The 964205-nt window shown below is 39.7% G+C and overlaps 5 protein-coding genes, 1 long non-coding RNA gene and 1 other non-coding gene across 12 annotated transcripts; 3 read left to right on the top strand and 4 right to left on the bottom strand.

Annotated features, from left to right (window-relative positions):
- Positions 1 to 187204: 187204 nt before the first annotated feature.
- LMNTD1 (lamin tail domain containing 1) lies at positions 187205 to 629604 on the bottom strand. 4 transcript variants are annotated; one of them, XM_060305881.2, is made up of 20 exons: positions 629203 to 629604; positions 619840 to 620010; positions 606492 to 606551; positions 494589 to 494675; positions 470251 to 470405; positions 407780 to 408075; positions 329572 to 329673; positions 328216 to 328267; positions 316217 to 316301; positions 262117 to 262196; positions 257322 to 257393; positions 241919 to 242037; positions 232478 to 232713; positions 229568 to 229766; positions 211031 to 211217; positions 210372 to 210491; positions 208410 to 208624; positions 207629 to 207799; positions 192818 to 192881; positions 187205 to 188261 (listed from the first exon to the last, which is right to left on the bottom strand). In XM_060305881.2, exons 10-20 carry the CDS (start codon positions 262135 to 262137, stop codon positions 188241 to 188243), a joined length of 1425 nt encoding a protein of 474 aa, XP_060161864.1. In that variant the 5' UTR covers positions 262138 to 262196; positions 316217 to 316301; positions 328216 to 328267; positions 329572 to 329673; positions 407780 to 408075; positions 470251 to 470405; positions 494589 to 494675; positions 606492 to 606551; positions 619840 to 620010; positions 629203 to 629604; the 3' UTR covers positions 187205 to 188240. The 4 variants fall into 4 exon arrangements, with proteins under 4 accessions (XP_060161864.1, XP_060161862.1, XP_060161863.1 ...); XM_060305878.1 differs by lacking the exons at positions 187205 to 188261; positions 192818 to 192881 and adding an exon at positions 197679 to 199561; XM_060305879.1 differs by lacking the exons at positions 187205 to 188261; positions 192818 to 192881; positions 262117 to 262196; positions 316217 to 316301 and adding an exon at positions 196145 to 196404.
- Positions 383384 to 383456, top strand: TRNAK-UUU (transfer RNA lysine (anticodon UUU)). Its single transcript has one exon. It is a non-coding gene; the product is annotated as a tRNA-Lys (tRNA).
- On the bottom strand, positions 558406 to 559669 carry LOC132597905 (heterogeneous nuclear ribonucleoprotein A1). The gene has a single exon (XM_060305731.2). The coding sequence runs from the start codon at positions 559586 to 559588 to the stop codon at positions 558626 to 558628; it is 963 nt and encodes a 320-aa protein (XP_060161714.1). The 5' UTR covers positions 559589 to 559669; the 3' UTR covers positions 558406 to 558625.
- RASSF8 (Ras association domain family member 8) lies at positions 629384 to 759319 on the top strand. 3 transcript variants are annotated; one of them, XM_030830543.2, is made up of 5 exons: positions 629384 to 629489; positions 740469 to 740674; positions 750905 to 751794; positions 754099 to 754243; positions 754890 to 759319. In XM_030830543.2, the coding sequence occupies exons 2-5, from the start codon at positions 740572 to 740574 to the stop codon at positions 755009 to 755011; spliced, it is 1260 nt and encodes a 419-aa protein (XP_030686403.1). In that variant the 5' UTR covers positions 629384 to 629489; positions 740469 to 740571; the 3' UTR covers positions 755012 to 759319. The 3 variants fall into 3 exon arrangements, with proteins under 3 accessions (XP_030686403.1, XP_060161866.1, XP_060161865.1); XM_060305883.1 differs by lacking the exon at positions 629384 to 629489 and adding an exon at positions 630202 to 630277; XM_060305882.2 differs by lacking the exon at positions 629384 to 629489 and adding an exon at positions 671865 to 671949.
- Positions 759320 to 793428: 34109 nt separating this feature from the next.
- Positions 793429 to 798329, bottom strand: BHLHE41 (basic helix-loop-helix family member e41). Its single transcript, XM_030830539.3, has 5 exons — positions 797783 to 798329; positions 797584 to 797647; positions 797155 to 797262; positions 796718 to 796829; positions 793429 to 796255 (listed from the first exon to the last, which is right to left on the bottom strand). Exons 1-5 carry the CDS (start codon positions 797842 to 797844, stop codon positions 795159 to 795161), a joined length of 1443 nt encoding a protein of 480 aa, XP_030686399.1. The 5' UTR covers positions 797845 to 798329; the 3' UTR covers positions 793429 to 795158.
- Positions 798330 to 882098: 83769 nt separating this feature from the next.
- SSPN (sarcospan) lies at positions 882099 to 926954 on the top strand. The gene is made up of 3 exons (XM_030830540.2): positions 882099 to 882610; positions 920151 to 920237; positions 926393 to 926954. Exons 1-3 carry the CDS (start codon positions 882332 to 882334, stop codon positions 926756 to 926758), a joined length of 732 nt encoding a protein of 243 aa, XP_030686400.2. The 5' UTR covers positions 882099 to 882331; the 3' UTR covers positions 926759 to 926954.
- Positions 883956 to 922673, bottom strand: LOC132597911 (uncharacterized). Its single transcript, XR_009565403.1, has 4 exons — positions 922536 to 922673; positions 921966 to 922044; positions 885733 to 887722; positions 883956 to 884894 (listed from the first exon to the last, which is right to left on the bottom strand). It is a non-coding gene; the product is annotated as an uncharacterized lncRNA (long non-coding RNA).
- Positions 926955 to 964205: the final 37251 nt, after the last annotated feature.

Here is a 964205-nt window from a genome sequence, read left to right as displayed (position 1 = left end):
CCTCATGAAGTCCGATGCTTTTCTCTAGTTTACACAAGAGGAAACAAATTTAGAGAGGTTAGAAATGGGGCCCAAGTTCACACAGCTGAAAGGAAGTATCCTTCATGTCAGATCGCGTTTGCTCCTCTGCTTCCCACTCAGAGGGGCTCCCATCCTGCTGAATATAAAAGAATGCATCTTCTCCAGGTTCTCCATGGGCTTAAATTGTTTGACACCCCTGCCTCCTTTCCTCTCTGAGCTCTTACCCAATAGTCCACCTTCCTCACTTCCAGACTTACATGCTGGTTCCTGGCTGTTCCTTGAAAATGCAGGCAGGCTTCTGCAGGGAATTTGCACGTGCTGCTTCTGTATGTGGAACACACTGTATATCCACAAAGCTTCCTTTGACACTTACTTATAAATTGTCGTTCAAATGTCTTCTTCTAATGAGTTTCCCAAAAGATCATCTGATATTGCATCTCTCCCTCCTCCGAAATCCTCTCTCTCTTCCTGGTTTTTTTTTTTTTTTTGGGGGGGGTACGCGGGCCTCTCACTGTTGTGGCCTCTCCCATTGCAGAGCACAGGCTCCGGACACACAGGCTTAGCGGCCATGGCTCACGGGCCCAGCCGCTCCGCAGTATGTGGGATCTTCCCGGACCGGGGCACGAACACGTGTCCCCTGCAACGGCAGGTGGACTCTCAACCACTGCGCCACCAGGGAAGCCCCCTCTCTTCCTATTTTTCTCCAGAGCACTTATCACCTTCTAGTATACCATATAACTTACTTATTTTGTTTTCTTGTCTCTTTCCCGTCAGAATATAAGCTCCATAAGGGCAGGGATTTTTGTCTGTTTTACTTACTGCTACAAACACAATAGGCACTCAGTAAATGTATGGAATGTTGAATGAGTGAAGTAATGTACCCTGCTTCGGAACTGTGTGAATCTAAATCCTTCCTTAGACGCAATGCCTTAAAGTCTCTGTAATCTCTCTGTTCACCTTCTTACAAAATCTGCCTTTAAACTCACCCACATCACTTTCTGATAAACCACACCCTAGGGAGTCTAGAAAAGTCTGCACATAATGGACACAGTTTTTGTTAAGTGAATGAATTTGCACTTATTTGTACGTTGCTTTGTAGTCACTCTTCAATGTAAATCACAGATTTATTTTGTCCAACTTCAAGTACATGATAAGCTCTTGTTTTCTCTGACAGCTGCTAATACAATGTTCTCCCTGTACTTGGTGCTCCATAAATCTTAAAAGGACTGTAATATAGAAGAGGGAAAAGCTTTATATAGCACTTTTATACTGAGTGTGAAAATTCTGGCATTAGCAGAGACCTAATCCGTCCACGTGTCTCAGTTATCATCTGGGTTCAGGATTGCCAAAACAGACCTGTATCCCACTCTCTGTTCTGTGCACTCTACACCCCTGCCTCACCTCACACGCTTTCTCTCTTCTTCCTTTTCTCACCTACAGTAATGGATACACATGCATGACAAGCCTTTCCACCATTTGGTCCTGAGCGCTCTCTCAGAGCAAGCATCCTTCTCCCCCACACTCTTTCCTTGACCCAGGGCTTAGAGCAGTGGGTCTCAAGAGAAAGCACTTCATGAATCACCAGGCATACTTACAAAAATGCAAATTCCTAGGCCCCTGATCCAGATATTCCATTCAGTTGGTCTAAGGTGAACCGGAAATCTTCATTTTTAACCAACCAGGTGATCCTAAGGTGGGGGTTGGCAGTCTGGACATTGAGAAACTCTGATCTAGTTACTCAGATTCCTCTCTCCTTGGCAGCTGCACTTTCTGCTAGCTTTGGGGATTTCTATTCCTCAAGCCCAGTGGCTGCATTGAATAGCCTTTGTGGCTCTCCCTTTCTTTGCCCTCCTCAAGGACAGGTGCACAGGCCGGCACGGTGATCGCAATGGGAAAAGGGAGAGGGAATAACAAAAAATATAAACTTGGGGCTTCCAGACTTGCTCTAAGATGTAACTGAAGTTTCTACCCTCTACTGTTATACTCTTCTGGGAAGGCAGCCACGTATACACATGCACACACACACATCCTTTTGATCTTGCTTAATGAAGATCATACTACCCTCTTCTTCACGGGATACCCTGTGATATAATCAAAGCCAAAACAACAGGAATACCCTTGTGTTAATTGGGCTTTTATGAGATATAAAATGCCAGGACATGTTCAGAACACTGCAAATGCTGAGGGTTTATTTAAAGGAAATTAGGAAACTTTAGAAAACTGTATCCTATCATCAGCCAGAACTCCTGTCCATTCCGGGAATCCACTGCAGTTCCTGTGATCCAACAACAGGCTCCGGTGCCTTGGTCAGCCCCTCATTAACAAGCATCCGTTGCCTATACTCTAGTAACTTTGCCATTCTCCCGAGAATCAGCGCCCCCCTGCTTCTTTCTCGTACAGTCTCCGCTTCTACTGCTGCCTCTGCTTCTAGTGACCACTCGCTGTGAGTTGCCTTTAAAACATCCCAAGAGAGAGGATCTGAATGCATGTCATTCATTATTCAATAGGGAGGGCCTTTATGGGACACAGTTTTCCCGATGGGCCCACCTGATTGGTGGCTGGCCTTCTTTATGTCTGCTTAGAGACTGTTGCCTTTGTTTGGGTGCCAATCCTGGATCCAGACAATGGTGGCCAAGCAGCAGGACACAGAGCAGGGAAAGTTAAACAGGAGGAACCACCTAGGGATGCTCTCACGGACCCTCCATCAGTTTTCTCAGGTGGGAAATTTGTACCGCTGAAGAGGTGCTATTGAATTCACTTACCCAGCACATAGTCTTCTCTGGACACTTATTTCATTAGACTTTTGTGTTCCTCTTGGACATATCTTTTTTCTCCACTAGGTTGTTAATTTCTCAAAGTCCCTGTCCCATTTAACTCTACATCCTCTAGCACATAGTAGGGCCTCTATTTCTTGTAGTGAATGAAATTATAACAAAACTTCAGCCCTGTCTCTACACAGTTACTTCATCTTCTCTAGCTAATTTCCCATATCATTTCTAAATGAATATCCAGTCATCATCTCAAATACCTGTCCAAACCAAAATTCCCCATCTTATTCCCCAAATGAATTCCCTCTCCCAATTTTTTCCATCTCACTTATCACTCTCATGATCCTTCAGAACATTTAGATTTGAAAACTTAATGTTTAACCCATTCTGCATGCAAGTTCCTTGTAGTGATACTTCCTAGTGTTTTCTCATATCTGCCTCTTCTACATTCCTTCCTTCACACCTGTGTTTCTAGAACGGCTTCCTTAGGACTCCCCTACCTCCTGTCTTTCTTCTTTTCAGTTCAGGTGCTGTTGCCAAGTGAATCGTCCTTACACATGTCTTTCATCATCATCAAACATTTACTCTGCACCTACTGCATAGAGGCTGCACTCATACAGATTACATATTTTAGAAGTGCAAGGAGTTACTAGCTAAGTTCCTAATGAATACCTAAAGACTGATAATTACCTTAGAAAATTAGAGAGGGAAATGTTCACTGGCCCCAGCTAAGCCTTCACTAAGACTAAATCTTGCTGATACATCTTTAATAACTGCATCAAGTCCAAATCTTTGGCTCCCAGCTTTATATAGCACATGTGGTCCAGCACCATCCTGTCCTGCGATTTCGTCCCCCACCTTTTCCCAAAGCAGATGCCTTCCACTCCTCAGGCAAATCTCCACTCTGTGCCACAAAGCTAGGATATTATGTCTTTGCTCCTTTTTTTCACCAGGTACCTTTTTGCCCTTCTCTTTGCTAAAATTCTCTCTCTTTCAAGATCTAGAACGAGTCCTTCCTCCTTTTTGAAAGCTTTCTTAATGATGCCATCTCTTTTTCATCTCTCTCTCTGTCTCTATTATTTCATATGGGTTAATCATCACCCCACGGAAATTCTAAAATCGCAGAGGCTGGGGACGTGTGTATGCATATGGCTGATTCGCTTTGGTGTACAACAGAAACTAACACAGTATTGTGAAGTAATTATACTCCAATAAAGATCTATAAAAGAAAATAAATAAAAAAATAAAATAAAATCCCAGAGGCAAGAACCATAACTTAGGTGTGTGACCCCACCCACTCATATAAGCCTAGTTCGCTGCAATTACTCAATAACTACATGAATACGTATAACGCTGTTATCAGCAAGGTAAACATGAAGAAAGCAATGTTTGAGGAAGATTACAATGGCAGCTAAAGACAGAAAAGATTAGAAGGAAAAAAGACCTCAGGTACGGTGTTTTGTGGATGGTATAACAGTACCCAGTACCCAGTGAGATGGTATAACAGTACCCAGTGAGAGTGGGAATGGTGCACTGGCTGGATTTGGTGAATCAAATTGGTGAATCTCTTCAAACTTTGTGTTTAAGAATGGGGCGGTGACATAAGAACTACCATTTGTTAAACTCCTCCTACAAGCCAGACAAGTTTTATATACTCGTTAAAACAAAGAGCACATCTGTCCCATATCTGTCCACTTCTGTTCCTCACTGCGACCCCTGTAGTCCAAGTCCCCCATCCAGGGGGACAAGTCATCTGCTAATGGGTCTCCCAGCTGCTACTCTTTCTCCTCTGGAATCATGTCCCATAGTTGAGCAGCCAGACTGATGCTTTTCAAAATGCAAATTGAATCATGTGACCAGCTCAAGTTCTCCAAAGATTTTTTATTGTACTCAGAATAAAATTCAAAATCCTTCAAATGTTTCATGAGGTAGTTTCTACCTATTTTGGGTCACACCACGCACGGCCCTTCTCCTCAGCAGGCTCCAACTACACTAGCCATCTCTTCCTTTCCCACAGGTATCAAGCTCATTTCCTCCTCAGGGCCTGGTTCCTGCCTTCTCCTGCCAGAGAGCCTCGGCCTGTCTTTCAGGTGTCAGCTTAACACCACCACTTCAGCGAGAGATTCTCCCACACCGGGTCCAGATCAGCACTCCCCACCCTGTTCCCTTACTTCTGCCCTCCAACTAATCCCTCTTTAGCACAGTGGCCTGTTTTATTCCTTTACTTAGCACTTACATCTGAAATTATCTTGGTCATTTGTTTGCTTGTCTGTTCCTCCCCTGAAATATAAATTTCATGAGCCCGAGACCACTGAATCCTCAACGCCCAGAGAGAGCTTAGTGCATAGTTGGCACTTAATAAAGATTTGCTGCTAAGTTGCTCTAAAGAAAATATAAGAACTAATCATCCACTCTAAGTGAGGTCTTTGCAAGTTAAAGTCTCTTGCTTTTATTTCTGTCTACCTAATGCAATAAGACTTTATTGAATGCTTGTTTTGTTTTTAAGAAAATTAGAAATCAGAGGTATATTTTAAAATTGCTTCCTTTTAATTCCCCAAGGAGGTGCTCATTGGATGACCTATTGATTATAAGCTTGATTTTCCTACTTCCCGTCTCTCCTCCTTAATCAGTTATTAGATAAGTTGTAAGTTTCTTCTGTTCCATTTGTGGTAATATGCATTCAACAGTGCTTTACTTGTACACATCAATTTAACATTCTGGAGTCTAGGGGTATTAACCCTTTGGGACCAGGTGTTTAATTCAGTATCCATATGTCCTCAGTTGAAAGAAGCAAGTCACTTTTTTTTTTTGCTAAATTCTTCTAGTCTCTGTGGAAGATTATTTGCCTTGTCAAATATCCAGTGAAAATAACTATGTTTCTAAAAGTAGTGAGAAGAGTAACATTGTTTTAACGTGTTTGCAAATCTCTTAAATGTCTGGCTTAACAGAAGAAGCTAGATTCTCATATCTGCTCATGCATTCTCTGTTTAGACATGACAGGTAGCATCTAGCAAACTCCACTATACACTCATAAGAGAAATGAAAGTGAGAAAAGAAAGCAACATCTAGGTATTGTTACGAATATAGGTTTGACCTTGCAGAACACCCAAAAAGGTCCTGGAACCTCCAGGGGTACCTGGGCCACACTTTGAGAACTACTGTTCAAAAGAACTCTTTCTTAAATTTTTGCTAGTAAAACAGGGTCAAATTTAATAAAGACCAATGCAATGGTTAGCTTTTATAAAGTTATTGTTTTACTTCTCAGAACAGGCTCTCTAATACAGTCCATATTAGATGGCATCTACTGATAATGGTACGTGGGAGAAATTATCGCTAAGATAATATACAAAGGTAAAACAGAGGCCTCAAATAATGTACTTCTTGCAATAATTGAAAACTTGCTTTTAGGCCAGTTTTGTGTTCTTCAGGATCTTGAAGCCCTTTACAGATGTTAATTAATTTAACTTCCCAGGTCACCAAGGAAATGTTTCCAAATATAATTTTTGTGCATTTTGCAGACAGTTTAACTGACAAACAGGGTAGCAGGGCTTGTCCTGGCTTGAAGGAAAGCTGTAAACAAAAACAAAGAATTTATCATCTACCTATTGTGACTATAAATGCACTATATGTTCCCCAGGTTGTTTTAATTTACCAGGTTTGTCAGGAGTATGGATAATGTCGTTATAATGGAAGTGTCTATGTCTCAACAATACTTGACTTTTTTTATTTCCTTCTTTCCTTCCTTTCTTATTTTTTTGAAAAAATACCAAAACTATGAAACTTCTCAGACACTAAATCTTAGCCCAGCTCCATAAAGTACCTTGGCCTTCTAGAAGTCATCAATTAAGTGACTTCAGACTCTTACTGTATCCCATCCACTGATGTTTGTCAGTCACAACAAAATCTTGTCACTGCTCCGTTGAACACCTCCAATAGCTTACCGTCTCATTCAAAAGCAGAACCCTCAAAATGACCCATGAGAGACCGCCTTCCCTTCCTAATGGTGTGTCTTCCTCCTCTTTTGTTGCTACACTGGCCTCCTCTTGTTCCCTGGACAGATCAGCAGATGCTCACCTCAGAGCTTTTGCACTTGCTGTTCCTGCTACCTGGGAGGCTCCTTCCCTCAAATCACCCCATGATTCACTCCCTCATTTCCTTCAGGTCTTTGCTGAAATACCACTTTCTCAGTGAGGTCCCTGACCACCCAATTTAAAAATGCAACTTCCACTTCAGAACTGTCTCTTTTCTTTATTTGCATTTCTTTTCTCCATAGAACTTATCACCATCTGTCATACAGTATGTCTCACTTACGTATTTGTTCATGATCTGTCTTCCCCCAACTAGAGACTAAGCTATACATGAGCTAGGATTTGTGTCTGTTCTATTCACTGTTGAATTCCCACCACTAGAACACAGAGTAGACACTCAAAAAATATCTGTTGAGTAAAAAAACAAATGAACTTTGACGTGTGTCAGAATGGTAAGAATGGGACCAACCACAAAAATACACTAAAATATAATAAATATGTATTTCCAGAAAACCATCCTGAAACAAGCTATTACATCAACAAATGAGGACTAATGGACACTCCACTCAATTGTTTCTCCTGGCTTCAGAACGTTGTACAGCTTGTATCATTTTTTAAAAGTTAATGGTAGGACTACCCAAATGAATTCCTTAATAGATAAAATTGTAAGTGGTGTGTAAATTCTCCTCATGATTTTGATGAGAGAAGGTACTCTACCTTTGAACATATGTTGAATATTTCTTGTTCTTCTCTTTGTGGTTTAGATTACTTATTAGCCTGATATAAGTTTCATGAAAACAAATCAAAATGAACTGATAACCAATCTAATTTTCTAAGTGAAAATTCGTTGTGATTAAATATACTTACGTATATAATCAAAGCGCAAGTTCCATACAAGTGTATGTAATTGTTGACAGAGTTTGAAAAAATTGAAGTTCAGAAAACAGAGGTAAAAATGAAAAAAATATAAGAGTCTATGTCTAGTTAAGACTGGGAAGGTGCACACGTCCGGATGGTGTGGGAGTATGCTTTGTGTGTGCTTTAATCACACTGAGTAATGCTTACTGGTGACGGCGTCATCAAGGCCTGCAGCTGTCAACTAAGCAAGGTGTTGAGATGATTTAGTTGTGAGAATATCGCAAGTCATTTGTAACTAATATTAAGATATTTCATTCTTGAGTTGGCTTTAAAAAATTTAATTCACGTTCAGCGTTATCCCTAGCACATGCTTCTCAAGCTGACTTGAATTCTCATGTGCTTCCTTGTGTAGGAGTTGCAGCTAGTGCCCGTGGGAGTATATGATGAATGTGATGATCTTCAATCGTTTCTGTCTCAGAGACAAAACATAGAGAATCAACGGTCTGGTTCTTTTTCTAAGGAAAGGCAGAAATCCTGCAAAATAAAGAAAAAGGAGAAAGAAAAGAAAAGCTTTGATGCCATTATCAATATACTGTTGGGCCGTCTTTTTCAAATATTTCTTGAATAGAACACTTGAAAACCATTCATCATGAGCTTGCTTTCAGATGGTTAAGGGCAGGCTGCTGTGATTCATGTAAGTTCACAGGGTGAAATGTAAGTCTGTAAAATCCTAAACGGTGTCATGTTATGCACTGAGACATTAACATATGAAACTCAACGTCCAAAGGTTGAGATTGCTTTTGGTTTTCTTTCAAACCTAAGAATTCTCAGAGCATCTGAGAAAAAAAACATTACTTTGTAAAAGGATTTGGGACTGGTTAGGTTCAGAAACATCTCTACCCGGAATAGTAAACAGTGTGTGGAGTGGTTTTTATTTTTCCTTATGTGCTGTGGAAGAAACAAGCTGTTATGGAATTTTGCATCTTATCTTATTTCTATAAATTAAAGAAAGATGTGTAGTATTGCTGTGGTACTGACTTACCATAAAGAGCTGGAATAAATAAATAATGAGGATGCCTATAAATGCAAGACATTTACACAAATAGTAAATTGTAACACTGGAAAGTATATAGTTTTGCATTGATGATAATCCCCATTACCTTTCACCAGGGCTTTTGTGCTGGGTTCTTAACTTGCCCCACCCCTGCCCCCGTACGCTATGATTTTTTTTCCCTCTTTAAATCCACTTCCTATGCTATTTTCAGATTAATCCACTTGAAGCACGATGCTGACATCCCTCCCTCGTTTAGAAATCATGATTGCCTACAGCACAGATACCTACAGAATAAAGTTCAAATCTGAATCTACTTTTCCAACCTCATTTCCCACTAGTATCCTCCTTCAGGTGCTTTATTAGAAGCTAAACTTCCTTACTTCCCTACTTTTCGTGCCACTAAGAATTTGTCTGCTGACTGGAATTCTTATTTTCATGTCTGAATTCTCTCTAATCCTCAAACAGGAGCGAAAACCGGTTCTAATGGGGGAGGAGTAGAGACCCAGGTGTAAGAACACTTCCTTGGGTTTATGGGGCAGTGAATAAAGCAGGCCTTCCATATCCATGGGTTCTGCACCTGCAGCTTCAACTAAGCTCGGATTGAAAATATTTGAGAAAAAAATTTTGGAAAGTTCTCAGAAGCAAAACTTGAATTTGCCTCATATGCAGCAAGTATTTGCACAGCATTTACATTGTATTAGGTATTATAAGTAATCGAGGGGTGATTTAAAGTATATGGGAGGATATGTGTAGGTTATATGCAAATCCTATGCCCTTTTACACAAGGGACTTGAGCATCCTCGCATTTTGGTATCTGCAGGGGTCCTGGAACCAATCCCCATAGATGCGGAGGGACCACTGTACCTTCAAATGGTGCAACCCTTTAACTGCTGTTTTCCTAATGTCCTCTCCAATGTATTTTCATCTTGCCCTTAAAAACTTTCATGACAACATAATAAGTTTAAAACCATTTAAAAGTCCCATTTTTAGAGAATACGTTTGGAGCAGCAGTCCCTCCCTCATTCCCAATGAGGCACCCTCTGACTTCAAAGCTCTGTTCAGATGACACTGTCTCCATAAAAGCTTGTCTCTGATTCTCTTAGCAAGGAGTAATTTCCACTCTTCTCAACTCTCATTATACTGTATCCACTTCTTTTATTCAATATCTGTGGGGACTTCTAGGTGGCTGGTGCCCAAACTACAAGGTAAGAATGATCCTACTGCTAAGTATTTCATTTAACCCTTTGACCCTCCCGTGTTTTTGTGGTGTTAGGAGGGTCTTTTCAGTGTGCAAGGAATAGCCACACCCAGGTTATCCCCTAATTGATAGAAATACATTGTGAGGGACTTCCCTGGTGGCCCAGTGGTTAAGAATCTGCCTGCCAATGCAGGGGACACGGGTTAGATCCCTGGTCGGGGAAGATCCCACATGCCACGGAGCAACTAAGCCCATGAGCCACAACTACTGAGGCTGCATTCTAGAGCTTGTGAGCCACAATTACTGAGCCTGCAAGCCACAACTACTGAGCCCGTGCTCCGCAACGAGAAGCCACTGCAATGAGAAGCCTGTGCACTGCAACGAAGAGTAGCCCCTGCTCACCGCAACTAGAGAAAGCCCACGCAGAACAACGAAGACCCAAGGCAGCCAAAAATAAATTAATTAATTAAATTAATTTATTTTTTAAAAAAGAATACATTGTAAAACTCTGTAGGGAAGTAAGAAAAAGAACCACAGTCTCTACACTCAAATCAATGGAGAGGCTGAACCCAGGGCATAGCAATGCTCTGGACCCTCTAGGCTCAGAAGAAGCTCTAGCGATCAGCTCAGCTAGCTGTCCCCATTCTAACTCAAGTAGCACATCATTGCTTGCTCCTTATTCTAGCTTTCTGCTGTCACAATGACAGTGACCATTTATCTCTACTTCTTCAACTTCAGCCGCATTAACTTCTGGAAGGTGAACTTAATCAAGCTGGCTGGTGAGGGACTCACCAATTTTGGACTCCTGTCTTGGGCAGAGCTTGTGCCCCAGACCGCTTCTGGAATTTGGTGTTGGTCTCAAATCCAATTTTCAAAGCATTGGGATGCATCATGTATATCTAAAGTAACAATTTTCAGCTCTTTTTCTTTGAAGTTGGCTATGACTATATCAGACAACAGAAGCTTCATACCAGACATACCTTTATTATAGCTGGTTGTAATGTTTCATATCTCCTAGTTGGATTGCAACCCTCTTGAAGACATAGTTGTGTTCCATTCATTTGTGCATCCTCCATAGAGACGGGTTTTAGTACCTGACACAGAGTAGACGCGCAATAAATATACGTTGCTATGTGCCAAGATTATACCCCGAATATAAATCCTACACCTCTCAACAAAATGCTGTAAAGTCCAATCTGGCATTGGTTATTCTCTAAGGTGGTTGTGCATCACCTCTGTTCTCAGCAGCCGTCACACTAAAATAGAGTTTCACTGCTTTTATATATAGTTCTAGCCAGAAGGGTGCAAAGCCAAATGTGGCGGGGGGAGGTGCAGGTTGTTTGTCAGTTTGCTTTTTTCTCTACTGTGATATGTTATAAACAGTTTTATAAGATTTCACTAGAGCCTAGGGCCTCTACATACATACGAAATGCTGAACTAACGACCAGTTGATTATTTAAATGTAGTAGAAAAGAACTTCAGTGGTGGAGCAAGAATGGGAAACAAAGTTTAGATCCCATAACCACATTTCTAGTCCAGCTCTGGTTTGGCAGCCCTCCAGAGGGGCCACATTAAGATATAGGTGACGGGCTTCCCTGGTGGCGCAGTGGTTGAGAGTCCGCCTGCCGATGCAGGGGACACGGGTTCGTGCCCCGGTCCGGGAAGATCTCACGTGCCGCGGAGCAGCTGGGCCCGTGAGCCATGGCCGCTGAGCCTGCGCATCCGGAGCCTGTGCTCCTCAATGGGAGAGGCCACAACAGTGAGAGGCCCGCGTACCGCAAAAACAAAAAGATATAGGTGACATTCTGAAAACAGAGACTTACTAGTACATTTTGTTATATATATTTTTCTCTCTGAGTAATTTGTTGTTTCCCCTTCTTCTTTATATCTTCTGGATTGTATTTCTAGGTAGTGGTCCAATGCTCACGTAAAGCAAAACATTTTTATTTTTTTGTCTTTAACACTACTCTCCTAGAAATTTTATCACTAGGTTCTGTCTCACGTTCACTTTGCAAGATTGTTTTCTCTAACACAAATTATCTATAACTGTACTTTGTCATACATATTTCTGATAAGTGCATATTTCTTTTAGTAATGATCTTTCCTAGAAAGAATACCAATAAAAATAAGTCCATAAAAAATGTAAGATGTTTATGTAAAATCTCATTTGACTTTCAAATCACTTATCAAATATGAATGCTTTCACCCCAAAAGAGAATGATTTATTTGCTCTTCCTGTGTGATTCACTTAGATTGTGAAAAGAGAAACACAAAATCATTTTGTTAGACATTTAGTTGGAAATTTTTCCGTTAGAAACATTGCTACTTGAACTGAAAGAATGAGAGGAATGAATGTTACATGCATAGTAAGAAAAATTTTATGAATTTATGAAACAGCACCACCCCTGTTTAGAGAATAATTCTAGTCTAAAGCATTAACGAATTAAACAAATGAATATTTAGCCTTTCCACTGGAAAAAAGAACAGGATGAATTCTTTAGACAGTTCTATTTCAGCATATGATCCATCAGTTTTAACCTCTTGAGTTGCCTTGGGAAATTATGTAAGTAGTTTCCATATTAAATGTTTTGTTACCCAGGAAATGCAGGCTTTTGTGGCACAGTTCTTCAATATTATACATAATGTATGACCACCGTCAGCCTCAATTTACATTCAGCAAGTCTTCCTTGCAAAGCATCCATACCATTAACAGAGATAAACGTATTTACCCAAAACTTTACAAACCACTCTGCATTCGCCATAATGAAAACTTTAATAGCCCAAATGGCATTCTATTATTTGCAAATTAAGCGATGTCACTCACGTACATAAACTGGTATCCTCAACACACGGAGTGCCCTTCAAGAATCTCAATATAATACGCCATCTGTGCATTGCTTCTGCAGGAATCTGTGAGCACTCACAATATGTTCAGAGTCAGAGGTACTCTCGTAGTTGAAAATTTCTGCTAGAGAATCCTTTCTGTGCTGACTCGGGAACAAGGAGCTGTAAGGTAATGTTCAACAGCATAATTTGCTTTCCTTTAGAAGATAATTTCCTTTCCTAAAAGAATATATATATATTTTCTTTTTTAGGCCTAAGCCAAGGGATTTTCAAGATAGAATACAAATTATTTTATAACAGAATAAAGTGGAAGCACAGCTAGCAACTGGGCTTGAGCGTCAACTTTCTCCCTCACTTATTTAGAGTAGAATGATATGGTGAAAGCCTTTGACGGCGTTACTTTAAACTTCTAGTTTGTTCTCTGATGAAAAAAGTTCCCTTTAATATTTAGAGCACTTTTTAGAAGTTAGGGCCCCCTAGTAACTCAGTAACCCACAGGATCCCCTGCCCCCATCTGGTTTTATTGTTCTAAGGGCCTATACTGCTATTTTTCCTCTTCTCCTTCTCTGCTTCACTTTCATACTTGATCAGAAACCACAATGCTTATAGCAGTGATAAAAAAAATTTAATTTTATATTAAAAATTATTTACAGAAATTTATATTTGGACTCTAGCGATAGACAATAAAACGGAAATAGGTATGTTCAAGGTATACCCAACCATGAAGAAAAACTAAAGTTATAGCTACACCTAGTAGGAAACTGACTGAGAATAAAAACTTTGCTTCAGTTCAACACGTTTTGTCTCTTGAGCAGAACCCTTTGGCTAGGAGATAGAAATATTTGTTTTCGCACCATCCCAGCCTTACTGCAGCCTGTGGCAAACTGGGAAGGCCAAATTCTTTAGTCCCCAGCCTTCTTAAACCACCTCCAGACTGCGTTTGGTACCTTTGCTCCCACTGTGTTCATCCCTGTAGGAGCTATGGTCTTTGTTTCTTGTTCACTAGAATGTAAGCTTCTTGAGGTCAAGAGTCATGTCTTGTTCACTCGTACATCCAACAAATATTCACCAAATGTCTACTATGTACCAGTCACTATTTCGGGCACTGGAGATACAGTAGTATAAAAACAAAACAAAGCAGAACAAAAAAACTCCCTGCCCTGGTGTAGCTTGGAGTCTTAAGAGGTTCAGTGGTGTGTTGTATTGCCTTTCTCAGACCTGCTTACCTGTGTGTTTTCCATGCTTTGATGTCTCTTATCCCCTCAATGTCTTCATTCAGTGCCTCTGTTCCAACTTAGTCTTGCTCAGCCTCTGGTATTCAATAAAGATGTGTTGAATTGAATAATTGTTTCTCTGTGTTCAATGGCGACACGGCCCCGTGGCATCTCTAAAGTTAGAAACAACATGAATACCTTGCTGTGGGGCCCACCCAAAGGTAAGGTGGGACCTGAAAAGAGAGAAAGATTTGTGGAGACGACTCAGGTTTGCAGAACAGAAGAAGTGGTCCAGGGTCACTGTGGCAGGGCCTGTGCCGTCCAAGATCGGCTCAGGATCTTGGCTGAGCAGAGATGAAAGTGGCTAGAAACATAAAAAGGTAATTTGAGAGGTACCAGGAAACTCCCTTTCACCACCTAAGAGCGTAAGCCTTAAAGAGCTGGGCAGAAGCCAAAGAGCTGGTTGAAACAGGGAGGTCACCCTAAGAGATACACATTTTCTTCTTGAATCTTACCCTTTTAGGATTACATTTTCTGGCTGGGAATGGAGGTAAAGGGAGAATGGACGTGAAGATGGACCATGGGTAATGAAGCTTTCCTAAAAAATAAGGGGCAGAGCCTATTCTCAAGATAAATCAAAAGATGGATGGGGATGAGGAAACTACAGTGGGGCAGCTGACTATGATTAAGGTTAAAGACGGCCTATAGGCCCTTGGGGGGCCCTGTGGACTCTGAGAGTTACCAACTCTACTATCCAGGTTTAGGCCTTCAGTATTTTTCTCTCCGGTTAACCTCAGCCTTCAGTAAAAACTTGTTCAGTGTTTGAAAAGAAATAAGATTCATATTTAGCATAGTTGTAGTAGCAAAAAATGGACTAAGAGATCGTTAATATAGAATATAATATAGTCACTTAAGAATGTCATGTTGCCACTAAGAATGGCAATACAGAAGTACATTTATTTATTTATTTATTTATTTTATTTATTTTATTTTTGGCTGCGTTGGGTCTTCATTGCTGCGCACAGGCTTTCTCTAGTTGCGGTGAGCGGGGGCTACTCTTTGTTGTGGTGCGCAGGCTTCTCGTTGCAATGGCTTCTCTTTGTTGCGGAGCATGGGCTCTAGGTGTGCGGACTTCAGTAGTTGTAGAGCGTGGGCTTTGCAGTTCTGGTGCGTGGGTTCTAGGGCATGTGGGCTTCAGTAGTTGTGGTGCACAGGCTCAGTAGTTGTGGCTCACGGGCTCTAGAGCACAGGATCAGTAGTTGTGGCACATGGGCTTAGTTGCTCCACGGCATGTGGGATCTTCCCTGACCAGGGATTGAACCCGTGTCCCCTGCATTGGCAGGCGGGTTCTTAACCGCTGCGCCACCAGGGAAGTGTCAGAAGTATATTTATTATAATTTATTCCCAATATATTGCTAAATGAAAATAATAGATTATAAAATTGTATCATCCTGTTTCTGTAATAAGAAATAAAGATTTACATAGGTGTTCAGAAGGCTATCCAGTAAATTATTCACGGTGAAAAATAGTGGGCGGTGAAATTTAAAGTTTTTAATTCTTTAACAATTTTAGCAATAAGTTTGCTACTTGTAAAATAAAACAATACATAACTTTAAAAAATAGAAATAAAGAAGTAAAGGGAATCAAGGATAAGAATCACTCTTGTAAAAGCTGTACAATCATTACAGCTGCCAATTTGTATCCACAGGCACTGCTCAGGGCACTCCAGTGAGCAGGTCAGATGTGACTCCCATTCTCTCAGAGTGGAGAACCTAAGAGCAGAGCCATGCTAACAGTTTGCCACTGTCCAATCACAATGGAGTAGAACGAGGCCTGGCTTTGCCATCAGGCAGAGGTGGGTTCCACCATTTTACCTGTGAAGTCCCTGAGTGAAGAACTCAGTTACTGTTGCCCAGGTCTCAGGGCATCCATGGTACACAATCTTCACCTTACTGTCTAGAATCATACTCCTTAATCTTCCTTGCCTGGACTCCAGAAGACTCTTTCGAGCTGTCACATGCCCTTTAATAGAGTTCTTCTTCCCTTCCTAAGGCTGACTATGCAGTAAGACTTTCCCTTTGTTACTTTGTTTAAATGAGCATTTATTCACTTAAGGAGCAATGTTTTAAGTGGTGCAAGTTAGACAGCATGGCTAGTGAATGGAGAGAACGTTAAAGCGTGTGAGTGTGTGTGTGTACGAGAGACTGGGGGTGCATCCTCAGAGCCCCTTAGAGTCTCTCCCATCCTAAGGGACTTAATAAAGCAGTAAGTCCCTGCACTGTTTGTTGGTTGAAGACCTTAATGAAAACAATGCCTGACAATAAGTTTGATAAATTAGTGGTATCTACTCATTGCATTTCTTACAGGCCACCAAGGAGAAGGGAGCATGTATTCATTCAATACATATTTAATGTGTATTATTTAGAAAGGCAAAGATAGAACAGCAAATAAGACAGACAACACTCCTATTCTCAAGAAGAATACAGGGACTTCCCTGGTGGCGCAGTGGTTAAGAATCTGTCTGAGAATGCAGGGGACACAGGTTTGAGCCCTGGTCCGGGAAGATCCCACATGTCGTGGAGCAACTAAGCCCGTGAGCCACAACTACTGAGCCTGTGCTCTAGGGCCCGCGAGCCACAACTACTGAAACCTGAGTGCCTAGAGCCCATGCTCTACCACAAGAGAAGCCACTGCAATGAGAAGTCCACACACCGTAAGGAAGAGTAACCCCCGCTCGCCGCAACTAGAGAAAGCCCCCGTGCAGCAACGAACACCCAACGCAGCCAAAAACAAATAAATAAATAAACTTATATAAAAAAAAGAAGAGTACAACCCAGCAGCAAAACAAAGACCCCACCCACATAATGGTTTCATCTTATTATAAATCCCATATGCAAGCACTAGGAAGGCAGCAAACCATAGGCTCTCTGCACTGAAATCAAGACAGATCTCGGTTTATTCTCAGGTCTAGTGATTTTTCTATTTCAGATTCTATGTTTTAGAAATTTATTTTTTTATTCAACTTTTTTTATGAGGTTTTCCGTTTACAAAGGAAATGTTTTAATTTTATTTTAAAAATAAACGTTATATTTCAGGACAGTTTTAGATTTATATAAAAATTGCAAAGATGGCCTAGTACAGTGATTTTAAATCTATGAGCCTTTGAGCAAGTGACAGTCTATTTGAGTTTCGGTTTCCTTATCTGTAAAGTGGGAAGTATAGGGTGGTTTTCATAGGGTTGTTGTAAAAATTAGAAATAATATTTATAAAATATCTCACAGTTAGTAGGTGTTCGATAAATTCTAGCCCTTATTATGGCCCTCCAGCCTTGTGACTGGGTTCAGTTAAAGGCTAATGTCATTCCTGGACTTACAGGCAAGTCATTTATGGCCTTTCAATTTCTGTGTCATCTATCCAAGGGACACCTGGGCGGTGGCCACATCTCCAGGGTGACCTGAATACATTCTGTTCAAGGTCAGAGTCGTGCCAGTGTTGGAAAAAGAAAAATCTTACTCTAGGAATTCTTGACTATGTAACCATTAAATCATGGCCACTCTTTTAGACAACTGACATACTTATTAGGCTGGAAGAATCTAGAGTTACAACGCTTCATACTTTTCGGCATGCCTGCTCCACAGCCAACTGAATTCATCCAGAAATGAGTAAGACTGACTCACTAATGGTGAGAATGGCCAGCCAGCCAATTGGAAGAAAAAAAGAGATTTACAAGAGAGCGTCACCAGTGATGCTTCAGGCTGTGCTCATAAAATGTGCATGACTACATCACAATGCGTGTTTAAAAAAAAAAAAAAATCTATCTTCCTTTGGCATTTGTAAAAACTGTCTTTTCTTTTTATTAAAGAAAAATGCTGAGATTCATTGCTATGGGCAAATACTAATGATTACTTTTACAGAGAACATTTTTTTGAACACTACCAATATGCCAAGCACCTTGCTCAGGACTCTGTGTGTATTTTTCATCTAATCCTCCCTACCACTCAGTGAGGCAGGCACCGTTGCTCTATCCACTCTGCAGAGGTGGAAAATGACACTGAATTTGATTCCAGTGCTTTTAACCCCTAGACAGTACTGTGTCTCTGTGTTATAAGGTTTTATTGAACAAACAATTTGAACACCTACTCTGCTAGGTATTATGCTGGTTCTAGGGATAATGGAGAACAAAGCAGACATGGACCCTACCCTCACACAGTTCACGCTGCAGAGGAAATATGGTCCATTATGAAGGGATTTCAATAAAGTTTGATGATTATTATAATGGGAGCAAAGTAGGGTATCAAGGGAGTAGAGTCAAAATATAATTTCACACTGGCTGAGCTCTCCAGTTAGTTCTGAGACTGCATGCATTCCACAGAGAAATTTGGATTGTTGATTACATGTCATTTAGTTTACAAACCTATAATCCTTTATCATCTCACTAGTTCTTTTTTCTTCTTTCTCTCTGTTTGTTCTTCTTCCCTTTTATGCTTTATTTTCTTTCTTTCTTTTTTTTAACACCCAGATTAAGAGTATATTTGGTTTCTTCCCTGTTGCCATTAATTTTCGGGAATTCAAATTACTGTATTTTTGTTCATAACTGGAAGAAGGGAGATTTTTCAGAGATTACTTTTTTCTATTATACAAAGGAAGGAAAAATATTTGGTAAGGTTTGAAGGTCAAGCTCTAAGACCCTTTTGAAAAAACATCTAATCCAACTCTTTTCTGAAAAGGCACTATCAACTGTCCAGAAACACCTCTTAGTTAAAAAACTCATTGAATTTTTAAACATCAATCAATTCCTATTAAACAATACTGAGTTATGTAAAATGAGTTAGAAATATGTACATTACATTTCCCGTGAGGACATTTGAATGCTGAAAAGAGAAATTCCTTTAAAGAATCATTTTGTTTTTGCCAAGCCAATAATATTTGAAAAATAATTTGAAATATTTTGTGAAACCTCATATCCCAAGAGATTCATCCATCTCTCCCAAATTGTTCGAACATGTGTTTTATTTCCACACCTAAACTTATCCAATTTAGTCACTCTCCTCGAATTAATAAAACCTTTAAAGGAGGAGGGGAAATAAAAGCTACCAAGCTACCAATCCCAACTAACTGTGACTCAGATTTGAGGATTAGTCTTCAGTTTTTGCTTTTGCTTGAAGAATCTCTTTGCAAATAAGAATAGCCACGATACACGGCGCTCCCCTTATATTCCAGGCACTGTGCGCTTGCCTTCAGTATTGTGTTAATTATATTCTTCGGGGGTGCAAAAACAGAGAAATGGTCGCTTGGCTCAATTACTGTCGGTTTCTTTAAAAGGATATGATATGGGGAAGTAGAAGAGATAGATAAAAGTCTCATGGAAGCCTCATGGAAAACTAGATTTTTGTTCTAGCCACTCAGCAACAACTGAGTAAAAGCTCTGGTCTAGTCGTATAAGCTACCCTCTGGTGACCTCACAGGAACGCTTGGCTTGTTGCCAGGCACATGACTCAGCTCCTCTGTCTGTTTCTCTCTACCTGCTTATTTTTCCAACTGTTGCTACTGACTCCACGCCACTCACGTTCTCTCTGCCTCATGGCTTTGCTTACTCATGGCTTCTGTTTCCTGTCACCCTTCTCCTCACTTCTGCATTTACCCAATGCTGACCCTCCCTGGATGTTTCATACTCAAACTCTGCAAGAGAGAAGAAAGTGTGCGCCTCTCGTGCCAGGCTTCACCACAGGCCACCAGACTCCATCACAGGCCGCCAGACTCCAGGCCTTGTCAATCCCTGTCGAATTGGCAGGGTTACATGGCAAAAACACAAAGTTAATATGCCTATACGGAACCTCTCACAAAGAACTACTCTGACGCTTTTCAGGAGAGAAGAGTGAAACTGGCTGGGTGCCTGAAAAGGCCTGCACATGTGTTATTATTTCAGTTTGAAACTAAACAAATGCCATTTATATAGAGAGTAAATTCTATCATCATCATCATCATCATCACCATCATCATCATCATATCTACCTTGTATAATAATATCTAAAGCTTGACAAATATTACCTTGAATTAGTGTGTTGCTCTGGTTTGTCAAATATTCTTGTTAGTAGAAGACGGTTTGGTACTCTGAATGAGGATTGTTGACTTTAGAGAAACTAGAGTGAGAAGGCATAATGGCATAACCCAGTAGTTTTCAAACTGGGGATGTTCCAGGGCAGTGGAGGGACAAGGTAGGAAGAGAAGTAAAGCAGCAAAAACAGCTGTTCAACCGAAGCATCCAGGAATTTGCCTGTTTTCTATTTTTCACATGCACGGAAGCTTTTGCCTTAAGAAAAGATTCCATAGCTTAACACAAAGTTTGAAAGCTATCCTAAGAGATATATGTCAAATCCCAGTTCCTCCTCTTTTTTGTTATATCAAAATGCATAAATTAATTACTTTCTTTTGCCTTTCTTTCTTCTTTTTGAAAACAGGGAGAATGGTACCTCTTTCACAGGTTTGACGTGTGGATCTAATAAGACACAGCGTACAATGCACCAGAGTCATTGTAACTAAATGAATGTTAGCTCCTGTCCACATCGAATACTGAACAGTGTAATTCTACTAGTCATGACAATCTTTCATTATTGGTTTAGAGAAGGATTTTTCAGGAGTGTCATAAATAAAATGCTGACTAACCGAGTTACATTCAGTCTTGCTATAGAAACGTTTATATTGTATAATAGATATTGAACCATACAATTATTGTGAAAATTCAGCCTTCCAGAAACTTTTCATTGTACAATCAAGTAATTAGGAAGAACATAGGAAGGGGCATTACCCCATTGCATTATTCACACAGATTATCTAATAAGCAATTCAGTTGTCATTTAAATCATAATTTCTTGAAAATATTAAGTGGTTTTCAAATATAAGGTATTATCATTTTTATAATTACGACTCATCCCTGGCTTCTAGGTACTTTTTCTTAACAACATTTTAAAACATTCATTTTACCTTGTTGATAATGTTTCTTTTTCAAAAATCTTTCCCACAGTGAGATCATTGTATGAAATGCAGTTCCAGGTATCAAGAACATGAGTGCGACTAAAATCTATTGCCTTACGCATAAAAATGATGATTTTTCTGAAGTGGCAGTTTACAAGGTGGATAAATAAAGATTCAATATTCAGTGACTTTCCCAATTTTATAGAATTTTAGGATTTTACATGTTCAGGGCACTTAATTGATAAATGAGAGAAATAAGTACAGAGAAGGTATGTGAAGTCACACCATGGTTAATGCTGGGACCACAAACAAACATGGGTCTTTTGGCTTTCAAGCCTCTGCCTCACACTGAGATCAATGGAACAACCACCTACAACCATTGGCTGAGTTATCATTTGAGGCTGAAGCTGAACTGAATTCCATGAAAAAAAAAAAAAACCACATGTAATAACTATCAAAACTAGAGAACATGGAAAATAAAAGCAGGGGGAAAAAGAGTAAATATTTAATGCTATTTAACAAGCTTACAAACACCACATGAAAAAATAAAACTTTGTATTGTATTTGTGTATTATACTGTAATACATCAAGGTAAAAATCCAATATTCTAATAGAGAAGCCAATTAGAAAATCCAGTGATTAGAGTCCTCCTTAGATGATAATAAGAGAAGTCTTCAATTACTCATTTGTCTGACAGAGAGTCTTACCTTTATTATATTGACTAGTGGGAAAAATGTGTTTAAACGTCTACAAGAAGTTAATATTTATTTTTCTATGAGTAACAGCAACTGAGATTTAATATGTTTGAGTCAATATAGAATCTTATTTAAACCAACAGATTATTCTTTGTCATGAAATGGAATTCAAATGAGTTGATTTGCTATTTTTCTTCTATATTGAGATAATAGTTTCTGTGAGGGTTGGTGCTAATGTGTATACCAAGTTAAGTGTGCAAAGTAGATAGGATAGGAACACTGGGTATCAGCGGCTGCCAACTTAGTCTCTGACTATCTCTCTGGGAAAGAACTATATTATTGCAGTAAGCTTCTCACTTTCCTTTCCAATATTCCTTCAAAGCTGTGTGAGTTATCTTTTGTGATATTGATGATACATTTGTTTGGGCTAACAAATTATCCCCAAACCAGTGACTTAAAATAACAATAAACATTCATTATCTCTTACATTTTCTAAGAGTTTAGGATTTGGGTGTGGCGTGGCAGGGGGTTTTAAATCAGGTGTCTCATGAAGTTGCAGTCATCAGAAGGCTTTTCTGGGGCTAGAGGATCTGCTTCCAAAGTGGCTCACTCACATGGTAACAAGTTGGTGTTGGCTGCTGGCAAGTGGCCTTACTTCTTCTCAATGTGGGTCTCTTCTTGAGACTAGTTGAGCATCCTTACAACATGGCAGCTGGCTCCCTTCTCTGCAATCAACGGGAGAGACCAAGATAGAAGCCTTAATACTTTCTATGATCTAGCTACAGAGTCATGGACCATCACATCTATTGTACTTTATAGATCACATTCCTATTCAATCTATGAGGATATTACACAAGGGAGTGACCACCAGAGTTGAGGATCTTTGGCAGCCATCTGTAGGCTGACTACAAAAAGGATAATGTATTAGTCAGGACACTTTTTGTTCTCAAGTGACAGAAACACAACTCAAATTCACTTAGGCAAAGGGAAATTTATTGGCTCACATGACTGAATTATCGTTAAGTATAAGCTGTATCTGTGCCTGAAACATTAATAAAACCCTAGGATACACAAACACCCTGAGAACTCTCTGTCTTTCCCACGAATCTGTTTCTCTTTGCATGTCAGTGATATGCTCTCAGACCTATCACATGGTCAGGCACACCCCTGCTCCTTTGCTTTCTTTGGCGAAGAACAACTCTCTTTCCTAAATCCTGGGGAAAAACTCTCATTGGTCCAACTTGCATCATATCATCATTTTTATGGCCATTGGTTTGGGTACTACAGTCGGCCATTACCACCAGAACCACCATGTTGGAGTTCAAGGCAGACAAACTTCCCAAAATAAGTGGTGCTGGTCCTAGAAGAAGAGAAGAACCAAATAATAGTGGTCTACGAAAATTAAATATCTTAAGTTACCTAAAAAACAGCCAAGTTGGGCTTCCCTGGTGGCGCAGTGGTTGAGAATCTGCCTGCCGATGCAGGGGACATGGGTTCGTGCCCCGGTCCGGGAAGATCCCACATGCCGCGGAGCGGCTGGGCCTGTGAGCCGTGGCCTCTGAGCCTGCGTCCGGAGCCTGTGCTCCACAACGGGAGAGGCCACAACAGTGAGAGTCCCGTGTACAGCAAAAACAAAACAAAACAAAACAAATCAAAAAAAACAAAAAAAACCCAGCCAAGTTGGCAGTTTTTTTTTTTTTAAATTAATGCACCTTGAATAGGCAACAGCTGCCTCTCCCCACTGCCACCATTTCCTTTCACTCACCTTTCATCATTAATACACTTTAAAATTTTTTGCCATCAAGGGCAGTATTTGTTAAACAAGAAAGCCTTTTAAGCCCTTTATCAAAGGTTTATTTTGAAACCTATAGGTGCATTATTTTACTTTGGTATAAATGTCATTTGCAAATAGTTCAAATGAACAGTGCAGGTGCTGAATCATGTGAAGCTAATAAGAGATAGTTACAATGGTAGAATGGACAAATAGAATATTTGAAATCTGGAATGAGACGAAATTTGATGAAAATGCTAAGGACATAAAAACTGATTCTCTATTTGTCTACCTACATGTATGTAATATTCAGAAAAAGAAGATATTATATTTATATATATATGTATATATTAACATAAATGCCTGTACATATATATAAGCATATTCAGAATAGAAGAATAAGGAAGAGATATACTCACTGCTGACAGTATATGATAAAATACTAATGGACCAAAAAATGCAGAATTCCTCAAATCCTCCTTCCTTTTTCTATGTAGAGAACACTGAACTTTCAACTGGCAAGTGTAGATCGATCACCACTAAAGGGCATCCGAAGCTAGAGATAGATAAGAGGATAACAAGAGAGCACCTAATTGCTTTAATGAATTTAATACTTCTGAGCCAGCCAAAGACTTATGAAGTTACTACACAACTCGTAAATGTGCTTGAGGACTTGATTTCAGTCATCTTCGAGAAATCATGAGGTTCTTCAAGTAGAATGTGCTGACCAGCTGTTATTACTGAACTGAACCCAGAAGTATTTCCCCTTGTGGATGTGAATAAACCACATAGAGGTACTTTCAAAAAGTAACCTCCACAAATCACCTTATCTGTCTAGTAATAACAAGGGCCATATGCTTCAGAAGTGTCATTTGGAGAGGCTCAGTTCAATCCCAGTGTTAGAGTCAATCCACACAAGTTACCCGGAGATCAGCCAGTGTCATTGACATTTCATAGAAGCTGAGCAAGCGATCCCAGAAAGAACCTGAGGTCATTTATTTGAGCCAGTTGGCCACATCCTTCCTTTTGGAACCCTCAGAGATGACTTTCTCACAGATCCTATGAGCATTTAAAAAAAACTGTTTCAATGATAGGACAGGTGTAGGATACATTGAAATTGAAATATAACACGTCAACAAATGTGAGTCCCGTATGTAAATTTAAATACAGTAGCTACATTAAAAAAGTAAAAAGAAACATGTGACATTAATTTAACGATGTACTTTATTTAACCCAGTATATAAAAAATGTTATACTCTCAACATGTAATCAATACCAAAAATTACTGTGATGCATTTCATGTTTTTGGTACTAAGTCTGAAATACAATGTATGTTTTAAACTTACAGTTCATCTCAATCTGAACCAGTCACCAAATGCTCAATGGCCACATATCCGTATCGCAGGAGGCTGCTGTGTTAACTGACAGCACAGGTCTAGTTTAGGATTATGGACAGTGGTCCTCAAAGTATTGTTCTTCCTTTCCAGGAGGACCTGAAGACTTACCAAGATTACTCTTTGCCAATGTAAAGGGAGCTTCTAAACCCATTTTACACTTCTTCAGCTTCTTGGCATCCCCTGTCGCATACGTGCTCCTTTTTTCAGTTAACTTGATAATGCTAAAAATGGGGCCAATTCAATGCACTTCCTATACTTTTCTCCATGGACCAAGCTGTTTTAGAAAGACTTTGAGGGCAGGACCTATGTGAGTTCAAATCCCGTCTGTGCCGTTTTGACTACCGCAGAGGCTTCTGGTTGTCCCTAATATCTGTCTTCCCCTCTGGAGATGTAGAAAACTTGGCTGGGTACAGAGACACTTAGAAAAGGAACAACTACATTTCCAGCATAATTTGCAGCAAGATATGGCTACCTGTCTAAGTTCTGACCAACAGGGTGTAAATGCAAGGGTCACGGGGAAGCTTCTGGGAATCTTCCTAAAAAGCAGCATGGTGCCCTTTTTGACCTCTCCTTCCTTCCTCTTGCTTAGAGTACATATGCAGCCATCTTGGACCATAAGGTCAAGGCCATGCATAGTTTGAAACATCATATCAGCTCACGGTCTTTCATACAAGAGAGAAATAAACTTCTATACCTGCCACTGTGGTTTTGGATTTTCTGTCACTTGCAGCAAAATCCTAACACAATGATCTTAGGTAAAGATTTAACCTCTAAACTTATAAGAAAGGTGACGAACATGTCTGTTCTAATGCCTAGTACAAAGTAGTTACTTTACACTGTTAGATTTTTCTTAAGTATATTAAAATGACAAATCTACTCAACTCTGTAGGTTTCTAAATAAACTCATTTGTTCCTCTCCCAGCTCCGTTCCCTGGCTTCTTTCTGAACTTGCAGATGATGCAAAGATCTTCATTGCATTTGCATTTCTTTCCAGAAAATTGCCTGACTTCCAGTTTACTCATGTTCATGAATGCCGGATGGCTCAGAAAAGCCTCTGCAAGAACCTCTCAAATAAATATTTAGAAAGGCATTGTGAGAGCACTTAGCAGTGCTATTCTAGAATTTCTAAAGCAGCAAGATACCAAGATCATGAGGCCCTTCCTTACTTTAAGTCACATCTCTCAACCAAGCAGATCTACTTACTGTGCTATTATTTTTAATAGGAAAACAAAATCATTAAAGCATTCTTTTAACAGATTGCTCACTTTCCAGGAGAGTGAGAAGCATAGGGAATACTCAATGTTCTATCAGTTGTTTTTCAAGTTCCTTTTTTGATAGTGGAACAACATGTGAAAAATTTCAAGGAACCCCACTTTTTTAAAACAAAACTTCAAATGAAAACAGTGATATCAAGAAGTATTTATTGAGAATGCCATAATTAAAGGTACCTGCCAACATAGATTAAGTTTCCAGAGGATGCCAATGTGTTTAAATCATATATGACACACTCTTGTGTGCGCTGTCACTTATTATGCTTTCGAAGAATGGTTAAAAACCAAAAAGGATGGGAGTATGTCAAAAAGACACAGGAGTTATCCCCAAAGAACTCCCAAGGACCAAACCTAGAAAATTTGAGCAACAAAATAGAGTATTGGTTTATAATTCAAGAAATAAAATAAATATCCATAAGTCCACACTGCTTTAAATAAATGATGGAATAAATAAAGAAATTGGGGATACGGGACAAATCTTTCTTATAAGAAATTGCAAATAATATACTTAGACACTCTTGCTCCAGGAGGTGGAGCTTCATTCCCTGCCCCCTGGGTATGGGCTGCACATAATAACTTGCTTTCAAAGTGTGGAAAGGAAAAAAAAAAACCAGTAGCCTTCCAGCAGAGAAACCTGGCACACAGTACCTTAACAACGAGATTAAGGTTAATATCATCAGTGATAAGTCATGTGGGTGTCGTGATGCAAGGACAACGACAATTCACCTCTGTAGAATTCTTCCCCAAATCCATAGTCCTAGTCTAATCATGAAAAAAAAGTCAGGCAAACCTACAAAATGCCCAACCAGAGCTCTTCAAGATTTTCAAGATCATGAAAAATGAGGAAAGACCAGGGCACTGTTGAGATAGGAGGAGACTAAGAAGACATGACACCTAAATGTCATGTGTATCCTGGACTAGATCATGGAATGGGGAAAGGACATTAGTGGGAAAAAACTGGCAAAATCAGATAAAGTCTGTAGTTTAGTTAATAGTTTTGATGAATGTACCATAGTTACATAAGATGTTATCACTAGGAGAATGTTAAATGAACATTTGTAGAAAGTCTATTGGGTGCCCAACACTGTACAAAATTATAAATATAAAATAATGGATATATTTATATAATATTCATATTACGCATAGTTCCCTCAAGAGTTATTAAATAAAAGACATATGGTTGCCCTCAGGGAGTTAAGCTATAAAAATGAATCAGAGAAAAAATAATGAAAATCACCTTTAAACGATGGCTAACATTTAAATAATGCTTAAAATATACCAGGCACTATTCTAAGGACTCTGCATACACACATCAAATTATTTAATCTTTCTGAAACCCCATGAAGTAGGTACTATTACTATTCACATTTTTTCTAACTTTTTTTTATTTTGAAATAATTATAAATTCATAGAAAATTTCGAAGAAATGTATAGAGAAGTCCCATGCACACTTCCCCCAACTTCCCCCATATTAACATCCTACACAACTATATAGTACACTATCAAAACCAAGAAATTGATATAATCCACAGAGCTTATCCAGATTTCACTACATATATGTGCACCTGTTTGTGTGTATCTCGCTCTATGTATTATTCCCATTCTACAGATGAGGAAACTGAGGCCTAGAAAAACTAAGTAATGCTCCCAAGGTCACTCAATTTGTATGTGATGAAGCTGTTATTCAAATCTGGGTTATTTGGCTGCAGAATCCATACTCTTAACCATTAAGTTCTACTGTATCGCAATTTAGTCAAATATTGCAGTAACTTGAATGATTACATCAGCATATCTAAAGAAAGAATGTAATCACAAGTTTCCTGTAAGGTTCAGGGGAGGGGTCAGATAAAGCTTAGAGCAACTGGCTCTACTCAAAAGAACAGAGTAACTGTGCCCACCCTGTATCTATATGAGGATGAAGATTTGGGACCAACTGACCTCAAGCTTTATGACACAGTCATCATAAAAAGCAATTCTTACAATTAAAGGAGTATCTCAAGCTATCTTTTTGTGTGTGTTTTTTTTTTTTGTGGTACGCGGGCCTCTCACTGTTGTGGCCTCTCCTGTTGAGGAGCACAGGCTCCGGACGCGCAGGCTCAGCGGCCATAGCTCACGGGCCCAGCTGCTCTGCGGCATGTGGGATCTTCCCGGACCAGGGCACGAACCCGTGTCCCCTGCATCGGCAGGCGGACTCTCAACCACTGCGCCACCAGGGAAGGGAAGCCCCTCAAGCTAGCCTCTCAAGCTATCTTAACTGAAGAATACATCTGAGGAACAACAAATAGCCCTTGTCCTTATTCATGACCACAGAACATTATAGCCGTACATTTACTTGTAACGTCTCATAAAAAACGGAGTCCTCATAACTACTATGTAAACTCAAACAGAAGCTCCTTGAGGACAGGAATGGTGTCTGTCCTGTTCATAGTACCTCTTGTTGAATGAGTGAGAGAATGAACGAATGAATGACTGCACTGATCACTGGTATTGTCAGCAGGACTTCCCGCCAAACAAACACACACATTCATCCATAGTGCTGGAAACATTTGAGTGCTTGTCAGTCCTCTTCCATTCCTGACATCCAATCAGTCCTCAAGTCCTAGGGAGTCTCTTACCACTTATTCACGCCTTCATTTATTTTATTTTGTTTTTCCATAACCCAAACTACCATCCTACCTACACTAGTTCCCACATACTCTGCTCCCCTTCCTCTTATGATGGAATAAATATTTCTTCTCCTGTCCAAGGCCAAGTTCTCCTTTTGTGCTCTTGATTTCATTTCTTCATTTTAACGAGGTTTATTGTCTATTTATATGTTCATAAATCAAGTAGCAAAGTTATTTTTTCATATTGGTCTACTTAATAAACAGTTTAAATAATAAAATAAAAGTGAGTTATAATCAATTTTTTAGAACACTCTGCCTCTCAGTTTTCCAGGGTCATGTATGAAGATGGACTTTCTCAATTAATGCATTTCAGCGAATGCCAACATTTCATGGCATTTCAATCATTGCCAACAGGGAAATACTGATAGAAAATGGAGATGGATGATAGATTTACTAATTAGAGATTGTATATTTTAAAATGTCACTAATACTACATTGATCTTTATAATTATGCTTCAGACTGAGGAGTTGGAAAATAGCAGGAAAAATCAGCAAATTTTGTTCAGGGGATACTATTTGATGTGCTTCCTCCCTTCCTTTTTTTCCTTATGTAAGTCAAGTATCTTTCAGTTTCTGCTTTGTTTTAATAAAACACTTTTTTTGAAAAAATAAGGAACAGTTATTAGATTTTGTAAATTCTTTCAGCTCTATTGAGGTGTAGTTGACAAATAAAATTGTAAGATATTTAAAGCATATATTGTAGTGATTTGATATATGTATATATTGCAAAAGGATGCCTGCCGGGGCTTCCCTGGTGGCGCAGTTGTTGAGAGTCCGCCTGCCGATGCAGGGGACACGGGTTCATGCCCCGGTCCGGGAAGATCCCACGTGCCACGGAGCGGCTAGGCCCGTGAGCCATGGCCGCTGAGTCTGCGCGTCCGGAGCCTGTGCTCCACAATGGGAGAGGCCACAACAGTGAGAGGCCCGTGTACCAAGAAAAAAACAAAACAAAACTTTAAGCTTGTAGATATTAAAAATGAAATGTTGGGGGAAAGGCAGGGAGATGTGAAGGATGTGGGGAATCCTAGACAGTGTTCAATGGCTGGAACTTGGGGTAGTTTGGCAAAAGATGAAGCAGGAAAGGCAATCAGAAGCATGACTGTGATGCCCTTTCATGCCACACTAAGGAGTTTGTATTTTATCCTGTGTAGCAATATTGCTCAATTGTCTTTGTATTCTAACTGCTAGTGTTTTTAGTTATGCCCTCATTAAGCTTCATCTAGGATTTTGCAGTGTATTTATTTAGTTGAATTGGATATAATTGAATTAGATATGAAGGATGCACTTATATTCCCTGTGAGTTTACATAACTTTTCCTGCTTTAATGTCAGTCAACTTGAGATGTTTGTGTATAAACAGACATTGCTGTTTGAATGCGTTGCCGGTTGACAGTAGTTTCAAAACTGTATTTGTGTTTCTAACCCTTAGCACTGTACTTTGAATTTTTCCTCAAATGAGCAAGTTTTACAAATGGACAATGAGAAATGAATTTTTTTCCTCAGTATAAAATACTCAAGCCAATGTTGAATATAAAATATCCTAGTAAACACTAGGGGGTTGCATAAATTATCTAATTATAAAAAATAGCCTCTGCTTCCAAGGTGTTGACAGTCAAAATTCCTACATTTTATGAAACACAAATATAATTCTTTAAAATGTACGCTTCTTTAGCCGGACAGGCATATATTTGTCAGATTCTGTGAGTCTTTCCCCCTTTCATTATTCTATTCACATTTGATAATGAGGTAACTATTTGCAAAGGTGTAATGGTCGATGATATCATCAGTTTGAACACATTAAGTGTTTACCATCTATGGAGATAAGGCAACAGGGACTGAGATCCTTATATTTCCCAATAGCTTCTTCCAAAATGCAAATTCACCTCCACAAGAAGCTTTTAAGAAAATAATACTTTTTTTTTTTGGCTGTTTCTCGGAATCCTAACTCCCCGACCAGGGATTGAACCCAGGACCATGGCAGTGAAAGTGCAGAGTCCTAACAATTGGACTGCCAGGAAAGTCCCGACAATAATTCTTAAAACACCATATTATTTATGTACCAGACCATTTCTCCCTTTGAATAAAATTTGGCTATTTAAAATTTTCTTTCTTACTTCTTGCAGTCTGTTTACATTTGGATGATTTTAAAAATATGGGTATCCCTCAAGAGATTAAATCTTCTCAACCTACATCCTTGCTGGTTATCCATTTTAAATATAGTAGTGTGTACAACAAGGACCTACTCTATAGCACAGGGAGCTCTGCTCAATATTATATAACAACACAAATGGGAAAAGAATTTGAAAAAGAATAGATACGCATATATGTATAACTGAATCACTTTTCTGTACACCTGAAATTAACACAACATTGTTAATCAACTATACTCCAATATAAAATAAAAAACCCTTCTAAACCTACTATGTGAAACATCTATTTGTTCACGAGAATTCTTTCAGTTTTTGCCAAACTTTGTATTCTTAGTTTTGCTTAGTGCCTGGTATAAAATATATAGATAATAAATACTATTTGCATGAATAAATGAATGAATAAATAACAGCCATGATACCAGAATACTAGAAAACACAACTAATGACGATGCATCTAAATATTAAATTAAACAACATATATTCTCCTCTTAGCACTAAATCACAAAATATTAGGTACCCATGCATGTATCAAGTTATCTTTTCATTAAATTATAGGGCACATGTAGTATTTTGTCTGTGAAACCATTATCGCAAAAATTAGTTGTTTTATACTAGCTTTGGTTGGGAAAAGGAAGTATCATGTCCTAGTTAGTATATTCAATAATTCTATTACTAGACTGTTTCTATTAACAGATACTTGGCAAATAGAAAATCTCTATTGACAAGTGTTTCTGTGACTGATGCACAATTATAATGGATATTACTTAAAAATAAATTTAAAACCAGAGTTGAACTCTAGGCAAAAGTTTGAAGCTTATGAATTTTGTATTCGGAGCCCTCCCCCTCTTGTGTCTTCCCCTCTCTTTCACTTCGTAGGATTGTGTATCCTTTACCAAGCAAACACTGGTTGCATAATCAATAACCAATTTCCTTGACTGTTCTGCCTAACAGACCCCCACTTTCTTAGGTATCCATCCTCCTCCATGGGGCTAGGTGCTTCAAGGGATATTGGCTCTACTTCCAGCTTCAGGGGCTAAATTCTGATTGATCTAAGGCATTCATGGCGTTCTCACTCCCCTGGCCAGAGATTGATTTAGGCACCCAGTTGTGACATAATTCCAACCAAAACGGCATAATGGGGAAGTTTGGGGGCTTCGGGAGAAGGTTTGGCCCTCCTGCAGTGCCATCTTCCTTTGGATATTGTTGTGTTGTGTCTGGAATTGGCATCTGGAGTTGTTACAGCCTTCTTTACTAGGCTGCAGGTGAAGCCGACACGCAGAGAAAGGCAGAGGCAAGAGATTACAGAGAAGTAGAGCTGAACTCTGTGTTTGTAGTCTACTGGAATTCAAAGCCAATCTTGCTGCTAAAAGTAGCCTAACTAATAACCTTTCCTCTGAGTACTGGATATTCTCATATTTTCCTTTGGTATCCCAAAGCCTTTCACTAGAAACGATCCAATCTACCCTCTACAGTGTTCCTCCCTCTACTTCGCCACTACTTCTAGCTCATTATTCATTAAAACTTTCATTATCTGACTGCCTCTATTTTCAACTGGATTCTAGGGGGAAATCCATCTGATGCTAATTTTCACTAGAATGTTTCCAGGAGACAACCAATAGGATACTGAATGGTACTAAGCTGAGAATGACTGGGTCCCTTGAAGTGTCCATGTTCTCAATGTAGAAGTTGTTAATTGAAATAAAATTCGGATTTGTTCAAGTTTAGAAATGTGACAAAATGAAGAGAATTTCAGGCAATGTGGGGTGATATCTAAAGTTAGCTGTTAACTCGTTCTTCCTGAGGCTAGGTTAAACTATATCGATGTATTTACAATGTTATATAGATTGTATCAACTCAAGCTTGGAACCCTGACCATCTATGAATGACATACACAGGGAGATAATTAACCCGAATGTTTGCCTTTCATTCTCAACCTGGTCTGGAAGATGAGAATTTAATATGTGTGTGTTTAATAATTAACATAAAGCCTTTCCTTAAAGTCTTTTTGTTAGGGCAAAAAAAAAAAAAAGTGAAATCGATTACATTAGAAGGGAAGAAAATTATTTTCTTGAACAAAAGGAATGCCTTAGCATCGTGTCTTGAATAGCTCACCCTAAGAGCTGATTGCGAAGAGTAAAGCTTACTTGATGGTCTGTGATTTTTCACTTTCTAGACGGCCTGCAGATCTAAAGGATTTCATTCAAATGGGGCTAGATAGCCCCATGGTCACATGATGGACTCTCAAACATGATTGGCGCCACTTAATAGGATCGTGGTTAGTATTGCTGTCTGAGAAAGGAGAACATGTGACTGAGGATCAATTTCACATCATCACAACTGAAGATTCTTTTGTCAAATCAGATTCTTCTGGGGATACTTTGAAAACCTCAGGTCAAGTGACAGAGAAGCTGAGAAAGGCTTGTATGAGCCTTTATGATGAAAGGAACTATTTTAAAGGCTAAGATAGAAAAAGAAAAGCCGATCCTTTCTGCATAGGATATTCCAGCCCTCTCCTATGAGTGAAGGCAAATAGGAAATATTTTTCTCAGACCCAATGGTGGTAGGTCCATTATTCCACCAGGTATAAAGAGCTATGAAAATGGGATTATGATTCATTGTGTCCCAGCACCTGGCACAGTAACTGGTACAGAGGAAATGTCTAATTGTCATTTACTGAATGTCCATGGAGTTGAAAGTCTTAAATGAAAGGGTCAATTCTCTAGCAGTGGCCATTGCCAGGTCCCTCAAAGGAGTTTCCTTATTCGTCTGCTACCATTGTTTTTATCGTTCATAAAAATTAGACAAATAAGGAGAGTTACATTTTATTGGGCACTGATAAATAAATATATATAGTACTATTCAGGTACTAGGTATTATTCAGATACAAAGATCAATAAAATGGGGCTGCTATTCTTTTTTTTTTTTTTTTTTTGTGCAGTATGCGGACCTCTCACTGTTGTGGTCTCTCCCGTTGCGGAGCACAGGCTCTGGACGCACAGGCTCAGCGGCCATGGCTCAATGGGCCCAGCCGCTCCGCGGCATGTGGGATCTTCCCGGACCAGGGCACGAACCCGCGTCCCCTGCATCGGCAGGCAGACTCTCAACCACTGCGCCACCAGGGAAGCCTGGGGCTGCTATTCTTGAAGAAAGATTGCAGACTTACAAAACAATAATCAGGAGGGGAACCAAGTCACTTTGGGAGCCCAAAGCAGGAAGCAATTAAATGCCTGGGGGAGCCAGAAGCCTCTCCCTAAGGGTCTAACAGCCTTACAGCCAATGTGCACTTATTGAATGCCTACTGTGTGCCAGTGGAAAGAAATGGGAAGCTTACACAGACACAGGAAGGCTGGGTTGGGACAATGCCCAAAGGTTCAGTGTAATTGTAGCATAAGTTATCTCTGGAGTCCAGGGGACGTGGGGGGAGGGATTGGTGGCAGGAGATAAAACTACAGGCTGAAATGAGCCACCAGGATTTCAGGGAGAGGGACTGACACAATCGAACCTTGTTTTGGAAAGTGTTTCACATGAAGAATGAATTAGAGGAGAGAGAGATTAAAAGCAGAAGAGCCAGTTAGGATGTCTTTTTAATAACTCCTAGGAGGAAACTAAAATCATTGCCAGTGAGAAAGAAGAAAATACAGAATCCAGAGCTTTTAAATAAAAAGACAAAAGTACAATCAGGAGGACCAGGTGACTGATTATATTATTTTTTTAATTAATTAATTTATTTTGGACTGCACTGGATCTTCGTTGCTGCGCACAGGTTTTCTCTCGTTGTGGCGAGCAGGGGCTACTCTTCGTTGCAGTGCACGGGCTTCTCATTGCGGTGGCTTCTCTCGTTGCAGAGCATGGGCTTTAGGCGTGTGGGCTTCAGGAGTTGTGGCGCCGGGCTTAGTTGCTCCACAGCATGTGAGATCTTCCAGGATCAGGGATTGAACCCATGTCCCCTGCACTGGCAGGCGGATTCTTAACCACCCCAGGTGACTGATTATTTGTGGAGTGAGAAAGGGGGAAGTTGAGGATTATTCCTAGGAGATATACAAAATCCCAAGGAGATATATAAATGATTTCTCCCATAAAAACTCCTGTCTTTATAGATGACACTAAATCACTGAAGAGAGAATAGTATAACGAAAGTAGTAATTTATTAATAATAATAGGTAACAGATTGCAGACATGGTAGGGTACTGATAATTGAAGAAAAGATCCTCATTAAGTTCACAAAGAGAATGATATGAAATAAAACATCCCCTGAAATTCAGCACTATTTATTATTATTAATTTTATCATAGATGTTATCAATAGTAATAAATTGTAATTGTTTAAAATAAACCTCAACTATATACAAGAAATTGGAAGAAACATCATTTAAATTATGCTTCTAGATCTTCAATTAGAATTTTTCTCCTTGATTTTCAATTCTTACCTTGAGTTTTCTAACTTAATTTTCACATATTTAGCCCCAAAGTCATATCAATAAGCATTACTAGTCATATTTAAAAAGAAAAGGAAATAGCTAAGTCATCTGTTTTCAGTTTTGTTGCTGAGTTGGTCTAGACAGGATGAATTTATTTTAACAGAGTTTTCAGCTGGTAGCCATTCTGCCCTTAGAAATGTGATTTTTCAATTGAGGATATGTTATTCTAGTATTGGCATTGTTAAGAATGGCTCTTTGGTTCTTTATAGTTATTCGCCTATTGTTACTGATAGAAACAACAATAGTATAAATATATGGTAGATTATAGTTTTAAAATGCCTTTAATTTGGTATTTAACTGAGACATTTGATATAGATAGGGCTGATAGAATTAGGTCCTTTAAAATAAAGTTTAACTCCTTTATTATGAAATATAACACACATACAATAAAGCATGCAAAACATGTAGCTCAAGGAATTAACATAATCACGTGTGTAACCATCTCCAGATCAAGAACCATTGTCAGATCCCCAAATCCCCTCATACCTTCCTCAACTCTCACCCTAACCTCTACTGCCCAGGTGACCACTTTTATGGCCTGACTTTATGGCCGTCATTTTCTTTCTTCTCTTTATAGTTTTACTACCCATCTATGCATCCCCAAATACTATGATTTTTGTTTGTTTGTTTAACTTGATTTATACAGAACATATAAATAACAGAGTAAAGAAAACTGTTTTCCTTTGTGCATGGCTTCTTTCACTCAAGATGTTTTTGAATTTTACCAATGTTGTTTCCAGCTGTAGCTCATTCATTTTCATCGCAATGAAGTATTTTCATTGAATGAGTACCTCACAACTTATTTATCCATTTACTGTTGATGGAAATTTGGATTGCTTTCAGGTTAGCTAATGCAAATAATGTTTTTATGAACTTTCTTGTACATGTGTCCTGGAGTGCACATGTGCGTAAGTTAGGGTAAATATACCTGGTACTGAAATTGTTTAGTCACAAAATATGTACTTACTAGATAATGCCAAATTGTTTTCATTTGGTTATACCAATTTATACCCTTGTCAACGGCATACAAATGTTCTTGTTTTTCTTGCTATTCACTATCATATTGCGATTGTTGGTCTTTAATTTTATCCTTTCTGGTGGGTGTGTAGGACTATCTCCCTTTAATTTGCATTTTTTTGATTACTAGCAATGGGATTGAGCACTTTTTCATGTGTTTATTGCTATTTGGATATCTTTTCTTGTGAAGTATCTGTTGAAATCCCTTGTCCATTTTTTTCTGTTGGATTAGGTGTCTTTCTTATTGACTGGTAGATGTTCTTCATGTATTTTGTATATGAGTTCTTTGTCATTTATTTATATTACAGCTTGCTTTTTTCTGGTTTATGGCTTGCTTTTTCACTTTCTTCTTGATGTGTTCTGATAAAAAATTCTTAATTTTAATGTAGTCCAATTTATCAGTCTTTCCCTTTATGGTTATTGATTTTGTTTGTTTTGTTTGTTTATAAGAACTCTTTCCCTACCTCCAAAAACTTGAAGCTTTGTAGATTAAGAAATGGAGATGTATGAGTAGAAATATGGGGTGGTTTGGCAAACTTGAATTCAGGTATTTTGATACCAAATTCTGCTTAATCTCCATTACAACATGCTAATATCAATTTTTAATGCAAAATTATTTGTATTTAGTTTAGTCACAAATCTTTCCTCATTGCTTGAAGTAGTACAGAGGTTTACAATTATGGAGGAGGAGGTGATGATACTTAGGGCTAAAAATCCATAAAGCTCCCACTTGTCCCTTTATGCCCTCAGCCAGGAGTGGAAGGATATTTTGCAAGTATTTCCAACTTTGATGCTTGTATAGCATTTCCTCAGCTGATTAATATTCCCATACCTCCTCTGGCCCCATATCTGTTCCGCACACACAAGACCAGGCAAAATACAGTGCAATAGGGGATTTAAGTTTGTAGAGTATATATATACTAAGCCAATAAATCACCTCAAAATTTTTTTGGAATAGCAAAGGATATGGAAAGTTATAGAGAAGGATATGTAAATAAATCAATAACCCAGCATGTTCCCTGTTGAACACGGGCCTCACTAAGTTTCCATAGGCATGTACAGCTACATATGATATCACCTGTGCTGAATAAAGATTGCACCAGATTTGAGGAGCATCCAGAGTTCCTTGTAAACACTCTGGCGACTTCCCCTAAACTTCTAACATGTCTAGCTGCATTCTTGCTTGCTCACTGGGAGCAAATGACTGTTAACAAATCAACTCCAGCACATCCCTAACATACAGCAGTGTTAATTATATTTGTCATGTTGTACATGTCAAGTACTTATCTATCTTAATTGGAAGTTTGTACCTTCTGATGGCCTTCATCTAATTCCACCTTCCCTCACCCCCCACTTTTGGTAGATACAAATTTGATCTCTTTTTCTGTGACTTTGTTTACTTGTTTGTTTTTGAAGTATAATTGACCTATAACGCTGTTAGTTCCTGGTACACACACAGTGATTCAATATTTCTATACATTTCAAAATGATCACCATAAGTCTAATTGTCATCTGCTACCATACAAAGGTATTACATAATTATTGACTATATTCCCACACTATACATTTTCTACCTGTGACCCATTTATTTTGTAACTGAAAGTTTGTACCTCTTAACTTCCCTCACCTATTTCTCTCCTCCCTTCACCTTCTTCCCCTCTGGCAACAACCTATTTGTTCTCTGTATCTATGACTTTTTTTCTGTATAGTTATGTTTGTGCAATTATTTTGTTTTTTAGATTTCACACATAAGTGAAATCATACAGTATTTATCTTTCTCTTTCTGACTTATTTCACTTAGCATAATACCCTCTAGGTCCATCTATATTGTCACAAATGGCAAGATTCCATTCTTTTTTATGGCTGAGTAATATTTCATGATATATATATATATATATATATATCATATCTTCATCATGCATTTATCTATTGATGGGTGCTTATGTTGCTTTCATATCTTGGCTCTTGTAAATAATGTTGCAATGAACATAGGGGTGCATGTATCTTTTCGAATTAGTGTTTTTGTTTTCCACCCAGAAGTGGAATTGTTGGGTAGTTCCATCTTAATTTTTTTGAGGAATCTCTGTACTATTTTCCATAGTGTTTGCACCAATTCACATGTCCACCAACAGTGCACAGCGTTCCCTTTTCTCCACATCCTCACCAATACTTGTTATTTGTTGTCTTTTTGATAATAGCCGTTCTGACAGGCATGAGGTAATATCTCATTGTGATTCTGACTTGAATTTCCCTGATAAGTAGTGATGTTGAGCATCTTTTCATGTACCTGTTGGCCATCTTTATGCCTTCTCTGGAAAACTGTCTATTCAGGTCCTCTGCCCATTTAAAAAAATTTTTTTTGATTAAGTTGTTTGTGTTCTTTATATATTTTTGATATCGACCCCTTGTTGCATATAGCATTTGAAAATATCTTCTCTCATTCGATAGGCAGCCTTTCCTTTTTGTTGATAGTTTTCCTCACTGTACAAAAGCTTTTTAGTTTGATCTAGTCCCATTTGTTCATTTTTGCTTTTGTTTCCCTTGCCTAATGAGACGTATTCAAAAAAATATTGTTAAGACTGCTGCCAAAGAACATACTACCTATGTTTTCTTCTAGAAGTTTTATGGTTTCAGGTCTTACATTTAAGTCTTAATCCATTTTGAATTTATTTTTGTATATTGTGTTTCTTAAGATTATTTTTGCTATTCAGGGTCTTTTGTGTTTCCATACAAATTTTAGAATTACTTGTTCTAGTTCTGTGAATAATGCCATTGGTATTTTGATAGGGATTGCATTGAATCTGTAGATTGCCTTGGGTGGTGTAGCTATTTTAACAGTATTAATTCTTCCAATCCATGATCACAGTATATCTGTCCATCTGTTTGTGTCATCTTCAGTTTCTTTCACCAGTGTCTTATCAGAGTATAGTTTTTACCTCTTAGTTAGATTTATTCCTGGGTATTTTATTCTTTTTGATGCAATTGTAAATGGGATTGTTTTTCTTAATTTTTCTTTCTGATAGTTCATTCTTAGTGTATAGAAACACAATGGATTTCTGTATATTAATTTTGTACCCTGCAACTTTACCTATGAGTAAATTCATTGATGAGTTCTAGAAATGTTTTGGTGGTGTCTTTAGGATTTTTCTATGTAAGATTTTCTATTGTGTCATCTGCAAACAGTGACAATTTTACTTCTTCCTTTCCAATTTGATTTCCTTTTATTTCTTGTTATCATCTGATTGCTGTGGCCAGGGCTTCAAGTACTATGTTGAATTAATCATGAAAGTGGGCATCCTTGTCTTGTTCCTGATCTTAGAGGAAATGCTCTCAGGTTTTCACCACTGAGTATGAGGTTAGCAGTGGGCTCATCATATGTAGCCTTTATTATGTTGAGGTGTGTTCCCTCCATACCCAGTTTGTGCAGAGTGTTTATCATAAAAGGAAGTTGAATTTTCTCAAACTTTTTCTGCATCTATTGAGATGATCATATGATTTTTATTTTTCAATTTATTAATGTGGTGTATCACATTTATTGATTTGTGTATATTGAACTATCCTTGCACCCATGGGATAAATCCTACTTGATCATGGTGTACAATTCTTTTAATGTGTTGTCAAATTCAGTTTGATAATATTTTGTTGAGGATGTTTGCATCTATGTTCATGAGTGATATTGGCCTATAATTTTCTTTTTTTGTGATATCTTTTACCAATTTTGATATGAGGGTGATTACTGGCATTGTAGAATGAGTTTGGAAGCATTCCTTCCTCTGCCATATTTTGGAATAGTTTGAGACGGATAGGTGTTAACTCTTCTCTAAATGTTTGGTAGAATTCACCTGTGAAGACTTCTAGTCCTGGACTTTTGTTCAGTTTGGGACTGGGAGTTGGGAGTTTTTTTTAATTACTGATTCAAATTCATTACTGTATTTGGGCTGTTCATATTTTCTATTTCTTCCCGAATCAGTCTTGGGAGATTATACATTTCTAGGAAATTTTCCATTTCTTCTAAGTTGTCCATTTTATTGGTATATAATTGTTCATAGTAATCTCTTCTGATCCTTGGTATTTCTGTGGTGTCAGTTTTAACTTCTCTTTTTTCATTTACAATTTTATTGATTTGGACCATCTCTCTTTTTTTCTTGATGACTCTGGCTAAAGGTTTACAATTTTGTCTATTTTTTAAAGAACATGCTCTTAGTTTCATTGATCTTTTCTATTTTATTTTTTGTCTCTATTTCATTTATTTCTGCTCTGATCTTTATGATTTCTTTCCTTCTACTAACTTTGCATTTTGTTTTGTCTTCTTTCTTATAGTCCCTTTAGGTGTAAGGTTAGGTTGTTTACTTGAGACTTTACTTGTTTCCTGAGGTAGGCTTGCCTCACTATAAACTTCCCTCTTAGAACTGCTCTTGCTGCATCCCATAGATTTTTGGTCATTGCATTTTTGTTTCAAAACAAAAAATACATGTGTTTGTCTCCAGGTATTTTTTAAATTTCTTCTTTGATTTCTTCAGTGACCCATTGATGGTTTAGTAGAATATTGCTTAGCCTCCATATCTGTGTGTTTTTGCAGTTTCTTTTTCTTGTATTTGATTTCTAGTCTCATAGCATTGTATTTGCAAAAGATGCTTGATATAATTTCAATCTTCTTAAATTTAATTTACTGGGACTTTTGTGTGTGTGTGTGTGTGTGTGGCCTAGAATGTGATCTATACTGGAGAATGCTCCATGTGCACTTGAAAAGAATGTGCATTCTGCAGGTTTGTATGCAATATTCTGTATATATCTATTAAGTTCATTTGGTTTTATGTGTCATTTAAGGCCAGTGTTTCCCTATTGATTTTATGTCTGGATGATCTGTCCACTGATGTATGTGGAGTGTTAAAATTCCCCACTATTATTGTGTAACTGTCAATTTCTTCCGTTATGTCTCTTAATATTTGCTTTATGTATTTAGGTGCTCCTATGTTTCATACATATATATTTACAATTGTTATATCTTCTTGGGTTGATCCCTTTATCATTATGTAATGTCCTTCTTTGTGTCTTGTTACAGTCCTTGTTTTAAAGTCTATTTTGTCTGATGTAAGTATTTCTTTCCTGGCTTTCTTTTCAGTTTTATTTGCATGGAATACCTTTTTCTATCCCCTCACTTTGTGTGTGTATGTCTTTAGATCTGAAAAGAGCCTCTTGTAGGTAGCATATATATGGGTTCTCTTTTTGTATCCATTCAGCCCTTTACATATTTTAATTGGAGAATTTAGTTCATTTACATTTAAAATAATTATTGAGAAGTATGTACTTGTTTCTATTTTGTTAATTGTTTTGGGGTTGTTTTTGTGGTTCTTTTTCTCGTTTCTTCTTTTAATCTCTTCTCTTGTGATTTGATGTCTATATTTAGTGTAATGTTTGGATTTCTTTCTCTTTTTTGGGTGTGTCTATTATAAATTTTTGCTTTGTGGTTACCATGAGTTACATATATAATATATATATTTTAATTTTCTAATCTCTTAAGTTCAAATGCATTTTAACAACCCTGCATTTTCACTCCTCTCTCCACCTTTACTGTTTTTGACATTATATTTTACACCCTTTTGTTTTGTGTATCCCTTAACTATTTATTGTGGATATAGATGATTTTACTACTTTTATCTTTTAAATTTCCTACTTGACCATTACTGTATATTTGACTTTACCAATGAGCTTCTTCCTTTCATACTTCTACTTGTGGCCTTTTCTTTTCTGTTTAGAGAAGTCCCTTTAATATTTCTTGTAGAGCTGGTTTGGTGGTGCTGAACTGTTTTAGCTTTTGCTTGTCTGTAAAAGTTTTGATCTCTCTATAATATCTGAATGATAGCCTTGCCAGGTAGAATATTATTGGTTTGAGGCTTTTCCCTTTTATTGCTTTAAATATATCATCCACTTCTATCTGGCCTGCAAAGTTTCTGCTGAAAAGTCCACTAACAGCCTTATGAGAGTTCTTTTGTATGTAACTTTTTGTTTTTCCTTTGCTGCTTTTAACATTCTTTCTTTATTTTTAATTTTTGCCATTTTAATTACCATGTGTCCTGCTCTTGTCCTCTTTGAGTTGTTTCTTTTTGGGACTCTGTGCTTCCTAGACCTGGATGTTTGTTTCCTTTCCCAGGTTAGGGAAGTTTTCAGCTATTATGCCTTCAAATATGTCCTCTGCCCTTTTCTATCCCTCTCGCTCTCTCGCTCCTCCGTCTGGGGCTCCTATAATATGAATGTTAGTACTTTGATGTTGTCTCAGAGATCTCTCAAACTCTCCATTTAAAAAAATTTTGTTTTCTGTGAGCTTGAGTGATTTCAACCACTGTGTCTTCTAGTTTGCTGATATATTGTTCTGTATTATCTAATCTACTGTTGGGCTATATCATTTAAGGGTACCCTTCTGTGTGGGCTGACTACCGTGGGTGTGCTGGTAGCCGTGGCTGACCCCCAGTGTAGTTGGTTTCCAGGCCCTGCTTTGTACATAGGCTGCCAGCTACTGGTGGCTGGGGTCAGATTCTGGCTCTGCTGGCTGTACAGCCAGAGGAGTCCTGGTTCTAGTTCTGGTTCACAGCTGGGCATGAGGTGACTGGCTACAGAGTCTCAGGAGGTTCCAGGGCTAGTGCTAGCCTAGTCGTAGCCAGAGTCGGATCCCACAGTAGCTGGCTATGGGACTAGGGGTCCTGGAGCTAGTGTTAGCCTGATGATGGGCAGGTCCATGACCCAGGGAGAGCATGAGGCTGGTGTTTGCCTGCTGGTTGGCAGCATCAATTCCTGACATGACTGGCTAGAGGGTCTGGGGTGACTTGGAGCTGGTGATTGCCCCTTGGTGGATAGAGCTGGATCTTGACAAGGCTGGCTGAGGTGCCCAAGGTGTCCTGGAGCTAGTCTAAGCCTGCCAGGGCACAGGGTGTCCCCGTGCTTGTGCCCACACACTAGTGGGTGAGGCTAGATCTTGAAGCTAGTATTGGCCCACTGATGGGTAGATCCAGGTCCCAGTGTTTCTGATTGCAGGACCCTAAGGGTTCAGGAGTTGGTGTTGGCCTGCAGGTGGGCAGGGTCATGGCCCATGGGGTCCTGGAGCTTGTGTTGGTCTGCTGGTGAGTGTACCATGTCCTGACCCAGCTGGATGCGAGGCCTCAGTGGTTCCAAGGCTGGTGTCTTCTTGCTGGTGGGTGGAGTCACATCCTGGGGTCTTTGGCTGCAGGGCCTGTAGGTTCTGGAGCTAGTGTCACCATGTTAATGGGTGGGGCTAGGCCCCAGGGGATCCTGGGGCTGGTGCCCACCCCTGGTGGGTGGCACCAGGTCCTGGATTGGCTGGGGGATCAGGGGGTCCTAGGGCAGCCGGACTGCTGGTGGGTTGGGCTGCGTTCCAGCTAACTGCCTGGCCTGGGACATCCCAGGACTGGTGCCGATGGATTGTAAGCAAAGCCAGGTGCCGGGACTAATAACCTAGAGGGATGATTCCCAAATGGCATTTATGAGCACAAGTGTCCTTGTTGTGGGATATACTCCCCAAAATGCCTGCTGCCAGTGTCTATGTCTCCAGGGTAAGTTTCAATTGCATTCTGGCTCTGCAGGAGTTTCTCCAAGATCAGCAAGTGTGTTTGACCCAGACTCCTTTCAAACTACTGCTTCTGCCCTGAGTTTTCAAGCATCTCTTTTGTGTGTGCCCTTTAAGAGTGGAATCTCTGTTTCCCACAGCCCTCTGGGTCTCCCAAAAGCAAACTCTTTCGGCCTTCAGAGCCAAACATTCTTGGGGCTCATCTTTTCGACGAGCAGTGCTCCCAGGCAGGGGAGCCCGATGAGGATCCTGGACCTCATGCTTCTTGGGGAGAACTTCTGTAATTGTAATTATCCTCCCATTTGTGGGTTGCATACCCAGAGGTAGGGGTCCTACATACACTGCGTCTCCGCCCCTCTACCCATCGTGTTGTGGTTCCTTCTTTATATCTTTAGCTGTAGAGGATCTTTTTTGCTAGTCTCCAGGTTGTTTTCATAGATAGTTACTCTGTAAATAGTCGCAATTTTGCTGTGCCCGTGGGAGGAGGTGAGCTCTGGGTCTTCCTACTCTGCCATCTTGGCCCTGTGTCTAACATACATGCTTTTAAAAAACAAAATTAGGGCTTCCCTGGTGGCGCAGTGGTTGAGAATCTGCCTGCCAATGCAGGGGACATGGGTTCGAGCCCTGGTCTGGGAGGATCCCACATGCCACGGGGCAACTAGGCCTGTGAGCCACAACTACTGAGCCTGTGTGTCTGGAGCCTGTGCTTCACAACAAGAGAGGCCGCGATAGTGAGAGACCCACGCACCGCGATGAAGAGTGGCCCCCGCTTGCCACAACTAGAGAAAGCCTTCACACAGAAATGAAGACCCAACACAGCCATAAATAAATAAATAAATAAATAAATAAAAAAGCCAAGCATTTGAAATCCTTTAAAAAAAAACAAAAAAATACAAAATTAGAATTATATTGCATGTACTGTTTGTAGCCTAATTTTTATTTCCCTCTCAACACTGTGTAACTCCTATTGTTCTATAATATAATCAATGAATTACTTTGTCTATAGTCTAAGTAAATTATTGGCTAGCAAATGTGAAAAGTAGATGAGGAATCCTGTAACATGATGCTACTTTCCCTAATAATAAATCTAATTTTTTTTTTTTTTTTGGGCCACGCTGTGTGGTTTGTGGGATCTTAATTCCCTGACCAAGGATTGAACCCAGGACCCAGTAGTGAAAGTGCCAAGTCCTAACCTCTGGACCACCAGGGAATTCCCAAGAGTAAATCTAGAATTTACATTTTGATGCTAGAAGGACACCTGTCACTAACTTTTTCTCATCATTTGCTTTTCCTCTTAGGATATCCGACAGATTATTACTTAGTGTCTCATTTCTCAATTTCTCTTATCTCCTGCTGGGATAACCTTTGGTTGGGGATAGCACTGGCAGAATAATTTGGTCTATAGTTCAATCTTCAACGTCTTTTTCCCCTTGCCTCCAGTGTACCTCTCACTGTTAGTCACCATCCCCAAGAGAAAAGGGCTCAGAAAGATTCTGCTCTTCTGGGAAACTTTCCTAAACTAGTGTCTTTTATTGAGATCTCAGAGTCAGCCTTACTACCATGACCATCAGTCCTATTTCCTGGGATCCACTGGACTTCTCAGGATGCAATCATTATCTATCCTATGCTCTATTTATCAGAGCATGCTACATGCTTCTGCTGGGGTAAATTTTGTCAGGCAATTTCTTCTACAGAGTATTCTATTTAGCTGGTTAGGTTTCCCAGAACAAGACATGTCACCCAATGTGCTGTTTGGTTTACCTCACTTGCATGGAAATATGACATTTAGAAATTTTAATTAATCGAGTAAGAGAATGACTTCTTAGTGTTAAGATTTTTAAAGTCCCCTTTCCCTGGGTCCCCATTTCTCTGCTTCCCTCTGACTTGAAGCTATTTGTGGACTTCTGTGCTCTTCTTTTCCCCAGAAACCAAAAAGATTATTTGGAGAAGATCACCATTTATACCTAGCTCTCAGGCCCCCCTCCCCTATACGATCTCAGACTCTGCTTGTGAAAAACAAGTTGAGCCCCTTCTTGTCTTGAATGGTCATTTTCCTCTCCCTTTTGAAGAGGAAGATTTGTGAGAAGCAAGTTTCTCTATTAACCTATTACTCCTGCATGTTGGTAGGTAATTCCTTCCACTCTTTTTTTTAAAAAAATTATTTATTTTATTTATTTATTTTTGGCTGTGTTGGGTCTTTGTTGCTGCACGTGGGCTTTCTCTAGTTGTGGCGAGCAGGGGCTACTCTTTGTTGAGGTGCTCAGGCTTCTCATTGCAGTAGCTTCTCTTGTTGCAGAGCACGGGCTCTAGGTGCATGTGGGCTTCAGTAGTTGTGGCACACGGGCTCAGTAGTTATGGTTCACGGGCTCTAGAGCACAGGCTCAGTAGCTGTGGCGCACGGGCCTAGTTGCTCCGCGGCACGTGGGATCCTCCCAGACCAGGGCTCAAACCCGTGTCCCCTGCATTATCAGGTGGACCCCCAACCACTGCACCACCAGGGAAGGCCCCCTTCCACTGTTGAATAGATTCCCAAAAGCTTCTCTCAGCTTCGACCCTGACTCCACTTGGTCCTCTCCAGTTGAGTTTCTATTATCCACACTAGGCATTTTCTTCCCTCCTTTGTTGGAAGATTCGATGAGGACAAGCTAATCCACCATCTTATCTCTCAACTAGGGTCCAACCAAAAGCCCCTGATGTCAAAAGATGTGCTGAGAATGAGCTGGGATTTTGGTAAGATATAAGTCTCTCTCCTCTGTTTAACATTCCTCTTAGATTTCTTTTTTTTCCTATAAATTTATTTATTTATTTTATTTCTGGCTGCGTTGGGTCTTCGTTGCTGCACACAGACTTTCTCTAGTTATAGCGAGCAGGGACTACTCTTCTTTGCAGTGCGCGGGCTTCTCATTGTGGTGGCTTCTCTTGTTGCGAAGCACAGGCTCTAGGCGCACGCGGGCTTCAGCAGTTGTGGCTCGCAGGCTCTAGAGAGCAGGCTCAGTAGTTGCGGCGCTTGCACTTAGTTGCTCCTTGGCATGTGGGATCTTCCCCGACCAGGGCTTGAACCTATTTCCCCTGCATTGGCAGGTGGATTCTTAACCACTGCACCACCAGGGAAGTCCCCTCTTAGATTTCTTAGAGCCATACCACTGTGCCTTGATAATCTATCACTGTGTAACAATTCATCCCTAAATCTAGCAGCTTAAAACAGCAAACAGCATTATCTCTGAGGGTCAGGAATCTGGATTGATTTAGTTGGGCGGTTCTGGCTCAAGGTTTTGTATGAGGTTGCAGTTAGATAACAGTCAGGGCTGCAGTCTCTGAAGTCTTGACTGGGGCTAAAGGATTTGCTTTCAAGCTCATCCAGATGACTATTGGCAAGTAGCTTTAGTTCCTTACCATGTGGTCCTTTCCGTTGGGTTGCTTATGGTATGACTTCTCCCAGAGAAAGTGATCCACGAATAAAGATAGATAGAAAGGTAGATATATGAATAGATAGAGAGATAATCTCCCAAGATGGAGGATGGAGCTGAAATCTTTTTTTTAAACAGGCTCTAATCACAGAGTCCCCCTTGCTGTGAAGAGTAATCCTCACAATGTAACATTTCTCCGCACAACACCTGTCATTCAAAGCGCATATTTTAACTGTGTGAAAATTCTCTGTACCTGGGATGGTAAGAGGATTTCCTATCAGGTGCCTGGAGGAATGGTAAAGTTACATTCATGACGAGTAGCAAAGAGTCTATGACTGATCACAGATTTCTGCATTTGGGTATGAATGGTCTTATTGTAGCCCATCTGCCGTGAATAGGCTGTGCCCATCCTAAAAACTCTGTCTGTTTAGTGGTTCTGGGATTCCCCCTAGGTTCTTTGACCATCGGCCCATTTGGACAAATGTGTAAGATGCCCAGTCCCAAGGATCTTGAGGAAGAAATGTCTCCATGCATTCTCTGCCCCAGACCTTGGAAGGTGAACTCAAATAGTTCTTTTTGGTTGACAAGGTCAACCAAAAAGAACACGTAAAATAAAATTTCTCTTGTGCACCCTTTTTTTAAAAAATTGCATTTTAAATGGAAAAGGTTTAAATCAGAAGAATTTGAAAGAATTTATGAAGTTGCTACAAATATCCAATAACACACACTAGCATGAAGCAAATTGTATTTGAAAAGAAGCTCAAGAGGACAATAGTTTCTCTTAAAGCGAAGGGGGGAGAAACCTCCTGACACGATTTTATAAAACAAATATTTTAGGCATTCATGAGAACTAGTTCTGGAAGCTTGTGTAAAGAAAAGACATATTCTTTTCCAGCACCCACATAGCTGTGACTACCCTGTCAACAGTCTCCAGACTTCAGATAATTGGCCCCAAGATTTTCAAATACTTTAGCCAGATCCCTGGGGTAAAATATTTGCCATTTAAATGTCCTTTGCTTCTTTCAGTCATTTCTCTTTTTTTAGTATCTTACTTGCTTCTTTGTCTAATAATTAATCTTACGGATCTATGTAACCACGCATTTTTTTTTTCTTTTTTAGGATGAACATACAGTTTTAGGACAAAGACGAGTTTCTGTGATTTAGGATATGCTATATTACTCAACATTAAGTATCTTTATGATGGTATATGTAGGGGAGAGGAAGAAAAACATTTTTCTATACACTTGAAAATGAGAAGGAGTTAAGGAGTTACTAGTAATTAATGGTTCATCAAATCTCCCTTTAGGTTACTAGCTAACATTTAAAGTAGTATAAATAATTCAGTCAAGCAATTTTTGAACCCCATAAATATTTTCTAAATACTTATTCTGAACATTGTGTCAACAGTGGTGGCTATAAAGATTAATAAGGCAGAATCCTTGCCCTGAAAAACATACAATCTTATGAAGAAGGTAGGTACACAAGAATAATTTCCAATTTTTCTGTGATAATTGAGTAATATTGGATTATGGGTAAATGGGCATGCTCCCATTCCAAAAGAAATATGGTTTTAGATCTTTTAAAAAAATAAGATAAAGAATAATCTCTTCTATAAAGCTAAAGTAGAAATGGAAAGGATTGGGGTGTTTATACTTGGGACACCAACAGTCATGTTTTACATAGTTCACAGTGTATGAAACATCACTCTGGTGGGATATAATGATCCCACATAAAGAAATTGAATCTCATAAAGATTATTATATTCCTTGAAAGCCACATAGCTAGTAAGAGTTAGAACCAGGACTCAACCTCAAATATTTGTACTCCAAATTCAAATATGCAGTATATGCAAGTAATTTTTCTCTATATCTATGTAAGCATCTTTGATGTCCAGGACAGCCCCACATGCAGGAGTACACAATGCAGTAACTCTATTTCCTAAGTTTTTTCATGTTTCTTCTTAAGAAAGAGAAATGACTCTAAAGTAATTACACAAACTTACTTAGTGGTTGTCAAGCTTCACTGAAGAGAGGAAGAGAAAGAAATGTCAGAGAGAAGATTAGATTAGCAGCATGACTCCAGCTTCTAAACACTACAGGAGGTTACTGGTTGTAGTTGTATAATCTGCTCTAAAGGTATCTCAGAACAAGACCAATTCTCAGCTGCTCAGGGAGGTTTTTAAACATAGTTCTACCTGAAGGTCAGAGAGTAGAGCCAGTAACTTCAAAATCCCTACAATTACATGATTTCGGGGAAAGGGCAATAAAAACTTCTTTTTTATCCCAAGTAGAAGCAAAACATTGAGTGTCTAGGTTGCTGGTCAATAATGAATAGAATGAACTTTACTTTGTGTAACCTTGTAAAACGGAGGCAATAATCTCAAACTTCTTTTCTGCCATTATTAAATTCTAGAGTTGGAGACTTGTGACAAATAACCCAGTCTTTTCTATGTTGTAACAGCCAACTTTCCCTGAGGAAAACAAGTTTACATTTCAAAGACAAAAAGAGAAAGTGTTCCAAACGTATGGACACAAGAGGGGAAAGTGGCTGGGGGGGGTGGTGGTGTGATGAATTGGGAGATCGGGATTGACATGTATACACTAATATGTATAAAATGGATAACTAATAAGAACCTGCTGTATAAAAAATTAAATAAAATTCAGGGCTTCCCTGGTGGCGCAGTGGTTGAGAATCCGCCTGCTGATGCAGGGGACACAGGTTCATGCCCCGGTCCTGGAAGATCCCACATGCCGTGGAGTGGCTAGGCCCGTGGGCCATGGCCGCTGAGCCTGCGTGTCCGGAGCCTGTGCTCCACAACAGGAGAGGCCACAACAGTGAGAGGCCCGCATACCGCAAAAAAAAAAAAAAGAAAAAAAAAACTATGGCAGGAAATGGTGAAAGAGGAGGGTTTGGATTACTCTCTCTTCTCATGCCGTTTAGGTGCCCCTCAAGCCATTCAACTTCAGCAGATCATTATTTGCATCTACTTTTTTGAAGACGCAGAGATCAGGTAACACGGGCTTCCTTCACATGCTGCCCATCACCATGAGTTTCTCTGGATCTCTGAAGAGAAAGGGGCTTACTTCCTGTCCAAGGAAGACTCCCCATCTACATGTGATCTCATCCTCTCCATTCTTCTCTAGAACCTTGTTCTCCATCGGTGAAGTTCCAATCACCCTTGCTGACTTAACTTCTCCTCAACCTATAAACATGTTCTATTTTCCCCACCCCTGTCCTAATGTCCCACCTGCTTTTCTTCATTACCAACCCTTCACTTGAAAATCTAGGTCTACTCCTTCCACTCTCCTAAAATGGTTCTCCCAAAGGTCCCAGTGGCTTCCAAATCCACTGGCCTTTTTCTGTGTTCTTACCCTCTCTGATCTCAACGGCATCTGACACTTGACCACCTACTTCCTGCTGAAATTCTCTTCCTTGAAGTCTTGGACTCCCCTCCCTGGCCTTTGACCTCACTATGATTCACAAACTTTTCTCTCTCTTCTACCTATTAAATGAAGTGCTACTGAGGACCTTTCTTGACCCTCTTTTATCTTACTCTTTTCGTGCTCTCTTTTGCAGAGCTTATCTCAACTCTTTTTCCTTTTTGCAAATGATTTCTAAAGTTATGTTTCCAATCCTGACTTCTCTCCTCTTTCAACGCCTGAACTTCCAATTGCCTACCACATGCCTCCACACTCCAAAACAATTTAAAATTTAAAATCAAAGCAAAAGGAGTCATACCATCTCTGAAACTTGCTCACCTGGATTAATGCATTTCTAGCCTCCAAGAGCATTTAGGAGCACATTCAGCTCCTTGCTTTCTCTTGTTTCCTCCATGAACATAATCAGTGGGAAAAAAAAAACAACAGACCTTGGAACCAGATTGACTCGGGTTGAATCCGTCTTCTGCTGCTTTGAACTGTGACCTCAGACTAATTGCTTAATCTCCCTGAGTTTGTTCATCTGAATTAATCAAGCATCCATATTTACCAAACCTACATGTTGCACCAGTTAAATGAGATGTTTTACAAACCGCATGGTACATGCCTGACCTATAAAAATACGCAAATAATTTTTCTTTTTTTAGTTTTGCTTACAAATATTCTTTCCTGTCTTAGCATTTTCTCTATGTCACTGACATTGTCACCACCTTAGTTTCGTGTCTCATCATCACTTGCCTAGATCATTGCAAATTTTTGAAAAATATTTTCTTGCCTGCACAATCTCCCATCCTCCTGTCCATCCTCCTTACTACTACTAGGGTTCTTTCTAGAGCACTGACATAATCTTGTGATGCCACATGGCTTACAGAATAGATCACAAGCTCCCCATGTTGGTATTTGAGTTACTCCAAAACCTGGTCTTTTTCAACCTTCTGTAGTCAATACTCCATGTACAGCCCCCTGAGCCCACTGCCTTAGCCATACTGGGCTCTTAATTAGACATTCTTCACTTTCCCACCTCCTTACCTTTGCTCACTCAATGCTCTTTGTCAGCTAGGGTGTCCTAGGACCCAGTTAGGCCATAGAGCCATGAGACCTATTGTCTGCAGTTTAGTGAAGCTGTCCTGAGAGGAAACCATAGGAGGTAAACTTTATTTAACACAGATATTATGTGCCAGAAACATTTCTAAGTGCTTTGGAAGTATTAACTCATTTTGTTCTTATAAGGGCCATGTGAGTTAGGTACTATTATACTCCTAATTCAAAAGATTAAGAAACCAAGGCATCAAAAAAAAAAAAAAAAAAAAGGGTATGTCATGTGGCCAAGGTCATAGTAAAGAACTAATAAATAGCAGAGCCAAGCTTCCAATACAGATGGTCCAGATAGTTAAGAGTCTGTGCTCTTAACTAGTCGCCATGCTGTCTATCCTAAACGTTTGCTGGGGCAGTGCCAAGGTCAGCAATTCCAGTTAAGATTTCCAGTCCAAGTGAAGCTATACACCAACAGGCAGGACCAAGATAGAATGCCAGACAGGTCAGGAATGAGATGCATTGATGTGTGAAGAGGTTCAAGGCTGACAGCTGCAAGATGAGCAGACAGGAATGATGTCGAGCAAAGTTCAGGGGCTCATGACCTCTTTTAATGCAGTGTCCGCCATGACCTCTGTTGTGGTCAAGTTGAGATCGGTTCAGGGATCCAACACAGGCAAGTCTATCTTGTTAACTGTTATTTATGTGTCCCTGTCCCCCATGAGAGATGAGCCTCCAGAGAGGAGGAATCATGTGTTCCTCATCTTTGTAGCCTCCACAGTATCTGATATAGCACATTTATTTAATCAACAAATATTTATCAAGTGCCTATATGTGTTATGAACACTGTAGAGTTTAGGACCATTCCATGGTTCCTTCCCTCAGAGTTGCTTTGGTGTTTTTCTCTAATTTAATCTCTAAATTGTACAAGACATCTGACTGCTACGAGCTTTCTCCACAGTCTTAGCAGAAGCTGTACAAATCACCTCAAAACTGCAAGGCTGTCTGGAAATGAATTAAGGCTGAGACTTAAAGAAACGACTCTGGGACTTTTAATTAGAAGTGCAAATGCTTCACACAAATTCCTTGCCATTTGGCAAAGCAAACCTGATCCCAATAAAATTGCTACACTTGGCTCAATTACAAGTGTTGTGCCTTGTCCCTCTCTGTATTCCCCCTGGTGTCTTGCACAGATTCTAAGTATAGTAGGTTTGCTATATATTCCAGTTGATAAGAAATGTAAGTGAAAATTTCATACCTGAACACTTTCTCTTTTTTTTTTGAATTTATTTAATTCTATGAGAAAAGTGAAAATTCCAAAAGAGGATACAATTATAGCAAACCAGTAAATAAATAAACAAAATAAGATATAATGGCAACTGTTGCTATAAAAATACTGAAATAACCACCAAAGAGATTTTTTGGTGAATTCCTAAAAGTGATAGTTAAACCACTTAACTAAACTTTGTCTTAGATGACCAGCTACATTTTCTAAAGCCTCATGCTAGAAAAATGAGAGGCATGTTTTTACTTTTAATGATTGCTCCTCACACTGCATTTGCCCTATTTCAAGACAATAAGAAACATCTTTGCACGGTGTAAGTAACAACATGGCTGTTGATGATAACAATAATAGAAACATTTCCAGTTCTCCCAAACTGTAGGTCAGCCAACCTCCTGCGAAGTGTTCTCCACTTCTCCATTTTTCTAGCGATATGACTGGTGTAACAAGTGGTCTCAGGATTTTCCCGGTTGTAGAGAAAGAGTTCGTATGTGGCTGCTCTGGTTCAGTTCTCACAGCTCTCCGAGGAACACAGAAAAGAGCTGGATCCAGCAGCCTTCTCAGCCAAAACCTCAGGAGAAAACGTGAGAGGAGGGTGGTGCAATTAAAGCCTTCCTGTATGGTGCAGTTGCAATGTGGTTGAAAGAACTGGTCAGAACATCACTTTTCTCTGTTACAACATTTTTCATTTAAGGAGCTCAGACATCTTTGGCCTCCAGAAATTCCCATTACGTGGATGGACACAGTAACAAGTACAGGGCAGAAAAATCACCCAGGTATTCATTTAGTTTGCTTAGTAAATGCAGAGTTTGGATCACATCTTACGTTTGACCTCTTCAAAATGTTTTCCCCTAAGAAATAATTTCCCCATGCATTATGGACTGTTTACTAAGTGATAGGCTCTATGTTTCATATTTCCATAAGTTAACTTGTTTAATATTATCAACAACCCTGAAAGGTAGCTTTTATTGTCTCAGTTTTTTTTTTTTTGGCTGTGTTGGGTCTTCGTTTCTGTGCGAGGGCTTTCTCTAGTTGTGGCAAGCGGGGGCCACTCTTCATCGCGGTGTGCGGGCCTTTCACTGTCGCGGCCTCTCTTGTTGCGGGGCACAGGCTCCAGACACGTAGGCTCAGTAGTTGCGGCTCACGGGCCTAGTTGCTCCACGGCATGTGGGATCTTCCCAGACCAGAGTCCAAACCCGTGTGCCCTGCATTGGCAGGCAGATTCTCAACCACTGCGCCACCAGGGAAGCCTTATTGTCTCAGTTTTATAAGTGAAGACACCAACTGTCTGAAAATAAGTAACTTCCCCAAGATCATTCAGCTAGAAAAATGTGGAAGTGAATTTTGAATGTAGACTGTATGGATGCAAAGCCCATGGTCTTTACACTCTAGGAAGCTACTTATCCATGAACACCCTACTCCCACCCACACATATACTATCACCTTCCCCCTCAGGCATAGTCTTATTCTTTGCTTTGGTTTTTAAAAATCTTGCTTTTCAGTAAATTTATTCTTAAGAACTGAAGGGGACTTCTCTGGTGGCTCAGTGATTAAGAATCCACCTGCCAATGCAGGGGACACGGGTTCGAGTCCTAGCCTAGGAAGATCCCACATGTCGTGGAGCAACTAAGCCTGTGCGCCACAACTACTGAGCCTGCACTCTAGAGCCCACGAACCACAACTACTGAAGCCTGCGTGCCTAGAGCCCATGCTCCGCAACAAGAGAAGCCACCGCAATGAGAAACCCATGCACCGCAATGAAGAGTAGTCCCCGCTCGCCGCAACTAGAGAAAGCCTGAGTGCAACAACAAAGACCCAATGCAGCCAAAAAATAAACAAATAAATAAATTAATTAAAAAAAGAAAAGTACTGAAGAAGAGAGCTCCATAATTTGATTTCTGAAAAGTAATCACCAGTGTTACAAATGCTCTTTCTGTATTAAATTTTATGGGTCCAAACTACTTCAAGATATATATGTAATAATGTACTTTGAGAAAAATTAGAAAATACACAAACATTTATAATTTAGGATCCACTGAAGTCTGGTTTCAAACTCAGTATTCAGCCAAAATTTACTGTGGCTTCAGTTTCAGACTTAACTTTCATTTTGAGAAAAATTAGAAAATACACAAACATTTATAATTTAGGATCCACTGAAGTCTGGTTTCAAACTCAGTATTCAGCCAAAATTTACTGTGGCTTCAGTTTCAGACTTAACTTTCATTTCTGAAAGTCAGAGTAGCTGATTCTATAACGTGGCATCAGTAACATAAACAAGGTATGTTATTCAGTTTAATATTAGTATCTGAATATTCAGTTTCAAATATAAGTGATTATAATATTTATGCATTATATATCTATAATATAAGCAGTCTAGAAATAAAATATTATAATGAAATTTATAATATATGTATTTATAGAAATATTATAATGCTTTTAATATGAACATTCTAGAAAGTACTTAGAGTAAAAGTTCACTTGTGTGCCTTTTTCAGATTTTGTCAGCTGAAGCATAAATGCATTCTGACTTCTGAGAATAAAACGCTGCAATAATTAATAATGTTTGTAAGCTTATGAATTTTATGTACCAAAAATGTCCTTTAATTATTAAGAAACTTCAAATATTTAAAGATTGACAGTTATTGTGAATATAGATCCATAATTCCTTGTCCCAAATTTCTCATGGAATGCAGAAATATTCAGATTTTAGGAAGGTAATACTGTACATTACATGTACTGTATCTATCAATTCTTCCAGAGGGTAAAAATGGGGGACTGGGAAACAAAATAATGAAACACATTACTGCCTAGTAAATGCATGAATGCTTCTACAAAGCTTCACATCAGATCAGACAAATTTTGCAGCCAAATGAGTTATGAAAATATTTTCATTTCTCAGAGCTTTGGGATATTTAAATTCCAGATAAAGGATTGTGGACTTTTTAAAAGGAGACATTAGCAAGATAGCTTTAGGAAAAATAACAAACGTTTTACAAACAAATGTTCAGACACATAAAAGTAGTAACTTAAGACAGAAAAAGAGAGATAGATATTGTTAACATCATACCATAATGCTAATCTAATAAAGTCGTTTTGTGAATGAGGATTCATAACATTAAACAAAAACCGTCTTTTAAAATAGTATTTAAGTCTTTGTTAGTATTTAATTCCATTTTAGGCTATTTTTTTCAAAAAGAAGCCTCTATTTGTGATTTCTTTGTACCTTGTGAGGATGAATTAAAATAATTCAATGTTACCATATATAAATTCCGCAAGGATAAAAAGCTCTATAAGTATGTACAATAACATTCATGATGAAGATAACATGCATGAAGGAAAGAAGATAACCTTAGAGAAAGATGAGATACTCAAAATATACCTTGTACTCACTATTCAAACTTCAAAACAATAGACTTTGTAAGAGTGCTTTATAACAGTGGTCCCCAGCCTTTGTGGCATCAGGGGCAGGTTTCATGGGTAGCAGGCGGCGGGGGACTGAGGGGGGAAGGTTTAGGTGGTAATGTGAGCGATGGGGAGAGGCAGATGAAGCTTCTCTCACTTGCTTCTCACCTCCTGCTGTGCCGCCCGGTTCCTAACAGGCCAAGGACAAGTAGCGGTCCGTGGCCCAGGGGTTGGGGACCCCTGCTTTATAAGATACTTTCTTATGGTTTTGAGTCCATGGACTCAAAAAATGTATGCAAAAGGCTAGCTAAAATGATTGGTATACCTTGCCAACTATGAAAAGATGAAGGATTTTTCAGACTTAACCACACCATGAATCCTATGTACAAATTTTCTTCCAGAAAATGTTACTGAAAAACATTTTCTGCTTTTTTTTTTTTTTTTGCGGTACGCGGGTCTCTCACTGTTGTGGCCTCTCCCGTTGCGGAGCACAGGCTTCAGACGCGCAGGTACAAATTTTCTTCCAGAAAATGTTACTGAAAAACATTTTCTGCTTTGCACAAGAAAAGTGAGTGATGTTGCTTGAAAGGGGGCATCTCTCCAATAACACAAATGTAGGCTCTAGAACAATCTAACAGCTGACTGTGCTAAGAAATTATTGTTCCTGAACTGTAACATCAAACTTATAAAATTTGTCTAATTTTTAATAATAAAATTATAATCATAAAAAAGTTTTTAAAAATAACACTTCAGATTTATTTTTGTATCCCAGAAGTTGACTCTATAATGGTGATATTAAGCTTCAGCCCCACCAAAAATAGATTTTAATACATGGCCACTTGTGTATATTTGGTCACTTATATATATTTGAAATATATATATACATATCACCAAATATTTGGTATATATATAATTATTATTTTATAAACAGAATCGTAATGTGCATTCTGACTAAATCATTCTTTTATTATTGGATAGATTACCTTTGCTGCCCAATTGAAGTGTCAAATGTAATTTTCAAGTTTGGACTATAAAAAACTGTATAGTGACAAATTTTGACAGATTGTGACTGATGAAAAATCAATTACTGTTTATCTAAATCCTATTATGTGTCACATATTGAACTAAGTACCTTCAACCAATAGCTCTGTGAGAGAGGAGGTTTTAGTATTATTCCACTTTCACAGAAGAGAAAATTGAGGCTCAGAGAGATTTAAATGTTGAGTTTGAACCCGATTCTTTTTTACTTCAACTTTACTGTTCTTTTCACTGTATCAATGTTGTTTTTCAAAACTGAGTAAAGAGGGAGGAAGAATCTTGAAGACCCCAAGTGTTGACAAATTATCTTTATTATAATACGATTTAAATATATATATATATATATATATATAAGACTAGGTAAAACTCCTAATTATTGTGGCTCTCATATGACAATAAACCAAACCAAATTTATAAATCAAAGTCAAATAAAACCAACACAATATAAATCCACAATATTAACATAATGGTTGATGTAGTTTTGCTGAAACTAAATCGTCACTTTTGCATTAAATAGTGGAAAGATGGATTTTGTGGGTTTTACTTTACTTATCTACATGATTTCTTTGCTTTCCCACATGATGAATCCTTTGATGCACTGCCATTAGCACTGCAGTTATTTTTTCTTTTTGATATTTGACTATCACTTATTATTTTGTTTTACTAGTAATTTTAATAATGTCCTGCAAAATACAATAATTAGAACAATTTTGTAAATTTTTACAATTTTAAATATGCTAATGTTAATAAACTGTCATAAGTTGGAATGTACATACAGAGACACAATATATACACTAGAATCCTGCTCTAAGATAATAAGTTATCAACCAGAGCAGTTTCTCTTGAGTTCAACCAGTCTATACACCATGCTCAATGTAATGTTTCCATTTTCCTACCACTTTCCTCTATTCAAACTACTGGGAAATCTTTACTTGTGCAACATATCATGATTTTACTTGGCTTGCTATTAACCCCATCATAAACAGAAATGCAAATGAGGACACTGAAATCATATGACGCTACTCAGGTATAACGTAGTCATTCTGATTTTTCAAAAGATACTTGTTTTAATTGTTTTAGGTAACAAAAAGAAGCACAAAATTTAAAAAAATTCTCTTTGAACTTCCAGACTCCTGAGAAGACAAACGTGGACATAAACATAGGTACCATTAGATGTTAGTAAGTGTGCTGTAAAACAAAACAAAACAAAACTTCTATCGTTGAATATGTTTGGGGAACTCATTACCACGTTAAAGGCTCTGAGAAATTCTCGTTAACTTTGTTTGGTTTATGTAGTGCAGAGCAGCCAAGAAACGCCTCAGTTCAAACTGGAATGCATTTTGGTGAATGCCACTCTAAACAACAACATACAGGGCACTAGAATCAATACAGCTAGAGAGAATCTCATAATTTCAAGGACTGATCATCTTGAAATATTGACTGATGAATTGTTTTTAACTCAGACTTTACAAAAAATTCTTTTCATGGCTCAGTCTTCAAAGGTTTATAGAAATCAGTTATCTGTTTATACCATATTAAGCAGCTAGTAATAATATCTGGGTTTCACTCTTATTTTAGAGAGAAAAATTGTATCTTTCATTGTGAATATGGCCACAGTGCCTAGTACAGTGTCTCGCCTGTGGTAAACACGCACTAACTGTTTGATATTTGACTGTTGATGCAATTTCTCTATGCCCCAATTGTAATTCACAGGCGTGATTTCTTCGATAATAACCAAGACCATAGGGACTGAAGCACATGATTATAAGTGACAAAGCCATGGTACTGGCAGGAAACTCTAGCCCTGTTTCCTATTGAATAAATATGAATAAAATTTATGGTATATGCATGAATAAAATATACAGGACATTTTTATTTATGAATACAATAAACAGGGTTGGAAAGAACACAGGATGTATTTTTAGCCTGTATTTTCCCTTCTTATGAGACTGGATGGTTTGATGCTTCATGTTTTAAAAAGGTGTTTTCATTTCCTTTGAGATTTTTATGAGTTCTTTTCATTTGAGAAAAACTGCTACCTCCTGTGGCACATAGGTCTGCAGAAGCTGCTGTGGATTTTGGCCCTGGGGATGTAGGCGTTATTGTGTATTTCTACGATAAATTTTCAGGGATATTAACTTGCCTGTAAAAATATGCCTGTGGGCTGAATCTTGGCAGTTAGCATTTTAGTAAGAGAATATATTACTAATATCTGAATGTCTAAACAAGTAACACATAGGTAAGCTATTTTAAAAATTGAGTGACAAAAAAATTGGCTGTCATTGCAACCTTTTGAATGTGTTTGGCTATAACTAAGTATCAACTTTAAATTTATTTTTTAAAAAACATTTGAGAAGTAAGGATTTGAGTTAGCCCTGCATTGGCTCACCTCATCATGAAAAACAAATAACTCAAGTCCTTCATTTGGAAAATTGGTGACACTGAGCTACACTCTGAGTCAATATTAATACCTATTGACTTAGGTTCTCGGGTTTAAACTTTGAAGGATAGCAGTGATTTGGGGTTCTCATTATGACTGCCCTTTTTCTTCATTAATTTAGTTAGTTTAATAAGTATGTATAGAGAGTATTTAGCATCCCTAGCTTTGTCCTGAAAGTCTACAATGGCAGCACCTAAGAACCGGAGGGCATTAGCTTTGTTTAACAGGTGACTGTAACTTGAAGTGAAGATGAAACAAATACAAGTAAACCACATTGTAATGTAAGTCCATTGTTCAGAGGTATTGCCATTAATAGTTTATGGAAAGGGAGACAAATGAACTAATTAACCCACAAATTGAAAAAACCAAATGAATAAATAATAAGCATATTGGGAAGATAGTTTAGTGTTGTGAAAGCTTCATGCTTTGAATCCAGACTGTACCACTGCCACCTAATCTCTTTCAGCCTTAATGCCTTCTTTTGTAAAATTGGGATAATTATAGCTACTTTGCAGGGTTGTTGTAAGGATTAGACAAATACAAATGCTCAACAAATAGGGACTATATGATGAATATTATTTTCATGGCCAAGTCTCTGTTGGAGTTTCACGGCAAGTACTATGGGTAGTACTCAGTAAGGGAAGGTTTATGTAGTGCAGAGCAGCCAAGAAATGCCTTATCTTTGCAAAGGTAAGAGCTGCACGAGCAATAGACAGTAGAAATGGCAAGGGAAGAAGCTTGACTTTAGGAAGAAGCCTTTCTTTGATCTCAAGACCTACGCGCTAAAGTCACATGGTGTTACCGATCCAAACTTGGGTCCCCTTGCATGCTGCACAGCAAAGCCAATCTTCTGACACTGTGCTGTGGTAAAGGAAAGTACAGCATTTATTTGCAGGGCACCAAGCAAGGAGAATGAGCAGCTTGTGCTCAAAAGACCTGAACTTCCTGATGGCTTTCAAGGAAGGGTTTTTAAAGGCAACATTTGGGGTGAGGGCTGCAGCTCATGGACTTTCTTCAAACTGGTTGGTGGTGAGGTAACAGGGTGATGTTTCTGGAATCTTAATCATTAAGCTTCTGGTTCCAACCAATCTGGGGTCTATGTGCTTGTAGTCAGCATGTAGTCACCATCCTCTACCTGGGTGAGAGTCTTAGTTTCTGCAGAACAACTCAAAGATATACATCAGATTCGTATGCACATCCTTTGGGGAGGAAGGAGGACCCTGTTTTAATACTGAACTATTGTTCAAGCTATCTTGCTTGACTACTTTTCCTTTGTTTCTGCATTCCCTCACTTCTCTAATTAGTAACTGCTTGAGTCTACTCTTTGGGACTCAGGGAAGGCCTAGAAAATTAAAGCCTTTTTCTGCAAACAAGAAACGAGAGACCCAGAGGTGCTTTTGTACCCAGGAAGGCCCCATAGGGTCCTGCTTTGTTTCAACCCCCCGTTTTCTTTGCTACTCCTCAAGCTTGAGGGGAACTGGGGTATGACAAGAAAGGGAATAAAGTTTTGGAAAGAGAGGTTAATCATAAACTTGGCAAGGGAGCTCCATTTTAGGGAGACTTGGTTTCAACGGGAGGATCGTAAATCCAAAACCTCTGCATTTTCACAGTCAGTAGTAGAGTACCTTGTTTTTAACACCATGTTTCAGTGGGAAGTGGTTATTAAGACTAAAATTTCTTTTGTCCAGAACTGAGAAAGAGCTGACGGGAGACCTGTTGCAAAACTAATGAAGGAAAATAATCAGACTATGGAAAAACTCATCTGTTATTGGCCATATTTTCATGTTTTGAAAAATATACTGGTTTATCATCCAATCACACATGAAGTTGAGCACTAGGCTTGGTGTTTTCAAAGACATGGTCTCATTTCATCCTGACAACAGTGTTGATTATCCTCATTTTAACTGTGATAAAATAGGCTCAGAGAGACTAGCAGAGCCAGGATTAGAACATAGGTGTTTGCCTTTAACCACGATAGTGCACATCACATACATGTCCATATTCCTATCACGTATCACAATGAATTTATACTCCGTTCTTAAATATCCAATGGATAAGTGGGGGAAGGGCGCAGAGGGTGGGGGAGTCAAAGCGTGGAGGGAGATCAGGAGCTATTGGGGTGGAGATGGGAGTAGAGTAGATAAACAGAGGGACTGAAATGGGGATGGGTAGGGGGGAGACCATCAGACATATTCTAAGATCATGGTCCAAGGTGCTATTAATTCACCAATCCTGAGGTTCTCATTGAGACCCCAGAAACATATTTCCTATTTTCTCATTTACTACATCTCACAATTGGGGGGGGGGTGCATAATTTGATATTGTGCTGATTTCTATGATAATCTTTGATACCTGTTTTTGAAATAAGCAGCTGCTGAAACTCCATCTCCTCCAGGAAGCTCCTCCAGGAAGCTCCGCCAAGGAGCAAGGACTCCCAGCAATTCCACCCAGTGCAGACATTGGTGAACCCCTTGGACTCCTTCACATTTGTCACTCTTCCTCTTCAGGCCAGCTGACCTTTCTGTTTATTCACAGTAAATCTTACCCCTTTATTCAACACTGACAGTAACATCTCTTTTATCATCCACATAGTGCTATCTGGTTATCTGTCTGCCTCATCTTGGAAAACAGAACTTCCTATCTACTGAAAGACTTGGGAAAGATCTTGAATTTGCAAACCTGTGAGCATTTCCATTTCAAGGATGGAGGCAGAGCTCCCAGGAGCCAAACTGGCCTGTCACTGAAGCTTTGGGATATTTTCTGGACTCCTTTCTCTCTCTGAGTTTCCAGGTTCACTCTTGTATGATATAGGCGAAGTTTTCAAAGACAATGAATTTCAACCAAGCAGAGCCCTGGCCTCGAAAGCCTGTGGTGTGACACTGCAGTCTAAGCCCCTGCCGCTGACAAACAAGAGCGTCTAGACGACCAGTGAAAAAAGTTGAAAGCAGATTATAGAATTAAGCATAATTTTAAAGCCTATTTTACTTTATTACATAAGGAACCCATGTTTATTGAACAAACTTTGGAAAATGGAAACATTTTGATATGATTAATTGATAACAAAGGCAGAGGCATCTCTTAGCTGGTTTGGGGGCACTCTCCACTTTCTCTGCTCCCATTAAAAGACAGATGTGATAAGAGGAAGTTCTTTTTCCTCTTTCTTTTTTCAAAACCTCATCTTACAGGGAGTGGCAGATCTAGAATTTTACATAGAGGGGCCTAAAGGCCATGTCCTATTATTATAAGGAGAGGGTTAAAGCTGTGAGTTTGCATAGCACTTGACATGAGACGTAGAACACATATTATTCATTTTAAAGAATGGCTCATGGAGATGTTTTGGAATATAACGTCCTCCTAAGCCATACTCCTAGTGTCAAAATTGCTGCAGAGGAATATTCAAGAGAGTATTCAGTTATCTATTCAGTAAACAAGCATTTATTGAACACCTTCTATGTGCAATGCCATTAGGCAGATTCTAAATGAAAAGGGAGACAAAGACATGAACAAACTTTGGTCCCAGCCTTTATAGGATTTTTAAATAACAAAAAAGATTTGTTTGACACTTAGGTCATTTTCTACTAAAAATAATACTGTGATGAAATTCCTGCGGTTAAATTCTTTTGCACATATATAAATACTTCCTTGGAATACATTTTTAGAAAGGGATTTGTAAGGTGTCATTTTGATGATTTTAGAACTTATGATAAAACAACCAGACAAATCCATGAGACATAGATAGAATTTAATGGATTGTTATTTTAATACCTACAAGAGTTGGGTGGCTCCAAAACTTTAAAAATATATAAAAAGAATACAAGCGTTTGACTCAAAAGAACTTTACATATCTTGAAAGCCAAAGAAATACAAAATCAAATGAGGCAGTTTCAAGAGTGGGTGTCACAAACCTAATATGGCTTGAAAATTAGGGGATAAAATGATTCAAATCTAAGGTCCTTGGCTAAGTGACCACCTTTTGTTTTAAACGATGAACTCTCTGTTAGATGCTATAAATAGGACTCAGTATGCCAGGTGCCCCTCCCGTGTTACAAACAAGGATTCAATGTTGTCTCAGCCTGGACCATCTGGTCCTTATGAAGCTTTGGCAAGCTGAAAAGACAATGTAAAAATTTCATGGGGAGGTAACCATCCAAACTGTGAAGGATGACATAATTACTTCCTTGGTGGTTAAGCATCTTTCAATTCCAAGAAGATTTAGAAAGTTTTTCATGGTATTAACATATTTTGCATTAGGAAATCTGTGTATACTTAGTATTTTTGAGATGTTTGGAATTTGTTAACAGATCAGTTTTTTGGTTACCACTTTCAAACCGCTAATACACGACAGATTTAGACTTGTGATTTAAGTTGAAATCTTATCGAGGTGATGTATGATACATAATAGAGTAGCTAAGAGATCTTAAAGTTCATTGTACTTACAAGTTTATTTTATTTTATTTATGGTTTATTTGGTACCAGGAAGATTTTGTTTGTTAAATCAGAAAATTATAGTGTAAAAAAACCCTATATTTTAAATTTGTAAATAGAATTTAAGATGTTCAAAGGAGTTCCTTTAACTGTAAATGAGATCAAACATTAAGTGATGGCCCTCAGATATGACTGAAAATATTTACTGAACTTAGAATATTATTTGTAAACTGAATTTAACACCTTAATTTAAAAAACTACTGTTTAGAAATTTGTAACTTTAGTTTAGAAATTCTGAATAATTCTTTCTACACAAAAAACCCTCCCTGTAAGATTTTTTTTTTTAATGTGACTTTTAACACAGGATTAATACAAATGAACAAGTCTAGGCCTCTGATAACTACTGGGTTGTCTATGTCTGAAGTTTCAAACTCTTTATTCCTGATTGAGTTATTCCTATGATACACTTATAAGCTGATTGGCATAATAGAGTTTTAAGTAAAGAAAATAAATTATTTAAAGATACATAATTTTCTTCAGTGAGGATTTAAATACATGTTTTGAATTCAGAGATTCAAAAGAAACTTACTGATTGAAAAGTTTTCATGCTATTCGGGAGAAAAGAAAGAATTGAGATGACTTTATGAAAAAACTAATTAAAGAGTTGTGAAATAGGCCCCATAGGAAAAGGTTTAAAGGTCTGGAATATTTAAACTAGAGAAAACCAAGGTGAAGTGTCTCAACAAAGTGGGTTGACTAAATTTGGCTTATAAATACTAGTTGAAGTACCTACAGCAAATTCCCCCCTCTCTCTGCCCACATTAAAGCAAATAAAGCTAGTTTTTTATTCTTGAGCTTGCCTATTAAGTACAGAATTTGAGGATCTCTGGATATAGGAAGAGATATTCTATGAATTATTTGTTAAACAGATATTTTCTTTCCATTAGAGAGAGTGCAAAGAAAGAATAAGCTTAAACTACAGCAAGAAGATTATAGGTGGACATTGAAAAAAATTTCAGATCTCAGATGGCATTATACAAATAATGTATTATTTCTTTTTGCTGGGAAAAGGAACTAAAATACATAGAGACTATTCTTTCTTGATTAGTAGAGACAACCATAAAAAGATGCTGAGAAAACTCACAGGGTAAAGGTGAAAGGGAAGGAAGGGAGGATTCGTAGCCCTTGGGCATAGTCAAGTCCTAGGCAAAATTTTAGAGGGCAAATTCGGCCATTTAGTTCTTCCTACTTCCCCACTTCCCATTCAGGTCCCAGGAAACTAGCTCCTCAGGACCCTCACGTTCATAGTCCCTGTTCTGAACCACATGGTCTTACTCTAACCAACTTGTCCTCATCCCTCAGGGCTTTGTTTTTGATTAGATAAAAACCTGCCCAGGACCTCCCTGGTGGTCCAGTGGTTAAGACTCCATGCTCCCAATGCAGGGGGCTGGGGTTCGATCCCTGGTCAGAGAACTAGATCCCGCGTGCCGTAACTAAGAGCCCACATGCTGCAACTGAAAAAAAAAAGATCCTGCATGTCGCAGTGAAGATCCCACATGCTTCAACTAAGACCCAGCGCAGCCAAATAAATAAATGTTTTTTTAAAAAAAAACCTGAACAAAACAAAAACCTGCTCATCTGACAAACAGTGCTTATTAAGGTGTTAATGAGTACCCCTTGGCTAATGTTATCTTTGCTCAAATAGCACATTTACTTTATAATCAGATTCTTCTGAGTATTTATAACTTCACTCAAAGCAATGACTTTAACAATAGAATTCTCTGGAACTTTATTAGATCTGGGTGGGTAAAGCAGACTTGAGGAGATTAAATACTCCATGTATACAAATAATTATTAAGCACTTCTTTTATTCTACATAGATTAGATAGTGATAAGTGCAAAATAGACAAGTAAAGCAAGAAGGTGGGGTAGAAAGTATTGGTAACATTGGGGAGTCAGGTGGGGAAAATTTTCAATTTTAAATGGGAAGGTCTTATTGAGAGGACATTCACATACAGACTTGAGGGTGGTAAGGGAGCAAAAGCCATGCGGATATCTAGGGAAAAAGTATCCCCAAAAGAGAACAGCAAGTACAAGGGTCTTGAGACAGGAGCTAGCCAGGTGTGCTTAAAGAACAGCAAGGAAGGACATATGACTGGAACAGAGTGAGCAAAGGTGAGAGCAGTAGGAGATGAGCTCAGAGACATAACAGAGTGCCAGTTATGAATGACCTTATAAGCTGACTTGACATTGATGGAGAAGGAGACTGTGGGAGGAGCTGATCTGAGGAGGAAATATCAAGAACCCAACATGCGACATGTTGTGGAAATGTCAAGGAATTATTTTACCTATGAGTCTAGAACTCAAGAGAGGTCCAAGTTGGAGCTATAATTTTGGGATATATGTTTAGCCAAATTATTTATAAATTTGGGGTTTATATCTATATATCTATATCTATCTATAGATATAAAGATATATCTATATCTGTAGACATAAAGAATTGTGAAGATTGAGCCCTGGGGAATACACCAGCATTTCTCTGTGACCCAAACAGGGCAGCTTGACCTTATCTATTCTCCACTAGCAATCTCATCCACAAGGCTTAAACTGTCCTAGTTCCATCTCAATAAATTTAAAAGACCCTGTGGGAATGCACTCAACAATACTGTATGAGTTTATTACAGTAGCTGCTGTGACATGTGGTTATTCCTTGGGGAGCAGTGTTTTGATCCATTTCATTTGCTCCAGACACCTTCCAGTACTGATATATTTCAGGACTGAGCACAGTCATGCTCTAGACATCTTCCAGTCCAGATATTTTCCATTCCTTGAAAGGTTACAAATAATGATAGCAATTTCCTTACCATGAAATAAGAATTTAACAGCTACTTCACAAGATCATCTTGATAAAATAGAGAATGCATCTAGTATCTGGGGGCATAGTGTAAAATCCACAAATGTTTATTATTTCTTTTCCCAGATACAGTCTGGAAGACATTTTGGTTGTGTTTTTGTTTTTTTTGGTTTTTTAAAGCTAAACTATAGTTGAGTTACAATATTGTATTAGTTTCAGGTGTACAGCAAAGTGATTCTGTTAAACATATATATATATATATTCTTTTTCAGATTCTTTTCTACTATAGGTTATTTTAAGATATTGAATATAGTTTCCTATGCTTATATGGCAAATCCTTGTTGTTTATCTATTTTATATATAGTGGTGTGTATCTGTTAATCTCATACTCCTAATTTATTCCCCTCCCCCTTTCCCTTGAAGACATTTTTAAAAAATCCATTGGACCAGAGTGTAAAGATATGTTTCAGAAAATCGCCTAATGGTACCTGCAATTATTAAAAAAAAAAAAAAGAAGAAGAATGTGCAAGGAACTTCCAAGATTATCTTGGAATTGTACAAAAATATTAAATGCATAATCTTCTCTCCCTTTGTATTGTAATGCTTTAATGCTTTGTATCACTGAAACAGTTCTTTATACTGCTCAAATTGTGTCAACAATCCTGTTAGCAATAATATTTGTGTTAATATTACAGACTGGTAATAAAAATCTAGGCTTTTAGAAGAAAGAGAACTTTCCTAACATGGTGCTCCTTCATACTTGTAACATAGCACTGCTTACCTAGCGGTCATTAGATTATATATTAATGGATGTCTATGTGTTCCTTTAACAACTATTATTTGAAGGATTTAACATGTACTGGGCAGTGTACTAGCCATTGGAAATTCGTTGTGAATAAAACACCATCTGTGCCCTGGGAAAGATTTTTTTTTTATTGGAGTATCGTTGCTTTACAATGTTGTGTTGGTTTCTGCTGTACAGCAAAGTGAATCCTGAAAAAGATTAATGTATGGTGAGAGTGAAGAATAAAATAGAGTATGGCAAAATTTACAGTAGGAATAAGTTCAATGCACTATAGAGGACAAGAACACCATGATTTCCCCCCAAATCTGCCATAACTCATTGAAGATTTAATTTATTGGAGGTCTACCTTCTGGTGTCACAACTCTATGAGTAGCAGATAATTTCAAATATAGCTTTGAAATGGAATAGCTCATTAGTATCCTTAAAGCTTCCTTTTTCCTTTCTACAACCGGAAGTATGAATATGAATGCCTGATTCTAACCCAAGCTTGGCCAGCAACAAAAAGGATAGGTATTACAGTCATTTTGTAAGTCAAGCCTGAATCAGTTTTAATGAGTAAATTAAAAATCACTGTTTTAATGAGTAAATCTTTCTGCAGATCTTTTTGAAAAGGTGCAAGAGTATAAATGTCTTGGCTAAAGAACACCAGCCTTGCTTTCCTCCAGGAAAATCAGATCTCTTGAAAGTATTTTGATTTTCACCCTGGAGTATTTACATTCAGTGGTTCCTGGAAGCAAAATCTCTAACTGGACATAGTTCCTGTGTGTGATAAGCTCTTAAGCCATTTCACGGTTAGTATTTTTCACCTGAATTTCAAGGTAAATTGCTAGCCTCCCTCAACACTTACTGAGCACTTACAGGTCTGGGTTCTGTGGGGTGAGGAACCTGATAATATTCACCTCATAGCCTCACACCTTTCTTTCTGGACTTTGTGAATTCTCTTTGATCAATTTTCAACCACAGAGGTCTTTGTGATCTCTGTTCATGGAGGTTTACCATGTGACGCTCATTAAGGCAAGAGAAAGGCAATAATGAAAACTCAGCAATACTCTGAAGCACCTAGAAATGATCCATACTTAGTGGGGAGCAACCTTATTCAAAATTCCTTGCTGATTCACTGACAAGTAACTTCAGAAAACATCCCTGAAAAGGCTGACATTTCCTACTTTTGAAAACATTAAGTAATTCAATAAGGTTGAATTAGGGGCAAAATTCTGAGGAAAATAGTCATGGTTTTAAATTATTTCCTGCTTTTTTTTTTTTTTAAATTTAGGAGTATACTTTCCATTTCATTGGGAAGAATTATTACAGCATTTGCCTAAAATAAAAAAGTCTCCTTTAAAGCTAGGTTTGTACTGTAATAATTTATCTTGCATATTTTGCAATGAAAAATACTACTCTAACACTCAAATTCCTATCCTTCTTGCTTCTTCCTAGACGTCAGTGAGCGTATATATAGATTTGCATTTTGAAGTGGATTTGAGATTTTTAATCATGCTTATAATTTTGTTAATAAAGATAAAGCACGTACTAATGAGGTCAATTAGTGAAGGCCTTAGAAAGCTGGACTTAATAAATGAGCTATATTGTATGTGTTTATTTACATTCTCTCTGTTAGACTGTCAGTTACTAGAGATCAGGGACTGAAATCATTAAGTATGCACATACCCGGCACATAATGGAAGCTCAATAAATAATTCTTGAACTGGACTCTCAAACAGGCCCTAAATCAATTAGACTATGGATAAGTAAGAATAGAAATGAAAATTAAAAATAAACTTATAACTCTGGTCATATATTTCTTTAAGATATGGATATGCCCCAGCACTATATATAGGATGACTAAGGTACTATAGGTAGGAGGTAATGCAGACCTCCAGGGCAGTAATACATTTTATGAGCAAACCAGTCTGAAAGTAGATTTTTGTTGTTGTTTTCTTGGTTGTTGTCATTTCTCGTATCTGCAATTAAATGAACCGAACTGCTGCATCCAACAATTTTCGGTGCTTATTCTCTATTTAAAACCATATATAGCGAGATTCTCAGAGCAGTGGAGTCTTATAATGGTTTCACTTCTTTCCTCTCTCAACAGCTGTGTGTCCGTGTGTGTGTGTGTTTGTGCGTGTGCGTGCGTGTGCGTGTGTCTGCTTTTTCACATCATTACTTATCTATTTAATGGGGAAAACTTCTGAGAAAAATCATTGTAAGACTGGATTTTGCCTGCTGTGACAAACTAAAAAATCTGAAAACAAAATTGAATCAGTTTCAGCAGCTCATCTCTTGCTTCACTTTCCAACACTGGATCTATCTGCAAAATTTAAAAGTTTTAACTTAAATGTTGTCTTTCCCTAAAAATATATAGTATGAGAAGAAAGTATAATAAGGCCATACGATGAATGCAAAGGCTTTTGTTTGTACCAGGTTTCCAGGTTCCACATTAATGCATATGAGCTAACATCATTCAGAATGTCTCCCTCTAAAACGTTGGGCTCGGGCTTCCCTGGTGGCGCAGTGGTTGAGAGTCCGCCTGCCGATGCAGGGGACGCGGGTTCGTGCCCCGGTCCGGGAGGATCCCACATGCCGCAGAGCGGCTGGGCCCGTGAGCCATGGCCGCTGAGCCTGTGCGTCCTCCGCAGCGGGAGAGGCCCGCGTACCGCAAAAAAAAAAAAACACAAAAAAACGTTGGGCTCATTCTATCCTCTTTGGCCAGAGGACAATCCTGGGTGTGAGGAAGAGGTCTTTTGAAAACACCTCCTTTCTAGTTGTTTTCCTTTCATTAATTGATTAAGTCCATAACTATTTGTTGAGTGCTTACTAAGTATCCCCTCCACTACAAGGACACAAAGGTGAAAAAAGCTAAGTCCTTCTCCTTGGAGCAATGGAAGAGTTACCCTGAGATGTATCCAGAGTGTCTTTTCAGCTGCATCTGGGAGGTGGAGGTACAGTTGGTGTGTGGGGAAAGCTGGGAAGAGGAGAGTGAATAGCACTTAAATTCCTTAAGAAGGAATGTGGGCTTGTTCTTTCGGATTTCAGATGGCTGCTTCTCAAACTGCTGTGTATGTACTCACCCAGGGGCATCTGAGGCTTTAGGATAAACATAGTGCAGCTCCCTAGAGTAGCAATTTACCATGAAGATTTGGGGAGAGAAAAACCACCATTTTTATATAAAAATAAACCTGTATATATTGTAAAGTAGAAAGCAAAATTTTCTGTTTGACACAATTGCTTAGGGCTTTGCCCAGATTCTCAGATTTCCTCTCCCTCTGTCTCTGCAGCCATTACGTGTCCTTTGTAATATCTGGGAAGTACTGGGCAGTCATTGATGAGCTGGCATACAGCCTGGCCCTGCACATGGTCACCCAATCCTCATCAAGAGGCTGGTAGTACCTTCAGACTGGCTGCCCTCCCCCTCCAAAAGGAAAACCACCTGTCAGTGCTAGGTCCATTTCATCTTCCTCCCTTCTCAGGTTTGTATTTGAGTAGGTGTTCAAAGTTTAAGTGAAAGGATAGTAATTATAGCACCACTTACCAAGACTACTATGTGCCTTGCACTTTACATACATGATGACATTTAAACCTTACCCTCCTGCTAGGAATTGTGTTTGTTTTGCAAATGAGAAAACTGAGACCTAAGGTCACATAATTTGGAATGGCGGGATCAGAATTTGAGGTCAGGGCTATCTGACCCCGCAGCCCATTTTCTAAGTCTTTCCCTTTATGCAACTTGGCTTGGGGAAAAAAAAAAAAAGCAGACTTAGTCAACCATTTCTGCGGTCAATGAGTCCTGATGCTCAAAACATCATACTTGTACACGGTGTCCTAAACCCACAGAGACAAAGCCATGCCTACAGGTATAAGCCTGTCCACTGTGCACTCGTGGAATCTCCACCCTGGTTGCCACACCTTTTTCAAAGCCACAGGACTCAAAACAAACACCGGACAGGGGTGGTGAAATGTAGGTGCCTTAAGCTGGGGTGGAGCCCGACTTGGGCCCAGCTTCCCACACAAGGAGTGCGTTTTGTGTATTATTAGCTTTACACCTGGTATATGAGAATTAAAACCAAACTAAAAAAGCTAACACAAGCAGCCTCAGTGAGTGCCCCTCTAGGCTTTTGAGACCACTGCCTCTCCATATAAGTGGCCGGTGGGATTTGTTTGCAAATGTATGTAAATTGGCACCTAATTTCCTAGTCAATCAATGTTTTTCTTACACCGTTATTGTAGAAAACCCTACTTTATCTGGCAAAGCATTAATTCACTAGAAACTTGTATATTATTTTACAGACACTTGCAAATCATTTTACAAAAGACATTTTCAGAATCTTGACCTGCCTTCATATATTTGCATGAAAAAAAATGAGCAGTTGAAGGGCAAGAAGCATATTAAATACCTGGTAAGAGCCTAGTTATGGGACTTTAGCCTGCCTGAAGAGTCACATGTGAAGTTCATTAAATGTCACTTCTGATTTAGTACGACTGGAGGGCCCATGAAGTGGCACCATTAACAAGCAAATGGGAGATTCTGAAGCAGATCACATTTCTGAGGAATATTTTTCTGGACTACTGTTCTGGAATGCTATATACATGATCGCTTTTCTTGCTTTCTAATTTTTCTAGTTTTGAGAATGTGTTATTTTGTAATCAGAACCAAACATCTAGTGTTAACAAAAAGAAAATTATTCCAGCTGCTGCCTTAGGCTACCATAAATACTTTCCAAGATTCCCAACGTATCCTATGATTTCTTACTGAATTTTAGTCACTAAAAGATATGCAAGTGGTAGGTGCATCGGTACTGTGAACTAGGGAGTGTGATGAAACCATTAGCTTCTAATTTATTAGGATTTAAAAGACACTGCTGTATAAATACTTTGTCAAGAACTAGGAGCAGGGCTTCCCTGGTGGTGCAGTGGTTGAGAGTCCGCCTGCCGATGCAGGGGACACGGGTTCGTGCCCCGGTCCAGGAAGATCCCACATGCCGCGAAGCGGCTGGGCCCCTGAGCCATGGCCGCTGAGCCTGTGCGCCCGGAGCCTGTGCTCTACAACGGGAGAGGCCAAAAAAAAAAAAAAAAAAAAGAACTAGGAGCAGAGCTCCTGTGGAGCAGAACTAGAAAGTCAGCCCGTGCAGCAATGTACCAATCAGAATGGGCAAAGCTTGCTCTTCATGGCTTTCTCTTCATGGCTTTCCCTTCATGGAGAAACCCCAGCTTTCTCCAGGCAGTCTTCAGGGTTCCTGGGCTTTAGGGTCTATGGTTCTCAGGATAAGAAAACCTGGACTAGCCTGTTGAGGTGGTTTTGGAAAATACCTCATCATCCAGATATTTGCTCTCTTCCCAGGATAAGAAAATCTATCCTGAAGGGAGTTGGACCAGTTTCAGGGACTCCTTGGAGAGAGACTCATCAGCTCTACACAGGTTCCCAGAGGTATGAGCTGAGCAAGAGGACGTCATATTTGACGAGTACCTTGAACTCCAGACAAGATACTCTATTAGGCTTTCACATATATAGAACCGCTTAATTTCATCCAAGCCTTGCAATTACCGTACATTGTAGATAAGGCTCAGAGAGGTTAAGCAATTCTCCCAAGTTCACTCAGCTGGTAAGTGGTAAATCCCAGTATCGAATGAAAGTCTGTCTGACTTTCAAGCCCAGAATACCTTACGTCCAAGAGGGTCACAGGAGAAACCCTGAATAAGATCTCAAAAGGCATAAAAAATAATCTGGGGATGTTCTAATGCCTAAGGCCAGTGTAGCACTGGAGGTGGCAAATGGGGGACTGCAGAAATTAAGGAATGATGATGTGTGCTATGAGGTCAGTTTCAGCTTTTGGGTTGCTTTTGGACACTATGAAGCATATTTTAAAGGAAGACTTGCATCCATAACAGCTAAGACAGAAAATAGACCGAGGGAAGGAAGAGGTGCTTCTGCAACTAGTTTCTAAATAGAACTATGTAATCAACAACATCAGCAGCTTAATTAAGAAGAGATGATGATCAAGGGGCACGTTTTCAATTAAGAACAGCACCATTCAAGCTCAACTTAACTGATACCTGTTCCTCAGTACTGAAAACCATTATATAGCCATGATATTATCTTATTCATAGAGAGCTTAATGTATTAGGAAAGATTTGTTCGATCTTGTTTCAGTTCAAATCAAAAGTCTATAACATTTTTTGTCAGATAAGCAGTGAAGAGATGTTAAATGTGGGTCATAAAAAGGCTTCCCCTGGCCAAGTCCTCTATTATTGCCACTCCAGGTTTTCTCTATTGCATTGCCCTGTTTTGTTTTCTTCAGAGCACTCTGAACTACCTGAAATTATCTTAACTTGTACATTGCTGTGTTTGTTTGGTTGTTTTTTTTTTTGCGGTACGCTGGCCTCTCATTGCTGTGGCCTCGCCCGTTGCGGAGCACAGGCTCCGGACGCGCAGGCTCAGCGGCCATGGCTCACGGGCCCAGCCGCTCCGCGGCATGTGGGATCCTCCCTGACCGAGGCACGAACCCGTGTCCCCTGCATCGGCAGGCGGACTCTCAACCACTGCGCCACCAGGGAAGCCCCATTGCTGTGTTTTATATATATTCTCTACTAGAATATAATCTCCACGGGAGACGTCTGGTTCATCACCGTATACCCGGTGCCTACATCTGCGCCTGGCACCTTGTAGGAGCTTGTTGCAAATTTTATTCAAGAAATGAATAACTAAGAAAGTCAAAACATTTGCTTTAGAGATTTAAAAATATATGTACCTGGCTAAGTTTTGTTTTGGATCTGGTAGTGGAAGAATGATGGCTACATCTAAAAATGTTGCCTCATTATTTGGATTTTTAGTTACTATTTTGTATTTTTTAAAAGAATACCCTAAAATATGTATTATGGGTAAAATATAAATTACATATAAAGGCCAATATTTCTTGTGTGCTTACTATGTGCCAGGCATATATTATCAACTCAGTTAATTCCACTACAACACCATGAAGTAGGGCAGTATTCTTACCTCCTAAATTTTATAGATGATAAAATTGAAGCACAGGGTGGTAAGGTAACTTATGAAAGCTTTCCAGCAGAAAAGTGGTGGAATAGGGATTCAAACCCAAGCCATCCAAGTCCAGAGGCTATAGTCTCAGGACTATATTCTATATTCTACTGGATTTCTACTAGATATGAATGTTATATATGGATACGTTCTATTAGATATTCTGCTGGATTTCTATTAGATATGAATGCTATATATGGATATGTTAACTTTTTTTACACAAACATAGCAGGAATCATTACATACTTAGAGAAAAGAAACTTTGAACATTCTATAATGGTCCTGACATATGGTGCAAACCCTGGTCTAAAAGATAGATGTGACCCCATAGGTTGTGTACTAGTCACACGGGGGGAAACCAGTGACTACACAGGGAGAAATAAGACTACACGTTGACTAATTTACCAAAGTTAAATTGCTAGTGAAGAAAGATGGATATCACGTGTCCATCATGGATGGAATACCTTGAGAAGAGCATAACATCTCATGTAAGGATGCATAACCTGAATCTAATCATAAGGAAACATCAAACAAGCCCAAGTAGAGGAATATTCCATAAAGCAAACATCTGTAAAGCAAAGATGTCAACGTCATGAAAGACAAAAGAAAGCTGAGGAACTATTTCAGGTTAAAGGAGAATGAAGAGAAATAACAATCAAAGGCAATGCATGGCCCTACACTGAGTCCTGTATTGAAGAGAGAAAATGCTACAAGGTTCATTATTAAACACATTGACAAAGTTCCAACACCGACTATAGATTCAAGTATTCTAGCAATACTGAATTTCCTCCATTTGATAACTATACTGCGGTTCTAAACACAAAGAATATCCTTGTTCTTAGGCAATACATGCTGAAGTGTAAAGGGATAAAGGGGCACGATGTACGCCACCTACATTCAAATGGTCCAAAAAATAATAGAGTGATAAAATATGTAGTAAATTTAAAAAATTTGGTGAATCTGTATAAAGTGTATTTTAAAGTTCTCTGTTTTATTCTTGAAACATTTTGGTAAATTTGAAATTATTTCAACTGAAAGTTTAAATTGAAAAAGAGAAAAAATGCTTCAGAGAGGCACTGAGTTTATTACTTGATATACTGTAACTGATTTACATAGACGATATTTCAAGAAAGAGGATTTGTTCAGTATCTTATGCAAACTAGGGCACAGATATAGTTACTTTACAGGTTTGAGCTGTTGGATTGTCATCGTGATTCAGTCACAGGAAACACAATGTTGTCATTAATTGTGATCACTGGTTATTAGCATTGTTTCTCATTTGTTATACAGTGAGATGTTTGTACCTGTATACTTTAAAGATTCTCTGATACTAAAAGTGCTCAGAATCAGCTCAAACAACTGGGTATCCTGCTATGAAGTAGAGAGAGTTACTGAGTGATCTGCAGTACTGAGTGATGTGGGGAAAAGACTAACAGACTACAGCGTGTTAGACCTAGGATGTTACTAGCTCTCGAATTTACAAATTAAGCTGTAGAGGAGAGAATGTAATAATTGGCCAAAATTATGTATTAGTATGAAAAAGAGAGAAATAAAGAAAAAGTGGATTTGGGAGGTGGGCAAAAATAACAAGAAGTAGTAGAATGCGTACTTTTTGCACTGTTATGTAATAATTGTTATGTCTAGACTTTGGCTAAATCCTATACGGCACACATTGGTTCCTAACCTTTATCACAGTTTGTGGAAGCAAGAGTTTGCTCCGTTTTTACTTCTTACTCTAATGTTTAAAAATTCCCAGTTTCGATAGAGTTCTTTTTAAAAAATAGCTCTTTCAATCATGGGGTAATTTGAACAGAGTACCCAGGAGCTTCCCTGGAATCCTTTTTATCTTGAGGTCACGTAGATTCCTTACAGTTTGAGACAGCCACTTAATTTTGTGTGATGGTAATCATTAGGGATAATAGAATGTAAAAATTGCCCTCCATACACAGTAAGAAATGGGGAAAAAAATCTAGTACCAAGTCATTAAGATACATTTTTAAAATTGTCTGCAAATCTGCGTATAACAATGATTCTAGCCACCTAAATTCAGCTGTTGAAGGGCGAATCTATCCAAGTGCTGTGCGATTCAACTTGACTGCATCATATTACCTTTCAGAAGTGAGGCTATCTCAAGACAGGATAATATAAATACAATCCAGCTAATATCTATTGAATGCCTACTACATTCCAGGCACCAGACTTCACAGAATCGTCTCATGTAGCCCACACAAGTCTGCAAATTAGTTGTTGTTGCTATAAAATATGTGTATGTATGAGATATATATATATATATATTTATTTATTTATTTTTTGCGGTACGCGGGCCTCTCACTGCTGTGGCCTTTCCAGCTGCGGAGCACAGGCTCCAGATGTGCAGACCCAGCAGCCATGGCTCACAGGCCCGGTCGCTACGCAGCATGTGGGATCTTCCCGGACTGGGGCACAAACCCGTGTCCCCTGCAGGGCAGGCGGACTCCCAACCACTGCACCACCAGGGAAGCCCTATATATATATTTAAATTCATTTTTATATACCTAAATATATATGTGTGCATATATTTAAATTTAGATGTGGAAACTGAGGTCTATGAAGGTTAAGTCCCATAGGTCAAAATTCACACTGCCGGTAAGTAGACCAGGATTGAAATGTACATTTATTCATGTTTGTCCCCACTCTCCCATACTTGAAGTGCACGCTTGGCAAATCCCTAGCCAACTAGTGTCCACTTTACCTCGGACCCAGGACATTTTCTAAAAAGCTTGTCTTAGGTGTACAAAAGTCCCTCTGGAATTTCAGGGACGAAACAGCGTTTCTTACCTACCTATAGAGGCTGACTGTTGTTGTTGTTACTATTCTCATTATTATTATTATTTTGCCTGAATACTCAAGTAGGACAAACATAATGTTGCAAAAATTGCTCTCTTTAATTTTTACTTTCATATTGAATTTTACCTTCTTAGTGCTTTGATACTTAATGTCATATTCTTCTCAACACTTATGACAGCTATAGTCGATCTTCATTCTTTCAAATGTTCACAACTGTGAATGCCACTTACACCTTTAAGATTTCAGTTTACTTCATGGCAAAGCACTTCACTGGCAGAAGACAGTGTCCCTGAACAGCAAACAAAACTCTTGCTGAAAAATTGTGCAGGAGAATACAGACTACGTTTTGTACCCTATAAGGGATCTGGAACAAGTTAGTGTTCAATAAATACTAAAGAATACACCAATTGAACTTAAATTACCATGAAACATTTCAGGCTAATTTTATACCTTAATGGAATGATATCATTTTCATAACAGTAGAAAGAAATGATTAAAACCGCTCCTTGTATTTTGCATTTATTTGATATTGGAGCCCTCGCTCCCCGCCCCGCACTGGTATATTAAACCTTTAATAGTATTGGTATTGTTATGTTCATTTTTGAAAAAGAAAAGGAAATCAGATAAATTGTGATTTTCCCCAAGGTAATACAAAGATTGCAGGTCAATTAATAGCTCCTGGTTTTGTCAACTTATGCTTTAGTTCTTATGTCCTAATTTTTTTGTTTCACAGAGAAATGTATTTTCATTCCTTCTTCACATCATCACTGAAGATATGAAGATATTCAAGCCCCTGGTCCAGGACAACATAAGAAAGTACTTTGTATTAGTTGTAGTCAAACCAGATGATTTCTGAGGTTTCTTACAAATTTGATATTACTTCAGGAGAAAAGCATTTAATACTGAAACCAAACAAGCATATAATATAGATTAATGTCTTTTCAGAGTGTTACCTATCTGTTATAAAGTATATGAACAATACAGAGTTGTGGTTAACACAAAAATTTGACATCTGTTGCCATACTTTTAATGATTTCCCCAGTGACTATGTCAGAGCCAGTATTTCTCCCTATTTCTCTTTCTATTTAAAGGGCAATTCCTTCTCCCTCACCCTAGACATTGCTTCTGAATAGTAACTGCCAAGTTCTTGAGTGATCCCACAGCCCTGGCCACAGGCTCAAGGAGAGGACATGCGAACCAATTTGGGTAATAATAGTATCTACATCCTTGGCCACAGGAATGGTGCAGGAATGGGCGTGTGACCCAAACCAGGCCAATCAGAACCCTTTCTTGAGATTTTTGCTGACCTAAGATGGGACAGGAAGAACTTCCTTCTCTGATACCATGAACATGTGGGTCTAGAATCTGCCAGCAATGACCATGTCCCCACTGGGTGAAAAAAGCAAGTCCATAGTTAAGGAGGAATACAGCTGAGATCCAGAAAGAAAAATAGCAGAGAGTTCTGATGGCATTTAGATCCTTGATTCCAGATATTCCTCAGGCCTGCTTCACCCATGTCCTTGATCCATTTGGAAACGTGATCCAGTAAACTCTCTCTTTGTTTATGATAGCTCAAATAGGGTTTCTATCATTTGCAGCCAAAAATATTCTGAGTAGTACAATTAATACGTAAAATTGAAGATGGAATCCTCCTAAACCCCTTCTCAAGAGGTATTCGTCAAGGCTTATGGATATAAGTGACAGAAACCCAATCTGGTCCATCTTAAACAAATACAGAGATTTATTTGCTCCTATAACCAAGCTTTCGGAGGGGCAAGTGTGTGAGCTGGCCTTGAGGACTCTGGAAGCCGGGACTCATGACTAGCTCTGTCCCATCTTCACTTTTCTCTGCTTGTTAACTCCATTCTCTCAGACTGATTCTTTTCCACCAGGAATGACACTGGCAGCCCAAGAATCATTTTGTGACTGGGGAGAGAAGAGGTCTTTCTCCTCTTACAAGAAGCCAGTTACAAAAGCCCTCTGCAAGGACTCTGATTAGTTTGACTTGAGTCACAGTCTAATCTCTGAACTAATCACTGTGGCCAGGGGCCCTGGGGTAGTACAACTGAGCAATTCCTGCAGCCGGAGAGACAGAATTGAGAGGAAAATGGCGGCTTCCATCTGGAACAATTGACAAGAGCAAGAAGAGGTGGGGTTTATCAGATAGAGTGGGTTGCTGTTTCTAGAAGAAAAGAAAGGTGGGAAGCAGATAACCAGTTACTGTTCACATGCTCTCTGGTAGCATTTTGATGCATACCTTCCTTTTCTCTTGTGAGCAAATGTAGAAAAATAGGAAAATTCCAATGTATCTACTCATGCTGGATGCATCCCGATATTCAAAATAAAGCGTGTCTAGAATCGACATTTCTCTGTGAAAAGGGGACATGTCATGCTATATCTGGTGTTAATAGGTAGGGAAAAAAATGTCCTCGTTTCTAATAGGTGGCATTCTGCTTTCTTTCAGGACCAGGAGAAAAACAGAATTTTCCCCAAAGAATTTGGAGCTATAGGCATAAACCTGAGGACTGGGGTTGAATTCTCTAACTTTTGGCAGAGGACATCCTTCTTAAAAGATGTTACAAAGATATCCTTCAGATAAAATTCTGAGATGACTCTGTCACTTCTGCCACATCCCTTGACATATGTTTCTAGCCTAGTTCTAGGCGAATGAGTAGATGATAACTGCCTTGGAATCTAAAAGAGGTATGTATTTTCACCAGGCCATTGTTGTGCACTGGGGAGATCACATTATATATATAAAATGTTACATATATATTTTACATATGTGTACTATAATACACATTATATTACATATATAAAATATATAATGGCTACATATATTTAATATGTAATATATAAATATAGTTAATGTATAATATAAATACATATTTTTTATATATGAAAAGAAAATAATGCCTTTGCATTCTGGTAACATTCAAAAATTATCTGCAAGGTGTTATAGTATGAGCTCTGTAGCCGGGCCCCAAGAGGGCCCCAGGGATTCTCACCTCCTTGGTGTTCATGCCCCTGTATAGCCTTTTCTGACAATGAACCAAGGCTGCTCTGTGTGACCAATAAAGTAAGACAGAGGTAATGGTGTCTGAGACTAGGAAACGCTGAAGCTGTGCCTTGTCCTCTTATTATTCACTCTGGGAGAAGTCAGATGCCACGTCGTGGGTGCTCCACAGCTCTACGGAGAGCCCTACGTGGGGGGAAAACTAAGGTCTCCTGCCAACAGCTGCCACCAACTTGACAACCACAGGAGTGGGTCACCATCAGCCCCAGTCAGGCCTTTACATGAGGTCAACCTCGCGGGACAGATGAGAGAATCTCTTGAGAAGACTGAGTCCGAGCTGCCAGGGGAGGCCTTTCCCTAATTCCTGGTCTATGGAGAGCTACTGTGAGAAAAAATGCACGTTTATTGTTGTTTTAAGCCTCTAAATTTGGGGGGGGGGTATTTGTTACACAACAATAATAACTAATATACAAACTAACCAAAATAAATTCAACAAATGTATCTCAGTTAAGTTTAATAGCAACCTTTTTTTCTGAAATCCACTTTTCCTCTCAAGTCCCCTTTAAGACGTCAAATTGGACGATGTTACCACAAAAGGAGTATGATTTCTGATTCTTTCCTCCTGCTGAGTCTACTATTCTGAGCAAGGCATATCCCTAAGGCACTCTATTTCTAATAATTAAGCATTTGTCTTCAGCCAATGAGATCTCTGTTACAGAGAGAACTACAAACACTGTTTTCTTTGCCAGTAGTAAAAATTCAGGCGCCAGCTGAGGTCACTAGTAAAAGAATACAAAGTAGCAGTTAGGCAACATCTCTCCACCCCACCCAACAGGTTTTCCTTTAAACGCTAAACAGAAATAAACCTTTAAAAGCACATATAACAAAAATGCTGCTGTTCATATATTTTAAAATTTTTGTTGTTTACTTTCACTAAGTAACTTGTTGAGAAAATGTGTGTTACTGAAATATTTTTAGTTATGTAAACTTCTTGTTAATTGCTAAAGGAAGGGGTTTTGGGAAATATTCATGCTAATATTTGCTTTCTGAGCACCAACCGTCCCTTAGCTACATGTTCAAAGGATTCAAAGAAAGAGCATTAAAAATTGCAAAGAAGGAAGAAAGGGAAAGGTCTATTTTTTTTAAAAAAGAACTAGTTTCAGGAAAATTCAAATTGAGCTAGGCATTCTAACAAAGGTAACAACAAATTATGCCAAGTTAATATTTAAAATTACAGAATTTAACATGAGTAAATATTAAAATGTGGCCTCTTTTTAGCTACAGGGTTAAAAAAAAAAAGCCTTACGTTAAAAATCATTGCTATTCAGAAAGTAGATTAGCCTAGGGCTGGGGGTGTGAGGAATGGGGAATGAATGCTAATGGGTTCAAGGTTTCTTTTTGGGGGTGATGAAAATGTGCTAAAATTAGATTATGGTGACGGCTGCACAGCTACGTAAATATACTAAAAAACATTGAATTACATACTAGAAATGGGTGAATTTTCTGAAATATAAACACATCTCAATGAAGCTGTTTTTAAAAATTGTCATGGATGACCCTGAAAACATTCAGTTAAAGGATTAGCAGCGTGCAAAAAGTCACCAAAAGAATGGTTCTAGTTCAAATGTTGTTTTCCTCCTGCTTCTAAGCAGTTGCCTGTTCACAGCCAAAGCTAAACTCAAATTTTAAGATGCCCCAGTGGTACATGTAAGCAATTCTCTAACAAGAAATACAACTAGGAAGCTCTTTTAAGCTGAAAGTTATGCTTCACCCTGTGCTCAGACAATGAATCTGACAGACTTTGAACTTGCCGTCAAAACTGAAGAGAGAATAGCTACAGTTGTTTGCAGTTACTATCAAGGCAAATCTACGGTGCAAAACTGAAACCCTTACAAGTGCAAAAGGCCTGCTTTTCATAGACTTACTGTCACCAGAACAAAGTGTACCAGATATTTTGCATTTCAGTTCTTTCAAAGGATCATGAGGAAATTGTTTTTCCATAGGTTGCCTTATATGTGTAACAGTGGCTCCCAAATATGCGAAAGCCCAGTTTTTTGTTTAGTTCAGTTTTTCACTCCTGGAACAGCAGCAACAACAAAAAACCCCGTTAATTAGACTTTGTTGATTACCTGTCATGTAAAAGTTCTTGAGGGTTAGTTCTTAAATAAAAGGCCAAAGCTAACTAAAGGCACCCTAACTATAACTCCAGGTATACATTTACAAGTTAGTTAAAAGCTTCCTAAATATCCAAGGCCCAACTGTATATTTCATTTAAAAATATAAAATGTATCATGAAAATATAATATTTAAAATATAATATGTATAATGAAAGAAGCCAGAGACAAAAGACTGCTACTGTTGGTTCCATTGATATCAGGTTCTGGAAAAGCAAAAGTAGAGGAACAGAAAATAGATCGGTGCTTCCCAGGAGCTGTGGGAGAACGGCGCTGACTACAGAGGCACATTAGGGACCTTCTGGGCTGAAGAAAATGTTCTGTATCTTGATTGTGGTTGTCATCCCTTGACTTTGGGCGTTGTCAAAACTCACAAAGTGGAACTGTACATTAAAAGAGATAAATTTTAATGTAAGTAAATTACAGCTTGTACTCTAATATAAGTAAATATATTATAAATATTAAGCTCTTTTGAACAAGGAGTATGCTGTTAGAGTTAACTGAATGATGCTGAAAATACATTATGACATGAAAAAAAATTGAGTCTACAGGTATTGGAGGTTTTATGATGTCCCAAAACTTTTTATCTTCATTGTAGAAAGCTTGATGAGGAAAAGTTTTTAAAAACCAGTCTGGATGGTTTAACTCTACAGGCTAAAATTAGCTCCTACAATGCAGATGATCAAATGTTTTACAGGGTAATTAACCTTCATCACTCACTTGATTATTTATCATTTACTGCATCCTCTTATTATTTCTCTTTGCTTTTATTATTACAACTACTTAATAGCTATAGTTTATTAAGGGCCTACTAAGCCATTCTCTATTTTCCTTTTCATTCTCTCCCTCTCTCTCTCTGTGTGTGTATATATATATATATATATATATATATATATATATATATATATATATAGCAATTTTTAACAAGAGTTCATTTGGCTTAGTTCCCTTGATGTGAACACTTTCTTACTGTTTATTGGGGTAGTAGACTACGTACATTATAATTATTCTTGGTATGTGTATATATCTATGGCAATGTTACACATCTGTTAAGTAAACTAGGAGAGATGAACCTAGATTTTTCAATTGGAAAAACCTATCTTTTCATGTTTATTTCTATTTCCCACTATAATGTGAGTTGTAGGAAGGGGCGATGTGGGTTTACTCATTTTCAATCTCTACTATACCTACCTCAGTGTAACGCAAAGAGCAGATGTGCATATACTGTTGCACAAGGACAGAACTGACCATTAACAGTCATCACAGAGAGTTGTAGGCTAATGTAATATTAATCTTATATCAAAATCTTTTTGGAGGTATATTTAAGAGTTAGAAAGAAGGGCTTCTCCCATCTTGCATAACAAAACTGATTTATAATTTATCCTTGAAAGTGACGGTCGTTTTATTTTTTGAAAGGTAGTTCCACTTATCCTGTAAGGCTTGGAGGTATAACTTGTTTCCATTCCAATGAATTTATGATGCCATTTGATTGTGGTTGTGATGGCTTTTGTAGATTGGTGCTCAACATCCTTGTCATCATCTTTCTAACGTGCCTGCCGATTCTACAGAGGCTGGAAAGTCTCCCAGATTCCTTGCAGTCGGGTCCTAGAATTTTAGGGTCAGCCAGAGAGGCTGCGCGGCATGTGGGATCTTAGTTCCCCAACCAGGGATCAAACTCTTGCCCCTGGCAGTGGAAGCGCAGAGTCTTAACCACTGGACCGCCAGGAAAGTCCCTCCCTGGTGTAGTTCTGTAAGAGCAAATCATCCTTCTCTTGCCCCTGCTTGCAAGCACGGCTCTGGAGGGGCTGAGTTTTTCTGTGGCAGCATCAGTACAGCACCCCTGCTGTCCAGTCACCAGCTTCAAAGGCAGGGGCTGGAGCATCTATTTTACTGGTGTGGGCTGTAATGAGTATGAAGGGGTTCTGAAGCCAGCAGCTGTGGCAGTAGCTCCCTGATTTTGGCAGTGGTAGTGTAGCTGGTCCAGTGGAGTGGCTTTGCGAATTGTCCTTAAAGCTCAACCTTGAGTCTGTTTCTTCAGCCATTTCAATGATTCTTAAGCCATTGAATACCCCATAATAAATCCTTTCCTCCTTAAACTAGCTTGCGTAGATTTTATTCTCGGCTAATGAACCCTGACCAATACAGAAATGAAATGGGTTATAGTGATCTATAGACAAAAATTAAATGGAGTATGGCACAATACTGTCCATCAATATAATGACCAAGATGACTCCTGAGCCTAGCTAAAAGGAATAGATTTACATTGTTTAGATGGATATTGTCTATTTGTAATCTAATGAACTCCAAAGAGAAGGCTAGATATTGCATGCAAACTGAACATTGCCTGAAATAAGAAAGCATCGATCAGGACCCTTAATGGACTCTATTTTCCTTTTGATAAGCACTATTTAAAAGTGATTTTAGGCATGATTATTAGAAGTAGGAGGGAGGACAATAAATGATTGAACCATGTGGAAAATATTTTTGAAGAGAAAATTTTCTGAGATATGCTAATTTTATGAAAGTCTACTGATTTTAGTTAGTCATGAGAAGTCTTAAGCAAGGCCTGTGAGAAGTCAAAGCCTCCCAAAAAGGAGGACCCCCAAGAACTAATGGACAAAGCATTTGAGAGTACTAGAGGAAAAGAGGAGCGCTTCGTGAAAAGTTTTGCTTGGGGGTCTAAAATCACATACGGAATATAAGTGTAAAATTTTATTTTGAAACCATATAATTAATTGATGTTACACAACTTATTGCAAAGGATTTTGAACTATTAGAAGTAAAAATAGCCTTACAATGTAGACTATGATGATGATGATCTATTCTGAAGCACATTTTTCTTGAAGGGTAGTTATAGCCACCATAACAACTTTCATGATGCTTTAACTTAAAACAGTTAAAAGGAAGTCTTACAGTACCACCTAGGTGTGCAGGTTACGTCATGGTGAATGTGTCAGCAGTGTGGACCTGCTATTTAAAAAGAGTTGACAGGATCGTACTGTATACAAACCAAAATAGGACATGCAAAAACCATGCAGTAATTTTTCCCAATATATGTAGGGATGGTTAAACCCATAGTAGAAACTCACATCCAGTCTGAGGCTTCATATTTTTAAAAGAATGTGGAGAAACCAGAAAGGGAACAGCATAGCACAAAGACTGATTAAAGAACTAGAAAATAGGGCATAAAAATGGTAAGGAATGGGAACCGGTTTTTTTTAGCCATAAGAAGGTTAAATGGTCTTAATATGTAACTTAGCTGGCTATAAAAATAAAATAGACAAATAACTCTAGACATCCTAACCACCTAGACAGTAAGAGCATAGAATTAAATAAATAGGAACATAAAATTTGCCACAAAAATCGCTTAAGTGAGAACAGGTTCTACCTTTTGATTCCAAAATAGCCAGATCAGTTGAGAGAATCTCTACAATGCAAACACCAGGCAAGTGGAACTCTGGCTGAATGCTGGAACTCCTGTGGTGTCTATGGACTGCTAGATAAATATTCAAATATTTCATTAGAAGAAGAAATACTCCAACTATTATTTATTATGGGGAAAACCATGAATGGAGAGACTAGCATACTGTACCCGTTGCAGATATTTCCAGAAGTAGAATGGCTAATTCACATAGACATCTAGCTAGCTGTATTAGCAAGTTACAGCACGTTTTGTGAATAATTGCGTAGGGCATACTTAACAGGTACTGACAGATTTGAACATCCAGTAGTAGCACTTAGGCTTTAAAGCTAGGCTCCATGCCAACAGGAGAAAAACAAATGATTGGCTCGTGGGTCCCTGTCTACTTTCTGTGGGGTATCTGCCTCGCCACAGTCTCAGCGTTTTAAAGAATAAACTTGGTCATTTTAGGCTGGTTTCTAAAATAAACGAGGCTAGGATTAAAGATGGCAAAACAGCACATGGCTGTATCAAATGTTACTTATTACTTCTTGTGAAATCTTCTGAAATATTTTGATAATAAAATGAGAGTCTTTGGTTGTTTCCTCCTGACTCCCCTCAAAAAAAGCACGACTGATTGCCAGAACAATGTGTTAGACCCTAGACCCCACTAATGACCACACATATCAAGAAACCCAGTGTTTCTATAGAATCACGATTTAGATTCCTCGAAGGAAGATGGGAGGGGAGTTTGGAGGGGAGGGAGTGGGGAGTAGAAAAGCGGTGTTGCTAGAGAGGTTCTGGATGTTTTCTGGAGTTAGATATAACCCTGATGCTTTAACTCTGCCCTTACAGAACCCTAGAATTCCAAGTAAAAGTGTTACTAAAAAAAAGAAGTGTGAGGAAATGTCCTCAGCCCAAATGAAGGAAAAAAATGCACAATTATCCAATGGTCTTGAAACAGTTCCAGGATTCAGTTTGGACAAGCAGGTAAAATGAGAGTTCCACATGTTCCCTGTTGTGGAAATCTGTGACTTTTTTTGTTGCCCTATAGGCCCTGCTCTGAGCAATTGCTTCTGTTCTCCACTCCATGGGCTTCTGATAGGACTGTCAATCAGACAGCTCTGCCTGCCCCATCACAGGCCTGAGCATCAGAGGACTCCCTTCCCCAGATACAGTGGTTAGTCCAGCATGGCTACAGGTTCAGGCTGGACCTTGGAGATTAGCATGGTTTCAGGGGAATAGAGGTCATTTCTCCTTCTGGGACAACTAGCTAGCAAAGCTATGTACACCTGGGATGATGGAAGATGACCTTTCTTGCCACTGGGAGAGAGTCTGCAAGAGAATGAATCCAAGGAAGAGATGAAGCTAAGAGATGGAGAGTAAAAGAGAAGTCTGAAAGCAATGTTTGAGACATGTATAGCCATGGCAGAGACAAACCAACCCTGGGAGTTTTTATTTCAAGTGAGCTTCTTTTTTTTGTTTAATCTGTGTGCACTTAGATTTCTGTCACTTGCCACCAACAGTCCTGACTAATACACTTCCATTTTACAGACTGGGAAACAAAAGCACCATAACTGTTAAAATCTATAGTGAACAAGATGTGAGAAAACCCACTGAAATATTCACTAATCCATAAGCAACTGGATGTGTGGACACCATTATATTATCACAGTTTTATTTATTTGGACTTAAGCTCTTTTGGAGTTTGTGCGAGGTTTTGTAGTACACAAGTGAAGGGCATAGGCTTTGAGTCAGACAGCCCCAAAGTCCCAGTCCCAGCTGACACTTACTGGCTCAGAGGCTTAGGTGGGAAGGGGAACCTCCCCAGACATCAGTTTTCTCAACTGTAAAAAAGGAAGAATAATCATCGCAACCTCATAAAATTATTGTAAGGCTTAAATGAGACAGTATATGTCATCTTTTGTTTGTAAACTCTCTGTAAACCATCCCGTGGATGGCACATGGTAAGGATTCAATAAATTCCTCCTACTTTTTTAAGTAGATAGCAAACACTAATGTTACAAATGAGACCTAGGGGAAGGTTAAAGTACTGGGGAAAAAACTTTGTGCATTTTAAAGCATTGAGGACTTTCCCCCGTCTTACTGTAAAAGACACTTGTTCTGAACACAAAGCTGTTCTGAACACTTGTTAAAACTATTCTTTTAAAATAAATTCTACCTACGAATCCTGTGTATAGATAGCAACACTACTGTGAAGGAGTGTTGAAAAGTCAGGTTATTTCTGTCCTTATCTGTCTCTCCTCCCTCACCCCTTTCATCCCCACCAGCTTCCTAATCTCAGGTTCCGACACTACCATCCAACCTCAATCAAAGGAAGATGGCAGGAAGGAATTAATCTACTTCTCCTTTACCGTCGTGCCTTATTAAATTGACTGTTTATGCTTGGATCTATTTTTTCATCACCTTCTGCTTTGCTCTTCCTGCAAAAGGCCAAACACAGCAAGCCACATTTCCCAGGCCCCGTTGTCAACTAGCTCCTAGTTAGGCTTGGACAACAGAGATAACAGGGCCAGGGGAGGGCATGTCTTCCCTCTCTTTGCTTCAGGTGACTGCATCTCTTTCATGGCCCAGGTTCCCCCCAGCAGCCACAGTTCCTGGACGCTGGTGACACCACCTGTCCCTTTGGTCCCTCTAGTCTTGGGGGTAGTATCCCTGCTCTTCCTAATCTTGGAGTTTCCAACTGTTTCCTATTTGCCCTTCCATTTTTCTAACACTCTTTACAATAATTCCCACGTTAAATTTCTTCTGTGAAACTTGCTGGCCTGGGTTCTGCTTTCCTGATCAGACACTGACTGACAGAATTTTCTCTATCCAACTAGTGACCACGCCTTGTCAATTTTTGACTCTCTTTTTCTTCATCCCTTTCTCACTGTCCTAATGCAGGCATCATCTCTCACCTGGACTGATCTAATATCTTCAGTCTAGCTCCCCTTAAAGAACTTTTCTACATTGCAGCCGGAGTAAGCTTTCTAAAACACAGTCATCAGGCTTCCGGGGTGGCACAGTGGTTGAGAGTCCGCCTGCCCGATGCAGGGGACACGGGTTCGTGCCCCGGTCTGGGAAGATCCCACATGCCGTGGAGCGGCTGGGCCCATGAGCCATGGCCGCTGAGCCTGCGCGTCCGGAGCCTGTGCTCTGCAACGGGAGAGGCCACAACAGTGAGAGGCCCGCGTACCGCAAAAAAACAAAACCAAACAAACACAGTCATCTTATTGTGATCTTGTTACTAACCTTCTTAAAACCTCCTTCAGTGGCTCTTCCTCTCATACAAGAGCTAAGCTCCTTAGTGCGACAAAGCTTTTCACAACCTGTCTCCTTACCCTTGCCAACTTCATCTCTAGCTCCTCAGTGTTCTGGTAACACCAACTTGCTTACAACATTGGCTCACACACCCACTCACACAAAAACATCCTGCTGTTCCACCTCTCTGACCTTTGTTATAGTGTTCCCGTCCTAGCTACCTACTTGTGGCTAACTCTCCTTCAAAACTCCGCTCAAAGATGTCTCCTCTGGAAAGCTTCCGTGAGGACCCAGGCCATGCTTCCTCTGCCTACATTTACCCTATTTTATTAACGTACCCTGTGATGAGTCTCTTTCATCTAGAGTCTCTTTCATCTCATCAAGAGTCCCAACTGTGTCTTCCTCATTCGTCTGGGTTTCTGTACTTCCTATCAAGAGATACTGGTTGAAGTGAACTGAAATATACCCCCTTGCACCCTGGCAGGCCAAATTAGGAACCCATGAGTTATTCCAATTTCCTTCTTCTTTATTCCCACATCCAATTAGTTAACTAATCTTAATTTTACCTCAGAAATTGCTCTGATACCTCGATCGTTCTTTCTCACCCCACAGCCGCTGCCCCAGTCTTCTAAGTCATTGTTTGTAAGCTTCTTTGACCATCACCCACGCTGATAAATACATTTTGCATCATGACACAGGATATGCATTCTGCAGTTCAAGTTTTTAATAAAGTCACTTCTAAGACACAGATAATTTGCAAAATGCAACCAAGAGAAAACTTACTCAAGACTGAAATCTAGTAATTAATCACCCATTTTTTTTCACTTTTGTCTTTTATTTTCCAGGTAATAAACCCTACATCATACTAAATGGCTTCAACCCTGTCATGCTTTGTATCTAAAACAATGCTGGCTATGTTAAAACACAGAAACTTAAACATGCTAAATTTTAAGTAAATCCACTTTGTTCATTTTGAAGATTTAAATCTATTGTAGAAGTGAATTTATTAAAAATTCAAATTGCCTGGAAAGTTTATGCATAACAAACGAGTAAATCAAATGGAAGCTTTATGAAACACTGATCCTTATTTCATAAGACTCTTTAATATTTTCTTTTCCATTTAACCTTACTTTTTCTAAATGCAAGTGTGACCCATGAAAATTACTTTAAGATCCACTTATGGGCTGTGACCCACAATCTGAAAACCACTGTTCTAGGCTTTCGTGATCACGTGCTTGAACTACTGCAATTACTTCCCAACTTGCCTCCTTGTCTCCTGTCTGGCTTCTAGGCCACTACCTTTCTAAAAGAGACAAAACTATGTCACTTTCCTCCCCCACGCAAAAAAAATAAAACAAACATCCTGGGAGTCTGACACCACTACCTATAGAATAAAATCCATATTTTTTGGCATGACATATAAAGAGGACCAGGATTAGTGCCAGGTCCACTTTTCACCCTTATCTCCACCCACTGCCATCACCCTCCACACTATACCCTGCAACTTTTACCTCTCCCCTCACTGACTGACACCTTCCTAGCTCCATCCTTTTATCACTGCCGTTTCCTCCACTTGACATGCCCTTCCCCTCCTTATGGGTCTGTTTATCCTACTTTATTCTTCAAGGCCCAAGTACCAACGTCGTTATTTCTTTTTGTCTCCCTCACCTTTCCCCCTCACCTCTGAGAGACTAGCAGATTAACAGCTCTATCATCTGTATTCCCATCTGACAATTTGACATTATCATAGCTGCTTTATATGAATATATATATTTTTAATTTATTTATTTGGCTGCATTGGGTCTTCGTTGCGGTGTGCAGGCTTTTCATTGCAGTGGCTTCTCTTGTTGCAGAGCACAGGCTCTAGGTGCGCAGGCTCAGTAGTTGTGGCACATGGGCTTAGTTGCTCCACGGCATGTGGGATCTTCCTGGACCAGGGCTCAAACACGTGTCCCTTGCTTTGGCAGGCAGATTCTTAACCACTGCGCCACCAGGGAAGTCCCTATATGAATTTTTATATGTACCTGTGTCATCTTTCTGAATATGAGCCTCTTGAGTGCAGAATCTTGGTGCTGTTAGAAGAGATAATGACTATAAGACAATTGGAACAGAAGTTGGCAGGATCAATAAATAGAAATTCCTTTTCTCTTTCACTCATATTTGTGCCCTATCACTTAACCACATGATACACAATAAATGTGTATTAACTTCCAATCTATAACTTAATACCTTATATGTACAATTATTTAGTGTATGAACCATACCCTGCATTTATGTAGTACTTTACATTTACATCTTACACGGTATTTCTGCAAATATACCCCATTGGTCAACCAATGGGGGATGCTGTAGGACAAATGGAATCCTACTTTATCAAGGAGGAAACCAAGGATGGATCCAGTGAAGCTGGACTATCATTGACCAAGGCCACATAGCCAAACTCAAACGCAGACCTGACTCCAAAGCCAGCTGCCTCTTGTTCTCTTTTGGGTAGAACTACCGCAGGCCTTTAATGCCTCGCAGCCACCCATCTGCTGGCAGACCCCCGCCCAGACTCAGGGAAGAGCCATGGCTCTCATCTGCCTCCAACTTACACCCTTCTACCTCCGGTCTTGACTCTCCTTCTTCTTCAAAGACAATCTGAGCAAAGTTCCTTTTCTGAAGATGGCTTCCCCTCAAAAAAGGATTTGGGGAGACATATTTCTCCTTCAAAAAACAGCAAAACAAAACAGAAACAAACCAAGAAACCCCACAGCAACAGAGAAACAATAAATATGAGGCAGTTTGCTTACTAATAACAGGGTCAGTCAAAAATCAGGCCCAGGTTCCACAGGATGTTTTTTAGTTTGTCTTGTTTTTGCTTTTTGTTTGTTTGTTTGTTTTTAACAGCTGCAGTGAAGTGGCAGGGCTCTAGGAACCTACTGTAAATATCTTTCACTTTCACTCACCAGGGGATAAAGGGTGACAAGGATGGCAGACAGGAAGCATTAAATAATAACTCCTAAGCTCTATTTTAGCAAGTGGAGGGCAAGACAATCCAGATTTACCCAATGCCTGTTATATCCTGGGGACTCAATATACATATTTGATCTAATTCCCACATCCCCAATCAATCAATCAAGTACTTTTTTTTCTTTTTTTTAAACATCTTTATTAGAGTATAATTGCTTTACAATGGTGTGTCAGTTTCTGCTTTATAACAAAGTGAATCAGTTATACATATACATATGTCCCCATATCTCTTCCCTCTTGCGTCTCCCTTCCTCCCACCCTCCCTATCCCACCCCTCTAGGTGGTCACAAAGCCCCGAGCTGATCTCCCTGTGCTATGCAGCTGCTTCCCACTAGCTATCTATTTTACGTTTGGTAGTGTATATATGTCCATGACTCTCTCTCACTTTGTCCCAGCTTACCCTTCCCCCTCCCCATATCCTCAAGTCCATTCTCTAGTAGGTCTGCATCTTTATTCCTGTCTTGTCCCTAGGTTCTTCTGACCATTCTCTCTCATTTTTTTTTCAGATTCCATATATATGTGTTAGCATATGGTATTTGTTTTTCTCTTTCTGACTCACTTCACTCTGTATGACAGTCTCTAAGTCCATCCACCTCACTACAAATAACTCAGTTTCATTCCTTTTCATGGCTGAGTAATATTCCATTGTATATATGTGCCACATCTTCTTTATCCATTCATCTGTTGATGGACACTTAGGTTGCTTCCATGTCCTGGCTACTGTAAATACTGCTGGAATGAATATTGTGGTACATGACTTTTTTTGAATTAGGGTTTTCTCAGGGTATATGTCCAGTAGTGGGATTGCTGGGTCGTATGGTAGTTCTTATTTTAGTTTTTTAAGGAACCTCCATACTGTTCTCCATAGTGGCTGTATCAATTTACATTCCCACCAACAGTGCAAGAGGGTTCCCTTTTCTCCACACCCTCTCCAGCATTTATTGTTTGTAGATTTGTTTTTTTTGTTTTGTTTTGTTTTGTTTTGCGGTACACGGGCCTCTCACTGCTGTGGCCTCTCCCGTTGCGGAGCACAGGCTCCAGAAGCGCAGGCTCAGGGGCCATGGCTCACTGGCCCAGCCGCTTCACGGCCTGTGGGATCTTCCCGGACCAGGGCATGAATCCGTGTTCCCTGCATCGGCAGGCCGACTCTCAACCACTGCGCCACCAGGGAAGCCCTGTTTGTAGATTTTTTGATGATGGCCATTCCGACCGGTGTGAGATCATACAAGTATTTCCTGAGTATTTTCTACTCTGTGCCTCACACTGAACCAGGTACACGGGAAATAATGATCCTTTCCTTATGGAATTGCCAGTCTAGTGCAGTGGTTTTCAACCTTTCTTCCACCCCAATACACCTGAGGGATACAGAACATCATTAGTACCAAGGGCTCATCGTGTTCCAATTTTTAGGATACACTTATGGCAGACTGGGAGTGGTGAGGGGTGGATGGGGTTTTGTGGTGCAGGCTGATGAAGTACCCTGAATGATTCTGATGCAGTTGCCTTCTACACGAATGAGGACACAGATTCAGCTAAGTTAAAAGACACTCAGTCTACAGGGTAACGGTGCTGTGATGGGAAAGCACAGTTCTTTGAACAAGCTGGAGGTGCACCCACAGTGGAGCTGGGTGGAGCTCGAAGAGCTTTCTGGAGGAAGTGACACACAATAAGAACTGAAAGCGTTAGTAGGAGCTTTTAGTCAGAAGAAGGGGCTTGTGGATGAGATGACATGGTACGGCAGGCAGCATTCTCAGAATAGCCTCTGCTAAAGCTCAGAGAAACAACAAAAGAATTTGGCGCCATTAGGAAAACTGCAAGGGACTTCCCTGGTGGCGCAGTGGTTAAGAACCCACCTACAATGCAAGGGACATGGGTTCAATCCCTGGTCCGGGAAGAGCCCACATGCCGTGGAGCAACTGAGCCTGCGTTCTAGAACCTGTGTGCCACAACTTCTGAAACCCACGCGCCTAGAGCCCGTGCTCCACAACAAGAGAAGCCACCGCAGTGAGAAGCCCGTGCACTGCAACGAAGAGTAGCCCTTGCTCGCTGCAACTAGAGAAAGCCTGCGCGCAGCAATGAAGACCCAACGCAGCCAAAAATAAATAAATTAAATAAATTTAAAAAAAAAAAAGAAAAACTGCAAGAATTTAAGAATGGCTGAAGGGTGGAGTGTGAGCAAGGGGAGCAGCTAGAGACCTCGGTCTGGACCCACTCTTGAGTGGCTTTGTAAGCCGTGCCAGGCTGCATTCCAAGGGCAATGGCATCCACTGAAGGGGACTGACGGAGGGGATACGGCTGCATGGTGGAGGAGGTTTTTGGGGTTGGTAGACAGAAGGCACTTAAGATCCTGACCCATGGTAGGAGTTGGCCATTAGTTGGATATATGGGTTAAGAGAAAGTGGAATTAGCCAGGCTTTGGCTTGAATAACTGAGTAGGGATGTGCAGAGATAGGGCTGACCTTTCATCCTAGGTGGCTGGGAGACAGATAACGAGCAGTTCAGTTTGGAACACTTAAGTTTGAAGTGCTCAAGTGGGGATGTCCTGCATATAGATCTGGAGCTCAGCAAAGAGACCTGGGCAAGACAGAAAGACTTCAAATGGTAACAGGGGACATGACCTGGGTAGAACCATCCAGGAGAGTGTGTTGAGTAAGAAGAGACTGAGGCTAGGAGGGAACTTTGAGAAACACAAGCATGCAGAAAACTAGAGGGAGAAGAAGAGGCAGCGGAGGAAGATGTCAGGAGCAAGGCTAGGGGTAGATGGGTAGCAGGTTACTTCCATTTTACAGATGGGGAAATTGGGTCTCATATTCCACAGATGGTCTACCGCTTTCCAGCTGGCTTGAGGCAGAAACGTTCTTCAACCTCCATCAGGTTCCTGGCTTTCAAATCACTTGTTTCTAGTACACAAAATTGTAACTGTATAAACAGGTATAACCTTCTCCTCCTTAACTCTTCCTCCTTTGAATTTGCCTTCCCAGTCACTAATCACAGACAATCTGCCAAAACCAGGTTCCCTTCAGTGGCTCTCTCTCCTGCCTAGACGATAATGATGGCGGAATGATGCAACCAAAGGGAAAAGCAAAGAGAGGACTCACCGGGCCTTGAATTAGGCCCCTTTCCCAATTTACATGGTAACTCACTCAGTTCTTTAGATCTGACGTTATCCAATGGCCTGAGCTAGGAATGAAGTGCTGTGTAAAGTTTAATCATTAAACGACTTTATAAGGCTGTTGCAAACATGGAGCAATGAGAAAATCGGTTTAAATAATTTGGGTGTCCAGGAGCAGTCTCTCTTACTTGAGGGGATTAAACATGCCACCTGACACCCACCATGTTTACCCAGGACTAGGTTTACTGTAGTTGACAGGTAGCAGGGACGAACGAAGGCTCTTGCCTTCTCGGTGTGATGCGAGGTGAGCCTGGAAGGTCCCCTGATCAAAGCCAGCTCCCGGCCCCCAGACAGTGCAGGCTTCGGAGTCAGATTGCCTGGTTCCCATTCACAGTCGGGAACACACTGATTCTCAGAATCTGTTTCCTTATCTGCAAAATGGGGATAATAGCACTCACCTCACCCAGCTATTGCGAGAATTAAATGGGACAGTCTGCCAAAGCACTCAGCACACAGCACAGATAACCACGAGCTGCTGTCACCACCTTTTTTTGTGCTAAGCTTTGCTCAACGGTGGAGTGGGCCCGGACCCTAGGAGAACTGGTAGTAACCCTACCAGGGTTATTAAGGGTAGTAACTGCCCTTACCTTATAATGACCCTGAGCCAGGAATGAGGGAGCAGGTGAGACTGCTCAACGTTTTCCAAGACAATGTACTAATTCACGATATTCTCCTCAAGAGATTTCTAAGAAGCAGTGGCAAGGCCTCAGGAGGTGGGTCCCTGGCAGAGAACAAGTTTCTTGTGACCATGCCCCTCAATACTGAGAAAAGATCCCTGATAAGGTGTGGAGAAGCCGTCCTGCTCTACACACGGCTGGGATTCCTCCCCTCTGGCCACCCGCTTTCCTAAGGGCAGCAGCTGACATTTGGCGCGCTTCGCCACCCCCCTCCCTCCTGGAATTTAGGACATCCAGCTAAGCGCGGGGCTAGCTTTAAAAGGAATTAGTCGTGGTTCCTAAAGAGCCCGCCGGGGACGGCATGTGGTGGCCCAGGGCTGGGGCTCCGGGCACCCGGGCCCGGGGTCCCCTGGGCGCCGCCAGCGCCCGCCCTACGCGTGAAAGCCCGCAGTGCCGCGCCGGGACAGCACCGAGGGCCCGAGCCCGCGGAACCTCTCCGATGAAAAAGGAAGAGCCAGCCCTGCAGATGCAATCGTTGCAATTTGGGTCTCTTTCTCTCCTCTGACGTAATGCCAGTTTCCTGCTTTCGCACTGCAGTGTGCAGCTCGCTGGCCTGGAAGTCTGAAGATCAATGGACTGAACGCCAAGATAATCACGGCCACTATCTTGCAGTTTATTTTCCACGAATACACCCCGCCCCCAAATTCCACGACTCTTGGCTTTTCAGGCGGTATTGTTCTCCCTTCCCCCCAGGAAGGCCGCCTCTACACATAGCCCAGCACCAGGAAACGGCGTCGGTTTGTGGCTCAAATGTGGGGCCGGGGCGGGGTCGTTCAAACCTTCTGTCTCCCTCCCCATCCCCACCCGCCCTACAGCTTTGAGATTTCATATCCCTGGCTTTGTTTTAAGCAAAACTATTGTCGGAGCTGCAGCATCTCCCCCCCCCTCTCCAGAAGCCGAGCTGGGAAGTGGGTAAAAACTACTGAGGAACGTGCTCGGACGCTCCTCCACGCCTAACACCCCCACAGGGAAGAGACCAGCAGCGACAGCCCCGCCACCGCACTCGCGCAGGGCCAACTGCAGCGCCACCGCCGCATCCGAAGCCGCAGCGGCCGCCGCCGCCCAGCTGAGCCCGGGTAGACTCCCAAGGGCTCTTTAAATACGATCTATAAATACTACGGGCTCTCGGCGCGCGCGTCACGGCAAAGCCGGCCTCCGATTGGCTGTCGTAACCCCGCTATTTGCATAGCCGGATTGCTCAACCGGGCGGCGACAGCGGCCGAGCGCGCCCCTCCCCCTCAGCGGGCGCGCGGGGCGCGCGGGCCGGCGGGCGGGGACAGCGGGGTGGCGGCTGCGCCGGCCGGGAGACGAGTGCGAAGCTGCGGCGGCGGCGGCGGCGGCGGTGGCGGCGGCGGCGTCCAGAGTGGCTTGAACACGGGAACCTTTCGAGCCTTGAGTCATGCAGCCGGTCTTCCGGGACGCTGGCTGCCTCCCAGAGGATCAATTTTGGCAAGCCGAGGGCCGGCGCTTTTTAGACTGGGTCTTTTTGCTTTCCACAGAAAGAAAAAGAAAGTTTGCAGGGTTTCACCGGAGCAAACGCTCTGGGTGGCTTGCGAAGGCACCACGTGACACCTGGACACGCAGCTAGAGGCCTGTCCAATGACTTGCGACTTGGGGTGTTCAAAAAAGGCTTTTGCACGATCACAAGTAAGACCTCGTTAGCTTGAAAACGAAACAAGGCGTGTTCGGAAAATGCAAGATGTTTAAAGCTAAGTCTTTTTAAAAAAGCACCAATTAGCCAATATGAAGCGGCGATGCGGAAAGTTTCCCCCCTGTGGTTCTATAGGGGAAGAGAATCTTGTAGCGACTGGAAATGTTCAGCAACTTGGCCCTGACCTGAGCTGGTTGGCTCTGGGAAGGCGGGTGGTGGCAGAGAGTGTCAGAGAGGGAGAAAAAGACCACGCTTTGAAATTCGGGAAGCAACCCGATGTTGCGGAGTATATTGGCACCCAGGATTCTCTCGAGAGGATGGCATTGATCGCGGGTGATAAATGTGCAGATATTGTTTTACATTAGTATTCAGATGTTACAAAATCATTTATCTGTACAGAAGGTAAAGTGAGAATAGGAACTGTATCTGCCGTTTGTTGCAAACATTTTAGGTAAAATCTGTGACATAGTGAATTCCTTACTTTTGAATGCGAGAAATACGATGACTTCCAGTTTCTTCGTTTTGTTTTAAAATGTCCTCCCCTTAAAGCGCACACAACACATGCTAAGGTTACAAGCATTCCCGTAACAATATCCGGGGATGACGCTGAAAGTATATGTTGGTGTCTTACACCTAGTCGGTCCTCAGAAAATAGTGGCATGAATCACACAAATACATCATTTAGAAGAGATTTTTTTTTTTTTTGCTAAAAAATCTAAGGTCTCATTCAGTTATGTTTCATAAATGTTCTACTTCTATATCTTTCTCCCTTAAATAAAACTCAAAGCTCATACGGACTCATTTTTTGACACTTAACTACTGTTATTTGGACGCTAGCGAGTATGCGGCTCTGAAAGGTTTTAAAAAAGAACTTCGGATTTTGACAGAAGAGCGCCCTCTGCTGCCGAATAGTTTATGGGCAACGCTCCTGAAAAGTGAAACACTTGGGGGTATGCCCATCGCAAAGCTGGCAAGGTGAACTTTAAGGTATTTTTCACTAATATCTTTTTTGTAAGTCACTTTGTAATTCTAGCCATTTTAATCATTACTTCTAAGCTAGCAGAATAATTCAGTTGTGAATACTACCTTAAATACCATTCTCATTTCCATAGTAATTCATACCAGTTTATGCTTTAAAACCAATACTAAAGCAGAAGATAGACCTGTTTTACAGTCGTTATTCTCTGCGTTAACAGATACCAAAGTAAAAAAAAACGCTTTAATCATTGAAATACTTTTTCCAATAATTTTAGCGCTGTGTCATATGAATCATTAAAATGGACTGATTTGAACACAGACTACTTGCGATCATCTTACATCAGCGTTTTGCTTCTCTGCTTGCTTCCCTCTGTCTTAATTAGTGTTTCTGATGTCCCAGGCCAAGTATAAATGCACCTATAATCGCTGACTTTTTGGTTATCGCCTCTTCACCATAAAGACTGTCATTTTATTATAGTATTAATTTATTATACTTTCACAGTATTTTCTTTTTCCTTAAGTTTTTTTCTAATGTTACATTTCTTTTACTAATTCATTTCTTTGTGGTCTGTATTAATATGCTCAGATGAAAACAGATTTTAAAAAGTCCAAGTAACTGTGTAAATTGAAAACTGCACATCTTGACTGCTACTTCCATTGGTTCTCATTTTTTTAGAGCTGCTCATCTTGAGGAGGAAGGAGCTACATTCAGAGGTTAGCTGCTGGTACAGCTTTGAGTCACTAGGAGGTAAGAGGATAACTGGTAAACCACAAATGAAGAGATAAGGGAGGTGTATATCTCCTGCTGTAAATGCTAATATGGGCATTTCAGCTGCGTTCCTCACAATAAGCATTTTACCACTCTATAGAAACATACAGATAATGATCATGAATTAGTCTGTGGTTCTCAATTCTCTCTCAGTAGCAGAGGCAGAAATGGAAATAGAGACCATTATTATGCTGAGAAATGTACTTAGAAAAAGTAGTCTCCAGGGCTAGAGAGAGACTCTGTCCTTGTATAAGCCGGGGGTGAGCAGCCCAGTACTCTCACAGAAGTCAAGTGTTCCAGATGCTCTGTGAATTGGGCTCCCTTCTCCCAGGTAAGGGTGCAGGAACAGCATCTTTTTCACTTGGATGCTCATACGATCACCACATCTCAAGCCATTTCTAAAGGTGGAAAATAAATGTTGGAAGTTGCTGCCATGGGAATACGCCTGGCAATTGTTTGTCTATTTCCCCCCATTTATTTAGTGGTAATTACAAATTGTTCTATCCACATTCTACTGTGCACACATAGTTGATAAACATGTCAAGCTAGGGGGCAGACTGGATACATGACAGAAGGCTTATGAATTGGCCCAACTTCATTGCAGTTAGGTCAACACATCCCTGAGATCCTGGGGTGATTAATAAATTAATTAATTTGCAGTGGACTGCAATGCTGGCTTCTCAGTCCATTGACCAAGGGGTAGTCTCTAAACTGTGTTACCAATGTCCTTGCTTGACAGGGAGATGATATGACCCATAGCATGTGAATATGGGAGTATGTATATTCACTATTGGCAAAAGTGGTTTTCTTTCTGTATTAAAATAGGACTCGAGTTTTGTATACACTGTCTATTGAGGAGCTCATAAATTCTGCTTGTAATCCCAAAATACTTTTGTTTTGGTAAAAATGATTTTATAACAAAAATCCAGTTGACTTTCATCTTTTTAAATTACTCCTTCACAGTTACACTTCCTCATTTAAATACACCCCCCGCTTTATGTAATTTTGCCCTGTACATCAGATGGCCTAAAGAATATTATTAGTAGAATTACGATTTAATGAGAATTTAGTATATATCAGGGACCAACCAAGGTCTCTTGTAACCCTTATTTTATAAGGGCAGTCCTATTGCTATTTGCATTTTACGGAGAAGGTAACTGACCCTTAGGGTACATAACTGGCTCAAAATTAGTGTCAAAGCTGGGGTTCAAATCCAAGTCCATCTGACTCCAGGTCAAACCCTCAGAGAATATTGCAAACATATAAAATTGAAAATGAAAGCCATAGGCTTAATACTAATCACTTTCTATGGTATCCTAGAGCAATACTTCCCAAATTATATACCAGAAAATGTTAGTTCCACATGATCTGTGTGAATGGCATGAAGAAACAGAAAAGTTCCATGATCAAATGTTTTGGAAATAATGGGTTAAACCAATATTTTTAAACTGTAGAACTGTGCAACGTTAGTGGGAGCCATTCATGCTTGTAGTCATTGTGGATTTGTATAGTTATTACAGCATTTTTCCAGGCGATGGCAAAAACATGTCTTTCTGTTTTGCACAATGGTGCCATTTGAACTCTCATTGGTGCTAGAGGTGGGAATAATATGAAACGCCTAACAACTGCACACTGTTCCCTTTTGTGCATTGCTAACATGATCACTTTCTGGTGTTTGTTGAACTGACAGATTATTTGTATCAGATGGATTTAAAAAAACAGCTAATTATTTTTAGGGTTCTAAATGCCTTACACTATTACTTGTTACACCTAAAAGATATGTTTGGAAAGTTCAAAGATTTTCTTGCTAGTTAGAGACTTCCTAAACGTAGTATAAGGACATTGGAATAACAAAATGTAAAACTATTTTTATTATTTATTTTGGCAGCGCTGGGTCTTAGTTGCATCATGCGGACTCTCTTAGTTGTAGCATGCAGGCTTCTTAGTTGCAGCATGCACGCGGTGTCTAGTTCCCCGACCAGGGATCAAACTCAGGGCCCCTGCATTGGGAGCACGGAGTCTTACCCACTGGACCACCAGGGAAGTCCCTAAAATTATTTTTTAAGTAGGCTAAGAATAAGTAGTTGGTTCAAGTAAAAATACTTGAAATATGTGTGCATGCACTAATACGTATGCATAATACACATTCGTTTAAACTTGTTGCGAGGAGAGGCTATTTTTGTTTCTTTATCCTTGCCAAACACCTGGCCCACAGAAGGCATTTATGCATTTAGTTAGTGTTTATTGAGTGCTTTCTTTTACCCAGGCATGGTTCTGTTCCAGACGCTAGAGATAAGGGTGAAAAAGTCCTCATGGAGCTTACATTTTATTGGGGAGAAATAGACAATAAATGGAAAGAGGGATGTGAAGCCAAAAAAGTGAATAATGGATATTGAAACACTTGTAGGGTTAGTAGATCAGAATTCTCAGTGAGACAAAAGCACTTCTGAAATGGGTACCAGAGGAAATGCACTGGGAGGAGAGGAAAGGTTTGAGATCACTTTTTAGGAGGTGATGTAATGATTGGTAATAATAAGGAGAAGTTATGACTTTAGAGTTGAGGGGATTAAATGGAAGAAAATAAAAGGACTGTTGGAGAGAAAAAGATTAAGATGCTGAGGGACCTGATGTTGAATGGGGCAGCGCGTGAGTGATGCAGTCATTGGAGATGGAGACAGAGACAGAGCGAAGAGGAAGACAGCGAGCTCTGTGCTGCTTCTCATTGAAGCAACTGAAGGGATCATAGGTGACGGCGTGAGGAGGGGCAAGTGCTGGTTGAGCGGGCTGGAAACTTCATAAAGGATGGAGTTTCTGAGACAGAGGAGGAGAAATGGTTTGGAAATGGCAGTTTATATAAATATAAAAAGGTAAAAGGAGGTGAGAGGACCGTGGGGAGGTGTGTTCCCAGGAGCAGCCAGAGTTCAATTAGGCCAAGACTGTGATGGAAACATCATTTTGATGAATGAATAAATATTGAATTTTCTTTTCTTAAAAATTTTATTTATTTTATTTTTGGTTGCATTGGCTCTTCGTTGCTGCACGCGGGCTTTCTCTAGTTGCAGCGAGCGGGGGCTATTCTTTGCTGCAGTGCGTGGGCTTCTCATTGCGGTGGCTTCTCTTGTTGCAGAGCGCGGGTTTTAGGCACGCGAGCTTCAGTAGTTGTGGCACGCGGGCTCAGTAGTTCGCGGGCTCTAGAGTGCAGGCTCAGTAGTTGTGGCGCACTGGCTTAGTTGCTCCACGGCATGTGGGATCTTCCCGGACCAGGGCTCAAACCTGTGTCCCCTGCATTGGCAGGCAGATTCTTAACCACTGCGCCACCAGGGAAGTCCCTTGAATTTTCATATAGATATAAGTATTTTGAATAATTTTTAACTTAACCTTTTAATTTAATATTAAAGTAATGCATTCCAATTCCCTTTGTTCATGCTGTGATTTGTGTTTCAATACACTCATAAGGATCAAAGTTGGAAGCAGAAGAGAGACTTCTTAGTTTAAAAGTATGTGTTGAGAGGGCAACTATCTATTTTTTACTGTATACATGTCAGTATTTTTGAATTTATTACAAGTAAGTACTTTTATAATAAAGGGGAAAACGAATTATTTTTCTTTACCATAAATATCTGAAAATAAGGCCATCAAAAATTAAAATGGATATCCTGAACAATTTTCCTTTTATTCTGGAGTAGGAGAGTTTCAGAAAAGGAAAATAGTCAATACGTTTTTTAAGATTGTTCTGCCGTCTCCATCTCCCTACCAAAACATGAGTTGGGGTTGGATTTTCTCCAAATACTTGAGCAGCTTCCCCTATCTCTTTGCAGAACAAGATGCTCTAACAACTTCCCATATTATATCCAGGTTCTCTTTGATATTTACTCATATTAAGGAAGGGTATATAGGAGTTCTGAGGAGAAAAAAGACTTCCCTCTGTTTCCCATTTTCTAAATAATTGACTCACTTGTGTATTGTGCTAGTGAGCTCTACCAAGTCTTTTTTGTTTTGTTTTGTTTTGTTTTTCCCAGCTTTATTGAGATACAGGTTTCCTCCACTATCCGAAAGTAGAGCTTTCCTATGAAACCTTCGTAAGCCAAAATGGTGTAAAGCGAGGAAGCAATTACCTTAGGACACATCTTGCTAATGGATGCACAGAATAAATTGAGGCAAAGCACAGATGCTCACAGACACAGTGCAAAGCTATGGTGGCTTGATGCTGAGATGCTGAGTGTAGTTCCAGGGAAGGAGATTGGCAGGGCCCCTCTCACTGCCCTGGGTGCCCTGGGCCTCTACAATGGCTCACTGAAAAACACTGATCACTATTTTTGCTTTTCTCCTTTTTTCATAAAAGTGAAAATCCTCTTTGGATTTCTTTCAGTTGGCAAAAACAGGTACTAATGTAGGTCTTTTGTAAAAACTAAGCGGCTTGAAGCAAACTTTCAGAAAACAGGGATTCCTGCATAATTGACAAATAACATTGTATAAGCTTAAGGTGTACAATGTGATGATTTGATATATGTATATGTTGTGAAATTATTACATTAAGGTTAATTAACAGATCCATCACCTTGCATAGTTATCATTGTGTGTGTGTTGAGAACATTTAAGGTCTATTTACTCTCTTATCAACTTAAAAAAATTATTATTATTATTTTTAAAATACATTTTTAAATTAATTAATTTTATTTATTTATTTTTGGCTGCATTGGGTCTTCGTTGCTGCACATGGGCTTTCTCTAGTTGCAGCGAGCAGGGGCCACTCTTCATTGTGGCACACGGGCTTCTCATTGTGGTGGCTTCTCTTGTTGAGCAGCATGGGCTCTAGGTGCGCAGGCTTCCATTGTTGTAGCATGCGAGCTCAGTAGTTGTGGCTCATGGGCTCTAGAACTCAGGCTCAGTAGTTGTGGCTTCTGGGCTTACTTGCTCCGCGGCATGTGGGATCTTCCTGGACCAGGGCTTGAACCCATGTCCCCTGCATTGGCAGGTGGACTCCCAACCACTGTGCCACCAGGGAAGCCCTCTCTTATCAACTTTTAAGTATACAATGCAGTATTGTTAACTACAGTCACCGGGCTTTACATTAGATCCCCAGAAGTTACTCATCTTATAAATGAAAATCTGTACCCTTTGACCAACATCTCCCCATTCCTCCTGTAAAAATAAAGCTACCATATGATCCAGCAATCCCACTTCTGGCAGATGAAGTGAAGTCACTATGTTGAAGAGTTATCTGCATCCTCATGTTCATTGCAGCATTATTCACATTAGCCAAGACAAGGAGATACCCTAAGTGTCCAACAATAGATGAATGGATAAAGAAAATGTGGTATATATACACTGGAATATTATCCAGCTGTAAAAAGAAGGAAATCCTGCCGTTTGTGACAAAAGGGATGGACCTTGAAGGTTTTATGTTAAGAGAAATAAGTCTGACAGAGAAAGACAAATACTGCATGATCTACTAAATCTTTGAGTAAATAATTCAACAATCCTTTAGGCTGAATATTGCTTCCTCTTGGGTCATACTTTATCAACTATAGATAAAACAGGCCTATTTAATAAATTAAAAGGAAAATGAGCACTTACTATGTGTAAGGCATTATGCTAAGAGCAAACCTTAGATTACCTCATTTAATCCTTGTAACATCTCTTTGAGGTAGGTTGTTGTCTAATTTACAGATGAAGAAACGGAGACACAGAGAGAATAAGTAGCCCTAGATCATACAATTATTAATTCCTGGAACTAGGATAGGAACCCAAGTCCGCCACACCCCTGAACACACAGCCCTCTGTTTAGGTAGATATTTTCATTTTTTTCAGTAGGGATTTTCATTTTTGCTGTGTTTTGGAGCTGAGATTGTCACTAAAACTGGATATTTCTCCAGAGAGCTTTAGGGAAATGTCTTTAGGGTAGGAGAAGCTTCAAATTTCCATAAAAGATTATCTCAAAATCACTATATAATGATAAGAATAAATGATGTTATCTATAGAGCAATGAGTGCTATTCATGATGTTGTTCTATGTGACTTGAACCAAAAGTTTGGAGTACTTGTGACTCTTTAGGAAAAAAAAAAAGAAAAGAAAGCCTATCAAAACCCCTCAATGATTTTAAGTGGCATATCTGTGCCAGAATCCTGACAGCACACTCAGCTGGGATTTTTTACCCCCCAGCTTTATTGAGGTATATAAATGACTAACAAAAATTGGGCATATATTGAAGGTGTGCAATCTGATGTTTTGATATACATATACATTGTGAAATGATTGCCACAATCAAGTCAATTAACATATCCATCTCCTCACACGGTCATGATTTTTTTGTGTGGTGAGAACACTTAAGATCAAGTCTCTTAGCAAATTTCAAGTATTTAATACAGTATTATTAAGTATTGTCACCTTGCTGTGCATTAGATCTCCAGACTTATTCATCTTGCGTAACAGTGGAATTTTTTAAACAGATGTGTTTATTAAAAGAATTATTTACAGAGGAGTGGGTGTATTAAGGGACTAAGGGACTCAACAAGGGATGTTAAGATACCCAGGGGTAACAGCAGGAAGCCATTACTTTCATAGATCTGGAGGGCAGGAGAGGAAAGGGTGTTATCAGAGCAGGTGAGAGTGGTGATCTTGGAAGTGGCCTCCAACAAGAGCTATAGTTGTTGCAGGACCAGCCATGGCCAGAAGGGGGTGAGCAGACACATAAACAGGAGGAATCAACACTCCAACCAGAAGCCAGGGGGCAAGGGCCTGGGGTAGGGGTGAGGAGTTTCCTACCACAGAGGTCACCCTTCTAGGGCACAGAGCAGGATGGAGAATGGATTTGGGGACAAATTGAGAAAAACAGCCAGTTATCTATCAAGGACAGACCTAAGAGTGGTAATTTAGAGCTAAATAAGTCTCCATTATTTAGTAGGAACACAGCTATATTCAATAAAAGGCAATACTTTAGGAAATAGCTGAGATCTATAGAACGTTATTTTAGATTTGAACTACAGTGAAAGGCACTTTGGTATATGTCAGCACTTAGTAGCTTAATTGGTGTGTGAGTCAGCTCCAGCTGCCATAACAAAATACCATAGACTGGGTGGCTTAAACAACAGACATCTGTTTCCTCACAGTTCTGGAGGCTGGAAGGCCACAATCAGGGTGCCAGTAAGGTTGGGCTCTAGTGAGAGCTTTCTTCGTGGCTTGTAAATGGCTGTCATCTTGCTGTGACCTCTTTTCTGCATGCTTAGGGGTGGGGGTGGTGGAGATTGGGAAGGGGGATGAGGGGAGATAGAGAGACAGACAGAGAGAAAGAGAGAGACACCTCTTTCTCTTCTTTTAACGACACTAATCCTATCAGATTAGGGCCCCACCCTCATGACTTCATTTAATTGTAATTATCCTTCAAAGGCCTCATCTCTAGATGCCATTTACATTGGGGATTAGAGCTTCAACCTAGAAATTCTGGAAGAAAATTTAGTCCATAACAATTGAGATCTCGTTCCAAAAAAAAAAGAAAAAATAGAAAAAAGAATGTTAAGAATTTGTTCGCTGATACTTCTTTTTAAACTTTTTATTTGGAAATAATTTTTTTTTTAAGTTGCAAATATAAGATAGGGAGTTCCTGTATATGCTTCACTTGGCTTCCCCTAAGGTCAATACTTATATAACTATTGTGTAAGTATAAAAACTAGGAAACTACTATTGTAACAATACTATTAACTAAACTTATTCAAATTTCACAAGTCTTCCCCCTAAAGTCCTGTTTTTATTCCAGGATCCCACACTAAATTTAGTTGTCTCTAGTCTTCTCCAATCAGTGACGTTTTCTCATTCTGTCTTTTTCTTTAATGACCTCAACATTGCTGATGAGTACTGGCCAATTACTTTGGAGAATGCCTCTCATTTGGGTTTTTCTTAAGATTAAATTGAGATTCTGCATTTTTGGCAAGAATACCCCAGAAATGATCCTATATCTTTCTCTGTTTATCATTTCAGGGGACACATAATGTTGATAATGTCATCTTACTGGGTTTTTCCAGTATAATATTACTATTTTTCCCTTCATAGATAAATATCCTTAGGGAGATTGTTCTCTGCTTCGTGATCATTTTGTGATACCTTAAAACAGAAGTGGGGAAGGGAAGGAAACTTCCTGCCCTTAATATTTTATGTACTATCACTCTGTGAGACGCACAGAGTATGAGAGAGAGCAATGTGAGGTTATTATTCCTATTTTAAAAAAGAGAAAACTACATCATTTTTAGATTAAGTGATTTGGCCAAGGTTACAGAGGGAAGCCTATTTTTAAAATTTTGAATAACTGTTGGATTTTCAGAAGAACTTACAAATATAATCACATTATGTGACAATAGACTCTAAATATCAAATTGTTTGATACCAGAACATAAATTGACTTTTTCATTCATTTTCAGGTGCCTGCAATGCGCTAGGATTTATACAGTCTTTAAAAGTAGATCACAGCTCAGACTGAAGCACTAGTTTAAAACCATGGCACATCTCCAAAACTCATTTAAGGAACCAGGTGGTTAGTTAAACCTTCAATCAGATTATTATTTAAGTGCTTCTTAATAATCATTCTGTGGTTTAGGCAAAAATGATAGAGGAACACTCTGAAAATGTTGCGTCATGATTTGGGGGCCAATACAAGGACCATTTACCACAGATAAATAATTATAAAATGAATAACTATAATGATGACAGCAATTTTTGAGATATTTAGGATAAGAATTTGTCAAGTAAATTGTTGTGAATACCTTCTGAAAAGAAGTTAAATTTGAGTGAAGGTGGAAAATGGCACCTAAATTTAAATTATATTTATATTGACATAGATAATTGTGTAACATTGCCTAGAATATCTAAGGATCAGAAAGCTAAACGGACGTAAGCACTAGATATGTGAATATATAATAATTACTCCCACTGAAGAGATTTTAAAATAAGTTAACCCAATTCTCTGAATTGAGATTTCATATAATAAAAGCAAGAATTAAAACTTTAAAAAAGATTTAATAGTGATAGTCTTTTAAAAATGATTTTAATCTCTCTCTCTCCCTACGTCTGATTCCAGTTCCCCAGAGGCAAGCATTTTCTTAGAGCTTCTAGTATTTACTTCTACAATTGGAATAACCTGCTTATACTGTTATTTCTTGATTTTTAATAAATGTTTAATATTACCAATTGACTTCCTACTGTGGAAGGTGAGGATTTAGCTCACTTACAGCCAATACTTTACTCCCATTTCAGCTTTCTTATCATATTAATATGATTTTACCATAATTTTTGGTTAGATGATATTCAGTGTTGATAATATTAGGACTGTGTAAAGATTACTTGCAATTGAGCCATGTAGGGGATTATGTTCCTTCTTTGAGCAACTTTTTGTTTTCCCTGGCATTCATGATTGTCTTTTTTGTTGCTTGCTTAGTTTTCTTTTATTAATTAATTGTAAAACTCTCAGCTATTAAGTATCACACATTATAATAAGGTGATACAATTGCTTCTTTCCCTTCCCTTCTTTTCCTTTCCTGTTTTCTCCTCCCTCTCACTCTCTCCCTGATGATTCATAATGCTGAGCGCCTGTTCACAGACCTGTTGTCCATTTGTGTGACTTCTTTGAGAAATATCTATTCAAGTCATTTGCCCATTTTAAAACATGATTATTTGTTTTCTTGCTATTGAGCTGAGTTCCTTCTGTATTTTGAGTATTACCCCCTTATCAGATATATGGTTTGCAAATATTTTTTCCCATTCCGTAGGTTGTCTCTTCACTGTTGATTGTTTTCTCTGCTGTGCCGAGCCCTTTTAGTTTGATGAAATCCTATCTGTCTAATTTTGCTTTTGTTGCCTGTGCTTATGGGTAATTATTATTTTTGCTTCTTTTTTTTTATTGTGGTAAAAAACACATAACCTTAATTTTACCACCTTAACCATTTTAAAGTGTGCAGTTCAAGAGAGGGACTTCCCTGGCAGTCCAGTGGTTAAGTTTCCATACTTCCACTGCAGGGGGAGCCAGTTCGATCCCTAGTTGGGGAACTGAGATCCTGTATGCTGCTTGGCAAAAAAAAAAAAAAAAAAAGATTTTAAAGTGTGCAGTTCAGTAGTGTTAAGTATATTCACTTTGTTGTTTGACAGATCTCTAGAACTCTTTCATCTGTACCCATTAAACACGAATGCCCACTTCCTATCCCTCCTAGCCCCTGGCACCATCATTCTACTTTCTGTTTCTATGAATTTGACTACTTTAGACACTTCACATGAATTGAATCATACCGATTTTGGCCTTTTGTGTCTAGCTCACTTTGCTTTGCATAATGTCCTCCAGGTTCATCCATGTTGTAGAATGTGACAGAATTTCCTTCTTTTTAGAGAATACATAATACCCATTGTATGTATGTACCACATTTTCTCTATCCATTCATCTGTTAATGGACATTCTTGGCTACTGTGATTAATACTGCAATGAACATTTTTATGCAAATATCTGTTCGACATTTTTCTTTGAATTCTTTTGGATATATACCCAGAAGTTCGATTGCTAGATCATATGATAATTATATTTTTAATTTTTTTATGAACATCCATACTGTTTTCCATAATGGCTGCAATGTTTTACATTCCCATCGGTACTGCACAAGGGTTCCAATTTTTCTGCATCCTTCCAATGAAAACGTTATTTTCTGTTCTTTGAATAGTGGGCACCCTAATGAATGTGAGATGATATCTTACTGTGGTTGTAATTTGCATTTCTCTTAGAATTAGTAATGTTTTCATATGTTTGTTGGCCATTTGTATATCTTAATTGAAGAATCGTCTATTCAAGTCCTTTGTCCACTTTTTAAATAGAGATATTTGTTGTTGTTAATTTGTAAAAGTTCCTTATATATTTTGGATATTAATCCTGCATCAGGTATATGATTTATAAATTTTTTTCCCATTCCATAGATTGCCTTTTTCCTCTGCTGATTGTTTTTTTTTAGTATGCAGAAGTTTAAGGTTTGCTATAGTCCCATTCGTCTATTTTTGCTTTTGTTGCCATGCTTTTGATTGTCAAGTCCAAGGTGCTAAAGCTTTTTCTAAGAGTTGTATAATTTTAGATCTTACATTGAAGTCTCTAATCCATTTTGAGTTAATTTTTGTATATGGTATAAGGCAAGGGTCCAAGTTCACTGTTTTGCATGTGGATATCCATTTTTCACAGAAGCGTTTTTTTTTTTTTTTTGGCGATACGCGGGCCTCTCACTGTTGTGGCCTCTCCCGTTGCGGAGCACAGGCTTCGGACGCACAGGCTCAGTAGCCATGGCTCACTGGCCCAGCCGCTCCACGGCATGTGGGATCTTCCTGGACCGGGGCATGAACCCGTGTCTCCTGCATTGGCAGGCGGACTCTCAACCACTGCGCCACCAGGGAAGCCCCACAGAACCATTTTTTGAAGAGACTGACCTTTCCCCATTGTGTAGTCTTGTCACCCTCGTCAAAAATCATTTGGCCATATACAAAAAAATTATTATATAAAGTAAAAAAATGAAAATACAACTTACATTTCTAGGAAGATGGTATAGATGTACATTTCCCTATTCCTCCCACTATGTACAACTAAAACCCCTGGATATTATATGTAAAACAAATATAAGAATCTGAAAGGTAGAGATAAGAAGGCAGGCTTACTAGGGACCTTGGAACCCAAGGACCAGTATGGTGGTAAGTATTCTGAATTTTCTCTTTGCTTCATATATCCTAGACTTGGAGCTGAAAAGCCAGCAACTCAGAAACACTGAAGAGCATTGATAAAAACCCCCAACACAAAAATCCCAAATTGATATACAGATTTAACATAATTCATATAACAATTCCTACAAGAATTCTTGTAGATTTGTATAAGATTTTTCTAAAATGTATATGGAAGGATAAAGAAATAAGCATAGTTAAAACAATTCTGAAAAAGAAGAATAAAGGTGGGGGGGAATCCATCTACCTAATTTCAAGACTTATGATGTACCTGCAGTAATCAAGACTCTCTGGAGGGATAGACACATGGATCAGTGGGACAGAATAGGGGACCTAGAAACTGCCTCAATCACACAAATATGCCCAATTGATTTTTGATAAAAGTGCAAAAGCAATTTGATTAAGGAAAAACAACCTTCTCAACAAGTGGTGGTAGGACAGTGGGACATCCATAGGCAAAAAAAAAAAAAAGCCTTGATCACACCTTATACAAAAATTAGGTCATAAAGGGCCACAGAATTAAATGCCAAATGTAAAACAGTAAATTTTTTTAGAAAAAAATAGGACAAAATCTTTGGGAGCAAAGAGTTCTTAGCTCTTAACTGTTTGTTAGGCAAAGAGTTCTTAGACTTGAAATCATAAGTAAAATTCATAAAAGGAAAAAATTGATAAATTATACCTCACCAAAATTTAAAAATTTGCCCTGCAGAAGACCCTGTTAAGAGAATGAAAAGATAAGTTGTAAATATGAGAAATATTTGCAGAACACATATCCAAAAAAAGGACTAGTAACTAGAATATACAGAGAAACCTAAAAAGCCAACAGTAAAAAAACAAAACACTCCAAAAATATATGAAGAGACAGCTCACTGAATAGTATATACAGATGGTCAATAAGCTCATGAAGAAATGTTCAACATCATTTGCCATTATGGAAATGCAAATTTAAGCCACAATGGTATATTGTTACATACCTATCTGAACGGATAAAATAAAAACTAGAAAATGGCAACCACTGGAGGAAATGCTGAGTAACTGAGTCCCTCATACATTGTTGGTTGAAATGTAAAGGTGGTATAGTTACTCTGGAAAACAGTATGGCAGTTTCTAAAAAAATGAAACATGCAATAACTGGATGACCCAGACATTATACTCCTGGGCATTTATCCCAGAGAAGTAAATACTTTTGTTCACACAAAAACCTGTAGACAAATGTTTATAGTAGCTTTATTTGTAACAAAATCTGGAGATAATTTAGATGTCTTTCCACAAGTGAATAGTTAAATAAACTGTGGTACAATGGAATACTGCTCAGAAATAAAAAGGAATGAACTACTGATATATGCAACAACCTAGATGAATACCCAGAGAATTATGTGAGTGAAAAAAAGCTTAATCCCAAAAGGTTACTTACTGTGGGATTCTATTTATGTAACATTCTTGAAATGACAAAAGTATAGATATGGAAAAAAGATTAGTGGTTGCCAAAGGTTAAGGAGGATATAGGGGTGGGAGAAAAGTGGGTGTGGCTATAAAAGGGCAATTTGAGGGATGCTTATGGTGATGCAAATAATCTGTGTTTTGACTATGTCAATATTAACATCCTGGTTGTGATATTGTACTATGTTTTTGTGAGACATTACCAGTGGGGAAACCTGGGTAAAGAGTACGCGTGATCTCTGTATTATTTATTGCAACGGCATGTGAACCTACAATTATCTTAAAAAGTATAATTGTAAAAAGTGTAAGTACTTCCCTTACTTTTCTTCAATTTAACTACCATTAAACATTTTGGTGCACTTTTTCCAAATGGTATGTCAAGACAAAATCCAGATTTCAGATAAGGACTCCATGGTCTTTTAGACCATGTTATACATACTGGTCTGAAATGCTTACCTTTTCCATTTGATAATATAGCTCAGACAGCTTTCCAGGTCAGTACATCTCTCTCTCTCTCTCTCTCTCTCTCTCTCTCTCTCTCTCCCCCCCTCCCCCCCTCCTTAAAGACTGTACGGTTATCCGTTGTAGGGATGTAGAATTCCATTCCCCTGTTAATAGACATTTATGTTTGTTATGGATTGAATGGCACCGTCCTTTCCCCTCTCTCCCCAAAAAGATATGTTGAAGTCCTAAAGCCCAGTACCTGAGAATGTGACCTTATTTCTAAACAGAGTCTTTACAGAGGTAATCAAATTAAAATGAGGTCATTAGGATGGGCCCTAATCCAATGTGACTGGTGTCCTTATAAAAAGAGGAAATTTGGACCCAGAGACAGACATGTGCAGAAGGAAGATGATATGAAGACATATATTCTCCATGTAAAAACAGAGGATGGGAGTGCTGCATCTACAAGCCAAGGAATGCCAGAGATTACTAGCAAATCACCAGAAGCTAGGAAGAGTAAAGGAAGGATTCCCACAAATTTCAGGGGGAGCATGGTCCTGCTGACATCTTGATATCAGACTTCTAACTTCTAGAACTGTGAGATAACACATTTGTTCTTTTAAGCCATTCAGTTTGTGATACATTGTTACAGCAACCCTAGGAAACTAATACAATGCTGTTTCTTTATTTTGCTATTACAGATTGCTACAATGAACATTCTTATACACATAGCTTTATGCCTTCTTGTTATTTCTGTAGGGTGAATGCAATTATGAATCATTGTGTATGTGTATGGTGCATGTTAATACGTGTATTAGTCTTCGTGGGCTGACATAACAAAATACCATAGATTGGGAGGCTTAAACAACAGAAATGTAATTCTCACAGCTCTGGAGACTAGAAAGTTCAAAATCAAGGTGCTGGCCAATTCAGTTCCTGATGAGAGCCTTCTTCCTTGCTTGCAGAGAGCTGCCTTCTCGCTGTGTCCTCACATGGTGGGGAGGGAGGTAGCAAGCTCTGGTGTGTCTTCTTATAAGGACACTAGTCCTAGCAGATTTGGGTCCCACCCTCATGACCTTATTTAACCCTAGGGTCCCAAAGGTCCCATCTTCAAATACCATCACACTTGGGGGTTAGGGCTTCAACATAGGAATGTTATAGGGACACAGTTCAGTCCATAGCATTCTGCCTCTGGCCCTCCAAAATGCATGTCCTTATTGCATGCCGAATACATTCATATCATTCAAACAGCCCCCAAAATTCTAACTCTAGCATCCACTCTAAAGTCTAAGTCTCATTTAAATATCTAAATTGGTGAGATTTGAGATATAATTCATCCTGAGGCAAAAATCCCTCTCCAGCTATAAACCTGTGAAATCAGACAAGTTACGTGCTTCCAAAATAAAATGGTGGGATGGGCATAGGCTAGACATTCCCATACCAAAATAGAGAAATAGAAAAGAAAGAAGGGATGGTGCATCCCAAGCGAGTCCAAAACCTAGAAAGACAAATTCCAGTAAATCTTAAGGCTCCTCTTTGACTGAATGTCCTCCTTCCAGATCCACAGGGGCAGGGTCCTGCCTTATGGACCCACTGGCATGGTGGTCCCACCCATCAGGCTCTCCTGGGCAAGGTCTGCTCCCAAGGCTCCAGGTACCCCTAATCCCATGGCTCTGCAGGGTGGCCCCACCTCTGAGGCTTCAGGCAGAGTCCATCTGGCTGGTTGAAACCAAGGTGGTAGCCCCAGCCTTTGAAACTGAGGAGGCAACCCCAATGATCTGAATCACCTTTGGCATTATTTTTTCCTTTTCTTTAAGAAGAGTATATATTCTCAGCCAAATAGCTCATGATCCGTTCCTGTTGGATCTAAGCAGTCCAATAGTCTTCCTTCATTCTGTCCCACGTTTTCCTGTTTCCTTTAGTCCCACCTGTCAGTGATCCCATCTCTATTCCTGGCTTCTGCTGAGATGGCTGATTAAATCCATGAGTCTCACCCCTGATCTTTTTTTTTTTTTTTTTGCGGTACGCGGGCCTCTCACTGTTGTGGCCTCTCCCACTGCGGAGCACAGGCTCCGGACGCGCAGGTCCAGCAGCCATGGCTCACTGGCCCAGCCGCTCCACGGCACGTGGGATCCTCCCGGACCGGGGCACGAACCCGTGTCCCCTGCATCGGCAGGCGGACTCTCAACCACTGCGCCACCAGGGAAGCCCACCCCTGATCTTTTTATCTAATGGTTATTGAGCCACACCCTTAGTGTTCCGTTCAGAACGAGCTTTCTCTCTTTTTTTTTTTTTTGCTATATGAATAGACTGAGAAATTTCTAAATCTCTTAAGTTCCTTTTTGTTTAACAATTCCTTCTTCAATTCATTGCCTTCCTTTTGCATTTTACTGTAAGCAGCCGGGGGAACCACGCTGCTCTTTCAACACTTTGCTTAGAAACCTCCTTGGCTAAATATCCAATTTCATTGCTTATAAATTCTTCCTGCCACAAAACATAACACGCAGTTCAGTCAAGTTCTTTGCCACATTAAAACAAGTGTCCCTTTTCCTCCAGTTTCCAATAACCTATTCCTCATTCCTTCTGAGACCTCACTAGAATGGCCTTTAATATCCATATTTCCACCAACATTTTGTTCATGATTATTTATGTCTTCTCTAAGAAGATGAAAACTTTCTCTCCATCTCTCCTCTCTTCTATCTGAGCTCTCATCGGAATCACGTTTAACGTCCATACTTCTAGCATGCACCTCAAAACTCTTCCAGCCTCTACCCACTCTCCAGTTCCAGAGCTGCTTCTACATTTTTAGGTATTTGTTACAGCAGTATCCCACTTCTTGGTGCCAAAATTTGTATTTGTCAGCTTGGGCTGTCATAAAAAATACCATAGACTTGGAGGCGTAAACCACAGAAGGCTAATTCTCACAGTTCTGGAGGCTGGGAAATCCAAAGTCAAAGTACCAGCCAATTCTGTTCCTGGTGAGGGCCCTTTTCCTGGCTTGCAGATGGCTACCTTCTTGCTGTGTCCACACATGGTGGAAAAAGAGGCAGCAAGCTCTCTGGTGTCACTTTCTTAAAGAACACTAATCCTATCAGATTAGGGCCCCACCCCATGACCTCATCTAAATGCAGTTACCTCTCAAAGGTCCCATCACCAAATACCATCACACTGGTAATTTGGACTTCAGCATATGAATTTTAGTGGTACATAATTTGGTCCATAGCAGTATGTATATGATACATGATTCACTTCCAAATTACCCTGGTTGGCATTATTTTAATGTGTGTAACCAGGAGAAATATTGTCTCTTTTGGGGATTGGCGCTGAGTTGCAGGATCCATAGTAATGAACTTCCTTATATAGCGATTATTATACTGCCTAGACATTTTAATCACAATTATGTGTAAATGTGTATTATTGTTTATCTGTTAACATTGACATCTCAGAGAATAGCCACAACTTGCTACTACAGATACCATGGATTCAATAGCAGAGACCAAAAACAGAGTTGGTCTTCTCTACTTCCAGCCTGGCCTTTCTATACCCTTTCTCTTGGCCCATCACAAGTCCCCCCTCATTCCTTTCTTCTCTCTCTTCACAAAACCTGTCAAAATTTCCTTTCTGAAAAAGACTGTAGTAACAATAATTTACACAATTTTAAGGATTTAACCAAATTACCTTTTCATTCACAAAATTTGCTTTTTAAGCCTGAAATTTTAGGCATTAATGAGCAGACAAAAGGAGGGTTTGGAAAAACGACGGACCAGTCCAAGTACACTTAAAAATCAGATACAGATGACCTCTAGTCCTGTATGGACCTGGTTAGCATGGTATTTCCTACCTTCCTTCCATCTCTGAACCCTTAGGCTGTGCACATATATGATGTGCTGCTGCTGATGGTTGATCTTCAGGCACCTGTGACCTATTCCCCCTCTCTCTGTCCAACTTAAGAGCCAGGAAGGGGGAAGGAAGAAGACATTTCAACATGGAGGAGGGGAGAGGACAAGTGGCCGAGCACCTCACCAATTCCTAAGCTCAAGTTAAATCTTCATTCTCCTGTTGCCCTTTGGAAATACAGTGGGTAACACACGTGGCTTGTGTACGGAGAAAATTCTCGGAGGACAAGCTATGAAAAGATGTTGAAGTCCAAACCCAGCTTCAAAGTAGGGCTCACATCTTTTCTTTTTTTTCCTCCCAGCACCATCCCTCTCTTCTAAGGGTTTCTCATCTGCTTTTTTCTCCTGGTCATGAGGTTTTTGCATTTGCTGCTGACAACATAAACTATGAATTTAGTAAGGGTTTGGTTTAACTTTGGAGTAAAGCTAAAGCACAGCTGCTTCCTTTCTCTTGTGCCTTTTCCTCCTCCCCATCATTTTTTCCTATAAGTTTGGACGTTTACTATTTTAAAAATTTAGCCAAATATCTGTATTTTACAATCAAAACTGTTTTTTGAAAACATCAGTCTCATTTTTCTTTGTTAAAGAACTGACATGCCTGAAAGTTCTAGGACTCTAGCCACTCACTGCTACATATTATTAAGAAAAATGATTGTTGGACTGTTTTGAATGGGAGTGTGGCTGTGGAATTTTTTTTTCTTTCCCCTGCACACACCTCAGGAAGGAAAATACAGAAACACCCTTTTGACTACTCCCTTGAGAAGTACTCCTTAAGCCCAGAATAACTCCAAACAAGTAAAACCTTTGTGTTCAGCATAGAGTGGATCTGGAGGAGAAGAGGATGTAGAGAAAGACACAGAGCATTGGGCTCTTCTCACAAAGAAATTCTGTGCTTTTAGTCTCTGTGCTTTTAGTGTCTCTAAAAGCTGTTTACTGAGGGGAGGGGTGGTAGAAAATGTACCCATTACAGGGGTTGTTTGAATCTCTAAATCTGACTTCAGTTTCTGAGGTAAATGACCTGTGTAAATCAAATTGAAATTACCTCAGGTTTCTTTTTGCAATATTCTTCCCTCCTTTTTTTGCCCATGGTTGGCATTCCAGTTTGGGTTGTGCTTATAAGTAAAGCACCAGGTGTGTAGACAGTAAATAGTTCCAGAGTGGACTGGGGCTTTTTATACTCTCAGATTCATCAACTCACAACACCTCAGTGGAAACCAATCTTCATTTGGGGAAGCAAAATACATTTTTGATATTAGTCCCATGGAACAATGGATTCTATTCACCATGGAATTCCCACATTTTCAACTATTACAAATTTTCTAACGTCTTGCCTTGTCGTTATTTCTGATTCAATCTGTCTAAAACCGAATTTATCAGCCCCCTCTGGTCCCTCACTGAATTTGTTGAAGAAAAAATTGGGTGTTTTCTTCTAGGCACTGGGCTAGGTGCTTGGACTACAGTGGTGAAGAGGCAGTAATTCTCAGCCCTTATGGAACTTCCATTTGAGCAGGAGAGGTCAGATAGTTAACAATAATGATCTTAATGACTATAATTTCAATGGAGACAAATGCTATGAAGGAGATGCACAGGTACTATGAGTGAGTTTAACTGGAGGAATCTGTCCTAATCTGGGGGATCAGGAAAAGTTCATTAAGGAAGAAGTGTCCAGGCTGAGCTCTAAAGATGCTTAGATATCCACTATGCGGTACTGTGTCTCCAGGGGAATCAATAGCTGTGGAAAGTGATTGTGAGGAAGCATGTCTTAAAGAAATTGAGCAAAAGCTATGGTTTCTGGAATAGAGAATGAAGGGAGAGTGATGTAAAATTCAGCCTTGTGAGGTAGGCTTGGAGCATGAAGGCCTTTGAGTCACCTGGGAGATTTAGAATTTTGTTCTAAGAGTAGTGAAAAGCCATAGAAAGATTTGAACCAGGAGAATCACTTAAATAGAATAAACTAGAATAACTGACTGCTGTCAGGAGAATGGAAGCAAACTCTGGTAGTTAAGATTTTTGTTCATCTAGCACACTTCTTGCCCTCCACTTCTGGTAACAGTACACCGCTCCTTGTTTTTGTTTTTTCTTTTTTTTGGCTGCATGTGGCTTGTGGGATTTTAGTTCCCCGACCAGAGATCGAACCCAGGCCCCCTGTAGTGGAAGAAAGGAGTCTTAACCACTGGACTGCCAGGGAAGTCCCAGCACCCCTCTGCTTGTGGAAAACCCCTTCCATGTGATTTGGGTAAGGTTTGACTCCCTCATCCCCCATCACAGGGATGGGCACATAATTTATCTAAATGTAACTAATCAGAGTTTCCTGTTCTCTTGGCCTCAGGGTTTGGTTCAGCAGTGGGCAATGACCCAAGTCAGACTAATTAACATCCTCTCCAGGACGTCTGCTCAAATTCTCAGGAAAGGGATAAACCCTGTCTCTCTGGGATTGTCAGCTGTAAGGATCAGGTCAGATCAATAGGGAAAAGATCAGTAATCTTTTCTATCATTTGGAGAGAGCCATCTGAGACCAAAACCAACCTAGAGGGAAGCATATCTAAGAGATGGAGAGAAAGATGGATTCCTGAATAAATTAGGCAAATCTATAGATCTAATCATGACTAGTTCATTTCCTCTTGGTTATGTGATGCAATGAATATACTTCCTTTTAAAAAAAGTAATCTAGGGCTTCCCTGGTGGCGCAGTGGTTGAGAGTCCGCCTGCCGATGCGTAGATGGAACTGTGGAGTATGTACTCTTTTATGTCTGGATCCTCTTACGTAGCATAATGTTTTTCGAGATTCACCAATTTTATTGTTGAATTATTCCACTGTATGGATATACCATGATTTGTTTCTTTGTTTGTTTGTTTGTTTGCGGTATGCGGGCCTCTCACTGTTGTGGCCTCTCCCCTTGCAGAGCACAGGCTCCGGACGCGCAGGCTCAGTGGCCATGGCTCACGGGCCCAGCCGCTCCGCGGCATGTGGGATCCTCCCGGACCGGGGCATGAACCCGTGTGTCCTGCATCGGCAGGCGGACTCCCAACCACTGCGCCACCAGGGAAGCCCCCCATGATTTGTTAATTCACTCTCCTGTTAATGAATGAATATCTGAATTGTTTCTAGTTTTGGGCTTTTAGAAATAAAGGTGCTATATACTTGCCACGCACAGGTCTTTGTGTGAACACAGTTTTTATTTTTCTTGAGTAAATCCCTAAGATTTGCATTGCTGGGTCATATGGTAAGAGTATGTTTGTCTAACGTTATAAGAAATTGCTAGTGTTTTCCAAATGGCTACTCCTCCGGCGATTTATGAGAGGCCCAGTTGCTTCCACATTCTGGTCCATACTTGATATTGTTATTCTTTCTAATTTTAGCTATCTTAGTGCATGTGTAGTGGTATTTCATTGTGGTTTAATTTGCATTTTCCTGATGATTAATGATGAGCATTTTGCTATTTTTTTATTTGCCGTTATTAAATGAGGTGCTTATTTGCTATTTGTAGGTATACTTTGGAGAAGTGTCTATTCAAATTCTTTATTTTTAAAAAATACTTTTTTATTTTGAAATAATTATAGGCTCATAGGAAGTTGCAAAAATAGTACAATGAGTCTGATGTACACTTCTCCCAGCTTTCCAATAGTGACATGTTATGTAGCTTGTAGTACAGTATCAACACCAGGAAATTTACATTGGTATTACTGTTAACAGACTTTATTCAGCTTTATCTTTAATAAACCTGCATTTTGTTGGTATGTGGATGTGTGTGTGTGTTCCATGCATTTTTATCCTACGCAAAGATTTGTGCAGTTACTACAACAGTCAAGATACAGAATTGTTCTATTACCACAAAATGACTCTCTCATGCATACCCCATCACACAATCCATCCCATCCTTTGTCCCTATCCTTTAGTACCAGTGTTTGTTTTCTATCGCTATGATTTTATCACTTTGAGAATAAATAGAATCATATAGTATGCCTCCTTTTGAGACTGGCGTTTTCACTCAGCACAATTCCCTTGAGATTTACTCACATTGTTGTGTCTATCAGTAGTTTGTTCCTTTTTATTGCTGTGTAGTATTCCATCGTATGATAGACGTATCAGAGTTTTAACACTTACTCGTTGAAAGACATTTGAGTTGTTCTAGTTTTCGGCTATTTATAAAGTTGCTGTGAACATTCATGTACAGATTTTTATGTAAACACAGGTTTTTATTTTTTTTTGGATAAATGCTCAACAGTGCAATTTCTGGGTTGTATGGTAAATGCATGTTTAATTTCACAAAAAGATGCCAAACTATTTCCCAGAATGGCAGTACCATTTTGCATTCCTGCTAGCAAGGTATAGGAAATCCAGTTTCTCTGCATTTTTGCCAGTATTTGGTATTGCCACTTTTCTTTCCTTCCTTCCTTCCTTCTTTCTTTTTTCTTTGTTTTAGCTGGTTTAATAGGTGTATAGTGATATTGCCTATGTTTTTAATTGGGTTGTCTTCTTATTATTGACTTAAAAGTATTCTTTATACATTCTGAATGTATGTCTTTTATGAAATATATGTTTTTCCAACACTTCTCCCAGTTTGTGGTTTGCCTATTTACTTTCTTAACATCTTTTAAAGAGCAAAGCCTTTTAATTTTGATAAAGTCCAATTAATCAATTTTAAAATTCTCTTTTTCATGATTTTTTCTGTCATACCTAAGAAATCTTTGCTTAACCCAGGGTCAAATAATATTCTCCTATGTTTTTCTTATACTCATATAGTCTTTGCTTTTATCCATAGGTCTGTGATCCATTTTGAGTTTATTTTGATATATGCTATGAAGTAAGGGTTGAGGTTTGCTTTCTTTTCATGTCGATATCCAGTTGTTTCAATGCCATTTGTTAAAGAGCTTATCCTTTCCATACATAATTACTTTGGAAACTTTGTCAAAAATTGACCATATATGTATAGGTCAGTTTCTGGACTTTCTATTCTGTTTCATTGATCTGTATGTTTATTCTTATGCCAATACCACACTGTCTTGATTACTCTAGCTTTAGAGTATGTCTTAAAATCATGTAGAAAAAGCAACTTTGTTGTTTTCTTCAAAATTGTCTTGGCCTATCTAGTTCCTTTGCATTTCTATATAAATCAGCTAGGATTTTAACTGAGACTGCATTAAATTTATTAATTAATTTGGGGAGACTTGACACCTCAGCGATATTGTGTCTTCCACCCCATGAACATGATATGTCCCTCCATTTATTTAGGTCTTCTTTAATTTTTCTAAACAATATTATGTAGCAGTCTTTCACAATCTTTGTTAAGTTGATTCCTAAGTAGTTTATATTTCTTAATGCTGTTTTAAATATTATTTAAAAATATTAAGTTCCAAATCGTTCATTGCTAATATATAGCAGTTGATATTTTACATGTATTCTGTGACATTACTAAACTCCCATATGAATTCTAGTAGTTTTTTTTTTTTTTAGATTTCTTAAGATTTTCTACATGAGTAATCATACTGTCATAAAAACACTTCTCTTTACCTTTTCCTATCTGTAGACTTTTTGTTTCTTTTGCTTTCCTGATTGTATGGGCTAGGACATTCATACAATATTAGATAGGAGTGGTGAGAGCAGATGTCATTGCCTTTTTCCAGATCTATCTGCTGAATTTGGATTGCTATTACTTTATTAAAGAATTTTACACTAATGTTCATACGGCGTATTAGTTAGTAATTTCTTTTAATACTTTCGGTTTTGGTTTCGGGGTAATGCTGACCTTGTAAAATGAGTTGGGAAGTGCTCTCTCCTCCTCTGTTTTCTGAAAGACCTTAGGTAGGATTGATATTATTACTTCACCAGTAAAGCCATCTGGATCTGGCATTTTCTTTCTGGGAAGGCTTTCAATTATAAATTCAATTCCTAGATTAGAGTTATACCTACTCAGATTTTCTGTTTCATTTTGAGCCAGTTTTGGTAATATGAGTCTTTCAAGGAATTTGTCCATTTCATGTAAGTTGTTTATTGTCAAAAGTTTTGTGTCATTTTCCTATTACCTTTTTAATGCCTGTACGCTCTGTAGTGAGTCCTGTCTTGTTTCTGATACAGTTAATTTCCGTATTCTCTGTTACTTTCCTGATCGACTGAGCAAGAGGTTCATAAAATTTATTTTTCTTTTCAAATACCATATTTTCCCAATTTGTAGTCTCTATTTCATTGACTTTCCCTATTGTTTATTTTCTATTTTATTGATTTGATTTTTCCTCTCGTTTCCTTTTACTATAGTTTTAATTGATATTCTTTTTCTTGCTTCATAAGGTTGGAGCTTACAACATTGTCTTGGACCTTTCTTCTGTTCTATAAATTTAAAGTTATGTATTTCCCTCCAAGCACTGCACTGTTGGCATCACACGATTAAAAAAAATCGAAATATAATTCATGTACCCTAGAATTTACTCTTTTGAGGCATGTACAGTAAATCGGTAGTTTTTCGTATATTTACAAGGTTGTACAACCCTCACCACAGTCTAATTCCAGAATATTTCATCACACCAAGAAGAATCCCTATACCAATTAGCAGTCACTTTCGATCCCACCTTTCCTCCAGCCACTGGCAACCATTAATCAATTGGACAACATTTTGTTTACTGTTCATCAGTTGATGTACATTTTGATTGTATCCTCTTTTTGGCTTTTATGAATATTGCTTCTCTGAACATTCGTGTACAAGTTTTTGTTTGAACATGTTTTCAGTGCTCCTGGGTATATACCCAGGAGTGGAATTGCTGAGTCCTATGATAACTCTATGTTTAGCTTCTTGAGGAGCCACCAACCTGCTTTCCACAGTGCCTGCACCATTTTGCATTTCCACCAGCTCAATTTATCCACATTCTCTCTAAATTTGTTATTTACATTTTTTATTATAGCCATCCTAGTGTGTATGAAGTGATATCACATTGTGGTTTTTTGTTTGTTTGTTTTTGTTTTTCAGGTCATCTTTATTTTTACTGATTTTCTGTGTTCTTTCAATTGTGTGTTCACATTGTGGTTTTGATTTTCATTTCCCTAATGACTGATGTTGACTGTCTTCTCTCTTACTCAAGGGGTAGTCAGCCTTTTTCTTCAATGCAGGCCTTCAATTGATTGGGTGAGGCCCAACCACACTGGGGAGGATAGTTTGCTTTACTCAGTCTACTGATTTAAATGGTAATCTCATCAAAAACACCCTCATGCAAACACCCAGAGTAATGTTTGGCCAAATATATGGGCACCCTGTGACTCAGTCAAGGTGACATTTAAAATTAGCCAGCATAAAAAAAAAAAAAAAAAATCTTAAAAATGCAAAAAATCCATGACTAACAAATACCAAAAATTTAAATAAAAGAAGGATCAGTAAAAATAAATAAATAAATAAAATTAGCCATCATGCCCACCTTCAAGATTTGGCAGGGGGGGTGGGGTGTTAACCTCCACCTCCTGGCTTGGGGAGTGTCTATAGATTTTTGAAATTCTTCTGTAAGGAAGATTTGCCACTTTTTCCCCATTGAGTAGGTCTTTGTTCCTCACAACCAACCAAATGTGCCCTAAAACAGAAGGCCTAAAAGCCATGAAGGAGATAAATGTTCCTTTGGTATGATGTTTTAGATTAAATAATAGAATATTATTTAAATCTAGAATATTTTAGATTTAAACAATAGAAATTAAAAAAAAAATCCAGATCCTTCCCTCATATCCTACAGAATTTAGTGTCTTTCTGGTGACATTTGGTGAACCAGACCTCCCACAATGGTATGGTTCCTCTCAGTTTATCAGATATTTACTGAGTAGCTATTACGTGCCAGGGATGATGCTTAGACTGAGAATATGATGACAAGAAGTCCTGTATTCAAAGAATTATAATCCAGTGAGTCAAGCACAGGTGTAGAGATAGAAAATTTGGGTTGAGTCCTGCTTTATCACCTACTCTGACCTTAGGCAGGCAGGTTAAAAATTCTTTGAATGTCAGCTTCCTCATTTTTCAAAAGAACATAATGGTAGTGATGATAATGATAATAATAATAATAATAATAATAATACCTGGTTCACAGGGTTGTTGTAGTAACTAAATAAAACAGTATTTGTGAGGAAAAAGTTTTTAGATTGCTTCTCAAATGCTGTTGTTCTCAATAACAACAATAGGCAAGACAGGCAAAATAGATGTCATTATCTCCAACTTTTGTAGCTTTGGCATAATGATTAAGTATCTTGTGCAGAATCACACAGCCAGTTATGTGCGCTGCTCACTTCAGAACACAGGTCTTTGCATTCTGTTGTTTCCACCCCACTGCACTGCAAGAATCTGATGCATTCCTATGTATAAGGGCAGCCTGTCTATTTTTTAAATTATTCTGGAACACATTTAAAAATCCATAATGTGAGATTAAAAAAAAAGAAAAAACTTCTGGTTTGCATTTATCTTGGCAGCTTGGAGAAAACATATTTTTCTGGGCATGTTTGGAAATGGATGATCGTTTTTGATTCTTAGCCATAGCCTCCAGGCTTTCCTTGGGACACTTTCAGAGATTATCTTTGGGATTCAGGAAAGCATAATGTCATTTTATTTTTCAAATCCTCAGGGTGTTAGGAGTTTTGCGTCTTATTTTTCCAGACTGCCCTTTCGTTGTAGCTATTATTTTTTAAATCTAATATTCATAATTCATTTTGTTGAAGAAGAGATTTCATTTTATGCCAATAAATATGTATGAATATTGGAAGATGAAAAAAAAATGCCTGAGCTCTGAGTGCTGGCAAGAATTATAGGGCATGGTATAGTGAAATAGAATGTGGGGATTAAGTCACTGTGCTCCTCTGTATAAACCACATGATTGAGAAGAGAATGGGAATCATCTTCTGCTGAAATTCCTCTTGGAAATACCTTCAAAAGCATATTGGAAAAAGATAATTAAATTAAAAGGACACAGTTTATTTTATTTGTAGAATCATAATCCTTCATGGGAGATCTGGGTAAATAGACTTCAAAATTTTGGCTTTGTTCAAGATTCCTTGGCACATTTGGTGGTTTGAAAAAATAATTTAAATTCACTATCTGAAAATTAGAACAACTATAGTTCATAACACTGTACTTGGAACTTGGGAGTTAATTATATTAATGGCTGGCATTTAATATATGATGACTATGTGTCAGACCATATGCTAAGCATTTAACTAGCTATTAACTCATTTAATCCTCTCCACACTTCGGGAAGTAAGTATAATTATTGTTTCTATTTTACAGATAAGAAAACTGTAGTAGGAAATTTTCAGTGTATTATAATCATCTGTTTACATATTGGTCCGTTCCTCTGGACCTGAGGGTAGGCATTGAACCCTCATACTATTCATCTCCCATGCTTAGCACAGACTGTGCTTCATAGGCAGTCAATAAATATGATCTAATCTATGCTTCAGGAAGCCACTGAGCGTACGATGGATTGAAGTTCATTGTTTAGGCAAAATCCAATAAGAATTTATATTTGGATGAAGAAAGTAGAAAAAGAAATGTAGAGATGTGAAAAGGTAAATAGTAAGTGATATAAGATTTTAAGTAAAGGCAGCATTATAAGCTATCTCTAAAAGAGCTGTTTGGGACTATGTTAATGGGTTAAAGACCATGTACAGGCTTACCTTGTTTTATTGTGCTTTCCCTTATTGTACTTTGCAGTTATACATTTTTTTAAAAATTGAAGGTTTGTGGCAACCCTGCATTGACCAAGTTCATCAGTGCCATTTTTTCCACCAGCATTTGCTCACTTTGTGTCTCTGTGACACATTTTGGTAATTCTTGCAATATTTTAAGCTTTTCATTATTATTATGTTTGTTATGGTGATCTGTGATCGTGATCTTTGATGTTACCGTTGTAATTGTTTTTGGGAGCCGCAAGCGGCGCCGATATAAGATGGTGAACTTGAGAAATGTGTGTGTTCTGACTGCTCCATGGACAGGCCACTCCCCCATCTCTTTCCCTCTCCTTGGACCCCCCATTCCCAGAGATACAACGGTATCGAAATCAGGCCAATTAACAATCGTACAATGGCTTCTAAGTGTTCAAGTAAAAGGAAGTGTCACACATCTTTCACTTTAAATCAAAAGCTGGAAATGATTATGCTTAGTGAGGAAGGCTTGTTGAAAGCCAAGATAGGCTGAAAGCTAGGCCTCTTGTACTAAACAGTTAGCCAAGTTGTGAATACAAAGGAAAAGTTCTTCAAGGAAATTAAAAGTGAACACACAGATAATAAGAAAGCAAAACAGCCTTATTGCTGATATGGAGAAAGTTTTAGCGGTCTGGATAGATCAAGCCAGCCACACATTCCCTTAAGCCAAAGCCTCATCCATAGCAAGGCCCTAACTCTCTTCAATTCTGTGAAGGCTGAGAGAGGTGAGGAAGCTTCAAAAGAAAAGTTTAAAGCTGCCAGAGTTTGGTTCATGAGGCTTAAGGAAAGAAGTCATCTCCATAACATACAAGTGTAAGGTGAAGCAGCGAGTATTGGCATAGAAACAGCAGCAGGTTATCCCGAAGATATGCCTAAGATAATTAATGAAGGTGGCTACACTAAACAATAGATGTAGATGAAATAACCTTATATTGGAAGAAGATGCCATCTAGGACTTTCGTAGCTGGAGAGGAGAAGTCAATGCCTGGATTCAAAGCTTCAAAGGACAGGGTGACCCTCTTGTTAGGGGCTAAAGCAGCGGGTGACTTTAAGCTGAAGCCAGTGCTCATTTACCATTTTGAAAAGACCCTTCACAATTATGCTAAATCTACTCTGCCTGTGCTCTATCAATGGAAGAACAAATCCTGGATGACAGCACATCTGTCGACAACATGGTTTACCGAATATTTTTAGCCCACTGTTGAGACCTACTGCCCAGATAAAAAAAGATTCCTTTCAGTATATTACTGCTCATTTACAAGCAACTGGTCATCCAAGAAGAGCTCTGATTTTCATGCCTGCTAACACAACCTTCATTTTAGGGCCTATGGAACAAGGATTAATTTTGCCTTTCAAGTCTTATAATTTAAGAAATATATTCTGTAAGGTTACTGTTGCCATAGATAGTGATTCCTTTGGTGGATCTGGGCAAAGTAAACTGAAAACCATCTGGAAAGTATTCACCATTCCAAATGCCACCAAGAACATTTGTGATCCATGGGAACAGGTCAAAATATCAACATTTATAGGAGTTTGGAAGAAGTTGATTCCAACCTTCGTGGATGACTTTGAGAGGTTCAAGACTTCAGTGGAGGAAATAACTGCAGATGTGATGGAAATAACAAGAGAACTAAAATTAGAAGTGGAGCCTGACTGTTAGCATTTGCCTTATGTATTGAGGTTCTCCTATGTTGGGTACATAAATACTTACAATTGTTATATATTCTTCTTGGATCGATCCCTTGATCATTACATAGTGTCCTTCTTTGCCTCTTGTAATAGTCTTTATTTTAAAGTCTATTTTGTCTGATATGAGAATTGCTACTCCAGCTTTCTTTTGATTTCCATTTGCATGGAATATCTTTTTCCATCCCATCACTTTCAGTCTGTATGTGTCCCTAGGTCTGAAGTGGGTCTCTTGTAGACAGCACATACACGAGTCTTGGTTTTGTATCCATTCAGCCAGTCTATGTCTTTCGGTTGGAGCATTTAATTAATTTACATTTAAGGTAATTATCGATCTGTATGTTCCTATTACCATTTTCTTAATTGCTTTGGGTTTGTTATTGTAAGTCTTTTCCTTCTCTTGTGTTTCCTGCCTAGAGAAGTTCCTTTAGCATTTGTTGTAAAGCTGGTTTGTTGGTGGTGAATTTTTGTAGCTTTTACTTGTCTGTAAAGGTTTCAATTTCTCTGTCAAATCTGAATGAGATCCCTGCTGGGTAGAGTTATCTTGGTTGTATGTTTTTCCCTTTCATCACTTTAAATATGTCCTGCCACTCCCTTCTGGCTTGCAGAGTTTCTGCTGAAAGATCAGCTGTTAACCTTATGGGGATTCCCTTGTATGTTATTTGTTGCTTTTCCCTTGCTGCTTTTAATATTTTTTCTTTGTATTTAATTTTTCATAGTTTGATTAATATGTGTCTTGGCATGTTTCTCCTTGGATTTATCCTGCATGGGACTCTCTGCGCTTCCTGGACTTGATTGACTATTTCCTTTCCTATATTTGGGAAGTTTTCAACTATAAGCTCTTCAAATATTTTCTCAGTCCCTTTCTTTTTCCCTTCTTCTTCTGGGACCCCTATAATTTGAATGTTGGTGCATTTAATGTTGTCCCAGAGGTCTCTGAGATTGTCCTCAATTCTTTTCACTTTTTTTTCTTTATTCTGCTCTGCGGTAGTTATTTCCACTATTTTATCTTCCAGGTCACTTATCCGTTCTTCTGCCTCAGTTATTCTGCTATTGATTCCTTTTAAAGAATTTTAAATTTCATTTATTGTATTGTTCATCATTGTTTGCTTGCTCTTTAGTTCTTCTAGGTTCATGTTAAACATTTCTTGTATTTTCTCCATTCTATTTCCAAGATTTTGGATCATCTTTACTATCGTTACTCTGAATTCTTTTTCAGGTAGACTGCCTATTTCCTCTTCATTTGTTTGGTCTGGTGGGTTTTTGCTTTGCTCCTTCATCTGCTCTGTATTTCTCTGTCTTCTCATTTTGCTTAACTTACTGTGTTTGGGGTTTCCTTTTTGCAGGCTGCAGGTTCGTAGTTCCCCTTGTTTTTGGTGTCTGCCCCCAGTGGGTAAGGTTGGTTCAGTGGGTTGTGTAGGCTTCCTGGTGGAGGGGACTGGTGCCTGTGTTCTGGTGGATGAGGCTGGATCTTGTCTTTCTGGTGGGCAGGACCATGTCCGGTAGTGTGTTTTGGGGTGTCTGTGAACTTAGTATGATTTTAGGCAGCCTCTCTGCTAATGGGCGGGGTTGTGTTCCTGTCTTGCTAGTTGTTTGGCATGGGATGTCCAGCACTGGAGCTTGCTGGCTGTTGAGTGGAGCTGGGTTTTAGCGTTGAGATAGAGATCTCTGGGAGAGCTCTTGCCGATTGATATTACATGTGGCTGGGAGGTCTCTGGTGGACCAATATCCTGAACTCGGCTCCCCCACCTCAGAGGCTCAGGCCTGACACCTGGCCGGAGCACCAAGACCCTGTCAGTCATGGCTCAGAAGAGAAGGGAGAAAAAAAGGAAGAAAAAAAATAAAATAAAGTTATTAAAATAAAAAAGAAGAGAGCAACCAAACCAATAAAGAAATCCACCAATGATAACAAGCGCTAAAAACTATACTAAGATAAACATAAAAATCAGTAACTAGTCAGTCGCATACAGCAAACCCCAAGACTTCAGTTGCTCCCAAAGTCCACCGCCTCAATTTTGGGATGATTCTATTCAGGTATTCCAGAGATGCAGGGTACATCACGTTGATTGTGGAGATTTAATCTGCTGCTCCTGAGGCTGCTGGGAGAAATTTCCCTTTCTCTTCTTTGTTCACACAGCTCCCGGGTTCAGCTTTGGATTTGGCCCCGCCTCTGTGTGTAGGTCGCCCTCTGGCGTCTGTTCTTCGCCCAGATAGGAGGGGTTAAAGGAGCCGCTGATTCGGGGGCTCTGGCTCACTCAGGCCAGGGGGAGGGAGGGGTACGGATGAGGGGCGAGCCTGCGGCGGCAGAGGCCGGCGTGACGTTGCACCAGCCTGAGGCGCGCCGTGTGTTCTCCCGGGGAAGTTGTCCCTGGATCACGGGACCCTGGCAGTGGCGGGCTGCACAGGCTCCTGGGAGGGGAGGTGTGGATAGTGACCTGTGCTCGCACACAGGCTTCTTGGTGGCGGCAGCAGCAGCCTTAGCGTCTCATGCCCGTCTCTGGGGTCCGCGCTGATAGCCGTGGCTTGCGCCCGTCTCTGGAGCTCATTTAGGCGGTGCTCCGAATCCCCTCTCCTTGTGCACCCTGAAACAATGGTCTCTTGCCTCTTTGGCAGCTCCAGACTTTTTCCCGGACTCCCTCCTGGCTAGCTGTGCTGCACTCGTCCCCTTCATGCTGTGTTCACGCCGCCAACCCCAGTCCTCTCCCTGGGATCCGACCTCCGAAGCCCGAGCCTCAGCTCCCAGCCCCGCCCGCCCCGGCGGGTGAGCAGACAAGCCTCTCGGGCTGGTGAGTGCCGGTCGGCACCGATCCTCTGTGCGGGCATCTCTCCGCTTTGCCTTCTGCACCCCTGTTGCTGTGTTCTCCTCCGCGGCTCTGAAGCTTCCTCCGCAGCTCTGAAGCTTCCCCCGCCGCCACCCGCAGTCTGCGCCCGCAAAGGGGCTTCCTAGTGTGTGGAAACCTTTGCTCCTTCACGGCTCCCTCCCAGAGGTGCAGGTCCTGTCCCTATTCTTTTGTCTCTGTTTATTCTTTTTTCTTTTGCCCTACCCAGCTACGTGGGGAGTTTCTTGCCTTTTGGGAGGTCTGAGGTCTTCTGCCAGCGTTCAGTAGGTGTTCTGTAGGAGTTGTTCCACATGTAGATGTATTTCTGATGTATTTGTGGGGAGGAAGGTGATCACCACATCTTACTCCTCCACCATCTTGAAGGTCCTTCCTCTCATGGTTTTTAATGAGAAATATGAAGTGAGTTGGATCATCATTCCCCTATATTTCAGGTACCATTTTTCTCTGGCTGCTTTCAGGATATTTTCTTTGTCTTTTGTTTTTAGCAGTTTGTCTATGGTATTATCTGGGTATGGATTTTTTTGAGTTTATTCTGTTTGAGGTTCAGTGAGCTTCTTGAATCTGCAAGTTTATCTTTTGCCAAATTTGGGCATTTTAAAACCATTTATTTCTTTAATTATTTTTCTGCATGATTCCTTTTGTTCTCCTTTGGAGACTCCAATGACATAAAGATTAGACCTTTTGGTATTGTCCCATAGGTCCTTTAGGTTCTGCTTATACAAAAACTTCTAAAATCCCTATTGTTCAGATTGGATACTTTTTACTGATATCTTGAAGTTTGTTAGTGAGCCCATCCAGTAAGTTTTTTATTTCAGTTATTGTACTTTTCCAGTTCTAACCTTTTCTTTTGGCTCTTTTTTTATACCTTCTACTTCTCTCCTGAGACTTTCTATTTTTTCATCTGTTTCAAGCGTTTTCGCATTTACTGATTAGAGAATGATTTTAATAACCATCTTAAAATCTTGGTCCAATTTCAACATTTTTGTTCTTGGATGTTGATTGTCTTTTCCCTTGAGAAATGTCAAGATTTTACTGATTCTTTATATGTTGAATAATTCTGGATTTGATCCTGGGCATTTTGAATATTATGTTATGGGATTTTAGATTTTGTTTAAACCAGTTTAGTAGGCAACTGAACAGTTTAGGTTTAGCTTACAAGTTCTTAGCCTGCCTCCTTTTGTCTGTGACTCCAACATCAATGCAGTTTTCAAAGCCTTTGCTGTGCTACTTGTGTCTGTCTCATGTGTGTAACACCCAGTGAGCAGTCTGGGTCTTAGGCAGTGGTCCATCTTGTAGATCAGTTCTTAATGCTGTTTATTTAGGGTCAGGTCCATATATGCAGAACTCAGAGATGAGCCCAGGAGTTCATACATAGTTTTGTTTGTTTGTTTGTTTGTGGTATGCGGGCCTCTCACTGTTGTGACCTCTCCCGTTGCAGAGCACAGGCTCCGGACGCGCAGGCTCAGCGGCCATGGCTCATGGGCCCAGCCACTCTGCGGCCTGTGGGATCTTCCCGGACTGGGGCACGAACCTGTGTCCCCTGCATCGGCAGGCGGACTCTCAACCACTGCGCCACCAGGGAAGCCCCATACATAGTTTTAAGGCATTGCTTTCTGGAACTTCCTTCTGTCTATTATTCCCCCCAGGGAAATCTTTCCTGCTCTTAGGCATCCCCTTCCTGGTCTTCTAACTAGAAAGCCATGGCTCTCATTTCCCTGGTGTCTTATGCACTTCCCACAACTGTGTCTGCTACTGGGACCAAGTAGTGAGAGATCAGAGAGAAAAGAACAAAATTGGGGGCTTCCCTGGTGGTGCAGTGGTTGAGAGTCCGCCTGCAGATGCAGGGGACGCGGGTTCGTGCCCCAGTCTGGGAGGATCCCACATGCCGCGGAGCGGCCGGGCCCGTGGGCCATGGCCGCTGAGCCTGCGCGTCCAGAACCTGTGCTCCGCAGCGGGAGAGGCCACAACAGTGAGAGGCCCGCGTACCGCAAAAAAAAAAAAAAAAAAAAAAAAGAACAACATTGGATTCCCCTTACACTCTTGGATCAGTGGTTCCTCTGGTCAGAGACAAGGGTTTCCTCTCTCTAAGTTTTAGGCATTTGTTCTGCTATTGTTGCCTCTGTGTCACTGTAGGATTACCCAGGGGCTGGGGCAAGAGAGGGAAAGAAAAACCCAGAGGATTTCCCTCGATCTTTCTGATCCATAAGAGGCCATTTTCCTGCTGCTTGGACAAGAAAGAGAGGACTTTTTTGGGAGCACTTTCCATCTGCTCTGGTATATAATTCTGGATTTTAGGTTGCCTTTGAGTCCAGGCTGGGAGAAACTAGATTTCAGGAAGACAGAAACTCACCCCCAGTTTAGTGGCTCTCAGATATCTGTTTGTCTTTACCAATCTACCGCTACCATTTCCTTTTCAAAGTCCTCCATATATCCTTTCCAAGGGGCTTAGTTGCATTCAGTGGGAGAGAGAGGGTGGGGTATGTTATCTCCATTTCATTTGGAACTCAGAGAGCTCTTCTTTGCTCTGAATTACTTCAACATAATATTTCTTAAGATTAAGGACTTTCTCTTATGTGACTACCTTATAATAATCAGAATCAATAAACTTAACATGTCCATAATACTGCTATCTAACCAAAGTCCATATTCAAATTTTATCAGTTGCCCTAATAATTTCCTTTATAGTTATTCTTTTCCCTGGCTAAAGATCTATCCAAAGAGCATGCATTGTATTTAGTTGTCATGTCTCTTTATTTTCCTTTAATCTGACTCAGTTCTTTAGTCTTTCTTTGCCTTTTATGGCCTTGATATTTTAAAGATACAGACCAATTATTTTATAGGATATCTTTAAGTTTGTGTTTGATGTTTCCTCATGATTAGACTCGGTTATGTATTGTTGGCAGAAGTACCACATGAGATGTTTTGTTCTTCTTAATGTATATTACAGGGGGTACATGATGTCTATTTGGACCATTATTGGGTTGTTATCTTTGATCACTCAGGTAAGGAGTTGCTTAACAGTTTTCTCTACTGTAAAGTTAGTATTTTGTGAATATTTTTAGGGGTTGGAGTTTGAATATGATTACAAGGTTAGAAGGAAAACTCTAGACTAGTGCTGTCCTATAGAACACTCTGTAATGATGGAACGTTCAATTCTGCACTGTCCAATAGGTAGCCATTTGAAATGTGGCTAGTGCAACTGAGAAAATTTAAGGGGTAACACTTGAAGTTGAAAGTTTCCAGAGAAACTACCAGTTCCTAAAGAGTTTTTTCATACCCTGGTTTCCTGAAATGCTCTGAGAAGAAAAGAGTTGCAAGGTCAAATAAATTAGGGGTCAGTCTTCAGAGCATATTTGGTGAAACACAGTACAATATGCAGCCATCTTGTAATGGCAGCGTATAGTATTTTTTCATTTGTCCTAGTGCTAGGTGTAGGCGAAATTGTCAGCTAATTATTTTGTGAGTCCTCCCAAAACTTCTTAAGTGGTTTTTATAAATTAATTACTGAAAAGTACAGCCAAGTCGATGGTAATGATGGGGTTTACACCTGGGCCAGTCATCTGACTCCAAAAGCTGAGGTATTTCTAGTACATCAGCAATGGTCATGGAGAAAATGTTATTGAAGTTCAGGTTGCCTCATGAGACTTTGTCTGAAGTCTCATGATATAGGCAAGAGTGCTTCGAACATTTATTTCTAGTACTTGGATTCCATTTTATCAATGCAGACCCAGGAAATGTTTAGCATTCATGGAATGTGGTCATCTCAGTCTTTCTAAGGGAATTAATATTAATATTAATGGCCCTTATCAATGCACAGCGTAGCTATCTGAGGATGTGTTTCTTTCTATTTAAGTAAATGAAATCTCAGAACAGATTGCCTTAGTGAAAGTCATTCAGAGCATCAGAGCAAATATTCTCATGCAAATATATAGTTATCACAAAAGGGTCTAAGTGTCTGTCAAAATCACACACATAATTAGTTACTGAAGGGAGCATAGGGTAGTTGGAAGGTGTGAGGAAAGGAGGCTTGGAGCAGAGAGAAAGGAGAACAATTTGCAGAGACAAAGAACTGTTGAGCCAGAGACTAGAGCCAGCAATTGGGTGGTTTGAATTAGAGGAGAGTAAGCTATGTACAGTGTCTTCTTTCTCTTCCTTCAGCTGTAGTTCCTTTGGGAAGCTCTTTGCTGAGCCTGGGTTGGAGAAATTTCATTCTCATAACGGTAACTGTTGTTTTGACTGGCTCACGCCAGCAGTTGAGAGCTGTAGTTTGAAGAATTCTCAAGCAAAGGGATTTTGTCTAGTTGATGAGCTCAGAATTCAGATAAGATCTTGAAAGTGGTAACAAGAGTCATTTGTTGTGTGAAGCTGTAATTCTTGAAGGTAATTGGGTTTAAAAGCATAAGTATTTCAGAGATTGATTTCATCCTCAATAAAAGTAGATTTTACTTTCTTTTAAGGTACACATTGGAAGTTGTGACCCAGAAATGCCCCTCTAAGACATTACAGATGGCTATTTTCATGTGCTGTTTGGCATATGTTCAGGGAAACCACAAGGGAAAATTGGCTTTGAAATGCTTGTGCTGTAAGGTATATGCTGCGATACTTTGTAAAGACTCATTTTCTTGCCAAATATAACATTCAGTTACCAACTGGAAGTGTAAAAGTTCATATTTTCATGAAAATCTTAGCAGTGAGTTTGAACATAAACAATTAAGCAATGCTTAATTATGTTTCATTTTTTCCATTCTTCAGTGCCTACTTTACCACTAGAGGGCATTGTTGGCAGGGATATCAAGAGAAAGTAAAACAAAGAATTTTGTCTTTTTTTTTTTTGAGATTTTTTTCAGTTTTCATTTCAGCCAGTTAATAATAATGTACATTCAAAGCATACTTTATTTGTTATCTTTTTCTTCTGTTTTGCATCCCAAATACTTAACTTTTAGCCTTTTTTTGGTGCATTAATTTAATAAAAAACAAATTGTGAAATTTTTTTCAGGTTTCTAACAAATTCTAAATCTAGATCTGTTATTTTTTTCTCCTCAAATGTTATATATTCTTGCAGATCTTCTTTTGGTATATCATTGTACAGTTAGGGACTCATTCTTATTTTTTACTTGCTAAACGGTTGAAAGAATTCCATTTTCCATATCATACCTTTCCTGATATTTGTCAGAGGATCAGGGGCCTATTTATAACAGGCAAAGTCTCTTTTACACACAGATGTTGAAACCTAAAAATGATAAGAGAAGTTCTTTCCATTTGGGGACAATTGTATAATTTATTGGAAGTTCTTCATGTGCAAAGTTTGCCTCTAGAATTCATTGTATTAGACACGGTCCTTTAGTTGCCAGTAATAGAAACCAAATCAGTCATGCTTATGCAAAAAATAGGGGGTGATGGTAATTTATTGTCAGGAAACAGAGATGTCTTATGGACTGTGGCCAATACAAGAACTGGAAGCTAGAGATCTATCAGGATACTCTCAGTGTCTTGTGTCTGCTGCTGTCTATGTCATTACTTTATTCTGTTCTCTCTGTATATCACTATTCTCTACCTCTTGCATCTCCATGGCAAAGTATGTCAATAGAGTGAGTGAAAATGACAAAAGGTCTCTTGCTTCTCAAGAAGAGGCGGTTCTAGCATTCTGTGAAGCTGACTCCCTCGGGGTGGTGCAATACTGAAGTGATGAGTGGATTCCATGGTCATGGGCTCACTCCCACATCTTCTTCATGGTGAAGTAGATCTCCTGGTTGGATGCCTTGTGTGGGTTTCCAGGCCTGTGGTTGAGATGCTGCATAGGCCCCTGAGTGTGGTGCTGGCTGAGGCTCTGGAATGTGTGTGTATCCCTGTGAGGACGAATGGCTGGCCTTTCCAGGATGTAGGGGTTCCACGTAGTCAACTTACTACTAAGTGGCTGGTTGACTTCCTTGAGGAATAATGCCGTATTGGGGGTTCAGTATTGGTCTCTGTTGCTGACAAGTTGGATATTCAAAGGCAGCAGTAGCTAGATTGGTCTCGGTAAGTGGGGTCCATGCTCTTGGGCTCACACATAACTTCTGTTTCTACCACCATGTTTGCTCTGTTTGTGTGTCTATCCTGCTCGCTCTGGGTGACTGATGACAAAGACTGGCTAATGTCAAGTGACTATTCATTTTGTCTCCTTGGTTGTTCAGGGCTTTTTCTGTGGTAGATGCTTTCTGGTCAGTATTCACATATAATACACAAGTTTTCACACTTCATGCTGTCACCTATATGTCTATCCACAAGACTCCTTGTTTCTCATCTTCCAGTTCTTTTCCTTCCAGTTCCCTAGCCAGACAGTCAGGCCATTGGATGCTGCCCAGGGATTTATATATATCCTCACCTTGGATCACTTCTCCTTTCACCCAAAGCCAACGAGCAATTGTACTGTTCACAGGTCTACCATTGAGAAGAATCTCCTCTCTGTTGTCTTTCCAGGTGTAGCACAGAGGTACTGAAGTTTTAGTTTGCATTAGAATTATCTGGACAGCTATTCAAACCATAGATTGCTGGGCTCAACCCCCAGAGTTTCTGATGAAGTAGGTCTGCAATAGGAACCAATACTTTACATTTCTAACAAGTTTCTAGGTGATACTTCTGGTCTGGGGACTGTATTTTGAAAGCCACTGCTCTAGAGATTATAAAATGCATAATCTACACTTATTACAGTCTATAAGTAGCATTTTACCACTTCATGAACAATATAAAAAGCTTTTATCTCTAAAACTGCCCTTACTTATGACTACTCTTTTTGCTTTTATTGTCATGTATTTTACTTCAACCTATGTTATAAACTCTACCACATGTTATTTTTTAAATTATTTGTGTTGTTTTAAATAGTCACTAGTCTTCTAAAAAGTTTTAAACGAATTAATCTTTTACATTTATCCATATGTTTATCCTCTCTGGAGCTTTTCATTCTTTTTAAAAATTTCATGCTTCCATTTGTAATCATTTCCTTTCATTCTGAAGGACTCCTTTTAGAATGTTTTGTAGATCTGCTGGCAAAAATGTTCCTCAGCTTTGCTTTGCTTGAAAATGTCTTTATTTAACCTTTACTTCTGAAAGATATTTTCACTGGGTAAAGAGCTCTAGGTTGGCAGTTTTCCTTCTTTTTTTTTCCTAGCACTTTGAAGATGTCATTTAATTGTCTCTTGGCTTCCACCATTCGTATAATTGTTCCCTTGATGACATCTTTTTTTTTCCTCTGGCTACTTTTAAAATTTCCTTTTATATTCAGTCTTGAGCAGTTAATCATGATGTTTTTAGGAGTTTTTTCTTTGTATTTATCTTATTTGGGGTTCACTGAGCTTCTTGTATCTGTGGTGATATCTTTCATCAGCTTTGGAAAATCCAGAGACATTATCTCTTTAAATATTCCTTCTCTCCATTCTTTTTTTCCTCTTCCAGAACTCCAGAACACAGGTTAGACCATTTAACAGTCTTTTTCTTTTTTAAAATTATTTTTCTTATCTGTGCTCCAGTCTGAATAATTTATTTTGAGTTGTCTTTGAATTCACTGACTCATTCCATGAAATCCTAATTTTGTACACTGTATAGTCCTAGAAAGTTCATTTAGTTCTTTTTAGAGATTCCATTTCTCTGAGTAAATTCTTCATATTTTCAGCCACTTTGTCCATCTTTTCCTTTATTTAACATGTTTATAATAGCTTTTTTAGCTTGCTTCTTTTTTTTTAAAATTAATTTATTTATGGCTGTGTTGGGTCTTCGTTTCTGTGCGAGGGCTTTCTCTAGTTGTGGCAAGCGGGGGCCACTCTTCATCGAGGTGTGCGGGCCTCTCACTATCGCTGCCTCTCTTGTTCTCTGCAGAGCACAGGCTCCAGATGCGCAGGCTCAGTAATTGTGACTCACGGGCCCGGTTGCTCCGCGGCATGTGGGATCTTCCCAGACCAGGGCTCAAACCCGTGTCCCCTGCATTGGCAGGCAGATTCTCAACCACTGCGTCACCAGGGAAGCCCCTAGCCCCTAATTTTTTTTATTGGAGTATAGTTGATTTACAGTGTTGTGTTAGTTTCTGCTGTACAGCAAAGTGAATCAACCATACATACACTTACATCTACTCTCAGTTCCAACATCTGGGTCATCTCTAGTTTTACTTCTATTATTTTCTTGATTAAAAGTTACTTTTTCCTACTTCTTTGCATGTCCTTTTTTATTGTTAATTTTTAAAGTTTTATTCTGGACGTTGTATTAAAAACCTGTAGATATTGACGTAACTGTGTTTCTTTTCAGGTAGGGCACATTTTCCTTTACCAGGCAGCAAGGTTGAGGGACTAATCACTTCAATTCCATCAGGAATTGAGTTGGGATGGGAATGGGTTACAGCTTTAGGTTGCTTTGGTTCTCATCTGGCTTGAAATGTGTTGAGAATGAGATCTGTCCTGTTTTTAGTACAGCTGCTCTCCCCGATCTGACTTGGAGATTTAATCACTCACGCAATGGGGAGCTCTCTCTACCTTTCCAGCCTAGTGCCCCAGCTTCCCAAGCTGCCCAGCATTCATCAAAAGTCTCAAGGGCAAAGACTGACTGGTGGGGAGAGCTGCTTATTCTTTTGTGGATTCCTCTAGGCTCAAATATATCACTCATGCTACTGTGGCTGTTATAGACGCTGTTAGATTTTCCTTTCCCTTGGAAGAAGAATCCCTTTTCTCATGGCAAGCTCAATTGTCTACCTATCTCAAGCTTAGCAGATGCTACTAGGGAGGAAAAGGTTCTTCCCTGTCTGGAAGTTAATTCCTTTAGACTTTTTGGCATCCATCTTTTCTTCTTTTCAGTTTATCCATTTTCCCCCTACAGTGAGAGCTATAATTTTCTATAGACTTTTACATCATAACCTAAAATAGAACTCATCTAAATTGTTTGTAAGCCCTATGAAAACCATGCAAATTAGATATTATCACCTTTATTGGAAGGTGAATATCACCTTAAAGATTAAGATGAAGCTTAGAATGGACCACTTGCCTGACATTATCCTATTTGAAAGGACAGAATCCGAATTCCACTGCAGGTTGAACTTGCCATGCCTCCAGAGCTAGTGCCACCTCCCTTCCCCACCCTGCACTTTACTCCTTTCACTATAAAGGCACTGCTGTAAGGAGGCTCAGGAAAAAAAAAGTGTTCTGTGGTCGAATTAATCTAAGAAATGCTGCAGGCTATCTTCCCCTCTTTAAGATTCATGATATCCACCAGCATGTTAAAGTCCTACAGTAAATAACTTGTTTAATACAATGTTTTCTAAACTTGTTTGACTTCAGGACTTTCCCCCACCTCAGCAAATAATAGCGATATCACTCCACAGAACTAGAGTTGTGTGGAGTACCTTTTGCACAGGACAGCACTAGATTATTGTCTCCTGATTCTGCTGGTTATGTCTTCCAAAAAGGTCATTTAGGCATTATTTTGTAATAATTCACCAAAGCATTTGATGAAGACCGCAGCACTAAATTTTATTAATTTAATTATTTCCTATAGAAGAAATACACGTTTAACTGAATGTTTAGAATAAATCTGTTTTAAGCCGTGCCTTTACAAAAAAAAAGGTAAATATGAGAGAACAAAGTTAGCATAATAAATTATATTGTTTTATTTAAAATATATTATCTTACATGAAGCAAGTTGCTCTACCCTTATCAATAATGAATCATTCTGCAACATATAGAAATGGTACTTTAGAAATATTTTATGTCAGAAGAACAAGGAACTTCAACGCCTGAGAAACTTACAGCTGTCCAGACAGAGGTCATAAAAACAGAAGTATTTTCTCCATTAGGTAGATTCACTGGATATCACTATCTTGCATTAATATCTTTACCTGGATTTCACTGTAAAGGTTAAAATAAAACGTATACAATATGTATGTTGCAGGAAATATGTTAGAGTGTATTAATTCGGTTAAGACTCATGATATAAAATTTCTCGTGAACTAAAAATCAAATTGATTTCCACTGGATCTTCTGGAATTTCTACCAGATTCCAGGGTCAATGAATGTCCACGTTGTTCTTTGAGACAGGAGTCCTTTACGTGGTTTAAAAGCATCATTGGCCATGATCTGCTGGGTGAGAAAGCTCAGTGTATTAGACTCAGATGCACCAGGCAGTTACTATGTCCAGGACATGATGATATGTTCCCTGACCCTGAATACCAAATGTTTACTGAGAAACAGGTGGCTACCCTTGACCAAAAAATCCACACTTCATTCATCTTCCCACTGTTACGTGAATAAATGCTGATCAGTGGTTCCTGTTACAGGGACTATAGAGACATGACTTTTACAGAAGAATAGTGACCCCTGACATACTGAATTTCAGCTTAATCAATTATAATCTCTTGGCCAATCTTGTTTTATGTATGTTTCCTCCCATTTTGCACTATCTCCAATCCCTCCACCACTAAGTGGATTATTTTAAGGCAAATACTAGACATTGCACTTCAGAATGATTCTCTAGGACTTTCTGTTTCCTGTACATTACTCTTTTTTTTTTTTGCGGTACGCGGGCCTCTCACTGTTGTGGCCTCTCCCGTTGCGGAGCACAGGCTCCGGACGCGCAGGCTCAGCGGCCATGGCTCACGGGCCCTGCCACTCCGCGGCATGTGGGATCTTCCCGGACCGGGGCACGAACCCGTGTCCCCTGCATCGGCAGGCGGACTCTCAACCACTGTGCCACCAGGGAAGCCCTGTACATTACATTTTTTTAGAAAAATTAAACCTTTTATTTTGGAAGCATTTTAGATTTATCTTCTATTCTAGGATCTTATCCAAGGCACTGCATTACGCTTAGTTATCATGTGTCCTTAGACTCCTCTTGACTGCAGCAGTTTCTCAAATTTTCCCTGTTTTTTTTTAAAATACTGGTCAAAGTATTTTTTTTTTTTTAATTTATTTATTTTTGGCTGTGTTGGGTCTTCGTTTCTGTGCGAGGACTTTCTCTAGGCATGGCAAGTGGGGGCCACTCTTCATCGCGGTGCGCGGGCCTCTCACTGTTGCGGCCTCTCTTGCTGTGGAGCACCGGCTCCAGACGCGCAGGCTCAGTAGTTGTGGCTCACGGGCTTAGTTGCTCCGCGGCATGTGGTATCTTCCCAGACCAGGACTCGAACCCGTGTCCCCTGCATTGGCAGGCAGATCCTCAACCACTGCCCCACCAGGGATGCCCTGGTCAAAGTATTTTTGTAGAATATTCCTTAATTGGGAATTGTCTGATGTTTTTCTCAAAAGTAGACTGGGACCATGGAATTTGGGGAAGAAAACTACAGAGGTGAAGCGCCCTTCTCATCACATCATATCACTGGTGTATACTTTTAAAACCACGTATCACGATAGAGGTTAACCTTGATCACCTGGCTAATATACTGCTGTCAATTTCCTTCACTGTAAAGCTACACTTCCCCCGCTATTTCCATACTGTACTCTTCGAAAGGACGACATTCTGTGCAGTCTACATAATGAGGGGAATTATGTTCCACCTTCTTGAAGAGAAATATCTACGTAGATTGTTTGGAATTTGGCTGGGAGGTTTGTCCATTCTCTCCTATTTACTTAGTTATTCAATCATTTATTTATAGCAGTATGTACTCATAGGTATGTCTTATATCTTGAGTTATAATCCCATACTAACTTATTTATTTGTTGCTCCAATTGTTCCAATTTTAGCCACTGGGAGCTCTTTCAGTAGGTTCCTGTGTCCCTTTGACATATAGCTATCACTGTGGGTTTTTTTAATGTGATTGACTGTTTTTTGAGCACTTCCTTACTATGCTTTAGGCCCATATTGTGTCTTTCCAGCCCCAGTCCTAGAATCAGTCATTTCTGGCTCCTTTATTGGGGGATGGCACTAGAACTGGGTGCTAGATGTGCTCATCACTACTGGGGTGTCACTGCTTCCAGGTTCTCTCAGTTGACAGAGCAAAGAAATACGCCTGTGTATGCACATATCAATAAGTATTTCTATATGTAACCATCTGTATATATAATAAGCTAAAAATGAATTCATAGTGATGTCTCCAACTCTAATTCAATACCACATAAACCCATTCAAGCTTTTTCCCCTTTGTAATCTCCCTCCATCAGTGAGAAGCCTGGCTCTTGCCATCTGCCATCCATTTATATGGTAATTTAATTCCTGTATACATGTATAATGGTTTCCAAAATGTTAACCCAACCTCCATGGAAACAACTTTATCAACTAAAATATAGTTCTTATGTATAATTTCTTTCATCTTCAGTCTTAACAGTCTTCATTCATTTCCAAAGTTATTTAGGTCAGCACCTTATTTCCCCACCCCTCTAAGGATTTATAAAATCCAAAAGAGCACAAAACTATAATAACAGAGTAAAAGCAACCCATAGGCCATTTCACCCCCCTAAAATTAACAATAATTCCTTAATATTATTAAATACTTAGTCAATGTTCATTTTTTCTATTATCTCATAAATGTTTTATTTTAATATTGGCTTGAGTCCCAAATATAAACAAGTTTCACCCATTGAATTTGGCTGATACAACTGTTAATTTTCTCTTAATCTGTAGGTTTTCTGCTCTCCTTTCTACCTTGCCATTTATTTATTTATTTGTTTGTGGTACGCGGGCTTCTCACTGTTGTACCCTCTCCCGTTGCGGAGCACAGGCTCCGGACGCGCAGGCTCAGCGGCCATGGCTCACGGACCCAGCCGCTCCGTGGCATGTGGGATCTTCCCGGACCGGGGCACGAACCCGTGTCCCCTGCATCGGCAGGCGGACTCTCAACCACTGCGCCACCAGGGAAGCCCGCCATTTATTTTTTGCAGATATGCTTCGTTTGCATTTCTTCCTATAGAATTTTCTTCCTACGGAAATTCTGTCCTATAGAATTTTCCATTTGCTGGATTTTGCTGATATTTAATATCTTACTTCTTTCTCTGTATTTCCTATAATCCAGTATTTCTGTAGTCTGTATTTCTTGTAATCTTGTATTTAGATCTAGAAGCCTAAGCAGATTTGATGGGAGGAGGAAGAGGACACTAATATTTCATAGGCAGAGTTGTGTACTTAGGACATTCCATCTAGAAGCACATAGTGTCTACACATCTCTCTTTTTGTGGTGTTAAGAATGATCAATGCGTTAAGATATTGTTAATCTGTTATAAAGTTCATCATCAGCCTTTTACCTAATCATTTTAGCAACCACTGATGATGGTTACTTAGATCTAGTATTTCATCAGGGTTTAGAAGTCAAATCTGATGTATTCAGTTTATAAGTGCCAAGAGGAACTAATATTTAACTACCCATTCTCTGCAAGAAAAATATGGTATTAGAGTCTGGATTAATTGTGATAAGGTGAGAATGATGGCATATAAGAGTGACATTTGGTTTTACTGCATTGTTCTAACAGTATAACTTGAGAGCTGAGTTGGAGAGCTGGGAAACACGGAGTAATGATATACTTCTTCTTTCTAGGAATGCTAACTGATTTTCCCAATGTCTCTTAGCTAGTGAGTGGTAAGGCTGGAAACAGAATATAGGTCTCTGGACTATGGATTCAGTGTCCTTTCCACCTAACCCTGATGCCATCCTGCTTTTGTGTGCTCTTCAGCACTGGGTCAGCAGACACAATAACATCATTTATTTGGCAATATGGAAAGATATAGGATTTCCCTATTTTAAGACAGAGGAAAGCTTGCTTTATTAGTAATCAGTTTTGCTTCACAGAGAGAAGAGGTGGTCTATAACTCTTGGTAAGAAGAAAGACTCTGTTCTGGCTGGGGGCGGGGGTTGTCACTGGATGGCTCCTTGCTGATTTGATCACCCAGGGTGAATGGTTAGTGAAGCACTTATTTATTTATTCTTAACCCCGGCTAAGAAAAAATGGTGACTGAAGAACAGAACTGAATGTCTGACCTTTACAGAATAAAGGCATTCCACATATTGTCTTGGCATTTTGCATTGTTTCTATCCTTTTCTGTGCTAGCCCCTGTACCTCTGGAGCTGAGAAGACTGTGATTTACATCTCCACACTCCCTTTCCAGCACAGGTTTGGATTCAATTTAAATAATGAAAACGAGATGCATTCATATGAGATTTAGAAGGTAAAGGAAAGTTCCTCAGGCATCAGGGGCAGGTGTGTGAACTTCCGCAAATGTGGGTTTTTGCAGTTGCCTACTATAATTCCCTGCCAGTTACCCTCCCCAGGGCTGCAGGCAGCTGTGACTTTTAGCAGTGGTTTCCTGCAGTTTTTAGACCAATGGGCAGCAGCAGGAACCTGCTGATTCTCTGGACAAAAACTACACCTAAATACTGAAGGCTAAATGATCCCCCATCCCCTGCAATTTTTGCTCCCAGCTCCTCCAGTGGTTTTGAAAGCATCTACTTCAACGTACGAATTCTTTTCTGTTTGAAATGCACAGAGTACTTTCTGTTTTTCTAATTGAACTCTGATATAGAAAGTAATTAGTGTCCGTGTCTGAAGTTCAAATGGTAGGATCGATTTATATCTCTGATAGTAAAGAAAATAGGAAGATGCAAAGTTAGCTGTAAAGCAGAAGAAAGAATCACATAGTTTTAGTTAAAAATGAAAAAGTACAGAAAAGTCATAACTGTCCACATTTCACTTTGTCTTTTTTTAACCTTAAAGACAAAGCTAAGTCTACTTTAATCTTCTTCATCCCCCCAACATCATTTTCCATTCCCTTCCCCATTTCCCAGAGAAACGACCCTATTGAGTTTGTTTATATACTTGCAACCCGTATTTTACATATAAGTACGTAGTAACATTTTATGTGTTTTAAAAACAGCATCATATGTACATATTCTCCATCTTGCATGTGTGTCTTCAGCCTCACATTTTTGAAGTTGATCCAGGTTCAATTGCTTCAGCTGCTGCGTAGTGTTTCCTGGTTGATTTTGTATTAATTTTGTATTAATATGTTCACCTACTGATGGGCATTTAGATTGTTTCCAATTGTTCGGTATCATGACTTTTATGCTGTCAATACTATAATAAGCTCCTCTTGTTCTGAACGCTTTCTGAGTCGTGAATTTTAACAAAGCTAAGACAACATATATATTTCAAAAATATCTTTCACCTCTTTGTATTTTCTTGGAAGACAGTTACTTAACAGTGATGGGGTCCACATACCCTAAAAACAGAAAAGTCTGATTCTAAATGATCAAAAAATCATACAGTTTAGATGAACAGGATTTTCTCAAATTCTTCATCCCTTCTGACTAGATGAAGCCATGGAGACAGAAGGGAATCATCCGCGTTAATAATTACTCGTGAGTCTTTGGCTTTTGAATTGTGCCATTGCAGTGTTTGCTTCATAGTGCCTTGTGCCCACACCAAAAAGTAGCCGTAGGAAACTCCGTGCCTCATCTATACCTTTTGCTTAGGCTCAATGTCAGTTTCTTGCTCCCTAACAAATCCCCTGGCAGTACAGAAACCAATGTTGGAGCACAGACTCTAGCAAGTGTGACAGTTATGCTTAGTGACTCTCTGGTGTAGTCCTTCACAAGCGTATTTAGTCACTCACTTGGCATGTTTCATGTAGAGATATGCTTTGCAGAGAAACAATTCCAAGAGGGTTGAAATGAGTCATAGTAGTTGATTAGTCTGTGGTGGTGGTGAGTCACTGGAACCAAAACATTTTGCAAAGTGCCTATTGACAGAGGACCAGATGCTCTGGTTTGAGCTAGTGAGATGTGACATTTTGGAAAATAGGAAGAAAATTGTGATATCTTACTATCTCCCCATGGAACATGCGGCCAGCTGCCTAGAGGAATACTTTCATTTTTGTGTAGACTGCTTCCTTGACTTAGAACACCCACTCCAGTGCTACCACTCTGACTTGCAAATTCCTATTACTCATCTTTCAAGCTCCGTCTCAGGCCTGAAGTGTTTCTTGAGACACGGTTACTCACTCCCATCGCGGAGCCTCACAGCTGTTGGTTTCTACTGTGATTAGACCATCTATCATGTGATACTGTGATTTACCTGCCTTTGTATTTATCTTCTTCATCATTCTTCAGGGGCAGAGACCTTGTGTTAGTTGTCCTTATATACTGAGCACGTGACACATAGTAGGGCTTGATTCACTTTTTAAAAATATTTATTTATTTATTTTATTTTTGGCTGTGTCCGGTCTTAGTTGCGGCGTACGGGCTCTTTCATTGCAGTGTGTGGGCTCTTTGTTGCGGCACATGGGCTTCTCTCTAGTTGTGGTGAACAGGCTCCAGAGCATGCAGACTCGGTAGTTGCAGCACCTGGGCTCTCTAGTTGTGGCGCACAGTCTTAGTTGCCCCGTGGCATGTGGGATTTTAGTTCCCCGCCCAGGGATCGAACCCACATCCCCTGCTTGGAAGGCAGATTCTTAACCACTGGACCACCAGGGAAGTCCCTCGATTCACCTTTTTTTAAAAAATAAATTTCTTTATTTATTTTTGGCTGTGTTGGGTCTTCATTGCTGTGCGCAGGCTTTCTCTAGTTGCAGTGAGCGGGGGCTGCTCTTCATTGCAGTGCGTGGGCTTCTCATTGCGGTGGCTTTTCTTGTTGCGGAGCATGCGCTCTAGGCGCGTGGGCTTCAGTAGTTGTGGCATGCGGGCTCAGTAGTTGTGGCTCATGGGCTCTAGAGTGCAGGCTCAGTAGTTGTGGTGCACGGGCTTAGTTGCTCCATGGCATGTAGGATCTTCCTGGGCCAGGGCTCGAACCCATGTCCCCTGCAGCGGCAGGTGGATTCTTAACCACTGTGCCACCAGAGAAGTCCCTCGATTCACCTTTGTTTCTTTGTTAAATGGGTGTGTTACTCTTTATGTAGGCACCAGGAGATGCTAATACTTATAACAGTAATAGTTAACATTTACCAAATGCTTCTTATTCTAGGAGTTTCATGGTTCAGGTCTTACGTTCAGGTTTTCAATCCATTTTGAGTTAATTTTTTTGTATGGTGTAAGATAGTGGTCCAGTTTCATTTGTTTGCATGTGGCTGTCCAGTTTTCCCAAGAGCATTCATTGAAGATACTGTCCTTTTCCCATTGTATATTCTTGGCCCCTTTGCTGTAAATGAATTGACCACATATGCATGGGTTTATTTCTGGGCTCTCTATTCTGTTCCATTGATCTATGTGCCTGTTTTTATGCCAATACTATACTATTTTGATTCCTACAGTTTTGTAATATAGTTTGAAATCAGGTAGCATGATGCTTCCAGTTTTGTTCTTCCAAGTGCTTCTTATGTGCTAGGCACTGTCTTAAGTGCTTTGGTTGTATTAACTCATTTTATTCTCCAATACCATTCAGGAGGTAAGAACTGTAATCTCTTTTACAGGTAAGGATGCTGAAGCGCAGAGACATTAAGAAACGTATCCTGCCATACAGCTTCTAAGTGGCGGAGTTAGGAATAACACTCAAGCATTCTAGCATCAGAGGCTGCATGCTTAGACACTATGCTGTATTGCCTCTATTTTATGTTAGGAAGATAATCTAGAGATAATTTTAATGAAACAGAATAAATAATTTTACATTGGAAAATAAAATTGCAGTCACTAAAAGAGAATGTTTCAGGATTCATTTGAAGACCGTACTCAAATGAGTTAGAGCTGTACGTGTTTGCCTAGAGGGAAATCTCTGATGTATAATTAAGTAAGAAAAACAAATTTTAGAGTAACTTGGTGTTATAATTTCTCGTGAATAAGAAGAAAATAATAGAAGGGTCATTCAGGCTGGACCTCTTCCTTCCACATCTTTCTCTATGCTGACAAAACATGTGCACGAAGGCTGGGCTGTAAATATGGGTTATGACGCAGAAGGGGACTAAGTAGGGGAGTGAGCTTATTAATTTTCCTTTTGAATTATTTCATGATTTCAGTGGCAACATGTCATTCTTTTAATATTTGAAGAAGAATTTACTGAGGAAAACATTATTGAAGGTGAATACAGTAAAATTCTAGAGAGAAATTCCAGAGAAGGTGACTTGCCAAGTCACACCTGGTAGGTGAAGTTGACTTAGTTCAAAGCGGTTTCCATGAAACGCTCATTTTAGCAGTGGTTGTTTCATTCTTAAGGACTGTGGAAAATGAAGAAACTGTGGTCTGAGGCTGGTGGGCCAGGCCTAGTGGGGGCACCATACTCATTTATGCATCTCCCCGACTCACGTCGCCCCACTTGCCCCTCAGGCCTGGGCGACTTGCTCAGGGAGGAGCCCTGGCCACTTGCTGTCCTCTGCTAGCTCAGCCTGTTGTGGGTGAGGACTCCTCAGGCATCCTTGTCTGACTGAGTGTCTCACAAGGGCTCTGGCTCCTCCTGCCACTTCCGGGTTCCGAGGAAGTACTTGCTATGGGACAGGAGATCTGGCTTCCCCGGCAGCTTCCCCAACGTGATGGAAACACATCCCGGGAGTACAGGGGGAGGTGCTGCTCCGTGCAGCTCACTTGGACAGGAAACAGAAGAGGGCCAGAACACAAATCCTTCTCTCATCCTCCCCTTGATCAATTCTTCTGAGGCTCAGTGGTTCCAATGGCCTTTTCAGAGACGTCTGTGCAGCAAAGCAACGGACTAGGTCTTCTTGTGGGGCTGCGGCCATCACTGTAATGTACCGCCTTGTGTTTGCTTTCTCTCCTTCACTGTCTTCCTTCCACCTTTGCCCTCAGGCTCTTGCTGTCCTGGGAGTAGGAGTGGTAGCACATAAACTGTACATCAGGCTCTGTTTTCTAGGGGACCGGAGCCAAGATGTGGCGGGATATAGCCTGGTTTAGAAGCATGGGTGCCTGATATTATAAATAGTCCTTTGTGCTGAAAATTGGGAAGCACTATTTGAAGTCTGAGTGCTTGACTTGTGGGCTTTGGAAAGGATTTTTTTTTAAAATTGGTTTTGGTCTGATACAAGGAAATGTAAGTTAGACACAATTATTTAGGAAAAATAAGTTTTCTCTAAATTATACAGAAAGGAATTAACTTGGGATTTTTTGTGAAGCAAATTGTGTGAATGAATTTGTTGAAATACCTTGATTCTTTTATTTTATTGATTTATTGATTTTATTGATTTCTGCCTTTACTAATAGGATATTTCTTTTGAATTAACACCCTGTTGTGGCCAAGTAAAAAATGTCAGCTTTATCTGACAAATATTGGCATTTTGACCAAGGCTAAATATATAGTTAAAATAAATTTAAATAAAAGTAATACATACTTATCTGGAAACCTGATAAATACAATAATGTATAAAAACTAAGAATCAGCTATAGTCCTACCATCCAAATACAGCCATGTTCACATTTTGGTATATGTCTACCCATGTTTCCTATGGATAGGATATGTATATATTTTACATTGGTATGCGTAATATGGCAATATATACACCAAGTAAACATGTAGAATAGTTTTCACATATTAATATCTGTATATATTTTATAAAACACAAACATTTTATATATGATTTGGAGTATTATTATTTAACTTAATATATTATGAGATATTTCCTAAGTTATCAAATATTCTAAAACATGAATTCTAATGGAGACATTCAGTATTTCATTGTATGTACAGGTCAGAGCTTATATTTAACCAAATACTTTGTTGTTGGACATTTGAAATGTTTTAGATAAGGGGGCTTGTATAAGTTTCCTTTTTCTTTACAAAAATGGTATAGAATTTAGAGAGATAGGGCCTTAAGAGATGGTCTGGTCCACGCCTCTATGTACGACCCTTTAATCATCCCTATAAGCTGGACTGAGACAGTAAAATTGTAAAAAGGATTTATTCTACTCTATTTTCTTTTATCTCTCTTCTTGCTCAGTTGCCCAAAACCTTCTCTCTCTGTTTATTGCCAAAACTAATTATCAAAACCTCATCTATCTGGTTTTAATAAAAACGACAACAGCAGACACAGCTGAGGCATGTAGTGTTTACTGTGTACCAGGTTCTAGTCTAAGCACTACATTTATTTTAACTCCTTTAATTCTCGCAAAACGTTCTGAAGTAGACACCCTTACTATCCCCAAGTCAGAGACAAAATGGAATCACAGAGGTGTTAAGTTAATTATTCAAATTCACTTAGAGTTAGCAAGTGGTGGGGCTAGCCTTTAAGCCCAGGCAGCTAAGGTTTAGAACCTGAACTTTAACCACTATGTGATAACAGATGCCCCCGAGCATAAACATGCCAAAGAAGTTTCATTCTGAGTTCTAATTTCCATCATTGGAAAGGGCTGCCTGGAACGATGTGTTGAGAAGGATTCTGGGGCTATATCTGGTTTTAGAGGGGAAAAGGGCCATGATATATGAACAATGTCTCCCTTCTGTGAAACAAAAGAGTGATTGCATATTTGCCATCTTTGCCTTACGGTTTTTGTTACGCTAGAATTAGTTCATTTCAAAGGGATAAAACTCCAGAGATAAAAAAAAAACATTCTGTAGGTGGAATAGAGTTTACTTATACTATTGTTTTTGTTTTTGCAGGAGGCAGATGAGAGAGCAGAGGTTAGGGCGATTTCAGGCTTTTGAATTCACCCTCTTGGTCTACCACCTTCCTACCAACTGACATGCTTCCCCTATCAGTTCAAATGACTCATTTGAAGATCTTTATCTTTATATTCGTTTTAAAAAATTGCCTCTTTCATTCTGTCTGTCCTTAGTTCGAATGAAAGCAGAGGACAATGAAAAGCACAAAGAATCTGGGGACAGAGTTATGGGCTTATAGTTTTTGCTCTATCAAATTAACTGTGTTTTCTTGTGTAGTATTTACTAAACCTCCTTTTAGCCTCCATTTTCTCATCTGTAAAATAATTCTTACGTAAACTGTTGTGAAGATGAAGAAAGGTAATTGTACAGGAAGTGCATTACTGGCAGGTGATGAATGTTCTCTCCATCACTCTCATATTCATCAATACATTGTATCCTTTTTTTTTTGCGGTACACGGGCCTCTCACTGTTGTGGCCTCTCCTGTTGAGGAGCACAGGCTCTGGACGCGCAGGCTCAGCGGCCATGGGCCACGGGCCTGGCCGCTCCGCGGCACGTGGGATCTTCCCAGACCGGGGCACGAACCCGTGTCCCCTGCATTGGCAGGCGGACTCTCAACCACTGTGCCACCAGGGAAGCCCCATTGTATCCTTTTATATTCTTGTTTTCTTTGATTATTTCTGACAGAGGCCATTTACTAAAATGTTCACTAAATTTTTTGTTGTTCTTGCTTTTTGGCTATATGGAGATATCCTTATCAAGCTTCAGCTATGGATATTTCAGAAATGAACACTCAGTTGAAGACCTGGCTAGTGCTTGGTAACTACACAAAACTGTATTATGGGTTATCTTGGTGCTTGAATTATACTTTAAGAAGAATTATGGAAAGCCTGCTCTCTCTTAAGTTGCTAGTGCCATCATTTTCTAGATTGCTCAAGGCAGAAATTTAGGGGTCATCATATTCATTTGCTTTTGTTTTAGATGACTTCTGTTGCTCACTGATCTGATGTTCATCTCATCTGTGCAGGAAAGAGTTTGCGCACCTTTTAGAAGGACTACTTGGGGGGCTGGCCCTTGGACGTTATCTTGGAACTTGGCTTTGGAACTGATACATTGATAAGCCTGTTTGGCCCACCTGGGCCCTGACCCTGCTCTACCAGCTTGCCTAGATTAATGGTACAGATGGTGCATTCATGGTGAACGCCTGCTTTCCTACCGGGAGTCTGGAATTTTGGTAGTTGTGGGTCGTCACACAGGCAGAGAGGGCCAACGTGACCGGCCTCCAATGAAAACCTTGCACTTTGAGTCTTAAAACTGGTTTCCCTGGGAAGAAACACTGATTTCTGTTTAAGAAGGAGCGTGTTCTGTGTGACTATCCGCCTGGCTCTCCCCATTCCAGCCCCAGAGGAGAACTTGGGAAGCCTGTGTCTGAATTCCTCCAGACTCCACCTTATGTGTCTTTTCCCTTTGCTGGGAATGCTGTGTATTGTTGCACTGTAATAAACCGTAGCTGTGACTATACTGCCTCTGTGGTGATGAGCCTGTGAGCCCTTCTAGTGAGTCACCCAACGTGTGGGTGGTCCTGGGACACCCGAAATACCATCTGTTGTATTTTTCGTGTCTTAAAGTTTAATTTGAGTCTTTTTTGTATCATTCATGTCTCCTTTTAACAAGCTAAATCTTTTCTCTACCTTCTTGAACATATGGAATATATTTATTATAATTGTTTTAATGTTCAAGTCTGCTAATTCTATCATCTGTGTTATTTCTGGGACTCTTTCCCTTGAGTGATTGGTTTTTTTCTCCTCATCAGGGGTTGTATTTTCCTGCCTTTTAGCATACGTAGTAAGTTTTTTTTTTTTTGCGGTACGCGGGCCTCTCACTGTTGCGGCCTCTCCCATTGCGGAGCACAGGCTCCGGACGCGCAGGCTCAGTGGCCATGGCTCACGGGCCCAGCCGCTCCGCAGCATGTGGGATCCTCCCGGACTGGGGCACGAACCTGCGTCCCCTGCATCGGCAGGCGGACTCTCAACCACTGCGCCACCAGGGAAGCCCTAGTTTTCAGTGTTTAAGGCGGGAGGGTAAATCCAGCCTGTTACTCTGTCATGGTCACAAGTGGATGTCCAGACCTCCACACACTTCTTTGAATCAGGTAGTTGAGGGTCTTGACTTCTCATCACTGAGATACTGCCTGGCACATAGCAGTTGTTCAAATATTATCTGTTGAAAGACGAAATGAATGAATACTATATAGTTAAAGGTACAGTAGTATTTTTCATTTCCCCAGACTAGACACTTAATAGTAAAACTTCAAAAAATTATGTTTAGATGTATGCAGGCTTGAGGTAAAATCCCTGCTCTCACTTAGTAACCGTCTGACCCTGTGGCCTTTTCCCTTCTGAGGACAACATGTACCTTGCAGGACAGGGGTGAGAGTTAACTGAGAGGTGCTGTACAAGGAGCACACAGTCAGTTCTGAGTGAGATGGGAACACTTGCTATTGTTCTTGGCCTGCTTAAGTAGTAACCCTATATTGATATAAGGCTTTATAATTCATGTGCTTTCCATAGATGTGTCATATATAATCCTAACAATATATTTTCTCCCAAATAATTACCTAAGGTTAAAGTCCCAAGAATCTTATGAAAGAAGAAAAAAATAAGACAAGCATTTGAAGACTTGAGAGCAGAGCCTTGCTTTTTTTTTTTTTTTTTGTGCTTTACACGGGCCTCTCACTGTTGTGGCCTCTCCCGTTGCGGGGCACGGGCTCCGGACGCGCAGGCTCAGCGGCCATGGCTCACGGGCCCAGCTGATCCGCGGCATGTGGGATCCTGCCAGACCGGGGCACGAACCTGCGTCCCCGGCATCAGCAGGCGGACTCTCAACCACTGCGCCACGAGGGAAGCCCCAGAGCCTTGCTTTTGAACATCACACTCTATCTCTGCCTTTGAAGATGAACATCCAGGCTTGCATGATAGACTTTGTCTCTCAAGCTTTTAACCTGCTCTTCACCTGGTTGTTTATGCCAAAAGCTGTCTTCACAGACTCCCCTTTGTGCCCACCTTCTGTGATGTAAAGCCTATGATTAATATTATGTGTTACCTTGACGGCTGATAAATTTGGGAGGGCCTTGAGTGGCCTAATGCATGTCCCCCTTCCCACTGTGCTCTCATGGATAAGGCCCTCTAGCCAAACAACCGTCCTTATGAAGGGGACCAGGCGCAGTTTCAGCTTATCCTCAAGGGATGGGTTTTAGTTTCCTGCCAGACTGTGGGATTATTCAAACAAACCAATCTCATTCTCCTGTGGGAACCAGGGGGCACCCCGACCCCTTGATACTACAAAGCCTGCTTCCCACCCCCCTGGTTGTTCACTCGCCCCTGACTGCAAACTCCGTGTGGCCCTGTGTGGGTGCTGTGTCTTCTTCCCCTGAGCTGTGAGCTTATGTGACTAGTACTGTTCAGCCCATCTGTCCAGAATTGGGTGTCATGTGTTTGGTCGTCTCCTCAGAACCCTAGGACAGGAATCTTTCCCTGGATAGTAGGGTGAATGTTGTGCTAATTTCTGCTATATAGCAAAGTAACTCAATTATACACATATATACATTCTTTTTTTAACACTCTTTTCCATTACGGTTTATCCCGAGAGATTGGATATAGTTCCCTGTGCTATACAGTAGGACCTTGTTGTTTATCCATTCTATATGTAATAGTTTGCATCTACTAACCCCAAACTCCCAATCCATCCCTCTCCCTCCCCTCTCCCCCTTGGCAACCACAAGTCTGTTCTCTATGTCTGTGAGTCTGTTTCTGGAAAACTCTAGGAGCTTATAGACACAGTTTCCCAGAAGAGGTCAGGAGGGGGACTAAGGAGCCAACCCCGGCTTCTCCGTCTCTGGGTCTGAGTGCTGGCCCTCCCACACACTGGGAGAAGGTAACGGAGTGTGGCAGGACAGGGTGTTCTTTCTCTGCACGCTTCTTCCTTTCATCCTCACCCCTGATGGGAAGGAGGCTTTTAATCTGATTACGTATCTAAGTTATGCTGTGAGAGGTGGTCCATATTAGGAGGAGGAAGGTTTGCCTGCCTAATAACCTCTTTGGTCAAGGATCCCACTGGAGAGGTTGGGAGCCAGTTATATCCCAGTTGGAACCAGGAGCAGTAGTTGAGTTGGCTCTGGAGAGGTGGTGGGTGGGAAGGATGAGCCAGAGCCTTTGAGTGGGAAAAGGGATAGAAAATGAAGAAGTACCAGTAAAGTGCCTGTTCTGTTGGAACTCACATATTTCAGGATATAAAACATCCTGAATTTTTAAATAACAAGAATACAATTAAATGAGAAAAGAGAAATATATGAAATGTGACTATACTTTATTCTCCCTGAAAATGCCTACTGTTAGATTTATTAAATTGAATAAGTTGGGGATCCAAAAGTTAGTTTGAGCTGAAAGGAGAATTTGTTGAATCAGGATATTCTTCATAGGCCGCTGATTGAAAAACCTTTCTGCTAGCTGGTGACTAGTGCGGTTGTTTTAGTTGGTAAAGATCTCTTTCCACATTGAATGAATCAGAATGGTCTCGCCTAAGAGAGTGAGACAAAGAATCCTACTAATACTCCTCAAACAGCTTGGGAACAACACAGATGATACACCAGGCTCTATTCTAAGCACTTGTTTACATGCATTATCTCCTTTAATCCCCAGAACAGCCCTACGAGGTGGGTGCTATCACTGGCTGTGTGACTTCTGACAAGTTACTTACCCTTTCTGAATCCCGTCTGTAAAATGAGTGGAGCCACAGTACCTACTTCAGAGCGTTTTTGTGAAAATTAAGGGATAGGATCAATGTGAAGCGCTCAGCCCATTCCTAGAATACATTAACTGTGAAGGGGAACAGAATAGGCCACCCCAAAATATGCCTCTTTGGTATAAGGATTATTTTGAAGAACTGCAGACACAGGAGAAAACTCTGAAAACAGAGTAGAAGGGAAATTTACATTAGAAAGGGGGCCTGTACCAGGAAGAGAGCTACCAGCAGAGATAAGGGTTTTTGCCTGAGCGTAACAGGGAAGCCTTTGTTTACTTCTCTTTGAAGTCCCAGTTCCCGATGCTTTTCCTAGCTCGGGATGGTATATAAGCCTCAATTTCTGGCCGCTTTTGGTATCTCATATTTTTTGTGGGACTCCTGTACGTACATACTTAAAATTTTTTTTTTTTTCCTGTTAACCTTTTATTACGGGGGGTCTCGACCAAAGAACGCAGGCGGGTAGAGGCAAAATTATGTTCCCTCCCCTATAACTGCTAAAAGGATTTCTTGTTTAAAAGCTACGCTATTTTGGGGCTTCCCTGGTGGCGCAGTGGTTGAGAATCCGCCTGCCGATGCAGGAGACACGGGTTCGTGCTCCGGTCCGGGAAGATCCCACATGCCGCGGAGCGGCTGGGCCCGTGAGCCATGGCCGCTGAGCCTGCGCGTCCAGAGCCTGTGCTCCGCAACGGGAGAGGCCACAACAGTGAGAGGCCCGCGTACCGCAAAAAAAAAAAAAAAAGCTATGCCATTTTTATTCCCGACTGTCCAAGGGAAGAGTTTACAGACTATGGGTGTTAAACATATTTGAAATTTTCAAAGCGCTCAGAACACTAAACATTCCATCACTGGGCCATCATGTGAGTTCAAGCCCTGGCTAGTGCAGGAGGCAGGTGTGTTAAAGCTAGGTGTGTATTTGCATCTTCTGGCCCAGATGCACACAGTAGGCAGTGCAGGGCGTGGAACAGTTCAGTGGCCAAGACGTGTGGCGCCAGATTGCCTGGATTCGAATCCCAGTCCTGGCATTTAGTAGCTGTGCAACCGTGGGCATTTAGTTAACCTCCCTGCACCTCAGTTTGTCATCTGTAAAATGGGGAGAACAGCAGCACTGGCCTCAGAGGATTGTCATGAGGATTAAGGGAGACAGTGCAGGTGAAGCCTGCCGGGCATGTAGGGAGCACTAGTGAATGGAGTTAGGACATGCTGGTGAACGGCATTCGAGTAGAGGACTGTGGGACGTAGATCCTAATACAAAATGCTAATAAGGTGTCAACCAGGAGTTCTCACCCCTGTCGTGTGAAGCACTTTCTGGAAGGAATGATTTTTGGATGCTTAAACAGCTAGCGTGTTGAGTACAATTTGCAAGATGCCGTGCTGAGTACTTTACCTGTTTTAACTTATTTGATCTCAAATAATGCCGTAAGATAGGCGCTGTCGTTCTTCCCATTTTACAGATGAGAAAATAGAGGCCCAGAGAAGTGAAATACCCATTGCTCTGAGCAGTAAGCAGGACTGATGCTGAAGGGCCGTATGGCTGTGGGCTGGAGTGCAGAGCTCCCTCGACCATCGCGTTCATGTGCTGCAGGCTGGACTGTGATTCAGGAGGCAGCTGCCTGGTCTGGGAGGGGCGGGATGCACCCTAAACCTCTGCAAATTCACCTACCTGTTCGCAGAGCAGGGAAGGTATGTGGTGGTGGAGAGGGAGCGGGACACGTTCCTTACCCTTCCCCGGAAGCCACTGCCACAAGAGGCCACCTCGATGCTGAGCCTGTTAGCGGAGGAGGTGGGTGCCTGGCGTTCCTGTGAACTGATTAAAAGCAAGAGAGAGGGATGGATCTGGCTTCATGGGGCGACAGGCCTCTTCGTTCAACACTGAGGTGAGGCGGAGACGGCTCCTTTATGCCCAGAAATATCCATCCTACCACCTGTCTGAAAACGCCTCTGTTTCTAGAATTCCCTGTTTACAAAGGGAAGGGCACAGGGACCACGTTAACTGTCTTCAGGTAACACTGATCAGTTCATCCTTGGAGTCCCTGCTTCACGTGTGTTTGTCGAAAAGATTACATATAATGTCCTCCAGCAGAGGGCAAAAAAAGGGAAACAGAATAGGAAACTACGTGATGTGCGGTTGGGTGGGAGAAGGGATGCAGCGGGGAGGAGAGGGGCTCTGAGGGGGAAATTGCTAGGGCAGCAGAGCCGGTGCTGCCTGCTTCCAATTTCTGTTACGCTGACCTTAAACGTCATTCAGGAGGACTTCATGTGAGTCTTTGGCATGGATATTTCGCTCTGACCCTTGGGAGAGAGCAGACAGGAGTACTGTCTCTTTCATCTTTAAGAACACTTTCCTTTCTATTCAGCAGCTGCCTTATTGCAACTGAAGTTCCCATCAGTCAAGTAGACATTAAGTGGCTTCTTATACAAATACTTGCTGACTTTGCAAGGGCCTCTGAAAAGCATTCTATTTCTTATAAATTCTTTGAAGTTTTATTTTGGCTCCAGCAAGTGTGTACAGATATATCCAGAGATGGAAAGTGTTCCTGTGCAAATGAACTCCACAACCACGAAGTGATGGGAAAGACAATATGCTCACAATTCCCTGTTGGGGCAGCCCCCAAAGGTCACCTCCAGGTTACGTGATGGGGAAGTTGCTTTTGCTGTTAATTATTGTCCACGTTTAGACTAGAAACTTGGCGAGCTAAAAAAAATTTAAAGTGTTCATGATAGTCAGTTTGAAGGATATGGATAAATGAATTGAAGAAAATAAAAATCACTTGTAATTACAATACTGAGACGACTTCCATTAACGATCTTTGCTCAGAATATATCTGTATCTCTATCTTTGTCTCTACTGATCTACCGATCTATCTATGGCCATAATAGTGTTTTGAGATATTAACCAATTTTTATTGTAAATTTTATCAAAGTATAATATACAGACAGAAAAATGCACAGATCATAAGTGTACTTTTGGACAAATTGGTGTTTTGGTTTTTTTTTAACATCTTTATTGGGGTATAATTACTTTACATTGGTGTGTTAGTTTCTGCTTTATAACAAAGTGAATCAGTTATACATATACATATGTTCCCATATCTCTTCCCTCTTGCGTCTCCCTCCCTCCCATCCTCCCTATCCCACCCCTCCAGGCAGTCATAAAGCACCCAGCCGATATCCCTGTGCCATGCGGCTGCTTCCCACTACCTATCTACCTTACGTTTGTTAGTGTATATATGTCCATGACTCTCTCTCGCCCTGTCACAGCTCATCCTTCCCCCTCCCCATATCCTCAAGTCCGTTCTCCAGTAGGTCTGTGTCTTTATTCCTGTCTTACCCCTAGGTTCTTCATGACATTTTTTTTTTCTTAAATTCCATATATATGTGTTAGCATACGGTATTTGTCTTTTTCTTTCTGACTTACTTCACTCTGTATGACAGACTCTAGGGCTATCCACCTCATTACAAATAGCTCAATTTCATTTCTTTTTATGGCTGAGTAATATTCCATTGTATATATGTGCCACATCTTCTTTATCCATTCATCCGATGATGGGCACTTAGGTTGTTTCCATCTCCGGGCTATTGTAAATAGAGCTGCAATGAACATTTTGGTACATGACTCTTTTTGAATTTTGGTTTTCTCAGGGTATATGCCCAATAGTGGGATTGCTGGGTCATATGGTAGTTCTATTTTTAGTTTTTTAAGGAACCTCCATACTGTTCTCCATAGTGGCTGAACCAATTCACATTCCCACCAGCAGTGCAAGAGTGTTCCCTTTTCTCCACACCCTCTCCAGCATTTATTGTTTGAAGATTTTTTGATGATGGCCATTCTGACCAGTGTGAGATGATACCTCATTGTACTTTTGATTTGCATTTCTCTAATGATTAGTGATGTTGAGCATTCATTCATGTGTTGTTGGCAACCTGTATATCTTCTTTGGAGAAATGTCTATTTAGGTCTTCTGCCCATTTTTGGATTGGGCTGTTTGTTTTTTTGTTATTGAGCTGCATGAGCTGCTTGTAAATTTTGGAGATTAATCCTTTGGCAGTTGCTTCATTTGCAAATATTTTCTCCTATTCTGAGGGTTGTCTTTTGGTCTTGTTATGGTTTCCTTTGCTGTGCAAAAGCTTTGAAGTTTCATTAGGTCCCATTTGTTTATTTTTGTTTTTATTTCCATTTCTCTAGGAGGTGGGTCAAAAAGGATCTTGCTGTGATTTATGTCATAGAGTGTTCTGCCTATGTTTTCCTCTAAGAGTTTGATAGTTTCTGGCCTTACATTTAGGTCTTTAATCCATTTTGAGCTTATTTTTGTGTGTGGTGTTAGGGAGTGATCTAATCTCATACTTTTACATGTATCTGTCCAGTTTTCCCAGCACCACTTATTGAAGAGGCTGTCCTTTCTCCACTGTACATTCCTGCCACCTTTATCAAAGATAAGGTGTCCATATGTGCATTGGTGTGTTTTTTATAAGCTGAACATACCTGGGTGCCTAACAGGTAACTGAAGAAATGGATGTTTCCATGAACCGGTGTGCATTCCCTCTGCGTTTACCTGTACGCTGAGGTCCTTTCTCTACCTCAAGTAGGTAGAGTTTTCCAACTTCATGTCTTGGGTAAAGGAGGCATCTTCAGATCACAGAGAAAAGGGACCTGACTTTTTGACAGAGATCCAAGAAGATGAGAGATTTAGAAGAACATGAATCAATTTGAGCCAATTTTTTTTTAACCCTAAGCCTAGATAAAGGATTCTTGGATGGGGGAAGAGGAGAGAAGAAAGTAAGCAAATCAAGCAAAGACGTCACTGGGTCTCCTAGAAGGGGCGTTGGCCCAACCCTAAGTTCACAAACTCTATCAGAGAAACTGTGGACTGGAACTTGGATCCACATGTAAAGGTTTCCAGATCCAAGAGCATCCTGCTTTCAGTACAGTGAAGGCCTGAACCCTCATTCAATGCAACCAAAGTAGCTCCCCATGCTCCATGTGTCAGCATAGCCTCCCAAGTCCTAAAGTGCACATCTTAGACGTGAGGGTGATTCTGGTGCAGAGAGTCCTTGGTCCTCGCTTTCAAAAACATGGGTGTAGGTTTTTGTCCAGGCCATGACCATGCTTCCCAAGCTTGTCTGTGCATCAGAACTACCTAGAGGCCTTGTTAAATACACAGATTTCCAGGACCCACTACTGAATTTGATCAGGTCTGGCCATCTGAATGTTGACCAACTCTCCCAGGGATTATTATGCAATCAGTCAGGCATCCACTGGAGGATTAGATTTGACATCGGAGGATTAGAAGTGCTTTGCCAGTGGCCTGTGAAGTATATCACTTTATAAGAACAACGATTCAGTGCAATGGTGTCCAAGTGACCCAGTGGAGCCCACTTAGAAGCTGTTGATGGAAGAGGAGCAGCTTAGGTGGTAAGGCACCTCTCCTGTCCTTCATTCAGGCAGACAGACCCCCTTCTACCTAAATGGACTTGCATAAAGTATTCCAAGGTCAAGAGAGTTTAGCAAACCACTCTCAATTCCATAGTATCAACCATTATCAGCCACATCCTTTGCTCTGTCATTTATTTTATCCACAGAGGAATTTATGTGAGGATGAGGGTACCCCTGGCAAGAGCTTTGCCGGCCAAAGTCCTCTCTTCATTCCCTGAAGAAGAGACGTGCAGCTATGACACTGTTGCTCTGTGCTTTCTAGCATCATGCCTGCATCCGCAGGCCTCCTGAGGCTCCCAAGAGATTCTGCCATGGATTAGCTTATGCCCTTCTGACTAGAGAGTACTCTGGGCCTGGCTTGGAGGCGTTTAGAGCTCTGTTCCCAATTATTAAAAGCATAGCAAGAGTGCAGAGAACATTTACAATAGTAATAATAATAAAAAAAGAACTTTAAAAGCCAAGGCTATAACAGACAAATAGTCTATTAACCTCTTCAGATGAGCTAATTTAAAGTGAGTGTTCCAAGTGTAATACCTGCTAGGATAATGTATGAGCCATTGACTGGTAACATCTAGAATATGTACTGCTGAAGCCAGCACCAGTGACCAGGCAGACCTTTTCATTTAGGGCTGCCGCTTAGTGGGATGAAAGTACAGTTGAGGCTCCCTGTCTGCCAATGGGAGTAAATGGAAAAAAATGGAAAAAGAAGAGCCAGGATGGAAAGAAAGCTAGAATTTGAGTGCCCCCAAAATAATCCTTTGAATGTGATACTGGAGGAGAAGTTAGACAAGATACAAAAGGAACTTGTAGGAACCAGATGATTTATGTTCAAAAATAGAACTATCCAGAAAAAGAAGGATGGAGAAGAGGTAATTACTGTGTCACTCAAAATCCTGGTGCTGGCTGCAGGGTAAGATGGTGAATGTTCTAACTTCTCAGCTAGATTCGAGAAACAAGGATGGGAAAATCAAATCAGGTGCTGTTTGTTTATTTCAATTTGCTTTTATCAAAGTAAACTTCTTATTGATGTATGTCTTACATACATAAAAGTACAAAATCATAAATTGATAGGTGAATTTTTACAAAGCGAACTTAACCCTTATATAAAGTGAGTGCAGGATGAAGAGGTAGAACATTAACGGTTCCCTGGATGCAACATCCTGCTTCCTCCTAATCATTGGCTCCCACGAAGGAAACCACTATCCTAACTACAAAGATGGGGGATTTGCCTACTTTTGAACTTACATAAATGGACTCATACAGCCTGTACTCTTTTGTATCTGCCTTCTTTTGCACTGCACTGTGTTTGTGAGTTCACCTATGTGTGTGTGTGTGTGTGTGTGTGTGTATGTATGTGTGTAGCTGCTCATTTTTTTGACTGTATCATGTTTCTTCCTATGGATGTACCACAGATTCTCTGTTCTGTTGTCAGGCCATTTAGGTTATCTTCAGCTCTTTGCTGTTACAAGCACTGCTGCTATGAACTTGTTTGAGTGGATTATTTTTAAATAATCTTGGGTGACGGGGTTCAAGATGGTGGAATAGAAGAATGTATGCTCACTCCCTCTTGCGAGAGCACTGGAATCATAACTAACTGCTGAACAATCATCGACAGGAAGACACTGGAACTCACCAAAAAAGATACCCCACATCCAAAGACAAAGGAGAAGCCACAGTGAGATAGGAGGAGGGCCACAATCACAATAAAATCAAATCCCATAACTGCTGGGTGGATAGCTCACAAACTGGAGAACACTTATACCACAGAAGTCCACCCAGTGTAGTGAAGGTTTGGAGCCCCATGTCAGGCTTCCCAACCTGGGGGTACGGCGATGGGAGGAGGAATTCCTAGAGAATCAGACTTTGAAGACTATCGGGATTTGATTGCAGAAATTCGACAGGACTGGGGGAAACAGAGACTCCACTCTTGGAGGGCACACACAAAGTAGTGTGCTCATCGGGACCCAGGGGAAGGAGCAGTGACCCCAGAGGATACTGAAGCAGACCTATCTGCTAGTGTTGGAGGGTCTCCTGCACAGTCAGGGGGTGGCTGTGGCTCACCATGGGGACAAGTACACTGGCAGCAGAAGTTCTGGGAAGTACTCCTTGGCATGAGCCCTCCCAGAGTCCACCATTAGCCACACCAAAAAGCCTGGGTAGGCTCCAGTGCTGGGTGGCTTCAGGCCAAACAACCAACAGGGAGGGAACCTGGCCCCACCCATCAGCAGACAAGTGGATTAAAGTTTTACTAAGCTCTGCCCACCAGAGCAACAGCCAACTCTACCCACCACCAGTCCCTCCCATCAAGAAACTTGCACAAGTCTCTTAGATAGCCTCATCCACCAGAGGGCAGACAGCAGAAGCAATAAGAACTACAGTCTTGCAGCTTGTGGAACAAAAACTACATTCACAGAAAGATAGACAAGATGAAAAGGCAGAGGGCTATGTACCAGATGAAGGAACAAGAAAAAACCCAAGAAAAAAGACTAAGTGAAGTGGAAGACAACCTTCCAAAAAAGAATTCGGAATAATTATAGTGAAGATGATCCAGGACCTCGGAAAAATAGTGGAGGCAAAGATCGAAAAGATGCAAGAAATGGTTAACAAAGACCTAGAAGAATTAAAGAACAAACACCTAGAAGAATTAAAGACCAAACAAACAGAGATGAACAATACAATAACTGAAATGAAAAATACACTAGAAGTAATCAATAGCAGAATAACTGAGCAGAAGAATGGATAAGTGACCTGGAAGACAGAATGGTGGAATTCACTGCCACTGAACAGAATAAAGAAAAAAGAATGAAAAGAAATGAAAACAGCCTAAGAGACCTCTGAGACAACATTAAACACAACATCATTTGCATTATAGGGGTCCCAGAAGGAGAAGAGACAGAGAAAGAACCCTAGAAAATATTTGAAGAGATTATAGTTGAAAACTTCCCTAACATGGGAAAGGAAATAGCCATGCAAGTCCAGGAAGCACAGAGAGTCCCAGGCAGGATAAACCCAAGGAGAAACACGCCGAGACACATAGTAATCAAATTGACAAAATTTAAAGACAAATTATTGAAAGCAACAAGGCAAAAATGACAAATAACATACAAGGGAACTCCCATAAGGTCAACAGCTGATTTCTCAGCAGAAACTCTGCAAGCCAGAAGGGAGTGGCATGATATACTTTAAGTGATGAAAGGGAAGAACCTACAACCAAGATTACTCTACCCAGAAAGGATCTCATTCAGATTCGATAGAGAAATCAAAAGCTTTACAAACAAGCAAAAGCTAAGAGAATTCAGCACCACCAAACCAGCTCTACAACAAATGCTAAAGGAACTTCTCTAAGTGGGAAACACAAGAGAAGGAAAGGACCTACAAAAACAAACCCATAACAATTAAGAAAATGATAATAGGAACATAGATATAGATAATTACCTTAAACATGAATGGATTAAATGCTCCAACCAAAAGACACAGGCTCGCTGAATGGATACAAAAACAGGACCCATGTATATGCTGCCTACAAGAGACCCACTTCAGACCTAGGGACAACTACAGATGAAAGTGAGGGGATGGAAAAAGATATTCCATGCAAATAGAAATCAAAAGAAAGCTGGAGTAGCAATACTCATATCAAATAAAATAGACTTTAAAATAAAGAATGTTACAAGAGACAAGGAAACACACTACATAATGATCAAGGGATCAATCCAAGAAGATATAAGAATTATATATGCACCCAACATAGGAGCACCTCAATACATAAGGCAACTGCTAATGGCTATAAAAGAGGAAATCGACAGTAACACAATAATAGTGGGGGACTTTAACACCTCACTTACACCAATGGAAAGATCATCCAAACAGAAACTTAATAAGGAAACACAAGCTTTAAATGACACAATAGACCAGATAGATTTAATTGATATTTATAGGACATTCCATCCAAAAACAGCAGATTACACTTTCTTCTCAAGTGTGCACGAAACATTCTACAGGATAGATCACATCTTGGGTCACAAATCAAGCCTCAGTAAACTTAAGAAAATTGAAATCATATCAAGCATGTTTTCTGACCACAACGCTATGAGATTAGAAATGAATTACTGGGAAAAAACCGTAAAAAACACAAACACATGGAGGCTAAACAATACGTTACTAAATAACCAAGAGATCACTGAAGAAATCAAAGAGGAAACCAAAAAATACCTAGAGACAAATTACAATGAAAACACAACGATCCAAAACCTATGGGATACAGCAAAAGCAGTCCTAAGAGGGAAGTTTATAGCAATAAAATCCTACCTCAAGAAACAAGAAAAATCTCAAATAAACAATCTAACCTTACACCTAAAGGAACTGGCAAGAGAAGAACAAACAAAAACCAAAGTTAGTAGAAGGAAAGAAATCATAAGGATCAGAGCAGAAATAAATGAAATAGAAACAAAGAAAACAATAGCAAAGATCAATAAAACTAAAAGCTGGTTCTTGGAGAAGATAAACAAAATTGATAAAGCATTAGCCAGACTCATCAAGAAAAAGAGGGAGAGGACTCAAATCAATAAAATTAGAAATGAAAAAGAAGTTACAACAGACACGGCAGAAATACAAAGCATCCTAAGACATGACTACAAGCAACTCTATGCCAATAAAATGGACAACCTGGCCGAAATGGACAAATTCTTAGAAATGTATAACCTTCTAGGACTGAACCAGGAAGAAACAGAAAATATGAACAGACCAATCACAAGCAATGAAATTGAAGCTGTGATTAAAAATCTTGCAACAAACAAAAGTCCAGGACCAGATGGCTTCACAGGTGAATTCTATCAAACATTTAGAGAAGAGCTAACACCCATCCTTCTCAAACTCTTCCAGAAAATTGCAGGGGAAGGAACACTCCCAAACTCATTCTATGAGGCCACCATCACCCTGATACCAAAACCATACAAAGATACAACAAAAACAAAAAATTACAGACGAATGTCACTGATGAATATAGATGCAAAAATCCTCAACAAAATACTAACAAACAGAATCCAACAACAGATTAAAAGGATCATACACCACGATCAAGTGGGATTTATCCCAGGGATGCAAGGATCCTTCAGTATACTCAAATCAATCAATGCGACACACCATATTAACAAACTGAAGAATAAAAAACATATGATCATCTCGATAGATGCAGAATAAGCTTTTGACAAAATTCAACACCAATTTATGATAAAAACTCTCCAGAAAGTGGGCATAGAGGGAACCTACTTCAACATAATAAAGGCCATATATGACAAACCCACAGCAAACATCATTCTCAATGGTGAAAAACTGAAAGCATTTTCTCTAAGATCAGGAACAACACAAGGACATCCACTCTTGCCACTATTATTCAACAGTGTTTTGGAAGTCCTAGCCACGGAAATCAGAGAGAAAAAGGAAATAAAAAGAATACAAACTGGAAAAGAAGAAGTAAAACTGTCACTGTTTGCAGATGACATGGTACTATATACAGAGAATCCTAAAGATGCCACCAGAAAACTACTAGAGCTAATCAATGAATTTGGTAAAGTTGCAGGATACAAAATTAATGCACAGAAATCTCTTGCTTTCCTGTACACTAATGATGAAAAATCTGAAAGAGAAATTAAGGAAACACTCCCATATACCATTGCAATGAAAAGAATGAAATACCTAGGAATAAACCTATCTAGGGAGACAAAAGACCTGTATGCAGAAAATTATAAGACACTGGTGAAAGAAATTAAAGATGACACAAACAGATGGAGAGATATACCATGTTCTTGGATTGGAAGAATCAATATTGTGAAAATGACTCTACTACCCAAAGCAATCTACAGATCCAATGCAATCCCTATCAAATTACTAATGGCATTTTTTACAGAACTGGAACAAAAAAATCTGAAAATTTGTATGGAGACACAAAAGACCCTGAATAGCAAAAGCAGTCTTGAGGGAAAAAAACGGAGCTGGAGGAATCAGACTCCCTGACTTCAGACTATACTGGAAAGCTACAGTAATCAAGACAATATGGTACTGGCTCAAAAACAGAACTATAGATCAATGGAACAGTATAGAAAGCCCAGAGATAAACCCACAGACCTATGGTCAACTAATCTATGACAGAGGAGGCAAGGATATACAGTGGAGAAAAGACAGTCTCTTCAATAAGTGGTGCTGGGAAAACTGGACAGCTACATGTAAAAGAGTGAAATTAGAACACTCCCTAACACCATACACAAAAATAAACTCAAAATCGATTAGAGACCTAAATGTAAAACAGGACACTATAAAACTCTTAGAGGAAAACATAGGAAGAACACACTTTGACATAAATCACAGCAAGATCTTTTTTGATCCACCTCCTAGAGTAATGAAAACAAAAACAAAAAGAAACAAATGGGACCTAACGAAACTTAAAAGCTTTTGCAAAGCAAAGGAAACTACAAACAAGAGAAAAAGACAACCCTCAGAATGGGAGAAAATATTTGCAAAGAAATCAATGGACAAAGGATTAACCTCCAAAATATATAAACAGCACATGCAGCTCAATATTAGTAAAACAAAGAACCCAATCAAAGAATGGGCAGAAGACCTAAATAGACATTTCTCCAAAGAAGACATACTTATGGCCAAGAAGCATATGAAAAGCTGCTCAACATCACTAATTATTAGAGAAATGCAAATCAAAACTACAATGAGGTATCACCTCACACCAATTAGAATGGGCATCATCAGAAAATCTACAAACAACAAATGCTGGAGAGGGTGTGGCGAAAAGGGAACCCTCTTGCACTGTTGGTGGGAATGTAAATTGATACAGCCACTATGGAGAACAGTATGGAGGTTCCTTAAAAAGTAAAAATAGAATTACCATCTGACCCAGCAATCCCACTACTGGGCATATACCCAGAGAAAACCACAATTCAAAAAGACACATGCACCCCAACGTTCATTGCAGCACTATTTACAATAGCCAGGTCATGGAAGCAACCTAAATGCTCATCGACAGACAAATGGATAGAGAAAATGTGGTACATATATACAATGGAATATTACTCAGCCATAAAAAGGAACGAAATTGGGTCATTTGTTGAGACGTGGATGGATCTAGAGACTGTCATACAGAGTGAAGTAAGTCAGAAAGAGAAAAACAAATATCGCATGTTAACGCATATATGTGGAACCTAGAAAAATGGTACAGATGAACCAGTTTGCAGGGCAGAAATAGAGACACAGATGTAGAGAACAAACGTATGGACTCCAAGAGGGGAAAGTGGTGGGGTGGTGGTGGTGGCGTGATGAATTGGGAGATTGGGATTGATATATATACACTAATATGTATAAAATGGATAACTAATAAGAACCTGCTGTTTAAAAAAATGAAATAAAATTCAAAAAAAATCTTTATTATTATCTTTATATTATTTCAAAAAATTCAACTATTTTTCTTTTAGAAGAACATAATGAATGCATGGCAAAATATTTTCTGAGATCTAAGTTACACTTCAGCACTACCATTTTCTTTTCATATAACAGTAAAATATTAGTATGCATATTATCAATGGTACTCATCACAATCTTCTGCTTGACTTTTTGAATAGTGGGAGAAAACTGTAAACACATGATTAGAGGATTGAGAAAGTATTAAGTATCAAGAAAATTACATTTATGGGCGAGGCTCCTTTGGTTGAGGAGAGAAATTTATTTATTTAAAAAATTTTTATTGAAGTAGAGTTGATTTACAATGTTGTGTTAGTTTCAGGTGTACAGTAAAGTGATTCAGTTATATGTGTATAATATATATATTCTCTTTTACATTCTCTTCCATTATAGGTTATTACAAGATATTGAGTATAGTTCCCTGTGCTGTATAATAGCTCATTATTAGTTATCTATTTTATATATAGTAGTATGTATATTTTAGTCTCAAACTCCTAATTTATCTGTCTCTCTACCTCCTCTTTGGTAACCATAAATTTGTTTTCTATGTCTATGAGTCTATTTCTGTTTTGTAAATAAGTTCATTTGTATCCTATCTTAGATTCCACATATAAGTGATATCATATGATATTTGTCTTTGTCTGATTTACTTCACTTAGTATGATAATCTCTAGGTCCATCCATGTTGCTGCAAATGGCATTATTTCATTCTTTTTTTATGGCTGATTGATAGTCCATTGTATATATGTACCACATCTTCTTTATCCATTCGTCTGTCAATGGACACTTAGGCTGAGAAGAGAAATTTATAATGTAGTTTTCTGTATTTCATTATAGTCCATAATCTGGATGATCTTTTCATGGTAGGAAATCCTTAAACCAATTCATGATATCTTATAACCCTCAATTAAAGTTTCATTTAAAAGTGTTGTTTCCCCATGAGTGTGTTCTAATTCTGGTGTTGTCCTGAGGAGGGCATGGTGGATGGGGTGCATGGGCGCTGTCTCACTGCTGTTCTCTCTGCATGTTCTGCAACGTCCATGTTGCCTCTACGTAGCTGTTAGGATCAGGTTTAGCTCCACATGACAAAACAACAATATGAGACAAGACGAAATAACAGGGACTTAAACTTGATATGGTTTATTTCTCCCGTAAGCAGTCTGGGGATATAAGATGATATCTTTAAGATAGCATCAGTGATCCTAGCTTTTGTTTCCCTTGTCTGTTGTCCTAAGCACATGACTTCCATTCTTATACTTACCCCATGGTTCAGTATGGTTGCTAGTGATCCAGCTGATAGCATGTCTATGTTATAGGCTGGAAACAGGAGAGAAGGAGGAGAAAAGGAGGTAGGGAGGGGGGAGGAGGAGACAGAGGGGGAGGGGAGGGAGAGGGAGAAAAAAGGCATGCCCTCTGTCTAGAAATAGTTCCTGAAAGTCACAAGCACTTCCATTACATTCTCAAAGCCAGAATGTCATTGGGAAATATGGTCCTTATCTAGTCATATTGCTGCTGCATATATATTGGGGCTTTGTTAAGGAAGAGGAGAAAAAAGGGTGTTGGGTAGAGGTAGGCATTTAAAGTGTTTGCGACACTTTCAAGATCTTAGGCACATGCTGGGTTTGCTCAGAGGTGGTGCAGCAATGTGGTAGACAGCAGAGAAGGGCACGGAGGACCCTAAACATAAAACTGTAGCCTAGAAAAGCCGGCATCAGACCTGCCTGACTTGACAAATTCCTTATTTTCTCGGGAGCACTTTATTTAGCAGTATGTTTTTGCAAAATGTAAAAGATAAAGATAGGAAAAATAAGTCCTTAACTTTCATTAAGAGCATGAAGAGACAGTGTGTTTGGTTTGTTGGCTGGTTTTATTTTTGTTGGTGAGGCAAAGAAAGGAAGATGACAGAGCTTCCTCTGGTGATTTTCACTGATAAAGGAAAAAGTCTGGCCAAGTTTTTCTAAGTGTGGTCCTGCCCGAAAGTAGGAGGATGAACCAATTACATTTTAATAGATTTTTAAAATTACTAATGGAAAATAAACAAAAGTTTAAATGGCTCTTATTGGATTTACTTTATATTTACCAAATGACTATTATTTAAATATTACATAGTCAATAACTATAACTATTACAGCATATAGCATACTCACATTTTTAAAACTTTAAAACATTCAAATTTTTTTGAAATACAGTTCTCACTGTTTCTTAGTCTTTGACAAGTGACTCGGATTCTGTACTACTCATTCTCTGAACCTGTCTGGTGTGTTTGTAATAATAATAATGATGATAGCAGCAACAACAATAATAAATCTGATGAAACCATGAGAGTTTAATATTATCATTTAAATAAAATGGGCATGTAGGCTAAGAATAATCTTGAAAATCAGGGAAGAGCATTACTCACTCAGCTGTGTGGTTAGGCAGGGATCCCACGGAGGAATCAAAGCCCCCACTGAATATTTAATGAAATGTGGCACAGTTATGAGGGAAGATACATACTTCAGTGTAAAATGGCTAAGCAATTGCACATGCTCTCCTTTTGTGAGCTTTGTACCCAAAATAACTTGACTAAAAAGAGAAATCTAGGGCAAATAATTTTATTCATTTAACAATGCTATATAAGCTTGTTTTTCTCAGGAGTTTGGAAGGCAAATGTGGCAGAACTCTCCATTTCACCAAGTATCTATCACACACCAATTTTATACAGTACGACAAAGTTTTGGATCCCTCTTATATATAAACATGTGATATTTCTCCCTTCTCGTGGTACAGTGGGGAGGGTACTGGAATAGGCCTTGTGGACCTGAGTTTTCTTACTTTGCTAGTAATGGGCGGGGGTGGACCAGATTAGTAAGAATCAAACAAAAAGGAGAGGGACCTCTTACTGAGCTCCATGTGTCACTGCGCTAAATTCTTCACATTCCGTCTCGAGTAATTTAATGCATTAGCTCTACAGCTCTACGAGGTAGGTATGTTTACTCTCTCCACTTTACAGGTAAGAAAACCAAGGAATAAAGAGGTTAAAAACTGGCCCAAGGTCACATGGATGCTGTGGGGTTGACCTGGTAGAACTAAGAGATCTAGACTAGATATTTCTAGGGTTTCTCCTTGTTCTGACCTCCTTGGACTCTATATTTCATTTACATGGATATTAAAACCACATTGGAAAGTCGTCTGTGAGCGTGGTGGGAAGCATTCCTGACTGAAAGCAGGAGACACACCCCTGGATGGCTGAGTAATGGAATATGGTCCTCAGTGTCATTTACTGGACTGATTCACATAAATGATATTTTGGGGCTCTCTCAGGATTTCCAGTGCTAATCTGAAAAGTAGCTGAGGTGCAGCTGCTACTGGTGGCCAAAGTCATCCAGTGCCATCGCCACTGTACTAAGGTGAGTGACCTAAGTCAGCGCAACTTCTATGCCCTCTGCCCCCATCTCCAGAGCCCTGGAGTCCATGGAGGGGCTGCAGGGGATTCATTAACCTCCTGAAGTCAGGTGAAAATTTTGTATGTAGGTGATATGAACATTTTTTTCTGAGGGGAAAATCCATAGCTTTCCTATGGGGAAACATTACCTTTGTTTTTTGCCAAGAAGTTTGGCATCAAAGAGAAAGTTAGACGGTAAAGATATCTTGAAGGGAGAGAGGAGGCATAAGTCTATTTTAATATATGAAGGAGCCTGGCACGTCTTTCATCTCAGTGGAAGAAGGCAATAGAGGGGGAAAGATGGAGGACACAGCGAAGAATGACCAGTAGAGCATTGTTCTAATGGGGATGGGTAGAGACAAAATCAAGATCACAGATCGTGGAAGAAAGCAGCAGGGGCAACTTCTTCTCTGGAGAGGAGAGAGGCGGATGGGGAAGACAGGGAATAATGAGTTGGAAGGAAGAAAAGTTGAAAGATAAGTTACCGGTTAAAAGTCAGAGGTCAGGGTTAAGACTAGGATTGGGAGAAAAGTACATGAGTTTGGAAAAGCTGCCTTGGGGGATGCAACCAGCACGGAGGCCCAGCTGGAATGGAAAAACATGGATTTGTTTTGGAACCAATGAACATAGTCATGAGATTTTCCCCACTCTGGGCAGCCCCAGATTAAAGTGCTGCTGCCCCGCCTTATTCACGACTCCTTCTACCTGCACAGCTGCCACAAGCGGCCGTACAGCTTGTGCACTGTGCAACTTGGGAGGATACGCTCCCACTGTACACGCAGTGCGTGTGTTTTATCCTGGCGTTCTGGCAGATGGCGGTAAAGCATCTTTTTCTCACAAAATCAGTATGCTCCAACTTTCTAACCAATGGAAGCAAAGTGTCTTGAAGAGGGGGAGCCTTTCTCAAATTGGCAGAAAGGTGCTGTATGGTCTAGCAGCGGCTCTGAGTGTAGAGGGCTAGGAGAAGTAATGTGGTGGGTGCTAAGATGCAAGTCAAAAAAATCAGGCCTCTGCAGAACAGACCTGTGCTCTTCTGCCTCAGCTAATGCACAATTGTCCTAGTTCGTGCCGCTCTTTAGCAAATACCACGGATTGCTGAAAACCTAGCCCCATTCTCCCTTTCTCCTAAATCCTCTTCTGAGTTCAATACCTGATTTTCTTTTCTGCTGAAGTCTATTTGCCAGCGCCTTGTCTGCTACTCACAAGGCACTATGTTTTATTACTATATATATTTTATTACTATATTATTAGATATATTTGTCTTCATAATCCTGAAATGATTTGAAATCTGAATATGACAGAGTTATAGCGGAGCCACTAAGGCGCCATATTGGTCCGTGATGGTCAGTCATGGGCTAGAGAGCCCCTTCCTCTTCAGGCAATCTGTCTCCCTTGTTGCCTGAAGATATGAGGCTTGTGGCATTCTTTAAAATCAGGAATCCGGGAATTCCCTGGCGGTCAGTGGTTAGGACTCCGTGCTTCCACTGTAGGGGGCCCGAGTTCGATCCCTGTTTGGGGAACTAAGATCGGCATGGAAAATCAATGGGCTTCCCTGGTGGCGCAGTGGTTGAGAGTCCGCCTGCCGATGCAGGGGACATGGGTTCGTGCCCCAGTCCGGGAGGATCCCACATGCCGCGGAGCAACTAAGCCCGTGAACCATGGCTGCTGAGCCTGCGCGTACGGAGCCTGTGCTCTGCAACGGGAGAGGCCACAACAGTGAGAGGCCCATGTACCACAAAAAAAAAAAAAAAATCAGCATGGAAAGTCAAATCAAATCATCAAATCAGATCAAATCAAATCAGGAATCCTTAGGCCTCAAGGTACCTTGTTCCATAAGGCTCTACAAGACCCACTCACCCCTTGCCTCTCTGATCTGACCTTCCTCTACTCTCCTCCATGCTCCCCAGTTCCAGTCATGCCTCCCTCCTGTTCCTCACGCACACCAGGCCCACTCCCACCCCAGAGTCCCTGTGCTTGCCATCCCTCCTGCTGCAACTCCTCCATGTCTCCACTTGGCTTGTTCCCCCATCTTCACAGTATCAGCTGGCATGTTACCTTCTTAGGGACACCTTCCCTGTCCAACCTATTTAAAATTGCAATAAACCCCCTCCACTCTTTCCTTATCACCCTTCCCTGTTTTGTTTTCCAGCCTAAAAGTACCTTCTAACTTGCTGCGTTGATGTACTTACATATTCTGTTCATTGTTAGTCTCCCACCACTAAAATATAAGCTCCGTGAAGGCAGAGATTTTGTCTGTTTCCTGCCTCCGCTCTGGTCCAGGATACCTCCCAGCATGGTGAACAGCCCATGAGAACAGAGCCGGCACTCAGTCATTCTATGTTGAATACATTGCTTGAAAATAGTTTCATATATTACTTTTCTAAATCATATATGCAATGACCAAAGTATTTTCTAAATCAAAAATTGGTCTGACATTTGTAAATCACAAATTGTAGGGTTTGGGCACAAATGCTGCATTCTGGGGTTTTTTTCTGGGGTTGATGATTCAAAGACAATGGAACAGTGATTTGAAATCAGGATGGCCTGTAAAATCCAGAACTTATCATGGCTAAACTGTGCCTGGATAGACAATAGCTGAGTCCTAGTAGAAACCCTTTAAACCCTGAAAGGGGATCTGGTGTAAATGTTGTTGACAGTAGAGAGATTCTTCAGCAGCCACAGCTCCCAAGACTTCTTTCAATTCAAAACTTAAGTAACCACTTAGTTTACATAATAAGTTAGGTCAGTGGCTATGTACTTAAGTCACCAACCTATATTCATACATTATTTCTTCTTCTGATTATATACATTCTTATATATATGTTCTGATATATGTGTTATACTGTATGTATATGACTGAAATTAAATTCCTCTGGGGTTCCATTTAAACACCCCAAGTCAAGCAATACTTTTTTTTTTGAAACCCAAATCTCTTCAGCGGTATTTTCCTTTGTGGTAATGGAAGATAGCTGATAGTAGATGATTAGATGGAAGTGAAGTAATTTGGAAAACAGTTCAGAGTAAGTTTGAGAGTAAAATGGAGGAAAAAACAAACAACAACAGTGAAGAATCCACATTCTCTAAACTTCAGGCTGTATAACGGCTGTTGTCAGCAGTACACATTTGAGTTATGAGGTAAAGTGATGAATTGGCTGGGTCTCAACAGGAGATAACATTGGGACCCGATAACTTAACATTGCATATTGAGCTCAGAACCACACTAGCCTCAATAAGTCCCCAGCATCCTTAACTGTACATTTCCCACTAATTATATTTCTTACGGTTGTCAGAGATCATTAATCTTGAAGTTCTAAGACAGTCTACTTTCATGAGAAAACAATAATCAAAGCCCAGGACATAACACAAGTCTAACTGCCATGATAATGAATTGTTAATACTTATCTGTTGACTCGTTGTACTTTTTGAGAATGATCTGGGTTTATCTCTTTTCCTTATGGACAAAATCAGTTACATTTTGGATAGATCCTTTGCTAATGTTCCCAAGTGACAATCAGTATTGAAACTCAAGAGGTACAGGCAAATGGCTCCTCCTAAAATGAAGAGACAGGAAGTAAAGTGGAATCTCTCTCATTTCCATGGTTTTCAGAAGACGTACCTCTCCTGTCTCCAGAGCAAGCTCAGCGTGTTCTCTGAAGTCCCATCCTCCCAGCGCCTGCCTGGTGACTTTTATGTTTAGGCCCTTCACTTGAAAAGGCACAGGCTTACGAAACAGCTGTTCACAATTAAATTAATTATCATTTGTCAACAGCATTCTGAGCTCGGAAATTCTGTGTTCACAGAAGAGAAAGCTGCCAAGCCACGGTGCTCTTCAGAATGCGCCTGCACTTACATCACCCATCTAGTTTGGGAAGGCAGCTTTAAGGTTTTCAGAGCAGTGACAGTATCTTTGTAAAACTATTGTCACACACTCCACTAATCTTTTTCTCTTAACTTTAGAGCATTTGCTCATCATTTGTCTGAGATTTTATTTCCCTTGGATTTTGACACACCACTTCAAAATGGAAGACCAACAGCAGAGAATAAAGTGGGTATAAGAAAATCAGTGTGGTCCTCTAAGAATGAATACTTAACGGATGAAGCTGAAGTTCCTTGGCAGTAACTCTGTGAAATTTATGAATCAGAATTCTAACCATTTAACTCTTGGTTAAAACTTTTCTTTGCTGACATAAGTAATCTGAAGAGCTAACTAAGACTTGGAGGACCCAGAGCTTTAACTGTACTGACTAACCCTAAAGACTGTGTATGTTCACGTAATGCAAAGTTCAGTCAGGAAGGGAATTAACCTCAAACTCGCCAGGTAATTATTGAGAAAAAAGCAAGTGTGTTTAAGTTACCTGGGTAGGTACTTTTGAGTTCTTCTTCTTCTTTTTTTAAAAATTTTTAATTTGAAAATGGGGGAGTCATTTAGAAAGGGGGAGTCATTTCTAAAATATTTAGAAAATATTTTATCCAATTAGAGTTTTCTATTAAAGTTAAATTCTTCTCCCTATTTTCGTTTAATTTATTTTATTTTAGCATTTTTGAACACCCCTCAAAAAATCCAACATGTAGAAAAGCAACATGCATGAATATGTTTCTTGAAAATAGGAAACATTTGGGAAGTGATTTAAATGTCCTATAGGTGAATAGATAAATAAATTATGAGATTTGACCCAATGGCCATTTTAGTTTATTATGAAGACTACAGAGCAACATGTACTGTGCTTATGATAAAATTACATAAGAAAATCCAATGATATTATTGAAAAACAAAAAGAAGGAAAAAACAGGATATAAAGATTGTTATGTACTGATTTCAAGTGTACCTGTTTCTGTAGCTTTCAAAATCTTTATGATATGGCTATAAATTTATTATTTAATTCAAAGTAATATATTAGACTTATTTTTATACCAAAGAGAGTCTGTGAAAACCTCGCTGATAAAATCTAAAGGAAACTAGAAAGTTTAGCTTTTGAAAAAACTATTGGAGTTTAAATTAAAAAGCAGTTCAGCAAATCTCCTCTTTTTTTTTTTTTTTTTTTTGCGGTACGCGGGCCTCTCACTGTTGTGGCCTCTCCGGTTGCGGAGCGCAGGCTCCGGACGCGCAGGCTCAGCAGCCATGGCTCATGGGCCCGGCCGCTCCGCGGCATGTGGGATCTTCCCGGACCGGGGCACGAACACGTGTCCCCTGAATCGGCAGGCAGACTCTCAACCACTGCGCCACCAGGGAAGCCCAGCAAATCTTCTCTTGAGCTTCCTGCTCCACCTCCCCCCGACATTTGTTCAACATTTAAAGGTTTTGAATAAGCCTGTAATGTGTAATTTATTCTTCTGTAATGCTATCCCATATTTTTTCTAATCTCTCCTTTTTAAAAAGATAGCAAAATAAGCAAATAAACCCACAGTTAGCAAAGAAACACTGGATAATGATGGACATCTACAGTGGTTTTTGTTAGCTGCAAAAGAACTAGCAAAAGCTCCATTTGGCAATTTCAAAGAGCATTTACTTATGTTCATAAAGTGTTCCTAACATAAGTGAATTTTAAACTGTAATACTTCCTTCAAGGACGTCATTTCTAAAACGTGGCAATTACAGATCTTAACGAGGTGTATATTCTTTAGTTGCCAACAAACAAGAGTAACAAATTTATTATCTAGAAGGAGAAGATAAATTCACAAAATTTAAAAATGAAGCATTTACAAAGGTATGGGAAAAAGGAAACCTTATTTTATGGGGCTATGAAAGGGAACTAGAAATACGAAAATCACTTTTTAAGTTTTTGCGAATAGCTTCAGTTTAGAACTAAAGCCTTTCCTTTCTCTTTACTTTTGCGCTATTAAACTGTTTTGCTTTTTAGTGGTGGGGAGCAGATACAGGGCCATCGACATCCTCTTAACGTTGAGCCAGCAGTCCTAGTTGAATACAGAACTTAATGAACAAGGATTTGTGAAGTTTCTGTGATCCTAGAAATATACTGAGTACTCTAATTAGTGCTTCTCTAACTTCAGTGTGCATACGGACAACCTAGGGATAGAATTAAAATGTGGATTCTAATCCGGTGGGTCTAGGGTGGATTCTGAGGTGATGGATTTCTAATAAGCTCCCAGGTAATTCAACGCAACTGCTCTAGAGACTAACATTTGACTAGCACCACAGAACACCAAAACGCAAATTTGCATGCCTTTGAGAAAGTGAAATACAGTAGACAATTGGCAGAAGTAAACTCTCGCGCACTTGGCCAGATGTAAGTAAAGCAGCTGCAACAAAACTCCAGCCGACTGCTGGTGTCGGGGGCTGACGTTGTCTGAGGATGAAATGAGAGCTTAAAGTATCTAGTTCAGTGGCTGGTACCAGGTAGGTAACTGTATTTTCCTCTTCTTTCCATAAAAATAATTACCAAATGAAACTGTTAGGGAACACAACCTAATAACATTTCAGCATTTTATACTGATAAAATCAAATGCTGATTGGAGAATGGGCCAGTGGGTGTCATGTAGTGTGCAGAAGACATTACTTAATATACTTAAAATCAGTGTTGCTTTTGCTAGATGATTGGCTTTATTTAGCAAAAAAAGCTGGAAAAAGTGACTTTCCATAAGAGAAGTAAGAGGGAAGTCATCTGTGGACGTGGTGGGTGGGTGGAGAGTTAGAAATGGACTAGGAAGCTAAGGAAATGGGGCTAAGAAGGAAGGTTGATGGAGCAATATGCCTTTATAGGTGGAATGTCCTTGAGAAGTTCCGGGAGATGGTGTGATACTGTGATTTACAATAAGAAATATATATTTGGTCTTTTGTTCCCCAGAAGAGTTCCCCAAACCCTTGGAATTTCCTGTGATGAGAGCAAAGGTGTCTTTTGTCATGTTAATAAGTGACTTTTGGAAACTGTCTGAGGATGCAGGCTGGTTGCCAGGGTAACCAACCATGTGATTATAAGGTCGGACCTTTCAGTTTCACCCCCCTGACTTCCAAGGAGGGAAGGCAGGCTGAATTAATCACCATCAGCCAATGATTTAATCAATCATGCCTCTGTAGTGAAGCCTCCATAAAACGCCAGAAAGATGGGGTTTGGAGAATTTCTGGTTGGTGAACGCATGGAGATTCGAGGGGAGTGGTGTGCTCTGGGGGAGGTCATGGAAGCTTCTAGCCCCTCCCCCATACCTTGCCCTATGCATCTCTTTCATCTGGCCGGTCCTGTGTTACGTCCTTTTATAATAAACCAATAATCTAGTAAGTAAAATGTTTCTCCGAGTTCTGTGAGCCACTCTGGCAGATTAATCTACCCAAGGAGGGGGTCATTGGAACCTCTAATCTATAGCCGGTTTGTCAGGAGCACAGGTGACAACCTGGACTTAGGATGGGTGTCTGAAGTGGTGGTGAGAGATGGCATCGTATAGGACCGAGCCCTCAACCTGTGCGATCTGATAATATCTCCAGGAAGACAGTGTCAGAATTGAGTTAAATTGTTGGACACCCAGTTGGTGTCTGAGAATTGCTTGGTGTGGGGAAAAAACCCACACTTTGCAATTGGGTGCAGAGTCTTATATGGGAATGCTCAAAAGACTTCAGAACAGAGATGTTAGACATTCAGTTCTAAGTTACTTGCTATGCTGTAGGCTAAATGACACAGATCCTTTCTATTGCCCCAAGGCAATGTGTCCTGGACACATACAGCCTTGTAGGAAGCACTTTGGGGTATGGAGGATTCTGGTCATGTCCAGCCTGATGGTTGTGTTCAACCTGTGGGAAAGGACAGCAGAAGGCAAGACAAGAATAGCCCATGTTGAATTCAGCAGGAGGTCATCAGTGACTTAAACTCCCTAAACAATCAACAATCCCCAGAGATATTGGAGAGATGGGGGTTTCACATGTTGGGAGCAGGATAATGAGTCTTTGAGAACATTTAGGGAGTTGACAATTTACATAAAAATAAGATGTTAATTGAAGCAGTAATGTGCACAAAAATATGGAATGGAGAGATATCATGTGACCAGAAATCAACTAGAAGACTTAACATACCTTAGATTCCACTTGAGATTTCAAACTATAGGGGAGTACGAGCCATTGTGGGATCTTGAACTGTAATGTGTTTAATTTTCACTTTGTAGATTTTCACTTTGGCAAAACTAATAGGACAGCTTTAGAAAAGCATATTGGTCAATCTGATTAGGACATTTTTCAAAAGTCTTTAAAATTAGAATATCTCCCTATCCCCCATGAAGCTTTTACCTGAAAATTTTATAAAACATAGGTTTAGAATAGCTCAAGCCAACTTCTCAATTTAGGTTCATACCTCCCATCCTTTCCCTTAATAAGATACCTTCCTCACTTCCTGAGACAGCTCCTTGAACAATTTCCCAATAGCATATTTTCATAATGAAGATTGACAATATGCCATCTATTAGCTAGGGAACATGAGTTACATTGTACAGGTTGATATTGCCTTAACACTGAGGGGCAGGGGCGGGGGGAACTGTTACACAGACCATGGCTGCCTTCTCTGAGTATTTCTATGCTTTGCTCTAACAGTAGGTGATGCAGGTGAGAAGCATTTTAAGAGGCCCATGCTGACCACGGAGACAGACCTTCACTCAAGCCAAAGCTCAGTGTAATCAACCACCATATTTGCTTAATGATTTTTAGTTTTTTTTGTTTGTTTTTGTTTTTTGCGGTACGCGGGCCTCTCACTGCTGTGGCCTCTCCCGTTGTGGAGCACAGGCTCCGGACGCGCAGGCTTAGTGGCCATGGCTCACGGGCCCAGCCGCTCCGCGGCATGTGGGATCTTCCCGGACCGGGGCATGAACCCGTGTCCCCTGCATCGGCAGGCGGACTCTCAACCACTGCGCCACCAGGGAAGCCCGATTTTTAGGTTTTATAATGTACATGTATAGCTAGAAATGCTCTACTCCATATTTGTTTTTTTCTCATTGAAAAGTTTTTTTTTTTTTAAAGCCAGTCTTACCAAAAGCAAATTTGGAAAAGTTGAGGTTTCTTAGAAAAATAACTGCCTTATTATAGTGGGATAAATTCTATCTCTATATGTCACCGTCCAATGTACTGCCAGATTCCAACGGAGAATCTGGAATTGCTATTTCCCTTCTATAACATATGGGAGCAAGTTCAAACACTTGGCCCCAGAACACAAAGCTCATGAGTTGGTTCACTCTCCTTTTCTTACCTCATTTCCTGGTTCCTTCTTTTATTCCATCTTCTAAATGCACACCAATATGGATGACCATTTTTCAGAGCCACCCAGAGGCTTCCATTTATTTTCTGTATGTGATCAGCTTCCTTTTCTCCATTTGCTTGAACCATCTTCACTTGTTTCTTAAAGTCAGCTCCATGGCACCTGTCTGGTATTCATTCTCCAAAGAACACACACGATTTTATATTTAGCTTTATTGTAGTACTTCTTTGATACTTTATTTTATTACAAGTATCTTTTCCACTGGTCTATGACTCCCATAAAAGCACAAATTATATTTTGAAAAATTCCGGTGCTTAGCATATAATAGACGCTCAAAAAAAATTAGTGATTAAGAATGCATGATAGGGAAAAATAAGTTTGCAAAATACAAACTCAACAGACAACTACAAGCCCTTCAAGACATGTCTCCAGCTAATCCACATAGATTTTAGTGATTTAAGGAAGAGGAGAAAAGGTTAAGGGGTTCCTGAAAGGTGGTTCTAGAAATTAAGAGGAAAATTATAATCTCTAGAGCTACTTATTGCTTCAGGGCAATATTTCAGATTTCCCTTGTTTCAGGTAAGCTGACAATATACCCCCAATAAAGGTAAGGTCACAGTTTCTTGCCTGTTGTGATGGGATTCTTTGAACATCAGGATTCACCAGCTGAATGATGGTGAATTGGGGATGTCTTAATTTTCCAAGATTGGGGCAGACATGCTCAGTTAAGATTAAAAGGGAAAGATCAAGTTAAAAAGAAGTATGTTTTTTTTTTCTTGGTGATTTATACATAGTGTTGTTGTTTTTTTAACATCTTTATTGGAGTATAATTGCTTTACAATGGTGTGTTAGTTTCTGCTGTATAACAAAGTGAATCAGCTATATGTATACATACATTCCCATATCTCCTCCCTCTTGCATCTCCCTCCCACCCTCCCTACCCCACCCTCCTAGGTGGTCACAAAGCACTGAGTTGATCACCCTGTGTGTTGATTCTTCCAGTCCAAGAACATGGTATATCTCTCCGTCTGTTTGTATCATCTTTAATTTCTTTCATCAGTGTCTTATAGTTTTCTGCATACAGGCGTTGTGGTCAGAAAAGATACTTGATACGATTTCAATTTTCTTAAATTTACCAAGGCTTGATTTGCGACCCAAGATATGATGTATCCTGAGAATGTTCATAGTGGTTGTTTTAAAATAAGGCCTCCTATAGAGAAGTGGTGTCTATGCCTTCTCCTCTTGAGTATGGGCCCTATAACTGCTTGACTAAGAGAACATGGCAGAAGGATGCTGTGTCATTTTCTGCATCCAGATCTTGAGAAATTGGTAGCTCCCACTTCCTGTTTCTTAGGACACTCACTCTTGGAACCTAAGTAACTTGTGTGAGGGAGCCCAAGCTGCCTTGTGGAGAGCAGTCAGCACCAATTTTCCTGCCATGTGAACGAACCATCTTGGGAACAGATGTCTTCCCCATGCCACCCCAGTCCCCGAGCCCCTTGTGGTTCCCCTGTTTTCAGCAGAGCAGGAAGTATGAGACACAAGCTTGGAAAGCAGTTCCTATGGTACTTCTGCTCATGGTTACAATGTTCCTCCTTCTAGACCTAAAATTATTATTGGTTGACTAATATAAATATAATGTGTAATTCAGGCAGAAGGTAGTATTATTAGTCACCTGTGGATATTAAGGCAAAATTTGACTGCCCGGCGATCCTTTTGGCCTCTTACTTAGAGAACCTTTTCCCCTCTTTCTCAGGACCACAGTACAGACACAAACAACCTATTTAGAACAGACAATACTGTTTTCAAACGATTCCTAAAGTTTTACATTTCTCATGCTGTGGTAACATATAAGCAACAGGTTTATATGAAATTTCACAGTATTCAACATGCTGAGACTGTCTTCAGCCTAAGAAAAAGAAAATATTAGGAAAAAGAAAACTCCTCTAAAAGTAAAATTTCTATTGCATCTGTTTTGTCTTGTAATGTATTCCAAAGAATATGGCTATGTTATGGATATGTCTATAGAGATATATTTCAAGTCAGTATTTTTGTAAACATAGATAATTGAGTGGTAACCATTTATATTATCTGAGCACAAAGTTGTATTGCTACCACGCATTTTAAAACTTACTCAGATGGCTAGATTCTAAAGCCTCCTCTACTTGGACTTGGCATTAAGTGCCAAGGGCAGGAGTTTATCCCCGAAAAGAACTCTAGCCCTGACACTGATCTGAAAATTTGGATTCCTCTGCAAAGCTCTTTGGCAATTAACCAAAAATACTTCATCATCTGAACAGTGTTTATCCTTTCACAATTTCTTTCACTATTTCATGCCAAAATAATGAAGTGTGTGTGTGTGTGTGTGTGTGTGTGTGTGTGAGAGAGAGAGAGAGAGAGAGAGAGAAGAAAAGTGCTGGGGTACAGCTCAAAATGTTCACCTATTTTGGGGCGTATTCAGCGGTAGGTAAAGTTTTGGGTTTATTTTCATTGTAATTCATGTAGTTCATCCATCTGTAGATGATTTTGTTTCCCTAAACAGTGAATATTATTATTATTTTAAACATCTTAATTGGAGTACAACCGCCCCACAATGGTGTGTTAGTTTCTGCCCTACAACAAAGTGAATCAGCCATACGTATACATATGTCCCCATATCTCCTCCCTCTTGCCTCTCCCTCCCACCCTCCCCATTCCACCCCTCTAGGTGGTCACAAAGCACTGAGCTGATCTCCCTGTGCTATGCGGCTGCTTCCCACTAGCTAGCTATCTTACATTTGGTAGTGTATATATGTCCATGTCACTCTCTCACATTGTCCCAGCTTCCCCTTCCCCTTCCCCGTGTGCTCAAGTCCATTCTCTACATCTGCGTCTTTATTCCTGTGCTGCCCCTAGGTTCTTCAGAACCAAGTGAATATTATTTAACAATGATCATTACTCGGATGTTTTATGAAATAACCCTCACTGCTCCTGTAAGATGATTATAAGCAGAGTGCTGCCACCAAGTTGCAGAGGCAACAATGAAGTAGCGAATTTCTGGGACCATGAGATAAAGCTCACTGCTGTCTAAGGCTGCTGAAGCCTAAATGATCAATCTTATACCTTTCATTCAGAAACTTAGGAAAACAAAATGCTCCAAACCCACATTCTTTCTTTGTAATCCCTGAATAGTCTTGCCTGAGTATTACCACTTAGGTAGTTAATGATTTGTACCAGTAGAGGTAGGTCATTCTTCCCCTTCCTGTACTGTTCTAGAGAGACTGATAGCCCTTGAGCAGGAAGATAGTTGAGGCTTGTGCTAGAACACTCCATGGTGATGTCACTGACAAGAAATCTACCACACTGAGCATTTATTTCTCTTTTTCTTGCAAGAGCAAAAGGTTATACACTTTCTGAGAGCTCGCTTCACAAAAACAAGCAATACTTAAATGCACCATATTTTTGACCACCCAGAGAGGAAGTGTTCTTACAGAAGAGCTCAGAGGGGATATTGTTGTTGATGAAGTGTCAATGAATCAGATATGTAGGTGAAATTCTTCTGAAGCTACACAATCTTCAAATATAAGGAAGACTATTTGAGCTGAAATATGTTTTGGATTAGGAAACCTCTCCTCAGTCGAGGGAAATAATTGGAAACACCTGAGGCTCACATGCCATTTCTTTTATGTGTTTCTATCGCAAATCTTTGAGGGAAGGAGGTTGGGAGGGATGCCTGCACGGGTGAGGTCGCTTATTGGCTTTAGTTCCCAGAGCCCTTTGGGTTATACATTTATACTCCCAACTTGAACACGATAATCACAAATGGAGGCAGCTGGAAGAGATTATGAACCATGAAATGTTAACTTCGATTGTACACTCTCGGATGCTCTTATTGTCTCCTCAAATACCGTGACTACACAGTTTCTATGGTAACTATGAAAAAGAAAAGCCTACACAATTTAGCCAACGTGTGATTCAAAGATCATACATAATGGTTCAGAGTGGCATAAGGTGTTATTCAGAGTTGTCTGAAAAGGTAGAAGTCTACTCGTAAGTGTCCAAAGACTAAAGAAATAATGTGATCAGTGTGGCTTGGTGACTAGAAAATATTTGTGCTTCATCATTATGTAGGGGTTAAACATGAATCCTTTTTATCTCCAACCAAAAAGCATATGACAAATTATTTTCTCAAGAAATATAACTCTTCTCAGATGCTTTAGACTGGCATATGGCTTTTCTTCCATCTTGGAAATACTAATCTGATTTTACTAGAGTTTTGTTTATTTACCATTTTAACTATTTTTAAGTGCATTCACAATACTGTGCACTATTTCCAGAACTTCTTCATCATCCTGAACAGAGATCCTGCACCCCTTAAACAACAACTGCCCACTCTCCTCTTGCTGACGCCTGGTAAAAGCTATTGTACTTTCCACTTCTATGAATTTGCCTATTCTAAGTACCTCAGAAAAATGGAATCCGAATATTTGTCCTTTTGTGTCTGGCTTATTTCACTTAGCATAATATTTTCAAGGTTTACCCATGTTGTAGCACATATTAGCATTTTATTTTTTTACTGGATGAATAACATTCTATTGTGCGTATATACCCTATTTTAAAAATCCATTCATCTGCTGATGGACACTGGGTTGTTTCCACCTTTTGTCTCTTATGAATAATGCTGCTATTGATATTGGTATACGTATATGTTTGAGTTCCTTGGCGCATGACTTTTTAAAAATAAAGTATTTTTAGCCCTTGATATTTGGATATAGTAAAACAAAACTCAATGATCACCACTAATGATCATTTTTTGGGTTATTTTACGTTTATTTTTTTAAACAGAGTATATCGGGGGAAGGTCCTCACTTTGCTTGCTCTATCTCACCTTCCAAGACTGTATATGCCCCATCTTCCTGCATATGTTATATAAATAAGCAGAAATTAAATTAAATGAAGCTGGGCTACCAGGTATAGACAGGATTTGTTCTCAGAAGCTGAAGCAATCACACCTTCTGCGTATAAAGAGGGTCAACATTAAAAATGAGCAAGTTCATTAGTTTTTCAGCTTCTATACTCTTGATGGGTATAGAATAAGATCTCCAAAGACTAAGAAGTGAGAATTGTAAAAAAAAAAAAAAAAAAAGTAGCTCTATCAGATTATTTAATTAAAACACTCTTGGCATTTCCTATCTGTGGGATTTTGTACCTAGTATCACGAGGTGGAAGAGATTATTTTGGCATTTGAGTTGCATGTAGGCAGGTTTAAAAACCCCCAACTAGTTACTCCATAGAAACTTCATCTATTACTTCCAGCCATTAAGAAGCCGGATTAACGCATGCTTTTGGGAGACAGATTCCAAGTGTAGAGAATCAGACCACAAGACTCAGAATTCCTGAAACACGTGCTTTTGGAAAATGCATCTGCAGAAATGGCAGAAGTTGTCGACCTAACAGCTGGGCAGGGTATAAAAGACTGAAATTAGTGACTGGGAAACTTCATGTGCGTAAAATGAAAACAGTGATGGTTTTGCTTTTGACCAATGTTTTTCTTCATAACAGCCTAGAAAGCAAATGTTTTAACTTGTCCACGAACTCTCTCTCCTGCTTTAAGAAATGGTTACAGGAAAGTCCTGAGGAATTATCTTTTCTAAGAGAAACCGTGTTCTCGCTTGCTGCTGGTTTCCTCTCCTGGGTGGAAGGCAGGCTGCGTCACGTCAGGCATCCTTGTGTTGTTCTCTAGACTTGGATATTATTGTCCTGAACAAAAGATAAAATAGCAATGCATGATGAAATATAATACAAACTGGAAGTATGTTGAAATTGTCATAGCAATATAAAGTAGAGATGATGAGTCTTTCCTTCTCATTAATCTTAAATTAAGACCAGGAAATAGCAGATCTAGATCATACTCATGGATGGGGGATAACAGGAGGGAGGAAATTATTCGGTGATGCCTCACCTTTTGCCAGGGTGAAAGGATTATTCATTTTGGTCTCCTTCTAACTCAACTCTGTAACTTGTGTGCTTGTTCAGGTTACAGTTCTTAGGCTGATGTGTGATGTGCAGGGTTTTTTGACTCCTAAGCAGCGTAGCTATTTCAGACTAACTGGTCATGGATACTATTCACTTCTGGTCTTAAATACGAAGATCAAAATGATTCTGAGACAACCAGCTTAATGGCTTGTTTCTAAATGTTCACACCCTTCATTTCCTTCTTGGTGGTACTTAAGTAGTACCTAATTATCTTTGCCATTAAATATCTAAGAGGTGCCCCAGATTTAAAATATACCAGGTAACATGCACACAAATGTAATAAAGAAGAGAAGGTTTTGTTTCTCTGTTTGCAGTTGCTTGAGTCTTCTCTAGAGACTTAGCAGGAGACTCCTCAGCCTGAGATGTTTATGTTCTACCCTCCTCTGTGGAAATGGAGCTGGACACATCTGCATGGGCACGTAGTTTCCTTTAAACTGTGGAATACCTCTGACCCAGCATGGTGAAAAGTCTAGATTGCAGGTCTTTTTATTCCTCCTGTACGGCCTAGCCATGGCACAGTAAGGTGAGGCTGGGAAGACAGAGAACAGGGTAGCTGACAGACTTTGAAGGAAAGAAGTTATAGGAAACAAATATTCATGAAATTTCGACTGACTGAAGAATTTTGGAAATAGACCACTTTGAGGGCAGAGAGGAGAGAGATATTAGTACATATATGGAAGGAAAATATAACAAAATACAGATAGAAAACACTGACATCAGAAAATTTAATCATTAGACTTTCAAAACTCCTTTAGCAAGGTTTCATATTAAAAGTATTAAATATTAGTCCTCCTTTCTATGCTGCTAAATACTGACTCTTAAAACTCACTATTTATGAGTTAAATACTCACTCATAAAAACTGTCCCCAGGAGGAGAAATTGTTATGGAAGGTTCTTGTCAGGGTCCTAAGGAAGTTTCCGTGAAGGGCTAGAAGGACTCCCCGTGTTTGAGTTGTCCGGTTTGGTCCATTCAGAACAATAAGTATTGTGTGAACACCTGTCAGTTCATGGAAGGACGCTATCACTGGTACTTTATTAGGAGTCCTAATACAACACATGAGATACGAGAGTATCTCATAAATGTAAGAACTTTTGCCAATTGTGAACGCAATATCCCATGCTTGCAATTTTGGTGCTGTCTTCCCAGGTCCTAATCAACTGCATACTCTTGAGGACAGTGCTGGTGATATGTAACAAGTCCCACTTCTGCCCCTGATCCTTCTTCCCTCTTTATTCTCTATCCTAGATTGTCATGTCTCCTAGCAATCTGAGAGTTCATGTGGCAGGTGGGACATGATGTGGCCTTGCTAGAGTTCTCTTCTCTAACCTGTGGAAAGTTCTGTTTCTGCAGCATTCTGTGGCATTACCCATCTGCACTGCCCATTATTCAGACAGCAGAACTCTTACACATTCATCGCAAAGAACTAAGCAAAGAGAGCTTTTGAGAGCTGTGACTCCAAGTGCAATGGCATGGAGTTATTCAATTGTAGCCTAGACGTGTGATTAGCAGTTAAAGAATCTAGAGATTGAACTTTAATTTTCTGTGTTTGTACCAATAATTGACACTCTTAACTTAGCAATTTTGGAAATAGGACTTGAATCTTTTTTAGTGTGTGGAGAAGTCTTAAGATTCTCACGGTAGCCAACTCCTTTTTTGTAGCTCAAGACAATCTTTATTTATTTATTTATTTATTTATTTTTGGTTGCACTGGGTCTTCATTGCTGCAAGCGGGCTTTCTCCAATTGCAGCGAGCGGGGGCTACTCTTCATTGTGCGAGCTTCTTATTGCGGTGCCTTGTCTTGTTGTGGAGCACGGGCTCTAGGCGCGTGGGCTTCAGTAGTTGTAGCATGTGGGCTCAGTAGTTGCGGCACGTGGGCTCTAGAGTGCAGGCTCAGTAGTTGTGGTGCACAGGCTTAGCTGCTCTGCGGCATGTGGGATCTTCCCGGACCAGGGCTCGAACCCATGCCCCCTGCATTGGCAGGAGGATTTTTAACCACTGCACCACCAGGGAAGTCCCAATCAAGACAATCTTAATGCTTGATTAGCAGAGTGATGTGGAAGAGCGTTGGCATTAGGCTAAGATTCTAGTCTTCACTTTGCCAGTTCCTATCTAAGTGACTTTAGGAAAGTCACTGAATCTCACTGAGCTGAAGTTTCTTCAGCCATAAAAGGGAGATAATATCAGCCCTACCTACCTCATAGGTTCAAACAAGATAATGTGAAAACCGTGAAATCCTGTACAAATGTGTAACAATACGAGTCACCAAGGAATGGTCCTGAATATCATTGAGAACTGAATAATGACTTTGTCTCTGAACAGTTTTCCATGAATAGATATACCAGACTCAGGAGCTGACTGTAATTCAGAAATTATTCACTGACAAATGAAGTAAAACTTTGCTCCTAGTAAAGACCTCAGAAATATTCTGAGAGCACACTGATGGTCCATCCTAAAGATGTCACCAGATGGGGAGGGAGGCTCTGAGAAGACAAAAGTAAGGCATCCAAGGAACCTAGAACTTTTCAAAACAGAGTGGGTAAAAAAAAAAAAAAAATCAGAACTACCAAAGAATCTCCCACAGAGAGGTTCAGTGAACAAATCTGTGACCATGGTAGTTAAGCAGAATAATGACTGAGGAAGACCAACAGAGGCTAAAACCTTTTGCCAAAATTATGTTATTCAATATCCCATGAGAGGATTTTTTTCCAACCAAAACCAACAACAACAAAAAATCCTTGTTTTTGTATATAATAAAACTCAACTGCACATTCAGTATTCAGTATAATTCCCTTCTGGCTACAGAAGTGAAGGGTAATTGAATTGTAGAAGGGCTGGTTGCTAATGTCTATGGCAGATTTCAGATCCCATCCTTTGCATTTCAACGACATGCCGCTTAGGGCTATGCCAACTGGAAGAAATGGATCTCGGTATAGAGAAAACTCTAAGACTTCTGGGAGCAGAGATTATATCAGTGGAGGCCAAGGCTGGATTCTTCAGCTTTTTGCAATTAAAAAATCTTTAGTTTAATTTTGACCCTGTGGTTGATTACTAGGTGAATTTTGGTAACTTGTCTCTACAGACTTCTGTTTCTTTCGCTCTAAAATGAAGTGGCTGTAATAAACCCCTTTACAGTCCCAACGTTCTACGAGAAGTGTCCGAGAAGAAAGGTTCTCGGAAGAATAGGAAGAGGTAGCCATCACATGTTTAAGAGTTTGGAAGCTCAAGGATAATGAGGCTATAGAAATGGAGAGAGTGGGCTGGTAAAAAAGTAGGTAACCTTCAGAAAAATAGATGTTGATTAGGAAAAACCTAGGAAGAGACAAGCTGAAAGAAACTGAACAGCTGAGCAATCAGAGAAAACTGGAAAGGTTGGTACACAGATGTGGGTAGCTAGTGGGACCATGCAAGGCCAGCAGGCTGTGTAGAGAAGTAAAGTCACTTCTGCCAGAAGAGTTTAGAATACTAAGAAGTTGGTGATCGGGTGGCTGTAACTTTATTCTTAAATCAAGGAGTGAATCTAAAGCTTAGTCAGAAAAAAAAAGAGCAAGAAGACGTATAAGTAGATTAGTCATGGACTAGGGCAACAAAGGATGTCAACTAGAGAAGAACACTGACCAAAGGGATTCCTTGACCAAAAAACACCTTATCATCAGCACTTTGGGGAAGGGTTAAACACAACCACTTACAAAACAGAAAGCCATTGAAATCTTCCTCAGTTACTTAGATGTTGATATCAGCACGAAAAAGATGAGGCAATGCAAGAAGTGACTGATTAAATGATGCAAAGTCATTTATCAACTGAGTAGCTGAGGCCAGAGTTCTTAATCTTCCCTTTCATCACCATTTAAAAGCCACACAACTAGAGAGCTTCTGCAGTCTCTTTAACCAGAATAACTTCTGTTATGCTATTAATAATCTGTTGCTCATAGGAATTAAAATGTACTGGTATAGTTGTAAAACTGATTTTTTAGTATTTGAAGTGACTCTGGATTTCAGTCACTCTTACTTGTCCATCAGCAAGGATAGGATGAGGACAGAGGGCAAAAAGTAAAGATGTGATATTTCTTTGTTTCCCATTCTTAAAAAGTTTATCATACAACAGAGACGACAAAAACTGATGGTTCCAAAAGCAACATAAATATTTAACAGAAAACTAATCACTACAGGATATATGAGAACAATCCATGTTCTGAGGGCTCTTAAAGATGTATCTACAAATTATTTTAGTCATTAGTTTTCTGCAAAGAAGGCAAATTTGCAATATCTTTATATACTTACCTTTAAAAGTTGAATTGTCTGCTTATTGCTTTTGTAACTCAGACGTCCTGTTTTTCCTTGATCTCTGCAAACCCAAAAAGGAGGGTGGGGGGCGGTTAGGGGGATGGGCAGGATCCAGTCCTATATGCCAAGCATTGATTTTTCGCATTGAAACAAACCATGAGATAAACTAACAACAAAAGGATTATCTTTCATTTGAAGAAGAAATCTAAGGTTTAAGGACAATATATAATGGTAACTTGAACTAAAGGGTTTAAATACCACTTGAAAAGTATCATTTGATTATTAAGTCCAAGTTTTCAATGAGTCATTTTAAAAGGACACATAAATTTCAAGATATAATTAATTAAAACTTTGAGAGAAGAAATATCTGGAAGATATATTTTTTAAAACTGAAGTTGCAGAATAATTTTACCAGCCTGTAAAATTCCTCAAATGCTTTCTACAATTCCAGCAGCCGCAATGATGAAGTAGCTAGTGAAGGGAGGTACAGGAATAAGGCTTCATCCGGAGGGATATACAAGGAGATGTGTGGACAGAAGCAGACACCGCCTAGCCGGCCAATTTAGGCGGCTCTACTCTGGTGATGAATGAGGTGACTGATTCATCACCAGGGTAGAGTGGTGGCTTCCCTCACTTCCATATATTTAGGCAGGGATTGAAAGTCACTTTGTTGAAATATAATTCCTACCTTAAAAAAAAAAAGTGTATCACACTGAAATAGTGCTGGATGGATGACCCCAAGTACAAATTACTTCCAACCCAGCGATGAGATGTTATTTTATTCTTGTAAAATATGAAAGGAAAGAAAAATAATATTCTAGGTACAGACAACAATGAGCTCCTCTGGAAAAAACCACTACAGGAAAGCTCTTCAACTATACCCAACGCTTTCTTCTTCTCTGTGAGCTCAAAAGAAGAACTATCAAGTGAAATTGCTAGTATTTGATTACAAAGAAACAATATCCAGAAGCTGGATGTGAAAATGTGATTGGCAAGGAAGAGTAACAAAAATGCAGGGTGTTTCTAGTTAACACAGTGTTTCCCTCAGCCACTAACAGGGTTCTAAATCCAATGAATCAGGATGCTGTTTGGCACATCACAGGGTAAACTTTCTGAATAGTGAGTTATGGACCTGGAATATGGTTAAACAGGCTTCTAAGATATTTTCCTTACAAAGGCAGTGGTTTAGACAGAACAATCTGGTCATCACTTCTCATCTTCTGGAGCAATTTGTTGGCCTGAAACAGATTAAATATTTTATGTGTGTCCTTCCAGACTGACTAGCCTGAGGATGAAGGTTTTGAATTGCACCCTGAAAGTGAGTTCTTCAGCAAAGTACTGTATTTTAGAGCTAAAAACACTTATAGAAAATTCCCATCTATAATTTCTTTAAGTTTAATGATGGGATTATCACTGGTAGTGGTGCTTGTTTTCATTTCAGAGTGTGATGGTAATTTCTTGGGGTTATTTGAGCCCCAAATATTTAACACTTAGTAACTTTAATCTGAATACTTTGACTTTCTAAAATAGTATTTTGTTTACTTGTGTGAAGAAATGGATCATTAATGACATATTTCCATAAATGAGATTATAATCTTTCATAACTTTAAAATACTTTTGTTTTGTAATGTTGAAATGTTTTGAAATAAAAGACCTAGTCATGAAGTTACACAATCATTCTGTCATTAAGACTAATATCTTGTCAATGCAACAGGATAGAAAGCCCAGAGATAAACCCACACACATATGGTCACCTTATCTTTGATAAAGGAGGCAAGAATATACAGTGGAGAAAACACAGCCTCTTCAATAAGTGGTGCTGGGAAAACTGGACAGGTACATATAAAAGTATGAAATTAGAACACTCCCTAACACCATACACAAAAATGAACTCATAATGGATTAAAGACCTAAATGTAAGGCCAGACACTATCAAACTCAGAGGAAAATATAGGCAGGACACTCTGTGACATAAATCACAGCAAGATCCTTTTTGACCCACCTCCTAGAGAAATGGAAATAAAAACAAAAATAAACAAATGGGACCTAATGAAACTTCAAAGCTTTTGCACAGCAAAGGAAACCATAAACAATACCAAAAGCCAACCATCAGAATGGGAGAAAATATTTGCAAATGAAGCAACTGACAAAGGATTAATCTCCAAGATTTACCAGCAGCTCATGCAGCTCAATAACAAAAAAAACCCCAATCCAAAAATGGGCAGAAGACCTAAATAGACATTTCTCCAAAGAAGATATACAGATTGCCAACAAACACATGAAAGAATGCTCAACATCACTAATCATTAGAGAAATGCAAATCAAAACTACAATGAGATATCATCTCACACCAGTCAGAATGGCCATCATCAAAAAATCTAGAAACAATAAATGCTGGAGAGGGTGTGGAGAAAAGGGAACCCTCCTGCACTGTTGGTGGGAATGTAAATTGATACAGCCACTATGGAGAACAGTATGGAGGTTCCTTAAAAAACTAAAAATAGAACTACCATATGACCCAGCAATCCCACTATTGGGCATATACCCTGAGAAAACCATAATTCAAAATAAGTCATGTACCAAAATGTTCATTGCAGCTCTATTTACAATAGCCAGGACATGGAAGCAACCTAAGTGTCCATCATCGGATGAATGGATAAAGAAGATGTGGCACATATATACAATGGAATATTACTCAGCCATGAAAAGAAATGAAATTGAGATATTTGTAGTGAGGTGGATGGACCTAGAGTCTGTCATATAGAGTGAAGTAAGTCAGAAAGAGAAAAACAAATACCATATGCTAACAGATATATATAGAATCTAAGAAAAAAAAATGGTCATGAAGAACCTAGGGGTAAGACAGGAATAAAGACACAGACCTACTAGAGAATGGACTTGAGGATATGGGGAGGGGGAAGGGTAAGCTGTGACAAAGTGAGAGAGTGGCATGGACACATATACACTACCAAACGTAAAACCGATAGCTAGTGGGAAGCAGCCTCATAGCACAGGGAGATCAGCTTGGTGGTTTGTGACCACCTAGAGGGTTGGGATAGGGAGGGTGGGAGGGAGGGAGATGCAAGAGGTAAGAGATATGGGAACATATGTATATGTATAACTGATTCACTTTGTTATAAAGCAGAAACTAACACACCATTGTAAAGCAATTATACTCCAATAAAGATGTTAAAAAAAACAAAAAAGTTAAGGTTATAACAAAATATATTAAAAAAAAGACTAATATCTTGGAATTCTTTATAGGTTCATTAAAGAAACCTTTATTTCAGCTCTGAGAAGAGACATATAAATGGTGCTCACTTGTCTATTTTTTTAAAAAAGAAACTCCTACAGAAGTATTGTGATATTGCAATCAGAATTTTCTGAAATCAAGCAACAGAAGAGAAAAATCATTACTTTTAAATACATGATTTAGGGGCTTCCCTGGTGGCGCAGTGGTTGAGAGTCCGCCTGCCGATGCAGGGGACATGGGTTCGTACCCCGGTCCGGGAAGATCCCACATGCGGCGGAGCGGCTGTGCCCATGAGCCATGGCCGCTGAGCCTGCGCGTCCGGAAACTGTTGCTTCGCAACGGGAGAGGCCACAACAGTGAGAGGCCCACGTACCGCAAAAAAAAAAAAAAAAAAAAAAATACATGATTTAATATGATTTTCCTTTATAAAAGAGTTCCTACTTTTTTGATGTTATTATTTGATAATAAAAAATGAACTGAAACCCTTGGCATTTTGTAGTGTTCTTACAAGTAATTATATTCTATTCAGTGTGATTGTAAGAGGTCCAAGTAATTGGCCTTCTATATTCCAGAGGATAGGTATTTTGTTTTAAAATTTCTATATATCAATTCATACAATTTCTAGTTATGCTGTTGACTAATACTGCCATATGTATATATATATACAATTTATATATATATATATATATATATATACACACACACACACACATATACACACATATATTAACTGAAAATCTGGCCAGTCATAGAAGTGACATTCGACGTTCCAAATTCTTAATCTGGTAAATGTAAACAATGCAATACAGGTCTAAACACGAGTAAACAGAACAGATACTAATATGAAGGATACGTAAAGAACATTTATTTCAAACTTGTATTTGTTTTGCTTTGTTACCATCATGGATTGGAAGTATATTCTTTTTTTATTTTTATTTTATTTATTTATTTATTTTTTGCTGTTTTGGGTCTTCATTGCTGCGTGAGGGCTTTTCCCTAGTTGCGGTGAGCGGGGTTACTCTTCGTTGTGGTGCGCGGGCTTCTCATTGCGGTGGCTTCTCTTGTTATAGAGCACAGGCTCTAGGTGCGCGGGCTTCAGCAGTTGTGGTGTGTGGGCTCAGAAGCCGTGGCTCACTGTCTCCAGAGCGCAGGCTCAGTAGTTGTGTCGCACGGGCTTAGTTGCTCCGCGGCATGTGGGATCTTCCTGGACCAGGGCTCGAACCCGTGTCCCCTGCATTGGCAGGAGTATTCTCAACCACCCTGCCACCAGCGAAGCTCTGGAAGTATATTCTTATGGGAAAATAAATACTTTGATCCCAGAACAGATAGACTGGATCTATTGAAATGCAATGAGTCAGGCCCACAGTTTAACTAAAGTAAAATTCCATAAATGTGATCTTACTATAGAGCTTACACTGATGAGATTTTTTTTTTTTTTTTTTCCTGCGGTACGCGGGCCTCTCACTGTTGTGGCCTCTCCCGTGCGGAGCACAGGCTCTGGACGTGCAGGCTCAGCGGCCATGGCTCACGGGCCCAACCGCTCTGCGGCCTGTGGCATCGGCAGGCCGACTCTCAACCACTGCGCCACCAGGGAAGCCCCCTGAAGAGATTTTAACTGTTCCATTCCTGTCTGCTGTTATCTATGATCAAGTTTCCTTTGTTTTCTAACAGATTGACTTTTAAAGTGTGGCTTTGCAACCCTCAGAAACTAAGGAACATTATTGTTATTATTACTATAATAACATTTTTATGGAAGACAGTAGCAGCTGTCGAGTCCACAATTAAAATGAATGCCACTGCAGTGTGTAACATGGATGACAGATGATAGGCAAGCGTATTAGACAGTGTGCAAATACAGTGCCTTAAACAGGGCACACCCCCACACTGTTAGCTTAAAGCAATGTCTGTAGGATAATCTCTGCTGGCTAGTTTCTGCCATTTGATTCGAGTTACAGAAGGAATCTGACAAAGTTGTCCACAGTCTGTCAGCTATTTTCAGCAAGAAGAAAGCGCATGCTTGGACTGGGAACAATGGCGGCAGAACAATGCAAACACATCTGCTTTGTTAAACGGTCCATAGCCTTTCCAAGAGCGACTCTGTTATGCTGTGGTCAGTGCCTTGCCTCTGTGCTCTAATACAGCGGTCCCCAACCTTTTTGGCACCAGGGAACAGTTTCGTGGAAGACAATTTTTCCACGGATGGCGAGGGGTGGGGTGAGGGGATGGTGTCAGGATGATTCAAGCACATTACATTTATTGTGCACTTTACTTCTAGTCTTATTACACTGTAATATATAGTGAAATAATTATACAACTCATATCATGCAGAATCAGTGGGAGCCCTGAGCTTGTTTTCCTGCAACTAGATGGTCCCATCTGGGGGGGGATGAGAGACAGTGACACCCAAGTGTGTTACTTATGTTCAGTCTACTCCGTGATGTCGCTTTGGTCACCGTCACTGCAGAAAACCCTGCTTCACAAAGATAGGATGTTGGAAATGGAAGCAGGTTCCTCATGCTTTTGTGGCAATCTCAGGATATTCCGGCTTGACTTTAATCCAGAATGTATGGGGATTTGAAGTTGTCTCACACATACCTTTAAGGCCACCGTCATCTGCGATCTCAAGCAGTTGATCCTCTTCTAGCACGGACAAAGTCGATTATTCACAAATGGGTCGCGGATCCATTCCTTCCCAATTCAGGGGTCTTCTGTGGTTAAGAAGTAACGCTCAAACTCTTCTGAAAGCTGAGACAGGTGATCATGCCCCAGCTGGGAGAAAGAAGCCCCCGGCTCAGTCTCCTTCAAAATCTCTGCTAATGTTTGAAACATGTCAAAAATCCCAATGTTCACTCGTCGCCCCCATAATTCCAGTTTGGCTTTGAATGCAGCCACTTTATCTGCCGACTTGAACACAGTTGTCGTTCTCCCCTGAAGTGACATTGCGTTCGTTGAGCAGGTTGAATATGTCACACAAGTAAGCAAGTTTTGCGACCCATTCTGTGTCACTGAAATGTGCTGCCAGTGGTGATGGTTTTTCTAAAAGTAATCTCTGGAGCGGCTCTCGTAACTCAGAAACTGTGGCCAGTGATCTATCTTTAGAAACCATCTCACTTCTGTGTATCAGACAAGACGTGTGTGCTCTGCACCCATCTCCTCACAGAGCTGCGTGAACAGACGTGGGTTAAGGGCATGTACTTTAATGTGGTTGATAATTTTAATTACATCCTGCAGAACACTGTTAAGTTCAGGTGACATTTTTCAGGTAGCCAGCATTTCTCTATGGATGACACAGTGCATAGACTCACATTCAGAAGCGACCTCTTTGACCTGAGTAGTGAAACCAGAAAGCCATCCAGTCACGGCAGCACCTCCGTCTGCATATACTGACACAAAGTGACCAATTCAGTTTTCCTGTTATGTAATCATTCAACGACTGTGGTGTTGGTTGGCAACAAAAGTGCACATAACATATCCTCATGCACATCCTCCTGAAAAATATATCACACAAAAACAAGCATTGTTGCCTTGTCAACATCAGTAGACTCGTCAACCTGGATTGAGTACCACAGTGACTCATTAATCCTCTCTAACAATTGTGCCTCAATATCCTCTATTCCATCAATTTGTCTACTTATAGTGCTAGCCGAGAGAGGAACACGTGCCACCTTTTGAACTGCAGCCTCTCCTAAAATTTCACGACAAATGTCCTTAGCAACAGGCAGGATCAACTCTTCACCAATACTAAGGGCTTCCCAGCTTTAGCAATGCGGTTAGCCACTAAGAATGATCCTCTCAGTGCAGACACATTTGAGGAAGTTGTGGCCTTCAATAATTGCTTCTGTTCGTGTTCATGTTTTTTTCTCTTGAGAAACTCCAAAGGCTTGTCTTTTAATGCAGGGTGCTTGGTCTCTATGTGGCGAAGCGTTTCATGGCTTCGTTGGATAGTGGGTCACCACATATTTTACAAAATGGGCTTGGAGAATGTGAAACACCTGTTGCAATGAACCCGTATTTAAATAGGACTCTTGGTACTTTCTTTTAAATACAGCTTTCATTTTGTTGGCAGTCTTAGAGTCTTCTGCTGTCTCATGATTGGGTCTTTCCCCCTTTTCAAAGAAGCTCTCCAGCGACATTTGTGTTTTACTCATTTTGGCTAGGGTTAGCTTGTGGGCTTACCAAAACTGTGACTGAGAGAAGTGCACCGTGCGGGAAAGAGGTGCGGACAGAAGTGGTAAATAAAATAATGGGTGGGCCAGGCAAGGACTAAAATAAGTGGATTCTACTTAAAACCTGCCACCAGATGCAGCTGTACAATTGAAGTACATCAATTCCCTTACCACTATAAATCCTGCCACCAGATGCGGCTTAATTGTCACTTGCCACTCACGGACAGGGTTCTGATATGAGTCTGCAAGCAGTTGATTTATTGTGGTCTCTGTGCAGTCAGACCTCTCTGCTAATGATAATCTGTATTTGCAGCCGCTCCCCAGCGCTAGCATCACTGCCTCAGCTCCACCTCAAGTCATCAGGCATTAGATTCTCTTAAGGAGCGTGCAACCTAGATCCCTCGCATGTGCAGTTCACAGTAGGGTTCTTCCCCCTTGAGAACCTAATGCCGCAGCTGATCTGACAGGAGGCGGAGCTCAGGCAGTAGTGCGAGCGATGGGGAGCGGCTGTAAATACAGATGAAGCTTCGCTTGCTCGCCTGCCGCTCAACCTCCTGCTGTGCGGCCCAGTTCCTAACAGGCCACAGACCAGTACCAGTCCGTGGCCCAGGGGTTGAGGACTCCTGCTCTAATATCTCCAAGTGCATACTACATTCTATCAAAAGTGTCTTTCTTGTTTTTTATTTTTCTAAATTTTTATTGTGGAAGATTCCATACATACAGAAAATATGAAGGGATAATACAACCACATCTGTATACCTGTCACCCAGATTCACTAATTAATATTTTGGCACATTTGCATTATCTATCTATGCTTATACCACACCAGACCGTTAGGAATCAAGTAAAGATTTCTGTATGGATCTATGAACAACGAATATAGCCTCAATGAAATTAACACACCTAAGGAAAAAACAGTGATTTGTCCATATCTAACATTCATTATATATTTATATTTACCTGATTGTCTTAAAAATGTCCTTTCTAGCTGAGATTTTTGTTTTCTTTTTGATCAGTAGTCTGTTAAGTGAAACTAAATGGTAATGATCCCATGTGGGCCATCTCGTTTAGACTTGACAGTGGCTGACACAAGATGGTTTCTCTCTATCTTAGTCTGGAGATGTGCCAATACAGGGCATTTAGGATGGCTTTTCTATCCTCAACACATGGCTTCATCCCTGACTTGAAAGATGGCAGCTCCACCCTGTAATCATGGCACAGAGGTGACACAGAGGAGCACACTGTCCAAGGGCATGATCCAGATGCTGTGTACACAATTTCTGTTCACATTCTATCATACAGAATGTAGACGCATGGTTCCGCCTAGATACAGAGACTGAGAAAAACAGGCTTTATTCTTGGTGGCCATGAGTTTAGGTTTCCCTGGACCTATGGGTCTTGTGTCTAAAGGAACAATGGTTTAGGGGCAGTAATTAGCCATCTCTGCCATGAGATGTTCCTGGAAATGACTGCGCTCTGATGAACTATAATAAGACGAATACATTGCAATATATTGATATGCTTAGACGTATTTCAGGTGAGACTATTTTTCTCCTACACTAAATAAGCCTCATATTATTCACATTTATTTTGAGCTCATCAGTCTATTTTTTAAGGTTTTCTTTCTCCCTCCTTGTCAGGGTATAAGTTGTCAGTGCTCATTACTGTAACTATGCTTTCTTCCCTTTCTAATTTTCCTTTTCTTTGTCATCAAGTTTCTAAAAATAAACTTTTATAAGTATAACATACATGCAGGAAAGTTCACAAGTCATAACTGCACAGCACGGTGAAAACAGTGATTCATGTAAACACCACTCAGATCAAGAAATGGAATATTGTTAGTATTCTAGAAGCAGTTTTGTGTAATCTTCAAGTACTATTCCTTTCTTTCTTCCAGAGATAACACTATTCTGACCTTTAACACCATGGCATAGTTTTGTATGTTTTTGAATTTTATATAAACGGAATTGTATAATATATGTTCCTTTCGGTATGGCATCTTTTGTTCAATATTATGATTCAATGGTGTTATTGCATGTAACAGTAGTTAGTTTTCATTGCTTATGGGATTGTATTAATATATCATAATTTATCCATGTTATTGTTGATGAACAATTGGATTGCTTCTACATTTTGGCTAATACAAATAGAGTTGCTATAATTATTGTATTTGTCATTTGGTCCACATGTGTATGTATTTGTTAGGCATATATAATTCCTGGGAATAAAACTGATGAATTATGGGATATTTGTAAATTCATTTTTCTTGCCTTATTGCACTCGGACTTCTGGTACAATGCTGAACAGAAGAAATCATAAAGAGAATTCTTGCCTTGAGCTGAATCTCAAGGGGAAAACTTCAATTACTTCACCATTTAGTATGATAGTTTGCATTAGGATTTTTGTAGATATAAAGGAAATTCTTTATAATCCTAATTTTCTAAGGTTCTCTCCTCACGGGTGGGTATTGAATTTTATCAAATGATTTTTCTATATCTATTGAGATGGTTGTAATTTTCTTCTTTATTCTGTTAACTAATTAATTTTCAAAGCTTGAACCAACTTTGCATTCTTGAAATAAATCCACTTTGTTTGTGATATATTATCCCCAAATAACCCATGTATCAAAGAAGGTCACATTGAAAATTAGAATATATTTTGAACTGAATGATGATGAAAGTATGAAATATATGTCAGAAACACAACATTCGTATACTATTCTTTCAGTGTTTATCCCAGATTCCAGCATGCATACTTGATTTACTAAAGTCTAATATAAATTGTTACTTTTATAACTTATTGGACAAATCATGAGATTTAGAGTACTTTAACTCCATTTACTCCCCTCCCAATTTTTGTGCTATTGCTGTTGTTATTATAGGTTAATTGTGTCCCTCCTAAATATATGTTGAAGTCCTAACCCCTTGAGGTTGTGAATTGGAAACTGGGTCTTTGTAGACGTAATGAAGTTAAGATGATGTCATACTAGATTAGAGTGTGCCTTAATCCAATGACTCGTGACGTCCTTAAAAGAAGAAGGAAGTATGGACACAGATACACAGATCATGTGAAGATGGAGGCAGAGGTTAGAGTGATGTATCTACAAGACAAGAAATACCAAGGAATGCCAGCAACCAACAGAAGGTAAGAAGAGGCAAGGAAGGATAATCCCCTAAAACCTTCAGAGACAGAGTGTTTGGCCCTGGTGACAACTTGATTTGACTTCTAGTCTCCAGAACTGTGAGAGAATAGATTTGTTGTTTTAAGCCACCGAGTTTATGGTACTTTGTTACTGTAGCCCTGTGAAACTAATACAGTTGTCATGTATTTAAATTCTCTCTATATTTTAAACCCTATGAGGCAATATTAGTATTGTTTTGTGTAGTGAATATTCATTTATGTTGATCCATGTTTTGACTCTGCATTTTTTTTCACTTCTTCCAACATCTCTGTGCATCCTTCTAAGATCATTTTCTTTCTAGTTGAAGTATTTCCTTAATGTGGGTTTGCTGTTGATGAATTCTCTCAGCTTTTGTTTGCCTGAGAATGTCTTTATTTCACCTCATTTTTTGAACTTGATTTTTGCTTGGTATAGAACTCCAGGATAGTTCTTTTTAGTACATTAGCACACTGAAGATTTCATTCCATTGTCTTCTGACTTCCATTATTTGGTTTTCTGAAGTTTTATTATAATATATAGGTGTAGTTTCCTTTGGATTTGTGCTGCTTAGAATTTATTTTTCTTGTTTCTGTGGCTTGATGCCTTTCATCAATTTTTGAGATTTTTGTCATTATTTCTTTAAATATTACTTCTGCCCCAGTCTTGCTCTCCTGTCCTTTTGGGACTCAAATTATAACTCTACAAGACCAACTTGTCCCCAGTCTCTTTTTCTAACCTGCTTTGTTCTTCTTTTTCTTCTTCTTACTTTTCTATTCTTTCCTTCCTTCCTTCTTTCCTCCTTGATTTTGGAATATTTTCCACTCCACTTCATTTTCAACACTGCTTCCAAAATTCTCTTTAAAATGCAGATATAACTCTATAAGATGCCTGTTTAAAAACCTTCAGTGTCTCCTATTCTGTCTGTCCTTCATCAAACATGTATTAAACTATTGTGTCATGCGCTGTATTTAGTGCCATTTATGTAAATTAAAAATACATCAATTATACTATACATGTTTTATGAATTAATATATATGTAATTAAAGTGTGATAATGAGGACCAGAATGACTTATTCCTATTTCATATCAGAACTCAAAAGAAGATCAAAGGGGATTTCAAATTTATGGGATTTTTGGTAATGTGAAGCAATATGACAAAATGTTAGCATGCATTAATCTTGAAGGATAAGTACATGGGTGCTTTTAACGTTATCCTCTATACTTTCTGTATTTTAACATGTTTAAAAAACAAAATGTGCTTGGTATAAAGTAAGCATGAGATGTGTAGATGTTTCTTTAAAATTATCTTAATTGTTAGTCTCTAAGCTCTTCTATAATACATTTGAGAGGCACAGTTAAAAACAAGGCAGCTATTCCCAGTAGAAGAGTCACGTGCAACTGAGATTCTTTCTTCTGTAACTCAGCAAACTAGCTTATTTATCACTGTAGAGGGGAAAAAGCAGGATTGAAGAAATTTTGAGTAAAATTGGTGAATTTTTGTTTTATCTCTTTTTTTCTCTGTCAATTATTGAGGAGTGTGCTACTGATAGCAAATAGCCCAATGGTAGGCAAATTAAAAAGAGACTGGCTAATTAGCAAACAAGGTAACTTTCGCTTGAAGAATCATGTTACATATTTTTTCAAGGAAATGAACTATTGATTCAGGGACTGCTGTTACCCAATCAATGATCAACAAGTCATTCATAACATCTGTCTCTTTGTGGCCATCTTTCTCAATTGAAATAAAAGAAAAACTCTTAAAATTCTGATGTATATCTGTTAATATTGAAAATTTAATGAACAGAAAATTTAAAAAGTATGTAATGATGAACAGAGACCCTGAAGGTATCAAAGCAACTCTCTTTTAAAATTATCATTACAGGGCTTCCCTGGTGGCGCAGTGGTTGAGAGTCCACCTGCCGATGCAGGGGACACGGGTTCATGCCCCAGTCCGGGAGGATCCCACATGCCGCGGAGCGGCTGGGCCCGTGAGCCATGGCCGCTGAGCCTGCGCGTCCGGAGCCTGTGCTCCGCAACGGGAGAGGCCACAACAGTGCGAAGCCCATGTACCGCAAAAATAAATAAATAAAATTATAATTACATAATATACAAATACACGACTTCCCTGGTGGTGCAGTAGTTAAGAATCCGCCTGCCAATGCAGGGGACATGGGTTCAAGCCCTGGTCCAGGAAGATCCCACTTGCTGTGGAGCAACTAACCCCATGTGCCACAGCTACTGAGCCTGTGCTCTAGAGCCTGTGAGCCACAACTACTGAAGCCCCTGTGCCTAGAGCCCGTTCTCCACAACAGGAGAAGCCACCACAATGAGAAAACTCGCACACCACAACGAAGAGTAGCCCCTGCTCGCCGCAACTAGAGAAAGCCCACATGCAGCAATGAAGACCCAACGCAGCCAAAAATAAATAAATAAATTTATAAAAAAATATACAAATACAGTGAAATTTATGTTGAATAGAAAAAATTACTGAATAATCAAGGTGAGTTGCCACCACTATAAAAAGGTGCAACAAGAAAATTTGAAGTCAAATTTCTTTGGAAAACAAGTTGTTCAAAATAAGTAAAACAGTGAAGGCTATCATTAATTGGCAAAAAACATGAACGTACTTCTTGGAAATCTCAAATCTAACTCATAAAGTACTAAATATGTGTGTCTATAAAATATATATATGTATATTAAATGTATATGTGTATATAAAACATTGCTGAAAGAGCTCTTTAAATATCAGACACAAGTCTCTTACTTTACAGATGAAGAAACTCAGGCACAAAGATATAGGATACTTAATTTTATGCAATGGAATACATTCAGGAATTTACAGAATTTCCATCATTCCACTTCTAAAAGGTATTATTTTGGAGGGTGCTATTTCCCAACATGTGCTCGCATACTAACATGGTGGTTCTTATACTGTGTGTACAGAATCCTGTGATTCCAGAGAGGTGTCTCAAAGGTCACAGGGAAGGAGGAAAGAAGAAGATGGATGTAGTGGGTAGTGGGAATCACTCTTCATCTTGGACGGGTCTCCTTTTATCCGTTTCATATACTGGGATTCTGCAAAGATTTCATTTAAAAAAGCATCCCTGGCCTCCCTGGTGGCGTAGTGGTTGAGAGTCCGCCTGCCGATGCAGGGGACACGGGTTCGTGCCCCGGTCCGGGAGGATCCCACATGCCGCGGAGCGGCTGGGCCCATGAGCCATGGCTGCTGAGCCTGCGCGTCCGGAGCCTGTTCTCTGCAACGGGAGAGGCCACAACAGCGAGAGGCCCGCGTACCACACACACACAAAAAAACAAAATAAATAAAATAAAAAAGCATCCCTCTGCTAAGTATAGGTTTGTAAATCATTATAACCTCACCAGGATACAGCTGCTCCATGAAAGTCTTTCTCCACAGCTTAGAATCTGCACTGTGTCTAATCAGTTCTTCTTAATCATTTGGCGGCATCTGGTAAACCTCATGGACTTTCTTGCCAGAAAACATCATATAGGCATACATTTTTTCCTCCAAGTTTAGCCATATTCATGGACTTCCTGAAGTCCATTAACAGATCCTGGGCTAATAACACCAACTCTAAATGCTTTATTTAGAGGATTTAAATAAGAAATTTCTGGGTGAAAAAGAATAAGAATTTGGTAATAATATTAGAGTGTGTTTGGAAAAGATGGATATTTTTAGCACAGCTTAACTTATAGGACCAATTTATCCTGCCGAATGAAAAACAAAATATACTTTTGACCAAACTTCAAGAAGCCTATGTACTCTTTTTTTTTTTTGCGGTATGCAGGCCTCTCACTGTTGTGGCCTCTCCCGTTGCAGAGCACAGGCTCCGGACGCACAGGTCCAGCGGCCATGGCTCATGGGCCCAGCCGCTCCGTGGCATGTGGGATCTTCCCGGACCGGGGCACGAACCCGTGTCCCCTGCATCGGCAGGCGGACTCTTAACCACTGCGCCACCAGGGAAGCCCAAGCCTATGTACTCTTGCTGGCCACGCTGTTCTTTGGATTCGTTGATGCACTCAGATAACTGTGCTAGAGCAAATACGTGAATGGCTCACGGTACTTGCTTCCGAGGCCATCTGTTCTTGAGGATATGAATACTTTTTAATACTTAGAGACTTTTACAACTTAACCACCTTTTCACCAGTTCTACACACACACACACACTCACCACTTACTCTCCACTGGAATAAGTATCCCTTTGACTTACCTGGCTAGATCAGGCTTGGCTGACTGAGACCTGGGCTGTCTGTCTAAGCTGCGTTCAGTCATGTAGGTGTTGTGAGGATCAATCAGTGAACAGTAAGGATGTGCAGAGACATGAGGACTGTGGCACCAGGGGCTGCGATTGGGGAAAAGGGTTGGTGGGATTTCTTTTTCTCTGTAAAAGAAAAATTAAGCCCAAATTGAACCCCAAAGGCACTTCATACAGTGGCATTAATAATGAAAGCTCAATTAGAGTGAAAGCATGTTCCAAGACCAGAGAATATGGCTTTTCCAGACTTTGTGGGCAGCCCCATTATCACATCAGAAGCATTTGCCTACAAATGAATAACATAAATTCTGTTCTTTCAGCCACAGCCAGCTCTTGATCCAAGATGAAAATTCTAGATGATGCAAATCTTCCTCCACCTAAGCACTGCCAAAGGTGTGGTGATAACTTCATCTCTGCACTGCTCCACAGCCTTACCTCTAACAGCAGTGCTGTTATGGAATGAAATGACCAGAGGGGTCTTGATATCACCCAGTGGAAATTGACAGCCTTTATCATCCCATGAGTTTACCCTACTAGCTCTGTGTTTTTATGTTTTAAAACATAAAAGCTATTACGGTTTTTATGGTCTTATTCAAAATAGGAGTGTTTTGGTCTTTATTGATTTACCTATTCATCATATATCTACTTGTCAGCCAGTCACTCCCACCGGTTCAGCCCTTATTAATTGAGGGAAGGACTTAATTTAAAAAAAAAAAAGAAAACAAGCAACTTTTACCTTGTAAGAGAAGCTTGAACTCGTTCCACCTGATATTTTGAGATATCTTGCTTAGATTGGTCTTGTTTTTCTTTAGTTGTAGTTGTAGCTGCTGGCCAATGAAACATGTGCCTTCGAGATGTTGGACTTACTACTGAGCATCTGTCACATTCAATGTCAGTCTCTAATTTCTCCCATGCTTGCTTCCAGTGGATAGGAGTGTACCAGGCAACAGCCTAACAAAAATGATTTATTAACATGAAATACTATTGAAGTTATAGGTTTTCTTTTTTAAATGACATAGGCTTATTGCAATAAAATTTCAAAGTCAAACTGTAATGTCATTTACGTCCTGTGTAAGGATTAGTGAAACACACGATGAGGCTGTAGTAAGACATCCTGGCCTTAGTTTCCAGTTGTGAAAATTACAAGCTGTATAACCTCAGGCAGATTAGTCACCTACTGTCTTGGACTGTGTAAAATGGGGAGGGTGGTGGTGAGGGTGTTATATGAGGGTGTGGTGAGATTCAGTTAAGCTACTGAATTTTGTAACTGTAAAGAACTATGCAAACAGTAGTTGTAATATTAATAAGTTAAATTTTTAATAGTTAAGACTCTATCTATCTATCTAGTCTTATTTGAGATGGGGAAATGGGCATTAGAACTAAAGACATGGAGAGGAAACCACATTCTCCAGGCTAGAATCCTAGGTGGGCAGGTTTTTTTCTTTTGGTTTCCTGAATATGTGGCATATATGTGCACATATATGTGCAAAAATTATTCAGAAAAATCATGTGTAGGGACTAATAATTATGTTTTTGTTCAACATGAGAAAAGTTAGGCACCGAAGTGTGCCCTATCATTCTACTTGTTCTCATGATCTGTTTTTAGTTTATAAAATTAGAGGTTTGGGTTGATGCTGTAACCATTGCCAAACCCTTTGTTTGCCAGCTAAACAGACATAAAAGCAACACAAGGCAAGTGCAGCTAGGCTAGGCCCACAGCAGAGAAAGAGAAAGATGAAATCTTTCTTAAAAGGTTTAATTTCATGGCTCGCAGCAGGAAAATCCCACGTTTGGTTCAGTTCATCAGTTAGGGATTCTCCTTTTTTGCAGCTCAAACATAGATATTTGCGTGGCAAATATGTTTATGATCTTTTGAGTGCAATCTCTCTCAGTTAGATTGTAAGCCTTTCCTAGCCAAGGGCAATATTTTATTTCTTCCTGTACTATAGGGGGCTTAAAAACGTCTGATGATAATGACAGTGATAATGTGATAAAATGATGTTTTAATTTCACCTCTGGAATGTGGACCATAGGAACCCTGTAGGCTCTTTTGTCTGGTTTTATTTTACTGTTGCCATTTTGCCTATCATGTGACCTTGAGCCAGCCATTTAACTTTCCAAGCCTCATTTTCTTCCTTTGTAAAATGCTTAACTAATCTGAGAATCAAAGGAGATAACGTACATATAAATAGCCCTTTGAGTTCCTGTGGCACAGGAGCGGTCTGTTCCATGTCTGAATCTCTAATAGAAAACAGTGTATTGGGAAAGTCCCAGGCGTTGAATCATATAAGATGCCTATTAAATTTCTGACATGTAATATAGAGGCTACAAATCATATAGGACAACAATGTGGTGGGTGAAAAATATCTAGCCCTGTTTAAAAATCAGTAGACTCGGGGCTGCCCTGGTGGCTCAGTGGTTAAGAATCTGCCTGCCAGTGCAGGGGACCTGGGTTCGTAGCCCTGGTCCGGGAAGATCCCACAAGCCGCGGAGCGACTAAGCCCGCAAGCCACAACTACTGAAGCCCGCATGCCTAGAGCCTAGAGCCAGTGCTCTGCAACAAGAGAAGCCACCGCAATGAGAAGCCTGCACACCACAATGAAGAGTAGCCCCCGCTTGCCGCAACTAGAGAAAACCCGCGTGCAGCAACGAAGACCCGACGCAGCCAAAAAAAAAAAAAAAAGAACAGGACACTGACTTCACCATTAGGTTTGCACAGGATTGTTGTACAATTTGGGCTTGTCCTAAATCTGTTTTGTTCCTTCCAAAGAAAATCTGATGGTGGTTGGTGCTTTGCTTCAGATGCTGCTGCCCAGACCTGAAAGAAAATAGTTTGTTAATAACAATTGCCCATTGGAGTTCAACATAGTTTTATAAATGTCAGAGGGTTATTGCAACACATCTTTCTAAGCAGGTGAGGTTTTTAAACTATAATGACTGTATAATATGTAATGTCAAGCTGTGTAACTGAACAGCTACTGTATGTGGTTTAAAGTAAAGCCCAAGAAAGAGAGGGGAACTCTCCAGTGTCACCTAAACAAACCCTCTCTTTGTATTTTCTTCAAAGATTATGTCTGCTTAGTTTTAGGAACGTAGGTATTTTATTTTGATAGTTAAATCATAAAAGCACAGAGTATTGTATGCCAAATTGAAGAAAGCTATGGAAATTTAATTATGGGTATTCATTTATATCCAGAGATGGACAAAGTGGCACAATTAACCAACAACAACCAAAAAATCACATTTAACAGAGAGATCGAGGGATGAAGAAAGCACTGGTGCTAAGCCATGGTCTGACTGGGTAAATGAGTTTTCCCTGAACAAATCTAGTTCAGAGTATTTATATCTTATACTCACTGTTACCGTGGAATTGGCCTGCATTTTGATATTGGGAAGGAATTGGTACAGAGAGACTGTTTGTCCATCCACATTTTGTTGGAGAATATGATTTCCGATTTCCAGTTCTTTGTCAAGGGAAGAGTTAATGAGCTTCACGCATAAACCTTTGACATTCACTTCAGCTATTTTAATGTCTCCAAGAGCACTAGAAAATAAAACTCAAAGATTATAAGGTGTCTTCAGATGAGCGTGTCTTTAGCTCACTTTAAGGACTGAATAATAAATATGCTTTGGAAGTTGTTCCTAAGCTGTATATTCTGTTGGACAAATTCCGTGTAGAAATAGTGTATTTTGTGCCTTAAGCAAATGGCTTGATTTCTTAGTTCTGTTTGGTTATCTGTGCAACAAAATGATCTTTCACATAAAATAAACTTTAAAAATGCTTTAGGTATCAACATAAAAATGCCATTGGGAGGTACTATTATTATTATTTAAATTTCCTACTGTTCTTCACAAGAAATACTGAGACATGAAACTCTCAAGTAGATCAAGAGGAAAGTTAAACTATTTAGTTTATTTCTGATAAGGTTACTGTGAACATGAATTGCAACTATATGCTTAAAAGAATTCTGCAAACTTAAAACATACACATATAAGATGGTATTTTTTCCCCTTCTAACATTTCGAGAGCTTAGTATGTATCAAGGACCAGGTTAAACATTTATATATCAGCATTTTTCAGAGTGTGGGTCACAACCTATAAGTATTGGGTTGGCCAAAAAGTGCCTTCTGTGTTTAAGTAAAAATAAAAGACACATTTTTCATTTGCACCAAGAACTTTATTGAACAACGTATTCATCCTTTTATTCCACTATCTTCTGCCATTTTTCAGGCAACTTCATAATTCCATCTTCCCAAAACTTTTTATCTTTTTGAGCAAAGAACTTGTCCAGGTGCCTTTTACAGTCTTCCGGGGAATTGTAAATTTTTAGTAAGAGAATTTTGTAAAGACCCAAATAAATGGAAATCCGAAGGTGCAATGTTTGGTGAACATGGCAGATGACTCAGAACTTCCCAGCCGAGCTGGAACAGTTTTTGCCTGGTCGTCAAAGAAATATGTGGTCTTGCCTTATCCTGATGGAAGATTATGTGTTTTCTGTTGACTAATTCCGGATGCTTTTCATCGAGTGCTGCTTTCAGTTGGTCTAACTGGGAGCAGTACTTGTGGGAATTAATCGTTTGGTTTTCTGGAAGGAGCTCATAATAAAGGGCTCCCCTCCAGTCCCACCATATACACAACATCACCTTCTTTGGATGAAGACCCGCCTTTGGTGTGGTTGGTGGTGGTTCATTTCGCTTGCCCCACGATTTCTTCCATTCCACATTATTGTACAATATCCACTTTTCATGGCCCATCACAATTTGTTTAAAAAGCGGAACGTTTTCATTACATTTCAGTAGAGAATCGTATGTGGAAATACAGTCAAGAAGGTTTTTTTTGCTTAACTTATGTGGAACCCAAACATCAAAGCGATTGACGTAACTAAGCTGGTGCAAATGATTTTCAATGTTTGATTTGGATATTTTGAGTATGTCGGCTATCTCCCGCATGGTATAACGTTGATTGCTGTCAGTTAATGTCTCGAGTTGATCGGTATCAACTTCAACTGGTCTACCTGACCATGGAGCGTTGTCCAGCGAGAAATCTCCACCACAAAGTTTTGCAAACCACTTTTGACACATTCGATCAGTCACAGCAACTTCTCCATACACTGCACAAATCTTTTTTTGCATGTGGGTTGCATTTTTACTTTTCTTGAAATAATAAAGCATAATATGCCGAAAATGTTGCTTTTTTTCTTCCATCTTCAATATTAAAATGGCCACACAAAAATTCACCAATTTTGACGTCTTTTTTTAAATGCATGCTTATATGACAGCTGTCACATACAATCTAACAAAATTGTTTTGAATGAAGTTAAAGACAACTAAGTGCTACTAGAGTCATCTTACGGAAAAAAAACGAATGAAACTTTTGGCCAACCCAATAAGCCATGAAATCCCTTTGGTGGGTTAGGGACATAACTTTAAAAATGAAATATACCCCTACCAATAATAGGAACCAATACTTATGATGTACCAGGCACTTTTAAGATATTATCAATAAATCTATGATTTCATATCTATAATTCCGAAATGCAAACATATCTGAAAAACCAAAAGATTCTTAAAAAAACACACTTAAAGCAAAATCTGACCTGAATTCCTTTGGTGGCAAAACCTGACCTGAAACTGAGGACAGGCTAGTTACTGTCTTCATTCATGATTTGTGTAACTATTCATAAATTTGGCTGTGGAAAGATTACTGTTTGATTTTGGATACTTCTCCAAGCCCTATTGGGGTGTTACGTAATATGTGTTCTAGTCACCATATTACTTTCTTAAAATCCTCCAAATTCTGAATTTGGAAACATGTAAGTCTCCAAATGTTTTGGTAAAGGCATTGTGGACTGGTAGTTACTTATTTAATTCTCACAAAAGGCTACATATTTCTTATTGAAGTTCACCATAAAAAATTTGAAAAAAACTGTATTACCTCATTTAATTCTCACAACAACCCAGTGAGACAGGTACTATTTTTAGTCCAACTTTATAGAAAAGGAAACTGAGGTTTAGAGAGATTAACTGCCATGTCCAAGTTCTCTCAATAAATGTCAGTTCTTGTTCTTCTTTTGCAACTAGTAAAATCTCAAAGAAGTTTGATCCAACCATTCAAATTGTTTAAATTTTGTATACACCCTGGTGGTTGAGCACTGCTAGAAGATACACACACATACACACACACACACACACACACACACACACACACACACACACACACACACACACAGTATAGACTGCTGCCAGCAAATGAATTAGTGGCCTCCAGCCACATGTGGGCCCTTAGCGATTGGCAGCAAACTGTGTTCTTCATGAGCTGAGCCAGCACCTTCTGTCATTCCCTCAACAACATTCAAATCCCTGCCTCACATCTCCAGTTTTATTGTCAGAAAATGATCTCACTAAGAAAATAGAGCCATCAGAAAGAAGTGTGTTTTCCTGCTTTCCACTTAGATGCAGGTTCACCCATGCCCACACTGACCTCTTCGTTCTAGCCACCTCGTTTCAGTGCAAGAGGAACCCTTCTCCCATCTAAAGTGAAACTCTGCTTACCACCTCCTGCTGCTGCTTTGGTGTTTCAGTCTCATTCATTTTTCTCCTTTCACACCAACCTCTCCCTCTAGACTGCCTCTTTCCCCCAAATATGTACATATCTTCCAAGTGCTATAACCTTAAAAAAGAAAAACACAATCCTCCTCTGGCTTCCACTTCCTACTGCCATCACAACCGAGCTTTTGGAAAGACTACGGCATGAGTTCTTCATCTCTTATTCACTCCCTCAACCCATGACCATATATTTCTGCCTTAGACCAAGATGATTAGGCCCTCTTAAATTGGTCATCAATCAGTAAATTGAGTGGTAACTTTTCAGTCTCTGTCTTTTTTTAAATAGAGGTATAATTGACATATAACATTATATTAGTTTGGGGTGTACAACATAATGATTCAGTATTTGTATATAAGGCAAAATGATCACCACAATAAATCTAGTTAACAACATTGATCACCATATATAGTTACAATTATTTTTTCTTGTGAGGACAACTGTTAAGATCTACTCTCCTAGCAACTTTCAATACAATACAGTATTAGTAACTGTGGTCTCCATTCTGTACATTACATCCCAATGACTTATTTATTTTAGAAGTGGAAATCTGTACTTTTTGACCCCCTTCTCCCATTTTGCCCACTCCCCACCTCTTGCTTCTGGCAACCAATCTGTTCTCTGTATCGATGAGTTCTTTTTTTTTTTTTTAGCTTTCATTGATAAGTGAGATCATATGGTATTTGTCTTTCTCTGACTTATTTTACTTAGCACAATGCCTTTGAGGTCCATCCATGTTGTTGCAAATGGCAAGATTTAATTCTTTTTTTATGGCTGAATAATATTGCATTTTATATTTATACCACATTTTATTTACCAATCGTCCATTGATGGACACTTAGGTCGTTTCCATATCTTGGCTATTGTAAATAATGCTGCAGTGAATATGGTGGTGCATATATCTTTTTGAATTAGAGGTTTTGCTTTCTTCAGATAAATACACAAAAGTGGAATTGCTGGATTATATGATAGTTCTGTTTTTAATTTTTTGAGGGACTTCCATACTGTTTTCCATAGTGGTTCAATTTACATTCCCACCACTCAGTCTTTGTCTTAATGTCTCTGTGATACCTGCCTCTGCCAGACAGGTCCTTCTCTCCTTGTTTCCCCAAGTCCACTGTTTTTCTTCTACCAGTCTGGTTGCTCCTTTATAGTCTCTTTTTCAGATTTCTCTTCCTTCATCCATTTCTCAGACGTGAATCCCTGGGATTCTGCCCTTAACCCTCTTTTATTCCCATCACACTCTATACACGTGATATCACCCACAAACAGGGTTTTCAGCAACCATTAATACACTGATGACTGCTAAATCTAAATCCTTTTCCTGCTGAGCTTCAGACCCATAGACCCCGTAGAAAGAAAGACCCCAAAGATACCTCTAAATCAACATGCCCCAAAATGAATTCATCATTTTAGAAAAGTAGAAAACCTATTCCAGGAAATTTCATCATCATTTATCCTGTTGGCCACGCCTGAAACTTCTATTACTTTCCTGCTGTCTTATCCTTCTTGCCTTATCTGTGATGATGTTCTATTAATATTACTCTTTAGTATCTTCTGTATATAGTGCCTTCTCTCCATCCCTATTGCTGCTGTCTTCATTAGATCCCAATGACTTATTTGTGATGATGTTCTATTAATATTACTCTTTAGTATCTTCTGTATATAGTGCCTTCTCTCCATCCCTATTGCTGCTGTCTTCATTAGGCTCTCATCACCTCTGTGTCACAGTGTAACAGTGTCTTAACTGGTTTCTCCAGTCTTGCTCCCTCCTAACCATTCAACATTTTGCTTCCAGAGCAATCTTTGTACAAGGATAAATCCTTCAAAGTCTGACCATTTCTTTCTAGAGAAAACACCAATGTCACAGCATGGAAACAAGGCCCTACGTAATCTATCAGCCTCTTTAATTTCTTTTTTTCCCTACTTCCTATCTTTGCTTAAATTGCAAAACCACAAGAATTTCTCACAAGACTTGTGATAATTCATGTCATTGCATGCTTCACCCATTGCCTGTGCATGCGCTATTCCTTCTTCTTGTTCCACAACACTTGAAATTTTCAGACTTCTTAATACTTAATATCTTGGGTACAAAATATCTCATTGTTATTTTAACTTGATTTTCCCTGTTTATAGTGCAGCTGAGTAAGCTACTTATTGGCTACTCAGTTTTCTTTTGAAAATTGTCTTTCATATAATTTAGTCCATTTCTATAGGGTTGTTTTACATTTTTATGATGGATTTATAGGATAGTATTTAAATATATACAGAAATTTTTGAAAGAACTGTGTGGTAATAAGTGGGTATTATCCATGTTAAGTTGCTATGTTGGTAATAACTTCCTATGACAGCAAGAGAAAACTAACATATGCTTCTTATGAATTGTAGAATCACAGTGCTAAAAATATTGCCTGCAGTTTTGGTCTCAATGCCCTCACCAGAGATTTATTCCAGAGTTTTCTGTTTTCTATTTTTCTGTTGATAAACCAGCTACCAATCTTTTTGTTGTTCCTTTGAAGGTAAGTGTCCTTTTTCTCTGGCTAAGATTTTCCTTACTTCTGTTTTAGAAGTTTTTCTACATCATACCTAAGGTTTTGGTTTTTTTTTTTTTTTGTCCCCTATGTTTTCTCTTGCTGGGAGTTGGTAGTGTTGTTTGTACCTGTGGCTTGATGTATTTCATTTTTGGGAAAATTCTCTGCCAGTATTTCCACCAATACTGTTCTACCTCAGTCCTTCTCTACTCTCCTTAGTGACTTCAATTACAAGCATTTAGATTTTTAAAAATCTTGCCCTAAGTTTTCCTTATGCTTGTTTTTTTCTAATCTCTTTGCTCTCTATAATTCAGCCTGGATGTTTTCTTCTGAGAATGTTCCAGTTCAATAATTCTCTCTTCTGTTGCATCAAATATATTGTTAAACTCATCTACTTTTGAAATAGTAATTTCTGTTATTGGATTTTTTTTCTAGAATTTCCTACTGATTCTTTTATTTTTAGTTTCCAGTTCTATGCTAAAAATTTTTCTTGTCATTTAATTCCTTGACTATTTTAGTCAAGGTTATTTAAAAATCCCTGTCAGATAACCATAATATCTGGATCACCTAGGCCTGTTTTTATTGTCCATTTTTAATCTTAGTTTTGGGTCAACTTTTATTGTTTGTATGCCTTGTTATTTTTGATTTAGTGCCTAGTATGATAGATTAAACATTGCAGAGGTAATTTAAAACTATGTATAATTTTTTCTTGATCCAGAGAGGATTTACTTTAACTTCTGGCAGCCATCTACATTGGGGGGAAACCACTTTAATCCAATCAGGGTGTGAAATAATTTGACACTAGGCTTTGGCCCCAATTAGGCTGGTTTATTTTGAAGATAGCCTTAATACTGTGTGTACCTTTGAAGTTACAACTGAAAGCCTGGGGTGTTTATCAATGACCCTCCTTCTTGACAGGCCCTGAATCAAGCCAATTTTTATTCACCCAGTCCCGTGAGACTGCCAAAATCTTTGAATAACTTCTCAGCCTCTTAGCTGCTGCTTTCAAATTGACAACTGTTTTGAGGAGAAAAGTGGCTCCAAATGTCAGGTTATCACTCTGAGTTTCCTCTCCTAGAAGAGGACTTGTGAGAATATAAGATGTAAAATCTATGAAATCTTTATGTATTTATTTATTTATTTGGTTGTGCCGGATCTTAGTTGTGGCAAGCGGGCTCCTTAGTTGTGGTTCATGGGCTCCTTAGTTGCAGCTCACTGGCTCCTTAGTTATGGCACATGGCTCCTTAGTTGTGGCATGAGAACTCTTAGTTGCAGCATGCGTGTGGGATCTAGTTCTCTGGCCAGGGATCGAACTGGGGCCCCCTGCATTGGGAGTGTGGAGTCTTAACCACTGTGCCACCAGGTAAGTCACAATCTATGAAACCTTGATCTACACTACCAAACTGCCTTCAGTGGTCTCACTTTATACCCATACTACATTGTATGAGGTTGCCTGTTTTGTAGAGAGGTTCACTTTTGAGCAATGTATATACCTGTTCCTTTCTTTTACGTTACTGTTATGGTTTTTACTAAATTGTAGATATAACATTTTTACTCTTATAGAATAGCTCTAGAATTTCTCTATGTCATCCTCATTCTAGTGTTAACTGAAATCTCTGTGGGATGTTTTTATTTTTTGACAGAATTCCTTTTTGTTTTTGAGACTTGCTTTTTCTGCCTGGGAAGATGAGCAGTAGTTTGAGTTTTTCTTTTAACCAGATGACTCTAGAATAGCTCAGTTATCTCTTTGTTATCATATATGTAATTGGATATGTACAGTTGCTTTTCAAAAACATTTCATTATTCAAGTGAAACGTTTATTCATTCATGTTAAATTTTTTATTTTATGCATATAAGTAGAATAAATTAGCTTGTCTGAAAGAAAAAATACCATTGTTCATATCAGGGCTAGCCACTTCATTTGCCTTCCTTTTGATATAAGGCCAAAAGTTACAGGAAAATACTTCACATAATACATGGAAATTCACTGAGCCAGGGCTGTTAATCTGCTATCACACAACCTTCTGTAGTTATCTTTTTTTCCTTCCCTGTAAGCCTTCCCATTTTTCCTTAGTAGGAAAATGACTTGAAACCTCTAAGTTGTGACTGGCTGAGAGTGTAGAGTGATGTACCAATCATTCTGTCAGTAGCCTTTGCATGGTCTTGATTTATAGAGATTGAAAAGACAAATGGCTATATCACTTCTTTAAAAATGACAATTTTTCATTATTTAAGCTCTGATTTTTCTAGTTGTTGTAGTCTACTTGATAGCTCCATGCTACTTTACTTATCTTACTTTAGATTTTTGCTACTCTAAAGTTTATTAAACTTATCTTTAGCATTTCATTTCTTCCAATATGCATCTACCTAACATTATCTATGAAAATTGGCACCTGTGTTTATAGTTGCCATTAACACATGGAAAGACAAAGACCACATGATCACACTTTTTAATCAGATTCAGAAAAAGTATTTGACAAAATTCAACATCTTTTCACTATAAAAACTCTCAAAAAATAGGTAAAGAAGGACCATACCTCAGCACAATAAAGGACATATATGAAAAGCCCACAGCTAACACAATCAATGAGGAAAAACTTCCTCTAAGATCCACAACAAGGCAGGGATGCCTATTCTCACCACTGCTATTCATCTTAGTACTGGAAGTCCTACCCAGAGCAATCAGGAAAGAAAAAGAAACAGAAGGTGCCAAATTAGAAGGGAATAAGTGAATTATCTCTGTTTGCAGATGACATGATCATATAGGTAAAAAACCCTAAGAACACCACAAAACAAATTCAGTAAATTGTAGGATGCGAAAATCAACATACAAAAATCAGTGGCATTTCTGTACACTAACAATGAACTAACCAAAAGGGAAGTTAAGAAAACGATCCCATTTACATTAGCAACAAAAGAACAAAATACTTAGGCAATAACTTAACCAAAAAAATGAAAGATTTATACACTGAAAACTACAAAACACTGGTGAAGGAAATTTAAAAAGACACAAATAAATGGAAAGATATTTCATGTTCATGGATTGGAAGAAGTAATGTTGTCAAAATGTTCATACCAGTCAAAGTGTTTAGAGATTCAATGCAATCGCCATCAAAATCCCAATGGCATTTTTAAACAGAAGCTGTAAAAAAAAAAAAAAATCCTAAAATTTATGTGAAACTACAAAAGACCCCAAATAGCCAAAGCATTCTTGAGCAAGAATAAAGCTGGAAGTATGACACTTCCTGACTTCAAATTATATTATAAAGCTAAAGTAACTAAAACAGTGTGGTACCAGCATTAAAAAAGACATATAGACCAATGGAACAGAATAGAGAACCCAGAAACAAACCCACACATTTATGGTCTGCTGCTCTTCAACAGGAGTGCCAAGATGGGGAAAGAATAGTCTCTTTAATAAATGCTGGAAAAGTGGATATCCACATGCAAAAAATGAAATTGGACCTCTATCACACACCATACACAAAAATCAACTCAAAGTGGGTTAAAGACTTAAAGGTAAGGCTCAAAACCATAAAACTCCTATAAGAAAATATGGGGGAAAACCTTCTTGACATTCGTCTTGACAATAATTTCTTAGCTAACACACCAAAAGCACAGGTGAGAAAAGCAAATATAGAAAAATGGGATTACCTCAATTTAAAAAGCTCCTGCACAGCAAAGGAAACAATCAACAAAATGAAAAGGCAACCTACAAAATGGGAAAAAATATTTGCAAATCATATATTTGATAAGGGGTTAATATCTAAAATATATGAGAACTCCACACAACTCAATAGCAAAATACTCAAATAATGCAAACACAAATCCCCCCCCCCCCCCCCCCCCCCCCCCCCCCCCCTCTCACCCCCCCCCCCCCCCCCCCCCATAACAGTCCAACACACAATAGCTCTCACCTCACACACCATAACAAGAACTTATCAAAACCAACATGAAGATTCACCCCCCCCCTATAACACAAACGACCATCAAAGAGACAACACAGTCACTGTAGTGTGAGAGAATGTACTGAAAGCCATGTGCACTGTTGGAAACTAAAATTGATGCAGTGCTATGGAAACTCATATGAGCCTTCAAGATTAAATAGAACTACCATATGATCCGGCAATCCCACTTCCAGGTATTTGAAGGAAATAAATTACCATTTGTTGAGTTATCTGCACCACCTATGGTTATTTCACAATAGCCAGATACAGACACACAAAGTGTCCATTGACAGATGAATGGATAAAGTGAATGTGGTATTTATTTATAAATACAGTTGATTATTAAACAGTGCAGGGGTTAGGGGTGCCGACCACACACACAGTGGAAAATCAGCATATAACTTTATAGTCCGCCCTCCACATCCATGATTCCACATCCACAGATTCAGCCAAACACAGATCATGTAGTACTTGAGTATTAATTGAAAAATTCCACCTATAAGTGAACCCAAGCAGTTCATACCTGTGTTGTTCAAGAGTCAGCTGTGTATATATATATATATATATATATATATACACACACATACACACACACACACACACACACACACACATATGTAATGGAGTATTATTCAGCCATAAAATGAAGGACGACCTGCCATTTGTGACAACATGGATGGATGTTGAGCACATTATGCTAAGTGAAATAAATCAGACAGAGAAAGACAAATACTCTATGATCTCACTTATATGTGGAATTTTAAAAAGCTGAATTCATATAAACAGAAATTAGAACAGTGTTTGCCAGAGGATAGAAGGTAGGGGAAATGGGGGAAATATTGGTCAAAGGATAAAAACTTCCAGTTATAAGATGAATAATTTCTGGGAATCTTATGAACAGCATGGTGACTATAGTTAAAAATACGGTATTATATACTTGAAAATTGCTAAGACAGTAGACAGTGGATCTTAAATGTTCTCACCAGAAAAAAAAAAAAGGTAATTATGTGAAGGATGTGCTAACTAATTTTATTACGGTAATCATTTCACAATACATATGAGTATCAAATCATCATTATGTAAGTTACACAATGTTATTTGTCAATTATATCTCAATAAAAACCCCCAAAAGACAAAAAAATGAAGTTGTACGTCTTAAATATATGCAATTATGTCAATGATATCTCAATAAAACTGTCTAAAAAAAGTGAAAGAAGAAATGGTTATAAGCAGATCCATACTACAAAAAATGTTAAAGGAAGTTCTTTTCAGGTACTAGCATAATTAAAATGGATGGAAATATAATTTATAGATCAAAAAAATAAACAAAACAAAACAAACAAAAAGAACTAAAAAGCAAAGAAAAGCAGTGAAAATACATAAGGGTAAATATATAATATTTTTCTTATCATTTAAATTTCTTTTAAAAATTGATTATTTAAGCCAAAATAACTATGGAGTATGGGATTTACACCATATGTAGAAGTAAAATACGTGACAGCAGAAGCACAATGGCTGGGAAAAGAGAAATGAAATTATAGTATTCTAAGGCTCTTATACTATTTGTGAAGTGGTAAAATATAAGATGAGGGTAGTCTGTAATAGGCTCAAGATGTATCCTATAAACCTGGAAGGAACCCCTAAAATAAAAGAGTTATAGCTAATCAGCCAACAATGGAGATAAAATGGAATATAAATAATGATTAATTTCAAAGAAGACAGAAAAAGAAGAAAGAGAGAACAGAACAGTTGGGACAAATAGAAAATGAACAACAAGATAACAGAATTAATCAACCATATTAAAAATTACTTTAAATCTAAATTGTTTAAATGCCCAAATTAAAAGAGATTGTCAGAAGATGAAAGAGCAAGCCTACTGCATTCTACCTGTCGATACAAAACGTAATATTAAATATAAAGACACAAATAGGCTAAAAGTAAAAGGATAAAAAAAGATATACCATGCTAACACTAGTAAAAGAAAGCTGGAATGCCTATATTGATATTAGACATAGTAGATTTCTGAGCAAAGAATAATGCCATGGATAAAGAAGTTTATTTCATAATGATATAGACATCAATTCTATGTTGGAAGAAGATATAACAATCCTAAATGTTTATACACCTAAAAACAGGGCTTCAAAATACATGAAACTAAAACTGATAGAACTGCAAGAAGAAATCAATGAATCCACAATTATAGTTGGAAATTTTAACACCCCTTTTTCAATAATTGATGGACATAAAATCAACAAAAAAGACAATAGACTTAACACCATCAATCAATTTGACCTGATCAATATTTATAAAACACTCCACTCAACAATAAATATATTTACCAAAACATTTACCAGGATAGACAATATCTGCTATAAAGCAAGTCTCAATACATTTAAAAGGACTCAAGTCATATAAATTATGTTCTTTGACCACTATGAAACTGAATTAGAAATCAGTAACAAAAGATATCTGGAAAATCATCAGAACTGGAAAAGTCTGTAAAATATTTGGGAGCTAAATAATAGACTTCTTATTACTCAAGGATCAAAGAAGAAATAAAAATGGAAACTAGAAACTATTTTGATGCCACAGCTAAGTGCTGAATCTTGGGAAGACTATCCCTGGGAGAGGACTCAATCTAGCTATGCAGAGATAGCAAGGAGAGCCTGGAGTGTGTTCTGGGTGGAGCAGCGGTGGCCACTGTCAGCACACTCAGGAGTACACAGCAGCTCTCCCGGTGAGATTGCCCTGGGCTCTGCCCACTCCATACTGCAGCTTAGCACTAGATCTGGGTCCTGGAAGAAGACTGCCACAGAGGCAGCCCAGATCTCAGGCAGCAGCTGAGCCACCTCAATTCCTGCAGCCACAATACCTCAACCCCCAACCCCAGCCTACTTCACATCACAGCTTTGCACTAGATTTAGGACAAACACAACAAAGAAAGGTAAGTGACCTTGGTGCTGCTTCTGATCAGAACCGTGGACACCTACACAAGCAGTGCATAGGTCCTCTGTGACTGCACAGACCTCATTGCTTCAGCAATCACCTCCTTTGGGGCAGGGCGTGCACTCAAGGGCAACAGAGTCTGATTGAACCTGATCCTCAGGGCTTCTGCTCCAACAACTGGGAAGTAGACCCTGCTCCTGACAGGGCAGCAACAGCCATGGAGCAGAGAGTAAGTCCAGCCTCACAACCTGCACAGGCTCTACACACTACAACACCAACCACACCCCTATCAAGGGGATAATGGCCAGCACACCTTTAGGAAAGACATGGCAAATGTCCATATCAAAAGCAGTCATCACACCAAAAACGCTGGACACACAATGTCTACACAGGGATGTTCCCACATAAAAACACCTCTTCAAGTGATGTTCAACACCACAGCAATCAGACAAGAAAAATTGAAAGGGAAGAAGGTAAAACTGTCAGTATTGCAGATGACATTTTACTCTATATGGAGTCTCCACACAAAAACTATTAGAACTAATGAATGAATTCAGCAAGGTAGCAGGATACAAGATTAATATACAGAAATTTCTTGCATTTTTATACACTAATAATAAAGTAACAGAAAGAGAAATTTAAAAATCTTATTTCAAATCTCGTCAAAAAGAATAAAATACTTAGGAATAAACTTAACCAAGGAGGTAAAAGACCTATATGCTGAAAAATATAACACAGTGACAAAGGAAAGTGCAGAAGATTCAAAGAAATGGAAAGATATATGATGTTTTTGGATAGGAAGAATTAATATTATTAAAATGGCCATAGTACCCAAAGCAATTTACAGATTTAATGCAATCGCTATCAAAATACCGTGACATTTTTTTCAGAACCAGAGCAAATATCCTAAAACTTATATGGAATCACAAAACCCCAGAATTGCCAAAGCGATACTGAGGAAAAAGAACAAAAGCTGGAAGTGTAACTCTTCCACACTTCGGACTGTACTACAAACCTGCAGTAATCAAAACTGTGGTATTGGCACAAAAACAGACTTATGGATCAATGCAACAAGATAGAGAGCCCAGAAATAAACCCACACACCTATTATCAATTAATGTACGACAAAGGAAAGAAGAATATACAATGGAGAAATGAACATCTCTTCAACAAGTGTTGTTGGGAAAGCTGGACAGCTAAAGCTGGATGTAAATCAATGAAATTAGAACATTTCCTCACACCATATGCAAAAGTAAAGTCAAAATTGTTTAAAGACCTAAATGTAAGACATGACACCATATAACTCCTAGAAGAGAACATAGGCAGAACATAATTTAACATAGGTTGTAGCAATATTTTCTTAGATCAGTCGCCCAAGGCAAAAGAAATAAAAGCAAAAGTAAACAAATGGGACATAACCAAACTTAAAAGCTTTTACACAGCAAAGGAAACCATCAACAAAACGAAAAGACAACCTATGGAATGGGGGAAAACAATTGCAAGTGATGCAACCAACAGGGGGTTAATATCCAAAATGTATAAGCAGCTCATACAACTCAATAGTGAAGAAACAAAAAACTACATCCAAAAATGGGTGAAGACCTAAACAGACATTTTTCCAAAGAAGACACATGAAAAGATGCTCAACATCGCTAATTATTAGAGAAATGCAAATCAAAACCACAATGGGGAATCACCTCACACCTGTCAGAATGGCTATCATTAAAAAGTCTACAAATAATAAATGATGGAGAGGGTGTGGAGAAAATAAAACCCTCCTGCTGTTGGTGGGAATGTAAATTGGTGCAGCCACTATGGAAGACAGTACAGAGGTTCCTTCAAAACTAAAAATAGAGCTACCATATGATCCAGCAATCCCACTCCTGGGCATGTATCTGGAAAATGTGGAAACTCAAATTTGAAAAGATACATGCACCCCAATGTTCATAGTAGTACTATTTACAATAGCCAAGGGATGGAAACAACCCAAGTGTCCATCAACAGAGGAGTGGATAATGAAGATGTGGTATATATATATATATATATATATATATATATATATATATATATACACACAATGGAATATTACTCAGGCATAAAAATGAATGAAATATTGCCATTGGCAGCAACATGGATGGACCAAGAGAATTTTATACTTAGTGAAGTAAGTCAGAGAAAGACAAATAATATATCACATGTGGGATCTAAAAAATAATACAAATGAATCTATATACAAAACAGAAAGAGACTCACAGATATAGAAAACAAACTTATGGTTATCAAGGGGAGAGGGAGGGCAGGGGAGGGACAAATTAGGAGTATGGGATTAACAGATACAGACTACTACACCTAAAATACATAAGCAACAAAAATTTACTGTATAACACAAGGAATTCACTATCTTGTAATAATCTATAATGGAATATAATAAAAAATGAATCACTATGCTACACACCTGAACCTAACAAAATATTGTAAATCAACTCTACTTAAATTTTAAAAAAAAGGTACTTTGAAGTGAATGAAAATGAAAATAAAACACATCAAAATTTGTGGGATTCCACTAAAAGCTGTAGTTAGGGGAAATTTTACAGTGCTAAATGCTTGTATTAGAAGAGAAAATGTTTTCAAATCAATGATCTCAACTTCCACCTTGAGAAACTAGAAAAAAAAAATGAAACCTGAAGTAGGCAGAAGAAAGGGAATACAGATCAGAATGGAAATCTATGAATAGAAAACAAAGCAAAAAAAATTAGAGAAAATCAATTAAATGAAACACTGATTCTTTGAAGCTCAAGAAAATTGATAACTCTTGAGCAAGATTTATCAGGAAAAAGAGAGAAGACACATACGGCCATTATCAGCAATAAAAAATGTGACATCACTACAGATTCTATAGATACTAAAAGGATAATAAGGGAATATTATGTATAATTTTACAACAATAAATCTGACAACTTAGATGAAATGGACAAATTCCTTGAAAGACACAAACTACTCAAGTTCACTCAAGAAGAAATAGGTAACTGGACTATCTTGACATCTATTTTAAAGAAGTAAAATCTGTAGGTGAAAACCTTCTCACAAAATAACTCCAGGCCCAGATGGCTTCACTGATGAATTCTATAAAATATTTAAGGAAAAAATAATATTACTTCTACACAAACTCTTCTAGAAAGTAAAGGAGGAGGGAATATATCCCAACTCATTTAATGAGTTGAGTATTACCCTGATACCAGGGCAGACAAAGACATTAACAGGTAAAGAAAACTACAGGCCAGTATTCTTCACAAACATAGATGCAGAAATTTGAAACAAAATTTTAGCCAATTGAATTCAACAATATATGAAAAAGATAAACATTCTGACCAAGGGAGGTTTATTCTAAGGGTGCGGGACTACTTTAACGTTTAAGAAATAAAAAATCATATGATCATCTCAACAGATGTATAAAAAGCATTTGACAAAATCCAGCATTCATTCATATATTCATTGCCACAGATCAAATATTCTGAATCAGAATCCTGTCACTCCTTTGTTTGAAACTTTCCCATTGCTTCCCATTGCCCATAGTGAAGTCTACATTGTCTGGTATTCAACGCTCACTGTGATCTGTCTCCAACCCTGACGCCTACAACCCTGTTATACCTCTTCATGCACTGCTCAGTACATCCATGCTTATACTCATATCTGATCTTAGCTTTTCTGCCTCCCTCATTTTGTTTATGTTGCTCCTTTGTTCAGCCCTGGCTGTGCATTAGAATTACCATGGCATTTAAAACAAAAACCAAAAAAACAAAAAACGATGCCCAATTCCACTAGAAATTTTGATTCAAAGAGTCTGGTGTAGAGTCAGGACATTAAAAGCTCCCCTGGTGATTCAATTTTGTGGGTAGAGTTGAAAACCAATGGTCTAGAATATTCTCAGAGACTCCAAATTTGCATATCCAAAATGTACCTATCTTTCCAAGATGTTTTCCATGATAACTCCTTCACAAAATCTTCCCAGACCATCTCTCCTGGGAAGAAAGCTATCCTCTGAATGCCTTATTACTTTACTTGCTTCTCTCTTGATCCTTACCTGAAGGTCTTCATGATCTGTTTGAGTAAAGTTTCTTAAAACCATATTCATAAGTTTTTTTTGAAGTTTTGCTGAAAATAAGTCATCATTTTTAACATGGTAAGTACTGTATGAATAATTTGATGAAGTGCTTTTAGATGGTTGAGAGAACACTTGGGTATTCACTACAATTAAGTGGCAAAGGTGGTTGATTTTAGGAAATCTGACATAAGGGGGAAAAGTTTTCCTTTATGTTTGACCCTTGACTTTGGCTAACAACTTCTTTTAGTCCTCAAACACCCTCTATCAACATATACTTATCACTAATGGGCAGAAGACGTAAGTATACATTTCTCCAAAGAAGACATATAGATGCCAAAAGGCACACGAAAAGATGCTCATCATCACTAATTATTAGAGAAATGCAAATCAAAACTGCAGTGAGGTACCACTTCACACCGGTCAGAATGGCCATAACTAAAAAGTCTACAAATAATCAATGTTGGAGAGGGTGTGAAGACAAGGGAACCCTCACACACTGTTGGTGGGAATGTAAATTGGTGCAGCCATTATGGAAAACAGTATGGAGATACCTCAAAAAAACAAAAACAGAGTTGCCATATGATCCAGCAATCCCACTCCTGGGCATATATCCAGACAAAACTATAATTCAAAGAGAAACATGCACCCCAATGTTCATAGCAGCACTATTTACAATAGCCAAGCCATGGAAACAACCTAAATGTCCATTGACAGATGAATGGATATAGAAGATGTGGGGTATCTATCTATCTATCTATCTATACATCAGCCATAAAAAAAGAATGAAATAATGCCATACGCAGCAACATGGATGGACTGAGAGATGATCATACTAAGTGAAGTAAGTCAGAAAGAGAAAGACAAATACCATATGGTATCACTTATATGTGGAATCTAAAGTATGACACAAATGAACATATCTATGAAACATAAACAAACTCACAGACATAGAGAACAGACTTTTGGTTGCCAAGGGGGAGGAGGGGTGGGGGAGGGAAGGATTCGGAGTTTGGGATTTGCAGATGCAAACTAGTATACATAAGATGGATAAACAACAAGGTTGTACTGTATAGCACAGGGAACTATATTCAGAATCCTGTGATAAATCATAATGGAAAGAATATGGAAAAGAATGTATATATATGTATAACTGAGTCACTTTGCCGTATACCTGAAATTAACACGACATTGCAAATCAACTATACTTCAATAAAATTTTTTTAAAATGTGTGTTTATTACTAAAAATTCACAATTTAATCTGTTGTTTGTGCAACAAGAAAAACAGGGTTAAGTAAATGCATAGATGCGTCAGCTTTTATTTTAGTTCTAATATCAACTTTCTTCCTGATCAATTCTTGTTTTCTACAGATACTAATAACCATAAAAATGGATCAGTAAGTTATAAATCCATCTTTTTCCTTCTGTCTTGAACTCAAGACAGATAGGAAAGAATTCTAAATCCATCTGATTGATTTGCCAATAATGAAAATTTTCTTGAATAATTGAGTTAACTTTATTGGTAAGCCTTATGTAGTGCTGTTTTCTCTGGCATCTTTGAAGAATTAACTTTCCTTGTTTGGTTCCCTAGAAAGTTATATTGATTCCTTTTAACTGCGCAGAATATGAAACAGTTATATTTTAATGGATTGCTTAGGGTCTTAGATGAGATCATGGATCTAACAACAGTTTAGAACTTTATTTCCTACTAATTTATTACTCCTACCCCAATAGAAGATATTAAATAATTCAAATAGAGTATTTACCTGGATCTAGATTGGCCCACTTCTTCAAGAATCATAGAAAAGTGCTTCCAAGTTTTCTTGGTGGGGAATGAGTGCATGACAAGTTTCTTTGAATCACCAAACAAAGATAGGAAATAATCTTCCCCTTCCCCAACCACAGCTAGCTGAGAAGCAAGCACCGGCATAGTGTGTTTCTTTGGAATTTTGAAGTTGTTGAGTCCTTTCAAAGAAACCAAAGAAGGAAACAATAGAGAGAGAAGTAAATAAAAGATTAGAAGAAACCAAAGCTACTATCTTTATTCTTTGCTTCTACAAAATGATATTCTTTATACTTTTTACTGTCACAGTCAAACTAAGTGAGGATAGTTCGAAGCTTTAAACCAGTCTATAAAATAACCAGTGATTATTTTTAGTGACACTCAATTCCTAGAGATTACTGCAGTTATCTTAAACTATCAATTGTATCATCAGCATAATTACAATTTAACTGATTAAGTTGTACTACAAGCATCATAAGTTTTTGAGTAGGTAAAACATTTGAGTTTCTCAAATTTGGTACACTATATGTAAGTACAACTTTATTCTAGTTTGTATTAGCTTTTCTCCCCAAATTGCTACTCATAAATTAAAGTCTCAAATGAGTCCTTTCCTACCAATGGTTTGTATTTTGCCAGGTAAAGACTTAAATTTCCTCTCATTAACTAAAATACTTTATTAAAAACATAAAGTAATGCTTAATCAGATTCTTGTAACCTCTTACTCTTTTAAAATTCTCAGTAGTAAGATTCAAATACAAAATAAGTTTCAAGATTTTGCATAGAAAGAATCATGCTGGATAAATCTAATTATGTATCTGCAAAGAGAGAGTAACAGTACAGACAGGCATCATGATGAAATAGATAGAGCAATGTGTCTTGGATTTAGACACATCTGTACCCCAGCTCTGTCACTTACTAAGCCAAATGATTTAAACCTTCCAATTCTCAGTTTTCCTGAAAATAAAATAAGGATAATACTACTTTGTGTGAGGCGATGTGAGGACTGAAGATAATATAGGTAAGTGTCTAGCACAGTACCTGGCATTTAGCAGGTACTCAATAAATGATAGCTATTATTGTAGCACAGGGACTTTGGTCAATGTGACCCTGAATCCAAAATCATCAAAGGATTAAGACAATCTAGAGTGTGCTTTATCTTCTTGTGTCTTTAACAAAGCCAAAGCAATGTGAAAGGTGGAAAAAAAAAAACACATAGTTCCTAAAGAGGATTCCTCAGAGTATTTTGTTTAGAAGAAATATTTGGAATTAAGTTAGTTCATTCCCATTCAAGTGAGTATTTCCTTAATCTTTAAATTCCTTTGGGGGAAGAGAATATATAGCATCCTTAATAGCTCATCCTGAGGGATGAAAATCTTTGTATTCTAAAAGGAAAGAAGACACATTGATTTTAGTTCCAGTTATTATCTCATCTAGAAATGAAATGAACCAAATGCAACAAGTCTTGGTAGACTCAGCCATGTATCTACAGAGTCAGAACCTACAGTAACTGAAGAAGACTTCATCCCAGCACAACTCTCATCTTGCCAGGCGAAACCAGTATATTTGTTACCCTCCCCCTCAATACTAGGAGCTTTCACAGTTCAACTCAAATATAGAACATATACCATGATGATACAGTGCCAAAGGATGAGAAATATTACCTCCTTAGATATAAAATGTGTATTTTCACTTTTAAGCATATAGATTTTGGTCATTGCTAAAGGTCATTGTGAATTTAGGAGGCTTCTTCAAAAAATGTATCTTAGGCATACAAACAATGAAGCACAGGGAATATGACAATAATGGCAGTAGATCAAAATCCTATATAACACTGTGTCAAAGGCTTAGGAAAATACCAGGAACAAAATGAAATGTAGATAGGAAGGAGCAAGGCTGTAAATGTCCACAGAAGGGTAGAGGAAAATGAAGACATCAGGTAGTCATGGGTGTATTCGTGTTAACAATTTTGAAACTTGTTAGTTGACTGGTAATACAGACCCCAAATCTAGCCTATTCTATGAGAAGGTACTTACAGATACATTCAGATTCACAACTAATTTTATTGAGCACACTTGCTGTGTGCTAGGTGATTTTCATAAATATCTCATTTAATTCTTAGGATAGCCCTGTGAAGCTGATATTTTAATCCCCATTTTGTAGGTGTGGAAAATGGGACTCAGAGATGCTAAATACCTTACTTAATGTCCCATGTTATTGGGACTAGAAAGGGGATTTGAACCTAGGTCCTCTGTTTCCAAGGGCAGTGGTCTTTTCAGTAAACCTTGATAACATACCCTCAGAGTTCCCTAAACATGGTGAGGAACATACACCTCATGGTGTGAGCACTGCTGAGTGCATTGTTGGCAACTGTCAAAACTTTACTGCTGTTTTCATTTTCCTCTTCTCCAAATTCTTTATTGTTTTTCCCTTTTCTCTCCACCATTTTATTACCTACTTTATGTTTCTTCTTTCTCTTATCTACCCATCTTTCGTTACTTAAGCCATAGTCTCCTAAAGCATAACATACATAAGACATTGTTAATCTTTCTGGTAACATTCAGAGGAAGAGCAGTTAATGCTATACATCAGAATTTTTAATCATTTAGCAATTCTAGAGCATCTAAGTGGTCAACCCATGAATTATTATGATAACTCAAGATATTTTAATCACAGAGATGATGTACTTGGCCACATATGTTTACGTGACTTGAATATGACTCCAGGGCTAGAATCAAGGATGGGCAGAGTCAAGTTATTCTGCATATGACATTAAGAAGTTAGTATTATTGGAGACAAATAATAAAACATCATTCTGGCTTCTAGGCACATAAAGACTCTATTGAACTATATGCTTTAAAAGTAGTCTAAAACACTTGGTACATGTTTTGCTTACCCAAGCTGTCTTCTGATTGGGAATGGCTCACTAGAGCAGGTTTAAGAGGCTTTGGTCCAATTGTTGAAAAAGTTACTCCACTAACTTGAGGGCTGGACAGATAGTAACTGAGAGGTATTTCATTGGATAATGACCATGAACATGGCAGTGTAGTGGTATCTGAATCCGTTGATGTTGGAAAAAAATGTACTACAGATCGCTGTGTCTTTGGGAGATTGTCACATGTGTCTTCAATTCTGTGTACAAAAATTAGTATAATAAACAAAGTGAGAAAGACAAAATGATAGACTGTGAGCACAAGAAGCATTAATTATCATTATTACTCAGGATTTTGCTTTTCAAAGATATTATGCATCTAACACAAGCGCAAGAACATCTTATATTTCTAGTTTTAACAATCTACATAAAACACTTTAGTGTCAAGTCATGCTTTTCTCTTTTCTATTTAAAAATCAATAAACTCCTACTTCAGATAGTTCTGCAAAAGTGTAAATGCTGAAAGAAGAAAATAAAAATTACTATATTCCACCAACTAAAAATTTTACCATTTCCTGCCATGCTTTTTATATTTTATTAAATTTTTTAAATAAATTTTTATTGAAATATAGTGATTTACAATATTATATTAATTTCAGGTGTACAACATAGTGATTCAATATTTTTTCCGTCCAGGCCTTTTAATGCATTGTTTTTTTTTTTGTGGTACGCGGGCCTCTCACTGTTGTGGCCTCTCCCGTTGCGGAGCACAGGCTCCAGATGCGCAGGCTCAGCGGCCATGGCTCACGGGCCCAGCCGCTCTGCGGCATGTGGGATCATCCCAGACCGGGGCACGAACCCGTGTCCCCTGCATCGGCAGGCGGACTCTCAACCACTGCGCCACCAGGGAAGCCCTAATGGATTTTTTTCACTCAAAATTGAGACTCTATAAACCATTTATATCCCACTTTTATCACTTATTATATTTCCCCTTTCCATTAACATGAAAAACATGATTATCATTTCTGTTTAATATGTAATAGTTTACTATACTTTTTCCTTTAATTTCTCCTGCTGCTTAACTAATTTTCCTGTATTTATAAAGATTCTAGAGTTAATGTGTGCTTTCAAATGCACTTTACAAATTAATAACTATAAATACAGCTCACATGTGTATGTTTGTGTGTATCTGTGTATGTGTATGTGTGAATGCTGAAGGGACTAGCACAAAAGAGGGTGAAGAAAGACTTACTTTCCAAGTATTATTTTTGTAAGTAAATCCTACTATATGAATAAAGATTTTCCTTTCTTTCTTTTTTATATATGTAAAAGTATAGTGTGCAAGCATTTAAACAAAATCCCTAAACTACAGTACACTTATTTTACAAGTAAAACAATATTCTCACGGAGTACCTCATGAAAAAGCTTAGACAACTGCATTTTATGAGTCACGTTGAGGCTCTTCTTAGTAACTTCAAAGCAATCCATGTGTGTGTGAATGTGTGTGTGTTTAATGCTTGAATTGTGAACAAAGTCCTGGGGTCCAACCCTTTAGCTCTCTGAAAACCAGACACTTGGCCAGCCCAAGCCCTGCCTTCCTGGGGGCCAAACGTCTATCCACTATAAGTCAGGAACTAAGTGTTTTGCCTCCAAGCACTGTCTCTATTTTGATCTCTTTGTTTTCCAGAGTTCCTATAATGTTATTTTAGCCAGTCTTCTGTTCTTTGTTTTTGTTTTTCCAAATCTTTCCATAACGGAACAAGGGCCTGAAGCTTCCCAATCTGCCATCTTGCTGATGTTACTCTCAATCTCTTTGTTTACCAGGAGGTATTCACAATCGTTTTGTTCTATAATTTGTAAGTTCCTTCATCAGAAATATTGTATCTGGAGAGCTCTGTATTCAAAATCAGAATTCTCTAAGTGTGCCTCTCACAAGGCACAGATATCTCAGGCAATTTTTAAAAATAATTAAATGGCATTGGCTTTGGAAACGGCATTATTATTAGCCCAGAGCTTATCAAGCTTGAGCACGTGCCATTCTACCGACTACCCAACCACTCATCTTTGTCAAAAACCTCTAACCCATGAAGATATGCTCTTGAGTATGACTGTGGTGGTAACGAAAAGGAGACTACAGAGGTCTATTGTCAAATGACAAATATTTCATCTCTGTCTAAACTGAGACAGATCATATGACATAATTTTTCCCTGACACTGTCTAGAATAAGCAGGAAAAGGACCTTTCTCTTTCAAAGTTCCTTACATCTGGGTTTCATTACAGACAACTGGCTACATCTTTTCAGCATGTTCATTTTATAAGCTCTGAATTTTTTTCTTCCACTGGTAAAACAATAGCATTTCCAAATAAATTTAATTCCACAAAAGATTCCCAATAAGCCTTTGCAAATGTTGTGATCAAAGAACTTCAGTTTAGGGCCACAGGGGATTCTTGTTTTTGTAGTTGAATAAGAAATTTCTAATGGCAGCACACACCGTTGGAAGAGCTGAAACATTTCAGGAAGAGATGAGCGTGATGTAGCCCATTGTCTGAGCCCTGCACTCACCCACCTATTAGACTCCTTTTGGAAGATGAGAGATTTTCTTCCTAGTGCTTAGTGAGGTTTCCCTTTCCCATGTGGAATTTTCCAAGCCCTTACTTGGTATTTTGCTCCCTCTGTAATTGATTAGCACTAAACCAGAGGCAGTTATAAAAGTTCAATTCCAGCATTTCAATGTTATTTCAACACTGCATTGGTAATACTGACAACAGTTATTTCTCAGATGACCTCTAAGAACAAATATTTAAAAAATAGACTTGAGGGAGATTGGTTCAAGATGGCAGAGTAGAAGGACGTGAGCTCACTCCCTCTTGCGAGAGCACTGGAATCATAACTAACTGCTGAAAAATCATCGACAGGAAGACACTGGAACTCAACAAAAGAGATACCCCACATCCAAAGACAAAGGAGAAGCCTCGATGAGACAGTAGGAGGGGTGCAATCACAATAAAATCAAAATCCATAACCACTGGGTGGGTGACTCACAAACTGCAGAACAATTACACCACAGGAGTCCACCCTCTGGAGTGAAGGTTCTGAGCACCAAGTCAGGCTTCCCAACCTGGGGGTCTGGCAATGGGAGGAGGAATTCCCAGAGAATCAGACATTGAAGGCTAGTGGGATTTGATTGCAGGACTTGGACAGGACTGTGGGAAACAGAGACTCCACTCTTGGAGGGCACACACAAAGTAGTGTGCACATCAGGACCCAGGGAGAAGGAGAAGTGACCCCATAGGAGACTGAAGCAGACCAACCTGCTAGTGTTGGAGGGTGTCCTGCAGAGGCAGGGGTTGGCTGTGGCTCACCATGGGGACAAGGACACTGGCAGCAGAAGTTCTGGGAAGTACTCCTTGGCATGAGCCCTCCCAGAGTCCACCATTAGCCACACCAAAGAGCCTGGGTAGGCTCCAGTGCTGGGTCGCCTCAGGCCAAACAACCAACAGGAAGGGAACCAACAGCCCTACCCATCAGCAGACAAGGGGATTAAAATTTTACTGAGCTCTGCCCACCAGAACAACACCCAGCTCTACCCACCACCAGTCCTTCCCATGAGGAAACTTGCACAAGCCTCTTAGATAGCCTCATCCACCAGAGGGAAGACAGCAAAAGCAAGAAGAACTACAGTTCTGCAGCCTGTGGAACAAAAACCACATTCACAGAAAGACAGACAAGATGAAAAGGCAGAGGGCTATGTACCAGATGAAGGAACAAGATAAAACCCCAGAAAAACAGGTAAATGAAGTGGAGATAGGCAACCTGCCAGAAAAACAATTCAGAATAATGATAGTGAAGAAGATCCAGGACCACAGAGAAGAATGGAGGCAAAGATCGAGAAGATGCAAGAAATGTTTAACAAAAACCAAGAAGAATTAAAGAACAAACACCTAGAAGAATTAAAGAACAAAGAGAGATGAGCAATACAATAACTGAAATGAAAAATACACTAGAAGTAAACAATAGCAGAATAACTGAGGCAGAAAAATGGATAAGTGACCTGGAGGACAGAATGGTGGAATTCACTGCTGAGGAACAGAATAAAGAAAAAAGAATGAAAAGAAATGAAGACAGCGTAAGAGACCTCTGGGACAACATTAAATGCACCAACATTCACATTATAGGGGTCCCAGAAAGAGAAGAGTGAGAGAAAGGAACCAAGAAAATACTTGAAGAGATTATAGTCGAAAACTTCCCTAACATGGGAAAAGAAATAACCACCCAAGTCCAGGAAGCACAGAGAGTCTGAGGCAGGATAAAGCCAAGGAGAAACATGCTGAGACACATAGTAATCAAATTGACAAAAATTAAAGACAAAGAAAAATTATTAAAAGCAACAAGGGAAAAATGACAAATAACATACAAGGGAACTCCCATAAGGTTAATAGGTGATTTATCAGCAGAAACTCTGCAAGCCAGAAGGGAGTGGTATGATATATTTAAGGTGATGAAAGGGAAGAACTTACAACCAAGATTACTATACCCAGAGAGGATCTCAATTCAGACTCGATAGAGAAATCAAAAGCTTTACAAACAAGCAAGAGCTAAGAGAATTCAGCACCACCAAGCCAGCTCTACAACAAATGCTAAAGGAACTTCTCTAAGTGGGAAACACAAGAGAAGAAAAGGACCTACAAAAACAAAACCAAAACAATTAAGAAAATGGTAATAGGAACATACATAGCGATAATTACCTTAAATATGAATGGATTAAATGTTCCAACCAAAAGACCCAGGCTTGCTGAATGGATACAAAACCAAGACCCATCTATATGCTGTCTACAAGAGACCCACTTCAGACCTAGGGACACATACAGACTGAAATTGAGGGGATGGAAAAAGATATTCCATGCAAATGGAAATCAAAAGAAAGCTGGAGTAGCAATACTCATATCAGATAAAATAGACTTTAAAATAAAGAATGTTACAAGAGACAAGGAAGGACACACATAATGATCAAGGGATCAATCCAAGAAGTAGATATAAAAATTATAAATATATATGCACCCAACATAGGAGCACCCTAATACATAAGGCAAACTCTACCAGCTATAAAAGAAGAAACTAACAGTAACACAATACTAGTGGGGGACTTTAACACCTCATTACACCAGTGGACAGATCATCCAAAGAGAAAATTAATAAGGAAACAGAAGCTGTAAATGACACAATAAACCAGATAGCTTTAATTGATATTTATAGGACATTCCATCCAAAAACAGCAGATGACACTTTCTTCTCAAGTGCACATGGAACATTCTCCAGGATAAATCACATCTTGGGTCACAAATCAAGCCTCGGTAAATTTAAGAAAATTGAAATCATATCAAGCATCTTTTCCAACCAAAACGCTATGAGATTAGAAATCAATTACAGGAAAAAAAATGTAAAAAACACAAACACATGGAGGCTAAACAATACATTACTAAATAACCAAGAGATCACTGAAGAAATCAAAGAGGAAATCAAAAAATACCTAGAGACAAATGACAATGAAAACACGATGATCCAAAACCTATGGGATGCAGCAAAAGCAGTTCTAACAGGGAAGTTTATAGCAATAAAATCCTACCTCAAGAAACAAGAAACATCTCAAATAAACAATCTGAACTTACACCTAAAGGAACTAGAGAAAGGAGAACAAACAAAACTAAAGTTAGTAGAAGGAAAGAAATCATAAAGATCAGAGCAGAAATAAGTGAAATAGAAACAAAGAAAACAATAGCAAATATCAATAAAACTAAAAGCTGGTTCTCTGAGAAGATAAACAAGATTGATAAAACTTTAGCCAGACTCATGAAGAAACAGAGGGAGAGGACTGAAACCAATAAAATTAGAAATTAAGAAGAAGTTACAACAGACACCACAGAAATACAAAATATCACAAGAGACTACTACAAGCAACTCTATGCCAATAAAATGGACAACCTGGAAGAAATGGACAAATTCTTAGAAAGGTATAATTTTCCAAGACTAAACCAGGAAGAAAAAAAAAATATGAACAGACAAATCACAAGCACTGAAACTGAAACTGTGATTAAAAATCTTCCAACAAACCAAAGTCCAGTACCAGATGGCTTCACAGGTGAATTTTGTCAAACATTTAGAGAAGAGCTAACACCAATGCTTCTCAAACTCTTCCAAAATTTGCAGAAGAAGGAACACTCCCAAACTCATTCTACAAGGCCACCATCACTCTGATACCGAAACCAGACAAATATACTACAAAAAAGAAAATTACAGACCAATATCACTGATGAATATAGATGCAAAAATCCTCAGCAAAATAGTAGCAAACAGAGTCCAATGACACATTAACAGGATCATACACCATGGTCTAGTGGGATTTATCCAAGGGAGGCAAGGATCCTTCAATATACTCAAATGAATCAATGTGATACACCATATTAACAAATCAAAGAATAAAAACCATATGATCATCTCCATAGATGCAGAAAAAGCTTTTCACAAAATTCAACACCGATTTATGATAAAAACTCTCCAGAAAGTTTGCATAGAGGGAACCTACCTCAATATAATAAAGGCCATTTATGACAAACCCACAGCAAACATCATTCTCAATGGTGAAAAACTGAAAGCATTTTCTCTAAGATCAGGAACAACACAAGGACATCCACTCTTGCCACTATTATTCAACATAGTTTTGGAAGTCCTAGCCATGGAAATCAGAGAGGAAAAGGAAATAAAAAGAATACAAACTGGAAAGAAGAAGTAAAACTGTCACTGTTTGCAGATGACATGATACTATATAAATAGAATCCTAAAGATGCCACCAGAAAACTACTAGAGCTAATCAATGAATTTGGTAAAGTTGCAGGATACAAAATTAATGCAAAGAAATATCTTGCATTCCTATACACTAACAACGAAAGATCAGAAAGAGAAATTGAGGAAACAATCCCATTCACCATTGCTACAAAAAAGAATAAAATACCTAGGAATAAACCTACCTAAGGTGGTAAAAGACCTGTTCTCAGAAAACTATAAGACACTGATGAAAAAACCAAAGATTACACAAACATATGGAGATATACCATGTTTGTGGATTGGAAGGATCAATATAGTGAAAATGACTATACTACCCAAAGCAATCTTCAGAGTCAATGCAATCCCTATCAAATTACCACTGGCATTTTTTACAGAACTAGAACAAAACATCTTCTAGACACAAAAGACCCCGTATAGCTAAAGCAATCTTGAGAAAAAAAAAATGGAGCTGGAAGTATCAGTCTCCCTGACTTCAGACTATACTACAAAGCTACAGTAATCAAGACAATATGGTACTGGCACAAAAACACAAATAGAGATCAATAGAACAGGGTAGAAATCCCAGAGATAAACCCACACACCTATGGTCAACTAATCTATGACAAAGAGGCAAGGATATACAATGGAGAAAAGATGGTCTCTTCAATAAGTGGTGCTGGGAAAACTGGACAGCTACATGTAAAAGAATGCAGTTATAACACTCCCTAACACCATACACAAAACAAACTCCAAATGGATTAAAGACCTAAATGTAAGATCAGACACTATAAAACTCTTAGAGGACAACATAGGAAGAACACTCTTTGACATAAATCACACCAAGATCTTTTTTGACCCACCTCCTAGAGTAATGGAAATGAAAGCAAAAATAAACAAATGGGACCTAATGAAACTTAAAAGCTTTCGGACAGCAAAGGAAACTATAAACAAGATGAAAAGCCAAGCCTCAGAGTGGGAGAAAATATTTGCAAACATATCAACAGACAGAGGATTAATCTCCAAAATATATAAACAACTCATGAAGCCCAATATTAAAAACAACAAACAACCCAGTCAAAAAATGGACAGGAGGCCTAAATAGACATTTCTCCAAAGAAGACATACAGATGGCCAATAGGCACATGAAAAGCTGCTCAACATCACTAATTATTAGAGAAATGCAAATCAGAACTACAATGAGGTATCACCTCACACTGGTTAGAATGGGTATCACCAGAAAATTTACAAACCACAAATGCTGGAGAGGGTGTGGAGAAAAGGGAACACTCTTGCACTGTTGGTGGGAATGTAAACTGATACAGCCACTATGGAGAACAGTATGGAGGGTCCTTAAAAAACTAAAATTATAATTACCATACAACCCAGCAATCCCACTACTGGGCATATACCCAGAGAAAACCATAATTCAAAAAGACATATGCACCCCAATGTTCAATGCACAACTATTTACAATAGTTAGGTCATGGAAACAACCTAAATGCCCATCGACAGATGAATGGATAAAGAAGATGTGGCACACATATACAATAGAATATTACTCAGCCATAAAAAGGAACGAAATTCAGTCATTTGTAGAGACGTGGTTGGACCTAGAGACTGTCACATAGAGTGAAGTAAGTCAGAAAGAGAAAAACAAATATTGTATATTAACGCATATATGTGGAATCTAGAAAAATGGTACAGATGAACTGGTTTGCAAGGCAGAAATAGAAACACAGATGTAGAGAACAAATGCATGGACACCCAGGGGGGAAAGCGGGGGGTGGGGATTGTGGTGGTGGTGGGATGAATTGGGAGATTGGGATTGACATATATACACTAATATGTGTAAAACAGATAACTAATAAAAACACTTTAAAGAAATAGACTTGAGGGCTTCCCTGGTGGCGCAGTGGTTGAGAGTCCGCCTGCCGATGCAGGGCACCCGGGTTCGTGCCCCGGTCTGGGAAGATCCCACATGCCGCGGAGCGGCTGGGCCTGTGAGCCATGGCTGCTGAACCTGCGCGTCTGGAGCCTGTGCTCCACAGTGGGAGAGGCCACAACAGTGAGAGGCCCACATACCGCAAAAAAAAAAAAAAAAAAAAAAATAGACTTGAACTGATCAGTAAGCACAGGGCATCTAGATCTAAAGTAACATTAGCCTTAAACTGTGTATGTTCAATATTAGAGGTCATTTTCTAGAAAACATTGGAAAACCAATGCTAATGCTTTATTTGATAGAATGATTTACATTAGTAGTAAAAAGAGAGCTGTAGCTTTTATTTAACATCCTCACAGACATTTCCCAAACCAAAATTCTCTAGCAGTTCTCTGTCCCCAGGTTAAGAAAGTAGTTTTAAAGAAACTGTCTGCCAATTACCTTAAAGAAACAATTAACATGCTAGATATGAGCTTTGGAATCTCAACCAGGTCTGATATGGTGGAGATCTGTCTAGGTGAATTTTTACATTACTCAAAGACTATACCTTATAAAACAGTGGTTGGGGAAATTGTATGTTATCATTAATTAATTTTAGGAAATTTGTAGACTCGATTCTAGTTCTAACTTTTTATAAGCTGTTTTGAAACAAAGAGGTCAAATACTCCAACCTCAACTTCTAAAACTCATTTGTGCCTTTCTTACTGCGCTTGATTTTCCATTTTATTTTCCTGCTCATGGACTTCACTCTGCGGGACCGCCGAAATTTCCTGAGTGGTTTGTGTGTCTTTCATCTTGGCTGGAAGAGAAGTCTCTTTTCTTTTCTGGGAAAACAAATCATGACATTAGTCAGTGAATAGAGCTGAGTTTCAAGGCAGATTTTCTTTTTTGAGTGACCTCACTTGTTAATCTAACTACCTTAAAGCACCTGCCAGACTTCATGATTTCTTAACCAAGCTGGGGCCAGAACCAGGATTCTAATATGAATATGTAAGCACTGATATAGCCAATACTGATATAGCCAATACTGATATTGGCTAAAAATATTGAACACATCAAGATGAAGGTGTGTAGCACTCACTGGAAGCAACTCAAGAGGCAGTGCAGTAAGCCAGCAAAGCTACCTTTATGATTACAACTTTCACATCTGGCCAACACCACCTGTTAGAACACTGTGAAGTAATGTCTCCATAGTTACAAAGTTCCAGTCTCTGAACAATTACTATGTTAATGCTGCACCTGCTTTGCAGTTTGCAGACATCAAATAAGAGTAACTTGCCTTTAAGAGAGCTGTTTATCCTACCAGACAAACTTTGCCATCAAAATGTTTGATATCCTATTTTGGATTTCTTAGGATTAAGGCTAGTATGCAAATATTGGGGGAGTTAATCACTGTTTTTTGTCTTTTTGTTTGTTCTGTTTTGACAAATGCTCTTTGAGCACATGGCAACAGCTAGGCAGCAGGAACAGAAACCTTGTATATTTTAAGGCGAAAAGAAACCTATTGGTAGAAACAGTGAAATCAAAGCCAGGAGTTCTAAATTCTTCTAGTTACACCAGCAATATGATTTAGAAGAAATCACTTAATTCAGATTCTATCTTGTGTCATGATAATAATGGCATGGGAATAAAATTAATCCGTATGAAAGTAAATGATCGTACACAGTAATAAGATATAGAATGATGATGATTACTGGATGAGTAAGTTCATTCAATAAATATTTAAATAAGCATCTACTGTGTACCAGGAACCAGCAAGTTACTATGAACAAATAATTCCCACTTCAAGGAATAATGATAAAATATCTTCCAATTTAGATTAGAAAATGGCTTCCAAAAAACTAAAAATAGATCTACCATATGACACAGCAATCCCTCTACTGGGCATATACCCTGAGAAAACCATAACTCAAAAAGAGTCATGTACCACAATGTTCATTGCAGCTATATTTACAATAGCCAGGACATGGAAGCAACCTAAGTGTCCATCGACAGATGAATGGATAAAGAAGGTGTGGCATACATATACAATGGAACATTACTCAGCCATAAAAAGAAATGAAATCGAGTTATTTGCAGTGAGGTGGATGGACCTAGAGTCTGTAATACAGAGTGAAGTAAGTCATATAGAGAAAAACAAATACCATATGCTAACACATATATATGGAATCTTAAAAAAAAAAATGGTCATGAAGAACCTAAGGGCAGGACAGGAGTAAAGACGCAGACCTACTAGAGAATGGACTTGAGGACACGGGGAGGGGGAAGGGTAAGCCGGGACGAAGTGAGAGAGTGGCATGGACATATATACACTACCAAATGTAAAATTGATAGCTAGTGGGAAACAGCCACGTAGCATAGGGAGATCAGCTCGGTGCTTTGTGATCACCTATAGGGGTGGGATAGGCAGGGTGGGAGGGAGAGGCAAGAGGGAGGGGATATGGGGATATATGTATATGTATGGCTGATTCACTTTGTTATAAAGCAGAAACTAACACACCATTGTAAAGCAATTATACTCCAATAAAGATGTTAAAAAAAACCATAAAATATATAGATGTATATCTTAAAAAAAAAGGAAAATGGCTTCCATCTTGGAATGATGAACAGTATTTAAATACAAAGGACAATGAAGAAAGTAACTCTTTTAATAAAAGAAAAAGGCAAGAAGTATATCACATAATGAGGCAAGTAAACGAGAGGAGAGTAAACATTTGACTATTTTCTGCATCTCAGAGATAAAGAGAAATTCCTTATCAGCATTATAGGCCAATTGCATAAATACAGCATAAAGAGATTTATAAATTTACACTTATGTTTAGAAAAGAATTAAAAATGGATTTATTATTTCGTGCCACTGTCCCAGTTTCCCTAAATCTACCTGTCTGGATGGTTTCCTAGCTGTAAAAATTTCTGTACTTGAACCACATATGTTAGCATGATGTCATTATGACCTCATTTGTTTTATCAGAGCACCTATCCACATTTTCCAGCATAGTTTGGAGAAACAAAATTCTGTCAACTGAGAAAAACTTTGAAAAGCTTTGAAATTGTGAACGTTTCAATAGTTATTTCCCACACAGGACATTTTCCTTATTTCCCTTCTCCAAATTAGAGCATATATGCAATTAAAATCAATTTCCTCTTTTACTGCTTCTCAAACTAAGCCAGTGGTTTTCAAAAGGAGTTGAAGTGAATCATAGCGGGAATTTTGTAAATATGAAGGGACATTAATAGTAGTCATAAAGATTTGGTGGGGTGCTAACTGGCATTTAGCAGACAGGATCCAGAAATGCTAGATTTTCTGAAATGTGGCAGATAATCCTACTTGGCAAAGAATTTTCCCACATACCACATGACTCGCCAGACATTCATGTAGATGAAAAATAGTTTATAATTATTTGAGCCTAAAGCCTAGCTCCATATTACATATAAATGCAAAATATTTTTGTACACTTTTAATTATTTTGTACACAATTACTTACATTGAGGGAAGATTATAGATTGGTTTGTTCAGACCTTTTCCAATAATTTTTCATCAGTTTGGAAAAATTACATCACCAATGGCAATACCACTTGGTGTATTCATGTGGCTGTTATAACTTATCTGATATAGGTAATAACGGTAGCAACAATAACAAAATCAAACTGAATCTGATGAATCCTCTAACTTACATAAAATACAGAGAACAGAAAAGCACGTTAGCTAATAGATCAAGAGATTTAAAAGACACCCTTTGTAATTTGTGGATATAATTTATAACCTAATTCAAGCAAACTGTATAAAGTGCGTGACATTGGAAATTTAAGTACTCTGGGTATTTAATGATATTAGGAATAAATGTTAAATATTTAAGGTGTATTACGGTATTATGATTGTATTTTTTAAACAAGATTTCTTGTTGTTTAGAAATACATACTGAAACATTTAGAGATAAAATGATATGATGTCTAGATTTGCTTCAAAATAATACAGAGGGTAGGGAGTGGATGGAGTTGTGTATGACAATGATGGAAGTGACTTGTAATAGTTGAAGCTAGGTAATGGGTACTGGGGATTTGTTTATTTTTTCTATAAATGTTTGAAATTCTCTGTTGTAAAAAGGGAAGATCAGGGCTTCCCTGGTGGCGCAGTGGTTGAGAATCTGCCTGCTGATGCAGGGGACACGGGTTCGAGCCCTGGTCTGGGAGGATCCCACATGCCGCGGAGCAAGTACGCCCGAGAGCCACAACTACTGAGCCTGCGCGTCTGGAGCCTGTGCTCTGCAACAAGAGAGGCCACGACAGTGAGAGGCCCGCGCACCGCGATGAGGGGTGGCCCCCGCTTGCCACAACCAGAGAAAGCCCTCGCACAGAAACGAAGACCCAACACAGCAAAAATAAATAAATTAGTTAATAAACTCCTACCCCCAACATCTTCTTTAAAAAAAACAACGGAGGATCATTTGGGAATGTGTAGACTCCACACATTGATAGCATCATCTTCATGGCTGTCTCTAATTCAGGAAGGACAGAGTCAAGATACAGCTGAAAGCAGAAAAGCAGAAAGCAGAGAGCAGAAAAGCAGAAGCACTTACTGTTTATGAGGTTCAGTAGCCTTCACACAGGTTCTTTCACCTCAGCTCTGGAAGATGGGAGTCTCCCCATTTTCCCAAATGAGGAAGTGGAAGTTCAGAGAGATGAATACCTCTTCCAAGGTTATATGGTCAATAGATGGCAGAGCCGGGATTTGGTCTCACATCCATTTGTTACAAAATCCCCTTCACGGGCTTCCCTGGTGGCGCAGTGGCTGAGAGCCCGCCTGCCGATGCAGGGGACATGGGTTCATGCCCCGGTCAGGGAGCATCCCACATGCTGCGGAGCGGCTGGGCCCGTGAGCCATGGCCGCTGAGCCTGCGCGTCCGGAGCCTGTGCTCCGCAACGGGAGAGGCCACAACAGTGAGAGGTCCGCGTACTGCAAAAAAAAGGGGGCTTCCCTGCTGGCGCAGTGGTTGAGAGCCCGCCTGCTGATGCAGGGGTCACAGGCTCATGCCCGGGTCAGGGAGGATCCCACATGCCGCGGAGCATCCCACATGCCGCGGAGCGGCTGGTCCCGTGAGCCATGGCCGCTGAGCCTGCGCGTCCGGAGCCTGTGCTCCGCAACGGGAGACGCCACAACAGTGAGAGGCCCGCGTACCGCAAAAAAAAGAGGCTTCCCTGGTGCCGCAGTGGTTGAGAGTCCGCCTGCCGATGCAGGGCACACGGGTTCGTGCTCCGGTCCGGGAAGATCCCACATGCCGCGGAACGGCTGGGCCCGTGAGCCATGGCCAATGAGCCTGCGCGTCCGGAGCCTGTGCTCCGCAACGGGAGAGGCTACAACAGTGAGAGGCCCGCGTACCGAAAGAAAAAAAAAAAAAATCCCCTTCACTATATTCCCTGTTTCTCTGCTGTAATTCCTGTCCAATGTCTTCCTAGCTCCTTCCACGGTAACTGCCTAACCATTTACCTACTCCCGAACCAGCTTTGTCCCTTTCTTTCTCTTCGCACTGGTCTCAGATCACTCTCTCCCAACTTCCGGACTCTGTGTCATTTCTCTTTGGCCTTATCCTCTATTGGGAACACACCAGAATTTTGCATGAGAAATTGAAGCCCCATAAGAGTAGATATAGGGCAAAATAAGATGATGAAAACTGAGTTTTATATTATGAGCTTTTACCTTGATTAAGAAAAAATTAAAAGTGGCAAAATACCAACATATTCAGTAATCAAAAAAACCCCAAAATATTTTATGTCCATAATTTTTTAAAAGTTGAAAAACACAAAGAACTGGCTTTATGCATCCTGGACCTCTGTCTCCACATATGGAGAACATTTGCACAGTAGGGGATTTTTTTTATTAAATCAGTAATATAAATAAAATGTCTTGTGTGAATGAAGGTTGTATATATAAAGAGAATTTTCTTCCTCTCTCAGGCCATGGGTGGAAATTTCCAAACTGAGTAATATGCAGTTGAAGATTACAATTGAAAACATGACATGTTCCACTAAGATTCAAAGAGTTTGTATATATAGGAATACAGTTTCACATTTGCACCCATATTATAGTATAAATTCCTATTGTGAAGCATCTTACTAGTCTAAAAATATACTGTATTTCTTCATTTCCTTCATACAGAACCACGTGTAAATAACACAGCCTTGAACAGAGATGCTATTATTTCACCTTGACGTCAGGGTCATGTGAAGGTCCTACAGGACGTGTTCACAGAGAGGATAAAGGACCACTTATTGGGAGGTTCGAGTTTCAGATAGCTTGCTCAAATACCTTCATGGCTCTTCCCAATCACAAAATTCTATTGCCAAACAGCACTAAGAATGTCTGCATACGTGATACTAAACATCAAACAGTGGTTTGAATCCTCGGACATATGTACCAGTTTTAGCAATGGTTCATAAATAACTGCATGGTTACTTCACACACAGGGTACATGTACTGAGGCTCAGCCTTTATCCACGAATCATTTCTACACATGTTCTTTAGAGGAATAAAATACTTATTCTAATACAGGGCATCTCAGACTTTTTCAGAAAGGCAGAGATCCAGAACATACGCTCTTACTTGCAGAACACCATTTTCCTGTAAAATACTTTAAAAAATACAATATATTCAATATATTTTTTACTTCATCTACACACCGTTTTTATATATTTTTACTAGCAACAAGGAATGCACTTCATATTATTTGGATACCATGTAAACGCATAACCACCGGCTCACACGTTTTAAAACAAAATAAAACACCCAACAAACTGCTGAGCCAAGAATAAACGATTGGTTTTGAGTTTTCCTGTGGATATGAATTTGCAGTTTCAGTTTCTTCTCTCATCGACTGGCAACCTTAAGCAGGAAAGTGGTGTCTGGAGCCAAAGACTTGTAGAAAAGGATTGGAGAACAATTTCAATTGAGAACATGCGATCCATTAACTTTTTTTCTTTTGCACACAGGGTAAAGGCGATCATTACTCCATATTACAGTCGAACGCTCCCTCTCTACAGCTTATGGAACACTAGTGCCCCGTGGGAACAAGTACGAGCAGCAGTGGATTAAAGGAGTGTGAAAGAGGGTTATTAGAAGCCTGAATGTGAGCCCTACCCATGGCATCAGGCACAAATATACGACTGAATGGAGCCTGGCCCAGCTCACTGTGGAAGCACACCCAGGCGAGGAGGGGCCTCAACCCTGCCTCAACCCTTCTTCCCTGGTTAGGGCACACGTAACAGATTTGATCAGTTGTAGCTACTGCCAGCATTATTCATGACTGATGATGGCAATAGGTGGCCATGAGGGGTACAGTTCACTAAGGGCGGATTCGTTACTCTTGAGAACCCCCCTGATAGTTCTGTCTACATAAATGAAGCTGCTTTCATTATTCTCCCGACAGTTTGAAGTACAAGCAAATTTAAACTGGTAAATTAAATTTAAGTTGGCTAGCAGCTTTTCTCCTCATGTGCAAATGAGAGAACAGAAGAAATTGAGAGGCTCCTAAGGATATTAAGGACCCCGAGGTTCACGTTATGACTTTTGCAAGAAAAGGACACCTCTAACCTTCACTAGGAACAGAAAATAAATGATCAGAGTGGATAATACTGTGCCTGAAATTATCCTGTGTCATTTGTTTGAGACCCTGCCTGTTAGAAAGAGGTGAGAAACCAGACATCTGAGATGGAATGAGAAAATTCATGCAGTGTGAGGGAATGGAACTCTCTGACCTTTGGCCACATGTAGATTAGTTTGTAGGAGAAGAAAGACAAGCTGGACATTTTTATACACTGGAGATTTTCATTGGCTGTTCTATTATCCTTAGTTTTGTTGTTATTGTTCTGTGTTCATGTTTGTTTCTCCCTTATTTTCTGAGTAAATGCTTTTACAATTCAGAGCCATAATCAATAGTGAATACTACTACTACTAGCTATCATTTAACATACATTTCCTATTTGTGTTAAGTACTCTATGTATATTATTTCATTTCATCCTTTTAAGGATGTGTAATTATCCGTCTTTCACAGATGATGAAACTGACACTTATAGCAGTCAGATAATTGCCCAGAGTCACACAGCTATGAAGTGGCAGAACCAGGGCCAGAGTTCTGGTCTGTCTGACTTTAGAGATTGTATTCTTCATCATTATACTCCATCATTCTCTGAAAAATACAGAGCACCACTGTTTAAAAGACTATTGGACAGGGCTTCCCTGGTGGCGCAGTGGTTGAGAGTCCGCCTGCCGATGCAAGGGACGCAGGTTCGTGCCCCGGTCCGACAAGATCCCCCATGCCGCGCAGCGGCTGGGCCCGTGAGCCGTGGCCGCTGAGCCTGCGCGTCCGGAGCCTGTGCTCCGCAACGAGAGGCCACAGCAATGAGAGGCCTGCGTACCGCAAAAAAAAAAAAAAAAGACTATCGGACAAACAGTCTATAATGATATAAATAGGTGACAGCCATGTTCCTTGCTCTTCTGAAATTTATTCTTTTGATGGGGCAGTAGTATCTGTGAATATGAAAAAATAATGCATGACAGAATGTGATAAAAATCAAAGGATAGTTCTGTTAAGAACTAGAAGAACTCAGGGAAGAATTAGTACTTTTGCTGTTGTGGTTAGAAAAGACTTCACAGAAGAGATGAGATATGTGTGGACCTCAAAGGATAGATAGGATTTGGAAAAGCAGAGAACAGGAAGGAAGGCATTTATTATCTTATATTTTCATGCATGTGTTCACTCAACAAATACATATTAATTGTCTGTTGTGACTAGACAGTGTTGAATGTACTTTTCTGGCGAGCATCAAAATCCAGGGGTAGACATGGGGTAGGCATATTAATGGCTGAGGCAGAGAGATGGCCTGGGTGTGCAGTCCTAGGTAGAGTCAGATAGATAGGGGAGACCAGATCAGGGAGGGCTGTGAACCAGGCCAAGGAGTAGAATATATTCTCAGTATGCATTATCTAGCCATTTACTTGTTCCTAATGGCTCAATAATTATATTAATTACTGGATATTTCAGGAGTTTCTTGCTTCTGTTTGTATGTAAGAATGTGTGTGTATGTTTTTCTTTTCCTTTTGTTTTTGGATTTATAAGAGTTATTTATTTAATCCAGATCAAAGTTCTTTGCTGGATTTATGTATTACAAATATATTCTCTCAGATTGTAATTTGTCTTTTTACTCTCTGAAAGGTGCATTTTATGACTAGAGATTCTTGATTTTAATGAAGTCCAATTTATCAATCTTTTCTCTTAATGACTTTGTGTCCTATGTAAGAAATATTTATTTAAATTGAGGCCATGGAAATATTAGACTATTTTTTCTCCTGGAAGTTTTACTTTTGTACCTTTAATATTTATGAACCACCTTAAATTAATTATTGTGCATAATACGCAGAAGGATTCAAGGTTTAGTTCTTTTATTCACAGAGTTATCCAGTAGACCCTGCACTCTTTACTGAGAAGACAGCATTCCTCCCATTGAAAGACAATAGTACCTCAGTTGTAAATCATGTGGCCATATGTGTTTGGGTCTCTATTATGTTCTATTAATTTATTTGTCTATCCTTGTGCCATTACTGTACTGTCATAATTAGGGTAATTTTATAGTATAGTATATAGGTCTTTCAAAAAATTTGTTCAATACTATCATGACTTCTAGGTTCTTTGATTTCCATGTGAATTTTTAGAATCATCTTGTCAATTAAAAAAAAATACCAGCTTATATTTTGTTTGGGATTGCACTGAATCTACAGATCAATTTGGAAAGAATGGATTATCTCTAATCTTGCTTTCTGGTAATATTCTTGTCAGGTTTGGGTATGAAGATTATGCTGGGCTCTGAAATAAAAGCAAAAATAAATAAATGGAACCTAATTAAACTTAAAAGCTTTTGCACAGCAAAGGAAGCCATCAACAAAATGAAAATACAACCTACAGAATGGGAGAAAATATCCACAGATGACAACCAACAAGGTGTTTATATCCAAAATATATAAACAGCTCATACAATTCAATATCAAAAAAACAAATAACACAATAAGGGAATGGGCAGAAGACCTGAATAGATATTTTCCCAAAGAACACATAGAGATGGCTAACAGTCCCGTGAAAAGATGTTCAACATTGCTAATTATTAGAGAAATGCAAATCAAATCAACAATGAGCTATTGCCTCACACCTGTCAGAATGGTTATCATCAAAATGTCTACAGATAAGAAATGTTGGGAAGGATGTGGAGAAAAGGGAACACTTGTACACTGTTGGTGGGAATGTAAATTGGTGCAGCCACTGTGGAAAACGTTATGGTCAAAAAACTAAAAATAGAACTACCATATGATCCAGCAATTCCACTCCTGGGTACATATCTGGAAAAAAATGAAAATATTGATGTGTAAGGATATATGCACCCCAATGTTCATAGCAGCACTATTTACAAAAGCCAAGATATGGAAGTAACTCAAGTGTCCAGGAACAGATGAATAGATAAAGAAGATGTGGTATATATACACAATAGAATATTACTCAGCCATAAAAAAATGAAATTCTGTCATTTGCGGCAATATGCATGGATGTGGAGAATGTTGTGCTTAGTGAAAAAAGACAGAGAAAGACAAATAGTGTATGATATTACTTACATGTGGAATCTAAAAAACAATACAAATGAATGTATGTAGTGAAACAGAAAACAGACTCACAGATACAGGAAAAAAACTAGTGGTTACCGGTGGGGAGAGGGAAGAGGAAGCGGCAAGTTAGGGGGATGGGATATAGAGATAAAAACTGCTATGTATAAAATAGATAAGCAACAAAAATATATTGAATAGCACAGGGAATTATAGCCATTACCTCGTAAAAAATAAAAAAAAGAAAGAATGAAAGATCATGCTGGTTTCATAAAACAAGTTGGTAAGTATTTTCTCTTTTTCCATTATCTGGAAGAAATTGTGCAAGATTGGCATTATTACTTCTTTATATCTGGGGCAGAATTTACTGGTGAAACATTCTGGTTCTGGACTTTACTTTCTGGGCAGTTTTAAAGTTCAATTTTAGTTTGAAAAATTCAATTACAGTTTTAGGACTGATTATATTTTCTGTTTCTTCTTTGTTGATTTCTGGTAGTCTGTGTTTTTACCAAAATTTTTTCAAAAGGAATCTGTGATGTTTTCTCCCTTTTCATTACTGATATTGGTTATTTGCCTCTTCTATATATTTTCCTCTTTGTTAATTTAATCAGTCTTTTTAAAGAACCAAGCACTGGCTTTTGATCCTTTTTATTATACGTTCTAAAACTTTCTTTGGGTTCAGTTTGCTATTATTTTTGTGAATACTTGAGATGGCTATTTAGATAATTACTTTACAGCCTATTTTTATTTTCTAATATAGGCAGTTAAGGCTTAATGGCATTTCCCACTAAGCATGGCTTTAGCTTTATTCCATAAATTTTACTATGTAGTATTTTAATTAACATTTCTTTAAATATATTTTTTAAATTTACATAATCTTTTAGATAGCTATTGCTTAATTTCCAAACATATGAAGATTTTCAGGTTATTTTTTTGTTAGTGATTTTTAACTAAATTCCTCTGTGCTCAGAGTACATACTCTGAATAGTTTAAGCTCTTTGAAATTTTGTTGAGTTTACTTCACGGCAAGCATACGGTCCATTTTTGTGAAAATGTTTCTGTATTTTTGAAAAGAGTGCATACTTTGAATTTGCTGAGTACAGTGTTTTATATGTCTCAATTAGACTAATTGCAATAATTGTGTTATTCAATTTATTTTTAGCCTTACCAATTTTCCCTACTGATTATAAAAATTACAGAGAGAAGTATATGAAAATTCATCTTTTTGCAAATTTTGTCTGTATTTTACATTTCTACCAGAAGTTCACAAGGATTCCCTTTTCCCTACATCTTCACCAACACTTGTTATTGCTTGTCTTTTTGATGAAAGTCATCCTAGCCGGTGTGAGGTGACATCTCATTGTGATTTTGATTTGCATTTGTCTGATAATTAGTGATGTTGAGCACCTCTTCATGTACCTATTGGCCATCTGTATGTCTTCTTTGGGAAAATGTTTATTCAGGTCCTTTGCCCATTTTTTTTTACCAGATTATTTTATATATATATTTTTGCTATTGAGTAGTATAAGTTCCTTATATCTATTATTTCTGGCTGTGTTCAGGCACCTGTCTTGTTTCCTCATATTTTTGAGTATTCTTATTTTTTAAAATAAATTTATTTATTTTATTTATTTATTTTTGGCTGCATTGGGTCTTCGTTGCTGCACACAGGCTTTTCCTAGCTGCGGCAAGAGGGGTCTACTCTTCGTTGTGGTGCGTGGTCTTCTCATTGCAGTGGCTTCTCTTGTTGTGGAGCACGGGCTCTAGGCAGGTGGGCTTCAGTAGTTGTAGCACACGGGCTCAGTAGTTGTGGCTTGTGGGCTTACTTGCTCCGTGGCATGTGGGATCTTCCCAGACTAGGGCTCGAACCCATGTCCCCTGCATTGGCAGACGGATTCTTAACCACTGTGCTACCACGGAAGCCCTTGAGTATTTTTCATTGAGTAACAAACATAGTTTATGAAAAAATTATACATGTAATTTAGGCCTAAAGTGATACGTTCCTTTAGAGAGTATCTATTAGGCAGCTAGGGAAACTAGAAAGTCCATATTAACTAAATCAGTTCAGTCAGGGGTTAAGATAATTTGAAGCTGGGTTTCAGTTTCTGTGAAGGCCAATCTATGTCTGGTTTATTCTTACTCCTAGGGTTTGACTTTTAAGGTTCCAACGGTTTGACTTTCAGGGTTCCAACCAGAAGTCTGGAGGGAGGTGTTACCAGTGCTTCTACTCTTTGTTGGACCTTGAACTTCAACTTTTGTCCGCCATATCCATAAATCTGTAAAATCTCTGTTCATTTTCTCAACCAATTCTTCCTAAATAACCTGACAAATTTAGGGCAAATATGGCTGTAAAGATGGGTTATCTTTCTGGGTCTTTTCATTCTTCTGGGTCTTGGAATCATGATGCTTGACTGACTTGATAGTTTTCTGGTGTCTTTAGTTCTGTTACATTCTCTCAGCTTTTCTATTTGTTTTCAGTAGGAGAATTAGTCCAAAGTACCTGGGCAGCCCTTACTAAATCCTTATCCTCATATTGTTTAAATAAAATATTTCTATGCCTTTTCGTTCATCTATTTGCTATATTGGTGTCGTCAGTCAATAAAAGAAATATTCTCTTTAGTATTGTGCTTAGACAAAAGAGCTGGTCCTATAGCCTGTATGTTCTATGACAAATTTAAGATGAGATTCAAATTTATTTTGTTACTTGGAAATTTTTATTTGGCCTCATTATCTAGCTTTTTTATGGCTACTTCACTCTTCTCCTCCTTCTTTCACAGTGTGTTATGCAAATTTAATAAGAAAATACCTGTGAAAGGTCTTTGTAAATGTATAAAGAATAATACACGTATAAGGTGGTGTTACTATTCTAGATTCATCATCGTTTTTCTTGTAAAAACCTTGTACACATATTTTAGTGCCTCTGAGAAGGTTTTGGTGGGCCATTTGGCCCACCAAAGAAGTATTGTTCTGTACTGAATGATGACAACTGATTTATTCAGATCTTCTCCTGGGAAGAAGGATCACAAAGTAAACAAAGTGAAATGGTTCGTCTGCACATGAAACATGTATTATTAAGTAACTTGTCAAAATCATACAGCTTGTGCTTAATGGAAAAGGTAAAGCTAGTACATGGCAGCAGGGACTGAATCCAGGACCCTAAGAATCTAATCCCATGGCATGAAATAGAAGCAGGAAGACAATGAAAATTTGAGAAAATTATTTTCAAAGACAAAATTTCAAAGATTTGAAAATCAAAAAGAAAAACTTCTCTCAACTCTGAGCTACTATGCTAGCATATTTCTCCTTCCCTCCCTCCCTCCCTCTTTCCTTCCACAGCCAAATATCTCTTGGGGGAAAAAGCTATATTGCTTTCATTTCCTTACTGCTTACTCACGTTAAATCCACTGTGATATGATTTGTTCCTTCATGGATAAATCATGCCTGCTCTTAGGGATCACAATGACCTCCTAGTAGACCCATCTAGCGGCTTTAATCCTGCTCTGTTTCTATATGATGTCATTCTCTCTTGGCCTCTTTTCCTCCAAATTCTTGTCCAACTCCCCTTCCTCCTCTTTTTCTCCAAGTTCAGAGGATCACCTTGTGTCAGTCTTTGGCCCTCCCTCTCTTTGCTTTTTCCCTTTCCTATTTCCTTCAACAATTTCACCTTTTTTTTTTTTATATACCTGCAACCATTGTATCTTTATGACTCTAAAATCTCTAGTTTATGCTCTCCTCTTAAACTAATCCAGCAATGTCAACTGCCTACTGCAAGTTTCAGATTTTTCCAACCCTACTCAGTTGTCCCTAATTGTTAAGGACCTCCCGGATGGAAATAGAGCTCAACCCAGTCCTAGAATTAATGAGAACTCAGGCTGGCAGGAGATACCAGCTACCTTCCCTGTGAACAAACAAGGTCTAGAAATAATGTAATTCTTGACTTCCTCCTGCCTGAGGTCAGGGTGCTTTGAAATTAACAGATCCATAAATAGGTGGAGAGCATAACATTTCAGTCTTTCATTGAAAGACCACAAGCCCCAGCCAGAAGGCTTTTTGGCTGGTCCTTCTGCTTAGGTCTCTGATGTCCAATTTTTATGCCAGTTTACCAGATGTTAGAATGCAGAGTATCCTCGTTAAAGGTCAACCTTGTACACTAGGAGATTGGTAACTAGAAGCGGGGCAGAAGTGGCTTTCATCAACCCTTTTAGCATAAATCAGTCCTTTTCCTTGTGGCTCAGTTTTGCTCTCAGCTTCTCTCGTTGGGCACTGAAAGTCTTCCCTGATGAGAGTCAGTCTTCTCCTACTTCATGAGTCACCAAGGTCCATGCTATGAGGATCACTTTTGGTCCATCATGGTACCTCCCTGAACCGGATTTGAGTTTGAAGCACTCTGGTTAAGATTATCCTTCCATGGACATTAGCCTTGATGTTCAGGACTTTATAAACCCTACCACCACTGATTACATCCCACACCTTGCTTAGCCCTCCCCCCTAAGCTCTTACTCTATTGGCACAGACAGTATTAGGACATTTATAATTGAACTCATTGGGACAGGACCTTGATGTCCCGTATTCTCTTGTGCTCACTATTTCTTCTAGTATTACTTTCACCCAGACACTCAATCTCTGGATCACTTCCTCATCTTTGACAAATATTCCTCCTTTGTTAGAATTCAATAAATCATCTATCAGTTTATTTTATTCTATCTCCATGACAACTCTCATCGATTCCTCCATTACCCAGCTAAAACAAAATACTCAGTTTTATCTCTCGTATCACTTGCCTTTACTCATCTGATGCTCCAATCAAATTGATCTATGTAGTATCTTTGTATGTGCCCCTGGCTTTCCCACATCCATGCCTTTGTTCTGACTATTCCCACTGATAAGTATCACCCTTCCCAACACTGCTTTTGCCTCTAAAAACCTATTCAGTCTTCAAAACTAGTTTTCTCAGCCGTAAAATGGAAATTAACATCTATTTCATAGAGGACTACATGAAATAATGTAAGTAAAGCATTTTAAATGGTTATTATTTTTAATAAAATAATAAATGGTCATTATTATTTTTATTCTTAATATTTATTACCCATATCTTCCATAAAGTATTTTTTCATTCTCCCAAACTAAAAATGATTTCTTTCTCTCCTGAATATCCCTGGGATAGGTTTTCCATTTCTTTCCCATGGCATTATCACATTCTACATTACATTACATTACATTACATACATTACATTACATTACATTGTTTAGCATATGCCTTATCCAATCATAATAGACTCTAAGCTCCCCGAGGTCAGGGGCCATTTCTTGGGCATCTTTGCTCCTTCTCCAGTGGACAGAATAGATACCTTATAAGTATCTGCAAAAGCAATGAACGGATTCACCACAGTGGTAATTATAGCTTTATCACCATCTTTACTCACAAATTACATCTTGATGAAATTACAAATTAACAAATCCCATTCTACCTGCAAATTGCACAGTGAATCATTCATCCGGAGGGTGATTACCCGGTTCTTTCTGGGAGGTGTTGGCAGACTCTGAAAGACAAGTGAAGATCTGAAGAAGGCAGTGTTGCTGTTCATAGGTCAGAAACTGGGAAGAATGTTTGTCCCTGGTGAACCTTTTCAATTCCAATATCAAATTTCTTCAATTCTTTTGGCTATAAGATATACCATTATTTTATCTACCACCAAGAAAAAAATCCAAGATAGCGAATCTAATAAAAGACCCTGGCATAAAGCTGGGATCCCTAAGGGACAACTTGAATTTTTCAACCTTAGCCTGGTAAGAGAGAAAAGAAAACTCTCCCCTGAGATTTTGAACCACAGCCATTACTCACATAGGTATGAGGTCTGCATTCACACCATCAATGTACTGTAAAAAGAACTCAGGAAGATAATTAAATTTAAAGTGGTCTCAGGTTGGTAGTGGCCCTAGGTAACTGTTGGAAATAAATGTTTATATAAGAAATTCAATCCAGGCAACACCAATGTCATAGATTGCCATTGATCATACGATGCATCTCAATTTCAGAGGTGTTAAATTGTGAAAAAATATCATCGCAGAATTGATGTAATACGTTGTTTCCATTAAGTATTGAGAAGGTCTGCAAATAACTCAGTGAAGGAGATAGAAAGTAAAACCAAACCTCTCTTTCTTTGACATTTTGACCAGGAGCAACTGCTTCTCTTCCAGAGACCCATTAGGAAGTACCCCTGCATTCAGAAAATAGATTCAGAGAGGGTAGGGCATTTCAGGGTCTGTGCTGGTCTCATTGTCCTGTTTTATAAAGCCCATGGTGGGAGACTATTTGGGGTTTGGGAAGGGATGGTGAAAACCCATTCTCTAGTCCCAATGGACTGACTCCTTCTACCCACTAGGGCCTCAACTTCACTCCGCTGAGAGGCTTCTTGTTTTGTTCACCTGCCTGATTGTCCACCTGCTTAGTTATCTTCCTTCCCCCATCTCACAGAGCACAACAGGAAGCAGGTCACTTATGCAAGCAGACATTTTACATCATGGGCCACACCTGTGTACATGTGTGCATGTACACACACACACACACACACACACACACACACACACACACACTGGGACGATTAGCTGATCATTTTTATACTACTGTGAATAAACCTAAATCCCTAAAACATGATGTTTTCTTAAATGGGAGTTTAAATGACACCAGAGAGGATGAGGAAAGGTGGTCCAGGCACACGGAAAGGGCAGGTTTGAGTGAAATACTGTAGTGGTGCCTTTGGGCAAGCACAGTAAGTTTGAGGACTTAGGTGCCTAAAGGTTGGGAAAGCAGTGACACTGGTAGGTGAGAATGTGCCAAAAACAAACTACTCAGCTCTGTAGTTTTTTTCCTTGGGGAGCCTTGTGAGGACAGGTAACCAAGTACAAATAGAATACGCTTTCCCTATGACTAGAAATACTAATCACACAACATATTACATGTATATGTGAATTGGTTTAATGCCAAACCATGTAAAGGAGGAAGCTGTTTAATACTCCAATGAAGACTCACTACCATTGGAGTAGACTAGAGCTGATTCAGACCACGCATCAATATTGAGCAATTCCCGTGGTTGTCATTTGCTGAGTCAGTACCGGAGTTTTTTTTTTTTTTTTTTTTTTTTAGTACTGGAGTTTTATGTGCCATCTGTTACTATACGACAACACGCAATCTTGAAATTCACTAGAGCAAAATAGTAAAAAGACTTTTCAAAGACTTGTCTCAGGAATATTTGCTAATCAAACTCACTTGTAAGGCAATCAAGATCTAACCTTGGACTTGTTAGCTCAATGAGATATCCAAATAAGCCAAACTTAGTTTTTGAATACTTTTGATATTTATAAATTATGATATGCGATTTATAAATTGACTCAAACCATAAAACTACATATCTTAGTTTTAAAGTGTTTCCTCCTTAGGCTGTGAGTTATCTATTAAGTTAAAAAAATATGCATATGCATATATATATGGATATATATGGATATCTATCCATATGGTATAGAACAGGTACTGTCCGTCATCTGTATTTCCAATTGCCTATTTCATTTCACCATCTGGGTGTTCCGCATGACATGCTGTGTACAGAACCAAGATAATTATCTTGCTCACTTTCCAAACATACTGGAGGTATTACCTCCATCTGCCTGTACTATCTCAAGTAAAATCAATAACGTTGCTCAAGCCAAGTGCTTTGGACTCCTTGATTGTTTCTTCTCCACCTCAGTATACTCAATCAGCCATTACAGATAGTCAAAAATGTCTCTTGTCTCCATCCCCTTCTCTTTGCAACAATACCATTATAGACTTACATCCTATTTCCCCTAAACTGTTGAAATAGCCTCTAAATGGTCTCCCTCTAGTATATTCTCTACAATATCACCAGAACTGTCTGAAGCAGAGATGTAATTGTTTGAGTTCTCTGATGCCCAGGGAAGAAAGTAAAAAATTCTTAGCTTAGTTCATGATTTGGCCTAAATGACTCTCCACCATCATCTCTAGCCATTACTCCCCACAAGCCCCATAATCTAACCACAGCAGGTTACTAGATATTTTTCAGTGCTGCCCATCCTTGGTTTGTTTGATTGTTTATTTATTTATATTTAATTTTATTTTATTGTGATAACACTTAACATGAGATCTACCCTCTTAACAAATTAAGTGTACAATAGAGTCAACAATTGTTGACTATAGGTACAATGTTGTACAGCAGATCTTGAGAACACACCCATTTTGTTTAACTGAAACTTTATGCTTGTTGATTAGTAACTCCCCATCCTCCTCTCCCCAGCCCTGGCAACCACTATTCCACTCTGATTCTATAAATTTCACTGTTTTAGATACCTCATATGCAGCCTTTGTTTATTATAGTTGTTTCCTCTGCCTAAAATGTCCTGTCCTCTTTTGTCCAATGGAAACTCCCACTTATCCTTCAAGGTTCAGATCATTTGTAGTTGTACATGACCACCTTCATCCCTGCCTTCCATCCCTCTCCATCTATGCTCCACATTTCTCTATTTGAGTATCAATTACATTATTAAAGGCAAAGCTGATAGGCAATAAGTATGCACTTCAGCCATACTAGCTATAGATAGCCAGTGTCTATTCTGATTACTTGGTGCTTTTTCAGTATAGTTAGTAAACATCTTGAATGAAACTCCTGATTATAGACATTATTTCAGGTCTATCTCTATCATGACGCTGTGAGATAAAGGGTATAGGCTATCTTATTTATCCTCATATCTCCAGGGACTGGCATAATACCACAGATGTGCCCTGTATGCTTGGTGAGATTAATAATATGTAGACAGTCAGTCTTTATAGTAATTTGTTGAAAAATAGATTACTTTTATCAAAAAATTACTTTTATCTTAATAACTGTGAAGTTTGCCTGATTTATACCCAAATGATCATCAACCTCTTTTATGATCGAAGCTACACTATGGATTTGATATGTTCGGGGGCCAGTTATAACAAGTGGTTTGGGCACCCTTGGGACTTTTCCTTCTTGAAACTAGGTTGGAAAAGCCTGGCCTTTGGAATCAGACAAACCTCAAATTGAATTGAGAGCTGTCTCTCAAAAACTATGTGACTTTGGTTAGCTACTTAACCGAGATCTATTTCCTCTTCTTCAGAAACAGCAAATAGATACCTCCTTTACAAAGTTGTTACAAGAACTAAGTGAGATCATGTATTTAAGGACATGGGATATAATCCGGCATGAACAGTGTACTTTGGTCTCCTTGGAACTAATTTAAGTTAGTAGATAAATTTTCTGTTTTGAATACCAACCTCTCCAACCAGAAAAAGAGCAAGAAAAGGCATATGAGGTACAGTTTCCCTGGTAGCATCCCAGAGAAGCTGTACATAAGCTATCACGATGGACAACATGCCTGTTACTGACCCAGTTCTGATTATGCAGCTGAGAAATAATCTGGCTGTGTTATGTACTAGGGGTAAGTTAAAGGCCAAAGACAGCTTTCTCTTTGTCAAAACAGGAACTACTATATGTTTTCTTTATCCCTAAAGAATCTGGTTTTGAAACATCTGAATTCATTTCCAATGGAGGCATCTCTTTTGCTGATGAAATATGAGGAGCAACTAGGTAGTGCAGTTGGTAAGTCAACTGTCAAGGTTGGTAATGTAATCATAGTTATTTTATTTCTCTGACCTCTGAACCTGTTAGAACTAGGACGCGTGATTCTGAGACAAAGAAATGTTGAATACCTCCAAGTCACAAAGTTTAGTAGAAAACAAAAATTGTTGCAAACTCTTTTGATTAAATTCTGTTATCCTAGGCATCTACTTCTAACATGGAAAATTGACAGATAGGAATAATTGATATTAAAAAGGATTAAATCTAGGTTGGATAATGTGTTTACTTTTATTTCCCCCGATCTCTTTGGCTACCCTACTTTTATCCCTCCTTGTCCATGTGAAGATATAAAAACCCTGGCATCATGGGCCCCGTAGCCAACAAATATGAAATGTTTCCTTACTGAGGAAAAGGAGATTATATGTTAGCTCTATGTTTTTCAAGACTTAACAAGGATGCTAGAGTGGCCAAAAAACTTGGTGGTTTCTTCCCTTCACCTTTAAGTACCGTCTGCTTCACAATTTATTCAGATCTAAATAGCCCAGTCTATATATCTGTATCAACAGAAGATGGTCAAATTGATGTGCAAAGTTTACTTTCAAACTTATTCTACAATTTAACAATTAACTTAAATCAGCTGTTATTTTCATACCTGTTCATCAGGAGATTGCATACAAAGACATAATTTACTTTAGGGAGGCCTGTCTCCAAATGACAATATTGCTCAGGAACCTATAAAAAATCACAACAATCACTTACTTAAAAGATTCTATAATTAAGAATAATCTCATTGTCAGCTTCAGCAAAAACAGGTATGAACTAAAGAAAAATCTGCATAATTCTGAAAGATTTCTTAGGATCCTTGCTCCTTCTTCCTGCCCCAACCTAGGTCCTATAATTGAGAAGTTTGGGCCAAAGTAGTGGATATTGTTGGCACAGAGGCCTCAGGTTACTTGCCCTCCTTATTCTTTGAACTAAGCTCCTTTGGCTTTGTGGTTTACCTCTTGGGAATCTACAGATATACATAGACTTTGGAATTTCTCCAAATTCAGAGCTGAAAAAGATGCTGTATATAAATGTAGCATTATCTGAAGACTTAAAAGTAAATCTTAGTAACTGTGGAAGGGTCCTGAATCAGGATTAAATTATAGAAGACCACTCCTTCAAGAGAGGGAAAGAGGTCAGGGGAAAATAAAAGTCAACAGATTTTCTAACCTAGATTTAACGCTTTTTAATATCAATTATTCCTATCTGTCAATTTTCCATGTTACAAGTAGATGCCTAGAATAATAGAATTTAATCAAAAGAGTGATAAATTTGGGACAAGTTTTGTTTTCTACTAAATTTTGTGACTTAGAGGTATTCAAATTTTCTTTGTCTCAGAATGATCCTTCCTAGTCCTAATAGGTTCAGAGGGTCAGAGAAATAAAATAACTATGATTACATTACCAATCTTGACAACTGACTAACCAACTGTACTGCCTAGTTGCTCCTCATATTTCATCAGCAAAAGAGATTCCTCCATCGGAGATGAATTCAGATGTTCTAAAACCAGATGCTTCAGGGACAAAAAAATAGTAGTTCCTGTTTTGACAAAGAGAAAGCTGTCTTTGGCCTTTAATTTACCCCTAGTACATAACACCAGCCATATGGTCATTTCTCAGCAGTATAATCAGAACTGACTCCCAAAACCCTTGGAATTGCCTAAGTTATGATAGTGATCAATATGTCTTTTGTTATGTTAATGAGGTGGCTTTTGGACCCCACCTAAGGATGGGGGCTGGTTGCCAGGGGAGCCATCTGTGTGATTAGCAGGTTAGAACTTTCATTCCCACCCCTCAGACCTCTGGGTATGTGGTAGGGGCTGGAGATTGAGTTCAGTCTCCAATGGCCAATGATTTAATCAATCATGCATATGTAATGAAACCTCCACAAAAGCCCAAAAGGAGAGAGTTTGCAAATACTTGATTCTTATCTGTTTCCTCTATTAGACTGTAAACTCCATAAGGGTAAGACTCTTTTTATATTTGTTTGTGTTTTTTGTTTTTAAGTCACACTTAATGGGGAAAACTGAAAGCTTTCCCCCTAAGGTCAGATCTCCATAAAAGAAGGATGTCCACTCTTGCCTATTCAACATTGTACTAGAAGTACTGTCCAGGGCAATCAGGCAAGCAAAAGAAATAAAAGGCATCCAAACTGGAAATGAAGAAGTAAAACTATCTCTATTAGCAAATGACATGATATTTTATATGGAAAATCCTAAAGAATCTGCTAAAAAAATATTAGAATAAAGAAGTTCAGCAAGATTGCACAATACAAATCAATACGCAAAAGTCAATTTTATTCCTATATACTGGTATGAGCAATTAAAAATAAAATTAAGAAAAATTCCATTTACAATAGCATTAGAAAACTATAAAAAATTGTTGAAAGAAATTAAATAAGATCTCGATAAATAGAAAGACATCTTATGTTTATAGATTGGAAGGCTTAACATTGTTAAGATGGCTATACTCCCCTAAATGATCTACAAATTTAGCATAATCCCTATCAGAATCCTACCTAGCTTCTTTGTAGAAATTGACATGCTGACTTAAAATTCATGTGGAAACTCAAGGAGCCCAGAATAGCCAAAATATCTTTTAAAAGAGAAACAAAGTTGAAGGACTCACACTTCCTGATTTTAAAACTTACTATAAAGCCACCATAGTCAAGGCAGTATGGTACTGGCATAAGAATGGATATATAGATCGGTGGAATAGAATTGAGAATCCAGAAATACACTCTCACATCTATGGTCAATTGACTTTTTACAGGGTGCTAAAACTATTCAATGAGGGAAAGAATAATCTTTTCAACCAATGGTGCTGGGACAACTGGACATTCACATGCAGTGGAATAAAGTTGGATTCCTACTTCAAACCATATACAAAAATTAGTTCAAATGATCAAAAATCTAAGTAAGAGCTGAAACTATAATACTCTTAGAAGAAAATACAGGAGTAAATCTCCATGACTTCAGATTTGGAAACAGATGATTAGATATGACACCAAAAGCATGAGCAACAAAAGAAAAAATCAATTGGAACTCATCAAAATTAAAAACTTTTGTGTAATAAAGGACATTATCAAGAAAATGAAAAAAATCCACAGAATGGTAGGAAATATTTGCAAATCATATATCTGATAAGGGACTATCTAGACTATATGGAAGAATACTTACAACTCAATAACAAAAAGATAAATAACTCAATTTAAAAAACTGGCAAAGGATCTGAATAGGCATTTCCCCAAAGAATATATACAAGTGGGCAATAAGCACACGAAGTGATGCTTGACATAGTCATGGCGGAAATTCAAATCAATACCACTTCATACATATCAGAATGACTATTATCAAAAAGACAGATAATAAGAAGTGTTGGTGAGAATGCAGAGAAATCAGAATCCTCAAACATTGCTGGTAGGAATGTAAAATGGTGCAGCTACTTTGGAAAACAGTTTGACAGTTGCTCTAAAAGTTAAACATAGAGTTGCAATTTGACCCAGCAATTCCACTCTATGTAAGAACCTAAGAGAATATGTCAACACAAAAACTTGTACACAAACGTTTACCGCATATCCATAGAGACAGAAGCTAGATTAGTGTTTGCCTTGGGCTGGGGAGGTGAGAGGTTATAGCTAAAGGGTATGGAGATTCTTTTGAGAATGATTAAAATGTTCTAAAATTATTTGTTGGGATGGTTGCACCACTCTGAATATACTGCAAACCGCTAAACAGCACACTTTAAATGAGTGAACTGTCCAGTATATAAATGACCTCTGAATAAAACTGCTATATAACAGTAATAATAACAATAGATATAACAACAACTGTATACCCAGTGCTCTTAACAGTGCCTAGTGCCTAGCACAAAACATATGCCTGATATGTTAAGGGAATATTTTCTATATATGGACTTAGAATCCTCAAGCAATGCTCATTAGGTGCTCATGCAGTAATCTTCAAATTTTAACATATGTAAGTTAACTAGGGGAGCAGATTCCTGCTCCAGCATTAGAGATCCCTTTCAGAAGGTCTGGGATGAGGCTCAAACATCTGCATTTTTAACAAGTGCTCCTCTAACGTGCTGTGCACATACGGCTTTAAAGAAACTGCAGCATGATGCAAAGGCAGAAGCCTTGCTCTCTGGATAGGCTATTAAGAAGTTAGAACTATTTAAACACTTTTTTTTTCCTTGGCACTGGGTCATGGGACAGGCAGGGAGAGCCTTTCTTTATCTGATCCACGTAGGTTGAAATACAAGTTCCTTTTTTAAAAAATACCAGTCTTACTTTATGCATACAAGAAATAATAGGTAGCTGAGTTGCCCCAAATCGGTGACCCATTTAAATTTTTTGGCTTGTGGATGAACTAGTGAATTCATTACACACACACACACACACACACACACACACACACACACACACACACACACACATCCAGTCTCTCAAGAGAAAGGTGGAATGCTCAAAATGAGATCTCACTAGGCAAGAAAATTAAAAGTCCATTGGTTCTCAGTAAATTATTTCTGGAAGTAGAAAAATACTTCTCATAAGACCACATAGCTGAAAATTTTTTTCTTACATACAGTAACCTAAATCTGGTATTTAATTAAGACTGCATCAATATTCTATAAGCACAGTTATGTGGGAAAGCATATCTGTATTTGATTTACATAATTATTTTTTAGTACTGGTTAATTATAGAATTTTAGAGTTAGAAGATACTTTGAAATGCTGACTTTGAAATGCTACTAATTCCATACCTGAAAAACTTTATGTTACATAATATATAATGTTATTTAATAATATAACAAAATATTTAAAAATCTTTAGTTAATATAGGAACATAGATTTATTTTTACCCTTTTTAATCCCCTTGCTTCAATTTGTCACTGAGTTTTATAATATCTCACTCTTAAATGTGCTCTAGATTTACTATACCTTTTTCATTCCCAGTGATTCAATGTTAATATTTTGTCCTTATTAACTCAAACTTGGGTTAGTAAACCAGGCTCTGCTGGCAGAGGAAGCAACAATACAGAGATCTGAGGCAAGGGCTGTCTGGCAAGAGGCTGGTGAGGCTGGGGCAGAGGGACCAGAGGCAGGGGGGAGGGGTTAGAGAGTGATGGGAGAGGAGTGAGACTGATGGAGAGTCCAGATCCTCAGGGTCTGATGGGTCACTGAGCCAAGGACTGACAGGATCTTGTAATAGGGAAGAACATTTGTATTCTATTACAAGTTAATCACTAAAGGGATGTTGCCTGTAAGATTAAATTATACCTAATGGTCCATCTCTGGGAACCCTACTTCCCAGGTAATAAGCATTAAGCTAAAATACCTTTGTTTAGCTCACAGGAAACATCCTCACCAGGCCCACCTGTGAATGACTGCAGGAAGGAAGAAATGAACACATCCTTCGGGAAGCAGATGGGAACCAGGAAGTGTTTGACTTTACTCCCTCCCCTTTTAGCATAAAAGGAGCCTGAATTCTAACTAACTCAGGCAAGATGGTTCTTTGGGGCACGAGCCCGCCATCTTCTCAGTTTGCTTGGTTTCCAAATAAAGTCACTATTCCTTGTCCCAACAACTCGTCTCTCGATTATTGGCCTGTCACGTGACGAGCAGTATAAGCTTAGGCTTGGTACAATCTGACTTCTGCTTTAAAAAGCCCACGTTGGCTTCTGTATTGAAAATAGCTTGAAGGAACTAAAAGAAAAAAAAAAAAAAAAAGAATGCCATCATCGAGGGAGAGCTCGTGGTGCTGGGCTCAACAATGTGCAATGAAGGCGATGAGACAAGGTCAGATTCTGGGTACATTCTGAAGGAAATGCTGGCAGAATTCAGTGGTAGATTTGAAGTGAGCTGTGAGAGGTGAGGAGACAAGATGGCTCCTGGGATTTAGGCTTCAGCAACTACAGGAATTAAGCTGCTAGTTTACTGATTGATAGATAGACGTTGATAGATAGATGATAGATAGATATAGATTGGATAGACTATCTATCTAACATATGCAACATATTCATGATCTTTCTCACTTAAAGAACTGAAACAATCAGAAATTAATTGTGTGAGAGAGGCTAACTGGTTTACCCAAGGTCACCTTGCTAGGGAGGGACAAGCTTGGCCTTGAGCAGCGGTCCCCAACCTTTTTGGCACCAGGGACCGGTTTCTCGGAAGACTATTTTTCCACGGACGGCGGGGGGTGGGTGGGGTGGGGGGATGGTGTCAGGATGATTCAAGCACATTACATTTATTGTGCACTTTACTTCTAGTCTTATTACACTGTAATATATAATGAAATAATTATACAACTCACCATCATGCAGAATCAGTGGGAGCCCTAGGCTTGTTTTCCTGCAACTAGATGGTCCATCTGGGGCTGATGGGAGACAGTGACACCCAAGTGTGCTGCTTATGTTCAGTCTACTCCGTGATCTTGCTTTGGTCGCCGTCACTGCAGAAAACCCTGCTTCACAAAGACAGGATGTTGGAAATGGAAGCAGGCTTTGCAGTGCTTTTGTGGCAATCTCAGGATATTCCGCCTTGACTTCAATCCAGAACGTATGGGATTTGAAGTTGTCTCACACATACCTTTAAGGCCACCGTCATTTGCGATCTCAAGCAGTTGATCCTCTTCTAGCACGGACAAAGTCGATTATTCACAAATGGGTCGCGGATCCATTCCTTCCCAGTTCGGGCTTTTGTGGTTAAGAAGTAATGCTCAAACTCTTCTGAAAGCTGAGATAGGTGATCGTGCCCCAGCTGGGAGAAAGAAGCCCCTGGCTCAGTCTCCTTCAAAATCCCTGCTAATGTTTGAAACATGTCAAAAATCCCAATATTTACTCGTCGCCCCCATAATTCCAGTTTGGCTTTGAATGCAGCCACTTTATCTGCCGACTTGAACACAGTTGTCATTCTCCCCTGAAATGACCGATTGAGTTCGTTGAGCAGGTTGAATATGTCACACAAGTAAGCAAGTTTTGCGACCCATTCTGTGTCACTGAAATGTGCTGCCAGTGGTGATGGTTTTCCTAAAAGAAATCTCTGGAGCGGCTCTCGTAACTCAGCAACTCTGGCCAGTGATCTACCTTTAGAAACCATCTCACTTCTGTGTATCAGACAAGACGTGTGTGCTCTGCACCCATCTCCTCACAGAGCTGCGTGAACAGACGTGGGTTAAGGGCATGTACTTTAGTGTGGTTGATAATTTTAATCACATCCTGCAGAACACTGTTAAGTTCAGGTGACATTTTTCGGCTAGCCAGCATTTCTCTATGGATGACACAGTGCATAGACTCACGTTCAGAAGCGACCTCTTTGACCTGAGTAGTGAAACCAGAAAGCCATCCAGTCACGGCAGCACCTCCGTCTGTGCATATACCGACACAAAATGACCAATTCAGTTTTCCTGTTATGTAATCATTCAGACTTGAATAGTTCTGCAGCTGTAGTGTTGGTTGGCAACAAAAGTGCATATAACATATCCTCATGCACGTCCTCCTGAAAAATATATTGCACAAAACAAGCATTGTTGCCTTGTTGTCAACATCGGTAGACTCATCCACCTGGATTGAGGACCTCGGTGACTCATTAATCCTCTCTAAAAATTGTGCCTCAGTATCCTCTGCTGTTTCATCAATTCGTCTAGTTATGGTGCTAGCCGAGAGAGGAACACGTGCCACCTTTTGAACTGCAGCCTCTCCTAAAATTTCACGACAAATGTCCTTAGCAGCAGGCAGGATCAACTCTTCACAAATAGTAAAGGGCTTCTCAGCTTTAGCAATGCGGTTAGCCACTAAGAATGACGCTCTCGGTGCAGACACATTTGAGGAAGTGGTGGCCTTCAATAATTCCTTCTGTTCTTCATGTTCATTTTTTTTTCCTTTTGAGAAACTCCAAAGGCTTGTCTTTTAATGCAGGGTGCTTGGTCTCCACGTGGTGAGGCCGTTTTGAATGTTTCCTGGCTTCATTGGATAGCGGGTCACCACACATTGTACAAAGTGGGCGTGGAGAACGTGAATCACCTGTTGCAGGAACCCGTGATTTAAGTAGGACTCTTGGTACTTTCTTTTAAATGCAGCTTTCTTTTTGTTGGCAGTCTTAGAGCCTTCTGCTGTCTCATCATTAGGTCTTTCCCCTTTTCAAAGAAGCTCTCCAGCAACATTTGGTTTTTACTCATTTTGGCTAGGGTTAGCTTGCGGGCTTACCAAAACTGTGACTGAGACAAGTGCGCAGTGTGGGAAAGAGGCGCGGATGGAAGAGGTAAATAAAATAATGGGCGGGCCACGCACGGACTAAAATACGTGTCGGATTCTGACTGAAAGCCTGCCCCCAGATGCAGCTTAAGTGTCACCTGCCACTCACTGATAGGGTTTTGCTATGAGTCTGCAAGCAGTTGATTTATTATGGTCTCTGTGCAGTCAGACCTCTCTGCTAATGGTAATCTGTATTTGCAGCTGCTCCCCAGCGCTAGCATCACCGCCTCAGCTCCACCTCAGATCATCAGGCATTAGATTGTCACAAGGAGCACGCAACCTAGATCCCTCGCATGTGCAGTTCACAGTAGGGTTTGTGATCCTATGAGAATTTAATGCAGCTGCTGGTCTGACAGAAGGCTGAATTCAGGCGGTAAGGCAAGCGATGGGGAGCGGCTGTAAATACAGGTGAAGCTGCGCTTGCTTGCCTGCTGCTCACCTCCTGCTGTGCGGCCCGGTTCCTCACAGGCCACGAACTGGTATCAGTCCGTGGCCTGGGGCTTGGGAACCCCTGGCCTTGAGTATTGCTCAGTGGTTACACGAGCCTTTTCTTTTTGCCGAATAGCACAGTGGCTCTTGCACACATCTCAAGTTTTTGGTTGGCAAAGTCCTACACAGTGTTTGGGATTTTGAGAATTCACAGATTTTGCATAATTTAAGATATTTTATAAACCTAATCAGGTATGCAGTATTTCGGCGGTATCGGTGTAACCCCGAACTCCAGGTCCCATATCCTGAAAATGGGCCTAAATGTAATGCTTTGATCAAGAGTAAAGACATTTGCATTTTAAGGCCTGTTTTTCAAGTGCAAAGGATAATTAATTAAAAAATACAGCTGACAGGGTTGAAGATTATTTGGGAACCAGAGGGATATAAAACTGTGGCTTCAAAGTTGATTATATCATCATAGTTTTATTAGCATTTGTTTTCTTTTGGCCACTTAGAAAATGTGTGTTTTCACAGTAGACGGAGATCTAATACTTATTCAGTAAAGAATATTTTTCTTTGGCTGAGGAATGTAAATTTGGTGCTAAGAGATGAGTTCAAAAATATTATATTTATATCAGATTTCCAAACTTTTTTGTATCAAAAGAAATAGTAGTTGAAACACTTTCCAAGTAAAATGGATTATACCTGCTGAAAACACTACTGGTTCTCATTTAAGTTGCTGATTTTTTAAAAAAGAGTCTGACCCTGAGGACAGCTGCCTGTAAGCACAGAACACAATGAAGATGAGAAGAGAGACACCCGCCAAAGCAAACATCTGGGTCTACTAGTTGTGTCCTGCAGACTCTTTCACATCTCCATAAGGCATTTGGGGTCTTGGGTTTGAACATTCCTTTCTGAAGGCTCATCCTTAGCAAACTCCCTGCTAGTCTTGATTCACTGGCATTTTACAAAGCCTGGTAGCATCCTTGGGTCCTGCTTGTTAAGACTTGCAAAGTACCGTAGACTCAGGCTGCAATCTTCAGCTGAATTTGGATATAGGAAATTAGCAATTACAAAGTGTTCTTTCTGCCAAAAATAACATGCTGTGGCCATTACTTTGCTCTGTGATGAAACAAGTCATTTTAATCCTTTGTAGTAGGTGGAACAACGTGTACTTGACCAACCAAAAGGGAAAATACTTCTTAACTCAAGGGAGATATTTTAGGCTACCACATGTAGACTTATGTACATAATAGGAAAAGTAATCCTTTTCCCCCAAGTAAAACCTTCTAAAGTGATCTTGAAATGAAATTTGCAAAACCACCTCCACCTTAATGAGAGATTTTGTAAATTTGCCAAAGTTACCACACTGCACTAAACTAGGTTTCCAACAGCCAGGTTGAAAAGAGACGTGAAACAATTACACAGGAAATTGTGTTTACTTGAACTTTAAGATATTGCCTCAGTTTCTCTTCTCCATTGGCAAGGAATGCATGGACTGGAGTGACGCAAGGTTGTGTACTTCATCCTGATGGTTAGCACAGGTGATTGATTAGTGAATCAAATAGTTTTACAGCTGATGAGAACTTAGACATTGTCTAGTGAAACTTTCTTATTTTACAGATGAGAAAATTAAGGTCCAGAGGATGAACTCACTTGCCCTCAGTGCTTGTGTCAGTTAGGTCTGGAAGTTTTCCTATCCCACTGTCTTGAATGGAAGGAAATGCCCAACATCCTATGTTATTTGGATACTTGTATCTCCCCTTTTGCTTTTAAGTCAAATCTAAACGATTTTGCTTTTTGTTTCTCATTTTTTTTTTCTTCTATCTGTTTTATGATGGTGAAAATTCCCCATGGTGATACTTCTAGCTACTCAATCACTCAAGCCAGAAACCAAGAGCCATCACCCCATTCACTAGATCACCAACTCTTAAACTATCTGCTCCCCAAACAGCTCTCAGATCTTGCCTTCACCCTTCATCTTCACAAACACAGTCCCTATTATTTCTCACTGCAATACTGCAGTAGTCTCTTTATTGCCACCCCGCCTTGCTTCCATGTCTTATTTCTCAGTGGCAAAACCTGCCAGTTGCCTGCATTTCTGTTTTTTTCTGCTACACTGCCCTGATTACCTTGCAGCTGGGTGTGACCATGTGACTAAGCTCTGGCCAATGGGAGGTAAGCAGAAGGGTCATGTGGCAGTTTCTGGGAATCTTCTTAAGAAGGCAGTTGGTGGGCACAGTTTGCCCTCTTTTACTGTGTCCCTACTTAAGTTTGCTGCCTGTATTGTGGATACTGCCATCTTAGACATTAGATTGGGGCCACACACGAGAGCAACAATATAAAAAGAGTCTGAGTCTTTGACACCATGGGGACTCTGATGCCATATTAGCCTTGAACTGGATCTCTGGACATAGCGTTTTAAAGTAGTGTTATTTTGGGTTACTATCAATCAAGCCAACCCTAGTACCCACTATACAGCTAGCAACCTAAATTCCACAACAGCTTGAAGGTAGTATTCCTGAAACATAGATTTGATCATGTCCCCATACTTAAAGGGCCTCCTATTGCTTGTAGAATAAAGCTCAAACTCCTTGATAAGCCATAGGGTACCCTTTGTGATCTGACCTTGGACTTTCTCTGGAACCTCATCTCTCTTCATGCTTCCCCTTTGTGCTTAAAGCTCCGGCAATAATGAATCACTGAACTCATTGTAACCTCCAGGCTTCTGCCCAGCCTGTTTCCTCTGGTTGGAAATTTTCTACTCATCAGTTTGGACACTTCCTTCTTCTGTGATACCTTCCCCTAAAACCCTGAATTCTGAGTTAATCACTCTCTCCTCTATGTGACTTTCACCTTGTTCCTGCTTCTATTATTGCCCTTAAACTATATGGTAATTATTTGTCTATATGTATGTATTTATGGCAATTTCTCCTTTTATGTCTGTTAATATTTAGGTGCTCCTATATTAGGATGTTATAGTGGGCTTCCCTGGGGGCGCAGTGGTTGAGAGTCCGCCTGCCGATGCAGGGGACGCGGGTTCGTGCCCCGGTCTGGGAAGATCCCACATGCCGCGGAGCGGCTGGGCCCGTGAGCCATGGCCGCTGAACCTGAGTGTCCGGAGCCTATGCTCCGCAACGGGAGAGGCCACAACAGTGAGCGGTCCACGTACCGCAAAAAAAAAAAAAAAAAAAAGAAAAAAAAGAAAAAAAACGGTATGACAATATCAAGTCTTGCTGAGGCTATGGAAGAACAGAAACTCCTATAAGCTGCTGGAGACCAAATTAAAAAACAACTGGAGCATTATCTAGCAAAGCTAAGACATTTATGCCCTATAACCTGGCAATTACTGTCCAAGATACATATGTAAGGCTGTTAATAACATCATTTATAACAGCAAAATTTTGGAAATAATCCAAATGTTGATCAATAGGAGAAAGAATAACATTTCTATTTATAGAACTGTCAGAAATAGATTAACTGGAGCTACACACATCCACATGCATGAATCTCATAAACACATTAAGGAAAACAAGTCACCAGGAGAAAAGTATGATTTCTTTTATATAAAATTAAAAACTCACAGAATTACACACGTGTTTGAGATACATACATAAGTGGTAAAATTGCAAAGAAAAGCAAGGAACTGATAAACACAAAACTCAGGGTAATGTTTGATGGTGCCTACTGGGGGCTGGGATTGGGGATGGACACACAGGTGACTTCAAGACATTGTTAATGCTCTATTTGTTCTATTTCTCAAGCTGGGTGGTAGATATAAGTTCATTCATTTTACTTCTTTTTTTAAATTAATTAATTAATTTTTGGCTGTGCTGGATCTCCGTTGCTGCGCGCGGGCTTTTCTCTAGTTGCGGCGAGCGGGGGCTACTCTGTTGCGGTGTGCGGGCTTCTCATTGTGGTGGCTTCTCTTGTTGCGGAGCACGGGCTCTAGGCGTCCAGGCTTCAGTAGTTGTGGCTCACGGGCTCAGCAGCTGTGGCTCGCGGGCTCTAGAGCGCAGGTTCAGTAGTTGTGGCATACGGGCTTAGTTGCTCCGCAGCATGTGGGATCTTCCCAGACTAGGGCTCAAACCCATGTCCCCTGCATTGGCAAGCAGATTCTTAACCGCTGCGCCACCAGGGAGGTCCCCATTTTACTTATTTTTAAATTACATAAACTTTACATAAGCTTTTTTAAATTATGCTTCATCTTTCATTTTATAAATTGTTTACATTAAGAGTAAAGAGTCTAATTATTGCTTTGATGTTCTAGATACCAGACAAGTTTCCAGGAAGGGATTATGAGGTTTAAAATCTTTATGGCAAGACTATTCCACATGGAATAATTATAAAAAATGCTTTCTAGTCTACCAATTAGACTTAAGAGAGTGTAGATTGCATACAGCAATTATTCAGGGTGCAGATACCCCACGTCCACTTACTCTATAAGTCTCTGCACTGGCAGAAGTGTTTTACACCAAGGCTGAGCCCAAAGCAGCCACCATTATCTACCCACGTTACTACAGAGAAATCATAGAGAAGATTCAATTCTCCTGCAAAACAAAGCTAATGCTTTTGAAACACAAGGTACAAGTTTATAAGAAAAGAAAATCGATACTTAATCATCAGTCCTCATGTTCTACTCTTGCTGAAAACCAAGTTAATTCTTTTCTGAATGGTCTGTCAACACTTTAATGCCTATGCCACAATGTTAGAAAGCATATTTTAGGTAATGTCAGAAAGTTTGATTATTTTTAACCATGCTCCTTTTATATCTAGAAATTTATTTTAATTAATTAATAATACCAGAAAAAGAAGGAAGGGGGGCCATATGAAATTTTAGTATATTTTAGCCTCTTCATCAATTCATCAGAAAAGTATGAAATCAGACTTGTAATTGGGCAGCGTGACTCTGGTTGCAACTTCTTAATCCTGAATTTTTCTTTCTTAAGAGCACGCATCCAGGTGAAAAGAAGAACACTCGCAACCTTCTTGCTGATTGGTTTTGGACCATGTCATTATGACTTTCTCTTGTTTAGGCTGAGAGGGAGGGGAAGTCAGAGGATAGAGGGGCAAGCGGCAGAAAACATAAGCCGTGCCTTAGGAAAATCACTGAGTTTCGTTCATTCCTGAGGTGCCCACGTGGTGAGGGAGTTGCAGGACTTCCTCTCCTTTGTAGCATCACGTTTGCCTCAGACCCGCATGGAAGAGTTTTCTCTCAAACTTTTTCTAAGGGGCTTTTAATGACTAACAGTCAAAAGATTCCAAAGATTGTTTCCTAAGAGGGACCAAAAGTAAAAGACCCTTCTGACCTGAGCAAACCATCCCACTAGACTCCCATATACTTGGATTTTCCTGGAGGTGGAGGTCGTGACTTTCAACAAATTTGGCTTTTAGCCCCACTAATCTGAGTCATCGAGAACCGAACACAGATGGGAAGAGGAAAGGGGGGAAATAGTTGAAACAAATAAAAAATTCAGGCTTAGTTTTCTAAGTTGCTCTGAGTTTTGTTTTGTTTTTTTCCTTGTTTTATCTAACCTAGTCTTAGAGCCCTTCTTCTGAAATTCAGACAGCACCCGTTTCTATAAATGCACAGTGAGAAACATCTGGACTCTTGGAAGCAACTTGCCAAGCAGAAATCGGCAACAATGGAAATGTTCTGTACTGCTATAAAGAGCAGGAAGAAGTGGTAGAGATAGATGAGCGATAAAAATTTCTGATATATCACAATAAGATGTTCCCTTTCTTAAGTCTTGCCAGAGTTCACGTTTACCTTTTGTATGTTCTTAATTATACAACCTTTAACTTTGTGGAGCGCTGGTTTAATGTCGCTTAATTTCATAAAAATATAACCAGATGTGCAATTCTTTTAATGTTCAAAATTCTATCAGGAACATATTTTGTATATTTCAAGAGGAATGTTGCAAAAGTTCTTAAAAAATAAAGTCACCTACTTTGCAAAATCAGATTTTAAAAACTTTCTTACAACACCAGTGTGACGTCAGCATATGTGACTCTGCACTCATGGTCAATATGGGCGCAAGGAGGTCTTTGTACACATTCATTATTAAATAAGTTCTAGAACCAGATTCACAGACTTTGTTTTTTAGGTTGGAAGGCTCTTTAGAGTTGATTTAGTATAGTCTTTTAATTCTAAAGAAAAAGAAATGTATGCTGAATGATTAAGAAAGGAATTTTATTATACCAGGTCCTATAGAGGACATAAAGGTAATTCCTGCCCCATGAAGTTGACATCCTATTAGGCAAAAGGAGAAATATACACCAGTAACATGAGCAAGAATATTAAATGCCTCAAAACGGATACATGAAGCACTGAAGTTTTGGAGTGGAAGAACAACTCAAAAATTCATGGTGGGGTCTGAGAAAGGAGGAGAGAAATTTTCTTTAAAAAGGTAACATAAGATTTGGCCCTTGAGACCTAATCAAACTTACAAGCTTTTGCACAGCAAAGGAAAGCATAAAAAAAGTGAAAAGGCAAACTATGGAATGGCAGAAAATATTTGCAGATGATGCGACAGACAAGGGCCTAATCTCCAAAATATACAAACAGCTCATACAACTCAACGACAAAAAAACAAACAACGCAATCGAAAAATGGGCAGAAGACCTTAGTAGACATTTCTCCAAAAAAGACATACGGATGGCCAGTAGGCACATGAAAAGATGCTCAACATCACTAATTATTAGAGAAATGCAAATCAAAACTACAATGAGGTACCACCTCACACTGGTCAGAATGGCCATCGTCAAAAAATCTACAAAGAATAAATGCTGGAGAGGGTGTGGAGACAAGGGAACCCTCCTACACTGTTGGTGGGAATGTAAGTTGGTGCAGCCACTATGGAAAACAGTGTGGAGCTTCCTCAGAAAACTAAAAATAGAACTACCATATGATCGAGCAATCCTACTCTTGGGCATATACCTGGACAACACTATAATTCAAAAAGACACATGAACCCCTATGTTCATAGCAGCACAATTCACAATAGCCAAAACATGGAAACAACCTAATGTCCGTCGATGAATGGAGAAAGAAGATGTGGTACATATAATACAGACAGTGGAATACTACTCAGCCATAGAAAAGAATGAAACAAGGCCATTTGCAGCAACATGGATGCAGCTAGAGATGATCATACTAAGTGAAGTCAGTCAGAAAGAGAGAGACAAATACCATATGACATCACTTACATGTGGAATCTAAAATATGGCACAAATGAACCTATCTACAAAACAGAAACAGACTCACAGACGTAGAGGAAAGACTGTGGCTGCCAAAGGGGAGGGGGGTTGGGGGGGAAGGACTGGGAGTGTGGGATGAGCAGATGTAAACTATTAAGTATAGGATGGATAACCAACAAGGTCCTACTGTAGAGCACAGGAACTGTATTCAATATCCTGTGATAAACCATAGTAGAAAAGAATATAAAAAAGAATGTCTCTATGTGTATAACTGAATCACTTTGCTGTACAGCAGTCATTAACACAGCCTTGTAAATCAACTAAACTTCAATAAAATCAAAAAAGATTTGGCCCTTGAAAAATGAGTAAAATTTTGACAGGAGAAACTGTAAGTCAAGGAAATTACAGCTAGGAAATAGCATAGATATGTATGGAAATTGAGAGAGAAAGCTGGAAAAGTGGGCTGGTCTTGCCTGCTAGACTGAGAAAGAGCTAAGCAAACAAACAACCGCCTGACTGAAAAGAAGTATATTCTTGAGTCAACTCTATAACATTCGCACAAACGCATCTAGTTTAAATAACCACCTCTGATAATCTGCTACCTCTTGAGAGTTCCTGTCCCAACTTTGGTTGGTTCTATTTTCTCTTTATATTGAGCCTAAATCATTTTTCTTATGGCTCCAACTTATTTGTTCAAGTTCTACCTCTTATGGCCACACAGAACAAAGTCCATTTCCAAAGTCATCTATCTTTTTTTTTTTCCAGCTGTGGTCCTTATGGCCAAAATATCTCCATTTTTTTAAACCACTTGTTATATGATACGGTCATTGATCATTCCCCATCCCTGATCACTGTATTCTGATTAAACTCAGTGTTTCTTATATCCCCCTTTAGGTGAAACACTTCCATAGGACACAATTCCGCTGACATTAATGTGCAGTGGAGCAGTCTACTATCCCTCTTTCTCTTTTCATAGACATCCTAATGTAACTGAGGTCCCCTTCATTTATATTTAGTTTAGTAGGCAATGCAAGGCCACTGAAGGCTTCTGAGCACGGGCTTATGGCTGTCCGTGGCTACAGTTGCACTAAAAGAAGAGAGAATGGAGGTGGGGGGGGTGCAGAGTATTAGGAAATTAAGGTAATGGCCCAGGAAAAAGGCAATGAGAGGCTGAGTTAGAGTGGTGATAAAGCAGAGAGTGAGTGATGGGAGGGGTATAGGGAAGTAGACACCATGGCGCTTGACATCTCATTAGATGGGGGGAGGGAGAAGCCACAGAAGTCTTTTAATTTAGACTGGGAAAACAGTGGTCTCATTAATCAGTTATAAGGAGAAAGTCTCAAGGCACAACTTCAGGGGAAAATGTTGGTCTTGGTTTTGGACATAAGAAGTTTGAGGTGGCAGCAGAGGCTAAGAATGAAGGAGAGTTGGGGAACCTTCTTCCCTCAACAGTTGAACCTGTGGGAGTGGGTAAGACCCTCAAAGCAAAGTCTTTAAAGAGAGAAGAGAACGTTGAGAAACACCTACTTTTAGGGGTTTACAGGAGTCAGAAGAAGCAGAGAAGGAGAGTGAAGAGCAGTCCTATAATCCAGGGTAGGAGTGTTAAGGGAGGGATCAAGTTTTTGTTTGTTTTTACATTTTTATTGGAGTATGGTTGATTTACAATGTTGTGTTAGTTTCAGGTGTACAGAAAAGTGAATCTGTTATACATATATCCACTCTTTTTTATATTCTTTTCTCATATAGGCCATTACAGAGTACTGAGTAGAGTTCCCTGTGCTGTACAGTAAGTTCTTATTAGTCATCTATTTTATATATAGTAGTGTGTACATGTCAATCCCAATCTCCCAATTTATCCCTCCCCTCCTTTACCCCCTGGTAACCATAAGTTAGTTTTCTACATCTGTAACTCTGTCAAGTTTTTTTTAATCATCAAATGCCAGGGAAGTCAAGGAGAATAAAAACGGAGGAGAAGCTATTGGATTTGGTGATTAAGAATACATATTATTAAAGGACAATTTTAGTGGGGTATCAGACAGAAATTATATAAGATGTTAGGATATGAGTAGGTCACAAGGAAGAGGAGACCGCAAACATAAATGAGTTAAAGAACACTGCCATTCAAGTGAAGGAGAAGATTAATAGGATTGAAGGAAGAGGTTTGATAGTTTTGGTGAGGGTGGGAGGGCGTTGTTGGTTTTGTTTAGCATGGGGACACCTGAGCACAGGCAGTGAAAAGAAGGAGTGAAGTGAAGAGGGAGGGAGTGAGAGCAAGTACATTGTGGAATCCTTGACTATGTAAGTGAGTTGAGATAGTTAGGTATATCCTATCCATGGTTTGCTCAAACATAATGGTTCAGCACTAGTATTCAGGTATTCCACCTGAGGACATTTACAGCATATTACCTTAAAGGACAAAAATTTAATGGAAAAACTCTTAAAATATGATTTAGAAATAGAGCACTGCCTTTCCTGCTTCTCTTTCTGTGTCTTCCTGTCCATCTTGGTCTGTCTGTCTCTCACACACAAAAAGAGCCATGAGCACTTCCAAAACATTTCTTTGACTCTATTTCCCAGGCAAGTGGTTTGATAAGCCAACTTATCTTCATATTGACCATGAAATTATTTCACATGGGCAGGTAAGTTAAGTAAAATGCAAACATTTTCAGTGCTGAATCCTAATCCTAGGTCTTGCGAGAACAAGAGCTTTCCATCAAATATGAGGTTAGAATGGGACTCATTTTGTGCCAACCTGATTTCTTATTTAAATGGTTCTTTATAAATTTAAGTTTCCTTTGCTCACCATTTTGGCCACTTTCCCTTTATTGTATGTGGTAGACTAAAGAGTAAATGTTTATCAGTCAAAGATATTTTTCCTTGAAACAGCAAAACTTCAGTTCAGGAGTGGAGCATGCCTATTCAACTTGCTTTACCATTTCAGCCTTTAACATAATTGGACCTATTCAAAGGTTTTTGTGTGTGTTCAATGAGGTGGAGCTTTTCTTTCCACTGCTAACTGCAGAAATAAGAAAAGCGCCATGGCATTTGATAGAAACACAGCAAAATGAGCATTTTTAGGAGAAACTCAAATGTTTCTTGTTAAAATAAATGAATAAATTGCCTGAAAATCATGTCATTCCCTATAATTAATCATCTCTTTCTGCAGTCGCTAACACGCACACACGCGCGCGCACACACACACACACGCTCATAATGTTTGGTAGCGATAAGTTCTGTGAAGAAGGTAAATGAGGCAGGTTAAAAGAGAGTGACATGACTGATACTATTTTAGACAGTGTGGTTAGGGAAGGGCTCTCTAAGAAAAAAATATTTAAGGGAAGACTTGGATGAACAATAGCCAATATTTATTGAACACTTACTGTGTGCCAGACATTTGTGCTAAGCTCTGTATCATTGACTCTTTACAATGATTTGCTTTACAAAAGAGGAAACTGAGGCCCAGGGAAGTTAAATAACTTGCCCAGTACCTTACACATTCTGGTAAGGCTCACAAGTTCTGGCTGAGACTTGCTTTTTCCCTTGCTACTATTAATATTACTATTAACTTTAATATTAACATTAATGTTAATGGATGGATAATGGCCCCAAATTAATATTAACATTATTGTTAATATTAAAGTTGAGGCCTTCTGGGTATAGGGTTTTCCTTTATTTTTAATGAGTAACACCTAGGTAAGAAGTGAATTCTATAGAACTCCAGTGTCCCTGTGCAATCTTGAGGACCATCTGCCTCTTAGAGTCACCATAAACACCAGACACTTCACTGATATTGCTCAAGCCTAGAAGGCAGGTATCTCAGTAGACAAGAACGGATGAGACCTCATGGACCAGTGGTGGGGGTGGCCTTTACTAGGAGAGTGGGTCATCTATCCGTGGCAACAGAGGGAAGGTGGGTGTATTGGCATGGAAGCAGGTGGTGTGTAGAGGTGGTGGTGGTAGCTTGCAGAACTCTTCAGGTGGCTTCTGCTTTCTCAGAGAGTTAAAATAGGAAAAGTGTGGGCTTCCCTGGTGGCGCAGTGGTTGAGAGTCCGCCTGCCGATGCAGGGGACACGAGTTCGTGCCCCGGTCTGGGAAGATCCCACATACCGCAGAGCAACTATCATAAGAGGGAGATAGACAGGAAGAACATCAACTGCAATGCGAAGTGATAAATAGCTAAATAATATTAGTCAGTGGAGAAAGTGTGAGGCCAGAGAAGCAAGTGGTTTACTCTTTCTGAGTGATTCAAAGGAAGTTTTACAGAGTAGGTGAAATTTGAAGCAGTACTGGAAGGATATAATGGTAATGGACAGACACTGTTCTAAATATTTCTATTCATAGTGGTCCTATGAGAGGTAGGTATTATTCTTGCCCCCATTTTACAGGTCAAGGGATTGATGTACACGCCCACACAGCTAGTGTGTGCGTCACTGACACACACTTGCCCAGCCTGACTCCAGAGCCTGCTCTCTCAATCACTTCCCCAATCTTAACTTTTATAGATGAATACCATCACGATTTAAGAACTGCCTTTTCAATCTCCTGTTTGTCCCTCTGTGGTGTTTATGCATTAGCTAACTGCAAGATTTTCCTTGAGATGGACATTTTGATTGATTTCAACCACACCTGCCTATTAAGGTTACCAGGGGAGCTCTTCGAAAATTCCAAGTCCCAGGCTGTACCCTGGGGAATTTTGATTTAATTGGTCTTGATTGGGGCTCAGGCAACAGTGTTTTTAGAATCATTCCCCAGGTCATTCTAACGTGCAGCTGGGGCTGAGAATCACTAACTTCAACGAAAGAAAAGAGTTCTGAGGGGCACATAAAAGAATTTGATACTTGCAGTACCATTGCTTTGGGTTGAGAATTTTCTCTCTTAAAAAGGAAATGCTCTAAGAGGCTGGAGCAACATGTTAAGTCTCTAGAAAGATCCTAGGGGGAGTGATTTTATCAACTCTCCTTTCTCCTTGTGATGAGACCTTCAGGAAGGGCCAGCAGTAGAATCAGAGAAGACAAGGTTGACTAGAAAGCCAAGGATTTGCTCTGTTCTTAGTAAAATCACTTGACATTAACTTGAATATTTGTCAGTGTAATTTAATAATTGACTCCAAGACCAAACCAACTGCTAAAATGATCTAAAGATAACTCTAAATAAATTTTAGGATCATACTTTGGTTAGTAAAGTACGAAGATGGCCAGGCTATAAGCTTCGTGAAAGCAGATGTTCTGTCGCCGTATCCACAGCACCTAGCATAGTACTTAACACCTCGTAGCCATTCATCACACACCTGGTGAATGAGTGAAATTCGTCATCCATCTTCATGCGTGTGAAATGCTTTGCCCCAGAAGAGAAAACAAGTCTGGTGACTGATTCACAGTCTTTGCCACACTATTGTAAGAACATTATGTAACTTGCTCCAATTTACTGATCCATTTCCCTATTCGGTGACATTTGGATTGTTCCCAACGTTCTGCTCTTATAAACGATACAAAAAACACCTTTGTATATGTTTGCCTGTGCATTCACAGAGGAGTCTCTCCAGAATATATCCATAGCAGTAGAATTGCTGGGTTGGTGGTATGTGCTCGTCAACATTTTGTACATTGTTAACTAGTTTTCCAACTTCGTACTCCAAATAACACACAAAATGCAAAAGATGAAGAAAAAGATGATCAATTTGATTTAAAGTATAAAAATTCTAAATGACAAAATATACCATAAACAAGCTAAAACATATTGTAGCTCTTTTCACTTCTTTCCAGTACAAGTAAACAATATAATAAACAAACTTAAAGTTCCAAGTTCCCCTTTTGTTTTTTTTGCGGTACGCGGGCCTCTCACTGTTGTGGCCTCTCCCGTTGTGGAGCACAGGCTCCGGACACGCAGGCTCCGGATATGCAGGCTCAGCGGCCATGGCTCACGGGCCCAGCCGTTCCGCGGTACGTGGGATCTTCCCAGACCGGGGCACGAACCCATGTCCCCTGCATCGGCAGGCGGACTATCAACCACTGCCCCACCAGGGAAGCCCCAAGTTCCCCTTTTGTAATCAGCTCATGAAATGGCTAAGAAAGACTAGCACCCCACCCCTCTTGTGTCTGTCTTTGCCCAAGAAGTTGTTTAGGAGAATATTCACATCTCCAGATGGTTCTTCAGGGCAGTTTGCCTGATGGTAGTCCCGCTGAGATCCAGGAAAGAATGATCTAAGACTGCAGGTGCTCATTCTGCCATTTTTCCAAAGCAAACTCCCAGCCCTTGGCGGGTGGGGTGGAACACAGGGCCACCTGGAGCCCCTCCCTGGCGTGCCTGCCTTTCCCTCCTACTCACCCCTCAGGGACAGACTAGTTTTAGCAAACTGGACTGTCAAGCTTTCCTGGGCATAACTAATGCAAGAGAATTCTCATCAAGGCTGATCATAGACAGATTTGCTAATTCCCCCTCTTTTTGAAGCATCTGTTATAAGATTTTTGTCCGAATATGCAAATTCTCTCTGTAATCAAATAACTCAGAGTAGAAGTGTCTGACCCTTCTCAGGGAATCCTTTGAACTTTGTATCTCCCAAAGTTTTAGCTTTTAAATATTTGAGAGATGTGAAATACATATATAGGTGACCATGCGTACTTTATGATGTAGACTCGACTTTAACTCTACTTGAAATTCGGGGGTACCATGCCGAGAAAAAGAAAAAAAAGCTTAGCTATTGCCATCGTTTACTTCCAGTTATGACAGAGCTGCCCTTCCAGAGGAAACGACGTGTTCCCGTGTACGACTGTATTTTAGATGGAATAGCAACACCTATGGCAATTTTCCATACAAGGTTTTAAAAGGACATTTCAGAAAAACATGAAAAAAAAAAACCCAAACAGGCCTTTTTTAATGTTAACAGGAAACTTCAGCACCCTCTCAGTCTAACTCCACTTAGCTCTACGTACTCAATTCTAATTTTCACCATTAGCAAAATAAATTTAATGGAGCTGTTTTGTTGTTGTGGTTTCTCTGAAGCATCAGAAAATGATACAGTGTACCTTTTCGATGTAAATATTTCTTTTTCTTCAACACAATAGGAGTAAAGCTACTAGCTTTTCCTACCACAGCAAAACAAAAGCTGCTGCTACTGCTATGTGAGTGGTCCATCTGAATGGTCTCCAGGGACATGCTAGCTTTTCACAGAGCAAGTCATTCAGTTTGACTTTTTCCTCTGTGCCTTTTCTCTGAACTGACGCCTTTTCTTGTGTTGAACACAAAAGTCTAAACTCAGCACTGCAGCTTCAGGCACCAGGTCACCTTGGTCCTCTCACAAAACCTCGTGTGGATTGCATTCATCCCTAAAGCCATTACTATTAGCTTCCATGTCTTCATTTGCTCTAATAATGGTCAACATTTATTGAATCCTTGCCATGTGTCAAATGTTTTATGTGCACCTTGTCATGTAATTCTCCCCAACCTTATGCAACAGATATTTCACCCCAATTTGACAGACGGAGAGAAACTGAAGCATCAGAGGCTTAAGTAACTTGTTCAACATAGGCAAGTGGCAGGGAGAAACCTCAAAGCCAGGTGAGCTGCCATCAGAGTCGGGCTCCTAACCACCGTCCTGGGCTGCCTCCTGTCTGTATCCTCCATCTCCATGCATTGCTATATCCGACCTCCACAAGACTGGATCTCTCTGGTTTGTTCACTGAAGTATTCCAAGGGCCAAGAACAATGCCTACATGTAGTTAACACACAATAAATATTTCTTGAATGAATACATCTCTTTGTTATTTTTTTCTTTCACTTATTCATTTGTTTAGTAAACAAATGTTGATTGAGCCCATAACACCAGGACTTATTCTACACACACGAGAGGCAATAATGAACAAAATCCCTCCCCTCAAGAAGATTACTTTTTTTTTTGGCCAGGCCATGCAGCTTGTGGGATCTTAGTTCCCTGACCAGGGATTGAACCTGGGCCACAGCAATAAAAGTGCCTAATGCTAACCACTAGACCACTAGGGAACTCCCAAGAAGATTACATTCTCGATGGAAAAGACAGACTAATAAATATTTAATAGTTAGGTAATGAGTTGTTGTGAAGACAAAAAACAGGGTAAAGGGGCTAGAAAATGATGGGGGAGTACTATTTTAGCTAGGGTAGTTGTGGAAGGCTTGTCTGAAATGCAGACATTTGGGCAGCCACCTGAAGGAGGGAAGGAAATGAGTCATTTGGTTATCCAGGGGGAGGGGGCCCAAAAAGGAGAAAAAGCAAGTGCCAAGGCCATGAGGTGGGAGCATGTTGGGCGCGTTCCAGGGACAAGAGGGAGTCAGTGTGGATGCTTCTAGTGAAAAAGGAGGAGGGTAACAAGAGAGATGGTCAGAGATGTGGAGGAAAGGGAAGTGCTGGGCCTTATAAGCCATGGAGAGAACTTCAGCTTTTATACTGAGTGACATGGGAAACTAATAGATGGTTTTGAACAGAGAACTTATGAAATTTACTTCCTTAATAAAGGGATATCCCTGTGGGGAGAACTGAAAGAGGGCACACATGGAAGCAGATAGACCAGTCAGGGGATCTTACAAGAGTCCTGGCTAGAGGCAATGGTAGGTTAGACCAAAGTGGTAGCAATAGGGGTGATGAGAAATACTTAAATTCTAAATATCTTTCAAGGGTGGTATAATTTGCCGGTGGAGTGAATGTGGGATATGAAAGAAAGAGAGGAACAGCCCTTAGATTTTAGACATTTGAAGCAGGGCACTTACTGAATTGGGAGGCTCTGGGAAGAGTAGACTTGGAACTGCAGGGGAATCAAGAGCTTGGGTTTTGAACATGTTTCTCACCATCTCGTACTGCTTCGTATGCTGAGCATATTCAATAATGATTATGTAAGACAGCAACTGAGGGACCTGAAAATCTAAACACCCCTAGGGTATACCAAGCAGGTAACCTAACCATACGACACGGCCAAGTACAAAAACAGCAAAGCAGTGGTGAGATCACTGAACTAGAGAATTCATGTATGATCCACAGGCACTAGCAAACATAAAACAAAAAGTTGCTCTGGCCCGTGTTGCCCTTGACCTGGAGTTTGCGAGCCCTGAAAAATGATTTCAGACATCACTGGCTTTCATCCACATCATTCTTAGTTAATACTGATATGTACCTTCTGCTAAACTGGGCATGCAGCTGAATTTTGTAGGACAGAAACTGCACATCCTGCTTTCATTCATCAATGAATGTTGTTATTCTTACAACAAATATTTGTTAAACCCTCACTCCGCCAGTCACAGTTCTAGAAAAGTCATGACAGCAAATGGATAGTGCCAAATAACATTTCAGATTATGTTACTACCTCAGATAGTCAGAGATAACCACTGACAATCTCAACTATGAGAAAAACAAAACACTCTACACCGGAAACTAACATAACATTGTAAATCAACTATACTCCAATAAAAAATTAAAAAACAAAACAAAACAAAAAAACCAGAACAAAATATAAAGCCTCTAAGAGGGTTCTGAGTAGTTTAAATAGATGTTTGAAGTTGGGCATTCATGCATTAAAGTTTATATGCTTAATTCATATGACATTTTTTCAGGACCCCCTTCTTATTTCACACATAATTTTAACAAATCCAAACATCTGTTTTGTAGCCCAAAATAGATAAATCAGAAATAAGTTGGCAGAAGAGGAGAAGGGAAGAACAGTAGTAGAGGTGGGCACACTGAGAAGGGTTAGCTGTAATAAGAAACACCACTTGGGGCTTCCCTGGTGGCGCAGTGGTTGCGAGTCTGCCTGCCGATGCGGGGTACACGGGTTCGTGCCCCGGTCCGGGAGAATCCTACATGCCGCGGAGCGGCTGGGCCCGTGAGCCATGGCCGCTGAGCCTGCGCGTCCGGAGCCTGTGCTCCGCAACGGGAGAGGCCACAGCAGTGAGAGGCCCGCGTACCGCAAAAAAAAAAAAAAAAAAAAAAAAAAAGAAACAACACTGCACTGCTAGAGGGAAAAACATACAAAAATAAATAAACACAATTTTTGAAAAAATGTGGAAGTCGGGGGAGACTTCATATTTTCTATATGGACAAGAAGTCTGTTAAAGTTTAATAAACCTGAAGGCTTCACTGTTTTAAAGCACAGTACAGTCAGCGATGGTCATCTAGTAAGGTTTACATTAAACTCATACGCTCTGCCTTAAAAAGTCAGGAAACATACAATCCATTTAAAAGATTTCTCTGGAAATGTTGAATGTACACATTGAGAAGGATTTGCTTCAGGTATTTGGAAAAATCTGTCCAAGTGAAATACCTCATTCTCCAATAATGTTGGGTTTCTGCTCTGATCCAGTACTCTGGCCTGTGTGCCACACACATGCCCACATACATGGTGAACAGACAATAAAAACACACCCTCAGACGTGCTTTCCTGTTTTTAGCAACTGCCCCAGACCCTCTCACATCACTTGCCTCCTCTCTCCCTCCCAATTCCATTCCAGCGTTCAGCCAGCCTGTGTTCCACAGCTCTGGCCTGCCCTTTGCTGCCTGCACTCATAGTTGGATCTGATGACAGAATTTAGCTTCCCTGCATCTGACCTTTGGAGTTCCCTGGGATGTGGCTGCAGGTGTGCACATCAGGTACCCACCAGTTCTCACTGGGCTTTTGCACTGCAGAGCCCACCCCAGCTTTAGCCCAACCTTGACTTGTACTTGGATTGGACCCCCAGAGCTTGCCATGACTGTTCTTACATTCAACATGCACAGAAGACACCTTTCACATATGAAAAGGACACAACCAACACAACATCAATGAGGATGCAATTTGAGTTGTTCCTGAGTTAGTGATCTTTCTTTTTAGAAGTGGTTAACTCATAGAATCATAAATCTTAGGCTTAAATTATCCTTAAAGTTTGCCATCAGTCTTAATGTGAATGCTGTCTGCAAAGCTACTAAACTCTTCCAGTTTTCATGCGTTTCCCTCGTTCTTCAGAAATATTCATTTACAAAACAGAAAACTAGGAAGAGGTACTCAGTCCATAGCTGTGACGTAGACTATAGCTAAAGAGTTAATGTAAGGATTAAAACAGTGACCTTTGCTTGTTTAAAGTAGAAAAAAGAGCTAGCCAGCCACAGCTAGAGAGCCAGACAGTGTGGATCTAAGTGAACAACCCAAACCAATCCACTAGATTCTACAAGTTTTTAATAATGTTAATTTTTGTCCAAGGTAAAGGAGGATTAAGTGACAATTGTTTGCATTATTCAGGTGTGTGTTCTTTAACTTAAAACTAATTACATTTAACCATGTGACCTGGATTTCAAAACACATATAGACCACAAACTCACTTTTATAAAAGAAGTTATCTATAACCTCTGTCTAAAGGCAAATAAAATGGCAAACATTCCAGTGTCCACATATTATCCCTGCAATTGAAACTTTCTTTCTACTATTGTTCAGTTGCTATGGAAAAACTGAGTTCTGTAGACCAAAAGTAAATATGTAATAGCATTACAATAACCTCAAGAGATCTGAGTGTGTTGGGCGCACATATACACACACACACAAACACACACACATGAACCCCCCCCCCCCCAGAGCAGAGTGTTAATGGACATATCTCTGTAGCTAGGTCCTTTTCATTTACATTACTCTTCATTTTTTCCTAGCCAACTGAGCATAATGTTAGCGTGATGAGCTCTGTTTGGATAATAACATATCTGATTTCACAGCAACCCTCAACCAACAGCTTTCAGAACTGCCTGGCTCTAATTTTCAACTTGTATTTTTCAGGCCCCTGAACCATAACATCTTTCTGACACAACTCAGGAATACAAAGTTGTAAAATAATCTGACTTGAGGAATAATAAAGAACAAAATGAACTCTGGAGACTGGAAGACGGACGTTTTGGTCCAAGCTTCACCATTTATATCCCTACTACCGGGAACACCTCTCAGGCCTCTGTTTCTCTATTGATAATATTAGGGAAGTCACTGAACAGTTTCTGTGAAATGGACCCCATAGTCTGGTCTGCCGCCTCTGAGGGATTCTCGAATGTTCTCTGCCTCTTCCAGCTCAACTCTTTTCAGCTCCTGCTTATTCTCTTAAACCTGCCCTTTTCAGACCGCTCTGCTTACTCCTTCCCTTCCTGTCATCATCTGAGCAGTGAACTTTCTTTGTACAGAAAGACTTTTTCTGCCTGATGGTTGGCAGAGCGCTGCCTGGGCCCTGGCCTCACCACCAGCAAGACAGGCCCAGGTGATGGCCCCAGAGAAGCTTGAGCCTGGGTGGTGCCTCTGCCACCCTCTAGCTGTGGCCTCCAGCAGCCTGGGCTGTGCATAGAACTTGTTCCTTAAACTTACAGTCTTCAAGAGTCTGAATTTAAAACTAATAATTCAGTCCTCTTCACAAATTGGTTGTGCTGGGTGCTGGTTACATAGGTGTGTTAAATTTGCTAAAATTAATAGGCCTGAATACTCATGATATCTATATTTTTTGTACATATGCTATAGTTCAACAATTTAAAAAAAAATTTTTATACAATTTTGAAAGGTTACTTTCTATTTACAGTTATTACAAAATATTGGCTCTATTCCCCGTGTTTTACAACACATCCTTGAGCCTATCTTACACCTAATAGTTTGTACCTCCCTCTCCCTGACCCCTATCTTGCCCTCTCCCCACTGGTAACCACTAGTTTGTTCTCTGTATCTGTGAGTCTGCTTCTTTTTCTTATATTCACTAGTTTGTTGTATTTTTTTTAGATTCCACACATAAGTGATGTCATATAGTATTTGTGTTTCTCTGTCTGACTTAACTCACTTAGCATAATGCCCTCCAAGTCCATCCATGTTGCTGCAAATGGCAAAACTTCATTCTTTTTTATGGCTGAGTAATATTCCATTGTGTGTGCATGTGTATTATATCTTCTTTATCCATTCATCTGTTAATGGACACTTAGGTTGTGTCCATGTCTTGGCCATTGTAGATAATGCTGCTATGAGCATTGGGGTGCATTCAACAAATATTTTTTAAGTTAAGTGAACAGACCATGATTTTTAAAATGCCGCCATATCAATGATATTTTTCCCTTACGTAAACAATAAGTAAAATTCCTTTTCCAGAGGAGTAGGAATCGTTAAAAAATTCATGTTTTGTGAACATGTATTAAGTACAATTTGATAAATATATCTAGTGATTCTCTGGGCTGAATTTCCTAACAGCACTTACTGGAACCTAAGAGGTTTGTCCTTTCCCACTAAAAAGGCAAGGCACATATTACTTAAAGGGTAGAGTACAGTAGAGATTGGAAACCTTGTTCTATAATTTTTAAACAAATGTTGCACTGTGTCACTATTTCTTCATGTTTATTTCCAGGCTGAGGAGTTCTATGCAGCTGATAGAACTTTCAAAAGAATAATCGTAAAAAATTGCTCCTACCCAACCTGAAACCTCAAAAACATTCTCAATGAGCTTGAACATCCCTTGAGAATACATCAAACAATGGCTTTTCTTGATTAAAGAGATTTGTTTTATGATTCTTTTAAAGGGAGCCTTTAAATTCAGTCATTGAGAAAATTTTTGATGTATTTTTGCACTCAATTTATAGACTAGTAGTAAATCTGTAAGTCTAGTATAGAATATTCTACAATAAAAGAAGGATCTATTTTACAGAACCCAAATCCTGTGCCCAGAAAACACCCCCATGCTACCTTTTTTCCTTTCTCTGAGCTGATACTACAAAGGGAATTTTACATGCTAACGAGAAGGTCAGATCAAATCTCTTTGGCAGTGTAATCTATCCCTTTCAAGGGCCAGATTCTTTCTCTGTAACTACTGCTTATAACTGACAATAGCTTATTGTTCAACTTCTTGTTGAATGATGATGATGTGCCTGAGAAAGGCATCTGTGGTGGGAGAGGGGGAGGGAGGGAGGGAAAGAGGTGTGTTCTTTTTTTCTTTCTCCTTTTTTTTTTTTTTAAGTGAAATAGCTTTGAAAAACTCTAAGCGCAGACACTGTTGTTAAAGGAACATTTCCAGCTCTCACGATGACTTTTTCCCTCAAAGTATTGTGTGCAATCATTAATCAGTTCTTTCCATGGGTCATTTTATGTTATAGAGAAATGTTAACATGCTCTGAACATCCTTCAGGAGCTGGTGGAAAAAACAGCCCTAGAAAAAAAGCACTGGAGAGAATCACACTTTATAAATTTAAATTAGTGCAAATATTTTTTGGAAAAAGACCCTCTCATATCACACACAGTTCATTCAATTAAATTTTCCAGATTTCTTCTGAAATTCTGGATAATTTCTCTCATTTGGAATCACCAAATGACACATTCTTCATAAATTATATAAATGTGCATATGTTTATTCCACAGTGCATATGGTAATAACTGTGTTTTATTGCATATATACATGAACATGAATTAAATTAACTTGGGGAAAGCATCTTTTTTTTTTTTCCTTTTTCTTTTTGGCTGTGCCGTGCGGCCTGCTGGATCTTAGTTCCCCGGACCAGGGATCAAACCCATGGCCCCTGGATTGGGAGCATGGAGTTTTAACCACTGGACCATCAGGGAAGCCCCTGATTTTCTAACTATTATTTTTTTTTTGCCACACCCTGCAGCATGTGGGATCTTCCCTGATGTGGAACCCACGTCCCCTGATGTGGAAGCACGGAGTCTTCCCACTACCAGGGAAGTCCTGGGGAAAACATCTTGCTTGCAGCCAACCCTTATCTTTAAAAGGCAAGGGATGTTATAAAAGGTAAAATTTGAATACAATGATTGAATTGAATATATTATTTTTAAGTTGTCTTCAGATAGCCAGTTTTGATAAAAACTAATTTTGTGTTTTCATAATTCGCCGATTTAAAATTTATATCTATGGCTTAGAATCCACAAATAATATTTTTATTTTTGTTTCGTCATTCAGATGTTATGTTCTAAAACAGGAGTCTGGAGATGTGGTTCTAGCTCTGTCACGCACTAGTTATAAGACCTTCACTATGGTTGTAACAATCCAAGCTACAGGTTCTTCATCCACAAAGGGTAAAACTCCTTCCAAACACTAAAATTGTACAATTCTGAAAAATTGCACCTCTCCCCCTTGCCCCCTGCCCCAAGATGTTTATGTACTAATCACCATAACCTGGGGAATGTTACTTTACATGTCAAGAGGAAAATTGCAGATGTGATCAAAAGTTAAAAATCTTGCAATAACATTATGCTAGATTATCCAGGTGGGCCTGATATAACCACAAAGGTCCTTTTAAAAGGAGTACAGGAGGAGTCAGAATCAGAGAGAAGGCTTTGTGACAATGAAAACAAAGATCTGAGTTATGTGGTCCCAAGCTAAGGAATGCCAGCAACCTCTAGAAACTGGAAGAGGCAAGGAATGGATTTTCCCCTTGAGCCTTGAGAAGGAACCAGCCCTGCCAACACCTTGGCTTTAGCCCAGTGAAACTGATTTCAGACATCTGGCCTCCAGAACTGTAGGAGAATACATTTGCATTGTTTTTAGCCACTAAGTTAGTGGTAATCTGTCACAGCAGCTGTAGGAAATTAATGCTCCATATTAGGGAGAAGCACTTCTCATTGGTGGTGTGAGGAACTCTATGGACCCCCTGCTCAGTGAAAAAAATCATCCCTAATGAAAATTATACAAACAACAACATTTTAAAGCATCTGGAAATTGTCCTAAAGATATACAGAAACTGGAGAAATAGTTATTTAAGAAAATCTACTAAATCTCATCAAGAACATCAAGCCTCTAGCATTTGAGCTACGATTTCCTCCCCACTCCCCAGTTCAATGAAATGGAAGCTCTTCTCTGGTGGGTGTGGCCAAGAAGGATGTCGTCTTTCTTTCTTCAGCCCAGTCTAGTCAGGGAAAATTAGGCAACAGTATAAAATAAAAGGCATTCCGATTGGAAAGAAAGAAGTAAAACTACCCCTATTTGCAAATAGCATGAGTCTGTATATAGAAAATACTAAGGAATCCACTAAAAACCTATTAGAACTAATAAATGAGTTCAGCAAAGTGGCGGGCTACATGATCAATATATGTAAATCAATTGTATTTTTCTCCATTAGTAATTAACATTGTAATTCTACCCATTGGTAATAAACAATCCAAAATCAAAATTAAGAAAACAATTCCATTTACAATGGTATCAAAAAGAATAAAATACTTAGGAATAAGTTTAGCAAAAGAAATGCAAAACTTGTACTCTGAAAACTAAAAAAAACATTGTTGAAAGAAATCAAAGATCTAAATAAATGGAAGACATCCTATGTTCATGGATTGGAAGATTTAATATTGTTAAGATGACAGTACTCCCCAAACTGATCTACAGATTCAGTGCAATCTTATGAAAATTCCATCCACCCTTCTTTTTTTTGTGTGTGGAAATTGGGAAGTTGATCTTAAAATTTATATGGAAATACAACCAGTATTCATACAAAGAATACATAAAGAACTTTTGCAACTCAACTATGAAAAGAAAAATAATCCAGTTTTACAATGGGCAAAGGATGTGAACAGACATTTCTCCAAAGACAATATACAAATAGCCATCAAGCACATGAAAAGATGCTCAACATCATTAGTCATTAGAGAAATGAAACTTAAATCCACAACGAGATACCATTTCATACACTAGGATGGCTTTAATAAAAAGAGACACTAATAAGTGTTGGTTAGTACGTGGACAAATTGTAAGCCACGTACATTTCTTGTGGGAATGTAAAATGGTGCTGCTGCTTTCAGAAACAGACAGTTTCTGAAAGTATTAAACACAGAGTTACCTTATGACTCATCAGTTCCACTCCTAGATATATACCCAAGAGATATAAAAACATATGTCCACACAAACACTTGTACATAAATATTTATAGCAGCATTGCTCATAATAACCAAAAAGTGGAAACAATCCAAATGTCCATCAACTGATGAATGGGTAAACAAAATGCAGTACATCCACAAAATGGAAAATTATTGAGCAATACAAAGAAATAAAGGGCTAGTACCTGCTACAGTATGGATGAACCTTGAAAATATTATGCTAAGTGAAAGAAGTCAGCCACAAAGACCACAAATTATAAGCTTCCTTTATATGAAATATCCAGAATACACCAATAGATAGGGACAGAAAATAGGTTAGTGGTTGATTCAAGCTAGGGGACAAGGGAGGTGGATGAGGATTGATTGCTAATGGGTACAGGGTTCCTTTTGGGGGTGATTAAAATGTTCTAAAATGATATTGTGATGATTACACAACTCTGTGAATATACTAAGGATCATTGCTTATATCTCAATAAAATTGTTAAAAATTTTAGTAGTTATTCGAAACATCACAGTTGTAATAACATATCAGCCTACTGAAAGAAGATGTCTTTAATTTGAAGTGTATTTTAGTTTTCTGTTCATGCTCATACTGCAAATGTTTATGGGACACCAGGAAGTGCTCAGTACTGGGAAATTAAACAAAAAATAGTTTCTGCACCTACTACTAAGCCTGGCGTATGCTATGTGCTCAACAAATAAGTTTTGAATGGGTGGATAGACGACCATAGAATGGGTCTGGAAAGTAAGAGTGTTCTGTTTGTATTTATAAAACTCTATTAAGGTATCAAAAACGTAATTTTACCAAGAATAGGTAACGTTTATGTCCTAAGTTCCTTTCCTTTACAAGTTAGGTGTTTTAAACTAGTAGCTTGGCTGCAAAAACACACAGCAATAACAAAATTATTAGCTGATATAGTAAGCTAGGTGCAATGAAAATGTTCTGGGGCTTATTGTCAGGAAGAAATGGTTTCAAATATTGTCTCTGGCACTTACTACCAGTGTGACCTAAGATAAGTTATTTAAGTCTTGGTTACCTCATCAGTTAGAAGGGAATAATAATATATATCCCTTACTTGGTAAGATTATTAATATAGGCGTACCTCGGAGTTATTTGGGTTTGGTTCCAGACCACTGCAATAAAGTGAATATTGCAATAGAGTCACAAATTTTTTTGGTTTCCCAGTGCCTATAAAAGTTGTATTTACATTAAACTGTAGCCTAGTAAGTGTGCCATAAACTAGAAAAAAGTGTACACACCTTAATTTTAAAAATACTTTATTGCTAAAAAATGCTAACCATCATCTGACCCTTCAGCCAGTTGTAATGTTTTCGCTGGTGTAGGCTCTTGCCAGGATGTTGATGGCTGCTGACTGATCAGGGCGGTGGTTGCCAAAGGCTGGGGTGGCCGTGGCCATTTCTTCAAGTAAGACAACAATGAAGTCTGCTGCATTGATTGACTCTTCCTTTTAGGAACCATTTCTCTGTAGCACGCAATGCTGTTTGATAGTATTTTACTCATAGAACTTCTTTTAAGATTGGAGTCAATCCTCTCAAACTCTGTCACATCTTTAGCAACTAAGTTTACTTAATGTTCTAAATCCTTTGTTGTCATTTCAACAATCTTCACAGCATCTTCACCAGGAGTAGTTTCCATCTCAAGAAACCCCTTTCTTTGCTCATCCATTAAGAAGCAACTCCTCATCTATTCAAATTTTATCATGCAGCAATTCAGTCACATCTTCAAGCTCCACTTCTAATTCTGGTTCTCTTGCTATTTCCACCACGTGTGCAGTTACTTCCTCCACTGAAGGCTTGGAACTGTGGAAGTCATCCGTGATGGTTGGAATCAACTTCTTCCAAACTCCTGATAGTGTTGATATTTTGACCTCTTCCCTTGAATCACAAATGTTCTTGATGGCATCCATAATGGTGAATCCTTTCCAGAAGATTTTCAATTTACTTTGCCCAGATTTATCAGAGGAATCACTATCTATGGCGGCTATAGCCTTAGGAAATGTATTTCTTAAATTGTAAGACTTGGAAAGCCAAAATTACTCCTTGATCCATGGGCTGCAGAATAGATGTTGTGTTAGCAGGCAGGAAAATAACATGAATCTCATTGTATGTCTCCATCGGAGCTCTTGGGTGACCAGGTGCATTGTCAATGAGCAGTAACATTTGAAAGTAATCTTTTTTTTCCAGGCAGTAGGTCTCAACAGTGGACTTAAAATATTCAGTAAACCATGTTGTCAACAGACGTGCTGTCATCTAGGTTTTGTTGTTCCACTGATAGAGGACAGGCAGAGTGGAAGTAGCATAATTCTGAAGGGCCCTAGGATTTTCAGAATAGTAAGTGAACATTGGCTTCAACTTAAAGTCACCAGCTGCGTTAGCCCCTAACAAGAGGGTCAGCCTGTCCTTTGAAGCTTTGAAGCTAGGCATTGACTTTTCCTCTCTAGCTATGAAAGCCCTAGATGGCATCTTCTTCCAATACAAGGCTGTTTCATCTACATTAAAAATCTGTTGTTTAGTGTAGCCACCTTCATGAGTTATCTGAGCTAGATCTTCTGGATAACTTGCTGCAGCTTCTACATCAGCACGTGCTGCTTCTCCTTGCGCTGTTACGTTATAGAGAGGGCTTCTTTCCTTCAACCTCCACTAACTTCAGACTGAAATTCTGCAGCTTCCTCACCTCTCTCAGCCTTCACAGAACTGAAGAGAGTTAGGGTCATGCTCTGGATGAGGCTTTGGCTTAAGGGAATGTTGTGGCTGGCTTGATCTTCTATCCAGACCACTGCAACTTTCTCTGTATCAGCAATAAGGCTGTTTTGCTTTCTCATCATTTGTGTGTTCATTGAAGTAGCACTTTTAATTTCCTTCAAGAACTTTTCCTTTGCATTCACAACTTGGCTAAGTGTTTGGTGCAAGAGGCCTAGCTTTCAGCCTATCACAGCTTTCAACAAGCCTTGCTCACTAAGCTTAATCATTTCTTTTGATTTAAAGTGAGAGACCCCCAACTCTTCCTGTCACTTGAACATTTAGAGATCACTGTAGGGTTATTAATTGGACTACTTTAAATACTGTTGTTTGTCAGGGAATAAGGAAACCTGAGGAGGAGGGAGATGGGGGAACAGCCAGTCAGTGGAGCAGTCAGAACCTACACATTTGTCAAGTTCACCACCTCATATGGGTGCAATTTATGGAGCCCCCAAAACAATTACAAGAGTAACATCAAAAATCACTGATCACAGATCACCATAACAAATATAATCATAATGAAAAGTTTGAAATATTGTGAGAATTACCAAAATGTGACACAGAGACACAAAGGGAGCACATGCTGTTGGAAAAATGGTGCCGATAAACTTGCTCGATGCAGGGGTGTCACAGCCTTCAATTCGTAAAAATCGCGATACCTGCAAAGCTCAAAAAACTGAAGAGCAATAATACGAGGTCTGTACTGTATATTTAGAAGGTATCTATTAAATTTAAATGAATTTACCTTAATTCAGCAAGTAATACAATAACTGTTTGTATTATTACTTGTCCACAAGGGTAAGCATTTAAAATGCATATTTGCTATGTTGCATGAAGCTTTGTGATAAACAATAAGAGAAACATTATGTAACTCTAGAATTCCACAGAAAATAATTTGAGATACACAATTTAGAAATTAAACAATTGCTGAAAACCTGGTCCATTGAGATTTCTCTGCTTTCCCATTTTAATCTTCTTTACTCTTGAGTAATAAATATATCATTATTATTTGTACTGTTTCATATAATTATAATAGGACTTTCCATTTTTTTTAAGTAGCTTGGAATTATTTATATTTAAAAAATTGGGCACTTGCAATCAGAAACTCTAAAACTCAGTTTTGCTACCCAAGGGCTTTTGCTCACTGCATAATCTCCTCTTTAACCCAACTACCAAGTTTCTTCCAAAACTTTAAAAAATAAAATTATCACATTACTATGTTGTACACCTGGAACTAATCTAATATTGTAAGTCAACTATAATTTTAAAAAATGTCCCCAGTGTTAACCAAATTAATTTTATGACAGATGCCATTTAGAAAATAACATATGTTAAAGAATCTAGGGTAATTTTTGTCTCGTTTGGATCTTGAGATAAGGAAGCTTGTTGTTCACAGTACCTCCATGTTATAGGCTGAATATCTGTGTCCTCCTCAGATTCTTACATTGAAGCCCTCATCCCCCACCATGATGGTGTTTGGAGATGGGGCCTTTGGGAGGTAATTAGGGTTAGATCAGGTCATGGAGCCCCCACGATGGAATTAGTTTCCTTGGAAGGGGATGAGGAGATCAGGGCTCTCTCACTCCACCATGCGAGGAAACAGGTAGAAGGCAGTTGTCTGTGAATCAGGAGTGGGGCCCAGGCAAGAACCCGGTCATGCCGGCACCTCCCAGCCTTCAGAACTGTGAGAAATAAATGTTTGTTGTTTAGGCCACCCAAGCTGCGGCATTCTGTTATCACAGCCTGAATAGACTAAGACACCTCATCTCTCTCTGGCTATGTCTGCTGGCAGTGCCAGAGAATAGCTGGCTTTTATGTTAGCTCTATTTTCCAAATATAACTTTCTCTTTCAAAAACTACATAAACAACAAACCTGTCTTTTGATCTCCTTTCCCCTCCTCACTTCAGAAAAGAAAAGCATTGAGAAACTGTTTCTTAAGAATTTCTATTTTGAGACAGAGCTACCTTAGCTGATGTTTAGTGGATTAATTTCACTCTGAGCTCAATTTCAGTCAATTGAAATAATATATATACACTGCCTGCAAATCAGACCTCTCAGGACTGTATTTTCCAGTGTACTATTTGGTCATGTCATATCTATCACACGTTTTCAATATTAGAGGTCAGAACACATTCAGTGATTCAGCAAATACAATATGCCAAGCACTGTTCTAGGGATTGGAAATAACACACAAGATAATAGCCTTGAAGAAAGATGAATATTCCCTCAAGAATATACTTCTCAAGGATCACATATTCCAAGATAAGTGGATAAGATGGAAAAGAAAGAATATAGACATATAAAAATAGCAATTTTAGATTGTGATAAGGGTTAAACAGTAAATGAGCCATAATGGAAGAAGCAAGGGAAGCCTTTCTAAAGCAGATGACATTTAAGTCATGCGTGATACGAAGGAGCAAGACATACAAAGAACTGGAGGAACCAGACAGGGTGAAGACTCTGAAACTTTGGTGTACTGGAAAAATAGGAGCATGATGAATAAGCAAAGGAAAGAATGGCATGAAATGAAAGACGTAAGCAAGGGACTGATTGTAGAGGGCCTGTAGACAGTAGGGCATGGGATAAACAGGGAAGAGATAGGATCTGATTTACATATTATCTTTTAATAACAAAGAAAATTTCCCTGGAGCCTCGGCAGCAGACATTCCTTTCAATTCATTGGCCAAAATTGTATCACATGCCCTTTTTTTAATTGAAATATAGTTGATTTACAATACTGTGTTAGTTTCAGGTATACAGCAAATTGATTCAGTTATATATATAACTGATATATATGTATGTATATTTCAGATTCTTTTCCATTATAGTTTACTATAAGATATTGAATATAGTTCCCTGTGCTATATAGTAAATCCTTGTTGCTTGTCTATTTTATGTGTAGTAGTTTGTATCTGTTAATCCCATACTCCTATTTATCCACCCCCCTTTCCCCTTTGGTAACCATAAATTTGTTTTCTATGTCTTGTGAGTTTGTTTCTGTTTTGTAAATAAGTTCATTTGTATTATTTTTTAGATTCCACATATGAGTGATATGGTATGATGTCTTTCTCTGTTTGACTTACTTCACTTGGTATGATAATTTCTAGGTCCATCCATGTTGCTGCAAATGTCAATATTTCATTTTTTAAGGCTGAGTAATATTCCATTGCGTATATATATATATATATACATACACACACCAGATCTTTATCCATTCATCTGTTGATGGACACTTAGGTTGCTTCCATGCCTTGATTATTGTAAATAGTGCTGCTATGAACATAGGGGTGCATGTACCTTTTCTGAATTAGAGTTTTCTTTTTTTCTGGATGTATGCCCAGGAGTGGGATTGCTGCAACATATGGCAGCTCTATTTTTAGTTTTTTAAGGAACCGTCATACTGTTTTCCATAGTGGCTGCACCAACTTACATTCCCACCAACAGTGCAGGATGGTTCCCTTTTCTTCACACCCTCTCCAGCATTTATTATTTGTAGACTTTTTGATGATGGCCATCCTGACCATCCTGATCACTGTAGTTTTGATTTGCATTTCTGTAATAATTAGTGATTATTACTGAGCATCTTTTCATCTGCCTATTGGCCATTTGTATGTCTTCTTTGGAGAAATGTCTATTTAGATCTTCTGCCCATTTTTTGATTGGTTTTTTTTTTTTGATATTGAGTTGTATGAGCTGTTTGTATATTTTGGAAATTAATCCCTTGTCATCACATCGTTTGCAAATATTTTCTCCTATTCCATAGGTTGTCTTTTGTTTATGGTTTCCTTTGCTGTGCAAAAGCTCATAAGTTTGATGAGGTCCCATTTGTTTATTTTTGCTTTTATTTATTTTGCCTTGGGAGAGTGATCTAAGAAAATATTGTTAAGATTTATGTCAGAGAATGTTTTGCTGATGTTCTCTTCTAGGAATTTTATGGTGTCATGTCTTATATTTAAGTCTTTAAGCCATTTTGAGTTTATTTTTGTGTATAGTGTTAGAGAGTATTCTAATTTCATTGATTTACATGAAGCTGGCCAGCTTTCTCAACACCACATATGGAAGAGACTGTCTTTTCTCCATTGTATATTCCTCCTTCCTTTGTCGAAGATTGTCTGTGGGTGTGTGGGTTTATTTCTGACTTCTCTATTCTGTTCCATTGATCTATATGTCTGTTTTTGCGGCAATACAACACTGTTTTGATTACTGTAGCTTTGTATTATTGTCTGAAGTCTGGGAGGATTAGTATTTTTTTATTTTTAAACCAACAGCTGGCAGTAGGAATGGAGCTACCATGATTGCACCATGACTAATCAAATTTCACCTGGATGTCTAATCACCTGGTAACCACATAAAATCGAGGTTTTGTTAGCAAGGAAGAAGGGAGAAATCCCTCTTGGGTAGGCTTCCGATGGAAAAAGTACCACAGAAAACCTATGTTAGCCAAGTGAAGATGACAAGTAGTCAGTTGATTATACAAGTCTGGGAATTCAGGGAAAGGTAATCAGATCGTTGGCAGATGAGGTCTTCCACAAATGGCTGATATTTAAGGTTACAGATTGGATAAGATCACCTGGAAAGACTGTTTATATATTTAGAAGACAGCCCAGTATTATGCTCTGGTATATCCCAATGTTTAGAGATCAGGTAAATGAGGAGAAACAAAGAAAGGACTGGCCAGACCTAGTTGCAGGAGAGTATTTGTCTTAAAAGCCAAAAGAGAAAAGTTTTCCAAAAAAGGATTGGGCAGTTGGGTCAGATGTTGCTGAGAGAAAGGTGAGTACATAGAAAACAGGAGAAATGTACACAGGCTCTAGCAATAATGAGATTGTCGGTGCCCCTGACAAGAGCTGGTTCAGTGAATGATTAAGCAGAAGATTGACAGAGTATCCAAAGAATGAATGAAAGCTGGGGAAATATTTTGAGATTTGCTGTGAAAAGTACAGAAAAATATAGTGGAGAGAATCACGACATGGGAAGGTTTTGGTTATTATAATTTGAGCGATTATACAAATGTTTGTATGTTGCCTGGAATGATCCAGTGCAGAGAAAGACAATGATGGTGTTGAATAGAACAAAATATAAGAACAAAATCCTTGGAAAAGTGAGAGTGGTGGGATCTGAGTATGAGTGGAAGGATGGACCTCTGATACGAAAAGATATTTATTCCATTTCAAAAAGAGGGAATACAGAGAGAATATGGGCACAGAGACTGAGAGGTGTGTAGATTTAATAAGATGCAGGCATTCCTGTAACATGGCTTAGATTTTTTTCAATTAAGCATGAGTCTAAGTCATCGGCTAAGAATGAGGATGGAGAGAGTGTGGGAGGTTTGAGGCGAGAGGAAATATGAAACAGTTATTTCAAAGACCCCAAAGGGAACTTTATTAGGGAAAGATAGTGGGGCTCTTTGGCAGTAATGTGGGCGTATTTGAGGCTTGGGATCACCGATTTAAAGTGCAACCAGCAGCCAATTGTGATATAATCTCCAGTAGGTCCACACATAGAGAAGATGGCTAGTAGATTCGTGTAGTATTGGGGTCTAGCCAGGCAGGTACAGGAAGAGTGGGGCCTGTACTTGAACTGAGCGTGTTTTCAGGTAGATTATTTTAATAATGGGTCATGAATCGTAAGCCGGGTATAAAGAGAAGCCAAGAGAGTAGTGAAGATTATGAAAAAGTGGCTGCATCAATGGACCAGAGGCTTCCATAAAAGTAAGAAATAATTGCAGTGAAGGCTCTAGAGTAAGGGAACTGAAAGACTAGGGGGTCGTGACCATCAGAACAAGTTCCCACTTTTAAGAGTTAAAGCGCTCATACGTTATTACTTTGCATTTCCTGCAGCCTTTTCAAAAAGATCAAAGTACCTGCTGTGCCCAGCTTGCTAGTAAAGGGTACAGTTACGTGTGGCTAAGAAGCCACCATGTGATTAGGGAGTTGGTACTGTGCTAATTCAGCAATGACACGGTCAAATGGACCACATAACATTAGATCTGAACAATAGGGCAACATCACAGCATAAGGAAAAGAGCTTGGGTTTGAAGTCGGAGCAACCTGATTCAGACCCCAACCGTGACATGGAGAGGCTATATACCTTGGACCATATTTCTTAACCACCCCGAGCCCTGGATTATCCTTTTAAACTGGGATATTGCTACCTCCCTCCAATGGGTTGTTATGCACATGAAGAAAGGTAATATATGTAAAGTGCCTGAAAAGAATAGGTTCTCAGTAAATATTATAGGCGCCATGTTCCTACTGCTGCATAGAAGTTTGGGATCCATTTCAGAAGCCTGTGCTCTGAGTGTAGGTGGTAAAAGGATGTGTCAACTAGAAGGGCAGGGAGAGGATTCTCCTTATAGCGTTATCATGAGTGAGGGTGAAACCTAGCTTGGTTATTGCATTATATATAATAGTTTTGATGATAGGGATGAAGGTCTAATTTTTGGCTAGTGACATTTAGAGATCAGACATAAAATCACTGTACCTGGATTCATGTTTTTTAAATAAATGATGAACCCCAAACTAGGAGACAAGGTGGTGGTCTAAATGGTGTGTGGGGGCAGACTTAACCCAGCCCAGCAAGAGCTGGTCAGTTATTCCCAGACAGTCCGTGGCAATTAGAGGTCAGTGTTTGTAAATGGGTTTCAGAAACCATCCTAGCCTTTACCTCCCTCTCAGCTCTCTCTGATCTCTCACAGCCCTCTCCTGTTGCTCTGATTTCTTGTCATTTGATAGTTCTATCTTCCCCGATTCATCTTGGTTTATAGCATCTAATCTCCCTTTTAAATGGTCTTCTGCTTTCCTGTTGATGGACTGCCAGTGCCCGACTTGGCCCTGGGATCTCTTTTTCTTAATTTGTGATTTTCTCAAAGCTCCTTCGAGGGACAGCTGGGTTGGGACTGATGGTGTCTGCTACTGTGTATTAACCCAAATACTCCCTGGCTTTGATTATTACAAGAGGAAAAAGTAGACTGAACATATGCAGCAAGGAAGCATCAACCATATGTCAGGGAGAGATCACCACTAACTGAACAGGTAGCCAAAACAAAATTCCGATAGTAGCGAGTTGCAAAAACTTTCAAATATAATGTCCTGGTGGCCTTAGAAAATCCCTATAAGGTAGGTGGGATCTACTGGGGCTCCGAAAGTTTAAGTGCAACCCAGCTTTTCTCTAGAAACTTTGCTTTCAGAGTAAGTATTTACATTTTGGTCTTTAAACTTTGTAATTCATTAATATGAAAACTCCATAGCTTGTATATAGTACATACGAGAGATGGTTGATATACCTTGTCTAAAACCCATCAACTCAAAAAAAGCAGAAAAAAGGGGCATATTTTAAAAATGCCTTATCTAGTATTCTTGAATGAGAATAATTTGGATTTTCTTCCAGTAACTTTTCAAGTACGACACTGTCATTTTTTAAGATGGTAGAATAGGGTTTTGATGCCTTTATATCTAATAGATTGTTTGGCCATTCCATAATGTTGTGTTCCAAAAATAATATATATTTTTCTTACGGAATTTTTATAATCCAGCACAAACCATTTTTGGAAGTAGTTACAATATAAGTGAAAATACATACATACATATATGTGGTTAAATCTGTGATGGAGGGACTGTGTCCATCTTGGCCACTCTTTTATCCCTAGCAGGTTGCCTAGTTCCCAGCATTCATCAGTTAAATGGATGAATAAATAAATTAGTCTTATGACCTACTTAGTTCCTAGTATTATATACCCAAAATGCATTATTACTATTTTAAAATGAATTTATTTCATTTAAAATCTTGAAACTGGATCGACTGCCTCCAGTTGACCAAAATGGTTCCTCTTGACTGAGAGTTTAGTAAAAACATCCAATTTCATAGCAACTGTCAAATAATTTTGAAAATTAGTAAAAGTAGAAGTTTTAGGACAAATTAGAGGATGTTTCTACATTTTCTTTCTTTTTTTATTTTTGCCTGTTCTGTTACTATGTTACTATTATTATTACCAGAGGATTATTTAGTGATTCAAGATAGAGAATGTAGTTTTAAAAATATAGTGCTGGGCTTCCCTGGTGGCGCAGTGGTTGAGAGTCCGCCTGCCGATGCGGGGGACACGGGTTCGTGCCCCGGTCTGGGAAGATCCCACATGCCACGGAGTGGCTGGGCCCGTGAGCCATGGCTGCTGAGCCTGCGCGTCCGGAGCCTGTGCTCCGCAACGGAAGAGGCCACAGCAGTGAGAGGCCCACGTACCGCAAAAGAAAAAAAAAAAAATATATATATATATATATATGGTGCTATTTTTATTATAAAAGTAATGTGTATATATTGGAGAAAACTTGGGGAACACGGATAAGCCAAAAGAAGGATCACCTAAAAGTCCACTTCTGTGAGATATCTCTGTTTATGCTTCCATACATCTTTCCTGTTTTTATTCTATAGCATATTTATTTCTACAATCCTGGGATCATATCATATATCTCTTAAACATTCTTCTGCACTTCACAATAGACTGTATTATGTTTTGCTCAAAAGCAGCCTTTTAATTCATGCCATTTTCATTACCTTACAAATTTCATTAACACATTTATGAAGAAATATTGTTCTTTCATATCAGTGGTGATGACAAATATGACCCTTTTCTGGTGTCAGGTGTTAATAGTGTAGCAAGGCAATGAGGTAAGCCAGTTAATTGTCTGATGGGAAAAATCCAGCATTCATTTCCCATTTAGTGTGATGGGTCTGGACTCTGGAAATGCCAGAGCTGCCTGCTCTTGCTGGCTGTTGAAAATAGCTTCCCCTAGTTTTTCTCCTGTTATACTCAGACCTGGAAATCTGGCACACAGAGTCCTCGTAACAATTCAGGCAGCCAGCTTTTCTTAGCTACACATCAGTGAAAAGACAGGATGGCTGTCCTGAAGTGCCTGCTTGGGGTGGTGACTTGGAGCACCCAGCATGAGGTGGGATGTGCTCCTACCTCACCCGGAGGGGCAGTCACCTTAAAAGGAAGTGAGCCCATGAGTTTACTGCTCTCATGCTCTGGCAAGACTCTCACAAGTTTTATAGGTTTTATGAGATCTTATCTGCTTGATAACCCAGGTTAATCATACAGAAAATTTATTTCAAAATATTTTACCTTATACGAATTAGCCTGTAAACAAAGGACTTTTGACGAGTATTTTCCTAAGTAAACTCTTTCCACGTTACATATTAGGTTAACGAGTGCAGCGGTCATTGTAACGATATATGTGTGTGCCATGGTGGTTATTCTTTATCTTCCTATAATACGTGCTGCATTTACTGATTTCTCATTTCATTTAATAAATATGTACCAGGCACTGTGCTAAGTGCTGGGGAATCTTAGAAGGAACTCAGCAACCTCTCTCAAGGACCTCATATTCTAGAGCTGTACTGTCCAGTATTGTAGGCATTACCCACATGTAGCGATTTAAATTTAAATTTTTAATTAATTACAATTAAAGCAAATTGAAACTTCAGCTTCTCAGTCACACTAACCACACTTCGAGTACTTAATGGCCACATGTAGCTAGTGGCAACCATATTGGGCAGCACAGATATACAAATTTCTATCATTGTATATAGTTCCATTGGCCAATGCTAGTGGAGACACTAAGAGAGTATCAAAGCTGTTAATAAATTATGTTTCTGAACCTATCACATTGGATCCATCCTTCAAAACATTTTGATGACTCTCCCTATGCTGGCTTTGTAATTATAGAAACAATTCTGTAAGGAAGCTTCAAGGGAGATTTAGGAAGAGGGTGTTGACGAGTATATACTCATTGTTAAGGCAATTGATCGTCAAACTTTTTATAATTGTACACTACTATTTTCAAGCAAAACATTTTTGTACACAAACTGTACACAAAATATCAAAGCACAGTATATACTTAGGGCTCATTCATGATAGTTGATATAATTCACCTTTCAAATAACTTACTGATGATTTCGAATTTCAGGGGCTAACTTCTTGTTATATATAAGTAATCATCATTGTTGTCATTGCACAATGAAGCTGAAAAAGAGCTTTTTGTTCTATGGGTAGGAAGGAGTGTCTGTCCTCCACTTTTCACGTTCACTTGCATTTGCGTATTATCTTCTATCTACCATTTGTTTGCAGGCTTCTTTTTAAGCTATGTGTCCGTTTTGTGAGGGTAAGCTTAGTTCATGCTAAACAATGTGATTTGGAACTTCAGTTAAGTAGGCACATCTCAGGTGCACCATTTTTCAGCACGCCTTCACGGAAGAACAAGTTTGTGCACTGCAGTCAGCCGTGAACTCCCACTCCCCTCCGGCTGTCTCATACTTGACTTCCCTGATGTGGACTAAGTGAGATATGATTGTCAAATTTAGTAAATATTAGGAGCGCTTTTTCCCTTTCTTTTTTTGCTCATACTAGCTCTAACATTTTTTTCCTTCACCTGAATGGATCATCTCATCTCATGGGGTGGAGAACCCTGCTTTGGAGGCCACTCACGTAGACGCTGGTGGAATGTTATCAATCCTGTCATGTGATTTACGAGTGATATTCTTTGGGCATCAGCCTTATCTAAAATTATCTTTATGTTTAACTTAATTTACCCCCTCAAAAATGTACAGCAGCTTAATAAAAGTTTACATGGTACCAAAAGATTTTTAAACACACAAAATAGCATGTCTGGGATCCTGTATACTTGGGCTACAAATTTGGTTTTTAGCTTCCTGGCGGCCAGTGTAAAGAAGGAAGTATGAACCCCAGTAGGATGATCTCCATTTTACATAAGGGCAAATGTAGGCTTAGGAAATTTTAAACCATTTGTCCAAGTTTTTCTAGCTAGTTAGTGGCAGACCAGTATGTGAATTCAGTTCTATCTAATCTCAAAGCTATTTCTTTTGAAATAAGGGTAGTTATAAAAAAAAATCTAGTTTCTAAGTGGGGCTAATACTACTTACCACGTAAATTCTTATAAGGATTAAATTAGAAGGTATATTAGTTTCTGAGGGCTGCTGTCAAAAGGTACCACAAACTAGGTGGCTTCAAATAACTGTTCACAGTCTGAAGGCTAGCTCAAAAATCAAGGTGTCTGCCGAGTTGGTTCCTTCTGAAGGTTCTGAGGGACAGTCTGTTTCCTCCATGACTCTCTTGGCTTCTGGTGACAGCCAGCAATCCTTGGTGTTTTTGGCATATAGATGCATCCCTCTATAATCTCTGCCTGTGTCTATACATTGGGATCTTCCTGTGTCTCTGTGTCTTTTCTCCTCTTCTTATGCAAACACCAGTCATATTGGATTAATGGCCCACCCTACTCCAGTACCTAATGACATCTGCAACAACCCTATTTCCTAATATGGTCACATTCTGAGGTACTGGGATAAGGACTTCAGCAAATCTTTTCGGAGATCACAATTCAACCCATCACAGATGGTGTATGTATTGACAAAATCCTTCCACCACGGCTGGCGCATGGTAGTTTTCAGTATATATGAGTTTCCTTTGCCCGCCACTAGATTGAACTACTGAAGAGCTATAACTTGGTCTAATTCCTCTTTGTGGTCTCAATACTTTGCACACGTATACACACAGCAGATGTTTATTAATGTTTTTGACACATGGTGAACCCAAAACTAGGAGACAAGGCGGTGGTCTAGCTGGTGTGTGGTGGCAGACCTATCCCAGCTCAGCAAGAGCAGGTCAGTTATTCCTGGAGAGTCCGTGGCAATTAGAGTTCAGTGTTTGTAAATAGGCTCAGAAACCATCCTCGCCTTTACCTGCCTCTCAGCTCCCTCTGATCTCTCATTGGCCCCTAATTTGTCATTTGATCATTCTATCTTCCCCAATTCATCTTGGTTTATAGGATCTAGTCTACCTTTTTTTTTTTTTTTTTTTTTTTTTTGCGGTACGCGGGCCTCTCACTGTTGTGGCCTCTCCCGTTGTGGAGCACAGCCTCCGGACGCGCAGGCTCAGCGGCCATGGCTCGTGGGCCCAGCCGCTCCGCGGCATGTGGGATCTTCCCGGACCGGGGCACGAACCCGCGTCCCCTGCATCGGCAGGCGGACTCCCAACCACTGCGCCACCAGGGAAGCCCTAGTCTACTTTTAAATGGTCTTCTGCTTTCCTGTTGTTGGACTGCCAGTACCCAACCTGGCCCCGGGATTTCTTTCTTTCTTTTTTTTTTTTTGTAACTTGCGATTTTATTGAAGCCCTTTAGAGAGGCACCTGTGTTAAGACTGATGGTGTCAGCTACCCATGTGTGTTAACCCAAAGGTCTGGTTTTTCAATACTCCCTGGCTTTGATTATTATAGAAGGAAAAAGTAGACTAAAAATATGCAGCAAGAAAACACATTTCAGAGAAATATCACCATAAGCAAATCCTCTGAGTTGTTATACTATAAAACACTGTATACTGTAATACAGACTGATGTGAGTGAAAAGTTAGAATTAAAATATAGTCTATATTCAACTCTACCACTTTCATTATTTTCAGTTATAAATAAGCACCAAAGCTAGGTTAAACTAGTAGATAATATCTTATAATGAATAGATAAATATTGTCTGTAATTAGCAAAACTAGCAATCCCCTGGCTGTATTTATATATAAATGGCGAATACTTGTAGGTGATTATAGTATGTGGGTAAACTTTCTCATTATAATTTTCATACACCACACTTGCCTAAGACATTTTTTTTCTATCAGTGGAACTAATTAAATCCTTAGTCTCTGAGACTCCAGATGACAAGAATTACTGAATTACTCATTTTCACTTAAAAGAAATGTGACAATACAAAATTCAGTTGGAAAAGGATACTCTATATATACAAAAACACCAGCTAATTAGAATAATGGTTTTCCAACATAAGTCTGTTTACTTATGCATTATATTATCATGAGTTGGATAAAGTGATTTTTAAATTCTTTAGAAGTCCCTTCATAAGTGTGTATTTTCCGTGGAAACAAGTATCTCATAAACTAGGTTCTTATCCTAATTTGGTCACAAGTTTGCAGGGAGAAACAGACCTTGGCAAGTCACTTGGTCTCTCATGGGCCTCTGTTTGCATGCTTGTCTAATAAGGGCATTGGAATATATTATTTTTTTAGGTCTCTGCCAGCTCTACAATTCTCAGATTCTGTGAATAGAGAAATAGTTTTGAACTATACTATTCATCTTTTTACAGACAGTTATTTTTAAACTATACGATGCTTACACTTTTATTGGCCAAGAAATCAAGTATTCATTCAAAAATAAAAGACAATCCAAACCACAAATCGACCTCTACAAATAATAATTATAACAGAAAAGCACGCTGGGCATAGACCCATGATAAGGTTTCTACATGGTACCTGTATAAATCACACACTGATTTCTTAACTAAATGAGGTCCTTCAGGTTAAGCTGTGATTTTCAATGTTATGAGAGCAAAGGGCATGTTCAGTGAATTTCCATGGTTGATTCTGCACAAGTAGTCATTTTGCATATACAGCAAGCTGAGTCTATTTAAAGATAAAAATCCATTCACCAAAGTCACCTTCCCAAATTTTAGCGAATGTGTTGTTTCAGCAATGCCTACAGTGTACTAGATTGATTAGATTTTTTTAAAAAAAGACACTTTGAAATTGCACTTAATTTTGAACTAAATGCAAATTTTCTAGGCAGTGTAGGAGACTGAGCACACCCTTTCTGTGTTGATTGCATCAGGTGTCTTAGACAAAGCAGCAAATGGGGTCATTAGCTCCTAAAGGAGCAATTAGGTAAAAGTGCTGTAATTTACCAAATGTATAATGTATGATGCTTCTGGAAAGGTTTCAGTCTATACAAAATGGGTCAAAATAATAACAGATGTTTCTTAAAGGGACACTAGCACAATTCGCTTTCTTCCTTCCTTTGTTTTTTCCTTCTTTCTCTCTTTCTTTCCTTCTGTCTTTCTTGTTCATATATATCTAAAGTTCATTTCCTATAGGATATTATATTGGCCAATTTAGAGATTATATCCTGCTTCAAAAATACAATTTTTTAGTGCTGATGAAAATGTAAGATTACATAATTTTCAAATTTTATGACCTGAATTCCTTGTATCTTCTTTTATTCTCCAAGGCAGCCTGTTCAGTACAATACTTCTAATGTATTTAACGCTTTATACATGCAAAAACACTCCTATCATCTGATGAGCATGGATGACACTTCAAAGTTACTCGTAATCCCACCAAGCCAGAAGGACAGCATTCCAGACTCTGGAAATTTCCTTCTAGAGGGACTTAAAAGTCTGTGCAAGCCATTAAGAATTAAGGAGATGACATGTAGTGAGAAAATTGGTGGTGAAAACACACCACTCATTTTAGTATATTGGTTTTGAAAAGAAGAAAATCATCAGAAATTAAGAAAAAAATATAGGTAGAATTTATTTTCAAGAACCCATCAAAGGCAGAAGAGAAAGTACCTGGGGAGAGGGAGATAGCATGCTTTATAATGGGGGATGGGAGCAGATGTGTGAGGGAGCCCACTGTGGGTGGGAGAGCTGGGGCAATAGGTCAGCACAAGAGGCTTGACAGCCTTGGAGATGCTCTTCCCTTCCTTTGGGAGAAACTAGGAAAAGGGAGGAAAGAAGGGATAAGAAACTGCTATGTGTTGAGCTGGACACCCTGCAAGTTCTGTTACAGAAATTTCATCATTTGGTCATTAAAAGGTCCCAATGATACATGGTAGTCCTCATTTTACAGATGCCTTCAACAGCTTATCTATTTATTTTATGCCTAGATAAGTAATTTATCTAGTTATATGCCATTCTGCTAACAAGTGACACATACAGACTTTTAGGCCCCAAACCCATATTCATCCCCCCTTTTCACCACACTGCATCCCAGAGAAAAAGGCTGAGGAGTCAGTGTATATAATACTGTGTGATATCGCTTACATATGGAATCTAAAAATAATACAAATAAATGTATGTGCAAAACAGAAACAGTCTCAGAGATGTAGAAAGCAAACTAAATGCTTACCAAATGGGAGAGGGAAGTGGGGAGTGGCAAATTAGGGGTAGGGGATTAAGAAACACTAACTATTATATATAAGATAGACAAGCAATGAGGATATAGCACAGGGAATTACAGCTGTTATCTTGTAATAACTTTTAATGGAGTATGAGCTGTAAAAATACTGAATCACTATGCTGTATATCTGAAATTAATATAATATTGTAAAAAACTATACTTCTATTTTTTTTATTTTAATTAAAAAAAAAAAGAAATGGAGGATGAGATTGACAGTGGCTTACTTTTATTCCAGCGTTAAGAGGACATGGAGTTGGAGGTTTAAGGAGAATATAGAAATTTTCATCTGTGATACACAAATTAGTCTCTAATGTAGCTTTTCTTTAATCTGCTCTTACTGACTAACTGTGACTGAATAAAACTTCGGAAATCAAGCCCTATTGATTTAAATATACTTTGCCTTTCTGTCTGCTTAACTGTCTATCAGTAATGTTCTTGACACTGTTTCTCTGTCTCTCTATCTCTGTCAGTAGTTAGGAATGCGCCAGAAAACTATATAAAGGAACTCTCTGTTGATATTTTTCATAAACCCATTTTAAAGCCATTTACTATCACCCAATTTGTTTGTCTTAGCTCAGTTCATTTTCATTGAGTTTCTTAGAGAGAGCACAACTTACAAGGCACACCATAATTGGGCAAATCTTGGCAACAAACATTTACTGAACACAATAAATCGATGCAGCTTCGCCAGATTCACCTGGTTATGTGAAGATGATGGAATAAACCAGGATGCTGACTGGTAAAGTAAAAGAATCACTAAGAACAATAATGACTTGAAAGGACCTTCTGTCCCTCCAGGACATAACTAGTTACAGGAGAGGAAGTAGGAGCATCAGGACCACGGGAACAGCCTGCTTGGAGAGGACTGGCGAGTACTACAGCCAGCTCGGGGCAGCATGAGGGCTGGACAATGTGTCAGATAACAGCTCTAACAGGCAGAAAAGAAGGGCGTGTGCTCTTACCCTGCACACAGATGCATGAATGTATGCTGGGACCTCGGTGGCAAATGCCAGTAGACAAGAAGAGGAAACAAGAACTACAATCCTGAAAACTGACCCAGCTATGGCTCTGACCTCCCAGAAAATAGCCAATAGCCCGAATATGCAGTCAAAAGTGAGTGTGGCCACGCCAAGTTCTAGTCCGGCCTAGGTAGGTACCCACAGGAGCACCAGAACAATGCGAAGCAGGACTCCGGGAAGTGGGACCCATGCATTCATAGTGGAGCCATGTGATCAGTCTGTTGAAAGACTGGAGACAACGCAACAGGGCTGAGTAAAAGTGAGCCAGGGGCTTCCCTGGCAGCGCAGTGGTTGAGAGTCCGCCTGCCGATGCAGGGGACACGGGTTCGTGCCCCGGTCCGGGAAGATCCCACATGCCGCGGAGCGGCTGGGCCCGTGAGCCATGGCCGCTGAGCCTGCGCGTCCGGAGCCTGTGCTCCGCAACAGGAGAGGCCACGACAGTGAGAGCCCCGCGTACCGCAAAAAATAAAAAAAAATTAAAAAAAAAAAAAGTGAGGCAGGGTGGTGTGTCCCAGCTAGCCAGCCGAGCTCAGGGTAAGGAGGGACATCAGGCACTTCCATGGTCAATGGAAGTCCAAGGCATAAACGCAGACATACAGAAGGGCCTGGTATGGCACAGGTCACATAGTGATTACCCCCAGATTTCTGGATCTCTTGTCTACATCTGCAAGACTAACTCCAGACCTCATCTGCTGCGTACAGAGGCAAATAGCTTCTGCCCGATTTCATGCTTCCTGTTAGGCGTGGGTCAGCAAGGACAAGAGCCTATGAGAAGATCCTAACCAGGACAGGGGCACCCACAGAGTTACTGGGATCCGGGAGTGTGAAAACTTCCTCAGCTCAGCGGCCTACACAGATGTGGGAGAGGTCATGCCAGGTCAGTGACCATGGCATCTGGGGCTGAGATCATTTTTCAAGGTGACCCTTCAAAGCCTGGGGTCATGAAACCGAATGAGGGTGGAACATGGGAGATGCCAGTTCACTGCCCAGGCAGTGGCCCCTGAAGAACGTGCTAAGCAGGATTTTCCTGTCTTCCTCATTCCATCCCTTGCTTGGGTCTTGCTGAGTGCTGGTTAGTCCACCTCTGCCTGATGGTTGCTTTACAGAGTTCTGGAAGTTACTTTAAAACATTTTAGCTTATATATATTTTTATCCCCACCAAAAGTTTTTTTGGTAAGCGATAAACATTAAATATTTTTAAATTAAATGTTTTCTGAGTGCCCACTGTGTACAGATCATTCACCATCAATGAAAAGAAAGAGCTTGACCTGCTCACTTCCATACATTTTCAATCAATCATATTTGAACGTCTATATCATCCCTCTCTCGCCCATTATCTCCCTCCTCCCCACATGATACAGGTTCCAGAGGAGTTTTGAAAAATTAACCATTTTGAATAGCCTGAAATTTAAAATAAAATAAAAACCAGCCTGGACAGGTGTGGGGCATTACCAGAGCAAATTCCTACTTCCAGAAATCTCTTTACTTTTTTTTGCCAATCAGCCCAAGACTGCCTACATTTGGAGAGAAACCCAGGCTGCTCTGTAAGCAATTTCTGGGGAACCTCCCTATTTTCCGGCAATCTCTCTCAACGGGAGATTGCCCAACTCGATTCCAGAGTCTTTCAGGAATCGAAGGGCAAGGGTGTTGAGGGTGTATTTCAAATGCTTCCTTGGATTGGGAGAAGCTGCTGATACCACAGGCATAAGAATGTTTTCTCCCCAGCTTTTCTTCTTCACCCCATCACCCCACCACCAGCCTTCACCACACACACACAGACACACACACACAGCTTGCGAGAGAGCAGATTTTATTCAAATGTAAGGCCAAAGTGACTCTGCCACTTATATCTAATCAAATAGATTTACAGGCAGGGATGTAAGAAAACAACTTAAGAAATGATGCAGTATGTCATGATGACCTGACCAAAATAATATAAACTGGTGAAGTACTGAAGGTGGACAAGTATTTCAAAAGTCAACGTAGAGCCTTGCTCTTCTGAGGACTAAATTGCAGCTAAAGGAAACAGCTGAGCCTTGGTCTGGATTGTGGAAGTGAATAAATAAAAAAGAAAGGCAGAAGAGCCCATATCCAGGCATGGCTGGAAATTAAGGAAAACAAAGAAAACTTGAGAGGCAGATCGGATGCTGTAAACCTGAAGCAAGCCCAGGGCAATGCTGAGATGGTGTAAATTACAGCTTACACAATCTCCACAGTCTGTACATTTCAAAATAAGTTAATTAATGTAGAAGGAAAAGGAGAATGTGTTAATTCTACAATATAATAAAATCAGTTTCCAAATCTGAAAAAAAATGATAGTCAGGCTCATTAGCTTATTAACATTTTGACTTCAATGTTTCAGAATTTAGAATGTGAATAGAAATAATCTTTCAGAGGGAAAATGTCATAATATCCCCTGTGCACATGTGGGTTCTGCCACTAATTAACCAACTGGCAGGATCTTCCAAAGGACTGCCACTGCCCGCCTCGGTACAGGCCGTACTGTCAGAAGAAATGGGCTGAAACACCATGTTCCACCACCCAGAACTCGTGCTAATGGTTCTCCTATTGCAGTGTTCTCTGAATTGGAAAGGACCACAATGCCTCTGTGTGAAGAGAATTAATGGGGGTACGTGGAGGATTGCGAGTGGAAAAGAGAGGTCTGGGCACAGGGCTCAGAGCCCGACAAGCTCCTATGTGAATAGTTTTTCCCTAAGGTTTCATCAGAAATGCTGTAGGTCTCAACTCTGTCAACTCTTCAGCTTGATGAGGTTCTTCCTCAAAGGCACCTCACACAATACAGTCGTGTTCCAATCTGGGATAGCAAGATTAACTCCAGGACAATAGGACATGACCCTGATGGTCTGAAGATTAACAAGTACTTGAAACAAAACAAAACAAACAAAAAACCCAAACAAACAAACAAAAAACTTTAGAGGAGGAAGGGAACAGCTTGTAACCCTTAGAAATGTATCTGCACAAGTTTCTACAATCAGGATTTCCCAAGAGTTCGGTGTGAACACCCTGTTTTGCTCAATCCTGGCTATTGTTGTAAAACAAACATTTCTATTTGGCTGTATACAGAATTTATAAAGCACCTTAGAATTATTTGCAGAATATGATCTTCAATCCAGGTAAAGAAAGCAAACAATTATAATCCATGCCCAACGTTGATCATGAAAAAAAGCAGATTAAGTGCGCTTACCGCAATCGCTGCAGTTGTTTTATGGCCGCAAAAAAATATAACACCCACGTGTTGTCCAGCAAAGTCGCCAAGTCAGTGCAAGGTTCTTTATGAGACAATAAAGAATAAATACAGTCAGAAAAGAACACAGGAATTGACACAGTGGGTGGTCCAGTGTTCCTGCAGCTCTGTCATCTATTGCCAGCATAACCTCAGCAGGGAAGGGAGGGCTTGGTTTTCCTTCCTAACTGTATGCCGTTCCCAATTCTCTTCATCCCGCAGTGCAACCTCTGTTTTATAGGCTCCTTAGAAGAATGCACACTCCAAATCTTTCGGGTTTTCTTAGTTGCTAGGAATGGATCTGCCATTCATAAAACCGTTCAAATTCTTTCAAAATTCACTTATATCTTCTTCCATTACTACCTCCCAAAGTCGTGAGTTCCACAAAAGAACTTTCTATGTAAAATGGTAAGCTAGACAGTGAAAAGTTGAACCTTCTTTTTTCTGTAAGAAACTACATGAAAATATCCCAAAGGCATTTTTTAGAGCAATAAAGCATACTTGGAAAACTTTAAGGAATTTACTCAAGAGAGGGACAAAATATAGAGTCCTAAAAGAATTGGAGGTCTCAAATTTGGGGATACCATTAGCAGTATTAGGGCCTTGAATATTTTAAGCTCTAGATCTGAGTCCATGTCTCACTTTTCCCAGCAATGATCTGAGTACCTGACACATAGAGGGTCCTATTCAATCTATATTCATTTAAAGAAAATGGCTGATGTACTGGTATATGCATATGTAATCTACATCTATCAGGCCTAGTTATAGGTAAATTAAAATATTATGGTTTTCTTGAAGCTTTTAGTTTTTCAGGATTTCCCTCTTCTTTCAAAAATCTTCCTAGGGCTTCCCTGGTGGCGCAGTGGTTGAGAGTCCGCCTGCCGATGCAGGGGACACGGGTTCGTGCCCCGGTCCTGGAAGATCCCACGTGCCGTGGAGCGGCTGGGCCCGTGAGCCGTGGCCGCTGAGCCTGCGCGTCTGGAGCCTGTGCTCTGCAACGGGAGAGGCCACAGCGGTGAGAAGTCCGCGTACCACCAAAAAAAAAAAAAAAAAATCTTCCTAATACTTAATATGCTTTATATTTCTTCATAGCTGCTATTACTATCTGATATTATTTATGGGTTTAACCTGTTTGGTTTTGGCCTGTTTCCGCCACAAGAATGTGAGTCCAGGTAGTAATTTTGTCCATTTATTCAAACACTGTGTCAGGTACTGAGATAGTACCTGGTATGTAGTATGCACTCAATAAGTACTTGTTGATCGGTGAGGGAATGGATTTTCATCCACACGTTATTACTGACCCAGTATTTCCCACCAGGGAGAGGGCAACAAGGCCAAGTGAAGGGACTCAGAGTCCAGTCAGGACAACCAAGAGATCACTGCCCAGCTACCAGCAGGTCACAGATGGCATACTATGTGCCTTGAGCCTAGCTCCCTTATTTAGTGACCAAATTTGTTTTGCAGTGTAGTTCTTATTACTGTACCTGTATTCCAACCATTCGAGAGCATAAAGGCATTGATTTTTTATTTTAAAATAAAAATAATACTAATAAAATGTTCTATTTCCTTCTGCTCAATAATCAGGCAGACCAGAGAAACTCTAGTCTTCAACTGACAACCTGTTGGCATAGTAACAATAACAAGCTTGATTTCTCAGGGAAGGTGAAAAACTATTTTCGGTTCTTCTAATTAGGGAACAGTCTCTTGTTTTTAATGTTTCCATTTATTTGGGTGAGGAGAAAAAAAAGACTATCTTATCCTTTAAAAACTTAGTGGCCAATCATTATAATTGTTTTGATGTTAATTTTCCCACAAAGACTTTTTTAGAGAAGGTAATTTTTCTCAGCAAGTGGAAGATATAGCATCACCTTCATTCTATGTGATCAGCTTTATTTCCATTTTACAGATGAATAAAGAGAAGTATCACATTATGGGTGATCTATCTCGGCTCAAAATGAAAATGACTGACTCAGATGATAAGAATTGTAATCAAAGTAGATCCAATTAGAATCCAAAGATGATTTTAAAGTTCTGCAAACTCTTCTCCTTTTACATTTGGTTTGGTTTTCCATTGACTCTATAAATGAGGAGATTCAACACAGACACCTATTAGTGAGATGAATGACAAATGGAGAGTTGTAAGTCATTACGGATAGGGTGAGCATTCATCGATGTTTGGGGCAAATTGGGTTATTTTAGACTAAATGCTGTTTTGGGAAATTATGTATAAAGCTTTTGCAAGGGGGCACTTTCTGGAACGTATTTTGTACTCTAAAATGCAGGCAGATTCTAATAATCAGTGATTTTTTTTCCATTATATGTATGATGTAGTACACAGCACAAAATAATACTAAAATTGCTTTTTTAATGAATGACCTTGAATAACGTTGACTTTTATTATCACAACCTAATATTTATGATTTTCTTTTTTCAGGTTCAGTCTGCCTTTCCTGATATATTTTACACTTTTTGAGGGTATTGATCATGCCTTCTTCTTTATTTGTATGCAATAGTCAAGAAATGCTTATTAATTTATCACTTTCTCTAATAGAGAAAATGAAAGTAATCAAAATGTTTCATTTTTCTTGAAGAAGAATGTTTACTGAAAGACTATTAGTTCTACTCTAAAAATAATGCACATTCATTTTAGAGAATTTGGAAATAATACAAAATAAAATTAAAATTTGCTATTTTTCCAACCTGGAAATAACTTACACTAATAACATTTAATTTACTTAATTTTTCTTGGTGTATGTAAAATATGCCCTTTAAAAGAAATCGAAACCACGATTGCCATCTTGCTTTGTATCCAGCTCCATTCATTTGATAAAAGATAAACATTTTCCATTTAGGTACAATTAGCACAATATAAAAGCAAGGAATGAAAATAGAACACCTTATATTTTAAATTAGCATGAATCACAAACGTGCAATGTTCCTTCTGAAATGTATTTTTAAAACCATTCAGCTATTATTAAATTCTAATGCAATAAATAGAATTGCCTGAAGCCCTGCTCTTAAGTACAAACAAAAAAAAGGATGATCTTCAGGTCTTGGTGTGCATTTCTAGGTTCTATCCCCCTATTCTTCCCACTTCAGTTGCAGCTTGTCCTCTGTCAAGGAGGCCCAAGCATGAGGAAGTGGCATTGAGCAGCTCAACCCTTCCCATCATTTCCTTTCATCAATCCATATGTGCAGCTACCTGCTGTATCCCCAAATACAACGCTGCTTCTCAGCTTCTTTGAGGCCTTCTTTTCAACACATCACAGGACAAAGCCCTAGTCAGAATCATGGGCATCACCAATGCAATAGCTCTTGCCCATATCCCTGTATCTTCTCTTTCAGTGTATTAGTTTTCAGGAGTCATAGCATTTCGTGTTTTGGGGTTGGTTTATTTATTTGTTCTATGTTTAAAGCAAAAGCTTTCACGTGCTTTAAAGTAATGAAATGACTGAATCACTCCTTATAAGCTATGAAAAAAAATCTTCAGTTTATAAAAGAAGGTAATATTTTATTGCATTATTTTATTTCTAAAAAAAATCATTTAGTTTTCCAACAAATCTGTAATATAAAAAATGGAATAGAAGTTAGTGGCTTAAAAATAAAAGAGCCGTTTTTTGTTTTTCTTAGCACTTTTAAATTGCATATCAATTTGGCATATCAGACAGAAAGTGAAACATTTGATCTTATTGTTGGCTGACCAACCATCTATGTTTGCCTGGTACTACCCCAGGCTAGTGGTGGTTTCAGAGGCACTGAAAGTCACATATCCAGGGGAAACTCCTCAGTCCCAGAAAAGCCAGGATAGTTGGTCACCCTAAGTCTTGTTCCGTGAGATACATTATATTTATCAGAACACTGATGTTCATGATGCTGGTGGTATTTTCTAGGGAGTGAAAAATAGTTTAAACAAATCAAACTTTTGCCCATTTTATGGTCGAATTTCTGTCAAGTCTAACAATAGGCTATTGTGGTAATTCTGGGAGATGTTTTCAGCCCTCTACATTTCTTACAAGAATATATGATCTGAAAAACTGTTAATTGCCCAAAAGTCCATATGTTGATGCAGGCATCCAATAGCGATTGGATAAAACTGCAAGGACTCCATTTTCCATTGCCCTTTCGTTTCCGGCTACTTTTAGCTCTAACAGAACCAAAGCCCAGACAATTCCAAACTTTATGTCTTTCAGATGTGACTTTTTTCCCCCAAATCTTTAGCACTGCGGTCTCTACTAAAGCTAACATTTCCTGTAGTTCTCCAGAGCTGCTTCTCTGCACCAAAGCAAGGCATCCACCAAGAGGCCCGAGAAAGAGCACCCTAATTGGTGGTACCACACTTGTGAACACCTGCCATCCTTCTGCCTATTGGAAGAAAATAATCTACCCCTGGAAGCCTCCCTCTCTCTCTCTCTCTCTCACTTTTTTAGGAGATTTTGCTAGCAATCTGTCCTCAAGCTGACCTTACGTCAGTGCTCTTTTGTTAACACTGCAATGTGGTGACTGCCTCATCAATTCATCCTGGGGTTGAAGACTATACGTCACATAATTGTCAACATCTTGATGCACGGTCGTATTTTGTTAATATGAAAATTCATCACTGTTCCCACACTGGGCACAGAAACATTTCATAACATCTGGGAAAAAAAGGTTTTATGAGAAGAAACAAAAAATACTGACATTTTCTTTTCAGCTTGTACTAGTTTATAACTTGTGCCCAGGAAACTCCAATGTTAATGCTCATTGCTCGAGCATCTGGAAAATGGAAGCTCATTGTTTTTGGTAAATTTCGCCCATATCCTATAATGTCATTTGTAAATTTGGGAGGCACTGGGACATTTTTTTATCCTGATAAAAATATCAAAGACCATTTTTTTTTTTAAGTCACTAGGTACAGTTTTGAATTTAAATAGAGACCATGATTTGAATGGTGATTAACATAATTACTGTGGGACCATATTTTATTTTTAGAAAATATTTCAAGAGAAAACCTATATCACTAAAAGACATTTTGGAATTTGTTTTGTACCTAAGATTAAAGAGGCATAATTTTAAGGCACCAATATAATAGAAGATAAATGGAACGTTGTTTTGAAATATTATTTTTAAAAAGAACTCTCAGACATCCATTGTAAATAACTAGATTCCTTAAAATTTGTCAGTTTATAAATATTACGTGAGGGTTATGTTGGCTCCATATACCTCTTTGAGGGTTTGAATTTTCTCTGGAATATTGGTGGTAGATGCATAAAGAAGGAATATATATTATATCAAGTTGTAACAAGAAAGGCGATGTGGCCTCATATTTCATCTTCTGGACTTTCTAATCAGTTAGATATAGATATAAGTTTCAGCTCTGCCACTGACTACGTGGGCCACTTTGGACAAATTACCAAAACTCTTTAAGCCTTGGTTTTCTCATTTGTAAAATGGGGAGGCTCTTACGAGAATTAGATAAAATAAGGTACAAACAGCACTTAACACAATGTCTGGCGTGTGTTAAGTACTCAGTAAACGATAGACACTATTACTAGTTTCATTAATTACCAGAGATACTGGGATGCTCAATGAAAGCAACATTTTTGAAGCTGTCTTAGGTTTCTGTCTCTCCAAAGAATGCCCTACCCGGACTTATGATGGTGGACAGCCCAGCCAGAGTTCCAGGTACATACAAATGTCTTTTTATCCAAGAAACCCTCCCGGATCCCCTCAACTATATGTGAACATTTACTCTTTTACATGCCCCATTCTTATCAGTTGCCTAAAGTAAAGTCCCCAAATATACAGAGGCATTGGTATTTACAGTTCTTTGTGTTCTTACCACCCTGGGGGCAGGGGTTTTGTTTTCCTCATCTTTGTGTTCCCCATCCTCTAAGCTCCTAACGTCTAAGATAGATGAATGTAGGCAACTAGAAGTCCAAGCAGCATATGATATGAGCAGAGAAAGTAGTGTAAACAAAGCTGTCAATGTTCAGAAGAGGGAGGGGTGGTAACTTGTGGCGGAGGTGATAAGAAAAGATCTGTCTGGAGGAAGTAGCTTTGAAGTGGGACAGAAAGGCTTAAGAGGATTTCAAAGGAGAAAAATAGAGAGAAGGCAACTTCATGAAAAAACAAGTGAACCACAAAGAACAAGTCAGGTTGATCAGAGCAAGTTGAGTGTGTGATGGGTGGGAGATAATCCCCAAAGGGAAGCTATAGTATGATTGCAGAGAACCCTAAAGGACAGGAAAAGGAGGTTGGATTTTATTTGGGGGTCAATGGGGAGTTGCCAAAGCTTTGAGAGCGGAAAGTGACGCAGAGAAGAGATGCCAGCTGCTCCCATCGTGACCTTCCAACTCTGTATTCATCCAAACTCATATAAACTTGCTAAATATCTCCAAATTATCTGTCCCATATGGGTCTTTGAGACATAGCCATGCCACATGCTAAGTCTTGAAAGTATGTAAGCTAGCAGTCAACCACAGCTCTTGTTTCTGCAATAGAAAGTAAGTTTCTGTTCTAGTTAAGAGCAGGGGTTTGGGAGGTAAAAGGTCCTGGATTCAAATCTTAGCTCTGTCAGTTACTAAAGAGTGATCTCAACAAATTACTTAACCACTCTAAGGCATAGTTTCCTCACCTCTAGATTAGGTAATTATATTAACTCATAGGGTTATTGTGAAGTTTAAATGCCATGCATGTAAAGAACTTAGCAGAGAAACTGCTCACATGACTCTACTATGATTCATCATTTCTCCATCTCATCTCTCTGGTTCTTTAAATCCATGGTTTTCTTTGGCCTCCAGCTTTTTTCTTTTCTTTTCTTTTTTAACATCTTTATTGGAGTATAATTGCTTTACAATGGTGTGTTAGTTTCTGCTTTTTAACAAAGTGAATCAGCTATACATATACATATATCCCCATATCTCCTCCCTCTTGCCTCTCCCTCCCACCCTCCCTATCCCACCCCTCTAGGTGGTCACAAATCACTGAGCTGATCTCCCTGTGCTATGTGGCTGCTTCCCACTAGCTATCTGTTTTACACTTGGTAGTGTATATATGTCCATGCCACTCTCTCACTTCGTCCCAGCTTACCCTTCCCCCTCCCCGTGTCCTCAAGTCCGTTCTCTAGGTCTGCGTCTTTATTCCTTTCCTGCCCTTAGGTTCATCAGAGCCATTTCTTTTTATTTTTTTAGATTCCATACATATGTGTTAGCATATGGTATTTGTTTTTCTCTTTCTGACTTACTTCACTCTGTATGACAGACTCTAGGTCCATCCACCTCACTACAAATAACTCAATTTCATGTCTTTTTATGGCTGAGTAATATTCCATTGTATATATGTGCCACATCATCTTTATCCATTCATCCGATGATGGGCACTTAGGTTGCTTCCATGTCCTGGCTATTGTAAATAGAGCTGCAATGAACATTTTGGTACATGACTCTTTTTAAATTATGGTTTTCTCAGGGTATATGCCCAGTAGTGGGATTGCTGGGTCATATGGTAGTTCTACTTTTAGTTTTGTAAGGAACCTCCATACTGTTCTCCATAGTAGGCCTCCAGCTTTTGATACTGTTTCCGGTTCCCCATCATGTTTGACAATATGATTAGGCTCCCTCCTCTAGTATCAGGGGCATTGCAGGAAAGGCTGATCCACTTCAAATGGCTTAAGCCTGAAGACAGTGTAATAAAGAGACTATTTACAGAGATAGGGACTGGGTTGAGAAAACAAGGGATGGTGGATTACCAATGAATGAGAAATAATGATCACCTTTAAGTTTAAAGTAGAAGAGGGACTAAAAAAATAAAAATAGAGCTACCATATGATCCAGCAATCCCACTCCTGGGCATATATACAGAGAAAACCATAATTTGAAAAGATACACGCACCCCAATGTTCACTGCAGCACTATTTACATTAGCCAGGACATGGAAGCAACCTAAATGTCCGTCGAAAGAGGAATGGATAAAGAAGATGTGGTATGTATATACAGTGGAATATTACTCGACCATTAAAAAGAATTAAATAATGCCATTTGCAGCAACATGGATGGACCTAGAGATTGTCATACTGAGTGAAGTAAGTCAGACAGAGAAAGACAAATATCACGTGATATCACTTATATGTGGAATCTAAAACAATGGTACAAATGAACTTATTTACAAAACAGAAATAGAGTCACAGATGTAGTAAACAATCTTATGGTTACTGGGTGTGGGGAAGAAGGGGGAGGGATAAATTGGGAGACTGGGATTGACATATACACACTACTATATAAAATAGATAACTAATAAGGACCTACTGTATAGCACAGGGAACTCTACCCAATACTCTGTAATGACCTGTATGGGAAAAGAATCTAAAAAAGAGTGGATATATGTATATGTATAACTGATTCACTTTTCTGTACAGCAGAAACTAACACTAACATCATAAATCAACTATACTCCAATAAAAATTAATTAAAAATAAAATAAAATATGTGGCACATCTTAAAAAAAATTTTTTTTTTAATTTTTAAAAAAAGTAGAAGAGGGACAAAGGTGTCTGGAGACAAGTGGTCACTAGAGCTGTGGCCTGGGAGGAATGCAGCTACCCCTGAACAACAGTGAGGCAGGGAGGGAGCTGTGTGTGTGCAGGGGAATAATCCAACCTCTTTCCCTGCTTTCCCTCCAATGTCTTGCCAGTGCCTTCCATTGGCTGAAGCCGGTTCGAAGCAAATCAATAAGAGAACCAGGTGATGCAGTCTACAGAGGCCAGTTTTCTGGGGCACAAGCAAGGCAGAGAAGACCAGAGAACAGATGGTGCACTGGGGCTGGGGCAAAATGTGTTGTTGCTTTCCAAATAAGGGGTAGAAGTGTTAGAAGGAACCAAACATCTCAATGGAAGGTTACCACTGCCTCCATGACAGATGGAGGGAATGAAGCTCAGAGAGGTAGTGACTTGCCAATGTTATCAGCTAGAAGAAGGAACCAATTCAGAGCCCTAAATGGTGCCTCAGGCCTACTCCATTTCCCACTACACTGTGCGGCTCCACTCAGAGTGATGGCTGAAATGACCTTGGTCTCGTCCAAGCAGTTTCTGCCCTGAGATAAGCCAAGGGTATGAAATCATATCTTGTTTTTTACCCCTCCTTCCGTTCCCTACATTCTTGGTCTGAGTCCATTCGTTGGGATTTTCCAAATAATCTTTCAGAGAGGGTTTCTTAAACATTAACTTTGAAAGTTATTGACGTTAGGAAATTGGGTTCCCTCCTTTTTAGGGAGAGGGAAGGTTAGATCGAAGATATAAAGGCATCTGAAAGAAAGAGAGAGAAAGAAAAGCAAGAAAGAAAGAAAAAAGGAAGGAAGGAAGGAGGGGGGACTAACCAAATGCCTATCAACAACAGTAGAATGGAAAACTGTGGAATATCCACATAATGGAATATTATACAGGAAGGGAACTAAAACTGCATGCAAAAAAGGAGTGAAATTCATAGATACAGTATTAATAGAAGGCAATCAGAACCCATTTGTAAGATTTCAAAAGCAGGCAAAAATAATCTATGGTGTTAGAAGATAGGATCGTGGTTATCTTAGGGGCTGGGAAATGGAAAGGGGTTTCTGTGTTGTTAATAATTTTCTGCGTTTTGTCTATTTGTTTGTTTTAGTTTATTTGTTTAATCTGGGTGGTGGTTGTACAGGTGTGGTCATTTTGTGAAAATTCATTGAACTGCCCGTTATGAATTGTGCCCTTTTCTTTATTTTTTAATTTGTTTTTTAACATCTTTTTTTTTATTAGTCATCATTTTATACACATCAGTGTATACATGTCAATCCCAATCGCCCAATTCAGCACACCACTGCCACCACCCGCCGCTGCTTTCCCCCCTTGGTGTCCATACATGTGCCTTTTTCTATATACACAGACATACAATTTCAGGGAGCCAGCTGCATTAGTCAGTTTTGGTGCAGTAAAAATCAATCTTCCAAAGTCTCTGTGGCTTTCCACACAGTTTTCTCTTTGTGCTATGCAGAATTCTAAGAAGGCCCCCATGGTCTCCATCCCTTGGTGTTACTCCTGTGATTGTGTTACCTTACATGGAAAAGGGATTTTGCAGATTGTGCTGGGCTCCCCGCCCTCCAGGTCCAGCCCCTGCGTGTTCCTCTGTCCTGACGCTGGCCCTTCCTGCCCAGCTCCTTCCCACACCATCCAGGGTCCCCAGGAGCACCACACCAGACCCCCTTACGGAGCTGGCAGCTGCACAGGCTCTGGCCCTGCTGGCTTCCTTGGGACCTCCTCTTTATGAATCAGCTGACTTGAAGATAAGGAGATTATCTGGGTGGAACTAACCTAATTCCATGAACCCTTTAAAAGCAGTGTCTTCTGGTCAGAGACTTGACAGGAGGGAGATTCAGAGTGCCATTACTGGCTTGAGGATGAAAGATGACACACTGAAAAGACCTGAGAACAGCCCCTAGGAACTGAGAGCACCCCCTGGCCCACAGCCAGCAAGAAAAGAGGACCTCAGTCCTACAACCACAAGGAAATAAGTTCTGTCAATGACCAGTGAGCTCGGAAGAGAACTCCAAACCCCAGTGAGGACAGCAGCTGACATCTTGATCTCAGCCCAGTGAGACGCTGAGCACGGTATCCGATAGCCCCATGCCCACACATCTGACCTACAGAAGCTGTGAGATGATACATTGTGGTTTTAAGGTGCTAAGTTTGTGGTAATTTGTTTGCAACAATAGAAAACGAACGCACGTTTGTTCACATTTTGGCGGCTTTGTGTTGGCAGCTGCTGAGACCCTGCTCAGCTCTGCTCCACGAGTCTTCACATTCTGGGACCCATATTGAAGGAGCTTCCATATTTGGGACATTCATATGACAGAGGGAAAAGAGCAAGTGAGATCACAAAAGCCCATGATGCCTCTTAAAGTATGTAGTGTTCATCACATCTGCTCACACTCCAATGGCCAAAGCAGGCCATACAACCAGGACCAAAGGTGATGGGGCAGGATGTATAATCTTCTTACAGAAAAGGGGAGATTGAATAATATTAAAAAACAATGCAATCTATCACCATGGGCTGTTATAACTGTGGCCTAATTGGAAAGAGCAGAGTCTTTGGTGTCAGAAAGTCTTGAGTATGAATCTTGGGACCACCACCTTACTGGCTGTGTGACCATGGGGAAGTTAGGAAATTCCTCTGAGCCTTGGTCTCTTAAATGGTAAATACCTATCTTACAGGGTTGGTGTGAATGTTAAATGTACCAATGTGATGCCTGGTAGACACTCTAATATGTGTTGATAAATATTAGCCTCAGACTCTTACCTCAGGGATTAACCAGAATGCAATTCTTCCAAAGGGAGAAGTCAGGGAAAGGAAGCCACATCTAAACACACCTCTTTTCCCCCATTTTCCTAATAAAACTAATGCAGAGTCCAAAATATATAATTCCTTTATACACTATATCTCTTTGAATGTTGTAGTAACAAATGGCTTAAAGGGAATATAATATTACTCTTCTGAATGGAATTGTTGAACACAATCAATATCAGAGGTGGAATTACTTTATAATTACCTTTCTAAACTGATCATTCACTTTAACAGCTATTTATGGCTTATGAAAATGTTGTCATAAAGCCACAGTTATTACAGTTGGAAAACTGACAAATCAAACAGTCAATAATACTTTGTCCTCAGACCATTTAGACTTTCTTTTCAACTTGCCCAGGTAGTTTTAAACACTATTTCAGGTTTCTAGTTCACAATTATCTCTTTTAAAGTAACTATTGATATTATTAGTTGTTATTTTTTAAGCCCCAATCCATTATTTGGGGTTTTAACTTTTTTTAATCACATAAAAAATAACCATCTTTCTCTCTCTCTCTCTCTCTCTCACACACACACACACACACACACACACACACACACACACAGAGTTAGTACACTTTCTTCAGCAGAAGAAAAAATTCATGTCTCGCAAAAACTTACCAGATGAAGACAACTGCAGTCAACATTTTGGTGTGTCTTCCAATTTTTCTTCCTGAATAGATAAATACATAGACTTTATGACTGTATACATATACACATATATAGTATATGTTTGTATTTCTGTGTATTTACATATATTTCTTTCACAAAAATGGGGTTATATATTATATTCTATTTTTAACCTGCTTTTCCATGTAGTTATATTCATATATACCATTGCTTTAATGATTTTGTTTAATGATTTTTTAAAATTTATTTGTGGTTGTGTTGGGTCTTCATTGCTGCAAGCAGGCTTTCTCTAGTTGCTGCGAGCGTTGTGGTGTGTTGGCTTCTCATTGCAGTAGCTTCTCTTGTTGTGGAGCACGGGCTCTAGGCACGTGGGCTTCAGTAGTTGTAGCGCATGGGCTCAGTAGTTGTGGCGCACGGGCTTAGCTGCTCCGTGGCATGTGGGATCTTCCCAGACCAGGGATCGAACCCATGTCCCCTGCATTGGCAGGCAGATTCTTAACCACTGCGCCACCAGGGAAGTCCCAATGATTTTATATTTATTTTTCAACCAGAATCTTACTATTGAATATTTAGATTATTTGTTAATTTTCTATTATCTACTCCCTGAAACAGAGCTTCCACTAGCCCATATATATGAATTAGAGGGAGTCAGGGTGCAAGGCTTGCTGGCCAAGGAACCTGTCTGATTTCAGCCCTACTCACCCCTCTGATCAGATCCCATATATGGCAGCTCTGCTCTTAAATTTCCAAATGTATACTGGAAATGTTAGAGAACAATAAACATAGAATCTCTCTCAGAATGGATGAGTCTTTTCTTGAAATTTCCAGCCATTCTGTATTATCAAGAGTTGCCATATGGTGTGTAACAGTATCCACATCTTGGTTTATTACCTGCCCCTTCTATGACTTGTCTTTATTGACCTGTTAATTTCTCTGTGAAAGGGCATCAGAAGTGATTAAAGTGCTAAGACTTTACAGGTCAGAGATGCATAGAGCACCCCCCGCTTCCAGTGTCATCACAAAGGTGCTCATGATTAAAGCACTCAGGTGATGTCTCTTTTTATATTTTGAAAACAAAAATGGAAAAAGAGAGCCTTGTGTTCTGATTCTTCTTTTGCTTCAGACCTAGAAAATGATTGCTCATAAAGTCCCCAAAAGAACTGGCAATCATGACTCTCGACAGCCCTGAATGAAGCCATTGTTATAGAAACATGACTGCCTTTATGGGTGAAACAATTACATTTTTTTATACCACATGGAATTAAATGGAAGTCTCCATCTGCCTCTGTTAAGAGCTCCCTTTGGAGAGACTGGTAGCCAGTTAGCCAGAAGCCAGTGGACACTGACCTCTAGCCCAGACCCCTGGTCCCAGCCTTCCGTTGTCTCCTCCTGGGCTCCGACCGCAGCTCTTCTCATGCAAGTGCTATTGTTGGTGTCTTCAGAGAGAAGCTGTTAAAGGAAAGGGAAGATTATTTGCAAATGGGTAGGAAAATGTTCCAACAAAAGAAAGAAATGATTAGCTTCCTTCTATATATCAGCACCAGCCTGTTGCCACATCTTCAGGCTGTAGTGAGTGAGGAAAACAATGACATTCCTGATGCAAGGCAGAGTCACCTGCAGCCACTGACCAATCACAGGTAAGGCCACCCTCTTCTTCACCCTGGGAGAGGGTGGGAGGTGGGGAGACTGCAAATTTATCCTAGTATATTTCTCATCTTATTAAAATCTTTTAAAATGGGAACCATTCTTTTTTATATGTATATTTTTATTGGAGCATAGTTGATTTACAATGCTGTGTTAATTACTGCTGTACAGCAAAGTGACTCAGTTATACACACATAGACATTCTTTTTTTATATTCTTTTCCATTATGGTTTATCACAGGAGATTGGATATAGTTCCCTGTGCTATACAGTAGGACCTGGTTGTTTATCCATTCTATCTGTAATAGTTTGCATCTACCAACACCAAACTCCCAGTCCATCCCTCTCCCTCCTGCCCACCACTTGCCCACAGTCTGTTCTCTATGTCTATGAGTCTGTTTCTGTTTTGTAGATACGTTCGTTTGTGCCATATTTTAGATTTAAAATGGGAACCATTCTTGAATGGAGGGACTATGTAAAATGACAACCCCTAAGGGGCCTAATTCTTTTTAACATGATATGATATGACCCTTTAAAAGTAGAAGGTTGAGAGATTTGTGGGGTTAGCTGATCATTAATTTTTCCTGTGTGTGAGGTATAACTATCACTCAAGAAAGTCTAGAAAGCTTACCACCAGGCTATTGTGGTGAGCCTGAGGTCTGACAGGAATCTCAAGGCTCTGAGAGAAGGCTTCTTAACCTGATCTGTGCTGTATTATTTTGGAGGGGAGATCATGGGTTGCCCATTTCTTATAGACAATTTGACATTGTAGACAATTAGGAAATATGATCAGACAAATGGACGATTGGAAAAATGTGTACAGCAGAAGGATAAAAAGAGAACATCTGGGCATGCCCTTCGTTAGCTATAAGTTAGCTGATAGCTTTGTCCAAGAGATGGATGATGGGGCTTCAATAAAGGGATGAGGCTTCCTCATTTTCGCCTTGAGGAGAGACTTGAAGAAAGGGAGCTGGTGGGTTTGCTGAAGAGCTGGGAATGTCTGCATGAAAAACGGATGCCACAAGTGAAGGAAAAAAGTGTTTATTTAAACAATGGAGGTAGTGGGATGTGGAGAGGGACAAGAGTTAGAGGAGTGAGAAGGGAGAAGAAAAGGCAGAAGATGTAAGAAAGATTTGCATTTTGAGGTCTTTCACAAACTCCCTGGCTTCTCACCTTTCTATGTTGTCTCAGGTCTAACACTCTAAATAACACCGCCCTTAGGAAGCTTCCTGCTCCCAGCCTGAGTGAGATGCCCTCATCGGGGCTCTTGGAGCTCCCGGTGTCCGCTCTTATTTCAAAGGACTGCAATGGCCTAAGTTGGTTTCTCTGAGTGTCCAGTGGACTCTGAGCTTCGTGAACTCAGTGATGTGCCCGCTTTGCTCCCTGCTGTGGTCTAAGCATGGGGAACGATGCCTGGTGCATAGTTATTGTTCAAAAAGTATGTTGGATGAATACATTGCAGGGGGGAGGGTGCAGAGATCATAAGCAGAGAGGAGAGGCTGATTAGAGAGGAGCAGGTTCATGGGGATGGCCGGAGTCCACAGGTAGAGAATTGACACAGTCTGGGAACTTAGAGAAGCACCGCAGAAGGAATGGGTGGGTAGCAAAAGATGGAGCTTCAGCGGTGAGCAGGCTTGATCGTTAAAGAGCCCTTTAAACCATGTGAGAGAGATTAGAATTAATGTCGAGGGCAGTGTGGAGACACATGAACAGGAGAGTTGGGAAGCCATGTGATTACATTTGCATGCTTAGAAAGAGGAATTTTGCTGCAGCCTGTAGAACAGATTCGAGAGGGGCCAGCATGGAGGCAGGGAACCCGTTTAGAGACTGCTGCAGAAATCGATGGGAGATATCATCGTGGGTTGAACCATAATAGTGCAGAAAGGATGGAAAAAGTGGTGGAATTTAAGAAATATTTCAAAAGTAGAATTGACAACCTTGATATTGATTAGAGAATAAAGAAGAAAGAGAAGTCAAGACTGGTATCTTTGTTTCAGGCTTGAGTAACTGGATGATCAGTGGTACCATTCGCTAAGAAAAAAAAGAGAGAGAAAGGAGTATTTGTTTGCATTTTTGTAATTTCAGTCCCAGGCAGGTTGAAGTCGATGTGTATGTGGAATATTCAAGAGGCAGCTAGATAAGCGCATCTTGAGAGCTCAGGTGATGAATGGGGCTGGAGAATCAGAGCTGGTGGTCGTGGACATAGAGGTGGTAAGGAAAGCCATGGAAATTGATGAGGTTGCTTACGGGAGGGCATAGAGGGAGGAGACAAGAAGACTCAGGACTCTGAAGAACAGACACACTTTTTAAAAGGCAGGAGAAAGGAGCCTAAAAAGAACAATATGATGAAGTAGCCTGTGAGATAAAGAAGGGTCACAGAAGCTGAGGGGAAGATTTATTTCTAGTAGAAGAAGTGTCTAAATATCAAAGTCTACAAGGAATTAGGTTGACAACGGAGGCACATCTATCAAATGTAGCACCAGGGCAGTAATTGGCAACCTTGATGCAAACAGCTTCAGTAATAAGTTTGGGGGCAGAAGCCGTATTACACTGGGTTGAGAAGTGAACAGGAAGTAACAACTTGAATACAGCGAGTGTGGACAAATATTTCAAGAAGTTTGACAGTAAAGGGGCAAGTATGCTTACAGTTTTCAAGGCCCTTAATCATTCAACCTTTATAGGAAGAAATAATGGGCAACAGTGGCCTAAGGAAGAGCAAAGAGCAAAACAGACCCCCCAGAGCAACAGAGATCACTCCAAAACCTTGAGGTGGTGGTCCCCCAGACAGAAAGTGGGGGAAAGTGAGTTTGCTGGGAAAGTTCCATTTTATTTTATTTTTTTAAAAATTTATTTATTTATTTTTGGCTGCGTTGGGTCTTCGTTGCTGCACGCGGGCTTTCCTTTCTCTAGTTGCCGCGAGCAGGGATTACTCTTTGTTGCGGTGCGCGGGCTTCTCACTGCGGTGGCTTCTCTTGTTGTGGAGCACGGGCTCTAGGCGCGGGGGTTTCAGTAGTTGTGGCTCGTGCGCTCTAGAGCACGGGTTCAGTAGTTGTGGTGCACAGGCTTAGTTGCTCTGCGGGATGTGGGATCTTCCCGGACGAGGCCTGAAACCCGTGTCCCCTGCATTGGCAGGCAGATTCTTAACCACTGCGCCACCAGGGAAGTCCCGGGAAAGTTCTATTTTAAACTCTGGTGTGTTGGATGGTGTTTTGCCATGGAAGATACACAACGGCAATGGGAAAGAGAAGAGTGGAACTGACAGAGGTGCCCTATCTGAGATGGACACTTACAGAGTTCTCTGCAGTAGTGGCAGCCGAGACAGCCCACAGGAGTAAGACTCCCAGGGAAAGAATGTGAATGAGAGGGACAAAAGATGGAGGACAGTCATGACAGCTGTCCATTGATATTTGTCACCTAGGAACTAGATATTTTTCCTGACTGGACAACTGGATAAGGAAAGTCAAGTCATCATTTCTATGCAGACTTTTTAACCTTTACTGAATTATCTTATGTATAAGGGAAATCTAAACTGCTTATTTCAAGACAAGTTAACCCTCCCCCACCTCCACCCCCAGACTATAATTGTGCAATACTCTTGACTTTACAACTTGAAGTGTATTCAGCAAAATGGATTCAGATGCTTTTAGCATTTTCTGTAATATGTAATTTCTATGAACAATATATTTCTCACCATCAACTACTATTTTCTATAATGAGTAAATTGATGAGGAATGCAAATATAAAGTTCACCCCAGCCTCTCTCAGGATGAATGCTGAAGGTGTCATGTGTTTGGGCAACAGCCAGGGTGTGAGTGATGAGGTTAAAGGACGTGGTGAAGTGCTGTGTTAAGAAGCCGAAGCTAAAAAGGGGGGTGGAAATCAGATCCCTGCAGGTCTTTAATATTCTGCTAAGTAATTTTAGCTTCATTATGTAGACAATGGAAAGGCGTTGAGTTATTGTGAGTAGAGGAGTGAGAGGCTTAGATCTGAGTTTTAAGAAGGTAATGGTGGTAATTAGTAGGCTCCTAGAAATATTTGTTAACTGAATGGAGAAAATGATGACTGAAGACTAGGGGATCAGCTAAAACGTGCTGTTACTATTCGGGAGATAATGGGAGATACGGTGGAAGGTCTCCCATTAAATGAAGTCAGGGACTGAATTTGATCAGTCATTTGCTTTAACAAGTAGGGAATTAAGAAAAGATATATACACTTTCCTCAGAGATTATATTTTTAACCTAAGACATATATGAATACACTCATCCAGCAATTGTATAATAGAGTGCCAAGGCCCTTCCTCTGAGTATAAGTTTGCTAATTGGAATTGTATCATTTTTCTTACGTGAGTCACACTCATGTTTCCATTTCTCTAAATTGCAGCAAAGAGCAGAGTGCAGAATCTTAAAGACATGTTTACAAACTTTTCCCAATCATGTTTGGTTCACCTTTCTCATACTTATTTGAATTATAATATTTTCAGCCACTCAGTCTCACCAAGTCTTCCCAAAGAATTACAACTTAGTTTGCGTAGGAACAGCTCTCTTTCACACTCAGGTTTCATTGGTTTACATAATATTTAATTAAATGCTGTAACATATTGAAAAGTACAACTGCATTGACTGGCTTGTGAACAAGATACAACTGTTTCTTGGTAAACATACAACTAAATTGATGGGAGCAGGAAAGTTTAGTGCAGCAGACAATCTCCTACTAGTCTCCAGTGATGAGTGTGAAAGAGGATCGGAAAGGGCTGTTAATGAGGGGATTTGGCTAATTGGGGATCTGCTAACAGAGCTTCCACTGTGATGATGTGAGCTCGAGCAACAGCAGTGGAAAAAGACAGGACAGGACAAACTGAAAAGACATCAAGACACCAGCTTTGGAAATAAACAGGCTAGAGTTCAAACTGTGACTTTATCACTTAGCTGTGAGCCCCAAAGTTTCTTTTTTCTTACATATGAAACAAGAATAATGCAGTGCAGTGAAAGATTGATTGGGAAAACGCAGCTAATGTACTTAGCAATGTGCCTGACACAAGTAAGGAATCAGTATGATATTATCAGCAGAATTTTATGTTGAATTGAGGAAAGTGAAGCCTCAGAGATGATTCCCTATGGTCTACCTTGCCTGAATAAAAGATAATAGGATTAAAAATGTAATACCACTAACTGAAACAGGAAAACCAAGAGAAGAAATAAGAGAATGGAACATGTTTTCAGGCTGAGGGGAGGGAGCAGTAGCAAGAGAAATTTTTTTAAAAAATTAGAAATCAAGAGTGGCTTTCTCTGTTGTATGAAATTGTAGGTGGTTTTTGCATTCATCTTTGTTCCTTTCCGTATCTTCCAAATTTTCTACTTTGAGTGTATAAATACTGGACTCAGAGAAAAACACTATTTCCTTCAACATGAGATATGAGATTGGGGATAGTCTAAGAGACAATGTTCCAGAAAAAGTGGAATGGGGTGGTATGGGAACACAGGTGGAGAAAAAAAGCTTAGGAAGGGGACAGGGACATTTCTCCCACTGAGGAAAGAAAGAAAAGAGAACAAATGAAGGTTTAGAGAAGTTTTAAAGTGGACGTAAGAAAATTTGAGGAAAATCACATCATTTGGCCTCTACATTTTTTTTTTTTTTTTTTGCAGTACGCAGGCCTGTCACCGCTGCGGCCCCTCCCACTGCGGAGCACAGGCCCCGGACGCGCAGGCCCAGCGGCCATGGCTCACGGGCCCAGCCGCTCAGCGGCATGCGGGATCCTCCCGGACCGGGGTACGAACCCGTGTCCCCTGCATCAGCAGGTGGACTCTCAACCACTGCACCACCAGGGAAGCCCTGGCCTCTACATTTTTAAGTAAATTAAGAGGCAAGGTAGTTTGCTAAAACTGAGGAGGGAAGATAGAACTGGAAATATGGAAAGAGTAAAAATGGTTTTAAAACTTCATATGAGGAACAAAAAAAGATTTAATTTGAAATTAACACAAATCTTTCCAAAAAGCCAGGAGGCCCAGCTGAGGGTGAATAATACGCGTGAGTTGTGGAGCCAGAGGCCCAATTATCTCCGTTGCCACAGTTGACTGTGTGCGAACGGCGGCAGCAGTTCGAACTGGCCAGGCAGGTGTGGGAGAGTCACGGGTGCGGAAACCTGGGGGAACCCTCACTCCACCAAGCCTGTTCTTCTTCCTCATCTCTCGCAGGCAACTACCACTGTGCCCTCTGTTGCTTTTCACAGAAACCTTGGACTCATGCTAGATCCCTCTCTCTCTTTTATGAACCCCCATCTAAACAATCCCCAAGTTCTGCCCACTTTTTCTCCTAACACTTCTCCACCTTCACTGTCACCACGGTTGCCACTGTCATCCTCTTGCCCTAACTATTGCCTTGGCCTCTAACTGCTCTCCCACATCTGCTCCTGCCTCGCTCAGTTCCATTCTTTGCATTGTCTTTGTCTTTAAAAAAACACATCAGGTATTGTTTCACCCTTTTAAGACCCTTAAAAGGCTTCTGATTTCTCTTAGAATAAGGAGCAAAGTTCTCAATACAGCTCACCAGGTCATTATGATCCGGTCCCTGTGACAGCCCAGACTCACCTGGCAGAGACCCTCCTCTAGCTCTCTATTCTCTGGGCACATGGACCTTCTCTTTGCTCCTCAAAAACATGGAGACAATAAAGTGACCAACAGAGACAGAGATGGGGGCGGGCTCTCGTATAATCAGATGCTATGGATTTCATAAGGAAGAGAAAAATAAAGAAAATTAAATTACATTTTAAAATACCAAACGAAGACCGAGCACTGACCCAAAGGGTTTGAATAATTTAGTTGAATAACTAGTAAGAAAAACGGTGATGTTTACGTATTGATTGGCTTTCCCTTACACCCTCCACCCTGGCTACCCAGTGCTTAGGGACTTGTGGGGAAGTTCAGATCTGTTTTAGGGAATAAAACCCAGATGCTTCACAGACACCAGACCCTCCAAGACAATTGTCTCTGAGCACTTTCCTTGGACGTCCCAAAGGCATCTCAACACCAGCAACTCCCTCCTCCCCATCTACCCCCATCCATCTCCATAAGCCAACCAGGACAGCCGAGCAGAGCTGTCCTGGTTCCTCCCACACCTGAGCCTACAGACATGGCCCTGCAGTCCTCTCTCAGCCAGGCTCTCAGCTTGTCTGGATTTGGCATCTGTCCCCAGCCTAATTCCCTGTTCCAGTCCCCCCTCCCATCCATCCTCCTCTCAGATACTGGGCTGGTCCTTCTAAAATATCAACTTGCTCCCATCACTCTCAGGATGAAAAAGAAAAAAGAAGAGGAAGTAGTAGGATGTAAGAAAAAAAATATGCTGACATTGACCCCAAGGAGTAGGGAGGGAAAAAGGAATGACCTCTGTTTGAAAGTATTGTGATTCGAGTGGGCTTATCAGCAAAAAGCCAAATTTTAGTTGGTTGTACTCTTAGATTTTCATTCATTTAATCAGATAATATCATAAGTTCAATACTTCCCTAAATATCTGTGAAATGTCTGAGGCATTGAAGACGATGCATACTATTTAGTACAAAAGGGCAGACTCTTTCTGAAATGAGCCACAAATTTCTGCAAAGCTTAAGTTATCTTCCACACAAAAATGTCAGAAAAAATTCTCAGGCCTTTTGTTTCATGAGAATAGTATAACACTTAGGATGGTCACTGAAGAAAACAATCCCTTGGAAACTGGTTGAAACACATTTCCCCACTCGGTGGGTGACACAACCCTTGTTCAGCAGGGCCACAGGGACAAGTTATTGCTGCCTCAAGACCACATTATACAAACTGGGTGATCAAAGTCCTCTTTTCTAGTGGGCAGAGGGCTTAAAAAACCATATCTCTCAAACAGCACGTTTGTTTAGCAAAGAGCCTTAGGTGCAGGGACCATGGGAAGGGAGCCTCTTTCTGACTTCTTTATGTAAATGCCAAAACACTTTCCAAATGTTATGAACATGAACTGCTGTTTTTTGACAAGTGAACGGTGGTTTTCAGGCAGCTCCTCAAATTACAGTCCCAGACCTGGTAAATAAAGGCATTCAGGAGTTGTCTAGAATCTCAGGCTGCACATATCATTTGTCTAAGTAGATGATTGATATCCCAGCCTGAGCCTAAACTGGGTTCAGACATCCTGGATGTGTACAAAGGGATATCCCAAAGCGTCTTTTGGAGAGCTCAGAACTGTCTTGTTTTTCAAATAAAAAAATTTAAATTGAAGTATAGTTGACATACAACATTATATTAGTTTCAAGTGCACAACGGCGTGATTTGACATTTATATACATTACAAATTGATCACAACAGTGTAAGTCCAGTAACTATCTTTCACCTTACAAAGTTATTACAGTATTATTGACTATATTCCCTATGCTTTACCTTATATCCCCATGACTTATTTATTTTATGACTGGAAGTTTGTACCTCTTAATCCTCCTCATGTATTTTGCCCAACCCCCATTCCCCTCCCCTCTGGTGATCACCAGTTTGTTCTCTGTATCTATGAGTCTGTTTCTACTTTGTTTTGTTTGTTTGCTTTGTTTCTCAGAGTCTACATATAAGTGAAATCGTATGGTACTTATCTTTCTCTGACTTATTTCACTTAGCATAATACCGTCCAGGTCCACTCACGTTATCACGTTATCGCAAATGGCAAGATTTCATTCTTTTTATGGCTGAGTACTATTGCATTTTATATATATTTTATATATACATATTTTTCTGTATCCATTCATCCATCGATGAATACTTAGGTTGCTTCCATACCTTGGCTATTGTAAATAATGCTGCAGTGGACATAGGGGTGCATATCTTTTCAAATTAGTATTTTCATTTTCTTTGGATAAATATCCAGTAGTAGAATTGCTGGATCATAGGGAAGTTCTATTTTTAATCTTTTGAGGAGCCTCTATACTGTTTCCAGAAACATCTCTGCAGTTAGAATATAGGAATGATTCTCAGTACAGTTTGGTAGCTGTCTTCTGCTCAGCGTCATGAATCATAACTGGATGAAGGAGGTGAAGGAGGGGGTTGGAGAGGGAGAGAGAGGCGTTGGAAGCTTGATTTGGCTTTTAAGACACCATGACCCAGAGGGTAGTGGGGACGTCCCCTCTCCCCTCACTCCAGACCTTCATGCAGCTTTAGCACCACAAGAGGACTTTAATGACATCACCCAGTGTGAGCTGGACGACTGGGAGCCATCCGGAGCCACATGTGGCCAGAAGGGACCTGTCGGGAACTTCACAGTAGACTGTGAGCCATACTTGTTGTAGAGGGTCATTCTGCAGGGAGAATAAAGTCTAAGATAATTCATAAATTTCTGGCCTGGGGACTTCCCTGGCGGTCCAGTGGGTAGGACTCCAGGCTCTCACTGCCAAGGGCCCAGGTTCAATCCCTGGTCGGGGAACAAAGATCCCACAAGCCACACGGCACAGCCAAAAAAGAAGAAAGAGAGAGAGGCTTTGAGCATAACTTTCTGGCCTGGCCAACTGATAAGTGTTGGGTGGGTGGTGCCACTTCCTGAAATAGAGAACAAAAGAGAAGCCGATGATGGCCAGTTCAGTTTTGGAGATGTCAAGTTTGAGACGACTGAAATCTCCCAGGGAAGGTGTCAATAAGGCAGTTCAGAGCTTTAGAGAAAGTCTTGGGTAGAGCTATAAATTTAGTGCCATGGGTTTAGAGATGTCATTTGAAGTAATGGCTATGGAGGAGATGGTCCAGAGAAAGTACATGAGGAGAGCCCAAAAGACAGCAAAACCCTAACATTATCCATATTAAAAAGAGTAGCAAAAAGTGTGCTTAATAGAATAATAATTGAATAACAGGGTAAGCCCAGGGGTGTAGGAAGGAGATCTGGGAAAGTTGCTATCCAAAGAAATCCCACTTATAACTTAATCTACAAAGTTGTTTTTGGAAAATGATACCACTTCTTTGTTTCTAGATCTTCCCTTTCAGAGAAACTGACCATAGAGTATTAAATCTAAAATTGGACTTTCAAGTAAAAGAAATAATTGTTAGGACTGCTTTAAAGATATAAATCAGTGAGTAGTTAAGCCAGGAAATAATAAACAGTCATTAGCGGAAGCATAGCAATGTAAGTCCTAGAAACTTTTATTTCTTTTTAAAAATTGATTGTCCAGCAAGACACCAATAGCATATAGACCCACATTAACTGGTGCTTATAAAGTGATTAATCTCTTTATTTCCCCTCCAGTCATTTGAAATGTTCTATAAGATGCCCTACTGAAAAAAGGTAATATTTTAACAGGGACTTTACAAGGGCTTTCATTTTGCAAAGTTTTAGAGTGTGGTGGCACTCTTCTTGGCATCATAATTCAACACCAGCCTACTTCAAATCAGATGTTTATATGTAGGTTCAGAAGATATGCAGGATCATGAACTCCAAGACTGAAATTTCAGAGTGTAACTCTTTCATTTTTTAACTGGAAAATAAACAGACCACTACCTTCTTTGTAAAAGAGGTCCTACATGATAAATAATAAGGAGGACAGCTTTGCCAAGTCCCCCCCCCCTTTTTTACCATCTTTTCTAGAGAGTTTGTAGGTGACCAGTTGCAATGCATTTTGTAGTGAGAAGCTGTATTATTTCAGATATCCTCTGTAATCCTTTACAATAATTAAATGCTTATTCCTGCTATAGGTAAATAAGTCTATTCCACAGATTTCTGCCTGTAATCTAGAAGCTTATAGTGAGTGTCTTTTTTTGCTTCTGAAATTCTATACAGCTGACACATGTGCCATATTTAAACTCAGATTCTGCTATCTCTTCTCCTACTCCTGGTGAAATCATTATGCCCTCAGTTGATATTTCTCATTTTCCCTTTAATAAAACCACAGTGAATCTTTGTGTATGCCTCCTATATAACAAAACCTTCAAGAATCAAATAGGTTCAATTTTGTCATGATTTCAATATGGTGAGCTTCATTTACAGTTGTTCTGGACATAACACACCTGGCTGGAATATACTTAGTCTGGATTCTACATTCATTTTAACTTCAATTTTAAATTGACAGAGGAATGGATAAAGATGTGGTACCTGTATACAATGGAGTATCACTGAGCCATTAAAAAGAATGAAAAAATACCATTTGCAACAACATGGATAGACCTGGAGATGATCATACTAAGTGAAGTAAGTCAGACAGAGAAAGACAAATATCATATGATATCACCTATATGCTGAATCTTAAAAAAAATGATACAAATGAACTTATTTGCAAAACAGACTCACAGACTTAGAGAATGAACATTTCTTCTTTCTTTAAGAATAAAGCAACCACTTACATTTGCCCTGATGTGAGATGACTTGGAGCTCCTGCCCAAGTCCCACATTCTCCAAGCCTTTCTCTATGAGAAATCCTACTCAGAGCAAGCATCTGTTCTCCAGAAGAACTTAAAAGGGATGTTGAAGAGGGTAACGCATGCAAACGCAGTATTAATGGGTGTTCCACATACATTTCTCACAAATTGAGTGGGTTGAAGACTACCGTGACTTCAAAGTTGGTTTCTCTGCTTAATTCCCAGAAGTTCCAAGTCATCCGTAATTGAATGAGCAGTCGCTGCACCTGACAATTAGTTGACCCTATTTCCTCTTTTCTTGTCTGCCATTGGCTGGTTCTAATGATCTTCCCATCTATAGGTTCAATCTTGCCCTTCTCAGGCAGGAAGTATTTAAAAAGCCTGGGGCCCTTGATCTCTTCACAGTCATGAGAAGTTTGATATTAAATGTCTTGAAGGGATAGGTATAGCGGATTCACTTTGTTATAAAGCAAAAACTGGATTAGGAGCCAAGATGGCAGAGCAGAAGGACTTGCTCTCTCTCTCTCTTGCGAGAACACCAGAATCACAACTAGCTGCTGGACAATCATTGACAGGAAGACACTGGAACTCATCAAAAAGTTACCCCAATTCCAAAGACGAAGGAGAAGCCACAATGAGATGGAAGGAGGGGCGAAATCACAGTAAAATCAAATCCCATAACTGCTGGGTTGGTGACTCACAGAAGGGAGAACACTTATACCACAGAAGTCCACGCACTGGAGTGAAGGTTCTGAGACCCACATCAGGCTTCCCAACCTGGGGGTCTGGCAACGGAAGGAGGAATTCCTAGAGAATCAGACTTTGAAGGCTACTGAGATTTGATTGCAGGACTTCGACAGAACTGGGGGAAACAGAGACTCCACTCTTGGAGGGCACACACAAAGTAGTGTGTGCATCAGGACCCAGGGGAAGGAGCAGTGACCCCAGGGGAGACTGAATCAGACCTACCTGTTAGTGTTGGAGCAGACGTGGGGGGTTGCTGTGGCTCACCGTGGGGGCAAGGACACTGGCAGCAGAAGTTCTGGGAAGGACTCCTTGGCGTGAGCCCTCCAAGAATCCACCATTAACCCCACCAAAGAGCCCAGGTAGGTTCCAGTGTTGGGTTGCCTCAGGCGAAACAACCAACAGGGAGGGAACCAAGCCCCACCCATCAACAGTCAAGTGGATTAAAGATTTACTGAGCTCTAACCACCAGAGCAACAGTCAGCTCTACCCACCACCCCACTCCCTTCCACCAGGAAACTTGCATAGGCCCCTTAGATAGCCTCATCCACCAGAGGGCAAACAGCAGAAGCAAGAAGAACTACAATCCTGCAGCCTGTGGAACAAAAACCACATTCACAGAAAGATAGACAAGATGAAAAGGCAGAGGGCTATGTACCAGATGAAGGAACAAGATAAAACCCCAGAAAAACAGCTAAATGAAGTGCAGATAGGCAACCATCCAGAAAAAGAATTCAGAATAACGATAGTGAATATGATCCAGGACCTCGGAAAAAGGATGGAGAAAAGATTGAGAAGATGCAAGAAATGTTTAACATAAAGACCTAGAAGAATTAAAGAACAAACAAACAGAGATGAACAATACAATAACTGAAATGAAAACTACACTAGAAGGAATCAATAGCAGAATAACTGAGGCAGAAGAACAGATAAGTGACCTGGAAGACAGAATGTTGGAATTCACTGCTGCGGAACAGAGTAAAGAAAAAAGAATGAAAAGAAATGAAGACAGCCTAAGAGACCTCTGGGACAACATTAAACACAACAACATTCGCATTATACAGGTCCCAGAATGAGAAGAGAGAGAGAAAGGAGCCGAGAAAATATTTGAAGAGATTATAGTCGAAAACTTCCCTAACATGGGAAAGGAAGTAGCCACCCAAGTCCAGGAAGTGCAGAGAGTCCCATACAGGATAAACCTAAGGAGAAACACACCAAGACACATAGTAATCAAATTGGCAAAAATTAAAGACAAAGAAAAATTACTGAAAGCAGCAAGGGAAAAATGACAAATAACATACAAGGGAACTCCAATAAGGTTAACAGCTGATTTCTCAGCAGAAACTCTACAAGCCAGAAGGGAATGGCATGATATACTTAAAGTGATGAAAGGGAAGAACTTACAACCAAGATTACTCTACCCAGAAAGATATCATTCAGATTCGATGGAGAAATCAAAAGCTTTACAGACAAGCAAAAGCTAAGAGAATTCAGCACCACCAAACCAGCTCTACAACAAATGCTAAAGGAACTTCTCTAGTGGGAAACACAAGAGAAGGAAAGGACCTACAAAAAGAAACCCAAAACAATTAAGAAAATGATAATAGGAACATACATATCAATAATTACCTTAAACATCAATGGATTAAATGATCCAACCAAAATACACAGGCTTGCTGAATGAATACAAAAACAAGACCCATCTATATGCTGTCTACAAGAGACCCACTTCAGATCTAGGGACACATACAGACTGAAAGTGAGGGGATGGAAAAAGTATTCCATGAAAATGGAAATCAAAAGAAAGCTGGAGTAGCAATACTCATAACAGATAAAATAGATTTTAAAATAAAGAATGTTACAAGAGACAAGGAAGGACAGTCCACAATGATCAAGGGATCACTCTAAGAAGAAGATATAACAATTATAAATATATATGCATCCAACATAGGAGCACCTCAATATATAAGGCAACTGCTAACAGCTATAAAAGAGGAAATCGACAGTAACACAATAATAGTGGAGGACTTTAACACCTCACTTACACCAATGGATCATCCAAAATGAAAATAAATAAGAAAACACAAGCTTTAAATGACACAATAGACCAGATAGATTTAGTTGATATTTATCGGACATTCCATCCAAAAACAGCAGATGACACTTTCTTCTCAAGTAAGCATGGAACTTTCTCCAGGATAGATCACATCCTGGGTCACAAATCAAGCCTCAGTAAATTTAAGAAAATCGAAATTATATCAAGCAACTTTTCTGACCACAACGCTATGAGATTAGAAATGAATTACAGGGGAAAAACAGTAAAAAACACAAACACATGGAGGCTAAACAATACATTACTAAATAACCAAGAGATCACTGAAGAAATCAAAAAGGAAATAAAAAAATACCTAGAGACAAATGACAGTGAAAACACGATGATCCAAAACCTATGGGATACAGCAAAAGCAGTTCTAAGAGGGAAGTTTATAGCAATACAATCCTACCTCAAGAAACAAGATATATCTCAAATAAACAATCTAAACTTACACCTAAAGGAACTACAGAAAGAAGAACAAACAAAACACAAAGTTAGTAGAAGGAAAGAAATCATAAAGGTCAGAGCAGAAATAAGTGAAATAGAAACAAAGAAAACAATAGCAAAGATCAATAAAACTAAAAGCTGGTTCTTGGAGAAGATAAACAAAGTTAATAAAACTTTAGCCTGACTCATGAAGAAACAGAGGAAGAGGACTCAAACCAATTAAATTAGAAATGAAAAAGAAGTTACAACAGACACCGCAGAAATACAAAGCATCCTAAGAGACTACTACAAGCAACTCTATGCCAATAAAATGGACAACCTGGAAGAAATGGTCAAATTCTTAGAAAGGTATAACCTTCCAAGATTGAACCAGGAAGAAATAGAAAATATGAACAGACCAATCACAAGTAATGAAATTGAAACTGTGATTAAAAATCTTCCAACAGGGGCTTCCCTGGTGGCGCAGTGGTTGAGAGTCCACCTGCCGATGCAGGGGACACGGGTTCGTGCCCTGGTCCGGGAGGATCCTGCATGCCGCAGAGCGGCTAGGTCCATGGGCCATGGCTGCTGAGCCTGCGCGTCCAGAGCCTGTGCTCCGCAACGGGAGAGGCCACAGCAGTGAGAGGCCCGCGTACCGCAAAAAAAAAAAAAAAAAAAATCATCCAACAAACCAAAGTCCAGGACCAGATGGCTTCACAGGTGAATTCTATCAAACATTTAGAGAAGAGCTAACACCTATCCTTCTTAAACTCTTCCAAAAAATGGCAGAGGAAGGAACACTCCCAAACTCATTCTATGAGGCCACCATCACCCTGATACCAAAACCAGACAAAGACAGTATAAAAAAAGAAAATTACAGAGCAATATCACTGATGAATATAGATGCAAAAATCCTCAACAAAATCCTAGCAAACAGAATCCAACAACACATTAAAAGGATCATACACCATGATCAAGTGGGATTTATCCCAGGGATGCAGGATTCTTCAATATACGTTAATCAATCAATGTGATAAACCATATTAACAAATTGAAGAATAAAAACCATGTGATCATCTCAATAGATGCAGGAAAAGCTTTTGACAAAATTCAACACCCTTTTATGATAAAAACTGTCCAGAAACTGGACATAGAGGGAACCTACCTCAACATAATAAAGGTCATATATGACAAACCCACAGCAAACATCATTCTCAAGGGTGAAAAACTGAAACCATTTCCTCTAAGATCAGGAACAAGTCAAGGATGTGCACTCTCACCACTATTATTCAACATAGTTTTGGAAGTCCTAGCCACGGCAATCAGAGAAGAAAAAGAAAGAAAAGTAGTACAAATTGGCAAGGAAGAAGTAAAACTGTCACTGTTTGCAGATGACATGATACTATACATAGAGAATCCTAAAGATGCCACCAGAAAACTATTAGAGCTAATCAATGAATTTGGTAAAGTTTCTGGATACAAAATTAACGCACAGAAATCTGTTGCATTCCTATTCACTAACGATGAAAAATCTGAAAGAGAAATTAAGGAATCACTCCCATTTACCATTGCAACAACAAGAGTAAAATACCTAGGAATATACCTACCTAGGGAGACAAACGACCTGTATGCAGAAAACTATAAGACACTGATGAAAGAAATTAAAGATGATACCAACAGATGGAGAGATATACCATGTTGTGGGATTGGAAGAATGAATATTGTGAAAATGACTCTACTACCCAAAGCAGTATACAGATTCAGTGCAATCCCTATCAAATTACCAATGGTGTTTTTTAAGGAACTAAAACAAAAAATCTTAAAATTTGTATGGAGACACAAAAGACCCCGAATAGCCAAAGCAGTCTTGAGGGAAAAAACGGGGCTGGAGGAATCAGACACCCTGACTTCAGACTATACCACATAGCTACAGTAATCAAGACAATATGGTACTGGCTCAAAAACAGAAATATAGATCAATGGAATGAGATAGAAAGCCCAGAGATAAACCCATGCACCTATGGTTAACTAATCTATGACAAAGGAGGCAAGGATATACAATGGAGAAAAGACAGTCTCTTCAATAAGTGGTGCTGGGAAAACTGGACAGCTACATGTAAAAAAATGAAATTAGGACACTCCCTAACACCATACACAAAAATAAACTCAAAACGGATTCAAGACCTTAATGTAAGACCAGACATTATAAAACTCTTAGAGGAAAACATGGGAAGAACACTCTTTGACATAAATCACAGCAAGATCTTTTTTGATCCACCTCCTAGAGTAATGGAAATAAAAACCAAAATAAACAAATGGGATCTAATGAAACTTCAAAGTTTCTGCACAGCAAAGGAAACCATAAACAAGGTGAAAAGACAACACTCAGAATTGGAGAAAATATTTGCAAACGAATCAATGGACAAAAGATTAATCTCCAAAATATATAAACAGCTCATGCAGCTCAATATTAGAAAAACAAACAACCCAATCCATAAATGGGCAGAAGACCTAAATAGACATTTCTCCAAAGAAGACATACAGATGGCCAAGAAGCACATGAAAAGCTGCTCAGCATCACTAATTGTTACAGAAATGCAAATCAAAAATACAATGAGGTATCACCTCACACCAGTTAGAATGGGCATCATCAGAAAATCTATAAACAACAAATGCTGGAGAAGGTGTGGAGAAAAGGGAACCCTCTTGCACTGTTAGTGGGAATGTATATTGATACAACCACTATGGAGAACAGTATGGAGGTTCCTTAAAGAACTAAAAATAGAACTACCATATGATCCAGCAATCACACCACTGGGCATATACCCAGAGAAAACCATAATTCAAAAAGACACATGCACCCCAATGTTCATTGCAGCACTATTTACAATAGCCAGGTCATGGAAGCAACCTAAATACCCATCAACAGATGAATGGATAAAGAAGATGTGGTATATATATACAATGGAATATTACTCAGCCACAAAAAGGAACGAAATTGGGTCATTTGTAGAGATGTGGATGGATCTAGTGACTGTCATACAGAGTGAAGTAAGTCAGAAAGAGAAAAGCAAATATCATATATTAACGCATATATGTGGAACCTAGAAAAATGGTACAGATGAACCGGTTTGCAAGGCAGAAACTGAGACACAGATGTAGAGAACAGATGTATGGACACCAAGGGGGGAAAGCCGTGGGGGGGTGGGGGTGGGAGTGGGATGAATTGGGAGATTGGGATTGACATGTATACACTGATGTGTATAAAACTGATGACTAATCAGGACCTGCTGTATAAAAAAAAAATTAAATGAAAATAAAAAAAAATATCTTGAAGGGAGTGCACTGGCTTGGATTAGGCTAGGGATCCAAGTAAACACCTTGCAGCTGCCCCACATATGGGTGTGAGGCCCTGTGTGCAGGTCCACGTATTGCCTCTCACTCCTCCTAGATGTTCCCATGCGCCTCCTGGTCTTGCCTTGCCCTTGAGAACTGGTCCACCTTTGCTCTTGGTAGTTCTACCCAGAAGCTGAAGCTTTGCCTTGCATTCCAATTCAGGGCCCACATCCCTGCTACTCTTACATAGGCCAACTGGCTTCAGGCTGTCAATCTCTCTGAACTTGCATCATGGACTTCTGGGGCTGAGCACTTGCTGGAGGCTGCAGCCACCTTGAAACTTAGTGTTTCCTGCCTCCCAGGTGGATCCTGTCAGCCCTGGAATTGGCACAGTTCTCCTTGGGCCAGGCCTACTTTACTAAGGGGGCCAATATCAGATTAATTACACTGCCCTCTGATCTGACTTGCTACGAATAAATATTTGATGGGTCCCTGATAAATCCCAAACTATACGATTAGCATCTAACGTGTGACAATGCTTTACTCTACATAAAAACTGTATCATCAGTTATCCGTGTAATGAACTCCCTTGATGAAATTAACAAACTTTAAAAATGTGTTCAGATTACATGGATGTGGTACCTGAGTATGAGTAACAACCTTAACAAATAATCATTTTTCAGTAAACGTAGGGTTACCTACTATCCAGGTTTATCCAGGACTCTTGCAATTTTAGACTGAAAGTCCTGCAAACTGAGATGGTTGGTCACCCTGGGAAAATGAATCAGCCTCTCTTATTGGTATTGATCTGAAAAATGAGAAAGGACCCAATTATAACTGTATATAAAATTACAACCTGACGATTCTATTTTTAATTACAGCCTCTTCCTGCTCACTTAGCGTACTGTAGCTCTACTTCCAGCTAAATGGAATCCTTTCCACCTAGACCTCTCTCCCTTTTAAAGGACATTTTCCTTTCCCTACATGACACTTCCTGTTCCTAAGACCATAATTAACACTGCCTTCTAGATTTTAACAGATCATCCTGACCCAGACAGTGAACCTAGTTCCACAGGGAGGTCTTTTATCTCAGGCTAGCAGTTGTCCCGGTTTTCTCATTGTTTTGACTGCTGCATTGCAGAGCCCCATTTCTTCATCCTACAGAGAGTGTTTTAAGTGTTTAAACCAGGAAAGAAATAGTAACTCAAATCCTAGGTTAAGCTAAATAAACAGGTTTTTTTTTTTTTCTATTTAGCAGTCCTTCTTAATGTCTAAATTTGCTAAATATGTACTGTGAATCTCCAAATAAATTGACTGCATTCAGTGTTTCACAAGCATATTTGATCATGGATGTCATTTTAATAGCTTGTGGAATTCATGTCTGGCTGTATAAAGTTTGAGAAGTACTAGTATAAGTGGAAAAGCACAGACTTTGCTGCCAAAGAGCTCTAGGTTCAAATCTTAGCTCCAATGATTTTTAGTTGGGTGACTTATTCACTAAACCTATCTGTAAATCCTTTCTTTAATTAAGTTTCCACATTGTTATAAAAAAGGAGGCAGAGGAGGAAGGAGATTTAAAGGCAATTTCTGTTTCCAATTTTGTATACCAGGTATCTACCTGTTGGGGCTCTTGTAAGGATTTATAAGCCTGTGTATGAAAGGCACCTGCCATACTACCTCAAAAGTCCATGGTGTGGGGCTTCCCTGGTGGCGCAGTGGTTGAGAGTCCACCTGCCTATGCAGGGGACACGGGTTCGTGCCCCGGTCCGGGAAGATCCCACATGCCGCAGAGCGGCTGGGCCCGTGAGCCATGGCCACTGAGCCTGTGCATCCGGAGCCTGTGCTCCGCAACGGGAGAGGCCACAACAGTGAGAGGTCCACGTACCGCAAAAAAAAAAAAAAAAAGAAAGAAAGAAAGAAAGAAAAGATACACGTACCCCAATGTTCATTGCGACACTATTTACAATAACCAAGACAGGGAAGCAACCTAAATGTCCATTGACAGAGGAATGGATAAAGAAGATGTGGTACATATATACAATGGAATATTATTCAGCCACTAAAAAAAAACGAAAAGAAAGTAATGCCATCTGCAGCAACATGGATGGACCTAGAGATTATCATACTAAGTGAAGTAAGTCAGACAGAGAAAGACAAATATCATATGATATCACTTATATGTGGAATCTAATTTTAAAAAATGATATAAATGAAATTCTTTACAAAACAGAAACAGACTCACAGATTTCAAAAACAAATTTATGTTTACCAAAGGGGAAACGTGGGGTGGGGAGGGGCGGGATAAATTAGGAGCTTGGGATTAAAATACACACACTACTATATATAAAATAGATAACTAACAAGGACCTACTATACAGCCCAGGGAACTCTACTCAGTATTTTATAGTAACCTATTTGTGAAGAAAATCTGAAAAAGAATGAATACATGTGTATGTATAACTGAATCACTTTGCTGTATGCCTAAAACTAACACAACATTGTAAATCAACTATATTCCAATAAAATGTTTTTAAAAAGATAATGGGAGAAAAAAATAAATGGATAGAAAGAGAAGAGAACCAACGTATGCTCTGTTCCCCCACTTGGAGATCCACAAGGCATATTAGCATAGTAAAGTCTCCTCTTGGGGGATAGGAGAGGCAGAAAGGTCATAAAGAAGGTGGAAGGAAGAGGTCAGAAGGCATTAAAGATACAATTCACACCCTTCAGTCCACAAATAGTAAGAGGTAAGATGGTTGGAGACCTAATTGCTAAATTCCAGAGCCATGTGTTCTACTTGGGAAAAAACTTCCAAATCTATACTCAGTCTCATTTCACAGACTAGATGTGTTTCAGAAAAACTGAGCTTCATACAAGTTTATTAGGCACATTTTCCCACAGGCTTCCATTATAAGAGCAGAGATACATTTCCTGGGAGAAGGACTAGACCAACATACAGTGTATCATTACGTTATGATGAAAAGAACCCCAAATTTTTTCTGCTGTGCTGTGCAAGGAATGACATTTCCCTTCATGAGGTTTCAGTTTTCTCTTGAAAACAGGGATAATAAAAATAATAATAATACCCTTTCCCAGGGTGATTATGGGGGTCAAATTAAACAAGTTATGTGAAAAGCCCTGTAGACGGTTACCATCCTGAGGACAGGAACCATGTCTGTCTTGCTCGTCATAGTATTTCCAGCACGGTCTCAGGGGGTGGCAGGTACATGGCTGGCAACCACTATATTGATGTTGAATGAGTAAATTACTAGTTTATAAACTCAAAAGCCCTGAGCAAATTCTTGTTTGATGTTTGTTCATTGCTTTATATATCTTAGGAGTATTTCATTACAGTGTTCTAAGACTTTGATTTCACTGCATTTACTGTCAAGTCCATTTTATGCAAGAAACAGCATTTTCAGATCAAAATAGTAGGAATGATGTCATCTCTGAATATAAGCAGTCCTTCCCAAGGAAGAGCCATTAGCATCCTTAACCTGTCCCCAAATAATAATATTATTAGCATTTATTGAGCACTTACTGTTCTATATGCTTGTATGTAATAACAACAAATCTTCGTAAGTACCTTTGCTACAGCTAGTTTTATTACAGCCGTTACACAGATGAGAAAACTGAGGTGCAGAAAGGATATGTAACATCCAGAAGATCATAGAGCCAGAATTCAAGCCAGTCTGGCTCCACGGGCCTCACCCTTAACCGTGGTGCCCTGTTGCCTCTCACAGTTCCTGGCATTGTCTTTATTTTTCACTAGAGAAAAGTTCATCATGAACCAGCACTGGTCTGAAGCCTGGAGAGATGATTTATTTTACTTGAGGGTTCTTTTTGCCATAGCTATCCTTCCCTCTGAAGTCCCAGATCCCAGGAATTTCATCCACAACTTGGGATAAAAATGATGACTAGTTCTGATCAGAAGAAAATAATGTGGAAAAAGAAAAAATAAACACTGGCAGGCTTCTGTTTGTAAAAAGAGAAGAAAATCAGAAATACATACCAAGTGGGAGTTAAATCTATTCTATTAAAGGGGGAAATGTATGAGGAGCAACTCCTGAAGTTAAAAAGAGTTAAGTCAGTGGACTCAGGTACCAGTTACTGAGTTGTGGTGGACAACCCAGCAAATGTTACCTTTTTTAATCCACTAGAGTGAACTGAGCCAAGATCATGGGTGGAGCCGCACCAAATGGAACCAAGGGTATAAATGAGACTGAACCCCGCATACATGGGGCCCTGCCTCCAAGTTCATGAACCAGTTAGGGCGGAGGTGGGTGTCATTAGTGAAGAGCAGTGAGCGGTTCAGAAGCAGACATTTCTGCTCTGCCGGCTGGGTCCCTGCCAGGCTCTGCTCGTAGCAGCAGACTGCAAGGCTGAAGGAGGAGAAGGGAACTTGTCTCTCTGTCTGCTGTCTGGGCATCCTGGCTGCTTCCTACTCCTTTGAGGGTCTGCCCAGCGATGTCTTTTTATTTTCATCCATAGCAGTTGCAGTGACAATTGGTTGCGGTTTTCAGATTCCACTCCACCCCCAGCTTCCCAGGACCACTTTACCACCCCCTTTCAGAATTACCCCACCAGCCAGTCAGTGCCCCCTCCTCAGAGGACTGCCTCTACTGGGCAGGGCCCCTCCTCCGAGCTTTTAAGTTCTGATAGCTCCAACTCCCATCTTTGTTCCTACGGCTGCCGCCTGCAGTTACCTCTGGCTTCCTTCCCCTTTGCATTTTCAGTCCTCCAATACCCATCTGGTCAATTTCTTCATGAAAATGCCTGGTGTGGTTTCTGATTTCCTAGCTGGACCTTGGTAGAACAGTACCCACGTCCATCTGTTTCTTTGATACGTACTCTTCTTACCCCTCACCTGTCACTTGGTATTCGCAGATTTGCATTACTGTTGAGGGCTTCTTTGTTTTTGTTTTTGATGTATGTGTTATGACTTATCACTTCGATAAAAAACTGCTGGAAGCACAGAAAACATTTACAGGGTTTGGATTCAGAAAGATGTAGATTTAAGATCTGGTTTTTCCATTTCACAAAATAAGTGATGTTGGGCAAATTATTCCACAATTCTGTAGGCCACTTTCTCATCTATAAAATGGTAACAACAGTGCCTGCCTCTTATTGATGTTGAGAGGATATGAGTAGTGTGTGTGTGTGTATATATATATATACACACATATATATGGGGACTTAATAAAGGCACTCAGCAAAGGGCTTTTTATTTTTTGGGTGTCTGTGCATGATTACCTAGGACACTGGCTTGTACATGGTAGGCACTAGTATATACCTGGTGGTGATGATGATGATTTAAGGTTTGTGTGTGTGTGTGTGTGTGTGTGTGTCTGTCTGTCTGTAGCATGGCATCTCACACTGCCTTGTACACAGCAGCTCTCAATGAATATATGTGGGTGATGACAAATGATGTAAGATTGGACTATTTGATTAATAGCCCATTACACGTTACAATCTATTTGTTATGCGTTATTTACTAAAAAATAGACTGCTGCTCTGTCTGCAAAGAATTCCAGAGTGTGCTATTTGACCGAAGGTCTGTCTTACCCCTGTGGGTACATTATACATTGACCACGTATTAGTTCAGTGTGTTTGACACAAAAGGTCTGTTACCTGTTCAAGTGCTCCTTCTATTAGGAAAGAAATGAAACTCTTTCTGGATGATCTTCCTTGAGGCAAGAAAAAGTCTGTGACTTTCATGACGGACTCTTACTTTCAATGAAAATGGCAAATGGGCACCACCAACAGTTCACAGGAACCCAGAACAGCCCCGAGGACAGCGCACCACGTGATTTGCTAGTAGCACAGCAGAATGAGAATTCCTGCAGCACCTCTGATTGTGCTTGAAGAGCCCAAGAACAGAGCTGCATGTTCAATCATGGGGAAGGAATAATAGAGACCCGGGCGCCCGGCGAGGCAGCACCATGGAACTCGGGCAGGCTCTGCTGAACTCCGGGTAGTGTAAAAATGTCATATCGTCCCTGTAGCCCTCTTGCCTTAGATAAAGTCCATCACACATGAAAAATAAAAGCAGTTTGAATCCTTGGAGGTTTTGAGGCGAGCTTTCTTGCCTGTTTTCAGTTAGTCTTTAGAATATATTTATATTGAACAACACCAAGAATAAATAGCCAACATATTTATTTATATATATGTTTATTTATCCAACACTCATATCTATATACACTAAACTCATTAAGAGAGATTGGACAACCAGGGCTTCCTGGCTGTTACTGAAGGGAAGATATGCTGTCAAAATGGGCTAGATCAGGCAAGCAACATTCATTTGTGATATCTGAAAATAAGTAATGACTCAGGAGGTTAACTCTGCTGGTGTCAAAATTCTGCCCTCCTGGCTGGTCAGGTCAATCCGGGACATGTGCCTGAGCACAGCGGTTCTTAAGCTTTAGTGCCCATCAGGGGGCTTGGCTAGACACAGGTTGCAGGGCCCCACTCTCAGGTGGAGCCAATAAGATTGATTGGTTGATTGATTTAAAAGAATTTGCTCATGTGGTCATGGAGGCTGAGAAGTCCCAAGATCTGCAGTAAGCAAGCTGGAAACCCAGGAGAGCTGATAGTGTGAGCTCTAGTCCAAAGGCTAGCATAATTCGAAAAGATACACGCACCCCAATGTTCACTGCAACACCATTTACAGTAACCAAGATGTGGAAGAAACCTGAATGTCCATCGAGAGACGAATGGATAAAGAAGATGTGATACACACATATAATGGAATATTACTCAGCCATAAAAAAGAATGAAATAATGCCACTGTGGCAACATGGATGGACCCAGAAATTTGAGTGAAGTAAGTCAGATAGAGAAGGACAAATATCATTTGATATTGCTTATATGTGGAATCTAAAAAATGGTACAAATGAACTTAATTACAAAACAGAAATAAGAGTCACAGATGCAGAAAACAATCTTATGGTTACCAGGGGAGAAAAGGGGAGAGCGATAAATTGGGAGATTGGGATTGACATACACATACCACTATATATAAAATAGATAACTAATAAGGACCTACTGTGTAGCACAGGGAACTCTACTCAATACTCTGTAATGACCTATATGGGAAAAGAATCTAAAAAAGAGTGGATATATGTATATGTATAACTGACTCACTTTGCTGTACAGCAGAAACTAACACAACATTGTAAATCAACCATACTCCAATAAAAATTTAAAAATTAAAAAAATTCAAAGGTTAGAAAAAAAAAAACAAAGGCCAGCAGACTTGAGAACCAAGCAGAGCCAATTTTTAAGTTTAAGTCCAAATGCAGGAGAAGACCGATACCCCAGCTCACGTACTCAGGTAGGAGGAGTCCCCTCTTACTCAGCCATTTTGTTCTATCCAAGTCTTCAATTGATGGATTGAGGCCCACCCACATTGGGGAGGGCAATCTGCTTTACTCAGTCCACCAATTCAAATGTTACTCTCATCCAGAGACACCCTCACAGACACATCCAGAATAATGTTTGGCCAAACATCTAGGTGTCCGATGGCCCAGTCAAGTTAACACATGAAATTAAACATCACAACAAGGAATGCTGCTGCTGGGTCAGGGTCTACACTCTAAGAACCACTGCTATAGCATAAACTGAGTCAGGAGTCGAAACCCAGCTCTGGCTTTATCCTTATCACAGAGCCTGGAACATTTGCAGGTGCTTAATAAAAAGTACATCGAGTGAGTGAGGAGTGAGGAGTGAGTTTGTAATAGAAGGAAGGAAGGGATGGAGGGAGGGAGGGAGCAACGATCTCTCGGTATAAAGAAACTCCAGTGGACATCAAGTGATCAGGATTCTTGTCTGACTGGACCTCACTTCTCAGCTCTAGGGTTTGGCCCAGATCCTCTCAGGTCTCTCAGGCTCCATATTTCTAGGTTCATTTCTAGTTCAAAGTGGCAGTAATGCTTAAGGATTGTTTAAAACAAATAATTCACTCAAACAATAGCAGTGAGCATTTATTGCAAGCTGGTTATGTGCCAGGTACTGCAATAAAAACCTTATAGCATTACCTCATTGAATCCTCACAATAACTCCATTATTTCTATTTTGCAGATGAATAAACTGAAATCATGCATTGAGGAAGTGGCTGAGCTGGGATTCCAATCCCAGTTCCTTTGGCTCCAAAACCCTACACTACACTGTACCACAAACATTTGTGACATCCAATATAGGCAAGTCACCACACTATGGGGAAAACCTCAAGGCTAGTGATAACTAGGATTTTATTGAAAAAAAAATATCTAAAGAAATTTGGAACAGAGGATTGGTCAAAATGTTACTACAGTAGAATGTAACATTAAAGACTAAGGCACTATGTATAGGGGTTTTAAAAGAGTGTTGAATTTGGGATTAGACTATCTGGGCTTGAATCCCATTTTCGTCACTTACAGGCTGTATTAGCTTGGCCAAGTTACCTAACCTTCATGCCTCATTTTCCCCATCCATAAATACTTACCTCATAAGGGTGTTTACAACCTTACAGGATTAAATGAGTTAATATATGTAAAGCATTGACAGTGCTATTCACAGGGCAGTTAGTATATGAGTGTTCACTAGTATTATTATTATCACATCCCCGGCACCAAGCTCTATGCCTGACATGTGGAAGACTATATAAGTATAGAGTGAATTCCGAGAAGTCATGTTCTCTGGAGACTGTAGCAGTTATCCATATAGCGATGATACTTAACTATATAACTGACCTTCTGGAAACTCAGCCTTTAGACGGCTTCTTCCTTTCATCAAGGCACTAATTTTTTTTTTTTTTTTTTGCGGTACGCGGGCCTCTCACTGTTATGGCCTCTCCCGTTGCGGAGCACAGGCTCCAGACGCGCAGGCTCAGAGGCCATGGCTTACGGGCCCAGCCGCTCCGCGGCATGTGGGATCCTCCCGGACCGGGGCACGAACCTGTGTCCCCTGCATCGGCAGGCGGACTCTCAACCACTGCGCCACCAGGGATGCCCAAGGCATTAACTTTAATAACAGTTATTACTACCTCTCAAAGTGCCTGCCTATTGCTGGCTCACTGATATTATATTAATATGGCTTTAATGTGCTGCATAAATACAGAGTAAGAAAATAGACAAAACCCTGAAATTCATCTTAAATACCCGAAAATTTTCAGTTCTCACAGCTGACAATGATTGAGACTTTAAGAGATCTTTAAAAAAAATTTAACCAAGAACTTTTGAATTTGCCTTTCAATTAATACCCTGTGTAAAAATCACAGGCGATGACCTCTTGTTTTGCTTGTCAGACCAACTGAATAAAAATCTCTGAAAATTCAAAGCTTGACCCATACTCTCTTTTAAAAATGGAATGTGGCCGAAGAGTTCAGAGCAGAGCATAGTGAGAGCTGTGTTTTGTTCTCTGACATTTAAAAGTACACCTGAGCTCTTTAGCACAGGGATACTGAATATTCAACAACACTGAAATTTCCAGTACTGCTGCCTGCTTCAGCACTTTAATTCCTAGGATATGCCAGGTTGCACATTAGCATTTAAATAGACAGCCCTGTCCTGCAGAAACCTAAGATTTATGTCCCACTGTAACCAGCTTCAGCTCGTGCAGGGGCTGTGGAGTTTCTTTGCCTCCTCTGACGTTCCAACTTCTCTTTCAACTTGTGCCTTTGTGGATTCAGGATGATCAGTTATCTGCAAGATTTATAACCAACAGCTTTGATGTTGAACAGATGTATGGTGTCAACATTCTGCAATTCAAGAAAATACTCTCTCTTCTTTAGGACGTAATGTGCTTTTCTCTCTGCTGACGGCTCACTTTGATATAATGAAACAAACTTCAGTTCCCTAGGTTTTTCTTAGAGAGGAAAAATTTAAATCAGTCTTCATTCCAAGTTGGAACTTAATTTGGTATAATATCCCTAACTTCACTAAACCACCAGGCTAGGTCAAAAGGGCTCACTCTTCACACACCTAAAAATCCACAACCGCCTTTATGTCACAGCAGCAAATCCACAAAGTTCTAACTACCAGAGTGTTTTTATTTGGATGTGATTACCCACCTACTGAAACTCAGACTTACTACACAACTTAAATCACATGTTTCTCTAAGGGCCATTCTATCCTTTGACCTCGAGCGTGATAAAGGTAGGTCTTATCCATATTCCCGGACAAACTTTTATACTGCCTTGTCAGTATAACAATGGATACAGGTCATAAAGCTGGGGGGTTGTGTCAGACACGTGTGCAATTGTACCATTTTGCACTAAACATCTCCCTAATGAGCATTTTCATGGTAGCACCTAGGGCTGAGCTGTTCCGTATAGTAGCCACTTGTCACACGTGGCTACTTATATTTAAGGTAATTGAATTAAAAATTCAGTTCCTCAGTTGCACTGTCCGCATTTCTGGTGCTCAACAGTCACATAAGCTATTGAATTGGATCGTGTAGCTGCAGAATATTTCCATCGTTGGAGAAACTTCTGCTGGACAGCACTTGATCTAGAGTCTTAGGATTTAAAGAACCTCAGAAAGGGCAACCAGCCATCCTGGTTTCCCCAGAATTTAGAGATCCCTGGGTTTGGGGACTTTCAGTGTTAAAATTGGGTTAGTCCCCGGAAAATTGAGACCGCTCCTCACCCTAAGAAGTCATCTAGTCCAACCATATATCTAATGTACTATTTCTTCTGCAGCATTCTTGACTTTGGACATTTCTAAGCCTGCCAGCTAAGTGATGTTAATAACTGATGTGGCTGAAGCAGGCAGGATTTGGAGAAGAGTAGATCAAGCTAAAATAAATGAGAACTCAGTTTCCGATTTTCTCCAAGAGGTAGGAAGTTCAGAGGAGCAAGGTAGATTGTTTAAGTAACCACAGCGAAATGGTCCCACCCACTGAAAAGAAGCCCATTTCATAAGTAGCCTATAAGATCAGCAACAAGTCTAGCGTCAAAGGCACTTGTCAGAAACGGCTGGGATATTTACTGGTAAACCAGAGTCCCGTGTCATATTAACGGGCAGGATTCCGCTGAATTATTTTTTTCCCGCAAAAACAAACAAACATATATTTTGATGTCACTGAGTTTAAGAACTGAACGAAGCCACAGAGATCTTCCAGTCCAACTTCAACTTTTCAGAAGAGAGACCTGATGCCCAAAGTGCGTAAATAGAGGAGAAAACCTCTATCGCTTTTCCAAACAGCAAGAGCAAAAGCACAGACTAGTCTAAATTCCTGCAAAGGAAATTAACGGCATTTTAACTGAGCATTACATTTTTACTACTTCTCTATGATTTTTTTTGTTTAGTATTGTTAAAAACTGTTTACTTGATGTTATTTTATATTTGAAGTAGCTTCCTACTGAGAAAATTTTTAGCAAACACAGTCTTAGTAAATATTGTGTGACGAGCATTCAGAATTGACAGCATATACGGATAGGAAATTGTTTAATGTCATCAGATGGCAGAAGGAATGTAGAACTATTCCCATCTTATTTTGCTTTGTCTTCTGCAGCCTGGATAGTAATCCAACATTGTAATGGGGGACTGAAGCCCAAGTGAGGCAAGGAAACTGGAAGAGAAATTTAGGTCTCCTTAAACCTGGTAAAAATCCAGACTCCAGACAGAGACAGACCTAGAGTTTCAAAGCTGATTCCGAAACTGTGTGACCTTGGGTAAGTATTTTACCTCTCCATTCCTCAGCAAGGTCATCTATAAAATGGGGATTATGACAAACACCATCCCATAGTTGAGATAATATCCCATAGTTAGTGATATGTATAAAGCTCTTAGAACAATGCCTGACCTAATTATTATAATGATTATCACTAAATTATAAAAATGATTTCACGTCTCCAGATCCAGATGAATTATGCACCAGGGTAGTGAACAACATGCAGAAATATTTGTTGAATGATGAATACACAAAATACAACAAAGCCTGGTAACTGTAGCTTATGACTATTGCCTTGATCAACGACATAAAACACCTGCACTCAGACACTTGCTAAAGCAATGTTTCACAAATGTCTGTCATCTGCTTGCCATCTGTTTTAGTTTCCTATTGCTGCTGCCATAAACTACCATAGACTTAATGGCTAAAAACAAGAGGAATTTATTCTCTTACAGTTTGGGAGATCAGAAGTCTAAAGTGAGTCTTATGGGATTAAAATTAGGGTGTTGGCTACAGTGGTTCCTCCTTGCAGTTCCAGGGGAGAATTCACTCGTCTTTTTCAGTTTCTAGAGGCCACTTGTGTTCCTTGGCTAGTGGCCCTTTCCTCACATCACTCTAACCTTTGGCTTCCCTTATCACACCTACTCCTTTGTCTTTGACCCTCCTGCCTCTCTTTTATTTTATTTTTTTGCGGTACGCGGGCCCCTCACTGCTGTGGCCTCTCCCGTTGCGGAGCACAGGCTCCGGACGCGCAGGCTCAGCGGCCATGGCTCACGGGCCCAGCCGCTCCACGGCATGTGGGATCTTCCCGGACCGGGCCACGAACCCATGTCCCCTGCATCGGCAGGCAGACTATCAACCACTGCGCCACCAGGGAAGCCCCCTCCTGTCTCTCTTTTAGAAGAATCCTTGTGATTACAACAATGCGCCCACCCAGATACTCCAGAAAAATCTCCCATCTCAAAATCCTTGACTTAATCATGTCTGCAAAGTCCCTTTTACCATATATGGTAACATTCACAGATTCTGGGATTAGTATGTGGATATTTGGTGGGGGGTGAGGGTGGGGATTATCCAGCCTAAAACATCATCGTTACCATTTGATTTTGGCCACATGTGTCAACATACTATTTTTTTTAAATTTTTACTTTATTTTTTTTTATACAGCAGGTTCTTGTTAGTTATCAATTTTATACACATCAGTGTATACATGTCAATCCCAATCTCCCCATTCATCACACCACCATCCCCACCCCCTGCCGCTTTACCCCTTGGAGTCCATACGTTTGTTCTCTACATCTGTGTCTCAACTTCTGCCCTGCAAACCGGTTCATCTGTACCATTTCCTAGGTTCCACATATATGCGTTAATATACGATATTAGTTTTTCTCTTTCTGACTTACTTTCCTCTGTATGACAGTCTCTAGATCCATCCACTTCTTAACAAATGACCCAATTTTGTGCCTTTTTATGGAAGAGTAATATTCCATTGTATATATGTACCACATCTTCTTTATCCATTCGTCTGTTGATGGGCATCTAGGTTGCTTCCATGACCTGGCTATTGTAAATAGTGCTGCAATGAACATGGGGGTGCATGTGTCTTTTGGAATTATGGTTTTCTCTGGGTATATGCCCAGTAGTGGGATTGCTGGATCATATGGTAATTCTATTTTTAGTATTTTAAGGACCCTCCATACTGTTCTCCATAGGGGCTGTATCAATTTACATTCCCACTAACAGTGCAAGAGGGTTCCCTTTTCTCTACACCCTCTCCAGAATTTGTTCTTTGTAGATTTTCTGATGATGCCCATTCTAACGGGGGTGAGGTGATACCTCATTGTAGTTTTGATTTGCATTTCACTAAAAACTAGTGATGTTGAGCAGCTTTTCACGTGCTTCGTGGCCATCAGTATGTCTTCCTTGGAGAAATGTCTATTTAGGTCTTCTGCCCATTTTTGGATTGGGTTGTTTGTTTTTTTTATAATGAGCTGCATGAGCTGTTTATATGTTGTGTAGATTAATCCTTTGTCCAATGATTCGTTTGCAAATATTTTCTGCCATTCTGAGGGTTCTCTTTTCATCTTGTTTATGGTTTCCTTTGCTGTGCAAAAGCTTCTAAGTTTCATTAGGTCCCATTTTTTTATTTATTTTTTAAATTTCCATTACTCTAGGAGGTGGATGAAAAAATATCTTGCTGTGATTTTTGTCAAAGAGTGTTCTTCCAGGCTTCCCTGGTGGCGCAGTGGTTTAGAGTCTGCGTGCCGATGCAGGGGACACGGGTTCGTGCCCTGGTCCAGGAAGATCCCACATGCTGCAAAGCGGCTAGGCCCGTGAGCCATGGCCACTGAGCCTGCGTGTCCGGAGCCTGTGCTCCGCAATGGGAGAGGCCACAACAGTGAGAGGCCCACGTACAGCAAAAAAAAAAGAAAAAAAAAAAAAAGAGTGTTCTTCCTACGGTTTCCTCTAAGAGTTTTACAGTGTCCAGTCTTACATTTAGGTCTCTAATCCATTTTGAGTTTATTTTTGTGTATGGTGTTAGGGAGTATTCTAATTTCATTCTTTTACATGTAGCTGTCAATTTCCCCAGCACCACTTATTGAAGAGACTGTCTTTTCTCGATTGTATATTCTTGCCTCCTTTGTCATAGATTAGTTGACCATAGGTTCGTGGGTTAATCTCTGGGCTTTCTATCTTGTTCCATTGATCTATATTTCTGTTTTTGTGCCAGTACCATATTGTCTTGATTACTGTAGCTTTGTAGTATAGCCTGAAGTCAGGGTGTTTGATGCCTCCAGCTCCGTTTTTTTCCTCAAGACTGCTTTGGCTATTTGGGGTCTTTTGTGTCTCCATACAAATTTTAAGATTTTTTTGTTCTAGTTCTGTAAAAAATGCCATTGGTAATTTGATAGGGATTGCATTGAATCTGTAGATTGCTTTGGGTAGTAGGGTCATTTTCACTATATTGATTCTTCCAATCCCACAACATGGTATATCTCTCCATCTGTTGGTATCATCTTTAATTTCTTTCATCAGTGTCTTAAAGTTTTCTGCATACAGGTAGTTTGTCTCCCTAGGTAGGTTTATACCTAGGTATTTTATTCTTTTTGTTGCAGTTGTAAATGGGAGTGTTTCCTTAATTTCTCTTTCAGATTTTTCATCATTAGTGTATAGGAATGCAAGAGATTTCTGGGCATTAATTTTGTATCCTGAAACTTTACCAAATTCATTGATTAGCTCTAGTAGTTTTCTGGTGGCATCTTTAGGATTCTCTATGTATAGTATCATGTCATCTGCAAACAGTGACACTTTTACTTCTTCTTTTCCAGTTTTTATTCCTTTTATTTCTTTTTCTTCTCTGATTGCCATGGCTAGTACTTCCAAAACTATGTTGAATAATAGTAGTGAGAGTGGACATCCTTGACTTGTTCCTGATCTTAGAGGAAATGCTTTCAATTTTTCACCTTTGAGAATGATGTTTGCTGTGAGTTTGTCGTACATGGCCTTTATTATGTTGAAGTAGGTTCCCTCTATGCCCTTTTTCTGGAGAGTTTTTATCATAAATCGGTGTTGAATTTTGTCAAAAGGTTTTTTTACATCTATTAAGATGATCATATGGTTTTTATTCTTCAGTTTGTTAATATGGTGTATCACACTGATTGATTTGCGTATATTGAAGAATCCTTCCATCTCTGGGATAAATATCACTTGATCATGTTGTATGCTCCTTTCAATGTGTTGTTGGATTCTGTTTGCTAGGATTTTGTTGAGGATTTTTGCATCTATATTCATCAGTGATATTGGTCTGTGATTTTCTTTTTTTGTAGTATCTTTGTCTGGTTTTGGTATTGGGGTGATGGTGGCCTCGTAGAATAAGTTGCGAGTGTTTCTTCCTCTGCAAGTTTTTGGAAGAGTTTGAGAAGGATGGGTGTTAGTTTTTCTCTAAATGTTTGATAGAATTCATCTGTGAAGCCATCTAGTCCTGGACTTTTGTTTGTTGGAAGATTTTTAGTCACAGTTTCAATTTCATTACTTGTAATTCGTCTGTTCATATCTTCTGTTTCTTCCTGGTTCAGTCTTGGAAGGTTATACCTTTCTAAGAAATTGTCCATTTCTTCCAGGGTGTCCATTTGGTTGGCATAGAGTTGCTTGTAGTAGTCTCTTAGGATGCTTTGTATTTCTGCAGTGTCTGTTGTAACTTCTCCTTTTTCATTTCTAATTTTATTGATTTGAGTCCTCTCCCTCTTTTTCTTGATGAGTCTGGCTAACGGTTTATGAATTTTGTTTATCTTCTCACAGAACCAACTTTTAGTTTTATTGATCTTTGCTATTGTTTTCTTTGTTTCTATTTCACTTATTTCTGCTCTGATCTTTGTTTCTTTCCTTCTGCTACCTTGGGTTTTGTTTGTTCTTCTTTCTTAAGTTCCTTTAGGTGTAAGGTTAGATTGTTTATTTGAGATTTTTCTTGTTTCTTAAGGTAGGCTTGTATAGCTATAAACTTCCCCCTTAGAACAGTTTTTGCTGCATCCCATAGGTTTTGAATCATCTTGTCTTCATTGTCATTTGTCTCTAGGTATTTTTTGATTTCCTCTTTGATTTCTTCAGTGATCCCTTCGTTATTTAGTAACGTATTGTTTAGCCTCCATATATTTGTATTTTTTATGATTTTTTCCCTGTAATTGATTTCTAATCTCATAGCATTGTGGTCAGAAAAGATGTTTGATATGATTTCAATTTTCTTTACTGAGGCTTGATTTGTGACCCAAGATGTGATCTATCCTGGTGAATGTTCCGTGCACACTTATGAAGAAAGTGTAATCAGCTGTTTGTGGATGGAATGTCCTATAAATATCAATTCAATCTACCTGGTCTATTATGTAATTTAAAGCTTGTGTTTCCTTATTAATTTTCTGTTTGGATGATCTGTCCATTGGTGTTAGTGAGGTGTTAACATCCTCCACTATTACTGTGTTACTGTTGATTTCCTCTTTTATAGCTGTTAACTGTTGCCTTATGTATTGAGGTGCTCCTATGTTGGGTGCATCTTTATTTAAAATTGTTATGTCTTCTTCTTGGATTGACCCCCTGATCATTATGTAGTGTCCTTCCTTGTTTCTTGTAACATTCTTTATTTTAAAGTCTATTTTATCTGTTATGAGTATTGCTACTCCAGCTTTCTTTTGATTTCCATTTGCATGGAATATCTTTTTCCATCCCCTCACTTTCAGTCTCTATGTGTCCCTAGGTCTGAAGTGGGTCTCTTGTAGACAGCATATATATGGGTTTGTTTTTGTTCCCATTCAGCAACCCTGTGTCTTTTGCTTGGAGCATGTAATCCATTCACATTTAAGGTAATTATCGATATGTATGTTCCTATTACCATTTTCTTAATTGTTCTGTGTTTGTTTTTGTAGGTCCTTTCCTTCTCTTGTGTTTCCCACTTAGAGAAGTTCCTTTAGCATTTGTTGTAGAGCTGGTTTGGTGGTGCTGAATTCTCTTAGTTTTTGCTTGTCTGTAAAGCTTTTGATTTCTCCATCGAATCTGAATGAGATCCTCTCTGGGTAGAGTAATCTTGGTTGTAAGTTCTTCCCTTTCATCACTTTAAGTATATCATGCCATTCCCTTCTGGCTTGTAGAGTTTCTGCTGAGAAATCAGCTGTTAACCTTATTGGAGTTCCCTTGTATGTTATTTGCCATTTTTCCCTTGCTGCTTTCAGTAATTTTTCTTTGTCTTTAATTTTTGCCGACTTGATTACTATGTGTCTTGGTGTGTTTCTCCTTAGGTTTATCCTGTATGGGACTCTCTGCACTTTCTGGACTTGGGTGGCTACTTCCTTTCCCATGTTAGGGAAGTTTTCGACTATAATCTCTTCAAATATTTTCTCGGCTCCTTTCTCTCTCTCTGCTCCTTCTGGAACCCCTATAATGCGAACATTGCTGTATTTAATGTTGTCCCAGAGGTCTCTTAGGCTGTCTTCATTTCTTTTCATTCTTTTTTCTTTATTCTGTTCTTTAGCAGTGAATTCCACCATTCTGTCTTCCAGGTCACTTATCCGTTCTTCTGCCTCAGTTATTCTGCTATTGATTCCTTCTAGTGTAGTTTTCATTTCACTTATTGTATTGTTCATCTCTGTTTGTTTGTTCTTTAATTCTTCTAGGTCTTTGTTAAACATTTCTTGCATCTTCTCTATCTTTGCCTCCATTCTTTTTCCGAGGTCCTGGATCATCTTTACTATCATTATTCTGAATTCTTTTTCTGGAAGGTTGCCTATCTCCATTTCATTTAGTTGTTTTTCTGGGGTTTTATCTTTTTCCTTTTTCTGGCACATAGCCCTCTGCCTTTTCATCTTGTCTGTCTTTCTGTGAATGTGGTTTTTGTTCCACAGGCTGCAGGATTGTAGTTCTTCTCTCTTCTGCTGTCTGCCCTCTGCTAGTGTTGGAGGGTCTTCTGAAGAGGCAGGGAGTGGCTGAGGCTCACTGTGGGGACAAGGGCACTGGCAGCAGATGTTCTGGGAAGTACTCCTTAGTGTGAGCCCTTCCAGAGTCTGCCATTAGTCCCACTAAAGAGCTGGGTAGGCTCCAGTGCTTGGTTATCTCAGGCCAAATATCCCTGCCTACATACTATTAATATTTGTCTTAAATTTTTCTCTTTTTTTACCTAACCTTATCTGCAAACTCAAGGTTTCAATGGATTAGTTATATTTTTTCTAAAACATATTAAGATAACATTTTAAGTATTAAAATGAAATTTGTTTATATTCTAATATTCTTTTGGGCTATGAGTGATGTACATACTGCAATTTAGGAAATACTGATTATAAATTCTGATATAAATTGACCTCTATTAAGGATTGGCCCACGATCTTCCCACTATATTAGGTAATTGGGAACATCTATCTTAGTCTAATGAGCAGGCTTATTATCTTTTCTGAATTCTTTAAGTTCTGACCCAGTACTATTTTAGAAAATAGGAGTCATACTATTGAAGCCAGACATAGAAAGTCTTTGAACCAGCTACATTTGAATGTTAAGTCCTCTATGTTAGGGAAGGTCAATACAAGAATCATCTCCTTGAACTGCATTTCTGATCCTTTTGTAAACCCATAACTGGAGATATGACCCATTATGTTAGTGAGCGTTCTATGCACAGGGAAGCCAGTAACAAATTCCTGCCTGAGTTTCCTTCCAGGAAAGAAAGATGGCCTCCAATATTACATTTGTTGGCTTACTTTTGCCATAAGAAGAAAACAAGTGTAGCCTAATGTATTTCTGTTTTTGCCTAAGCCATACATAGTCAGATTTAAGGTGTAAATGAAATCAGTTTATCACTGGGACCTTGGCAGTAAGATTCCTTTTCTGTGGACTTATGAAGTATGTTGTTCTGAGGAATAATTGTTTTACTTCATATTGCGTCCAGTAATAATATAAAAGTCTTCCTGTGATAGAAATTGTAATTAGGTGGATTTGGATAATTTATATGAAACTAATTCCTGAATCCTGGACTACATTTAAAAATTTTAATATAATAATTGTAGTGGGCATGAGAAAATACCTTGCCCACCTCTAGGCACAGAGAACTTGATCAAGGGCCCCAGCTGCAATACTCTCAAATCCATCCCTGTGTTTGTACTGAGGCCAAGCTTCCCATGGGCTTCTTTCAGTAAGGACTGAGCACAGCAGGGATACAAAGACTGGCCATTCCTGGGAATTCAGGATTCCTCTGATGGCCAGTTTTGGTGTGAAGACTCCCTGAGGACCTTGCTTAACCTTAGATCGAGTGGTAGTCTAAGATATTTCCATTTGACCCTCCTTCCCTCTTCGTGTTCACTATTCTTGCCTTGTGATCAGAGGAATCTCAGCCTTCTCTGTCTCCCTTCACTTTTTCTCTCATAGGCATTTCCCTAATTATATTTTTGCATTTAATCCCATCTTGGCGTCTACATTTGGGAGGACCTGGATTAACAAGTATTTTGTCACTTTCTGACCCTTAAAATCATCAGAACTCTTTTTTGGGAAGGCAGACATGCATCAAATTTATAGAGTGGTTGTATCAAGTTGTTTGGCTGCATATTTAAAAGGAGAGGGCATCATACACAGCTTTCAACTTGGGGTTGTATCTGTCTCCTGGAGTATTTTGTTGCAGGTTCCACAGTGGAACCAACAGTTAGGATCAACGTGGTATAGTTAGACCCTAGGCCATCAAAAGGCTGCTGATAGAATGACGAATGATGAAAATAGACTTCAGTAGCTATCATGGGTTTTTGTGATGAGATGGAGTAGAAAGAAATAGAGTTATAACAGTGCCCAGGTGTGAAGTTATTGAGACTGGATCTTGCTGACAATGTATTTAAGATAGTACATGGGAAAATCAAACCACAACTGTATTGAAAAGAAAAAACCTGGCAAAGAAATGGCATAATAGAATAGTTGGCCTGAAGTTTCCTTTTGAAAAGATTGGGTGTTTATACATAATACTCACCTTGAAGAAGATACAGTACAAATAAGTTTTAGTCTTCCTCAATGCTTCAGACCTTTAAGTAGGGATCACTTCCTTGTGTTATCCCATTCTGAGTGATAGAAATTTAATGTCTATGCCTTCAGCCCTGGTGGGGCTTTAGGTTTTGACAAAGGGGCACTCTCCCATGATATAAACCTTAACTCGACGCAGCTTTTTGAAATTCCAGGGTTATACTTCTAATTGCAGTCCTGACTTTTAACAAATACATACACATAAGCAGACGGCAAAGTGGATGTTCATAAAACACAGTAAGTTTTAGAACTAACATATTCATCATATGTATGTGTTATCATATATCATGTTATCTTGGGTGCTTTTTCAGGCACCCAAGATGGTACCTTGTGTTACAGCATAATCTCTTTAAATTTGACTTTATGTAGTATAGACAATCAGGGTTATTATAAGGCTTCTTTCACCAACTTCATCTTTTTGTCTAAAAAGAGCTGATAAGAGGTGAGTCACTGGTACTGAACAGGACTGGCTGTACACAGTGCTCAAGAGAGATTCTCATTTTCAATAAAACATATGAATCAAAAATTGTTGGTGAATATATATTATGCTTGAAATTTTTACATTAAAAGTAGCTGATCTTATAAAATATGACAATAGGTTAATGCACAGTTTAATTTAAATTTTCTCCAAAGTCCCTCAATTGTCTGGGTAATTGAAAGAAATATCTTGTAATAACCTATAATGAAGTATAATCTGCACAAATATTGAATCACTATGCTGTACACCTAAAACTAACACAATATTGTAAATCAACTGTACTTCAATGAAAGGAAAGAAGGAAGGAAGGAAGGGAGAAAGAAAGATCTTCTTAAAAAGAGTGGGGGGTTGAAAAATAGAAAAAGCCATGGAGGCGTGGAATTATTTTCCCATTAGTTTTAACTTTCTTTTTTAAAAAAATTGACACCATAATAATAACTACCTCTAAAACAATGCATATTGGAAGGGAGAGGGCAGGAATTGGGGAAAGAATCATGAGGCCTACAAGAATATTTGTGATTATCTTAAACTAGTCCTATATTTTTAGGACTACTTTATTATCTTAAACTAAACTATATTTTTAGTAATGGAAAACATACACTACTACTCCTCTACTATTCACAACGCTTCACTTCTGACACAGATGTGTGGGTTTTCCACACCAAGCAATTCTCTAACTTTCTGGACTGGGTGTCCTCCAATTTAACTCAATTCTGACACTATCTGCCTGGAATTAGCATCAGATTCCACAGTTTAAGGGCTCAGTCCCACAAAACTACCTCCTGCCCCCCAACTTTAGCCACCAATTGTAAATTCAGGTTGTTACCAGTGTTAGATAAAATAATAAGGAATCTACTATAGTTAGAGAGTGCTATGGAATGAACTGTGCTTCCTCCAAATTCATGTGTTGAAGCCATAACCCCCAATGTGACAGTATTTGGATCTGGGGCCTTTGGGAGGTCATTAGATTTAGATGAGGTCATGAGGGTGGGCCCTCATGGTAGGATTAGTGACTTTATAAGAAGAGACACCAGAGAGTTTTCTGTGTGTGTCTCTCTCTTTGCCATGTGAGGGCACATCCCAGAAGGTCGCAGGTTGCAAGCCAGGAAGAGAGCCCTCACTAGAACCCAACCATGCTGGCACACTGATCTCAGACTCCTAGCCTCCAGAACTCTGAGAAAATAAATTTCTGTTGTTTAAGCCACCCAGTCTGTGGTATTTTGTTATGGCAGCTCATGCCAACTAAGACAGGGCATCAAGTGGTGCTTCTCTCCTGTAGTAATATTTCAGCTGAGACATAAAGGATGAGTAGGAACCAGACATGTGAAGAATGAGAAAAGCATTTCAGGTTGGAGAGAACATGTGAAAAGGAAGTGCTGTTAAGAGGAGAAGGGTGCCTTTGAGGGACTGCAAGAAGGACAACATTACCAGCAGTGAGGAGCACAAGACAGGGCTGGAGAGGTGGGCAGGGGCCACATTAGACAGGAGCTTGAAGGCAACAGTCCACATTTTGGGTTTTATCCTATGGGCAAGGTTTAAATTAGGGTAATGATATAACCTAATTTTTGTTTTAAAAAGATCACTGACTATTGTCTAGAGAAGCCACATAGGAAATTTAAATTTTCTATTAGTCATATTTTTAAAGTAAAAAAATACATACTAAATTAATTTTACTGATATATTTTATTTAACCCAACATATCTAAACTATCAGATCATTATCATAAGCAATCTAAAAAATTGTTGGCATCCTACTTTTTTTTTCATACTAAGTCTTGAAATTCAGTGTGTATTTTAAACTTACAGAACATCTCAATTCAAATGAGGAGCATTTCCAGTGCTCTGTAGCCACATGTGGCTGGTGGCTACCTTATGGACAGTGCAGCTCTAGAGAATGAATCAGAGGGACTGCAATGCAAGCAAAGAGCCCAGATTGGAGGCTACTGCAGAAGCTGAGATAAGCACTGCTTGGATTAGGATAGTAACAATAGAGTTGGCAGAAAGTGAATGGATTTGAGACTAGTCTGGAAGGAGTTAAAAGAAATAGACATGAAGGAATGTGAGGTAAAACATTAAAAGGTAAAATACAACCAGAAATAAACCATAGGATAATTCTAAGACTGTTCCTAATTAATGCTTTGATCTTGTATTTCCTCTTTGTAGAAAGGTTATATTTTTACTGTCACTTATGATTTAATTATTTTCCTTTTTGTATCTACTTTCATTTTTGATCAACTGCTTTTCTGCCTTGGTCTGCTTCAAAATTCCTGTTTCATCCTCTTTTCATCTGTTTATTTAATTCAACTTGATTTAACAGACATAAATGAGTGACTGATTTGTGCTAGGCTTTGTACTGAACACCGGGAAGATAAAATAAGGAAAGGCACTCATATTAAGAGGCCAAATATAATATATGAGACCTAAAGCATTTACTCTTTTTCTCTCAATTGTCTTGGTTGTTTAACAATAAAGCATGTTCTAGTTTCATCCAGAACATTCTCAGAGGATTGTGTATATCCCTATTTTTGGCATAGTGTCTGATCATTCAATCAGGGTCAGTCAGAAAGACAAAAATCACTCTACAGATTTTGAATAAAACATGGTTTAACACTGGGAATTAAAGATTTACTACACCATTCCAAGGGCTAGGAGAACAAAGGTCAGGAAAGCCCCTGCAAGCTTTCAGGAAATCTAAAAGTACAAGATTATCAGAAAAGCTGCCTCCACGGACCTCAGCTGTTTCAACAGATAAAGTGATTCCTAGGAGAATGCTTGGAAGCCACTGGCAAAACCTCATGTGAACCATCCACCAATCCCCACCTGCCTGCCTATGGCTGCCACAGTAGAATAATGGATTTTCCTCTTTGGCTAGGGATTCTGGGAAATGTAGTTCCCAGGCTCCTCCCCTGTGAGGCAAGGAAAATATAGAAAGAGGGTGGGCATGAAGCTGAGATACACAACCAGGCATATGTAGATTGGGCCTGTGGTTGGTTCTGGGATAAAATATTGTATGGCTGTAAGCCTCAAATACTCAGTTTCAATTTTGTGCTGTCAAATACATTTTCAATTAAATTTCTAACATATATATCTTGAATAATGTTTTTCTCCAGAATCAGAAAGTACCTTGAGGAGTTTGAAGGCAACTAAGCCCTAAAAAAGTATTGAGAGGTTGAATATACAAACAGGAAATGGCCAGACCATATATAAAAATAGAACTTTGATCTACAACCTGCCTAGGAAACCAAACCCTTTACGTATAATAAACAACCCAGGAAGCCAGCCAGCTATAAGTCTGGTTGAGGAAACCAGATTGCTATCTCTAGTGACAATCCAGGAAACTAAACAATAACTTCCGTAACTATCAGCCCCAGATGGCCAGGACTTGATTAATGACTGTCAGCTTCCCTCATTTTTGTCCCCACTTCTTACTACCAACAAGGGGAAGTTAGGTATGCACTTCTCATCAATCACATAAGATGCCCCATTTCTAGCTAGCCCTGCCTACAGCTTCTCCATGCCAACAACACTCAATCATGGCACACCTGCAGCCTCTCCTTTTTTTCCACTATGAAGATTTCCCACTTTGCTCTTCTCATCGGTTGGTTTTCTTTTTTTCCACAGTATTAATCAAGCTAGGATGTGATCTAAGAAGAAACTGTACTTTGTAAGGTAAATACTACATAAATTTCTAGACACCAATTTTCTCATAAGTAGCAGGCAGTAGGGCACAATGGTCAAGTGCTTGAATTCTGGAATCAGAAAACCAGACTTTAAATCCCATCATGTTCACAGTCTAGCTGTGTTAAGGTTATTAATTGCTTAACCTTGATAGCCTGGGTTTTCTCATCAATAAAGTGGGTAAAATAATGGTATCTGTTCTTTGGGGTTGTTGGCAGGATTGAACCAGGTGATGGTTGTAAACTGCATTACTTAATTTAGTATTATCATTATCTTCTCTTTCCAAGCTCATGACCTCCGTCTTGGTCTACACATAAATTACCTCTTAATTCATCATCCTTCCTCCATCTGATCCTTCCTTCAGCACATTGAACAAGAAGCAACCAAGTAAATCTTCCTCAATGGTTATCATCTCATTCCCTTACTCAAAACTCCCCAGGGCCTTTAAAGATAACCTACCTTTCCACAACTTCTCATACTCTCTCCTACAAGAATGACCTTCTGCTGTAGCCAAATGTGTATATCCATTGGTCTAGAGGCATCCCCCAAAGTCCCATACACAAGACCATTTTCCCTCCACTGTTCACATTTGGAATAAACCCTATCTCCTTTCTCAAGATCTGAATCCTACATTTCATTTATGGTCCAACTCAAATCCTCTCCCCCGCCCATTAAACCTTATCACACCACAGCATTCCACAGCAATTTCTTTCTCTCTAGAGTCCTAAAGCTTTTACTAAGCTCACTGAATCATATCCTGAGTTGCAATATATGTAACTTTCATGTATGTGTATCAAAACCTCAGTGAGACGATAATATTCCTGAAGCAGGGGCAACAGTTTATTCTTTTTTGTTTATTGCTGTATACCAAGCATAAAAACAATAGTTGTTATTCAGAACCAAAAATGTTTCTGTTGCTTTGCCAAACACTTCATTTTATCTGATTTAATTCGCTCTAGAACTCTTGAGGGAGGGAGGGAGGGGCTATAATTAGCCATTCATCAGGTGAGAAAATTCAAACACAGAGGAGTTGAATTATTTGCCCAAGGTCACAGAATTAGTAATGATGGATTTGAATCACCTAGGTATCTCTGACTCCACAGTTTATGCTATTAATTAACATTCTGTGGATCGATTAAACATACTGCTTTATGAGATCTTGCCAGACATGCATATAAATTTTCTCTCTTTGTTGCCAGTGTCTCCTTGGGAAACCCAAATACGGGATTCATTTTAGAGATTGTGTCTTTCTACAGTAGAATCAATTTCCAGAGACATTTCTTTTTAATTTGTAATAGAAATCTTGAAATAATCAGGAAAGTACCAGAGAGTACATCTCCTTAGCCATGTAGGTTGTTCAGAATTGAGACGCTGAAGAAGAAATCACGTCAGGCTTGTGATCTCTTCATGTTTGCCATTCATTCCTATTTTGAGCAGAATTGAGTGCCACTATTCACTACTGGATTTGAAGATACATTTCTCAGGTTCCAGCTAAGAAGAAGAATCATTTTTATTTATAGCATTTCAAAAATATATGAAGATCAAAACTATTGTGAACTTTTAAATATTGAATATACCATGACTTTAGGGTGAAAGAGGGTATTTTGGCATTTTGGTTTTTTTACTTGTCTCTCTCAATAATCTCTGCATTCATTTTCAAAATGGTGTGGGAAAATAGGAAGATGGTACAGTTAGAAAAAAACCTTGTCCAAAGTATCTTACAGTATTAATTCTTTAATCGGATAAGCACATGAACTCTCCTGAATCTTACTGAAATTTTAAAAATGCCACCTAAATTTTAAAACTTGACCATTCAAGGATGTTGAACTGACCTGGCTCTTCCTACAATCCATGGTGAGGTAAGTTGGGAAAATGCAATCCTGACAAAGAAATTCTAACCCAAAGAGGGTAATGTTAAGCAAAGATCCTTCTCAAAATATACTTAAAGAAGCCATGTCTTTATTTTATTCTTGTTTGTTCTATAAAAATACAAATGCATAAGAAGGAAATGATAATTTCAGTCAACATTCAGTGGTAATTAAAAGCAACTGTAGTCCTCAGGCTGCTTCTTTCCAATAAGATCCAGTGATCAGAAGGAATTGGAAATGATTACATGTTAACTGGAACACATTTCTGTCCAGAACTGAGCTTTGAAGCATGAAAAAGGCACAGTGGTGGCCCCTGTTTGTGTTTCCATCTGGGGCTCTAATTTGAACTTCAGTGATTATTCTGTCAGACTTCTGGCTGTGCAAAGATCCAGAAAGTCAAAGCCACCTTATTCTTGTACTCTGTTTCATGCAAAAAAAAAATAAAATTCCACCAATTACCATGCTTGCATTTTGTGGAATAGCTCTATTTAAATCTATTATAGGTTAAACAAGAGCATTTGTAAAATTCACAGCTCAGAGTTAATCTGGCTATATCCCAGGGCACCCAGTCTGAAAAGTGATTGCAAGCACTCATGGAAAAGAAGTTAGCAATAGCCTATAATGGAAAACAGTCTGGAACAATTAAATTTAGCTTGGTTTTCAAATTAACAAATTCATCCCATGGTTGGTTTTTCATTTGAAAGCCTTCTTCAAGTCCCATTAAAAATGCTCATCCTTTTCTGATACTCAGTTAGTGCCTCCAAAATGACATCATCGTCAGTGATAAGGGTAAAAGCAGTGAAAGCTGTAGTGCCTCATGCCAGGAATTACTCGGTCATGGAAAGCACCTGGAGGCTCTTGTGGTTGCTCTGACTTCACAACTCTGGACTGGGAATTCTGTTTTCTGTGGCAGGAGGGAACAGTGAATTCATAGAAGTCCTGATGGGGAAAATGAGGATGGCTTGTGGCCCCTACAGAACTTGGTAACTTACTATATTTGATGTGAAGTATACAGTCCTTTTCTTTTCTTAGTCTAAATGCACATGAATCTTTTTGATTCGTGAATCTCTGCTCCTCATTCTTGTAATGAGACTCTAATAGCTATTTAGAATATTTTATATAAAATTTTCAAAGGACGTGATGTCACTCTTGGAGCTTTTAAAATTTCTTTTCGATATATGAAAACTGAATGCCTATAAAAATAACAAGAATATGATCCTCCTACCTCTATCCATGATCATTCATGTTTTGCGGTACGCGGGCCTCTCACTGTTGTGGCCTCTCCCGTTGCGGCGGCATGTGGGATCTTCCCAGACCGGGGCACGAACTCGTGTCCCCTGCACCGGCAGGCGGACTCTCAACCACTGCGCCACCAGGGAAGCCCCATTCGGTGGCCTTTTATTACCAAAACATTTTCCTCAGGAAGATAAAGGGGAGAAATGCTCTAACGGAAAAGCAGATTATGATTCGTACGAACAAGCTGATGCTCTCAGATGGCATATTCTTGTCATTCATTTCATTTCATTTCATTTCACAAATGCCTTTATAATGCTTCCTATGTTCCAGGTACTGTTCTCAGCACTTTACAAATATTAATTCATTTAATCCTCATGTCAACAGCATGAAGTAGGTACAATTATTAACCCCACTTTACAGATGATGAGACTGAGAGACAGAGAGGTTAAGTAACTTGCCTGCAATCAGATAATAGTGGAGCCAAGATTCTGAAGCCCTGCAGTCTGTCTCGTGTTTATTCTAAACCCTCATGGTGTGAACAAGCACACGGCCCACACAGACCATCAATAAAAGCTGTTCAGTGGTATGGTCTTTGAGATCAAATGGTAAAGTCATTAGTATTTGGTTATATAAATATCACAGCTTAGAGGCAGTTTTTCATGTTTGTCATATAAAAGGCAAAATTTTCTAATGCTGCCATAAAATCTCTAGCTGCATATGATAAGAAAAAATGTACACGTCAGATGTTTTGTCTGTATGGCTTTTCTTATTAACATGCAGTGGCTAGATCTTTAACATATAATGCTAAAATGAAAACTAGAAAGAAAATTACATACATATCACAATAAATCACATTTATGTAAATTAAACATATCTGCAACATGAAACCATAATACATGTTTTACAAGTACACATGCAAAAACAGAAAAGGATCTACAGCAAACGCATTAGAAGACTTTAAAGAAAACAGGACCAGAGCTTTGCAGGGACCATTAATCATGAACTGAGGCTTGAGATTAACTCAACCCTCTGATCCCAAGTCTGACGCAGAGAGAAAGCATCTATCTAAACATTTATCCATGCATGTGCAGAAGAATCCTCTTATCTATGTATTCATTCACGCCAACAAGGGAAAGTGAGATGGTTTTCTGTGGATTAGATTATTAGATTATTTTATTATATAACAATTATATAATTAACAATTATATGATTAAGTATCCTAAAGAGTTTATAGCCTAAGGAGATGTTTATATCAATTTGTGTCTATTGATATTTACCATATTAAAAGTTAATACTGAGGATATTTAAATATTTGTTTATTAATTAAAAGATAACAGTGGGCTTCCCTGGTGGCTCAGTGGTTGGGGGTCCGCCTGCCGATGCAGGGGACGCGGGTTCGTGTGCCACGGAGCGGCTGGGCCCGTGAGCCATGGCCGCTGAGCCTGCGCGTCCGGAGCCTGTGCTCCGCAACGGGAGAGGCCACAGCAGTGAGAGGCCTGCATACTGCAAAAAAAATAATAATAAAAATAAAATAAAAGATAACAGTGACAAGCCCATTACATGTTAATATAAATAACCTATTTTTAATGAGAAATAACTATATTTTCCAAAACAAAAATTTTAGTAAGAAGGGAGTCGCTTTTTTACATTTTTGCAAATATCTTGATGTTTGGGTGAACTGAAGACGGTTGGATCCACATGCCTGCTTCTGCATTCTCTCTATTGCCACGTGTTGCTTTGGCTGAAGTATATGAAGAAAAGCTGGCCTCACACAGATATGTAGTTGGAAAAGGAAGGCCACACTGTAATGGTCTTTCAAATAATTGTGGCTATTCTTCTTTGATACAGTACCAAAACTTGATAAATGCTAGTTTATGAATGGTTATCATAATGTGGAATCTGAAACCATATCAATGAACTTTTCATACTGTTTTACGTTAAAATTCACAGAAACTAACACAACATTGTAAAGCAACTATACTCCAATAAAAAATAAAAAATAATAATAAATAAATAAAATTCACTGGTCTATGTTATACTTTGAATGGGTCTTTCACCCATGCTTGCTTTTGTAACAACACGTGTGGATCATTTGAAAAATATTGGTTCCCTGAGTTATGCACATCTCCCAAATGTTGACATATTTCATTGAGGATTATCAAAATATCACATTTGTTAATATCTGCATAATAAACACAAATCTCATCCTAAAATTCCCTTTTAAATTTTGGGAAGCTTCAAGATGCAAATTTTTCCAAAATTTACATTTTCATTTGAAAGCTTAAATTTTATCATTGGTACCAAATGTCAGTTATTTTCCTTGAAGTGACAGACCTACTTTATTCATTTTTGATACAATGATAGTTTGTAGCTATTCTTTTAAGTAAAAATGTTGTTCAGCTTGCAACTCAAACCATGGCTTTTCCTATAGATATTCCATTTTGGGTATGCAAAAGGAGTGATTAATGTGTACAGACTATTGGAAAGACGTGTACTCGGGCTGAGATTTAATAAATTTTCACGGCTTCATCAAAGACATGGTAGGACTTGCATCTTTTTTAACTGTGAGTGCATGGCAGTGAAGAACTCGTTATCTGGGGCTACCTCCTTGATTCCTGAAAAGACACCAGCAGGTTTCCCTACCATTGGTGCAGATGTTAACACAGTAAATAGAGAATGACATCTCAGCATCATTATCATCATCTTAACATCAAAATAGTTTCAATGTCACAGGGTCCCCAGGGGTCCACAGACCACACTATTCAAACTCAGCACCTAAAGAATTTACATGCTAAACATTTCCTAACATACCTAATGCGAATTGAATCAGGCACTTCCTAAGCCTCGAATAAGAATGAATCTGGAGATTTCAGGGCCATCTGTTCCTTAATTAATATTATTTGCCTTAGTGATATTTGAAGTGTCAGTTTTTAAAAGAATCAAACACTTAAGTGAATTTTCAAAGGTTCTTAACTTCCTATTTCAAAAGAATTTCACAGCTTCCCCAATGAGATTGTCAGTTAAATCAGTGACCAGTTCTTTTACTTTATGGCTTATTCAGAAGGTAGTTCTGAGGCTGTTTCAGACCTGAGCTGGGTCACTGATCAATACTTAATCAACCTACAGACTACAATTCACTAAATCAGTTTTTTGGAGTCACCCATCTAATTCTGGTTCCCAGATCATCCCTACTACATTAAAATCTACAGAAACACTGCCAGAAGTATTCTAGTTCCTGTCCTAGAGGCAGACTCTCAGGGCCCTGAAATTGATACTCTGAGGATAGTTTCTGTGCTTCTGTACCTGCCTCCCCACCACACCCCCTTTTCTTTCGCTGGTTACGGAGCGTGCTCTTACATTATCAGACAGGGAAGGGGAGTACGAGAGCCTTATAGCACATATAATGCATGAAGAGCATGAGTAAATCCCACTTCATTCAGTCAGTGAACACTTCCTGATAGCCTCATAGAGGCACTGGACTGAGCACAGGGAATTAGGAGCAAGAAGGATGGTAGAGACAGTATAAAGAAGGTGAGGTTACAGTTCTTAGCCTCCATAAACCGAAAACAGGTTTGAGAGGAACAGCTCTGAGCCATGTGAAAAGAACAATAATGCATTGAGGCGCTAGCCAATGAGAAGTCAAATGAGTGATACCAGGTCAGCATTGTTCCTACAACTCCACACACTCCTGTCTGCATGGCCTTTACGCTCAGTGGTCCTTCAGCCTGGAAACTTCTTCCCTCAGCTCTCGGAACTTTATGCACCTTTCTGCTCAAATGTTACCTTAGCAGAGAGACTTCACTCTAAAATAGCACTCCCCCACCCCAACTTTCTCTTTCTTACTGTGTTTTCTTTTAATTCACAGGTGCTACCACCATATGACATTATATATTTGTGTGTTTGATACTATCTCCTTGCTCCATTTGAATATAAGTTCTCAAGAACAAGGATTTAATTATTCACTGCTGTATCTCAGAGCCTAGAAGTTCCTGGTACCTACTAGGACACATTAAATATTTGCCGATTGAATGAATGAATACATGAATGCTATAGCAGATCAGAGCGGGGAGAGGAGATCAGAGGCCCTAACCAGACGGTGAAGAAGTATTTCATGGGCTGAGGTTTGAGCCGCGTCTTGAAGGGTGTTTCTCATAGGTTGGGCCAATGAACAGAGTAGCCTACTTGTCTTACAGGATGCAAGTGAGATGTCATCTTCTCAACAAGTCTTGTTGGGGCCTCCAGGACCAGATGAATTGCTACTGCTTTGGTGTCCTATAATTCTCCATGCTCTCCACCATGGTAGCATTCCCTCCAGTGGACCTTGTCTCCTCATTACTTGCATGGCTGCTCCAGTAGCATATTTGCTCTGGGATGATAAAGGCAGTATCTTATTCCTAGTTGCATATCCAGCCATAGCACAGATCCTGCTACCCCATCAATACTTGTTGACTGTATTATTTGATGAACTAGGCAGAAAGCTCACCTAGAGGAGTGAAAAGCAGGTATGGACCAAATTAGGGAGATTTGTAGAGCTAAGGAATGGAGTTTGGGTGTTGATCAGGGAGATGCTGTAACAGTCTATTGTCTTAGCAAGGCCATAGGAACATGGTGAAGCAAGTGAAAAAATATCCAGTCAGAGAGACAAATTGTAACCATATTGCAATGTTCTAGGCACAAAATAATGAAGCCCTGGACCAGGTTGGGGGCAACGGGAATGGTCATGAAGGAACAGATGTAGCCAAAGTTCTTGGTGACTGATTTGATGGGAACAGCAGCCACAGATGATGGCGTATTTTAAGCTTGGTTGACTATGAAAGGGTGATGCAGTCACTTTGGCCTATGTTTCAAATCTTAAGGCTCTTAAGAAAAGAATATTTGGCAAATTATTCACCGTAATGGCACCATTTCTTTATCGTGGTTGTACTTCACACTAGAAGCTGCCAGAATTCATTTATGTAGCCTATATCCTGATACTAAGCTTTTAGACAAACTCTAAAATTCTAAGATTAAATTCCTCTCCTAATTGCTACCAGTTATCTATGAAAAGAAATGAATGTCAGGAGATGAAGGCAAAGATAATGAAATGCTAAATTCCATCAAATTATTCTTTGGAAGGATCACAGAAGAGAGGGCTCTAAGAAACCTCAAGCAAATAAAGCAAACAGGGTTTACCTCTCATGAAAATTACTAAGGCAGAATATGGGCTGAGGGATTCACAGGCCAGGCCGAGGTGGGTGGGTAGAGGAGGTGGGAGCACAAGTACCAGGGTTTTTCTCTTCCTGCCTTAGAGGTCAGCTCTAGTGTCTTCTATTTTATTTTATTTTTTTTATTTTTTTGCGGTACGCGGGCCTCTCACTGCTGTGGCCTCCCCCGTTGCGGAGCACAGGCTCTGGACGCGCAGGCTCAGCGGCCATGGCTCACGGGCCCAGCCACTCGGCGGCATGTGGGATCCTCCCGGACTGGGTCACAAACCTGTGTCCCCTGCATCGGCAGGCGGACTCTCAACCACTGCGCCACCAGGGAAGCCCGTGCCTTCTATTTTAGAAACAAGAAAGTTGCCGTAAGGTGGAGAAGAATGATGAGCTACCAAAAAATCAGTTGCATCCAAATGTCATGGACCTCAGTGAGGAATAACAGTTTTCTTAGAGAAGAATCAGTGTACTACTAGCAAAACAGAGCGCATAGATGTTGGGTACACTGAAATGGCAGCAGTCCACTGTACTAGCTCAACCTCGTTCAAGTCAAAGTGGATTTTCTCGAAGGAAACATGCCAATTGAAATTGGGCCTGGAATGTTTTCAGGAAATGAGGCAGCTAGAAAGACTCTGCTCCACCTCTCCTCCTTCTTTGCCTCTCTCTGCATATGCTTTCTGGTCTTTTCTTATAGATTTCTTCAGCTTAAGCATAGTTTTTGCTTTCTCCTCACGTTAGCTTGTTATGGCCCTGACTCTACCTAATAGCATCTCTTACTGTTCTCCTTCAGTGTCTGCACTGTCTGCTAATTGCCCCATTCTTTCAGGTTCCTAGTTCCAAATTCCTAAGAAAGGAAACTGATTGCTAAGATCATTGTATGTCAAGGTATTCGTGTCAAATGTGATACACTGCACACTAGACATTGCTATCTATGGATTTCCGACTAGTCCAGTGCTAATTATTATTCCAATCAGCCTAGTGAGGGTGGGAAAAAAGTGTTCTTAACCCCCCTGGCCAGACCACAGGCAGAAAAATTTCCTTTAACAGAGGGTATTGGAAGAACAACTTTTGTTAAATAATCTCTCATAAGTGAAGTACCAAGCATGATGTCAACTATATTCCCCTAGTAACTTTACTTTCCCACTCTCTCAATCAATTATTTCACCCATTCTAGTACCCTCTCACTACTCACTCTCACTGCATTCTTCCCTGGAAAACATATGAAACAAAAAGGGACACTTTATTCCCTTTTCCCCAAATCCACCACCCCCTGGTCCTATCCAAGGCTGTACCCACCACTTGCGCTCTGAATCCCACCCTACTCCCCTTCCTGAGGATTTCCTTCCAGCCATGATCAGTTTTCTAAAATACATTATGTATTTCATTATGTGTCTATTATCTATGTTTTCCACTTATGTCTTCCCACTAGAAAATAAGCTCCTTGAGACAAGAATGCCACCTGTTTAACACTATTCCCAACACCTGAATTACTTAACCACAATTAATTTTTGTGGTCTATTTGACAAATTTGAGTCTGGTAGCTGCTCAGTAATAGTACTACTCTTTCCTATAACTTCATCCAGTGTTTACTTGGGAATAATTTCTATTTATAGAAACTTTCCTTAAACAAGATACACAGACAAATCTATATGGTAGAAAAGAACCTTTATTTTGTTGGTCTTGAAAATCGGTAACATGTTGATGTGCATATGTTTTCCAAAAAGATGAATGTGTTTTCCTGATGTATTTTTCAAGACCCATTTAGCTTAATCAATCCATACCTTCAAATCGATGAGCTTCGTGTTATGCACAAAGCAGAAATAAAATGCTTTACTCTCAGGGAGCTTATAATCTAATAGGACAACCATAGTTTCACAGGCAAGAATGCTCATCATACTTTGGTTTATAAAAAGAAAGGTTTGAAATAATCCAAATGTCCTTAACAACGTATTTGTCAAGTAAATTGTAATTGGTAAAGAAGGCTGTCACATTTCTGGAATAGTAAAGTATCAGGAAGAACCCAAATGCCCACTTATTGTGTGCTGCTTGAATAAACTTAGGTCACACCAACAAAACGAGTACTATGCATCTGTGATCATAAAGATATACTGTTAAATGAGAAAAGCAATGAGTGTAGCATGTGCATACTATGCCATCTTAGAGCTGAGAAAGAGAAGCAATACAAACACACACCTGTTTATTTTAGAAATGCTAAACCAAAAGCTAATGACAACGTTTACCTTTAGTGAGAATGGGAACTGGGTGAGGGAAGAGGGACGGAAGTTCGATTTTCAAAATATTTAGTAGATTTTACTTTGGAAACATAAAAAGGCTTTATATCATCCTTAAAAATCAAAACTTAAAAAATAAATCCCTAGGGCTTCCCGGGAGGCGCAGTGGTTGAGAGTCCGCCTGCCGATGCAGGGGATACGGGGCTTGTGCCCTGGTCCGGGAGGATCCCACATGCCGCGGAGCGGCTGGGCCCGTGAGCCATGGTCGCTGCCTGCGCGTCCGGAGCCTGTGCTCCGCAACGGGAGAGGTCACAACAGTGAGAGGCCCACGTACCGCAAAATAAATAAATCAATAAATCCCTAAAGTTAGAAAGCTAAAAGAAAACAGTAACTTATTTTTTGAGTTTTGTGACTTAACCACTCAGAGAGGGGTTATTTCAAGGTTACTTTAAAACAGTAATTTTGCTGTTTATCCCTGGTGGGATATATTCTAAGGACAAAAGGAATGTAAAAAAAAAAAAAAGTCTTTTCAATAATAAAAACTTTTCAATAATCATAATGTTAGTACAAATATATTTTCCTTCTGAAATTTTTATACGACAAAGCAAATAAATAATTATATTATTCTATTTAGGAATCAAGGTTTTCAGTGAAAGAGGAAAAAAAAAGATACAAATACAAACTAAATAAAAATCCTGTAATCAAAATTTGAATCGAAGGCATCCCCTGGTGGTCCAGTGGTTAGGACTCGGCACTTTTACTGCCATGGCCCAGGTTCAATCCCTGGTTGGGGAACTAAGATCACACAGATGCACAGTGAAGCCAAAAAAAAAAAAAAATTGAATTGAAAATATTAGTATGAACTTCTCAACTCTTTTCTTAGCTTTGACTACTGAAAAGGTCTGAAAGCAAATGATGACCCAGCAACAAACCTGGAGATTCTAAATACCATTCTCCATGAAAAGGAACCTTGAAGTTGATTCAAGATCTAGGTCAAGAAATGTACAAGATGAATGTAGATCATCTGGTTGAACCAGAAAGTCCTGAAAAAAACCCTCAACATCTAATTTGAAGATGCTCTCGCTGCCCAAAGACAGGACAGTTTGAGCATAGAAAGGAATAACAACAACAGTAGACTGAAACATATTAAATATGTTTTTAAACCATTTGTTTACAATAATACTTAAAAGTCCATTCGTAAACATTGCCAGATGTTAAGGAATTAGCTTATTATTCTGAAAATTAATGAAGAAAAGAATCAAGCATTTATATGCCTTTCCTATACTTTAAGGTAACCACATAGTTGATGTAGGAAAGCTATGCTTTACAGAAGAATTTCAGCTAATAAATGAAGAAGAAATTATAGAATGAGATTATCTCAATTTTGCAATCCCTAATGGAATAATTGGTTTAGGTGGTCATCATAAATGGCTGTTAAAATTGTTGATGAAATGGAAAGTTTATATAATGAAAAGATTTGCCTGACATTACTTAACAAAAAATTGATCAATTTTATCATAAATTGAGAGACAACTAAACACGATGTCCTCCTGATATGATGCAATAAGAAGTACACGACACCATCTATGAAGTGTTCTTGTAAAAAAGAAAAAACGTCAAACCTGATTCTGATCAATTTACAGAAATACAAGGGACTGAGGAAAATAATAAATGACACCACAGGAACACAATTCAGCAAAATCCACAATGTGAGATACTTTATAATATTTTTTCAACTAATAAATTGCAAGAAAAATAAACAGAAGAAAAATGAACCTATATACTAAAAGAACACCAATTGCAATAGTGAACCTGCTGGGATTCTGATTAAAACACACCAACTGTTGAAAAGAGGAGAGAAAAAGAGAATAAACATATCATGTTCTCAATATCATTATTACTTTTTGCAGAAGGGATATTCTGTTTGGGCATATGTTTTAAAAAAACCAAGAGTCCATATTTTGCATAGGTTCATAATGAAGTATTTACAGATAAATGAGATGATGTTTGAGATTTACTCCAAAATAATCCAACGTGTAGAAGGGAAGGAGATGGGGGTAGAGGGGAAGTTGAAACAAATTGGCCATATGTTGATAGCTGTCGAAACTGGGGGATGGGCGCTTGGCAGTTCATAATAGTATTATGCCTATTTTTTATGTGTCTGACAATCTGTAATAAACATTTTAAAAAAGTTGTCTCGGTATCTTTATTCCATTTTCTTTCAGTTCTTTTTGGAAAACTATGACATGACTTATGGAAATAAAGAACTATGAAAATCTCTTTTAAGAACAGTCTGAAATAATAATGAATTCTCTAAGCATCAAATCTTCCCTACCCTTCATCAGTTATTGAAAAAGAGGGCTATTTCACACACCAACTGACATGAAATATTTATAGAAAGGACCCTTGACTAGAAGGTTTTGATTTCATCTGAAGGAAATACAATAATTGAGTTAGAAAAAATATGAATTAAAAAAGATTGTTTTGAGATTAGTTTTCCCCTAAGGTAACATTCTATTAATTTGACATTCAGTAGGACTAAGGTATGTTTTCCAATTTGCCAAACACCTGTCACTGTATAATGACTAAAATTTTTATTTTTTTTCCTGTACAATCAAAACAATAGGACAGCTTTTTCTAAACTAAAATCAACACCCACCCCCCAAACCTGTTAATCTTCTTTTCTACAATAAGTCTGTCATCCATCACGTGCCTGAGTTGACAATGCTTCACAACAATTCGGCCATTCCCCAACCAGACTGACATCACCATCTTGAATCATGAATATATCTCAACTACAGCTATAAGAATAAAATGCTGCAAAAGAATGAATGCACTGAGTCAACTGAGCTTAATCAAAACAAACTTTACATAGTTCCAAATTTCTAGGAAGCCGAAAAATAAAGACAACATTTAACAAATGAAAGACGAGGTAGGAGCAGGATGTCACCACTAACAAATTACATGAGTTCAGAGGATCTCCTGAAAATTGTATATCATGTCCAAATGAAGGCACATGTGTTGTCATAATGAAGGCAGCATCACAGAGTCCCTGAGAGTTCTGCCACGGATTATGCTGAAAACTTCCTAGAAAGGCAATGTTTCTATGTTACTTTACAGACAACACAGTGATACAGTTAATAGTACAGGTTCAGGGATGTGACTGCTTGGGTTCAACTACCAACTTTACCATGAACTGTGCGGTTCTCAGTCTTGGTACACCTTGAGACATAACAGCAGCACCTTCTTCCCAGGTTTTCAGGAAGAATTTTGGATGTAGCTCTTAATGAATAAACTATGCACAGTGTTTTGATGCATAGTTACCAAAGGGAAATGTCCACACCACACTGACATTTAAAATCACTGTATCTGTATTGAACTTCTCTTGCCAACACAACATTTGGGCTCTTGGGTGAAGACTGCTCATTGTCCAGTTTGTCATTCATTGATTCCTTTCTCCATGATAGTGGGGCACACTGTCACCTGGAGTAAAAAAACTACCAACCTCCTTTGCTGCTGGAAGCAGCCTTGTACCTATGTTCTAGTCAGTGAGAATCAACTAGAAGTGATGTGTGGAACTTCCAGGAAATTTTCTTGAAGAAGGTGAGTCAGCTCTCCCTTCTTTTCCTCCATCCTGCCTCCTGGAATGTGGATGTGATGGCTGACGCTACAACAACCCAACTGGACCATGAGGCCATGCACTGAGGACAACAGGGTAGCTGAACAGAAGGAATCCAAAACTGTGTAACCCTGCAGCTGCCCCACCAGCCCTGGACTTCTCACTTCCAGACCTTTTCATGTGGGAGAAAAATAAAGTCTCAGCTGATTTTAACCACAAGGCTTTTGTTTTGATTTGTTTCACTATTATCGTTATTGTTCTGTTTGTTACATGCAAACAATCAGGCCTTTTAGATCTGGTCAGAGACAATAAACATTGGCTGAAAAATATATTCCATTTGTCAACATCTGTGCCAGTCCATGTGCAGGTGAGAAGAGAACTACAGACTTGCAGAAGATGCTTATCTGAGATTGTGGACAGGTTAAGAAAAAATAGAAGCCCAGTAAAGGAACAAAGGCACACAGTCATGTGATCAATATATGGATCATGTGAATCGATGTATGGCTATGACCCATAATTAATAATATAGTACAATATAAACAGTACACAGAATTTCTTTGGAGACTTGGGACAAAAGAATTAAATAAAATGAGAAGAAAAGACATCTAGAGATATTGTTGATGGCTCTGGAGCATGATGAGAGGAAAAATTTATGCAATTCTTGGGGCTTGAGAATGAGTCAAAGTATTTTGGCAGCCAAGCACTAAAGTCAGTAATCTATAGCAAGTGACAGCCTCTAGACCAAAATTGTCCCTAGAATGAATCCACTCTGAATTTAATAAGGAAAACATTCCTATCCATACTAAGAATTATTAATGTAACAGCAGCCTTTTTTATTTTGTTTGTTTCACCGGTTATGGATCAACACATGACACTATTCTAAGACATTGTTGGTTGCCCCTTTCGTAACAGCAAATGCAAATTCAACACAATCAACACTAAAAATCCCATCAGTCTGGCTGACCTGGATTGTCTGTTAGAAGCTGACTGATGGGTCTCACGTTGTACTCTGTGTAACAGCCAGAGCATGCTAAAACGCTCGCCTCTGCTTTGTGGCTGACCTACCTCTTCGATAGATTGATTTTTAATTGTGCAACATGTCTTATATATGCAGCCCCTTGGTATTTTCTAGTTACATTCCGAAGCTAGAAAGAACCTTCAGCATTCATCTTGTGCAGCAACCTGGCTTAGGTAGATGCCAAATTGAAAATAGCTAGGTGTGGTGATTATCCAGAAAGCTTTAAGACAAAATTCCCCGTTACAGACCCCATAACTAACTCAGCAGTCCAGTCGACTATTTTATCACAAAGTTTGCAGTAAATTCTTCCTTACACAAAATGAAAAACATGCAATACACGTTTTAATGTACTCCTTTTCCCTTGTTTGGTCCTCTGTGGACACAAGGAATAGCTGATCTGAATCTTTAAGGAAAGCTCTTCTTATTCTTGAAAACAAACAAAGTCATCCTTGACTTTCTTTAAGCTAAACAGTTTCAAATCTCTCAATTTATTTCGTATAATATTTGCATATTTATGATTCTTTCCTCTGCATCTGTTCCAGTTTCTCCGCATTATTTTAAAGGTCTGATGATCCAAGCTGGACACTTTGATCTGATAACATCTAATATGAAGTATGGAGGAAAGATCAATTTCCATATATGACCCATAAACTTGTATATATCTTGGTATCATTTCTCATCCCTAGCACACACATGTGGACACTCACACATACACAATACACACACATGCACACACACACACCATATGGTCGATGATGGAGTCAAATTCCTTTTCTATTATACCTCTATCTAGATGATGGTCCCTGACCCATATCTGTGTATCTTAGACCCCCATCAGGGATCTAAGAATACAACTAGACCTCATCCCCTTTAACCTCCATTCTGCTTTTATATATGACTATTTGTGTCTGTTGTAACAAGAAGGTTGTGAGCAGTAGCTGTGGTTTAGAAGTATTCATACCCAGTATGGAAATTATTTTCAGGGTAAGATAGGAAACACAATGCAAAACTGGCTCCAGTGAAAGTCTGATAAATTACAGTGGAGATCTACATGATGATTGCCAGTATACTTGTGCCAGGGACCTTGCAACAGGTGCATGAAGTATATATTTTACTCCATGTTACAGATGAGGAAAGTGAGTCACAAAGAAGTTAAATAACGTCCTTGAACTAACCACGACTACAAAAGACAGGATTTTAACCCATGACTGTCTGACTCCTGGACTTGCGCTCTTAACAATTTCATTCAAGTACCTACAAATATGGATGTGTCTAAAGAAAAGAGAATTTGGGTGAGATTTCTCATACTAAAGAAACTGAGAAAAGCTAGAAGATCCACCAGAACCAAGCAATGGTAATTGTTTAGTCAATACAAAGAGTTTCTGTAGAGTGCCTACCCTTAGCTTAAAATGGTTTTAGTATTAATTCCAGAAGGATGATGTTCAGAGGCCACTTGATTATTATTTCATTGGTGATAGCAACTGTTTTCTTTTTTTTTGAATTTTATTTTATTTATTTTTTATAGAGAAGGTGCTTATTAGTCATCCATTTTATCCACATCAGTGTATACATGTCAATCCCAATCGCCCAATTCATCACACCCTCACCCCTACCCCCCGCCGCTTCCCCACCTTGGGGTCCATACGTTTGTTCTCTACATCTGTGTCTCAATTTCTGCCCTGCAAACCGGTTCATCTGTACCATTTTTCTAGGTTCCACATATATGCATTAATATATGATATTTGTTTTTCTCTTTCTGACTTACTTTCCTCTGTATGACAGTCTCTAGATCCATCCACATCTCAACAAATGACCCAATTTCATTCCTTTTTATGGCTGAGTAACATTCCATTGTATATATGTACCACATCTTCTTTATCCATTCGTCTGTCGATGGGCATTTAGGTTGCTTCCATGACCTGGCTATTGTAAATAGTGCTGCAATGAACATTGGGGTGCATGTGTCTTTTTGAATTATGGTTTTCTCTGGGTGTATGCCCAGTAGTGGGATGGCTGGGTCATATGGTAATTCTATTTTTAGTTCTTTAAGGAACCTCATACTGTTCTCCATAGTGGCTGTATCAATTTACATTCCCACCAACAGTGCAAGAGGGTTCCCTTTTCTCCACACCCTCTCCAGCATTTGTTGTTTGTAGATTTTCTGATGATGCCTGTTCTAATGAGTGTGAGGTGATACCTCATTGTAGTTTTGATTTGCATTTCTCTAATAATTAGTGATGTTGAGCAGCTCTTCATGTGCTTCTTGGCCATCTGTATGTCTTCGTTGGAGAAATGTCTGTTTAGGTCTTCTGCTCATTTTTGAATTGGGTTGATTGTTTTTTTAATATTGAGCTGCATGAGCTGTTTATATATTTTGGAGATTAATCCTTTGTCTTATGATTCATTTGCAAATATTTTCTCCCATTCTGAGGGTTGTCTTTTTGTCTTGTTTATGGTTTCCTTTGCTGTGCAAAAGCTTTTAAATTTCATTAGGTCCCATTTGTTTATTTTGGTTTTTATTTCCATTACTCTAGGAGGTGGATCAAAAAAGATCTTGCTGTGATTTATGTCAAAGAGTGTTCTTCCTATGTTTTCCTCTAAGAGATTTACAGTGCCCGGTCTTACATTTAGGTCTCTAATCTATTTTGAGTTTATTTTTGTGTATGGTGTTAGGGAGTGTTCTAATTTCATTCTTTTACATGGAGCTGTCCAGTTTTCCCAGCACCACTTATTGAAGAGACTGTCTTTTCTCGACTGTATATCTTCACCTCCTTTGTCATAGATTAGTTGACCATAGGTGTGTGGGTTTATCTCTGGGCTTTCTATCCTGTTCCATTGATCTATATTTCTGTTTTTGTGCCAGTACCATATTGTCTTGATCACTGTAGCTTTGTAGTATAGTCTGAAGTCAGGGAATCTGATTCCTCCAGCTCCATTTTTTCCCTCAAGACTGCTTTGGCTATTTGGGGTCTTTTGTGTCTCCATACAAATTTTAAGATTTTTTGTTCTAGTTCTGTAAAAAATGCCACTGGTAATTTGATAGGGATTGCATTGACTCTGTAGATTGCTTTGGGTAGTATAGTCATTTTCACAACAAGATAGCAACTGTTTTTTTGACATGAGTGTTGAAGTGGTTTTGTTACTGCTTATGGATGTGCACTTAGAAATAACCTGGAGTCTGGGCAAGAGTAGGGAATTAGCACTATATAATAACAAGCGGAAAGTGCAGTTGCAAGCACTAGTTTAAAAAAAAAGTCAATGAAAATGAATTTTCTTTATATACATATACAAGGCCTATTTGAGATTTTTTTTTTTTTTAATGTTCCCCAGATGGTTTGGCAAAGGAGAAATATATAAGAGAAAAGACGGGAACAAGTGAGGTTAGATGTTAACAGTAAGTTAGGGCTGTCAGATTTGCCAAAAAAAGACAAGATGCCCAGTTAAATTTGAATTTCAGAGAGACAACAAATAATTTTTTAGTATAAGTATGTCCCAAATACTGCATGCACACTCATACTTAAAAATTATTCATGATTTATCTGAAACTCAAGTTTAACTTGGAATCCTGCATTTTACCTGGCAACTCTACAGTGGATAAATTCAGATAGGGGTATATGAGTGTTCATTGTTCTTTACTCAACTTTTCCATGAGTTTGAAATTTAAAAAAATATTAAGTGCTTTCTATATATTTATTTATTTAACTATACTGTCAGTTGTCTTCGTATTATTTTAAAACGTTGTTGTGTAGAAAGGGAGAATGATTTACATTGTATAACTGTATTTACTGCCTAAAGACTTCAGAATAGGAGTAGGAGGAATGAAACTGGCAAAAGGCACTCAGCTATACAGCAAATGGTCTGAACTGGGAAGGCTCTTTGTCCCCAGGGGCTCAAGATTCTCCTTCCTTGTCCCGAAACACCAGGCAGCTTGGGGGCGCCAACTGGGAAAATGCCACCATACCCCTCCCAGACTAAGAGACACCCAAGTGGCCTGGCTTGGGGATACCGCTTCACTCCTTCAGGCAGCACCGGCGGGGACAACTGAGAACTTATCAGCACGAGATAAACCAAGCAGACTAAAATAAGGGTCCGAAAATTAAACTGCCATTGTAATCACAACACGTAAAAGTAGACCAAGTGCTAAATCTAAATCTGCTAAAAAGAAGTATTTAAATAGGAACCCAGAGTCTCCTAACATAAGAGATAGGACACAAAGAACTAAGAAAATCAGAACTTGAATGAGGAAAGACAGTTGATTGACACCAACCCCGACAGGAGTCAGATGTTGGAATTATGTGATAAGGCTTCAAAGCAGCCATTAAAAAATGCTTCAACAATCGAGTACAAATTCTCTTGAAACAAATGGAAAAAACAGAAAATCTCAGCAAAGAGATAACATCAATTCTCTTCAGGAGTGTATTACTACATTGAATAGTATTTATTATTCAGTGGATAATGTAGATTTCTCCAAAGCAAAGTCTTTGAAGTAAATGTAATAACAGTAAATGTAGTCAAAGAAATGTGATAGAGACAGCTTAATCAAGTACAATCAATGTCCAAAATGAAAGAAATGATGTTTGAAAGGTCAAGAAAGGAATACAAGCTATCTGAGCTTGTTTGGAATTCCTATTCTCAGAGTACCAGTGTTAACAGAGGAATAACTTCAAAGTTATACTAATCTAAGCAATTGGATTCCTACTTGCCTTAAGGCCATTGCCAAGAATTTAGCAAGAAGATCAAATGTCAGAAGTCTGTAACAAACAAAAGGAGCTGGGTTATCCAGCTATTGCTCTACAATGGGAACTGAAGCATTGCCGAGATGAGCAAAAGGTTCCCCCCGAGCTATTTTGTGCAGGCTTATGCCTAGCGGAAGTGAAGTGTAATAACGGCAACATAGATGTAGTCTCTAGGTCCCCACCTGGTAAGAAGACACATGCTAAGAACAGTTGAACCAAACTGCAATTAACCAACAGAAGCATTTGGTCATTACAGGTACGATTAAAACAGATAATTTCCACTTCAGAAGTTTTCCTAGCCCTACTAGGTGTTACAATAGCAATAATTCTAGCACACGTTTATTGGGTACTTACTATGTACCGGACACTGTGATAAGCATTTTATTTGTGTTATCTCATTTAATGCATATAGCAACTCTCATGGTAATTATTATTATCCCCATTTTATATATGAGGCCACACATCTTGCTTAAGAAAACTGCAACTCCTTGTTGAATCCAACTCCCTGCTTACTCTCTAACTGCATCCCTTCAGTTGAACATTATTCCATTTTAAATTCATGACAGTGAAACTTAAGGAATTTCTTGATGCTGCCAGCATTCATACTACACTTCCTTAGGTCACTAACTTTTACACTCGTGGGCAACCATTCACAACTTCGCCTCAAACTTCCTACCCCTCCCCACTGTGCTCACTCACAGCTGATTACTTCTTACTTTACTGAGAAAATACAATCAGAAGAGAAATTCTGAATCTGCACACTCTGCCTTCTCTCTTGTTACTATAGATGAACTATGTGCTCTGTGTTCCTGTCTCAGGGGACCCTTCTCCTTGTGTCTTAGACCCCACCCTCTCCTATCTAGGGGCATCCTTCAGCAATTCTCCCATTTCTCCCCTACATTATTATTTTTCTCTTTTCTACTGAATCATACTTCTTAGCATACAAACATGCTGTTATTCTCCCATCTTCATAAAACAAAATAAATGAACACAAAACAAAATTCCTCTTCCCTCTCTAGCCACTAACCATATACTGTTCTCTTTGTAGCAAAATTCATTTGTCTATACTTGCTTTCTCCAGTTCTTCTCTTTAAAACACACTCTAAACAGGTTTTGTTACCCTAACACCACTGAACATATTCTTGCCAAGGTCAGCAATGACCTCCACATTGCTAAATTCAATGGTCAATTCTTAGTCCCGTTTGCACCTGGCTTTTCAGCAGCATTTGACACAGTGAATCACTCGTCTCCTTGATAAACATTCCTCAGTTGGCTTCCCTTGGTTTTCCTCCTTCCTCCTTGATGCTCCTTCTCCTTTGCTGGTTCCCCATCATCTATCCAACCTCTTAACATTAAAGAGTCCAGGACATATATATACACTACCAAACGTAAGGTAGATAGCTAGTGGGAAGCAGCCGCATAGCACAGAGAGATCAGCTCGGTGCTTTGTGATCGCCTGGAGGGGTGGGATAGGGAGGGTGGGAGGGAGGGAGATGCAAGAGGGAAGAGATATGGGAACATATGTATATGTGTAACTGATTCATTTTGTTGTAAAGCAGAAACTAACACACCATTGTAAAGCAATTCTACTCCAATAAAGATGTTAAAAAAAAAAAAAGAGTCCAAAATTCAGGTCTCAGTCTTCTTTTCTCTATCTTTTTTCACTCCCTCAATGATCTCATCAAGTCCCCTGGTTCTAAATATCTTCTTTCTGCTAATGACTTCCAAATTCTTATCTCTAGGCTATGTCACTCTCCTGAATTCCAGACTCAAATAACCAATTGCCTACTCTCATCCCCCCTTTGATATCTCAGTATGTCCAAAACCAAATTTCTGATCTTCATCCCATATCAGCCATAGTTCTGGCAAGAAACAGGTGGCACACTTAATTTAGGTAATTTGAGGACAGTTTAATAAAGGAGCTATTTACAGGGTGTAGGGAAACCACAAAAGATAGCACAACACTCCAGTGCTAGCAAAGGCACTACTGTCCCATCAACCCTGAAGGGTAAAGGAGTAAAGGGAGGAAGCAGTTGTCACCGGGGTGCAGAGGGAGGGACAGAGAGACAGAAAGGCGTAGAAGGTCCATTGACAGGAGCTGTGATCCTTGGTGGAGAAGTACAAGAAGTTTAAAGCAACTCCTCCTACCCTTGAATCTCTTAGTGTTCCCAATTAATTGAACATACCTGGAAAGCCAGGGAGCAGAGCTGAGGAGCTCTGTAGAGGTCAGCCTCGTGGGGCACAGAACAAAATGAAGAAGGGTAGACAGTGAATTTATAAGGAGCAAAGAAAAGATATCCTTCCCACTCCCAAAACAAATGCACCTAGGGTCTCCCCCTATCAGTTGATGGAAAAGGCCTCCTGCTTTTTGCTCCAGGAAAAAACAAGGAGTCATCTTTGATTCTCACGTTGAATCTATCGGGAGATCTCACTGGCTCTACCATCCAAATGTATTCAGACTCTGACCACTTTTCACCACTTCCACTGCTACCACCCTTGTTGAGTCAGCATCACATCTTGCCATTTACATCTAACAGCTCTCTCTACTTCCACCCTTACTCTACATGAAATTTTAAACACAGTAAACAGAGTAAGTTTTTATGTCTTTCTAGGAATTTATCTATGTCTTCTAAATTGTCTAATTTCTTTAAGGTTGGTAGACATGTTCCCTGTTTTCATTTATGATTCTAGTAATTTCAGTCTTCTTTTTTTTCTTGGTCAATCTAGCAAAAGGTCTGTTAAAATTATTAGTCTTTTTAAAGAATTAGCTTTTGTTTTTATTGATTTTTCTCTAGTGTTTTTCCATTATTTATTTCATTAATTTCCTTTCTCTATTATTTCCTTTGTTCTGCTTGCTTTAGGTTTATTTTGATCTTTTTCCAGTGTGTTAGACGGAAATTCAGGTTACTGATTTGAAATTTCTGTTTTTTTTAATATAGGCATTTACACCTATAATCTCCATCTAAGCACTGTTTTAGCTGCATAAAGTTTTGACATGCTATATCTTCCCTTTCATTCATCCAAAGTATTTCATAATTTCTTCTTGATTTCTTCTTCAAGCCATTATTTGGGAATGTGTTGTTTAATTTCCACGTATTTGAGGATTTCCCAAATTTCTTTCTGTTGTTGATTTCTAATTTCATTCCACTGTGGTCAGAGAATATGTTTTGTGTTCTTTTATTATTTTTATCCTCTAAAATCTACTGAGGTTTGTTTTATGGCCTGGTATATGATATATCCTGGAGAATGTTCCATGTACACTTGAGAAAAATGCATATTCTGCTATTGTTGGGTGAAATGTTCTATTGATGTATGCCAGGTATACTTGGTTTATAATGTTGTTCAAGTCTTCTATTTCCTTGTTGATCTCTTTCCTAGTTGCTCTATCCATTATTGAAAGTGGACTATTGAAATTTCCAACTGTAACTGTTGAATTTCCTATTTCAGTTTTTGCCTCATGTATTTTAGTGCTCTGTTTTTAAGTGCATATATGTTTATAATTGTTGTATCTTCCTGATAGATTGACTTTTATCATTACACACTGTCCCTCTTTATCTCTAGTAACATTTGTTTTTGTTTTGAAGCATATTATGTCTGACACTCTAAATTTCTTGTGATTGATGTTTGAATGATTTTTTTTCAAACTTTTACCTTCAAGCTGTATTATTATTAATTTATTTTTTTGCGGTGTGCGGGCCTCTCACTATTGTGGCCTCTCCCATTGCGGAGCACAGGCTCTGGACGCGCAGGCTCAGCGGCCATGGCTCACGGGTCCAGCCACTCCGCGGCATGTGGGATCTTCCCGGACCGGGGCACGAACCCGTGTTCCCTGCATCGGCAGGCGGATTCTCAACCACTGCACCACCAGGGAAGCCCCAAACTGTATTTTTGAATCTAAAGTGTCTCCTATAGATAGAATACAGTTGGATCTAGTTTATTTTTTATCAAATCTGACAATCTCTGTCTTTTGATGGGACTTTTAAATCTATTCCCATTTAATGTAATTATAAATATAGTCGGATTTACATCTGCCACTTAACTTTTTGTTTTCTATATGCATTATGCCTTTTTGTTGTTGTTGTTACTCTTTTCCTCCTTTACTGCTTTCTTTTGTCTTAAGTGAATACTTTCTACAGTATCTTTTTAATTTCTTTAATGATTTTTCTCACCATACTTTTTGAGGTATTTCCTTAGGGGTTGCTCTGGGGCTTACCTTAATTTATTAGAAGTAGTTTCAGATTCATACTAATTTAATCCCGATGAACTATAGAAACATTACTCCTATATAGTTCTATTCCCTTTCTCCCCTTTTTGTGGTATTATTGTTATACTAATTGTATCTATAAATGTTACACATCCAAAATTACATTGTTATAATTATTACTTTATGTAATTTTATGCCTTTTAAAGAAGCTGAGAGAGAAAAAGAATAGCAAGTGTATACTTCTAGCTTTTCTTATATTAATCTTCTTATTTATTGTCATCAGCTCTCTTCATTTTTTCCTGTAAATTTGAGTTCACATATGGAGTCATTTCCTTAGCCCAATATATCTTTGCTCCTGCTCACATTCCATTTCTCCATGTTATAGGGCCCCAAATACATTCTATACATATCATTTTATACAGTTACTTTTAGAATCAGTTAAGAGAAGAAAGGAGAAAAATATGCATTATTACTGTTTTTTATAATTGTATAACTACCTTTGTCGGTGCTGTTTTTTTCACATGGATTCCAATTAACATCTGGGGTCACTTGCTTTCAGCCTGAAGAAATTCCTTTAGCATCTCTTCTAAAGCCAATCTTCTAGCGGTAAATTCGCTCAGACTTTATCTGGGAATGTCTTTATGTCTTTATTTCACCTTCATTACAACAAAATAATTTTGCTGGATACAGGATTCTTGACATTTTTTTTTTCACTGAGTACTTCAAACGTATTATCCCACTGCCTTCTAGCCTCCATTTTTTCTAAGTCAGCTGTTAATCCCATTACAATTCGCTGTAAGTGACAAGTTATTTTTCTCTTGCTGCTTTCAAGATTTTGTCCTTGTCTTTGGATTTCAGACATGTGTTTACTTGTATATATTTTTTTGTGTTTATCTTAACTTGGAAATCCTTAAGCTTCCTGGATGTATTAATTAATGTTTTAAAATAAATTTCATTAATTTTCAGCCATTATTTCTTCAAACATTTTCCTTCTCCTTTCTCTATCTCCTCTCCTACTGGTATTCCCATTACAACTATGTTGGTGCACTTAATGCCGTCCCACATTTCTCTGAGGCCCACAGTTACTCTGGGATGACAGTGGTTTTGGCAGGGCTCTCTTTGACTGTCTCTTTCCTTGACCACACTGAATCATCAAGTGCCACTAATTATAGACTGATTGCTTTCTTGTTTTCAGCAGTGCATTGGTACGTAAATTACTACACAGACTAATTCAATCCAAATTTGGTTCCTTTGAAAGGGATAGTTCCCAAAGTCAGCATGTGAGATTTGTTCTGACCCCAGGAAAGCTCTTCACAGCTGTCTCTTTTCCCATTTCTCTCTGGAAAGCTACCTGGCCTATTTAGCTTTTACTTTTTAGCTTTTACTTCCAAAGAATCTATCAATCTCCTCCCAATGAACTTTCACCAAAAATTCCACTGCTTTTGAGAGTGAACTTAGGCTTGAACTATTGCAAATGAGGTCTACACTGTCGCAAATGGAATCAGTCCATTGGGGAGGGATTTCAAGCTGTTTTATGGCCTGTTCCTCCTCTTAGGCAAAAATCTCTGAGTCGTGTCATTGATGCTAGGGACAGGGACAATGGCACCCTTTTCTCTGAGTGACATTCCTCTTTAGAAGCTGCACATTCAGTGGTTGGAAAGTTAGCAGCCCCAGGTCTCCTTGGCTTGCCTCTGTCAGCACAGAATTCCCACCCCACAAGCCAAGGAAAGAGCAGTCAGGGCTCTAGTATTCTCAGTGGTGCTGTGGCCACAGTATGGCCTCCATCCCATCAATGATGGTTAGGCAGAAGGAGTCTCCATTTCTCAGCCACACTCACCTGGAACTTAGCTTCAGCAATAGGTAACTCAAGGCAAGATGAGCAGAGCTTATGCATTGCCTCTCCCCACAAGCTATCCCTTCCAACTGGGGGCTTGGCAGGGAGAACCCTGTGTTCATGGCTGTACAATTTTGGAGTAGAGTTTTCACCTCACTGAGCTGGAAGGGAGCTCAGGGATCTTGGTTCAAATACTACAACTTCTTGTAGTTTTTACAGAGTTTCAGTAGATCTCCTGAATAAATGTTTCTTTATCTGCTGTATGCTCTCTGGACCACTTCCTGAGACCTTAGATGGTTGATTTAAAAAATAATTTTTACCAGTTTCCATGGGGAGGGGATCTGTGGAGCTTCTCACACTGTCACACCAGAAGTGGAACTCTCTTCCACAGTAAGCTTTCAAAACAGAGGTCAGACCGTGCTATTCCTCTGCTCAGAATCCTCCAAGGACTCCCATCCTCCCTTAGGAGAAAAGCCAAAGCCCCTACAATGGCCTGTAAGACACTGTGACCTGCCTCCCTCTCCCAAACTCTCTGAACTCATTTTGTACTTCTCTCCCTGCTGCTCACATTCTTCTAGATACTCTGGCCTCCTTGCTGTCCTCAAACACATCAGCAAACTTCTGCTACCAGGCTCTGTACTTGCTTCTCCATCTTCCCAGAACCCTTCCCTTAGATATCCACAAGGCTAACCCTCTCACCTCTTTCAAGCAATTACTCAAATATCATCTTCTCAATGAAAGCCACCCTGACCACACTATTTAATATTATAATGCACTCCCGACCCTCCCAGAATCCCCACCCCCTTATATAAAAAATATGTACAATGTATCACCTTTTAATGTGTTAAACAAATTGTTAATAAATTAAGTTTATTCTATTGTTTTTATTGTCAGCCTACTTCAGTAGTGTGTAAGCGTCAGGAAGGCAAGGATTTTTCTCTCTTTCATTCACCAATATCTTCCAATCATCTAAAACATCTAGTGCCTATCACTAGCAAGTACTGAATAAATATTTGTTGAACAGGTATTATTTTATGAAATAGTGGAGTCAGGATTTGATCAGGAGATCATGCTTTTCATCATGACCCTATGCTGAGACGACTTTCAGTTATTAAGTCCTATTTAAATTCATGGGCTGAAACAATATTTTACAAATATTTATCAGCACAATGAATTCTTCAGTGTTCATTTTAAAGGTCCTTGAAGAGCTTCAGGTGACTGACGTTATTGGCAGGCATCTTCGCAGAAATACAAACCATAATATTTAGGAAACAAAAAAGGAGAGAAGTTGAGGGCAAACTTTATATTCAACCAACAGAATGATAATCTAGATAACCATGGAAGATGAGACTTTATTCTGATTTTTAATTGGTATTTGAAGTTGTTCCAAAATAATTTTTTAGTGATAAACTCAGATATCATATTGTTAACAAAGCTTCCAGTCGATAAGGATTCGTTTGGATAGATTTTGTGAATCATAGCCATTTGTTAGCTTAAAATTTCATGGTAGATTTCGTTACAAGAAAGTGTCAACTGAGATCCAGTATTCTCTTTTGAAAGGTGAGACTCTGGACGTGGGAATGGAAAGGAAGGCTGGCATTTGCTCTATGAAGCTGTGACTTACTCTGAATGTCTACTGAAATAAAATTCATGGGCTGAAATAACATTCTACAAATATTTGTCAGCATAGTAAGTTCTGGCAACAAAATGACGTATAATTTTCCAGGTCACTTTTTTAAAGGTGAATATAAAATCTGCCCTCAGGCGTCACCTTTTTGTTTCTCAAATATTATGATTTGTATTTCTGCAAAGATGCCTGCCAGTGACTTCAGTCACCCGAAATCCTGTAAGCACTTTAAAAATGAGCACGAAAGAACTCATTTTGCTGCAAATGCCAATCTGCTTTCTTCCTCCTTGGTTGCACAGCTTGGGTCTCTGTCTAAAGCTTCTCTGCCCAACTTTCTCTACTTGACTATCCCTGAAGCCTAGACCTTTGTGAACCTCTGTGTCCTGGAGAATTCTACTTTCTTAGTGATCTGTGCAAATTCTGATAGCTGTTCTTCACATTGCCTAAAGACACCAGCCAGGTACATTAACCTTTACTGTTTGTAGCCTTTCAGCCTAGATCTGTGTTCCTCAACCCTGGCTGCGTGTTAGAATAACCTAGAGACATTTTTTTTTAATGCTGATACCCAGATTCCACCCTTAGGTTCTGACTCAATTGACTGTAATGTGGATTGGTACTGTTATATTTTAAAAGCTTCCTGGCTGATTTTAAGTTCAGCCAGAAATGAAACCCATAAGTCTAAGAAATTTAGCCTTGCTGGGTCCTGAGGGACTAAAATACTGGAAATTACTTTTAACTATCATATTTACACTTTATCTTAGTATAACTTGGTTTAATAATTTTCATTTTGAAGTCATGAATAGAATGCCTGCAGTCTGCCAGACACTGCATTTTGCTAGTGATATGGAGTTGAACATACCTCCCGCCCTCATGTAGCTTTGGGTATGATTATAATATAATGGACAATATGGACACTGAACAAGAAATCACAAGTGCAAAGAGTGATCACAACAGTCATTTACTCCTTAGGAAAGATGATTCCTCCTCACTTCATCCCTAGAACCTGGGTGTAATGAGAGATGTATTTGATAAGCGTATGTTGGGTATCTGAATGATGTTAAGACACAAAACTATTGAGTGTAACTGATTAAAAAATGTGTTTCAGTTAATAAATTCCCTCTTTCAATGAAAATACATTAGCAAAGATTCTTTCACACCTTAGTGTGAATTGCTTTAATGAGACCTTCAGTTCTTCTCATCAGTCATGTAGTTATATAAGCGTTGACTTGTATAAAAAGGATAGTGGGACATCTGACTTCCTCAGAGATATTTGCCTTTAAGAATCTTTGGATTATCAGAGATCAATGGGTGTCTGGAAAGTAAAGGAAAAGAAGTAGGAAGTGAGAGGAGAGTCTACTCCAGGCGTACGCCTCTATGTGATCCTTGATCTTGCCAAGCTTAGGGTCTCTGCACTGTTACTTAGAATGCTCTCATCTCCATCCATGTGTGACTGGTCCTACTTGTCATTCAGATCTCAGCTTAAGTATCACTGTTTTAATTAGGATTTGTTTTAATTAGGTATGGTAAGACATGCAGACATAGAAATGATTACTATGAGGAAAGAAGATTTTTATACTTATAGGTCCTAGAAATGGAAGGCATGGCACAAAGAGACACATGGGGAAGCACCGAGGTTGGTCAGGAAACAGAAAAAGGGCGAGAGGAAAGCATGGTCCTGAGGCTTTATTGTGGTTCTCATGGGGAGGAATGGGCAAGGCAGTGTAAGCAGCTGAGTAAATTCAGGATTGGATAGTTTGAGTAACTTTGGCAGGCTTTGGGCTATAGGGGTGGTTCCTAGTTGTCTGGTACCTGGCCCTGGGGTAGTTTGGGGAAGGGAATAGTGTCCTACACTGCAGAAGCCTGATAAAAGGAGGTGATGGAGGTATGGACTCAGGTTTGCATAGCAAAGGCATGCCCCCGGGGGAGTCATCTGCTCTCTCCAGGAATTAGCTCAACCTGGGGGGCGGGGTGGGGGGCAGTCTCTCCAGGATTAGCAAGGCCCCAAGATGTCAACACATCATAAAACACAGAAAATGAGGAGCGTGAATATCCCAACCACCTCCTCAGGGAGGCTTTCCCTGATCTCCCAGGCCGATGTGCTCAGCAGTCACGCTCTATCACATCACTCCACTTTAATCGCCCCAAATACTTCACTGACATTTTCCCATTTCTATAATGGTCTGTTTCCTTTCTTCTCCCATTATAAGAATAAAAACATTGTTCATCTTGTTTACTTCTTTAACTTCAGCATTTGAAACCGGGATAGATGTAAAATATTCAATAAATATTTGTTGAATTAAATGGATGCTCTCCTCTGTTTTCCCACTTCCTCTCATTATAGCTGTCATGAGAGTCAGCACGAAATTTAACCCCGTGACCACGAATTTTTCTCTCTGTCTAAAACCTTCAGAATATTGTTCCTACAGAGCCACAAAGGTCTATGGCGTAAGGGCACCAGGAGAGGAAACGGGACAGAAATGTTCTCAGCTCACACAGACCAACGGATCTGCTGCTGGCAAAGGAAAAGAGGGATGGTAACAGGGGGAAGGAATGGAACAGCCTGTGCAGTATCGCTTGAAAATTTCTGAGTTTAATTTCATCCATTCATTTTTATGCAAAACTCCATGTTGCTTACCTTCCTTGTGCCAGAAAACAAAATATTCTCCAGTTTCCCCAGAAAAGAATGTCATTAAGCACTTGTTCTATACACTCTGTGCTGGGCCTGGAAGAATACTGTTTGGGCCTCACATGTGAAGAAAGAAATGGAGGACCTAAGGTAGGCGCAGAACGTATTCAGAGGCATCTAGACAACTGCACATGTCAAAAGATGGTCAGCAAATGGACTCAATATGAAAAAAGTGAGAGTTTTACTTCCTCCACATAGGATATTCAACATATATATTTAATATTTGTTGAATGAGTGAATTTGAGGGGAGAAGAAACAAAGATCTGACCAGCACAAAATATGTGTGGAGCTAAACGCCTTCTACTTAGTTAATGAATATTAGGATAAATGTTGTAAAAACACAGTGGTTCAGTTTCTCTTGTTTGTTTTCAGTGGTAAAGAAGTGGATGATTAAGAAAGCCTAGAACTTGTTGAAGGCTCCCAGCACGTTCATAGTTAATTTTAGAATCATACAAATGATATAATTCACAGTGTTTTTACATTCAGCAGCTATAGAAATAGGTCTGAATTCCCTGGGGACTGAAGGAAGCGTGGTTGATATGTTTAACTCAGTTTAGATTTTTTTTTTAATGATTGGCTGCATAACAGATGTCCACAGAAATGAGAACTGAACAAGGGTTGTACAAACGTCAATAATACAAAGAAAGTAAAGGGAAGAAAAAAGAGAAGCCCCAGCTTATAACACGGCCAGCCCAGATGAATCGCCTCAAAGGGACTTGCTCTAGTCAAGATATACAGATCTGCTCCTAATAGGCCCCAGGGACGTAGGGGGCAGGCCTCTGATGTATGAGCTGGTGCATCTTTATCTGCATATTAAATACATAAATAACCAGCAGTGCAGGGAAGAGATAGGGGGACAAATAGGAACATGACATTGAAAGGGTGTATTCATCTAGTTTTTTAACTAGTTGGCTCACAACCAGATTCACAGCACATACAGACAAAGCCTCATCTTTCTGTAGCAGGGCCTGAATCCAAAACAAAAGCAATACACAGTCCTCACCTGACTGATACAGTGCATGGAGCTGGAAAACAGCTTGCAGATTACTTGTGTGACTCTCTCCTTCATTCTCAGAGAAGTGAACTAAGGCAGGTCAGGCTGACTCAGGTAACATTAGGAAGCATACATTATTAACTATGTCGTGGTATGTAAAGGATGAACTAGACATGATATTGCTAAAAGACTTTACCTTTTAGAGGGGACGGGAGACAGATGAATAGTGAAATTCTACATAATGTGACAAGTGAAGAGATCCAGGTTTTGTACAGAATGCTGGGGAGCCCAGGTGGTGTGACAGAGAAGTGGGGAGAAGGTTCCTTAGGCTGCAGGTAGTAGAAATTCAATCCAAGACAGCTTAATTTTCCGTGCCCACCCCTGATGGTGGGGAAGGTGTGAGGGGATTTGGTAGTTCACTCTACTGCTTCTATGTCTGCATCTTGCTCCCTTTGGCATTAGTAACCTGGTGCCAGATTGCCTATTTTACGACTAACTCAGAAACCCCATGGAAAACCACTACTACAAATTTCTCAAGGCTCCATGCGGGATCTGCCATTGGGCTATGCAGCACTCTTCCCCCATCTGCATTTCAAGGGCATCCCTGGCTGGGCCCCTGCCTCCAATTGCTCTTGAAACAAGATATTCAGCTCTGGCATTTCTATTAGATAGGCAAGTGAGAGGTTTCCTTCTCTGTTTATAAAAATCAAACAAGGTCAAAGTTTTATGACACCATACATTCACTCAAAGTTCAACAAATATTAATTGAGCCAAGTCTTGTAGGAGCCAATGCTGTCATGGCGGGAGGCGGAGGGGTGGGAGTGGGGGAAGTTTCCCTACACTACACCAACAAGCAGTTCTCGGACACCAGCTGAGTGTCCTACAATTCAACTCAGTTCTGACACTTGTCTTCCTGGAGGTAGTGTCAGATTCCACAGGTTAAGGGTTCAATCCTACAAAACTGTCACTCCCCCGAAACAGCTATAGATCAGGGGTCCCAATGACCCCTCTCCTCAAGTTCCATTAATTTGCTAGAGCGGATCACAGAACTCAGAGAAACATCTTACTTCCTAGATTACTGTTTTATTATAAAAGGCTCTAACTCTGGAACAGCCCAGATGGAAGAGATGCATAGGATAAGGTATGTGGGAAGGGGTGCAGAGCTTCCACGCCCTTCCCCCAAATCTACACATGTTCACCAACACAGAAACTCTCAGAACCCTCTCCTTTTGGGGTTCCATGGAGGCTTCATTCCGTGGTCATGATTGATTAGGTCATTGGCCATTCGTGACTGAACTCAACCACCAGCACTTCTTCCCTCCCTCAAGATCAGGGGGTGTGGGACTGAAAGTTCCAACCCTCTAATCACATGATTGGACTCTCTGGCAACCAGCCCCCATCCTTAGGTGCTTTCCAGAAGTCACTCATTACTAACAAAAGACATTTTTTATTGCTCTCAACACTTAGGAAATTCCAATGGTTTTAGGAGCCCTGTGCCAGAACCCAGACAAAGACCAAATACATATCTCTTATTATAAATCACAAGATCACAGACGTTGATACAGTGGCACACAGGACATGGACGTTCTGTCCTCTGGGGATGACTTTGATGGGAGGCAGCCTTGCCTGGTGGTTCAGATTAGACACGGGAACCAGACGGCCTAGGCTTGAATCCTGGCTCCCTTTCTGAAACATTAGGTAAGTGACTTTATTTCTTTTCATCTCAGTTTCTTTATTAAAAATTAAAAAAATAATAAAATGGGAATGATACGGGACACTTCCCTGGTGGTCCAGTGGTTTTGACTCTGTGCTCCCAAGGCAGGGGGCCCAGGTTCAATCCCTGGTCAGGGAACTAGATCCCGCATGCCACCACGAAGATCCCGTACGTGGCAATGAAGATCTCATGTGCCACAACTAAGACCCAGAGCAGCCAAATAAATAAATAACTAAATAAAGGGAATGATAATAGCGCCTATCTCATAGGATGACTATAAAGATTTAAAAAATTAGTCCATGTAGAGTACTTAGAAGAGGGTGAGGCTCATAGTGGCATCAACAAAGCCCACTGGGGTCCCGGGGAGGGGGGAATAAGATGGAATCTAGGTGATAAGGTCTTACCTCTTCTTTTGTGCTTGCCTGTAGGGGGCCGAGTGCAGAGGTCTTACACCTAATGTGTTGGATTAGAGTTTCCAGTACGGAATTGATGTTCCTGACACCCCAACTTGGAGACACACGGAGAAGCACTGCACATGACCCCTCCATTCAAGATGGCGGCAGCAGTCTGTGTGCAGACACGCTGCGCCCAGCGCTTGGATCTGGGGCTCCGTGAGCAACTCGCCCGCACGGGACCCTCGAGAACTCTGCCCCTCCCTCCTCAGACAAGAACCCTATAAAGCAGCCCTACGGATGGCCTTTGCGGGAGCACGTGCTCTACAGCCCGAGCCCGCACCTCTCCATTCTTTGATCAAAGAATAAAGCTTTCCTTTGCTTCTCAACTGAACTCGGTCTGGTTCTATTGGTGCAAGTGACACCAGGCAAAAGGATCCTTATTGGGGACTGACTCCAGAGGCAAGTCTAGTAACTATTATTTATTATTATTATCGAGGAGTTTGAAAGAAAGTTAGCAATTCAACCAGCAAAATAATTTTAGATAGTGATAAGTATTGTGAAGGAAATAAAACAGGACTTTGACAGAGAAAGCGATTGTGAAAGTTATGTTCGATTGGATCATCAGAGAAGTCCTCTCAAGGAGGTGACGTTTAAGCTGATTCAAGCAGATCGGGGGAACAGCACCTCAGCCAGAAGGAGCTGCATTCCAGCCAGAAGGAGCTGCAAGAGCAAAGACCATATGGCAGGATCGTGCTTGGCATAGTCTACAAAAAGAAGGCAGGCAGTGTGGCCAATCTAGAGAAAGAGTGACAGGTGCTGAAGCCAAAGAGGTAGGCAGAGGCCAGATCATAAAAGTCTGTTGAAGACTAGAAATAGTTTCTTGTTTCTCTCAGTGAACAGATCTTACACAGAACATGGCTCCACAAGGCATGAGTAGGTGCAAACAAATGTGGTTAGAGGCTCCCTTCTGTTTTCCCAAATCCCACGTGGAGAAGAAAAGGGATAATCTCCAGCCAAAAAGGGAAGTCGAAGGGTAAGGCTTCTCGCCACTCCAGGTGGGGTACAAGCAGAGAGGGAGCGAAGGGAGGCCGGTATGGTAGCTGGAGACCGGATCTTTCCTTGTCTGTAGAGGCAGGGTCCACAGTCCACCAGGGGGGTCTACGTGTAACAGCAAACGTGTGGCTTGGAGGGTAGCCTGTTGACTCAGGCTGTGCTGAAGAGATGGCCGAGTCCCTCTATAAAGAAGGCAGGGCTTGGGGCAGAGCTACCCACATACAAGGAACTCCCGGATTCTTTTAAAATTCAGCAAAAAGCTAATCAAACTAAATTCAAACTTCAGTATTATAATCAAATTTCTTCAAGCTTTGTGATTAAGGCTTATGGAGCTTAATTAATTTAGGGGGTGACCTCCTCCCCAGAAGATTTATTACCAAGTAATATCTGGGTGAAAATGCTTCAGGTGCCATAAGTAGGGTAATCATATAATTTATCATCTAAGTCAGTACATTTCTGAGAGTGAAAGGAGGCGCTATTAACAATAACCCTAGAACAACAGTATAAGCTAAGATTGTCTTGAACAAACGAGGACCTACTAAGGAATTACGTGCCCCTGTCTGAGACAGAGACCAAGGGAAAAACTTGACATTTATTTAAATGACGTAGGAACAGCCAGCTGCAGGCAGAGCCAGGGTTGGATCTTTCTGATTTGGGAGCTCTGGTTCCAGACTCTGCCTCTTAACCGCATGGCTTTCTGCCTGTCTGCTTTACTCCATGATCCCTAATTTTAATTATTTGCCTCCTTAGTTGCATGCTGTTGGAACCAAGGGTCTCAGGTGATAAAGTGAGTTGGCTCACCTTAAAATACTCACTGAGATGGGAACACACACCCCTCTTCCCCAAAGATGCTCAGGAAAAGAGCCACTGAAATCAGAGGGTCCTGCACTCATCCTAAACGGGACTGCAATTCCATGGAATAAAGGAATATTAATCCTGTGTCTGCTGCATTCTGTCAACTAGGAGGAGGCATGTTATCTTCCTCAGCCTTGTTTTACTCATCTGAAGTAACAGGAAACACCATGCATTAATTATCTGGGAGGCAGACCTGTAGTTTAAAAGGTTTAAAAGTCTGTTCTGGGGTCAGATTCCTGGGTTCAGATTTTCTTGCTTACCACGTGTTAGGTGACTTCGGTGTATTACTTAACCCCTTTATGTTTCAGTTTACCCATCAGTAAGGCGGGGACAGTAGTAACACTACGCCAGAGACTGGCCAGTTTTTCACCAAACCCAATTACCTTGTCTTCTGGCCGCACACGTAGACTGTATTTCCCAGCCTCTCTTGCCAGTTGAGTGTGGCCAGATGTGCTGGCTGTTAGGATAAGAGCAGAAGTGACGGATGCCACCTTCAGGTCTGGCCAGTACAAATCTTCCAAGTGACGCTCCACATTCTTTTTTTCTGGATCAAATCAGAGGATCTAACAGAGGACTCCAGGGCCGCAGGGGATGACAGAACCACAGACTGGAAGGTGTCTGAGTCTCTGAATGACCTTGTGGAAGTCCTACTGCCAGGTAGGACCAACCACTTTGGACTCTGTGTAAAACAGAAATAAACCAGTGTTTATTTTATTGTGTTAAACTAGTGAGAGTTGGGGTGGGGGGTGTTTATTAAAGCATCCTGAATTATCCCAACCAGTATAAACTCTGACCTCACAGGGTTACTTCAAGCACTAAAGTATCCATAAAGTATTGGTGTAAATGTGCTCTCAGAACATAGAAGGAAAAGTATTTCCATGAATCCCTTTTTCCAAATTCTTTGTTACAGCCAGAGGGTAAGGTAGACCTCATAGGAAATCATTGTTCTCCATGTAAAGCATCTCATTGTGATTGACAACACAGCCTATCGGTACACAAAAATGGGTGAAAGCAGATTATATAAAATGAGGAGAGCAGCAGGGAGGACGCAAACGTGACCTGGGGTCAAATGTCTGTGCTCCAAGTCTCCTCTCATCCTTCCCAGAGTCCCCAGGACCTTGTCTGCAGTCAAGGCTATAGGATCTCCCAGTGTGACTGCACAGCCTTGCTGAAGATTTAAACCTTTGGGATTATTACAACCCATTGACTTTCTTTGGGGTAGATTCAGGCTCGTTGGTGGTACCCTGTGACTCCTATAACAAGTGGGCTGAGAGAGGACTTTAAAAGTTAGGAAACTGATGATATTATATAGAATCAGAGATGTATGCTTAGAAATGGAAATTATTCTTGAGAGATGTTTAGATTTTTCCTTTGAAAATCTTTTATTACTGCTATAAAGTCCAAGTCCCAGAAAAACTTCAGAGATACAAGTCAGCAAGTAATCAATTAGGATTCTACCCAATAGGAAGATTTTGAACAAAAGAAAGACTAGCAACTTGATAGCTGACTTGTATATTTAATTGTTTCTACACACCCTGCCAAGTTTTCTCTAGACTAATATTGGCAAATAAATCTCTTATATCTTGATTTTACTTTTTTCCAGTTCACCTTCAAGCTCTTGAGATGCTGTGCTCCAACATCATCACTCACCATCTTGTATCTCTAACGATATCACAAATCTTTTTTATGATATAGCATTGTCAGCAGATATACTGCTTGAGGACACAGAGAATACTTCATAGCCTTGTAGATAAATAAGCCTATCGGTTCACAGATATTCATACACCCACAGAAACCTCTCATCATTGGAAAATTTCCAGTGTACCAAAATGTGTCTGAAGTAGGAAACGCCCAGAGAAAAAGCCCATTATAAAAGCTCATAACTGTCCTACAGATATAATCCCAAGGAAGCCATGGTCACTTGGCTCAGTCCCAGAAGGCTGTTACATTCAAAAATATATAATTCAGATAGGACGTCCGATGTTTATGTACACATTTCAACATCTTTAAAGAGGATACAAGTACATAAACAACAAAACTCATTAAAATCCTCTCTTTCCCTATTTTATAATGCCTCAAGTCTCTGGAAACCTTCCACTTTCCTTCCTCAGAAGAACTGATTATGTTTCTACATCATTCCTTCCAAAAGTTCATCATTTCTTCCCAGAGTCCCCTACCAAAGGATATATATCTTGTCTACAGACCCCTGGACACGAGGGCTCTTCTGTGCTTTTCTTTTCTGTCAAAAACCCATCCGCTTTGCTTTTGGCCTATCTTATCTTCATTCCATCATAAAAGCCCCAAGAATTGCCTGGAATTGGTGGAGCCTTCCTTCATGTGCATGAAAGATAGGGAACTGAGCAGGCCAAGCCAGAACCTTCCTCATATGTTAATTACATTTGTCCCATCACACCTATTAAGTATAAGGCAGTCAAATGATGCCCTAAATGTGTACATGTTGCCGGTACAGGCTCATTTCCAAAGAGCATTCTAATCCAAAAGCAATGCTTTGTAGAAAATGGAGACAACCATTTGCCTCTGGTAAGTGATTCAAGAAAGTCCGACATGATAGCACCATCTCTCAAAAGGCTTCACCCAGCTGAGCTTTACATGACATAAAAAGTCCCCGTCTGTCGCCTAGGAAAAGAAGAATAGCTTATTCTCCTACTGGGATTAAATTAAAAGATGCAGCCGTTCCATCATATTTAGCAGCACTGCTATATAACACACAAAAGCTTCTGCGGCACTGATTGAAAGGAGAAAATATCATCTGGCTGGTAGAAAGGATCTGTAACTAAAACAAAAGTATTCTCACCCTTGACTAAACATTTACTGTCAACAATCTGTCTTCTGTATGTGCCCGGGAAAACAACACTCCCAAACACACAAATGTTCTATTCATAATAAATCTGCTTTAAGGAATGATTACCTAGGAATAAATTTTTTTTTTTTTTTTTACCTTTTAAGCTAAATTCTTTATAAATGAACATCGGGATAAATGTACCTCCCCCAGTAGAGGAGGTCCACAGGCCACTTACGTGGCTGATTTTCAAAGGAGAAAAAAAGAAAGGAAGAGGGATGATTTTCTTAGCCCTTATCATGCTCATTATGTTGTGCACTATTTCTACAAATAGGTTTCATTGATCCAAAATTAACTGTCTAGGATTTTTACCCTAGGCTTCAACTAAACGAAGGGCATAGGCCTGATTTTCCTCGTGCACGTGTAAGAGCCTTGCTGTGGACAAGGAAACTCTTTTCAAAAATTGGATCAAGTTCATCCAATATAGCTGTTGTTTACAACAACACAGCTTCTCTTTGGATTTTAAGTCTTATTTATGTAAGATCCAAATGTTGGGTAACCTCGGATAAAAGACTTGTCTTCCTTGTAACAATATAAATAAAATGTTTCTTTGAACAATAGATAAACATTTTTTTGCTTTACTTCTTAAGCTGTTAGTACCTGCAAAAAGGAGAAATTCCGATCTAAAGTACGTTATTGTTACTTACACAATGTTATATGTCAACTGTATCTCAACAAAGGTGGAAAAAAATGTTAACGTTTTTGCTATTTAGAAAATCGTGATTATAATTTATAATTATCTCAGTTTAAATCTTTCTTATACATTGTCAAAGTGTTTTCTTTGCAAAATAAATCAGGAAAGAAACAGAAAAAACTGTGAAAAACCAATTTCATGAATATTGTTCTAATTTTCTTATTTTCCAATAGCTTGAGACAGTATTCCAAATCTCATTAATTTCTCTTAATGTTAACTATTTCTATATAAAATGGGGAAGTTGTTTGTTACAGGTAAAAGAGAAAAATCTAATTATATATTGTACTTAATAACTTCTTAATTTTGAGGTTTGCTATTCTGTAACCCTATTTTTCATGTACCATTTAAAATTCCTCTGGAAGAATCAACATTGTGAAAATGACTCTACTACCCAAAGCAATCTACAGATTCAATGCAATCCCTATCAAACTACCACTGGCATTTTTCACAGAACTAGAACAAAAAAATTCACAATTTGTATGGAAACACAAAAGACCCCAAACAGCCAAAGCAATCTTGAGAAGGAAAAACGGAGCTGGAGGAATCAGGCTCCCTGACTTCAAACTATATTACAAAGCTACAGTAATCAAGACAGTATGGTACTGGCACAAAAACAGAAAGATAGATCAATGGAACAGAATAGAAAGCCCAGAGATAAACTCACGCACATAAGGTCACCTTATCTCTTTTTTTTTTTTTGTGGTACACGGGTCTCTCACTGTTGTGGCCTCTCCCGTTGCAGAGCACAGGCTCTGGACGCGCAGGCTCAGTGGCCATGGCTCACGGGCCCAGCCGCTCTGCGGCATGTGGGATTTTCCCGGACTGGGGCATGAACCCGTGTCCCCTGCATCGGCAGGTGGACTCTCAACCACTGCACCACCAGGGAAGCCCAGTCATGTTATCTTTGATAGAGGAGGCAGGAATGTACAGTGGAGAAAGGACAGCCTCTTCAGTAAGTGGTGCTGGGAAAACTGGACAGGTACATGTAAAAGTATGAGATTAGATCACTCCCTAACACCATACACAAAAATAAGCTCAAAATGGATTAAAGACCTAAATGTAAGGCCAGAAACTATCAAACTCTTAGAGGAAACAGAAGGCAGAACACTCTATGACATAAATCACAGCAAGATCCTTTTTGACCCACTTCCTACAGAAATGGAAATAAAAACAAAAATAAACAAATGGGACCTAATGAAACATCAAAGCTTTTGCACAGCAAAGGAAACCATAAACAAGACCAAAAGACAGCCCTCAGTATGGGAGAAAATATTTGCAAATCAAGCAACTGACAAAGGATTAGTCTCCAAAATTTATAAGCAGCTCATGCAGCTCAATAACAAAAAAACAAACAACCCAATCCAAAAATGAGCAGAAGACCTAGACATTTCTCCAAAGAAGATATACAGACTGCCAACAAACACATGAAAGAATGCTCAACATCATTAATCATTAGAGAAATGCAAATCAAAACTACAATGAGATATCATCTCACACCAGTCAGAATGGCCATCATCAAAAAATCTAGAAACAATAAATGCTGGAGAGGGTGTGGAGAAAAGGGAACACTCTTGCACTGCTGGTAGGAATGTGAATTGGTACAGCCACTATGGAGAACAGTATGGAGGTTCCTTAAAGAACTACAAATAGAACTACCATATGACCCAGCAATCCCACTACTGGACATATACCCTGAGAAAACCATAATTCAAAAAGAGTCATGTATCAAAATGTTCATTGCAGCTCTATTTACAATAGCCCAGAGATGGAAACAACCTAAGTGTCCATCATCCGATGAATGGATAAAGAAGATGTGGCACATATATACAATGGAATATTACTCAGCCATAAAAAGAAATGAAATTGAGCTATTTGTAATGAGGTGGATAGACCTAGAGTCTGTCATACAGAGTGAAGTAAGTCACAAAGAGAAAGACAAATACAGTATGCTAACACACATATATGGAATTTAAGAAAAAAAATGTCATGAAGAAGCTAGGGGTGAGACAGGAATAAAGACACAGTCCTACTGGAGAATGGACTTGAGGATATGGGGAGTGGGAAGGGTAAGCTGTGACAAAGCGAGAGAGGCATGGACATATATACACTACCAAACGTAAGGTAGATAGCTAGTGGGAAGCAGCCGCATAGCACAGGGATATCAGCTTGGTGCTTTGTGACCGCCTGGAGGGGTGGGATAGGGAGGGTGGGAGGGAAGGAGACGCAAGAGGGAAGAGATATGGGAACATATGTATATGTATAACTGATTCACTTTGTTATGAAGCAGAAACTAACACACCATTGTAAAGCAATTATACTCCAATGAAGATGTAAAAACAATAATAATAAAGAATTAAAATAAAATTCCTAATATTTTTTGTGAGCCTTTTAAATCACATTATCTGATTTATTTTTGCTTCTTAGAAAGGAGGGCTTTTACCCATTTACTTTGTTACTTATTGCCCCAGCATGTCAAAATCACACCCATTGATACTTAATAAAATTGTCTGAAGATAAATTACAAACCATATATGCTGCTCACATTGTAATGAGATGAACAGAGGAATAAATCTGGGTTATCCCTCCAAGTCCTACATTTGGATGGTGCAAGGCTTCCATTAGAATAGTGGATACAGTCTGGAGCCTCACATGCAAAGAAGACAGAGCTCTGGAAACAATCCTGAAGGAAAATGACAAACATGTTCAATTACTGGAAAATGGACCAGATGGGGAAAGCAACTGCTCTTGCATAGTGTAGAAAAGAGTTTGTTCACACATGGTTTCCAAGCACATGAAGGGTAGTTATCAAGAGGAAGATAGTTATTCATCCTCCTCTCCTCTCCTCTCCTCTCTTTCTCGAAAAGACTCAAGAAAATATTTACTGAAAATAATTGTATATAAATTTTTTAAAAAATGTTTTGACCAGAGGCTGAGTCAGGTCAAATTTATCACTGGCATTTTTTTAATAAATTAAAAAAATTTTTTTCACTCTTCTCAAAAATTTTTTATTTTATATTGCAGCATAGTTGATTGCAGAATAGTTGATTAATGTTGTGTTAAGTTTCAGGTGTACAGCAAAGGAATTCAGTTATCCATATACAACTATCTAGTCTTTTTCAAATTCTTTTCCCATTTAGGTTATTAGAGAATATTGAGGACAGTTCCCTGTGCTATACAATAGGTCCTTGTGGGTTATCTATTTAAATATAGCAGTGTGTACATGTCAATCCCAAACTACCAATCTATCCCTCCCCCCTCTTCCCCCTGGTAACCACAAATTCCTTCTCTAAGTCTGGGTTTCTGTTTTGTAAATAAGTTCATTTGTATCATTTTTTTTTAGATTCTGCATATGAGCAATATCATATGATATGTGTCTTTCTCTGACTTACTTCACTTAGTATGATAATCTCCAGGTCCATCCACGTTGCTGCAAATGGCATTATTTCATGTTTTTAATGGCTTAAAATTCCATTGTGTACATGTACCACATCTTCTTTATGCATTCATCTGTCGATGGACATTTATTTAGGTTGCTTCCATATCTTGGCTATTGTAAACAGTGCTGCAATGAATATTGGGGTGCATGTATCCATTCGAACCATGGTTTTCTCTAGATAAATGCCCAGGAGTGGAACTGCTGGATCATATGGTAGCTCTGTTTTTAGTTTTTTAAGGAACCTCCATACTGTTCTCCATAGTGGCTGTACCAATTTACCCTCCTACCAACAGTGTAGGAGGGTTCCCTTTTCTCCACACCCTCTCCAGCATTTGTTGTTTGTAGACTTTTTGATCATGGCCATTCTGACTGTTGTGAGGTAGTGCCTCATTGTAGTTTAGACTTAGTTACAGGATACAAAATTAATACACAGAAATCTGTTGCATTTCTATACAGTAACAATAAAAGATCCGAAAGAGAAATTAAGAAACAATCCCATTTACCATCATATAAAAAAGAATAAAATACCTAAGCATAAACTTACCTGAGGAGGCAAAAGACCTGTACACCAAAAACTATAAGATGCTGATGAAAGAAAGCGAAGATGACACAAACAGATGGAAAGATATACCATGTTCTTAGACTGGAAGAATCAATATGTCAAAATGACTATACTATGCAAGGCAATTTACAGATTCAATGCAATCCCTATCAAATTACCAATGGCATTTTTTACAGAACTAGAACAAAAAAATCCTTAAAATTTGTATGGAGACGCAAAAGACCCCGAATAGCCAAAGCAATCTTGAGAAAGATAAAAGGAGCTGGAGCAATCAGGCTCCCTGACTTCAGGCTATACTACAAAACTACAGTCATCCGCAAGAGGGAAGAGATATGGGAACATATGTATATGTATAACTGATTCACTTTGTCATAAAGCAGAAACGAACACACCATTGTAAAGCAATTATACTCCAATAAAGATGTAAAAAAAAAAAACTATAGTCATCAAAACATTATGGTACTGGCATAAAAACAGAAATATAGATCAATGGAACAAGATAGAAAGCCCAGAAATAAACCTACGCACTTATGATCAATTAATCTACGACAAAGGAGGCAAGACTATATAATGGAGAAAAGACAGTCTCTTCTATAAATGGTGCTGGGAAAACTGGACAGCTACATGTAAAACAATGAAATTAGAACATTCTTTAATACCATACACAAAAATAAACTAAAAATGGATTAAAGTCCTAAATGTAAGATTGGATACTATAAAATCCTTAGAAGAAAACCTAGACAGAACACCCTTTGACATAAATCGCACCAAAATCTTTTTCGATCCGTCTCCTAGAGTAATGGAAATAAAAAGAAAAATAAACAAATGGGACCTAATTTGTTTGCTTTTGCACAGCAAAGGAAACCATAAACAAAACAAAAAGACAACCCACAGAATGGGAAAAAATATTTGTAAATGATGCAACGACAAGAGATTAATCTCCAAAATATACAGAGAGCTCATGCAGCTCAATATCAAAAAAACAAAAAACCCAGTCAAAAAATGGGCAGAAGACCTAAATAGACATTTCTCCAAAGAAGTCATACAGATGGCCAAGAGGCACATGAAAAGATGTTCGACACCACTAATTATTAGAGAAATGTACGTCATTGGCTTTTTGTACTTCTTTACCAATTCAGCAACCCCAATCTTCTCATTCTGTAAGGCGCCAAAGACTCTTGCTATTTTTTTTTTGCCTTCCCTATCAAATCTATCTCAATAAAAGATCTGATAAAGTAATTCGTATTATGGTAAGTAACTTAGATTAGTAACACTTAAACATATTACTCTTCAATTCAAGGCAAGGAACATTTTCAGAGCTCTCACTGAGAATCAGGCTTGTTTTGTACATACTATCCAAAAGCTTCCAGAGCTTGTTTTTTTTTAGCCATTTTTAAAATTGAAATATAGCTAACGTACAATGTTGTGTTAGTTTCAGGTATACAGCAAAGTGATTCATATATCTTCTTTTTCATATTTTTTTTCCATTATAGGCTATTACAAGATATTGAATATAGTTCCCTGTGCTATACAGTAGGTCCTTGTTATTTACCTGTTTTCTATATAGTAGTGTGTATAAGTTAAGTTCATATGTATATGCGTATATATGTATATGCCTGAGGAGCTCTGAGCCCAGGACCCAGCATCGTGAAGTTCTCTGTGGAGTTAGGTGGACCACTGCTTCTACTTGTTTCCTTGATTTGGATGTGTTCTGGGCAAGAGCCAGTGTTGGTGGAATGTAGCTGTTTTAATTTTGGGGCTATGGCTAAAAGAACACTATTTTATAAAGATGAATTGGTAGGTCCTGTGAATAATTTCTGGGACCTGGATGTCTGGCAATTCAAGTGCAACCAGATGAACTTGAATTTGATTATCCTGTCAATTTGGAATTGAAATACAGGTTTTCTATGATGGAGCTGTCATTCATTCCTGGCTTACCTATAAACCAAATAATTTCTGCTGAACTCCATTTGGAGTGTACAGTTTCCGGCTCCTGTGTCTCATCTGATGGATCCTCTAATAACACTGAAAGGATTAATAGCTTAATCAAATCCCCACCTGCTCAACACTGGTTCTTGATACAATACAGATACCAGGCTATGCCCACTTCAGAGAACTCTGGTCAATGTCTTTCTATGGACCACACAATTACTCCCTTCCAAGGAATTTGACTCTTCCTTTCCTCTATGAACTTTAGAAGCTTGTGCTCTTGGACATCCAGCAGCAACACAGAAGTAACCCAATTTAATGATGTCATGTGGCATTTCATTTTTATATATTTACATATATTTCATTCATTTTAATCTATTGTCATCCCCTTAAGAAGAGGCCATTTGTGTTTTTAACTTTCAACATGGCCAAAAACCATTAAATAAAAGTTGACATATTTTATTGTTCAAAAAAATGAGCTTGGTTTTTAGAGGCAAACTTGCCTACATTTGAAAAAGAGAGAGAAAGCCTTGAGCCAAAGGAGCATAACCTTTGTTGCTATGTAGCATATGTATAGCGGTCATGAAACTACTGAATGCTATGCATGTGTCCCCATCTATAAAAGCAGTATTCTTAACCTCACAGATTAAATGGTTAAATGAAATGATGTATGTAAAATGTTGATTTTGTTGTTATTGTTTTTATCTTTACACCACCTTCTAGGTTCAGAAACACTCAGAAGAATATACGTGACCTTTCTGTCCAAAAAGTCAACACGGGAAAAGGAAAAGAGAATGATGCAAGCATAGGTAAGTTTTCCTAACAGGCAAAGTAGGGTTATAAAAGTACATATAACAGTAACATTAATAGTAAATACCATTTTAAGCACTTGCTAGGCACCAAGCACTATGCTAATTGCTTAAGATTATTTTCTTGGATCCGCACAAATCCTAGGAAATAAACATTATTACCATTCCCTTTTTATAAGTCAGAGTGACTGAGGCTCAGTCCCCAAGGTGACACAGCTAGTAACTGATGGGGCTGGGATTAAACTCAAACTATCTGGCTGCTTAGTCTATACTTAAGTGTATAGTTTCCTTTCCCTGGATCTAATGCTCAGTAAACATAGATCACCCTCTGTTGCTACTCATCTCTGATGTGATTTAATTAATTGGATTAAGATATATGTATTTACTGAGCACTGGACTTTGAATACTATGTACAAGTTTAGTTAAAATAAGTTGTCTTGATTTTATTTATGTTGTCTCTTTGAGTGTATACCTACTTTATTATTTTTTAAACAAATTGAAACTTACAGAAAAATTTCAAAAGCTGTATAAAAACTTTTATTTTCCTGAACTAATTTAACAGTTTGCTGCTGATATGATATGATAATCCCCAAATACTTTATTGGGAATTTCCTCAGGTAAGGTTATTCTCCCATACATAATCACAATAAACCATCAAACTAAGGAAATTACATTGATGCACTACAAAAAACAAATCTCCAGACCCCAATGGAGTTTTGCAAATTGTCCCAATAATTTTTTTTTTGCGGTACGTGGGCCTCTCACTATTGTGGCCTCTCCCATTGCGGAGCACAGGCTCCAGACGCGCAGGCTCAGTGGCCATGGCTCATGGGCCCAGCCGCTCCGCGGCACGTGGGATCCTCCCGGACTGGGCACGAATCCGTGTCCCCTGCATCAGCAGGCGGACTCTCAACCACTGCGCCACCAGGGAAGCCCCACCAATAATTTTTTTTAAAGAAGAAGGATCCAGTCCAGAATCACATGCTGCATTTAGTTGCCATGTCATCTAGAGAGTTCCTCAGTCTTTCCTGGATTTTCATATTCTTGACACTTTTGAAGATTCTAGGTGGTCCATTATTTTGTAGAATACTCCTCAGTTTGGGTTTGTTCAATGTTTCCTCCTGATTAGATTTAGATTCTTTGGCAGGAACATCATGGAAGTGATGCTGTGTTCTTCACATTGCATCCTATCCATGTCTACTTGTCCCATCACCGGTGATGTGAAATCACTTGATTAAGGTGTCTGCCAGAATTCTCTTCCGTGAAGCTACTCTTTTTCCCTTTGAAATTAATAAGCATTTTGTGAAAAAGTACTTTGAAACTATATAACTATCACATTCTTTATCAAACTATCAACTTTTTCATTTATTTATATCAGTATGGACTCATGGATATAAATAACTAATGGATTCATTAGTTTTAATCCATTACTATAAATATTTATTCTGATGCTCAAATTGTCACAAGTTTGACCTGGGAGCTCCTTCAATCTGGTCTATGTCCTTTTTTTATTTTTAAATACGACTTTTTTAAAGAGCATTTCAAGGTTTACAGAAAAATTGAGGAGAAAGTTCAGGGATTTCCCACATACCCCCTGCCCCACACATGCACAGTCTCCCCCATTATCAACATCCCTCCCCCACAGTACATGACTGTCTATGTCCTTATGACATGTCTCCATTATTCTTTGAGCCCATCCTTGTTTCTGGCACATTTCTGGCAGATTCATCTAATACTCTTCCAGCCCTGAACCTGGGATCAGGAGTTTTTTCAAGATGCCCTGGTTCTTTTTAGTAGAGAATGGTACTTAGAAACGGAGATATTTGTGTTAGGCGTACTCCTTATGAATCCATACGCACATATTTACTTCTATATCTAGCTCCATACTTTGAAAAGCATGAGTTCAAACAGCTATTTCCAGTTCCAATCCAATACCATACATTCCTTCTTGTTTTCTCTTTTCATCTTTGTACTCCCTCTTCATTGATGGTGTGGAACCTAGCTGCCATTATCTTTAATGTATTTCTTATTTGATCAATCCTTCATGTATAACCAATCTCTTATTATTACCACTGCCTCTCCCCTCTGCTGGCACAGATGTCCTCACCCCAAAACTCCAAACCAGGCTCCCCTCATACACATTCCCCCCTCGCTCTGTTTGGACTGTGACACCATGCTCTAGACATTCTAGTACCACCTGCCCACCCCAATTCCCCTACTTTGCTCAACCCAATTTAATGAAATTTGGACAGAATTGTTTGGGAAGAGGAAATAAGTGAATGCACAGTCCTTGAACATGTTCATCAAACCACGCAATTCTTTTTATTTGTGGATTTACTGAAAAAGAATTAGTTCTAAGATAATTCATCCTAAGCTACAATAATTTATGTTGGGCTCAGAGTAAGAGAAACTGATTTTATTCTCTCTTTTCTAACTGCAACAGGTAAACATTTCCAGTGGATCTCTTAACTTTTCCTATGAAAAGAACCCTTAAAACCACTCAGCAGGCATAACTCATTCACAGTGTCAGTGGTTCTTAAACTTTTTGGAATCATTGAACACATTGGGGATTCTGAAGAAAAATTTGAATCCTTTCATCACTTAAATGTTTGCATCCAGGAACCTTAACTTTGCTTAACTTGTAACAGTTCATTACATACTTACTATATGCTATGGCTCCTCTGACTCTGCTAGATGCTGAGGATACAACAAATTGAAAATAATTCCAGAAGATTCACAGGCAACGTACTACAAACCGCTCTTCTTTATGAAAGGACTTTGGAATACTTCAAGATGACTCCATATTAAAAGGACTTCTACCAAATTCAGAGGGAATAACTTGCACATTGAGTCAGTCGTGCCATTTATGTATAGAAGAAAATCTTAACATATCAACTTCTAAATCATGGATGGGCATAAACATATGAAATATACTCAACCTCATAAGTAATGAGGAAAATGCACCTTAAAATCACAAGGTATGATTACTCACCTAACACATTAGCAAAAATTAAGAGTCTGACACCACCAATGTTGGCAAGATTGTGGATCAACGGAAACTTCTTACATACTGTTTGTGAGAGTCTAAATCGGTACAACCACTTTTGAAAACAATTTGACATTTTTAGTAAAGGTGAAGATATATAAACTATAAAACACCAATTCCACTCCTACCTGCGTGTATACCCTAAAGAAAATCACAATATACAAGAATATGTGTAGCAGCATTGTTTGTACTACCAAAACAATGGAAACAAACCAAAAGTCCTTCAGTGAAAGAATGAATGAATAAATGTGATGAGATAACATATAGTAGTGAAAATGACTGATCTGCAGCTAAACAACATGGATGAACCTTACAAACATGAAGCTGAGTAAAAAAAAATCTGAGAAGTAGTCATGTGGTAAAAATCCATTAATATAAATTTTTAAAAAATGAATCTGTTGTTTGATAATACTTGTTTACATAGTAAAAAGAAAAACCCAAATTCAAGATTGTAATTACCTTGGGGGGAAGAGGCTGAAATCAGACTGGGTAGAGGCCCACAGAAGACTTCAAAGATATTTGTAATGGAATTTGTATTTCTTACGTTAATGGCCAATATACAGATATTAATTTTAATATTTTAAAATTCTTAATTTTTTATACACATGTAAAATATTCTTTTCTTGTTATTAAATATCTAATTTTTAAAAGTTAAAAACAAAGGAGCTGCCTTCTTGAGGTTCATTGCACCATTATAATTTCTACAGGTAATTATTTTATTGCTTGGAGGAATGAATATTCTAAGGCCAAATATATATGAATTTTTAGACGTTCTTCTTCTTAACCTATTTTTCAGGTAGATAGTTTAACCCCTTCTGCAGGTGAAGAAACAGATTCACAATGTGTAAATCATGGCCCCAGGGTCTTCTGGATGAGTAGAGGTAAGGTGAGAATTTGAAACAGTCTTTCTAATTCTACGGTCTGTGCTCTTTCTGCTCTACCAAATGCTACGAAAGGTTCCCACATAAATTATCTCATTTGACCCTCTCAACAGTTTTCCAGGTGAGGCATTGATATCTTCATATGTAAGATGAGTAAACTCAGAAGGATTAAATGGCTTTCCCATAGTCTTGGAATACAAGAATTTAAGTCCAAGTCTTTTGACTCCTCAATTCAGTGATTTACTGACCAAGACGACTGTCATCTTCCCAATGATAATTCTAGAATAATTGAGGGAGGGGGAGGATTTAAATTAACTTGTAATACCATAATCGAACCTCCAGTTATCTAATTAAAATCTTCTGCATCATTTTAGTTTTCTTCTCTCTAATATAAATAACCTCAGTAGGGCTTCCCTGGTGGCGCAGTGGTTGAGAGTCCGCCTGCCGATGCAGGGGACACGGGTTCGTGCCCCGGTCCGGGAAGATCCCACATGCCGCGGAGTGGCTGGGCCCGTGAGCCATGGCCGTTGAGCCTGTGCTCCGCAACGGGAGAGGCCACAACAGTGAGAGGCCCGCGTACCGCAAAAAAAAAAAGTAATAATAACCTCAGTAACATTTACCAAGAACTATTTTACATTCCAATAGCCTCATAAGTACTGACTAATTTTCTTAGTTCCCAGGTGCCTAGCTCACATGTCCTGTTTTCTAGAATGGGAAGCCCAGTCAGATAAGTTAAATGATTTGCTCAAGATCACAGAGAGTTCTCCGCAGTCATACCTTCTAACTGCCAGGTCCATGCCCTCATAATCTAAATTGACTTTGCTTAGCAGTGAAAGAAAATTCCTACTTATTTCTTTATGTCCACCTCAATCTCTAGCTTATTTATTTCACCCCATGTGGCTTCCAGTACTTTGTTCCGTCAGCCTTAAGGAACTCTTAATCTCTGACAGCCACAGTCAAGAGTGCAGAGGGCACATTCTACCTCAGAGTGCTATTTTGGTTCAACTTGAACGGTGAGATCTTGCAAAGGTTGTCATTGTTATGACTCTTACTTTTTGATAATTTACTTTTAACACAAAATAATTCATGTAAAAAATAAAACAAACCCCACCCTGGTATTGAGGTATAGTAATGGGAATTATATTTTCTTTTCTCTGAAACACTGGTCACTTAAAATCAGTAAATAATAAAGTGACACTGGTCACGTCAAGTGATAAACTTTATAGGACATTTCAATTGGTGGTTCTCTTTTAATTTTACTTGATTTGTATAAATTTTATTAATTCGTATAAATGTAGAGGAATTAAATGTTGCCATAGCTCAAGGAAGCAAGTAGGGCATTTTGTGGGGTCCAAGGTGTGGAGATGTATGAGATGGGAGAATGCAGAAAGCTGACGATAATTTTTTTTACTTGATTGGGGGAATCAGGATATACACATCTGTTGGTTCATCAGTCAATCAACTGCTCAGTTCATTGATGTACACGCGGATAGACAAACATGCAAATATTCACATACAAAGAGTAGCTACAGACATGTACTGACATACAACAGTTGGAAAATGCAAAACAAATCTCTCATTTTTAACACTGCAATTTAAATCTAAGTGAAGATGCTGTTTAAGTTGGTCTGGAACCTAGTATTTACATTATGCTTTACTCCAAGTGTCTAATATTAAGAAGGCTGAGCTGTTATTCTAATGTTAATGACAGGAAAAATTCTGAGTGAGACTAGGTACCAAGTGCTAAGTGCATTTTACATATGTTCTTTTTTTTAATCCGCAAAACTTTCATAGGAGATAAGTACTGCTATTATCCTTGGCATTTATTCAGCAGAGGAATCTTCAACAGTTTAAATGCCCAAGGTCATAGAGCCAGCAAGTGTGGAACTTAGATTCAAATACATGTCCTCTGGCCTCTCAGTTGATTGCTCTCTGCTGTGCCATGCTGCCCCAGCAGCACCGACCTTCTTCTTTAACACAGAACACTCTGATTCTATTCTGGTCAGACAAATGCTTTCCTGTTTCTAAGTGGAATAACTTGTGTTCTGTATTTTCTAGAGAAGGAATGGTGATGTTGGGGAAAAGAGGGAATTCTGCCTTGTGAGGAACTGCTTAGAAATTTTCCAGACCATGTCATGGGAATAGCTTAACCCCAGACCCAAGACACTTAGGTGAGTCACGATGGATGTGTTCGAAGAGGAAAGGGTCAGAGAAATATTTCATACAGTCATTGTCCTTTACGGATCCTCTGGCCTCAGAGAGTGCAGAACAATAAGGTCAGCCAAACAGATATGAGGGCAAAGCTCACCGTGTGCTAGCTTTCTCCAGACACTAAAATGAACATCAAAGACAGCTTTGAAGTTCAAAAGAAGAAGTCACAAAGACAACCTGAGGGTTTGTGAACCTGTGAAGGGCGTTGTTTCCTTGGCAGTACTGCTAGGTTTTGAAAGGAGAGAATAAAGGGAGAGGTTATTGAGAAAACAGAGTACGTAGGCTTCACTTGATCATCCCATAAAATGGCAAATTTCATGAAGATACCCAGGATCTAGAACTTTTGGTTCTTTACTATCTGCCTAAAGCCTAGTTCAGAGCAGGTACTAAATAAATAATAAATCATCCATATACTCAATTATATGTATTAATATTGATCCATTGAATGACTGATGGAGCACCTACTATGAGCTTCTATTCTAAGGGCTAGAGATATAGAAGAGAATGAACCAAAGACCCTGCTCTAATGAAATAAACAAATCAATATCAATATATGTTAAGTGGTATAAGTGCTAATAAGAAAAATAAAACAGAGTAAGGAGAAAGGGAATGAAGAATAACAGAGTAAGGTACTAGATACAGATAGAGTGTGATCAAGAAAGACCTCTCAGGACTTCCCTTGGTGGCACAGTGGTTAAGACTCACGCTCCCAATGCAGGGGGCCCGGGTTCAATCCCTGGTCAGGGAACTAGATCCCACATGAATGCTGCAAGTAAGAGTTCGCATGCCACAACTAAGGAGCCCATGAGCCACACTAAGGAGCCTTCCTGCTGCAACTAAGACCCAGCGCAATCAAATAAATAAATAAATATTTAAAAAAAGAAAAGAAAGACCTCTCTAACAGACTTGTGGTTGCCAAGGGGTAGGGGGGTGGGGGAGGGATGGATTGGGAGTTTGGGATTAGCAGATGCAAACCATTATATATAAGATGGATAAACAAAAAGGTCCTACTGTATAGCACAGGGGACTATGTTAAATATCCTGTAATAAGCCTTAACGGAAAAAAAATGTTTCCAATGAAAATTTAGTGTCCATATTGAGATATACTGTGTCAAATATACACTAGGTTTACTCTTTACAAAAGAGTAAAGTGTCTCATTAAAACTTTTTATATTGATTACATGTTTAAATGATACTATTTTGGCTATATTGGGTTAATAAAATGTTATTAAAATTAAAAAAAAAAGAAAGACCTCTCTACTAAGGGGCATTTAAACAGAGAGATTTCAAGGAATTGAAGGAGTCAAAGTACAGATATGGAATAACAATCTAACATAATCAATTAATAATTTTAATTTCCTAATCCCAATGCCTCCAATTCCCATTTGCTTGAGTGCAGAAAGTGCAGTCTCCCTCCCAGGAATATCTAGGAATGACCAGGTGCATTGCCATGTGTTCTTGAATTAGACTTGGTAATTGGCTTAATAGCCTGCTACATACATATAACCACATTTTATCATTTTTGGTATCAACTAGTGAGTACAATTCCTTTTCTGCCTGTTGGTCATTTTCCTAAAAGGTAAATGGAAGAAGAGACTATTTCCAGTTTCCTACATCGAAGGGAGCTTCTATACTATTACATATAATTGAAATGAAATTTGAAGTTTCTACTACAATGAGAACTGTTTCAAGCTGTCCTAATGAGGTACTGGAGAAGCTGTCACATATTTAATCATATGGATAATTCAAGTATGGACCACCATCATTGGTTGCCACTGACCAGGCTAACTTACATGAGGATTTTGCCACAACTTCAGTCTAAGGGTCAGAAGTACAATGCCCTAGGGCATGAGAGTAATAGTTGTTCAGTGGGGCCATCATGGGAGTGGGTGACCTGGAGAATCAGTAGACAAGCAGTCAAGTTCTCCATAACTTTTTCAGTATTCATGGGTATGATCAATCCTTATTTGATTCAAATCTAGCAAACATTTATTTAGCACTTTCTCTATGCAAGATACCTATGCTAGGTGTATAAGGGGTTTGTAATTTTAAAGAATGAAACTCTTTATCTCATTGTGCCTCTAGCTGCAGCTACTGTCCTTTCACAGAGCTTACTCATGTCATGGATTTTATAGTACAAATGTAATGCACATGTGTTGTTTGAATTATGTAAACAGTTGCGTTTATAAATGTGGAATGTTGTTGAGAGACAGTTGGCCCTGTTAACAGACTCACTCCCAATTCTCTTCTTTAATGTTCAACATTTCCACATTATACTTGATCTATATGAAATTCTATGTTTAACAGCTTTTCCCCCAAGTGGCTTGTTTTTAAGTGCCAGATGTTAGATGCATTCAGCTATAAGAGAATGTATAAAAGTCAGTGTAGAAACTGGCACCCAGATAGCTTTGTTCGCTTATTTAAATGTTCAAGAAAGACTTCGTTCATCTAGGAAGAATTTACTAGAACTTATTTGATAGGTGCATATTATCAACAACTCATCTCAATGTTTCTCATCTTCACATGATGAGCAGATGAGGACAATGTTTCAGTTGAAAAACTCTCTCATTCCAATAGTAAGAGGACGTGGTTCTCAGGCTCTGCCTCATTGTGGGAAGGTGTTTGGGAGGACAAAGGGGACATAGATAATATTTCACAGCATGATGATAGAGAAGAACTGGTTTCTAGTGAGGAAAAATGCCACAAGGAAGGCTAAGGTGAAGCAGAGCCAACACTGATATTCTATGGCTACTCAGTGGCTCAGCCTCACTCATGAGCCATTCCAGGGGATCAAAACCCTGCATCTGCCCTGGGACAATACAGGGTTACTGTGATAAGAAAAATTCGTTTAAAAATGACCTTCTTAGGTGATCATAAATCCAGAAATATTGAATCCAGAAATTATTTTGCGATAGTCATAATTCTAATTGTAGCTAAAGCCTTTATCACGCCACTTTCTGAATTCTAACAATAAATGTGCACGTTGGCTGTGGAGCAAAAATTCTCTAGCATACCAACGTGTGAGGGTCTCAGCTTCAAGCAGTACACAAAAATGATGCATCAGGCCTTTGAATATATAGATGGTGCTAGTAAACCACCATCAGCGGGAAATAGGTTTTGACTTATTTTTACGTGGTCACATTGAGATGCATTACGGTATCTTGCTCACCCTTTCTGTGGGACCAACGTGACATATTGGGCTTAATTAGGAAAAGCATATATTATACATTCTTCTATGAGCCAAGACTCAACACATAGGCTCCAATAGAACACCGTTTGTTGGTAGGTTGTTAAAATTCACTTTTAAGGAGGAAAATTTATTAGCAGAGGTCTATACGGAGTGTCGTATAAAAAGAAAACAAATTGGGCTTTCCCAACAGATTGAGATTTAAACCTTAGCTCTGCTATTTACTAGCTATATGATTTTGTATGAACTATTCCAGGCTCTGTTTTACCTACCGTTTTAGTTCTTGGTATTTATCTCTCATTGTGGTTGAGATAATGTGAACTGAATATAGTGCTCCAAACAGGAAGGCCTCAGTAAATGTTAGTTTCCTCTTCCATTGAAGATCTAATTGTCATAATATTTCTAAAAATAGTTAACTCAGACTTCCACGTCCAGCCAAGATGGAGTAAAAGGACATGGATTTACCCTCCTACTTAAAACAACTTTGAAGATGGGCAAAATATATGAAACAACAGGACATCAGGCAACAAAAAACAATGACCTTATGAGAAAGGAAACAAGCAAAGTGAGGCAGTATAATTGCTGCAGCCTACGGCTTGGAGAACATTTTCTGGCCACAGCACAGAGAAGGGGAACCCAGGCAAAGTCTGGCAGTCTCCCTGAGATAAGAAGACACAGCCAAGAATCTGGGGAAGTCAAGATGGCTACAGTCCTCAGGGCATAGTACAGAAGAGGAGAGAGCTGCATAAAGACAGAACTCTAAAGAACTGTAGATGGTCCCTCTCAAGTATTCAGCTGAGTACTGATTAGGCATGTGTCTGAGAAAGGTATCCACACTGGGTATTTCTATTTCCAGTGGAAATTATTAGAAGAACAATGTCTGAAGCTCACAAAGGGGCAGGAACAGGATCTAATTTCAATAGCCAAAATGGAAAACTTCATAATTCATGGGGTATAAATTAGAATATTAATAAGGGTTTTGCCTCAACAGTGGGGGAAAATGATTAACTCTAGATTAAACATTTTCTTAACAAAGTTTAAAGGAATGGTCCAAAAGGATCAACTGTTCCTGAGTAACTCAACCATGTCCCAGATCAGGGCTCAATAATAATTATAGGAATACAAATACAGCACTCAACAAGGCAAATTACAAAATATGTACCATCCCATCAAAAATTACAAAGCATGCAGGGAAGAAAAATAAAATGTATAATGAGAAAAAAATCAAACAATCAAAACTGACCCAGAAATGACACAGGTGATAGAACTGGTAGACAAAGGCATTAAATCAATAATTACAGTTATACCTCATATGTTCAAAAAGCTAGCAGAAAAATTGAACATATTAAATAAAGACATGGAAGATATAAAAATGACAAAAATTGAACTTTTAGAGATGAAACCTATAATGCTGAAATAAAAAAATACACTGGATGAGGTTAAGAGCAGATTAGACTTTTCAGAAGAAAAGCTTAGTGACCTTGAAGTCCTAGCTATAAATACCACGCAAAATGAAACACAAATAGAAAAAGAAAACCATCAGTGAACTATGGGACTCTTTCAAGTAGCCAAATATATGTGTGATTAGAGTCCTCAAAGGAGTGGGGGGGAAAATATTTGAAGAAATAATGGTCAAACTTTTTCCAAATTTGATAAAAATGATAAGCATACAGATTTAAATGCTTCAAAAATCTCCTAGCATAATTAACAAGCTTACCAAGGTACATCGTAATAAAATTCCTTAAAGCCAAATTAAAGAGTAAATCTTAAAAGCCACAGGGGGGTGGGGTGGGGTGGGTGATATGTTACATACAGAGGAACAATGATAAAAATGACAACAGATTTCTCATTGAAACAATGCAAGTCAGAAGGTACAGAAGCAACATCTTTAAAGGACTAAAAAGAAAAAAAAAGTTGTCAATGTATAATTTTTCACCCAATGAAAATATCTTAACAAAGATGAAATGAACACTTTTTCATACAAATAAAAAGGAGAAAAAAATAACGAGACAACACAACTACAAAATATTTTAAAGGAAATCCTTCAAGCAGAATGAAATGATATCTGATAAAAACTTGGACCTGCAAAAAAGAATAAAGAACACCAGAATTGGTAAGTAACTACCTTGGTAAATATTTTTTTAAAAAATCTTATTATTTAAATCTCTGTAAAAGTTAATTAACAGATTGAATCAGAAATATTAATAATGCATTGTGGAGATTATAACAGATATAGAAGTAAAATGTATGACAACAACAGCACAAAGACTTGGAGGGGAGAAATGGAGGTATGTTTTGTAAGGATCTTATACTGGAAGTATACTAGTGCTTGAAGTTAAACTGTGATAAGTTAAAGATGTATGATATAAATCCTAGAGCAACAAGTAAACTAATGCAAAAAGTTAGCCATAGCTAATATACTAACAAAGGAGATGGTATGGAATCATAAAAAAAATACTCAATCCAAAACTACTGGGGAGAAAGAGAGAAAATGGAATCAAGAATATATGGGACAAATAGAAAATAAATAGGAAGATGATAGATTAAAATAATCACATTGAATGTAAAGGATCTGAACACATCAATTAAAAGCAGAGCTTGTTATATTAGGTAAAATAGACCCAAGTATATTTCTTGTATGAAAGCTACAAATAAGTTAAATGTAAAGGATACAAAATGATGTAGCCTGCTAATGTGAATCAGAACCCTGGCATAGTTACCTTGATACCAGAGCAGACAAGGTTTCATAATGATAAAGGGGGTCAGTTCATCAAGAGGGCATAATAGTCCCAAACATTTAGACATCTAATAACAGACCTCCAAAATATGTGAAGCAAAATGGATAAAACTTCAAGGAGAAATGAACAAATCCACAATTACAGTCTGATATCATTTATTAGCTCTGATAGTTTTCTGTACGTTACTTAGATGGGCAACTGATTTTTGACAAATGTGTAAAGGCAATCCAGTGGAGAAAGGGGAGCATCTTCAATGAATGATGCTGGAATAATTGAACACCCACATGTGAAAAAAAAACCCAAACAAATACTCCCATCCATTCCTCACACAACATATACAAAGCTAGAGGCACAATCCGTAAAAGAAAAAAAGTTGATAGATGAGACTTCATCAAAATTAAGGACTTTCTCTCTTTGAAAGATGCTGTTAAGAGAGAATGAAAAGATAAGTCACAGACTGAGTGAAAATACCTTTACTTCATGTATTTGACAAAGAAATCATATCCCAAATATATAAGGAACTTTCTAATCTCTATAGTAAGAAAACAAACAACCCAATGTTTTTTAAAATGAACAAAAGATTTCAACAGCCATTCATCAAAGAAGATCTACAAACGGCAAATAAGCACATGAAAAAATGTTCAGTGTCATTACTCATTAAGGAATGCAAATTAAAAAAACAACAAGACACTACTACACATCTATTAAAATGGCAAAAATTAACAAGCCATACAAAGTATTGACAAAGAACTTGTATACCTTGCTTATGGAACTGTAACATGGTTCAATGACTTTGAGAAACAGTTCAAGAGTTAAACATCCACCTACCATATAATTCAGCTTTTCCATTTCTATGTATTAAGGGAAAGGAAAGCATATGTCTGTACAAAGACTTGCACACAAATGTGCAAAGCAGCGTTATTGTAATAGCCAAACACTAGAAATAATCCAAATGTTCATCAACCGGTTAATGGATTAAAAAAAAAAATAGTGGTATAGCCATAAAATAAAATACATTCAGTAACGAAAGAGAATGAACTATACATGCAACAACATGGATGAATCTCAAAATATTTATGCTGGGTGAAAGAAGCCAGAAAAAAGAGAGTACATACTATGTGTTAGTCAGTTTGGGCTACATAACAAATTACCATAGACTGGGTAGCTTAAGCAGCAAACATTTCTTTTTTCCAGCCCTGGAGGCTGGGAAGTCTAATATCAAGTCACCGGGACAGGCATTCTGGTGAGGGCCCTCTTCCTTGTTCAGGACGATGCCTTCTCTCTTTGTCCTCACGTGGTAGAAGGGGTTAGGGATTTCTCTGGGGCCTCTTTCACAAGGCATTAATCTCATTCATGAGGGTTCCACCCTCATGCCTTAAGTACCTCCCAAAGGTCCCATCTCCCAATGCCATCATCTTTGGGGGTTAGGATTTCAAGGTGTGAATATGGCGTGGACGTGGGGTATATGAACATTCACACCATAACGTATATTTATTTTATTTCAGTAGAGCTGTAAAAATTATTTAGGTCCAATTTATTTGAAATAAAGCATTTCACAAGTGCATTATGCAGCACTTTTCTAAGTATGTTCCTCAGAACTAACATCCCATGGATTTTAATAGATTTTACTCAAAAACGGTATTCCATGGTTTAATAATTGAAAAAGTCTGAACTAAACACAGTTAATTGATTTCTTTTGGGCAGGACTTCTGGGAGATTTTAATATGCAAATATGCATTGTGAATTTCCAATAGAGGACTATTATTCAGTATTTCCCTAATTAGTTTGACCATAGAAACTTTCTTCCAAGACCATTTTGTAGGATTAACATTCTTTAGGCTTTTAATTTGGAAAATGCTGGCATAAAGACAGTGTCATGATTTAACAGTAAATACGACTGCTGTAGTAAGAACTCTGAACTCATCAAGAACTATTACAATTTATAATTAGACAGTATGACCTTCATCTAAATTCAAATAATTGAGCAGATTTTAGAAAGACCCTTAAAAACATGTTTGCCAAATGAATAGCTAATTGCCCCTAATGAATGCTAAACATGAGATCCTTTTATTTCTTTTTTAATGAATAGACTTCATTTTCTTAGCAGTTTAAGGTTTTTAGAAAATTTGGGTGCAAAGTACAGAAAGTTCCCATATCCCCCACCCTTTTCCAGATTTCCCCTATTATTTACATCTTGCATTAAGTGTGTTACATTTGTTTTAATTTGTGAGCTAATATTAATACATGACTATTAACTGAAGTACATATATTACATTAGAATTCACTCTTTGTGTTGTACATTCCATGGGTTCGGACAAATGTATAATGACATGTATCACCATTTATAGTATCATACGGAAGAGCTTCACTGACCTAAAAATTCCCTGCGCTCCACCTATCATCTCTCCCTTCCCCCACCCCTGCCAAGCATCAATTTTTTTCAGTCTGTATAGTTTTGCCTTTTCCAGAATGTCAAATAGTTGGAATCACATGTTATGTAGGCTTTTTAGATTGACTTATTTCACTTAGCAATATGCATTTAAGCTCCCTCCATGTCTTCTTATTACTTAACAGATCCTTTCTTTTTATTGTTAATGATATTCCATTGTATGGATGTACCACAGTTTGTTTACCTGTCCATCTATTGAAAGATATCTTGGTAACTTCCAAGTTTTAGCAATTATGAATAAAACTGCTATAAAACTGCTAGGTTTTTGTGTGGCCAGGTCTTCAATTCATCTGGGTAAATACCAAGGAGTGTGATTGTTAGATCTTATGGTAAAAGTCCAGTTTTCTTAGAAACTGACATACTGTCTTCCAAAGTGTCTGTACCATTTTGTATTACCGTCAGCAATGAATGAGAGTTCCTCTTGCTTCACAACCTCATCAGCATTTGGTATTGTCAGTGTTCTGGATTTTGGCCATTCTAATAGGTGCATAGTGGTATCTCATTGTTATTTCTTTTTAAAATATTTATTTATTTATTTGGCTGTATCATGTCCTTTTTTTTTTTTTTTTTTTGTGGTACGCGGGCCTCTCACTGCCATGGCCTCTCCCACGGAGCACAGGCTCCAGAAGCGCAGGCTCAGCGGCCATGGCTCATGGGCCCAGCCACTCCGCGGCATGTGGGATCCTCCCGGACCGGGGCATGAACCCGTGTCCCCTGCATCGGCAGGTGCACTCTCAACTACTGCGCCACCAGGGAAGCCCTGCATCATGTCTTTGTTGCTGCACATGGGATATTCATTGCGGCATGTGGGATTTTTCACTGCAGCACTCGTTGCGGCATGGGGGCTTCTCTCTAATTGTGGAGTGCAGGTTTTCTCTTCTCTAGCTGTGGCATGGGCTCCAGAGGGCATAGGCTCTGTAGTTTGTGGCACATGGGCTCTCTAGCTGAGCTCAGTAGTTGTGGCGTGTGGGCTTTGTTGCCCCACAGCATGTGGGATCTTAGTTCCCTGACCAGAGATCAAACCCGCTTCCCCTGCACTGGAAGGCAGATTCATTACCACTGGACCACCAGGGAAGTCCCTCTCATTGTTATTTTAACTCGCATTTCACTGATGACCTATGATGTGGAGCATCTTTTCATATTCTTTTTTGCCATCTGTATATTTTCTTTGGTGAGGTGTCTCTTCAGGTCTTTTGCCCATCCTTGAATTTGGTTGTTTTCTTATTTCTTATTATGAGTTTTAAGAGTTCTGTATATTTTGGATACCTGTCCTTTATTGGATATGTGGTTTGCAATTTATTTTTACCAGTCGTGGCTTCTCTTTTCATTCTTTTAACAGTGTCTTTCACAGAGTGGAAGTTTTCAATTTTAATGAAGTCCAACTTGTCAATTTTTTCTTTCATGAATTGTGCTTTCTGTGTTGCATCTAAAAAGCCATTGCCAAATCCAAGGTCATGTAGATTTTTCCTCTGTTATCTTCAAGGAGTTTTATAGTTTTGTGTTTTACATTTAGGTCTATGATCAATTTTGAGTTAATTTTTGTGAAAGGTGTAAGGTCTGTGTTGAGATCCACTCTTTTGCACATAGATATTCAGTTATTCCAGTACCATTTATTGAGAAAACTATCTTTGTTTTAATGTATTGCCTTTGCTCCTTTGTCAAAGATCAGCTGTCTATATTTTTGTGGGTCTCTTTATAGGCCCTCTATTCTGTTCCATTGTTCTATTTGTCTATGCTTTCACCAATACCACATCATCCTGATTACTATAACTTTATAATAAATCTTGAAGTCAGATAGCAGCAGTTCTCTGACTTTGTTCCTCTCCTTCAATATTCTGTTGGCTATTCTGGGTCTTTTGCCTTTCATATTAAATTTAGAATAAGTTTGTCAGTATTCACAAAGTAACCTTCCAGGATTTTGAGTGGGATTGTGTTGAATTTATAGATCAAGTTGGGAAGCACTGATATCTTGACCATATTGAGTCTTTATCCATAGGCTCCTTTAATAAATTAATAACACTAAGAGCCATAACTTCCTTCTTGTAGCTTTTATTATCTTAGGTTCTTTCTTTCTTTCTACTAAGAAATTTTCTTATGTCCTTTTTTCCACTCATCTGCCTTTTTTGCACTATAAAACATGATTTCTGCCCAGAGGTTATAACCTAAACTAGAGAAATGAGAAACTCAGAAATAAGATGGAAAGGAATGTTGTCGAATGAAAAATATGCACTTCATCACCTATACAAAACCTTAGCACCTTGCAGAATGCCTTGCCATGGCACTTAATCAAATTAGTTAAATATGATTTGCAAATATGGAATCTTAGACATTTATAAGTAGTAGAATCCATTATAACATTAATAGAACTTCCTTGAATTAGCCTTGTCTCTAGGTATGCTTAGATTGTTGACAATTCCTTATATTTCTGTAAGTACAAAGCATGCTATTATATGTTCCATTAAAAAATACAAATATTCTTCCTAGAATACATCTATCCCTAAACATAGGAATCAACACCAAAAATACATTCCACAAGGTACATTTCTCCATGTATTTCAATTCATGAAATAATCAGTTACAAAATGGATAATAGTTTGACAACACCATTACACTGTGATATCTGTATGTGGATCTATGACTCAGAGATTGGATTTCTTCTCACCCAAGGAGTTTTTGATGAGATCTCTTAACTGTGAAATAGAGAAGGCAGACAGCAGAAGCAAGAAGAACTACAATCCTGCAGCCTGTGGAACAAAAACCACATTCACAGAAAGACAGACAAGATGGAAAGGCAGAGGGCTATGTACCAGATGAAGGAACAAGATAAAACCCCAGAAAAACAACTAAATGAAATGGAGATAGGCAACCTTCCAGAAAAAGAATTCAGAATGATGATAGTGAAGATGATCCAGGACCTCGGAAAAAGAATGGAGGCAAAAATCGAGAAGATGCAAGAAATGTTTAACAAAGATCTAGAAGAATTAAAGAACATACAAACAGAGATTAACAAAACAATAACTGAAATGAAAACTACACTAGAAGGAATCAGTAGCAGAATAACTGAGGCAGAAGAATGGATAAGTGACCTGGAAGACAGAATGGTGGAATTCACTGCTGAAGAACAGAAAAAAGAAAAACGAATAAAATGAAATGCAGACAGCCTAAGAGATCTCTGGGACAACAGTAAACACAACAACATTCACATTATAGGGGTCCCAGAAGGAGAAGAGAGAAAGGACCAGAGAAAATATTTGAAGAGATTATAGTCGAAAACTTCCTTAACATGGGAAAGGAAATAGCCACCCAAGTGCAGGAAGCACAGAGAGTCCCAGGCAGGATAAACCCAAGGAGAAACACACCAAGAAACAGTAATCCAATTGGCAAAAATTAAAGACAAAGAAAAATTACTGAAAGCAGCAAGGGAAAAACGACAAATAACATACAAGGGAACTCCCATAAGGTTAACAGCTGATTTCTCAGCAGAAAATCTACAAGCCAGAAGGGAGTGGCATGATATACTTAAAGTGATGAAAGGGAAGAACTTACAAGCAAGATTACTCTACCCAGCAAGGATCTCATTCAGAATCAATGGAGAAATCAAAAGCGTTACAGACAAGCAAAAGCTAAGAGAATTCAGCACCACCAAACCAGCTCTACAACAAATGCTAAAGGAACTTCTCTAAGTGGGAAACACAAGAGAAGAAAAGGGCCTACAAAAACAAACCCCCCAAAATTGAAAAAATGGTAATAGGAACATACATATCAATAATTACCTTAGAGGCTTCCCTAGTGGTGCAGTGGTTGAGAATCTTCCTGGCAATGCAGGGGACATGGGTTTGAGCCCTGCTCTGGGAAGATTCCACATGCCGCGGAGCAACTAGACCCATGAGCCACAACTACTGAGCCTGCATATCTGGAGCTTGTGCTCCGCAACAAGAGAGGCTGTGACAGTGAGAGGCCTGCGTACTCCAATGAAGAGTGGCGGCGCTGGCCACAACTAGAGAAAGCCCACGCACAGAAACGAAGACCCAACACAGCCAAAAATAAAATTTAAAAAAATTGGATCATATATTCACCAAGAAAATAATAATTACCTTCAACGTGAATGGATTAAATGCTCCAACCAAAAGACACAGGCTCACTGAATGGATACAAAAACAAGACCCAGATATATGCTGTCTACAAAAGACCCAAGTCAGACCTAGGGACACATATAGACTGAAAGTGAGGGGATGGAAAAAGTATTCCATGCAAATGGAAATCAAAAGAAAGCTGGAGTAACAATACTCATATCAGATAAAATAGACTTTAAAATAAAGAATGTTACAAGAGACAAGGAAGGACACCACATAATGATCAAGGGATCAATCCAAGAAGAAGATAAAACAATTAGAAATATATACGCACCCAACAAAGGAGCACCTCAATACGTAAGGCAAATGCTAACAGCTATAAAAGAGGAAATAAACAGTAACACAATAATATTGGGGTACTTTAACATCTCACTTACACCAATGGACAGGTCATCCAAACAGAAAATTAATAAGGGAACGCAAGCTTTAAATGACACAATAGACAAGATAGATTTAATTGATATTTATAGGGCATTCCATCCCAAAACAGCAGATTACACTTTCTTCTCAAGTGTGCACGAAACATTCTACAGGATAGATCACATCTTGGGTCACAAATCAAGCCTCAGTAAACTTAAGAATATTGAAATCATATCAAGCATGTTTTCTGACCACAACGCTATGAGATTAGAAATGAATTACAGGGAAAAAAACCGTAAAAAACACAAACACATGGAGGCTAAACAATACGTTACTAAATAACCAAGAGATCACTTAAGATCTCAAGAGGAAATCAAAAAATACCTAGAGACAAATGACAATCAAAACACGACGATCCAAAACTTAGGGAATGCAGCAAAAGTAGTTCTGAGGGGGAGGTTTATAGCTATACAAGCGTACCTCAAGAAACAAGAAAAATCTCAAATAAAATTCTAACCTTACACCTAAAGGAACTAGAGAAAGAAGAACAAACAAAATCCAAAGTTAGCAGAAGGAAAGAAATCATAAAGATCAGAGCAGAAATTAATGAAATAGAAACAAAGAAAACAATAGCAAAGATCAATAAAACTAAAAGCTGGTTCTTGGAGAACATAAACAAAATTGATAAACCACTAGCCAGAATCATCACGAAAAAGAGGGAGAGGACTCAAATCAATAAAATTAAAAATGAAAAAGGAGAAGTTACAACAGACACCGCAGAAATACAAAGCATCCTAAGACATGACTACAAGCAACTCTATGCCAATAAAATGGACAACCTGGAAGAAATGGACAAATTCTTAGAAAGGTATAACCTTCCAAGACTGAACCAGGAAGAAATAGAAAATATGAACAGACCAATTACAAGTAATGAAATTGAAACTGTGATTAAAAATTTTCCAAGAAACAGAAGCTCAGGGCCAGATGGCTTCACAGGTGAATTCTGTCAAACATTTAGAGAACAGCTAACACCCATCCTTCTCAAACTCTTCCAAAAAATTGCAGAGGAAGGAACACTCCCAAACTCATTCTATGAGGCCACCATCACCCGGATACCAAAAGCAGACAAAGATACTACAGAAAAAGAAAATTTCACACCAATATCACTGATGAATATAGATGCAAAAATCCTCAACAAAATACTAGCAAACAGAATCCAACAACATATTAAAAGGATCATACACCATGATCAAGTGGGATTTATCACAGAGATGCAAGGATTCTTCAATATACTTAAATCAATCAATGTGATACACCATATTAACAAACTGAAGAATAAAAACCAAATGATCGTTTCAATAGATGCAGAAAAAGCTTTTGACAAAATTCAACGCCCATTTATGATAAAAAATCTCCAGAAAGTGGGCATAGAGGGAACCTACTTCAACATAATAAAGGCCATATATGACAAATCCACAGCAAACATCATTCTCAATGGTGAAAAACTGAAAGAATTTCCTCTAAGATCAGGAAAAAGACAAGGATGTCCACTCTCACCACTATTACTCAACATAGTTTTGGAAGTCCTAGCCATGGCAATCAGAGAAGAAAAAGAAATAAAAGGAATACAAATTGGAAAGGAAGAAGTAAAACTGTCACTGTTTGCAGATGACATGATACTACTATACCTAGAGAATCCTGAAGATATCACCAGAAAATTACTAGAGCTAATCAATGAGTTTGGTAAAGTTGCAGGATGCAAAATTAATGCACAGAAATCTCTTGCATTCCTATATACTAATGACAAAAAATCTGAAAGAGAAATTAAGGAAACCACTCCCATTTACCACTGCAACCAAAAGAATAAAATAGCTAGGAATAAACCTACCTAGGGAGACAAAAGACCTGTATGCAGAAAACTATAATACACTGATGAAAGAAATTAAAGATGATACCAACAGATGGAGAGATATACCATGTCCTTGGATTGGAAGAATCAATATTGTGAAAATGACTATACTACCAAAATCAATCTACAGAGTCAATGCAATCCCTATTAAATTACCAATGGCACTTTTTACAGAACTAAAATAAAAAATCTTAAAATCTGTATGGAGACACAAAAGACCCCGAATAGGCAAAGCAATCTTGAGGGAAAAAAACGGCTGGAGGAATCATACTCCCTGACTTCAGACTATACTACAAAGCTACAGTAATCAAGACAATATGGTACTAGCTCAAAAACAGAAACATAGTTCAACAGAACAGGACAGAAAGCCCAGAGATAAACCCATGCACCAATGGTCCACTAATGTATGACAAAGGAGGCAAGGATATACAATGGAGAAAAGACAGTCTCTTCAATAAGTGGTGCTGGGAGAACTGGACAGCTACATGTAAAATAATGAAATTAGAACACTCCCTAACACCATACACAAAAATAAACTCAAAATGGATCAGAGACCTAAATGTAAGACCGGGCACTATAAAACTCTTAGAGGAAAACATAAGAAGAACACCCTTTGACATAAATCACAGCAAGATATTTTTTTGATCTACCTCCTAGAGTAATGGAAATAATAACAAAAATAAACAAATGGGACCTAATGAAACTTAAAAGCCTTCTCACAGGAAAGGAAACCCTAAACAAGACGAAAAGACAATCCTCAGAATGGGAGAAAATATTTGCAAACGAATCAACAGAGAAAGGATTAAATCTCCAAAATATATAAACAGCTCATGCAGCTCAATATTAAGCAAACAACACAATCCAAAAATGGGCAGAAGACCTAAACGGACATTTCTCTAAAGAAGACATACAGATGGCCAAGAGGCACATGAAAAGCTGCTCAACATCACTAATTATTAGAGAAATGCAAATCAAAAACTACCATGATGGGCTTCCCTGGTGGTACAGTGGTTAAGATTCTGCCTGCCAATGCAGGGGACACGGGCTCGAGGTCTGGTCCAGGAAGATCTCACATGCCGCGGAGCAACTAAGCCCGTGCACCACAACTACTGAGCCTCTGCTCTAGAGCCCGTGCTCCACAACAAGAGAGGCCACTGCAATGAGAAGCCCGTGCACCGCAACGAAGAGTAGACCCTGCTCACCACAACTAGAGAAAGCCCGCGCAGCAACAAAGACCAAACGCAGCCAAAAATAAATTAATTAAAAAAAAGAAAAAAACGAAAATGAGGTGTCACCTAACACCCATTAGAATGGGCACCATCAGAAAATCTACAAACAACAAATGCTGGAGAGGGTGTGGAGAAAAGGGAACCCTTTTGCACTGTTGGTGGGAATGTAAATTGATACAGCCACTATGGAGAACAGTATGGAGGTTCTTAAAGAACTAAAAATAGAATTAGCATATGACCCAGCAATCCCACTACTGGGCATATACCCAGAGAAAAACATAATTCAAAAAGACACATGCACCCCAATGTTCATTGCAGCACTATTTACAATAGCCAGGTCATGGAAGCAACCTAAATGCGCATTGACAGACGAACGTATAAAGAAGATATGGTACATATATACAATGGAACATTACTTAGCCATAAAAAGGAACAAAATCGGGTCATTTGTAGAGATGTGGATGCATCTAGAGAGTGTCATACAGAGTGAAGTAAGTCAGAAAGAACAAAAGAAATATCGTATATTAACGCATATATGTGGAACCTAGAAAATGGTACAGATGAACCAGTTTGCAGAGCAGAAATTGAGACACAGATGTAGAGAACAAACGTATGGACACCAAGCGGGGAAAACGGCGGGATGGTGGTGTGATGAACTGGGAGATTGGGATTGACATGTATACACTGATGTGCATAAAATGGATGACTAATAAGAAAAAAAAATACACATTAAAAAAAAACCTGTGAAATAATTTTCTCATTTTAACTAATTATTTTTCTCTCTAATGTACTAGGAATCCAAAGTTTTCCTACTGAGTATTTAAGTTTGGCCAGCCAGGAAAACATGCTTGCAAAACATGTTGAAGAAAATTTGGAAGCAGGGAGGAAGGTGCAAAATAGAAAAGTACTTTCCAGCAGTGTAAAATGATGCCAGCCTCTCAGCAGACATATATAATGAGTTAATAACAATAATACCATTTTACAACTGTATATTTCACTTTCCAAAGCACTTTCACCGATGTATCATATCTTACCTAATTGTCACTTGAAATCTGTGAAGGAGAGACCAAATGGCTTGCCAAAGATGAAAGTGGCAGGATACTACCTCAAAACCAGCTCTCGTTGCTTTTTTACCATTTCTGAGCCTTCAAGTCATTTAGTCATCACAAAATTTTGCACTTAGTAGATAAGAACTATATTTTAATGGTGTAGATGAAAATCTCAATTTTAAACTTTTTCTCATATTATTTCATCTCCTCTGGCTGAAAGAAAAGTTATGCTTTTATTTTCTCAATTTGGTTAGCAACCAAACTTCTTACAACTTCAAAGTAGTAAAGTTTCATTGACCATTCTACGCAGTGAAATAGATGGGGACTTGCTTTTCCACTTTTGATAAAAATGAGACATATATATATATATAAAAAATATATATATATATAAGAAATTTTATGATATCTGGAAGAACACTTGTATTTCTCCTGTACTATCTGTCCTCCCGTGACCCTCAACTCTGCACCAATCTTCAATGGTAGAATGAATCACAATTCAAAATTATGGGAGATCCCAACTACAAGGAATGAAATGAGCTACTTTTCAGCTAAAATATATATGTTTGTATGTGTGTGAGCATATGACTGTGTAATCCTTAAATTCTAATACAGAGAAATGTATGCTTTAGTGCAGAACAGAAAAGCCTAGATAGTTGTATATCAACTCTTCAGTTAAGTAAAAGTGAAGTATAAAAATAAAAAGATTGGGTAATTGAAAAAAATTAAGTCAGATGTAAGTTTTAAGGCTTTGAGATTGACTTTATTTATATATTTTAAGTTATGTAACTAAAAAAATTGCTCTCTTTGGGCAAAGTAATAATGGCATACTAGTTTTTAGAGAATTTGGTGCTAGTCCTGGAGCCATTACTAACAGTATTTTATGATTATTCCATATTTCTTGGTCTCGGCATGTTCATTTGCAAAATGGCAGGTTGAGACTAAGTATTTTTCATCTCTAATTTTCTATCACTCTAAATTCCTTTCCAAGGTCCTCCAGCCACTGAAAGAAGTATGTCTGGTGCTCAAGAAACTTCTTCATTAGAGTGTGGTGCTCATTCTTTAATACCACACTGAAATTGTGAATTGCACGTAAAATAACATCCTGTGAAACAGAGAATGCTTGATCTTCAATGGTTACATGTCAACAGTACAAAAAGTACAGAAAGGTAAGTGATTTTTCCTTACTGAGAATCTTCATTTCCTTCTTTTTATGGTCACTTAAAATGGTGAAACACTTTCAACACATGTATGTGAATGGGCAAACACCATCTAGAGATTTATCTTATAGTTGATACTTTCATTGAAAGGAGATTTCACTTCTGACTGCTTTTTTAATTGATTTCTTAATGTTGCACCTTTTACTGAGAGATGTTTTGAAATAATGAAACACATCACATCAAACATCTGAATTGCACTGTTTACAAAGTAATTTTTACATACTTCATCTTGTTTAATCCAATTATAGCAAAACTGAGTTAGGAGTCATATATAGAGCATCATTGCTTTCTCCTACCTCTGCAAAGACTGTGAAAATGCTATTCATGGCCTTTCGGTATTTCTGGTAAACAGAAGTCATAAAATTAATTATCCTTTACCTTGGGGAGCTACATCTCAGACACATACAGAGAAGAGACTAATTCATGCATTGAAGGAAATAGGACATCAAAATGTCCAGGATGATGCTCAGTGTGAAAGGGAAAGCGCACGAAACTTGAGTCATAAAGGTGCTGAAGCATGTAAGATTTTTCTGGAAAAAGGTGTGACCAATTTTCATATTAATTTATACAGCATTATTTGGATGCCATCAGTTCAATATCTTAACTTTGACACTAGAGCATTTAAATATACTTTTAAGGGAAGTACAACACATGTCCAGAGAAGTACACAAGGCACGAGTGTACAGCCTGATGAGTTTAAGAAACAGAGCACCTCCAGCACCCCAGAAGTGCCTTCCGTGCCCTCTCCCAGTCACTAGCACCCCAAAGCAATCACTATCCTGGCTTTGTTTTTGAATTTTATATAAATGGAATCACACAGCAGGTCCTTCTTTTGCCCAAAATTATGTTTCTGCATTTCATGCATATGGTTGTATGTAGCAGTGGGCCGTGTAATCTCATTGCTGTGGGGTATTCAATTACATAAGTATATTTCCATTTATTTATCCATTTCAATGTTGGTAGGCATTTGGATAGTTACTAGTTTCTGGCTAATATGAATAGTGACGCTATGAACATTCTTATGCGTGGTTTTTGATGAACATAGCTATACTTTTTTTTAACCCTTGCTGTGTCATTGGGTATGAATATATTCAGCTTTAGCAGATACTGAAAAATGGCTTTCTGAAGTGATTATACCAAATTACACTCCCATCAGCAGCGTATGAGAGTTCCAGTTACTTTTCACCCTGGCACCTGCTATTACTAAGTACTTAACGACACGTTTATTTTTCTTGTACACCTGTAGTTAGAAAAGCAAGTGATTTTGAAACAGTGAGCTTTTATATATTAACAAAGAAAAAAATTAAATAATCGGGTTAATCTTTGCAGTAAAGTTAGACATGCTATGTCTGTCCTGAAAGTTTTGAGAAAACTTAGAAAGTTTTGAGAAAGATGCAAAACATATGCGCTCACTTTATGCTGTTTGTATGAGAAAGCACTAAGTGACCTAATTGCTTTAATCTGTGAGTCAGAGTCAATCTGGAATTTTTAGCTTTAGAGACCTGATCTAGTTTGGAAGATACTGAGTTCATTAACATGAGGAAAGTCTGGATGTTTTGGAGGGGGTAGGAGGTGATGTAAGCACCTTGCCCTGGATGTACGAATCCCAGGAAGAATTTATTTTGAGATACTGCAAGTCAGGATTTCTATTCAGTTTATAATATGAAACTAAGTTGGGCAATATTAGCCTCAGGAACTCTCAAACGTCGATTGTTTGTAACCCCAGATGCCACAATTCTTTCCTACTTTCCTCTCAGAGAGCCAGACGATGTAATTTACAAGGGAAATCGGCAAAACCAAAGGTACATTCATAATTCAAGTCATATTTTGGTTTAGAGAAAAAAAACCAGAATAATTATGGATCATTCACCTTCATTTTTTAAAATTAGAAATGATGAAAAGATTTAGTTGACGTAAGAAACGTTTCTCCCTCAAATGAAGTGGAAAGCGCAGAGCTGTGAAAATCCAAAGCAGTGTGCAGCAGCAATAGTGGTAGGAAAACTCATCCCCATAAACCCCTTCTAGCAAACTGGCATTGCCAGTTTCCCACTTCCCTTCACTGTCAGCTAATCTCTTATCACCTTTATTTGGAGTGTTACCAACATCAACGTTTCCCTCTTTCAGCTATTGCTATTAAAGTTCTCTTGCAATGACATGCCCATATATTGTGCCATCTAAACACCACTGAGCTTCATTTAGCTGTGATTCCCTTTATTCAAAAATATTTGTTGATCCCTATACAGAAGAGCTACCAGAAGCAGTCTGAGGATAATAATATTATGGACTCACTAATGTAATCCGATGAATACAATATTTTAAAGGCCTGGTATAAAATTTAAATGAAGTTTAAATTTGTAAAATAGCCCTTCCTAAGTATCTCTAATTTTAGGCTATATTTGTCTCTGATGGAAAAAGTTGTGGAATACATCCTACTTCCGAATTTCTTAATTCAGTGAAGATCCAGTGAACCCATTAAGAAAACTTTTCTCTCCCCTGTGTTTAGATGAAATGACTCATGTCTACATTTCATTTAGAGCAGACTGTAAACTCCTAGTGGGAATGAAGCTTTCTTTGTATTAATCATCTCACAATACCCAATAAAACGACACATATAAAAAGTTATATAATGATAATCATCTTATTATTGGTTAAGAAATAAACTCTAAAAGATTATGATGATAGCTAACTTTGATTGAGTACTTCCTATGTGTCAAGCTCTACATACACATTTATTTTTATTGATGACCCCTAGAATCATTATCCCCTATTACAAATGGGAAATCTGAGGATCAGAAAAGGCAGCCTGTCCCAGGCCACTTGAACCCATGTCTGTCTGTGCCCTTAATCACCATGCTTTCAAAGAAAGGGCTCTTGGCAAAAGAGAGAGAGAGAGAGAGAGAGAAGAATGCCGTCACAAGAGCACTGAGTAGTCATCAAGAAAAAATATATTTCAATTTGCACCTCGAACATTGACCACAGAGTGGATATCCACTCTGAGCATTCTCCTGACCTCATTACAATAATAATGCATTTTTTCTTTTAAGTCTTTCATTTCAGGAAGAAGTCATGTTTTGCAAAGAAAAGCATTATTGAAACACTGTACAGCACTAGGCTTTCTCAACTAGAATTTTGCTCCTATAAGGACTAAAGCCAAAATAGAGATAATAGCCTAAATTCTGAGGATGAACCTGGGGACTCAGATTATGGATTGGTTGGGACCATCTCTGCATTCAGGACAACAAATATTTAAAATGCCAGATCCAGACAATAAATGTCATGCATGTAAGGGGAGGGGGCATAGGTACACAACAGCCCCCCCCAATCCTAAAATGTCAGTCCCATAACTAGAGTTGAAACAAAATTTTGTGGAAGTTCAAAGAAGGGAAATACCATTTGAGTGGGTGTTCTTCTACCTTCAAGCACCCTGCTTAGGACTCCTTTGTCATACTGTGCCCCTCAGCTCTGGTCTGTCGAGGAGGAGTGTTTAAAGTAAAGCTCTTCCCTGAAACTAGGGGTTGGGGATCACAGAGCTGAGGCCTTTTGTCCCATGGCCAAAGACTGGGCCAGGAAACTGTTTCACCAAATCATGCAATCGGGGTTATTTTAATGGTTAGTGACACTACATCTATCTCTATCAAAGACAGACAAAAGGAAGTGGATTTTAAACTACAAGAGGAATGATTAGGTGCCCAAGTGAAAAAACAAGTCCTGATAATAGTAACTGGTAGAAGTAGTCATAAATTATAAATAAATTATTGAGCACTTGCTGTTGCCCAGGTACTGTTAGGCACTTTACAAGAATTATTTTAATACTCATTAGACCCTACATGGGAAAGTATTTCCTATATTTTTCAGATGAAGGCATTGAAGCTCGCCATGGTAACAAGCTTCTTTAAGCTCAAGCAATTAATCTGTGGCTTAAGCAGACTTACCACCAAGTTGACATGACTCAAAAAGTCACGTTCCTTTTCCCACAGGACATTTCTCAAGCCGTGGATTTTGGAACACTAGTTTTGTGGACAAGGAGAGTTATAATGTTTGAAATAAATATGTTTGGGAAATACGGAGTTAAAGTTTAAACAAGTTTCTTCGCTACCAACTTTGTCAACTGCACTGGTAATACGCACTGTGAATCTCCAATGGAAGGGTCTAGTGTCTAGTATCCAGCATTTTCCAAACCTGTTTTGTCACAGATCTCTTATTTCTGGCATAACTGGAATCTCCAAGAACTCATATTGCATGGGACTGAATTTAGGAAAATCTGTACTACACTTATCTGCGTTAAAGTCTCCAGTAGAGACCTTGTGAAAGATGAGTTAAATCACAGAATCACAGAGACAGGACAGTTCAAATCCCCAGTGGCTACTTGATTTCCCTCATCTCCAACCTGTGGTAACATATTCCTGGTTTGTCTGTGCTGTGAACACCAGATGGGTAGCCAATACTACCTTCACACTATTCTTAACCGGCTGGAAATTCTCCACTTCGTAACGTATCTCCTTTCTCCTCCAAGTTACTCTATAAAGTCAATTCTTACCACCAAAGAGCAGTAAAACAAGACTTTCACTGCAACTGGGTGTGGTCACCACATACTTCTTGTGTTTACTGTGTCGTCTGTAGCCAGCCTTCACTGTCTGAAGGTTATAGGCTGTAGCGATCCAATTTCTGATGCAGTTTGGCATGAAAAATATGGAAGCAGAGAAGTCCTAGATTAGGGATTCTTCATCCACACTCCATCCAAGGGTACAGCAAAGTGACTCCCATCCAGTGTTGCAGGACCCCAGACCCTCTGCCCTGTGGTATTTCTCACGCCCTCAGTCTTTGTATAGATGGAAAGACAACTCATGTTGCAGTTGCTGCAGAGATAGATAGCCATGCTCCCTACTCCTGCGCAAGGGTTCTCTTAAGCTGCTTTGTGATGCAAAACAGCAGCCTTCAAAGCAGTGCTGACATGAATGTCAGGCACACCCAGATGCCTAAGGATTAGGGCAGGTTGTGTTTCAAAACGGACAGGGTTTGTGCACTGTATCAACCCTGGCATCACCAGACAAAAGATGACTCCCCTCTGCACCACAAAAACTTTCTTTCTGGTGATAAAGCATTTCCCCCTATCAATATGGTCTTACAAAAATGGTATGTTTCTTCTCCCTTCTTTGATATAAGGTAAGTGGAACAAGAAAAAAAAAAAGAAATATAATATAGAAATAACTGATACATTCTATTAGTTCTTTGAATGTCTGAATCCTGTGAGTATATAAACATAATCCTATACTGAGGGCAGGAATTGTGTCTTATTTACTTCTCTAATCCCCACAATTCCTGGCAGTGATCTACACTTGGTAGGCACTCAGAAATAGCAAAATGAATTAATGAGTTAGTTTCTTCTAATTACTTGATTAGAAGAGAAAGTAGAAAAATCATTGTTTAAGAAATAGACTCCCACCAATTTCAAATGAAGCCTCTTCTTGGATAAAATTCAGGAATATTTTTATAAAATCCTGTAGGATCATTGGTTCCTTGGAAATACAATACTCCACTTAGGATTTTAAGTAGGAATTTAGTAAAAGTGATTTGTCCCTTAAATACAGAACCTGCCCAAAATATCCTACAACCATATTCTCCTTTCTTAGAACTAAAAATGTAATGAAACTATCTTAAATTCATGATTACTTAGAAATAACTAGAGAAAAAAATCACTCGTGTGCACACACTGTATAATCCCAAATACACGTACATGAGAATGTGAAAGGTATTTCCAATTACTATCAAACAATATTTCTGACTTAGGTATTTATGCTAGTTCAAGTGCAATCCGAGACCATGGCATGTTAGGCTGGCAACTACCATGGAAATCTGCTAAAAAGCCTTTCCCTCCTCATCTAACAAACAAGGGAATTGAAACCCAGAGGGGTACAGTAACATTGCCTAACTCGGCATGCCATGTTACTGGCAAATCCAGCACTAGAGCCCAAGCTTCCCAGTTCCCAGCCCAATACTCCAGTTTGCTCCTCTCCAGAGTTGATCTCTCAGCTTTTCCAGACTAAATCAACTCCACCCCCGTGGACGAGGGAGCCTCTCCCGATGGGTCAGATATCAGCCTCGTTAGAAACAAGGTTGTTTGCTTCTTGAAAACACAATGTTTTGCACCATCTTTTCCTAGCACCTTGGCTTTAAGAATTTTGTTCCTAATAGAGATCTTGTTTGTGTTGACAACACACTTCAAGAGCTAAGCAGTGATATGGTTGCACCTTAAGCAAGACATATCAGACATTGTCTGATAACTACACGTGGACAAGGAGCGGAATAGTAGATTTAATAGTGAATTAGTCCTTCAAGAATCTCACTTGGGGCTTCCCGGGTGGCGCAGTGGTTGAGAGTCCGCCTGCCGATGCAGGGGACATGGGTTCGTGCCCCGGTCCCGGAAGATCCCACATGCCGCGGAGCGGCTAGGCCCGTGAGCCATGGCCGCTGAGCCTGCGCGTCCGGAGCCTGTGCTCCGCAGCGGGGGAGACCACAACGGTGGGAGGCCCGCGTACCGCAAAAAAAAAAAAAAAGAATCTCACTTGAAGTTCATTAGCCTTTTCTTCTGTTATTTAGAGAATTTTCACGCAATTAGCTAAAATCACTTATAGGACATATCCCTTAATGTTTTAGCATCACAAAATAACAGGTAATCCTGGTGAAAGTACAATTCAACTCTATGGTTAACCAAATCAGATTTTCTTGAAATACAGAAGAATGAAGTTATGGATAGAAGGAAAACAAAACAAAACAGGAAAACAAAACAAGTGCTTGATCCAGGATCTAGACCCCAGCTATAACTCTATCCTTAAAAACGGTTCACTTGGTGACAACTTTACTACTGCATAATGGGAACATTGGGTGTAAAGTATCCTTTAGACAGGCTTTGCTTATTTTATGTAGCAAGTATTTTTTACAAGTTTTGCCAGAATAAAGAGAGCCCTAAAACAATCTAAATAACATCTGCTCCTTAGGGAAGCAAAGACCATTTTTCTTAAATTATAGTGTCTCCTGGCAGGAAAAAGGTTAGGTCTATTTCTTCAGGGATAGTTTCCAGTTCTCCAGACTTAAAGGAATCAACAGACTGAGAGAAAAAGGGAGTGCATAGCAGAAGTCCCTGTGTCACACTGGGTCTGCACTGACTGCCCTGGAGTCCCTTTCCATCTGGGAAAGGAAGAGGGTGAGGCTGGCTGATGCAGGAGGACAGGTCTGCTCTGTGTCTGGCCACTTAGTGTCAGCTGGCAGAGGCAGGACTCCAAGAGTCAGCAGCTTATCAGCCTTGGGGCTCTCGAGAAAGCTCACCACTGAAAGATGGGCCCTGCGGGAGCAGAACTTCATCAGCTTGACCATCTGAGTTCTGCTTCCTATTACAACTCCATTTAGCAGGAGAAATGATTTCCTAGTGGTCGGGCATGTTCAGATTTATTGCTTTATTTGCTGTCTGTTGAATTAAGGAGAAAAATCCACCACAAGAATTCCTTAGCAATGCTGAAAGGTCATTTGTCTCACAAAATTCTATCCTTTCATTGCACTCTTTCTATCTAGAATTTCTCTAGTGGTCCCGTAATAATCCTAGCATTTGGTCTCAGCAGCCTTCTCTGTATGAAATACCAGTTTTGGCCAAGTTCAAATTGCCTCTGTACACACTAAAAGTGATCTGTTTGGGGGAGTGCATTTGTAATAATTCCGAAGTTTTTATTTCCATTGTCAGCACACCCACATTCAAGCTATTGTAAAACAGGCACACACATTTTAAGTATCTAGACCCTCAAGCACCTTTCTGAAGAAATTCATCTGCAGATCGACATAATTGGCATTGAAGCAGAAGAATTCTTTTTCAATAATATAGGATGTGCATTATTGACATCATGCTTTTCCAAAGAATAATGTCTATTTTGATTACTATTCATGATAATGGATAGTATTATGATTACTATCCATATAAAGCTACATTAATTAAAAAATCTGGTTCTAAGCAATAGTCAATGTTTTAGTTGCATAATAGATTAGACGTATTCAGATAAATTTCTTAATGTTCATTTAGTTTCTAGAAACTCCAGTAAGTATATGATAGTCTTCTTCTTATTATTATTAATAGGTCCCGTTTGACTTTTTGCCTCTAAGCTACCTCTCATGATTTATGGTTATTCACACATTTTAACTCATTTTGAGATACTGTGGTCAGCTCTGTATCGAACAGAATGCAGGTCCCTTGAGGAGTCACCATGGCACAAAGTTAACAGATTATGACTTGCAGCTGGACAAGTTGGATGGACTTTTAGGCAAGGGTCCTCCTCTGGCCCCTGCTCATGAGCTAGCACCCTGGGAGGGTCCTTGACCAGATGGTGCCAGCCCAATAAACTGCAGGTGCCAGTATGTGGCACAAGTACTTGGCAACATCTCAAATGAAAGGCAGCAAAGCACAGTGGAAGGTGGCTTTGGAGTCAGACAGATTGGGTTTAAATCCTGCTCTGACACTTAATCTGTGAAATAACCTTGGGCAGGTTACTTAACAGTTCTTTGACTTCCAGAGAGAAAATTAATCATTAAGAGTTATAGCTTGGGAGATTGGTTCAAGATGGCAGAGAAGAAGGACAGGCGCTCACTCCCTCTTGTGAGAGCACCAGAATCACAACAAACTGATGAACAATCATCGACAGGAAGACACTGGAACCCACCAAAAAAGATACCCCACAACCAAAGACAAAGGAGAAGCCACAATGAGATGGTAGGAGGGGCGCAATCAGAATAAAATCAAATCTCATATCTGCTGGGTGGGTGACTCACAAACTAGAGAAAAATTATACTACAGGATTCCACCCACTGGAGTGAAGATTCTGAGCCCTACCTCAGGCTTCCCAACCTAGGGGTCTGGCAACGGGAGGAGGAATTCCTAGAGAATCAGAATTTGAAGGCAAGCAGGATTTGATTGCAGGACTTTGACAGGACTGGGGGAAACAGACTCCACCCTTGGAGGGCACACACAAAGTAGTGTGCGCATCGGGACCCAGGGGAAAGAGCAATGACCCCGTAGGAAACTGAACCAGACCTTCCTGCTGGTGTTGGAGGGTCACCTGCAGAGGAGGGGGGTGGCTGTGGCTCCCCGTGCAGACAAGGACACTGGCAGCAGAAGTTCTGGGAAGTACTCCTTGGCATGAGCCCTCCCAGAGTCCACCATTAGCCCTACCAAAGAGCCTGGGCAGGCTCCAGCGTTGGGTCACCTCGGGCCAAACAACCAACAGGGAGGGAACCCAGCCCCACCCATCAGCAAACAATCAGATTAAAGTTTTACTGAGCTCTGCCCACCAGAGCAAAAGCCAGCTCTACCCACCACCAGTCCCTCCCATAGGGAAACTTCCACAAGTCTATTAGATAGCCTCATCCACTAGAGGGCAAACAGCAGAAGCAAGAAGAACTACAATGCTGCAGCCTGTGGAACAAAAACCACATTCACAGAAAGATAGACAAGATGAAAAGGCAGAGGGCTATGTACCAGATGAAGGAACAAGATAAAACCCCAGAAAAAGAACTAAATGAAGTACAGATAGGCAACCATCCAGAAAAAGAATTCAGAATAATGATAGTGAAGATGATCCAGGACCTCAGAAAAACGATGGAGGCAAAGATCGAGAAGATGCAAGAAATGTTTAACAAAGACCTAGAAGAATTAAAGAACAAACACCTAGAAAAATTAAAGAACAAACAAACAGAGATGAACAATACAATAATTGAAATGAAGAATACACTAGAAGGAATCAATAGCAGAATAACTGAGGCAGAAGAACGGATAAGTGACCTGGAAGACAGAATGGTGGAATGCACTGCTATGGAACAGAATAAAGAAAAAAGAATGAAAAGAAACAAAGACAGAATAAGAGACCTCTGGGAGAACACTAAACGCAACAACATTCACATTATGGGGTCCCAGAAGGAAAAGAGAGAGAGAAAGGATCTGAGAAAATATTTGAAGAGATTATAGTCTAAAACTTCCCTAACATGGGAAAGGAAACAGCCACGCAAGTCCAGGAAGCACAGAGAGTCCCAGGCAGGATAAACCCAAGGAGAAACACACTGAGACCCATAGTAATCAAATTGACAAAAATTAAAGACAAAGAAAAATTATTGAAAGCAACAAGGGAAAAACAATTAATATACAAGGGAACTCCCATAAGGTTAACAGCTGATTTCTCAGCAGAAACTCTACAAGTCAGAAGCGGGTGGCATGATATATTTAAAGTGATGAAAGGAAAGAACCTACAACCAAGATTACTCTACCCAGAGACGATCACATTCAGATTCGATGGAGAAACCAAAAGCTTTACAGACAAGCAAAAGCTAAGAGAATTCAGCACCACCAAACCAGCTCTACAGCAAACGCTAAAGGAACTTCTCTAAGTGGGAAACACAAGACAAGAAAAGGACCTACGAAAACAAAACCGTAACAATTTAAGAAAATGGTAATAGGAACATACATATCGATAATTAACTTAAACGTGAAGGGATTAAATGCTCCAACCAAAAGACACAGGCTAGCTGAATGGATACAAAAACAAGATCCATATATATGCTGTCTACAAGAGACCGACTTCAGACCTAGGGACACACAGAGACTGAAAGTGATGGGATGGAAAAAGATATTCCATGCAAATAGAAATCAAAAGAAAGCTGGAGTGGCAGCAGTCATATCAGATAAAAGAGACTTTAAAACAAAGACTGTTACAAGAGACAAGGAAGGACACTACACAATGATCAAGGGATCAATCCAGGAAGAAGATACAACAATTATAAATATATATGCAGTCAACATAGGAGCACCTCAATACATAAGGCAACTGCTAACAGCTATAAAAGAGAAAATCGACAGTAAGACAATAATAGTGGGGGAATTTAACACCCAACTAACACCAATGGACAGATCATCCAAACAGAAAATTAAGAAAGAAACAGAAGCTTTAAATGACCAGATAGATTTAATTAATATTTATAGGACATTCCATCCAAAAACAGCAGATTACACTTTCTTCTCAAGTGCACAACGAACATTCTCCAGGATAGGTCACATCTTGGGTCACAAATCAAGCCTCAGTAAATTTAAGAAAATTGAAATCTTATCAACCATCTTTTCTGACCACAATCCTATGAGATAAGAAATCAATAACAGGGAAAAAAAAGTAAAACCACAAACACCTGGAGGCTAAGCAGTATGTTACTAAATAACCAAGAGATCACTGAAGAAAACAAAGAGGAAATCAAAAAATACCTAGAGACAAATGACAATGAAAACACGACGACCCAAAACCTATGGGATGCAGCAAAAGCAGTTCTAATAGGGAAGTTTATAGCAATACAAGCCTACCTCAACAAACCAGAAACATCTCAAATAAACAATGTAACCTTACACCTAAAGGAACTAGAGAAAAAGGAACAAACAAAACCCAAAGTTAGTAAAATGAAAGAAATCATAAAGATCAGAGCAGAAATAAACGAAATAGAAACAAAGAAAACAATAGCAAAGATCAATAAAACTAAAAGCTGGTTCTTGGAGAAGATAAACAAAACTGATAAACCATGAGCCAGACTCACCAAGAAAAAGAGGGAGAGGACTCAAAATCAATAAAATTAGAAATGAAAAAGGAGAAGTTACAACAGACACCGCAGAAATACAAAGCATCCTAAGAGACTACTACAAGTAACTCTATGCCAATAAAATGGACAACCTGAAAGAAATGGACAAATCCTTAGAGAGGTATAACCTTCCAAGATCAAACGAGGAAGAAACAGAAAATATGAACAGACCAATCACAAGCAATGAAATTGAAACTGTGATTAAAAATCTTCCAACAAACCAAAGTCCAGGACCAGTTGGCTTCACAGGTGAATTCTATGAAACATTTAGAGAAGCGCTAACACCCAATCATCTCAAACTCTTCCAAAAAACTGCAGAAAAGGAACACTCCCAAACTCATTCTATGAGGCCACCATCACCCGGATACCAAAACCAGACAATGATACTACAAAAAAGAAAATTACAAACCAATATCACTGTTGAATATAGATGCAAAAATCCTCAACAAAATACCAGTGAACAGAATCCAACAACACATTAAAAGGAGCATACACTATGATCTTGTGGGATTTATCCCAGAGATGCAAGGATTCTTCAATATATGCAAATCAATCAATGTGATATACCATATTAAGAAACTGAAGAATAAAAACCATATGATCATCTCAATAGATGCAGAAAAAGCTTTCGACAAAATTCAACACCCATTTATGATAAAAACTCTCCAGAAAGTGGGCATAGAGGGAACCTACTTCAACATAATAAAGGCCATATATGACAAACCCACAGCAAACATCATTCTCAATGGTGAAAAACTGAAAGAATTTCCTCTAACCAGGAACAAGACAAGGATGTCCACTCTCACCAGTATTATTCAACATAGTTTTGGAAGTCCTAGCCATGGCAATCAGAAGAGCAAAAGAAATAAAAGGAATTCAAATTGGAAAAGAAGAAGTAAAACTGTCACTGTTTGCAGATGATATGATACTATACATAGATAATCCTAAAGATGCCAACAGAAAACTACTAGAGCTAATCAATGAATTTGGTAAAGTTGCAGGATAGAAAATTAATTCACAGAAATCTCTTGCATTCCTATACACTAACGCTGAAAAATCTGAAGGAGAAATTAAGGAAACACTGCCGTTTACCATTTCAACAAAAAGAATAAATTACCTAGGAATAAACCTACCTAGGGAGACAAAAGACCTATATGCAGAGAATTATAAGACACTGATGAAAGAAATTAAAGATGATACAAATAGATGGAGAGATATACCATGTTCTTAGATTGGAAGAATCAATCTTGTGAAAATGACTCTACTACCCAAAGCAATCTACAGATTCAATGCAATCCCTATCAAACTAGCACTGGTATTTTTCACAGAACTAGAACAAAAAATTTTACAATTTGTATGGAAACACAAAAGACCCTGACTAGCCAAAGCAATATTGAGGGAAAAAAATGGAACTGGAGGAATCAGACTCCCTGACTTCAGACTATACTACAAAGCTACAGTAATCAAGACAGTAAGGTACTGGCACAAAAACAGAAATATAGATCAATGGAACAGGACAGAAAGCCCATAGATAAACCCACACACATATGGTCACCTTATCTTTGATAAAGGAGGCAAGAATATACAGTAGAGAAAAGACAGCCTCTTCAATATGTGGTGCTGGGAAAACTGGACAGGTACATGTGAAAGTATGAAATTAGAAAACTCCCTAACACCATACACAAAAATAAACTCAAAATGGATTAAAGACCTAAAGGTAAGGCCAGACACTATCAAACTCTTAGAGGAAAACATAGGCAGAACCCTCTATGACATAAATCACAGCAAGATCCTTTTTGACCCACCTCCTAGAGAAATGGAAACAAAAACAAAAATAAACAAATGGGACCTAATGAAACTTAAAAGCTTTTGCACAGCAAAGGAAACCATAAATAAGACCAAAAGACAACCCTCAGAATGGGAGAAAATATTTTCAAATGAAGCAATGGACAAACTATTAATCTCCAAAATTTACAAGCAGCTCATGCAGCTCAATAACAAAAAAACTAACAACCCAATCCAAAAATGGGCAGAAGACCTAAATGACATTTCTCCAAAGAAGATATACAGACTGCCAACAAACACATGAAAGATTGCTCAACATCACTAATCATTAGAGAAATGCAAATCAAAACTACAATGAGATATCATCTCACACCGGTCAGAATGGCCATCATCAAAAAATCTAGAAACAATAAATGCTGGAGAGGCTGTGGAGAAAACGGAACACTCTTGCACTGCTGGTGGGAATGTAAATTGATACAGCCACTACGGAGAAAAGTATGAAGTTTCCTTAAAAAACTACAAATAGAAAGACCATACGACCCAGCAATCCCACTACTGGGCATATACCCTGAGAAAACCATAATTCAAAAAGAGTCATGTACCAAAATGTTCATTGCAGCTCTATTTACAATAGCCAGGAGATGAAAACAACCTAAGTGTCCATCATCAGATGAATGGATAAAGAAGATGTGGCACATATATACAATGGAATATTACTCAGCCATAAAAAGAAACGAAATTGAGTTATTTTTAGTAAGGTGGATGGACCTAGAGTCTGTCATACAGAGTGAAGTCAGAAAGAGAAAGACAAATACCGTATGCTAACACATATATATGGAATCTAAGAAAAGAAAAAAAAAAAGGTCATGAAGAACCTAGGGGTAAGACGGGAATAAAGACACAGACCTACTAGAGAATGGATTTGAGGATATGGGGAGGGGGAAGGGTAAGCTGTGACAAAGTGAGAGAGTGGCATGGACATATATACACTACCAAAACGTAAAATAGATAGCTAGTGGGAAGCAGCTGCATAGCACAGGGAGATCAGCTCGGTGGTTTGTGACCACCTAGAGGGGTGGGATAGGGAGGGTGGGAGGGAGGGAGACGCAAGAGGGAAGAGATATGGGAACATATGTTTATGTATAACTGATTCACTTTGTTATAAAGCAGAAACTAACACACCATTGTAAAGCAATTATTCTCCAATAAAGATGTTTAAAAAAAATGGATTAAAGACCTAAATGTAAGACTGGACACTATAAAACTCTTAGAGGAAAACATAAGAAGAACACTCTTTGAAACAAATCACAGCAAGATTTATTTTGACCCACCTCCTAGAGTAATGGAAATAAAAACAAAAATAAACAAATGGGACCTAATGAAACTTAAATGCTTTTGCACAGCAAAGGAAACCATAAGCAAGACAAAAAGACAACCCTCAGAATGGAAGAAAATATTTGCAAACGAATCTACGGACAAAGGATTAATCTCCAAAATACATAAACTGCTCACGCAGCTCAATATTAAAAAAAACAAAAAACCCAATTAAAAAATGGGCAGACGGGCTTCCCTTGTGGTGCAGTTGTTGAGAATCTGCCTGCCAATGCAGGGGACACGGGTTCGAGCCCTGGTCTGGGAAGATTCCACATGCTGCAGAGCAACTAGGCCCGTGAGCCACAACTACTGAGCCTGCGCGTTTGGAGCCTGTGCTCCGCAACAACAGAGGCCACGATAGTGAGATGCCCGCGCACAGCGATGAAGAGTGGCCCTCGCTTGCCGAAACTAGAGAAAGCCCTCACACAGAAACGAAGACCCAACATGGCCAAAAATAAATAAATAAATAAAATTAAAAAAAAAAAAAAGGGCAGAAGAGGTAAATAGACATTTCTCCAAAGAAGACATACAGATGGCCAAGAAGAACATGAAAAGCTGTTCAGCGTCACTAATTATTAGAGAAATGCAAATCAAAACTACAATGAGGTATCACCTCACACCCGTTAGAATGGGCACCATCAGAAATTCTACAAAGAACAAGTGCTGGAGAGGGTGTGGAGAAAAGGGAACCCTTTTGCACTCCTGGTGGGAATGTAAATTGATACAGCCCCTATGGAGAGCAGTATGGAGGTTCCTTAAAATACTAAAAATAGAATTACCATATGATCCAGCAATCCCACTACTGGGCATATACCCAGAGAAAACCATAATTCCAAAAGACACATGCACCCCAGTGTTCACTGCAGCACTATTTACAATAGCCAGGTCATGGAAGCAATGTAAATGTCTATCGACAGATGAATGGATAAAGAAGATGTGGCACATATATACAATGAAATACTACTCAGCAATAAAAAGGAAAGAAATTGGGTCACTTGTAGAGACATGGATGGATCTAGAGGCTGTCATAGGAAGTAAGTCAGAAAGAGAAAAACAAATGTCGTATATTAACGCATATATGTGGAACCTAGAAAAATGGTACAGATGAAGCGGTTTGCAGGGCAGAAGTTGAGGCACAGATGTAGAGAACAAACTTATGGACACCAAGGGGGGAAAGTGGCCACGGGGGGTGGTGGTGGGATGAACTGGGAGATTGGGATTGACATATATACACTAATATGTATAAAATGAATAACTAATAAGAACCTGCTGTATAAAAAAATAAATAAAATAAAATTCAAAAAAAAAGAAAAAAGAATTATAGTTGGGTTTAATATGGTTGGCTGTCCAGATCAGTGTTTCAAGGTATAGTTTTCTACGTTTCATCCTGCTCTGCCATTTTCTAGTTGCTCAACCTTGGGCAGGTTCACATAAATCACGCTATGTCTTTGTTTCTCCACCTGTAACGTGGGGGTAATAATTGTAACTCCCTTAGGGCTTTGGAAGGATTAACTTTTTAAAATAAATGAAAACCATCTTTCACAATACTTGGCACGTAGTAAGCGCTCAGTATTAGTTATTTAATTTTATGAAGTGGATCTCAAGTTGATAGCATTAGTGGGTATGCCATTCCCTAAGCCTAGTGTGTCTTTTAGCCATCCTTCTGTCCATGGTTTCTGTTCTCTGTGTTCTAAGACCATGAGACCACAATTGTGAGAATGAGAGTAACTGCAGAGTTAGTGAAAGGAAATATACTCTATTGTTCAACTTTGTAAATCTTATTTTTAAGCTGTTAAAACAATTTCTATCTTTGAAATATCTAACCCTTAAGCCAGCTATGTTGAAGAAAAAGCATACATCACTTATCCTCTCCACTGAAATATCTATGCTTATTTTTTAGTGAAACAGTTGTAGCTGATGTAAACACTTCCAATCAAGTTACTTCGGAAATGTTTTCCTATTTTCATTAAATATTGTTTATCCCAAAGAGAAATGTTTTATGCCTTCAGCATTACTTTTAGAATGATACATATTTATGACATAATATACCACTTTTGGAACTTTTTTGCATTTAAGTTTCTAAAAAAATGATATTTACATAAATTTTCCTCAAGCATTTGTGTAATTTTCTCAAGTACACTCTCTGATGATTTTACATATACATGCTCCTTTCATCTTCTAATCGTAGATTTGTTTATCTCCTCATTCAATCAGAATATTTTAGATGAATACTGAAATAATTATTGGCTTTAAAAAAATCATGTAATCATAGCTGGGTATGGATGTAAATGATATACATATTTCATCAGTTTTAAAATATGCTCATTCTTTATACCAAATTTCATACAGATGGATTTTTAAATTACTTTTGATATATAGTTTATATTTATAAATAAAGTTGGCTTAACCCTGCTATCATCTAAAGAAAGCTTACTGTCAGTTTCTAAACATTGGAAATGTAAAGGACATTTCTATTTACTATTGGTGCCTAATTTATGCATATATTATCTGTGTACATATATGCCAATATATTACATATAAATATATAGTATTACATATTAAATTAGCAGCAGTATATGCTACTAATGCAACCAAGGTACCATCTTGACATCCTCTAATCATTTTTTTGCAACCTGTCCCTCTATTACCATCTCTACTGGTCATGATTATTGTACCATCCATACCCATTGAATAATTATGATGGAAGATGCCAAGGAATTCTGTGTTTCTGTGCTCTGCTTTCCTTCTCATGGTATCTCCATCCTCCCCTAGCCTCCATCCCTATCCTAACACACCCACATGGGCCATGCACGCCTATGTGCACGCACACACACACACGTACAATGATACTTCTTCAAGTCCATGCCTACAATGAAAGCTGCCTTAACCATGTTTAAAAACTTATGTTATTTTCTATTGTACTTGTACATAGGTAAATTGTACATATATGATAAAAATATATATTAATTTATATACACATCTATATCTTTAGGGATAACATATAAAAGTATGTAATTATGCATATGACCACACACAATTTTGTTTCCTTCTTTTTAGTCAAAGAGTGATTTTCCTTTCAGCTGTTAATACGGTGCACAGAGGAAGTTAAATACTCTTCTTCCAGTGACTCTACAAACTGGGAGCCAAATGATGCCTTTTACAGACATCCAGTATTTCTAGGCTATAACTCAGAGCAGGTGAGAGTTGCAAGTAGGGGAACGGCACACACTCTTTTGGGTATTTCTTTATATGTTCAGCTGCGGCCTCCATAGGTGTTAGGTTTGGATGTTTTTCTACACTGCATTTAGATTATGTCGAAAGGAGTCAGAGTTAATACACACAGGCTGTGAGAAAGTTGGTCTTTTTTTAAAACATAAGTGCAAAGACCCTTTTATTCCAAGTTCCTGGCTCAGTACCTAGCACACAGTGGGCACTCAAAATATATACATTACATGACCGACTGACTGAATGAATATAGTACTATCCTGGTTCAAGTAAAAATGAAAAGTGGGGAGGATGAAATTTCTCTTCATTTCCAGGGATGCATCACTATGTCTCTGAAGACAGAGACGAGAACCTGGTGGCCTAGAACGCATGTGCAGTTTCCCAAACACGCAGAAAGAAACTTGACAAGTTTTCCGTTAGAGAATCAGAGTCATGATCTGGTTACAGAACCCTAGACATGGGCCAAGATCAAACAAAACAGTTGAAGAGAGGTCACTTAGTCTAAACATACTCATATTTCTTAATCAATAAACTTGTGAACCAATGAAAACCTTGTTCTCACCATGTGGCCTCAGTCAACCCGGGAAGTGAGCTTCAGACTCAGCAGAAAATGTGTGAAAAACAGTCTCATAATGACACTCTGGTGTTACCCGTGGTCTACTGACCACAGTGCAGGTACCTTGTATTAGTGATTGCTTAGGGTAAATGACATACTAAAGTCCAATAAAAACGTCTTCCATGTATAGAGACAGCACTCTACACACTCCCTAAATTTAATCCTACTACTGAAAACAAACAGGGGGCCTGGCCACCGCCACCTTTAAAGCAAGTGTCATCAGCAATCTAACCTTCTTCACAGTCTTTCTGGACATGGGTGGCCACCTTAGGAATGGCTCTGCAAAGGCTGCTCAGTGTACAGTTGAGCGGGCTCTTTGGAAAAGAGAAACCCAGCTGACCTTCCTGATCTCCCCTGACTCAGCATTTGCTTAGACTGATGCATCTGCATACATTCCGGGCAGCCTAATTCTTTCTAACTTAGTAATAAAAACATGGCAAGATGAGATACACACCATGTTTCATGCATTTTAATGTCCTAATATTTGTGAACTTGGAATGAAATATAAAATATATCCAATTTGAGCAGCCTAGCAAGCTGCCTGCCCGACCATCTGTTCATTTCTAGCTTTTCTACTTCTTAGTCATTTCATTTCTGTTTTTAATTGTAACTGCACTTTTATGCTGATGGCACAAATCCTGAGGCCCTTTTTAATGCTACTCGCAGTCCTGCCCCTGACCCCTGCTCATCTAAAGTGATGGCTTAATCTCAGTTGCTTTTAAATGTATATTTATCCTCAAGAAGTGTTTTCTGGAATAACAGAGTTCCATTAAAAGAATCTTATTTCTTGTTTCATTTTTCACATTGGCTAACCAGGTCCAGAGTCTGGTCCCCAGGACTGTGTCATTTTTCTCTCTTGTCTTACTCTCTCTGCATTCCATCACAGCTGAAGCTTTCAATCACATTATCCTGTTGCACGTTACGATTTTGCTTTCACATCGCCACCTACTCTGCTTAATTAAATAATTTGTTGACACGCTCAGATTTCTGTTTACTCTAGCCCAGGCATTCCAGCCAAGATAATTATATCTAGGGTTTCAGGATATGCCTGTGGTAAAATGTTGAAGAAGGGAAAATTTGTCTTTGAACTTTCTCCCAGACAACTTATCAACTCTATTTCCTCTCTTTGCTCTTTCCTTTCCCTCCTTTCAACTTGTCCCCAACATGTGAAGTGATCCTCCATTCTGGATAGTCTCATCCATTCCTGATTTTAAATATTCTTCCCCATTGTCCTTAAACCTAATTATAAGTTCATTGTCTCTATCTGGTTAAAAATATACTGAAATTAGCAAAACTCCAATCCTACTATTCCCGCTAAGATATTAATAAATAAGAAGGCTGCCAGTTCTTGAGCACTTAAGGTAGTTCAACAATGTTGAAAATAAAGTACTTATTGAGTGTCATGTGTGCTCAAGGCCCCATGGCAGGTGCCAGGGGTATGAAAAGGAATAAGACACTAGTCCTTGAATTCCCAAGGCATGGAGTCTAGTAAAGAAAACAGACATAGACATAGAAGATCATAATGTCTTATGATGAGTCCCACAATGATTTTGTATCATACGGAATTTGGGAACACAGGTAATGGGCAACTACTCTGAGCTCCCCACCCTTCATCTATACATTCTATGTTTTCTTTCTGAAATAGGTGTTGTTTTTCCTGTTTTTTGATAAATAGTAATTGCTAACAGTTACTGAGAAAATACCAGATGATAATTAGGGGTTGCTCTAAATATATTATATATATTAACTCATCTAATTCTCATGAATGCTCCCAAAAGTTGGCACTTATATCCTCATTTTATAGATGATAAAACCAAGGCACAGAAAGCTTATATTGCCTGGGTAAAGTCACACAGACAATAAGTGTTAGACATCATTTAAATCCAGTTGGTTTGGCTCTAGAGCAGCAAGGTCCAAAAGAAGTTTCTGTGATGATCAAAATGTTCTATAATCTGTGCTGTCCAATACAGCAGCCACTAGCCACACGTGGCTATTGAGCATTTGAAATGGGGCTATTTGCCACTGAGAAAATGAATTTTAAATTTTACTTAATTTTCATAGGCACAGCTCCTGACCTGCAGGTCTGCTCCTGACCACCAGGCTCTACTCCTTTCCAGGGCAAGGTGATGGCGAGATGGAAAAGAGGGACTTGTCTGAACAGAGATATCTAGCGGAACCTTCCATCGGAGATGTTGACAGTTTAATAGGCTGCTCTAGAAAATACTTCAAGACTTGCAAAAATAAATGCTCTCGAGGTGGAATAATTAGTATGGAGTTGAAATTTGAAGGGTGGTGCCTCCTACCAGTAACCTCTCATCAAGGCACTTCCATCCACCAACGGAAGGTACCAGTTAACTTCAGCCTTGCTCCTTCCAACACTCAAGAGAGAGGATGATGGACCTTAAGAGTGGAATTTAAGTGCTACCTTTTATTTTAAGCACTATGAATTCCCAGACAACCAGAGACAAATCCAAAGTATAAGTTTAAGGAAGAGAGAGAAGAAAGACTTCTGACATGGGTGTAATAATAATATTGACAACAATAATAATAGCATTTATTGAATATCTTCTATAAGTCTAGCAGGCAACTTTGATGCATTTTATATCTGCTATCATTTTGTCCTTACAACACGGTAAGGTGGGAACAATTGACTTCATTTTACAGATGGAAACATAAAGGGGCAGGGTGGTTATGAAGCCTGTCCAAGGTCATATGTCATATAAATTGTGGAATCATGATTTGAACTCCTACATTGTAAGTCTGGATCCAAAGCCTATGCTTTTTCCTCTGTATAAACTAAGTTTCTGCTAAAACCTCCCCACAAAGCATCTGATATCCGGGTGTCCAATTCTAGCCTCTAGTCTCAGCTTCAATATCTGTCCCCTGGATTACTTGCCAAAAACAGTAGAAGAGACTGAAAAAAGCACCTGGGAGGTTCCCCATAATATTGGTTTCCTTGTATAGCTCATCTTATTCAGTACCAACAGATCAATCTTTCTGTTACCAAGTTTCATCCACGTTACTCAAAACTCCTAGAGTGCTTGTAGGATTAGGCATAAATGCCACAATTTGTCACAGAAGTAGTCCGATTCCACTGATTAGTAGAGGTCTGTTTAGTAGCATGTGTCAATATATAATCTCCATTGCTGTCCTCACCACACACAGACATGGCCAGACCCTTCATTCATTCTCTTCTTCAGTCTGGAGTTCCCTCATTCCCTCCATCCGTCCAATGTCTAGGCACGTGACAATGTCTAAGTCAAATCCATTCCTCCATAAATCTCTCCTGACGAATCCAGCACCCCCATCTCTCCAAGCTTGACCTGCCTCACCACTTAGCGTCCCTGCCACACAATTGGACACTTAATTGTACAGCATGCTGTTATTGGGTTTTTCCGTGCATATAAGTCTTGGTTCTCCAATGAGACCACAAGATGCTTAAGGTCAGGAATACACTATAGAGAGTATTTGGTATCCATCTGGTCATTGAAGGATATTATAAAGGAGTATGCAATGATTACGAGGGTTAGACTCTCTATAGCTTCTAGTTCAGGTCTTACATCATTCAACTGTGATCTTCTCAGGGCACAGTCTGTTCATTATTTATTTTTATACTTTCCTAAGCGTCCTCAGTGTCTCTTCTAGTATCTTCAAATAGTGAATTCTTTATCAGTGTCTACTGAATAATATTTATAGCAAACTGTGTGCCAGTCACTGTATAAAATGCTGTTCATGGAGCTTCTTATGTAACCCCCACAGAACCACACAAGGCAGGTGGCGTGGCTGCACGGCATCCTGTCCTGATCTCCCCTGGAGAACTGATGCTCTCATTTCCCTGTGTCCCAGCAGTGCTGGGGGCTTGTGTTACTCTTCGGGAATTGCCGTCTGCTGAAGAGAGCCACATCACACATGGTCATGCTTCCTTCCCTGACTGACTGATGCAAGGTGGGTGACTCTGAAGGGCCACCTTAGCTGCCCAGCTCCTTGTGGCATGAGCTGAGGTGTTTGCTGTGACTGAGCTGTAGGTCAACACCACCCTCTGTCCAGTCCTGTTTCCTTCACTCTCCCACAGACGTGGATACCGCGGTGTCCACAGTAAACCCCCTGCCTGCAAATCTCAGAGTCTACTTCCCCAGGAACGGACCTAAGACAGTAGGTATTACTATTATCATCATTTCCCCATGATTCATACTAGGAAAGAGAGGCTGAGAGAAGTGAAGTAATTTGATTAAATTTAAACAAGTAGTAGAGGAGGAATGCAGGCCAGGGTGGATGGTCCACCTTCTGTGCTCTTCCTGCCATGATGTGCTGCCTCAAGAACAAATGCTGGCATCTTGAGGTAGATATCTCCCCGTCAAGGTTACTGATGCCTTTGGGCCTTTCCACCAGGGCAGGGCAGCAGGAGTGGACCAGATCTGTGGTGTTTGCTCAGGAGAACAAAAGGGTCTGGGACCTCCAGATATGCTGGGATAATGCAGCACCGGGATCCTCGACCACCTTTTAACCCTCCTTTGGGATCACCGACATCACACAGGCCTTATCTTTGAACCACTTTTTAAAAATCCACAATTATTAAATGACAGAAAAGAAGATTGAGGTGAGACTAATTAGAGGGGAAAAAATAATTTCCTTTTGAGCATGGTGATCAGCTGTTTTCTGTTTAACATGACTAAACAGAGGCAATGATTGTAAAGGTACTCATGCAGTGTCTAGGGTAAACATGAGAAACGCCTTTCTGGCAATGAAGAAAGGTTGTGAGTGATTTCTAAGCATGGTTGTCATTTTGGAATCTCTTCCTCTGAAAGAAAATCATACTAATCACAGAAATCAATAAAAAATTTGGGAGATAGTATGAAATATTAAGAGGGTACACTCAGGTTCTAGAAACTTGGCATGTATAGAAACTTCCCTACCTCCCTTTAAGATGTAGAACAACTGTGTCTGGAGGACCTTGAAAAGTGTCTGGATTGATTTCTTGGGTGGTTTCAGAAGGTAAGGAATGGACCCATATCTTCTTAAGATAGTTGTGCCTTGAAGAGCTGACCCCTGTGATTAATTTGGATTGAAAAAAATTAAGGTGTGAAAACAGGCCTCTCTTTTCTATGTCTTTATTTTTCAATTTTTCCTGAGACTCTCTGTTAGTGTTTATGGGTAGGAGGGAAACATTTAATTTAACCAAAGAGCTATTTAAATCTTATAGTAATAGAGGAAAAAAGACAAAAAGGATGTGACACTGAAAAATATGAATGATTAAATATAAATTTTGCAGGCTATTTTTCTGAGCTTGCGTGTGTGTGTGTGTGTGTGTGTGTGTGAGAGAGAGAGAGAGAGAGAGAGAAAGAGAGAGAGAGAGAGAAACCTTTTTCTTAAAAGTATTTATTCTAGCCTAATAGTTTGATTTGAGATACACTGCAGTACAATTCTGCAGTAGTTGCACAAAATACATACCTGACAGACACAGAAGATGGTAAAAGGCTCTCTTGATTAAGGACCTGATAAGAGGAAAGGTTTATCTAACTCCAAAGTCCACACAGAATGAAATTTACACCCGCCAGTTTGTGTGCCCATTTTTAATTTATATAAATTTCTTTAATATCATGTCTTAATTCACCTTCTTTTTCTAAAAACATTTCAAAACATTAAGATAAATATTTTTAGATTTCAGCCCACAAATTAATTCAAGTATTTGATATCTCCCACATGGCAAGCAATATACTAAAAGGTGAGGAGACCTTCACTCTAGTTATGGCCTAAAAACATTGGTCCTGAGGAAGCCATTTAACTTCTTTCCATCACTGTGTTTAGATCACTAAAATAAGACTACATTGTGGCTCTCAAACGCTTACAGGGTCAAGCAAATAGCATAAATGTACTTGAAGCCGAGATGCTTCATTTGCATATTAACCAAAAGGCACATTCTTCTCTTCCACAAAGACGCTTGCTTTCTTCTTTCTTTTTAAACACAGTACCCCCTCAGATTATATTTTGTTTTCCCATTCCTGACAAAGACAGAAATATTTTCTTTCTTCTTAACTGTACTACAAGAAAATAATAATACAAACACAATGATTAACGTCAACAGACCACTGACTACAACACTGCCAGCCCATCAGGGAATGCCCCAATGGAGTCACACTGGAGAGATCAGCCCCCATCTGCAGAAGCACCTGCTATCCACTGTGGCTGGTGGCTTCTATGCAGGAATGCAGGCCCAGTGCTGCCTAATATTCCAAGTTTTCAAGAGAAGCCTAACATTTAGATTTTTATTTGAAATACGCTTGCTTGAAAATTTTGGCAACCAATTCAAAAAATTATAAGAATTCAACTAGGGTCATCACTGTGACGAACAAACAACGAGGCCATCTGTGGCCTGGGGGCTGTCAGTTTGAGACTTTGGGACTCGTTGATTTCTAAGGTTTCCCCCTACTCAAACAGTTCTGTGATTTCCATTGGGAGATCCTGAAGTTTGGATCACAGTGGCATCAATCCAATTAAAATCACAGCTACAGCTGCCAGAAAGAGTCTCATTGTACCTGCACCCTGAAAAAAGGAGTTGCCTAAGAGAAGCCATTCGCTACATTTAATAAAGTAGCCAGTAAGTAACAAGAAGCTGGGAGGGAGTTCATTAAATTCTAAATTAGGAAATGTGTATGTTTAGGTGCTGGTGACAATTCTCTTGAGGCCTATGGAATAACAGGTCTTTGATATTCGATGCAATTAATATTGATTATAAGTTGTATAAGTTTTCTGAAATGGAAATATCAGTTTGGTATACTGTTGATCAAATGTTTACATCTTCAGCAGCCACAAAACCCAATGTCAGGGAGAAAATGCAAATCAGGTCCTTGAACGCACTCCCTGGGCCATATGGGGAACTCACTGAACCCCTTACTAGCCCCAGGAGTTCCGGAGACACATGGCTTCCATTGTGATATATGCTTCTATTGTGTCAGCTTAAGGGGTCTCAAAGTGATTAATGGTATCTAAAAATAGTTCCGGAGAACATGAACTGACATCTTGGCATGCCGCTTATTTGTTGTGTATCCTTGGCCAAGTTACTTAAACTCTCTGGACTCATTTTTTATGTCTGCAAAATAGGGATTATGTGAGGATTAATCAAAACATCATATAGGCTGACATAAGGTAGATATATAGACTCAGGAAATGTTTATTGAAGTGAAAGAGTATGAGTAAGCAACTGGTTTTGTTTAGTAGATCCCAGAATATCTAGGACAGGGTTTCTCATGAGAATATTCTAACACACTGGGGAGTTGCACCAGTGGTGAGAAAAGACAGGAGTTAGAGTGTGAGCGTAGGAAACTACACGTAGCCCAAAGCTTATCTTATCTCTATAGCAGCCGGACAGTCAAAATCTGAACTAACTCGGGAGGGCTTAGACATATGAACATATACTCTAATAATAAAAGACACTGAGAAAACCCAAAGATCCTTTTCGCATTTTAAGAAACAAACTCCATTATTACTTGAGCAGTTTGTTGTACTTCAGATCATTATTGAAGTTCGACTAAAAAATGGCCCACTTTATTTTATCACATTATCAGGGCAGAAATTAAAGCAGAATTGATATAGTTAAGGAGGAGCAGGGCTGGAAACTCATGCTATCTAAGTTCAGAGTGTGCCAAGAATTCAATTTAGTTTATGAAAATGTCAGAGACTGTCTCTGTCACAGCCGCCCTGACCGCATGAGACACTCTCCATCCACAAGGCCATGAAATTATCCCAGGTGGCCAGTTTCTAGGCCATCACAACCCTTTAAATCGTAGGAAAAACAAAACACAAGAGCATTTATCAAGAGTAGAATTGCAGGTTGGGAGAAAACTTTCTCCCAACCTGATGGATTGGTTGATGGATGACTGTGACTTTTTTGGGGGCTAGTAATTTAAAACTTCTGATATTCCAAGTTAGTGCTAATATTTGGCACTTTGGGTAGGTGCCCTCTCAGTACTGATTTTTTATTCTTCTAAGACTTGCATCTAACCTTTGGCCCATTTTGTAATCTCTCCTACCTAAAAGATGGTGTACAGATTGCCTGAGATATAGACTAACAGCTGTGTTTTTTCTGGCAATTCAAACACTTTGAATATAGGTCTTAGTAGTTGAAGTGCTAGTCTGAAAACTCTGCACTGAAGTTCTTTGAGAATTTATCAATTTGTGTTTAGGGACTTTTCAAATGGAAAAATGAAGCTATTCATGTTTTCACAGGCAGTTCCAAATTCCAAACTGTGTCAAGGGTAAAATGTTTCTGTGCTTGAAAGGCCAAGGCAGACTTACGTAACCCAGAAGAGGACAATGTAATGCTACCCCAGAAACAAATGATGGAGCTTTAAAAATGTGCTATTCTATAACTTGATGCAATAGGAAGTGGTTCTTTCTCACCCCTTAGGGGAAATGAATTTGGTTTTCATAATAAACCTGTAAGGCCTAAAGAATTAGAAATTCAAATAGTTTTTATAAATAAAGAAGGTTTTGTTTTATATTTTCCATATTTGGGAAACCAACTCTCTGAGGAGTTTTGCCAGTGGCATGCTCTATGGATTTTTCCATGTTGCCACTGGTAATTGTGATCTTTGTACTTTTTTCTTTTTTTTAAACAGTTGAGACTTCAGAGTCTTTGTCTGAAAAGCCCAGCTACCACATAGGTTTGCAGAATTCCTTAGATATTTTTCCAGACCAGGTTCTTCTTACTAGTCCATCTTTCACTCACGTTTTAAGCTACGGAATGGGAGGACAGCTACCTAAGATTAAAGGAAAGTACAGAAAAGTGTAGGGTACGTTGTAGTTGTTGAGAAATATGTGGAAGGTTTTCTATTTGGAGTAAGGATTTACATACTTGAGTTTGTATAGAAGTAAGAGTTTCTACAAAGACAGTAAGCTGGCTAAACCAGCAGTAGCAAAGAAACCAAAACCAAGTCCTTGATTGGTTTGGAACTGAGGGACTCAAGAGGTAAATTTTAGATACGGAATTGTGGAGAGATGAAAAGGGGGGTGGTGTGCATCACACACCACTGGCCTAGTGGCTTTTAACTCCAAAGCCCATGGTTTTTCCACAATATTGTCTAGTTGCATTCTGTCTGCAACTATTTCCATTTGGGAACCCAGTAACTGATTTCCAACCATAGGTATATATAATGGAATATTTGCAAGCAGTGAGCTTGGTGAGGAATGGTGGTGATTGAAAAAGCAGTATTCATCTTTAAAATAATTTGATAAGACAAATATTCTTGGAGATTGTGTGCCAATGTATTTTTTTTGAAAGCTACTGTTTCTAACAGAAACTCTGATACATACCCTAAACCACCACAGAAAAACTACAGGATGTTGTAAGAAAAACTTTAAGAAGGAAATAATAAAGGACTGGCACTCAAAGTCTCCCAGAAGTTTTTTTTCACCCATAGCAGGATAAAACCGTAAAAATTAGTAACCAAATACTTTGTTTTAAGGGTGGGACAAACTATTTTTTTAAAAAGCATATAAAAGCTAATCCAAACCTTTATTCAAGCTGATATCTGTTGTGATTTTCTTGCTTTTTGGTGAGCAGAGGTAGACAAAATGTTCTCCAAAGGCCTTGAAAATGGAAGATCGTGTGGTCATTGCATTTCCCTTTAGAAGGGTGTAACACCGTTCTACTACTCCTTGCAAAAACCTAAAATTTGATAAAACAGATTAATAGGTATAAATCTTGGAAAGATAAATGCACTGGACAAACTGACGTTGTTAACATAGCAACACCTATGATCATCCCAACTCACTTTCTTGTTTCTTTGCTAATACATTAACCACTGAAGCCATCTATGTTTCTTCCTTGCAGTGTTTTAATTACAGACCATATTTTTTTCAGCTCGCAGTTCTCCAAAGTTCTTTCTCAATTTGGTTTTCTCAGCAAATGAGAAAAGCTAAGAGATCGGTAATGCATAGAATTTTATTATCTGCAAGGATTTAGTGATTTGGAGTGAATAAGTTTAATCAATTTCTATATTGGGAAGTTCAACGTAATTCATGTAAGCCTACAATATCTGAAAAGTTACAAATTTCAGAAGGCCTATACTTTTTATTTTCATCCAATTTTTAATTTCACCATATATTTTTAATTTTCACTCAGATAAGAACTTATCAATCAATTCATACTAAGGAAGTAACATTCATTTACTTCACAAATATTTATTAGACACCTGACATATGTCAGGAAAGAGCTAGGCACTGGGATCAGATAGTAATATCTAAAAAGAATCTTTGCTCTTGCCAAATCTGTAATGATCCAGCATAGAAGACAGATACGCAAGAAGTAAAGGGTGCTAAATTATAACAATTTTAACATATGCTTATAGGGGAGCACATGTCAGAAACATGTAAGTTAGTTTAGATGGAATAGGGAAAAGCTTATAAGAGGCAGGTCCCAGAAAAATCTCCCTGGTGAATATTTGTCAGTACTTAAAATCATTATTCATTTATTTGTTTCCATGCTTATTGTCTGTGTGCTCCCAATAGTATGTAAGTTTTGACCGTATTTCCAGAGCCTAAACAAGGTCTGGAACACAATAAATATTTCCTAACGAAATGACTAACTGGTAAGAAATGATGCTGAGGAGGTGGATAAGAGCCTTCTAAGTTATGCTGAGATGTTCAGACTTCATTTCCCAACCAGTGGAAAGCATGGAATGGTTTCCAGCAGGAGAATGGCATGATGTGATGTTTAGTACCACTCTAGCTCCATAGAGAAAATGGATTGGGCAGAATAGGAAAAGTTAGTGACCTTCAGGGAGGGATCTACACCCGAGTATGGGTCAAATTTGATGGTGACCTAAAGTTAATGATGGGGATGAGGATGGAGAGAAGTGGACAGATTCAGGAAATGTTTAAGAAATAGAACCAACAGGCCTTGGCGATTGGATGGATATGGTGCAGGGAGGGAGGGGATTAATCAAGAGAGATTTCAGGTCTGAACCATTAGATGGTTGGATGGTATTAATATTTATTAAGATAGGAAACACTGGAGCAAGAAGGGTTTTCTTGGGTAATGTCAAGAACTCAGTTTTGAGCGTAGGCACTTTGAGGTATCTTCATGATATCCAAGTAAAAATGTCCAGTAGATAATCAAACACATGGGAACAAAACTAAGAAGGGTGCCTGGACTGGAGATAGAAGTTGAACTTCTAGATCGACAGAGAAATCAGTTGCAACCCAAACTTGTGAGGAAGCTATAATCAGAACAGAGCATTATTTTTCTTTCCATTTTCATGACACTTGGCGTGCCACACTTGCTAAGCATTAGCTGATGATGACAATTTCCTGGTGTCAGACTAGTCTTCAAGTTGAAGTGCCAAACTGCACTGACAAAGCCTGGCCTCGTGCAATTTCCAAATTGCTTGGCAGCTGAAAGAGGTGAAAAACTCATTACCAACCCATCTGTCCTGAGATTCTGCCCTGATTTCTAGGCTAGAGAAATTTGAATAATTTCAAGAAAATTTAAATAGCACACATGGATCAGTAAATTCCTTCACTATCAGCTCTATATTCTAGTTTCTTGGACATGAGCGAAAACCTCAGAAAGTTGAGCAAGGTGGCAGTATTAGCAAGTAGATACCCTAAATGTCGCCTTCATTTCAGTAGAAAACATAATTGAACAGAGAATCAGAGGTCTTTCCATTAAGTATACTACATTTTTGTTACCAATACTGATTTTTCTCCCCTCTATTTCTATGATCTGTGTTTAGGTCTATATTAAGATACTCCTGTACAATAAAATTAAAACACAGTAGGAGCAATGAAATTAATGGAATGGTCAATTTGACTCTCTTGCTTGTTGCAGAGAAACTTTCCTGAATTCAAATCTTTACTCCCCTACTTGCCTTCAGTCCTTTTCTCCTCTTTTCTTTCCATTCTTCCTGATTTCTCTCCCTTCTTCCCTCTCTTTCTTTCTTTCCTTGTGTAATGAAAGAGGATGGGATTTTGGGTGCGTGGGATTCTGAGTCAGAGAGAACTGGCTTTGGATCAGATTTCTACTTAATTTTTATTAAAGGCTCTGAACCTGTTCCCTAAGTTTTAAATTATAATAATGATGATGATTTAAAATATCACAAGGTGGGGGGACCTTCAAGATGGTGGAGGAGTAAGAGGTGGAGATCACCTTCCTCCCCACAAATACATCAGGAATACATCTACATGTGGAACAACTCCTACAGAACACCTACTGAATGCTGGCAGAAGACCTCAGACCTCCCAAAAGGCAAGAAACTCCCCACGTACCTAGGTAGGGCAAAAGAAAAAGAAAAAACAGAAACAAAAGAACAGGAACGGGACCTGCACCAGTGGGAGGGAGTCATGAAGGAGGAAAGGTTTCCACACACTAGGAAGCCCCTTCCCTGGCGGAGATGGGGGGTGGGGGGGGAAGCTTTGGAGCCATGGAGGAGAGCGCAGCAACAGGGGTGCGGAGGGCAAAGCAGAGACGTTCCTGCACAGAGGATTGGTGCCGACCAGCACTCACCAGCCCAAGTGGCTCGTCTGCTCACCCGCCGGGGCGGGCAGGGGCTGGGAGCTGAGGCTCGGGCTTCAGAGGTTGGATTCCAGGCAGAGGACTGGGGTTGGCTGCCTGAACACAGCCTGAAGGGGGCTAGTGCACCACAGCTAGCCAGGAGGGAGTCCGGGAAAAAGTCTGGAACTGCCTAAGAGGCAAGAGACCATTGTTTCAGGGTGCACAAGGAGAGGGGATTCAGAGCACCACCTAAACTAGCTCCAGAGACGGGCGCGAGCCGTGGCTATCAGCGCAGACACCAGAGACGGGCACGAACAACGCGAACGCTGCTTCTGCTGACACCAGGAATCCTGTGTGCAAGCAGAGGTCACTATCCACACCCCCCAAGGAGTGTGTGCAGCCCGCCACTGCCAGCGTCCTGAGATCCAGGGACAACCTCCCCAGGAGAACACATGGCGCGCCTCAAGCTGTTGCAACGTCACACTGGCCTCTGCCACTGCAGGCTCGTCCCACCTTCCAACTGTGACTACCGTATGCCTCCCTCCCCACGGCCTGAGTGAGTCAAAGCACCCTAATTAGCTGCTGCTTTAACCCCCTCCTCTCTGGGCGGGAAACAGATGCCAGAGGGCGACCTACACGCAGAGGTGGGGCCAAAATCAAAGCTGAACCCCGGGAGCTGTGCAAACAAAGAAGAGAAAGGGAAATTTCTCCCAGCAGCCTCAGGAGCAGCAGATTAAATCTCCACAATCAAGTTATGTACCCTGCATCTCTGCAATACCTAAACAGACAACAAATAGTCCCAAAATTGAGGCGGTGGACTTTGGGAGCAACTGTAGGCTTGGGGTTTGCTGTCGGCAACTGATTTGTTTCTGATTTTTATGTTTATCTTAGTTTAGTTTTTTGTGCTTGTTATCATTGGTGGATTTGTTTGCTTGTTCTCTTCTTTTTTTATTACTTTTTTATTTAAATAATATAAAAATTTTTATTAAAAATTTTATTTTCTTTCTTTTTTTCTCTGTTTTCTTCTGAGCTATGTGCTGACAGGGTCTTGGTGCTCTGGCCTGGTGTCAGGCCTGAGTCTCTAATGTGGGAGAGCCGAGTTCAGGACATTGGACCACCAGAGACCTCCTGGCACCAGGTAATATCAATTGGCAAGAGCTCTCCCAGAGATCTCCATTTCAATGCTAAGATCCATCTCCACCCAACGGCCAGCAGGCTCCAGTGCTGGATGTCCCATGCCAAACAACTAGCAAGACAGGAACACAACCCAACCCATTAACAGAGAGGCTGCCTAATATCATACTAAGCTCACAGACATGCCAAAACACACCACTGGGCATGGCCCTGCCCACCAGAAAGACAAGATCCAGCCCCACCCACCAAAACACAGGCACAAGTGCCCTCCACCAAAAAGCCTACAAAAGCCACTGAAACAACCTCACCCACTGGGGGCAGACAACAAAAACAATGGGAACTACAAACCTGCAGCCTGTGAAAAAGAGACCCCAAACACAGTAAGTTAAACAAAATGAGAAGACAGAGAAATATGCAGCAGATGAAAGAGCAAAGTAAAAACCCACCAGACCTAACAAATGAAGAGGAAATAGGCAGTCTACCTGAAAAAGAATTCAGAGTAATGATAGTAAAGATGATCCTAATCTTGTAAATAAAATGGAGAAAACACAAGAAACGTTTAACAAGGACCTAGAAGAACTAAAGAGCAAACAAACAATGACGAACAACACAATACATGAAATTAAAATTCTCTAGAAGGAATCAATACCAGAATAACTGATAAGTGGCCTGGAAGATAAAATAGTGGAAATAACTACTGCAGAGCAGAATAAAGAAAAATGAATGAAAAGAATTGAGGACAGTCTCAGAGACCTCTGGGACAACATTAAACACACCAACATTCGAATTATAGGGGTCCCAGAAGAAGAAGAGAAAAAGAAATGGTCTGAGAAAAGATTTGAAGACATTATAGTTGAAAACTTCCCTAACATGGGAAACGAAATAGTCAATCAAGTCCAGGAAGCACAGAGAGTCCCATATAGGATACATGCCAAGACACATATTAATCAAACTATCAAAAATTAAATACAAAGAAAAAATATTGAAAGCAGCAAGGGAAAAACAACAAATAACATACAAGGGAATCCCCATAAGGTTAACAGCTGATCCTTCAGTAGAAACTCTGCAAGCCAGAAGGGAGTGGCAGGACATATTTAAAGTGATGAAAAGGAAAAACCTACACCTAAGATTTCTCTACCCAGCAAGGATCTCGTTCAGATTTGATAGGGAAATTAAAACCTTTACAGACAAGCAAAAGTTAAGAGAATTCAGCACCACCAAACCAGCTTTACAACAAAAGCTAAAGGAACATCACTAGACAGGAAACACAAAAGAAGGAAAAGACCTACAATAACAAACCCAAAACAATTAAGAAAATGGGAATAGGAACATACATATCGATAATTATCTTAAATGTAAATGGATTTAATGCTCCAACCAAAAGACACAGACTGGCTGAATGGATACAAAAACAAGACCCATATATATGCTGTCTACAAGAGACCCACTTCAGACCTTGTGACACATACAGACTGAAAGTGAGGGGATGGAAAAAGATATTCCATGCAAATGGAAATCAAAAGAAAGCTGGAGTAGCAATTCTCATATCAGACCAATAGACTTTAAAATAAGGAGTATTACAAGAGACAAAGAAGGACATTACATAAGGATCAAGGGATCAATGCAAGAAGAAGATATAACAATTGTAAATATTTATGCACCCAACATAGGAGCACCTCAATACATAAGGCAAATGCTAGCAGCCATAAAAGGGGAAATCGACAGTAAAACAGTCACAGCAGGGGAATTTAACACCCCACTTTCACCAATGGACAGATTATCCAAAATGAAAATAAATAAGGAAACACAAGCTTTAAATGACACATTAGACAAGATGGACTTAATTGATATTTATAGGACATTCCATCCAAAAACAACAGAATATGCTTTCTTCTCAAGTGCTTATGGAACATTCTGCAGGATAGTCATATCTTGGGTCACAAATCAAGCCTTGGTAAATTTAAGAAAATTGAAATCATATCAGGTATCTTTTCTGGCCAAAACACTCTGAGACTAGATATCAATTACAGGAAAAAAAATGTAAAAAATACAAACACATGGAGGTTAAACAATACGCTATTAAATAGCCAAAACATCACTGAAGAAATCAAAGACGAAAATAAAAAACACCTAGAAACAAATGACAATGAAAACACGATAACCCAAAACCTGTGGGATGCAGCAAAAGCAGGTCTAAGAGAGAAGTTTATAGAAATACAATCCTACCTCAAGAAACAAGAAACATCTCAAATAAACAACATAACCTTACACCTAAAGCAATTAGAGAAAGAGGAACAAAAAAACCCCAAAGTTAGCAGAAGGAAAGAAATCATTAAGATCAGATCAGAAATAAATGAAAAAGAAATGAAGAAACAATAGCAAAGATCAATAAAACTAAAAGCTGGTTCTTGGAGAAGATAAAATTGATAAAACTTTAGCCAGACTCACCAAGAAAAAAAGGGAGAAGACTCAAATCAACAGAATTAGAAATGAAAAAAGGAGGAGGTTAGAGAAGATAGTGGAAGAGTGAGATGCGGAGATCACCTTCCTCCCCACAGATACATCATAAATACATCTACACGTGGAACTACTCCTACAGAACACCTACTGAATGCTGGCAGAAGACCTCAGACCTCCCATTAGGCAAGAAACTCCCCACGTACCTGGGTAGAGCAAAAGAAAAAAGTAAAAACACAGACAAAAGAATAGGGACGGGACCTGCACCAGTGGGAGGGAGCTGTTAAGTTGGAAAGGTATCCACACACTAGGAAGCCCATTCGCGGGCAGAGACTGTGGGTGGTGGAGGGGGGAGTTTCCGAGCCTCGGAGGAGAGCACAGCCACAGGGGTGCGGAGGGCAAAGCAGAGAGATGCCCGCACAGAGGATCGGTGCCGACCAGCATTCACCAGCCCGAGAGGCTTGTCTGCTCACCCGCTGGGGCGGACGGGGGCTAGGAGCCGAGGCTCAGGGTTCGGAGGTCGGATCCCAGGGAGAGGACTGGGGTTGGCTACGTGAACACAGCCTGAAGGGGGCTAGTGCACCACGGCTACCTGGGAGGGAGTCCGGGAAAAGTCTGGAGCTGCCAAAGAGGCAAGAGACTATTTCTTCCCTCTTTGTTTCCTGGTGCGCGAGGAGAGGGGTTTAAGAGCACTGCTTAAAGGAGCTCCAGAGATGGGCGCGAGCCGCGACTATCAGCGCGGACTCCACAGACGGGCATGAGATGCTAAGGCTGCTGCTGCCGCCACCAGGAAGCCTGTGTGCGAGCACAGGTCACTGTCCACACCTCCCCTCCTGGAAACCTGTGCAGCCCGCCACTGCCAGGGTCCCGTGATCCAGGGACAACTTCCCCGGGAGAACTCACGGCGCGCCTCAGGCTGGTACAACGTCACGCCAGCCTCTTCCACCGCAGGCCCGCCCCTCACTCTGTGCCCCTCCCTCCCCCACGGCCTGAGTGAGCCAGAGTACCCGAAGCAGCTGCTCCTTTAACCCCTTCCTGTCTGAGTGAAGAACAGATGCCCTCCGGTGACCTACAAGCTGAGGTGGGTCCAAATCCAAAGCTCAGCAGTGAGAACAAAGAAGAGAAAGGGAAATCTCTCCCAGCAGCCTCAGAAGCAGCATATGAAAGCTCCACAATCAACTTGATGTGCCTGCATCTGTGGAACACCTGAATAGACAACGAATCATCCCAAATTGAGGAGGTGGACTTTGGGAGCATCGAGATATATATATATTTTTCCCCTTTTCCTCTTTTTGTGAGTGTGTATGTGTGTGCTTCTGTGTGAGATTTTGTATGTATAGCTTTGCTTTCACCATTTGTCCTAGGATTCTGTCCATCCGTTGTTTTTTTGTTTTTTTTTATTTAAAAATTTTTTTTTCATAATAATAATTTTTTATTTTAATAACTTTATTTTATTTTATCTTATTTATTTTATTTTATCCTCTTTCTTTCTATTGTTTCTCCCTTTTATTTTATTTTATTTTTTCGGTACGTGGGCCCCTCACTGTTGTGGCCTCTCCCATTGTGGAGCACAGGCTCCAGACACGCAGGCTCAGCAGCCATGGCTCACGGGCCCAGCCGCTCCGCAGCATGTGGGACCAGGGCACAAACCCATGTTCCCTGCATCGGCAGGCAGACTCTCAACCACTGTGCCACCAGGGAAGCCCTGTTTCTCCCTTTTATTCTGAGCCGTGTGGGTGAAAGCCTCTTGGTGCTCCCGCCAGAAGTCAGTGCTGTGCCTCTGAGGTGGGAGAGCCAACTTCAGGACAATGGTCCACAAGAGACCTCCCAGCTCCACGTAATATCAAACAGCGAAAATCTCCCAGAGATCTGCATCTGAACACCAAGACCCAGCTTCACTCAATGATCAGCAAGCTACAGCGCTGGACACCCTATGCCAGACAACTAGCAAGACAGGAACACAGCCCCATCCATTGCCAGAGAGGCTGCCTAAAATCATAATAAGGCCACAGACACCCCAAAACACACCACCAGTTGTGCACATGCCCACCAGAAAGACAAGATCCAGCCTCATCCACCAGAACACAGGCACTAATCCCCTCCACCAGGAAGGACACACAACCCACTGAACCAACCTTAGCCACTGGGGACAGACACCAAAAACAACGGGAACTACAAACCTGTAGCCTGCAAAAAGGAGACCCCAAACACAGTAAGATGAGCAAAATGAGAAGACAGGAAAACACACAGCAGATAAAGGAACAAGATAAAACCCCACCAGACCTAAAAAATGAAGAGGAAATAGGCAGTCTACCTGAAAAAGAATTCAGAATAATGATAGTAAAGATGACCCAAAATCTTGGAAATAGAATAGAGAAAATGCAAGAAACATTTAACAAGGACGTAGAAGAACTAAAGAGGAAACAAGCAATGATGAACAACGCAATAAATGAAATTAAAAATACCCTAGAAGGGATCAATAGGAGAATAACTGAGGCAGAAGAACGGATAAGTGACCTGGAAGATAAAATAGTGGAAATAACTACTGCAGAGCAGAATAAAGAAAAAAGAATGAAAAGAACTGAGGACAGTCTCAGAGACCTCTGGGACAACATTAAAGACACCAACATTCGAATTATAGGTGTCCCAGAAAAAGAAGAGAAAAAGAAAGGGACTGAGAAAATATTTGAAAAGATTATAGTTAAAAACTTCCCTAATATGGGAAAGGAAATGGTTAATCAAGTCCAGGAAGCAGAGAGAGTCACAGACAGGATAAATCCAAGGAGAAACACACCAAGACACATATTAATCAAACTGTCAAAAATTAAATACAAAGAAAACCTATTAAAAGCAGCAAGGGAAAAGCAACAAATAACACATAAGGGAATCCCCATAAGGTTAACAGCTGATCTTTCAGCAGAAACTCTGTAAGCCAGAAGGGACTGGCAGGACATATTTAAAGTGATGAAGGAGAAAAACCTACAACCAAGATTACTCTACCCAGCAAAGATCTCATTCAGATTTGATGGAGAAATTAAAACCTTTACAGACAAGCAAAAGCTGAGAGAGTTCAGCACCACTAAACCACCTTTACAACAAACGCTAAAGGAACTTCTCTAGGCAAGAAACACAAGAGAAGGAAAAGACCTACAATAACAAACCCAAAACAATTAAGAAAATGGGAATAGGAACATACAGATCGATAATTACCTTAAATGTAAACGGACTAAATGCTCCCACCAAAAGACACAGACTGGCTGAATGGATACAAAAACATGACCTATATATATGCTGTCTATAAGAGACCAACTTCAGACCTAGGGACACATACAGATTGAAAGTGAGGGGACAGAAAAAGATATTCCATGCAAATGGAAATCAAAAGAAAGCTGGAGTAGCTATTCTCATATCAGACAAAATAGACTTTAAAATAAAGACTATTACAAGAGACAAAAAGGACACTACATAATGATCAAGGGATCAATGCAAGAAGAAGATATAACAATTGTAAATATTTATGCACCCAACATAGGAGCACCTCAATACATAAGGCAAATACTAACAGCCATAAAAGGGGAAATTGACAGTAACACAATCATAGTAGGGGACGTTAACACCCCACTTTCACCAATAAACAGATTATCCAAAATGAAAATAAATAAGGAAACACAAGCTTTAAATGCCACATTAAACGAGATATACTTAATTGACATTTATAGGACATTCCATCCAAAAATAACAGAATACACATTTTTCTCAAGTGCTCATGGAACATTCTCCAGGATAGATCATATCTTGGGTCACAAATCAAGCCTTGATAAATTTAAGAAAATTGAAATCGTATCAAGTATCTTTTCTGACCACAACGCTATGAGACTAGATATCAATTACAGGAAAAGATCTGTAAAATATACAAGCACATGGAGGATAAACAATACGCTATTAAATAGCCAAGACATCACTGAAGAAATCAAAGAGCAAATAAAAAAATACCTAGAAACAAATGACAATGGAGACATGATGATCCAAAACCAATGGGAGGGCTTCCCTGGTGGCGCAGTGGTTGAGAGTCTGCCTGCCGATGCAGGGGACATGGGTTTGTGCCCCAGTCTGGGAAGATCCCACATGCCGTGGAGCGGCTGGGCCCGTGAGCCATGGCCGCTGAGCCTGCATGTCCAGAGCCTGTGCTCCGCAAGGGGAGAGGCCACAGCAGTGAGAGGCCCGCGTACCGCAAAAAAAAAACCCAAAAACCTATGGGATGCAGCAAAAGCAGTTCTCAGAGGGAAGTTTATAGCAATACAATCCTACCTTAAGAAACAGGAAACATCTCAAATAAACAACCTAACCCTGCACCTAAAGGAATTCGCGAAAGAAGAACAAAAACCCCCAAGTTAGCAGAAGGAAATGAATCATAAAGATCATATCCGAAATAAATGAAAAAGAAATGAAGGAAACGATAGCAAAGATTAATAAAATTAAAAGCTGGTTCTTTGAGAAGATAAACAAAATTGATAAACCATTAGCTAGACCCACCAAGAATAAAAGGGAGAAGACTCAAATCAACAGAATTAGAAATGAAAAAGGAGAAGTAACAACTGACACTGAAGCAATACAAAGGATCATGAGAGATTATGACAAGCAACACTACGCTAATGAAATGGAAGACCTGGAAGAAATTGAAAAAGTTTTAGAAATGTACAACCTGCCAAGACTGAACCAGGAAGAAATAGAAAATATGAACAGACCAATCACAAGCATTGAAATTGAAACTGTGATAAAAAATCTTCCAAAAAACAAAAGCCCAGGACCAGAGGGCTTCACAGGTGAATTCTATCAAACATTTAGAGAAGAGCTAACACCTATCCTTCTCAAACTCTTCCAAAATATAGCAGAGGGAGGAACACTCCCAAACTCATTCTATGAGGCCATCATCACCCTGATACCAAAATCAGACAAAGATGTCACAAAGAAAGAAAATTACAGTAGGCCAATATCACTGAAGAACATAGATGCAAAAATCCTCAACAAAATACTAGCAAACAGAATCCAACAGCACATTAAAAGGACCATACACCATGATCAAGTGGTGTTTATGCCAGGAACGCAAGGATTCTTCAATATACACAAATCAATCAACGTGATACACCACAGTAAAAAATTGAAGGAGAAAAACCATATGATCATCTCAATAGATGCAGAGAAAGCTTTCGACAAAATTCAACACCCATTTCTGATAAAAACCCTCTAGAAAGTAGGGAACTTTCCTCAACATAATAAAGGCCATATATGACAAACCCACAGCCAACATCGTCCTCAATGGTGAAAAACTGAAAGCATTTCCACTAAGATCAGGAACAAGACAAGGTTGCCCACTGTCACCACTATTATCCAACATAGTTCTGGAAGTTTTAGCCACAGCAATCAGAGAAGAAAAAGAAATAAAATGAATTCAGATTGGAAAAGAAGTAAAGCTGTCACTATTTGCAGATGACATGATACTATACATAGAGAATCCTAAAGATGCTACCAGAAAAGTACTAGAGGTAATCAATGAATTTGGTAAAGTTGCAGGATACAAAATTAATGCACAGAAATTTCTGCCATTCCTATACACTAATGATGAAAAATCTGAAAGTGAAATTAAGAAAACACTCCGTTTACCATTGCAACAAAAAGAATAACATATCTAGGAATAAACCTACCTGAGGAGACAAAAGACCTGTATGCAGAAAATTATAAGACACTAATGAAAGAAATTAAAGATGATACAAATAGATGGAGAGATATACCATGTTCTTGGATTGGAAGAATAGACATTGTGAAAATAACTCTACTACCCAAAGCAATCTACAGATTCAATGCAATCCCTATCAAACTACCACTTGCATTTTTCACAGAACTAGAACAAAATTTTTCACAATTTGGATGGAAAAATAAGACCCGAATAGCCAAAGCAAACTTGAGGACGAAAAATGAAGCCTGAGGAATCAGGCTCCCTGACTTCAGACTATACTACAAAGCTACAGTAATCAAGACAGTATGGTAGTGGCAGAAAAACAGAAATATAGATCAATGGAACAGGATAGAAAGCCCAGAGATAAACCCACGCACATATGGTCACCTTATCATTAACAAAGGAGGCAAGAATATACAGTGGAGAAAAGACAGCCTCTTCAATATGTGGTGCTGGGAAACCTGGACAGGTACATGTGAAAGTATGAAATTAGAAATCTCCCTAACACCATACACAAAAATAAACTCAAAATGGAGTAAAGATCTAAATGTAATGCCAGACACTATCAAACTCTTAGAGGAAAACACAGGCAGAACACTTTATGACATAAATCACAGCAAGATCCTTTTTGACCCGCCTCCTAGAGAAATGGAAATTAAAACAAAAATAAACAAATGGGACCTAATGAAACTTAAAAGCTTTTGCACAGCAAAGGAAACCATAAACAAGACCAAAAGACAACCCTCAGAATGGGAGAAAATATTTGCAAATGAAGCAACTGACAATGTATTAATTTCCAAAATTTACAAGCAGCTCATGCAGCTCAATAACAAAAAAACAAACAACCCAATCCAAAAATGGGCAGAAGACCTAAATTGACATTTCTCCAAAGAAGATATACAGATTGACAACAAACACAGAAAGAATGCTCAACATCATTAATCATTAGAGAAATGCAAATCAAAACTACAGTGAGGGCTTCCCTGGTGGCGCAGTGGTTGAGAGTCCGCCTGCCGATGCAGGGGACACGGGTTCGTGCCCCAGTCCAGGAAGATCCCACATGCTGTGGAGTGGCTAGGCCCGTGAGCTATGGCCGCTGAGCCTGCGCGTCCGGAGCCTGTGCTCCGCAACGGGAGAGGCCACAACAGTGAGAGACCCACATACCACAAAACAAAACAAAACAAAACAGAAAACAACTACAATGAGATATCATCTCACACAAGTCAGAATGGCCATCATCAAAATATCTAGAAAGAATAAATGCTGGAGAGGCTGTGGAGAAGAGGGAACACTCTTGCACTGTTGGTGAGAATGTAAATTGATACAGCCACTATGGAGAACAGTATGGAGGTTCCTTAAAAAACTAAAAATAGAAGTACCATGTGACCCAGCAATCCCACTACTGGGCATATACCCTGAGAAAACCATAATTCAAAAAGAGTCATGTACCAAAATGTTCATTGCAGCTCTATTTACAATAGCCAGGACATGGAAGCAACCTAAGTGTCCATCTACAGATGAATGGATAAAGAATATGTGGCACATATATACAATGGAATATTACTCAGCCATAAAAAGAAACGAAATTGAGTTATTTGTAGTGAGGTGGATGGACCTAGAGTCTGTCTTACAGAGTGAAGTAAGTCAGAAAGAGAAAAACAAATACCGTATACTAACACATATATATGGAATCTAAGAAAAAAAAAACAATGTCATGAAGAACCTAGGGGTAAGACGGGAATTATGACACAGACCTACTAGAGAATGGACTTGAGGATATGGGGAGGGGCAAGGGTAAGCTGTGACAAAATGAGAGAGTGGCATGGACATATATACACTACCAAACGTAAAATAGATAGCTAGTGGGAAGCAGCCGCATAGCACAGGGAGATCAGCTCGGTGGTTTGTGACCACCTAGAGGTGTGGGATAGGGAGAGTGGGAGGGAGGGAGATGCAAGAGGGAAGAGATATGGGAACATATGTATATGTATAACTGATTCACTTTGTTATAAAGCAGAAACTAACACACCACTGTAAAGCAATTATACTCCAATAAAGATGTTAAAAAAAAAAGAAATGAAAAAAGAAGTAACGACTGACACTGTAGAAATACAATGGACAAGCAACTCTATGCCAAGAAAATGGACAACCTGGAAGAAATGGACAAATTCTTAGAAAAGCACAACCTTCTGAGACTGAACCAGGAAGAAATAGAAAATATAAAAAGACCAATCACAAGCAGTGAAATGGAAACTGTGATTAAAAACCTTCCAGCAAAACAAAGCCCAGGACTGGATGGCTTCACAGGTAAATTCTATCAAACATTTAGAGAAGAACTAACACCTATCCTTCTCAAACTCTTCCAAAATATAGCAGAGGGGGGAACACTCCCAAATCCATTATACGAGGCCACCATCACCCTGATACCAAAACCAGACAAGGATGCCACAAAGAAAGAAAACTACAGGCCAATATCAGTGATGAACATAAATGCAAAAATCCTCAACAAAATACTAGCAAACAGAATCCAACAGCACATTAAAAGGTTCATACACCATGATCAAGTGGGGTTTATTCCAGGGAGGCAAGGATTCTTCAGTATATGCAAATCAATCAATGTCCTGTAGCATATTAACAAATTGAAGGAGAAAAACCATATGATCATCTCAATAGATGCGAAAAAGGTTTCGACAAAATTCAACACCCATTTATGATAAAAACTCTCCAGAAAGTAGGTATAGAGGAACTACCTCAGCATAATAAAGGCCATATATGACAAACGCACAGCCAACACCCTTCTCAGTGGTGAAAAACTGAAACCACTTCTGCTAAGATCAGGAACAAGACAAGGATGTCCACTCTCACCACTATTATTCAACACAGTTTTGGAAGTTTTAGCCACAGCAATCAGAGAAGAAAAATAAATAAAAGGAATTCAGATTGGAAAATAAGAAGTAAAGCTGTGACTGTTTGCAGATGACATGATATTATACATAGAGAATCCTAAAGATGCTACCAGAAAACTACTAGAGCTAATCAATGAATTTGGTAAAGTAGCAGGATACAAAATTAATGCACATTGATCTCTTGCATTCCTATATACTAATGATGAAAATCTGAAAGAGAAATTAAGGAAACATTCCCATTTACCATTGCAACGATAAGAAGAAAATACCTAGTGATAAACCTACCTAAGGAGACCAAAGACCTGTATGCAGAAAATTATAAGACACTGATGAAAGAAGTTAAGGACGATACAAACAGATCAAGAGATGTACCATATTCTTGGAATGGAAGAATCAACATTGTGAAAATGACTCTACTACCCAAAGCAATCTACATATTCGACGCAATCCCTATCAAACTACCACTGGCATTTTTCACAGAACTAGAACAGAAATTTTCACAATTCGTATGGAAACACATAGGCAAAGCAATAGGCAAAGCAATCTTGAGAAAGAAAAATGGAGCTGGAGGAATCAGGGTCCCTGACGTCAGACTATGCTAGAAAGCTAAATAAATAAATCAAGACAGTATGGTACTGGCACAAAAACAGAAATATAAATCAATGGAACAGGATAGAAAGCCCAGAGATAAACCCATGCACATATGGTCACCTTATTTTTGATAAAGGAGGCAAGCATATACAGTGGAAAAAGACAGCCTCTTCACCAAGTTGTGCTGGGGAAAATGGACAGCTACATGTAAAAGAATGAAATTAGAACACTTCCTAACACCATACACAAAAATAAACTCAAAATGGATTAAAGACCTAAATGTAAGACCAGACACTCTAAAACTCTTAGAGGAAAACATAGGCAGAACCCTCTATGACATAAATCACAGCAAGATCCTTTTTGACCCACCACCTAGAGAACTGGAAATAAAAATTAAAAAATGGGACCTAATGAAACTTAAAAGCTTTTGCACAGCAAAGGAAACCATAAACAAGACCAAAAGACAACCATCAGAATGGGAGGAAATATTTGCAAATGAAGCAACAGACAAACGATTAATCTCCAAAATATACAATCAGGTCATGCAGCTGAATATCAAAAAAACAAACAACCCAATCCAAAAATGGGCAGAAGACCTAAATGACATTTCTCCAAAGAAGATATACAGATTGCCAACAAACACATGAAAGGATGCTCAACATCACTAATCATTAGAGAAATGCAAATCAAAACTGCAATGAGATATCATCTCACACCAGTCAGAATGGCCATTATCAAAAAATCTACAAACAATAAGTGCTGGAGAGGGTGTCCAGAAAAGGGAACCTTCTTGCACTGTTGGTGGGAATGTAAATTGATATAGCCACTATGGAGAACAGTATGGAGGTTCCTTAAAAAACTAACAATAGAAGTACCATGTGACCCAGCAATCCCACTACTGGGCATATACCCTGAGAAAACCATAATTTAAAAAGAGTCATGTACCAAAATATTCATTGCAGCTCTATTTACAATAGCCGAGACATGGAAGCAACCTAAGTGTCTATAGAGAGATAAATGGATAAAGATGATGTGGCACATATTTACAATGGAATATTACTCAGCCATACAAGAAATGGAATTGAACTATTTGTAGTGAGGTGTATGGACCTAGAGTCTGTCATACAGAGTGAAGTAATTCGGAAAGAGAAAAAGAAATACCGTATGCTAACAAATATATATGGAATCTAAAAAAAAAAGGTTCTGATGAACCTAGGGGCAGGACAGGAATAAAGATGCAAAGGTAGACAATGGAGTTGAGGACACGGAAGGGGGAAGGGTAAGCTGGGACGAAGTGAGAGAGTAGCACTGACATATATACAGTACCGAATGTAAAAGAGATAGCTAGTGGGAAGCAGCCGCATAGCACAGGGAGATTAGCTCGGTGCTTAGTGACCACCTAGAGGGGTGGGATAGGGAGGGTGGGAGGGAGGTACAAGCAAGAGGGGATATGGGTATATATGTATATATATAGCAAATTCATTTTGTTATACAGCAGAAACTAACACAACATTGTAAAGCAATTACGCTCCAATAAAGATGTTAAAATAAATAAATAAAAAATCACAAGGTTACTATGAAGCTTAGATGAGAAATTATACATAAAATTTACTGCATAAAGATGGCTTACAGTAGATGTTTCATAAGCATAGTCTATATTCTGTTTCCATTTCCGTTTTCCTCCATAAGGAAGGCTATTGGACGTTACTGTAATAAAGCTTGTTAAACAAGGTTACATTTGATTCAATGAGTGATGGAAGAGAAAACTGGAGGGTAACAGGTTCTGAAATGAATGAAAAATAATGATTTATAGACGGTAACTGATAAAGCCACTCTTTCAAGAAGAATGAGAGGGTAATGGGATGTAGAACAAAGGAACAATAGTGTGAAGGAGAATCGGGGTGAAGGAAAAATGTTTGTGGGTGGTGGTGGTTGTTTTTTTAGGATGGAGGTTTGAGTGTGCCTATAACAAGGAAAGAAAGGGACTTACGAGGAGGAATATAAAAATGAGAAAGAGTAATAATACAGAAAATACCTTCAGGAAATAGAATATAAGAGCAGCATTGATCAAAGTTACAGTAGTTATAAAAACAAATTGCCAAATGAAGACAAACCCCTTCTAGGCAGTTCAAGCCGGGCCTTCGGAGACCTGGGCTCACTTGAAATAGCATTTCAATAGACAGTTACTCTTAGCCAGCGGTACCAAGGACTCCAGTGTTCAGGGCTGAGGAGTACTGTAGGAGCCTCCTACCTGCAGCTGCCTCTCCCTAATGCCTGAAATGGCAATTACTCATTAATATGTCAAGGGATTAACAGCTATGTAGCCTATTAAGATCCAATCTGTGGGCAGTACAGACTTCAGTTTGAAAGCTCCGTCATTTATTATGTGTATAAGCTTGGGAAAGTTTTTAGATTTCTTTAAGCCTTAGATTCCTTTATTTTCTGGCCGTGCCACGCAGCTTGTAGGATCTTAGTTCCCCGACCAGGGATTGATCCCTGGCGCTCAGCAGTGAAAGTGCGGAGTCCTAGCAACTGGACTGCCAGGGAATTCCCGATCCTCAATTTCTCGAACTCTAAGGATAACGTTTCCTACGTAACAGGATTGAAGATAATATACACTAAGTAATTAATAGTGATTAGCATACAGAAAATAATGTTCCTTGTGGGGTGTTAGAGTACTGTAATTTGCCTATTTGCTTACTTTTGAATAATTTTTTCTTATCTTTTCATAAAACTTTGACCCCATCTAATATAACATGCTTACAGAGACTTGAGCTGAAATCACTATTACTGATATTATCCTAGGGTGGTCAGATGAAGAGACTATCCCAGGATTCTGAATGTGGCTTGAGCCAATAGAACTGCGACATTCCCCCAAAGAAGCCTAGGCCTTTTGGGCACAGACGTGTGTGACTCAAAAACTATCCATGGTATCCAGCTTCAAGAAGAGAAAAGAAGAAACATTTTCTTTTAAATTTTCAAATGCTGAGGACCTTATCTTCGGGAACCTTCCCTAAGACTTCGGCATCTATTTACCTATTTTCTTCGGGTTTAAATCAATATGGTCCTTTGCCAAGGATGGCAAATTATTATACCAACAAAAGCACAAAATACAGAAATTCCGAGGTAAAAAGACTTCTCATTCTCCAATTTCATGTATGGATGTTATTATTATAATTATCATTATTTAAGAAGTATTGTATTTAGCCAGTAGTTTTGAGTAGACCAATCCATTAAGAATATATTTTTAATGTAACACTCTTAGAACGTCTAAGACTTAATTTATAAATGTCCTAGTTTTTGTATTGCCATTCTTTAATCCTGAGTTCATATCCTACCGGAAAAGGCAGACTCTAACATGGAATCCCTATCTGTAGGTAATTAAATTGAATAGTAAAGGCTATTTGGAATGGCTTAAAGTAATAGGGCAAAGGGAGGGGTTAGCAAAGTCCAAATAGAATGAATCTTTGATTCAGTAGAGAAATGCTTCTCAAACTTTCACGTGCCTATAGGTCAGCTGGAGATCTTTTTAAAATGCAGATTCTGATTCAGTAGACCTAAGGGTGGGGTCTGAGGTTTTGCATCTCTAACAAACTTCCAGGATCGAGGACGCTACTGACCCCCACCACACTCAAGTAGTGAGGAAGAATCTAGAATTTGGTAATGAGTAGGGAGGGAGCCTGCCATGTGCCCTCTAACTCAGCATCACAGAAAACTTCTGAAAACTCAACCACCAGTCACCTGCCTTTTGGAGTCCTTCATCTTCTAACACAACAGCTCTCTGACATTTTGATGCTAAAAACTGACTTATCCACAAGCAGAGGCATAAACTCTGGAAACATTTCTTTATCTAGAAACCTGATGGACATTGATCAAGTAACTAGAGAAGAACCATAACAAGGTGACATCATCTGTTGAGGTGAAAGAGCAAAAACAAGACCAGATACCTAACCAACTACCTTTATCAGAACTACGCCATTCCATACACCTGAAAGCAATACAGTGTTGTGCGTCATTTATATCTCAATAATAAACAATTGGGCCATTCCATCACATATGCCACTGGTGATTCCCAAGATAGATCCTTTGGGAAAATGATAGCAAATCTTTCTATCGAAAGTTTTTTCTGATGGGCCAATCAATGTGAAATAGTTACTCTCCACTTTCTCTAGTATAAAACAAATTCAGATTCACATTTGATTTCAATAGATTTTAATTCAATAATAAGCAATTATTTTAGAAGGAAGCACATGAGAAAAATACTTGAATATATGAAAACATTAAAGAGGTGGTATGCCCTAATTGCTTGTAGAATTATTTGCTTTGCTGAACACAGCAAAAGAATTATAGTGGAAATCAATGCTCTGGTTTACCTCTTTTTAAGAGTGTCTATTTTTATTAGAATATTTCCTTTTCTAAAAGCAGTCACCATCTTTAAGCAATGAAGACAGGCTAGCTGTACCCAAGCGCTTTCAATTGTGGTCAGAGGGAGCACACATCCTCTAATGACCTCAGGAAAGATTATCAAAGATGTACTGTGAATGAAGATGTTTACTCAGCAGTGAGCTAGCACACATATTTAGGCGTTTTATTTTTAACAGCCAAAAAGAATGTCAGAAGCCTCATTTCCTGGTCGGATAATAAGCATCCTGCCCTAAGCATGGATGAGCACACAGCACATCATCTCAAATGTAGCATGAGTGATGGCTCTAAGTATGACAGCTGACACCTTCACTAAACCATTATTCTTGGAAACAAGGCAATCTATACACTCAGAGAGGAAGACTTTGCTAGCTGGGTGTTTACATCTATATTTGCCACCTAGGGAGAATAACAGCCTTATTTCAGAACAAGTTGTATAAGTAGAGATACATCTTAAATTTTACAATGGAAGGGCCAATGCTTTTGTCTCTTTCAGTCATTTGTTTTCTGAGTACCTTAATGTAAAATGACTCTTGAAAGGCTTTTGAAAATTATCTTCTGGAACTGTACCCATCCTCTGGGATAAAGAGTTGTTGCAATTGCTTCAGAAATGGAAGTCTTGATTTATATTTCACAGGTGCTGTATTTTTGAAGGCGCAGCAGCACAGTGGGACCTACGTCCACTTGTCTTCGTTCCCCTGATAAGGAGCAAAGCATCATGGGGGAGAGGCAGGCTCAGGCTCTCACTGAGAAGCCAGAGTTCGGGCTCCTTGTGAGAGCCATTCACCCTGTCACCAACACGATGCCTTACTTAAACTTCCCAGACAAAAACAGATATTCACTTGAGCTGGAAAAGCAGGGGGATGGAGAAGTGTAGAGCTACAAGTTTAAATATTTCAGCTCTGTCTGTCAAAATGACTCCCTGTGTGTAGGTAACCTTGGCCAGGTTAATTCACTTAAGCTGCAAAGAGTTACTCCACCTTTCCTGTCAATCAAACGAACAACTACTGTTTAAAATAATGATGAACACGAAGACAATGCATCAAATTAACTTGAAGTGGATATGACATCAGGCTGCGCCACCACTGACGATATTCGGATAGGAAACAAAATACTGGATTAAAAGCACGTTTGCCTTTTTTTAAAAAAAAAGTGGTAAATTTTGAAACATATAACCAATTTTAATTAATAATGCTTTATTATATCAATTAGCTTTTTCTAGGATGTAGCTATTAAATTAAACCCCACAGTTGGACAATTACCTTTTCTTCATTACTCTCCAATTGTTTCATAGGGATTGCTATCTTCCCTAGATTATAAACTAGATTATAAACTCCTCAAGGGCAGCAATATGTCCTTTTTGTTCACGATTTAGGGTTAATCACAAGATCTCTGTGCTACCCATGAGCTCCACATGAATAGAGAGATGGGGAAGGATTCTACTCCACCCTCCAAGTGCAGTAAGGGAATAAAATGTGCTCTTGTGCCACCATCTCCCTAAGGACTCTATTCCTTATTGCTTATTGTGGCACAGCTGGATTAAACTAGAAGTTTAATGGGGATTTGGGGACAATGGAGAAGGTGAGGACATTTTGTACCCTTGTCTCACCTTATGGGTGTCGGCCCCGGTGCTCTGGCACCAACTCATTTGTCCTACTGCTCCTAGCTCTGAGATCTGACTGCAGGAGTTTAAATGTCTACTCCTTTGTTTGAATAAAATTGAAGTATCTCTGCACAGTGATTCTTGGTACAGCCATCTATTCTGTAATTATAATACCACTAATAATTACTATTTACTGAGCATGTATTAAATAATTAGTTCTTTAAGTAGATTATCTAATTAAATCTACTCGAAAACACTGTGTGGCAGCTATTATTAGTCCCAAGACAGAGATAAGGAAATCGAAGCCCAGAGATCTTATCTAACTTCATATATCTGCTAAGTGAAGGAGGAAGTATTTGAAACTGGGTCTGACTACAAAATAAGCCATCTCTATGTTTGTCAGATTGTATGGCTACTGAATAAACTCTGCACAATGAGGTAGGGAAATCAATGGAGCAGTCATTTGTTCCAGGGACAGCTAAAATACCACTATAAAAAACTTTGCCCATATATACAGGGAGAAAAAAGGCTCATAGCAACACTCTATGTAATAACCAAAAGAAAAGAAAAGAAAAGAAAAAGGATAAAAGAGAAGCAACCCAAAGATCAACCATAAACAAATAAGTAGATTATGGTATAGCCATGGGATAGAATATTATATAACAGTGAAAATAGTGAAATACAACTACAGGTAACAATGTGAAAGAATCTCAGGGATTAAAGATTAAACAAAAAAGCTATTGCAGAAAAATACATGGCATGCGATTCCACTTATAAAGCTCTTTGACACGCAAGACTAAACAATACAACAAGGGAATAGGAACACAAAATTCATGTCAGGACAGGGATGGGCTGTTAAGACAGAAGTGGAAAGAAGAGATCTTAGAAGGACTCTCATAAGATGGCAAAGTTAAATAAAGTGTTCTTCTTAAACTTGGTAGTGGGGGTCCAGGGAACACTGCATAGTTATACTTTAAATTTTTGTGTTTTTTTTAAATGATAGCAAAATATATATAGTACAAAATTGACTATTTTAACAATGTTTAAAATGTGTAGTTCAGTGTCATTAAACATATTCACATTGTTATGGAACTGTTATCACTAGATAACATTAATTATTCTTTTTGTCTATTAACATTAGATTAAAAGAGTTTGTAGCAATAGCTGGTGATACTTATATAATCTTCATATCTTTGGTAAATTCTAAACAACTCATGATTGTAAGAAAATGTCTCTCATTTTGTAGTGAGAAATCTGGCTTTTGTTGCTGAGAAAAGTACATTGAGTTAGTCTTGGGGTAATTAATATAATACGTGGAGAAAGGTTAAGATGTTTGATCTGAAATAAATAAAAAGCAGCAACATATTTTCAATGGGATCTGAAGGTTCAAGGATACCTTGAGTTTAAGGAGTTCTATCTACTACATGTTGGGTTGATTGTAAAGCAAATTTTAAGTCAGATAGTTTTTACTATTGCATTAATTAAATTCCATCTCTCTTTCTAATTATTATATAGCCCAGTAGTTTTTTTAAAAAAAAGTATGACAGCTGCATCTGTACACTTTCCAAATATGCAGCATAGTTAGAAATGGCAAGGAACTGTTTTATAATGTTTTCCATAATGCCAACTGTCCATGGGTTATGTGAAGAGCAAGCATAAATAGCAGGTAGGAAGCCCAATGGAGTTATATCCTATCTTCCATCAGCTCACACTTTTGAGCACTATTGATCTCAGGTTTTTCTCCAATGCTGGCATTTCAGACCCAAGTTTAGCAATTTCTTGCTGCAGTTGTTCATTTGTTCCCTGTGCCTGCTGCAGCATGACTTGATCATTGTTTAAATGCATTTGTAATTTCAGAAACTGAGGGAAGAAAAAAAAAAAAGGGAGTGGGGCTGTTTTAGGCAATAATGCTCTGTTTTATAATAAAAGAAGCCATTGAAAGCTGATTATGTAACAAATCCATCAAGGCTGCAAAAGTACACCAGAGAATGAAGCATGATGGGAATTTTTAAGTCAGATATAATTTCTTTTCTGCCTGCAGGAGTTCTTTGTTAAAAAGCAATATATTAACTCATTAAAAAAATCTGGAAAGACTTCAAAAAAAGTAGCTTAATCTGCTACATTTTATGACATTTTATAGCCAATTCATGTTTTAACAAGTTCATTCACTTAATCATTACAATAGATTATCTGATATATTTCTCTTTAATAAACTAGATTTTTCCTCATGAAGTATAGCTTGTTTAGATTTTTTTAAAAGCTCAGTTTCTTTATAGGATAATTCCATAAATACTCACAATGTACAATTTTGTGTTACACATTTTTATAAAGGGTCTAGCCAACAATGCACCATGAATAATAATGATGATACACTTTGCTGGTTCTTCTTCTTTAGGATTTTAATTAAAAGTAAGCATATGGCACTTAGAAGGCAGCATACAGATGGTTTGTAAGGAATGACATGGCAAAGTAAACTAAAATTGTAAATAATTGTTTCATCGTCCAAATACCTGAGTTTCACCGAATTCTGAGAGGCAGCAGGGTCCAGTGGAATCCCTTGGATGATATAGCCAGATTTCTGTTTTCTCAGTTGTCAACTGTAAATGAAAATATCATCAACTAACTTTACTGCAGAAAGAAATGAAACACCAGGTAGACAATCTAAACCTAATTATAATTTGTTGGGAGCATTCACTTAAGCATTTTCTGGAAATTCATATGTAGGGATGCACATAGACCCAATTTGATAATGCTGCACACAGTGCTGATTCATTAAATTTCTATAAATCTCTGAAATAGTTTCTTTTAAAAAGTAACTTGTGTATATGGGTGCCTATGTAATACACACACATATATGCATTACAATAAACTTTATGCGTATATATGTCTCTCCTCCACCCCACCCCACCCCACCCATGCTCTAGGTACCTTCTCGGTCAGTGAGATCTAGCCAACACACTGTACTGTAACATATTCCTGGCTAAAAAGCATTAATCCACCATATTGCAAAGGTCCTCTGCCAAACAGTACTCTACCTCATTTTCCTGAGTTGAGTGGGTTCTAAAACATGTATTGTTTACTATGCTATGGCTGTTCTTTCTACTATTTATTGTGTGTTATGGTGAACAGTTTTGACCCATAACATCTGACAAAAGTCAAAAAGTATGCAAGCAACACTTAACACCTAAAAAAGGTGGTAAGGAGATAAGCAGACCACAATGTGTCTTCAAGAAAATGACTTAGGAATCAGAGAATAAATATCATGAAGCACTTACTTATATTTGAAAGCCCTTTGACCTTCATAAACATCATAAACATCACTGAAAGCTGGAGGACTGACCAGCAAAGAGAGACTGTCCGTGTTGACTGTCTGGAGAGCATCTCCTTAAGGCTGTCCTCCAATGAACCCACATAGAAATGATCCTACCATTTTTGGGAATACATCCTCTGAATTAAACCAGGTGTGCCATATCCAAAAGTTTCTGGAAACATGGTCTCTTTCGGAAAGTAATTTAAAAGATACAGCTTTTTCATGGGACAAAGGGTGTTAAAGAAACTGGCTGATTCACAAGAGATGCATCACCAAGTGAAGAGAGGGGCCACATCTGGTGAAAGTAACAAGAGTAAAAAGGGTGAAAGTATGTCAAGAGAGAGAAAACAAATGATAGGCTGATATAAATTTAAATCTCATGCCTAACCTGGCACACTTAAGGCAAAACAGAAGTCACTCCGGCAGAAGACAGTGAGTATCAGTGCATAAAGGTTAAGCTTGCTCAACCAACAGTGCCCGGCACATTTTTACATATATAGTAAGTGGTTAGTGAATGAATCCACAAAGAGCCTACATGACCCAACTAAAATTAGCCTCTAACTAGAGAGGTCAGTCTTGTTTTCCAGATAGTAGGCAAAATGTTACAAAAATTGCACCAGCAGGAAGAACCCACAGCAAGTAAACACTTTACCTCTTTTTGATATTAAAAAATAAAGATAACTCTAAACTATATATTTAATCACAAGACAAGGAGACTTCTTACACCTACTTACTCAGGGCAAAACTTTATGAAAAACCATAAAGGGTCTTTTTTACATCTTTCTTTCCAACTTCTTAAACCTCCCAATTCATCCCATCCCACCCCACCCCACCCCAGCTTTCCGCGCTTGGTGTCCATACGTTTGTTCTCTACATCTGTGTCTCAATTTCTGCCCTGCAAACTGGTTCATATGTACCAATTTTATAGATTCCACATTTATGCATTAATATATCTGTTTTTCTTTTTCTGACTTACTTCACTCTGTATAACAGTCTCTAGGTCCATCCACATCTCTACAAATGACCCAACTTCGTTCCTTTTTATGGCTAAGTAGTATTCCATTGTATATATGTACTACATCTTCTTTATGCATTCATCTGTCGATGGGCATTTAGGTTGCTTCCATGTCTTGGCTATTGTAAATAGTGCTGCAATGAACATTGGGGTGTAAGTGTCATTTTGAATTATGGTTTTCTCAGGGTATATGTCCAGTAGTGGGATTGCTGAGTCATATGGTAGTTCTATTTTTAGTTTTTTAAGGAACCTCCATACTGTTTTCCATAGTGGCTGTATCAATTTACATTCCCACCAACAGTGCAAGAGGGTGCCCTTTTCTCCACACCGCTCCAGCAACTGATGTTTGTAGATTTTCTGATGATACCCACTCTAACTGGTGTCAGGTGATACCTCATTGTAGTTTTGATTTGCATTTCTCTAATGATTATGATGTTGAGCATCTTTTCATGTGCCTCTTGGCCATCTGTATGTCTTCTTTGGAGAAATGTCTATTTAGGTCTTGTGCCCATCTTTTGATTGGGTTGTTTGTTTTTTTAATGTTGAGCTGCATGGACTGTTTATATATTTTGGAGATTAATCCTTTGTCCGTTGATTTGTTTGCAAATATTTTCTCCTACTCCAGCATTGTCTTTTCCTCTTGTTTATAGTTTCCTTTGCTGTGCAAAAGCTTTTAAGTTTCATTAGGTTCCATTTGTTTATTTTTGTTTTTATTTCCATTACTCGAGGAGGTGGGTGAAAAAAGATCTTGCTGTGATTTATTTCAAAGAGTGTTCTTCCTATGTTTTCCTCTAAGAGTTTTATAGTGTCTGATCTTACATCTAGGTGTTTAACCCATTTTGAGTTTATTTTTGTGTATGGTGTTAGGGAGTGTTCTAATTTCATTCTTTTACAAGTAGCTGTCCAGTTTCCCCAGCACCACTTATTGAAGAGACTGTCTTTTCTCCATTGTACATCCTTGCCTCCTTTGTAATAGATTAGGAGACCATAGGTGCGTGGGTTTATCTCTGGGCTTTCTATCCTATTCCATTGATCTATATTTCTGTTTTCGTGCCAGTACCATATTGTCTTCATTACTGTAGCTTTGTAGTATAGTCTGAAGTCAGGGAGTCTGATTCTTCCAGCTCTGTTATTTTCCCTCAAGATTGCTTTGGCTGTTCGGGGTCTTTTATGTCTCCATACAAATTTTAAGATTTTTTGTTCTAGTTCTGTAAAAAATGTCATTGGTAATTTGATAGGGATTGCATTGAATCTGTAGATTGCTTTGGGTAGTATAGTCATTTTCACAGTATTGATTCTTCCAATCCAAGGACATGGTATATCTCATAATCTGTGTCATCTTTCATTTCTTTCATCAGTGCCTTATAGTTTTCTGAGTACATGTTTTTTACCTACTTAGGTAGGTTTATTCCTAGGTATTTTCTTCTTTTTGTTGCAATGGTGAATGGGATTATTTCCTTAATTTCTCTTTCTGATATTTTGTTGTTTGTGCATAGGAATGCAAGAGATTTCTGTGCATTATTTTGTAGGCTGCAACTTTACTAAATTCATTCTTTAGCTCTAGTAGTTTTCTGGTGGCATCTTTAGGATTCTCTATGTATAGTGTCATGTCATCTGCAAACAGTGACAGTTTTACTTCTTCTTTTCCAATTTGTATTTCTTTTTCTTCTGTGATTGCTGTGGCTAGGACTTCCAAAACTATATTGAATAATAGTGGTGAGAGTGGACTTCTTTGTCTTCTCTCTGATCTTAGAGAAAATGCTTTCAAGTTTTTCACCATTGAGAATGATATTTGCTGTGGGTTTGTCATATACGGCCTTTATTATGTTGAGGTAGGTTCCCTCTGTTCCTACTCTCTGGAGAGGTTTTATCATAAATGGGTGTTGAAATTTGCCAAAAGCTTTTTCTGCATCTATTAAAATGATCATATGGTTTTTATTCTTCCGTTTGTTAATACAGTGTAGTGTATCACACTGACTGAATTGCACATATTGAAGAATCCTTGAATCCCTGGGATAAATCTCACTTGATCATGGTGTATGATCCTTTTAATGTGTTGTTCGATTCTGTTTGCATTTTGTTGAGGTTTTTGCATCCATATTCATCAGTGACATTGGTCTGTAATTTTCTTTTTTTATAGTATTTTGTCTGGTTTCAGTATCCGGGTGATGGTGGCCTCATAGAATGAGTTTGGGAGTGTTCCCTCCTCTGCAACTTTTTGGAAGAGTGTGATAAGGTTGGGTGTTAGCTCTTCTCTAAATGTTTGATAGAATTCACCTGTGAAGCCAACTGGTCCTGGACTTTGGTTTGTTGGAAGATTTTTAATCACAGTTTCAATTCATTACATCTGATTGGTCTGTTCATATTTTCTATTTCTTCCAGGTTCAGTCTTGGAAGCTTATACCTTTCTAAGAATTTGTCCATTTCTTCCAGATTGTCCATTTTATTGGCATAGAGTTGCTTGTAGTAGTCTCTTAGGATGCTTTGTATTTCTGCGGTGTCTGTTGTAACTTCTCCTTTTTCATTTCTAATTTTATTGATTTGAGTACTTTCCCTCTTTTTCTTGATGAGTCTGGCTAAAGGTTTATCAATTTTGTTTATCTTCTCAAAGAACCAGCTTTTAGTTTTATTGATCTTTGCTATTGTTTTCTTTGTTTCTATTTCTGCTCTGATCTTTACGATTTCTTTCCTTCTACTAACTTTGGGTTTTGTTTGTTCTTCTTTCTCTAGTTCCTTTAGGTGTAAGGTTAGATTGTTTATTTGAGATTTTTCTTGTTTCTTGAGGTAGGCCTGTATTGCCATAAACTTTCCTCTTAGAACTGCTTTTGCTGCATCCCATAGGTTTTGGATCGTTGTGCTTTCACTGTCATTTGTCTCTAGGTATTTTTTGATTTCCTCTTTGATTTCTTCAATGATGTCTCGGTTATTTAGTAATGTATTGTTTAGTTTCCATGTGTTTGTATTTTTTATGTTTTTTCCCTGTAATTGATTTCTAATCTCATAGCCTTGTGGTCAGAAAACATGCTTGATATGATTTCAATTTTCTTAAATTTACCAAGTCTTCATTTGTGACCTAAGATGTGATCTACCCTGGAGGATGTTCTGTGTGCACTTGAGGTGAAAGTGTAATCTGCTGTTTTCAGATGGTATGTCCTATAAATGTCAGTTAAATCTATCTTGTCTATTGTGTCAATTAAAGCTTGTGTTTCCTTATTAATTTTCTGTTTGGATGATCTGTCCATTGGTGTAAGTGAGGTGTTAAAATCCCCTGCTATTACTGTGCTACTGTCAGTTTCCTCTTTTATATCTGTTAGCATTTGCCTTTTGTATTGAGGTGCTTCTATGTTGGTTGCATATATATTTATAATTGTTACATCTTCTTCTTGGATGAATCCCTTGGTCATTATGTAGTGTCCTTCTTTGTCTCTTGTAACATTCTTTGTTTTAAAGTCTATTTTATCTGATATGAGTATTGCTACTCCAGCTTTGATTTCCATTTGCACAGAATATCTTTTTCCATCCCCTCACTTTCAGTCTGTATGTGTCCCTAGGTCTGAAGTGGGGCTCTTGTAGGCAGCATATAGATGGGTCTTTTTTTGTATCCATTCAGTGAGTCTGTGTCTTTTGGTTGGAGCATTTAATCCATTCACCTTTAAGGTAATTATAGATATGTATGTTCCTATTATAATTTTCTTAATTCTTATGGGTTTGTTTTCGTAGGTTCTTTTCTCCTCTTGTGTTTCCCACTCAAAGAAGTTCCTTTAGCATTTGTTGTAGAGCTGGTTTGGTGGTCCTGAATCCTCTTAGCTTTTGCTTGTCTGTATAGCTTTTGATTTCCCTGTCGAAACTGAATGAGATCCTTGCCGGGTAGAGTAATCTCGGTTGTAGGTTCTTTCCTTTCATCACTTTAAATATATCACGCCACTCCCTTCTGGCTTGTAGAGTTTCTGCTGAGAAATCAGCTGTTAACCTTATGGGGATTCCCTTGTATTCCCTTTGTTCCCTTGTTGGTTTTAATAATTTTTCTTTGTCTTTAATTTTTGTCAGTTGGATGACTATGTGTCTCGGTGTGTTTCTCCTTGAGTTTATCCTGCCTGGGACTCTCTGTACTTCCTGGACTTGGATGGCTATTTCCTTTCCCATGTTAGGGAAGTTTTCGACTGTAATCTCTTCAAATATTTTCTCGGGTCCTTTCTCTCTCTCTTCTCCTTCTGGGACCGCTATAATGCAAATGTTGCTGCATCTAATGTTGTCCCAGAGGTCTTTTGGGCTGTCTTCGTTTCTTTTCATTCTTTTTTCTTTATTCTGTTCTGTGTCAGGGATTTCCACCATTCTGTCTTCTAGGTCACTTACCCATTCTTCTACCTCAGTTATTCTGCTATTGATTCCTTGTAGTGTATTTTTCATTTCAATTATTGTATTGTCCATCTTTTTTTGTTTGCTCTTTAATTCTTCTAGGTCTTTGTTAAACATTTCTTGCATCTTCTCCATCTTTGCCTCCATTCTTTTTCTGAGGTCCTGGATCTTCTTCACTATCATTATTCTGAATTCTTTTTCTGGCGGGTTGCCTATCTCCACTTCCTTTAGCTGTTTTTCTGGAGTTTTATCTTGTTCCTTCATCTGATAGATAGTCTTCTGTCTTTTCATTTTGTCTATCTTTCTGTGAATGTGGTTTTCGTTCCACAGGCTGCAGGACTGTAGTTTTCTTGTTTCTGCTGTCTGCTCTCTGGTGGATAAGACTTTCTAAGAGGCTTGTGCAAACTTCCTGATGGGAAGGACTGGTGGCGGGTAGAGCTGGGTGTTGCTCTGGTGGGCAGAGCTCAGTAAAACTTTAATCCCCTTGCCCGCTGATGGGTGGGGCTGAGTTCCCTCCCCGTTGGTGGTTTGGCCTGAGGCAACCCATCACTGGAGTCTATAGGCTCTTTGGCAGGGCTAATGGCAGACTTCCAGAGTGTTCACGCCAAGGATTACTTCCCAGAACTTCTGCTGCCAGTGTCCTTGTCTCCATGGTGAGCCACAACCTCCCCCCACCTCTGGAGGAGACCCTCCAACACTAGCATGTAGGCCTGGTTCAGTCTCCTTTGGGGTCACTGCTCCTTCCCCCTGGGTCCTGATGTGCACACTACTTTGTGTGTGCCTTTCAAGGGTGGAGTCTCCATTTCCCCCAGTCCTGTCAAAGTCCTGCAATCCAATCCCGCTTGCTTACAAAGTCTGATTCTCTGGGAATTCCTCCTCCTTTTGCCAGCCCTCCAGGTTGGGAAGCCTGATATGTGGCTAAGAATCTTGACTCCAGTGGGTGGACTCCTGTGGTATAGTTGTTCTCCAGTTTGTAGGTCGCCCATCCAGCGGTTATGGGATTTGATTTTCTTGTGATTCTGCCCCTCCTACCATCTCACTGCAGCTTCTCCTTCATTTTTGGATGTGGGGTATCTTTTTTGGTGAGTTCCAGTGTCTTCCTGTCGATGACTGTTCAGCAGTTAGTTGTGATTCTGGTGCTCTCTCAAGAGGGAGTGAGCGCATGTCCTTCTACTCCACCATCTTGAACCAATCTCCTTAATTTTCACACTTTCTACAAAAATTTTCCCCTTCTCATTTCTACATCTCCCGGGTTGGGGGGGAAAATATGTGAACTCTTCCACACTCCTCTGCCCTACCCTCATCTTTCCTACCCACGCATATGTTTAGTGGGAAAGAAAAGTTTTCAAAAATATATAAGAAAATCCTGGGAATTCCCTGGTGGTCCAGTGATTAGGATTCCACACTCTCACTGCCAAGGGCCTGGGTTCGAACCCTGGTCAGGGAACTAAGATCCTGCAAGCCTCATGGCACAACCAAAAAAGAAAAAAAAAAAAAGAAAAAGAAAAGAAAAGAAAATTCTTTTGTTGGCAAATAAGACAGAGTGTTTAACCTCTATCAATCATTCTTCCTGCTCCTATTGAAACTTCAGAGGCATGAGGGCTGAGGTTGTGAAAGAAGAGGCAGAGGAAGTGGGAAGACCCAGGAGAAGTGACGCATTCATTCTTTAAGCAGTGTCCAGGCTCACTGATCAAGCTGGAGGAGATACCACAGTCAGTAAGATGCAGCCCCACTCTGATGTAACTTTCATTCTAAAGGTAGAAAAGCTAACAAATAAACAAATAATAATAAAATAATTATAAAATTGGAAATGTTATGAAAGAAACTAGGGCTGAAAGATAATAATGGCTGTTGTGCATTGGGGGTGGACACCCACTTTAGGTAGAATACTCAAGGCTAAATGAGGAGTTGGCCACGTAGGAAGATGGGGAAGCACTTCCTGGGGAAAATAACCAGGACAACTGGTGCTGAGCTGGAAAGAGTGTGAGGGGCAGAAACCCCAATGACTGGTTCTGCAAAGATTGCTCTGGTTGACTTACAGAGAATAGACTGCAGGAGGCCAAAAGCAAAAGCAGAGGGCCTGTTGCAGGAGCCTTGGTAAGAGAAGTGGGCTGCTGGACTAAGATGGGGCAGAGGAGATGGACAAAAGTGAAGAGACGAGGCTTGACAATGGAGTGGGTGTCGGGATGCAAGAAAAGGGGAGAATCAACAGTGACTCTTGGGTTCCAACCTTGAACATCTAGGTGGCCACTGGTGGCATGCATTGACATGGGTTAAGACCAGAGACTGGGAACAGATTTGAGGGAAGGATAGAGTGACTGAAATCAAAAATTCCCTGTAATGCACTTTATGTGGATTTACTCTGTCAGAATTGGCAATAAGCAGAAATCCACCTACAAATAACTTCATTGCTGATCCTGTTTGAGCTGTGAAATATCTGCTTTATAAAATGGATTACAAAACTAAATACTGTAATTATTCCTCTCAACCTGGTATAACAATAACCATGTGAGAACTGTAATGAGTCTCACTTAATGCACAGCACATTCTGAGCTTCTCAGAGGAAAGTACTGAATATGTGTGGAAAGCTCATTAATTTAGTATCCAGGAATGTGTCATTAGATGCAGTAGTGTTAAAAATAAGAGTAGAGGTCTAAACATAGTAGCATAGTTTCCTCTGCACAAAATACTATCTGTAACAGATTAACAAGTGACCTTGTTACTGTTCATGGATCCTGGCCTAGTTTGAGTCTGTGAGCATTGAAGCAAGTAATTTCAGAAATCTCACAATCCGGAAAAGTATCATTGCCTTATTTGAAGTAAAGTCCATTGTATTTAGGGATGAGATTCTTCCCCTTTTCTTTGACTTCTGTGCTGTTAGAGTTGAGGAGACTCCCACAGTTTACACATGGGTTTACTTAGTTCACAATCTCGACTAGAGGACAAATGATTTATTGTACAAGATTATTCACAGAAGACTAAACATGGCTCTTCCTGCCATATCAGTTGTTCCATTGCATTAATATTTCAATGTTTTACATGAATTCATGTATGGAGTAATAGTCATTTACCAAATTTCATTGTCCCCTGATGCATACATCAGCAAATCTTCAGAGGTCTGAAGTGATGCGATATATAGCCCATTCCTGAATGTCTCTAGAGAAAAGAGACTTTCCAGTTGGATCAATTCAAAAACATTAAGAGTCTGTGTACCATGTATGAGAAACTGTGTTAGGGGCCAAGGATACAGAGTTTGTGTTGCATCATGTCTCTATAAACTGCCTCAAACTCCCACTTATATTTTTTTATATCAGCTAATATTTATTGAGCGTTTAGTGTGTTCCAGTAAGTATTTTATGTAGTTTCAAGGAATAACTCAAAGACAGTTATTTTGCGTACAAATGTTCTCACATAGGAATAAGATGATCAGCTTGTGCCAGTTTGTCTGGGACTGCCTCTGTGTTTTTTGTAATTGAAATGAAATTCATATAACATAAAATTAATCATTTAGAGTATACAATTCACTGACACTTAATACATTCACAGTGTTGTGCAATCACAATCCCTATCTAGTTTGAAAACATTTTCATCACCCCAAAAGAAACTCCCTCCCCCATTAAGTAGTCGCTATCTATTCTCACATCCTCCAGTCGCTGGCAACCACCAACCTGTCTTCTGTTTCTATGGATTTACCTACTCCTGACATTTCACATAAATGAAATCATGGCATAATGTTTTAGAGGTTCAATATTGTAGCAGGTATCCTTTCAATGGCCAAATAATACTGTGTTATGCGTATATCCTAAATTTGTTTATTTGTTGTCAGTGGATGGACATTGGGTGGTTTCCACCTTTTAGCTACTGTAAATAATGCTTCTATGGACATTGTGTACAAGTATTTGAGTACCTGTTTTCAGTTCTTTGGGATATATACCCAGGAGTGTAATTGCTAGATCACATGATAATTCTGCGTTTAACTTTTTGAAGAACCACCAAACTGTTTTCCACAGTGGGTGTACCCATTTTACATTGCCACCAGCAATGTACAAGCATTCCAATTCCCCACATCCTCGCCAAGATTTGTTATTCTCAGCTTTTATGGGTTTTAGCGGTTTTTGTCTGTTTGTTTGGTTTTTTTAAAATAGTAGTAATCCTACTGAGTGTAAAGTGGTATCTCCGTGGTTTTGAGTTTCATTTCCCTAATGCCTAATGATGTTAAGCATCTTTTCAGGTGCTTATTGGCCATTTGTCTATCTTCTTTGGAGAAATGTCTATTCAAGTGCTTTGTACATGTTTTAATTGGGTAGTTTGTCTTTTTGTTATTAAGTTATAGGAATTGTTCCTATATTCTCAATACTACCCCCTTATCAGATGTATGATTTGCAAATAATTTCTTCCATTGTGTAGGATGTCTCATCACTTTCTTGATAACATCCCTTGATGATCAAAAGTTCTAAATACTGGTGAAGTACAATTTATCTATTTCTCCTTTTGCTGATTTTGGTATCATATCTAAGAATGCTTTTCAAATCCAAAGTCACAAAGATTTAGGCCTATGTTTTCTTCTAAGAGTTTTATAGTTCTAACTATATTAGGTTGTTGTTTCATTTTACATTAATTTTTGTATATGGTGTGAGGTAGTGGTACAGTTTCATTCTTTTGCATGTGGATATCCAGTTATCCCAACCCCATTTGTTGAAGAGACTATTCTTTTCCCACTGGATTGTCTTGGCACCCTTGTCAGAAATCAGTTGACCATACTGTGTGGGTTTATTACTAGACTCTCATTTCTATTCCATTGGTCTACATGTCTGTCCTATGCCAAGACTCAAAGCCTCACTTCTTGAAGTAGAGGTGGGATAAGGCAGAGAAAAGTTCATACAAAAATACACATAGATTAAAAAACACAGTTACCACCACTGAGGAGCTCACAGTCTAAATCAGGGATGCACAATCCCTTGAAATTATACAAAAAATTTTCATGAATGGACAGATCACATTTATCGATGGAGAAAGATCCACAGTTTTCCTGAGGTTCCCAAAAGTGTGTATAACATAAACAAAAAAATAGGAATTAATTAAGATAACAGCTGTTTCAGTCCTAGGTATATATTAGAATCTCCCAGGAAGATTTTAAAAACTAATGATTCTTTGGACTCATACCTAGAGATTCTGATTCAATTGGATGGGAGTTGGGCCCATGTTATTAACATTTTTTAAAAGCTCCTAAGTAATTAAAATTTGCTGAGAGTGTTGAGGACCCCTGGTCTAAAAGGAGAGTCATCATTATATATAACAATGTAGGTTATTACATATTATATAAATAATTGCAATATAGTATGATAAATGCTAAATATGGAAATTTACAATAACTATTCTCTTTTTCCCTAAGATCTCACAAAGTATAATTGGGAAATTTCTGATATAATAGAAAGACTGAGCGAAAATTTAAGAGAACTTTTAACCCAAATCCCTGTATCTTTATTTTTCTCTGTTTCTGGAAGCTGCCACAAAATGTCTTGGTACTGAGTCAAGTTTGACTGCAACGATACGAGAAGGCCTGAGCCAGGTCCATCAGCTAAGCCCCTCCTGGGTTCCTGCACCTCAGAAACTGTAGGATTATAGATGTCTGTTGTTGCAAGTGACAAAGTTTTGGGATTGTTATGCAGCAACATACAAGAGTACAGATGGTAAATAAATATTCAAACACATTATTAAAAAGAAGCACCCTTTCATAGGTGATCCCGTGTGTAGAAGAAAGACAATGGTTGGCCTTGGGCTCAGGAACCTGGGTTCTAGTTGAGCCCCATCACTTGTTCTGTGAAATGGGAATAATAATGTTTGTCTCCTTGGCCAGAACTGCATCACTTGTCCACAGCTAAAGCAATTATGATTCTTCCCTTTCAGCTCAGGTTGGGGCTGTTCATGAAGTGTGTGACTGAATAGAGGAAAGTTGAAACATACACTGCATCAGGGTCTACTTGGAGAAAGGTTAAATGTTTTCGGAGTAAGCGACAGAAACCATCTCCTGCCATCACATAGTAACACAATGACCTTGAACAAATAGCCTCTCCAAACTTCCCGGAACAGAAATAGCTGAAGACCTGAGTACTTACACTGGGATAAGTAAATAAAGGAAACGAATAAATATAAAAACTAAATTTAAAAAGTGTTATATGCCAAAGAAGATATAGAAATATAATTTTGATATAGCTTCCAAAAGTATTCTGTATCTGTCATATATAATTTAGACGAGAAGCTTTGGCCATCCCTTTTGTAATCATCTATGGCAATAGTAGGAATGAACTATGATATAAATGTGATGGTAGGTACCACATACGAGATTGATAGTATCCAAACCATCTTCCAATCAGTAAAAATAAATAATATTTTTCAGAAGTTGAAAAGTTGTAATTTAGAAGCTTACTTAGGATCCTTTTGATTCCTATTCAATGAATAATATGGTACCAATAGAGAATGATTTCCTTATGCCAAGAGATAGACACAAATGAAAATGAAAGGGTGATAAAATCTTACTTTCTTCACAAACAGTGAAACAGCAGAGGAAAATTTCCTATAGACAGGAAATTGAAACTGAAAGCACACTCTAGGAGAGTTTTATCAAACACTTAAAATCTTCAGTTTCTATAGATTCCCAAGTTTGATGCATAAGTTACTTGGGAACCACATTTTTTTAAATAGCATTTTTTTCTGTACTACAAATGATTCTCCATCAATCTTTTTTCCAAAGCTAGTGAAAAGTTACTAGATTTCACCATCCCTTTGTATGACCTGCATTCTACAATATGGGCAAAGAAAACAGCAATAACAATTAACACTGCATGGGCTTTATATATAGTAGGGGAAAACAGATCATCAGGATAGTATTATTTTACAACTTCTCTTAGATATTTGATAGCTCCCCACAGGCAGTGTACAACGGAAGCAAGAGTTTGTTTTAACCTTTTATAGTAGCTTCTCCCCGGGATCCTAGTTTGGACATTCAAATTAGTGTTTCACGCCTCAAGTCATATAAAATGTGGGGTGAGGAGCTGTGGGGGAAGGAATACACATAAAGTAGGGGGGACTCTTGTAAGTATCAAAATATCACGGCACTAGCTTCTGGAGGTTTTTAATTCCAAGTTCTAAATACGTTTTCTTGCTAGGCAAAACTTGAATTATATACTTGGGTTAGTTTGAGGTATCCTCTTCATTCAAGGACTACCAGGTTTCTATTATACAATATGTCCTGATTGTTTCTCTCTCTAAATATAAGTATAAACATAAAGATATTTTATTTTAGTTTTAGTTGTAAGACTGCTTGAGTTAGAATCCTAGACTCACCACTCGTTACTTAACCATTTCATGCCTCATTGAAGTGGCATGCCTGTGGTTGCTTGTTTGACCTCTGTAAAATGGGGATAATAATAATATCCACATTACATCGGAGGTTGCTGTGGGAATTAAATGAGTTCACACCTGTGAAGCACCTAGAACAATGCCAGGCACAGATATTATTCATATTTCTAAAAAAAAGAGAAAAAAAGTGAAAATGTACTCAGTATTTCCTCATCTCTCTTTTGTGCAAAAGCTGTTTTTTTACTGGATAGGCTGCTGTGGCTCCTAATCTTGGCGTGAACAGTTTATTTACCCAAACATGTGAAATTCACGGATTTATAGGGTTCTGATCCTTTCACACACAGGCCTCTGGTTTACACTTTAATTTATTATGACAATGACTCAGAATCACTGCCATCCAGCTCCCCTGGATGCTTCTACATAATGACTTAGTTTTCTGTGTTCCAGATCATGAGGAACAGATGTTAAAGTGAAAAAATAACACCATAACCATTTCCCTTAATTAGCACCTTTGTGAGTAAACTGAAGAAGAGTGAACCGTCCTAGAAACTAAATTACTCTCCCATCTTCAGGCGAACCTTCCAGCTCCGCGGGATGAGTCACTAGCCAGCGCAGATAACTCCTCCGCGCCTCGCGCCTCCTCTGTGAATAAATGGGGCCGTTAGTCCTTCAGCTACAAATCTGGCCATTTTTAAGAGCATTTTAATCATTTTCCATTTTTTAAAAGCTGATATTTTCATACAGTCTTTCTTCTTTCTTTTTCCTCTTCCTCTTCGTAAACACAAAGGGAGATGACTGTGCTTTTCATGCTGTCACTGACTCAGCAATTCCTCTATTTTTTATGAGCTCCTATCAGGGGCAGCATAAAAATATTACCAAATTAAGAACTAACAAGGTAACCTCTAGGGCAAAAAAAGAAAGGGGGCTGAGGGGAGGGAGAAAACCTTGTTTTATCCCAAGAAGTTACCAGCCAAAATCAAAGATGCAAAATGATGATTTTTGTTGTTCTAACATGAAATCAAATATTCATTTGAGAACATTTTTTCCCGGCTTAACATTCAGCACCCCCTGGTAAGATTAATTTTAATATCATGAGAGCAAGTTCCAGCAACTCAACTACTTCATTTGCATACTATGATTTCTATATGATTCAGATTCGTATCGCTTTGAATCCCAGGAGCCCCAAATAAATGTAGCATTATCACTGAAATGCAGCACTTTTCTCTTTTTATAAAGATGAATTTATGCTTGAAATAAATTTATTCTAATCCAACTTGAAGTATACAGGCACTATCACAGATTCTGAGGACTGAAGAAAACTCAAGGGGTTCTCCAGTCTAAGCCAGACCACTCTTAGGATCCATCAGGTAGAGGGGTTTTAAACCTAGTCTTATGATTCTCCAAGGAAATTTTGTTAACACCTCCCAATAACTTCTGCAGCTTTGAGCATACAGGGTGTGACTCTACAGTAACAAAACAAAACATATTTCCATAAACCATTCTTGAAAATTTTTCATTTCTTAGTCATATTCCACAAAGAGAATTTCTCAGGTCATCAGACCAACATTTTCCTTTTTTTTTTTTGCGGTATGCGGGCCTCTCACTGTTGTGGCATCTCCCGTTGCGGAGCGCAGGCTCAGTGGCCATGGCTCATGGGCCCAGCTGCTCCGCGACATGTGGGATCTTCCCGGACCGGGGAACGAACCCGCGTCCCCTGCATCGGCAGGCGGACTCTCAACCACTGAGCCACCAGGGAAGCCCCGACATTTTCCTTTTTGCATAATTTTATACAAGTTGTTAGGATGAAATTTTTAACAAGTTCATCGTCTTTTTTTTTTTTTTTTTTTTTTTTTTTGCGGTACGTGGGCCTCTCACTGTCACGGCCTCTCCCGTTGCGGAGCACAGGCTCCGGACGCACAGGCTCAGCGGCCATGGCTCATGGGCCCAGTCGCTCCGTGGCATGTGGGATCTTCCCGGGACCGGGGCACGAACCCGTGTCCCCTGCATCGGCAGGCGGACTCCCAACCACTGCGCCACCAGGGAAGCCCCGATGTTTTCCTTTTTGCATAATTTTGTACAAGTTGTTAGGATGAAATTTTTAACGAGTTCACCGTCTTTTTTTTTAGCCTCTCTTATTTTCTCTTGCCTTTAGTGCCTTTCAACAAATGATGTAATCTTTACTAAAAATTCTTTGAGTTAAGGGATTTATTGTCAAACTGCCTTTATGATGATCTTGATCATCAGAGATCATATTGCTATCTACGATGTCCTTTGTAACAGCAACAAAAAAAGCACACACAGACACATAGGTGACTGGTGCAAGGTCATGCATAGTCGGAATATTTTTGCTGCAGGAAAGCTAACCAAATCAATCCTTTTAGGAATTAACGACAAATGCAAGTTTATGAAAGTCTATCAGCTTTTACAGCTTATAAAATGAACATTCACTTCTCAAAAGGACTCATAAATGTTTTTGTTTCACAAAGAATGTTTATCTTCCTGACTTTCTTTCATATGCTCCTAAAGAGCAATGTGGTTTTGTTTAGTAGGTATTTATTGATACCCACTATTTACCAGACACTGTTCAAGGATGAGGATAAAAAGGCGAGAAAACAAGGTCCATGCCTGGTGGAGCCTGCAGTCTTGCAGGAACCACGATTACAAAACACGTCATTTCCATACAAGTGGCAAGTGCCATGAGGAAAGCCTCTAATGGAGGACAGGAAGCCAGAGAGACGTGAAGTCAGGGAAGACTTCCTGGAAGAGTTGCTGTAACTAGCACAATTTCTAATTTAATTTTTAAGAAAACAGTCTGTATAAAAGAAATTTTAAAAATACTCCGTGTTTATGGCAGAGTATCTAGTAAGACATATATTGGAGGATGGGAGCGAGGAGGAGGCAAAATATTATCAAACTGTGTCACAGACAAAGGGAGAAGAGTTCCTCTTCAAAATGCCTAAGCAGAGTCGGTGAACATCCACATATCTGCTTCTGAGATTCTGACACCAATTCCAATGTGTGGGTTTTTTCCCTCACGCCAAGCAATTCTCGGACACAAGCTGGGTGTCCTACAATTCAACTCATTTCTGACACTATCTACCTGGAGGTAGCATCAGATTCCACAGGTTAAACCCACAAGACTGCCCCTCCCCTGCCACACACATTTCAGATGCCAATCACAAGTCCAGGCTGTCACCTGTGCTTCAACTGACCTGCTATATATAGATTATAGGTTTCCATCACCCCCTCCATGGGTTTAATTAATTTGCTGAAGTCGTTCACACAACTCAGAAAAACATTTTCTTAGGTTTATCAGTTTACTATAAAAGGATAAAACTCAGGAATAGCCAGATGGGAGAGATGCGTAGGGCAAGGTATGTGGGAAGGGGCACGGAGCTTCCATGCTCTCTGAGATTGCCACACCTCCAGAGAAAGGAGGTCTTGGAGGGCAACCCAGGATCCACAGAACCCCAAATGATGGTTTCATAATAAACTTTCCTCTTCCAGTATTCGGGAATCGGCTTCTAAATACTCTCAAATTTTGATGCATTAAAGAATAAGTAGGGTCGGGACTTCCCCGGAGGTCCAGTGGTTAAGACTCCACACTTCCAATGCAGGGGGTACAAGTTCAATCCCTGGTTGGGGAACTAAGATCCCACCCACATGCTGCACAGCGTGGCCAGAAAAGAATAAGTGGGGTCTCTGGCTTTTGTGTTTGGTACTGTTTTCCTATGAGATTCTCATAGGAACATCCACCTAATGTAAGAAGCTCTGGTCAACAGATGTGATTGATTTGATTTTGGTCTCCTTAGGTGCCATGCACATGCTGTATAAGAAACTGGAGATTCTAGACAAAATAACAATACTAACAAAGCACACCCATATTTGGTGAAAGTTTTTAAGCGCAGCAGCCGTGTCTGTGCCCACCCTTACTCTTTGACCTTTCAGTGTGCTTGGGCCTTTTCCAACTGCCAATATTTGCATCTCTGGCCTGAGGACTGAGGGCCAACCTGCCCACATACCTAACAAAATGGAAGGACCGGGAATGAACAACCTCCGAAGCAGCCCTCAACCATGTCCCAGCTCCCTGCCTCTCAGGCTGGGTAATTCTGAAGCTTGTGTTTACACCGCTCACTAGAATTTACCAAGAGAAGTAAGCACTAGTCACTCACTTTAGTAGCTGCCTTAATAATGCACCTTTTAGGGCTTCCCTGGTGGCGCAGTGGTTAAGAATCCACCTGCTAATGCAGGGGACACGGGTTCGTGCCCCGGTCTGGGAAGATCCCACATGCCGCAGAGCGGCTAGGCCCGTGAGCCACAACTACTGAGCCTGCGCGTCTGGAGCCTGTGCTCCGCAACGGGAGAGGCCGCGACAGTGAGAGGCCTGCGCACCGCGATGAAGAGTGGCCCCCACTTGCCGCAACTGGAGAAAGCCCTCACACAGAAATGAAGACCCAACACAGCCAAAAATAAATATAAAATAAATTAATTAATTTTAAAAAATGCACCTTTTATTGGCTGCCTTCCTCTCCCTGTATTATTTCCCTGCTCCCCTATTGGTGTTTCCTGTACCGCACAAGCTGCACTCAAATACTTATCTTAGGGTCTGCTTCCAAGGGACTAAATCAAGAGGACATGACTCATTAAGTATAATGGTATCTTCATGTTCAAATAGTATTTATAAGTACACAAAATATACAACCCCAATTGCAAAGATAAAGAAATAAAACAAGACATTTTAACAACAACTATGTTTTCTAAAACATATTAGAAAATAGACATATGTTCAATTGCCTAATTTTGGTCCCAGAAGCATAATGTGGAGTGTACATATTTGGAGGAAACCACAGTAAGGGCTGTCACCAAGGAAGGACAGGTTAGTCACCTTTCCAGGTACAAGGGCAGAGAATGGTACAGATGGAGAGAGAGGTGTCAAGTGGAAACCAGAAGAGAGGTGTTGCTTTTTTGTAAGTATGTTAATGTAAGCATGCATACTGAAAAATACTGGGGGACCGGCAAAACCCACTGCCCCTCCAGCTGATTCTGATCAGAACAGAGTAATTAATCAATCATGACACATTGATGTGCTGGCGCTGGCTTGGACCAGCTCATGAGAGCCTGAGACCTGACTGCTAATTTCAGGAATTTTGCAAGCCAGATGACTTCATGGTGTAGTCTGAAATAGACCATGGTGGGAGTATCTGCACCACAGAAATGGGCAAATGCTATAAATCAGGCTTCCTTTTCCCCCAAGAGCCAGTTGTTAAACATTTACCAGCACACCACTGAATGTTGACATTGTCATATTCACGTTTATTAATTAGCCAACCTCACTACAACAAGGAAACCAAGGACTAAGGGTAGATTGAGACTCACTTCCTTGGTGCCTTGTAAAACTGTAAGAGATCTGTAAGAGATCAAGGAAGATACTGCCTAGATAATTGGTCTTTACATCGGGCTTTGCAAATGCTCAGGGGTTTGTATACACGAATAATTTTAAGGGACTCAGTTTCCAGATCTTCAACTTTCACATGTGCTCTTTCTAAAAATTGGTTTGCCTGAGAATGAGGGTACCTCTCCACAGGCTTTCTCCCGTTTTACAGAAGAAAGGCATACCTACACACACATACACACCAAATCTCACTACTGGGCATTTCCCTGGGGTGTAAAAGTCTCCAAGTCCCCAAACAAAGGTATACAGGGAAAGACTGTACTGGGAGAAGCCTCCTTCGTGATTAATTAAGGCATCTTAAGCAGGGCCTCCTATCTTTCCCGGTTTTATATATTTATCTGTTAAGGTGAGGCTTGCATTAAAAGGAAGGTATATTAACCCATTTTGTAATTTTTCTGAATTCAAAACAACCGAGGAAATATATCAGTGGCATTGACTCTTTTGATTGTAGTTAGAGTGCTTTGCAGGACTACCAAAAATTTAAGATACTTTGGAAAGCCCCATGGCTATAAATTTCACATGCCTTCTTTGCTGTTCCGTGTGCTTTATTTCATAAGGTAATTAAAACGTATTTCATCAAATCATATCGTGAAATAGTTATCCAATTACAGCTCAATCTTCATCTCATTTAACAAGATGTTCAATACTTTCTATCTCCTAGAAACAAAAAAAAAGAACTTATTTAAATATAATTTTTAAAAATATAGATGTCGGTTTTAAAATGATCGAAAGGTGCATAGTTTTTTTTAAAAAAAATTCCTCTCGTCAGGAGCAAAGAAGTTTGGCGCTGTGGCCCAAGGTTACTCTCACAGCTAGCCTGGAGAGTCCAGAGGTGGATTAGACAGGGGCAAACAAACCCTTCCAGAATACCCAGAAGTAAAGAGAGAAAAGAATCCCTTGGAAGAGTTTAGTAATTCACTGCAAATGTTTCATTACAGTTGTTATTTTTAAAAGTACCTTCATTGATGTGTGAGAAAAAAAAAGTCTGTGGAAAAGGAATCTAGAAAACAGTAGTTTTAAAACATGGTGAACTTCTTTGAAAATGATTGTGTGTATATATATATTCAAATATATAAAAGTCAAAAAATGACGCGTCATTTCGTAGAAGAAGATCTTGAGCAGAAAAAAGAAAAACCTTTGATATCTATGAATAGTCGCTAACCCACAGCCAAGAGTATATCTCATCACGTTGTTTTTTCAAGTGTACCCAAAAGTCAGCTTTTCTTAGATCCTGTGATCTAAGTGTGCTTGATGTAAGCTCTCCTATGGAGTCATACCGGATAGTAAATGTCTGTATTATTAATAGCATCAAAGCGATAAATGTGTTCCTAACATAGGTGAAACCTGGGTGTTTACGAGGCACCTGCACAGCCTTTAAGGCTGCTGGCAGAGTAGGTCAAATTGTTTCTTCTAAAAGCATCCACTAAAAATAACCATCTTTTTCTTCTTTATTAGGAATTCCAGAAGTTATGGTTGCCTATAAAATCAAAAGCATGTGGGAGTAAAATGTATATTCTTCCAGAAGGTTCCTCCGAGCATTCAAGGCGATGTATCTGTGGCCCTTCATACCGGGATGGTGGTAGCCATTTATGTTGATTGTTCCAATAAAACTCTCAATTTAAAGGTAACTTATTTTGGCAACTTGATGATTACATTCAGTCAGGTTGGAAGTAGGAAGGCAGATAAAATTGCCTTGATCAAGAAAAAAGAAAATGTATTTTTTGAAATCAAAAAGCAGGCAATCTCAGTGGCAACACTTTATCCAAATAACTACAGATGTTGCCTTACTCTTTGGGTGTTAAACAGTATAAAGAATGACAAGAAATAAACTCTTTCTGTTCTAGTGGAAAGAATCTATTCCTATTCTGTTTTCTAGAAATGAGAGGAATAATCTATCCCGGCAGTTCATCTACTTGTGTGCCTAGGAAAACTTATTTAAAAATTCTTTCCTCTTGCACATGGGTTCAGTGGTATTGATTTAGCCACTGCTTCTTACATCCAGGGCATGAAATCAACTGATAACTTATGTGCTCCGCGGGGGCTGGAGAGCACAGAAGAGTTCAGGTACCCCTTCCCCTCACTCCACTCTCCACCCTCACTCCACCCTACCCCGCAAACTGTCTTGGCAATTATCTTGGGATCTCCCTTCCTTGTCTTGGGAGGTGATAATGTATATATGCAGAAATAATAACTTCTCTGCACAAGAACAGCACCTTTTTAAAGGCAGCATTTTACCTCCCTCTCCCCCCATGTTAACGTGGGGGCTTTAGTTGGGAGGGAAAGCAGGGAAGGTGGTTGGCCGGTTCTCGGCACTGGCACCCCCCACTACACCCTGGGGGTAGTAGCTGGCCTTCCTGCTGCTGTTGGTCTAAATGTAGAATGTGAGGTATGTGGTGCTTTTAATCCCCCAATGATGCAACAGGAAAACTCTCATTTCACATCCTGTTCCGTGTGGGCTGATCTGGACAAGTCGCTGAGGCAGCCCCCTGCCCTTTGGTCCACTTGAGAAAGGGTCCTGGACTCTCGCTCCTGCCTTGTTGGATGCTCAGTCCTCCTGACTGATATTTGGCAATGGTCAGGCAACTCCCTGGTCCTCGTCAGCTCCAGAATAAGACCTGGTACATAGTACATTTCTCCTTGTCATCACAAAGACCAAAACTCCTCATTAACTCAGCTGCTCTGATCACATCAAAATATACCACAAACTGAGTGAGAGGGAGAGACCAAGGAGCAGAATGTTTGCTGACAGCTCAGATCTTCCGTTCATTTTCCCAAGGACCCCCCGCATGTATCCCAGCTCACCTCCCCCTGCAACAGCCTCCTCTGGGTACCCATTTTATAGTGCAAACCAGAATACTCTGAAATTACCCCCCATCCTTCCCCAACCCCTAAGGAAAGAACATATTGGACTCCCTTGGTTTATGATTACTTTTATACTTATCTAAAAGACCTATGCTTTTCCCCAGGTGATAGATTCCTTTTGATTTCACTAACTGTGTCAGATTATCTAAATCTCATCATCTCAAGGCAGAAGTCCACAAAGTTTAGCGGTATCGTTCTAAATTGCACTAGAGTTAAATATGTAGATACCTGTTGCTGTCACAGATATCAAAATGTATGTGTTAATGGAAGGCAACCTATGGCAAATTGCAAACAACTGCCCAAGGCCCTGTGCTTTGGGAATCACAGAAAACACTGATGCTTGGGTAGCAACTGAGAATATATCTATTGGGGGAAGAGCAACAGCTGGTTAGTTAGTGGGGTGCACAACACAAATATCTTGATTACACAACCAATCTGTAATTTCTAACAGTATCACCAAGGAAATGGGGTAAGGTTACCCATTCTTCAAACACTTCTTCCTCTACAATGTTTATAGTAGTAACATTGCCCTTAGTGGTTTTATTACCGAGATTCAGCCTGTTTCAAAATGTAGACAGAGGAAGGAAAACAGATGAAGAGATAGATCTGTATGAAGTGACTTCACGATGCTGAAATTATGAATCTGTTATAAATGAGCTTCTAAGTGGCTACGACTCCAGAATTGTTTTCAGCTCTCTGAATTTACAGGCAAGAGGTTTACTTTTCCATAACCACAGATGTATGATTAGAAGTGAAAGTAAATGACAAAATGTGTCTCTCTTTTCTCTAAAGTTTATGTTGTGAATGAGTAAAGGAAGAAATTGAACTGCCTAGGAAACCCACTGCGTGGTTCCAACCTCTTTCTAAATATTGCAAATACGACATCACTCCATTCTTCAACTATATTCTATGTACAGGTACATTGAAGGTTTGTGACTTTGATTTATTAATTTACCTGTCTTGATAACCAATCGAGATTGTTATAAATCATTGTATTATATAGAGATAATCTCTAATTTGGTTTTCTGGTGGCATAAAAGAATTAATCTGTCTTTCCCCAATTAAGTGTATCAATAATTTCTTAGAAGTAAGTTGCCCTTCAGAAAGATATTTAGAGAGAAAAATTAGAATCTTATTCCCTAGGAATTTAATGAAGAACTTTGGGTGGGTCACTTTACCTTCCTGAATCTTAATGTCATTCGTATAATGGAGATAATAATAATGATGATGATGCTTTATTATAACCTAAAAGGACTATTATAACGATTGCTATGGAACACTTTATAAACTATAAAATCTGATAGAGACATTAGTTACCTTCAAAATCCTGCTATAAGGCTCTGTACTCTCCACGTCGACCTATATTATAATTGAGAATGACTGTCAACTAGGTGTGTATTTCCAAAGATATAATCATGTACACGGAACGTCGTATGTCTATCAGGATCGTTTCTAAACACAGCCCTTAAAGTAGTGCTGTATTTGAAAGTGCTTGGCACATTTTAACTAAGTTAATAACCCTCCAGCTTCAGAGGGTTCTGTAATTCTTGTGTTGCTTAGCTATTGCTCACTGGAGGCTAAAAGAATTAAATCCTGAGCTGCAAGAGCCATATCAGGAATTAACCAGTATGCTCCAGGCACACAACTCTGTGCCTTTTCCAGAGAAGCAGGAAGTAAAAATAACAGCAAAAGCTGATCCGTGGAGCCCTTACAACTGCCTGGCACAGCGCTAGAGGCTCTCCAAACACTTCCCGCTTAACACTCACGACAGCCCTAGGAGATAAGTATTGTTTTCCCTATTTTTGAGATGAGAAAATTCTAATTTTCTGATAAGGAAAGATCCGGGACTGGGGCTCCTGATTGCTACAACATGGTTCTACCCAGTAGATAGGGGCTGTGTCCTTCTAAGCACATTTAAGGGTAGCTTGACATTAGTTTATCAGGCCCAAAGATAGAGCTTTTGCTTGGACTTTTGCCTCTTCACACTTAGGACGAGGAGAGAAGGAAGATAAAACAGAGCAGGTCATTTTTTCTGTTCACATTTTTAAAAGGTTTCAAAGTCACAGTTCTAAAGGGAAGGTGGGACAACCTTCCAGATTTAGTTGGCTTTGCCTCTCTTTCACACTGAGATGTACCCAATGACGGCCCCCTCATGAAAATGTAAGCAGCACAAACTCTCCAGAACATTTGTCCAAGTGCAATAGCACTTGTGCTGCATTCCCCAGTAACCTTTTGAAAATCTGCCTGATATTAAAGAGTTGTTTTTCCATCTGCAACACTCCAATCATAGCAGCCTGTGATGAATTTGCTTTTTGTTTTTGTTTTTTTTACATTTTACCCCAGTAAATGAAAAGAATTTCAAGGAGTGAGAGACAGTGGAGGCTAATCTTTACCACCTGGGTGATTTCACTGCACAGGGCAGCAGGGGAACCCGACTTCAGCAGCTAAATCCTGCACCAGCTGATTCGCAATTACGTGCAGCCTCATTCATTCCAGGCTGTCAGAGAAGAGCACACCAAAGCCTCATCATACTCCTGTGCCCAAACAAAGTAAAATGAGTGCCAGTGAAGATGTCATAGAAGATGAAGCTACAGGATCCTGGAAACTTAGAACGAATGCTTAGATGAGGTTTCTTTATTCCGTCACTCAGCCAGGAGTCCCACTTGTCTAGACATAACAGATAACACGTTTATCTACTGCTGGGTGACAAACCGCCACAAACTAGCAACTTAAAGCAACATTCATTTATTATCTTGCAGTTCTGTAAGTTGAAAGACTCATGGTTTTGGCTGGGCTCTCTGCTTAGGGTTCCACAAGGCCAAAGTCAAAGTGCCACAGAGGCTGAGCTCTTGTCTGGATGCTCCGGAGAGGAATCTGCTCCCAAATGCATTCAAACAGTGGGCAGAAGACAGCTCCTTGTTACCTAGGGCGGAGGCCTCCATCTCCTTGTTGGCTCTTAGCCCAAGGCTGCTCTCAGTTTCTAGAGACCATCTGCATTCCTTGTCACGTGACCCCCTCCATTGTGACGCCAAAAATAGTATATGAACTCCTTCCTGCTCCTGCCTTGCAACTCTCTTCCTCTTCTGCCATCAGCAAGAGAAAGCTCTCTGCTTCTAAGGGTTCCTGTAATTAGATTAGATTTACCTGGATAATCTCTCTTTCAAAAGGTTAACTCTGCTATATAATACGCCTCTTTCACAGGTTCCAGGGATTGGGGGGCATGGAATCTTAGGGGACCCTTTTTAGATTTCTGCCTACCACACTTAGCCAGTAGAATTAATAAAAATGTTGTTAGGCTGGTCATATCCTCAAAAGATAAAGATATTGTAAGTATAGGAAGGAGCAGTTAGAAATAATATTGAGGGACTTCCCTGGTGACGCAGTGGTTAAGAATCCACCTGCCAAAGCAGGGGACACGGGTTCAAGCCCTAGTCCGGGAATATCCCACATCCCGTGCCGTGGAGCAACTAAGCCCGTACGCCACAACTACTGAAGCCCGCACGCCCTAGAGCCCGCAAGCCGCAACTACTGAGCCCGCGTGCTGCAAGTATGGAAGCCTGCGCACCTAGAGCCCGTGTTCCGCAGCAAGAGAAGCCACCGCAATGAGAAGCCCGTGCACTCCAATGAAGAGTAGCCCCAGCTCGCTGCAACTAGAGAAAGCCTGTGCACGGCAACAATGACCCAACGCAGCCAAAAATAAAATTAAATTAAAAAAAATATTGAGAATTATGTCTAAATTTCTGGACATGAAACTTGCAAAGTTTAAATGGTGTACTGTTTACACTCCAAAGAAGTATCTTAAAGAAACCAACCATGGTCCTTTGAAGAAAGTAGGAACAATTCTTCAGCAGCCAATTCTCCTGAATACATGATTTAAGAAAACGTGCTAAAATATCCAACCTTGCTCTACAAAAAATAAGAGGCCACAGCTGTCCTGCTGACTCCACACTTTTAATTCGACAATACCTTTATATCCTCTCTTTCATTCATAGCTAATGTCTTGAAATCAGCCTGGACCCATCTTGCACTTCATCTCCTGACCTGTTCCCCAGGTCCTGAGCCCTTGACGCAGCTCTGTTTGCTGCCTTCTATCACCCATCAGGCTCCTCTGGGACTAATGTAGTAGCTTTTCCCTGACCAGGTCTGCACGGCTTTTGGCTGCTCTGTAAGCAGAGTGTCAGGAACTCCCTCTCTGCTGAGATGGGGGACCCCTGTGATTGAGCTCTCTCAGCCTCACACCACCTGAAAAGAAAACCTACTCTGTGCAAAGAATAACTGGTTCTTTCGTGGCTAAGGTTATAAATCTTTTGAATTCCCTCTGTTTGCCATGCCACTTTTATGCACTTTGTTCTTCCATTTACATGTGATAAAAAGATATCACATTATTTATTTTACTCAATTGCTTATTTAAGATGATTTGTGTCTCCTTTGTCACAAGGGTCGATTTTATCTCTTGCAGGTGGACAACAAGGTACCAGCAAATGTTAAAGTGCTTTGTGAATTATTTGCCTCGGGATGATGGCAATCATGGTATTGAGGTGTGCTAGGTAGATATCCTGAACCAATTTAATGCCTATATATTGCCCAAATGCCCAAACCTATGAGGTTATTAAGATGAGCCCAGGTTTATAAATGGTAAATTACCAGCCACGTTGCTGAAAGCTGAGAAGTTAATAGAAGAATTTTGAGGTGCTTTTTTCCGTATGGCTGGAACAAAAGTTGCTCCTAGCTAGTTTCCTGGTAAGTACATCCCTTGCTTCCTGTACACTCAAGCCCATCTCTGAGGCCAGGGTCAGGAGGTTTTTTTTTTTTTTTTCTGGTCATTAAACATGGATTTTGATTTTGATTAATAATTGATGTATTCATGCAAGTATGATGAAGTTTTCTTCCTGCGTTCAATTTTTTTAAAATGTGTTACCTATCTTGGCTTCCTAAGCTGAAATGCAAGCCTTGTTAAATTCCACACTTTTCTGTTTATTGGGGAATCTTTATCAAAGCAGAAAACTTCACTTCAAAAATAACTTTTGGGAATCTAAACATAAGCATAATTTTTTAATTTTTAAAAATAAAGAATATTCTAAGTATTCTTAGCCACAGACTGAAAATTGTCTTATCATCGTTTAAAATACTTTTTAAGGAATTTTTTCTTTTTCTAAAAAATTTAATTTATTTATTTTTGGCTGCCTTGGGTCTTTGTTGCTGTGCACGGGCTTTCTCCAGTTGCAGTGAGCGGGGGCTACTCTTCGTTGTGGTGTGTGGGCTTCTCATCGTGGTGGCTTCTCTTGTTGCGGAGCACGGGCTCTAGGCGCATGGGCTCTAGGCACGTGGACTCAGTAGTTGTGGCTCACGGGCTCTAGAGGGTAGGCTCAGTATTTGTGGCACACGGGCTTAGTTTCTCCCCGGCATGTGGGATCTCCCCAGACCAGGGCTCTAACCCTTGTCCCCTGCATTGCCAGGTGGATTCTTAATGATTGTGCCACCAGGGAAGCCCCATCGTTTAAAACATTTTGTTTGTTTTCCCTCTACGTCATCAGGTAAGTTCTCCTCCATTCCAGATAACAAAAGTGAAGCAGTATGACAGTAGACAGAATCATTTCCTGCTAATATTTCCAAGAGCATCAAAATAAACTTAAGGAGCAGGCAGGTGGAAGCCCTTCAGGGGTGGAAGCAAAGTCATTACCAGACCTTTGCCCTGGACTTCACCCTGCAGAATCCCTGTCAGATCCCGCCCCCCACCCGCCTACTGGATCCAAAATAAAACTTTGTAGCCAAAACATTCAGTGACAGATGGCTCACTTCATTGCTGTAATGTTACCCTTTGGGTCTCTGAGGGGATGATTCCAGGAATAGAAAGCAGGGCAAATACAGGAGTGGATGTATAACAGAATCTAACACAAGTTAAGGTTTCTCCAGTTGCTGATGGAATCAAGACCTTCCCTCCTAAATTCTGTACGTTGAACAACAGGGAGTGGTCCCTCCCTCTCTCCAAATTGTAATTAGTGCATAGACTGAGGCATGGGTCCAATGCCGCCTCTGACCCTGACCAGCTTGGTGATTTTTAACCTGCTCCTCAATTTCCTCATAAATAAAATGGGCATCATAATAGTATTGATACTTACCTTTAGGATTTAACTCAGTGCCCAGCCTAAGTTAACTAAGCCTAAGTTAGTTGAGCCTAAGTGCCCAAGCACTCAAAAATGGTAACTGTTCATAGTTTCTTCCCACAATTTGATTAACTTGGCTTTGTAGAAAGGAACAACGCGTAATAGAACATAAAACAAGATGCACAACATAGGAAACCTACCAATGGAAATGATCTTTTGTTAAAATTCCTAATTCAGATAGGACTTAAACAAAATTAGAGGAAAGCCAGCATTTTATTATGTTATTACGGAATCAGGGGATTTTCCCACTGAAACAGGCCTTAAGAAGCAATTAGTTACTCCTTTCACAGTTGAGATCTCTAAAGCTAGAGGGGAGATGGTGACTTACTCCTAGTCACATCGAGTCACATCGAAAAAGCTCCCTTGGTCAAATTTCTCACATTGTTCATCAGAATTGCTTCTAAATTTCATTTTTTGTTTGCTTTTCTTTTTGAGAAAACGTATGAATTTTTTCTATCACATGCATTCACAAAGTTGTAATTCATGAGGGTCCTGTGTTTTTTGTTTTTCTCATTTGGCATACCCTAATCTTTTCCCAGAGGCCTATATTTGTGCTGCCCTTTTCCAGTTTGTCTGGTATCACTGCTTCACCTTTTGGCACCTAATTCAACATACTTTTATCACCATTATCTGAATAGTACCACCCCATCCGAATGTACTTCACAGCTACCCTCTTCTGCTCCATGCCTGTGCCTGGGTCTGCTTTCCTGTTACGTTACCTGTCCATCTGTTCCTAAATAATGCCATGAGGGAGTTACGGTGCTTCACATAGGTTTTGAAAATCTTGACCTTCATTAGGGGTTAGTCACTGCATATCACTGGATTTCTCACTTCCTTTCTTCAAAATTCTTTCCCAACCGAAAACCACACGAAATTAACCAGGTTCACGTTTTCTAAGATACCTTCACGAGATTTTGCTCTTATTATGATTTAGGCTGAATGCCCTTCAGAGTTCATCACTGAGTGCCAGAATCTTTACATACGTTACTTTTAATTTTATAATAACCCTATGCGTTAATGAGTGCTATTACCCCCATTTTATAGATGTGGAAACCAAGAATCAGGGAATTTAAGTAACTTCCCCAAGAGCCTGTAGGGCAGGAAATGGCTGCCTTTCCCACTAAGCCAGGACGCCCAAGAGGGTCCTTTGGAGGACACAGCAATTGTTCTCAAATATTAGCACGCATGAAAGTTACCTGACATGTTTATTAAAAGTGTATACCACAGAGTGCATCCCCCAAATTCCAGACTCCATCGTCCAGACTCTGATTCGGTGGGTGGACCCAGGCTCTGCCTTTCAATAAGCTCCCTGGGAGACTCTGATGCAGGCCATCTGCACAGCACACGCAGCTCAGGAGAGATGCAGCCTGGCTCTGCATTCCCAACTACGCACCAGCTCCAAACCAGGCACCGCATTTCCTGCTTTTCTTCCCCTTAACAGCTATAAGTTAGGTGCTGAGATTCACATTTATAACAAAACTTAAGCTGTGTGGGGTTTTCCAGAATTCGGGTTTAATTGGGAGGCAGAATTCTAGCCTGGGGATCAATAGGACTGTTTCCTCTGTCTCTTCCCTTTACTGACTTCTCATACGTCATTTGATCAAATACCTTAAACCTCATTGTGTCTCATTCTTCTCCTCTGTAAATGGAATGTGAAAATTGATGTCCACTACACATCGTAGAAGACCTCTCTAAAGACGAAAACTGTGACCACGGGAGAAGCGTGAAAAGCTCCAGGCAAAGAATGTGTGAGGCCTCAAGATGAATTACCCTCTTACAAGAGGGGCATGTTGATTTTTATCATGGTTACCATTTACTTTACAAAACAACCATTTGGCATTTGTGAGAGTGGAGGGCAGTAGCTTGCAATGCACAGGTTTTGTGTTCTTGGAAAAGTGGTTTTAAGTCTATGCACCTCATTTTCTTCATGTGTGAAATGGGAGTAAAAGTATTATCAGTCTCGTGGAGTGTTAAGCTACTTCATGCTTCACATAAATAAGCTTTGACAAACTGCTCAGCCCAGATATTTTTATTCTCAAGTGCTTGGCTTCAAACTATTGATAATATCAGCATATTCATTCTCAAGTCCCTGCTATATGCTGTGAGATACTGGGTCCCACAGAAAGCAAATATGATACTGTCCCTACTCTTAGGAAAGTTACTCTCGAGCAGATGAGACACTCTTACATTATACCTAATGCAACTGACTTGGGGGGACTTTCACAATCTATTATTAAGGGGGAAAAGCCCCTTAATACAAAAAGTGTCTATAGTATGACCCTAGTTTTTAAAAATAATTTTAAAACAATGACTGATTCCTCCATATTTTCATATCACACATTATAAACACACATATAAACATATATATATTTACAAAATACATACTTTACTAATTATATATATATAATTAAGTTGTTTTGGAGAGAGAATAAAGAAATGAAAAAGAGAAGAAGGAACACACAGAAAAACCATAATAACAAGATAATTTTTAAAAAATATAGAGATGTCCATGATAAAAGAGTATATGTGATATGACCCCATTTAAATAAATTTGCATCTACATGTGTGTATATGTGTGTGTAAGTGTGTGTATATGAAATGCATGAAAACAGTCAAAATACTAGCAGTGGCTACTCAAGGTATTGAAATTTAAGTGATCTCAATTAGGTGATCTTCTTCTGTACTGCTAGGCTGTTTCTTACAATGGCAAAAGTTATTTTTAATAACTGAAAACCTGGGACTGTGTCAAGATATTTATTATTGTACATGATGAACTGCTTTATTTTGCTTTTCTCAAATTGTCCCTAAAACGTATGAATTACTTTGAAATGATAAAAATTATATTCTTTAAAGTGGTATTCTTAGTAATGATAAAGCGCAGTGAAACAAAGATATTCTCGATAGAAGGCTAAAGCTGCTTCATTACCCATATAAAGCTGACTACACAATGAACTTGTTTTGCCAGAAGAAACTCAGTTACTGAACTCTCCTTTCTCTTTTTCCTTTTCCTTCTGTTTTCAATTACGTAAATCTTGGATTTGTCGAAAGAATCTAGCTTTTTAAAAACTTTGCTGTATGGTTTCACTTATATTTTCCCAACTTATTATAATTTTCTACAGCTTATCATGTCCAAAACTAAACTCATTATCTTCCTTCTGCCTCAACTGACTTCTCTTCTTATCTCTTTTTTCAGTAAGAATGTCACCCCTAACCTCGAGTCACCCAAACTGGATATCTGGGGAAACCCTGCATCCTACTTTTAGTTCATTGTCACTTCTGTAGACACTACATCTTAATATCAGACCACTCTTATCACATCTCTTCCCCACAGCTATTGTCCTCATTGGTTCTGCCTAAACTGCAGCAGTCATCTTTAACTCAGTCCCCCGACTCCACTTTGAAACTGTGATGAAGCAGGAGAACGTCTAAACTTCTTTACACGCTACACGAATTGTCCGCCTATCTTCACTTCCTGGAGGAAACGATCTTCCCCAAACATGCTGCCTTGGGGACTTTTGGTCATAGCGCTCTCACTCCCCGTGATGCTACAAGCCAGGCAGTGAGAACTCCATCCCCCTAGACTCCATGCCTGGTTCAGAGAGAGGCATATGATAAGAGTAGGGTCAGGCATTCTGTCCCAGGACTTCTCTGCTAGAGTAAGAAGAAGAACTCTCTCTTGCTTTTAGTGGGTCACAGATTAATTTAGCGAATTCCTCTGGAAGACTTATTTTCTTGAAACTTTCTTGGAGGCCATATTCAAATAGTGTAGACACAAAAGAGCAAGTCATTTCCTTTGGTTGTCCTATAAATAGGCATATATTTTCTCTTTTTTAAACTATTTTTTAAATAAATTTATTTTTTTTAATTTATTTTTGGCTGTGTTGGGTCTTCGTTGCTGCCCGCGGACTTTCTCTAGTTTTGGCAAGCGGGGGTTACTCTTCGCTGGGGTGCCGTGCACCGGCTTCTCATTGCAGTGGTTTCTCTTGCTGTGGAGCATGGGCTCTAGGCGCATGGGCTTCAGTAGTTGTGGTACGTGGGCTCAGTAGCTGTGGCTCACAGGATCTAGAGCGCAGGCTCAGTAGTCATGGTGCATGGGCTTAGTTGCTCCACGGCATGTGGGATATTCCCGGACCAGGGCTCGAACCCGTGTCCCCTGCATTGGCAGACGGATTCTTTTTTTTTACAATGTGAAAATGTCATTTCTTTTTTTTTAACATCTTTATTGGAGTATAACCGTTTTACAATGATGTGTTCATTTCTGCTTTATAACAAAGTGAATCAGCTATACATATACATATATCTCCATATCTCCTCTCTCTCGCGTCTCCCTCCCACCTTCCCTATCCCACCCCTCTAGGTGGTCAAAGATCACCGAGCTGATCTCCCTGTGCTATGCGGCTGCTTCCCACTAGCTATCTATTTCACATTTGGTAGTATTTGTAAGTCCATACCACTCTCTCACTTTGTCCCAGCTTACCCTTCCCCCTCCCTGTGTCCTCAAGTCCAGTCTCTTAAGTCTGCATCTTTATTCCTGTCCTGCCCCTAGGTTCTTCAGAACCTTTTTATTTTTTAGATTCAATATATATGTGTTAGCATAAGGTATTTGTTTTTCTCTTTCTGACTTACTTCACTCTGTATGACAGACTGTAGGCTGTCCACCTCACTACAAATAACTCAATTTTGTTTATTTTTATGGCTGAGTAATATTCCATTATATATATGTGCCACATCTTCTTTATCCATTCATCTGTCGATGGACACTTAGGTTGCTTCCATGTCCTGGCTATTGTAAATAGAGCTGCAGTGAACATTGTGGTACATGACTCCTTTTGAATTATGGTTTCCTCAGGGTATATGCCCAGTAGTGGGATTGCTGGGTCATATGGTAGTTCTATTTTTAGTTTTTTAAGGAACCTCCATACTGTTCTCCATAGTGGCTGTATCAATTTACATTCCCACTAACAGTGCAAGTCCAGCATTTATTGTTTGTAGATTTTTTTGATGATGGGCAGGCGGATTCTTAACCACTGCGCCACCAGGGAAGCCCTAAATAGGCATATATTTTCATCCAGTTTGGGAACCAACTCCAATTTTAGAAAGGTAACCAGGTTAGTGGTGATTTATGATGATTTCTACTTTATTATCAGTGTGGTGTTTCCAAAAAAAGGGAAGCTATTAATTCTAATTTCAACTAGGCTATAAATGTCTTCATTTTTTCACACTCCACATTATAGGATTATCACAGAAATTATTTATTTTTTGTTCTACCTTTTTATTGATAGATAACATGCATTAAAAGTATACAAAGTGCATAGCTCAATAAATTTTCAAAACTGAAAACGACTTTTTTACTGTATATTTTTATGCACAAAAATAAAATTTAATGTGTCTAAGGTCAGGACCATGTTTTCATTTTTCTCAACCCCTAGCTTAATCCCACACCCAACAGTAATGCCCAATGTTGATGTCACTGTCCTTTACCTACCAGACAAAGACATTTTATACCCAAAAGTCATCAGGTAGAGGGGTTACTCCAGCGTATTAATTTAACAATAATTATTAACGTAGAACAATTATCAAGCACTTGTATGTACTATTATTATCTCAGTTTTATAGATCAGGAAACTGGTGGACAGAGATTTAGAAAGTGACTGAGATCAAACAGCCAGTAAATGGAAGAGAGCAAGACTGCAAAGATAAAACTCAATTTCCCAAAAATAATTTATACCACCTAATTCCTCCACTAGGAAAACTACCATTTTCACTGAGACTGAGAAAAAACTTAATTTTTCTTAAGACCAAGAGATGGAATCCACTTTCCTTTAGTAAACATTAGCAGTGATTCAGCCTTGGATGAGGAGAGCAGTTGAGTGAACTCTTAATAGTGTTTAAAATTCTCCAAAGAAGACAAGGAAGAGCACATGTTAGAGATTACAGACTTACTTTTTATTTGTGGGCATCTTCCTGCATTTCTTACTGCATCCAGATCACCTCTGCAGCGCCACCTTCTTTTCTATGTAGCTCCTCGTATGGAAGCTTTGGGATCCTTAATTTGGGAGCTCTTCCTGAAGGGTGAGATGGTACTTCTGAGTGGGCAGCCTGCCTCTCATCTCTCTAAATGCCTGTCATTTAATTACAGAAGGATGGATGAGAAAGTCAGACCTTCCTTGAGGCTATTGAGAAAATCCCAAACAAAAACCCTACAAAATCCCATTTACTCAAATTGCTTAAGGTGAAGAAATTCTTCAGATTCCTTAAGATATGTTAAAAAATAATCCAAGACTAAATTTTAATGTGTAGTTTGAAAAGCTAACAATACTGCTAAGAGATTTCTGGGTGACACATTTATATTCTGATTCTGATTTTATTGTAAGAAGTTCTCTTAAAAATAAGAAGCAAACAGTAGGCATTAGGGATTTGGTACCTGCCTTTTTTTTGTTACGTTTTTTATTTAATATAGCTAAGATGAAGAAAAAAAAATTTGGTGAGACTTTAAATATAGTTGAAGTGAAGAAAAAATATATACACTAATTTGATGTCTCTGCCATGGAATGTTCTTAAGAATACAGTGGAAGCAATATATCTTGAGTCTGAACTAGCAGAAACTACACATGAAGACTGAGTACATTATAGATCTGTAGACAAGGGAGATAAGATAGAATAAAAGAATGATTTTGAAGTTCCCTTCTAACTGAAGTTAATGCATCACTGGAACTTTAAAAGCAAAAATAAATCTCAGTAATTTATTGTCTTTTTAAAGTAAGATTTTCAGGGACTTCCCTCGTGGTCCAGTGGTTAAGAATCTGCCTTCCAATGCAGGGGATGCAGGTTCCATCCCTGGTTGGGGAACTAAGATCCCACACGCCACGGGGCAACTAAACCTGCATGCCGCAACTACTGAGCCCCTGCGCTCTGGAGCCTGTGCACCACAACGAAGAGCCCGCGTGCTACAACTGAGACCCAACATGGAGAAATAAATTTTAAAAATAAATAAAGTAAGATTTTCATTCATTCACGAGTAAAAAAAATTGCAGCTGTAAAAGACTATGATGTACAATTTATATTGAGGATAAAGAACCATGGTCCTAAATGTTAAGAAATTATCTCTTGCTCTGTCTTTGCCAAAGCAACTCTCTCAATAAATGTCTTTCCAATCAAGTGGTAGCAACCACAGAAGCTATGCCCATCTGCATTTGCTTTGTGAACTTGATGATCTGAAGAACGATGAAAGTATGATAACTCCATTAAGCTATCAGCCCAAACTGCTTTGCATGCAGCCCAGTGAATTATCCATTTCTTCACTTGATCTCTTCTCATTTTCAAATATTGGTGGGATCTGCTTAGGTGAGACGGGTCCCAGAGGCATCACCTCTGCCCCTGCCTGCCCTGCCTCTCTTCATCCTGTAGTCTCATGACTACATGACACTCCAAACCTCATCTTGCTGGAGTCACAAGGTCATACTGACTGGCTTCTATGCAGTTCCAAACAATAGGTGTCTTTTAAAATACACTTTTTTCCTGATTTATAGTAATTTTAATATTATCACCAATATGCACTAACATTATTTATCTTTCTAAACTAAACTAGCATACCAGGTAAATGCCCCATCATGCCCGGAATTAACTTAACATTTGATTAGGCAGAACGAGCTTTCCCATCAGTACAATACTCAGCCATTAAGCAAAGCAACTGGTAGATAAGGACTGAGTTGATGGCTATATGATGGCTCATATTAAAGAACAAATATCAGCTACTGAACATTCACTATGTTCCATTCACTATGCTTATTTCACATCTCACAACCTCTGAGTTAGGTGCAATTGTTTTCCAAATTTTACATATAAGCAAACAGAAGCTTACAGAACCAAAATGTACACTGCTAGAATCTGCATTTGAACTCATGCCCTCTCGTACTCAGAGTTAATTTTAGATTTCCTCACACAGGAAGCTATGCATGACAATGGTCCAAACACACCAAGAAGCCCAAGCTTGGCCCACCATGAAGCGATGACATAAAGAGGAAAGTATTGTTTTTTCCCAAAACTTCATGTGTCTAGGAGGGTATTACACAGGCAATTTTACCCAAATGCCATTATGAAACAAAAGAAAAACTAAAGAACATGGAAAGCTGGTACTCTTCAGGAATAATAATAACGAGGTAACACCCTTAAAGCCCCCAACTAAAGACCTTGCCTTTTTTTTCTTGTTAGGTTCCCCTCTGTGTTCCTGCAGGCATGAAACTGGAAGAAGAGATATGCTTTTGCAAATACCCTCACACCCAACAAACTCAAATTCCTTACCTGAATTCCCTAGAATGTCTTTCTCAACCAACTTATTTTTATTTTGTTCTTTACTTGGTTCCATTGTATTCTGTACCAAAGCAATGTTTCCCAGCCTCCCTTTCAAGTCTCTAAATCTTGTTGCCTTTATTCATTTTCCCTCACTGTATTGTACTGTTTTCATTGTTGTAGTCCATCTTACTCTTTCTAATTTCTTCTGTGGCTGTGAACATTATTAACATCCCTGCCCCGGCCCTGTGAATGTTATAAATCCTTCTGCCTACAGCATCTTTATTTTTCTGACTTTGTCTGGCATAGCTAAAGTAAATCCTATATTTACATAATAGATAACAGGTATATAATCTCTTGTGTGTATACCTGCCAAAGACATACAAAGACATACGATAATTCATGGATTTATTTCAGATTGAGTTTGTAGTGTTTATCCAGAATGTGGATTAATTGTATAGATTCACAGACATTTTTTTTCTTCCATTTTTGTTGAGATGTAATTGACATACAGCACTGTATAAGTTTAAGGTGTAGAGCATAATGATTTGAATTACGTGGATCATGAAATTATTACCACAATACGTTTAATGAACATCCATTATCTCATGTAGATAAAAAATTAAAGAAATAGGAAAAAAATTTTTCCTTGCATTGAGAACACTTGGGATTTACTCTCTTAACAACTTTCATATATTAACACACAGAAGTGTTAATTATGTTTATCATGTTGTACATTACATCCCTAGTGCTTACTTATCTTAACGGGAAGTTTGTGCATTTTGACTGCCTTCATCCCAATCCACCCCCCAACCAACCCCCGCCTCTGGTAACCACAAATCTGATCTCTTTTTCTATGAGTTTGTTTATTTGTTTTTGAGGTATAACAATACTATGTTCCTGGTACACAAAGCAGTGATTCAATATTTCTATACATCTCAAAATTATCATCACAATTAAGTCTAGTTACCTACCATTTGTCTACTTACCAAGATATTACATAATTATTGATATATTCCCTATACTATACATTCATACCTGTGACTCATTTATTTTGTAACTGGAAGTTTGTACCTCTTAATTTCCCTCACCTATTTCTCTTCTATCTCACCTCTGGCAACCATCAGTTTGTTCTCTGTATATATTAATCTTTCTGTTTTGTTACATTTCTTCATTTGTTTTGTTTTTTTAGATTCCACGTGTAAGTGAAATTACACCATATTTGTCTTTCTCTGACTTACTTCACTTAGCATAATATCCTCTAGGGTCCATCCATGTTGTTGCAAATGGCAATATTTCATTCTATTTCATGGCTGAGTAATATTCCATTTTATATAGATCAACTTATTCTTTATCCATTCATCTATTACTGGAGCTTAGGGTGCTTCCATATCTTGACTATTATGAACATAGGGGAGCATATATCTTTACAAATTAATGTTTTCCTTTTCTTTGGATAAGTACCTAGGAGTGGAATTTTTGGGTCATAAGATAATTCTATTTTTAATTTTTTGAGGAACCTTACATTGTTTTCCATAGTGGCTGCACCAATTTACATTCCCACCAATAGTATTGGGTTGTCCAAAAAGTTAGTTTGGTTAGTGAATACGTTGTTCAATAAAGTTCTTCGTGAAAATGAAAAATGTGTCTTTTTGTTTTACTTAGAACCAAATGAACTTTTTGGCCAACCCAATACATAAGGGTTCCTTTTTCTCCATATCCTCATTGACACTTGTCATTTGTTGTCTTTTTGATAATATCTATTCTGATAGGTGTGAGGTGATATCTCATTGTGGTTTAGATTTGCATTTCCTTGATGATTAGTAATATTGAGCATTTTTTTTTCATGTGCCTGTTGGCCACCTATATGTCTTCTTTTGAAAATGTTCATATACTCTGCCAATTTTTTAATTAGGTTCTTTGGGTTTTTTTGATGTCAACTTGTATGAGTTCTCTGTATAATTGGGATATTAACCCCATGTCAGATATATCATTTACAAATATCTTTGGCCATTCAGTAGGTGGCCTTTTTGTTTTCTTGATAGTTTCCTTCACTGTGCAAAAGTTTTTTAGTTTGATGTAGTCTCATTTCCATTTGTTTAATTTTGCTTTTGTTTCTTGCCTGAAGAGACATATCCAGAAAAATATTGCTAACTCCAGTATCAAAGAGATTACTGCCTATTTTTCTTCTAGAAGTTTTGTGGTTTCAGGTCTTATATTTAAGTCTTTCATCCATTTTGAATTTATTTTTATACGTAGTATAAGAAAGTAGTCCAGTTTGATTCTTTTCATGTAGTTGTCAAGTTTTCCCAGCACCATTTATTGAAGAGGCTGTCTTTCCCCACTGTATATTCTTGTCTCCTTTGTCATAGATTAATTAACCATATAAGTGTGGGTTCATTTATGGGCTCTCTATTTTGTTCCACTGATCTATGTGTCTGTTTTTGTGCCAGTACCATACTGTTTTGATGACTGTACCTCATTTGTATAGTTTGAAATCAGGGAGTGTGATATCTCCAGTTATGCTCTTTCTCAAGATTGAGAAAATTACAGCTAATTGGGGTCTTTTGTGTTTCCATACAAATTTTAGAATTATTTGTTCTAGTTCTGTGAAAAATGCCATTGGTATTTTGATAGGAATTGCACCGAATATGTAAATTACCTTGGGTAGTATGGTCATTTTAACAATATTAATTCTTCCAATCCATGAACATGGTATATCTTTCCATCTGGTTGTGTTGTCTTTAATTTCTTTCATCAGTGCCTTATAGTTTTCTGAGTACAGGTCGTTTACCTCCTTAGTTAGATTTATTCCTAGGTACTGTATTCTTTTTGATGCATTTACAAATGGGATTATTTCTTTAATTTCTCTTTCTGATAGTTCATTGTTAATGTATAGAAATGCAACGATTTCTGTACATTAATTTTGTATCCTGCGAATTGACCAAATTCACTGATGAGTTCTAGTAGATTTTTGGTGGTGTATTAAGAATTTTTAATGTATATTATCACGTCATCTTCAAACAGTAACAGTTTTACTTCTTCCTTTCCAATTTGGATGCCTTTTGTTTCTTTTTCTTGTCTGATTGGTGTGGCTAGGGCTTCCTATACTATGTTGAATAAAAGTGGTGAGAATGGGCATCCTTGTCTTGTTCCTGATCTCAGAGGAAATGCTTTCAGCTTTTCACCATTGAGTATGATGTTAGCTGTAGGCTTCTCGTATATGGCTTTTATTATGTTGAGGTGTGGTCCTTCTATACTCACTTCCTTGAGAGTTTTTATCATAAATAGATGTTGAAGTTTTTGAAAAGCTTTTTCTGCATCTATTGAGATGATCATATAATTTTTTATTCTTCAATTAGTTAGTGTGGTGTGCCACACTGATTGATTTGTGGATATTGTACATCCTTACATCTGTAGGATAAATCCCACTTGATTATTCTGTATGATCCTTGTAATGTGCTGTTGAATTCACTTTGCTAGTATTTTGTTGAGGATTTTTGCATCTATATTCATCAGTGATATTGGCCTGTAATTTTCTTTTTTGTGTGTGATACCTTTGTCTGGTTTTGGTATCTGGGTGATGTTGGCCTTGAAGAATGAGTACGGAAGCATTCTTTCCCTTGCAATGTTTTAGAATAGTTTGAGAAGGATAGGTGTTAACTCTTCTTTATGTGTTTAGTAGAATTCACCTGTGATGCTGTCTGAGCCTGGACTTTGTTGGGAGTTTTTAATTACCAATTCAATTTCTTTAATGGTAATTGGTCAGTCATATTTTTTATTTCTTCCTGATTCAGTCTTGGGAGATTGTACATTTCTAGGAATGTGTCCATTTCTTCTAGGTTGTCCATTTTATTGTGTATAATTATTCATAGTAATCTCTTATTATCCTTTGTATTTCTGTGGTGTTGATTGTAACTTCTCCTTTTTCATTTCTGATTTTATTGATTTGGGCCCTCTCTATTTTTTTCTTGATGAGTCTGGCTAAAGGTTTGCCCATTTTTAAATTTTTTCAAAGAACCAGCTGTTAGTTTCATTGATCTTTTCTATTTTTTTAAGTCACTCTTTCATTTTTATTTCTGCTCTGATCTTTATGATTTCTTTCCTTATACTAACTTTGAGTTCTGTTTCTTCTTCTTTTTTTTTTAGAAATTTAGTTGTAAGGTTAGGTTGTTTATTTGAGATTTTTCTTGTTTCCTGACATAGGTGTATATTGCTATATACATACCTCTTAGCGTCGCTTTTGCTGCATCCTACAGATTTTGAATCATTGCGTTTTTGTTTTCATTTGTCTTCAGGTGTTTCTCTTTTTTAAAATTTCTTCTTTGATTTCTTCAGCAACCCATTAGTTCTTTAGTAGCATATTATTTAGCCTCCATATGTTTGTGTTTTTTGCAGTTTTCTTCCTTGTAGTTGATTTCTATCCTCATAGTTCTGTGATTGGAAAAGATGTTAGATGTGATTGCAATCTTCTTAAATTTACTGAGACTTGTTTTCTGGCCTAGGATGTGATTTATCCTGGAGAATGCTCCATGTATTGTACACTTGAAAAGAATGTGCATTCTGCTGCTTTTGGATGTAATGTTCTATATACATCTATTAAGTCCATGTGGCTTAATGTGTCACTTAAGACCAATGTTTCCCTATTGATTTTCTGTCTGGATGATCTGTCCATGGATATAAGTGTGGTGTTAAAGTCCCCTACTATTATTGTGTTACTGTCAATTTCTCCCTTTTTGTCTATTAATATTTGCTTTATGTGTATAGGTGCTCCTACATGGGGTGCACGTATATTTACAATAGTTATATCTTCTTCTTGGATTGATCCCTTGATCGTTATGTAATGTCCTTATCTCTTGTTACAGTCTGTTTCAAAATCTATTTTGGCTGATATAAGTATTACTGCCTCAGCTTTCCTCTCATTTTCATTTGCATGGAATAACTTTTACATCCTCTCACTTTCAGTCTGTTCATGTCTTTAGATCTGAAGTGAGTTTCTGTAGGCATCATATATACGGGTCTTGTTTTTGGATCTATTCAGCCACTCCATATCTTTTGATTGGAGCATTTAGTCCATTTACATTATTGATAGGTATGCATGTATTGCCATTTTGTTAACTGTTTTCTGGTTGTTTTTATAGTTCGTTTTTGTTCTTTGCTTCTTTTACTCTTTTTCCTTGTGATTTGATGACTAGTGTTATTTTTGGATTCCTTTTTCTTTGATGTGTATGTTTCTATTTTTGATTCTGGTTTGTGGTTACCATGAAGTTTATATATATATATATAGTTTATATGTGTTTATATATTTCAAGTTCCTGATCTCTTAAGTTTGAACGCATTTTACCAATCCTGCATTTGTATTCCCCCACCACCATGTTTACTGTTTTCGATGTCATATTTTACTTCTTTTTGTTTTGTGTATCCCTTAGCTAGTTATTGTGGATATAGATGATTTTATTACCTTTGTCTTTTAACATTCCTACTCACTTTATATGTGGTTGATCTAATACCTTTACTGAATATTTGCCTTTACCAAAGAGATTTTTCCTTATATAATTTTCATATTTCTATTTATAGTTTTTTCCACTTAGAGAAGTCCCTTTAACATTTCTTGTGAAGCTGGTTTCATAATGATGAACCCTTTTGGCTCTTGCATCTCTGTAATCTCTTGATCTCTCCTTCAGATATGAATGATAGCCTTGCTGGTAGAATATTCTTGTTTGTAGGTTTTTCCCTTTCAACATTTTAAATATATTGTGCCACTCCGTTCTGGCCTGCAGGGTTTCTGCTGCAAAGTCAGCTGATAGCCTTATGGGAGTCCACTGTATATAACAAGTTGCTTTTCTCTTGCTGCTTTTAATATTTTCTCTTTATCTTAAATTTTTGCCATTTTAATTACAGTGTGTCTTGGTGTCATCCTCTTTGGGTTGATCTTGTTTGGGACTCCCTGTGCTTCCTGTGCTTGGATGTCTGTTTCTTTTCCCAGGTTAAGGAAGTTTTCAGCTGTTACATCTTCAAATATGTTCTCTGCCATCTTCTCTCTTCTCTTTCTGGGACCCCTAATGTTAGTGCTAATATTAGTACACTTGATGTTGTTCCAGAGGTCTTTTAAAGTGCCCTCATTGAAAAATTTTTTTTCTTTTTTCTATTCAGCTTGGGTGATTGCCACTACTCTGCCTTCCAGCTTGCTGATCTGTTCCTCTGTATTATTAATCTACTTTTGATTACTTCTAGTATAACTTTTATTTCAGTTATTGTGTTCTTCATCTCTGTTTGGTTCTTTTTCATATTTTCTAACTTGTTGTTAGAAACTTCTGATTTCTCATCTGTTCTTCTCCCAAATTCTTTGAGCATCTCTATGATCATTACCTTGAATTCTTTATCAGGCAGATTGCTTATCTCCACTTCACTTAGTTCTTCTTCCATAGCTTTATCTGGTTCCTCTATCACTTTATTTTGCTTAATTCTCCATTTTTATTTTTATGTATTTGGTAGTCTGGCTACCTGATCTTGGAGAAGTGGCCTTATGTAGGAGATGTCCTATGGGGCTTAGCAGCACACTCCACTCTAGTCACCAGCATTATATGCTCTAGAGGCAACATCTATGTGGGCTGTGTGAGCCTTTCGTTGTGGTGGGCTGACTACTCTGGGCGTGCTGGTAGGCATGACTGACCCTCAGTCCAGTTAGTCAGCAGGCCTTGCTGAGTACAGAGGCTGCTGGTCACTGGTAAGCAGGGCCAGTTGCTGCCACAGTGGCTATTCATGGCCTGCAAAGTCCCAGTCCTGGTGCAGGCCCACTGGCGTGTGAGGTCAGGTCATGAGGTGGCTGGCTGCAGAGCCCTTAGGGGTGTCCCAGGGCTATTGCTGGCCCACTAGTGAGTGAAGCCAGGTCCTGGGGTGGCTGGCTGCGGCCCAGGGGTACAAAGCAGGTGTGGGCTTGCTGGTGGGCAAGACCAGAGCCCAGGGTGTCCCAAGGTTGGTGCTCACAGGTCCTGGATCTGGTGTTGGCCCAGTGGTGGGTAGGGCCATGTCCTGGCAACTAATTGTGGGGCCCTGGGAGTCCAGGCTAGTGACTGCCCACTGGTGGGTGGAACCAGGTCCTGGGCCCTCTGGTGGATGGATCCAGGTCCCATGGAGGCTGGGGGTTCAGGGGGTCCTAAAGCAACTGCCCTACTGGTGGTTGGGGCTGTGTCCTTGTCTGGCTAGCTCTTTGGCATGGGGTATCCCAGGACTGGTGCCAACTGGCTGGTTGGTGGAACTGGGTCCCAGCACGAATAAGATAGTGGGAGGATTCCAAAATGTCATTTGCCAGTACTAGTGTCCTTGTGGTAGAATAAACTCCCCAAAATGGCTGCTGCCAGTGTTTATGTCCCCAGGGTAAGTCCTAGTTGCCTCCTGCCTCTGCAAGAAGCTCTCCAAAATCAGCAAGTGGATTTGACCCAAGCTCTTTGCAAATGCTTGCTCCTGCCCTTGATCTCAGAGCATGTGAAAATTTGTGTGCACCATTTAAGAGTGGAGTTTCTGTTTCCTACAGTCCTCTGGCTCTCCCAAAAGTAAACCCTGCTGGTCATCAAAGCCAAACACTCTGAGGGCTCATCTTCTCAGTGCAGGATCCCTCAAGTGGGGAGCCAAGTATGGGGCTCAGACCCCTAGCTCCTTTGGGAGAACCTCTACAATCGTAATTATCCTCCCACTTGTGGGTTGCCTACCTGGGGGTATGGGTCTGACTAATACCACATTTCTGCCCCTCCTACCCATCTCATTGTGGTTCCTTCTTTATATCTATAGTTGTAGAAGATCTTTTCTAGTTTTCAGGTCCTTCTCATCAATAGTTTCTCTGTAAATAGTTGTAATTTTGGTGTGCCTGTGGGAGGAGGTGAGCTCAGGGTCTCCCTACTCCACCATCTTGGCCACTCTTGATTCACTGACATTTAATTATACATCTAGCAATAATTTTTTTAAAGAATCACTAGAAAAAGAATTATATTAAATGATAAATATACAAAATCTCACATAATGGTGATAATTATGATTATGATAATTTATATTATCATTATCATCTTGAAATGATAATAAAGATGATGATGACAAATCTATGAACTAAATGTCATTATACTTATATACACACAAAAAAAACCTTATCTTCTTTAGGTGATTGTAAAAGAATAAGCCTATGATGATGGTTAGGCTGGAGTCGTCTTACTAATATTATCTTTTTCACAACTCATACTTAGTTAATTTGAATTCACTATACTTCCAATGGATACATAAATAATAGGAAATAGGAAAAATACAACAAATGCCTTTAAACATTATCAAGTATCAGTATAATTCTCTATTGTCAACTTATAAAAAACTGTAATTCCCATTGTGCCCTACATCATAGATAATCTTGGTTTACATTTACTTATATAACTACTGCTGTCAGGAGGCTCTGTTATTTTAATTTATGGAGTGCCAACAGGATTTTAAGATATTGTCCACATATGTTGAGTCATGCACAGTAAAGACAGAACAAAAGAGATGAGACATAAAAACCCAGGAGTAGGTAGGAGTATTAAGTCCTTGTTCCCTCTTTTTGTTTGTTTATGCAACTTTTTCCTGGATGACAGAGGAAGAAAGCATCACTGTCCTTGATCAAAGAAGGAGGGGAGAAAAAGGAAGAAATTGTGGAGAAGGGGCCTCTGAAGCTGAAAGGCATTGCAGAGCTCGGAGTGACTAAGCGGAAGAAGAAAAAGAAGGACAAAGACTAGGTGAAACTCTTGGATGCAATGGAAACAAGCAAAAAGAATGAGGAGGAGAAGCGGTGCAGCCTGCACAAGTGGACACCGGCCCAGGCAGCCTTCGAGAAGATGCAGGAGAACGTGTTTGGTGCTCCTGGCCTAAGGACACCTCAAAGGTGATGGGACCAAGGCAGAGCCCCAAGCACAGACATATGTGGGTGTAGTCGAAAGGAAGGACTCAGGTTCCCGTGCTGGAGAGCCAGGATCTTTGAGGGCCTATGTGTACCCACCAGATGAGGATCAGATTGCATATGCTGTTGGGAAAAAGTGTGTTGACATAGATGCTGACAGAATAAGAAAGGCAGAAAACAAAACCAAGTGTTGGGTTTGGGACTATCATATGAGAAATGCAGAATAAAACAAGAAAAAAGTCATAAAAAAAAAAAAGAAAAATTCTGGCCAAAGTAAGGACATGTTAAAGAAATGGGAAAAATTGCCTTAATTCATCTATTATAACTCTAACTTTAGGAAGAATAAGAAAAGGATATTATTCTTGCGAGTCCCAGAAAAAAAAAAGTCTAAGAAATGAATTTGTGAATCAAACTTTTTAAGAAAATAAATTGAGTATGAAAAACTAAGATTGGCATTGACGCTTGATCGATTGAATTTTACTGTTGCTCTCTTTTTACAGCAAATTGTGTAACTGACATTAAAATACTGAATAAATATCCACCAAAAAACTATTAGAACTAATAAATGAATTCAGTAAAGTTGCAGGATACAAAAATAATATACAGAAATCTGTTGCATTTCTATATACTAATAATGAACCATCACAAAGAGAAATGAAGAAAACAATCCCATTTACAATTGCATCCAAAAAAAAAATTCCTAGGAATTTAACTTAACCAAGAAGGTGAAAGACCTATACTCTGAAAACTAGAAGACTTTGAAGAAAGAAATTAAAGACAACACAAATAAACAGGGAAAAAAAAAAAGTGCTCATGGACTGGAAGAAACAATATCGTTAAAGTGTCCATACTCCTCAAAGCAATCTACAGATTCAATGCAATCCCTATCAAAATACCAATGGCATTTTCACAGAACTAAAACAAATAACTCTAAAATTTGTATGGGTCCACAAAGGACCCCAAATAGCCAAAACAATCTTAAGAAAGAAGATACCACATTCCCTGATTGTGAACTATAATACAAAGTTACAATAATCAAAACATTATGAAACTGGCACAAAAACAGACACATGGATCAATGAAACAGAATAGAGAGCTCAGAAATGAATCCACACTTATATGGTCAATTAATTTATGACAATGGAGGAAAGAATATCCAATGGGAAAAAGACAGTCTCTTCAATAAATGATGTTGGGAAAACTGGACAGCTACATTCAAAAAAATGAAACTGGACTCCTTTCTTACACCATATACAAAAATAAACTCAAAATGGATTAAAGACTGAAATGTGAGACCTGAAACCATAAAACTTCTAGAAGAAACTATAGGCAGTAATCTCTTTGACAGTGGTCTTAGCAACATATTTTTGGATATGCCTCTTCAGGCAAGGGAAACAAAAGCAAAATTAAGCACATGGGACTACACCAAACTAAAAAGTTTCACACAGGGAAGGAAACCAGCAACCAAAATGAAGGCAATCTACTGAACCGGAGAATATCTGCAAATGATATATCCAGTAAGGGGTTGATATCCAAAATATATAAAGGATTCACACAACTCAATATCAAAAAAAACAAAAAACCTGATTTTAAAATGGGCACAGGACCTGAATAGACATTTTTCCAAGGGAAATATATAGATGGCCAACAGACATATGAAAATGTGCTCAGTGTCACTAATCATCAGGGAAATGCAAATCAAAATCACAATGAGATACCACCTATCAGGATGGCTATTCTCAAAAAGACAAGAAACAACAAGTGTTAGTGAGGATGTGGAGAAAAGGGACCTCTCATGCACTGTTTGTAGGAATGTAAATTGATGCAGTCACTATGGAAAAGCGTATAAATATTCCTAAAAAAAAATTAAAAATAGAACTACCATATGGTCCAGCAATTCCACTACTGGGTTTTCATCTAAAGAAAGAAAACACAATTTGAAAAGATATAGGTGCCCCTATGTTCATTGAAGAACTATTTACAATAGCCAAGATATGGAAGCAACGTAAGTGTCCATTGATAGATGAATGGATAAAAACGTGGTATATATATACAATGGAATATTACTCGGTCATTAAAATGATAAAATCTTGCGCCCTTTGCAGCAATATGGATGGACCTAGAGGGTATTATGTGAAGCGAAATAAGTTAGACAGAGAAAGACAAATACTGTATAATTTCACTTATACGTGGAATCTAAAAAGCAAAACAGATGAACAATCAAAACAAAACTAAAACAGACTCACATATATAGAGAACAAACAGGTGGTTACCAGAGGGGCAGGGGGTTGAGGGACAGATGAAATAGGTGAAGGAGATTAAGAGGTACAAACTTCCAGCTATAAAATAAATAAGTCACAGGGATGAAATGCATAGTAGAGGGAATATAGTCAATAATATTGTAACAACTTTGGTGACAGACAGGAACTAGATTTATTATTATCATTTCATAATATTTAAAAATATTGAATCACTATGTAATATACCTGAAACTAATGTAATATGTATATTAATTATAATTCAATTAAAAATATAAAATAATTCATATTCACTTGCCATTAGTTCAGTCAAATAGCTCTGTTGGTAACTCCTATGATAAAGACAACTAATAATAAAATAATGATAGAATTGAGAAATACATACTGTGGCCCATGTATCATTTTTTCAATACTATAATAAGTGCTAGAGGTAGACTAAGATCCAGGATCCTGGAGCCAAACTGTATAGGTTCAAATACCGACTCTGTCACTTATTAGCTATGTGACCTTAGGCAATTTACCTAACCTCTCTGTGTCTCAATTTCCTCATTTTTTAATATGGATAATAATAGTATCTACCCCATAGGGTTTTTGTAAAGATTACATTAGTTAATAAATGTAAAAACTTAGGACAATGCCTTCCACATATTTGGCATTATTTAAGTATTTGCTGTTGTTCTTTGAAATTTATATTTGAAAAGAGATGTGATTGATCATGACATTCATTTCTGGTTTTAATAATACTTATAGGGACTTCCCTGGTGGTCCAGTGGTTAAGAATCCGCCTTCCAATGCAGGGGACGCAGGTTCAATCCCTGGTCGGGGAGCTAAGATCCCACATGCCACGGGGCAAGTAAGCCCATGCACCGCAACTACTGAGCCTGGTGCTCTGGAGCCCACGCATGACAACAAAAAGATGCCGCAACTAAGACCCGACGCAACCCAATAAATAAATAAATAAAAATAAAATAAATATTAAAAAAATAATACTTATAAAACTAGGAATAGAAAAAAGTGTTCTTAACTTGAAGTACTGGTTAAGAATGCTCTGGTGGAAAGTAACAGAAAACTCTGTGAATGGTGGTTTAAGCTATAATAACATTTTTGTATTTATTTTACAAGAATTTCAGAAGCAGACAGTCTCAGAACTGGGTCAGTGAGCTAAAAATATAACTCGGGACTCAGGCTCATTCCAGCCTTGTGTTTTGACCATGCTTAGCTGTCAGCTCTTCATTCTCATGCTGGTTGCTTATTATTAGGAGGGCTGCCACAGCTCTAGGCTTCAAGACTGGATGTAGGAAAAGGAGAACTGCCAACAAGCTCTGCACTCACACACGCACTGATACCTAACCCTTAAGAGGATTCAAATGATCTCTCTCTTAAGATGCTAGCAGACTTCCCCTTAACAGAGGAAGTAAGTAACTGGCTTTCCAGCATCCATAGTTAGAGGTTACAGAATGGCTTTGAGGGTAGCCCACTAGCACTTTCTGTTACTCTGATGAAGACAACCTATCAGAAACCAACAACAAATGTCACACATAAGATGTGACTCTTGAAGAATTCTGATTAAAGCTCAGAACAAGAAAAGTCTGCTTATTCACACCTATTATTCAATGTTTGTATGGATGCCCTAGCCAGTGGTCATAAACCAAGAAAATCAAAGACAATCAATTGAAAATTTTAGATTTAAAGTGAAATAAAGGGACTTCCTTGGAAGTCCAGTGGTTAAGAATCCACCTTCCAATGCAGGGAACGCCGGTTCGCTCCCTGGTCAGGGAACTAAGATCCCATGTGCCGTGGGGCAACTAAGCCCACGCACCACAACTGCTGAGCTGGCGTGCTCTAGAGCCCACATGCCACAACTAGAGAGAAGCCTGCGTGCCACAATGAAGAGACCGTGTGCTGCAACTAAGACCAGATGCAGCCAAATAAATTAAATACATTAAAAAAATGAAATAAAATTAAAATTCAGTTCCTCAGTTTCACTAACAACATTTCAAGTGACCAATGGCCTCATGTCACTAGTGGCTACCATACTGGACAACACAGAGAACATTTCCATCATCTCCGAAAGTTTGATTTGACATTGCTGCAGTTTAGAGGGAAAGTCGTCAGTACCCACAAACCTTTAAAATGTGAACATTAGTTGAATGCACAATTGCTCTACTGACAATAATTTGTCCTGCCGAAGTACACAGTTGCACAAAACTGTGTGTATAAAATTGTAATATTATTAGCAGTACTCCCACACTGGAAGCGATATGTGTCCATCAGCAGAGGAGGGATTTAATAAATTATACTACATTCAGACTATAACATATTATGCAGATATATGAAAAAATGATACAGATCTATATATACTCACAAGGAAGGATGCTTGCCATATATTGCTGAGTGAATCAAGCACGTTACACCCAATGGGATCAAAATGATCCCATTTTGATTTCAAATATATTGTACGTAAATTTGTATAAAATTGTATACATATAATTGCACATGTTTCGGGACCAGGACTATGGGGAGGTGAGTGATATGCCTAGGGCACAAAATTCTCAGTATCTCTGTGAATTTTAGACCCTAGATGCCTCACTTACCATACCCTAGTCCTGGCCCTGATATGTTTGCATGTATATAGAAAAATCTTTGAGAATAATCACACATGAATAAAGGAGTAGTTTCATTTTAACATTTTTCACTTCTATATTATTTGATTTTTTAAGGAAGGATGTGATCTGAAGCAAGTTGTTTATTAAACCCTATACCTAAGGGAACAGTAGAGACCAAAACATCAGTGAAAGACCTGCTCTACTCTGGGGCCTGTTACAGACTAGCAACATGTTAATGTTTGAGCTGGTTTTCATGTTGAGTTCCACATAATTTCTGAAGATTTTCATTTGACCCTTTGAACAGAGGAAACACTACCAGCATTTTTATTATATAAACAATCATGTTTGCTTCTAGTTGTATTTTTTCACGTTATATTCTCAATGCTTATTAGTAATAGCTCTTCCATGCCACAGTTTCTGTATAATTACCATGTAATCAGCCGAGCAAAATTTTAATGACTTTTTAACAACACAGAATGTGGTCAATCATTTGCTGAATTATTACAGTAGCTCAAGTCGCTGGTCTATGTACCAATACCCAAAATGCTGCTAATCATGGAGTTTCCAACATGAATTGAGTGGCTTCAGTCTTTTTCATTCAATGTCTATTTATATTTTCTTCTGATCACTGTTCATGCCTTTGTTGTGTTTTTTCAATTTTTGAGCTTTCAATGATTATTTTAAATGAGACTTGATAACATTATTTTTTCAGGAGAGCATACTTGCTGTAACCTGTTACCTTTCATGATTAAAGCTAACAATGGGCTTAGCTTTGTTTTAGTATGTATATTTTTCACAGAAGATAAAGTGTAGGAAGTGTGCCCTGTGTTTATACTGACAATGAATTGACACAATCCTCTCAATATTTATATATTATCTCCATATGGTGTGAAATATTTCCATTGTGTTTTGCTGTTTTTCAAAGATGGGATGAATAGTTCCTTTTCTGTTTTGAAACCTTTCAAATCTGCCCATAAAAAGTCCAACCCATAATTCCACAAACATTCAGATTCACAATTATAAGTTAGTAAATGACTAAAATAAATAACAAAACATATTTCAAAGTACCAATCACCTGGGTTTTATTTTTCCCAAGTGTAATTTTTAAAGACAAATGCAGTGTCCTCAAATCCTCTGCTGTGATGTCAGCATTTCACGACAGTCAGTTTATGGAAGAGTTAAAGCTATCTATGTCAGCCAGCTGTTTGGGCTCCATGATGTCCATTTTTCCTCATGACTACATCAACTTTGTAACGGGAAAATACTGATAGTTACTTAGATATTAAAGTTAATTTATGATTAACTATAATTTTAACCAAAGTTCCACTTCAACAGGGTTAGTGTTTATTATTTCTTTAAAGAGTAAACAAACTAGATTAATATCTTAATATTATATAAACAGACTCATGTATTTGGATGCATATCTGTTTGTAAATTTTAGCTACATTTCCTAGTTGAAGGAAGAGCAAAGACACTTTTAAGAAAAAAGAATTAACTGTTTTTTAAATTAGTAATCATGGGGCTTCCTTGGTGGCACAGTGGTTAAGAATCTGCCTGCCAATGCAGGGGACATGGGTTCAACCCCGGTCCAGGAAGATCCCACATGTCACGGAGCAACTAAGCCTGTGCACCACAACTACTGAGCTTGCTCTCTAGAGCCCACAAGCCACAACTACTGAGCCCACGTGCCACAACTACTGAAGCCCGCACGCCTAGAGCCTGTGCTCTGCAACAAGAGAAGCCACCACAATGAGAAGCCCGCGCACAGCAACGAAGACCCAATGCAGCCAAAAAATAAATAAATAAAATTTTTTTTTTTTAAATTAGTAATCACATTCTATTTCACTCTGGAGGTTCTTTTAGGCTAGATTAAACTGCATGAAAAACAGTATTGATTTGGTTCCTAATATTCACAGTTGCTCTTGAGAAATTGAAATCTTTTAAGAACCTTCAGCAGTCCAATATTCACTTCCATTTTTATAATCACATGGGAGCATCTGTCAATAACCTTTACCGAACATTTTAGATGTTTCCTTCTGGACCTCAGTTTACATACTTATACATTTAAAATTAGAAAGTTGAAAGGAGTAATCTCTATAGTCCTAACATTCTATTATCCTATCTAAATTTTGAAATGGTCTAATAAAAATATATTCTTGCTTTGTGTGCTATTTGATGTGCATACATTTTTTTCTTTTAAAATTTCTGCCTAATTATCACGTTTCTCTGACACTTCTAAAATAGCTACTTATTGCTCCCACTATCTGAATTACGTGTATTAATAAGATAACCTATTTGTAAGGGACGGAACATACTATCATGTTAGCTGAAGCAGAAGCAAAAATGATGACTCACATATCTGGGAGATTCAAGGGCTTTGGGTAGAACAGAATCCAAGTGTTCAAACATCCTCAGGTATTTGCTTCTCTCCATGTCTAAGCTCTTCTTCGTTTTTGGTTTATTTCCAGGCATATATTTTATGTGTAACATTAAAAATAATTACCCTTAGCTTCATTCATCTTTACATCCCATGAATTCAGCAACCCCATTGTTGCAACAGTGCATATCTTTCCTGGCAGCTCCAGAAGCCCTGAGATGAACTCTAATTGGCCTGACTTGGGTCAGGTAGCCAAATCTGAAGCAATCCCAGTGGCCAAGAGGATTTGAATTCTCATTGGCCAGGCCTGGAACATGTACCCCACCCCTGATGTCAAGTATATAGTCACCTGATTGGAACCATGTGGACTCAGAGTGGAGGGGTGATCCCCAAAAGGACAGACGTGTTATATTTAAGAAGAAGGAACACTGAGCAAGCAAAACACCAGGTGTCCACTGTGCTAACTCCTGATAGCATTCCATCAACCTGAGTCCCTAAACAACACACTCTAGTATTCAATCTATTTGTGCAGCTGTTAATGCAGCTGAGTCCAGAATGTTTACTTTATGGCATTGACTTGATATTTTCCATAGTATGGTACATTACATGCAGTGATGAAACATTAAGAAAACAAGTATGGAATTTAATATAACAAATAGATCAGTAAACATTATTCTCTTGTTCACTTTCCAAGTTCTAAGATTTGAGTCCCAGTAAATTTCCTACTCATTCTCAACTTGCGTTATTACTAAGCTTTTCAAAGGATAAACACTGTTTAGTATACTCGTTACCATATTCTCTTCAAGGATCTTCTTTATGGAATCTACGTATAGCATCTACCTACCTACAATAAAATCCTTATATTATTATTAACTAAAGAGGCTTGTATAAGGCCCAAGACTCGGCAGCTAGAGTCTAATGTGCTTAGCACTTCTTTAAAAATTGACTTGGGGCAACTGGACCTTCTGAGTAAGTTTCTTTTTAAAATATTTGAAATTGTCGGTAACAAAAACAAATTTAGCACCCTGATTCAAAGTCATACTTGTACTTTCCCTAGGCATTTTAATTGTATATAATTGATCATCTTCATGATTTATCCAAAATATTTTTACTATAAGGTAATAAGTTCTTTAGAGAACTCTTCACCTAAGTGGGTCTCCTCAGACAAGATCTACTGCATTTGTGAACAGTATCATTTCAGATGCAAATGAGAATAGATTGGAGTCTAATGTGACTCACAGAGCCAGATATTCTGAGCCTCCAAATAATTTTATGTTGATTAAGCAACACTGGATACCTTTATGCCATTAGGGGACTAATTTACCATGCTTATCAGCATAAACAACAATTAACATTTTTTTTCCCCTCTTTCTTTCTTTTTTTAAAGAGCATGACATTTATTTCTCCTGGCAGTTAACCAGGTTCTGAGTGGGTGAATTTTTGCTTCTTAGGGTAAATTATGCAAAGGCATTCAATAAGTCAATGGTTCTAATTTGAAATATTTGTAATGCTGGATAAAAGCCAGCCACCTCCTTTTCATGGAACTGTAATACTTTTAGGGAAGCAATGGTAACAGCCATCATTTGCTTTTAAATATATATCTTTTTAATATTTGGTTATAAAGATTGCAGGGAGACCTGATCCACTGATTATGGAGAAGGCTCTTGGGGCCTTCCAATGGGGGAAATCATAGCAGAAGTGTCTAGCTCCATTGCATGAGGGAAAATCTAATGGCAATAGCCAGAAAGCAACCATGATCCCTTCTCCGGGGGAATAAGAGGAAATTGTTGCTGAGAGAGACTAAAGTACCGATGGACTCACTCTTCAAGCAAAACTACAGGTCGTGGGCAGCGGGGCATGCTTTGATTTTCCAGCGTATCCCTAGTTTTCTCCTTCGGTGGGATCTTCTTAGATGCCACATATCCTGGGTGTGGCATCCATGGTCAGGGTGACTGATCCAGGTAGTGGGAAGTAAGAAAGGGCAGAAATGTTCCATTCTGCAGACTGGCTAGACAGGATCTGATTCCAGCGGGCAGCAGCTCAGAGTGTGACCTGGGAATCCATCCACAGTGAAAGGATGAAAGAGCAAATAGAATGCTTTTGAGATGGGCTTCCGGGCCAGACGGACCTAAGCTCCAAGGTTGGCTTTACAACTCACCAACCTAGCTGAGTGACTAGGGAAGTTGTCTTGCGTTTCCACGCCCCTCTTTCCTCATCTAGAAAGCGAAGATAATAATAGTATCGTCTTGTAGCAGTATTGTATGTTCCTGGCATATAATTAAGTATTCAGTCTAGAGTAGGGATAGAACAGTAGCCCAGTGGACTGACAGTGATGTTGGAGAAGCTGACTGACAGGGAAGGGGAGGAGTAGAAGAAGGAAATGGAGTGTCCCTTTATTGGAGTCAGCCACACTGTCACAGCAGTCAGGGAACGGGCATCTGTCCACACCCACACTGGGCAGCCTGTTAGCCATCTTCCTAAAAATGGAACGTGTGGTTGCAGTACCAGAACCACACGTACCACCGAACCAACTTCAAGAGTCCTACGGCAAAGTTTAATCATGGTTAACAAATAAAATAAGTAAGCTTTCTTGTTTGAAAATAATTTCCCTAATCATCTGGTCTGTCTCCCTTTCACTAGGCAGAGTTCAATTTAAACATCCCAAAATATATAACGACTTTAATTTCAAGTATTTGTAGAGAAATAATTTTAATAAATTAAAATTAATAATTTTCTATGAATAAACTCTATTAATAAACTATTTCAGCAGCTCACAATCTTTACCTCAAAAAGATTAAAAAATCTGATTGGCTATATAGTCACCATTTCCAGTGTGTGATGACATTCTGTCTCTAATGATCAGTTCTTAGTCATTCTGAAGGGTTTACTTCCAGATCAGTATATCAAATCCTTAATGGAAAAAAAAATCTAATATTATGAGAAGTTAAAGAGTTCCACATAAAATATCATATTTAGAGCATTCAGATTTGAAACTGTGGATGTGGATTTAAGTTCCAACTTCCCACTACAGTTCAGATTTACTCTCATAAAAGACAGTCTCCGGTACTCCCCTCCATCACATCTCTTGCTTTCATTGTCCTCAGCCCAGCTGCACATTAGACTCACCCAGAGAGCATGTTAAAAATTTCTGAGGCTGGGGTCCCACCCCCAGAAATTCTGGGGTGTGACTTGCCATCGGTTTGTTCCTTAAAATTCTCGATACTAGCACCGTTGAGAGCCACTGCTTTCTGTGGAATTATATATGCAAAGGCAGGAAGTACTCTTTTCTTTCTTTTGTCCTTAAGTTTCACAACTTAGTCATTTTTTTAAAAGATTATGGTATGAACATTATCTCTTTAATTAAGAGTACTTAGATGATTGCATAATGAGTCCGTCTTTTCGTTTGAGTGATTTAGAGAGGAATGATAAAGTGTCTCCTACAGTTACTATGAAACAGTCTCATAAATTGTATTTTTAAATTATTGAAACTATGTTCACCAGCTAATGAACTTTTTTTTCCTATAAACTAAGCAGATAACAATTTCTATAAAAGTAATTAATGAGCCTTTTCACCTTCCATAGAGATATGTCTTCTCTATTTCTAACAAGGTTACCACCAGTCTCCCAGGCATCTATGCCTTGAACCTTGCGTCTCTACTGCGGTGCCTTGTAGAGGGCAAAAAAGGAGCTCCGTTTATTTTCAGTTTATAAATAAAATGTCCCATTTGGTGGTGGAGGTTTGGGTAATTGATGCCTCTTTCTGCTTCACAATGACCTTCACCTGTGATCCTATTGGTGCAACTCTGTCCCTGCTGTCTCTGGGGCTGTCTGGGTTCCTGCCTCTCCATGCTGTTCCCTGGCCCTTCATTTAATAAATATTCCTGAGGCACTTAATATGTGCCAGGCACTATTTAAATCTGTGGGCCTGTGGCAGTAAGCAAGGCAGGCCAGAAGAGCCAGTTCTCTTGTGGAGATTACATTCCAGAAGGAGAGACAGAGAATAGAGAACAAATAAATAAATAAGAAAATGTACTCTGTGCAGTACAGAGAATATTGCAATCTCATGTTCCATGGAACACACTTTGGGAAATTCTGGTCTATTATGTGCATCTAAGAAAAGTTTCCCCCTCCCTGGTTATCACAAACTCTAAAATGACTGAGTTATTTTCTCCCAAGAAAACTTTCATTTCCCCTTACCGACAAACTCCTATAGAATTAGGTCTAGCTTAACAGTTTCCAGAATTTCATCTGTTGAAAGCTCACTCTGAGTATTTCATCTTGAAGGTCAGTAGAGGAATGTTGAGAAGCATATGGCCATAACATTTCAAATGAATTTACTCTTGCTTCGGAACTCCTAATATATTGATTTTTTTCCTCTTGTTTCTTTGTCCTTTTCTGTTGGCTTTGACTCTAAATTTTCTTCATATTTTAGTTCTTACAGTGATCAAAGATGAGATTGTCCAGCTCCTTCCATTAACCTGGTTATTCTTTCTCTTAACTCAGCTCCTGAATTTAGTTTTTCCCCAGGGCTGTTTACTCTACTCTTCTCAAGTTTTGTTGAGAGACCTGGTGACTCCCCAGTATCAGGACTAAGCAAAAACATATGCCACTTTCAACTCTGTTGGCACAGTAATTATTTAACAAAACATTTACTGACCATCTGCTGTGTTCTAAGATCCATATGATATACAAGGGTTACAAAGATGAACAAGATATGGCCCCTCTTCTAAAGTTAAGAGTTCTGTGGAAGAGTCAGGTACTTAAGCCAACACAGGATAAGGTCTGTGGTCAGTGGGCTAAACAGAAACTATTAAAGTGGAGAATCATAACACATAAAAAACTGAAGTGTATATTTTAAACTTAGACCTTTAAATATACATTCACTCATCCAACTTAAACACAGAGGGTCAAGTCCTTTGGGTCGATTGCTGATTGGAATTTTGTATTGTCTTTTTTGTGGAGCCATAACACATCATCTATCATTTCTATTTTCAGTTTATTTAAAATAGAGTAAAAATGTAACAACACTGTAGAAGTATTGGAGTCCTAAAATCATGTAGACTTTTGTGATTCTTTTCCCAGTCTTTTACAGTTGTCTTGTTCAAAATCTATCCTGACAGCACTTGTTTTAACATCTTATTTTTATAGTCTTTCGAAAGCATTCAAATAAGTTTGCAAGAAATAATAACTCTTTCACTCCACACTTAAAATCTCATCAGTTTAGTATTTAATTAAATTACATGTTTTAAAATATCAAGTATAATGGACATAATCAGGTTTGAATACACACACAACTGAGTCTTGTTAAGCACACACTCCACTTGGAGAGAGGCAAAAGCATGAGTACAAGAAAGGGAGACCCCCAGCTGGGAGCATCCAGTGCGCCTTCAGTATCAAATAGTATATTTTCCAGACAGCAGGGAATTCTCTGGTTAATCTGGTAAATTGCTTAAGAGGTTTACTCATATTATATGACTGCAATACAATATAAATGGTTTAATAAAAGCTACGCAAAATGTTATGTTTTATCTTAAAAGGGTCCTTCCCTGTTACCCGGCATAAATGTTAATTTGGAACTTTTTCTTTTTAGGGGGTGTCTTTGATCATTTTAACTTACCTTTGGAATAAGCAATAGAATTGCACACTTCAAAATTTCTAAAGTAAAAAAAAAAAAAATGTTAAAAGTATCTCTGCTATCCCTGTTCCCCAGCCACCAGCCCTCTTTCCCAGAGGCAGCTAATGTTACCAGTTCCTCCTGTGTCCCTATAGAGGTTTTTAAAAAAAGTATTAAAATGCATCCAACACATAATCATATACATTTTCTTTTCCTTTTTATAAAAATACAAAATGTTAGCATACTGGCTCTGCCACTTCAAGGATGTTTTGACATTTTCCTTCACTCTCTGGGAGTCAGAATTTTCATCAAGCAAGTCAAGAACTTGTCAGATGCTCTGTATTTGGCTGACTAAGGCTTCCAGCATATGGCCAGATTATATCCCCATTACTACTATATCTTGATTGTCTGCCAGTTTTGTAAAATACATCAAGAACACATCATCTGTTTCCTCGGTAAAGTCAGTTCAACATCACTTCTGCCTCTTTCATCCACCTGTAAGGTATATATTTTGTGGATATCCTTAAAGGTGTATTTTCTTGACATATCATACTATTATACATTCCCTCCTATCAGATTTTTAGTAATTATTTATTTGGTGCATGAGATAAACTTTCATAAAAATATTTCCAACAAGTCTTAGTACTTCCCATATGTGTCTACATTTTGCAACGTGCATTCATTTTATTTACAATCCATGTGCTTTACATGTGTTTTGGTATTTGAATTTCTAAGTAATATTTTCAGTCTTTTTAAATTATTTTCTCATGTGAATCACTGAGAAGCTCCCTCAGTCTTGTTTTTCTTTCCATTCCTATCTTTTCTCCTCCAAAGAAATCAGCATCATGGCTTTATCTGGGAATTTATTTTGCTTTCTCTGCATTTTCAATGTAGAACCTCCTTGAACAGGTCGGCTAACCTCTGGGAAAACATGTTTGTTCTTCCCCATTTTGCAATATGCATCTCACTCTAGCCAAGAGCCTATCTTTGCAGGATATTAAGTCATGATACAGGTATCTAAGCCCATTTCATCAATACTAACTGCATTGCCAGTAGTTCCCTTCCCAGAGATTCCTTTATCTTTCACATGTCCTACTCCAATGAAAAAGAAACAATGGAAACATGACTTACACTTCACTAGTTTCCTGCCTAAAAATTCAGTCCCTAAAGATGTTTCCCTCTTCTTTTGCTAGTGTCTTTTTTCTGTTCAAGAATGAACAACTTGCCAGATTTGTTAATTAATTCATTAATTTACCCAACAAATATTTGTTTAGTAGCCAGGGGCTGAGTTGTTAAAATTTAACTTATTAAAGTTTATAGTAATTTATTACTGTATGTCCATAGTATCTATAATTTTAATTGGTAAGTATTACATAAAAGTATGTTACAAAATATGTGGGAGCATACGGATGGCCCAACAGGCACATGAAAAGATGCTCAACATCACTAATTATTAGAAAAATGCAAATCAAAACTACAACAAAGTACCACTTCACACCGGTCAGAATGGCCATCATGAAGAAGTCTACAAATAATAAATGCTGGAGAGGTGTGGAGAAAACGGAACGCTCCTACACTGTTGTTAGGAATGTAAATTCGTGCAGCCGCTATGGAGACCAGTATGGAGGCTCCTTAAAAAACTACAAATAGAACTACCATACGACCCAGCAATCCCACTCCTGGGCATATATCTGGAGAAAATTATAATTTGAAAAGATACATGCACCCCACTGTTCATAGCAGCACTATTTACAATAGCCAAGACGTGGAAGCAACCTAAATGCCCATCAACAGATGAATGGATAAAGAAGATGTGATATATATATATATATAAAAATACACACACACACTGGAATATTACTCAACCTTAAAAAAGAATGAAATAATGTCATTTGCAGCAACATGGATGGACCTAGAGATTATCATAGTAAATGAAGACAGAGAAAGACAAATACCATATATCACTTATATGTGGAATCTAAAAAATGATACAAATGAACTTATTTACAGAACAGAAATAGACTCACAGATATAGAAAACAAACTTATGGTTACCAAAGGGGAAGGGGGGAGGGATAATTGGGAATTTGGGATTAACATATACACATTACTATACGTAAAATAGATAACCAACAAGGACTTAACTGTATAGCACAGGGAATTATATTAAATACCTTGTAATAACCTATAATAGAAAAGAATCTGAAAAATAGTAATATATATATATATATATATATATGTGAACTGAATCACTCTGCTGTACACCTGAAACATTGTAAATCAACAATGTTCCTTGCTGTTCCCATATCTTTCTTTTCCTTTTGTTCAGTTCCGACTCTACAGAATTGCCAGGGGTATGACAGAAAGCTAAGCTTTTAGATTCCTTCCACTTCTCCTCCATTTTCAAGGGCAAACCAGACCTGTTGAATGTTTTGGTCTCACACAATTTCTACCCCCATACTCAATTACAGAATGGAAATTAGAAAAGACATTCTAATACAAGTTACATGAGGGTAGCATTGTTTTTAGTTTAAAATTGTATCTCTAGTACGTAGGTCAGCACCTGGCCCATTGCAGCTGGTCAGATATTTGTTAAATTAAATAAATGCATTCTGTTATCTATCCCCAACTCCACTTAACTGTCACAGACTTTGACTATCACAAGAAGTACTTTCCCATATCTCCTTTGCAAATCTACTGAAAGATCTTCAATCAATGTAGCAACAGCTATTAGGGGAGCAATTCTTCCTCTAGTCTAATCTATCAAGAGGCCACTGTGATGCCTTCATATTCTTCGGAATTTTAAGGAAAAAAATTACATTAAAATGTAGATCTAACAGATGTATGTATGAATTGTAAAAATCTTCATTTGAAACACCAATGACAGTAATAGTAAAGGCAGCTATAACTTGCAAGTTCTGCTTCAATATTCTGATTTATTTTAAGTAGCTAATGAACTCTGGGCAAGGAACAGTGCTGACCCAGTTTCTTTTGCCTCATATAACTTCAGTCAACTGTTGGCATCTCTATTGCATTTCTCTTTATAATCCAGGACAGAGGTCATGTTTAAGTTACATACCAATCTTCCCTCTTTACTTTCTTCATGGTACTTTATCTCCTGCAGAGATCATGTATTTACCATCTGCTACATGTTAGGTCTTGGAAATACAAAGGCAAATAATACTTAGACTCTCCCCTCAAATAGTATATAAACCAATGGAATAAACCAACGGTTATAATATTTACAAAATGTACTGTGGTTGCCTATAGGAAAGGCAGGTAACCCTGACTTCCCGAAAAGAGGCAGCACATGGCCTGAGTCTTGAATGACAAGTAGAAGTGAACCAAGGAAGTAGCATGTGAAAAGGCATGGAATCAAGGTAAACCATAGCACATGCAGGAAGCTTTAAGTAGTTCTTTAAAGATAACATTGATAGTGTGAGACTAGACATTAAGCCTCTCTGCCATCCTAAGGAGTTCAGCTTTAACCTGAACCCTCTATATAACCATTGAAAATTTTTAGTTGAGAATAACATTTCCATAACAGAAAAAGTTCTGTGATGACACAATTGAAAGTACTGAAGGCAGAGCAAGAATGCAGGCAGAAAAACAGGTTAGGAGAAGCCATTATAGTACATTAGAAAAGAAATGATATCTGAACTATGGCATCGACAGAAGGGAAGTTTAAAGTACCCTAACCAGTTAGGAAGAGATTACCACAAACTTCCAGGGAAGAAATGTTGTCCTGAACCAAGGCTGAGGCAATAGAGATGAAAAAATAAATAAACAAATAAAGATGGATTTAAGAGATTTGATGTCTCTTAATTTCTATACAACATGCCTATCGTTTTGAATTTCTCCTTAGAATCTAAGTATATGTAAGTAAAACCTTTTCACTTTCTTGTTCCGTGCACTGGATAAAATTGTCTAATGTTATTTTCATTTGTGGCTATTTGAGATTAAGAACTAAATATAAGTACATTTTTAAACATACCTTTTATCTACTCTTCCCTGTAAGTACATGCTATAAAAGAATTTAATAACCAATCAGAACCCTAGAGAGTTGGCTTCTTAAATGGATGAAAGCAGTTGATAGAAGAAAGAGCTTGAACAGTGATCCTGTTAAAATGTAAGTTAAATCATCTCACTCTCACTTAAGATCTTTCAGTGTCTTTCTACCTTGCTCTGTTAAAAGTCAGTCTTTATAATGACCCACAAGGCCCTACAAGAGCAGGCTGTCGCCTCTCTGACCTCAGTTCTTCAAGTCCGTTCCCTGCCCTCATTTTTTTTTTTTTTAATTTATTTTTGGCTGTGTTGCTGTGGGCGGGCTTTCTCTAGTTGCAGCAAGCAGGGGCTGCTCTTCCTAGCGGTGCGCAGGCTTCTCATTGCAGCGGCTTCTCTTGTTGCGGAGCACGGGCTCTAGGCACGCAGGCTTCAGTAGTTGTGGCACGCAGGCTTAGTAGTTGTGACTCGCGGGCTTAGTTGCTCCGCAGCATGTGGGATCTTCCTGGACCAGGGCTTGAACCCGTGTCCCCTGTATTGACAGGCGGATTCTTAAACACTGAGCCACCAGGGAAGCCCTCCCCACCCCCATTTTGGGGCAGACATGCTGGCCTTCTCGCTGTTCCTAAGTCTCCAGGTACGCTTGCACATTGAGCACTTGCTCCTCTTGTTTCCCAGTTATCCTCCTGGCTTGCTCCCTCACCTCCTTCAGATATTTTCCTTTCTTTATCATTTTATTTAAAAATAAAATATACCTCCCACTCAGCACTCTGTTCAATTTACATTTCCCATAACACTCACCACAATCTAATAGACTTTTATTTTACTTACTGTTTAGTATCTGTCTCCCACTTTCCCACAGCTAGAAAATAAGTTCCTCGTGGGCAGGGATTTTTAATGTTTTTCTGTACCTCCAGTACCTAAAACAGTACCAGGCACATGGTAAAAGACTGAATGAATAAACTTCTAGTCCAGCATAACTGTCAATTGTGGTGTTCCAAAGACCTAACGGATTGACCAGCAAAATCATTACTATGGAAAGAACCCTGCAGTTAGTTATTGTTTTTTCCATCAGGAAGTCACTAGCAAAGTCAGATATGTCTGAACTGTTTCCATCAACACAGAAGTTCATATAAGGCACTATAATTAGAACTTGGATCATAAGAATAATTAAGTTATAAACAGTTTTCACCTGGCATTTAATGACTATAAAACTATGTTAGGGCTTCCCTGGTGGCGCAGTGGTTGAGAGTCCGCCTGCTGATGCAGGGGACGTGGGTTCGTGCCCCGGTCGGGGAAGATCCCACATGCCGCGGAGCGGCTGGGCCCGTGAGCCGTGGCCGCTGAGCCTGCGCGTCCAGAGCCTGTGCTCCGCAACGGGAGAGGCCACAACAGTGAGAGGCCCGCGTACCACAGACAAAAAAAACTATGTTAAATTCTTTAACATAATATAAAATTTGTGCTTATTCATAATTGTACCTTTCTATTCTATCTGAGAGCAACAAAACACTCACTGTTCATTACTACTAAGGAAGGTCTTTGTTGAAAGTGATTCCACTGCCTTCAGCTTTGTACTTAGACATTGTAGGATCTTCACCTGGAGGTGACCATATCAGCCAAAGCAGTCCTCACAATTAACAAAACCAAATTATTGGGTGATGCATACAAAACTGGGGTTTTTTTAATAGTCAATTTTTGGAAGGTTTTTTTTTTTTTTTTTTTTTTTTTTTTTTTTTAGAAAATTAAAACCAAGTTAAATGCATTTTATTTTTAAAAAGTCCATTCACAAAACTGAATGATTAATTCAAGCTGCGCAGCAGCTAATGACTACTGCATGGCAGTGAAAATGAAGTGCACAGTGGCTCAGATAAAGGTCCTCATAAGGATGGTCCTTTTAGCCATGAGCTTGAACTGGAATTTTGTTTTAAGAGTTGCTAAGCCTGTGGTAGCACACTCCTCCCTGGCAGTAATCAAAACCTTCTGCCACTGCCATAGCTACTGCTGCTGCTGGAACCACCATAGCCACCTTGGTTTCGGGGTTTGGCAAAGTATTGGCCTCCACCACCATAGGGGCCAGAACTTCTGCCTCCAAAGTTTCCTCCTTTCATGGGTCCAAAATTTGAAGACTGATTGTTGTAACTGCCAAAATCGTTGTAGCTTCCACCACCTCCAAAATTGCTTCCATCATTACCGAATCCATTATAGCCATCCCCACTGCCACCATATCCACCACCACCGCGGCTGCCACCAAAGCCACCTCGACCGCTGAAGTTTCCTCCACGACCAAAGTTGTCATTCCCACCAAAACCACCTCCACGACCACCACCAAAGTTTCCAGAACCACTTCGACCTCTTTGGCTGGATGAAGCACTAGCCATCTCTTGCTTAGATAGGGCTTTCCTTACTTCACAGTTGTGGCCATTCACAGTGTGGTATTTCTGAATGACAATCTTGTCTACAGAGTCATGATCATCAAAGGTTACAAAAGCAAAGCCTCTCTTTTTGCCACTGCCTCGGTCAGTCATGATTTCAATCACTTCAATTTTCCCATACTGTTCAAAATAATCTCTTAGATGATGTTCTTCAGTGTCTTCTTTAATGCCACCAACAAAAATCTTTTTCACAGTTAAGTGGGCACCAGGTCTTTGAGAATCTTCTCTTGAGACGGCCCTCTTTGGTTCCACAACTCTTCCATCCACCTTGTGTGGCCTTGCATTCATGGCCGCATCCACCTCCTCCACAGTGGCATATGTGACAAACCCGAAGCCTCTGGAGCGCTTGGTGTTTGGATCTCTCATTACCACACAATCTGTGAGCGTTCCCCACTGCTCAAAATGGCTCCTCAGACTCTCATCGGTTGTTTCAAAGCTCAAACCTCCGATGAAGAGCTTCCGCAGCTGTTCGGGCTCTTTGGGTGACTCTGACTTAGACATAACGGCAGTGGAGGGTGGGGGGAGACGTCAACGATGCTTACTCGGCGGCGTCCACGAGCAGAAAGAAGTAAGCTACCGAACGTATCTCTGGAAGGTTTTTATTGCTATTTCATTTTTTAATTACAAATGATTGCTCACTGTAAAAAAAAAATACACTTAAAAGAATAAGTTTACCTTCACTCTTCTTAATTCCATGGTCCTCCCCAGAAGTTAACAAATATTAGCAGTTTAGCGTGTATTTTTCCATGCTTCTTTCTATGCATTTATACAGATATGCACATCCAGAGTTTTAGTATTGGAAGATTCAAATATATATTCCTTTCTCCCTCCTCCCTCCTCCCTCTCTCCCTCCCTCCTTTCTTCCTTCCTTTCTTTCTTTCTTTCTTTTTCTTTCTTTCTTTCTCTCTCTCTCTCTCTCTCCCTCCCTCCCTCCCTCCCTCCCTCTCTTTCTTTCTGTTTTCCTTACCTAACACTATGTTTTGGACATTTGTCTGGGTTTATCCTATTTTCCTGGATTAACTATTAACAGTGCCCTTTTTTACTATCAAAAGTAGCCTAGTTTGGACAATAAATTGTATGGTCCTAATATAAAGTTGTCTGATTAATGAATTCATAGCAGTCTATAAAACCATAATTTTTGTCATCATCATTACCCTGTAAATGAACATTTAGTCATCACCCCTTTTGGTATTATGAACAAGGTTGCAATGAAGCTCATATACATATAACTTACTGCATGTATATGAATACTTCTATAGGATAAATTCTTTATGTCCAATTGTGAGATTAAAGGGTATATACAGTTACATTTTTTATATACTGTCAAATTGTTTTCTAAAAAGCTATACTATTTTATACTTCTATCAACAGCAACCATGTTCCTATACTGTCACCAACCAGCTCTGGATATTAGACATTTTGGGGACCAGTTCAATGGGCAATATATCATATCTCATTCATTACAGTTGATTACGGTTGAGGTTCAATTTTTTTCAGATTACCTCATATATTTTGCCCATTTTTCAATGGGATTATTTTTCCTTGTATTAATTTGTAGGTATTCTTTTATATTAAATGTGATATAATATATAAGTTGTAAATATATTCTCCCAGTAGTTCACTTATTTTCCCAATAGCATGGAAATAAATTTTTTTTCTACAGCTATACTCACCAATATTTTGATTCTCCAAAAATGGTTAAAATACATATAACAAAACACAGTGTCAAATTTTCTCATCTTCCAAAGTTAAAAGTATGTGTATATATACACACATATATATACATATATATACATATATCCCAACGGTACACAAGTATTGTGAACTACGGACAGGTATGCTCTGCCACTGAATATGTTGTGAGTCATTTTATTTGTATATATTATTTCTCCAAATTGTACATTCCTTATTTTTCCAAAAATAAATACTTTACTTACAATTTCGAGTGCAACAAACACATATGTATTGAATGTAAATCACTTTAGCTCCTACACATAAAATCTCATCTCTTTAGAGGACGCAAAACTTAATCAGATTCTTTGCATTTTTCATGCTTTGACTATATTTCCTAATTTTATCTTCAACAAATTTCATCAGGGTTGAATTAACCTTCAGTTCAAGGTCACAACAAATTGCATTGTATGTCATCGTAGCATAGAGTTGACAACTGAAGTGTTACTCATATCATTTTTCTCAATAATTCATGAAGAATTGGAGATAACAGGCTTCCTCACCTGGAGAAAATGTTGAATTGTTTCCAGAGTAACAGAGAACAAGCAATATAAATAAATGAATAAACAAACAAACAAATAAACAAATGTATATACACATATATTTATATTTTTATATATAATATATGCATAAGCAAACACTGTTTCAATACTTTGCAGGCAAAAGATTCCCCCAAACATTTTCACAGGTGCATACATGCTGTTTGCATGTTGATTGTCATATAATCTTTCCTTTGTGTTTGTATGAAAAAGCTATTTAATAAGATATTGTCTTTTCTCTAAATAAACACACTGTTCATTAATTAACAAAAATTCAATATAAAAATAGAAATTAGCAGCAGGAATTCTGATTAACATAATATTCAAACTTTAGATATAATAGGCTTTGTGTTTTATCAAAATCCCATTGCGGGTAACAACAGGCATTAAAGTTGGATTCCAGTATTTTTATTATAATCGGATTTATGTCTAACAAGGCCTTATCATTTCCACACACCACCCCTTTCAACAAGTGACATAAAGGCAAAATCTGGGCTGTTCAAATGATACCACCGAACAGCAACTGGAAATAATTGATCTCTTCCTATTTAGGGTCAACTTAATCAGCTGTGGTAAATTAGCTGAACTGGAATTTTCAGGCCTAATTTATCTATGTGTACAGACATATTCTCAAACAAGACTTCCAAATTATTAGATAAAAATTCTTTTTACAGTAATTGTGTACCTCTGTCCACTTTGCATAAGATCACCTGCAGTAATTTATGACATTCTTCGAACTCTCAAGACTGTCCACAGGGTTTCACTAATGACAGTCTAAATGTGAGGAATAAAACTCGGTTTTCCTGCCATTCGACCCTGTGCAATTGTTATAATCCCCTTGGCTCTGATTCAAGTTGTAATCATTATATTAGATGCGATTGGAAAGGCAATATCTTGCTGGCTCATTCTGCTGAGTATTTCGAAGCATTGTCATCAGAGTAGAGCTTTAATGGTAATCAAAGTCCATCTTAAAGGGTTTGAGTAAAAATTTTTAAAAAGCAAAAGATCTTTTTTTTAATCCCTGAGAATACTGAAGCATTAGTCACATCCAAACCCCAATTTGACAGAACTCAGCTTGTTTTCTGCCAGATCTGATCACTTTTTACAGAAAGCAGTTCTCACAAAAGAAATCATTCACATGTTTTACAACTAGATATTGATTTGAAGGTTTTTAATAGCCTGCAACTAAGGTGAAGATTTGGCATACTTGACTGATTCTCTCCATCACCACTTATTAATAGTTGTATATTGAAATTGGAATCAGTAGATTGAATGGTTTTTCCTGTATGCCATCTGCTGATACTGAACGAGGAAATGTTCTAAGGCTGCCCTTCATTTCTGACAACGAATGAGCCTGTGAATCATTTAAGCAAATCAGCTCACTATTGCTGCCCACAGTGAATCCATGCGAGGGATTTGGAGCTGGAGAATGCTGGATTAAATTTCAATTCTACCACTTATTAATTATGTGACCTAGGCAAATTACCTCCAGTCTCCAAGTCTCATAAAAAAGAAGATCATAATACTAACCTCATTAAGTTGTTATGAGAATAAAATGTTAAAGGTTCAAGAGCATGCCTGGCACTTTTTAAGCATTCAGAAAAGTGATATTATTGTTATACCTTTTCTTTGGTGGATTATTTTATAATAAATCACACTAGTCCTTCATATCTTTCAAAACCATGGAAGAAATTTAACTCTCATACCAATTTGCACCTTTAAAATTAGGAAAATTTTAACGTTGGCTAGGGTATCTTTTAAAATGAGTACTTTTACACATTGCTAGTAAAAGTACATGTGGGTATGTTCCTTCTGGAAAACAATTTGGCAAATATATCAAAAATTTTAAATATGTTCACATAATTCTGGTCAGTATTTCCTTTCCTAATAATCTATCCTAAGGTTTTAGACATAAAGATGTTCACTGAAGAATCATTTATAATACAAAAAGTCAGAACCAATTTATATATTCACTAGTTATGAATTATGGCTCAAAGATAGGCACAGAAGGAGTTCAATTAAAACTCTAGTCACTATATATAAAGTAAACATAAGAAGACTTTGAAAGGTAGAGAGGAGGCAGACCGGCACAGGACCTGGGGAAAGACACTGAAGTGAGTTCCCTGGGCTTTCTTTTTGTGAGAGAAGCAGTCACCTGTAAGTGCCAACAGGCACCCACAAGGAGGAGGAAAAAAAGCCCCAAGAAGAGACAATTCTCTCTAACCAAAGGACTAGGAAAGGAGTAGCCAAGCAAGATAGAAAACATTTAGACTATAACCGCCACTACCCCAACCACCTTGGCCTGAGGGAGAGAGGCGCCTCATTACTGCTCCCCACATGGTCTCTACCATCAGTGCTATGGGGGAGAGGTGCCTTGCTACCACAAAGTGAGGGTAGCAGTACAAATGGCCTCCGCTGACACCACCCCAGTGGCGACAGAAAAATGTGCAGCCCCACTCCCAACACTGTCAGCAAAGGCTGAGGGGATTATAGATTTGCTGGGCACGCCTTCTCCCTTAGTGGAGTCAAGAATCTCATCCCAGCCTGACCATAACAATGCCCCTCCCTCACAATGTCAGTAGAGATCACAGGTGGAGCCTGAATCCTCTGCCCACCTATCACTTATAGGACTACGCCCGCCCACCCTGTCCCCTGGGTGTCAATAGAGACCAAGTGGGTAATCTAGACATCTACCACCACTTGGCAGTGAAGAGGCAGCTTCCCACCCACTTCCCCTCTGGAACAGTGTCAGATAAAGTCTCCTAAACCAGAAGATTTCAGTAAGATCCAGAGTGTCATAACATAACACTGTAAATGTCTAGGATACAATTGAATGTCACTTGTCATGCAAGAAGCAGCAAAATCTCAACTTAAAGGAGAAAAATTCAATAAACAGACGCCAACACTGAGATAACACAGATGTTGGAATTATCTGACAAAGTTTTTATAGCAGCCATAGAGCTTCAACAATTACGAACATGCTTGAAAAAAATGAAAACAATAGAAAGTTGTAGTTTTTATAATGATGATATAAATTAGAAACAAATGGAAATTTTAGAATTGAAAAATGCAATAAACAAAAAAAGAAAAGAAGAACTCAATGGATAAGCCCAACAGGAGAATGGAGAGGACGGAGAAAAAGATCAGTAAACTTGAAGACAGAACAATAGAAATAACCCAATCTGAACAACAGAGAGAAAATGGACTAGGGGAAAAAAAGAAAAAAAAAAAAACAAGGACAGAGACCGGGGGACTACAACAAAAGAGCTAACATTTGTGTCATGGGAGTTCCAGGACAGGAGAAAAAAGCAGGGCTGAGAAAGCATTTTTAGATAAGGGCTGAAAGTTTCCCAAATTTGGCACAATGCATACATATTCAAGACACTGAGCAAACTCCAAAGAGAAACTCAAAGAATTCTGCAATAACACACGTCATAGTCAAACTTCTGAAAACCAAAGGCAAAGAAAAAAATCTTAAGAGCAGCAAGAGACAAATGATGCCTTACCTACAGGAGAAAAACAATTCAAATGACATAATTTCTCACCAGAAGCCATGAGGGCTTGTAGGAAGTGGCACAACATTTTTCAGGTGCTGAAAGTAAACACCCATCAACCTAGAATTCTACATCCAACAAAAGTATCCTTCAGTAATGAAGAGGAAATCAAGACATTATAAGAGGAAGTAAAACAAAGAGAATTTGTCTACCAATAGATTTACTCTAAAAGAATGACTAAAGGAAGTTCCTGAAACAGAAAGTAAACAATAAAAGAAGGACTCTTGGGGCTTCCTTGGTGGTGCAGTGGTTGAGAGTCCGCCTGCCGATGCAGGGGACACGGGTTCGTGCCCCGGTCCGGGAAGATCCCACATGCCGCGGAGCGACTAGGCCCGTGAGCCATAGCCGCTGAGCCTGCGCGTCCAGAACCTGTGCTCCGCAACGGGAGAGGCCACAACAGTGAGAGGCCCACGTACCTCAAAAAAAAAGGAGGACTCTTGGAACATCAGTGTACACTTTTGTGTTCTGTCTCCATTTTCCATGAGTGTGGGTAATTTAACCAGAATTTTTTTTTAATGTTAACAATAATAACAACAACAGCACTTATTTTCCTTTTACTAATTCAGTTAATAGCAAATTATTTCATCTATTAAAATATTCATTTGCACTTTTTCTTCTATTTTTCTGTGTATTTATCTTCTATCTCTTTAACTTGGCAATGGGAGCCCCATGAACAATATTCAATTTTTCATTTCTTTCTCATCTCTGTAAACAGAGGCTTACAGAGTTTAAGCAACTTCTCCCAATTCATAAAGCTAATAAATATCAGACAAAGATTCAAACCCAGGTTTGTTTGATTCCAGATACTGAACTTTAAACCGTAAAGCTATATATCTTCAATTTGCCAAGAATATACTGTCTCTGACAATCATACAGTTCAATCAGTTCCCTCTTTCCTGGAATAAAGCTGATTAAAGATTTAGAGCAGTTGATGAGTTATAAAACAAGGAATATTTTCTCCCCCTGTTTTGCAGATGAAAAACGATGTATTTTGGAGAGGTGCTTTTCCTAAGCTTCATTGATTCGGTGACTTTGAACCAGGAAAGACAATTCCACTCCATTCCAACCCTTTAGGTAAATTTAGCCACCTTACTGAGTCACACTGGTCTCTCCTAAAGCATGACTCCAATATTGGCATTACTCTTCTGGAACTGCTCAGACCAGCATCCACTGTACGTAGAGCTCCACTCTCCTGATACCACCTTGCCCCCCTTATTTTTGGTTCTTATCAAACTTTCTCTTAATGGAGCCTTTTGCTTGGTGACTCAATTTAGACTAGGACACACAAGAGTGTGTTCAGTCCTCTGGCCCTATATGCTAATACTTTTGATAAATGACACTTCACTTGCCTCCCATCTCTGGGCTCAGGGACCCTACCTTCACCAAACTATCTCCCGTCCTCACAAACACACACACATACAGAGCAGGGAAGGAAGGTGTGGCAAGAGAAGCAGGTTATGCTGATGGAAGCAAGCAACACGTACTTCCCTCCAGGTCACATTTACAGAGATTTAGCCATTATTTAATAGGCATAAATCTTAGATAGAAGAGCCTGAAAGAATTTCCTGACCTCTGTCAAGGGAGTTCAGGGAAATCACGGAACAAAAAGGAGTCTTTAAAAATCCAGTAAGATTCCGCATATTTATCTGAGAAAAAAATCTCCAGGGAAGAAGTTCTTCAGCTTCTCTGTGTCACTCATTTAAGGTCTGATAATGTATTTTGCAGAAAGAATAGGACAAAGGAAGGCAGTTTCTAGTCAACAAAATCATACTGAGACACCAGGGGGCATGGAAATGAGAAGTGGATGAAACCAGAGGAAATAAAATGTAGGATTTGTTGGCAGTGTTGAAGAAGGAAGAGGAGAAGGAGAGACAAGGAAGGAAGGGAGGGAGGAAAATAAGAACTATTCAGCCTGGCGAGGAAGAAATGAATTTTTTGTCAAAAACATTTTCATTGCTGAAATTCCATTAATGTCTCTAGCACACTAGAATATTCTCCCTTTCTCTTTTTGCTCAAATGTTTTCTTTCTACTCTGTGAATCTCACCTCTTCCTTCAGACTTCAATGATCAAGGCTTTCCTTCACCGTGATATTTACACTCTATGTTTATGGCCTTTGACTCTTCCTGCCTAAATTTCAGCAGCTGCGCACTGCCTGGTTCATCACCCCAACCCCACGGCCCGTCCGCCTCCTGAGCTTGGCTGCCTCTGGCACATCTCCTGTGGCTCCACTCACCCTGCTCACAAAACGTCATCAAGTCCGAATCTGCCGGGCAGATAAGGCCTTCCACTATTTGGCTTCAGCCCATGCTTCCAACCAACCTTATTTATCAGTTCTTTGCTTCTTGTGAATAAAGTTTTGAGGGCAAACAGGTGGTAATATCCACTGAGTCCCAACTGCAAACATGTATCTTGCTATCAGGAAAGTTGTAAAGGAAATAGCAGAGGTAGTCCCTCCCCAGAGAAACTCAAAGCCAAGTGAAGACGAAATTAACTTCAGCAACGAACTTAAGAGTTATAGTTAAGATGCACTTGCACTTATCAGACACTTGCTAAGGAGGATCTGAAGAAAGGCAGGAGCCAGAACACATAAAGCATTTATGAGGTGACATTAGAAGCATATATATGTGAGGGCTGCGTAGAGGTAATACTGTTCATTAAGCTTTGTTACAAGATTAATGGGGGAAATAAGATCTTTCAAATATATCTTTATTCATTTACAACCTTCTTTAATTCTGATCAACTCAGGGCTGGACGAATGTGCCCTCTTCTTTAAGGGGCAGATTTGGGTAGACAAGAAATATGAGATTCTGATCATGCTGAACCAGGTTATTTGCTGTTATAGAGTTAGTTTGCAATTTCCAAATAGGCTTTCAAAATAATGAGGAGGGGAGGGGCCCATCAAGCCAACATTTGCATGAGCCTTGAGGGAACTCAGTCACCAAAGGCCCTGTCAGATCTGTTATTGAACTAGTCAGTCATAGAAATTTACTCTGATGAACAAAAATAGGCATTTTTCACAATCACCATTACTTAAAGATGCAAATGCTGTGTGAAAAATAGTACCTAAACTCAGCTGTGATTTAACACTACCTACTCCCATGATGAGTGTTCAAAAGGATGACTCAATAGACCCTCCAGTAGAACACGCAATTGCTTTTAATCATCTAGGGGATTCTTTAATGATGTGAATTAAAATCAAAATTGAGAAGTAAAAATTAGAGCTTCTTTCGCTGGAGGGCTAACTGTATACCACCAAAGAATGTACTCACAGCAAACAAATTTTCATTGGTTTGCATAAACCAGACATTATATCAATCAAAAATGAATAATTCAAGAAAGGAAATACGAACCCGTTTCATATTCAAATGTTGATATACGCTCGTGACATTAAGAAACTGACTATTTATTGGTTTGGCTTATTTTCTATTCATAATAAAATTTTAAAATCCTGTGACAATATAATTTACCCTCTCCCATAAACGTTAGATTCTTCAGTTTTGGAGCTAAAGCAAGAATCTCTGCTTTTCATTTGTTCGCTTGCTTTTTACATAACTCTAAAGCAGTTCAAAAATTTTTTTTTAATTTTAAAAACATTTTTAAAGATATAAAATTATCTGTTGTCATTTAGATTAAAAAAACATTGTTTGAACTAAAGTCAAACTCATTTGTGTATATATCATTATCTTCATGTGATCTTATATTTCTTTTTTAAAAGAGGGCATTTTCTACTCTTGTAACATGAGTATATTCAACAAGCTACCAAAGAGAGTTGTTTTTACAACTCAGATGGCAATAGCATTGACTGAATTTCATCCCTCCTACCCTAAATCCTTCTGACAGATCATGTGGTTTAATTTAAATCATCTGACAGATCATGTGGTTTCCTCTATCTGTACCCATAGATCACTATGACTTAAAAGAATGGATTCATGGTTTTCTGGGGGGTTTTTTGGAAGTTTCTAAGCATAATTACAGAGTAGCAGAGAAAACACACCAAGAGCATCACTACATATTCAGTGACCATCTCCTGAGACACTGATCATATTCTGCCTGCTGTTGACATTATTTTGTTTAAACAAGGGGTCCCCAACTTCTGGCCCAAAGTGGGTAGAGAGTGGAACTTGGGCTCAGTCTGTGCGCCTCCAATGCTCACAGTGGTTTAGACATCACAACGTCCCTGTGAGCTGCTTATCTATTGGATATCTCACCAAGAAATGCCTCAAGCGATGAGTGGAGATGAGACACCTGGTACTGCCAATTCCTGAGCCTTTCTGTGGTCATGCAATGTAATTTGATTTGATTCTTGACTTTTTTCCAATACCAGCTTAGGATTCAAACTTCTCACGTCTTCCAAGTCCTCCGAATTTCTATATAAGTTTCAAAATCAGATTGGGATTTTGATTCGGATAGCACCAAACCTATATATGAACCTCAGGAGAATGGACATCCTAACCATATTGAATATTCTGACCCCTGAACGAGCCAAGTGGCTGCCAGGGTCTTGGTGCTCTAGCCTGGTGTCAGGCCTGAGCCTCTGAGGTGGGAGAGCCGAATTCAGCACATTGGACCACCAGAGACCTCCCAGCCCAACGTAATATCAATCAGCAAGAGATCTCCCAGAGATCTCCGTCTCAATGCTAAGACCCAGCTCTACCCAATGGCCAGCAAACTCCAGTGCTGGACGCCCCAAGCCAAACAACTAGCAAGACAGGAACACAACCCCACCCATTAACAGACAGATTGCCTAAAATCATACTACGTTCACAGACAGTCAAAATCATACCACCGGACGTGATCCTGCCCACCAGAAAGAAAAGATCCAGACTCATCCACCAGAACACAGGCACCAGTCCCCCCCCCAGGAAGCCAACACAAGCCACTGAACCAACTTCACCCACTGGGGGCAGACACCAAAGAAAGCAGGAACTATGAAGCTGCAGCCTGCAAAAAGGAGACCCCAAACACAGTAAGTTAAACAAAATGAGAAGACAGAGAAGTATGCAGCAGATGAAGGAGCAAGGTAAAAACCCACCAGACAAAACAAATGAAGAGGAACTAGGCAGTCTACCTGGAAAAGAATTCAGAGTAATGATAGCAAAGATGATCCAAAATCTTGGAAATAGAATGGAGAATATACAAGAAACATTTAACAAGGACCTAGAAGAACTAAAGAGTAAACAATGATGAACAACACAATAAATGAAATTTAAAATACTCTAGAAAGAATCAGTAGCAGAATAACTGAGGCAGAAGAATGGATAAGTGACCTGGAAAATAAAATAATTGAAATAACTACTGCAGAGCAGAATAAAGAAAAAAGAATGAAAATACGTGAGGACAGTCTCAGAGACCTCTGGGACAACATTAAACACACCAACATTCGAATTATAGGGGTTCCAGAAGAAGATGAGAAAAAGAAAAGGACAGAGAAAATATTTGGAGAGATTATAGTTGAAAACTTCCTTAACATGGGAAAGGAAATAGTCGATCAAGTCCAGGAAGTGCAGAGAGTCCCATACAGGATAAATCCAAGAAGAAACATGCCAAGACACATATTAATCAAACTATCAAAATTTAAATACAAAGAAAAAGTATTAAACACAGCAAGGGAAAAGCAACAAATAACATACAAGGGAATCCCCATAAGGTTAACAGCTGATCTTTCAGCAGAAACTCTGCAAGCCAGAAAGGAGTGGTAGGACATATTTAAAGTGATGAAAGGGAAAAACCTAAAACCAAGATTACTCTACCCAGTAAGGATCTCATTCGGATTCGATGGGGAAATTAAAACCTTTACAGACAAGTAATAGTGAAGAGAATACAGCACCTCCAAACCAGTTTTACAACACATGCTAAAGGAACATCTCTAGGCAGGAAACACATGAGAAGGAGAAGACCTACAAAAACAAACCCAAAACAATTAAGAAAATGGTAATAGGAACATACATATCAATAATTACCTTAAATGTAAATGGATTGAATGCTCCAACCAAAAGACACAGACTAGCTGAATGGATACAAAAACAAGACCCATATATATGCTGTCCACAAGAGACCCACTTCAGACCTAGGGACACATACAGACTGAAAGTGAGGGGATGGAAAAAAGATATTTCATGCAAATGGAAATCAAAAGAAAGCTGGAGTAGCAATTCTCATATCACACAAAATGGACTTTAAAATAAAAACTATTACAAGAGACAAAGAAGAACACTACATAATGATCAGGAATCAATCCAAGAAGGAGATATAACAATTGTAAATATTTATGCACCCAACATAGGAGCATGTCAATACATAAGGCAAATGCTAACAGCCATAAAAGGGGAAATTGACAGTAACACAATCATAGTAGGGGATTTTAACATCCCACTTTCACCAATGGACAGATCATCCAAAATGAAAACAAATAAGGAAACACAAGCTTTAAATGATACATTAAACAAGATGGACTTAATTGATATTTACAGGACATTCCATCCAGAAACGACAGAATACACTTTCTTTTCAAGTGCTCATGGAACATTCTCCAGGATAAACCATAACGTGGGTCGCAAATCAAGCCTTGGTAAATTTAATGAAATTGAAATCGAATCAAGTATCTTTTCTGAACAAAACGCTATGAGGCTAGATATCAATTACAGGAAAAAATCTGTAAAAAGTACAAACACATGGAGGCTAAACAATATGCTACTAAATAATCAAGAGATCACTGAAGAAATCAAAGAGGAAATCAAAAAATACCTGGAAACAAATGACAATGAAAACACGACGACCCAAAACCTATGGGATGTAGCAAAAGCAGTTCTAAGGGGGAAGTTTACAGCAATACAATCCTACCTCAAGAAACAAAAATATCTCAAATAAACAACCTAACTATTCACATTAAAGCAATTAGAGGAAAAAAAAACCCCAAAGTCAGCAGAAGGAAAGAAATCATAAAGATCAGGTCAGAAATAAATGAAAAAGAAATGAAGGAAACGATAGCAAAGATCAATAAAAGTAAAAGCTGGTTCTTTGAGAAGATGAACAAAATTGATAAACCATTAGCTAGACTCATCAAGAAAAAAAGGGAAAAGACTCAAATCAATAGAATTAGAAATGAAAAAGCAGTAACAACCGACACTGCAGAAATACAAAGGATCATGAGAGATTACTACAAGCAACTCTATGCCAATAAAATGGACAACCTGGAAGAAAGGGACAAATGCTTAGAAAAGTACATCCTTCCAAGACTGAACCAGGAAGAAATAGAAAATATAAACAGACGTATCACAAGCACTGAAATTGAAACTGTGATTAAAAATCTTCCAAGAAACAAAAGCCCCAGACCAGATGGCTTCACAGGCAAATTCTATCAAACATTTAGAGAAGAGCTAACACCTATCCTTCTTAAACTCTTCCAAAATACAGCAGAGGGAGGAACACTCCCAAACTCATTCTACAAGGCCACCATCACCCTGATACCAAAACCAGACAAAAATGTCACAAACGAAGAACACTACAGGCCAATATCACTGATGAACATAGATGCAAAAATCCTCAGCAAAATACTAGCAAACAGAATCCAACAGCACATTAAAAGGATCATACAATGTGATCAAGTGGGGTTTATCTCAGGAATGCAAGGATTCTTCAATATACTCAAATCAATCAATGTGATACACCATACTAACAAATTGAAGGAGAAAAACCATATGATCATCTCAATAGATGCAGAGAAATCCTTTGACAAAATTCAACACCCAATTATGATAAAAACTCTCCAGAAAGTAGGCATAGAAGGAATCTACCTCAACATAATAAAGGCCATATACAACAAACCCACAGCAAACATCATTCTCCATGGTGAAAAACAGAAACCATTTCCTCTAAATTCAGGAAGAAGACAAGGTTGCCTACTCTCACCACTATTATTCAACATAGTTTTGGAAGTTTTATCCACAGCAATCAGAGAAGAAATAAAAGGAATCCAAATTGGAAAAGAAGAAGTAAAATTGTCACTGTTTGCAGATGACATGATACTATACATAAGGAATCTGAAAGATGCTACTAGAAAACTACTAGAGCTAATCAATGAATTTGGTAGAGTAACAGGATACAAAATTAATGCACAGAAATCCCTTGCATTCCTATACACTAATGATGAAAAATCTGAAAGCGAAATTAGGGAAACACTCCCATCTACCACTGAAAGAAAAAGAATAGAATACCTAGGAATAAACTTACCTAAGGAGACAAAAAACCTTATGCAGAAAAATAAAAGACAGTGATGAAAGAAATAAAAGATGATACAAACAGATGGAGAGATATACAATGTCCTTGGATTGGAAGAATCAACCCTGTGAAAATGACTATACCACCCAAAGCAACCTACAGATTCAATGCAATTCCTATCAAACTACCAATGGCATTTTTTGCAGAACTAGAACAAAAAAACTGCACAATTTGTATGAAAGCACGAAAGACTCCGAATAGCTAAAACATTCTTGAGAAAGAAAAACAGAGCTGGAGGAATCAGGCTCCCAGACTTCAGGTTATACTACAAAGCTACAGTAATCAAGACAGTATGGTACTGGCACAAAATCAGAAATACAGATCAATGGAACAGGATAGAAAGTCCAGAGATAAACCCATCCACATATGGTCACTTTATCTTTGATAAAGGAGGAAAGAATATACAATGGAGAAAAGACAGCCTCTTCAATAAGTGGTTCTGGGAAAGCTGGACAGCTCCTTGTAAAGGAATGAAATTGGAAAACTTCCTAATGCCATACACAAAAATAAACTCAAAATGGATTAAAGACCTAAATGTAATTATGGACAGATACTATAAAACTCTTAGAGGAAAATATAGGCAGAACACTCTATGACATAAATCACAGCAAGATCCTTTTTGACCCACCTCCTAGAGAAATGGATATAAAAACAAAAATAAACAAATGGGACCTAATGAAATCTAAAAGTTTTGCACCGCAAAGGAAACCATAAAGAAGATGAAAAGACAACCCTCAGAATGGGAGAAAATATTTGCAAATGAATCAATGGACAAAGGATTAATCTCCAAAATATATAAACAGCTCATCCAGCTCAATATTAAAGAAAACAAACAACCCAGTCCAAAAATGGGCACAAGACTTAAATAGACATTTCTCCAAAGAAGATATACAGATTGCCAACAAACACATGAAAGGATGCTCAACATCATTAATCATTAGAGAAATGCAAATCAAAACTACAATGAGGTATCACCTGACACCGGTCAGAATGGCCATCCTCAAAAACTCTACAAACAATAAATGCTGGAGAGTGTGTGGAAAAAAGGGAACCCTCTTGCACTGTTGGTGGGAATGTAAATTGATACAGCCACTATGGAGAACAGTATGGAGGTTCCTTAAAAAACTAAAAATAGAAGTACCATATGACCCAGCAATCCTACTACTGGGCATATACCCTGAGAAAACCATAATTCAAAAAGAGTCATGTACCACAATGTTCATTGCAGCACTATTTACAATAGCCAAGACATGGAAGCAACCTAAGTGTCTACTGACACATGAATGGATAAAGAAGATGTGGCACATATATACAATGGAATATTACTCAGCCATAAAAAGAAACAAAATTGAGTTATTTGTAGTGAGGTGGATGGCCTAGAGTCTGTCATACAGACTGAAGTAAGTCAGAAAGAGAAAAACAAATACCATATGCTACATATATATGGAATCTAAAAAAAAAAAAAAAAAAAAAAGGTTCTGATGAAACTACGGCCAGGACAGGAATAAAGATGCAGACATAGAGAATGGACTTGAGGACAAGGGGAGGGGGAAGTGTAAGCTGGGACAAAATGAGAGAGTAGCACTGACATGTATACACTACCAAATGTAAAATAGATAGCTAGTAGGAAGCAGCTGCATAGCACAGGGAGATCAGCTCTGTGCTCTGTGACTATCTAGAGGGGTGGGATAGGGAGGGTGGGAGGCAGACACAAGAAGGAGGGGATATAGGGATATATGTATACATATAGCTGATCCACTTTGTTATACAGCAGACACTAACACAACATTGTAAAGCAATTATACTCCAATAAAGATGTTAAAAAACAAAAACAAGGTGTCCCCAACCCCCAGGCCACACAACAGGAGGTGAGGTGAGCAGCGGGTAAGCGAAGCTTCATCTGTATTTACAGCCGCTCCCCATCACTCACATTATCGCCTGAGGTCCGCCTCCTGTCAGATCAGCGGTGGCATTAGATTCTCTTAGGAGCACGAACCCTACTGTGAACCGTGCATGCAAGGGATCTAGGTCATGCCCTCCTTATGAGAATCTAATGCCTGATGATCTGAGGGGGAGCTGAGGCGGTGATGCTAGCGCTGGGGAGCGGCTACAAATACAGATTATCATTAGCAGAGAGGTTTCACTGCACAGAGACCATAATAAATCACTTGCTTGCAGACTCATATCAAAGCACTATCAGTGAGTGGTAAGTGAAAACAAGCTGAGGGCTCCCACTGATTCTGCATTACGGTGAGTTGTATAATCATATCATTATATATTACAATGTAATAATAATAGAAATGAAGTGCACAATAAATGTAATGCACTTGAATCATCCTGAAAACATCCCCCTCACCTGGTCTGTGGAAAAATTGTCTTCCACAAAACCAAAAAGGTTGGGGACCGTTGGTTTAAACACAGGCAAATTGTGTCTTATTCATCTTTCTATCCTTCACAGTGCCTAGCTACACACACTGTAGGAGCTCACTAAATATTTGTCAAATTTCTGACCAAATAAATGAATAACTAATGACTGCTGCCTTATTTCTATTCAGAAAAGTGTGAATCAAACCTGCCTGTACGCCTTTCCCAGATGAAATGAAGAACTAGATTCTAATGGAAGTAGTTTGGGTCTCAGGATGGCTAACCAAGGTCCTTCTATGCTCAAAATCACAAATTGAAAAAAGAAAAAAATATGAGTGTGCCTCTTAAATTTCTTAGAAGCCTTCTATTATCCTGATGGAGAATGAATGACAAAATTTGGAGGATTTTCAGAGTTGAGGGTCTTGGGAAGCGTTGTTTTGTTTTAGCATTAAAGTACATTCTCTAATCCCTCCTTTACACACACACACATACATACACACGCGCAAAGAAGATGCCACATCTGAAGAAGTTTGGGTACCTCCTAATTACAGCCTAGCCCTTAAATGTTAACGTTTCCTAGAGTTCCGTCATTGGTTCAACTCTCTTTCTACTCTTCATGCTCTCATTAAAGCCCTTAGTGACCCGAGTGGACCTGTCCCTCTAGCCCCATCCTCTACTATTCTCCTCCTCATAACATTTACTCATGGTTCATAGATATTCATAGCTCTCCAATTAGCACATCTCATTCTGTGTCTTTCCACCTTTGCTCGTGTTATTCCTTCTGCCTGACTTGCCTTCTAAACGCCCCAACCTCACTTCTTTTCCCCTTCCCCACCCCAGTCTCCCTTAGCCTGCCACCTCCTTTTCACACTATAAACACAGTTTAGGCATTATCATCATCCAACAGCATCCACCCACCCATCCATCACTGGGCTAAATGCAGTGCCCTTCGTCTGGATTCCTAGAGCATCCTGAGAACAACTCCATCATAGCCTTTGCCATATTTTTCAAAGTGTCCATTTTATGTTCCTGTCTCCCCCATCAGATCTTGATTTACTTGAATGAAGAGACTGTTTCTTCTTCATCTTGGTATCTCCAGCACCTCATTTGATGCCAGCACCTGTGGATGTTCAGTAATTATGTGCTGAGCTGATCTGAACTGAAATAAACTAAACTGATGTTTAGTTTAAACCCTAATGCCCTTAATTTTCATTATGGAGAAAAAAAAATAATCCTCTACCTTTGTATTCTTAAACTGGGAAAATTGGTTTTCTCCTTCCTTTTTAAACACTATTTTCCCTTTTAGAATATGATTCTTCAAGACTTAAGACTTTCCAGAGGAGGTAAGAATTTAGTAAAATGTTCTATAGAGGTTTGATATTTCTCTAAATCTGTTTTATTCTCCAAGCCATTTCGGACTAGAAAATGATTCTTGGTATCAGTAACTGAAAAGAAAAGAGCAGTCCAAGTCTTTAACACCAAGCACTCGAGGAGCGTAGTGAAAAACACAAGCGACTATGGGCCGTGTGGGTGGACTCAGCATGGCCGGAGTGCTCTGACTCCTGGAGAAGCCTCCTTCAGGGCACTGTGCCACCAGCTCTAGACGAGATAGTTTTGAGCCTTTAGTTAACTGAGTGCAAAAAGATGTCACATTTTTGAGGGGAATGGGGAGAATGTCACCATCAGATTTTTCAGGACCATCTAAGGTGAAGTGTGTGGTGAGAATTCAGCTTTGGAAAGCACACAGAGGGTTCTGCCATCAGGCCTTTTAGAACACCCCCAAATCCACTGTAGGTAGCACTTAGGAAATTAGTCAACGGTGGAGACTGTTTACCGTTCCCTTGATTGCTCCAGGGAAGATTTATGCTTTTTAAAAAAAATGAAGAAAAGAAAAGAAAAAGAAGGGTGGGGAGGAGAAGAGACCATTGTTGGCATCCCAGGTTTTTTAAAGCTGTATATGGTCTCACTGAGCAAATAAAATAGTTCTAGGCAATGCAGTCTTTTATGTAGAGGCCAGCAAACTCAAATGAACCCATGCACAAGGTAGCAGGTAGACTGAGCACTGTGCCATGCATTCCAAGCAAGGAATGTAATGTTCAATGAAACTTGGCTCAAATATCCCTACATTAAATATTTTATTGGGTATAGTATTTATACACACTCTGGTGAAAAATCTTGTCTTACAGCTTTCCATTGACCTTTCCAGATAATATAATCTCTGGTTCCTCTGAACCTGGATTAAGAATTTTTTTTTCTCTTTTTTTTTGCGGTACGGGGGCCTCTCACTGTCGTGGCCTCTCCCGTTGCGGAGCACAGGCTCCGGGCGCGCAGGCTCAGCGGCCACGGCTCACGGGCCCAGCCGCTCCGCGGCATGTGGGATCCTCCCGGACCGGGGCACGAACCTGTGTCCCCTGCATCGGCAGGCGGACTCTCAACCACTGCGCCACCAGGGAATCCCTGGATTAAGAATTTTAATTTGACAATTCAACCAATCTTAGAATTGCTGTCATCACTAAATTTTTTTAATATGGTGGTAGAAAAGACATATGTTCTGCTTTCACTTCAAGCTACATTATAAAACCAAAAATACACCTTCTCCCTAGTTCAGAGAAAGAGCCTAGACTAAGTACAAACCCATAACGTGTCAGGACAACCAGTTCACAAAACCAGTTCAGCCTTTTCTGAATCCTTGGCTCAGTACCAGTGGGAAGTGTAATACACTGAGCTACATAAATACACTCCACCAATGTGTTAATAAATTAATGACTTGAGAAATACATATTTAGACTTCATATGAGTAGGAGTGATTCCAGAGTCTGAAATATCTTATTGAAACATTTGGCTATAAAAAAATAACAGAAAATATTTACTATGAGAACATATTTCTCATCATCTTGTGGCTACTTTGGTATTAGATAGAAAGTCTAAAAATTCCTAATCTCTTTTGCTGTCTTATAAAAACCTTATGGTTAGCATATCGTTTTAAGATAGCAGAAAAAGACTTACAATATGCTTATGGCAAAACTAAAACAGCTTATTATCTATTTCACAAGATACTAGTATAACAACACACACATACATATAAAACTTCTTTGTCTATTGCCTAAAGTCAAAATATTATGAAAGAAAGAGTTCAGGATCTTGAAAATTAATCAATGCACTCAACATCAAAATTCTAAGTGTACAAATGTTCAGCAGGGAAATGTGTTCAAAATAGATAAAAAGTAGCTTTCCAGTAATGTTGACAAGGCAAGATTATTGTGATATTTGCAAAAGAGAATTTCAACAAAAGAAGACTTGCATATTTAATTCACTCGCTTTAATTTCTCCCTGAATATAATGGAGATTGAATTCATTTGCATCAGATTTTGGTGTTAATGCTGAAGAATTTATTAGCCCCTTTTCCAGCACTGTGTTAGAAGTACTTACTTTCTTTCCTCTAGTTGTTCTAAGATTTTAACCTCACGGGAGTCGGGAAGTTTCAACAGAATATCAGTGTAAAATCACCAGTCTCAGGCTTGGATTCCTGGGGCAGCTGCGGCCAGGTTTGTTGTGTGTTGTCCTAGGCACCGGCTGTGCCGATAGTTGCAGGGGGAATGTCCTCTATTTATCTAGGCATGGTGAACTGCATCAGGTATGAGTAAATAACAGCCAAGGTCTAATAGCCACTGCACTCAAAACATTTACTGTATGAAAGTTTGTGCCTGACTGGCTCAAGTATGCTTATTATAATAGACTAAGAAAAAAAATGCAGATGGTATATGGTTACAAAAACATGGTGGCAATTGAAAACTCTGTAGCCTTTCTTTATTCTGAAGATCACTACCCACCTCCCTGACTACGATTGTCTTTGTTCTAAGAAGGATGACCATGTTAAGAACAAAGTTCTGGGCCTGTAAGATGCATCATGTAAAAGGCAGTCTTCTTGGTTGTCTATAAAATGACAAAGAAAACACGAATAGAAATTCGTCCTTTGTTTCTTATAAGAAAAACAGTAGCTGTCTATAATTAGGGACCATATGTTTTCATTAAAACCTGAAAAATCTAAATTTATAACTTCTTAATCAAAAAATTCCAGCTTTGGCTAACACCCCCTTTTTAAAAAAATTTCATCACATAACTGGCACAATTTTAGATTGGCTAGTTTCTGCCCAGTTTTCTGCAAATATTCAAAAGCAGCAGTAACATTTCCTTTCTTAACGCAAAGGACTTGGTCAAGGTCTTTCATCAAATCATTGAATCTATTTATCCAAATGTATCTGTCCAGATTCTGGTCTCTAAAGGCATTTGAATCTAAGCCACTCAGAGATCTGACGTTTTATGTTTGCATATCAGATTATTCTGCTGTGCTATTAAAAGTACATCTTCAGTGAAATGAAATTGGATGATTTCTAATCTTTTACGTTCAAACTTTTTATGTTTTAGAATTCTCCAAGGAAACTGGTATCATTTTCAATGGTAGTGCATTTCATAGCTTATAGGCCTCAAAATCTGGAGTTCTTTCTTAATGATTTCTGCAGTAATGACTGAGGTCTTTTACTGTCATGTACACAGGAAACGCAGTTGGTTTGGGGATGGGAGAGAGAACAAGTCATGACAGGTAAAAACAAATTGAAAGAGAAATACTAGCAATGTTGTTAGAAGCAGAAACTTTCTAATTTTCTGTTGTCATTGAGCCGAAAGTGATATGAACTAATGAAAGCAACAAATCTCGGTGCGGCGTAAACATGGGGACTAAAAACATAAAAGGGGGAAAATAAGAAGTCCTTCTAATGAGGTTGCAACATGATGAGATATCATCATTTTCAAAAGAAGCTGAACTTCCGAAGAAACACACAGCAGTCCCACCACTGGTGTTCTCATGGGAAGTTGTTTTGGGAAAGAAGGAAAAGGAAAACTGACAATATTCTAGCAATGTGAGGCTCCTGTGTTATGTACTCAGGAGATTTAACTGAACAGAAGGATGACAGCATAGAGGCTTTCATATCTACCTTTATTAGCTTAAGAAATTTAACATTTAGATTCACTGTCCATGTTTATGTGTTATTTTCACCATGTTATTATAAATATAAATATATGAGAGATACATTCTCTGAGATGTACACCAAACTCCTAATGGTGACTATTTCTGAAGAGTGATGTCGTGGGGAATGGGATGGGGGAGGACTTCCACTTTTTAATTTGTATGATTCTGCAGTTTAATTTTTTATGTGTGTGTATTTTACACAATAAAATGTATACCTGTTTCCTTTGTAATTCATAAGCAGAAACTATGATATACCCTATGTTTTAAAAAAACCCAACCTGTCCTGGCCATCCATGCCAAGAATTAATTTATGCTGAGCTAGACCCTTGTGGTAAGTTTAATAACTAAAACCTCTTAGCTTTACTTATGTAGTGAGTTTTTCTCTATCACAAATACTTTTAACGTGAAATTCTAATGTAATATGAACAGGTAATATTGTTTCTAATGTTACTGCTTCTTTTTAGGAATAAAAATGTAGCACACCACCTGACTCAATCACTGCCTGCCAGGGGATACGTGATCACAACTCAGGGTTTACCAATTTCCCCAGGAGCATGCCATGGGCAGGGAAACTTGGGGACTTCTTTTGCTTTCCATGTTTGCACTTCCCAGTGGACACAAGTGATGGACACAGAGCCTAAAGGACTCACAACTGACACTACTCAAGGTACAGCATGAGCCAGGGGTTAGAGTTGCCATGACCAGCCACTTCTATCTTGGCACCCCCATCTAAATCCTATCACCCCTCAAAAAATCATCATCAACATATCTTCCATTTTGGTGCCAGCCATACTGGTAGTTATTTCATATGCATATCCATACACATTGTGTCTAAAAACAGGACTTCCCTGGCGGTCCAGTGGTTAGGACACCGCTTTCACTGTGGCGGGCCCGGGTTCAATCCTTGGTCTGGGAACTAAGATTCCCACAAGCTGCAGGGCAGGGCCAAAAAAAAAAAAAGTAATTCACCAAACCCTCATCCTTCACAAAATGTTGCAGATTCTATTCTCCAGGAAACAGACCCTAAAACAGAAAGCTGTTCACTGGATGTTACAAGGTGTGTTCTTGGGGTCAATATTTGTACAGATGTTAAGGAATTAGGTAGGATCGGGCAGAGGGAGCAATTGGGCTGCAATGAAGTCCCAACAGAGCCTTAACCAGTCCTACGGGGGAGCTCTGCAGCTGGGATGGCCCTGCAAAGCTGTCTGGAGTTGAAGCAAGGTCCCCCTTGGAAACCAGTGTTTAGACGCAGGCAGGGGCAGCACCTTGGGTAAAGTGGCTCTTTTCAGCCCAGTGCAGTGACCAGAGAGGGACGCTCGCTCAGCTGCGAGAAGTCAGCATCATACTGCCAGCAGCAGGAGGCACAAGTGCTTCCATCCTGAAGGGTGGATGGGAGCAGTGCTCACAGCAACCAGCGTACTAAATACGTCAGCGTCTTTCTACAATAGAATGTTGGAACGTATCTGTAAGACTGAGAAGTTGGCACCTATTAACTGAGATTTATTCTGTCTGGCTCATTTGTACACTCTTAATGGGCCACCATGCATAAATATTCTCTAGCTCATTCATTAATTCATGTAATTTCATTCAATTAAAAAACTGTAGGTTGAGTACCTACACTGTGCAGAGCACTGCTTAGCTCTGGTGATAGAAGAATGAACAAGGCAAAGTGCAGAAGGATGATAATCACGCTATCAAGTATTTATTGAGTTGTTACCTTGAGGCAGGCTCTGTGCATCTCATTTTAATTTTCTAACAACTTTGTAAAATTAAATTCTATTTTCATCTCCATTGTGCTAGTTGGGGAGACTCAAAATTGGAGGGGTTTAGTAACTTTTCCAAGGTCACTCAGCTAATAAGGTGCGGAACAGGGTTTGCGCCCAAAGAGAGTAATTCCAGAACTGGAGCCCCTAGCCTTTCCATGAAGGAAAAGTAACATAGAAAGACTGTCTCGGTATAAAGTGATAAGCGCTGAATGGTAACAGAGGAAGACAATCTCGGTATAAAGTGGTAAGAGCTGAGGAACAGTGTTGAGCAAGAATGTGCAGGAAAGAGCAGTCCAGCCTGGAGACGTGGGGTGAGGATTAGGGTCATCAGAGCGAATAAGGGTTAAAGAGCTTTCCAGGCAGATGGACTACCACAAACAAGGCAAGGACTTAAGGTAGAATTACAAGTAGTTCAAGGTTACTAGAGCATAAAAATGCAAAGCAGGGAGCAGCAGTAGGTGAAATGGGGCCAGGTCAAGGTAGGTCGGCTGTGCCCTGCTCAAGAATGTCTACTTGGGGGGCTTCCCTGGTGGCGCAGTGGTTGGGAGTCCGCCTGCCGATGCAGGAGACGCAGGTTCGTGCCCCGGTCTGGGAAGATCCCACATGCCGCGGAGCGGCTGGGCCCGTGAGCCATGGCCGCTGAGCCTACGCGTCTGGAACCTATGCTCCGCAACGGGAGAGGCCACAGCAGTGAGAGGCCAGCGTACCGCAAAAAATAAAATAAAATAAAATAAAAGAATGTCTACTTAGGGACTTCCATGGTGGTCCGGTGGTTAAGACTCCGCGCTTCCACTGCAAGGGGCACTGGTGGGGGAACGAATATCCCGCATGCCCAGGCGCGGCCAAAAAACAAAACAAAGAATGTCCGCTTAATCCTAGAGGACAGAAAGCTATTCAAAGGTTTAAAATAAGGAAGAACAAGGTGGGATTTGTGTTTCAAAAGATCTCTCTACTCAGTGGAGCATGTAGGGTGCGGTGCCAACCTGAAGATGGTGAATGCTGTGGGGGAAGGGAGGAGAGAGAGCGCACTGATGGCTGGAAGCTGACCAGGTCCTTGGTGGTGTTGCTGACTCACACAAGGAGTCAGAAGGAGCCTTCGGTGGGGAGAGGGAGGGTTGCACTGTGATGAGGAAAGGCTAGAGGGCAGATGTTTAATTCAGGTTAGCACTGTGTTTAAGGAGGTTACGGAACATACAAATATGTATGTCCAGTGGGCAGCTGGATATTCAAATTGGAAGTGCAGATGAGAGATGGGGGCCGGATGAGAGACATATTAGAAGGTAAGTGGTAGTGAAAACTGCAGAGCTAAAATGACACTGTGGAGGTTTTCTACACTGAGAGCGGACAATAAGGACAGTGGTAGACTGAGGCCCAAACCTTCGAGAAGGGCAAGAGGAGGAGAGTTTACAAAGGAGGACAAAGGGTTTGAGAGGGCAGAGGACTGCCCAGTGTCAGAAAGAAAGAGAGAGAGCGAGCGCTTTCCAACAAAGAGAGTAGTTCCAGTGTCAAAGGCATGTGATAAATCAGTTAAGTATTGGAAAGTGTTTATGGGGCTTGGCAACACGCCAGCATTGCTGACTTTTCCAGGAGCGCTTCTTAGAAGCGGAGACGGTAGGAATCGAGTACCCTGAGGTGGAAAGGTGAGTCGGAAGTAAAAGGGGAGAGCTACAAGGCATTGACAATTCGTTCAAGAAGGTTGAGGGAAATGAGTGCAAGGTGGGAGCTACAGGGAACCCAGTGTAAGAGGGTTGTTGCTTTTCTGTTTTTTTTTTTTTTTTTAACATTTCCTAGATAACTAATATATGTCAGACACTAGGAAGATAATTTTATCTTGAGACCTGGTCCCTGCCTTCAAGTTACCCATAGTCTAGTGCCAGAGACAGAAACGTGAATAGCCACAGAAAAATGTGATGAGAGTGGTGATGGCCGTGTGATGCAAGAACCAGGGGAAGAGGGAGGAGAAAGCCCCTGTCTTTGCTTAGAGGTCAGGAAGTAGGTGAATCAGCAGAAGAGCAGCAGATGATCAGCAGAAAACGGAACAGCTGTGGGACAGCACGGCGCAGTGTAAAAGACGGGAACATTCGCTGAAACGAACGTTCCGTGTGGCTGAGCGCAGGAGAATGATAGAGGCAAGAGATGACACTAGGAGGGTAAGACTGAGTTCCATTTACCGAGGGCTTTGTTTGCCGCATTAAAGAATTGAACCCTTTTCTAAGTAATGGGGGAGCTGACTGAAGGGCTTTAAGCAGACCAAGTAATATGAACACTAGTGTTTTACAAGACCCTGAGAGAAAAGAGGGCAGCTTAGAGGAAGCAACTATGGAGTCAGGAAGACAAGTTATGAGACCACTGCCGTTTATGCTGGGGGAGTGACTAATGTAGCCAGGATGGAAGTGAAGAGGAGGAATAGATTTGAAGGGAAATAAGAGATAGAATGCACAAAATATGATTATACTTATGTGGGGTGGCAGAAAAGGAACAGTAAACGATCATTCCAGATTTCTGAATTGGTGGCTGGATAGATGTAGAACCTATAACGAGAAAGTTTTAACGTTTTTAAAATATAAGGAGTTTGATCCTAAGATGCCCGTGTGATATCCAAGTGCACAAATATCCAAGTACCCACATTATAATGTTGAATTAAAATAAAAGCAGAGGCAATCATCTGTAAGCTATGGTTGCAACCACATACACCATGTGGAACTGAGACATGAGTTGTGCAGATGGTGGAAACGTGAGGATTCTCCCCCTCTATTTTCTAAAATGTAATTATATCATTTTTACAGCAAAAAGAAAGTCCATCTGTGCTTGGCACAGCTAAGAAATATATAAAGCACATTCAACAGATATGATTCTCTTCCACGGGAGCCTATAAATCTTTTCTACTCTAATGACCTCAGCTCAGTGTACTTTGGAAACCAGGTCCTGAAGCTTTTCCCTCACTCGCTGGAACAGCTAAGCCTCTGGAATCTTAAATCCTGTGTTCCACCCTCAGACCACTGCTGCCTATCTTTCTAGCTCCTTCACGCCTATCATTCCCATGATACGTGCTTTTCAACTTCATCAAAAGCTCCAGTTCCTTATAACCTCAACTTGACATCTCCAAATCTTTGACTCATCTTTTCCAACTAGGATGACTGATATAACTTCTTTTTATATTTCCTTGTCTAAATTCCAAAGCCTTGCTCATCCTCCCCCACCCCCAGATGCATGATATTGGGAGGACATCTAATCTTATAGACATACTAAGATATTAAACCCCAATCAGGAGGCAACTTTGACCACTACTTACGGCAGAGATTGGTAATTGCCTATCCCATATCCTTCTTCCTTCCTAATAGAATCCAATTGTCTTCAGCATGACAGTGTGCATAGCCAAAGATTACACTTCTCAGATTCCCTTACAAATAGAGGTAACCAATGAGATATATGTAGTAGTCATCTGGGTAGGGGTCCCACAAAGATCTTTAAAGGGAGCTGACTCATCTGGGAGGTCTGCTTCCTTTTGTCCTTTCCCCTTTCTTCCCTCATTACTGAGATATAATGGCTGGAACTTCAGCAGCAATTTTACAACCATGAGGAAACCTTTAAAAAGTCTCTGCATGCTAAAGATAGTGGGACAGAAACATGGAAGGAGCCTGAGGGCATTGACAATATTGCATAGTTACTATATAGCCCTGGACTTCCTGCTTGCAGGCTTTTTTTGTTTGTTTTATGTCAAAGAAAACAGACACCTACCTTTTAAAAGTCACTATTATCAAGTAATTGTTACTAATGATTTGACAATTCCTAATAGACACACTACTTCATTCATTCATTCATTCATTGACTACCATGCATTTGCCGACTGCTGTTCAGACTTCAGCATTATTTGAGAAGTTTGGGTAAAAACAGAAAAAGGTATAAGAATAGTCTTAGAGTATATGTAAATCCCTATTTCTTCTATTTAAGGGAAGACTGATATATCTTAAAAATCAGGATGAACTCCATGGCAATCTAGATTTTTCAAACACACTAAAAACTATGGACAGTAAGCGCTGTGCATTATCAAAGATGGCAGAGGGAGAAGTGGGACACAGTGATTGAGAAGGAAGGCGATGAGGTCAAACCATTCCTTCTCAGGCTGGAAGGAAAATCATGAGCAATGGATCAGGAAGGAAAACATAAAGCATAATTTCAGGAGGTACTAAGGACTACAGTCTGGCTGGACTCATTCTGCTGTGAGCCCTCAGGTAAAACGGCCACCCTCTCTGTTCTGGAGCTTTCCCCCTTGCAAAACCACATGTTTATAACACGCTTAGAGGTTGTCGGGTGAACTCGGTACAACACGGTCAGTGGCACAGGATTTTTATTATTGTACCACGCTTACCTTTCTTCATAAGGTTGCTATAAGATTAACAACTTGACACGGCATTAATATTTCACAGACCTTCATGTCTTCATGTCCTAAGTTGTCTGCTAATGCCTATGGGGTTTGTGCTAAACGAAATCGCTCTTCAAGGTGTATTTTGTGGGGTCCTCCCTGGTATGGCCTCCTTTGCTCAGTGCGTGTGCCTTACTATGTTTCTGTCCTGTTGCGCTGTATTGGCTAATGTATCATGTCACTAAAGGTTTTGTTGTAATCTTTTACCAAACAATGTCATAAGCAGAATACACTCATCTTTCTATGGTCACAGTTCAGAAAGCTACACTGCTATTTGTCACTTAAGTGAGTGTAGGCAATGTTTAACCATCTGTGTACCACTGATATAAGACAGTACAAAAACTGACTACAGTAAAAACAAATACATTTCTATCTCCTCCTTTTCTCTCCAGTACGGATCCTAACTTGTCTCTAAGTCTTTAGTTAACTGACCCTACTCCTCAATTCCTTCTTTTCTCTTGACTCATTTCCTCTCTCTTCAAGTCTTTAATAATATTAAATGGCGTTTTTCAGATTTCTTCTACAGCCATTGAGTATTTCAGCATAAGGCTAATCTTTCAGTAACTCAATGCCTGGAGTAAAGGCCTTAACCTGCTTCAATCTGACAATCTGACTTCGTTTTCTAAAACCTGGTACTGTTTAAGACAAAAGTATCATGGGCTGTGTGCTGGGCATGTCAGAGACCAAACTTACTTAACCTGTGGAAGAAACATCTTTGGGGAAGCTCTTGGGAGATGGGAGGACAAAGATCTTTATCCATCCTGGCTCCAAGATAAGGACCGATGTGCCCTCACACTGAACTTTTTTTTTTTTTTTTTTTTTGCTCCTGACCTGGGAGCAAATGGCAAAGATCAGGGTCCTCCTCTCTGATTGGAAGGCACTAAAGCCAATCATATTCACCTTGCCGAGCAATCATTTAGGTAATGGCATTCTTTTCAGATGTCCCCCATGAAAAACCAGCACGAAGGGTCTTAAGTTCTTGGATAAGTTTACCAGCTTCAATGTTAGATATGATGGAAAAATCCTGTAAACAACATTTAAAGGCGAACTCTTTTGAGTTTGGATGACAACATTATTCAATTGTATTCTGCATATTCCTGTTCAAGCTCCTGCTACAAATGAAAAGTTAACTATTCTCTTGTCATGGAAGCCCACACCAGCTGGGAGAGGAAAATTCACCACTTTCTACCACTTTCTACCAGGAAGATCAGAGGCTGTTTCTAGCAAGGCAAAAACTGGTTAAAGACTGTGTGTGTTACTGGGGATGTGTAAGCAATTAGCTCCTGCCATCACACACAGGATACATAAAGTGCACTGCAGAAGGTGGGCAGGAGCATAAGTACAGCCCTATTTATCCACCCCTAAATCCATTTTCTTGCCTTTCGTCTTGCTAACATCTACCCCAAGACACCCCAAATGAGACACAAGGAACTTCAAACCCCTCTTCACAGAGAGGCAATGTGAATTCACGATCTGCCCAAAGTGCTTCTATCACCTACTGGCTGTGGCTCATGAGCAATTCTCATAAACTCTTTGAGCAGCAATTTCTCATTCTACAAAACAGTGTGACTGGGCTACCCTGGTGGCACAGTGGTTGAGGATCTGCCTGCTAATGCAGGGGACACGGGTTCGAGCCCTGGTCTGGGAGGATCCCACATGCCGCGGAGCAACTAGGCCCGTGAGCCACAACTACTGAGCCTGCGCGTCCGGAGCCTGTGCTCCACAACAAGAGAGGCCGCGACAGTGAGAGGCCCGCGCACCGCGATGAAGAGTGGCCCCCACTTGCCACAACTAGAGAAAAGCCTTCGCACAGAAATGAAGACCCAACACAGCAAAAATAAATAAATTAATTAATAAACTCCTACCCCCAACATCTTTTTTTAAAAAAAACAACAACAACAGTGTGGTTAATACCTACTGTGCTGGTTATTGGGATATTTAGCAATAATATACATAAAGTATCTGGCATATAGGCAGCTTTCAATACATGATAAACATTGCTGTAAATATATAACAAATCTCCATGTTTTCCCCAAAACACACACACACACACACACACACACACACACAACAAGGGTGGGGAGAAGAGAAGGGGAGAGAAGGGGGCAATAATTCTACGCTGTTGAGAAAGGAGAAGCCTATAGAAACATGTTTTTGTTATTTTATCATTTCACCATTTTGGGTTTAATATAGAATTTACCTGAGCTATAGATTTTACACTGAGTCAGCTTCCATCCGGAGGGATATATTACTTTAATTTCCCAGACAGTGGGCGAGCAATTTTCTTCAAGGGAGAGGGAGTGGGAGATATTGCCCATCAGTCATAACCTCCCAGAGACTGACAAGTCTGAGTCCACCCGACCTCGACCTCATTTTGCAAGAGCTTTGGTAATCCACCCACAGAATGGAAAGAAGTGGGAGGGGAGATAACATTCTCTCCCTCGTTCCTCGTTCCTGCTTACCACCCCCGACCATACATACACATCATTCTCCCTAACACTATCTGCCTTTCCAAGGCAGATGAACACTGCAGAGAAACAGCAGGGAACTCCTTTCTCAAAGTACTACGGCCAACACTGGCCATTTCGCCATGACTCTGAGGGTCTACAGTGGATGCAGATCTCCCTGCAGGCTGTGCCTCTCATTCCCTCCGCTGCTGGGACAGTGGCCTGCTGTTGCTTCACAGTTCACTCTCTCCCCAGGAATGGCTCTCAACCAAAAGGAGCTGCCTTGCTCTCCTCGGGCAGCCTGCGTCCGGTGACTACTTGAGGTAGGGATACTAAGGCCCTGCACTGTTGCCTCAATTCAGGAAGGGGATCTCAGCTCTAGAACTTCACACAGGGTCTGCTGAGGCCTCTGTTGCAACTGCATCACCGTCCAAGTCTGTCCCCTCTGAGTGGATGCTGACTCTTGCCTGTTCCCTCACTCCCTGATAGGTGTTCCTAGGAGCTCTCGCCAATTAACTCCCTGCACGCATACCTCCATCTCGGAGCCTGTGTAAGGAAATCAATCTACGAGGATTTTGTAGACCGTCAGTGTCCTTTGACAATGAAGGACAGAATCTGGCAGGAGCATCGGTGAGGCTCCTGACAACCCACTAATCATGTGCACAGCTGCTCAGCGAGAGCCCAGAGGGAGCAGGGTGGGTGCGTGCTGAGAGTACCTGCCCACCAGAGGCTCACTGGGAACCTGTGTCTACCACAGCCGCAGCCTAGGGTTGGGAAGATGAGCACCTGGTTCTAGAGCCAGCTGCCTGGGTAGAATCCCACCTCTTTGCCACTTGCTTGGGCATATGACCTTGAGCAAATTCCTTAATCTCTGTGAAATCTGAATACATAATAGTACCTATAAGTTGAATATATAATAGTATCTACCTCATACAAATATATTTAATATTTATATTTTATATATATATATATATATATATATATATATGAATCAAATAGCACCTACCTTATAAGGCTGTTTAAGAGGATTAACTGAGCCAACATGTGTAAAGAGCTTAAATTAGTCCCGGCACATGGTATATATTCAGTAAATGCTAGCTGTCATAAAACATTTGGATAGTCTATGTGTGTATCTTTATTTAGGAACACCCAGGTTACCAGAGCACTTGCACATACTTATCTCCATCCTTCAAGACAGTAAATTTCTTGAGAGCCAAGATAATGTATTTAATGATTAAATAAATACTTATCCACACATTCATACATTTATACACATCTATGTATATGTAAATGCACGTTTATATGTAGAATACGAGTATGTGTCAAGCTACCTAAAACTCTATTTGTTTTATGTTTATAAGAATCTGAGATTGTAATGACCCTGGGCAGAGTAGCTAGAAAGAACAAAAGTACAGTGCCATTGAGCTCTCCAGGGGTCCACACTCTCCCCTGGGGCTCTGATCCCTCACTTTGAGAAGGCTTCTCTCTAGCAAATAAAGGAATACATTAGAAGACAGAACCCTAGATCTTGGCTTGAACTGCTCAGGCCCATATCTGAAGATGTACCATGGAGACAAAGGGTTATTCTGCTTATCTGGTGCCTGGAATTGTGATGGTTAATAACCGTTTTGATTTGTAGGGTAGTAACTCTGACAGGTTATACTCATGAAAAGCTTGAAACAGAGATGATAATACCTGTGGGTGTAAAAATTTAATCTTTCTTAATATTAAGTTCACTTAAAGCACCCCGAGGTCAACAAGTTGGTGGGTGACACTGAGTTAACCGAAAGTTCTTTAGCCAAATAGTTTCTAAAAACATCAATCCATTCTAAAATAGGGAATCCCTATTACACATAGCATGCCTATTTGGTGCTATTTTTTAACCATTTAGGGAGACATTACAGTAACATCATAAAAATTCTAAGTTGGAGAAGATGCAGAAGATATGTAGTTTAACCTCCTTCAGAAGTGAAAAAAAAACAAGACTTGGAAAGATTACATGACTTGTCCAAGGTCACACAGAATTTTTTTAATGTTTTATGAATTCTGAATATCAAGCAAAAACCAGGTAATTAAATACTTAACGACTTGTGTGTATCTTTTTTTTAATCAATTTTATTTATCTATTTATTTTTTGTTGCGTTGGGTCTTTGTTGCTGCACGCCGGCTTCCTCTAGTTGCGGAGAGCGCGGGCTACTCTTCGTTGTGGTGTGCAGGCTTCTCATTGCAGTGGCTTCTCTTGTTGCAGAGCACAGGCTCTAGGCATGTGGGATTCAGTAGCTGCAGCACGCGGGCTCAGTAGCTGTGGCTCGCGGGCTCTAGAGCGCAGGCTCAGTAGTTGTGTTGCACAGGCTTAGTTGCTCCGCGGCATGTGGGATCTCCCCAGACCAGGGCTCGAACCTGTGTCCCCTGCATTGGCAGGTGGATTCTTAAACCCTGCACCACCAGGGAAGTCCCCACTTGTGTGTATCTTAAGTGATGCAATTGAAGGCAGGGCTATAAAGAGTCCAAGGGGAATCTGAGCTTACATTAGTGCTGTAGGATGCAAAAGAGAAGCCCACTCTGGCTCTTGAGACAATGATTGGACACCTGCCAAGGGTGCTGCACTGTGTGCTTCTGGACTACATGTGCATAGAAAGCACAGGGCAATGATCAATTGACGGTCACTGCCCACTTCAAACAATTCAGAATCTATCCAGAGGCTAGCTGAAAACTGGCTTAAGAAATAACAATGGCATGAGCATTGTTATCAAATACAAGAAACAATAACAATAATGAACATTAGCAGTGTTCTACAGATTACAAAGTATCTTCAAACACAACCCTTTCCATCTTCATAATGGAAAACCACCAGACGAGTAGTCTTGCTGTTGTTATTATTACTACTACCTCCAAACCTGGAGACGTAGGTTGGTTGAGAGAACTACTCCTGTCACTCATCTGAGCCAGGACTCACGTGCAGTTGTCACTCCAAGCCCTGGGCACACTCCCCTAGTCAAAGATGCTGATCCTCAACAGTTTGATGCTCTCTGCTGAGCTCTTGCATCACACACAGTTGAGTATGTAAGGTAAAAAGTGGACTCAGAGATACGAGCCGCTTACTCCATACAGAAGATTACCTCTCTGCCCAGAACAGGGACGCTCACTCCGGAGCCTGTGCTCCGCAACGGGAAAAAGTGTGTGTGAAGGACCAAATCTCTGATTCTTTAGAGACTACCTGATTTAAGCCGTTGAACTGGAATGCATTTGGTGTGGACCTATGGAACTTTTGTACTCTTATACTTGATAAGTTCAGCCCTTGTTTCCTATGAGACCAAAACCACTCAGACTCTTTCCTCAAGAGCTTTTCTGAACTAAGTGTCACACAGACTTCTTCAGTATGTGAAGATGAAGGGATTCGGAGTAACGGGTAGGGCAACTGAATAAGGATCCTCTTAGAATTGTGAGCAGGAAAATGGAAGAATGTTATCACCTGTAATTGCTTTCATGATTGAATCTCCTTGTGCCCTACCTTACCCCATGAACATTCACTATTTTTACTGCCTGACCTAAGCACAGATGTATCTGAGAAAGCAACCATGACTGTGATTTTCAAGTATGTTTATCCAAAAAACCTTATAAATGTGCAGGCTGCTGAAAAAAGAGCTGAAAGGAAGATTGTTATGCTCACCTAAATGTTGCACTGAGGTGTATGAGGACTAAACCAAAGAAAAATGATGGCTATCATATTCCACAAGGGAAATGTGTGTTAAATATTCTTTGTTTAATATTCTACTTAAGTTTTCTTGAACAGGTAAAGCCTTTTTCACTTCTTAAACTGCATTACTAGAGCCTACAGGGAGGCTCAGACCTAAATTTGTTAATAGAATATACTCCGAGCTTAAATGGGTGTATGTGATTTGGGGAAGCAGGTACTTGGTTACTGCTAGATGGATCTCACATTTGCTCCAGTTTGATTTGCGAGAGGCTATTCTTAAATTGTTCTACTTATTAGTTATTCTGATCTCTAGGGTGCCCATTTATGGAATGCTGGAGGGGAGCATAACATTAGGAGCAGAGTTTTCTTAATGCAAAATGGGAAATCTGCATGAACTTTTAAACAGAACTTTGAATGCACTCCAATCTGGAACACATAATTATTTCACGCTGACTGAAATCAAGAAGTAAATATGTGACTATACTCACAGATGTAATTACAAATTACAACCTGTGCCTCATCATTGACATCTACTCAAAGACACTCTGCTGGATTTCTTAAAACGACTCCTTTTCTCTGTAATTTAATGGAATTTTGAGTATAATGTAACACTATGCCATTTCTAGGCAATTTATGATGCCTGGTGACATTGGTTAGAAGTTGAGGAACGTTTCTGATGACACGAAAATATTTTCACAAGCACACACAAACATTTTTTTCTCTCCTTTTCTGTTTATTTAATTGTCCTTTTAAAACCAGGAGAATAGGAATAGCCTACAGTAACTCCTGGATTCCTTTTCAGAAGTGTGACTAAATATTGAAACTCATCATTTGATAAATACAGTTTGAATTATTTTTCCATAAATGCATGATAACCTATGTTTGTCAGAAAGAAACCCATTTGCCACTTTCCTGTCCATTAACTCAGCCTCTGAGATATTGCTTCAGATTTTCCCTTTGTAGCTGGCATCTTTCCACCTAGAAAAATATCATATCATTTGTGAATCTGAAGTTTTCACTCATTTATAAGAATTTTAAATAAGCCCAATTCTAGTCCTGTCCCCAGGTAATCCTACTAATTGTAATTCTATTTTATTTAGAAAATACTTATTTATGCTTTTGTTTCAGGTCTCCAAACTAGACATTTATCCATGACAGAATTTGTTCTTCAATCCTTGGATAACTTTTAAAAAGAAAAGTCTTCCTCAAAAACTCTGCCCTGACCAAATGCTTGCTTGTCTCCTTAGAGGAAAATAAACCCTTCCCCCAATAAATTATGTTTCTTGTCATTTAATGAATCTCTACTTAATCTTGGCTTCCAACTGCATTCCAGGTATAGAAATAAAGCATTCTAGGCTATAGTCTCTATTTCAGTAACCCTTCCAATGAATGGGGGCCATTCTGGAAGTCCATCAAGAATGTCCTACCATAGCACTACAACTGGGAAACCTTTTCTTACCTTTTCTCCATGTACACTAATCCTTACATTTTAACACCCAAATTAACTTTTTTCTCCTCTGTGAAGTTCTCTATGATTCATTCTACTCCTGTTTGAGAAGTAACTCATCCTGCTTGCATGAGCAAAACCAAGTATATTTGAGAATCAGTGACTAGAAACACTTTATCCTCAGAGTCCCGAGGGGTAGAAAACTGGTTGGATGGGCCCATAGAGACATATTAAGGTGAGTAGGCAGAATAGTAGGAGAGTTTTTGTTGAACAGCTTTGACCACTTCATTGCACAGTGGCTTTGGAGTCAAACAAATCTAGGATGGACGCAGCTAAATGAATACAAATTAATTACTTCTATCGATATAAGGCTATTCATGTACTCTATTTCTTCTTGAGTGAGGTCTGCTGATTTGCACCTCTTTAGGAATTTGTCAATTTTATGTGTTGTTTATAATATACCCTCATCATCCTTTAAATGTTGGGGCTGATAAAAAACAAAATTAAGGATAGACTCATTGAATGTGTAAGAAATAAAATTTAATTTGTTGGATTTGTAGTGAGGTTCCCTTTTTCATTTGTAATATTGTTCATTAGTGTTTTCTCTCTCTTTTCTTTTTTCATATTCTGTCTGGATAAAGTTTTGTCAAGTTTATTAATCTTTTCAAATAACCAGTTTTTAATTTATCTGATTTTTTCCTATTGTTTTTCTGTTTACTCTTTCATTGATTTCTGTTCTGATCTTCATTATTACCTTCCTTCTGCTTATTTTGAGTTAAATTTGCTTCTCTTTTCCTAGTTTTATTGATATCCCTGTTTTAAAACCTTTCTTCTTATCTAATATAAGCATTTAATGTTTTAAATCTGTTTCTAAAACTGCTTTGACTTCATCCCACAAGTTTTTATATATACGTTTTATGTTCATTTTCATTCTGTTCAAAACATTTGCTAAATTTTCTTGTGATTTCTTCTTTTACCCATAGATTTAGAATGTGTCATTTGGGGATATTTGGAGATTTTCCAGATAACTTTGTAATTGAATGTTGTTTAATTCCTGCTCTCCATATGGTCCTGAGTTTGAAGTTGTGACTTTATCTCCTCTCTAGGCTATGATGATGAGTCCCTAGTACTATTTGACCCCTGAAATGTGCCCTCCAGCTTTATGCCCCACCCTTTTGCCCTTCAGTAGTCCCCGTGGGGCTCATCTGGATGTGTCTGACTCCTCATCTTCTACATGATGTGATAGAGGAATCACAAGCAATGATAAATTTCATAGGAAATCAAATGTGGATCAATTAAAAGACCACCAAAGTGCATTAAGGGTTTGGAAAAGATTAGACAAATAATATACAGAGTGAATTTCTCAAGAAATACTCATTAACTGAGGAATAGGGCACTGAAAATGTATAATGAGGTTTTACGCAAACTTGAGAATTAACAGAGTTGATGAGATCAAGGTACCAAGGACTTTCAATCGTTAGTAAGACCCTTCTTTGACATAACTCCACAATTCTTTCAAAATTATCTTCCCATTTTTTCCATTTGCTTCTTAGTACAGATATCAAAAGACTGGTATGAATTAGATATTCTATTTGATACCAGAGTCACAGCAGAAAATATTATCAGGTTCAGGAAAGGTGTAACCCTCGTTCTTCATCAATGATTGTAATCACACCTGACATTGGCAATTCCTCTAACATCCAGACAATATCAACTTATTGTTTACAATTATAACTATACAGTACAACCTAATCTATTTCCCAACTTTTCAAAACTTAAATTCATGTTACTAATGTTTCAGGTGTGAGAATTAAAACAAGGAGAAGGTTTTTTTTTTTAATTACAAAGAGTTCTTATTTTTTAGAGATACATACTGAAATATCTGCCCGTAAAATATTTTTATAAAAATGTAAATTTGGAACTACCCTGGTGGCACAGCGGTTAAGAATCCACCTGCCAATGCAGGAGAGACAGGTTCAATCCCTTGTCCAGGAAGATCCCACATGCCGTGGAGCAACTAAGCCTGTGTGCCACAACTACTGAGCCTGCGCTCTAGGGCCCATGAGCCACAATTACTGAGCCTGCGTGCCACAACTACTGAAGCCCACACGCCTAGAGCCCGTGCTCTGCAACAAGAGAAGCCACCGCAATGAGAAGCCCGCGCACCTCAACGAAGGGTAGCCCCTGCTCACTGCAACTAGAGAAAGCCTGCACGCAGCAACAAAGACCCAACACAGCCAAAAATAAGTAAATAAAGATAAATAAATATATAAATATATATATAAATTTAACTACTTCTTTATTGAAAGAGACTATACCTGAAAATTTTTTCAATTACTCTCAAATGAAGAGTATGTGATAGAATTTTAATATATCAGTACATGTGGAAAAACAGCTCAAACATATAGGATCTCATGTCTATATCCTCTCCATATAAAGTCTTCAGACAGACATCTCAGACAATGATGTACAAACAAACCAATTCATAAAACCAACTCCTCATAATCTGAGGAAAGTCATAATTGATCTCCATGGAAGCCAGACCCTATGAAGTATATTCTCTTTATGGCATCTGGAGCAGATCACCAACAAACAAGGGATATGTTTAAACAGGCAATTTTAAAAACTTGAGGATGTCACTTAATTTGATTACAGACAAAGCTGGGGCCTACCTTAGGTTGGCCCCCTCAGTGTTTCCTAACTCGTGATTCCCCTTTTAAGACGGCCTGAAAGAAGGAAAAATCGACCAGCCCTGATTAATAAGTTGTGTCTATATGCACAAATGAAGAGGGTAACTTCTGAGCTGAATTTTGTCTCTCTCTACTCAAAAAGCACAGGGTCCTTACTCATTTGTGAAAGTAATATTTCTTTCTATTACTGTGTATTTATTAATATAAACACACCACCAACTGTATTTATAGAGTTCAAACCAGCACAGTTCAAATACTACGAAGGCGCTAGGTATTTCCAGCGATACTTTTGTGGTCACTGATTTTTTTCAATCAGCAAATTAGTTTCTAATGCTGCTGAAGGCGACCAATACAATTTGCTTTTTTGTATTAATGCTATGACACTATCTGGTATCACAAACTGAAAGAGGATTGATTACACTACGTTAAAAGTTTTGGGATATAAGGGTTTTTTTTAATGTTTTATAATCACAAAATATGTCCTAGAGATAAAAATCAGCTTCCATTTTATAATCAACGTGCCTTGGGACGCTTGGCTGAACCAGAGAAAGGATAAGGCAAAGCAGAAGGAAAGAAGGAAACAAATGGAAGGCTAACATTGAGGTTTTGTCTCTCAGGAAGGACAAAGACCAGTCCTATAATCAAAACTTGTGGTTATTTATTATCGACATGGCAGAGAGACTGAATTTAAAAAAATCTTTCCATCTGTCCACACCCTGTGTGCTGCTGCTCTGAGGAAAAATAAATATATCCTGGGTTGACACCAAGAATACTGGGTTTACTATTAGTAATGTTCTCACTAAGGTGCCTCAATCAACCCTTCTGCAGTCTAAAAAAATATAAATATATCCTGGGTTGACACCAAGAATACCGGGTTTACCATTAGTAATGTTCTCACGAAGGTGCCTCAATCAACCCTTCTGCAGTCTAAAAAATGTAAATAAAAGTTAGATGACAGATTGTGAATTGATCAGGAGCTTTGATGTCATGTTTAGCATTTGGGTTTTTGTTTCGTTTTGTTTTGTTTTGTTTTGTTTGTTTGTTTGGGCCTGTTCTGCAACTCTTAACAGCTAGAATTCCATTTCAATCACAACAGGAACTAAAGAATTCTGAACACTACACAGCCTCAGTTTTTAAAATGAAGCCTGAAATATCACTTAGAACAATGGCTGGGGAAGAAAACAACCATAAAGTTTGTTTTGTTTGACAGTGACTGACAATGATATCATTGTCTACACATGTATGTCTGTAAATACTGCTGTGCACCATGCAGCTCTTTCCCCTGGAGTATAATCCAGCCCTGGAAATAGTAGATCAACCCGTCACCATGGATACCGAAAAATCTGGCCAAGTGACCTAAAATGTAGATTGTGAATAAAATTGTGTTGGTATCTGTTGCTGCGACTGATGTCAGTGCTCTGTCTTTCTCATTAGGAAGAGTAGCCCTGAAAAGGGGCCCAGTGTTCCCGGAGATCCCAATCCCCATGGGTTCTGCTCTCATCCTTTACCTGCCTTGGCTCCACAGGCTGTCCTGAGGTCCTGGACCCACAGGTTGTGCTGTTCATCCACACAGGAATCCAACGGTACCACTGCTAGTGCCAACTATTTGTCTCTGAGATACTCACATCTGGCCTCTGAAGATTTATTAGTTTCTTTATCTCAACCAAGTGTGAAAAATCTCTTTTACATTTGTTTTGGCTGAAACAAAATGCATGAGCCAGAAAACTAAGAGGAAAACAAGGAATTTAAAAACAAACTTCAATTCGAGTTCTTGTTCTACCTCTAACTCACTACAGACCTTAAGTAGTTACCTGACTTTTCATTATTCACTCAACCAACATGTGCTGAGGGCTTACTGCGCCAGATATGCTTAGGCAACAGGTATGCAAAGAAAAATGGGAAACAATTCTTGTTCTCAAGGAGCTCACAATGAAAAAGAGAAGACTGACACACACGCCAATGTTCACAATGCTGGGTGAGACAGATCATGATAGGAGGAAACAGAGGAGAAAGAGGGTCATCTCACCAGACTGGGAAGGTCACGATGGGCTTCCAGGAGGAGTAGAGTCTGAAATGAGGCCTGAAGGATGAGTGAGAGACGTTCAGTCCACAGGAGAAGGAGAGGAGAGGAGAGTGCAGAAGGAGGAAAGGGTGAAATGATAATGGACTTGGAAAGGAGAAAATGTTATCCTGGCACACTACTTGACCCAGCATGAAAAAGTGTCATAATAATATAAATGCCATTAGTTAGCTTTTAAAGGCAAACTGTAGATAAAAGTATTGTCGATGGTTTCAAAAACAGTTAATAACATTTCAGTGTTAACACTATTTAACCATGTAAAAGAAAATTATTACATTTACCTTATGACTTAGTTATTCCACTGCTGGGTATTTACCTGAGAGGACTGAAAATGTATGTCCTCACAGAGACTAAAATAAAGATGTTCTTAGCAGCTTTATTCATATTAGCCCAAACTGGAAGCAACTCAAATGTCTATTAACAGTGCAATGAATGTCAAAGTGTGTATATTTATACAATGCAATATTTTTCAGCAGTTAAAAAAAATGCAGCAACATGGATGAATCTCACAGACATTATACTAAGAGGAAAGAAGCCAGACACACACACACACAAAATCCACTGTGACTTTATCTATGTAATTTCTAGAAGAGGAAAATCTATTCCATAATGGAAAAGGTCAGATAAACTGTTGCCTCTGGAAGGGGCAGAGGACTGACTAGGAAGGAGCGCAGGGGTCATTTCTCAGGTGATGAAAATGCTAGAGATGTGGGTTACACAGGTGTAGGTGCTGATTAAAACTCATTGAATTGCACAGGTAAGACATGTGGCTTTCACTGTATGTTTTTGATATAAAAAATGAGAACAAACACTAATTAGTAATTTTGCTTTTTTTCAGTGGTATAAATTAGCCATTCTGAGGCTACCTCCTGTATATTCCAGCTTGAGCAAAATTCTAGGCTTCTGAAAATAATGGGAGCCAGGTTTTTTGTTGTTGAGGGATGGGATAACCAACACAGAAAGTAAGAGGACTCTGCTGTGCAATACGGCAGCTATTAGCCACATATGGCTCCTGAACCCTTGAAATGTGGCTAGACCAAACTGAAGATGTGCTGTAAGCATCAAATACACACTAGCTTAGGAAGAACTTACTACAAGGGGAAAAAAAGTGCAACATCTCACTAATAACGTCTTATTTGATTATATGTTGAAATGGTAAAAATTAGGATACATTGTGTTAAATAAATACATTATTAAAATAGATTTAAATTGTTTCTTTACTCTTTTAAACATGGCAACTAGAAAGTTTATAATTACATATGTGTAATTATAAACTTATGTATAAACAAATTATACATATGTGTAATTATAAACCAACCCCAAATCTGATGAAGGAAAATTAACCTTATCTAAGTGTGGTTTATGAATCACCCTTAGAATCATCTGAATTCTTTTTACAAAATCTTTATAAGATATAAGAGGCAGAAAGCCTTCAAGCCTTCACATCCCAAGGAACATGGCAGCAGTGGGTGCAATTAAAAATATTATTTACAAGGCTTCCCTGGCGGTGCAGTGGTTGAGAATCTGCCTGCCGATGCAGGCAACGCGGGTTCGTGCCCCGGTCTGGGAAGATCCCACATGCCGCGGAGCGGCTGGGCCCGTGAGCCATGGCCGCTGAGCCTGCGCGTCCGGAGCCTGTGCTCCGCAACGGGAGAGGCCACAACAGTGAGAGGCCCACGTACCGCAAAAAAAAAAAAAAAAAAAATTATTTACAGAACTAATTAGTAAATTTAATCAGGAAACAAGTGAGAAGAATACATAAAATTACAATGTAATTTTTCATAGTTATACTTCTTATTGTTACTTTTTAAAATGATATAATTTTAAGTAGTGTCAGAAATCTTTTGTAAACCTTGCACTGACAGTTCTAAAAAATACTTCATGTAATTTTGAAAACAATAATGATTATAAAGTTAAAAAAATTTCATAGTGACAGGTCAAAAAATAGGAAACTACCTATAAAATTAGATATTCTATATATATATACATTTTTTGGTCACACAGCATGGCTTGTGGGATCTTAGTTCCCCGACCAGGGATTGAACCTGAACCTGGGCCCCAGCAGTGAAAGCACAGAGCCCTAACCACTGGACTGCCAGGGAATTCCCCTGGATATTCTATTCTTAAACAGACTGTACAACAAAAAAGCCAAGTTTATTGCCCAGCTAAATAACTTTGATATTAAAAAAACAATAATGCCATTACCTACACATACACAATAGGCAGAACAATTTAAATCAAGTAACAAATAGGCACTAACTATGATATCTAGCCTCAAAATTAAAAATTCAATTGTATGTCAATAGCTGTATAAACACAAGAAGATCAAGTTGATTTATTTATTAATTTGTCTGTTTGATTATTTATAAGATAACCTCTTTGGGGTGTGGCCAAGATGGCAGAGTAGGAAGACTCTGAGCCCACCTCCTCCCATGGGCACACCAAAATTACAACTACTTACAGAATAAAAATCTATGAGAACGACCTGAAGATTAGCAGAAAAGATCTTCCACAACTGAAGACATAAAGAAGGAACCACACCAAGACAGATAGGAGTGGCAGAGATGCAGTATAGTCAGGACCAACACCCCCGGATCAGCGACCCTAAAGGGAAGAATATCACAACTGCAGAAGTCCTCCCCAAAGAGCGAAGGGTCCAAGCCCTACATCAGGCTCCCCAGTCCAGAGGTTATGCACAAAAAAGACGAGCCCCCAGAACATCTGGCTTTGAAGGCCATTAGGAAACAAAGACTCCACTTTTAAAGGGTGCAAAAGAGTTTCACATGCTCTGAGTATGAGCAAAGAGGCAGTAGTTTGAAAGTAGCCTGGGTTAGACCTACTTGCTTATCTCAGAGAGACTGCCAGAGAGGCAGGAGGTAACTGGGACTCCGCCTGAGAACAGAGACTCTGATGGCAGCCAATTTTGGAGCTCGATCTACCTTGATGACACCTGCACTGGCAAGCACCATTTTGGAATCCTCCCTCTGGCCTAATAGGTGCTGGAGCTTAAGCTGCCCACCAGTGGGTCCACAGCCACTGCAAGAGACAGAACCTCACAGCCAACTGAGCCAAAGGCAAACCCCAACTACCAGCACGCCCAAAGTAATCGACCCCACCACAACAAATAAACCCATGCAGCCCACATATGGGGCACCCCTAAAGCATATCATTATGGTGACCACAAGAAAGCATGCTGATGGGCCCCAAAGGACATCTCCTATATAAGGCCACTTCTCCAATATCAGAAGACATAACCACCTACTTAATACATAGAAATAAACACAAAGAATTAGACAAAATGAGGAGACAGAGGAATATGTTCCAAATGAAGGAACAAGACAAAAACCTCAGAAAAAGAATGAAGTGGAGATAAGCAATCTACCTGCTTGATTAATGATGGTCATGATGGTCATGATTAAAGGTGCTCACCAAAGTTAGGAGAAGAATGGATGAACACAGTGAGAATTTCAACAAAAGAGTTAGAAAGCATAAAGCAGTACCAAACAGAGCTGAAGAATACAATAACTGAAATAAAAAATACACTAGCAGGAATCAACAGTAGATAGATGATACAGAGGAATGGGTCAACAAACAGGAAGACAGAGTAGTAGAAATCACCCAAGTTGAACAGGAAAAAAAAAGAATTTAAAAAAATGAACCCAGTTTAAGAGATCTCAGGGACAACCTCAACTATACTAACATTCACATTATAGGGGTCCAAAAAGGGGCAGAAAACTTATCTGAAGAAATAAGAGATGAAAACTTCCCTAACTTGGAAAGGAAACAGATATCCAGGTTCAAGAAGGACAGAGTCCCCAACAAGATGAATCCAAAGAGGTCCAAAGCAAGACATATTATAATTAAAATGACAAAAATTAAATATAGAGAATATTAAAATCAGCAAGGGAAAAGAAATTAGTTACATACAAGCATACTCCCATAAGGCTATTAGCTGACTTTTCAGCAGAAACTGCAAGCCAGAGGGAGTGGTATGATACATTGAAAGGAAAATCCTAAAACCAAGAACATTTTACCTGGCATATTATTCAGATGTAAAAGACAAATAAAGAATTTTATACACAAGCAAAAGTTAAAAGAGTTCATCACTAAACTAGTCTTACATAAAATGTTTAAAGGGGCTCTTCTAAGCAGAAAAGGTTACAACTAGAAATATGACAATTATGAAAGACAAAAGTCTCATTGGTAAAGGCAAATATACAGTACAGGTGATATATCAACCAAGTATAAAGCTAGTAGGAAGGTTAAAAGACAAAAATAGTAAACTTATCTATATCCACAATAACTAGTTAAGGGACACACAAAACCAAAAGATGTAAAATACAATGTCAAAAACATTAAACATGGAGGGTGGGTAAAAATATAGGGTTTTTAGAATGCATTCAAACTTAAGAGATCAATTTAGAATAATCATATATAAGATATTCATCAAATCACAAGAAGAAAAGAACAATAACAAACTGAAAAAAATTCACAAAATGGCAATAAGCACATACCTATCAATAATTACTTTAGGGCTTCCCTGGTGGCGCAGTGGTTGAGAGTCCGCCTGCCAATGCAGGGGACACGGGTTCGTGCCCCGGTCTGGGAAGATCCCACACGCCATGGAGCGGCTAGGCCCGTGAGCCATGGCCACTGAGCCTGCGCGTCTGGAGCCTGTGCTCCACAACAGGAGAGGCCACAACAGTGAGAGGCCTGTGTACCACAAAAAAAAAAAAAAATCCTCAACAAAATACTAGGAAAGTGAATTCAGCAGTACATTAAAATGATCATACACCATGATCAAGTGGGATTTATCCACAAATCAATATCCACAAATCAACCTATGTGATACACCACATTAACAAATAGAAGAATAAAAATCATATGATTATCTCAATAGATGAAGAAAAAGCTTTGGACAAAATTCAACATCAATTTTATGATAAAAACTCTCAACAATGTAGGCATACAAGGAACATACCTCAACATAACAGAGGTCATATATGACAAACCCACTGCCAACATCATACTCAATGACGAATAGCTGAAATCATTTCCTCTAAGATCAGGAATAAGACAAGGATGCCCACTCTCACTACTTTTACTCAACATAGTATTGGAAGTCCTAGCCACAGCAATCAGACAAGAAAAAGCAATAAAAAGAATCCAAATTGGAAAGGAGGAAGTAAAACTGTCACTGTTTACAGATGACATGATACTATATATAGAAAATTCTAAAGATGGCACCCCAAAACTAGTAGAACTCATCAATAAATTCAGTAAAGTTGCAGGATACAAAATTAATATACAGAAATCTGTGGCATTTCTATACGCTAATAATGAACTGTTGGAAAGAGAAATTAAGAAAACAATCTCATTTACAATTGCATCAAAAAGAATAAAATTCCTAGGAGTAAATCTAACCACTGAGGTAAAAGACTTGTACTCTGAAAACTATCAGACATTGATGAAAGAAACTGAAGAGGATACAAACAAATGGAAAGATACACTCTGCTCATGGATTGGAAGAATTAATATTGTTAAAGTGACTATACTACCCTATGTAATCTACAGACTCAGTGCAATCCCAATGGCATTTTTCACAGAACTAGAACAAACAATTCTAAAATTTGTGTGGAAACACAAAAGACCTCTAATAGCCAAAGCGACCTTGAGAAAGAACAATGCTGGAGGTATCACAATCCCTGGTTTCAAACTACACTACAAAGTTACAATAATCAAAACAGTATGGTACTGGCAGAAAAACAGACACATAGATCAATGGAACAGAATAGAGACCCCAGAAAGAAACCAAAGTTCATATGGTCAATTAATCTACAACAAAGGAGGCAAAAATATACAACTGGGAAAAGACAGACTCTTAAATAAATGTTGTTGGGAAAACTGGACAGCTACATGCAAAAGCATCAAACTGGACTACTTTTTCACACCATATACAAAAATAAACTCAAGATGGATTAAAGACTTAAATGTAAGACCTGAAACCATAAAAGTCCTTTTAAAAAAAAACCCATAGTAAGTAATTTCTTTGACATTGGATTTAGCAATATATTTTTTTGATCTGTCTCCTCAGGCAAGCAAAACAAAAATAAAAAAATAAACAAATGGGACAATATCAAACTAAAAGCTTTCGCTTAGTGAAAGAAATTGCCAATAAAATGAAAAGGCAGCCTACTGAGTGTAAGAAGGTATTTGCAACTGATATATGTGATAATGGGTAATACCTGAAATACACAAAGAACCCATACAACTCAACATCAAACAAACCAGCAACCTGATTCGAAAATGGGCAGAGGACCTGAACAGCCATTTTTCCAAAGGAGGTATGCAAATGACCAACACACATATGAAAAGATGCTCAACAACTCAAATCATCAGGGAAATGCAAATCAAAACCACAATGAGATACCATCTCACACCTGTCAGAATGGCTATCATCCAAAAAAGACAACAAATAACAAGTGTTGGCGAAGATATGGTGGAAAAGGAACCCTGTGCACTGTAAATTGATGCAGCCACTATGGAAAACAGTTTGCAGTTTCCTCAACAAATTAAAAATAAAACTACCATATGATCCAGAAATTTCACTTCTGGGTATTTTCCCAAAGAAAACCAAAACACTAATTCCAAAAGATATATGAACCCCAATGTCCATTGCAGCATCATTTAAAATAGCCAAGATATGGAAGCAACCTAAGTGTCCATGGATGGATGAATGGATAAAGAAGATGTGCTACACACACACACACACACACACACACACACACACACACACACACACACAATGGAATATTACTCACCCATTAAAAATGAAATCTTGCCATTTGTGACAACATGGATGACTCTAGAGGGCATTTTGCTAAGTGAAATAAATCAGACAGGAAAAGAAAAATACTGTCTGATCTCACTTATATGTGGACTCTAAAAAACAAAACAAACAAAGCAAAATGAAAACAGACTCATAGATACAGAGAACAGATGGATGGTTGCTAGAGCAGAGGCAGGTGGAGGGCTGGGTGAAACAGGTGAAGGGAATTAACAGTATAAATCTCTAGTTACAAAATGAATAACCCACAGGGATATAATATACAGCATAAGGAATATGATCAATAATATTGTAGTAACTTTGAATGGGGACAGATGGTACTTGACTTACCGTGGTGTTCATTTTGTAATATATATGCAAATGTCAAATTACAATGTAGTATACCTGAAACTAACACAATATTTTACATCAACTATATTTAAATTTTTAAAAAGATAACTTCTTTTCAAAAGATTTTAGTTGCTTACAACAGAGGGCCTGCAGAATCTGTATCAAAATGAAATACAAAAACTTACCATGTTAGACCTGTGGCAGGTTCGGACATGAAGAGGAAGCTGCTTGCTTTCCAGAGTTCTCTGAAAAAGCAAAAGAATGCCCATGATATCTAGTAGTTGACTCCAAGGGAGCTTAAAAAGACAAAAGGAAACTTCTTTATGAAAGAGTTAAGTGCTATCATCAGGAATGCGGGTAGGAGTGCAGGAATAAAATTTGAATAAATAAATAAATGGCAAGAAAAACTGGCAGAGACTATGCATCTTTGAACTTCAAATTAACATTTGTCATAAGCTTCAAAAGAGTCCTAAACTCTTCACTGTCCAAAACCTCCTGGCCGTCACTAAAACACTTCATGAGGCCGGTGAAGTAATATATTTCACAGGTTCTGTAACACTTAGAAGACCAAGAAAGAACAAACCATCCTGATCTTTAGGTAAATATGGCATCATCTGCAAGTAGAACATAATCAGATTTATTTGATGGTCAAACCCTTCAGAGCTGCAAATAATTTACTGTGTTTTATTAAATTTATTTTCTTCATATTTTGAAAAGAAGAAAATAGTACACTGGCGTGTGTGTGTGTTCGTGCTTCTGTGTCTATGTGGAAAATAGCAAGGTTGGCTAATGGAAGAAGAGCATAAAAGACTTTTTTGCAAAATCAACTGAAGGTGTCTACAGTGACTACTTTAAAAGTATGATCATCTTTAAAAAAAATTTTTTAACAGTTTAAAACATTATGAAAGAGAAAGAAAATTCAGACCAAGGGAAAAAGAGATAATGTAAGCATGCCAACTCTGAGAATTGTTGGAGTTGCCATGGTTATTTCAAATCTGCTTTGAGCTTCCTAGCAGCCAGGACAATGGGCTCACTGAATTACAAAGCTTTGTTACTGGAATAAGAAAATATTCTAGTTCCTCAGAAAAAGAAAGGCTTTCCTTGATTTTAAATTCCAAAGGTATCTCTCATGTGAAGAAAAAGAATACGGTATAATATAGTATATACTATCTTCAATTGGATTTTTATTGCTAACATCAAATGATTGTTTAAAGCACTGCTGCTTATTGAAGGCATTTCTGGGAGGTCTAAGGAATCCCCACTAAACATACAGCCCTCCCATGCTCTAGAAATATCACTGTTCTCTGGAGAACACATTAGGATCTTCATGGTACACCTAAGTGAATATATTTTTCCACTTGATTGTATCCTGTCATATAAACATAATCAATAGAATCAACTGTCAAAAAATTCATTGATTAGTTTTTTAGATGAACACAGGAACTAAGGCTCTGAAAGTTGGAAAGGATTTCAGAGAGCTCTTGGTCCAATAATAAATTATAGCAGCTAATGTCACAAAAGGCATCTCTGACAATCAGTATAGGAATTTGGCATGCAGGCTGTCATGGACAGTTGGATCACTCTCTCACAAGCCCATCTATCTACTCCACTGCTGTAGACAGTTGTTTTATTATGTTATGCTGAAAACTACTGGACTGTAATTTCCACCCGCTTTTTTTTTTTTTTTTTTTTGCGGTACACGGGCCTCTCACTGTTATGGCCTCTCCCGTTGCGGAGCACAGGCTCCAGATGCGCAGGCTCAGCGGCCATGGCTCACGGGCCCAGCCGGTCCGTGGCATGTGGGATCTTCCCGGACCGGGGCACGAACCCGCGTCCCCTGCATTGGCAGGCGGACTCTCAACCACTGCGCCACCAGGGAAGCCCTCCACCCGCTTTTAAAGTCTGTCCTCCAGATCAACTGAGCAGCTCTCAAGTATAAGAAGACACTTTTGCTTTACCACTTCCGTCTTACCTTCCCTAAGCTAAACATCTTCAGTTTATGCTATTCGTCCATTTAAAATGATGCTGATTACTTTAAAAGTCATATAACACTTTAAATTTTTTTCAGTGCTTTGTATACATGACCTCATTTTTACCCTTACATCTATGAATGCTCTACAACAGGTATTTTAATCATGAGAACAATAACTGGCCCCTAGATCATACCACTGATTTATGGCAGAATGTAGACTAGAAGCTTGGCCTCTTCATTTTCCTCCTATCTCTGTGTTTAAACGATCAGTTTACTACACTGAACACTCATTAACCGCAGTGAATATTCAAGAGAAGAAAGTCTGAAGACATTTTACTCATGTTAAGAAAATAATCAGGAAGACTCATTTATGGTAACTAATACTTGTAAATTTACAATTTTTCCAAGTGTTAAGAATTTTATATAGGTGTTTGGAACTTCTGAAAGAGATATTTTTAAAGTTTTTCTCTCGTTTTTAGCTAAAATTTTGACGAAACTACAGGTCTGAGTTCAGGTTCATGTTTAGGTTTGAGTTCAGGTTTAAGTTTGCTGATTATCCCAACCATAAAATAATAAAACTAATATAAACCCTCTGGTTTGCCAAATAAAAATAGAATTCTTTGAGTAATAAAAATGTGTGAAGGTTCTAGGACTTTATGTACTTCAGTCAGTTCAGATACCATTCTCCTGCTGTTATTTTTTCCTATATTCATTTTCATCCACTCAATTATTGAGTTCCTGGGCATCTTCTGCTTTCTCTTTTGTGTTCCTAGCAAGAATTATCGGAATTCAAACATTTTCCCTTAAACAGCAACAACAAAAATCCACTGAACACATAAAACTTCACCTGTTGGGGTAAAATCCTCAAGGGCCCTAGAACTATATATACGGTACTCAAAGGCACAGAAGCAGCAGTCGTTAATGGTCTGTAATTAAAATCTCAGCTTTAAAATGTGCCTCCAGGGGCATTTCAACAAAGTCCAACTTAAAGAACTTTCACTGTGCCAAGGAGGTGCGCTACTAAGCACGAGCACATTGGAAAGTCAAGTGGTGAGAGCCCACCCTCATCCACTGTAGGAGGCCGTGTGCATCACTGCGGGAACTCCCGGAGCGCAAGCTGACACGGCAGCGACAGGGCAGAAGGAGAACTGAAGAGGCTCTGCACTTCTACGGACATGGAGCACAAACCTCTGAGGATGTGATGAATTGAGACTAATAGCAGGTTGAACTACTGGAAATATTAGTCTGATTGCACATTGTTTAAGTAGAATGAGCCTGCTCTTCAGTGTCTTTTTTCCTTTCCAAATGTGTCCAAATGTCAATTTGAGCCATTTTCCTAAGGAACAAACTAAATGGCCATCAGAATATAGAAAACGAAAACGAGTCAAAATGGCCACAGAGAGAAGCAGACTCGGAAGCCACGTGTGAAATTTAGATCAACCAGCCTCTGCTCGGGATACTGACCCAGCCACCAGCCAGGCCCACTTCCAGTGTTTAGTCTTGCAGGCAATCCCCTGTCATTGGGCACCAGTAATTCAAGTTACCATGCTACCAAAATACGGCATTGGTTCCTTCATCCTGCATCTTCCTGGGATTCTTTACTACTCCTCAATCTTGGTCGTGCTTTCTTTCTAGAAGTGACAAAACCATATATATTTGGCTGCGCAGTGTGGCACACGGGATCTTAGTTCCCTAACCAGGGATCAAACCCGTGCCCTCTGCAGTGGAAGCGCCACAGCCTTAACCACCAGACTGCCAGGGAAGTCCCAACAGAATCGTTGAAACGGAGCAGGCTTTAGAGGGAAATAGTCTGCTTTTATGCTAGGTTCGCCTACTTACAGGGAAAGGATGTTTATTCCAGGCTCCTGATGTTTTTCCTTGCATCTAGAGAGACCTCAGCTCATGTAACATTCCCAACCTCTTTACTCTTTTACCACTCTGCCTCAGAGAATGAAAAGCAAATTATGTGAATGGTAACTTTGAGAAGAGTAAATAGGGCTTGCTAAGCTCAGCCCCTGCCGTGCTCTCCTTCCTTGAGGAATGGCCACAGTAATGCCCATATTCATGTCTTATCTTCCATGTTGGAAATTTTCCAAGGGGAGGGCCCCACAGGAGGAGACATGTCCACCTGGCCTGGCCCGATAGACCGGTCTGTTTCTGACCAGCAGCACTGGGAAGCCCACAGCTGCTGCACTCCTAAGCCACATCATCTCTCCCAGCCTGAATCAGTAATAAGTATGGTACTCTGATCTCCATCTTGCTCCTTGTCTATCTCTTAAGTGGCTTGGAGCTCAGGACCATGTTTTAACTGTGTTGACCTTGCAAAGCTATTTTACTACAGTCATCATTATCCACTCACATTTGTCAAGTTTTTGAACATCTTTTTCCTCTTCTGGATGTTATTTTACCTACCTGGCAGGAATGTGAATGTAAAGTGCCTAGCACAGGGCTTGGCCTTCAATTAAAGTTTACCTTCCTTTGCTTTTTTTAATTTTAATTTAGTCATCACCTGTTGTCTTGATTCCTTCTTCCCTTTAATTTCCTCCAATAAATTGGCTTCTTCTGTCTTGCATCATTGTCTTCCACACTTTCTTATTTCTTCTTTCTGTCTCTAGGCACTGCCCTAAATCAACCTAAATTTAGTTCTTAAAGTGTGGTCCCAGAACCAGTAGCGTCAGCATCTTTTGGGAATTTGGTGGAAAGGAAACTCTCAGGCCCTATCCCAGATCTGCTGAATCAGAAACTGTTGGTGGGGGGCTAGCAATTTGTATTTTTACAAGCCCTCCAGGTAATTCTGATGCATGGTCAAGGCTCAGAAGCAGAGGCCAACGTCATTCAGTTTCTGCTCAGTTCCATGATTTGTCTCTGCCCACATACTTTTCTTTTTGTGCCTTACTCTCTTTGTGATTACCAACCATTTTGTTTGGTATCATTATCCATTGTTTCATACCTGAAAGCCCTGATACCCTCCATCTCCATCCAGAAAGGGGGGGAAAAGGGTGACCATTTGGCCCTCAAATGATTTAAAATTAGGATCTATGGTCTCTTTTATACAGATTTTTTTGGTCCACCCCAAATTATTATACCTAACTTATTGAAAATTTAGGCAACTCAGTTTGTTTTAATTTAGTTTACCAAGTTTTCATTTTCGAAGCCACTGTATAACATAAACCCACTCACAAATCTGCAAGCCTTTGCTCTGTGTTTTGTTTTTAACGGGTAAATAGAAAATCTCCTACCACAGGAAACTACAGGTAGCACTGAAAAAAACTGGTTTTCACAGCACTGGTTTCCGAACAACTTGAAAAGCATCAAGCAACTCAATTATCCTAAAATTGTCATCCAATTTGCTTCTCTGTGGGAAAGCTAGTATTCTTATGTCATGAAGACCAAGAAATTATTTGCTTTCTGGAATATGTGAATATTTTCCTTCCTACCACTGCCGAATCTCTGAAAGAATATCTAGGGGCAGCAAGGATGGGATGGGCATTGGGACCAGGGGCAAGGGGAGAAGAGGTAAATGGGAGCTGAGAAAAAAAAAAAGATGCTTTTCATTTCAAATGACCCCCAAATGTCACTATTTAATTTGATGAATAAGTTTTAAAATTATCCTTTAGTAAATTTTAGCTAAGTCTAGGTACTTCAAATAATTGGATGGTTCAGGTACTTATTAACTTTCCTCCTTCCATTCCTCAAATATTGATGCAAATTAATTTTCAATCAACAAAATTTATAGACATGCATGAGTCTATAATAAATTAGTGTTCATGTGCAACATTTTGGGGAAATGTCATTCTTTCTCATGCCATTCATTGGGATGCATTTTGAGGGGAAGCAAGTCAACCACTTAAGTTGTAATGAAAAGCATTTAGTATTTATTAGTGTGTAGGAGTCTTGTTCTCAAAGGAGCATTTCACAGCTATTATTCATTCAATCTCAGTTCCCCTGGGAGGGAGGGAAAGGGTGCCCAGTGAGACAGTCCATGAGTTGAGTCATTGTTCAGATCCATTCCAAAGGACTACTCAGTTTCAACTAAACCCCTTAGGTTCAAGTTAAGATTCTCTGGCTAAGGCTTTTCTCTGTGATCTACTCCCACTGGAAACAGCTCAGACATCACTTATCTGGCCTCCGATCACCTTCCCCCTACAAGACCCTGGGACGCATACAGGGACAAGAAACCTTGAGGAACAAGAGCCTTCCAGGATAAAGCAGCTGCATCTTCAGATTTCTTCTGAGATTCCCATAGTCCCCATGACAGCCAGATCTTACACCTTATTTTCAATATTCCAAGATCTTTCATTTGGTGATAGTGATGATAGAAGTCCTCCTTTCTGATTTTATCTTCATTGATTTCTATCTTTTGTACTTCCTTCACCTTACAGAAATGACACTTCTGTCTCATTTCTTTCTTAAGTCTTCTTTCTAATCCTAGCTAGTCAAGTTCCCTCTGGTTTCCCTTGCTCTACCAACCAGTCTGGACTCCAGGACGAGTTGCTTCAACACTGTCTTCTTGAACAGTCCTTCCACGTGTTACCTTTTCTGGAGTCTTTCATGTTAATCTTAGCCTCTTTCAACTTCTTTTCCATCTCCACACCTAAGCTACCAAACTTTGGGGAAAGACTCCAAAACCATATCAAATACTTTTCCTCAGCAGTCCTTTCAGACACTCCAGTGGACTTTGTACAGCTTCACGCATGATGGTTACTGGTTTACCCCCCTAAAATGCCCCGTTGTTATTCCAGCTTCCTTATTCTATATAGTTAACCTCGCCACTTAATGTTATCACGTCCTTTTTGGCCTCCCCCTTCAAATTTTCTTTGTGTGTCCACTCTTTTCTTCCTCATTGTTCCAGAGGGAGCTGTGCCCCTTCTATATTCAATTTAGGCATCCCTTCAACCTTTTCTCCATTCCTTTCCTCAGCTCTCTGTCTCCTCTCTTCATCTCCATCTCTTGAATGCTTCTGTTAGGCCTACAAACACTCTCAGTATTCTATGAAAAACAACAAGCAAGGAAGCAGACAAATGTTGGTCTCCTTTCCAGGGCAAATCTATTTGCTCCTGGACCTCTTGAAAACTGGCAAATGCCGCACTGTTTCATAGAAATCTCTTTCTTGGGGGCCACCAATGACCTCTAGTCACCAAATCCAATGAACTGTTTTATCTCCAGTTTACCTGATCTCTCTGACATGTCTGCTGTCACCAACTCACTCCTTGCTTGGCTTTTGGGACACCCACCGTGTTCTACCTGTGCCTTCTTTCCTCCCTTCAGGGATTCCTTCCTCTCCCAACTTATCGAAGTCATCTTCCACAGGTGCTTTCTCCAGACCTCTTTTCTCGAATCTCTTCTTGACTTCCTCAACTCCCACATTTTAAACTACTGCTTCTTGTGGATTATTCCAAAAATCTAAATTCCAACTGCCATTGGACATGTCTACCTTGAACATTCTAGAGGAAGGTTTGCAAAACTAATTCTATAAAGGACAGCTAGTAAATGTGTTAGGCTTTGCAGGCTGTACGGTCTCTGTCATGACTGCTGAACTCTCGCTGTTGTGGTGTGAAGGCAGCCACAACACATAAATGGAAGGGTGTGTCTGTGTTTCAATAAAACTTTATTTACAGACACTAACATTTGAATTTCATAGAATTTTCATGTATTACGAAATACTCTTCTTCTTCGGAATTTTAAAAAATCATTTAAAAATGGAGAAGTCTTTCTTAGCTCTTAACAAAACAGGCAGCAGGCTGGATTTGGCCCTCCGACCAGCTGGCCCATCCCAGAGGCATTGCCACAGTCACATGCTCCTCAGCCATTTACTCCTCCTTCCCCATTGTGATACTGTTTCCTCTTTAAGGCTGTCTTTATTTTTGCCTTAAGTTAAGAGTTGTGTGCCGTGTAATTTCCTGCAGGTACAGACTTCTTCTAGAGTGGGCTTAGGAAAAACAAATATTAATAAAGTATTCCCATGTTCAGATAAGGAAGCTGAGGCCCAGCTTGGATCTGTCGTAGAGTTGAGTAGCACTAAAGCCAGCATTAGACGACTCTTTGGACCAAGACTCTAGATGAATTGTCACACAGCGGTCAGTTACTATAATGTGGGTATATATATATATATACATTAAAGCAACTTCATTTATTTATTTTATTTATTTTTTGGCTGCGTTGGGTCTTCGTTGCTATGTGCGGGCTTTTTCTAGTTGTGGCGAGCGGGGGCTACTCTTCGTTGTGGTGCGCGGGCTTCTCATTGCAGTGGCTTCTCTTGTTGCAGAGCACAGGCTGTAGGTGCGCAGGCTTCAGTAGTTGCAGCACGTGGGCTCAGGAGTTGTGGCTCACGGGCTCTACAGCACAGGCTCAGTAGCTGTGACGCACAGGCTTAGTTGCTCCGCGGCATGTGGGATCTTCCCAGGCCAGGGATCGAACCCGTGTCCCCTGCATTGACAGGCAGATTCTTAACCACTGCACCACCAGGGAAGTCTCTGTGGGTTTATTTTATTTATTTATTTATTTTTGCGGTATGCTGGCCTCTCACTGTTGTGGCCTCTCCCGTCGCGGAACACAGGCTCCGGACGCGCAGGCTCAGTGGCCATGGCTCACGGGCCCAGTCACTCCGCGGCATGTGGGATCTTCCCAGACCGGGGCACGAACCCTTGTCCCCTGCATCAGCTGGCGGACTCTCAACCACTGCGCCACCAGGGAAGCCCTGTGGGTTTATATTTTTAAACACAGAAACCGAGAAGTAGAAAACCTAAGAACCTTGATTCTTTTCAGACCTATGATCCATATTGCATTCTATCCCATACTGCATTATATCCATATTGCATTCTATCCCCCTTACAGAACGCTATAAGCACGTTCTCTCGTCAGTCTGACAGCTGGTTATGTCAGGCAGCCAGGAACTGGTGGAAGAGGGGAAGCAATGTTTACTAGAGCGAACTGACACAGATGTCCGTTTAAGGTTGAAGTCGACATCATCGTATGAGTAAAGAAGATCTAGATTACAAGTATCATAATCTCGATACTGGCAGACAGAGTTAAAGTCCAGTATTGCATTTAAAGAAAAAAAAAGTGGGACTTCCCTGGCGATCCAGTGGTTAAGACTCCCCGCTTCGACTGCAGGGGGTGTGGGTTTGATCCCTGGTCCAGGAACTAAGATCTTGCAAGCTGTGCAGCGTGGCCAAACAAAACAAAAGAAAATTTTTTAAAAAATAAAGTGAGATGAATTTGCTACTAGTTAAAAATATGTACAGAGAGAATGGATTATTTTCCTGTAGCTAATGCCTATTTTATCCTCTTAAATGTTTTGTCTCAGAATTCACCCAGAGTTCTGAGTTCTACGAAGAATACTGTAATATTCACTTAGTTTTTTTAATGTTATTAAGGTCGTAGATTCTTTCATAACCCCTTTTCCTACCTCTCCCGTTTTAGGATTTTGAGGAATGAATTCATCCCTACTTCGTTCAGGGCTTAGATGTTTGTTTTTTTAGCCATGGGCCAATTTGGCACTATTTATTTTAACTTTCATATTTTAGATTATCTTGTTAATATATATTCCAATGGAAGATCTTTACGAAAAACCTAAATTACAAATGTTACTTTACTTTGTGAGAAAAACAAAGCAACCAACAAATACACAAGAATATTCAGCAAAGAAGTACCATTAGATACGACACCAGTTGTGGTATAAAAAATAAACCATGAATATGTGTGTGATTCTACCCTCATTCCAATTTATAATTTTTTTTGAAATTCAATGATGTTAACCTTGCTTTATTCTTCTTTCACTATTGTATTATAAAGTGACCCTGGAAGAATTTTGTTTCTTGAGACTGCATTTGATCATAAGCAGAATTTGGCCCTAATTAAAATGGGATTATCATGGGATACTATATCAAAGAAATGTGCTTCTGAGGTGGGTGTTCTTTTACTTGTTTTCCTTTAATAGATATAATGCAGGCCAGAACATATTACCCCTTTCAAATAACAACTCTTTGGAAAACATGTCTGGCTTTGGTAAACAGACTTTTATGTTTGAATGGAGGATTAAATTAGCCTTATCCATTTCTTAATATATAGAGAAATACACTAGCAGAATCAAAACCAAAATGTCTAGAGTTTTGTTTTTGGAAGAAAATTACTTTTTGCTTATGTAGTTTTTGATTATTCAGTATATTTTGGTAAAATACTTTACCAAATAATTTTTGTAGTAGTTTTATAGAGTAGGCTAAGCTGCTGTAAGAAAAAGCGCCCCAAAATGCAGTGGCTCGAAGCACAGTGAAGTGTGTTTGTCTCCCAGGTAACAGTGCAAGACAAGTGTCCCAGCTTGGTGGGCAGTTCTTCTCCAGCCAGTCACTGGGGACCCAGGCTGGCAATAACTCTGCCATCCACAGCTGGCTTGCAGGGTCGCTCTGGTCTAGGTGGCTACGTGGGGGAAAGAGAGGGAGTCTCAGGCCAGGGAGATCCTCTTAAGCAGATGAGGCAGAAGTTCCTCGAGTCACTTGTACTCGTATTCCATTGGCAAGTACCCACTCCCATGGCCACACCTAGCTACAAGGCAGACTGGAAAATACAGTCTCTCCATGTGCCCAGGAAGAGGGGAAAAACAGAAACGGCGTACAACTGCAGTCTCCGCATATCTCTGGTTATGAAAAATTATGAATTACCAACAACATGCATTTCAAGGTCTCTAGAACGTTATACAAAACACAATAAAATGTAAGAAATAAACAGGTTAATTTTTTTCTATTATGAAAATATTCAACAAGGTAAAAACCAAGTCAGCTCTCTTTGATTTTATGTCACCACGTCAAAAAGATTTTTTTTTGTACCAAACACAGAGAGGAAATATCCAACTTAAAATAAATCATGTCCTAAAAGCTGGGAATTCATTTTCTCATAGAAACAATTTTCTAAAAGTGGCCAGGTTCCAAAATTACTTCAAAAGGGCTCATTTACCTCCTGTTGTACATCTGCATTGAAAAGGCAGTGGAACGCAACACAGTAGTGTAGCACTCAAAACGTGAGCTAGAAATAATTTTTTTTAATATTTTTAATATGGAAATTATGTTTAATTAGAGAAGGACGAGGTGAGGGCCGTGGGGAGTGGGAAATGAATACTTTAATGCAAAGTCAAAGCGAACTTTCAGACGTATTCTGGCAGTGGTTCTTCAGTTTGAAAACACACCAAAATGTGTTTTCCTCCTTCGAGGTTAATCATAAGTGAAATGAATATGCTTATCAGCCATGCATTACAGGTAGATTTCTGGAACAAAATGGGAGGGAGAATATAATGAACAAGGTGTAGGATGAGAGAAGTCTATAAGGTAACCAAGAAAGAGAAGGGAAGGGAGGAAAAATCTCACATGCTCATGTCTCTAGTCTACAAGGTATAAAGAAAGAGCTAAACAGAGGGAAAGACAAAGATGAGGGTGGAAGACAGGAACCAAGACTGACATAGGCATGATCTCTCGGGGGGAAGGATGGGGACAACTTGGGATTGAGTCTTCCCTGACCCCATCTCCAGGAATTTGATTACTGACTGCAGTGAGGGTCTCAGATTAGAAGAGGCAGCATGCGAGCAACCATGGCTAGAGAAAGAATGTCGCGAGCTAAGAGGAATTTAGGGAGTGACTGACTTCTATTTCTTTTTTTGTTAATTGGCACAAGGAGAGTTCGTGGTTTAAAATTAAGAAAAGGAAAACATATCAAAATGAAAATTAGAAGAATCTTCATGGCAGAAAAGATACATCTGAACAGGGCCCTGATGAAGACACTCCTTTGCATCTTTGAAGTACACATTTGTTTTCTTCTTTCTAGCTGTTCTATTTCATTACAACTTAATAGTTCCCCTACTGCGTACAACATGACTTCTGAAATGCTTGATCTTGAGTAAAACGGCAATTTTGAGCAGCTTGATCTGGGGGTAAGTCCTGTGTCTTAAGTACCGTGGAAGGCTGTTCCCCGTGAGGCTGACTGACTGCTCACAGCCCACTGATTGCGGAGCTCACCAAGGGATGTGGTTTCTCTCGCTTGACAACCACACGTACTATAATCAGAGAGACATGACATGGGGCTCCTCTGAAATTACCTCGAATTGCCTTCCAAGCAGTACTTGGTCTAACAGTGGCTCTGGCAATAAGGAACCATCGCCATGGGTATCGAAAGCCCACCCAGCCTTTCTGAAGCCTGAGTACGAAAAAATGATTTCTTTAACTTCGGAAAATGAAAGCACCATTTGAAAATAAATACGAATTCTCAAATTGGCTGCAAACTATTTAATCAAATGCCTTTTGTGGTTTCAGAGAATATGAAGACAACCCCAAACATGTTGACACAATTTCACAAATTTCTCTTATCCCAGCTTATTGTTGTCTTAAGTATTTTGCAGAGAGATACAAGTTTATGAGACAAGGAATCGAAATGAAGTTGAATAAATACAAGTGTTTGTTTGTATTCCATCTTGAGTCTTAACTCTGAGCCTAATTAGCTGCGTTATCTTGAGCAGGTCCTCAGACATCTCTGGATTTGATTCCTCAACTGGAAATCGAAGGGATTCGATGAGATGAGCTCTAAGACCCCTTGCAGCTCGACAGGCAGTAATTCAAGTTTTCTCAGCTTCAGCTTTGCCGTGACAGGGGACTTTACTGGGTTTTGGGAAGACGGAGCTACTGCTTCACGCCTATGCAATACTGCCCTGAACAGACATGTCACAGCTGCTCTGGTTCCTTCTGACAGAGGCTGCTTGGATGGGCGTGAAGCCAGTGAAATTCCAGCAATAAAGACTTGTGGAAAAGCTGCCATGGGACTCTTAAGGTTTTCCACTATAACCTGATGACCCTCAGCCAACTTTACAAAGTGATGAACAAGCATTCCCAGTCAACAAAAAGAAACCCTTCAACCATGGCTCAGCCCCTCCCTGCCACTGGAGCTCTCACTCAGAACGCTAATGCCAAAATACTGGTTTACCAGTATTTTTCATTTGCAGTAATAACCTCTGAGTGAGGAGGTTTATCAGCAGAATGGACCCAAAACAAAAACAAATAAGTGCATGAAGAAACTTTTCTGTCTCATATTGGCCCACCTGGTACCGGTGCTCATTTCTGAAACATCACCAGGGCATCAGTGCCCTCCCTCCCGCTCCTCAGAAGCTAGGTTTCTGGTCTCACACTGTCTCCCTGTCCCACCATGAGACAGATTCGGGAAAGCATCTCACTAAAAGATCAGGCCTCTGACCTGAAACTTCTGATTTCAATAGTAAGAGTAAGGATAAAGGCTACCTTGAACTGGGGCCTACTCTAGGTCAGATCACTTTATTTGGTAAACATTCTTTTTTTTTTTAATTTTATTTATTTTTTTATACAGCAAGTTCTTATTAGGTGCCTATTTTATACATATTAGTGTATGTAGGTCAATCCCGATCTCCCAGTTCATCCCACGAGCACCACCACCACCACCACAACCGTCACCAACACAGGCAGAAACTGAGGCCCAGACAGATAAAATAAATTGCCCAAAGTCAGCCCCACCAGCCCCACCCTAGATGCTAATCCACTCACTTCACAGCTTACCTGGAGCCATCTACAGGGCTCTGTCCTCTGGGGTAGGTGAGAGTAGCCAGGAGGATGAAGAAGGGTTAGAAACTGACAACCAGCATTGGAAGACTTCAATATATTTCATCCTCAAAGAGTCTATCCTTTTGACAGCTGTCCTCACTCAGGCTCGGGTCTCTGAAGGTCGCTCTGAAAAGTGCATTAATTTGCTTTTCATTTATCTAACAAAGACTCACTCAAGCACCTCTTACATGCACAGTAACTACTGAACTGGCTGCTGGAGAGTAGGTCTGAAAGAAGAGGAGAGCACTCCAAGATGCTGTCCTCGCCCCAGGAGGATTAGAGTCCTGTACGCAGCCTGTCAGACCTCCTTTAAACCCATGTAACCTCCCAATGCATCTTGTCTTCTGCCTACGTTACCTTCTGCCGACATTAAGAAACTAGAATTATTAAATAATTCTAATTAATAAATAAATAATTAAGAATTATTTTCTCTCAATTTTAGAAATTTGAATTTTAATCATTCATGTGAAGTTTTCACTATCTCTAAAATATACCCTAAGGATGTCCCTGATTGCTCACAGTAAACTACTGGTTATGTGCAAAGTAGTTCTTCCCCCAAATCACCACTTCTTCCCTTTTCCAACTCCAGCCTATTAGAAAAACAGAAATTAAAACCACCTGCCTTGACTGACACTGCCATGGGGTCTCCAACGGTTTCCTTTTTCTGCATAACACCCAAGCCTGGGGGTTGACTGCCAAGGACTGGAATTTTAGCTCCCATATTTCATTTTGTCTTGCTCGTTTTGCTTTTGTTTTTAATAACTCCTTTTTATCCCCTTATTTGCTTCTACGTCAAATGGCCAGACAGAACTAGACCCCTTACCTACATGGACCCCAGAGTACAATCACAATTATTCTTTTATTACAGGAGTAGGGAAACTGACATGCTACTCATCTTTGATTAATTTCTGACACTTGGTTCTAATAAACAGTGGTTTTTGTTTTAACCAACACTTCCCTAGGGAACAGCAGGGGCTAAAATTAAAGCACAGAACCAAAAAACATCTCTGCCCTGAGGAGAATAAAAAGATTTCTTTCTTTTGACTTACTCTCTGAAGCTACCCGGGGCTGAATTGATTATCTACTTCTGTCTAGAATCACTGAAGTATTATGCAGTTTTTTCTGCAGTTTGACGTGCTGTTGTGACCCCTATTAGTATGGGGACGTCCCAGTTTTGAGGGCAACAAGTAACACGGGCATTCTTCATAGGGCATCCACTCTTCGTCCATTTATTTGTTATAAAGCTCTAGTGGCCCATATTGCTCACAGGATGACGTTTTTAGAAACCAATGCTTAGAAATCAATATATAAATTGAATGCTACGAGTGAAGTCACAGAATAAGGTAAAAAATAAATAACAGAATTATATTCACTGAATATTATATTCGTGGTACAAATTAAGCCTAACTCAATTTTTTTTTTTCCTGGATTTTTTAGTTGGATTTTTTAACTGTTTGGGTCATTATTAGAAGCTGGAGCAAGCCTATTCTGCCATGTCTCTTCTCTTTCTGTGACACCAATTATTTCAATTTATGATGCATATATTCAGATTATTAGAGCCAGATGTGACATATAAGGTAATTCTAGAAGCCCTTGCTGAAAGAACAATGCAGCCCCACCTGGATGTCCGGCCCTCTTGGAATAAACGCACGGAAGGTACACAGGGAACAGTGGAAGAGGAAAGACCTCTGTCAGACCACGCTTCCACCTTAGAAAGGTCCAGGAAGGCAAAGGGACTCACCCAGGGTGAAAAAGTTTATTAAGCCGAAGAACTAGCACTCACTGGGCTATTTCCTAGGATGGTCCCTTACCTGGTAAAAGACACGTAAGACCAGGAATGTCCTTGAAAATGCACACTGTTGTCTTCATCATAGTTTACCTGTGGGTTATGTGCCCAATTTGCTTGTAAACTGACTTGGAAACATCAATCATTCTCCAATAGTAGGTTAACTTATTTTGCTGGGTGAGCAGTCCATGACGAGGAAGTTGTGATGCTGCCGGGGCTGCCTGATCGTCACTCCTCAGCCCTCACCCTCAGCACGCTCTGGGCACCAGGTGAAAGGAACCGGCCTAACCCAGACCTCAATTTGCAATTCCCTTCTAATCTTTGCACCCTGAACCTTTGCCAGTTCTATGCTGCATTCTCTCAGCCCTTTTTGAGTCTTGCCTCACTCTAATTACAGTGGTAAAGAGTACAGATTTTGAAGTCAGACTTCCTGGGTTTGAATCCCAGCTCTGCCGCTATCTAATGATGGACTCTTGAGTGAATTACTTAATCTCTCTCCGTTTTGGTTTCCTAATCTATAAAATGGGTGTAATAGTATACCTGATAGGGTTGTTGTATTTAAAAAATTATATGAGAGGTATTCAGAACAATGTTTGGCACAGAGTATACTGAATGGGAAAATTATAATTATTGGCTTTGTTTATATTCTCACCTACAGGCCTGTAGATGATGATGATAATATAATAATGGCAACAACAACACTTATGTACCAGGCACTGTGCTGAACGCTTTACACACATTATTCCAGTTAATCACAGTAAGTCTTTACATGCTACTAGTATTATCCTCTTCTCTTCTACCCCTTATTTTTTGCAGATAAGAAAACTAAGGTCTCAAGTAGTAAGAAGCAGAGTCAGGACTTGAACCAAAATCTGTCTTGGTATCTTCCCAATCTTTCTGAGAAAAGAGGCTTGGAGTTCTTTGAAAGTTCTTTTACTTAAATGGGTTGCCTTACCTCCCATACAGGTCAGGAAGACTGAAATCCCCACATAGGCTGAAGGGCAGCAGCAGGAAGGGAAGGGTCTCTCCTGGAAGATGTCAGTCATAAGACGATGACACCATTAATGTCTTAACCTGCCCACCCTGCCTTCCACCGTGTCACACGGCACCCATGTGGGCTGTACTGCTGAGGCCACCCGGACCCCTTACTTATTTGAGTACAGAATTAGAAAATGTTCTGATTCCAGCCAAAGTGGTACTATTTGTTATCTCAATGTCAGTAGTTCTGGGGAGTCATTTATTTCTACCCCAGCCTTAGGGTAAAGGGAACATCTCCTCCTTTCCCAGATTAGAAAAAAAAAAAAATTATGATTTTCCTCCCTTCCTTCAGGGCTTATAATAGCCAGTATTTTACACTCTTGCCTCACACTCACCTAGTCTCAGTTGTCAATGTATCTTCCATTAGTCTAAACTGGTGTCTTCAGCGGAAGGTCTGGGGCTGAAGGACCAGGGGAGAGAGAGAAGGAAAGTGCCCAAGTTTGCTAGAGGAACACCATGCACAGCCTTGTCCCTGCTCCTGTACCACCTGCCCACACGTGTATCTCCTCTGGGGCTCTCTGCCCCCTTTGCTCCCACATTGTACCCCAGAGCGTCACCCAGCACCTCCCAGGACAGCCTTTGGGTGCTCCCCTGAAATGCAGGTGAATCAGCAGCATGGCCTCTGTTTTTCCCTAAGACCCACCAGTGGCACCCACGCTACACTTGGCTCATGGGGCTAAATTTAGGAAGGGGAATAGCATGGGAAGGATTTTTACTCTACTCCCTTTCCCCACACCCACCATCATATTTAGCCGTCAAACTATTAGAAGGTGTTGCAAAGCTGAAGTTGAATGTTTGTTATATTAAGAGTGGTGGGAAAAAGAATCTGAGAAAAAAAAAATATATATATAAAACTGAATCACTTTGCTGTACACCTAAAACTAACACAAAATTGTAAATCAACTATAATTAAAAACCAAAAAAAAGAGTGGCGGAAAAGCTGTTTGAAGACAGACAAACACAGCTCCAGCGGCCAGGGGAAATAGAAACCCTAGTGGGCAGCTGAGGGGCTGACAGAGGAAAGATAAGCAAGCAAGTACATTTCTAGGGCCAGTGGAAGAGAACAAAGGGGGAGGTTAGCAAGTGGCCTCAGACATAAGCCTTAACCCAAAAGTCCCCTTGTCCCGTCCCAGCCTGTCTGGATCTATCCTAAATTTTCCTAACATCCTTAGTTCCTTCCTTACTGGGCACTTCACCTCAGTCACTGAAGCCACCACCAGCTGCCACTGCTTGGCACAAAAGGTAGGTGAGGAGAGAGGGAGTTCCCAAGCCTGTGCTGGAAGGAGAGACGGCCTCCGCACGTCCCTAGTTGTGCTCTGCGCATGCTTTCCTTTAGAGACAAGGCTGCACGTGGTGCTTGGTCTCCGCAGTACTTTTAGTAGTGTGCTTCAGTTGTTACAGGATCCTTAAGGGCTGGGTGTGGAGCTCTAACCTATCCATATATGATGTATCATGGGTGCTATCCATATATGATGTGTCATGGGTGCTGTCGGTACCCTTCTCAGATCCCTTCCTGGGGCCAGTATGTGCAGCCCTAGCTGTTGTGAGTGTTGGTTGCTAAATGCAGCTGCCTCTCTCTCACAGAACCACCTGTACCCTTGGGGGGAACGGGAGGTGCCTTGCATTAGGGGTTACCACCAACCTACAGCCAATGAGTGACTGATAATAGGTGTGCAAAAGGCCAATCTCTTTGCCCCAAGGAACCAACTCTGTGGTCCAATTCCTGCTCCAGAGTTCCCCACAGGATCATGCTAAAGCTGGTCTCCAGCTGAGGCCTTGTCTTGTCTTTGCTTTTATCCCCCTAACCCTATGCTACCTCCCTCGTTCCCCTTCTCGTGAGGCACACCCTCAATAAGTCACTTGCACAAGAATCCCTGTCTCAGGCTCTGCTTCCAGAGAACCTGATCTAAGACACATGCTCATTTCATGTTTATTAGAGGCCCCTCATTGTCACCAGAGCAATACATCTCTGAGAAAACCAAGGGTGAGAAGAGGAACAGCTTGACAGGACCCTAAGCCAAATTTGGACATACAGTGCAACTCAATTTATAATATTCCTGGGCCTACGCCTAAATGAAGATTTACTTATTCATACTCTAAGGTAATTTTTCTCTTTCTACAGAATATGAGTTATTATACTTATTAAAAGAATTAGATGCGTAGCATTTATTATTAATCAATACATTTGTTACAATTCTTTCAAATGTGGCTGGATGATTCTAAATTATTTTATAATAATTATTCTTACTATGGTCATATAAATCTCACATTTTAAATCAGTTGTTGGGTTGTTTCCCTCCAAGAACGATAAACTCTGTTACTGTGGATGATTGGGTCCCTGATAACGAGGCTCTGGTTAATCCAGCAGTGTTATAAACAGATCAGATTTCCAGTTTGCAATTAATAAAAATATAATTAAACACATAAAGGCAAAGCAGAAGATATTTTAATCTTTCTGCTATGATTCAGCAGTCATATCGGGGACATCATTATAAACCTCAATTATAGCATTGGAGAAGTGTAGGGAGATTGGTGAGTGGCATTCAGGTGGAAAGAATGCCAGACAGTCCAGATTTTACTGCACGTGTTTACAAAGATGCAACTTCTTAACATCAGGCACCACATTCACTGTTTTTCCCCAGTATTTGGATCCTAGTATAGGCTCTTGTGGAGGCCCCCCATAGTTAATCTCAGCTGACCAAATCCATTCTCCTAGCCTACAATTAAAAAACCAAGTGCTTCCCTGGTGGCGCAGTGGTTGAGAATCCGCCTGCCGATGCAGGGGACAAGGGTTCGTGCCCCGGTCCGGGAAGATCCCACATGCCACGGAGCAGCTGGGCCCGTGAGCCATGGCCGCTGAGCCTGCGCGTCCGGAGCCTGTGCTCCGCAACGGGAGAGACCACAACAGTGAGAGGCCCGCGTACCACAAAAAAAAAAAAAAAAAAAAACAAGACTTTCATTTTCGTGGGATTATCCTCTCAAAAAACTTCTGCCTAAATAAGAAGTCAATCATATTTTAAATCCTATTTCTGAATATATTTGTATTTATTCCTTTTGGTATAAACTGTTATAGTTTCCATTTATAGTTTATGCTTTATTTTCTTTCTATATTGTACTTTGCTATTTAACATAATAAAATTTTAATCACCCTCCTGCTCCATCAAATTATTGGAGGCTCCTTTAAGGAGTTATTTATGATTTGGTCTCTAAACATTTTATTATTTTTTTAACAAGAAACTATCATTAAATAAAAAATTCCTACAGATCTGAGAACTGTTGGTTGTTTCTAAAAAGGCCCTTTATGTGGGTCAAATAAATCACAATATTTATAGATCTTTGCAGTGTTTCAGTACGTGTACAAGATTTTCACTAGGAATGGTGAAGAAAACCACATTTAGTTGCTTTCTTCACACATATACTGAAGACAAGAGGAGAGATGAGTTTTTTTCCTTCCAAACTTGTCAGTAACAGTGACTAAATGCAGGCTTGGTAAGATAGGCTGAATAACTTTAAATGATCCCATTTGTACAAATTTTAGTATATGACTTCAGGCTTCAAGGTAGCCTTGATATCACAAGATTGTTGCTGTAACTCCAGCTATTACATCTGTGTTTCAGGCAAGAATAGTGCTTGACTCAGCTCTGCTCATAAATGAGGACACACAAATGAGTTTTCCTGGAAGGCCCATATCCACATGGCCAACACTTAGTAACCCCTATCTGCAAGGAAGGTTGTGAAAGAAAACTTCTCACTGGGCACAAAATCAGGTTTCTATTACTAAGAAAGATGTGGAGAAAGGGAATGGGATGGGCAACTAGCATTATCTACCTAATTTTCTCTTTTAGCATCTCTTTCCTCAGATGGCCTGTGAGCTCATATTAATATTAATTTTGTCATTAATTTTTGTAAGCCCAAAACTAGCACAGTACCATATTTATTATGTTTATAAATTAATGACGAAAATGGAACTCTCAGCTCGTCATAGGTTAGAAGGAAGAAGATCCAAGGCAAGTATAACAGATGAGTAGATGACATGAGTTTACTGCATTTATACTATCATTCATTCATTTAATTGTTATTTCAACTAATATTAATTGAGTTCCCAGTCTGAGCCAGGCCCTGTGTCAGGCATGGGGGATAGAGCTATAAATACAACAGAGCCCCCGGCTTTAAGAAGGGGGTGGGGGGGCGAAGTTGGAGGACGATAGTAAGGGCTCCACTGGTAAACAAGCAATTTCAGGGTCACATGGTAAGAGAAGTGAGGAGTGGTCCTGAGCCACCGTTTGAGGTTAGTAAGCTGTTAGTAGTCTGGGTGAAACACAGAGTGGGGAAAGAAGCAGCGAAAGAGAAGGGAAGATAGGTGGGACTAGACAATAAAAAAATGTGTAAGTTATACTCAGAAGTCCATAATTTACTCTTTCCAGCACACATACCTACTTGTTTCTGACAAAATGTTTGTTTCTCCCTTGGACTTCCTCATGAACGGATTTCCCGACACGTGGCCCTTAATGGATCTGACCCACTGACAAGCTTCTTCTGGCCTAACCTGTAGTCACAACTGTGTTCCATGAGCCTTATCTGACATGGTACAACTGTCTTCCCAGCATCCCATCTTACAAGGTGGTGTTCCCTGGTGGACCTGTTTGGGAAGTGTTGGTCCAGATACATATTTCTCAAGCTTAGCAATCTGATTCCACTGACACAATAAAGACAAAGTTGCCAGGGATTGCCAGAGAAAGGAATTTATCCCCATATGTTTCTCTCCCTTCAGATTCTCTTCTTTTCTGAATCCATCCTCTCAGATTCTTTTCTTGAAAATCAAATCTGATTACATCACAGGGCTTGAAGTGCATGAATACTCACTCATCTAGTTAGGTTACTTTCAGGGAATATAATTAGAAAGCAGAAATAAGGGTTGTTTACAAATCCTGCCAAGGACATTTGGTGTGATCTCAGGAAGGCTTAACAGGGGTGTGATTATGGCTAAGAAAGCTCAAAACAAATTATACTATATGCTGAGGAAAGAATGCATTAACCACATGGGGCTGAGGTAGGGAAGAGATTTTTCTGGGTTTATCCGGGCTGGACAGAGGTAACTTCACTGACTTCTGCAGCCACCAGTAAGGCACACTCTGATTCGGAGGTAGGGATACCTTATCAGGTACCTGGATCCTAGTGCTTTCCCTAAATAGTGGACACAGATATTCAATCATAGCAAATTTCATCTGATTTAAATGCTGGTCACATGAAAGGTAGCTGTCATGAGTCAGTCAACTTGTTCACCTCTGGATGCATGATAAAATCGAGGTCAGGACCCTCCTGGTGACCAAGAGAGACTAGATTAAGGTTCTTCTACTTGGTAAGATCCTGAGTCCTGGTTTAACAATAGCCACACTCCTTCCTGTTATCACTCATCCCTGTTTCAAGACCTCCATGAAAGAAGCATGACTATGGCAGATTCACTTTGTTGTGCAGTGGAGGCTAACATGACATTGCAAAGCAACCATGCTCCAATAAAAGTTAATAACAAAAAAAAGAAGGATGACTATCACAGCAGAAAAAGGGAGGAAGGTCCTAAAAAAGAAGGGGTCAACATTGGCAAATGCCACAAAGGGCACCAGAAGATGGGGACTGAATTTTTCCATTAGATTTGGCAATTAGGCAGTGACTGGTGTTACTCAGTGGAATTAAAGGTTGACAAGGGAATGAGAGCTTAGGAAATGTTAACATTAAGGTTGGAAAACTCCTCAGGGAAGAGGATCCATGCCCTACAGAGTCTCTTAAAAAAAGTTCCCTCGGGCTTTACACTTGAATCATAGAGAGCTTTTCTTGTCCCCAAATCCTCCAAATGTAGATTAGCCAAAGTGGAGTCTTACCATCCCTCTCCTCAGTTCACCTCTGAGGTAGAGGAACTAATGAGCTGTGCAATAACTAAAGGTCAAAATTAAAAGAGAAAGAAACAAAAAGCCTACAAACCCAAACTCCAAACAAAACGAATCAAGCCCTGAGTAAGACGAGCGGTAACAAGTTGTGCTTCAAATGTAATATTCCCGTTTCGATGATTAAAAAAGCAAAAGAGCAAAGAAAAAAAAAAACCCAAAAACTGAGTGTCTGGAGAATCAAAAGGGACATTTTATAACTGGAATGCTTCCTTGCACCTCATCCATTATTCATCCTCATCCCATTTCCCTCCAAACTGATAGCTGTTCCTGAGTTGTGGGCTTGTGTAAGCAGAAGTCTGGCCCAAAGAATGGATTCTGTCTGGTGGCTAGAGTAATCGCATGCCGTAAAAAAGAGGTGGAATGGTGAAAACAACACACACATCTGCGTTTCCATATGAAAGCACTGCTTTCCTTCATTGACAATTTGCTATATTTAAAGGTAGATGCGTGTGCATATGCGTGTGTGTGTGTGTGTGTGTGTGTGTGTGTGTGGTGGAGTGGGGAGCGGTTTTCTGAATCTGAGCCCAGCTCTTTCTAAACTTGGTTACTCACGTCTGATTCATTCGCTGTGTTTTTCGTCTCCTGTCTCTGTCACTGCCTGCTGCTGAGAAGGGGGTCGCTGAATCATTGCCACTCCAGATGAAAAGCAATTCAAACCCAGTCCTGAGGGGATGGAAGGGCTTTTTTTTTTTTTTTTTTAAAGCGTCCGCAGAAAAAGCCTCCTACTTTCCGGGGTGACGGTGGAGGGCAGTTTTGCAAGTCTCATCCCCGGGCTATGGAAGATTTTGCTCCGTGAGAGTCAGCGAGGCACCGGTCATCTCACCATTTCTGGCTTTCAGGTCCACGGGCCTCGGCTGGCTGGGGGTGTGCGACCGGCCGGGTGGCGTGGGGGCCGTGCCGGGGGGTATGGGGCGGGGAACCGACAGCCCGAGCGGCTGCGCCACGCTCCCCGCCGCTTTAAAAGCTCCCACAATGCAGCGCTGGCGTCCCAGTTCCGTTACACTGTCTCCCGGCGCGGGCGAACCGGCGAGGCGCGGGCGGGGTAGCAGGGGAGCGGCGGCTGTAACCCGAGCGCCCGGCCGAGGGGGGCGCCCCCGCGCCGCCGCTCTCGCGCGCTCAGCCAGCGGCCCGGCGAAGGGGCGGAGCCGCCAGCCGCCCGGCCCGGCCCCCGGCCCGGCCCCCCGCCCAGAGGCACCGGCAGCGGGAGCGAGCCGGCCGCGGACTCCGCCGTCTACGCTCGCCCGGCGTCCCGCACCGCGCCCGCCGCCCGGTGCCCGTCTCCTTGCCCAGCCTCGCCTGCCCGCTGGCCCGCGGCATCGGCGCAGCACTGGGAGCGGCTCTCGCCGGCGGTGCCGCAGCTGCCCGCGCGCTCGCACACCCAGGCACCGCCGCCTGGGGCGTCCGCGCTCACCTAGCGCCGGCCGGGAGGTGCGCGGAGAGGGCGCGCCGGGGAGCTGGGGCCTCCCGCCGGTGCGGGGCGCGCTGCCGGAGGAGCGCCGGGGAGCGAGGCGCCCCGGGCTGCGTGGCCGGGGACCGGCGCTGGGCGGCCGCCGGGCGCCGCCGCGTCCGCAGCGCCCCGGCCGGCCCCGCGGGGCGGCCTGCGGGGGCGGCGCAGTTGCGAAACTGAGTAAGTATTAACTTTACTAGGCGGCCGAGATCTCTGGGCAGCGTCCGGGACCCCTCCCTCCTCCTCCTGGAGCCTCCGGGCTCCCCCTTCCCCGCCCCTCTCTCTGCACCTCGGATTTCTTCGTCCGATCTGCCCCCGCCCCGCCGCCCCCGGCGCCGCCGCCGCCGCCGCCGCCGCCGCCGCCGCCGCCGCCGCCGCGGGCTCCAGCTTCCTCCAGTTCACCTTTTCCCTCCTGTCTCCCCTTTGCGCGTTCTCCTCGCCGCACACACGCGCTTTGACCGAGAGTACGAGCTTGTTTCCAGCCTCTGTTTCCTCCCAGTGTCCTTGGCTGGGGAGTTTAGAGGCCACTTTTGTTGGAAAGGGAAATGTATGTCTGGCTTCTTTAATTTCGCTCCAAATGGAAATCGGATGCTCGCTTGCCGAGCGACTGCTTGGTGAACGCTTATTTTTTTCCTCTGAAAAGATGATTGGTTTACAGGTTTTTAAATGTTGTTTGAACGATTAACCATCCTCGGTGCCTATTTCCCCTTGCCGCCAACCCGTCTGGGGAGGGGAGTCCAGAAGAGGGGACTTTCAGAGTAATTCCGTTTTGCAAACTAGAAACTTTGAGAGGGTATGTCGCGGAGAGCTTAATAAGATTGAAGCCAAAGGGACGTGAGCTTTGAGTGTGGGGTTCTCGTGTAGCACAGGATCTTTCACGCCAGGTACCTGGGCTCGTAATCGAGTGTTGCGTTGTTATTTTAGCATCCTAGAGCCGCCTGGTTGCTGAACCACTACTTTCTCAGCATCAAACGGCATCTTGAGCAGTGCAGGCGTTGGCTATAATTGCGGGTCAGTATTGCCCCTGATCTTTAGGCATTAGACGGGAAATAGATGCAGGGCACGTTTCATAGCTGACTTAAACCCGTCAGGTTAACCTTGTCAATACATCAAAGCATTGCGTTAAAAAAATTCCTCCAGCCTGATGACACAGAGGGACGAACATTTATGGATTTTCCAGTGTAATGTGCCACAGGAATTCTTCGTTAGATCTGTTTTGTCTGCAGGAAGCACCTTTAAATATGGATAGATTTCTGATTTTCTGTCGGTGGGATTAACCACCCATTCTGGTAGAAGGCCCCAGGTAATCTTTTATTTATTTATTTATTTTTAGATTTATTTATTTTTGGCTGTGTTGGGTCTTCGTTGCTGCGCGCGGGCTTTCTCTAGTTGCGGTGAGTGGGGGACTACTCTTCGTTGCTGTGCGTGTGCTTCTCATTGCGGTGGCTCCTCTTGTTGAGCTCTAGGCGCGCAGGCTTCAGTAGTTGTGGCACGTGGGCTCAGTAGTTGTGGCTCGCGGGCTCAAGAGCGCAGGCTCAGTAGTTGTGGCTCTGGGGCTTAGTTGCTCTGAGGTATGTGGGATCTTCCCCGACCAAGGCTCGAATCCGAGTCCCCTGCATTGGCAGGCGTATTCATAACCACTGCGCCACCAGAGAAGTCCCAGTCTTTTATTTTTTAATTTTCTTTTTTCTTAAGTCTTTCATCTCTGGGTTGCCAGGAGTTGGCAATCATGTTGTGAAGGAACAGAAAAATGGGAAGCTTTCTTAATGGATTTTCAGCATCCCATCCTTTGCCTGGGTGAGGCAGTAGTGAATGCCAGCTAGCCCTCTGCAGGGAGAGGTACTGCATGGACACAGGAATCAGGAGGCAGGACAGAGCAGTATTGTTTTGGAGGATGGTTTGTGTGAGATTTTATCTTTTAGCTGGCATATCAATTGTACTTTTAATTCTATTTATCCCCATGGGGAACTATCCCAAACCATAAATATTATATGTGACCATACCCCACTTAAAGAAGACTGAACATAATTTGATGATTGGACTTTTGAAGGATCAGACACAACAAAAATATAATTTGTAATGTAGACGGTAAAACCTTTCAAAAATCCTCCCCTTCCTCATTTTCTCTCCTTTTAAGAGTCTTAAGACGGTACTCTCGATACACAGTTGGCAGTAATGCCTTGAATTCTTTCTAGGTTCATTGATAAGACCTAATTTGGGGGCTTCAGTAGCTGAGGGGGACATCAGAGAGCTCAGAGAGGGAGGAAATCATGGGACTGTGCAGGGAGGAAAGGCATTTCAGTTTGCTGAAGTGGCAGCATGCTGCAGAGAAAAACAGTTTAAAAGAAGTGAGAATGTTTAGATTGTTTTTAGTGTGCATGTTTCCTGAATTTGTCATTCGGTTGAGATATTTAGGAATTGCAGAATTTAAATTCTGTGAGGTTGTGGTATCATTTCTTTTTGCCTAGTATTTTTATTAAGGTTTCGATTTTTTAATGTGAATCTCAATGCTTGGCTTTTGTAGCCTCTGTACTGTGTGGCTTGCATTAATTTTTGACTTGAATGACTTGGTCATTTTGAGAAATGATGAGTGTTTCAGAGTTTCTTACTCATTAATTGATCTGTCTTATGTTGATGTAGGTAATGAGAGTAAAAATGTTCAATGTTGAATATTGTTACTCTTTCCATTATGGCTGATTCCTGGCATAATGGGTTTGCTCATTTATTGTAAACCATTAGGGTCCTAGATATCTTGCTAGTGTTCAAAACATAGCAAAACTCTTTGCAGGTAGCAGTGGCGTGGAGATGGGAGTGGGATAGGAAAATATTGTGCATCATAACTCTGAGGATTGGATTTTAAAAATAATGTATCACCTGTTTTCTCTCCTGCTAGCTTGCTCCAACCCTAAATAGATTTTAAACTTCAAAGCTTTCTGCAAAATGGGGATATTATTACTAAGAGCGATGCTGTGACAAGTAGAACACCTAACATGGTGCCTGGCCCATCTCAGCCAGTAAATAAATGGCAGCATCTGTGACTTCTTGAAAACTGAGCTCATGATTACTCAACCTTTCAGACTGTTCCTCCTCAGTTTTTCATCTCATCCATCTAATGAGTGGCTCAGGCCAGGAGGCTGGAGTTATCTTCCACTCTGTGTTCTGTTCTGTCACCCCCCAGCCAACCAGTTTGTCACAAAGTCCTGTCTACTTTTTGGGCATAATCTCTTTCAAACCTGATTTTCAGTCTCCACTATGCTCCCATCCTGGTTCAAGCCACCACCGTCCTCTTTCCCACTGCAGAGGCCTCCGGCTCACACTCTGCCCTTCCTTCCAGTCCCTCTTCCACCAGCAGCCAGAAAGAGAAAAAAGAAGTCACTTGCTCTTTAAAGTCTTCAGAGTTCTTATTCTTGGGGTAAAATATAAAATCTTCAACATTCCTACAAGGTCCTGTGTCATTTGGTCCCGTCCCCCATTTTCATCTCTGGCCAGCCACGTGATTCAGCTCTCTAGCAGACTCACCTCAGGGCTCCTGCTGGTGGTCTATTTCAGGACCACCTCCTTGAGTAATTTCTCATCCTTGGGTGCTGGTTCAGATATCCTCTATAAACGTCTTCCCTGAGAAGGCCACCCGTGTCGTCATGCGACTTAGAACCCCTTGATCGTCTCCCTCATAGCAGTTCTCTTTTCCTTCTTAATATTTACCACAGTTTATAATTATGTGTTATTTGTTTAATATTTCTCTCTTGCCCCTGAGGGCAGAAATAATGCCTGGTTTATTCACCAGTCTATACCCAGTGCCTGGTGTGTATATAGTAAATGCTCAATAAATAGTTATTGTTGTAATGAATAAGATAGTAATACAACTTGTGATTTGTATATTGATTGCCTTCTTTATCACTGTTAAATCTGCTTCTAACACAAAAGCCAGGCTGGCTGTCTCCTACATTCCTTCTTTTTTGGTTTTATGTATAACATGAAATATCCTTTGCAGATATCAGGTAAAATGAATACATTGGAGCTCTGTGGAAAATTCATAAATAAATTGAGACACCTTTTAATTGGTGTTACCCTTGTGATTTTCTGTTGTAGATAATCCTTTTTCTAAGTACATCATTAAAGGAATTACGGTTTTTTCATCAGCACAGGATTACTGAAAGTAAAAAAAAACTTACCATGTCACATTAGTTTGCACATGTCATATGATAACATGTTAGTCAGCAGCTGTGGATTGCACCAGTGCTCGAATTCAAAGGAAGAAAGGGCAAACTGGAGTAGAAAAAGGAGAGTTATAGTTCTAAGGATGTTTAGTACTGTCCAGCTATTGCTGTGACTTGAATAAATAACTAGTGTCACTTGGCCATTTAGTTAAGGTAGAGAGGTAGTTGCTTAAAAATGGGAGCCACCTAGAGGTCTGGAAGTTCTTTTTTCCCTCTCACTAAAGCAATTCCTTGCTTTAGCCAAAAAAGTCTCATGACTTTCCAAGGCCAAGGAAGGCTTAAAGCTTGGAGTGTTTTTGTCATGTGGTTGCTCTTTACAAAATATTAGCTTGATGTACTATAACTCTTAAGTACTTGTGTCTTGATTAATGTTTCTGGCCTCTACTTCTTACATAATCACCCACATTTTCTTTTGACTTTAGTTTTTTAGGGCTTTAGTTTCCTCTTAGAACTTTCCCTCACACCCTAGAGTGAAGCAATTCCAATTATTTTCTAGTTTGGTATCTGGTGGGTCACTAAGTGTACAGGGAACTTGGGAGTTGATTGTAGGATTTATTTCTTTGCACTCAACCTCTAGGTTTCCCCAAAATGTTACACGTCTTTGTGGTTTGGACCCTGAGATTTTGCCAGCCAGAAGCCAGATGCCCTTGGGTTGGGAGAGCAGAGCAGGGAGGATTAAAGCATTTTTAACCCCCTATTATGTGCCAAGTTCTGGGCTAGGTGCTCTAACAAAAGAAGAGTGAGTAGTTCAGCTGGTCAACATCATGAAGAGGAATCTTAAGCTTTTCATACATTTGCTTCACTCAAGGAAGTTGTCCCTGTTGTTTCCTCATTTCCCCACCTTTTATTTTCTAGTCGGGAAGGCATGACAAGTAGAGATGTCCTGTCTAGCCAGACCCTTTACCTCACCTTGGTACTTATTTAGATCTGATTTTCCTTGTATAAAAATACTGGGAGTGGGGCTGGAGAGGGGCACACCATGTGATTTGCCTTTGTGGGAGGTCTTTGTGCCCCCAGGACATTTGCATCAGTAGTAGTCACCATATGCCCGAGAAGAAAGTTCTGGTTGGGAGCCCTTGTTATTCTTTCCCTCAGGTATACATGCTTACAGGCTACTTTGGGTGACCTTGAACAAGTTTCCTGGAGCTTTTTAGCACCAATAATATTTATTGCCTATTTATTTCACATCCTTGCTATAGGATTTAGAAGACTTGGGCAATTTTTTTTGTCACATTCAGATGTATCACAAATCTCATTACAGTTAACTCCAGTGCTGTCCAAGTTTTAGGCATTGAGAAAGATATTTTCTTATTCAGCAGTGTATTTTTTTTATTTTTGCGGTACGCGGGCCTCTCACTGTTGTGGCCTCTCCCGTTGCAGAGCACAGGCTCCGGACGCGCAGGTCCAGCGGCCATGGCTCACGGCCCCAGCCGCTCCGCGGCATGGGGGATTTTCCCAGACCGGGGCACAAACCCGCGTCCCCTGCATCGGTAGGTGGACTCTCAACCACTGCGCCACCAGGGAAGCCCAGCAGTGTGTGTTTTATTCTTTGTTTTGATAAGAAATCCGATATAAATACAGGTTGTAACAAGAGGAGAATTGTGATAATTTTCCACCAGGTTCTATTCATGTGGGTGATATATTTTGTCACTCTTGTTAACTGTCATAGACTTCTGAGTGCTAAGTCATGTTTATCTTTAATTATAGTAATTTTATTATTGGAAGATCACTTTAAGTTATTCCAGATATAAGTATATACATTGAAAAAATTAGGGTTCTCCTAATGGATAGATGCTGGACAGAAAAGTAAGTTCTTACTTTTTTTTTTTTTGATTCAAATATTTACTGAGCAGCTAAGGAGATACAAAGGTGATTAAAACATGGTCAAATGGACTTCCCTGGTGGTCCACTGGTTAAGACTCCGCACTTCCAATGCAGGGGGCGCGGGTTGATGCCTCATTGGAGAACTAAGATCCCACATGCCCCGCAGCACGGCCAAAAAAAAATGGTCAAAGAGGTGAGGCAAGTGCACAAGTAATAGAAAGCAAGTATAAGGCTCACAGAATCAAAGTGGGATTTTAGTTCCCCAACCAGGAATTGTACCTGGGCAGGCCCTCAGCAGTGAGAGCAGAGCGCAAGTCCTAACTGCTGGACCGCCAGGGAATTCCCCAGTAAGCTCTTACTTTTATTTTTGCTTAAAATATTTGAATAGGTCTATAATCTCTGAACCTAGCTCATGCCCTCCATTGTAATTTGTCTAGTCTTGATTACCTGTCTCTTCTGTTATAGTCTACTGAGTATGGACATACGGTGCATATTTGAAAGAGTGCACTTCAGTTAAAAGCCTGGCTAGACCTGGGTAGCCTTAGGGAAGTTATGATACTGGCCCAGCCTCATGTTTCCTGATATTTAAATGGGGCTACTAATTTGTCACTCAGGGCTAGTTTGGAATAAAAGAGGTGTCTATGTGTGTCTCTGTATGGAAATGAATGTATATGAAGTGTCTCAGTGAGGAGTTAGCACCTTTCCCTCACACAGCTCCAGTGAGCTCTGTCTGAACTGGGAGTCTGAACAGGCCTCGGGGCTCTTTGTCTGTCCAGACCGATGGTCTGGGAGCACCTGAGTTAGAGAAAGCACTGTCAGTGTAGATCATCCAAGGGTGGGAGTAGAACGTTTGCTAGTTGACATGGAAGACCCTCCCCACTCACCACAGTCTGGAGGTGTCTATCTCCAAGGCCTTTCTCCATTGGTAATGCTTCCTCTCATTGAATTTCAATCTCACTTCCCCTTGGCTCCTGACCCTCAGCGTGGAAAGAACATGCTGAGGTCTCTCTTGGCATTGCTGCTCCTTCTAGCTGTCTCCTCTCTCAGCCACCTTCTTACAGAAGCCATCTATGCTTAATACTTCTGCCACATCGCCGACAAACTCGCTCTCCAAAGGTACCATTTCTTAGAAACATGTCTTGCCACAGGTACCAATATCTTAATTGCCAGCATCAATGGAAGCTTTTCACCCCAGTATAACCAAAGCTTTTTGTAGTGTGTTCATGCTGTTGAGCGATCTCCCTCTGTCTTTTTTTTTTTTTTTTTTGGCTGCGTAAGGTCTTTGTTGCTCAGCGCAGACTTTCTCTAGTTGCACCGAGTGGGGGCTACTGTTCGTTGCGGTGCACGGGCTTCTCATTGCAGTGGCTTTTCTTGTTGTAGAGCACAGGCTCTAGGCGCACGGGCTTCAGTAGTTGCAGCACACGGACTCAGTAGTTGTAGCACGTGGGCCCTAGAGCCTGCAGGCTTCAGTAGTTGCAGCGTAAGGGCTCAGTAGTTGCAGTGTGCGGGCTCTAAGGCATAACGGCTCTAGTAGTTGTGGCTCGCAGGCTGTAGGACTCAGGCTCAGTAGTTGTGGTGCATGGGCTTAGTTGCTCTGCAGCATGTGGGATCTTTCCGGACCAGGGATCAAACCCATGTCTTCTGCATTGGCAGGCAGATTCTTAACCTTGCGCCACCAGGGAAGTGCCTCCCTCTGTTTTGAAATTTCTCCTTGGCTTCCTTGTCACCACTCTTTCTTTGTTCATTCATTCATTCATTCAAAATGAACTGCATGCCTTTACATGCATGGGGCTGTAACAGCACAAAACACATAGAACTACTGTACTCATGGAAAGCATACTCTATTAAGGGGAGTTAGATAATAAATGAATGAGTAATTTTATATTCTTTATATAATGATAAATGTTTTGGAGGAAAATATATAGCAAGGTGGAGGAATTGAGAATGCTGGGGGTGGGAGTGGAGGTGTGATTTGGTATTGGATGGGCAGGAAGTCCTCACTGAGGAGAGCACATTTGAGTAGAGATGGTAATGAGCAAAGGAGCCAACTCTGTAGCTGTCTGGAGGAAGACACTCGAGGTCCAGGGGACAGTGAGTGCAGAGGCCCTGGAGCAGGTGCATACGGGTGTGTGTACGTCAGAGCAGCCAGACCAGTTGCAGGAGATGAAGTAAAAGAGGTAATGGGGACCCCTACACTAGGGCCTTATTGGCTGTTACAAGGATCTTGGTTTTTACTCTTGAGTGAGAAGACTGTTAAGGGTCTTGAACAGAGGAATGAATGAATTGGAGAATAACGTGGAGTAGTCGGCAAGAGTATGACTTCTGGGGCTGGCTGTCTGGGTTAAGATCTCAGCTCTACACTTACTGGCTCTGTGACCCTGCAGTAGTCCAGTAACTTCTCTGGGCCTCATCGGTAAAATGGGAGTAGGAATGATACCTATCTCCCAATGTTGTGAGGTTTCAATGAGTTAATATTTGTACAGAACGGAGCATGGCGGATCCTAAGTATTATAAAAGTGCTTATTAAATACAATTAGTAAAATTGAAAAGGTTCACATTGCTGTCATACGGAAAGGGCTTGTCAAGGGAAATTAAGAAGTAGGAAGCCAAAACATGGAAACAGCCTGAGTGCTCATCAGTGGACGAATGGGTAAAGAAAATGTAGCGTGTGTGTGTGTGTGTGTGTGTGTGTGTGTGTGTGTGTAGTGGAATATTACTCTGCCAGGAAAAAGAAGGAATCCCATCATTTGCCACAAACATGGATGGACCTGAGGACATTATGCTAAGTGAAATAAGTTAGAGTAAGACAAATACTGTATAATCTCACTTATATGTGCAGTCTTTAAAAATTTCACAAATGAGGGGTGGGGATGGAGAGGTGGGGGGGTAAAATGGGAGAAGGGGGTCATAAGGTACAAACTTACATTATAAGTCCTGGGGATGTCATATATGGTATGGTGACTTAATAAAAAGAGAAGAAAAAAAAAAGAATTGAAGCAGGAAGACCAGTTAGGATATGATTGCAATAATTCAGGCAAGGGATGGAGTAGATAAAGTGCTAGTGGTGGAGGTGGGAGAATCATTGCGTAGTGGTGTGTTTGGAAATGGGGATGACCTATTGGCTGGAGGGTGAGATCTGCTTTTCCTTCCATCTCCGCTCTTTCAGACTAAGCCTTCTTTGCTGCCTCCTCTCCCTTTTGGGTTTGGCTCTCAAACACGGGTGCCATTTGGAAATAGATTGGTTGTCATAGAGTCTAGGTTGTGGGTATGTCTGGTGGTCAGTGGGCAAGGGCTGAGACGGGGGTGCTCAGCATCCTTCGTGGTGAAGCCTTGTCCCTTGTACTTCGCCAGTAGCATGCTGGTTGAGAAATGCTGCTTGAGACCTTCCCTCCCTGCCCCCCAGGTCCAGAATTTCTTAACCTATTGTTCTATGTGGGCAGCAGAGGGCTTATAAGCTACCTGGAATATTTTCCAAGATGTTTTTTGTTTATATGCTCTGTACTCTGACTTCCAGACCCCTCCCCACTGAACCACACAGCAACCTTTGGATCAGCACGCCTCCCAACTTCTTCCTTGATTTCCTATCCAGATAGGATAGGATATTTTTGGCATCATCCTCCACTTTGCTCCTAATCTTGACTTTCCCATGCCACCTCATCTTGACTAATTCATCTGGTTGTGATTGTACCTTCTGGATAGCTCAGGAAATCTTTTCCATTTCTCCATCATTCACTACCCTAATTTAGCATCTCTCATTTAGACTGTTGCCACTTCACTGGTCTCGCCCCCTGAGACCCATCTTCTACATGTCTCCAGATGAGCTTTCGGATACACAGATCTCACTGACTTGCTAAGAACTCAACTCCATCTCTGCCTACAAGGTTGAGTTCTGACTCTGTTGCCGCCCACAGGAAATTTGGCTCTGGTCCCCTGCCCTGTGGCTGCCCTCCCTCCCTGCTTGGCTGCCCTCCAGCTCTCCCTCCCTACCCATCCTCATGTGCCAGGCTCTAGCGGAACTAAATTAATACACTGATGCTGAAACATCTAAACATGCTATTTGATCACATGAAAAAAATGGTTCAACCTCTCCCTTACGTACCAAAATACCCTATAGCTCTAAAACCCAGCCTGGCTAACCTCTGTTCCTGAATGAGGTGCTCACTCCCATAGGAGTCCATCTTGCTTTCCTTCTCCACCATATGCATGTATATTTCTCTTCCTTTGCATTGTAATTTCAAATGCTCTCTACTTCAAACAGCTGAGCTTCTGAGAGGCTCTTCTTAAGCTCATTTGTTCACAGGTTCAAAGTAACTAAGAAGACTCCAAGCTTGCAGTTCCCTGATCCAGTTCAAGGAGTCTAAGTTTGTTCTTTGAAGCTTTGCAACCAGTCATGCCTTTGCTGCTGGATGTTTTGCGTGGCATCTCTTTCTAAAGTGGGGCAGCTTTGTCTACATTAAAAATCTCTTGAGACAGGTGGCTCCTTCACGGTCTCTTTGGAGCCCTGGGGACCTCTTTAGTAGTCCTTGGTGTCCAAGTTCACGTGTCACCTCTTGATTTGTAGGAGCCTTCAGTGGGCTCAGTCCTGGCCGTGCTCAGCCTTTCTGTTCTGGAACAGTTTCCTGGCCTCCTGAACTAACTTTGGACCAAGTTTCCACCTTTGGTTCTGATCATCCTGTTGTATTCAGGATGGAAAATCTTCTGAAGATCTCTCTTCTGTTTGGCTAATTGTTCTTGCTAGGTTATAATAGGTATAGGTTAGCTTTTTTCACCCTCACCTCATTCATCCTTTGCTCTTCAGGCTTCTTCCCAGTATTCCTTCCATATGCAAAAGGAAAAAAGAAAAATATTTTTCACCATCCTCAACTATTTTTATTAGCTCTCCTTTTGTGTCTGTCATAATTGTGTCTCTTTTTATTAGCACTTTAAACATGTACTGTACTTTTGCATTATCGATATGATGGGGTTAATAATGTTTGTAAAATTATTTAAAACGTGTTTTAAGTACAGCAAACACCTTCATTCATAGACTAACGAACATGAAGGCACCCACCCAGGCCAAGTTTTCAGAGTTTGGCTCTGGGGCCGGTATTTGTTCCCATCTGTATACTTGTGATTTGAAAGCTTAGGAGTGGAAGAGTTGGGATTTGTTTCACGTCACCTTTCCTGCTAGACTGTGTGTCTCCTGAAAGCAGGATCCCTATTCAATGATCCACCAACTGTAAGCTCTTTGATGAGAGGAACTTGTCTGATTCTCATTAGATCCTTGGGACTTGGCACTGTTAGTTGTTGGATGAATTCAGTACAGTGGCTAGTATTTATACCCCCAAGGGGAACTGTGCTAAACTGCCTCTAAGCATTTTTAGCTGTGCAGACTAAATGAAGAGCTGGAATACAGCTGATTGAAAGATTCATTTTACATGGGTGATTGAGGTGGTACTGAGATCTAGGTTGGTAAGAATGAAGGTTTTGCTTGGCTTTTGAAAACACTTCAGCAAATAATAAGTACCTACTGTGTTCAGAAGTAAGGGTCTGTAGAGGGTACAAGGAAGGGTGATGTGGGTCTGTGGTTTGGGGAATCTTATTATGAACAATGAGGGTATGATAAGTACATAAGTGATTACATATGGCAGAGTATGTTGTGAGATAAATATTATCAATATATAAAGCAGAGTAGGAGGAGAGTGTGGCTAAATGACTTAAAGGGTAAAGGTATTCACTACCGCAGTATTTGTAATAATAAACATTGGAAACATCTAAATGGTTGATAGCAGGGCACTGGTACAGGCACCAGGTAGTCTGTTTTACAGCCATTAAAAGTATTTATGAAGCATTTATAGTAATTTGGGTAAATGCATATGCTTTTTGTTAGGTGAAATGGTGGAATATAAACATATATACAGTGTGATCATAATTTAAAAAATAGTTTTTAAACAAGAATACCAAAAGGAAAAAAAAGCACCAGGAAGAAAACACTCCAAAATATAAACATTTCGTCTGACTTCAAGTATATTATATGTGTGTGTGTGTGTGTATGTATGTGTATATACGTGTACAATTGCGTGTACATATATACACATTTACACATCATAAATTATACTTCATTGAATTTTCATACACTAAGCATACCCATGCAACAAGTGCCCAGATTGAGAAATAGGATATTATCCTCATTTCCACAAGCCCCGTTGTGCTCCTGACGTCTAATGGCATTCCGTAGTTCTGACTGCTTTCTGTTCCTTATATAAATGGGTCGTACAACATGTACTCTTTAGTGTTGAATTTTTCACGCTCAGTATTGTGTGATTCATCCATATTGTGTATAGTTGTAGGTTGTTCATTCATATCATTTATTATGGATGACTTTTAATCTTACTCTTTCATCTTTTTATGTTTTCCAGTTTCCTATAATGAGTATGTATTTTATAATCAGAAAAAGATAGTACTTGTTTTTTTAAAGAGGCAAAGGCAAGTTTACTTATAAAGCGCTTGGGTAGATTAGGTTAGACCATGGGACTTGTGGAGGAGAACTGAGAACGTCGGTTGAGGTTGTCCTGAAACAGATGTGGTGCAGTGCAATGTGAAGTGAGCGTCAAGAGGCCCAGATTCTATCTGTTTTGTCATTTAGTGGTCACGGGACTGTGGACACATCCTTTAATCCCTTTAACCCTCAGTTTGCTCATCCATTAGTCAGCTGGGTGTGATGGTATCTCCCTTACTGGTCATGAGGATTAACTGGAGATCATATGATGAGTCTCTGAGGTGGTCTGCCGATGGCGAAGCCCTTCCTTTAAAATCTGGAGTTAGAGAGGACGGATGCCCAGGGAGGGAACTCCTGTCCAGTTGCCATTAATTTTCTCTAGGAAGTGAGGGGTGAGGATTATTTGCAAATGAAAGTACGTAGCTTTGAGGTGGGAGTTTGAGCATAGCGGAGAAGCTTTGGGGCAGGTAGCCCCTGAGTCCTCGGTGAGCTGGGGGTTCCAGGGAAAACGGAGGGAGAGCTCAGCAGTGTTGAGGGCCCAGCCACGGTGGGAGCATAAACGTGCATGTAGTGTGTGAGTTTTTCCTCCAGAAGATGTGTTTATCATGTTTTATCTGGGCTAATATTAAACTGATTCTTCCTGATCATACAAGTAGAGGAGGTAGAAAAGAGAAGGAGGAGGAAAGCCCACCTGACACATAAGAAATGCCATGACTGATCCACAGAGAGAGTGCCATAGAGCCCATGGTGATTTAGGACTCAGGAGATCTTTCTCCAAGGGCGTTTACACTAAAAGGGAGGGCTGAGATTTTAGTCTAGCCCGCAAAGCAGGCAGGGAACTTTTATTAATACAGGTGTACCTCAGGAATATTGCAGGTTCGGTTCCAGACCACTGCAGTAAAAAAAGTCATACCAGTTTTTTGGTTTCCCAGTGCATTTCAAGTTATGTTTACCCTAGACTGTAGTCTGTTAAGTGTGCAATAGCATATGTTTAAAATGACAATGCACATACCTTAATTAAAAAATACTTTATTGCTAAAAAAATGCTAACCATCACCTGAGTCTTCAGCAAGTCATAATCTTTTTGCTGATAGAGGGTCTTGCCTCCATGTTGATGGCTGCTGACTGATCAGGGTGGTGACTGCAAAGGCTGGGGTGGCCGTGGCAGTTCTTAAATTAAGACAATGAAGTCTGCTTCATTGATCGACTCTTCTTTTCACAAGTGGCTTCTCTGCAACGTGCAATGCTGTGTGTTAGCATTTTCCCCACTGTAGAACTGCTTTCACAATTGGAGTCAACCCTCTCACCTTGCTTCTGCTTTGTCAGCTAAGTTGATATACCAATATAAATCCTGTGTTGTCATTTCAACAATCTTCACAGCATCTTCACCAGGAGTAGATTTCATTTCAAGAAACCACTTTCTTTGCTTGTCCTTAAGAAGCAGCTCCCTACCCATTCAAGTTTGGTCATGAGATTGCAGCAATTCAGTTACATCTTCAGGCTCCACTTCTAATTTTAGTTCTCTTGCTCTTTCCCCCACATCTGCAGTTATTTCCTTCACTGAAGTTTTGAATCCCTCAAAGTCATTTATGAGGCTTGGAATCAGCTTCTTTCAGACTCCTGTGAATGGATATTTTGACCTCTTCCCATGAATCACTAATGTTCTTAGTGGCATCCAGAATGGTAATTCCTTTCCAGAAAGTTTTCAATTTATTTTTCCTAGATTCATCAGAGGAATCACTATCTATGTGAGCTGTAGCCATATGAAATGTATTTCTTAAATCATAAAACTTAAACACCAAAATTACTCCACAATCCATGGGCTGCAGAACAGACGTTGTGTTAGCAGGCGTGAAAACAACATTAATCTCATTGTCTGTCTCCATCAGAGCTCTTAGATGACCAGGTGCACTGTCAATGAACAGTCATATTTTTAAAGTAATCGCTTTTTTTTTTTTTTTTCCTCTGAGCAGTAGGTCTCAAGAGTAGGCTGAAAATACTCAGTAAACCATGTTGTAAACTGGTTGTGCTGTCATCCAGGCTTTGTTGTTCCCTTTATAGAGCACAGGTAGAGTGGACTTAGTATAATTCTGAAGGGTCCTAGGATTTTCAGAATAGTAAAGGAGCATTGGCTTCAACTTAAAGTCACCAGCTGCGTTAGCCCCTAACAAGAGAGTCAGCCTGTCCTTTGAAACTTTGAAGCCAGGCATTGACTTCTCCTCCCTAGCTATGTGAAAGTCCTCGATGGCGTCTTTTTCTAACAGAAGGCTGATTTCATCCACATTGAAAATCTGTTGTTTAGTGAAGCTACTTTCATGAATTATCTGAGCTAGATCTTCTGGATAACTTGCTGCAGCTTCTACGTCAGCACTTGCTGCTTCACCTTGCATTTTTATGTTATGAGGTTCTTTCCTTCAACCTCATGAACCAACCTCTCAGAGCTTCCAACTTTTCTTCTGCAGCTTCCTCACCTCTCTCAGCCTTCATTGAATTGAAGAGAGTTAGGGCCTTGCTCTGGATCAGGCTTTGGCTTAAGGGAATGTTGTGGCTGTTTGATCTTCTAACCAGATCCCTACAACTTTCTCCAGATCAGCAATAAGACTGTTTCACTTTCTTATCATTTCTCTGTTCACTGGAGTAGCACTTTTAATTTCCTTCAAGAATTTTTCCTTTGCATTCACAACTTGGCTGTTCGGCCTAAGAGGCTTAATTTTTGGCCTGTCTCTGCTTTCAACATGCCTTCCTCACTGAGCTTAATCATTTCTAGCTTTGGATTTAAAGTGAGAGACATGCGATTCTTCCTTTCACATGAACACTTAGAGGCTATTGTATAGTTATCAACCGGCTTAATTTTTTTTTAACATCTTTATTGGAGTATAATTGCTTTACAGTGGTGTGTTAGTTTCTGTTTTATAACAAGGTGGATCAGCTATACATATACATATATCCCCATATCCCCTCCCTTTTGCACCTCCCTCCCACCCTCTCTATCCCACCTGTCTAGGTAGTCACAAAGCACCGAGCTGATCTCCCTGTGCTATGCAGCTGCTTCCCACTAGCTATCTATTTTGCATTTGGTAGCGTATATATGTCCATGCCACTCTCTCACTTTGTTCCAGCTTACCCTTCCCCCTCCCCGTGTCCTCAAGTCCATTCTCTAGTAGGTCTGCATCTTTATTCCTGTCTTGCCCCTAGGTTCTTCATGACTTTTCTTTTTTTTTTTTTTTTTTAGATTCCATATATATGTGTTAGCATACGGTGTTTGTTTTTCTCTTTCTGACTTACTTCACTCGTATGACAGACTCTAGGTCCATCCACCTCATTACAAATAACTCAATTTCGTTTCTTTTTATGGATGAGTAATATTCCATTGTATATGTGTGCCACATCTTCCTTATCCATTCATCTGTCAGTGGACACTTAGGTTGCTCCCATGTCCTGGCTATTGTAAATAGAGCTGCAGTGAACATTGTGGTACATGACTTTTTTTGAATTTTGGTTTTCTCAGGGTATATGCCCAGTAGTGGGATTGCTGGGTCGTATGGCCTTTCTATTTTTAGTTTTTTAAGGAACCTCCATACTGTCCTTCATAGTGGCTGTATCAATTTTTATCCCCACCAACAGTGCAAGTGGGTTCCCTTTTCTCCACACCCTCTCCAGCATTTATTGTTTGTAGATTTTTTGATGATGGCCATTCTGACTGGTGTGAGGTGATACCTCATTGTAGTTTTGATTTGCATTTCTCTAATGATTAGTGATTTTTTTTTACATCTTTATTAGGGTATAATTGCTTTACAATGGTGTGTTAGTTTCTGCTTTATAACAAAGTGAATCAGTTATACATATACATATGTTCCCATATCTCTTCCCTCTTGCATCTCCCTCCCTCTCACCCTCCCTATCCCACCCCTCTAGGTGGTCACAAAGCATCAAGCTGATCTCCTTGTACTATGTGGCTGCTTGCCACTACCTAGCTATTTTACATTTGGTAGTGTATATATGTCCATGCTACTCTCTCACTTTGTCACAGCTTACCCTTCCCCCTCCCCATATCCTCAAGTCCATTCTCTAGTAGGTCTGTGTCTTTATTCCTGTCTTACCCCTAGGTTCTTCATGACATTTTTTTTCTTCTTAAATTCCATATATATGTGTTAGCATACGGTATTTGTCTTTCTCTTTCTGACTTACTTCACTCTGTATGACAGACTCTAGGGCTATCCACCTCATTACAAATAGCTCAATTTCGTTTCTTTTTATGGCTGAGCAATACTCCATTGTATATATGTGCCACATCTTCTTTATCCATTCATCCGATGATGGACACTTAGGTTGTTTCCATCTCTGGGCTATTGTAAATAGAGCTGCAATGAACATTTTGGTACATGACTCTTTTTGAATTATGGTTTTCTCAAGGTATATGCCCAGTAGTGGGATGGCTGGGTCGTATGGTCTTTTTATTTGTAGTTTTTTAAGGAACCTCCATACTGTTCTCCATAGTAGCTGTATCAATTTACATTCCCACCAACAGTGCTAGAGGGTTCCCTTTTCTGCACACCCTCTCCAGCATTTATTGTTTCTAGATTTTTTAATGATGGCCATTCTGACTGGTGTGAGATGATATCTCATTGTAGTTTTGATTTGCATTTCTCTAACGATTAATGATGTTGAGCATTCTTTCAAGTGTTGGCAGTCTGTATATCTTCTTTGGAGAAATGTCTGTTTAGGTCTTCTGCCCATTTTTGGATTGGGTTGTTTGTTTTTTTGTTATTGAGCTGCATGAGCTCAATTTTGGAGATTAATCCTTTGTCAGTTGCTTCATTTGCAAATATTTTCTCCCATTCTGAGGGTGGTCTTGTTTATGGTTTCCTTTGCTGTGCAAAAGCTTTTAAGTTTCCATTTGTTTATTTTTGTTTTTATTTCCATTTCTCTAGGAGGTGGGTCAAAAAGGATCTTGCTGTGATTTATGTCATAGAGTGTTCTGCCTATGTTTACCTCTAAGAGTTTTATAGTGTCTGGCATTACAATTAGTCTTTAATCTATTTTGAGTTTATTTTTGTGTATGGTGTTAGGGTGTGTTCTAATTTCATTCTTTTACATGTAGTTCTCCAGTTTTCCCAGCACCACTTATTGAAGAGGCTGTCTTTTCCCCCTTGTGTATTCTTTCCTCCTTTATCAAAATAAGGTGACCATATGTGCATGGGTTTATCTCTGGGCTTTCCATCCTGTTCTATTGATCTATATTTCTGTTTTTGTGCCAGTACCATACTTCTTGATTACTGTAGTTTTGTAGTATAGTCTGAAGTCAGGGAGCCTGATTCCCCCAGCTCTGTTTTTCTTCCTCAAGATCGCTTTGGCTATTCGGGGTGTTTTGTGTTTCCATACAGATTGTGAAATTTTTTGTTCTAGTTCTGTGAAAAATGAACTGGCTTAATTTTAATACTGTTGTGGCTCAGGAATTAGGGAGGCCCAAGGAGAGAGAGAGAAACAGGGGAAAGGCCAGTGGGTGGAGCAGTCAGAACACACACATTTATCTATTAAGTTCTCTATCTTTTATAAGCGGGGTTCATGGTGCCCCCAAACAATTATAATAGTAACATCAGAGATAGCTAATCAGAGATCACTGTGACAAATGTGATAATAGTGAAAATGTTTGAAATATTGTGAAAATTATGTAAAAGCGACACAGAGACATGAAGCAAGTGCTGTTGGAAAAATGGCTTGAACCCATAATGCTTGTTCAAAATGAACAAGCATTATGAACCCATAAGCTTGTTCAACACAAGATTGCCACGTGCCTCCAAAAAATGCATTATCTGTGTAGCTCAATCCAGCGAAGGGCAGTAAGATGAAGTGTGCCTGTGTTATGCTTTCTGGCTCTGAGAGTCCTAAAATCACTAGCAATTTTAGCTATTTTAGATCCCTTCAAGTAGAATGGGGCTTGAAGGGCCAGCCTGGAGCCGCATTCTTGGGTGGTATTGTTTCTATGGGAGTGGTACTCAGGTCTGGTGAAAACTTCTGGGGATGCACCCCTGCTTGTCGGCCTCTTCCAAGGAAAGCAGTGGGTGAGCAGCTCATCCTGAACCCCTTGTAGAAGGTTAGCTATTTGTAGATAAATGAGGTTGGTAGCTTGTGAGACACCTTTACTCATTGTTGATCCCTTCAGATAGTATCTTTTGAATGCCTTTGGGCTGGCTATGCAAAAGTAAAAAAGAACCAGCCTTATCTTTTAGATCCTTTTTATCTGGGCTGGGCATTTAAAGAAGTAATTTTTGGAATGTGATAATGGATAAAATGGAGATGTAGGTTCCTAGGGTGGTGTTGGAAGTGAGTGCACTGGAAAGGTGTTCCGAAGTCTGCCTTGAGGAAATTGGGGGAGGTTTAAGAGGAGAATTCACTCTTGAGCTAAGACTTGAGGATGAAAAGGCGTTTTCTCCCCTGTATACTCCATACAGATAGAATAGTAGGTATGAAGGCACAGTGGGGGAGGGAGGACATGGTCTGTTGGAGAACTGCAGATGGTCTTGGTGTCACTAAAGTTAGATGTGCAGTGTGGGGTGGGGAATGGCAGGAGCTGAGCAGAGGAGTAATTTATCCCCCTGGGGGAAAGGATATCATGTTGCCCTAAAGTCTCTAGCTTTTTGTTGATGCCAACATTGGTTATGAGAAACATGGTTTTTCCACCTCTGTCCTGAATTAAGAGTTCTACCTCTTCAGATTTTTACATTGGGAAATGTCGAGATTGCTTCATAATTAGCTGGGGCTCAGTGCCTTCCAGTTCAGTGTAGAGATCACCTTACTTTTATTCAGTCCACAAACATTCATGAAGCACATGTTAAGTCAAAGGAATTCTCCTTGCTGTGGTTGGTAATACAGAGACAGGAAATGGCCTCTGCCTTTCAAGAAACTTATAGTCGAGTTAGCAAAGCAAAACTTGAACTTTCAAAAGCCCTCTTATGATAACAAAGATAATAGCAAAAGGAAAGAGGAAGGGCTTGTTCCTTACAACAGTGGGAAGCAGAGAAATCTATGTAGAAGACAGTGCACTCTGATCAAGGACTGAAGGACCAAAAGAAAGGTGATGGGTCGACAGTGGTGTGAAGGTGGGCCCAGGTGATCGGGGACTGGAAGGAGGCCCCCCAGCTAGAGGAGCTCAGTGGAGACCAGCCCAGGAGCGCGGGTGTTCGGGGTGCCCTTGGGAGGTAGCGTGCTGTCTGGAGTCACTCAGTGTGGGTGTGTGGCTGGGAGTAAAGAGAAGCGGGGCTGGAAATGTGGCCGGGCCCCAGCAGTGGGGGTCTTACCTAATGCACTGAGGGATCTGGACTTCATTCCAAGCTTTTATGAACAAGTCTTCTATGCGTCTTCCCTCCGACCCAGACCATCACTGTCTCTAGTCTCCTTCCACCTGCTGTGTTCAAAACAATACACCTTGGGACTTCCCTGGCGGTCCAGTGGTTAAGGCTCCAGGCGCTCCCGTGGCAGGGGGCACGGGTTCGATCCCTGGCTGGGGAGCTAAGATCCCGCACGCCACAGGGCGTGGCCAAAAAAACCCAATACACCTAATCCTGACACCACGTGACAGGGACTCTCCTGGTTTTGCACAGATTACCAGGAAAGTTGTGATTTTGGTTTAGAATCTTAGGATATTTCCCTGGTCGAAAGTTTAATCCCTCAGTGTTGGTTCTCCTCACCTTAGTTTTTGCAGCCCACAGTTCAGTTTTTCAACCACTTTTGTGTCCATTATATAATTTGTTAACAGTTATTGGAAATAGTCAGATCAGACCATTTATAATTAGGGAAATCCGTTCAGAAAGCCTAAATGAGTCGGCCAAGATGATTCAGCAGTGAAGGTTCGAGGAGCGATTAGAAACAGCGAGTTCACGGCCCTGTTTGGTCCAGGGTTCCTTCCATTAAGTCATTATGCCATGGCCTTCCACTCCACGATTCTGACTGCTGATGAATACATGCCTGCCGTGTTGTTACGGCATCGTGGAGATGTTTGCATGGATTCATCCCGTTGGGTGTGAGTTAAGTATTTCGAAATTGGCTGAGATAATGGGTTACATCCATAATCATTACACAGACAAATCAACTGGCTTATATGGGAGTTTGCCCATAACCTTCTTTTTATTTATTTTTTCTCTATTTAAGGAGCAGCCTAACTTCTTAGTAAGCCTCTATCATTCAACTGATAATTTTGATTTTTTTTTTCTGGAAATAATCCACCCAAATCATCTGAGTTTTTATTCTTAATCTCATATATTTAGCAGGAAAATTGTTTTCCCGTCTTTCAGATATTTAGCAAGCTAACAGAGCTAAGTGTGTACTACTTTTGTGAATCATTTTTAAGCAATAGGACTTGCCAAGTTAAGTACACAACTTAAAATGTTTGTAAGACAAAAAAAATGGAGAATCTTGCTTTATAAATACACTCTTTGATTTTGTCGAGAGCAGCAGGGTTGGCCTCTTAAAAGTCATGATTGAGAACAAATAGATTGTGAGGCAGCTATGGTATGGACAAAGATACTAGTTTTTATAATGAAGGACCACTGACATCGAATACTAATCTGTAGAATTCCTATAGAGATGTGGTGGTGTTGACCCTGGGAGAGACTTGGTAGGTCATGGTACCATATTCTCTTTCAGAAGAGCAGCCCCCGAAGAAGAGTAAAGGTCACGTAGTTAGTGGTAGATGTGGGACTAGAATTTGCCACACTTACCTGTTCACATCCTCAGCTGCTGCCCGTTACCAGTAGGACCGGACCTAAACTCCCCCGCCTGGCCCTTCTGCCTCTGAAGGGATTGTGGGAGGTGAAGGCATTTCCTCAAGTCTGGTAACAAAGGCACAGAAGAGAGAATAGCTAAAAGTAAGTACATGTTTATCAGCACTGAGTGAATGCAATTAGATGGCATTATATTAATGACAATAAATTTTCAGGCCTGTCTCGGAAATGAAGATGGAACTCTTCTAACATACTTTTAAAATAAAATAAAATAGACTCTAGTTGAGTATGCAGAGTCTTCTGAGCTTCCAATAGAGAGAGCTGATCTGGAACACTTGGTTCGATTCTAAGGTCAAATCAAGTTATTTTTAAGCTCCTAAATGACTGGGACGAGGCCTAAATATAATACCCATACATATCTGGCAGCCAGACTGCCCAACCTCTCCTGTCTAGTAAGAGCACCTGCAGTGGTGGTCACAAAACCTCCAGGCTCCCTTATTCCTATCTTTATGAATTCTTATTTAATATTATATTAATTATATATGTACTATGTATAATTTTGTTAATAATGATATTAATCGTGTTAATAGATAATAAATATTGGTTATTTCATTTGCAGTCCAGAATGTTTTAGATTTTAGACAGAAACCTGTGTGCCTGCATGTATTTGGTGGGGAGGGGTTCAAAAGCAACAGGAAGAGGGCCTTAAAAAGGCAGGCACGTGGATAAAATCGACATCCAGGAAAGAGGCAGGGCAATGACTAGGCCAGCTTCCTTCAGTTTCAAAGTGTCATCAATAAGCTTGGAATAATATTGCACACGATTATGGTACCTTATGCTTTTCAGGTTATTTTCACCTTTCAAAAATTTCCTATTAAAAAATTTCATCTTTTAAATTATTTGATTGTCACAGCAAACCTGTGAGAATGGTAGGCTAAAACATCGTTCACATTCTCCATGTCAAGTCATAGAAAGACTGTGCATTGTCTAATATAACAGCTATCCAGAACATTCTTCCTCAGTCAGTTTGGTCTTGCCCAACTCCTAGGTGTCTTTTTTGAGGGAATAGGTAGGTGATGGTATCTGCCAAAGAAGCTTGAAGCAGTGGGAGTTCCCTGTTCTCTTACAACCTCACTACCAGGTTAGAAGCAAGTTTCGACTAAGCTACTACACCTGCGGGTGATTTTTAGGTAAACGTTTGCTGGCCAGCGGCACAAAACGGTTGGTACAGCCTGGGCTATAAGCTCCGAGCTTTGTGTTTTTAGGTGTCCTTGTACAGCTTTCGAGGAATGCTTACGCAAAGCTGACGACACAGCATGGCAGAGGAGGTTCTTGGTCTTTCAGTTACCATCAGAGGCTTAGGCTCTACCAGATTATTACACCCTGTTCATTCAAGGGTGGAGTGTCTCTAAAACATTTGAGCAGGCTCACTTACTTGAATCCTTTAATTACACCAGTGTGATCCTCTTTCTAACATTCATCATGCTAATTAGCAAGCTGCTGATTCCACCAAAGAAAATCCATCCAGTAGGTAATGAGCAAAGGGTCCCCAAAGCATTTTCTGTCGTAACCACCTCTCAAGTATGGGCTTCCTGGTTGGAGCCCACCAGACCTGCCCTGGACAGTGCACTCCTGCTCCCATCAAGGTTAGTGCCTAGCCTAAGCACTGTCACAGACTGTCACAGGCTGTTCGCTGAAATGGTTCCAAAAGTGTATTATAGATGTTCAGACACATCTAGGCTGTTGAGGTATCTTGGAAGGTTACATTACTATTTGTGTACTCTTTTCAGTAAAACAGAGAAATGTGCTTGTTAGCAGGCACATGAATTTGATTAGAGAATAGTCTTGACAAAATGTGGAAAGTGGGTTTTGCCCAAATTAATGCAGCGTGTGTAGGACATGTGTGTATTATATCTGCTTAGTGCTTGTTTGCGCTATATCAACTTCATACAGCCTGAAGACTGAGTGAATCTCAGGTGTAATTTTCTAAGAAAAAATGAGGGCTAAAGATTTAAACATTTGTTACTACTGAGGTAAAGCTAAGGTTTTCACACCCACCCATACGTACAAACACTTTAAACAAGGTACAGCCTGGTGAATGCTCTGTGCAAATATTTACACATTCAAGTATGTGGTAGATGCAGTTTGGTAGTTAAACTTGATATAGATGAGTTGGGGGGATAGGTTGGATATATTACCAGTGGAATAGGTGTGAGACAATGGCATGCATGTATATATTTTTTCTAAATTTTCATTCAAATTTAGCCTATATGTAGCTATAATCTATAGCTATCCCTCAAACTAAAAGTATATTGAATTTTCCACTCTGCTTACCAACATGTGGTGGTAGTTAACACATGTGGTAGTAGTTGAAGAACAATTCATAGATAAGCTTGTCCTGGAAGCAGGTAAAGAAGAGAGTCAGGTAGTGGGGAGCTCTAGCAGCTGGCCCAGGCAGGATGATAAGTCAGATAGAAAGAGTGAGAGCACTGCCCTCCCAAAAGTGAAGGAGAAAGCCTCAAGGACAAAGAGCTGGCCAGCAGCATTGAAGCTGAAGATGGAAGCCAAGTAGGATAAGGGCTTGACTTTTCGCAATGAGGAGGTCCTTTGTGACCTTCCCACAGAAGAGTGAGGTAGCATTGAGTCGAGGAGTCTGAGGAAATGTAGGCTGATTTTTAAATAATAATGGTAATTTTATTTATAATGTATCTGATGTGCCTGGTCCTAAGCACTTTAGATGCATTAATTAACCTTATAGAATCTGTACTTTTCTCCTCCCATTTTGGTCTGTGCCAGAATTGAGGCACAGAATAATTTGCCCAAACTCATGTGGGTGGGGAGAGTGAAGAGTGGGGCAGAGCTCGGATTCTAACCCAAGCGTGGCTCCACCACTGGAGATTTTAACTGCCGTTCCACGCTGAAGCTTTGCTGCAGAGGAGAGAGGTCTGTGCTTATGTGTTCCTTGTCCCGTGTTGGGTGATGGTGACACAGAGACAGTCCCTCGCATTGCGGAAATCTTACAAGGTTTGTTGGGAGGATGGGTCAACAACGCATGTAGTTTCCATTGCTGTGGTGGAGTCAGGACACAGGAAGGCAGGGGCCAGTTTTCGTTGTTGGAGGTGGGAGAGGAGAATGAGGAAAGGCCTCTTGGAGAAGATGACCCTTAAACTGAGGTTCACACTGGCACACTTCAGAGTGGTGGTTTAAAGAAACCAGGTACGAGAAGCTGGATTTCATTCTTAGGTCTACTTCTTTGTGTGTTTATCAAATTTTCTAAGTACCCTTCCCCCCATGGTTGAAAACCGATTTAAGGAAACATGCCATGTGTTTAAGTCTCCAGTGAGTTTGTCATAACAAGGTATTCAACCCACAAATGTGAACGTTTTGTTGTTGTTATTTGTTTTGGCTAGGTGGGTCAGTATGCTCTATTACTCATAATTATATACAGCATTCTCTTTAGAGAAGGAAAAACCAAAGACTTCCCTCGCGTATTCTATTTTAAGAAAAAAGCAAACACATATACACAGCAACATGGTCAGTATTTTTGGTTAAAAAATGCAGCAACCATTATGCTTTCTGTAATGGGTGGGAAAGACTCTTCTTCCATAATCATTTCTGTGCTTTCATTAAAAGCACCTTACGAGAAATGAAATTGTTGCCTAAATGAGGAGAATGGGGAAATCAGCAAAAACATTGTTCTGGAAATCTTGCCGGCCCTTCTGAGTGACTTTCCTTCTGTGCCACAGGTGCCCTCTCTCCATTATGTGGTTGTGTGATATAACTGAGTTTATTCTTTCTTGTTTATATAGTAGTTTTGTTATCTGTTCTTTAAAAGCAAGCAAATTATAACTTTTTTAAACTCAATAAATTCCGTAAAACAAAGTTGTGGGGTTTAAAAAATTTTTTTTTACTGAAGTCTGGTTGATTTACAAAAGTTGTTTTAATACAGTGGCTCACTATTGTTTTTACTTTAGGGTTTATTGACCTAAATAATAGTAAGAACCATACCATGAACTAAATGGTTATCATATGTGCAGGGTCCTTTACCCACATTTTCGTTAATCTTCACAATTCTGCAAGGTAAATTTACTCATTTAACAAATGAGAAAACAGCTTTGGAGAGATTTCTTAAACTACGGAAAGTTGACTAAACGCCCAGTGGGGGAAGCTGGTCTGAGAGAATGAGGCCAACACACGGGGAAGCAGCAGAGGTGAGGGAGAGCCTGCAGTGAGCGAAGGAGGAGAGCTCAGGTGGACCGGCTGGCAGACTTGCTGGTTGGCGCCGGGGGCTCTGGGTGCCCGGTGCCCCCGTCTTGTGTAAGTTAGCCTTCTCTGTCTGTGTGGGTGCGTGTTTATTTGCAGGCACTTTATGGCAGGGATTTGCACTCATTACAGCAGTCAGGCAGGTGGCATTAAGGGGAAGAGTGGGTTTGGTGTCAAGATGAGTGGTTAGGACCGTGGCAAATTAGAGAGCACGCGACTTACCTGAGGGGGGCGGGTACCCTCCCCCCCAGCTGGTTACTGCCCTTAGGATATGTGGCGGAACCAGTGTTCGACAGATCTTCTGGTTTCTTCAGAGAAGCCATATGTCTGGAATTTGGGGGTGATTTCCATCCTTAAAAAAAAAAACACTGCTTTGCCCCACCCCCCCAAAAAAACCCCCACGAACTAGAAGGTGGCTTTGTGCTTTGCAGGCTTGATCACTGGCCTCCGTTAGCTGGTGGGAGTGGGGCGGAGGCAGCGCTGAGCTCCTAGGCTTGTGAGAGAGGGCTCCTTGGCTACCTGAGGAGCCTTTGCAGCCGCTGCCTGGGCTGAGCCAGGGCAAGGGCGGTACTTATAAATGTCCTCATTTAAGTTTTACACCACAGGGGATGTAAATGTTGGACTGTCAGGATTAATCTCATTGCAAGAATAATTTAAATTCAAGCTGATTTTTTAAAAAGATTCATGGAATGAGATATTTCAATTCAGTGAATTTTTTAGATGACATAAATTCCTTTAAAACTCACTTTAAGAATGAAGGATATCAAACTGCCTACTTTAACAAACAGTATATTAAACATAATATTTGAGAGGGAGTGTTGAAGGACATTATTAGCATATTATTCTATAAATTTAGATTTTGTCCAGTAGAAAATAAGCGGTGGATGAGCACTTTTTAATGTCTCTACGGGCGGTATAAGGAAATACTGAGGCCGTTGCTTTATTAAAAGGTAAAAGATGTATATTGTTAGGGTGAATTCTGTCCTGGGTCAGTCCTGCTTCACTCCTCTTGTTTCGGCATAATAATAGGACCTTTTGTCCTGGATGATAAATTATTTGGTCACCCTATATAACATTAATGTGTTTTTTAGTTGCTGGTCCCTTTCTCATAAAGGTGGAATGAGGCAAGTGTGCTGGATGGCTTTGCTGCTTCTTGTAAAATAAAATTAATCACTGAAGCAAAGGCATCTTCACCTCAGAGTGACTCTGTCAGCCTTCCCTGAAGGATCTTTGCTGTTGCTGTCAGGGTTTTTACTTGTCAGCACCATTTAAAGCGTCATTGATTATTTCTACATCATAGCTTTCAAAGGCATCCTCCTCGTTAACTTTAACCTACTCTCACGTCTGTATCCCATTTAATTTGTGGTATGTGATGGCGGCATAGTCAAGGATCTATACTAAAAATTCTTCATACTCGTCCTTAAAGGACACTTAGCAAAAGGGAATAAAACATTGATTTTAGAAAAGCACATTTCCGGGCAGACATCTTTTATTGTATAAAATTGGAGATACTGGGTGCTGCTTTCCGGATGTATCACTTTTTTTCAGAAATCATTTTTATAGTGAACACATGCTGAATAATATGATATCCCACATCTTTTTCAACTTGGAATAAATATATGGTAAGTATGTTAATCAAGTTTGTGAATGAAAAAGTTTGAAGATGTAGATAAAATCTGAAAATGACAGATTGAGAATTCAGAAAGATTTTAATGGCTTAAAATAAGGGCTGAAACATTAAAAGACTAAATTTAACGGGTCAGAATATGAATTTCTGCATTTAGATTCAAAATAATAGCAGTTATGCAAGTACAGGAATGAGGAAACTTAGCACAGCTCATATGCAGAAGACCTAATGGGTTTGTTTTGAACATGAGCTCAGTATAAGCTAATGGGAAGTATTGACTGTTTAAAAGTTAGCACAAACTTTCATTTCTGGTGGTTTGTGAGACTAGATACTCTAAACTGCTCTTCCACCACAAACTAGAAATAAAAATGCTAGGTAAATTACATAAAATATGGCTTTAAATGGCAAGAAAGAAACATTGGCCTGAAAGTGAAAGTGAGAACTCAAGAGAGGTAAGCAAAACATCCAATATGAGAACACTTGCTGAATTCAGCAAATGTGTGTTTTGATTTCCTTGGTCTCCTATTGCTTTGGAGACAAGAGACAAAGCCCAGAGTCCATGCTAGGGAAAAAAGTTTAATAGAAGATGTCTGCACATAAATGTGGGACCACCTAAAGGCTACTTTCATAGTGTAGTGTTAAAACTAGAAATACTACTTTTCCCCTCATGTCCTCCCAGCCCCCAGCGATTCTAAGGAAAACTGCCTATCTGCTATTTCATAACCAATAACCAACATTCATGCAGGTTTACAGTCCTAATTCAGACCTACCTGGGTAGGCCAAAAAAGGGGCAAATACATATAGTTGTAAAGTGGTTCCATCATAGTACCTAAAGGCAGAAGCAGGTGCAGATTCTTTCTGGAGGAATCTTGCTTTAACCCAGGCCTCAAAGAGTTCAAAATATATCACTACAAGAAAATTTAACTCAGAGTCAAAAATTATAAAACAGACAAGTAAAGCAAAGTGTCATGAATAGAACGAGCCAAAATAGTAGGAACAGAATTAGACACGTAGTGATCTCAGATATAGTTGTCAGACAGAGAATGTAAAATGACTTCGTTTCAAAGAAATGAGAAGGTTGGGGCTTTCCTGGTGGCGCAGTGGTTAAGAGTCTGCCTGCCGATGCAGGGGATGCGGGTTCGTGTCCCGGTCCGGGAAGATCCCACATGCCGCGGAGCGGCTGGGCCCGTGAGCCATGGCCGCTGAGCCTGCGCGTCCGGAGCCTGTGCTCCGCAACGGGAGAGGCCACAACAGTGAGAGGCCCGCGTACCACAAAAAAAAAAAAAAAAAAAGAGGTTAAAAATGTGAGTAAATAGCAAGTGAATATAAAAATGACAAAGGAGGTCTGAAAAAACTAAATAGAGCTTTGAGAAATTAAATATATAATTGGAATTTAAAAATCAACAAACAAGCTTAATGGTAAATTTTGACATAGGCAAAGAGAGAATTAGTCAACTGTAAGACAGTTCTGAGCTTTTCGACTGTGACCTATAGTAAGGAATTCATTTAGTGACATGTGTATACATATGACACACGTGTGTAATTTAAGCCAAAGTTTTGAGAAACCGATCATATCCTCCTAAGGGTAGTGTTCTGTGCTATTTTTTCTTTCTAATTTACTTTTTCATAAAAAAAAAAAAGTTGGATTTAATCTAGGAAATTTTATGAACCACATGGTCGTGACCAAAGTTTTGAAGATAACTGATTTTAATCAAGTTGAAAATATGGATACTCTACAACCTAGCATATGACCACCACTGTTCATAGCACTTTATGTGGCCCACCACAAAAAAATCTGGAAGGAAACGAAACATCGATTGTATAAAGCATAACTATGGTGTGGTGTTTTTTTGTTTTTGACCTCGTTGCGCGGCTCGTGGGGATCTTAGTTTCCCAACCAGGGACTGAACCCAGGTCCTCAGCAGTGAAAGTGCAGAGTCCTGACCACTGGACTGCCAGGGAATTCCCTATGGTGTGGTTTATACAGTGGAGTACTGTAGGACTGGGGTGATACTGAAAATGATGAACAACCAATACAGCGTGGGCACCACTCCGTCAGAGTGGATGCTGCCCGGAAACAGCCAGCCGCTGCCCGGAAACAGCCAACCTCAGCCCGCACCTGTGCATGTCAGCCCTTTTTCCAGCTTTGAAAATGAATGGATCACTGATTCAGACATCAACATAATGTTGAGTGGAAAAAGCAGGTTGCAAAAAAGATCGTATATAGTCTGATTCCATTTATATGAGGTTCAGAGATTTGAGCAAACTAAATAGTATATTGTTTAGGGATACACAAACATGCGATTAGACTGTTTTTTAAAAGGCAAGTGTACACACAGAATTTAGGAGAGTTATTACCTGTTAGGGGAGGACGAGGGAGTGGATAAGGAAGCATCAAAAGGAGCTTCAGAGGTGTTAGTAATTTAGTTTTTCTTCGTAAAATTGCTTGTGGATACACGAGTGTTCCTTTGTAATTCTTTATATTTTGTACCTGTTTAACATTCAATGAAAATAATTTAATTTTTAAAAAAGCCAAGGAGGGATCAACACAGGTAATAAATCTTTTGTGCTGATCAGGCCATTTTTGGAAAGGCATCTTTAGTTTTGGGGGCCAATTTTTATGAACATTAGCAAACTGGAATATGTCCAGAGGAAAACATCCAGGGTAGTGGTATAAACGTGGTCTCGAGCCTTTCATTTTTCAGATGCAGATCACGTGGATTCTGAGTGTGGGGAGTTTTGTTCTCCCCCAGTCTGTTGGCTAGTAGAAGTGGGAAGTGAACTCTGGTCTGTAAACTCTCAGGGTAATGTGCTTTTGCTGCACTGTGCAGAAAGGCGTTCCAAAAAAAAGTCCCACAGTTGTTCTGTAGTTTGCTAAAGGTTTTGTGTTTTTCTGTCAAATGCTGTAATTGTAGACCCTGTGGCATGGTGTAATATACCAAAGAACAGCTTAGACATGGGATCTTTCATTGCTGGGTCAGGCAAGCCCTCTGCTGTCCATAGCTCCTAAGGGCAGCTCTAGACTCAGGTTGTGTCCATCGCAGGGACACACACACACACACGGGTAATTTAGTTTGGTGCCTATTGGGGAGAGGCAGGCTCAGTCCAGGGTTTGCTCTTTGGCTGTGCAGGGAATCAGTTTGACCAGGGCCTTAGCTAGATAAAAACATGGAGGGCTGGGCAGATTGTGGCCTTTGTCTAGGTAATGATTACTTGAAGTAAAGGAGTAAATTAGCAATTACTGAGTGTCTGCAGTGTGCTAGCTGTTGTTGGGCATTTAAGACAATTTTTTTAGAGCAGTTTTAGGTTTGCAGTAAAACTAAGGGGAGTTAAGATTTCCCCTTTACCCGCTGCCCCCCTCACACGCATAGCCTCTCCATTATCAACATTCCTCACCAGAGTGGTACATTTGTTACAGCTGATTAACCTACAGTAACACCTCTTTATCACCCAAAGCCCATAGTTTACATTGCAGTTCACTTTTGGTATTGTACATTCTGTCTGTTTGGACAGACGTATCCAAATGACATACAAATAATGATAGGTATCCACCATTATAGCCTCATACCAAGTATTTTCACTGCCCTAAAAATCCTCTGTGCTCTGCCTGTTCACCCCTCCCTCTCTCCTAACCCCTGGCAATCCCTAATCTTTTTACTGTCTCCATAGTTTTGCCTTTTCTTCAATGTCATATACTTGGAATTATACAGTGTATAGCCTATTCATATTGGCTCTTTCACTTAGTAATAGGCATTTATGTTTCTTCTGTGTCTTTTCATGGCTCATTAGCTCATTTCTTTTTAGTGCTAAATAGTATTCCATTGTCTGGATGTAGTTTATTTATCCATTCATCTGTTGGAGGACATCGTGGTTGCTTTCAAGTGTTGGCAGTTATGAATAAAGCTGCTGCAAATATCCATGTGCAGGTTTTGTGTGGACGTAAGTTTTTAACACCTTTGGGTAAATACCAAGGAGAGCAGTTGCTGGATTGTATGGTAAGAGTATGTCTAGTTTTGTAAGAAACCACCAAACTGGCTTCCAAAGTGACTGTGTCATCTTGCATTCCACCAGCAATGAATGAGTTCCTGCTGTTCCACAGTCTTACCAGCATCTGGTGTTGTCAGTGTTCTGGATTTGGGCCATTCTAATAGGTGTGTAGTGGATCCCATCGTATTAATTTGCATTTCCCTGATGACATATGCTGACTAACAATGTTAGTCATTTTCACATAAAAATATTCTGTTCCATTGGGAAGAAAGTGGTCTTACCCCATCTTACTGATGTGGAACTTAGGGAAGGATGGCTGAAATCGGTATTTGGGGGAGAGAAGGCCTTCCTGTCAGGAGAGCCAGCTCGCCGAGTCCTGGCTAGAGGCAGTGTTTGGGGGAGGTTAGGAGCACAGACTGCAGTAGCAGGGCTGGGCACATGTACAGACACTCTGCTGTTTGCTGGCTGGGGGACATAAGTTACCTGACTACCTCAAGTCTCTCGCCTCATCAGAAAACGAGGGATTGTTCTAGGAAGTAAATGAATTAATATGCATAAAGTTCTTAGAACAGTGACCTGGCACATAGAAAAGGCTACAAACTGACGTGTTTAGAGAAATGTTTTCCTGACTCTGGCCTATGGCAAGCAGTTCTCCTGGTCTCTGTGGCCCTGTAGCAGAGCCTGCCCTCAGTCTGAAGGGGGTGAGGTAGCTACATCCAGTCTGGTTTCCCCAGCATCCCAAGTTGGGTTCTCCCCGCACAGAGAAGGTAGGCGTGGCCTTGATGATTTACATACGTCAGGCCATCCTCCTCCAGGATCCTGCATCTTCCAGGGCCATTGAGATGTTGCCAATTAAAAGACACACAGCTGCACTTAGTCCTAAGAGCTTGCTATGCAGATGAGAAACTGAGGCTCAAGGAGGTTGTGACTGTTCCAAAGTCACTTCAGCAGAGCTGGGATTAGGACGTGGTCTGTGCTACCTCCAGAACGTGTAGAGGATGAGGCCAGTTTTCTCTGTGGAGCCATGGTCCACTGTGTGGATGACCTCATGTTTCTTGGGTCAGCTGGACCATTGAGACTCTGGGTTCCACATGCCCTTTGGGGCCTATGAGGTGCAGACTGTGCCGGCTTCCGAGTCATGCCAGGGCAACTTGCCTCTTCTGTGAGTACCTCTGCTGCCCGCTCCTCTTAACCCAGTTTCTTTCTAAATTGTGCGGAGATTAGACATCCATTGGCTTCTTCCGTGAGTTTCCCTCGTGCCTGACCTATCGTGTCCTGTGGTCATTGGCTTCTCACAATCCTGATGAAGTTCTTTGTTACTTGCTGCCACTTCCGTTGGCTTTAATAATTTTCCCTTCTTCATTGCCATTTCCCCCCTTGTGACCCTTGTGTGTTTCTGCCATATTTCCTGTACCTGGGGGTCCATCACTAGGCAGTGAGCTGGTACGAAGGGGGACATGGTATGAACCGAATCAACGATATGTCATGTGATCTGTGCAGTCTTGCCTCTCAACTTTCTTTTGATGAGCCTGGAGCCAAACAGGACATTATTAACACAGCATTGCAGTCAGTACCATATGCTTTCAGCAAGGGGAGAGAGTACACCAGAAATGGACCAAAAACTGTGGGAGACTGTAATTCCAGAAATGATCTAAGGACGTCCCTTCCCTAAAACACTAAGGCAGGAAATGATAAGGTTTCAGAAATAGGTAAAGTGTGGTCTGCACAAGTGCCTGGCATAAGTAGTGTTTAAACATAAAGATACTCTTTTCTTCAGCTTAAGGTAGCTTTGTTGCTTACGCTTTTCTTTTCACCGAAATGAGGACATTTATTCAAGATTAACATAATCATGAAATAGTGCAATTTAGGAAATTAGCTAATTATTTAAAGCATGCTTGAACATGCCAACATACTATAGTAATTTTCAATTTTAATAGTAGAATATTCCTTGCTCTCTATTTTTTGCCTTTTAAACATATGCTACAAATTTTCTACCAACTCTCGTTTTAAATGGAGAATGAAAATCATTGTCACTTGAAACTAATTCGTGTTATTTAAAAAAGAAATCCCTCATATTTGAACTCACTCTTCTTTTTTTTTTTTTTTTTTTTGAACTCACTCTTCTTTAAAGAGTGAGGCAGGGTCTTTTTAAAATGAGTTCTTTTGAGACCATTAGGAAGAAAAATGGGAGAAAGTTTAAAACGTCCATGCAGAGAACCTTCCAGTCAGAACTGTCAGGTCTTTAAAAGCAGTCTTGGGATTTTTCTTGTTGTTTGGTAACAGTATTGAACAGATGGTTAATTGATAGCAATAAAGCTGGATAATCAAATCTGATAAGCTAAGAAGAGGTTAACTAGAGCAATCTGTAGTATTTAGAAAAATTTCCAGGGTGATTGGGGAGTGGTGGCTGAAATCAACATTTGAGATTTCATTTGTGTTAATACAAAAATAAAAAGCCACAAGTTTGTTTGCTAATTAACAATTGTTTTCTTTCATTTAAAAAATAACCCCCCTCCCACCTACCCCCACCCCGATCCAGTCCCTCCTTGTAGGGAGAAAAGGAAGGGAGAAATTTGTCAGCCAGCTGCCTGCGTTGCCACCTCAGGAAATAGCATGTCAAATTCCTGCTTTCTCTAGACCCTCCTCCTGGCCTTCCCTTCCTCCTCATTTATTGAGTGTGCCAGATTTGGTGCTAGGTGCTGGGACTATAAAGAAGAAATGAGACATAATTCCGTGGTGCAGTAGGGGAGTGGGTCTAACAAATAACACAGAACAGCGTGGAAACCTCCGAAGAATCCTTTCAGTTTGTTTAGAGAAATTGTATGTGCTGAAGGGCTGTTCACAACCTTATCGGGGCTTTTTTTTTTTTTTTAACCTTTGTAGTTTACTTCATTTAAATTAAAAGCCAATTAACTTCTTTGTGTTTTTCCCAATCTCAGAAGGCATCTCTTTCAGAGGGGTGTAGCGATTCCACCTAAATTCTTCTGCAAACTCACTGTGCCTTTGCAGAGCCTTGTACTTTCTGAGCAGCAGTAAAGACAGCTTTATAATGTCTCCTTTGCAGAAGGAGCCTGCTTCTGCTTCCTTTTCCATTCTTCAGGTCTTTTTCCTTTGTAACATTTCTATCAGTTTGATGTTTTCTCTTAAAACTTTGGCCCAGCCATGTGTTCTGTCCTAATCACTGGACCACACCAAGGATCATACTGTTCCTTTCTTTAATATGTCCCAGTATCACATTTGTCTGATAAGTGTTCTATAGGGAAACACAGCTTCTGTTAGTGTGGTTATGTTTGTCTTTAATCTATATGCATTTAACAGTGTGTTTGGGTTTTTGCCAACTCCAATTGGAGTAAAAGATCTTCAGTAAAGACACCTAGATAATTTGGTGAATACTTTATCCAAACTCTGTAGTTCATCCTCTGAAAACAACTCTCTGGTGTGTGGGATATGAACGTGTTATCCAGGGGAAAGTAATCATTGGATAGCTTGTCTTGGTAAAGTTTATAAAATGCATTTGTAAAATGCATTGGTAAAGTTTATAAAATGCATTTCTCAAATTGGCCTAAAGAAAAATGATTGCTCAGCTATTTAAAAGACAATTGATCATGGCCTTTGCTTGTCGTATCCTTCTCCTTTGTTATTCTTCTGAGTTCCTGTATGACATTTAATAACAAATCAGAAGACTAAAGTAACAAGGATGCATTTGAATTCCTATGGTTTGTGGATCAGTTTATTAGGCCAGAAAGGGAAGGGGCAATAGAGTGAGAACACTTATTACTAGGACCTGCCTGGGTTATGTGAACTAACCTGGGATGGGAGTCTGGTAGGAAACAAGCAGGATCTTTGAAATCTTGTGCACCTGAATTCAAATCAGGTGAACCTGGAAAGGAACCAAATCTTTCTGAAATCTTAGTTTCCTCTTCTGCCAAATGGGGACTGTAGGATTTACCCTCACAGGGTTGTGAATAGTGGCTGGATTGTACAGTGTGTGGCCAGGCACTTATTTACTGTGTGCCTATTATTACTTCTTAAAGGGCAGGGACTGTGTTCAAATCAAGTCATCTAATCTTTCTGAATCTCAGCTTTGTCATCTGGGGACTTCTAACACATTAATATGAAAAAGCTCAGAAAATTTACAACATAATACAAGTATAATGACTTATTTCACAAAGGCTTCCTGAATATCCACCAGGATATGAACTCTACTATAGGCTTTCTTTTTCAAGTCTCTTTGGTGCTTCCAAAACATTTATTTGGTATTATTATTACTAGATATTAGTTACATCTCACAAATATTGCACAGTTGATAGAAAGGAATACATATCTTATTTACCTTTATAATTTCTCCTGTATTTTAAATGTAGTAAGGGCTTAGTAAATGTTTATTAAAAGTGAATTTTTTTGTTGTTATTACCATTGCCCTCTGCTTTACAAACTGATATAGCTGATAGCATCATAATGGATTCATTTCCACAGAAAATCTACCTCATTGTCTCTGTAGTCATTTTATGGTTTTAACATTACATATGGAATATGTAAAACCCAAGATACTTTTCTTATTACCATCGTATGTTGCTCTTAGCAGAGCTGAATTATATTCAGAGATGTACGATGTCTGTGAGTTTTCGTATCGAAGAAGAAAAAAAAAACTTTGAATGTTCCTACCCTTCTTTCCAATTTTTGTATTTGTGGTTTTAATTTATTTGTGAATACTTATGAAAATGTGCTATCGCATTTTATTTACAGTTGGGTATTTAGAGTTGAATATTTAGATGGTTTTCTCTTTTCCATAAGAAAGAAGTGTGCTTTTTGAACTTTTCTGGCATCTTGGAGAGTAGAGAGTAGCTTCCTCCAAACCTTTAGACTTTTTCTTATATCACCTGTGAGACTTGAACAGCCAGAGCAGTAAGCTCTTTTCTGGTTTCTACAGTAATAAAAATGACCCTACTGTCTATTGATTACCCATCCTGGTGGGCCTAGTTTGGAGGAAGGAAGAGAATATATCCAGCAATTAATCGGCAGCCATTAAGAGACATCTACAAGCAAATGAAGGGCCTGCATTCTTTACTGATGAAAAAAAAAAGAAAGAAAAAAAGGCAACACCTCTTGAAACTGGACTTTACTTTGCTCTTGAGTTGTTCTTAGTCATTCTGTTTTACTTGTGCTCAGTGTATAGGAGTTGCAATAAGCTGATATTGTGTTCATTTACGTCAACAGCTTCTGTTTGCATTCTTATAGACTAATTTAAATAAAGGCTGTGTGGGTGATAGTAGAAATATTAGTTATCTATAGCTGCAAACAAGCTGCCCTGAACTTAGGGACTTACAAACAATAAACGGTTTTTATCTCACCTTGTTTCTCTGGATTAGAAATCCAGGAATGTCCTAGGTGGGCAGCTCTGGCTCAGGATCTTTCATAAGGTTGCAGCCCAGATTTCCTCCCGTATTGTAAGTAGTCCACAGGAAGTCTTCACTGGGGCTAGAAGATCCACTCCCAAGGTGGTTTGCTCACAAGCCTGGCAAATTTGAACTGGTTATTGGCAGGAGGCCTCTCTGTTCCTTACCACGTGGATTTCTCTGTAGGGCTGCTTGAATGTCAGTATAACATGAATAAGTGATCAAAGAGAGCAACATGGAAGCTGCATAGTCTTTTATGACCTAGTCTGGAAGTCACACATCATTTCCACAATATCCTACTGGCTCTACAAGTTAACTCCACTCATGTGGGAGGAGAATACACAGGGATATGAAGACCAGGAGGCAGGGATATTTGGGGATTATCTTGGAGGCTGGCTACCAAAGTAGGAGAATGTCTGATCCTTACACATATTTACAAGTGTCCAGTGGATGTTTAAATAACCTTAATTTTAACTTTAACAAAAATAATATAATTATTGGAATGTAGAGGTTTCCAATTTTTATCCCTTTTTTCCCAAATTGCACATGTTGGTATAAGTTGATTATTGGTCCGTTTCAATTGCTTATATAATACCTATTTTTCAGAGATGTAGTCATAGAATTACATCTAGGTAAAAGAAATCGTTTAGCTAGGCAGGGCTTTCACTGATGATAAGCTCAGCACCTCTCAACAACCTGTTACCATTCTGTAAAACCCTCTGAATTCATCGAGCCCTCAGTTGACATTTACTGAGCACCTCTGATGTGCTAGGCAATATCAGTGCAAAAGGTCTCTGCCCTCAAGCAGAGCCAACAGTTTGTTATAATCTGTGCTAAATATGACAGTAGAGATACATAGTGGAGATGGTGAGGTCGGTTGTTGAAGGTCATGGGCTCTGAAGTCCGTTTGCCTAAGTTCAACTCCTGGCTCCCCTCCTTATTAGCTGTATGACCTTGGACCAGTTTTTTAACCTTGCTATTGAGTTTTCTTTCCCGATCTTCCCTTATTACAGCCTGCCTACCTCATCAGGCTGTAAGGATTTAGGAAGCCGTGCCAGTGAGTAGTGTTAGCCAGCCACTTGGGAGCACCTGGAATGATCAGTTTGGATGAGGGAAGGTTCCAGGGGCTGGGAGACTTTTGGGTAGTCTCTTGGAGGGTGAGTTGGTGGGGCCTCGGCACGGGACACCAGCATGAAGGAGGGCTAGAGGCCGAGGGGCTGAGCCATGGGTGAGGCTGGGCATGTCATGTGGTGGCTTCGGGAGGGTGTCTGGAAATGAGCTAGCGGCATCCTCTGCGAGGATGCAGAGAGGCTCATGTAGAGCACCGGGACGTTGTCCGCTCTCTGAGAGCACCCCAGTTTAAATCCCAGCTTTCTTACCGCCTCTGTGAGTACTCTGTGAATACTCTCACAGTTGCCAGATCTTACGTCTGTATTTGCAGTGAGGAAAATATTGTCACTGCAGTTACGGGCCAAACAAAAGAAGTTTGAACTTCTTTGGTGGAGGCTTTTAAAAACACTAGAATGATAGGATTTGTTCTTTTTTTGTTTGCTTTTTTAAAGTGGTCTGGCTAAAGGGTGGACGATGGGTTGAATAGTTAGGATGGTTGCAGTAATTGGTGGGGAGACGACTGAGACCTCACTGGGGACTAGAGAGGTGAGGAGAGGTTTATCAGAGCTGAGTCCTGAGGACTGAGTCCTTCCTGTCGGGTGTGGCATTTCCCACATTCCTAGGCCACCGGCAGAACTAGGACACATGCTGTCCTATCCTAAAGAGCCTCGACTCATCCAGAATTTTACAGTTATAAAAATCTAAAAAGGAGAGATTTTAATGTCAGCATATATGTAAGTTAGTGTCATTTTGAATTATATATGAGGGAATAAGCACCATAATCATCTTGGCCTTTAAATGTCTGGCTCTGGTAGTGATAACGTTATTTTATGGACAAAAGAAGATAACGATTATGTCAATTCTAGAAACTACTTTTCAGGTGCCCACTTCCCATTTCCAAAAAACTTTCTTGAAAACAAAACTTAAAAGAGTGGTGAGGCTTTAAAGAAGAAAAGATGGATAGGAAAAGAAATTTTGAATTAGATAAATAAGAATCCCTTAGCCAACCAAACTGGATTCCAGATAGCTTCTAGGCCCAAGGTGGGAATCAGGGTGGTTAGTCTATTTCGCCTCTTCTCACATGGCTCTGAATTCGCTACCCAGTCCTCTGCCAGTCCTCTCTCCCAGCAGAGTTGACCCTTCCTCACTTTTTGGGTGATATAATTGTCCGTGGACAGGCTCTTTTACCAAAGGTGCATCAGCTTCAAATGTGTCTGTCTTCTAGCTTCTTTAGGAGGTAGGTCTAGTTGAAGCCAGATGGCTCTAACCCATCTAATAGAAGAGGATGAAACAGGAATTCTATGGTATCTAGTTGGCTTAAAGCCTGTTCATTTTCATTAGAAAAATATTTTAATGTGACTGCTACTCTCTCTGTTTTAAAACTTGGAAGCATGCACTAATGCACTTGCAGCTATGACACCATGGAAAAAGTAATCTGGAAATGAATGGCATTTTTATAACAACTATTAACTTATATGAAGTACTTGTCTAGTAACCAGATTTGGAAACAGTGTCTCCGTCCAGGGCTGTAGAAGCTGAGCAGGGAGAACCCGGCTCTGGAAGGGAAAACTTTGGACTGACTTCCCGCTTCCTCAGTTATGTTTGAAATGTATATATGTATATATTTTCTTTCTTTTTTTTTTTTTTTCAAAACAGCACATCAAAAATTTTTGTTACAATTCAACATGCTGTTCTAACAGTGCTGTGGCCAAGTCACCCAACGTTTTCTTCACTTTCCTTCCAAACAAGTTAATTTGTTTCACAAACTGGAACTAAAGTATATTCAAGTCATTCAAATGCAAGCTACATAGATTCCTTATAAGTTACTGTATTAAGGTAGAAAAGAGATGCAAGAAAAAAAGACATCACAGAACTTATAGGATATCAAAATACTGGTACACAGTCTTTCCCAAGCTGCTTCATAATGATCCTAAAATTACCAGCATGAAAAAATAGTACAAGAATAAGGTTTATGGCTCCTTCAACTCTGTGTCTATCATAATAATTACTGTAATACTTATTGTTGTAATAATTCTCATAATTATCCTCAGAGGGCTTCCCTGGTGGCACAGTGGTTAAGAACCCGCCTGCCAATGCAGGGGACACGGGTTCGAGCCCTGGTCTGGGAAGATCCCACATGCCACGGAGCAGCTAAGCCCGTGTGCCACAACTACTGAGCTTGGGCTCTAGAGCCCACAAGCCACAACTGCTGAGCCCGCGTACCATAACTACTGAAGCCTGCGTGCCTAGAGCTCATGCTCCGCAACAAGAGAAGCCACCTCAATGAGAAGCCCGCGCACCGCAACGAAGAGTAGCCCCCGCTTGCCACAACTAGAGCAAGCCCACTCACATCAACAAAGAGCCAATGCAGCCAAAAATAAATAAATAATTAACTAATTAATTAATTAAAAAAAATTATCCTCAGAAGGATCTCTACGAAACCGGCAAAAACGACAGCTACATCTAAATCTTTGCTCTCTTGATCGAGTCTCAGTGTCATTCTGCTGTGGTTCTCTTTGAGAGTCAGACCAAGGAACTCCTTTGCCATAGCGTTTTTTTAATAGATTGGATCAGCCCCTCCATCTTATCTCTCTGATCAGTTAACACAGTCCTCACCACTCTCCTATAGGGTATGTTTTCACCAAGTAACCACCCAGTTGGTTGAGGTGGACATTCTGGTAGAATGAATGACAACTTGATACTAGGGTTGAGCGTCAAGTTACAGAGGTTCTTTATTAACACTTCAGGCATAGGTTGAGAGGCAACTGGAATTGCCTGGGAATTTTCATCAATGGACATTTGAGGAGACTCCAGGGTCCAGGTTGGGTTAACCTCAGATGAATCCATTGGGAGTCTTGTCACAGCTTGAAGCTCCTCCTAGACCTTTGGGTTCCAGTGGAAGGTGATGCTTTAAGACTCAGATTGCTACAAAGTAGCCTGGAAGAACTATAGAGTTAAGAAAGAGGGAGAAAAATCCAAGCTGACACACCATGGTGAGAGAAGAATCCAACCAATGTATATGTTTTCTGATAGCTTGCATCACATTTGGGGTCCACCAGTTCTTTCTCCTTACACTATTTTTGTTTTTAATATTTATTTATTTGGTTGTGCCGGGTCTTAGTTGTGGCTCGCAGGCTCCTTAGTTGTGGCATGCATGTGGGATCTAGTTCCCTGACCGGGAATCAAACCCAGGCCCCCTGCATTGGGAGCATGGAGTCTTAACCACTGCACCACCAGGGAAATCCCCTTACACTATTTCTAATTTGATATTTCATATTATTTCATAGCTAAGAACTTAAGGATTGTTCACTTTTGGGGGTGGTGTTTCCTATTCATAATAAAAGTAGTTCAGTGTCTTGGTATATTAAAAAAATATGGTTAATGGAGGATGGTCTTGTTACTAAAGTAAACCTTTCTATAAATAAATGCAGAAACATCTGCATTAAGGGCATAGTCTGAATGTGGCAGACATAAGAATTGCGTCAATTCCTGTCTTGTGGCCAAGATTTCTTTCTTTGGCTTTCTTTATAACTAATGTCATGGCAGAGTTTCACATTCTCACAGTATCATGCCATAGAATGGTCAAAAGAACTGGTGCCAAGTTACCCTCTTTCTTAGGTTAGCCAATGGTTGTCAGTTGTACTCACCAAGGAAGAATGCGGCATGTTTTTGTTTTTATTTTTTAAGACTGAAAACCTGAGTTCTCTTCAACTTCAACTTCATTTTTAGGCCCTGGCTTTAGGCAATTTTCCAAACGTCTGACTGCTAAACTGCTTTCAAGAAATTATTGTGGTATTGCAGGGAACTTTGGTCAGGAGAAGAAGAAGGCACAAAGTCTTTCCTAGAACACCATGGGCCCATCAAACAACCTTTTAAAGAAACAACTAAAATTCCTTTTTCAAAGGCACAAAAATACTAATTCAAACCAAACCAAACAAATCTACCCCACAAGTACTGCAATTCAAATGACTAGCGGAGAGGGCCCAAGAGGGGAGAAAAAATTGTTTTGGAAAAACCATTTGAAGCTAAAAGCTTGTGTATTTTGCTCTTTGATTAGAAGTTAAAATGGGGTGATGTAGCATTTCTAAGATAAAAATTAGCCAGGACTGTAAGGACACTGTGTACCTTTTCAGGTGCCTGTGTAGCTCCTCCTAGAATACCTGTCTGGTGCTCTACCCTTCCTCAAGACTACCTCACACTGCTCCCACTTGGGGACTCCAGCACGGCAAGGTGAGTCTGGAAATCTGTACTCCTTGCATACATCCTAGAAGTGTATCACTTACAGTGACTTTTTTAAGAAAACTTTTCAAAGTCTTGGGAGACTTTCAGAGATTGTGTTCACTGGTGAATCATCATTTATAAACCCTTTATTTAAATAAGTACAAAGTGTAGTTAGCAGTAGTTGCCACTATGTTACAAATTCGAGATTCAAATTTGGCGTCTGAGGCAAAATTTTGCAAACTGGTGTATCACCGGTCTTGGGCTCCCTGAGCACTGTTCTACTAATGCTTTAAATCGGCAGCCTCTTTTAAAACAGTGGAGTATGTCTAACAGTGAAAGGTTAGAAGGTCTTGGTAAGTCTGAAATATATCCTGTAGTTTGAACTTCCATCTCTAACAGTGTCAGTAATAGGCTTCATTAAATAAAGGGGGCACAAAATCCCTTGAGGAGGGAATATACAACTAACTTATTCTCCACTTGCTTTTTGTATGCTTGATGTGTATAGTCTCTTGTCTCTTGAACATTAAAGTGACTTACTGGTCTCAGGAGGGGAAATAATTTGACCTTGTTTGTAGTAAGTGAATGACTTATGAATAAACTGTTCACATTTTACAGGTGAATAAACTCTTTAAGGGCACCAACTAGTGTGCTGTCACATAAATTCCTTAGTCCCTCACTTGCAAAAGTTATGTGCTTGCATTTTTGCCCAGATGATGAATTTTGAAGGTCTCACATAAATTAATTTCCCCTTAGAGCCTTCTAGTAATTGCTAGACTCTGTGGAAGGAGCAGATTCCTAAAAACACAAGTTCATATCCTCACTGGTTCAGTTCTCCTGTGGACTCTGCTACGTTGCTCGGGCATTAGGGAAAACCGTGACTAAAAGTCTCCAAGTGTTGAGAATAAAAGATAGTCTGATTCTAATAAGGTGATTTCATTACATCCATGTGAGAGCTGAAAAATCCTAGTTGAGCCCTGCTATCTGTAATACAGTCAAAAGAAGAAAAGCATAAGGAAAAAATGTATTCTGTAGCTCCATTGACCAAAGTTCTCCTCCATGATTGGATAGTCACTGAAATTTTAGATTTAGCTTTGAACACTTCAGTTATTTTGTTTCTCTTGGAACACTAGTACTTATTTACTAATACAGGTAGGAGAGAGGTATGTGAGTTGCGTTGTGAGGAGAGAGTTGTGAGTTTACTGCTGAGGAGTTTTCATTTTTTGCTATTCTCAAATGCTCGGTAACAGTCTGATTCTTGACTTCAACAGCAAAGAGACTCCTTTAGCATTTAGCATACTGCTCTGTTTTTCTTTTTTAAATAAAGCTTTGTTTGAACTTACAAAACTTTTTTGCCTGTTCTGGATACTGAGCCAGTTTACTCATACCAACAGGGTATATGAGTTCCCTAAGCCTTTTCAAAAGGAAGCATTTAATTTTTAGTTATGTTAACTTTGATGAGCAGCAAAACCAGCATTGAAAATTCTTAGTATTGCTACATTGTAAAACTACCTTTTTTTTTTTTAAGGAGCTACTTTAAATTTTTACTGTCTTAAAATCAGAATATCTGTACTAAATCACATTTCTCCATAGTGATGCAATTATTCCCAAGCCATTCTTCTCTTAGAGAATGAGGATAGAGAATAATTCACACTGTTATCACAAGGCATTTTTGTTAGGTTTATAAAATTGAAGCTGTGTGAGAGCAAACCATAAAGCCCATGTTTTGTGTAAAAGACAGATTAGGTAAAACAAGTTTAGATTTTACAGATTGCTTATTTGTTTCTCTTTCTGTTCTAAATAGGACTGCAATATTCTCCCACCCTCCTTTTCTGGTACTTTCCTGGAAAAAGCATTAGTGAGGGGAAAATAATGGTAAACAAGGCTTAGTTCTATAATCTTCTTTAACAACTGCCTTGCAAGTGATTTCCCATAGTTTCTGTAATGAAGCATATGGTGGTAATACACCCTGTGCTTCTGATAATGGGGAGTAGTTTCAGAGTACTCTCAACATTTTATATTTTAAGCTTTGTACGTGTATTTTCAGGTTAGGTTTTCTGTCCCGTGTAGATTTAATGGAATTTATTTTTATACGCTTGTTCTTGGTTTTAAGGGTTTAGATGGGGGCATTTCTGAATAAAACTTGTGAAGAGATGTTTTTTGTTGTTATAAGTAATCCATGCATACAGATTTTAGGAGGCTTGAAATGGCCTTGTGGAGAAAACAACTTGATAGAAGGGGGGATATTTTCTGTAATTTAAGTTGTCATAGTAACCTGCATCAAGACATGTACTTGGAATCCAGGCCTGAAGAATTTCAGTGACAATAAACATTCCAGTTGCATTCATCATCATCTTTTTTTCTCTCTCTAAGAAAGAAGCCATCTATTGTGACCTAATTATTTCATTTCTGTTTTTAGAAAATGGGTAGCAGTTTGCATTTTTTTAGCGCTATGAAACTTCCCTGGTAGAGTAAAAATGAAAAATTTAGCTGCTTATATTGGAAGTTGATATATTTTTTTGATAATGTATCTCAAACTATTTCAGATGGTAAGACAGGTTCAGTATAGTGGTTACTTAACGAAATATGAAAGAAACAGGATTTGATGAAGACTTGAAGAGATTGCCACAAACATTTATTAACATCCCAGTCTTAATATTAACAGTATTAGAATCTGGTTTTCATGGAACTCTGGGAATGTTATGAATTTCCTATATCAAATTGTTAATATTTTATTTTATGGCATCTCGTACTATAGTCTTAATAAGCATGAATGTATTTTAATAAAAAGGATGAAGTATCTTTTTTGTTAGCAGAATAAGTTTACCTTGAGAAATTTGTATCCAGAAATTATCTTTAGATTTTCTGTCTTTTACAAGGAACAGTACAATGTTATTTCTAAAGAGAAAACTTTTTAGGGTTTGCTTCTCTCTTGCCTTCTGCAAGATACTGATTGCTAACCAAGATTATTTGGAGTTAAAAATGTTCTCCTGAAGCAAGGAACATTAAGAGAAATAGTGAGTTAAGGATGTGTGTGTCCATTCATTTTAGGAAACTTGGAAAATAAATTGGAAGTGTTTGTGGCTAGTCTGATTTTACAAATATATACAAAATTAGCAGTTATGGGATCTAACTGTAGTTATCTGTAATTGAAAACTAATAATACTTTTGTAGATCTTTTCCACATATGTTTGAGAAACTTAATCAAATGGATGATGTTTTTAAAAGCATAAATCAATAAAATTTGAATTCTAAAATATAGAAAGGTAGATTTAGAAATCCTAGATAACTGTGAAAATGTGAAGGAAAATAAAATCACCCATTATCTCACAGTTTCGAGATATTTACTCTTTCTATTTTGTAGGAAGTATCTATAATTTTATAAACAAAATCGGGATCCAGCTATTAATAGCCTAAATACTAATAATGGTGAAACACAAAAATTTTATCTCCTGTTAGAGTTAGCAACATACCAGCTGTCATCATTACAATCTAACGTAGCTTTGAAATATCTAGTTAGTGTATTAAGAAAAGAAAAAGGAGTAAGAGAAAGAACTATTGGAAAGGAGGATAAAATTCTTTGTAGATAATGAAAAAAATCACAAAGACGCTGAACTAAAAATAATAGAATGTAGTAAAGTTCCATTGTAAATAATGGAAATATCATGATGTATATAGTAATAATAACTAGTTCCAAAATGTGAGAAAAAAGGAGCCCATTCATAGTAGCAACAAAAAGTATGCTGAGGATTAAACTTCGTGAGAAATGCGAATGGTATTTAGGAAGAAAACCATTAAACTTTTCTCTCAGGGTGCAGAGACTCAGTATGGAAGACAATTCATTAATTATTTTTGATCTCTTTATATTGATTTGTAAGTTTAATATAATCAAAATCTCAGCAGGAAATTTTCACAGGTCAGTGATTCTGAATTTCGTATTTATAAGATAAGAACCAAAACATATTTATATAAAGATAGTAATTAAAATGGGAGATTGGGATTGACACATATACACTAATGTATAAAATGGATAACTAATAAGAACCTGCTGTATAAAAAAATAAATAAAATTCAAAAATTCACACAGAAAAAGGATCCCAAATAAAATAATCCCAGAGAAATCCACAGAAAGATGCATTATAGTCAAGTTATCAGAAGTCAGAGACAGAATTTTTTTATTGAAGTATAGTTGATTTAGAATATTATGTTAGTTTCAGATGTACAGTATAGTGATTCATTTTTTTTATAGATTATACTCCATTTAAAGCTATTATAAAATATTGGCTATATTCTCCAACTGTAAAAAATAATAATAATATGATGTTGATAAAGTAGACAAATACTTGAAACAGAATAGAAAGCCGAGAAGAATGTTTTATTGATTAAAAATTATAAATATAAAAATGTAATAAACATACTAGAAGAGAATGTTCATAAATATCTGATTTTGGGTTTAGGGAAAGTTAAACTAAAATACAGATGCAAAGATTTAAAAAGGAATGATTCATATATGTAATTACATTAAAAATAAAATAATTGAAATTTGCATATGTCAAATCACAAAAAGTATTCTATATAATGTATATATATATTATCATATATATAACTAAAGTTAATACCCATATGTAAAGAACTACTTAAGATCAGTAAGAAAATAACACCCAATTTAAAAAATTAGTTTGTAGCTCTGTTTTTAGTTTTTTAAGGAACCTCCATACAGTTCTCCATAGTGGTTGTACAAATTTACATTCCCACCAACAGTGTAGGAGGGTTCCCTTTTCTCCACACCCTCTCCAGCATTTACTGTTTGTAGACTTTTTGATGATGGCCATTCTGACTCGTGTGAAGTGATATCTCACTGTAGTTTTGATTTGCATTTCCCTAATAATTAGCGTTGTTGAGCATCTTTTCTTGCGCCTCTTGGCCATCTGTATGTCTTCTTTGGAGTCTGGGATTGACATGTATACACTGCTACATTTAAAATAGGTAACCAACAAGGACCTGCTGTATAGTACAGGGACCTCTGCTCAATATTCTGTAATAACCTAAATGGGAAAAGAATTTGAAAAAGAACAGATACATGTATATGTATAACTGAATCACTTCGCTGTACACCTGCTACTAACACAACATTGCTAATCAACTATACTGCAGTATCAAATAAAAATAAAAATTAGTTAGTAGTTCCTACTAGTTTAAAAAAGAATACAAACATGGGGCTTCCCTGGTGGCGCAGTGGTTGAGAGTCCGCCTGCCGATGCAGGGGACACGGGTTCGTGCCTCGGTCCAGGAAGATCCCACATGCCGCGGAGCGGCTGGGCCCGTGAGCCATGGCTGCTGAGCCTGTGCGTCCGGAGCCTGTGCTCCGCAACGGGGGAGGCCACAACAGTGAGAGGCCAGCGTACTGCAGGAAAAAAAAAAAAAAAAAAAGAATACGAACAGATGTAGATCTAAAGATTTGTTTAATTTTAATATATTTAGTATATCACATTATTAAAGATTAAAAAAACATGACATATATATGAGTGACCTGTAAACAGTAACATAATAAAATGTAATTTTTAATTTTACAATAAAATGTAACAGACACATGTAATTCGTAATGTTGGCAGTGGGAGAAGTAAGAAAGATCAAAATGCTCATATAATGCACCTAGAAGGTAGACTAGTACTCTGTAGCCAATAATGGAATCTGTCTGTCTGTCTACCTACTTCTTTATCTGTAGATAGTTTTATTTTTTACTATTTAATGAATGGAAAAATGATAGTAATCTAAAAAGTGACAGCATAAGGACGTAATATAAATTATAATCTTGTATTTTTTAACTGTAATTATGCAGAAAATAAACAAGGAGGTAATATACAAAAGTGTTGATGATTATCTCCAAGTGGTAGAATTATAGGAAAATAATAATTATTATTAATATTACATTATTATTACAGTTTCTCTAAAACAAATGTGTTTGTATTCAGAAATTTGAAAGATTTTTTTAATCTAAGATTGACCAAATGTCTAAGATTTCATCATATGCCTTATTGAAAAAAAATTACCATAAAGATATATTTATTGAGATGGACTATACACAGAGTCAAGTAATGAATCAAGATCATCAGTCTCTGGGCAGGGTTGAACAGACTGCATTTCCAGGCTACCATTCATATTAGACTGTGGTATATACCTGTGTATCTGGGATCGTGTTCCCTGGAAGGGTAGGGTCCAGCATCCCTGGGAATGATAAAGAGCAGTGTGTCCCTAGGTTTAAATCTTAGCCCTTTCCCTGTGCCTATTATATCAAGTGTCACAGCAGCTTAAATGTTCAAATATTGATTGCCAATGACATTGAATCAAAGTTAAAGTCTTTATAGATTAAATGAGAGAACTAGGACATTTATTTTAATTCCAGATATTTTGATTTATTATTTATCTCTGCTCCACTTCCCCATTGACTCCACTGTTTTGTTTACAATGATTATATCTGAGCAGGAAATTTAAGGAATTTTTAGGAAATAACCAATCTCCCTTCTATCCCGTCTCCTCTTTCACAGAGATACTGTGCCTCTCAAGTCTTATGTATTATTTTGTTTAATTTACTTGTGCTGTTTTTCCTGAATATGGCTCTTAATGGTGACCTTGTTTTTTTCAGTAATGCTAATGGATTTGTTTACCTTTCATTAATCAAAGGTAACGATTGTTAACAGTTTCTTGGGTATCTTCGTGTACAAAGAACATGTATTTATGTTTTTTTTTAATTTGTAGCCGTGTGTGTGTGTGTGTGTGTGTGTGTGTGTGTGTGTGTGTGTTACACAGGATTCTTTGAAGGTTGACTCCTTTAATTGCCAGAATAATCTTAAAGGCAGATATGATGATCAGATTACACATTGAATTAGTCAGAGTTCAGTGAATATTTATTGCTGGTTTGCATTCTTCCATGTGTCTGAGTTTGTAAAAATGAGTTTAGTATGTAATTACGTGAGACTGTGATCGCATCTCCTCCTGATTGCACCGGTGACTATCGTTTTAGTAGAGTCATTCTCTATGACCTGGTTTCTATCCCAGTAAATTGAGGCAGTGCCTACGCCTACCTGAATGCAATAGGGAGAATATACAAAATCATTTTTTGTTTTTCAGATCTACTAAGGTAGTAATAATGTTATAACCCTCTTTCTAATTTTGCAAAGGCAGTTATCTAAAGTGGATTTTGTGAAAGTTACAGAAGAGGATGGAGTTCATGGTTTCTGCTTTTAAGGAACATATAGTCTCACCAAGTAAAAAAGGTTCACATCAGATGGGAAAAACAAAGTTTTTACTGCCAAGTAATGCCATGTTTTATCAACAGCTGAACTTATACACTCCGTCTCTTTCACTCTTCCTCTCTTTTACATTTCAGCTGGGGTGTACTTGCTTCTTAGAAATTTAGGGAAACTTATCCTGAACCTCCAGTTTCAAAACTTATGAAAATCTCCCCGTGATCTTGCTCAGTCTAGAGTCCTGTGTCAAGTGAGCATCCCTTCATCTGTCTGACTTGCCTCTGTTTATGGTCTTCACTTTTGCCCAGTGTTAAACCTGCTTCTTTTAAAAGTGGTTTCTATTTCAAACACGCGCACACAACCCCACTTAGTGGTTCCACTAAAGACCAAGGAGTTAGAGGAAAGAGACTCACTTTGCAAGAAAGACACCCTTGGTAGCCTTCCTGGCCCCTCACTTCATCCTTATCCCTTCCTTCCAGGATGTCCCAAAGAGCTGTGTGTGTCTGTAGTTTCAGAAATTGCCACATATCATCAGTATTCATCAATCTGGGTACCAGTCAGCTTAACCCATTGTTAACTGTGTGACCTTGAATTCTCTAAAATGCAGTTTTCTCACTTGAATGTTGGGTAAGAATAAATTATATATGTAAAGGATTTTGTATATAAAAAATTCAATGAATGATAGCTGTCATCGTTTTTATTAAAATAGTGTCATTTTTCCCAAATGCTTCAGTCTTGTTTCAGACACAGGCTAGATATATTTTTATGTAAGTAGACTTTCACTCTTTTATACTTAAGGAGACTATATAATTGTTCAAACCAGACACTTTGGAGAGTGAAACATGGTACTGTTGGTAATTATGCTGTGATAACAATGTAAACCATTGCTGTTCCAGGCAGACCCGGATGAGTGGTCACCCTGGGTATACTTGTATCCCTAGTGCCTGATTTGTGGTGCAGGCTCAGAGGACTCAGGCCATTGTCCATTGAGTGAGACGGGGGACATGGGACAAGTGAGGTCACATTTTTCTTTCTGAGCTTATCAGAAATCATTAAATCATTAAATTGAGGTTAACAATAGCTATCTCACAGGGTGGCTATAAAGATGAAATGAAATTGTGATCTCATAAAGCATGGAGTATATGTCTGGAAATTGGATACCTGTTAAATCCCCTCGCCATCTGTGCAAATTACCTTAGTGGCACTGATGGATAAGTTTTGTGTATAGATGTTTCTGCTGCGTATGCACTTACCTCTCATACTTCCTTTCTGTTTCTTTTGACCGGACATTGTAGGTGGCAATCATAACTAACTGCACACATGGTTCCACAGTTTACAGTGGAGGTTTAGTCTATATTGTTCAATTAAGCACTTTTTGACATTGAAAGGCATGAATTGTGTTCAGTAACCACACCTACTTTCCCTATAAGCTCTCTGTGGTATGCTTTTTTTTTCTTTTGTGCTTCCTATTTTTTGGATGAATCATAATCTAAATAGGGGAATTTTTTTTTTGGTAAATATCTGTTAAGTATGAATGTTAATATGCATTTAATAGACGTTGTGTGAATCAAAAGCACTTGTTTTGGACATCAATTGTAGAGATGTATTTCTTCCCTTGGGAAAAAATCTGTTAGCTCAACCTTGAAAATTGATAATATACATAATATACATACCAAATTTGATTTTCTTATACTAATTTATAAATAACACAAATCTGGGGACTTCCCTGGTGGTTAGTGGTTAAGAATCCGCCTTCCAATGCAGGGGACTAGGGTTCGATCCCTCGTTGGGGAGCTAAGATCCCACATGCCATGGGGCAACTAAGCCCTCATGCCGCAACTACTGAGCCGGAGCGTACTGGAGCCCGCCCACCACAACTAGAGAGAAGCCCAGGAGCTGCAGCAAAAGATCCCGTGTGCCACAACTAAGACCAACGCAGCCAAATAAATAAATAATCAATATGCAAAATAAATAAATAACACAAATCTGGAGGAAGTAGTAGACCTTAAGGTTTGGATCTTTTGCAGAAGGATAAGAGCCTTTCACCATAATTTTCCATAGCTGTTCATTTCATTAGCAATTCTTTTAGACATGGTACTGCCCAGTCTTTTGGCTTACAGTCTACTGGGAGATAGACAGACAGGTGGTGAATGGTTATGGTCATGTTATAAATTACACACCAGTGGAATGAAGGAGGTGCTATGGGAGCACATGGGGAAGTAATGTAACTGCAGAGGTTAAGGAGAGATGCTTGTGGAGATCATTTGAGCTGAGTATTTAAAAGTGAGTAGGTCTTTAGGGAGGCAGCAGAAGGCCTTCTAAAATAGCCTGGGAAATAGCATATGCAAAATCTAGAAAGGCACATAAGGAGCATGATGTGTTTGGAGATAAACAAGTACATCTTGGTGTGAATATGAATATAGATGGGAAGGAGATGGCTGATTTTAAAAAACAGGATTCTTAACTGATTCACTTTGTTATAAAGCAGAAACTAACACACCATTGTAAAGCAATTATACCCCAATAAAGATGTTAAAAAAAAAAACAGGATTCTTATTCTAGTTTGATAGAAACAAGCTTTTCTTTTAGGGGCTCTGGGCTTTATGGTAATTGAAAGGATCAAAATTATTTATAAGTAAACAAAGTTCTAGTTGAAGGATAAGTAGAAATATTGATGGTTTGGAGTAACTTCAGATATTTCTGTAAGGAGAAAATTTATTCACACTTTTTATTCTTGATAATTTCTTTATAGTCTCAAGAAATTAAATATTTAACATATCTTTATTCTTCAAAAGGATATTGCTACTTTAAAATATTCTCACTTTAAAAACTAGGTATGAATAGATAACATTCAAAGCTATACTGTTTCCAGGCCATTGATTTAATATTCCTTTCACTTTAACATTTTCTCCTGTTAGCTGCTCCAGCCACTGGACAATTTTACTGTGCAGATTCTTTGCAAATTTTGCCTTGTCAGAATGGGAATTGTGTGACGGATGAAATGATTAAAGATTGTACATTTTTGATACAACAAATAGTAATGCTTTCAGGAAAACAGGCTGGTATTAACTGCTGTTTCTATCCCATTTTGCTTTCAAGGATCATTTGAATGTATACTCTCTATCTTTTCACTATATCGATCAAAAAGCAGAAATATAAATAGTGGTTTTTACTATTAACCAAGTAGTAATTTCATATAGTAATGTTATATTTATATCCTCACGTGAAAAGCAAAATAATGTCACATGGGTGACTTTACCTTAGTTCTGGCACCATCATGCCAGCGTCGTTTCGTATTTTCCCTGGGAAGCACCATGGCATCTTGCAAGCACATACATAAAACCTTAATTTTATTTTTTACTTGGAAGGTACTTTGAAGATTCACATTTGAGGCTGAAGAAAGGAAGATGCATTTGGGGACTGATCTGCTCCCTCTAGACTTCTTTCTCTAGGGTAAAAATTCTCTGTTCTTCTCTGTGGTCCCAGTGCTGCCTAGCCCGTAGGTAAAGGTCGATCAAATAGGTAAATACATCTCTTTGTTTGCAGAGCCTGAATTACAACCCAGATCGTTTGATTCCCAATCAGCCCAGTGTTCTTCCCTGCACACTGGTACTTCCCCATACCGCAAAATGGATTTACATAGTAGCAAATTCCCAAGGTTTCAAGTTATGTGTCATGTGTAGTTGCCAGCCATTATAATCCCACCGCCACCTCACAAGAAAGCCAAGCTCACCAACGTGTTAGGACAAGGGGACTATCTGGGCTGAGAACCGATGGATATATTAGGATATTCTTGAATAAATTTTAATCCCTTCCTCGAGATGGATGGCACTTGGTGCTTTTCAGTATGTTGCTCACACTTCTTTTGATCAAACCATGAATCAGCAGATGCTATAGGATTGTAGACTTATTTCCTGCTTAGTGTTTCTAAGCAGGAGAGATTCCTCTACCAAGAGTGTTTGGGACATTTGCGATGCCATTTGTGAGGACATTCAATCACTGGTTGCTACAGTGATTGAAGAGGTACTACCAGCAGTTAGTGAATGGGTGACAGAGAGGCCAGGCATCCTATCATGCACAGGTCAGTCCCACACAAAAAACTTAAGAATGGCCCACTGTGCTTTACCAGTGAAAGTCCACAACTGGGCTTAACTTTTTAAACACATACACAAAGCACTTTTGCATTGTCTTAAAATACAATTAGTTTCCCAGGAATGAAACTATTATGTAAATTAAGGGAAAGCGTACTTAATGCAGAACTTGAAAAAGAGTTGTCCCCTGACTTAAAAAACTGTGTCCTAGACAACAGTGCCCCTTGTAGTATTCGAGTTTCCTATCAACATACCTGTTAGCAGCCTGCACTTATAACTGTTGGAGTCAGGATATAGGTGTGAGTATCATCCCTCAGTACCCGTGGGGTTCCAGGGCACGCCTCAGATACCAAAATTTGAGGATGTTGAAGTCCCATAGTTGGCCCTCTGTATCCGTAGTTCTGCATCCACAAGTTCAACCAGCCGTGGATCGTGTAGTACTGTAGTACTTATTGAAAAAGAATCTGCATATAAATGGGCCCACACAGTCAAACTCATGCTGTTCCAGGGTCAACTGTACTTCATTATGTCTTGTCATTTACGTACTTAAGTTCCTGTCTCTGTTATATTTCTCTTCTTTTCTGGCTTCTGTGTTGGGAATGGGAGATTTGGAGGTGGAGGAAGCGGGGGTGGAAGCAGTGAGACTCGTCAGGAGGCTATTGGAGTAACTCAGAGGAGAGTATGTATGGCAGGGTGGGTAGAGGTGGAGCCAGCAGGATTTCCTGACAGACTGGATGCTGGGTAGTGAGAGAGGGGAGTCAAGATTAACTGGAGGCCTTTTGGCCTAAGCACCTAAAAGGCTGCATTCTGGGTGGTTTGAACTGAGGTGAAAGAGTGTGGGTGCAACAGATTAGGGAGGTAAGATCAAGAGTTCCTTCTGAGGCGTGTTGAGTTCAAGTTGCCTACTGGACGTCCAAGTGCCAATGTTGAGTTGGCATCTGGATGTGAGGCTGAAGTGAGCTAAAAATGTGAATGTGGGAATTGTCAAGTGTATGGCATTTCACGTTGTGGTAAGTTGAATGAGATCACCCAGGGTGTGAATATGGGTAGAAAGAGTAGAGGACCAAGGACAGATTTGGGACACTCAGACAGTAGGAAAGCATAGGGAAGAGGAGCTTGAGAAGGGACACCAGTGAAGACAGAGGAGAACCAGGAGAGCGCCGTGTCCTAGCAGCCAAAAGCAGAAAGTGTATTGGGAGGAGGGGGGGTAACTGACTCTAGATTTAGTGCCATGAAGGTGGTTGGTGACCTTGATGAAGGGGTTCGGTGGAGTATGGGGGTAAGAGCCTGACAGGAACGGGCTCAGTAGAGTGGGAGGTAAGAAAATGAAAAGGGACAAGAAATGAAGGATAGGTAGTGGGTAAAGTGGGAGCAGAAGAAAGCTGTTTTTGTTTTTTGTTGTTGCTGTTTTTCAGATGGTAAGGTAGCTACTGGTTTATTCTCTGATCCAGTATAAAAGTCAGTGGACAGAGTGGTGATGTTGGAGCAGATATGGGCAGGCCGGCACCCTGGTCCCCTACGGGGCTCTTGTGACTGTAGCACTCAGGCAGCTGATTGCCGTAACCCTGGAAGAGCTAACTGATACCTAATAGATTTTGAGGCCCTGGGGCCAGAGGCTTTCTCACTCACTAGTGTTTCTTTTTTGTTTAGGAAAGTTGGTCAGCCACCAAACAAGAGCTTAGATTTTAGCCAGAAACTAAATTAGAAATCATTGGAAAATTAGAAGGGAAGGTAGAACCAGTCGCTTCTCCTTAGGCAGTGACCAGAGAGCAGCTAAAGTTTTTCCTTCCTGTCCACTGGGACCATCTTAACCGTTTTGACTTGCAGGCAGAATGGTGCAAGGTCTTTAGAATAAGTAAAGTGAGGCACCTAGGAGGGCGCAACATGTAAGGACGCACTCACTCTCAGAGGCGTGCAGGTAGTATTGGCACTTGACAATGATGCCTCCTTACATTGTGTGCCTTGCTTGCCACCCCTGAATTCCCCCAGCCCTGAGAATGGGCACTGTGATTTGTTCAAGGGACAGTAGGAAAGCTCTTTGCCCTAATTATCTCTTCTCATACTACCAGTTGGAGATGAATTTAATGTGCTTTAGTTAGTCAGATATTCCTCTTCCCCCTTAACGTCTAGTCGACTTCATCCACTGGAACCAACATAAAGAGGACTTGATGAAGAAGAAAAGTGTTTCTGGGCTGCAAAATTCTGTTGTTGGTGATGGCAGAGCAGGAGATAGTTGATTGGAGCCTTTGGATAGACAAGGGGCAACATAAGGGACTGTTGGATCCCTACGAGGCCAGGGTACAGGGACTGGGAATACAAGGGAGACTGGTTAGGATCAATCCTGTTTATGAAGACTGGAATAGATTAGTTAGATATTTCCCAGATGAGCAATATTATTTTTGATAGTGGTAGTTACTCTCCTAGGCCCTTGCTTCCTTTTTACGTCCAATCCCACAAGCACCTGAGTCAAATAAATGTGATGACATGATTAATTAAGTAATAAATGGAGATGACCCATGGACTTCTGTTTAAATCTAGTGTGTTTAAAGGTTTTGTTATCATACATGTAGCAATAGTAGGCCTTTAGGAGATGCTTTTTGAGACAAGTATATATTCTGCTTAATTGTTTATTTTATTAGATGGTAGAGTATATATTAATTCAAGGTTGCAGACTGCCTAGATTCAGGTCTTGGCTTTTCCCCTCATGAGGTGTGTGATCTTGGGCAAGTTTTATAACTTCTCTGTGGCATGGTTTCCTCTTCTAAAAAGTAGGGACAATAATAGTACCAGTCTCTAAAGATTATTATGAGAATTAAATAAATTGATACATTCAAAGCACTTAGCACTTGTTAATACTTTAAGAAGAACCGTCAGGCGTTTCATATTTTAAAAGTGAGGAAACTCAATCTCCGCTTCTTCCCCAAATAGCATTATAACCGGCAATGAATGCTTGAGTGTTGGCTCTGTGAACTGTAGTTATTTAGCCTTTTTTCAATGGCTGTAAACAGCTTCTTGTATTTCTGAAGATGGAGGAATAGAAGACATCTTCCCATCTGGCCTCATGTCTATACATATCACTCTTGACACCTAAACATAACTGTGCTCATATGTTATTTTGTTATTTATTTATATCTTTACTAATCATGTGAGTGAGTTGGATTTTTAAAAATGGGTGGGGCCTATGATTAGTATCCAGATTTGTTTCTTCTTGGGCGTTCTTTGTCCATGATATTTCATTTCATGTGTTTGTCCATCTTCATGCTCGGTCCCTCCACCCAGATTTATAGAACCAAATTAAAGGAAACTATCTCCAGAATTTTAAAAAAAAGGTGAGATTTCCGTGCAGTCAGTAGCCTGTTATCCGCAGGGCCTGTGTGGGCATGGTCTCGCCCTCAGGGAGCTTGGCAGTTGTGCCCAGTAATGAGAGCAGACTTATTCTTGTGTGGTGTGCCCACGGCACTGCCCTCCCAGCTTCTCTCCTGTTCCCAGTAATCCAAGTCTGTTTCATACACCCATGGTAAGGTGTGGCTTCTCTAGCAATAGTCACCTGGTGGGACAGCATTTTAGTGTTTGTATAATACTTTGAAGTAGAAGAGTCTAGTTTGATGCGCACAGCAAACTAAAGAGGGAAATAGTCTTATGAGTATTCTGCAGATGGAGAGATGAGCATCCAGGAGTTTAAGGAAGTTCTGGGTTAAAAGGTTAAAATAAGTAGTGAACCAAGGTCTGCTGACTCTTTAAATCCTGTGTCCTTCCATTTTCATTGCTTTCCAATCAGATTCACTCAGGCTCAGTAAAATCATATACTGTAATAAGACCTGGAGTAGTAGCCAACCCTATTAATTAGAAATCATAATCATGGAGTCAGAATTTCAAGCAATATTGTAATATTTGATACTGTTTTTAGCTGTTGAAAACTACTTTTTATAATAAAAGGATCTAGTTTCCTTTTAGTGATATTGTTCATTCTCCTGGTTATATATCATAAGCATTTTCTATCTAGCTTTAAAATTTTTAAGGTCTTTTCTTCATTTTTTATATATATATATATATATATATATATATTCTTTGTCATTAAAGTAGATTTCATGTTGGTTGAAGTCTGTTTTCTTTCACTGCAGCTGGTGTTGAGTAGGCCTAGATTAAGACTCTGAAATTCTTAGAAGAGTGTGATTACCAGTTCCTATCCCATACTTGGTAGGTAGGTGAGTGGTCCCAGGAAGAGTAAAAAGGTTCTATTTTTGTAACCATTATTTTCCTAAACCTCATTCTGAGTAAATGGCACATTTCTGTATTGCGTGGACAGACCTCAGACCTGTAGCGTTGGTTTGGGGAGTATGAGAGGATGGCCCTGGCCCTTGGTTGCTTCCTGGAGTTGTGTCTGTGTGCCCTGCGTGAGCTGCCGGTGCCTCTGCTCAGCAGATGCAGCCACAGCTGGCTGGTGCCGTAAATCCAGTGACTTGCTGAGTGAGAGCTCACTCACCACAGCAGCAGATTTGGTCAGGGACCTGCCTTTCAAGATCACATTCAGTGATCGGTCACTAATGAGCCCTGAAAGACTCAAACTCCTATAACATTACTAATAGTAGCTATTTTAAAGTAATTACTGCATGCCAGGTTGTATTTAAGTCTTCATGTTCATTGTAACTTAGCTCTGACGAATTTAAGGATTATTATTCCCATTTTAGAGCCAGGGAAGCTAGTAATCTGTCTAAGGTCATACACCTAATATGTGGAGAGGTCAGGATTTGAACCCAGGGCTGTCTGACCACTAAAATGTGTTCTTAACCAACAGCTTCCGTAGGAGGGATGGTGAAATATGTCACGTGTGTATGCTGCCTGTGTTCATAGCAGACATAATTAATTGATTGTGGTATGTGTTTATGTTGAGCCCGATAATCCTCTTCAGCATTGCGTCCTTGGCATCTGTAGTCCAGCAGCCTTAGAAGGCAAGATAAAACATATGTGCTATCCTTAACTGCAAATGTGCCTGTATTAACTTTCTCCTAAATTCCAGTGGTGTGTTGAGATTGGGCTGATTTTGCTTTGGGGAAATAATAAATAAGGTAGATAATTGCTGTATTTTATAGGAAGAACAAACATGCAGTATTTTTCTATAGAAGTCTTGATTGAAGTGGAAAATTGAATTTAATACAGGTTAAATTCCATTTTAAATAACATAAAATCATCTCCGTGTCAAAAAATGTAAAACAAGTTGATTACTGATTTATGTTTATTTATTTGAAATTTTTCTCAAATGGATATTTGAAATAAAAGAACAAATTTTGACAGTGCTCATGGAGTTTGTTATCGTGAAATTAGATTTTTAAATTTTTTTTACAATCAGCAAAAACTGGCTGTGGAGTCTTCATTAAATTTTAATCATAGATCAAAGTACTAATCCTTTAAGAATTGAATTTAAAACTCTGTGTTTTGGTTAAAATTGTGGAAATTATTAGGATTACAGCTTTAGTTAGTCAGTCCTTTTTCCTTTCGACCTTACTACTACTTCAGCTGAAGATAGTGTTTTCTTTTTCAAATTCCTCATATGGTCAGATAGACATTCCAGTGTCTCTTCTGACCCCTTGATATAAAGGGGCTCCACCCAACTGCGGGATTATTGAAGAGCATCTTTTTTTTTTTATAAATTTATTTATTTTATTTATTTTTGGCTGCATTGGGTCTTTGTTGCTGTGCTTGTGCTTTCTCTGGTTGCGGCAAGCGAGGGCTACTCTTCATTGTGGTGCACAGGCTTCTCATTGCGGTGGCTTCTCTTGTTGTGGAGCACGGGCTCTAGGCGCACGGGCTTCAGTAGTTGTGGCACGAGGGCTCAGTAGTTGTGGCTCGCGGGCTCTAGAGCGCAGGCTCAGTAGTTGTGGCTCATGGGCTTAGTTGCTCCGCAGCATGTGGGATCTTCCCGGACCAGGGCTTGAACCCATGTCCCCTGCGTTGGCAGGCGGTTTCTTAACCACTGTGCCACCAGGGAAACCCCTGAAGAGCATCTTGACACGGGATTTTCAGGGTCAGAGTTTTTGAGCCAAAGACCAGTAATACCTACAATATTAAACTGTCATTCCTGTCTGCTGCTTAGTGTTCACATTTCTAGAAAATGCACTCTTCATTTTTCTCCTCTGAAATATGAGACACAAAACTGAGAAACAGAAAATAATTTATGTCAAAATATGTATTCATAGATAGGCCATTCTACCAGCAAAGAGATTACGGTGAGATTTTATCCAAATTCATGTGTAAGGTCATGGAAAATTGCTTATCTTTTGTGTGTATCTTTAAAGTTAAGTAACATTACACTTTGTTACCTATCGCAGTTTGCAGAGAAATGAAAATTTTCCATATTTATTTTCATAGTGGTGATGTTAGGAGAAGAGAATATATAATAGCTAAAGTTAGATGATCCGTTATTGTGTTAATACGAAATGCTGATTTGAATGTGCTTTTTGGAAAAATGAATGAGATTAAGAGAAATAACTCATTAGTTGTGTTTCTTTAGTCACTCTGCTTTTTCTCAGTAGTACCGTTTCTGTTTTTTCTTTTTTTTAAATTTTATTTATTTTTTTGGCTGTGTTGGGTCTTCGTTGCTGCGCGCGGTCTTTCTCTAGTTGCGGTGAGCAGGAGCTACTCTTTGTTGTGGTGCGTGGGCTTCTCATTGCAGTGGCTTCTCTTGTTGCAGAGCACGGGCTCTAGGCGCGTGGGCTTCAGTAGTTGTGGCACGTGGGCTCAGTAGTTGTGGCACACGGGCTCTAGAGTGCAGGCTCAGTATTTGTGGAGCACAGGCTTAGTTGCTCCATGGCATGTGGGATCTTCCCAGATCAGGGATCGAGCCCATGTCCCCTGAATTGGTAGGCAGATTCTTATCCACTGTGCCACCAGGGAAGTCCCTACCGTTTGTTTTTCTTTATTGATAAGGTTCTAGCTACTCATACTTTAAAAACAGAAGATAGTACTTCTCTGTAACACTGTGACCACAGACCCCACTAACTCTAACTAATGTTTACTTTGAAGTGCTGGTGGCCAGTTGGAGTTTATAATTTGTTACCAAATTACTATTATCTTTATTTTCATCCTGTATTTTGCCTGTCAGGCAGTCATACTTTCCAAAACTGTAGAGTCAGAACCTTCAACTGAAGAGTTTGTTTAAACTAGAGACAGGAAGAGCCTATTTATCCTTGAAACACATGAGAAATTCATTCATTTTCTTTTGTTTTAAACTTTTAAAAGCTGGAAGTTATTAAGGGCTGTTTTGGGGTTTGTTTGATTGATTGGTATTTTTGTTTTGTTTCATTTTTGGATTTTATGACACTGCCTGGTCCTAATGTCTAACCAGTGCTTTTTCTTTGCTTCATGTATAGTGTTCCTTTAGATAAAGAAATAGTTTCTTGCTAAGTTTTACATATCTCAATAATCTTGGACCATGGCTTGCATGTCCAGGATTTTTCATGCAGTGGTACCTTAATTAATCTGCATATTCTTGCTGTCTGTTCCAGAGAGTTGCAGTTTGGGATTTGAGGGGTGGTACAGGGTAGGTGGGTAGAAACGAAGGTGGGCTTTTTTAATGTGTTAATATTTTATTGAGGTATAAGTGACACATAACATTATGTTAGTTTTGGGTGTACAACATAATGATTTGATATTTGTATGTACTGTGAAATAGTCACTATGGTAAGTTAACACCACCTCCTTAACAAAAATTTTTTTTCTTGAAATGAGGACTTTTTTTTTTTTTTTTGAGGTGAGGACTTTTAAGGTCTCTCTTCGCGACTTTCAGATATGCCGTACACTATTATTAACTACAGTCACCATACCATACATTATATCCCCATGCTTATTTATTTCATAGCTGGAAGTTTGTGCCTTTTGACCCCCTTCACCCATTTTGCCCACCCCTCCACCTCCTGCCTCCGACAACCACCAATCTGTTCTCTGTATCTATAAACTTGGAGTTTTGTTGTTATTCCACATAAAAGTGAGATCATATTATATGTCTTTTTCTCACTTATTTCACTTAGCATAATGCCATCAGGGTGCCTCCACGTTGTTGCAAGTGGCAAGATTTCCTTCCTTTTTATGGCTGAATAATATTCGTGTGTATGTATGGTGTGTGTACATACCACATTTTCTTTACCTGTTCATCCATCAGAGGACCTTTAGGTTGTTTCTATTTCTTGGCCATCATAAATACTGCTACAATGAACATAAGGGTGCATATATCTTTTTGAGTTAGTGTTTTTTCTTCTTCGGATGAATACCCAGAAGTGGAACTGCTGGATTGTATGTACTTCTATTTTTAATTTTTTAAGGAACCTCTGTTTTCCACCAAATTTACATTTCCATCTACAGTGCATCACCTTTTTTTCCATATCCTCACCAACACTTGTTATTTGTTGTCGTTTTATAATCATTCTGACAAGTGTGAGGTGATATCATGATTTCCATTTGCATTTCCCTGATGATTAGTGCTGTTGAACATCTTTGCATGTGCCTATTGGCAGTCTGCATATTTTCTTTGGAAAAGTGCCTACTCATGTCCACTGCACATTTTTTAATTGGGTTGCTTGGTTTTTTGTTTCTGAATTTTGGTTTTGGTTTTGGGGGGTTTTTTTGGATATTGAGTTGTATGAGTTCTTTATATATTTTGTATATTAAGCCCCTTATCAGAGGCATATCATTTGCAAATATTTTCTCACATTCAGTAGGTTGCCTTTTAATTTTGTTGAGTTTCCTTTGCTGTGCAGAAGCTTTTTAGTTTGATGTAGCCCTACTTGTTTATTTTTTGCTCTTGTTTCCTTTGCTTTTGGAGTCAGATTCAAAAAAAATATCATCAAAACCAATGCCAGGGAGCTTACTGCCTATGTTTTCTTCTAGGAATTGTATGGTTTTAGGTCTTTCATTCAAGTCTTTAATCCGCTTTTAGTTAATTTTTGTGTATGGTGTAAAATAGTAGTCTGGTTTCATTCTTTTGTATGTGGCTGTCCAGTTTTCCCAAAACCATTTTTTGAACAAACTGTCCTACTTCCATCATATACTATTGGCTCCTTTGTCATAAATAAATTGACCAGTTATGCAAAGGTTTATTTCTGGGCTCTCCCTTCTGCTTCATTGACCAATGTATCTGTTTTTAGTTCAGTACCATACTGTTTCGATTACTATAGCTTTATAGTATAGTTTGAAATCAAGGAGTGTGATGTCTCCAGCTTTGTTCTTCTTTCTCAAGAATGCTTTGACTATGTGGGGTCTTTTGTGGTTCCATACAAATTTTAGGATTGTTTACTTCTATTTCTATGAAAAATACCATTGGGATTTTGATAAGGATTGCATTTACAGAAATCACTAGTAGTATGGAAATTTTAACAATCTTAATTCTTCCAATCCAGGAGCACAGAATATCTTTTCATTTATTGTGTCTTCTTCAATTTTTCATCAATGTCATATAGTTTTCAGTGTACAGTCTTTCACCTCCTTGGTTAAATTTATTCCTATTCTTTTTCATGTGGTTGTAAATGGGATTATTTTCTTAACTTCTCTTTCTGATAGTTCGTTAGGAGAGATCTTTTTTGTTGATATTATTATTATCTACATGTAAGAGTCTTGGAGAAAGACATTTATTAATTTGCTAGGTTCTGTGCATGTTTTATATTGAATGAGAAGATTGTTTTTAGATAATTAGATAAAGTATAAAAATGATCAAACTTTTTCATAATTTAAGTTTCTTATAAAGTTGTTTGCTGGCAGTTGTTCACGTCAGCCCACTTAATAAGGTGTGAAAACATATTCTTTTTCCCTTTTTTCTTGCTCTATGCTGTTTGATTTGAATCTGTGCTATTATATAAATGTTTATTTATATTTTTTACTCATATTAACAAGACAGAATAAGTAATGAAAATATTATCTGAAGTTCATTCATTAGATGAGGCCATTTCTTTTTTATTCCATTTCTAGTGGTTTGTAAAATTGACTTATTTCTTTTATTTCTCTGCTATATATAAACTAGGCAAGTATTTTCTTCATGAAAGTTCTGGCTTCACATTTTTCATATTTTTAACTGGATTTCTTTTTCCTACAGATGAATAATATTAAATGAGAAAACATCCTTACTTGTTTTTCTTCGGTTTTTCATGTGGTTCTGAAAGCTTTAGAGGATTACATAAATAAAATATATATCTGTTAAAACAACTTTTTCTGATTTTTAAAAAAATTACATCAGTGTAGCTAATTGTTAGTAGGGATATTTATCCTAAGATACACAAAGAATTGGAAAACAGTGCTTTCTATTGCTGGATAAGCCTGGGTCCGGTCAGGAGAGAGGCACCACATGTTCATTTGAACAGGGGAAGTTTAAAAGAAAAGACTGTAAATATAACAGGGGCTTGGAACTGAGAGATTGATGAGGTAAAGAGAACTCTGTAGAATACAGAATAGCAGATATAATATGATCTTAATAACCACTTATTGAAGAGGCTGTCCTTTCTCCACTGTACATTCCTGCAACCTTTATCAAAGAAAAGGTGTCCATATGTGCGTGGGTTTATCTCTGGGCTTTCTATCCTGTTCCATTGATCTATCTTTCTGTTTTTGTGCCAGTACCATACTGTCTTGATTACTGTAGCTTTGTAGTATAGTCTGAAGTCAGGGAGCCTGATTCCTCCAGCTCCATTTTTCGTTCTCAAGATTGCTTTGGCTGCCAACAAACACATGAAAGAATGCTCAACATCATTAATCATTAGAGAAATGCAAATCAAAACTACAATGAGATATCATCTCACATCAGTCAGAATGGCCATCATCAAAAAATCTAGAAACAATAAATGCTGGAGAGGGTGTGGAGAGAAGGGAACACTCTTGCACTGCTGGTGGGAATGTGAATTGGTTCAGCCACTATAGAGAACAGTATGGAGGTTCCTTAAAAAACTACAAATAGAATTACCATATGACCCAGCAATCCCACTACTGGGCATATACCCTGAGAAAACCAAAATTCAAAAAGAGTCATGTACCAAAATGTTCATTGCAGCTCTATTTACAATAGCCCAGAGAGGGAAACAACCTAAGTGCCCATCATCGGATGAATGGATAAAGAAGATGTGGCACATATATACAATGGAATATTACTCAGCCATAAAAAGAAACGAAATTGAGCTATTTGTAATGAGGTGGATAGATAGGATAGACCTAGAGTCTGTCATACAGAGTGAAGTAAGTCAGAAAGAGAAAGACAAATACCGTATGCTAACACATATATATGGAATTTAAGAAAAAAAAGTGTCATGAAGAACCTAGGGGTAAGACAGGAATAAAGACACAGACGTACTGGAGAACGGACTTGAGGATATGGGGAGGGGGAAGGGTGAGCTGTGACAGGGCGAGAGAGAGGCATGGACATATATACACTAACAAACGTAAGGTAGATAGCTAGTGGGAAGCAGCCGCATGTCACAGGGATATCGGCTTGGTGCTTTGTGACCGCCTGGAGGGGTGGGATAGGGAGGGTGGGAGGGAGGGAGATGCAAGAGGGAAGAGATATGGGAACATACGTATATGTATAACTGATTCACTTTGTTATAAAGCAGAAACTAACACACCATTGTAAAGCAATTATACCCCAATAAAGATGTTAAACAAACAAACAAACAAACAAATATGGATTCTGGCATTAGTAGCCAAACAGAACATGATTTTAATTTCTCAGAGATGATAAAGATATATGGAAACGGAACACTTAAAATTATTTAAATTCAATGACCAGAAATTTCATAGGTAAGGGAGGACCAGCAGAAAGTATCTGTAGGTGAACCCTTGTTGTTCTGGTTGTATCCCACAACTCTCCCAGAGAAACAAGAACATAGAATGGTTACTGGGCTGAACCAAGGATACTGGTCTACCTTCCAAAAGAGCCTTTCACTGCATCACTCACTTCATCTGACCCAAGGCCTGATGTCTTGATGTTGGCCCCTTTATAGTCAGTTAATTTATTTAGAATAACTAGTTCATGAGTGGCTGGAGTAGATTTATGCAGAATTGCTCTATAAACCTTTCTTCTCTAAAGAGCTAGACTAAATTCTAGTGAATCTGAACCCCTCTTATGTCATGGCAAAGTGAGACTGTTGTCTTCTACCTGATTTGGCTTGGTCATAGTGGTGAAGCTGTCCTTGAATCAAGTCAACATTTAGAAGAGGTCCTTTGGTTATGGGTGGCATGGAAGAGACTGCACAAAGGTGACTGGAGAGCTGGTCGCCTTAGCCTATTATGTAGTGGTCGTAACTCTTCCTTGGAGAGTGTCTCCATTGTGACCAACAGATCTGCTTGACAGAATTGTTACAGATTACGGTGCACCAGCATTGGTGCTAGCCTGTTCACTGGATTTGAGCAGCATATAGTCTAATGTGGTATGTTCTTTTAAAATAATCTTAGTAATAGCAAAAACATGTTACATAGGGTAATTTTGCTTTTTAAAAACTAAGAGGTAACTATCTCAAATTCAATGAAAGGTAATCATGAGTGAGCTTAGGATGCGAAACTCATACTTTTTAAAGAAAGTGTGGCCATTAAAAATAAGACTTCCGTGTATAATAAACTGATATAGAAGAAATTTCTAAAAGAAGAATTCCAAATATAGTTTGAAAAGTGGCAAAATATAAAAAGGTATATATTTACCAAATTGCCTACCCTAATGGGTTACAGCACCCATCTGCATGTTAAGTATGAAATTATATATTAAAGAAAAATGTAGTCTCATTACTTTGTATTCATAACTCTTAGAAATGGCCTCCCAGAGCAGACTAAATAACATAAATGTTCTTCTGCATAGGCTTATGCGCTGGGGGGGTGGGGGGAGTGGGTAGTGAGAGTATCTGTGTGTGTGTGTGTTACTAAATTGAATTTAAAAGATATCTTGAATTTTAAAGATTCCTGATTGTAGAAAACAATTTATCATTTTGCAGGACATTGAATTGTTCTTTTAAAGGAATGTTTGGATTAGGTTAAAATGTACTACTTAGATTTTAATACCACATTTTAAACTGTGATGTTGTAGATAATTCTCTTATGAAGGGGAATTTAATTTTCTGGATATCCATTGTTTGATAATCGTTTTTAAATTGTGTCTCTGGAGGTGCCTCGGGGCTATAGTTTAAAATTTACAGCTTTCTGACATTTGTCTAAGATGTAACAGGAAAAACATAAAGATCTCATTTGGTGTATACTACAAGTATATTCTTGTGGTAAAAGAATGAATATTACCTTACATGGAAAAAGCAATAAGTTGAGGATCTTAAATCCTTCTGCTGGATTATCTGGGTGGGCCCTAATGCAATCATATCTATCCCTGTAAGAGAAAGGCAGAGGGAATTTTTGAGACAGAAGATGATGGGTCAGTGGGACCATGGAGGCAGAGACAGTAGTGAGGTGGTCACAAGGCAAGGAATGCCTGGAGCCACAAGAAGTTTGAGGAAGCAAGGAAAGAATTCTCTCCTAGAACCTTTGGAGGTAGCATGGCTCAGCTGATACATTCATTCTGGTGCAAAATCAAAACTGATTTTGGACTTCTGACCCCCAGAACTGTAAGAGAAAATTCTTTGTTGTTCACTTAGTGCATGGACTGAGTGTTTCCCCCTAAAATTGATGTGTTGAGATCTCACCCCAATGTAATGGTATTTGGAGGTGAGACCTTTGGGAGTTAATTAGGTTTAGATGAGGTCATGAGGGTAGAGCTCTCATGATGGATTAGTGGTTGTATAAGAAGAGACCAGAGAGCTAGTTATCTTTCTCTCGGTCATGTGAGGATACAACAAGAACGTGACCATCTACAAACCAGGAAGTGGGCCCTCATTAGACAACAGATCTGCTGGCATCTTGATCTTGGACCTCCCAGCCTCCAGAACTGTGAGAAGTAAATGTTTATTGTTTAAGTCATCCAGTCTATGGTATTTTGTTACAGCAGCCTGAACTAAAATACTAAGTAATGAAACAAATGTAAAAATAAAATGTAGATATAAGATAAATCAACCATAAGAGAAAATATTTTACAAAGTGAAAGACAGTTATATTTTAAAAGACAGTATTGTATTTCGTGATAAGAGATAATGAGACAAGCATTTTCCTACACTGCAAGGTGGAACAAGATTATGGAGCTAAATATTAGAAACTATTTTCAAAGAAAGTTTAAGGTAAAAAATATGACTACCACATAATCCTAAGTAAAAACAGGATTGATATTTTTTTTAACATTATGAACCAAATTTTAAGTATCTAGTTATCTATTCATAGAAAAAGAAATGTGAAATAAAAAGCAGCCTGTGGAGCAAATTTGCCTTTATTTAATCCTTGCTTTTCCACTTCTTAGCTATGCAACCTTGGGCAAATTAGTGAAACTTCCTGGGCCTCTGTTTCCATCTATAAAATGAGCATGATAAAGCAACCTATGCAACTTACAGAGGACTAAATGTGTTAATATCTGAGTGCTCAAAACAATGACTAGCATATTCTAAGTGTGCAGTATACATTACTTAGGTTTTTGTTTGTGTGTAATATATAATGGAATAAAAACTTTTCAATCTAGGAGAGTTCTTCACCTGATTACTTCAAAAGCCGTTTCCTTCTTCTTGCACTTGAAATACAGATACTGAAGAAAGGCTCCACTTTCAGAATGGCAGACCTGCCCCACAGCAAAACAAGCATAACTGGTAGAAACTATTAAAAAAAAAAAATTACACATCATCCAAAACGAAAATAAATAAAGAAACACAAGCTTTAAATGATATATTAAACAAGATGGACTTAATTGATATTTATAGGATATTCCATCCAAAAACAACAGAATACACTTTCTTCTCAAGTGCTCAAGGAACATTCTCCAGGATATATCATATCTTGGATCACAAATCAAGCCTTGGTAAATTTAAAACACTTGAAATTGTATCAAGTATCTTTTCCCACCACAATGCTATGAGACTAGATAATAATTACAGGGGAAAAGTCTGTAAAAAATACAAACACGTGGAGGCTAAACAATACACTGCTAAATAACCAAGGGATCACTGAAGAAATCAAAGAGGAAATCAAAAAATACCTAGAAACAAATGACAATGAAAACACGACGACCCAAAACCTATGGGATGCAGCAAAAGCAGTTCTAAGAGGGAAGTTTACAGAAATACAATCCTACCTCAGGAAATAAGAAACATCTCAAATAAACAACCTAACCTTACACCTGAAGCAATTAAAGAAAGAAGAACAACAACAACAAAAAAAAAACCCAGAGTTAGCAGAAGGAAAGAAATCATAAAGATCAGATCAGAAATAAATGAAAAGAAGTGAAGGAAACGATACCAAAGATCAATAAAACTAAAAGCAGGTTCTTTGAGAAGATAAACAAAATTGATAAACCATTAGCGAGACTCGCCAAGAAAAAAAGGGAGAAGACTCAAAGCAATAGAATTAGAAATGAAAAAGGAGAAGTAACAACTGACACTGCAGAAATACAAAGGATCATGAGAGATTACTACAAGCAACTCTATGCCAATAAAATGGACAACCTGGAAGAAATGGACAAATTCTTAGAAAAGCACAACCTTCCGAGACTGAACCAGGAAGAAATAGAAAATATGAACAGACCAATCACAAGCATTGAAATTGAGACAGTGATTAAAAAATCTTCCAACAACCAAAAGCCCAGGACCAGATGGCTTCACAGGTGAATTCTATCAAACATTTAGAGAAGAGCTAACACCTATCCTTCTCAAACTCTTCCAAAATATAGCAGAGGGAGGAACACTCCCACACTCATTCTACGAGGCCACCATCATCCTGATACCAAAACCAGACAAGGATGCCACAGAGAAAGAAAACTACAGGCCAATATCACTGATGAACATAGATGCAAAAATCCTCAACAAAATACTAGCAAACAGAATCCAAGAGCACACTAAACGGATCATGCACCATGATCAAGTGGGGTTTATGCCAGGAATGCAAGGATTCTTCAATATATGCAAATCAATCAATGTGATACACCATATTAATAAATTGAAGGATAAAAACCATGTGATCATCTCAATAGATGCAGAAAAAGCTTTCGACAAAATTCAACACCCATTTTATGGTAAAAGCCCTCCAGAAAGTAGGCATAGAGGGAATTTACCTCAACATAATATAGGCCATATATGACAAATCCACAGCCAACATCGTTCTCAATAGTGAAAAACTGAAACCACTTCCTCTAAGATCTGGCACAAGACAAGGATGTCCACTCTCACCACTATTTTTCAACATAGTTTTGGAAGTTTTAGCCACAGCAACCAGAAAAGAAAAAGAAATAAAAGGAATCCAAATCGGAAAAGAAGTAAAGCTGTCACTGTTTGCAGATGACATGATACTATACGTAGAGAATCCTAAAGGTGCCGCCAGAAAACTTGTAGAGCTAATCAAAGAATTTGGTAAAGTAGCAGGATACAAAATTAATGCACAGAAATCCCTTGCATTCCTATACACTAACGATGAAAAATCTGAAAGAGAAATTAAGGAAACACTCCCATTTACTATTGCAACAACAAGAATAAATACCTAGGAATAAACCTACCTAAGGAGACAAAAGTATAGGCAGAAAACTATAAGACACTGAAGAAAGAAATTAAACATGATACAAACAGATGTTCTTGAATTGGAAGAATCAACATGTTCTTGGATTGGAAGAATCAACATTGTGAAAATGACTATAGTACCCAAAGCAATCTAAAGATTCTATGCAATCCCTATCAAACTAGCAATGGCATTTTTCACAGAACTGGAACAAAAAAATTCACAAGTTGTATGGAAACACAAAAGACTCCGAATAGCCAAAGCAGTCTTGAGAAAGAAAAATGGAACTGGAGGAATCAGGCTCCTGGACTTCAGACTATACTACAAAGCTACAGTAATCAAGACAGCATGGTACTGGCACAAAAACAAAAATATATATCAGTGGAACAGGATAGAAAGCCCAGAGATAAACCCATGCACCTATGGTCACCTTATTTTTGATAAAGGAGGCAAGAATATACAATGGAGAAAAGACAGCCTCTTCAATAAGTGGTTCTGGAAAAACTGGACAGCTACATGTAAAAGAATGAAATTAGAACATTCCCTAACACCATACACAAAAATAATCTCAAAATGGATTAAAGGCCTAAGTGTATAACACTCTTAGAGGAAAACATACACAGAACACTCTGTGACATAAATCACAGCAAGATCCTCTCTGACCCACCTCCTAGAGAAGTGGAAATAAAAACAAAAGTAAACAAATGGGACCTAATGAAACTTAAAAGCTTTTGCACAGCAAAAGAAACCATAAGCAAGACGAAAAGACCTCAGAAATGGGAGACCCTCAGAATGGGAGACAGTATTTGCAAATGAAGCAACTGACAAAGGATTAATCTCCAAAATTTACAAGTAGCTCATGCAGCTCAATATCAAAAAAACAAACAACCCAGTCCAAAAATGGGCAGAAGACCTAAATAGACATTTCTCCAAAGAAGATATACAGATTGCCAACAAACACATGAAAGGATGCTCAGCATGACTAATCATTAGAGAAATGCAAATCAAAACTACAATGAGGTATCACCTCACACCAGTCAGAATGGCCATCATCAAAAAATCTACAAACAATAAATGCTGGAGAGGGTGTCCAGAAAAGGGAACCCTCTTGCATTGTTGGTGAGAATGTAAACTGATACAGCCACTATGGAGAACAGTATGGAGGTTCCTTAAAAAACTAAAAATAGAATTACCATATGACCTAGCAATCCCACTAGTGGGCATATACCCTGAGAAAACCATAAATCAAAAAAGAGTCATGTACCACAATGTTCATTGCAGCTCTATTTACAATAGCCAGTATATGGAAGCAACCTACGTGTCCATCAACAGATGAATGGATAAAGAAGATGTGGCACATATATACAATGGAATATTACTTAGACATAAAAAGAAACGAAATTGAGTTATTTGTAGTGAGGTGGATGGACCTAGGATCTGTCATACAGAGTAAAGTAAGTCAGGAAGAGAAAAACAAATACCGTATGCTAACACATATATATGAAATCTCAAAAAAAAAAAAAGCTCTGAAGAACCTAGGGGCAGGACAGGAATAAAGATGCAGACGTAGAGAATGGAGTTGAGGAAATGGGGAGGGGGAAGGGTAAGCTGGCACGAAGTGAGGGAGTGGCATGGACATATATACACTACCAAATGTAAAATAGCTAGGTAGTGGCAAGCAGCCACATAGTACAAGGAGATCAGCTTGATGCTTTGTGACCACCTAGAGGGGTGGGATAGGGAGGGTGGGAGGGAGATGCGAGAGGGAGGGGGTATGGGGATATATGTGTATGTATAAGTGATTCACTTTGTTATAAAGCAGAAACTAGCACACCATTGTAAAGCAATTATACTCCAATAAAGATGTAAAAAAATAAAGAACTGCCCAAATCTCTCCAAAAATAAATAAAATAAAAATTAAAGTCACTGGGTATTGCCCCACTGATATATACCAAATTAAGAAACATTTATCCAAGAAACTGCTAACATTTGGTAAGAACACCAGTATGTCAGCAAAGCCATGATCTGCTCCTACCTTCCACCACTGCCCCCAGCTCAGCATTAAAATAGCTCTACTTTCAACAGGTGTGGCTAAGAAAATGGGCTCTCTCTCCTTTCATCTTCCAGTGAAAGGATAGCATGTCTTACCTGGAGGGTGGGCTGCCAGCACCTCTCATCCCCTCCCACATCGAGTTACAGAGGCTGGATTCCTGGTGAGTGCAGCCAAGAGGTCAGGAGCTCCGTCACCCAGCCCCTACTGATAGAATGGAGATTCCATTGCAGGTATGGCAGCCTAGAATACTGGCGCTCCAGTTGTTCCCACCCTGTCTTGCTTGAAGGGCAGAAGTTCCCCACTGGGAGAGGCAAGCCAAGGAGACCAGAGGCTACTGCTTCCACTCAGCCCCTGGAGCAGTGTCTCAGAGATTTTGCCTAGGGGAAGGGGCAGCTATAACAACAGAGAGCTTCAAAGCTCTCCCCAAAGGAACTGATTTGAAACAGAGTGTGGGGAAGTTTAAGTTTCAGGACACTCTCAAAAACAATGGAAATCTCTAGAGTAAGCAAAAAAAAGGAGCCTGGTATATCCTTGTAAAAGCAGAATGCTAAACCATAGGCCAGCTACTTCACAAAAGAGAACCAGGGAAAGAGCTAAGAAAAGCCTTCCTGAAGTCAGAAAAAACCTCAAAGACTGGCCAAAAAAACTGCTACTGCCCACACTTAATTGCATCAGACTGTGAAACAACCTATGCCCCAGAGCATTGTTTACAACAGTAGAGCAATCAGCCAGCAATTCCTTAAGCCAAAGAGCTAAGTAGATACCTTAATAGAGATAAGGGAAAGAGAGGCAAAGAGAGCTCTGCTAACATGACACTGTCATTCCCTGGTGACTGTGTGCATGCCTTAGACTGTACCTCTGAGGAGCAACAGCCAAGGCTTCACACTGCAGGAGAAATGGACTTTCTGAAACAATTTAGCCAAGTCACTGAACAAACAGCAAACAACAGCAAAACAAAGAAGTCCCAGAGAGAAGGGGAGAGAAACCAGAGTTCATACAATATATTGTGTCCAGTTTTCAGCAAAAAACTATGAGACATGAAAAGAAATAAGAACTTGTGATTCATACAGTTGGGGGGGGGAGCAGGTAACATAAACTGCCTGTGAGAGGACTCAGATGTTGAATTTAACAGGAAAAGACCTCAAAGCAGCTATTGTAAAGTTATTCAGATCACTAAAGGAAACTATGCTTAATGAAGTAAAGGAAGCTATAATGACACTGTCTCACTAAATAGAGAGAATGAAGAAATTATCAATATAGAAATTATAAGAGAGCCAAATGGAAATTCTAAAGTACAATAAAAAGTACAGTAACCGAAATGAAAAATTCACTAGAGGGGCTCAACAGTTGGTTTGAACTGGCTGAAGCAACTAATGAACTCGAAGATGGATTGACAGAAGATCATGCAGTCCAAAAAAAAAAAAAAGAAAAATAGAATGAAGAAAAATGGACAGAGTCAGAGAATGGCACTATTGGGGCACCAACATAGGTGTAATGGGAGTACTAGAAGGACAGAGGAAAGACAGAAGAGCAGAAAAAAAGAAAATGGAATTAAATAACAGCTGAAAATATCCCAAGTTTGATGAAAAACATTAATCTATACATCCAACAAGCTTGATGAACAAAAAGAGATCCACACTCAGACACATCATTATAAAATGCAGAAAGACAAAGAAAATCTAAAAGCAGTGAAAAGAAAAACAATCCCTCACTTAGAATGGAATCTCATTAAGATTAATAGCTTACTTCTCATCAGAAACAATGGGGGTCAGAAGGATGATAAAGAAAAAATTGTCAACCAAGAATCTTATGTCCTATAAAACTATCTTTCAAAAATAAAGTTGAAATTGACATTTTCAGATTAACAAAATTCAAGAGAATTTTTGCTTACAGATTCGCCTTGCAAGTAATCCTTGGAAGAATTAAAAAAGGAAGGTCTTTTTTTAAAAAAAATTAGTAATAACATGAGATTTACACTCAACAAACTTCCAAGTGTACAGTACAGTATTGTTAACTGTAAGTACAATGTTATACAGTAGATTGCTAGAACTTTTTCATCTTGCATGACTGAAATTTTATACTTGTTGAACAGCAGTTCCGTGTTGCCCCCCACCCCACCCCCTGGCAGCCACCATTCTCTGCCTCTATTTGACTACTTTAATTCCTCATATAAGTAGAATCCTGGAGAATTTGTCCTTCTATGACTGCCTCGCTTCACTTAATAATGTCCTCCAGGTTCATCCGTGTTGTAACATGACAGGATTTCTTTCTTTTTTTATGGGAGAATAATATTTGGTTGCATGTATATACTACATTTTCTTTATGCATCCATCCATTCACGGACATTTAGATTATTCCAGCTCTTGGCTATTGTGAATAGTGTTGCAGTGGACGTAGGAGTACCAATATCTCTTTGGGATCCTGACTTCAGTTATTTTGGATAAATACCCAGAAGTGGGATTGCTGTATCATATTGTAGTTCTATTTTTAAGTTTTGGAGGAACCTCCATACTGTTTTTCATAGAGCCTGCACCATTTCACAGCAGTGCACCCGCCAACAGTGTACAACAGTTGCAGTTTCTCCACGTCCTCACCAACACTTCCTGTTTTTGTTTTGTTTCAATAATCGCCATCCTAAGAGTTGTGAGGTGATGTCTCATTGTGTGAGAGGAAATGTCTCATTTCCATGATTAGTGATGAGCATTTTTTCGTGTATCTGTTGGCCATATGTATGTCCTCTTTGGAAAAATATCTAGTCAAATTTTTTGCCCAGTTTTAAATTAGGTTATTACATTGTTTTTGTTTTTGGTGAGTTATAAGAGTTCCTTATAAATTATGGACATTAAAATCTTATCACATATATGATTTACAAATATTTTTTCCCATTCTGTAGGTTGCCCTTTCACTCTGTTGACTTTTTCCTTTATTGTACAGAGCTTTTTAGTTTTATGTACTCCCGCTTGTCTGTTTTTGCTTTTGTTGCCTGTGATTTTGGTGCCATATCTAAATTATTGCCAAGCCTAATGTCATGAAACTTCCATCATGTTACCGTCTAAGAATTTTACAGTTTCAGGTCTTACATTTACATCTTTAATTCATTTTGAGTTGATTTTTGTGTATGTTGTAAATTGGGTGTCCAATTTCATTTCTTTACTTGTGGATATATTATAATATGTTGTTAAAATCACAAAGTGTGATGCCTCCACCTTTGTCCTTCTTTCTCAAGGTTTTTTTTTTTGGCTATTTGTGGTTATTTGTAGTTCCATATGAATTTTAGGATTTTTTTCTCTCTTTCTGTAAAAAATGTCATTGAGATTTTGATAGGGATTGCATTGAATGTATAGATCACTTTTGATAGTTTGGAAATTTCAACAATATTAAGTGTACCGGTACATGAGCATGGGATGTCTTCCCATTTGTGTATTCTTTAATTTCTTTCATTAGTGTTTTGTCATTTTCAGTATGTAAGACTTTCACCTCTGTGGTTAATTCCTAAATATTTTATTCTTTAATGCTATTGTAAATGGGATTGTTTTCTTTATTTCTTTTTATGGATAGTTTATTGTTAGTGTATAGAAAACTGATTTTTGCGTGTTGGTTTTGTATCCTGCAACTTTACTGAATTTATCTGTTAGTTGTTACAGATTTTTTGTATGAGTGGATTCTTTAGGGTTTTCTACATATAAGATAATAACATCTGCAAACAGATAATTTTACTTCTTCCTTCCTGATTTGGATGCCTTTTATTTCTTTTTCTTGCCTAATTGCTCTAGCTAGGAATTCCAGTACTATGTTGAATAGAAGTGGCAAGAGTGAGAGTCTACTTCATTCTCAATTTTAGAGCAAAAGCTTTCAACTTTTCACTTTTGAAGATGATGATAGATAGGCTTTTCATATATGGCCTTTATAAATTGAGGTAATGTTCTTTACTCCTAGTTTGTTGAGAGTGTTTATTATGAAAGGGTGTTGAATTTTGTCAAATGCTTTTTTACATTTACATTGATTGAGATGATCATGTGATGATGTGGTACATATATACAATGGAATATTACTCAGCCATAAAAAGGAACGAAATTGGGTCATTTGTAGAAACATGGATGGATCTAGAGACCGTCATACAGAGTGAAGTAAGTCAGAAAGAGAAAAACAAATATCGTATATTAATGCATATATGTGGAACCTAGAAAAATGGTACAGATGAACCGATTTGCAGGGCAGAAATTGAGACACACGTGTAGAGGATAAACGTATGGACACCAAGGGGGGAAAGTGGCGGGGGTGTGTGTGATGAATTGGGAGATTGGGATTGACGTGTATACACTAATATGTATAAAATGGATAACTGATAAGAATCTGCTGTATAAAAGAATAAGTAAAATTCAAAAAAATAAAATAAAAAAATACGTTTTACTTATTTATTTATTTTTGTCTGCTTTGGGTCTTCATTGCTGCGCACAAGCTTTCTAGTTGTGGCGAGCAGGGGCTACTCTTCATTGCAGTGTGCAGGCTTCACGCTGTGGTGGCTTCTCTTATTGCGGAGCACGGGCTCTAGGCATGCGGGCTTCAGTAGTTGTGGCTCACGGGCTCTAGAGCGCAGGCTCAGTAATTGTGGCACATGGGCTTAGTTGCTCCACAGCATGTGGGATCTTCCCAGACCAGGGCTCAAATGCGTGTCCCCTGCATTGGCAGGTGGACTCTCAACCACTGCACCACCAGGGAAGTCCCAATCATGTGATTTTTGTCTTTCACTCTGATAATGTGGGATGTCATATTAATTGGTTTTTGTATTCTGAATCATCCTTATATTCCAAGGATAAATCGCACTTGGTCATAGTGTATGATCCTTTTAATGTGCTTCTGAATTTGGATTGCTTGTATATTATTGAGGATTTTTGCATCTACATTCATCAGGGATATTGGCGTATAATTTTCTTTTCTTATACTATCTTTGTCTGGCTTTGGTATCGGGGTAATTCTGGCCTGAACATAAGTTTGGATGTGTTCCCTCCTCTTCAATTTTTTTGTCAGAGTTTGAGAGGGATTTGCATTAATTCTGCTTTAAATGTTTAGTAGAATTCATCAGTGTAACCATACTCTGCATGGTTTTTTTTCTTGGGAGATTTTTGATTACTGATTCATCTTATTAATTATTTGTCTGCTTGGATTTTCTCTCTTCGTGATTCAGTCTTGATAGGTTGTAAATTTCTAGGAATTTTCCATCTCTTCTAGGTTGTCCAGTTGGTTGGCATATAATTTTTTATAGTAATCTTTTGTCCCTTGCATTCCTTTGGTATCAGTTGTGATTCCTTCCCATAATTTCTAATTTTATTTATTTGAGTCTCCTCTCTTTGCTTAGTCTAGCTAAAGTTTTATTTATTTTGTTAATCTTTAAAAAACCTTTTTATTGATTTTTTTCTGTTGCTTTTCTGTTCTCTGTTTTTTTATTTCTGCTCTAATGTTTATTAATTCCTTCCTTCTGCTAAATTTGCACCTAGTTTATTCTTCTTTTTCTGATTCCTTGAGATATAAAGTTACGTTGTTTATTTGAGGTTTGTTTTTTTTTAATATAGGTGTTTACTGCTGTAAACAATCCCCTTAGTACTGAGTTTGCTGATCCATAAAGTTTGCTATATTGTGGTTTTTATTCGTCTCAAGATGTTTTCTAATTTCTCTTTTGCTTTTTGACCCACTGGTTAAACTTCCACATATTTCTGGATTTTCCAGTTTTCCTTCTGCTGTTGATCTCTAATTTCATTACATTGTGGGTAGAAGAGATATTTGTTATGACTTAAGTCTTAAATTTGATAAGATTTTTTGTTGTTACTTAATATTTTATTTATCCTGGAGAATGTTTTATGTACACTTGAGAAGAATATATATCTTACTGTTGTGGGGTGGAATGTTCTGTATGTCTTTAGGTCCATTTGCTCTGTGGTGTTGTTCAAGTTCTCTGTTTCCTAATTGATCTACTCTGAATGATCCATCCATTGTTGAAAGTGGGGTATTGCCGTCCCCTATTATTATTATTGTATTGCTGTCTGTTTTTCCCTTCCGTTCTGTCAGTGTTTTCTTCATATATTTAGATGTTGTGGTTTTGAGTTCATGTACTAAACTTACAATTGTTTTGTCTTCCTGGTGAATTTGACCCATTATCATTACATAATGACCTTGACTCTAAAAATATTGGCAGATGATTGTACATGTATTTGATTAATGTCAAATATGTAAAATGGTTGTCATGTTTTATGGTTCACTGCCTAACCCACTTTTACAATTAACCAGCCAATTACCATTCTCAAGTGTAGTAGGTAGGAGGCTTCTGCTGTGGGGTTCTGCCTTGGAGCTAAGAACTTCCTGGAGATTGGGTTTGAAAGTCATTAAATCATTAATAAAATTAAACATTTATTAAGCATCTATTGTATGTTAGGCCTATCAACGTGAAGCTCGTAGCTGATACCGTGCCAATGACTTTGGTCACTCAGGGAGAGGGTATAAATGAGTGGCATAGAGGACAGAGCCAGAAGTTCAGTAGTTAACGTTAACCTGAAAAAGAGCAGCCCACGATGATGACTAATGGAGAATGACCAAATGGATGGGAGAAGCTATGGAAGGTAGGGTGTAAGAAATCCGGACAAGAGAGTGTTTGCAAAAGACTGGTCAGCGGTACTAATGCTGTAGACACGTCAGAGAAGGTACAAGGAAAGAGTAAACTGAGTATGAAAATATGGCCCACAAAGCATGGGATTCTTGGGAGACTTGTTGGGAATATTTCATTGGTAAACAGAGGACAGGTTATAGTGGATTTTGTGAGCTGAATGGAAATGAACTATAATTATAAAAACTTGAACCATGTATAAATTTAATATTTTGCATATTTGAAAATGTTCCACTCAGAACTTCGTTCTCTTTCCCCATATTCTATGGGATTATAGGTGACTTTATTTTCTTGGAGCCTTTCTTCATTTTTTGAATATTCTGTAATGAACATATTTTGCCTTTGTAGTTGGGAAAGAAAGTTGTTATGTATCCAGAAGATAAAATGATGTGCAATAGCCTTATTTGCCAATATGTTGGAATATAAAAGAATGTTTTCTAAACAAGTATTTCACAAACTGCTAAGGACTTCTGGGCTACTAAAGACGCTTTTCTTTGTAATTTCCTTAAGTGCTACATGGAATAAGAAAAATTGTGTTTTGGAAAGTTCTAAACCCCTGGGTAATCATAAGGGTCTATGCTGAATTGCCTCTTGGCTGCTGTAATCCACATACATGAAATTATAAAAAACCTGTTCTATCCCTTGAATTTTATTTCTACCTGTAGCTATAGTAGAGTGGCAGCCAATGGAGAGAATGGGGGCCCTTACCTAATGGGATTGAAACAAAAGAGATTGAAACTTTCGATTGTCAGCTCTTTCTTGTATTACATGTGAGATGGGGTGAGTGGGGAAGAGTGTTTACTGACCACATATTTTGTGCAAGACACTATGACGAAGCCAGGGTCTTTTTCTCTCCAGTTTGATTGTAAATATGTTTGTTGAACGCTGAAGGAGCCCTGGCTAATTCGCTTTTTCCTGAAAGCCAGATTTGGTAGATAAAATTTAAGTTTGACATGCAAAACTAGATTTTAAAAGCAACATAAATCTTTACTGCAACCTTTAGCTGAAAATGTCCAGGAATGGTTATAATACACAGTAAAAATTCTTGAAATCTCTTTCATCCAGTTCTCTGCATTTTCTCTCACTAGCATGGTAGCCTTCCACAAATCTTACTTCTCCCAGGAACTGCATCCCCTCCATCCATCCCTCATTGCTTGACTCAACTCTGTTATGTAGATCATGTTAGCCTCTCAGGCAAGTTTCACTTCTGTTCTCCAGTACCGATATGTCTGCATTAAGGGGCAAGGTGGAAGGGGTGGTTCCATCCTCAGATATGGTTCAGGTGGGGAGAGAAGAATGTTGCAAACATGTGTATTTTGTTTTTAATTATATCCTTATAACAAATACACAACAAGTGGCAAGTGCTTCACAAACCCTGCTTTTCATCTCTCTGGGGAAGGGTGACCTCTGGTGGCTAAAACAATAAGCCCCAAATTCAAGCGATAAAGCTCGAGATATCTCATCTCTGCTCAAATTGTGTGCATATGTTCATGTTTTGTCATTTTTTGTAATATCCCATGTACTCATTGCAAGTAAATCAATGTCTCTGCCACCATTTTTAAATGCTGCGTCTTTTGTTACTTATCACCTGTGTTCTGTATTCATGCTTGGCCTTAATTAAAGTTCCAAAATATTTTAACAGTGTATTTCTTAACAAGACTATCTCCTTGGTACTCCTTTACATAATTAAAACTTAAAACTTTTCTGTTAGTTTTAAGTTCTTATTGTTAGTGATGATTCTAATTAGAAAAACAATTTTACCTAATGGTTAAAGAAACCATCAGTCTGAAATTACGCTGTCTGATTTATACTCCTGGCTTCTGTGTATCTTTGAATCAACCCTCTCACCAATATTTAATTGAGTTGCTTCCTCAGAGATACTTATCCGTAACTTGTTTAGTCCATCAGTAAATGGCAACCAAATTGTCAATTTTGTTTTCAGGTCAGTCTTCATTGGTTTGGTTATTTTACCTCACTTTGTTTTTTAAAAATGAAAAAAAAAAGGATTTAGGGTAACAAAGCCCTATTATTAAAGAAGGTAAAAATTATTTTAAAAGAAAAATGAGGCAAAAGAGATAAAAGTATCTTTCTCTTGGGGTACAGATTGTACTATTGTATGTCTAAATTTTCTCAAAGTTAATTTTAATTCATTTGTTTTTTAATAGATAATTGATAAATGTTACAGTGATTAATATAGTTACAATTAATGATTAAGTAATTCTTGGTAGTTTTTCCCCATGATCAAAAGAATGCTTTATTCGGGAGAAAAGAAAAAGCTGTCTTGTTCAGGAGCCATGATTTTCAGAATTTTTGTGTGACAGTTTAGACCTGCATTGTTTCTCATGCCTTATAATCCTGAGTAATGGGACTATAAGAAGCAAAGTGAATCCATTCCACATAATTTTACTTGTTTTCAAAAAACTTTCTATGAGGCTCTGTAGGATGACTTTTTAAAACCACTTGTCTAGATAGGATGGATTCTATTCTTTTGTAATCCATTATTGAGTTTTTGTCTATCATACACAGAATTATCAGCCTGTGTTGCTCTGCAGAACTGTTACTCACTCCATAGGCATTTTTGCTGAGGTGTTTGGTATGAAACCAAAAATTCCCATGTTACTCTAAATGTAGTAGAAAACTATTCTAATGGACAATATTTAACCTTTTTTGTAAATTAAATAGGTATCTTTGAATTTCTCTTTTTTCCTAGAATTGGATTTTAATAGATAAGCAACTTCAGATTAACAGAACAAAGTTAGGACTCAAAAAGCTTTTTTTTACACATACTGTACCGGCAAGTGGTTAGTTTTCAAGGTCAATTGTGTATCACAAAATATCAAAACTGTGGCACAAAGAAAGCAATTAAGTCAAAAGCCAGACTGTGCTTAATTACTACATTTCTTGGACCATTAACCACTACTTTACTGATAAACTAAGACATCTTAATTTCACAGATACAAATGATGCACTATTTTAATATATTATTTCCTATAGAAACAGTATTTCAATGTCCTATAGTAACAAAACAATACAGATACTGTGTAGTTGGTTACAGAAAGAATGTACTAATTACCCAGTATTTGTAAATATGTTTTACAGAGTATCAGTACCATGGAGATGATCTATAAAGTACAAATATACTATAGCATATGTAGAAAGCATACATCCAAGTACTGTGTTTACAGAATTTTAAAATAAACATAATTGTATTTTAATCAGTATTGTTTCCTATCTTTATCAAAACTATTCACTGTTGAAACACGCTGTTAGAAAATCCTCAATGCTCCTTAATGTAAAGAAGAAAAAAATAGCTTATTTGCTACCATACCTCTTATGGCTGTACTTCACATCATCAGGGTTATCTTACATTTCATCATCTAGTCAGGGATCTACAAACTGTTTTTGTAGAGGGCCGGGCAGTAAATATCTTAGGCTTTGCTGGCAATGTGGTAAAACTACTCAACTCCCACACTGTAGCACATCGAAGCCATAGACAGCAGGTAAATGAATGAGCATGACTCTGTTTCAGTAAAACTTTACTTACAAAAACAAGCAGCAGGCTATCCATAGCTTGCTGACCCCTGCAACATGATCATAGAGATAGCAAGCTGAAGCAGTATAAATATCTGATTTCTAACCAGCTTGACTGCTGCTGCTTCCACTATAAATAAAGATTGTTTACAGTGATATAATGTCTGACAAAACAATGCAGTAAACTTTCTTTCATAACCAGTAGCTTGACTTGCAAACTTTTTTCTTCTATTTTTTGAGGTTTTTGGGAGTTTATGATATTCTGCCACTCCATTAATGAAGCATTTTACAATGCCAGGGTCTCTTTCATATTATTTTTATCTTGCCAGCGTTACAATCTCCATACCTCGGGTGTAGATTTGGGGAGTTGCATTGTGCTAGATTTCTGGGTTACTTTGATTTTGCCAACTGCCAAACCTTTAAAATGTCAGCACTCCAAGGTACTGAAATTTGGTTGGGTTTTTTCCTTTTCCTTTTCAACTGTATCACTTACTTGGGTTCTCAGAGTATATTTTGGCTCAGTGTCACACTTGGGACCCATCCTTACTCATCAAGATGTTGTGAAGTCAGTATAGATCTCTTGAGCTGGATTACCCACCTTTTCTTATACCTCTGTCATGGTGCTTAATAGAGGTACAAACCAGATTTGAGCCAGGCTTAAGGAACGGTAGGATTTGGTGGCAGTGGGCCAGGTGGACTGGCACAGCAGTTATAAAATTGCAAATGCTGGAGATAATAAAGGTTTTGAACTATTGGCAGTGAAAATGGCAAACAATTGATTGAGAAACTTTAAAGTAACAGACTGGAAAACAAGTGTCTGCTTCTAAAGGTGCTTGTTAAGTCTGAGCAATCAGTTGGGGTAGGAGAACTTGAGAGAAGAGGATTTACTAGAGATTTCAGTATCAGCTATACATGTAAAATTACAGCTGTTCCCATCATTATTGAAAATATTTCTTAGTCAACGAAATTCACAAAATATGAAAAAATGCTTTAATGGTCTGATCTGACCTATGTTTTACTTATAAATACGTTCCAGATAAATTTACCAAAATATCTTGTTTCTCATCATCATGTGCTATTTTAATGAAATGTATGTTTGTGTGTGTTTAGCTTAAATTTATGTGCATGATACAGCAACCTACAGCACATGAAGGAAACTTCCCATATCCCAGGAGAGCAAGTGACTAAAATATGGTCTTGGGAAACTTGGAAATTTTATATCTGGAAAACTTCTGGATTAGGAATTTTTCCATTGAGCTTGCTTCACTGAAAAGATCCTTCCTCTAAGATAGTATGTAGCACTTTTTTTAGCTCACGTCATCCATTTTTTCATGATGATTTACTCATTTATTTTCACAAAGAAAACTTCTGAATGTCTTTGGAAAATTTGTGGAAATACTATGTTTGTTGTTGCTTCATTTTTCCTAAAAGGAAGTGGGAGAAATTTGAGTCATTAATATAGAACAATTCTACTGTGTCTGTATGCTTTTTGATTCACAGCAGGTTGTTCAGAATCTTCTAGGTAAAGAACTTTGGAATGTTTATTCAAAACAAACTTCTAGCACTGTTTGTATAGAGAAGTATATCCCAAAGTCAAGTTCGAGGACTCATGGGAAACTTTCATGGCTAAGTCAAAGTTCCCTTGGGATAGATGAATTTTTAGAAAGAAGAACAATAACAAAAAAGAATTTGGAAATTGCTACACTGGTGTGAAGCAAAGATTTAGAAGAAAATATTTCCTTGCAGTTTTTATATTATATTTACCTGTGTTTATATAGCCTAAGAGAATTTTTCATCCATAAAACCTCCAAATCTATTAAAAGTAAAAGGGGTAGACACATTTCATTAGTATGTGCAATGCCAATTTCTTTACTCCTCTGTGATTATTTAAAACATGATTAGTAATGGGAATATCAGCTGAGAAATTCTGATAATGTTTGAAATGCCTGGGGTGCCAACATAATTAAACAGCATACGTACATACTTTGGCCCAAAACCAGGGATGATGTGTCTAACATTAATCCTGTGTGTCTACAAAAGCTGCTAGAGTAAACATCTGGAATCTTTTACTACCAAAACTAAAATATTACCTAATCAGTTAAAAGAGATTCTTGCCCACAGATGTCCTACAGAGAGCAATTGTTGTGTGTGATCTTATATTAAAACAGACATGTTAGGAACTAAATATATCAGATACTTCAGCCATCCGTGAGATGTGACTTTTCCTCTAAGGTAAAAATAAGGACAGGTTAAATGTTGCTAAAGAGTTCAGTTCAACCCCGAAATACTCCATAATGAGACAGAACGGGATAAGTTGGAGATCAAATTCTTACCAAAACTGTGTGGCTCAGCTCCCAGGCGGCTACAGAATCTGTTGCAGCTCCTTTGATCGAAAGCGTTTGGTATCTGTTCACATAAATACTGAAGCTCTAAGTAAGACTTGTGATCTTTCACGTTGCAACAGCAGACCCACAAATTGTTTGTAGCATTTTTTGGTTTTACAACATAAAACAACAAGACTAGTGAGCTTTTCCATGTCCTTTTATATTTTTTCCACTATATTCCTTCTTAACCTAAGGTATGCTTTTAGTAAGTTATTATCACGCTCTTTCATCCTAAAGCACATTAAAATTTTCCAGAATACAAATGGTTTCTCTAGAAAAATCACATTAATTATCCAGATTCTTATTTTAGAGGGAAAATGAATAACAGAACGTCTGTTGGTTTTCTTATGGTAGATATAATATGAAAGTGAATATTACCCACCCTCATAGAAATAAACTTAAAGGGTCATTAGGTTTGGTTTGGTTTCGTTTAAGCATATTTCTTTGTGGAGGTGAAAACTGTTTCTTTGCCTTTAATATTGCAAACCTGCCTGATCCCTGTGGGTTTTGCCACCCTCCAGGTAAAGATTCACAGCAAGGACTAGAGTCAGACTCAGTTTAAATCCCAGCTCCATCTTGTACTAACAGTATTGTATTAATCAACCTGTCAGAGCCTCTACATCCTCGCTTTAAAATGGACATAATGCTAACATTTCCTCAGTGTTCTGAGTTTACATATGTCCTGGCCTAGAGGAAACGCTCAGCGTCTGCTGGTGCTTCTTTGCTGCCACCACCTCATCAAGCGGGGACCGGAGGGTTCCTGGCGCTCACCTGGTGAAGTGGGTAGGAAGGAGGAAGATGTTCTAAGCAGAGAAAACTGTACATGGTGGGGCAGGGATATATGGCTGCCTCACAAAGGGGAAGTGTAGTTAAGGAAGGGGCTGGAGTGACGTTGGCAATGGTAGGAACATGGACTTTATCCTAAAGTCAGTGACCTTTTTTTTTTTTAAAGAAATGTTAAGTATATGAAAAAGCTCTTTTTCAACCCAGGTGATTTATTCTTAAGCAACTGTGAAGATAGGGATGGACTATCCTTAAACTGTACAACTTAACTAAGCAAGAGTAAAACTGGCAGACAGTCATGCCCATGCAAGAGGGGTCAGTGCCTTGGTACAGCCTAGAAAAGAAGTTCATTAACCTTACTTCTAGAAGTTAATAATTTTTATTAATGGTATTGGACAATTGGAAAAATGCCTATTAAAGTTTATAGAGAAACAGTGGAGTTATCTCATAAATCTCAAAAATAGGATAAAGTTCATAGCGACTAATGCACATAGAAATTAAAACCAAACTGTTTCAATAAGTAGAAAGTACCTGGAAAGGTAAAAGCAGTCTACAACAAACCAATTAGAACAATTGTATAGCTTGTTGGTGAATCTGCTATATGGCATTTTTAGTCAGATGGACTTTAAAACAATTCTTAATCCAATATCACACATTTTAATGGGTATGTTACATAGAAAAGATATAATAAATAATTTGCTGTATTTGGACCTTATCCCACCCTTGTTTGATTTCCCCTCCCTTTCCCCTCTGCATTTTAATAAGGAAGCAGGAAGTTTTGCAGAGCTCCCTGATTTTGAAATACGGACAATAAATGCTGGAGACAAGGAGTTACTTAGCCGGTCAGAAAAAAATAATGAATAATCTTTTTAAGAAGATTCTTTGTTTGATCATTTCCACTCAAAAGTTTTAATTTTTGAAGTAGTAAGAGTGATAAAAATCCTAGGTAGGGCATGGGGCTATTTCCTCCTGCCCCTGTGGACACATCTCCTCCATCCCCCGCCCCAGCCCTTGGCCACTGTGTGTCCTGGCCCTGTGGTGTAGGGGCTGGAAAACAGACAGAGAAACCCTGACCCAGATGATCTCTAGGTCCTTTCAAGTGCTAGAAGTCTGCATCCTTTCAAATGCATGCAATTGCTACTAAAGAACTACTGTGGTAAAGTAGACGGGAGACTATCCTAAAACAAAAAGGGGAGAAGCAGTTGAGCCTGGTGATGTAGCATGGCTGTTTCAGTGAGTTCTGAATATCTCTCTGAAGTGGAGCATGTTAAAGCAGACTAGTAAGGAGATAGGGAATTCGGTGTAGTCTAGCACTGTTTTCCTCAGAATTTGTTAAATTACCATCTTTTAATAGGCAGCAAGGAGAAATAGGAAGGAAACAAGGCGAAAAACCATTTCAGCCTCTCAAATTAATTTAATATGGAAAAGAGCAGAACGTGCAGAAAGTTGGTGCTGATTTGCATACCTACATTTAACTTGGGTAACATCAGATATCTTCATTAAAAGGTTTCTGTGGTCTCCATGGTGTTTCTTTCTTCTTGCTTCTGTACCCACATTTTGACAAGAGTTAGAAACAACTGGCTTAATGAATTTTTAACTCAGTGGTGATAGAAACCATCTGAATATTCTTTGTAAATCATACCTCTATGATTGCAGTGCGTGTCAGAGGGAAATCTGTGACTCAGTGTATAGATTCATCTCAAACCTTTTGACAAGGACTTCTCTTTTCTGAAGTGGAAAATTGTAACTGAGGAATAAATAGAAAATTATTTAGCAAAAATTTAAGTTCAGCTGTTATTGGAAACTTGATACTTTCAAGATTTATTATTTTTTAGAAACTTCATATATTTGCTACTTAGAACAACTTTTCTTTTTTTAGTATAGGAATTCTTAGTTTTATTTATATTTTAAAAGAGCTAATAACATGGCTGTGAAACTAGTCTTTAACAAAGCCCAGAAGGTTGGTAATTGGAATTTTTAAAACGTGTGTGTATGTGTGTGATCGAGTAGTATCTAATTGATCGGAAGTTGATTTTTTTCCCCCTGTATATCTTGGAGTTTATCTAATTTTTCTATCAGCATCATTTATTACTTGTCTAATGATTTTTTAAAATCCCTTTTTAATAAAAATTGTTTGAGAAAGTTTGCCCAGTGACATTACGACTTTATAGACTGAATTTGGACTCTAATTGTTGTGCGCCAAGGGCAGGACAGTAGAAGAGGTTGCTGTGGTGCAGACAGTAGTGTGGTTGTCTAGAGAATTTAGAAACAAACAATAATGAAACTAAGATTCCTAAAAGTCATTCTTCCTTTCATTGTCACCGTGTTGCAGAGATTCTAAACAATATCAGTGATGAAATACTCTCCCTCACCTCGGTGAATCACTGCTTCCACCAACCCCACTCCTTACCCTTTTTGGTATGCATTTAAAAATGTGAACTCTTTAAAAGCACATTTAAAATTTTTAAGTTACTTTGTATAGTTTTTGTATGTTGTATACTTTGGGGGGGGGTATTTTTAGAAGTAGGGTAGAGTTTATAATTTTTTACTACCAAGATCCTATTTTATTTTCTCTTTTGTCAAAGTCTTCATCCCACTTTTAAACATTACCAAATTGTATTTGATTAGTAAATGTCTTGTTTTTTTCAGTTAGACTTATAACCAGCAGTCAGGTTAGCATTGAAATGACAAGTTTAGCACAATAAATTTAGGAAATTGTTTTCAAAAGCAAATCTGTTTCATAGCATGGACAGCCTTTGTATGGCTGGTGGACCTCCATGACTGCTTCAATGGGCATCTCTACAACTTGTGCGTGTGTTGGGGGAGTGAGGATGTGTGTGCGTGCACACGTTCATGAACACACATTAAGAGAGAAGGAAACGGGATGCAGGGGAAAGAGCTTCAGAGGAGTGGCTGTGTCCTGAAATCAAGAGCTGCCTCTAAAGGTCACCACTTTCCCAAGAGTCAGAGACTAAAGGAAAGTAATGGCCCAGCCAACCTCAGTGTGAAACAATTTAGTTTTTAAAAGAGAGAGAGAAGCAGGTATGTATTAAACCAAGCCCAGCTCAGTTTTTGACCTGAACTCGAGCGCCTGTGATGTGTGTACACTTACAGTCTCACTTCCTCTTTGGGATATTGTCGTTCCACCCTACATGTCTCCACTGTCAGTTAACATACTGAGTTGTGATTGTCTGTAAACAGGCTTTATGTAGTATATGCGATTGGGATGAACTAATTCCACTGTAATAAAATAGTTTGCTCCCTGAATAGTGTCTTCCCTACTGTTATACTTTTATTTTTAGAAGTGAAGCTTTGTTTCAGGATCAGAGTCTCAAAGGAGAACATCCTAAGCCCTTTTGGAAATAGAACTGACTAGAAGTAAAAAAAAAAAAATGCAATGAAGACCACAAAGACAAAGAAGCTAAAATACATGGTTTTGACAGTTTCCTGAAAGTGTTTTACATTCTCAATTGATTATGAGCACCCCAGATCCTGCATAAATTACTTATGTATTTTTATACTTTGTGTTTAGAACCCCAGCTTCTGGGGCATGTTGTTGGAAAGCCCAAAACTATAGAACTGTATATTTGGTTTTTAAATACATCTTCTTTGATCATTGTTACCCAGGGCATGTCAGAAAAAAAAATTACTAGTATAACCTACTCTTTAATTCCCAAGGTTAATTTGGTAAAATACTTCAAAATGCTTTGTTCCTTAAAAGATTTTTTAAAAAAAAAACCCAAAAAAACAAAAAAACCCACCATTTAAAAGGGAACATATTTAATTTGCTTCATTTCCAACCAGATATAATTAGTGCTCAGTGAAGCCTCAGCTCCCAGCACACAAAACTAGGACATTGCTTTGTCTCTTGTTAGTTTTATTTAATTTGACTTTAGTGTCTTCACAATGAATTTATTGGCCTGATAAATTACTCCTTTGTTTTCAAAGACAAATCCTTCCTATCACTCAGGTCTCTGTCAGTCTCTCCTACTTAGAGACTTGTGGAACATTCACAGATGTTTATTCTTCCTACATAATTGTAAGACTTTTTTTTCCCCTAGAAAATGTTTACATTCTTCAAGTTTGTTTTTGAGTTTTCTTTTAAAAACTACTTTAACGGCACTCACAGTGTGAGGCATTAGAATCACAGGACTGGAAGGGACATCATGGGTGTTCCTCGTGATTGAGCTGGAAACAGGATCCAAGGCTGAGGGTTCCTGTGAGGCTCCTCCTCTCGCGAAGCTGAGCGTACCGCTCAGGATCAGGCTCCAAAGGGTCAGGAAGGGGACTTTCACAGCATTTCTGGAAGAATTAGTTTTGCTAAGTAGATAGGTCAGTCTCCATTCCTTGGGTTTTCTTAGGCAGGTGTAAAGTGGCCTCTTTGTTCATCTGCTGCTTATACTTCCCTTGTGATAAATCTGGGGAGATGATAGGGGTCTGAGTGGCTAGCGTTGTATGGTAGATTCCTATTGGGGCTGGATGTAGAGGACTGAAGATTGGAGACCTGAGTTCTTTACTTATTTAACTTAACCCTTGAGCAGATCAGTTAGCCAGCTGTTTTGTTGTTTTGTTTTGTCTTTGGTGGTAGGAAGGGGTGTAACAAAATGACAGTGATAACTGCCTTGCCTAATTTTATAAACTAACACTTAATCAACACTATTTGAATTTTTCAGGATAAAAAACAGAAAGTGTTATCTCGGGGTTGTAATGATTCTCACACTGTGGTCAGTTGTGGAAAACTTCATGGTCTGTAAACAGCACTAGTAATTGATGATTTCCGTGTCATCTTCCCCTGATTTTTGTAATAGTATGATTTTCACGTTAGTGCTCTTAGCCTTCAAAGGAATCTGCCTGTGACCTGGGAGTTGAAGGGGTGACTTTTTCTTCTACTTGTTATTTAGTTCTTGAGTGGATTTATTTAAATAAAAGATTATAACCTGGCTTAATTTAGAGAAAGCACCTGATTTGCCTAGATTTAATGAGTAACTATAAAAAGTATTTGTTGTCTGTGTTTTTTCTATATAATCACGTGTTACTGAATGTCTGACCCTGGTGGTATCATGATTAACAAAGAGCATGCGAATCACGTTGTGTATTTAAAATTAAATCGTTATTTTATTTCCTTGACTTTGATCATTCTCTCCACAAATTTGAGTATTGGATTCATTTAAACAGTGGCCTTTTTGTTTTGTTTTTGGTAAGAGTCTCATTGTTTTTGCTTTTTTAGTTATTGTTGAATAATAACTTTAAACATATTGGTATTCTTGATTTAAAAAAAAAAGAAATTAAGACATTGTTTCTCTCCATAATGTAAGATTTTTCGTTCAGTAGCTAAGCACAAATGATGGGTTCCTTGGATTTGAATCAAAATTAGCAACTTCGTCGTCATTTTGCCACTACTAGGTAAAGCTTGAGCAGTGGGAAAACTTTCAGAAGGAGTCCAAGTTTATGCTTCTACTAGTGCCTCAGTTGACTGGCTATAGATGCCTCTTGGTCATGAAAACATCTATCCTGTGTTACAATGTGGAAACCTCCTTAATGCCCTCCCCCACACCTCTTGAGCAGTAAATTCCTTAGGCGTTGAATCCTTGATTCCCATTTTATTAATGAGGTAACTGCTGACTCGTTATTGGACTTTGACTTTTATTGTTTCCTGAGCACTGAATATAGAGAACTAACATGGATATTTTATTTCATCTTTTAGACCGTGATTTACATAGTTTTATTCTGTGTGATTTTTTTCATAGTCTAAAATTTTGTAACTTACTTAATCTATCTTCTCTCCTGAATATATTGTTATCCATCACATTGAACACAAACCATGAGTTTTCTTGCATTCGTTTTCATACATACGGCTTTCAGAGTATTTCATTGTTTAGTTTGTTCCTTAGAGGTCTGTACTATTTTGCTTCTTTGGGAACTCAGTTAGATTCATATTATTGTAGATTTGTGGACATTTAGGCAATCAGAAATGCATAAATCTCCTGGCTTTGACATTGGATGATTGTATAATTTGAACAGTTATCTACTGGGTAATTCATTAATTAATGAGCCTGCAGTATGTTCACAAAATTAACAGTTAGAAAGAAGGGGGAACCCTCATTTCTAGGTTAAACTAGTTAAGGAGAGAGAGAGTGTGTATGTGTGTATGTGGGTGCTTGTGTGTAGGTATATACATATAATATAGATACATATACATACATATATATGCATGCATATGTGTATACACAGATACATATATTAAAATACTAAATTGCAAGTCTAGATCAGACTTAAATGGAAGCATAGGACAACCTGATACAAATCTGTACAGTAATGCTAAAGAGATACTATTTAAGGGCATAATTAGAGTATATATGAGTTTTACAGCTTTATGTCACCTCTCTGACACTTTGATGTGTTGGATCTGTCTTCTCACCTAAAGAAGCTAAACATAGCAATTTAAGAACACGTTGACTGAGAAAACAAATAATATATTTGAAGGAAGAATTGGGTAAAGAGCATATGTTGTGTTCACTCTGTATATTCCCAGGCTATGAAACAGGAGAGGATATTAATACAGTCTATCTATGGGTTTATTTATCTTCATAATCTTAGACAAGTTATTCAGATAGGTAATTTATAAACCAGAATCTGAAAATGGCTTGAGAAGTCTGCGCTCTTTACTTTTATCAATTCCTTTGTTTTGATTTCATTAGATTCCTTACATTCTTTTTATTAAAAACCCTCTTAGTTTGTAGGGTGGTGCTTGTGTTTCTTCTTGACTGGTGACATTTGGCCTATTTTGATTAATTTGTTTTTAGAGAGGGAAAAGCTTTGCTTAAGTGATAAGGTGTTGAGAAAGAGCTGTGTCAGGAGAGTTTTATACTACACTGATTTTTTTCCCATTTCTGAACATTAGACGTTATTTTTTGCAATCATTTTTCTGTCTACTCTTTCATAAGTATGATTTACTTGCACATTTCCTTTCACTGAGTATTTAAAAATTAATATCCCTAAAATTATTTAAATTAAATGTTTTATTTGAGAAGTCACAAATTGTAGATTAAAACAATAGTATTCCTTCTCTAGGTATTGCCTTGGGATATATTTAAGAATTTTACAATGTGGTTTAATATTCACAGTAGCATCATTAATGGGAAGGTTTAACCTTTATTCCAGAGTTTAAATCAATATTGTAGGGCTTTACTTGGCTTAAAATACTTGAATGCCAATTTTATCACCTCTCAGTTCACACTTACACTTTCTCACTAGAACTGTGTTTTTTCCCCCAATAAAATGTAAACTGTAGTCTCTGTGCTGTGCAGTTAGCACCTGTGTTATACAACAAACACATATGTTGCATCCACTGTGTGTCAGTCACTGTGCTGAAGTGTTCAAGGAGGTAGAAGGAGAATCAGAGGAGTTAGGCAGATAAGCACTTTGAGAGTTGCCACGGTAAAACCAAAACAGTGATTTGGAAGCACAGGGAAGAGTGGACACCTCCAGATCAGAACAGGGGCCGAAAGACTGGGGAAAGATGCCTGGAAGGAGATGAAAATGAGCTTGAAGGATATGAGGAATCAGAAGCATTTTCCAAGGAAGGAGAGCAGCATATGCAGGGCAAAGATACTTGAGAGAATGATGTATCCAAAGAACTGAAATGTCTTGGCACAAGGGCGAAGGGGAGCTGGGAGAGTTGCGACATGATCAAGAGGCGGTACCCTGAGGGCAGTGGCGAGCCATTAGAGGACTCTAAGCAGGAGTATGGAATCAAATTTGTGTTTAAGAAAGATCTTCTGGGGCTTCCCTGGTGGCGCAGTGGTTGAGAATCCGCCTGCCGGTGCAGGGGACACGGGTTCGTGCCCCGCTCCGGGAAGATCCCACATGCCGCGGAGCGGCTGGGCCCGTGAGCCATGGCCGCTGAGCCTGCGCGTCCGGAGCCTGTGCTCCGCAACGGGAGAGGCCACAACAGTGAGAGGCCCGCGTACCGCAAAAAAAAGAAAGAAAGAAAGAAAGATCTTCTGTAGCAATAATGTATAAAATGGATGTGCAGGGGGAGAGACAGGAGGAAGGTGGAGGGATCATTTGGCAGGCAGCTGCAGACTGGAGCAACTCCACTCCAAGCTATGCAGCGTTGTTTGTAAGAGCCCCAAATTGGAAGCAACCGTGCTGTCCATCAACAGAAGATAGATGAATAAATTGTGGTGTGTTTGTACAATGGGGAATCCCTCCTGCAGTGAGAAAGAATGAAGTACCTGCTATGAACAGCAACGTGGATGCAGCTCAGCAAGCATACTGTCAACCGAGGAAACCAGGCCCCACCTCATATGATCCGGTCCATTTATACAAAACCCCAAACCAGGCAGAACTAGTCTGTGATGATGGAGGTCCTTTCAGGGAGGGGCCGGGACTAGGAGGGGGCTTCTTCTTGATCTTGGAAGTGATTAGACAAGTGTGTTTGCCTTGTGAAAATTCATCACACTTAAAATTGCTGACTTTTTCTGTAGTATGTTATACTTTAATTCAACTGCTTCTTCAAAAACCCACTTTTCTCCACTGCAGTACCGTTCCCAGCTCCCTTCTAAGTAGTGACTTATTACCTTGCTGCTACTTCCCTCCCACTTTGCATGTCACTGAGGCAGGGGGTGGGTTTTAGTGACTGGTGGAGTAGTCCTTGGCCACATTTTTGGGACCCATTTTGTTCCATGGGGTGATCCTTCTGCAAGTGACCTTCACCAGGTTAACTGCTAGTGCTTGAGCTTTGCTCTCTACTCTGAACATGTAGGGCTTGATGAAATATAAACACATTGTGGAAATCAGATATACTAATGAAATGCAAATACATTTATTTGAACATAAAAAACTAGGGCCCTTTTCCCCCTTAAACAAGCAGTTTAACTTGGAAAGTGTACTAGGATTTTAAACAGTCAATTGCTTTAGTTGCTGCGCCCTACAGTTGAGCCATTTCTATTTATTCATGTGCTCAAGGTTAAACGTGTAGCTTTCCTCGTTGCATCTGACTGCTGACTGACCGGTCACAGCCATCTTCACCTGGACACTGTAGTTTCAGTAAAGGGCAGGGACTAGGCCTAAGCCCAGTTCTCTAAATAGAATATTGTCAAGTCGAGGACCACTTTAGTCGGCATCACTAACGATGTTTACAGTAAATATCAGGTCTTTTGCCCTGAAATTTCACAGTGCACGTCTCAAAATTAGCACCTATCTTTTCAAATAATATTGAATGCTCATATAGCAACACAACACTTCCTGGATTATTTGAAGCCCAAAACTTCCCCAGCTTAAATGCAGAGCAGCACAGAGTGTCTCTTTAAAGAGAGTGGCAACTAAAGACAGTGTGAAGAATAAAGTGTGGAACATTATGGAATAGCATTATTTGTTTCATTACACGGAATAATTAAACTCTCTATTAGAATTTCGCTACATGGAAAATACCTATTACAGGCATACCCCGTTTTATTGCCCTTCCTAGATATTGTGTTTTTTTACAAATGGAAGTTTTGTGGCAACCCCGCATCGAGCAAGTCTATTGCCACCATTTTTCCAACAACATCTGCTCACTTCGGGTCTCTATGTCACAGTTTGGTAATTCTCGCAATATTTCAAACTTTTACATTATTATTATATTTGCTATGGTGGTCGGTGATCTTTGATCTTGCTATTACAAAAAGATTAGACTCACCGAAGGCTCAGATGGTGGTTAGGATTTTTTAGCAATAAAGTATTTTTTAAGTAAGGTATGTACATTGTTTTTTTGGAGATAATGCTATTACACACTTAATAGACTACAATATAATAAACCTTTTATATGCACTGGGAAACCAAAAAAATTGGTGAGACTCACTTTATTGAGATATTTACTTTATTGCAGTGGTCTGGAACCAAACCCACAATATCTGTGAGGTATGCCTGTACTTTAAAATATCACCAAAAGATGCAGCTATTTTTGCATATCATCTAGGGATTTCATTATATAACTGACTTACATTTTCTTCAGGAAATATATAGAGTAAGCAGGATTATTTTGGGCTCTTAAAGAATAAGGGAAAACTACCTTTTCAAATTGTTTGAATGGATACATTTGAAATGTTCTGTGAGTTGAAATAGTTCTAGTTTAACAAAGATTCTTAGGGATCATGCATGTTTAATTTTGCCAAATATAATTTCTGCCTTCCACACTCTTAAAGCATTTAGTACTTTAATCAACTGGTCGCAGGAGAAGAAGGTACAGAAAAGAAAGGGAGCCGTGGGTGGCATGAGACAGTGGACACTTGGTTGGTACAAAGGGGTGTCATAAAAGTGATGGAAACAAACTAAGACCGACACACAGAAGTGAACAATTCAGTCTAGTCAAGGCCTCCAGCAGCCCCTACAACCCCTCACTGTCAGCCAGGTCCTGATGGCAGTGAGTGGAGAGCCATTGGAGCGTTCTGAGCAAGAGTGTGGGATCCAATTTGTATTTAAGAAAGACCAACTGTTACCCTTTCTATACTGTGTTAATTAACTCTGAAAACTGAATTTAGTAGAAAGGTTTATAGTCTAGCAGCCACTTTGACAGTCAGTCAAAGAAAGTCTAGTGCTCACTTTTTCCTTAATTTTATGTTTATTTTATTACTGTTTCCTCCCCGAAGTATTTTATTTTGGCTTTGAAATGTTTACATACTAATTTAGCTTAGAAATATATACCTGAAAAGGAACATGTTTGATATATAAAGTTTGCCTATTTAAAGTCACCCTCATAGTCATTAGTCAAGACAATGTTTTGTTGAAAAGTTTGTGAACTTAATTCATTGTAACTGTAAGAATGGGCTTGTCAGAATTAATGGGCTTGATATTTATGATATTATGAGTGAGAAGTCTGTAGATGAAAAAGACATTTATTTTTATCTTCTGTTAAGTAAAACAGTGGGTTTCATTGTAGAATGTCATAAATACTAAATTAAGGAAATAGATTCCTTATACCTGAAGGAGGCTATAAAGTTTTGAACATAGTTTAATATCACTTGCTGGCTGAGTGACTCTGGCCGAGTTACTGATTCCTCTGTACCCCAGTTTCCTCACTTGTTTCATGATAATTCACGTCACACAGAGCTATAGATGAGTATCAGAAGGATTCAATCAAATTTTATACACACACGTATATTATAATATATAAAATACATATAAATATATAGATATACAGTTAACTTTGCATCTGTCACATAGTAGAATTCAGTACGTGTTAGCTGTTTTTTATTGTTGTTGCTAGATTAAGTAACAAAAACATGTTTTCATTTGAAGGGTTTGGTTTACAATCAAGGTACCAAAGTATATCTGCTCTCGGAGCAATAACACAAATCTATTTGTACTTACATCTGTCTTTTAAAATGTCACCAAGTTTTCAGTAATTTTTTTTAGTAAAAATACATTATAACATTATTGCTCACTGCCAGTTTTCCAATGAAAGAGAGCCATGAAATCGCATACGTAGTAAAAAGCATGATTTAATTGATGCCAGAATCAGGGTTTTTTCACATTAAGACTTGGAGAGTGTGATATCTTTCCCAGTCCTGGGAGCTCAACGGGAGTTAAACCATCACAGAACTTTGGCACTGCACACATGCCTCCAGCTTTCTCTAAAGGGCCGCAAGGTAGACTGGGACACCAACAGAAGATGTAATTGCAAAACAGATGGCTTTTTATGTTCCTTTTTAAAAATAATACTGCAGCAAGAAATGCAACCCAATGGTACATTATTTTTGTATCTTTTACTTAGATTTTATACCAATAAAATCAAGTTGTAAGGTCCACCTTCCATGAACATTTAAGAAAATTAGCAAGAACAAGCAACACAGAGTTTTTTCATGGCAATGTTCCTATGTCAGTGGCAACCCCCATTTTATGTTCTGTTTTCATTAGAGTTCTTTACAAGAGCAACTCCCTCAACATCTTCTGTACTGGACACTTAATTAAGTTTAATCATTTAATTTCAGTTTTCAGAATAATCTAAATTAGTATTATTCCTAAGATTGGCTAACATCCATCCACGTGACCTTGATCGAATGATAAAATTTGGCTAGACCTCAGCCTTCTGTGTTCAGTGAAATTATTATACTAGTTGTTGGCCAGCAGGTTGCTAGCTCCGAAAGGAAAGATATCTTATCCATTTGGTGTCAGTGAACTCTATGAAATGAGTGACCTTTATCTGTCTGGAGAAAGTACCATCCCTCCTTGACATCTTTAGGTGTAAGGAATCCGCAGCTTCCTTTGAACTTTCACCACATAGAGCCAAATTGTTTTTGAGTGATTTTGGTAGGCTTGTGACTTGGAAAGAAGAATACTGCGAGGCTGGAATAGCAGAAAAAAGTAAGAAAGATGCACATGTTATGGTTAGTAGCATTCGCGTGGAGTGGTGGCATTCCAGTTAAAGCTGACTCAGGGTTGCTACCACTAGAGAGATTTTGACCATCATGAACTGGCTTACAGTGAGGGCTGTAGGGGCTTTTGGAGGCCCTGACCTAGACGGAATTGTTCATTTTTATGTATTGGTCTTGGTTCCTTTCCATCACTTTTATGACATCCCTTCAGACCCACCGAGTGGCCATAGTCTCATGCCACCCTCCCCGGCCTCTCCATGCCTTGTTCTCCTGTGACCCTTTTCAAGGTATGAATTTCCAGGTTAAATTCCCAAGCAAAACACTTCCTCTATCAGTGTTCTGTCAGCCAGAACTCAAAGAAGAATTCAGTCTAATACGTCCTTGTATTTCCATGGGGTATCAGAATGATTTTACAAATGGTAACCATTTTGAAGGGACTAGGGAATAAATGACTTTTTGGTGGTGTCAGTTAGTATTAGATTAGTAAAAGGAATTATTTCGAATAAGAACTTGCTTTTGAGATTAGCTTTGGTTACTGGAAATATATCTCTCTATTCTCTAAAATGGGTAAATGTAAAGATTTTGCTTTTTCTTAAGTTATAATTATTACATAGAAATCCTGTATTTCTGCTCAGAGCTTTAATTGGCAGGTCAAAATTTACTCAGATTGTTAGTTCAGAAATAAGTACTGTCCTGACGAAGTACTGTACTCCCAAAAGGTTTTTGATACTGCTCTGTGACCTGTTAGTTTGCACCTCTGGGTATGGAAGAAGTCTCCATTTCAAAATCATAGTATAGGTTTAACATTATATGTGATTTAGAAAAATACAATTGTCCATAAGCTATCTGGAGATGAGCTTTGAATAAGAAACTCACCTGAAAATAATGGCTCTTCTAACACCAAATTTGATGCTAAATAAAAAAACTAAAGTTACTAGTTATATTTATTTTAAAAGTTTATTTTTGGGGCTTCCCTGGTGGCGCAGTGGTTGGGAATCCGCCTGCCGATGCAGGGGACACGGGTTTGTGCCCCGGTCCGGGAAGATCCGACATGCTGCGGAGCGGCTGGGCCCGTGAGCCATGGCCACTGAGCCTGCGCGTCCGGAGCCTGTGCTCCGCAACGGGAGAGGCCATAACAGTGAGAGGCCCGCGTACCGCAAAAACAAACAAACAAAAAAAGATGGTTCTTAGTAGAAGGATCAATATTTTCATATCAATAACTTTAACTTGATTTGTATCATGTTTATACCAGATGCAATTGATTTTTTAATATGGGTGCTAATCCCAATTATCATTTCTAATCTCCATTTAAAAACTTTGAGAGTGTTGGCTGCTCTTAGGTACACGGTGTCATAATCTAAAATGTCTTTATTTTCAGGTGCTCTTACTAAAATAAAAATAATGTTTCCAAAATGTCGCTTTTCTATTGATTTTTTTCCTTCAGGAAAAGTTGTTTCTAATTTTTGAAAGTTATAATTTTTACTTCCATACACAGAACAAACTTTTATTGAATTTACACTTTGAGCCAAGCCCCGCACTAGGTACATTTTTTTTAAAGGCATTCTATTTCTCACACATGCCACTTGAAAAGTTATGCATCTTAAGTAATAGACTCAGGATTTGAACCTTGGTAAATGCTATCTCCACTAAATCAATGGTCCCTTGGAAAAAATGGCTTATTCCAGGAAGTAGTTTTTAATGGCGTGAACTTAAAGAAAATGCCGGAAATCTCTAAGAAGCTTTGCTTAATATTAAAGGCAAGAGTTAAAAATTAACACAAATATGCAAACATATTTTATTTAGGCCTCTGTAAAATAAATGTGGACATAATTTTCCAAGACTGGAGGAATAATTTGTCGGCACTGAAAAATGAATCTGACCATGAGACACTCATTTTGCTGGCATGAGCATTTATTTATCATAGGTTCTCTGAACTAAAACTGTAGTTTCTTAGCACGATTTAGTTGTTTTACCTCTTCTCTTTCTCCTGGAATGGCAAGTTTATACCTACTGTCTGATTGTTGTTTATTAATAGAAATAAATTTCCAGGAGGTGATAGATGAGTTTTCTTAGTATAATTTAGGACATTTTAAGAACACTTATTTAGGTACAATGAATCCTTTTGGAGAAGCCTGCCTTACTCATTCCTTAGTTTCTTTATTCACCCCAGTTTTGAATATATGCCCCCACATTACAAGATTCGAGACCTTGGGAGAGTTACTTATTTAAGCTCTCTGAGACTCACTTTTCTCACCTTTAAAATGAGGCCAGTGATCCCTAACTCACTGAATTGTGCTGTGAGGAATAAATGAGACACGATACACTGTGCTTGGCAGATGGTCGGTGCTCATGCCACTCCTCACCATGGTTTTGGAGTGGTCATGTGCACATGTAATATTTGGGAAATGTTAGATCGTTGCATGTGTTTGAATGCTGTGATCTGAGGATGATGAGTGATAGAGGAAAGAGCATGGGTTTATTAGATTTAATAGTTAATAATGCACATACTGCTTAGCTTTGAGAACTTCTAAAAACATACTATTAAAGAAAAATCCTATGATTTAGACAGGTCCCTGAAAAGAAAAATATAAAACCCATTTTTAGAAGGGATGGCTTCATCCTGGCAATGAAGACTTTTTGTATAAGCAAAAGAGAAAGCTAGGGTTCTATTAAATATTCTCACTTGTTCTGTATTGTTCCTGCAAGTAAAACTTTAAACAGTGTATCCATCACTGCTTCTCAGTGCCTCAAATTACATTAAAGGGCTGGTAGAAATCTTATTTTTACATATAGGCAAATTTTCTAAAAGTTAGACGTTTGCATCCTATAGTGTAAAATATATTTTATAGGCATTGTTCCCCCTTCCACTCCCCACCCGCCATGCTAAGTCACTGAGTAAGTTTAACAGAGTCTGACCAGTTTCTCTACCCTGGGGTATCAGAACCTTTATCTTGCTGCGCATTGTCTCCCAGAGATGACATGTTACGAAATGTTTCTCAAAATCGTTGGACTGGGGAACCTTATTTCCCCATGGTACATCTCTCAGGACTGCTGTTCTCAAGAATTCATTTTGGGAGGCTCTTATTTTTATTACTAAGGTCATCTTCCTTAGCACCGCTTTTGACATTGTGTACCTTTTTGTAACAGCCGATTTCCGTGACACCATTTGCAGAACTGCATTATAGCAAAATAATGGTCTTGATTAAAGCAACTTACTTTTAACTGCGTTTCCAAAATACAGAACAAGAGTGTCAAACATGCATAACCTGAACATTGCAGTTCAGGGGCAGGTAACCTATGCCTGGCGTCTGAGGCAGTTTTCCAAAAACCGTTACCTGTATCTGCCAAATTCTGGTTTCTCATTGCCTCTTTTTTTCCTAATGTGTTTTCACTCTCTCTCTTCTCCTCTCACGTTGTGCTTCATCCTGTCACACTCTCCAGGTTGTTTTTCATCTTCAGTTCCTTTCCCATTTCTACAGGCAGGCAGCAGGTACCCATAGACATTTTTTTCCTTACATCAGTAATATTTAAACATTAAAAAGTTAATAGGGGCTTCCCTGGTGGCCCAGTGGTTGAGTCCACCTGCCGATGCAGGGGACACGGGTTCGTGCCCCGCTCCGGGAAGATCCCACATGCCGCGGAGCAGCAGGGCCCGTGAGCCATGGCCGCTGAGCCTGCGCGTCCGGAGCCTGTGCTCCACAACGGGAGAGGCCACAACAGTGAGAGGCCCGCGTACCGCAAAAAAGAAAAAAAAAATGTGATGGTATACTAAAACCTTAATGGAACTTAATAATGAGCCTCATAAGTTTCTTTGAAATAATATAGGTTTCTTGGGGGATGGGGAGAACTTTTAATGAGATCTGATGTCTTTTGTGTTAGGTTTCCCAAGTTTAATATCTTTTTTAAAATAATGCTCTTTACTTTTTTATTTTAATTTTTAAAATTTTTGTACAATTTTAAAGGTTACTTTCCATCCACAGTTATTACAAAATATTGGCTATATTCCCCGTGTTGTACAACACATCCTTGAGCCTATCTTACACTCCATAGTTTGTACTGACCACTCCCCTATTCCCATATTGCCCCCCAGCTACTGGTAACCACTAGTTTGTTTTCTGTATCTGTGATTCTCCTTTTTTGTTATATTCACTCGTTTATTGTATTTTTTAGATTCCACATATAAGTGATATCATATAGTATTTGTCTTTCTCTGACTTATTTCACTTAGCACAATACCCTCCAAGTCCATCCATGTTGCTGCAAATGCAAGACGTTCGTCATTTTTTATGGCTGGGTAGTAGTCCACTGGATATGTATACCACATCTTCTTTATCCATTATCTGTTGATAGACACTTAGGTTGCTTCCATATCTTGGCTGTTGTAAATAATGCTGCTATGAATATTGGGGTGCATGTATCTTTTCGAATTAGCGTTTTTGGTTTTTTTGGATGTATACCCGGAAGTGGAATTGCTGGGTCATATGGTAGTTCTATTTTTAGTTTTTTTGAGAAACCTCCATACGGTTTTCCACAGCGGCTGCACCAGTTTACGTTCCTACTAACAGTGTAGGAGGGTTCCCTTTTCTCCACGTCCTCGCCAACAATTTGTTACTTGTGTTCCTTTTGATGATAGCCATTCTGACAGGTGTGAGGGGATATCTCACTGTGGTTTTGATTTGCATTTCTCTGATGATTAGTGATGTTGAGCATCTTTTCATGGGCCTGTTGGCCATCTGCATTTCCTCTTTGGAAGAATGTCTGTTCAGTTCTTCTGCCCATTTTTTAATTGGGTGGTTTGTTTTTTTGATGTTGAGTTGTATGAGCTATTTATATATGTTGGATATTAATCCTTTATGTCGGATATTAATCCTTTATGTCATATCATTTGCAAATATTTTCTCCCATTCAGTAAGTTGTCTTTGTTTTGTCAGTCGTTTCCTTTGCTGTGCAAAAGCTTTTAAGTTGAAAGGTCCAAGTTTAATCTTTTAATGAAACATAAGGGACTATGTATTAAATAAATTTTAATTCAGCTTTAAAAATTCAGCTGTTTTTCCTTTTAATAAAATAAGTTAATTTTAATATATTAATTTAACACAATATATTAATGTTTGACCGTTTTTTCATCTTAACTTATCCCAAGGAAGAATAATACATATTCTATTTCTAGTAAATAGAGTGCCTAGCAGAGAAGGAAACAAATCTTATTTTAAGTCAGAACTCTTATGTTTCCTTTCCTTAAATGTTCTCTAAATGGATTAGGGACAGTAGCACATAAACCTCTTATTTGACACTTGGAGTGCACACCAGCCTATATAATGCTCAAAGAACCTAGCAGTAAAGGAACTTCTTAAACTTCGTTTACTGGATTTCTTACATTTCCTCGGCCTTGGAGCCCTTTTTCCCCAGAAATTTAACATCTTACAGATTTCCTAACTGAGGAACACAGTTTGGGAATCAGCTTGCTGGGGGCAGGTGGTCCTTCCTCTGGGCATAAAGGGGGTTAAGTGAAGCCACCTTGGCGCTGCAGTGGAAGCAGAGAGAGCTGAAGCGGCACTCTGGGAAATTACAGTGTGACAAAAAGGTTTCTTTTAAGACTTATTTATTATTTATTTGTTTTATTTTTGGCTGCGTCAGGTCTTAGTTGCGGCACGTGGGGTCTTTCGTTGTGGCGTTGGAGCTTCTCTCTAGCTGTGATGCGTGGGTTCCAGAGTGTGTGGGCTCTGTAGTTTGCAGCATGCAGGCTCTCTAGTTGAGGCGCGCGGGCTCAGTAGTTGTGGCACGTGGGCTTAGTTGCCCCACAGCATGCGGGATCTTAGTTCCCCAACCAGGGATCGAACCTGCGTCCCCTGCATTGCAAGGTAGATTCTTTACCACTGGGCCATCAGGGAAGTCCCAACAAAAAGTGTTTTTGTACCATCCCTAGAAAAAGTAATTAGGTTTATTCTCATTCATCTCACATGTGTTCTGACTCATCTACCCAGGTGACCAGGTACCTTCAAACTGTCTTAGGTCCTTTAACAGAATATAAAAGGACTAAGTTACTATTTGTAGTAAATACTATTTTATAGGAAAAGTTCGTATTGTTTTTTAAATAAGTTTTTAAATGATCAATTAATCCTGAAATGGCCGTGCCATTGTAAACCATTAAATTTAAATGTTTTCTTTAATTAAATCAATGTTTATTACATCTCATAAACTTTTAACATTCTTTTTTAAAAACAGCAAAGAAATAGGAAGATCACAGGACAATGGGCAAACAAATCATAGATTGATTAAAGATTTATTAACACAGGAAGTGTTGAGATTTTAAAAACCCACAGAAAAAAGAATTGTGTATAATTGATTTTTAGTAGGCTAATAATAACATTCTAATCAATAGAAAAAAATCAAGACATATTGTTTGACCATATGAGAATGCAGAATTTTCTGCTTCACCTATAATGCAGCTAAAAAAAATATTAAACACTGGGGAAACACAGCAAGTTAAAAAAAAGTTTACATTATTAGAATAATTCTTAAATTGAAGACAGTTAGAAAATGAGTATTTGCAGTGCTGGACACCCTATGCCAAACAACAAGCAAGACAGGAACACAACCCCATCCATTAGCAGAGAGGCTGCCTAAAATCATAATAAGGCCACAGACACCCCAAAACACACCACCAGACGTGGACCTGCCCACCAGAAAGACAAGATCCAGCCTCATCCACCAGAGCACCGGCATTAGTCCCCTCCACAGGAAGCCTACCCAACCCACTGAATCAACCTTAGCCACTGGGGACAGACACCAAAAACAATGGGAACTACGAACCTGCAACGGTAACCTCCTCCTGTGAAAAGGAGACCCCAGACACCATAAAGTAAGATGAATGGGAAGACAGAGAAACACACAGCAGATGATGGAGCAAGGCAAAAACCCACCAGACCTAACAAATGAAGAGGAAATAGGCAGTCTACCTGAAAAAGAATTCAGAATAATGATAGTAAAGATGATCCAAATCTTGGAAACACAATGGAGAAACTACAAGAAACGTTTAACAAGGACCTAGAAGAACTAAAGAGCAAACAAACAGTGATGAACAACACAATAAATGAAATTAAAAATTCTCTACAAGGGATCAATTGCAGAATGACTGAGGCAGAAAAACGGATAAGTGACCTGGAAGATAAAATAGTGGAAATAACTACTGCAGAGCAGAAGAAAGAAAGAACAATGAAAAGAATTGAGGACAGTCTCAGAGACCTCTGGGACAACATTAAACACACCAACATTCGAATTATAGGTGTCCTGGAAGAAGAAGAGAAAAAGAAAGGGACTGAGAAAATATTTGAAGAGATTATAGTTGAAAACTTCCCTAATATGGGAAAGGAAATAGTTAAACCAGTTCAGGAAGCAAAGAGAGTCCCATATAGGATAAATCCAAGGAGAAACACGCCAAGACACATATTAATCAAACTATCAAAAATTAAATACAAAGAAAAAGTATTAAAAGCAACAAGGGAAAAATAACACACAAGGGAATCCCTATAAGGTTAACAGCTGATCCTTCAGCAGAAACTCTGCAAGCCAGAAGGGACTGGAAGGACATATTTAAAGTAATGAAGGAGAAAAATCTACAACCAAGATTACTCTACCCAGCAAGGATCTCATTCAGATTTGATGGAGAAATTAAAACCTTTACAGACAAGCAAAAGCTAAGAGAATTCAGCACCACCAAACCAGCTTTACAACAAATGCTAAAGGAACTTCTCTAGGAAGGAAACACAAGAGAAGGAAAAGACCTACAATAACGAACCCAAACAATTAAGAAAATGGTAATAGGAACATACATACCAATAATTACCTTAAATGTAAATGGATGAAAATGCTCCCACCAAAAGACATAGACTGGCTGAATAGATACAAAAACAAGACCCATATATATGCTGTCTACAAGAGACCACTTCAGACCTAGGGACACATACAGACTGAAAGTGAGGGGATGGAAAAAGATATTCCATGCAAATGGAAATCAGAAGAAAGCTGGAGTAGCAATTCTCATATCAGACAAAATAGACTTTAAAACAAAGACTATTACAAGAGACAAAGAAGGACACTACATATGATCAAGGGATCAATCCACGAAGAAGATATAACAATTGTAAATATTTATGTACCCCACATAGGAGCACCTCAATACATAAGGCAAATACCAACAGCCATAAAAGGGGAAATAGACAGTAAAACAATCATAGTAGGGGACTTTAATACCCCACTTTCACCAATGGACAGATCATCCAAAATGAAAATAAATAAGGAAACACAAGCTTTAAATGATACATTAAACAAGATGGACTTAATGGATATTTATAGGACAGTCCATCCAAAAACAACAGAATACACTTTCTTCTCAAGTGTTCATGGAACATTCTCCAGGATAGATCATATCTTGGGTCACAAATCAAGCCTTGGTGAATTTAGGAAAATTGAAATCGTATCAAGTATCTTTTCCGACCACAATGCTGTGAGACTAGATATCAATTACAGGAAAAAATCTGTAAAAAATGCAAACATATATAGGCTAAACAATACACTACTTAATAACCAAGAGATCACTGAAGAAATCAAAGAAGAAATCAAAAAATACCTAGAAACAAATGACAATGAAAACACAACAACCCAAAACCTATAGGATGCAGCAAAAGCAGTTCTAAGAGGGAAGTTTATAGCAATACAATCCTACCTTAAGAAACAGGAAACATCTCAAATCAACAACCTAACCTTATACCTAAAGTAATTAGAGAAAGAATAACAAAAAAAACCCCAAAGTTAGCAGAAGGAAACAAATCATAAAGATCAGATCAGGAAGAAATGAAAAAGAAACGAAGGAAACGATAGCAAAGATCAGTAAAACCAAAAGCTGGTTCTTTGAGAAGATAAACAAAATTGATAAACCATTAGCCAGACTCATCAAGAAAAAAAGAGAAAAGACTCAAATCAATATAATTAGAAATGAAAAAGGAGAAGTAACAACTGACACTGCAGAAATACAAAGGATCATGAGAGATTACTACAAGCAACTCTATGCCAATAAAATGGACAACCTGAAAGAAATCGACAAATGCTTAGAAATGCAAACCTTCCGAGACTGAACCAGGAAGAAATAGAAAATATGAACAGACCAATCACAAGCATTGAAATTGAGACTGTGATTAAAAATCTTCCAACAAACAAAAGCCCAGGACCAGATGGCTTCACAGGCAAATTCTATCAAACATTTAGAGAACAGCTAACACATATCCTTCTCAAACTCTTCCAAAATATAGCAGAGGGAGGAACACTCCCACACTCATTCTACGAGGCCACCATCACCCTGATACCAAAACCAGACAAAGATGTCACAAAGAAAGAAAACTACAGGCCAATATCACTGATGAACATAGATGCAAAAATTCTCAACAAAATACTAGCAAACAGGATCCAAGAGCACATTAAAAGGATCATACACCATGATCAAGTGGGGTTTATCCCAGGAATGCAAGGATTCTTCAGTATACGCAAATCAATCAATGTGATACACCATATTAACAAACCAAAGGAGAAAAACCATATGATCATCTCAATAGATGTAGAGAAACCTTTTGACAAAATTCAACACCCATTTATGATAAAAAACCCTCCAGAAAGTAGGCATAGAGGGAATTTACCTCAACATAATAAAGGCCATATATGACAAACCCACAGCCAACATTGTCCTCAATGGTGAAAAGTGAAACCATTTCCACTAAGATCAAGAACGAGACAAGGTTGCCCTCTCTCACCACTATTATTCAACAGAGTTTTAGAAGTTTTACCACAGCAGCCAGAGAAGAAAAAGAAATAAAAGGAATCCAAATCGGAAAAGAAGAAGTAAAGCTGTCACTATTTGCAGATGACATGATACTATACATAGAGAATCCTAAAGATGCTACCCGAAAACTACTAGAGCTGATCAATGAATTCAGTAAAGTTTCAGGATACAAAATTAATGCACAGAAATCCCTTGCATTCCTATACACTAATGATGAAAAATCTGATAGTGAAATTAAGAAAACACTCCCATTTACCACTGCAACAAAAAGAATAAAAGGTAGGAATAAACCTACCTAAGGAGACAAAAGACCTGTATGCAGAAAATTATAAGACACTGATGAAAGAAATTAAAGATGATACAAATAGATGGAGAGATATACCATGTTCTTGGATTGGAAGAATCAACACTGCGAAAATGACTCTACTACCCAAAGCAATCTACAGATTCAATGCAATCCGTATCAAACTACCATTGGTATTTTTCACAGAACTAGAACAAAAAATTTCACAATTTGTATGGAAACACAAAAGACCCCAAATAGCCAAAGCAATCTTGAGAATGAAAAACGGAGCTGGAGGAATCAGGCTTCCTGACTTCAGACTATACTACAAAGCTATAGTAATCAAGACAGTATGGTACTGGCACAAAAACAGAAAGATAGATCAATGGAACAGGATAGAAAGCCCAGAGATAAATCCACGCACATATGGTCACCTTATCTTTGATAAAGGAGGCAAGAATACACAATGGAGAAAAGACAGCCTCTTCAATAAGTGGTGCTGGGAAAACTGGACAGCTACATGTAAAAGAATGAAATTCGAACACTCCCTAACATCATACACAAAAATAAACTCAAAATGGATTAAAGACCTAAATGTAAGGCCAAACACTATAAAACTCTTAGAGGCAAACATGGGCAGAACCCTCTGTGACATAAATCACAGCAAGATCCTTTTTGACATATCTCCTAGAGAAATGGAAATAAAAACAAAAGTAAAAAAATGGGACCTAATGAAACTTAAAAGCTTTTCTACAGCAAAGGAAACCATAAGCAAGACAAAACGACACCCCTCAGAATGGGAGAAAATATTTGCAAAGGAAGCAACTGACAAAGGATTAATCTCCAAAATTTACAAGCAGCTCATGCAGCTCAATATCAAAAGAACAAAAAACGCAATCCAAAAATGGGCAGAAGACCTAAATAGACATTTCTCCAAAGAAGATATACAGATTGCCTACAGATACATGAAAGAATGCTCAACATCATTAACCATTAGAGGAATGCAAATCAAAACTACAATGAGGGGGCTTCCCTGGTGGCGCAGTGGTTGAGAGTCCGCCTGCCGATGCAGGAGACACAGGTTCATGCCCTGGTCCAGGAAGATCCCACATGCCATGGAGCGGCTAGGCCCGTGAGCCATGGCCACTGAGCCTGCGCGTCTGGAGCCTGTGCTCCGCAACGGGAGAGGCCACAACAGTGAGAGGCCTGTGTATCGCAAAAAAAGCACAAAACTACAATGAGATATCATCTCACACCAGTCAGAATGGCCATCATCAAAAAATCTACAAAAATAAATGCTGGAGGAGGTGTGGAATAAAGGGAACCCTCTTGCACTATTGGTGGGCATGTAAATTGATACAGTCACTATGGGGAACAGTAAGTATGGAGGTTCCTTCAAAAACTAAAAATAGAACTACCGTAGGACCCAGCAGTCCCTTTACTGGGCATATACCCTGAGAAAACCATAATTCAAAGAGTCATGTACCAAAATGTTCATTGCAGCTCTTATTACAATAGCCAGGAGATGGAAGCAACCTAGGTGTCCATCGACAGATGAATGGATAAAGAAGATGTGGCACATATATACAATGGAATATTGCTTAGCCATAAACAGAAACGAAACTGGTTATTTGTAGTGAGGTGGATGGACCTAGAGTCTGTCATACAGAGTGAAGTAAGTCAGAAAGAGAAAAACAAATACTGTATGCTAACACATATATGGAATCTAAAAAAAAAAAAATGGTCATGAAGGGCCTAGGGGCAAGATGGGAATAAAGACGCAGACCTACTACAGAATGGACTTGACGATATGGGGAGGGGAAAGGGTAAGCTGAGACAAAGTGAGAGAGTGGCATGGACATATATACACTACCAAATGTAAAATAGATAGCTAGTGGGAAGCAGCTGCATAGCACAGGGAGATCAGCTCGGTGCTTTGTGACCATCTAGAGGGGTGGGATAGGGAAGGTGAGAGGGAGGGAGACACAAGAGGGAAGATATATGGAGACATATGTATATGTATAACTGATTCACTTTGTTATAAAGCAGAAACTAACACACCATTGTAAAGCAATTATACTCCAATAAAGATGTTTTAAAAAAAAAAGTTTAAGACAATTATCAAACTCCTCCAGTTAAATAAATGGGTAGAGGACAAGCAGATCATAGATGGGGAAGTTGTTAGCCAACGAAAGAATTAATATCCTTCAGCTAATATTTTCTGCACACCTATGCCTTATGCTGCACTTAGTGTTGAAGTTTCAGTGGTGTAGACAACACTCTCGGTCCCTTGGCCAAGAGTGTGAGGCAAGGGGCACAGGGAACAAACAGATGCTGACAAGGCTGCGGAAACTGGTTCGATTGTTTTTGATTCCTAAAATGACAAAAAATCTTTTCTTTTTTTTAACCTCAAATTATCCTAATGAAGTAATTTTTGTAATAAATTAGTTTGTATGTTGAGCAATAGGGCTTGGTCAAGTAAATAAGATTTCTTTGGTCAATGGAGAGTGACTTTATGAATAATATTCTAATTGTGGAAATAGTACCATGAGGTGTCATGATTGGTGGCCATGGTTGTAGTCACACTTCTAAGTTCAGTTCTGTGAATAAGTAAGCCCATGGTCATTAATGGTAGTAGGACTATGATATATTAAAATTTGTTTTGGTAACATTTACTTACTAGGAGAAATGGTAAGATTTGTTTTATTAAAAATGTTTTTTCCTCTTTTTAGCTGACTACACAGACTCTGCCTTTTCCGTGTTTTCGTGGCCAGAGACATGACCTGACGCCTTGATGACCAGTCTCAGGGCCCTCTGGTGACTGGCTGGGTAACCATGGAACTTAAAGTATGGGTGGACGGAGTTCAGAGGATTGTTTGTGGGGTCACCGAAGTCACAACTTGCCAGGAAGTTGTCATAGCGTTAGCTCAAGCGATAGGTAAGTGAACTCTCGGGGTGTCTGAGATAGAGTGGTTGATGCTTATGCTTCCTATTGTTTTTGTTTGTTTTAAATACAGATGTCCTGTGGTTTCTGTTCATTTGGTTCCATAATACATCTCTCAGGCACACTTTTACTTATTACTGTCAACTGCCTCCAGCTTAGGTCAGTCTGTGAAGATACTTGTTCTCTGCCTCACCGAGAGTTTACTGATCTTGAGTCTAGAGACTGCACTGTCTTCTCCTCACCTGTTGTTATCGTAAACAATGATTTCTGGAACTAAAAAGGTTTTCTTGAGCCAAAACATAGATTTCAAGTTCCCAGACTCTTCATTAGGCAAAATCCGGTTTTTTATTCTGAATACTTTCAGAAAAGAAATTTGCAACAAATTAAATGACATGGTTCTTCATTAGAAAGATAATGTGTACTTTTTAAATCTTACAGAGTGAAGATGAAGTAGTCAAATCCATGCTTATCGGCCCCATCTTATTCACTTACCCCGTTGCAACTTTTCTTCTTATTTACTGTCAGTTTATCTTTATGATATTTTATGCATGTTTTTTAGTTGCCATAATTCCATTTGGAACATGATGAGGGCATAAACACCTACATCAGTAAAGCCAGTAATGTGGGCTAAAGTTTGTATTTGCATCTTAAATCCATCACTTAGCAAACCTGTGGAGTTGACCCTTGAACAGCACAAGTTTTAACTGCCAGGGTCCACTTATATGGGGCTTTTTTTCCCAATAGTAAATCCTACAGTACCGCACGATTCAAGGTTAGTTGAATCCACGAGGAACTGCAGATAGAGAAGGCCGGCTGACTCTAAGTTATGTGCAGATTTTCAACTGTGTGGAGAGTTCGTGCCCCTAACGCCTGCATTGTTCAAGGGTCAACTGTATTGAGAAGGAAACTGTGTGTTCACCATGCTAGGTGCTCAGTGCCTCTTTGTCTTTGAGCTCCTTATCAAAAGTTTGTTTTTATATAGTGCTAGTTTATATTGGAAGCGTGTCAGGTTAGCTCAGGATGGAGACAAGTCACTGTCACGATGGCACCTTAGCATTTTGTAGAGGTGGTTGTGCCCCTGCAGTGTGGCAAGTGCACTGTTTGAAGTTGGCAATAGCCCTATATAAAGACAGAGGCTTTGTTTTAATACTAACATCTTTTGATTTTTCCTGAAATACTATATAGCACACTCATATATTAAAACAATGCTGAGAATCCTAGGCTTTCACATCCCATGAAATTTTCTTGCGTTTGGCACTAGTATTATATTTGTGGACTTAAGTTTAATTATTAAAGAGGAGGAAATTAAGGCATTTAATTGTATTTCATATTCTTTGCAACCAACTTATTTAGTCATTGCCCCTTTTGAAAGCCTCACATAATTTATTTGAATTAAAATATTAAGCATTGTTGGGTTTTTTCTGCTTAGTGAAAACTAAAATTAGCAAGTGTCAAATCTAAGTTTCTTTGTTATATTTGAGAATCAAGCCATGGACAGTGGTTAAAAAAAACGAGTAGTTTTTAGAAAAGTCAAGGTAGTTGAAGAGTACAGTAAGCTGCATCTGTCCATATGGTAACCATGTTCTCTACAGAGAATTTCAAGGAGAAACTGTCCAGATGTACCAGGTGTGTGTTTATCCGTTTGGACTAAAGAGTGTACTTCTTTGTGGCCAAGCTATTGATGAAAAGAAGCTTTAACTGAACCTACTCCCCCCACCCCATATTTGCTTTCTCAATAACTCAGTCCAGAACTGCTTTGAAAAGGTGACAACTTGAGTACAGATGCTTTACGATATTTCTCCAAACCTGGCTAAACAACTCTCTTGCTGAATCATAAACACTTCATTGAATTCAGAATTCACCTGAGAGATGATTCAACTGGCAACCAGCGAGCACTGTTGATCCTTGCTTCTGTTGTGCCATAGAATTTTTCTCAGCCTCAGATTCAGTATGCTTCTAATACACACTTAAATATGTATCTCCATTGTCACGAAAGTTATTGGTGTTCCGAGTCTAAACACGAAATGAAAATGTTACAGTATTTTGACCTTATTTATACTGTAAGAAATAATAGAGGGTTTATTAATTAGGGAAAATTGCTGCTGTAACAAACACCTGCAGAATCTCTGTGGCTTCACACAGTAAAAGGTTTAGTTACACTACTAGCAGCATATACGGACTGACTGAGCCAAACTGCAGATGTTCCTAAAAAATTTATAGTGATGCGACATATAGAATAGCTTCTTAAGTTAAAGTCCACATATTTGCCCATGGGGGAGGCACTGTATATATGATTAGGGATTATTGAGTTTTTCTGGGTAGCTAAAATTGCTTTCAGGAAACCGTCATGATATAAAAACATGTATACGTATTGGCAGTCTGCAAATATATATGACAGCTAACATTTTCTGACTCAATGGTACTAATCACTCCAATCAAGTTAGAAAAGAGCTAAAGACAGAACATAATTTGATAAAGGATTTTGAATGTTAGTTACTAGTATAGAAGGAAATCCTTTCTCCTCTGATCTTTGACTACCTTGACAGGTTATATTTAGGTGATAGAAATAGAACATATTCCCAAATTATAAGAGACAGTAACTAAAAGTGAAACGATGATTGACACACTCAATTGGCATGAGTGCTTAAACTTCCCAGCAGGAACGCACTGTTTGGATACCGTACACCCTGGGCTTTCTGAAACATTCCCAATTTTAAATACTCGACCTTGTTTTTCCCATAAACTATCCCAGAAATGCCATTATTTCAAGATAGAGTTCAAACTACTTCTCAAATCTGTATGTGAAACAGAAAGCCTTAAACAATTCATCCGTCTCAAGTTAAGTTGAGAAAATGCATTTGCTTTTACAAAATCACAAACGAAAAATATGAAAAGAATGTACTTCTGCCCTCAAGTAGCTTAGAACTTAAAGTACAGATAACAAAAGATTAGAGAGGAAAAAAAGAGGAGGAAGAAATCAAGGAGACTGAGGGAAAGGTTTTCTCATTCACACTGCTTTGTTGCCTGGTGCCATTTAAAGTGCTGAAGGTTCAGAAGTTTTCTCTGTTCACACTTCTGATGGTCTTGTCCTGTATCTCTTTCAACCGGGGCCAGACCTAGCATTTAATACAAACGAATTGATTGGGGCTGGGGCCCAAGATGGCGTGGATTGTTCCCAAAAGCCGTGTTTCATAGTTTGCCCCAACAAAATCAGTTTTCAAACAAACACCTTTTATGCTGATCTCTGGTTTTATTATTTGTTAATATTTCTTTCTCTTCTCTGGAAGTCTCTTCAAAGTAGGGGTCCTGCTTATTTATCCTTCTTATACCATTGCTTTGCCTAAAGTAGTAGGTACTCTACAAAACATAGTTTCTAGAACAGTGCTTCCCCATAGAACTTTCTGCAAGGATGGTAATGTTCTGTATCTGTGCCGTCCAGTACAGTAGCCACTAGCCACATGTAGCTATTACCTACCTGAAGTGTGGCTGGTGTAAATGAGGAAATGAATTTTTAATTAAAGTTTAAGTGTGGCTCGTGGCTAATAGCTGTTGTAGTGAACAGCGCAGTTCTAGAAGATGACGAACTGGTATCTCAGACTTAAAATGTCCAAACCCAAGCTTCGTGTCCCAACTATTGCCCATCCTCAGATTTCCTCCCCCTCATCTCAACAAATGGGAACTATTGCTTTTAATTGATTAGATCTAAAACTTTTGTGTGATCTTTGGTTCTTTTCTTTCTCTAATACCTTATAACTAATCCATCAACAAATCCTCCCTGTACTATCTTCAGTATATATCCAGAATCTTGTTGCTTCTCTCCACAGCCACTGTTACGACCGTGATGTAAGCCACCATCATTTCTCACTTAGATTTTTGCAGTGGCCTTCCAACTCATTTCCCTGTATCATCCTGGTCTCCTGCAGCCTATTCTCAACAGATTTATTTTAAAGTAATACTTTGAAACCATGCATCATCATCACTCTTCTGCTCAAAACCCCTTAGTGGTTTCCGGACTCACTCAGAAAATTTTAAAGTCCATGCGATGGTCTTCGGGGCCCTAAATGAATCCCTGCTTTACCTCCAACCTCATTTCCTCCCACTCCCTTTTGATTGCTTCCTCTTAAACGTGTCAGAGACAGTTCCGCCGTAGTCTTTGCACCTGTTCTTCTGTCTGCTGAGAATACTGTGCACCCAGCGCTCTTCCAGATTCACTCCCTCAGCTCACGGCTCCCTGACCGCCTGTCCATGCACACACGCACGCATACTGCCCATCTGCCGTACTCTGTTTTTCTCTATTGTGCTCCCCCCCGCCCGCCCCTGCGACATATTACATATAGGCCACAATCCATTATCCACATTTTTGAAACCTAAAAAATTTGGAAAGCCTAAAGTTTATCATACTTAATTTGTTAGCCATACCTGGCATGGCTTGAACTCATTTGGTAGTAAAAATGGATCTGATTTGATGTGAGGCTGAGGCTGCTTTTAATCTATATTTATTCCATTTGGTATGAAATTGATATATTTTACTTTAGAATTTTCAACATGTTTGACTACAGACCTGCAGGATAGCACTATGCTACCTTCCTAGAATCCAAAAAATTCTGAATGTTTAGCATATCTGACCTTAAAGCTGTTGGCTAATGGACAGTAGACATACATTCTTTCCTTTGTGTGTTGTGTATTGCCTGCCACTCTTTTGTTATTGCTTATTCTCATAGCTTAAAACCATGTCTAGCTTGTAACAGATACTCAATACCTACTTGTGAATAAATGAATGAATTTTTTTCAGTTTCTGTGAATTACAGGCTGAACTTGGTGATGTCCCATTCGTCTCTAAGATTATATGATCCTTTAGAAGATAAAGAAAATAATATATTTTATATTGTCACATTTAACTCTTAATTTCATATATAAATTATCAATTTTAGAAATTTATAAATTGGTTAATTTTGTATCTGTTTACAAGTAGTACTATCCATTGTAGACTATTTTGAAATTTAGCAAAACACAAAGAAGGTAAAAGAAGCACTCATGACCTTGCTTCCTAGAAGTAAACACTATAAGCAATGCTTTTTATGTACCTACAGATGAGTTAAAAAAAAAAAATTCACTCTAATGCTTCATAGTTTTAAAGTCCCACTTTTCATTACTGAATTGGGAATTAAATTTTCCACATCATTTAACAGTCTCACAGCAGTCTTATGAGGAAGGCCCTGTTATGTTCCCTATTTCAGAGATGATGGAACCAGAGGCACAGAGATGTTTAAATAACATGCCCAAGCGCCCGTAGCTGGTAAGGAGGGTCCTGGGATTCAAACCAGTAGTCTGATTCAAGAACCCTGCTCTTAACTACTATTATACTATGTTATTTATATCCCCTATAATCTCAATGGACAACTGTTAGAAAATATAGTCACCGACTGAATTACATTGAAACAAAAACTAAAAATCCTTAGTACTAAAATATACTGCTTTTTTATAGCCAGGGTCATCTTTTACAACTTTTATATTTATAGCAGTAGTGTAGTATATCCTCCATAATTCTGAGTATCCTCCATAATTCTAAGTATCTTCTATATTTTCCACATCCATAAAAGATTATTTTAATGAATGTGAACACATGTAATTCACAGCATGCAGCAGTCAGGATGGGTAAGATTATGCTACATTAATAATCCCCCAGACTTTGGTGGTTTATAATGACATGTTAGCTGTTATTTTGGTTAATATTATTTATGTAAAGTAACCAGCACAAAGCCTAGCAAACAGTGGGCATATTAAATGTTAATCATTATGAAATCAATAAATGTTTTCATTATTTTTAGTCGTAGTATATTTATAATAAAATCCTAAGTAAGTCCTAAATTAATATGCAGTAATTCTGTGATTACATGATAGTCTCATCAACACACTGGGAAAATATACTGTGAATGATTTAACTATGGGTTGAATGCACAGCTAGCTGACATGTTATACTCAAAGATATTCTTGTACCACTGTCATCATAAGATAAATACTGTATGGTAAGAGTTATCTTAATAGCTACACACAGGACTTACAGAAAGTTCATTGACAAATTTTCAGAATAGTTGTACATCATTGGGAAATTGCTTTAAAATATATATATGTATATATATATATACACACATATAAAAGCATCAAAAGCATTTAACAGACTATAAAATGTTACAATGTAAGTTCTGTTACAGAGAGCAATGTTTATTGTAAGAATTCTAAGTCATTATGGAATGAATTAGTTTTGTTCACTAGATTCCGCATAAGATTCCAAAATGTTTGTAGCTCAAGGAGAAAAGTATCTATTATCAGAAAAACTGAGTGGGGTAGGATAGTTTATTCACCACAGATAAAGAATAAGTCAGGTGTTAACTGACATTACTTAAAATATGTCCAGAAACAGGAGGATATGTTAGCATTAAATTCATGAGAGGTTAATGCCAGCTCTGTCATGTCCTTTTGAAGAACATAGAGTGTTCATCTTTGGGGTAAGGAGGATTTCATACTGAAGAAACGATCAAATGTCAGTTAAAACTAAAATTTCTGAAGAGCATTCATGATCAGGGTGTCTAATAGAATATATTCCCAGGGCCTGACACTATTTCTGACAAATGTTTATTCACTATATATTTGTTGAATACATAACAAGAAGTGACGCTTTTTTTTTTTTTCCCCGCGGTACGCGGGCCTCTCACTGTTGTGGCCTCTCCCGTGGCGGAGCACAGGCTCCGGACGCGCAGGCTCAGCGGCCATGGCTCACGTGCCCAGCCGCTCCGTGGCACGTGGGATCTTCCCGGACCGGGGCACGAACCCGTGTCCCCTGCATCGGCAGGCGGACTCTCAACCACTGCGCCACCAGGGAAGCCCCCAAGAAGTGACGCTTTTAAATGATTTTATTTTTTTGGCTCTAAGGAGAAATTTCCTAAAATTGTAAAAAAAATGGTTACAGTTTTTTAAATGGTTGAAATAAGAGCATAATGTTTCTGGGTGACTCATATTTGAGTGTTCGAATTTTGGTGTATATTTCTAAAACTTCATATTACTTCACCTAAATATTCCACTTTAAGTTAGGTGAAAGTAGTCTGTTATCTCCTTTTTTTAAAATTTTTTTTAATGTCTTTATTGGAGTATAATTGCTTACAATAGTGTGTTAGTTTCTGCTGTATAACAAAGTGAATCAGCTACACATATACATACATCCCCATATCTCCTCCCTCTTGCGTCTCCCTCCCACCCTCTCTATCCCACCCCTCTAGGTGGTCACAAAGCACCGAGCTGATCTCCCTGTGCTATGTGGCTGCTTCCCACTAACTATCTATAGTACCTATATATCAGTCGTCCAGTGAGATTCCACTGGTGCACTAAAATCTCTTTGTGATTTTCCTCATTATATGAAGTTAATGATTCTTGGGATTACACTCAATTGCTTCAGCTCTTCAGAAGTATAGTCAATATTTTATTTATCATTACAAATTGTGGCATACAGGCCTAGGTAACCAAAACAGTTTAAACTACAAATGCCATAGATAGATAGATAGATAAATAGATAGATAGATAGATAGATAGATGTATGTTCCTTTTTATTAGTCTTAGGGCTACATCAAGATAGTATGCAAGGTAGAACTAAGTGTATCCACTTAATAAACTGCAGTAAAAGGAGTTTTGCAGGAGGAACTGGAATCTGTCTAAATGAAGTATTCACGTTCTGTAGGGCCTTGCCAAGTATACGCATTCAACTTCCAATGATTGTGGAATTTAGCTCTTACATAAACTATCTAAAACCCTATTTCTGTAATAAAATCAAAGTATTAATTCATTTACTTTTTTAAAAAGGTTTTTTATATAGCTGGATGGATTTTTTTGCCTAATTGCACTAAATATGCATTATTTAACAAAAAGGAAACGCTAGCAATAAAAGCAATCCTAAATAATCTACCAAGACATTCTCACAGAGTAGCAGTACCATTAAACATTGGAAAAATAAGCTTTATATTTAATTATGACTGAATTAGAGTTCTTAAAATTTTTGATTTCACTCATATAATGTAATGATTCAGTTTTCTTTTTAAAGATGCTTCATGGCCTGGTAGGATTAGAGAGGGTTCTACTGGTCTAGTCCAACCCTTCATATTTACTGATGAGGACACAGGGTCCAGATAGCAGGAGTGAGATTTAAAAGTAGTTGATAGACAGCAGAGCCAGGAACACAAAGTGCTGTGATCTTTGAAGCAGTGTGTACATCTGGAACGAGTTTAACCTTGAAGATTTGTTGGGTGGTTTTTCTTGGTATAATTACAGTAATTTTTAACTTGAAAATCTTTAGAAACATTTTTTTATTCCAAGAAGCCAAATCCAGTGTGCTAATAAGGCTTTGCATTCCCCTTGTTTGCCCAGGTATTTTGATAGTAGCAACAACTGATACTTATATAGCACTTTTCAATGTTATAAAACATGTTTATATTTTATATCTCACTTAACTCTTACAACATTGTCAGGTAAGAAAATACAAGTCTCACTCTACAGATGAAGAAACCAGAGCTGAAGGAAATTTAATAATTTGTTCAAATCACATAAATATATGGCAGAGCCAGACCTGAAAACAGGCCTTCTGACTCCAGAGAGCCCATGTTCTTTCTTTCCACTCTGTCCAGCTTTACATAGCTAGGAGTTGCTGCAAGTTGATTAAGAATTCTTTTAGTCAGATTGTTGTCGCGTCATGTCACTATTTAAAGGAGGTCTCTGGTCAGCCCTTTTGTCATGTGAATAGCAATGTGTTCAATTAATGATGGCCGCCATGTATTGAAAACCTGCTACGGGCCCTGATTCTGACTCTCAGAACCTATGAGGTACTGCCCCTCTCCCCACTCTAGAAGTGAAGTTAGGCTACTTATCCAGCAAGTAATTTACCCGAGCTTAAAACTACTAGTCTGTTGGCTTTCAAAGCTCCAACTTTTCAGCTGCACCCAAAATTCAGGTTTCCTTAAAGACGAACATACACGTATGCTTAGAGCAGTTTCACTCTTCATCTGCTACTTTGGAATAGCACATGTGGGTGTTCATAGTACATATCCAGATTTCCATTTATTGGCCCAGTAATTGAGGAAATACTACTATTGGTTCAGAAGCTCATGAAATAAAAAAGAAGACAGGGAAGTCAAATCAGTAGCTGTATATGCCAATATGATAATTGCTAGATGGCAAGGTGAGTTCTTTTTCTTTGTAATAATATTAACTACTAATGGACACTTTTTTTTAATTGAGATGTAATTGATATATAACCTTACATTAGTTTCAGATGTCTAATGGACACTCTTAACAAAATTAATATTTTCCATCTGACCCACACACCTTAAATGGAAATATTTAGGAAGTGTATTCAAGCTAATGACATTATATTGTCTTCTGAATCTTTATCTTCCATAATTACTGTTAGATTCAGTATATTTTTAACATAAATGTAATTTTATTCTACTTTTGTTTTTTAATAATATCATTTTTGCCTTTTTAATGTTTTTTAAAAGACCCTTTGAAGCTATTACTTATCAAAACTGAACAAGACTTCTCTTCAGGCCCCACTCTTTATATGAGACTATTTTGAGAGTTGTTTTCACTGAGGTGATTTTTTATTTGCCACAGGTATGCAGGACGGTATGGGCAAGGAAAGGCCTACCCAGCACCTGTAGCTGAGTTGCAGGTCCTCCACTGGCTCCATGTCTCCTTTCAGGAGGAGGGACGGGGGCTCCAACCTTCCCAAGTCCTGATGTGCAGAGAAATCAGAGGGATTCCTCAAGTGGAAGTTTGCTCAAGTTCTGAAGTCCTGCCTGGTTCCTGGGACCAGGCCCTCCTGGCTTCCAACAGGACACTAGTGCTCTCCTTAGTTTCAGCTGGAGGTCTTGCCGCAAACAAGGTCTAGGCGGTCAGGCATTTGACAAGAGGGTAGATTAAGATTCCCATTGAGGTTTAAAGTGTAAAGATGAGTTTCTAAGTGAGTCTGAAGAGTGTATGCAGTTCACATCCCATAGTTTTGTGTGTTACGTATCTTAAGGAGTTCAGTATCCTCAAGCGAAAGTTTTAAAGACATCATGGGCTGGACTTTGATGCTAATTAAGAAGACACAGTTATCAAATAGTGTCCTGCGTCTGGAGGCATTATTTTAGCTGTTGCCTATCCCTTTTTGACAATTTATTCTTATCTTTTTTTATCTAGGTCGAACTGGAAGGTACACTCTTATAGAAAAATGGAGAGATACTGAAAGACACTTAGCACCTCATGAAAATCCTATCATATCCTTAAACAAATGGGGGCAGTACGCTAGTGACGTACAGCTGATTTTACGTCGAACGGGGCCGTCTCTCAGTGAGCGGCCCACGTCGGATGGTGTGGCTCGAGTTCCTGAAAGAACTTTATGCAGGCAGAGTTTGCCCCCCTTAGCTAAACTGAGGCCTCAGATTGACAAAGCAATCAAAAGGAGAGAGCCTAAAAGGAAATCGTTAACATTTACAGGAGGTGCCAAAGGGTTAATGGACATTTTTGGAAAAGGTAAAGAAACTGAATTTAAACAAAAGGTGCTGAATAACTGCAAAGCAACAGCAGATGAGTTAAAGAAGCTGATCCGTTTGCAGACAGAGAAGCTCCAATCCATTGAGAAAGAGCTAGAATCAAATGAAATAGAAATACGATTTTGGGAGCAAAAATATAATTCTAACCTTGAAGAAGAAATTGTCCGCCTGGAGCAGAAGATCAAAAGAAACGATGTAGAAATTGAAGAGGAAGAATTCTGGGAAAATGAATTACAGATTGAACAGGAAAATGAAAAACAGCTGAAAGACCAACTTCAAGAAATAAGACAGAAAATAACAGAATGTGAGAGCAAATTAAAGGACTATTTGGGTCAAATCCAGACTATGGAAAGTGGTCTTGAAGCAGAAAAATTGCAACGGGAAGTTCAAGAAGCACAGGTCAATGAAGAAGAGGTTAAAGGAAAGATCGGTAAGGTCAGAGGGGAGATTGACATTCAAGGCCAGCAGAGTCTGAGGCTGGAAAATGGTATTAAAGCCGTGGAAAGGTCTCTTGGACAAGCCACCAAACGACTACAGGTAAGGACACTTTTATTAGAATGTTTCATCTATTTAAAAGAGTTAAATATTTGGAATCTAAAACACTGAACTCCTCTTTTTCTTTCCTCATGGAAGCTTCTTAAACTCTGTGTTTCTCCAAATCACTGTAGGTTTGCTCTTGATTTTCCAGAATGATAATGCCTTTATTTTCATCACTGGTCATGGAAAAGAATCTGAAAATAGAAAAAATGTTCAATAAAACACAGAAAGTTGACTGGAAATATATATAGAGAAAAAAGAATTAAATATATTTCGGCATCTTCTTTACTGATTATTCATTTTCTCTTACATTTAAAGTTAGAAACTTACTTTGGTTTATCATTTTCTTAGAATTTCTGTGACTTATGACAAAGCTAAGATATGAGGCCAAAACAAAGATGAGAGCTGAAGCCACGCAGATCCTTTTCCACGGAAGAAGCTTTCTTACTGTGGCAGTGATAGCATTAGGTAATCGGATACAGGAGATGAGAATCTCAGAGCTGGAATGGACACTAATGATGAGATAGTGAATCTGACCTTCTCCTTTTAGTGACAGGGAAACAAGAGCTGAAAGAGATTACCAAGGATTGGTTCACCAGTGATTGTGCGGCTAGCCGGCTGCTTCTCTCTCACGTCTCCTTTGTTGCTAACCCCACCTCCTCCCCTCTCCCGTAACTGTCCTTTGCTTCCCTGAGGGGAGGGGCAGGTTCCTCTTTGATTTTTCCCCATCTCTAGTGGGTACGAGAACATTTCTATTTCACACTTACTCCATGATCACTCAGCTTGTATTTCTTGGATACCCATTCTTGAAAAGACAGTGTGGTAATGTTAATGGGAGTTGCAAAGAGCCATCAGTTTCTAACAGCTGAAAGAGAAAGAGACACAGTTGATTATAATACGGCTACTTATATTTAAATAAATTAAAGTTAAATAATATTCAATAAAGCTCTTTAAAAATATTAAATACATTTACATTTCTGTTTTAGTCACATTTGGCCACATTTCAAGTGCTCAGTAGCACATACGTGCAGTGGCTGCTGAACTGGACAGTGCCGGTTTAGAAGCTGTGTGATCATGGATCAAAGCGTGAACCGTGAGGCTTGCTGGTTAGAAACTGAGAGTGTTTGTAGTAACAGCCTCTCCACATAGTGCCTGTGCGCACCGGAGTTTGAGAAGAGCTGCTGTAGAGTAGGAACAGTTCCACAAGCAGAGAAAGCTGACGTTTCAGGAAGAACTGATGTGATTTCCTTTCTCTGCCACTAACTGCAGTGAGAGGTAGAACTACCACCCAAATTTGCAGTCAGGAATTTCTCATATAATAGAAGGTTGTTAACTTATGATTTGTCAGCATTTTACTATTTGGATTCACTTCAACACAAAACGAGTGCGGTTGGAAATTACATTGCCTTGATATTACAGGAAACACTAATTTGTGACAGTTGTTACTAATAAACCCCACTACCTGTGAAAAGTATCTAACAGGCAAACTACTAACGTATCTCCAAGTACCCCCTACACTCAAAGTAGCGAAAAACCCCGCCTTTCTGTTTTCTCTCCCCTATATCCTCACTACGTCCTCTGACACAACCAGCTTGGATGCGGCCTTGCCACTTTTACTTACAGTGCCCTAAAGGAGAGAAAGAGAAGAAAGTCCGTTTGATAACAGAATGCCTCTCCTTGCTTTTGGAGCTTTCTGGCCATCCAAACTTGGTCTCCTTACTTTAGCGCTCTTCAGTTCTCAGATCTGCTCATCAAGGATTAAAAAACCCCATAGTGGGAATCTTGCTCTCCTTGCTTTCCTTGCTATGATATAAATCTCAGTAATGGATCCCATGAAAACTTGAACAGTTTAAAAAAAACAAGAACCCTGAATCTCATGGACCCAAGTGACTATTAATTTTGCAGTCAGTTATGAAGTAGATAATAAGGAAGTTTAATTGTGAACAGCTTAGCAAGCTTGCTGTAAACACCAGGATGGATGGAATCCAGTGTTTTATTCATGGAAGTTTATAGACATATATTTATTTCATCAGATGCATAGTATACTCTTAACAGAGGAAAGCATGACATTTAAGAGAACAGACTGAAGAAGTTGGCCTTTATTTGCTTCAACTTTTGGCCCATGCCGCAGAGTGAAAGTGACCTCCTTAGCCCATTACATCGATATAAACCAGGTTTGTTAAATGCATTCTTGTGAAAAGTGTCCCACATTCAACCCTTGTAGCAGGTGGGCTGTCACCAGGATGTCTGTAGCTGGCCAGTAGTGAATCCTCAAATTTTAGAAAGCATTTAACTCCCATCTAGGACAAAGAACAAGAATTGGAGCAGCTGACCAAGGAGCTGCGGCAAGTCAACCTCCAGCAGTTTATCCAGCAGACAGGGACGAAAGTCACCGTTTTGCCAGCGGAGCCCATCGAAGTGGAGGCCTCGCATGCAGACCTGGAAAGGGGTAAGATTTGAGAGATCGCTTTTTAAAAAGCTTTACGCTCTTAACTTGGAATAAACTGCTTACATTCGGTTAAAATGTTCTCCTACCATTCAAAGCTAATTCTTGGGCTGCTTAAAAAAATTTTTGACATACTTGCTGTTTCTGGGGAAAATCAGTAATATTTAGGTTATTTATTTACTTAGATGACCAGATAGCCTATCATTAGTTTTAAACTGCTTCCTTACAAACTTTTCCTGAAATGTGTGAGTCGTAGTCTATTAATTGAGTTTATTAATTGAGTTTTAGCTTCTCTCTGTTCCTAATGGCCCTTCTTCCTCTCCTGAAAGTCTTTGTTGTTAATTTGGGCTGATATTTAAAAGACACTTCTAAATCTGTATATGCATATAATCTGAACAACCCAGAAAGAGGAGCAAAATGTTCACCTTTTAAGAAAAGATCATGAACTGTTCAAATCACTGAAAACTATTTTATCAACTGAGGGGGTCAAGCAGACGTAACCTCTCCTCTCACCCAGGACTCACGGGGGGTTGCAATCGTTACTGTATATTATTTGGTTCTGGAGAGCAGGAAAAGCTCTAATTTTTCATATTGCTAAGTACTCCAGGTTACTGCAAACATCAAATGACTTTCTCTGTTTCCTGTTTAGAGGCACCATTCCAGTCGGGGTCTCTGAAGCGACCTGGTTCCTCTCGGCAGCTCCCCAGTAATCTTCGTATTCTACAGAATCCTATCTCGTCTGGTTTTAATCCTGAAGGCATATATGTATAACATTATCTGTCTTCAGGGGAGAGACCCAGTAAAGGTACCGAGGACAGTGAAAATTCCTTCTTTGATTTTGTGCCAATGATGAACAGAGGATATAGTTCACAAGCCACCGTATCTTTTTTCTGTCCTAAATTGCATACCACTTGGAGCCATACCCTGTGCACTGATGCTAAAGAACAAAGAAACTGTTTTCACACAGCCACAGTGTTGATGTTTTTGTCCAGCAGCTGTAATGCAAAGCCTTCGTTTTTATTTGTAGCATTTCGAGAGCATTAGGAAAGTATTATACTGTGTGTATACATAAATAAAACCGTGACTTCAGAATGAAGAGAAATACGTGACTGGCTTAGTTTATTTATTCCATGTAATCAATTAAGGAGTGAATGTTGACATTTTAATATTTTTTATTAATACTTATCCTGTGACTGAGTTACATTGCATATTGTGTGACGATGACTTTGTGTGCATGTTGCCAGACTCCATGCGTTGCTGAATTACAGCTACACAAGTGTCATAGGGGGCTCCGCCATGGAAACTGACTCCAGAAGAACTGACTTGCATTTACCTTGTGAACCCATCCTAGCCCCTGCTTAATTAGGTGAGATAATTCAGGTTTTCTTTTTAATCTGGTGTTTCATCTTTTCTTTACAGTATTTCCAGCATATGAATGAACCACATACAAGAGCAGAAATATTTTCATGAAGTAAATTACATGTTTAAAAGGTTTGCAGTGCTTCAGACACTGTTGAACAAAAATGTAATTGTTGAATATCTATCCAAACAGGCATGGGGTTTCCTGATACATAATGTGTTTTGTTTCTGCCCTGCCTTATTATTTTAGTCTCATGGGTCCTCAGAGTTGCCATCATACATAAATTAGAAATGTCTTAAAAAAAAGAGAGAGATGTCCAAGGATATCTTCAGGAAGGTTGCTTTAAGTGATATTTTTTTTATTTTAAAATAACCCACTCTAGGGCTTCCCTGGTGGCGCGGTGGTTGAGAGTCCGCCTGCCGATGCAGGGGACGAGAGTTCGTGCCCCGGTCCGGGAGGATCCCGCGTGCCGCGGAGCGGCTGGGCCCGTGGGCCATGGCCGCTGGGCCTGTGCGTCCGGAGCCTGTGCTCCGCAACGGGAGAGGCCACAGCAGTGAGAGGCCCGCGTACCACAAAAAAAAATAATAATAATAAAAAAAATAAAATAAAATAAAATAACCCACTTTATATGTATGGTCTATTGGTGTAAGCACCCATGGATAAGTTATTGCTTGCACAGAATTTACTGTGTACATTATGAACTATTGCAATTTTTCCAGTCACTTAAATAGAAAGTAGATTGGAGTTAGTTACTTTTTACCAAGGAAATAAAGTTAAAGTCAGTGTTCGTTTTTATTAATTTTCAGCTTGACCTTTGCAGGACATTAATCTCCATTTGTACATATATTATTTTCTTGTTTATAAAACCAAAAATGAGTCAACACCCCTCCCATGAGTACTGACTTAACTAAGATGCACAAGAGTATCTAGATGGATGTGGTCAGATACTTCTTAGCCATTTTTACTTTCCCTCTGATCAGAATTTGGTACAATATAATTAAGACTTTCATCTAAAATTTAAAGTAGTTTTTTATTCTGAGGAAAACATATTGTCTGTATTATTTACATGCAACAAAATAAAAGTGGATTAGTATATTAATGCCATGGTAACAATAAAAAGGTGTAAGTTATATCCTATGCATGAGGGCAATTTTTGATGTTTTAAACGCATCTGACTTGTTTTTGGTTTAATGAATGCTGAGAATGCTGCTATAGTTAGGTTTCCAATGAAAATTTTTAAGAATGGCTATGACAATATGTAGAAGCTTCTAGACGACTGAAAGTAATAACGCATAGTTGCCTTTTCTAGTCCAGCTAAATGGCAGACCTCAACTAAAAATATTTTCTTTGGGTTCTTGGAGTTATCGAGTTGACCTTGCCATTATATTGTTTTGCGGAAAAAAACTTGAGAAATAAATGATTCTTATCTAATAGCCACAATCTATACACATTTGCTCTCAGTTTATAATAGTTATTTCATATCCATATATATTTAAAAATTAGAATTAAAAAATCAAAATAATTTGTAGATTTTTGTGACAATAATGGTTTATGTATGCCTGATATATGCCTTATTTTTAAAGGGTTCCATTCTATACTGGGTCATTTTGTTATTGTTGTTCAGAGAAATTGAGATCTTATTCACAAAGAAAAACATTTTTATAAGTTGATCACATTCTATTTAAATCAAAATGTTAATAAACCTAGATATATGAGACTTCGCAATTTTTAATTGCAACGATGCCTGGGCATGCCATGAAAAACACAAAGTATCCAACTTAATTGTTGTAAATTATTATCAGCATTAACCTAATAACTTTAAAGAAAGACTGGGAGTAGGATTCTGACAACTTCATCTGAATTTTCAAGCTGCCAAATAATCTTCACAGACCTAACTACAGATAGAAATACTATTTCCTAGATGAGAAGAGTATATAAATGGGAATTTGATTAATACAATGAGCAGCTGTACTTTTTAAGCAGTTATATTTACCAACACTTCTGGAAGCACATCTCTAAGAAATATTTTCTAAGTATTTTTTTTAAATAGAGGAAAGAAAACTCATTTCCCTAGAACATCTTAAAAATATCTTAGTCTATTTCTGATTATTTTTATCTCTTGTGAATACAAATGAGTTAGATTAAGTGCCACATCTTTGGATACATTTCAGAGGGGAAGTGGGCAATGGTACACAAAAATACCAAATAGAGAATTTTGCATCTGGGGGCATATTCAGGTTCTAAATACTAAATTAGATTGTAAGTTTTTTAAATTATTATTACACTGAAAGTTGTTTTATTGTGATTTTCTACAAGTATTAAATACATGAGAAGATTTTTTTTTCTTACCAGGGAGTAATTTGAAATAGTATTGGTATATTTGACCCTTTTGAGTGTTTGTCATCCTCAGCAAATGATCCGTAGTGGCTTGCCTCAATCCTTTTGTTGTTCTTATGAGATATTTTGGTTTGTTAGCGTTTTTCTTTTTTTTTTTCTCCTGATGCACAGGGTATTTATATGTGAGACTTCGTTTGGTGTTAATAGGAGTTACCCATTTAAATCCCTCAGCCATCACTGAGCTAGTCATCAATTTCTGTAGTTCAAATTAATCAAACTAGAGCTCAAACAAGACTAATACAGTAAAAATGTAAAAGTTACGGTATGAAATGGGAATTTTAACAATGTTTAAGAAGAACAAATAAGCACTTGCTTCCAGAACATAAATACATTTTGCACCTGCATTAAAAGAAAAGTTTCTTTGTGAATAAGAGCAAAGTGGCCTTTAGAGAAAAGAAACTTCATTTAAAACCGTTTCTGTGAACATCTTTCCAAGTTACAACTATAATAATGGATTGAGGAGACAATATGGAAAAGGCAGAAACTCTTGATTTCAGGCGCGCAAAGGGCACGGGCAGATGGACGGTTCCTTGTGTGCATTGCCTTTGAAAAATTGGGCCTTAACTTATATGTAAATAAGGATGCTGTGTTCACATCCCTCTTCTACCTAAAGTTGTCTTTATTAGTCCATATTGTATTAAATTTAGCTCATAAGTATTACTTTTATATTATGTCAGTTTTTTTAAGTTGCATGTTTATACTGTTTGCTACAGTATTTTTCAGTTTTGGTTTAAGACCATCAGCTGTACGGAGAAGACAGAACAATCACTATTTATTCAGTGTTGCTGCTTTACATTTCCAGAGTAAGCTTTTGATGCCAGGACAGTGACTGCTTGAAAGCTGCAGGAGCTCTATTCCAGTGCGTTTTATATATTTTTAGAAACCAAATAAATGCAGATAACTATTTAGTATACTAATTATATTAAACCAGCAGAAATATAAAGGCAATAAAGTATATACATATATATATGGGGGGGAGGGAAAAGATTAAAAATAGGTTTACAGCCAGACATGGTGATAGCCCTAAATGTATTTCTCAATCTGTCTTTCTTTATTGACCCGAAGAGGATTTGAGTTGCTGCAGCTTTAAACAGAAAAATGCCATGTCCACTAACTGTGGACACATAAATATGCTTTTAGTACTGCTTTGCTTATGTACAAGTAAAATGTCTGTAATCTGTATTATATGTAATGGTTCTTTTCTTTTGACTTTCATTTCAAAATGTATATTTTCTGATTACTATCATGAGCTGTAAAACAAAGGATCAATATCTGATATTCTCCCAAATAATAAATCTTCAGGATTCACTGGGGCATTACAATTGCTGGTTTGTTTCTTACGTATGTAATATTTTAAACTGTAATTGTTTTTCCTTTAAAAGATGCCTAAGAGAAAAGGTCTGCATATCAGTGACACAGAATTACATTTTTCTGAAAGTAATGTTAATTATAAGTAAAGAATTATCTTTTCCTGCCAAGGCAGCTGCTTCATCTGAGTGACACTGAATTAAGAAACTAATATGCTTCCCTTTTATTTCAAAAGTAAAAGAAAAAATTATTTAGTATTGAAGCGCTGTATTCCCAGATCTCTTTAAAACCACAAGTGAGAGGAAGAGCAGGAACAATTCAGTCCTTCCCACTTGCCGGGCACAACAGGAGGTGCATTCTTCCATCCAGGAACTTCTCCCAAATCACATAACTGATAAGTAGTTCTTCGGGTCCTTGAACGTAGTCCTTTCAGATACCAAGGTACTGTCCTGTATTCCACAATAAAGCTGCGTAATAAGCTTTACAATGCCCAGCTTCTACATGTTAAGCACTTTTCAGTGTGGAAGTATATAAATTATCTTTGGGCTTTTTTTGTTTGTTTGTTTGTTTTTTGCGGTACGCGGGCCTCTCACTGTCGTGGCCTCTCCCGTTGCGGAGCACAGGCTCCGGACGCGCAGGCTCAGCGGCCATGGCTCACGGGCCCAGCCACTCCGCGGCATGTGGGATCTTCCCGGACCGGGGCACGAACCCGCGTCCCCTGCATGGGCAGGCGGACTCTCAACCACTGCGCCACCAGGGAAGCCCTATCTTTGTATTTTTTACCAGTAGAAGTTCGATCTTGTTCATGAAATTATACATGTGAATAATAGGATGTTATAAAAGCGAAGAGAAAATGAGAACCATTAACTGAAAATGTAAATTATTCTGTGTCCTAGTTTGGACTTTTAGAATTTTAATTTCCATCCTGTCTTCCTCACCTGCTGCCCATTCCATGTGTTTGTGCTTGCCTCCCTGAAGAAAGACCAGTGGAGTTCTATAAAATGGGCATAAACACGCTGGGCACATTCATGCTTTCTGCAGACATTCAGAGAGCCTCTGCTGTTGGCCAGACACTGGACTGAAGTTAATATGATTTGTTCTGCACCTCAGGGAGGTTTACAGTCTAGTGACCACCATTAAAGGAGGGCTTCACCCCAGCGCGGGGTGTTGGCAAGCCCTGGAGAAGGGGATATAAACTGGAGAGGGCTGCCGGCACAGACAAGAAGATAGAAAGATGAAGAGGCTGGGAGGGCTAAGAGAGAAGGTAGGCGTCGATCATGAAGGGCCTTGGTTGTCATGTAAGAGTCTAGACTTTATCCTTAGAGCCACAGAGGAGTTTTAAGCATGGGAATGAAACGATCAGATTAGCGTATTAGGAAGATCCTTCTGACTGGCATCATGAAGAGCTGCCTGAAGAAGGGTCAAGGCTAGAGGCAATGAGGACAGCTTATGAGGTCTGCGGGAGTCTGGGCCAGAGGTGGTGGTAACCTGAACTAAGTAGGCTGTTAGGGTTTATTCAGTAACAAGTTCTTACTAAGCACCTACCGTGCACCCGGAGAAGAGGAGAACCAAAGAGATCATAGGCATCTGAAGTAGACAGTAGCAAAAGGATATGATGTTTAAATGGTGGAGGAGGGAAAAAAGAATCCAAGAAACCCCAGGCGTTTGACAGCTCTCCGCAGCCTTAAATGAAACGGTGGAAACGGTGCCGTGGGACTCGATGAGTAGTCACAGATACTCTGTTCTGTGTGCTGGGTGGCAAGAGATTGGGACAGGAGGAAGGGAAGGGAGAGGATGAAGACACAGAAGATATGTATTTGAGAGGTGGGCCTTCAAATGACTCTCCCCCTTGTAGACAGCCCCTGCAGGCTTTCCTGCAGGAAAACCATGGTTTGGGGGGAAAAGCTCTTTGCAGCACCAAATTTAAACACCCCGGTCTCTTAGTCTGGTGTGTTGGAATCCTGTTTTCCCAGCATTATACTTAACCTTGTGTTCTATTGATGTATCTGCCACTTTCATTCATCTGCCATGGGTATGTGTCCACGATGACAGAAGGGTCTGACTGTGGTCCAGAATGAAAGGAAGCGAAGGGAGAACGGACAATACCGACGCATCTTCGTTTATGCCAAGCCGATATTTACAAGTTTCCTGCAACTGCCCAAAGCGAGAAAATCAAGTAAGTGAATTGGAATACTTAGTGTCATGCTGTTTTTAAAGAACAAAGCAAATCACAGACACTTCAAGCAAAGAGCACAATGAGCTAACATACTGTGCAGCCACAAGCAGCTGGCAGGAGGAGGCTGGCGAGAGCAGGGCGCGTGCAGGGTGCACCAGGGGCCGCCCTCTCAGCCCAGAGGGCCGCAGCGTGGCAGTCGCTGAGCACCGCCTGATGGCTTCCACACCATCCCCACCAAACCCCAAAGACTAGACCCGCACGGGCCACCTTGGGCTAAAATGGTCTCCCTTTGGGGCTTCCCTGGTGGCGCAGTGGTAGAGAGTCCGCCTGCCGATGCAGAGAACACGGGTTCATGCCCCGGTCCGGGAGGATCCCACATGCCGCGGAGCGGCTGGGCCCGTGAGCCATGGCCGCTGAGCCTGCGCATCCGGAGCCTGTGCGCCACAATGGGAGAGGCCACAACAGTGAGAGGCCCGCGTACCGCAAAAATAAAATAAAATAAAAAAGGTCTCTCTTTGATTGAGCCAAAATAGATTTCCTTATAATTTCCAACTTTCCTTAAGATCTCACAGAAGAAACAATTTTTCACCAATATGACAGCACTGCAGAAATTTGAAGGCATCTCTTATGCCATCTAGTGTTCTCTTTCCCGGGCTAAATATTCCCAGTTCTTTCAAATAAGTATAATTTCCAGTCTCCACACTTGAGAATGTGTCAGCTAGGACTGATCACGAAACTCCGTCTGTGATTTAACCAGGTCACCGTGGAGGAACTTGATTCATTGTTATGAAGCCTAAAACTAAACTGGGTTGGGTGGGAGTGTGGGCGGTTGGTTAGTCTTTTGTGAACTCCGTCCCATTATTGAGTCATTGAGCTGATAGTTCGCTGAAATCCTGTCTTTTTCACATTTTCTGCTGTTAGTGAAATCGTTCCTAATTTGTAATGTGTGGAATTGAGTTTGGTAACGCATGTGCAGCATCCTAATTGATCAAAATACTTATCATCTCTGAACACTCTGAAAGTGTGTTTAATCCCAGAAGGAAGAGGTGAGCTTTAACGTCAGATCAATCATGAGGTTACTTTTGTGGAGGGCCGAGTCCTGCCGGAGCACATTGGAGGTGAGCAGGAAAATCAGGACAGGCTCCATGGAGGAAGTAGATTAGGCTCTGGAAGAGTTAGCAGGCTTTCACTCAGTTGTGTTTACTGAGTTTCTACTATGTGGTGGTCACTGGAGATACAGCAGTGAACAAAAAAGACCAAAATCCCTCCTCACATGGAACTTGTATTCTCGAGGAAAAGATAGAGGAAAAAGGGAGTGAAATATTTAGTATTTTTGATTGTGATAAGATCAAAGGAGGGAAAAAAAAAGCAAAGAACGATAGGAAGTGCCAGAGGTTGAGAAAAGACTCAACCTTAGGTGGCTCCGAAATCCTCTCTTAAAAGGTGACATGCCTGCAGACATGAAAAGGAGGTACCTGGGCCTCGCAGCCCATGTTCGGCTCCTGTAAGCGGAGTCCTAAGTGCCCGAAGAGCCTGTGGAGTCCAGCTTTCTGTTTCCAAGCAACCGACTCGGAATATACAGTCCTTTTCTGGCTGTGAGCTAATAACCCCTTCTCCCAATTATTCGTTCGGTCGATCCTCTCAAATCTAATAAAGTGAAGGGAGAAGATACCTTTAAATGTTTGAAATTCAAATTGAACTAACCTCAATCCTTCCCAAATTAAAATTAAATTCATAGACGTCTATGAATAGATTAAAACCCGACCTACCCTTTTTTCCAAACAGTGGCTAAAGGAATACCTTTGATCTAAAGAAGCTTTGTTCTGTTAGACATCCTCTCCAAATTTAATGCAGCTTTATAACCTAAAGATATGTGTTTTTCCAGGCAAGATCTTACACAAAAACAAGCCATTGTCAGGTGCCCTACCATATAATGATCAGTCTATGTTTATGGAAGGCATCTGTAACTTGAGTCCATGGACTCATAGGAAAGGTTTCAGAGGTTCCTTGTACAGAGACTCCTAATATGGACATTGGGGGGTCGTGGAAAAGTAGAGAGTACGCTGAGTTGGGGTAAGATGAGGGAGTGATAGATGGGGCCGTATTGTGAAGGACATTGAGTCTCATCAGGCAGGCAACGGAGAGCCAAACAGGGTCAAAGGAGCCTTAAGATTAGTTTGCTTTTTCGAGAGCTTACTCTGGCAATCTTGGAGTGATCGGGCTGCACTGGGAAGAGATTGGTCTTAGGGGAACCTCGTGGAAGGCAGTTGTAATAGACCTGCTTAACTATCTCCTGTGAAAACTGTCTTGAACATCCACCCCCTCCAAACTCTAATAAATAGCATTGACAGTTCTTCACCTTGTGTCACCATTTTGCCCTGAACATACGTGTAATACAGCCCGTGAAAAAATCCCAGGTGGACATAAATGGAAAATCCCTAGACTCTGCAGTGCAAGGACAGATGTGGAGAAATTGCTCAAGTGATGGCACAGCAAAAATTTCACGGCCTGGCATCTGGCTCAAGGCCCAGTCAAGTTGACCCATAAAATTAACCATCAGAGGTGTGTGTGTGTGTGTGTGTGTGTGTGTATTTAGATTATAATACATATAACAGCAGCCAAATAAAAACCTTTCTTCTTTCTGAATACCACTGTGTACAATCTCTCCAGTATGTCTCAAGTAAACCACTGGAATCGCTATTGCTATTTGACCATATCTCTCTTGCCAAGGGCTCTGACACCAAATAAACGTATAAGATTTAAAGAAAACAGTGGCTCAGTCCTTTACACAGTCCTCCCTAAGCAAACACTCTTGGAGAGCTCCCCTCTGCAGTGTGGTAAATGGAACTTCAAGTGAAGCTACCGAATAGAAGTTTAGGCAAATTCTTGAAAACCTGTTTGCTAGGAACCAGTTCTATCTAACCATAAATCTCTTGTTGCCGTGACTGTTTCTTCTCTTATGACACAAGCAAATAAAGATAGAATGCTTCCAAACCAGATTTTCACTTCTTTTCATTTGCTTTTGCCTCAAAATTGTATCCTTGATTCTTCCAAATCAACAAACAGTGGCATGTTTTTCAGGTCCATTTAGGGCACTGGGGAGCTGGTAGTCATCGTTCTGGAATTCCACTACTTCATGATATTTTTCACGGGGGTGGGATCCACTGGGAAAGGAGCTATTGAGAGGCTGGTGACTCAAGTTGTGTACTTGTCCTGTTGAGATGCTGGTAGAATCTACATTGATGTTTCCAGACAGCATTTGAATATGCAGGTGTGAAGCTTGGGCAGGAAACAAAGCTGAAGGTGGACATACAGAAACTACCTGCACTGAGGCATTTTCTCTTGAAAATGCAGAGACCGCTCCCCCCCCCCCGCAAATAACATACAAATATATTTTTAAAGGAAGAAGTAAGTTTCTCAAGGAGAAGTATACATTATTGCTATGCAGTATGGTCAGAGGACCAGCAGCCTCGGTGTTGCCTCGGAACTGTTTAGAAATGCAGAGTCTCCAGCCACACTCCAGACTCTGTGAGTTAGAATTTGTATGTTAGTGAGATCCCCACGTTATTCACATGCACGTCCGCATTGGAGGAGTCCTGGAGTGCACCCAGGAGAGGGCCAAAGGCAGGAGCTGGAGGAACATCTGCATTTATGAGGCTGACAGACAGAAGAGACTTGAAAGCAAGACCAGGAGAATCAGAAGCAGAAAACATCGAGAGAAAGGTCTAAGAGCAGATGATAGAACACCAGTCTAGACAAATTATACTTGGGTAAGAGGGCGATATGAGGACAAAGTTAACCAATGCCTTTTCGTTTATAGTTTCTTTTGTTTTTGTCTTCAGCAACTCCAGATTTTCTAGAGAATATTAACAGCATCACCTTTCTCTGCTCTTCTGGCCTCCATGCCCAGACAGGATGAAAAGATCACCAAGTATCAAATATCTGGGCTCTTCTTACCTTTTAGGGTGGCGAATTGCTTTTTGTAGGTGGGTGATTTAGGGGAAGTGAAGAGAATTTTGAGATGGGAGTAGACTGCCCTGAAAACAGTATGATTTAAAGGTAACAGGCCAACAAAACAAATAGACTGGCTTGGGCCTGAGGACCGAGGGTTGAATAGGGAGGAATAACCAACACCTGGAGATGGGCTGAGCCAAGACGGAGAGGCCGTGAGGTTTGTGGACCGCAGGGCCATCCAGCTGCAGGGCTTCTGAGGCTTCCGGGCAGCTGGGACGCACCCACGTAGAGGTGGGGAGGGCAGAGCTGCTAGCACAGCCTCCCGCTTTCCAGCGCTTCTCCCGCAATGGGGACTGAGGACCAAGCCCTTCACCTCTTCCCCTGAATTTTGTGGTCCAGGGCTTCTTGTGCTATCCAGAGGGGTGGAAAAAAGGAGGGTAGGGAAAATGCCAAAAATTGACTGATATATGCTGATATAATTAAGAAAAACAACAGGGGCTTCCCTGGTGGCGCAGTGGTAGAGAGTCCGCCTGCCGATGCAGGGGACACGGGTTCGTGCCCCGGTCCGGGAAGATCCCACATGCCGTGGAGCGGCTGGGCCCGTGAGCCATGGCCGCTGAGCCTGCGCGTCCGGAGCCTGTGCTCCGCAGCGGGAGAGGCCACAACAGTGAGAGGCCCGCGTACCGCAAAAAAAAAAAAAAAAAAAAAAGAACAAATGTGATATTTATTTAACTTTTACTGTTGTGGAGAAATTTATGTCTGTTTCATTTAGTTTACCCTCTATTGCCACCAGAGTTGCTTTTTTTCTGATAGACTTTATTGGAAGTGGTTTCTCACAGATTAACAGTCAATAACTCCTAAAACATAGGATGAGGATGCAGTCTCCCTACTCGTGTGACTGGACAGAACCTCTCTGGCTAAAACTTACCCATTCCCACACCCTCACTGCAGGGTGTCCTTAGACATCAGGCTTCCCACTGTGCTTAAAGACTGACCCTGCATGAAGACCCCTCTGTCTCCAATCCTCACACCTTCCTTACTGGCTTTAGCTAAAAAACTTGACCTAACATACTCCCTTTCTTGTCCCCCCCATCAATTAAGTTCACCTATTATATGCTAATAGCATCCTTTACTTCCTATCACAGAAGTTATCATAATTAGATAGTGATTTGTCTGACTATTTAATATCTATCTCCTATAGATCATTTAATGTCTATCTTACTATCCTATAAGCACCACAAGGGCAGGGACCGTGTCTCTTTTGTTACCCCTCTATTTCCAGTACCTATCACAGGCCCCGGCACATGAGATGCAGTCAATAAATATTAATGGAATGAAAAGATGAATGAATTTCATCTTGCATACGAGAGGATGAAGACTCATTAGCCAAGTCAAATCACTAGCAAGTGAAGTACAGAAGCATGGATCTGTTCTCACTGGTTCCATCGCCTACCCGTCCTCCACACCAGAAGGGACCTCGTCTCCCTCTAGACTTCAATGTCCTGGCAGAAGCACTGGTGCTGGACAAGGTGGTGAGGGGGAAGCAGGCACAGAGGTAGCTCTGGACTGGTCCCTTCTCACTTGCCCTTTCTCTGCTTGTTCACCGATTTCAGTATATACTCTATGAACATTAACTCGGCACCTACCGAAAGTAGTCTGCCTGTTTGCAGAAGTCTTAGCATCTCTGGCCCAATGGCCTTAACCCTCATGTGGAAGGTCATAGAAATATCCAAAACCATGACCTCTCACTTATCCTCCACCTTCATCTATATCATGGACTTGTTGACTGGAGAAAAAAAAAAAAAGCACAACCTAAAATTTAAGAATTATGTTTTATTCGGTGAACTTTCGGAGGACTAAAGCCCGAGAGGCAGCCTCTCAGATAGCTCTCAGGGACAGCTCCCAAGAGGTCAGGGAGGAGCCAGGTTATATAGTTTTTGCAACAAAAACCCAGGTAGTTGGAACATCGAAAGGTTACTGTTAAGAAAACCAGACACCTCAAGTTAATGAATTTAGAACTTTTCTGTGTATGGGAAGGTGCAAGAGTTTGGGGCTCATTGAAATCATTCCTGTGATACGCACCTGAGCTATCTAGGGCGTATCCTGCTTTGTTCCATCCTGAATCCCCTCAGGGTGCGCAGTCATGGGCGGCCGCAGTGGCTGATAGCTTGATGGCTGCAACATCGTTCGTTTACTGATACGGCAGGAGACATTCTTCATCCACTGGTACACAAGCACTCAAGTAGATATATGGTACTCGTACAGTATTTCTCCAATGGACAGGATCACCTCTCATTCTAATGCAGCAATTCCGTCTCTGTCCCAGATACCTGGGTTATATAACCTGAGGCTGGTCCTTGATCCACCAAGCAAGCTTGAGGTCCATTTCCAAAGCCCAGGTGTCCTTTGCCTCAAATTCCTTTCTCTTGCCCAGAGCTACATTCCTCAACATGTCTACTCCATCTGCTATATCTGCTTACCTCCCCCTCTCTCTTCCATGCCCATGGTTCCCTCATTAAAATATTTCATGGGAGTTTGGGATTAGCAGAAGCAAACTATTATATATAGAATAGATGAACAACAAGGTCCTACTGTATATCACAGGGAACTATATTCAATATCCTATGATAAACCATAATGGAAAAGAATATAAAAAAGAATGCATATATCTGTATAACTGAACCACTTTGCTGTACAGCAGAAATTAACATAACATTGTAAATCAACTATATTTCAATGAAATAAAATAAAATATTTGTTCAAAGCTCCGTTAGGCTTAATATCTCTAAGATAGAGTAAACACATTCTTGCCTAAATGGAAATTAGTTTCACTACACTTCTTCACCTTATAATGTCATTGAAGCAAATTCTCAACGTTTGAATGGCTCGAAGTACTTTTTAACGATTCTTTTACTTGTTTGTTCTATTTATCACAACTCAGAGAAAATGCATTTTCCATACATTTTCCTTCACCTCTGTTGACCATTTCTTGGGTTAAGAAAAAGCCTAACTTTCTCCAAACCAGCCTGCAGCACCGAGAACACATGTAGAAAGAGTGGGGAATTTTGCCTGCGGGGAGCACGTAGTTAAAGCCTGACACTGCGTCTTTCCTGTTCCAGTTGCTCCTGCAGTGTGATGATGGATCAGAGCCTGATTTAAGAGGGGCTCCCACCTTCCAGGGGGACGCAGTGCGCCGCAGCCGTGCTCTCCCTGCCTGTTCGCCGGCGCCCTCTGCAGGAGGACTCTGTGTTGGCTTTACTGTATCCGAAGTTCCCTCAAGTTAGGCTCCTGCAGTCTTCACACAACTGGAAGCTTGATCTTGTGACATTGTGAATATTAGCTGCATTTGCCCCACAAATTCCCATCTGTTTAAGGTTGGGGATTTGTTTTCATGCTGCAAAATTTCACTTAAAAAATTCCGTCTACACAGAAACTCTGGTGCTTGGCAGGTTTTCAAATTTGGGGAAAGTCCCGACATGGATATTCATGTTCAGATTTTAATTTATTTTTAAAATCCCTTGGCATATAAAAATAATTACCTTCTTGTTTTCCCTTTGTTCTAGATCTTTACCCCACGTCTATATTTTTATTTGCTCTTCCATAATGAAGAGGAAATATTTGGAGCAGGCTGAGCTGAAGAGTAGAAAGGGGTTGTAGTGAGAGAGAAATTAGGCTCTAGGCCTCACTTTCTGCAATTTACTGTGATGCCTTGAAAAGCCATCTCACTCCTCTGGACTCTGGCATTATCTTCTGTAAAATTAAAGGACTGACCAGAATGATTCCTATGATTTCTTCCAGCTCTGAAAATTAGTCACCTTATGCTTACTCCTGGATTATGCTTCTCTGTCAATATTCATCACTTTTTTAAAAAGTCATATAATTACTTTTATCTCCTACCTTGTCTTTTGTGCCTTTTAATGGTCATATTTATGGCTCTGTTGCATTTGCTGTATTCTCTTTTTTTTTTTTTTTTTTTGCAGTACGCAGGCCTCTCACTGCTCTCCCGTTGTGGAGCACAGGCTCCGGACGCGCAGGCTCAGCGGCCATGGCTCACGGGCCCAGCCGCTCCGCGGCATGTGGGATCTTCCCGGACCGGGGCACGAACCCGTGTCCCCTGCATCAGCAGGCAGACTCTCAACCACTGCGCCACCAGGGAAGCCCTTGCTGTATTCTCTTAAACAGAGATCAATGATTTTACGTAAAGATCTTTCAAGAAAAACAATGACACAGTCATTGTCATCTTTTTAAATTAAAAAAAAAAAAAAAGGGGTTTTTTTCACCATCCCCTTTCCAAATTACATATTACTTAGCTGTTTCTTTACTCTGTAGATTCTTTAGTATCCAGCATCAGTCTCTGAACCAGGGATACTTGTTAATGATCTTTTATCATCCAACAATAAAAACATTTATTGAGCACCTAATATGAGTCAGACATTCTGCCAGATGCTATGAATACAAAGACAGACTAACCCTGGACCCTGTAAATTAAGGCTAAGAGGAAATGACCCTGTATGTTTAGAGGTTAATGTGTTGCTACCTACTCTTCATTATTCCTGCTCTATCCCAAAACTCTTCAAAGATATGACACTGGAACTACACTCCCTGATGTGGACAGATAATCTAAGGCAGAGGAACACGATCTTCATACATAAAATATGGCTTCTGTCATATACATGTGGCAAATGAAAATTCTTACATGATTGCCACAGCTTCTTTATCTCTAAAATACGGAAGTTTTTTGTGTGGACTTAGGGCAGGGATTGGACTCCATGATTCTAAGATTCATTCTAATTCTTATGGGCCTGTGGTTTGGACTTATAGCTTAATTCTACAATGCTTTCAATAATTGATAAGAGGCAAGACTTTACTTCTTCATAAAGTCTAGCAGAAATGAAACCAAATCCATGGAATCTTCCAGTGTAGGAAAACCAAATACATCTCTACAGTGGTGGACTAATTGGTCAAGGTCACAAGATCAGTGGAATAAAAACTTACTCCACTGGGGCTTCCCTGGTGGCGCGGTGGTTGGGAGTCCGCCTGCCGATGCAGGGGACATGGGTTCGTGCCCCGGTCCGGGAAGATCCCACATGCCGCGGAGCGCCTGGGTCCGTGAGCCACGCCTGCTGAGCCTGTGCGTCTGGAGCCTGTGCTCCGCAATGGGAGAGGCCACAGCAGTGAGAGGCCCGCGTACTGCTAATGGCTGGTTGTGAAGATCATTATCATCTTTCAAAAAAAAAAAAAAAAGTGAAATAAACAAAGTTGAAGGGATCCATGGCCAAAATACCTGCACTACAAGAAATGTTAAAGGAAGTCCTTTGGGCAGAAAGAAAATGATACCAGTTGGAAATATGGATCTGCACAAAGGAGTAAAGAGCTCTACTTGGATACAGATTTCATTAGCTGATATTCAGCCTCTACCATATGAGAGGCAGCAAATGAAGAAATGGTAGAAACACATAGAAGGTCTGGTAGAAACATACGCTGATCATTCAGGGAAGGAAGAGCCGATAACTCTACACCCAGGGAAGAAAACAGGAGAAAGAAATTTCTTGGAGGAGAAGAAATAATTTAAAAATTCTAATGGGCTAATGCCAATGTGTGTTGGACATCAAGGAAAAAAATCAAACCACATTCAAGGTACCCTTTGAGAGGGTAGGAAACCAATTATGTCTTTAAGAGATTTTTGTCTAAATTGAGTAAGATAAAATTTCATTACTAGACTAGAAAAAAATTTAAAACTGGCCCTTCTACCGTTTCTTCATAATTTCGTGGCTATTGTTCTGATTTCCAAACCAGATGGGTCTTGGAAGGCAGGAACTTTGCCTTCTACCCCTGGACTCCCTCACTCTCAGCACGGGCTCTAAGCCTGGTACTCACAGAACAAGTGCATTTTGATTGAATCCTTGGTTTCATAAATTTTCAACTAAAATTCGGCCCTGCTACCAGGCATATTTAGACACATTTTGAAAGGTTACGCTGAAAAAACACTATTACTAGTCTATTCCTTAATATTATGAAGTTTAAAAAATTAAAAGTTTGCCTCTTGTCACAATTATTTCTTTACAGCAAATATCCTTCTAGTCTTTTAGAGCATGCCCCATTAGATGTAGTAAACCTTCTCTCACAATCCCTACAATAATGATCTTTATCCCCACCTCAGAATGATGGCTCTGAATGAAACCATGGTACCACACCCCACCCCACCCCATCCCACCTTCCCCCCCATCCCCCCGGGCCAGGGCCCAAGCACGAGGCTCCAGCCACAGAATCCCATTTCAGCTGTCCCTGCCTGCAAGTGACTGTTGACTGGTGATTGTACACTAAGAAAAGTCTCTCCACATTCTCCCAAAGACCCTGAATTACACTGCTTCGGTTTTATGTTTTGGTTTTTTGGCCGCAAGGCATGTGGGATCCTAGCTCCCCTCCCAGGGATTGAACCCGCATCCCCTGGCATTGGAAGGTGAAGTCTTAACCACTGGACCTCCAGAGAAGTCCCCAAATGTGCTACATCTATGATTGAGTAAATGGGGGCACTGAGAGCCCCCAGAGGCCATTCTTTCCTTTGGAACCATAACTTGCTCCTAATGCAAATAGAAGGCAAAGGTGTTTAAAAAACACAAATGACCAAGAAACCCTATCATATTCTTTCCTCCTCCTGTTACCTAGCCAAGCACTTATGCTGCATATTTTGACATAGAAGAAAAGGGAAAGATCGGGCAACCCATAGTCCCTTTTCCATTCAGTCCTTACTTACTCATCAGTAAGCCAAAGGTAGAGAATGTTGGTTGAATGTGCATGAGTCAGGAAGTGAAATAAAAACATTTGAAATACTTTTTTTTACCATTTCCATTGTTCTGGGAAGAACAAAATACATAAGTGTGTATAAGCTACAAAATATGAATTGTATAGTTTCAGTGATTTCACAGTATGAGTTAATTTGCACTTAATACAATTATATTTGTTCTTATATTTGCACTTAAAATTTGCATTGCACAGTATAAAAATGAATGATAAAATTCATTCAACTAATTAAAAATTTCAAAAAAATTTACATTAAATAGCAAATAAAAACCACCATAACAAGTCAAGGGAGAGGTTGAAAAAGAAAGGAAAAACTATTTTGGTACATATTTTAGTACTTTTAATGGCTCTCTTGTCCTGTTTTTTAAACAAAGGATCCCACATTTTCATTTATCAGTGGGCCCTGCAAATTACGTAGCCAGCCCTGAAGTGGGAAGAGCAGAAAATGATGATGAGAACGTCAAACTCTAAGCAATGACAGGAAAACATTTAAACGACTTTTTCTTCAAACAATTACAAAAAAGTGTTAAAACTACTCGTTCTAATAGAATGATATACTTGAAAAAGTTCTCAATTATCTGCATCATTTAAACACAGCACCTTTGTTTATTTCCTATGCATTTGGCAGTGAGCTTCTGGTTATTCCAACCCAGTGTGTGCAGTAACAAGGAGTCCTACACTAGGGGGCAGCAGCTACCGTCCATCAACCTGTGGGGCTCCAACGCCGCAGGATTAGGGTAATTCCTTACTTGAAGAGACCGGAGAAAATGAAGATACTCACTACCGAGGAAGTTGGCTGTTTATCTTTATATTAATTTGCCTTGCTGCATTGGATTTGAAAGCGTATGGGCCTCTTACTTCAAGGACTTAAAGTGTTTCTTTGCCAAAAAAAGAAATAATAGTAAAACGTATTTTATTTGCTGGCACTCCCTGACTCATTTCTAAAGTGACAAAGTAACAATAGTTTGAAAGTTTTAAACTTAGTTTCTCTGTAAAGCCTAGCAGCCATTGGTCATTTTTATCTACTATGGATTTGATCAAAAGGAACAACTCATTTCACTGAGGCCACTTAGCAGCTGTCAAGTCATAATTTTGTAACTCATGAAGGGTGTGCAGATTTCAGAGGGAAACTGACAAGACAAGGGATTAGTAAACCATTACAAAGTCCACACTCACTCAACTTGCCTTGAATCATTGAAGAATTAGAATGTCCTAAATAGAAACAAGAATCTAAAGTCCATATTTTTAAAGGAAATAATTTGCAAAGATGACTGTATTTGCCTAGATATGGAAAGATATTCAGTTAGCCTGAAATGAGAATGGCATTGCCCTACAGATGAGTTGGCTCAAACATATATATTGTATTCAATTGCTCCAACAAGATTTCCCAAATAAAAATTTTATAAAAAGTGGATTGAAAGTTCAATGAAGCAATATACTAGGAAACCACTGTTGGGTATTCCAGACTCTTTGGCAAGACAGTAAAAAAAAAGTATCCCAGCTTATTACAAACCTCCAGGGAGGTGCTTCTCAACGAAGGCGGTTCTACCCACGAGGGGCATTTGGAAATTTGCAGGGGTGTTTCCAGTGGTCGCAGTGAGCAGAGGCACCATGTAATACAGTGAAGAGCAGGGATGGTAAACCTTCCACAACGTACAGAGCAGCTGCAAACAATGAAAAATTATCATCACATGTGTCTCACAGCGTTTAACGCCCTGCCTTAAATTTACTGGTGAAAAAACTGTGTATAATTTTATGAGCCTAGAAACTAAATCTCTGAAGATCATGTCACCAGCAACATCTCGGCTTGTGGAACTGAGTCCTCAATAAAATGCACTAGCAGGGGCTTCCCTGGTGGCGCAGTGGTTGAGAGTCCGCCTGCCGATGCAGGGGACACGGGTTTGTGCCCCGGCCCGGGAAGATCCCACACGCCGCGGAGCGGCTAGGCCCGTGAGCCATGGCCGCTGAGCCTGCGCGTCCGGAGCCTGTGTTCCGCAGCGGGAGAGGCCACAACAGTGAAAGGCCCGCGTACCGCAAAAAAAAAAAAAAAAAAAAAAAAAAAAAGCACTGGCAACAGTTTGTGTCAGTAACTCTTGACTCATATTGATTCTGTGTGTACATTTAAATATACCTTTTCAGTCTTCATTCATAATGTCAAATATAAGAAGAATCAACTTGCAGATTTTCCTACATCTCTTAAATTCCAACATTTTATCAATGTAAGTATATGACTACTTCATTATGTTTTATAGTAGAGCTATATTTATGTATTTTCATATATATATTTCTTTCCTTTTATTTCTCCTTTATATTACAGTGAAGGTATTATATATTTTTTTAGTTATGTGTATTATAGACTATATTTTCTATGGATTTTGTTTCAGGGTAGTAAAAGAGGATAACAAAATATTTGTCATAAAATGGAGGCTTTGAGTCTCATAGGTTTGAGATCCAAGGCTCTAAGGGTTCCCCTTCCATGTGTAGCTACCTCACCATCCCTCCCTCCCTCCCCACCCTACCCTTGATGTTTTCACAGAAGGGAATAGTTAGTAACAAGAAATGGTTAGTAGCTAGCCCATGAACAGGTATTTTTCTGATTAATAATTTTTTAAACCAACGCTTGTAAATTAAGCATTCTCATATGATATGATATAAATATAGTATTGTGAAAAGTACATATTAATTAATTAATTTTGTTATTAAGTATTACTAAGTACCTACCAGGTGTTAAGACATTTTGCTGTTAAATAGATAGTGTCTAAATAGCAACAAAATCATTGTTACCCTAAAGAAAAGCTCTTTCTGGGAAAACAAAACAAAACAAAAAAAATGGATTTAAAAGGATATTACTATAGGTGCCAAAACAACTGACTGGGTGAAATTTTCCTCTGGATATATTGGAAGCATTTAATTTGTATCCTATGCATATTAGGCAGGTTAGGTTTCAATAAGCCAAAATCAGAATAGACATGCAAGAAAAAAATAAGGATAAAACTTTAATAAGATTTCACATTAGGGGGATAAAGCAATTTTTAAGGAAAAAACTCATTAATAAAATGATGATACATTATTTTTGACACAAATATACATTTTTTAGAGTCAGAATTACATGTCTGTAAAATTAGTCCAGTTTTTAAAGTTCTTTTATATGACTGTTTGGAATCAAATTCTTTATAGTAAATTTAGTGAGAGAAAGAAGTAGTCTTCAGCAATTATTAGAGACAAATTAAATGTTACTATGGGGATTTTTTTTTTTTCTTTTTTTTTTATCCCTCTGACTTGTTGCTAAAATCAGGTATGGACTAGCAAATGGCAAAACAAGCCTAGGGAAGGGTGGCCGTGTGACTAGGAGCAAGTTGCTTAACCTCTGGGTTTCCTTATATGGTAGCACCTACCTCATAAATGTAATAAATTAGTACATGTTACGTGCTTAGCAGAGTGCCCAGCATATATAGTAAGAGACACGTAGCAAATAGCCACTGTCATATCTCTTTTCCACACCAGAAACGTGAAGATTGTTCGTGGGAACAATTGCCTAACTCAGGAAGAGCCATCGTGACCTGACTAGACTCAGGTGACTTGCCTAGCAGTTTAGGGCTCCAGATATGAGACGCCAATTAGTCTGAATGTAATTAAGGGTGTTTGACAGTCTGGGACTCCTAGGATGTTCCTGACTAAGCGATGTTCAATTGTGCTAGTTAGAAAAATGGAAGATCTGTGTGGATTTGAGATATTGGAGTGTGTCACCAGCCACAGACTGAAGTTCCAAAGAAATCCTGAATTATCTCGTTAGTGAGGCAACTTCCTGTTAGGTGGCTATTGACTCTGACCACAGTGAACCCAAGAACTCATGATCCTCTGACCCAGAAAGACACTCACGTGAGAACTGATTAGATGGCAAAACACCAAGAAAACTAGTTTTACAACCTATCCAGTGGCTGCATGTTGCTCACATTGTCTGGGGCACAGGAAGGGCAGGGCCACTGCACCTCACAGGGGGCCGCTGCATAGAGTTCACGCGTGGGAATGGGCTGCAGAGCCCTGTGCAGCGCTGTGGCCCCAGAAAGGGCCCAACGCAGCTGGGCTATGCAGGCCCACCATCCCCAGTGGAGGCCACATCTGTCTTCCGTCCTTCCGGGCTTCCCACAGCAGCTCATGGCCACAGAATTCACCCAGAAAGAAATGCAAATACAGGAGGTTTTAGATTGTGTCATTTAATCCTTATAGCTATTCTAGCTCATTAAAATCATCCTTTTTACAGGCAAGGAAACAAAGAATTAGAGAAGTAACACCTAAGGTCATGATGCTGGTAAGTGAGACTCAAACCAGACTGCTTCACTTCAGAGTCCATGCTCTTGACCTCTATGCTAGACTGCCTCCTAAGAACCAGCTACAACTAATGTTTGTTTAGCATTTGAACGTTCACGGAGCTCCAAACACTCGTGGACCTTATACCATCCCCATTTCTTTACATAGATAAGGAAACAGACAGAAAGACATATAAGCGATTTTCCCAAGTTTATGCAGTTAGGTAGCGGAGCCAGGATTTGCACCCCAGGCTTTTTGAATCTCAGCAGAATTTACAAGTCAAATGCTCAAATGGAACGGGGTGAGCTATGCTGAGCACCCAGCTTTAAGAGGAAAGAGTTCTGAGGCCAAGACCGTAGCCTATTTTTGCCTTTGCTTTGCCTGTCCAGACAACACTTTCACATGGATAGAATTACCTGATGATAACCTGTATCCTGATTACTGCATTTGTACGTTCTAGATACGTTACTTTTCTCTAGATGATATATAGGATTGGTATAATCTGGAAATGTCTTGTCTATTGAAGATGAGTATTGGAGAGAGCACTTCTAGATTTAAGCAATATCCTTAAAGTAACATGTCAGGAATACTCCGCTCCACGTGGTAATCCTTCCAGGGTTAGTGAGCAAGTACTATCGGTCCAACATGCCAAGACTCAGAAGAAGGTCACAAGATGAGACTCTTCCACCACACCCCCAGGACAAAAATCTCTGAATTGTGGGGTGGGGGGGAATGCCATTTTCAGACTCATTCACTACTGTGATCTAATAACCTAATGCTTACTATGGATTTCAGAAGGTCTGGTGAGGGGAGAGTTGCTGAATCCGTAGGGGATTGTCCAGCATGAGAAAGGAAATAACCAGGAGCAATCTCTGTTAAAGTTGATCCCCTGAGCTGGTCTTGAGCCTCTGTGGTGCCTGGTCTCATAACACTGGCAGGCACCACGAGGAAGTTTTGTGAGCTCCATGAGGTCTGCAATCATAGGGACCTTAGCGTCTAAGGGAAAAAGAGAGTTATGAACATCAGTTACCTCATACCGATTTCACTACATTTTTCTCCCTACAGGGACTGAATATATTCATCTGGAAAACTATTTTTTCTCAGCTATACAACATGATACGATGTTTCATCAGTTTATCCCTTTAGGCTCTATTGTAAAATGTATTTAACGTTATCTAGTTAATTTATTATCAATTTATAATAAATGTAGAGTATACTATTCTCTCAAGATAGAACTTCCTCAAAAAATATTTTCAAACCATGAACTAAAAGGTAATGCAATGCTTCTCTCAACTGCGTAATAAATTGTCAATACCACCCAATATCACCTATTTCCAATATTAGAGACATGAAAACTTTAGAAGGGCCATTCATTTTATGAATGAATGAGTGAATGGACGAATTAACTAATTTAAAAACATATTTACTGAAGGCTAGGCATGGGATATCTGGATTAATAATGAACCAAAACCCAATAGCCCACCTGGTCAATAGAATCAATATAATTTCATGAGCAGGAATGAGAAAGGTTAAGTACATCAGAAGTATTCTAAGTGAAGACATTTGGGGAAAATTCAAAGATAGAATTTAGGAGACACTATTTTTGCCCTATTCTGGTTCAATTACTTTGTGCTCTGTGTGAGCTGGAGAGCACACGTTCTCCCCGTGTGAGAGGAAGGAGGCAACATACACTCCAAACCAACCCCATGTGCTTTGGGCAGAAAATATCAAGGTTAAGGCAAAACAACTACAGTTTATTGTAAACCTAGATCCAAATGGAAGGAAAAAGATTCCTGAAACGTGCCTTGCATGCTTGCTAACGGTGCTTTGGAGCTTGACAGATGTAAAGATGGGCAATTCGCTTTTTACCTTTGCCAATGTACATATTCCCCAACAACCAGAAAGAAGAAATGACTAAAGCCGCAAATGTGGGGAGGGGAGTGAGTATTAAAATTCCAGAGGTCTTGCAGGCTGATGCTAAACCCTGTGAGGAAAACCAGCACGTTAGGCTTCTTACCACAACGAACTTCCCAGAAGAGGACCGCTACTCTCCAAAGGCAGGCGTCAGAGAGTTTGCTGGTGAGAAAGGAATGGAGCCACACTGACCTTCCAAGTGGCCAGGACCGTGGCACGCCAACTCATCAACCTGCTAACCCATCCCTCGAAACCGGGCAATCTGGGTTCCAGCCGGGTCAACTGTACGAGAAGAGGCCTTCGTCAACAGGTAAAGGGGCCGCACAGCAAGGGTGATCCAAATGACCGCTCTGATGAATGGGGCTGGGTAGTGGGCGACAACGGCCGAGCACCTGACTTCGCAATGTCCTAAATTGCTCAGGACTCTAAAATTAGAATAAAGTTGATAAATTCACACATATCGTCCTCATTTCTCTAGAGACAGATGCTACTTAAATTAGGTAGAAGTAAATGGAATGGCTAATATTTACCCTATTTGAAAAGTCATTTAAGGAAAAGTATATTTAAGGATCCCCATTAGTTCTTAATTCGGGTTATAAATCTTGAGTAAGAAAATCTGCTCATCACACAGTATCAGTGGGTACGTGACGTCCACATGACTTAACAGCTGGTGATGTCAACCTTGATCACCTGTGAAGGTGGTGCTTGCCAGGGTTCTTCACTATAAAGTTACTATTCTTTCTTTCCATACTAACTTGGGACGTGAAGCCTAAGCCCAGTCCACACTCAAGGGGATGTTTTGTTCACTATTTATTTTGAAAACATTTCAAGCTTCTAGAAAAGTTAACAAAAATAGTGTGATGAATTCCCGTATACACTTCATCTAGATTCTCCCCAATAGCATTTTCCACATATACTTTATCAATCTCTCTCTCTCTTGCTCCCTCTACAAATCTACGAATTAATACTATTTGTATTATTATTGTTTTGACTAAACCATTTCAGAGTAAGTTGTAGACAGCTTTATCCCAAGTACTTCCGCATGTATATCCTAAGAACAGGAGTTCTTTCATAACCACATTATAATGATCAATTTCAGGAAATTTTACATTAATACAATACTATTATCAAATATATAGTTCAGCATTTCTGCTTTTGTCTATGATGCAGTATCTGGTACTAACCCTCTTGTTTTAACTATAAAGCTAGGCAAAATGTCTAAGGCAAGTGTTTTCAGACATTGGAGAAGCAGCAGCACAGGACAGAGCCGGCAACGCAAGACTGCAATCAATCCCTGTAGGCAGGGAAACCTAAGAGGTGAGCCTCATGACTCCTGGCTGTCTGCCTGGGGAAATTCTCCTGACTGCAGTGTAGCAATCTGGAATCCAAGCAGAGAGCGGCAGTCCCTCTGAGCTAAGGAGGAGGAGATCAGGGGTTAGGGCAGCTGAGCACTGGAATCTGCAAGGCAGGGCCTCAGAGAGACAGGAGCTGTGCAGTTTATATAAATATCATCATGAGTTCATTCTAATCCCTCTAACTCTGATCTAGTATCACAAGGCTTTCCCTAGTTTTCTAGTCCATACTTCTGGCTCTTTTTTAGAAACCCAGAGCAGACTGGCAAGGTAAGTCACCACGTGCATTGTCAAGTCTCTCAGCTGAAGAAGAGTGTGCCCTGGGTGAGGTGCCAAAAAGCGGGACATGGGGCAGCCATCACTTGTGTGAACCCCTGAGAATGAATGATAGAAACCCCAGAAAATAATGGATTTGTTGAGAGAGGGCACCAAACATAAGTAGAAATTTAGGGGGTACACGATAACATGTTTGTCTTCTAGAGCTCCAATTATTATATTATTTAACCAAAATTCCAAGGTATTTAGCTGTAGTTTATTTTTTATTTAATTCAATAGTTACTTCAACCCAGGTTCTTCATTTTTGAACTCTTTCTTTTGATTCATTTCTTTGTTGTCTGGTGTCCATCTTTCAGTAATTTTTTCAGGACGGGTTCATGGGTTTGGTTTTCCTTGATTCAATGATTTTCAGCCTTAGCTGTATATTGTAATGACATTGGGAGCTTCTGAAAAACTGGCCATCCTCCCAGACCAATTCTGTCAAGTTCTCTGGGGGTATGATCCATGCACGTTTTAAAAAAAATCCCTCAAGTCGTTCTAATGTGCAAATATCTCCAATCTCAATTAAATTACATAAACAGGCTTTCTCAGAAAAAAGAAAAAAAAAAAAGAAGACCAAAGAAAATTGCAAGCAAAGTTCAAAGAAGCAGCCTAGAAAACACCCGAAAATCTGGTCAAACGCAGATTCTGATTCAACAGCTATGGAATGGCAACTGAAATTCTGTGTTTCTAATAAGCTCCCAGATAATGCCAATGCTGTTGGTTCATTGGTTCTGGGTAGCTTCTGGGTAGCAATGGTACTCCTCTGTCTTCTGTAGTAAATATTGCTATGGAGGAATCTGGAGCTACCTGAACTTTTTAACCTTTTTTTCCCCTTTTGTGTAGCTTGATTCTTATTCCTGGATCTCCATATGATTCTCTTCTTTGAAATTCAGATTTTGGTAGGTTACCTGTATTAACAAACAATAGAATGAAAATTCCCACTTTGATATTACATTTGCTTCTGAATTTTGTTTTGTTTTGTTCTAGTGACCAAATCCACAGCAGTTCCAGCTCTTTCTGAGGATGTCCCATAGGATAGGCATGATGCCTGGCCTACATAGTGGGTGAGATTCCTGCTTCCTCTTTTGCACATTCATTCTTACAGTAAAATGCCCATCACTTGAGGTAATTGGAATAAGTTTGTTCCTTGCAACCAAAAGAGATTAATTAAAACAATTAGAAACCATAGATTTAAAGATATACAATATGAAACTAAAGATTGCACAGAATGCTGTGTCAAAATGGCAACATGAATGCAAAATACAAAGCAAGTACTTACAGTGATGGTCGGCAGAAGTGGGGCAGGGGCAGAGAAGTTTTCTTAATTTCAATGTGCTTCTTACAAATAATTAGACTAGACTGATTGACAGATAATAAATAAGAAAAAATGTAGAAAAGTTATAGTGTCAAAAAGGAATTGAAGAGAGAATAAAGATTAAAATGTGACGCTAAAAGATTCTGGAAGATTTAAAACCAATTAAAAGTTGAAAACTGAGAAATAAGAAAACCTTAAAGGAATAGTAAGGCAAAATTTTAAACCAGGAGAATTATAAAAACTCATAAAACAGAAGTACAACATGGACTATAAAAGAAGCTGACTAAAGATGAGAACAAGAAAATAAAGTTTGAAAGGATACCAGAAGGTTAAAATAACTTGTTAAAATTAAAATAAGAGTGAAGTTATTTATGAAATAATTTTAAACAGATGAAATTCAAAAGAAGAAAAGGTTGAAGGTGAATAGGGTAATAAGGAAGATATAAAATAGAATATGAGAGTAGGATTAAAGTTAAGTATAATTAATTTATACAGACTTTAATATACCATCAAAATATTTTTTTAAAGGTTTAAAGGTTAGAGGAAAAGAAAATAGAAAAATGTCTCAAAATATACAAGGAATAAGAAAGCTTGGTGCCTATCGTCTTTCCCCAAGGGACAATCTGCTAATGCAGTGTGGTGTCCTCAGGTGGAACCTGAGGGGACAGACAACAATGTGACACCTTGGACGTGGAGGCTTCCCCATTGCTCCCCTCAGCAAGTGCCAGAGGCCAGCCTCACCAGCAGTGATCAGAGAAGACAAGTAGGAGGTATTAATACAGCAAACTCACAGCTGGACGGCACTGACCTGACCCAGGAGGAACTCCCTAGCCTGCCAGCCACATTCCCTCCTGGATTATCTCCTCCAAATTTAGCCCACTCTCAGAGTCAGGGGAAACTACTCTCTCTATATCAATAACCCATGAAGCATCAGGTGTCAACAGTTGTCTTACGTCTCTAGACAATTTTTAGGAACTGTGGTACAGCCCCCAGATTAAAAAAAAAAAGCGTTTATTCGATAAATGCTTATTGGACATCTTGCCTGTCCCTGGCAGTGTACTAGACTCCAGGAGTACAATGATGAATGAGTAACAGAACTCCCTTAACAGAGATCCAGACCCACTGTGTGGAAAGGGTAGTGGAGTTTTAACAGTTATCAGTGGCACAGATAGAAGGGCTGGCTCTGAGCAGAAGGGCTACATTTCCCTCTGCAGTGGCAGGAAGGGAAGCAAGGGTGTGGGAGGAGGGAGGTAGGAAGGGTGAAAGTTAGGGAGATGAGGCCCCATGGTTTGAATTCTCCTGATGAAGTAGGGAGACTGGGGAGATAAGCAGAGGTCTTGAGGTAAGTGGGAGAGAGGTCTGGGAGGGTCATAAAAGAAACTTGAGGAGCTAAGGACAAGTAAACAGTCACAGCAGCGAGGGCCAAGTGAGGCTGGAGGTGGTGCCCGTCTCCAGCAGCAGTGTTTGAGTGCCCAGGTGCGGGAGACACACCCAGTTTATTACAACATAATGTGAAGAGTCCCAGGCGTGACAGGGTAATTTATTGAGACATTGTTGGTGTCTGTTCTCACTGCATTTTTCCCTCCACCCATTTTCAAGAATGACTTCAGGGCTACTTACATCAGGGAAGTTTGGAGTTAAATGCTTGAAGGAAACCTCACATCAGGCCTTTTTTTTTCCCCCTTCTTTAAGCAGAGGTCTCAAAGTGGGCTTCTCCAGGCTAATACTTTGACAGATATGCTTCATTTATAAGGAATAGTGTTTTGAGGTTTTTAAAAATAGTTGTCAACATTTTGAGGGTAGATTTCACATTAAAATCTAGACATCAGCTTCTCCTGGAAAAATCCAACGACCTGGCAGTCCTGGGCTACCTTTTCACCTGGCTACAATTAGTTGGAGCTGCGTAATGTCTGCCCCTTTTAAGGGGGTACAACCTCCGATTCACTGTGGTCCCTATTATTCTCTGTGGTCTTATTCTCAGCCAACATCACTCATTTAGGTTAACTGCCTGGTCCCTGTAACCCTCTCCAAAGTTGGAGATTATGTTAGGAGGAAGGAGTACAGGCAGAAGCAATAAGGCAGTGGGGTCACAGGTCTGCAGTTCCTTTGATGTGGCAAAGGCCCAGGCAGGAATGGGGACTCAACGGCCCCAAGGCCTGGCTCTTCCCACCTCAGCAAAGACACCCATCCAGAAAGCGGCAAACTTGGATACTGACAATTATCTCAGACAGTCTGAGTATGAACAGGTCCTTTCCTTGTGAAAATCCCAGGTCCTTGTAAAATCCTAAGGAGGGTGGGAGCGGGACAGCCCACAATGCCTGAGATTATTTCCCACCAGCCCTTGGGGAGGTGGCTTGAAGTTAGACTTAATGAGAGAAATAAGGACATAATTTCTTACACACGCATGTTTGTGGAGTGAGAGTTTAAACAGCCAAGTGGAGATTTAAAGAAAGGGCTAAGAAAACACAAAGCAAAGGAGTGGGTGAGGTTACTTTTTGACTCAGAGAGTTTTGGAAATTTTCACAGAGGGGATGTAATTTGGGCTGAGTTTTGACAACTGAGTAGGAGACCTCCAAATAAGGTTATTCTACCCAAGGACAAACATTTGAGAGTGCAGAGCATACAGTATTCAGAAATTTGTGGTAGTTCAGTGCAACAAGTGCAGTTGATGCCCATCGTCTGGTTGGGGGCAGTAGGAGAAGGGACAGAGTAAAGGGAAGTGAAACTAGAAGGGAAGTTGAAGCTTTCATGCCTTCTTCATGTAATGGGTTGTTCCTAACTATTGTTTAGTGCACTACTGGTGTTTAAAAAGTTAACTGAGCTGGGAGTGTGGCCAATGCATGGGAAAGGAAGACTGGACCATGACCACTGAGCAGGTTCTTGCAATAACCCAGGTGTGAGGTGATAATGCTTGGAACTAGGACAATGATTGTGGGAATGGGGAGGAGAGTCTGGATTTCAACAGCTGTTTATTGAGTGCTTACTGTATGCCAGGCATTGTGCTAGGTGCTGAGCATACACTGATAAACAGATACTGGCTCTTGCCTTGAAGAAGCTTATTGCCTAAGGGACAAAGCTTACCACAGCTGGCAGAGCCGGTGAAGAGCAGAAGCATCTGGGACCTTCAAGCCCTAGTCACATGTGTTGTACATTCCATCAGGGGTTGAATTCAGTTGGTCCCACTGAGTTTCACACAGGTTCAGTGGCCATCTGAGAGCTGAGATACGATCTGTTTTGACACTTACTTCTTCTACAGGTTTGTTCTCTCTGACTCAGGGGATGGAGAAATGATCAGACTCTAATTTTAAATTTCAAAGAAGGTATCTCAGTTAAGTGAATAATTTCTTTTAACAAAAGATGTAATCATTTGGACTAAGGTGAAAGTGATATTAACTCTATTGTTAGGGGAACTCTATTAATGCTTAAATACTGTATCTATAATTTTATTGCGACAATAAAATCCAATCAGTTTCCAAGTCACTCCGAGTCTTTTCCCATTTGCAGGTATCAGATGTTAACTGCCTTTGACTCCTTACCACTTGTTGATGTCTGTCACACAGGTGCTCAGTAAGTGTTGGTGAAATGAACTTTAACATGGAAGGGGATGCTTTGAGAGGCCAGTGTTGTGTTGTCTTTGGTGAGGTCATCAAGCTGAAGTGCTTGCCAGAGATTCATTCATTCATCCAGAAAATGTCTATTGAGAATCAGTACATGTTTATTTAAAAAAGGCAAATAAATAAATATTTATTTGTTGCCAGGTACCACTCTTGGCATTAGACAAATAGCTGTGAAAAAAGTCCCTATTCATCCTAATGAGACAGACAAGCAATAAACAAGCAATATGTCTGTGTATTCATATACATCAGTATATACATAATGTCAGGAGTAATACCTGCTATGAAGAAAAAACAGATCAAAAATAATGATGGAGGGGTGGCATTTTATTTATTGCCTATGGGATGCTCAGGGAGGGCCTCTCTGAAAAAGTGGCATTTGAGCAGAGACCTAAAAAAAAGGTAGGGGTGGGCTTCCCTGGCGTTCCAGTGGTTAGGATGCTGCGTTTTTCACTGCAGGGGGCGTGGGTTCGATCCCAGGTCTGGGAAATATGATCCCCGCATGCCCAGTGGTATGGCCAAAAAAAAAAAAAAAAAAAGGTGTGGGTGCAGTTGTAATCAGCTATCCCCCATCTGGGGACTGAGTGTTGCAGGCAGATGGATGAGCAAGTGCAAATATTCTGAGAAAGACCAAGCTTGTCCTGTTAGAAGAGGAGCAGGGAGGCTAGTATGGCTCCAGAGAGTTAAGGGAAGGGAGAGGGGACAGGAGAAAGGGATGAAAATTGATGCCTTCTGCCTGGCATCTTCCTAAGCTCCAAATGAAAAACAATCCAGTGCAGAGGGATATAAGTGCTAGCTGTCATAAATAATAATTGATTAGCAGATGCCTGGGAACTTGGGAGGCGTTACTGCAAGTTTTGAGCACCATGATGGGTGATGAATTTGTATGGGTCGCTGCTGTATCCCCAATGCCTGGCACATAGTAAGAGCTCAATATATATTTGTTGACTGAATGTTGGAAGTCTCCCTTTGCTTTTTCAACTTTCAGAGTGTTATTAATAACTAAGCTGTTTCGTACAAACAGTTTGGGTGGTAGCGAAGTGTTATTCAAACTCAACCTATAGGACATTATGCATACATATTCATTACAAGGCAAACAGCAAACAATGAATTCATTTTGTGCTTTGTGAATGTCTGTTAGCTCATACCAGTCTGTCTCCAGGGTGGCACTCACTGTGCCCTTTACGCTGGAGAGTTTACAACCACTCTAGGATGTCTTAGCAAATACTGGCACCTGACTTGTCCAAATATTACTGGCAACCCCCGAGATCGCTTTCCATCACATGACGCAAACTAAATCTGCAGAGGGGTAGCGGTGCTTCCCTATCTTTGTAACACTGCTGTGTGCACCCGGTTATCTAAAGGGTATCATGAACTCCAAATTCCTCCAAAGGAATTACTCATTTCAGATCCTTTATAAACATGCACGTTTCCAGACGTGTTACAAAATCAGCCTGTGATCACTTCAAAAAGTGAAAGTGTGCGACTTGATCATTTTTCCTAAGAGAAAGTGTTTCTACATATTTTTTAAAAAATATAACTTAACAAACCCATCCCTCAGCCCCTGACTACATTAATTTCCTTCACTTTACGGCACCATGCAGAATCCATCAGGGCCATAAAATCACTTCTTTTCCTTTACACCTTCCCCGTTAAGTCCCAATATATTGATCACAGTTAACTAAATCCCCTAGTGCTTAATTAGTGGGAATTCAATTTGCAAAACTGAGATCAATGAAAGATAACTTCACCACACCCACACCTACTGCCAGGGGTTTCTCTAGCAAGACGAGCCCAGGTCAGGCCAGGGTCTGGCCCGCTTCCCGGCGCCGCTGGGTGTGTCACGGTGTGTCACCCCCCCGCCTGTCACTTCCCCCGGCTGCGGCCGGCCCAGGCTTGAAGTGCCCGCCCCAAGGCCCTCCGAGGCGGTTGTCGACCTTCCTCTAACCCGCGCCGGGAGGGCTGCTCGGAAACTGCTGTGTCAGAATAGTTCGAGGAGCACCGAGTCACAGCCGGCTTTAATTCGGGATGAATGACTACCTCGGGCCGGCCCGCTAGGACTCGGCGCGGCAGGGTGCGGCGCAGCTGTCGGGAGGGCGCGTCCCCGTCCCCGCCCCGCCCTGCCTTACCCTGCCCTGCCCTGCCCTACCCTGCCCTACCCTGCCTTACCCTGCCTTACCCTGCCCTGCCCTGCCCTGCTTTCGGCCGTAGGCCCTCGGCCCTCCACCTGGCCGCCCTCCACTCGGCAGCCCGCCAGCTCCCCGGAGCCCGTTTCAGGGTAAAGGCGGGGGCAGGGGCCAGTGCGCACGCGCAGAAGGCGGTGCTCCAGAGCCTCCCGGCCCCCGCCCCGCCCCCTCTCACGTGCCGCGCAGCGTGCGCCCAGGCATGTGCGGGCGCACGTGACAGCGCCGAGTCCTGCTCAAGCTCCCTCACCCCGCGCACTGTACTTTGAACCCGGGCGTGGGAGGGGGCGAGGAGGGAGAGTGGGGAGGGAGGAAGGACAGCCGGGCGGGGACAGGAGGGGGAGGCTGGCCTCCCCGAGAATGATATCATCGGCAGATTTATCGCTAGGCAACCTAAGAATGCTTCTCTCTTTCCAATCCTAGAGCTCCTTGAAGATCTCCAGGCTGGTGACATTATTGCCCTCGGCTTTAATTCCCTCACTGTGCAGCGCTCAAGCGGCGATTTGAGAGCTAGGGTTGGTTTTCCAGTTTTTAGATGAGTACGCTTCAAACACAGAGCTCAGAACTGGATCCTTTATCGCGCCCACTTGTGTCTGCAGAGCTCTGCAGGGTGTGGGCATATAGTCAGGTTTCTTCACCTGTTCGGTCACGTGCGGGTCACACAGCTACGTTATAGAGATGCAGATAAGCCCTGTTAACGCAATATATACTCGAAAACCAAACCCTGCTTAAGGTGTCACAGAAAGACGCTGGTATCTTTAAAATGTCCTATCAGAGGGAATTTTCTGATTAAGTAACTGAGGTCTTCAGGAATTGGATACAGGGTGAAGTACCCCTGTCAGAACTGGTTTTTGAAACACTGCTGAACCTGTAAAGCCGTATATGAAAGCGAAGTTTATTACCGAGTTATGTGGCGGATACTCAGTGTGTCCACTGTGAGGCATTTGATATTCTGTGTATACACATGAGCAAACACATATGTAAAAGACTTCAAATTGAAACCGTAGCTGATGTTTACAACACCCTAAAAATACCCCATATAAAAACTGTAGCAAATCGCCCTCTTTCCTACTTCCTCAATTCTAAAGGTTCCCTCTGTCCAGATTCAAGGCTTGCTTTAATCCCTTCTTTCATGGCGAACCTTTGGAGTTCAATAGACCCACTAGGTACGGAGGAGTAGAGGCAGAGATGGAAAGCTCACCAGATCATGTGGGGACTTCCAAACCAAGGAGGACACATTTCTGGATGTCTCCAAATTGAGTAGACAGCAAAACTGTTTAGCTCTGTCTGTGGATGTTGAAAATTGTTTTTCCAGAATTTCTCCATCATAATTTTTGCATGCTCTATGCCATAATTTGGAAAGGCTACTACCGTGATTAATCTTCCGTTGTCCACCAAAAACATATACTCTGCCTCTTAAGACCGCGAATGGACTAGCTTAACTCATTTCATGAGAAAACAGCCTATTGCCTTCCTAACTACTACACGATGGGTAATAATATAAAGAACAGTGGAATCAAAAACCAAAACATCTTGTTCCAATCTTGGTTCTGCTACTTACTGAGCTATGTAACCTTGGACTAGTGGCTTGCTTCAGCTTCCTCCCAGAGGTTTCAAAAAACAGGCTTTAGGATTCCTTGTTTCCCTCTAGGACTCCTATCTCTCATTTCCCCTTTGGGTACTGAGTGGAGAACATGAATCATCATGCCCCTACTTGAAGGAGAGGAAGTCACCCTTAGTGGTTTTTGTTTTTTTTGTAAGACGGATGAGGTGAGACAGAGCTGCTTGCGAGGTACTGTTTTTTCCCCCTCTACTTCATTAGATATTATCATGCTATGAATGCTATTCTTTGCAGTAGGAAATATCATGACCCCTCAATCCCACCTTATGGTCCAGATCCTCAGGAGGAGATGATGGTGAGAGTCAGTATGGCAGTCAAGTTATAAAGAGACTGAGAAGTTAGGAAGTACTTGCTCAGACCTCAAGTCAAATATAGCCAGTTAAACTGTCCTGGTGCTTAGCACAGGGCCAGAGTGTGCCAGAGCCTTCTCTTTGGAGATGGACTCAGCTACTTCTCAAGGTCTTCTCTGGCCCACCCAGACGAAGTTAGCAACCTTCACCCCCAAGTATTGTAATCACCCCTGCGTGGCACATGTAATTTATGTTAGTGTGGGTCTGTCACCCCCAATAGACTTTGAGATCCTCAGAGATTGTTCATCTTTGATTAGCCAGCACTTACACAGCACCTCACATATAATAGGAGCGAAACAAATGCCTGAATCCCCATACCCACTATTTCTTCAAACTCTAGGCTCAAGGAGAAAGGAATGTGTTGCAGTCCACAGGGAGTCTGAAACCTCTCACCAAAGGATCGACAATGGCTGCGTCTAAATTCAGAGGCAGCGTCAGGGCCTACACGTCCTCCCTGCCAGTTCCCCAGAATGCTTTAGCTGGGCCTGCCACCCAAGATGTCCAAAACCCAGAGGCAGAGATAACACACCAGAAGCAGGGTCCAGGGTCATCCATGAATCAAAATGCAGTATCAGTTTTCACTGAAGGCCCTTGGTCCCCTATTCCTATCATCCTGAGAGAAAGAAGTGCTCATCAAATCAAACAATTTGCTTCTGCACAGGAATTTCCTTATTTTGAAGTTACTGCGGGATAAAACCATTTTTTTGTGTGTAATAAAAATGATTAAAAATATATAAAGTGTCTGAAGGCTTTTGCATAAGTGTTCTGCTGAGAATGTGAAAGTTCAATGGAGAAAAGAAGTTGGCGGGATCAACACGTCACTGCCTCTACAAGCTCACACAATTTAGAGAGGTGCCCCTCAGGTACTCTGTTAGAACCTATTTATTCTAATTTTAGGCGCATTTCAAATGGGTGTGGTTTTGGTTAAATGGTTTCCCAGCCCACAGTAAGTCAGAAGTGGCAAATCAGATAAGACTTAGGCAGGCGCTCTGACACATCAAGAAGTGAGAGTTGGCAGCCTGACCCTGAGTAAAGAGACTGAAAAACCTATAAAAACGGGTATAAGAACTCAAAAAGAGTTCTGTGCAGGTGCCAGTACTCCCAGATGACGTGTGTAGTGCAAAAGTGATGTTTATAATCATGACCCTGAATTATTGAGAAAGGTTAACTTTCTCAGTAGGGTATTTTTTTCCTAAGACATGTGTAACATATTTTACTAAGCTTTTCACTAAAAATAAATAAGTAATAAAGGTAAACAATGTTGACACCTGAACATAGAAGCTTCCGTTTTCTCAACCATTGTTTCATGGGGGCACATATCATTCCCTGAAGCCACATAAATTGGGCATCACTGAATTCAGGATTTTAAAACATCAACTTTTTAAAAGTTTTACATTTGTTTGGAATTTTGAATATAGAACCACTGAACAAGTGCAAGAAACTCAATTTAAGACAAGAGTCCGACTCTTTTCCTGGAGCATTTTTATTTTTATTTATTTAATTTTATTTTAATTTTTTGTCTGTGTTGGGTCTCTGCTGCTGCGAACGGGCTTTCTCAAGTTGCGGCGGGCGGGGGCTACTCTTCGTTGTGGTGCTCAGGCTTCTCACTGTGGTGGCATCTCTTGTTGCGGAGCACGGGCTCTAGGCACGCGGGCTTCAGAAGTTGTGGCATGCGGGCTCAGTAGTTGTGGCACACGGGCTTAGTTGCTCCACAGCATGTGGGATCTTCCCGGACCAGGGCTCGAACCCGTGTCCCCTGCATTGGCAGGAGGATTTTTAACCACTGCGCCACCATGGAGGTCCCTGGAGCATTTTTTTAAAGTACATGCTGCACATGTTTTTTAGTATAAATCCCATCTTAATCGCAGAAAATATGTGATAATTTTCCATGTCAATTCCCTATTAAATTCTATGAAAAACTGGAACTTACATTGGACTTAGGCATGCACTGTATATTCATTTTGAACTTATTTAAAAAAGCACAGTTAGAACAATGGGTGGGCCTAAATATGTTGATCTGAGGGTCCAATAGATTAAGGATTTTTGTTTAATGAAAAACATCAGATTGCTCTCTGAAATAAAATACTATGATCACAATAGTACAGCCAGCTTTTAGCATTATAATGGGCTTAACTCATTCATGAGGGCTCTGTTCATTTTTTTTTTTCCCCCGGTACGCGAGCCTCTCACTGTTGTGGCCTCTCCCGTGGCGGAGCAGAGGCTCCGGACGCGCAGGTTCAGCGGCCATGGCCCGTTCAGCGGCCATGGCTCACGGGCCCAGCCGCTCCGCGGCATGTGGGATCTTCCCGCACCGGGGCATGAACCCGTGTCCCCTACATCGGCAGGCGGACTCTCAACCACTGCACCACCAGCGAAGCCCGGCTCTATTCATTTCTGTCTAAAGTAAAAGCCTCTAGTCTGTCCAGCCTTGTCTTCCCAGAACCTAAATGGCAATCACCTCCCGTGGAGAGGTTCAGAATCGACCCGTGACATAGACGGGAACAGCCTGAGGCTTCTTTGACATACTTTGATGGGTAATAACAAAATGTACGGCCTGTATGGCTAGTAACAGAGAACTAAATGAAAAATAGTTTTCACAATGATAGGAACTAAAACTCCAGTCATACTTTAAAGAGCTATTAAAATGTAGTGTCTAGTGCCTTAAAAGTGTGCTTAGCTCTTTGCGGGAGGAAAGGATGTTTATCAGTTCAATATAAACTTTGCTAAGAGATATGTGTATGTAAAATTAATTCGTGTAATACTATACGTGTAAAATATTATTGACTCAAGATTCATATTTGTCGTATATTGAAAAATCACATATAATACAAAGGGTTTAGGCTAAACTTGACTGCTCTAGGTATAGAATCCTCCTTAGCAAATTATAATGACTCCAGTCTTTTGGTTCATTAAAATAAATCAATGACCAAAATAACATTTTTCAGATGCAATACAGACAATATTATTTTGCAGTTCTATCCTAACTTTATCCTATTACTATGCTAGTATAGAGGCATTTGGACTAAACAACTAATCTATAAAATGTGGTCCAACCCTAAGGTTTTTTGTTTTATTATACCAAAATCATACAAATGCTAAAACATTTTATTATCCTCTGACTTACTTTGCATCTTTTTTGGCTATGAAACACATGATTACAATATGACATTAACATGTAGCTCAAAATATTTAAAATCCTACTTTTTTCCATTATTCTGGTTTGGACAGAACATTTTTCTAAAGTTCAATAACTTACAATGCTCAAAAATCCTACATGGTTTTGTAATGTTAATTTTTATTTCCTTTTCCTGTGATTTATTCATGATGTTTCATGAATGCTGCCCAAATTCGGTTTATTTGGTTCAAGATGCTGCAACGGGAAGTAGGTCACTGACTGGGGGATACAACAGACCTGGCCTCTAGAGCTGGCTCCAGGTAGCTTTGTGGCCTTGGGAAGATATCTGATATCTCTGGGCTTCATTTCTCTCATATTTAAAAGGCAGGGGCTGGACAGCTGATCTCCGAGGTTCCTTCCGGCTCCACTTTCTATGACTTGCAGTTTGGTTGCCATAAAGTCAGCAGAGGGAGCACTTTTTCTACATCTCATAAATTTTGACTATTATTTCAACACCTTTCAAAAATCAAGGGGTTTGTGAAGAACATTATTGAAACTAAATATTGACAATCTTTTGCACAGTTGGTATCAAATCACAAATTTGATTATAAACTTGAGAAAAGTCTAGAAATAATTATTTCTGTTCCTTGAATTCCATGATAAAGTCCCACAAAAGAATTATTTTATAAAGGCTAAGAAGCTAAAATATACCGAGAAATTAACCACCCCTAAGTGATAGAGTATCTATACGGGATCCAGTGAAAGAGAAGCACCAGACCACACAACAGAGGCTACCTGGTGTCAAAGATGAAAAGCTCCATCAGTCATAAAAACATTAGCAAACTGGGTCTAACATAAACCATGGAAGTGACTGGTGGGTTTTTCTTTTGCACTTTTCATGTAGATACATTGGGAACAACCAAGTAGACACAGCCAGAGCCTGGAGGCTTGCAAGAGATTGCAAATGTGTGATATCAAACCAGTGACAAATAAAGTTGTGTATCTGAGAACCTAAATGACTTTTATCCCTATATTCATAGATTATCTTAAAACTATCCGAGCATTCATTATATCTTTTTAATTATTAGACAATCTCATAGCGTACGTATATTAAAGTTTTTATTCCTTAGTAAGAATTTTAAAATCACAAAATAGCGTGGCAATATTAATTTTAGGTAATAGAATTTGTGGAGTGCTGAAAATACTAGAATATAAAGATAATTTCTAGTTTATCTTCACATACTAAACTTTTCTAAACCAGCTGGTTTCTTGCAGACAGTGTTTATTTATTTTTTTTAATAATTTAAGACAGCATAAGCTTGTACCAAGCATAAGCATTGTAACAAAAGTGCAACTTTTCAGCAAATCCTCCCCCAAAGATATTTTAACTCAAAATATCATTAGCACATATTTTCTCCCTACAAAAATAGCATGTCAGACATCATTAATTGGATGTATTAACAACTATGTACATAAGAGCCACCTTGTAGGCTAAGAGTTTAACGTTGTTTAAACACAGCGTTTGAGGCAAACAGTAGCAACAGCAGCAGCAAATGCACCAAACTGACTAAAAGACCCAGATATTTTCTTCACTCATAGTCAGACTGTTGTGTCTCACCCCTTACATAACATTCAAGTGAGATTTCTCACAGTGCTACCTTGGCAACAAACTAAAAATATCTAGACAAGGTCTTGGTTTAAGCCTTATTAAAAAAGCTTTCTTTGTGATTATCTGGTATCTGGTTTGGTCTCCAGAAAATACATAGACTTGGAGATAGGAAGGCCTCACAGGGCTTCATTCCACATCTTTACAGCATTTCCAACCCAAACGGACCAGTTTAATGCTTTCCTCCTCCACTCTTGTGAATTAACAGAATATAGGATAAATCAGTTTGGACTTGTTTTTCTTTTTTTTTTTTTTAAAGTTCAGCGCACATTCTTTTTTTGTTTTTTAACACCAAGATGATATAAACTTAGAAACATGATGGATAAAATAATGACAGGGTGAAAACAGATGCACTCAATTTCATATATATATATATATGAAATTAAGATGAGTTAATTGATTCACGGTCAATTTCTCAATAAAGTGCTAGCAAATGTACTGAGAATGACTCTGGCCTTCCTCATCCATCTCCTTCCCTGACTTAGTTCTGACGTTGGCCCAACTCCGCATCTCCTTAAACAAGCGCAACTTACTAAGAGACCATTCACACCACTTCAGAATAGGTTGCAACGTGAGCGACTGCATCCTCACCGCTTCCTCTTTGAAAAATATACGCCTCTTGAAAAGCTGAACATTATGAAATACTGAAGACTAAGTTGAATTCTAAAAGGTCCTCCTTCTATTTGTGGAAATCTTCCTAAAGCAAGCAGGACAGCTTTGAGACGCAGGCAGACAGCAGCTACCTGCGGTTCCACGTCAGCTCCTCCGCCACCTTTCCCCTACCCAGCGAGCTCACTCGCTGAGCAGACCCTTCTCACTTCCTCGAGAATTCGGTCCTATATTTTAAAAGAAAATGGAACGTGGCCTAAAAGAAGGCAAAACTTACTACGGGGAGTTCTTTAAAGAAAAAAGAATATCTATGAGGTTCTTGTACAGCTGGTGGGAGAAGAAAGGGATGTTAGTGTGTGGAGGTTGGTGGGCGGTGAGGGATGAGCAAAACAGGAACTCCAAACGTACACAAAACACCTGTGGTTTTTTTGCTTGTTATGTTTTGTTTTCTTTTAAGCCCGTCGTGCATCTCTTACACTTCCTCCCTTGAAAACGTTAAGGGTGTTTTAACTTATGATTCCGCGTGAACCCGGGTCCCTTCTAAGCGGAGCAAGGATTCAGGGGGTTTCCTTTCCTGGCTGCGAAGGATCTTCCCGAGCGGAGCTCTCCGGGTTGCCCGGCTCGCTGCGGCCGGCGAAGGGCAGGTGGGTGCGGCCGTGCGGGGGCGGGGGGTGCAGCGCCCCAGGGGGCGCCACCTCGTGCGGCAGGAGGGTCGCGGCAGCGGCGGCTGCCGCCTTCTCGGGAGGGGGCGACAACACGGAGGACAGGCAGGGGAAGGCGGCGGCGGCGGCAGCGGCGGCGGCGGCGGCGGCGGCCGGGGCGGGGATGCCGGGGTACAGTAGTGGGAACGGGGCGGCGGCCGCCGCCGGGTACAGGTACTTCTCCAGGCCGCTCTTGTCCAGGAAGGGCTGCACGTAGGCGGCGGCCGCCGAAGGCGAGAGGAAATAGAAGGGCAGGCAGAAGGGGGCCGCGGCGGCCGCAGGCTGCGCGAAGGGCGCGCCCCCGCCTCCGCCGAACGCCACCAGCGAGCTGAGCAGGGCAGCGTCGGGTCTCAGCAGCGCGGCCGGGGCGGCCGGGTCGGGCCCCAGGAGCGCGGCGGCCGCCGCCGCCGCGCCGCCCCCCAGGCCGCCGCCGCTGCGGGAATCCAGCTTCATCCTCTTGGGCGCCGGCGAGTCCTCCCCGGGGGGCTCCTGCTTGATGGTGACGCGGCTTGCCCCCGCGCCTTTGCCCTTCTCGCGGTCCGGCCGGGCCTCGGCCTCGCCGCCGTAGCCGCTGTCGGTGTCCGTGTCGTTCTCGGCGGCGAGCTCGGCGCTGGGCTGAGTCCGCTGGATGACCGGCACGCAGTGGGCGAGGGGCTCCAGCTTCTGCCCGGCGCGCTCCAGGCAGGGGGCGGCCCCGGACCCGGCGGGGGTGGCGGCCGAGGGCACGCCGGTGCCTTTGCTCAGAGGAACCTGTTGAGTCAACAGCTGGGGGGTGGGCAAGAACTGGGTGGCCACGGCGTGCAAGTGGTTGATCAGCTGGACACACCGCGGCTCCCTGGGCGTCCAGCTCTCAAACCGGGCGAGGTATTGCAAGACTTCTTTGGCGCATGTTTGAAATCCCGAATGGAACGCATCCAAGTCGGACTGAATGGGCGATTTCAGAGATCGCTCCCCTAGGATGAGGAAGGGGTGAGGGGCGGGGGTGGGGAACAGAGGAGTGGAGGCAAGAAGAAAAATACCGACGTTAAAACATCTGCTTATCACGTGGGCCCTGCATTGACTAAAGTGATCTCGGTTTTTCCTCCGTATTCGAGTGATATAAGCCACCGGTTGCCCAGAGGTGGGAGGAGTGGGGAGGGGGGGAGGCGCTCTACTCCCGCTGAAAAACCGAAGTGGAGAGGGCGCAGCCGCCACTTTAAATACAAATCTGACTCCTCTGAGTTCGACTGAAAGCCTTTAGGATGCTTCGGGAAATGGGCACTTTCCAGTGAAGGGAAAGTGTAAGCAATTTAACAAATGAAAGTGAGCCCGTGGGCCCCAGGAAGGAGGTGGGGCTGGGGGAAGAGTCCTAACACTGCTCCTCTGTGGGCTGCCCGGCTTCCTCGGGGTGGGCTGGCTTCCCTGAACTGACTTACCATTCTGTAAAGCAATTATCTTCTGATGCTGCTGCTCCGTTAAGGCTGTTAAAGCTTTTAAGTGTTTCAAAGTTAATTCCAAGACCACTGCTTTCTCCAGGTGCCCCAGAGTCTGCAGTGCAAAAAAAGAAGGGGGCACTTGGTGACTTAAAAACACACATTTGGCTTCACTGGCTCTCCAGTCAGCACATCAACTTAAGCAAACACTTTGAAAGAAGTACTATTCCTATACTTCTTGAGCTTTCCACAATACAGGTTATAAATGATTTCTTGCCTTCAGTTGTGAACACCTACTCTTGAGTTTGCAGGAAACTCTACCCTCTATAGCACAGGTTGTAAGGAATCTGATATTTACATTTATTCTTATATCCTGGGAGTAGTACCAGGCTATTAACACGCCCTTGGAGAGCGGCAAAGAATAAAAATCTGCATCTTACTGTCAACTTTAGATGTTCAGGCAGTAAGTCTTTCAGCTGAGCGATGCATTCATTAATTCGGTCTCTTCTTTTCTTTTCTATTAATCTGTGCGGTAATTTGTAGGTATCCTTAATATATGAGAGTCATGGAAGAGAGAAAACAATAAGCTAAACATTCATTTACTGGATATTACAATACCGCCGCCCCACCACCAAAAAAAAAACTGTGAGAAACTATGCCCAAGACAACTCTTTCCTCTGGACTGTTCTGAAATGCAATTTAAATTCAGGTATGATGTTTAATCTCCCCTTGAGAGTATCCCGCAAACCACTTAAAATTCACAGTCGGGGAAGCTGGAATATATTTGCGGGCAGAGCTTCGCTGTGAAATCAATGGCCCTAATTAACTATCCAGACAGGTTATGAGGAACATCAGAAACTTACACTTACCTTGCTGTCGTCTCGCTTCATGCTCCTTTTCGGCTTACACATATACAAAGAGGGATAATCCAGTCTGCAAAACAGAAATCAGCATCAGGCATCCATTCGGGGAGGGGCTCTGCCCTCGCCCGCTCCATACCACTTTCTGGAGAAGAAAAAAATCAAACTGAAGCCTAGACAGATATTCGCAAGGGTGCGTGCACCTTACCCTATAAAATCTCTATGTTCCAGTAACTGTCTCTCTTGCAAATGAGGAATTCCTTCGTCCATGTTCCACCGCTGTCCGTTTCCTCTGTTTCGATTTTTGGGGTTCTGTTCTATAATCTGTGGGACGGTAGCTTTGGGAGATCTTGGGGGGATCTGTACGTCTCCAGTCTCTCTCTCTCTCTCCCTCTCTCCCTCTTCAGTGCAGTGTTGAAAGTGTGAAGCGGTTGGTCCCCTCCTCCCACCGTGCTCGGTCTCTCGCACACACACGCACACACACGCACGCACACTCGCGCCGGCCCCACTGCGCTGGTAGTTTGCTCTCACTCCGGGCAGTGTTTGGCCACAGGGCACGCGCGTCGCCGGCCAGACCAGCACCCAGCTCACGTGCGGAACGTACCATCCGCGGTCCAGCCCAGAGGGGGGCGGGGGAGGAGGGGCCGGGCCGGGAGGGGGCGTCTGGAGAAAGCTGCGAGGGAGGGCAAACGGCGGGAGGGGGCGGGGACACCTGATCAGGGCCACCGGAAAGGAAAAACAACTTCAGCCAAGCTATTCATCTTCCCGAGGGCGGTGCAGTCAGCTGGGGGAGTGTGTGTGTGTTGGGTGGGGAGGGGGGGCGCCGGGGGGTGCAGGGCAGCCAGGGCTTCCTCGGCTCGGAAGTGCGACTCCCTCAATCCGTCCGTCATTGCGGTTCAGGAACGTGAACGTGGCTTTTTGCTTTTCCACCGACTGTGCTATTGGTTTGGACCAGAAAAAGGAAAGAGAAAGAGAATTCGCGGTGGGTCAACTTCAGTCCCAAAGGACAATTTGGAGACTTGTTTGCTCACCAATCGGTTGCCGGCGGGGACCCCTTAGCCCTGATTGGAGGTTGCCCCGAAAGGGGACAACTTGAAATCCGCTCCCTGAAGGATTTAAAATAAACGAAAATGTAGCCAGTGGGTCAGAATGTCGCAATCCAAGTGTCTTTCGGCCACACAGTGTCCCTGGGCCACCCAAACTTCCCGCAGCAGCCGGAATTGCGGTGCCACTAATCACAGCCGCAGATGACGACGTTTGGGGCCTCAGGCTCTCCCCGAGGAACGCGGCAGGGAGGGAGGGGGTGAGGATGGGGTGGCACGAGAGGGGCTACCGCGGAAAGCGATGCAGCATTATCACTCGCTGGCTAAACTCCGCCGTGCCCCGGGTGGCGATGCGTGCCTTCCCCGCCCCCTCCCCCCTCGTGTGATAAGCGACTCCGGGAGTGTGCAGAGCCCACGTTTACTACCGCTGGCACCTCCAAAGCCTCCCTCCTTAATCTTGTCTCAAACGGGTACCAGCACAGGGCCAGCAACGTGATCCGACCTGCAGCTGCCACATCACTGCGCGGGGAACCCGTGCGCGCGCGCGCTCGCCCTGCAGCCGCGGCGCCCGGCGCGGGGAAAGCACAGGCCAGCACCAGCCGGGCTACCTTTCCCCAGAGCCACCTCGGGAGCATGACTCACTGCTAGTGAGAGTTACCGGGAGGTGCCCGCAGTTGCGCACTGCCCCTGCCGCTTGGAACGGCGGACTGCAAGGGGCCTTGGAGGCCGGGGGAAAAGCGCGTCCTGCGGGACTCCCGGGTCTCCGGTCCCGCTGCCGCCGCTCGGCTCTGCCAGGGCGGGGATGGAGAGAATAGATATTAATCTCTCTATATACAGGTAGATAGATGGCAAACCAAACGTCTTTCCTTCCTGCATTCTCCCGGGTGATCCCCGAAACATTCTTTATTGCCAGTGGCGCGTGAACCAAGGGGAGAACTACGCCGAATGCACGCGCACCAGGGCGCAGCAGGGACTGGGGCCGTCGCTACGTGTCCCACGGCCCGCCCCGCCGAGCGCGGGTTCCGGGGACGGATCTGGGTCGCGGGAAGCGGCGGCTGGGAGGAGGTCACGTGTCTGCCGGAGTCGCGTCTCTTCCCAGCCTCCAGGAGCAGCCGGGGCCGCGGCAGCGCTGCTGCAGTCTCCCGAGTCCTGGGCGGAGACGCGCCGCGTCTGGCTTCGTGACTCCGGAGGCGGCGGCGGCGGCCCAAGCTCACCCCCGCGTGAGGAGACGCTCGCGGTCCGTCCACTTCATCTGCTTAGAGGGCCCTTTAAGGTCTCTCGACTTTCTCCAAGAGGGAGGCTTATTTGCACCAAATAGGCAATTTAATCATGATAATGCTTAAAAGAAAAAGTATTTTTTTAAATCCTAATTCTACTTTATACCTAGAGCCAGCCTTTCTCTTGTTTTCAAGTGATTAGGTGATTAATTCCCTTTGGTGGGGAGGACAATTTGTAGTCCTAAAAGCGGCATACCCCTGCAGCACTGTATCGTTTGGTCCTCTCGTTCTAAATTGACACCCCTCCCCCCAAAAAAAAGTAGGGGGGGGGGGTAGGGATGTCGTCAAGGTGAATAATTTAAAAAAATGAAATACCAGCTCCCCTTATAGGTTTCTGACGGTTTGGAGAAGGAAGAGGGTGTAAATATAAGTATGGCTGGAGTATTTAGTGAAAATGAAGTGAAGATTGGATCACTGCATCTTGGCTTTGTCGGTAGAGCGGACCAGACGCAAGTCAGACAGCTCATCAGGGCAAACCTTAGGGGGCAAGTCTGGGGCAGACTCTAAGGCAATAGGAGAAATTGGGAAGGAAGTCTAGAAGATCAGAGGTGTTAATTTTGGATGTAAACTTCCCGTAATTCAAAGACAAAGAGGCCTTGCTGCAAATGAAGCCTTTCCTGTTACCACTCTTATCTCCCCTCTCCCCATGTGTTCTGTTCCAACATTTCTGTTTTCTCTTTCACTCCTTTCTTTTTCTGACACCCAGCTCAAGCTGTAAGTGGAGTCTTTTCTAATGTTTGGTCTCCTTTGTTATCCTCAGTCCTTCTTTTCTTCTTCTTCCCTGTTTCATGCCCACCTTTTTATTCTTGTTTCCCTTTTACTTTTCTTTTTTTTCACCTTATATTTTTCTCTTTCTACCTTTCCCCCCATTAAATGTCTGCTTTTCCTCTTTCCCTATAGCTTTCGTTCTCTTATTTGCTTTTTGTCTTTTTCAGTTTCTCACCTTGATCACTCTTCTTGCTATTCACGCCCCTTAAACTTGAGTCCTATTCTTTTCTTTCTCAGACTTTTGCCTTCTGTAGCATCGAGGCTCTGAATGTCCCTTTGCTGCAAGGAGGATGTAACAATAGCTGACAAATATATAGCATTTAAGATTAGAGTCCAGACACCATTCTAAGGGCTTTTAATATAGTAACTCACGAATCCTTTCCACAATCTTATAAGGTAGATACTGTTATTGTCTCCATTCCTCAGATGAGAAAATAGACACATAGGGAGATTACAAAATATGCCCATGGTCCCAGACCCAGGATTTAAGCACAGACAGTAGGCTCCAGTGTCTATGCCCTTCACTATTACCGCCTGATGTGAATAGGGAGGGCCGAGATCTAAATGTTAACTAGCTGTTTCAGGGATGTTTTTTAATTTACCAGTGTGACTGTGCACATTTTTTGTAGTGTGTATGTGTGTTCAAATGTACTGGAGCTCATGGCAGAGAAATAAAAAGGTATGAAAAAAAGAAGGGTGGCAGTGTTTTGTCAGTAATTCCATTGGCATCTAGCTCCAAATGTATTGATTTAAACCCAAATATCTTAATTAATTGTTATAATTTCATACATATGGACAGATGGAAGTACAGTTTAGAAGAAGGCTAATGATGACCAGCAGTTCATTTCCACTGGGCAAACTAAGCCAAACTCTAATGTGAAGGCTCAGGTTAGTAATAGGAAAGTTCACCTGTGGTGAGGTTAGAAAGGGAAAAAAACTCCCCTGTCTAACAAAGGAACAGAAGACTAGAATGTCCTCTTTGGGTATGTTTAAAAATAGGTTGAGTCTTATCTTTTCAGGAAGGTTTAATACTGTCCTGCTGAAAGCCAAGGAGCTGCAAGATGAGCCCAAAACCCCTTTGAGCCTATAATTAAAGAATTCTGTGATGCTTTGATTTCAATTAAAGATACCCATCTTTCTCCTTTTAAGGGTTAGGCTGGGAGCTGCTTCCATTGCTTTCTTTTGGTTAAGTAGGGAAATCACTACCTATAGAGACTCTAATTAAAGGAAACACCCCAGGTCCCACCCCTCTCCTCTCACCCCTGCCTAAGTATTCTAAGCCCGACACTCATTCTAGTCACCTTGTGACTTTGCAAGTTCTTATCGTGTTTGCTTGCAAAGTCTTGAATTTCCAACAGAAAGCAAACTCTCCTGGGAGCATTAACGTTTCCATGGAGAAGAGGTTTTCTGCCTTTTTAGGGTTCTACAAGCCTTACCACTCTCCTGGAGAGGTGACTAGGGTGTTTGGGATAAACTACCTGTGCATCTCTAATGGCTTTAAAGGCCCTGGATCTGCCCAGGGGTGTGGCGTCTCCTGCCTGTACTGCTGTAAAGATGTCCCATCAGGTGTGCAGATGCCTTTCTTCATCACCTCTGTTTTGGGTAGTGGACAAGAATTTAGTCATTCTACATTATTTTACATCAAAAACTTCATCAGTCAGTGTAAGAAAATCTAAAAGAAAAAGTTTAGGGTTGATGCTAAAATCAAGGTGGGGACCATGGGGGGCAGGGACCAGAGTGGGATGATAGATCAGGGATGTGTGAAGCTCCTTGGAATCCCTCCTTTGGGCGTGCACACTGCTGTCACTGTTAGTGTTTTCAGGCACACCGCTGGAGGAAGGTACATCGCCTCACAGGAGGATCTTAGGAGAAGAGAAACCCCACTGCTATTCACCAGAAGCCAAATATGACTTTAAACCATTGATAACGCTATTTGCTAAAGGCACCAGATTTAAAATCCCAGAATAGAAGGCTGGCTTTTCTAGTTGCATCTTCAGTAAATTAGCACAAGTAACCCTATTTATAATCCCTTCCTTTCTTTCTTTCTTTCTTTCCCTCCCTCCCTTCCTCCCTCCCTTCTTCCGTCCTTCCTTCCTTCCTTGCTTCCTGGCTGAGTTGTGTCCGGGTCTTTGTTGCTGCAAAGTTGTGGTGAGCGGGGGCTACTCTTTGTTGTGGTGCGCGGGCTTCTCATTGTGGTGGCTTCTCTTGTTGTGGAGCACGGGCTCTAAGTGCACAGGCTTCAGTAGTTGTGGCACACGGGCTCAGTAGTTGTGACTCGTGGGCTCTAGAGCGCAGGCTTAGTAGTTGTGGCGCACGGGCTTAGTTGCTTTGCGGCATGTGGGATCTTCCTGGACCTGGGCTCAAACCCGTGTCCCCTGCATTGGCAGGTGGATCGTTAACCACTGTGCCACCAGGGAAGTACCCTGTTTAATTTGTAAAAGAACTTCAGGGGCTTCCCTTGTGGCGCAGTGGTTGAGAGTCCGCCTGCCGATGCAGGGGACGCGGGTTCGTGCACCGGTCCGGGAAGATCCCGCATGCCGCGGAGCGGCTGGGCCCATGAGCCATGGCCGCTGAGCCTGCGCGTCCGGAGCCTGTGTTCCGCAATGGGAGAGGCCACAACAGTGAGAGGCCCGCGTACCGCAAAAAAAAAAAAAAAGGACTTCAGTCTTTCTGTAGACTATCAATTAATGTGTTTTTGTGGTTGTAAACATACACATGAATCACATTTTATGTTTATGTAACATTGCTCAAGAAGTTTATACACTTATCAGTCTTTGCATAGCAACACAGAGCAGGTATTATTAAGTATAGGAAATGAATTTTATTACTGCTGAAATTATCTGTAGTTTTGTGATTATCATAAACACTCATGCATGTGGTCCCGAATTTAACATATGCTCAATGTTCCTGGAGTTCTTACATACAAAAGACAACTAGGGGAGAGCCAAGTCTAAGACCACTGTAGGGGGATCTCCCTGGCTCTTCTCTTCGTAAGTATTTGCCTGTTCCCTCCCATGCCCAGGTGCTTCTCATACTGATTGAGGTTGATCCAGAATGAGACCGAAAAGTAGAGTGAGAAGCAGATGACAAATCCATAAGGATTTCCACAAAGTCATCCCTGCCTTTTTCTGGGTTCTCCTGGCCTAGCTGTATAGTGGAAACAAGAGAGGCTGCATGAAGAGGGAGCCTTTTAACTCCTGTGTTTCCCTTGTCACTGCTGATGAAAATCCTTAGAAATGCTTCAGAGAGATGCATGTTTGCGTTATTGCGAAACACAAATAGGAATAAGATGTACTAGACAGCCACTTACCTCACCTGCCCATTAGGGGTCCTTGAATCCATTTTCAGATGGTGTCCACCCAGTGCAGAGAGCTAGCTGTAATAGACTGGTACTTTATAAAGGCAGCAAAAGACTAGATTTAACCTACACTTAGAACTATTGGCATAAATTTTATTCAATAGTTAAATTAAAACAAGAATTCATATATAATTACCCAAAAATTATTATGTTCCTGATATTAACTTATAATCCTCATTCACAAGGAAACTAATGGAAACCTACGCTAGGTGTGAGTATCAGTTAAGAACTGCATTTGAGCCAAAATAACAGCAGCTTAAACAAATTAGGAATTTCTTTTTCGGTCCCATAAAAGAAGTCTAGAGGAAAGGAGTCCAGGGGTAATGTGAAGTAGTAATAGTGCCATCACTATACCAGACTTATGCTCCATTCTACACCAGCTTCCAGCCGTCCTCAAGATTGCCTCATAGTCGTAAGATGGCTGCTGGAGCTCCTGCAGGGAAGGATAAAAGGGTGTCTACCAGCTGAGCAAGTCTCCTTTAAAGAGCTTTTCTTATAAGCTCTACCCAATGACTTCTGCTTTGCTCAATCCTATCACAAGGGACTAAAAATACAGTTTTTTATTTAAGGCTCCTCCAATAATGTAGGGAGTTCTTTAGTAAAGAGGGAGCAGAGAATGGATATTGGGTTGGCACTAGCCATCTCTATGGTGGTCCAACTAAAGGAAATAGCTTGTTCGGGTTCTCTTTGTTTTTTTTCTTCAGTGCGTCGTTTTTTCTCCACTATGCCATATGTGTTGGCAGTGTCCCTTTATCGTATGAGGGTATTTAATACCAATTTCAGAAAATTTTCAGTCTTTCCATCTGCAATTGCGCGTGTTTAACTAACTCCTTAAGCCATGGTCTTTAACATCTGTATTTTTAAGTTCTAATAATTGCAGAAATCTGCTTAGGGAGGGAATTTAAAAGGCTTTGCTCTACTTCCTTTAGAATGCAAATTGCAGCTGTGTGTTTTCTGGGAAATGATTTTCTTCCTTTTAACGTAGTGGCATCTGTCCTCTAGCTATGCCTTCTGCCCCCGGCATTTGAATTGAAGAGAGCAACTTCCAGCAAAAATGCACCTTCTGATAGTTCCCACCTGAAGGGAGTTGGATTTTGCTCTTCATCTACTTCAAGACACGTTGATATAGTATACAGTGGCTTTGGGGTGAGGAGATTAGGAGAAGAGCTTTGTGACTGTGTTGGGTTCTGGAGCAAATGAGGGAGGAGAGAAGAGGTATGTGAGTACAGTAGAATGGGAGCAGCGGAGCCAGTCTCTAAGGCTGGAATTGGGAGGTGAATTCTGGAAGAGAATGCAGCTTTGGAGCATTTTAGTGGACAGGTATTAAGGCAGGTGTCTTACAAACATTAGTTAGTTCTCTCCATTCTTTGAATGAGGCACCACTAACTCCGCTTTATAGATAGACAAACTCAGGTTTAGAGACTTCAGATAACTTGTCTTTGCTGTGTACTAAGTAGCAAAGCCAGGCAATAGGGAACCGAGGCCTGAGGTGTGCTCCTGGGGTTGTCACCGGCAGGAGTCTAGGGTTCTAACAGCCACCTTCTCCCTTCAGCCCCCAAGGGGATCCCCCAGCCAAGACTTTCACCTCCCTTAGTAAGGCCCCTTCTCCAGGCTTTGGGAGCCATCCCCAGAGGCTGTTTCGAGGAGTTGCTGAGAAGTGAAGAAAGTGGTGAGAGGGGCCATTCTTGATCCCATTCTAGTTGTGGAGTGGTGTTCCTGACATTTGAGTGGGAATTCTGGGTGTATTTCCCCACAGATAGACGCATGGATAGACGTTGTGGTTAGCCCACTGGATAAAGCTGCCCAATGTCTTGGAATCTGCTATTCTATCTTCATCTGTTAAGCTGATATTTATTGTACACTGTGAGGAGCGTTAGGGATTCAATATGGAACCTTGTCTTCAACAAACTTAGACTCTAATGGATCATAATTTCTTAAAGAAGGGAGATCACTGAGGAAGCTCAGTAGTTATCCTAAAGCCTTCACATATTCCAAAGGCAGTACTCAGATACCTCCTCTTTGGTGCATTTGAGAATCCCTTACAGCTATGCTTCTCAAGAATGCACTTTAGAAATCATTCCAGAAGGTGTAGTCAGTGACCTCAGTCTATGGGTAAGCCTTGTCCTCCTGTAATCAAAACATCCCTGAATGGAAAGATGGGCAAGGAAAATACTATCTGACCCACTCCCATAAGCTGTCGAGACCATCGTTACCCTCCCCCAATTTGCCCTGACTTCCCGATGTTGGTGGGAACGCCCCCTTACCCACCCCCTCCAAGCATATACAACTTTATATGCTCTTGATCTGCTCTGTCTCTGATTCTGCCATCTCCCATGACATATTGTGATCTTCTCTTCTCATAGCTTAGTGCTTGAACTTTCCCTCTTTGGTATTTGAATCTAAACTTTGCCTTGTGGCTTTTAAACTGGTTTGCCTTCTTGGTGTTTCACCTCCTCTGTAGTCTCCTGTAAGAAGCTCCTTCTCTATCCCAGTCACTCAGCCCTCACCCTGACCCTAGCTGCGTGGTCATTTCCCTAGCAGCCTCCTTTTAGAGGGAGATTTGGACAGAACTTGGCTTAACTGACTTCCTCTGCTCTAGAAGAGGCTGGCGCAGCTTTGAAAAAGATGATAAGCCATTACAATGGCCCTTAGCATCCAGCCAAAGGGCACATCTTCTTCACCATCATACTGTTGACTTCCTTACTTCTTCTTTGGCCTCAGTGCTTCGATCTGGAAAGGAGCCCTGATAGGGCTGGCCACGTGGGGCAGCCTGATGTCCACACCCCTCCCAGCTACGTGGACTGTATGGCAAATTTAGCAAAATTGCTTGACCTTAAAGCCAAAAACTTGGTGGTCATTTTTGAGCCCTTCATCTCCCTTCTTCCTCCCATCCAGTTAATAATAATGTCCTGTAGATACCACTTCTTAAATGTATATTAAATCCATCCTATTTTTTCCATCCTCACTGCCTATACCCTAGACCAAGCCCCCATAATTTCTCACCCCCAGTACTGCGAGAACTTCTTAACCTCCTTTAACCCTTGAACAGTTGGGGTTTAGTAGGGAAAACAGAAACCATTCTAGATATTTCAAGTGGGAGGGATTTAACAGAGGGGATTAGAAGCATTCGTAACCTTTGGATACGTAAGCTAAGGCAATCAAGGTTGCGAAAACCAGCTACTAACTTTAAGGAAATCTTGCCAGCCAGATATTTTAGGGTAACCTGAATGCCATTGAGCTCAGCCGCCTGCCTTGCTGAAGAGGCTGAGTTTCAGGAGCTTGCCTGGAAGCCAGTGTGAACCTCACATCTGCACGCAGCCGCTGACACCGCTGGAGGAACGTGGTGTGTCTCCTCCACTTTCCACCTCTTGCACAAGGGCCTCTCATTGGCATCATCTGAACTCCCCTGTGGGCAAGGGAGAGTGCAAAATGTCATTCCCAACTTCCCACCTGTGATGAGAGCCCATGGAGAAGGCAGTGGATCTGGGGTGGAGTTGACAACAGACATCTCACACCCATATCCACTGTGTAGGCATGCCTTCTCCCTCCACCACACCTAATTCAATTCCACACTGTGACCGGAGCCATCTTTCTGTCCATGTCATTCCCTTCATCAAAACCATTTGCTTCCCATTTCCATCAGGTTAAAATAATAAAAACTCTGAGTGGCCTGAGAGACACTTGCCTTTATACATCCTCTGTGTCATCTCTCATTTCTCTGCCTCTTTTCTATACTCCAGCATGCCTACTTCCTTTCAATTTTTCTTTTTTTAATGTACCCTGAACTTTCAGGTCCTTCACTAAGTTGTCCCAACTTCCCAACTGATTGGAATGCTTTTCCCCACGTCCCCAACTCCCTTCAACTCTCTTCCTCTTACTCATCCTTCAGGTGTCACCTGAACTGAAGCCTTGTTCCAGTAACAGGCTTGAAGGACAAGTCATCACCCAGCTACATAGCATCTGAAGGGTCCTCATAGGTGCAGGAGGTGGAAAATGTAGTCTTGGTTCCTACCCTCCCATCCTCCTGCTGGGACTTCCCCATACTGGTGCGGCTCTGATGGGCTGGGGCACCCTCACTGCACTTGGGGTGCTGCATATTTCTTTCTTGGCCTCACCAGGCACGTGAAGATCAGGAAGTAGGTAGCATAGAGGATTGAAAGGTGCTCCTGAGATAGTGGGAACCCCAGGAGCCTGGCAGGGTCTTTAGTGGAGTGGTGGGCAGTTCTGCTGTGGTGTAGGGCCCATGCCTCTGGAATGGCTGTTGTCACTGTGCCAGGATGGACATGTTCTGTGCCCAGAAGGCAGTAAACTCTGCCAGTGCGCTCCCTACAAGTCTTGGTAAGTTGGCGTTTCTGACTCACAGAATTTTACTTCCTTTCACAGTGTGCATGGGCAAGGCAGAGACGTCAGGGGCTGGAACTAGCCCAGCTGAATTCCACAGGTGCTCTAGAGACCGTGGGCTGGTGAAGTGACATCCAGGGCACGGCTCTGCGAGACCAGAGGTGGGGAGGGGGTGCAAAGTTTGGCATGGCAGGCTGTGTTTACAGGTCTGCTGGGCTCAGTGGATCACAGGACAGCGTCCTGGGGCAGTGCCAGAGAGCTCCGTTACCAGGAGTACAGAAAGAGACAATCGCCGGGCCAGGATGAAGGAGTCGAGCCTCAGACTGTGGAACAAAGTGGGAGGGTGGGGAGCCAGTGAAGCAAACCCATCAGAATGCCAAACTGCTAGGCACAGAGGAGACAAGGAGTGAGGGGTCAGTGCAGACAAAAGACAGCTGGAGCAAGTCACAGGGGGCAGGACCCCGGTCGGCATAAGATGCTGCTGATGCAGCGGGATTCTCCCCGGGGTCGTCAGTCATGCGCCCGAGAGTCTGGAAATAGGGGCAGGACCACTTCCACCCTCACATCCCCAAACCAACTTTGCATTTACTCACACTTGCAGAAACACAGAGGTCCCTTTTCCCTAATTATGTATTCAGACAGACAGCATGGATTTTCCTGCTCACGAGGTTGCAAAATAAAGACTACACCCATCAAACACAGCCCAGGGATGGCGAGATGTCAGCAGGCCTGGGCCTGAGCTCACACCTGCTCAACAGTCCTGCATTGTCCTTGGTGATCCAGCCCATAAACTTCTGAGCCTACTGTGATTTGGGATAGTAATGCTAATGATTTTTCTGGGATCTGTGGTGTTTTAATATTTTAGAAATTCTGCCTCAGACATACTGAGAGTAATGAAATAGACACATCACATATTTCTCTCCTGGTTCATATTATTTCATATTCCTGCTTACGGTGGCAGAGTGATGTGGGCTCTGGCGTTAAGACCAAGGAGACCTGCCTTCACATGTTGTTTTCCCCTGACTAGCTGACCTTGGGCAAGTTATTAATGCGGCAGTTTTCTCAAATGTAGCGCAGAGGTACCGATGCCTACCTCTGCCTGGCTTTTGTGCAGGCTGGTGACAATGTATTCAGAACCCCTACAGCATGGTAGGTGAGCAGTAAATGGTAGCTATTATTGTCCCTCTTTTAGCTGCCTGGTTAAAATTATGGGTATCATAGAGTATGGTTTGAAAATAATTGCTAGATTAAGTAAAATATTTTAAGTTCAAGAGGTAAACCTATTGCTTTCAATTATCCTTTCCTTTCCTAATAGGTGAATAACAATAAAATAGAGGGCCAGACCTGTCACTGTGATTTTCCATTAATGAGATGTAGTTTTATTTCATGGACTGGTTGAAAATAGGCAATACCGGCCACAACCTTATGATTTCAGAGTGCTCTTCTGAGAGGTCACACAGCTCCATATTTGTGCACGCACGTGGGGAGATGCTGTCAGCCCACGCTTTGTCATAAATTAAAGTCTTGTTCAGGTCTTAAATGAATGACATGCCTAAATTCAGTTTCAAGTTCTGTTCTCCGGCCATGGAAGATACAGTGACTGATTTCTTTTTTATGCCATCGACCCTAATAATATTAGCAAGCACTTCTGTAGCAGTGATTTGGTGCCGTGCTCTGTTTCAGTGTTTTACAAATATTAATTCATTTAATTGCTTAACAGTCCTTTGAGATGGGAACTGTGATGATGCCATTCAGAAAGGGGGGAAGCTGAGGCACACGATGCAGCAATTTGCCCACGTCATACAGCTAGTAAATGGCAGAGCCAGGGTTCCACAGTCAGCGCCCACAGTCTCTTGTTTTACAGCCTCTCCGCACAGCGGCCTCCCCAATATCCAGAGGAAAATGGAATATTTCTATTCACCATCCATGACTTTTGTTTAGAGAAGAGAGGTTCACGGTGCCAGAAGGAACATGGGCTTTGGAGTCTGAAACTCTGGGCAGAAGGTCAAACTTTGCCACCCCTTGTTTGCCTGCCCGTGAAAGGCAACGCATCGAACTTCTGCAAACCCCAGCGTCCTCACTGTTTACAAAGTGGAGATATTATATACCTATTGTGAGTGTGACTAATATTATGTCTACCACATAATAGATGTGTAATTATGTGTAACATAATTATGTCTACCACATAGGAGATGCCCAAGAAGTATGTCCCGACCTTGTTTACTTAATATCTAAATATATCCAAATATGCAATTATTGGTGGTTTCTTTTCTCCTGAAAGTTAAATTCTTGACTTCTTTTAACTTTTCAGCTTAAAAGTATAGGGTAAAATTGGATCACTCAGTTAATAATGTAGAACATCTATGTGGAAAGCATCTTCCACGGCGGTGCTGTTCAGCAGAACTTCTTGTGATGATGGAAATGTTCTGTCACCTGTGCTGCCCTGTATGGTGGCCCCTGGCCTCATGTGGCGATTGAGCTTTTGAAATGTGGTTAGTTTAACTAAGGCACTGATTTTTCAATTTTATTTCATTTTAACAAATCTAAATTTGAGTTTAAATAGCCAGATGTGGTTAGTGGGTATTGTATTGCCTAGTGAAAGTGTACATGCTTTAATCAGGTCCAAATAGTTGATCAGCAGATAATTCTTTTAAGAAAGCCAAGTAAGTTTCTTGTTTTTAATTTGAATTTTATTTTATTTTTTATACAGCAGGTTCTTATTAGTTATCCATTTTATACCTGTTGGTGAATATACGTCAATCCCAGTCTCCCAGTTCATCCCACCACCACCACCCCACCCCATCTACTTTCCCCCCTGGTGTCCATACGTTTGTTCTCTACATCTGTTTCTCGACCAAATAAGTTTCTTAACCTTTTCTTTTTCTAAGGTGTCTAAGACCTCTGTGTAGGAAAGAAAAAATATCAATTATCAAGCACAAATTCAGGCAAATAAACAGAAGATATAGCCCTCAGTCTCTAGGTTTTATGATATTTGACAGATCCATTTTAATTTTACTGGAACTCAAATGACATAACTTATCAACATTTTGATCATGAATTTGCTATGAATATTTTAGTCACTTCCCATAAATAGATAGTAATATAATAATTTTAATACTGCAAACACTACCATATGCCTATTGGGTCTGTATGTAAGCAGTGGTATGTTGGTAAAGGATTAACTGGTTCTCTAGGGAAAATGTGTGCATACAAAATGTTTGTGTGTATGCGTATAGTTTATTGTACATTTTACTGTTATGAAGGATATGAAGCAAAGACTATTCCTTTAAACTCCATGTAGCCAATTGATTCTCACTGAATGCTTTTATTGATTTTTGCCAAACTCTTCATCCCTTGCCAACCTTTGGTTGTAATTAATTCACAAGTGTAATTCCTACATGAATGTTTGTTGATTTTTTATTTGTTATGTTATGAGTTGCTATGTAAATGTTATATCATTATGTTCACGAGTAAGGTGAAAGTGAAACAATGAAGACATTTGTTAGAACCTCACTCACTCATATCCGTGATATGAGCAACTTCTTTACTAAACCAGATAATTTTCACATTCTGGAAAAATATTTCCTGAAATTTTTGTGCTATTCACAATATGATGCCTATAGACATGACACAATTTTAGGTTCAGTCTGAATGATTAACATTTTCTCCTTCACTTTCAGTCTAACAATTGACAAAATAATAACCCAAGCCCTAATTAGTAGCCCTTGCCAATTTCCACGGCATACACATTCCCACCACTAGCAATTTCAAGCTACCAATGCAACATCACTGAACACAGAGTTGGGAAGTTACAATAGACATAATTAATCTCAAGAGCATAGAGAATAGTAAAATGTAGTAAAACAATTAGGAAGTGATGAGTTTTGAGTATTTATTACTTTCATTCTTTTTTTCCCCTTTTTTAAAAATTTAAAAATAATTTAATTTATTTTTTTAACATCTTTATTGGAGTATAATTGCTTTACAATGATGTTACTTTCATTCTTAATATGGTTTATTTAGCTATGTTTATATAACCTAATTTCTAATAATGGCTAGCCCAGAATTTCTCTTGCGTTCATCAGCAGTCTATTGAGGGGCTGCTCTGTGCCGGGACTAAGTGCTAGGGCTATAAATACGAGCAAGGCCTGCCCAGGATAGGCTCTTGCCCTCTTCTCTACCTATTTTTTCTCCCTGGATGATCTCATCTAGGCTCATGGCTTTAATATCGTCTTTATGTTGATGACTTCCAGATTTATGTTTCCACCTCCATGTTCAACTGCAAGCTACAGACTCATCAATCCAGCTGCCTACTTGATGACTCCCCTTGGATATCTTAAACTAGTTATCTTCAACTTGCCTATCTCAGCCTGAGACATCTTAATGTCCACCTTCTGCCCCAAATCCATCCACACTTCCTCTATTCGTCACAATTCTCAGTCAGTGACTCTACAGCACACAATTTAAGGCCCTTCACTTTCTTTCCTTTCTGTATCCAGTCCAACAGCAAGTCCTGTTTTTTTCTGTACCAAACTATTTCCTGAATGTGGACAGTCTTCACCATCTTCAGTGCTGTCAGACTAGTCAGTTGCACTCTCTCCCCTTGGGACTAGGAAGAGACTCTCATTTATCTTCTTGTTCCACTTTTTCCCTTATCTAACTTTACACACACTATGAAGAATTAACTCTTAAAAATATAATGCAGGGCTTCCCTGGTGGCGCAGTGGTTGAGAGCCCGCCTGCCGATGCGGCGGACGCGGGTTCGTGCCCCGTTCTGGGAGGATCCCACGTGCTGCGGAGCAGCTGGGCTCGTGAGCCATGGCCGCTGAGCCTGCGCATCCGGAGCCTGTGCTCCGCAACGGGAGAGGCCACAGCAGTGAGAGGCCCGCGTACCGCAAAAAAAAAAAAAAAAAGATGACTGGAGTGTATCATGTTGATACACTTGATCATTCTGAGTTCTCATGTAGTCATAATAGAGAAGTATTTATTGAATGCTTATGGTCACAGACATTCTGTCAAGAACTTTAATACATATGGTTTCATTTAATCTTCATGATAACCTATGGAGTTGTCGTTATTATTATTCCCATTTCACAGATGGAGGATAGGAATCCCAGAGAGGTTAAGTTCCCCAAGATCACACAGTCACTAAAAAGGCTAAGATTTAAAGCTGGACAGCCTGTCTCTAGTGCCTTTCAGGTGACATTGTAGGAAATCCTTAGCCAAGGCAAGCAGGGTACAGGAGGGGCACTTCAGAGACCCGCCAAAGGATTTTGCTAATTTAATTGTCCATAACCATTTTGAATGGTTAGAAATAAAAACCTGATATATTTGCATGTGAAACAAATAGTTGCATTTTTTGTTTTTTGGATGTACCTTAAAACAAAGACTTGCTGATTGAAACAAATACTAGAATAAGATCAATTCATTTAGTAAGAGATTTAGGATGCAGAATTTTGCCATGGTATACAAGAGCACAAAAATCACATCCTGGCCACCTTGCTCTAAGGCAGGAACAAGTGAATATAATGGAGTAAAAGACCCAAAGAGGTTTTAGAGCCCAAATTATGTGAGCTTTAAGAGAGATTGTTACTGCAGCCCTAGTAGTAATAGCCAGTCCTCCTGACTCTTTACTGTTTAACAGCAAGGTGGGGAATGGTCTTTGTTCCCACTGGCCTGTTAAAATTGTAACCTATAATGTATAAATTTTATCTCCCTCAGACTGTGAACCTCTCACGAACAGAGCTCAGTTTTCCCATTATTCTGTAACAAATACAAAACAAGAGCTAGCAATGAATAGGATACAACCTGTAGCAATTTTTGCAATATGAGGCAGGTATAAGCTCTAGGATGTAAGGGCTTTGCCATTTTTGTTTACCACTGACCTTCAAGGCAGATCTGGAACTCATTCTCACCTCTGTTGGGACCATTTCAATTTAAGACGTGTAAGGGACATTTATGCTGTTCAGTTGTGTCCCCCAGGAATGATTCTTTGATATCAGTTGATTTAGTCATCTGCATAATTTCTCAAAATGCAGATTCACATTAACTTTAGTAGTAATAGGAGCCCTCCACCCTCCACACATAACTATTAATTTTTTAAAACATGCAGACAGTGAGTTAAGGCAAACTTACTGTTTGTAAATTTTAATAACAATTTTATTGAGATATAATCACATACTGTAAAATCCACCCATTTAAAGTATACAGTTACTTTTTAGTATATTCACAGTTGTGCAACCTTTACCATAACCAACTTTAGACCATTTTCATCACCCCAGAAAAGAAACCCCTTATCCATTATCAGTCACTCCCCATTTCCCCCCTCCTCTCTCCCTAGCCCTAATGCAGCCACCCATGGACTTTCTCTCTCCATGGATTTGCCTATCCTGGAAAACACATATAAATGGAAACATATAACATGTTGTCCTTTGCCACTGGCTTCTTTCACTTAACATAATGTTTTCAAGGTTCCTTGATGTTGTAGCATGTATAAATACTTCATTCCTTTTTATGGCTGAATAGCATTTCATCAAATGGATATACCACATTTTATTTGTCTATTTAGCAGTTGATGGACATTTGGGCTATTTCCACTTTTGGCTATTGTGAATCATCTGCTGTTAACATTCACGTAAAAGCTTTCTTTTTTAAACAACTTTATTGGAGTATAGTTGCTTAACAATGTTGTGTTAGTTTCTGCTGTAAAACAAAGTGAATCAGCTATACATATACATATATCCCCATATCCCCTCCCTCTTGCGTATCTCTCCCACCCCTCTAGGTGGTCAAAAACACCGAGCTGATCACCCTGTGCGATGCAGCTGCTTCCCACTAGCTATCTATTTTACATGTGGTAGTGTACATATGTCAGTGCTACTCGCTCATTTCGTCCCAGCTTACCCTTCCCCTTCCCAGTGTTCTCAAGTCCATTCTCTAAGTCTGTGTCTTTATTCCTGTCCTACCGCTAAGTTCATCAGAACCTTTTTTTTTTTTTTTAGATTCCATATATATGGGTTAGCATATGGTATTTGTTTTTCTCTTTCTGACTTACTTCACTCTGTATGACAGATTCTAGGTCCATCCACTTCACTACAAATAACTGAATTTTGTTTCTTTTTATGGCTGAGTAATATTCCATTGTATATATGTGCCACATCTTCTTTATCCATTCAGCTGTCATTGGACGCTTAGGTTGCTTCCATGTCGTGGCTATTGTAAATAGTGCTGCAATGAACATTGTGGTACATGGCTCTTTTTGAATTATGGCTTTCTCAGGGTATATGCCCAGTAGTGGGATTGCTGGGTTGTATGGTAGCTCTATTTTTAGTTTTTTAAGGAACCTCCATACTGTTCTCCATAGTGGCTGTATCAATTTACATTCCCACCAACAGTACAAGAGGGTTCCCATTCCTCCACACCGTCTCCCTCATTTATTGTTTGTAGATTTTTTGATAATGGACATTCTGACTAGTGTGAGGTGATATCTCACTGTAGTTTTGATTTGCAATTCTCTAATGATTAGTGATGTTGAGCATCCTTTCATGTGTTTGTTGGCAATCTGTATATCTTCTTTGGAGAAATGTCTATTTAGGTCTTCTGCCCATTTTTGGATTGGGTTGTTTGTTTTTTTGATATTGAGCTGCATGGGCTGCTTGTAAATATTGGAGATTAATCCTTTGTCAGTTGCTTCATTTGCAAATATTTTCTCCCATTCTGAGGGTTGTCGTTTTGTCTTGTTTATGGTTTCCTTTGCTGTGCAAAAGCTTTTAGGTTTCATTAGGTCCCATTTGTTTACTTTTGTTTTTATTTCCATTTCTTTAGGAGATGGGTCAAAAAGGATCTTGCTTGGATTTATGTCATAGAGTGTTCTGCTTATGTTTTTCTCTAAGAGTTCTATAGTGTCCGGCCTTACACTTAAGCCTTTAATCCATTCTGAGTTTATTTTTGTGTATGGTGTTAGGGAGTGTTCTAATTTCATTCTTTTACATGTAGCTGTCCAGTTTTTCCAGCACCACTTATTGAAGAGGCTGTCTTTTCTCCATTGTGTATTCATGCCTCTTTTATCAAAGATGAGGTGATCAGATGTGGGTGGGTTTATCTCTGGGCTTTCTATCCTGTTCCATTGATCTATATTTCTGTTTTTGTGCCAGTACCATACTGTCTTGATTACTGTAGCTTTGTAGTAGAGTCTGAAGTCTGGGAGCCTGATTCCTCCAGCTCCGCTTTTCTTTTGCAAGATTGCTTTGGCTATTAGGGGTCTTTTGTGTTTCTGTACAAATTGTGAAATTTTTCGTTCTAGTTCTGTGAAAAATGCCATTGGTAGTTTGATAGGGATTGCATTGAATCTGTAGATTGCTTTGGGTAGTATAGTCATTTTCACAATGTTGATTCTTCCAATCCAACAACATGGTATATCTCTCCATCTGTTTGTATCGTATTTAATTTCATTTATAAGTGTCTTATAGTTTTCTGCATAGAGGTTTTTTGTCTCCTTAGGGAGGTTTATCCCTAGGTATTTTATTCTTTTTATTGCATGGTAAATGGGAGTGTTTCCTTAATTTCTCTTTCAGATTTTTCATCATTAGTGTATAGGAATGCAAAGGATTTCTGTGCCTTAATTTTGTATCCTGCTACTTTACCAAATTCATTGATTAGCTCTAGTAGTTTTCTGGTAGCATCTTTAGAATTCTGTTTGTATAGCATCATATCATCTGCAAACAGTGACAGTTCTACTTCTTCTTTTCTGATTTGGCTTCCTTTTATTTCTTTTTCTTCTCTGATTGCCATGGCTAAAGCTTCCAGAACTATGTTGAATAATAGTGGTGAGAGGGGGCAACCTTGTCTTGTTCCTGATCTTAGAGGAAAAACTTAGATGTTTCAGTTTTTCACCATTGAGAACAATATTGGCAGTGGGTTTGTTGTATATGGCCTTTATTATGTTGAGGTAGGTTCCTTCTATACCGACTTTCTGTAGAGTTTTTATCATAAATGGGTGTTGAATTTTGTCGAAAGCTTTTTCTGCATCTATTGAGATGATCATATGGTTTTTCTCCTTCAGTTTGTTAATATGGTGTAACCAATTGGTTGATTTGAGCATATTGAAGAATCCTTGCATTCCTGGGATAAATCCCACTTAATCATGGTGTATGATCCTTTTAATGTGCTGTTGGATACTGTTTGCTAGGATTTTGTTGAGAATTTTAACATCTATGTTCATCAGTGATATTGGCCTGTGGTTTTCTTTCTTTGTGACATCTTTGTCTGGTTTTGGTATCAGGGTGATGGTGGCCTCATAGAATGAGTTTGGGAGTGTTCCTCCATCTGCTATATTTTGGAAGAGTTTGAGAAGGATGGGTGTTAGCTCTTCTCTAAATGCTTGATAGAATTCACCTGTGAAGCCATCTGGTCCTGGGCTTTGTTTGTTGGAAGATTTTTAATCACAGTTTCAATTTCAGTGCTTGTGATTGGTCTGTTTATATTTTCTATTTCTTCCTGGTTCAGTCTTGGAAGGTTGTGCTTTTCTAAGAGTCTCTCCATTTCTTCCAGGTTGTCCATTTTATTGGCACATAGTTGCTTGTAGTAATCTCTCACGATCCTTTGTATTTCTGCAGTCAGGTGTTACTTCTCCTTTTTCATTTCTAATTCTGTTGATTTGAGTCTTCTCCCTTTTTTTCTTGATGGGTCTGGCTAATGGTTTATCAATTTCATTTATCTTCTCAAAGAACCTGCTTTTAGTTTTATTGATCTTTGCTATTGTTTCTTTCATTTCTTTTTCATTTATTTCTGATCTGATCTTTATGATCTCTTCTGCTAACTTTGGGGTTTTTTCTTTTTGTTGTTGTTGTTCTTTCTCTAATTGCTTTAGGTGTAAGATTAGGTGGTTTATTTGAGATTTTTCTTGCTTCTTGAGGTAGGATTGTGTTGCTATAAACTTCCATCTTAGAGCTGCTTTTGCTGCATCCCATAGGTTTTGGGTCATCGTGTTTTCATTGTCATTTGTTTGTAGGTATTTTTTGATTTCCTCTTTGATTTATTCAGTGATCTCTTGGTTATTTAGTAGCACATTGTTTAGCCTCCAAGTGTTTGTATTTTTTACAGTTTTTTTCCTGTAATTGATATCTAGTCTCATAGTGTTTTGCACGGAAAAGATACTTGATATGATTTTAATTTTCTTAAATTTACCAAGGCTTGATTTGTGACCCAACATATGATCTATCCATGAGAATGTTCCATGAGCACTTGAGAGGCAAGTATATTCTATCATTTTTGGTTGGAATGTCCTATAAATATCAATTAAGTCCATCTTGTCTAATGTGTCATTTGAAGCTTGTGTTTCCTTATTTATTTTCATTTTGGATGAATGGTCCATTGGTGAAAGTGGGATGTTTATGTCCCCTACTATTATTTTGTTACTGTCGATTTCCCCGTTTTTGGCTGCTAGCATTTGCCTTATGTTTTAAGGTACTACTACGTTGGGTGCATAAATATTACAGTTGTTATATCTTCTTCTTGGATTGATCCCTTGATCATTATGTAGTGTCCTTCATTGTCTCTTGTAATACTCTTTATTTTAAAGTCTATTTTGTCTGATATGAGAATTGCTACTCCAGCTTTCTTTTGATTTCCATTTGCATGGATTATCTTTTCCATCCCTTCACTTTCAGTCTGTATGTGTCCCTAGGTCTGAAGTTGTTCTCTTGCAGGCAGCATTTATCTGAGTCTTGTTTTTGTATCCTCTCAGCTAGTCTATGTCTTTTGTTTGGAGCATTTAATCCACTTACATTTAAGGTAATTATCCATATGTATGTTCCTATTACTATTTTCTTAATTGCTTTGGGTTTGTTACTGTAGATCTTTTCCTTCTCTTGTGTTTCCTGCCTAGAGAAGTTCCTTTAGCATTTGTTGTAAAGCTGGTTTGGTGGTGCTGAATTCTCTTATTTTTTGCTTGTCTGTAAAGCATTTAATTTCTCCGTCGACTCTGAATGAGATCCTTGCTAGGTAGAGTAATCTGGTTGTAGTCTTTTTCCCTTTCATAACTTTAAATGTATCATGCCACTCCCTTCTGGCTTGCAGAGTTTCTGCTGAAAGATCTGCTGTTAACCTTATGGGGATTTCCTTGTATATTACTTGTTGTTTTGCCCTTGCTGCTTTTAATATTTTTTCTTTGTATCTAATATTTGATAATTTGTTTAATATGTGTCTTGGTGTGTTTCTCCTTGGATTTATCCTGTTTGGGACTCTCTGTTCTTCTTGGAGTTGACTGAATATTTCCATTCCCATATCAGGGAAGTTTTCAACTACAATCTCTTCAAATATTTTCTCAGTTCCTTTCTTTTTCTCTTCTTCTTCTGAGACCCCTATAATTTGAAAGTTGGTGCATATAATGTTGTCCCAGAGGTCTCTGAGGCTCTCCTCAAGTTTTTTCATTCTTTTCTCTTTATTCTGCTCTGCAGTAGTTATTTCCACTATTTTGTCTGCCAGATCACTTATCCGTTCTTCTGCCTCAGTTATTCTGCTATTGATTCCTTCTGGAGAATTTTTAATTTAATTTATTGTGTTGTTCATCATTGTTTGTTTGCTCCTTAGTTCTTCTAGTTCCTTGTTAAACTTTTCTTGTATTTTCTCCATTCTATTTCCAGGATTTTGGCTCATCTTTACTATCATTACTCTGAATTCTTTTTCAGGTAGACTGCCTATTTTCTCTTCATTTGTTTGGTCTGGTGGGTTTTTACATTGCTCCTTCATCTGCTGTGTGTTTCTCTGTCTTCTCATTTTGCCTAACTTACTGTGTTTGGGGTGTCCTTTTCGCAGGCTGCAGGTTCATAGTTCCTCTTGTTCTTGGTGTCTGCCCCCAGTGGGTAAGGTTGGTTCAGTTGGTTGTGTAGGCTTCCTGGTGGAGGGGACTGGTGCCTGTGTTCTGATGGATGAGTCTGGATATGTCTTTCTGGTGGGTAGGACCATGTCTGGTGGTGTGTTTTGGGGTGTCTGTGAACTTATTATGATTTTAGGCAGCCTCTCTGCTAATGGGCAGGGTTGTGTTCCTGTCTTGCTAGTTGTTTGGCATGAGGTGTCCAGCACTGGAGCTTGCTGGTCATTGAGTCTGGTCATTGAGTCTTGCTGGGTCTTAGCATTGAGATGGAGATCTCTGGGAGAGCTCTTGCCGATTGATATTACATGGGGCCGCAGGGTCTCTGGTGGACCAATGTCCTGAACTTGTCTCTCGCACCTCAGAGGCTCAGGCCTGACACCAGGCTGGACTATCAAGACCTTGTCAGCCACACAGCTCAGAAGAAAAAGAGAGAAAAAAAAATTTAAACATTTAAAAATTAAAAATAATTATTAACTTATAAAATAATAATTTAAAAAAAGAGAGCAACCAAACCAATAAACAAATCCATGAATGATAACAAGCACTAAAAACTAAATTAAGATAAACATAAATATCAGAAGGAAATAAGTCGCAGACAGCAAACCTCAAGTCTACAGTTGTTCCTAAAGTCCACCGCCTCAATTTTTGGATGATTCGTTGTCTCTTCAGATATTCCACGCATGCAGCGTACATCAAGTTGCTAGTTGGGATTTAATCTGCTGCTCCTGAGGCTTCTGGGAGAGATTTCCATTCTCTTCTTTGTTCGCACAACTCCAAGGGTTCAGCTTTGGTTTTGGCCCTCTGCTTGTAGGTCACCTTCAGGCAACTTTCAGGAAGTCTGAGGTCTTCTGCCAACGTTCAGTTGGTGTTCTGTAGGACTTGTTCCACTTGTAGATGTATTTTTGATGTATTTGTAGGGAGGAAGGTGATCTCCACGTCTTACTCCTCCACCACCTTGAAGGTCACATCTCATGTACAAGTTTTTGTGTAGACAAATGCTTCCATTTCTCTTGGGTGTACACCTAGGAGTTGAATTGCTGGGTCATGTGGTAACTGAACTGCTGGACTGCTTTCCAGAATGGCCGCATCATTCACTCCCACCAGAACTATATGAGGGTCTTAATTTCTCCACATCATAAGGGATATTTTAATAAATGACATGATAAATGTCAAAGTGAAGCATGTGAAGTCATGATCTCTCTTAATTTACTGGCCATAAGCTCAGGTAACTTTAAATTCTTAAAACTTGATTGATTCAACCTGAAAAGTAGTATTTAAAATACATGTCTACTGGAGAACGGATTTGAGGATATGGGGAGGGGGAAGGGTAAGCTGTGACAGGGCGAGAGAGAGGCATGGACATATATACACTAACAAACGTAAGGTAGATAGCTAGTGGGAAGCAGCCGCATGGCACAGGGATATTGGCTCAGTGCTTTGTGACCACCTGGAGGGATGGGATAGGGAGGGTGGGAGGGAGGGAGATGTAAGAGGGAAGAGATATGGGAACATATGTATATGTATAACTGATTGACTTTGTTATAAGCAGAAACTAACACACCATTGTAAAGCAATTATACTCCAATAAAGATGTTAAAAATATATAAAAAATAAAATAAAATACATGTCTATGTTGTATCTAAGACAACTTTTTGGAGTGTAGAATACATCTTAATATTTATATAATGAAGTAAGAGCTTCACTTCATAAAGAGAAATGGCCAAGGATTATAAGATAATTAATAGATTTTATTTTGTAGTTTGGAATTCTATTACGTGAATTTCTGTTAAGGGAGGGACTCAAAGATCTCATCTGTTGATAACAACCCATAAATTAATATGGTCTACTTCTTAAGGGCCTGTATGATCTGGCCCTGGCTCCTTTTCCATTCTCCTACCATCCTTCTTTTCATTCGCTGAATGTCAGGTTATCTCTGTGGTTTTGTGTGTCTCAGCCTTGCTTTGAGGAGTCACCAGGCTTCTTCCCCAGATTCTAATTGGGTGGAATGGCCTAGGTTTATGCTATCGTGGAGTAAATAAAATAAGATGCTGCCTAGTTTGTGTTTTTGTTTTGGGCACTGATGGGGAGGAAACCCTAAATCGTTCTGAATAAAATCAAGACAGTGAGTAATCCTGTTGAATGCTTTAGAACTGACTTTGTGAGATAAATATGAACACTGTGGGCTTGTGTGATGATAAAAAATAGACCAACGTGATGTGCTGCTTTGTAGAGTTTAGGTAAATGAAAAATTGAGGGGTTGAAGCAAGCTATAGTTCCTCTACTTCTGGTTTTATGTTTTGGCATCTCATATTCTATAATATTTAAACTCAATTCCACCTTGTTTCAAGCATGGCTTTCTAAAACTGTGTCTACATGAAGTGAACACATGAACCAAAAGGATTGTAACATGGTGAATTTTTCTTTTTAAATAAGCTTACTTTATCTCTCAGTTGTGCTCTTAGGTGACATTTGCATTCAGCATTGTCTTGAAAATAAATGAAGACTTTACAGGAATCACAGTGGACAAAATGCTGTGTCTGTCCATTCATTACTGGCTGATCTTAGTGCAATTACCATTCTTATCTGTATTGTTACACACTCAGACCTGCTGGGTGCCCCATGCAAATGCCTGAAATTTTTTTTAAAATCAGAAATTCTCTTTGTTCCCCATCAAACATTATTCCTGTTTAAGGTTTGCAATTAGAAAACCGTCAAGCTATCTTGTATTTTAAAGTACTGGTAGAGGTTGAATGCCCTTCTAGTTCTCCAAGGACCCAGTGCAGGGAGAAAATTAAAGACTCCTCTGCTGCTCTCCTCATCCCTGCAGGGAAGGCGAGAAAGCACAGCTGCAGAAAGGTTAAGAAACCTGTACCAGGTCATTCAGCTGGTCTCATAATGTCCCACGGAGACACAGTTGGCACTGACCATCACTGCAGACCCCAGCCTTGGACCACGACTCCCCGCAAAGACAGAGAGGGCCCTTGTGCCTCACTGCGCACAGCTGGTCAAGTCCATGCTGATATGCCGTGTGGCTGACAGGGTCTTGGTGCTCTAGCTGCGTGTCAGGCCTGTGCCTCTGAGGTGGGAGAGCCAAGTTCAGGACATTGGTCCACCAGAGACCTCCCGGCTCCAAGTAATATCAAATGGCGAAAGCTCTCTCAGAGATCTCCATCCCAATGCTAAGACCCAGATCCACTCAAAACCCAGCAAGCTACAGTGCTAGACACCCCATGCGAAACAACTAGCAAGACAGGAACACAACCTCACCCATTAGCAGAGAGGCTGCATAAAATCATAATAAGTTCACAGACACCCCAAAACACACCACCGGACACAGTCCTGCCCACCAGAAAGACAAGATCCACCCTCATCTACCAGAACACAGGCACCAGTCCCCTCCACCAGGAAGCCTACACAACCAACTGAACCAACATTACCCACTGGGGGCAGACACCAAAAACAACGGGAACTATGAACCTGCAGCCTGTGAAAAGGAGACCCCAAACACAATAAGTTAATCAAGATGAGAAGACAGAGAAAAACACAGCAGATGAAAGAGCAACGTAAAAACCCACAGACGAAACAAATGAAGAGAAAATAGGCAGTCTACCTGAAAATGAATTCAGAGTAATGATAGTAAAGATGATCCAAAACCTTGGAAATAGAATGGAGAAAATACATGAAACCTTTAACAAGGACCTAGAAGAAATAAAGAGCAAACAAACAATGATGAACAAGACAATAAATGAAATTAAAAATTCTCTAGAGGGAATCAACAGCAGAATAACTGAGGCAGAAGAACGGATAAGTGACCTGGAAGATAAAATAGTGGAAATAACTTCCGCAGAGCAGAATAAAGAAGAAAGAATGAAAAGACTTGAGGACAGGCTCAGAGACCTCTGGGTCAACCATAAATACACCAACATTTGAATTATAGGGGTCCCAGAAGAAAAAGAGGAAATAAAAGGGACTGAGAAAATATTTGAAGAGATTATAGTTGAAAACTTCCCTAATATGGGAAAGGAAATAATCAGTCAAGTCCAGGAAGCACAGAGAGTCCCATACAGGATAAATCCAAGAAGAAGCATGCCAAGACACATATTAATCAAACTATCAAATATTAAATACAAAGAAAAAATATTAAAAGCAACAAAGGAAAAGCAACAAGTAACATACAAGGAAATCCCCATAAGGTTAACAGCTGATCTTTCAGCAGGAACTCTGCAAGCTAGAAGGGAGTGGCAGGACATATTTAAAGTGATGAAAGGGAAAAAGCTACAACCAAGATTACTCTACCCAGCAAGGATCTCATTCAGATTTGACAGAGAAATTAAAAGCTTTACAGACAAGCAAAAGTTAAGAGAATTCAGCACAACCAAACCAGCTTTACAACAAATGATAAAGGAACTTCTCTAGGCAGGAAACACAAGAGAAGGAAAAGACCTACAGTGACAAACCCAAAACAATTAAGAAAATGGTAATGGGAACATACATATCGATAACTACCTTAAAGGTAAATGGATTAAATGCTGCAACCAAAAGACATAGACTGGCTGAATGGATACAATCACAAAACCCATAAATACGCTAGGTATGAGAGACCAACTTCAGACCTAAGGACACATACAGACTGAAAGTGAAGGGATGGAAAAAGATAATCCATGCAAATGGAAATCAAAAGAAAGCTGGAGTAGCAATTCTCATATCAGACAAAATAGACTTTAAAATAGAGTATTACAAGAGACAATGAAGGACACTACATAATGATCAAGGGATCAATCCAAGAAGAAGATATAACAACTGTAATATTTATGCACCCAACGTAGTAGCACCTTAAAACATAAGGCAAATGCTAGCAGCCAAAAAAGGGGAAATCGACAGTAACAAAATAATAGTAGGGGACATAAACATCCCACTTTCACCAATGGACCATTCATCCAAAATGAAAATAAATAAGGAAACACAAGCTTCAAATGACACATTAGACAAGATGGACTTAATTGATATTTATATGACATTCCAACCAAAAACAACAGAACATACTTTCTTCTCAAGTGCTCATGGAACATTCTCATGGATAGATCATATGTTGGGTCACAAATCAAGCCTTGGTAAATTTAAGAAAATTGAAATTGTATCAAGTGTCCTTTCCGACCAAAACACTATGAGACTGGATATCAATTACAGGAAAAAAAACTGTAAAAAACACAAACACATGGAGGCTAAACAATACCCTACTAAATAACCAAGATATCACTGAAGAAATCAGAGAGGAAATCAAAAAGTACTTAGAAACAAATGACTATGAAAACACGATGACCCAAATCCTATGGGATGCAGCAAAAGCAGTTTTAAGAGGGAAGTTTATAGCAACACAATCCTACCTCAAGAAACAAGAAAAATCTCAAATAAACAACCTAATCTTACACCTAAAGCAATTAGAGGAAGAAGAACAAAAAAAACCCTACTCAGCAGAAGGAAACAAATCATAAAGATCAGATCAGAAATAAATGAAAAAGAAATGAAAGAAGCAATAGCAAAGATCAATAAAATTAAAAGCTGGTTCTTTGAGAAGATAAACAAAATTGATAAACCATTAGCCAGACTCATCAAGAAAAAAAGGGAGGGGCTTCCCTGGTGGCGCAGTGGTTGAGAGTCCATCTGCCAATGCAGGGGACATGGGTTCGTGCCCCGGTCCGGGAAGATCCCACATGCCACGGAGCGGCTGGGCCCATGAGCTATGGCCGCTGAGCCTGCGCATCTGGAGCCTGTGCTCTGCAACAGGAGAGGCCACAACAGTGAGAGGCCCGTGTACCACAAAAAAAAAAAAAAAAAAAAAAAAGGGTGAAGACTCAAATCAACAGAATTAGAAGTGAAAAAGAAATAACAACTGACACTGCAGAAATGCAAAGGATCGTGAGAGATTACTACAAGCAACTATATGACAATAGAATGGACAACTTGGAAGAAACAGACAGATTCTTAAAAAAGCACAACCTTCCAAGACTGAACCAGGAAGAAATAGAAAATACAAACAGACCAATCACAAGCATTGAAATTGAAACTGAGATTAAAAATCTTCCAAGAAACAAAACCCAGGACCAGATAGCTTCACAGACGAATCCCATCAAACGTTTAGAGAAAAGCTAACATCCATCCTTCTCAAACTCTTCCAAAATATAGCAGAGGGAGGAACACTCCCAAACTCATTCTATGAGGCCACCATCACCCTGATACCAAAACTAGACAAGGATGTCACAAAGAAAGAAAACCACAGGCCAATATCACTGATGAACATAGATGCAAAAATCCTCAACAGAATACTGTCAAACAGAATCCAACAGCACATTAAAAGGATCATACACCATGATCAACTGGGGTTTATCCCAGGAATGCAAGGATTCTTCAGTATATGCAAATCAATCAATGTGATAAACCATATTAACAAATTGAAGGAAAAAAACCATATGATCCTCTGAATGGATGCAGAAAAAGCTTTCGACAAAATTCAACACCCATTTTATGGTAAAAACCCTCTAGAAAGTAGGCATAGAGGGAACTTACCAAACATAATAAAAGCCATATATGACAAACCCACAGCCAACATCATTCTCAATGGTGAAAAACTGAAAGCACTTCCTCTAAGATCAGGAACAAGACAAGGTTGACCAGTTTCACCACTATTATTCAAGATAGTTTTGGAAGTTTTAGCCACAGCAATCAGAGAAGAAAAATAAATAAATGGAATCCAAATCAAAAAAGAAGAAGTAAAACTGTCACTGTTTGCAGATGACATGATACTATACATAGAGAATCCTAAAGGTGCTACGAGAAAACTACTAGAACTAATCAATGAATTTGGTAATGTAGCAGGATACAAAATTAATGCACAGAAATCCCTTGTATTCCTATACAGTAATGATGAAAAATCTGAAAGAGAAATTAAAGAAACACTTCCATTTACCATTGCAACAAAAAGAATAAAATACCTAGGGATGAACCTACCTAAGGAGACAAAAGACCTGTATACAGAAAACTATAAGACACTGATGAAAGAAATTAAAGATGATACAAACAGATGGAAAGATATACTGTGTTCTTGGATTGGAAAAATCAACATTGTGAAAATGACTATACTACCCAAAGCAATCTACAGATTCAATGCAATCCTTATTAAACCACCAATGGCATTTTTCACAGAACTAGAACAAAAAATTTCACAATTTGTATGGAAACACAGAAGACACCGAGTAGCCAAAATAATCTAGAGAAAGAAAAACAGAGCTGGAGGAATCATGCTCCCAGACTTGAGACTCTACTACAAAGCTATAGTAATCAAGACAGTATGGTACTGGCACAAAAACAGAAAGATAGATCAATGGAACAGGATAGAAAGCCCAGAGATAAACCCACGCACCTATGGTCACCTTATTTTTGATAAAAGAGGCAAGAATATACAATGGAGAAAAGACACATTCTTCAATAAGTGGTGCTGGAAAAACTGGACAGCTACATGTAAAAGAATGAAGTTAGAACACTCCCTAATGCCATACACAAAAATAAACTCAAAATGGATTAAAGACCTAAGTTTAAGGTCAGACACCGTAAACTCTTTGGGGAAAACATAGGCAGAACACTCTGTGACATAAATCACAGCAAGATCCTTTTTGACACATCTCCTAGAGAAATGGAAATAAAAACAAAAGTAAACAAATGGGACCTAATGAAACTTAAAAGCTTTTGCACAGCAAATGAGACCATAAACAAGACAAAAAGACCACCCTCAGAATGGGAGAAAATATTTGCAAATGAAGCAACTGACAAAGGATTAATCTCCAATATTTACAAGCAGCTCATGCAGCTCAATAATAAAAAAATAAACAACACAATCCAAAAATGGGCAGAAGACCCAAATAGACATTTCTCTGAAGGAGATATACAGATTGGCAACAAACACATGAAAGGATGCTCAACATCATTAATCATTAGAGAAATGCAAATCAAAACTACAATGAGGTATCCTCTCACACCAGTCAGAATGGCCATCATCAAAAAATCTACAAACAATTAATGCTGGAGAGGTTGTGGAGAAAAGGGAACCCTGTTGCACTGTTGGTGGGAAAGTAAATTGATGCAGCCACTGTGGAAAACAGTATTGAGGTTCCTTAAAAAACTAAAAATCGAACTGCCGTATGACCCAGCAATCCCACTACTGGGCATATACCCTGAGAAAACCGTAATTCCAAAATAGTCACATACCATAATGTTCATTGCAGCACTTTTTACAGTAGCCAGGATATGGAAGCAACCTAAGTGTCCAATGACAGATGAATGGATAAAGAAGATGTGGCACATATATACAATGGAATATTACTTAGCTATAAACAGAAATGAAATTGAGTTTTTTGTAATGAGGTGGATGGATTTAGAGTCTGTCATGTAGAGTGAAGTAAGTCAGAAAGAGAAAAACAAATACCGTATGCTAACACATATATATGGAATCTAAATTTAAAAAAAGGTTCTGATGAACCTAGGGGCAGGTCAGGAATAAAGATACAGACGTAGAGAATGGACTTGAGGACACGGGGAAGTTGGAAAGGGTAAGCTGGGACGAAGTGAGAGAGTGGCATGGACATATTTGCACTACCAAATGTGAAATAGGTAGCTAGTGGGAAGCAGCCACATAGCACAAGGAGATCAGCTTTGTGCATTGTGACCACCTAGAGGCGTGGGATAGGGAGGGTGGGAGGGAGGGAGATGCAAGAGGGAGGAGATATGGGGATATATGTATATGTATAGCTGATTCACTTTGTTATAAAGCAGAAAGTGACACACCATTGTAAAGAAATTATACTCCAATAAAATTTTAAATAAATAAAGTCGTGGTAGATTTTCCTTCTGGAACGTTTATCTTTTGTGGAGAATCACTTAGTATAAATTGATGAATACAGGGCTTACTACTTTTACTTGGTATATAAAAACTTTTAAAATTAGCTATAAACGTGATGCCATTTATAAATTCCACCTCAAAAGTACTATTTCTGTTCGCTTGTGTTGCTGCATTCATAAGCATCCAGTAAAGTTTACTCATCTGTAATTCTCAGGATTGGAAATCTTAATGCTTTCTATTTTTTATACATTTACTTTATGTGTAATTAGTGACCAAATTGGTGATTCAGAGGCACTGGGACAATAGGGATTTTTAAAAAATCATCAAAGAAAGAAGTTTTGTTCCTAATGAATTCCTTTTATTTTAGCATTAAAAAAAAAAAAAAGGCTTTGGAGAAGCCAAACATGAGACTTGAAGCCCAGCTTCATCGTCTTCTAGTTCTGACCTTGGGCAAGTTCTCTCACCTCTCAGCCTCATTTTCCTCTTCTCTCTTTCACTGATAATCACATATAGCTCATAAGTTTCTTGTGAGAATTAAGCCAACACATAATGGCTTATCTGGCACATAATTTGTACTCAGTAAATGTTGCCTCTGGCTACTGTCAACAACAGCAATGACAATAATAATAATACTTTGGACATATGTGTTATTCTATGTGGGGCATGTGTTGTAATCTTTATTAACCAAATAATGTGATACCCTATGACTCAATTACTATACCTTTTATTCTGCAGGTTATATAGTAGCTATGCACGCAGGTACAGGCGTGCGCGCGCTCACACACACACACACACACACACACACACACACACACGTCCATACGTACTGCACCTGAAGTTTTTAAGGTCCTAGAATTTAAATCCTCCTATATTGGGATACATATATTCTCAAGGTCAGTACTGTCTCATGTCTTCTCAAATGTAGGAAGAAACATGGGCACATAACTATGCTATGTGGTACACTGTCTCAAACTTGAAGACAATTCTAGCTGACTGAACACTGTCTTAACCTAGGGCACCCATGGTTTATAGCTCCTTCTTTATTGTGTCAGGAGGGCTCAAGGCCAAGCTCGCATTAGCCCAAAGAAAGAAAGCACTTGGCAGAGAACAAAATGTGGATTTGACTCTGGGGCAGCACAGGGGTGCTGTGACGGTCCTACCCATCTGACACACAGTACACTTCACACAAAGCACTGTGGCAACGTCACAGAGCTAAATATTCTAACACTGAACAACACATTTCTGTGAAAGCTTTTGTTAATGTCTATATGACACTCTCCTCAAAATGTCACCCTCACATTTTAGTCTATTGACCAGTTATAGTTTTACATACTGATGCTATAAAACTGGTTTAATTATTTTTTCACTTAAGCTACTGATTTTATTTTTCCAGGAATGACTAAGTTGTTTCTTTCTCCTAGGCATAGAGTTTAAATCTGCTTCAAAAAGAACTTGTTTATGTGTCCTTTAAAAAAAAAAAGTCAAGTGAAAAGTCATATTTTTTCTTTTTGCACAAATCCCTGTACATTTTTAATTTGGAGAGTCATCTAAATCAGTACAATCTACTTGCCTACTAAAAAAAGTATTAAGGGAGACCCTTGAGACCCCTGAGCCGAGGACACTTTGTAATAAGTGAGCATAAGGCCCAGTGCTATGAATGCAAGTGGATTTTGGAAGGAGGCTTTTGTTTTTCGAGACCCTTCTTAAAACCTGGAAAGAAAGTCATCGTTGGGATTTGTGATGTATTCTGCATGAGGATAATTTTGCCTCTGGGAAAGTCAGAGTCAGGCCAAAATCACTCCTGGGATTCTCAAGTCTGAAGTCACTTGTTTGGCTCTGCTCACTAGAGAACTCAAGAATGCTATTCATTGGCCAGTGTGGACAGTGGTTAAGAAATGATTTGCTGTAACAATCATCTCCACAATTTGTTAAGATACAGAAATTCTTCTTCATTGCTTTTCAAGCCCTGGAAAGACAAATCTGGGTGGAGTTTTCAGGTGGGACTTGGAAATAAAGGGCTAGTGTATGTTTAAAAATCTCCATGAGCGTTCTTCCTCTCAGAGAACTTTGAAGTGCCTGTTAGTCTTTTGAACAGGTTTTTTTTGAAAAACAATCGTGCTACAACGCCAGCATGAGATCAGCTTTTGTTAAAATACCCAAGTGAAACCATCAAACTTTACCAAATCGTTTTGGAGATGTAAGATGAGACAAGGAGCGAAAGTAAAGGAAATAAAGTGAATTCTGGTATATTCAGATTAGTATTGGCATTATTTTCCTATTTAGATCTCTTCTCAACCATGAAAACAATAGTCACATACATTGTGTTAATTTTTTTCTTGCTGTTACCCTGCATGACTGCTTCTTAAAATCCTCAGCTGAGTCTCTAAACTTCTGTTTGGAGGCAGGCACTTTTTCATATAAAGTTTCACTATCACAATTAAAAAATTCAACACATATTTATTAAATGCCTAGTGTGTATTGGGAGCTGTTCAAAGTTCTCAGGATACATCAGTGAACAGACAAATCTCCCTGCCCCCATGGACCTTGCAATTTAGCTCACACAGAACATCTGACATATCTGTGCATGACAAGACCCAGACTTCAACATGCTTAAAGGATCCCTGTGGCCCAAGGGGGTCTATTACAAATTGCTTGTAGTTTGTCTGCAAATTCAGTAACACATTACACTCAGACATGGAGAAAATAAATATTTTTTAAAATTTGTCTATACCTGATTTAATCTTCCTTATGTGGCCCTGCCCGGTAGAAAACGAAAATGAAAACAAAACAAAACAAAACAGCTAGATTTTTTTCTCCTCCAGTGCAACAATCTAACTATTGTTTTTGGGTAATGCTTAGTCTCTAGACTGAAAGAAGAAGTGCTGCATCAGATGATACTTCTGGATACTGGAAGACTATTTTCTCAATATTTTGTGCTATTCGAAATTCAATACTACAGATACAACACACTTTTAAGTCTAATTGGCATTACTAACATTTTCCCCATTATTTTCGTAAGTTTAGACAGTCAACAAAACAGTAAGTCAAGATCTGAGTACAGAATTTTTGATTTCCATGGTGTAAATACTCTGACCGTGGTTGATTTCAAGCTACCAATGTGATGTCACTGAATGTAGAAAAGATGTGCAACAGCTCATCATTACGTACTATTTCCACCAAACAGATATGTAGCCATAGATGACTTCAAGATCCTAGATAAGTAAACATGTAGTAGAAATAAAACAATTAGGAAGTGATGAATTTTGAGAGTTTATTACCTTTTAAAATTTTAATATAATTTAATTATAAATTTATATAATTTAATTTTTAATAATGGCTATGTTTAACAACTGGCTTACAGAATTCCTAAAAGTTTAACCATTGACTCTCACAAGTCACTATGTCAGGCCAAAACCATAGTAAATCATAAATAATCTCTTTAATTTCCTTATCACGCTCCTTCAATCCAACAGCACATCATGTTGACTTTCCCTCTGAAGCATACCTTGACTCGCTCCCTTCCCTGTTACCGTAACAGTTCTCATCACCAGCACGTCTCACCTGTGTTCCTGCAAAACCTCCTGACTGCTCTCTCTGCCACGACTTCTAACATACCTGCAGTCCATTCTCCTTACAGTAGCCAGTCATATTTCTTAAATGTACATCACATTGTATCAGTATCACTTCCCATCTTCAACTCTTTAACATTTCCCTGTTGTCCTTAGAAGAAAACCCAAGCTCTTATGACTCCCAGTAAGACCCTACATCATCTGGCTACAGCCTGCCTTACACCTTCATCTTACCCATTGTCCTACTCAAGCACTACGTTCCAACCACACTGGCCTTTCTTCTTCTAAAACATACTGATCTCAGGGCTTTGGCACTCGTTCCCTCTGCTAGGAATGCTCTTCCTTCATGACATTCCAGTCCTGGATCCTTCTCACTAGGTTTCTGTGAAATCACTCTATGATGGTTAATTTTATGTGTCAACTTGACTGGACCGTAGGATGCCCGGATATCTGGCTAAACATTATTTCTGGGTGTATATATAAGGGTTTCCCAAAGAAATTAGCATCTGAATTAATTGACTGAGTAAAGTCAATCGCCCTCCCCAACATGAGTGGACATCATCCAGTCCATTGAGAGCCTGAATAGAATAAAAAGGCCAAAAAGGATTAATTTACTCTCTTCCTGACACCTGGAGTTAAGACATCAGGCTCCTCCTGCCTTTGGTGCTCTGGTTCTCAGGCCTTCAGACTCAGACTAGAATCTCTGCTTCCCTGGTCGTTGAACTATAGTAGCACCGGCTTCCCTGAGTCTCCAGCTTGCAGGTGGTAGCTTGTGAGATTTCTCAGCCTCCATAATTCTATAAGCCAATACTTTATAATAAATCTTTTTGTTGTTGTTTTCTTTCTTTTTTCTGGCCGTGCTGCGCAGCATGTGGGATCTTAGTTCCCCAACCAGGGATCGAACCCATGCCTCCTGCGATGGATGTGCAGAGTCTTAACCACCGGACTGCCAGGGAAGTCCTGATAATAAATAAATAAATAAATAAATATATATATATATATATATGTAAACATAAATATATATTTATATTATATTATTATAGTGTATAATATATTATTAATATATTAATATAATATTTATATAAACATATATATTTTTTATTATATATATATATATATATATCCTGTTGGTTTCCTTTCTCTGGAGAACCCTGACTAATACAGATTTGGGTTCTGAATGGTTCTAGAGGAATAGCATTTTATGGATGAGTTTTCTGAGTTGGTTCTGGGACTTCTGAAATTGGCCTTCTCATCTATTTAGATTTAAAGACCCTAATGACTTTATTTCCAATAGTAAAGAAAGCACTGGTAGTTAATGGAGTGGACTTCGTAATAGAGGTATGCAAAATACCTGCACTGGATCCTCCTAATCAACACCTTATAAGGAGCAAAGAGCTGAATGACTGTGTATGTAATGCTTTTGAACACTTTTGGAAAACTAACAAATATAATGACATTGGTTGGCAGCTCCTAATGACTTTGGACAAAGTGGTAAAAAAAGAGGATGAGCTCAGGGATTTGAATTCCCAGCTCAAATGCTGTACAAATGACCCAAAAGCTTCTCTGTGTGCCCTCATGAGACCCTTGGAGATGCAGAGCTGAGATTGCTGAAATCAAACGCAGAATCTCATCCTGTGACTGGCTGAATTACAACGTACGTTGAACTTCCACCCTTGCAAGGTGTCTACCATAAAAGTAAGGGCATTGATTGGGAAAGAATTGGATCCTCTAAGCTGGGATGGGGACATGCCGGAACACACTGATGAAGCTGGGGGAGACCCTAATGATGCCGGAGACATTGAGCTCCTAAATTCTGATTAGTCCCCTTTGCCAGTGGAAGAGATCTCCCTACTCCGAGTATAAGTGATCTGCCCACCCTGGTGGCAGTAACCTCCTCGTTCCCAGTAGAAGTGGTGTCCTCATTCCCACTGGCAACAGCATCCCCACCCCCAGTGGTATTGGCCTTTCTACTCCCATCTGAGGGGGTTAACCCTGTATTGCCTGAGAATTTGTAAAGGCCTCTTCTGAAGCAGCTGCCATGCAAGACAATGTTGCTTCTCCTCAGGACCCACCCCTACCACCTGCTTTGCTTCTAGACCTATAAATAGACTTGGGTCCCAGCAGGCCCCTAAAGGTTAGGTACAAAGTGTGACCCACAGGGAAGTACACTGTAGTCCAAAAGAACTACTTGAGTTTTCTGATTTAAACAGATAAAAACCCAGAGAACATGTGTTGGAATGGATACTAAGAATGTGGGATAATGGAGAAAGGAACACAAGGTTGCATCAGACTGAAATTATTGATATGGACCACTAAGCAGAGACTCTGCAATTAATGTTATAGCTCAGGAAGTTAGAAAGTTTGGTTGGTTGGCTGCAACATAGATGAAAAAGTGGCCCAAGTGAATGAATTAAAAATGCCCAACTTGCCTTGGTTTAAAGTAGAGGAAGGGATTGAAAGGCTTAGGGATACCGAAAGGTTAGAGTGGATTTGTCATTTAAGACCCACTCACCCATACTGGGAGAATCCAGAAGACATACCTTTCACCAACACCGTGAGAAATCAATTTGTGAGGGGAACCCTGACATCTTTAAAGAGCCCTGTGATTGTTCTCTGCAGGCCTGTCCTCACAGTAAGAACTGTAGTCGCTGAATTGGGAAACTGAAATGCACTGGGATTTATTGGATCCCATGGTGGCCGGGGCCAAGTGGTGGCACTCAACACCAATGGCAAGGTGAGCGTGGTCACTGTAATGAGTAGTAGAATCAAAGCAGAAATCGGAATAGACTGACTCATGCAGACCTATGGAGTTGGCTATGGTGTTGATCATGGTGTTTCTAGCAATCAATAGATAGGATGCCGACTAAATTCTTTTTTTATAAGCAAGAAAGTTCTAGGTCAAGTGAACTGAAGTCTAACCTGAACAGGGTCATGGTCCTTTAGTCAAATCCCAGACTTGAGCCAGTTTACAGACCCAAAGCCTCTTGAATGAAACGGAGGCTGGGTTCCCTTGAGGAATGCTATGGACTGAATGTTTCTCTCCCACTCAAATTTGTATGTTGAACGCTAATCTCTAATGTAATGGTATTTTGAGATGGGGCCTTTGGGAGATAATTAGCCTTCATGAATGGGATTAGTGTCCTTACAAGATGAGATACAAGATAGTTTGCTGCCTCTCTTTCTGCTCTTCAACATGTGAGGATACAGAGAGAAGACAGCCATCTGCAAACCGTTGGAATGCCTCAGGAGACACAGGATTTTCTGACACCTTAATCTTGGACTTCCTAGACTCCAGAATTGTGAGAAATAGATGTTTGTTGTTTAAGCCACCCAGTCTATGGTATTCTTGTTATAGCAGCCCAAACTGACTAAGTCAACGAAGGACCCCAGTACACTACCCAAAATTTATTGTGTTAACCTTTCTCCTAGCCTTCCGCAAAAGGACCTATGGCCTTTTACCAAGGTAACTGTGCATCGGGGGAAAGGAAATAATCAGACCTTTCAGGACCTGTTGGACATTGGCTCTCAACTGACACTAATTCCAGGAGACCCAAAAAGTTATTGTGGTCCTAGTCAGAATAGGGACTGATGAAGTTCAGGCGACCAGTGGATTTTTAGCTCAGGTCCTTCCCACAGTGGGAAATGACCTGAACTAGGGTCATTTCCCTAGTTCCACAATACATAATTGGAATAGATATACTCAGAGGCCGGTGGAATTCCCACATTGGTTCCCTGACCTGTGGAGTGAGAGCTATGATGGTGGGAAAGGCCATGTGCCACTAAAACTAAAAAAAACCTCCCTCTATCTAGGAAAAAAGCAAGCTGAAAGCAGTACTTGGACTGAATGCCGAGATTAGTACCACCATCAAGGACTTGAAGGATGCAATGAGTGTTAGTTCCCACCACATCTCCATTCAATTCACCAATCTGGCCTGTGCAGAAGGCAGATGAAACTTGAGGAATGACAGTGGATTGCTGTAAACTTAACCAGGTGGTGATGCCAATTGTAGCTGCTTAACCGGATGACGTTTCATTGCTTGAGCAAATTAACACCTCCCTTTGGCCTGGTATGCAGCTATTGATCTGGCAAATGCCTTTTTCTCCACCCTTGTCCATAAGGTCCACCAAAAGCAGTTTACTTTCAGCTGGCAAGGTCAGCAATATACCTTCACTGTCCTACCTCAGGGACATATCAATTCTCCAGCCATACATCTTAATTTAATTTGGGTGAATCTATATCACCTTTCTCTTCCACAAGATATCATACTGGTCCATTAAATTGAGGACATTATGTTGATTGGACCTAGTGAGCAAGAAGCAGCAACTACTCTAAACTTATTAGTAAGGCATTTGCATGCCAGAGGGTGGGAAATAAATCTGGCAAAAATTCAGGCGAATTTTTTCAGTGAAATTTCTAGGGGTCCAGTGGTGTGGGGCAGGTTGAGATATGCCTTCTAAGGTGAAGGATAAGTTGTTGCATCTGACCCCTCCTACAAGTGAAAAAGAAGCACAGCGCCTAGTGGGTCTCTTTGGATTTTGGAGACGACATATTCCTGATCTGAGGTGTGTTACTGTGGCCCATTTACTGAGTGATCTGAAAAGCTGCTAGTTTTGAAGTGGGACCCGGAACAAGAGAAGACTCTGCCACTGGTCCAGGCTGCTATGCAAGCTGCTTGGGCCATTTGATCCAGCAGATCCAGTGGTCCTTGAAGTGTCAGTGGCAGATAGGAATGCTCTTTGGGGCATTTAGCAGCCGCTATAGGAGAATCATAGTGCAGGCCCTTTAGAGCAAAACCCTGCCATTCTCTGTAGATAATTACTCTCCTTTTGAAAAACAGTTGTTGACCTGCTCCTAGATCTTAGTAGAGACTGAACATTTAGCCATGGGCCACCAAGTTACCAGGCAGCCTGAGCTGCCCATCATGAACTGGGTGTTGTCTGACCCACCAAACCGTACAGCAGCACTCTATCCTCAAATGGAAGTTGAGTATCTCTGATCAGGCCCGAGCAGGCTCTGAAGACACAAGTAAGTTGCATGAAGAAGTGACCCAAATGCCCATGGTCCCCACTCCGGCTGCACTGGCTTCTCTCTCCCAGACTTTACCTGAGGACTCATGGGGAGTTCCCTAAGATCGGTTCACAGAGGAAGAGAGAAGACTCAGGCCTGGAGTATCGTTGCATGGTTTTGCATGACATGCAGGCAGCACCAGAAAGTGGACAGCTGCGGCCCTACAGCCCCTTTCTGGGACATCCCTGAAGGACAGTGGTGAAGGGAAATCCTCTCAGGGGGCAGAACTTTAAGCGGTGCTTCTGGTTGTTCCTTTGCTTGGTGCTTACAGAAGGCAAGGGGGATATGGAGTGAGTAGCGGAAGCAGGTAGTTATAAATACCCTGTGACCAGTCACAGAAATAAGGGCTGTTATTATAATGAGCATTTCCTCCTTAGTTAGTTGTGAATATGTGTGTGTATCAAATATCTTCATTTGTTTTCCTCTCTTATTCCCTTATCGTGTAACATAAGATGTATTGATTTTATATCATAGTATTTAAGTACTGTTAATTTTACATCAAGAGTATTTAAGTTATGAGAAATCAAGGAGAAGAGTCAACTCCACTCAAGGCCTTTACCTCTTCTTCTGAGGAAGAGGTTAGAAAGTTTTAGTTCGTACACAGGATAGGTTGATCATATTAGGTGGAGTTATGACTTTGTTATTGTCTTTATTAGGAGATTAAGCATGGCTGAAGATGTGTAGGCTGCCAGATTGACAAGGGGTGGACTTGTTTCCGTGAAATCACTCTGTGATGGTTAATATTATGTGTCAACTTGACTGGACCGTAGGATGCCCAGATATCTGGTTAAACATTATTTCTGGCTGTGTCTGTGAGAGTGTTTCTGAAAGAAATTAGCATTTCAAATGGGTGGACTAAGTGAGGCAGATGGCCCTCCTCCGTGTGGGTGCCCCTCATCCAATCCTTTGAGGACCTGAATGGAATGAAAAGGCAGAGAAGTTCAGTCTTCACCTGACTGCTGGAGCTGGGACATGGACCTTCGCCTGATCCTTGGGTCCTGGTTTCAGGCCTTCAGACTTGGACTCGCTCTCTGGCTCTCAGGCTTTGAACTACATCATTGGCTTTCTTGGGTCTCCAGCTTGCACAAGGCAGATGGTGAGGTTTCTCAGCCTTCATAATCACACGAGTCAATAGCTTATAATAAATCTTTCACTCTTTATCTTTCATCTCTCTATCTATCTCCTGTATTGGTTTTACTTCTTTGGAGAGCTCTGACTAATATAATGTCCTAGGAGAGTCTTCCCTGACGATTTTATCTAAAGTAGCCCCCACTCCCCATATCACCACTCTCTGTCACATTACCTCATTCCCACGAACTCAGGCAAATTACTTAGCCTTTTTATGCCTCAACTTTGTAATTTGTTAAATGGAAGGAACTGTAATACTTTCCTCACAGGGTGTTAAACTCTCTGAGTTTTCTAATCTGTAAACTAGGAATAAAAATGGTACCTATGAGGATTAACTGAGAAAGTGTATGGAAACATTTTAGCCCAGAATTCGGTAGCTACTGTGAGTTCAATTACTAGAAGCTGTAGAGTGCTGTTCATTTGCATATTATCAGCAAGCAGATTAAGGGGAAGGGGTGTGTCTAGAGCACAATAGAACTGGGTCCAATAACACAGAGTCATAGCAGATCCTGGGCCAGAATTGTGTTAGGAAGGAGTGGAGTTTGGGCCTGGAGATTGGGGCACCATGACGGTAGGTGTGAGTGAGAAGGTTGCTCATGACAATAGAATGACAGAGAAAACCCAGGAATAGTTCAATTTTCATAGATGGAAAATTTTATTAGGAATGGTATCTGGATATCTATCAAACTACTGGAGAATCTCTATTCTTCACTGAATATCTATTTTTTTAGAGAAAAAAAAAAGCAAAACCATGTTCTAAGACCATTGAATTAGAACAACTTGACAGTTGGCTCTTTTTAAATGAATGACTAGTGTATTCATCACATAAAGCCAGGCCACTGGACAACTTCTGTTTCTTCTAATATTGGGTAGGTCAAATAATAGAGAGTGAATCATGAGTTAAAGTTACTGGTTCAGATTGATCAAGGAGAGGTGAATCACTAGATAAGTGGGGAAAAATTAAAGAAAAATTAATTGTGAACACAGAAGAGGGCCACAGAAAAAGGGAATAGGAGCAGGTATCTGAAATAGAAGGACATGATTGGGGGTCGAGGGGAAAAATGAGAGAGAAGCAAGCCTTCAAAATGTAAAGATGACCCAGGCTTTATCCCTAAATGGCTATAGCATACAATTTTAAGACCTCAAAGGAAAAATACCTTAACATTTAAGAAAGTGTCTCCTGGCCCAGTAATAGACTGATGCCCCTTGAATGGTTTTGGAATAGGTGTGTAGGCAAGAGAATGATTTGGCAGAAAGGGGAAGAGTTCATCTGAAAGAGGAAATCTGAGGTTAGAAGGACAGGAAAGCAGATCATTCATGATGAATGTAAAGGAAAGAGCAAGGTTTAATAATGAATCAGGGGGACAACGATTAGAGCTAACAATACTGTAGTAACCATGTACTTAACACACGTGGAGCCCACCATGGCAAGCTTTTTACCTGTACCACTGCACTGAATCACAACGACCCATAAGATAGGTCCTTGGTTAGCCCCATTTAACAGGGTAACTTGGTAACTTTGTGGAGATGGATCTGGGAGGCAGGAGATCTGAGTTTTACATCTACGGTCTCCGAGACAATAGCTCCTCCACAGCACCCAGAGAGCTGAGAGAAGATGATGGAGATTGGGAAAGGACCAGGAAGGGAGTTACAAAGAACTTTACAGGAAGGGAGTTACAAAGAACTTTTTATTTTTTTTTATTTTTGGCTGTGTTGGGCCTTTGTTGCTGCACACGGGCTTTCTCTAATTGCGGTGAGTGGGGGCTACTCTTCGTTGTGGAGAACAGGCTCTAGGTACATGGGCTTCAGGAGTTGTAGCACACAGGTTCAGCAGTTGTGGCTCATGGGCTCTAGAGCACAGGCTCAGTAGTTGTGGCACATGGGCTTAGCTGCTCCGTGGCATATAGGATCTTCCCGGACCAGGGCTCGAACCTGTGTCCCCTACATTGTTAGTTGGAGTCTTAACAACTGCACCACCAGGGAAGCCCCAAGAATTTTGATGCTAAAGAATTTTAGAATGAAAGTTAAGACACAGCAAAGAAGAAAACATTTAATTCATATTTATTGATCACCTTGTGGACTCAGGAGCACATATACAATCTCCCTTCATCACCCAAGAACCCTTGAAATAGACATGATTTCCGTTTACACAGATGAGGGGATCGAAGTGCAGAGAAGTCACCGTTAATCACTGAGTTCTTAAATACCAGAGCCAGGATTAGAACCGCTGTCGGCAGCGTTAGAAAGCCCACAGTATTTCCATTCGAACAGCTGCCTTGGGAAAGGAAGTGCTGAGGCTGGGTGTGAGAGAGCAGAAATGGCATCTCCTTCGAATGGTGGGGCAAAAATGCAAATAAAGCATGACTAGAAAGACAAAAAAGGGAAATGAGAAAGGGAGGACCACAGGGTGATAATTAAGCTCACACCACCTGTTTTTCCTTTGGCCAAAGAGGTCTCTTTTCAAGGTTCTGAGTGACAAACAAAGCAACCGAGTGGCTCAGAAGGGCCAACATGGGTCATTGCATGAAACGTTAAGAGTTGTTAGACATGTGATTTGGAGAAACCCCAAACTGTGACAAGAAAGATTCCAGACATTGGACGTACTGACTGACATACTGCTGACTGCAACAGATGCTTCACAGAAAACAATAATTTTAAAAAGGGATAAACACAGAGGGGAGCTCAGGAAGACACACTCTGTAGAGGTGGTTGGCAGGAAGTGTGGTTACTAATAGGATAGAGAGCCACATAGCTGGGGATGAAAAACAACCCTTCAAAGCTGGTAAGGTAGGTTTTATTATCACCATTTTGCATAGAAGGAAACTGTGGCCCACAGAGTGTGAGGACTTGCCCGAGGTGCCTAAGTTTTAGACTAGATGTCAGAGTCTAAATCAAGGGTGCTTAATACTGAACCATTTGTAACTTAAAGAAATATGTTTCTAATGGTGAATTTGGAGATTCAGATAATGGGGGAAATATTCTTGAGCAGGACTCTTTACTTTCTGCTGTACTGGTAGCTCTTTTTTTAAAAAGATCTGGTTCTTAATACAAACAACCTTGTTTTCCAGATGAAGATGACATTCAGCTCAGTCTCGTTAGTGCTGTGTTTGGTTGTGGTAGTGTTTTCCAAGTGCAGATTCATATAGAACCTTAACCTCGTATGGGCTAATAATTAACAAAGGTGGACACTGACTTCACAAAGTGATTGAGGATTTGACTGCAGGTCCTTTTGTTTGCAGCCGTCCAGGATACAGTGATCCGCTGGAAAGCAGTTCTTTGATGGCCAGCTAAATGTTATCCACAGAAGTAAACCGACAGCTGGGAAATACACCACGGCCACCCCCCCACCTGCATCCCCTCCCCGACCCTGGAGTCTTTGTTTCACACTTAAGCATGTGTGAGTAAAATGGACTGAATTAACCCTGGCCCGTTTAGAATAGAATCAACTCATTTTGGCCCACAAAACTTTATATTGGATATGCTCACAATTATCAATGCTTGCTGACACTCTTGGCTGTGCAGATTACTATTTTTGCTCCTTCTTCAAGGAAATCTGGGAGAATGCCCAGCTTTCCTGCCCCAGTTTCTGTACTAGGATGAGTAGGAGACACTAGAAATTGTAGTCAAAGTGATCTTAAAGTTTACTGTTGAATGTTTCTAGACACTTCGTGCCTATATCCTACACCCCTGCTTTATTCCATTTGGATAAAATAAATATTCTCTGGTATCGATAAGATTAAGTGGCTCATTGGCAGCATGGCGACTCCAAATCAGGGGACAAAGATCAATGCCTTGACCACTAGCCAGCCTCTTCATGAAGAATCAGCTATCTCCTGAGTCCAGATGGGTGACATGCTTGATTATTTCTCCTTTTGACACGGTTTGTTCAGGATTCAAAGTATTTTTACAAGAAAAGGCACGCAAATCTCATCATCTACCTTCTGAGCTGTGGTAGAGTCATCTTAAAGGGGTAGTTACTTTCTCTTTTTTCTTTGCTCAAAGTCTCAAATCCAAGGCAACTAGAAATGGAGAATAAGTTTTGTTTTAGAAGGTAGAAAACATGTTTGTTTTAATATAACAAAAGACAGAAGTGGGATATTGATCAGTGTAGATTGATGTGGGAGAAGATTAAGTGCTACTATCCCTATTCACCGTTCAGTCTCTTCCTCACCTCGCTGTATTTCCTCCCTCCCTCCCTTTTGTCACTTCTTTCCTTCTCTCTCTTTTAACCTCTTTCCCTCCTTCCCTTCCCCTCTCTCTCCTTCTTCCTGCCTCCCTTCTTCCTTTCCCTCCTCTCACTCTGTCTCCTTTCTTCCTTTTGTTTTTAATTTTTCTGTATTTGTACGTCCTTACCTATTTCCTGTCTGGACCTCCTCTTTCCCAGGACATGACCATGTACGAGGCCACCCTGTCCAGGTTCTGTAACTTCCTGGCCACATCTAACATCCCCAGGCAACAAACTGGTCAGGATGGAGACGGTTTAACAGCTTAGTTGTAGCACCTTCAGGCTCTGAATGACAGAACTCCTTACCACCTGCATCACAGATCTGCAGGAAGTCCCTCTGACTATGCTCATTGACTCTGAAGGGCCCTGGCAATTCTTGCTGTAACCAGAAGAGGCAGATAAGGTCCTAGCTGAGGGCAGCTGGATGGAAGGTATCTAAACAAAGAGAGCTGAAGAGCCCCAGCAGGGAGGGCTGCTGCCAATGCAGACCATTAGGATCCCATTTAGTTTTAATGTCTAGGACACTCTGATTTGCTCACTGTCACGTAGTGGCCCCTTTAAAGCCAGGTGCTGTGAATCCCAGTTGAATGCTGTCGCAAGACTGTTCTCAAATTGTATGTATGTATATAATTTTATTTATGTAAGTATATGTAAAAGATACTCTGTGTACTTGAGCGTAGGAGAGAGTTGGAGCTGTAGAAGCCAAAATGTTCCAAGTGATTATTAGTGGGACTTTCGCTGATTTGTATTATCTGGGTTTCCCCCAACCTTATCTGTATTATCTAATTGTTCACAGTAAATAGTTTTACGTTGTTCTCATTTTTCTCATCTCATTTTGGGTAGTGGAGAAAAAGAGAACACAATACAAGCACCCACATTTTTGATCAATCATGAAATTAAAAAAAAAAAAAGATTGTTCTCATACCATGGGCATGACATTGACCACCCGCTCCTGCCAATATAGTGTGTAATACAAATGGACACTCATTTTATATTTCTCATTTTCCCCTGCCCCCACAATGGTTTTCTACTTTCAAATTTATTTTTTATTTTCATTTCCAATTTATTTTTAAGTCAGTATACTTTGCAGACCCAAGTAGTCACCGCCACCTAAATACAAATAACATCAGTGTTTTAGGTTGTAAGAGAAATGACTCTGCTCTTCTACGATAACTACCAGAGCAAGCCCATCCTTACATCAGATGCTGTCGGTCATTCTGAGAAATCATGCAAGCAGCAGCACTCAGCGTAAACATACAGTGGTTTATTTTGTCTCCTTGATAAAAGAAAGGAATGTGTGAATTTTTCCTTTATAGGTACAACTCGTCGATGGCATCTCTTGGGCCATTTTTCTTCCTTCTTTCTAACCTGCTATCACGTTGGTTCCCCCTCACTTATCGGAGCCACTGCCACCTGTGGTCTTACTGCAAGAGCCTCGGGAAGGTCACTCTGCTTCTGCCCTTACTTTCTTCAGCCTGTTCCCAGCACAGCAATCTGAGTGAGCATTTTAAAGTCAAGTCACATCCTGTCACTCCTCTGCTTAAAACCTTGCCATGGCTCCTGTGTCACTCACAGTAAAATTCAAAGCATTGAGCAAGGTCTACAGAGCCCTTCATGAGATGTTTTCACCCCTTTTACCTCTAACCTCCTCTTTTTTCTCTTCTCTCACTCCCTTCCAGCCACGTGGCCTCCATACTGTTCCCGGAACCCCTCCAGTGCTTTGTGCCTTAAAACCCTTGCGTTTGCTCTTCCCTCAGCCTGGGACAGTCTTCCCCAATGACAGACATTGGGCTCACTCCCTCTCTTCTGCAGATCTTTACTCAAATCTTTGTTCTCAGCGAGGCCTGCCCTGACCTCTCTAATTCTGCAACTTAACATGCACCTCTCCACACCTGATCCTGTAACCTAGCAGGACACTATGGGGCCTTCTCAGGACAGACCCCTCTTCCAAATCCTCTGCTTTAGCTCCTCTCCGGAGCACCTAGATAATATTATCTGATGAACATTCTCTGTGTTGTTTTACAGATGCTAAAACCACCACCAAGTGGAACAAATTAACTGCTCAATGACCCTGAGCACATAGCCCCCAGACTGACTGGTGCCTAGGGATTGATAATGTGAACCTCTGTGACACCGCCCTGTTACCTCACCATCAACCAATCAGAGAATTGTGCACGAGCTGATCGCGTACCCTGGGGACTCCTCCTCCCTCACCTTGCCCTTAAAAATGCTTTCCTGAAAGCCATTGTGCAGTTCAGGTGTCTTAAGCACCAGCTGCCCTGGATTCCTTGTTTGGCTCCTGCAATACCTGCTGCACTTTCCTTCACCACAACCCCAAGTCAACAGATTGACTCTACTGTGCTCGGGCAAGTTGGACCCAAGTTTGGTTCAGCAACAATCCACCTTAACCGGCTCTACTTTTTCCTTTCTTTCTTGTCTTAATATACCTTACGATTTAGTTCTGTATTATATTTATTACTTACTTTTAGTGTCCCTCTAATAGCATGTAAACTGCACAAAGACAGGGATCTATATTCTGTTCAAGTGGCTAGAACCATATTTGTCATGTAGTAGGTACCCGGTACATATTGTGGAATGAATGAGTGAGCAAATGAATATTGTGGTGCACGTTAGTTTGTTCAAACCTTTGTCATCCTTCTGTGTAACATGTCACTGGCCAGTCCTTTTAGTCATCACCCCGTTTGTCCTTTGGGTACCTGTTGCTCTCTCATTTGATCATCTTGCATGCAATGGTATCAAATTCTCCTTTTTTTTTTTAAGTTGAGAAAAATCATTTCCACATTCACCCATGTAGTTGTGCTTTCTTTTTATCATTCATCCAGTTCCATAAGGCTTCAAGAGAGCTTCTCAGCCAGGTCCTGCTTTTAGGCAAGTGAAAATCCGATGAATTTGCTGTTCTCAGTTGACTGCTGCAGCTGAGTTCCTCCTGCTGTTAAACTTGTGGCTCTCTTGCTTTAACTGAAGCCCTGAATTTCTTCTTTATTCTCTCCATACATGGAAAACTAGTCACCAGACATCTCTTCCCAAGAAGCCCTTCATGTAGCTGAAGAAAGTAAATCTAACCCTCAACATTCTAGTCTACAGAACAATATCATTAATCTTTCTCCAGGGGACATATTTTTTTTTTCTGAAAACATGCCACTTTAACAAGTATATTTCACAATGATTTACTGGCTACAACAGTTGACTAAAGCTCAGACTTCAGTGGTGAGCAAGGTTGCCTTTATGAGAAAACCAGAGCATAACTTGTCTTAAAAGAGTTTTGTTTGGTTTAAACACTAAAATATTCATGGTAGGAGAAATCCCATTGAGATACAACTTTAGGGACTTCCCTGGCTGTCCAGTGGTTAAAACTCCACTCTCCCAATGCAGGGGACGCGGGTTCCATTTCTGGTTGGGGAATTAACATACCGTGTGGCACAGGGAGGGGGAAAAAGAAAGATACAACTTCATAATGACCTGAAAGCTTGGGAAGATGAGTTAATATGTTATCTGAAAACAAGTTATACAGAATGACACCTAAATGAAGTTGGTAAGTGGGTAGGAGGAAGTTTAACTAGAGTGGACAAGAGAGGTTAAACAAAGAAGATTAACCAGAATCAAACACTGTATGTTTCAATGTGTGTGGGGGCCTGGGGTGGGGAGGAGGGAGTGCTAACCAACAGAACAAGAAAGCATGAGGTCTGGGACCTTGGAACTTGGAATACAAATATAAACACAGCATCACAGCGTGAAGAACTTGAAAGCAGTCTTTTCTTTCTTTCTTTCTTCCTTTCTTCCTTCCATCCTTCCTTCCTTCCTCCCTCCCTTCCTTCCTTCCTTCTTTTTCAAACTGAGGTATAATGACATATAAAATTATATTAGTTTCAGGTGTACAACATAATGATTTGTCTAGTTTCCTTCTGTCACCATACAAAGTTACAAAATATGTAATACAATATTATTGACTCTAATCACCATGCTGCACTTTATATCCTGACTTTTTTTATGACTGGAAGTTTGTACCTCTTGACCGTTTCAACCATTTTGCCCACACTCCAACCTCCTCCCTTCTGGCAACCACCAGTTTTTTCTCTGTATCTATTATGAGTCTTGTTTGTTTTGATTGTTTGATTGTTTTGTATTTTTAGATTCCACATATAAGTGAAATCATATGGTATTTGTCTTTTGTTGTCCGACTTAGTGTAATGCCCTCAAGGTCCACCCATGTTGTTGGAAACGGCAAGGTTTCATTCTTTTTTAGGGCTGAGTAATATTTAATTGTATATATATATACCACATCTTCTTTGTCCATTCATCTGTTGATGGACCCGTGGGTTGCTTCCATATCTTGGCTATTATAAATAGTGCTGTTATGAACATTGGGGTGCATGTATCTTTTCAAATTAGTGTTTTCATTTTCTTTGGCTATATACTTAGGAGTGGAATTGCTGGATCATATGGTACTCCTATTTTTAGTTTTTTGAGGAACCTCCATACTGTTTTCAGTAGTGGCTGCACTAATTTACATTTCCACCAATAGTGCACAATGATTCTCTTTTCTCCACATCCTTGCCATTCTAACAGGTGTGATGTGGTATCTTATTGTGGTTTTGATTTGCATTTCCCTAATGATTAGTGATTAATTAGTGATTAATTAGTGATTAGTGATTTCATGTGTCTGTTGGCCATCTGTATGTCTTCTTTGGAAAATGTCTATTCATACCCTCTATCCGTTTTTTAATCACATTGTTTGTATTTTTATTATTGAGTTGTATGAGTTCTTTATATATTTTGGATATTAACCCCTTATCACATATATGATTTGTAATGTTCTATATATATGTGTGTGTGTTTGTGTGTGTGTGTGTGGGGGGGGGTTATATATATAAAGTCCATCTGGTCTAATGTGTCATTTAAGGCCAATGTTTCCTTATTGATCTTCTGTTGGATGATCTATCCATTGATTAAGTGGAGTATTAAAGTCTCCTATTATTATTGTATTTTTGTGAATTTCTTTCTTTAGGTCTGTTAATATTTGCTTTATATGTTGGGTGCATAAATATTTACAAATGTTATATCTTCTTATTGGATTGACACTTTATCATTTATATAGTGCCCATCTTTGTCTTTTATTATAATTTTTGTTTTAAAGTCTATTTTGTCTGATATATGTAGAGCTACCCCAGCTTTTTTTGGCTTCCTTTTGCATGAAACATCTTTTTTCCAGCACTTCACTTTCTGTCTGTGTGTGTTCTTACATCTGAAGTGAATCTCTTTAGGCAGCATATTTTATTTTATTTATTTATTTATTTATTTATTTATTTTGCGGTATGCGGGCCTCTCACTGTTGTGGCCTCTCCCATTGTGGAGCACAGGCTCCAGACGCGCAGGCTCAGCAGCCATGGCTCACGGGCCCAGCCGCTCCGCGGCATGTGGGATCTTCCCAGACTGGGGCACGAACCCGTGTCCCCTGCATCGGCAGGTGGACTCTCAACCACTGCGCCACCAGGGAAGCCCTAGGCAGCATATTTTAAACATTCAGGTACTCTATGTCTTTTAATTGGAGAATTTAGCCCATTTACATTTAAATTAATTATAGATAGGTCTATACTTATTACCATTTACATTTAAAGTAATTGTAGATAGCAATGTACTTATTGCCATTTTGTTAATTGTTTTCTGGCTGTTTTGTGGTTTCTCTGTTTCTTTCTTCTTCTCTTGTTCTCTTTCCTTGTGGTTTGATGGCTTTCTTTAGTGTTATGTTTAGATTCCATCCTCATTATTGTTTTTTGTATCTACTATAGACTTTTGCTTTGTGGCTACCATGAGGCATATATATATATACCAGTTTAGTTTAAGTTGATATTACATTACATTTGAGTACATTTTTAAAAATAAATTTATTTATTATTTTGGGCTGCATTGGGTCTTCATTGCTGTGCGTGGGCTTTCTCTAGTTGAGGTGAGTGGGGGCTACTCCTTGTTTCAGTGTTCAGGCTTCTCATTGTGGTGGCTTCTCTTGTTGTGGAGCATGGGCCCTAGGTGCACGGGCTTCAGTAGTTGTAGCACACAGGCTCAGTAGTTGTGGCTCACGGGCTCAGTAGTTGTGGCTTGTGAGCTCTAGAGCTCAGGCTCAGTAGTTGTGGCGAAGGGGCTTAGTTGCTCCATGGCATGTGGGATCTTCCTGGACCAGGGCTCGAACCCGTGTTCCCTGCATTGGCAGGTGGATTCTTAACCACTGTGCCACCAGGGAAGTCCCTTGAGTGCATTTTAAAACTCTACATTTTTACTCCCTCCACCACATGTTATAAGTTTTTGATGTCACATTTTACATCTTTTTTATTTTGTGGATCGTTTAACTAATCATTGTAGTTATGGTTATTTTTACTACTTTTGTCTTTTAACCTTTGTACTCACTTTATAACTGATTAGTCCACTACCTTTACTATATATTTACTTTTACTAGTGAGAATTTTCCTTTCATATGTTTTCTTGTTACTAACTAGTACCCTTTCTTTTCAGCTTAAAGAAATTCCTTTAACACTTCTTGTAAGACCAGTTTAGTAGTGGTGAACTCCTTTAGTTTTTGCTCATCTGGAGGACTCTTTTTTTTTTTGCGGTACGCGGGCCTCTTACTGTTGTGGCCTCTCCCATTGCGGAGCACAGGCTCCAGACGCGCAGGCTCAGCGGCCATGACTCACGGGCCCAGCTGCTCCGTGGCATGTGGGATCTTCCCGGACCGGGGCACGAACCCGTGTCCCCTGCATCAACAGACGGACTGTCAATCACTGCGCCACCAGGGAAGCCCTGGAGGACTCTATCTCTCCTTCAGTTCTGAACGATAACTTTGCAGGGTAGAGTATTCTTGGTTGGAAGTTATTTTGCTTTCAGCACTTGAATATACCATGCGACTCCCATCTGGTCTGCAAAGTCTCTGCTGAAAAATCTGGGGGTTCCCTTGTATGTAACAAGTTGTTTCTCTCTTGCTGCTTTTACGATTCTCTCTTTAACTTTTGACATTTTACCTATCATGTGTCTTGGTGAGGATCTCTTTGGGTTCGACTTATTTGGAACTCAGTGAGATTTCTGAATCTAGATATCTGTTTCCTTCTCCAGGTTAATGAAGTTTTCAGCCAATATTTCTTCAAATAGCTTTTCTGTCCCTTTTCTCTCTCTTCTCCGTCTGGGATCCTGTAATACAAATGTTGGTCTGCTTGATGTTGTCCCATAGGTCCCTTAAGGGGATTTTTAAAAATTCTCTTTTCTTCTTGATGCTGTGTTTGGGTGAGTTCCACTGCCTTGTCTTCCAGATCACTGATCCTTTCTCCAATTTCATCTGGTCTCTTCTGTTGAACTCTTCTAGTGTATTTTTTCAGTTCAGTTATTATATTCTTCAGCTCTATGACTTCTGTTTGGTATTTTCTTATATTTTCTTTCTCTTTGTTGAAGTTCTCTCTGTGTTCACCCATTCTTCTCCCAAGATTGCTAAGTATCTTAATGACCATTACTTTGAACTCTTTATCAGGTAAATTACTTATCTCTATTTCACTAAGTTCCGCCTCCCGGGATTTTGTCTTGTTCTTTCCTTTGGAACATATTCTTGACTCTCATTTTTCTTGACTCTCTGTTTATTTCTGTGTATTAGGTGAAGCAGCTACCTCTTCCAGTCTTGAAGGAGTGGTCACAGGAACACTGGTGTTGTGTTTCAGTCTGCTGTCTGTACAGTGCCCTGGGGTGGCAGCCTGCCAAGAAGTGTCTCTCTGATTGCTTCAGTCCTGTGGGGCCCAGAAATGCAAGTTCCCTGGCCACCAGAGCCAGATGTTCAAGGGGTGTCCCCTATGTGCACTGCACGCCTTCTGGGTTTGGCAGGGCAGGGCTGTGGGGGGAGTGCTGGGCCAGGCCAAGCCCACCCGCAGGGCAAGGAAAGAAGCTTTTCTTGAGAGGGCAGGTTTAGACCTGAATGGACTGAGAATTCATTGTAGGGAGGCTAGTGAGACACAGTGTTGTTCTTAAGAAGACATTCAATACCTTTCTATGATAAATTATAATCAGTTGTTAAGGTAATCTAAAACGGCTCTGAAGCCCTCAGCCAGAGCTGGAGAAATGAGTGAATGTGGAGTACAAGAATAAGTGAGAAAAAGTTTTCTATTCATAGTGATAAGGCTTGAATGTAAGTGGCAACTTCTTTTACTCTGTTAAAGATTTATACTTCTTTAATACTGATATGTTATATATCATATAGCATATCTTATAAGATTAATAAATCAATACCATTGTGCTTAACATTCTACAAAAAATATAACTGAACTCCACTGTGCTAAGCGCTACCACCACCAGGGTGAACAAAAACAGTCCCTGCTTTCAAGAAGCTTAGAGGACAGAGGAATATTCTGATCATAGTGTATATCATTTGAGCAGTTGTTTTAATAAAGAGTTGTGTTTTAAAAGAAATAAAAAACAGAAGTGGATTGCTTGTAGATAGCCTTAATTCTCAGGCCTGTACAAAGCCCACTCAACTGAAAGTCACATCAGCACCACATACCAAGGGTAGATACCTGAACTGCAGGCAGAGTGACTAAAAAAGAATTGATTGCCCTCTAGAGTAATGCTTCTCAAAGCCTTGTCCAGAGACTAACCTGCATATGAATCATGTTTCAGGCTTGTTTAAAATACAGATCCTTGAGACCCTTCTCAAGAACTTACTATGCCGTATTTGCAGTGTTGGGTGCTTGAGTCTTTGTTTTAAAGAATCTCCAGGTAGTTCTCAGGCATTGTTTCAGAATCATGCTGTTTGGGTTTAACACAGAATGATTTTTACACATCTGAACTTATGACATGGTGACAAACATCAAAATATCCTAAATTTATATTGGCTTATCTCCTAATGACACTCCATTATTAATTTAATTCAGTTCATTGTCAACTATGAGCCCGAGTTCTTTTCTATCATTTGGAGACTTAACCAGTTCTTTCCTACATTGCATTTGTATTCTTGGTTGACTTTTATTGCTCTGTAGGTATATCCTTTTATATTTGTTCCTATTGGATTTCATCCTATTAAATGTCCCTATTAAGTTACATCATTTTGATCTTTAAAAATATCTAATCAAAACTATTTATTTTTTTAAATCTATTTTGAAATTACCTCTTTTCTCTGTAGTATTTATCACCAGTTCAATATGATTTACAACCAGTAACATATTTACTAAGCTCACATTTGATTTCTTCTTTTATTTGTAAAGATACAGATAAGCAAACCCCCTCCTAACTTCTCTTCAAACTGATTTCTGTGGAAAACCACTCTACCCATTAGTGATCCTCAGCCATGAGTAACTTTGGTCTTAACTTTTGTGACATTCCCATAAAGAGAAATGCTGTTTTCTTTATATGTGGTTTATGGCCTGGTTTATACAAACATCTCATAAAGAAATACTTAGAGCATGGGGGGGTTATATAAAGAAGAGTTCTTTAATGAGTATTTTTATTTGAAAGATTCTTAACTTCTAGTTGGAATAAGAATACATACCTTCTTCATATCTTTAAGAAATAACTTAGAAAAACTCTGGAAGATAAGCCATCACACATCTTCGGCCCCAAGTTCCATCTACAGAGAACTCTGGGGAAAGGGTTTCCTCTTTGTAAAGAGTTCACTGTGTTTCTTGGTCTGACCAAGTCCTTTGCCCCTCAGGACATCTTGTAAATCTGCCCCTTCTGGATTTTGAGAATAGTAACTGTCAAGCTGATATCTGAATGCACCAGGTTTTAACTGCTGCTGCTTTGTTATATGCGTCCTAATTAAATATTTCCAATTTTGTACTTATGGCCTGAAGCAATCTAATTATCCAGGATACAATTTAATAAATTGAAAAAACTGAAAAATGTACTGTAATGAATGGGACTAACTGGCATTTTGCCTCACACAGTGGAATGTAAGCAGTAGATGCTTAATAAATTTTAATTTATGACCATGACAGTTAGCCCTAGAAGCAGGGAACGTGGTTTTCCTTTTCTCTGAATCACCATGCAATCAGAAAACAGGTACTTTTATACTTCAGTTTCACAATCCAGAAAAGGAAATAGTTCTTGTTCATCATTATCAACCCAGGATAGAGAAAGAAATGCAGAGGGATTGTTAAGTTAATAATTGTCTTAGTGTTTGAAGGTGGCAGCTGGCCAGGTGTTCTCGGGTTCAACTGAAGAATTAGAATGAAATGTGTTTGAACTGGGAAGGTTAAGGTTAGATGCTGAAATTCTGGAATGCTCCTGCTGGACACCCTTTAACTAGGGCTTTTCTTGCTTCAGATGGCCACTGCAGAAGGTTGGACCAGATGATCTCTCAAACAATCTCGTCGCTCTAAGTCAATTTCAAGAAAATGGTTACTGGCTAGAGGTCACAAACTGCAAGCATGGCTCTTTTGCATAGTCTCTTAATAATTATGTGGTCCAGGATGGAAACATTGACTATTTATTTAAATACCTAAACTTAGAAATTTAACAACCGAGAAATATGGTTGAAGGTAGCCATCAAAATTACTAGCAAGGGGCTTCCCTGGTGGTGCAGTGGTTGAGAGTCCGCCTGCCGATGCAGGGGACACGGGTTCGTGCCCCGGTCCGGGAAGATCCCACATGCCGTGGAGCGGCTGGGCCCGTGAGCCATGGCCGCTGAGCCTGCGCGTCTGGAGCCTGTGCTCTGCAATGGGAGAGGCCACAACAGTGAGAGGCCCACGTACCAAAAAAAAAAAAAAAAAAAAAAATTACTAGCAAGGACCTGGCTGGTTGTGTATCCTTTGACTCAGTATCCCTGGACTCTAGAGCAAGCTATAGGCCATCTGGCCATATCTAGCCTGCTGCCTATTTTGTACAGCTTGTGGACTAAGAATGTTTTTTACAGTTTTTACATGGTTGAAGCAAAATTTTAAAATTCTAATATTTCATGACCCATTGAAAACTAAATATATTCAAATTTCATTGCACATGTATAAAGTTTTATCTGAACACAGGCATGCTCATTCATTTATGTATTATTTATGACTGCTTTTGCATTATATCAGCAGAGCTGAGTGGCTGAGACAGAGACCATACGGCCTAAAAACCAAACAAATTTACTATCTGGCCCTTTACAAGAAAAGTTTGCCTACTCCTGATCTAGAGAATCTATCCAGAAGAAGTGGCCCACAAAATGTGGAATACTCTTGTCATCGTAGTGTTATCTATAATAGCAAAACTGAGAAAAAATGTAAATGTTCCCCAAGTATATAGAAATTACTAAGTAAATTGTGTCATATCCACTCAAAGGAAAGCAATGACTAACAATATTGAAAAATAAAATGGTTATGTTAATTAAAGTGGAAAAAAACCCAGAGCACCAACTTGTATAACTGTATGATTATAGCCTTTAGTCATTCAGTTAATTTAGTTACCCAACAAACATTTATTGGAGGCTAGACTATTATTGAGGTATATACATGAGAGGAAAAAAACCTGGAAAACATTTATATGTAGAAAAATTATATTTGTTGATTTATTTTTCTCATCTCTATTTTGGCTTTTTTCTGTATGATGTTTATGTTACTTACATATTAAAAACCTTATCAAAAAAGATTGGGAAAAGCATCAGAATACACAAAAGGACAATGAACAGCTCTCTATAAGACTGAAACTGCCTGGTGGGGTTTGCAGAGGACCCTTGCTATTGGTGTCTGTGGCTTGTTGTGCTCCAGCAACTTCTCAGTCTTTATCTCCTCATTTACCATATTTCTCTTTATTAAAGAAAAGAGCAGGCTTTCCTTTAAAAAATCTCTGCTTTCTACCCCCACCAACCCAAGGAGCCAATAGGCATGAAAGACTTTCCCTCCGTTCAAAAAAGATAAGCTTATTTACCAAAAGTCATACCATCTGAGCAAACTGCAAGTTTTTCTCTGAAGAGATTTAGTGGTATTCTGTGTTTTTCACGATGATCTAAGAACACACATGGGAGCAAGGGGAAGTGGGAGTTTTTCTGAAGTAGAAATAGTTCTGGAATCTAGACACCAAACACCCTGCTCTTTCCCCTCTTTCCCCAGTGACGAACATAGCCATTAATCACTACGTTGCAGTCTTTAAGACAATAGTATCACCATTCCTTAACATTGCGGTTCAATATTTTGAGACAGTAAGAATGAAATGATAGCAAGGAAAACATATTCATAGGATTAAATTTGTGGCTGACACAAAACACTGAAGAAAGAGGCACTAAGAAATTATTATGCAATAAGGCATCCATAGAAAGACGAAGAAAAGAAGTTCAAAAAATGCCAGAATGATCCAAAGAGGAATCCGTCTGACCCAGTATCCTGAGGCAGTAGTGGACCACCCAGTGGGAGGAGGGGGCAGGCATGATGGATGGTTGCTCCATATGAATGAAATCACATTGACATTACAGACCGTCCTCTCTCCTTACCTCTGGATACAGTTCTTACGCTAGTCAGAGTCATCTGTGCGCGGATTGGAAAACTGAATTAAATCTAAGAAGTATTTATTGAGCACCAACAACAGTGAGGTTAAGAAGTATCAGAAGATGATGTGTTCTGGGCAGCAAGAGGAAGGTGGTGTGGAGGGGTTGGACATCAAACTGCCATGGCTGTGATTCAGATGTGAGGACATGGTGACAGTAGAAAAGAGAAACAAGAGGAAACATGAGACGCATTTCCAAGGAAAAATCTGTATGACTCAGTGATTGATTAGATAGAGGACCTTATATAGAAGTTTCCCTGAGGCGGAGTTTGTGCCCTAGACAAACCACACTGGCTAACATGGTACCTGCTATTCAAATGCGGTTTGAATGAAACGGGCTGAAGATGATTGTCAGGCTGGGAGAAATGTAGTACCATTAACAAGATTAAAAGATAAAGAAAGCAGGCCTAGATTTTTTAAAAGAAAATTCTGAGCCTAGTTTTAGAAAAAATAATTCAAGATAATGGTGAGTCATCCAACATCAAATGTCTCGTTAGCTGACTGGAATTCGGGAATTCTAGGGGAACTTTTGAAAAGTATTCCTGTATTCAGCAAGCATTAGTTCTGAAACTCCCGAAGAATTGATTCTGCTTTCTACCAACAATTTTGGCTGTTTCAGCCTTTCGAAAGCAGTTGGAAAGCTCTCAGTTAATATGCAAATTAATGTTGTCCAATAATATTGCCTGGATTTGGGGTAATGACAATCACTCATAATGGGGGACATTTTTGAAATATATTAATTAGGCTTTCTCACATATTTTCCTATCTCTTCCAGAAGCACCCATTTGCCTTGAGAGGATTTAAGAATGTTATGGAAGGAATGAATGCGAAGGGCTTTCCTAGGGTTAGTATTTAGCCTCTGACATTAAAATAGGATTTTAAAAAAGACAATAGTCATTTAAGCCAGATTTTGCCCAGAAAGAAAGAACTTTCTAAATTTCTTTAACTATCAAGACTAAGCCATGATAATTCAAATCATAGACTTTCTTCCATAGTGCAGAGAGGATAGCTCTTTCCCCTTAAGAGAGTTAAGCTATGAGGATGGATGAGGGAGGAGAAAAGAGGATATGACACAGAGGAAGCAGAAAGGCTGAATACTGCCCTTTCTGGTGCAAGGGAAGGAAGACAAGAAGTTTGACGGATGTCAGATAATCAAACTCACTCCTATCTCCCACGTGAGGTTGAAGGCTTAGTAAGTAAGGTTTTAGAAACACCCAGATAGGTATATGGGAGCTGAAGGACATTTGGACTGATGTCTTACTTTTCTGAGGTTAGTGTAGAAGAGGCTGTGGCCCCTAGAAAAAGCTCCAGCCTGTGGCTTGATACACATCAAAGGTGGCGTGAAGGAGATGGCATCGGGGTAGAGGACAACACGGGTCAAGAGGTGAGCAACTGCTTCCTCCTACTCACATATGTGACCTTAAAGGGGACTCTCCTTGAAGGGTCCCAGGGGTGCAGAAAGAGCCTATAGACCAGCAGAGGCTTAGGTACGGAGAGGGGCAGCTAAAGAGTTGAAGACTTAGAGGCAAATAATCTGAACCAGATTCCAGTGTTGGGAACTAAGTTTTCACCTTCAAAATTCAGACAGCACCTGTCACACCTCAGCAGTCACCAGTCCAAGGAGCAGTGCCCCCTGCATTTCCCCTAAGCTCCTCCTATAAGGTTGCAAAGCCTCAGCCCCCTTTTCTATACCCAGAAGCTTTCAAGGAGAACAGAGGAGGGAGACGACTTTTGAATGGCTGAGCACTTACTGAAGTCATCCAAGCAGAAGCTGAGTTCTCTGAAGAGACAGCGCAAATGTTTGGATAGCAGCATTAACATCTGCAAATTAAACAAAATGTGTACCCACTGGCCACCCTCACACTCTCCAACCCCCCAAAGATGTGGGGACTTAAGAAATCTGAAAAGTTATAATGAAATAAAGAAACTGCATTTTTTGGCACATCTGAGTGTACACCATGTAAGTGAACGTTCAGCACTACTACACATCATTAAAATTAGGAGTTAAATGAGGATTGACTGCAATAAATTATTCTCAGTGTGACTCAATAAGTATAGGATGAAGCTGAACTAAGAAACTTGCCTTCAAAATGTATGGCATTATTTCCAATTGCTCTAAGTAAGAACTGTCCTAAGCCATTATCAGACCATCTTCCTCCAATGACCTTAAAGGAGACTTCAGAATATAGACCTCATTTGAGTTTTCATGTATTTACTAAGATCCAAACAAGTGGACTGATTACCACTAGTGAAATCCTTTCAAAGGAACAAAGTGCTATGAAAAATCTATACAAACATCCATGAATTGTATGTCTCACCTCTCATTCTCTAATCATCTATTGTCATTACTCTAATTTTCCCCTGTGGTCTATGATTTGTTAATTCCAAGTAAGCTAGAGGAAATTTGCTTGAGTTCAAAATCTGATATTTTATATTTTAAAATTCATTGAATAAATAGTCATTGAGCAAGATCTTCTTCCCAGTGAGGTATTTTTCCCCCTTTTTTACCCCATTTATTAGTCAAAGGGTGGAAATAGAGTGCCAGCTTTGCCCGTTCAGTGATAGACGTAATAATAAATGTAAAAGTGCTCATAATTTGTCAAGCATTATAAAGAAAATTACTTTACATAAATTATCATATTTCACCATCACAATAGCTTTACAAGTAGGAATTATTTTTATCCTTATTTTACAGATGAGGAAACTGAGATGTACTATCTTGCTCAAAAGTCAGACAGCTAGTAAGTGGCAGAGATACAAATCAAACCCATTCATTTAACTTGCTAGCTTTTCTTAACAATGCCACTGTATTCTAGCTTGGTTGCCCTACTTCTCTACCAGAACACTCTAGCTCATACTATTGTGGTATTTTGGTACATTGTGTTGGGCTTTGTTTATTTATTTATCCCACAGTGATTATTTCCTATTATATCCCCCTGTATTAGGCACTGGGTGGGGACCGAACCAAAGATGAGTTCACAGCTTAGTAAAGGATGTGAATTTGTCAACAACTATTATACAAAAGTTAGGACTAACTTGAGGCTCAAGGGATGAACTGTGGGAACAACACTGAAGCTGATTGAATTCTTCCTGGGGAGACCAAGGAAAACTTCCTGAAAAAGTGGAATCCCAAGTAGAGTCTGGAGGTCCTGGAGGTCCATGAAGCCTTTTCAGGGGGGTTATAAACTCAAAACTATTTTCTTAATTTTACTAAGATATTATTTGCCCTTTTTACCTGTACAGTGGAGTCTTCCCAGAGGCTACTTGATGCGTGCTATCACAACACAATGAGTGCAGAGCAGTTATAAGAACCCAGCTGTCTTCCATCAATCCAGAGATTTACAAATATTTAAAACAATGTCCCCATTTTCACTATGCTATGCTTTGTTTTGGAAATTATACTTATGTTTATTAAAATATGTATGTTACTATATGGGTATTTATTTTGTTTTTAAATGGATTAATAAATAAATATTTTAAAAGATCTCAGTTTGAACTTTTAATACAGTAAATATCAATAGGTGTGATCCACTTAAACAAAATGTCTTTGGGCTTCTTAATACTTTTTAAGAGTATAAAGGTCAAGTGGGGTTTATCCCAGGAATGCAAGGATTCTACAATACGTGGAAATCTATCAATGTGATAAACCATATTAACAAACTGAAGGAGAAAACCATATGATCATCTCAATAGATGCAGGAAAAGCTTTTGACAAAATTCAACACCCATTATGATAAAAACTCTCCAGAAAGTAGGCATAGAGGGAAATTACCTTAACATAATAAAGGCCATATATGATAAACCCACAGCCAACATCGTCCTCAATAGTGAAAAACTGAAACCATTTCCTCTAAAATCAGGAACAAGACAAGGTTGTCCACTCTCACCACTGTTATTCAATATAGTTTTGGAAGTTTTAGCCACAGCAATCAGAGAAGAAAAAGATATAAAAGGAATCCAAATCAGAAAAGAAGAAGTAAAGCTGTCACTGTTTGCTGATGACATGATACTATACAAAGAGAATCCTAAAGATGTTACCAGAAAACTACTAGAGCTAATCAATGAATTTGGTAAAGTAGCAGGATACAAAATTAATGCACAGAAATATCTAGCATTCCTATACACTAATGATGGAAATTTGAAAGAGAAATTAAGGAAACACTCCCATTTACCATTGCAACAAAAAGAATAAAATACCTAGGAATAAACCTACCTAAGGAGGTAAAAACCTGTATGCAGAAAACTATAAGACACTGATGAAAGAAATTAAAGATGATACAAATAAATGGAGAGATATACCACGTTCTTGGATTGGAAGTATCAACATTGTGAAAATGACTATACTACCCAAAGCAATCTACAGATTCAATGCAATCCCTATCAAACTACCAATGGCATTTTTCACAGAACTAGAACAAAAAATTTCATAATTTGTATGGAAACACAAAAGACCCCAAATAGCCAAAACAATCTTGCGAAAGAAAAGCGGAGCTGGAGGAATCAGGCTCCCAGACTTGAGACTCTACTACAAAGCTACAGTAATCAAGACAGTATGGTACTGGCACAAAAACAGAAATATAGATCAATGGAACAGGATGGAAGGCCCAGAGATAATCCCACACACCTATGGTCACCTTATTTTTGAAAAAGGAGGCAAGAATATACAATGAAGAAAAGACAGCCTCTTCAATAAGTGGTGCTGGGAAAACTGGACAGCATGTAAAAGAATGAAATTCAAACATTCCCTAACACCATACACAAAAATAAACTCAAAATGGATTAAAGACCTAAATGTAAGGCAGGACACTATAGAACTCTTAGAGGAAAACATAGGCAGAACACTCTATGACATATATCACAGCAAGATCCTTTTTGACCCACCTCCTAGAGAAATGGAAATAAAAATAAACAAATGGGACCTAATGAAACTTAAAAGCTTTTGCACAGCAAAGGAAACCATAAACAAGACTAAAAGACAACCCTCAGAATGGGAGAAAATATTTGCAAAGGAAGAAACTGACAAAGGATTAATTTCCAAAATTTACAAGCAGCTCAGGCAGCTCAATATCAAAAAAACAAACAACCCAATCCAAAACTGGGCAGAAGACCTAAACAGACATTTCTCCAAAGAAGATATACAGATTGCCAACACACACACGAAAGGATGCTCAACATCATTACTCATTAGAGAAATACAAATCAAAACTACAATGAGGTATCACCTAACACCAATCAGAATGGCCATCATCAAAAAATCTACAAACAATAAATGCTGGCGAGGGTGTGAAGAAAAGGGAACCCTATTGCACTGTTGGTGGGAATGTAAATTGATACAGCCACTATGGAGAACATTATGGAGGTTCCTTAAAAAACTAAAAGTCGAACTACCATACGACCTAGCAATCCCAGTACTGGGCATATACGCTGAGAAAACCATACTTCAAAAAGTCATTTACCACAATGTTCATTGCAGCTCTATTTACAGTAGCCAGGACATGGAAACAACCTTAGTGTCCATCATCAGATGAATGGATAAAGATGTGGCACATATATACAATGGAATATTACTCAGCCATGAAAACAAACGAAATTGAGTTTTTTGTAGTGAGGTGGATGGACCTACAGTCTGTCATACAGAGTGAAGTTAAGTCAGAAAGAGAAAAACAAATACCATATGCTAACACATATATATGGAATCTAAAAAAAAAAAAAAGGTTCTGATGAACCTAGGGGCAGGACAGGAATAAAGACGTAGATGGAGAGAATAGACTTGAGGACACGGGGATGGGGAAGGGTAAACTGGGACGAAGTGAGAGAGTGGCATGGACATATATACACTACCAAATGAAAAATAGATAGCTAGTGGGAAGCAGCCACATAGCACAGGGAGATCAGCTCTGTGCTTTGTGACCACCTAGAGGGGTGGGATAGGGAGAGTGAGAGGGAGGGAGACACAAGAGGGAAGAGATATGGGAACATATGTATATGTATAACTGATTAACTTTGTTATAAAGCAGAAACTAACATACCATTGTAAAGCAATTTTACTACAATAAAGATGTTAAAAAAATTAAAAAAAAAAAAGAAAAGTCAGCAGTGTTCTATACTGATTAACTGCCATGACACTAGTTTGTCATTGTTTCATATTCAGGTTTAATACATGAGTTTATACCCTGGTATATGATTTCATAGATCTCATTTACAATGAGCATATACACTTACATGTTTTCACCCTAAATTTATATTATATATTTGATTTAAAAATTTGGTAAATATAAATCTTAGGAATATTGCAAAAAAAAAAAAAAGAGTATAAAGGAATGTGGAAACGAAACATTTGAGGACCACTGGTACAGAAGAAAGAATATTGAAGGTGGCATCAGAGGACTTCAGCTCAGCCTTTACCTCTGCCACTTATCACCTGGTGCATGGGGGGAGCCAACTAAATGTGCCAAGTCTTGGTTTCTCCCTGCTACAAGAAAGCAGCACCTCCTTCCTCACTAGTTATAGATCAAATAAGATAAAGTATGTGAAATTGCCCCAAATCCCAAGAGTCACTCATAATATTTGATGGGCAATAGATCCTTCTTATTTCAGTGTGAAGGCTATACACTCATTTAGAATTTTTAAAATATGTGTGAAAATAATTCAAGAATGTGGTAAAATATCCAAATATTCCCGAAGGATTTTTGTGAGCAAAATATCTCCTGGTCTTTAGTCCATCACTCCCACTCTCCAGAGGTAAATATCTGCTCTTATTCATTGCTGTTTCCAGTTCCAGGTGTAGTTCCCATCACAACTCTAAATAACAGGGTTACGCCCCTACTTTGATTGGAAATGTTAGGCAGTATCTAAAAGGTCCCTGCTGTGAAAGATGGGGCTATAGCTCAGTGTATTGTGTTATCCCTAATTAGATGCTAATATAGCATTTTAAATATAAAGAAGATAATTAGGGCTCTACTTCCTCCCCCACCTCTTTTCCCTCTTTTACTCCATTACCTTTTTAGACAGTCTCATGACTCTACCCAATGAAAGAAGGTACAACTTGCTTAGCCTTACCTCAATCTTTATCCTTCTCTTCTGCTTCCCTATTTCTGACAGTGTATACTTCACATTGTCAAAGCTGATAGCATTTTTGTCCTGTATCAAGTTATTCTTCCTACCTTGTGTGTATTTATTGATTGAACTGTCACTGAACAGCTGAAGGTTTGGAGAAGGTTTCCAGCCTAAAAGGTAAATGTGTTTTCTGCATATACTCAAAAATATCCTGATTTTTAATCGTTAGTTATAAGAAATCTACTTCCTTTACAGAGATCGCTCTCATTTTCTCTCTGAATCATCTGACCTCTTGTTCCAATCTACTATTTTGGTAGCTTCCAATTCTTATTTTATGGATGCAATATCTTCACTGACGGCCTGAGGATACTGATGAAAAACTTTAACTAGTCCTCTTCTGTTTCCCCAATTCTCCCTGTTCCTTTTGAGGGCTGTTCATTCTGATCCTTCTGTTTTGTGCTGTTGATTTTATCTACACATTCTGTGATCCTTGGTTGCCTGTTCATGCTTAGACAAAGGGATATGATATAATGACTGGCAGGTGACTTCCAACCTCCAGAACTGGGGAAACTTTACTCTGGGGCATGACCTGCTATCTAGGAATCTCAATTTATTTCATTTCTTTAGAAAAGAGCATGGGGGTAAATGTCAGGGTGGTGTGTAAGGGTGCAGTTCTGCATTGAAGAGTGGAGGTGGAGATAGGCATGATGAGTGCAGCTGTTCTCTAAAGAGATTTTTAATTAGGTCCCCAGTTTTCAGGTCCTCCTCTGAGCTTTGCCTTCTATTCCTGAAGATTCAGAGGCCAGAGCCTCCCTAGGGCTCTCCTGAGAACCCTGACTCTGGAACCCTTCTTTTGGGGGATAATCAGGGATGCTCCTCCTGTCAACATGCTCCTTTCCTCTTCCCAATGTCCAGATATTTGTTGATCTCCTTTGTATGCTGATGACTCCTTCCCTTCCTCTTTACTCTTATATCCTTATTCTGTTCTCCTCCTCCTCCTCCTCCTCCTTTTCTTCTTCTTCTTCTTCTTCTTCTTCTTCTTCTCCTTCTCCTTCTCCTTCTCCTTCTCCTTCTTCTTCTTCTTCTTCTTCTTCTTCTCCTTCTTCTTCTTCTCCTTCTTCTTCTTCTTCTCCTTCTCCTTCTCCTTCTCCTTCTCCTTCTCCTTCTCCTCCTTCTCCTCCTTCCTCTTCTTCCTCTCCTTCCTCTCCTTCTCCTTCTTCTTCTACTTCTTCTTCTCCTTCTTCTCCTTCTCCCCCTTGTCCTTCTCCTCTCCTTCTCCCTCTCCTCCTCCTTCTTCCTCTCCTTCTTCTCTTCCTTTTCCTTCTCCTTCTCCTCCTCCTTTTTCTCCTCCTTCTTCTCCTCCTCCTCCTCCTTCTTCTTCTTCTCATTGTAGTTTTGATTTGCATTTCTCTAATAATTAGTGATGTTGTGCATCTTTTCATGTGTTTGTTGGCTATGTGTATGTCTTCTTTGGAGAAATGTCTATTTAGGTCTTCCACCCATTTTTTTTGAATTAGGTTGTTTGTTTTTTGATATTGAGCTGCATGAGCTGTTTGTATATTTTGGAGATTAATCCTTTGTCGGTTGCTTTGTTTGCAAATATTTTCTCCCATTCTGAGCATTGTCTTCATAGTATTTTTCTTAAAAAGCTATTTTAAGGATTGATGGACTAGCCATTATACCTTCAAATCTTATGTTTCAAGAAATGTGGAAGCTAAATCCCGGTACATTAAAATATATTGCCCTGATCATTTTTCTTATTTCTTTTTGTTATTATGTTGAGTGTGGCCCATGTATGTGGATAATTAAGCTTAAATAGTACCTTCAAGGATGAATGATGAAGTGGAGATTTATTTAATATCATAAAACTGGTAGATAAGGAAATTTTCATTTGCAACTATCAAAAACTCAAATGATATATGTGACACATATGATTTCTGTATTAAGTTCATAAATTTTAGTGGAACATCTGAAAACAAGGAAGGCAGAACTCTCATGGTTAAAAGTACCCTAGGGAGGAAATGGCCAGGGTTTCACTGGCCACCAACAAAATAAACACACCTTGTTTACAACCAAGGAAAGATGAAGTAAAAATAAATCAGGAAACTTCCTCACAGTAGCCGCAAAAAAATGTTAGACATTTGAAGGTCAAACTCACACTCCAGGGCATCATCACTAACTTATTTACACACCTGATCTTCAAATACTATCTTGGTTAAACATTGATTTTTCTTCAGGTTCTACTTAGACCACAAATACTGACCACATGTTTTTTTTTTCCATTTTTAACAGCTTTATTGAGGTTTGACTGACATATAATAAATTGCACATATTTAAAATGTACAATTTAATAAGTTTGGACATATGTATACACCCATAAAATCATCAGAATAAAAGTAGATATTCCTTCAAAAGAATTGAAGTTGTATGATTTAGATATTGTTTGGAAGTCACTTAATCCTCTATCATGGAAACACCATCCCCACCTTGCTTAAGTCAGATACTTGGGCACTTTTCTTTCCGCCCTCATACCCAGTTCTCTACCTTGTCCAAGCCACGGGTGTCTCTCTGCTGGGTGTTTGCAGCAGCCTTGCTGCCGATGTGCCTGCTTCCATTCTTCCCCTCCATTAGTCCATTATCCACACTACAGCCCCGTGATGCATTCAAAATGTAAATCTAAACACATTACTCTCCTGCTCAAATCTTGGCCAGGGCTTTACATTACCTTCAGAATAAAGTTCAAAATTCTTAGCGTGACTTTGCAAGGCTCTTCACATTGAACTTTATTCTTAAGGAAATAAGAATACAAGAACAGAGGGAGACAGAATCAAAGGAAGTTCAGAATATAAAATTAGCAAAGCTCAGTGACCGAATAGATAGAGGATTGCGGCAAGAATCCAATGAGGTGATTTAAGTAAAAGGGTTTCGTGAAACATAAAACGTTATTTCAATGCCATCATTATACTAGCATTATTCCTTTCTGTCTCTCAGTGAATCTTTGGCATTACTGAATACCAGAACTTCACTTTTAAGTGGCTTGCTATTCCAGCCTAGGCTCATGAAAACCTGGCACATGGGGTTGGTTGCTACGTGGCTCTGAACACTCAGATCAAAGCTGTACCACTGGGCACCTTTGCTCGCATCCCCAGTCATTAGAGGTGCTCAGCTTTGAGCAGTCATGCTGCCATGTGGGTACTCAGTCAGGGTCATCCCCGGGGAGGGACTGGAGGTAACAGAAGCCCCCCAGGGGTCAGCACCACCTGGTGCTTCCCCTGCCATCAAAGAGGGGAGGCAACAGGTGTTGCTTGTTTCTCCTCTTGGGTTCACCTGGAAGGACTAACTGGGGTCCTTGGGGCCTAGAAATCTTGAGGCAATGGGTTCTAATCACAAATCCTTTGGTTATAAGGAACAGAAATCCCAGAAACTGGGAACTAGAAAAATCAGGAGCTGGAGTTGGTCTCTCTCAGTCTTAAGTGACACATGGTCTCTCTCACGTCTGTTTCTGACTATATGTTCTGCTCTTCTGCTTCAACCAGCTCTCGACTTTAGTAACCGTACAAGACCCCACACGGCCCCATCCAATTCTCTATATAGCATGTATGTCAGGACTGGCTATCTCTGACATCCACTAATGTCGGGACTAATGCTCATATCCCAATTCCAGACTTTCCAGAGAGGAATCTGATTGGTCCATATTGTCATTTGAACAAGGCCCCAAGTCTCAGTTCACTGTTGGCCTGTGGATGAAATCTCCTGTGTCAGCTATCTAGCAGTTGTCCAGTTACTTGAGGCCATGAAATGCAAGGTCACATGCTTTGATGCGCACTGAGGAGGGACTAAGAAAGAGGACTCCTGAAGGAATTGATGTGGTCAGGGCGACAGGTATCCCTAACACATGGGAAACAATAGAGTGTAGTTAAGAGCATGGAAAATATTTATTTGGCGCTTGCTGTGGGCCAGGCTCTGTGCTGGGACTGCGGCAGTACACACGTAAGAGCTCAGACACTCACAGGCTGATAACTGAGGAGGGAACACAACATGACATGAAAGACCAACCCTGACATGGGGACTTTCGAAGGAGAAGCAGGGGTGATCTAGGAAAGGGCTTGAGGGGCAGAGCTGACCAAGGCTGCAGGGTCAAGGCCGGCTTCCTGGGAGATGGCTGGGGGAGAGGGGAGGAGAGTGTTCCCGGCATGGAGAACAGAGCGTTCAAAGGCCCAGCAGCAAAAAGGGAGCAGAGCTTGTGGAAGGAAAGGACCCTCGTGTGGCTGGAGACAAGACAGAGAAGAGAAGGTGAGGGTAGAGCGGGCAGCAAGGGAGTCAGGCTAAGAGGTTTGCACTTTTATACGGAGGGTAATGTGAAGGGGTGGACGAGATTAAGCTTGTCACTTATGGACTGGATATCACTCGTACTGATGGATCGTCCTCTCCTGTTTTGCTGGGGACAGGAGCCAGGCACTATGACGGGGTGGGGGTGAGGGGTGGTACCATCAGGACACAGGAGGATTCAAAAGAGAGGCAGGCCTGTGTCAAGAAGAAGTCCCCTCAACTTCACAATTTTGCTTGTGGTCTCTGTATTCCTCAAACCATCACCAATAAACAAAAGCTCTGCATGGGCGTATTTTCAGTTTCTCATGACTGTACCCGTAACGGCATCAGAAACACTGGCTGTCTTGTGTATGGCCTTAGTTCCAAGTGCCTCCTAAGAGGCCTTACAAAATGGGGCCAGCAAACTCTATGAAAGTCATCAAGAACCAACAAACTAAGTTTCATGCCTCTTAGTTTAAGGCTACCTGTGGAAGGAGGCAACAGAGCCAATCCGTTTTCAGCTGTGTACACTCTGTATGTGTCACACACACACACACACACACACACACACACACACACACACACGGTGCTGCAGTCTCTCTGCTCAGGTCAACACTTGGGTAATTGAAACCTTCAGATGGTTGGATCCTGGGTTTAGCCAGGCTTTTTTTTTTTTTTTTTTTTCTTTCAGTGCCATAGTCAAATATTAACTTCGGATACTGTCTTTCTGTTTGAAGAGGACTCCGTTGGTCCTGATGTGAGGAAGCGTGCCCTGTGTTACATTTTTGTTGGCACAGCAAAAGATTGCTCCCCCAACTGTTCTGTGCTCTCCCACAAGCCCTCTTGGAACCAGAGAAGTTTGGCAATGAGGATGGAGTTGAAAAAAGTTGATGAATTTATGTTTCATCTTCTTTCTCCACTTCTTCTCCTGGAGGTGTGAACAAATAATGAAACTACTAAAAAAAAAAAGGCAGCATGCAAGGAGGAGGCCACACAATTAGCCCTTGAAAATTCAGAATCTAGATCATTAGCCATGAATCTGAGCTGGAGGTGCTGAATATTCATTCACACGATCGTGCACAGAGCAGTGAGGTTTCTTTTCTTGACACAATGAACCGAGTGTCCCGATGCCTTTAGACACTAGGGTGCTTGCAGAACCTCGTCAGAGGCAACAAGGGAAGGGACTTTCTACTTCACCTCCAGGCCACCTCAGATAGCCCCATCATACAACATGACATACACAATCTCATGCTACAAAATATAAACTGCACCTCTAAACTTAAGAAATTCGATTCCTCCCATGTAACTGTCCCCTGGATGTTCTGGGTACACGGCATATTTTTCCCGGATCTAAAATTTAACTTTAAAGTTCACAGTTTAATAACTAAACAATTTTAGTCCAGAGAGATATTCTGGGGTGAAAGAAACACTACTTTAAGATACAAGAAAACTTGAAAGGTGTTTGAGATCTTTTGAGAGGAATGGAGAGGAAATTAGATTTTTTTTTTTTTTTTTTTGTCTTTTCATTTTCTCCTGAATCGTAGAGCAGCTCATACAAGTAAGGGACTCAAATGTTGAGTTCAGCTCTAAGCTAAACATCTATCAAGGATTGTTTGCACACATAGAGCATCCTGATGGTAAGAATAAAAGTGGAGGGACATGCAGCAGAATTTATAGGTTTCGAAGGAAGGATTAAAAATTTCCAAGGGGCAAACAATTCCTATTGTCTGCCAGTCCTTTCAGAGGTACGCACTGATGTACCCACCATAATCCTTGCTGGTTTGGCTGTGCTCCAGGGAAGATACTGTTTGAAGACAAGAAGCAGGCTTAACAAAAACCAGAATGATTCTCTTACACTGCACAGAATCTCATGCAAGTTTTACTTTTGCTTAATGAGGATATATTTTCTTTCTCACTTTGGTCATATCAGTAAAAAAATGTGATCTTTGTGAAAATCTTTTTCCTTTCCTAGACTTTAATACTCATCCCCCCCCCCTTTTTATCCAAAGAAGCTGTTCTCATTATAGTTGGGGCAACTTTAATTTTATCCACTTCTTTGTTTATCCGAATTCTGTGTTACCTTCTATTTGAAGACATGATAGCAGCAAAAATTATGTTGTAAAACAAAAGTTATTATTTAAGACCAAAGTCCTACTCCAACATTCTTATTGTGGGAGGGAGATTGGTCAACAATGGTAGCCCTCTTGTCCTGTCTTATTGTTATAATTTTTTTCCCCAATGGTGGCTTAAAAAAGGGGTGTGGTGAAAATGCATTAAAAAACCCCTACAGTTTCTCTTGGTTTACACGAGTCAATTAGGTAGGCAATCTGGCAGTCTTATCTAAAAATGTACAGTTGTGAAAACAGAGGCACCAATTAATTACAGATCAAAGTTTAGCTTTTTTTTTTGGTAAGGTGATCTGAGTCAAATTTTTCCAGTGAGATACTGACCTGAAGGAAACTAATAACTAAACCTGGCACATTGATGCCCCTCACTGGAACAATATATAAGTGGAGGGTACATCGTGCAACTTAGAAATCAAAGACTGAGTTTTAAGAACCAGAACTTATATGTAGAAATCGTGTCTCTTTCAAAGTACTCACTTTGGAAGGCATTCCACTCACACGGTGTTACTGTTGCTAAGTATTTTTGTCAATTATGTTTATAGAATTGTGGTATATTATTTGTAATGCTCTCTATGGAAGCTAATAGCATTCTTGAAGGATGGATTTAACTTTGGGGACAATCAACAGTTGTTTGGAGGTGAGTAAATCATGTGGCAGCATGGGAAGAATCGAGCACTGAGAATGGGCTTTCTTGATTTTGAGTCCCAACACTGCCATCAACGAGTAGTGAGTCCGTGGGCAAGTGGCACGACTGCTCGGAGGCTCATCTGTGAAAATGAGGAAGAAGAACCGTTCATTCATTCATTCATCAGAGGCTAATCGAGCGTTCACTGGGGGGAGCAGATAATGGGAATGGAGGGATAAGGTGATTACCTCTGCCTTTACATGTCTGTCCCAAGTTGGTAATCAATCTTTAATAAAATAAAATTAGCAGGCCAGGTTTACACAAGCATTAAGTAATAAGGATGATTATCTTGGGCAGCTCTTAAATCATCTTTGATGAAATTTCCCAAAGAAAAATGCCAAGTGTTTGAGCAACTATAGCTTTACTAAGTAAAAGTTTAACTTCTCTTAATTGACAAAGTTGAAGGACCCAGGTCATTTCAGATGCATTAGTTGGTGCCTGGATTGATTGATTCATTTCATTTGGAATAATGGCTTACAATCCTACCTCTGCATCAAGATTATCTATAGAGCCTTTGAAAAGTGCAGATGCTGTATATCAACCCACTTCCTGAATTAGAATTTCTAGAGGAAAGTCTAGGTCACAGACATTTAAAAAGAGTATCATGGGTGATTCTGATACACAGTCAGGGATAAGAACCACTGGCTTATTATAACCCCTCATACTTTCAGAAATTTTTCCCTTTACCTTAGTATATTATACTTATCTCTCTTTTTTTTTTTTTTTGCGGTACGCGGGCCTCTCACTGTTGTGGTCTCTCCCGCCGCGGAGCACAGGCTCCGGACGCACAGGCTCAGTGGCCATGGCTCACGGGCCCAGCCGCTCCGCGGCATGTGGGATCCTCCCGGACCGGGGCACGAACCCGTGTCCCCTGCGTCGGCAGGTGGACTCTCAACCACTGCGCCACCAGGGAAGCCCTTATCTCTTCTTTTCACAAACTTTCTTTTAAAAATGTTATCTTAGCAGCATCTCATTATTGAAACTAAATTCAATTAATATATGAAGATTCAATCCAGAGAGAATTTCGCAATCTACCAAGTGTAATATCTTTTTAATTGAGCATCGGTTATGTACCTAATTCTCCATTGTTTAGGTGACTCTCAAATAAATCTAAGACCTGATCTCTACTGAAGTGAGTTTCTTTTGAAAACTAAGCATTTTGGGGGGTGTTTGTTTTGTTTTGTTTTGTGTTTTGTTTTGGTTACATCATAATGTAATGTGCCCGTTAGAGGACAACAGAAAAATAGGAAGAAGAGGAAAACATTATCCATGTCCCACTGCCCCCAAGCAACTGCTTTTAGCATCTTGATGAGTTTTTCTAGGTGCTAGTTTCATTCTTATTACATCTCAAGCAACTTCCTTCAATAAGCATTTCACATGCTTCCCCTACTCTCTCTAAACAGGATGCACAAGAAAATTAAATTATTTTTTATTTAAAATATGGATTGTTTAGGCTTTTAGGAACAGAACAAAAAATAATGCATGACATTGAAAAAATGCCCTTTCCCAAAATCTGCATGGTGTACTGCATGTTTATTACAGATTGCTTAGGGATAAAAATATGACTAAGTAAAAAATATATGTTGAAGAAAGTTGAAAATGATTGACAGGCATGGGGTTCATGAACTCCAGCAAGACCTTGGCTCTTCAGTATTCAGGGGAGTTGAGAGAGGGCTATCCTCCTAGGGGCCAGCAATATGGTTGTGTATTGAGAGTCAGCTCCTCTCGCCTTGTCCTGGTCTGATTATACCTTTACTACCCTGAGGTGGAGCAGCAAAAAAGTGAAACTAGGAAGGTTTGTCTTCAAGGACTAGGCACAGGGAAGGAGCTGTTGGCTAGGTGACATTGGTGCTGTAAGTCTGAACCAGTAGGTCCAAGCTGACACACTCCAGAGTCACCCCATAGATAAAAACCCACAAGGCATGAATAATTGCTATGCCACATGCTTCCCAGGAATGCAGGCATATGACACTGATTATGACACTGTCTACTAGAGAGTGCCTTCATGCCTTGCTGGACCTCACGCACAATTCTGTCCTCGCACACGTAACACTTTATTACACTTCCCTGTTTATGTGTCTGTCTCCCTCCAGTTGGATGTGGGCTCCTTGAGAGCAGGAACCTGCTGCCTTTTTACCATCAGTGGCTGCTGGCTTACTTGGCCATCTTAGGCATTCATTAAATGTTTATTGAATGAACTCAAGAAAGAATCCTGTACAGGCACTCACTCCTGAGAAAAAGGTACCAAGAAGAAATAAAATGATAAAGTTACAGTCAGTCTTTGACAAAAGAATGTCCCTTGCTGCCTTAGGGGATGGCAAGAGTGTTAAACTTAGCTTGGAGCGTGTCCTGGGCAGGTTTTCAGAGTGGGACTTAATCACAGGGGTACATCCCAAACGTACTAACTCCACCTAAAATATAACTAAGTCAGACACTAAAAACAAAAACATGTATCAAATACTCTACAGGTGATTCTGACCTGCATCCCTGGCTTTAAAAGCAGTGCATACAAGTATCTGCTAACCTACTACTTAATTTTATAATTACGCTAATAAAAGAAGAACAAAAATTCCAGGTATAATTACCTAGTTGAGCATAATGCTCATACAAATACACCTAAGCTGAAAGTGGTGTGGATTATAAAATAGCACTTGGCATTTCCTTATATGCCACATTGCAAAAGTATTGTAAATAGAAACTTTATAAAATATCTACCCTGCCCTACAATGGCTTCATATCTTCTGATACAATTTGACAGAAAAAAAAAAAAAAAAACCACTCACCACTCACTTGTCACTCCTGTGTGGTTTTCTTAGACAACAGCAGGTCTATTGTTGCAGAGACAAGGATGCTCATGGCAGTGCTGAGATTCACCTGGGCGGGAGCATTGGTCAGGGTACCTTCAGTTTCAAGGGACAGAAATAATTAAACAAAAGGAATATCTGTTGACTTGTTTATTGATTTAACCATTCAGCAAATACTGATTGAGCCCCTCGTGTAGGCCAAGAATGATAAGCTAGGATAACAGCTTAACAGTTACTGATTACTTATCCATGCTAGGAAATGTCCTCCATGTTTTCAAGAACTATTGTATTTATACTTCATAGTGACCTTCTGAGATAAGTACTTTTAATATTCACATTTCACAGATAGGAAATCAAGGCTTAGAGAGGTGAGGGAACATGCCCACATCATACAGCTGGTAAGAATTGGAGCCGGGACTGGAACTCAGGCAGACTGTGTCTGATGTTTGCACTCACGGACGCACTAAAAATGAGAGAGAATTTATAGGAAAATGGTAGGAGGAAAAGAACACGGCCTAGAAAGATTTGTCTTAGGGCCAAAGATGTCTTTAAAGGAGGTGATGACTGGATATGGAACCAAATGCAGGGAGTTGTAAGTCTATGGAAACCTGCATATTATGAAAATGAAAGAAGATGTCAGTCTGGCTTGGAGTCAGACAGTGACTCACTTACTCTAAAGAGGAAGAGTAGTGGTCAAATTGAAAATCGTACAGTTTGCTTATAACACACAGGCTATTTAAAATTAGTTTATGGTGTTTTCAACGTTATTATTTAGAAAACCTGATTATAATTCATCCAAAGTGTCTCGGTTGAGTTATTCCTAAAGACAACTCTTAAAAGAGAAAGAAAAATGGACGAACAAAATATGCATTCAAGGATGTTAAAGATTTATTGTTTATATCAGAAATATCTGAATCCAGATGAATCTTGTGTGTAAATCGTAGGACTATTTAGGATCTATAAATATTTATTAAAGCCATGCAATGTTCTTTGCACTGTGCTGGGTACTGTGGAAACAATGATGATTAAGAAAAGCAAGATGTCTGTCCTCATGGTGCTTATGGTCCAGATTCTACACAGCATCTGTTCTCACTACCCTGGAACTTGGCAGGGATGTCTATGCACAAAGCACTTCTGCCCTTGTGATATTGTGATTTATAACAAAAGATATATATTTGGTCTCTGTCCCCATTTCTGGCACAGACCTTCTAAAATCCTTGGAATTTCCTAAGTGAGGAAAGTGACAAAGGTGTCTTCTGTTATACTAATGAGATGACTTTTGGAACACACCTAAGGATGTGGGCTGGCCGCCAGGAGAACCAACCACGTGATTAGAGGGTGGAATTCTCAGTCCCACCCTCCAGACACCCAGGGAGGAGAGAGCCTCCACCCCAGGCTGAACCAATCACCAATGATCATTGATTTAATCAATCATGCCTGTGTAATGAAGCCTCCATAAAAACCAAAAACAAAAAACTGAATTCGGAGAGCTTCCAGGTTGGTGAACCAGAACACTTCCACATGCCACCGTGCACAGCCCCAAGCTCCATGAGGACAGAAGCTCCTTTGTTTGGGACCTTGCCCTATGTATCTCTTTCTCTGGCTGTTGATTCGTATCTGTTAACATCCTTTGTAATAAACAGGCAATTTAATGAGTAAAATAGTTTCCTGAGTCCTAAGTTAATCAAGACCAAGGAAAGGGTTGCAGAAACCTCTGATATATAACCAATGGGTCAGGAGCACAGATAACCATCTAGACTCACGATCTATATCTGAAGTAGGGGCAGTCGTGTGGCACCAAGCCCTCAACACCTAGAATCTGATGCTGTCTCTGGCTAGACAGCGTCAGAATTGAGTTGAATTGTAGGACACCCAGCTGGTGTTGGAGAACTGCTTGGTGGTGTGGGGAGAAAACCCACACATCGGAATTGAGAGCATAGCCCTAAAGATGCATGTTTAACATATATGTTAGCATGTTTAACGTGTATATTAGCACACATTTGCCCTTACCACGCATGACTGCTTATGCGTGCAATGTATTAATGCCATGTCTCTCTGCAATAAAAATCCAACTCATCAAGATATATACAGTCAACTTGTGCAATCTTTGTGTGGTGTACCAATCATATCGCAATAAAGCTAAAAAATCCAAGTCATTCAGCTAAAATATAAATGGCAAGAGCAGGTAACTTACAGCTTAGGTCTTGTAGCCTTCAAAAGGGATAGTGGGGGTAGGGGGAGATAAATTAGGAGTTTGGGATGAACATATACTATTGAATATAAAACAGATAAACAACAAGGACCTACTGTATAGCACAGGGAACTATAGTCAATATCCTGTAATAACCATTAATGGAAAAGAATCTGAAGAAGAATATATATATATATATATACACATATATATATAAAACAGAATCACTTTGCTGTACACCTGAAACTAACAATATTGTAAATTAACTATACTTCAATTTTTAAAAATGGCTTAAAAAGTGTAGCCTTGAGCAAGTCACTTAACCACTGAAAAAATTTCGACTTCATAGGGTTTTGGTGAGATTTAGAGAGTAATAATTTGAGTATTTTGTAACCTATAAAATATATGTATGTATGTGTGTGTATATATATATATATATATATATATACACAAATACACATTGCAGACATCATTTATTATTGTAATTTACAGAAGATCATGTTTTTGTTATTTTAGAGAAATTTTTCAGAAAATGATACAGTTTCATTAAATCTATACTTATGAGATATAGCAATAAAATGTGCTGGGGGATAGGCTATGGAAGTAGACTGGCTCTGTGGCTAACATCTGCATCATTTAGGAGAATGTTGGTACCATATTGGTTGTAGACGAGGGCAGAGATATGAATTCCCTCAACTGCCTTCCTCACACACCCGCAAACGTAACTGTGTTTTATCTAATTTTACATTCTTTCTTTCTATCTCAGCCTGTGAAGGGACTTTCCTTCTGACTAATTCTGCCACCTCAAGGAATTTAGCTGATCAATTGTCCAAAAAAAGAGAGGCACACTTTTCCTCAACTTTATATTATCCCTTTAGCTATAGCTTTTCCTCTTTCTTTCCCTCACAGCTAAGCTTTTCCATAGATAATTTTCTCCCCCCTTCATCACCTCCCACTCACTCTTAAACTCACTGGAATCTTGAAACTCTATATGGATTGCTCTTGGCAAGGGCAACCAATGACCACCTTGCCACTAAAGTCTATGTACACTTTGTGTTTATTTTACTTGATTTCTCTGTGGAGTTCAAGGATAGGGTGAGTTTGAGGTACATTTGGGATATTCAAATGGAGTTGTAAGTAGGTATTTACATCTGCAGATCTAGAGCTAAGGAAAGATGTCTGGATTCCTTAGATTTTGGAGTCTTTGATGAAGCCATGGAACGTGTAGTGTACATGCCCTTTCCCTATGCAATAAAAAATCCAATTCATCAAGATATATACATTAAATTTGTGCAATTTTTTTGTCTATCAGTCATATCTCAATGTGGTGATACCTAAATGTGGTGGTTTTAAAATATGCTTTTGATACTCTTTGATTCTTTAATACTCTTTCTTTCAATACACGGATCTTAATTCTTTTCCCCTTGAACGTGGGCTGGATTTAGTGACTCGCTTCTAAAGAACAGAGTGTGGCTCAAGTGTTGCTAAGTGACTTCTGAGGCTGTGTCATTAAAAGGATAGCTTTTGTCTTGTTCTCTCAATCTCTGAATCTCTTGTTCTTGTTGAAGTCAGCCACCATGTTGTGAGAACACTCAAACAACCCTGTGGAGAGGCCAAGGCACGGAGAGGCCACGTGGAAAGGAGCCAGGCTACCAGCCAGATGAGTGGGCCACCTTGAAAGCAAATCTTTCTGCCTCAGTCAAAACTTCAGATGGTTCCAGGCCCCAGTCTTTAAGTCTTTCAGCTGAGACCCCAGAAAATGTGAAGAAACAAATGATCCCTGCTATACCCTATTTGAATATTTGAGCCACAGAAACTATGAAATAATAAAGAACTACTGTTATTCCAAACCACTACGCTTTGGGTGATTTATTATGCAGCAATAGATAATTAATACAGAGGAATCAGAATGGCAGGAGAGAAATGAAGAGAGTTTAGTAAGATAATTTAGATTAAAAAAAAGAAACTTTACTTTTTCTATTGTTAATAACTGATGGATATACAATGACGTCCTATATTTCTCCTCTTATTACATTCCAAAAATTGAGATACCGTTGCATACGATAATAGGCACAGATCTTAAGTGTTGTTCAATGAGTTTTTCACAGTGGTTTATACCACATAACCACCACCCAAACCAAGATATATAAGACTTCCATCACCCCAGAGAATCCCATCCTGCTCCTTTCTGGTCAATTCTCTCATCCCAACTCTACAACCACTTTTTAAATTCAGTTATCATAGATTTTTACCTTTTTACATAAATGGAATTATGCAGTATTTATTTTTTGTGTCTAATTTCTTTCACTCATTCAAGTCATTGACTATATCAATGGTTCATTCCTTCTTATTAGCAAGTAGTATTCACTGTATGAATATACCACAATTTTTTATCCATTCTTCTCCCTATATTTCTTAACTATAATAAGTTTAGTTATTTCTACCTTATCATATGCAGTGCACACATCGAAATTATATAGACAAAAATACATGTACAAACTGCATGTAGAAAAATTTGATATTATAAATAACATCATATAAATAGGTGGAATGCATTAGGAAAGGATTCATAGTTAGCATTGCTACAGACACTATATAGAATGAGAGAGTTATAAGCCCTATGTGACCCATAGAGGGTACACTGCACATATGACATTTAACTTGAAAAGTTACATACAACTTTATACATAAAGTTGTAAAATAACTTCTGGAATAACTTTATAAAAAAAGTTATTCTAAATTAACTGCCACACAAAGATCATAAATGGGTCAATTCTTTGGAGAAAAACTTGAGCCAAAAGAAATATTTAGAATTAATGATACATAAATAAAGAAAATACAAAAAAATTAGATTTTCTTTTATTTGTTGTACACACACATGTCAGCAATATCCCTAGAGTTATTTTAGATAGGGAGACCAATGGTGCTGCATATCATAAATGAGTTCTCAGTTGTTCTCTGTAGAATATTTGATACTTCCTTAAATCAAATCTAATTGAACATTTAAAATATATGTCATTACATATTAAAGAGACTTGACACAGACCTTGAAACTGTAATAATTTTTCCTATGAAATCTTTTTTGTTCTTGGTGAATCTAAGATCATGTGTTCAGAAATAAGTTGGTTTAGAGATTATTTCTAGTCGTATTCCCTAAGGACATCTTGTTAATGACATTAACTTTTTTCCCCAGTTCTGAATTTCTGAAGCATAAATACGTCCAAATAATGTTGGATGTGAAATGCAGCAAACACAGAAATACTAAGCTTATTTTTGTTATTTTCCTCACAGGATCAAAATAATCTCAAACCTTATATTAACTACTCTCCTGTAATTTCTAAGTTACCATCTCTGTCAGTTTTGAGTTATGGGAGCAGCCAGTAGAGTATCTGAAAACACTTTGTTTCTACTTTGCCTTTTTTCCTGGTAATATAAATATCTGAAGAGGTTATTGCCTAGCCTATAAAACAGAGACATTATAACTTATGAATGCTAAAATATCCTGTTCATTTCTATTAAGCTATGTGATGAGCTGGAAATGGTGATTTTTTCTGTGGAAAGGACATATTAAAGGAAGACCTTTTTTGTTGTTGTCCTTAAAGACCCTTTGATACCATTTTAGCCTTGATTACTCTTCATCACTAACCTTCTGACAACTTTTGTCATCCTCTTCGTTGTTTCTACTTCCTCACATTAAGTAAGTGAAAATACCATCCTCATCACTATCACCTTGTGGTATTGCCAAAGACCAGATCCCCTCAGACACAGATTCACGCATGTGGCTGGGAATCTGAGCAGGTGTAAGGCTCCCCATACTACTACTGCCTTCCTTTGCTGGAAGCTGAAAATTGTAATCAGACTAGAAGGATTACAATTTATCTGGGCTGTTGTTCACTGCTACTGATTTCATTTGTAACTTGTCTCACCTAGTCAGTTAAAAGTAAGCCTTCATTATAAGAATTTATGTGCAACTGTAAGCCACACTAGTTCTGAAACTTAGAAGACAAACCTACAGGAATACCCTATTATTTTGTTTACCTATTCTAACTTAACGTCTAATTTAAGATATTGAGGGAAAAGCTAAGAATGTTTTATTCTTAACTAACTGACAGCCCAGCAGTATGGTCAGCAAATAGAGCTTGTATCTAGCGATAAATTATTAACAGAAATAACAGTCTCAGTCAACTATCACATACATTATGGTGGTGGATCAAGATATTTTTGTAAAGTACTCAAATAATCTCAGATTCAAGGCTAATAGCTAATTCTGTGATAGATGAAGTACTACCTATGATCATTAAATTGTTTAAAATCACAAACGATTTAAATCAGTCCATCCACTTATTTGCCTACAAGAAGTAATTAACAAAACAGGTAATCCACAAGAGTTTACATTTGGTTCCCCTCACTCATCCCTAACTAGGCGAGTGGCCCAATAATCTGGCTACTTAATGACTCTGCTACTCCATTTTTTCATCTTTAAAAGAAGAAACTATAATTACAACAAGTAACTGTCAAGAATGTAAAGTATCTAGCATGTGCTTGTTACAGAATAGATAGATACTCAGTAACTGGTAGCTATATTATTCATAAGAACAAATAATTACTTCCATGTACTCAGCTTCCTAAAAATGTTTTCTTGGTTTATGTAGAAAAACCAAGTATTGTTCTTTTTTGTCATTTGGGTTGTTCTCAATCAGGCACAAGTCACATGGGTACCTTGATGTAACACCGGCTATTATTTGTCTGTTCTCACTAGAAATCCTAATGGTGTAATGGCCCCAAAGCTGACAATGACCTTTCCTCAGCCCCTCTGCTCCTCTTGTGAGAGTGAGTGCTGTTTCTACTGCTTCTAGGGGGAGCGCTGGGATGTGGAGTTTGGTTTCTGCTTTTTAAGCTACTGCATTTGTTCCATGGACCATATTTTTCTCACTGATCCAGAAGGAAGGTATAAGGAAAACACTGAAGTTCATAAAATAAGAATATATTTTATACCTTCAAAGGTACCCAAGGAGAGCTGATGATTAGTTTCTAATTCTTTGGAGACAAAGCAGGGAGTTAGATTTTCTTTAAATTAGCTGATAGCAAACAATCTAGGAGTAGGCTTTATCCTAGCATCTTGGCAACATCATTTTTTTTTTTAAATAAAGCTTTCTGAATGCTAAAATGGCCATACCAAAGTAGATATAAATACTCTAAAGTGATGGGGTCATTTCTGAGTGGTTTCACTGAAATTTGTTCTAAGTGCTACCGAGGAGAGGTATGTGGGAATAAGAATAATCGGTTTTATTGATTTGTTCGGTGACTTTTGGCAGGGACCAAATCTACCTTGAGCATCCTTATTTTCTAGCGCACTGTAGGTGCATTAAAAATATCTCAAACGTGGACTGAGTTAAATTCTCCACATCCAAAGTGTGTAATGATCCCCGTAGGCACCGTTGTGATTAGTGAAGACTGGCTAGGGACTTCATATAAACGATTAAAAGAGCTTTTAAAAACAAATAGTGTCCATCGACAGATGAATGGATAAAGAAGATGTGGCACATATACACAATGGAATATTACTCAGCCATAAAAAAACGAAATTGAGTTATTTGTAGTGAGGTGGATGGACCTAGAGTCTGTCATACAGAGTGACATAAGTCAAAGAGAAAAACAAATACCGTATGCTAACGCATACATGTGGAATCTAAAAAAAAAGGTTCTGAAAAACTTAGCTGCAGGACAGGAATAAAGACACAGACTTAGAGAATGGACTTGAGGACATGGGGAGGGGAAAGGGTAAGCTGGGATGAAGTGAGAGAGTAGCATTGACATATATACACTACCAAATGTAAAACAGATGCTTGTGGGAAGCAGCTGCATCGCACAGGGAGATCAGCTCCGTGCTTTGTGACCGCCTGGAGGAGTGGGATAGTGGGAACATATGTATATGTATAACTGATTCACTTTGTTATAAAGCAGAAACTAACACACCATTGTAAAGCAATTATACTCCAATAAAGATGTAAAATAAATAAATAACCATATAAAAAAAATCCCCGTAGGCACTGTTGTGATTAGCGAAGACTGGCTAGGGACTTCATATAAACGATTAAAAGAGCTTTTAAACACAAATAGGGGGCTTCCCTGGTGGCGCAGTTGTTGGGAGTCCACCTGCCGATGCAGGGGACGTGGGTTCGTGCCCCGGTCCGGGAGGATCCCACATGCTGCGGAGCGGCTGGGCCCACGGGCCGTGGCCGCTGAGCCTGCGCGTCCGGAGCCTGTGCTCCGCGGCGGGAGAGACCACAACAGTGAGAGGCCCGCGTACCGTAAAAAAAAAAAAACACAAATAGGGTCCATCGACAGATGAATGGATAAAGAAGATGTGGCACATATACACAATGGAATATTACTCAGCCATAAAAAAATGAAATTGAGTTATTTGTAGTGAGGTGGATGGACCTAGAGTCTGTCATACAGAGTGAAGTAGGTCAGAAAGAGAAAAACAAATACCGTATGCTAACACATATATATGGAATCTAAAAAAGAAGGTTCTGATGAACCTAGGGGCAGGACAGGAATAAAGACACAGGCTTAGAGAATGGACTTGAGGACATGCGGAGGGGAAAGGGTAAGCTGGGACGAAGTGCGAGAGTAGCATTGACATATATACACTACCAAATACAAAACAGATGCTTGTGGGAAGCAGCTGCATCGCACAGAGAGATCAGCTCGGTGCTTTGTGACCACCTAGGGGGGTGGGATAGGGAGGGTGGGAGGGAGACGCAAGAGGGAGGGGATATATGTATACATGTAGCTGATTCACTTTGTTATACAGCAAAAACTGACACACCATTGTAAAGCAGTTATACTCCAATAAAGATGTTAAAAAAAAATACATGTGAGAGAGTTCCCAATGAGCCCAGCATCTGTACAAATAGTAATTTCAAAAGCAAATACCTCAGTGGGAAAAATACCTTGATTTGTCAGCAGGATCGCAGAATTTAAAAAGAAAGAGCCCATGCCTTTTTTGGAAAATAAAGAACAATTTAACTTCTGGAACTTCACAGCTTGGACCCTAGCAACGCCTCTTTCGGATTAAATTTTCTACTAATTAAACCCAAATGATTTAAACATTCATCACCTTGCACTGCACCTCTCAGAAAACAAAAACAAAACCGAAAAAATCCTGGGGTTTGGAGTGGGAGACATACAGCACACACACACAGACACACACACACACACACACACAGACACACACACACACGCGTACACAGACGTGCGCGCACACATACACACACGCGCGCGCACACGCAGCCTGTCTAAAGGGCGCTGGGGTTTAGGAGGCGCGGCGCCACCCTGCCCGAGCCGGCGGGCGCTGTGTCCCTCCCGGCGAGTTGGCAGTTGGCGACCCCCCCTCGACTCCCCCGCCGCCGCGGGCTCCCCGTGGCCTTCGGAGGCTCGGCGAGTCGCTCCAAATGTTTGCCATATTTGTTCAGCCTCCGTAACTCGCCGAGCAGGGCCGGCGCGGCCCGCCCCGCGCCGCTCTCGCCGTCGCCCCCGCAGCCGCCATGGGCAGGGAGCGGCCGGGCCGCGGCGCGCGGAGCCAAGGGGGACCGCCGGCCGCCGACGCCGCGGGGCCTGAGGACATGGGGCCGAAGAGGGGCGCGGGGGCCCCCAAGGAGTGCGGGGAGGAGGAGGCCCGGACGTGCTGCGGCTGCCGGTTCCCGCTGCTGCTCGCGCTGCTGCAGCTGGCGCTGGGCGTCGCCGTGACCGTGGTGGGCTTTCTCATGGCCGGCATCAGCTCCTCCCTGCTAGTCAGAGACACTCCATTTTGGGCTGGGATCATTGTAAGCATCGAGTCTGTTTTGCCTGAGCGCGTTTGCCAGACAGGAATGCCACGCCGCATGGTCGAGTTACCACTAACCCACCTGCATGCGCCCTTCCCCGGCTCCACGCCTCTAACTCGCCCTCTGCTTGGTGACCGATGCCCGCCGCCCCGGGTCTGCTCAGGCCTGGCGCGGCGGGGCTCGTGCCCTTGTCCTGCTTGTGGCTCCGAACGCCTCCGCCTCCGACAGGCCTGACCCTCACGCGCTGGAGCTGCGGAGGGAGGCACAGGCTGCTTACTTTGGTCACACTGAACAGCCTCGATAACAACAGCAGATTCACTTCGGCTTTTTCTTTCTCCTCGCCCGCGGACCCCACCCTCGTCCCTACAGAAGTAGCAAAAAAGTGAATACGTTCATCCTGTAAAAGCAAGTTAGGAAAAATCCTGTACTTGGAGTGGCCACACTGGGTAGAATTGATTTTATTTTTTAAATCTGAGGTTCCGGTAGTAAGTTTATAAAACAGTGGTTGAAGGCAGGAAATGTGAATACAGCAAGCACAGCCTTAATCCACTGGAATCTAAAGTGGGATAAACCCAGGGTGCTGGCCGTGGCAGGAGCCTTATTTGGGACTCTGCTAATGGATGTACTGTTCAAAGCAGAACACTGCTCAGCTGTTGTGAGTTGAGTGTTTGGACACAGCATACTTGGCTTAATTAAACGGATTCTCTGATATGAAGTGGGTACCATTTATTGAGCACCTACTGTGGGCCTGTCCTGCTAGAGGCCTTACACGTATTATTTCTAATCCCCACATCAGCCTTATGGGATAGTTATTATCCTTCCATTTCTCAAATGAGAGAGAACCAAGGGCAAACCCACTGAAGGTCATGAGTTTCCAAAGTTGGCAAATCAACCAAGTTGATTCCTTTTAGCACCAGACTACATCTGCGTTTTCCTCATTGAGCCATGTTGCTCCCACATTTAGTTTGTAATTTTATTATTATAGTGCCTCGGGCTTACTAAAATCTCTTTCACGTGCATTATTTCATTTGGTCCCTGAAACAACACTTTGAGGTGGGAACTGTTATTCATCTGTGGACACGAGGAAGCAGGCTAAGAGAAGTTAAATGGCATTCTCAAAGCCCAGAGGTGAAAAGTGGTGGAGTCAGGTGAGACCAGAATCGACACCTCTGGCTCCTAGTCTCCCATTGCATCATTACTGCTATTACTGACCACAAGAACTGTACCTTATAAAACAACCCTCAGAATAATTTTGGATCAGGGACAGATGTTAAAAACACCTGATTAAGTATGCATTGATGCAGGTATTTTCTATTTAAGATTATTCGAACTCCCAATTCTTGCAGAGTAATTTAAAACTTTTAATTTGTGTACTGAGAATTCCCATGAAATTATCATGATTGGAGTTTTCTAAATCAAGTGATTTTAAAAATAGCTTTTCACTAAGATATACTGGGTACTTTAGTCACTTCAATGACTGTTAACATACTCAGGAAAAAAAGGTCTGTTCTTCAAGGCTAGGTGAATTCAAAGAAGAAAGGAACGAAACTTCTCATTCAGTGGTTTTGAATATCATTTACAAATGTGTTTTCTAACCTTTCTTTATTTCAACTTTAAGAAGTCCAGTACGAAAAAAGCAAATTAGGTGGGGAAAATTTGTCTTAATGTTTAAGACGGGAACGTACAAACCTTGCAACTCTGAAATTTCACGAGCTCCTTGTAGGAGCATCACATGCTCCTAAGTGCCCTTGGAAGCTCCCTGGATATGGTGCAAAGAGCATTATCTGCAGCCAGTTCTCTGTTTGTTCCAGTTTTCTCGGTTATAATCTGGGATCCACTCGAAGTTTTCTTGTAGTGACATCTGTATTGATGATATCTGTAATCTTGTCTTTCAGCAGAGAGCATATGCAGAGCAGAGCAGTTAGTGGAGATGGCCTGAGACAAGAGAGAAGGGGCCCTAAGGAGTGGGCAAGGAGAATCTCATCCCAGCTGGGCCGGAGCTGCAGGCAACTTGTCCCCATCTCCCACAGACTCCCTGCTTGTTGTTCTCCTCAGGCTGTCTGTGGTTGGTCCTGGGGCGCTCTTCCAAGCTTTCAAGGAAGGGAAAAGGCAGGGAGGCCGGGTGGTGAAGTACAGAAGTGGAAACACTGCACCTGGTGTTGAGCTCCCGCCCGGGCATTATTCACTGAATAACTTGGGGCAAGTTACTTAAATTCTCTAGGCTTCTGTGTCTTCGTTGATGAAATCAGAATGGTAATAATAATTCCTCTCTCTTAGGGTTGTCCTGCGGAATAAAGAAATAAATACATGTTCTGATACTTAGAACAGTGCTGGCTCCCGGTAAGAGTTCAGTGAGTTCGCACTTTTTCTTAGCCATGAGTGGAGCAGTCACTGGTAGTGGCGCTCTTCGAAGTAGCAGTGGCTCTATTTTATCTCTAATCACGCAGAACAGTCACTTTGGACTTGCTCCATTTCCCAGACCAGTTTGAACCCTGAAGAAGCTATCAGTTCGGCCATCTCACCTTTCTCTGATCTGAGCCAAGTTACTGTTAGCAGTCTTAGTGGTATTAGATGAGTCCAGTACTTTCTGAATCTTTCTGGAGGATTATAAAAATTAACTTGGGGGAGAAGGGCCTCCTCAGGGTCATTTTCCCTAGGGACGTGGAATGAGTCTGGTCTGGTATATCCCCCAGGGAATACTGGAAAGTTAGACCGAAACAGTACAGGTCAATCCCTGAGGCTGAGACAGAGTCAAACCTGTTTCCGGAATTTACGCTGAATTCAAGCAGGGCGCCCAGCCTGAGGCACCCGCCCCATCGACAGTTTGACGACTTCACTCTTCTATTTCTGTTTATACTGGTTGCCTCTGATCATGTGACACTTACTTCATTTTACAAGGTTTGCTATCGCATTACTTTGGGATTTGGGTATCACCATTCCCATGATAGAATCTAGGTATATGGATAAATTTACTTAGGCAACTTCTTCTTGACCAATATCTGGGTGGCTTGATGAATGTTCAGTGAAATTCTAGTTATAAAAAAAAAGCCATTGGTAATCTCTAATCAGAGATTTATGTCCAGAGGAATTTTAGAAAAACAAATAGGTGATTTCTTACCTACCTGTAAATATGACTCCTCTCACCCTCCATCAGAGACATGACTGAAGTCTTTTTACTTCAATTACAAAAGATTCCCGTAAAGGAAAAAGAAAAAGAATGGAGCTGCTCTGGAGACCGCGTAACCTGTAAAAGTGCCATTCTTCTCTCAAAATTCTTTCTACATGGCTTGAGGGTTGCAAGTCACTCCACAAGGACAGCACAAAGTGAAACAAGGTCTTTGAGGATGAACTTGGCTAGGGGCAAGGGATCCTAGGAAACAGAAGTTTGCATTTGATTCTGTTAATGGCTTGATTTAGCTGGGTGGAATAGACATTCAAGTTTGCGCGTCATTCCAGAATTCTTATTGATGAAAAAATGTGTAAAGATTGAAGAAATCTAAGAACTTTGGGGCCTTTACTTATTTCTTACTCAGATTAATACAATTTTGGTTTAGGTGAAGGATAACGTGTTTGAACTTTGGCTTATTTTTTTCATTCGGCAACATTTGTTGGGGATGTCTGACGAGCTAGGCATTGGTCTAAAAATAATGAATCATATGCAAGGAGGAGATCTCCAGAGACGCTGATGGACATGTGGCCTTATCTGACAGTAATGAATACTTCCGGTTAAAAAATTTAACCTACGCAAATATTTTTAAAGTCCATTTACCTTTCAAAGTATTTCACTTACCATGATTTATTTGCTTTGGCATTTCTCTCTGAAGTCAATTTAAGAGCAAACTCTTGCTTCTCTTCCCCAATGGGGATGGTTAGTGTTTGTTAGTTTCTTGGCCCTTGTAGGGAATATTCCAATGGAAAGTGGGAATTTATTTGCCTTATTGTTGCTTCTTTTAGTTTTCCTGACTCTTGCTCCATTGTTCGCATACCCCATCCCCCTGGAATAAAATCCCTGAGATATATACTACAGTAATCACATTAGAAAGTTTAAGGAAAGAGCTTAAAGGGAAGAATATTTCCTTTCCTTAATGTCATTCATAAAACTTATCATATGAATCTGTAATGATTAAGCGTGCTGTCAGGAATTTCAATAACAGTTTTCATATGTTAACTTACTCTAAGGAATTCAAAATGCAGGTGTATTCGGATTTTTGAAATCTATTTTTAATCTTGACTTAATGGAAGGGAACATTGGGTGGTTATTTATTTTAAAAAAGAATACACCCTGAAATTCACAAGTAGATATATGACATATAGCAAGTTATTATCCGCAATTTATAAGTGGAGAGACTGCGACATGACAGTTTGCCTAAATGATTTGATCATGGTTATGAAGAAAAACTGGAAGTGAGAAAGATTTGGCACTGGGCTTTTGGACAGACCCTAAAACAAGTCAAGAAGCAAAACAATGATGTCAATTTTCTATATATGTGTATTGACATTTGAGAATTTAATCTGGAATTATATTTTTAGGAACACATTGCATAGTAGTACATTATTTTTCATATTGGGGCTTTAATATGCTTCCAAAACTTAAAATTGCATCTCTAGTACCACTGGGAAATAATTTTGATTATAGCAACTGTCACAGGAGAGTTAGGGACTGAGGAGTGATAATCCCATGGCCTAACTCAGTCTCCACTGAGTACGTATGATAAGTAATGAGAGGATAATTATCTTATAGGTACATGAAGTTGTTGTAGTAAGTCTAGAAATGGAATGTAATTGGATTAATTTGGAAAAAAATTAATTTTAATAAGTGTATGAACACAAAAGGGAATATTCAAGAATTTGGTGACATGCTCTCTGAAAGAATTTTAGGAATACTGAATAAAGAATAAGTAAAGTTAAGTTAATAATAAAACAACAAAAAAGAGCTTCCCTGGTGGCACAGTGGTTGAGAATCTGCCTGCTGATGCAGGGGACACGGGTTCGTGCCCCAGTCCGGGAAGATCCCACATGCCGCGGAGCGTCTGGGCCCGTGAGCCATGGCCGCTGAGCCTATGCGTCCGGAGCCTGTGCTCCGCAACGGGAGAGCCCACAACAGTGAGAGGCCTGCGTACCGAAAAAAAAAAAAAAAAAAAAATTAAAGAATAAGTAAAGTTGGAAAAAAATCATTAGATGCTTAGAATCATTAGGAGACTGTATTTTCACTTCTATTGCTAGCTTCATACTAAGCCAGATATGCAAAGGCCAAGGGAATGCTTATACAATGAGGAAATTATCCCTGAATTTCCTTTCTCTTTTTAAAAAAGGAGTGTTAAACCAAACTCTATTCCATATTTGCCATTATTAGAGTTTCTGTTTGAACTTATGTATATCCATTTTTAAACTATGGTTTGAGAAATGACATACAGTTGTCTTTTCCAATATAGAAAAGTTTATTGATAATGTTGAAAAGAACTAAGAGGTAATAATAAGGAGTGTGTTATTACTCTATTGTGGGCCCTTGGGTTCCAGAGATATTCAGAACGTGTTAACTTAGCATTATTGAGATATTTTATTTCATGTTATAAAATGACTGCAGGATCTAAAAAAGAAAGAAGTCACGTGACTTACTTTGCGTTCCCCTAACTTGAATAAATTAGGACAAATTAGGATTGATGTGGCTGAATGCTAGATGCCAATATTACCATCCTTACCTTCTACAAAGAAAGCAATGGCATAGGTTTCCCTAATATTTGGTCCAGTAGTTTTATAGATTGCCATTATGATGTCCACTTTCAGTTTGGTCTGAGGAAATGGATATTTTCTGGACTTTTTCTTCCCATTAACCTTGTCCATGACATTTCTATTAAGGGTGCTCTTTAACTGGGTCCACTTGCCTGTGTTGTACCCTGAAGGGTTGGCATCAACATTAAAGGATACACACAAGATAATGTGAGGAGTTCAGTGTGCATATTTCTATGTTGCTGTAGGATAGGAATGGAATCTAGTCATTAAATTTTAATTAGATACCATTTCACTGCAAAGTACAGTTCAGTTTTAGGACTTAGATCCTGGCAAACTAGAGAAATGCTGCTCAGAAGAGCCCATTAAAATCCAGGGTTGGATTCAAGTCTAGGTTTATACAAGTCTAGGTTTATTACAATGAGTTCATAAGCTGAAGGTGATCTTCTTTTAAAAAATGGATGTTGGGAACAGTATTTGTAGCATAAACTATATAAGAGCCTATTTCAGAGGCTTGTCCTCTTTCAGATGGTTTGGACGCTACCTCAGATCTCAGTGTATTGAGATAAAATTTGGCAGGAGTAACTGTTAGATGACTGAGCGAGGCAGCTGCCTCGATCACCCTGGTAGATTTTAAAATTCATATGTGTACGCTTCCACACACAGCAATAACTAAAATACATTTTCCTTTCTGTCTTAGCCTGCTCCAGTACGGTGGGTTCTAGTGAGGGGCTCTCTTCCCGGCTTGCAGATGGCCACCTTCTCACTACGTGCTCACGTGGTCCTTCCTTGGTGCATGTGCCTGGAGAGAGGGAGGGATCTCGCTCTCTCCCTCTACTTCTAAGGTCACCCGTCTTGTAGGATTAGGACCTCCCCCTTACAACCTCGTTTAACCTTAATTACCTCCTAAAAGGCCTGTCTCCAAACACAGTCACATTGAGGGTTAAGGCTTTAACATGTGAACTGGGGGAGGGTGTGCATAATTCAATCCATAGCCTTGTCAGTGAGGAATATCAATTTGTACAGCCACCTCAGTGATTCTTAAGTGTGTTTCTCAGCTGATTCAGGAAGGCCCTGTGGCTTTCATGGAACGGCTACAAGCCTGAATGTTTCTGATGAGGGTTCTGCACCAGTAAGCTGACACTTGGCAGTGCGGCGGGGTGGCGTGGCTCAGGCCCATGCCTGTAGTGAAACATATGGAGGAGGGTGTTTTCAATGCATTTACGCATTGCTTCTTTTGTCAAATTTCAGTAGAAATAAAATCAAGTAGATTCAGCCGGTGCCTACAATTCCAAGGGTAGCTTAGGCGTTTCATCTGTTGCCTTAGCTTTCAGGCTTAGGACCCACCATTTAGTAAATCTCTGCCTTTCTTGGCTGCTTCTGGAGTGAGTCGCTATCAGAATCTAGCTACATGACACCTTGGCCTCTGAGGCAAGAAAATGAGGGTGGCTGACTGAGCCCTGCTGGTGGCGGATGCTCAGATTTTCAGCAATTAGATGAGCCCTCTGGCCTCTGGGAGCAGTGATCTCAGGCTTGGTCTTTCTAGAACTCAAGGGAAGCCCGCTCTCAGGTCTCCTTTATAATATGCAGCTGATGCTTTCATTTTTGATGATGGTTCTGAAAATTAGATGAACACTCTTTGTTCTGTGGAATGGGTCAAAATAAAACCCTGAGGGTGCTCCCACCTGGGGCCTCATGCTGTCACAGCCTCCAGGACGAGCATGCAGCTCCTGGTGGATCCTCCTTAGGTACACAGTCAGGGCTTCTCGTTTGATCCTGTTTGTCCAGCTTAAAACCCCTAAAACTTCTAAGGGTCTCTGCTTTACTTTAACAAGCGCTGCACAAATCCAAACCATCCCAGAGGGGAAAACGAGAGAAGACTGAGTAGAACCATCCAATATGCCACCTTTTGGTCCAATCCGAGTCCAAAATGAGTAGCAAACAAAAGGCAAGGAAGGCCACGGTTCCAGACACATGCTGGAACGTCGCTGGTTTGATTTTTGAGCATATTTAAAGTTGATGCTCTCTGATCTAAGGTTGCTAAGCAACATCCGCTGCCTAACACAGTCATGAACGTGAGTGTTTCAGTGCTGTGTTTCCTCACCCTGGCCAAAGGCTGGTAAGTGACTGGCTGTTAGAAAGCAAATGGTTTGCTCACAAATAAGCATTCTCACGTCCTGCTGAAGAAGTTCGGTTGGGGTTGCTTCTGTTGCTGCAGAAATGAGCAACTCTCCCTGGCTGGGAGAGGCTGCGGAAACCTCGAGGATGCTGTTTTATCAGCATCCCATTCAACTGTTGTTGTGAAAGTGTTTGATTCAGCATTCACTGTAATGAGCCATTAAAATCCCATTAAGATACGTTGTTATCAAGACCTCTCTCTTGTGTGGAAGATAATGACAGGTGAGGAGAAAAGAGGGGGACTTGCTAGTGTGTTAACTAGACCCTAACTAGGGAGAGAATTTTCGCTTTATTGCTAGGGAAAAACATGACACTTACCAGCTTCCTTCTAAAGTATCAGGTGTGGCACACATATCAGGCCATTACCTGTGCCATTTAGCTGTGCCAGGAAAGCTATAAAAGGAGGCTTTTCCAAGATAAGGGAAACAGCATTTCAGCCTTCATCCTTTCTGTTGGAGGATGGAGGGTGCTCGGTTATGGAGATGAACACAAGGCGACTGTCCCCGCCTCAGTGAAGCGGTGCAGCGTCAGAGGCAGCAAAAGGGCAAACGAGGTCTCCGTAAGGTGGACACTTTATAATCAATGCAAAATAACTGCTCCATGACTGCATACTGATGGAAGACAGAATTCAACCATTTTAGTGCACGTTCAGTAAGTTTATGCATGTCTCTCATGCGCTCGCTACTCAGATTCTGAAACAGAAGGATCAAACCCACGCAGGTTGGCTTTGTCGCATAATCTTTTCATGAACAAGTGGTTTGGGATGCCTATGAAAGAGTTTCCATCTAAGTTAAGGGCTGTGAGACCAAACATAATTTTAAAAATGAACATAGTGTGACCGTAACTATTGTGTTCGAGAACCCTCGATAAATACTCATTCAGTCACCGAATCTAGTGCGTCACAAATTTTTCCACCTGGAGACCTCCCTGAAGCCTCGCTCCCCTTCTCCCCATCCTCACACACACATCACAAAAAGCTCAGTGTCTAGCTAACCCATGTTGCCATGGAAGGGAAGAGAGGAAATGCGGGAGAGGCTGCAGGCTGCCTGGGGACACTAACCTCATGATGAAAAGGACAAAAAACTTTTTAAAGAAGTAATGTTACTATATATTACTTAATGGTCCATTATATCCTTTGTGTATGTGTGTGGTTTTTTTTTTTTTTTTTGGTAAAAAGTGCTCTTAATTAGAAAAGCCACTTGATAATATTTTTTAAAGATTGAACAGGATGGTTCTCTCATTTACACTCCTGTTATAATTGAATTTATATTGATTTACTGTATAATTTCTATATACTGTACCATTTCATCAAATTCTATTTATTGTACTGTTTCAGATAGATGGACCCAGGAGTATTATCGTAGAATTACCTGCACAATCATTTCTGAAGTGGGACCTAATTTGAGAACCTACTTAATTATGCCTGAATCATAAAATTCAGCCTATCTCTATACCTCTGGAGTAGGCTTAATCCACATTTATAAGATTCCTTTCCCTTCTGAGAACTCCAAAAATTTTCAAGTGAAACAAATGAATTGTAGTAGTTTATTTTTCCCACAAATAGGTAGCACTTCTACCCCTCATGCTGATTCATGAGAAATGCTGAAACACAATTTTGTTTCTCTTATATTCTTTGCAAATGGATTACTTTGCAAAAGTAGGTACTTATAGAACCTATGGATGATTAGTTTCTGATAAGTTACCACAAGAGTGAGTTAGGTGGTTGATGAGCCACAGAACAGAAGCCTATCAACGAAAGAGTACCTGCTTGTAAAACAGAAACCTTTCACATCTAGCCATTCTCCCTGTGTCTTTCCATATGCCAAGTGCGTCACTCCCAGGAGCTGTGTCTGGGAGAGGGCACACACACACACAACCAGCTACGATACAGTTGAAAAAACCAAGTGTTAACTTGGTGCCCTAAAGAAGGTGGCACAGAGGAAGATGTGATTAATCCTGTCCGGGAAGGATCAGAAAAGGCAAGGAGAGGGGGCCTGAAACTGCAGGAGGGGCTTCAACTTTGGAATAAAACACATGTGGGTAGAATCCCAGATTTTGAATTTTGAAAAAATTTAGGTTATGATTTTTATTTTTGTGTGAGTTTGAACAAGTATGGGCAATTTTGAAAAAATTTAGGTTACGATTTTTATTTTTGAAAAAATTTAGGTTATGATTTTTATTTTTATTTTTGTGTGAGTTTGAACAAGTATGGGCAATTCTATACAATCCTATGATTTTAATTATGAAAATTTCTAAGTATATAATAGCATAGACAGAATAATAAAGCAGCCTCAGGTTCATCAAGTTTTAATATTTTGTCATAATTGTTTTCATTTTTTTAAGAAAGAAAACATTGCAATATATTGAAGTCATCTGTTTCCTTTCTTAATCATATTCTCCTACCTCATCCTCCTTCTCCAGAGGTATCTACTATCCTGAATTTGATATCTGTCATGCCTGTGAATGTTTTCATACTTTTTATATGTATATATCCGTAACCAATAATTAATGTTGTTTTCAATATTTTAAATTTTATATAAATGGTAGCATAATATCATGTTTTTCAATATTGTTTTTGAGATTTATTTATAATAGTTCATGGATATCATTCATTCATTTTTGCTATACTATATTTCATTATAGGAATATACAACAATTAATTTATTCATTCTCCCGTTGATGAAAATTTAGGTTGTTTTCAAAAGATTATTTTTTTCTTGCAATTACAAACAGTGAGACAATGGACATTCTATTCCATGGCTCTCTATGCATGTATTTCAAAGTTTTTAAAGGAATATTCCTAGGAATTGAATGATTGGGTCTTAAGATATAGGCATTTTCAACTTATTAGATATCGCCAAATCAGTACCGCAAACCCAAAGTTGTACAAATCTATACTCCAGTAAGTCAGAATTTCCACTGATCTTCATATATGCCAACTTTTGTTACTGTCAGACAATTTTAATTTTTAAAAAAATCTTTTATTTTTTTAATTAACAAGTTTTAATACAATTTTAAAAGGTTACTTTCCATTTACAGTTATTACAAAATACAGGCTCTATTCCCCGTGTTGTACAATACATCCTGGAGCCTATCTTACACCTAATAGTTTGTGCCTCCCAACCCCCTCCCATATTGCCCCTCGCCCCACGCTGGTAACCACTAGTTTGTTCTATCTGTGACTCTGCTTCTTCTTTGTTATATTCATTAGTTTGTTGTATTTTTTAGATTCCACGTATAAGTGATATCATACAGCATTTGTCCTTTGTCTTTCTCTGTTTGACTTATTTCACTTAGCATAATGCCCTTCAAGTCCATCCATGTTGCTGCAAGTGGCAAAATTTCATTATTTCTTATGGCCAAGTAGCAGGCAATTTTAGCTTTTGCCTATCTTATTTGTATGCAATGATATCTTATTTTAATTTATATTTTTCTGATTACTGATGGAGTTGAACATATATGTTTATTGACCATTTAATTATGTTTTCGATCCTTTATTTATTCAACAGATGTTTTCTATGAGTTGTTTTTCTCCTACTTATTGATTTATAAGATTTATCATCTTTGTTACTTAGCCTTTGTGGTTTTAGGTACTGCAAATATCCTCTCCTAGGTGGTATCATGTCTTTTACTTTTGTTTATGGTGGCTTTGTTGAGGAAAAGATTTAATTTTAATGTATTTACCTATATTAATCTTTTTATGGTATATGCTTTGACATATTTTAAAGAAATCTCCCCCTACTCCGAGGTCAGAAAGATATTTTTCTATATTGTTTTCTGAAATGTTGAAGGTTTGCTTTTGTATTTATATCTTTAATCTAAGTGGTCTACTTTTTGCATATGGATGTGAGATAATGTCCATATTTTATTTTTGGAGTGTTAATTGTCTTAGTACCATAAATAATCAGTACTTTCACACTGATCTGCTATTTCCATTTATCATCTATCAAGTTTCCATATTAGATTTGAGGAGTGTGTCTGTGATCCTCTTCAATCCCATTGTTTTTTCTGTCACTCTGCTGATATCACACTGTCTGTATTAAAATAGCACTATAATGCATCTTGTTATAAAGGTGATGGCATAAGCAACTCACCTCCCCGACCCCCATCTTCCCCATACCCCCTGCACTGGAAGGCGAAGTCTTAACCACTAGATCACCAGGGAAGAATATAAATTCTATATATTTTAGAATTGGCTTCTTAAGTTCCAAGAAAAATACTTTTGGTATTTTCATTCAGTTTGTACCTTCTATGCAAGCAATGAATACCTCACCTGTTATTTGGGTTTTCTCTAATGTCCTTTTTGCTTATCTTTTGATTATTGATTTCAACTGAATTGCTTTGTGCTCAGTTCATGTGCTTTTCATACTATCAATTCTTTGATATTATATGAGACTTACTTTGTGATCTAGTATGTGACTAATTTTTATAAACATTCCATTTATGCTTGGGAAAAAATGTGGATTCTCTCAATTTGAAATTTGCAGTTCTGTATTCAATCTAAAAATCGAGCTTTTTAATCAGGTTGTTGAATTTTCTACATCCTTACTAATATTTTTCAGCTTGATCTAAAGATTACTGAGAGATGTGTATTCAGATTTCCCAACATTAGATGAATCTATTTCTCCTTGTTTTCTTCCCATTTTCATTAAACATTTTTAATCTACTTAATGACTACATACAAGATAATGATTATAAAATACTTCTTTAGTCTTAGATTAATAGCTATCTTCTCCCATTAAAAAATATATATCATTCCATTGTTTCCTGACTTTAGTTATTGCTGCTAAGCAGTTTGGTAAATATCTAATTGTTTTTCCTTTATAGATGACGTGCCTCTTTCCTCTGGTTGCTTTTCTGATTTTCTTTTTGTTTTTGAGGGTGCTGTAGTTTAGCTCCAGTGTGCCTATGTGTGGATTTGATTATATGTTTCCTGAATCTAAGATTTTTGTGTCTTTCATCAATTTTGAAAAAAATTCAGCCATTATTTATTTTTTCCAAGTATTGTTTCCCTCTTCTCTTTAGTCACTTTGCCTGGAACTGCTATCAGTTGTATGTTTGGACATTCTTGTTTTATTTTCCTTATTTCTCAACCTCTCTATTATGTTTCTTTTCTTTTTTAAAAAATATTTATTTAATTTATTTATTTGGTTGTGCTGGGTCTTAGTTGCGACAGGCGGGCTCCTTAGTTGCGGCTTGCCAGCTCCTCAGTTGTGGCATGTGAACTCTTATTTGTGGCATGCATGTGGGATCTAGTTCCCTGACCAGGGATCAAACCTGGGTCCCCTGCATTGAGAGCGTGGAGTCTTAACAACTGTGCCACCAGGCAAGTCCCTCTATTATGTTTCATCTCCCTGTGTCTCTCTGTGCTGTATTTTAGGTTATTTCCTCAGATATACCTTCTAGTTTACTATTCCCCTTTTCAGTTGACTTTAATCTGCCTGTTACTTGTCCAGGAGTTTTTAATTCCAATGATTTTATTTTTCATTTCTAGAACTCCTATTTTGTTGTTATTGTTGGTTTTTTAATATATTCCTGGTATCTTCAAAAGTGCCCTGCTCTTTATTCGTGTTTTCAATTCCTTCTTTCACATCTGTTTATTTTGAATGTACCTTTTAATATGTTTAGTTATTTATTCAAATATGTTCACAGTAGATGATTATGTATAAGAATAGTTACAAATCACATATATAATATAAAATCATTTTGTAAACAAATAATATAGTTATATATTGAATGTACTTTTTTTTTTTTTTTGGCGGTACGCAGGCCTCTCACTGCCGTGGCCTCTCCCGTTGCGGAGCACAGGCTCCAGACACACAGGCTCAGCGGCCATGGCTCACGGGCCCAGCCGCTCCACGGCATGTGGGATCTTCCCGGACTGGCGCACGAACCCGTGTCCCCTGCATCGGCAGGCGGACTCCCAACCACTGCGCCACCAGGGAAGCCCTGAATGTACTTTTATAGGCTCTATTTGTTAGTTCTGCTATTTGAAATTCATGTGGCTTTAATTCTGAGAGAGAGAGAGAATGTGTGTGTGAACATGCATACAAGCTTATATGCGTGTGAGTGCTGGCCTTCCCTAATGAATTGATTTTTCATATGTTTGCTATAATTAGTCTGTGAGTTCATTTTCTAAGAGCATTTATATGTGATAATTCGGTGTGGGCTATTTGAGGATGTAACCCTTCCAGATGGTCTGCCTTGCCAAGTGTCCCAATGGTATCATGATCCAAGAGCCACCTTTTCTTAAATTTACCTATTTATTAGGGAAAATTTCAAGCATACTCAAAAGTAGATAAAATAGTACAATGAATACCTGTGGTCCCATCACTCAGCTTCAATAATTATTAAGTGATGATCAATGTTGCTTCATTTGTATATTCCTGTACTCCTTCCATACTCACACACCACACACTGGATTATTCTGAAGTAAATCCTGGATATTACATCATTTCATCTATAAATATTTCACTATGTAAGTCAAAAGATGAAGACTAAAAAATAATCAAAATAGCAATCACACCTTACAAGTTAACAATTTCTTAATAGGTTCAAATTCTTAATAGGTTCAAATATTCATGATTAACTCATGAATATTTCTTCACAGTTTGTCAAAATAAGGATCCCAGTAAGATCTACGAACTGCAATTGGTTCATATATTTCTTATATCTCCTTTTCTCAAAGATTTACCTATTCTCTCTTCTCTCTCTCTCTCCTTCTTCCCTCCATCCTTCCCTCTCTCTCCCTCTTACAATTTCTTTGTTGAAAAAAAACAGTTGTTTTTTTTTTCAGGACTGTGCAAGTAGCAGAAAACTCTCAAAACCTCTACCCCACCTCATCAGCTGAGACAGAACAAGTTTCTTGATAAACTTTAGTGCTAGTGGATTAATTATTTTCTAGTAGCCATTTAGGGTATAGCCGTTTAAGGGTGTAGCCACTTAGGGGCCTACATTTATGCCATGGGCTTGGTTCCACCCTTAGCCTATAGAAGCTCAGTGCATTTGAAAGTGTTTTTTGGGAGAAGGGTTTCATATAATTTAGTCCTTAATATTATGCAGAAATGGAACCTCTTGATGCTTTAAAAAATCTTCTTTGGATCAACTTGAAAGTTTCTTAACCTCTCTAAGTGACAGTGTTCTATAAAATGAGGTACATTTTTTTTTTTTCTTATTTCACTGTTTTAGGGAATAAATGAGCTAATGTATACAAAGTGGGTAATGCAAAAAGGGTACCCTTTCTGGGTAGAGAAGATCTTTGAGCAGAGTTTGAAGAATGAATATTACTGGATTCAAAATGGTTGAAGGAAGAGTAGTATAACAGGATGATAAAGAAGTAAAAGGACATTTTAGCTCAAAGGCACAATTCTTGTCCTATGACTATTAAGCCTAATTTTTATCCATAACCAACTTCATTGCTCCACAATTCTTTTGTTTGTGCTAATTCAATCTTTTGAGAGTGTAACTGCAAAATTCCCAGCAGTTCCTATAAAATATGTATCTTAGCATAGTTATGCAAATCTGCATTGTAATATTAAAGTAAAACCCAAACTAAAGGGATTCTACTTGAATGTCTGCATGGTAAGTCACGCACTAGGATAGTTGTCGGATTTTTCTCTCTGTTTCCTGTAAGTGATTTGATGAAACACTCAGTTGTGAGATTCATTGGTTTAAAATTACGAGCTGGGCTTCCCTGGTGGCGCAGCGGTTGCGAGTCCGCCTGCCGATGCAGGAGACGCGGTTTCGTGCCCCGGTCCGGGAAGATCCCACATGCCGCGGAGCGGCTGGGCCCGTGAGCCATGGCCGCTGAGCCTGCGCGTCTGGAGCCTGTGCTCCGCAACGGGAGAGGCCACAACAGCGAGACCCGCGTACCGCAAACAAACAAACAACAAAAAAAAATTATGAGCTATTTGCAATCGTTTTCAAGCAAGGTTTTTGAAACTTAGGAATTGTAGCAACTTCGCACTGGCACATCTCTTGCAGATCTCGTTAGCTTTCCAGCCTTATTTTGGCAGGAACATCAAGGGAAGCACACTATATCCATAGGATTTAAGGGATTCCGGCTCCCTTCATCCAGCCGCTGGTCACAAGTTTCAACTCCTTTTTATCAGTTCCATCAGGATAGTTTTCTAGTATCTTCTAAAGCAACATAGGAGGTATAAGTGAACATCTGCAAGACACAATGTGTGCTAAGAAATAGGGCAGTCACTTTGTCCTTCGCGCTCTTTTTGTGTTTGTACAACAGATCTGCCTAAACTACACAGCAATGCAAAGTACAATGCAACATTGGTTAAAAAATTTTTTAAATACATATATAAAGTCTATCTTTCTATATATCATGGATTATACATATATAATCTTTCTATATGTAAAGATAGATTATGTATAAAGATATATAGCTATATTAATATGAAAATAAAGATATAGATATAAAATTCTGGTTATTGGATAGTTTCAAAGCATGATAAAACCCACCACTTGGAATTAGAAAGGTTGTATTTTACCAAACAAAGGACTTCGGTCTGGTATGTAAGTGCTTCTTAACACTCCATACTTCTTGACCAACCAATCAGACCTTTTGTCACAGCAGAGCAGGTGAATCCATTCTCTGTTGCTGGCAATTGTATGAGTAATAATGTTCTGAAGTTCCTGAAGTTGCCTCATAAGTTCTTAGAAATTGTATTTCTTTTTTTTTTTTTTTGTACGCGGGCCTCTCACCGTTGTGGCCTCTCCCGTTGCGGAGCACAGGCTCCGGACGCGCAGGCTCAGCAGCCATGGCTCACGGGCCCAGCCGCTCCGCGACATGTGGGATCTTCCCGGACTGGGGCACGAACCCGTGTCCCCTGCATCGACAGGCGGACTCTCAACCACTGCGCCACCAGGGAAGCCCTAGAAATTGTATTTCTACAATTTATTTTCCAAAGCGATCTAGATTTAAGAAAGTTCTAGGTGATGATAGGCCTGCTTTTGTTTTTTAATTTAATTAATTAGCACATAAATCATTAATTTTGATTCAGTTGGAAGGTCTTTACATACTCATGTATGAAAAGTCCATAGAGTTACAGTCATTGGACATAGATCTGTCAGGTATCAACTCCTCAGGCAAAAGGACAATGGTAATAAAAAAGGAGAAGAAAAAGCTTGAAGGGATGTTATAGATGAGCTCAACTTAGGTGTGGTTCAGCAAGTGTCTTTTCTCCTTAGACTCTGCAAAGAAATAATTTTCTGTGAGAGAATTTGTCATCTAGAATTACCTTTGTGCTGAGAAATTTTGACCTGGATCTCTACCAGCTTCTTTAAAAAATAATCTTAACTTGCAAACTAAAGTTTCCAAATTGTTCCCTCCAAGAAATATGTAGAAATGCACAGATGGGGATGTTTGTCATAACCCAAACTCTTCCTGGGCCAGGCGGAATTTAACCCTTAGATGAAGAGACTATTTCTGTACTACAGCTCTTCATTGGCAACTTTTACTCTAATGGAAAAATAAAAATAGAAAGAGTAGAGCAATGAAGCTCTGGGGTTGTAGATTCCTAAGGCAGATGGAAAGGCATTGAATATCTTCCTAATATATTATAGGCCAAATAAAACACTCCTTAGCAAAACTTACTATCTATCAAAAGTTGTTGCTAGCTACAGTTTTATTTGTAGTAGAAAAGAAGCTGCTATTTTGGGCTTAGTTTAATAAAAACCAAGAAGAAACATTTTTTCAAAATTATGATTAGTGTTCTAGGTTTTAACGCTTATACTGATGTTTGTAGTGTTTAGAGACAGATAGTTGCAGTTTACCCCTCATCTTTTTTTTTCTTGTTGAAATTTATTTTTATTGAAGTATAGGTGATGTACAATATTATGTAAGTTACAGGTGTACCAAATAGTGATTCACAACTTTTAAAGGTTATAGTTATTATAAAATATTGGCTATATTCCCTGTATTATACAATATATCCTTGTAGCTGATTTTATACATAATAGTGTGTACATCTTAATCCCCTACCCCTAGATTGTCCCCTCCCCGCCTTGCCACTGGTGACCAGTAGTTTGTTCTCTATATCTGTGACTCTGCTTTCTTTTTGTTATATTCACTAGTTTGTTGTATTTAGATTCCACATATAAGTGATTATCATATAGTATTTGTCTTTCTCTGACTTATTTCACTTAGCATAATACCCTCCAAGCCCATCCATGTTGCTGCAAATGACAAAACTTCATTCTTTTTTATGGCTGAGTAGTATTCCAGTGTGTCTGTGTGTGTGTGTGTGTGTGTGTGTGTGTGTGTGTGTGTGTGTGTATCACATCTTCTTTAACCTTTCATCTGTTGATGGACACTTAGGTTGCTTCCATATCTTGGCAATTGTATTTAATGCTGCTGTGAACACTGTGGTGCATGTATCTTTTCAAATTAGTGTTTTTGTTTTTTTCACGTATATATACCCAGGAGGTAGAATTGCTGGATCATGTGGTAGTTCTATTTTTAGTTCTTTGAGAAACCTCCATACTGTTTTCCACAGTGGCTGCACCAATTTACATTCCCACCAGCAGTGTAGGAGAGTTCCCTTTTCTCTACATCCTTGCCAACATTTGTTATCTGTGTTCTCTTTGATGACAGCCATTCTGACGGGTGTGAGGTGATACATCATTGTGGTTTTGATTTGCATTTCCCTGATAATTAGCAATGTTAAGCATCTTCTTATGTCCCTGTTGGCCATCTGCATTTCCTCTTTGGAAAAATGTCTATTCAGGTCTTCTGTCCATTTATTGATTGGGTTGTTTGTTTTTTTGATGTTAAGTTGTATGAGCTGTTTATATATTTTGGATATTAACCCCTTATCCACCGTATCATTTGCAAATATTTTCTCCCATTAAGCAGGTTGTCCTTTCATTTTGTAAATGGTTTCTTCGTTGTGCAAAAGCTTTCAAGTTTGATTAGGTGTCATTAGTTCATTTTTGCTATTATTTCCTTTGCTTTAGGAGACAGATCCAAAAAAATATTGCTACGATTTATGTCAAAGAGTGTTCTGCCTATGTTTTCCTCTAGGAGTTTTATGGTTTCTGGTCTTACATTTAGGTCTCTAATCCATTTTGAGTTTATTTTTGTGTATGGTGTTAGGGAGTGTTCTAATTTCATTCTTTTACATGTAGCTGTCCAGTTTTCCCAGCACCACTTATTGAAGAGACTGTCTTTTCTCCATTGTATATTCTTGCCTCTTTTGTTGTAGATTAATTGACCATAAGTACGTTACTCTCTCATCTTGATGTTCAATTCTGCCATAAACTCTGGTTGATTTGGAACCTTTACTTTTACATGCCTATCACTTTTGGAACTTCCTATTAATATCTGTACACTAAGTCTGGCTGAAACAATTTCACTTTTTTTTAAAAAAAGTAATATTAATTTTGGATCTGTTATGGATAGAAAATATTTTTAGCTGAATGGCATTTTGTTTTCAGAAATTAAATGCTTATCTTTGTAAAGCAACAATAGTGTTATCAGAGAAACATATACAGCTTGGTATGTTTACCAAGATTGGCATTTCCTGAGTAGTGGATAATAAACAGTCTTGTAGCAGAAAGGAAAAGACTCAGAAAAAGAAGTTTTATAACTCTCAGGTGTTTGCAAACTGTTTATGTTAACATTATTAGAGAGAGTTTTGAAAAGTGGGTCCTTGCTATGAAAGCAAAAGTAGCCCAAGTCTCTCAATGAATCGGTTCATTTATTTGACAAATTAGTATTGACTGCTTCATATGTGCTGGTACTATAATAAGCCTTCTACACATGCTGTCTTATATAATCTTCACAGCAATTTATGAAGTAGGCACTGTGGTTATCATCCCACAGATGATGAAACTGAGGCTCAAAGAGGTTAATTTGTCCAAGGTCAAAAGCAAAAAAGTGGTGGAGGTGGGTTCTGAACCTAGGTCTATCAGTTCCAGAGCTAAGATATACTGCTCCAGTTTCTATCCTTTGGATGCAGCCCATTTTGCTGTAAACCTTTTTGTAGTTACCCTCTGTTGCCCCTTCTCTGGGATCACGGATGTGTTCTCTTTTATAGAGCCTGTGAGGTCTTAGACAGCTTATAGTGGATATGTGTTGTTGGAATAACAATCAACAAGGTTCTCATAAGAAACAATCTTGAGTCTACCATCTTTTCTTAAGGGGTTGCTAGGATTACCAATTCCTTTTTTAGGGAGAACATATCACCTTAAGGATTTATTGTTTGTATTTTGCTATTTACTATATGTCATGTTTGTGTGAAAAAGAAGCTACGATGGTAAGTGCTATGCTCTTCATAACTCTTCTCAACGACTGATACATTATATTTCTACTTATTCGTTTGTTTACGGTCTGCCTCTCCACTTTAAAGCATTGGTGCTATCAAGGCAGCGACTTTTGTCTCTTCTGTTAACTGTGGTATCTCCAGAGTCTCAAAGAGTTTCTGGCACATGGTAGGTACACAATGAAACCTTTTTAAATGAAGAGAATGAGATTATTTCTAAGATGTGAGAGAGGGCTACCTTTATATATATTACTCATTTCAGCTCAAATTTCAGAGTAAGTTGTATTGGCACAGTTTGAGGTCATATGAGATGGAAAAAATAATACCTACTACCATTCCAGGCACGTTACTTATGATCCTTAAATTATAAAGTATTATTTTTTCTATTTTATACATGATGAGACTGAGTCTCAAAGGCTGTGTCCCATTCCCTCAGCTTGGACAGTGTCTGGATCTCAAAGACTGGTCTTCCCACCTCAGGACCAGGGCTTCCTGCCATCCCACACAGGAGAGGAGCAGATGATGGAAAGTTATCCAAATTTCTGCAGTTCTCACTTCATGTATTAGGGCTGTCCAGATTCCTCCAGAGAGGTGACCGGGGTGTATAATGGTTAAGAGCCAGCTCTGTACTTGGACACATACAGCTTAGAGTTCTGTATTTGCTATGTAACCTCGAGCATAAAACCTTTCTGAGCTTAGTTTCATCATCTATAAAATGGGCTAATAACAGCGACTACATCAAGGATTTTTATGAAGACCAAATGGGATAATTTACAAAGAGAGCTTAGTTTAATGCCTGGCAAGTAAAACTGCTCAATATTAGCATTAAAATGTCAAACCATCTAGACTTGTTAATTCGTTTTTCTTACATAAATATAAAGACCACACCAAGTATCCATTGGTGCTAATAAAAAGTAGACTATGCGATATTTGTAACCAAGATAGTAGGTGTGTTATCAATTCTAAACCTGTTTAAGTTGGTAATACATTTCTGACCCCTGAAATATCCTTTAAATTTGGCCTACTGTAATAAATGTATGAGTGACTCTAATTGCAATAATAATTATGGTAGTAATCACTACCAGTTATTCTCCAGCTATTTGTTAAGGTATTATACTATACTCTTTACTTGCATTATTATTAATCCTTGAATTAACCATCAAAAGAAGGCCTTATTGTTTCCATCTCATAGATAAGGAAACCAAGGCTAAGAAGAATTAAATTGCTTTGTCCAAGAACATTTAGTTAGTAAAGCAGCAGTTCAAGCTTCAGGCTCTAAAGCCCACATTTTTTCCACTATGCCACACTGTCTCCTTGACTGTAGTTCTAGACTTGTTTCTAACAAAATTAAAGAAGCAGTAACCACCAGTTGAGTGAACTGTTACTTGATGTTTCATGCTTTTGAGAGTTATTTTTACCTTTCTTGCCTCATCTGATTAGAGTATTTTTTAATCCTATTATCTTGCTTTTACCTTAAAATGCGACTTAAAATAATAATAATAATAATAAATGTGGGGAGGGATGACTTCAACATTCTACCATATTTAAATCCTATCTGATTAACACCAAACTTTATGTTGTCTTTAAAAAGTAATGCACAGCAGGGAAAAGACAACACAGTGATTCAATGTCCCTTACATTACAGAAAGAATGAGAGATTTTGATGAGTGACCAGGAGGGAGGGATTTGAATGAGCTGCTGTGGGCTGCCCATTTTTACACCTGGCATAGCCTGGTCAGATGGTATTACCCATGGCAATCAATTTTCCTGTGCTTCAGTTTCTCTGCAAAGTGGGGCTTAAACTGTAAATTTCTAAAGAGCAATGACCATATCTTATTCTGCATATTCCTAGTGCCTACCACAATAAGTTGTTGAGCTCGACTCAGCTGGGGAGTGATACCTTTACGTGGGTGGCCGTGAATAACAAGATCTCAAAGATTACGTTGCTACGATTCTTACTCCATTTTCACAAATTAGGAAATGAGTACTAGGATTTCTCCCTGGCTCACTCCTCTGCACCTTTATACTGATTCTGTAGGCTGGTTTCAGGGATTCCAAACAACTAATAAAGAGTAATGTGCCAAACTTTACTCTTTACTTACAAACTAATCCCACTTGGTAACCAGATGCTTCTAAAATAAGAGGAGGGACTCCAATGGGCAGACAGTGTGGTAGGGGTGCGGGGTGCCTAGGGCACCTCTGATGGGCTCGTGAAAGCTGATTGTGCGCATCTCTTCCCAACCCTGTGCTCAGTGACTTCACATCGGTAGCTTGAAGGCAACACTGGTAGAAGTATTTATACCATGGAAATTAGCAAGTGCTACAAATAGCAGCTCCCACCCCTACAGCTGGTTGTTAAACGTTTACCAGCACACCAATGGAGAGATGGTCCACTTTTGGATGCTTGCTTTGCTTTGGCTTGCAGTGGAGTGGGCATTGGCTGTCAACAGTAGCAGAGGGCCACATCACACTAAGTGATGATTTAGAGATGATCCCAAACCATCAACCACACTCGCTGAGGCCACGGGCTCTAGAATGAGGTCATATTTAAGAAGTGATGAAGACGAAGGATTTTTTCCCTCCAATTTTAAGGAACTTTGCTACAATAGCCATGACTATATTTATTTATGGGGAAACTATTATTGTTACATCCCATTATTACTTGTAATAAACAACTCTTCTATAGGAAACTCCACTAATCAGTGTAAAACTCCTAACTCCTAACCATTCAGATAAAACCCATACTAGGCGTCAGCATTTAGAAGACTATGTTTTTTTATTTATATTTTTTTATCTTCTTCTTTTTGTTACATCTTTATTGGAGTATAATTGCTTTACAATGGTGTGTTACTTTCTGTTTTATAACAAAGTGAATCAGTTATACATATACATATGTTCCCATATCTCTTCCCTATTGCGTCTCCCTCCCTCCCACCCTCCCTATCCCACCCCTCCAGGCGGTCACAAAGCACCGAGCTGATCTCCCTGTGCTATGCGGCTGCTTCCCACTAGCTATCTATTTTACGTTTGGTAGTGTATATAGGTCCATGCCACTCTCTCACTTTGTCACAGCTTACCCTTCCCCCTCCCCATATCCTCAAGTCCATTCTCTAGTAGGTCTGTTTCTTTATTCCTGTCTTACCCCTACGTTCTTCATGACATTTTTTTTTCTTAAATTCCATATATATGTGTTAGCCTAAGGTATTTGTTTTTCTCTTTCTGACTTACTTCACTCTGCATGACAGACTCTAGGTCCATCTACCTCATTACAGATAGCTCAATTTCATTTCTTTTTGTGGCTGAGTAATATTCCATTGTATATATGTGCCACATCGTCTTTATCCATTCATCCAATGATGGACACTTAGGTTGTTTCCATCTCCTGGCTATTGTAAACAGAGCTGCAATGAACATTTTGCTACATGACTCTTTTTGAATTATGGTTTTCTCAGGGTATATGCCCAGTAGTGGGATTGCTGGGTCATATGGTAGTTCTATTTTTAGTTTTTTAAGGAACCTCCAAACTGTTCTCCATAGTGGCTGTACCAATTCACATTCCCACGAGCAGTGCAAGAGTGTTCGCTTTTCTCCACACCCTTTCCAGCATTTATTATTTCTAGATTTTTTGATGATGGCCATTCTGACTGGTGTGAGATAATATCTCATTGTAGTTTTGATTTGCATTTCTCTAATAATTAATAATGTTGAGCATTCTTTCATGTGTTTGTTGGCAGTCTGTATATCTTCTTTGGAGAACTGTCTATTTAGGTCTTCTGCCCATTTTTGGATTGGGTTGTTTGTTTTTTTATTATTGAGCTGCATGAGCTGTTTGTAAATTTGGGAGATTAATCCTTTGTCAGTTGCTTCCTTTGCAAATATTTTCTCCCATTCTGAGGGGTGTCTTTTGGTCTTGTTTATGGTTTCCTTTGCTGTGCAAAAGCTTTTAAGTGTCATTAGGTCCCATTTGTTTATTTTTGTTTTTATTTCCATTTCTCTAGGGGGTGGGTCAAAAGGATCTTGCTGTGATTTATGTCATAGAGTGTTCTGCCTATGCTTTCCTCTAAGAGTTTGATAGTTTCTGGCCTTACATTTAGGTCTTTAATCCATTTTGAGCTTATTTTTGTGTATGGTGTTAGGGAGTGATCTAATCTCATACTTTTAGATGTACCTGTCCAGTTTACCCAGCACCACTTATTGAAGAGGCTGTCCTTTCTCCACTGTACATTCCTGCCTCCTTTATCAAAGATAAGGTGGCCATATGTGTGTGGGTTTATCTCTGGGCTTTCTATCCTGTTCTATTGATATATATTTCTGTTTTTGTGCCAGTACCATACTGTCTTGATTAATGTAGCTTTGTAGTATAGTCTGAAGTCAGGGAGCCTGATTCCTCCAGCTCCGTTTTTCGTTCTCAAGACTGCTGTGGCTCTTCGGGGTCTTTTGTGTTTCCATACAAATTGTGAAATTTTTTGTTCTAGTTCTGTGAAAAATGCCAGTGGTAGTTTGATAGGGATTGCATTGAATGTGTAGATTGCTTTGGGTAGTAGAGTCATTTTCACAATGTTGATTCTTCCAATCCAAGAACATGGTATATCTCTCCATCTATTTGTATCATCTTTAATTTCTTTCATCAGTGTCTTATAATTTTCTGCATACAGGTCTTTTGTCTCCTTAGGTAGGTTTCTTCCTAGATATTTTATTCTTTCTCTTGCAATGGTAAATGGGAGTGATTTCCTGATTTCACTTTCAGATTTTTCATCATTAGTGTATAGGAATGTCAGAGATTTCTGTGAACAATTTTGTATCCTGCTACTTTACCAAATTCATTGATTAGCTCTAGTAGTTTTCTCGTAGCATCTTTAGGATTATCTATGTATAGTATCATGTCATCTGCAAACAGTGACAGCTTTACTTCTTCTTTTCTGATTTATATTTCCTTTTCTTCTCTGATTGCTGTGGCTAAAACTTCCAAAAGTATGTTGAATAATACTAGTGAGAGTGGGCAACCTTGTCTTGTTCCTGATCTTAATGGAAATGCTTTCAGTTTTTCACCATTGAGGACGATGTTGGCTGTGGGTTTGTCATATATGGCCTTTATTATGTTGAGGAAAGTTCCCTCTATGCCTACTTTCTGGAGGGTTTTTATCATAAATCGGTGTTGAATTTTGTCTAAAGCTTTCTCTGCATCTATTGAGATGACTAAATGGTTTTTCTCCTTCATTTTGTTAATATGGTGTATCACATTGGTTAATTTGTGTATATTGAAGAATCCTTGCATTCCTGGAATAAACCCCACTTGATCATGGTGTATGATCCTTTTAATGTGCTGTTGGATTCTGTTTGCTAGTATTTTGTTGAGGATTTTTGCATCTATGTTCATTAGTGATATTGGCCTGTAGTTTTCTTTCTTTGCGACATCCTTGTCTGGTTTTGGTACCAGGGTGATGGTGGTCTCATAGCATGAGTTTTGGAGTGTTCCTCCCTCTGCTATATTTTGGAAAAGTTTGAGAAGGATAGGTGTTAGCTCTTCTCTAAATGTTTGATAGAATTCACCTGTGAAGCCATCTGGTCCTGGGCTTTTGTTTGTTGGAAGATTTTTAATCACAGTTTCAATTTCAGTGCTTGTGATTGGTTTGTTCATATTTTCTATTTCTTCCTGATTCAGTCTTGGCAGGTTGTGCATTTCTAAGAATTTGTCCATTTCTTCCAGGTTGTCCATTTTATTGGCATAGAGTTGCTTGTAGTAATCTCTCATTGTCTTTTGTATTTCTGCAGTGTCATTTGTTACTTCTCCTTTTTCATTTCTAATTCTATTGATTTGAGTCTTCTCCCTTTTCTTCTTGATGAGTCTGGCTAATGGTTTATCAATTTTGTTTATCTTCTCAAAGAACCAGCTTTTAGTTTTATTGATCTTTGCTATCATTTCCTTCATTTCTTTTTCATTTATTTCTGATCTGATCTTTATGATTTCTTTCCTTCTGCTAACTTTGGGGTTTTTTTGTTCTTCTTTCTCTAATTGCTTTAGGTGCAAGGTTTGGTTGTTTATTCGAGATGTTTCCTGTTTCTTAAGGTAGGGCTGTATTGCTATAAACTTCCCTCTTAGAACTGCTTTTCCTGCATCCCATAGGTTTTGGGTCGTCATGTCTCCATTGTCATTTGTTTCTAGGTATTTTTTGATTTCCTCTTTGATTTCTTCAGTGATCACTTCGTTATTAAGTAGTGTATTGTTTAGCCTCCATGTGCTTTTATTTTTTACAGATATTTTCCTGTAATTGATATCTAGTCTCATAGCGTTGTGGACGGTAAAGATACTTGATACAATTTCAATTTTCTTAAATTTACCAAGGCTTGATTTGTGACTCAAGATATGATCTATCCTGGAGAATGTTCCATGAGCACTTGAGAAAAATCTGTATTCTGTTGTTTTAGGATGGAATGTCCTATAAATATCAATTAAGTACATCTTGTTTAATGTATCCTTTAAAGCTTGTATTTCCTTATTTATTTTCATTTTGGATGATCTGTCCATTGGTGAAAGTGGGGTGTTAAAGTCCCCTACTATGAATGTGTTATTGTTGATTTCCCCTTTTATGGCTGTTAGTATTTGCCTTATGTATTGAGGTGTTCCTATGTTAGGTGCATAAATATTTACAATTGTTACATCTTCTTCTTGGATCGATCCCTTGATCATTATGTAGTGTCCTTCTTTGTCTCTTCTAATAGTCTTTATTTTAAAGTCTATTTTGTCTGATACGAGAATTGCTACTCCAGCTTTCTTTTGGTTTCCATTTGCATGGAATATCTTTTTCCATCCCCTCACTTTCAGTCCGTATGTGTCTCTAGGTCTGAAGTGGGTCTCTCGTAGACAGCATATATATGGGTCTTGTTTTTGTATCCATTCAGCCAGTCTGTGTCTTTTGGTGGGAGCACTTAGTCCATTTACTTTTAAGGTAATTATCGACATGTATGTTCCTATTCCCATTTTCTTAACTGTTTTGGCTTTGTTATTATAGGTCTTTTCCTTCTCTTGTGTTTCTTGCCTAGAGAAGATCCTTTAGCATTTGTTGTAAAGCTGGTTTGGTGGTGCTGAACTCTCTCAGCTTTTGCTTGTCTGTAAAGGTTTTAATTTCTCCATCAAATCTGAATGAGATCCTTGCTGGGTAGAGTAATCTTGGTTGCAGGTTTTTCTCCTTCACCACTTTAAATATGTCCTGCCACTCCCTTCTGGCTTGTAGAGTTTCTGCTGAAAGATCAGTTGTTAACCTTATGGGAATTCCCTTGTGTGTTATTTGTTGTTTTTCCCTTGCTGCTTTTAATACGTTTTCTTTGTATTTAATTTTTGACAGTTTGATTAATATGTGTCTTGGCATGTTTCTCCTTAGATTTATCCTGTATGGGACTCTCTGTGCTTCCTGGACTTGATTAACTATTTCCTTTCCCATATTAGGGAAGTTTTCAACTATAATCTCTTCAAATATTTTCTGAGTCCCTTTCTTTTTCTCTTCTTCTTCTGCAACCCCTACAATTCAAATGTTGGTGCATTTAATGTTGTCCCAGAGGTCTCTGAGACTGTCCTCAGTTCTTTTCATTCTTTTTTCTTTATTCTGCTTTGCAGTAGTTATTTCCACTATTTTATCTTCCAGGTCACTTATCCGTTCTTCTGCCTCAGTTATTCTGCTATTGATCCCTTCTAGAGTATTTTTAATTTCATTTATTGTGTTGTTCATCATTGCTTGTTTCATCTTTAGTTCTTCTAGGTCCTTGTTAAATATTCCTTGCATTTTGTCTATTCTATTTCCAAGATTTTGAGTCATCTTTACTATCATTATTCTGAATTCTTTTTCAGGTAGACTGCCTACTTCCTCTTCATTTGTTAGGTCTGGTGGGTTTTTATCTTGCTCCTTCATCTGCTGTGTGTTTTTCTGTCTTCTCATTTTGCTTTTCTTACTGTGTTTGGGGTTTCCTTTTTGCAGGCTACAGGATCGTAGTTCCCTTTGTTTTTGGTGTCTGTTCCCAGTGGCTAAAGTTGCTTCAGTAGGTTGTGTAGGCTTCCTGGTGGAGGGGACTGGTGCCTATGTTCTGGTGGATGAGGCTGGATCTTGTCTTTCTGGTGGGCAGGTCCATGTCTGGTGGTGTGTTTTGGGGTGTCTGTGGACTTAGTATGATGTTAGGCAGCCTCTCTGCTAATGGGTGGGGTTGTGTTCCTGTCTCGCTAGTTGTTTGGCATAGGGTGTCCAGCACTGTAGCTTGCTGGTCGTTGAGTGAAGCTGGGTGCTGGTGTTGAGATGGAGATCTCTGGGACATTTTCACTGTTTGATATTATGTGGAGCTGGGAGGTCTCTTGTGGACCAGTGTCCTGAAGTTGGCTCTCCCACCTCAGAGGCACAGCACTGACTCCTGGCTGCAGCACCAAGAACCTTTCATCCCCACAGCTCAGAATAAAAGTGAGAAAAAGAGAAAGAAATAAAGAAAGAAAGAAGGAAGGAAGGAAAGAAAGAAAGATGATAAAAGAAAATAAAATAAGGTAAAATAAAATAAAGTTATTAAAATAAAAAAATAATTATTAAGAAAAAAAATTTTTTAAGTAAAAAAAAAAAAAAAAACGGATGGATAGAACCCTAGGACAAATGGTGAAAGCAAAGTTATACAGACAAAATCTCTCACAGAAGCATACACATACACACACACAAAAAGAGGAAAAGTGGAAAAAAATAATAAATCTTGCTCTCAAAGTCCACCTCCTCAATTTAGGATGATTCGTTGTCTATTCATGTATTCCACAGATGCAGGTACATCAAGTTGATTGTGGAGATTTAGTCCGCTGCTCCTGAGGCTGCTGGGAGAGATTTCCCTTTCTCTTCTTTGTTCGCACAGCTCGCGGGGTTCAGCTTTGGATTTGGCCCCGCCTCTGCATGTAGGTCGCCGGAGGGCGTCTGTTCTTCGCTCAGGCAAGAGGGGGTTAAAGGAGCCGCTGATTCGGGGGCTCTGGCTCACTAAGGCCGGGGGGAGGGAGAGGCACAGATGAGGGGCGAGCCTGCGGCGGCCTCTTGGCGTGACATTGCACCAGCCTGAGGCCCTCCGTGCGTTCTCCCAGGGAAGTTGTCCCTGGATCCCGGGACCCTGGCAGTGGCGGGCTGCACAGGCTCCCGGGAGGGGAGGTGTGGAGAGTAACCTGTGCTCGCACACAGGCTTCTTGGTGGCGGCAGCAGCAGCCTTAGCGTCTCCTGCCCATCTCTGGGGTCCGCGCTGTTGGCCGCGGCTCGCGCCCATCTCTGGAGCTCCGTTAAGCAGCGTTCTTAATCACCTCCCCTCGCGTACCAGGAAACAAAGAGGGAAGAAAAAGTCTCTTGCCTCTTTGGCAGGTCCAGACTTTTCCCCGGACTCCCTCCCGGCTAGGCGTGGTGCAATAATCCCTTCATGCTGTGTTCACGCCACTAGTCCTCTCCCTGCGCTCCAACTGAAGCCCGAGCCTCAGCTCCCAGCCCCTGCCCGCCCCAGCGAGTGAGCAGACAAGCCTCTTGGGCTGGTGAGTGCTGGTCGGCACCGATCCTCTGTGCGGGAATCTCTCCGCTTTGCCCTCTGCACCCCTGTTGCTGTGCTCTCCGCGGCTCCGAAGCTTCTCCCCTCCGCCACCCGCAGTCTTCGCCCGTGAAGGGGCTTCTAGTATGTGGAAACCTTTCCTCCTTCACAGCTCCCTCCCACTGGTGCAGGTCCCGTCCCTATTCTTTTGTCTCTCTTTATTCTTTTTTCTTTTGCCCTACGCAGGTACGTGGGGAGTTTCTTGCCTTTTGGGAGGTCTGAGTTCTTCTGCCAGCATTCAGTAGGTGTTCTGTAGGAGTTGTTCCACGTGTAGATGTATTTCTGATGTATCTCTGGGGAGGAGGGTGATCTCCGCGTCTTACTCTTCCGCCACCTTCCCCCTCTCCAGAAGACTATGTTTTCAGCTTAGACTCGTGGTTCTCAAAGTATGGCCTTATTTATTAGAAATGCAAATTCTCGGTCTCCACCCCAGACCTATTGGATCAGAAATTCTGGAGATAAGGGAGATTTCACCAAGCCCTCCAAGTAACTCTGAACCACTAGCTTAGACATTGTCTTACCAGAGGCAGTGGCAATGAGAATCTAGTAAAAATGCTTGAGTTATGCTAAAATATTCTATCCCATCCTTCTGAAATCTTGATCCAATAAACATCCTTTAATAGATTCTCATGAAATATTCTTTTGTATATTATGTAAATCTCTGATAAACTATGTATTAATTAGCAATTCTCCTGAGTGAGACTGCATTCATTTGACATATTGCAATATATCTATCATTTGTTGAAAATTATTTCTAATACTCTACCTTAAATTCTATTAAATAGGTGAAAACCCATAGAAATTCTCTTAAGAAATATCCAGAGAAATATGTACAGTTCTGCTACATCTCTTGTTGATCAATTGGCTGTGCAAATATGAGAGGAGAGTTCATCTTGTTACTATATTGACTGAAATAAAGTGCTTTAAATACACAGGTGAACATTGATTAACTAACAGAAATAGAGTCACATTTCAGGCACACAAATGAAAGGGGGGGATGGAAGGAGGAGAGAAACCTTGAAAGACATTTGACAGAGGAGGTTGTATTCTCCAGATAGCCCTGTCAAGCAGCTCTGTCAACAACAAAAAGAAGAAAACAAATAAATTGGAGGTTGTGTGAATGTCACAAGACCAGAATATAAATATGACATGGAGCGAAGTAAATACCAATAATTCGCATTCTCACAAAATGTTTTAGGGTGATACCTTCTAGCTATGCCAAAATGAAAAGAAAAAAAAATGATATGTAGGTAAATCTCCAAGACCCGGGTCCATCCACCGTTCGCTTTTTATTCATAATAAGCCAATCCTCAAAAGGTACCACTGCAGGAATAACACAAAGTGTGACAAGACTCAGGACTCGTACATCTAGAAATGGATTTAACATTCAGAGAACATTTCAACTCTGCTTAACTTTCTAACTCTCAAGAGAGAATGCAGTCTTCACTCTGAGCAGTCAAAGAACATCTTTAGACAGAATATGGAGTTTGTGACTTAGGTTTTCTCTTCTTGCTAAACAGATTGCAGAAACATGCATCCAAAAACAGGTTTAAAATTATGGGATTTTTTTTCACTAAAAAAATCTTTTCAAGCTTTTCTTATCAACATAATTATCCATCTGTACATGAACTAAATCTTCACAAGCTCTTCAGGGCTAGCTGCCCTTTCAGCACTAGTTTTCCCAGTGCCACCCAGGTCTTGTCTGGTTTTGTGTTCAGTGATACCACCTGTCTGCCCCTGGTCCAATGGGTGCCTTCTTGAAAATCTTATGTAACTGCCTTTTTCCTCTTCCATGGGTCTCACCTCACCATATCCAATGGAAGCCCTGGCCCAGAATCCAAGAATGTTGTTCCAGAGAGGCCTGGCGAGTATCACCACTCATTAACAAGAGCTCCTCCTTCCCCGCCCTGGGAAGCCAGAGCACCCTGTCTTCCTGGTGCGCCCATGTCCTGCCCACTCAGAAAACAAGACCCGTAGTCTGGCATGAGAAATCTGGTTTCCTCCCCGTGGCCATAAAGTCTTCAGTTTTTGGATTTTTTTAAACATCTTTATTGGAGTATAATTGCTTTACAATGTCGTGTTAGTTTCTGCTTTATAACAAAGTGAATCAGTTATACGTATACATATATCCCCATATCTCCTCCCTCTTGTGTCTCCCTCCCACCATCCCTATCCCACCCCTCTAGGTGGCCACAAAGCACCTAGCTGATCTCCTTGTGCTATGTGGCTGCTTCCCACTCGCTACCTATTTTATGTTTGGTAGTATATGTATGTCCATGCCTCTCTCTCACTTCATCCCAGCTTACCCTTCCCCCTCCCCGTATCCTCAAGTCCATTCTCTAGTAGGTCTGTGTCTTTATTCCCATCTTACCCCTAGGTTCTTCATGACCTTTTTTTTTCCCCTTAGATTCCGTATATATGTGTTAGCCTAAGGTATTTGTTTTTCTCTTTCTGACTTACTTCACTCTGTGTGACAGACTCTAGGTCCATCCACCTCACAACAAATATCTCAATTTCGTTTCTTTTTATGGCTGAGTAATATTCCATTGTATATATGTGCCACATCTTCTTTATCCATTCATCTGTCGATGGACACTTAGGTTGCTCCCATGTCCTGGCTATTGTAAATAGAGCTGCAATGAACATTTTGGTACATGACTCTTTTTGAATTATGGTTTTCTCAGGGTATATGCCCAGTAGTGGGATTGCTGGGTCATATGGTAGTTCTATTTTTAGTTTTTTAAGGAACATCCATACTGTTCTCCATAGTGGCTGTAACAATTTACATTCCCACCAACAGTTCAGGAGCGTTCCCTTTTCTCCACACCCTCTCCAGCATTTATTGTTTCTAGATTTTTTGATGATAAGCCTTCAGTTTTAAGTGTTCAATAAATACTACTCTTCTATAAAGTACTTGCATTCTAAACTCCAATAAACCCTCTGATAAAGAAGTATTGTTCTAATATGAAAATCTGTAGGTAAGAAAATGAACTCCCCACCCCCTCCAAGAGCCGATTAAGCCCTATCAGAAGGCCAAGAAATTAAAAGATGTTGGATTGGGACTTCCCTGGTGGCGCAGTGGTTAAGACTCCTCGCTCCCAATGCAGGGCGTCCGGATTTGATCCCTGAGATCCCACATGCATGCCGCAACTAAGAGTTTGCAAGCTGTAACAAAGGAGCCCACCTGCCAAAACTAAGACCCGGCACAACCAAATAAATAAATAATAAATATTAAAATAAAATAAAATATGTTGGATTGACCCAGGCTTTATAGCAAATATCCTACACTAGGACCTAGAAGTGAAACTTTCAAAAATCCAGAAGGATGATCAGTTTCATAGTATTTAGACATGTCATGATGTACAACCAAAGTTATATGAAATATATTTGAGATGCTTTCTGCTCAAACTATTCAATGGTTCTTCATAACTGGGTAACTTCCTTGGCCTTTTTTTGTTTTGCCTAGACTGTTTCTGGGTGACCCAGCATTTCTGATGGTTTCCATTGCTTTAAGGGCTTATGTTCAGCTAAGATCCCTTTCCTGAGTTCTAGGCCCACGTGTCTGAGATTTGAGTTCAGGTGGGCATTATCGGTTTCCATTCCCATTCCGCTCTTCCTCTTGTATCTTGTGCCTTACTAAATGTGAACTCCATCCACCTGGCAGCTCAAGTCAGGTAGCTGAGCACCTTGCTTAATCCTCCCTCTCCTTCAACCCTCACACCTAATCAGTTCTTAGAGCCTTGGATTCTGCTCCCTTAACATCACTCAAACACACCGACTCTCGGTTCCTACTGCTACCTGAGCTCAGGCACTCATCATTTCTCCATAGATGGAGAACAGCCTCCCAGCTGGTCTTCCCTTCCCAATCCATTCTTCACAGCCGGAAAGACCATTCTAAAAGGCAGCGTTGATCACATGATTCCCTTGCCTCAAATGTCCTAGGTTGAAATAAAAGTTCCTTGTGACCTACTTCCTGCCCATCTCTACAAGCTCATCTTTGGCTTTTTCTTCTCCCATCCTCTGCACCAGAGCTCTGGGAGACCTCAATGTTTACTCTGCATTTCTCCATGCTTTTGTACCCACTAGTACTTGCTCTACTCTTCCTAACATCCTTCTGCTTAATTTCTGCTTACCTTTCAAAATCCATCTTCCTCCAGGAAGTTTCTTCAAGTTGCCTTCAGGTTAATCACCCCTTCAGTGTATTACAGCAGACACGGTCTTAAAATTTACATGGTATTGTAACCTCACTCACCTCTCTTTCCCACTGAACTGAGAGCTCCTTGAAGGCTGAGACTGGTTTTTCAGCGCTCAGTTCCTGGAGCTGTTAAAAGAGTCTGGCCTCAAAAAGAGTTCTGTCGACTGACTAAGTGAAATAGTCTAGAGTGAGGTTATATGTTCCTGTGCAACTTCTTGCTGGAAGCCAGGCTAAATTAAGGCTTCACAGAAGTAGACACTACTGAAGTAGAAAAATTTGTTCAAGGAAGACAGAGTCAGATTTTTAAGATACTGGTCATTTAGGCTCGATTGTTGGAATGTGTGTCTCATGAAGACAAAGGGGAGAGTTTTGGCAATTGCCAACTTCTCAATAGCCTCTAGGGACAAAGACAGTTATGTAGGAGAGAGCCTGACCCTGTGCACCTGCAGACAGATGCTAACAAGTGAGCCCAGGCACGTACTTAGGGATCTAACCATCCCCACAAGCAAGTTTAGAAGCTTCCATTGGGTTTCTTGCCAATAAACAAAAAAGAAAAGGTCTTTCTTCCATTGTTTTAGTTCTGCAAATTCTTTTTTTAAAGCATTTAAAAAATTTTACTTATTTATTTTCTTTATATTTTTGGCTGCTTCGGGTCTTAGTTGCAGCTCGAGGGGTCTTCGTTGAGACACACAAGATCTTTTCATTGCGGCGTGGACTCTGTTGTGGCGTGCAGGCTTCTCTCTAGTTGTGACAGGCGGGTTTTCTCTCTCTAGTTGTGGCTCATGGGTTCCAGAGTGCGTGGGCTTTGTAGTTTGCGGCACGTGGGCTCTCTCGTTGAGGCGTGCAAGCTCAGTAGTTGTGGTGTGCAGGCTTAGTTGCCCTGTAGCACGTGGGATCTTAGTTTCCTGACCAGGGATCGAACCCACATCCCCTGAATTGGAAGGTGGATTCTTTACCACTGGGAAGTCCCTAGCTCTGAAAATTCTTAATTTGAAAATACATAGTAAGTCATTATAGGCCTTATCAAACTTATACCTCAATTAGATATATTTTTTAGATATATTTTTTAAAGTTTTGAAAAGGAACTTCACCCCTGCCTTTGAAATACGGCCACGTTGTGGGTTACACAAACAACTTCAGTGTCATTACCTCCACATCTGCCCGTGCTCTGCTGAAAAGCTGTCTCTGTGGGTCCTATCTGCTTTGTTTTCTACCCAGCCCTCTCCAGCCCACACTGTATCTGTTGAACTAGGAATGTCATCTCTGCTTTTAACCATCAGCCTGTCCTAATGGTGGAAAACCCTGAAAACAGCCTGTACTCAAGGAAGGCTTGGCTTTTGGCTTCACAGTCCGGTGGAAACCTAAACTCGCAACTTGGGAACCAGTGAGGGCACAAGCCACTTATTGATTTTGTAATCAAGAGGAGAATAGGATAGAGGTGCTACGTTAAAATGTTGTGTTGGCTTTGTAAATAAACAGCTCTACCACCCTAGCAGGTCCGAGGTTCAAAGCTGGCCCTGGGGATAGGAGTTATGAGTATCACCAAACCAGCCATCTAATGACTTGCTGGGTGACTCTCAGCCACCCTTCCAACATTATCTCTAGGAAAATTGTGCTTATCAGAAAATGCAATTCTGTTGCTTATGTTTTTCATCCTAAAGTAGAACTTAGCAACCTTTTAAGGCTTCCAAAGTTGAGTGTGAATAGGTATGCTTTGATTAGAAACTCTAAATCACAGTTTAAGAAACTCCAATGCACTAAAAAGAAAATCACATCGAGTAGGTTTTATATACCACATCTTCTTTATCCATTCATCTGTCGCTGGACACTTAGGTTGCTTCCATGTCTTGGCCATTGTAAATAGTGCTGCTATGAACACTGGGGTGCGTGTATTTTTTCAAATTATCGTTTTCTCTGGATATATATATATATATAATGGAACGTTATTCAGCCATAAAACGGAATGAAATAATGTCATTTGCAACAACATGGATGGACCTAGAGATTATCACATTAAGTGAAGTAAGTCAGACAGAGAAAGCGAAATATCATATGATATCACTTATATGTGGACTCTTAAAAATGATATAAATGAACTTATTTACAAAACAGAAATAGACTCACAGACATAGAAAACAAACTTATGGTTACCAGAGGGGATAGCGGGGGGTGGGGGGGTAGATAAACTAGGAGTTTGGGATTAGCAGATACACACTACTGTATATAAAGTTGGTAAACAACAAGGACCTATTGTATCACATAGGGAACAATATTCAATGTCTTGTAAAAATCTATAATGGAAAAGAACCTAAATATATATATAAATAACCAAATCACTTTGCTGTACACCTGAAGCTAACGCAACATTGTAAATTAACTACACTTCGGTTTAAAAAACTGTTTTAAAAATTGAGTATGTTTTCCCTCAAAGTTGCCATGCCTCCTGCCAGCCTTCTTTGGGTCAGTTGCACCCCCCCCCCACTCTTTCCATCACTGACACTCAAGAACTTGGAGATGGCTGTCTATTTCTCCCACTCCAGTGTCCTCCCACTGGTCATGCAATAGCCAAGATGTATACATTTTACTTTCACTACACCTGTCCTCTCACCTCTTTCTCTGACTTCGTCCACCACCCTCTGAGCTCTGGCTCACCTGATAGATTAATCTTGCTTGGATTAGTAAAATAAGATTCTGGTGTTCTCATCACCAACCCACCCAACACCACTGCTCATTTTCCAGAAACATGTCTTGAATCATGTCATTCCCCTGCTCAGAAATGTTCAAGGGAGCCCCACTACTTCCTAAATCAGTTCTACAACCCCAGACTTTCCACCTACATTTTCTGCTCTATATTTTGTTATTTCAACTGTAGATACACATTTGCTATTCTTTCCACACACAGTCCTGCATCCGCCTGCGCTCGTACTGTTTCACCCAAGCTACCTGGTTTGAGGGCGGGTTCCATCATTTACTAGCTTTGTGCTCACTTATAATGTGAGGATCATAATAGCACCTACTTCATAGGGTTTTGTGCTGATTACTTGAAGAAATCCATACAAAAGGCCTTAGAGGAGCCCAAGCACAAGGTAAGTATTCAGTAACTGGTAGTGATCATTATTATTATCATCATCCCTTTCAAGGACCATTTCAAATCCACCTCTTTAGAGAAGGCTTTTTTAATTGCCCAATTCAATGTTATTTTTTCCTTCTTTTTGTACTTCTCTGAATAGCATTTGACACAGAATGCCCTGCCGTAGAATAGTGTGTGCGCTTATCGTGGCCTGCCTGGACCGTACAGTTACTGAGGTTGAGGAAATTTTGTTCGTCATTGTATTCGCTGAAGGACCTTCTACAGCACCTGGCACATCAGAAGGACTTAATAAATGCTGGCTAAATTGAAATAAATTGATTTTCCTATTTTTAAAACTCTGTTCCACAAGCTGAGAAAAAATAGCCCATAAAGATAAGCGAATGAAATGAGCACCTTGATAACAAGGATGTTACTGGTGAAAGACACTGAGATTGATGTCATTAGAATGCACGGCTTTCCTTGATAACAACCTTTCCTCCCTGTTCTCCATTGCAGGTCTGCTTAGTGGCCTATCTTGGTTTGTTTATGCTTTGTGTCTCCTATCAAGTTGATGAACGGACTTGTATCCAGTTTGCCATGAAAGTAAGTTGTCCTTTTTCTTTCTCTTTTATCATCACATAGAAGGAAACACAAGTACAAAATTAAGGCGGACTTTTTAAGGGGTTGTATATCTGATTATTCTAGAAATTGCATTTTTAGACAGGCCAAAAAATGTTTTAGGAGGGCATTCATCCAGACCCCAAAGGTAATGCTGATTTTTTTTGGTCTTAATTTCCATGAACTGGATTGGCACAGAGCATATGAAGTGTCCTCCAATGCCCTTAAAAGGAAAATTGAAAACTCATCAGTTCAGCGAAACACTTGGCCAGGGAAAAAGTGTCTATATCAGTGCTCACTTCCCCATCTTGGGGTTTTTTTTTAGAATGTTTTAATAATGAAGCAGTCTAAGTGTATTTCCCTTGGTAGGTGGGATCACCGAGACAGAAAAGGTACGTTGGGTGCATCCAAATCACCTGTGCCAAGACTCTGAGCGCAAAGGCAGGAGGTTGGGGTATGCTTGGTTTAGCAAGTGTGTGTGCCTTAATGAGGGCCTTTCTTTTTTAGAGACACTGTGTTTGGTTGGAGCCAATTCAAGTACACAGCATTTTCACTGCACAGTAGAATCTGCTCCAAAGGGAAACACAGACACACCCTTTCAGAGTTTAGGGAGATAAACAGCCCACTCAGAAATCAGTTGGTAGAAATCAAATTCCTACATTTTCTTTCAACTCCTGTAACAGAGAACAAAAAGCTTTCTGTAATGTTGGTTTGGTTTTGTTTTGGTTTGGGGGTCCAGTCACATTGTTTACTTTTCTTCTATAAGAAAACACATAAAAACTGGATACTCCTTTGTAAGATGTTAGTATATTCTAGTATATTGATATAAAAGCTACTGACATAAAAAAGCAATGTGCTCATATATACATATATATATTTAAGTCATGTCGTGAAAGAGTAATTAGTGAATAAAATATTCAAATTATTTTAACTAGCAAAGAGAAACTGGCTACACAAAATGTATGCTATGATCCTACGGAGATTAAATAAATAGCTCTTATATGCACAGAAAAAATAGTTTCTCTGAGTGGTGGGATTATACCTACATTGTGTAGTTTTTTTCTTCAATTTTGAGATGTTCTCCAATAGTTAGATGTAACTCTTCTAATTTAAAACTTTAATGGATGCTATTTTAAAAATTGATAGAGTTATAATTTTGGTGGATATGCCCCCCAACCCACCTTGGAAATTTTACTTTTTCTGTCTGAGGGTGTCCCTTAAAAGAAGGCCAGATAGAGCAGACATCAGTCCATGTTTACTTTTTTGGTAGAAGTCTGAATAAACTACAAGGCTTAGTGATGATTTTGTTTTTTAAAGCCTAGTAAGAAATGATCTGTTAAATTATGGGAATTTCATTCATTATGTAAAAAGGGCTCTAAACTAGGTTCATCAGTTTCTGTGAAATGCCCTCATCCCCCTCTCCACCATGATCCCAGGAAACAGCAGAGGCAACAGCAACATCTTCACAGAGGCCCCTAAAGCCATCTCAACGTCTGCATTTAAAATAAGGAGCAAGGACAAAAAAATTAAAAAATAAAAAAGTCACTGCCAATGTCAGCCAGGTTGAGAATTCACCACTAGGAAGATCTCATTAACTATCTCTTTTTTTCACCTGTGACAGACATTGACAAATACAGAGGCACTTTTCTCTTCTCCTGAATGTGACCTTTAGTGATGCTTGCTGCCAGCTCTCTAAGGTGCCCGCTATATTACCTTCAGGTCGAAAATGAGCTCCGTCAATCTCCAGGTTTTCCAAAGGCACAGCAGGTTACAGCGGACTTCCCTTGTGCTCCTGACATCATTTGGGGGAGAAGGAATAAAATGCATCTTCAGGAGGTGTTGCTCACTAGTAAAACCTCATTTTAATGCTTACGTGTTGATACCCTGGACCAAGCTTTGGTGGCGAATTTACTTCCTTCTGTTGAACGCCCAGATAGTCAGGACAAGCAATAAGGGGGTGATGCCAGCGCTTTACTGCAGCCTGTGCTAGCGCGCGCGCGCGCGTCCACACACACACACACACACACACACACACACACACACACACACACGCCCCACACACTTCCCTTTTCCTTACAGACAGTGGCCACGGGGGTTTGTCTTTTCATCTCAAGCTAGCACAGTCTTCTCTGGCGGCCCTTTGGCGAGCCCTGTAAGCCGCCGGCGCCTTCCATCTTTCTCCCCAGGCCCTGCTCCCGAGTTCTGCTCCTGGGCTCGGCGGGCCATCCGGCCGCTGATTGGGCTTCCTGCCTATCCTCTTGGCCCTGTTTTCTCGGGGCTCACCTTGATGATGTTCAGAAACGTGTCTGGTTCGTGTGCGTGCAAAAACACTCCGGGGCACATTCCCCACGAGGGCATTGCAGTCGCAATAGCCTCTGAACTTTGAAGCGGCGGCCGGGTACCAATTAGAGGCGGCGAGCGCGGGGCGCGCCCCCGGGCGCTGTGGTTACATAAGCGCCGGGGGCGCCCGCCTCCGCCCGCTGCGCAGTGCCGGCCGCCCGGACTGACACAGGCAAGACAGATGCGTCCCGAGCCCCGCTGGTATCAAAATATATTTGCTGGCCTTCCCAAGGTCATCGTAAACACTCTTATTGATAGTTATGCGTGCCGTGTACGTAAAGCAAGCCACTTGATTTTAAATTACAGATTCTGACCCAGAAGCTTGTTGCTGTCAGCTGAGTTAAAAGCCGCGAAGGAAAAAATGCTACAGCGCTGCAAATGTAGCCCACAGGCTTTGGCCGATCAAGTCTATATTTATGTCTTGAAATGGATAAGAAACTTGATTCTGTGGCTTACTCTTGCTTACTTGGCCCGATGCTTTCCTGCAGTGGGAGAGGCAGAATCACAATGTGTGAGCTAATGCGCCAATGAAAATGTATTCATATTTAAAGGAGCTGAGGGGCATGGCTTTTGTTTGTGCTCTTGAGGCTTCTAGAATATTTAATATGCTCAATTAAAATTGAGCAGTCTCTGTGCTTGTGTAGATGTTCACGTCCTTTCTACAAGCCAAGGATGTGTTGTTACTCTCACGTGACATAGAATAACACAAAGCCAGTATAGGGTGGATATCCTAAAAGTCCTGAGAACTGGCAGCTCTTTCCAGGTCTGCTAATGTGTTCATTTCAAGAATGCTTAAATATTTAAACCAGGAAAGCCCACTATCAATTATTTTGATCCTTAGAGTAATCCTGTGACTTAGGTGCTAGATGAAGAAACAAAGGTACCCATGGGATTGATTTAATTTGCCCAAAGTCCATAGTTATGGAGGGGAGAACAGGGATTCTAACTCAGGCTGTCTGCTCCCCAGTCCATGCCTGTAACCATCACCAGGCACTGCTGTGTACTTGGTAAAAGTCTTGGGCAAATCGTTTGCTCTTTGGGCCCAAAAGTTATCTTTTAAGAAGAGACAGGGGCTTCCCTGGTGGCGCAGTGGTTGAGAGTCCGCCTGCCACTGCAGGGGAAACGGGTTCGTGCCCCGGTCCGGGAAGATCCCACATGCCGCGGAGCGGCTGGGCCCGTGAGCCATGGCCGCTGAGCCTGCGCGTCTGGAGCCTGTGCTCCGCAACGGGAGAGGCCACAACGGTGAGAGGCCCGCGTACCACAAAACAAAAAAAAAGAAGAGGAAAACTCTCATTTCAGCAAACGGATTTTTGTGATGGTTATGAGAGAATATTTTTTGCAGCTATTTGAATAATTTACAGATCGAGAATGAGGGATTATTGTCATTGTTTCAAGATAATGCCCCAGCGGACGTTATAGAAATTCTCTATCGAAGGATGAGTGTGTGGGAGAGAGTTATGACAGGACCTCCGTAGCCCCATCCACTGATGGCAATATAGTGTATGAAGAAAACTCCAACTGGGGCCATTCTGCTAAGCAGATGACTCTCAGGTGAAAAACCATCCCTTAATTTGGGCCCTCCCTGCTGGTATAGTCACTCATGTCGCAGGCACTGGAAATGCAGCTGTCATGGGCAGGCACGCACAACACGGCCAGCACAATTTAATTTGGCCCTTGGCATCAAGGGTTTGAAGTCAGTTGTCAAGCCTGAATATTTCAAAACAACCCAGAATAATTCAAATATTCTGTCCCAATGGCCCCACAAAATAAATCCATACTTTTTAGCCCAAGAACTACTTTTTTTTTTTTTGCAGAAAATATGGCCACTGAAAATTTGGTGACAGGCAGGACCAAAGTGATGCATTCAATAGCACAGATTAAATATTTCCTCTTAAATTTTTGAAATGGTTTGTTTCACTGTGTGTTTTTCTGGTTCCCTTCCTCCAAGGGAGGCTAAACGTGTTCAGTATAAGTTATCCTTGTTATGTCCCTGAGATAGATGTTTCCATAAACTGCTTCACAGATGAAGAAATGTGGGTTGTATTTGACAGTCCTTCGTATGATTTGAAAATGAAAAAGAGAGTGTGTGTTTAAGATATTTTTGATGAGAAGATCCAAAGAACCCCTGCACTCTTTGCTCGTGCAGCCATAGGAAGATGAAACGGCTTTAACTAGGTCCACTCTCTTCCTGTGTCTGCAGTGAAGCTTCCAAGCAAACCATACACATGCTCAGGGCACTGACACACACACACACACACACACATCAGTCAAGACAGAAAAAATAAAATTTTAAGTATTCTATATTTAAGACTTGAAAACATTTGAAATTGTCCCTGTGTGCAAAATCACTCATCTGGAGAACTTATGCACACATATTTTATAATGTTGCATACATGTTTTTATTTTGAGTTGCAATTAGTTGAAGGCAGGGGGAGGGCACAATCTTTTCAGAGCAACTTTCATCTGAACCTGGACGTGGCTAATCTTCCTTTGAGGAGTTCACATTCAGCAGAATTGCTCTATGAGCAACTTTTGACTATGGGAATGTAAATCTTGCACTAAGAACTGGGTTCAGTACACCAGTCCCAACAGCTGGGGACTCTATTCTTTATCTAGATCCTCAGTAGATCCTTTCTCTTGGGCCATTAAGAGAAAGGTTTTCAGTAGGGAAGTCCAATCACAAGATTTCTTGTTCTGTAAAGTGGTTTATATTGTGGCCACGTCAACAAGCACCCACAATTTTTGATCAAAATATTTCAGGTGGGGGGCTTCCCTGGCGGCGCAGTGGTTGAGAGTCCACCTGCCAACGCAGGGGACACGGGTTTGTGCCCCGGTCCAGGAAGATCCCACATGCCGCGGAGCGGCTGGGCCCGTGAGCCATGGCCGCTGAGCCTGCGCGTCCGGAGCCTGTGCTCCGCAACGGGAGAGGCCACAACAGTGAGAGGCCCGAGTATCGTAAAAAAAAAAAAAATTTCAGGTGTAGGGTAAATGTCTGAGCTGTTCAGGGATTCCATGGTTCTTTAATAGCAGAGTTAGAACTTTAACTAGACTTTTCCATTCCAAGGCTAACACATAAGCCAACGGTGTTCAGAACCTTGGGGCTGAGGGACCATTTAGTTTATTTTTATGCTCAGAAACTACATGGTTATAGGTGGACTTGGGATGAGACTTGTAGGTGATCAAGTCACCTACCTTCTGGAACCATAATTTTTTTTTCTCCCAGCAACCTCTCACTGGGGACCCTGGCCTTCCTGGACATAGTTTGGCAACCACTCCATTGAATATAGTCTTTTTCATTAACCCATGTTGCTAGTTGACCAATCATTGCCAATTTTGGCCAACACAGTGTTTATATTGAAGAAATTTGTTCTCTACTTCCTAGTCTTGTTTCAGTCTTTATACCAGCAGTTGTTAAGGTCAAAACAAGCACAGTATGCCTTTCAGGGATGACTCTTGTGTTTGGGAGTCATCTAAGCTGCCTGCTACATCCATATACAAACATCTCCAAATCAAGCTAATATTATTGGCTCAATTCATGAAAAACACCCGACATCTGTACGACAAATGAAAATACGATCAGAGTTTTTCAGATTGTGATCAGATTGCTCACTAACAGTCCATAACGAGCCATTGCCATGTCTTGGGTACCATGTTTCTGAGGAGAGACAGCCCCTCCATCAGGGAATGGAGGGAGAGAAGGAATCTTGGGAGAGAAGAAGAAGAGCTTTTCTTTATTAGCTTTGCCAATAGTCATCCAACGTTCTCTATAACTGGAAAGGTTTTCTTCTGCTTTCTTGCAGCTCTTGTACTTTCTGCTGAGCGCCCTTGGCCTGACGGTCTGTGTGCTGGCCGTGGCGTTCGCCGCTCACCACTATGCCCAACTCACACAGCTTACCTGTGGAACAACGCTCGACTCCTGCCAGTGCAAACTGCCCTCCTCCGAGCCCCTCAGCAGGACCTTTGTGTACCGGGATGTGACTGACTGTACCAGCATCACTGGCACTTTCAAACTGTTCTTACTCATCCAGATGATTCTGAACTTGGTCTGCGGCCTTGTGTGCTTGTTGGCCTGCTTTGTGATGTGGAAACACAGGTACCAGGTCTTTTACGTGGGTGTCAGGGTGTGTTCCCTGACAAATTCCGAAGGTCAGCAGCAAAAGGTCTAACATTCTTGTTCAAAGGTGGGAGAGCAAACAGCACCCTAACTAGCTGAGATTTTTTTTTAAAAGGATAAATAGAGAAAGAAAATGAAGAAAAAATGAAATTTGACAATAACTAATATTCACTGTTCTAAATGAATATTTTTATATTTTTCAGGAAATGAAAGAGCATTTCTTCAGGTTTCCATAGTATTTTTTTTTTAATTCTTAAGATCTAAACTGACTTTGGGATATTAAAAGAACACGGTACAGGGAAAGAATGGTATAGTTCTATCTTTAAAGTCTGGAGTCTATTCCTAATACTCATGTTACCTATTACTGATATAATCTTCTTTCCCGTTAGTCCAGTTCGATTTGGACAGTTTCAGACCCACTTGCTAAATTTTATAGGATCTTCCTCCAGGCCTTTCCCCACTCCCGCCATGATCCTCACTATGACTCCGAGAAAAGCAGGGGGCAGGAGGAGGGGGAAAGCTGAACAGCCAGTGTGTCTTTCTCTATTTTCCCTGGTAGAGATGTCTTCAAGGCATGAAACAGCTTAAAAGAGCAGAGTAGAAAAGGAAGAGATTTTGCAAAAGGCTAAATAATTACAAACACCTGGGTTGGGGCCCCTGGCCTTTTTCCTCTGCTCCCTGATTTCGGATCTGTAAATAGATCACTTAGTGAATGCTTTGGGCGATTGCTTCTCAGTAACTGAAAGCTGGTGGTAGTTGTATTCTTAATGATATAGAAGGTTTAAAAATAATTACATTATGCTTCTATTCTGTCATCTAAAACAAATCATTAAAACTAATTTCTAGCTAATGGTTAATTATAATTATGCTCAGAAGTCTATTTAATGAGCCCTGGCTGTACTTACGTGGCACTGTCGGTATTTGGAGAAATTACTATCACAAGAGAGAAGGCTTAAAGATTCTTTCTTCTGAAAGCCAAGCTTTACAAGGGAGAAAAAAAAATTTTTTTTTTTTATTAATAGCTCAGGTTAAAAGTACTCATTTAAATGAAAACGAGAGCATTTGTAATGGGAAATGTTTATGCAAATAGCACATTTGTGATACGTTGTAAAGTACCTCTCTTGGCAGCTAAGTACTTTTGACGAAGATTGAGTAACGCTGAGGTGTCCCATTCATGAAATTAGGTTTGATATGTAATCTTATTATTGATTTGTATGCACAGTCAACCAGAGCCTTAAACTAATGTTTTCTGAGGTCATTATTTGAACATTTGGCCATTGACTTGGAGGGTAATTTTTGGTTTTGTTTTGAAGTGACTGTGACTTAAAAGAGCACAACTACTCTATGGTGGGAGACTTTTCTCTCTAGTTATTGGTATCATTGAATTTGGAACAATATCAATGTTTTAAGGAAGGAGCTCAGAATGCAAATTCATGTAGCATAAATGTTACCAAAAACTTTCTCTATTAGTATGCTCTGTTGAAAGCAGAAATTCAAGATAATTGAGCTTAATTTGCTTCTCCATATTGCCTATTGATATATTTTACTAATCATTAAACCCTACTCTAAAAACATCATTTCCTTGTTTGCCTTAAGAGGTATATGAATAATTCCATCGATTGTGACAATAGTGTCGATTATTACATGATATGAATATCCATATAAAAAGGGAAATATTAAGTTAGTTGGAGGATTGTAAATATATTTTATGCCCTCCAGATAAAACACCTGATTAACAGATGTTAAAACCTTTTTATGTATTGACTTGCTTTAAAAATGGCCTTCCTGGGGCTTCCCTGGTGGCACAGTGGTTGGGAGTCTGCCTGCTGATGCAGGGGACACGGGTTCGTGCCCCAGTCCGGGAATATCCCACATGCCGCGGAGCGGCTGGGCCCGTGAGCCATGGCCGCTGAGCCTGCACGTCCGGAGCCTGTGCTCCGCAACGGGAGAGGCCACAACAGTGAGAGGCCCGCGTACCGCAAAAAAAAAAAAAAAAAAAAAAGGCCTTCCTACACACTAGCTCAGGCCAAAAATGCACATCGGGGGCTTAATGGATGATTCTGGAGCAGCGGTTTAATACACAAAAATTACGTCAACACACACCAAGCCTCCTGATGATGACCTAAAAAAATACTTTGTACCCTGTTAAAAAAATTCCAATAACTGAATCCATTTTGATTTTGACAGTTTCCTACAAAAGAAAATGACTGATAATCTGTGGGCTCCTTTTTAAAGAGTGAGAAACCAGTGCTTTAATGCTAATTACTATGAATAAGTCACCATTGGAATCACACCCTGAATACCTTAAACAATTTTTTATAGCAAACACTACAAATTTTTCTATCAGAAAATTAAATTCTACACAACACTAAGGTGCTCTATGCTTTACAAGTGATTCACAGGGTATTTGAAATGGTAGAGTAACTCTAGCTTATGTGCTTCCTTTTTCTAAATAATGCAACCGGTAAGAACTGACATGGTGATAAGCTTGGTAATAATCAGGAGATATATATATATATATGAGTGTGTGTGTGTATATATATTATATATACACACACACACATATATAATGTGTATATATATATACACATTTTATATATATATAAAATGTGTATATATAATGGGGATTTTGCTATTGTGTGCTTCAATCATTCTTAAATCCCTAAAGAGAGAAAAAATTCATAAGTGAAGAAGAAACAAGAAATAAAATGAAAAAATTAAAAAGGAAAGAAAGAAAAGATTTCTGTGCTGCAAACTCACTGTGTATTGATACATGTGAGAATTGTGTTGCATGAATAACAAACTGCTTTGGGCTGGATTTGAAGCATTTTGAGGTTGTGTTTTGCAAATATTGAAGTTACAGGAATGGCAACAGAAAAGGAACAGATACCGAGCTTTACACTTAGCAAAATGTTACATTTGAAATCTGACAAGGTGCCAAGATGGTGACTGTCTCTTCTAAACCATAAAACAGTAAGATTTGCACAATCCTCCTTCTCTTCCACCTCCTTCAGGAGAATTAAATGAATCAAGACTTTGGAAAGAAGGCAAACAGCCGGGACTTGGCAGCACTTGAAATAGGAGGAATACAGCAGCCTAAGTGTGCAGACTTTGTAACTGAGCCCACCCAGTCGGTCTGTGCCTTCACGTGACCACCATCTGTGCCTCCCTCGCTCCATCCAAATTTGTGCAGGCAGATCCTTGGAGCCATTCCTAAAAATATAGCTACACCAGGCCCTAGAAACTGTAGTCAAGTAACAGGCCTAACTTTTTTCCTTCCTTGAGTGAAACCTCCATAAGATCTCTTTTAAGGGGCTTTCAGCTGCAGACATCAGTGTGTTCTGACAGCGAGAACCCGTTATGTGTTTTCTATTTGTATCCAGGACATTAGAATCTGTTCACATTCTCATACTTCCTCTCTTGCATGCAGTATATCTGGAATATGTTTATAGGTTTGCTTAGTAAAGGGTGGGGTGGAGGGTATCCGAGGGAGATTCCAGGGGACAGTGGTGGATCGGTTAATGATGATCAGAAATGAACTGAAAAGTTGCCCTGAAAAACTAACTGCATCCTATCATGAAGCATACCTTTACATTTTCCAGTGACTGTCTCTGAACCATTGCTGTGCACCAATACACACAGCCTGTGAATCAGGCTGGCCCTCAGTTCTTACTGTACTCAAAGAACTTGATCATATTTTTAGATGTACGCTGTGTTTTCAGGGTAGTGTTACAAAGAGCTGATGGCCACGTATATTGACTCACAGTGGAAACGTTCATTTGGATAAAGGTTCAGTGGTTCAGCCTGTGAACTGAATACCTTGATTGGTTTCTTCTAATTTTCTAGTATTTTATTATCTCAAACAATTATCCCCCTCGAAAATATTGGTCTGTACTTTGGTGTTGCAGTTTTCTTCTTCTGGCATTGAGGGTATAATGAGTAGAAAACAAAGTGTTTCCTACACGTTTGAGGTGGTTGTTTTTAAGGGGGTGTGTATATTGAAGATTCTCTTTGTTAATAAAATTTTCATAATCTCTGAAATTTCCTTGTTTGGATGTGTTTTAAGGTGATGGTACATTGCACATGAACTGGACTACATAACATCTCTCAACTTAGTGTTTACAGAAAAAAATCTGGGTTTGGAATAGACAAGGACCAATATGCATTTTGACTCCTTTGTGCCAGGGGCTGTCTCTCTTTGGGTACATTGTCGAAGTCAAGGTTGTAAATGCTCCCCAGCCAGAGGGAGCCTGAGCTGGAAAAAAAATTTTGCAGAAGATGCTCTGAATGCTGATTTTACACCTATTAATATCAAGTAAAGCTTGGCCTAAAGAATGGGATACATGTCGAATGTTACGTGCGCAGTCATATTCGACATCGAATTATATGGAAAAACAGACAGCCTATTCCATTTCAGATCTGAAAACAAGGGCTCCTTCTTACCAACTCTGAGGCAATTTAAATAGTTGACTCTACTGTAAAATGCAGTGGCTCTTTTTCTCTAATTTAGTTAGAAAAGCTTGTAGAGTGCCAAAGGAAAGGGATAACGATTTAGGACACATGCTCTGAGCTGGACTTCCTATCCTCTGTCCTAAGGCTGCAGGTCCTAGGCTTGGAAATGTGACTCCCACTTTCCAGCTATGTGACTTCGGACAAACCATTTAGTCCTCAGTCTCCTCATTTGTAAAGTGGAGAAAAGTGGAACTGCCTCACAGCCTCATGGGAAAGGTTAAATTAAATAGCACTTAGCAAAGTGGCTCATAGCAGTGGCTTGATAAATATTTGGTTTCCTCCTTCCAGCTGGGTTCTACATAGCCTTCTCATTGACGCCGGCTCCAGCCCCCACATCCAACTAGAAAAGTGTCTCTGCATTGCTATCCCCTTCTGGGACTTCCTTTTTAAAAGCCAGAAACTTTATCAAATGGACCTCAAAGAGAAATTCTGCTTTTAAAATAAGATAGTACCAATCTTTTTTTTTTTTTCTTTTTTTTTCCTGTACGCGGGCCTCTCACTGTTGTGGCCTCTCCCGTTGCGGAGCACAGGCTCCAGACGCGCAGGCTCAGCGGCCATGGCTCACGGGCCCAGCCGCTCCGCGGCATGTGGGATCTTCCTGGACCAGGGCACGAACCCGTGTCCCCTGCATCGGCAGGCGGACTCTCAACCACTGCACCACCAGGGGAGCCCAAGATAGTACCAATCTTGCTGACGATGTGCATGGAATCATGTGCTGGCTGGATCCTTATTTGTTGGTTTACACATCTGGATGTTTCTTGAATGTGGCCACCTTCTCTCAGCTCTTCTCTCAGGCAGAAGTAGAAGCTGAGACAGTTCTCCTGATTTTCAGAGCCCTTTGAATTTAATGTAACAGAAGCGTGTTTAACCCCAACTTTTAAAAGTGACGCTTTATTGAGCTTTGGTACATCATCCGTCTACTGCATGTTAGGTTGTAACATACAATCCCTCATTTATTTAAAAACCAACCATCAAGCACCTTTAATATGCTTGACTCTGCGGGTCACTGATTCTCATCCAAGAATCATAAAAGGGTTTACTTTTGAATATAGTCAGAAAATACCAGCTTGGAACTTCATTCTCCAGGCTGGATAGGAAAACACTCATATGAATTTTTAAATTGGTGGCAAATTTAATTATTAAAACACTACAGCCAGAAATCTACTCTTTCCCTTGACAGGGTCTATCTGTCTTTGTAGTTCATGACAAATTGTTATAAATTATTTTTTCATTTGACAGATTCATCTTTAATAAGGTAGTATTTATGAAGTGCAGGACTAATATCAGCTATTGCACTTTTAAAATTCAGATTGTAAGCAAATGAAAATAAAACCAATACATGGGGATGATGCCAGCTTGGAGACAACGGTTCATTCTTCTATTTCTTTCCAACAGATATCTATATGTTTATTGATCCCTCCCAAAGCATGGGTTTTAGAGGAAGTCTTTTCTTGTTTGGAAAGGTCATCAGAAAGATCCCGTGGGATGTATACTCAGCTGTTATTCTTGGGGAAAAGCAGATACTAGGGCAAGAATCCAAATACACGATTTCAACTGAGACATGAAGCCTTTTGTTTAACAAGACCCTGTGATTGGGGTGAGGGGTGGGGGGAGGGGGGTGGGGAGGTCTGGAGATTCATTTGTGGGACCTGTGCTGCTTCTCCCTCTTCCACATGGATCTTGCTGGAGAAGGAGGTAGGGGTCCCTGGGATGCTGCTGCCAGGAATTGTGGAGGAGGCTTGGACAGTGCCTGAGGAGGGGCTAAACAATGAGATGTCAGCGGGCACTTTGGGGTCTCTGAACCTGGACACTTTGGAGACATCTCTCTCTGGGTGGGGTGCACTGTCTACTCTGTTTGGCTTTCTACCCAGACCCTTCTCCCCAGAAACTCAGTGTGTTGTCTTTCTGACCAGGTGTCCTTGTAGAGAGCAAGAGGATGATTCTCAAGGACCACAGGAAGCAGTGGCACTTGTGACCAGAGAAGATGATTGTAATCTCATGAAACCCACCCCCAGCTCTTCTCCCTACATCTTCCTAGGCATGTGTTTAATAGACTATTGGTACCCAGGGCGGGTGTGAAAGTGGTGCACCAGCCAGAGGGAACTGTCAAGTAGAGGGACCAGAGTCTGAAAATTATGGGATTAAAGTTATCACTAGTCTCAATGGATTATTTTTACTTCTCTTTCAGTCAGGATAGAATTCACATATTCTTACAAAATAGGCAATGTTCCCACAGATACCTTTATGGGTAAGAGTAGACTTACAATTTTTTATTAAAACTTTTTTCTAGATTGCAACAAAAGTGACCAAAGGATGGTTATACAACTGAAAGGAGAGAGAGAGTTTATTTATTTTAATATAGAGAAGTTTAGAATGTGGGACATGGAGCTTGGCTACGTGGCCAGTGGCTGGGAACGTCCCCTCAGACCAGCGTAGGGAGAAGTGACATCTTGAGTGTGTCTGGGGTTGGATGAGTGGATCACGAGTGAGAGCCTGGATTCCATTTGGCCTAGCTTGGCTTGGAGTAAGAGCAACCATCCTGTTGAAACCCTCACACCCACCACTGCCAGATTTCCAACCTGCCCAGACAGCTCTGGGTCAAGTGACCAAGAAGGCCACCTCCACTTCTGGGATGTATATCTCTCTCTTCCAGAGAAGAGACTGCTCTCCCCACCACCTCATTCCACAGCAAAACCTCCCCCTCCTTCATGCCCTGACCCACGTCTATGAGACTCAACTAAGGTGTTGTTAACTCCTGTGCTGGGGGTGAAGACCTTAAACACAGAGATCCCTATAAGTATGGTTTTCATTTCCATAAGTGATTCCTGAAGATCAGAAAACATCTCTGGTCCAGAGAAAGGAGGTGTGATGCCTGTGAGGGGAGCCTTGCCCAGGTGTCCTCCCAACCCAACCCTGTAGGCAGCCACCCACTCTGTCTGGGCAGAGGAAACAGAGTTTCAGAGCTGGCGGGACGTGGAGAACATTTGCCCTGGGCCTCGGCTCGGGCTGTGGCTGGGGCATCCGCGTGGGTCTGCGGAGGCTCGGGCCGCTGCTTACAGCTGAGCAGACGGCGGCTGAGACTCGTGGAAGGGAAACGCGCAGAGTCTGCGGGAAGGGCTCTCTCCTCCCAGCATCTCAGAGGGCTCTTGATTGTGGAAAGCAGAATGGGGAGGCAAAGAGAAGAATCCATGCAGAACCTCGTTGCCGCCAGGGCCCGGCTCCATGAGCACCGCGGGTGACAACGCACCCAGGTTGACCGCGTTTGCTCGGACCTCCGGGCTCCTCTATTCATCCCACACAGAACACCCTCGGAGCCTGGCTTGGCTTCACGCTGCTGCCTGGAGAAAGATGTGTCAGGCAATAAGCAGGAAAAAAATGCTCACGTCTTATTGGAAAAGGGCCCAAATTGTAACTTAACTGGGTGATTTTTATTTTATTTTTTTTCATTTCCAAAATGTGCTTTTCCCCCAGAGTCCTTGAGCAGAGACATGCGGTTTTCTCTCTTGGGTTTTACAGTCTCTCTGCCTCAAGCCAAGAGACTTGGCTCTGCTCCCCTTGAGTCAGAGTCCCGGCTGGTAGCTGAACCCAGGAAGCCCTGACCCCGCATCTCCCCCTGGAACCACCAGACCACACAGCCTCCTGTGCTCAACCCTTTGGCTGGGTGTCCCGCCTCCTCTTTGTTTGGAAAGAGATGTCTTACGTAACCGCCAGCTTACTAAATGCTCCATTGTCTTCCACTTGGGAGAGCTCAAAATAACCCATTAGTGACTTATGACTTATCACAAAGATGGAATCTATCACCCACATAACCACACCCCCACAGAGCAAACCTCACCTGCCTTAGATCAATGATCACCAACGAGACTTCACAACTGTGGTTTTGGGGAATTATAAGTTCAGGACAAGGTGCAGGAAATACAAAGCCTGGTTCATCTGTAGGTCATGGTTTTTTGCTCAAGCAGCACAAGAAAGTCATTTGTAATTCAAGGTCGAGACAGGCGTAAACAATTCTGATCTGATGATTCTCTTACTAATCTGATTTTGATAAACAGCTGATGAAAATGGAAGGTGTCTGATCACCAGAGGAGAGATACCCAGGCAGTGAAATCAGTTCCTCTTATCTCACTGGGCAGGAATTTATTTCAGGACTCCTATTAACAGCCCACCATGCCAAGAACTGTGATCACTGCCCTGGATGGCAAGAACCTTCTGAGCAGAATGATAGAAACCCATTGGGTGAGGTCTTCTCCTCCATCTTTATTTTCTATGAATCTCTGATTAGCCCTGCTGGGAATTCTAGTAATTAAGCTGGCACCTCTAGAAAGAAAATATACCTCAGGATTCAATTAAAAATGAGAAGAACCTCTGCATGGTGTGGCCAAGGAGCTTTCACTGCATAAGGCAGGAGTGTAGACCAGGACAAATAAAACACTCTGCGTTAGGTGATATTTCCATCTGGTTCTGCTGCCAGAGCAGCCCTGGGGAGAGGAGCTGGAGAGACAGGGGAGACAGCCTGCTTCAGCCTGCTCTCTCTTCCCCACGGACCTCACAGTCTTTCAAGGATCCCTCAAGGCTCTTACGATCTCTTCCCGCAGCAGACATACTCTCACCTGGGACACGCTACGTGATTAGTTTCAGATGGAGACACATTTCTGTCCCTGCTCAGTGACATGTGAGCCCTCAGCCCAGCTTTCAGAAAGGATCCCTCCCTGAACTTGGTGGAGGGCAGCCCTCTCCAACTGCCTCGTGAAGCCTACCCGGGCAGCCTGGAGAGAAGAGGTGAGGGGCTGCTTCCCCCTGTGCCAGCTGCCCCCTGCCATTTCCTCAACGCCTCTGTATCAGGTACCAGTCTACCAAGTGCAGTGCATGGGTCTCTGGACAGCAGCAGCCAATCTACGCATGTAAGTAATTCTGCTGTGCTGGGTCTCGTGTGCAAACATGGCTCCAGCTCTCATCACCTTCAGCTCACTGTGTCAGCAAAAGCTGAGAGTAGAAGGGGGCTTCCCTTCTGGCTTAACAAGAGTGATTTCCACAAGGATCTCTGCAGCCCAAGCTCCCACAAGTAGTGGGGGCTACTTGCCTACATTGCAGGGAAAAAATTTAGGGCACGTAATTTGAAAATTGCAACCAACCTTAAAATAATAAGAAAACAATTTTGCTTCTTATGGTTTCTGATTTCCAGGAGACAAAGTGGAGTTCAAGTCCACCTCAAGTAAGAAAACCGGATAGTTTCCATTTTATTTGAACACAACCTGCATCCCGAAATGGGTGAGGGCTACTTTTACTGCAAAAGCTACTCATCATAGCTAATGGAAGTGTCACTACAAATCCATCTTCCTTTTTAATGCTACCTTGCTGTGTAGGAAGGATTTAGAATACATATTAGAATGACATTCCTAACTATGAATGTGTAAGATATGGAAGAAATTACCAAAGGAATTACTGTAGAATCCCAATCCCTCCAGAATATTAAATAATCTTATCTGAAGATTATTAATAAAATAGTACACAATTCTTTTTCTAGAATGTCTTCATTCAAATCCTACCCCAATTTTATAAGAAAAAAATTCCTTCAACTGTAAGTCATGGGAATTTACCAAACCAACAGATTTCTAATGTTGTCACGCTCCCTTTTTATTTGTCTCCTGGTCTCTTGTATCTCTAAAAATACTTCTGGCTTGGGGAATTTTGGAGACAGAGTCAAAAGTAGGGAAGTCAAGGGACAGGAGATAGAGTAGATTTGAAATATCGGATTATTATTTTAAGGTAGCAATAAAAATAAAATTTAATGAAAAAAATCCTTAAGCTTAGGCTACATAGTTTAGCATATACATGAAAATAATATGCAAAAACACAGTCCTGTTTAACTAGATTTGGGAAATCCCAGAATGCTATTTTAAGGACTCTTTGAATTCAGTGTTTATATGCATTCGAGAGGCTATATATATATGTATATATATATACATATACATATATATATACATTATGGTCATTAAGAGCATGGTTCTAGCCTGGATTTGAATTCCAGTGTGTGGCCTTGGGCAAGCCAGCTACCCTCTATGTGCTTCTCTGCCTCAGTTTCCTCATCTGAAGGGTAATTATAGGGCTTTTGAGAAGAAGAAACTGATGAGTGATTGAATGAATGATTATCTGTAATAGATTTAGAACAGTGCCTATGGTCAATGCTGTGTAAGTGATGGTGATGATGTTGATGAGTATAAATGGCAACCAACTGAAATTCAGGGGTGCATCAGGACAGCAGGAAAACAGTGGTAGCACCTGTAACTCCTATAGCAAAGCACGGTGCAGAAACGTACAAATTAAGAGTTTCCATCTTCTGGAGCCTAAGTACGAAACAGTGATCCCTCTGCCCCTTGCAAACACTAGAAGTGCAATTCAGATGATATTTTTGTGTTTATTTCCCAGCCATGGTCTCTACTCAGTGGGCAGACGGGATTAGGGCTTTAAAGTCCTGACACCTGGGAAGCCTGAGGCTCACTGACCTCACTGTATGACGTCCCAGGGCCAGAGCAAGACTTTTAGAGCCCAGAGCCATCCTGTGGGCCACTCCACTGCTCCCATAGATCCAGGTGATAAGAAATACCTCATGTAGCCTTTGAGGGAGAAAAAAGTCACAGAGAGCTTCCAACCATGGGCACTACCCACTGGGAAGGGCAACCCACCATCTCTGCTTTGGAGACACTGGTGGGTTTATGAATTAAGTGTTTACACAGATACATTGACTTCTTTCTTCAAACCTAGCCGGCAGAATTGTTTTCTTCCTACCCATGCATCAGCTCTGAGTCCCTTCCCAGCACCGGGCTCCACACAGGCACAGGACCTTGGCTAAACCCTAGTAGGGACCTCTGTGTGACAGTAAGATGGCTCATAACAAACTGGGATCTTTGAACTTTTTGGATCCATGTCTAGATAGCCAAGGTCAGCCCTAGAATCCAAGAGATAAAATCTGCAGAGGACTTTTTCAAAGCTGTTCTTACCAGGCTACCTCGCCTGCCCCAGAGGCCCCAGGGGCTAGGGCCAGAAGTAGGCAGAGTTCTATAAATTGACATCTTGGGTACTCTGAAGAGCTAAGAGACATGAGACTTAGATTCACAGCATGCCTGTGCATTAAAAATAGAAATTATATACAGACATGAGCAAGCTACCCTGTTGGGGAGAGGTACCTTCCTTGCCTTTAGGAGAAAGGTAGTGAGATTTCATCTGACCACCAGCAGACACTCCAAGCCACATGCATTACTCCAACAGTTGTAGAACTAGGACACAGCCAATACTACCCTTGACCTCAAACCACCTCCCCTTCTGCCCCAAGTTCACTCTCTTCCGCCTGCTTTTCTTTCACGCAGAGTAAGACGCAACACAACAGGGCAGGGCTGGGAGTGGGGATAGGATATTTGCCTGCAGAGTTATGTATTCTTTCCTACTGTAACACAAAAGCAGTTCTGGATGAAAAAGAGTTGGAAGGTAAGAGTGAATAAACATGTGAGGGACTCAGAAGCACCAGGATTTTTTATACTATGTTCTATGGAAACCTGGGATTTACTGAAGGTCCATGTACCCTTTTGTGAGAGGATTTAGGCTTCAGGTGTTTTTCTTTTAATGAAATTATCAGATTTTAAAATGTTTTTTAGAAATAGTATTTCTCTTCTTTGACTCCCAGATTATAGTCCCCTCCAAACTCTACATCCTTGCATTTTTCTCCAAGTGCAGTCAGGGCCCTTGACATACATCAAAAAGGAGAAATGTTTGTCTGCTCTCAAGTTCTAAATATTGTCTTGTTATTTACAGGATCAGTTATTTATTTCATTTGTTTTATTGTAATAAGGAAAAAATATGAAAAGGGAAAAGAAAATGTTTTACAATTTCTTTAGTTTACTCCCAAATCTTTCTCCTTAGCACTTACGTCTTATCTTAAAATCATTGCGTTCATGGGGGAAGGAAGCCTCTCGTTCAACATATTTCCTTTTACAGAAAAGCAAACTGAGGCCAAATGAAGGTAAGGGATTTGCTCAAGTTTACTCGGCTCAATCCCTCTCTCTTTTTCTCTATTTTTTATTTTTATTTTTTGTGGTACGCGGGCCTCTCACAGTTGTGGCCTCACCCGTTGCGGAGCACAGGCTCCGGACGCGCAGGCTCAGCGGCCATGGCTCACAGGCCCAGCCGCTCCGCGGCATGTGGGATCTTCCCGGACCGGGGCACGAACCCGTGTCCCCTGCATCGGCAGGCGGACTCTCAACCACTGCGCCACCAGGGAAGCCCTCTTTTTCTCTATTTAACCCAAGTCTTGGCATAAGTTCCTCTTTCCGTGTTTTGGTTTTTTTTTTCTTTACTCTTTGCCTTATTGGGACCTGCAATAACACACACTCTGACTTCAACAAATTGGAAATCCCTGCTCAATATGCCCAAGGAGACTGAGCATGGTTTTGTATTTTTCTGGGACAGGGTGAAAACCCCACCTTCATTTTGCTAATATATTCCAGGACATTTCTTCTAAACTTCTTTTTAGAATCAAATGAAGTAATAAAAGTAATAAAATAAAATAAAAGTTACTCATCTGCTCCCAACCTCAATGACCCCGGGGGAGTGGAGGAAAGGAAAGGGTGATTCAGGGGGACCCAAGAGCCCACTTAAAGAGGAATAGCTCTGAGTGGCTGGGGAATACTGGGGGCAGACCAAGCAGCTCCTCTGGGGTTGTGCACTTGGTACTGATTAGATGACGCTGGTGACTGGAATCCTTCAGGGAGCTGCTGTCAGCCTCAATTAAAGACACAGACTCCAGAGCCAGTCAGATTGCTAAAGGTCCAAGTCTAGGTTTTTCTACCATTTACTAGCTACAGACACTTGGGACAAATTCCTTAACTACTTTACGCCTACATTCCTTCCTGCATAAAATGGGAGTAATAACAGCACCTACCTCACAAGGTCATTGTGAAGCTTGCAAGAGTTTGTATCTATAATGTGCTGGAAACAGTGCCTGGAACATTCTGAGGGCTCAATCTATGCTTATTATTTTCATTACCTATTATGAACGCTGTTTCCCAGCCCAACTTTAAATCTGAAAGTATAGGCCAGAGACGGAAGAGGAGAGGAAATGTTTTATTATGTTTAACGAGGTGCTCAGGAAAACAACACAGTCGTATCTGGATTGAACAAGGAGGAACCCTTTCTCCTATCCCTAAACCCAGCTTTAACCATCAAGGCACACTTGCTCACAATTAACATTCAAAACAGAGAGCAGTTTCCAAAGCATGCTTTCTTAGAGAACTTTCTGGTAGGCTCCAAACTTTTAGATTGAAATCTGGTCTCTGGTTGGTTTAGCAAGCCACTCTGTATCTAATATGCACCGGGTTTTCTCAATATGGAATGAGATCTACAAAGGGAATGACAGTCCCACCGACCTCAAGTCTTCATACGTGGGGTTACTTTTAGACTGCTCCAAAGGTTCCTTGAAAGAAGCAGTAGCTGCTTCTTCTGAGTCACCTTCCTGTGCCTTTAGTGATGTCCTTTTCAAAGCTGGACTTGTCCCCTGGGGAGGTACCTGCTGATACTTCTAAGATGCACCTGGATTTTGGAGCCAGCCCTTCCAGATGCATGAAGGGGTTTGGTGTGCAGATAATGAGACATTTCTCTCCTTCATCAAATCATCAATCTTTCCAGTGTTGTGTCAATCCTTTTGCCTTTAGTGGGGTTGCAGTGGACCTCTCAGGAAGTATCACATAATATAAAAAAAAGTAAGGAGGGGAGGTAAAGAAAATTTCCGATGGCAATTAATTGGCCTGACACCAGGAGATTCTGAAGGCCATTTTATGCTAGGAGGAAAAACAGTGATCTGGGAATCCCTGATGATGCTAATGGAACCATGCTGCTAGAGAACCTTCCACAGCTTCTGCTTTTTCATCTATGTCTTGTGTACAACCACCAAGGCAAACACACAACATGCCCTGTGACTGGAGAAGCTGGTGAATTGCGTAAACTCCTTCCAAAGCCCTCAGGATTATCCCTCCCCACTGCATTTGACGGAGAAATCAAATATGCAACTTAAAGCTAAAAAACATTGGACTTTGGAGGCAGTAGGTAAAACAAAAACAAGCACCATCATCGGTCAATGCCACCAGAACAGCTAGAAAGATCCGTCACCTGCTCAACGTGCAAAAATGACCCGGCTCCTGTTTATCTCCTGCCGACCAAGTGACTAATACGAAATCAGCCATGGGGAAGCCGGCCATGGCCTCCAAACAGGCTCCTCCGCTCAGTGCGGTGCCCTTGGCGACACAACAGAAGACTGGGGGAGCTGGGAGAGGCCTGACCAAGGAGAAGGAAAGAATGGCATGAAATACGATGCAGCTGCTGAACTTTCTTTTCATTAACTTTAAATTATATCTATTTCTAGACTTTTGGATACCTACTGAAGGGAGAAAAAAGGCTGAAAAGACAATCTGTCTGCTTTTAGCCTAACTCAAATTGAGCAACAATGAGAGTAATTCAGCCTCTGGGGCAGAAAGACAGGACCACCACTATCCTTGCTCGCTACCCTCCAATTTTATTTAGCTAGACGTTTCCATTCCAGCTCTCCTCCTCTGAGACAAGAAAAACACAGCTCCAGAAGGAGGCTGTCCCCACAGCTGGCTCCTCTGCCAGCCTCACCCCCACCTAGAGTGACTCAGCCGAGCAGCCACTTGCAGGGTGGGAACGGGGAAGGGAGCTTGTAATGTGGCTGTGGACGTGTGTGCCACCTCTCCAGATGGCTTATTCTCGCTCTCCCAAAGCTCATCTACTAGAAGTGGCCAGTAGCGCCTGGATCATTAAATTATTTTTGTACTCCATATTCCAAGTGCCTTTTGAGGAAGAGGTGACCAGGAAGATACTTCTTGGCTATGCTAGGCCAGCTGAGATGGGGGTGGATGGATGGGAATGTGGCAGGTAGAAGGGTAGGTATCATCTCTCATCACCAAATCCCCAAGTGTTCAAGATCTTAGCACTCCAAGCCCATAACTGGTCTTCTGCCCCAAGGTGCCTTTTATTATAACTGGATCCATAGATCTTTGAATGCTCTGAGCTTTTCCAGAACACCTGTGCCTCTTGGTCACAGGATAAAAAAACAAGGGCAAGAGGAAAAGGAAATGGAAAAGATTCAATTCTCCAATACGTGTTTATTGAATACTTACTTTGTGTCAGTCGTCATTCTAGGAGCTGGATGTGTAGAGGTTAACAAAGCTTATATTCATGCAGGAGAAACAGACAATCAAAATGTAAGCAAATAACGGAGCGGCTGGGCCCGTGAGCCATGGCCACTGAGCCTGCGCGTCCGGAGCCTGTGCTCTGCAACGGGAGAGGCCACAACAGTGAGAGGCCCGCGTACCGCAAAAAAAAGAAAAAAATATATATAAGCAAATAAATAGAACATTTTTGATAGCAGTAAGTATTATGAAGAACAGAGTCCTATGGGAGAGAGCAAAGGGGCAGGGCAACACTGAGATGGTAAGGGAAGACCGCTTTCAGGACATACCATTTGATCTGGCACCTCAGTAATGAGAAGGAATGAAACATGCAATGATCTGGGGGGAAAAGCATTCCAGGCAGAAGGAACAGCAAGAGTTCATGCCCAGGAATGAGGTTAGGCCACCAGAGAAAGAGAAAGAAGATGAAGGAAGCTTGATCAGAGTGTCAGAGGGGCAGGCTGCTACCAGATGGGGGTGAGGAGGTAAGTTGGGGTCAGATCTCAGAGGTATTTGTAGGCCAGGGAAAAGAGTTTGGGAACCACTGGAGTGTCTGTAAGCAGTGCATTCACAGGAACTTTACCTCTCTGTTTCCCATTCCCACATATGACACATACACACACACACAGGGAAGCTACGTAGGGTAGAAACTGAGTTTAGATTATGAAAATGTTTTGCATATTTATAATTGGAGGTTACTTTAGATTTGATATTTAGAAGGATGAACGCTTTCTCAGAAATGCAAGAGGAAGGGCTAGGTTGGAAAGTAAGGCAAATGTTTCCTTGAGGCCTTTTTATAAAATTAATACCTGAAATGGAATGGAGCCATCCACACACAAGTCATGGGGGTCTTTAATCTTTCAATGACCACTCTTAAGATATTTTGTTATGACTAGAACAGAGACACAACAGGGAAGAGAAAGCTAGACGGCTCTCTCATTAAGTCCCCAGGGCTTACATCTCCCTTAAGAGAAGGCACGACTTGGTTTAAGAAACCAATAACGGGTAATTTACAAGTGGCATGGTTTATCGATATTTGCGGAGGGTACCAGGTCTCTGTCTGAGACCCAGACGAGAACCTTCAGCTTTACTCACTTGTTTAACCACAGTGGTTTCTCTTTGTTCCAGGACATTGGCACCAAGCTGGAAGACCCAGTTAATGAAAGGACTTGAACAAGTACAGTAAATGTTTTGGGGTGCTGACCTATGAAATTCCTTCAAATATTCCTTTACTATGTTGCTTTCTTTCTTTCCTCCCTTCTTTCTTTTTTTCTTCCCTCCTTCTTTCCTTCCTTCCTTTCTCTTTCTTTCTTTCTTTCTTTCTTTCTTTCTTTCTTTCTTTCTTTCTTTCTTTCTTTCTTTCTTTCTTTCTTTCTCTTTCTTTTTTCTTTCTTTCCTCTTTGTTTCTTTCTTTCTTCCTCAAGAATTTTAAGGAAAGGAAAGGAAAATCTGAGAGAAAAGGGAGATGATTTTTATTACGAACTGTGATTATGTCTAATATGGCTAAAATTACATAATGCTATTCTTGTAAAAGGATGAAGTTTTAAACACCTAGTGATTAGAGGCATTTTCCAGACTACAAGTAAGCAGAGACTGCATGCCCACAGAATTTCTTGTTGTCTAAAGCAAATATGTACAAAGGTCAAACACATAACTTTTTACATAACAAAGTTAATGTCTGAAGAAAAACTATGATGGACTTGGGCAGAGTAGTTATTAACAAAGAATAAATGAAAACATGAATTACTTGTAGATATATTTTTATTCAGTTCATCACATTAATCCTTTGCCAACTTAAAGACATAATGAAAGACAAAATATTTAAGAGAGTAAGAAAAGGACAGTGTACATTAAAGAGTAGGAAAAGCTACTCTAATTAAGCAAAATACTTAACTCTGAAAAATGTGGACACTTTCTGCCATCACATATTTTATTTTCACAGTGATTCGGAGCCCTAAATAAGTTAGATTTTTAAATTTCATTTTTACCTCAGAGATAGTTCCTTCATTTGAATAGACATTGGAAGTTAACTCAATGACTAAAAATCTAAAGAAGTATGGGAGACTGAACGTTGGCCCCCCAATAGATATCCATGTTCTAATCCCTGGGTCCTATGAATGTTATCTTATATGGCAAAAAAGGACTTTGCAGATGTGATTAAGTGAAGGATCTTGAGATGGGGAGATTATCCTGGATTATCCAGGTGAGCCCTCAACATAATTACACATATTTTTATAAGAGAGAGGCGAGGGGAGTTGTTTGACACAGAGGAGGATAAGACAGTGTGAGCACTGAGGCAGAGGTTGGTGTGATGTGGCCACAAGCTAAGGAGTGCCAGCAGCCACTGGAGCTGAAGGAGTCAAAGGATGGGTTCTTCCGGAGAGCCTCTGGAGGGGGCTACAGCCTTGCCCATACCTTGGTTTTGGTAAAGTGAAACTGATTTGGACTTCTGGACTCCCAACCGCGAGAGAATAAATCCCTATTGTTTTAAGCCACCCAGTTTGTGGTAATTGTTTACAGCAGCCATAGGAAACCAACGCAAAAAGGCATTCTGAATTAATACACACTGACATCTTAAAAGGAGTAAAAATAGCTGTGAGAGGGCAGGAGAATTTTTTTTTAATGAGGCAGCATTGAAAATTATCTGATTTCTGTATCAGAGGAGTAAAGCACAGTACTTATTTCATTGTTTAGTACACACAACTTCTTCAAAGAAAAATGGATAATATCTAGGTCATATTGGCTCATACAACTTCAGTACTAACCATATTGAAAGCATTGCTTCTTCACTTGTTGAAAAAACTATAAACTCTTAAACATGTTTTATGTCAACATAAGACAAGCACATAAGTTAAAAAATCAAATGGTACAGAGAAGTTTAAGCTGAGAGCTAATTCTCTTCCTTGAGAAATTAAAAGGATTAAAAGGGAATTTTATGAATAACTGTATGCCAATAATTTCAACAACTTAGGTGAAGTGGGCAAATTCCTAGAAAGGCACAAATTACCAAAACTGACTCAGGAAGAAATAAAAAATTGAAATAGATCTACAATAAATAAAGAAACTGAACTGGTAATTAAAAATCTTCCCACAAAGAAAAATTCAGGCCCAGAGAGTTTCACTGGTGAATTCTTTCTAATATTTACAACAGTAATAACAATCCTTCAAAAAATCTTCCAGAAAGTAAATGTGGAAGCACTTCCCAACACATTTTAGGAGGCCAGTATTACTCTGATACCAAAGTCAAACAAAGACATCACAGGAGAAGAAAACTACAGACCAATACCCTTTATAAATACAGACACAGTAATAATTAAGACAATTTTAGCTAACTGAATCCAGCAACATAAAAAGTGAAGACAAGGTAGGATTCATTCCAAGAATGCAAAGTTGGTTCAAGATCTGAAAATGAACCTAAAATATGAAGGACAAACACCACATGATCAACTCAATAGATACAGAAAAAGCATTTGACAAAACATCATATTCATTCATGATTAAAAACTCGCAACACACAAAGAATAGAAGGGAATTTCTCCAACCTGTGGATGTAGTGATGCTTTCTGAATTCTCTAAATTTACTGCAGTCATCTAATTGTGATAAATTTCATTATACACAAATTATACCTCAGTGTAGCTATTATAAAAAAGCAAAAAATGTCTAAGGTCTTTAATTCTTATCAGTAGAAGCTGCTACAGGCCAAAAGTGTACCTTTACTATGTTCTCTTTGGAACACAGCTCATTAAGATTGCTCAATCAATCTTTAGTAGTTTACTCAATTGAGATTTTAAAAACTAACCGTGTTCCATGGACTATACAACCTATAGCCTGGCATTCAAGTTATTACATGTCTTTGCTACAACTTATTCTCTACTCTCTACTCTGTTTCCCTCAAAGCAGCTTTTTGTACCCATTTCTCATCTCTGAGCCTTTGCTCATGCTGTGCCTTTCATCCACTAGGTGGTACTTTTGGCACTTGTAGCTTCATTGCTAATCAAAAGACCTCAGGGTAGTTTGAAAGAGGAAAACGCGTTATTGAAACAGGCCATTAGTTAGTTGGGTAGTCATAAGCTGAAGAGGGCCTTTATCAGGTAGGCTTAGACAAATTTAACTCACACTCATAGAATAAATCTTTTTCTTTTCCTCAGCAAATGTTGAATCTGAAGGATCTCATGTTTCAGAACTTTTCCATAATGTGGGTTCCTTGAGCTGTATGCACACAAAAGCCAGTCTTATGAGGGAGCAAGTGGGCAGCTGCACTAGTAATGGGGCTTCACTCATTAATTCTTCAACCAGTATTTATTGAGCGACTGCTTTGTGCCAAGCGTTGTTCTAGATATTGGAAGTGTAGCAGTATACAAAACAAAGTTCCTGCCCTCGTGGGGTCTGCAGTTGGGAGAGAGAGAACCACTAAACAAATAATTACTGATGCTTGGTCTGTAAGGGCTTTGGAAAACCCTGAAAAGCAGGAAAGGGAGAAATGGGAATGGTGGAGGTGGCAGTCACCATTGTATGTGGAGTGGACGCCCAAAGCTTTTCTACCAAGATGATATTTAGTACCTCTGTAGGAAGCAAGGGAGGGTGGGGGGGGAAAAAAAAAATCATGCAGCTCCCTTGGGACAAAGCAGCCCAGGCAGAGAGAAAACACAATATACAAGGGATTGTAGGCAGGAGTACTCTGGGTATATTCATGTAAGAGCAGGAAGGGCACGTGCATGGGTATGGCACGGAGTGGAGGTGGGTACATGACGGAGATTAGGTCAGAGCGGTAGAGGTGGCGTGGCTTGTAGAGCGTGAAGGGCCTTGCGGGGCATTTTAAGACCTTTGACTTTACTCTGAGTGAAACGGGAGCTACTGAAGGATTTTGAGCAAAGAAGTGATACTATCTGACTTCTGTTTTAAAGGGATTACTCTGGTTGCTCTGTTGACATTGACTGTAGTAGGGCAGAGGCAGAAGCTGGGAGACCAGTTAAGACACTATTGCAATAATCCTGGCAAGGGGTGATGGTGGCTTAGATCAGGGTATGAGCAATGGGAGAGATGAGAAGAGACCATGTTTCGTACATATTTCTAAGGAAGAGACAACACGATTAGCTGATGATTAGATACAGGGTGTGAAAGAAAGAGAAAAGCCAAAGATGATGATTTATTTTAATTATTTAACAGAAGTTTATGTAGTACTAATGATATGCCAGGCACTGTTCCACTTTCTTGAGAAATATTGACTCATTTAATCTTTGCACTAGGCTCATGAGATAAGTATTATTTTTGTCCTCCTTTTCCTGCCTTCAAGGTTTTGGCTCTGAGAAGCTGGGAGGATAAAGCTGCCATTTACTGAGAGAGGGAAGACTTATGTGAAGAGCAGGTTCAAGTTGGTATGTTAAGGTTGAGAAGACTGAAACAACTGTGTGAAGATGCCAAGCGGGTGTTGGTTATGCAAGACTGGAGTTAAGGAGAGTGACCTGGTCTGGAGACACACACTCAGTGTAAAGATGGTATTTCAAACCCCCCAACTTGATGACACCTCTAGGAGAGTAGAGATCCAGCGGAGAAGAGGACCAAGCACCGAGCTTGAGGGCGTCCAGTATTAATGAGGACATCAGGATGACGTATCCAAGAAGACAGAGCAATAGCTAAAAAGCTTGGCATCCTGGAAGCCAAGTGAAGAAAGCAAAGGAGGAGAGGGTGAGAAACTGTGTTCAATGCCACAGTTCGGTCCAGGAAGGGGGAGCTGAGAATTTATTCATTGCTTACTTTGAAAAGAGCTATTTCACTGAGTGGTAGTGATGAAAGTTGTAGTGCAAATGGGGTGAAGAAAAAATAGGAGGAGGAGTATAGGAAATGATGAATAAACAGAACTCTTTTGAGACGTTTCCTATAAACAGGAATAGAGAAATATGGCAACAGTCAGAGAAGAGTATCGATAAAGTCAACAGAGGGTTTTTTGGGGGAGGGTTGTTGTTTTCTTTTGTTTTAAAGTTGGGTGAAATTATGGCATAGTTGTATGCAGATGGAAATGGTCCAGTAGAAAAGGAAAAAAAAATGTTGATACAGGAGAGAGGAGATTAAATAATGTTAGTGAGTTTATGAGAGAGAATGATAATGTACAGGGCTTGGATTAGATAGAAGCAGAGACAATTCATCTCTTGGTAAACGGAGGGAAGGCAGGATATATGGTGATAGATGCAATTATGTGGGGAGATGTGGTTGACATCTGTGGAAGTTCTCTTCTGATGGCTTCTCTTTTCTCAGCGAAATAGGAAAGAAGTCATAAGCTCAAAGAGAAGGACAGAAGAAGTACTGGAGCTTTGAGGAGAGCAAAGTTGTGAAATGAACATCTATAGGAGAATGAGGACTATTATCCAAAACGTTAGCTCAACCACAGGTCAGCCCATCATTACAGTCCCATTACTGGAGTCTAGAAAAGTTTGATTTTCAAGAGAACCCTATGAAAATGCAGATACTTAGAAGCCCAAGTGCTGTTCAGCAGGCTTTCTTGTGTAACACATTCGTATCAGAAGGTGTCTGAGTTGTCAGACCGCTGGGAGTGAGATCCCTCAGGTCACGATGTTTTACTCTCTTTTTCAAAAAGGAAATCTAAATTTTACTTCATTTTATTTTTCTTCAAGAAAAGTAAGTTGTTAACGTAGAACTGAGTGTAATTCATGTGAAAATCTTTGCAAGATTTAATATAATTAAATCCACATATTAGAAAAATAATTCCTCAACCCACTTGGCCCATTTTTTTTCCCCTGTAGAAATATGACATAAGTCCAGGCCTTTGGCAGGAATCAGAGTCGGGTAAGTAAAGACATTTGTTCTTAGAAAGGATGAAAGCAGCTTCCTACAGGAGGTAAGTTTTTCCAGACCAATAATTATAGTTAACGATTATGGGGGCCTTCTCTGTGTCTATCAAACCTAAATATATGTCATTTAGTTAATATCCCCTCCAAGATTAATAAATACTGAGCAGGAACATATTTCGTTGTCCTCTTTTGTACAACTGTGGCTAATAAATTTCTAGAATTGTCTTTTTTAAAAATGCACAGATTGGGCCACGTATAGGATGGCAAGAGAATGCTGTACGTAAGGCCCAGAGGCTCTGGCATATACTTTAATCTTGAGTTAGAACCCCAGTTCTACCCTGACTTTGTGATGCCAGGGAAGCCTCTGAGCCTCACTGAGCCAGTCTCTTTTTCATAAATCACGGGCTGATGAAGGTTATTGTAAAATCAAATGAAGCAACCTGTCAGAGTAATTGTGCAACACAATGTCTGGCACATAAATGGCTACTATTATTGTCTGTATGTTGCTAGATACTTAGGCAGTATCTTCCCTTGTACCTGAAGAAACATCTAGAGGATTTCTGTTTATACTCGATCCAAAGAAGCAGATATCACTAAAAAGAGTTAAGTAAATGGAGGAGGGTTGGAACTGTGCAGGCTATGTTTTGTTTGTTTGTTTTTCTTAGAAACATCTTTATTATAAGTGTTCTTTTAAGGGATAGATCTGGGACTAGATCTCACTTTTTAAAAAATTGAGATATGACTGACATATAACATTACATGAGTTCCAGGTGCACAGCATAATGATTTAATATATGCCTGTATTGCAAAATGATGGTCACGATAAGTCTAGTTAACATCCATCACCATACAAAGTTAACAATTTCTTTTCTCTTATGATGAGAACTTTTAGAATCTACTCTCTTAACAACCTCCAAATACACCACACAGTATTACTGACCATAGTCACCATGCTGTACATTACATCTCAGGAACTTCTTTACTTATTTATCTTATGACGGGAAGTTTGTAGCTTTTGACCACGTTCATTTTGCCCACTCCCCATTCCTCACCTCTGGCAACCACCAATTTGTTCTTTGAATCCATGAATCCATTATTTGTTGTTTTTTTTAAGATTCCACATATGAGAGAGATCATACAGTATTTGTCTTTCTTTGTCTGACTTATTTCATTTAGCATAATACCCTCAAGGTCCATCCATGACGTTGCAGATGGCAAGATTTCCTCCTTTTTTATGGCTGAATAATGTTCCATTGTGTGTGTGTGTTTCCATATCTTGACTATTGTAAATAAAGCTGCAGTGAACATGGGGGTGCAGATATATTTTGGGGTTAGACCTTTCATTTCCTTTGGATGAATACTCAGAAGTGGAATTACTAGATCATATGGTAGCTCTATTTTTAATTTTTTGAGGAAATAGCCTTTTCAGGCTATGTTTTTAATTGTCTCCTTGGTAATATAAACATGTCATGGACTGCTATATATTTTTTCATCTCTAGCTTGCTTAAGATTCTGGGAATTTTTAGCCAACTGAAGAGAAGGACATCTTCATTTTACCATAATATTTAAGAAATTCCAGAAGGGTGGGGACCATGTGTCTAACTGAACTCAGTGGGGCTACTTAATAACTCATTAAATGAAGAATAATAATCTAACAAAAATGTGTGAATTTCCTGAGTAGTTGAGTTTCAAAGGACTGTGGCTACGAGCTCCATCTCATACTGGCGTGGCCCTGGGAAGTGAGTGGGTGGGCTGACGGCTGGCCGTGAACCTGGATTTACTGATATCCTCCAACACTGCATCCTTTGCTGGTATAGCTGTTTGAATCTTGCAGCTGTTTTGCTGTTGTGTGTATTTTCTTGTATATTCCAGTTTAAAATGAAGAGAACAGGATAAAATCTTTGGAGCCACATGTGGAACCTCCATGGGCAGGGTGTCCTCAAGCTGGGGTGCTTATGGAGAAAGAGAACCAAGGTACTGTGTTCCACAAAAGGCTGTCCTTCTGTGACCTCTGTGTATCCGTCAGCTCAGATTCCAGACAGTCTGGCCTATGGAAAAGGCTAGGGCCCCAGGACAGCCCTACCAGACAAAACCCCAGGTGATAACTCAAACTGTTATCCATTAACCTGACCAGGTGGGAAAGAGTCTGTGCCTGACACGCTAGTTGACAGGCCACAGCCATAACTTTGACAACCAGCTGAGTGTCGGGCTACTCCCACACTTGTCACAGGGCCCTCTTCTTTCCTGGCCGGTAACTATCTGCTCCTTTTCCATTCTTCCAGAAGCCAGGCTGGGGTACTCGGTGAAATTTACAGGTTACGCCATTCAAGGATTTTTAGCATCTTTATTTAGCTGTGGAACATCTTCTCACAACAAAATCTCACACCAAAGGCAAATATTTAAAACAGTTAATGTTGGAAGTATTTGGCATGAAGTGGAAGTAGATGATCCAAAGCTAGCTGTCTCCACCCCTCCCAAATCCATCACATACACACACACACACACACACACACACACACACACACACTCCTTGAGGCACCTCTAAAGGATTCCTAGGACTCTAAGCAGAGAAGTTTGAAAATCCCTGTTGCTCTTAACTTCTCATTTTACAGATGAGAAAAGAGGTCTAGATCTGCCCTGTCCAATGTGGTAACCACTAGAAACGTGTGGCTGCAGAGCTGTTGTTTTTTTTGTTTGTTTTTTTTGCGTTACGCGGGCCTCTCACTGCTGTGGCCTCTCCCGTTGAGGAGCACAGGCTCCAGACGCGCAGGCTCCGGACACGCAGGCTCAGCGGCCATGGCTCACGGGCCCAGCTGCTCCGCGGCATGTGGGATCTTCCCGGACCGGGGCACGAACCCGTGTCTCCTGCACCGACAGACAGACTCTCAACCACTGCGCCACCAGGGAAGCCCCCACAGAGCTTTTGAAATGGCTAGTCCAAACTGAAGATGCTGTAAGTGCAACACACACACAAAATGCCAAGGACTTGGTACCAAAACAAAAGAATGTAAAATATCTCATTGATACATTTTTTAAATTGATGGTCTGTTAGTATGATATTTAAGATAGATTAGGTCCAATAAAATATATTAAAATGAATCTCAAGACTTCCCTGGTGGTCCAGTGGGTAAAACTCCACGCATCCAATGCAGGGAGCCCAAATTCGACCCCTGGTCGGGGAACTAGATCCCACATGCATGCCACAACTAAGGAGTCCGCATGCCACAAGTAAAGAGTCCAAATGCCACAACTAAAAGATCCTGCAACTAAGACCCAGGTGCAGACAAAATAAATAAATAAATATTTTTAAAAAAATAAAATAGGGCTGCCCTGGTGGCGCAGTGGTTGAGAGTCCGCCTGCCGATGCAGGGGACGCGGGTTCGTGCCCCGGTCCGGGAAGAACCCACATGCCACGGAGCAGCTGGGCCCGTGAGCCATGGCCGCTGAGCCTGCGCGTCCGGAGCCTGTGCTCCGCAACGGGAGAGGCCACAACAGTGAGAGGCCCACGTACTGCAAAAACAAAACAAACAAACAAAAAATAAAATGAATCTCACCTGCTTCATTTTACTTTTTTTTAATGTGACTACTAGAAAATTCAAAATTACACAACTGGCTCTCCCTTGTGGCTCATGTTATAACTTTGTTGGATAGCACTGATCCAGATTGTTCTGCCCAGATCATAGGAGACAGGTAGGGACTTGTGGTCCTCAGTGTTCTCTCCAAACCACCATTCTCACATGACTCATTTACATGGAGACAGAGTGGATAGATAAGAGCTTAACATGACATCCCCGGGCAGTTTCATTTAATGTGATGGGGTGAGAGAACTCGCAGGCAAAGGTGAAGGTGGGGTAGGATTAGGCCCACGGATGGCCTACCCAATCACATATAGTTATCTGGCATCTAGGAGGAAATCTACCCAGGGAAGGAGCATTGATTTAGAAAGAAGAAGGCCTGGGTCTTAGCCCCTTTTTTGATGATGCTCCCTTTCTGTGAAGATCACCAACCTTCTGGGTCTCATTTTCCTTGTCTGAAAAGTGAGGGAGTACGTTTTCAAGGCTCAAGTCCTCTTCCTTCTCTGTAATTCTGTGATTTACAATTTATGTATTCACCTATATGCGTCCCTGCCAGCAAATAATTTTTGAGGAGGTGTTCCCACATCTACTTCTCTTCCCTTCTTATTTTACTCCTCTTAAAAGCTAACTTCAGCCAAGAGAAGTTGGGTTGAGAAGGTAAGACAACTCCAGGTCACTTCCCTTTACCCTTGACGCTGAGAGCAATGAGAGAGCTGTTGTGCTCTCAGGAGGACCTGGAGGAGGAAAGGGCAAGGAATGGATGAAGGGGAGGAGGAGACTAAAGGATAGGGGAAATAAGAAGAGGAAGAAGCAGGTGAAGCAGGAAAAGAAAATGGGTATTAGAAATACGTATCTGCATGCACCCCTATGTTCATAGCAGCACTATTCACGATAGCCAAAACATGGAGACAACCTAAATGTCCGTCGACAGATGAATGGATAAAAGAAGATGTAGTATATGTATATATATGTACGTGTGTGTAGGTATATATATACACACACACACACAATGGAACATTACTCAGCCATAAAAAGAATGAAAGAATGCCATTTGCAGCTACATGAATGGACCTAGAGATGATCATACTAAGCGAAGTAAGTCAGAAAGAGAAAGACAAATACCATATGGTATCACCTATATGTGGAACCTAAAATATGACACAGATGAACTTATCTATGAAACAGAAACATACTCACAGACATAGAGAACAGACTGGTGGTTGCCAAGGGGGAGGGGGCACAGGGGAGGGATGGACTGGGAGTTTGGGACCAGCAGATGCAAACAATTATATAGAGAATGGATAAACAACAAGTTCCTAGCACAGGGTACTATATTCAATATGCTGTAATAAACCATAATGGAAAAGAAAAAAATTTTTTAAAGAAATAGGCATCTGAAGGGTTGATTAGCCGTCTATCTGGACTCCTTCGTTTATCAGCTCCAAGAATGCAGGGACCATGTCCTATTATGTGCGGGTGGAGGTGCTTGTCTTATACAATACCCGAGCACACTGCTACACGCTGGACAGGAACCATGAAGTAGTCTCCATTTGGCTCGCCGAGTTTTGTACAGCTCACCTTTTATGGCTGGTACATCTAATGAACGCAGATGAAACACACAGGTACGCAGGGTAGGAGAAGTCCAATCAAGCAACCCATTTATTAAACTTTTTACCCTCCTTCCAAGCTCCTAGGAAGCAGAAAACACCCAGACATTGTTTTAAGTCAGGGAGTTTCCAGTTTTGCAACTGAACTCCCTGGACGAGGACCAGGCCTGCCGTCAGTGCGTGGGAGAGCACGGCATTCTCAGGGCTGGGTTGGAAGTTCCAAGTTTATGAGGTATGTACATTGGGATTTAGCTCTTACCTATGGGTCCAGGGTTGCATTTTTCCTCCTAAATACACTTCATCTCTGAATGGCAACACTTGCTAAGACATTGGTTTATGCTCTGTTTGCTTCTTAACGCTTCTCGAAATTTTGTCTCAAAGAAAACGATGAGGCTAGAAGCTTCTCTCAGGCCCCACCCACAGCTGCCAGCCCCAAGGGAAGAGCAGTATTAGGGGAATTGGCTCTGGGGAACTGTCCTGAGACACTGATGCCCTATTGTCCTCATCTTCATGTAGGCGTGGGCGGTGTGGAAGGGGGAAGAGATGGGGGCAGCTTTGAAAGGCAGCTAGGACTCATCCTTTCTTGCCCACTGCAGGGGCACTCACAGTAGAGGTGAGCTTTGCTGGGAGCCAGAGAGCATTTCATTAAAATAGACTTTTAAAAAGGAATAAAGGAAGGAAGGAAGAAGGCAAACCCAGAATGTTCAGTTAAAATATCCGATTTAGGGAATGTGAGAAAAGACTAAAACTGGAATAATTGAGACGGAGGTGGTGGGAGAGAGGGGGAGGGACTCAGTCGTTAATCCTTCGGGGTTTTTATCCTGTTCATGCTGGTGTCCAACCACTGCCTCTCAGAAGAGAGAACATAAAACTAGGCTCTAGCAAAGCAAACAGCCAGCTATCTCACCCTGTGTTATCAGGCAGGCTTCCTTCCTGAAGGGTCCACTAAGACCCTCTCAGACAGAGCCTAGGATTACTTTCCCTTGATATACACGAGGCGCATGGATAAACCACTCCTTTGGCAAGTTCTTAACTGAGATGGGGCTGCTGGAGGGCCTGGCCGGGCTCCAGGTATAGGGGTTGTAAAGCGGGGCTTGAGGAGAACGCCCCTGGGTTGAGCACACTCTGTTGAGACAGTCAGTGCTGGTTAGAACGTCCTGGAGAAGAAGGCCCGCAGAACTGCATTTCCTCACTAGGGCCTTTGGAGACTCTTACACTTCTCTGTACCAGGGTGTATGAGCCTTCGTAATTTTTCTCAAAACGCTCAGGGACCCAGTCCCCACAGCTCCATTTATCCTCAGGACTGTAATGGGGGCAGGAAGCCCTCTCTCTGTATCTGCCTTAGCTTATCTTCCGAGAGCCACCCATAAAAGGGACAGGCTGTATCTTCACATGGGCTTCCTTCTGCCTGTGTCTATGCCCTAATCGTCTCTTCTTATAAGGAAGCTGGTCATATTGGAGTGGGGCCCACCTATGACCTCAATTTAACTTATCTCTTAAAAGGCCCTGTCTCAAATATAGTCACATCCTGCGATATTGGGGCAGAGGTGCGGGTGGGTTAGGATTTCAACATATCAATTTGGTGGTGGAGTGGGGACACATAATTCAGCCTATGATGCCATGTCTATACCATATATCATATCATAGTGCACCATGCTATGATGCCATGTCTATACCATATATCATATCATAGTGCACCATGCTATGATGCCATGTCTATACCATATATCATATCACAGTGCACCATACTACGATGCCATGTCTATGGCTGGGAACCTCAAGGCAGCCCCCCACTCATGGCGACACACCACATTTCGATAACCCAACAATGCCATTCCATCTCTATCTCTTACCAAATGCTCCAGTTTTACTGGCCTTCCTGAGCTCCTTAGGCCAGTCTTCTCCAGTATCTCATTTCTCTGTGTGTCAGGGATGTTTCCTGGAACATTCCTCTTGAGGATGGCAGCCTTGCCAAGCTGGAGGCCACTGTGTTCCCTCACCCACCGCTCCGCCCCTGCAGGCCCTTCCCAGCTCCGCTCAAGCAGACAACCACGCCCAGTTAAGGAGAACCGTGGTCTTGTCCAAGAAGCCAGGTATATACACCCGCAAGCCCCTCAGGGATGGCATTCCAAAAGATAGCTTTCCCTTCATCAGCAGGAACTTCCTGTGGTGTCTATAAGCAGGCCTTCTCTGCGTGTAGCAGGTTCCAGAAATGGATGTTCAGAATTTGTTTTGCTTCCCACCGCTCCTCAAAAGTCATTCCTTGGTAACCCAGGCTGGAAAGGAGGACAGGATTACTGGGCCTAGCAAAGATCCGTCTAACCCCTCTGTATCTTTCGAAGAGCAATTTAAAGTCACTTCTCTTCTCCCTGAACCAGAAAAACAACTGTCTCCTGTACTCTGAGCTTTGCAATTCAACTCTATTTTCTATGATCACAGTGCCAAGCTTATTACACAAAAACAGCCCTTGCGAATCGTCTCCCTCAGATGATACTCCCGGGTGGTCCTTCTTGGTTGATCCCTGGGCACAGGGGGCCCTCACCATGCTTCCTCTTCCGTCCAGCGTGCCGGGCAGGATATGCCACATAGACCTGAGCTCCAGCTCGTCAAGAGATAAGATCAGAGACGCTGTGGAAGGGCCCTGTTTTGACAAGGCAGAAAATACCGGCTGTGTCAACCATCAGGCCTACTGTGCAAAAAACAACCCCCCGCGGTACACCTTGGCTTTGGGGGCCCTCTCCCGGAGAGGTTTCTCCCCTCGTCAAGCCTGGGACCATGGGGTGAGGACAGAGTCACGTCCCTGCCAGCCAGGCTTCCGGTCAGAAGGGCTTCACTTTCAATTATCCAAGAGCAGCCATCCACAGCTGCTTATGTAACTGCCTGGCCCCTCCTTCTCAGATGGAGGGTGTGGAACCATTTGGTGTTTGCTGAATAGTGAGTCACGGTCAGATTTAGGGAGTAGAAACAGTGAATTTCTCCCCTGCATTGCTTCACCCAGAACTTCTAGTAAAGAGGATGAGCAGTGAGTCAGCGGCTGGGGATGTCAGCCTTGGGAAGGGAAAGCACCCCAGAGGGCCCCGAAACGCAGGCTCCCACCAGACTTGCACGTGGAGCTGCTGAAGGGACGTGGGGGCATTTGAAGCTCGGCTGGGCACTCTGTGAGGAGATTCACTGTTTATTTAGGCCTGTGGCTGACTTGAGAGGAGATTTCCTATCTCGGGGAGTGGTAGCCTTCTTCCAGGCCCCAGACGTGAGGCTTCAAAACGAACAGAGCTTTCTCCAAACCTCATCTGAACCCTAAGAAGTGAACCAAATCTGAGAGGTGGGGCGTATTTATATCAACTGAGAAGTTAAAAGCTTTGCTTTCAGCCAGAAAGAAGAACGAAATTAAGATATGCTATTGATTATCACATTCTGAGGTAAAACAAACAAGACCCTGAGGAAACGAAATTAAGCCCTGTAAGAAAATGGACCAAAAATTGTTTGTCCCTCTTCGTGTTTCTAAGAAATCCAGTCAAACTTTGTAGAGTTTTCGCATCAGGAAATGATTTCTCGTGACCCCTCTCCCTGCTCCCTGAGATGTTTCTTACCACGCGCAGGAAGAAATCACAGCCTTTACTGGGCCTCTTGAGCAAGTCGCAACCCAAGTCTGCGTGCTTACACAGCGATCCCTTACAGAGTTGGGGGGTCTGCCTTATGCTGTGGGGATGCGGCAGGAGCTTCAGGGCGTCTGGCTTGATGAATGATGTTGGGAACGTTTTCCTCAGTGCACAAAGGTTCAGGAGGCTTCAAGCTCTGCCCTTGGGAAGTCACATGGCACAGAGGTCAAGGTCAAACTGCCTGGGCTTGAATCCCACCTCTGCTACCTACCACCAACCAGTTAAGTGGCTTTGATGTGCCTTTAGCTTCTCTGCTGGGTTCCCTCATCTGTAAAATGGAGACAGTGAGAGTCTCCACCTTATAGGGCGGTTGTGAGTTCTAAGGCAAAACTTCTAAGGCATTTTAAATGGTTTTTAAACACTCGATAATGATAACGACAGTGATATTATCGTTACCATTATTATCTTGGCTATTTTGTTCCTCTCTAGTGACTTCTACCCCCAAACACAAGTAGAACTGCATGAGCAGACCTTACGCTGAAGCAGATCTGGGCTTTTTATAACTAGTACACTTTTTCTCTAGCATTTTCATCTGTAAAATGGGGGAAATAGTGCAGATTTATAGCGGAGATTCACTAGAATGAAGGATATAAAGGTTTTTAGCTTGGAAAGTACTCAATCCATGGTAGCTACTTTGGTTATTATTATTAAGTTCATGAACCTGAATCTCTGCTCAAATAAGTTCCAGATTTCTTTATCCCATGTAAAAAAATGAAGTTCCAAGACCCAGATCACAATATCCCTTTAGAGCATTTCTACATATATTTAGGATATAAAATTCCAAAAGGAGGCAAACCGGTAGAATTCTAATTTAACACAAAGGTCAGAAGGAACCTAGTCTGATGTGTGGTCAAGAAAAGAAAAGGCGATGTTTTAGACTCTTTAAGAAGGGCCCTTTCGGTTGAGCTATATTGATTTACTTCATGGTATTTTGACCACAGGAAGCAGATGACACACCTCCTTTGAGACTGGCTCTGAGTGCTCTAAGGACGGGGTTGGGGGGCGGCCACAAAAGTGACACCACCATCATCATCATCAGCAGCAGCCCATACAGCTCCCACATTTGTGGAGCTCTTACTGTATGTCAGGCACAGGGCACAGGATTTGTATCTCAGTTTTATTCTTAAGACGACCCTATTCTTTTAGGATTATTATCTCCAGCTAAAGGACGAGAAAACATTGCTCCTTAGAGAACTGCAATCTGCCCATGACCCCACAGGTGTAAGCAGTGCAGCTGGGGTTAGAATCTAGGTTTTCAACTTGGAAGCGCTGCCTACCAGGCTATATTGCCATTACTGCTGGGGAGGGGATGCTACGTGGAACACCCCCGGCAGCTGTGGCATATAAATCATCGGTCCTCACATCCCTGCTGGTCAGCTGTCAGGTGACTTGCTGTCCAGGAAAGCTCGCAGCCGTCTGTGTTTGAGGGGGGACTGCAGCCATTGCTGACAGGCTGGAAGAGGCCGTTGCCATCCTTGGGCTCTTGGTGTAACTGAGACGAACTTGACAGACACGATCCAGTTCCACGGGAGAATGAAATGCCCCACGGCACTGCCAAGTCATTGTGTGGAGTCAGGGAGAGCGGGAGGGGCGCTCCCTCCCCACCCATCCTTTGGTGTGGAGGCCTCACATGAGAATGACCCACCCCCAGTGTTTTCACGCAGCTATCAGAGCTGCGAGAAGGGCAGAGCTGACGGCTTGGACAAGTTTCTTCTCTTGAAGCAACGCTAATTTGTCCAGTTTTGTGGCTTTTTTATGTGGAACAACATTAGCTCATCCAAGCTTGTGGTTTATTTGAAAACGAAATTCCGGTAAATCTTTCGCACCATCTGGCAGTGTGGTGATTGGCCGTGAGTTAGGAACAAGCCACGGAGCACACAAAGAAACAAAGCGAAGGAAACCCGCCCCAAACAGAGAGGCTTTCTGTAATCTCTGCGCCCGAGCAACCCCACCAGGCTCTCAGGACCGGGCTGCCCCGTGAGCAGAGCTATAACCTGTCACTCTCAGGGTGGGGATGGCTTTCTCTCGATCTCTGAGGCCCAACGGAATGTCTCAGCTTCAGGTTTAGCCAGGGTCCTACATTCTTTCTATAGATTAGAAGGGGCCCTCTGAGAACACATACAGAGGATCTAGAAACCAACATGAGTGATCAGGAGAAAAGGAGTCTTCAGACATTGGCGGTTGACCCTTGGGCTGTGGGAAAATGACTAGACCTGGGTCCCTGAGGGATGCAAAAGATGCTATTCTTACTTATATGTTTTCCACACCCACCAGTCCTGTCCCCACCTTCATTATATGTACAACAAATGTTTCCCCAGCACTGACTCTATGCCTTGAACTGTCTTGGTCACAGGGGACCGAACTGTGAACAAGACAGACATGGCCCTGCCTTTAAAGAGCTTAGAGTCTAGTAGGATAGAAGGACTAGAAAACAATCACATAAAATAATACTTTCAAATATAAGTGTTATGCAGGGAACAAATAAGGGGCTGAGAAGGAGAATCAATGCAGGAGGCAAGGGATCGGGACCATTTTTAGCTGGATCTCTCCAGGAGGGCTCTCAGAGGAGGTGACATGTAAGCTGAGACCCTCATGAGGAGATGCTGCTGGCTGTGTAAGGTGTGGGAAAGCAGAGGGCGCTGAAGGAACTGAAGGGCCTGAGTAGGCAGTGAAAGAGAAGGAGGGACGCATGAGACAAGGATGGAGGCATAGGCAAGGGCTACATCCATAAGGCGTGAGAAGACATTTCCCCCTTTTGCATAGGGGCCACGTGAGAAGGCATGATCTAACTTACATGGAAAGAAGAGCATTTTTGTCACTCGGGAGAATGGACTGTAGGAGGACAAGAATGGGAGAGAAAAACCAGTTAGGAAGTTAGTTCAGTTGTCCAGGCAAGAGGTGATGGTGGCTTGGGCCAAAGGGATGGCAGTGAAAAGGGAGAGAAGAAAGAGATCTGAGGTAGAACCAATAGAAGTTGCCAATGGGTTTGACATGGGTGGTGGGGAAGGGGAGAGATCCAGTAAGGATGGTCCTAGGTCTTTAGCTTGAGCAACTGGGTGGATAGTGACACCATTTACTAAGATGAAAAAGCACAATGGGAGCACAATATTTGGGGGGAAAATCAAGAAATCTGTTCTAACTATGTTAAGTTTGAGGCATCAGATATATCTAACTGAGAATACCAAGTAGATATTCTACAGTTCAGCAAAGAAAAAATACAAATTAAGATGTCATTAGCATGAAGCTGGTATAGCCCATGGGAATTGATGAACTGACCTAGTAGATGGGGAGTAGAAAATTATTCCAGAAAAGAATATTTGGGGATTTCTTATGCCCTAGCCTGCAAGGGCCCCTGGGCAGGAATACACACAGAGGCTGTAAAGCCACTTCACGAGGGGCTTCATGTACATATGTGTGGAGACCCCAGCCCCTTGTGTACAACCCCCAATCTCCACCACTCTCGCCATACACAGCACTTATTGTCCACTAGTCGGGGGTGAACCTGGGGAAGAGGCCCAAGGCTGGTCCTGAGAATGGGCCTTGGGCTGTTGGAAGAAATTCCAGAGCCCGGGAGAGTGGTCAGAAGGGACAGTATATGTGCTGGGTGGGACCTGTGGACGCTCACTCATCCAGGTAAGGCTCAGAGCAGGGGCCTCTAGAGCACAGGATAGAGGCAGGGGCCCAGCTGCCGGATCTAAGGGTGGTTCTGTGCATGTTACATTCACGAGGTCATCAAGGCCGTTTCTCCAGGCAGCTGATGTACAACCCTGGGAAGGGAGCCTACATAACTTACTCTGCTGGGGAGAGGCCATCCCTCAGGCTGGGCTCCCTATGGGAGTTCCAACCCCTGAGCGATGTGTGGGGAGGTGAAGAGCAGCATGGCTTGGGCTGGCCGGTCCATTCCAGTCCCAGATCCAGCCAGGTGTTGACTAGCTGAAGAACAGAATCCATCCAGCGCCCCTAGATGCCAAGGGCTGGGAGTTAGCAAGAGCCAGCTAAGGGATGTGAGCCTTAGGACTGTCTTCCAGTTTTAGTGGGTTATGAAGGTGCCGGGCAAGACAGCTCATTTTCATTTTGTGAACTGGGTCAACATTTTGGGAGAGGCAGGGGTGCTGAGGACGAGCTACACTTGCTCATTCACAGTGTGTCACCCGCTCACACCTCCAATATTGGGACTGCTGACATCACGAGTTAATTCCCTGCTCTGTAGTAGAGGGCTAAGCGGTCTGCCTTTGACCCAGTTGGCTCAAGCCAAGATAGACTTGCAGGGAAGGCCCACCGGCATTCCCTTTTCAAAGACTCAAGGACTGGCAGCCCTCCCGTCAGTTCCAGGACTGGGGACCAGGCCTTATTTGCTGTCTGAATAATGAAATCCTTAGCATTCCTCATCTACTGAACAAATTCACAAGGGGCAGATGTCACATACAATAGGGCTATAAAAATAATACAGCTGCAGGACTCTTTCTAACTCATTTCTTTTACTCTTCACAGCAACCCCAGTATCCTTGTAGCCAAAAAGAGGTAAGGCTGTCAGGGAACGGTCCAGAGAGCCAAGAATGATATGTCTCATTCCAAAGTCCGGTGGTGGCACATTCTCTGGCCTTGGGCAAGTCATCCAATCTGTCTGCTCCTTCTTTGCAAAATGTGAAACAACCCAAAAAGGAGCAGGGAGAATTCATTAGTTTGGTAGAAAGGCCTGAGCAACTTGGTTTCTTCAGTGCAATAATGACCTCTTTCTATTTACAAGACGTTGGCTGCTCTCCGCATTTCACTTTTGATAGTCAAGAGAATTTGCAAGTAAATGGGAGCTCTCATCAGCAATCCACAGAGCATTCTAAAAGCTTCTGGTCTGCAGCCTCCAGAGAAAATGTCAGGGACTCTTCAGAGTGTTACTTAGAGTGGCTTTCAAAAAGACTTAAGACCATTTTGAAGCAAGTTTTATGTAGGAATGAAACTATGCTCTATTCCTTTTTTAAATTAAGGCAACTTGAAATTTGTTTCTTTGAATTGTGGCCTTGAATGTGATATGTCCAGTTACTGCAAAAGATGGACTCGCATCTAGTGCATGGCTCTGCCTGTGTCACATTTAAATGCTTAACGAATGTTTCTGGCCAGAGAGATGGAGGCATGGATGGCTTAATCTTGGTTAGTAGAAAATCACCTGCCGTTAAGTTTCACCCTTGCTCTGGAATTCTCAAGATTTGTGGTTTAGGATCCTCAGGCATACTTGATGTTAACTTACATCCTCTTACTTCAGCAGAGTTCAAGTTTCGCTTGGATTGAGGTGAAACCAAAAGCAGATTCACTATGCTTCCTTGCAGCTGTGGGAAAACACTAAAAAGTACAGTTTGTGTATGGCAAAAACCCTATGGTTATGGGTATGATTTACAGAAGAAGAAACGAAGGCTTGGAGACATTGAGCCTTTAAGGTGGTCTTAACCCTAGGTAGCTACCTGTGATTTGAGAGCATTGAAAACCCCCCACCCCAAACTTTAGCCTGCCATCTTGTTTACAATTCTCCAAATGGTCATAGATGCTCTGTGTCAGCACAGGAAGTCTATGCCATTCACAGTATCTTCCCAAGATCAGTTTTTCAGATTTGCTTCTGAGAGTCTGAACATCATCAGGCCCAGAGAAGAGACTAGTTAAACCTTAGTGGTCACCAGTCTGTAGAGCAGCCCAGACCGGCCACTTCATAACAGAGGCCAGGGATGATCCGGAGGATTCCATGTGGCTTCATAGGTACCATTTTCCCTTTCCACCATGAGATCTAATGGACCTCTGATGGACTAAGTGTTTAATGTAAGAGAGACCAAAGAGCTACATAAGGAGACTGTTGAAATTTAATAGCAGACTAAGTTTATTGCAGTGTCTAAAAGCCTTACTACCCAAAGCGTGGGCCCCAAATCAACAGCTTCGGCTGGGAGGCTCATTAGAAATGTAGAACTCAGGACGCCTTTCAGACCTCATGAATCAGAAGCTGAATTTTAAGTAGATCCCTAGATAATTCATTTGGATGCACATAAAAGTTTGAGATGCACTGGTCTAAAATACAGAATCCTTCTCTGTCCCTTCCCCATTGTCAAGTAACGGTGACTACAGCAA

Source organism: Globicephala melas, chromosome 10 (genome assembly GCF_963455315.2).
Source record: "Globicephala melas chromosome 10, mGloMel1.2, whole genome shotgun sequence".
NCBI classification, from domain to species: domain Eukaryota; kingdom Metazoa; phylum Chordata; class Mammalia; order Artiodactyla; family Delphinidae; genus Globicephala; species Globicephala melas.
The sequence above is the reverse complement of the archived record's forward strand: the minus strand, read 5'-3'. Positions and strand labels throughout refer to the sequence as shown.

What these genes read in the sequence shown, in the direction of transcription:
- LMNTD1 (XM_060305878.1), bottom strand. Translation starts at nt 262,137, where the DNA reads ATGCAATCTCCTGATGAACAG. An exon ending in TGCAATCTCCTGATGAACAG is followed by an intron (nt 257,394 to 262,116) that starts GTATGAAAATAA and finishes CTTGTCTTTCAG; the next exon opens with AGTCTGCCAACACCTCCCAG. An exon ending in AAAATGGAAAATCAAGCGCA is followed by an intron (nt 232,714 to 241,918) that starts GTAAGAAAGGCA and finishes TTTTGTACACAG; the next exon opens with AATTGAAGACACATGTGACA.
- LOC132597905 (XM_060305731.2), bottom strand. Translation starts at nt 559,588, where the DNA reads ATGTCTAAGTCAGAGTCACCCAAAGAGCCCGAACAGCTGCGGAAGCTC.
- RASSF8 (XM_030830543.2), top strand. Translation starts at nt 740,572, where the DNA reads ATGGAACTTAAAGTATGGGTGGACGGAGTTCAGAGGATTGTTTGTGGG. An exon ending in AGCGTTAGCTCAAGCGATAG is followed by an intron (nt 740,675 to 750,904) that starts GTAAGTGAACTC and finishes TTTTTTATCTAG; the next exon opens with GTCGAACTGGAAGGTACACT. An exon ending in AAGCCACCAAACGACTACAG is followed by an intron (nt 751,795 to 754,098) that starts GTAAGGACACTT and finishes ACTCCCATCTAG; the next exon opens with GACAAAGAACAAGAATTGGA.
- BHLHE41 (XM_030830539.3), bottom strand. Translation starts at nt 797,844, where the DNA reads ATGGACGAAGGAATTCCTCATTTGCAAGAGAGACAGTTACTGGAACAT. An exon ending in TGAAGCGAGACGACAGCAAG is followed by an intron (nt 797,263 to 797,583) that starts GTAAGTGTAAGT and finishes TCATATATTAAG; the next exon opens with GATACCTACAAATTACCGCA. An exon ending in GATAATTGCTTTACAGAATG is followed by an intron (nt 796,256 to 796,717) that starts GTAAGTCAGTTC and finishes TCCTCATCCTAG; the next exon opens with GGGAGCGATCTCTGAAATCG.
- SSPN (XM_030830540.2), top strand. Translation starts at nt 882,332, where the DNA reads ATGGGCAGGGAGCGGCCGGGCCGCGGCGCGCGGAGCCAAGGGGGACCG. An exon ending in CATTTTGGGCTGGGATCATT is followed by an intron (nt 882,611 to 920,150) that starts GTAAGCATCGAG and finishes TCTCCATTGCAG; the next exon opens with GTCTGCTTAGTGGCCTATCT. An exon ending in GTATCCAGTTTGCCATGAAA is followed by an intron (nt 920,238 to 926,392) that starts GTAAGTTGTCCT and finishes GCTTTCTTGCAG; the next exon opens with CTCTTGTACTTTCTGCTGAG.